At 42.9% G+C, this 1,153,433-nt stretch overlaps 3 protein-coding genes and 3 long non-coding RNA genes across 23 annotated transcripts; 2 read left to right on the plus strand and 4 right to left on the minus strand.

Moving 5' to 3' along the window:
* The first annotated feature begins 8,199 nt into the window (after nucleotides 1-8,199).
* Nucleotides 8,200-24,358, plus strand: LOC147101765 (uncharacterized). Of its 3 annotated transcripts, none has more exons than XR_015073352.1 (3): nucleotides 8,200-8,428; nucleotides 22,817-23,044; nucleotides 24,060-24,358. It is a non-coding gene; the product is annotated as an uncharacterized LOC147101765 (long non-coding RNA). The 3 variants fall into 3 exon arrangements; XR_015073351.1 differs by lacking the exon at nucleotides 8,200-8,428 and adding an exon at nucleotides 17,399-17,519; XR_015073353.1 differs by lacking the exon at nucleotides 8,200-8,428 and adding an exon at nucleotides 17,559-17,640.
* Nucleotides 24,359-48,618: 24,260 nt separating this feature from the next.
* On the minus strand, nucleotides 48,619-76,330 carry LOC147101766 (uncharacterized). Its single transcript, XR_015073354.1, has 4 exons — nucleotides 74,794-76,330; nucleotides 61,963-62,132; nucleotides 56,076-56,253; nucleotides 48,619-50,291 (listed from the first exon to the last, which is right to left on the minus strand). It is a non-coding gene; the product is annotated as an uncharacterized LOC147101766 (long non-coding RNA).
* A 24,716-nt stretch (nucleotides 76,331-101,046) lies between these two features.
* Nucleotides 101,047-134,122, minus strand: lhx2b (LIM homeobox 2b). 8 transcript variants are annotated; one of them, XR_015073355.1, is made up of 7 exons: nucleotides 129,955-130,534; nucleotides 128,144-128,346; nucleotides 125,174-125,532; nucleotides 113,534-113,739; nucleotides 109,847-110,023; nucleotides 104,490-104,612; nucleotides 101,047-102,772 (listed from the first exon to the last, which is right to left on the minus strand). XR_015073355.1 is itself a non-coding variant. In XM_085965675.1 (6 exons), exons 2-6 carry the CDS (start codon nucleotides 128,341-128,343, stop codon nucleotides 108,637-108,639), a joined length of 1,233 nt encoding a protein of 410 aa, XP_085821801.1. In that variant the 5' UTR covers nucleotides 128,344-128,346; nucleotides 133,753-134,122; the 3' UTR covers nucleotides 105,318-108,636. The 8 variants fall into 8 exon arrangements, 4 of the variants coding, with proteins under 4 accessions (XP_085821801.1, XP_085821798.1, XP_085821800.1 ...); XR_015073357.1 differs by having other exon boundaries at nucleotides 101,047-103,688; XR_015073356.1 differs by having other exon boundaries at nucleotides 101,047-104,125.
* Nucleotides 134,123-153,292: 19,170 nt separating this feature from the next.
* LOC147101768 (uncharacterized) lies at nucleotides 153,293-186,352 on the minus strand. The gene is made up of 3 exons (XR_015073359.1): nucleotides 186,021-186,352; nucleotides 155,714-155,831; nucleotides 153,293-154,943 (listed from the first exon to the last, which is right to left on the minus strand). It is a non-coding gene; the product is annotated as an uncharacterized LOC147101768 (long non-coding RNA).
* A 17-nt stretch (nucleotides 186,353-186,369) lies between these two features.
* On the plus strand, nucleotides 186,370-704,245 carry dennd1a (DENN/MADD domain containing 1A). 5 transcript variants are annotated; one of them, XM_085965676.1, is made up of 24 exons: nucleotides 186,378-186,566; nucleotides 195,935-195,999; nucleotides 317,247-317,290; nucleotides 360,322-360,371; nucleotides 373,053-373,172; nucleotides 407,334-407,403; nucleotides 408,009-408,089; nucleotides 413,485-413,538; nucleotides 425,398-425,508; nucleotides 460,634-460,734; nucleotides 504,801-504,846; nucleotides 513,315-513,416; nucleotides 557,177-557,302; nucleotides 615,523-615,624; nucleotides 617,398-617,488; nucleotides 622,759-622,799; nucleotides 627,795-627,866; nucleotides 631,360-631,416; nucleotides 642,013-642,144; nucleotides 662,850-662,909; nucleotides 671,821-671,909; nucleotides 693,257-693,382; nucleotides 695,863-696,115; nucleotides 697,996-704,245. In XM_085965676.1, exons 1-24 carry the CDS (start codon nucleotides 186,550-186,552, stop codon nucleotides 699,337-699,339), a joined length of 3,354 nt encoding a protein of 1,117 aa, XP_085821802.1. In that variant the 5' UTR covers nucleotides 186,378-186,549; the 3' UTR covers nucleotides 699,340-704,245. The 5 variants fall into 5 exon arrangements, with proteins under 5 accessions (XP_085821804.1, XP_085821802.1, XP_085821803.1 ...); XM_085965678.1 differs by lacking the exon at nucleotides 408,009-408,089 and having other exon boundaries at nucleotides 186,370-186,566; XM_085965677.1 differs by lacking the exon at nucleotides 662,850-662,909.
* A 23,560-nt stretch (nucleotides 704,246-727,805) lies between these two features.
* Nucleotides 727,806-900,926, minus strand: LOC147101770 (protein crumbs homolog 1-like). 5 transcript variants are annotated; one of them, XM_085965684.1, is made up of 13 exons: nucleotides 900,631-900,922; nucleotides 813,884-814,126; nucleotides 803,795-803,990; nucleotides 793,358-793,497; nucleotides 791,527-791,709; nucleotides 788,291-788,404; nucleotides 770,725-771,660; nucleotides 762,627-763,186; nucleotides 761,085-761,250; nucleotides 756,559-757,426; nucleotides 754,259-754,375; nucleotides 749,474-749,600; nucleotides 727,806-737,897 (listed from the first exon to the last, which is right to left on the minus strand). In XM_085965684.1, exons 1-13 carry the CDS (start codon nucleotides 900,701-900,703, stop codon nucleotides 737,676-737,678), a joined length of 3,945 nt encoding a protein of 1,314 aa, XP_085821810.1. In that variant the 5' UTR covers nucleotides 900,704-900,922; the 3' UTR covers nucleotides 727,806-737,675. The 5 variants fall into 5 exon arrangements, with proteins under 5 accessions (XP_085821810.1, XP_085821807.1, XP_085821808.1 ...); XM_085965681.1 differs by having other exon boundaries at nucleotides 813,425-814,126; XM_085965682.1 differs by having other exon boundaries at nucleotides 727,806-737,366; nucleotides 813,425-814,126; nucleotides 900,631-900,921.
* Between the last annotated feature and the right edge of the window lie 252,507 nt (nucleotides 900,927-1,153,433).

Genomic DNA, 1,153,433 nt, shown 5'->3' on the forward strand with positions numbered 1-1,153,433 from the left:
GCCTCAGGCGCCTTCCCCCAGCCTCGCAGCAGCCACTGGGCAGAGCTTGCGAAGGAGCAGCAGGCCGGGCAGGGGAGGCAAAAGGCTGGGCAAGGTCTCGCCCTCGCGGGCCACTCAGTAGAGGGTGTGGGCAGCTTTCCTTTTATATGGCGGTGGCCATCTTTATTTTGCCCATGGTTGTGTTGTTGGAGGGCTTATTTTTTGCGTTAGGCCGACGTTGAGGCCCGGTTTGAAGAAAGGTGGAGTGACTCCTCCCCAGTTTGTGGGAGTGAGTCGTTTGTTGGGCTTTTTGTGGGGCCCGTTTATTGTTTTTGGGGATTCATGTGGGAAGGGCTTTTCATTTTTGTGTAATAAAAAATTATCTTTATTCATGCAGTCTCCATGGTTGTTCTTGGCCCTTGGCCCTGGTCGCTCCCTCCTGGGAACGTACTCCTGTTCCTCCTCCTCCTCCTCCTCATGCTCCTCCTGCTCCTCCTCCTGAGGTGCTGGTCCAACGTCAGGTGGCAGTGCCTGAGTCCTGCGGATAGCCAGGTTGTGTAGCATGCAGCAAACCACCACAAATTGGGAGACCCGGTCCGGCGAATACTGGAGAGCTCCTCCGGAGCGATCAAGGCAGCGGAACCGCTGCTTGAGGACCCCAATAGTTAGCTCGATGATGTTGCGGGTGGTTTGATGGCTCTCATTGTAGGCCTCTTCAGCAGCGGTCCTGGGCGCGCGGAGCGGGGTCATGAGCCAGGTGCACAAAGGATAGCCTTTGTCCCCGAGTAGCCATCCTCTTGGGGGAGGCTGTGCCTGGAACATGTCATGCACAGTACTCTGCCGCAGGATAAAGGCATCGTGGCTGCTGCCTGGGAAGCTGGCATTGACTGCCATGATGCGCTGCTTGTGGTCACAGACCAGCTGTACATTCAGAGAATGGTAGCCCTTCCTGTTGCGATACTGCTCGCCATGCTCCAGAGGGGCCCGCAAAGCCACATGCGTACAGTCAATGGCGCCCTGCACCAAGGGGAATTCCCCGAGTCTGGAAAATCCCAATGCGCGCTGATGCTGGCTCTCCAGGGCCATGGGGAAGGAGATGAATTGGCTTCTCCTTCTGAACAGTGCTTCGGTCACCTGGCGGATGCAGCGATGCGCGCCGTACTGGGAGATGTTTGCTATGTCCCCAGCAGCGTATTGGAAGGAGCCGGTGGCATAGAAGTTCAATGCCACCGTCACCTTCACTTCCACCGACAGAGACGTCCTGCACCTGAGCTTTGGCCGCAGATCTCGGCGAAGCAGGTGGCAGATCTCTGCAATCACCTCCTTTCGGAATCGGAGCCTTTTAGCACATCGCGCGGCACTCATGTTTAGGTAGGAGCGCTGCTGGCGGTATAGCCTGACTGGGTAAGGCCTACGTGGCCGACACCTGTAGCCCCCTCTGCCTCTAGCCAGGGCTGCCCCTCTCACAATGCGTCTGCGAGCCCTACGGACATGGAGCTGCAGCTCCGCGCTGGCACCCCATGCAACCCCCATCAAATCCTGGCAAACACTCTAATTTCCAAAAGGCCACTTGCAGCGCTCTGGCCTGAGTCCAAAAATACCTGGCTCTTGCTGCTTGAAACCAGTTATCTATCCTCCTTGTTGTGTCTCCAGAAATGCGTTGCACAAGAGTGTTTTCTGAAAAAAGGCTGGCCTTTATACTGGAGAGTACGTCCCCTTTAATTTGCGCCCCCCGGGGCCCGCGCTGGTTGTGTTGCGTTCCTTTTTCCAAACGCTCCGGCCGCCAGCCGCACAATAGGGCGGTCCGACTGAAGTTTGGAATCGGGGCGCACAAAGGGCGTTGCACGAGGATGTGACGTCATTTTCTGCGCGCGCATCCGGGCGGGTGCTAAACTTTGCGCCAGCGCTAACGGGCAACTTAATTTGGGGCGGGGCGCAAACTGCGCTGCGCCCGGGCGCTACACGCATAGCACCCGAAAATCACTTCTCTTAAGGCGCTAACTGCTGGCGCAAGCGACTGAAAATCTAGCCCAAAGTGTTTTGTCTTTGCAGCAAGATTCTAAAACGACAGAATAGATACAGTCAGACCGCTTGATGTCACTCTTCCCAGCGCACTGCAGAAAGTTCATAGGGTGAACAGCCCAGTCACAAACCGCTCACGGCACTCGTGCTTCCGAATACACCATTAGCTTTTGTTGACGTCCTTCTTAATGTCTGTTTAAACAGTGTTTCACATCAGTGTTAGCATGCCCTCTGCAGCTAGCCAACACGGATTACCAGCCTAATGATAGTCTCCCCACACACATATACAATGTATACGTACCTCTGCAACAGTAGTTGACAGCTGCAGAGGGAGAGGACATGTCAAGTTTTCAAAGCCGGTACTAGATCCAGGAAACCTATGTATTCTTCTGTGTTCTGCAGAGCAAGAATAGTTCAGTACATGTGAAAGAACAAACAGCACATTGTAATTAAAGATACACAATGGCTGTTTTCTATTCAACTGTTTACCTAAAATAATTTGTTTAACCAGTCAACTCTGATCTGTATGGTTCAGTTGCCAGGTAGAATAAGCCAACTTGCTTATTTACTAAACTGATATGATAAACTGACCGTTTTTTATATGAAAGAAATATAGCAGAATGATTGAGTTAAACGAATGGAGGCAGTGTGACAGCTTTACTATCTGATCAGGGCTAGAAATTGGCCTCCTTAGCGCCTCCTGTTAACGTGGCGCTAACGACTTACCATTCAGGGGGCGGCGAGATGAACGACTCCCGCTGTCTTGGCCGGGAGGTTTGTGGTGGCGGTAACGCCCTGCGCCACGGTCTCCTGCGCCCGGAGATCGTGATGTCATTGTCCTGCGCATCGCCCCGGACCCGAACTTCGGTTCCGCCCCCTGCAGCATCGCCGGGCAGAAACACCGACAGCTGCAGGAGGCGCTGTTCGGGAGGCCAGGCGCTTCGGGGCGGATGTTAAAGGGGAGGTTGCCAAGGTAAGTAGGAAAATTCTCAAAATATTTTTTTCAATTTTTTCCATTTTTCCTCGGCTGCGATCGATCAGCCCAGTACTCTGCTGGAAGGCATAGGGCTGATCGGGCCGGATGGCAGCCGCCATCGGGGACCAGCTAACTGGTCCCAATGCAGAGCCTGCAGCGATGGCCGTTCCCTTTAAGGGAGGGAAGGAGCCTCGGATCTTGGCACGGGACATTGTGCAGCGATGCACCACTCCCGCCCCGCCTGCGTCCTTTAGCGCTCCAGGAAGGAACTGGAGCACTTGATTTAGCGCTCCACTTCCTTCCCGGAGCGTGATCACCAAATTTAGAAAAAGCTGAGAATCATTAGCGCCTGGCGCTAAGTTTCCCACCTTTCAAAAGTTAGCGCCCCAAACGGGATGATACCAAATTTCCCCCTCTAAGAATGCTACAGGACTGTGCTGAATTACTAACCTTTTAGTACTGAATACGTATTCCAACACCAACATTTAAAAAACATCCCAAGACCAACACTTTTCACTTTGTTTCAAGAAGAAAGTTGAGCCTTTAAATGTTGTAATCTAATTCTTATTATCCAACCCAATTTTCAAACCGTGCTTGTTATGTTAAGAATTATGTGACTTTAAATAGGCCTAGAAAATCAAAATGGGAGAAAAAAGTTCAAAAAATTAAATATTAAACATATTAATATTTTTATTGAAAAGAATATCACATGCTGCTGTTTCTTGACATCTGGAATAACAGCACCAAAACAGTAAACTGAAGGGGAAAGCAATAATTGTGAACAGTATAGTGATGTATAAACAAACCTCCCACTCATTCTTGCTTCAGGAGTATTTGCTGTTTGCTGCTGTTTTCCACATATGTTTGGAGTATTTAATTTAATGCTTTGGGTATTGGAGTTCCCTGGTAACTTTCCAAATGCACACTTAAATTAACAGGGATGAATTTTCTTGGTTACTCCACCAAACTCCTGCCATTAACTCCAACAGCTCAGAGAAAGGCCGTGAGCCGGACACGCCAGCTCCCAACTGCGTCTAGCAAAAGCGAAATACTGCAGACGCTGGAAATCGGAAATAAAAAGATAAAAAGGACGGGCAGAAGCTCTGCCCCTTACAAGGCTAAACAGGAAATCCAAACTGTGGTTGGGACCTGAAATAAAAAGAGAAAATGCTGGAAACACTCAGCGGGTCAGGCAGCATCTGTGGAGAGAGAAACAGAGTTAACGTTTCAGGTCGATGAGCCTTCGTCAGAACTGGAAAAAGCTAGAGATGTAACAGTTTTTAAGCAAGTACAGAGGCAGGAAATCTGCAGAGAAATCGCAGAGACATGCAAGAGCTAGAGAGTTGTGATATTGGCAGACTTTAATTACCCAAATATCGATTGGGATAATGCTAGGGTAAAGGGAAAGGAGAGAGAGGAATTTCTGAAATGTGTTCAGGAGAATTTTCTTGATCAATATGTTCTTGGCCCAACCAGGAAGGAGACATTGCTGGATCTGGTGCTGGGGAATGAGGTGGGCCAGGTCGACCAAGTGTCTGTGGGAGAACACTTGGGTACGAGTGATCATCCTATCATAAGATTTAGATTAGCAATGGAGAGGAGTAAGGAACAAGCTAGAGTGGAACTTCTAAACTGGAATAGGGCTAACTTCAATGGATGTGAAAGGGTCTAGTCGTGGTAAAATGGAAGGAAAAACTGTAACGGGACAATGGGTGATCTTTAAGGAGGAGATGTTCCAAGTACAGGCTAGGTACATTCCAACAAGAGGGAAGGGTACGGGAGCCAAAGCAAGGGCTCCTTGGATGTCGAGGGTGATTGAGAAGATGATGAAACAAAAAAAGAGGGTGTATGATGACTGTCAGGTGAATTCTTCAAGGTAGAACCAGACCAAATACAAAAAGTTGAGAAGGGAAGTAAAGATGAAAATAAGATTGGCAAAGAGAGAATATGAGAGTAGAATGGTGGTTAACATAAAAGGGAACCCAAAAATCTTCTACCGGCATGTAAACAGTAAGCGGGTAGTAAGAGGTGTGGTGGGGCCTATTCGGGACAAAGAAGGTGATATATGCTTAGAGGCGCAGGGCAAGGCTAGAATACTCAATGAGTACTTTGTATCGATGTTTACTAAGGAGGTGGATGCTGACAAAATATTGGTAGAAGTGGAAAAGGTAGAAGCAATGGAAGGGGTGAAAATTGGTAGACAGGATGTACTAGAAAGACTGGGTATGCTTAGAGTGGATAAGTCGCCTGGTCCAGATGGCTTGCACCCCAGGTTGCTAAGGGAATTGGGGGAGGAGATTGCAGAAGGGCTTGCCATAATTTTCCAATCTTCTGTAGATGCAGGGAGGTGCCTGAGGATTGGAAAGTGGCAAATGTGACACCATTGATTAAGAAAGGGTGCAAGGACAATCCTAGTAACTACAGGCCGGTCAGTTTAACATCAGTGGTGGGTAAAGTTTTAGAAACAATAATCAAGAAAAAAAGTAATGGAGAGGTTTAAGCTAATTAAGGAGAGCCAACACAGATTTGTAAATGGCAGATCATGTTTGACTAATCTAATTGAATTTTTTGATGAAGTAACAAGGAGGATTGATGAAGGGAATGCAATGGATGTTGTCTACATGGATTTTTGGAAAGCATTTGACAAAGTACCACATAGAAGGCTAGTTAACAAAATTGAGGCTCATGGAATAGGTGGGTCAGTGGCAGCTTGGATAAGGAATTGACTTAAGGACAGAAAACAGCGAGTTGTGGTAAATGACTGTTTTTCAGACTGGAGTATGGAAGACAGTGGTGTTTCCCAAGAGTCAGTGCTGGGGCCACTGTTTTCTTTGATATATATAAATGACCTGCATATTGGAATACAGAGTAGAATTTCTAAATTTGCCGATGACACCAAATTTGGGGATGTGGCAAACAGTGAGGGTGATATCAATCGATTGCAACAGGACATAGAAAGGCTAGCAGAATAGGCAGACAAGTGGCAGATGGAATTTAATACAGAGAAATGTGAGGTGATGCATTTTGGCAGAAGGAACAGGGAGAGGCAATATACACTTAATAGCACAGTTTTAAAGAGTGTGCAGGGACAGAGGGACCTGGGAGTTAATGTGCATAGGTCCCTGAAGGTGGAGGGACATATTGAGAGAGTGGTTAGCAAAGCATATGGGATCTTGGGCTTCATAAATAGAGGTATTGAATACAAAAGTAGAGAAGCTATGTTGAACCTTTATAAAGCGCTGGTTAGGCCACAACTGGAGTATTGCATCCAGTTCTGGTCACCACACTTTAGGAGGATGTGAAGGCACTTGAGAGGGTGCAGAGGAGATTTACAAGAATGGTTCCGGGGATGGGGGATCTTAGCTACAGGGACAGGCTGGAGAAGCTGGATTTGGTTTTCATTAGAGCAAAAGAGGTTGAGGGGTGATTTGATAGATGTGTACAAGATTATGACGGGTTTGGATAGGCTAGACGGGGAAAGGCTGTTCCCACTAGTTGATGGTACAAGGACTAGTGGACACAGATTTAAGGTTTTGGGCAAGAGATACAGGGGGGTGTGAGGGAAAACTTTTTTACGCAGCAAGTGGTGAGGACCTGGAATTCGCTACTGACGGAAGTGGTGGAAGCGGAGACACTCGGGCCTAGAAATTGAGTTGGCGCCGCGCCAGGGCTTTAGCGCCGGAAATTTAGCGCCGGCGCTAAGTCCCCCTGCGCGCGCCAAAAATTCAGTAGCGCCGCGCCCAGACGGCTGCCGGCGCTACTGGCGGGCGTGAGCGCCTCCCAATGGGCGCTGACTGCCGCATTGCGGTGCTAATCCGGCGCTGCGGGACCCGATGCGGTGCGGCAGGCTGGGGAAGTGCAGGCCTCCTCCTTCAGTTAAGGAGGAGCTGCCTGCACCCGCCCGCTGTCCGTTCAAATATTGAAAAAAATGAGCCCGGCACCTCGGACAAGTGCCGGGCTTGCAGGCCAGACGCATCTGTTCCGCGGGGGGGGGGGGTGGAGGAGTCCGGGGAGGGAGGTGCGGGCAGGCGGCCGGCGGGAAAGCGGCCGGCCGCCGCGCGACCTTAATGCGCCGGCGCTAACTCGGGGAAGACTCGGTTGAAAAAATCTTAGTTGCGGCTGCCACGGGCGAGGCGGCCGCAACTCAATTTCGGCGCTGGGGCCCGTCACCACGGCACCCGGGACGCTGCGCACACCGATGACGTCATCGGTGCCGGCACAGCGCAACCGGTGTAACGCCGACGGAAGGGCCCCACTGAATTTTCAAACTGGCCATAACTGCGGCGCTAGGCCCTCCAGCGCCCCAAATGGGGCGCTAAGCCTACTGAATTTTCAGCCCTCGATGTTTTCAAGGGGAGATTGGATAGGCACTTGAGGGAAATAAACTTGCAGGGCTACGGGGATAGAGCGGGGGAATGGGACTGACTGGATTGCTCTACAGAGAGCCAGCATGAACTCGATGGGCCGAATGGCCTCCTTCTGTGCCGTTATGACTCTATGACTCCTGGTTTGGACCTCTTCAGACGGCCAAATAAAAAAAAACTTCCAGTATTTGCACCTGCCGAAAATAGGGTATTTGCGCAGAAGGCCTGAGGCCTCCACCAGGTCTGAAGTTTCCAGCAGCATAGGGCAGGCAGGTGCCCAAGATCTACACAGTGGGGCAGGCACCATTAGCTTGCAAGAAAATGAAGTGCCCTCCCACTAGCCCTGCAAACACCAATAGAGTCAGTGCTGGAGGGCACCGCAGTGCTGGCGTGATTCCAGTGTTACAGCCGGGATCGCAGCCCGCAGATTTACAGCCCCTGTGCCTGCTGCTCTGATATTCTGTTCATTATTGAAAACTAAACTTTAGGGAACAGATGGTCCCTGAGAGTCTTTCAGTGTTCAGTTCCAGCCTCTAGAAAATAAATCAGAAACATGTTTTCCTTTTGTTGCAGAAATAATACCACAATTTCTAAGATGTAAAGAGGCCCTTTAATTTCTAATTAAAAAGTTACACGTGCATTAGTGTAGCTCAAGGTACAACAACAACAATTGCATTTATATTGCGCTTTTAACGTAGTGAAACGTCCCAAGATAAAGTCTGAACTCTTGTGTATTTTAGTAAGTTAGCTGTCATGTTTTGAATGATTCTTCAATAATCATTTAATCATTTACTCATTGAAATCCCCAAAAGTATGTGCACGATTCTGACCTGAGGAAAGTCTGTGCACCACTGGGTATCAACAGCTGCAGAGAATTGGACTCTGAACTTTTTGATCACAGCCTCAGGTGATTTAGACTTTTCCTTAAATGCCAGTTTTACCAGATTCCAGCAACTGAACTGGGGTACAGAGAGAAAACGGATCAGCTTCCAAGGCTTCCTCCCAGCTTAAGTGCACCGCCTGGAGTTGAGTGAAACAATGGCATTGAGGTCCCCATGAAAATATTTGTGGGTGGAACAACGACAGGGTGAGTACAAGCAGAGTACCTTTTCAATGATTTCAGGTTTATTGCTTTCATTAATAACTGAGCTGGAAATTGTTAAACCTCTGTCCTCATAGCAAGACTTTTGTCATCATGCACAAAATAAAGATTACCTCAGTGAACACTGTGCTCTAGTAAGAACATTGCAAGACTGAGAGTAAAATCAACGTAGGGAGGGAGGTCTTTCTCACCATCGCATAGTTATTTGGCCATTGTACAGATAGTAAAGAAAATAAAGAGCTCTTCTTGAATATACAAGTGGCCACTTGAATCGATGAGCTTCTTAATTTCAGCTCCCTAGAATGCATTTTTAACTGAAGTGCCTATTTGTTGTAACTCGCTTGCTTTATATTCATCAGTCACATCACATAAGGGCTACAATTTTAAAATATTTTGTATATTTTTGTAAACCTTTTTTGATTCCGTGTTTATATAAACTGAACTTAAAGGTTTCCTGCTCTTTTCTATAATATAGCTTCATTAAAATAAAATTTCTGTATTAATGTTAAATATTTTTTGAATGTATTTGACCGAGTGGCACCACAGGTTGCTTCTCAAGCGTGCTGGGACTGTGGAATGGGGGCGTTCTGATTTGTATCCATGATTCTTTATGCACTGAGATCCTAATGTTGTTCGGGTTGTCAGAGGAGAAGAGGCACCCAGTGAACATCAGGATTGGAGGGAACACCAGAAGCCAAGGCTGCTCTCTAACGCCTTCTAGTGGGCAGTTGGAGACAAACACAGACAGTTCTGGGAACAAATCACCTGCCTACCCTCGCCGCTGGGTAATGGTTCTTAGTATCAGGGTCCGAAAAGAAAGAGAACTTGTAACATCTTGGAGGAGGAGCAATAAGTAAAAAGTGAATGTACAGAAATGTAAATAACCATAGAACATTTCCTGATTTAATTAATGCCTTGAATAAACTAAAAAAAATCTTTTTTTTAGTTTGGGATAGAAATGTTTCTACGGGCTAGAAATTCGCCTCGGGCAGCGGTGCAAATCGAGCGGTATCTGATTGGCCGCCCATTATATGCAGCGCCTGATATTCAGTTCCATTGCAGTGAGTGGAATTGAATAACAGGCGCTGCGTATAACGGGCGGCCGATCAGATACTGCCCGGTTTGCGACGCCTCCCGAGACGAATTTCTAGGCCTACGTCTTTTAGGTTCAGCAAAACCGATGAACAATGATACTTATAAAGATTTTTTAAAATTCTGGTTTTGTGTGGCAGTACACAAGAAAACTCAATAAAGTCACGGGTCCAATCACTGGTCTGTGCTTTGTTAGCTGATCTAAGCTAGATCAAAAGGCATGGAGAGATTGCCACATTGAGTCTTAATGTACCTAGGCTATGGGGGGGAGAATTAGCCAGGGTCCCAGCTCCCAATTGCTCAGGTGAGCCCCATGTGGAGGCTTGGCAGGGACACGGTCAGGCTTGACTGTAATGTCCACCATAACCTGCCAACACTCACACATGGAGACTAGCTCTTTGGGCCATAGACTCTCTACCTAACTTCAAAATCTGCCTGCCCCAGTTCTCAGTTGAGCTCCTGGCTGGAGTGCTGTGCCATTGTTGAGAAATCTTTGCAGAAGGATTACAAGCAATTAGAAGGAAGCCTCTTATCAGTTAATAATGCAGCGGAATTAGTTACTATGGTGTCGTCACCCTGTTCCACCCAACCCTCTGAGACAAAAAGGGTTACATGAAATTGAGCTGCTATGTGAGAAAAGAATTGGGCAGTTTGGTTAAAAGAAATGTAGAAAACACCAAATTGCTACATATTGTGTACTAGGCACCGTTTAGAGGAGTGTGGTAATACTGTACCCAAATTTTGAAATGAAATAATGCAGTCATCCAAAAGTTCTAATAACAAAAGATATGTCTGAATGTGGAGCACTTCCTGGCTACCTGATTTGTCCATGTAAAATATGTGGAATTATTGATCACGCAATTAACAGAGACCAATCAGATCCTAGAATCATAAGAACGCAACCATAAAAGTTTGATCCTGGGCTTGGCTTCTCTGCCCACTTGTCCTGCTCCTCGGTGTGCTGGCTGGTAGACCCAGAACCTGTGGCTCTGATTCAATTCGCCAATCCCCCTCCTTCTGATCTGACTCTGCAGTCTCCATACACTCCGCCTAATCCAGCTCTGTTGCTCTCTGCGCCTGATCTAATCTGTCTCCCCACATGACTCTACAGCCATGTCTCTCACACTCGGGCAAATCTGCCTGCTGTCAGACCCTTCACCCTTGAGAGATTCCACAGCAGTTTAACTGTTACGTACACAATAATTGTAGCCACTTGGGGCACTATTACATTCTCTCATTTACGATAAACATGGTTCACCTGTATAACAACAGAAAACGCTGGAAAAACTCAGCAGGCCAGGCAGCATCCGTGGAGAGAGAAACAGAATTAAAGTTTCAGGTCTGAACTGAACTGGACCAGCCATATAAATACTGTGGCTACAAGAGCAGGCCAGAGGCTGGGAATTCTGCGGCGAGTGTCTCACCTCCTGACTCCCCAAAGCCTTTCCACCATCTACAAGGCACAAGTCAGGAGTGTGATGGAATACTCTCCACTTGCCTGGATGAGTGCAGCTCCAACAACACTCAAGAAGCTCGACACCATTCAGGATAAAGCAGTCCGCTTGATTGGCACTCCATCCACCACCTTCAACATTCGCTCCCTCCACCACCGGTGCACTGTGGCTGCAGTGTGTACCATCTACAAGATGCACTGCAGCAACTCGCCAAAGCTCCTTCAACAGCACCTTCCAAACCCGCGACCTCTACTACTTAGAAGGACAAGGGCAGCAGACGCATGGGAACATCACCACCTCCAAGTTCCCCTCCAAGCCACACACCATCCTGACTTGGACCTGTATCGCCGTTCCTTCACTGTCGCTGGGCCAAAATCCTGGAACTCCCTTCCTAACAGCATTGTGGGTGTACCTACACCATATGGACTGCAGCGGTTCAAGAAGGCGGCTCACCACCATCTTCTCAAGGGCAATTAGGGATGGGCACTAAATGCAGGCCTAGCATCCCATCAATGAATTTAAAAAAAGGTCGAAGACCTTTCGTCAGAACTGGAAAAAAGCAGGAAACGGAAAACAAGTTTAGGGGCTGGGAAAAGGGGGAGGGGAATGAAAGAACAAAAGGGAATGTCAGTGATAGGATAGAAAGCAAGAGAGATTAAGAGACATTGAGAGACATTAAGAGATATTCAAGGCGAGAGGAGATGGTAATGGGACAGGTTAAGGAATAAAGGATGGCTCTAGATGGGGTGTGAATTGCGCTGGCAGAATGAAGGACAGCTGCCATGTTGGAGGGAAGAAAAAAAGGCCAAACAAAAAGTGTGGATAAAAAGAAGAAAATATATATATGTGATAGGGGCCGAGGTTATGATCTGAAATTGTTGAACTCTATGTTGAGTCCAGAGGGCTGTAGAGTGCCTAATCGAAAGATGAGGTGCTGTTCCTCGAGCTTACGTTGAGCTTACGTGGAACAATGCAAGAGGCCGAGGTGAGGTCTGAGTGGGAATGGAGCGGAGAATTAAAGTGACAGGCCACCGGGAGCTCGGGGTCCCCCTTATGGACTGAATGGAGGTGTTCCGCAAAGTGGTCACCCAATCTGCATTTGGTCTCCCCAATGTAGAGGAGACCACATCGTGAGCAGCGAATAAAGTATACTAAATTGCAAGAAGTACAAGTAAATCGCTGTTTCACCTGGAAGGGGTGTTTGGGGCATCTGCAGTATTTTTGCTATTTTGCTATTGTATTAATGGATCACCTGTAGGTGTTCTGGCCAGTCTATTAGAAAGAATATTCCAAATTTGCATTAAAGAGCTAAGTAAAAAGTGGTATTGCGTAATTGCAGAAAAATAAATGTTTGAAACATGAAAGCAATAGATTGCTGCTTGAGACAATGAACGCTCAATGTCCTAAAAAAAAAACTTCTACGTATCGTTCACTGGAACATAGGAACAGGAGTAGGCCATTCACCCCTCAAGCCTGTTCCGCTATTCAATGAGATCATGGCTGATCTGCGACCTAACTCCATATACCCGCCTTTGCCCCATATCCCTTAATACCTTTGGTTAACAACAAGCTATCAATCTCAGGCATAAAATTAACAATTGATCTAGCATCAATTGCCATTTGCAGAAGAGAGTTCCAAACTTCAACCACCCTTTGTGTGTAGAAGTGTTTCGTAATTTCACTCCTGAAAAGTCTGAGTCTAAAAATTAGAGCATGTCCCCTAGTCCTAGAATCCCCAACCAGCGGAAATAGCTTCTCTCTATCTACCCTATCTGTTCCCCTTAATATCTTGAAAACTTCAATCAGATCACCCCTTAACCTTCTAAATTCTAGAACACCACCACCTCCAAGATCCCCTCCAAGTTACACATCATCCTGGCTTGGAAGTATATCGCCGTTCCTTCATCGTTACTGAGTCAAAATCCTGGAACTCCCTCCCTAACAGCACTATGGGAGTACCTTCACCACACGGACTGCAGCGGTTAAATAGACGGCTCACCACCATCTTCTCAACGGCAATTAGGGATGGGTAATAAATGCTGGCCTTGCCAGCGACACCCACATCCCATGAACGAATTTAAAAAAAAAAATCTCTCCTCGTAATTTAACCCTTGGAGTCCGGCCTCAATCAGTGCCTCTTTCGCTTAGCTCATTGATATACAGCATGTTGTAAGTGTTAAACGGGCTGTATTAGCCAATCCCACTCTTTTGAATCTGATTACTCAAACACAATGTATAGCGATATTAGTCTCACTATGGATGGGAATCAGAGGGAGCAAATTGCACAAACACGCGGGACAGCAATAACATGTTGAGCCGCCGCTCAGCTCTGAAGCCCACAGTGATGGTGGGTGGGGACAGTTGACTCAGCTCCGAGTGTCCACTTACCCTATCCACAGCAAACAACTTGCTCCAACCTTCTCTCACACAAGCTCATAAAGGACTCAATGTAAAATATCAATTTGTGCAGCAGCGTGTGAACAAAATATAAGCTGACCAAACACGATATGAAATAATGTGTTAAAGTTGCAAACAAATCTTTAGCAGATTTTACACATTAACGTCCAGCGCAGAGCTTTACACACCAAGAGCATTAGTGGAATATCGGAGATTAGTGTGTCTATTTCATAGCTCACCTAATTAATATTAGGGGTTAGGGGAACATAAAAATGGGCATGAAGCTTTATGCCAAGGTGCTCATTATAAAATCTGCCCCATATATATTAGCAATAAATTCCATTGTATAATAGGGAACTCAGCATAAACACCTCATACCTGTGGCTTCATTATTTAAATCGCATGGTTTGCTTTTATAGGCTTACACAGTACTGTTCACAATTACTTCTCTCTTTCCTTTCTGACCTGGTGCATTGTGCATATTAAATCAATAGTGCAAAATCAATCAATCGTTAATGAGATTGGGAGCTTATTGTCAGCCGGGACTGAGTTGTTAGCACTCTTGCCTCTGAGTTAGAAGGTTGTGGGTTCAAGTCCCACTCCAGTGACTTGAGCACAAAAATCGAGGCTGACACTCCAGTGCAGTACTGAGGGAGTGCTGCAACGTCGGAGATGCCGTCTTTCAGATGAGACGTCTGCTCTCTCAGGTAGATGCAAAAGATCCCATGGTACTATTTGAAGAAGAGCAGGGGAGTTATCCCCGGTGTCCTGGCCAATATTTATCCCTCAATCAACATCACTAAAAAACAGATTATCTGGTCATTATCACATTGCTGTTTGTGAGAGCTTGCTGTGCGTAAATTGGCTGCCGTGTTTCTCACATTACAACAGTGACCACACAAAAATTCAGTAGCGCCGCGCCCAAACGGCTGCCGGCGCTACTGAAGGCTGTTTGCGCCTGAAAACTGGCGCTATTCCGGCGCTGCGGCGCCCGATGCGGTGCGGCAGGCTCGGGAAGTGCAGGCCTCCTCCTTCAGTTAAGGAGGAGCTGCCTGCACCCGCCCGCTGGCCGGTTAAATCGCCACAAAAATGAGCCCAGCACCTCGGGGAAGTGCCGGGCTCGCAGCCGAGAAGCATCTGTTCCGCGGGGGGGGGGTGGGGGAGTCCGGGGAGGGAGGTGCGGCCAGGCGGCCGACGGGAAAGCGGCCAGGCGGCCGACGGGAAAGCGGCCGGCCGCCGCTCCACCTTTATGCGCCGGCGCAAAGTCGTGTAAGACTCTGTTGCCAGAGTCTTAGTTGCGGCTGCCACGGGCGAGGCGGCCGCAACTGAATTTCGGCGCTGGGGCCCGTCACCACGGCAACCGGGACGCTGCGCACACCGATGGCGTCATCGGTGCCGGCGCAGCGCTACCGGTGTAACGCCGATGTTGGGCCCTAGTCAATTTCAAAACCGGCTGTAAGTCCAGCGCAATGCCCTCTAGCGCCGCAAAATGGGCGCTAAGCCCACTCAATTTCTAGGCCCTTGTTTCAAATTCAAACCAGGGCCTTGTGAATTCCAATGCAGCTATTAGCTATAGCGTGTGAAGGCACATCCTGTTCTCATATAGGGGAGTTTAGTCATCAAAGTGCATGACTAGCATTTCATGTTAGCTAGCAATCCACCCCTTCCTCCATCATACTGTTTATTCAAACTCTATAGCAATGACTGGTACATCACAAGCCCAAGTGGCTACAAACATTCCAGGTGTTTGAATGTGATGCCAGTGTTGACTTTGAAGGCACTTCAATGGCCAATAAGGTGTCATCCTGTACCAATGGCTGCCAATCTGGTTGGAGCAGTTCTTGAACCCCCCAAAAAAATCCTGGGATGAAAAGGGCGAATAAACATTGGAATTCTGAGATCCAACGTCCAAGTCCCAGTGGGCGACATGCGAGTCAGACGGCCACATGTTATGGGTTTCATTAAACTCTAAGCAAGGAATTGCAGTCAGGAGGGCTCGAAGAGATGCTGCAGCCCACCTTTGGCAAAAACAGAGGCTTTGGGCTGGATTTTCATTGGGCCGTGGAGTCGGGATTGGAGGCGTGTGGGGGTTTAAAGTCCCGAAATCGGGGGTCCCGACCCCATCCCACCCCAACCCGCCTCCATGCCAGTTTCAAAGGAGGCGGGTATCCACCCCGCACTGGGACCCGCCTCCCCGAGACGGGAAGGGGATTAGTGCCAATTAACTGCCTGTTAACAGGTAGTTAACTGGCAGTTTTTAGCCTAATCCCTATTTTCATTGTTGAAATGTGGGATTCCTGATGACTCCAAACCACGCCAAGTTAGCGAGACGGGCCATCGGGATGAAGGGCTTGGAGGGGTCGAGATGTCCAGTGTTCAGGTGAGTGATGGGTGCATGAGTGAAGAGGTAAGTGTCTTTGGTCTGTGTAAAGTGTTTAAAGAAGTTCTACTAACCTTTACTTACCTTTACAGCCTTCCTTCCTTCAGGTCTCGGGAGTCCCTCATCTCACTGGCACAGAAAGCAGAATGGCCGCCAGCTGTCAAAATCTGCAGCCTCTGCTTTCTGTTCCGGGGAGATCTCTAAATCAACCTGAGAGGAAGGAATTAACCTGGAGTACAGATTGTCAGTGTTTGACAGCTTCAAACAGCTGTGAAACGCTGATATTTCATCTGTCAAACGGTCTTGACAGATGAAATATCAATCTGTGACATCACCTGTTGCCGGGTGGCCCTTAATTGGCCTGCTGAGCCCGCTGGGCGGGCTCAACAAGGTCAATCAAGTCAAAATCGTGTGGGTTGGCTAGAACTCGATGGAGGCGGGACTACAACCCCAAAAGTTGTAGTCCCGCCTCCTCAATGAAAATCCAGCCCACTGTCTGTCTCTTGCTGCAGACACATCGCCCATTAGCTGAGGCAGGGATCAGGGAACTGCTGTTGCTAAAGATCATGAGGAAACTAGCAAACTGTTCCATCATCCTCCTTGCTGATAGTGGCTGTGTGATGGCAAGTGATCATAACTGAGGAGCAAATAAAATAAGAGGCTACAACAACAGTAAAAACCAATATTTGACAGGGCTGTAACCCACCATCACAGCAAACCACTGGAGGATGCATTATACAGTCAAACCTAATTAGTACCAGTTCAGTTGTTACAAACCTTCGAACAAAACTTTGTTTCACTCCCTTATTCCTATGTGAAGTTCCATTAAAGCCTGTGGAGGTCACTCTCAGATAAGACAAATGTCTTCATAACAAATCCCCCACTTAAAACAAACAAGTTAGCAGCTCCATGGGAAAGCTACTCCTGTTTTAACAAACTACACAGCTGTAACCCATTCTGGAGTCAGCGGAAGCGCACCGTAATATTTGAATCTTCTGATTGTGTACCTCGTAAATGAACGAACACAGTAGCAGGAATTTTCTTTCCAGCGGTCTGTCAATGAATAGTCAGGAGAGGAGCTTGCAGTACAATGACTTGCCCTCCCACCATAGAATTATTGGCCCATATTTTCCGATCCCTACGGGTGTGTACGAGCTGTGTACACACCCGTAGGGACATCAGAAATGCCGGTTTCAGGCATGCTCTTGACAGATCGGACGCCTACCCTGGAGAAGGGCCTCTGCGGGGGGGGGAGATTTCCGCTTTCTGGAGAACCTCCGCCCGCTGAAAACCCTTAGAAATCTTACGCCTGGTAAAAGCAGACAAAAGGCCAGCATAAGAGTTTTAAAAAGTTAAAAAAAAAAAAAATTACACTTATTTATAATTTTAAAATACTTTTAAAAAAAGGTAAGTTTATTTTTAGCCCCGTAAACACTTTAATTATTTTTTTCAAAAAATTAAATTTTTGTTTAAAATATTTAATTTAATGTAATTTTAACTCATTTTAAAAATGTGATGGTTTTTTAAAAAATTATTTAATGTTTTAGTGTCTTTTTGGGGTGATCTCCATTCATATATTTGACAGGTCTATCTGTCAAAAGTATGAAGGGAGATTCCCTTCTATTGGCTGGCCTGGCCCTCGTGGTCCCAGGGACGCTTGCGAACCGCCTGCGCCCCAGGATACGTGGGCCCTGCGCATTTCGACTGTGGAGAGGCCCAGGAGCGGAAATGTCCAGACCTCGGGAGCCCTCAGGTAGGTCCGTAGATTTTTTTCCGATAGGAGGCATCTGCACGCAGGAAGCCTCCGATCGGAAAACACGAGCCATTGTTGTGATCCTCACAAGTTTACAATGACAAAGTTTCAATGTACACTGGTAACTTTTTTATTTACTTTTCTGAATGGCTTTAATGTTTATTTTCAGCACCATCTTTAAATCAACGTGAATGTGTACAAACTGATTATTCTGCATGGTTGGAAATAGGGTTGTCACCTGTCCAATTGTTATTTTCGGGGGGGGGTGGGTGACGGGTGCCGCGGGGGATGTGGAGACATTTATTAAGAGTGTTGACATTTTCAATTGATTTTCAGCAGCGGCAAAGCAAACTTCAGAACTCAATCCCAGATCCTATCCCGGCCCCACCCCTATCCTGTCCCCTATCCAGTTTTTGACTTGACAGCCCTAATTGGAAGCTCTTTCTGCGGCATATGGCCGGGGTTGTCTACTTGTGTGCTTGACAGCCCATGATTTTCCCATCCCTTAAAATGAATATTGGTGGGGGGGGGGCGGGCACGGGGGTGGGGGCGTGGGGAATGGCAGTGCTTAAAACCCCCGCCTATAAGTTTAGGGAGCGTGACGCAAGTCCTGTTTATGAAATGCAATCTTCACAGCCTAAAGAAAAGACATAATCCAGCTTTTAAATTGATCAGTCCTTACGACCCTGATTTATGTTAGTTTTGTTTTTGCAGTCAAATGACTCCTCACTATCTATGGTTCAGCTTTTATCTCACTAATGAATCCTAGAGTCAAATGCCATGATAGCTTCTACAGGGATTCTGCAATTATTTTCTATTGGATGCTTTACAAATGTTAAATAATGAGACATGCAGGAAAGTTTTCCTTCGTCTCAGTCACATCTGAATGTTGCTACCATTGATCTGAGGCTCGGGCTGCTGTTCCTGAATAAACATGATGTCATTTTAATTTCATTCACATTCCTGCCAGACAGCTGCTGTCAACATCACAGAGTAAAAATACCAACTTGCTTGTGACAGCTGCCATTTGAGGCACTTTGTACAGTGGCCCCCAGAAATCTGTGTAGTCATTCACAGGTTACACTGAGCATGCTCAGTCTTAACAAGAAGTGCCGAGTGCAAGCCGCCGGGTATTACATTGCACATCACAAGATAGGACGTAGACTGTCATCATCAAGATGGCAACAGAGCTTCAAATAAACTGCTTGGCATCCAATGTTCAGGCAATAATTCTTATGGCAAATTCTCCTTCGCAGCTCTGAATATTTTTTTTATTCGTTCATGGGATGTGGGCGTCGCTGGCAAGGCCAGCATTTATTGCCCATCCCTAATTGCCCTTGAGAAGGTGGTGGTGAGCCGCCTTCTTGAACCGCTGCAGTCCGTGTGGTGAAGGTACTCCCACAGTGCTGTTAGGGAGGGTGTTCCAGGATTTTTGACCCAGCGACGAGGAAGGAACGGCGATATTCTTCCAAGTCAGGATGGTGTGTGACTTGGAGGGGAACTTGGAGGTGGTGGTGTTCCCATGCACCTACTGCCCTTGTCCTTCTAGGTGGAAGAGGTTGCGGGTTTGGGAGATGCTGCCAAATAAGCCTTGGCGATTGCTGCAGTGCATCTTGTAGATGGTACACACTGCAGCCACGGTGCGCCGGTGGTGGAGGGAGTGAATGGTTAAGGTGGTGGATGGGGTGCCAATCAAGCGGGCTGCTTTGTCCTGGATGGTGTCGAGCTTCTTGAGTGTTGTTGGAGCTGCACTCATCCAGGCAAGTGGAGAGTATTCCATCACACTCCTGATGACCCATGTAAGGAAGGTGGGGTCAGATGAGGCCTAAGTTGGTTTTACTGTAAATCTGACCCCTCATGTAATTCTACACAAACTCACACTTAGTCCTTCCGTACATATGTACACAAAACCAAACAAAACTATTTGTCACTGATGATGCTGGCAGCTTCATGACTGCCAGACCACAGGAAGTTAAGAGACCAAGCTAGTGCTTGCTAGTGCTGCTGTGCTTGGTACCAGCTGTGCTTCCTACTGCCTTCAGTGAGCCAAGTCCAGGGTGTCAGCTGTTCTGCGTGTCGTCTACAACGTCTTTCTTCTTCCCTCCGCCATGTCGGCGATTGGCTGTTACCAGGTTTCAGCAACACCCTCCAAATATACACACCGCACACAAGTAAATGGAAGCATATAAACGGAAATGCACGTGTATACACACACAGACAGAGCATTTGGAGTCACTGAGGATTCCTTTAAGTCAGAGTTCACCATCACGAAATATCCCTGTTGCTCTTGTGAGCTTGAACCTCCATTTGCACTGGTCCTCCAAAAGGAATAGGTAGGCCATTCAGGCCCTATAGCGACTCTCTTTAGGGTAAGTTCACTTCCTCTTGTGTACCTGCAATGAGCACAATTATCGTCCTTGTTCTCTGCACACTTACTTTTTTAGCCCAAAGACATAAATTAAGGTCTAGTGACTTTCTTACTCCTGTTGAATATACCACATAATGATTTAGACTTTGTAACGTGAAAATTAATTGTACTGACCAATAATTGGCTAAATAGGTTTCATTTATGTCCAGTAAAATTAAAAGTCTGCACCTGTGTTAAACCCCTGTTGGAATTTGTGAGCTGATATTAATATTGTCCAAATGCAACTTGAGGCCTAGGCTGCCATTTGCTGCATGGCAGTAAGTCAGTATTAAAATTACCGCCAGGTGGGAAATCACCCCTTTGTTCATCAGTAGGAATCTCCCTGGTGGACTATTGTCGTTCACAGGCGCAGTAGCCTCAGCTTGACAAATGTGCAGGTTAATCAATTTTTTCCAAAATCTCCCTAATTAAAATTAAAATGTTTCGGAAAATTATTCAGTTAAAATCAAAGATGGGACGAAATGCTAGGTTTATAAAAACATACAATGAAACAGTCACTGACTGGGCCGTTGCCTCTAATCCTCGTTCAGCACTGCCACCAGGCTGGCATTACCCCGGAGTCCTTTCAGCAGTCTGAGCAAGTCTATGAATGAATATCGAGGCAGACTTTGCCTGTGGCAGTCTGCATTAGAAATTCACCCTCCATCCATCATAAGCTTTTACAAACTGGAGCACCTGTTTTTTAATTTGAGATGATCATTTTACGAGCAATCAAGCCAAGAGAAAGCGCTTGCAAAGGCTTGAAGAAAACATTTAACCGTCGCTGGCAGTCACCCAAGCAGCAGCTTCTGTGGGAAGTCAGACACAACATCTGCACTCGAAAATATATAGCATCATCAACGAAAATGGCTGGTGACTCAGAATGATCAGCTAAACCTGCCCTTTCCAAGTGCCTTTCCCATTCCTCTGTTGCTGTTTTTGCTTGGCTGGCAAAAGTGCAGGTCCAGAAATATTTACTTAGCTTGTTAAAAATCAAATAGCATAGTAATTAAACAGCCCGTTGGTTTAACATGATTCTATCCAATTTTGTGCTAGTTGTGTATGACAAAGAACATGTTTGGAACATCATGTTTATGTAACTGCCTCAAGCGGGGAACGTGACATTAAATGCTAATCTATTGGTACAACCGTTTTGTGAAAACGTTGATTGCAGGATTCTAAGTGATGGAAATATTTCTACTTTTCGCTTGTGAATGATAGGATTGCAATTAAAAATCAAATACTTTGAATGTTCCATCATATGCAAAATCAGGCCACGCATTAAGCAAGTTAACCTTCAGCATTGTGCACAGCGGCACATTGGCATTATGCAGAATGAACTCCAGTTCACTCAGATTAACTTTAACCCAATGCAGCAACTACCCATCTAATTAAATAATACAATCTAGCGGGGTATTTTTTAATGTAAGCCACATTTGGTTCTTTTTATACATGCCCCCCCCTTGGAATCACACATTATTTACTGGCCAAAGGGGCAGTTAGGTACCCTACGACGTCCACACCTCAGGCAATGTTACTCTAAGAAAGAAAGAAAGAATTGCCATTTAAATAGGCCCTTATCACAGTGGAATGCAGTGATTGTTTTTGAATATGTAAACCTGGCAGCCATTTTTTATCAGCAATATCCCACGGGCAGTAATGATCAGGTAACACGTTCTTTAACATTCATCTGAAGAAGCAAATGGGGCCTAGATAACTTCCATGTGTGTTTTCTCTACATTAGAGGCACTATATAAATCCAATTGTTGTTAGTTTAGCTTTTCATTCTAGTAAATATACTAATGCTTTCTCATAGAATTGAAGCCATCCACTAAAGCTCCCCCCAATAGCTCAATATAAAAATGCATCACATGATAGATTAAAAAGTTGTCAGGTATGATCCCCGGTCTGAGCTGAGTTTGCTGATTTTGACAGAACCAGTAATGCAATTGACCTCAATGCCCCCAGGCTAGGAAGTGGGGGGGGGGGGCGGAAATCAACCAAGGTTCCTATTTCTGACTGCGACATAGTGACACACTGTTGGCGAGTGTGCATGCAAAGATGTAAAGCAAGAACAGGATCAGGCTTGGTTGTGATCCCTGCAACAGTTGAATAGCCGGCCAACACTCACTGTCTAGGCTCAGATATGAACAATGGCCATTTGGGCAAGGAATGGAAGGACACTAGTGGCCTTAAAATATATCTGAACACAAGACACAGCTTTCAGAAGAGATAGGGTGAAAAAAGAGAGGAAACTGGTGGGGGCGGGGAATAGGATGTATACAGAAACAATGTGCAGACATGTACACACTCTTGAACTGGATGTCCAGGAGGTATAACCCACATTTTGAGCATGAGGTGGTTATTTGTCTATATAAAAGTGCTATATTAAGGTGATTGGCAAAAGAACCAGAGGCAACATGAGGAAAAACCTTTCTACGCAATGAGTGGTTAGGATTGGGAATGCGCTGCCTGATAGGGTGGTGGATACAGATTCAATAGTAGCCTTCAAAATGGAATTGGATAAAAACGTAAAAGAGAAAAAATTGCAGTGATATGGGGAAAGTGTGGGGGAGTGGGACTAACTGGATTGCTCTTCGAAAGAGCCAGCATAGACTCGATGGGCCGAATGGCCTCCTTCTGTGCTTCTATGATTCTATACTGCTACTCGTAGCAAAACTTGCATGTTAAGACTGGTTCACATTCATTTGAAAAGGCCTTTAGTGAAATAATGTACAAATAAGCTGATCAGATGTCTCTATTGTGATTTTTTTTACTCTGCTGCATGAAGCTGATTGGCATGGTGACAAGACAATGGGCTGAGTATTTAATTTTCCGTGGGTTAAAATGATTAATTTTTATTATAATATATATATATATATTTCATTAGCACAGCCCTGTTGAATAACGCTCACAAGAAAATCTAAACCCAGCATACAAGCTGACCTGAACTTGGCCAAAGCACCTGAAATAAGATCCTTGCTGCCGACAGGTCTTGAATAGACCAACTGGATGGCCCTCTGTGAAATGCTGTCAATGAAGATGAGATCTCCAAGAGAATGTAAAGCAGTCGTGCTGACTGCAAGCAACCTGAGCTTCTTAGTAAGCAGAACAAAAGGTGCTAATCTTCTCACCTAATGTTTAGCTCAACCCAGTGTTTCATATCTATGACATTCGAGACAGTTTGACATTCTGTTAGGCTATGGTAAATTAAACAATGACTAACATTTTACTTACAATGTTGGCTTTAAGCCGGCACACAGAACAAATAAAATTGAAAGTAAATACTGGATGGCTGCGTGATGCAATTTCCTAATGTTCTAATAATTATTCTCCTGATATAAAAAAATAATGAGTGCAGCTCTTTGGGGGAATCGAAGTCCAGTTGTTTCCCTTCCAAATATATTTTTTTAATATGCAACATAATAAAAAAAGACATCAGGCTTTTCTAACGTGTAGCAAATAATGGTTAGTAGCACAATTAACATTAATTATCGAAAAGCATTTCTGTCACTATTTGACTTTATTCATGATGCTACAAATGTCAGTTTTATCGTTAACATTTACATGTTAAATTACACTGCAAGCTCTTTATAAATATGTATATTGGGTCTGAAAATATTTGATCCGGTTTTATTGTACAAAGTGGTGTTGTCCCTTTAAATGAAAGAAAGCTAAGTGTACGTAAAGTAGACATTTTCTTTTTATTTGCTTTCCTGTGACATGCCCCAACTCATCCGTTACAGTAGCTGGCTCTGGCTCAGCTTTTAACTGGAGAAGCTGTGTTTAGCCTTGGAGATGGGCTTTGTTCCAGCGTACAGTACTATCCTTGTGACAAACCATCCATGAAAATGAAGGAAACCAATGACCTGATACATGATTTGTAGGCCACTTATTTCATAGAGGCTTTCATTCAGCAGAGCATGCCTTACTGCTTTGGGACGATTCAGCCATTTGTAGGGGCATAAAGTTAATGTACAGTTTGTAAATATGCCAGTGAAACCACTTCTGCGGCTCCTGTTATTGTGCATTTTTTTTTTTAGCTTGGCTCCAAATTTGATGGCACGGTCTTCAGCTTGCGCCATTATGGCCTTCCTTATTATTTGCCAATGTATTCGTCCTTTTATTTCTAGCCGCCTCTGCCATAAGGACTGATCATACCCTTCATCGTTCATTGGCTGGAGAAGACAAGTACGCAGACTGCAGGATTTTCCAATGACTTCCAACTAAGAATAGCCCTGATCCAGGCACGCGGTATTTGCAAGTATTGCAGTTTTGGTCAGCACTTAGGATCAGCAGCAAAACTGCAGGAGGTACCGAGAATATCCGTCCACGATTAGGCATTCATTTTACAATGTAAACAGCTGGAATGCTCTCGGGATTTCTTCCTCCCCTCCCCCATTCATAATAAATAGGAGTAGAATTCAACCTTTCTACGTCTTTAGTTGGTATTTTGATCTTGTAATGATAACTTCCACGCTGCAAATTCGTTATCGAGATCTGGTGTCAGCACTTTGAGCGCAACTGCTGAAACAAAAAAATCACTGCCCCATCTGACCATGACAAGCATGACTCCTGTCAGCCGAATCCAGCTGAAGGGTGTTGCATGGAGACAAGAGGCCCTATATGGGGGGGAAATTCCAGGGGGACGTCTGAAAAGAAACAACCAAAACTGTGGCGAGAAAGATATCATTTGTTCATTGTTGCACTGAAGTTTGTTTAGGGAATCCTCAATCGATTGGGATCTGCTCTCAGGTGAATCGATGATAAAATGCAGGAGGTTGGGAGCTGGCCAGTTGGCCATTAACTGGTGTGCAGTGTTGTGCAAGATCATGTGATAGTGGGAAAAGAGCTGTAATTAATTATTGCTGTCTGCACTGCCTTGTTCTGGAAAGTTGATCGTCTAAACTTAAAGCAAAGCCAGGAGTCAAATGCAAACCCCTAGCATTTATTGCAGGTATTTTCTTTGAATTTCACAGACTCAGACTGTTTTATTTCCCTGTACTTTTATCAGTTTACTTCAATTCTGGGACAAGTTGGCTGGAGACTCTCTCCCTCCTGCCATGTGGCCACTTCCTCCTCCAAGATATAGTGCAGCAGGTTTTATAGTAAAAGGATTACAGTAGCCTGTGAAAACTTAACAACAAGGCATAAGGGGAAACTTTAACCCTACTAAAATGGTTTCTAATGCCTCATTTATGTTCATATGTGCAGTCAAAATATGGCTCTAATCTTGGAAGCCGCATCTCTGATTGGTGAAAGCACCCATTTAGACTGCAGTTTGAGCGGGAGGGAGGGAGGGGGGGGCACTAATCACAGGGGGCAAACATCTAGTCACTGTGGCAAGATGCTTGACTACCACCATGAATCTCCATGTAAATTCCCCTGAATTTTGAAATGGCCACTGGAAGCAGTTGAAATAAAGCCATTAAGCACAAGAAATGGGACAATTGTGAGAGGATAGGAAGCAGTGGTTCAGTGAGACCCATGTCTAGTGAATACTAATGAGAGCTTTGCATTAGTTCAATTCAGTTAAACTAAACCTGTCAGAGGACTAAAGATTATCATGTTTTTAATTACAAATAAGAAAAGCCTTTTTTTGACAATTTGGCTTCTATTTTTGACCATAAACAAGGTACAGGAAAATGAGAGAAGGGACTGCGGGGTACTTGTATGACTGCAGATTGTCTCGAAATAAAGCATTTGAGCTGTATGAGGAGCAGTAATTCAGTGATGGAGTTCTTCGTTAGCGTAGTTAGCAGTGCGTTAGCAGCTGATATTGGGAGCTTAGAGTTGAATATAAAATCTATGATTCCACGTTGCATGATATACCTATCTACAACAATCAAAACAATTGATAAGTTGCAGAATAAGGCATTTTCCAACACCAAATATTATCAGTGTTTTTACCACAGTAATTGAACAGGTATCTACTCATGCCTGTGGCCTTGTATCTAACCTAATAATATTAAAGTGGTTTTCATATCTCTTTCCTTCCTCATGGTATCTCCTCTTTATAGAAAGGCAAGGGAATACACAATGAATGGTAGGACCCTAGGAAGGACAGAGGATCAGAGGGACCTTGGTGTGCATGTACATAGATCCCTGAAGGCAGCAGGACAGGTAGATAAGGTGGTTAAAAAGGCATATGGGATACTTGCCTTCATTAGACGAAGCATAGAATATAAGAGCAGGGAGGTTATGTAGGAGCTGTACAAAACGCTAGTTAGGCCACAGCTGGAATACTGTGTGCAGTTCTGGTCGCCGCACTGTAGGAAGGATGTGATTGCATTGGAGAGGGTGCAGAGGAGATTTACCAGGATGTTACCTGGGCTGGAGCGCTTCAGCTATGAAGAGAGACTGGACAGGCTGGGGTTGTTTTCCTTAGAGCAGAGAAGGCTGAGGGGGGACCTGATTGATTGAGGTGTATAAAATTATGAGGGGCATAAATAGGGTAGATAGAAAGGAACTTTTCCCCTTAGTAGAGGGGTCAATAACCAGGGGGCATAGTTTCAAGGTAAGGGGCAGGAGGTTTAGAGGGGATTTGAGGGAAAACTTTTTCACCCAGAGGGTGGTTGGAATCTGGAACTCGCTGCCTGAAAGGGTGGTAGAGGCAGGAACCCTCACAACATTCAAGAAGCATTTAGATGAACACTTGAAACGCCATAGGTTACGGACCAAGTGCTGGAAAATGGGATTAGAATAGACAGGGCTTGATGGCTGGCGCGGACACGATGGGTTGAAAGGCCTCTTTCTGTGCTCTATGACTCTATGACTCTATATGAAAGAAAGAATATGCATTTATTTAATGCCTTTCACATCCTCAGGACATTTGAAAGCACTTCACAGCCAATAAATTACTTTTGAAATGTAGTCACTGTTGTTATGCAGGCCAACTATGACGCGTCAGCCGTGGCTCAGTGGGCAGCACTTTCACTTCTGTAGTCCAAAAGTTATGGGTTCAAGTCCCACTCCAGAGACTTAAGCACAAAAATCTAGGCTGACACTCCAGTGCAGTACCGAGTGAGTACTGCACTGTTGGAGGTGCTGTCCTTCAGATGAGATGTTAAACCAAGGCTCTCTCAGGTAGATGTAAAAGACCCCATGGCACTATTTTGAAGAAGAGCAAGGGAGTTATTCCTGGTGTCCTGGCCAATATTTATACCTCAATCAACATCACTGAAAAAGCAGATTATCTGGTCATTATCACATTGCTGTTTTTGGGAGCTTGCTGTGTGCAAATTGGCTGCTGTGGTACCTACTTTACAGCAGTGACTGCACTTCAAGTGTACTTCATTGGCTGTAAAGTGCTTTGGGATGTCCTGAGGCCGTGAAAGGGGCTATATAAATGTAAGGTTTCTTTTAGGCAAATGTGGCAGCCATTCTTCCATCAGCAAGGTCCTATAAACAGCAATGTGTTAAATGCCCAGTTAATCTGTTTTTAGTGGTGTTGGTTGTGGAAGAAATGCTAGTCATGACACCACGAAAACCTCCCAGATCTTCCTTGAATATTACCATAGGAACCTTAATATCAACCTGAACAGGGCCTTAGTTTAACATCTCCTCCAAAACACAGCACCTCCCACGGTGCATTGTTCCCTCAGAACTGCACCTTAGCATCAGGAATATGTGCTCAAATCCTGGAGTGAAGCTTGAACCTATAACACTGCCATTGAGTTAAGTGGACATTAGTGCCCTGTATGTCCATGCTTTATCAGTGGATGTTCAGGATAATATCCAGGTAATTGTCCATGTTATTTTTTGCTGACACTGCTATGTGTTTTATACAATGTTATGATTATTTTAAGCCTAATATTATGTACTCCTTGACATTGTTATGGCTTTTGCGTTCCACATTTATCAAAATCTTAAATAAATAGTGCAACAAAAAGAATCCGGGCTCCCCCGATGTCTCAAGTGAATAGCTGAGCCATAAATAACAGGATGACCGCAAGTTTTATCCTTGGTTTGTGGCGAGTTAGCACCCCTAAGTTAAGCAAGGGAAAGCTGGCTCGGGTCCCCACTCCCAATCGCGATGCAATGGCCCCCTCCTTGAATTGAGCACTCGTGGATGTTGGGTGAGGATTGAGCTTGGCCCATTGCCCAGGCTTAAACACAAAGCATAGTCCCTTGGGCAAGGTGCCAAAATGTGACCAAGGAACCAGCTCCTTCAGGAGAGAAGGAGGGGAAGAAATAGATGGGGGAAAAAAATTGGAAAAAAAATAAAGACCAGTCCTACCCAAGATAAGGGGCTCGATTTTAATTCCCGAGGCGGGTTGGAGTCGGGTTGTGTGGTGGGCGGGTTCCGGAGCCGCTTCCGGCGGGATCAGCTGCTGATGTCCGATTTTAATGAAATCAGCATGTTAAGTTCACTGGGGCGTGCTGGCCGGTCCAATGAGTGCAATCGGGTCGGCTGGCCACCTCTGAGGACGTCATCATAGCAGCTGGTTTTAAATCTCCCATTCAGCCTAAGCCTTTCTCCTCTGCATTCTGATACTAAGTGATATTGCTCGAACCACAATGACTTCCTCCAGTGCCAAGGCAGCTCCTCCTTCGCACCTTACCCCATCTTCATCTCCCTCAAAGCATCTATGGTAGGGATTATTCACACTCACTCCATCACTGTGGTTGAAACATCGCTTGTGTCCCTCCTTGCAGGAAAAGATAGCCCACAATAAGAGGGAGAGAGCACAGACTTTGGTGGCAAAAACAGGAAGGCAGATTATTGTTTGAATGGCAATAGATTGGGAGAAGGGGAAGTGCAAAGAGACCTGGGTGTTATTGTGCACCAGTCGCTGAAGGTAAGCATGCAGGTGCAGCAGGCGGTTAGGAAGGCAAATGGTATGTTGGCCTTCGTAGCAAGAGGGTTCGAGTACAGGAACAAGGATGTCTTGCTACAGTTGTACAGGGCCTTGGTGAGACCGCACCTTGAGTATTGTGTGCAGTTTTGGTCACCTTACCTGAGGAAGGACGTTCTTGCCATGGAGGGAGTGCAGCGAAGATTCACCAGGCTGATACCTGGGATGGCAGGAATGACGTATGAGGAGAGATTGTGTCGATTGGGCTTATACTCACTGGAGTTTAGAAGATTGAGAGGGGATCTCATCGAAACCTATAAAATTCTGTCAGGTCTGGACAGACTAGATGCAGGAAGGATGTTTCTGATGGCCGGGGAGTCCAGAACCAGGGGTCATAGTCTAAGGATAAGGGGTAAGCCATTTAGGGCTGAAATGAGGAGGAATTTCTTCACCCAGAGAGTGGTGAACCTGTGGAATTCTCTGCCACAGAGGGCGGTGGAGGCCAGTTCATTAAATATATTCAAGAAAGACTTGGATATATTTCTTGAGGCTAAAGGGATCAAGGGATATGGGGAGAAGGCAGGGACAGGGTACTGAATTTGGATGATCAGCCATGATCTCATTGAATGGCGGAGCAGGCTCGAAGGGCCGAATGGCCTACTCCTGCTCCTATCTTCTATGTTTCTATGTTTCTATGTTACCCTCGCCACATTGACCAATGCTGAGGAGGCTGCATACGGGATTGTTGGAGGTGGCGAGGATCTGGAAGTGTGCGATGGAGAGACGGGCACACGAGAGGAAGCTGGTGACATAATAGAGTTTCATCCCTCTCATTGACATTTAGTGACTGACTGCAATGGCATATGATGTTCATAGAGAATCGCGCTGTATCATCTGCTCAAAAGGATGTATGAGCTACATCAATATCAGATGTCTAAATCATGCCTTTACTCTCCCACAGGACCATTGAGCGACCCCCTCCCCACGATCCAGGATGAAGAGCCGGACAACTCCTCAGAGGAACCTGAAGCCTCTGAGGGAGCAGCGTCACCAGGATTCAGCGCACCCAGCGCAGCAATGCACACCTCGGTGGGGCCCTCGCGAGTTAGAGTAGTTAGAGTAGCGCCACCTGGTGTGTCACAGCGCACAAGTGAGCATCAGCAGATGGTGGAGACAGCGACATCAGTGAAGAGTCCTCGGCGGAGGTCGTAGGACTCTCCTAGCTCTGCTGAACTGCATGCAGACGCTGTGCCTCTGGGGCCACCCAGAAAAAGAGTGGTTTGGGAAATACAGGAACAAGTGCAGGAGTCTCTGGAAGGGTTTGCCTCCAGGGTTAGTGCGAGTGTGGATAGAATGGAGGATTCAGCACTGCCGTAGTGGAGGCAATGGCACATGAACGCACCACCATGGATAGGATGGCAACCTCCATGGATAGGATGGCATCCTCCGTGGAAAGGCTGGCTACCTCCGTAGAAAGGATGGCTACCGCCATGGAGGAAGTAAGTCGCCAATGTCAGGAAAACATGGTGACTGTTCAAAATAGAATGTCATCTCTGGAGGAGAGATGGGCAGCTATTGAGCAGAGAGACCAGAGCTTCATGGACGTCCTTGTAATGAGGACTGCCAGTGCAGATACGGGTCCTCATGGTCCCCCCGATGTGCAGCAAGGTGCTCTCCAGCCACTTGCCAGCACTGAGGTGCGGCTGACCCATGAGAGGGATGTTGTTGGCAGGACAGAAGGAAGTGTGGTCTCCTCTCAAAGCGCTAACATGACCATGCCACTGCGGAGCCCTCGGTCAGAGACCCACTTTGCGGAGACAACTGAGATGGCCATTTCAGCCCCTGCACAGCCGTAGGAAGAGCAGACTGTTGAAGAGCCCTCCCAGGCTCCCAAACCCAGAGGACGCCCGCCGAAGGTGTCTAAGCAGGCGCAGCATCCTAGTCAGCAAGGTGCCTCTACATCTGCTGAAGCCACAGGGGAAGCACTACGTAGAAGCAAGCGTAAGAGAAAGATTAAGCACATATAATCACAAGGAGACTTACGTGGGTGTTTTGTCTTTTTTTTCTGACTGTTCTTGGTTTATGATCCATGTGTCATGTGTAAAAGAAAAGTTATGGCAAACAGCTGATTGTGTGGCCTATGCATTCTGGGAAAAGGCAAAAGCGCATTGAGTGCTCAGGGTGACTTGCTTTTGATGGTGAAAATGATAGGAAATAACCAGGTATAACAGAGATGATGTATGATGTTGGACAAATGTCACCTACAATTACAGAGCCATATGGTAGCCACCTATGGTTGAAGAATAAGCTTATGTGAATGTGGCATGGCAGTGTGCATACCCTGCTTGACGGACAGCAGTGAACTGGAGGGATGCTGCATTGGTCACAGCAGGAAATGCAAGGCGCCCCTCCTCCTCCTCTTCCCAGTAAGATCTGCACTGAGCAACACGGCTGCTGCTCCTCCGATTATGAGGCCCAGGATGAGAGGACATAAATTTTTCCCATCCCCTTGCTATAGATTTCATTTGAAGCAACAAGCTATCAAGTGCAGAATTGAAGTGGCCTGAAATTATTCCATTCAGGTCGCACATTGGGAATGGCAGCGTAGTGGTAATGTCACTGGGCTAGTAATCCAGTAAACCTAAACTAATGATTTATCGAAACATAAGTTCAAATCCCACCATGGCAGCTGGGGAATTTAAATTCAGTTAATTAAATAAATAATGCTAGTATCAATAATGGTAACCATGAAACTATCAGATTGTTGTAAAAACCCATCTGGTTTACTAATGTCCTTCAGAGAAAGAAATCTGCCATCCTTACCTAGTCTGGCCTATATGTGACTCCAGACCCACAGCAATGTGGTTGACTCTGAAATGGCCTAGCAAGTCACTCAGTTGTGCTCACCACCACCTTCTCAAGGGCAACTAGGGATGGGCCATAAATGCTGGCCTTGCCAGTAACACCCACATCCCATAAACAAATTAAAAAAAACACTACAGTCACAGTGCAAAATCTTATCCCATACCTACAACAGCAAAGTTGTTGCTTTTGAAAGTCAGCCATGTTTCAGGGGCACTTTTAAAGTGCCCCACCAATGCATACAAATCATGTCCTCCAGCAATTCGTCCCCTTGAACCTGGCCTGTTTCTGGCAAGACGGGAAACAGGAGCCAGAAGCACGAAAATGGGAAACCACTATCAAAATAGGATTAGCCAGGCTGTTAACTGCCTTAACTACCTGTCCCACCGGGTCAGTTTGGGAGCGACTGAACAGACACTCACAAAAATCAGGTGGGGGCGGGATCGGACGCGGGTTGGGTGTCTGAAGCCATTTTTTCCGATTTTCCCTACAGACCCGCCTCCAGACCTGCCTCCTCAGGACTATTAAAATTGAGGTCAAGATGTCAGGAGTTCCACGGAAATTGCAGAATGCTGAAGAAAAATCTGGAAGTCCATATCAATTTTCCTGTGGATAGAAGCCGATTGACTGTAAAGAGTGTGGAGTTTGAAAGGAATCCAGAGTGTGTCTGATCAATGCAGCACAAGGTTAGAAGGAGAAATGTTTTTTTTTTTAAATGCCGACTATGCCATAACAAGCTGTGAAGACCTTTACAGAGCACAAGCCCAATGACCAATGAGTCTGTCCTGGCATTTCGTCTTTTATCTAAAGATTCTCTGAATTGAAGATGAACAGTGGCAGGAAATGGAACGATTTAAGCCAGAGAATTAAATGGCTGGGGACACGCCAGCAGCCGAACCGTTTATAGCAAAGAAACTTGTGGCAAGGAAGGTCAGGCAGCTGCCTGGTTGTAAGGAAAAGCTTGCACAGTATCTTAGGAATGGTTTCTAAGAGGTTTACAACATGAATTAAGATACCCGCTAATAAAAATAAACATCATTACCCTTTTTATTTGATTCTCAAAGTTTTATGGCTATAATTTCTAAAGTACAAGTCATTTATTCATTTGGAAGAAGTTTTACTTGTGGAGAAACAAACATTTGAAAACCTTTTATATTTGTAGATAGAAGATATACTTGCTCCTTCCTTGCACTCCAGCTCCTCTTCCACTTGACTTGAGGACCCTTCAGTGCAGTACTAAGGGAGTGCTGCACTGTCAAAGATTCCGTCTTTCGGATTAAGACATTTAACCTCTCAAGTGGACATAAAAGGTTCCATGGCACTATTCAAAGAAGAGCAGGGGAGTTCTCCCCAGTGTCCTGACCAATATTTATCTCTCAGCCAACATCACTAAAACACAGATTATCTGGTCATTCATCCCATTGCTGTTTGTGGGAGCTTGCTGTGCGCAAATTGGCTGCTGCGTTTCCTACATTTCAACAGTGACTACACTTCAAAAGTACTTCATTGGCTGTAAAGCACTTTTGGGCATCCTGAGATCATTAAAGGTGTTATATAAATGTGAATTAGCTGAAGTACATTGTGAGAACTGCAAGTGCACTGTGATTTTTCCAAGGGGGTCTTCAAAAATCATCCCTATAATTCATGCAAAATTGTCCTATAAAACTGCAATTTTTTTCCATACTTTATTTAGTTTCATTACCACTCTTCCAATCCATATTAGATTCATGCACAGTGTTTGTTCCTTTTATTTATGATGTGCTAACTCATTTATAATATTTACAATATCTTAACACTTTTTATTATTTTTCCTGAATCATTCTCTTTTGCCTTGCTTTTTCCAGGTAACATTTGACATAAATCGTGCCATTCATGTAGAAATGACTTATGAAATATACTGGGCGGCCTGCTGGTGGCGCTGTCCAGGGAGAGTATAAATACTCGGACACGAGCCCAGCTTGCTCAGGGACATTTTGTAAACAGGAACTAGTGAAGGATAACTAGACTTCCATGTTGTGAAACAGTCAATTAAAGCCTTGTTTAATACTCTGACCAAGTGCTTAGTAGTTTTCTTACGTCAACATTTATCCAGGAGTAAGCCATAGCTACCACCAACTCTGCTTCTTAATGTGTTGACCATGGAGGAACACTCCAGTTTAATCAAGGTGTGGTAACTCGCAAAGCATTGGAGAGGCAATTGCTTAGAAGATAAAGGAAATCATTACATGAATAGACAACATGACCACAAGGGTCATTAGATACCATTGACAGGCTCCACAACTTCCAGGGATTTTGGAGCAGGTAGACCAAAAAAGCCAGATATCATGGACAAATAGCTTCCATGTTACCTGTAGAATTCCCCACCATTGATAGGTAGCCTTCCAAACAGTGAGTGAAATCAGATACTATAGAAAGGCAGCCTTAGCTTTCCCTGGAAAGATAACAGCCTGTCTTATGTATCACTGATAGATATCCTCTATACGGCCAGGGGAAAATTGCACCCAGGATCTACAAGCTTTCAGGAAAATCAGACATCTGAGATAAATAAACCCCCTCCCCGCTCCCCCCTTCCCCCAGATTACTAGTGAAATCAGACACAGACATGTCTAGCCTTCAGAATTATGTTACAGAAGGATAGATTCCTTGCACGCTTGAAAAGCAGCTGTCATAGATGATGTTACCCAGACCACCAGGGAAATCAGATGCCACACACTTATGGAACTATTCGTCCATTGGACAGAACGAACAAACACAAACAATAAAAAGAATATTAAATAAGTCGATAGAAACACCTACCAACAATTTTGGAACAGGCAGTCTATTGATCCTGTTGCATCCAGCCAATCCCAATGAGAAAGATGATGATATGCAAACTCCTTTGCTATGGACGTGGCAAAACAGTATTGCCTAGACACAGAATGGGCACAACCAGTTGAAAGGTTCTACCTTCTATATACAATCAGATCTCCTCAACTGTGGCAAATTAGATTCAGATTTATTTAGGTTTTTTAATATTTTGTTCAGAATGCATCTCTATCACATTGTAGATTAAATTGAATTTGACCCAAATGATGTGCTTTCTTGTGCAGAGGGTCATATGTTGGACTGTGTTGGACAGATCATATTCCAAATTGTTTTGAAACCTACTATTAGATAAAAAGGCTGAGTGTTTTCTATTCAGCTGCTGTGAACTGCGGAATTACTGATGACTCATACTTAAAGATAGGATGTATTTGTGGGAAGAGATTATTCTCTCCAAAAATATTGAGCAAATTTGTTTTAATTTGTTCTGTAGGAACATCTTGAATCTGTTTTGCAGTTTTTCTGCATTACTCAACCCCATTAAAAAAAAAACAGTCAATCCTTTTGCTTCCCCTGCCCTGTTGAAGGCGGCGACTCATGTTAGAGTGAGATCCAGGAACACCAGCTGCCCTCTGCTGTCTGGCTAAAGTGGCCATTATTCATGCCTCGGCCACGACAGTATCAGCAGGTTATTTGACCGTGAGGGCGGGGAAACTCAGCCAGACCCAATCTTGCCCTCAGCCAATATCAACATTCAGCAGGGGCCACTGCATAGTTGTCAAGCAAAGGATCTCGGGGCAATTTTCCCCTTCCTTAATCCAGGGCCTGCCTTGCTGCCTCAGCTGACATCAACTAACTCAGCAATGACCAAGAATTGAACTTCTGACCTTTTTTGTCGATACGGCTCAACTACCCGCCCGATAAATTCAGTGAGCCATCAGAGGAGCAAATCCCATTTATTAGAAAGCAACACCTTTTTTTTAAACGTGCTCAAGTTGAGAGGTTGTTTTTACTGATTGAACTTCTTCCTACAAGGAAATTCAAGTTTTCTATAGTGTAATGTATACAACATTGAAGGGACTACTTTGTTTTACGGATGTACATCCTTAGTTGCGAGCGTATATAACAGACGCGTATCGATTTGTATAGTCAGTGCCGAAGTTCCAGTTAACCAGTAAAGATCACTTGAAGTTCCTCTCAGTCTCTGCTGCTTTATTATTTTATGTAGCTGTGTATAGCGGTACAAACACAACAAATTGGCGACGAGAATTATGAACCTACGTCTTCCTATTCTGGCATCGCATCGAGAGGACACCGAAACTTGGAAGAAAGGAGCGAGAAGGCAGAGAAAATGGAGCACGCTTGCTAAGCTAGGCAGGGGACACGTAAGTCAAGTGAAAAGTGCACAGTCACTTGCATGACGCTAGCTAACTAGTAAAGATAAAGTTTGGGAAAAAAAATGGCAATGATTGGCACTATTGCAGCATTTGATAGCAGCATTGAAGACTGGGCAACTTACATTGAAAGAGTGGAGTTGTACTGTGAGGCTAACGGAGTGGAGGTAGAAAAGAAAGCCACTGTTTTGCTGAGTGTTATGGGCGCAAAGACATATGGGCTGCTACGTAGTTTATTAACCCCTGAAAAGCCAGCAAACAAAACATTCTAACAAATAGTGGACACACTCCAAGATCATTTAAGCCCCAAACCACTGCTCATAGCTGAAAGATTTAAATTCCATAAACGGAACCAAAGCAAAAATGAAAGCATTTCTGAATATTTGGCAAAGTTGTGCAAATTATCAGAACATTGCCAATTTGGAGTGGGCTTATCAGACGCATTGAGGGACAGATTTGTGTGTGGCATGCAAAATGAAAGCACACAAAAGAAGCTCCTGTCTGAAAAAGACCTCACATTGGAGAAGGCTCTGAATATCGCAATATCAATGGAAGCAGCAGCACGTGGCGCTTTAGAAATTCAACAAAAATCCCTGGAATATTCAACGAATAAATGTCACTGAAACAAGAAAAGAAGTGTTATTGCTGTGGCAAAATGTCACATGACCACAATGACTTGGTTTAAAGACAAAGACTGCAGACAATGTGGCAGACAAGGGCACATTGAAAGAGTCTGCAAAGCAAATTAGAAGCAGAAAACTGATACAATACAGAGTAACAAGAAGGTACATCAAGTGACTGAAAACAAGAAACCTTTCAAAGAAAGATACAAGAAGGTACACCACGTGACTGGAAACAGTTCAGATAAAAAAAAGTGACACAGACTCAGAGGAAGAGGATTTGGCTTGTCTGAAACTACACAGTGTGAAAGAGACAGAGGATCACAGAATAATATGGATTACTCCAGAAGTGGCAGGAGTTAGGCTGAAAATGGAGTTGGACACAGGCTTAGCTTTAACAGTGATCTCTGTACATGACTACAAATGACTGTTTTCACACATACCGCTAAGGCCAACTAAAGTACTGTTAAAGACATACACAGGACAAAGAGTGTGCCCCAAAGGTAAAATAAAAGTGACAGTGACATACAAAGAAAAAAAAATACCGCAATTGAACCTCTATGTACTGAAAAATGGAGGACCACCATTGCTGGGACGCGAATGGCTCAGGAAAATACAGTTGGATTGGCACACCATCCAAGCAGTGTTTGTGTCAGCAAAGGAGGACAGCAATGCTACTCCTGAGAGACTGTCACAAATACTCTCTGACTCTCAGGAAGTGTTCAAGAAGGGAATAGGAACACTTAAGGGCATGAAAGCAAAAATTAAGATTGAGGAGAACGCAAATCCAAAGTTCCACAAGGCCAGACCAGTGCCTTATGCAATTTGCCCTTCAGTAGAAGCAAAGCTGGAGAACTTGGAGCAGTTAGAGGTCCTGTCCAAGGTGGATTGGAGTGAATGGGCCACACCTATAGTTCCAGTGATGAAGAAAACCTCCAGCACAAAACCAGGAAAGCCAAGAAAAGTGCGCATCTGCGGAGACTTTAAAGTGACTGTTAACCCAGTCCTCCACACAGTACAGTACCCATTGCCTCGCATTGAGGACATCTTTGCTTCCCTGTCAAGAGGGGAACACTTCACAAAGATTGACTTGGCCCAGGCCTATCTCCAAATGGAAATTGATGATGCATCAAAGAAGTACCTGACAATAAATACGCACAAAGGCCTTTACCAGTACAATCAGCTGGTATTCGGAATAGCATCAGCTCCTGCAATCTGGCAAAGGGCAATGGACCAAGTCCTGCAGGGGATCCCAGGTACTCAGTGTTATCTTGATGACATCATCATTACTGGCAAGAATGACAACGACCGCCTTTCCAACCTCGAACAGGTGCTCATCAGGTTACGGGAGTATGGGCTCCGAGCGAACCGAGACAAGTGTGAGTTTTTCGAAAAATAACTCTCATACTGTGGACATGTGATTGAAAAGGATGGTTTACACAAGTCTCCAGACAAGATTGAAGCTGTGATTAATGCACCAACACCTGAAAATGTGTCTCAGTTGAGATCATATCTTGGACTGGTGAACTACAATCACAAGTTCTTGCCCAACCAATCCACAGTGTTACATCCACTAAATGCACTGCTACAGATAGGGTCACAATGGAAGTGGAGTGACAGCTGTGAACAAGCTTTTCAAGAGAGTAAAAGACTCATTACTTTAGAAGAGGTGCTAGCTCACTTTGACCCATCCTTACCTATTCGACTGGCATGTGATGCTTCACCCCATGGCATTGGTGCCGTGTTGTCACATAAGTTCCCAGACGGCTCAGAAAGACCAATAGCCTTTGCCTCAAGATCATTGACTACAGCTGAACGCAATTATGCACAGATTGACCGAGAGGCCCTCAGCCTTGTGTGGGGAGTCAAGAAATTCAACCACTACTTGTATGGTCAACAGTTTACACTGTTAACTGACCACCAGCCTCTCGTTTCAATCTTCAACCCAAGGAAGGGCGTTCCAGTGATGACGGCACAACGGCTGCAGCGATGGTCACTCTTCCTAGGGGCTCACCTGTATGACATTGAATACAAGGGGACCAAGCAACATGGCAACGCCGATGGTTTGTCACGTTTGCCACTGCCGACCTCAGAGAGAACTACAACAGTTGACTCAGCAGAGGTATTTCACACAACAATAGTTGAGCAGCTACCAGTGACAAACTCCCTCATTGAAAGAGAAACACGCAATGACCCTACATTGTCAAAAGTTTATGACATCACTGTGAAGGGATGGCTTGGTGACTTATTGTTTCCAGCATTCTCAGCTAGGAGGGAACAGTTATCAGTGTGTCGGGGAACACTGATGTGCGGCTCACGAGTTGGGATTCCTCCCAATCATAACCGAGTGCTAGATGAACTGCATGAAGGCCACTTAGGTACGGTAAAGATGAAAAGCCTTGCCCGTGGATACGTGTGGTGGCCGGGAATTGACAAACAGATCGAGGGCCTGACAAAGAGCTGCTCAGGATGTCAAAAGGTCCAGAATGCACCACCACAAGCCCCTCTCCATCCATGGGAATGGCCCTCGTCACCATGGCAACATGTGCACATCGACTTTGCTGGACCGTTCATGGACTCCATGTTCTTGATTGCAGTCGATGCACATTCCAAATGGCCCGAGGTCATTAAAATGAAATTAACCACATCTGAAAAGACCATTTCAGTTCTGAGGACCATGTTCACTAGAAATGGCCTACCAGAACAAATCTGCACAGACAATGGACGACAATTTGTCTCTGACGAATTCCAAGGTTTCATGAGGAAAAATGGAATCAAGCACTACACATCTGCCCTGTACCATCCAGCTACCAATGGCTTGGCAGAAAGATTCGTACAGACTTTCAAGAAGGCCATCAAAGCAATGTACAGTGAGAATCTACCACTGCAACACAAGATAGACAATTTCCTCTTTGCTTATTGGAACGCAGTACACACAGCCACTAATCAGACTCCAGCGATGATGTTTCTGAACAGGTACCTGAGATCTCGCATGGACCTTCTTAAACCGAATGTACGTCGTGATGTAGAGAACAAACAGTTCAAACATTTGAATGCTAAGCCAACAAGAAGCTTCAGTGTGGGACAGTCAGTTCTTGCTCGTGATTTCCGGATGGAAAAGTGGCAACCAGGGACAATATCCACAAGAGAGGGGCCACTGATGTATACTGTGGATGTGGGCGAGAACATTTTGAGACATCATGTGGACCAAATTCTGGATGTTCAGGTGGAAAACACCCCTATACCTTGCCCAGACTCACCTGACATGGAAACAGACACTCCTGATTCATCAGCATCAGCACCAGCCTCATCCACAGCTGAGAGCTCTACCTGTGCTGATAGCTCGCCTGATGCACCTGTACCTGTACAGTCTCATTCCCCAAAGCAAAAGAGTCTGGAGAGACATTACCCAGAGAGGCAGAGGAGGCCTCCCCAGAGACTTGACTTGTAAAAGGGCTGTTGACAAAATAAAATGTTATGTTGGAATTTGAATTTTGTTACTTTTAAGAAAACAAAAAGGTTACTGTAAAGACAGGCTCTGTATGTTAATTATAGAAATTTTGCGTTAATATACTATTAAACTAAAGGGGGAGGAAGTGTAATGTATACAACATTGAAGGGACTACTTTGTTTTACGGATGTACATCCTTAGTTGTGAGCGTATATAACAGACACGTATCGATTTGTACAGTCAGTGCCGAAGTTCCAGTTAACCAGTAAAGATCACTTGAAGTTACTCTCAGTCTCTGCTGCTTTATTATTTTATGTAGTTGTGTATAGCGGTACAAACACAACATATAGAAATAAAGAAGCTAGTCTTACCAAAATTATAAGGGTTAAAAATGGGGTGCTAACCTCGCCCTTTTAGCGTCCCGGAAAAATTAGCGCCCCCGCACCGGAACTACCGGAAGAGCCCCGCATCCCTCTTGGGCGCGCTGCGAATCAATATCGCGGCGCTATGTGCCACGGTATTGCAGGCCTTCCTCCCCTTCTTAAAGAGGAGGGACCTTGCGCAGCGCATCCCAGGGCCCAGCTGGGCCCCCAGGAATCTGGAGTGCCGGCAAAAGAGCCCAGCACTCAAGAGAAGCGCTGGGCTCCTGGAGCGCAGCTGGCACTCTGCGGTGGGGGGGTGGGGGTGCGGGGGCCTTTCAGGAGGCCGGGGATGGGAGCGCAGGCAGGTGCTGGCAGGCGGCCAGCAACAAAAATGGCCGCCCTGCACCTCACCTTTAAATTGCACCTCCCCGGCCGCAGGAAGGCCCCCCTGACCCCGTCAGACATTGCGTCCGGCAGTAAGTCAGGGGGCGCTCCCGAAGATCGCGGCCAGGGCGCAAGTGGGGCGCTGCACACGGCAATGACGTCATCGCCGACGGCACAGTGCCACAGAGCGCTACCGGTTAGTGCCGCCGCTAACCTCCCGCTGAATTTCGTGGGTGGTGCCGCGCCCGGGCGCTAGTTGCTTTGTGCCCCATTAGCGCCCTCTTAGGGTGCTAACGGGAGGCGCAAAGCAACCCAATTTTTCCCCCTCAGCCTTTAGCGCCAGTTACATGTTGCATTTATCTTGTGTACTTATTTTATATGTGCCCACTATGTCTCTCTGTTTAGTTATTGTAAATTTTGTTTTAATTATTATTTTTCTCTATACTTCCCCTCTCTGTCTCTGATCCATGGATCATTTGACACCTGGGAGGGCAGGGTGGTGACCTATTCTCAGGGCCTCTACCAGTGTAGCTCTACATCCAGCTATCAGGAGGTGGAAGAAAGTGGCCTGAAGTGACCCTCCCTCCAGTTTTTCCATTCTGTGTGTGTGTGAAAGAATCGTCGTCTCCATTCAGTGCCTCTCCACATTAGGGCAGCTGAGATCAGTAATTCACTGTTGGACACAGATCTGTGTGATACAGTGCGTTGCACCTTCATGTCAATGCATCATTGCACTAACCTCATTGTATCACCTATACGGTTTTAAATGTAAGCTTTACTTTTACCGTTCTTTTATCAGGATTTTGACGTACCATAATACAGGATAGAAATAGGCATTCCACAATTATTTAAACAATTTCCTTGTCGTCTTCTAAACATTAACACTGCCAAATGTCTTAAAGATGTCTTCTCTGGCTTTGCCTCCAATACCCACAAAGAAAATCCCATTTTTAGTATTAGCCTAGTTGAGAATCCTTTTAATGTTTCAGTCCGCTCCATTCCTCTCATATCTAACTCTCCGGTCCTCCCCCCCTTTCAGTCACCTTTGGGTCACCGACTCCCATACTCAGTTCCCTGCACATTCATACATGTTGCCCTCATTTTACATTCTAAAGGCTACCCTTTCTAGTTGTGCAGTCTTCAACAGTACCTTATACTGTTATTCTTCCAGCGTTACAAATGTATTCACTTTGCCAGTAGAAATACAATAGCAGCAGCCCAGTCTTTTCTTCTGGCAGTCTTGACTCTCAATTAAGAGAAATAATACTACTGAGCTTACCTCACATACTGCTGGCTCTTTCTTATGCTGGCCTGTAACAACAGCTACTTCTGAAAGTGTTTAATCTTTCCCCTGTGGGATCTAACAGACACACTGGAATATAATTACACTCAGTAAATTACCCAATCACTAATTTGGCCAAATTACTTACTTCCAGAACCACTGCCAGCAATTGCTTCCATTTGTACTGTCCTGTACGAATGGCTACTTCTAAAATTGTTTAGTCGTCCTTCTGTGGGACCTTACAGACACAGTTCAAAAGTCAGCTGACCAACGCACCTACATCCGTGGGTTTGCCTTAATTTTACAGGAATACTCTATCGACTGGAAAATGGGAAGAAGAAATAAAGAAAGGACTTGCATTTATTTAGCGCCGTTCACAACCTCAGGATGTCCCAAAGTGCTTTGCAGACAATGAAGTATTTTTCAAGTGCAGTCAGTGTTGTAATGCAGGAAGCGTGGCAGCCAATTTGCACACAGCAAACTCCCACAAACAGCAAAGAGATAAATGATCAGATCACCTGTTTTAGGTGTTGGATGAGGGACAAATATTGGCCAGGTCACTGGGAGAACTCTGCTCTTCTTCAAATAGTGTCGTATGGGATCTTTTACATTCACCTGAGGGGGCAGACAAGGCCTCGGTTTAACATCGCATCTGGAAGACAGCACCTCTGTACTGCACTGAAGTACCAGCCTGGGTTATGTTCTCAAGTCTCTGGAGTGGGGGTTAAACCCACAACCTTCTGACTCAGAGGCCAGAGTGCTACCAACTGAGCCAAGGGTGACACTCAAGGTAACTGCTATCAAATATACAGATTTTGTTGCCCTTGCTTTCTGCCTAATCCAGAAGGGTTGCCTAAAATTTCCAGAATAATGAAAGGTACACTGAGCTTCCATACCCTTTGCAGCACATTGCATTGTGATTCCCTAGGCGCTGCACTCAGATGATTACAAGATACCAATTCCTTTCCTTTTTACAGTAAGTAGATACTTGCAATGAAGACACATAGGGTTAACTTGCCCAGTATGAGCTACAGTCAGTAGCACATTAAATCAGTAGCCATTTTCTTGTAGACTTCAATTACTGAACAGAAATCAATTATCACTTGTTGCACTTGTTGAAGAATGACAGACATGCAAGGAGTGAGATCTCTCCAGGCATTAACTAGATTTTAGTCTTATATACAGACTACATACAAAAAATGTAGAATAGATTAATACTGGGAAGGACGTCAAGGTGAGGAGTTGGATACATGAAATGTGAGCAGACCCCAGGGTCATCCACAAGGAGCTGTGATATTTTGTGTGAAGACCCACATCGAGCATTGCATAACTCCCGATACAATTGCATATGGAGTAGAGTGTGTTTAATAATAAGCAGAACTATGGTACTAGTCAGAGCACAACAGCGGTTAGCCTTTCTCCCTTTTCCTTCCTCCCTCCACCCCCACCGCCTTGAATCTTTCAGGTCTTGCCTTATATATCCAACTTCTACCTCCTGCCTCCCCTGGGGGTGAGAGGAGCTACAGCTGCACCTACCCACCGCCCATCCTCTCGGGATCATTACATGCGGGGACACACAACATACGGCAAAGAACTGGCACACCTGCTATGAACTGCGTGTAACATCTGCCCTGAATGGGTCCAAGTGCTGAGAATGTATTTCAGCTTTGCAAGCTGCGTGAACCGGAGCGTCAAATTTAACATTTTTGCTGGTGTTTAGCAGGGAAAAGCAACCAGGGTTCAGTCTTCCACTGGCCAATCATAGCAATGATCTGCCAGCTCAAATAGCCAAGGACGGGCTAACTGAGATAGAATTTGACCGTCACGGCTGGATCTGGGATAGCTGGCCAACATTTCTTCTTCTTAGGCAGTCCCTTGGAACCGAGGATGACTTGCTTCCACATTAAAAATGAGTTCGCAGGTGACTGATGAGTCCAATGCAGGACCGACAGTCTCTGTCACAGGTGGGGCAGACAGTGGTTGAAGGGGCGGGTGGGTGGGGTGCTTGGGTTGATGTGCGCTCCTTGCGCTGCCTGCGCTTGGCTTCCGCTTGCTCCCGGCGAAGAGACTTGAGGTGTTCGGTGCCTTCCCGGATGCTTCTCCTCCACTTTGTGCGGTCTTGGGCCAGGGATTCCCAGGTGTCGGTGGGGATTGTTAAGTCTGTGTGTTCTAGTTATTGTTAATAAGAATCACTGCACACAGACCACAAGAGTAAATTCAACAGGTCTTTACTAGTCGGAGGTCAGGCTGAACTGCCCAATAAATCATTACACAGCACTTATATACCGGTGTGGTCACCACCGGTATTACAGTATACAGCAGCCAAGATAAAGTAGTGCATCTCTTAAAATAGTTCTCTTAAAGGTGGAACGGTTACATAGACCACAATCCTCCCTTTTTAGCTTAACAGTATATATTCCCCATTAAACATAACATAACATATATACACAACTTCATGTAAAAACAGTTCACAGATTCAGTCTCTGAGGAGGCCTCCCGATCCGAGACGGATAACGCCTTTCAGGGGTCTCTGGTTCTCGTTGCTGGGGTGACTCATCTAGTTGATCCCCTATGGATAGGACATCATCATCAGGTATATTCACTTCTGAGGTAGATGCTTCAGGTTCACTAACTTCCTCCATGGTTGTCTCAGTCGTAACCATGGGCTCGACCCTTGTTCTCGATCCCACCAGTTGGTCAGCATGACGTCGCATTACATTTTCACCAACATCTACCGTGTACATCAGGGGTCCTTGTCTGGCCCGAATTGTTCCAGATTGCCATTTCTCGTTTTTATAGTCCCTGGCTAACACCGGTTGTCCTATTTCAAAACTCCGAGTGGGCTTGTTATTGATATGCTGGAACTGTTTGTTTTCGACTTCCCTCCGCACATTTGGTTTTAACAAGTCCAACCTGGACCGCAACCTCCTGTTATAGAACATCATGGCAGGACTTTGGTTTGTTGTTGCATGGGTGGCGTTTCGATATGCCAGTAGGAAATTGTCCACCTTGTGTTGCAGTGGAATCTGATCTTCGCTCATGGCCTTTATTGCCTTTTTGAACGTCTGTACAAACCTCTCGGCCAGCCCATTCGTAGCTGGATGATATGGGGCAGAGGTATAATGTTTCACCCCATTCTTCTTCAGGAATTTCTGGAATTCCTCTGACACGAACTGTGGTCCGTTGTCTGAACATATTTGCTCTGGCAATCCATTTCTTGCAAATATCGTTCTTAGCACCGCGATCGTCTTCTCCGAGGTAGTGGTAGTCATTTTAATCACTTCTGGCCATTTAGAATGTGCGTCCACCGCAATTAAAAACATGGAATCCATGAATGGACCAGCAAAGTCAATATGTACACGTTGCCATGGGGTTGAAGGCCATTCCCATGGATGCAGCGGTGCAATTGGAGGTGCATTTTGGACTTTTTGGCACCCTGAGCAGCTTTTCGTCAGATCCTCTATCTGTTGGTCGATACCCGGCCACCACACATAAGCCCTAGCAAGGCTTTTCATCTTGACTCCCCCCAGATGACCTTCATGTAGTTCTTTTAGAACTCTCTCTCTTAACTTAGGAGGGATAATCACCCTTGTTCCATACATCAATGTTCCCTGACAGATGGACAGCTGTTCTCGTCTTGCTGAGAATGCCGGTAACAGTGGATCACCATGGGCTGGCCATCCCTTTACTGTCAATTCGTAGACCCGGGACAGCGTCGGGTCATTCCTAGTCTCCCTTTCAGTATTTGCATTGGTGACAGGTAAACATTCGATGATGGTCGAGTGAAATAACTCCACCGGGTCAACCGTCGGTGCCTCCTCCTCAGTAGGTAGTGGCAGGCGCGACAGCCCATCAGCATTACCATGCTGCTTTGTACCTTTGAATTCTATCTGATATTGATGTGCCCCTAGGAAAAGGGACCATCTCTGGAGCCTCTGTGCTGTCATCACCGAAACACCCTTCTTAGGGTTAAAAATGGATACCAACGGCTGGTGGTCTGTCAGCAGTGTAAACTTCTGGCCCTGCAGGTAATGATTAAACTTCTTTACTCCCCACACAAGGCTGAGAGCCTCCCTATCTATCTGAGCATAGTTGCGCTCAGCGGAGGTCAATGATCTGGATGCAAATGCGACTGGCCTTTCCAAGCCATTTGACAACTTGTGTGAGAGTACTGCTCCAATACCATAAGGAGAAGCATCACAAGCTAAACGAATAGGTAGCGTTGGGTTGAAGTGAGCCAACACTTCCTCTGAGGTGATCAATGCCTTGCTTTTGCGAAAGGCCTTCTTACAGTCCTCACTCCACTTCCATGGTACTTCTTTCTGCAAAAGAGCGTTCAGCGGGTGCAGCACCGTGGATAGATTTGGCAGAAATTTATGGTAATAGTTAATCAACCCTAGGAACGACCTCAACTGGGATACATTTTCCGGAGCGGGAGCCTTCACAACAGCTTCGATCTTGTCAGGTGACTTGTGCAGCCCCTCCTGGTCAATGACATGACCACAGTACGAGATCCGTTTCTGAAAGAACTCACATTTCTGGCAATTAACTCGAAGTCCATATTCCTTCAATCTGGTGAGCACCAGTTTCAAATTTGCAAGGTGTTCCTCATCGTCATCTCCTGTAATCAGGATATCGTCCAAGTAACATTGAGTGCTTGGAATTCCCTGTAATACCTGCTCCATGGCCCTCTGCCAAATTGCTGGAGCCGAAGCCACTCCAAAAACCAGTCTATTATATCGATACAAGCCTCTGTGCGTGTTGATTGTGAGATACTGGCGCGACTCTTCCTCAACTTCCATCTGTAAGTACGCTTGCGCCAGGTCTATCTTGGTGAAGTGTTTCCCGCCAGACAATGAAGCAAAGATATCCTCAATCCGCGGAAGCGGATATTGCACCGTGTGAAGCACCGGATTAACCGTGATCTTGAAGTCTCCACAGATGCGGACCTTCCCCGGTTCCCCCGGCTTGTTACTCGATGAACGCTTCATGACGGGAACAATGGGCGTGGCCCACTCACTCCAGTCCACCTTAGACAGTACTCCTGAACGTTCTAGCCCTTCCAGCTCAGCTTCCACAGCAGGTCGCATCGCATAAGGTACCGGTCTGGCTTTGAAAAATTTTGGGTTTGCATGTTCTGCAATCTTGATTTTTGCCGTAATTCCTCTCAGTGTTCCCAGTCCCTGTTGGAACACCTCTTTAACCTCATCCAATATTCTGGACAATCGTTCAGGTTTGACATCTTTTTTTCCGGAATCTACCGTTATTGCTTTTAGGGAGTGCCAGTCCATATTTATTTTCCTGATCCACTCCCGTCCCAGAAGTGGTGGACCTCCCTCAGGTAGTACATATAAGTCCATTCCTTGGTGTTCTTTGCCCTTGTGTACCACCTTGACTTTTATCTTTCCAATGGGGTATACTCTTTGCCCCGTGTATGTCTGCAATACTATCTCCGTATCCCGTAGGGGAATATGTGTGAATAACCTTTTGTAATCTTGCTTATTCATGACCGTCAATGCCGATCCGGTGTCCAATTCCATCTTCACTTGGACTCCTGCTATCTGAAGTGTGACCCAGATAGTTTGTAGGTCAGCTTCCTTACTCACATTGTGAATTCTCAGACTACCCAGTTCCTTGCTGTTGGAGTCTGAATCCGAATTCTGTTCATCCGAACTCTTCTCAGCCACCTTATGTACCTTTCTGCACTTTTCCTGCGGTGACTTTTTGTTGCTGGTCTTCTTTCCTGACCGGCATACTTTAGCTATGTGACCAAGCTTGCCACATTTTCTACATTCCTGATTTTTAAACCAGCATTGGTTCTGATCGTGTGTTGTCTTTCCACAATAACATTTCGCTGTACCCAAAGCCATTTGATCTACGCTGAGTACCGCTGCCTTCAGCTGCATTTCCGCAGTGCCTCTCGCTGCGGCTTCGTGCGATGCTGCAATAGTGACAGCCTTATCAAGTGTAAGATCATTCTCTTCAAGCAGCCGCTTTTGTGTTCCTTCTTTCGACAATCCACACACGAATTTGTCTCTCAGTGCCTCTGTCAGTCTTTCCCCAAACTGACAGTATTTCGCTAGCTTACGCAGTTCAATTAAATACTCCGCGTTGCTTTCCTCTTTCAGTTGCGTTCTCGCATAAAATTTAAATCGTTCCGCTAACATCAGCGGTGTGGGGTTCAAATGATTTCTCAGGACAGCAACAATATTAGCGAAAGCTTGATCCGCCGGTTTAGCTGGTGATAGAAGATGCTTCAATAGCCCGTATGTCTTCGCACCCATTGAGTTTAGTAAGGTTAGTGCTTTATCTTCATCTGATATTTTATTTGCCTTACAATAAATCTCTATGCGTTCTACATACGTGGCCCAATCTTCAACATCGGGATCGAAATCGTTGATGTTACCACGCTTAGGCATCCTTGCAATCTTCTTGAGAAACAAAAAGAATTTTTTTTTTTCAAAATGGCGGTTTCCCGCGCTTGTCTTCTTCCCCCGCCTACGAAAATGGCGGCTTCCCGCGTTTGCCTTTCTCCCCCGCTGGCTGTAATGGCGATTGCCGTATTGCTGCGTTCGCCCTCCCCAGCGGTTCTCAAATCGTGCCTCCCAGCCCCTCTTGCAGTCCGGTCCTTTCCCCCGGCTGCGGCTGAGTTCTCCGCGTTTTTTTTAAAAATTTTATCCCGCGCCTCGCGGCCTCGGTAGCTGCCCGGCCTTTTTCCCCGGTCGTGGTCGAGCTCTCTCTTGACGCTGTTGCGTCTCCCAGCCCGCTTGCAGCCCGGTCTTTTACACCGGCTGCGTTTGCATTCACCGCGGCTCGCGTGCCTTACGCTGCCCCAGTCTCAGCGCCTCTGGCCCCGACTTCTGTCCGGCTCTTTTCCCCGGCCACGGTCGAGTTCTCCACCCTTATATCCTCCATTTTTCCCTCCCCTACTTCACAGCCAACGTGGCCGACTTGCTGCTCGTCGCTGATCGGCTTACCCACCACCGTGATAGAAGGGATGATCACTGCCTGTTGCTGATGGAAGGCTTCGTGTCAGGATTCTTCCTTGCTCTTCAGACCCGAGTCTTTTCTCAGCAGGATGATGAGGGCGGATGCCTCTTCTCGACGCCCGTTAAACTGCCTTGGATATATCTCTGCCGCAGGGTAAGATCGTCCTCGTCGCCACTGTTAAGTCTGTGTGTTCTAGTTATTGTTAATAAGAATCACTGCACACAGACCACAAGAGTAAATTCAACAGGTCTTTACTAGTCGGAGGTCAGGCTGAACTGCCCAATAAATCATTACACAGCACTTATATACCGGTGTGGTCACCACCGGTATTACAGTATACAGCAGCCAAGATAAAGTAGTGCATCTCTTAAAATAGTTCTCTTAAAGGTGGAACGGTTACATACACCACAGGGATGTTACACTTTTTCAAGGAGGCTTTGAGGGTGTCCTTGAAGCGTTTCCTCTGCCCACCTGGGGCTCTCTTGCCGTGTCGGAGTTCCAAGTAGAGCGCTTGTTTTGGGAGTCTCGTATCAGGCATGCGGACAATGTGACCCGTCCATCGGAGCTGATTGAGCGTGGTCAAAGCTTCGATGCTGGGAATGTTAGCCTGAGCAAGAACACTGACGTTGGTGCACCTATCCTGCCAATGGATTTGCAGGATCTTGCGGAGGCAGCGTTGGTGGTACCTCTCCAGTGCTTTGAGGCATATGGCATATGGCAGATCTATAGTAACACAGCTTATGAAACACTGACGGTTGCTTAGGTTGCTTTTATATCTATCTGGCTCTACCTTACTGTGCTTTTGTATTGTGCTGCCCTCTTTGTTATCAAAATGAAACTTGAATGAAACTTATGCCAGCTTTCCAAAAAAATCACAATACTTCTCTCTATTTGTTATTTCTCTTGCTATTGCTTTGAACGGGCATAAACACCGGGCTAAATGGTGCACTTTTTGAGCGATAAGAACATGATATTGCTCTGTTGTGTGCAATTACTTGTGCAGCGAGTTTGCGATCTCAGTTAAATAATCAGAACAAGCGGAGGCGCGGAGTGAAAAATGGCTGCTTCTCCACAGGAACAAAGGGAAAAGCAAATGGCCCAAGGAAACCGACCAGTAATTTAAGACAGTCAGTTACAGAGAAGATTTGAAGAGGGTGAGGAACAGGTCTATTCCCTTTTCAGCGTGCTATCAGGCACCTAAAAGAAGGGGAAAATAACTGAAGAATTGAGAAAATGCTTAAGAGGGGGAAATTTATTTCACTGTATCTACTGTAAGATATTGCTTTTGAATACAATACAGGCTGTCATTTCACCATGGTTACCACCAGCGAATCCTTGTATTGCTCTGCTATTCTTCGTGGCTCAAACAATGGTCCCCAGTGGCACGACTATGCTTGTTCTTCATGACTGGAACAATTACCTATGCAAAAACAAAAAAGGAACATTGAAAAAGATTAGGATTAGGAGCACCGTCTCGTGAAGAAGCAGACAGTTTTCAGCTCACGGGCTTGGGCACAAGATCTGTTGTTGAACCTAATAGTGCTGCTTGAACAATTAATCTCACATCCAAACCCACTCATTGAGAATTGAGCAGTTCTTTATGAGGTTGTGATCCGACCACTATATATTCAATATAAGCGCTGTGCGTTAGGTTATTCCTAATAAACTTGAAAATAAAAGCTTTTTTTAAATTATGTGTCACTGTTTATACAGCAGCCATTTTCTGACTTACAATTTAACAGCCTTGTATCAAACCTTTACCTTTTTCAACAGATGTGCAATTCCATGCAAAATTGAATAGTCTTTGATTCTGCAAAAGTATTAATTTAAAGAAACTGGTGCCTGAATTAGTGTTAGCCTTTCTAGTTAGATATATAACCAAAATATATATAAATACACCAGTGAACATGCTTATGAGTGGTTTGGGGTGTGGGGTGCGTGTGCCATGCGTTGTTACCTGTGCCCAGCCTGTGTATTTTTTTAATTTGTTTATGGGATGTGGGCATCACTGGCAAGGCCAGCATTTATTGCCCATCCCTAATTGCCCTTGAGAAGGTGGTGGTGAGCTGCCTTCTTGAACCACTGTTCCGTGTAGTGATTTTTTATAACTGAGTGGCTTGCTAGGCCATTTCAGAGGACTGTTAAGAGTCGACCACATTGCTGTGGGTCTGGAGTCCCATATAAGTCAGATCAGCAGGGTTCCTTCCCTAAAGGACATTAGTGAACCAGATGGGTTTTTAACAACAATCCGATAGTTCCATGGTCACCAGTATTGATACTAGCTTTTTTATTTAATGAACTGAATTTAAATTCCCCAGCTGTTTATGGTGGAATTTGAACTCACGTCTCGTACAGATCATTAGTCCAGGCCTCTGGATTACTAGTCCAGTAACATAACCACTATGTTACCGTTCCCGATGGTGTTGCGGTGTTGTTTCTCAGAAGTCCTGCATTTGTCTCTTGTTAAATCCATCGGGGCAAGTATGGAGACCGGGGCACTTGGGGTGGCTCTGGGCCTGTGAAACTGAGGTTGGAGTGGTTCCATTGCAGAACGCTGACCCGGATTTTGCGGTAACAATAACAGTGAGGCTATCAGCACTCGCCGTTAGAATGGAGCAAATCGGACAGCAACTTCTGGCGTCCACACATGCGCAGTAAAACACGGAAATCAGGAAGTTGATGTCTGAGTTGCCCCGCTCCTCCACAAGCTGATGCTACACCTGTACCTCACCGATAGACTCGGCATTGAAATCAATGTAAGGGCATGAAGTTGCGGTACTTACCCACTAGTTACCCAGTAAACACACCAGAAAAAGTTAGGGCTGGTGCATTCAAGTGTAAGTGAGTTTTTAATAGCATAAGTCTTAAGTACTGCCAAACAACCTCTCTGGCACTGAAAATTAACTTTTATAAGAGTGGAGTCTCATTCCTTCAGATTTTAATTATTTTTGGAGATTTTTAACAATTAAATATTAAAATAAACATTTTTAAAAACTTTTTCTTTCTGTCTCTTTTATCTCTCTCTCTTAATCCCATCTTTCTTTCCCTCTCTTTGTTTTGCTTTCTCTACATGATTTTACATTGAATTAAATATTCTAACTTACTCTTCCTGGTTTAGACTCTGCATGTCTCAGTAAGGATTCTTCAATTTGATTGGCTGAGGAGACACGCTGTTGCTTGCCCTGTTCACACAGGCCCCAGATCCCCTGTAGAGGGCGCCGCGCTGTATCAGATGCCTGATGGCAGTAAGTTGCCGCTCAGCAGCTGCGGGCAGCTGTGAGTGTAATGAATGGCAAGATCCGTTCGTTCGCCACTGACCGCAAAATCCGGGCCTTTGTGTTTCCTGGATGTTGGGGGGGGAGGCCTTATTACTGCAACTTGTGTGTCCGTCTTGGAGGTAACCATACTGCACCATCACATCAAGGGGGCAGAGGTCAGAGTGATTGGAAGGTGATTTTTTAAATTGTTAATTATGTGATAATGTTTATTTTTAGGCATATAGTGGAGTGGGTGAGAAACTGTCACTGCAACTGTACCTCAGAACAGTTTCTTTTACTGCATTGTGAGTGGGTCATAATCTGGGTTGGGGGGGGTGGGGGGTGGGAGAAGGTTTGGTCCAATATTATTGGTCAATGACAAAAGTAGAAAATATCCAAGAAGAAACTCATAGAGAGTTAACAAGTGAGAAAATTGACAGATGTTCACAGCAAACACTACCGTTCCTAAAATGTCTGTTACATAAATAAGTGTGTGCAGGAGTGTGAAACCGTATTGTTTCAAAAAATATAAAGCCAAACAACTGCTGTGTTTTTGTCATTTAACAAGATGACAAAATCTCCTTCATCAAAAACCGAATTCAATTTTCACATGTTTAACTTAAATCCTACACAGATTATATATTTTCCCTCCTTATGCTGTACCTTATTTCTGCCATCTCTGCAGGTCTATATATACTCATGCCACACGGCACTCTCTGACTGGAGGCAGGCAGGCAATCTACTCACACACCTCTGTCAACCTTTCTCCTAAACCTGCAGCTAAGAGGGATATACGGATGACGCAGGTGTCTTGTAATTTCCTCTCCCTCTAGAGATATACCTGACCCTCCCAGACACTCGCATCACTCTGCAGAGAATCACTAAACAGGTGAAGCCATACCTTGCCATGCTATAGTGCATCAGTGCACTAATGCACAGTACCATAAGGACACCTGTAAGGTTTTCTATTTTAAAATATTCCTGTTCAATTCTCTCATTGCCCAACTGGAGACTTACTTCCTTGCAACATTTAAAAAGGCATAAATGTAAAGGCTAATATTAAAAAACAGTATTGAACTTGGCTTGTTGAATAACCCTCCAGTCCTGACTGTCTAGACTCATACATGAAGAATGGCCACTTGCGCAAGGTAGGTGACTGGTGCATGTAGAATTGTACTGTAGCAGGAATCAATGCTCAAAGGGAGAAGGGAGGAGAGTTGTAGCGAAAATATATTTTTAAAACTGCAAATACAAAGCAAAATTGATAAAGGTAATTAAATTACTGTGAATATTATTTTCTAAGGAGCCCAGTCCTGCACACATTACAATGTGACACGATGATTAATCCTGCTAAAATTTGAGGCAGCAATATTCTGAATTGATGTTACCAACAGAGCTTTAATTCTACTTCTGGGGACTCCTGCTGGTGTATTATGGAACTACCACAACTATCAGCCACACCCTGGCGTTGGTGAAGAATTTTAAAGAAACGAGTGGTACTATGAAAGTCAGAAAACATACAAACTGCTGCAGTTAAATTGAGGCTTTCAATTGATCTCAGTGTCTCACAAAATGCCATCAGCAAAGTAAGTATGAATCATAGAATCATAGAATGGTTACAGCACAAAAGGAGGCCATTCGGCCCGTCGAGCCCGTGCCGGCTCTCTGCAAGAGCACTTCAGCTAGTCCCACTCCCCCGTCCTTTCCCAGTAGCCCTGCAAAATGTTTTCCCTTCAGGTACTTACCCAATTCCCTTTTGAAAGCCACGGTTGAGTCTGCCTCCACCACCCTCTCGGGCAGTGCATTCCAGATCCTAACCACTCGCTGCGTAAAAACGGTTTTTCTCATGTCACCTTTGGTTCTTTTGCCAATCACCTTAAATCTCTGTCCTCTGGTTCTCAACCCTTCCGCCAATGGGAACAGTTTCTCTCTATCTATTCTGTCCAGACCCCTCATGATTTTGAACACCTCGATCAAATTCCCTCTCACTCTTCTGTGCTCTAAGGAGAACAACCCCAGCTTCTCCAGTCCATCCACGTAACTGAAGTCCCTCATCCCTGAAACCATTCTTGTAAATCTTTTCTGCACCCTCTCTAAGGCCTTCACATCCTTCCTAAAGTGCATACCCGGAATTGGACACAATAGTCCAGTTGAGGCTGGACCAGTGTTTTATAAAGGCTCATCTTGCTTTTGTGCTCTATGCCTCTATTTATGAAGCCCAGGATCCCGTATACTTTTTTAACCGCTTTCATAACCTGCCCTGCCACCTTCAACAATTTGTGCATATATACCCCCAGGTCTCTCTGTTCATGCACCCCCTTTAGAATTGTACCCTTTAGTTTATACTGCATCTCCTCATTCTTCCTACCAAAATGTATCACTTTACACTTTGCTGCGTTAAATTTCATTTGCCATGTGTCCGCCTATTCCTCCAGCCTGTCTATGTCCTTTTGAAGTCTATCACTATCCTCCTCACTGTTCACTATACTTCCAAGATTTGTGCCATCTGCAAATTTTGAAATTGTGCCCTGTACACCCAAGTCCAAGTCATTGATATATATCAAGAAAAGCAGTGGTCCTAGTACCAACCCCTGGGGAATGCCACTGTATACCGTCCTCCAGTCCGAAAAACAACCATTCACCATTACTCTCTGTTTCCTGTCACTTAGCCAATTTCATATCCATGTCACTGCCACTGTCCCTTTTATTCCATTGGCTTCAACTTTGTTGGCAAGCCTATTATGTGGCAATTTATGATGAACTTGTAATGTAGGCACATCATGAATTACATAGAATTACATAGATTGTACAACACATGAAATTTGTATGAAATTTCTTATTGTTTATAAAAAAAAAAATTTTTTTGGATAAACACTAATTTTTCACAAACTTTTTAATTGTCATTTTCTGGTGCTGTTTACAAGAATGTCTTTGTTGACCCCTACAACATGCTGTATCCAGTTACTTAGGTCAATCTTCTGCTGAGAGTGATCCCCTCTAGTTACAGATGTTGGTGCTTGTTGGCCTCATAATGTGATGGGTGACGTGCATCATTACACCATGGCCAACCAATCAGGTGCACTCTTTCATTAAATGAGAAGCCATTTGTGTTTTATATACAGGCACCTGTACCCTCCACTTAAAACATTGCACGTTCAAAACAAACAGTATGATTTGCTGGCAGTATCCACTTACTGTTAATTTGTAAGGATTGATGTTCCTTTTATTGTATTGCTATTTTAAAATTTGATCTGAATAGTTGTTTACAAATAATTCTTGCATCAATATGATTTTTTCATCCATCAAATAATTATTTTCCATCCAATTGTCTCCCCTTTCCATCCCTTTCCTAAAAGTAGTGACACATTCTTGGGTTCCATAGGTGTTGGCAGGCTCCCAGCACCTTGTCCAAATGGCCTTTTTTCATATATGAATGCAGATATTAAACCTGTATCTAAGCCACTTAAACCAATGTCTATCATACAGATAAAAGCAGGGCTCAGCTCCACATTTTTCCATAAGGTGTGGTTTCATGTTTAGGGAAGAAAAATCTGAACCAAGGTGATTAAAGTGCCATTGGGGACCTGGTCTAATAAAGGTGACCAGAAGAGTTCCACTTTTTTCGTCGAGCACCACGTGCAGACAATTTAACTTTCAGGCAACCCCTCGGTTGAGCCTTGGCTTTGTTCCTTAATTTTTCAGTGAAGTGATGTTTTGCTCACTTTGCAGTTGGCGGCATTATTATTACCCAGAGTCCCCACTATCTGTCCTGGTAATGGCGATTTCTGCTCGCTCTTGCTACCTGTGAGCCAGCTACAATACAGCAAATGCATGATTTCTTCAAAATTCAGCCATTCCTCAAATAAAGCCATGCTTACAACGGGAGTAAATCAACCATCTACAAAAACAAATCGAATTACTTATTGGATAACAGAGCTGTGACCTACATTGGCTCCCGGTTAAGCAGCGTCTTGATTTCAAAATTCTCATCCTTGTTTTCAAATCCCTCCAATGCCTCGCTGCTTCCTATCTCTGTAATTTCCTTCAGCACCAGAACCCCCCCCACTCCCTCGAGATATCTGCAGCGGCAGCAGCGGGAGCAGCGGACCTGCGAGGGAGCAGCTGCTGTGGGTGAAAATAAAGGTTAGTGATTTTCAGGCCTAGTCGAGCAGCGGGAGCAGCAGCAGAATTTGAGACTGATGTCACAGTACATAAAGTGACACCGGCGCAGGGGACGCAGCTGATTGGGTGAGTACGGCCAGGTACTACGCTATAGTTTGACAGTTGAGGTTAATAGTTTATAAGGTTTAGAAGGTCTTAATTTGGTGGTTTATAGTTTCTAAGGTCTCTGCTGTGTAGCAGGGAGTGCTAGTAAACAACGGCCCTTGAGTATATCATTTAATTGTAGTGTAATTAGTGGTATTGATTTGATTTAATTTAATTCAAATTAATTAAAGGGTAAGTCATGGCAGCACAGCTCGGCCCTGTGGCATGCTCCTCATGCACTATGTGGGAAATCAGGGACACTTCCTGTGTCCCTGACGACCATTTTTGCGGCAAGTGTATCCAGCTGCAGCTACTGGCAGACCGCATTGCGGTGTGGGAGCTGTGAATGGATACATACTGGAGCATTTGCGATGCTGAGGACATCGTGAATAGCACAGTTAGGGAGTTGGTCACACTGCAGATAAAGGCTGCACAGGCAGGAAGGGAATGGGTGACCGCCAGGCAGAGTAGCAGGTGCAGGCAGGTAGTGCAGGGGTCCCCTGTGGCCATCCCCCTCTCAAGCAGATATTGGATATTGTTGGAGGAGATGGCTTATCGGGGGAAGGCAGCAGCAGCCAACTTCCTGGCACCATGGGTGGTTCTGCTGCACAGGACAGGAGGAAAAAGAACGGGAGAGCTATAGTGATAGGGGATTCTATTGTAAGGGGAATAGATAGGTGTTTCTGCGGCTGCAAATGAGACTCCAGGATGGTATGTTGCCTCCCTGGTGCAAGGGTCAAGGATGTCTTGGAGCGGCTGCAGGGCATTCTGGAGGGGGAGGGTGAACAGCCAGTTGTTGTGGTGCATATAGGTACCAATGATATAGGTAAAAAATGGGATGAGATCCTAAAAGCTGAGTATAGGGAGTTAGGAGGTAAATTAAAAACTAGGACCTCAAAGGTAGTAATCTCAGGATTGCTACCAATGCCACATGCTAGTAAGAGTAGAAATAGAAGGATATTTCAGATGAATACATGACTAGAGGAATGGTGCAAGGGGGAGGGATTCAAATTCCTGGAACATTAGAACGGGTTCTGGGGGAGGTGGGACCAGTACAAATTGGACAGTTTGCACCTGGGCAGGACCGGGACTGATGTCCTAGGGGGAGTGTTTGCTAGTACTCTTGGGAAGGGTTTAAACTAAAATGGTAGGGTGTTGGGAACCTGTGCAGGGAGACAGAGGAAAGGGAAGCAAGGATAGAAGCAAAAGACAGGAAGGAGAAAAGCAAAAGTGGAAGGCAAAGAAATCAAGGGTGTAAATCAAACAGGGCCACAGTAAATAATAATTCTAAAAGGACTAAGAGTGTTAAAAAAACAAGCCTGAAGGCTTTGTGTCTTAATGCGAGGAGCATTCATAATAAGGTGGATGAATTAGCTGCGCAAATGGATGTAAACAGATATGATATAATTGGGATTATGGAGACATGGCTCCAGAGTGACCAAGGCTGGGAATTCAACATCCAGGGGCATTCAATATTCAGGAAAGACAGGCAAAAAGGAAAAGGAGGTGGGGCAGCATTGCTGGTTAAAGAGGAGATTAACACAATAGTAAGGAAGGATATTAGCTCTGATGAAGTGGAATCTGTATGGGTAGAGCTGAGAAATACCAAGGGGCAGAAAACGTTAGTGGGAGTTGTATACAGATCCCCAAACAGTAATGCTGAGGCTGGGGATGGCATTAAACGGGAAATTAGAGACGCATGCAATAAGGGCACAGCAGTTATCATGGGTGACTTCAATCTACATATAGATTGGGCTAACCAAATTAGTAACAATACTGTGGAGGAGGAATTCCTAGAGTGTATATGGGATGGCTTCCTGGACCAATATGTCAAGGAACCAACTAGACATCAGGCCATTTAGACTGGGTATTATGTAACGAGAAAGGATTAATTAGCAATGTTGTTGTGCGAGGCCCCTTGCGGAGGAGCGATCATAATACGATAGAATTCTTCATTAAGATGGAGAGTGAAGTAGTTGACTCAGAGACTAGGGTCCTGAATTTAAATAAAGGAAACTACGATGGTATGAGGCGCGAGTTGGCTAGGATGGATTAAGGAATGCTACTTAAAGGGTTGACGGTGGCTAGGCAATGGCAAACATTTAAAGATCGAATGGATGAACTACAGAATTTGGTCATCCCTGTCTGGCCTAAAAATAAAACAAAAAAGGTGGCTCAACCATGGCTATCAAGGGAAATTAGGGATAGCATAAGATCCAAGGAGAGGACATATAAATTAGCCAGAAAAAGCAGCAAACCTGAGGATTGGGAGCAGTTTAAGATTCAGCAAAGGAGGACAAAAGGATGAATTAACAGGGGGAAAATAGAGTATGAGAGTAAGCTTGCAGGGTACATAAAAACTGACTGTAAAAGCTTCTATAGATATATGAAGAGAAAAAGATTGGGGAAGTCAAGTGTAGGTCCCTTGCCGTCAGAATCGGGGAATTTATAATGGGGAGCAAAGAAATGGCTGACCAATTAAATACATACTTTGGTTCTGTCTTCACAAAGGAGGACACAAATAACCTCCCAGCGATGTCGGGGAACATAGGGTCTAATGAGAGGGAGGAACTGAATGAAATCAGTATTTGTAGGGAAATGGTGTTAGAGAAATTGATGGGATTGAAGGCCAATAAATCTCCAGGGCTTGATAATCTACATCCTAGGGTACGTATAGAAGTGGCCCTAGAAATAGTAGATGCATTGCTGGTCATCTTCCAAAATTCTACAGACCCTGGAACAGTTCCCATGGATTGGAGTGTAGCTAAGGTAACCCCATTATTTAAAAAAGGTGGTAAAGAGAAAACGGGGAATTATAGACCAGTAAGCCAGACATCGGTAGTGGGGAAAATACAAGAGTCCATTATAAAAGATGTAATAGCAGAGCACTTGGAAAACAGTGATAGGATCAGACAAAGTCAACATGGATTTACAAAAGGTAAATCATGCTTGACTAATCTACTGGAATTTTTTGAGGATGTAACTGGTAGAATAGATAAGGGAGAACCAGTGGATGTGGTGTATTTGGACTTTCAGAAGGCTTTCGATAAGGTTCCGCATAAGAGATTAGCGTGCAGAGTTAAAGCACATGGGATTGGGGGTAAGGTACTGACTTGGATAGAGAACTGGTTGGCAGGCAGGAAGCAAAGAGTTGGAATAAGCGGGTCTTTTTCCGAGTGGCAGGCAGTGACTAGTGGGGTACCGTAGGGATCGGTGCTAGGACCCCAGCTATTCACAATATATATTAATGATCTAGACGAGGGAACTAGATGTAATATCTCCAAGTTTACAGACGACACAAAGCTGGGTGGGCGTGTGTGCTGTGAGGAGGATGCAGAGAAACTCCAGTATGATTTGGACAGGTTGGGTGATTGGGCAGAAGCATGGCAGATGCAGTATAATGTGGATAAATGCGAGGTTATCCACTTTGGTGGCAAAAACAGGAAGGCAGATTATTATCTGAACGACAATAGATTGGGAAAAGGGGAAGTGCAACGAGACCTGGGTGTCCTTGTGCACCAGTAGCTGAAGGTAAGCATGCAGGTGCAGCAGGCGGTTAAGAAGGCAAATGGTATGTTGGCCTTCATAGTGCAAGGATTCGAGTACAGGAGCAAGGATGTCTTGCTGCAGTTGTACAGGGCCTTGGTGAGACCACACCTTGTGTATTGTGTGCAGTTTTGGTCGCCTTATCTGAGAAAGGATGTTCTTGCCATGGAGGGAGTGCAGCGAAGATTCACCAGACTGATACCTGGGATGGCAGGAATGACGTATGAAGAGAGATTGGGTCGATTAGGCTTATATGCGCTAGAGTTTAGAAGAATGAGAGGGGATCTCATTGAAACTTATAAAATTCTAACAGGACTAGACAGACTAGATGCAGGAAGGATGTTCCCGATGGTCGGGGAGTCCAGAACCAGGGGTCACTGTCTAAGGATAAGGGGTAAGCCATTTAGGACTGAGATGAGTGGTGAACCTGTGGAATTCTTTACCATAGAAGGCAGTTGAGGCCAATTCATTAAATATATTCAAGAAGGAGTTGACTAATCTACTGGAATTTTTTGAGGATGTAACTCGTAGAATAGATAAGGGAGAACCAGTGGATGTGGTGTATTTGGACTTTCAGAAGGCTTTCGATAAGGTTCCGCATAAGAGATTAGCGTGCAGAGTTATATTTCTTAAGGCTAAAGGGATTAAGGGATATGGGGAGAAGCAGGGACAGGGTACTGAATTTGGATGATCAGCCATGATCGCATTAAATGGTGGAGCAGGCTCGAGGGGCCGAATGGCCTACTCCTGCTCCTATCTTCTATGTTTCTATGTTTCCTCTAATTCTGCCCTCTTGAGGATCCCTGATTATAATCACTCAACCTTTGGCGGCCGTGCCTTCTAGTTGCCTAGGCCCTAAGCTCTGGAATTCCCTGCCTAAACCCCTCCGCCTCGCTACCTCTCTTTCCTCCTGTAAGACACTCCTTAAAACTTACCTCTTTGACCAAGCTTTTGGTCACCTGCCCTAATTTATCCTTATGTGGATCGGTGTCAAATTTTGTGTCTTAAAATAGTCCTGTGTAGCACCTTGGGACGTTTTACTACGTCAAAGGCGCTATATAAATACAAGTCGTTGTTGTTGCTGTTGTTGAATAATTTTTCTTCTCGAATTACAATAGGCATGCTTGCTTGTCTAATTGTTAAAATTTTCCCCTTGCCCCGTTGCAATACAGAATAGTTTAATTAAGTAATAATCATATGGGATTGTGGAATGTTTGAGGGAATATACAGCACCAATACACAGGCTCCTGGCCTGAACTGTACTTGATGATTGGAAATTTCAGTATAATGTTGGGAGATCATGTGGTTCAGACATTAATGAACTCCAAGCTGTGTTTATCTCAGGAGGGTTTGTCACACAAGGGATTGTTGTGGTGTGAGGCACAGTGAAGTACTAAAACAATCACTGCCACGATACAAACCCCAACACTGTATACACATGCCTTGGAGCCTGTTAATGTCGTTAAATCAAACTTGTACATTTTGACAGCTTACAAGTGGAAATATATTACTGCATGCTGTTATATCACAAAAATCTAAAAAAAAATATCAACAGCTGCAAGAGAAAGTCTACAGAGCAAACAATTGTAATTTCCATTAAATGTTCAAAACAAACAATTTAAGGGTTTTATCCTTCTATGATTCTATAAAGGGATACGGGGGAAGGACAGGAAAAGGGAATTAGAGTAGACAGCTCCAATTGAAGAACTATCATGAACACAGGTGCAATGGGCTGAATGACCATGTTCTGTGCTGTAATTTCTATCGGAGGTGACTGCAACCATGTGGCGTGCAGGGAGGTGACAACACGGTCCATGGTTGACTGCATTGCTTCAATGCCACGTGCGAGGACTTCACACATGTATGAGGTGGACACTCTTCGACATGGTGTGGAAGCTCCCTGGCAGGCAATACATTGAGCAGTTCTTCTTTTATAGGCTGTACCCTGTAAGTCTTCATCTTTGCCTTCTACGCAAGCTGGCCCTCCGGAGAGTACTTTCCAGGGCCGTCCTTTACCCCTACCTTTGATCCTGCTCACATGTTCAGTGCAAACCCCTCTAACTGACTCTACAGTATGCAGAGTGCTGATTTCTGAGTTGGTCCTTTGCAAGGGTGAGAGCGAGTATCAGTTCATCTTCCAGAGGACCGTCCTCCTCTTCCTCTGCTGTGGCTGGCCGGGACCTGTTATGGACCTAAAAAGAGGCAAGAAGGACAACGGTTAGCAATTAATGGCATGGGTAAGCAGTAGCGGATGAGTGGCACTCTGTGTAGACCCAGGTGTGTAAGGGAGAGAGTTCAGTGAGAAGAGAAAACAAGGGTAAGATGGCCAAACACCCAGTGGGATTTTTCCTCTGACCTCGCCCTCTGCACACTGCATCAATGGCAGTCTCTTCCCTTGGTGTGAGCACTTGGGTTGATGGTGGCCTTCCTCCTGTGTGAGTCTGCTCCTTTGCATTGTGTACCAGCTTGTCCTACAAAACAAAAAAAAGTGTGTTAGTGTGTGGCCTGTTGAAGGGTTGTGTGCGGCAGGGTAGCATAGTTCAGATGGTGAGAGGAAGAAGCAGCAGGTGTGGGGAAATGAGGGCAGAAATTGTGTGGGCAGTAATTGTGAGGGCAGTAGCAGGTTCAGAGTGTGCAAATGGCAGCTGAAGGAGCTGCAATAAAGTATGATGTGATTGAAGAGAGGGTTGGGAAGTGGGGAAGAGAAGGCTCATGAGCACTAAGGCTGCAGCACAATGGTGCAGGGCTGGGCAGAGCGCTGTGAATAGGAGTCTTGCCTTAATGGATATGGTCAAATCATTGAATTTTTTTTCTACACTGCTGCAAGGTCCTCAGTGCAATGCTGCATGAATTTACCTGCTTAGCCACCTCTGTCCATATTGTTGGGTTATTTCTTGTGGCACCCTTCTTCCATCAGGCAGGAAGAGGACATCATTCCTCCTGCTGACCTCCTCCACAAGGACCTGTCAGAAAATCTTGCGGGCCTCGCAATACTCATTTTGACTCAACTCAGCCATTTGAGGCACAGACAAAATGCATCTCCCCTTTAAAAGGTGCAGGCTGCCTTTAAATTTTATCACTCCTGCCCAAATTCCCTTTCCCCAATGTACGAGCTGCCAATAACCAGCGTGAGTAGCACCGACAACCCAGCCATCATATTGAAATGAAGCACGAACCTAAAAATGGCTTATGCCTCTCGCCCATGTCACTGGATAATGGGAAAAACCATATCCATCCATAGAACACTCAATTCTTTTTAACTTGTGAGGAAGATGAAATAAACTTGTGCTGTTTCTAATGTTGTATTAAAGCCATATGGTATCCTTTTTATATCCTCACTGTGATGCCTCCCTGTCACCATATGATTCTTCAGTTGAGAGAATTGGTTATTCTAAGCCACCTCTTTGTCAATAATAGCTCAGGATGGCCCACTTCCACAGTATAGGAGAGGATCCCTGCCAAGCTTCCCACCCCTTCAGACTCTGTATCCATGGGGCATGTCAATATTATGAAGTGCCCCATCTAACTGGGATAATCTCACCCCTGGAATGTGAATTGAGGTGACTATTCGAACTTACATGCTTAAATGAGAATGTAAGGCTCCACCAGTAAAGCTAGTAATCACTTTGTGTATAAGAACAAACCTTTTAATGATCCTCTAGTCATATGGCCAAACAGCGTATTAAAAACAGATCTTCTTGTTATTCATCACAAACAATGATAGTCACCAGAGTTGCTCATCTGGGCAGCCACATGTTATAGAGAGCAGTTCTTGAATTCTTCTTGGAACTTTGTCAGGGAAGCACACCGAGTCTGTGCCCAGTTATGCAATCACGATATTTGGTCCATCCACTTGTCATCACACATCAGGTTGTCAATGATCTTGGTCAACAATGTCATCTGCAAGTGTTCCCCATCATCTGCCGCAATCTATTGCAGCTTCTTCCCCAGTTACCTGATGGTATTTTGCGGAACTTCAGCAATGCCTTTAGAATACTTCAGTAGTGCTAACATTGGCCACCATCATTTTGTACGCTGTCACAGAGTTCACTATAGAAAACACATTTTGACAGTCTTGTGTTATCTATTAGGATGGCGTGCGCTGACCAACAAGACGGTGCCCTTATCACCATTGACTTCAAATAGTAGTTCGCTAAATACCTCAGAAATGTACATTTGCTGCGAGATTAACATTTGTATTAATGCAGATTTTCATATTCATAATTTTATGCTGTTGTAATTTGAGATCCACAAAACGACACATCAGCTCAGACATGTTAAGTACGAGGTTCCTAGGAGGAGCAACACCTTTCTTGTCCTTTTAACAGTTCTCAATCTAACCGACCCCTCCTTGGTGGATTTATTTGATTATAAATTACTCTTTTTGTTGACAGAAATGAAAATAAAGAACAAAATCCAGGTGTTATTAATATTGACGTTAACATGTGTTCATCTGTTGTATTTATTTATGCTCATTATTCAGTTGAAAAAGTCCAGACCAGTAATGAAATGTAACAAATATACATGGCATAAAATTCCTGAGCTAACACATATTGCTGCTCATCTTCCTAAAGCATCAAATTATCATTATAGCGTGATAGCTTACTTCATAAGCCATGATGGGTCTTTGTGATGATTTATATGTTTTGAAGGGAAGTGTGTAAATCTCCAGGGTAAAGCAGATAAAACCGTAGGTCTAAAGTCTGACACTTCATCCATGGATATAAATCACCTTGGAGGCTTAAGTCTCCAATAAATAACAGCGTAACCAGGTATCTCCATGGCGAGGATACAAGAAGAAATGTAAAAATCTGAACTGCACATGTGCAGTGATCTGAAGCACACGGCACAGGCTTTTCATTGGGTCGGAATACTTTGCCTCCCGTTTTCTTGTTTCACGGAGCGCTGCAATAGCCAGTAGGAGCAGCAGACTGGCAACCACTGGTTTCAACTTGAGACACACAACAGGTGGATTTTGCTCACACTGTAAATTGTCAGAACAGGCATTTGCTGCCCAAAGAAAGGAAAGTTGCTCCTCCATTATACATTTTGGAAATGTTTGATTTTTCTTTAAAATGAAAAAAAAATCTCTCAATTATTAGCCCAGTTCTATAATCATATAATATACTTTCAAGGACAACATCACACTGAAGCGTGAACAATTTTTGGTACCTCAGATACATCATTTTCTAAGCAGTTTCCAGGTACTTGCTAAGGCTGTGTGACTACCTACTATGCTGGGGGAGTTCATTACTTTCACTCCAGCTGAGGAGAAATTGGAGTCTTGGTTTTATTCCACCTTCATTTCCATGAACCCAATTAGCAGCAATTCAGTCAAGGAAGCACTGGGACTGGTCTGCGATTTGCTCTGATGGGCGGTAAATGCCAAAATGGACTGGTTGGGCTAAATGGCCTGTTTCCATGTTGTAACTTCTATGTATTTTTATGTGAGTGAGTATCTTGAATTAACAGTAGGAGGCTATACATTCCTTCTAAACCATGACGATGGGTAATTACCTTCAAGAAGCCCAGCTTAAAATGTTATACAGGATATATTACAGGAAACTCTCGATTTACCGGCACCTAAATAACCGGAAATCTCTGTTAACCGGCAAAATTCAGGAGTAGGTTCAGGTAAGTTTTACTTCATATTAGTGGCCGTTCCTGGATCTGTGGCCATGTAACCGGGGTTCCTGCACCTGTTGCTAAGCAACAGGGAAGCCTGCATATGTTGCTGTGTACGGGGCTCTTGTATCTTTTACTATACCTCTCTGTAATCCGGACTTTTTGATAAACCGGCACCACACCGGTCCCGTCGGTGCCGGATAAAAAAGACTTTCCTGTACATCTCAAACTTTCTTAATTGTTGATACCCCACAGTCTCCAATATTTTTTGAGAGGTTGCAGAGAAGTCACACATTTTCTGGACCTTCCTATGTGCCCCATACAATTGAACCCTCGCTACCTCTCTTTCCTCCTTTAAGACACTCCTTAAAACCTACCTCTTTGACCAAGCTTTTGGTCACCTGCCCTAATTTATCCTTGTGTGGCTCGGTGTCAAATTTTTTGTCTTAAAATACTCCTGTGCAGCGCCTTGGGACATTTTATTCCGTTAAAGGCGCTATATAAATACAAGTTGTTGTTGTTGTTCAAGTTTACACTGGGATCTTGATCTTCTCTTGTTATGAGATCCTAATTGATATTGGTCTGTTATCCCCATTAATAGCCTACTCTATACTGTAACCCATTGGGCTTGAATTTCCAAGCCCTGTGGAGACGGGTTTGGAGGCAGGAGTGGTGGGAAAATTGCAGAATCGGGGGGCAGGAACCCATCCCGCCCCCAACCCGCCTCCGTGCCAATGTCCCAGGAGGCGGGTATCCGACCTGTGCTGGGAGCCGCCTCCCCAAGGCAGGAAGGGGATTAGTGCCAATTAACTGCCTGTTAACAGGTAGTTAACAGGCAGTTTTTTGCCTAATCCCTATTTTTAGCCCTGAAGTGTGGGCTTCCCGACGGCTCCAAACCACGCCAAGTTAGCGAGGCGGACCGTCGGTCTGAAGGGGTTGGAGGGGTTGAGATGTCTGTTGTGCAGGTGAGTGATGGGCGAATGTGTGCAGAGGTAAATGTGTGAGGTAAGTGTAAAGTGTTTTAATAAGTTTTACTTACCTTTACTTCTTCCTGCAGGCTTCCTTCCTTCAGTTCTCGGGAGTCCCTCAGTTCACCGGCACAGAAAGCAGAATGGCCGCTGAAATGTCAAAAGCTACAGCATTCTGCTTTCTGGTCTGGAGAGATCTCTAACTGAGTCTGAGTAGAAGGACTCAAGTTAGAAGACAGATTGTCAGTGATTGACAGCTTCACAGAGCTGTCAAACGCTGATTTTTCATCTGTCAAAAGCTCTTGACAGATGAAATGTCAATCACTGACGTCACCTGTAACCAGGAGTCCCTTAATTGGCCTGCTGAGCCCGCTGGGCGGGCTTAACAAGGTCAATCAAGGGAAAATAGTGTGGGTTGGCCACAAGTCGACAGAGGCGGGACTACAACCCAAAAAGTGGGAGTCCCGCCTCCATCATGTCCCCATTGACAAAATCCAGCCCATAGCATCCCAGTCATGTGGCACCAAGCAGAGTTGCCATTGTGATCTACCTATCTGTAGACTGGTCCAGTCAGAAAAATATCCTGTCACCTCTGGTGTCTTGGTTTGAGCAGAGAATCAATGGTTATATATGAGCAGTTGTGGGGGTGGGTGGGGGTGGCAGTTGCAGAGACTGGAGACCATTGCCCTAATGACTTAGTCCAAGATTTAGGTTAAAATGGAGCCTGTGCTCACTGTTTATAACTCCATAGAGATTTTGAGGTTGGCTCTAGTTTGTACTGTGAGATTTTGTGTTCTGATCCCTGAGCAGCTGGATATATTCTGTCTCGCCTGAATCTGTTTGGGCATTCCTTTCGTTATTTACTTTCAGTACAGATGGAACTGTGGGTTTTGGTTTAAACAGGACTGAAAGTTTCTGTACTTATTTCTGTCTGGATTGCCATTTGGGAATTCATGTTAATGTATCCTTTTTTTTGTTCCGGTTTGTATGTTTCAAATTATAGGGGTAATTTTACGAGTCTGTGTCAGTGGGGAGCCTCCCCCAACGACAGGGGCCTATCAGAAATTCAGATGTGAACGAGCTCAGAAATCTTCAGCAATGCATTTGAATTGTCGATATTCATAAAATTACCCTTATTTATATAGGCACTTTAATTTTGGGGGAAATCTTTCATTAAATGTACTTCAAAAATGGAAAACTCAACAATGAGGGCAGCACGGTGGCATAGTGGTTAGCACTGTTGCCTCACAGCGCCAGGGACCCGGGTTCGAATCCGGCCTTGGGTGACTGTCTGTGTGGAGTTTGCACATTCTCCCCGTGTTTGCGTGGGTTTTCTCCGGGTGCTCCGGTTTCCTCCCACAGTCCAAAGATGTGCGGGTTAGGTTGATTGGCTATGATAAAAATTGACCCTTAGTGTTAGGGGGATTAAATACATGGGGTTACGGGGATAGGGTGGGATATGTGTTGGTGTAGGGGTTACAGGGATCGGGTGGGATATGTGTTGGTGCAGGCTCGATGGGCCGAAATGGCCTCTGTACTGTGAGGTTTCTGTGATTCTTCTGTGAATGATGGGCTTCCTGTCTTCATTAGAAAAAAAAATGATTGTTCGTTTTGTACTGTTGCATAACTCTTGTTTCAAAGCCCAATTGTTGAACATCCATGTGACTTGAATACAGTGGTTCGTGTTTACATGCAGTTTGACCATAAGAAAATAAGAAGAGTGAAGCACCCAGCTGTCCTATTGTGAGTCAAGCTACCTCCTCCACAGATCTAGGTCATAGCTCCTTCATGCATGTGCTGAAAGGTGGCTGGGGAAAGTGTGACTGGCAGTGTACCCCCTCTGAAAGGTTTCTGTTGCTTGCATCAACGGGTAGGTGGGGAAAGGGTCAAAATTATGATTTAGGTACAAACCCAGTTTCAGCATCCAGCTTCTCATCAATAAGTCAAATTCTGTACATTTTATAGATCTTTCTTCAAAGAAAGTACTCACTTGTGAGACTTCTATCCTAAAATCTTGATGAATTTACACATCAAGATTTTGTGAAAAGGACATATTGTAGGAATTCGTGAATTCCTGATGAAATTACTAAGAGCGAGGCAATCAGCTAACCAAAACGATGTTTAATGCAAACTGGTGGAAGTAACATTCAAAAACACAGGAGAACTCAAACACAAGTCTTTGCTTAAAGCTGGCTCCATGAGGACTGAGAGGGGAGGCTCCTCAGTCTGACGTCATGACATCATCACGTTTCCCGCCGTTGGGGAACGTCACGTGACCCACGTGATGACATCATCGCGCTTGGTCTTAACCCTTTAGAGACCGTGCTGTTAACATGCAGCAAACGAATACAGATACCGATTGACTTTGTTACAGGCAATTATGTACAACAATATAAGAACCCCTTGGTGGCTCTGCCACAATATTAAAATTAATTAATTGGAAGTTTGCTTTATGCTACAAGAAATCGACACTTCATGTTGTCCTAACACTAAGAGTTGAAATTACACTATACAAAGGTAGTGTACAAATACTTAACTCATTGGTAAGAAATTCCTTTGTCTGCTATTTTAACAGGGGTGCTAATGTATTCAGAATAAACAGGTTACTGCTGCATTTAAATAGTAGACAAAACAATTTGATAGGAATGTATTAAACATTCATGAAACTAATATCACACAGTTGAAATTTCAAGGCTAAAGTAATTGATTTAAATATCTCTCAGGGCACACACAAGGTTTGCATATACACATGGCCTCATTCAATTAATTTACATTTCATTGGTAGATGTGCTGTCCAGTGTTTACTAATTCTATAGTCTGCATTCTAAGAACGTTGAATTTAATAGATAATTTATTGCGCAAACTCATTTTAAATTCACATCAGTCAACACAATGAAACTTTGTACTGCACTTCATGATAGATTAATTTTACACTAAATATTAGACTAATACATTTTACTTTCATATTCAACATTAGCCAAGTCCTCCTGACATTTAACTGGGGTTCTGAAAAAGGATCCCACTCAAAATATTAATACCTCTTTCTCTTTCAGTAGCTGACTGACCTACTGTCCGTTTCCAGCATTTCCTGTTTTCATTTCAAATTACTTCTTCTTCTTCTTAGGCAGTCCCTCGGAACCGAGGATGACTTGCTTCCACATTAAAAATGAGTTTGCAGGTAACTGATGAGTCCAATGCGGGACCTACATTCTCTGTCACAGGTGGGGCAGACGGTGGTTGAAGGGGCGGGTGGGTGGGGTGCTTGGGTTGACGTGCGCGCCTTGCGCTGCCTGCGCTTGGCTTCCGCTTGCTCTCAGCGAAGAGACTCAAGGTGTTCGGCGCCTTCCCGGATGCTTCTCCTCCACTTTGTGCGGTCTTGGGCCAGGGATTCCCAGGTGTCTATGTGGATGTTACACTTTTTCAAGGAGGCTTTGAGGGTGTCCTTGAAGCGTTTCCTCTGCCCACCTGGGGCTCTCTTTTGGGAGTCTCGTATTGGGCATGCAGACAATGTGACCCGTCCATCGGAGCTGATTGAGCGTGGTCAAAGCTTCAATGCTGGGGATGTTGGCCTGAGCAAGAACACTGACGTTGGTGTGCCTATCCTGCCAATGGATTTGCAGGATCTTGCGGAGGCAGCGTTGGTGGTACCTCTCCAGTGCTTTGAGATGCCTGCTGTACATGGTCCATGTCTCTGAGGCATACAGCAGGGCGGGTATCACTGCTGCTCTGTAGACCATGAGCTTAGTGCCGGGTTTGAGGTCCTGGTCTTCAAACACTCTCTTCTTCAGGCGACCGAAGGCTGCACTGGCGCACTGAAGACGGTGTTGGACTTCGTCGTCGACGTCTGCCCTTGTTGACAGTAGGCTCCCGAGGTATGGAAAGTGGTCCACGTTGTCCAAGGCTTTGTCGTGGATTTTGGTAATCGGGGGGCAGTACTGTGTGGCGGGGGTAGGTTGGTAGAGGACCTTTGTCTTACGGATGTTTAGTGTAAGGCCCATGCTCTCGTACGCTTCGGTGAAGGTGTTGACGATGGTTTGGAGTTCGACCTCCGAGTGAGCACAGACGCAAGCATCGTCTGCATACTGTAATTCGACGACAGAGGATGGGACGACCTTGGATCTAGACTGGAGGCGACGGAGGTTGAACAGTTTCCCGTTTGTTCTGTAAATTAGCTCAACTCCTGTGGGGAGCTTACTGAGGGTGAGATGGGGCATTGCAGCAAGGAAGATCGAGAACAGCGTTGGTGCGATGACACAGCCTTGTTTGACCCTGGTTCGTATGTGAATTGGGTCTGTGGTGGAACCGTTGGTCAGGATCACGGCTTGCATGTCGTCATGAAGCAGGCGGAGGATGGTGGCAAACTTTTGAGGGCAGCCGAATTTGAGGAGGACATTCCATAATCTCTCACGGTTGACAGTGTCGAAGGCCTTTGTGAGATCAAAGAAGGCCATGTACAGCGGTTGGTGCTGTTCCCTGCATTTCTCTTGTAACAGCAATCACAGTTTGTCCTTTTTATCCTGACATTAAATGACGCTAGTCAAATCTATTAAAGGCTGTCTGAAGGAGGCAAGGCTTTGTAAAAATAAAAGTTGCAAATCCACTGTCAGGTTATAGGATGGCGGGTTGCTGTTTGTCATGTTACAAGAAGAAGTTAGAATTTTAGAATCTTTAGAGATCATTCTCTTCTTCTTCGGCAGTCCCTCGGAACCGAGGATGACTTGCTTCCACATTAAAAATGAGTTCGCAGGTGACTGATTAGTCCAATGCGGGACCTACAGTCTCTATCATAGGTGGAGCAGACGGCGGCCGAAGGGGCGGGTGGGTGGGGTGCCTGGGTTGACGTGTGCTCCTTGCACTGCCTGCACTTGGTTCCGCTTGCTCCCGGCGAAGAGATCACTCTAACTACAGGCCCAGTGCTAAGGTTTAGGGAACCTAGGTGTGGGCTCAATTTTTAGACCTGTGATGTGTAGATTCTATGGCTGCAGTCTGCAACAATGTCATATTCAGAGACTGGGCATAAATGGATGTTTCTTGGATTGGCAAGAAGTAGCTAGTACAATAGCAACATACTGCGGATGCTGGAAATCTGAAATAACAACAGAAAATGCTGGAAAAACTCAGCACGCCAGGCAGCATCCGTGGAGAGAGAAACAAAGTTAACGTTTCAGTTCGAAGACCTTTCATCAGAACTGGAAAAAAGCAGGAAATGAAAAGCAAGTTTAGGGGCTGGGAAAAGGGGGAGGGGATGAAAGAACAAAAGGGAAGGTCAGTGATAGGATAGAAAGCAGGAGAGATTAAGAGACATTGAGAGACATTAAGAGATATTCAAGGTGAGAGGAGGTGGTGATGGGACAGGTTAAGGAATAAAGGATGGCTCTAGATGAAGTGTGAATTGCGCTGGCAGAATGAAGGACAGCCGCCACGTGGGAGGGAAGACAAAAAGGCCAAACATAAAGTGTGGATAAAAAAAAGAAATATATATATGTGCTAGGGGCCGAGGTTATGATCTGAAATTGTTATGATCTGAAATTTCGATTAGGCACTCTACAGCCCTCTGGACTCAACATAGAGTTCAACAATTTGATGGTGAGCTGCCGTTTTCACAAGGCTGTGGTGCATCGGAGTTGTGCAAATCGTTCAACAATTTGTGGTGATTCGCATCTCACGATGTATCTCTTACTCACCACAAATTACTGGGTTATTTACTCACTAATAATGGTGTGCTCATTTAACTTGCCATTATTTCCCCAGCAAATTCTGGTCTAATATTGGAGCCATGGAAAAATTTGTTCTCACAATGTGGGCATCGCTGGCAAGGCTAGCATTTATTGCCCACCCTTATTTGCCCTTCTTGAACTGCTGAGGGACTTGCCAGGTCACTTCGGAGGGCAATTATGAGTTAACCATGTTGGTGTGTGGCAGTTAAGAAGGCAAATGTTATGTTGGCCTTCATAGCGAGAGGATTCGTGTACAGGAGCAAGGATGTCTTGCTGCAGTTGTACAGGGCCTTGGTGAGACCACACCTTGAGTACTGTGTGCAGTTTTGGTCATCTTATCTGAGGAAGGATGTTCTTGCCATGGAGGGAGTGCAGCGAAGATTCACCAGACTGATACCTGGGATGGCAGGAATGACGTATGAGGAGAGATTGGGTCGATTAGGCTTATATTCGTTAGAGTTTAGAAGAATGAAAGGGGATCTCATTGAAACTTATAAAATTCTAACAGGACTAGACAGACTAGATGCAGGAAGGATGTTCCTGATGGTGAGGGAGTCCAGAACCAGGGGTCACAGTCTAAGGATAAGGGGTAAGCCATTTAGGACTGAGATGAGGAGGAATTTCTTCACCCAGAGAGTGGTGAATCTGTGGAATTCTCTGCCACAGAGGGCGGTGGAGGCCAATTCATTAAATATATTCAAGAAGGAGTTGGATATATTTCTTGAGGCTAAAGGGATCAAGGGATATGGGTAGAAGGCAGGGACAGGGTACCTAATTTGGATGATCAGCCATGATGATCTCATTAAATGGCAGAGCGGGCTCGAGGGGCCGAATGGCCTACTCCTGCTCCTACCTTCTATGTTTCTATGTGTGGGACTGGAGTCACATGTATTCCAGACCAGATAAGAACCGCAGTTTTCCTTCCCTAAAGGGCAGTAGTGAACGTTGGGTTTTTACAACAATCCGACAGCTTCATGGTCTCTTTTACTGGCACCTTATTTCCAGACTTTTTAAGCTGAATTCATATTCAAAATTTGAACTCACGTTCTCTGGATTATTAGGCCAGGCCTCAAGATTACTAGCCTAGTAACATGACCACTCCACTACCAGGGATAACAAGACATAGGCCTGGATTTTCCGGGGCCTATGACCATGTACACGCATGAAAACCTGGAACTTGCGATCTGTCAAGTGTCAGCTTGACAGATCCACCACATCCCTGGGAAATAGACATTCGCTGGCGGAGAGATGGGCTGTTTGCCCAACTACTGCCCAGCGAATGCCCGTGAAACTCTCACGCCTGGTAAAAGCAGGCCCATGGCCTTCTTTTACCAGTGTAAGGGTTCAAATAAATATGAAGATAGTTTCTTTTTCATTATTTAAACATAAAAAACTTTAAAATTCGTTTAGGTTATTTTTAGCCGCTTTAAAACATTTTAATTTATTTTTCAAAAAATTAAACTTTTGTTTTAAATGTTTAATTTAATTGTATTTTAATTAATTTTGAACATGTAATGATTTACTTTTATTTGAATTGTGAGAAATTTGTCATTTTTAGGTGATTCCTATTAAGCTTATGGGGATTCCGTACGTAAATGTAATCGCTGTAAGCACAATGGGGATCCCCCTTTCTAATTGGTTCGCCTGGCCCACGTGATCCCAGGGATGCTTGCAAACCGTATGCGCCCCTGGGATCCGTGGGCCTCTACGCAGGCATACGCCTGGAGGCCCAGGAGCGCAAGTCTACAAAACCTCCGGGACCATCAGGTAGGTTCGTAATTTTCTTGCAGTTCGGAGGCATTCGCCTGCGGGAAGCCTCCGACCGCAAAGTCAGGCCCATAGTTATGAAGAGCGACTTAAAAAAAACTGGGTCTGTGCTCACTAGAGTACAGAAAGTTAAAAGGGGTCTAATATAAGTATTAAAAGTTTTGAAAGTGTCTGAGAGAGTAAATAGTGAAAGATTATTCCCATTGGCCAGTGGATTGGTGATGGGGGGACATTCGTTTAGGATTAGTATTAAAAATATGATGGGGGAGGTCAGAAAAAATGTTTTCATGTAAAATGTTATTCGGATATGGAATACATTGGCATAAATGATAATTGAAGTCAAGTCAATCACAACATTTAAGAGTGAATTAAATACTTGAAGATGAAAAATACTAAAGGAACAGAGCAGGGGAGTGGGATTAGAGTAGATAACTCCAATGTGGAGTTAGCACAGGCATAATACACCAAATGGACTTCTTCTCTGCTGAACTGTCAGATTCTATAGGTCCATAAATCTACTGTACATATCAAACCCAATCTAACATAAAATTTGAGTAGAAAAGAACCATTTGCTGATCAGTACACTCCCAAGACAATCTGCCAATCAGTAAACTTTTCATTAAGGGGTAGGGATGGCCAGTATAGCACTGAGCTTGGGTGAATATTATTTTCCATCTCCGTGCCGTTACTTTTTTTTCTCCTGTCTACTTCTTTTTGTCGCTAAAATTAGCAAAGGCAGGAATTTCATTCCCGGTGTACCGTACACTCATACTCACTTGAAACTCGAGGCAGCTGGCTAAAGAACTCCCACTTATATTGTCATAAATTACCGATCACAAACACAGCTCTTCCAGCAGCCTGGAGCACACTGGGAGTCTCGGCAGAACCAGTCATTAGGGCAACAGCAGGAACCGTCATCGAGGAACTGAGCATTCTGCAACAACTCCAGAGATATTAATAGCTCCTTTGGGCCCCTTCAAGCCCAGACCTGGGTGCATTACAGTTCCTGCAGTTCCTCCCTCCCAAGCCCAATGATGGAACAGAGTCAGCAGTGCCTGAATTAGAGGTCCTAATCTGGAGTAGGATATATTAAGATGATGAAAGAACCTGGCTATCACCCATGCTTTAATTGCCCAGCTGTTCCCATTTCAGAGCCACATAGAATCACAGCCCACGTCAGCTGAAATAGTTACTGACAGGTAACCGAACAGAAACCTGAAAAGAACACTCCTCTGTTGTCTGCTAATGCTTTTCATTTTGACTTCAGAACTTCCACCAGATATGAAGTATAGTTTTCTATTCACACAAAACAAAATCTATTTCTGAAAATCCATTTTATTACAGAGATACCATTTTCACGAGAGAGAGAGAGAGAAAAAAGTGCTTGGATAAAGAGCCAGAGAAACAGAGTGATACTTTCATTACAAAATCAACACAGGCAGGTGATGTGATGGAGTGTTTCAATGAGACAAGAACTTGCTCACATTGTGTGTTTGAAAACAAAGGAGGTGAAATCTCTTTCCGAAATACAGTGGCAAAAATGCAGTCCAATATATATTCCAATGTATCCCTACTGAATACGACAGTGAGCGTCATTAAGATTTTGACAGCAGATCCTTTAACTGGCCTGCTCTCTATTTTATCTTTTTTTAATGTGATACAGACAACCATTATGAAAGGAGCAGAATGTGTAGCAGTAAAACATAAATGCATAAAGCTACCAGTCTGGCATTAGGCTCTGGCTGCTAGGAAGGGATTTAGAATCGTATGTTAGCCAACTAACAGCTTATATAATAAAGGAAACTGCTTTTTACAAGTGGCTCATAAAAGCTGTGAAAAATGGTGCTCTTTCGTTACGAGGGGTGAGTGGGGAAGTAATTTTGAATCCCACTTATTTTGTCAAAGCAAGAAAACACATTGCAAAATGTGCTGAATGTGAAAATAGAATAAAAGCCATGAGAATTTGTGTTTTGCTAACAGCATTTTAAAAATTATTTCATGTGGTGCATGTCTAGTAAAAAAAACAGCCATGTGTTCTTTATTCAACCTCACGCTCAATCTGAATCAACTGTTATGTGGAACTGAGATGTTTTACACTTTTTATTTTGTTGCAGTTTCTTTATTCTCATTTCTTCCTTTACTTTACGCCAACTTGAACAAATCTGTATCGGGTGCTGCTTTTAAATACTCATCAAAATGAAGTCCTTACTGATCATTTTACTTGCAAAAATCTCCAGAATCATTCTTAGGCAGTCCCTCGGAACCGAGGATGACTTGCTTCCACATTAAAAATGAGTTCTCAGGTGACTGATGAGTCCAATGCGGGACCTACAGTCTCTGTCACAGGTGGGGCAGACGGTGGTTGAAGGGGCGGGTGGGTGGGGTGCTTGGGTTGACGTGCGCTCCTTGCGCTGCCTGCGCTTGGCTTCCGCTTGCTCCCGGTGAAGAGACTCGAGATGTTCGCCGCCTTCCCGGATGCTTCTCCTCCACTTTGTGCGGTCTTGGGCCAGGGATTCCCAGGTGTCGGTGGGGATGTTACACTTTTTCAAGGAGGCTTTGAGGGTGTCCTTGAAGCGTTTCCTCTGCCCACCTAGGGCTCTCTTGCCGTGCCGGAGCTCCGAGTAGAACGCTTGTTTTGGGAGTCTCGTATCGGGCATGCAGACAATGTGACCCATCCATCGGAGCTGATCGAGCGTGGTCAAAGCTTCGATGCTGGGGATGTTGGCCTGAGCAAGAACATTGACGTTGGTGCACCTATCCTGCCAATGGATTTACAGGATCTTGCGGAGGCAGCGTTGGTGGTACCTCTCCAGTGCTTTGAGGTGCCTGTTGTACATGGTCCATGTCTCTGACACATACAGCAGGGTGGGTAACACTACTGCTCTGTAGACCATGAGCTTAGTGCCGGGTTTGAGGTCCTGGTCTTCAAACACTCTCTTCCTCAGGCGAACAAAGGCTGCACTGGTACACTGAAGGCGGTGTTGGACTTCGTCGTTGACGTCTGCCCTTGTTGACAGTAGGCTCCTGAGGTATGGAAAGTGGTCCACGTTGTCCAAGGCCTTGTCATGGATTTTGTCCACGTTGCAGCCCTGGTATTCGACCGTGAGGAGATTCAGCTGCCTCCTGTCCCAAGAACCAACTGCACTGCTACTTTGACCACTGGCTCCCATGCCCTCTACATTGCTGCCCAAGTTGAGGTCCTAATTCTCAGGCGTTGATGTAAAAGGTTATAAGCGTCATTTTATTGTGGGGTGTCAGGAAAGCCTCATTACAGTAGCATGCAGCAATAACATTATAAAATACTTTTCAATAGCAGATGACACCAAAGAGCTGGCTCAATGACACCGTCAAACATTGCATTCTATAATAAGAATGATAATGCAAACTTTGTAGCTGATGGGGCTCGGATGGGTATTTTCTGTGCCAGTTTCATGTTCTCTTTTTAGCGTGATTATGTGTTTTGGAGGAAGGTTCAGTGGCTATTCCTCCCCCAGTACTCCAGCAAAACTGCTGTAAATGTAAGCACTAAGATTTCTATTTAATTACTAATAAATCACAACCAAACATTATATGCTACTGAATAAAATCATTTTTTTGCACTGTATTACTGTGAATTATGGGAATAAATCCTTGCTGCTACAGTATAAAGTGCAGTGACGGAATTCCTAAACTTTCCAAGCAGGAATCTTTCAGGCCTCAGCTCTGTATTTCACTGGTACTCTCTTAGTGGGGCGGTTTTGTAAGCCCTCTCTACGCTTTTTGTCCTAGAATCATAGAAAGTTACAGCACGGAAGGAGGCCATTTCGGCCCATCGTGTCCGGTCCTCTTTATTATAAAACCTCACTTCATTAATGCACTCTACACGTTGATCCCATTCAGTCCATCTCACTCAAAACATCAGGAGTGAAATGCCATTCAGGTCATGCCTCAGCTACTGATTTGAGGCATAGGTAGCGATCTTCTTCTCCCTTCTTAGGCAGTCCCTCAGAACCATAGCGATAGCCAGGCCCTCAGTCACCATTTTGTATTTATTTCGATTGTGGCATGTCAGGCAAAGTGGGCTGAATGGTGATACCAACAGACACCATCAACTCATGGTACACTTTACAAAGTCATTTTTTTTTAGCAACAGATAGGAAATTAAACCTATTTGTCAGACATATTAATATTCCTAATAAATCCTGTTTAGTTCAATTTTAATATTGAGGGTATTTTAACATTTAAAATGGAGACATGTTCTGAAAACAGAAGGCAGTAAAACATATTTGGGTAGACCACTGTGTGCTTAAATAGAGATTTTGTGCGTGAGATGCCTTAGGTTAAGCAATATAACTTGATCTAAGGTCGACTAGCTTGTCGAGTTTTAAAGATTTGATAGGCTCAAATCAATTCTGGCCCAAGAACAGACATTCTGCTTTTAATGTACCACATGGCACTTTGTTTTTTAACATGTGTAGTAACTAAAAGTAAAAAAAGACAGTTGGTAGGAACCTAAATTAAAACTGCACGCTAGTAATGTGCCACAGTCCATGCACTGCACCAGGAAATGTTTTTAATCAAAACTTTTAATGCTGAGTTTTGCCCCTTGGGGCAACCACATCAGAAAGTTTAATGGTTGGAACAGAAATGCAATTTTATTTGGCTTCTGGAGAAGGAAAACTTGTCCCCCTCCCCCAGGCCCTGCCACATTAAAATGTGATTTAACCCTTTAAGTGCCACTTGCTAAGAATAAACCTATTGTTCACACGGCCTGACTGAGAATAGTAACTTTGTATCAGGATGGATTCCAGAAGTAGAGTATTAATAGCAGCTAAAAACCAGTCCTGTACTGTTGCTATTATTTTGTTTTATTATTCACCAAGCTCTGCACTATAAATGGGGAACTCAGAGAGTTAACGAGGAACCTGCAATCTCTCTACACGGGGAAAGGAAGTTTCCAGACCAGCAGCAATATCAGTTGAGGGTAATCCTTAATAAAATTGTCAAATTTGTAGTTTCAAATACTTTCTAAAACATTGGGGGGAATTTTCACAGGAAAAAACGGGTGATTTGGAGGCAGGGGGTGGGGGGGAAGTGAAAGTTGGAAACATCTAAAACCCGACCCCAACCTACCTCCAACCCGCCCACTTTCACCTTTCATTCAGGCGGGACGGGGGGCGGGCAGTCAACCCGCTGCCAGGAGGTGGGTTGGCAATTTAAATATGATAATGAGGCCTGAAGCCCCTACTTTAACCTGTTTTGCAGGTTTAACTGCAGGCGGCCAGGGATTCCGGGGCTCGGGATTCTCAGCAGCTGCAACGAGGCGGCCACAACCTCTGGGAGCAATCCTTGTGGATCGGGAGGAGCAGGAATGCTTCCTCCCAGCCCCCCAAGCTCCAGTACCAGCAGTCCGCACCCCCCGGGGTCGGGGATCAGACAATCCCCCCACCCCCTCCCTCGGAATCGGACCCCCCACACCCACCCTACCAGGAGACAGGGATCGGACCCCTCCAGGGGGTCGCAACTCAGCTCCGAGGTCGGGGATCGGACCCCTCCTGAGGTTCGGACCCCTCCCCAGGGCTTGCGCTCCCCGGGCTTACCCCCCCACCCCCGCCACTTCACCTGGACCCAGCATTTACCTGTTGCTGTGGTGTCTAGCCTGCGTTCCCCGCCCGACTGGAAGCCAGCCTTTCAATCAGGTTGACTTCAGGGCGAGGAACCAGCCCATTACGTCACACACACGCTGTCTCCACAGGTTGGGGAACTCTGGGTTTCCCGCCGTCTACCGGGACCCCCCACACCATGCGGGTGGGAAACAGGAAAATCCTGGCCATTGTCGTCACAAGTAATGGTTCAGATTTAAAGTCATTCTAAGAGAGATTGCTATTTAATAAATAACAGGATATCTCCTGTGGCACTTTTCATGGATAGTTTGGGACACAGGCCAGGGAGTGCAGCAGTTGGGTAGGGCATGGAAAACAGAGAGGAGAATTGAGCAGTCAGGATGAGCATACAGAATGGGGCCAGGGATGAAGTGAGAGCTGGAGTGGAGTTGGTTTCCCATTATAAGCTGGACGGGTTGCACCTGAACAGGCTGGGACCAATGTCCTCACTAGGAGGTTAACTAGTGCTGCAGGTGTAGTGTATGTAACTGTTCTACCTTTAAGAGAACTATTGGGCAGCACGGTGGCATAGTGGTTAGCACTGTTGCCTCACAGCGCCAGGGACCCGGGTTCAAATCCAGCCTCGGGCGACTGTCTGTGTGGAGTTTGCACATTCTCCCCGTGTTTGCGTGGGTTTACTCCGGGTGCTCCGGTTTCCTCCCACAGTCCAAAGATGTGCAGGTTAGGTTGATTGGCTATGATAAATTGACCCTTAGTGTTAGGGGGATTAAATACATGGGGTTACGGGGATCGGGTGGGATATGTGTCGGTGCAGGCTCGATGGGCCGAAATGGCCTCTATCTGCACTGTGTGGTTTCTGTGATTTCTGTGATTGTATGTAACCGTTCACCTTTAAGAGAACTATTTTAGGTGTGGCACTACTTTATCTTGGCTGCTGTATACTGTAATACCGACGGTGACCACACCGGTATATAAGTGCTGTGTCAGGATTTATTGGGCAGATTCGCCCTGACCTTCGAATAGTAAAGTCCTGTTAAAGTTACTATTGTAGTCTGTGTATTAATTCGCCATAATACCTACAGACTTTACAGTGGCGACGAGTTCGATCTTACCCTGCGGCAACAATACTTCCGAAGCAGTTAACGAGCGTCGAGAAGAGGCACCCGCCCTCGTCGTTCTGCTGAGAGAAAACTCGAGTCTGCAGAGCAAGGAAGAAGGAAGAATTCAGACACGAAGCCTTCCATCAGCAACAGGCACTGATTGTCCCTTCTGCCACGGTGGTGAGTGAGCCGATCAGCACGAGAAGCAAGTCGGCCACGGTGACTGTGAGTAAAGGGAAAATAAAAAATAAATAAATAAACGGAGGATAAGGGCGGTGAACTCGACCACGGTCGGGGGAAAGGAGCCGGACAGAAGTCGGGCCCAGAGGCGCTGAGACTGGGGCAGCGTGGAGCACGGAAGCCGCGGTACAAGCGGGCTGGGAGACGCAACGGCGTCGTGAGACAGCTAGACTGCGACCGGCGAAAAAGGCCGGGCAGCTACCGAGGCCACGAGGCGCTGCGACCGGGATCGTAAGGCGCGGGAAGATATAAAAATAAATAAATCGCGGAGAACTCAGCCGCAGCCGGGGAGGAAAGCACCGGACTGCGAGAGGGCTGGGAGGCGCGATTGGAAGCCGCTGAGGGAGAGACAGAGCCCGAGCGAGCGGGAGAGACAGAGCCCGAGCGAGGGAGACTGAGCGAGATCCAGCCCAGCGGCTGAAACTGTTCGCCGTCAACGGGTTGTACCCAGCGCCGGTTGCCCTGCCGAGAAAAGGGAACAACAGAGCCCGAGCGAGGGAGACTGAGCGAGATCCAGCCCAGCGGCTGAAACTGTTCACCGTCAACGGGTTGTACCCAGCGCCGGTTGCCCTGCCGAGAAAAGGGAACAAAGAACGCACTGAAGCTGACGCGCAGGCTGCGAACCCCGAAAGCCAGCGGTCGTCGCCCGAGGGAAAAGCTTACCCCTCCCGCCAGGGGAAGAAACGCGGGAAGCCGCCAGTAGGCGGGGAAGACGACAGAAGCGGGAAACCGCCATTTTGAAAGTGGGCGGGGGAAGAAGACAAGCGCGGGAAACCGCCATTTTGAAAAAAAAAAAGTTAAAGAAAAATTTCGTGTTTGTTTCGCAGAAAGATAGTGAGAGGTAGTGAAGATGCCTAAGCATGGTAACATCAACAACTTCGATTCCAAGGTGGAAGATTGGGCCACGTACGTAGAACGTATCGAGATATATTGTGAGGCCAATAAGATAGCAGATGATGATAAAGCTCTCACCTTATTAAACGCAATGGGGGCAAAGACATACGGGCTATTGAAGCATCTTCTATCACCAGCTAAACCGGCGGATCAGACTTTCACTAATATTGTTGCTGTCCTGAAGGATCATTTGAACCCCACACCACTGATGTTGGCGGAACGATTCAAATTCTATGCGAGAACGCAACGGAAAGAGGAAAGCAACGCGGAATACTTGGTCGAACTGCGTAGACTAGCGAAATACTGCCAGTTTGGGGAAAATCTGACAGAGGCATTGAGAGACAAGTTCGTGTGCGGGTTGTCGAAGGAAGGAACACAAAAGCGTCTGCTAGAAGAGAACGATCTCACACTTGATAAGGCTGTCCTTATTGCAGCATCGCACGAAGCCGCAGCGAGAGGCACAGCGGAAATGCAGCTGAAGGCAGCGGTACTCAGTGTGGATCAAATTACTTCGGGTACATCGAAATGTTATCGTTGTGGGAAGACAACACACGACCAGAACCAATGCTGGTTTAAAAACCAGGAATGTAGAAAATGTGGCAAACTTGGCCACATAGCTAAGGTATGCCGGTCAGGAAAGAAGACCAACAACAACAAAAAAAAGTCACCGCAGGAAAAGTACAATAAGGTACACAAGGTGGCTGAGAAGAGTTCAGATGAACAGAATTCGGATTCAGACCCAACCGTTCAGGAACTGGGTAGTCTGAGAATTCACAATGTGAGTAAGGAAGCTGACCTGCAAACTATCTGGGTCATGCTAAAAATAGCCGGAGTCCAAGTGAAAATGGAATTGGACACAGGATCAGCCCTATCAGTCATAAATCGAAGGGATTACAACCGGCTATTCTCACACATACCCTTGAGAGATACCAAGATCGTATTGCAGACATACACGGGGCAGAAAGTATACCCCATGGGAAAGATAAAAGTCAAGGTGAGAGACAGGGGCAAAGAACACCAAGGAATGTATTTATATGTACTACCTGAGGGAGGTCCACCACTTCTGGGACGGGAGTGGATCTGGGAAATAAACATGGAATGGCACTATTTAAAAGCAATAATGAGTGAGAACTCGGTGAAGACAATCAGCTCAGACTCTGAAACGGATGACGATAAGACCAGCCCAGGTGCGAAAGACAAGTTTAAAATGGACTTGCTGACTAAGGTTGGAAAAACGAAGGAGTGCATAAATGCTTATGCTTCAGAGGAGAACAAAGTTTCAGAACAGAATTCCACTGAACAACAACAACATAGTTTGACAGAGAATTCTGAGTCTGTCCAGTTTACAGATATGCACAATTCTGAGGAACACCAGGCTCGAACTCAACTCCATTTCAAATTACAACAGCAATTAGAACAATTGAGTTGCCGTCTCGAACAAGAGATGAAAGCAATGAAAATGTTCTGTGACACAGAGTGGGAGAACCTGGAAAGACAACAGAAACAGCTGATGGAGAAAAAGGAGCAGGAGCACACAAACCGTCGGGGCAAGGAGGCCAAACGAATCAAAGCTGATTCGGTTTCAGAAGGTGCGTGCTTTAATCTGGTGGAGCAAGAGGTTCAGCAACTGAACGCGCTTGTTAGCGGATTGCAGGCAGAAAAGACTGATTTGGCCGCCATGAACTCCGAGCTCCTACTGAAGTTGGGTGCAGCATCACCGGACGATTCAAGTGGGGAAATTCGAATGGTGGAGGCTGCGGATGATGGCAAAGTAGAAACAGCAAAGGAGCCCCAGGGCAAGGTTATAAACAGCCCTGCAGCTACTGGGAAACGTATGAGGTCAGAAGAGTTAACGGTCAGCCAACTCTTTCATATGCTGAAGGACAAGACTCTGAAATGGGAACAAATTGAACAGGAGTTTAAATCTTCAAAGGAGAGGGGTTTGGAGCTCCCAAAAGTTATTGAAATAGCTGAGGTTGCAACACAGACTGAGAAGATGGCAGCAGAGCAACCCTTGGATGCCAAAAGTACGCTGACTCACGTCAATGTAGAACAACAGAAGGTTGAAACAGCTGCTGCAGTAGAGGGATTGAATAGTCCGATCAACCAATCTCCGAATGAAGTTGAAGTATTGAAATCACAAATGACGTCATTAGTAAAAGACTTGCAGGAAGCCCAGAAAAAGCTGGATGAAGCTGAACGCCTGAAGAAGTCTCTTCAGGAAAGATGTCTGGATTTGGAACAAAAGCTGGCTAATGTCCAGCTGGGTATGGAGGAAATAGAAGACCCTCTCACTGGCCTAGCTCAAGGTGACACCGAATATTACCATGACCTGTTGGACGACATCGAATATTACGATGACCTGTTCTGCCCAGCTTGTGATGAAAACTCCCAAAGTGCAGAAACCATGAAGAATCACAAAAAGTCTAAGGAACATCGGGAGATGGTGACGCTACTACAGAAAAAGGAGGACGAGAAGGAGGAACTGTGCATGCAGCTGGCAGCTGACAGTGGAGCCCAGAGAGTCTCCAAGAAGCAGAAAAGGAAAAGACGAAGCAGAAGATGATGATCATCTGGACCATCATCATCACTACTAGATCACGCACGGGGTCCCTTCGAACGGAGCCAAATCAGTTTGGAAGTAGAAAAACTTCCCAAGGTACTCAAGTTTTTACAAGCCAACAATGCTGGTTCAGAAGGATGGAAGTTCAAGCTGTTAAGTCCAGTGAAGGACTATTGGATGAGTCACTCCAGCAACGTGAACCGACTACACCACAGGGAACTGCTACACCACTGAGGTGTTGTCAGGACCGAGTCAAGAAGCACGGAAGGCGCATCCACCGAGATTGAATCTGTGAACTGTTTTCCGCAGAGACTGAATCTATGAACTGTTTCCCGCAGAGACTGAATCTGTGAACTGTTTCCGCAGAGACTACATCTGTGAACTGTTTTAACATGAAGTTGGATATGTTATGATGTTATGTTTAATGGGGAATAAGTATGTTGTAAGCTAAAAAGGGAGGATTGTAGTGTATGTAACTGTTCTACCTTTAAGAGAACTATTGTATGTAACCGTTCACCTTTAAGAGAACTATTTTAGGTGTGGCACTGCTTTATCTTGGCTGCTGTATGCTGTAATACCGACGGTGCTGTGTCAGGATTTATTGGGCAGATTCGCCCTGACCTTCGAATAGTAAAGTCCTGTTAAAGTTACTATTGTAGTCTGTGTATTAATTCGCCATAATACCTACAAACTTTACAGCAGGAAAGGTTTAAACTAATTTGGCAGGGGGAGGGGATCCAGGACACAGCAGCAGAGAGGAGAGACAAGCTGCATAGAAAACTAGGAGAGACAAACAGCAGCAGACCAAAAGTTACTGTAGAAAGAGCAGGAATTAGATGGAGGAATAAAGCAGACTAGTGTGGTGTTGGAATGCGTGTGTGTTAATGTGAGGAGTGTTACGAATAAGGTTGATGAGCTACAGGCGCAAGTTGCCATATGGGGTTTTGATACAGTGTCTATAACGGAGACCTGGCTTAAACATGGGCAGGAATGGCAACTAAACATTCCTAGCTGCAATGTATTCAGGAGGGATAGGGAAGGAAAAAGTACAGGAAAGGGGGGTGACAGTATTGATCAAGGATAATATTACAGTTCTACAGAGGGACAATATACTAGAAGGTTCAAAGATTTGGTTAGAGTTAAGGAACAAAAAAGGAGCTGTTACATTGCTGGTTGTTTACTATTGACCCCCAAATAGTGAGAAGGAGTTAGAGGAGCAAATCTGTAGGCAAATTTCAGAGAAATGTAAAAATGATAGAGCAGTAATAGTACAGGACTTCAATTACCCTAATATAGACTGGGGAAAAACAATATAAACGGCAAGGAAGGTGAAGAGTTCCTAAAATGTGTACAGAAGAACTTCCTTAATCAGTATGTTTCTAGCCCAACAAGGAAGGAAGCAGTGCTGGATCTTGTTTTGGAGAATGAAGTAGGGCAAGTGGAGTGTGTTGCAGTGGGAGAAGATCTGGGTAATAGCGATCATAATATAATTAGGTTTAAAATAGTTATGGAAAGGAACAAAGAAAAATCAATCGTGAAAATACCCAACTGGAAGAGAGACCATTTCACTGATCTGAGAAGGGATCTAGCACAGGTGGACTGGAAACAAAGATTGGCCAGAAAAACCGTAAATGAGCGAAGGCATGCCTTCAGGGCGGAGATAGTTCAGGTAGAAACCAAGCATATTCCCATAGGGAGGAATGATGGCGCATCCAAAGTTAGAACTCCCTGGACAACAAAGGAAATAGAAGTTAAAATAAAACAGAAAAAAGAGGTTTTTGCCAAATGTCAAGTACAGAATACAGTAGAAAAGCAGGCAGAATATAGAGAGTACGGGGGAAATTGAAAAAGGATACAAAGAGAGAGTATGAGAAAAGATTAGCGGGTAACATAAAAGGGAACCCAAAAATCTTTTATAAACATATAAAAAGTAAAAGAATAGTTAAAGGAATGGTGGGGCTGATTAGGGACAAAAAAGGAAAACTTGTGGAGGCAAAGTGCATGACTGAGGTACTGAATGAATACTTTGCATCTGTCTTCACAAAAGAAGAGGATGAAGTTAATGTTGCAGTAAAGGAGGGGGGAGTAGAAATATTGGATAGGATAACAATAGGTAAAAAGGAGCTGCTAAATCGGCTGGCATCACTCAGAGTTAACAAGTCACCCGGTCCAGATGGGATGCATCCTAGGTTGCTGAGGAAGCTAGGGTGGAGCTAGCAGAAGCTCAGACCACAATCCTCCTTGGATATAGGAGTGGTGCCAGAGGACTGGAGGACTGCAAATCTTGCACCCTTGATCAATAAAGGGGAGAGGGATAAACTTGGTAACTACAGGCCAATGAGTCTAATATCAGTGGTGGGATAACTACTAGAGACCACTGGGACACTGAATATAAAAAGAAGGAAGTCATGCTAAACCTTTACAAATCACTGGTTAGGCCTTAGCTGGAGTATTGTGTATAATTCTGGGCACCACACTTTGGGAAGGATGTCAAGGCCTTGGAAAGTGTACACAAGGTTTACCAGGATGACACCAGGGATAAGGGACTTCAGTTCTGTGGAGAGATTAGCGAAGGTGGGATTGTTCTCCTTACAGCTGAGAAGGTTAAACGGACACCTAATAGAGGTATTCAAAATTATGAGGGGTTTTGATAGAGCAAGTAAGGAGAAACTGTTTCCTCTGGCACATGGGTCGGTAACCAAAGGTCATAGATTTATAATAATTGGCAAAAGAAGTAGAGGGGAAATGAGGAGAAATGTCTTCACACAGAAGGTTGTTAAGATCTGGAACGCACTACTTGAAAGGATGGCGAAATCAGACTCCAAAGGTACTTTCACAAGGCAATTGGACATATATTTGAAGAGGCCTAATTTGCAGGGTTATGGGGGAAAAAGCAGGGGCATGGGACTAAATTGGAGAGCTCTTTCAAAGAGCCGGCACAGACATGACGGGCCGAGTGGCCCCCTTCTGTGCTGTAAGATTCTATGATACCTGGTCTAACAGTCTAATAAACCCTGTATAGTTAAATTGTAACATTGAGGGTGTTCTTTTAATGCTTAAAATGGAGACTTATTATGAAAACAGCGGGCAGTAAAATATATTTGGGTAGACCATCGCGTGCTTAAATAGAGATTTTAATCAGGACTAAAAGTCAAAGGTCTGGACCAGGCTACAGTGTTGGTGGGGGAGGCAGGGAATGGAGACATTTCTGGGGTTAAGACAGAGACTGATCAAAGCAGGGTGGTCAGTTCTGTTTAACAAAAATGTGCTATTATTATATTATATATTACAGCTAGTGGCGACTAGGGTTGGGCAATAAATACCGGCCCTGCCAGCAACGCCTACCTCCTGAGACTGAAAAAAGAGCCCTTGTATAGAGTTACATTCTTATTCCTGTCAAAATTAGATATAGTTCAAAAGTTTGTACTTTATTCCATTGTTATATATATATTTTTTGATTGACAGCTGCCTTCAAAGTAGTCGTCCAACCCAACAGCATCGTCCCTGGGTTTTAGTGCTGTCACGCCTCTTCTACCACATTGTTTACAAACAGGAAGCCCTGATGTTCTCTGTGAATGTGCAATTTTGTTATCCGTCATTAAAAAAAAATCCTGATGTTTTGTTCTCTCCACTGTTCCAAAATGTGTTGTGTACGTCAACATTTTGAGTCATTTTAGGAACCAATGAGTTTATGACTGGCATCAAGCACAGCAATTCCCATAGCATGTCGTGACTTCAGGGGGGGTGGGAGGCACAAGCTTCAATCTGCAGCCGTCGTTCAGAGAGTGGCCGCACGGTGTGCTGTAGTCTGCTCCCTGGTTAAGCCTCTTCAGTCAGGGAAGCCCCAGATGCACGATGATAGCTGGGGAGTGAAATAGGAGTCGAGCCCTGAAAGTGAGACAGGCCTGTGACGAGAAAAGTTTATTCCACACTGGGTGCATTTAATGATTTTGTTATGAATACATTAATTTTTTATGTATTCATCTGTATAGTTTAGGCTCGATGAGAAACCACAAGCCGTTTTGAAAAAATAATATGAGGAATTTTATTGGTTGGTTGTGTGGGGCCTGCTGGTTGCTCATTGATAGTTTCGCTACCTGGGCAGTCATATTGCATAGCATTGTTAACAGTGATTTGTTGCTCTGTTTATTTCATCCCACATACAGTTTGCACATATAATGGTGAGTGACATGCACAAGCTAGAGACAAGACTATTAATTGCATGGATCTTTTTGTAGGCGCAGAAAAATAGGCTCTAGGCCCAGTGAAGGAGCTATGGCAGTTAGTGTTCTGGGTGGCACTGCACCAACACCAATACAAAAAGCCTGAATAATCATTATTCATGGAACCGAGATCAGAAGCCACATATAATGGTTAAGGTCAACTGTACAATCAAGGAAACGAGAGAAGTGCTGACTGCTTCAATAATATTCTAGTCAGAAATCACAAAAATGCAAGTTCTTTTTCTTTGTTCTTTCTTACTGTCGGTAGAATGTTCTCTTGATGTGTCATGTTCAGTTCTTTCTGAGCGATATCTTAGCAAAGTAGGAAAATCCACTGGTCCACACTGTTACGTCCTCTTCCATCTCTGTGGATGACTAATCCATATCTTTGATATGCTGGAAAAAAAATCCTCACTAGAAATCTGATACTATCTTCAGCGTGGTTATTATTTACATGTTGCTTCTGTACAAACATAATAATTAGATCACTTTACACAGCAAGAATAATCTGAAAACCTGTACAAAATATAGGGTGCATATTCCAACAATGTTATACACCGCAGTATTTATGGGATCTAGGATTACAAAGGGCCACATTTGCCTCGTTTACAGAAAAGGGTTAATAACCCTATTTTTGTAGGTCTAATGGCCATTAATCAAAATAGCTGAGCACAATTTTTCTATGGATGAGTTTGTGATAGAAGAATTTGTTAGCAAAAATGCCAATCCCAGCATACCTAAAATCATGCTCCTTTCACAATTCTCAGGCAGCTAAATTGCCATTTACTGGCACAACTGATGAAATGCTGGTAATCTAACCATGGAGCGTGCAATATTTATGTGTAATAGTTTCATGAAAATGGAGAAAATCCTAATGTAACCACAAGACTCTGGGTTCCTGAAAGATCTTCTGGAAAAGTGTATGATTCCATTTCAAATAACTCAAAAATATTTCCAAATTCTCCCTTGCCTACTGGCAATTAACAGTTGTACATCTTATTTTAAATAATTTATACAGCTCCTATATGGTATGGATCCTACACAAACAGACCCGATATGGCTTGATTCATTGGGGTAAATTTTCACCTTCACCACCTGGTGAAAATTGGGCGAGTTCCTACATTACAACAGTGACTCCACTTCAAAAGTACTTCAATGGCTGTAAAGCGCTTTGAGTCATCCAGTGGTCATGAAAGGTGCTATATAAATGCAAGTCTTTCTAAAATGGGCAGGCAATCCACTTTGCCAGACTAACACCCAGGCAGTGAATGTGGAAATTACCTCCATTGTCTTCACTTCACACTAGGATCAGTAAGGTATGTCATACAAGACAAGGGGGGGAAAATTCAGTTGGTTTGTGCCTCCCATTAGCGCCTTAAGAGGGCGCTAATGGGGTGCAAAAGCGCCCGGGTGCGGCGATGTTTGCGCCGCTCGCGAAATTGACCAGACATTTTGCGGCGGCGCTAAACACTACCGCCACGATCTCCTGCACCCGCAGATCATGACGTCAGTCAAGCGTGCAATGCCCCGGACCGGATATTGAGTGGCGCCCCCTGCCTTACTGCCTGCCGCTAGCAACGACAGGTTAAGGGGAGCGTTTTGCAGTCGGGAAGGGACAGGGGGAGCGCTATTTAAAGGCGACCGCTTCCTGCCTTTTTTTTCGGCGACATTTTTGCACCACGCATTCTGAGAGAGAGACTTCTGGAGATATTCAACACTGTGTTGAGGAGTTTTGGGTACTGAGCAGCACTTTGCAGGTTCATTTTGATTTGATCTTCTTTGCATCAATTTAGAAGAGACTTATGGGGGCTGCACTCTGACATCTTTCCCTGGGCCTCTCCATTGTTCTTTCCAGCAGATTTGATGCACAGGTCTCTCCAGGCCGAGATTCAAGGCTACAATGAGCAAGGTCGGCACTCTCCTTTAAGAACTGGCCGGCGCCATTGTGTCTGTGTTCCATTGCTAACTGACATCATATGAGCTTCGCCAGCGCTCTGAGATAGCGCCTCGCTCCTCGGCGTTAGCACCTTAAGAGAGGTGTGTAGCACCTGATTTAGCGCTCCAATCACCTCCAGGGGTGATAGAAGCCAAGTTTGCAGTCGGAGGCAATAATTAGCACCAGGCACTAAACTTTGTGCCCGGCCGATAATTGCGCCCCAAACGGGGCGATACCGAATTTCTCCCCCAAGGTGTCTTGTATATTTTTCGTTCCATAGGGGTCATTGCCTCTTCTACTTATCAATAAAATTGACGTGTATTTAACAAATGGGTGCAGGGACCCTATTTCCTCTTAACCACTTGTTGACTCTGGGGAGCAATACTTAGCAGCTAGCAGTAATATATACACAGTGTATCATTATGGTATTGCTCACCATATTAAATCAGATGATATGCTGAAGAAAATAAACCATTTCTTTCTACGTTCTGTGTTTTCTCTGGGTACTAAGTTTAATAAACAAGTGGACCAAGTCAATAACTGTTCAGAAAGGTCACTATGATATTGACCATCCAGCTCAACTCTATAAGGGTTGAATACTCTATTCCATTGGTTTGATAATCACATCTGATCTATGCTGGGACAAGAAAGGTGAAGGTGGACAGCAGAGTGGAAATTGGAAGAAATCTCAACCAACTCATGAACATTGTCAACTAAAAGTCCCATATCTGCCACTGATGGAATATTATGGCCTGTTTAGCAGGTGTCAGAGGAAATTCAGAAGCTGCTCTTGAAATAAGTAGAGTTAATGATTGCCAGAGAGACATGGTGAAGCCATCAGCCTTCTACAACATTATGACCACAGTTGCCCCTCACAAGTTGTTAACAATTAACACAAATTTTTATTTTATGCCTTGAATTCAAGAAATATTACAACTACGTTCCATGCCAGTAACTCTGAAACTCTCTTGGGTCAGGTCCACCACTTAAACGTTTGCAAGCTGGACTCCCCTATCAAGAAAATCTTATAACCTCTCACACCTGTCTAGATATTGACATTGGTACTGATAAGACTGCTAAACAAAATTGCTTTTTTCAATTCAATCCTTCACTTCTGAGTCTCTCACTCGCCTTATTAGTTTCTGTTCCTCTCTGTCCGAAACTCGTCCTTGACTTCTGTCTCTTTCTCTTCACGTTGCTCTGTTTTCTTCACTTCTCTCTCCTCCTGCACACCCTCCAATGTTGGGTCTTCTGCCTCACCAGTGGGGGTATATCACAAGCTAAAGAGTCTGACAGAATACCGACAGCAATGCTTCATACACTGCGCTTCCTGCCTGCGGAACTCTGTTAGTATCATTGTCTAGAACTCTGCCCCTTCTATGCATAATTCCAAGTGCAGAGTTATCTGTCACATGCTGAATCAGGGCATGTTGCAGCTACTGAGAATGTGTGACTTCCCTACTTTGGTCCCCTTAGCTAAGGAAGGATATACTTGCCTTAGAGGGAATGCAACGAAGGTTCACTAGACTGATTCCTGGGATGGGGGATTATCCCATGAGGAGAGATTGAATAGACTAGGCCTATATTCCCTAGAGTTTAAAAGAATGAGAGGCGATCTCATTGAAACATATAAAATTCTTAAGGGGCTTGACGGAAAATGCTGAGAGGTTGTTTCCCCTAGCTGGGGAGTCTAGAACTAGAAGTCACAGTCTCAGAATAAGATTATTGAACATTTAGGACTGAGATGAGGAGAAATTTCTTCACTCAAAGGGTGGTGAATCTTTGGAATTCTCTACCCCAGAGGGCTCTGGATGCTCAGTCGTTGAGTATATTCAAGACAGAGATCGATAGATTTTTGGATACTAAGGGAACCAAAGGATATGGAGACAATGTGGAAGGTGGAGTTGAGGTAGAAGGTCAGCCATGATCTTATTGAATGGCGAAGCAGGCTCGAAGAGCCAAATGGCCTACTCCTGCTTCTATTTCTTATGTTCTTATGTTCTTAGGTTCTAGTGGGACCCAAGTACAGAATTTCCAAGACTTTCTATGATCCTAGTAAGCACCACCGTTAGATCCTATAGTAGTCCAACATGTCCTGACAAAATAAACAAAATACTTGCATTCAGATCACATCTTTCATGACCTCAGGATGTCCCAAAGCGCTTTACAACCAATGAAGTACTTTTGAAGTGTAGTCACTGTTGTAATGTAGGAAATACGGCAGCCAATTTGTGCACAGCAAGCTCCCACAAACAGCAATGTGATAATGACCAGATAATCTGTTACTTTAGGTGCTGGTTGAGGGTTAAATATTGGCCCAGGATCGAAGTTTCCAGGAGCGAGGTTTCTCAAACTACTTTTCCTGCCTCTGGAACTCTGCCCCTTATATGTGGAGACGTTGTATGGCACCTTTCCCTGTTACAGTTGACTGCATCCATCTGTGTGTAATTTAAAACTTTAAAACTACCATCTGAGAAAAACACACACACCCAGTCCTCTCACTAGGGTGTCTGTCTCTAGTGCCACAGATGATTGCCGTATTGCATCACCGCATTGATTGAGTGGCTGGGGCACTGTACAGTGCCAAGACAGAGACTGGGGAATGGGTCCCTGATGTAGTCTCTTAAACTCTGCTGAGAATGAGGGTGCTCTGCCATGAAATAGATGTTTCTTTGGAGCTCAGAATCTGGAGCCCTGGCAGAGGTGCAGATTTCTATAACTTGCCTCGAGTAGCATAACGGGAATTTCTTTCCTATCTTGCTGGCTTTCAAAAGTACATTTTCCTCGAACCTTTCCCAAAAAATGTTTTTTTTACCATGACAAGCAAGCTGGCAACATTATTTACAATATCAAATGCGAACTCTGATCATTTTGCCAGGCATGTCCCTGGAAACCAACAGCTAGTGTGAGGCCAGAATGACCAGGTCACATTCATCATCGGGTTGATCTATCTGGAAGCAAGCAGTCTGCCGTATATAATCAATAAGGAGCACAGCAGCCCTGTGCCAGACTGGAGGTTCTAAATAATATACCATCAAGCTATACAGGTAGACTACCCTTTATCCGAACTTCCGAAAACCGAAACCCTCTAAAAACCGAAGGTTTTTTCGTTCAGCGTAAGTCGTGCGCACGACATGACCAGAGTGGCGCACGACTTACGCTGAGCAGGGCAGAGGGTCACTGAGTTCCCTCCTGGGTAGGAGATTGCAGGCCGAGCCAGGCAGTGTGAAGGAGGTATACCGGGAGAGTGAACCCAACAATACAGCGGCCCGTCCGATAGCTGCAGCGGCCTGTCCGATATTCTTTTCTCCCCCCCCCGACCCCCGACCGACCCCCACCCTTTCGGATAAGGGATAGTGTATCCTTTACCCGCACTTCCGAAAACCGAAATCCTCTGAAAACCGAAAGTGTTTTTGTTCAGCGTAAGTCGTGCGCACGACGCCGACCCCCCCCCCCCCCCGCCGACCCCGCCGACCCCCACCCCGACCCCCCGGCCGACCCCGACCCCCGCCGACCCTGGCCCCCGACCCCCGCCGACACCCCGCCGACCCCCCCGCCGACCCCGACCCCCACCGACCCCCACCCCCGACAAATTTCCCAGTCTTATAAAATACCTTCCGAAATCCGAAATTTTCCGAAAACCGAAACACGGCTGGTCCCGAGGTTTTCGGATAAAGGATAGTCTACCTGTACTGTTTGTTGCTGGGTAACAGTTTTCTAAAGCACTGTGTATGTGGCAATGTGCTGGTGTACGGAGGTACAATTTTCACCTTGCAGCATTCAATTTACATTCCTCCTTTTCCAGGAAGGGAGAATCTGTACCTGTAGGGAAATTCTTATTTATATTTGAACTTGGTTTGAGGCTATGATCTCCACAGAGCTGGTTGCTGACAGCTAAGGCCCACTCAGGATTCAATGTACTGTGTCTATTCTGGGCAGCACAAGAATCTTTTTATTGAGATTTTCTGCAAACTTAATGGTTTGGCAACATTGATGACACAACCAATGCTCCTCCAAACTTTTTTCTGTAAGATTGTGGGCTGTCATTAGCTTCCTCTGCAGCTGGAACATCTAATTGGAAATGTGAGGCCTACTAAAGAGAAAACTCACCAAATAAGATTTACCAGAGATCCAACAGCGAGTGCATACCTTATTAGGTGTCTTCTATGTTCCCTTTTCCTTTGACTGCCCTTCAATCTGTTGCTCTATTCCTCATCTGGGCAGTGGCCCATGATATCCTGTGCCGATGCACAAGGCCAGGAAATGTGCAATATTTAACATTAGATGGTCACAAAACACCAGAGAAAATGGCTATAAATATATATATACCAATTTTAAATAAAATCTTCCAAAAACAAATACTTACCTTCCTCATACCAACTCAGAATATAAACAATGCTAATGACAGAACACTTAAAACGGCACAGCTAAAGGCATTCTAGAAAAGACTATAAGGGACGGCTATGCTTCCAGGCCTGAAAACCCCTCACGAAGATCCATCCTGCTGATTTTTCCTGGTTGATCGACTAATCTTCTCAACGATTTGAGGGAGTATGGTTGGAGTAGAGTCTTATAGCTGCCAACCATGTTTCACACATTCTGTATCATAGTCACCTGACATTGGTTCTACATCTGTGCAACCCCTTTATAAATCCCACAACCGAACTTTTCTTCTTGAAGGAACAAAACCCTTAAATCCAAAAATGTTTAGTGGAAAATGTTGGGGAAAATAATCAATTAAGATATAGGAGCAGGAGTAGGCCATTCGGCCCCTCGAGCCTGCTCCACCATTCAATAAGATCATGGCTGATCTTCTTCCTCAACTCCAATATTAAGAGAAGTCAAATATCATCTTTTTCATTTTTGGCATAAACTGCTGATATAATACATCGTGTTTCAAAACGGTTTTTAAATCAATGATCTCATTCAGTGTGTTGTATGATGGAATAAATGTCTAGATTCAAAGATGAAAATGACTAGTTCTTAATTATGTAACACAACACAAATACAAAATGGAGGGCACTTTGCATAGTATGAAAATGTCTTTTATTTCTGAAGATTGTTCCTTCATGGCATAAAGATACAGCAACTTGTTCCCACGTCCAGTGTAAATAGTCTTTAGTTTCTTCACATCTGCATGGCAGGAAAAGCACACACGCACAACCAACAAATGGCAAAATTGAGATACTATTTTCCATAGATTTGTATAATCTATTATAATATCAGCTGGGACTTACACAGTGTGCTGATAATTCACAAACAATGCTCAATGAACGACAAGCAAGGAAAATTCATACTGCTGCACATAGAGGTGGAGCATAAAATGCTGTTTACGTTGTGGCTGTGATAGAATGACTTTCCTAATGGTAGTATTAAACTGATAAATAAAAAGAACCATGTCTGGCTGATTTACTTACTTTTTTTAAAACAGAGATAAATACTATTTCTCAAATCAATATGCTGCAATTAAATTAATTTTGAAAGATGCCGTGTACAGGTATTTTCTCACTGACTGCATGTACCTGACAAGAGTCTGCAATTGTATTTTCACCTTACACAGTCTCAGTTCAAAAAATTAGTCAAAATAAATCTCATGTAAACGTTTACCACTGTGTTGAGTTTCATTTTTTTTTTCTATTTTTGAATTCTTATAATAAATCCTCTGAAAGTTGATTTATTGACATTTTCTTCAAATATTTGAGTGGCAGAAGGAAGCTGTAGCAATCATGTAAGTGTACTTCAGCGTTGGAATGTCAACAGAACAATATGAAAATAACCAAAAGATTCCAAGATGAAAAAACAATCTAATAGTGAAGACATTAATATAGCTTTCTCAAAAATGCCTTTCTCGTTCTGTGCTGGCTGTCACCATTCTGAAGCATTTCTTACACATCCACTCGCTAATTATTGCACCATAGTTTGTGTGCAATCTGCTTTGTTGCTTAAACTAGTAGAAAACTAGACATTCCATCAGACACATGCACTGGTAGCGTTTTAATGGCTTTGACACAGTCTATGGTACGAGCGCAGTACCATAATATTGTGGTAAACACCAACTAGTTCAATGAATATCGTTCACAATTTCATTGCTTTCAGATTCCGTCAGTCACACCAGTGCAAAATAATAGCAGTCATATAATCTTGTTTGGATTTTATGGTCATTAACAGCCCTGATCTTTTCATTATTGTCCTTTGATTCACTTGCTGCTAATTAAGCTTTTTAAAATCACTATTATATCAACGTGCTGTCATTAGCGTGCCTCATTACGAGGTGGTGGTGGGACCCTCAGGGCTAGTAATGGCCACAATGTCTGAACAAAATGACATAATCACCATAATTATCAATCTGCAAGGTCTACTTCAAGTTCTATAATTTCTGCTTTGAATTCTTGGTGCTCTCTCCTCACTCTTTCATCATCTCTCAATCTCCCCATAATCTGACTGTGCTGCTCTAGAATTTATCCTCACTTCCTCTCTGTTTTTTTTGTACAGCCAGTCGCCGTCTTTCTCTTTATCTATAAGAATCTAATGTTCAGTAGATCAGAGTGAGATCAGGTACAGTGCTATCACAGTGTGTAAAACTCAATAGTATAGTCACCAAGAGTATTACATTTGGATTCTTTCACTGTAGTATCTGTGTACCTCTGTGGATAGACACTACAGCTTTCTTATAATTTATTATTACAACAGATAATAATAAACAAGAAGATTCGCACATGGCAGTTTTACCACAATGCTAATTATTTTAGTCCTCAGCTTCATCTCACGCCAACATAATCCATGCCGCAGCAAACACCTTGGTATATGCACAGCCACCCCTGTAGGAAATCTCACAAGGTAGCTCACCAAAAGGCTCATTCATTCTGTGTAAGTCTGGATTTTTTAAAAATTGAAATTCCTTAAGAAGTCGTCCCAGAAAGCAGAATAACAAAATAAACTGAAACGTTTTACCCGTCAAAAGAAAGAGGCAGAACGTAGTAGACTGGGAGAGCAATCTCAACACTAAGTGACAACAGAAATAAATGAAAAAATAGCTCTTCTCGAACCAAGTTCTGCTGATTTTAGTGAAAAGATCAGGCAGGTTTTGTACTGGGTCCAGGGCCATGGCTCAGCACTTGAGCCATTTTTTAACTCTCTGTCTCGTCACCTATTCTCGTACAGAAGCCGTTGAACTGTTCGCTGTATTGTCAAAACGCACGGTTCAGGTTATCATTTGGCCTCACATATAAATTGATGAAAGTAGCAACTTATTACAGGGAATTACCACTTGATGTCAGCTTCACGTGCCACATTCCAGAACAACTGTGAGAACTGATAGAATCAATTAAAGTCTTCTGTTATTACTGTCCCTTCACTCGCAGGACAAATTTCACAGTTCAGGTTGTAAGAAGATACTGTATCATTGGTGTATTTTGCTAAATATTTTTACAAATATGGAAGGAATGATCTGTAGGATATTGTACCAATGAACGTCTGTTATGGAAGTTCTTACATGAGTACGAAAGGTCTATAAGTCGCAAGCTCTGTAGATATGATGCAAGCTGGAGGACCATCACCAATTCACTATTATTGGTGCAATAGTTATTTAATCTGTGAGTTAACTCTGTTCATATTTAAAGTTGTTCTGAATACTTCGCTTTTTTATTCCACTGCAATGAATTATAATGTTTTTGGTTAATTAAATGAACAACACCCTTGGACTAAAACTGCAATGACAATGACAAGGCAGCAAAAAAAAGGTTAAGCAACCCATAGAAATGCCAGTTTACCTAAATAGGATTTGTGATGGTGATTATATATCAAAACACCTACTGTGACCTCCTAGCTGAGGAAGCCAACAAAAGGATATAATATGTCTCTGCTGTATTATCTCACACTGATCCTTCAGCATTGTTGAAATTAATATTTCCTCACTTTGGAAAGTATTCTATGTTAGAAAATGATTAGAATGTGGAACTCGCTACCACAGAGTGGTTGAGGCGAATTGAATAGATGCATTCAAGGGGAAGCTAGATAAGCCCATGAGGGAGAAAAGAACAGGATATATTGATGGGGTTAGATGAAGAGGGGTGGGAGGAGGCTCGTGTGGAACATAAACACCAGCATGGACTTGTTGGGCCGAATGGCCTGTTTCTGTGTTGTAAATACTTTGAAATACTTTGCAACCTCTGTTATCTATGATCCAATTAGCCAATGGAATTTTCACAAATAAGGTCTTGAAGTGAGCCATTGGAGGTGACTTTCACCTGCAATCCCATTGAAACCGATGGGATGGATTCTATAACGGGCTCAGCCAGATTACTACCCAGGCCGTGAAGTTAAAAATTACCTCCCTCATCTCGCTGCACCGCTCACTAAAACTCCCCGTCTCATATAAATCAAACTCACAGCCCGAGAAAGATTACATTCAGTTTATGTTATTGACTTCATTCCCATATTTAAGGTAAGTCCAACATGTGGAGCTGTCAATTATCCAACAACTTCCATTATGCACAGGGGACCCATGGTGTCCTGTCCAATATGGTGGATAATGGGGGGGGGGGGGTTCACTGTACCTGAATCTCAGTGCAAGTAAAATGACAAAATAACAATTCAAGTTTGAGCTTTCTTTTAAAATTTATCTTAATCCAGATGATTAAGTGTTGTTGATTTTAAAAAATATTTTCTTTATCCCCAAGTTTATTTACTCTCTCTTTTTATTGCTCTCTCATTCCAAGCTGCACCCTCTCTACACCCCTTCCATGTCTTATACTATGCCCTGATTGGGAGAGTGGACAGGTGGTTTATTCCAAGACCTCTGTCAATGCCACACTATAGCTGGGCACTAGGAATTGCAAGTCGATTCACTTCTAATTCTATACTCTCCCTTTTGGGCAATACCTCATCTCTGCTGACTGCCTCCCCCACAACAAGCCAGGTGAGTCTGTGAATTTAGCAAAAGAAGAAAGACTTGCATTTATATAGCACCTTTCACAACCACAGGATGTCCCAACATGCTTTACAGCCAATGGAGTTCTGTTTTGAAGTGTAGTCACTGTTGTAATGTAGGAAACGTGGCAGCCAATTTGTGCACAGCAAGCTCCCACAAACAGCAATGTGATAATGACCGGATCATCTGTTTGTTAGTGATGGTGGTTGGGGAAAACATATTAGCGAGGGAGAACTCCCCTGCTCTTATTTGAAATAGTGCCATGGGATCTTTTATGTCCATCTGAGAGGGTAGAGTGGGCATCGGTTTAACATCTCATCCAAAAGACAGCGCCTCCATCAGTGCAGCACTCCCTCAATACTGCACTGGGAGTGTCAGCCTAGATTATGTGTTGAGGACTCTGGAGTGGGACTTGAACCCAGAATGCTTCTGACTGAGAGGCGAGAGTGCTACCCACTGAGCCACGGCTTACACCTAACCACCTGGAGAGCCATGGAAAAAATACGATTCTTAAAGCACAACGAGTTTGTATCCTTAACGTCCATGAAATACTATGGGGGTGGGGGGGGGGGGATTTTATCCCTCCATGCGGGCGGGACTTGGGTGGGGGTGGTGGGGTGTTAAAATTTCAAAAATATGAAACCCGACCCCAACCCGCCTCGAGAACGCATACTTTTTGTTTTAACGGAGGTGGGTTGAGGGGGCGGGCGACTATCCTCCTCTCAAGAGGCGGGTCAGTCATTGAATTATGCTAATGGGGCTGCGTACCTCAAATTGTAACAGACTTTCAGATCTAACTGGGAGGCGAGTAAGGACAGATCCAGCAGGTAAGTGCCTTTCCTGCACTGCTAGTGCGCCAGGAGGAACAGCAGTGCTTCCCCCAGCCCTACAGGCAAACTTGCTTCCTCCCCTCGCGATCCGAAGCTCCCCCGACCATCTCCTGCCCCTGAGTCGCGATCTGTTCAGCACCACCCCCACCCCCACCCCAGCGATCTCTCCCTCCATCCACGATCTGCCCCCACCAACGCGCAATCTTTTCAACTCACCCCCCCGTGATCTCCCTCCCATCCCCCATGATTCCCCGCCCATCCGCGATCTGTTCAACAACCCCCAAGATCTCTCCCCCAAACCAATCTATTCAACCCCACCCCCTCCTGTGATCTCCCCAACCTGTGATCTTTTCAACATCCCCCCCCGCGCTCTCCCCCCATGATCCCGTGATTCCCCACCCGCTGTTCAACAACCCCCAGGATCTCCCCCCCCCAAACCAGCAATCTATTCAAACCTCCTCCCACAATGATTTGCCCCTGACCCACGATCAGTTCAACAATCTCTGGGATCTCCCCCCCAGCCAGTTCAACCACCCCCCGCCCCCTCCGCGATCACCCCCCCGCCACCCCCAACCCACCATCTGTTGAAAACCCCCCGCGATCTCCCCCCTCCTGTGAGCTCCTCCCCGACCCATGATCTGTTCAACAATCCCCCACCCCCGCACCGGTCATCTCCCCTCCGACCCACGATCAACCCCCGACCTTCCCAGTTCTCCGCTCCCCAGCTGCGACCTTTTGGCGCAGGCCTTCCCGCCTGACAGTCAGGCAGCCTCTCAATCGGGCTGGCTGTCGGCTGGGAAACGGAGAGTAAAAAATTCAAAATGAGGTCCCGCCATTAAATTCGGTGGGACTACCGCGTTGCCCACATTTCCGGGCAGCTATAATCCCCCACCGCCCTCCCCATAAATATCGGGGCCTGTGTCTGGGTATTTCTTTTGTTTGTAATCCATTACAAAACATTTAACATCAAATTAGAATAATGGACATAAGTATAAAACACTTAGACCTAGAAATTCAGTAGCGCCCCGTTTGGGGCGGCAAAATTAGCACCCCGGAAGTAGTCGCGGCCACCCACCGGAAATTCACTTTGCGCGCCCCAGAGGGAAGCGTGGCGCTACTGGAGGCGCCCTGCATCCCTCTTGGGGCGCTGCAGCTGAAGACCGCTGCGCAACGTGCCGCAGCGACGGCGCGCTGCAGTACTGCAAGCCTTCCTCCCCTTCTTAAAGGGGAGGGGCCTTGTGCAGCGCGATCGAGGATCGCGAGTACCGGCAAAAGAGCCCGGCACCGAGGAGAAGTGCCGGGCTCTTGGAACGCAGTTGGCACTCCACGGGGGTGTGCTCAGGAGGCCGGGGACGGCAGCGCGGAGAGGTGCTGGCAGGCGACCAGCAAAAAAAATGGCCGCCCCGCACCTCTCCTTTAATTAGCGCCTCTACCGCCGCAGGTAGGCCCCCTGAACCGTTCGCAAATAGTGTCCGGCGTTAAAGCAGGGGGCACAACTAAATATCGCGATCGGGGTGGTAGCGGGGCGCTGCGCACACCGATGACATCATCGGTAGTGGCGCAGCGCTAACGGCTAGCGCCGCCATTAGCGTCCCGCTAAATTTAGCGGGAGGCGTGGCCAGTGGCTTCCGACCCACTTAGCGCCCTCTTAAGGCGCTAACGGGTGGCGCAGCCCACTGAATTTCTAGGCCTTAATTCTTGAGGTTTTTTCAACAGGTTAATCAATTGTAATCTTGCTATGTTGTGGATTTGTTGCAGGATCATTACAGTCCAAAGTCCTCAAAGGCCTCTATTTGTGCTAAGGGTTTACCAAATAGAAAGTTGCTTATCTCAGCTGTGTTTTTGAGCAAAGGGAACAAAGGGAAATATCAGCAAGTTCAGGTTGGATTCAGCTACTCCCCTCCCTCCTCCACTTTCCGCTGAGCACAAAACAATATCTGCAAAGGTTATGAAGGTCATTGCCGTCAACCCACCCCGCCCAACCCCACCCCTAACAGTTTTATTCAGAGTCCAGGTACATGGGGCTAAAGGCTATTCCGGGGGGGGGAAGTAGACATCAAATAACAACCAAAATATAATCATTCAAATGAGGCATCACTGGAATTTATATGTACATTTCCATTTTTTTTTAAACAGTTTAAATAGACTAAATTACCCAGTTCATTCATGCTGCTTTACTGTCTTTTGCTAGATGCTATAAATAGAGCCTACTTCCGTCAGGTATACATCAGCAAAGTGTACACCTCTGATAACAGAAGCACATTGGAATATTATGCAGAACATACCTAAAAGGAGTGTGTTGGTCCACAGTGTCTCACATTGTCGGTAAAATGAGACTTTGAAGTGTTGCAAACACAATGTCGGTATTTCTGGGGTTTTTCCATTTCTTGTAGATTTAAGTTCTTCGAGAGAATCTCAATAATTTTGCTCAAATTATCTAAGCACAAAAAGGTTAAATATCACAAAAATGTGATCCTTTTGAAAACTAAATGATTTTTGAAAGTTTAATGTACACGTCTTTTATATTGTTGTGTAATCTTACAATAGAATCGTCTCTGATTTCCACTGCAAAATAATGCTACAAAAATGGAATTATAGAAACAAACAAAATGGTTCTGAACTGTTGCCTGGTCTTTCTTTCCTTCCCTATTTCCGCCATTCCACCAACATCTCTCTTCTTATAAATTTACTTTCTCTTGGTTTCTGCTTCCACAGTTTACTCTGTGCCATGCAGCTACTCCAACTGGCCAGCTGGGCGGGTAAACCGTTCCCAATGTGCCAGACCCGATTGGAACCAGCTGTCAGGAGATGCAGAAGAGCTGCCCAGTTGCCCTTAAGATTATCACTACCTATGAGGAAGCACCTTGCCATCATAGATCACCTCTAGAGATGGTACCAGCCAGATGCAGGACTCTCTGTTGAGGGGCTGCCAAAGGGGAAACCCATGCCCAATTGCTTCATGGCTCTGGATTTTAGCGCACTAAGAACCTGCATTAACGGGCCCAGCATTATCTTCTCTTATTTGGGTTTTGGTTCAAAAATGCTACTTCAACGCGAAGAATTAATCAGCCGGCTATGGGTTCAAGTGCCTGTCCTACTGGGCTCTTTAGACCACCTAAAATTACATAGTTTTAACTAGACTGATAGGTAGAGCAGCTTATAATAATAAATCATTACACCTCACGGGAGAAAGAAAGCAGCACTGCATATCATTTGCAAATGTATTTCCTGTTGGTTAATCGCAGAGTGCCATTAATAGCAGTCATGGAGGTCCATTGGCTAAGGCCACGGAGCAAATCTATAGCCTGGAGCACACTGCCCTCCTGGATGAAGGAGAGTGTGTGAAGGTAGAGCTGAAGAGACAGCAATTGAGGAAACGTCAATTTGCAAAAAGCAGCGCATCTGCAAAGATTAATTATCCCTTCATCTAATATCTACAAGACACAGACAATGAAGAATTTATCTAACAGCGCCGTTTCCAGCCATACTAAGAAAAGCTTTTGCTAACTAAAGTCAGATCGATATCTATGCCAGTGTTGTACTGTGGTATCAAGGGACCAGCTTATATGCATTTCTTTCATGACTCATCGGAGCTTTCTCAAAATAGTGTAATAAATAATGTTGTGCAAAGATTCTAGTCAGTTCTTCAAAGCAGCTAGGAACCTAAAGATATTAAAGCCATATGAATTCAGACAATAGGAACTCTTCCATCATAAACATGTACTAAGATTTTGATGTATTAATCAAATAGCTGCCTGAGTGTATTTACCTCATCAACTGATGATTGAACCTGTTTTAATGAGGAAAGATTTAAAAATCAGGTATCTTTCAGAAGCAGTGAAAAAAGCATATTCCAGTACTTTTGATAACGAACAATAGATGAGCTGTGTCACAGGTAGCTTATTGTATTATGCCGTTGATTGGATCTAACTGCAGAAGACTGTGAAAGAGTTTATCTTATTATTATTCATGAATTCATTGCGGTTATTATTTGATAGCACATTTCCCATTTGGGAGCATTGTTTACCTTCTATTTTGCAGCAAGAGCAAGTATTGTATCTTTGTATCAGTCTTTTCTTTTAATTGAAAAAATGCCCAACAAGCATTTCACATTTTTTCAACATCAATATAGTAAACTAATATAAGCAGCTCACTTTTCAAATGACCTCTGTCTTGAAGTCACCTAGTTTCCAGTCTTATAATTTTCATTCTTTTAACGATAGGACATTTCAAACTTCGGGAATGGCAGTCTCAATTGGCCCAAATACTTGCTCTACCTGCAAAAAAATCATATTTACAAATTGGTTAACCCCTAAATAATTTCTAATCTTTTGCTTTAACCTAAGAGCTTTCATATCTCAAGAAAGAATGCATTGACTCTAATTGAATGGGATTTATCATCTTTTTTCGGTTGTTAGTTATATCACGTACACAGTGTTGGGTTTGCAGCTTTAATCTTTTAGCCACGTGGCCAGGGGGTACCTTTCTGCAGTAGGAAACATGCCCATCACTTTCCTTTTTGTATAAATTGCATGAATTTGTAGATTAAATTCATTGGCAAGAAAACACTTTAAAAATTAGAACTACTTTATGCTAATTTATACATATCAACAAAAATGGAGACTGTTTAATACATCACATTCAACTGTACAAGAATGTGTACAGGACAGTACAATTGGTATAATAGAAAATGTACAGCATTCAAAGCCAGCGTGCTTTTCACAATCAGACAAGACCACAGCATCAAAACAATAAAAAGGGTCAGCAAAGTTCATTAAAGTGTATGCATGAAATTCCATAGTCTCTTAATAAACTTCTTCTTGATCGCGTTTCTTGTGTAACTTGCTGCTCTGAATAAACCTCCACCTCCCTCAACATGAAGAGGAAATATTTTTCATTTTTACTTTATCCAGCTTCTTCAAATTTATTTCCTTGTTTTTTTTTTTAAAGAATGTGGAAAAAGAATGTAAATATCTGATCCGTTCTGTAGTTGGTTCGTGATTAACCAATCCGTAATTTCCTTTTTTTATCATGAAATACTGCTACCCAGTGCACTGCCAACTGTTAGTAAATTAGCTTGAGTTTACCATGAATTCCTATAGTGTACACTTTACATGCTGCACCATGGTGAATTCTGACAGCTGGTTCACCGATGTGAAAAACCCAGAACTTACGAGTGCTGCTGATGCTATTGACTCCTGACAGCCTTTAAAACAAGTGAGTGAACCCCTGCCACTCATGTCACTGGGGGAAGCAGCCTCTTTGTTCTACAGTCAATGTATGTGGGTAAAAAGGTAAATGGGACTTCAAATGAATGTTCTGCTTCTGCCCGTTATCTCACGGATGGGAAATGGCACGTTGGATTTTTACACACGTGAAGTAACAGTGCCCTGGGCAGTGAAATTACCAATCACACTCATAGAATAAAAATATATATTCCACAATGTGGTATCTCAGACACCCACACTGTTGACTAGAATTTTCTTTATAAACTATTATTTGCCACTATATATTCTGTTTATAACTCTGGTACTTTTCATTTTAACGAATATTATTTTTAATTATTCAAAATCGAAGCAGTCATGTACCCCCAAGTTCGTCAGAGCCACATGATCAGTGGCAGCCACAACCCACCAGTTATCAGACTACCCTGGTCTATAAGGTGGTCTGTACTTCTATTTAAAATGAAAAGCTGAAGTTGTACATTTATTTAACTATTGGCAGTAAGATTTTCCTGGACATGCATTTAAGATACTCCAAAAAGGAATTATTGTATGGCTTCATTGTTTTGTTCAAACCAAATCCTTGTTTCACAGTCCAGAGCTATTCCTACGTTAGACACATAGCTTTAACGTGGCCTCTGATGTCTTGGGGCATCCAATACAAACCTGGTGTCTTTGCCTTAACTACTTTCTTGTTAACTGTGTGCTGTTAAAACATCAGTATGCATCAGCAAAATGATCACTGAGAAATGATTACCATCCCAGTAAACACTAACACTGCATTCTTAAAGCACTGGTTTACTGAAATCACACTGCACTCTAGTTTTTCTTTTCATTCAATGCCAATTAATATATTTAAAACATGTTGAGCTTCCTACTACACCAGTGGCTTAGCACTCAGCTTTTTCCTCTCCAAGATAATAACTGGTGTGGCAGATGCCCCCAACATAAGTAGCCGTTCTTGCTCATTATTACCCAACTCAACACTCAAACTGAAAGAATATTGTAGGTTACTCATGTAACAACTTTGCAAAATGAGCGACTGTTTTCACCACCTGATTTTGCATCACATCTCATTAATACCTTTTTGTTATAAAATTGTTGGCATTCAGACGACTTGGGAACTCAAAAAGTTGAGCACTAGATTCACAACTAGGCAACAGGGAGTTCAGGCCTGTCACTCAAACTCGCCTGGAGCAAGGCGGGGGTCAACAGGAAAGCACAGAGCAATAGTAAGGTGGTCTGTCTCAGAGTTTGGGGAAAACTGACAGCTCTCTCCACTGAAACTTGCCTCCTGCTGGCTGACCATGGAGCAGCACAGACAGTAATCGCTGTGCAGCTTCACGCGCCAGATTGTACCCTCCAGCCCAACCGACGGAATTTGCAGTGGTCAATAAAACGTAAAATTGGTCTTCTGTGAGCTTTACATATTAAAAAAAAATCCTTTTGATGGAATCATTTGCCAAAGTAAATGTACAGCAAAGAGTTAATCAGCAAAGTTTGGGTAGTAAGGTTTTTGAACTGAAACAGAAATTTACACAAATAGAATACCTTCTGTCATAGGCAAAAGACAGTGCATTTACTACTCCAAGATGTTAAATTCTCATTTCTCCTTTGTGGGTGCTGGTAACATTCAGTTATTACATCCTATGATATTTTTAAAACTGCAAAAATAAAAGTTATCACATTGTAGTCCTTATTCTCTAAACCAAACAATACTTTTCATAATAAAGAGCATGGTGATTTAGGAGGGCTTGGATTCACTGAGACTAATGCAATAAGTTGCATGTAGCTATCCTTCCTCTTAAACAGATTACAAGATTGTTTTCAATTGCTTTATATATAATTATTAATGATAAGTGGAATCATCCATTTGAAATTGGATAAGCTATCTATTTACTGTACACTAATGCCACTGAAAGACTAAATCCAGTAAGTTCATTGTTGGTAAGAACCAAACAGATCGCAGTCTCCCTAGCATTTAGCATGAATGAATATGGAGTTGTTCAGAAACTCTTATCACTGTCTGTTGCGAGTCTGAGTGATAATTTCATCGCCCAGCATTGAGAGAATTCACTGCCGCAAATCACCAGTTAACAATCCAAATGCAGAAAGTGTGAAAAGTTAAAATAGAGTAACCCCCAAAAGAAACAGAGTGTTGTATCACACATGATGCATTACTGATATTCCTTCACTTGTGGCAAAAGACAGACTGGACTCATGAAAGAACCTTCAGAATACACTGTCACTGATAGCATTGTGGTCTGCTATGTTATCTAAACTGGGCACCTTGTAGTGTTTTAAAGTTAGTTATTTAACAATTCCCGGAGCTGAATGTATTAAATAATACAAAACAAATGTATGTGGGACAGAAGATCAACATCAAAAGGAAATGACTGGAGGTTTGATTTTGAAAGAGCCCAATAAAATCAAATGCTACCTTTCCAAACAACCGTTAAAGACGGCTGAACTCTCGGTGGTCACTGAGGTATAACAGTTACCCCAATTGAATTCAAGGGTGATACGAAACGCGGAGACTCTTCCTAACCTTCAGTCGCAAACTGCAATCCTTCAATGTCCAGAATGTTCTTTTCTTTGTTTTTTTATATAACTTTAGCACAACTTTATTGAAACTGACCTTTTACTATGACATTCTAAAAGGTTTCTGAACTTTCAATGCAGCAGAAAGACAACTGGCAAGAATCAACCTCATAAATCTGAATTGAATGCAGATGCAGTCCGCTGTGTGTTTATAAGACAGTGTATAAGGCACATGACAGTCTTTGAAAACTTAGAAGTACACAGAATTCCTAGCCAACTTTATTTAATGGTTCAGATTTTTGATTTCATTCCCTTGTTCAGTCCACAAAACTGTACAGTTACACAAAAGGGCATCGAAGTTAACTCTGCAAAGGTTCTCCGCAGCTTGTAAACTTTTTTTTCCAGAACATTGACTTGCCTCAGTTTTCAGTACAGATCCATAGTGCTGTTAGTCAGTTGTACAAAGCATCTAATAAAAATACAGTTATAATTAAACTAAGAATTTCCTCTTCTCCATAGGAATCATGTAAAAGAGTTCTCAGAAAAGGTTTGTGAGAGTAGTTTGTGTAGGGCTTCGGGATTCGTGGGCCTCGAGGCTACCAGGCACAGACGTCAAAACTGACGTCACGGTTGGCATAGTAGGGTTAGTCAAGTCAGTTAAAGTAGTAGAAGTGCTTGAAGGACTAAGAGAGGCGTTGGAAATTTCTGATGCTGGGCCAGACGGTGTTGCTGCTTGAAGTGCTGTGCCATCAGATGCTTTATCAACCCCTGCATTTTCCTGCCGTAAAAGATTCCTCCTGAATTTTGCTCTTGCATTTTGGAACCAAACCTGCAAACCAATTTGATGTAATATTGTACCAGTTTTGAACCCAGATAGAGAGTTTAAAGTAAGTAAAACGATCGCAACAGAAAATATATTGTACCTGTCACATATCATATAGATACTATCCTTCTGAAGATTCTAATCAGCCATGTTCAAATTTTGAAATACGGTCACCCTTCTTTTTATTGTGCTTCTGATTCGTTTCTTGTATTTTGTTTTACAAGGCGAGCAAATTAAGGGACATTCTCAAAATGCATTCATTCGATTTTGTAAAGGAGAACAACAAAATTCTAGATTCTGTGAAGAGGAGGTTTTTTTTTTCTACAGAAAACTGTTTAAAGGAATTGAACAATTGCAGGGGTCACTCAGTGATTGCAAACCGTGCCAAGAAAATGCAAACGATTTTTTTTACCAAAAGGGAAAAAACATAAGCAACACGAGCTACTACTGTGACACATTTACTTCAGGAAGCTGTGTCTCTTTAAGCTGGTTACCCATGTAATAAATCAAAGTGCTACAAAATTAAATTAAAATGACCTGCATTGCCTCAGCCTTCTCCAAGATTTCAGTCTCACAGCTATGGGGATCAACTTTCTACAAACTTACAGTATCTAACTCTTCCGTATTGTTACTGACCACTTTATTTACCACTCGAACCTTAGCAATGATAAGTGTATCACGAAGCTTCCATCTGATTTAATTGTATTTTCTATTTAGTTTCTACTGATCCAATGGCTAATTTCTGTTTAAACAGTGTTACTTAGATAAAAGCCAAAGGAAGAATAACTCCAGAATGACGGCCTGTACCGTTATCTCCTTCCATTCCTATTGAAACAGGCCTTCACAAAGAGATTGTTTTAATCCTCACCAGAACACCTAAATAATAAAATATACTTATTATCCCCTATGATATTTTAAAGGTTACCTGTTTGCCACAGACGTTGTTCGATGCGATCCAGTGACAAACGATAACAACGGCCTCACAAGTCTCTGTCATAAGTAAAATGTGTAACCTGTTGTCCTTTTCAATCTTTGAACAAGTGCAATGACCACAGCGCTTCAGAGTCACCAGAAGCCCGACTCTGTAAAATATCACTTTGCTCTAAGTGCGGAAAGCATATAAGAATTATATATTTGTGGCTTATGCCAAATTAATTTGGTACATGGCACACTGCCTAATAAATTGATATTAAATTTTGAAGAGTTGGGCCCCAGAGAATTGCTGATGCAGAATATTTTTGCTTCAAGAATATGTCTCAAGTTAAAAAATTATGAAATCTAAATGTTACAGCATCTCCTGACATTGGTGAACTGGAGGCATTTTGGAAATAGACGTCCATCAGTTCCATCTACAGTGCACTTTGCAAGCAGAAAAGGGAACAGGGATACAATAGATCCTGCCGATTTGGCACAAGAACCACTGAACAACCCCTTTAACAGGCAACTCCCTAAGTAAGTACCATTTTACATTTCATAGCAATTGATCAGTGCTCTGTGTAATTATAATGATACGGATCTATTTAAACTTCACAACACACACGCACATACAAAACAACACTAAGCATGCAAGTCACATAAAGGATATTAAATTCTGTGATTTTCAGGCAACCCATTTCAAATCAAGAAAAAAAATGTGTGTACATGTCGGGTTTTGCATATTAAAATAATGCTTGAAGATGTGCTTGGTATTAAAGTAGTGCTTCAGTGTTTGATGGTAGTAAACTTATAATGATTTTAAAGACCTTTGACATTATAGTTACAGTTGTGACAGCAGCTTATCAGGTGCCAGTGAGGTGCTTTAAATAACACTGCCTCATTGTCACCTACAGGGTTATACCTGCCTAGACAGTGGGACTCTTGTTTCTCCTAAAACTGGGCGAATCACTGTGTAAACTCATGTACACAGCGTTCCTGCACAGGGACATGTATCTCCCGTTTTAGGGGAAACAGATCACCAAGTGAGCATAGCTAGAAAAAACACATTGATATTCAAAGCTGCAGGATCCCATTGTTTCAGCTCCTTAAATATCATGTTATATTTCAGAATGTAAATGCAAAGGCGTTTTATTTGGCATTGATCAGAAATGTCTAAACATGTTTAAGACTTATCCTTTTCTGGTTTTTTATAGTGTGACTAAATCAAGAGAGATCCAGAAAGAGGGCTTGCTTTATTATAGGCACTGAGTTTAGTTTCTAATAAGAAGAAACATACTTCTCAGAGATCATCTTTTTAGCAGAGTTCTTTTTTCCGAGGATAGTTAAAACTACAGCAATTTAAAACTAGCTCCCAGGGAGAGATTGCTGACAACCAAAACTGGCTTACACTGATTAAACAGATAGACACAGTATGGGAAAGAACAATTAGCTGAACAACAGCCAGTAACCAGGTCAGTGTAATAATAGCAGTTCAGCGATTGCAAAAATAGAGAAAGAGACATAGCTTGCCTCACATGGTGCTAAATACAAACAGCCACGGCTGTCGAACATTGGACCAGCACATCAATATACTGGACCAGGACTTCAATATATTGGACCAGGACTTCAATATATTGGACCAGGACTTCAATACATTGGACCAGGACTTCAATACATTGGACCAGGACTTCAATATATTGGACCAGGACTTCAATACATTGGAGCAGGACTTCAATACATTGGACCAGGACTTCAATACATTGGACCAGGACTTCAATACATTGGACCAGGACTTGGGCACACTTTATTGATTTATACTTTGAATCCCCCCACCCCCGCCAAATTAAGTCCAACTATATCTCCCTATGCAATTTGGGTGTAGATAAAGCTTTAATATTTGGTTCCAATGTTTACCGCCTAAATTTCTATTCTGTGCATTTCCCACTTCTAACAGAATTTTTAATGTTTCACAGTTAAAAGAGAATAATTTACGATTGGTTATTTGTTGTACGCGACTATATTATGATGTTCTCCAGTCTCCATGTCAAGTGGAAGTGGCACAAGCTCCCTGCACACTCCTCTGACTTCCCTTTCCTGCACGATTGATTGTCCTGTACTTACACCATTGGTTGGAGTGTTCCAAGACAGGACCGACAGCAGTCTGAGTGCCTCAAAGGGTCAACTGGAAAGAGTTTGCTGACAATAGACATGATCCATAAGCAGGCTTTCCAAAAAAATGGGTTTCACTTTGGATAGCTAGCAGAAGTTGGAACCCTGGATGGTAATTCCAATCCCTAATCCAGGAATGCTGAAGTCAGTCGTAGTGGCTCCCTGTCCCAGGTAAGTAGCAAAGTCAGTGCAAAGCAAGGACTGAATCTGGGACCTTCCTATCTGGTCCATTTGGTTGGCTGATTTTTTTTGTTTCCCCTAGAATCCTCAAATGGCTAAAAAAAAAACAGGATTTGATAACTCCACCACCCACAACCCTTTCACCATCCCCGCCCCCCACCTTCCTTATTTACAGACCTGCAGTTTTATGGTAGATTTCATGTCAAACACCAGCACTGTGCTTTTACATGTATTTTATACAGCACAGAGGGGGCTACAGGCCAGAATGCAGGAGGTCTTGCCAGCAGTTTGGCCAAAGTCATTATTGTATCACAAAAGCAGCCCCACTCTGTAATGCATTAAAACCATCCCCGTCCCACCTCCACACTGAAATCATGGACTTGTTGCAGCTCCCAAAAGTGTATCAAATTAAAATATACATTAGACAAGTGAGAAACTTAAGAAAAGATTATTGAATAGTACAGCTCTTTTAAAATGCTATAGCATTTACGTTAAATGGAATGTTTTCCTCCTCCAATTTTCCACCCAGAGTCTCGATCTACCAAGAGCAGCAACTCTTGTTGAGGTTCAATGCCACAGGCAACGATTGCCATTCTTAATGGATGAGCCCAAACAGTGAGTCTTAGAAGGCTATTTGACCATAGGGGAGCTCACAGCTGCAATCCACCTGTTCCTCACCCAACATGCACTCCAACAGCAATTGCTACACAGCAATCAGGAGTGGGAACTCAGGCTGATTTTTTCCATTCCCTAGAGTAGGGGCCACCAGTGCCACTTGGAGCACTCCTATTGCCCTCCCTGCTAAAACAGCACAGATTGCGAATCCCAGTCTGTGTGGCTCAGTCCCACACCATGCAGTGCAATCACTCGCAGAGTCTTCAGGGTGGTAGGAGGAACTAAACAGAATTGCTGCAGAATATTTTTGAGGAGCTTATGGGTTCTCCTACGTGCAAAAGTAATAATTGCTCTCTCTAGCAAAGGATTGAATACCAGAGAAAACAAATTAAGAAGTTAGGAGTAAGAAGGGAAGTCGGGCAGAACTTTTTCACTGAAAGGGTAATAGACTTGTGGAATAGGTAACATGCGACAGCCACTGAAGTGGGCAGTAAAAATGGATCTAAAGGACAATGAAATGTACCTCTGCATAGAGATGTGTTGAGAGATATGCTGAGAAGTTGAACCAAATTAACTGCTTTTGCTCAAAAAAACTGTTACATATGTGTGAGGTCATGTTAGTTTAAATATAAATGTAATTATTATTCTAAAAACCAGTGAAACTGGGAGAATAAAAAAGGACAGATTGCCTGAGAAACAGAATTTGAACAGTAACTCAATAGAGGTCTCTTACCTGCAGAACTCGCTTTGTAAGCCCCGTTTTCTGTGCTAGCTGTTTCAGGTCCTTGGCATCAGGATTGTGGTTAATGGCAAAATAAGACTTCATGGTCCTCAGCTGGTGGTGTTTGAAAGAGGTGCGCATGCGCTTTGTCTTCTGAGTGGGAGGATACTGCTGCTCTCTGTCCATGTGGTCACCGTCATTTTCATTACAACTTAACGCTACAAAATATTATGAAGATATACTGTAAATTTAAGAAGAAATTTTGAATAAATGTGATTACTGCCTAAAAATATATTCCACTGCTGATTTAATAAAAACTTTGTTCTTTGCATCATTGATTCATTTAAAGTCCCACTGTTTGCTTAAAAATGTATTTGGTTTGTGATTAGCTTTGTCTTTGGACACGCGTCTGATTTAACAAGCGTTACGCTGAACAGAATTCAATGAGAATGTTTCAGAAATGAAAAGAATGGACTGATTTAGAGTTTGTTGCAAATTAAATGAAATTAAAACCAAATAATTGCGTAAAAGGTATCACAATGATTGCGGCTGTCTAATTTTCCTCCCCTCCTCTCATGCCTAGGTACCTTCCCAAATGCACGAGCTACCCTTCAACACCTCACCCACGTGTTTCATGCCTGAGCCTCGACATTGAGGACGAGATATTGGACTTGCGTCCAAAACAGGCAGAAAGTCGGTGAAGCAATTGCTTCACATGCCAGTCTGTGCCAGCCTGAGACCCGAGCCAAATTCATCAGCGGGCCTCATTTGAGTAAAACCGGCAGGCTGCGGGCGCCAATTGCTCGTCCCCACGCAGCTTGTCGGCTGTGGCCTGACAAAAGCTGGCTAGCTCCAACACTGGACTGGCCCGTGGGTAGGTCCAGGAGGGGTGGGGAAGAGGTGCGAAGTGAAGTTGGAGGGAGGGCGAGTCTGGGCTAGCAGCAGTCCGCAGGAATTTTGTGGAACCAGGAGAAGCTCTCCTGATCCTTCTAGCTCCACAGAAATGTAACTTTTTTAAAGTTTTGTGGCCATTTCTTGAATGATCCTGAATGGTCCCTTTCAGGATCGCTGGTTAAGCCATTTAAGACCTGGTACAACTAGGGGGAGCTTGCACAGCGCAAGCTCCGCCTACTTTTGAGTGGTGTTGGGACCCTGATTTACATATGCAAAGGCGCCGAATGCCTATTTCAGGCGAGTGCCCTACACACCTAATAGGGAGATCAGGTGCACGAGGTCATCATCCAAAATGTGCAGGCCCGGCCACCATCTTAGGCCCGAGAAACGAGTGAAGATAAGTTGAATTTCTCCCTGAGTGTCAGTAGGATATTCAACCTCAAGGAACATAACAAATGTTCTCATCCGTCATGCTGATTTGTTAATTTAGCACCGTGCTTGAACAGTAAAATTACAATATATCAGACAGGTTAATCATCGTGGTCGTATCACCTTAAAGATCAGATAAGAATAAAATTCATTCATTTGTTATTTTTTAAATTATTTCGAAGAATTACACATATTGTTTCAATCTGCTGGATCTTATAGTTCTAGCAAATTAGAGCTTGATCTGAACATTGTTCCATTAAATTACAGACTGGAATCATTATTGCCTTTTTGGTGGTTGTAACATTACAATGTGACTATTTTTAAGTTCCATCAAAGACGCAAGCCACAATTCGCCTCTTCAACCTTAGAATAAAGTAGGGAGGTATCATTTATAAAATGTTAAAAGTACAAGAAGCAGTGATTTTGATCTCTACATTTATTTTAAACCCTACTGTCGTGGAAACACAAAATCCGTATTACCGTAAAAATGATATGCTCCCACCCCCCAAAATAAAAAGCCAGGGCCTTCTTTTGCACATCCCATTGCAACAAGTTGCTTACAAAAGCCAATGTTTCCATAAACCCATTATCAGAGTTATGCATCTTCAGGGACTCCAGTATAGTATTTCTGTGGAATCGTCCAAAAATATTAAAGAATGAAAGTGTTTTACTTTATTTGGGAGACACAGTTAATAATGGCATGATTTGTGTGCTCTCTCATTCTGCCCAGCTGTTTATTGTAACATCGAATGTGATTGCCTCAATTAAAGGAGTACTGTCTTCACCAATATATCCTTGGACAAACCTTTTGTTTGGGGGAGAGAGAAGAGCCAGAACAAACCCGCATCATTTTCATTGTAACTAGATCAGAAGTTTCAACAGATTTTATATCACAGAATTGTGAGTTTGTTTATAAACAAAACAAAAAGAGTTTGTTAAGCATTTTTACATGGGGTGGCTTCCCCTTTAATATTGTCACAGAGATCTGTGAAGATAAAGAAATCATTTCAAAATGCAATAGGAACTACTATTGAAAATGATTACATTTAATTTCAACTTATTATGAATTACGAAGTCTCCACAGTGGTAGCATTTTCGCCTCTGAGTCAGAAGCAATGTTCCCTCCAATTTTTTTTTTCTGGGCGCGGTCCCTTTAAATTTGCATGCGCAATATCTTCCAGCGGCAACAGCTTGTGAGCGGCCGGTGCGGGACCACCCAATTGATGCGCGGCCGCGAACCCGCGCACCTTGGGGGGCAGGGGAGCATTGGTCAGAAGGTGCTGGGTTCAAACCCCACTCCAGACAGTCCTAGGGAAACCGGAGCTCTGGCTCCGAATGCTGGGCTGACATCCAGTGGGAAACGTGTCCGGTGGGTGTCATATGGGTTGTGGGAGCCCATAAAACCCTCCTGCCGTATAGGACTAACCACCCCATCGGCTGGTATAAAATTACAGACATGGAAGGAGCATCCATATCACAGCCTGTCAGGCTGTTAATCAGCCTGCAAGTCCTTCCACCACTTCATGCTATTCTCCAAGGGAGGAGTGTGAAGATGCGAAAACAACAACAAAGCCTCCATCACTTGACAATATCTCTATCAATTTTGATTATTTCTTGTTCAACTGCTAACATTTTTGCCGATTCCAAAATGGCGGTTGATATTTTGACATTGAAAGCTTTCACTAATCTACAACTCAAATGTAAAAAAAAGACCTCAGCGAGTGTACGAGGATCCGAGACAAATGAGAACACAGGGTTTTATGTTCTTTCCCTTTATTCTATTACAAATGGTGCAAATGTAAACAAATGATATTTCATAAATAAAAAATCATAAACTATGAATCAAAATGTTCCTTTAAATTATAATTATAATACTGCATATGTCCACTTGCTACAGTTTCCAGATGTCAAAGCTTAAATTGATGACATTTTTCAGCATTACTTTCTAAAGAATGACTGCAATGAGTACAGAGAGAAAATCTGCCTGATTGAATTTGGCTGAACTGAAGACCTGACAACTGAAACGTCACAGAAATATGGAAATGTATTTAAGATTGCTAATAAATTGTGATAAAATCAGGAACTTATTTTAAACACAGAAGTCAACAATGTTTTGCTGTAACCAGCGCTTCAGGAACTTGAGTTGGACAAACAGGTAACAGTGACACAATAAATATCAGACAATGGGAATGAAAAGAACTATTCATAAAAATAGTTGTTTTTTTAGATTCCCAGCGCCATTGCCCCCCCAGCTAAGAGAGTGGGCAGAACATCTGCTCCCAAGATTTTGCCAATGTCACTCTGGTACAAGGGAGCACCCAGCGATGACTTGCCGTTCCGTTTTCCCTACGCTTCCCCCCTCCCTGCAGTAGTGTCTCCATTCAATATCTCCTCCCGGTCATACCCGAGATTAGAAAGGTGCCACTTTCCATCACTGCCATACAGCGCCATGCAGCAGCAAAGCAGTGTGCCCAACTTAGAGTTGTATCTTTAGTTATTGAACACATTTTGCTGAAACGTGTTTGTTTTCTTATTTTAATATCACCAAGTGTTAATAGAAATGCCATAATGTTATAACTTCCTGCTGTGTTAACAGTAAACCTCTGCAATGAATAAAAGGTGACTGTGACTCATCAAAAGTGGCGTACATTTACGTAATTCATATTTGTCTTACGTGTATATTGCCATATTTAATATCTGTACATTTGTGTTAAAAGAAAACACTCATCAATACTTCAAAAATAAATCTTAGTAATCTGGCACCCTTGATGGATTTCGGCTCTTGTACCCTATGTCTTTTGGTCTAAGATGTCCAGTAAAGGCTCCTATCTGTAATCTTTTAGCTCTCAGAGATATAGATTTTTGATGCCTTAGACCGTCAAACTGCAGCCTCCATGCAGCCTTCCTTCCCAGCAGAATTTGAATGCCTTCTAATCCTGTGCAGACAGCAAAATACTTTAGGAAACATTGTTCTGCTTTAACCATTTCACAAATTTCCAAATTAAAGCCCACTACGCAACATTTTTTATCCACTGTCTCAAAGCCTTCTTTCAATTTCCATGCAAAATAATGTTTATTAAAATCCACGCTATTTCCAAAGTGGGTGGTAGTGTATCATAAAAAATTACAGAGATGGGCATGATGCAAGGTAGGGAGTTAATTGTTCAAGGGGCTAAATACATGTCCAATGTTGTAAAATATCATTAGAACGGAGGAGATTAGATTAAATGTAAGAGATTTAGGACAGCGATCAGGAGAACTTTTCTACACAGAGGGTTGTGAGGCTGTGGAATGCACTACTGCAGTTAGTGACTGAATCAGAGACCATGTCAACATTTAAGAATAGGTTAGATAGGTGGTTGAAGGAAAAGGATATTGGAACAAGGTGAACACATGTAATTAGGACTATTGCACATTTGGAGGACTAGTTGACCAAACAGCCTGTTTCCATGTTGTAATTTCTATGTAAATTTGTGCTCCAGTACAAATTGCTACTAAAGTTTTTGTAGTTTATTATTTAAAGTGAATAGAACTTGACAGTAAAAATATATCATCATTAAACGCTACTAGGTTAAGTGATTCCTTCCCATTTTGCAAGTTCAGTTTTACTCTGAAATCAGTGCAGATTTTTCTGACTGTAATGACTTTAGAACTGAAGGAAGAGCATTTCTTAAAGTTGCTTAGTCTTCATATTTCCCCCCAGTGCATCATTAGGAACTAAGGAAAGCAACCTATTGAAAAATGTCCTTCCTATTAGGTTTCTGCGAGGCATTTCATTTCAGCAAGTCATGGTTTATATAGTCATAACACCGATCTCCACTCTTCATCCTCGTGTTCCTGACAATCAGAGCCAGAACCCAGAGGCAAGAAATTAAGATCAGTGAAAGGAATACACAAGCCAGACCTTTCTGAAACTGACCTCTATTACAATATTGTGAATTTCTTTATAGCAGAAGGCACTGGTAACAACATTTTTGATTGGTCAGATTCCTAATTCCAAGGTATAACATGGAAAAAAATAGTACTGTAATTACTGTGGCTGTTTTTGAGAGTATATTACCCTCTGGTGAATACTCTTCTATCCATGTTCTCCTCTGGCATGTTCACCTCCAGGCAACGTGCCCCTACAGCTAAGATGGACCACCTGCCTGCAGGCCGCAGCCACCAGGCTTGCTCCATTGGTCGGTCATGTGATAACCATGGTGACACTGCTTGCAATTTATTGTCCTCACGCAGTACCACTGAGATCTGAAACTCAGGCAAGTGAGAGCTCAAACCTGCACCGCTCCACTCTGTGGGAATGCTCACTGCTGTTTCAATGGCCAGTGTTATTTTGTCAACCTGGGGCACCGCAGCTTTAAGAAAGTGACTGTGACTCATCAAAAGTGGCGTACATTTACGTAATTCATATTTGCTGGCATTCATTTCTGCGTCACGTGCAATGACATGATTCAAAAACATGTCATTGGACAAAGCGAGGAGACACAAACATGCCTCAAGGATGGGCTGCGTTGTACTTGAGAAGGCATAATATGGCACAGTTCTGAAGTCGTTCATAAGGGCAAACGGTTCTAAAGGAGAAGTGATGCACTTTTATTTGCTATTCACAGTATAATTACCCTATTTTTAATTGTAGAACTAATGAAATGTAATAGTAGCATTACATTATTTCAGAAATTAAACGATCACTGTAATCAATTGTTTTCATACTTCTCACAATGTTCAGCAACTTTTTTCCTAAATTATATTTTATAGGTTAGCTAATGTAAGAGAGCTGTGTTCTGAAAAACGTCAAAATGGTCAAAAGCTTAAAATGTTCTAGCATCTGATATTACTGCTTACAGCTATTCATAAAGCCACAAAATGAGGTGTTCCTTTTTATATGTATTTCCCAATATTCAAAAAGTCTTCTTTCGGTAGAAGTTATGCCATTATACGCTGAGAAGTTTTCAGGCAGGTCTAGTTCAAAGCACAGCTACAAACAATCTGCTCTGATAGAAACTCCCAGGGAAGGAAAGTGGACAGCAGCGGCAGCGGGATTTTCTTTTACAACTTATATTTTTGCTGTTGCATTAATTTTTTTATGTTGCAATTCCAGATTATAATATTAACCTCATAACATAACTGATCAGACCACGACACAGAGCCTTGCTTGGAAACTTCTTGCATCTTCACCGGTCTTTTTAATCAGGGACTACAAATGTAAACAGCTTTCTAGGGCTGAGCAAATCTTCATTCTTAAGGCTGAAAAGTGCTGGTGGGTGGGGGGGGGGTGGTTGGGTTGGAAAAAAGTGAAATGGGACCAAATTTTGAAAATGGTATTTTTGTTACTGAATCGCAGTCTGGTGCCTGAGCAACTCAAGGCTGGCAACCGCAGTACTAGAAAAGCCTCAAGGGGGAGACAGTGTTCCAGAGTCGGTGGCCGCTTTCATATTTCTGCCCTGCTTTAACTAACTTTCCATTAGAAACATTAATGAAGAAAATAATTAAAGATCTCCGTAGCAATTGTCAGGGATCGGCAAAATTTAAAAAAACACAATATTAAAGCCCCTGTCTACAGTTAATAAACGATCGCTATCAGATTCTCACGGCCCCACTTTGGGAAACAGCTCTGCATTTGATGTGCCTCAGCATAAAACTAGTTGCTGTTCAATTATCGATCGAGCATTTAAAAATTAACCACGGTTCACCACATAATGATCTTGCAATTTACAGCCTGCTGTTAAAAAGCAAGTGGAGGTGTTTGGACCGCTGTGATCTAGGGGTTTCCTTTCAATTAGAAAAGTTCAAAAAGGGTTAAGAGCTCCCGAACTCGACTAACAATGCTGAATTATGGGAATCTGCTTACACTAATCCACTTCTGTATTATTCACTACATCACACCGACAGCCAATATACAATTACATTCCCCCCCCCCCCCAAATTATGAAAACTACCAGGATATTTATTCGATTTAGTGCTGTACACGAAACAACATTCTGTTTAACCGTTTTATTGCTGCTGCATTTCCTTTCGAGCAACTGGCAAGAGTACTGCAACCTTTAATAGCTAAACTTGGTCATCTCCCGGGTGTCGCCCGCTCTGTTACATTAAAGCTAAACGCTGCAAGAGCTATTTACATTCTTCGAAATTCAGCTTTGTGCTCGAAACGCGCGTTTTGCATTGATTTGGCGCTGCAATGTGAGAACAGTTAAAAAGCGATGGTTATGTCACAGGTTTTAGACTTTCCGAGCCTGACATGATCGCATATTGAAGAGAACGCACGTTTGGGGTGAAATTCGTTAATTATTAACATCAAATCAGTGCAATGGCAAACAGAAATGTAAGTCCGACAGATTAAAAATTGGGGATAAATTAACTGGATTATTTTTTTAAAAACCAAGGAAACACGTAACCAAATTCTGTAACAGCAAGGGCGAGCTTGATGTGGATAAATATTTAACAGACTTGGGGAAAAAAAGTCCATGAGAGGTGCACTTTTCCCTTTTCCCAAGATCTGTTCCTCCACTTCAGGTCAGTTTCCTTCAATTAAAATCAACTAACCAGAGTTAGCTCTGTACTGGGGCATTGGGGAATAGATGTAAATACATCACCGCCGTAAAGTAACGAGAGAAATCCGAAGTGTACAAGGGCTTGAAACGTCTGTGCAATCTAATACTAATGTCATCAACTGCAACTGTTCTTTAAACTTTACCGTCTATTTCATTGGAGTCACTAACCCAATACTCACACATTTAATGTTTCCTGTCAAGCCAAAAAAAATCCCATCTATTTGTTAAATATTAAATACAACTGGTGAGGAAATCAGCTTAATCAATCTTGTTCTTCACTCTCTGTCCGAAACCTTTGCTGGAAGTGCATCTCTCCTTATATTAAATCAACCAACTGGTGGTTTTTCTCTTGCAGAATTGTAATATCCCGTTTTGTGTGTACCAACAAGGTGTTTAGTGATGGAAATATGTAATTATTAGGCAATAGGCTTTAATTAGCATAATTGAAGCCTGTTACTGGGAAGAAGTGGATTCGGTAATGAGTTAAGCATGAATATATTGACAAATTTATAGAAAACCGCTGCCTTGCACCTTATTGTCAGGAAAGACCTTTAGTAGAAAAAAGGTTTTAAAATATGGAAGGATAATTAAGCATTTTACAAAATGGTATTTAGTGAAGGATTATCCAGAACCACGAAGCTAATTTTAAATGGCATATTTAGCAAACCAATATACAAAGAGTTTCTCCACGAAAAGCGGGTCTACAAATGTGTGTACCAGAAACAGGAGTCTTTTTAAACTGGGGGGGAGGGGGGATTTAGGGAGCTGATAATTACATGCAGTAATTTGGGGGAGGTGGTGATTACATATAGTGACTGCAAGATCTGCTACATGTTTAGTTCATTTACTGCAAAATAAATTCTGTCTGGCTGGTGAGTGCGTGGTACTGTGGGAAATATGAATATCTGTACCATGTAAATGCAAATGACTATTAATGATTTTCGCAACTTACAGACTATTAGAAAAATGATTATTAACTATGTTGATTTTTTAATAGTTCATGAAATGAATGCATTTGCGTTCTCTGTAACACTAATCTTTCCCCAATGGTTACTCTTGAAAGTGTTTAAATGTGCAGTGATCGTGTCAGCTTTTAGTGGGTCTTGCATACTCCACACAAAAGAATTATTTGATAAATAATTGGTTATGGAATTTTGAATACATTAATTACAACTCCTTCAAATCTTAAACCAGTTGAGTCCGGATTTGGTAGGGGGGGGGTGACGTTGTGGTGACGCTACCATAAAGATAAAAGAGATCTTATCAGAGATGATCTTCAAACATTGCAATGGAGTTCGAGCCAATCTGATGTTCTTTAGCAATTCGGGGTTTTTTTTATCTGCTGGGAATCCGCCGAGGGATTTGCCGTTTTGTACAGGTGTTCAGTTCTGAGCTAAAAGCTTGTTCCACAAGGTTTCACCCATTGATTTACTGACCCACCAACACTGTAGGCCTCCCGGAAAGCCGTCAGAAAATGCATCCCCCCCCCCCGCCCCCCATCCCACTGATGGGCACAAAAATGAAAGTATAAAAGAAGAACCTTGGCAAAGGAGGCGTTTGAAGTTCCGGCCTCCATCTGAGCTGTTTTCCACTTGTCAGCCTCCATCTTCGTCTAAAATCTGCCAAGTCCTGCCAGACTCCCCACCAGCCCCCAACCCCCCTCCGCCGCAACCCTCTAAAGACTAAAGCTTAATGTGGTAAAAGTCTCAAGTAAACTCCTCGAGTCTTTGAAGGGGAATTGGTGCCGTTTAGAGCAATGAAAGGTTCTGATGCAATCATTGCAGGGATTGCTATTACATTGGGCCGCATTCTGTCCATATTATAATGAGGATGCACTTGTAATTATTATGTCCGGGTAAAAACTACATGCTATTTTTTCATTTCCAGTGCATTTAAAGACTTTGCATTTAAAGACATTTGCTGAGTATAATTTAACACTAATTACTGTAAACTCCAGAAATATACAAGACCTGTAGATATTACAATTCATAATACCACTAAAAGAAAACTCCAATCAATGCTCCAATCAGATCATTTTTGGAACCTAATACAGAATAGGAATAAAATATCTAAGGATTTACTGGCGGCAAACCACATTTTTTGAAGTTTCGAAGCAGCACTGTGTGTTTCTAGAACATGTAATTATTGGGGGAGAGAATACGAGAGGGGGAGTAGGAAGTGTTCCCATTGTAAAGCTCCTAAAAAGAGTCAATCATAAGGTCAGCCTTTTCTGTTAGCCCGTCCTGTTCGCCACTAGTTCCCAGGATTTAAGACATACAGGCGACCCTAAATAAAGATACACCAGCGCCGCCTACATCATTGTCTTTCTTACCCCAAAAAACAAGGGTAAACCGCCTCAATCTACGAGAAGTGTCACTAAACCAAACACATCAGCCATTCCGGTCGGATCCGAATTCCCTTTCATTTTGGAGACGCACTTTTTTTGTACGAACCCCCCTTTTTTCTAATTCGTAATATCGCGCCATATCTTCAGCAAACTTTTCTAATGCTCTTTCTGACACAATTGAGAGTCTGAGAATCAAAGTAACACAAAGTAACAGGAGAGAGAAACCGAGGGATTTTCTAGATACAACATTTTCAAAAGTTTCTGCCATTCGTGTTAAAATAATCAATGTTGTGGGGGGGGGGGGGCGGGGGGGGGGTGGTAACGAAATCATGTTTACATTTCAGACCTCCTCAGAAATGTTCCCAAACGCCCTTTTCACAACTGAATGAAAAGATACTCTGGAACTTTCCGCACGCAGCGAGCTGGGCCGGTTTTGCTGATTATGAATCAATAAAATTCAACTCAGTGCAATGCCCCCCTCCAAAACGAAAGGATCTCGACCACTGTTTAAATGCCAATATCGTGTGTGAAACCCAATCATGAAAATCAACAATTCATATCCACCTTTTCTAACAGTTTCTTCTCAGTCTGAAAGAGACTGAAGGGGACAGTAAGAGGATGAGCCATTGCAATCGGCTCACCGTCATTCCTACACACCAATACTTCCAAATGAACTGACTCCTTTACAAATAAGTTCCCCCCGTTTTGTTTTTGACGCAATTTCTGAAGTTGGGTGCCTCTTTCACTGTGACACAAACAACCTGAATTCCCAAAGCGCTCTTCCCCTGCAGGAAGACCTCTCAAAGCATAACATCAGACTTCCAGCCTAAACTGGAAAAGTGTCTCTTTAAGAATAATGACGTGTATAAATAGCTCAGTAAACAAGACGTGAAAAGATGCTGTTGGAAGTTGGAGGGTAGAAAATCTAACAGAGAAAAAAAAAACCGCAAGTGGTAGTTCTGTCCCAAAGCTTCATTGGGTCGACGCCAGCGGGTTCCAGATGGCAAAGAGACGGTGACCCTGTTGTTGGAATAGGAACACTGGATCTGACAATGGCATTCTCTACTTACATTTGTCATTAATTCTAAGCCACGAACCGTCGGTCCAAACACAGGAGTTAGTGACTCGGTTATTAACCACTGTTTTTTATTAGTGGCTACATCCCAGTTACAACAACGTGTTGGCGAATTAAAGCAATAGTGTCACCGTGAAAGTGGATGTCACTGTACGGTATTCTAAAAAAAAAGGTTCAATCTCCAGGGTGTTCGCTTCGTAGTTGTAAAAGTGATCGTTTTGTTTGTTACTCGGCAGGCCAAAAAATGAGACCCTGCATCAGCACAAACACCAACTCGTTCCATCATCCGCAGCCACTATAACCAACCCATCCTTTAGAGTGCTGGTTGTGCTTGGTGGAAGTGTAGAAAGTCCTACCTGCGTTGTAAGCTGCTAGGTCAGCCCCCGGTCCTGGGCTCTTTCTCTTGCGGGGTCGTCCTTTCTGCACAGTGCCCATCCCGTTATAGAATGGCAGCCCCAGGGCAGCGCCACTCTTGGAGCCCACGTCCGTGTGATTGAAGTGAGCCTGGAATTCTCCCTGAATCAGAGTCTCGAAGTGAATCCTGCAGTATACCAGGCTGTCCTTCATGCCAAAGTGATCCCCGGTTGCCAGCATTTTGTTGCAAGTTGTGCATGTGAAACAGTTCAAGTGATAGACCAAGTCTCTTGCTCTCATCACCATTTCTGATGCCGAGATCCCGAGGTGACATCTGGCGCACCGCTGCACGGAGAATCTCCTGCGGGGGAGGGGTGGGGGGTGGGGAGAAGGGGACAAATATTACCGTTAAAACATGTTGGTACCTTTTGTCGAATCGGTTAGTCTTATATGCTTTTAGGGTCGCTATGAATGTTCTGTCGCCGTGTGTAACAATATCATAAACAGGTTATTTGTTGAATACAAGATGTCGCTGTACACAACAACCAGAGCAACCCCACCACCCCAGGTTTCCACCTAGCAAAGCCCTACACTAACAGGATCGGTTTTTGCTTGCTAAAGACTGTTAGTATCAGCGGTAGTGTGGAGTTTACCACTTGTTATATTTTAACAGAATTCACTGTGATCCGTCTGGTGGAGGCGATCTTCAGAATGCTACACTCTCTTTGCTTTTAATTGTCCGTCTGAAATGTCATTTAAAAAAATCATATACAATCGTCTGTAATTTCGCCCTGAAGTGTGGGAGTTCTGACTGTCCTGAAGTGAGATAGCCACAGCCGGTGCTCAATGTTGTTCAAAGCAGCTTCACTGTGCCGCCTAAATAAGAACATATCTGATTGTGTCAATCTTTTTATAAGCATTTATTATTGAAAAAATCTAATTATTATTGCAACGCAATTCCACGCAGAAAGACGTTCAGTTCGTTTACAATCAGTCGTTATTTCGATAATGAGGTGCTCCTATTTAGAGTTCAAAGTTGAAGCACTTGGTGGGGCCCACTGGGAAAATAACTTTTAGTTTAAAGTACAGATTCGGCTTATGAACCTTTTCAATGCACTTTCGTTAACTAACGACGCAATATATTTAGTTTTTCATCAAAACAGTTTGAAATCTAATATATATAAAAGGTACAGAGCTCTTCGCAATATCCCACCAACTTTAACTTTTTCCGCTAAAGATTGTGATAATTTAATGGCCTTACTGTTATTAGCTTTCATTGCACGCACTGTATTTAGCTTGAAAATAAATGGGATTCCTTTCCATTTCCCATAAAAGGTATAAGCATTGCGCATTTATTCTGTTTCGTGTAACATGTCAAACATCTTTGGCTCATTCTGTGCCTGCTGTAAAAGAACATGCATGCTGAAATAAACACCAGTGTTTTAATTTGGCGAGTTGCTTTAAATTGCGTGGCGCGGTCCTTTAATTAGAAGATCATGCATAAAACATTACGCTCGGTGCAAAACCGCATCATTAAAAAATTAACTATTTAAATGAACTATATGTAAATAAAAGAGTATTCTGCACAGATGTCGCACGGGCCAATCTGGCTGTGCCGTGTGAAATCTCGGTGAAATAGTCCTGATCTTTAGATAGGTTTATTACTGGTATCATCTTACTTTAAGAGTTCACTTAATTCGCGCTGGGTGTGGATTTTGTCAATTAGGTGATCATTTTTCCATATTCTCATCCGTGGACTTACGTGTTTCCCAACTTTTGAAAGGTCCTGGGCTTCCCACTATTCGGCTATTAATGCGGGAACATCTAGTATTTCATTGCGTTGCAATAAAAATACGGAAAACAATTTTGGAACACTGCAATGGGCCATAGCAACTTGTGCCGAACTCCCCCGTGTTTGATCCGCCCCCGGTTTAGAGGGGTTTCTTTCCTCACTCCGTTCGTACCCAATACCAATAGCTGGAAGAGTTACAGCGTGAATCGTTCCGGCTCAAAAACAGCACAGATAGCTCTGCGTTCGCCACATGCTAAATTCAGACAATAGTTAAGGAATACCTCAAGTCCATGCAATTCCATAAAACAGCCCCAATACAATTAAACTGGCTAACCGCACGTTTGTTCCTGCTTTCAACCTGCTAAAACAGCTACATTTCTTTCATTTTCGTCCCAATGCATTGGGAATGTATTCTGTGTTTTCCCAGGTTATTCTAACAGACTTTTCCCCTACTGGAGGCTGTTCATTCGATTATATTTAACTGCACGAATCATTGTTGCTGGCATTAAATTTTATTTAACACAATTAGAACACAATTAAGCATAATTAGAATATTAGCAGAAGCCGCGTTTTATTGTTTCCATTGTATTCTACTTTCGGCATGTTAAGTGCCAATGTTTTGATTTTTTTTATATATACTAAGTGCCTCCAGAAGCTGGTTACAAGCAACTTCGGCCTTGCATAAAACAATTTAATTGGGTGCTTGTATTAAGTATTCGGAGTCATTTTTATTCTAGATAGATAATCCTCTCACTCTGCTTTGACGCTATACTCCTGAGCATTGTAATAGGGCTCTGCTGTAAATACATCTTAAACCCTGATATCTCATTGCATAAAACATTTAAAGAAAAGACCCTGCATAAATTATTCCAGCCCATTTCGTCATCTGAAAGAAATGCTCCCACTTTGCCTCGGCTTCAATAGGTTAACAAATATGGTATCTATTCTGAAGTACTTCTTGTTAAAAAAAAGTCTTTAATTCGCGCACATGGGTTCAGATAAGGATGGCGGTAACGTTTAACGTTACTTATGGGTATATCAGTCCAACTCTGACTATTCCACTTAATTATTGTAAAATTCTGCTATTCTGCCTTGTTTACTGCATGCAGTGTCGTCGCCCTCTGTTTTGCTGCAGCTTCCAGTTGACATTTTGATTTGTGTTTTTAACATGTCTCGGTACCTGTAGTAATCCTCTTTGCAATAGATGCTGCCATCCTTAGCGAAGCAGGTCAGTTCGGATTCCAGGGCCAGTTTACATTCACAGCACTTGAGGCAACGCATGTGCCACTGTTTGTCCACCGCCAGCAGATAATAGCGGTCTGAGATCTTGCCCCCACAGCCAGCGCACAGAGCCGGTCTCTCGCTACTGATGGACGGCATAGTCTGCAAAAAACACCAGCAGGATACACCCCATCAGCACCCACTTTGCAACACACCAGATATAGGGTTACATCTCATCAGCTCGAGAATGAGCTAACACCATCCATTAAATCAACTATGTAGCAGATGATTTTTCAAAGGAGTATAATGCATGGGTTATGTCGCCTGTTTGGTGGAGTAAATTCCACGGCAAGTTCTTGTTATTTTTGCCAATGATATCATCTATACACAGTATAAAAAAGTTTTAGGGTATGTTCTAACGGAAGCTGTGCTGTTTAACATCAAATTACTGGTAAACTAAATGGCTAATATACGCAGTTCATCATAATTGCAAATAATAGTTTCATTCTCTCGTTTTTCCGCATGGTAAAAATTACACTTTGTATTACTTTTTACACTTTTTATTAACCTCGATATACTATTAACTTCAAATTCTCACACACATCCAAAGGAACAAATGCACAAGAAACTATGGTCTACCTGCTCCGTTATACACAAAGAGCCTTGTTTACACCCATCACTATCACTGCAGTTTAAAACACTTCAGCAGCACTGAAGGGCAGAATATTCCTGCTATCAATTTCACTCCATGGAACGGACAGGTTTATTTTACATATAGGGATCGGTGTTCCTTTCCCAAACTATTAATCATATTCTGTTGTAATAACTGTCACGTCTAAAGTCGCTGTTTTATGACATGTGCTGCTATTTATGATCCAGGCCTTTCCTGAGCTGTAGTCATCCTGAAGTCTAAGCAACCTATTGAACCAGCCCATTACGGACAATTCCTTGTAATCTAGACAGAAGCGATGTGAAATAAACCTGTCTGAATCAACTATGTGTACTCCAGCAAATCCTGTGAAACGCTTTAAACTGCATTCGATCGATTTAGCTGCCGAATATGTTTTGTTACACTTCTTTCAGACAGATTCCATTCATATATTTTACGAAATTAAACCAGACCACGTTTTCTATCCTTTTACGAGAAAAGCCCGAATATAAGCAAAGTACATTCAGATAAAATATCTTCCGTGGCCGTGTTGTGATTCTCTTCAATTATTTTTTACTAAACCTGGGCGCACCCATTGGTTTTAATCACTGCTTCGATTTGAAAATAAAACTTCATCAAATTCAAGGGATACACCGAACCGTGTTAGCCTTGAATTTTTATTAAGTTTTTTTTGTTTTGTGAGAGCAATTTAAAAAAAAAAACCCGTCCGGACTCGTTTATATTCCGAAACTGCTCGGATCTGCTGGTCGGTATAGAGTTTTTAAGACTCGTTAGCATTCTCTAAAGTTGCTGTATCCCCAAGTACATCTTCATTTAAAATCTGATTAATTTTAATGCCTCATTAAATCATACAAATCTGATAAATACTCCAGATGATATCGGTAAGACTTCAGCACTGACTCCTCCTAATTTAGTTTTAATATAGACATTTTGGTATCTTTGCAGTAATATGCTCTCAATTATACAGAAGATACAAATATGAATAAAAATACAGAACTTACTTCGTGAAGCGTAGACGCATAAAATGATTTTTTTTTAAATAACAATTGCCTAATCCCAGCGCAGTCCTCTATAGATTGTTTTAAAGCTCTGGTGCCTACCGTTTCTCTCTCCCCCATGTCTATCCCCGAACTGATGGCTTGCTCGTTCTTGGATCGTCTTTCCATCTCCTCCATAACTCCCTGCATCTCACCCCCCGAGATTCCATGGAAAAGCATCGCTGACTGACGGAAATTACACGTGTCTTGTTCAGATTTCGAACCCAGAACTTCCATAAGACGCAGACCTAACCCATGCATTTAGCCACAGTTCTCTAAATCTTTCCCTCAATAGAAAAAAGAGAGCGAGGTCAAACCACAGGTTCGGTCTTAAAAAGAATAAGAAAATAAAAAAACAATCACGTCTCTTGGAACGGTTTTTTTTTGAGGGGGGGGGGGGGACCCGCTCTCTTTAAACAGCTCCCATCAAGATGTGTTGTCGCCTAGTTGATCACATGGAAAAAAATACAGGGTTTTTTGCAATGTCTGATCTCGATGCAAAAAGCTGCAGACTTGAAGGCTTGTTGTTTTTAGTAAGTTACTCTTCTGCAAAGCAAAGCCTTGTGTGAGTAATTGGGGAGGAGGAGTTCGCTCTGCATTTAGTGTAATCCTTTAACGCCACTGACTTGCAAAGCTTTTTCTTTCTCTCTTTGATTGACAGCTGAGAGCAGCGCGGACTCCGCGCCTTTTCTACCGGGACCGTACGTCGCCGCCCCCGCCTCCCCATTGGCTGTCTGGACGTCGCCTCCTTCCTATTATAGCAGCGCGTGCTGAGGGCTTTCACATTTAAAGGGAGACTGCTCAGGTTCCATGGAAAAAAAAACATTTTAAGAGTTCAACATTTTTTTTACAGACTTAAAGGCGCAGTGCCATAATTAGTTAGTCTCATTGTTATCCTTTAAATCAATCTCAAACATACCACAGGCGTTCGGCTCATTGCAGTAATTACCCTGGGTAACTCGACTTCACCAGATAGCTACTTTCCAAAGATGCATTTAACTATAATAGCACTTAAGGCAGTGATATATAATAAACAGAAAATAAAAAAATGTGCTTGCAGAGACTTCATTGGCTGTGGCATCAGGTCATTTACAATAGTTAAATCGATTGCACATAACAGGACATTTGGTGACAATGTACGGAATAGAACCGGGATTTACACACAATTTGCAATTATCGATTATCAATTGTGTTAAATTGGATTAGAATGGCACAACATGTGGATTCAACACGATGAGGCAAGCAAAGACAGGCGTATCCACCACTCAGTGTCCCTTTACAAAAGCCAATCCCACTCTGCCATCGCATTTTCAGGGTCTCCCTTTAAAAATATAGTACATTACAATATAAGTCTTAAGAAGATCCATATTATCGTTGCACAGTTTTATTCCGCTGACTTAATACGCATATCCTATTACAAGTGACACATATTCACCACCGAAAGAGGATAGGCATCTCATATGATATGAAACCTATTTATATCGCAACTTTCTGTCAGCATTTTGTTGGCCACAGTGGCGAATTGAAGAAAAGTAGATAAAAGTTCCATCAAAATATGGCCAGTGTCGTTTGCTATTGGTTAAGGACAACATTTCAGATGGCCGGTGTCCGAATGTAGTACAAACCGCACAGCACCGTTTTAAACCCAACGAGAAGACTTTATACCACAGCCGCCCCAGCATACAAACCAGTTTCATTTTAATGATTCGTGCAGTTTTGAAGACATTTTAAACGCTGTAGGTGGCAGCAATTTAAAATATCAGACTTTTTGAATGTATTTTTCTAGATTACAAAGGTCTTCTTGATAACTCTTGCCCATATTAATAGCCAGTTAGTACGAGTTAAATGGTCAGAAATGTAAATGATTCCAGAGAAAACCTATAGTCTGGCTACTAATCAACGGCATGCTATACTATGGGGTATGTTAATTAAAAGTTGTAATTAATTAGTTGGCTATATGCTTCAAACATATTTAATGGCGAATCCAATGGATATCGTGTGATTCTTTTTCCAAAGAGCAACAACATTCAGATTCAGTTGTGAAGCTCCATGGACAGGTAACCGTTATATTTGTAACTATCGGATTACCATACAAAACGCTGTGGATGGTCCGTTGCTGCAGATATGCTTTGCCCCACTGGTGTCAACGTCGGCAGGCTCGCAGAGGACACCCGGGAAGAACGGTCCACTTCAGGTGGCGGCTTGTCTTGCTCATAAGGTTTCCTAGATTGTGATCAATTCTGCTTCGAATGGCCGGGAGCATGGTGGTGTTTGATTGCCATGTATTGGGCATGTCAATCATTTGGGTTCAAAGAATGAAGAAAACAAACTAGGCTAACTGCATGTCTATATGTAATATATATATGAAATTATGCATTAGAGGAAGGGAACGAGGTCATGGGAATGGGCAGAGGGTTTTTTTTTTTAACGTAGTGGGTATTATTGTCCAAGTCTGAGCCCTACACGGATGGTGATGAAGCTTCAGTTGGGACCAAGGACAAGTTTGTTGTAACGAGAGGTCTGTGACTAATAGCAGTATATACATATATACATACACATACACTGCTTCATAGCAAACATTAGATATATATTTTATGTGTATGTGAGAGAGAGAAAATGTGTCTGTGCGGCCGAATTGCTTTAATATTGACCAGTTTACAAAATCGTGTTGCATGTGACAGAACACAATCTAATAAAGCTCATAAAGCATACTCTAATTAGAAGACACCGTGCAGTGATTATTCAAGACCTTTCTGTGCATTTTGCTTCATTGCAGAAAGAGTTAAAGCTGCACTACTCAAATAGTCGTTTTATAAAACCATTAAAACAAACCCGTTGCCCGTATACAACAGGGTCTCCTAATTACAATAGCTTGCTGACAGCCTCTGGATTGGTAATCGTTTCCTTTTCTGCGTGCAAAACCAGGGGACAGTTTGTAGATATTGATAATTCAGAAGATTCTCACTGCAATTGGAAAGCAGTTCATAGAATGGTTACAGCACGGAAGACGACCATTCGGCTGGTCGAGGCCCTCCGCTGGTCCCACTCCCCCGCCCTTTCCCTGTAGCCCTGCAAATTTAAAAGCCATAATTGAATCTGCCTCCACCATCCTGTCAGGCAGTGCATTCCAGATCCTAACCATTCGCTGGTAAAAAAGTTTTTTTGTCGCCTTTGGTTCTTTTGCCAATCACCTTAAATCTGTGTCCTCTGGTTCTCAACCCTTCAGCCAATGGGAACAGTCTCTCTCTATCTACTCTGTCTGGACCCCTCATGGTTTTGAACACCTCTATCAAATCTCCTCTCAACCTTCTCTGCTCCAAAGAGAACAACCCCAGCTTCTCCAGTCTATCCACGTAACTGAAATCTCTCATCCCTGGAATCATTCTCGTAAATCTTTTCTGCACCCTCTCTAAGGCCTTCACATCCTTCCTAAAGTGTGGTGCCCAGAATTGGACAGTCCTCCAGTTGGGGCCGAACCTGTGTTTTAGACAGGTTCATCATAATTTCCACAGGATCCCCAAGCCTTTTTAACCGCTTTCTCAACCTGCCCTGCCACCTTCAACGATTTGTGAACATTACACCCCCAGGTCTCTCTGTTCGTGCACCCCTTCAGGATTCGTAGATTAACAAATTTAATTATTCAATCTATAACTTAACTCTGTGTGTGTGTGTGTATCATTGGTGGGGACCACAGATTGCGAACTTAAAATGCAAATACCTGTAGTACACAGCAGTGATAGTCTATGGGTGTAATATGAATGCATAGACTTTTCGCTATTAAACAAATGATTTATAAAAGTTGTTAAAGCATGTTTGAATAATCCAAAGATAAACGGGTTGGTACGTTACTTTTCTACTTACATGTGCTTCCGTTGTAAACCTCCATTTCTGATAGATGAAAGTTTATTCCCTGTCTGTGAAAAAGGGCGCGGTGCGCGCCTGTGGGGTAGCTTTGAATACGTCGCTGGGGTAATCTGAGGCAAATGAATGTGCTGTAGTTTGTGCAGATGAGAGTCCTTCCTGCAGCTCCATCTCCCTCCCTACCCAGTGGGTATGCAGTACATCCTGGACTAGATATCGTTTTTAACACTCGCAGTTGAAATAATGTCTTTGAAGTATGCAGTAATTACAATTTTAACGCGTCAAATAGGATCTAAACATATACGTTCATACGGTGTTTTCCCACAACAGTCAGAATTTTGTATCCTACGGTAACTGAAAAATGAGTCGAACGTTGGCCAGATGCCATGTTATCATTAAATCCCCAGTACGTGGATCCCAGGCGTGACGTCTGAGCTTTCTTTTTTTTTGCCTTGTAATTAAAATAATTCCTATCGGAATATTCACACGACATGTATTGCAAATATAGCTGTTAGCGCCAACCTTTAAACATAACGCACGGCGGGTGTTGGGAACCTTGTCTGACACAGACTACAACCAGATCGCCTTAGAAAACAGAAATAATCATGTTAGTCCGGGGAACAGAGCGTGCCCAATCAGAACAAGATTAAACTTGGAAATCAAGGCTTTCCGAGGCGGTTACAAAGAAGCCGGGGGCCATACTGGATACAGATGTAATGCAGACAAAAGCCAAAGTGAAACCAGCGCCAGGTCTAATCCACAGAGTCAAAAATGTATATACTGTATGTGTACATTTATCCTGCAAATCGTGTTTGTCCATGGTTCTGCCTCTGCCAATTTGCAAGGTCATGGTTACATGGAATCCACGTGTATAGACAGGCCTTGGCAGTGTTTCTGCAGTCACTTAATCCACAGCGCTAACTGTGGGTGGGGGTTCTCACTGCTTCCCAAATGAGGTGAATAATAGATCTTTCTAACTTTAATTTTCGTAATTTGATGGCATTAAAAGTATGAAGTGCATTCACTTCTGCCGTATGTATTCACATAAAGATGGAACAGATTTAAAGTAGATATGGTCCGGTAGATTAAAATAACAGTTGAAATGTATTCATTAAAACGATCGTCACCAAGCTACTCTTAGGCTATTCTGGAAGTGAAGCAGGTGTGTGTGTTGGTAGTTGATGTTGATAGTATAGATTCTGTCTGCAGGTTGGATTTCCTGCGCCGGGTAAAAGGTGACAGGTGAACAAATCGTGAGCCTGGAGCTGCGAGAAACAGCCTCTCTATGTAAACGTCACCATCTCCAGTACCATCTGCTGTCAGCCGGCCTACCACACCAACACACAAAGGTACCAGCTTCCAGCCAGCAACCGTGACTAACTCCTAACAATAGAATTCAAATCGCAGACTGCTTAATCCACGGGATCGAGGTTTGCACAGATAACTGACAGGTTGTAGATTAGTTACCATTATCTAGCAAATCTCTTGATATTATTGGGTGACATAACTATCACTATATTCCTCCCTACTTAAATGATTTTATCTGAATAGAAAATGCAAGTACTTAATTTGATATAAATTGAACTGTGAATTAAAACCTGTAATTGCTCTAGGCGCCTAATATATTGCTTGATGTTGGTTTTATATCTTCATGCACTGTGATTGACAAGCTGTAATTAATCATCGTTATTGCCCTTGTAACTATGGGTTTATTTTGAAACCCTCATCAGTAATTTTCTCGAGTACAATAATCAGGCGTTTTATTTTCGTGTTTTTTTCTCTAAATGAAAAGATAATATTAGATTAAATTACAAATATGCTTACACGAGTAATTTAATGGTGCATTGATGCCACATTTCGATTACTGGAAACTCTTGTGAATACTATTTAGATCTGTTGCTCTGTTTAATTCTCTCTTCCTATGTATGGGTTAGTTAAGCTCAGTTGCATTTTATTTTGCTAAACATTCGCTGTTTTTTTTCCTGTGGAAAAAGCTGTTCGTAATTACCGGTAATGGAAAGTTGAAGTGAATATGTATGTTTGAATTTAAATACACAGTGGGGGGGGGGGGGGGGGTGGAGGAAGGGAATGTTAACACTGAAAGGTGGAACGAGTAAAAGATTTCACTCCAGTGAGTGTCATCACAAAACATGTTTGTCGACTAAACGGCTAAAGTTTAACAATGTGATAATGTTGTCGAAACATCTAAAGCACTTCGGCACCACTTCATTCACAGATTTAATTTCTTATAATAATCGGAGAGGGGGACGCAAAATGATTTTCTAACGCAGAGTCCTGAGCGTCTGAGGCCTTCTGCCTTCACGCAGTGTCTGTTCACTGGTACAGTTCTCCACCACCTCCCATGTCTGGTATAAGGAAGCGTTCAGGTTCGCCAGCAGGAGGCGCTCACAAACTTGCAGAGACCAACAAGGGACGGATGCATCTTGCGAGCGGGACCGAAGCACCTCCACCAGACAATCAAGAACGATTACAATTCTCACACAAATGTCTCGAGTTGAAATTTGGCTTATGTAAACATTTGACCTCGTGATCCCAGAGAAATGTAAAAGGAGTTTTTTTTTAAACTGTACAACCGTAAAACAAACTCTTGGACTGTACTCTCCTGGTAAACTTCAGCGACATCATTTATGTAGGCAACGTGTGGATGTCGGGATATGTATGGGAGGGGCGTGAAACCTACCTGCTTTAATTGAACAGAGTTACTGCCTACTGACAACTTCATTTGTCACGGTTTCACCGCCTATATTTCATTTCAGAAGCTGGATCCCAAGACGTGAGGAACGCGTGTTATGGGAACTCTACGAGACAGCGTACAATACGCCACGAGCTCAATATCATACGTAAATACAACATGAAACATTAATATAAATCATAAAACATTTTCCTTTTATCACTAACTATACATGGAAATACTTCATACTAAAGAGGATTGCGTGTGTCTTGAATGGAAGATTTCAGTTCAGTTATGTCCCACTTGCCTATGTTCTGTATTAACTTAAGTCTGGGATACAACTCAGTGAGTCGTGATCGGGGTCTCCCTCAGTATTCTGAACGTGCACATAGACATAGATTCCATTGAGCATGAATATGCCAGGTCAAACTTTGTCAATGACTTGAATGATGTTATTTTATAAAGAAAATATTAACGGACGATTGGTAGAAGCTTCTCATCAGCACCACAACTCCTGATTTTACTGTTCAGACAACTCACTTTCTCAATGTGGTGATGGAATTGATTCATGGGCGTTGATTTCTCGGCCCGTGCCAAATCAGCCCGAGTTTTACTGCACTTGCCCACTCCGGCTATATAACAACTGCACTAATCAGACAATACTGTACCAATCTATTCTCCACAAACCATTCCCCTGTAATTGTTTCGTTATAGTTGGAAATAAAAGATTTCTTCCGAGCATAGCATGTTTCACTAATAAAGCTGGGTAATTGTAATTACGTGTATGCCATCGCTACGATTCCTGTCGCGATAAACATGTTTTAGAAAGTACAGCTGTTGAAATGTTTAAAGCGCCATCGTGTCACTTGACTGTATTTTGGTGAATCGTTCCTCCCGATTGTTTACAACTTCGTGAGTATCCGAATACGATATAACTCTGCCTGTGTGTGTGTGTGTGTGTGTGTATTCATTGGGGACAGTATCTTACTGGATGGAAATACCCTGCTACCCCTCCCCCCTCAGCTCTCCCTGGTATTTAACAGTCTGCCTTCAAAATTATCATGCGCCAGAATAATAAAGAACGCCCCAGTCTGATTTAATTAGATGCGAGTGTTATGATCTGGACAGTAACGATTTGTCCTAACTGGGTAATTTGGTTAATCAGGGGAACCGTATGAACAAGTCGAAATCTTCTCAGCGTCAAACCTACAACTAAAAACGCGGCTTGAAAGGGAAAACGCCGCAACAAACTAAAATCGTTGAATTCATTTGAGAAACGCCGTTTCGGAGATTTGCAAGAGTAACTCCTGAATTTTTGCAGCGCGGATCAACTGTTCACATAACAAGCATCCGAACTGTCCGACGATCCAATTCCTTCCATCTAATCCTTGCTGAGATATATTCAGCTGGGATTTATTACATTTGTACAATGAGCAGACTTTAAAAAAAACTACTTTTAAGCCGAGTTTACAGTAGGCTGCAAGAAGCTCCTAATCAGACGTGGACTATTTCAGAATTTCCTTCCCAGATCAAAAGGATTCAAGATGCTTAATGTATCCTCTCAAGGAAATATTATGTCGCTCTTTAAGTAAAGAATCCCTTTTTTTATTTGATGTGTTTCTGCACGTTTTCCTTTTTATGAGCGGAGTTATGAGGTTAGCTGCAGGGGGTATTCGTCTGCGGGAAATCTGTCTACAAATGAAATTTTTAGACGCAGAAGTGTTGCTGGAATGCTCGGTGTATCCGCATTCTTAGTTAGAACAGCACACAACAGTATCGGATTACCCTGCCGGCTCGGCTTCCAGCTCAGGAGACCAGCTTTTTTAAAAAAAAAAGAAAACAACAAAACAGCAAAATGATGTTATTTCTCTTCCAACCCGGAAGGTTGCTGTTGTGTGTATTTGCATCATGTTTGTAAACGCACTGAGGCCAGTTAATGAAAATTCACCGATCCTTTTGTTCGTATGAAACATTTTAAAATGTTATAACATAAAACAAACTGCAGTCTGGGGATTCAATCTGATCTGAATCTATCCATTCTTAGTTAAATAAGATTCCTGGAACTGTAGGGACACATTAACCCGAGTTTCAGTTTCGCTTTTTACATAATCGCAAATGGATATTCAACCCGGTTATATGCAAAGCAGACTTGCTTCGGTCCCAAACAGCTACATATAGAATAGGATTTCACTCTCATTTGTTTCACGGGTCCAAACATTGCTTTAACACTAAATGCTTTCACCTATAAAATAGTAAAAAGTATTTGAAACTTTGTGATCCGGTCATGAAAATAAACAGACAAAATAAATTTGACACGTATATTGTTACACGTGTAACTGTTTGTGTTCATGTATATCTGAACTAGTTAGGCACTGTATGATGAAATGAAAGCTTAAAATCTGAAAGAAAGAAATAACTGGCACTCTTTACAACGTCAAGATGTGTCCGATTAATTCTCTAACGCCATGAGAAGTTCAGTGAAGTATGGGAATAGATTGTAAAGATGGTCATTTAACATTCAACATTGTTTACTGCAACTGATTTCGACATATGTAGGGCAGCAGAGGTTAGATAAACCTCAAAAATGCTTTTATTCTTGTCAGTATTGATGCTTATGTCATACACCCATGTTGAAATCGGTGTCTTTTTCATTACTGGTAATAATTGTCCATTCCTATTTTGAATTTATTTGTCTTTTTACCACTCTATGGTTCATTCTCCCACTTCTCATTAAATTTAGCCACCTGCAGAAAATAAAAGCTTCCGTGTATCAGTCCTGCGACCAAAGGGTCGAGCTACATAGTGCCATTAATTAAAACTCAATTGAACACTTAAATGTCGCGCTTGCCTCATGATCGGGAGAAGACAGCCAAAACATCTAAGGGTCCACACACATAAACGCTTTTAAACAAAATTAGAAAGTACACTTCACACATTGAACCGGCCTTATTTCAAACGCACTTTAACATCTTTGCGCATCAACTCGAGTAGCAATTAGCCGGTCGTTTCATTAATTAACTATCCCTGGTAGTTGTTACTGAGGACAGACTATTACACCCCATTGCAGGAAGATGTGGAAAGAATATAGACTTACTCAATAATTCTCACACCGAGAAAGGGAGTGCGGCAAATGACTGATACTCCGTTTTTAAATATATATATATCGCTGCTTTGAAGAGGATAATTCTTATCTCCAAACACGTCAACATCTTCCACAGGAAAGCAGATTAATTAAGTGCCAGCTCAAACATAAAAAGGTGAAAGGTCAGTTATACGAGTTGATTGTGATTATGACCATTTTAGTACTGCCCATCTTCGCCACATGTTCCAACGCCATTTAAGTGTTGTTTATACATGACCAGGGAGTGTTAAAATTGAAGGATTTGGTCAGTTTCACAAATTCAACCTGAAGACAACCAGGGGCGTATTTAACTCGTGGCTAATTTTTTTTTAGCAAGACTATCAGTGAATCGTTGGTTGGTTGGTTGGTTTTAACTTTCATGAAACTGACAAGTGCTGTTGGGACAGGAATTCTGTTGCTGGAAGAAATGTCAGAGCCAGTTTAGAGCGGAGCGGGAAAGTATTTCAACAGGATAAAGTGTAACACAATGTACTGACCTCAGCGAAAAAAGTTTGAACTTAAAAGGATTGAAATCAAAGAGCTTTTAACTTAAGACGGTTATACTTTTATGGGACCTGGTAAAATATTCACGTCCGATAGAATCATATATTCCATAACTTCACAGTTATTTTCATTTGTGCTGATCCATTTTACACCAATACAAGATGACAGAATATTTTGAAAGATGTCTTATCGCCACTCTCAGGTTATATTTCAGTTTAGCGAAATAGTTATGTTTGCTGAGCTGTATAACACGAATTATAAGAACAGCTTTAAAGTTAATTATTTGTATAAGCCAGGGTGGGCCATGTATTTAATCTCACAAGGCACAAACCATCTCGAGAAAATACATCGAGGCCCAACATTTTATTCTTATTCTTTAGATTAAACTATTAATTGAAATATATTCAGAACAATATACCATTTAATCAACTTTTATATTACCAAGCTTATAATCTGTTTGGGTCTTTCTAGATAACATTACCTCAGTTTAAAGTAAAGTTCCCTGAAATCTGAAATATTGGTAGATTTTTTTGGGGGTGGGGGCGGTTGAATCATTCGGGTTTGAGAAAGGTTAAGCATCATTGGAACTTTAAGTTCTCTGTAAATTAAAGTACACTGCTTTCATTTCACAGATTTAAAATACCCCAGTGCAGTTCACGTTACTTCTTTTAATTAGAAAACCATTCGAAAAGACTAGGAACGCCCGTTGTTTGTACAAGAAACTCCGGACTCGTGTTTATTCATTTTGTTTAATAAGGAGTTGAAACAAGCACACCCACCACAGGAATCAATCTCTTAAATTGACTTGTTCACACCTCTGACCACGTGCACTGTGAAATCGGCACTGTGACTTTTACTACAAGCCGCTGTTCTGGAAAGCAAATCATTTTTTTTTAATGGCCGAAACGTCAACCCAATAGTTCATTTAGTCCGCTCAAATATCCGTTTAAGGCAGACAGAGATGTTACAGGGAGCACCGGCGGACCCTGTTGTCAGCTGCATTCTGTGTTGGGAGATGTCTGGTCAGCTGACGACGTCTGATCCTGGATGTGAACACAGTCTGTTGTAGTAACTGGTCCCTGTTGTACAACAGATTAATCATTAATTCAGCCTGACTGACATCTGTTGACCAGTTGTTACCTCTCTACCCTAACAAGGCGACTGGACTGATAAAACAGTTCAAGCATATTGGACTTTACAATCATTAGTTACTTTAGTTAATCAATTGAGAAGACCTAACCGGTCAAGCCATTAATACCCAGTAAACCAGAATAATTAATACTGTCTGTTAACATTGCGAGGGTGATATGGGGTCAACTGTACCGAACACAACTGTGCCAATGATAGATTTAAGTTTGGACGCTAGCCAATGGGAAGCTATAGGTAAACCATGGAATTAGACACAAGGGATTTGTGCAAAACTCAATACATCCATTGCAATAGATGGAATAACATTGGAATATAAAGTAGATCTGGATCGTTTTAATTTTAAAAAGATACAAATCTCGATTTAATTTTATAGCAAACATTGAGAGGAAAGGAACAAATATTTAGAAGCCAACTCCTCAATTGCAGATTGACGGGGGTAAACCCTTTATCGAATACTAAGAACTGGCGAGCAGTGTGAGTTCTAAAAGTGTTCAGTGAAGGAAGTCGCTTTGTAAACATTTGTGCTCCGTAATTTGCATCAGGACACCTAGTTTAATCAGTGCTCTGCACCTGCGGCCCACTTGTTCTGGTAAAACGTGTCCTTTATTTTTTTTCTTGTTAACATGTCCTTTATTACGTTCCGCGACTTTTCTCCCCTTTTGCAAGTAAACTCAATACTAATTCAAATTAAAAGTTACTTTCTCAATATTTAGACATATACATGTTGTGTGATGCGGTTCAGCACCTGCTTTTTAAATCGTCATATATCCAATGTTTTTAACATTCCTGATTTTGGAGATATGTTGGTATTGGTGCCGATGCCAATCGATGGGTCACTGTTAGATTATTTTGTTAGGTTAGCCTGCTTGGTAATGCTCATAACCCACTAAAATGTGTGAAAAAAGCACGTGTGAAATGTTTGTTTGTGTGAAGGTGTGGGAAGGGGCGGAATGTTACATACAGACTTTCTGGTACCCAGCCAAAGCCAATAGCCTTTCACTGACTATGGTTTTATATTAATACCACAATTAAACCATTACTCGGTGGAGAGGTTCATAATACGAAGGCCAACTTTCTGACTGATTAACTGCTTCACAATCTTATTTGATAATTCATGACGTTGAATAGTATCTTTCCAATCCATCAAAACGCGAGTGCAAGCTGTCAGCATTGATGAGTCTTATACTGTCTGATAATATGATCTATGCTGTACACTTTAGTTGTGACATCAATTCATTCCGTACTTGATTCATTAATGCAGTCTATAGATCAATCTGCAGTTTGGGTTAGCTATCTAGTAAACAGGCCTTCTTGCATCCAATATATTTCAAACCTCTTGTTCTAATCGTTTACGAAAACCATTGTCTATTTATTAGTAAAATTAGGATTGTGATGCTTATGTCCATTTCATTGAACAAACTGAAAACTGCAATAAACCCACATCCTAAACGTGTAACAACCTTCTACTGAAGGTGACAGAGATAAGTACACCCCTCGGGTTCCTGTATTTTGTAAATAATATGTAATCCTTTGTAAGGATCATTGAAAACACACTGGAACGGGCAGATACAGTGATTAGTGCAATTTTCAATGACAACTAATATACGATGGAAACTTGACAAACACACTTCTAGCTTGTCAATTTGGCCCTTGATTCCAAACTTGTATTGAACGATGGACTGGCATTTGCAGAAACTGAGCATGCGGGAGAAAGTTAGTACTGCAGTGAAGATAAAGCCAATGATCGGATCGTACACTTGACATGTTTATCAAATTAACTATCACCCTAGTCTGTAACACACTGTGAGATGCTACTGGACACAAACTGCCCTGGATCCGTTCTGCCTTTCCAGGGCTGCAATGTTATCCAATAATCCGTGAAATTAACACGTTTGTCCGTTACATAGCCCACAACCTGCAAGCAATTGTATCGCATGACTGATGTATAACTTACATCAAGAAAGAAAACTGTCGTTTACTTCCTATTTTACTTTATATCCTGTAGGACGTCACAAAGTTAAAGTGAATAGTCCGCTTTGTTTATTCTAACTAGCTTAACCAATGCTATTGAGTGTTATTGTGAGTGAAACTGAATATCCCACTGGGAAGAGTAAAATGTTCTCACAGTGTTCAGGCTAGTTTAGAATTTCTTAATGATATGAAACACAGGCTTATGGAGTTAGAATAGGGTTGTTACAAAACCAGGGTGCAAGTTCAGAGGAGCTTGCAACAAGATGATGTCCTCTTTGAAAGACTTTTTACAAACTTGTCAACAAAATGAATTGTCCACAATCTGGTCTTAGATTGCATATTGCCAAGTTTAGCTACGATATCAGTTTCAGCTTGTTTTATATCCAATAGTACAACATTATATATCAGACTTAGCTCTTAACAATTACAAATGTCTTAACATCCCAAAATGTTACAAAACGCAGTAACAACAGACAGTTGCGTGTCCCTTAAACTAACAGTTTTATGATTTGTGTTAAACAATGGAAGGCAAACTCTTTCAGTATTTTGTATAGACAGATTATTTCAGAGCTCTGTGTGGCTACGTTTAAAACTTTACCCATCGCCATTTCATAATTTGGGATAAAATAATCACAGCAGATCGCAGTATGCATAACTTTCTTTTATTTTCACATAGATTTCACCAGATCTCTTGTCCAGGAGGAGATATAAAGCAGCGCACAATCTATGAAACAGTTCGGTTTCCAATTTTTATTAACATTCCGACAACACTTAGTTATTGAATCAAAGCTAACAAATTTAACGTAAATATATCACAGGAGGCGGACATTGAAAATTCGAGCTAAGGATTGAGCTTTGCTGGTAAGTGGAACCACACGAAGGAGGCAATGCAATCTGATATGTCCTGACAGTGTATCTGCCAATGCTAATACGGGAAAGCGCTATAGCAGTAAGTCAAACTATCTGGAAGCGACATTTGGATAATTAGCCACCATTGAACGGTCAATCAAGCGAGCAGAAAAACAGGACAAAAACCCACAGTGGAGTTGCAAAACAAAAGAAACCTCAACCATGCACAGGATTAACCGTTCTAAAGCGATCTAAATGCTTTTGTATTTGAAAGGGCCGGTCCCCACTATACCGCCGGTAAGCTAATTGTAGATTGACACGGGTTTAAACTACCTTTTTCATTTTTTTTAAGTCACGCCAAACGGATCTATCACAACTCGAGTAATACATCGAATCGCATCTTTCACTCTAATTTTTGTACAGCGTCCATTTCTGCCCTAATGGAAAAGTGCACATAATACATTTAAATCAAATATTAACAACGCAACGGTCGGCTTTACCCTTAAATGCTGCATGCCTACATTTTGGGGCAATTACAATCACTATTTATAATTTCCCATCGATCTGTCTCTTTAAGTCTACTTCATGTTGATAAGGATTAAAATCAATAACCTTAAAGCGTCCACGGATCTACATAATAAAACAGCAACTGCTTAAAGATCGGCCTCGTCCTACACGGACCCCATGCAAATTAAAACATGCAGAATGCTTAATTGAATAAATACATATTTAATACATGCACATTCTATCAGGGCATCATAACGTCTAGATGTTGGTTTATACATTATACATCATTCTTATACACAGGATGTCTGCAGGCGTGTATGAAATATGATATTGCAACATTCACAAACGATTAATGCATCAACCAAGCATAAATTAATCACTGGTGCTAAATCTTCACACTCTAATAAATTTGCAGTTGACTCGAATAACATCACGCCACTATTGGATAAATGATGCCTTACCGCCAGCCAGTCTCGTCCTCTGCAGAGAGGTTTCCAGACTTGCCTCCTTACAGGACTGTAACCTGGTTGTTTATGAACACTCGGACTATCTGTTGTTCGATCTCCACTAACCCAGACGAAACACCATATACAGCTGTGATCTAGAGCCTCACTCCCTTTATAATCATTGTGTATAACTGACCTCTGACCCATCTGCATCGTCAAACTCCTTGGTTGCATCAATTCTTCATCCATTTTTGAACTTTATAAAGTAGGATCGGATGACTTCTCCTGTTAAAAATCTGTGACAAGTCAATCACGTTTGATCATGATCTGATAACGCCAATGACAACACACCTCACACTCGTCAGTTTTTAGATCATAGCATGCACGGTAAACGTGTTCCGTTCAATGCTGCCGATTTATATGACAACAGTGAGAGAAACGCTTTATAATCAATTGTAATTAATCCTAAAGACTAGCAACACCTTTGACGAGCTTCGCGTAGTTTAACAGAAATACCCTCATGATAACGGGGACAGGGTGTTTAAAACGTTAATGGTGTTGATTTAAAGAGTACCTCTTTTAGACTAATTGTTGCATCGCCAGACTGTCTCGGGATTGCAAGAGACCCCATGCACCGCCCGTTTAATAAGTTCAAGACATGCCCTTTACCTTTGTTTCCCTTAGTCTTACTCAGTGGAAATAAAATCCTTCCGATGAAGTGCTATACCGGAAACGAATAACTACTTCCACGTCGGTTGCGTCTATTAACAGGAAAAATCCTGTTCGCCCCATTATAACAAATGGTTTTTATTACCTTTTTATAGCCAGCCACCTCATCTAGCAAAGCCTATTGAAAACCAAGCACATGTCCTTTATAACGGCAATAACCTGAGGACAGACATGGAGTGGTTAGCGGAAAAATATATAGTCTTTGCTTTAAAAAGGATTTACAAACTTGCAGTTGTGAGTTGAACTGGTGGAACTGGCTGCAGGAGAACAGCTGGCGGTGTATTTAACCATGCGTGGAGGGGCGAAGACAGAAAGAAGGAATAACTGTTGATAGAAGAAACGGCTGATTATTATGACTATAAATGCGCGGTACAAGATGGACAAATGGCGGCTCCTTTGGGGTTTTGTAATTGGTATTGATTCTTAATCTTGTAACAGTTTTAATTTTATTTACGCAGTTAGTTTAGAGATTATTTTCTGCTAGGCGAATCGTTTTAAATGCATCCTGTCACAAGCCACATTTTCAGAATGTAAATGAACGCTTCATGTGTCCCGTTATCCCACCTAGCCTTTCCCAAAGTTCTGTGAAGTGTCATTATTTTGAAAACAGTCTTTTTGGAGGTGACAAGAATGGTAAGCACGCACTTCATTTACATCATTCATATTACATGAACCCACTTAAAGTCCCAACGTATGACAGCGCTCTTTTGCTGTAGCACTAATGTAAGAGAGGCAGTTCAATGCTCAGACTGTTTTACCTGCATCCATCCCAGGTTTGTATATATGATGTAGCAGGACTAGCCGGTTTAAATTACCACTGGTCCGCCTGTGCGGGAGCTGATGACCCTGAATCCTTCACATGATATATTAAAAATGACATTATGATGATTGACACGTTCAGGGACACTCGCTCTAAATGTATATACTGCAAAAACAGTACATCATTTAATACCTTTGTACCTCTAGCCTAAAATATATGCCAATATTCATATAACTAAATGACTATGCATGTAGCTTTAATGAATTTAAAACAGATACACTAACATTATATCGATACAATTGTAAAACTAGTTTTATATGTCATATATTGGAGCGGCGTTTTAAACCCAAAATATATTCCCGAATTATTTAACAATAGCCTGTTTAAAGAGGACTATTTTATTTCCTGGGCTTGTTTTCCTCCTTTGCAACATTCCTTTAAACGCTTCTCGTAGTGACGATTTGAAATTACAGACAGAATTATACTAATAAAACGTAACATTTGCCGTTTGTTGAATTTTTTAATTTATACAACACATAATCGCTGTTGTCCTGCATTTAATTGGACTTACAATTGCCAATAGCGAGATGTTAATCAAAATAAATTGGTGTTAAACAGTAAATCATTAAATCTGTATTGCAATGTAAGTGTAACTAATGTGTTTTGACTTAAAGCAACTGAATGCAAATAATGAATCTGTCACTGAAGATGTGCTCATTAAATAAAGCTCGGTGCACCAGGGTCCGTCAGATAGAAATTACATCGTCACGTGTGGTTGGGGGCGGGGGGGGGGGGGGGTTGTACTTAACATAAGGATATATAAAAAGGAAAAAGTCAGGGTAGACGTGAAGAAAAGAGAACTGCGGAAAATAAGATAAATTATTTCTTAAAAGAAAATTGGAGTATCAGCATATAAACTACAGGGAGCTTTTTCATATTGACACCCACACCTGAAATTGCATTAAACCTAATAGTCGATGCCAAAATAGAATCACTCGGCCAGTATTTTGAATTGTTTTTGCTTACTGAAAGTCTTGGATACTAAAGAAATCGTCTGCAGCAATATGAATACATTATCAGCTGTTGTTATAGGCCAGGTCGGAGCCAGTCAGTGACCGCCCAGTCCTAAAATCTCTGCACAATGCCAACAAGAGGGGACTTTATCTACACACGTTTCCCCGAAACCTATATAGCACTTTGACAAATATTGGGGGGAGGAGGAGTTCTTTTATAAATTAAATATCATGACCTGAGAACCTTGATGATTGAAATTACGCCGAGGTCTCCAGATGTTTCTGTGTTTCCCTTTTGACAGTTACATTGTCACCAGTAGGACCAAAACAAATCCCGGATTCTGACCTGAATTTAAAGCCAAATCTACAGAACAGAATGAAGCGGCAGCAATCTGTTTTGCCAGCGGATCCTAGAGGATTTTATTCCCGCGTTCTCAGATTCTGAGTTTGTACACTAATGTCGATCTTGAACAATTAAATGTGCCAAAACATAATTCAACCGTCCTCATTTAACAATCGACCCTAAAATCTGTAATTCTGTTTGTCAATGTCGTCCTCTGCTCTTTACTACCGATCTCCATCCATCAATCTTTTTTCTGTCAGTTTTTCAATAACCGGTCAATATCTACCTATGTGTTGCCAAGTGCCACACGTACCATGATCTTACCCTGGACTAACGAATCATTTGTAACTGCTTCTAAGTCTAAGTTTACAACTGACGACTCATGAGGATAACGCGTTATTCTTCACAAACGCTGGACTTTGGTACTTCTTAACGTGAATTTCTGAAGACAATTAGCTTGCTCGATTTTGAGAGGAGGTCTGTCATATAATTTGTTGGGAACTTGTTGATACTTAAACTGTAAACGATCCTCTTGATAACTAGTGCTCCTTCAGATTAGCAATATTATACAGAAACAACAAATAAATGAATTCAACTTTCTACTTTGTTACTCATATAGACGCTCTTATCCGTGGTAAAACCGTTGAAGTCCACTTTATGGGATGCACCAACTGAAGCTGGACTGTAACTCTTATATGATCAATTTGCGTTTAATGTACAACCTTGCAAACATTGATTTGACATGTTAAATGTTGTCCTTTGTGTATTATTACTACAGACTAGAAAGGAAACTGAATAGTCCTGGCTGACAGTCCCACTTACTCATTTTTCTCACTGTTAGGACAAAACAATATTCTTACATTTCCATCATTTATTTATATTCCCCATTCACTCCCTTAATCTGTTTCAGTCCCTACCTTTCTACATTATCTTTGTACTTCATTAAATTCTCGTTATTTCTGTCTATGTTTTTTTGTTTTACAACTTCAGTATTTTAGTTCTATCCCCTCTCTGCTTTCGCTCCTTTTCTCATTATCTACTACACTTCCATAATTTCATTGTTTCTTTGCTTATTTCTTCAACGGCTCTTTTTCCTGCATTAAAATATCCTTTCCCCCTCTGTTCCCCGTGTGCCACTGGCTCTTCCCCATTGACGGGGTTAGCGGTTGATTGCTCTTTACCCACTACCAAACATGATCCTTGATATGTACAGGATATGCCTGTAAGGCGCACCGAGCGAAAACCCAAATCACTCCGGTTCAGGTCAGATGGAGAAATAGCACAGTGATTTAAGCGACATGCTCGATTGTGTAAGTTGGTTGTCAACCATGGCACCATCAGCACAAATAAAATTTCTAAAATTGGGACTCAATTCCTCTCATAAACTCCATCTCTATCTGTTATAACTCGTAGCTGCAACGTTCTTTTCCAAAATGTACACACCTGGCATTAGTGAACCACACTGGCCTTGTTGTCACTCTTTATGGTGTCACCTCAACCCTTCGATGTGTTAATGGCTCTCTGCAACTAATCTTATTCTGGTTCCGGAAAATGCATCAAATTAAATTGATTTTAAGATTTAAAAAAAAATAATTTTGTATTAGCCGAAATGTAACCAGCCACTTGGTCGGCCAGAGGAATAACCTGGTCAACACCTCCACGTGTTAACTCGAGGAAGACTGGCACTCTGGGTGGAGAGTTGTGCATGCCAGCCCATGTTCTACCACAGTGTTTTTCTCGTCACCCGTTGTTCTGTTGCACCGTTTTACTTTTACAGTCCCTATAATTTCCCAAATTGGTTCATCTGTCGCGAGTCACTCGATTCCCCCGGCCCTCTTCAACTCCTGAGGTTGCCCCAATGTTTTTACAATTGTAGTCTTGTTAGTTCTCAGCTGTGCCTACAAGATCTCAATTTTTTGGGATTCCATTTTCATTTTACCGCTCCTTTCCCTAAGATGGTGACTTGTACTGAAGTGTAGTTCCCTCCTGTTTCTCACCAATTCACAAGGAAGTCAGCAGGCTATGCGGTTGGATGTTGGAGGTGGCATCACAGTCAAGCTCCCTCTTACATCTTTCTCTGCACTTTCAAAACCAGAAGCAGGAGCCCTGGCTGATTTTTCCCCATCGCTTGCCCGGGAATGCCAATTATTGTAGCTGAGAACAGGGATCATATCCCGAACCATTTTTGGTTTAAATGGCTCATTGTCCCACCAAACAGCATACCCGCGGAGCCCTAATCTCCCATTAATCAACATAACAAAAAACAGATTATCTAGTCATTATCACATTGCTGTTTGTGGGAGCTTGCTGTGCGCAAAGTGGCTGCAGCGTTTCCCACATTACAACAGTGACTACACTTTAAAAAGTACTTCATTGGCTGTAAAACGTTTTGAGACGTCCGGTGGTCGTGAAAGGCGCTATATAAATGCAAGTCTTTCTTTCTTATTTCTATCCTCTTCATTGGATTGCTGCCCATAGTCAAGCTCTCGTTCCTAAATTCGCAGAATGAACATAGACCCATGTGGATAGTGCTGAGAGGTGAAGGAAGGAGGGGGGGGGGGGGGAAATTCAGTATCGCCCCATTTGCAAGGGCGCCATTATCGGCCGTGCACAAAGTTTAGCGCCTGGCGCTAATTATCGCCTCCGATGGCAAACTTGGCTTTTATCGCCCCTGGAGGTGATTGGAGCGCTAAATCAGGCGCTTCACACCTGTCTTAAGGCACAAAGTCCGAGGAGCGAGACGCTACCTCAGAGCGCTGGCGAAGCAAGGAAGTGCATATCAAAATGAACCTGCAAAGTGCTGGTCAGTACTCAAAACTCCTTCACACAGCATTGAATCTCTCCAGAAGTCTCTCTCTCTCTCTCAGAATGAGTGGTGCACAAATGTCACCAACAAAAAAAGGCAGGAAGTGGTCGCCTTTAAATAGCGCTCCCCCAGTCCCTTTCTGACTGCAAAACGCTCCCCTCAACCTGTCGTTGCCAGCGGCAGGTGGTAAGGCAGGGGGCACCACTCAATATCCGGTCCGGGGCGCTACTGGGGTGTTGCGCACTCGACTGACGTCACGATCTGCCGGTGCAAGAGATCGTGGCGGCAGTGTTTAGCGCTGCCGCAAAATGTCTAGTTAATTTCACAAGCGGCGCAAACATCGCCGCGCCCGGGCGCTAGTTGCTTTGCGCCCCATTAGTGCCCTCTTAAGGCGTTAACGGGAGGCGCAAACAACTGAATTCCCCCCCCCCCCTCAGTGTCCACAAACTGTCCACCTGTATCAATGTGCCCTAACCCTACAATCTACTGCTTGGCACCCTCTATTTCTCCACCGGAAGATACACTGACAAACACGAAGCCATGCACATTATCATCACTGTTGTGTTACATAACAGATGGAGCTTCCTTCGTTTTTCATTTGTAAATTTAAACTTCACTGTTTTTAACTGGTAGGATTTACTGAAAAGGGACCTGAATTCAAAATGTAATTGCTGCACCTAAAATCAGATAAACGATCAAGTCAATTCTTTATTCAGGGGGAGCAGCACAAACAGAAAGGCATAAGTTAGCCACGAGTTGTTTGCAGGACTCCTCGTGTGTGTAAAGAGAATGGTGCGGGGACTTTCGCCACAGTTCATGCTTTGAACGTAAACTTCGGAGTTACATGGGGCTAAGTTGGGACAGGACGTGTGCAGAGTGAGGCTCCGAGGCAAGTCGCCAAACCGTGGCCGCGCTGGGCTGTGCCTTTCTCCTCAGACTGTGATTGTGTCGCTCACTGGGCGTTTTCAACAGCTGCACGTTTCACCTGGAGCCATGAGCGCCATCTCGGTATTCGAGGCTAGCCCGGCGCAAGGAGTCACCCGACTCCCCGTCCCACCCGATGGCTCAGGTTTTGCTGCAAAGGGGTTGGATTTGGCTGCAGTCTAAAGGCCTCTGTCTGCTGGGAGAGGGAGCGTTTACTGGGCCTACACTTCATTCAGAATAGGCTCTGTACATTGAAGAATAAAGCCAAATGTAACAATGAAAAGTTCCAGAGTATCTGAAAATTACTGTAACATTTTGAGAAGTTTTATTTCCAGTGAAGTTATAATTTCTTCACATTGTAAATAGTTTTACAGGGTGGCTGGAACATTGCATTTTTTCACTTTTCCCATCAGTAATACGATAATGGGGGAAAAAACTTCCATGTGAAGAGTAATGGAAGGAAGTTCGAAGGGTAGCCGGTTTTGAATACTGGGATGTGGAAGGCGGTTTCTTATTTCCTCCGAAGCTGTACCCTGGAAGCTGGGGGCTGAGATAGAACAGAAGGGGCTTCCTCGGTGTAAAGCAGCCTATAGACACACATGGGAAGGGTTTCATGTAGTTTGGGGAACGCTTGCAAAGAAAGCGGCAGATGTTTGAATTAAGCTGCTGCCTTTCAATTTAATTCAATTCAATTTTATTTGTCATATATGCAGCAGACGTGTGTGCTGCACAATGAAATGTTGATTTTTACGAGTCCTCCCAACATTGGAATAAATATTTCTCAATACTGAGCCCGCAAATTACAGGGAAGTTGGCTAAAAGCAGACGCTGTCGTACTGGGATGTATAAATGGAACCTTTATGGATGAAATGGGATTCTGTCAGAATATAACATTCGAGGAGAAACATCATAACATTGAGTAAAATGATAGAATATATATGTGTGTGTGTGTGCGGACTACAGTCATGTTGCTTTAAGCTGACCTCTTGGAAAGCAATGGTAATTGTGTGTGTTTTTTTTGTGCGCATTGTGGATGTGGCTGTAGTTTTGTGCGGTGGACTCGTGCCTGCTGGGAACACTGGCCTGAGAATGCCCGGACTCATCTTGCAAGAAAAGGTAATCCCCGGAGATTTGATGGAGAGACAATGTAACAGCAGAGAGCACACAACCGGCGACTAATAAAACCGTGCAGCGTTTACACAGTAGGCCAGCAGTTCCTTCCTCTGCTCTGTTAGAACTCCAAAGTGACAGAAATGAGAATACACTGCGGAACTCTGCCCATCATTACGAACATGTGCAAATAAAACGGGCAACACTTCGAGGCCTGCTGTATAATTGCGTGTGCTGCCGAATGACGCTGACAACTCTTTCTATCGTCTTGTTGTCATCTGGTTAGATTTGCTGACAGTGCACCGAACGGTGTGATATTGCTGAGGTACACAAAAGAAAAATGTTTCGTCGGGTTGTTGATAGCTGTAAGACCCGCCATGTTGTGCGTACAGCGGATTCTCAGCAGCCTAACCTCAATAGACAAGTTGCAAGTGATAACCCCGACTTCTGCCCCGTGGGACCATCACATCTTCACTGCAGCGTCTGATTGAAGAAAACGTATTCGCCGCCCAGTTCAAAAAGTAATTCGTTGTGTGAAGTGCTTTCAGACATTTAAGGTGCCATATCAATGCAAGTACTTTTAAAAACTTCACCTGTTGAGAAACAGAAGTCACCATGCAATGCCTTTTTACTTTATTATTCAACCAAGGCTGTAACAGAAAGGTGACCGAAAATGTGGAGCGTTGGAAAACGACAACTCATTGTACAAACCAGCCAACAGATTGGAAATGCATAGCGAAACAGACCTAGTAATAAAAAAAATTATAGCCAAGGCTATTATTTTTTAATTTGCTAGCTCATAGATTTCCGTGTTTGATAAAAAAATTAATTCTATTCGCTATTTTGGTGCCAATGAAATCGTGAAACACGAGTCTGCTATTAGTAACATCAGAAAACCACTCATTCCAGATTCACCTAATATAAACCTCTTTTAACACTTCATTGTGATCTAACTTTCCAGTTCATCGCTAATTGTTTTCTTCCGCCAGTTATGGGGTATGATGGAGATGGCAAAACTTTATTCGTGCTGCAGGATAGTCACTGCTTGAATATCTGGGTAACTCATCTGCGACCAGGTGAACTTGGTTGTAAACAGACCTGTTAGGAAGTAGGCAATAAGTTTCAGGACACGCAGAAAAAGATAAAGTTTCAATGTTACTGTAAAGACAGGTATGGGAATGGTGATCTCCTATGATGTAAATTGACTAGCTTTTTGACTGTAAAGTATGAAACATTAAAACTGCGATATGATGCTTCCTGAAATCGACATGACTTGCAAAAATGTGTGCGGAATCGTTTTTTAATGAAACACAGGAGAAGCAAGTAGCAGGGATTACAGGAGAAAGCTTTAACTGGTCCCGAAATCAGGTTTCTGGTTTTAATAGGAAGAAAGGTATTAGAAGGTGTTGGGATTGATGAGGTTGGAGAGACATGCAGACCAATGCATTTATTATATTCTATGATGTCCCCTCATATCAATGTATCCATACAGGCCAGTTGTGCACAAGTGTTTAATAGTTTATGTAATGAGAATATAACATCAAAATGGATGTGAATGTAAGTACTCATAATAACCCCGCTGCTCTTTCCACAGTGCTCTGCAGTGCCCAGCAGCTCTCTCCACTTACATTTGCACCAGCTCCGATGCAAGCATCTTGTAACATTTGAAACACATGACACAGATTATGAAGGGGCAAAAGACAAGATGTGAGCAGTTACAGGCTACCTGACTCTTCCGTTGTCTCTGAATTGAGACCATCTGTTTGAAGATTGCAAGTCGCAACACGTGCATTGATGAGCAGCCACAGTTGCCTCTGCTGAATTGATACCTATGGCAGTGCAATGTGGTATTGATCATTTGCACCACGCAATCGTGAGCAGCTTCAGCATACTTGGAGAATATATGGATGGAATTCTGAGGAAGGGGTTTGGAGAACACACACACATGCCCACTGTCTCACCCTGAGGACGTGTGGGGTGTTATGAGGACATTCACTCTGACAATGGCATTATGCAGAAGGAGTATGTGGCTCCTCGTGTCAGCAGCAATGCCGTGCCAGCAAGTAACCATGCACACGTAGCTGCAACTGCTACATCCCAAAACACTCAACACAGTGAATCCAACAAGGTGCTTCCCTTCACTGATGCAGGTATATCAGAGGACGCTCCAGTAGATATAGTGAGACTTGGGATCACTGTTCACATCTGCATCAGCCGACACCCACGACTTCTACTCCCTTAGTCACCGAAGCACAGAATTAGTCCACCTAGAGAGAAAACAAGAACAGGCATAGAAGTGGGGAATACGCTGAAGACATACAATGAAAACTCCACCACCACATGCATACCAAGAGAATGGCATCTGGTTGCTGTGAATCTATGTTGCAGTCCTTCATGCTTTTATTATGGCGGCTGCTAGAGTAATATGAAGTTTACATATTTTAGTTATTCATGGTGGGAGGGGGAGGCAAAAAAAATCATCATTGAAAATATGTCCAAGAGAAAGTGATAGTATTTATCGGGAAAGCTCACTGGGATTGGGAGAACACCCAGATCTTTCCTGTTGTTGGGGCCTGATTTGCTGCTGGCACTTGAAGTGATGGTGGGGTTGTGAGGAAAGAGGGATTCAGTTACCTGCTAGTGGAACAGTGCGTGGCACACTATCTGTCTCTTGCACCCGTGGGTGTGTGGCATAAAAGCTGAAGACAGTGGCAACCTTCACTGCTGCAGTATGGATAGTCATGTGTGTCTTCAGGGACTGGGTAGCACATCTCAGTCATAGCGTGCTTGCTGAGCCTGAGCATGCACTGCTTCGCTGCCGGGCCCAGGTCTCTGGCAGTAATATGTGGGGCTGTTTTGCCAGTGGTGTGCCTCCTATTCAATCTGCGATTCTGCGGCATCTTCTCCTGCAGCTGTACACCATATAACCTTGGCTATAATGGCCATTGCACGCATTTTGTGGGGATTACAAAATCCTCTGCACAATGCTGTGTTGATGCATGACACTCGTATACCTTTTTTCACACAGTTGACTCACCTTCTGAATGGGCACTATGTTCTTCAATATGCCCCGAAACTACAGGTCTTAGAGACAAGGCTTTCCACAGTCATAAAAATGAACAATTTTCTCTCCCGCTCATTACACCAATTTCGGCCTGTGAAGGGAAAATGAACCGGAGGTATAAATTCCAGAAAATTAGCGAATTGCCGTCCCATCCCAACTTAGTCATATCTCTTTTGCTAAACTGTACACACAGGAAAATACCTTCCTAATTCGCCAATGTATGCATAACCAGTAGGAGTTTTTTTTAAATTCCAATTGACTGGGTCTACTTCATGCTTCTCAACATGTCCGATCCACATGGAAACCCAGGGTTGTTTGAGATTTTTCTTGTTACCTAGTTGCTATGTTGTGTCCCTGCAGATTTGCTAATCTATGGATAGAAATTTTAAAAAGTATGTGATTCCTCTTGTGAAAACAATCCTTCCCACCCGATTGCTTAAAACAAATTCTGAAGTTTCGGACAAATTTCATTTAAAAACAATTGACACGTCTTCCAATCCGGCAACATTACAATCAATCTAACAGTTTATATCTACACCGAGGCTTAAACGAGTGTCAAAAACAGAAAGACAAGTTATTTTAAAAGTCTGCTGATGAGGCCCAGATAAACATAGCTTGAGAGTTTCTGCAGAAATCTACAGAAAGCACATCACAGGTGTGATGTGTATACCATGGAATTTGAACGTACTCATATGGAATCTTAAAACCCCTTTCGCCTTTTTACACTTGAAATCAGTGCTGGCGATTTGCAATATTAAACAATTTCCCACGATTTAAAAGTTAAAAGAACGTTTAAACCTTCGCTGCGAGCAAAGTGACACTAAGCTGCCAATACATTTTATTGGAGGGCAGATGTAAGTTTATTTTCACCTCAATTTTATTAGCAGAAGTTTGCTGAAAATAGAAATGGCTATCATTCTTGTTCATAATCTAAATAATGTAGAGTGAGTGCAGCTAGCCGTCTCAGACCGGTGTCTGGGAAACTGCTCGGCTGTAGGTCCCAGTATTGTCCGCCACAAATGAGCTCTGTGAATGCACCCATGAAACCATGCGTAGCGCTCTGTTCCTGGGGTGGCAACTATCAGTCGGAGTGTCTGGTCTTTGGTAACAGTAAAAACAATCCATAAAAGGTTTTAGAATTTCCCCAGAAAGTCCAATACAGCACTTGTAAAAATTCAGCTTTATATCAAGCTGGAGTTATACTGCAGTTAGTGTGAACTCAAGCTGATGTGAGACAAGCTCCTAACTTGGTGTAAATGTGCTTGGGCATCAGATCAGGATCTGAAACCTGAGTTATACTGCCACTTTTATGTTTGTGCAACAAAAACCACGTTGCATCAATGAAACGGTGCTGGCATAACTATAGCTTCAATCTTCCACAGTTATGGCTCAAGAGACAACGTTACCAGGATACATTGTACAGCCTAAACTCAAAAATAATGTCATTTCTAGTACAAAAATAAATGTATAAAGCTACCGATCTATGGAGTAGCGAAAGTGCTAAGTGTTATATTGTAAAAAAGAAGTCATTAGGTGTTAAACTGTAAAATAGATTGCTGTAGTCTGACTTTAAGATCAGTACTGGTACCGCAGTTCCCAACCCTGCTGTTTCACAAGCTGTTGTTTTGCTACATAGAGTATTTGTTTAGTGATGTCTAACTACTTGAGCTTTCAGATCGTATCTATTCTGGTAAACACAAAGCAGCACAATTATAGAAGAGCTAACAGCAGTGTCATGACTGCAGACATTAGTGCAGGAAATTGACATCAACCCAAGCACGATACCTTACCTCAGTATTTAATTTTGACTCTGGTACAAATCGCTCTCCATACTTAATGCGGAGACAAGTACTGAAATGTGCTATGCTTACTCTGGTCTCAGAGGTCCACGGACCACATTCCCATATAGGAATGCCTCGTTGCATGTTCAAAATGGGTATCAAGTACCATATTTATATGCATAATAATGGGTTCACTTTGAAAACGACGATTCTTTATTGGTTAGTAACTATCGTTTACAAAGGACTTCTTCAAGTTACTGTGAAATCACTACCCAGACCATTAAAGTATACATGTGCAAATTGAGTGTGCTCAATGTGTAGTATAACAAAATGTTAATTATGTACTATGTAACCTCTGTTCCAAGGAGAACAGTCCTAACTTTTCCAACCTCTCCTCATAACTGAAGTCCCTCATCGCTGGTAACATCCTGGTAAACCTCCTCTGTAGCCTTTCTAAGGCCTTTACATCTTTCCTGAATTGTCCACAATACTCCAGCTGAGGCCTAACCAGTGAAGATATCAAGTTCGAGCCTGATCTCTTTGCTTTTATATTCTATGCCTCTATTTATAAACCCAAGTAACCCGTATGCTTTTTAAACCACCTTATCAACTTGCCATGCTACCTTTAAGGGTTTGTGTATATGGACACCAAGGTCTCTCTGCTCTCCACTTTCCTCTTTAATTCTATAGGCTTCCATCTTCTTAACAAGCCTCCGGTGTGGAACTTTTTCAAATGCCTTCCGAAAGTCCATATATACATCTACTGCACTACCTTGATCAACCTTCTCTGTTACCTCATCAAAGAAGTCAATCAAGGTAGTCAGACATGATTTGCCTTTAACAAATTCATGCTGGCTCTCCTTGATTAACCCATGCCTTTCCAAATGAAAGTTAATTTTTTCCCTGATAATGGTTTCCAATAATTTCCCCACCACCGATGTTAGGCTGATTGGCCTGCAGTTTCCTGCTTTATCCCTCTCCCCTTTCTTAAATAACAACAAAATAAGTCAAAGCTAAAGGCACTATATCTGAATGCGTGAAGCATTCGCAACAGATAGAAATTAATAGGTTTGATCTAATAGCCATTACGGAGACATGGTTGCAATGTGGCCAAGGTTGGGAACTAAATATTCCAGGATACTTAACTTTTAGAAGAGATAGGCAAAATGGAAAAGGAGGAGGGGGAGCCCTGATAATAAAGGATGGGATAAAGACAGTAGAGAGAAAGGATCTTAGCTCCAAAAATCAAGAAGTAGAATCAGTTTGGGTGGATCTAAGAAACAGCAAGGGGCAGAAAACATTGGTGGGAGTTGTTTATAGGCCCCCAAACAGTAGTTGTAATGTTGGGCAGAGTATAAATCAGGAAATTAGAGGCGCATGTAACAAGGGTAATACAGTAATCATGGGGAACTTTAATCTACATATAGACTGGGCAAACCAAATTTGCAGTAATAGTGTGGAGGACGAATTCATGGAATGTATACAAGATAGTTTTCGAGATCAGTATGTTGAGGAGCCTACTAGGGAACAGGTTATTTTAGATCTAGTATTGTGCAACGAGAAAGGGTTAATTAATAGCCTTGTAGTAAAGGGGCCTATAGGGAAGAGTGACCATAATATGACAGAATTTTCTATTGAGTTTGAAAGTGATTTAGTTAAATCTGAAACTAGGGTCTTAAATCTAAACAAAGTAAACTACGTAGGTATGAGGGTGAGTTGGTTAAGGTGGTTTGGGAAACTACATTAAAAGGTAGATGGTAGAGAAGCAATGGCTAGCATTTAAAGAATTAATACATAATTTACAACAAATATACATTCCTTTAAGGCACAAAAACCCCACAGGAAAAGTGGTCCAACTGTGGCTAACAAGAGAAGTTAAAGATAGTATTAGATCAAAGGAAGAGGTTTATAATGTTGACAAAAAGAGTAGTAAGCCTGGGGATTGGGAGGATTTTAGAATTCAGCAAAGGAGGACCAAGAAATTGATAAAGAAAGGGAAAATAGAATATGAGAGTAAACTAGTGAGAGACATAAAAACAGACTGTTAAAGCTTCTATAGGTATGTAAAAAGGAAAAGATTAGCGAAAGTAAATGTGGGTTCCTTACAGGCTGAGACAGAAGAAATTATAATGGGGAATAAGGAAATGGCAGAGAATTAAACAAATACTTTGTGTCTGTCTTCATGGAAGAAGACGCAAAAAAACTTCCCGGAAATAGTGGAGAACCAAGGGTCTAGCGAGAATGAGGAACTGAAAGAAATTAGTACAGGTAGACTACCCTTTATCCGGACTTCCGAAAACCGAAACCCTCTAAAAACCGAAGGTTTTTTCGTTCAGCGTAAGTCGTGCGTACGAACGAAAAAACCTTCGGTTTTTAGAGGGTTCCGGTTTCGGAAGTTCGGATAAAGGGTAAGTCGTGCGCACGACCCCCCGCCGGCCCCGACAACCGCCGACCCCGCCAGCCCCGACAACCGCCGACCCCCCCGCGGACCCCGCCGGCCCCGACAACCGCCAGCCCCGCCAACCGCCGACCCCCCCGCGGACCCCGCCGGCCCCGACCCCCGCCGACCCCGACTGACTTACGCTGAGCGTCAGCGTAAGTTGTGCGCACGACCCCCCGCCGACCCCGCCGACCCACCTTCCGAAATCCAAAATTCTCCTTTATCCGAAACTCGGCTGGTCCTGAGGTTTTCGGATAAAGGATAGTCTACCTGTATTAGTAAAAAAATAGTACTGGAGAAATTTATGGGACTGAAAGCTGATAAATCCCCTGGACCTGATGGCCTACATCCTAGGGTTTTGAAAGAGGTGGCTATAGAGATAGTGGAAGCATTGGTTGTCATTTTCCAAAATTACACAGATTATAGAATGGTTCCTACGGATTGGAAGGTAGCAAATGTAACCCCACTATTTAAGAAAGGGGGGAGAGAGAAAATGGGGATCTACAGACCAGTTAGCCTGATGTCAGTAGTAGGGAAAATGCTGGAATCTATTATTAAGGACATGGTAACAGGGCACTTAGAAAATAATAATAGGATTGGGCAGAGTCAACATGGATTTATGATACAGAAATCGTGTTTGAGGAATCTGTTAGCGTTTTTTGAAGTTGTAACTAGCAGAATAGATAAGGGGGAACTAATGGTTGTGGTGTATTTGGATTTTCAGAAGGCATTCGATAAGGTGCGACACAAGAGGTTATTAAACAAAATTAGGGCTCATGGGATTGGGGGTAATATGCTAGCATGGATTGAGGATTGGTTAACGGACAGGAAACAGAGAGTAGGAATAAGCGGGTCATTTTCGGGTTGGCAGGCTGTAACTAGTGGGGTACCGCAAGGATCAGTGCTTGGGCCTCAGCTATTCGCAATCTATATCAATGATTTGGATGAGGGGACCAAATGTAATATATCCAAATTTGTTGATGATACAAAGCTGGGTGGGAATGTAAGTTGTGAGGAGGATGCAAAGAGGCTTCAAGGGGATATAGACAAGCTAAGTGAGTGGGCAAGAACATGGCAAATGGAATATAATGTGGAGAAATGTGAAGTTATCCACTTTGGTAGGAAAATTGAAAAGCAGAGTATTTTTTAAATGGTGAGAGATTGGGAAATGTTGGTGTTCAGAGGGACCTGGGTGTCCTTGTACACGAATCACTGAAAGTTAACATGCAGCTACAGCAAGCAATTAGGCAAGCAATTAGGAAAGCAAATGGTATGTTGGCCTTTATTACAAGAGGATTTGAGTATAAGAGTAATGATGTCTTACTGCAATTATATAGGGCCCTGGTGAGACCACACCTGGAGTATTGTGTACAGTTTTGGTCTCCTTACCTAAGGAAGGATATACTTGCCATAGAGGGAGTGCAACGAAGGTTCACCAGACTGGTTCCTGGGATGAGAAGTCTTATGAGAAGAGATTGAGTAGACTAGGCCTATATTCTCTAGAGTTTAGAAGAATTAGAGGTGACCTCATTGAAACATACAAAATTCTTACAGGGCTTGACAGGGTAGATGCAGGGAGGATGTTTCCCTTGGCTGGGGAGTCTAGAACAAGGGGCCATAGTCTCAGAATAAGGGCTCAGCCATTTAGGACTGAGATGAGGAGAAATTTCTTCACAGAGGGTGGTGAATCTTTGGAATTCTCTGCCCCAGAGGGCTGTGGAGGCTCAGTTGTTGAGTACATTCAAGACAGAGATCGATAGATTTTTGGATATTAAGATAATCAAGGGATATGGGGATAGTGCAGGAAAGTGAAGATAGGTAGATGATCAGCCATGAACTTACTGAATGGCGGAGCAGGCTCGAGGGGCCAAATGGCCTACTCCTGCTCCTATTTCTTATGCTTATGCTTATGAACAACAACTTGTATTTATATAGCGCCTTTGATGTAGTAAAATGTCCCAAGGTGCTTCGCAGGAGTATTATAAGACAAAAAATTTGACACCGATCCACATAAGGAGAAATTAGGACAGGTGACCAAAAGCTTGGTCAAAGAGGTAGGTTTTAAGGAGAGTCTTAAAGGAGGAAAGAATAGTGGTTTAACAATAGTTAATATCGAATATTCTACCTGTTAACAGAATAAACATATCAATATGGGGAATTTGGAGTACACTTGAGGCGTTCGCATCTTATATTACCAGTGAGGGGATCAAGATCATATTGTTCAGAGACAAATTGTTCCATGTAACAGGATTAAACAAGTTGTTTATGTTAACATTTTATACTCCTGCAATAATATCAGGAACCAAAAATAAGCCTGAAACTAACTGTGAGCGATGTTATTGCACAAACACTTTAGCCTAGAAATTGTTTTGCACTGGCAGCCGAGGAAAACTGGGCACAAGGAATGAGTAGGCACGCAGCACACCTGATATTGGACCTTGGACCTCATTTAAAATCAGACCGTTGAGTTGAGGATACATGCTGGATGTCCCCAGGCAGCTTGCCGCTGAATCGGCATTGGAATTTGGGCCACTGCATCACTGGCAGCAGCCCTCAGGTAGGTCCTGGGATGTGGGGAGGTAATTGACAGGCGGCCGAGTAGGAGCCGGCAACAGTCCTTGGCACTGCAGTGGGGCTGGGAGGTGAACTCCTGTTCCACCCAGTTCCACATTCAGGTAAGTATTAGGTGGCGTCCCTTTAATGATCACTGGTTAGGCCGCATGTAGACCATTTTTTCCTAAACGCAGCCGGCCTGGTGCGGCTGCATTAGGGCAGACTCATTTTGCAAAGGGGGCCACCTATTTTATATGTCGGCGTGGAATGGGTGCACACCAACCGTCATACTGAACATTTTGATGCCCATTTTATGCCTGTAAAATGGGCGCAGTGTCAACCAATTTCTAGGCTTTAATGCGCTCGTATCAAATTCTGGTCCAGTCACTGTGCAATTACATCATTAGCCCATTCTTTTTGAATGTAGTTATGAGGTTACAGCACAAAGAGACAAGAGCAATTGTTCCCCTAATTATCCAAAGAAATTAGTGCAGAAAATATTTATGAGAATGATTCCAATGATGAGGGACTTCAGTTATGTGGATAGATTAGAGAAGCTGGGGTTGTTCTCCTTACAGCAGAGAAGGTTGAGGGGAGATGTGATAGAGGTGTTCAAAATCATGAGGGGTCTAGACAGAGTAGATAGAGAGAGACTGTTCCCATTGGTGGAAGGGTCGAGAACCAGAGGACACAGATTTAAGGTGATTGGAAAAAGAACCAAAGGCGACATGAGGAAAAACTTTTTTTTTTACAGAGAGTTGTTGTGATCTAGAATGCACTGCCTGAGAGGGTGGTGGAAGCACACTCAATCGTGGCCTTCAAAAGGGAAATGGATAAGTACCTGAAGGAAAAAAATTTGCAGGGCTATGGGGAAATGGCGGGGGAGTGGGACTAGCTGAAGTGCTCTTGCAGAGAGCCGGCACGGACTCGACAGGCCGAATAGCCTCCTTCTGTGCTGTAACCATTCTATGACTGTCCCATCAGCCTCCAGTGTTGCACTACTGCATGGAAGATTATTCATATTATCCACACCTATTTTCTTGATATCATCTTCAATTCAGTTAACATTTTACAGTGGGCCAGAAATTCGGGGCGGAGGCTTCCCGCGGGTGCAAGCCCCCGACCTGCACTTACCTAGCGCGCCGGCCGTTGAGCTGTGGGCCCGCGTGGGATTCCGATACTGGGCCTGCTCCAGCTGCCGGCGCACAGTGCTTGCATATCCCAGGGGCGCAGTTAGTTCAAAGCGTCCCCTGGGATCACGTGGGCCATGGAGAGCCAATCGTAGCAGGGAATCTCTATTCATAGATTTGACAGGAAGACCTGTCAAATCTATGAATACAGTTCGGCCCCAAAACATAACTAAAACTTCAAATAATTTTTTTTTTAAATCACATTTTTAAAATAATTATAAATTACATAAAATAACTATTTTAAACAATTATTTAAATTTTTGAAAAAATTAATTACAGTTTTTAACGGGGCTAAAAATAAACTTACCTTTCTTTAAAGTATTTAAAAATAATAAACCTGTGGAAAAAATGTTTTAATCTTACTTAATTCACCACTTACCTTGTTAAAAGCAGGCCTTGCGACTGCTTTTTACAAGCGTAGCTGCTGGATCCTTACCCTCCCGGAAAAACCTGTAAAAAAAATGGAAGTTCCAGGCATACGCGCTGCCTCTCCGGTGCACGCGTTCGACCTGTGGACCCCTTCCTTTAAGGGAACGGAAGTTCCGGTTTCCCGCACATGCGCAGTGCATGCACGAAACCGGCACTTTCGTTGGGCCTACGCGTGAGTACCCAGCGCGTACTCACCCGTGGGGACCCGAATTTCTGGCCCATTGTATATGTAAATCTCATGAGCAAAGTACTCTGCATGCCCCAATATATACATGTCCTTAATAATTTGTATAAATTGGGGCATGCAACATTTTTTTTGTCTCCCACAAACTATTGCATGTACCAAGGTTATGGTTACTCGTCCCTGTAGAATGTGACAATAGAAGTACTATCAAAAGCAAGTTTTTAAATAAGGAGATTATAGAATACAATAATTGGAAAAATAATGTATTTCTCAGATATTGTGTAACAAGGAAAACTTATTCCCAAAAGCAACTTTTTTTCTTAGATTGTAAAAATGTATTTATAATGGCAAAATCTTCCAGGAGCTCCATCTAATAAAAGTATGGAAATTGCAGCTATCATGCTCAAGTGTTGTTAAAAAAAATCACAATAAAGCTCTTTTGTGAAAAAAGATCAGAACAGAGATGAATATTATGGTTGCTGCACAGAAATGCAAAACTTGTCACATGTGACCTTTAAAGGGTTTGCAACATTACTATGGATAAGCTCATTTTCTTCAATTAAATCTATATTTTTACAGAGAAATGGGAACCTTTTTCAAACCTCTTCCAGTAAACATTTGTTTGTTAGAATATTAGGCACTTTGTATCTTTGCAACTAGAGACTTCACAATAAATCTGTAACCTTGGAAAATTAAAGTACACTGGAATATTCTTCGGCCTTTGTGATTATTGGCATGCTTATGTTTATTGTCACGCTGTTAATTAACTTTCAATTAAGAGATGAGTCACAGGTAATGTAGTCAACTCACTTATAAAACTGTTCAAGATCAATGGGATTTAAAGTTATAGAGACGTGGCTTTGTTGTACTGTATTCATAAATCTTATGATAATTGCAGGTCAATAAAAAGAAGGTGCAATCCATTAGCATATTGAGCAGAAGCTGCATTTCACTCAACAACGGAGACAGAAAGAGCTTTATCAGTTTTTAGCAGGTTGCTACGTGGAGCATCTCTCTAAAGGGAAGCATTTCATTATGAGGAAGGGAAAAACAAGCTCACTCATAACAAGCATTCTTCCTATCAATAAAGAGTTGCTGGGCATATAGAATTGTATCCCAGTGTGAATCACCATTCAGGACAGGAGAGGCATGGAGGAAAAATCTGGAGTAGGGAGGAGGCAAAGGTGCTACTTGAAGCACTATCTCTAACCTGGTCCTTCATATTCATGTGTGACGATTGACTCGTGGCCACTTTGGTTAAAAAATTAAGGAATGTTGAAGCATTTTGCAAATTTTGTTACAATCTTTCGGTCAAAAGCAAAAAAATAAACATCTTGGTAAACCTTCGTACAGTACTAGAGATTAATATCCACTTAGTTAAATATACAGTTTTGCTTTGTTCCATGACAAAGCAGCCCGCTTTATTGGTATCCCATCCACCACCTTAAACATTCACTCCCTCCACCATCGGTGTACCGTGGCTGTAGTGTGTACCATCTACAAGATGCACTGCAGCACCTCCCAAACCCGCAACCTCTTCCACCTAGAAGGACAAGGGCAGCAGGCGCATGGGAACAACGCCACCTCCAAGTTCCCCTCCAAGTCACACACCATCCTGACATAGAAGTATATCGCCGATCCTTCATCGTCGCTGGGTCAAAATCCTGGAACTCCCTCCCTAACAGCACTGTGGGAGTACCTTCACCTCACAGACTGCAACGGTTAACAAGAAGGCAGCTCACCACCACCTTCTCAAGGGAAATTAGGGATGGGCAATAAATGCTGGCCTTGCCAGTGACGCTCATATCACACAAACGAATAAAAAAAAATTGTACATAAAAAGCTAAAGTAAAGGGATAGGGAATCAAAAGATAGAGCGTTTTCTTGGCAATAGAAAACAGTGGGTAATTATAAACGGTAATTGTTTACGTTGAGGAGCAGTATGTAAGAGTCCCAAAGGGATGAGTCTACAGTCACAGTGTATTCATTAATGAACTTAACAGTACAGAAAGTATAAAATTTAAATTTGCAGAAGATACTAATTTATGTGGAAAGGATAGGTATATCAAAGACTAGATATCAATAGTATGGGTTAACAAAGGCTTACTACCTGAATGCATATATATCAAGTTACATTCTGTGCTGGCAAACATGAGACAATGCATATAAGTGCTAAAAAAGTATTCGCCATCACACATTGTGGAGCACAACTATGCAGAATGTGAGGTAACAAAAATATTTAGGTGAGATAGTTGACTAATCGTAAAAAAATTGATCCAAAATGTAAGGGTAGGAATGAAAAGGCAAAAAGAAAGCTAGGGTGCATAACAATCCAAGAAATGAATACTGAGAATCTATGATTCATCAATGAGTCTCTGCTTGAAGTACCACACCAAATTCTGGTCACCACATCTCCAAAACGATAGGGGAAGGAGGGTTGGATATGCAACAATGGGGAGGGGGACATAAGGACCATGCCAGAATTAGATTATTCAGCTATGAGGAGAAGAGGAAAAAGAATACCGGGGAAAAGCAAATAATTGACAATGGGTAGCGAATATGAGTTAAAAAATAGGAAGTAGAAGCAAAGAACCATGTGATACAAGCAAAAAACTAGAAGGTAAAGATTTCACATTTAGAATTATCAACTAGTTCAACAAAATGGCAACAACTATGGTGCTCCCAAATTTTGTTAGGATACACAATACTTGAAATTTGGAGTTGAATGGTTCCTAACTAGAGATGCAGTAGAAGGCTATAGCTTGGTGTTGGGTCAGTGGGGACAATGGTAAAAATATGTGTGTGTGCGACACAAACTCAGGCTTAGGACTCATAGTTTGTTTCCTGTTTTCTACTGCATGAATGGACATGTGGCATTTGCATCAATAATTTGTCATGTATAAAATGTTATGCTTGATTTTTTTTGTGAGCAATAAAAATACAACATTTCTAAGTTGAATGATGCTGCCAATTAATGGTTCAAAGCATATTTAATATTTACTAATAGGTCCCCCGTGACACTGCTCATGGGGAAAACATGAAAAAAACTTGGATTCCCAAGGAAAGTTGATGCTATTGTCAAAATTTTACTTATTTTTATCTTGAGTTTTTTGTTTCTTATGTGCATTTTCCAGGAGGGATCATTGAATAGCAGTAGCGGGTGAGAATTCGGACTGTTCTCTGCCTAGCCTAAGGCCCATCACCCCTGTGCTCGCTGACCTATGTTGGCTCCCGGTCTGGAACTGCCTCGATTTAAAAATTCTCATCCTATTTTCAAATCCCTCCATGGGCTTACCCCTCCCCATCTCTGTAACCTCTTCCAGCCCTACAATCCTCTGAGATCTCTGCACTTCTCCAATTCTGGCCTCTTGCGCATCCCTGATTTTAATCATTCCACCATTGACGGCTGTGCCTTCTGCTGCCTTGGCCCTAAGCTCTGGAATTCCCTCCCTAAACCTCTCCTCCTCTACCTATCTCTCCTCCTTTAAGACGCTCCTTAAAACCAACCTCTTTGACCAAGCTTTTGGTCACCTGTCTCCTAATATCTCCTTATGTGGCTTGTGTCAAAGTTTGATTGATAACGCTCCTGTGAATAGCCTTGGGAAGTTTTACTATGTTAAAGGCGCTATATAAATGCAAGTTGTTGTTGGATGCTGAAGCTAATTGTAGCAATCCAAATACTGGTCTGGCTGAGATCAGCTAACAGCACAGACAGAATGGAACCTTCAAGACAGCTGCAGAAGCTAATTACTATTATAATGTTATGTTTCCTAATAATTTATATATATTTAATTAACCTCATAGCATTACTTATTAAGCTAAACAACCAAACGTTTTTTTCGGTAGTATAGAAATCAGTGGAACTTACCTGCCCAAATGAAAGAAATGTTCGTTACTGTTAATAATATACAAATTTCTTCCCAGCAATGATTGATTCATATGCACAAATTATTGTTCCAGATACTATAAATATTTTCTAACTACACAAAATACTTATGGATAAGGAAGGTCACTCAGCTCATTTTAATTCATTTATCTAGAAAGATGCTACAGATTCCTCATTGTTGTATATATTTTTTTCTTCAACAGTTCCAGGGTTTTCAACCACCATCACTCTACCTAGGAGATCAGCCATGATCTTATTGAATGGCGGAGCAGGCTCGAGGGGCCAAATGACCTACTCCTGCTCCTACGTCTTATGTTTGGAAGCCCATTGTTGATTACTCTCTGCATGAAGAGGAACTTTGGCCCAATTTACTAAAATACTTCAGCAGCCGCTCCCTCATGGCCTTTCACTTTGTTTCCTCAAAGTCCAAGGGACACAAAATAGAACTTACCTGGCACGCAACTGGCTTAGCTATCCATCACCAGATCTGCCTCAACCACATCAAGTACTACCAGGCATTTCTCTACTCTGTTTAAATTGCCCACTAACCTAGGATCATAATGGAAGGCAAATAGAACCCCAGGTCCCTTTTCTTCACTACAAACTTCCTCCTTAGACCCCTCTTCCCTGAACTTCCACCCTTATCTCTAACAACAAGTGCAAAGAGATCATGAATGTCTTCATTACCAAGATAGAGACCATTCATTCAGCTGCCTCTGCTGCTTAACCCCTTCCCCTTGCCCACCAAATCAAACCTCCTTGATACCATTTCTCTCTCATGCTCTCTCCAAGGGCATGTAATCCATGATTCCTGCCTCCTGCTCCCTTAACCCTATTCCCACCTTCCATTCTTGGCCCCCATGCTAGCTAGCATTGTAAATAGTCCTCTCTCTTAAGGCACTGAATCCTTCTATTCAAGCTCGCCTTTATCACCTCCAAAAAACACTTTTGCCCTATTTCAAACCTTCCCTTCTTTTCCAAAATCCTTGAATATGTTGCTGCCTCCCAGATCTGTGCCTATCTCTCCCACAGTTTATTTCAATCCCTTCAATCAGGTTTCCACTCCTCCCACAGCATCACAATGGCCCGAACCAAAGTCACATTCTCTGTATCGGTTGTACATTATTCCTCGTACTCCTAGACCTCTCTGCAGCCTTCAGCACAGTCGATCACATAATCATTCCAAAGCCTTTCCTCCATTAACCAGCTCGGTAGGACTGCCCTAGCTTGGTTTCACTCCTACCTATCCAATCATAACCAGAGCATCTCAAGCAATGGCTTCTCTTTCCATCCCTCCATTGTCACCTCTGGAGTGTAATTATAAATTATTTTTGTTCTACCTCCCACAGTAGATTTGCAGTATTTGCTTAAGATGCAAGTACTTTATTTGGTTCTTCTTCTCTCTTCCCTCCAAAAGTTTCTTCTTTTTCTCAATTCATTACATCATTATAAAGATATATTTTCTCTGTCTTACTTCCCATACTGGATTTGTGTTCTTTGCTGAAGCTGTTATTTGTGTAGCACTGTGCCAAGGAGGTTTCCCCCGCCCCCCCCCCCACTGTTGAGTATCCAATGAGCTACACCTTTAACAGGTTGCCATTTGCTAATACAAAAGCAAAATACTACGGATGCTGGAAATCTGAAATATAAACAGAAAACGTTGGAAATACTCAGCCGGTCAGGTAGCATCTGCGGAGAGAGAAACAGAGTTAACGTTTCAGGTTGATGATCTTTCGTCAAAACTGGAAAAAGTTAGAGATGTAACAGATTTTAAGCAAGTGCAGGGGCAGGAAAAGAGGGGAGGGGAGGAAAGAACAAAAGGGAAGGTCTGTGATTCTCTGCTCCACTCCCACTCTGATCTCTCTGTCCTCGGCCTCTTACATTGTTCCAACGAAGCTCAACGCAAGCTCGAGGAACAGCACCTCATCTTTCGATTGGGCACTTTACAGCCTTCTGGACTCAACATTGAGTTCAACAATTTCAGATCATAACCTCTGCCCCTATTTTTTCAGATGGCAGCTGTTGATGATTCTGCCATTCCCATTTACACCTCTTCTAGACTCATCTTTTGTTTCTTTACTTGTCCCATTGCCCTTTCCTTTTGCTTTGTACTATCATACCTTTTGTCATTGAATCTCTCCTGCCTTCCACCCTATCACAGACCTTCCCTTTTGTTCTTTCCTCCCCTCCCCCATTTCCCTGCCTCTGCACTTGCTTAAAACCTGTTCCATCTCTAACTTTTTCCAGTTCTGACAAAGGGTCATCGACCTGAAACGTTAACTCTGTTTCTCTCTCCACAGATGCTGCATGACCTGCTGAGTATTTCCAGCATTTTCTGTTTTTATTGCCATTCACTATCCTCTAGGCCCAACTGACTGACTCTAGATGCAGAATCACAACTGACTGTTAGTCATGGAAATGGTTTTTAATTGCTTTGTCTTTAGTTCATTCAATATTTCAGCCAATTGGTATCACTAGTTTCACAAAAAGTGGTTATTTCAGCAATTCAGGTCTTTTATCTTGTGAACACTTATGAGGTGTGATAACCACTTATGAGATGTGATGCCCAGGTGTGTAGTGGAAGGTATACTAGAGTATATCCATTTTTTTTGGAGGAGAAAAGTATGCTCACTTTTTGGCAGCATGTAATGAAGGGTATACTCCATTTTTATGTCATGGAGGCAATAATATGCTCACTTTCTGGCAGCCTGTAATTGAGCGCATGGTGAGTATACCTCATTTTTTTATTTTTGGAGGCAAGGGTACACTCACATTTTGGCAGCATGTAGTGGACGTTATACTTGGATATACTGAGTAGAGTCACTTTTCATTTTTGGAGGCTGATGTTAATAAGGATTAAACACACTGGCCAGGGTTTTCTGCTTCTGCATCGTCAGGCCATGATTTCCGCCTACTAAAGTAATGGGCAGAAAAGTGAGCGCTGGTGAACGCAGAAGTGGAAAACCCCAGCCAGTGTGTTAAGCTTTAGTCCTCATCAATTATCTTCCACATATATATATATATATACACACTATGTCTAATCCTCATTCATATCTTATCCCCATTATCTTTATACATTATTTATAAGCCACATGAATATACAGTCCCCATCATCATTACATATTATGCTTAATCCTCACTCATATTTATTACACATTTTCATGACATAAAATTCTCCTCATAAACTTAGACATTTTTAATGTGGCTGATAAGAAATCCCCAATCTGCTATTAAATGGATAATTATGAATGATTTATGGTCCATAAATAGATCCATTCCCATCTATTGATTAAACCTGGCATCTGATTAATGGTTTGCACAGATCTCCTCCTTGACTTTGTCAGCCTTCCTTGGAAGACAAAGTTGTCCTTAATTTTTGTTCAAATCAAATGACATAACAACATTTTGAAAGAGTTACAAATGAATTAAAGTGCAGAATAGTTATTATATGATGAAGCATAAAAATAAATTACAATAGAATAGCATTCCTTATCTCAATCATGCAAGTCTCATGTTATGAACCTGGATGGACTACCTCTTCTCTTATGGGATCCAAAAAAAGGAACATCAGATTCTGGCTCCAAAAGCACAAGATGGCAAATAACATAACTGTAGTGTATGTGCCTTTAAGAGCCCCAGGTGTGCTGTAATGCCGGTAATGGCCACTCGGGCTATATAAGCCTGTATATTGTGTATATCCGTTAGAACCCCCCCCAGACTTTGCTTAGTAAACACCTATGAACCAACTCCTGTCTTCAGTGTCTTTATCAACACACGGACACTACAGTGGCGACGAAGTGGAAATGGACTTACCTGCAATTCGGCAGCACCTCAAGGACATCGATTCCTCTGGCGTCCAGAAGACTCAAGAAAGTGAGAGAAGCTGTGGTTTCACCAGCTGGCCAAGCTGGTGGCAGGTACTGCGCTAATCCTTCCTGGGCGTCAGGCTGGGGCTCCAGCGGCTAGCTCTACAGCTGAGACAGGCAGCGAAATCGGAGGCAAGCAATAACGGACTGGGAGGGAGCACTCGGGGGACGGCCGGCGCGGCAAGCAGGTCAGCATTCAGACCTGCAGAGAAAGTCCGGCGGGAATGAGTCTCCAACTGTAAACAAATAAAACAAAAATAAAACAAAGAACGGAAACCGCGGGAAACAGCGCTGTCATCGGCAGCAGCGGCGGGAAAGCGCAGGAAGCACCATATCTTTGCTGCTGAAAAGAAAGAAAAGCGCGGGAAGCGCCATATCTTTTCTGAAATGCCTAAGTCTGGCAATATTGATGCTTTTGATAGCGAAATAGAGGATTGGACCACATACGTGGAAAGAGTAGAGGTATAATGCACTGCAAATGGAATAGAAGATGAAACAAAAGCTTCAGTACTGCTGACCTAATGGGCGCAAAGGCATATGGGCTGTTACAAAATTTAATCACTCCAGCCAAACCAAAGGACAAGAATTTTAAAGAAATTGTTGATACCCTGCAGGAGCACTTAAACCCAACACTGCTGCTGATAGCGGAACGATTCAAATTCTTCAAGAGAAATCAACACAAGAATGAAAGTAACGCTGATTACCTAACCGAATTAAGAAAGCTATCAAAGTACTGCCAATTCGGGGCAGGATTAGCAGATTATCTTCGAGACAAATTCGTTTGCGGTCTCTTAAGTGAAGGAACACAAAAAAAGCTGCTTTCTGAAAAAGATTTAACATTGGACAAAGCTTTCAGTATGGCTGTATCATACGAAGCAGCAGCAAGAGGAGCTGCAGAGATACAACAAAAGACACAGGACTTCGGCACCCATGAAATGACACAGGGTTTCGAAAGATGTTATCGCTGCGGCAGATCCACCCATAACCAGAAGGACTGCTGGTTCAAGGACAAAGCATGCAGGCAATGCGGAAAGATTGGACACATTGCACGGGTATGCCGATCTGGACAAAATAAATCCACTGACAGAAAAAAAAAATCAATAAAGGAAAGTACAGGAAGGTACAAATGATGACGGACAGTAGCTCCGAAGACCAGAAGAGCGATAGCGACTCCGAAAACAAGAAACTAAGCTGTCTCAAATTACATAATGTACTTGCCAAAGATGATTACCAAACCATTTGGGTTACCCTCACGATAGCAGGGTCCCCTGTTAAAATGGAGCTAGATACAGGATCAGCTCTAACCGTAATAAATCGACGGGATTACGAGAGGCTATTTTCGCATATACCTCTAAAAGACACATCCATTATCTTAAAAACATATACGGGGCAGAAAGTATACCCCAAAGGAAAAATAAGGGTGCCTGTTGTATACAACGGCAAAGAAATACAAAAGTTGTATTTATACATTCTACAAGATGGTGGTCCACCGTTGTTGGGACGTGAATGGATAAGGAAGATACGTTTAGACTGGCACTCCATTCAGGCACTGACGGTGACCAGTAAGAAAATAAACAATGATGACATCATACCTGAACGATTAAAAGACATCTTGGCCAACGCCAAAGAAGTGTTTCAAGAGAAACTAGGAACCTTGAAAGGCATCACCGCCTCAATAAAAGTGGAAGATGCAGCAATTCCCAAATTTTTTAAGGCAAGACCGGTGCCATACGCAATTCGTCCAGCAGTCGAGGCAGAGCTGGAGAATTTGGAAAAGGCAGGCGTATTATCCAAAATAGATTGGAGCGAGTGGGCAACACCCATCGTTCCAGTCATGAAAAAAGCATTGAATAATGATAAACCTGAAGAACAGAGAAAAATTCGCATCTGTGGAGACTTCAAGGTGACTTCACACAGTACAGTATCCTCTTCCGAGGGTAGAAGATATTTTTGCCTCACTATCCGGAGGGAAACGTTTCACCAAAATTGACTTGGCACAGGCATATCTGCAGATGGAGGTTGAGGAGGCCTCTAAAAAGTATCTCACGATAAACACACACAAAGGCCTGTACCAGTACAATCGACTGGTTTTTGGAGTAGCATCAGCTCCAGCTATCTGGCAAAGAGCTATGGAGCAAGTCCTGCAAGGGATTCCGGGGACTCAATGCTACCTAGACGACATCCTTGTAACAGGAGAAAATGACAACGAGCACCTTGCCAATTTGGAGCAGGTGATCACTAGGCTGAAAGAACGAGGCCTACGAGCAAATCGCCCCAAGTGCGAATTTTTCCAAAATCAGATATCATATTGTGGCCACATAATTAATAAGGAAGGGTTGCATAAGTCACCTGAAAAAATTGAAGCGGTCATAAAAGCCCCAGCACCAGAAAATGTTTCACAATTAAGGTCGTTCCTGGGATTAATAAATTACTATCATAAATTTTTACCGAACTTATCAACTCTTCTACACCCTCTTAATGAACTTCTACAAACAGGAGTGATTTGGAAATGGAACAAAGACTGTAAACGTGCCTTCCACAAATGCAAAGACTTAATCACATCCGAAGAAGTTTTGGCTCATTACAACCCATCACTGCCAATCAGACTGGCGTGCGATGCATCCCCTTACGGCATAGGAGCAGTATTATCCCATAAATTCCCTGATGGCTCAGAACGGCCGATAGCTTTTGCGTCACGCTCATTAAACTCAGCTGAGCGTAACTATGCCCAAATCGACAGGGAAGCACCCAGCCTGGTATGGGGAGTGAAGAAATTCAACCATTACCTACACGGACAAAAATTTACCTTGTTGACTGACCATCAACCCCTCATCTCCATATTCAACCCTAAAAAGGGTGTTCCCATTATGACAGCGCAAAGGCTACAGAGGTGGTCCCTTGTTCTAGGGGCACACCAATACAACATAGAATACAAAGGATCAAAACAGCATGGGAATGCTGACGGTTTATCGCGCCTACCGTTGCCAACGGTAGAAGAGGCACCTACAGTAGACCCAGTAGAGATGTTCCACTCTACCATAGTGGAATGTCTACCAGTAACAAATTCTGCCATTGAAAGGGAGACGAAAAATGACCCGACTCTCTCACGGGTCTACGATTTAACAGTGAAGGGATGGCCAGCACATGGCGAACCACTGTTGCCAGCATTCTCGCAAAGAAGAGAACAGCTGTCAGTGTGCCGAGGAACCTTGATGTGTGGATCCAGGGTGGTGATTCCACCCAAACTCCAGGATAAAGTTCTAAAGGAGCTTCACGAGGGGCATCTGGGTGGAGTGAAAATAAAGAACCTAGCTAGGGCGTTTGTATGGTGGCCAGGTATCGATGGAGACATCGAAGAAATGACCAAGAGCTGCCTAGGATGCCAGAAGGTCCAAAACGCTCCACCACAAGCCCCGCTACATCCATGGGAGTGGCCCTCATCTCCCTGGCAAAGGGTGCACATCGACTTTGCTGGTCCATTTATGGACTCAATGTTCTTAATCGCGGTTGATGCACACTCCAAGTGGCCGGAGGTAATAAAGATGTCCTCCACCACCACGGAAAAAACCATCACAGTATTAAGGACCATATTTGCCAGGAATGGGCTGCCGGAACAGATATGTTCTGATAATGGACCGCAATTTGTGTCCGAAGAATTCAGGAAGTTCTTAAAAACAATGGGGTTAAGCACTACACGTCCGTCCCATACCATCCCGCCACCAATGGATTGGCTGAAAGGTTTGTCCAGACCTTCAAGAAGGCCATAAAGGCCATGGGTAATGAAGACATAAAACTTCAGCACAAGGTGGATAACTTCTTATTCGCATACAGGAATGCAACACATATGGTTACCAACCAAACTCCCACCATGATGTTCTTCAATAGAAACCTAAGATGCCGGCTGGATTTGGTCAAGCCCAACATCAGAAGGGACGTGGAGAACCGGCAGTTTCAAGGCATGAATGAAAGGCCAACTAGAACCTTCCAGATAGGTCAACAAGTTTTGGCCCGGGACTACCGTACCGAGAAATGGCAGCCTGGAACTATCTGCACACGACTAGGACCACTGATGTATACCGTGGACATCGGAGAAAGCATAATAAGGCGCCATGCTGACCAAATCATAGAGTCATCCGAAAAGGGACAACCTACACCACAACTCTATACGTCTAACGATGAAGTAGAGATACCCATATCTACCTCCGATCCGGTGATACTGGAACCCGATGAACCCGACACTGGCATTGAAGCCGAATCAGCCTTGCCAAAAGAACCTACTACACCACCAGAAACTACTACACCCCCGAGGCGTTATCCGGACCGAGTCAGGAAGCCTCCTGAGAGACTGACTTATAATTAATTAACTACAGCAATGTATATATTATTTTTCTTATACTTAAAATATGTACTGGTTAGCTAAAAGGGGAGGAATTGTAGTGTATGTGCCTTTAAGAGCCCCAGGTGTGCTGTAATGCCGGTAATGGCCACTCGGGCTATATAAGCCTGTATATTGTGTATATCCGTTAGAACCCCCCCAGACTTTACTTAGTAAACACCTATGAATCAACTCCTGTCTTCAGTGTCTTTATCAACACACGGACACTACAATAACATCAAGGCATTGTGGGCAGCTGAAGACTGTAAAGCTCCAAGGCAGTTACTGTAATGAAGAGCTTTTTATGCTATTGATTCATTTCGAGACCAATGCCTATGAATTACTGTTGCTAATGTTTAATGCATTTGTATAACACTCCGTTACTATTTTACATAAGGTGCTAACCTGTTTAAAATAAATGGATTGGGGAAATGGGTATAGTGGTAGGTTAGTCATGGCTTTTCAAGTTGTGATTCAAGTCGAGTCCAGATTGATGAGATGATTGTCTCCTTTGTCTGTAAGGACATATGTGAAATGGTTTTCAGCAGTGTTAATTCAGTTCCTATTGGACATGGGCCTACAACAACAACTTGTATTTTTATAGCGTCTTTAACATAGTAAAACGTCCTAAGGCGCTTCACAGGAGTATTCAAAGACAAAATAATTTGACACCGAGCCACATAAGGAGAAATTAGGGCAGATGACCAAACACTTGGTCAAAGAGTTAGGTTTTAAGGAGCGTCTTAAAGGAGGAAAGAGAGGTAGCGAGGTGGAGAGATTTAGGCAGGGAATTCCAGAGCTTACTGGGCAACAGAAGGCATGGCCACCAATGATTGAGCGATTATAATCATAGAAACATAGAAGATAGGAGCAGGAGTAGGCCATTCGGCCCCTCGAGCCTGCTCTGCCATTCAATGAGATCATGGCTGATCATCCAAAATCAGGGATGCTCAAGAGGCCAGAATTAGAGGAGCGCAGATATCTCGGGCGGGGGGTGGGGGTGGGGGCGGTGGTGTGGTTGTGGGGCTGAAGGAGATTACAGAAATGGGGGGGCGAGGCCATGGAGGGATTTGAAAACAAGGACAAAACTACTCCTAATTTGGCATAAAGTGGCAATGTCAACGAGACAGGCCTAAGAATGGCCTAGAAAATGGAAAAAAATTCACACTGGTGCAGCTATTCTGATGTTAAAGCTATTAATGGAGTTTGACCTGACTGAGCTGGAAGTAGTTAATGCAGATACTGGATACCTAAAATGTGTTAATTCCCCATCATTAACCTGGCTCACCTTTATGAGTAAAGGAAAAAATAAAAATGGGTTGAAAGTGGAGCTAAAACAGTGAGCAAAGGGATACAGTATCATAGGAATGAGATAAGCTTTGCTCTGCTAATACCATCAATAATCAATAATCATTTCTAGACTCAAAGTAGTATAATAATATAGCAAGACAACTTGAAGCTAGAATCAAATATGTACATTTTATAACTAATAGATTGCCATACATTGTTCATCATTGTTTTCTGTCCAGTTTAGTGGGATATCAATCTCATATGACAAAATATACACATCAGAAAATATTTGCATATACTTATGATAAAAAGTCTACCCAAAATGTTGGAAAGTACGCCAAATAAAATGTCAAAAATGAACATGTTTTGGAAAAGCATGTGCCCACCCTAGAAAAGAAATCCTGTACATGATGTACATTATAGTGGCTTCTAGAATTGCCACTACATTGCTATGAATCTGCACAATATGCAAGATTCTGTGTATATAGATAAATAGGTATAAAGTACAGACATACTGCCACATCAAATATATCAGTATTTAATGCAGCTCCAACAACACTCAAGAAGCTCCACACCATCCATGACAAAGCAGCCCGCTTGATTGGCACCCCATCCACCACCTTAAACATTCACTCCCTCTACCACCGGCGTACCGTGTCTGCAGTGTGTATCATCTACAAGGTGCACTGCAGTAACTCGCCAAGGCTTCTTCGGCAGCACCTCCCAAACCCGTGACCTCTTCCACCTAGAAGGACAAGGGCAGCAGGTGCGTGGGAACACCACCACCTCCAAGTTCCCCTCCAAGTCACACATCATCCTGACTTGGAAATATATCTCTGTTCCTTCCTCGTTGCTGGGTCAAAATCCTGGAACTCCCTACATAACAGCACTGTGGGAGTACCTTCACCACACGGACTGCAGCGGTTTAAGAAGGTGGCTCACCATCACCTTCTCAAGGGCAATTAGGGATGGGCAATAAATGCTGGCCATGCTAACGACACCCACATCCAGAGAATCAATAAAAACATTTTCCATAGCTTCAGGCTAGCTTATTGTGAAACTTTAAAATATAGCCTAAGGATACACATTTAGTCTTTACAGTATCAGGTGATCACTCTCTGTTAACATGGCTTTCATATAAAATTATGCCGTTACAACTGGTTATGTACCTTGCACAGAAAACTACTGGGTGACTTTACTCAAAAAATAGTACTTGTGAGCCTAAGAATGTTGGACTTAAATAGAATTTATGTAGTTATACCAAATTCTGGAGTCATCTTTGGAATTAGTAGGTCAAAATAAGCATGTTGTAACTGGGTGACAGCTGGTGATGTGCCTCTTGTCTTCCAGATGTTCACTGCCCCCCCCCATATGTAGTGGACTATATTCTGTGGACTAAACTGTAGTGATAGTTGTTTTTCAGAGCTCTTTACTGTAGCATTATTACATTCAGGAATTTGTATACCATGAGAAACATTCCTAAGGCTTGGCACAAACATGGTAATTAGTCAACCATGTAGTGTGGGACTATAGCCAAGTGCAGTGCAGACTATGTAGGGATGGCAGGTTGCCTTGCCTTTGGAACATTAGTCAACCAGTTGGATTTTTACGACAATCCAGCAGCGTTCATGGTAGGTCATGTGTGACTAATCTAGTTGAATTTTTTGAGTTCACTAACATGGTGGATAGGGGAGTGTCTACGGATGTTGTCTAAATGGCTTCCAGAAGACATTTGATATGGTTCCACACAAGAGATTAAAGTGCACAGAATTGGAGGTAAGCTTGTGAATTGGGTTGGTAATTGGTTGGGAGGTAAGAGACAGAGAGTAGGGATAAAGGGAACAGTCTCTGATTGGCAGGATGTGACAAGTGGCGTTCCTCAGGGGTCTGGACTGGATCCTTAGCTTTTCACCATATATATTAATGACTCGGATGAAGGAATAGACAGTTGTATATCCAAGTTTACAGTTGACACTAAGTTAGAATGCACAGTAAGTTGTGTAGGTGGGAGCAAGAATTTGCAAAGGGACAAAGACTAAGTGAGTGGGCAAAACTATGCAGATGGCATTCAATGTGGGGAAGTGTGAGGTCATCCATTTTGAATCCAAGAAAGACAAATCGGAATCTTTTTTTAAAGGTGAGAGACTAGGGGGGGAATTTCGTCAGCCCTGGGGAGGCGGGTATGGAGACGGGACTGCCGGGAAAATGGCAGAAACTGGGAGCGGGTACGGACCCCGTTCCCAACCCACCTCCGTGCCATCTTCCTGGGAGGTGGATCCCGACTCGCGCAGGGACCCGTCTCCTTGAGGCGGGAAGGGGATTAGAGCCAATTAACTGGCATCTCCATTTTACCCCTGCAATTGCGGGCTTTCCAGCGGCTGCGAACCTCGCCAGGGTTAGCGAGGCGAGCAGTGGGTCTGCGGGGGTGAGAGGGGTCGAGGTGTCAGATGTAGAGGTGAGCGATGGGTGCAAGTGTGGAGAGGTAAGTATGAGAGGTGAGTGAAAAGTGTTAGAAAAAGTTTACTTACCTTTGCTTCTTCCTGCAGGCTTCAACCCTCATCTCAACGGCCGAGATGACAGAATGGCTGCTGCATTCTCAGATGCAGCAGCCATCTGCTTTCTGCTGAGGAGAGAGGTTTTGGTGAGTCTTTGTGCAAGGGCTCACCTTAGAACAGAGATTGTCAGTGTTTGACAGCTTCTCAAAGCTATCAAACGCTGACAATTCATCTGTCAAAATGTTTTCGACAGATGAAACGTCATACGCCTGACGTCCTCTGTCACTGGCTTTTCCTTAATTGGCCGGCTAAGCCCGCAGGGCGGGCTTAACAAGGTCAATCAAAGGAAAATAGCGTGGGTTGGCCAGATGTCGTTGGGGGTGGGACTGAAACCCAAAAACCAGCAGTCCCGGCCCCAATGCACCCCCATTGACAAAATCCAGCCCTAGGAGTTGAGGAGGAGCAAAGGGATTTAGGTGCCTGTGTACAAAAAGTAATGAGAAAAGACTAATAAAAGAAAGACTTGCATTTATATAGCGCCTTTCACGACCGCATGACGTCTCAAAGCGCTTTACAGCCAATGAAGTACTTTTGAAGTGGAGTCACTGTTGTAATGTTGGTCTTTATCTCAAGGAGGTTGGAATACAAAAGTGAGGAAGTGATGCTTCATTTGTACAGAGCCTTGATCAGACCCCATCTGGGGTACTGTGTTCAGGTTTGGGCAAAACACCTCAGGAAAGATTTTTGTCCTTGGAGTGAGTATATCGCAGATTCACCAGAATTATACCAGAGTTAAGTTATGGGGACAGGTTGCATAAACTTGGCTTGTAGTCCTTTGAGTTTAGAAGGTTGAGGGATGATCTAGTTGAGGTGTTCAAAATGATAAAGGGATTTGATAGGCTAGATAGAGAGAAACTACTTCCTCTGGTGGAGGAATCCAAAACAAGAGGACACAATCTTAAAATTAGATTTAGGCCATTTAGGAGTGAAATCAGGAAGCATATTTTCATACAGAGGGTAGTAGAAATCTGAATCTCTCTCCCCAAAAAGGCTGTGGATGCTGGGTCAATTTAAATTTTCAAGACTGAAATCATTTTTTTTTGTTAGGTAAGGGTATCAAGGGATATGGAGCAAAGGTGGGTAAATGGAGTTGAGGTACAGATCAGTCATGATCTAATTGAATGGCTGAACAGGCTCGAGGGGATGAATGGCCTACTCCTGTTCCTATGTTCCTATGTTTTTACTGCTGCTAGTCCACAAATTACAAGATTTATTCAATTCACTTTCACAATTTGCCATAGTGGGATTATGAATTTACAACCACTGAGTTGCTAGTTCAGTGTCAGCTGTAAGAAGTCACACAACACCAGGTTATAGTCCAACAGCTTTATTTGAAATCACAAAGCTTTCGGAGTGCTGCTCCTTCGTCAGGTGACAAAGGAGCAGCGCTCCGAAAGCTTTGTGATTTCAAATAAAGCTGTTGGACTACAACCTGGTGTTGTGTGACTTCTTACATTTGTCCACCCCAGTCCAACACCGGCATCTCCACATCATGGACAGTGTCAGCTGTGGCTCAGTTGATAGCACACTCGCCTCTGAGTCAGAAGGTTGTGTGTTCAAGTCTCACTCCAGGGACTTGAGCACATAAAGCTAGGCTGACACTCCAGTGCAGTGCTGAGGGAGTGCTGCACTGTCGGAGGTGCTGTCTTTCGATGAGACATTAAACCGAGGCCCCGTCTGCTCTCTCAGGTGGATGTAAAAGATCCCATGGCACTGTTTCGAAGAAGAGCAGGGGATTATCTGGTCATTATCACATTGCTGTTTGTGGGTGCTTGCTGTGCGCAAATTGGCTGCTGCGTTTCCCACATTACAATAGTGACTACACTTCAAAAAGTACTTCATTGGCTGTAAAGCACTTTGAGACGTCTGGTGATCGTGAAAGGCGCTATAGAAATGCAAGTCTTTCTTTTCAGTACCATAATCACTGATATATAAACAGAAAATGCTGGAAATACTCAGCAGGTCAGGCAGCATCCATCAGCACTGCACCGGTACGGGATGAATGACATGCACATTTCTGAATAGAAAACTGTTAGATGATACAAATAATCATCTGAGTGGGGCAATGGAAATGCACTAAAACATACAAAATGGAAAAGCATGGGAGAACCCACACATAAAAAAAGTCAAGAAGGTTCAGAAAGGTAGAGAAAGACAAAATCAAATCTGTAGTTGCAGGAGGTATGAAATGAAAAAGAAAAGTGCTGAAATCACACAGTCCTGAAAAGAGAAAAACAGGCGAACGCCTTGGGCACAGCACACCCCCCACCTCCACCACCGCAGGAATTTTGTTTGGAGCAGCGTATCTGAGGTGTTGGAGAGTGCTGTTCACAAGTATGACCCTGACCTCCCTGTGACTCATCATTTTATCCTCCCCTCTATTCACACGCTGATCTCTCTATTTTTAGCATCTTACACAGTTCCAACAAGTTTCATCAATAGTATCTCATCTTTCTCCCAGGTGCCCTGCAGCTTTCTGGTCTCAATACTTCGCTAATATCCCCCATTATTATCTTTATAATAAGGAGTGCTGGGGATTTGGGGTGAGTCTAGGGATTGGCGGCCCAGAGTTTCAGGTGCAGACCCTTCAACACCCAGTTTTGGTGGTGAGGGGTCTGCTCAGGCTGTTGGTCTGTTTTTACTATTTCCAGCATTTTCTGTTTTCATTTCAGACCTCTGTATCTGAAACTTAATTTATATTTTGTTCTAATTTCCCACATTTTCCTTCTTTTCTGGGGCTATCTCCCGTGTTTTTTCAGCAACTTAGCTACTTGCCTGTTCTTTGCATGCCTTCCCATTGTCTCACTGAGATGGTCTAACAGTTTTCAACTAAGCAATTTGCAGGTCATTCAGCCCATTAATTTCCTCTGTTGTTTTTCCTTTGCCCCTGCTCCCTTCACTTTTGCCAACCTTCTTAAAATGCTTAACTTTCAGTTTTCAGTTATGACCAAGGGTTACCTCCTAGAGTTCACTTGCATTTTCGAATTGCTGATTTATCAATTGTGTATTTGCAGCATTTTCTGTTTTTGTTTCAGATTTTCAGCAGTTGGAAATTATTTCTTTTTATCATTCACATTATTGCAGAAGTTATGTTTGTGAAAACAATGTATGTTTACTGTCTTGTTTTGATACCATATATAAATACCACTGTAATCCTCAAAAGACTAAAGTATATTATTAGTTTGTAAATAATTTCTATTTTCAACACACAGCCAGTAATGGTGTAAAGGGCAGAGAGGGGGAAGAATTTCTCAAGTGTGTTCAGGAGAACTTTCTGGATCAGCATGTTTCCGTCCCGATGAGGAAGTAGGCATTGCTGGATCTGGTTCTGGGGAATGAGGTGGGTCAAGTGGAGCAAGTGTCAGTAGGTGAACATTTGGGGAACAGTGATCATAGTATCATAAAGTTTAGATTAGCTATGGAAGAGGACAGGGAGCAATCTAGAGTAAAATTACTTAGTTGGAGGAAGGCCAATTTCAGTGGGATGAGAACGGATATGGCCCGGGTAAATTGGAATCAAAGACTGGCAGGCAAAACTGTAATGGAACAATGGGCTGCCTTTAAAGAGGAAATAGTTTGGGGAGAGTCGAGGTACATTCCCACTAGGGGAAAGGTAGGGCAAATAAAGTCAGAGCTCCCTGGATGACAAAAGAGATAGAAAGATGAAGCAGAAAAACAGCGTGTATGACAGATGTAAATCGAGAATACATCTGAGAATCAGGCTAAATATAGAAAGTTCAGAGGAGAAGTGAAAAAGAAAATAAGAGGGGCAAAGAGGGAGTATGAGAATAGAATGGCAGCTAACATAAAAGGTAATCCAAAAGTCTTCTATAGGCATATAAATAGTAAACGGGTAGTAAGAGGAGGAATGGGGCCGATTAGGGACCCAAAAGGAGACCTGCACATGGAGGCAGAGGTTATGGCTGAGGTGCTAAATGAGTACTTTGCAACTGTCTTCACCAAGGAAGAGATGCTGCCATAAACATAGTGAGGGAGGAGGTGGAGGAGATATTGGATGGGATAAAGAGGTACTAGAAAGGCTGGCTGTACTTAAAGTAGATAAGTCACCAGGACCAGATGGGATGCATCCTGGGACGCTGAGGGAAATGAAGGAAGAAATTGCATAGGTACTGGCCATAATCTTCCAATCCTCCTTAGAAACGGGGGTGGTGCCAGAGGACTGCAGAATTGCAAATGTTACATCCTTGTTCAAAAAAGGGTGTAAAGATAAACCCAGCAACTACAGGCCAGTCAGTTTAACCTCAGTAGCACGAAAGCTTTTAGAAACAATAATCAGGGACAAAATTAACAGTCACTTGGACAAGTGTGGATTAATCAAGGAAACCAGCACGGATTTGTTAAAGGCAAATCGTGTTTAACCAACTTGATCAAGTTTTTTGATGAGGTAACAGAGAGGGTTGATGAGGGCAATGCGGTTGACATGGTGCACATGGATTTCCAAAAGACGTTTGACAAACTGCCACATAATAGGCTTACCAGCAAAGTTGAAGCCCATGGAATAAAAGGGACAGTGGCAGCATGGATATGAAATTGGCTAAGTGACAGGAAACAGAAAGTAGTGGTGAATGGTTGTTTTTCGGATTGGAGGAAGGTATACAGTGGCATTCCCCAGGGGTCGGTTCTAGGACCACTGCTTTTCTTGATATATATGAATGACTTGGATGTGGATGTACAGGGCACAATTTCAAAATTTGCAGATGACACAAAACTTGGAAGTATAGTGACCAGTGAGGAGAATAGTGATTGACTTCAAGAGGACATAGACAGGCTGGTGGAATGGGCAGACACGTGGCAGATGAAATTTAACGCAGAAAAGTGCAAAGTGATACATTTTGGTAGGAAGAATGAGGAGAGGAAATATAAACTAAAGGGTACAATTCTAAAGTGGGTGCATGAACAGAGAGATACCATGGGGTATATGTGCACAAATCGTTGAAGGTAGCAGGGCAGGTTGTGAAAGCAGTTAAAAGAGCTTACGGGATCCTGGGCTTCATGAATAGAGGTATAGAGTACAAAAGCATGGAAATTATGATGAACCTGTATAAAACACTGGTTTGGCCTCAACTGGAGTATTGTGTTCAATTCTGGGCACGCCTTTTAGGAAGGATGAAAAGGCCTTAGAGAGGGTGCAGAAAAGATTTACGAGAATGATTCCAGGGATGAGGGACTTCAGTTACGTGGATAGACTGGAGTTGTTCTCTTTTGGGCAGGGAAGAGTGAGAGGAGATTTGATCGAGGTGTTCAAAATCATGAGTGGTCTGGACAGAGTAGAGGGAAACGGTTCCCATTGGCAGAAGGGTCGAGAACCAGAGGACACAGATTTAAGGTGATTGGCAAAAGAACCAAAGGCAACATAAGAAAAACCTTTTTTACGCAGCGAGTGGTTAGGATCTTGAATGCACTGCCTGAAAGGGTGGTGGAGGCAGACTCAATCACGGCTTTCAAACGGGAGTTGGAGAAGTACCTGAAGGAAAAACATTTGCAGGGCTACTGGGAAATGGGGGGGCGGGAGTGGGACCAGCTGAGGTGCTCTTGCAGAGAGCCGGCAGGGCGTCGACGGGCCGAATGGTCTTCTTCTGTGCTGTAACCATTCTATGATTCTATGATAACCAAATGTGAAATCAATGGGTGGGTGTTAATAACCATGGTGCGCAGTGTATCCTGTCACAATTAATACTGTAAAACACGCAAAGTTACAGAAACATTTTACCTCGCCAAAATACACACAGTTCCTACTGCTTACTGTAACTCGGGCAGTCAGTTTCTTCGTCAGAGCTACAGTCAACGACTTTTGCTGAGCAGCAAAAATGGGCAACGTTCATCCAACACACAATATCACTTTTGTTCCACATCAAACATGCATTATACCAACAAAACGGGGCCAGTTTGCATCAATGTCACGTTACAACAGAGTTGTTTGATCGCTGACAGTGGGGGAGTAGGGGGGGTGAAGTTGGCCAAGTCCAGATGATGCACTGGCATATTTGCGTCCACGCCACGGGCGCGGTGCGCTCCGGGAGTTGGAGTTGTCGCCGTGACGCGTCTTCATCGGAACAAGGGGGCGGAGCAAGGCGAGTGGACTACAGCTCCCAGCAGGCGTCGCGGCTCCACCGGTGCATTCTGCGCCTGGTGACCATGTCGTTCCCCAGGTCTGCGTGAAGGGGTGAAGAGGAAAATACTCCGCTTATTTGCGTCGGTTCTTCCAAGCCAACAACAGCGCAGTTCCTCAGCGAGCAACGATGGGGTCCAGGATTAAGTGAGTTTATTTCTCTCTGCCTCTGTAGGGTGGGAATTGTGTTGAAGTGAAGGGGCTTGCGCCTTGGCTACGGACCGTTGAGTACCGCTAGGCCTCGGCATTCCTGGGGCTTGCCTGCTCGGCACACCAGCGCACAGCTCACTCACACGGCAACGCATCCAGCCCCCCAGACTGCACGTCTGCTGAGTACCGTCGGGTTTTTAATGTGCTGCTGTTTACAAAGAGTTAGGTCCAGTATTGTGTGAATTCAGGCTCTATCTATGTTTGCTAATGGTCATGAAAGTAAGAAAAACAAGATGACACTTGGATCATTGATGCCCATGCTTGTATTTGGATCCAGTTAGACGTGGTGTCAGCTTCACCCAGGCATCTAGACTGCCACTATCCCGGCTTTCATTTCATTTAATAAGCACCCCCAGACATATTCGTCTCGTAATGTGTATCATATACAAGTAAATCTCAGCGTAATTCCTTTTTGATTTTTGCTTCCCAATTAACCTTTAGGTGGATGGGAAAGGTTTCTGAGCTCCAGACTAGCAAAGGCCACAGGTACTGGAAGCATGTGGGCTTGGTTTTATAGGTGAAGCTACTATATTTGAGAGATTAAATGTCAAGGATGACATGATCAGGAGAATGGTGGACAGTATATAAATTGTTCCATATACAGCTGACCTGTTGAACTGCAACCAGTGATTGAAAACATAACAACGTTAAACTTCAGTCATTTTATTTTGATGGTGAGGACAATTTTGGTGTCTGGATCAAAATGATCCTCCCACGGTGAATATTTACATAAGCGCCTTTCATCTTGTAAGACTTTCCAAAAATGAAGTGACTGTTGCCAAAAAACCACTACAGTCTTTTTTGGAGATCTCTATCACCTTTAGAAATTTTAATGAAAGAACCAGGCTGATTTAAAATTGTTTGAAAACTGATGGCATGGTGCTTCATATAGTTACTAAATTGCCATGCAAGTATGGCTACACAGGACCACATAGCATACATAGTTAAAATGTTTTAAGTTTGTTTGATTACTTTTTAAGGTATAAAAATAATTTGTGGTTTGTGTTCATTTAAAAAGGCTGAGGATACAGGATATGTCTCAATGGATTGCAAGTTAATATTAGTCATGGCTTCAGATAATGTCATTGGCAGTGAGAGTTAAGCGTCAACAGTTTGGTATCTGAATCTCAAAATTGGATTCCTACCTTAAAGTCATTGAGATGTATTCGGCATAAAAAATTATAATTTTTTTCACATAGGATGCTTTATTTTTAATTTGAGAAGCCTAAATGAAAGAGTCTTAGTGCAGAATATCATCACATTTGAAAGAAAAATGAGGTAAATTAGGAAGTATGATCAGGTGACATGCAGCTTGGGTTTTGAAAGTCTGAAGATTTGTAGGAGGAAGGAAAGACCGATGGAGGTGAGGAGTTCCAGGATTTTAAAAAATTCATTCATGGGATCTGGGCGTCGCTGGCAAGGCCAGCATTTATTGCCCATCCCTCATTGCCCTTGAGAAGGTGGTGGTGGGCCACCTTCTGGAACCGCTGCAGTCCTTGTGGTGAAGGTACTCCCACAGTGCTGTTGGGTAGGCAGTTCCAGGATTTTGACCCAGTGACGATGAAGGATCGACGATATATTTCCAAGTCAGGATGGTGTGTGACTTGGAGGGGAACTTGGAGGTGGTGGTGTTCCCATGCACGTGCTGACCTTGTCCTTCTAGGTTTTGGGAGGTGCTGCTGAAAAAGTGAGTTGCTGCAGTGCATCTTGCAGATGGTACACACTGCAGCCACGGTACGCCGGTGGTGAAGCGAATGTTTAAGGTGGTGGATGGGGTGCCGATCAAGCTGGCTGTTTTGCCCTAGATTGTGTCGAGCTTCTTGAGTGTTGTTGGAGTTGCACTCATCCAGGCAAGTGGAGAGTATTTCATCACACTCCTGACTTGTGCCTTGTAGGTGACGTAAAGGCTTTAGTGAGTCACTCGCTGCAGAATACCCAGCCTCTGACCTGCTCTTGTAGCCACAGTATTTATATGGCTGGTCCAGTTAAGCTTCTGTTCAATGGTGACCCCCAGGATATTGATGGTGGGAGATTCAGCAATGGTAATCCTGTTGAATGTCAAGGGGAGGTGGTTAGACTCTCTCTCTTGTTGGAGATAATCATTGCTTGGCACTTGGGTGGTGCGAATGTTAGTTGCCATTCATCAGCCCAGGCCTGACTGTTGTCCAGGTCTTGCTGCATGCAGGCAGGAACTGCTTCATTATCTGAGGAGTTGTGAATGGAACTGAATACTGCAATCATCAGCAAACAACCCCACTTCTGACCTTATGATGGAGGGAAGGTCATTGATGAAGTAGCTGAAGATGGTTGGGCCTAGGACACTGCCTTGAGGAACTCCTCCAGTGATGTCCTGGGGCTGAGATGATTGGCCTCCACCAACCACAGCCATTTTCCTTTGTGCTAGGTATGACTCCAGCCAGTGGAGAGTCTCCCCCCTAATTTGAGATCCTGGAAAAGAATGTTAGAAAAGGTGACATTGAAAAGGAGTCTTAATTTCAACACAGTGGTGGAGGGGGGAGGAAGAGTGTGTAATACAGCAAAGGTTGTTATGGGGTAAAAGAGAGGTTGGAGGCTGAAGAGAAAGAGAGAACGCCTATAAGAGCTTATTCCGACGAAGAATGTGGGAGAGGCATTGGAAGAGCTTCCTGTTATCTCGTGATGTATGCAGTCTTCAACCACTATTGAAAGAATGTGTGGTTGCTTCTCTGATTACTCTGGAGGTAATCCTTGTGAACCTGATATGGACTCTTGCTGTTGGCGAGCGCAGACCAGAAAATTAGGGCTACAGTGTTGTCGCTCCTATTCCTATTGTCTAGCAAGGCTCCATGTTGGGAGTGGAGTCTCTCAGAATCACTACTACTGAGTTTATCCAGTGATTAGTGGAGCTATACAGACCAGAAAGGTCCCAGATTTGATTCCTGATCATAGAATAGTACAGCACAGAAGGAGGCCATTCGGCCCATTGAGTCTACGCCAGCTCTTTTGAAGTGCAATCCTGTTTGTCCCACTCCCCCGCTCTTTCCCCATATCGCTACAATTTTTTTCTCCTTCAAGTATTTATCCAGTTCCCCTTTGAAGGCTACCATTGAATCTGTTTCCACCACCCTATCAGGCAGTGCATTCCCAATCCTAACCACTCGTTGCGTAAAAATAAGTTTTTCCTCCTGTCTCTTCTGGTTCCTTTGCCAATCACCTTAAATCTGTGTCCTCTGGTTATTGACCCTTCAGCCATTGGAAACAGTTTCTCTTTATTTACTCTATCTAAACCCTTCATGATTTTAAACACCTGTCAAATCTCCTCTTAGCCTTCCCTGCTCTAAGGAGAGCAACCGCATCTGTGCTGATTTAGTTGATCTCATCTGTGGAAGTCCTCAGTGCCTCTGAATTAGAAAGGGAATAATCGGCCAGAGTTCCCACTCCTGACTGTTAACTACCGACCTGTGCTGGAATTGCAAGTGTGTGGACATCGGATGAGGTCAGGTTCAAGTTTGACTCTGATGTCCCTTGCAGTTGAATAGCCTGCTGATATTCATTGTCAAGACTCTCAAATGATTGAGGACCACTTAGTTGGGATATTGGAGGGTGCCCATGAAATTGTACCCTAGCAAGGACTCAACACATTGAAGGGAAAGAATAAGTAATGGCATTTAATTGTATTTTTGTTGGCTAAAATGCTGTTGATGGGTTGTGTGGCACAGAACCTCAAGGTATATCCGTTTTGTGATATAGAACCTGCGGTATTACCACATTATTTTTGATGATGAATTTATCTGTAATTCACTGTCTTGTATGAATTATATTTCTAATTAATGGTTCAAAGGAGGAGCTACAGGGTGCAACTTTAAAACAATAATTTAGGCTAACAGCTAATTATCTGTAATTTAAGCAACAATTAAATGTTAATCCTTATGCAAAGTGCTGCATTTAATTTTTCAGCAACAGCAAAGCTTCATTAAACTGCAACAAATCTTTTGTTATGCCATTGCTCAGAAATAATTTTTTTGTGCAAGTATGCATTTATTAATCAAATGACATTTGTTATTTTGATATGATAATCTAGAAGTAAATTTCTGGAGAAGTGCATTGAGGCACCAATCACGAAAGTTGATGCATGTTAGGTCAGGGAGAAATACAGCATAGAATTTACCACACAGAAACAAGCCATTCGGCCCAACTGGTGCATGCCAGTGTTTATGCTCCACACGAGCTTCCTCCCACCTTTCTTCATCTAACCCTATGACTCACATTATAGTTTTGTACTTGTAATGTATTTTCTTTGTATAATATTTAGCTTAATGTTTAAGACAAGCTTCACTTGCAGGGTACTAACACCATTAATGGTACAGTGTACAGCATTGTGTATTTGGAATGCTATTTGAAAATGTTAGATGTGGTTCAACATCTTGATTTTTTTTTACTTTCAAGGGGATTATCATAGAATCACAGAATCACCACAGTGCAGATAGAGGCCATTTCGGCCCATCGAGCCTGCACCGACACACATCCCACCCTATCCCCGTAACCCCACGTATTTAATCCCCTAACACTAAGGGTCAATTTATCATAGCCAAATCAACCTAACCCGCACATCTTTGGACTGTGGGAAGAAACCGGAGCACCCGGAGGAAACCCACGCAGACACAGGGAGAATGTGCAAACTCCACACAGACAGTCGCCCAAGGCCAGATTTGAACCCGGGTCCCTGGCGCTGTGAGGCAACAGTGCTAACCACTATGCCACCGTGCCTTATCTGTGTTTTTAGTTCATTTTTTAGTTCATTAGTTCATTAGTTAATTGGTTAATTAGAAAAACTAAATGCAGCACTTTGCATAAGGATTAACATTTAATTGTTGCTTAAATTACAGATAATTAGCTGTTAGCCTAAATTATCTGTGTTCATTGGGCCTCGTTCTATCAACTCTTTGTGACAAGTGATGGCCACTGTTCCAAGTACCTTAGCAACGTGCCTCAAAGCAGGGGAGGGCTATCATTTACTACAGGCCATGATGTACAGGAGCAAATGGCACTGAAATTGTACTTATAAAGTATACATTTAGTTCTACCATGTCTATTCTATCACAACCGAACCTGCCATTGGAGCAGCTAAAACTTCTAAACAGCATATGCAGACCAAAGAGCATTTGATTTAGGGGTGACCATGCATTATTCAGTCAAATATGAAATATTTATAAGTTAAATTAATCTGAGAGGCAAGATAACATGCTATTAACACAAAAACTTGCTCTTAAAAATCAGTCTTGAGCAAGAATTCATTTCAATTGTGGTTATTATTGACTCCGTACGGATATCATGTTTAAAATTATTTTTTATTCATTTATTGCCCATCTCTGGTTGCCTTGAGAAGATGGTGGTGATCCGCCTTCTTGAACCACTGCAGTCCGTGTAGTGAAGGTACTCCCACAATGCTATTGGGTCGGGAGTTCCAGGATTTTGACCCAGTGACATTTAAGGAACGGTGATGTATTGCGAGGTCAGGATGGTGGGGAACTTGGAGGTGGCGGTGTTCCCGTGCACTTGCTGCCCTTGTCTTGCTAGGTGGTGGAGGTCATGGGTTTGGGAGGTGCTGTAGAATAAGTCTTGGTGAGTTTTCCTAATTTTCTCTGACTTCCTCTAAAGGTTCTGATTCATACTTCAGTATGGTTCCATGGACATTGGCATCCTTGTGGTACGTTGCCCAAGTGGTCATTGACTGTGAATGATGGGGAGTGTTGGGAGGCTATTTGACTGTGGGAGGCATTACTGCTGAGCTCAATTCTATCTTCATCCAATGTCCATACCTGAAAACTTGCCATCAGGAGTCACTTGATAGCGATCAGGAGCTGGGACCTTTGTTGTTTTCGTACCCCTCTCCCACTCTACTCCATATTTTGGGAATATTGAGGTCGAATGTCGTGTCCTAACTACAACCTTGACTGAAATCAATAACCTATTACAGTCCCGTAATTGAAACTGGAGCATACTTTCTCTGTCTGGCTGATTGTACCTTTACTTCCTAGCTAGAGTCAAACTTGGTCCAATAATAGCAGCAAGAAATTTGCATTATTCGACCAAGTCCCAAAAATCACCGTACATTGATACCACAAGAATACATTGGATAACTGTCGATGGTAATTTATGTGTGTTTACATTTTTATTTTCCCAAGCAAAATAAAACTCTTGGGGCCCTTCCAATAGCTCATAACATTTATTAATAACAACAACTTGTATCTATAGAACGCCTTTAACATAGTAGAATGTCCCAAGGCACTTTGCAGGAGCATTATAAAACAAAATTTGACACCGAGTCACATAAGGAGATATTAGGGCAGATGACCAAAAGCTTGGTCAAAGAGGTATGTTTTAAGGAGCGTTTTAAAGCGGGTAAGAGAGGGGGAGAGGTTTAGGGAGAGAATTCCAGAGCTTAGGTCCTTGACAGCTAAAGGCACGGCCACCAGTAGTGGAATGATTGAAATCGGGGATGCTCAAGAGGCCAGAATTAGAGGAGCGCAGATATCTTGGAGGGTTGTGGGGCTGGAGGAGATTACAGCAACAATGAGGTTGAGGCCATGGAGGGATTTGAACCTGGAGCCAATGTAGGCCAGTGAGCACTATGGTGATGGGTGAACAGGACGGTGCGAGTTAGGACACGGGCAGCAGAGTTTTGGATGACCTCAAGTTTATGGAGTTGGAATAGTCAACTCCTAGAGGTAAGAAAGGCATGGATGAGGGTTTCAGCAGCAGATGAGCTGAGGCAGGGATGGAGTCGGGCGATGTTCTGAAAGATACGGAAAATCCTAAATTTGATTCCCTGTCAAGGGCAGCATTTGCTACACTACAGTTGTCAGCTGTGGCTCAGTGGGTAGCACACTCGCCTCTGAGTCAGAAGGTTGTGGGTTCAAGTCCCACTCCAGAGACTTGAGTTAAAAATCTAGGTTGACACTCCGGTGCTGCACTGTTGGAGGTGCCGTCTTTCGGATGAGATGTTAAACCGAGGCACCGTCTGCTCTCTCGGGTAGATGTAAAAGATCCCACGCCACTATTTCGAGGAAGAGCAGTGGAGTTATTCCTGATGTCCTGGCCAATATTTATCCCTCAAGCAACATGACACAAAGATATTATCTGGTCATTATCACATTGCTATTTGTGGGACCTGGCTGTCTGCAAATTGGCTGCCGCGTTTCTGACATTACAACAGTGGCTACACGCCAAAAAGTACTTAATTAGCTGTAAAGCACTTTGAGATGTCCTGAGGTCGTGAAAGGTGCTATATAAATGCAAGTCTTTTTCTTAGCATTTATCTTGTGAAAGGTCAGGAAAATCCTAATTTAAAAAAAAAAAAAAAAAAAAAATTAATTCCCGGGATCTGGGCGTCGCTGGCAAGGCCAGCATTTATTGCCCATCCCTAATTGTCCTTGAGAAGGTGGTGGTGAGCCGCTGCCTTGAACTGCTGCAGTAGCGGCTTGATACAACCGAGTGGCTTGCTAGGCCATTTCAGAGGGAAGTTAATAGTCAACCACATTGCTGTGGGTCTGGAGTCACATACCGGGTAAGGACGGCAGATTTCCTTTCCTAAAGAACATTAGTGAACCAGATGGGTTTTACGGCAATCTGGTAGTTTCATGGTCACCATTACTAGTACTAGCTTTTTATTCCAGATTTATTCCATTAATTAACTGAATTTCAATTCCCCAGCTGCTGTGGTGGGATTTGAACTCGTGTCTCTGGATCATTAGTCCAGGCCTCTGGATTACTCGTCCAGTAACAGAATGACTATGCTTCCATATCCCTAAATTTGATTCCCTGTCAAGGGCAGCATTTGCGGCACTACAGTTGGCTTTAGTGTCCTGGGGTTAGGAACGGGAAGGATAAGCTGTGATTCCCACAGTTGCTTCCCACAATGTCCATGTGTGGACGGGCACATGTGTGATGTCAGTGAGGGCAGGATTGTGCTTGGGCTGTCATACCACCTCAGTGGTCAAATAGCCTGCCAACACTCATTATCAAGGCTCACATGTGAATCTTGATGTATTTGAGTGAAGTAACTGATGCCAGCCCCAGCCACAAATCAAAACCTTCAGGAGAGGAGAAAATTGGTAAGGAGAGAGGAAAAAAATCTTCTTATAAGCCTAATTCTTAAGTGGTAATTGAGATCATATTTCACTGCTGCCGACACCATATCCTGTCACTTTAATACTCCTCATTACGTTGTGTCTCTCCTCTCTTCCTGTAGTTGAGTGGTCATATTGAAAATCCCTTTGTTATGGATTGTATACATTTTTGTCATTGCTTTGCTACAAATTTGTTTACTGTAGTTTCATCACTGTCATAAATCTGTTCTGAAAAGTTAGGTCTTTAATGCAACACAAATGCCAACATTTTTGTGTCCCTGCATGATTTTTGGAAATGTAGTGATTAATTCAGTTCAGTGGCTGTAAGTGTGATAGTGCTGCTGTAAAGAATCTGAGCAGTACTGTGCATCTTCAGGTATAGAGATAGTCTGCGACCTCCTCTTCCTCTTTGTAAAGTGCTCCGAAAAGCTCTATGTGACGAGTACCTGTACTATACAACTATTAATTGTTGTGTTTGATGGCCAGCCTTGTGGTGAAATGTATCATTGCTGATGAACCATTGAAGTATAATTTTTATTTCAACTCTTGCAAGCCCAAAATTGTTCTAAACACCATTCAGTGTATTCTGCTTGTTAACTTCTTTTTTTAAAACTTGTACCTCATTTTATGATTATGCATCTTGCATTGAAATATTAAAATGATTGAAACAAATATGAAGAATTTTCATATAAGGGCATTAATGTAATTCCTTACACAATTCTTTTATGAATATGATGGACCCATTCTTTAATAAAGATTTGAAATTTAGGGAAACAGTCTCCCATAGCCTCCCTTTTGGGGAGCTGCATTTTACTGTGCTTGATTGTGCCTTAAAAAATCTGGTTGTGCTTGCTTACTGCTGCAAAACTCTGCACTCGGCATCGAGTGGTAATTTCTCCCCAGACCTGCAGCAAAAGCTTCAAAGTTTGAAAACTGCTACAACACTTCCTAAGGGGAACCATCTCCCCAAATAAATCACAAGAGAATTGAGGGGAGATTGCATATAGCTTCTGAATTAATTAAGGAGTGGGGCCTTGATTATTGTGTTATGAGAGAGCAGACTGCTGGTGTAATGTTCCACCGAAGGCTGCTGTATTTTAAGGACAACTTCTAGTTGCTGTTAATTATTTGTGGGATATTACAATTCAGTTTGTCTTTCTACGTGACTAATGCTGAGAATTATTTTTATTGATGCAGGGAAAATCCAGAGAAGGCATTTGAAGTATATGTTGAAGTAACTCATCCGGAGTCTGACGGTTCAGGTACAGTGTTCACCTTTGTGACTATTCAGTGGCATTTTATTTGAAAGTGGTACAGCATATTGAAAAAGCAGTTGAGGCTACACCCCTCCCTAAGTGGCTGGAGGTTGGAAACTTGGCAGAGATTCAGGTGAATTTGCAACTTTTTATGTCCAAAGTTTTGTCAGATGTCGGCTGCGTAATTGAGAGGACCAATATTTAAAAAAAAAAAAAAAACCAACCTGAGGCTGATACTCATTCTCCCTTCGGCTATCTAGCAGGTTATATCTTGTGTTCACAATGCTGGAGCAATTTCAGCAGGGGTCATCGTTGTCCCTGTGAACCATTCATATTTATTGTACACCTGCTGTTTCAGCTGAAATGATGTTGTTAATACCTGGACACCTGAAATGACCTTGTCATCTGAGCATGAAATCTGAATGGTTTCCACAGTCCTGAAGGACATGTTAATGGAAGAAGTGAAGTGTGACGATGCAGGTGGTATAAGGTTCTGGTATATATTGCACATATATTTTCCTGGTAATTAACTGCAGATTATTTCCAATAAATCTGCAGTAATGACATTCTAATCATTAATCCTGTTGTGTGAATGTCAGAGTGCACACCGGCAGTTCGAGTCTGCAGCGACTGCCATGTAAAAATGAATTGACAAAATAACAAGCCCCCTATCACGAGCAAACAGAAATCATATACTGAATATTATAAATATTACTAAATACCAAGAGTGATTAAAAGAAGGCAGTGCAGTGTGATATAATCTTGGTGTTTCTGTCGATGGCTATAACCCACTTTGATTTTAGATTGCACTTTTACTATCCTACCAATCTGAGACTGGTATCTGAGAGTTCAAAGCACACACAGCAAGACCGGAGTTATACCGGGGGCTGCGCCCTCCACTCTGCTTACGAAGAGAGGTTTGTGCAAGTGTGCTTATACACTTTTGGAGATCTGTGCTCTTCTGGCAGCTATTTTATAATGCTAGAAGAAAGCAGGTGGCAGCTGTTGCTTTCTCATCACATTAAAAAGATTCAATGCAAAGTTTCTAATGGAGATCTAAAGAAGAAAGACTTGCATTTTTATAGCGCCTTTCGCAACCTAAGGACTTCCCAAAGTGCTTTACGGCCAATGAAATACTTTTTTAAGTGGAGTCACTTGTAATGTTGGAAACGTGGCAGCCAATTTGTGCACAGCAAGCTCCCACAAACAGCAATGTGATGATGACCAGATAATCCGTTTGTGTGATGTTGGTTGGGGGAGAAATATTGGCCAGGACACCGGGGATAACTCCCCCACTCTTCTTCGAAATAGTACCATGGGATCTTTTACATCCACCTGAGAGAGCAGACTCGGTTTGATGTCTCATCCGAAAGATGTCTCCTCCGACGGTGCAGCACTCCCTCCGTACTGCGCTGGAGTGTCAGCCTAGATTTTTATGCTCAAGTCTCTGGAGTGGGATTGCCTGTGCAGTGTTTGAACCCAAATTAATTCCTGACTGGACTTTTACTTAACCTCGTCTGAAGACAAAATGGTGTGCGACACTGCCTGACTTTGGTGTTCACAAGACCTAATTCCCAGGTTATGCTGCCACTTTCAAGTTGCTGCACACCTGAAACTGTTTCACATCAATAGCATGATGGCAGTATAACTGCAGCCTTGCTTTTGTGGTTTACAATATCATCTAAGCTGCTTGATTAGATAATTACATTCTTGTAACCACTTTCAAAAATTTGCTATTTAAATATATGATAATATTTGGTTGAGAGTGAATAACATTGCAGTAATTTATTCAAGGAGTTCAAATGTGGATGTCACCTGGACTACAGGACTTAATTGCTGCCTACAGAGTTTCATTAGCCCACAATAAATAATGTATAACAAGTACAGTAATAGGCTGTATTACTACTTGCTACAATGTAGTCATCGTAGTAGTGGCGAGCGATGTAACAAATATGACCATTAAAATAGTGAAGATGTTTAATTGAATTCTCCATTTATGTCTTCAATCACTGCAGGATAATGACATGACCCAAGAGAGTCTAATAAAATAAATATTTCAGAGTTCTAAAGCGGAATTATAGCCAAATTAAGACCTAGGCGGATATTAGACTTCACTCCTACGCAGTATTTGAGCAAGGTTGAGAAAGATCCGTCAGTAACTATTGCCAAACTGTGGGTCGCATTAGCCATTATCCTTGGGTACGTATTTTTACATTGGTTGAATTTCATCATCATCTTGCCCTCTTGGAAAAAAAATTGCTTGTAGGTTGTCATGTGTTTCTCTGCTGTATGAGAGTTACCACTATACTGTGCGATTACTATCCCTTATTTTCTGTTGGTGGCATGAAATGTAGCAACTGCAACCAAAAAATTAGAACTGAAATTACTGTTTGCCAGTCTCAATGAGTGCACTTATTTTCTTTGACATGGAGAAATAGACATGATAACACTGGAACATATAGTATGCCATAAGTTTTGCTTTTTTAATGTCTGCATATGGGTCTGCACAATCAATATCAAGACTTTGATATATTGCACACTCTGGTGCTTATATTTTGAAATATTGCGTATCTCCCAACTTAGCGACACATGATCAATATGGCATCCTGTGTTGTATTAGTATTTACAGATGCATTTTTACCTTTCCTTGGCTCTAGATTTTAGTGGAGTAGCCAGTTGTGTCTTTTCCAGATTTTCGAAGCTTTATATTGTAGAACTTATTTTTTAGGCATATAAAATCTGTTGCACAGTGTTAAACATAATGAGGCTTTCTGACTCCTGCAGTAAAATTACATTGCATTTTGTTTGAGTACTGCCAGAATTGAACGCTGCGGTAATGCACAGTAGCCTCTCTTGTGTTTCATGGATTTCATGTCAACAATATTGATTTTCCGAAAGTTGTTTAATATGGATGCTTATAAAAACATTTTACTGTGTGGTTTATTTGATAACTAGAGTGTGCAAATATAATGCAACTGATCTATTAATTACTTTTATATGGGCTTGGATTTGCTGGGACATAGAGTTAATGTGGCTCAAATAAGTTTGATATAGCTTTGTGCTGTGTTTGAGGGGTTCATTTTTGTCTTGCTTTTCGACCAGTTTTAAAAAAAAAGGAAACATTTTTTGTTTTTCTTAATCACATTCTCTGGTTGAGAGGGTGAGAGATGGGATGCTGTCGGGTGTCTGCTGATAACCCTATAGCTAGTGCAGGTGCAGCCTAGGGTGATTCTCTGCTCCTTTGTAGGGAAGTGCCAGGTTTCTGCTAATGCCTCCACTACTGCTGACATAATGGAGATCAAGATCATGGACAGTAACACACATGCTGGCAATTTTTGGCACAATGTTTTAGACTAATATCTTGCATCACCAAGTAGGGTGGAATGCTCTTTCAGGTTAGTAAACTATATCCGGCAATGGGACAAAGCTTGATTCATTTAAAAAAAAAAAAAAAAAGTTATATTTATGATAATCTTGATCTGTTAATGATGTTGGATCACAAAAAATAATCTGAAGTGAGCCTGTCTCTTTCACCACATATTTCAAAAGCAGTATACAATAGCATTTACTGAAATTCCTCAATACTTCATTTTGGAAAAACTGGTTTAAGATGACCAGAAACCCTACAATTTTAGTAATCTGGATTTGTTCTGAATTATGCATTGTTAAAGATGCTTATGACGTGATTTTCTGGTACAACTGGTCTTCATTAGTCCAAGTATCCTGGTTCTTGGGCGTTATTTTTTTGAAGCACTGGATTTTGATGAATCTTAAGTTCCTAAAACAGCTATTTTTATTGAATTATTCCAGTGTTCTCAAAGAAACATGTTATTGTGTGATTAGTCATAAACTTGATTTCGGACCACACCACACCCTCGAAGTATTATAGCCTTAGGGATACAGATAGTAGAAGGGTGTTTCCAACAGTTTCATAATGGCATCGTTGATTTTTTTCTAAACTGTCTTATCAACTCTGATCACTGCCAAAAGTATGAGAGCAGGAAGTGATTATCTCGACGGAAGTGTCTGGCATGTTTTGAGTGGAGGGAGGAAAATTGTAGAGCAAGTCGATCTCTCCTACATTTCCTAGTGGCTAGCTCAATGCAGGCATTGGCAGAAGCCCGGGAACAAGTTCCCTGCATGTCTTCTTGGCCAAGGAATGACGTGCTGTGAAGGAAGCTCAGAGAAGATAATGAAACAAATTTTCATGCTATTAAACCATACTGTTGATCAACAACAACTTGCATTTATATAGCACCTTAATGTAGTTAAACGTCCCAAGGCACTTCACAGGAGCATAATCAGATAAAAATGGATACCGAGCCAGAGATATTCGGATGGGTGATTACAAGCTTGGTCAAAGAGGCAGGTTTTAAGGAGCGTCTTGAAGGAGCAGAGGGAAGTTTAGGAAGGAAATTCCAGAGCTTAGGACTTAGATGGCTGAAGGCATGACCACCAGTGGTGGGGCAAAGGAAGTGGGGGATACATAAGAGGCCAGAGTTGGAGGACCGCATAGTTCTCGGAGGGTGTAGGGATCGAGACAATTACAGAGATAGGGAGGGGCAAGGCCATAGAGGGTTTTGAACACGAGGATGAGAATTTTAAAATCGAGGCGGTGGTGATCTGGGAGACAATGTAGGTCACTGAGCACAGGTGTGATGGGAGAGCAAGATTTGGTGCGAGTTAGAGAAAGAAAGACCAAACTTGCCTTTATATTGTTGGGATACGGGAAGCAGAGTTTTGCATGAGCTCAAATTTATGGAGCGTGGAAGATGGGAGTCCGGCCAGGGGAGCATTGGAATAGTGAAGTCTGCAGGTAACAAAAGCATGGATGAGGGTTTCAGCGGCTGATGGGATGAGCCAGTGCATTCTCCCTGAATCAGAGGTAGCATCAAAGAATCATCATTGATATAGTACAGCACGTAAATTATGTTGGTGAGCTGTAGAATACCAAATTAAGGTGGAGCGCAATGATCAAATGTGGCAATTTCACAGAAAATACAGAAGCACCAAGATTATTTGGATGTTCAAGCTGCAATATTGTGATATAGTGTCATAGAGAATGATAGAACTCTCCTATTGTCCAGAGGAGAAATCTGAAATGTGACTACCAATGGTGGTTGAAAATACACCTGGGAACTGGGATCCAAATCAGAAAGATAAGTAAAGATGAGAAAGATATATTCAGGCCATCTTCTACAAAAACATGTGATCTCCCACCATAGCCTCTTGAATGATTCCAGGATTCCATTACTGGCTCCAGAGTCTGTTCCAGGTAATGACATATTTTGTGTGTGAAGCATTGCTTCCTGAAACCAATCCTGAGCTTGCCTTTTTATCAGTTTGTGTCTATGTCCCTTTTGTTTTGTAGTTGTGTTTAATTAAAAATAGAGCTCCATATTTGACTTTTCTACTCTGCTTACTATTTTTTATCCCTACATTAAAATTCCCATTCATTTGCCTTCTCTCAAGGCCAAATAAACCATTTTTTCTAACCTTGTGGTACTATGGATCGGCTTCCTGACCTTTCTGTGCAACGCCTCCAGCGTATGGATGTTTCCTCAGAATTGAACACATTACTCGAGCGTAACGATCAGATCACTGTACAGTTTCAGCATGACGGCTTCTGCCTCTGATTTATATTCTACTGATTTGGCAGTATAGCCTAGTCTGTTAGCTTTGTTAATTCTTACTTTGCAATGACTAGATGTGTTAAGTCTACTGTCACTTCAGATCTCTTTCAATCTGCCCCTTGTGTAGTCTCTTAGGCAGTCCCTCGGAACCGAGGATGACTTGCTACCACATTAAAAATGAGTTCTCAGGTGACTGAGGAGTCCAATGCGGGACCTACAGTCTCTGTCACAGGGTGGGGTGCTTGGGTTGACGTGCGCTCCTTTCGCTTGCTCCTGGCGAAGAGACTCGGTGTTCGGCGCCTTCCCGGATGCTCCTCCTCCTCTGTGCGGTCTTGGGCCAGGGATTCCCAGGTGTCGGTGGAGATGTTGCACTTTTTCAAGGAGGATTTGAGGGTGTCCTTGAAGCGTTTCCTCTGACCACCTGGGGCTCTCTTGCCGTGTCGGAGCTCCGAGTAGAGCGCTTGTTTAGGGAGTCTCGTATCGGGCATGCGGACGATATGGCCCGTCCATCGGAGCTGATCGAGCGTGGTCAAAGCTTCGATGCTGGGGATGTTGGCCTGGGCGAAAACACTATCTTGCCAATGGATTTGCAGGATCTTGCGGAGGCAGCGTTGGTGGTACCTCTCCAGTGCTTTGAGGTGCCTGCTGTACATGGTCCATGTCTCTGAAGCATACAGGAGGGCGGGTATCACTACTTCTCTGTAGACCATGAGCTTGGTGCTGGGTTTGAGGTTCTGGTCTTCAAACACTCTCTCCCTCAGATGACCAAAGGCTGCCCTGGCACACTGAAGGCGATGTTGGACTTCGTCGTTGACAGTAGGCTTCCGAGGTATGGAAAGTGGTCCATGTTGTCCAAGGCCTCGTCATGGATTTTGATAATCGGGGAACAGTACTGTGTGGCGGGGGCAGGTTGGTAGAGGACTTTTGTCTTACGGATGTTTAGTGTAAGGCCCATGCTCTCCTACGCTTCGGTGAAGGTGTTGGCGATGGTTTGGAGTTCGACCTCCGAGTGTGTGCAGATGCAAGAGCGTCTGCATACTGTAATTCGACGACAGAGGATGGGACGACCTTGGATCTGGACTGGAGGCGACGGAGGTTGAACAGTTTCCCGTTTGTTCTGTAGATTAGCTCCACTCTAGCGGGGAGCTTACTGAGGGTGAGATGGATTATTGCAGCCAGGAAGTTCGAGAAGAGCGTTGGTACGATGACACAGCCTTGCTTGACCTCGGTCCGTACATGAATTGGGCCTGTGGTGGATCCGTTGGTCAAGATCATGGCTTGCATGTCATCATGAAGCAGGCAGAGGATGGTGACAAACTTTTGAGGGCAGCCAAATTTGAGGAGGACACTCCATAATCCCTCACGGTTGACGGTGTCGAAGGCCTTTGTGAGGCCAAAGAAGGCCATGTACAGTGGTTGGTGCTGTTCCCTGCATTTCTCTTGTGCGGTGAAGATCATGATACCAGAACGGTGAGGTTAAACCTGTCAGGAAAGATTGAACAGGCTGGGGCTCTTTCCTTAGAAAAGCGAAGGCTGAGGGGTGACCTGATAGAGTAGATGTAGATAAGATGTTTCCACTTGTGGAGAAGACAAGAACTAGGGGCCATAAATACAAGATAGTCACTAATAAATCCAATCGGGAATTCAGGAGAAACTTCTTTACCCGGAGAGTGGTTAGAACTCACTACCACAAGAAATAGTTGAGACAAATAGCGTCAATGCATTTAAGGGGAATTTAGATAAACACATGAGGAAGCAAGGAATAGAAGGAGATGTTGATGGGGTTACATGAAGAAGGGGGGGATGCTCATGTGTAGCATTAGCACTGACATGGACCTATTGGGCCGAATGGCCTGTTTCTGTGCTGTAAATGCTATGTAAAGTTTTGCATAACACAATCAGAATTAGACAAGAGTTCAATTAATAGAGGGGAGGTCCCTAAAACAAGCCAATGGGGTACTTACTTTCAAAAAAACATAACTGGGTATCCTAGGTACAACCTGGAGGTGGATCTGAAATTCGCTGAGATGAAGCAGAAGGTATGATTATAGGTATGGATGAATGTACTGAATGGAGCTACCGAGGGATCCATATTGTTTCAAATCTACATAAAATTACCTAGAGTCAGAAATGTAGCACAGTTTGGTAAAAATTACATAGGATGCTAAGCTAAGGAGGCAGTCAAGTCCAACAAAACAACCAAAGAATGACAGAAGGACACAGACAAAATGCATCAGTGGGCAGAACTATGGCGTATGAAATTCAAGGTGACATGCACTACAGAAAGAAGGGGTTATATACTTAGTCAATGAATGGTGTTGAACTGCACAAGGTCTACAGAACAGTAGTGATACCCGCCCTCCTGTATGCCTCAGAGACATGGACCATGTACAGCAGGCACCTCAAACCACCAGCGCTGCCTCCGCAAGATCCTGCAAATCCATTGGCAGGATAGGCGCACCAACGTCTGTGTCCTCGCTCAGGCCATCATCCCCAGCATTGAAGCTTTGACCACGCTCGATCAGCTCCGATGGACGGGTCACATCGTCTGCATGCCCGATACGAGACTCCCAAAACAAGTTCTAGCCCAAGAGCTTTGGCTGCACTCCGTGGTAAACTAAGTGCAGAAGTAGCTGCATTAAGAGTTATCAGAATGTTCAAAATATCATTAATTCCTGTAATGATTTAACACTTTTTGTGCTGAATATTTACAAGGCTAGAAATGGTATTAATTAGAAACTACTTTTTCAGAATTCTGGTGAGTGACTTGTGTGATTTACAAAGTTTGAAAGATGTTGAAAAATCATAGCGATCTTTTAACTTGGGGCTTAGGTGCTAGTTGTACAGACATGGTCATTACATTTCATTATTTCAAATTACTTAGGATAATAGTTTACTAAAGAAGTGGGCTCGGAGAGCAAATTAAATGACTAGTTCCACTGGTACGTGGTCTTTGGCTGGAGTTAAAGAAAGAAAAAGACTTGCATTTATATAGCATCTTTCACGACCACCAAACGTCCCAAAGCGTTTACAGCCAATGAAATACTTTTTTTTTGAAGTGTAGTCACTATTGTAATGTAGGTGACGCAGCAGCCAATTTGCGCACAGCAAGCTCCCACAAACAGCAATATGATCATCTGTATTAGTGATGCTGATTGAGGCATAAATATTGGCCAGGACACCGGGGATAACTCCCCTGCTCCTCTTCACAATAGTGCCACGGAATCTTTTACGTCCACCTGAGAGAGCAGACAGGGCCCCGGTTTAACATGTCATCCGAAAGACGGCACCTCCGACAGTGCAACACTCCCTCAGCACTGCACTGGAGTGTCAGCCTAGATTTCTGCGCTCAAGTCCCTAGAGTGGGACTTGAACCCACAACCTTCTGATTCAGAGGTGAGGGTGCTACCAACTGAGCCATGGCTGACATTTGCAAGACAAAATCTACTGCCAGACACCAGGGCTTTGTTTAGTAAAACATCAAAATCCATTGTGTTTCTTTGGAAGTCATTCTTGTGAAGGGTAATTGACTTATCATGGACTTTATCACTCTATGTGGTTGCTGAAGCAATTGCTTTTCGGAGAACTGGTGGATAGCGGAAGAAAGCAGGGTAGACAACAAAGGTGCTACAAGGACACACTGAAGATTCACTTGAAGCATTGCAGCACGGTCATTGGCTCGTGGACAACCTGAGCCACTGATAGATGACAATGGCATGCTGAAGTGAGAGAAGGAGTGAAGGGCTTTGACCTGCAAAGGCGTGCCAGTGTGGAGGCAAGACGTGAGAGACGGAAGGATTGTCAATGTCAGAGGGATCAACAGGAGAACCCTACCATTAACGCGGTAACGTGAAGCTTGTTGTAGACAATGTCTGTCAAGTATCGGCCCGCATAGTCATCAACGCACCCATCTACCATGAACTTGTGCTGCCATCATTGTTGGCACTTTTCATCCTGGAGTACGAGGGACATGCTAATTTATATATGTTTTTAATTTAAAAAAAATTTTAAAGTTTTTTTTTTAAACCTCCTGGCAACATTTAATTGTAAATAAATATTTTACTGCCTTTTAACGTGCCAAACTTCTGGCCTTTATTTAATATCTGTCCATCTGAAAATGTTTAGTAATATGGTGCAAAACTACATTTTATTCAATAGGCAGGTTATAAATAAGGCAATTGTTAATCCTCAGGATATGCACCTCTGATGAGGACAAACCAGAGCCTCTATTTTTATGATGTATCCTTGTTAATCTTGCAAGCACTGATTAACAGGATATGCAACTTCTTCCAGATAATATTCCAAACACTGTTTTATATAGAACAGTGTGTATTTTATAATAACTGATAACAGTGTGACAATTTAGAAACTGCAACAGCGCTTCACTTTCTGCCTCTCTTGCCCTCTTTTCCGAGAACTCTCTGGGTTTTGGCTTAATTACCTAACTTTCCCGTTCCCTTCTCCAGGATTGAGTGGAGCTACAATTTCCATACTTAAGAAAGGACATACTTGCTCTCGAGTCAGTACAAAGAAGGTTCACTTGGTTAATCCCGGGGATGGACATATGAGGAGAGGTTGAGTAGATTGGGACTCTACTCATTGGAGTTCAGAAGAATGAGAGGCGATCTTATTGAAACATAGAAGATTGTGAAGGGGTCGGATCGGGTGGATGCAGGGAAGATGTTCCCGATGATGGGTGAAACTAGAACTGGGGGGCATAGTCTTAGAATAAGGGGCTGCTCTTTCAAAACTGAGATGAGGAGGAACTACTTCACTCAGCGGGTGGTAGGTCCATGGAATATGCTGCCCCAAAAAGCTGTAGAAGCTACATCATTACATAAATTTAAAACAGAAATAGACAGTTTCCTAGAAGTAAAGGGAATTAAAGGTTACGGGGAGCGGGCAGGAATTTGGACATGAGTCTAGGTTCGGATCGGTCATGGCCCTGTGGATAGCGGAGCGGGCCCAGGGGCCGTGTAGCCTGATCCTGCTCCTATTTCGTGTGTCTAATTGTTAGATTCAGGAGATGGTTCTGTGATAGTTGATTGGCGGTTAGGATCAGATCAGCCATGATCTTATTGAATGGCGGAGCAGGCTCGAGGGGCCGATTGGCCTACTCCTGCTCCTATTTCTTATGTTCTTATGTTCACCCACCCCCAGTACAGTCCCTCAGGATTGTCCCATTCCTGCCTGCTCAGTCTCTGATGCCTGTCAGTGTACAACACATCAGATACCATGTAACGATCCTATCAAATAAATGAACAGATTTAACATAAAACATTGAAAAAAACAGATGCATGTAGAGTACTATTTTAACCAGTTCCTTTGTGATTGTTGAGCATTATCCCTGTTACAGCCAGCTGTGATTACATAGAATGTACAGCACAGAAACGGGCCATTTGCCCAACTGGTCCATGCCAGTGTTTATGCTCCACGCGTGTCTCTTCATCTAACCCTATCAGCATAACGTATTCCTTTCTCCCTCGTGTTTATCTAGCTCCCCGTTAAACGCATCTATGCTTTCGCCTCGACTACTCCTTGTGGAAGCGAGTTCCATATTCTAACTACTCTCTGGGTAAAGAAGTTCCTCTTGAACTCCCTATTCGACTATCTTGTATTTATGGCCCCTAGTTTTGGTCTCCCCCCAAGTGGAAACATTACATCTATCCTATCAAATCCTTTCACAATCTTAAAGACCCCTATTAGGTCTCCCCTCAGCATGTACAACAAGACTTTATTGAACTAGTGACCTAGATGCATACTGAAACAGAGAATCAGAAAAGATCATGCCATTCCCAAAGCCAATAATTTTCCACCATCCGTTCCCTCCACTAACTATCCAATTCTCCCATAAATTTTTGTGCTCTACCTACTCTGCATTCTCCATGGACAGTAAGATAGAATTGTAGCATTGCTTTTGTGATAACCAATTGTCCATTCATGGCTGGTCCTGGAATTCTCTCCACTAATTCTGTAACTTTTCTGGCACATACAGCTTCGTGGCTGCCATCAAATTCATGCCCGTCCTATTCTGCTCTGTGGTGGTGCACACTGGCTCAGAAATTCGGGTCTCCACGGGTGAGTACGCACGGGGTACTCACCTGTAGGTCCGATGGAAGTGCCGGTTTCCTGTATGCACTGCGCATGCGTGGGAAACCGGCACTTCCGTTCCTCTGAAGTCGAACGCATGCGCGGGGGAGGCTGTGCGTGCGCATGGAACTTCGTTTTTTTTTTACAGGTTTTTCCGTGAGGGTAAGTCTGCAGAATTTAAAAATGTGAAAAGCAGGCGTAAGGCCTGCTTTTTACAAGATAAGTGGTGAATTAATTAAAATTAAAACATTTTTTCCGCAGGTTTATTATTTTTAAATACTTTAAAGCAAGGTAAATTTATTTTTAGCCCCGTTAGAATATAAAATTATTTTTTTCAAAAATTTAAATTATTGTTTAAAATAGTTATTTCATGTAATTTATAGTTTATTAAAAAAATGTGATGTTTTAAAAAAAATTATTTGAAGGTTTAGTGCTATTTTGGGGCTGTAGTATTTATAAGTCTTGACAGGTCTTCCTGTCAGACTTATGAATGGAGCATTCCCTGCTCCGATTGGCTGCCCATGGCCCACGTGATCCCAGGGGACGCATCGAACTAACTGCGCCCTTGGGATACGCAAGCACTGCGCACTGACAGCTGGACCAGGCCCCGGATCGGAATTCCACGGGCCCTACAGCTCAACTGTCGGCGCGCAAGGTAAGTGCAGGTCGGGGGCTTGCACCCGCGGGAAGCCCCCGACCCGAATTTCTGGGCCAATATCTTTCTTGAGCGTCAAATCTGTGCTTTCCCATTTCAATGGCTGTCCTGTGAACAGTGTTCTTCTGGCTGGTCTGACCACAAGATCTGCATCTTGCAATTTTTTTTTAGCTGTTCCTTACTCTGGATTGGAACTGTTGGGACTTGAATGGGATGATTTGCTGCCAAAATTGCATTCTCAGGGAGAACTTCTAATCCTCCTTTTGTGTTCATTAATTTACTGTATCATGCATCTGCTACCATGTTATCTCTTCCAGCTTTGTGAATTACAGGAAAAATCAACCTCTCTGTAAGGTTCCCTAATCGTCCTTGAAGTATTGTTGACCAGTTTTGCCCTCAACAGAGAATGGGACATGTGCGACTCGTAAGATTGTGAATTGCTTGTTAATGTAGATAGTCAGTTGTGGGCCCATTCCCTGAAAACGGCAGATAAATTTGAATTCTGTTCTGCCCCTTTCTGATTTGTGTTGGTCACCTCTCCCAGGAAACCCCTAAAAGTAGTAATCGCTCTTTTCCTGTCGGTAGGTTTCTTGGCTTTAATGAACTCTTTCCAATGGGGAAAAAGTATTTGAGGAGTTGTATTGCATTGTGAGCAGGTACGGATTTGTGAGCAGGTATGGATTATGAAGTAACTAAAACATTTCAGCTTGCTGGCGTTTTTCAGAATGTTTCCATATGTGGCTTTCCCAGACCTGCTGTACACTTTGCGTGCTTGCAATAGTAGCGGAGGTCTGCTTGTCAAGTCTACAGAGCCCAGTGCAATTTTGTATTTCATGTTAAGCCGTCTCCGAATTGCTGAGATTTAATATGAGTGCTTGCAAGGGGGTGATGGCAAGCTTCTGAACTGTGCTGTCATGGAGTACACAAATGTGGGTAGCACTGCTCAGTGAATCCGAAGGATGAGTGAGATATGCAGCTCGTGGCCTGAATGGATCAACTTCTAGCAGAAATGAGGTTATCATATTTCTGCAAAGTATGTTCATGTAGAAATAATCCAAACTCTGTTTTATTATGGAATTAAAAATACTTTTTTCATCATTGACATGCCTAATTATGTTGATGCATTTTTAGTTAATGCAGCTCCATGTTTATAAACCTTCACTACTAATTCACTCTGTCAGCTTCGCTCTGTTTGTAACATCCTAGCCTCTGAGTCAGACGATTGTGGGTTCGGGCCCCATGGCAGGAGTTGGAGCTCCTAATGTAAGTTGACATTCCATTGCAGTAATGAAGTAATGCTGCCTCATCAAAGGTGCCTTCCTTAGGATGAGCTATTTAACTGAGCCCTTGTATGCCTGTTCAGTGGGTGTTAAAAGATCTGTGGGCCTATTCAGAGATGAGCGGGGAATTCTCCTGGTATTCCGGCTAGCATTCCTTCCTCGACCAATGCCAATAAAAATAGATTAACTGGTTATTCATCGATGTTTGTGGGAATTTACTGTGCACAGAACAACTGTTGCCTTTTCTGAAATAAGTTACTACACGCCAAAGTGATTCATTGTATTCAAAGTACTTGTAAGACTTTTCTGAAGACTACATAAATGTATGCTGTCTGTTTTTCCATCGGCCACATCAACATATGAAAAGGAGGCCAAATCATGTTACTTCTAAAACACTATTGCTTGTCTTATAAGTTTGAAAATCAAATATGAACTGAACTTTTGTAACATTTTAATAGTAGGTAACAGAAGTTATTTTACAGGGACTGTTGCAGATTTTTTTGGGAGTATTTGTAATATTTCTGCTCCCTCCTCCTCCCCCCCCCCCCCCCTCCAAAGATGTCAAACACATGGATTGATCAGTATTGTTGAAGAACTGAAATGTGCAATTTGTGTAACTTGCAATAAAGGAAATATATAACCTTTCACATTCTGCTTCATTCTTTTGTTCAAGTTGTTGATAAATAACAAATTCATTAAAAAAAAGTCTAAACTGAGAGAGAGTTCAAAAGGTTGATCCTCACTGGAGGATATATGTCAATTTTATTTGAACCATGCTATTCAGTATAACATTAAATGAAAGATGCATGCAGATTTCTAGTGAATTTGTTAAACTTGGCCTTCTCGTTGTTTTCTCAAGATCGTTCAGGATTATTTTCAAATCTTTTGCTGAAATATTTGAAAGGATTGTTGACCAAATTGCATAATTGTAATAATGAACAGTAATATGTGTTGCAATGTAATAATGTTCCTCATGGTCACATTCGTGTACTCTGTGTCAGTTGTTACTTGTGCGTTGGTCTGTGCAATTTTTGGTTCGTTGTTTTCATAGCCTCCAGGGACAAGGTGAAAACTAACCCTGCCATACATTATTAGCCAATAATACATGTTTTCCCTTATAATAAGTACTGAATGGCTTTCATTTCACTATATGCTTTTGTCACATCAATTTTCACATATGGTACATTTCCTAAACTGGATAGAATTCCAAAACCAGAATACATAAAATACTTATTTCATCTCGTATTGTTTACATAAACCTAAATAAAAACTTCTGTATGTAATAAGTTACGAAGTAATTTTATTTGTAGGTGTTCTATTATTGCATATTCAGAATCACCATATTTTGGAATATTGTAAAACACAAATCATAAGAGTGAGATTTTGGTGGCTTATCTGGTCAAAACTTTGAGATTTTGTTAAAGTTTACCAAATACAAATTTGATTTGTTCATTTGTGAGTAGTTACTAGGGTTATGGAGACCACTGTGCAGATTTCTTATCAATTGTTTGTGGGTATAACAGAATGGTTTTATGATGCAAGTCAGTGGTGTACGATGATATGGAAATACAACATTCGGCCCAATTGGTCTATGCCAGTGTTTATGCTTCACACGAGCCTCCTCCCACCCCTCTTCGTCGAACTCTATCAGCATAACCTTCCATTCCGTTCTCCCTCGTGTGCTTATCTAGCTTTCCCTTAAATGTATCTGTTATTTGCCTCAACTACTCCTTGTGATAGCGAGTTCCACATTCTAACCACTCTCTGGGTTAAAAAAAAAAGTTCCTCCTGAATTCCCTCTTGGAATTATTGGTGACCATATTACATTTATGGCCCCTTCATTTGGTAGATTTTAAGGAGTGTCTTATAGGGGGAGAGAGACGGAGAGGTTTAGGAAGGGAATTCCAGAGGTTAGGTCCAAGACAGCTGAAGGCACGACCATCAATGGTGGGGCAAAGAAACTGGGTTGAGTCTGGATGGAGCCAAAGAATGGATGAGGGTTTCAGCAGCAGATCGGCAGGGGTGGAGACGGGCGATATTCTGGGAGTGAAAGTAGGCGGTCCTGGTGATGGCGAAGATATGAAGTCAGAAGCTTAGATCATCGTCAGTTAGGACGCCAAGGTGGCAAACAGTTTGGTTCAGTCTGAGACAGTGGCCAGGGAGCGGATGGAATCGGTGGCTAGGGAATGGAGCTTGTGGTGTGGGGGTAGGGTGGTGAAGACGATGACTTTGATCTTCCCAATGTTTAATTGAAGGAAATTTTGACTCATCCAGGACTGGATGTCGTACAAGCAGTCTGATAACATAGAGGTGGTGGTGAGAGAGAGCTGGGTGGCGTCACCGTATATGTGGAATTTGATGTGTTTTTGGATGATATCACCGAGGGGCAGCATGTAGATGAGAAATAGGATAGGGCTAAGGATAGATCCTTATGGGACTTAAGACTGGGTGCGGGGATTGGAAGAGAAGCCATTGCAAGAGATTCTCTGGCTACGACTGGATAGGTAAGAGTAATAACCAATCGCTATATTTATAAAGCTAAAAATTGTATTCTGTAAAGATTCAAATATCAGTATCTGTAAACAAATAATGTGCACACTATGCCACTTATCCTTCTCTTGAGATTGTTGAACTCGTTACACTTCTGTGGATAAAATGGGGTTGTTAAACACCCTATTTGCTGAATGATCATTTGACATCCAAGGTCAGTTATCAAAAATTGCATTGAAGTGCAGCAACCCAATTAGCTGAATCAATATCTGTGACAAGAAAGTTAAGGATCTCCTTCGAAGATCGTGGTATCGGTGCGTAGGTTCGCAAAGGGCTCCGAATTAGACACCGATAATAAGGACCAGTGTCCCTAATGACTTGGACTTGGGTGTATAGGGCACAATTTCAAAATTTGCAGATGAGACAAAACTTGGAAGTATAGTGAACAGTGAGGAGGATAGTGATAGACTTGAAGACTAAGACAGGCTGGTGAAATGGGCGGACACGTGTCAGATGAAATTTAGCGCAGAAAAGTGCGAAGTGAAACATTTTGGTAGGAAGAACAAAGGGTAAAATTCTAGAGAGAGACCTGGGGGTATATGTGCACAAATTGTTGAAGGTGGCAGGGCAGGTTGAGAAAGCAGTTAAAAAAGCATACGGGTTCCTGGGCTTTATAAATGGAGGCCTAGTGTACAAAAGCCAGGTAGTTATGATGAACCTTTAAAAAGCACTGGTTCAGCCTCAACTGGACTATTGTGTCCAATTCTGGGCACCGCACTTTAGGAAGGATGTGAAGGCCTTGGAGAGGGTGCAGTAAAGATTGTTCCAGGGATGAGTGACTTCAGTTACGTGGATAGACTGGAGAAGCTGGGGCTGTTCTCCTTCGAGCAGAGAAGGTTGAGAGGAGATTTGACAGGTGATCAAAGTCATGAGGGGTCTAGACAGAGTAGATCGAGAGAAACTGTTCCCATTGGCGGAAGGGTCGAGAACCAAAGGCTTTCGATAAGGTCCCGCATATGAGATTAGCGTGTAAAGATAAGGCACATGGGATTGGGGGCAAGGTATTGACTTGGATAGAGAACTGGTTGGCAGACAGAAAGCCAAGAGTTGGAGGCAGTGACTAGCTGGGTACCGCAGGGATCGGTCCTTGGACCCCAGCTATTCACAATATATATTAATGATCTAGACGAGGGAACTGGATGTAATATCTCCAAGTTTGGAGACGACACAAAGCTGGGTGGGCGTGTGTGCTGTGAGGAGGATGCCGAGAAACTCCAGTATGATTTGGACAGGTTGGGTGATTGGGCAGATGCATGGCAGATGCAGTATAACGTGGATAAATGCGAGGTTATCCACTTTGGTGTCAAAAACAGGAAGGCAGATTATTATCTGAACGGCAATAGATTGGGAGAAGGGGAAGTGCAACGAGACCTGGGTGTCCTTGTGCACCAGTCGCTGAAGGTAAGCATGCAGGTGTAACAGGCGGTTAAGAAGGCAAATGGTATGTTGGCCTTCGTAGCGAGAGGGTTTGAGTACAGGAACAAGGATGTCTTGCTGCAGTTGTACAGGGCCTCGGTGAGACCACATCTTGAGTATTGTGTGCAGTTTTGGTCACCTTATCTGAGGAAGGATGTTCTTGCCATGGAAGGAGTTCAGCGAAGATTCACCAGGCTGATACCTGGGGTGGCAGGAATGACGTATGAGGAGAGATTGGGTCGATTGGGCTTGTACTCGCTGGAGTTTAGAAGAATGAGAGGGGATCTCATTGAAACGTATAAAATTCTGACGGGACTGGACAGACTAGATGCAGGAAGGATGTTCCCGATGGTCAGGGAGTCCAGAACCAGGGGTTACAGTTTAAGGATAAGGGGTGAGCCATTTAGGACAGAAATGAGGAGGAATTTCTTCACCAGAGAGTGGTGAACCTGTGGAATTCTCTACCACAGAAGGCAGTAGAGGCCAATTCATTAAATATATTCGAGAAGGAGTTGGATATATTTCTTAAGGCTAAAGGGATATGGGGAGAAAGAGGGACAGGGTACTGAATTTGGATGATCAGTCATGATCGCATTGAATGGCGGAGCAGGCTCGAGGGGCCGAATGGCCTACTCCTGCTCCTATCTTCTATGTTTCTATGACACAGATTTAAGGTGATTGGCAAAAGAACCAAAAGTGACGTGAGGAAAAACTTTTTTACACAGGGAGTGGTTAGGATCTGGATTGCACTGTCTGAAAGGGTGGTGAAGGCAGACTCAATCATGGTTTTCAAAAGGGAATTGGATAAGTACCTGAAGGAAAAAAATGTGTAGGGTTACGGGGAAAGGGCGGGGGAGTGGGACTAGCTGAAGTGCTCTTGCAGAGGGACGGCACGGGCTTGACAGGCCGAATGGTCTCCTGTGCTGTAACCATTCTGTGATTCTATGCCAACCGTGTTGTGGAAATTAAAGTAAATGTAGAGGCTGCTGCAACTTGAAAAGACTAAGACAATAGAAGATTAAGAATCTTCAAATAAAAAGCTTGGCTCTACTCATCAGAGCCAGCATCTTCAGTGTTTATCTCTTCCAATTATAGAATCATACAGCACAGAAGGAGGCTGTTTGGCCCATCAAGCCTGTACTGGCTCTCTGACAGAGGTACCAATTAGTCCCACTCCCCTGCTCTTTCCACATAGTCCTGCAATATGTTCCTTTTCAATTATTTATCCAGTTCTCTTTTGATAGTTACTACAGGGTATTGAATCTACTTCCACCACACTGTCAGGCAGTGCATTCCAAATCATAACTTGCTGAGTTTATAAAAAAAAAAAAAAAAAAAAATTCTCTTCAACTCTCTCTCTTTCCCCCCCCCCCCCCCGGCATTTTTGCCAATTATTTTATATCTATGTCCTCTGGTTACCGCCCCTCCTGCCACTGGGAACAGTTGTGGAAATCTGTTGAGAAAAGCTTATATAAGAGTAACTATTTTTGGCACACTTGTGCCTTATCACAGTTGGCAGATTAAGTGTTCTACATACTCTGTGCTCAGTCATAGCATATTGAAACTTATTTAGTAGTTAATTACAAAGAAAATGTATGTTGTTCTTCTGGACTTGGTATAATCCGGAAAGTGGTCCAGGTTGTCCAAGGCCTAGTCGTGGATTTTGATAATCGGGGAGCAGTACTGTGTGGCGGGGGCAGGTTGGTAGAGGACTTTTGTCTTACGGATGTTTGATATAAGGCCCATGCTCTCGTATGCTTCGGTAAAGGCGTTGACCATGGTTTGGAGTTCGACCTCCGAGTATACGCAGACGCAAGCATCGTCTGCATACTGTAATTTGATGATAGAGGATGGGACGACCTTGGATCCGGACTGGAGGTGGCGGAGGTTGAACAGTATCCCGTTTGTTCTGTAGATTAGCTCCACTCCAGTGGGGAGCTTAGTGAGGGTGAGATAGAGCGTTGGTGCGATGAAACAGCCTTGCTTGACCCCGGTCCGTACATGAATTGGGTCTGTGGTGGATCCGTTGGTCAGGATCACAGCTTGCGTGTCGTCGTGAAGCAGGCGGAGGATGGTGACAAACTTTTGAGGGCAGCCAAATTGGACTCATCAGTCACCTGAGAACTCATTTTTAATGTGGAAGCAAGTCATCCTCTGTTCCGAGGGACTGCCTGAGAAGAAGGTATAATCCATACAGACCAGTGAACTTGAGGATGCCCCAAGCTATGTCCGAGTCCACGAGAGTCAAATATTTGAGACATTGTCCTTGTCAACAGCTGTTTATTTGTCACTTACACATACACAAAGGTTAAGGAATAATTTTCGTATCCTAACTCGCACCAAGTCCTGTTCACCCTTCAGCCCAGTGCTCGCTGACCTACATTGGCTCCTGGTTGAGCAACGCCTATATTTTAAAATTCTCATCCTTATTTTCAAATTCCTCCATGGCTTCGTCCCTCCCTATCTCTGTAACCTCCTCCAGCCCTACAACCCTCCGCGATATCTGCACTCCTCCAATTCTGGCCTCTTGCACATCCCCAATTTCAATCGCTCCACCATTGGTGACTGTGCCTTCAGCTGCTGAGGCCCTAAGCTCTGGAATTCCCTCCCTAAACCGCTCCAACTCTCTACCTCTTTCCTCCTTTAAGATGCTCCTTAAAGCCTCCTACTTTTACAAAGCTTTTGGTCATCTGCCCTAATATCTCCTTATGTGGCTCGTCGTCAAATTTTGTTTGATAACACTCCTGTGAAGCGCCTTGGAAGGTTTTACTACATTAAAGGTCGTTGTTGTAATTTTGATGACCTCAGCCCATGGCGTAGAAGTGCATCAGCATAGATATATATATCCACACATTAGTATAAAATAAGCACACATACTCTTATATTAAAATGGAGTCTGGAACTGTTTCAACAGGCCAAAATGGCTTCACACAGTATAACATAAGGGGAAACGGGCAGGCCCATATTAGGAAACGGTTTAAGGAAGAGGATGTGACTCCTTTGTAGCTTGCAGGCTAGACAGTTCCATAAACAAGATAAGCTTAACAGAACAAAAGCATGATAAACCAAAGGACATGTACTGTAAACATTCGTATGAATGTCCAGAACCAAAGTGAGAGACAAACCGTCTCCATTGTATAAAATTAATTAACTTTATCTAAAGGTATTCCTGCATCATGACTTTTGATTATCTATGGGCTAACCTTATCTTAAGACACCGAGGCTCTGCTGACCCTTTAGTCATCTTCTTGTTGACCTTAAACATTTCTCACTCATCTCTTCCTTTAATGTTATTTAGTTGTGTCTCAATACCATACCATGTGATAAAAGGTTTTGATCTTTGTGTTTTTGTCCATGTATTCGGAGAAGTCACGATAGCCTTTGCCTACGTGAAGCTCCCCTTGTTAGCAAGTAGTTAATAAAGTCTGCCTTTGACGATCACTTTGTTTCACAGAGTCTTATTGAACAGTCGAAACTTCGACAATGGTCTCAGAGAGAAACTGTTGGGTCGGATGATGGCTTAAGTGGGTGAATGGTTGATCGCAATTGGAGAGGTTTGAGATTGTTGGTTCTCCGGCTGCTTGCTGTCTTACAAGTAGTGCATGACAGTTTCTAGTGGATAGATAACTGATTCTTTTTTGCCTTGCTGTGAGTGAATCTTTCCTCCTTGGCAATAGAATAACACAGATGGTAGTCCTTGAGAAGTCGACGTACTAGATTGGCCAGACCTGAATTCCAGCTGACAATAATGTTGCTGAGGTGGCGGGGGGTGGTGGGGGAGTAGAAGAATTGTTAATGGAATATATCCACAACAGTCCTTGAGTTTTATTGATTTCGGGCAAGAAACCACCTGAGAGCTCTGGTTCTGACTCTGTTCTTCACTGACCACTCCTTTGCTTTCTGTTTTCCACAACTGCCTCCTGTGACCCTCTGTGCAGATCAGGGTGTTTATTTAAGATTTAAAAATAATGCTATTATGTTAGATTAAAAAGCACATTTATTAGTGATGAACAGTGCTGTAGACCTACAAACACCTCTGCATTGCAACATATGCCCATTGGAAGCTTCGTGTGTAGTATATTTGGGATACCTCTACACGTTAAGTTTTCAATTAATGTTAGTGGATTTTGCAGCAGTGACTCAAAAATACCCTACCAGTCACACTTTTTGAAATTAAAAAAAAAAAGGCCAGATATTTCATCTTGGGTTCTAACTTGCACCCTGAAGCGCAATTAAACTGACCTCGCCCTGCCTAGTTCCCTCCCCAAACAATTAAACTCCGACCCCCATCTCTCTTTACTTAACAACAATTAGAATTTGTGGCATTAAAGGCACACCGCTCCATGTTCGAGTAATACATTGCATATTAGATGGTATAAAAGCCCTCTCTTTATAAAACAGCATTTCATTCGACTTACCATGAACAATGTCAAGGGATGCCTGCTAGTATACAAATATAAAAACGGTATATCAAGCATGCAAGTCATCTGTCACATTTTAAGTATCACATGACACCTGTGTATTTGCAGATATAAGAACATAAGAAATAGGAGCAGGAGTAGGCCAATTGGCTCCTCGAGCCTGCTCCGCCATTCAATAAGATCATGGCTGATCTGATCCTAACCGCCAATCTACTATCACAGAACCATCTCCCGAATCTAACAGAATTAGACACACGAAATAGGAGCAGGATCAGGCTACACTGCCCCTGGGCCCGCTCCGCTACCCACAGGGCCATGTCCGCTCCGAACCTAGACTCATGTCCAAGTTCCTGCCCGCTCCCCGTAACCCTTAATTCCCTTTACTTCTAGGAAACTGTCTATTTCTGTTTTAAATTTATGTCATAGAAACATAGGAGCAGGAGTAGGCCATTCGGCCCTTCGAGCCTGCTCCGCCATTCAATGAGATCATGGCTGTGGTGTATGTGCCTTTAAGAGCCCCTGTGTACTGTAATGCCGGTAGTGGCCACTCGGGCTATATAAGCCTGTATAGTGTCTTGTATCTGTTAGTTCACCTCCAGACTTTGTCCAGTAAACACCTGTTAAACCAACTCCTGCATTCCGTGTCTCCATTAACACACGGATACAACAGTGGCGACGAATTGGAAACGGACTTACCTGCAATTCGGCAGCACCTCAAGGAGATCGATTCCTCAGACGAAGGTCGAAGAAAAAAAAAAAAGAAAAAACTGTGGTTTCACCAGCTAGCCAGGCTGGTGGCAGGTACTGCAATAATCCTTCCTGGGCGGCGGGCTGGGGCTCGATCGGCTGGCTCTGCAGCGGGGCCGAGCAGCGAAGGCGGAGGCAAACCGAGACGAAGGGTGGAGCAAAAAACCGCGGAGAACAGCGTTGTCAGCAGTGGCGGGAAAGCGCGGGAGGCGCCAATTTTTCTCGGCAGGGAAGAAAGGAAAGCGCGGGAGGCGCCATTTTTTTTTCAGGATGCCTAAGACTGGCAATATTACTGCTTTCGATAGTGATGTAGAGGATTGGACCACATGTGGAAAGAGTGGAGGTATATTGCACAGTGAATGAAATAGAGGATGATAAGGCATCGGTACTTCTAAATCTAATGGGCGCAAGGACATACGGGCTGTTACGAAACTTAATCACTCCAGCCAAACCGATGGACAAGAATTTTAAGGAGATTGTTGATACCCTACAGGAGCACTTAAACCCAACACCGCTGCTGATAGCGGAACGATTCAATTTCTTCAGGAGGAATCAGCACAAGAATGAAAGTAACGCTGATTACCTCACCGAATTAAGAAAGCTGTCAAAGCACTGCCAATTCGGAGCAGGACTGGCAGATTCTCTTCGAGACAAATTCGTCTGGTCTCCTAAGTGAAAGAACACAGAAAAGGCTACTTTCTGAGAAAGATTTAACACTGGACAAGGCTTTCAGTGTGGCTGTATCATACGAAGCAGCAGCAAGAGGAGCTGCAGAGATACAGCAAAAGCCACAAGACTTCGGCACCCATGAAATGACGCAGGGTTTCGAGAGATGTTATCGCTGCGGCAGATCCACCCATGACCAGAGGGACTGCTGGTTCAAGGACAAAGCATGCAGGCAATGCGGAAAGATGGGACACATTGCACGTGTATGCCAATCTGGAAACAAAAAATCCACTGACAGAAAAAAGGTCAATAAGGAAAAGTACAGAAAGGTACAAATGATGACTGACAGTAGCTCCAAAGACCAGAAGAGTGATAGTGACTCTGGAAACAAGAGACTAAGCTGTCTCAAATTACATAATGTAATTGCCAAAGAAGATTACCAGACCATTTGGGTTACCCTCAGGATAGCGGGGTCCCCAGTCAAAATGGAGCTAGATACAGGATCAGCTCTGACCGTCATAAGTCAACGGCATTACGAGTGGCTATTTCCGCATATATCTTTGAAAGACACATCCATTATCTTGAAAACATATACGGGGCAGAAAGTATACCCCAGAGGGAAAATAAGGGTGCCTGTTTTATACAACGGCAAGGAAATACAGAAGTTGTATTTATACGTTCTGCAAGATGGTGGTCCACCGCTGTTGGGACGTGAATGGATCAGGAAGATATGTTTAGACTGGCACTCCATTCAGGCACTGACGGTGACCAGTAAGAAAAAAAATGATGACGTCATACCTGAACGATTAAAAGACATCTTGGCCAACGCCAAAGAAGTGTTTCAACAGGAACTAGGAACCTTGAAAGGCGTCACTGCCTCAATAAAAGTGGAAGATGCGGCAATTCCCAAGTTTTTTAAGGCAAGGCCGGTGCCATACGCAATTTGTCCAGCAGTCGAGGCAGAGCTGGAGAATTTGGAAAAGGCGGGCGTGTTATCCAAGATAGATTGGAGCGAGTGGGCAACACCCATCGTCCCGGTCATGAAGAAAACGTTAAATAATAAATCTGAAGAACAGAGAGAAATTCGCATCTGTGGGGACTTCAAGGTGACTGTAAACCCGATCCTTCACACGGTACAGTATCCTCTTCCGAGGATAGAAGATATTTTCGCCTCACTATCCGGAGGGAAACGTTTCACCAAAATTGACTTGGCACAGGCATATCTACAGATGGAGGTTGAGGAGGCCTCTCAAAAGTATCTCACGATAAACACACACAAAGGCCTGTACCAGTACAATCGACTGGTTTTCGGAGTAGCATCAGCTCCAGCTATCTGGCAAAGAGCTATGGAGCAAGTCCTGCAAGGGATTCCGGGGACTCAATGCTACCTAGACGACATCCTTATAACAGGAGAAAACGACAACGAGCACCTTGCCAATTTGGAGCAAGTGCTCACTAGGCTGAAAGAACGGGGCCTACGAGCAAATCGCCCCAAATGCGAATTTTTCCAAAATCAGATATCATATTGTGGCCACATAATTAATAAGGAAGGGTTGCATAAGTCACCTGAAAAAATTGAAGCAGTTATAAAAGTCCCAGCACCTGAAAATGTTTCACAATTAAGGTAATTCCTGGGATTAATAAATTACTATCATAAATTTTTACCGAACTTATCAACTATTCTACACCCTCTTAATGATCCTCTACAGACAGGAGTGATTTGGAAATGGAACAAAGACTGTAAACGTGCCTTCCATAAATGCAAAGACTTAATCACATCCGAGAAAATTTTGGCTCATTACAACCCATCACTACCAATCAGACTGGCGTGCGATGCATCCCCTTACGGCATAGGAGCGGTATTGTCCCATAGATTCCGTGATGGCTCGGAACGGCCGATAGCTTTTGCATCACGCTCATTGAACTCAGCTGAGCGTAACTATGCCCAGATAGACAGGGAAGCACTCAGCCTGGTATGGGGAGTGAAGAAATTCAACCATTACCTACACGGACAAAAATTTACCTTGCTGACTGACCATCAACCCCTCATCTCCATATTCAACCCTAAAAAAGGTGTCCCCATTATGACGGCACAAAGACTACAGAGGTGGTCCCTTTTTCTAGGGGCACACCAATACAACATTGAATACAAAGGGTCAAAACAGCATGGGAATGCTGAAGGTTTATCACGCCTACCGTTGCCAACGATAGAAGAGGCACCTACAGTAGACCCAGTAGAGATATTCCACTCTACCATAGTGGAATGTCTACCGGTGACAAATTCTGCCATTGAAAGGGAGACCAGAAATGACCCTACTCTCTCACGGGTCTACGATTTAACAATGAAGGGATGGCCAGCACATGACGAACCACTGTTGCCAGCATTCTCGCAAAGAAGAGAACAGCTGTCAGTGTGCCGAGGAACCTTGATGTGTGGATCCAGAGTGGTGATTCCACCCAAACTCCAGGATAAAGTGCTAAAGGAGCTTCACGAGGGGCATCTGGGTGGAGTGAAAATGAAGAACCTAGCTAGGGCGTTTGTATGGTGGCCAGGTATCGATGGAGACATCGAAGACATGACCAAGAGCTGCCTAGGATGCCAGAAGGTCCAAAACGCTCCACAACAAGCCCCTCTACATCCATGGGAGTGGTCCTCATCTCCCTGGCAAAGGGTACACATCGACTTTGCTGGTCCATTTATGGACTCAATGTTCTTAATCGCGGTTGATGCATACTCCAAGTGGCCGGAGGTAATAAAGATGTCCTCCACCACCACGGAAAAAACCATCACAGTATTAAGGGCCATATTTGCCAGGAATGGGCTGCCGGAACAGATCTGTTCTGATAATGGACCGCAATTTGTGTCCGAAGAATTCAGAAAGTTCTTAAAGAACAATGGGGTAAAGCACTACACGTCCGCCCCATACCATCCCGCCACCAATGGATTGGCTGAAAGGTTTGTCCAGACCTTCAAGAAGGCCATGGGTAATGAAGACATAAAACTTCAGCACAAGGTGGATAACTTCTTATTTGCATATAGGAATGCAACGCATATGGTTACTAACCAAACTCCCGCCATGATGTTCTACAATAGAAACCTAAGATGCCGGCTGGATTTGGTCAAGCCCAACATCCGAAGGGACGTGGAGAACCGGCAGTTTCAGGGCATGAATGAAAGGCCAACTAGGGCCTTCCAGATAGGCCAACCGGTTTTGGCCCGGGACTACTGTACCGAGAAATGGCAGCCTGGAACTATCTGCACACGATTAGGACCATTGATGTATACCGTGGACATCGGAGACAGCATAATAAGGCGCCATGCTGACCAAATCATCAAGTCATCCGAAAAGGGACAACCTACACCACCACTCTATACATCTAACGATGAAGTAGAGATACCCATATCTACCTCCGATCCGGTGATACTGGAGCCTGATGAACCCGACACTGGCCTTCAAGCCAAATCAGCCTTGCCAGAAGAACCTACTACACCACCAGAAACTACTACACCCCCGAGGCGTTATCCGGACCGAGTCAGGAAGCCTCCTGAGAGACTAACTTATAATTAATTAATACAGCAATGTATATTATTTTGCATATAACATGTAATTAATAATTACTTAAAATATGATGTACTAGTTAGCTAGAAGGGGAGGAATTGTGGTGTATGTGCCTTTAAGAGCCCCAGGTGTGCGTAATGCCGGTAATTGCCACTTGGGCTATATAAGCCTGTGTATTGTGTATATCCTTTAGAAACCCCCCCCCCCCCCCCCCCCCCCCCCAGACTTGCTTAGTAAATACCTATGAACCAACTCCTGTCTTCAGTGTCTTTATCTACACACGGACACTACAATAACAATTGACTACTATTCAGATGATAGGTATACTGTTGATCATTTATTTAGAGCAGCTTGAAACCACAGTGCACAATTATTAAAAATATATGGCCCAGAAATTCAGGTCGGGGGCTTCCCGCGGGTGCAAGCCCCCAACCTACACTTGCATATCACGCTGACATTTGAAGACTGGGCCTGCGTGGATTTCCGGTCTGTGGCCCGGTTCAGCTCCCGGTGCGCTGTGCGTGCGTGATCCAGCGGCGTACTTAGTGCGATGAGCCGGCTGGGATCACGTGAGCACTGGGCAACCAATGGGAGTTTACAAAAGTCCATTCATGAGTTAGACATAAGAGCTGTCAAACTCATGAAAACTACGGGTGCCCAAAACACTACTTAAACTTTAAATAAAAGTTTAAAAAAAAATCCCAGTAATTAAATTAACTATTAATAACAAAAAAAACTATTTTAAACAATTATTCAAATTTCTGCCAAATTTTTTTTCAAGCAATCGGGTCCAAAAATACACTTACCTTACTGTAAATTCTTTAAAAATAATAAACTTGTGGAAAAAATGTTCTAACTTTAATTATTAGACCACTTAGTTTTAAAAGGTAAGTCCTTACGTCTGCTTTTTACATTCGTAAAAAGTGGAGGCCTTCACGCACGGACAAACCTGTCAAAAAAAACGAAGTTGAACGCGTACGCGCTGCCTGAAATGTCGCACGGGAACCGCCTCTTAACCCCTTGGTTCAGAGGAGAGGAAATGCCGGTTTTCCGCGCATGCGCTGTGCATGCTGAAATCCGGCACTTCCAACGGGCCCACGCGCGAGTACCCCGTCCGTACTCACGCGTTGGGACCTGAATTACTGGGCCATATATATGATTCAGATGAGGCATTTAAGCCTCATTCTACTGATAAAAGAAAAGATTACATTACTCTGCTTTTCACACTGCTTTTGTTTTGCTTCGGAACTTCCTGAGTTATGTGAAGTGTCTCTGAGCTTTACCTCTTTAGTGAATCATGCTTCATTTTTGAGGTATGGGAGAGCCAAATTGAAGTAAATTTCTTTGAGTCTGATTGTATTGTAGGAACGGAGGTTCCTAACTGAAGAATTGAGATCGACTCGGAGAATCAAAAACAATGAAATTTAATGAACAAACGAAGCTGAACAGTAAGCTGCTGGATACACTATAAACAGGTCTGGTCTTGCTGGAAGCTCCTCGAGGACTGCTAGAATATTACGATCGCTGACGTCATGACGTCATCATGTTCTTCTCGCCGTTGGGAGATCACGTGATGGGCGGCATGACGTCACCACGCAGAGTAAAGGTAACAAGCCATAGTACAGTTAACAGATACATTAAAGGTGCAGCCATGGGCTGCACTACATTGCTGTTAAAGGAATTATGTATAACTGTCCTGAGTCTCCTGGTGGTTCTGCCACAATATTTTCTTTTCTTTGTTCAGCCGAATGAAATGTTTTTAACATTTTATTTGCATGTTGCCTTAGTTTGCAATGTTGCAGTGGGATTAACTGGTGTAAAAGCCGAGGTCTGTCTTTAGCCTGAGGGGAGTAGGTGCCTCTGACCTGTTTTAAAAAATCTACAAATTTACTTGGTGGTCCGGGAGGTATGGAGACTTGCACTCCTGGGCCTCTCCGGGTACACGTGGGCAGAGGCCCACATATCCCAGGGGCGCATGCAGTTTGCAAGCACCCCTGGGATCACGTGGGCCGACCCAACCAATAAAAGAAGGGAATACCCCCCATTCATACTTATGGGGATTCCATTTGTACAGAATTCCCATAAGTATGAATGGGGATCACTTTTAATACACGATTAAAAATACACGAACGCGCACAATTTTTAAAAATTACATATTTAAAATTAATTAAAATATTACATTTTAAACAATTTAATTTAAAAAAAATGTTTTAATGGGGCTAAAAATAAACTTAGCTTATTGGACAGGGTTTTTAATGTATAAATGAGTGATAACATTTTATTTTTCTATTTTTTTAAACTCTTATGCTGGTAAAAGCAGACCTTATGCCTGCTTTTACCAGACGTAAGAATTTCGTAGGATTCTTGATATCACAAGTTCTGAGTTTTAGTGCATGCGCTTCGCATGCCGAAACCTGGCACTTGCGCGGCCCCTACGGGGCGTACAGATCCCGTACGTCCCTGTAGGGGTTGCAAAATACGGCCCACAGTGTTTCATCTGCAATGAACATTTGAAGAAAATACTTCAGAATGCTTTAGTTTACTGTGGACGATTAAATACAACTAACCTGCTGACTGGATTTTAGTGAACTTGTACAATTTGTTGCAGAAGACATTCTAATAATTAAATATTGAGATGACATTGACAATTCCTGCAGTAAGTCACTTACTGTACTATTATGCCGATTCAGATTAACAGTAAAGAAAGCTATACTATTTTCTCTTGGTTACTATTGTGGGTGATTGAAATGAAAGTGACGAGTGAGGAAATTGCCTCAATTGGCTTTGCTTAATGCCCAAAATCTCTTGTAAGAGAGCTTTCTCCTTGCAAATATTGTAACATTACTAGTAGTTTTACACCAATCTTAAGTGCATTCTTCAGGATCCAAAAAACAGATTGAATTCCAAAACTGAAGCGAAAGAATGGGAATGCAACCACTAACTTATTATTGTGTTGAATGACAGAAAACGTTTGTTCATTTTACTGTAGTAAAACAATAATGTTCTTTACTCACGTAATCACTGACCTGTAAAATGAAAAAAAGCTTCCTCTGGAAAAATAAACAAATTGAGAAATCGACCCCTTTTTAATTGTGTCTTATACATTCATGTTAATAAATTTGAACTTGGTGCCAAGCTGAACTAAAATTTTAATTGACTACAATTTTTATGGATATAAAACAGTAAGTTTATGATTATGGTTATTTATCAGTCAGTAAATGTATTCCTTTGAATCAAAGTGCCTTGCTTGCTGTCGGTCATTGAAGTTTTTCACACTGGCGAGGCATAATCAAGTGCTTTTGTGTTATCCTAAGATAGCAGAATGACTCACCTATATTCACCACGTGTTGAAAACCTCCTTTAAACTCCGAATGTGGTGCAGTCTATATTCCTTGCTTTACGAAGTAAATATTTACATTTTTTTATTATTGCATTTGTAAAGCTTAGTTTCTGCATTTGTTCAAAAGTGGCTAAGTAATGTTACCATACAAATCAGTTTTTGTGATGGAGGCACTTGTTTTACTGTATATAGCTCTGCTTCATCAGTTCAGACATTACCGGATTTTACAACCGTCCTGTAATATTTTCCTCTTTTCTCTTCTCTTTAAAAACACTTTCCAATGCGATTGCTGCAGATCTTGCTGTTAATTTCCAAAACACTGACTTTTGTGATGAAGAAATATTTGGAAAATCAGCACTAGAGAGTCTAGAAGATGTATCCTTTGGAAATTAGCACTGAAAGAGGTTTAAAAGTACACTTGGTCAAGAATCAGATTTATTTGGCAATGTGACAAAGGCTGGAATTCTGCTGAAGTCTGAACTGTCCTTTTAATTCTAATTTGTGTCTCCGTGAATGTTTAACTTTAAATTTCCGGAGCTGTCATTAAAGTAATGAGCTTGTGAAAAAGATCCCAAAAGAAACTCTTTGACTTTTAAACCTAGATCTGCAAAAACTAATCATTTTTAATTTACGGATCTTGATTGTGCCAGTTCTGGCTGAACTTGAGAGAACCTCAGTTTACATCATGCTCATGGTTAGGAGAGCTGATTGAGCAGAGGAAGTGTTTATGTGTTGAAGGGTCACCCTTCAACACACAAAGTTCACCACATAAACACTTTGACTCTTCAATCAACTCTTGATCTACAGCTCCCAATGTAATGCTAGGCTTTCTTGAATTTTGATTTGAACAGCCACAAACCATTGCTCCATAAATGAAACCTCGGGTGTGTTTTTATCACTGGTATTATAAGATCTTCAAACTTTTTAATTTTTAAAAATCCATTGTTTTCAGAGCTCATTAATGAATGCTCCTGTGAAAAAGAACCTGTAGAGCTTTGAATCTTTATTTTGCAATGTTTGTTTTAAGTTTATTTGCCAAAAGCCAGGAGATGTTTGTGTTGTATTGCTTACAATTAATGCTCCCTATCTCTCTCATTTCCTACAACCCTCAGATATCTGCACTCCTTCAATTCTGGCCTCTTGAGCATTCCCGATTTTTAATCACTCCACCATTGGTGGCTGTGCTTTCAGCTGCCAAGGCCCTAAGCGCTGGAATTCCCTGCCTAAACCTCTCTGCATCTCTACCTCTCTTTCCTCCTTTAGGACGCCCCTTAAAACCTACCTCTGTGACCAAGCATCTGCCCAAATATCTCCTTATGTGGCTCAGTGTCAAATTTTGTTTGATTACGACCCTGTGAAGCGCCATGGGATGTTTTACTATGTTAAAGGTACTCTGTAAATACAAGTTGTTGTTGTTGTTGCTCTGCGGCACACTACTGTACTTTTTAGCTGCTTTTTGTACATGTTCTGTTTAGTACAGGAAACTTTGTGCTATCCGGCACCGACGGGACCGAGCTGTTGCCGCCCCATCAAAACTGCCGGACAAACCAGCGCTAATGTTGAAACATAGAGAATTTGAGCTCCGTATCTGGCAACAAACCCTGTTGCTTATTCTAAACAGTCGGCCGTACCTTGCTAGCATCTCTGTAGCTTAGCAACAGCTTCAGCGAGACCTTGCAGAGCTTGACTGTTGAGAAAAAAGCAACGAAAAGAAAAAATCCTAAACGGCTCCTGATTTTTGCCGGTGGCTCGAGCTTGCCGGACATTTAGCCTCTGGATAACACAAAGTTTCCTGTAAATGGAGACTTCCTAAACGGAACTCCCAGGTAGTGATCAAAGTTCTCCCTTTAGTTAAGCAAGCTCTGCAAAATTGAGGGAGATTCATGATTACCTGTCTAATAAATGTCTCCATTAACAAGATTCTTTTACCTGGGTGTACTGCACTGTAGGCCAGATGAGACGGTCTTCTCTTAACCAGCACTGCCTGCTTGAAATTCTGCTGCTGTACTAAAAAAGACTTTTATCGAAACGCTGCTGAAATAGCAGTCAAAGTAAATTCCTCCATGATCTGCTGAAGGATAATGTTTAAACTTGCAGAATGTTCTTTTTGTAGCTTTGTCAAAAAGTGAATTGTTTTTAATGAAATCAAAAATGTTTATTATTTTTCAAAAAGCTTGTACAGGAAACTTTCAATTTACCAGCACCTAAATAATTGGAAATCTCAGTTAACCGGCAAAATTCAGGAGTAGGTTTTACTTAATATTGTAGTTGCCGCCTTCCATCTGTGCTGTGCAAGGGTGTGGCTGCAGCTGTTGCTAAGCTACAGAGACGCTTGAACCTTGTGGCCATTGTTCTACAGTTGTTGCTAAGCAACAGGGTTTGTTGCTTTATACGGAGCTCTCGGCTCCCTATCTTTTACTATAGCGTTCGGTTATCTGGAATTTTTGATGAACCAGCACCACGTCGGTCCCGTCCGTGCTGGATGAAAATAAAAGTTTCCTGTAATGCTTAACTTGAATTGTGAAGGCGTAATGCAGAACTTTAAAAGCTTGAGCATTTTGTAATTTTTTTTTTCTGATACCTGATTTTTACACCGAAACATTTTTTAATGTATAGTTTAACATTAGTTAGAAAATGCTCCCTGATGACTTAGCAGATTTTCAGAGTAGCTATAGAGAGCAGCAAGGTCCCAGGTTTATCACCTGCCCAGGAGGTTGTGCAGAGGATTTGGAGGCAGATTTTTGCCAGTGTCATTTTCTTGTGGCTGCATGAGAGTTGCATATGATTTTCCTTTCCTCACCTGAGATTGTGCATAACTTTCACTTAAAAATGAGATTGGCATTTGCTCTGTGGGGACTCCAGAGCCACAAAGCCATGTCCTACCACTCTCCTCCTGCGTATGTATATATTAATATAAACTGTGATGTGACTGCTGTAAAGTTATTTATAAATTAAAAGTTTCCATTATAACTGAGAATTTTAAAGTGGCATTTGCAGTCTGTTAAACTTAAGGAAGCCTTTTTCCTCAGAAAATAACACACTTTTTGGAAGCACTTCTGTTCTCAATAAGTTGGATTGAACACTGTGATCCGTTTATATTTTGAAACTTGAAGATCTAGGCTAATCACTTTAAAAAAGACCACCTTGATCAAGAATATGTGGTAATAGTTTGCCTTTTACTTCCGTTTGGAGCTGCTTATGATAAGCATGAAGGAAAGTATCACCGCAGCAGTAATTAAATGTGGCAGCGATGCTATTATTCATTTATGTTACTGCCAGAAGTCACTAAAGAACAAAGGTAAGTTTTCAAAAAAGAAGCTAAAAGAATTAATTCCCTTCTATAACATAACAGAAAATCACTCAACTGTGCTATGTATAAGCTATGGAGAGTAATAACAAGAAATACTGTCTCTTTTGCCACAATTTATCATTTACCTCTTTAAATTTGTATGTCATACTGAAATCACAACCCCATCTCTCTCCCCCAATAGATTGGAACACTTGTTCATAGGATTAGTGAAGGAAATGTAGTTTGTATTTCTTTTTTGCTTTAGAAAGAATTGATGAGATCTTACTGTAAGCTTCTCCACAAGTTTTACTTCCTTCTCCCTCTCTTTAATTGTACTGCTGTGTGGAAAGAATAGATTTCTTTCTAACAAGGGAACTATTGACTCCAAGCAAGTTAATCACAGTCATTGCAAAGACTGATATTTACATTTGAATTGCAGTGGAGTTTAGTGCACCCCTAATCTTGTTCATACAAGGGCATAGAGTTGTCTGCGTTTGAGATTTAAAGTTTGAATACTTCCTACTTTTCTCACTCTTGTTCACAACAGCCATTAGTCTGTAACTAGGAGAGGTTTAGGAGCTTCTGTTTTGACATACGGTAGCTGCTGCTATATATCAAGCAAATTAAAATTGCACTATTTCATAATCGGGGTTTTAAAAAAGTCAGAATGCATTATGTTTTTAACCATAACATTTACCAGAGTATTCCAAAACGAATCCCACTACCTTGCTTTCTCTCCATAGCCCTGTATCGTCCTCTGCTTTACATGGTCACCCCCTTTTCTTTTTAAAGATGCAGTTGTCTTTACCTCAAGTACTCCCTGTGGCAAAGCATTCCACGCTCTTGAGTAAATGTATGTGGAGTAGCACAATTTCCCATGCTTCCTTCCAGGCATGTAGTCAATCCAGCTGCTCCATTGTTTGCCTTCAGTTTCCAGTAGTATCTACTTGGTTGTTTTAAAATTATTCGAAGAAAAGGTAGACAAATTTCAAAAGCTTTATTTGCGTCGTGTGTGTGTGTGTGTGTGTGTGTGTGTGTGTGTGTGTGTGTGTGTGTGTGTGTGTGTGTGTGTGTGTGTGTGTGTGTGTGTGTGTGTGTGTGTGTGTGTGTGTGTGTGTGTGTGTGTGTGTGTGTGTGTGTGTGTGTGTGTGTGTGTGTGTGTGTGTGTGTGTGTGTGTGTGTGTGTGTGTGTGTAAAACAGGTAGCCTTCAAATATGATAGGCTGTACTGATTACATACCAATTGTAGCCTTTTATGTTTGACGTATAAACACTAACTTTTCAGTTGAAAAGTCAAATTGTGTCGAACAGCATTTCAATTTATATATTTTTGAAAATGTTTTTACACAAAATGTAGAATGAATTTGTGTAAATTTTTAACAAGACCATTAAAGAAAAGCTCTGCATTTATTTTTTTGATGGGAAGACGCAAAGAGAGAAAGAGAGAGAGAGAGTGTCTTTCTTCAATCTAATATGATTCCATTTTCTTTGTCCAAAATAAAGAGCAAACGAGTGGAATTTTGAGTGGGAGCCCCTCCCCACCTTCAGTGCTATCAAGCTTATTCCTTCCCCAACCCTCACTGTTAATTGACTTCAGCAATTGACCAGTGAGCTGAAACCCCTGCTAATTCTTAGGGTTCTATACAGGACGGTGCCACACCAAAGAACCACCTCCCACCCCGACTCTACCCCCAGTGCTACAAAAACCCAGGATGTCCCTTCAGTTTTATTATTTTAATAAAACAGCCAACCTCCAACTTAGTATCAGCAACAACTTGGGAGATCTGCTAGTATAGATATGTATACCTATATTATATTCAAAATCTTGCATATGATGTACACTTCTTGTGTCACTATTTTGAGTAATGCTCGTTATGCCCACATTTACATAATGGGAAAGACCTTTTAAGATGTAAATATTTCTCCTGACCTGTGATGATGTAGATGCAGGCCTCCTTGCGCCTGCTCTCCATCTCCATTGGCTGCTTGCAGGCATGCAGCCTGTTACCGTACCTTAGTGCCTCGATCCCCTCTTGGTAGTAATTGGGCATTCCCCTGTTCGTTCTAGGCTGCTCTGTACCTTTCTGCAGCCTTTGGAACCTGGAGTTCAGCACTTTGATTCTGCTTGAGGTTCTCTTCATGAGCAGCAGTTTGTTTGCAATAGTGCTACAAGTGCCAATGTAAAAGGGCAGAGCAGATGTTGGGCGGTGATGGAGATGTTGCAGGTAGGGGCAGAATAAAGGTCAGAAGGAGGGGCAATGGGGTATGGCGGAGGCAGGCAGAGGGTCTGATTTGCAAGTTGGAAGCGAGGGGAGTAATGGAGAGGAGAGCATCGAGGGAATGGGGAAGGGCTGATGGATGGGATGAGTGGCGCAGAGGATAGACTGTGTGAAGGGATAGTAGAGGGGCAGTTGGGAAGTAGAGCAATGTGGCGCTCAGGAGACCGGCATGCAACAGGGTGTTGGAGCTCCAACATCTTCACATTGCTTTCCAGTACAACTTTGTCCTCTAGCCAAATCCCTCCCCTTACTCCTAGCCTAAAACCTGCTGTGTAACCCTGGTCATGTCCCTTCCTGTATTCTCGAACCAAAAGCTAGCCTGAAACCTTTGCCAAATCCTTCCTTGAATCTACCTCCCACCACCTGCAGCCTGAAAGTCACCCTACACCTGCCACCACAAAGCAAGCCTATAACCATCCGCAGATTCCTCCTCACCTGTGACCCACTAGCCTTTATTCTTGCAGCATTCCTACCCTCACCAGTGCCACACACCTGCCATCTGCAGAGCCAGCATCCTGTACCTGTCATCAAAAATACTGTGGCCCTCCAGTGGCTTCTATCCCCATCACCTCACCCCCAACAAGAAGAGAAGCAGAAAATGGCAAAGAGAAGAGTAAACACCGGCAAGCAGAAGAGAAAAGAGAGTGAAGCAGAACATGAGAATGACAGGCAGGTAAAAGAATAAATGTATACTCTGATTGGGAAATCCACTAGCATGTTAGATTGATGTGGAGATGCCGGTGTTGGACTGGGGTGGACAAATGTGAGAAGTCGCACAACACCAGGTTATAGTCCAACAGTTTTATTTGAAATCACAAGCTTTCGGAGCGCTGCTCCTTCCGCTCTGAAAACGTGTGGTTTCAAATAAAGCTGTTGGACTATAACCTGGTGTTGTGCGACTTCTCATGTTAGATTGAAAGTTTTATATATAGTGTGTAGTTCATATGTTTAAAGAGCGGTCACATCGTGCTATTTCTGTCACCCCTGAGAAGTTGGTTTTAAGCTGTAGAGTATGTAGACTTGCCATTATACTTGTGTTTCAGTCCACCATGCTAAGGCAATACAACCACCTGCTTCATGAACTAGGCCCAGTTCCCTCCTGCCCCGAATGCTGACAGCTGTTTGTTCTTGCCGCTTTCCTCCCCATACCTGTATTGTCCTCCTTTCTTCCCCACATCACCTCTTCTTAGAACCTGTCCTTACTGATGCCTTCCTGTGTCCTATTCCTGCCTCCCCCTGCCCCCTTGCTTAGAATATATTTATTGACTATGAAGGCAGAAGGCCTTGGGGGACAGCGGTGGTAGAAATCTTTGGGGTTAGAGAGTTGGGAGCAGGGTGGGGGAAATGGGATAAGGGGGCAGAACAAGGTGAGGAGATGGGATGAGGATCTGTGAGCAGATGCTAGTCGGATAATAGGGATGTGGGAGGTTATGGGTAAGGGGGTGGGTGCAACACGAGAGGATGGAGCGAAGTGTGCGTGTGTATTCAGTTTGGTATCTGCTGCATAACTGCTATAGTCAAAACATTGTTTGACTGCGATGAGGTGCAATACAAATGCTACTATTTTTACTTAAAAGGATATTTATTTGGTCATTGTGGCAAGTTTTTCAAAAACTTTCAAAAACAGACTTGACTTTTAGAATTTTTTTTTACAGTTCTGGTAGACTGAAACTCATTTGCTGAATCCCTTATTTTGGATTAGAACTGGTGTCAATTTTCTGCAGTGAAACTCCTTCCAAACATCTTTTAATTTGGTGAATTTCTGGGCTAGAAACTCATTGCTATAGCCATGGTTCAGTACATGTGTTGCACTGTGCATTCAATGCTATGTAAACTTTTCTCAACTGTCTGCCCCCATGTTGCCTCAAAACTGTATTTGTGTTGTGGTATGCTGTGCATGTATGACATGATGTAAATCTTATTCTGTGGCCTTTAACATGCAGGCTGCACGACATGATCTTCGTTATTGGAGCTGCTGGGCTGTAACTTCAGCATGACCAGGTCAGACTCTGATTCTGGAGCAAATTAGGGATCGGTGAAAACCGGGCTCATCAGTGCAATACATTGTAAATTACTGATGCCCTATTACATACTTGTATTTTATATTTAACCAGAGAGCCCATTGTGATCTTCGTCTTTATATGTAACTCTTGGATCTGAAAATATTTGGGTAACAGGCTCTATAAAGCTTTTATTCTGTAGTGAAGTGAGCTGCTTTTTGTTCGTGTTGGCGAGCTCTAACAATTTTTCCAGACCATAGTCTACTCCTGATGAGTTATTTTTTAATTGGAAAAGTTGAATTATCTAAAAATGTGAATCAAGCAATGTAATTAATACAATAAAGTGGGAATTTAGTGCTTAAAAATGGAATTTCAGATCATTTGAATTCGAGTAGACTGTATATTCTGTAGTTTGATGGACATATATGATTTGGATCCTCTTGTATCTAATAAATTCATGCTGGCATCTTCTGTACCTTTTTGGCCCTCTTTGTTCATAAGTTAACAAGTGTTTTTTATGCTGCAATTTCTACTTTGATAAAATAAAGGCTTTCTGTCCCCAAAGGGTGACGTGAAAGTGGACCCGTTTTGAAAAGGTAGTCTCTCATAATCTTTTACAGAATCTTTTACAGAGTGAACCTATTTTACTTTTTTAATGTTTTGTTGGTTTATCTTTCAGAAAAGCTTGACATCTTCATCAAGTTCACAGTGGGCTGGCTTTGTTTGCTTTCGCTTGAATGCTTGATAAGATTTTTGCCCATTGTTTCCTGCCACAAGAACAAGACTTGTCATGGCAGGGGCGGGTTTTTGTGAAACCACAATATGGTCATTGTCTGGCAGTGAATAATTGTGGCTGCTTTCTGTATAACCAGCTCTCAGGCTTTGACTGCGTACCGATTCCTTTTTTCCTGCATGAAAAGAGTCTAATCCATGTAAATACGGCCTACAAAATAAAGCTTTACAGAAAGGAAAAAGTCTGCCAAGTAGGAGGTCGGAGGTCAGCAATTTAACCTTTAACCTAACAAATAAGAAGCATGAAAGTTCTAGAATTAGTTTACAAAGGCAAGCTCCTGTGATCTGTCAGATTTTCTTTTCACCAAAGAAAAAGTGAGGCGGATTGACTGACACTGCGGCCTGTGACTTTGGATGCAAAAAAAATGAGAGTATGGGGAACTGCAGGGCCAGTTATCATTTATCATCTGTGCTTGGATTCCAATTCAAATGTTTTACAGCCAGAATAGACTTTTTTTTCCTAAAATTTATTTTACTGAGCTGCATTTTTATGTTTGGAATAATTCCGATAGTACTTGTTTGACCCTTCGTTAAAAAGATGTATTTTGTTGTTCACAGCTGTGTGGGAGGCATAAGAAATTAAACGCTTCAACTTCATACAAGAATGCAAAAACCAATGCCTCCAGTGCAGATAATGCTTCTGCAACGTTATCCTTTTTCAGGTTCTATATTGAGGCACTTTTGTTTCAAAATATGATTTACAGCATTGAATCCTGCACTTTAACATTGTGCTTTTGGTAGTATTTAACAAGATTTGACTCTTCAGCTGCATATACAGCGTTCTATTTTGTGATGCAGTTGAGTTTATTCTCCTGATACTGATTTCTTCTAATTTACAGTACAGTTCTAATTCTGTTGGACTAGGAAAAATGTCGAGGTTTTCCATAATTCAACATAGAATTTTTGTGGAGCATATATTAAATACGTATCTCAAACAGTATTTCATACTACATCTTGTGAGCAGATCTGCCCTCTTATTTTTGGGGGTTTGAATAAGAGCTGTTAATTTCTTATAATATTCCATGAATTGTGGTTTTCATACCCAAGTTAAGCAAACAACTGGGTCCCCTGTTTGTTGTTTGGAGCAAATTCTAAGGTCTTGGGTTTGCAGTTTTGCAAATGCTGATCTCTGATCTTGCCCAAAGAGTAACCGGAGTAAAGCTGCTTTTATATTACTGTAATGCAGTGTTCGTGCTGTTGGCTTCAGATGCATAGATCTTGTGCTACTGCTGGCAACCTCAAAGTAAACTTGCTGAGATTTGCTAAGGCTGGTTGCTGGGCAGAGCTTTTTTATAACCGGGTTTTTTTTCCCCTTGCTTCATCAGGAGTTGGTGCAGTAATGTGACAAAAGTATAAAAGTTGCTTGAGTAGCAAACAACTGCCTGTTAACCCTTGAACTTGTATTCTTCATTAAGCTGCGTTCCAAATTGCTGCTCCAGTGTTCTCTGCCATTGGATTGCTTTCTCGAGTTGCATTTAACCCCTTCGCCTCTTTTAGTATACACGATATTGTCACTTACTCTGGGGAAATAGTCTTGAGCTACTTTGCTTTTCATTGTGTTTAAGAACATTACAGTGGACCACTGCATTCTATGCCGTTGCAGATTTTCAGTTGCTCTGTATCTTCAGATCAGAGAGAAAATCTCCCATTCAAAGAGTGGTGCACTGATTTAAATAGGTAATGTGAACATTGCATTGTAATAGGGCATTCAGTGTGATGCACTTTGCAGCTTCATGTGGGAATATTGTGCATTAGTGGTGGGACATAATATTATCAGGAGCAAAGGAATTATTTAGCCTTTTTAAAGAAACCCTGCTTGACATTTAAATTAGGAGTGTTGTATGCTTTTAAAGGTAAAACTGTAAGTGTTGGTTTAAAGATTTTATTTTTATTGTATCTGGACATGTTCATGTTCTATGAACGTTGTGGGTTTAAGTCCCACTCCAGAGACTTGAGCACATAATCGAGGCTGACACCCCAGTGCAGTGCTGAGGGAGTGCTGCACTGTCAGAGGTGCCGCCCTTCGGATGAGACGTTAAACCGAGGCCTCATCTGCACTCTCAGGTGGACGTAAAAGATCCCACGGGGCACTATTTCGAAGAAGAGCAGGAAAGTTATCCCGATGTCCTGGCCAATATTTATCCCTCAATCAACATCACTAAAACAGATTATCTAGTCATTATTACATTGCTGTTTGTGGGAGCTTGCTGTGCACAAATTGGCTGCCGTGTTTCCTACATTACAACAGTGACTACACTTCAAAAAAAGTACTTCATTGGCTGTAAAGCGTTTGGGATGTCCTGAGGTCGTAAAAGGTGCTATATAAATGCAAGTCTTTCTTCCGATTGAAGTATTAACAGGTGTGGGGGTCTAGCTGGACAGTGTAGTGGATTGATGCTCCATTGTACTGCACTACAGAGTGACAGCATGTGGATTTGCACTAGTTTCTCATAGGCAAACTACCCACTAAAAAAAGGTTTTGAAGCCAATGTATACCCCATCCAAATAAAACTCTTGGTTGTAGTGATACTCCTTCCTATTAGAAGGATACGTATTCTTGAGTTTGGATTGTTTTCTTCCAGCTTTGTAACCTGCTGCATTATTAGACATTGGCTATAGTAGAAACCATGTTATTACATGGGAAATACTAGTTTCTCAAGAACATATTATAGTAGCCTGTAGTTATAATGGTATGCTCCTTCTTTTCTGCTCATAAGGCACACATTTGCTCACCTCCTGGATTTCTCAATGACACACTCGCTCTTCTCTGCACCAGATTGCTGCATGCACACAAGCTGAAAGATAAAGGCAGCATAAAGGGTGTTGAACAGGAGAGATCATTAAAGTTAATGACCAACTCTTTTGCGAGACTGTTGATCTGACCTCAAGTTGTTGAGGAGCTGGGAATTGCTCATATTAAACATTGGGAAGACGAAAGCCATGGGAACATAGGAATTGCTAGATTGAAAAAAAGACTAAAGTTCATCTAGTTTGCCTTCTACCATCCCAGTAGTTGCATGATACAGCAATAATGGAGTTTTTGACTAATTATGGCAATAGATTTTTTATCAATTTGTCTACAACAGACCTGGACGTGAGGTGAGGAAAATCCCCAGTGATGGAAAGATTTGGGAACAATGGGTCCAAAGTCACCCGTTCCTCCCCAGCATGCTACATTTACCATATTTCGTGTCTTAAATTACTTATATACTGTTCCCTAACTATTATTTTCTGAAAGAAATCTATCTGATTTGCATTTGAATTAATCAACTTCTAGCTGCTGCTACTACGACTGATTGCCTACTCCACCAGTGTTTCCAGCCTTCTGTGTCTTGTGCATAATGCAATCCTGTATGGAAGCCTAAGTTGAGCTTTTTTAGATCCTGCATGACTGACTGACTGGGTCCAAGTGTACCCATCCAATCATGATCGGCCTCAAGGTCTATTCCAATCCGGAGGGAACCTTAATTGGGATGCCTGTAGTGCTCTCTCCACGTCTCATCTGACCGGGCAAATGCTCGAATAGTTGCAGTCATTGGAGACTGAAGGTTTTGTAGACAATGGGTTGTGCTGTGAGTCTTCTGATCTCTGCGTTCCTGGTGTAGTTGTACCAGTGGACTCCAAGTATCTGGTCAAAGGTATCCAGTCTTGATTGGTCACAATATAGGGCCAATATGTTTGTTCCATATGTCAAGACAGTTGCACAATCTGGGCTTGGTTGCGAGTTGGATTCTTGACTTCCACATGTTCTTGTCAAGGAATTGCTTCACACTTCTGCTGATTGCTGATGTATCTCTTCTCACAGGCACCTGACCTGTGTATGGAACTCCTAAGGTAGTTGAACTTGTCAACTATCCCTATGGATAGTATTGGAGGAATTTGTTGGAACTGAAAGCCGATAAATCCCCTGAACCTGATGGCCTACATCCTAGGGTTTTGGAAGAGGTGGCTATAGAGATAGTGGATGCATTGGTTGTCATTTTCCAAAATTCCATAGATTCTAGAACGGTTCCTGCGGATTGGAAGGTAGCAAATGTAATCCCACCATTTTAGAAAGGAAGGAGAGAGAAAAGGGGGAACTGCAGACCAGTTAGCCTGACATCAGTAGTAGGGAAAAGGCTAGAATCTATTATTAAGGACGTGGTAACAGGGCACTTAGAAAATAATAATAGGATTGGGCAGAGTCAACATGGATGTATGAAAGTTTCACAAATCTGTTAGCGTTTTTTGAGGTTGTAACTAGCAGAATAGATGAGGGGAACCAATGGATGTGATGTATTTGGATTTTCAGAAGGCATTCGATAAGGTGCCACACAAGAGGCTATTAAACAAAATTAGGGCTCATGGGATTGGGGGTAATATACTAGCGTGGATTGAGGATTGGTTAACGGACAGAAAACAGAGTAGGAATAAACGGGCCATTTTTGGGTTGGCAGGCTGTAACTAGTGGGGTACCGCAAGGATCAGTGCTTGGGCCTCAGCTATTCACAATCTACATCAATGATTTGAATGAGGGGACCAAATGTAATATACCCAAGTTTGCTGGTGATACAAAGCTGGGTGGGAATGTAAGTTGTGAGGAGGATGCAAAGAGGCTTCAAGGGGATATAGACAAGCTGAGTGGGCAAGAACATGGCAAATGGAATATAATTTGGAGAAATGTGAAGTTATCCACTTTGGTAGGAAAAATAGAAAAGCAGAGTATTAGAGTATTTTTTAAATGGTGAGAGATTGGGAAATGTTGGTGTTCAGAAGGACCTGGGTGTCCTTGTACACAAATCACTGAAAGTTAACATGCAGGTAGAGCAAGCAATTAGGAAAGCAAATGGTATGTTGGCCTTTCTTACAAGAGGATTGGAGTATAAGAGTAAAGACCTCTTTCTGCATTTATACATGGCCCTGGTGAGACCACACCTGGAGTATTGTGTACAGTTTTGGTCTCCTTACCTAAGAAAGGATATACTTGCCATAGAGTGAGTGCAACGAAGATTCACCAGACTGGTTCCTGGGATGGGGGGGATTGTCCTATGAGGAGAGATGGAGTAGACGAGGCCTATATTCTCTGGAGTTTAGAAGAATGAGAGGTGATCGCATTGAAACATACAAAATTCTTACAGGGCTTGACAGGGTAGATGCTGGGAGGATGTTTCCCCTGGCTGGGGAGTCTAGAACCAGGGGTCACAGTCTCCGTCTAAGGGGTCAGCCATTTAGGACTGAGATGAGGAGAAATTCCTTCACTCGGAGGGTGGTGAATCTTTGGAATTCTCTACCCCATAGGGCTGTGGAGGCTCAGTCGTTGAGTACATTCAAGACAGAGATTGATAGATTTTTGGGTATTAATGGAATCAAGGGATATGGGGATAGGGCGGGAAAGTGGAGTTGAGGTAGAACATCAGCCATGAACTTATTGAATGGTGGAGCAGGCTCGAGGGGCCAAATGGCCGACTCCTGCTCCTATTTCTCATGTTTTGTTGCTCAGTGGTGGAGCGAATGAGTTGGACCTATTTAACCAGAAGAGTTAACCAATCTCTGCCGTTCTGTTCAATCCTGAGCTAAATTTCAAACCACACATCCTATCCACCAAGATTGCTTCCAGCCTCACCTTACAGCCACTGTCACTGAAACTTGACTTCGGCATTGTTGTCCACATCATCTTCCCAAGCTCCACCCAACATCAACTGCAACTCGTCTAAAACTTCACTGACTACAACATGTCCCACACAAAGTCCTGTTCGCTCATCCATCCCATCTTCATCCTTTTCTACCATATTTCCTAAAGCATCAAAATTCCCAATCCTTATCCTCATTTGCACATCCCTCCATGACCTTGTTCTACCGCACCTCTTTAATCTGCTGACCACTGCTCTTCATTTCCATGTCTGTGGCCTCTTATGATCTTCCCTCCGCTCCACCATTGCTGGCAGAGCTTTCAGTCTTATCCCTACTGTTGGGAATGTAAACCCTCCTGCCTTGCTACTTCCTTCCACACCTTTTAAAATTACCCTCAAAACCAGTTTTTTTGACTGCTCCTGGTCATGCCTCCTAATACTTCTGCTCGCCATCCGATTCTCGTTTGTGAACTACCTTGGGACCTTTTCTACTTTAAAGGTGCTGTATAAATACAAGTTATTGTTTTGTTGTGTTTTTCTAGAATATGATGCCCAGGAAACTGGGGAGGAATCACAATTGTATGGACATTAAGCTCATGTACCCCAAGTGCTACACAGTTCTTGTATGAAAAGTCCCACTGAAGCAGAAACACATTTCTATCTCAGCTGCAGGTCATGCACAGCTATACTGATAAATAATAAGTGATAAACAGTACTACCTGAAATACTATTTGCTACTGTTACTTTATGTATTTGGGGTGTTGAGCTCACAAGGTGAGGAGTGACTGTTCTGGCATTGCAACATTTTTTCTAATTTACACCCAGTAACAGCATCTCACACTTCCTTGGTTACAGCACCGCTTGCAGGCACTATGGTATCCCTTTACCCTGATTGTGCTTAAAACCCAACCTGAGAAGAACACCCCATGCTGCACTTCTGAAGCAATTCCACTTCTTAACACTGTCTTCTAGCCCCTGTCAGGTTGTTGAATTAATGCCAATTGTGTGAAACTGTAGGGCAAGTTACATTGACTTCAGTCCACTAGAAACTGGATTGAAATTTCCCAAACACTTTCATTTAAGCAACCATCAAAGAAAGGAGATTTTTATTTTCATCTTGTGTGCAGGATAGGAATGTGGGTCCAAGAAGTGAAAGAGCAGACTCCTTGCCCACTGTGCAACATAGTTCCCCACTTAGTTTAACTGATGTGTGTTTAAGGGTGTTCCACAAGAGGATTTCTTCATCGTGTTCGGTTATCATTTTCAAAACACTCTCAGTATTGCCGAGGTGTCATTTCTGTTTTTATAATTTTGTTGATAAAGTTAAAAAAAACTTTGATACTATGTGGTGGTTTTAATCTGTTGTGTTGGTTTATCCCAATTGTTGTGGTTTAAATATTGCGCACAATTTGGAAGAAATGGGTACCATTATCATGGGGATTCCAGATCATGAGATGACCCTAATTACAATGTACAATCTACATCAAGAAACCTTTTTATGTGGACCAAAGGTTATATTTCCAGCAAAAGTGGAAGGATTATTAGTGCTATTCCTCAGTACTATAATATCACTTTTTTTGTTATATTGAGATCTGAGGGAACTCTTCATTAAGTTGCCGTGCCCATCAGTGCATCACAGTATTTGCAGCAGGATTAAATAATTGTCATCTTAAAGATTGATTTGAAAACTTACTTCAGTTATAAGTAGTATCCTATAAAATACACCTGTATTTCAGCACTTTTGTCATTTTTATTTTATGGTTTTTGCCTCCATCCATTTTTTTTGTCTTCCTGGGTCACTTACCATCTAGTGATGGCAGACTACTTGCTTTGAAGAACCTGCTTGAACAGCTCCTAAGCTGACTACATGAAAGTGTGTGAATATAGTAAGGGGATACTGCCTTCCGGCATTCTGTCTTTCTCTATAGAGAAAGCGTCCGAGTCTGTGGGGAATTGTCGACATGAACATGTTTCCTGTGCTCTGACACAGTTTTAGTGTACAAAAGTCCTATTGTAATGTCACTTCATCTTGTAACATATGTTACAAATTTGGATCTGTCTTGCATACATTCTTGGGTTCAATGGCATCAATTGGTTGTGTAAGTGGTCTGATGTCTTGTCTTATATGGGAATTGACTCACACTGTCCTTGATCTACTTGTACAATAGTGTACACCAGGGTAATAATAGCATGCCCTTGTTTTCTGGACTGGATATTTGTGTCTCACTTGTGCTTCTTCAATCTATCTGAAGGCAGATCAAGCAAACACTAATGAGGTGTGGCTTGATACGAATCACTAAGTTGCTTTATTTCACAGCAAGTGAACTTGCAGAGCAACAGTTCACTTAGTTCCACCACAACAACTTGTCTTTGCATAATAATACAAAAATAATGAACATGCTGTGCCTTCACACATCAGTGGGTCGTCTTGCTTGACTTAAACTTATCTTCCCCTTCCATTGTATCCTCCCGGCCTTTTTCTGGGCTTCTGCTTTGGAACTTTCTGTTTAAAAACCCTGACTGCACACCACCTTGTTTCAAAAGCTTGCCTGGCTGTCTGTGTCTCTATCTGTGTGCTGAATCTCTTGCTGTTTCCCAGCCATAAAAAAGGTTCAAAGACTTTCCAATGCATTGGGTGTGAGGTGTTTATTGATTAGTGACAAGCGAAGGAATTGTTTATTCTCTGAGAAAACAGTATCAAAGCTAGCTCATTAGCTAACTCATGAAAACACAACATTTAAAGTGCCTCTTTTAAAAATCCTGTCTGCGGAAAAATGGTCAAAGAATTATGAAACGTAACAACATACGTAAAGCAAAATGAAGTTTTAATCCAGAGTAACATTGGTCATGGCTACCATGTTATTGTGACGGGAGGCACGAGCCTAATCAATGTTTTGGGTTCTCTGACACACCCGTGAGAACTCCCATTTGTCAAAGGTGTATCTGAGTGAGGGGTACAATGGGATACTACTGGAAAGGGAACATTAAGTCAGTACACTGGATTGCTCGGTGTCCGAGGTGGAAGATCAGCTGATTTTCTGAGTGCTGGAGCACTTCAGGACATGTTCTTCTCAATGTTTAAGCTTTGGCATGATGCACATGCTCTGCTTTGTCTCCAACTAAATACAAAGGGGCCAACATCAGAATGTTCTTTTCTCACCTCCCGCCCCTCCCCCTCCCCTCCCCCTGGCCCCCAAATGGAGCCATCCACTGTGGCTACAAGAGCAAGGCAGACACTCCATACTCTGGGTGACTCGCCTCCAGACCACATGAAGCCACTCTGCCTACTACAAGGCACAAAGGAGTGTGATTGAAAAACTCACCACTTTCCTGGATGGGTGCAGCAGCTGCAACAGCATTCAAGAACCATCAGGACAAAACAATCTGCATGATCAGCACCCAGCCTGTGGACACAGCATTCACCCCCTCCATCAGGATGCAGCACCTTGGCAAGTTTACTTCAACAGCATCTTCCAGCCCCATGACTTCTGCCACTGAGAACGACAAGAGCAGCAATATAATTGGCACACCATCAATTTTAAGTTCCCCTCCAAGTTGCATGCAATCCTGATTTAGACATATATTGCTGTTCCTTCATCGTCCAAATCCTGGAATTCCTTATCGATCACCATCGTGGGAGTATCGGCACCACAAGAACTGCAGCAGTTCAAAAAGTTGGCCCGCCACTGCCTTCTCGGGACTGCTGTCAGCTTTGCCCACACTCGGAGAACAAAGTAAAAAGAGAAAAGGAGGTAGCATGACTCTGCCAAATGAGATTGACCAAAGTCTCTCTTCCATCCCTCCTTTGCCTCAGCAGACTATGTTGCCACAGAAGAATGAAGCACAACCATCAACAACAGTCTGCTGCAGGATTTCTCAGTCCAGTTAACAAACATTTCTCCCTGCTTCTGGTACTTACCCAGCCTGCAGACACCAACAACTGACACGGAATAATGAGGCCCACACCCCAAAGACAGGAAACAAAGCACCAGCAATGCTGCAAATGAACCCCAAGACCAAAGGATAGCAACAGATGTTTGAACTTTAACTCCCCTGAGGTAACGCCACTTCTCAACTTGAAGATACCAAGCTATTGCAGCATTGTGCAAGTGCTTGAACCTCATACAGAAACTCTTCTGCAAATCAAATTGTGAATGGTTAGTGATCTTCTTGCATGAGGTTTTATTATGCATCCAGAAGAATATAAATGCAAAATCTTCCCAGACTCTACCCCATTTACGTCCATTTTTTTCTAACTGATACTTTCTTGAAGTTGATGCTTCTCCAGCTGTTTTGTTGCCTGAGAAATCTGGATAAGCTGTAATTTTTTAAAATTAGTTTATGGGATAAGGGCATTGCTGACAATGCCAGCATTTATTGCCCATCCCTAGTTGCCCATGAGAAGGTGGTGGTGAGCCGCCGCCTTGAACCGCTGCAGTCCGTGTGGTGAAGGTGCTCCCACAGTGCTGTGAGGGAGTGAGTTCCAGGATTTTGACCCAGCGACGATGAAGGATCGGCGATATACAGGTACTTCCAAGTCAGGATGGTGTGTGACTTGGAGGGGAACTTGGAGGTGGTGGTGTTCCCATGCGCCTGCTGCCCTTGTCCTTCTAGGTGGAAGAGGTCGCGGGTTTGGGAGGTGCTGCCGAAGAAGCCTTGGCGAGTTGCTGCAGTGCATCTTGTAGATGGTACACACTGCAGCCGCGGTACATCGGTGGGGGAGGGAGTGAATGTTTAAGGTGGTGAATGGGGTGCCAATCAAGCAGGCTGTTTTATCCTGGATGGTGTCGAGCTTCTTGAGTGTTGTTGGAGCTGCACTCATCCAGGCAAGTGGAGAGTATTCCATCACACTCCTTACTTGTGCCTTGTAGATGGTGGAAAGGCTTTGGGGAGTCGGGAGGTGAGACACTTACCGCAGAATACCTAGCCTTTGACCTGCTCTTGTTGCCACAGTATTTATGTGGTTGGTCCAGTTAAGTTTCTGGTTAATAGTGACCCCCAGGATGTTGATAGTGGGGGATTTGGCAATGGTAATGCCATTGAATGTCAAGGGGAGGTGGTTACACTCTCGCTTGTTGGAGATAGTCATTGCCTGGCACTTCTGTGGCGTGAATGTTACCTGCCACTTACCAGCCCAAGCCTGAACGTTGCCAAGGTCTTGTTGCATGCGGGCATGGACTGCTTCACTATCTGTGGAGTTGTGAATGGTGCTGAACACTGTGCAGTCATCAGCGAACATCCCCATTTTTGACAAAGGGTTTCGACCTGAAACTTTGACTCTAATTTCTCTCCACGGATGTTGCCTGGCCTGATTTTTTTTCCAGCATTTTCTGTTCTTTCCCCATTTCTGACCTTATGTTGGAGGGAAGGTCATTGATGAAGCAGCTGAAGATCGTTGGGCTGAGGACACGACCCTGAGGAATTCCTGCAGTGATGTCCTGGGGCTGTGATGATTGACCTTCAACCACCACAACCATCTTCTTTTGTGCTAGGTATGACTCCAGCCAGTGGAGCGTTTTCCCCCTGATTCCCAGTGGCTTCAGTTTTATTCAGGCTTCTTGATGCCAGACTCGGTCAAATAATCATGCAAACAACAGCAGTGTTACCAAGTGGGAAGCATTGAGTTGGTTAATGATGTTGTCTCAGACACGCAAAACAATTTGCATTTATAAAGCACTTTTAACGTCGTAAAATATCCCAAAGTGCTTCACGGGAGCGAATTCAGACACAAATTGACACCGAGCCAAAGAAGGAGACGTTCATACAGGTAACCAAATCCTTGGTCAAAGAGGTAGGTTTTAAGCAGCATCTTAAAGGAGGGAGAGAGGCTAAGAGGTTTGGGAAGGGAATACCAGGGCTTGGGCCTGGATGGCTGAAGGCACGGCCGCCAAGATTGGCGTGAAAGAAGTGGGGAATGCACGAGTTGGTGAAACAGAGTTCTTGGAGTATTGTAGTGCTGGAAGAGGTTACGGATAGGGATGGGTGAGGCCATGGAGGGGTTTGAATAAGAGGATGAGAATTTTAAAATCGAGTTGTTGGTGGACTGGGAGCCAAAGTAGGTCAGCGAGCACAGGGGTGATGGGTGAACAGAATTTGGTCCAAACTAGGATAGGGGCAGCAGAATTTTGGATGAGCTCAAGTTTATGGAGGGTGGATGATGCCCAGGAGAGCATTGGAATAGTGGATTTTTAGTCTGGAGGTAACAAAAGCATGGATGAGTTTCAGCAACAAATGGGCTGAGGCAGGGGCGGAGACGGGTAAAAATACAGATATTAGATGGTCTTGGCAATGGAGAGGATATGCGTTGGAAGTTCAGCTCAGGGTCAAATAGGATCCTGATGTTGCACACAGTCTGGCTCAGCCTGAGACAGTGGCCAGGGAGGGGGATGGAATCTATGGCTTGGGAACGGAGTTTGTGGCGGGGGCCAACAACAATGGCTTCGGTCTTCCCAATGTTTAATTGGAGGAATTTTAGTCTCATCCAAGACTGTGTGTCGTCAGTGAACATGTGGAACCTGATGTGTTTTCGGATGATGCCAAAGGGCAGAATGTAGATGAGAAATAGGAGGGGGTCAAGGATAGATTATTGGGGGACTCCAGAGGCAATGGTGTCGGGGTGGGAAGAGAAGCCATTGCAGGAGATTCTCTTGCTATGACTGGATAGGAAGAGTGGAACGATGCGAGGGCACCCCCACTCAGCTGGACAATGGAGGAGAGGCATTGGAGGAGGATGGTGTGGTTAACCGTGTCAAAGGCTGCAGACAGGTCGACAAGGATGAGGAGGGAGTGTGCACCATGGTACAGTCACAGCGGATGTCATTTATGACTTTGATTAGGACCATTGCAGTGCTGTGGCAGGGGCGGATACCAGATTGGAGAGGTTGAAACATGGAGTTACAGGAAAGGTGGGCACGGATTTGGGAGGCAACAACATGTTCAAGAACTTTGAAGAAGAAAGGGAGGTTGGATATAGGATGGTAATTTGCAAGGACAGTGGGGTCAAGGGAGTTTTTTGAGACATTCATTTTTGGCATGTTCTTGAACAACCACTGAAACTGTTTGACAGAAGTCCCATTCACATAGTAGTTAGAGCACAGAATGAGGAGAGAACCCCATCCTTTTTACAATGCTTATCTACGTGGAATCCAGAAAGAAGAATCCTCAATATGGACTATTGCTAGTCTACTTGCTAAAATGTTTGTTGTAAAGTCTTAGTTGGATATTGGCGTTCGTAATCCATAAGATTCAGCCGTTTCTTTTAAAGATTTTAACAAGTGGTAAAAGTGAAGAGACTCCTCATTCTGTGCTCTAAACATATTACAAAAAATGCAAGGTGTGTGTGTATATATAAGTCTATCCACATTTTAAAAACTGCAGAAATCATTGACTTCTTGTTGGATGTGGTTCCTCTGGTACATCACCTGAGTGGTCATTATTCATTTGTGAGTCTTGATCGTGAGTGTTGGCACAGGGCATCGCAACCAAGGCCAAAATCCTCTCCTCGCCCTGTGTCCACACAGATTCCAACAGAAACAAATGAGGGAGACCATTTGGCCCATCTTGGATCATTAATCTAACTGACTCTTTTTAATTAGGCTAATGTCCCCCCTCCCCCACCACTACCATATTCACTGGATAAGAGTTTAAGAGTGGGATCCCTTAGTGGTTATTTTTTTCCTCTCTTACCCCAGGGGTGCTACGCTCAGTTTAGCACTTGCATGCTGCCTGGATCAGCTAACTCCGCTTGGTCAGGGATCTTGATGGATTTGTATGGTTTAGCTACTCACTAGATAAACTCATTGAGCCATTGCGATGCTTCCTGAATCTGGCAAATCTTAAATCGCATAGCATTTGTAGCTTGTGAACTGAAAAGAATATTCAGATATCTGAGGGATATTTTCAGTTAAGTGAATTAGATCTTCAGAATCCTTTTATGCTTTAATTATAAGATAAAAAACAGTCCATATGACTACTGGTGTTTTAGTATTAGTGCATTGATTTATTCTCCATTCAGTAAAGTAAGTGACGGGGGTAGTTATTATACAGTAGGTATTTGTTAATTACCATAGTAAGCTCAGGCTATTCTTTAATGGCTCGATGTCTTGCTGAGGAGAAACACATACTGTATAATCTTTTGAAGTTGAGAAGAGAAACATGTAAATGTTAGCGTTTTTTAACTTGAATTTTTAATATGGACAAAGGTTGTCTGCCCCTTTTTAAACATAGCCTGAATATTTTGTAAGTGCAAACTACAGAATAATTAGCATAACTGTTGTGCTTTGAAAAGGTTGATTATTGTGAAAGAATATGTTAGCACATTTTTGAGAGTGCTTGATTAGCGCTGAAATCCTAGAACAGCACATTTACCTTTGGAGATGCCTTCATAAGATTTTTCTCAGATGGCACAATTAAAAAAAAAAACAAAGATCAAAAAGATGTGCAGTCTCCTGTTTATTGCAGCAATATGTGGAAATGTAAATTCCCCTATTGATGGCTGCTTGTTTGGAGATCATTAAGAACTGAAGTAATTGTTACAGCTTTCTCCGCATTTAGATGTGCTTCATCTTTTTTTTAAGGTTTCTTTATAAAAAGGTTGAATTTCTTGACTTTGATCTGTTGGGGAATGCAGCAACTTAAAAAAAAATGTATAAAAATAAAAAATACCCAGAGGACTGAAATGATTTGGCCAAGCTGCTGTATTGGACTCGGTCTTTGTGGCCTTTCATGCCAGCACTCGCGATGGTGCGAAATGAAGTAAATTACTGTCTCTGTCAAGGTGTATTCTTTTCAATTCTCACTCATTATTCCTGTCAGATAGGTGTTAAATTATATACTCTCAGAAATCACATGTAAGGATTTACAGGACATAAGTTATTAGGCACTTTGATTTCGTGTATATTTTCCTGCCAGGTTGGGCCAATTTTCACAGTCAAGAATGTCAACGGGTTTTCCACTGTGTATCCAGCAGAGACGGCTTCAAAATAAATTTGGAACACAACTAGACCCTGGTGTACAGATTGAATTCTGTAGTCAATGGAATTCCTGAAATTTGCATATGTTATTACCCAGGAGAACAAGAAACCTCTTCTTAAACAGTTTCTGTTTTCCCTCTACTTATTTCTGACACAGTCACATTTTACCACTGATTTATATTTTTCTGTTTGAGGTTAAACTCTAATGTTGAGATCTTTTTAGGGCGTGGAATTGGCAAGACGTTTGTGCAGAATTCTGAAATGTAATAATTTCAATGCAGTGCTTCAGTAATGGTTAATAAACTCCAGAACTAGAATGAGTGTACAATTTATTACCTACATTTTAATAATGTATACAGATGACCAGTTTACCATTTATGTGCCACTGGAAAGCCAAGAGATTTACAGCAGTTGACAGTAAATATCTTTCCAGAGTCTTTATCCTGTGATGCAATGATGGTAACTTTGATTTTTTTTTAACCCTGGATCATGTGATTTTTCCCCCCTATGGGCTTCTCCAAACATGGGCTTACTGAGGTGTTTCTACCTCTTGTGATTGGCATGAAGTGCAAAGCTCTTTCCACGATTCAGAAAACTTTTTTTGTTTCAGACTGAGGCATCATGTTTAAACCTGTGATATTATTCCACTTTGCAAAGTTAGGCACTTTTCCAGTTATGACCAAATGCTTTGATAAAAATGTGATTTAAAAAAAATATTTGTTTTGAATCTTGCCATTCTGTTTAAACCACTATCCCACATACAGCCCATCACAAAGACTGCATTCTTGCACCTGCCAGAACATTGCCTGCTTTTGTATGTAACTCTACACCTGTGCCACCTCTACTTGACCCTAATCCAACCGTCCATCAGTTTAACAATTGACTTGTCCGGTGCTGGCCGTGGCAGCTTCCCTTCCTCCACCTTTCAAAAACTTCAGCTAATCCAAAACATTTTTTAACCATCATGAAAAATCAAGAGCATCTGGTTGGCCCATAAATCACAATATTTCATAGCGATTTGTAATTGAGGGTGACCAGTTTACCTTGTAGTATTTTCTATTTGACACTTAAGATTGCTCCATTTTTCCGTGGTTGGGCAGCATTATAATCAGTCAGAGTTTATTAGCGGCAATCCAGGAGGGGATGAGATTCTTGATAAAGCACAAGGAGGCTTTTGAGCTTGAGACTGGATTCCTTCATGGATCAACAGCCAACAGGAACTGTAGGGAAAAATGTTCAGTAGGACCACACTATAATTGTATTGACAGACCAGGCCTTGGAAAATAACTAGCATGATATTTCAGATAGTTGTCTGGATATCGAGACATTGAAGGCCTTTTGTTTTAGAAGAGATCAAAATGGCTGAAGTACTATTACATATCCAGCCAATAGTGATTTTCTTCAATTGATTGTAGGTTAGTCCGAAGCTCTGAACTCCATTAAAATGGAGCACTGCAGCATTGAACAGGCATCCTTCCACTATCGGTGATATCACTGAAGTGTCTATGAATGGAAAGAGACCCAAAATGGCAGTTATCCGTTCAGAAGCAAATTTTGAATATTTTTTGAAATTGAAATTTTTATGGTATGTGTGTGTTTTCTTAGATATCCAACAGTAAGTACTCCATCGAGGCATTCCTTTCTCCCTTAATGTACTATCGAGAAACATTGAGCCACCAGTAATGCTCAGAGTCTTTTCTGTTGAAGTCTCTTGTGTTTTCAGTAGTAACTGAGATGTTCAGAAACTGGAATTGAGGATTCATCCATTCAACAAAGCAACAGTGAGCTGTTAACATTTCAAGGTTATGTCGCCTATTATAACACTGCTAAGTTTGTCATTTAAGTCATTCTTTAACATAAAATGAACTGGAATAATAAGTGGTTGCTAATGTACTAATATTTATTGTTAACTGGAATATATTTTTTAAAAGGATATTTGAAGTGCATACATAACATCCCAGACTGCTGATTACCAGCACGGCACACAGCATTTTTACCTTCATTTTTAATCTGTGTGGGGGAGGGTAATTCAGGATGTATATATGGTAAAATTTCAGTATACTTTACTGTATTAATTTTTAATTTACAATGTTATTTTATTGTCTGTAAATACATGTAAATAAATGTTACAGAAATGTGACGTTTTTCTATTGATTATTTTCAGAAATGTTCAAACTTTTAAATGTGTTCTGTCCCCTTATGTCAATTAACTGCTTGTGTCGACAGAATTAGAGTGGTCCCCAAAGTGCTCACGTAAGTGGGTAGGACTGTACATGTTTTTGTTTACATAGAAACATAGAAGATAGGAGCAGGAGTAGGCCATTCGGCCCCTCGAGCCTGCTCCGCCATTCAGTGAGATCATGGCTGATCATCCAAGTTCAGTACCCTGTCCCTGCCTTCTCCCCATATCCCTTTAGCCTCAAGAAATATATCCAACTCTTTTTTTGAATATATTTAATGAACTGGCCTCCACCGCCCTCTGTGGCAGAGAATTCCACAGGTTCACCACTCTCTGGGTGAAGAAATTCCTCCTCATTTCAGTCCTAAATGGCTTACCCCTTATCCTTAGACTATGACCCCTGGTTCTGGACTCCCCGGCCATCAGAAACATCCTTCCTGCATCTAGTCTGTCCAGGCCTGACAGAATTTTATAAGTTTCGATGAGATCCCCTCTCAATCTTCTAAACTCCAGTGAGTATAAGCCCAATCGACACAATCTCTCCTCATACGTCATTCCTGCCATCCCAGGTATCAGCCTGGTGAATCTTCGCTGCACTCCTTCCATGGCAAGAACGTCCTTCCTCAGGCTCTTTTAGGAGAACCTGCTCCTCACTCAATGTCAAGATTACATAAAACAGCAAAAGTTTAATTTGCATGTTTTGACATTGAATTTAAAAAAACTTGATATCCTATTACTTTGTTTTTTTGGAGATGCTATAGTTGAAAGTGCAAGGCCTTTCCATTTTCTAGATTGTGCTAATTGCATGCCATATTTGTTTGATATGTATGTTATAGTACCATCATGTGAAAACTTCCACCTTTTCTTAATTTTTCTCCCCTTTCCGTCCTCATGTTGTGATAACATTCTTGCCGAGGTTTGGCTTTGATTCTATGGGCGCAGGTCAGTTGTCATCTTGTGAGCCTAGACAGTGGCCCAACACCCGTAGGGACATCGGAAGTGCCGGTTTCAGGCATGAGAAGTTTATTTTTAGCCCTGTAAAAAACTTTAATTAATTATTTTTTTTCAAAAATAAAATATTTGTTTAAAATATTTCATTTAATGGAATTTTAACTCATTATAAAAACGCGATGGTTTTATAAAAAATAAAAAAAATATTTATGTTTTGATGTCTTTTTTCAGTGATCCCCATTCATTCTTTTGACAGGTCTATTTGTCAAAAGTATGAAGGGGGATTCCCTTCTCCCATTGGCTCGCCTGGCCCACGTGATCACAGGGACGCTTGCGAACCGCCTGTGCCCCTGGGATACGTGGGCCCTGCACATTTCGTCGTGGATAGGCCCAGGAATGGAAATGGCCGGACCTCGGGAGCCCTCAGGTCAGGGCGTAGATTTTTTCCCGACAGGAGGCATCTGCATGCAGGAAGCCTCCGATCGGAAATTACGGGCCACTGTGTTTGGCTGCAGAAGCGTATCGCAGCCGAACCTGATCCTATCCTCCCCCAATGTCCATGTGTACTTCCAGTAGAGACATGGCTTGTGATCAGAAGTGGTAATCCTGGCTGATTTTCCTTACCCAGAGGTTAATTGCACTGTCCCCATCACTGATCCAGCTGAGAGCTAACTCGGCACAGGCAAGCATTTGAACCTCGGAACTTTCTCTGAGACGGAAACAGAATAAATATAAACTTGAACATTGAGCCTGAATATTTTAGGACAATACCCAAGTTTTATTATCTGCCCTGCCAAAGGATGAAGATTGCTCTACCTCCTTCATTGGCACATTTGTCAAAAAGAATATATTTATAAAACAAGACCGTGTAATTAAAAAAAACCTTCTATCTCCAGTGTTGTCCCATTGGTGAGCATGCAGCCGGATTACCAGCCAAAAATGATATCACTTGATTTGGCGGCAAAAAGGTGCACAAGGAGCAGCTAGAGCGATGACTCGCTCTCAGGTTTTGCTTCTTCATCTGGCATCCATTTGGCCTCCCTGACTGGCAGAGCTTGATGAGGAATCTACTGTATGGGCAATTGTGACACAGTAAATTTAAAACACCAGTGCACTGTCTGCTGACACTAAGCATTGCTATGCTATCTATCCGTTCATTTATCCACCGACTGAAATTTGCGCACGTGAAATGTCTTTGTTTAGCCATCTTTCCTGTGTTGTCCAGTCCTCTGGCAACCAATTCAAACAATATCCCTTGCGTTCTTTGTTACTTTTGTGGTATAAGAAAACTCCCATTAACTAGTTATTTAAAACTCAATTATCAGTACATGTAATAACTAAATTCGTACTATGTTGTGTAAAATTATCTTTTTGTAGGTTTTCCAGTTTTAGAGCTTCAAAAGGTAGTTTAATAATGTTAGATCAACAATTTCTATTAAATATAACCAATTAAAGACTTTCTGTAATCTCCTACATCATTTCAGTTTTGATGATGCATGACACGATATACGGTACACACTTCTATAAAGCAGTTTTTTATTGCTGTTTCCTTAATTGTTACTACAGGTAGACTATCCTTTATCCAAAAACCTCGGGACCAGCCGTGTTTCGGTTTTCGGAGAATTTCGGATTTCGGAAGGTGGGTCGGCAGGGGTCCGCGGGGGGTCGTGCGCACTTCTTACGCTGACGCGCAGCGTAAGTCGTGCGCACGACACCCCCGCCGACTTACGGTCGGGGTCGGCGGGGGTCCGCAGGGGTCGGGGCCGGCGGGGGTCGGCGGGGGGTCGTGCGCACGACTTACGCTGACGCTCAGCGTAAGTCGGCGGGGGTCAGGGCCGGGGGGGGGGGGGGGGTCGTGCGCACGACTTACGCTGACGGCGTGCGGGGGTCGGGGCCGGCGGGGGTCCGCGGGGGGTCGTGCGCACGACTTACGCTGGACTTACGCTGACCGAAAAAACCTTCGGTTTTTAGAGGGTTTCAGTTTTCGGAAGTCCGGATAAAGGGTAGTCTACCTGTATATATTTATTTGCACTGCTGCAGTATTTTAAGGAGGTTTGCAACCTTAGTTAAGGAAACACACTGAAATTATACATGTAAAATATAGCATGCAAGTAAAGTGTTTGTTGTGACTTAATACATTTTTTGCTTTTCGCTGCTTATTGGATTGCTTCACTGTTTTGATTTAAAAATATATATCTAGGTTGGAACTAATTGGCCCGAACCTCCATCATAAAATCTAGTTATGTTAACAAGGTTTTGAAGACTGAGAAGTGGAGGACGCATCACTCATACAAATTTTAGTGTGTGTTTCAAACAGAGAACACAGTCCTGTGCTGTAAATTAATCTGGTTTAATAACACAGCTTCATATGCCTAAAGTCTCTTGTGTCTTCAAAATCTGATGCTTTTTGCTCATAATTATAGATTATTAACTAGTTCAGGTCATCTTTTTAAAGTTTTAACAATTACCAGGATTCACTCATCCCTTTTTCCATACTAAAGAGAACATGATGAGTGGATGTGATGCTGACATCAAAGGAATGAATGTATGAAGCTAGTGTCAAAAGTTTGGAGCAAATATTTCAAATGTTTTGCCGAGTCCTCATTAACTACAGTAACAGACTGTTTTAATTTAAGAAGTTTTCTGACATGAATATAATCCAATTACAATGTGAAACCAATTTGGGTAATTCAAGGCAAATGGACGCCAAGGGTATTCAGTCATTTCTGATCAAATTCTTGTCATAGAACTCCGGCTAAAGTTTTGAGGTGACTTTCATTTTGTTTTGGAGTGGCCCCAAAACACAAATCAGGAAAAGAACAGAGTCTGACACCCTTAGGGCTGTCCTGTACTTAGAAGAGTGAAAGACAGAGAATGATACTCAATTTTTTTCCCCCTACCATTACCATCACCCCCCACCACCATCCTTTTTAAATACATCTGTTCTGTCTGGCTGCTGGCCGCCTAGTACAATTAGGCCACTATGCTTCGGCAAATTCTCAAGGGCAACTAGGGATGGGCAATAAATGCTGGCCTTGCCAGCGACGCCCAGATCCCATAAGCGAATTTTAAAAAATGGTAGTTGCACTATCGATGAGTACATGCTACACTGGTGTACTGTTGATGCAGTAACTGTTCAGCACATTGATTTATTTTCAACCCTAACTTTTATTTTCTCCCATTTCTCCCATCCAAATAATCTCCCCAGACATATCCATGTTGTTCTGAAGCAGGAGGATCAAGTGCACTTCTCCACAGACGCTGACAATACTACCCCTTCATTGATGGGTCAAGTGTGGAATGGTTGGATGTATCATCCACTTTTGCTTTCCCATCTTTTTCTAGATTTTGACTGGCAAACGTGAACTCCAGACAAACCAGAGAGTGAATGTCTGTTGAAGCAGGTTATGGACCTGGGTTTTCCAGTTGGTAGTCCAGTGCTAGCTGAGTTAACTGAGTTTTATGAATGTGTATTTTTCTTTATTTTCCCACGGACCGTGCAGCAGCCGGTGGATGGTTGACCTGCTAGAGGCCTCTGCCAGCGTTGCTATGAATTGGTTACTAAGAGGTGTGGAAGAACAGAGGAAACCAAAATCCCACTCCCGAGTTTTTTTTGCTGACCTCCATGTGGTGCCTCCTTCGAGCAGTGCAGCTGAAATTAATACTCTCTGGATGCTTGCTGTTAAGAATGCAGAAAGAGAGATTTGATGTATACAGCAATGTGGCGATTGAGCTTTTGTTATTATGATGCCAGTTGTTTCTGCTTCAACATACCATCATTGTCCTGCACTTAAAAAAGAAATTGGGTAACTTATCCCCCATATCCTTTAACCTTTGGTCTGCCTGAACTTGTAGTCCAGAGGATGAGCGAGCAGTCTGTTATCAGATCTCCTCGAAAGCCCCCTTCTCTTCTCTGTGCAGAGATACCACTGAGCACTGTGTTGCTTAGATAGGGAACTGAGCAGAATGTCTCTTAATCTCTCCTGCTTTCTATCCTATCACTGACCTTCCCTTTTTGTTCTTTCATCTCCTCCCCCTTTTCCCAGCCCCCAAACCTGCTTTCCATTTCCTGCTTTTTTTTCCAGTTCTGACGAAAGGTCATCGACCTGAAACGTTAACTCTGTTTCTCTCTCCACGGATACTGCCTGGCCTGCGGAGTTTTTCCAGCGTTTCCTGTTGTTATTTATGGAGCAGAATGGAAGTTTGAATCTGGAAATTTTCCAGTGCAACCATATTGCGTGCATTTTTTTGTTTGAATAGAGGGGCCAGTAGAATGTTCGAGAGAAACCATGAATGTCATGGGGAGGAAGTGGGCCTTCACAGAATGACTGCCTGCACAGTATTAAATATGGAGTAGAAGATAGACTGAGGAGCAGCCAAAGCTATGAATCCAAAAGCATAAGTTTATGATATGCCCATTACTGTTGCTTTCTGTTGCTATTGGTGATATTCCACAACACACAAATAAAAATATAATCTAACATGGGTGAAGATAGCACGCTGCCCTCACTACAGGCTATACTCTCCAGTGCTGCTGTTAAATGCATGGTGTGACAAATAAAACATTCCATGTTCCTTGACTGCTGTTAAACTTTACTTGCTTTACCTTGACTTCAAAACTTAAATTGTGTTTTATTGAAATGTTGAGCTATTTATTACATAGCATTAACTGTGGCACAATATTGGGTTTTTACACTTGAGGCACAGTTGCTAATTCATTCACGATTGTGGCATTCGGGAATTATGGACCTTTCACACACAGAAAATCGGCAGGGGTGTAAAACGGGCTATCACTTGATTTATGCTACTGCCTAAGACCAGTTTCACTCCCTCTTGTGTTTGGGTGGACAACTTTTCAAAGCTCAAGAGCCATGAAGGTAAATTGCATACTGACAGAATCCCAAGTTTTAGATATAGTATACTACGTTACTCACTGTTGTTCTCACTAAGTACAAGAATACCATGCAAGAATCTTTAAAATGTAGCATAGGAAGTTGCCTTTTGACATGCTTTGCCTTCACCTATTTTCTTGAAGTCCAGATAGAAATATGAGAGAATTCAATCATTCTGCCTCCTTCTATCTCTCTCACATTCCTTCCCTATATCTTTCTCCCTTTTTCCTCTCTGTCGCTCTCTTCCATTCAACTGCATTGCTTATTCCTCCTTCCCTTCCCCCCCCCCCCCCCCCCCCATCTCTCTCGCATCCCTCTGCCTCTTTTTCTCTTGCATGACTGCCAGCAGTGGCTCTTTTAATATGTCCTTGAGTGATCCCTTCATCCCTCCATTCGAGGCCAACATAGAATGGTCGAAGTTTCAGCACAGAGGGAGGCCTTTTGGCTCATCGTGCTTGTGCTGTTGCTAACTCCACATGAGAGTTATCTCCCCAAATCCCATTTACCTGCTCGTTCCCTGTATCCTTAATGTATTTCCTGGTCAAATGTTTATCTAATTCCCTTTTAAATGCAATGATTGACTTAGCTTCAACAGCTGTTTTATCTAATGCCCTCCATCCTGCTGCAGTGCTAGTCGTAGTTTTACAAATCTTCCATCGTAACTGTATACTCTTACTACTTCTGTATCGTTCCTACTAAATCTAAATTGCATCATTTTCCACAGCTCTAATATCCTGTTCTGTAATGTGATCCCCAAAAGTGCAGAGAGCAGTCCAACTGTAACCAACATTTGGCTTCTTTAGTGCCGCAGAGGCTGATGCAGGTTTGTGCTTGTAGTAGCAATACTGCTCCTCTTTTGCTTTGTGGCTGGTTTGTTTAAAAGCTGAATGTAGGCTGCAGGTCTGTGAATGTGTGGGTAGGTACAAAGAGCCGCATTTGAATCAGAAAAGGGCTGAATAAGGCTCATAATGCTGATTGACCACCTCCGTTTTACGTATTGGTTTGATAATTATTTTTGAGCTATGAATAGTGACATGGGGGTATATTTTCCTGACCTGCATCTTGGGGTTATTAGATTAGCTGGGTGCAAAATTGAACAGGCTCCCTTATGGGCGTGTGCTTTTCCTGCTCGATTTCTTGTATTTGCTGCACCCAGGGCTAAACAATAGCGCCAGGTGCAGGGTCAGGAAAATATACCTCAATATTTCAAACATTTTAGTGTCATCATTGGATTTTTATTAACAATAACATTTCTGCAATGTATCCTTGAGGCTGTTTGAAAAAGAACAGTGAATTATTGTTGGAAAATATTTAACTTCACTTGAAATGGATGTTCTGGATATGAACAGCAAAATACAGGTAACTTCCCCCCCCCCCCCCCCCCCTCCCACTTAACATGTTAGAACAATTCAGCAATGAGAAGGTTTGCATTCATTCTTGTCGTTGACTTGATATGTTTGCTGGGTATTCCTTCAAATGGTAAAGGAGAATTCACCTTCTCCTTTCTCAAAATTCAGCCGCATGCAATTACTATAAATTCAGTTTAGCATTACTTATTTAAGAAATACTAACAACTTGTGGAGTGCTGGATTCCATGCATCCAGGGCTGTTTTATGTATACCACTTTGACTCACTGACCATAACTGTTACTTAGCAGACATATAGTTCTGGATGAGTAAGAAATGGCTTCAACGCAACAGTGGCAAAATTAAAACCATCCTGTTCAGCTGCACCATAGCCTCGACTCTATCTCTCTCCCTGACAGCTTGCTAAAGCTGAGCCTGATGGTATGCATCCTGCTTGACCCTGAGCTAATCTTTGACTTCCACTTCCTAGCCATCACCAAGACCACCTATTTCCACCTCGGCAACATTGCCCACCTCAGTGTTTGTCCATGTCTTTGTCACCTCTGGACTTGATTATTCGCAAAAACTTTCCTCGTCGGTTCCTAAGTTCTGCTCTCCCGTGATTTGTAACTTGTCCAAAAATCCCTCCACGTCCTATCCTCCATGTAGCCCACTCCCCTATCACCCCTGTCCTCCATTGGCCCTTTCATGGCTTGGCTGCCATTTCCCCATGTCTCTGTATGTGTCTTGTACTCTTCTGACTCATGTTTCCTCCCTCCTTTTCCACCTTCAGCTACAGACCCTTCAGATGTCTCAGTCCCACAATTTGTATCATTCTTCCTAAACCACTCCAGCTCTTTCAAAATCCTTGTCAAAATCTACTTCTTTGAACGTGCCTAGTGGTTAGCACTGTTGCCTCACAGCGCCAGGGACCCGGGTTCGAATCCGGCCTCGGGTGACTGTCTGTGTGGAGTTTGCACATTCTCCCCGTGTTTGCGTGGGTTTCCTCCGGGTGCTCCGGTTTCCTCCCACAGTCCAAAGATGTGCAGGTTAGGTTGATTGGCTATGATAAATTGACCCTTAGTGTTAGGGGGATTAAAATGTGTGGGGTTACGGAGATAGGGTGGGATATGTGTTGGTGTAGGGGTTACGGGGATCGGGTGGGATATGTGTCGGTGCAGGCTCGATGGGCCGAAATGGCCTCTATCTGCACTGTGGGGTTTCTGTGATTCTAACCCTTTTTCCACTATTACTCAGTGCCTGGTTATTTCCGCCTCTGAAGTATTTGGGATGTTTTATTTCATTAGAGGTATTACATTAGTGCAAGTTGTTGTCCCAACCTTCAGTATTATCAGCTGTTAATGACATCTAAGAAGTTATGAATATCATTGATGGATTGTGTATATTCTGCCCATGGGTCACATAACTGAAAGTTCTTATTTCAAGAAAGATAATGACTGCAAAACTTACAGCAAAACGTTGTGTGTTCAAGTCAGTTAGAATTTCAACATGCACGTACAATTTTATCAACACATTTCTATAGTCTCCAGAAGAGAGACTTGTTGATAGTAAATGTCTAAACACACAAATGGGCAGTAATTGGTTTGCCAAGGAAAAAAACCCAGCATCATTCAAAATAACATTTATCACCTATAGTTTACAGTATGAAGCAGGAGACTTCTTTCCTCCCCATTTTTCTTTCTTTGGTGTCTCCACAAGATAATTCTTGCTTGGCCTTGAAAGTGGACAGGTCGAAGACTTGCACTCAGGGCTCTGTCAGTGATTCCATGGAAGGTATAGTATTATAGAATGCTACAGCACAAAACCCACCATTTGATTTATCAAACTTGCCCTGTTGTTGTTCTCCACATGAACAACCTTGTCTAATCCCACTGCCTTGCTTACTCCTTGTACCCTTTAATATTCCTCTTTTTCAAGAACGTGTCTAGTTCCCGTTTAAAGAATTTATGTACTTTCCTTGAGCCATAGTTTGTGGCAGAGAATTCCACATGCTGACCACCTTCTGTAATAAAAACATTTTTCTAACCTCCCCTATTACACACTTTTTCTGCTTAACTTAATTTTGTGCCCCTCTTGTTAACATTTTGCTGATCAGTGAATCAGTTTATCACCTTATTTACAATTATCTGAAAGTGGGGACATGCAAACTTATTTTTTCCCTTCACTTTAACTGTAGGAAAATGCCTAGTCTTTCCTTGCTGCCTTCCAATTGTAGCCTGCATAAGATGAGGAATTCAGCATGTGGTTATGAACCCTCTTCTCACTATTTTGTGGTACAGTACATTAGGTTCAAGCACATAATGGCCGAGCATGTCATTTAGAATACTGGTTTTTCTGGCTGAAGACAACCGAATTCTTTGCGTTTATGTTTTAAAGAATTTGTGACCGTTTAGTTGGAAATTCTTCAAAATATATATTTTTTAAATGTATTCCGAGAGAAATTGATAAAATTGGACCCATTAGTACACAAGAATAGCCATTTCTGGCAAAGGTGCAGTGCTGAACTTATAGAATGGTAATTATCAGAGACCTTTATGATGCATCTTTTTCATTTTTGCATCTACCATTAAAATGGCAAATCCTACTTTGTTACCTGAATGTGCTTGGCTGCCCAAATCAATTGAAATTAATCCAGCGGCCGCATTTCTGTTACAAACTCAGTTGAATTGCATTCCTGTAACTGTTACCAGGAGCTGTTACTTATTTAGAAAGCATTAACGTGATGCATGACATTTCATGCATTCACTTTCCCGGTCTACATTTGTCTCTAACTGTATCTACTTTGGCCATTGATTTGTGCTTTTCTAATATTTACTAACCGGGATTTTTATTCATCTTGGTTAATAGCAGCCACATTAGCAGTGTCTGAATGAATGGCTCAGGTATTCTGAAGTATCTCCTTACATGTACTGAGAGCAGCTGATGCTGTATCCATTAATTTCTAATTAATGTTACCTGACCGTGTACCCAGTGGAAGACCTGGAAACAGCTTGTCGCACTTCTTAATATGGACCATGCTTCTGTGCATTTGCAATATCATCTCGGGATCTCTGGTCAGGTTTAAACATAATGCATCTAAACAAAACCACAGCAAAAAGGATAGGCACAGTGCCCACTGCTCCCTGGAAACCTTGATCTGTCGCCAAAGTATTTAAACAATTTATTGTTTTGGGTTTCCAGTGCGCAACTGTTCCTCAAATCCCTTACTAATTAATCCCGTTAATGCTTTGTAGACTTATTCTGTGTGGTGCATACGACCCTCTCTTTGGAAGCTGCCGATTTGTTTTTATGTAGAATGGGGGCCATTGGGAGAAGTTAGTGTTCTTAAGTGAGGACTTGCAGATGTGTCAGGAATAGTTCAGGGTTGGTGGCACAGTTTGTTTTACCTCATAATGTATTGCTTTACCCTTTGAGTGGGGTTGCCAAGGGATCTGCAAATGTTCTGTCATTACGTGAACAATACTACCAATATTTTCACAGTATCCTGTAATCACCTCTTGAAACGTTGATAGATTATAATTGCATTCAGACTTTTATTGCAACAAAAGAAGAAATTGCTGATTTGTCCTTTTTTTAAAAAAAAAACACATGAAGGAGAATTTCTTTCAACCCTGTTATATTATACATTTGTTACGGACTTGAGCTCTGTGAGAGCGTTTTGTATAATCTGGATTCATTTGTGAAGTTCCTTGTTACCTCTTTTTTTAAAACACCCAGGTGAACAATACGTTCACATTAATTTGTTCTGAGCTTTGCTAGCACAGTAGGTGCACATATCTTTGGGAAAATATTGCAGCAAGATATAGAGCTGAACGTTGTTTTCCCAATCTTGAGGTCCTGCGTGCCAGGCAATCTTGTGAGATCTGCTCCGCTCTGTACTGCGTTCTGGCTCTGGAGTTTGCTCTGAAAGCAGGAGTGCAAGCTTCTGGTATTGTACTTTCAGTAGACAAAGGTAAGCAAGAAGGTAGCAAATGGGAGTGTTTTTTACAGAGGAACTGGGGAGTGGGAGGGGACATTCAAGCTGCACATTGATTTGGAAGGTTTAGGGCAGGGAGCATATATCAGCCAGTAGTAGGATCTGACATTGGAAGATTGGCACAATCTTGAGCAGTAACTGAATTTTTGATAATTTAAATGACCTGATAATCTGACTGAAACTATTTTTCATATGTTGAAATTACTTGCGTTAAATAATTGTACTGTACAATGGACTTTCCATTAATTTTTCTCTAAAATCTAATCTCCCTAGCTTATATGTGTATTCAGAGTGAGTTTTTATTGCAACTTCCCTGCACCGCCTCCTTTCATTCTCTGTATTTTTTTTCTAGTTTAATATTCTCCTGTGCTAAGAGAAATGAGAAAATCTAGCCAATGGACATCTTCTGGGAATCTGTTTATGTAGCTTCTTGGTTAATGTACCAAAAGGCATGGACCTAAAAAAGGATAGATCAGAGTACCTTCTAAATGGTGAAAAGTTAGAAACAGTGGAGGTTCAAAAGGACTTGGGGGTCCATGTACATAGATCATTAAAATGTCACGGACAGGTACAGAAAATAATCAAAAGGGCTAATGAAATGCTGGGCTTTATATCTAGAAGATTAGAATACAATGGGGTAGAGGTTATGCTACAGCTATACAAAGGCCTGGTTAGGCCACACCTGGCGTACTGTGTTCAGTTCTGGGCACCACACCTAGGGGAGGATAGATTGGCCTTGGAGGGAGTGCAGCGTAGATTTACCAAAGTGATACCTAGACTCCAAGGGTTAAATTACGAGGAGAGATTACACAAACTAGGGTTGTGTTCCTGGGAATTTAGGTTAGGGGGTGATTGAAGATTTCAAGATACTAAGGGGAAGTAATAGGGTCGATAGAGAGAAACTATTTCTGCTGGTTGGGGAGTCTAGGACTAGGGTTAAATAATTGTACAATGGACGGCATAGTCTAAAAATTAGAGCCAGGTCTTTCATGAGTGAAGTTAGGAAACACTTCTCAACACACAGGGTGGTAGCAGATTGGAACTCTTCTGCAAACGGCAGCTGACGCTGGGTCAATTGTTAATTTTAAATCTGAGACTGATGGATTAAAACCAAAGGTATTAAGGGATATGGGGCAAAGGTGGGTATATGGAGTTAGGTCACTGATCAGCCATGATCTCCTTGAATGGCGGAACAGGCTCGAGGGGCTCAATGGCTTCCTCCCTGCTCCTGTGAGTGGAGCAGACAGTTTTGCCGTAACTTGGCCATGGCTGGGGAAATTCACACCTGGGATTGACCATTGTGATTGCCATGGAGACTGGAATTCATACTCTAATCTCAAAGTTTTGAAACCAATCCTGTTGTATTGTACCTATCAGAGCACTCTTTTATATGGGTGTGTTGGTAATAAATTATATCACGACTGATCTTAAATCTAGAGATTTAAACATGCAGTGATGTTACTGTAAGCTAAATAAAGTGCAACCGATCTATGAAGATTGCCCAAATGATCCTGGAATTCATTGTGTGTATGTGTATGAAGCCTTTTAATATAGCGCACGTTGGCGCCCGAAGGTATTCCCTGCGGCCTCTCATCAACTCTCCTGCTGTCACAGGCTTCCCTTCCAACCTCCCAAACTGGCCTTTTCCCCCTCCCCATTCCATGTTGCTGTCTCCTGGCCCCAACCCAATCCTACAGTGCAAAAGCAACATTCTCGGTCATAACTGGAACAGGCTTTGAATTATTCAAGCACTTTCTGTGCTTTTTCTGTCATCCTGAAAGTGCTTAACTAATTTAAATCCCATTGCCTGTCATGGCAAGGAACATGATTTTTTTTTTTAACCTGTTGACCTGGATTCCCTAAAGCAAAAGTTCCCAAATGTTTTTTTTTACTGAGCACCCCCCCCCCCCCCCCCCGCCCACCGTCAGAGCTTCACGCCTCATGCACGCCCCTCTCTTGCTAAGAAACAGCATTTTTGCATAAAACAGAAGGATTTTATTTTCTCGGCTGAAATAGCACAGTGCTTGAGACAGAAAGCTACATACTATACTACTGAATAAACTTAAACGTAAAAGAACACTTAATGACTTGCTTTCGTCTCAATGAGTAGGATGAGCTGTTTGCTAGTGAGTTACGATCTCAACCTTCAATGACAGTTAGGATCCCTGCCCTCCGATCTCTGCCTCCAGGTTCAGTTGTGTCGGGTGGGGCTGTTGAAATTGGTCGACACCCGTAGCACAAAACGAGCTCATAACAAAACGACCACATTTCTGTTGACTTCAAAGAAAAAGAAAATCAGGTTGCGGTGTAAAACGGGCAGCCGATTCGTTATCGCTAGTTTCTGCAATACTGACCGAAGACTAATTTCGCCCCCACTGTGTTTGTGGATCTGATTATCGAAAGTTTTGTTAGCTAATGCTTTTGCTTTACTGCCAAAGATGCTGCATCATGTGAGCAAGTGACAAGGAAACACGGGCTTAAATATAATGGTGCGCCAGAGCTTCAGCATTTCACTGCAACCACATCAGGCGTGCATACCCTGACTGACTCACCACCCTGACTGACTCACCACCCTGACCCTGACTACCCTGACTGACTCACCAAAATATAATTGCAAAATACTGCGGATGCTGGAAATCTGAAATAACAACAGAAAATGCTGGAAATACTCAGCAGGCCAGGCAGCATCTGTGGAGAGAGAAACAGAGTTAACGTTTCAGGTCTGGGACCCTTCATCAGAACTGGAAAAAGCTGGAGATGTAACAGATATTAAGCAGGTGCAGACAGGGTGGGGGGGGGGGGGTGCGCGGTGACGGTTTAGGAGGGGAGGAAGAAATAGAAAGAACATCCTGTACTTTTGTAAGAGGCAGGAAAGATAAAATGTTGCAAATGGGAATGGCAAAAATCATACTGCATGAAAAATGGGGGCAGGAATAATTATCTGAAATTGTTGAACTCAATGTTGAGTCCGGCAGGCTGCAAAGTGCCCAATCAAAAGATGAGGTGCTGTTCCTCGAGCTTACGTTGAGCTTCATTGGAACAATGCAATAGCCCGAGGACAGAGAGATCAGAGTGGGAGTGAAGCGGTGAATTGAAGTGACAGGCGACCGGAAGCTCAGGGTCACCCGTACGGACTGAACGGAGGTGTTCCGCAAAGCGGTCGCCCAATCTGCGTTTGGTCTCCCCAATGTAGAGGAGACCGCATCGTGAGCAGCGAATACAGTATATTAAATTGCAAGAAGTACAAGTAAATCGCTGTTTCACCTGGAAGGGGTGTTTGGGGCCCTGGACAGTGGGAAGGGAGGAGGTAAAAGGGCATGTGTTGCATCTCTTGCGCTTGCACGGGAAGGTGCCAGGTGAAGGAGCAGGGCTGTGGGGGGTGATTCAGGAGTGGACCAGGGTGTCGCGGAGGGAGCGGTCCCTTCGGAATGCTGAAAGGGGAGGTGAGGGGAAGATGTGTTTGGTGGTGGGATCACTTTGGAGATGGCGGAGGATGATCCGTTGAATGTGGAGGCTGGTGGGGTGAAAGGTGAGGACAAGGGGAACCCTATCGTGGTACTGGGCGGGAGGGGCAGGGGTGACAGCAGAAGTGCGGGAAATAGAATGGACACGGTCAAGGGCTGTGTCAACCACGGTAGAGGGGAATCCTCGGTTGAGGAAAAAGGAAGACATGTCAGAAGCGCTAGTATGGAAGGTGGCATCGTCGGAACAGACGCGGTGGAGACGGAGAAACTGGGAGAAAGGAATAGAGTCCTTACAAGAAGCGGGGTGGGAGGAAGTGTAGTCCAGGTAGCTGTGGGAGTCGGTGGGCTTGTAGTGGATGTTTGTTGAAAGCCGATCGCCAGAAATGGAGACTCTGACTCACCACCCTGCTCGTGTACAGTGAATGGCTACTGGACAAAATACCACAGGTCCTCCTTTATCCACAGAACCACAGTCCAGCAAGGGGGAGAAACATTGGGGTTTATATTAAAAAAAGTGTAAACTCTTGGAAAATGTTACTGTAATTAGAAATGAAGTGTACAAATTTCATGTATTATCAACCTGATTGCAACCACATTGAAACAGCCCTTGAGAGCTCATTTTGATCAAACATCAAATCCCAAATGCATGCTCGAATTTCACCTCAGTTTGGGGTCAGTACCGAGCAGGGCTGCCCTGGCTGGCTGAACAGGAGACTGTTTAGCAGGAACTGCACCGGCTCAACCCTTCCCTCTGCAGTACCCATACTGGCCCCTCCATTGGCTGCCCGGCCCCTCACTCTACCTTCTCCATGCGGATCATCTGCTTGCCAATCTCCATGCTTCCCTGGTGGTTCTGGTTGATTTCTGCGATGATAAAACACGAGCGATTGCCCCCAGTAGGGTGCTCGAGACACAACTCGAAGTCTAGACCAAGCTGTCCAACTCTTTTTTCCCCCCCCCCCCGGCCTGTGATAACCTTGTCGTGCCTCTCGTGGTGGATGTGCCCCCCAGTTTGGGAACCTCTGGCCTAAAGGGCTTTACCAGCATTAAGTTGAAGAAACTTTGGTTATTTAAAGCATACACAGTTCTTATACTGTGTAGCTGTGGACTGAAGCTGGCATTTACAAAATAACAGACTTCCTCAGCTCAGTGCCAGGGAATTCCTTTTCTGAAGCCTCTGGGGAGGGAAGGGATTCAATAGCATGATTTGATTGATTATTTATATGTATATGTATGTATGTATAATCTGCAGATGATCCACATGGATATCTCTAACCCCTACTATTGAGTCAGTATTCTGATGCATAAATAAAGCCTTCCCTATTCTAGGCAGTAATCTTGAAGCCCCACTCTGAAGTTTAAGCCAAAACTCCACCCAGTCCTGTCTAAAATTAGCAAAACTGCTGAAGTTCAAATTCTCTTTTGTTGCAGTTCAAAATCTCTTTGTATAAACTTTTACTGTGTGGAAAACTGAGGTAGCTGCCACGTTTTCTAAACAAATGTGGCTTGGCATACTTGTAGAGCTGAGCTTTTGAATATTTAGCAGTAGCATTTTGATAGTGTTACTTAGAATGGTCACAGTTTGAAAGGAAGAATTGTGAAAGATAAGCTAGTAATACCAATGTAAACACTGTTGTTCAGCCTCCTCTTGATGCGGCCTGGTTTTACACTGTGGAGTATGAATGTGATAAGCTGCTCTAAGGAGCTCAGTAATGCAGTTTGTGGTTTAATCTCATTGTTGATAGGCAGCCAAGGTCTTCTCTCTCAGTGCCAGCCACTTTCGTCTTCATTTATTCAGATACTGCACAGAAGACAGCTTTGTATCGCGTAGGCCGTGCAATGTTTAGAGATTTTAAGCCTTCAACTGAAGTGCTAGTGAAAGTGATCATTATAGTCACAATTTAGATGTCTAGAATACTAATTTAGAATAAAAACATTAAAATGCCTATGACAAATTCTGATTTGTGAAAGTAAATTTTGAAAAACTCATCTTCTCAAACTCAAATGTTTAATTATGAAAAGCAATTACCCGTAGAAAACATTGCACTGTTTAACCCTTTGAGTGCTGCAGAAACAGTTCTTTATTTTTCTCAATAATCTCAGTTTTTTCTTCTTCCTGTTTCTCTCCTGAAAGTAGTGATCTATCCTTCTTAGGCAGTCCCTCGGAACCGAGGATGACTTGCTTCCACATTAAAAATGAGTTCGCAGGTGACTGATGAGTCCAATGTGGGACCTACAGTCTCTGTCACAGGTGGGGCAGATGGTGGTTGAAGGTGCGGGTGGGTGGAGTGCTTGGGTTGACTTGCGCTGCCTGCACTTGGCTTCCGCTTGTTCCCGGCGAAGAGACTCGAGGTATTCGGCGCCTTCCCGGATGCTTCTCCTCCACTTTGTGCAGTCTTGGACCAGGGATTCCCAGGTGTCGGTGGGGATGTTACACTTTTTCAAGGAGGCTTTGAGGGTGTCCTTGAAGTGTTTCCTCTGCCCACCTGGGGCTCTCTTGCCGTGTCGGAGCTCCGAGTAGAGCGCTTGTTTTGGGAGTCTCATATCGGGCATGTGGACAATGTGACCCGGCCATCGGAGCTGATCGAGCGTGGTCAAAGCTTCGATGCTGGGGATGTTGGTCTGAGCGAGAACACTGACGGTGCGCCTATCCTGCCAATGGATTTGCAGGATCTTGCGGAGGCAGCGTTGGTGGTACCTCTCCAGTGCTTTGAGGTGCTTGCTGAACATGGTCCATCGTAGTGATCTATAGTATTGTAGTATAGATACCATGGACATCAACAGCTCTTTGCTACCTCATTCAAGCGTCCATTCCTTACTTGTGACCCTGGATAGTGAGCACCCACAAACGAATTGACAGCCGAGGTATCACTGCAGAGCCCGATCCTGTCCTTCAACCGTCCACACACAGGCATCTTCCAGCAGGGATAGTGATTAAGTGTGGAACCTGGAATTCGTTTTGGGGGAGGCATGGTGTCGTACTATCCTTCTGGCTGACATTGATTAGTTCTTTGATGAAGTAATGGAGAAGGTTGATGAGGGTAGTGTGGTTGATGTGTATATGGACTTTCAAAAGGTATTTGACAAAGTACCACATAATAGACTTGTTAGCAAAATTGAAGCCCATGGGATTAAAGAGACAGTGGCAGTGTGGATACGAAATTGGCTAAGGGACAGGAAGCAGAGAGCAGTGGTGACCGGTTGTTTTTCAGACTGGAGGGAATTATGCAGTGGTGTTCTCCAGGGTTCAGTACTAGGACCACTGATGTTTTTGATATATATTAATGGCTTGGACTTGGGTATACAGTGCATAATTTCAAAATTTGCAGATGACACGAAACTGGGAAATGTAATAAACAATGAGGTGGATAGTAACGGACTTCAGGAGGACATAGACAGACTGGTGAAATGGGCAGACACATGGCAGATGAAATTTGCAGAGAAGGTAGAATGAATGAGGAGAGGCAATATAAACTAAATGGTACAATTTCTAAGGGGGTGCAGGAACAGAGAGACCTGGGGGTGTATATACACAAATCTTTGAAGGTGGTAGAACAAGTTGAGGCTGGTTTAAAAAAAAAAAAAAAAAAAAAAAAATAGCATATGGGATCCATGGCTTTATTCATAGAGGCATAGAGTACAAAAGCAAGGAAGTTATGCAAAACCTTTATAGAACACTGTTTATGCCTCAGCTGGAGTATTGTGTTCCATTCTGGGCACCACACTTTAGGAAGGATGTCAAGGCTTTAGAGTGGGTGCAGAAGATAACTACTAGAATGGTACCAGGGATGAGGGACTTCACTTTTATGTGGAGAAGCTGGAGTTATTCTCCTGAGAGCAGAGAAGGTTAAGAGGAGATTTGATAGAGGTGTTGCAAGTCTTAAACTACTTTGCTAGGGTCAGTAAGGAGAAATTGTTTCCAGTGGCAGAAGGGCCGCTAACCAGAGGACACAGATTTAAGGTGATTGGCAAAACAACCAGAGGTGACATGAGGAAACCTTTGTTTTACACAGCGAGTTGTGATCTGGAATGCACTGCCTGAAAGGGTGGTGGAAGCAGATTCAATAGGACCTTTCAAAAGGGACTTGGATAAATACTTGAAGGGAGAAAATTTGCAGGGCTATGGGGAAAGAGCGAGTGAGTGGGACTAGTTGGATAGGTCTAACGAAGAGCTGGCACAGGCACGATGGGCAGAATAGCCTCCTTCTGTGCTGTATCATTCTATGAATTCAGCACAGAAGAGACAAATCTGGTACCTTACTGGAATGTGAACTTTTTCCTTTTCAGCCCAGCATAGTATTTCTGTATGAAAATGTTAAAAAGCAAGCAATCGGTCCACAATTATTTCTTCAGATTAAATATTAAGCAATTATACATTTTCTTCACACATGGGTAGGAGTATACTGTAGCTTGATAGCTTCTGAGGAAACTGTGCTAAGTACGCATGCAAAAATGTCATCATGGCATTGTAGAAAAGTGTAGCCACGCAGTCTCCTACTTCTCCAGTTATGATGCCCTAGAACCTGCACCATTACACCAGTTTATTTTTTTTCCAGCTGACACTGTCAAGCTTTGGATAAAGTCTCTAGCCTATCCAGAACGGTAGGTTAGATTAGTCAGACAGAGTATCAGTCATTCTGTTTAATTTGATAGCAAAATACTGCAGATGTTGGAAATCCGAAATAACAACAGAAAATGCTGGAAAAACTCAGCAGGTCAGGCAACATCCGTGGAGAGAAATTTGAGTTGACGTTTCGGGTTGGACCCTTCTTCAAAACTGGAAAGAAAAGAAACTACATCGGAGGCAGGGCTGCGGGTTGAAGAGCCAAACGGAGATCCCGTCGAAGAGAAGAGCAGAACTTCTTCAAGGTAGGCATTCCTAGAAGAGGTGTGGCAGTGACTGCCTACCTTGAAGAAGTTCTGCTCTTCTCTTCGACGGGATCTCCGTTTGGCTCTTCAACCCGCAGCCCTGCCTCCGATCTAGTTTCTTTTCTTTCCAGTTTTGAAGAAGGGTCCAACCCGAAACGTCAACTCAAATTTCTCTCCACGGATGTTGCCTGACCTGCTGAGTTTTTCCAGCATTTTCTGTTGTTGTTCTGTTTAATTTATTCAGCTTGTCCGATTTTATTTACTGAGTAACCGCAAGATTAAGGTGTTGACACTGGATGATGAACTCGACTGTTCTTTTCATGACAAGTAAAGAAAAGAGAAGCTATGTTCTTTAGATCGTGTGGTAACAACAACAGCTTGCATTTCTATTGCTCTTTTAGTGTAGTAAAACGGTGTGTAATCGGAGAAAAATTGACACCAAGCCAAAGAAGGAGACATTAGGACAGGTGACCAAAAGCTTGTTCAAAGAGTTCGATTTTAAGTATTGTCTTAAAGGACGAGAGAGAGTTGGAGAGGCGGAGAAGTTTAGAGAGGGATTTCCGGAGCTTAGTCATGCCTTCAGCCAACTAGGCCCTATCAATGGTGGGGTAAAGTAAGTGGGAGATGCAGAAGAGGCCAATTAGAGGAATCCCGAATTCTGAGAGGTTAGAGGAGGTTAGAGATTAGGGGGTGTGCGGCCATGGAGGGAATTGAACATGAGGATGAGATGAGAATTTTAAAATTGAGGCATTGGTGGACCAGGAGCCCATGTAGATCAGCAAGCACAGGGTGATAGGTGAATGGGACTTCGGATATAGGCAGCAGAGTTTTGGATGAGTTTAATTTATGGAGGGTGGAAGATGGGAAGCTGGCCAGAAGAGCATTGGAATGGCTGAGTCTGGAGGTAACAAGAGCATGGATGAGCAGATGGGTGAGGTAGGGGAGGAGATAGGTAATATTACATAGGTGGTCTTTGTGATGGAGAGCATATAGGATCGGAAGCTCAGCTCTGGGTCAGATAGGGCACCAAGGTTGCAAACAGTCTGGTTCAGCCTGCGACAGTGGTCATGGAGGGGGATGGAATCGGTGGTTAGGGAACAAAGTTTGTGGCAGGGTCCAAAGATAATGGTTTCGGTCTTCTCTATTTAATTGGAGAAAATTTCGTCTTGCCCATGACTGGTTGTTAGACAAGCAGCCTGACAACACATAGGCAGTGGAGAGGTTGAGCGAGGTGGTGGTGGTGGTGAGGTAGAGCTGGGCGTCCGCTTACATGTGGAATCTGACGTCGTGTATTTGGATGATGTCGCTGAGGGGCACCATGCAAATGAGAAATAGAGCGCCAAGGATAGATCATTGGAGGACTCCAGATGTAACGGTGCAGGGGTGGCAACAGAAGCAATTGGAGAAGTCTCTTTGGCTACATGTGGAACCAGGCGAGGGCAGTCCCACTCAGTTGGACAACGGAGGAGAGGTGTTGGATGGTGTGGTCAGCTGTGTCAAAGGCTACAGACAGGTCGAGAAGGATGCGGAGGGATAGTGCACCACACAGTCATATGGGTAATAATTGCAATCATAGAGAATCCATTATTCCTGGATGATCAAATAGAGTAAATGAAGCAAGCAAAAACAAACAAGGGCAGAAATTGGAATTTTACAATTTTACGTTTAAGCTAATTAAGGAGAGCCAACATGGATTTGTAAAAGGCAGATCGTGTTTGACTAATTTAATTGAATTTTTGGATGAAGTATCAGAGAGCATTGATGAAGGGATGCAATAGATGTTGTCTACATGGATTTTCGGAAGGTGTTTGACAAAGTACCACATAGAAGGCTGGTTAACAAAATTGAGAAGTCACACAACACCAGGTTATAGTCCAACAGTTTTATTTGAAATCACAAGCTTTTGGAGCGCTGCTCCTTCGTCAGGTGGAGGAGCAGCGCTCCGAAAGCTTGTCATTTCAAATAAAACTGTTGGACTATAACCTGGTGTTGTGTGACTTCTTACATTTGTCCACCTCAGTCCAACACCGGCATCTCCACACCATAACAAAATTGAGGCTCATGGAATAGGTGGGTCAGTGGCAGCTTGGATAAGGAATTGGCTTAAGGACAGCAAACAGCGAGTTGTGATAAATGGCTGTTTTTCAGACTGGAGGATGGTAGACAGTGGTGTTCCCCAAGGGTCAGTGCTGGGGCCACTGCTTTTTTGATATATATAAATGGCCTGGATATTGGAATACAGAGTAGAATTTCTAAATTTGCTGATGACGCCAAATTTGGGGATGTGGCAAACCGTGAGGATGATACCAATCGACTGCAACAGGACATAGAAAGGCTAGCAGAATGGGCAGACAAGTGGCAGATGAAATTTAATAGAGAAGTGTGAGGTGATGCATTTTGGCAGAAGGAACAGGGAGAGGCAATATACACTTAATGGCACAGTTTTAAAGAGTGTGCAGGGACAGAGGGACCTGGGAGTTCAGGGACCTATGCACATTAAGGTGGCAAGACATATTGAGAGAGTAGTTAACAAAGCATATGAGATCTTGGGCTTCATAAGTAGAGATATCGAGTACAAAAGTAGAGAAGTTATGCTGAACTTTTAAAGCGCTGGTTAGGCCACAACTGGAGTATTGCGTCCAGTTCTGGTCACCATGCTTTAGGAAGGATGTGAAGGCCCTTGAGAGGGTGCAGAGGAAATTTACCAGAATGGTTCCGGGGATGGGGGATCTTAGCTACAAGGACAGGCTGGAGAAGCTGGATTTGTTTTCATTAGAGCAAAGGAGGTTGAGGGGTGATTTGATCGAGGTGTACAAGATTATGACTGGTTTGGATAGACTAGAGGGGTAAAGGCTGATCCCACTAGTTGATGGTACAAGGACTAGGGGACACAGATTTAAGGTTTTGGCCAAGAGATACAGGGGGGATGTGAGGGAAAACTTTCTTACGCAGCGAGTGGTGATTTGGTATTCACTGCTGACGGAAGTGGCGGAAGCGGAGGCACTCAATGTTTTCAAGGGGAGACTGGATAGGCACTTGAGGGAAATAAACTTGCAGGGCTACGGGGATAGAGCGGGGGAATGGGACTGACTGGATTGCTCTACAGAGAGCCGGCACAGACTCGATGGGCCGAATGGCCTTCTCCTGTGCCATTATGGCTCTATGATAATGTATGCAGTGCATGCCCCAGCTTGGCTGTGGTTGTATGGTGCACCCATTGGTATTAAAGCTTGCAACAAAAATAAACTTCTATAGCATGTCTGCATTTACATCTGTTGGCTTAAATAAATGAGATTTATTTTTCAATTAACACGTTCTCAGCACATCCAAGGCTCTTTACAACCAATGGATTACTTTTGGAGTGAAGCCACTGTTATAAAGGCAGTGGCTTGAAAGGCCTTAAATAGTGTGCAAATGCAAGTCCATTCATGATTGCAGACACTCAGAAATGTTGAATAAACTTTTGCGTAACACGGTGCATAATTGTGAATTTTGTCCTTCAGTCCTCTGCTTATTGTTCAAGTTAATTAGCTTGTTTACTTCGATATCATTCTATACCTTTCAGTGTTTTGAATGCCTATAATATGTCTCCCTTCAGTCTTCTCCAGCAAAAATAAGCAGTTGATTGCGCCTAGCTTCATAATGTAGTCCCCTAAGGCCTGGGATCATCCTGGTCAAACTCCTTCCAATCCTTTCTAATCCATCTATATCCTTTTTGAAGTTGGTATGATCAAAACTGCATGCATGCCATGTTCCAGAATAGGCCTCACCATTGATGTGTATAGTGTCGGTGCAACTTGTTCTGACATAGTCCAATGTCCTCCAGCTGCATCCCAGTGCAGTACCCAATTTGCCTTTTTAACCAGAACCTCATAATGACCAGATATTGTTGGCGTATGATGAGCAATCACTCCTAAATAGCCAGTACCAATGGATGAAAGTCTCATTTGTTTTCTGACTGTAACTATCCTATGTGAAATGAATTTGGGCGTCTCAACCCAGTTTTTAGTGGATGTAACACTACAGCATAAAATTCTCCCTAATTTGGCTCTAACTGACAAAGTAGGATGGTTGGCGTTGGAAATGGAATAAAATGCTCATCTGAGGTAGGGACTGAAGCCTGCAAGGAGCTTTGTTCTTTTTTATATCTGGCTGTGCTGTAAATGACCTGAAGTCCTTGATGCTGGCAGAGAGTGCTGGAAATGGAAAGTATTTCATTCCCCAGCAGTGAGTAAAAGAAGTACTGCTTTCTGACCCTAAGTGTCATGTGGGCTGAACAGATACCAGGGCAGAGAAAATATTCCATGGCGATGCGAACTACTTTAAGAAAAAGAAAAAAACTTAAAACGCTCCTTTCATTTACTATTTACTTCTTCAAGTTAATGTATGCGTTATCGTGCATTTATCTCCATATCTCAGCCTATCTCAATATTTGGTCCAAGTCTTTTTGAAAGTCATTCTCCTTTCCACTTGTTACCTGCCGATTAAAGCTTTTTGTGATCACCAATTTTAATATTACTACCGACAGATTTTTCCATATCATTGAGATGCTGTACTGTATATAGCAGTGGCCCAGAACAACTCCTCGTGGAGCAGCATTGGTTACTTTTTCCAGAGTATTTCCATTTATTACCACTCCGTCTTCTGTTGCTAAGCCAGATTCAATCCATCTAGACAATTTGTGAAGTGTTTCATGAGCCTTATGCTTTCTTACTTGCCTCACACAAGGAACTGTGTTTAAATGCCTTTTTTCTCTGGATTATATTTGTTCACTAACTTAGCTACCCCTTCAAAGCTTAGTTACCCCTTCAAAGATTTCCATTTTATATTTATACGGCATGGCCTATTGTTTCTAAAAGCATACTGTTCTCTGCCACCTCAATGTATGTTCTTTAAATGTTCACTTATAATCATCAGTAGAATGCCCTCAAGCACTTTCCCCACTAAGGATGCAATGTTAGCTGGCTTGCCTAACATTCATAGTGGGGAAAAATGCTTGAGGTCTCGGTTACTCCTGCAGTATTTATAGAGCTCTGATCAACCAAAGCATTACTGATTTATTTCTTTAATTCCTTGAGGACTCTATAATGTATCCCATCTGGCTCAGGAGCTTTATGTATATTTAATCCTTCCAGTTTCTGCATAACATTCTCTTAATTTCTATATGTGCTTTGACTTGCTTAGCCATTTTTACTGAGACGGAATTTGTCTGCAGTCTTCCTTTATGAAGAATACATTCAATATATCTGCTATATTGTGATCATCTGTAATAGTTTTACCTAGTATATCCTTTAATGCTTGAACATGTTCTTTAATCTCCTTTTTAGTATCAATATAGTTATTAAACAAAGAAACTCAACACTCTAGACATTCATTAAAACTGATTAAAACATCTTCTGAATCCAGTTACTGCCCTTATTGAAGTTAAAATTCAAGTTGCCATCCTGGAATAGTGATGTAAGCCCCCAAAGTGTGGACTGAGTGATATACAAAGTCGACAACACTGGCTTGTTGTAAGAAAGACAGACCCAATAATTGAAGTAAAAACGGTTTATTCAGGCCTGGGGAGCTATGGCTCTTGCGTCCCAACACAAGGCTCCAACTCCACCGAATCTCTTGAGGTTTACACAGTTATACACATTCCGAGACCTCCTACTCCAGAGGTCCAATCGATTTAAAAGTCTATACATTAATCACTAACTAGGTGTGTCTAACTTCTACAAGGTAACCAATAACATAAGTTTCACTTTTCACTGGGCCTGTGGCCCCTCTGATTTCTTGGAAATGAGTCATCAGGTCATGTGATTTCTGAGAAGCGAGACCCTCTCTTGACCACTACTAAGTTTCGTTTTTCCAGAAAAGGGTTATGTCAGTGTCTCTTTTTGTAAGTTTCATCTCTCTAAACTGGTATGGTCATTTCTGCAATTAAACATACGAATAATTAGTACATTTCATCTTTAAACATTTTGCTGCGCAATTGCGTTCTACTAAACGTGCCCTGTTACGCTCATTTTTAAATCTTACTTCAAATAGGAAGCACCGCTCACTTTCCTGTATTCGGAAGCGAGATCCATACTTTTTTGTTTATTGCCCCAAAGACTGTCATCACTCCTGTGAGAGCTACAGAACCAGGTAGAAGATGTGGAATCGTAATAACAAACAGCAGAACACATGTACTATGATGGCTGTTGTTATGAAAAGCAAGATATCTTTTCAAGATTTCCCCCACCTCGCCCAGCTGTCAGGCTATACAAAAGCCTGGATTGGCTGCAATGTTTTCATGGCACCACTTGGCATTTCCCGGTGGCATTTCCTTGAGTGTACCCTCACTTTTGAGCAATATCGATGTCCAGAGGCTCTTGCCTAGGATCTGTTGATCGATCAGGCCACCCTATCAAGATACATACACAACTTCCTAGTGCTCTGAAAGTGAGCATGTGAGCGACATAGATCCCGATGTACAGGATTCATGCTTGTCCAAGAAAAAAATAATTGCAAACTGAGATAAACTTAAATGATCATTCTCTGGTTATTCCCTTCTCATCGGGGACCTGGGTAGGGATTCCATTGTAACCGTTCATGGTCCCAAGGAGGATAGTTACATCGATGTATGCTAGAGACTATCAGGGAAAGTTACTCTTTCTATTTCATAAGTACCCGTCCAGTGTTCTGTAGGGTGATCAAACTGGTCCACTTCTGAGTTCATTTGGCAGCACCATTTTCAGCTTTAAATAACATTAGGGGCTATTACGATTCGGATGTTTTCCCAGTACTTTTGTCGAAATAGAGGTAACTTTTACTCTGCATCTAATTGTTAACCTAAAAGAGAACAACAGAAAAGCAGCATTTGAAGGATAACTTCCAAGTTCTCTAGGACGAACAGGAAACACTAAAATATAAGCCTCGTGTATTCAAAATGCTTACCCTGCTCCCATTCATTAATGGTTTTAGTTTTATACTGGAAAAGAGAGCTTTGACTTAACATGCTTTAGTTAGCTTTGCGCCCCTATTGCAGCATAGGTCCTGTGTACAGTCTTGACTAAATCCTAGAAATTTCACTGCAATGCTACCATATGTTTGTTCATTTTTTAAAAAGTTGCTGTCATACTATTTTCAAGCATTTTGGCAATATGGCTATTTGAAGTGTTATGGCATTGTCTAAAATACAGATTTAATTCTGTCGAGTAAAAACAGTGTTAATAGATTTATTTTCTTGCCACTGTGTATTAACTGCCAACCCCCCCCCCCCAATTTATTTTTTGCTGTATGTCATGTACAGGTGGAGAAGGGCTGTCGTATTTTTCTTTCCCTGCTGAGTCCCTTGAAAGAGCTGTTTCATCTCCGTGTTCCTGCTCTCTGTGGTCTCAGCCCATGGCTTGTCACGTTTAAACGACAGTGTGAAATATTAGTTAACTGTTTCTTACAACATTTGCTGGACAAGAGGCCTCTGCAGCTGTTGTTGCAGTGAATGGGCTGTCACCAGGTAACTCTGGTGTCTTGGATAGTACATAAAAGAATTGCAGGGAAGTGGAAATGAGTGCTGCCACTCATAAATCTCAGCACTCAAAACAAACTGCCATTAATTTTGTACAGGCTGATTGGTAAGAAGAGCAAATGTTTGTCTTGTGGAACATAATTTAAAGGAGATAAAAGCATCATCCCTTAGAACTGTATGTAGTTAGCTGACCCATGCTGTGCTCACTCTTCAGCTCTTGTATTTGTGGTTCATAGAATAATCATGTTAAAGCAATCTTTATAATTTCTCAGCTGCCATATAAAATTTTGCAAATTCTCCAGGACGGTGCAAGGTGAATTTTATATGTATTGTGGTGCAACTAAAATGAAACATCAGATTCTGCTTTGACCACTTTGTCAGAAGACCATGAAGATAGTTTCCTTTTATTTTGGCTTTGCTGAGTAGTACAAACTATTGCCATCCAGTTGCTAGTCATGTAAATCTCGACTGTCAATTTTGTTAGTTAATGTACCGGAGACAATCTTAAGTGCGAAGTACTTCAAGTATTCCACAATGCCCACTTCATCATTAGAGTTTTTAAACTAAGATGTGGGTGACATGATGTGAAGTGTATGAGGAGGACACTTAATTTAAAAAAAAACACAAAAATGTAATGACTGTTAATGCTAATTGTGAGCATGGAATATCATTGTACCAGTTAAAGTAAATCAAAGTCACAGTGTACTGTAGTTACAAAGAGCATGAAGTAATTTTCCTTATTACATTTTGTTTAGGGCTTTCACAGTGTAAATACTGAAGAACCCTAACGCCATGATGGGTTTCTCAAATCTTAAAAAAAATACTTTTAAGTGTCTGAAATGTAAAGATGCAGAATTGAAGGGAAATATTCTGGATGTTATGGATTTCAAGTGAATCTACTTAATGTTTTCTTGCCAGTGGAATATCTGCACTGCATGCAAAATTACACATTATGTCTTACGTTTGGAAAAGTTAGTTAATCAAAACAGTAATTGTGCAGTTTTTTTCACTTTAGACTAACATTCATTTTGACATATTTATAGAAGTGGTCTTGGTATTTTCCTTATCTTTTGCACTCTGCCCTCAACAGAAGAAAAGTTTCCACAGATTCCATTTTAGTAATTTTTAAAAATAATTGTGCCAATGAACTCGATATTTTCTTAGATACTTTTATATTACTTGAAGATTCTGAATTCTCACTGTAGAACAAGTTGTATTGCTGCTACATTTTTAAAGGTTTGTAGTTAGGAATATAAAAAAAACCTGTGAAATTATCCATTTTGGTAGGAAGAATGGAAAAGCAGAATGTTTTTTAAAAGGTGAGAGACTAGTAAATGTTGGGATTCAGGGGGATTTGGGGGTCCTTGTACATGAATCACAGAAAGTTAACATACAGGTACAGCAAGCAATTAGGAAGGAAAATGGTATGTTAGTCTTTATTGCAAATGTAAATATCAAGCAGTGGTCCAAACCTTTTGTCTTGGGCCACTTAGTTGCTTATGATAGAATATAAACAATTCCAATACAAAAAAACACATTCACAGCATACTTCAGAACATGAAACTTTCAATTATTGAAAAATTGATTTATGTAAGAACACATTGTACTTTTCTCACCATTAAGGAGAAGGAGGAAGCTTATAAAGTTGCTAGAAAAAGCGGTGAGCCTGAGGATTGGGATCTTGTTAGAAATTAGCAAAGGGGGAACCAAGAAATTGATAAAGAAAGGGAAAATGGAATATGAGCACAAACTAGCGAAAAATATAAAAACGAATTGTAAAAGCTTCTATAGGTATGTGAAAAGGAAAAGACTGGCGAAGGTAAATGTAGGTCCTTTACAGTCAGACAGGAGAATTTATGATGGGGAATGAGGAAGTGGCAGAGAAATTAAATAAGTACTTTGTTTCTGTCTTCACGGAGGAAGACACAAAAAACCTCCCAGAAATACGAGAAAACCAAGGGTGTGGCGAGAATGAGGAACTTGAAGAAATTATTAGTTTAAAAAAAAGTATTAGCAAAATTAATGGGACTAAAAGTCAATAAATCCCAAGGACCGGATGACCTACATCCTAGGGTTTTGAAAGAGGTGGCCATTGGGATAGTGGATGCATTGGTTGTCATCTTCCAAAATTCTATAGATTCTGGAACGGTTCCTGCAGATTGGAGGATAGCAAATGTAACCCCGCTATTTAAGAAAGGAGGGAGAGAGAAAACGGGGAACTACAGACCTGTTAGCCTCATCAGTAGTTGGGAAAATGCTGGAATCTATTATAAAGGATGCAATAATTGGGCACTTAGAAACTAATAGTAAGATTGGGCAGAGTCAACACAGATTTATGAAAGGGAAATCCTGTTTGACAAACCTATTGGAATTCTTTGAGGATGTAACTAGTGGAGTAGACAAAGGGGAACTGGTAGATGTGGTGTATCTGGATTTTCAGAAGGCCTTTGATAAGGTCCCACACAAGAGGTTGGTGAACAAAATTAGGGCACGCGGAATTGGGGGTAATATACTAGCATGGATTGAGAATTGGTTAACAGACAGAAAACAAAGAGCGGGGATAAACGGGTCTTTTTCAGGATGGCAGGCTGTGACTAGTGGGGTACCGCAAGGATCGGTGCTTGGGCCCCAACTATTCACAATCTATATCAATGATTTGGATGAGGGGACTAAATGTAACGTTTCCAAATTTGCTGATGATACAAAGCTAGGTGGCAGTGTCAGTTGTGAAGAGGATGTGAAGAGGCTTCAAGGGGATCTCGACAGGCTCAGTGAGTGGGCGAGAACATGGCAGATGGAATATAATGTGGAGAAATGTGAAGTTATCCACTTTGGTAGGAAAAAACAAAGTCCGAGTATTTCCTAAATGGTGAAAGATTGGGGAATGCAGATGCTCAAAGTGAGTCACTGAAAGTGAATGTGCAGGTGCAGCAAGCCATTAGGAAGACAAATGGTATGCTGGCCTTCATTACAAGAGGATTTGAGTACAGGAGTAAAGAAGTCTTACTCCAATTATATAGGGCATTGGTGAGACCACACCTGGAGTACTGTGTACAATTTTGGTCGCCTTACCTAAGGAAGGATATACTTGCCATAGAGGGAGTGCAACGAAGGTTCACGAGATTGATTCCTGGGATGGCGGAACTGTCGTATGAGAAGAGATTGAGTAAACTAGGCCTGTAGTCTCTTGAATTCAGAAGAATGAGAGGGGATCTCATTGAAGCATACCAAATTATTACAGGGCTTGATGGGGTGGATGCTGGGAGAATGTTTCCCTTGGCTGGGGAGTCTAGAACCAGGGGCCACAGCCTCAGGATAAAGGGTAGGTCATTCAGGACTGAGATGAGAAGACATTTCTTCACAGAGGGTGGTGAATCTTTGGAATTCTCTACCCCAGAGGGCTGTGGAGGCTCAGTCATTGGGTATATTCAAAACAGAAGTCGATAGATTTCTGACTAGTAAGAGCATCAAGGGATATGGCGATAGGGCCGGTGAATGGAGTTGAGGCAGAAGATCAGCCATGATCTCATTGAATGGCGGAACAGGCTCGAAGGGCTGAATGGCCTACTCCTGCTCCTATTTCTTATTTCTTATTATATTAGAATAATTTCTCTAACTTGCATTAGTTTCTCTTGACAAGTTTTGTTGCTTTCTAAACTGAGAGTTTTCCAATTTTCGTTAAATTCATCCTACCTACATACCTATGTAATTAAAAGTCTTGTGTCTAATGCATGTCTCTGATGTGACTCCTCAAAGGTATAATTTCTGTAGGACATGAAATCATGATTTGCTCAAGTAAGTACTATGTGTTAAGTTAACCATGTTGATGGGTTCAAATAGCCCATAGATTAAAAATGCAAACCTAGTTTTAAAAAAAACCTCATTCACTAGACAGGTAGGAAAAGCTACCAGATCAATAACCATGAACCACCACAAAACCACCCAGTCACATCACTCAAAGGGTTTTCAAACCCACTAGAAAATGAACCAGTCAATTTTTCCATGCTACTTTATGTTGTCAATTTCCTTCCTCAATTAGGTCAGTATGTAAGAACATAAGAAATAGGAGCGCGAGTAGGCCACATGACCCCTCGAGCCTGCTCTGCCATTCAATAAGTTCATGGTTGACTCTCCACTCGGCTCCACTTTCACGCCCTCTCCCCATATCCCTTGATTCCCTTAGTGCCTAAAAATCTGTTGATCTCAGTCTTGAATATACTCATCGACTGAGCATTCACAGGGGTCTGGGGTAGAAAATTCCAAAGATTCACAACCCTCTGAGTGAAGAAGTTTCTCCTCTTCTCAGTCCTAAATGGCTGATCCCTGAGACTGCCCCCTAGTTCTAGCATCTCAGCATCTACCCTGTCAAGCCCTCTAAGAATTTTATCCGTTTCAGTGAGATCACCTCATCTTCTAAACTCCAGAGAATATAGGCCCATTCTACTCGATCTCTCACCAACAATGTGTAGAACCAGTTAGCCAGTCACAGGCTCAGCAGCAGTGGTGGAGCAAGGGCTGTAAGCTGACCAAAGTTACAGCCCTCTCATCCCAGGAATCAATCTAGTGAACCTTCGTTGCACCCCCTCTAAGGCAAGTATATCCTTTCTTGGGTAAGGAGACCAAAAGTGTACGCAGTACTCCATACAAAACTGCCCTATAAAATTGCAGCAAGACATCCTTACTCTTGTACTGCAACCCCCTTGCAATAAAGGCTAACATACCATTTGCCTTCCTCATTGCATGCTGTACCTGCATGTTTGCAACTAAACTAGGATTTAAAACAAACCTATTTTTTAAAAAAAAAAGTGATACTGCTGTGAATACAGGAAACTTTCGATTAACTGGCCCCTAAATAACCGGAACGCTCTATCCACCGGCAAAATTCAGGAGTCGGTTCAGGTAACTTTTTTTTTACTCCATTTGTTGCTGTGCAAGGGTGTAGCTGAAGCTGTTGCTAAGCTACAGAGACGCTTGCAACTAGTGCCGATTGTTTTGAAGAACCGGGTTTGTTGCTTTATACGGAGCTCTGAGCTCCGTATCTTCTACTATAGCGCTCGGTTATCCGGAATTGTTGATGAACCGGCACCACGTCGGTCCCGTCCGTGCCGGATACCAGAAAGTTTCCTGTAAATCATAAAACTTACCCATAACATTAATCATTTATTGTTAGAAATACCTGCAAGATATTGTCCCTATACAGGGCTGCCGCTCTCTTTTTGGGGCCTTGGACTTCATTATTTCTTCTATCCTATAGGTGGAAATTTCACGTAATCCTTGGTGCTGGAGAGTTCAGGTCTTGTTGAGACATTCTCTGTGTGAGAGATGCATCATGGAAGTTGTAGAGTCCACTTGCTCCTGTAGATTAGCCAGAATGAATCGGGACTGTCGCTGGCAACTCGGCGGAAAGTTTACAAATAATTTCTGTGAGAAACGAGTGCTGGGGGAGAAAGAGCGTACGAAGATTTGAGGTTTTGTATACAATTAAGCAATGAAATAAAATTCTGAATCAATGGTGTTGTTTGCGATGAGGTTTTTTGTGTCTCTTGAGAGGAATTGATGTTTGTGCTGAGATAGTGGGGATGTTTTTGAGATGTTTTCATGTTGAGCTTAGACATTTCAGTTAATGAGTCAAGGTGAGCATGGTGTTTGACCACCTGTTCAAGGAACTGGTCTTTAGAGATTGACAGTGGGAGAAACTGCCCTGTTGTAGCACTACACTATTGACCACTGCAGCAAGAAATACAAATCCACTATGGGAAGTAAGGAAGAGAAGAAAAGCTTTCAAGATTATGTAAATAATTGAATACAAGGAGGGTTTTTGGGTAGTGAAGAGAAAAGAATAAATAAAGTACTTGTATCTTGATGAAATACTACATATCCACCATGGGAGATGGAGCAAACAAAATTATACTATCAACATAATTGCAAATAAGAGGTTTTGCGGAGTGAAGAACAATCTAAATTGTGTCTCGAGCAAGTTTTGTAAGTTGTGTAAATAATATTACAAATACTGATATTTTTCATGTTGGCCAAATGATGCATTGTTTTAATAAGTTTGCTGTATTACAGTGCGTGAACTACTGTAAGGTTTGGGCTGCAGTGGAATGCAGTAAGTGTCAAGATTGGACTCCAGGTCCAGCACTGTAATAACAGACCTGCTAGTATTTTTAAACATTGTATTTGTGTACATTTATCAACATCCTCAGAATCGTATAATGATACAGCACAGAAGGAGACCATTCGGCCCATCGTGCCTGTGCCGGCTCTTTGGTAAAGCTATCCAATTGGTCCTACTCTCCTGCTCTTTCCCCATTGCCCTTTAAATGTTTCCCTTCAAGTGTTTCCTTTAAGTATGTTTAAGTGCCATTGTTCACTATAATGGATTAATATAATTTGTGTGGGTCAACAGAATTGAAGCAAGTGTATCCAGAAGTATATGAAATGTAAGCGCAAATAGAAAAAGAGGCATCGGGCATCACTGGCTGGAGAACACCTCAAATATAGTCTGCTGAGGTGATTTTCATGCTGTGGTAGTCATTATCCAAAACAACTTTTCGCTTTCTACACAATTATGGAGTCCTTTTCCATTGAGGACGTAGCTGTAGACTCAATCGTGGCTGTTCTGTATGGCCTTAATTCTCCATCACTTCGGTCGTTCTACTGACCTGCTTCCATTCTTCCAGAGTTCAAATGGTGGTTCTTCACCCCTAGCATTTAGTGGGCAGAAGCTTCAACTTCGGCGGGGGTGTAAAACTAGCAGTATCAGATCGTCCGCCTGTTATACAGCCCGCCCAATTTTCAGGAAAATCAAGTGAGGTGTTAAACGGGCGGCCAACAACTTGCATTTATTTAGCGCCTTTAACGTAGTAAAATGTCTAAAGGCGTTTCACGGGAGCGTTATCAAACAAAGTATGACAGAGCCACATAAGGTGATATTAGGGCAGATGATCAAATGCTTGGTCAAAGAGGTAGGTTTTAAGGAGTGTCTTAAAGGAGGAGAGAGAGTTGGAGAGGTTTGGGGAGGGAATTCCAGAGCTTAGGGCCTCGGCAGCTGAAGGCACAGTCGCCAATGGTGGAGTGATTAAAATCGGGGATGCGCAAGAGGCCAAAATTGGAGGAGCGCAGATATCTCGGAGGGTTGTGGGGCTGGAGGAGGTTACAGAGATGGGGGGGGGGGGGGCGAGGCCATGGAGGGATTTGAAAACAAGGATGAGAATTTTAAAATTGAGGTGTTGCTTAACTGGGAGCCAGTGTAGGTCAGTGAGCAAAGGGACGGGTGAACAGGACTTGGTGCGTGTTAGGATACAGGCAGCAGAGATTTGGATGAGTTTAAGTTTATGCTGGGTGGAAGATGGGAGGCTGGCCAGGTGTGCGCTGGAATAGTCAAGTCTAGAGGTAACAAAGGCATGGATGAGGGTTTCAGCAGCAGATAAGCTGAGGCAGGGGTGGAGTCGGGCAATGTTACAGAGCTGGAAATAGACTGTCTTAGTGATGGCGCGGATAGGTGGTTGGAAGTTCATCTCTGTTTGTTAAGGCCTTTTAAATTGATTCTTCTTGATCCAGAATAAATTCAGTAAAAGGAAAATAAAGATGTTATACACCAGTGTATTGCAGTTAATGTTACTTCCCTATAGTAGTTGGGGTAGCTAACCTTATGGGAAAATGTTAAGTGTGGTTGGGATGCAACTGTGGCTACTCAAATTTCACTAGGAACTTGGCTGGTATGGTGCTAAGTCTTGGCAAAGTAGTTTTGAGTATTTTTTGCATCTATAATATGGTTACATGTTTAATAATCTATGTGTGATTCAGCAAGGGCCCATAAATGTATGGCTCTATCGGTCATTCAGAGATGCTTGTTTAATTTACTTAAATATCTTCACGTCGGGTGTACATTTGGTGACTTCCACTTTAACTGTACTGGTGATGTGAAGCGGTTTTACTCGCACTGACGCTGTACTTATAGTGTAAATGCAACCCGAGTCTGGAGTCAGAGCATGACCTGAAGGAGATAGTTTCACTCCACTTTACTTTGTAGTTATTTCGGTTCCTCACAGCTGTTTTATACTCCACAAGTTTAGCGTTGGTTCAAAGTCAAAACCACTTCTCACCAATGCTAAACTTGTAGTGTGAATGAACTGTAAGAAGATGGTTGGCAGCTGAGATTGAGCCTCGCCACTTGTGAAGATCCATGTGAGCATAACAGTGTTCAACATTTTCTAGATAAAGCTCCAAACATAGTTATGTATATAGATCAGAGTGTAATTAATAATGACCAGCACAGTGATGCAGGCCAGCAACTGCAAAAGCACTTCACTCTCGCTCTTTTTTTGTATCTCTCCCAAGTCCAATTTTCAATAGCACGTCAGGTTCATTACGCATTTTGCCCAATAAAACATGAGTGATTCAGAAATCATGCAATGCTACAAAAGAGTACCTGCTAAGATCAGAAAAGCTAAATCGTGCTTGTGGATATTGATTGGCAAAATATGGTGTGGAATCTTTGTGCAAAATAAAAGTCTCTTTCATTATCAGGATATGCACTTCAAGGCAGGTGTGTAATGTGAACTAGATGCAAGCTTCAAACTTGTAGCTTAATGATTTTTCACTATAAATGCTATACATTTATCAAATAATGATGAAAGATAAACCACCAATTAAATCGGAACAGCCTCGTAACCTAAAAAAATGCGATATCATTAAAAGTCTTGCTCTGTTTTGAAAGTTTGAATAGAGTGTATATCATTTTTGAAAGCCTACTGCGGTCATTAAAGGGAAACTTACATTTTCAGAAATATTTGCAATAGTTTACTCCCACTGAGTTAAATCCTTTCGCTAAGTATGCTGAACTACGTGTTTCTGGTTTGTAGCGCAATCCATCTTATAATTTTGCTTCTCTAACCATTAGAGGAATTCTGTTACTTCTCCTTTGTGTACTGTGTTCTAAGAAGGATGACATTATTGTGCCTGGCTTATGGTCTGCAGATTTTATAAATCTTTTCAGAGCGCTTTGGCAAAAGAAATAGCTTTGTTTGTGCCAAGATTTTCTGGAAAGTTGTTTTAATAGTGCAGCCTCTAAGCACAAGCTGCTAACAATTATATTATCCTTCCGGAATGCACAGCATCATGGAGGAGCAACGCTATTCTCCTCCTGCTAGAAAAATGCAATCATAACATTTTAGAACACAAATGGGCCATTTGGCCCATCAAGCTGGTGCCGATGTTGTTCTGTATATAAGCCAGCTAGACTAATCCCACTCTGCTGCTCACACCCCATACTCTTTAATACTCCTCTTATCCAAGGAACTATCTAATTCATTTCAAATTTGTTTTTTTTTGTGCAAAAATTGAATTATTAATTTGAATTAAGTAGTGTAAATAACAGTGGGAGTTTAGTGCTACAAAATAAGTAGTCAGATCATTTGAATTATGCAATTTTGAATTGGGTGTCAGCCGTGGCTCAGTGGGTAGCACTCTCGTCTCTGAGTCAGAAGGTCGTGGGTTCAAGTCCCACTCCTGAGACCGGACAATCTAGGCTGACACTCCACTTCAGTATTGAAGGAGTGCTGCACTGTTGGTGGTGCCATCTTTCAGATGAGACATTAAGCTGAGGCCTTGTCTTCCCTCTCGGGTGAATGTAAAAGATCCCATGGCACTATTTTGAAGAAGAGCAGGGGAGTTCTCCCCAGTGTCCTGGCCAATATTTATCCCTCAACCAACATCACTAAAACAGATTTTCTGGTCATTATCACATTGCTGTTTGTGGGACCTTGCTGTGCTCAAAATTGGCAGTCTCATTTCCTACATTACAAAAGTGGCTGCCCTTCAAAAGTACTTTTTTAGCTGTAAAGCGCTTTGCGACGTTGAGGTTGTGAAAGGCACTATATAAATGCAAGTCTTTTTTGAATTGATAAATAGACTGTACTGTAAATTTGTGCCCTCTTGTTACTTTCTCACCAAACAGTGAAAGTAATCTACTGCTATATACCTTAACATAACCCTTCATAATCTTGAAGACCTCTATTAGGTCACCCATAAAGCTTCTTATCTGTCATGAAAAAAGCCCTAAATTCTCCAGTCTCCCTTCATAACTATAACCACTCATCCATGACCACACGCTAGTGAAGCTCAACTGACTTTTTCATTGCTTTTATGTCTTTTCTTTAGTGGGGTGCCTTAAGCGGTACACAATACTCCAACTGTGATTTAACTAAGATCTTGTACAAGTTTTAAAATTACCTCCTTGTTTTTGTATTCCATCCCTTGAGAAAGAAAGCCAAGGATCCATTTGGTTTTTCGTGCACTTACCTATTTGCGCTGCCATCTTTAATGTCCTGTTATTTTGCGCACCGAGCTCCCTCTGCTTCTCTACTCCATTTAAGGTCTCATCATTTAAAGTGTATTTCATTTGCCTATTCTTACTTCCAAAATGTATTGCTTCACATGTTCTACATTGAACTGCATTTGCCACCAATCTGTCCACTCTACTAACTTGACTGTTCCTCTTGCAGTGTTTTACAATGTTTCTCAACAATTTGATGCATGAGTGGCCAGAATTGAAGGAACAGAAAGTTTGGTGGGGGGAGAAGTTTGTAGGGGTGGAGAAAGTTCGAGATGGGGAGGGGTGAGACCATGAAGGAATTTAAACACGAGAATTAAAGTTGTTAATTTGAGGTTTTGCACTATAACTCCCCCCTCAAAACTCCATTCCTTTGGTCTCTTTTGCATCCATCACCGTTGCCGTGCCTTCAGCCACCTAGGTCCAATCCTTCCCTAAACACCTCTGCCTCTCCATCCCCTTCTTAAGGCCATCCTTAAAACCTGCCTGTTTGATCAAAGTTTTAGTCATCCCTACCAATCTCTCCTCCTTTGGCTCAGTGTCTTTTTTGCCTCTTGCACTTCTGTGAAGCACCTTTGGACATTTTTCTGTATGAAAAGTGTTTTGCAATTGTAAAGTGTTCAATTCCAAGAGTAACTACAATCATCTTCATTGGAGAAAAGAAGATTGAGAAGCACAGGATCCAAGTCATGAAAATGCTGAAAGACAAAGAATGTAGATGTAAGTAGGCTATTTAATTTGGAGAGCAAGCCAAGAACACAAGTGCAAATATTGAGGCGCCTCAGGTGAGACTAGTAGAGGTTAAAAGGATGTTGCTAATCCCTGAGGAGACGTGAATGTGAAAATTATTGTCCCAGCAAAAGCAGTTGTGCTATTTTGACTAATTCCTTTTTTAAAACGAAAGTTTAAAAAATATCTGGAAAGAATGAGTGAAAATTATAAGGAATGTTATGGATATGGGGTGATGATGAAATATAATTTGGAGCTGCTGCAGTCATGGCTGTATCAAATATGAAAGCTGGGATGGAGTGTGTCATGTAGATTGTAAGATTCAGAATGATATTCTAGAATTTCACTTGATTGGTTTCAAGGTCAGATGGTTTTTATTTTGCGCACAATGTCTAAAATATTGTGTTACTTTACTTCCCCACTCTGTTGCAATCAGGACACATTGTACAATCCCCTGCTCTAATTTATTCTTTCTCAGGACTTCAGAAGTATGGAACTCCTTACTTCTTTCAGGCTTTTAACACCTACGTTTAGTGTCGCCTAATCATCACATCCTCATTTACCTTGGCTTCTCTTTCACTGTTTTCACCTTTGTGTCCTGTACTGGCTCTTCACCTTGGTTTCGCAATTACAAAGTTTACCTCAGTTTTCATTAACGCTGCTTTAATCATCTCCTTTCATCGCAAGAGCCTCCTTATTGAATCTTTTGAATTTGTAAGGGTGGCTATCTGCTGCCAGGTTAAACTGGCACACAATTCCCAGTACTGCAAGAGTAGTATTTGATTATACAGAACTTTGTTCCTTATTGCTTTGCAGAGATGCACTGTATGCTTACCATTGTTACATTATTCTATTCTGCTTAAAAGTAGGCCTTGAGGTACCTTGGTACGTAGTCATGTAATACAACTGCACCAGATGACAAAGATAACACCTGCACTTACAGCTGCAGAATGGAGTACCTTTTTGTCCATCTTCTTTATGGTGAAGCAAAGCTCTCGGTGGTTCAATTTAAAATGTGATTACTGTATAATTCTGGCAGAGGAGAACTTATGTGACCTGACCCACACAATGCAAGAATTAGTTTTAGTTTTTGAATTCTTGTGTTTCTAGATAAATACAGTAGATGCACAGAACAATGCCTGAATGAAAGGATTAATCCAGATTTGCATCCAGGATTCATTTCCTTGTGTATGAACTGGAAAGACTGCAGTGTGTATGTTTTTATGTGTGCGTTTGTAGTCGTTTTTCACTTTCCACCTGTTAGAGAAAATAAAAGGAATTTTTGTTACAGTATTGTCTGTACGTGTTATCTGTGGATGATTTTGGACATTTGTGTAGGTTAACGATGCTTCCTTTCATCAAACACTGCTCCTTTTTAAAACTAGGCATGCTGGGAGCCATAAACACTGGCTTAGCACCCTAATAGCTTCAATATGCCTTATTAGGCTTTAACTAAACATCATAAGTGACTTCCTGTCATCAGATACTGGATTCCTTTCGAAAATGGGTTTGATGTTTTTATTTTGGTGTTGAAATGCTGTCGGTACTTCAACAATTAATTACAGTTAAACTCGACTGCAGGTGTGTTCAAATGAAATCTTTGAATTGGTTGTTATGAGTTGATGTTTTCTTGTAAGGTGAGAAGTTTTGCATTGGCCCACCAGAGTTGCAAAATAACCAACTTTGGTTTTGCTCATTATTAATCTAGGCAGTTTGGGTCTGAAATACTGCATTTAAGTAGGGAAGAAGAAAACCATGTAAAGAAACCATTGTGATTGAATATTTACCCATCCCACTTCTTTTTTCTTTTTATGGTGCCTCCACCTTTCTTTCTCCTCTTCCCTGCCCCGCCCCTAACTATAGATTATTCACTGGCCAAGGATAGTGTAGGTGACTCGCGCCCACACTTCTGTCAGTGTTGCTGTATGGCCAGCAACTGAAGATATGTGAGAATGACCTGTTGGGCAGTTAACTCATCTTCTGACATTTTTCTCACTTTCTTGGCATCAGCCCAGAGACCAGTGTCAGCTTGGCTTAATTCTGATCCAGGATTATATGATAATGTAGGAGACTAAATTTGCTCCATGACTTTAGTTTGGCACTAGTACTGTAATTGGTTTTCTTTTTTGGAAAAATAAAATGTTGCAAACTTCTCTCTCTTTTTCTGTGTTGTATGGTAAATAACTCATTTATTTTTAAATAAATAAAACCACTACAGTCATCTCAGGAATAGCAATCCAAATGGCCTGGATTTTGCAGTCAGCGGTGAAGTGATGGCGCTCGCCGCTGCCCACAAATATCTGGTGATCTCTCCCAACGTTACTTTGATTCTAGGGCCAAGTCTAGGGGATCCCCAGCATACAACAATAGCGTTGCCATCAAGCTGGCTAAGCCAATTTTATTAAAGAATTCTCATAGACTGCAAACCAGGAAGTAAAATGCACTGATTATCCTTCACTTTTTAAATAATTTTACAGAGAGCGAAATACAGATTGGCATACACATGGGAGTAAGGTAGAAGCTGAAATATATCATAAACAAACTCATTTTTTTTTAAAAAAACATGTATTTTTTTTATCATAATGGAAAAACTTGACATTCCACAAATAGAAAATTTGTTTTTCTGGGCCAGAACAGTTGTTTAGTTATGACTCAGTACGCTGTTAAAAACCTCACTGTGCAAAGCTTAACTTTTTAGTGTTTTTTTTTGTATCAACGATATTGGAGTGTAAAAGTGAAGTTCTCATCAGTTCAGTGATTTCAGTTGGTTACCGGCTGCGGGGAGTTCAACAGCGCGCCCTGTGGAGGAGCAGGGAATGACTTGACGGCCACTTCTGGATTTCCGCGTTTAACTGCGCATGTATGGACGTCAGAAGTTACTGTCGGTTTCACAGTTGTAATGACAGCGAGCGCTGACAGTTTTGCTGTCATTACAACCGCAAATTCTGGGCCAATATTTACAATGACGTGTTGAAGCTTTAAACCTCAGGTTGCGGTCTGAAGTATTTGGTACTGTATAGTAGATAAAATGAGAATATAAGATTTACTTCAGGTAGCCACAACTTTTTTTCAATAGTGAACCCCTGGTATCTCCTATTCCTAGGATTCCAGCTTAATAAATTCTCATTGCAGGACTACCAGACTCTGCCTTCATGGGGTTGCCAACTCTGGTTGCACATATTCCTGGAGTTTTTATCACATGACAGCCTACCGCACCGCCCCCACACTCCTGCCATTGGTCTCCCGACATGCCCATCTTCATAGCGCAGCGCCTTGCCACGCCAGTTGGAAAGCGAATGATCCGATTGGATGATTCTTGACTGTCAGTCAAACAGCAATTTTTTTTCCCATGTCCAATATTTTTATAACCAGTAGACGTAAGTGTTCAAAGAAAATTAAATTAAAAAAACCCTTACACTTCTTATTGCCCCAATGATTTTTCTCCTGGGTTTCTCCCAGCAGTGTCCTGGAGATTAGTCTTGAATTCCTGGAGGCTCCAGAACATTCTTGGAGGGTGGGCAACCCTATCCCTACAGGTGTTCATAGCCACTACTTGCACTGTGAGAGTAGAAAAACTGAATGATGTCTTTTGAAATGAACCTCACATAATATCATTACCTCGTGTAAACCATAGGTTGTGACTTCTATAGGGCAAATTTTGACACCACATGAATGTTGAGGCCTTGCATGCAACCAGCGCATATCGGAAAATTGAAGGCGCATTGCACAGTTACAAAGAAGTTAATGTTAGACCATATTCTGAAGCCTCTGAGTGAGTTAATGATTCCACCATTGTTTGTTTTTAATGACCAAATTTGCAAGTGCCATTGTCAAAAAGCTATTGTAAACAAGACCGTGCATACTTCAAAACCAGCTATCTATTTGCTATAAAATACTAATTGGATTCCAAGTAGAATTATTAAAAGTATTAATCTCTGTGCAAGCAAAGGTCATGTCCAAAGCCATTGATGTGTGTGTTTTGTGGAAACATTGATGGAGTGGTGGCATACAATCCCGAAAGACTGGTTTAGAAAAATAATCAGAAATCTCATGTAACAAAAATAGAATTTGACTTATTCAGTCACTGTAAATCAGTAGCCCTTGAAATGGCATATCAATGCAAAAGCGAGTTTGAGTGGTAATAGCTTTTTTGGCAAGTAAATCACTTCTGTGGTTGCACTATTTCCCTCTGGGGGGAAAAAAATCACTTTCCTTTGTTTTTGTCTGCTTAATTTGCAGTCTGATCATACCCAACCGTAGAAATATTAATTGAGCTTACCTCTAGGTTTATTTAAGGAATTATTTTTTGATATGGAAGTTTTATGGCAAAGAAAGTATTAGATGGTTTTAAGAGGAAATCTATGGATTGAAAAACAAATAGATTATTGAACTATACACAAAATACTTAGTAGATAATTGACAGCAATGTAATTATTTTAAAAGCTTGAATACTTTGATTCTAAGGGCCACAGGACTGCAGTAGCTCTGAAACATGAATGGGATTCAGTTCTGATTTTACAAATCTGTAAAGTGCCGAAAACAAGTTGCTCATCAAAAATAGGCATTGCCTTTTTAGCACATTGTCAAGAAATGTTAATACTGTATATACTTACATTTTTGGATAGAATATCAAACATCCCAGACAGTTATACAGTCCTTGGTGTTTGCTTGATATAAATTCTGATAATTGTTGAGCTCCCCTTGTGTTTACTGATGGGGTAAAATGACTATTCTTTGCCTCTTTTCCACTCTCTAATTTTTCCATGTCTCTTTTGTTCGTTCTTTTGTTCTCTCCTTTTATATAGTATTTAATCTGTGTGGCTCTCTAACCCTTTTCTCATTGTTATCTCGATCTGTCTTCAATAGTTTTTTGTACTCTTCACTTTTTCCGTAACTTTTTTTCTTACCTCGGCCTCATCTCTCTGGCTTTCACGCACACCCCTTTGATCATCTGTACCTTCCCTTTGTTGATGACCAGGGAATGCAGGATGTACCAAGGCAGGGTGGGGCCACCTGTGTGGGTGAGAGATACTCTCTGCTCGGGATGAGGGGAGTAAACTTAGGTTCTGGGGTTGCTGTGTGGGAGGGGGTCGCGGAAGGGGTGATCTGCTTCATGCTGGGGTTAGGGACTAGAGTGGGTGGTTGGGAGTCCGGGAATACCAGAAAGATAACTGCTAGGAATCAAACTTACACCACATTTTGCAAATTATGTCAAACATCACTCCTCCTATGAGTAACCGTACTGAGATTACAAGACCTTGGATGAAAATACTAGCTTTTGAAACCAATAAAAGGATACAGTTCCTGGCACAATGAGATAGTGAATGTAAAATGGTTAAATTAGAAGGAAACTCTGAAGAACCTTGATAAATTATGACTATTTGAATATGACCAAAAGCTGTGCTCCTCTGACACTAAGCAACTTATGGAGATAATATACTTCTAGCTAAAACGGAAGTGTCATGCAAGTACAGTGGCCAGGCAGCTAACGAGAAAAGCACTGTTTTCTACATTAAAGGTACTATATAAATGCATGCTGCTGCTGTTGTTGTTGTTGTTAAGTCGATGCTATGTGAAAAATCTGTGGAATAATGACTAGCTAATCAGATTATTTTTAAAACCCAGTTTCCTGAACTGGTATCCCCTTTTCACTAGTGAGACGCCACACTTTTGAACCGGAGCACTGCAAGATGTCAGTTTCGGTGCTTCTGAAGAAAAGAATAATGATCTTAATTTGCATTCCATATCGTTTTGTTTTTCTACTAAAAACAGAATTTTAAATTTGTTAGTCAAATTTATCGATGTTGCCACGAATAGCCACTGGGATCAAACTAGTTTTCTTAGGAACAAGTAGAAGATTGATTATGCATCTAGCTTGCTTAATATGATCTGCAGTAGCTTAGATTTTGTGAAGTGGCCTTGCTGTTCTCGCCAGGTGCTGAAAAAGGCAAATTTGGAGACAAATTGTTCAAAAATATTTTCTGATGAACCACAGACTAGAATGTGCATCTGTGGGATGGGAATCCCCCTGTTCTTCAAGAGCTACAACACTGGGATGTCCCCCCCATCACCTCTCCACCTTTGTTTTGTAAGGACTGTTGGGCAGAGACTTGAAACAGTGTGGTGATAGTACGTGGATAATGCACTGTTGTATGTTTCACTTCCAAATATGCTATAGTAAAGTCTTGGGCTACAAACCAATTACAGTAAGACTGATTCTTTGTCTCTGGGAATATGACATCATCAGGGATTAGAGAATCTTACTTATCACTGGAGCCCTGCTGGCTTCAGATAGCCCGGACATTCATGTTGTTTCTACTCTTGCCTCACTGTACAAGGCAAGTTACCTGAAGTAGTTAAAAACTATGCATGAGGATGGAGGTTGTTGGCATCCTCTGCTCCTTTCATGATTAAAAGGTTTTGATCTAGTTCAGAATGAGTATCTTGTTGAGATCATTGTGCTTATTCTAGCTTTTACTAATGTAGAGATTTTGCACATTGGGGGAAAAAAATGATAACATACAACAATATTCACAGAGTTTGTAATAGCCAAGGGTGAAGTTGAGGGAGACTGTCATGTTGGTAGACTCTGAATTTAACCGGTGATTTTGCAATCTTGTGGAGAACAGCACTTTCAGGTGTACCATTTTGTGAAAACACAGGCTCATAGTCCATGATTTTCCGTCCATTAAAATTAATGAATGGAAAATCATGGTCTGCATACTTAAAATTTCCTGAGCTGTGTACCCTGTATATTTAATGATCTAGACGAGGGAACTAGATGTAATATCTCCAAGTTTGCAGACGACACAAAGCTGGGTGGGCGTGTGTGCTGTGAGGAGGATGCAGAGAAACTCCAGTATGATTTGGACAGGTTGGGTGATTGGGCAGATGCAGTATAATGTGGATAAATGTTAGGTTATCCACTTTGGTGGCAAAAACAGGAAGACAGATTATTATCTGAACAGCAATAGATTGGGAGAAGGGGAAGTGCAACGAGACCTGGGTGTCCTTGTGCACCAGTCGCTGAAGGTAAGCATGCAGGTGCAGCAGGCGGTTAAGAAGGCAAATGGTATGTTGGCCTTCATAGCGAGAGGATTCGAGTACAGGAGCAAGGATGTCATGCTGCAGTTGTACAGGGCCTGTGAGACCACACCTTGAGTATTGTGTGCAGTTTTGGTCACCTTATCTGAGGAAGGATGTTCTTGCCATGGAGGGAGTGCAGCGAAGATTCACCAGACTGATACCTGGGATGGCAGGAATGACATATGAAGAGAGATTGGGTTGATTAGGCTTATATGCGCTAGAGTTTAGATGAATGAGAGGGGATCTCATTGAAACGTATAAAATTCTAACAGACTAGATGCAGGGAGGATGTTCCCGATGGCGGTGGGGGGGGAGTCCAGAACCAGAGGTCACAGTCTATGGATAAGGGGTAAGCCATTTAGGACTGAGATGAGGAATTTCTTCACCCAGAGAGTGGTGAACCTGTGGAATTCTCTACCACAGAAGGCAGTTGAGGCCAATTCATTAAATATATTCAAGAAGGAGTTAGATATATTTCATAAGGCTAAAGGGATCAACGGCTATGGGGAGAAAGCAGGGACAGGGTACTGCATTTGGATGATCAGCCACGATCTCATTAAATGGCGGAACAGGCTCGAGGGGCCAAATGGCCTACTCCTGCTCCTATCTTCTGTATTTCTGTAAGCATCGCTGCCCTTGGGAGGGGCGGGGCTAAATTCAGTCACTGTGGAGTAACAATCAGCAAAGCAAATAGAAGACTAAACTATATTGTTAAATCAATAGAGTGTAAGTTGGAGGACATGCTAAACTAAACAGTGGTGTGGTCAGATCACGCCTTGTGTACTGGGTCCAGTTTTTGTCACTGAGATGCATTCAAGCCTTGGGGCAGTGCAGAGAAGAGGCACAAGCTAATGCCTAGCACCAGAATATTAAGGTTTGAGGAAAGACTTGAGAAACGTAGGCTTTTCAGCCTTGAAAGGAAGCAGCCGAGAGGAGAGCTCACAAAGTCTACAAGATAGTAAATGATGTAGAAAAGTCAAATTCCGAACATGACTTCAATTTGAAACTCAGTAGGACAAGGAGGCACAGGATCAAAATGGTAAAAGACAAATTTAGGACTGTTTTGGGTAGTTGTTTTATACAGTTGTGATCAACACACGGAATGAACTTCAGTGTAAATCAGTAGAGACAACAACCTTTGAGTCAGTTGGATGTTTTAATTGAGGGATGTGAGATTATCGGTTTTCCTGATGGAAAAGATTCGATAGGCTAAATTGCTTTCCTTATCTGTACTTGTATTGTGATTTGATAGTCTTTGGGGTGTTGCCAACAAGTGAATATCTGACTTCTTTTGAAAGGAGACAGACCAAGGATGCTCTTTGGTGAACTTAATTTCATTCGGGTGAGTTTGAAGTGTGGCAGTACCAGGTCTGTCCAGGTACAAACAGTGGGTTTGTGGAGTGCTTGCAAAACTTGTTCTCCATCATTAGGTTTGTAAAATAACGTGTATGGGATTATTACAGAGCAACACACTGCATATATAGTACAGTACATATCTCAATGTCAACGCTTGGCATTTGATCTTTGTTCTTAAAGATAGTGGAAGTAACTGCAGGTATCTGTAAGAGAGGATTTCTACCTTCACATTGATCATTTACAGTCTGGCTGGATCATCTGTGGGAGATGCTTCGTTGGAGATAAGGTACTTCCCCACAGTTGATTAATTGGAATACAACATTTCTGTTATAATACATTTCAGTTGGAATGGGAAGCATCGGAATATTTAAAATGGCTTCATACATTCTGCCACCTACAGTATATGTGATCGTATTTTTGTTGGTTGGGTCACGTCGTGAAAAGCATGAAAATATTGTTCTCAAGTATAAACAGTTTTACAATATCATGCAATGAATCTACCCTCCGAGGACTCTGTTATGAGGCTGCTGGACCTTGGATCCTGATTAATTTTATGATGCACTGTGGGCTGCATTATATAGCATTCATTGTAACATGCATCTTATTATAACACGTAGAATGTCTCCCAGGGCCTGGTTTTATAATGAGGGTGGAGTGTATTTCAATTCACTTAAGATGTTAAAAATTGTCAGAGGATGATGATGAGAAAGCAATTTGGTTGAGTTGGTAGAGAAATTGAATTCAGTCTTGACTGTTTTGAGATTGAGATTTTTTTTTTTTTTTTTTTTTTTAAAGTCCATAAAATTTTCCGCCCTTGTTTGGAAACTTTCCAAATTTGCCGGCCCTCGTAAAACTAGATTTTTCAAAAAGGACAAAAGAAACTTTGTGTAACGCTGTTAATTGATTTTGTAGGTTTTATGTACTGCCTTCAGGAGATCAGTTTATGGAAGAGTGATAGTCCAATTTAAATGTCTGATCTTAAATAGAATACTTCTTTATTGGATTGCTTTCCGTTTTTAATCAAGGTTATACAGCTTCTGCAATTTATGTTGTTTGGCTAAGAATCATAAGCCCGTTTTACCCTTAGTTTTGAAGTAGAGTAACACAGGTAAAGTTAAATTATAAAAAAGGCACTACATGCACTGTGAGGTGGTTCTGCAGAAATGACAGCTGCTCAAATGGAAAGTTAATTCAGATACCTTCAATCTGAAGAGGTCTAACAAGGAACAATGTTCATGCAGCGGAATGCGGCTCCAGAACATGTAAAAGAGCAATGCCTTAAGTACCTTGCTGATGCGCTGTTTTGTGGCATATTCCCATCCTGTCAGCTGGAAAATCGCGTCAGGTTGCGACTCAGATTAGAATCTAGCCAAGCCTGCAGTGCAGTCCTTTAGAAGCACTTGTTTGGCTAAAACGCCATGAAATTGAGCAATGAGATTATGTGGTTTACCAGTATCAAAGCTGTGTATGCTGGTTTTCTGATGGTGGCCAGCAAGTTTCTTCATTGTTGGAGTTGAATGTTTACCTAGCACGCTGTACACGAGTGAATCTGTATTTTTATTCTTTTATCCATGCCCTTATTAACATTTATTGTTTGCACAAAAATTGGAGCTGTAACTTTTCACCGCTCAAAGAAATGGGGGGAATGGAAAGGTTTCAGCTGTAAAATGGAAGAAAATAATTGAGGAGAGGTACTGCAGTTATAGTAAAATCTGAGCTAAGTAGTTAATACAAATTGATTTGATTCAATGCAAAACCATCAAAGACTCTGAAATGTTCCTAATTAAAAGCAGATAATTGCAAAAGGTCCACATTGTTAATCCAGATACCCATTGGTAAAAAAATAATTCCAAGCTGTAAGTGAGATAAAGGTAAAACTATGAATACAAAATCTGCAATGTGTTGAGCAGTCGTATTTCTCATGCTCATCCTATACAGTATCTCCCTGTTCTGTGTGATTGTGAACTGAGACGCAATTCTTTCCAACAGAATTTACAGTAGTCTTATTTTAAGTATTTTTTGAAATTCATAACATTGTCACATATAGGCAATTTGTAGTTATTTTTCTGATTACTTTAATGCAATCAATATAGGCTCCTTATTGATATTGGGACATCGGAATGAGGAAGTAACAGGGCTGGGGAAAAAAATGTTGTCCCTGTTTCACTGAATAATCCTATAATTACGCTACCAGCAATAAATAGTTTTTCTATTCAGCATATTTAAGGACATTGTTTCGGACTCTAAATCTCGATTCCATGCAAGATTTTGCTATCTTTTTTCAAACCTGGGATGAAGTGAAGATCCTGCTGCTGAGTTGTGATTGGCATGTGAAATATAAAAAAGAATGAGTATGACTGTACTAATGATAAGGTGCGTGTTACTGCTTTATTGATGCGTTTGTCATTTACCTCATTGATGTTGGCGTTGATATATTGATTTTTATAACATTAGCACTTGCTCTGCATTAGTTGAAGCCATGTGAACAGTATGAAGTGGGCTGATTCAAACTTTAACCGAGAGCCAAATCTGTCCTCTCCAGGCTGCAGCTTTAATTTTGCTTTGCATCATAGATTTAAGTAGACTAGAGGGTAAATGTATGACCCTTGAGAGAAAGCATGCCGCTGCTGTCTCAGTAATGGAGGATATTATTCAGCTGCAGAAAGAAATAATTCTGCATTCTACAGGCTCAAGTGAATCCACTAGTGTTTCCTGATGAGAAATAATTATTTACAAAATATTTCTTAAATGGTTATTCAATTTTGTCAATAATTACTTCGCCTCGGTCTTGCTTCACTTCAGGAAACACTAGTGGATGATCCCAAGCATATTGAGAGCAGATTTACTTACTCTCTGTGGTTGAGTGCCTACCTACAAAAAGATTTGCAGACAGACACTCCATTACAAAAATGGAAGCAGTGTGTCCCCAGCATGTCCGTCCTCTAGTCCTTTCATAACACCACTTGGTCTGTACTGCCTACAGCAAAGCATTTAGGGCCATCTTGTATTCTTTTCAAGTACTACTGGGTGTGTGTGTGTGTGAATTGTCTAATGTTGGCTGAAGCAAATTTCTTGCCATTGTTCCATTCTATAAAAAAAGTTTTAACACACAAATGTGAATTCTGTTGTAAAATTTGCTATCGAAGGCAAAATACTTTTGGATAAAATAATTATTCCCTGTGGGCTGGTTCAGGATATGTTTGAGCAGTTCACATACCCACAGTGTGCCCAGTTTTCCTGTACAAGACCGTGCTTTTCATTCTGTGGGAAAATGGACATATCCAAAACCGGGGTGTGATCTTTCCTTTGACCACAGCCTAGTTTTAATTCTCAACTGTATGCAAACTCTTGTGCTTAGATAAGACCTAAGAGAGAACACAAATGTTGCTGCAAAACCCCTGTTTTTAAATGATGGATCAGTAAATGTATTCTTATGCAGAAATTCAGGAAGCCCACTCCAAGAAACACCTGTATACGAAGGGCGGTGAGCAAGATTTTAGCAACAAGCAAAAGACTGCAGATTCTGGAAATCTGAAATGAAAACAGAAAATGCTGGGAACACTCGGGCAGCACCTGTGGTGAGAGTAACAGAGGACCAAAGTTTCAGTTTGATGACCTTTTGTCAAAACTCAAGCTTCTGCTTTGATTATGTTGCTGAGCCAATAAATTTTTACTGCAGTGTGAACTAAGAGGTGGCCCAGTAGTTCTGCAAGTTAAATCTGAGGCCCTGATCCAGTGGTCAGTTTGGGACTGAATGTCCATACTTACCCCAGCCATTCAACTGCTTTAGCTTGAATCTCATTTTGAAGCAGGGTTCTATTTTGCAGCGTGCAAGCACACAGCTGACTGTCAGAGTTTGGCCACAGAGGGCTCTCTAATATCTATCAGTCTCAACTTAACGCGATGGAATATTGAGCTTTACTTAATGACATTTTGAGAAACAGATCAAGGATTAATGGTTGTACAGTTCATTAGATGATGGAACTATAGTCGTTACTGAGATGTTTTTAAAATGCCGAGCTGTTGCCGTCCCATCAAAACTGCCGGACAAACCAGCGCTAATGTTGAAACATACGGAGATTTTGAGCTCTGTATCTGGCAACAAACCCTGTTGCTAAACAGTCGGCTGTACCTTGCAAGCGTCTCTGTAGCTTAGCAACAGCTTCAGCGAGACCTTGCAGAGCTTGACTGTTGAGAAAAAAGCAACGAAAAGAGAAAAACCCTAACGAAACGGCTCCTGATCTTTGACGGTGGCTCGAGCTTGCCGGACATTTAGCCTCCGGATAACACACAGTTTCCTGTAACTCCCAACTGTGGTCCAGTTACATAGACAGCCCTCTGGTATGTTACCTAAATGGCCATTCTTTGTTTGAATGTTGGACAGTTATAAAGCAGGAGAGAGGGGAATCAGCAGCATCAAAGAGCAACTTCAACCTGCCCTTATCCGACATCCTCGCACATATATGCCACATTATTATTTATATAAATAAATCTTGATTTGTGCCTGCAGGATTTTCCATTATAAATTCCTATGTCTATGTCTGCATCTATAATGGATATTGCCTATGTAAACTCTCACTATTGTTTGTGTTGTCACACCTTGAATTTACATCTCCCAACTCCTCGGCATGTACTGCAGAGAATTTCGGTCTCTAATCCCACTTAACCTGACGACTACATGTGGTATTGGCTGCTTGAAGATTAAGTAGCGACTGTTATCAAACTTACAAACCCAGCCAGGTTTAATACTTTGCGACCACTATTTTCTTGCTCGGATTGCTGTGAAATCGCTTGTAGCTCTTGAGCTATAATTTCCAGCAGAAGTATTCATTTTGAATTAAAAACAAAAATTGCTGGAAATACTCAGTAGGTCGGGCAGCATTTGTGGAGAGAGAAACCGAGTTAACGTTTCAGGCCAGTGACCTTTCATCAGAATGGATTCATGTTGAATTGTACCTGATTGGCTGTTTAAACTGCAATTAAAAAGTTGGATCATTTTGGCTAATGTTTTCAAAATTAGGAACATTTGCAACTCAATGACTGGTTGCAGAAACCCATGCAGTATCCATCTACCTGCCTGTCTGAGACAGGTTACATTGTATTGGAGCAAAGCGACACTATATTGGCTTTGTGCTATATCATTCAAGATTATATAATCCACCCTATACATAAAATAAAAACTGATCATTTATCCTGTCCTACATTGTCTAGAACTGTGTATTTAGTCATACACTCAGAACCAACTTTACTTGTCTCGTTGGATAATTGGAATTGAATAGTGTGATTATTCATGTCAAATTAAGCTGCTACAGGGTATATGCATCATGTGATGTGATTAACGATATCTTTAGAAACCAGTAATTTGTCCTATTACGAAAAAAATTTTGTGCTTGTCCTACTCATGAAATTTCGCCTTGGCACTCAACTCCATTCATCTCCTTGGCTACCCACTCAGTCCTGCTTTACCCTGAGCTCGGCTTCAATTTTCATATTCTAGCCACCACCAAGATGACCTATTTCTATTTGTTGCAACATTGCCTGACCTCAGTCCCTGTGGTAAACCACGTTCACTATCGTATCACTGTTAGTAGTTAGCACTGTTCACCACTGTTCGTTATAACTGTATCACTGACCACTATTGTATCACGGTACGAGGTCGCCTCTTGCCACACTGCTATACCTGGGATGACCACTGCCGACTCCGCCTTGGCTCCACCCACCAGGCCAGGTATAAAGGTGAGCGACTGGCTGGTATTCCTCCTGCTTGGATCGGATCACCCACGAGAGTGGGCTGTTATTTAGTCAATAAAAACCTTTAGTCACCTTCGTAACTCTTTGCCTTTTATTGGAGGAATTGATAGGTATATCAATTTTATTGACTAAATTTAATGATGTCCGACAACGAGTCACAACCGGCGGAGGAGCCACCAGCGCAGCTCCCAGGAGCACAGCCACACCAGCCAGCTTGGCTGCGAGCCCTCAGACCGCCGTACCTGGACCTGAACCCACGAGCAGCAAACTCAGCCGCAGACTTTAAACACTGGCTGGTCTGCTTCGAATCATACCTGAGAGAATCCAGCGTCCCTCAGGCATCCAAACTAAGTGTCCTGCAGGCACAACTGAGCCCGAGAGTATACACTCTCATCGAGGACATGACTACCTACGAGACCGCCATCAACCTGCTGAAACAGAAGTACCGGACCCCGGTAAACTACATGTACGCTAGGCACCTCCTAAGATCACGGCCGCAACAGCCAGGAGAATCAGTAGCCGAATTCTCACAGGCGCTATATGCACTCGCCAGGAACTGTGACTTTAAATCGGTGTCGGCAGCCGAAAATACTGAAGATAATATCCGCGACGCATTCCTGAAAGGCCTACGGTCCGAGTACTCACGGCAAAGACTGCTGGAAGCTAAAGACCTCAGCATGGAAAAAGCTGAAGCCCTCGCTATCTCCCTGGAAGTGGCCCACCAAGATCAGGAAGCATTCACCAGGTACTGCTCGCGACCCTGGGACTCGGGCCCGACCCCTACCACAGCACCCTTCCCAGCGCCGCCCCCGGGATCTACCTCTGCGTCGGCGTCCCGGACCCGACCGGCCCCGCCACCCCCGGCACCGGCCCCGACATCGGGCATCCGCGATCGGGCCGCCGGCTGTTTTTTTTGTGGCCAGGAGAAGCACCCGAGGTCGCGCTGCCCAGCCAAGAACTCCATATGTAAAACCTGCCTGAAGAAAGGCCACTTCTCCAAGGCCTGCAGGAGCGGATCCTCAGAGGCCAGCAGTGCCGCATGCGAACTATGGGGGCGGCCATCTTCGTTTAGGGCAACTGAGGCCAGCATCCCCACACATGAGTCATGGGGGCGGCCATCTTTGATTAAGGCAACCGACCCCAATAGTGCCTCATGGGGCCCTACCTCGTGGGAGACGCCATTTTACTCACCACGCCCGACCGCCTCGCCCGCAGATGACAACGACTCGCTCAGCTACACACTAGCTTCCGTCACCCTGGACCAAGCCCGCCCGCACCATCTGTCCAAGTCAATGATGGACATCAAAGTGAACGGCCACGCCACGACCTGCCTGTTCGACAGCGGAAGCACGGAGAGCTTCATCCACCCAGACACGGTGAGCCACTACTCCCTCTCTGTCCTACCAACGCGCAGCCGAATCTCGATGGCATCGAGGTCCCACGCCACGGACATCAGCGGCTACTGTGTCGTGACCCTGTCGGTTAAGGGCACGGAGTATAAAAACTTTAAACTCCTCGTCCTCCCCCATCTCTGCGCTGCCGTCCTACTAGGGCTGGACTTCCAATCCCACCTCCAAAGCGTAACCCTAGCATACGGTGGACCCCTCCCCCCACTCACAGTCAACAACCAGCAAACGTTAAACCGCCCACCGCGTAACACCTGCAGCCTCTCCACCCTCAAGGTCCCGCCACCCTCTCTGTTTGCTAACCTTACCCCTGACTGCAAACCCGTCGCTACCAAAAGCAGGCGGTATAGCGCCGGGGACAGAGCCTTCATTAGCTCTGAGGTGCGGCGCCTCCTGAAAGAGGGCATTATCGAGGGGAGCAGCAGCCCCTGGCGTGCCCAGGTCGTAGTCGTAAAGACCGGCGATAAAAACCGCCTGGTCATCGACTACAGCCAGACCATAAACAGATATACCCAGCTGGACGCATACCCCCTCCCCCGCATATCTGACATGGTCAATCAGATTGCACAGTATAAAGTATTCTCGACCATCGACCTGAAGTCGGCCTACCACCAACTCCCTATCCACCCTGAGGACCGCCAGTATACCGCCTTCGAGGCGAATGGGCGCCTATACCACTTCCTTAGGGTCCCCTTCGGTGTCACTAATGGGGTCTCGGTCTTCCAAAGGGAGATGGACCAGATGGTTGACCAGAACGAACTGCAGGCTACATTCCCCTACCTAGATAACGTCACTATCTGCGGCCGCGACCAGCAGGAACATGACGCGAATCTGGAGAAATTCCTCCGTACGGCCCAACGGCTGAACCTCACCTACAATAAGGAGAAATGCGTGTTTAACACCACGCGCCTTGCCATCCTCGGCTGCGTAGTGGAGAACGGAATCATCGGCCCCGACCCAGAAAGAATGCGCCCCCTCATGGAGCTACCCCTCCCCCACTGCCCTAAAGCACTTAGGAGAACCCTGGGGCTTTTCGCCTACTATGCCCAATGGGTACCCAATTACGCGGACAAAGCCAGACCCCTCCTGAAAGCCACTTCCTTCCCCCTCACGGAGGAGGCGTGCGCGGCCTTCTCCCTCATTAAGGGAGACATAGCCAAGGCCACGATGCACGCAGTGGACGAGTCCATCCCCTTTCAGGTGGAGAGCGACGCATCCGACTTCGCCTTAGCCGCCACCCTAAACCAGGAGGGGAGGCCAGTGGCCTTCTTCTCAAGGACCCTACAGGGCCCCGAGATCCGACATTCGTCGGTCGAGAAAGAGGCCCAGGCGATCGTGGAGGCAGTACGGCGCTGGAGGCACTACCTGGCAGGCAAACGATTTACCCTCCTCACCGACCAGCGTTCGGTGGCTTTCATGTTTAATAACAAGCTGAAGGGCAAAATCAAGAATGACAAGATTTTGAGATGGAGAATCGAGCTCTCCACCTACGATTATGAGATCTTGTACCGGCCAGGCAAGCTGAACGAATCCCCTGATGCCCTTTCACGAATGACATGCGCCAGCGCGCATATCGATAGGCTTCAGACCCTCCACGACCAGCTCTGCCACCCCGGAGTCACCAGACTCTACCATTTCATTAAGGCCCGCAACCTGACCTACTCCATCGAGGAGGTCAGGACCATGACCAGGAACTGCCAGACCTGTGCGGAGTGCAAACCGCACTTCTATAGGCCGGACCGAGCAAGCCTGATCAAGGCCACCCGCCCCTTCGAGCGCCTGAGCATCGACTTTAAGGGGCCCCTCCCGTCCTCTGACCGTAATGTGTACTTCCTCAACATCGTTGATGAGTACTCCCGTTTCCCCTTTGCCTTCCCCTGCCCCGACATGACCAGTAGCACGGTCATTAAGTGCCTGAATGCCCTCTTCGCCTTGTTCGGGTTCCCGAACTATATACACAGCGACCGGGGCTCCTCCTTCATGAGCGAGGAACTCCGGCAATTCCTCCTAGAGAGAGGTATTGCAGCAAGCAGGACCACCAGCTACAACCCCAGAGGTAACGGTCAGGTGGAAAGAGAGAACGCGACGGTATGGAAGGCCGTCCTCTTAGCCTTAAAGTCTAAGGGCCTCCCAACCTCCCGCTGGCAAGAAGTCCTCCCGACAGCGCTGCACTCCATCCGGTCATTACTTTGCACGGCCACTAACACCACCCCCCATGAACGAATGTTCGTTTTCCCCAGGAAGTCGACTACGGGAACCACTCTACCAACCTGGCTGACCGCCCCGGGGCCGGTCTGGCTGCGGAAACACGTGAGGACCCATAAAACGGACCCCCTGGTCGAGAGGGTGAACCTCCTGCACGCCAACCCCCAGTACGCCTACGTGGCGTACCCAGACGGGCGGGAGGACACTGTCTCCCTACGAGACCTCGCACCCTCAGCCGATCCGGAAACACCGCCACCACCCCCCCCAACCTCAGTCCAGGTAGACGGCATGCCGGAACCCCACGAGCCCTCGCCGACCACGCAAACACCAGCATCAACACCGGATAAGGCACCAGCACCGGATAAGGCAACACCACCGCTGCGGCGATCGGAGAGGCTTACGAAGCCTCCGGACAGACTGACCTACCAGAATTGGTAGTACACTTCACCCCGCCGGACTTAATTCTAAACAAGGGGTGAATGTGGTAAACCACGTTCACTATCGTATCACTGTTAGTAGTTAGCACTGTTCACCACTGTTCGTTATAACTGTATCACTGACCACTATTGTATCACGGTACGAGGTCGCCTCTTGCCACACTGCTATACCTGGGATGACCACTGCCGACTCCGCCTTGGCTCCACCCACCAGGCCAGGTATAAAGGTGAGCGACTGGCTGGTATTCCTCCTGCTTGGATCGGATCACCCACGAGAGTGGGCTGTTATTTAGTCAATAAAAACCTTTAGTCACCTTCGTAACTCTTCGCCTTTTATTGGAGGAATTGATAGGTATATCAGTCCCTACCTCACCGTTGCCAAAATCCTTCATACCGTTTTAGCCTCCCGATTCCATTACTCTTGTACTTTCCTAGCTAGCTGCCTCAGTTTCACCCTTCACAAATTACAACTCCTCCAAAAACTCCGCTGCCTGTATCTTATCAGCTCATTATCAAATAATCAAAAAGGTTAATGGAGTGTTAGCCTTTATAACTAGAGGGCTTGAATATAAAGGAGAGGAAGTTTTGCTGCAGCTATACAAAGCCCTGGTTAGACCACATCTGGAGCACTGTGTATGGTTCTGGGCACCCCGCTTTAGGATATATTGGCCTTGGAAGGAGTGCAGCGCAGCTTCACCAGAATGTTACCAGAGCTCCAAGAGGTACATTATGAGGAGCGATTACATAAACTAGGCTTGTATTCCCTGGAACATAGAAGGTTGAGGGGTGATTTGATTGAGGGCTTTAGGATTTTGAAAGGAATTGATAGGATAGTTAGCCTGAAACTTTTTCCGCTGGTGGGGGAGTCTAGGACAAGGGGACATAACTTTAAAATCAGAGCCAGGTCTTTCAGGAGAGACGTTAGGAAACACTTTTACGCAAAAAGTGGTAGAGGTGTGGAACTCCCACAAAAAGCAGTCGATGCTAGATAACTTGATCATTTTAAATCTGAGATCGATGGGTTTTTAGCTGGACAAGGGTATAAAAGGATATGGAGCCAAGGCAGGTGCATGGATTTAAAATGCAGATCAGCCATGATCTCATTGAATGGCAGAACAGGCTCGAGGGGCTGAATGGCCTACTCCTGTTATCTTATCCCTCACCTGTGCTCCCCCATTTTCATCAAATTTCATGAGCTTCTCAAATCACCAATGCATTCATTTCAAAATTTCCATCCTCATCTGCACATCCCTCCATGGTCTCGCCCCTTCTTAACCTCTGCAACCACCTTGCACTCAATGTTAAAGTGTGCACTCAATACTCTTGTGTCTCTGACCTCCTTGCTTCACTGACTGCAGCAGAACCTTGCTTGTCTTGGCCCCACACGCTGGAGTGCATTCCCTAAACCTCTCGCTTTCCTACTTCTCTATCTCCCTCAAAAGCTTCCTTAAAATCTACCCCTTTTGGTCACTGCCGCAACCCTCCTACCGCTGCTCGGTGTGTTTTTTTCTCGCCTGAGGGAATATTCAATTCTAAGTTGCTGCTGTAGTTGAACATTTATAAATGCTTCAGTTAATAATTCTGAAAATGATTTGAGGCCCTATTTTGAGTAGAGCTGAATCTAAGCAGCATTGTTTTGGACTAATCTATGTTTAGTTTACATTATATTAATTAAAACTGCAAAAGCATGTGGTAGGAGGACAGAGTCTTTTTGTCAATATCCAAGGTTACTTATAAGGTGGTATTTGAATTCTTTCTAGTTCAAGGAATTACTATCATTTTGTTCTGTTCCACATCAATAGAAAATGATCCGAAGATCTGTCATAAGCCTGATAAAAGCTCTCTTACTATGCAGACAACTCTGAAAGTGCCAGACAATCTCAGCAGTTTGTTAGCTGTTAAAGCAAACCTTTGGGTAAGGATGCCTTGCTGCTTGTAATATTGGGGAGATTCATTCAACGACAACAACTTGCATTTATATAGCGCCTTTAACATAGCAAAAACATCCTAAGGCGCTTCAGAGGCATAAGGAAAAAAACGGGGATTGAGCCAAAGGAGATATTGGGGGAGGGGGTGATCAAAAGTGTTGTCAAAGGGCCTTGAAGGAGGGCATTCCAGAGCGTGGGGCCACAAATAAAGTTGCGGCCGATTTCACATAAGCAGCAGCTAAATTTTGGACTAGTTTCAAGCCTGATGCTTTCCATCTACAAGGCAGCCACATGGAGTAATTGTCACATAGTCACCACGTGTTACTGCTGTTGGATTTGGCCGCAAACCAACACGGGGTTTGTCAGAGCTGCACTGGCCTTGGGCTCGGACATAACTCCCTCTGTAGTGATACTACTTTGTGAGAACAACCTAAACTCCAGAATGGCAGAAAAACTTTAATTGACTTCTTCTGATTCAATCTCATTGCACACCTGTACAAGTGGGGCTTGTACTCTTAAACACAGCTTCAGATTTGGTGCCCTTGTTGGTATATAACCATTGGATGCTTGGCAGTGATTTTTTTTCTTCCATGATCATTCTTTCCTGGGGAAAATCCTGTAGAAATAGTTATCCACAATATATTTCTCACTATTACAGATCAGTTCTCTAGCAATATATTTTAAATCATTGGTATTTTGTGTTGCACTGAATAAAACCAAAGAATAACACAAATTTCAAGTATATACAATAAAGAATGATGCATCGTTTTCCATTAATCACTGTTTCCAAATAATGATGCAGAAGACTTCAGAATGTTACCAGACTATTTAAAACTCAATGAAATACAGCTGATATAGTATAATGCACAAAGTACAGTACTTGTAAAAACACACAGACACGCAAATGGAATTCTGCCAAGCAGAAAATTTTAAGACAGTTTGCATAACCACAGGGTGCCACGTTCTTACATGTTCCATGCTGCTGCTGTTTGCAAGAAAAGTGTCCTGTTGCTGCTAAAGAATTGCCTACAAAGCTGATTATGTACTGATTCAATAAAGAATCTTTTTCAGCAGTCTTGGCTCCATGTTTGAGGTTTATGAATTTTTATGACACTTGGGTAGTTAAGCAAAAGTCAAATCTTTGGTATTCACAGTGCACAACCCGTTAAAATATATATTAAAACTTTTATTCTTTTTAAGCCCAATCAGTAGCTTTTATGTCTCGTGTCAGCCAATAAAAGTGAAGTTGGCATCTTTCTACATATTCAGACAACCATTAAAAAGATGATGTCTGACTTGTGTGCAGCTTTTAATTTTAGCCTGCTGGCTTTAATTTAGTAACACAGTTCTGAACATGTTCAAAGAAAGGGGAGCATAGGTATGTTTTACTCTTTATACATTGAAGATTTTGTTTACAAATAAAGTTTAATGCTCATAGCATGGGGGTCGATTGCATTGGGAACTGGTGCCTTATTTCTGCTTCTAGTGCAAGACGGGCCAGTGCCAAGGATTTCTAGAACTGTATTAACAGCACAGCTGTATTTCTACCAGAGGCTTTAGATTCAAGGATTCCAGTGTGGTTGGCCACCAGATAACCACCTTCAGTAGATTAGTTGTCTGCACAATTCATCATGGCAGTGCCCACTGCATGTTGGAAGATAATGGCACCATGCCCTCGTTCTTGGACATTGTGATTTGTTCTTTTTGAATTCAGTTTCCATTTGTCAATTTTTCCTACTTTTTTTTCTCTCGCTGTTTTTCAGTTGACTGAAGTCTTCTTGTAATAAAGTTATAGGACTCCTCTGTGAAGTTCTGTGCTTAGACAGTAGGGTAAGGGGATTCTCTTTCAGGGCCCTATAGCATATCATTTGGTGGGCGTGGGATCAGTATCAATATGGTCTCTGCAGATCAATCATGGGTTCCCTCTCGCTCACCCAGTGTTGACTGAGAATTTGCCAAAACATATGGGTAAGAGTAGGGCTCTATGGAGGAAATCCTGTAACTGCAGGAAGAAAGCAATAGCGGAATGCCATCTGATTGTTCAATATTGATGTTGATATAAGCGCACACAATTCCTTGTACATATCCCTATACAGTACTAAAGTCACTTTTTCGTACTTTTTTTCCCCCTGGATATATAATCTATGTATCTGGCTAAATGCCCTAACATTTTGTTTATTGCAGTCTTGAATCGAGATGGTTTTAGTGAGTGGTCCACATTATTGCATAATTATCTAGCTGCATTTAAAGGAATACCCTATTTATTGGGAAGAAATGGAATTTTAGAGATAATCACTCGACTATCACTCTTCTACCAATGGCAGATGTCATTCATGCCCCTTCTCTTCCCCCTCACTCCCATCACTTAGCCTGCTTTATATTCAGTAGAATGTCTATCTGCTAAGGAGCGATGCTCAGGCATTAAAGGCTTCCAAACCTGCATTTATACTAACAGTTGGAAATAGCTTGGGATTCTCTGCATGAGCATACATGTATTTATAAGATAGGTAGTGTATTCAACTTATTTCACAGATGGAATGTAAAATGTTAGTTAGCAATTAACAGTATGTATTCTGATCCAACTTACTTTCTAAGCCTGAAATTGAATATATTTAAATAAATACAGATGAATCCTCTGTACACTATTTCACCCCAAAGTGATGTAGTTAAACAACCCTTCTCCTTCACTTGTCCGAGGCCATATTTCACAAGTCACCAGCCCTAGAACTTACAACATTTTGAATGTAATAAGGGAATGTTGAAAGCCATGATACTTTATATGTACCTTTTCACTTCCTTTTATAGTAGTCTTGAGGCCGGTCTAGATGTCTTGCACTGTTCCTTTTTAACAAATCCCACATTGGCAGGTTAATCCTCAGTGTCTGATGGAAGAGCTATGTGAGACATCCTGATGGGTTCTTCAGTCTCGGGCTGGAGGGGTCTTGTAGAGGTGTATAATATGTTTCACGGAGAAAGTAAATCTGAAAGAATAGTTTTGGATATGTCAGTACAGCAGGACAAGAGGGTTGTTGAGGCCAAGATATGTGACTCATTTAAAACAACAACAAAAAACCAGCTAGATGCTGCAATGGGAAGATGGTAGGGTTCTGGAAGGATGCAATCAAATTGCCATTTTCATTCTAATCTTGGTGGTTTTGTGACTTCTGCAATTGTGGACTACGTACTTGGATCAGCCTTGGGCTGCCCTGTTGTGATTGGACTGGTGTGTTTATTTTATGATGTAACCTTCCCAGTTTGTCCGGAAGGGCAGCATCATTACTTTAGCCGCTAATTTATAGTTTTGGCTTTTGTTTGAATTCCAGGGAATTTTTTTGATTTGGCCTTTGTTTAAATTCTAGCATTTCCTTGCCTGCTCCCTGCTCATCTCCAGTGTACTGGAACAGCATCATGGCACAGAGTGGGCTACATGCATTTCTTCTGCTTCCAACACCTGTGTTGCTCCATAGTTTGACCAACAAGATAAGCACTCTGTTTTGTCCTTTGTGGGAAGCTCCACCTGGTGGAGCCCCTGAAAAGTGGTGCAATTCAATCAAACAACTTGTCTGCTACGGTACCACAGCACGCATTAAACTGATATTTCTGCAGCTTCCTGCGGTTTTTTTTCCAACTTCGAGTTAAAGACAACTTTAATTGTTGTATGTGTACACAGATATTTTTAAGTGAGTTGTGGTGAAAGCGTTCGACTTCTTGGTTAGTATTTAAAACCGACTCCAGTACTCTCGATGTGTTAACTTCCTGTGGAAATTAGATTTAACCAGAGTCTGCAAAGTCTGTTAATAGTTATGTCTCGGCAATTCTGCTTCATTTACTACTTACATTGCTGTAGCGCTCATCGGGTATAGGAAAATGGCCTGGAGCGTTTGCAGTCTACGCTGAGTGAGGGGGAGAGCAAGATAAAGAAGTGGAAGAGGGTTAGAAGGGAGCAAAAGCACAGTCCAAAAGGAGGGAATGGAGGTTTTTGAAGACTGGGTAGGCGGTGGAAAGGCCAAGATGTTGAGGAAGGGAGTTCCTTGGGGAAAGGTAGCTTGAGGACCGGGCACTGATGGATTCAGGGAACCAGAAGCAGTCGGTATGGAAGTCCGCCCAGTGTACACAGCGACTTAGGGCCGCAGATCACAGACTTGGGGAAAGGCCAGCCATGGAGAGATTTAAACTGTATTTAGAAAGGCAAATGCTGCATACTATATTTTACAGTTAAGTAAACACTTAAAGGTTGATGTACAGTATTGACAATATAATTGTGTATAAGATTGCTGCAAAATCTGTGTTAAAACTTGTATGACACTTTTCAAGGCATTTAAATTGTAATTACATGGAATATACAGCACAGAAACAGCCATTTGGCCCAACCAGTCCATGCTAGCATTTATGCTCCACTCGAGCCTCCTCCTATCCTTTCTCATCTAACTATATACGCAAAATAATAACCTTCTATTCCTTTCTCCCTCTCATGCTTATCTAGCTTCCCCTTAAATGCATCTATACTATTCACCTCAACCACTCCCTGTGGTAGTGAGTTCCACATTCTCACCACTCTCTGGGTGAAGAAGTTTCTTTTGAATTTCCTGTTTGATTTCTTGCTGACTATCTTATATTGATGGCCTCTAGTTTTGCTCTTCCCCACCAGTGGAAACACACTCTCTGTGCCTACTCTATCAAAACCTTTCATAATTTTAAAGTAATATTCTGAGTTAAATTAATGTGGATAGCTGTTTTCTATCCAAAGCCCACTCTCTTGCTACAAAAGTTCCTATTGACAGTATTTACGATTAGAATGCCAGTTTTCTTACAGGCTACATATTTTTGCGAAGCAGCAAATAAAAAGACGACTCAAAATGACGACAGTAATTAAATTAATGAAAATTGCTTTAGTTATTCAAAACATGTCTTGCCATATAAACTGTGAATTAGTAATGACATTCATGTATAAGGTATGTATTGTTGCTCTACAGTGACTTACTCGGTACAATGAAACTAATGAGTTCGACTTGCACCACAGCAAGGCTGTGTGGTTGGTCTGGCTGTCTGTTCAGTGTGTCCAGCTGGCTGTCCGCCTGCCTCTTGTTCTGATTATGGGGAGGAGAGTGTACCCCTGCGAGGAGAGTGCTGCTCCGAGAGAGCATATTTTATGACACCGAAGGGGAAACTTAAGGGATCAGATTTCTAATCGTCTGAGGGCCTACTTTTTTCTTAACACCAAAACCATTCAAATCCACACCAGTGGATCTGCAGATTGAGGACGATTTGCCCCCTTGGAACTTTTCGTTTACATACACTTGTGGCCAAGTTCACCAACAAGTAGCTGAACAAAAATAAAGTAAATTAGACCAAACAGTGGTAAAAAGAGCAGATTAACATAATGGAAAACTGTCGATGTAAAGTGTATGGGGGAGGGGTGAAATGGACATGGGAAAATGGCTGGGGGGGGGGGGGGGGGGAAGGATAATTAATGTTAAATCCAGTTAAAACACACATTTATTTTTCTGATTACATAAATGTGAAAATTAGACCCGATTACAGTAGTTTTCTAGGCAGATTGATTCTGGAATAGTAACTTGAAAATAATTTGCGAGTCATAAAATGATTACAAATAGCCAGTGGAATTCACTGGACCCTGGATTCTAACGAGCATAACGTAATCATTTTTTCATGAAAAATACCATTAGCCAGGCTTATGCCAACCAATTATTTTTGCAATAGAATAATTGATTGATACAATGAATCAAAAATTCTGTAACTTGTAACCATCTTAGAATTAGATCCACTTCTTAGTTAAATAAGCATTTAGGCTCTTGCCTATTATCATGGTACTGTCATGCTGAACAAACCCAGATTTACTTGGAATACAATTTTAAGCCAATATTTCAATTACCACAGCTAGTAACCTAAAATGTATTTCAGTGGCAGGTTTTCTTGGTGGGGGTGCCTGTGGGCTGTTATTGATGTAGTCGTAATATTCTTCTGTGGAATAAGTTCCAAACTATTTAAATCACAGCTGGACTGGTTGCCCGACACAGTCAAGTAGCCTAACACTCATTACCGTGACCAGTTGTATGGGGACAGATTAGTCAATAGTTACAATGTATTATCAATGAAAATGTTAAGTCAGTTCATTATTTTCTGCTAATTATAGCGTTTCTACCATCTATGCCTCCAAATGTGATCTTTACTTTCCACTTTTTAAAAAAAAAAAGTGTTTGTCATATCAAGTTTGAATGTTCGCACAGCATAATGCCTAAAGGGTTAAAGATGCATGTTCACCAAAATCAATAATGTTCTCTACACAGGAAATCAAATCATTATGTGGATCAACTTTGTCTGAATTGACTTACTCCACTATTTTTTTTCCCCATTTACCTAGCAGCTACAGTACTCTAGGGATACTAGAGCATGAATTGCGCACAAATTACATAAAGTTGCAAGCACCAGTATTGGCACTCTGTTACGTACAAGCATACATGCTGGAGCCGGAGGATGTGCTTTGCCTATACATTCTGCAGGGGGACTTTTAAACTAACTTTACTCAGAATTTTTTTTAACATTTTTTGTTAACATGAATTAATTCCAATATGTACACTTTTTTTGGTCTCCGGAGTATGGAGAATTTTCTTTGTTGTTGTTACAAGACTGAATCTGTATGCTACTGATCATCATTGTTTTTACTGTGTAATGCTGTTTCATCTGGATCAGCAGTTAATTCTAATTTTGTCTCAATTAACTGCGCTCATGTAATTGGGGCTAATAGAAGTACATCACAATCCCCTGCCAATATACTACATTTCATAATCTAATGACAGCAGAGATCTGACAAAACAAGTTGAAGCGTATGTTTTAAGAAATATTTGCTGTCACTTAGTGTTCTGTATGTACAGCATCCCTTTTTTTCCCTCCTTAAATCTTTGATACTGTTGTCATGCATGCTGACAAAGGTTCAGCACTGTTCTAATTAGCCTCAAGGAACTGTTTGGAGTCGGGGATTTTTTGGAAGAATTCCACGCATTAAATTGACCCTTCTGCATGTCCCCCTATTATTCATAAGTTGATCTGTGATAACACTGTGCATGCTCTGCTGGATGCTGGTAGCAGAACATCAGTAGCTGGCAGAGATGTAGCCTAAATTTGGGACATTTATCTTATTATGCTCTGTAGTCAGCCAAACTAGGTAGCTAATAAAATCACAATCAAAGCAGGCTCTCTGGAATTTGAAAGACCTTCTGATATTCTGGCAACACATCTAGATGGCAATTTGCAGCTAGTAGGAGGTTAGGGTAGAAAACTGTCTTGAAGCTAAAGGGTGCGCCAAATATTCTCCTTTTTTTCCTAACTGGAGGAGGGAAAAGGGGAAAGCCTTGAACAGTTCTCACTGGCCCTAATCAACATAACAGCCTCAGCTGCCCCTTGGATCCCCTGCCAGGTCCCTATCATCTTCTGATCAAATATTAATGTGTGATACTCTGCTTGCTCGCTAATCCAAAGCCAATTAATATTATCTGTCAATTATTTACAGATCCTGAGGTGCGGAGGCAATTCCCTGAGGACTACAGCGACCAGGTTTGGAATGCGTAATTAACTTTTTTTACATGGCAAAATTTATTTCAGAGTCACTCAAGATATCACTGCTGTTCAGTTTAATGAAGGAGACAAATGAATTTTTTGGGGAAGAGATGGGGGTGATAATTAAGAGCCACTGATGAAGATGATGATGACATTGACAGTTTGAAAAGATATACAGTAGGAGGCAAAATTTGTAACCCAGCATGGTAATTTTTCAAAGCAATTCTGTGAAGTAAAGCACATGCCAATATATATGAACAACAGATGAAATACGTTTTTTAAGTTTTCCTTGTGCCTGTTATCTGGCAAATAGCTGTTTAAATGACAAATTGGAAGTTCAAAGTAAAAGAGCATCAGTGACGTGATGCAAACAATGCCACTGTGAAATTTATGAAGGCCTAATACATGATCGTGTAGCTTGCTGTAGTACAGTTTCTCTCTAACCAGTTCTCTTGATGGCAGTTTTGAAAATACTGTATGCTGTTTATTGTATACACTATCCTATTGTGATGTTAAGTGTATAAAGATGTAAGTTTACTGCAAAATGTTTCTCAAGCAAAGTATCTTTGAAACTTGAGAAAATGTGATAAATCTTTATATATTTTCCTCTTCCTCCCCTAGAGCTCCAACACAGAGTGGACTGCGGATCTGCTCTGCGTTAGGATATTTTTGTGATGACTGCTAGGAGGCGCGTGAGAGCCGCCTGAGTTTCTTGTCCTTTGATCCGCCACTGTCCTTGTGTGAATGGCCTGAGCTCAACTCGATGCCGTCCTCTGATAGAATGGGCGAGATCTAGATCACTGTCCTATATTATAAACATTTATTCATAATTAGTTTTATTATAGATATTGAAAATATTAAATAACTTTACATTCAGAAGTTCTCCCTCCACATCCCCCTCCCCACAATCAAACCTCCTTGACCCTTCTGGTGAAGGTGCTGTCTCTTGTTGGAATACAGTTCTGTGGGTGCCAGCAGTCTTGTGGCACCTTCGCAAAGTGGCCGTTCTTCATGTGTGAGACAAGAAAGGGATTGAGGGGGACGTTCAGCTACGTCTGCCCTCCTCCAGTACACTCTGTCTAGTGGGAGTCAGTCCTAGCTCAGGGGTGCAGAGGACAACAGTAGCGTTCCTACCACAACCTGCCTTAGACCAGCTAACTTGGGGTTGGATTTCGGACTTTTCTGGTCTGCGTGACTCATTACTTGTAACAAGTGGCGTGTCTTCCCATTTAACTATTGGGGAGCTGGAACATTTTAAGCAATGAGACAGTATTTGAGCTTCCATGTTTATTATGTTCTTCCAAAAGAACATTTTGTGCTCAGCTTTTGGTTTTATAATATATTTTGCTAAAGTCATATTGTCTTATAAATTTATTCATTGCAAAATACTCAGTGGACTAAAGTCTTAAAATGTATGTAGATAGAAAACTCTGTTAACTCTTACTTATCCCCTTGAATCTATTAATTCTCAGTTACTGCTTTCCTAATGAAAACTTGATTCTTTTGTAAAGTCGTCTTAAACAGGCTTATAAAATCCAAGTATAAGCTCTGCTGTGTACCATAAAGTGTGGTGGGGCACAGGCGCATCTGTATTCTGCCCTCCCTAACGGTGGTGAGGTACCATACATTAATGTCCCATCATAGAAAGGGAGTACAATTCACCAATCTCCGACACCTCTTAACAAGTGAATTGTAGAGCTTCATTTAGAGAGGCCAGGGAGCAGGATGCCTGCATACTTTCTTGACCAGGAAAAGATGCATTTTGCAGGTGGACTTTAGAAGAAGTGAACAAAATAAGTTTATGGGGAGGGGGAAATCTAAGTTTATCTGATCATAATTGTGACTTGTTATATTTCACCTTTAACAAACCTTTCTCAATAATTAAATTAACATTAGTAACGTTAGATCATTTACTGCAACAGTAACATTTATAGGCATAAAACAGATATTGTATGAACTTAAAAAAAAAAAAAAAAAATCATTTTTACAATTTGACAAATTTAAGAAAAAAACAGCTGTTTGTGATGTCTGCCATGGAGCTTGGCATCAGCAATAAAATTGTCCCATCAGCACCACAGTGCTGTTAAATCATAAAAAATAATGGATCCATGGGAGTGATTTCTCATCTGGTGGTTTAGACAGTGGCTTTAAACTCCTTGAGCTTGTTTGACCATATGATGTCATCTGAAACTCTCATCGTGATTGCTATTCTGTAAATCAGCTCGGGCACATAAAGTCTTTATTAATTAGCAAATCTGGAAGATGCTGCTTTTTTTTTACAAAAAGAAGCTCCATTGTTGTTTTCTTCATGTTTTTGGTGTTTACACAAAGGATTTCTGTTTAATGTATTTCTGAATTAATTGCTCCAATAATTTGCATACACCTCAATAAAGATGTATAGCACATTTGCCATTTAAGTCTTGTCCTTCTTTGTACAAATGTTTGTTGTAGTTTTGCACTTAATTGGAAAATGGTGGCCTTCTTGTCAGCGAGAAGAGCCTATTTGCTGGTTTGTCTGATAGAAGTAAACTTTACACTGACTCACGTCCTTGTAACTGTCAAAAGAAAAATGATTTTTTTTAAAGTAATGCTTGAAAAGAAGACTACCAAATATGAATGCGTCTGCTTGTTTGTGGGTAAAATAAATTTCAGATGTACTGTAGTCATTGCAGTGGATCAGAGGCTTCTGTTGGTGCTGCTACTACCAGTGAAATTTTATTCCTGAAGGTCTTTATACTTCTGCGGGGGACTCTGTCACAAATTATTGTGGCTCGATCCTTTAGAAACAGAAAAAACACGTTAGATCGGCATCTGTGACTGACTAATGATGGCCAGGCTTTTGGCTTCCCTTGAGCCACAAAGCTATTGCTGCCTTTAGAGAGGAAAAAGCATAAGAAGAAAGGGGAGGGATGAAAGGGAGTCACAAATCTGTGGCCTCGGAGATGTATGACTGCTAGGCTGGTTGTCTGCATGGTATGATAATCCATTTTGATCTCCTCAGTCTTAATTGTCTGCTAAAGACAAATGGGCAGTAAAAGTTCATCAGTTTCATCTTTGCTTCTCATTTATGGGCAGAATAAATGAGCCATCACTATAGAAGAAACCTTTCTTTTTGACACGGAAGTAATGCAGACCTGATGTGTTATTAAAAGTCTTTCTCCCTCATTATTTCAGACTCTTAGCGCTGATAGATCTCAGTGTTTCATGAAAAATGTAATCTGAAATGTAAATAAGCTGTTTGATACAAAGAGATGATGTAACAAATGAGCTTTTCCGCATTGTAGAAACCTTGCTTATAATTATTGAGAGTAGAATCTATTCCCTTATTTGTGTGCGTATATTTACAGCAATAACATTATGATGTATGGCAGTTAAATACATAACTTAAAGCTGCGCTCTTATTTGGGGAAATATAACCGTTTGGTGCAGTATATTATTTTAAAATTGATTTGAAACTAAATTGCTGTTCTAAAAAAATGGGTGGGAGAAAAGTTGGCGGGCCATACAGTATCTGTTCTTTTTGAAACTTTGCCTGGATGAATAAAATTTTCAATATTGAAAAGTATAAAGAAGGACTGATTTTAATGTTTAAATGAATAAAAATATTTTTTTAAATGTAACGCAAGTCATGAGAATGATAGTCTAAACAGGCTTTTAATTTTTAAAAATTAAACTTGGGGTCACAATCATTAGGATAAAGTGTAATGCCTAATTATAGCTCTACATTTTGAAAAATAACCCATCAGCATTATTAATCATAATCTCTTATGCATCCCATCCAGTTGATTAACAGTGTCTCCCCACAAAGGATGACATTTGCATGCGCACAGACCAAGCCATTGTTTTCAGTGGGCTGCCAAGCAAATAAAAATCTTATCCCAAGCTCCCAAAAAGTCAATTAAACCAAAGCACTCACCAGAAGGATGCAGAGTTAAAACCATATTGGAATGTTTGCCTCGAGTGTTTCAGCAGGTAAATGAATCACGTGGTGTATGACTCAGCCGTACAGATAAAAATCCCAGGTTCAATCCCTGGTCTAGGCTGAGTTAGTTGATCTTGGCTGATGCAAGGGTGGAGGCACTACAATTGGATTTGGTCTCTGTGGCTCATTTTCCCCTCCTCTTTCCCATAGTTCAACAGTAACTTACATTTATATAGTGCTTTGAACATGGCAAAAACATCTCCAGTTGCTTCACAGTTTAGGGTTGACCCCTGCATGAGTAGGATTAGAATTAGGGAAGTGGTTGAAATTGTATTTGAAGTAGTAAGTTTTAAGGAGGCTTTTCCTCCGTGGGGAGGGATACAGCACAATGAAAGGGTTTGGGAAGATAACTGAAAGTTCTGGCTCGCTCTAGTTCCTGCTCTGATTGCTATTCCGTAACCACAGCTGGAATGTGTGTATGGATGGATGAGGATGGGATTAGGCTCAACTGCGATGCCTTTTATGTAGAATAGCACACTGAAGCTCATGGTTAAGGCTCACTTATGGAAAAAAGTCACCTGGAATGAAGCACCAGAGGGCCTCCAGCACGCATGGAAGTGAATCACTGTCTTCAGGAGATATGGGGAAGAAAGATTGTCTGCAGTATTGTTTCTGAATCATAGCTGGATTATGAAAGGATTTTTGTGTGCTCAATATTTTCACCTGCAATTGGCTCTCAGCCAATATCTGATAAGTAAAGATTTGCTTGATCCACTTAATTGTTTCCTTTGTATTAGAATATTACAATGGGCTAAATATATTTTAGAAGAGAAGAACAATATACAAGTTAGTTAATGCAGCGAGCCCACCACTTCAATACTAAAGGAATTAAAAACCATGTTGGAATGCAGGTTTAGTTTCCTAATACTGCTGAGTTCCAGGTGTCCCTACAAACAGAAAGGATAGGAAAATTAGAGTGGTGTCCACGAGCGAGAAAAACCTAGTTGGCTAGTTACAGTGCAAAAGGGCAACCTTAGAATGGCCACCCAACTGCTGGAGCAAAGTATGGTGAGACTGAAAGAGGGGAGGAGAGAACATTTTTTTTCTCTTGAGTGGTGTTAAGCACCAGCATGCAGCATCACAGGCAAACTTCCAGTAAAGTGAAACTTTCTTATAGTGGACTCTGATAAATGAAACTCCACTGAGGTTTGGGGGTGGGGAAGGCAAGGTGGAGGGGTTGTCCAGTGCCCTAACTCATTTATCATGCCTGAATGGAATAACATTCATGTTTATGATAAAATTGCTACCTGATGAGTGAAATTCTAAACACAAACATTTGGTTACATGCACTATAAGAAGGAGTGGGCTATGATGCCTAGTTTAATGGAAAGCAGATCGTAAAGCATTCTGGCTCTCTGTTCCTTCAATATTTCAGTTACACTTCTTTAGGTACAGGGGGATGGGAAATGAAGTGTCGGAGAATGCACAAAATTCAGGTTCAACTGTGGACTGCAAGAGGTTTCAACATTGCAAGTTTTCTGTGGACAGGTGTAATGAGAGTACATAGCCAGTTTCAGGAATGCAACTTGCTGTTTTCATCGTGTTATCCAATTGGTAATGTTCAAGTAGTCAACTGTTGAAATAGTTGCATTGGAGCAGTTAAAGAAATTCTATTATGGCTGTTGTACAAAAATAATCAAATCTAATCTTTTTGGAGAGTGGTTGCAGGCATGGCTCATGCTTAGACAGGGAATTCTGGCTAAATTAACTGTTAGATTGCTTATTGTAACAATGGAAATGAACTTTAATGGGGACATGCAAGGCCATAATTAATAACTGGTATCACATATTCCACATGCCGTGCTGTAGGTAGAAGTCATTTCCGGACATCCTAGATGATTGAGGAATGATTTGATTTCAGTAAAAAAAACCTCAATTATTAGAAAAAATAACTCTATCAACTGAATAAAAACCACAGAGGTGATGGAATTAAAAATCAAATAAAGAACCCAATGAAAAAGCAAGACGAAATTGTAAAAATGGCCAAAACTGAGAGTGAGGTTAAAGCAATAACTTAAGAGCTACCATCAGTATATTGATGGAAATAATTTACTCAGGCTATATTTTCAAGTAGTTAGGTTTATTTCTGTGTTAAATAGAGAAGAGTTGTAAGTTAGTTGATGTGCATTGCAGTTGACTCTTGTCAACCAGTAAACCCAATCCTTCGGCTGCTGGCACATTCAGGGAAAGTCTCCGAGGCAACCCAGTTTTGTGTGCTTTCAGCCTATGCACTGTGACACTGAAAATATTACAGTACTGATGTGCCTTCAATAACCACAAAACTAGAAGTTATAGACTTTAACAAGTTGGCTTTTAATCACTAAGATCAGAGCTAACATCTCAACACACTGACTGGCTCACAGGAATGAGTCATACAGATCCTGGGATCTTTAAGTAAGAGAGGTCAGGGGTGGAGCCAAGAGCCAAGACCTGGAACCTTCCAGGTTAGTCAGGGAAGAGGAAGTGAAACTATACACCGTGTGGGGGAGGGTAATATACATGAGTGCAAAACGAACACAGGCAAGAGAAACAGATTTCATTACAAGTACTAAAGCTACTGACACAGGAATAGTTTTGCTATAAAAACAGAAAATGCTGTAAACACTCAGCAGGTCAGGCAGCATCTGTGGAGAGAGAAACCGAGTTAACGTTTCAGGTCGACGACCCTTTGTCAGAACTGGCGCCAGAGTCATCGACCTGAAACATTAACTCTGTTTCTCTCTCCACAGATGCTGCCCGACCTGCTGAGTATTGCCAGCAGTTTCTGTTCTTATTTCAGATTTCCAGCATCTGCAGTATTTTGCTTTTGTAATAGTTTTGCTATTGCAGTTTTACCTGTAAACTACAAATTAAATATCTAAAATACCATTTACATAAAGAAACATCTTGGTAGTGTTCACTTTGCAATGCCCTTTTCATTTTCGTTCTTTCCCCATTTTTTTATTTGACACTCTCCTATCCTAACTTTTTTTATTATTTGATGTTTCAAATACCTTTTTCCTTCATCGGCCCCAACATGACCGAGCCTAGATGAGTAAACTCGACACAATTAATACGGGAGCATTTTCAGTCACCTTTTCTTTTGTAAACCTACCTTCCTATTCCAGTACTATTTTTATCCTGACATTCTCCTAGCCCTTTCCTCTCATTAATTTCCAGGTATAAATTATTGATGGTAAAGAGAAATCAAAGGAAACTGAGGCGGCGTGCTTATCTCCACTTCAGCAGAAACAGGACTGTGTTGTTGCGTGAGTGAGAACTTTTCAAATTTCTGCAGATCTGTTCCGAGAGTTTTAGAATAGTTTTAGTAACAGGTGCTTCTGTTTCTTACAGAATGCCAACTTGCACTTACTTAGTGGTTTTAATGCAATTAGATTACCACAGGGCTTCAAAAAAGCAGGGGTGGGGGAAGGGTGAGGGTGTGGAGACCAAGCAAGTAGTCAGAAAAAAAATCAGGGGAGGCGACTGAAGTCGTGATCAAAGAGATGGGTGTTGGGGAGGCTGTTGAAGGCAGGGAGAGATGTGGTAACGCCGAGAATTCCAGAGTTCAGGGCTGTGATTGCTGCATACTCAACAACCAATGGTGAAATGGAAAGATGAATGCACAATTGACTTCAATTGCAAGAGTGGAGGCTGTGAGCTGGGATGTAGGGCTGGAGAAATTTGCAGAGGTAAGGTAGGTGAGGTCAAGAGGGGATTTGGAAATACGGATGAGTATTTTGAAATCAGTGTATCTGTACAGGATAGGATGTGGGTGGTGGAGTATTGTACAATTTGGATTTTATGTAGGAAAGAGCTCGGGATGCAGATGATGAGCAAGTCAAACAAGCGGAGCCTGGAGGACACTAAAACTCACTGCCTAAGCAAGTATGATGAGAGTTCTAGCAGAAATGGAGGCGAGGTAGGGACAGATGAACCGTATTATAAATGACCATCACTACAGACCCAATTCAAAATAGCATTGATGTGAATGAGAAAGCACGTTGGGTCTGGTCACGTTGGCACACTTCAGTGCAGCTAACAACTACACATTCATTTGACTAATAAGTATTAGTAATTTACAAACTTATTGGTTTTATGCCTTTTTTACAGGCCTAAAGACTGCCGAGTGACAACCTTTGAGTAATGTCCTGTGTGCTTGACAACACGTGGTTCACTTGCTGTTCTTATTTCAGCAAAAAACACAATTAATATAGAAAGTCTGGTCAATGGGGCCACTGTTAGAAAAGCTGTCTTTTTAAAATTTTGCACCTCCAAAAAAAAAAACGCAGGGAGGCCACTATAAAGATGGCTGTGCCACAACAAGATGAGGGAGTGTTTGGTCAGCGCCAGGGATTTAGACTGTATAAACAAATGCCAGGTCTGACACCTAAGCCAGACTTTGATCCACAATGTGAGACTTCAGGCAGCACCGAATTTGTGGGTTGATTTGAAGTTGCCACACTTGTGTTCTCACTCAACACCTACATAATTGGATTTAAAAGGTTTGATGTCTGCAGGCTATGGATCTGTACCTGATGTAAATTGTCATGAGTTATTTAATGTCGTACTTGCCTTACAACGCTGCTGCCACTGGAACCACTACTTCACCAACAGTGCTGTAAATTATTTCGTCGTTTATTTCATTTCCTCCTGTCCTGACAACATTGATTCTGGCTGAGGTACAGCTCCACCAATGCTGAGCGCTGCCCTTACCCAAGTGGCCAGCTTTCATGAGTGAGCCTAGACAGTGAGTGACCGTCAGCCATTTAACCACAGGGGGAATCATGGCTGAGCCTGACCCGGTTCTCTCAGGACCCATAAATGTGCATTTCTAGCACGTTGCTGGATAATGATGAAGGACAAGAACTCGAGCTGATATTTTTACTCCCCCCTTAACCCCAGTGCTCGGAGGCCACTTGTACTGTTCACAAAGGCCTGCAACAGCAAAACCACTTTGCCTGTATGAGCAGGTGTCAGTGCTTGAAACACATAGGACCCTGGAGCCAAAAAGATGGGTGCCTCCATTTTAACACTGTTTGGATTTACATTGGTGCCAGAGGTTGCACTATTATGGATACTTCGGCTCATAATACTAGCATTGCCTTGTGCACTTTGTTGATTTTGCTGCTGACTTTAGAGCTGCTGTTGGCAGCAAAGAAAATGAGGCAGAAGGATGTGGGTTCAAGTCCCACTCCAGAGACTTGAGCACAAAATCTAGGCTGACACTCCAGTGCAGTACTGAGGGAGTGCTGCATTGTCTTTCGGATGAGACATTAAACCGAGGCCCCGTCTGTTCTCTCAGGTGGACATAAGAGATCCTATGGCATTATTTCGAAGAAGAGTTATCCCTGGTGTCCTAGCCAATATTTATCCCTCAATAAACATTACTAAAAGCAGATTATCTGGTCATTATCACATTGCTGTTTGTGGGAGCTTGCTATGTGCAAATTGGTTGCCACATTTCCTGCATTACAACAGTGACTACACTGGAGGGGGGTGGTGGGGGAGTATTTCATTGGGTGTAAAGCGCTTTGGGATGTCTGGTGGTCATGAAAGGTGCTATATAAATGCAAGTCTTTCTTTTATACAAAAACCATTGGTAGAATACTGAAAATTTTTTTCACTGTAATCTGCTTCGCATATATGTGGATTTGAATGAACATTATCCTACCGTACACATGCACTTCGCATTTAGTTATGTGATGATGTCTTTTAATGAAGACATTTTGTTTTAAGATGAGTTACATACCTTGAATAAAAAATCTTTTAAAGAAGCCTTACTTGTTGCAGGTATTTTTACTTACTGAGATCTGCAGTATGAGGGAACTGAAATAACAGACATGTTGAAATGACAATACCATTGTAACATTATTTTGTTCATAACTGTATAGCTGTTTCTGTTAATTCAGTTTCCTTGAAATAGCAGGCTTCTTCTCCCCGCCATTTCCCTTGCTGATGATATTGGAATTAATTGCTTATGTTTAGAAATGCAAAAATAAGAGAATGTTAATCTTGGTCATAATGGTTCTCTGCTGTTTTTTTTTTTAAGGTTCCGATACTGAGGCTTGGCATTAGTATGGTGTTAGCTTGGAGTTGAGTAATTTATCAGTTTTCGGGCAGCTGGGTGACCTGCATCCAGACCTCTGTCTATGATGTTCTAAACTGGTTGCTAGAAGATTAGGCTTTCCCTCCAGTTCTCTCTTCCCAGGAAAGACTTTGCTGTTGCCCAATATCATCCCAGATGGACTTGACAGCAGTTAATGGCCCAGAAATTCGGGTCGGGGGCTTCGCGCGGGTGCAAGCCTCCGACCTGCACTTAGCTAGCGCGCCGGCCATTGTGCTGTGGGCCCGCGTGGGATTCCGATCCTGGGCCTCCTTCAACTGCCGGCGCGCAGTGCTTGCGTATCCCAGGGGCGCAGTTAGTTCGATGCGTCCCCTCGGATCACGTGGGCCATGGAGAGCCAATGGTAGCAGGGAATGCTTCATTCATAAGTTTGACAGGAAGAACTGTCAAACCTATAAATACTATAAGCCCCAAAACATCACTAAAACTTCAAATAAATTTTAAAAACATCACATTTTTAAAATAACTATAAATTACATGAAATAACTATTTTAAACTAATTTAAATTTTTGAAAAAATAATTACATTTTCTAACGGGGCTAAAAATAAACTTAACTTTCTTTAAAGTTTATAAAAAATAATAAACCTGTGGAAAAAATGTTTTAATTTTAATGAATTCACCACTTCCCTTGTTAAAAGCAGGCCTTGTGCCTGCTTTTTAAAAGTGTAACTCCTAGAGACTTACCCTCCCGGAGAAACCTGCAAAAAAAACGTAAGTTCAATGCGCATGCGCTGCCTCTCCGGCGCACACGTTCGACCACTGAACAACTACTTTCAGGGGAACGGAAGTGCCGGTTTCCCACGCATGTGCAGTGCATGCACGAAACCGGCACTTTCGTTGGGTCTACGCGTGAGTACCCCGTGCGTACTCACGCGTTGGGACCCGAATTTCTGGGCCATTATAACTGCATGAGCAACCTGTTTTCTACCACTTTATGTTGCAACATAGCAGTAAAAAGAAAAAAGAAAGACTTGCATTTATATAGCGCCTTGCACGTCCTCAGGACTTGCCAAAGTGCTTTACAGCCAATTAAGTGCTTTTTTTTGACGTGTAGTCACAGTTGTAATGTAGGACAATAAGGTGCTGCAGTAATTTGAGGATTCACATTTATAGAGTTATTTTTCTTTATTGGGTGGACAATGCTAGTCACTCTCCAATTAAAAGATGAATCTTTAAACTGTTTATTGTATTTTGTATTTATTTTTGGTCAAATTAAGAGTCAGGTTACTAACCAGTGAAATGTAAAGAGCTAAAGAGCTATGTCTATGCCAGTATTGGCCTGCCTACCCATCCAACCTGGCAACTAGCCACTGAATATGGTTCAAAGTGATAATTGACAGACTGTATCCATTTATAATTAGTACTCTCTTTTACATGCTACTGTCACCAACAATGGCTTAGCTAATTCCTTAATTGAGAGCTAAGAATAATGCTAAGTACATGGGTGGGCTCCCATCGTCTAGCCTCCATAAGCTCCAGCCAATCCCAAACCCTACTGTGCATATCCTATCCTCCACAACATCCTGTTTGCCCATCCCTACTGTCCTGGCTGACCTCCTCCTCTCCCCCCCCCCCCCCCCCCCAACAACTCATTTTAAAATTCTCATTCTTGTGTTTTAAAGCTTTGCCTCCCCCTTTATCTCCTCCAGCTCTAAACCACCTCCCCTGAACTCTCTGCCCGGCCTCTTGTGCAACCCCCATCATTGGTAGCTCTGGAAATCCCTTCCCAAATCTCTCTGCCTCACCAATTTCCTCTCCTTGAATGCCCTCCCCAAAACCCTCCACCTTCACTAAGCTTTTGATCATCCTCCTTATGCCTCCATGAAGTGCTTTTCTACATTAAAGATGTAGTTGTAGTTGTACATTATTACAATGAAATACAAATAATTTTAATTGTTGGAGAGGTGAAAGAATTTGCCTGTTGTACCTTTCGCTATAAATGTGGAATGATTTTCAGTAGTGTGAATTGCAATGTAAATACAACAACATTCAATTTTCTTTTGCATTTTACCAAAAAAGATCTTCCTGATCCCAGTCCAGTATTGATGTGTCAAATAACTGCCTGAATCCATGAGGTTACAACTTAAAACTAAAGGCTTTTATTAAGTAAGAATCTTGGCATCAAGTTAACACAGGGCAACCATCATTCATCACCGACCCAGCCCTTATGAGTAAATCCCAGCTCTTATAAATAAGACTCTCACCAATCAGGAGGATCCATAAAGGCGGAGCTAGGGAGGAACATTAGTGGTTACACCTGTAAAACATTTACAGACATTAACAAGTACAACAACAGACAATCCAGAACACAGTGTTATTTCATCACAAGTATAATGACATTACTGAGATGCCACTAACATGACAGCTCTTCGCCCAGTACACCGTATTGCCGAAAGGAACATTTATCACATAGCAAATGCACAAAAGATTTACAAAAAAAAAATCAGACTTGCCCATTAATTTGTCCACACCATCCACCCCACCTCCACAAACTGCAGCTGGCGTCCCACCAGGCCTCTGGACATCTTGTACTCTTCTCCTTTTCTCCTTATCCTCCCAATCTTCACTGTCACTGCCTGGCCAGCTGAGTGTCGACATTGAGGCCCAATGTAAAAGAGGAAGGACTTCCATTTATCGTGTCTTTCACATGTCCCGGATATGCCCATGTGCTTCACAACCAGTCAATTACTTTTGAAGTGTAGTTACTATTGTGTCGGCAAATGTGGCGGCCAATATGTATACAGACAGGTCTTTGAAAAAGTGTGAATAAAATGCAAAAAAACCTGCTAATTCTGGAAATCTGATTCAAAAATAGAAAATGCTGAAATGCTCAGGTGATCCTTCAGCATCTGTGGAGCAAACAGGCAAGTTAACACCTAAAAGGCCAACTTGTCTGTTTCTTCACAGATGCTGACGGGCATTTGAAAAAGTGTCTCGTGATCCTTTCTATCCACCTGAACAGCCTGATGGAACCTCGGGGTTAATGTCTCATCCGAAAGATGGCACCTCTGCCAATGCTGCACCTTCCCGCAGTGCTGCACCAGATTATGTGCTCATATCCCGGAGGGAGACTTGAACCAAGAACTTTTTGAGTCGGAGACGAGAGTGCTGCCACTGAGCCAAGCTGACACTCAGTCTAAGCAGACAAAATGTTGATATATGGGAGTATGTAAAAGACTACAATTCAGAGTTCTCACCATCACCAAAAGTTCTTGTTTATTAAAAGAAAATCAGTTAACATTAGTCCTTTGACTGTTGAACGTGCAATTGCAATCTTTAATTTTTTTAATGTAATTCAGAAAGCACAAAGGCAATGTTATAGATTAATGAGGATTTGACATCTATACAAATGTAATTCAGGGTCATTGGGAAGGGGTGGAAACTATCAAACATGTAACCAGGTGCTTGGGTTACTATAAGTTTGCGTTTAAATTTCAAATTCTGGATGTTGCATGTTGGTCTGTTCCTACAAGGGTTAAATAAATGGAACAAAGAGTTAACATACTAGTATTTGGAGTGAATGATCACATGCCTTTGTAGAGTCTTTCCCTCAGGACAGTACAAGCCTATATTTAGGTCTCCACTGCAAACATTGTGTAAAATGATGTTTTGTCATCGAGTCATAGAGTTATACAGCACAGAAAGAGGCCCTTCGGCCCATCGCGTCCGCGCCGGCCATCAAGCCCTGTCTAATCTAATCCCATTTTCCAGCATTTGGTCCGTAGCCTTGTATGCTATGGCATTTCAAGTGCTCATCCAAATGCTTCTTGAATGTTGTGAGGGTTCCTGCCTCTACCACCCTTTCAGGCAGTGAGTTCCAGATTCCAACCACCCTCTGGGTGAAAAAGTTTTTCCTCAAATCCCCTCTAAACCTCCTGCCCCTTACCTTGAATCTATGCCCCCTTGTTATTGACCCCTCTACTAAGGGGAAAAGTTCCTTTCTATCTACCCTATCTATGCCCCTCATAATTTTGTACACCTCAATCAGGTCCCCCCTCAGCCTTCTCTGCTCCAAGGAAAATAACCCCAGCCTGTCCAGTCTTTCTTCATAGCTGAAGCGCTCCAGCCCAGGTAACATCCTGGTAAATCTCCTCTGCACCCTCTCCAAAGCAATCACATCCTTCCTATAGTGTGGCAACCAGAACTGCACACAGTACTTCAGCTGTGGCCTTTACCAACGTTTTGTACAGCTCCATCATAACTTCCCTGCTCTTGCCTTCATTAGCCGAGGCATAGAATATAAGTATCCCATATGCCTTTTTAACCACCTTAGCCACCTGTTCTGCTGCCTCCAGGGATCTATGTACATGCACACCAAGGTCCCTCTGATCCTCTGTCTTTCCTAGGGTCTTACCATTCATTGTGTATTCCCTTGCCTTGTTAGTCCGTCCAAAATGCATCACCTCACACTTTTCAGGGTTAAATTCCATTTGCCACTGTTCCGCCCATCTGACCAACCCATCTATATCGTCCTGCAGCCTGAGGCTTCCCTCCTCGCTATTTACCACCCCACCAATTTTCGTGTCATCTGCGAACTTACTGATCATACCTTTTACATTCACATCCAAATCATTAATGTAGACCACAAACAGCAAGGGACCCAGCACTGATCCCTGCGGTACCCCACTGGACACAGGGTTCCAGTCACAAAAACAACCTTCCACCATCACCTTCTGCCACTAAGCCAGTTTTGGATCCAATGTGCCAAGTATCTGTCAACTGTGTTTAGAATAAAGTGCGCACGTACACATGCACGCACTTGCAAGTAAATCTGCAAACATTTTGTCAATTAGTATATATTTTTAAAACATGTTAAATTCTGTATTTATTTTTACAAAAAAGCAACCAAAAAAAAATAGAGGATATCAGCCAGGAGTTGAATTTTTCAGGGTAACTGGTGCAGGTGTAAGCCAGGAGTGACTGCAGTATTACAGTGACCACCTTTCATCAAATGTATAATGAGAATAGCATCCATTTAAAACTTAGCCACGGAGAACTGCGTAGAAGGTAACAAACTATTAGAAAACGATCGATTTTCAACCAGCACTAAATTATTAATTTTTGCATTTTTTTAAGTTTAAAAAGAGTTTTTCAGTCTGAATATGTTATATGGAGTTAACTAATTGCCTCCCATTCTCCCCTTTGAACGAACCAATTTAATGATCATGTCTCTCAATGAGTTTCAGTTTCTCACATTATTTATAAAAGCCAGACCAGTGAAAATAAAACATCAAATCAACTTTTATTGTCATTGTTAGTGCACAAGTGCAGTACAGGTAGACTATCCTTTATCCGAAAACCTCGGGACCAGCCGAGTTTCGGATAAAGGAGAATTTCGGATTTCGGAAGGTGGGTCGGCAGGGGTCCGCGGGGGGGGTCGGCGGGGGGTCGTGCGCACGACTTACGCTGACGCTCAGCGTAAGTCAGTCGGGGCCGGCGGGGTCGGCGGTTGTCGGGGCCGGCGGGGTCTGCGGGGGGGTCGGCGGTTGTCGGGGCTGGCGGGGTCGGTGGTTGGCGGGGTCGGCGGGGTCCGCGGGGGGGTCGGCGGTTGTCGGGGCTGGCGGGGTCGGCGGTTGTCGGGGCCGGCGGGGTCCGCGGTGGGGGGTCGGGGCTGGCGGGGTCGGCAGTTGTTGGGGCCGGCGGGGTCCGCGGGGGGGTCGGCGGTTGTCGGGGCCGGCGGGGTCCGTGGGGGGGTCGGCGGTTGTCGGGGCCGGCGGGGTCCGCGGCGGGGGGTCGTGTGCACGACTTACCCTTTATCCGAACTTCCGAAACCGGAACCCTCTAAAAACCGAAGGTTTTTTCGTTCGTACGCACGACTTACGCTGAACGAAAAAACCTTCGGTTTTTAGAGGGTTTCGGTTTTCGGAAGTCCGGATAAAGGGTAGTCTACCTGTACAACGAAATGTAGGCTTGCGGCTCCCGAGAGTGTACAATTTGGATTAGGACACTTAAACATTCAACATACATTTATACATTTGGCTTGCAGTATATTAGCATAAATATGACCATAATAAAGTGCATTGGCAGATGTGCAGGCTTTAGTGTTTATTTGTGGAGTTCAGTAGGATGACAGCCCTGGGAAAGAAGCTGTTCCTAAATCTGGTCGTACGGGTGCGAATGCATCTGTCGCGTCTTCCAGATGGTAGGAGGGCGAACAGATTGTGGCTGGGGTGGGCAGGGTCTTTGATGATGGACCGTGCCCTCCGTAGGCAGCGTTTCTGATATATATGCTCTATGGTCGGGTGCCGGTAATGCGTTGGGCAGTTTTGACTACCCGCTGCAGGGCTTTCCGGTCATGGTAGCTACAGCTGCCATATCATACCGTGATACAGTTTGTCCGGATGCTCTCTATAGTGCAGCGGTAGAAGTTAGAGAGGATCAGGGGTGACGGATTACATCCCTTCAGCCTCCTCAAGAAATATAGGCGCTGCTGGGCCTTCTTCACCAGAGAGGAGGTGTTGAGGGACCAGGAGAGGTCTTCCGTGATGTGGACTCCGAGGAACTTAAAGCTGGCCACCCTTTCCACCTCCGCCCCATTGATGTGGATGGGGGTGTGACTTCCGCCTTTGGACTTCCTGAAGTCCACGATTATTTCCTTTGTTTTCTTGGTGTTAAGGGCCAGGTTGTTGTCGGCGCACCACTTCACGAGATGCTGGACCTCCTCCCTGTAGGCTGACTCATCGTTGTTGATGATCTGGCCTACTACCGTGGACCTACTACTACTAGCTGTCCTAAACATGCATATTGTAAATGTAGAAATATAATTTCTCCAAATAAAGTTGTGTTACAGTAAGATTGCCATCGAATTACAGTATGCAGACGATGTTTGCGTCTGCGCTCACTCTGAGGCCGAACTCCAAACCATCGTTAACACCTTCACCAAAGCGTACGAGAGCATGGGCCTTACACTAAACATCCGTAAGACAAAGGTCCTCTACCAACCTGCCCCCGCCACACAGTACTGCTCCCCGATTATCAAAATCCATGACGAGGCCTTGGACAACGTGGACCACTTTCCAAACCTCAGGAGCCTACTGTCAACAAGGGCAGACGTCGATGACGAAGTCCAACACCGCCTTCAGTGTGCCAGTGCAGCCTTCGGTCGCCTGAGGAAGAGAGTGTCTGAAGACCAGGACCTCAAACCCAGCACCAAGCTCATGGTCTACAGAGCAGTAGTGATACTCGCCCTCCTGTATGCTTCAGAGACATGGACCATGTACAGCAGGCACCTCAAAGCACTGGAGAGGTACCACCAACGCTGCCTGCACAAGATCCTGCAAATTCATTGGCAGGATAGGCGCACCAACGTCCGTGTTCTCGCTCAGGCCAACATCCCCAGCATCGAAGCTTTGACCACGCTCGATCAGCTCCAATGGACAGCGTCCAAATGCCCGATACGAGACTCCCAAAACAATCGCTCTACTCGGAACTCCGACATGGCAAGAGAGCCTCAGGTGGGCAGAGGAAACGTTTCAAGGACACCCTCAAAGCCTCCTTGAAAAAATGCAACATCCCCACCGACACCTGAGAATCCCTGGCCCAAGACCGCACAAAGTGGAGGAGAAGCATCCGGGAAGGCGCCGAACACCTCGAGTCTCTTCGCCAGGAGCAAGCGGAAGCCAAGTGCAAACAGCGGAAGGAGCGCACGTCAACCCAGGCACCCCACCCACCCGCCCCTTCAACCACTGTCTGCCCCACCTGTGACAGAGACTGTAGGTCCCGCATTGGACTCATCAGTCACCTGAGAACTCATTTTTAATGTGGAAGCAAGTCATCCTTGGTTCCGAGGGACTGCCTAAGAAGAAGAATCCCTCCTAAATGTATGTGTGTATATGATTCAAATTTATAACTGTTGGCATTTATAATTTTCACCAGTAGAAATTTATAAGTAGTTTAATCTACTGAAGTGTATACCTTTACTAAACTGAAATTCCTTGCCTTAATCAGACAGACTGGTGCCTTCCTGTTCTTAAAGGAGAGGTTTAATCCTGCTGCACATTGATCACTCTGGTCATTGCTGCTTGTGAACTGGGCCTGCAAGGAGCTGTCAGCCTTCACTCAAAAGAAGTCATGGCTGATCAGAGGTCCAGAGAGCTCGCTCGCCCGCTCAGCGACCACGCTTTGGAGGCTCTGGTTGCGGCCGTGGAATGGCGACGGGCTGCGCTCTTCCCAGACACTGGCAGGAGGCCATTGCCACAGGCCTTGAGGAGGATGTGGAGGGAGATGGCCCAGGATGTGTCGGCCAGAGGTGTGGTCCACAGAACTCTCTTCCTAGTGACGGAAGAAGTTCAATGACCACTCGGGTGGTCGGGTGAGAAGATGCTTCAAAAACCTCTACATGCCACCATCTCAACCTCCGTCTGTGCACACGCTGTATAAACCGCCACATCCCCAACACTCACCCACCAACCCTGCCCACCTACTAAAAGTGACACACACAGCTCACGCCTTGCATACATTAACAGCTGTTCAACTATGGTAGGCACATATGCCAAACACACAGCTGCACACTCACTCCCACCCTTTCCTTTTTCTTGGAGGCCAAGCTTGCTCACAACAGGAGGGATCGGGTACAAACGGGAGGAGTTGAGGTGGACCTGCACCCCCTTACAGACCTGGAGGAGCAAGTGGGCCGCATCATTGAGGCCCAGGTTGTGGGTGCTGTGGCCGTCGGAGACGTCGACCCCCTTGGGGACAACAACGGTATGTTCATCACCTCTCCCTCTTCTCTCATGCCACTTCCCCCTCACACCACAAGCCTTTCCCACTTTCTATCCAGGTATACTGTCTCCATTCCTTGCTCCCTTCCTGCCCCCCTCCCCTGACCTTAACCCCACTCTTGTGCCTTTATGAAAGAAAAGAAAGACTTGCATTTATATAGTGCCTTTCACGACCACCGGACACCTCAAAGCGCGTTACAGTCAATGAAGTACTTTTGAAGTGGAGTCACTGTTGTAATGCTTTCAGATAATCAGCCACCAGCTGTCCAGCCTGTCCCTCAGCATCCCAGTGGCAGCGATTCGGGAGAGGAGGAGGTAGAACAAGCCAGAGCCTTGCTGCCTGTGTCTCCCGAAGGCGCTAGGTCCGATAATGGGGCAACGCGGTTGCTGGAGGGGAGCGTAGTACATGGGTCTGATGTGGGTGAAGCTCCGGGACCCAGCGGGCTGCAGCAACACCACAGGGAAAGGGAGGCTCGGGAGCCATCTCCCCGGAGGGTGAGTGCGCGCGAGTTCCGCTGCACAGGACTCCGATGAGGACCTCTGTGGAGGCGTTGACCAGGCGGGCGATGGACATGCACACCGAGCTCATGGGTGCAATGACGAGGGTGCCCGAGAGCATGGATGCACTGGCAAGGAGTGTGGAGTAGTCCGCCTCCAACATTGCACTCCGCTCTGCTCACAACATCGAGCCCATCCTTGACCCAGACCTCATGCCACGTGTCATGGGTGAGGTGGCAGCAGCTATTGCAGCACAAGCCGAAGCAACGCAACCGCTTAGTGCTCTAATGGAGTCAGTGGTTGGTGGCATGCAATCTCAGACTGCTCTCATGCAGTCTTGGATTGATGCCACGCAAGTGCTGACTGCTGCCATCGTCGCTGGGTCGCCCACAGTCCACCGGGGATCTCACGGTGCTGCAGCAGGCCAGCAGTCTGTGCTCGAGTAGATTGCTCCGGATGCTGAGGTTCTGCCCCAGAGTAGTGACAGTGTGTCAGTCGAGCAGGAAGGTGCTGTCCTCTCTCAGGATGACAGCATGGCTGCTCCCACCACTGCCACTCCGCCATTGCACTTGTCGCAGCCTTTCACCCTGCCATCCCAGACTGCTGCCGCCCATGCTGAGCAGGTGCTGTCTGCAGCTGGGCCTTCCAGGCCCAGAGCTGGTCGAGGGCGTCCTGCAAGGCCATCTGCAGTCTCTGGCTCCCAGACTCCGTAGCCTTGCTGCAGCCACTGGGGCCACATTACGGAGGAGCAGTATTGTTGGGAGGAGGGGAACTCAAAAGGGGAGGGAAATAATTGAAGAAGGGGGAGTAAAGAATACTTTAGTAGCAAATGGGGGTAGTGTGTGTTAATAAATATATTGTGTTTGTGAACAAATAGTTATGCTTATAAATAAATATTTGTGTTTAGTAACATAGTTCAGTTTGAGAGAGCGTTGTGTTTGTTGATAAATGCTTGTTTATGAATAGTTGTGTTTCATAAGAGAGAGTTGTGTTCGATAAATTGTTAATTTGACATTGCACATTTTGTGATGTTTCTCATTTGATGGGGGCTGCGAACTGGATGTAATGATGTGATTGTGCTGCGCAAACGCCATGTGATATATCATTGATTGGAAGTGGTGTCTAATGAGGCGCTCACGATCAGCCCTTGCAGAAGCAAGCTCGAGTGGCTCCCTCCTCCATTGTTGTTGCTCCTCCTTCCTCTTCCTCCTCTCTTCCTCCTCCCCGAGGTGGACCTGCAATCCCTGGTTGCAGTGGTTGGGCCCTCAGAATGGCCAGGTTGTGCAAGATGCAGCAAACAACGATGAAAAGGGAGACTCGATCAGGGGAGCACTGCAGGGCTCCTCCAGAGCGGTCATGGTAGCGGAACCGTTGCTTTAGGACCCCGATAGTTGTTCGATCAGGTTCCTGGTGGCGCTATGGCTGTCATTGTATGTGTGCTGAGCAGGAGTGTTGGGGTTGCGGAGGGGTGTCATCAGCCAGGTGGCGAGTGGATAACCCTTGTCTCCGAGCAGCCAGCCGCGAGCTTCATGTGGTGGGTGGAACAGTGCTGGGACACCAGTCTGTCGCAGGATGACTTCATCCTCACCACGATACATTGTCTGTGGTCGCACACCAACTGAATGTTCAGAGTGTGGTAGCTTTTGTGGTTACGGAACACCTCTGCATTGTGATGAGGTGCCCACAATGCCATGTGGATGCAGTCAATGGTGCCCTGAACCATGGGGAATCCCGCTATCCTTGCAAAGCCCCATGAGCATTTGTCCTGCTTCTCTCTGGTGATGGGGAATGAGATGTACTCCCTTCTCCTTCTGTCGAGAGCGTCTGTTACCTCCTGGTTGCAGCAATGGACGGCGAACTGCGAAATTTTTGCAATATCCCTTGTTGAAGCCTGGAAGGAGCCACTGGCATAGAAATTGAGAGCGACTGAGCTTAACTGCCACTGAGAGAGACGTCTTGGTCCTGAGCTGAGGCTGGAGCTCTGGCTGCAGGAGGTGGTGGAGCTCTGTGACCACCTCCTTGCTGAAGCGGAGCCTTCTGAGAGATGAATGTAGGAGAATTGCTCCCGGAATACCCTGGGAGGGTCAGGCCTCCTGTTGTGAGGTCTGTCGGCCCTCCTCCCTCAGGCCACATTTGGCAATCTCGGTCTCTGCGTCCATTGCCTCCGACGTAGTTGCCGGAGGGCAAGGTGAAGTGCCAGCACAGCCCCCATAAATGAGAGAAGAGAGGACATAAAAATGTTCAGAGCAATACAAATGATGAAACTGTTAGAGCAGCAGCAAAGCAAACATGGAGAAAATGTGAACGCAACCAAAATGCTATCTGACAAGCCAGCAATAAATCTGACCTCCCAATGAACCGGTAAGTGATCCCTTTAAATAGCGCCCCAGGAGCGGCAGTCCCAACGCCTGCTGTTTCTGCCGTTCTCAGCGTCGGGTGGTAAGTTGGGCAGCGACTGAATTTCGCATCCGGGGCACTAACAGGTCATTGCACACTCGCTGATGTCATGGTCTGAGCGGCTCTAGAGGGCCAGACACTAAGTGTTAGCGCTGGCTCTAAATGCCGACTGAATTTCACGGGCGGCTTTGGAATCATCGATAAGCCCTTAGTGCCCAACAGGAGGTGTTAAGGTACCGAATTTCTAGCCCCTTATTTCTTCTCAATAAAGAAAACCTGTTAAGTTTATAACATATCATGGCTACCCTGTGTAAAGTTTCTTTTAAGGATACAGTGTAGCAATCAGTATGTCCACTCCTAGCACTATAAGTGCTAATATGTTAAAGTCTAGCCAGTATTACATACTACCCCATCTTCAACTGTCCTGTTACTGGCCATATAAATTAGAATCTCTTTCATTTTGGTTTTATCTTCACAGTATTGTGCATCTACACTTCTGCTCATCTAACATTATTCATGCAACTGCTATGTATGAGTGACACGTTTATTTATGTAGCGATAACATGCAGGTATAGTTTTTTAAAAATCTGTCTGCACTCACTGAAAGGCAGACTATTTAATATGTTGAATCGAAATACTTCAACTTTTGAAAGTTGAAGGCTTTGGTGGTAAAAATATTTTATTTTGAACATCTTTTATCCATGCACACTGGCACGGGAGATCCACTAGTTTGTACTGGGGGAAAATCATCTTGGGATTTCGATTATTTTTAAGAGACGCAAACTTTGCTATTGTGTTTGAGATTTCCCAATTTCATGAATCAGATGACTTCCCTTGTAACCACGCGCAGGTATCCGATATTCACTAATTGTATTCATTGAGACACCCGTGGGCCTCCGTACAATCTATCAATCTTCGAATCGAAGTTCGAAAAAGATGTAGAGTTTGAAATACATGGTTAATTATGAATATTTTGTTTTGTATATTTTTACCACCAAATACTTCAACTTTCAAAATAATTACGATTTACTGACATCTCCCTGAATGTTTTTCTTCTGTAAAAACCCAATCTGTTCTTGTTTGAAGGCCTCTCCTCTGCCAGTCAGGGCAGCATTCAGATGAGCTGCACCCAGCCTTTTGCCATTGTTAATCCAAAATTTAAAGTTGGATTTGTTGATTCTAAATATAATCAATAGCAACATTATCCTTTGCTGGCTTTTTGCATCTCCTCTGCTATGTTTGCTACATTTTGAGGCAATACTTATTTTTCTACAGATAGAAATGTAATGCTTGCTTTACAACGTATTTCAGAAAATACTCAGCCTCTGGGATTGAAAATATCATTTAAATTAATTGTACAAGTCAGCAAGAAAAAAGAGTAACTACTGCCCTTAAACTACTTTTGTATTGTACTGCTCCTTTTTGCAAAGCACAGTGCTGATAATTAAAATGCATTGAAAGAGCAGAGAAAACCCATCACATGGTCCATAGTCTCTGCTGAAGGCAGGTCTTGCAAGAGGGTAGAGATCATACCAGGAAGCTGTACAGCTAGAAACATTTCTAATTTAGCAGCAGCACCTTAATGACTGTGGGTTCATAAAAGTGAAATATGGTCTGATTCTCTCTTACAACATCCTGCGCTATGATGAACGTAACACAGTTCACCTTATTCATACAATGACTTGTGCTGCCTTGGTAATGTGGCTTAGGTGGTACGGTGACATAATCATGCTTCTATTGATTTAAGTAGCCACTTAAAACTGTTTGGCTTTTGTGCAGAACAAATCTTGAAAACACATATGTTTGTTCATTTCACTGCATTATTGACTGTTGTCACTTTGAGTATGTTAGTAGCCCACTTGTGTCACCAGTATGCCCCTGTGTTCTAGGCAGTAGGAGCTGCTGCAACAGCTGTTGGGGCAGCCTTATTAACTTAAATCATTTGCTTGGGCTTTTAGAGTTTAGGCCCATCATGCTAGCACTTAACTTGCACTGATTCTTAACAGGAAATGTAGACATCAGGATAGATTCATTAAAATTTTCTTGATGCAGCCTGTATAACTCACATTCCCAAGTAGTTATTGTAGTAACTGCACGACAGTACTATTGAATAATGACCTGGCAAATATCGCCAGGTTTTAACATTATCTCCATTTTAAATTTAAACACTGAACTTTTCAAATGCTATAAAACAAAATCCTGTTCAGAATCTTAACACTGAACTTGTCAAACCAAAGCATGTTTGTGGTGCTGATTGAGTGGTACAAATACCAGACTTGTACTGTGCTGCTATTGCAGGCACTGGTACTGAACTTGAACTGGCGAGACTCTTTCAACTCGTCATAATTTAACTCCATACAGAGCTACTTCCAGGGTTCTTGGGCATTCATTTCAGCAACCCCATTGCTGATCTGACTTTCTACCTTAAAACATTTGATAAAGATGGTGACGTTAAAATTTATGCAAGCTTCAAGCACTAAATAATTCTGATGTCAAAATGTCTCTGATTTTAGTTGAAAATAATCAAGTATTGTGCCAAACATAACTGGAAACTAGCTGAAAACAGCTCACTATTGGAGCATGAAAGCTTAAGCAAGGAGGGAACATTCCCTGTTTAGAACAGTTTTTGTTACAAGAAAAGTTATGGATAGGTGGAGGCTTTGGAGGTAAATGTAATGCTGTCAGCAATCCCAAGGGCCAATGCACCAGTTTGGTGTGAAAAAAGGAGGCTGGGCAATCGAGTATTGTTGGTGCAACTGAGTGAAAAGGATCCAGGCAAGTGGAGCATGTCCCATCACACTCCTGACTTGTAGGTGGTAGAGGGGCTTTGGGGAGTTAGGATATGAGTCACTTGTCACAGAATACCCAGCCTCCGACCTGCTCTCGTAGCCACGGCATATATGTGGGTGGTCCAGTTGAGTTTCTGGTCACTGGTGATCTCCAGGATGTTTATGGTGGGGGACTCGGCAATGGTAATGCCATTGAATGTCAAGGGGAGTTGGTTATGCTCTCTTGTTGGCGATGGTCATTGCCTGACACTTGTGTGGTGCGAATGTTACTTGTCACGTCAGCTCAAGTCTGGACGGTGTCCAGGTTTTGCTGCATGTCGGCATGAACTGCTTCATTATCTGAGAAATTGCAAATGGAACTGAACACTGCAATCATCAGCAAACAGCCCCACTTCTGACCATATGATGGAGGGAAGGACATTGAGGAAGCAGCTGAAGATAGTTGGGTTTAGGGCACTGCTCTGAGAAACTCCTGCAAGATGAAATGATTGGTCTCCCACAAATACAACCATCTTCCTTCGTGCCAGGTGTGACTCCAGCCACTGGAGAGTTTTCCCTCTGATCCACATTGACTTCAGTTTTACTAGGGCTCCTTGATGCCACACTCTGTCAAAAGCTACCTTGATGCCAAGGGCAGTCACTCTCAGCTCACCTCTGAAAATTAGCTCTTGTGTCCATGTTTGGACCAAGGCTGTAATGAGGTCCGGAGCAGTGGCTCTGGCAGGGCCCAAATTGAGCATTGGTGAACAGGTTATTGGTGAGTACGTGCCACTTGACGACTCCTTTTATCAGTTTGCTGATGATTGGGAATGGCAATTGGCGGTGATGGATTTGTCCTGCTTTTTGCGAACAGGACGTACCTGGGCAATTTTCCACATTGTCTGGTAGAGGCCAGTGTTGTAGCTCTACTGGAAGAGCTTAGTTAAGTTCTGGAGCACAGGTCTTCAGCACTACAGCTGGGATGTTGTCAGGGCCGATAGCATTTGTTGTGTCTAGTGCATTGAGCTGTTTCTTGATGTCACGTGGAGTGAATTGAATTGGCTGAAGACTGGCTTCTTTGATGGTTGGGACCTCATGATGTAGCCAAGAAGGATTATCAACTTGGCACTTCGGCTGAAGATGGCGTGAATACTTCAGCCTTGTCTTTTGCAGTCACGTGCTGGACTCCGCCAGCATTGAGGATGTGGATGTTGATGGAGCCTCCTCCTCCGGTTAGTTGCTGAATTCTCCACCATTTGCGACTGGATGTGGGAGGACTGCAGAGCTTTGACATGATCCATTGATTGTGGGATCACTTAGCTCTGTCTATAACATGCTGCTTCTGCTATTTAGCAAGCATGTAGTCCTGTGTTGTAGCTTCACGAGGTTGGCACCTGATTTTCAGGTACGCCTAGTGCTGCTTCCGGCATGCTCTTCTACACTCCTCATCGAACCAGAATTGGTTATCTGGCTTGATGGTGATCGAGGAGTGAGAGATATGCCAGGCCATAAAGTTACAGATTGTGGCATATATAGTTCTGATGGATCCCCAGTTTTAAGCTGCTAGATTTGTTTTTAATCTGTCCCACGTAGCACGGTAGTAGTGCCACACGATGGATGGTGTCCTCGGTGTGAAATCAGGCCTTGATCTTCACGAGGACTGTACATTGGTCACTCCTACCGATGCTGTCATGGACAGATGCACCTGTGACCAATGTTCACTTTAATTTTTTTTGGGTGCGCGGCCCATTCAAAATACCATGCATGCGCTGTTTCTCCTATTTAAAAGCCGGTGAGCCGGCTGCATGGGAGCTGCAGAGCGCTGCGCGGCTTAAAGGGAACATTGCCTGTCACAGATTGATTGGTGTAGATGAGGTTAAGTAGGTTATTCCCTCATGTTGGTTCTCTTACCACCTGCTGCAAGCCCAGTCTGGTAGCTATGTTCTTCAGGGCTCAGTCAGTGGTGGTACGACCAGGCCACTCTTGATGATGAACATTGAAGTCCCACCCAGAATACATTCTGTGCCTTTGCTCCCTCGAAGTGGTGTACAGCGTGAGGAGGTAATGATTCAGCTGAGGGAGGATGTTGGGTAGTAATCAGCAGGAAGTTTCCTTGCCAACGTTTGACTTGAAGCCATGAGACTTCATGGGGTCTGGAGTCAATGTTGAGGATTCCCAGGGCCACCCCGACTGTGTTCCACTGTTTCCCCCACCTTTTTGGGGGTCTGTCCAGCCAGTTTTTCTAACTCTCTGATCTCTCTGACCGATCTTAGCCGCCAATGTGGCTGACTCTTAACTGCCCTCTGAAGTGAGCTAGCAAGTCACTTCGTTCTATGAAACCACGAGGAAGCAACAAAAGAATAAAATTGGATGGTCCATTCGGCTGCCACCTTGGCATAGATTCAGGACACGAGAAAGGCACCCAGCCCTGCTTACTAACATCTGGGAACTGCTGCCAAAGTTGTGACAGCTATCTCACAGACAAGTCAAGCAACAGTCTAGCATAGTCATAATTGGAGAACTATACCAATGAGCCAGACTCCTCCTCCACCATCCCTGGGTATGTCTTGGCCCACCCACATTGGTGGTTGACTGGAGTTACATATCGGCCAGACCGGGTAACGCTGGCAGGTTTCCTTCTCTAATGAGCGTTCGTGAACCAGTTGGGTTTTTAAGACAATCCGACAGCTTCATAGTCAATTTTACTGGTACATTTTCTTGATTCTGTTTTTTTTCTCAAACTGCCATTGTGTGATTTGAACTTTCATTCATTCATTCATTCATTCTCTGGATTACTAGCCCAGTAACCGAGCCAATAACATACCATACATTTATGGAAAAATGTAATGCTATACACTTTTATCATAGGTTTAACTAAAAAATAAAGGCATATGCTTCAGCTTTATCTGACCGATCTGTACTTTCTGTAGACTGTGACACAAACAAATCCCAATTCCTTCATTTCAAAACTACCAGTGACTTAAAAAAAAGGCTTAAAAAGTGACCCTCGATGAATGCAGGGGTTTGATATTGCAAGATTCTCTTGCATACAGTTTCGGAGCCTATTTACGCTATAACTCCCTAGACTGAATAGCATAAGCAGACTTGATAAATGAAACAATTGTCAGCTAGTAAACATGGCGTAGTATTCCCTGTTTAATAACCCTCTTAGAGACAGTCGTGTTGCTTCTACTTTCATTTGTTTCGAGCACTGAGAAGTCTTCCTGTATCAGCACAGAAGATTGCATGAAACTACTTCTATCAGCCACTCATTCAGTATATTATTTTTCTGACATAGCCTTTGGTTTGAATAGCTACTGTGCAAATGCAGTTTTATCTGGATGAAAGGATATGGCAGCTGGAATCTCAGTAGCTGTGTCTATCTTGTACATTGGGAGGCCTTGATTCAAGTTTATCTAAACAAGCACTACTAATCCCAACTATCTGGGGGGATCCACTGTCAAAACAAGCAGCAGGGCCCTAAGGCAAACAGAACAGGCAAGAAATGAAGGCTGGGACTTGGGATACTCCAGTGAGTTTGCATTTGAGGCTAGCCGGAGAGATTGAGTGAGTAAGAGACGGAGAATTAGCATAATGCCCTTTCATTGGGAAATTTGGGAATGCTGACAGCGGCCCTGTGCATAGATCTGTGGTTACAATACAGTGAGTCTATAGGAAAATCATTGAATGACCCAGCCATATTGGCTGAGAAAATAAAAGGACTAAGTACTGATTGAGAGAAAGGAAGGACAGACTGCAGCATTGTTTGACATCTGCTCTACTTCTCGCTAGTTTTGTTCCCTTGAATTCTATGTGGACTTTGGAGAAACCTAAGAAGGCTGAACATGAATCCTGTAATCTTCAGCTGAATATTTATGCAGTGGGACAGCAGTTAAGCTACCCTTTGGTTCAGCCTACTTCTCTTTCATTGTTACACACTCAAATTAGGGAAGCATTTCAAAAGCTAAATAAATGTTTGTTTGTCTGTGAACAGTTAAACAGATTTGCATAAATTGTTTGGAGTTTGTCAAATTACTCTCTCCCCCCCCCCCCCCCCCCCCCCCCTTTCCTTTACACTAGATTTGGAAATATTCAGGGAAGAAATTGTGGCTCCTACTTTGCAAAACCTGATTTGTGCATGGACAAATATTGATTGATTCAAGCCCTTGCAGTGTCAGCTTTGAAGAGAGCTGATAGCTGGGTAAAAGAGTTTTCAAAGATTGTGTAAAAGACCTGTCAGGAGAAGGTCACAGATGGTGAATGCATGTAGGCATATTGGCATTTGAACAGACATTATGAATCAAAGCAAAATTTTCTGTACAATGTTTAATATTCTGAACTCTTTGAACACATCATCAATCCAAAAATGGATTCTGTCTCCGCTTTATTTGTTACAAAAAGTGATCAGAAATTTTACTGAACATTGAAATCTGAGTATGAATGTACTTTACATTGTCAATAACAGTAAACGTGTACACTAGGGAGCAACAAAATCATACGAATAAAAATTAAAATTGTATGCTGATTGAGTAATAGTGAGTTTGTGCACTAGCCTTTCACCTGTGTAACCTGAGACCTCTGCGTTTCTCCAACTCTGGCCTCTTTCGCATCCCCTGTTCTGTTCGCCCCACCATTGGCGGCTGTGCCTTCAACCATCTAGGCCCAAAGCTCTGGAAATCCCCTCCTTAAACCTCTCCACCGTGCTCTCCACTGAGATGCTCCTTAAAACCTACCTCTTTGATCAAGCTTTTAGTCACCTCTCCGAGTATCTCCTTTGGCTCGGTATCAACGTTTGTCCAATTCTGCTCCTGTAAAGTGCCGTGGGACATTTTCCTGTGTTAAAGGCACGATATAAAATACAAGGTGTTCTTGAGTTAGAATCCAACTCTGGTTGATGGAATGAACGTCCCTCTGTCACAGATCACAGAAACCCCACAGTGCAGATAGAGGCCATTTCGGCCCATCGAGCCTGCACCGACACATATCCGACTGGAGGGTTGCTAAGTTAATAGCTTTTGGCTTTTTCAACCATTGTCCTTGTGGGTATAGGCCTATATCACAATACCGCCTATAATTTGGCACTAAATTCGCAGTCTTGGAGAGATCTTAAGATGGCTGATGTAGGAAATGGAAAAGAAATCGCATTGGTGCAGCGATGGCACTTTTGTAAGGATTAGGTTAAAGCACATTATTTGCCAAAGGAAACTTTACTCTGTATCTGGCTGTGACCTGGGAGGCTGAATGCCAGCACTGGGTGCTCGAAATTTACCATCGCTGACATCTTGTGCCTTAATGAGTAAAAACATTACATGTTAGAAATGATGTATTTTAAAGCTACTGTTCAAAGTGCCACTTGGATACAGGCAGAGTTTTTTTTTCTGTACGCATGAAATTAGTAAAGGCAAATGAAACTCTTCCCTGCCACTTCTCAAAAAGGATAAATGCTGCTGCCTTTATTATGTGGTTACTCTCCCTAACATTTGGGTAACAAGTCTTCCTAATCCGTGAACCATGCTTGAAAGAGTTTATTTTAAAAGATTAACAAAAAGCCTCTATCACCTCACTTTGACTGTCCGTAAGTGATTGACGTGAAAATGTTTCCAGGCGGCAACCTGACTACGTTAAATTTGAAAGGAAACTCAATCTGAGTTGTGATCTATTTTGTTAATGGCGGCACTCTCTTCCTGTACAATGACAGAGATGGTGGAGCTTCCACAGTTTTTTTTTCTCCATTGGTCTGCTTTCTCACAATTTATTCATTTTGTAGTTGGAAAAATCCTTTTTTTAAAAACCCAAAAACAAACTGCTGTTATTGTAGTAACAGTCCTGCAGCTTTGTGTAGTAACTAAATGATCAGTGAACAGAGTAAAGAGGTCATTATTGTCTTTTGGGGTCATATAAAGATCTTACTTTCCTTCACTATTTCCATGCAGGTAAATTATTTTGCAACATTATAATGTAATTTTGAAGATTTTTTTAAAGCTGTATGTGTGGAATTCCCCTCCCCCCCCCCCCCCCCCCAAAAAAAAAAATTGTATAGATTATGTTTCAAATTTGTAACTGATTTTTATGAGGATAGGTTTTATCTGATTGGTGTGTATTTATTCTAAAAATACATTCTGTATGTTAATAATCACAAAGCTTTATAGGTATGTGGACTAAGGCAAAGAAAGGACAGATTGAAGACAGTTATTAGCAAGCCTTCAATACACTTCTGCCCTCTTACTTCTGTGTTTACAATGTCATTAAGGTACAAGTCAGAAATGCTGTCTTGACGCAGTTTCAGTCACAACTGTGAAACCAAAATCCCATGGGGAGCCTTAAAGTGCAGAGAATTCAGCAAGGGCCCATTATCCACAGTTTCTGTTTATGTTATAAAGAAAGTGAGACTTTGGGGAATCTTACCGCTCCCCATTCCCCCCCTTAGTGTAATGACCAAGTCAGACTTGAAGGACTTGATGGTAGAAAAGCTGTTGCCTGGTGTGTGAATCATGAGCATTTCAACTGCGATTAAGGGCAAAAAGGCAAAATTCAACCTTTGAGGCAACAGAGATTCGTAAAGATCCAATTTTAATAGCACAGTGTATCTTTAGTCAGCCAATATCATGGAATATTTACTACTGTTTTCAGTTTTGTTTTGAACATTTTTAATACTATTGGAGTCATAGAGTTATACAGCACAGAAAGAGGCCCTTCGGCCCATCGTGTCCGTGCCGGCCATCAAGCCCTGTCTATTCTAATCCCATTTTCCAGCACTTGGTCCGTAGCCTTGTATGCTATGGCGTTCCAAGTGCTCATCTAAATGCTTCTTGAATGTTGTGAGGGTTCCTGCCTCTACCACCCTTTCAGGCAGTGAGTTCCAGATTCCATCCACCCTGCTTCACTTATGCTTTGGTAAGAACCATTCTAACCACTCTTTTAGAAACCTGAATCAGCAGAAGGCAATTGTATATGGATGATGAAGTGATTCGGTTCAGATAGCTCGTTCTTCCTAACTCCTTAGACTCCATATATAGTGGATGTTTATTCCATGCAGTTGGGAAATCACATGGATATCTACCTTTTTAAGAGACCTTTTCCATCTAGAGCACGTGTACACCCACCCCTGTCCCCATCTTGATTTATTTTGTGTCAGTGATTGGGAAGAATCTTATGGTTTGTTCACACTAGAGGAGAGATGAGGTGCAGATCCCAAGGTTTGAAGGGCTGAATGGCCTACTCCTGTTCCTAATGTTGATAGATGAGCCCTTAATGTGCTGTTTTCAGGAAGTTGACCCACGAATCTGTTTTCGGGACTGGATGGCACAAGAGGTTCGATCTCTCGCCTCTGGGTGGAGTTCAAATCCAGTTCTGACTGCAAAAGTTCTTTTTCCTGTTTGCTGGCTGGTAGGAGCAGACATAAAATGGTTTTGGACAGTCTCATTCAAGTTGGCAGTGAGCATGGCTGCAGCACAAAACTGTCTCTTAATTCATCACCAATCTATTTAGAGAGGCCACACGATAGCCAGTGCAGGTCGGGGATGCTCTTCTGAAGTTGGGGCCGTGTTTCATTACTGGGAAGAGTAAAGGAGATTGACTCTACAGTTAACTCCAATGCACCTGACTTGGTGCTCATGCTGAAATTGTGTGCCTGAAATGGAAAGTGTTCCAGTCCCCAGCACTAACGACCCTCACATACAAGAGCAGAAAAATTAAACATTTATTTTACATTTCTCTTTGATTTGTCTCGGTATTTTCTTTATGATAATTTTATATATTCTTGTTTTGGCTTTAATATCTGTGTGTGCTATTAATATGCCTTTCCTATAAATGAGGCGTCTAAGGAAGAGGGGATAAACATTCCTGATTTGCACTCGCACCAACTTTTTCAGTAAGCTTGTCAGGAGGAATTTCATTCTTCCTCCAGCAAAAGGATGGCCTTCTGCATTCTTTCCAAAATAAAAACGCAATAAATCTGTCAAGTGATCTGATGATCTGTCCTATTTGGCGTGGTTTTGGGGGAGTAAAGCAGACGAGGATAGATAGGAGATTGCCCGAGACTCTGGGTGGCAGTTGAACAGAGGTTGAGTCTATGATGTGTACTGTTGTTGTAAATACCAAGGAATCTTACCTGAATCTGGTGTGGTCATTATACCAAAAGAGCAGAGAACAGAATTTTTTGAAGCTATCTTGGATGGTATCCTTCTTAATCATTGGATCTGCGGACCCATTATCTGTCTTAATACTGTCAACACGAAAAGCTCTGGCCAGATAAATGAGGGTCCTTACAGGTAACATGGGTTCCAACAATGTCCCCTAACCCAAGACATTTCTGTCTTCCTCAGGTAATTGAAGACATGGGTGGACCAGTCAGTATGACTGTATGCCATTACTTTTAGAAAAGTCTGCCCTGGTACGACACGTTGCATTGGTCTGTTTGGGGAAGTCGGTGCAAAGATGTTCTGGGGTATATGCCAAAGAGATTTTGGTATTGGAAGCTCTGAAGTTTCCCTCTAATAGTGATCTAGGTCAAATTTCCTTTGTTGATTTTAGCACCAAAATAGCTTGTATTAAAGAAAATAGTTGCTTATTTAACCTCTGGGCAGAGCTTTGCATGCCTTGCCCTTCAGTGGGGTTATGCTGAGGATTACGGTCTTGACCCAATCGTGTTATTACAGGGTTTCCCATTCCTGACTCCAGAGTGATTATTGTTCAAGGGTAGCTTTGTTGCACTGTTAGGCTCCAGAGGAGTGATCTTTAACTCTTGCGAATACAAAAGCAAAATACTGCGGATGCTGGAAATCTGAAATAAAAACAGAAAATGCTGGAAATACTCAACAGGCCAGGCAGCATCAGTGGAGGGAGAAAAACAGTTAACGTTTCAGGTCGATGACCTTTCATCAGAACCCTGACGAAAGGGTCGTCAACCTGAAACGTTAACTCTGTTTCTCTCTCCACAGATGCTGCCTGACCGGCTGAGTATCTCCAGCATTTTCTGTTTTTATTTAACTCTTGCTACTTTGTTCTCCCCAAAAAAGGTTATTCATACCCACCCTGGATCAGAGAAAACTGAACAAGTGCCTCAAATGAGCAGTTAAAAACAGGCTGCTGTAATCAGTCAGGTAATATCCCAGGGGACTTGATGACTGCCAAAGATTTAAACAATGCCTCTCTCGTTTTAACCACCAGGGAAGGGAGTACCTTGCAAAATTTCTGTCTTTCAAGGTGATAGGCGAGCACTACTACAGGGGGTTGTTCTTCGATCTAGTCGCAGTACACAAGCTCTAAGTGTATGTCTGTGATAACTGCTGATGGTTATCTCCGTGTTTGCTCTTATCTAGGTGACTGACTCATATGGAAACACTTGTAAAGAAAGCAACAAAGTACTCCTGGCAATAGAGCTATTTACTTACCTCGGCCCCTTGGTGGATCTGAGTTGGTACCTTCCAGAATCCTCCTTTTATTAGGAATCCACTCCTCCATAAGAACATAAAGAATTAGGAACAGGAGTAGGCCATACGGCCCCTCGAGCCTGCTCTGCCAATCAATAAGATCATGGCTGATCACCCACCTCCACTCCCCTAGAGTCCAAAAATCTATCGATCTCAGCTTTGAATATATTCAACAACTGAGCATTCACAGCCCTCTGGGGCAGAGAATTCCAAAGATTCACAACCCTCTGAGTGAAGAAATTCCTCCCGATCTCAGTCTTAAAAGGCTGCCCCTTATCCTGAGACTATGCCCCCGAGTTCTAGACTCTCCATCCAGGGGAAACAACCTCTCCTCATCTACCCTGTCGATCCCCCTTAGAATCTTATGTTTCAATGAGATCACTTCTCATTCTTCTAAACTCCAGAGAGTATTGGCCCAATCTACACAATCTCTCCTCATACGAAAACCCTCTCATCCCAGGAATCAGTCGAGTGAACCTTCTCTCAGACCAAGTATCTGGACATTCATTTATTTATTTCTGAGCACCAACGTTCAAACAAAACCCAATACTAATCCACTTCGCTGCCAAAAGATTAGCAAAACAGCATTTTAAAACCCATAACCAAAGTAGACCTGTAGGTGTAGAACACTATTGTGAACTAACAGATGGGGTAATCGCTGCAAGGTTCTAGACGTTGATGCACTGGAGAACGATACAGCTGTAAAAGACTCAAAGTAGTTTTAATGATTCTGGATTATTCAGGTACGGAGCACTTCATGTTTATTGCTCACGAGTAAGAACACAATGCTATTTCACTAAAGGACCTTATGTAGAGAAATCATTTCCTGTGATCTCTCTTTTATTGAAACTTTTCTCCCTGCTTCTCCTGGGGTTTTGATTCATTTTGGTATTGTTCTATAGGTGTCAGTAGTTTCCTGGTACTTTGCTAAATGGCCATTTTTAGACTGTGAGTATCAGCAGACTGTTGAATGACAGGAGGGGCGTATTGCAGCTGAGCCTGATCTCGAGAGGATGGCGAGGAGAAGCACTTACTTCTACAGTTGTTTCCTCATATAAATATTTTAAATACAATTGTAATTTATTTTACCCGGCGCAAGAAAAAAGAACAATTATTTCAATTTGTATCCTTTTGGTTGGGGGAACTAAACTACTTTTTCAGCTGAACCGTGTTTACTTTGTTGATTAATGAGTTTATGTTGCACTTGTGAAAGGGTAACCACTGTATTATATATTTATACATATAAAGACATACACCTTCATACAATGTGACACCGTTGAATTATTCATAAGTTTTACTTCTGACTGTGTGTGGGGTGGGGAGGACGGAATTGATCATTTCTCCCCCTTTATCTGCTCATTCATTAACTGAAGTGTACACATACCCAAAGTAATCCCTGTATGTTTCAACAGATTTTAACTGAACATGGGGCAATTGGTGACTTTATCTCAAGGCAGGAAATTCATTATTTAGATGAGTATGTTGGGAACTGGCAATAGAAAAAATGATGTTGGATTCTCGATAAGTTTCATTAGTGATTTTGTCCTGGGTTCAACTGTGGAATTCATTTACATCAGCCTTTATAGACGCTGCCTTAATAGTTTGAATGCTGCATTGTACCATGTGTTTTCCCTTGGAAAAAGACTTAGCCCAGTTGAACAAGCAATAGAATACCCATCTTCCTACTAAAAGATATTAATTGAAATAACTGGTCATTTTTCTTGCAGAAGCCATTTAAAGTAACTAGAAATAAACTACAATTGCACTTAACAGCTCGTTGGTTTCCTTGAAAATACACACATTTGTACATGTGCCAAAACCCTGCATGTCATATAGGAGTCCACCAATTTTCTTTTGTTATCCTTGATTACTGCTTTTAGTTGCTTAGCAGTAAATTGTGCCAGTCAACTTTGGAATATTAAAGTGGCACAAGGAGTGAGGGTAATGGGGAGAAAAAGCAAAGTCTTGTGCAAACGTATAGGTTTCCAATTGGTTAACATTTTTCAGTGGGGCTTGATGGGGTATGTCTGTGAGAGTGGATTGCTCGGTTTTTAAATAGAAATGAGATGAGTGATCATCAGTGATGTCCAAAGGTTAATAGGCTAATTATTTGGATGCTTAAATGCTTTGGCAATGACATTGGCATGAGGGAGTCTGAGATTGAGCTAGTTCGTCAATTAGTCTCGAGGAGTTGTTGCACTTGGGGCTTACGATGCTGGAGCATAATTCAGTGCAGATAGGATTTGCACAAAATACTGACGTCAGTGTGCATAGAATGTTCCAGAAAATGTCAACCTTGTATGCTGGTGTTGTCTCCAATTTTTAAAGGTTGGGAGATTTGTCCCAAGCCTACATTTAATGAAACCTTCCAGAAGAACTGAAATGTTTTGGGTTTGGGAAATTCCCTCGTACATTAATCAGCAGAAAGTGAATTTAATGTCTACCTTTTATAGATTTCTTGAAATGTTACTAGCAAGGAATGGCAAGATAAGTATGCTCATTATAAACTGAAAATGATGCACAAACTTGTATTTGCATAACATTTTGATAAATTTGCATTGCATTTCATATTCTGAATTACATTTCACTATTTGCATGTGCTTTTCCAAATTAAAATACAATGGTTATTAAATATTTAATATATAGAAAAAATGTTTTAAGATTCCCCCTCAGTTTTTTTTTCACATTAATCTGATTCTTCATTCCACATCCTCCATGCATCTTGGGAATATAGCCTAGATCAAAGTGCTGGGGAAACCATATGAAAATAGCACCATGATGTAGCAATGGTGGTGCCGCACGTGAATTCTTACTCCCGTGTCTTGCAAAATCATTGGCCCTGATATTTATGGGGAGGGTGCGGGGTAGCGTGGGGAAAAGACGGGAACATTGAGTGGGCGGGGGGGGGGGGGGGGAGGGAGGAAGGAGGGATGGGGGAGAGAGAGGGGCCATTGTGGGAGGGGGGGAAAGGCCAGACATCGGTGCTTGGGGGCGCGGCGGAAGGTCTGCGATCGTGGGGGGGTGGGGGGGGCGCAGTGGAAGAGAGAGGCTGTGATCAGCAGAGCGGAGGCCGAAGGCTTCCTTGAGGGGGTGGGGGACAGAGGGGGTGGGGGACAGAGGCATTCCTGCTCCTCCTGGCCCACAAGAAGTGCTGTAAAAGGCACTTACCACCTTGAGCTGGCAGCTCTTGTCTTCCTTTCATTGCCGGGTTTCCCGAGCCCTGTTAGTAACAGCAACTGTTAAATCAGGATTCCAAGTGCACTTAGAGCCTGATTTAAATATGTTAATGAAGTGTCACGCCTCTCCTTGGCAGCTCAGTTGCACGCCACAAAACCCGCTGCCATGAAAAGAGCGGCAGGTTGGGGTTGCATTACCCGTTTTTCATGTTTACCATCCACCCTCTCCCGCTCGTCATGGGCGAGCGTTAATATTGAGGTAATTGTGTCAGTTTATTTTAATGCAAGCACAGACACTTCGCCCCTTGTGTCAGACCTACTTGTTAAAATTTGGGAAGTCACCAGCCTCCGAATAGGAGTAGTTTTGATTAGATTGACATTGGAACAGAAGTGGCCAAACTCTCTCTCTTTGTCGGTTGCTTGGGTGTACACCATGGAGCCTGGGTCACATATAAAGTTCCTGTTAGTTTGCATATATCTCAATCAGCCACTGTTTCCAGATTTTGTTCTGATGTAGGATTTACTCACCAATGAGGCAACAGTGCTAACAGGCCTTTCCAAACTTCCAGACAATTTTCCCAAAATTCAGACAGGACAAACTCGATGAATAATAAATATAATTGCAAATGGAATTGAATTGTCTGACCATGGGCCAGATTTCCAAGGCTCAAATGTCACTTCTGTATTGAAATATAAAATACGCTATTATTTAAACTAACCAGCTCAGTTTTTTTTTCTTTTCACATTTTTAAGGAGCCTAAGTTATTGGCATCAGCCAATGAACCTCCAGAGAAATATTCTAATGGGGTGCCCTATTCAGGATAACCATACTAAAGAAAGGAAAGTTATGTTCTTTGGATTGGTAATACTCTCGGAAAGAATGTGCATTTTTGTATTGCATCTTTCACATGCTCAAGCGCTTTCCAGCCAAGGAATTACTGTTGAAGTGCCATCTCCGTTGTTTTGTAGGCAGGCATGGCAGTCAATTTGCACACAGTAGGGTCCCACCAACAGCCGTGAGATAAATGATGTTGATTGAGGGATAAATATTGGTCATGGCATGGAGAACTCCCCTGCTGTTATTGTCATGGGATCTTTGACATCTACCAAGGACCATTTATAGAGCAAATTAAAAAAAATAGCAAACTAAACAAACAGGTTAATTTTCATGATGGCAAAATACTGCGGATGCTGCAAACCCGAAATAACAACAGAAAACACTGGAAAAACTCAGCAGGCCAGGCAACATCCATGGAGAGAGAAACAGAGTCAATGTTTCGGGTCGAAACCTTTCTACAGAATTAATTTTCAGTTAAATTTGGGCCCAGAAATTATTGTCCCATCATTTTATCCACCACTGCACAAGTTATAACTGGAACTTTGCGGAAAGGAAAAATGATGCCAGAGGACTGAAGAAGGCTTGCTGTGCAAGTACATCGCCAAATGAAATTGGCAGTGCAGATAAAAAATTGTTGGGTGGAGAAACCATTCCGGTAGCAATGAGGTTGAAGAGGCTTTGCGAAGCAGTGAAGGAGGTCTGTGTGGAATGGAAGCTTAAATATTTTTTAAAGAAAGTGAAGGAAAAATTGTATAAGGCAGGGTTTGCTCATAGGTATTTTTGTGTATTTGATTGGGACTAATTGGATAGCTCTTGCAAAGAGCTGGCACAGACAAAATGGACCGAATGGTCACCTTCTGTGCTGTAAGATTCTATGATTCTTTGAATCTTGCCCTTTTTTTTTAAAACAAAAAACACACAATATAAACAGAATTGTGTGGATTTGAGTGGATTTACTTCTATAATTATAAGCTTCGTGTCTACCATACATTTGCACGTGCAGGAAAACAAATCAAAATTGAGTTCATCGTGCCAAGAATCTGTTATATTTGCATTTGATTGACTTAAATATACTCATTAAAAAATCATGGCTAACTGAGCATCAAATACTACTAAACATAAAAATGCTCTCAATAAAGGATCTGCATTTATCTCTAATAATCTTGGGCTCAGTATGCCTTGGAGGCAGTTTTCCAATGTTGTCACTGATCCTCACTTTTTAAACAAACAGAAATAAACTGAAAAAGCACACAGGTTTTAAATTTTTTTTGTAATTCTGAACTGTAACTGGTTGATTCTGAATGGGGCATTTTCAGAATTGAGCTTGGGAGGCTAAGTAACGAGTGACTGCCACCACCAGCAATCCTTTGAAACAAAATCTGTTAGAAAATTATGATTAAAATTGTTTTTCCTCTTTCTGTACTTCTGATTAGGTCATCAGCATTCACTATTTAAAACAGAAGAACTGGCTTGAGGTGTTACTGAGCTGAATAGTTCAAAGGGGCTCAATTAACACAAATCGAAATCCAGTCATTAACCTGGGGGGATTTCAGTTGCAAAGTAGAGCTCCCTTAAGTTGTTTGATGAAAAAAAATTGGAAGAAATGAATAGAATGATAATTCTGACCGTGATAGAGAAACTCTTTTATTGAATTGCTGCTGTAAAATTTCTTAATCTTGAACAACTGGAGGTACATTCTTGTTGCTCTGAAGGCCTGGGCCTGGAGAGAGGCTAGTATATGTTTAAAAATAAACATTTACATCCAGCTTATAAACGTCTGCTAGTCAGAGGACAACTAAAAACTTGTCCAGAAATGTAGGTTGATTCTTGATTTCTGAATCTTTATTAATATCAATGAGAAGAATAAATTCATGACCAATCGAACATTTTGCACAGCAGCATTTTGTTTGAAGTCAGCATCTTTAAGTATTTTTGCTCAAAACTTTGCAATTGAAGCTAGCTTAATCGATGAGCTGTAGTCATCAATATGTGTATGGTTGGAAATATTGATCGGTGAGGATTTTAGACAGTGCATGTGAAGCTTATAATGTCAGCAGTAGTTTGATAATGATAAGAGTGGAACCTGGGGGAATGGAGACAGGTGGTGCATGTCCTAAAGCCAGCAGTGACATGGCTGCTTTGAATCCCACAAGAGACATGGATCATGCCCTACTCTTTGCAAATGTGACTGCATGGTACATACCAGTTTCCTGTTCAAAATAACAAGCCAGAAACCAAATCACAAAATAAATGATTGTTGAAATGAGAAACAATAGGATTTTCAGAAAAAGTGTAGTCTTAGAATCCTTAAAAATGTACATATAGTTTAGCTACTACTATATTTAACATGTTTTATTGCTTTAATGATTTATTGCAGTAATTTTGCTGCAATTTTCTATATCGAAGTAATGCTGGTTTTAACTATACAATACTTCATAACATATAGTACAGATACATTGTTAACTGCTCTGTTCATTTGTTTGTCTTTGTGTGTTCAAACCTCACCAGGCTTGGTTGATTCATAATTTTCTTTTGCCATGAGTAAGTTACTTCGGTAAAATGCAACTTACATCTTCTCTAGGATGCATTTTGACATTTAGCCTGCATGCATTGACTTGATCTGCTTTTCAAATTTAGTGTGCACAAGAAGACCATGCTGATTTTAACTAGAAAACTGTTTGAATGCATTTAATTAAATGGACTAGATTTCTGCCCAATTCATTGTCAGTCAGCACAGGATCTAGCCCAGCCCAGATTTTATTGTTTAAAACATTGTCTGGTGGTATATACACTATGATATTTATAAAGTATATAATTTAATCATTTTAAATCTACAAAATTGAGTTATGTGCATACTTTTTTTGAATGCAAGTTTCCTCTATAATGATGTAGTTCCTGTGAACAACAATCCAGTATCTTAAAATCCTTTTTAACATTCAGTGCTACCTTATCCTTTGCAAAGTATGTATGGGTAAAGTGGATGGTATCTCATAAGAGTATTGAAAACTAATAGATAAACTTAGAAATCTGGGCTTATGAGGCATTAAACAATTCTTGTGTGCTGAATGAATTCCCTTAATGTTTATTAGTGCATTGGAACTGATAATTGTAAAAAGATATGGGTGAATACAATCAATGAAGAGTGCGAGACTTTTTGGAAGGTGGGAGAAGGGTGAACTGGTGTCTGGTGGGATACAGCTTGCAATCCCGTATCAGTTACTTTGCACTGTCTCTGAAGTGGTTCTGGCATGGGACCCGATGAAGTGGGGTTACTTTTGCGGCAGAAGCAATTCATAGTTCAGAATTCAGAGAGTTTATATTAAGGTACCAAGGGTAGCTTGTAGATGGCTGGTCTGTTACAACATGTGGTTGACAGGGTAAAGGGGGTAATGGATCACAAGACTGATTCTTTGCTGTCACTTGATTACAGCTATAGTTACAGCAGCATCACATTGTATGATTTAGAACAAACATTTGTGCAAGAAAACCTGTTGAAGGAATAAAATATGTTTTACATGATTTGCGATGACTGCACAACTAAGTGCACGGACTGTTTAAGCCGAAGTTACTGCCAGAAATTTATAGTGTTCAGCATTCAAGAGCACTGGTAAGAGAACTGCTACGTGTGCAAAGTAATGTTTAATTTATCAGGAAGGTTCAAATTGGCTTTAGGCAATCCAGCCACAGCTTGAACTGGTTCGCTGGGACCACAGGAAAATTTAATTAGCTATTTCTCATCCACATGTAAAATGTATGAATATAAAGTGAAGATGTAATTAACATTACAAACCATTTTATGAAAATTGTTTGTGTAGAGTAAACTACATGGTCTGTAAGCTGCAAATGCACAAATGTCATCTTGCTATAATGAGGATTTAAAAAAATATTTTACCTCACCTGAAGGTAAATAGATTTTTTAAAGGAAGGAAACAGTTTTAAAAAGAAATTGATACTATCAAACTGTTCGATAGTTAAATGTATTTTTAAAGTGTTTTTTTGATTTCTGATGTGCTGCCAAGTACTAAAGCATAGTGGGAAATGTGTTTAACCTGATAAAGGATAAAAAGATTGTAGCTATGAGGAAAAAGATTTCAAGTAACCTAAATTTATAATTTTCTAAAAGCCCTAATAATGTTGGCTTAAATGTTATACGAATATATTGAATTTAATATAGTCTAATGTACATATTTTTACAAAAGTGGAAAAAGACAGAGATTAGCAATCTCTCTTATTTGAGGTTTGAGTTTGCTTTTTAAATTGGATTTTCAGTTTTTGCCGCATAGGATCCCTTATCTGAACAGATGTTTTTTTTCCAAACTACCCCTGTCCTTTCTGCCCCCTCATTGCTTACACAGGTAATGTGCTCCACAGCATTTTTATTGATTGCATTGTCCCAGTAGTAGGCGCTTGAAACTTGACCTCAAGACTTAAAAAAAAACTATATATGTATTAAACTTTTAATAATCTAATGTTGCAGCTGTCAGGTAGCATGTAATTTAAAAATCAAACCATACTTTTTTTAAACCATCGTTTGTGATGAAAAACAGTTAAGTATTTCACGTGCCTACCATTTTGTATTGCTTAAAAAACTGACAGACTGGAGAAAAGAGATGCTGCTTTTTGTGGTCTTCTCTTTTGTCATACTCTACCATTGGTTTTCTAATCCCATCAGCCCCTGTTTCTAGGTAACAGCCAAAGCTCTGGCAGCAGTGGCAGTCTGGGCCAAGATAAGCCCATGTGGTTTGGTGTTATTTAGTATGATCCATATGGTCAGGCTGAAGAGAGTCCCAGGAGGGGTGTTAACACTCAGCATCCCAACCTCCAATCCCCTAGGAGGTTACGTGAGGTAGCCCCTGCAGCCTGTTCATGTGTGAATCTTGATCATTTTTTCCATATTTAATGAAGTTTGATATTGTTTATTATTACAAGTGATTGACTGCTCACTGTTTCTTTCTATAATTGATAAGTGCCCTACTTCATCTGTCTCCCATTTTGTCATGGAGCGAGTGAGGGCGGGGGGTGGGAGAGAGGAAGGTGTAATTGTATGGTGCAGTTAATATTATATTTATTGGCCCCATAAGATGCATAAATTCTCTGTTTTCTCTCCACAGGAAGTTCTGCAGACATTGACCAAGTTTTGCTTCCCTTTCTATGTGGACAGGTACTGTTATCATTGCAAAGTTTACGAGATAAAGATGCCATAAAATTGCTCTGGAAAATAACAAAGAAACATGGTTGTGTTTTGTGCCTTTAAAATCTCATTTAAAGCACCCCCCTTGCACATAAAAATGAGGAAACTGTTTTTATTTGCCTGTTAAGCAGGTATTGTAATTTACCGCAGGTGCTCTGAATCATAATTCTGTTTAGTGTCATCATAATTCTGCTATTTTCTTGAAGTTAAAAGCAGTGAAGTGCCCGAGAGAGGCTGTAAATTAGATCTTCACTTCAGCAGAGCACAGCAATGGGTGGTTTGCATACATTACACATACCAACCACTTTAGTAATATTCGCCAGACTTTGGCAGTGTTAATTATAAGTTAACGAGAAAGGGAAAGGTGCCCATTTAAAATTTGCTGGAAATATTTTGTGAATATTTTATTTTAGTCTTGGCATTGTGCAATTCTATTTGTAATTTTGTCCATCTTTTTACATAAGTAACTTCATTTTTTAATTTTGGCTGATTTTTGAAATTTATGCAACAAAATGAATACTTAAAATAATTCTTATTTAAGAATTGGCTATAGTTTGTGTTTTTAAAAAAACTAAACACAGACTATTATTTACTTACTTAATAGCGCCCTCTGTAGATATTTTGAGAGATGCTTTGCCATAGAATGTTTTTCTTTGTAAGGAAATGATTTATTGTTATGCATCTATTATTGAGGTTGTGCGTGCTGTACATTGTGTATAAGGGAAGTATTAACAAGTTTGGTTTTTATGACTGATACGTTATTAGAAAAGGCAAATTTCTATTTTTGATGGCTTAATTTTTATTAATCACAAGACATCGAATTCAATATATTTTGTTTAAATTATTCAGCTAATTTAATATGTGCCGCATGATAGGCAACACAATAAGTTCCCAGAGGAATCTTGGTGCTTTGCCATAGGGTAGGAAAATTGGTGTCCAAATATCTGACTGACTATGACATTCATGCACCTTGCTACAAACCGTTGCAGAGCAGCATTGGCAGTAGCCTGGTACATCAGGTCTCCTGCGACGTTCTTGGCTGGAGAATGGTGCCAAGTCTCGGGTGAGGGAAAAAGGTTGTAGAAAAAGCTTTTACCCTTCTTGGTACTTTGGACGAGTTTGCTTGTCGGCAGAAACGTTTCCTATTTTGAGACATCAAAAGTTGTCCAGGATTGTCAATCTACAAAGTTTTGGGCTTTCAGTTGGTTGGAAGACTGGCCATAAAACCAGTTTTCAGTGCATGGAAACTCATTTGTTTAAACAAAATGGTGAGTTGAAGCCTACAAGAAAAAAGAGGGTTTAAAGTTGTATTTTTAGAGAGAGAAAAGGGTTAGAAAAGATAGCATAGGTTTTGCAAATAGGAATGAAGCGAATTGGGGAAATTGAGATGACTAGGCAAGCAGAATTAAAATATATACAATTTTATTTTATTTCTGTCATGTTAATATTACAAAAGTAAAGCTAGACCTGAAATTTGAGTAACTTTATTACTGTAATTCTGATCATTTCCACAGTGTATGAAATGAAAGCTTGCAGAGCTGTTTGGTTCGGAGAGACAGTCACTTTCCTGGATCTGTCAGTGGTCCAAGGATTATTAAACTGCAATTGTTTTCACTTGCAGAGTTGTCTCTGAACTGTTTTCCTACTTCTGAGGAATGCTGCATAGATACAAGCTGTTCAGTTCAAGAATGTATTGTACCTGGTAGTGGTGCTGTTTTTGTGTTTGGCAACCTCGAGAGTTGGGTTGATTTTTGTCAGTGTTTCAGTTATGGAAATAGTATTAGACCAGTGGGGAAATATTTTTGCTAGAACAGTTTTGTTATTGCAGTTAAGAGTCCATTTACTTCTGACCTTATTCCTTACCAACTTGGTTTTGGTCAGCAGCGGAATAGAGTTTGTTCCCTTACTAGCTCCTACCTGCACATATTTCTTCTTCTTTGTGATTAGTTACCTCATCTTCCAGGTACGACTCTATTACCAAGGCTGTCTATTGTATTCATGTATAATTGGGCACAATTCTAATTGGAATAGATACTAAACCTGCTGTCTGTCTGAGGACATTCCAGCCATTTGACCAGTCAGTACCATAATATGTGACCAGAGTTCTTCTATTTACTGATTTGGGAAAAAATGGTTCCAACCTAAATGGTTAAAGTTTGCTAAAACATGGATTCATTGTATTTTTATAGGAGGACGTTTTACAAAATGCACCCCTAAAACAAATAATGAAAATTTGGTAACATGTGGATGAAAAGTAAGACACCATGATACTGAATTTATAAACACAATAGTGTTGTCATGTCACTCAGTGGAATATTTTTCATCCATTTTAACTGCATCCAATGTAACAAGTGTTTTTATAACTACATACTTTGAAGTACGTACTTTGAAATACATAGTCCTATGAAATGGTTAAATGTTGGTCAAAATGTTCATCTGCAGTATAACTACAGCTTTGGCTCAGTGGTAACACTGTCGCCTCTGAGTCACAAGGTTGTGCATTTAAGCCCCACTGCAGAGACGTGAGCACATAATTTAGGCTGACACTTCAATGCAGCACTAAAGGAGTGGCAGAGATGCAGTCTTTTGGATGAGATGGTAAACTGAGGCCCCTTTCACATGGTCATAAAAGATCCCATGGCACTATTTGAAGATGAGCATGGAAGTTCTCCTGGTGTCCTGGCCAATATTTATCCCTCAACCAACATCATTAAAACCATATCTGGTCATTTATCTCATTGATGTTTGTGAGACTTTGCTGTGTGCAAATTGTCTGTCACATTTCTGTACATTACGAGAGTGACTACACATCTAATGTACTTCATTGGCTGTGTAGCGCTATGTGACATCCGCAGACCGTGAAAGATGCGAGTATAAATGCAACTTTGTTCTTAACTAAAATTAGAAATGTTTAAAAACATAGGGAGCCTGAATTTGCAGTCGGAGGCATCCCGTGGGCGAATGCCTCCGAACCGTAAGAAAAGTATGAACCTACCTGATGGTCCCGTACCTACGAAGACTCATGCTCCTGGGCCTCCAGGCGTAGGCCTGCGTAGAGGCCCATGGATCCCAGGGGTACATGCGTTTCGCAAGCGCCCCCGGGACCACGTGGGCCGGCCCAACCAATCAGAAAGGGGGATCCCAATTATGCTCATACGGAATTCCCATAAGCTTAATAGGAATCACATAAAAAGCACAAATTTCACACAACTCAAATAAAAAGAAATCATTACATAGTCAAAATTAATTAAAATACAATGTAATTAAACATTTAAAACAAAAAATAATTTGTTGAAAAATCAACGTAAACATTTTTGAAGGGTCCAAAAATAACCTAAGCTAATTTTAAAGGTTTTTTTAAGTTTAAATGATTAAAAAAAATTTTTTTATTTTAATATTTATTTCAACCCTTACGCTGGTAAAAGAAGGCCCTATGCCTGCTTTTACCGGGCATAAGATTTTTTGGGGCATTCGCTGGGCAGTAGTCGCGCAAACAGCCCAACTCTCCATCAGCGAATGTCCATTTCCTGGGGATGCGGTGGATCTGTCAAGCTGACACTTGACAGATCGCAAGTGTTAAGTATGTGTATTGTATTGAACAATTAACACAAAGACTTAAACGTATAACTCAAACAGGTCTTTACTGGTTGGAGGTAGGGACTGCACGTAGGTCTTTACTTCATGCCCACAGGCGGGAACTGAGGGGAGATCAGTACCCACAGTACTATTTATACCCCTATGGCCAGGAGTGGTACTGCGTATCACTACGCCCTACAAGTAGTGCAGTCCTGTCCATAGGTTCAAAGTAGCACACATATTACATACACAACATTCCTCCCTTCTTAGCTTTACAGTCATCTCCCCATTTAACATAACGTAATAACATATATACATATATGACTTCAGGTTTACATAACAGAATAACATAGATAACTTCATGTCAAAACAGATCACAGATTCAGTCTCTGCGGAAAACAGTTCACAGATTCAATCTCTGTGGTGTAGTCGGTTCACGTTGCTGGAGTGACTCATTCAATAGTCCTTCCATGGATTTAACAGTTTGAACTTCCGAACTGAATTGGCTCCTTTCGGAGGGACCACGTGTGTGATCTGGTAGAGGTAATAATGGTTCAGATGGGTCATCTTCTGTTTCGACTTTTCCTTTTCTGCTTCTTGGAGACTTTCTGGGCTCCACTGTCAGCTGCCTGCTGCATGCGCAGTTCCTCCTTCTCTTCCTCCTTTTTCCGTAGTAGAGCCACCTTCTCCCGATGTTCCGTAGACTTTCGGTGCTCCTCCATGATTTCTGTATGGTGGGAGTCGAAGTTACAAGTTGGGCAGGACAGGACATAGTAATATTCGGTGTCGTCCTGATCTAGGCCAGCGAGAGGGTCTTCTATTTCCTCCATACCCAGCTGGGCGTTAGCCAGCTTTTGTTCCAAGTCCAGACATCTTTCCTGAAGAGACTTCTTCATGCGTACCTCTTCATCCAGCTTTTTCTGGGCTTTCAGCAAGTCGTTTACTAATGACCTCATTTGAGATTTTACTACTTCAACTTCTTTTGGAGATTGATTGATCGGACTATTCAATCCCTCTACTGGAGCAGCTGTTTCAGCGGTCTGTTGTTCTACGTTGACGTGAGTCAGCGTACTTTTGGCATCCAAGGGCTGCTCTGTTGCAGTCATCTCAGTCTGTGTTGCCACCTCAGCTCTTCCAATAACCTTTGAGAGCTCCGAACCCCTTTCGTTTGAATATTGAAGTTCGTGTTCAAGTTTTTCCCATTTCAGAGTCCTGTCCTTCAGCATATGCAGGAGTTGGCTGACCGTTAACTCCTCTGACATCAGACGTTTTGTGTGCTCCTGCTCCATTTTCTCCATCAGCTGCTTCTGTTGTCTTTCCAGATTCTCCAACTCTATATCAAAGAACTCTTTCGTCGCATTCAACTCTTGCTCAAAACGGCGAAGCATTTGTTCTAATTGCTGTTGTAGTTTGAAATGGAGTTGAGTTCGAGCCCGGTGTCCCTCAGAAATGGGCACATCAGTAGACTTGCCAGACTCAGAATCCACAGTTAAACTATGTTGTTGTTGCTCAGTGGAATTCTGTGCTGAAACTTTGTCTTTTGCACCTGAGTTGGGCTTACCATCATCCGTTCCAGAGTCTGGGCCGACTATCTTCACCGAGTTCTCACTCGTTATTGTTTGTAGGAAATGCCAGTCCATATTCATTTTCCTAATCCACTCCCGTCCTAGTAGTGGAGGACCTCCTTCAGATATCACATATAAGTCCATTATTTGACTGTCTTCGCCCTTGTGGACCACTGCAACCTCTATTTTCCCGATGGGGTACACTCTTTGCCCCGTGTATGTTTTCAATATAATCCCCGTATCCTGTAGGGGAATATGTTGGAATAACTTTCCGTAATCTTTCTTATTTATGACCGTCAATGCCGATCCAGTGTCCAATTCCAGTTTTACTTGGACTCCTTCTATCTGAAGAGTGACCCAAATTGTCTGGAGGTCTGCACCCTTACCAGCGTTGAGTACTCTTAAGCTAGCCAGTTCATTACTGCTAGCGTCTGAATCGGACTCCTGTTCGGTCACCTTGTGTACCTTTGCGTATTTTCCTTGCGGTGACTTCTTGTTGCTGGTCTTCTTCCCTGACCTGCATACTCTAGCTATATGTCCAAGCCTACCACAAGTTCTACATTCTTGGTTTTTAAACCAACACTGGTTCTGATCATGCGTTGTCTTTCCACAACGATAACATTTGCCAGAACTCACACCCAATTTGTGTGCACTGAGCTCCGGTGACCGTAGCTGCATTACTGCCGTGCCTCTCGCTGCGGCTTCGTGTGCTGCTGCCATAGTGACCGCCTTCTCAAGCGTCAGCTCATTCTCCTCGAGCAGTCGCTTTTGTGTATCCTGTTTAAATAAACCACACACAAATTTGTCTCGAAGTGCCTCTGTCAGTCCCGTTCCAAACTGGCAATATTTCGCTAATTTACGCAATTCCAGCAAATATTCAGCATTGCTTTCATGCTGTAGCTGCCTTCTGTCGTAAAATTTAAATCGTTCCGCTAGCATCAGCGGCGTGGGGTTTAGATGATCTTTCAGGACAGTAACAATCTCATCGAACGTCTTATCCGCCGGTTCATCTGGTGATAACAGGTGTTTCAATTGCCCGTATGTCTTCGCACCCATTAAATTTAATAATGTTAGAGCTTTATCTTGGTCACGAATTTTATTGGCCTTACAATAATTTTTTACTCTTTCAACATATATGGCCCAATCTTCGAGGTCACTATCAAAGGTGCTAATATTCCCGTGTTTAGGCATTGTAGATTTGCAATTTCTCAGATTTTATTTTCTTTACTTGTTATCAAAGATGGCGGCTTCCCGCTCTTGCCGTCGTCCTCCGCCCACAAAATGGCGGTTTTCCCGCGCTTGGCGGTCTTCACCCGTCCCCCGACGCCGTCTCCCTTCAGCCCCCGAGTGCGGCCCTTATCTTCGCCGCGATCGATAGCCCGCGCTGTGCACCGCGGCTCTCGCACCTTGAGCTTCTGCAGCCGCCGCGCCTTTCAGTCCGAATGCGGCCCTTATCTTTGGTCCCGATCGCTGGCCCGCGCTGCGCCTCGCACTTGAAGCGGCTCCCGGCCTCTGGCTCACCCGCTCGCGCGGCTCTTGCTCGCTCCCTCCCGGGCTCTGGCTTACCCACGAGGTTATGGAGGCTTCAGGGTCCTAATGCCTGTCGCTTCCAGTCGCTGGAAGCTGTCAGGATTTCTGCTGCCCTTCAGTTTTGAGTGGGGTGTTGAGGATTGAAACCTCTCTTCAACGTCCTGTCTTTGGACGAAGCCGCCGTGGAATAACTGCCGCAGGGTAAGAACCTGACTCGTCGCCAGTGTTAAGTATGTGTATTGTATTGAACAATTAACACAAAGACTTAAACGTATAACTCAAACAGGTCTTTACTGGTTGGAGGTAGGGACTGCACGTAGGTCTTTACTTCATGCCCACAGGCGGGAACTGAGGGGAGATCAGTACCCACAGTACTATTTATACCCCTATGGCCAGGAGTGGTACTGCGTATCACTACGCCCTATAAGTAGTGCAGTCCTGTCCATAGGTTCAAAGTAGCACACATATTACATACACAACAGCAAGTTCCAGGTGTTCACGCGTGCGCATCGCGTGCGGAAATCTGGGACTTGCGGGGCATTTACGGCCAGCATACACGGTGCGCACACGGTCATAGGCCCCGGAAAATCAGGGCCAGGGTGTGTCCATGTTTGATCCAGAATTTAAAACTCTCTTCAGAGAAACTAATGCAGTAATAGAAAGTATCTCAAAATAAATGTGCAACTTCTTGCAAGGTGCAAAATATATAACTTTTTATTTTTTAATTGGTGTATAGTTTATCAATGTGTAATGGTTTAAAGTCAATTAAATTATTGGAAGTATGCCGCCTTGCTTGTTTGATCTACAGATGAAAATCACTATGAAATATTCTGTAAACCCTATGTACTCAATTTTTAACGCACCATCTTCAATCAATACTCTTTTGAGGCTAAGCAATTACAGAAGTTAACCATTAATGAATTGATAGTCTTGTTTCGTTGCCACGTTTGCAGAATTTAATGTCACTATTCAATTTCTTCACACCAGTGCTAATTTGAACTCAAAACAAGACCTTTGATTTTATCCTCTGAAACCTTTGCAATTAAATGGTGACTTGCTGCTCGTGGACTTCTCCACTATATTTCAGTTATTAGATGACTGAGAAAAATATTAAATTGGCTATCTTTTCCTCAAAATTAGATGTAGTGTAAGCTCCCTCTTTGCTCTAACTGCGCATTTTAACCAATCCTCTGGATGATCTGCAACAACGCCATTGAAGCATTCCCATTCCATCTCCTTGTGACCTCTCCAAAAGAGATTGTCATTTTACATTGAAAGTTCCGACTGTATTCAGTGAACTTATGCCTGCTTTGAACTGGATTCAGATGTGCAAAATTCATTTCATATGGAACCTTTAACCAAAGAGAGGATTGCTATTCCAATTAGTCTTGGGTGGATTCAAACCCAGGAACCTGAGGTAAAAGGACAATGTGCAAACCCACTGGGTCCCAGAACCAAACATACAGGTATTGTCAAAGAATAGTGGTGTAACCCCAGAACATGTTGAGAGCAGAATAGGTCACTCTCAAATCCCAACCAAGTGGAAAAAAACTGATTATAATAATTATTAAAACTGCCTAAAATGCAGTATTTCTTCCCATTACATCTGCACTATCCTTGAAGTGGATACTCTAGTCTGTGTACAGTGCTATCACTGGCTGATTTTCCAAGAGATGTACTTTCACAGTACAGGAAAGAATCCTTCCCTTCCCAAGATGAGTTGTTTTAAGTGAAACCCTAAGCATGAAGGTCAGTTGAGACTGGGAACTCTGGTCTCCTGATTACTGTTGTTTCTGCATTGCACTTTTGATCCTGATGGTGTGCCAAAGTTTCCATTGTGCTGGTACCAGAATTGCAGTAAATGCTGTTGGTGCCAGCTTGGTGTTTCAGAGTGTTGATGTAAGCAAGTAGTTTTCCATGGATTTTACTTTGCTGCAGCTAGCATCATTGACCATCTTTTATTTACTTTAAAAAGGTGGCCTTTTGGCCTTTTGTACTATCGTTATATCTCCTACAGCTTTAAAAGAGCTCTGTCAGCTTCCCCCAATTTGCACTTTGAGTGGCCAGTACTTGCTGGTAGGTCCGTCTTCCACTACAGCACCAATAGTATCATTAACCTCGTGGCAAGTGCTATAAACATTAAATTCCAACACATGGGCCTGGATTTTGTGGTCAGCGACAAACGAACACTTACACTTGGCCACAGTATTTCTGTGAGCTTCTGCACTGGAACTTGCGGTTGTTAGAAAGCCAAAACAGCACGGCGCCCTCTAGAGGGGGGTCTGGGGTCTGTGTGAACACGACAAGCGACGGTATGTCTCCTTAACCATTCAGATTGAAGAATCCTTACTGAGACATGCAGAGTCTAAACCAGGATGTGTAAGTTAGAATATCTAGTTCCATGTCAAATCATGTAGAGAAAGTAAAATAAAGAGAGGGAAGGAAAGATGGGATTAAGAGAGAGAGATAAAAGACAAAGAAAAAGTTTTTAAAAAAAAATTTAAATTTAAAAAAAAAAACAAAACTCTAATAATTAAAATCTGAAGGAATGAGACTCCACGCTTGCAAAAGTTAATTTTCAGTGCCAGCGAGGTTGTTTGGCAGTAATTAGTTAAAACTTCACTTCCACTTGAATGGACAAGCCCTAACTTTTTCTGGCAAGTTTAGCGGGTATCTCGCAGCTAAGTACGGCAACTTCACGCCATTCCATGTATTTTAATGCCGAGTCTCTCAGCAAGATCGTGTTATTGCGCAGCTTCTGGAGGAAGTTGTTGTCCGATTTACAGGAAACTTTGTGCTATCCGGCACCGACGGGACCGAGCTGTCCCATCAAGACTGCCGGACAAACCAGCGCTAATGTTAAAACATACGGAAGCTTTTGAGCTCCGTATCTAGCAACAAACCCTGTTGACAGCTTCTAAACAGTCAGCCATAGCTTGCAAGCGTCTCTGTAGCTAAGCAACAGCTTTAGCTAGACCTTGCAGAGCCTGACTGGTGGGAAAAAAAAAAAGCAACGAAAAGAAAAAAAACTTTCTGAACCAACTCCTGAATTTTGCCGGTGGCTCGAGCATTCCGGACAGTTAACCTCCGGATAAACCAAAGTTTCCTGTACTCCTTAATAATGGTGAGTGCTGTTGGCCTCACCATTATTTCTACTGCAAAATCTGGGCCAATACCATTGGAGCTACTAAAATGATCAGACTGGTTACTATTGTTTTTGACCTTTAATACATGAAATTCACCCTACATGAAATAATCTCAGTCTTTGGTGGGTTTGCATATGTTATTTGGCGGCACTTTTCTTTGATTTTGGGAGAAGGTGTAACTACCATTAAAATACATCTCTTTTGAAAAATATCTGGAAAGGATCAGCCTGAACTGGTGGCTTCAGTACAAGAAAAGGGAGCGCTACATTCTTGCATGTACAATTTTTATCTAACAATGTTGTTAAATTAACACAGTGGCTTAAAATGAATGCCTGCATTTCCCATTATCCTTCGCCAACAGCAATATCTCTCCCACAGGTAAACATTGACCAATGATACATTCTGATATTGTTTTTCTATGGCTAGATTTTGGCACTGCCACTGTTCTTAATACCACAGGAGTGAAGAAAGTACAGCTCCACAAATTCTTTCAGTATTTCCAATAGATGTTTCACCATTGATTTATTACATCTTTGGTCTTGGTCATTATTTGAATTTGCTCTTCAGCAAAAAAAAACCTAGACTTTGAAATTCTTACAGTACATTAAAGAGCTTTGTATGAGCCATTTCAGTACTTTACTTGGAATAGAGTGTATGATTTTTTTGTAATAATTGCCTCTTTCCCTTATCTTCCATCACTCCAACCCCCCCCCCCCCAACCTGTCACCAAAACACTACAACAACTCGCATTGATATAGAATCTTTTTAATGGAGAAAAAAACATCCCAAGTTGCATCACAGACATGTAAATAGATGCAGGGCCAAAGGAGAGGATATTAGTAGGGGCACACAGGAGCTTGGTCGAAGAGGTGGGTTTTCAGGATGATCTTGAAGGAGAGGGGTAGGTGGAGAAGCAGCTGAATGGTAAGGTAAAGGGAAGGGGTGCACAAAAAGGCAAGAGTCAGGAATGGAAATTTGGGGCGGCGGGGAGAAACGTCTGGAGCTGGAGGAGCTTCTGAACATGGGGCGGGATGAGGCCATGAAAAGATTTAAACAAGGTTGAGAATTTTTAATTGGCGCCATTGGGCGACTGGGAGACATTGTAGATCAGCGAAGACAGGGGTGACATAACAAAGGTGCTATGGAATTCATCCCTACTACACCAATAGTCACACTTCCAGTTTAATATCACTTTTGTTCACTATTGTAACCGATTTTCTATTTAGTCTGCTACTCTACTCTTTGTTCAATGTGCCCTTAATTTCATATTCTCTCTATTAGCTTTTATTGGGGTAAATTGACAATCTAATACAAACTGTTATTGTGCTGTGACAGTGAAAATGTTTGGTTTTAGATTTCACTCTGCAGAGTGGCCTACCTTATGCTGACTAACCTGGAAGAAACTGTTCAAAATGTTCTTCTGTTCTTTTCAACATTTTGGATATTTATTTGAACATTTTTTATGTCTACCTTAGCTGTGATTTTAAGGCCCTTTTAATGTAGAATAATGCACAGCCCAGAGTTGTGTTGTCAATTTGGACAATTGATTCCAGTTACTGTTTCTGAGAATCTGCTTTCATGAGATGAACTGATTGAACAATTTGGAAGCTCGATTAGAATTATGTTGTGGCCCATATAACTGGCATCAGAAAGTGAATTACAGATACTCCTCCTGTTGTCAGGTGTGAATTATAGATACTGTATATGACGAGGCCTGCAACAACTGTCTACTATGTGTTGTCCACATATTCTTTGTTGTGTTGTAATTGTTTTAAATAACCTTGGTATTAAGCAAAGAGAGACAAAATTGTTTGTTTTGGCTTTGGCAGTTCGCTGTCATTTCCAATATAGTTGAAGACTAATTTTTAAATGTGTTTACAGCATTGTTGTGGCACCATACTGGCAGCAGTATGTATGTGGCATCTGTGTTGACAGCCTGACCCAAGGTCTATAACTTTGGAAGCTGAGGGACAGAGTTTGGATGTAATAGTGATACAGAGCTAAAAGTTGGAGAAACACAGAGCTGAAATTAGAGATAAAGCTAGAGAATATTAAGAGCAGAGATAAGCTACAGGCATAAAGCAGAACCAATAAAGAAAAAAGCAGCAATGGAGGGATAAAAATATAATTAATCAACGTGCAATGGAGAAATGTAAAGAAAGTGAAATGGAGCAGAAGCAAAAAAAGCCAAGGAAGTTGGTTTTAAAAATATTTGGAAAGAGGATGAGGCATAGGTGACCTCACTGTGAACTGCCATTAGATCAACCTGTTGGCCAGTATATTGACGAGTATGGCATACATGCATAAATACATCTGTAATGAATGATGCACCCCATAAACATCTGGAATTCATTAGTTATTTTGGATAGTGACAACTTATTTCTTTCTATAACTTGGTCTAGGTTATTTTCTGTTGTGGAGAGTTGGTTGTACAGGTGAGGAAAATAAGGTAATGCAGAATAATGGGTGCATAATATCAAAGATACAACATTGCAGTGGGCTCCTTATGTCGAAAATCTGCAAATAATGCAAACGAACCTACATATTCTGATGCAATAATGTGCAGTTACAAGCACATAATTTTGTTGAAAAAAGTTCATAAGAATAGTTCTTTTTTGGAGATCCAGTATATGCACCAACTTCACTGTATAATTAATATAATTATGTTGAAAAATGAAAGATTTGTAAATTGCCGATAGCATTACTTTTAAAAGCTTATTTCCGGAAAATCTCTGAGTGGAGTTCAGCTATGCTGGTTCAGTGACAGGATTTGATTAGACGTCTTTATCTTATGGTCAGTTGAAAATACACTTCTGCTTTGTTCTCTCTTTCAGCCTTACAGTCAGCCAAGTTGGCCAGAACTTTACATTTGTACTCACTGACATTGACAGCAAGCAGAGGTTTGGATTCTGTCGCTTATCTTCTGGGGCCAAAACTTGCTTCTGTATCCTAAGGTGAGACCACAAAGGGTATATCCAACCATGGAAAACAACATTAGCCTCTGGTTTGTGACAAACATCACATTTTAGCTGACAGACAGGATTCTCGTATCCTTTCCCAACAGGTCATTGTACTAAGGGGTCAGCCCTAAGTGCATTGTTTTGGGGACAAGGACCCTCTGTGATTATGAGGCTCTTTCGTGTATAGTAGTTTCAAATTTGTATTGGGCAATGGCCCCTTTTTAAATAAATAACGCAGGCTTCTTGGTATTGTTTAATCCTGCACTACACTTTGCTGAACCTACTTGCCTTCAGTAAAAACTGAAAAATTATAAGGACATTGTCTTCTATGTAATTATGCCCTATTTAGTTGATTTAATCCCTGTACAGACTCTGATCTATATTTAGGTTGGAGCAATATGCATTCTGTACAGGACAGACCTATATTCCAGCTTGCAATGTTATCTTTTATTGCGACGTTGCGTTCTTAGAATAAAATGGACATGAAACAGATGTAAGTAAGTAAATATTTCAGCAAAGTTATAATGCTTTGAATTTGACACACAAATAAGGAGCAAGCTTTAAAGCTCTATTAATAACACCCAAAACTTAGTAAAGTACTGAAGACATTTACAGGATCAAACTGCTAGTGAAAGAATTGAACTGTTGGAATTCGCAATACTAGTTCCTAATAAAACTGTGTCAAATACTTCTGGTTGGTTTATTTTATGAAACATTATCAGAAAGAGATTCTGAAAGTTTAAGATCTGGCAGTAGCTCAAATTAGTTTCCTAAATTCTACAGCTACTGTAGCATTGCGACTTTAAAAACAATGATAAGAATACATTTGTTTCATTGTTTTGTGGCAAAAAATTGTGATTGCCAAAATTAGTTGCATAAAATGTGAAATATTTTTTCAATCTGGATGAAAAGGTAAATAAACAGCTAAGGATAATGTTTGATTAATAGTACAGGAAACTTTGTATTATCCGGAGGTTAACTGTCCGGAATGCTCGAGCCACCGGCAAAAATCAGGAGCCGTTTCGTTAGTTTTTTTTCTTTTCGTTGCTTTTTTTTCCACCAGTCAGGCTCTGCAAGGTCTCGCAAGCGTCTCTGTAGCTTAGCAACAGCTTCAGCAAGGTGCGCCCGACTGTTTAGAAGCTGTTGCTAAGCAACAGTGTTTGTTGCCAGATACGGAGCTCAAAATCTCTGTTTCAACATTGCCGCTGGTTTGTCCGGCAGTTTTGATGGGACGGCAACAGGTCGGTGCCGGATAGCACAGTTTCCTGTAATACTGTTTTTTGGTTAGTTACACATTATCACATTATGAGCTTGTAATAATAATATCACAATTGCCAATCCTTCAGTGATTATTGAGTATCGCTGCATAAAGCCATCATCTGACGTGACACTTGGTACTAGCAAAAATGAAACAAAATGAAAATAGAATAAAACTGTCACCATCAACTCCACAGTGAATTTTTTTTAACAAAAAAACTAGATTTATGAGTATGACTTCTAATCAGACCCTCCCTATCCATTTCTAAGAAGACTGTATTGAATCCCTTCATTTTAAAAAAAAAAATCTCAATTACGTCTCCTCTGAACTGGGGTTTCTTCAAAGTGAAAAATACCAACCCTTGTGCCCTATCTTTACAACCAGAGCGGTAAGATTTGATACAATCTTGGTCACCATGCTCTGCACCTTCTCCAGAGTCTCAATATTTTTCACGATGTACAGGGACCAAAACTGAACACGATACTCAAAGTGTGAATGTATAAGAGCCCACTAATGCATAAGCATAGTCCTCTTTGTTTTGTACTTGATGGTCCTAGCAATACAACCTAAAATCCTAATTGTTGTGCTTATAGTCTTCTCGCACTGTACGCAATGCTTTTCACACTGTACGCAATGCTTTTACAGGAAACTTTGCGATATCCGGCACCGACGGGACCGAGCTGCTGCCGATCTATCAAAACTTCCGGATAGACCAGCGCTAATGTTGAAGGATACGGAGGTTTTCATCTCCGTATCTGACAACAAACACTGTTGATTAGCAACAGCTTGTAAACACTCGGCCCGTACCTTGGAAGCGTCTCTGAAGCTGTTGCTAAGCTACAGAGACGCTTTCCAGAGCCTGACTGTTAATAAAAAAAAATAAAAAAAATAAAATGCTAGGAGAAGGAAAAAAAACCTAACCAAAACGGCTGCTGATTTCTGCCGTTAGATCGAGGTTTCCGGACATACAACCTCCAGATAAACCAACGTTTCCTGTAATGAGTAATTGACTCTTAGCCCAAGTCTGTTTAAATATTTAACCTTTAATGTGTACTCCTAATTTCAAGTGCATAACACCTAAATGACACCTACCATACATGGGGCCATTCACCTAACTTTCTAAATCAGCTTTTTAACCACGGTGTGCATATTTGTAATACCGTATGACTTCTAATCAGACCCTCCCTATCCATTTCTAAGCAGACTATATTGAATCCCTTCATTATTTAAAAAATCTCAATCACGTCTCCTCTAAACTGGTGTTTCTTCAAAGTGAAAAATACTAACCCTTGGGCCCTATCCTTATAACTAAGAGCGGTAAGATTATATAATTATATATTATTCAATTATTTATATAACTGAAAGTTGTGTGTGTTACACATTAAATGTGTACATTATATTTTAAATTTGTAGCATGAATAAATTGTCAGGCTTTTCTGATTGACTCAAGTAACCACTATCTGTTAACTTAACCGTGCCATTTTGCTCAAATATAGTCATTTCTAAAAACCTATTAATGGGAAACGAGGAACTACGTACAGCTAATCAAGTTGCTCAGATTGTTATCTAGTATTAGTAGCTACCATAAAATCTATATATGTACCTCATATTGCTCAATTGAAAAAAAACTGCTTTCAGGCATCATTTTGATTTCTGACTCATAAATATATAAATGACATTTACTTGGAATATTAAAACTTGTATCTAGGGCATGTTCATAATACCACACTTCAAAATGTATGTCACATTCTTCGTCACACTTACTTGGCTGGCAGCAGTGTGACTGTTGGTTTTTCCCACTTTCCACATATTGGCGAATTGGGAGATATGGGCCCAATTCCAGTACGGACCGCAGTAAGATTGCCCATAGGACCCTTACAACCAACCGACATAGGAAACGATCATCCCATTAGTCCAGGTTGGATTCGAATCCAGGTCCTAGTGGTGAAAAGCTGGTGTTTAACCTACTTCACCACTCTGTTTGCTAGATGTAGTCTTCTGATTGGAAGTCAGATCCAGGGAAAAAAATAATTCTCTCAGGACAGCTGCCACCACAGTTTGTCATTTCCCTGGTGCAGTTGATCAGGTAAGCTGCTACTTTGCTTGAAGTCCACAGGATTTAATTTGAAAGTTCTGTTCCCTGCTCCCTGGCTCCTCTGTGTTTTGATGCTAGATCTTTTTACTGTGTTCCTCTCCGCAGTTTGGACAGGGACCACACTAACCATTTAACAAATGCACTCTGGAGCTCAAACTACATATGAACAACACCACGGAAGATCAGTTAGAATATGTAAATTGATTTACAATTCCAAGGAATTTTCAGTAGTTTGTCAATTTAAAAAAAAAAAAAAAAAAAAAAAATTGAAAATGATAGGCAGGTAAATAAATAAGACACAAGTTAGTAATCTGCAGTTAATGACATGGCAATACCACACTGAAGTGATAAGATGATATAAACCAAGAGAGCAAAGGTCACGTGATGTTTTATTGAAAACATTATCTCAATCTAAGTGTTTGTTGTTTTCTATGATGACAAGAAACCTAGTGTTTTTTTTTCTTCGCTTGTGTTTTTTTTGCTTTGTGCTCATGATGGTGGACAGCGATGGAAGCTAGGCATTTGCGATTGGATCGGGAGATTTGATGAGTAATGATACTGTACTTGTGATTTGACAAGCTTGTGATTTGAGGCTTTATTTTACAGACTGATGCAGAGGAGTGTTGGAGGATCTATTTATAGTTCAGGGTGATTGTAAATCCTATTGTGTTAGGCCATTCACTGCAGCACAAAATAAAATTGTATTATCAATTCCACCGTACAATTCTAATGTGTAATCTGTCCAGAGTCCAGTGCTATAAATGTGTACATTTGGAACACAGTTTGAAATTTAATAATACATTATCCTTATTAGTGTCATGCCCAAGTTACATATAAAGAAACCTAAATTCAAATAATATTCCTAGAGCCTTCAAAATGTTTTCTTTTGAAAATGCCAATAAATAATGATTGGATAGTCACGTGCAATTATCATCAATTTCCATCGTCTGGGATACAAAAGCAGCAGAAACTCTGTACTGCTCTTTATATGATGTCCATTTTATTAATTCTTTGTTAAGTGCTTGTTTACTAATTTCTGCTACTTTTTTTGATTAAAAAATGTTGTGGCGACTCAGCCTTTTAATCATTACATTCTGTTCTAGTCTGCCATGCAATGTACTTTTACAGAGGAGAACTTTCTTGTTTAACCATCAGCTATGTCGTGCTGTCATTATTGATGCTGGGAGCTTATTTTATTTTACTATTCCACACTTGGCATTTTAATTGGATTATTGCAAGTCTTAAAAACTATGTGGCTCTCAGTGGGTTGCTTCAGAAGTTAGGCTGTTTAACAGCAATGTTAAAAGGTAGCATCCATCTTATGTGGTAATGACAAACAGCATTCTGTGTTATTTCATAAATTGATGAATCCAGTATTTTAAATGTTTTTTGGTATTTTGTAGCTTTCGGTTGTTCCTACACCTATTCCAACCAAGAGGTTGACTTGACCCGTGATTATTTCACTTCCCCACCAGGGTCCTTGTCATTGCCTCCTGGCAGCCCAGTTGAGCTCAAGAACTCAGTTTGTGAGAATCATGGTTGTGAGCCTAGGTACGAACACCCTGCAGTATACCGGTCACATGTACCATTTAGCTGCTTGACTTCTGTGATCTTATGGTTTGAATATTTAATTGGAATTGGGCAGTGTAATTGGAAACCCTTTTCAGAAACACTTTTAAATGGTTTCTAAATAATAATTAAGGCAGCATCCAGGTAGCTGACCATGTGATATTGATTTGATGTAATTATGTGACGTCGAGTAATTGGTACCCACTCTACATACTCATGCAATCTGCTGCACAAGTTATCATCTTGCCTTCATTTGAACTGGCGTGAAAAAGTAAGATTGTCTTTGTTTATGTTGTGCGTTTGTATCTCTTGACCGCCTTTCTCTACTGTGCTATGTTTCCCAGCACTCAAATCATTGTCCTCTGTCCCTTGTTCCTCCTACTCATGGCCCTGTTCGCCCCTGAAGCTGATGTGTTCTATCAATGAACCCTCACCAATCTGTTCCCTGGCACCCACCTCTTTCTATGCTTTGTCCCTCACCCCTCTATGTGCTGTGCTTTCTGCCCTCACCTGTTGAGCTCTGCTCCATGGCTTTCCCATGGTCTGTTCCCTGCCCCCTTAATGTTATGCTTTATTTCCAAGGCCCCACTGTTTCCTATTCTCGGTCCCCCTCCCCATCTCTCTCCTATTTTGCAGTCGATTCCCTCCCACTGTGCTCTGTTTCTTCCCACCCTACTTGCTGTATCCCTTGTAAATGGGTATACAAAAGTGTTTGTCTTGCGTATTTATCACTTGTGAATTGTCAAGAATGTATGTAAAAGAAGGGAAGCTGTTTTTTCTGATCTTGATAACCTGGCTGTTCACTCAAGAGAAAGAGCCAGGGATTTACAAGCAGCTGCCAATCTACACAAACTTCCTTCAACAAGTAGCCTCTAATTGACCTCAGGCTGGTCTGACTTAAACTAGTACCCCACAGGGAATACCTGAGAAATGGCCTTAAAGGGCACGTGGGGTTAAACAGGCTTCCTTCATTGCATCTAAATACCACACCCCAGATTACCCATGAGCAATGCCACAGGACAAAAGCCATTTGCCTTTAAATGAGACACTTTTATAAGACCATGTTTTTTTTTAAAAAAAGGTTGCCCTGAAATATATGGTCAAGTTCATGTTTCTTCTCATTTCAAGCTGAACTGAAAGGTACGGAATAAACAAGTTAAAACCAAAATTACTCAAGACTTCAGTTCATGCAATAATGAGATGTTTAGTTTTGAGAATACTTCATGTTCCAGCCTTCTCATTTAAGTTGGAAAAATTTAAATAATCTGATTGGGTAGTTCATTCCTCTGACTATTTTCACTGCTACATCAACTGTGTTTCTGGAGCAAGATCAGTATTAGTGTCATGCTCTATGTATTTGGATTTAAGAAGATCATAGTAAATGTTAAAAGTAGAATACTATTACCCTTTTTATCTTCTCAAGTAAAATTCCAAAGATGTGCCGGTTAGGATGATTGGCTATGATAAATTGACCCTTAGTGTTAGGGGGATTAAATACGTGAGGTTACAGGGATAGGGTGGGATATGTGTTGGTGTAGGAGTTATGATGGTCGGGTGGGATATGTGTCAGCGCAGGCTCGATGGGCCGGAATGGCCTCTATCTGCACTGTGGGGTTTCTGTGATTCTGTGATTACATATTGTTTTTCAAATGTGCCCATTGTAATCAAAAATACTTGAAAGCAACCTATTACTGTGACCTAAATAGCTTTTAGTTGGTAAAGAAAGGCAAATTTCTATCAGGAAATACAAATTTTCAAAATTGTAAATATTTTTGTAACCATGTTTAATTTAAATTTAAATATTTTATGTTAAGAGTTACATTGTCCATAGTTCTGGAATTCTAAAAATTCTGCTAAGTCAGTATTTAGAGGGGTGTGCATTTTGGTTAGCTGTGGTATGTGTATATTAGTATCATTTATATATTAACAGATTGGGAGTTTGGGGCTCTTTAAATAGCATTTATCAACATTCAGCGTGCTCTTGCCAGTGCTTGATTTAAGCATCTGGTGTCTTGTGATTGTTTTCAATTAACAAATACACAATAGTTGGCATACGTACTCCAAACGAAATGTTATATGTAAACAACTGAATGAAAAATGTACCAAAGGTTGGCTTTGATAATTGAGAGGAAATTTTATAAATAAGTTCACTTTTCCCCTTTACTGTATATAAGAGCCAGTGAATTCCCTTAAGCAGTTCTTTTTACTAGTACAGGTAACTGCTGTCATAAATTGAGAAGGCTTCTACATTTTTTTTTGGATGATGGTAGCACAGGATCGTATTGTAAAAGGTGCAGGAACAGTAGGTACCTCCATCTGTGACATATCTGATGTACAGTATTCAGTGGAAGTGTTAATCTGGTTAGCAGAATATGTTACACTTAGTGTCACTCTCTTTATTTGGAATGCTCTTTTTGTTTTTGTCTGTGTGCTATCCTATGTTTTCTTTTCCACTGGGCCTCTTTCTCCGAGAGCAGAGGGTGCAAAGTGAGAATTTTTTTTAATTGAGCAGAAACATGTGGAAGATCAGGGATATCTCGGGGGATTACTGAAAAATTCTGAATTTGTACTTATTGCAGTCTGTGTTTGGAACAGGGTCTGCTGGGAATAAATGTAGTTAGTGTGACCTCTGACCCAAGAAACTGTTGACATGGATGACAGCCAGAAACTGGCCACAGAACGCCTTTGTTAAGCTCATTCATTGCTCCTTGAAAATTCTAGTCAGTGTAAGTTGCCAGCTCAAATCTAAGGAATGCAGAGCCCTCGTTCCCATGCTTTGGAAACAGAGGCTGCCCCTTAACCAGCAAGACTTCTTTAATGGGAGTATGTAGCCGTAAGCTGAATTGAAATTGACAGTTTCCTGGCTTAAGATTGCCAACTGGCAAACCAGTGAAACGTGGGGACAAACAAGGCCCTTTAGGGACCCAGGCCACTGTTTGCATATAGACAGCACAACATTAACTCTTCAGCCATTGTTGTGTCCCTCAACATTTAAACCGATGCAGTGCTAGAGATTTCTGGCCACACTTTTAAGAAAAGGAAGCCACTTTGCTAAAATTGGAAATGTTAAGGGTTTTACTGAAGGAAAAAAACGTTAGAATTCTACAAAGCTATATTTTGGTTTGATTAAAAGCTTTTGAGATGGAAACTTTGTATGAAGCTAGAACTTAATGACATAAAAGCCGTAGAATCAATTAATGGCCACCTAAAGAGATTCAACTGTGTCAAACTAAACAGAACATACCAGAAATTCTAATATTAAGGACTGTGTTGTTTTACCAATCTGAAAATAAATGCATTAAATTTACTGCATTCTGAGCACATTTTGTGTATTGACTTGAAGGGTTTATTTTGGCCACTTAGAGTGTATATCATCGTCCTGTTGAATGGTGTCTGCACCTCTATTTATTACTGTACTTATAGCTAATCTGTATGATGGAGTAATTATGCATTTTATTATAATTGGGTATTAGCAAAATGTCATTGCTCAGTATCTGCCATATGAAATGTCTTTGAAGCTCTGGAGTGAAGAAATTCTGCACCATGAATATTTGCATGTCGTTAATGAGGTGCAAGAACAAGAACAGCACAACTGCAGCACTGAAGTTAGCATTCAGTCCTAGAACTGAGTCAGTGAAAGAATTTTGAAGAACAGTGTGATTGAGTTTTTCCCTTTGTTTCACAATGGTATGGCCCTGCAATGCACACTTTTAAGTTTAATCATTAAAAGTTTTCATGAGTTAGAAAATAATTTCAGTAATTGGTAATTTATCATAATGAAAATATTGACCTTGACAGAAGAATGTGAATTATGAGGTAAATGTCACCTTTATGAAGCCTAGTTTGAATTCTGGAAATAAGCTGTTGTATTAAAGGACAGAATTAGAAAGAATATCATAATACGGCAGGGTATTCAGCAACATTTATTAAACCAGCTGGGTGTTCGTGCTATTAGAATTGCAATGTTTTGATAAGTCCTGTAAGTAAGAGCTTTTGACACACATCATACCAGTGGAATCATTTCAGTTTAAAAAACTTTTGGATTGAAATCTTGTGATAAAACCAAACAAGGATTTACCTCACAAATCATCAGCTATTTTACAAGAACAGTGGGTGGTTTTAGAGATTTTGAACAGGATCTAATGCAAGGGAATATGTCCAAGATACTGCTCGTCTGATAGGATCTGTTGATTTTCCAGTTCTCGGGTCTTCTGTGGCATGCATTAAATAGGATTCCTAGCATTTAATATATTAATACATTAAGCACTAAGATTTAAGTATATTTAATTTAATTTGAGATTGTCTTTATTATTTAAAATGTGTTGCTCCAAATGAGTCTGCTATGGTGCACGTTTTGGTAAAAGGTATATTTAGGATCTACTTTGAAAGACTGGAGAATTGGAAAACTGGGCAAATGTAATAAGATCTATCATACTTTTGCTCTGAAGTGCTAAATTACTATGATACATACAATGACCCTTAACTGGCCACATTTATTGATCCTGTAGGTTTTAATTGTGCAGCTGTTTTTGAATTAGTATGGAGTTTATTAATATTGTTAGCTAAATAACGAAGAGTATGGTTTAAGGCCAAGAAGGAAATCTAATGGACCCTTAATCTAAGCCCTTTGATGTACCGCCACCTCTAATATCACAAGACTTGCTATACTTTCCTTTCGAATAGACAGTATACATATAAGCCCACTTTATAGCAGCTTTGCCCTCTCCCAGTTGCACATGTAATTGTGCAATCCTGAAAGGCATATACTTTACTATTTCCATTGGCTTTATGGACCCCAATCATGAGGCAATAGTGTACCATCAAATATTTTTTTTAAAGTCAAGAAATATGCAGTTGGTCATTGTATAACTGTTACTGTCAGTACAAACTTGAATAGGAAACATATACAACTTCTGTAGATGGTATAATTTAGGCAATCAGCAATATGGGGAAGATTTTCAACTTACTGTCTCGGCATAAAACTGGCACTCCAAACCAGCACACCTAGTTGAAAATGTACCCCATGACATTAAATCAACTGTTGTTAATTAATACAATGGCGAATACATGTGCGGATTCAGAGGTGGACAATAATGTTCAGCCTGAGGCAGGATAAGTCACAGTAGATATATGGTATTCTGTTGTAATATAGCAAAATAAAATGTTATTGGAGTTTTGTTCAAGAAACTAGATAAAAAGAAACTATATAAAAACCAACAGTGTGCTAAAACACACAAGAAATGACAGGAATCGGGAACAAATCCAACCATAATGGAAGAACCCAAGTTAGAAGAGTTCAGAAATATTTGTGTCAATGAAAAATGTAAAGAATGTCATATTTCTGATGACACAAGATAAGTACACGACAAGAATTGTGTTCCTGGGTTAATATTGTGGTAACCTATGAGCTGCCTTGCCTGAGGACAGTGCTTACTGGATATGATCTAGTGTACTACAAGTGTAGTCTGTGGGCCCATTTTGCTGTGTATGAATAGTAGAAAAGAGAAGCACATCAACTCGAACAAGCGCTGTTCAGATGGAAGCGCTGAATCTTCTTGGATTGTGTGGAAAAAAATTTACAGGGTGAGTTTGACTGACATTTGTGAACAAATTACTTTGACATATTGCTTATTCAGTTTGAATTTGCCTGTACACCATAAAATGAGGTTTTCAGAAGTTGCGGAAAACATTGAATATTTCAAACATAACAAGAAAAGGGTTTGCGTTCTTAGTTGCAGCCATCGGCTATATTTTCCCTTTTAAAGAAAATAGCCATGACTTGTTCAGAACTAATGCATTTCATTTGATATTCAAATGTATTTTTTAGCTACAATATTTAACCAGAACAAACTCCAATTACAATAGATGGATCACCAACTTCCCAAACACAAGGGATTGGAATTTCTGAAACTACCATTATTATGGTGCAGAAATTCCAGGAAATGATGGCGTGTGTGACTTATGCCATTACGTAACGCCATGCCATAATTTGCTGGGCCTTTGTGATGCTCCACAGAGACCCTCCTCAAAAAAAGTTGAACTGCTAATTGTCATAGTTCTGCCCCCATTAAAATCAACAGCGAGATTGAGTTTGCTGAATTAATGCCACTGTGACCACCACAGCCACTTAGACCATTGCAGATTGGTGCTGGTGGGCTCAGTATGTTTGTTGCGAAAACAGGAATTGTAGTTTAAATTTGAAAAAATTGTGTTGCCCTCATTAGGTGTTTATTTTATTATTCAGTGGTGCCGTTCTGACTGTGTCTACGGTCACTGGTGCAAAGTGCAAAGCAACAAAAATTACATATATATGACGAGAGTGGGTTGCCGATTCCTAGTTTTAAACTACCACCCGAATGTGACTCTATGTAATTCGGATCGTTAATCCTTTTGCGTTGAGAATGTGGTCGTTAGTGATCACAATGTGCCCATTTACACCTTATTAAAATCCAAGTAGTAAATCAGAAATGGCACTGGGATTACAGACTGCTTGAGCAACTGAAGACTAAAAGCCTCTGCTTTCCGTGCTGTTTGTACAGCCTCAATAGGAATGGGCGAGGATCACTGTTCCATCTAATGAACTAACCAGACAGATATAAAAACAGTCTTTAAGGCGAATTAGCTCTTTCTAATTTGAATTTGTGCTTGTTTCTGCCCATCAGTTCAACCTTCAAACATCTATTTTAAACATTTCCGAGCCTGAGTAACATCTCATTTTACTTTGGCCATTGGCCGCACTGCTCCTGAACTCCCGTTATGCTTCCTGTGATGTATCCTAATTATTTTTCCAGCAAGTTGTGGCTTAAATCCGCCGCTGGAGGATTGGGGAGCATATCTGTCTAACTTACGGCTTTCGCCCCCAATATGGCCATTGCACCGAGTTCCAGGTTGGAGTCCCAGGACTGTCACTCAAGTGCACACACCTCAATTCAACAATTTTGTCAGTTCCTGGCAGGGCTAACAGTTCAAGCACAATGTAAAATGATGAGATGGAGAGAAGAAAGGCTATTAATAGAGTATCGTGCAACATTGTTCTCGCTGGCCAATCACAGTGTGTATTTGGCAGTGGCTCTGGAAAAGCGCATGGCCCAGACTTGTTTCCCCTCCAGGATGTGTGATGTGACAGGGCCTTAAAGGGTGGAAATCCGAGTCCTCAAATGTAAACATGAAGGGAATCCCATTTATGTAAAATGTATCTAATTATATAGCCAGTGGCATGACAACAAATCAATTTAAAAAAATGTTTTCAAATAGTAATTAGTATCTTGTTTTTGGTTGGAGGATCTTCCAAGGTCTGTTGCAGCATTGTGGCATCACCCCAGTAGATATGACAATTGTAGAAAGGAACTGTCTTTCAAAAAATGAATTTGATACATTTTATTTAATATTACATATGCAATGAGTTTAAAAAGGAATTGTCCAGTCTTGCGTGCACTGTAGACTAGCATCTTCTAGCTGTTTTCAGGTAAAAGTACAAATTTTAACTTAATTTTTTTCTTACTGGATTAATTGAAAAAGATATAACTTATAGAGTGTCTTAAGTATATTCCTTTAATTCTAGATATTGTTTTTTCATATTACTTATGTTGGTGCTTTTTAGAATAATGATTGGGTTAACAAGTACAAGTTTTGAGGAGTGATTTATGACTAGCACACAACCGCGTGTCTTTTTTTATAAAGGCTTCACTCGTAAAATGTCACTTTGAGTTTGGAATTTCTTTTTGAAGGATTAAAATGCGCCATTTTTCTTGAAATGTTTAGCACCCAAAATGTATGGCACAGTAGCAGCCAGGAAGTACCAGTCGTTGTTTACAATGGACTCTTGGATTCACACTCTTTCTGTAGAAGCACTCAAGCAGTAAGCACTCCACAGTCTGTTTGGCACAGTAGCAGCTCTCAGCCGGCCCCTGCCCTCCTGCTGTTAGATGGGGCAAAGGATGTGCCAGAACCCAGGTCGTAACAGAACGAGACCTGCCTGCAAATCTGCTTGTAGTTAGCATGGGGCCTTTTGGCACTGTGCTGTAGCAGATTGATTTAGTTGCAATCCTTTTTGTTTAATATTTTCCATCTGGCAACAATGCCCAATAAAGGCAGACGCAGAGCAGGGTTTGACATATAGTGAATCTGGAAGTTAAATGCTTCAAAATCGTTGATCTGAAAAACCCTTTCAGATTAATAGTAGACTGTAGTTTTCAATTTTTTGTACGAACAATTATAATTAATACAATCAGTTCCTTGCTAGACACTTTATTTTGAAATTGGAAAAACTTTGTGGGAGTATGTTCTCAAATTTGTATGCAGTTTGAAAGCATGTTGGTCCTTCAGAAATTGTTAGACTTTACTCAGTTATATTAAGTTTAATAAAAAAATATATATTTTTAGGAATTATGTTAATTAGCATACTTTTCCCAAGGTAGTATTTCTAACAACTTCTTCTGTTTCGGCCCTTCCATGGTGTTGCACTGTTCTGTAATCGAGAGGGCCTGATGTCATGCAGCTTGCAGTCTACCAGTATTAGCATTTAGAAGGTACACAGCAAATTGAATAGGCCTCTTGATTCTCTCCTCCGAGAAATCGCTCTCTCAGATGGAAAAGTTGAGATTGGGAGTGACGCCAGTGAAGAATCATGTGGGACTGAACTTGTATTCTACCACTTGGTGGCGCAGCCTGTTAGTATACCAATCCACTGCACTCCCAGCTCCTGATCCATTCTTGGGGGCAAAATAAGTAGCACTAGTTTATAATTGGCTGTCCTATACTTGGAGGGTGTAAGAATTGCCATCCAATGCAGACTTAACAGCAAACTTGTATGTATTTTCATATTTAACTTGCAATCAATAATATAGGTTACTGTGCATTTATCAGTATCTCGCTAGTTGAATTTGTTTGGAAGACTACTGGAAGACTTGTAATGTTTTTCTTATGAAAGTTTTACGAATCTACCAATAGACTGTTGGAATAATTCTCTCCAATCTAAAGGCATTTTTTTAAATTAAAAAAGTGTATGAACTTTGGATGTGAACAACTAGTATTTGTGGTTGTCATGGAAGAATGGCGGAAGGATGTCAGTGCTGTTATTGGCTGCATACTGTTCTTGTGATTTGTTTTTAAAGCTTGAATACATGTGCCCGTCTGGTAGTCACGATTTTTCGTCACACTTTTCCATCAGCATTGACTATTGTAAGTTGCTCGGTCAATATTACGTTTTGCTATATCATCTGCTAGGATGTAGTTGCAGGCTGTGGCCACAGGTGGCTCTGTGGAGTGAATAACTAATCTTTACTCCAACTTCATTGCCATCTTGTTTTATTAAAAAAACATTCAACTGACTGGATATTGCCGCAGGCAGCAACTTGTGTGTATGTCAAAAAATTTTTTTTTTTATACACCTTTATTTATACTTCCTACAGTGATTTTTGGATTAAGTAAATAGGTACATTTCAAATGTGAAAATATCAGTTTTGGTACCACATGTTGCACACCTTGCCAAGCTGCATATTGTTAATTGGACTAATGATGCGTGAACAAAGGAGAGCCAATCCCAATACTTGTGCTGAAACGCTATTTCTATGGGAACCAGCAACTATAGTGCTATTTAACAAATTGTTCAATTAAATATAATCTTTCAAAAGTTAGCACTAAAAATTCCCTTAATTAAAAATATATTCCCTTCCACAATTTGATTTTTGCATGCATCTTTAGCTTGGGTGAGAAGATGGACAGGTTATCTACTCTCAACACACTTCTAATGCTCTCTTGGTTCACCAACCAAGAGACAAACAGCAGCAGCTTGGAGTGAATTGCAGCTCTGATATTCCCATCTCTTCTTGGGTAGGTATCTCGATTCTGCTCCAGACGGCAAGGCTGACAGCAGGCAATTCTTGTGTGAAGAATTGTGGGGAGAGGTCTGCATCATGTTACTCCATATTGTACCAAAACTATTCTAAAACTTCCAAATTTTAAATAATGCACCATTAGTGGCACATTTAGGTTTATTTCACTTGTGGAAAAAGTATATTATAATTCTTATAATTGTACTTTTACTCATTCGCATACTAAAGAAACTAAGGAAGAGGTAGCACTAATGTGTGTATAAGCATTCAATAGAAAAGGGAATCGTGCCAGAGGATTGGCAGACAGCTAATGTTATTCCTATATTCAAAAACAGAGAGAGAACAAATCCAGGGAACTATAGACCAGTTGACTTAACGTCCGTGGTAGGAAAGATTTGGAATCTTTACTCAAAGATGTAATAGAAAAACTATTAGAAACCGAAAATATAATAGAGAATAGTCAGCACGGATTTCAAAAGGGAAGGTCATGCTTGAGCAACCTTATTAAATTTTTTGAAGAAGAAACAAAGAGTAGACAAGGGTAATGCAGTGGCTGTACTATACAGAGACTTTCAAAAGGCCTTCGATAAGGTACCGCTTAGTAGACTCGACTAAGATCAGAGCATGTGGAGTCGGGACAAGTAGCAGAATGGATAGCAAGCTGGCTACAAAACAGAAAAGAGAGTAGGTGTTAAAGGTAGTTACTCAGACTGGTGGAAGGTGGGAAGTGGTGTTCCACAGGGATCGGTGCTGGGACCACTGTTCACTATTTACAGAAATGATTTGGACTTGGGAATTGGAAGTACAATATCAAAATTTGCAGTTGACACCAAATTGGGGAGTATAGTTAATACTGAGGAAGACTGTGACAAAATGCAAGAAGACATCAACAAACTTGCAGAATGAGCGTGGAAATGGCAAATTAATTTCAGTACAATTAAGTGCGAAGTGGTACATTTTGGTAGGAGGGATAAGGAGGCCACCCACTCCTTGGAAAATAAGAATTTAAATGGGGTAGAGGAGCAAAGGGACCTAGGGGTACAGATTCACAAATCATTAAAAGTAGCAATGCAGGTTAACAAAGCCATAAAAAATGTAGACAAAACACGGGTTCATTTCTAGAGGAATAGAATTCAAAAGCAGAGAAGTTATGTTAGACTTATGTAGAACCTTGGTTAGACCACACAGAGACTCGTGCTCAGTTCTGGTCTCCATATTACAAAAAGGATACAGTAGCACTGGAGAAGGTGGAAAAAAGATTTACAAGAATTATACCAGAACAGAGAGGTTATAACTATCAGAAAAGACTGAATAGACTGGGGCTTTCTTCCTCTGGAAAAGAGAAGGCTGCAAGGTGACCTGATAGAGGTCTTTAAAATTATGAAAGGGTTTGTTCGGGTGGATGTTGAGGAGACGTTTCCATTTGTGGGGGAGTCAAAACTAGGGGCCATAAATATAAGATAGTCGCTAATAAATCTAAAAGCAATTCAGGAGACATTTCTTTACTCAGAGTGGTTAGAATGTAGAACTTGCTATCACATGGAGTAGTTGAGGCGAGTAGCACAGATGCATTTAAGGGGAAGATAAATAACTACAAGAGGGAGAAAGGAATAGAAAGATTTGTTGATAGGGTGAGATGAAGTAAGGTGCGATGAGGCTCGGGTTGTACATAAACACCGGCATAGGCCAGCTGGGCTGAATGGTCTGTTTCTGTGCTGTAAATACTATGTAATATGTAACGTTATGTAATATCAGATAGTATAAAATAAGGATTAAGAGACTTTTAAAAAGCTGATCTTTGTACAAATGCAATTTAGAAATTATGTTTATGAAATATTTGGTATTGTTTTCATAACTGAGCAATAATTTTTGATTTAGTTTAATTATTTAATTTAGTGGTACATTAATAACATAGATTACATCATAAATTGGAGAAAATGAGGAAAAACCTTTTTACACAGCGTGTGGTTAGAATCCTGAATGCACTGCCTGAAGGAGGCAGACTCAATCGTGGGTTTCAAAAGGGAATTGGATAAGTGCCTGAAGGAAAAAAAATCTGCAGGGCTACGGGGAAAGGGCGGGGGAGTGGGACTGACTGAAGTGCTCTCTTGCAGAGAGCTGGCACAGACTCGATGGGCCGAATGGCCACCTCCTGTGCTGTAACCATTCTATGATTCTATAATCAGACACAAAAAACAGTGTAGGAATTATGTTTAAAGTCAAAACCCGCATGGCTAAGAGTTCCTATATAGTTCAATCACACGTACTAAACAAGAGATGGTCACACTTATTTAAAATAGAACAGTAGAATTTTTTTTTAGCAAGATATTTTCTTGGCCTAACAATGGTGTTCATTTGATCAGTTTTTTTCTCCAATTTCTGATGTAATATTAATACCATTTGAAGGTACACCATAAGTAGAAAATTTTAAGTTACGTCTGAAATTGCCCAAAATACTTCCCAGCTGCAATATATTTGAGTTAGAGGTTGTAGGTGACCACAAAGAGTCCCACTGTGGTCGACAGCAGAGCTGTTCTCTGTCTGGCTCTGCTTTCAGACTCAATTTATAACTTCCCAATTAAGCTTTCTGTAAACTTTGACAAGAGGGACTCAAAAGCTGTGTTTGCTTCAAGGGCTTCCTTTGTACGCCTTTAACCAGTATGATTCGGAACTAGCAGCGGAAGAGTATCTGTAACTTTTGCTGCCATCACTTCATAGATTTTCTTAACCCTTTCAGATCTACGGTATATTACACATCTGGTTAGTGTCATGTCAGAAGTTTTAAATACTACTGACAAACCAATGAATCCCTTGGGTGACATGTATATTTTATTACACAGTTTATTAATAATGTTGCAGAAGTTCACAAATTCCGTGCCTAGCTGTCATATTGTTTGTTCCATCTATATGCACGATGAACCAAATTCAGAATCAATTTAATGTTAATATATTTATTAAAACATCTATCTGAAGATGTCCTTTTTCTTAAATGGATGGGTGAATGTTTGCAAAAGGCCGTTGATGACTTGCTAATTCACCAGTGCATTATGTTCAGATGATTGGTGTGAAATTTTAATAATGAATTCTGTCAATTGTAAGAAAATTCCACAAAAAGTGGATTGAGAACATTTTATGAACCCACATTTTGAGTACAAAGTTGTGTTTTTCCCTCATAACATTTATGCATAATCATTTAACATTTTTTAATAATTGCGGTATTTTTGTACAGAAGCTAAGACTGTAGGTAGAAATCTGTTTCTTATGCAGTGAGGACAATAAAGTCCGCAGCACATAGAAACATCAGAGAGCAGCAGACTTTTAAATACAGTAAAGTCATTCATGAAAAGCCAATTAAAAATGTTGCTGACACATTTATGTTCTGGCTACACCATTAGTTTTACTGTGCCATTTAGAAGAGTAGGAAATCTTAGCAGTAAGCCGGTCTTTTATTTTTCACTAATGTTATATAATTATGGTTCATGTGTTTTTATAACATAAAGCCCAGTTTATTTTACATCTTAATTTAGAATCCAAATCAATAGTCTTATTGTAGGGTTAGTAACCTGCAACTAGTATTTTCACAGTTTAGTATGTTGTGATGGAAAGCATTTAAGTTGCAGTGTTAAATTTGTGCAAAGTATACAAAAAAGGACAGCAATCTGTTTTCATAGATTAATATTTACAGCACATCCTATTTACACGGATTTAACTCTTATTACTAAATTTCTATTTCAGTATTTCTGAAAACAAAAATAAGGGACAGAGATGCAGGAAAGGAATTGATTGTTTAAATGTTCTCCCAATTGTGTAAAGAAAAAAAAAAGTCGTCTTCCCGCTCAGGTTCGTCTGTATTCTAAAAAAGCTGTGTATATGTTTTTCTTTCTCTCTCTCTGTGCTAAGCAAGAAGTACTTTGTTTATTTGGTGCCTCATCACCTCATTGAAATGTCTCAAAGAAAAGCACGAAGTGAATTACTTTTTCTGGAGTGCAGTGACTGTTGTCATGTAGACAACCTTTTGATCAAATAGCTAATTTTAATGGACAAGGAATCCATGTAGCTGCCAGTGCCCATGATTAACATCCCTATCCACTCCAGAAATAAAAGTTCAATTCTCATTATTTTAAATTCGCTAAAGTCACTCTTTAATTTTAAAAACATATAATGGTTATGTAGAATTGTCATTGGAGTTATTTTTTCTTGTAAAAGGTAGGATAATTAGTGTCTTGTTTATAAACAGTGAATAACCAGATAGTCACAGGAGAGCTAATGGGCACAGTGCACTGTGGTCCCTGTACAGAAGAGCTGATATGCTAGTATGCTGAAGGCACGAAAAGCAAACCTACGTGGCAAAAAGCAACCAGGCATATGATGGTGTCTTAGCCTTACATTTGACTGTTTATGACCTATATCGCTGTAAAATTGTCACCTCAGATTTTGAAAGGAACATTTTGTCCTGTTAAGTGACAAGTGCACTCATCACAGTTAAAGTCAAAACATACAAAATATTGTGACACATCACATTTTGACCTTTTCTCCTTTTCACTTCGCTGTATTTATTGGTACTTTTATGCCTAATCTTGCTTTCTGAACTTCTGAACTTGAAATCATTGCCGAGGTCTTTATTGCTTTGATTCTTTTAATGTCCGTAGCATTAGTCCTCTTTCTGTGCAGTGCTCTGGGCTATTTCAGCACAGAACACTTCTCTTCCTTTATTTAACCTCTGACCTAAGAAAAATATGAGTTAATCAAAAGTTCTAAAGGGAGCTAAGAGGAAGGGGAAGTGTTTGGTTACAAATTAAATATATGTGTGTCATTGGTCATAAATTCAGGGTAGTGCTACCAGTTGTGCTACTTAAGCTGCATGTGGTGAAGGCTGTTTTGGTTATAAATTTGAAACCCAGAATATGTTCTCTGAGCTTCCTATAGTTAAGTGTTGGTTGCACCATGTTGTCTGCACAAGTGTTTCCCTAAGTAAATTTAGAACGATGTAACCAGGTTTGGCAGTCTCAAGTTACAAAGGATTTCAATTGGAAGAAAATTCTGGACTTTAGTGGAGTGAAATGTGATTTAGTTGATATTAAATAGTTACTCCCTTCATACCATTATGTTTATTTTAAAAATAATGGTCCACTTTGAATCCTGCTTGACTCCAAATGAATGTAAAAATCTGATACAGCAATGAACCTGAGACCCAATAACCAGATAAAGGTTCAGTATTTGTGGATTGTTGCTAGCCTGGTTGTGCTCGCAGCAAAGCAAAGCCATGAGATTTTTTGAGGCACTTAAAATGCATGTTGCCCACTCTGCAAAGTCAAACAATGAGGCAGATGAAGTGGCTGGAATGTAGGAATCGGTGATTCGACATGAGGAAGTTTGATCGAGTTTGCTGCCAAGTTATGCTGATATACAATTGCATTTCCATCAGCATCAACTCAAGCTGTTGAAGCAGGTTTTGTTTAAATTCCCATTGATTTGGCACAAACGGCATGCTCAGAGTATATTGCATTTCAAGGTGCTGATTTCAGATTCACTATGACCAATAGTATTCAATATAATGATTACATGTTATTCCAGAATGGAGATCAAATGCAGCCCAGGTTGGGCTAAGGATGTGCAATTCTAACCATAACTTCCCAAAAAAATAGCCTTTGGGAGGAATGAAGATATATATTTTTTTAATTAGCATAATACATGTATCTTAAGATTCTTTCAACTGTCGATAGTAACCCACTGTCTCTAAGTAATAAATTGTATCTCTAGAGCGCCTTGGGCATTTTTCTACGTAAAGGCGCTATATAAATGCAAGTTGTTGTTGTTTTGCACTCTTCATATACAGGAAGACATCTCAAAGTGCATTAAGCAGTGGATGCCAAGCGGTAGACAAAAGGGAAGAACGGAGGTATCAGCCCGGAATTTGCGGTTGTTATGACGGCGAAACTGTCAGTGTTTGCTGTCATTACAACTGTGAAACTGACGGCAACTTCTGGCGTCTGCACATGTGCAGTTAAACGTCGAAATCCAGAAGTTGCTGTCAGTCATTTCCTGCTCCTCCACAGGGCGCGCTCTTGAACTCCCCGCAGCGAGCAATCAATTGAAATCACTGAACTGATGAGAACGTCAGCTTTTATGCTCTAATATCGTTGTTTTAAAGAAAACCTAAAAAGCTTTGTTCAGTGAGGTGTAATTGGTTTTTTAACGGCGTACTGAGTCAAAACTACTGCTTCACAACCGTTCTGGCCCTGAAAAGCTAATTTTATGTTTGTGAAATGCTAAATTTTTCCATTATGATAAAAATTACATGGTTTTTAACATAATATTTTTATTCTTTGAAATTTGTTTGATATTTTAGCCTCTACCTTAATCCCATGTGTATGTCCCAATCTTTATTTTGCTCTTTGTAAAATGTATTAAAAGTGAAGGATAATCAGTGCATTTTACTTCCTGGTTTGCTATCTGTAAGAATTCTTCAATGTAATTGGCTGCTTAGCCAGCTTGATGACATCACTGTTGCTGGATGCTGGAGATCCCCTAGACTTGGCGCCAGATTCAAATTAACGACGGGAGAGGTGAAATCCACGCCACCGAGATCGCTTGATCTTTGTGGGCAGCTTTCTTTGATGTCAGTGGCGAGCGCCATCACTTTGCTGCTGACTGCAAAATCTGGGCCATTATTTGTTTTCTCCCTAGCAAACATTTGGGAGTGTTGCAAAAATAAAACACTTCTAAGATTTTCTGATTTCCTTTTTACTGTACCCCTGAGTTGTGTGAGAGAGCTACCTGCACTCTGTTCAGTTATCGGCAAGTGCTCCAGGAAACATTAACTTGGCTGCATCTACTCCCTGCCTTCCATTTATCAGCTTATGGGGAACAAAAAGATTGTTATAGCCAGTTTCAGAGCAAAAGTTGATTCTTTCCCATTACTTTGATCTCTGTATGCAAATAGAAATTGCAACCAGGCAACAGGGTAGAAAAAAGTAGATGCTATCCTTTTAAGAAATGTGCATAATAGGCTGTCAGGTGATCTACTCTGTTTTATTTGAGGCCCTTGTTCTTGGCATGCCTGTAGTTTGTTTTACTCCCATCAGCAGGAGATTAGCTCTCTCACCTTCCACACCAGAAGATATTCTAACTTTTTTTGCTCCCAAGCTATTTAAATCCTCCCTTGTGGTCTTTGTACTTGCAGGAAGGAAGTTTTCTTCAAAGTTTTATCAAGTGTTTTAGTTGTAATTTAATCTTTTAAAGTTCTCGTGTTACTTTCCATTGATGGCTTTTTGTGTGGCAGCCCACACTACTCTACTTTGATCAGAACAGTACGTACTTAAAGTGCCCACCTATCCATGCCAGCTTCTGGCTTACATCAAGTGCCATGGAGCCATCGCAGTGACTGACTCTTTTTGCTATCTTCTGTCACTGTACAACTGTTCAAGTCATTTAAAGATATGCACAAGATTGATGTTTCTTTGCATTCTATAGCATTTTCTTTGCCCACTTTTGTACATATTACGACAGTCTCCGTGCTGACACGAGACCTAATCGCCAAACTTGTATCGTCAATACAATATTGGTGTTGGTAGACTGAAACCAAATCGATCATATTTTGTTTTTATAAAATCACTTAAGCACCAAAAGCAGCCAGTCTTCTGCAGTACTCCTGAATTCTCTGATTTCACCTCCAGTACAGAAGCTTATTTTTATGTTGTGGTTTGATATTTTTAGCCTCACTAAATTGGGTATACTACCTGATTTACTGTGTTGTAATGAGTTTTGGCTCATTACTCTCTGTTGGCTGTTTGAATTACTTGCTAAAACTGTATTTTCCCAAATGGAACATTTAAAACATTTTCACATTTTAATAAAAGTGATTTTTAATGAATAAATCTGTGAAATAATTGTGCTTTATAAATGTACTATTGTCACAAAGTATTTTAGAACTGGGAAAGTAAAACATTCAACTTAAAAATTCACCAAAAACTTGATTAAAATCTAGAATGTTATATTTCTTATTTTCAAGAAAATCATATAAATAAACAAAGCTGAATATTATAAAGGAAGTTGACTAAAATTCAGAGCATTTTGTTTAACAGGTATAATATAACCAACAATTCCAACATTGTGTCCCTTAAAGTATATTACAATGTTAGTTTTAATTTCAAGTAGATTCAGACACTTTTAAAATATTTTTCTATTCTTTACCTCTATAGTTGTCGTTATTTAATGATTAAATCTACACTTTGCAGCAAATGAATTTCTTCATACAATTAAACTTATGAGAAATATATATGTAAAAAGTTCATAGGCTTTTTTTTAAATTGAAAGACAACACAAAACTGTAAGGAGTTTCTGAACAAAATTAGCAATAGCATTTAACATGTATAAGGAGGAAGAAGTTCTAAAGATTATACAGTTATGCGAAAGAGCATTGATGCCAAGATACATAAAAACAATCGTGCAATTAAAGGCATCTTAAAACACAAAATTCCTGGGTGGTTTTTAATTCATTTACAAAAATTATAATTAACAATATTCCTGTTGTTTTTTTCTTTGTGCTGTTCTCCTGTCTGACAGGAATGATGCACGTAATATTAGACGATGGCTAAGCATCTGTTTGATGGTGTTTCCTAGTCTAGGCCCTTGGGAGATTTAAATTACTGTATAAAAGTTACTGCTGTTGAAAAGCATTTCCGAGGTTATAACTTTTTTGTTTATGTTGACACTTCTGTCTGAATCGATTTTGAAGGAAACATATTTAACATCTACACTTCTATTCATTTTCTGTTGCCCATGTATTTACAGAGCAAAGTTTTTTTTTCACCTGATGATTGACCAAGTTAATTTGCAATCCAGATTTGATGTCCTTGCTGACTGTTGCTTCAGGTCTTAATAGCCTACATGCTTTACTTAATGGACCAATACAGGAAACTCTCCTGGCTGAGTAACAAGATAAAGTTCAGCTGTGAAATCTGGCCTCCCAATAGAGGAAGTGGTTGATCTTTAAAGTGACGCGCACACTGAGATTGGTTTATAGACCACTGCATTGGCGTCGTTTGATACTGGTCAATCAGTGCAGGCACTGCAGTAAACTACACACACGAGACCAAAATGACCAGAAAAAAAGGATGCCACTACTGGAAAAGAACCAGCTGATTCACAACTGAAAAAGTCTTTCAGTTTAACATTTTGCTGCCTTTGCATGACAAATGAAATTGTTGAGCCCTTTGTCCTGTAAAGTCAAATACCCAGTAAATATTTATGTTGTCAATCTTGTTTTATAAAATATACATATGATTAAAGAGTAGGGTACTGCAGAATGCTTCATAAGAATGACCTTACATTTGTTATGAGTTGTATTTTTCATATTTCACATTGCCTTGAAAGATGATAATTTTGTGACTCAAAGGAATTTACAGGGATGCCATTTTTACTACAGTAATCAGGCAAAGCTGTAAATGGATTGAATTAAATATTTAGAATAAGTCTTCAAGATAATACTTTTATCATTGAATAAACAGAACTCTTTAGTTTTAATTTTAAAATGAGTTTGTTGTGTAGCATTTAACTTGAGATAAAATCCAGTGCATTTTGTTCCATTGAAAGGAAAAGTAAATTGAGAGCAAAATAAGACAATATTTAGCATTCACCAAAACTCTTTGGTAAAACCAGATATCATTATTGTTTGTATAATGTAGGTTTTCTGCAGCGTTTTCAGTTAATAAAAATCTTACATTAATTTTCCAAAAATCCAAATTTGCACCCAGTATGACATATTGGCCCCGAAATTAGGATCGGGGGCTTGCCGCGCGTGCAAGCCCCCGATGTGCACTTACCCAGCGCACCGACAGCTGAAGCCTGGGACTGCTTGGAATTCCTGTCACTGGCCCGGTTCAGCTGTCGGCGCGCTGTGCTTGCCTGATCCAGCGGCGTAGTTAGTGCGATGTGCCGGCTGGGATCAGGTGAGCACTGGGCAGCCAATCAGGGGAGGGGAAACTTCATTCATGAGTTTGATAGTAAGAATTGTTACTCATGAAAACTACGGGTGCCCAAAACTCTACTTAAACTTTAAATAAAATTTTAAAAAACATCCCACTAATTAAATGAACTATAAATAACTTTAAAAAACTATTTTAAACAATTAATCAAATTTTTGAAAAAAATAATTTTTTAAGAAATCAGGTCTAAAAATAAACTTACCTTGCTGTAAAGTCCTTAAAAACAATAAAGCTGTGGAAAAAATGTTATAATTTTAAATAATAGACCACTTACCTTAAAGAATCAAGTCCTTACGTCTCCTTTTTACATTTCTAAAAAGTTCAGGCCCTTACACACGGGCAAACCTGTCAAAAAGAAGGAAGTTCAACGCGTGCGCGCAGAGTCCTGCGCGCACGCATTGGACCTGTGAACCCCTTGGAGGAAATGCCGGTTTCCCGCGCATGCGCTGTGCATGCTGAAATCCGGCACTTCCAACGGGCCCACGCATGAGTACCCCGTCCGTACTCACGTGTTGGGACCAGAATTACTGGCCCAATATTTTCCATTCTAATTAACTTGATCACCTCTATAATTCTGCTTGTATAATGTCCACTATCTTGTTTTATATATACACTGTCAGATCTCCCATGGCCTTGCTCAAGATGATTTATGCTATGTAATTCAATAAGTCAAACTGTTTTTATTGCAGATCCCTCTCCCGTGGCATTACACACTGGGTGTTGAGACCAAGTATAGACTTCAGGTGAAGTAGGGTTGGAGAGCAGTGGATAATTAGACCAGGCCTCTCGGATGCAATTCAGTCAGCCTTTTAAAGTTGTGCGCCCTTTCCTGATTGTTATGTAAGATGTAGATTTTATCTTTTTTTAAAGGTAATTAGCAAAATGCACAGCAATTTAGTGAAGAAGGATTGAGTTGGTTGCAGCTTAGAGATTCTCTGTGGTACAGGCCGAGGAGTTGGAAAATGTCAAACTGAGGCACGACAGTGCCAGCACTGGTGGGAGGGTGTAACTACTATGCAAAACATCGGTAGTTTATAAATATGGACGCAGAAATTTATAATGGAAAAAGGTAATGGGTACCTTTTTAAGATTTGTAATATATAGACAGATATACACGTGTTAGTGATTTTTTTGGGCTATAATATGATTATATGCATATTGGTGTGGAAATTGTGTTCTTAAATACTATTAAAAGTGAGTTCAAATCTGCAGTTAATTTTATTTCTTGCCTTTATTTTAAAGCGCAAGTTATGGAGGAAGATTTTGCTGGTAGGGGCAGGTGGGAGCAATGGGAAGGGGATTTGCAAGAACTGGGTGTAGTAGTGGGAGGTTTTGTGACGCTGGTGTTGGGAGAGTGGTCCTGGGAATTCAGAGCAGGGGTCTGAAAATGCAAGAAAGAAAGAAACATGCCTTTCACGACCTCAGGACGTCCCAAAGTGCTTTACAGCGAAAGAAGCACTTTTGAAATGGAGTCACTGTTGCAATATAGAGACAATTTGCACACAGCAAGGTCTCATAAACAGCAATACGATAATTACCAGATGATGTGTTTTAGTGATGTTGGTTGAGGGGTAAGTATTGGTCCGGACACCGGGACAATCTTACTTGCTGCTCTTTGAAATAGCGCCATGAGGTCTTTCACATCCACCTGAGAGAGCAGACGTGTGCGAGCATTGGGGGTTGCACAGGAGGGAGATGGAAAAGATACAAGGGAGTCTAGTTCTGATAGTGGAAGGGGTTGGTGGGGTGGAAGTAAGAGACTTCTTAAAAGGTTTTTCAGAGTAGTAACTAGGGGAAATAATATTTATATTATTTAAAATATAGCTGAGCATTTATTTTAATTCCATACAGGTTAACTCTAGTCACTGTCAGGAAAATGCTTTAAAATAATCTGCCGGCCCACCGAAATAAACCTCAAGCCAACCTTGAGCGCAGCTTTTGGTGCAGAGGTCACAGTGGGAGAGTGGCATTGATTTCATAAAAGGGCTTGCCCAGTAACTGCTGAGCAATAAGATGGGGTTCTCCACTGCTCAGCAAAAATCACAAAGTTGAGTAGATAATCGACAGGGGGGCGAGGCAGGCAGCATAGAATTTCCATGATGGGTGTCACAATGCCACCTACTTTGGAGACTGTGCTGGGACAGCTGAGGTAAGTAAGCAACAGTGCCTTCTACCTTGAAGGCCACCTTGGCAAGCTGAATCAGAGGTAAATGATTGGTGTGATGGAAATAGCTTGAGAGAAGTAGATGTGACAAGGAAGTGTTACAGAAGTAATTGTTACTTTAGAAGCGCATGCATGAGCAAGATTTATTATGTGAGAGCGGTGAGTTTTGTATGAAGAAACGCAGAGAACGAATGCAAGAAACATAGTGCATCAGGCACAATGGGGAAGATAAAGATAGATACAAGGGGACCTGAAAAAGAAAGTAAGTCAAATTCGATTTTAATCAGCAGCATGTTTTAAAATGCCTGCACTTCACCTTTCTCGGCCTGCTTAATGTTGAAGTAGGTTTCCAGCTGGTTAGTGTAACAACTGGCTTTGTAGGTGGCAAGTGCTCAGCTCTGTGGCACAGTTTAATGGTAAGAGTTTTAACTAAATTGCTGGTAAGTAGAGCATGTACTGGTTATATGAGCAGCTGTTACATTTGGAAACATTCTTCGCTTGTAGGCAGGTTGAGCAAAGCAGCACATGCCACCTTAAAACATATCACGTTTAATTGGAGTTTCCTAGTGTCATGCCCATACCATTATAAAGCAGCGTATCTTCTGACATACCCAAAGCAATGCCATGGAAGAATCACCAATAGTATTATAAAAATGGCATATCTGCACTCTTTCCAAAGCACACTTGACAAAGGGCAATTATATGCACATTTTTTTGAGCTGATTGGCTCATATTCTAATTTTTCCCACTTCATTGCTTTGCAAATTTATTAATTCTGATTTGACCATGTGTAACTTATTTTTAGTAAAGAGAAGGCAAGGCAATCAAATCAGTTGATACTTTTGGAATTTTTTTGGTCCACCATTTTTCCCCTCAGCCTGCTGACAGAAGTTTCTATCCTAGTGAAAACATGAAAAAATACACACATCATGAATAAGGTTACCAGTAACATTGTCTTTTATGCCTTTTTAGTGCCTTCAGTAACTTTTTACTTTTTCTGCGTTATCGGTGTGTCAGCTGAAGAGATTTACTAATTACACTTGCACCGTTAATTCTGGGGATGGTTGTAATCGGAGTGTCTATATTGCGAGGAATTTCCAGCGTACATCAGTATGATGCTTTCTGTACAGCTGAAGTGTAATCTTTGCTCATGCTGTAAACAGGGTTTCTGAGTTCCTCCCACCCACCCCCCCCGCCACACATGATTTGCAAACGAGCTGGAGGGCGAATTTTAAAAGCTTTTTGAGGTAAAGTTTCAGATGTTTCGGAGCTCTGGGGGGGTGTTGTTTGGATGAGTATGTGTTGAAAGAACCTGTCGCCTTCCAAGCTGCTGGTTGGATCCAGTTAAGTCGTGGCAGATCCAGTTACATGTCTCCCTTGATGTCCTGCAGAACGCAACAACATCAACTTCCTGAGCCACATTGCAATCGCTGAGCGTTAATTGGTGAAGCCATGTTTCTCAAAAGGTGGCTTGATCACACAGCATTAGTTACCCGAGCCACACTTTTGAGGGGTCTGGGTTTGAATCGCTGGCTATTAAGCCAATCAAACTACTACTTTTGTGAGTTGGCCTGTACGTAGGTATAATATCAGCCTCCTCGCCACACGTTATTAGAAGCTGGACATTGAAAGGATGTTACCTGCATAGTATAGGTTGTAATATCTTAATTAACGTTTCCCTTAGCAACTGCAGCTAAATAACCAATCTTTATGTAACCAGCAAATGTTTTGTTCTTTGAAAATTTCAAAGCAGCTTGAGTGTCGAATCAGTTTTTTCTCCTCTGTTATAAGAAATTGATAATAGCTTTAATGTAAAACTTGAGTTCAAAAATTCTTAATTTGTGTCGTTTCATATAATTTGGAAAAACTTTGCAGCTTATTTCTGGCACACTCTGAATGATCAGTTATGAGAATTTTCCTCAGATGAAAGTACTAAAATTAACGGTTTATGTTAGGTTTTTATAGAAAAAACAATAATTATTTCATGCTTTTGCACTATACTGCAAGGGGGTGGGCCTTACAAGCAGCAGGTGCTGGCACACATACTCTCTCTGTCAAGTAAAACGAAGCACTTGATAACAGTTGGAATGTGAAACTTTACTTGAATAAAGCTGCTGAAATTCATTCTCCAGCTGTTTTTCAAATAATTTAGAAAAAGAAAGGAACCCAATTCCTGTTGCACTGTAGGGAAGAGTATTCAAGTTGCACATTGAAAGCGTTATCCTGATGTATGCTGGGAGATTTTGTGCATTCTCACGCTGTAGCATCCAGTGAATTACCGACAGAGCTTTGAGGAAAAAAAAATACCAGCCGAGAGTCTGAGCTTTTAAGCAAGACTGAAGCCTCGATGTGAAAACTTTAAGGGTATTAACAGATACAAAAGAAAATTCTCTGGGTAACTTTAATCTTTCTGAAATATGTAATTTTTAATGTTTTAATAGTTTGTAACCTTATTTTCGACAATAGAAATTTCAGCTACTATAGAAAAATTGATGAAGGGATTCAATTTCTTCTTGAGTGGCTAAGCTTCTTCTGGCTAGGCTTCCCCTTTCTAACAAATTAATGAGTTCATCCCAATTAATAAATGTGCATATTAGTCAATTGGCATATAAATTTGCATTGAGCTCAAATAAATAATTTAACTGCAAGAATTTGAATATCAGCCAATTTGCACTGCAAGACTGAGTAGTTTGAATACAAGAAATTTGCACATAATGTGTTAGAACAGACTGTTACAGGGAAGTGACACAGGATATGTGTTGTCTCCCGTGGCATTGCTCATGGTGAGTCATTTTATAACAATAGGGGTGTTATATCATGTAACATAACGCATAAATATCGGGCCACTGATTTACAATGACTAAATGAGTCAAATTCAGCATTTATTCCTGTGCATCAGGGGACTTTTACCAGTGGTTTGGGTATAAAATTCCATGATTCTGTCTATTTTCCTGTGAAGACTGTAAATAAGTGGCTCTTATTATTACTAATAGTTATTTATCATTTTCCTTTGGCTATTATCTTTTTTCAAGCTCAGGAAAATAGTAGGTAATGTGTAGCAGATTGGGTAAGTGGGAGGATTAGCACATTGCAATGCATTAAAGAAATTGAGAGATACACGCAAGGGACATTTCTGTTTGATTGAAAAGCTTTCCAGACTTTAGATAATGCCCAGATAGTTTCATAACTGAGTAGATTCTGTTGCGTTTGTTTAAACAATTGAAGTAATTGCTGATCGGTTACAAAGTTCTTTCTGATTGTTTACATGGAGCTGCCATGCTAAGTGGTACTTGAAGATTACTTTTTTTTTACTGATTTCTGTTTTCCACTGGAGATCAATTTGTGAAGCGCTGTATACATTTATTATATAGAGAGTAACAGCTGCCTGAATATGTCAAAGAAATGCATTTGGTTCACACTGTGAACATAATGGCCCAGAAATTTGGGTCTCCACGGGTGAGTACGCACGGGGTACTCATCCGTAAGCCCAATGGAAGTGCCGGTTTCCTGCATGCACTGCGCATGCGCGGGAAACCGGCACTTCCGTTCCCCTGAAAGCAGGGGTTCAGAGGTGGATCGCGTGCGCGGGGGAGGCTGCGCGCGCGCATTGAACTTCGTTTTTTTTTTAACAGGTTTTCCCGGGAAGGTAAGTCTGCAGAAGTTAGAAATGTAAAAAGCAGGCGTAAGGCCTGCTTTTTACAAGGTAAGTGGTGAATTAAGTAAAATTAAAACATTTTTTCCACAGGTTTATTATTTTTAAATACTTTAAAGCAAGGTAAGTTTATTTTTAGCCCTGTTAGAAAATAAAATTATTTTTTTCAAAAATTTAAATTATTGTTTAAAATAGTTATTTCATGTAATTTATAGTTTATTTAAAAAATGTGATGCTTTTTAAAAATTTATTTGAAGATTTAATGATTTTTGTAAGAAGAAGGGGCCCGTAGTATTTCTAAGTTTGACAGCACTTCCTGTCAGACTTATGAATGGAGCATTCCTTGCTCCGATTGGCTCTCCATGGCCCACGTGATCCCAGGGGACGCATCGAACTAACTGCGCCCCTGGGATACGCAAGCACTGCGTGCCGGCAGTTGGAGCAGGCCCAGGATCGGAATTCCACGCGGGCCCACAGCTCAACGGCCGGCGCGCAAGGTAAGTGCGGGTCGGGGGCTTGCACCCGCGGGAAGCCCCCAACCCGAATTTCTGGGCCATTCTGATTCACAAGAGTAAGAGCTCTTGCCACAACTCCGCTTTTCTATATTTCAATTAGGAATCTTGTGTGGGTTTTTGTTTGTGTATTTGATGGGGTTTTCCTATTGGAATTTGGAATTGACCATTATCACTGCCAATATCTTGATATTCCAGCTATTGCCTTTATTGTAAATAAGCTGCTGCGTTTATCATAGAAGCTCGGATTTTGATAGGACAAGCTTTCTGTACTATGAGGAGTTGACTTTACAAAGTTTGTTTTAAAACTGGTAACAGTCCCTTCATCAGACAGTGAATTCCTCCAACTGATGTCCAGAAGCATTTCTGTGTCCTGTGATGTCAATTCAGTAAAGTGTCAGTCTGGCTCTGTTGTTAACGCTCCTCGTTGAGGCAGAAGGTTGTGGGTTCAAGCCTCACTGTGGACTGGAGCATACAATCAAAGCTGACGCTTCATATGTGAGCTTATACTGAGGGTCCTGTCTGCCTGCTTGGGTGGATGTAAAAAGACAGGAAGTTCACCTGGCTAACACTCCTGCCTCAAATCAACACCAGCACAAGCAAATTGGGTAGTCATTTATTCATTTACTGTTTATGGGACGTATAATAAACACCAGTGACTGCACTTTAAAAGTAACCCATTGAATGTAAAGTGCATTGGGAAGTCCTGAAGATGTGAAAGGTGCTGTATAAATGCAAGTTTCATTCTTTCCTCAGAATCCTTCTCCAAACTTCAGTTGAATTTCTTCAGCATTAGTTGCTCAAAATATCCATATTGTTAAATCATCATAATGGTATAAACTGGGGGCGGAGGTGTGGCGGTGTGGGAGAGAGAGAGAGAGTGGGCGGTGGAGTTATGGATGGAGACTGCATACGCCATTTCTCCATCTATAATGCACGTCATTCTTCATTTTGTTCAGGCGGGTGGTGGGGCCTCTTGCCCGCTATCTTCAGCTGGCAGGCAAGCCACTGCGACTTCCTGCTCGGGCTGCTGAGTAAAAATAGCAGTCGGGTCCCGATGACATCATCAGGACTTGACATACGTATGTAAAAAAAAAAAAGGACGCCACCAGTCGTTGCCATCAGTTGAGCAGGTTAAAATCTGGAACGGTTAGCTCCCGGTGGCTCCAGGGTGGGTAACTGACCTGACCGATTTTTAACTGCACCCACCCGGTTTCTGCAGGGCAGGTTGGTCAAAATCACTTCCCATGTGTTTAATTCATATCAGTGATAGATGTGATGTCTCACCTAGAAAGATATTTGACATAGCGCTAAACTGTCATAACTGTATCTGATATATTAAAATGTCAGGCTTCACTGAAGTTGGATACATAAAAAATGTGTTTATAACATGTACCACAAAAATGTATTGCCTGCTGCGTATGTGCTGGACAGAAATTAAGCTACATTTAATTTTTTGCAGTTCAGTGTTCTTACTAATATTAGAAATTATACTTCACTTTATTTTGGTTTTAGAGATACTACATTATTAAGCTTGCTGCTTAATTATTGTAATCAGCTCAGGATTGGTTGCCAAGACCAAGATTGGTTTGCAGAAGGTTAATTCATTAATTAGCCTTCTGCAAGCGCTAAGTGCATCGAGCACTAGCAGAGCACTGGAAATATTTCAGTTTAATGGTATAGAAGAAACTATATTTTGGTCATGCAAAGGAACCTGTATCATTTCCAGTTCAGACAGAGCCAGTTTCAAAAATAGACAGTTCACATAATCAAAACCTTGCTAACAAAACAATTTTACTAAAAGAGTTCAGACATTGTATTGCACATGCTCACCAAACAGAGGTGTTAAATCTACCTTGTGATTTTAATGGTTTCTTTAGCTTCTGGTTGTAGTGGTCTGGTGCGCCATAGAATGGTAAAATGCAAGTGTGCAGCCATCATTTCCCACACACTTAAGTTCCTGATCTTGGCTTTGCTCTCAGAATGTGGAGGCCAAGTCACCTTGGGACACTATTATATACCTTCTCAAGCCCAACTAAAGAGTTGCATTGCCAGAGTGCTTGGGAACAGGTTGATTGCCCGATCTTTCTGCCGAGGAATGCTATGGGAAGACTCACTGAAGAAATAACAAAATGAACCCAAAATGTGAAAAAAAAGATAGACCTTTGTGCCCAAGAATGATGGTGTATTCGGTGAAGTCGTAAACTGGACTTTACTGTACTTAGAAGGAAAGCAAAGTGCTGTAACATAGATTTTTCTTAGTTTTATCATCGATCTTAGTTTTTTTACCTTTTAAATTTCAGGTGAGAACTGGTGTTCTCAGGTTCTTACTTTAAAGGCTAAAACTTTGGTTTAATACAGCTTTAAGCACATCTATTGTACATACTAATGTGTGTTTGCAATGCAGTGCACCCTAAGCAGCACCTCACTGCTGCTTAGTTCTAGTGCCAGTAGAACTTGTTAACGTTTACATCAGTATTTTTAGTATTTTCATTTACATTTTATTTGGTATTGAGGTAACCAATTCCCGCTTACTACTGGAGGCAGTCACAGGTCATATATTGCAAAATGTATATTGATTAGCAGTCTAGTCACAGCTCATGTATTACATAATGCTCGTTGTTTGGCAGAGCAAAATGTTTTTATAATTTTGTGAGATGTATTATCCAGGAAAGTATTACAAGGGCTGCCAGCCAATTTCTGACTGAAGGGTGGTGAGAGCTGGTTCAGATCTGGATTATCAGTTTAATGAACTGACTTATAGGCCTTGACCAAATTGTAACAATTAAACTGCATTTCAGGTTGAAATTTTGTTATGGTTGTGTACATTTCAAAATTTGTAATTTTTATAGTGCTTGTTGGATTTCTAAATTATAAATTTAACTTGAATTTGACACATCAATCATTAGAATAGATATGTTGCAAGTTTGAAGCTGTATTTTTCTGCTGATGCTGTATTTGATTTGTATTTTAATACTGCACTCTAATGTTGCTAAAATTGACACAACCACTTTTACCCTTGATGTTTTCTCCCTCATTTAAACTTGTGCCAGAAGTAAAGTTGACTGTTTTGTATTTATTTTCAGCTATTTACCTTGGTTTGAAGTTTTCTACAAGCTTCTGAACATCTTAGCAGAGTACACTGCCAAAGGACAGGTACTGTTGTTCTTCAATATTTCAATATAAGGTGCCATAATTAAAAGGCAGTACCTGAGATATTTCAATCTTGTTATTCAAATAAATTTCTAGCTAAAAAGAACATTTGAAAAGTATTATTTTCATTTGTCTTTTAAAAATGCACAAGTTTAAAATGATAATTCAACAGGGAAGAGGTTTATCAAACCACAAAATCCATTTTTGGTTATTTTGAACAGTATAAATTAATTCAAAACTTTAGTGTGGTAATTATGTAATGGTTTGGAGCTTGGTTTATCTTTTTTCATTTTATTGATTTAGGATTTTAATAAGCTGGTGTAAGATTAAATTCAGGAAACACTAAACTATTTTTCTCTCAGGCCCCTGTGAATGCTGTCTGTAGTACACTACAGCACATTGCTTTAAAATGCAATCTTGTGCCAACTTTTTTCTGACACTTTCCTGATAACTGGTAGCTAAACTATTTAACTTGGTGATATTGGATAGGTTTTGCCCTGTAGTTCACTCATCTAGAAATGTCACTTATCAAACTATATAGACATGCACATCTTTTAAAAAGAAATGGTCTTCCGAAGATATATTTTTGTGTCTGTGGAATGTTTCAGGACTGTCAGTGGAAGGAATTACTGGAAACGTTATATAACCTTCCTCTTCCAGAACCAGGCTCAACTGTTCACTTAAGTGTGGTAAGTGGAATGTACTGCTGTACACTTAATTCTGCACAGGGGGGCACGGTGGCATAGTGGTTAGCACTGTTGCCTCACAGCGCCAGGGACCCGGGTTCAAATCTGGCCTCGGGCGACTGTCTGTGTGGAGTTTGCACATTCTCCCTGTGTCTGCGTGGGTTTCCTCCGGGTGCTCCGGTTTCCTCCCACAGTCCAAAGATGTGCAGGTTAGGTTGATTTGGCTATGATAAATTGACCCTTAGTGTTAGGGGATTAAATACGTGGGGTTACGGGGATAAGGTGGGATATGTGTCGGTGCAGGCTCGATGGGCCGAAATGGCCTCTATCTGCACTGTAGATTCTGTGATTTATATATAATAGAGATACAGTGGGAAAATTCTGTAACTCTGTTGTGTTTGGGTTTTAATTATCTGTGTCTATCTAAAGGATGTATTCACACGCCACCTTCAGCATCGCAGAGAACTGGTTTGCACTTCACCATGCCACTTAGGATGGTGCACAAACAGAAGCAATGTCTGATTGAATCCATTTGCAAACCCCCAGCACTTGAGGGTATGAGGGTGGAGCTGCAGTTTGTAGATGCAGTGTGAATGCTGTCTTTCGCAGTTTGAGATCCAAGGAGCAGAGCAGGGCATGGCTGGAACTTTGAAAACAGAAGAGGGCAAAAGTGGAAGTGCATTGAAAATTAGACTGTGTTCTCTTTACCCCCCGCCCCTGTCTATGATTTCAGTAAGAAGAATTCACTATCACCCTGTCTTGTTTCTGTTATTTGAAGTGTGTCAAATTGGTTATTCCTCTTGAAGATAATCAAAAAAGTCATGTTAATTACACTACTCTTACATTTACCAAACTGTCCTGTGTACACTCATTATGATCTCATAAACCACTAACATCAACTTTCTTGCTGGTCTGTGAATGCGTGGTAAGTTTATAAAGTTCAAATTGATTTAAAAAAAAAGTAACTTTTAGTAATTAGTTAAGAATTTCTATTCTTTTGGAACGCTACATTATTTCAATTGACCTTACTCTCTGCATAGATAGGTTACAAGTGCAGTCTTTATCTATATACTCTATTACATATTAAGCATCTTGTATGTAGCACGCACTTCCTGTTTGCGTCAAATTTCTTGTCATGCATTAGTCATCATACTTTAGCGTATTCTCTGACTGAACGTGAGCAAAATCATGGGAGACCTGCTAGTAAATTTTAAAAAAATTATCTGTGCGCATGCAGACATTTTATTGTCCCATTGGAACCATGTTACATAAGAACATAAGAAATAGGAGCAGGAGTAGGCCAATCGGCCCCTCAAGCCTGCTCCGCCATTCAATAAGATCATGGCTGATCTGATCCTAACCGCCAATCTACTATCACTGAACCATCTCCTGAATCTAACAGAATTAGACACACGAAATAGGAGCAGGATCAGGCTACACGGCCCCTGGGCCCGCTCCGCTACCCACAGGGCCATGACCGATCCGAACCTAGACTCATGTCCAAATTCCTGCCCGTTCCCCGTAACCCTTTATTCCCTTTACTTCTCGGAAACTGTCTATTTCTGTTTTAAATTTATGTAATGATGTAGCTTCCACAGCTTTTTGGGGCAGCATATTCCATGGACCTACCACCCTCTGAGTGAAGTAGTTCCTCCTCATCTCAGTTTTGAAAGAGCAGCCCCTTATTCTAAGACTATGCCCCCTAGTTCTAGTTTCACCCATCATCGGGAACACCCTCCCCGCATCCACCCGATCCAACCCCTTCACAATCTTATATGTTTCAATAAGATCGCCTCTCATTCTTCTGAACTCCAATGAGTAGAGTCCCAATCTACTCAACCTCTCCTCATATGTCCACCCCCTCATCCCCGGGATTAACCGAGTGAACCTTCTTTGTACTGACTCGAGAGCAAGTATGTCCTTTCTTAAGTATGGACACCAAAACTGTACGCAGTATTCCAGGTGCGGTCTCACCAATACCTTGTACAACTGAAGCAATACCTCCCTATTTTTATATTCTATCCCCCTAGCAATGAAAGCCAACATTCCATTGGCCTTCTTAATCACTTGCTGCTGCATACTAACCTTTTGAGTTTCGTGCACCAGGACCCCCAGATCCCTTTGTACTTCAGTACTTTCCAGTTTCTTGCCATTAAGATAATAACTTGCTCTACGATTTTTCCTGCCAAAGTGCATAACCTCACACTTTCCAGTATTGTATTCCATCTGCCAAATCTCTGCCCACTTACTTAGCCTGTCGATGTCCCCTTGCAGGTTTTTTATGTCCTCCTCACTCACTACTTTCCCTCCCATCTTAGTATCATCTGCAAACTTTGATATGTTACACTCGGTCCCCTCCTCCAAATCGTTAATATAGATTGTAAAGAGTTGGGGACCCAGCACCGACCCCTGCTGAACACCACTAGTTACTGATTGCCAGTCTGAGAATGAACCATTTATCCCAACTCTCTGCTTTGTTAGATAGCCAATCCTCTATCCATGCCAGAACATTACCCCCAATCCCGTGATTTTTTATCTTAAGCAATAATCTTTTGTGTGGCACCTTGTCAAATGCCTTTTGGAAGTCTAAATACACTACGTCCACTGGTTCCCCTTTATCCACCCTATATGTTACTTCCTCAAAGAACTCTAGCAAATTTGTCAAACATGACTTCCCCTTCATAAAACCATGCTGACTTTGTCCTATTAAATGATGATTACCAGTATACCTTACCTGTCATTGACCCATATTAACCACTTGACCATTAAAGTGCCTGTTACCAGGGATTAATTCGTATGACTCTGTTCTGATTCTTGCTCTGCAATCAGCCTCCAATCCCAGCGTGTAATTGCTGGCCCAAGCAGGCATTTGCCTTCCTGCTGGTTCCCTCCCAACCAGGCAGCCTGTGGCTTCCCTATTGGATTCCTCCCAGTCCCAAAGTCCCTATGTGTTCTCTCCTAGCCTTCCCGATCACTTTGTCCCAAGTCCAGGCCTTGGTCCTTCCCAGATCCAGGAAGATCCAAACATATCAACTTGCTCACTACTGGCCTGAGGGAGTCTCTGCCCTCCCTGTTCAGTCCCTTTCTGTCCTCCCTACTCAGTCTCTCCGCCCCCCCCCCCCCCCCCCAAACTTGCACTGTCCCAGTCCCAGGCAGGCCTCCGCATTCCAGATCCTGGCCTCATGCACTCGTTTGTTTGGAATGAAATGGGGGGGTGGGATTTTAATCGGAGGGGGCTCGGAATGGCACATAGGTACATATCTGCTCCCACATGGAGATGAGAGAATTTCTACAGCTATCAAATCATTAGAGCCTCGAGTCTGGATCCAGGTCTCTGGGCTTTTGTGTAATTTAACCAGGTTATTTACTTGCTTTCTAGTGATGATAAAATTTACTGCCCTGCATAATTCCTATCCCAGTACAAATGATGTGATTTCACAGTTTATATGCAGTTGCTGCTGATCTGTAATTGAAAATGATTTTTCATGTGAGAGAAATACCATTATTTTCATAATTACTTGGTAATTTTTATTGAATCACATCAGTCACATAGTAATTGTAATATGAGAAATAATTGTAGACTTCCAACTGCATCTTGAGATCTGCCTTGTACCACAAGAATCTGACATTCTGTTATACTTGTAACGATTTTGTCTTTCTGCTGCTTTTAGACAATTAGTCACCTGTGACATGTCCCCTTTACAGACCAGTGACGTGTATCTAAACAACTTAATCGTCTCCTCAAATTCTTGCCCAGTGATAACCGCAAGCAGCTGATGCTGAGCAGTCCTTCTCTAATGTTAATCGACAGGTAGCAGTTGTTTGTCCTTGCCAGGTCATTGGCTGGCTGTGGAGAAGACCCAGCTCTACCAAGCAGAGCTTTCGTAGGAACAGCATGCCTGTGTGACCTAAAGGGCAGGTTGTCTCGGAGGCACTGTGGTCTGATGGGATAGTTCAGCTCATTTCAGGCATTTCATACTCATGGTTCAAAAGAATGCTTCTAGTCTGCCCTCTGCTTAAACATTTCATGGGCAATGGAGCAGGAAAGGATATCAAAGAACAGCTTATGGATGGCTTTGTTTCCTTTAGCTGTTCAGTTGCTGTGGGAGCATTTGAACTGAGCAGTTCAGTTGATGCAGCTAGACAGTTGAAATGGAAAGGGATGAAAAAATGGTTCAAAATTTTTGAAATATTGTTGTCTGCAGGAGACTGGGATCAAATCCAAGTCGGGAGGAGATTCTGAGCGAAGGTATTTTGAACAGCTGTCGAGAGTGCTAAAATGAGAACGAACTGTCTCAATTCAGTTCCCAGTGGCACAAAAACTAGCATCACAATTCCAAATTCATGGGTGAGGAAGCTAGTGCGAGATTAGAAAAGAGACACAGAAAACGGGTAAAAGTGACACAACTCCACATGGAAACAATTCCATCACAATTTGTCAGAGCAGCAAAGTTTTTCTGAAGTAATGATAAGACAGTAACTTATTTTTTTTCTCTGTCATATTTCAAATCTTCATTTTCATTACCTTTTTCTTCCCCTTCCTTCTTACTTGCTTCCCTGAACCCTCTAATTTTGAAGGTGCTGATTCATGCTTGGGGATATGGCAGCTGGCTTTTTGATTTCCTTATCTAATGAGTCATTTTTCCTCTGTGAGCCTGGAAAGTGAATGTGAATGGTTTACGTGACACTGTGGGTATCACAGCTGAACCTGATCCTGTCCTCGCCCGACATTCATAGATGTGCACTTCCCACAAGTGTACCTGGCTAGGATCAAGAGCAGTAACGTTGATTGATGGGTTTCGCTCTGCAGCTTGACGATGCTGAGACCAGTTATAACAAACCTACCATCAGCCCCTGATGAGGGATTGAACCTGAAATCTTGTTTTTCAGATGTAACAGCGGTTTCAAAAAGCTATGAATTCTATTTAATGATTGAAAAGGTGCACAGATGAAAACGCTATTCTGCATTTGTACAATTTTAATGAAATAATAGCTATTTGGCTAGAACTGAGGAAGTGTGGCAGATGCATTATACCATGCTATATTTTTGTATATTATATATAAATATAGGTCACGGAACTTTAAAAATACCGCCTACTGTTCCACACACAGTCACTTTTATTACATTGCAGTGACTGGGGCTCCTCTCATACTCCTTGCAACCAAAATGCAGTAAATCATGGTGCTAGTATAATTTATATTTTAATTTTAGCTCCATAGCTTGGCATCAATACAAACAGATTAAATTTACAAATTTAAATTGATTGTTATAAGTAACCAAAGCCTTATTTCTGTATTATGGCTGATAGCACAATACAGAATTATACTTTCAGTTTTGTGCATTTTCTGTAAACCGCATTTTATGAAAACAATTCTAAATATCCTTTTCTTTTGGCAGCATTCGTACTTTACTACACCCGATAGCCGAGAGCTTCCTAGCATACCTGAAAATGTAAGTATATATCTCTGGTGATCAGCTTTTCAGTAGACTAGACTTAATTACGCAATAGTATACTCTGTAAATTTTGAGACTCCACACAGATTTATTCTCAGTGCTGTGTTTCATGTACCAAGTGCTCTAAGAAGGGAATTGGGATATTGCAGCTGACAGTTTTTGATGGCTGCACTGTATCTTCAGTTCATCAATCAGATCCCTTTGTGTGTAAAGATAGGTGAATATCCTTAACCCTTGACTGTTTAATTTTATTATCTTCCTATTCTATAACTTTGTAGCATTTACTGTATATCTACACTAAGTGTGCCAGTAAGAAAAAGTTTACTAACTATTGTAATGGGTCGTACATTAAGAACAACAGAAACATGTTTTTTTACAAAGAGATTATTTCATAAAATGCTGTAATCTTGTTATTTATTTTTATGTTTATATTTTCCTCTGGTACCCTTGGGGGTAAAGTGATAAGAATATTTGTTCCTAATAGGTCCTCATGCTTTGAGAACTAAGGACTAATATTTTTGCATAATTTGATCTATCTGAAGTATTAAAGTAACCAGCTGACTTGGAATAGATTGGGTCAGAAAAAGTTTATTATTTTTATAAATGGATTTGCTTTTATGAACATTTATATTTAGTGTGATTTTGCATTTATGAATACCTTCCAGCAAACTAAGTGACTGACTTAAAAGCACTTCATTGGTTGTGAAGTGCTTTGGGACATGATAATGCACTGTATAAAACATGCTATCTTTCCTTCTGTCTTTCCCTTCTTCTTCTTTCCTCTCCCCCCTCTTGTGTTCTCCCTCCTCCCGTCACCCTCTCCCTCCTCCCCTCGCCCCCTTCCCTCCTCCTCCCCTCGCCCCCTTCCCTCCTCCTCCCCTCGCCCCCTTCCCTCCTCCTCCCCTCGCCCCCTTCCCTCCTCCTCCCCTCGCCCCCTTCCCTCCTCCTCCCCTCGCCCCCTTCCCTCCTCCTCCCCTCGCCCCCTTCCCTCCTCCTCCCCTCGCCCCCTTCCCTCCTCCTCCCCTCGCCCCCTTCCCTCCTCCTCCCCTCGCCCCCTTCCCTCCTCCTCCCCTCGCCCCCTTCCCTCCTCCTCCCCTCGCCCCCTTCCCTCCTCCTCCCCTCGCCCCCTTCCCTCCTCCTCCCCTCGCCCCCTTCCCTCCTCCTCCCCTCGCCCCCTTCCCTCCTCCTCCCCTCGCCCCCTTCCCCCCTCCTCCTCCCCTCGCCCCCTTCCCCCCTCCTCCTCCCCTCGCCCCCTTCCCCCCTCCTCCTCCCCTCGCCCCCTTCCCCCCTCCTCCTCCCCTCGCCCCCTTCCCCCCTCCTCCTCCCCTCGCCCCCTTCCCCCCTCCTCCTCCCCTCGCCCCCTTCCCCCCTCCTCCTCCCCTCGCCCCCTTCCCCCCTCCTCCTCCCCTCGCCCCCTTCCCCCCTCCTCCTCCCCTCCTCTCATCCCCACGTCGCCCCCCCCCCCTCCTCCCGTCACCACCCCCCTCTCCTCCAGTCGCCCCCTCTCCCGTTTTTGCCCCCTGCTCCTTCCGGTACATTCTCTCTCTCTCCTCACTTATTAATCTCTCTCAGAGCCATTTTTTGTCCTACAGAATATTAAATGAAAGTGAAAACAGAAAATGCTGGAAATACTCAGCAGGTCAGGCAGCATCTGTAGAGAGAGAAACAGAGTTAACGTTTCAGTTCGATGACCCTTCGTCAGAACTAGAAAAAGTTAGAGATGTAACAGATTTTTAAGCAAGTGTAGGGGCTGGGAAAGTGAGGAGGGGGAGGAAAGAGCAAAAGGGAAGGTCTGTGATAGGGTGGAAGGCAGGAGAGATTAAGAGACAAAAGGGATGATGGTGCAAGGCAAAAGGAGATGGTACTGGGACAAGTTAAGAAACAAAAGATGACTCTAGGTGAGGTGTAAATGGCAATGGCAGAATCATCAACAGCTGCCATGTGAGAATTTTTTTTTTTTAAATGGCTGAGGTTATGGCCTGAAATTGCTGAACTCGATGTTGAGTCCAGAAGGCTGTAAAGTGCCTAATCGAAAGATGAGGTGCTGTTCCTCGCGCTTACGTTGAGCTTCATTGGAACAGTGTAACAGGTCGAGGACGGAGAGATCAGAGTGGGAGTGGAGCGGAGAATTAAAGTGACAGGCTTACGGATTAAACGGAGGTGTTCCGCAAAACGGTCACCCAATCTACGTTTGGTCTAATTTTTTTAAAATTCGTATATGGGATGTAGGCGTCGCTGGTAAGGCCAGCGTTTGTTGCCCATCCCTAATGCCTTTGAGAAGGTGGTGCTGCGCCGTCGTCTTGAACTGCTGCAGTCAGTGTGGTGAAGGTACTCCCACAGTACTGTTGAGGGAGTTCCAGCGACGATGAAGGATCGGCGATATACTTCTAAAGTCAGGATGGTGTGTGACTTGGAGGGGAACTTGGAGGTGGTGCTGTTCCCATGCACCTGCTACCCTTACCCTTCTATAATTAAATCAAAGTATCCTGGTGCCAAGTAAATCAGCTTCCTATTACTGGCTTCCCAGGAGTAGAGAGTCCTTTCATTTCATTGTGGATTTTAATGAGTACTATATGCAGACATACACATTGCTACTCAGAACTTCAGCTTTTTTTTTTTTTTATAAAGAGAGTCAACAACATTTGAAGTATTAATATGAAAATGATAGGGCAGTGGCTAATGCACAGTATGCGTTCTCAAACTGTCAGCTATCATTAGATTGAAAGATAAGGATAGTGTGGAGGGAGTACTTTTCAGTATAAAGAGTTGCCCAGTTTGGGAAAACTCAGTACTGGCTGAGTATACAGCAGTAGCCATCGGATCCTGACTATTCCCAGCTCAGGCAACTCTAGATTGGTAGCCTGGCTGGATCCAAATAATCAATTTGCAGCTTTTTGCTGCACACCTGCTCCTTGATGTGCCAGTCACAGTGTTGGAGCAGTTCTCTGGCCAAGAGCCTGTAAATGGTGAGTTTCCACAGGGAAAGAGTGTCTGTAGAAATCAGCACCTTAAATTAAAATACCATTGAAAGTGCTTCTCCCAGGTTACCATCCTCTTAACCATTAAAGCACCTTATTTTGATGTTTATCTTTACAATTACTCTGTGGGATGCTTAATTGTTCATCAATCATTAAGCACAAAAATTGTAGAAAAGCACACCCGAAAGTGAATTAATGTAATAATGAAAACCTTTTGCCCAGCCACTCAAGTTGTTAATAAAAGACAACAAAACAGTGATGGAAAACACCATAGTGTATGTTAGTCAATACATCTATGGTTTAATTATATTAAGATGTGTCTACTCTCCTGCATAATTTAACTTTCTCTTATAATGTAATATTACACATGTATTCCAAAAAATTGGAGCATAAACAAAGTAGATATTTATAAATTCTTCAAATTAATTCTCAATTTTTAAGGAGAATTGCTTCATTGTGAACTTGGCTAGGAATCCAGGAGACATGTGGACACACAAAACAATCTGCCAGTAATTTAAAATCCATATGTACTTATGTGTCGATGATAAGATTGTGTAATATAGATCCCACACGTTGAAAGTGCTTTGCAGTATTGAAGTACGGCTCTGTAGTCCAATAATATCTAGATGACAAAAAACTATTACGTGTGTTCGTGTAACGCAGGAATTAAACATATGGCAAGTAGTATTCACCATTTCAATGGGATGATGATGTACATAATGCCCAATATTGATTTTCTTATACAGAAGTACAAGGGTCTTCTTAGAAGATGAGTGAGGAGAAAAGGGGCCACATTAATATTTTTTAATTAAATCTATTTACTTGATTTTTTTTGCAGACTCATCCAAAAAGACACAATCTCTAGTAAATATCTCTTTAAATAAAAATTAAAAACATGTGTTTCTAAAATGGAAATAAATGCTCAGAATGAGTTCTGCGTGTTACTTATAATTTATTTTCAATCAAAAATTTACTGCTTAAAATAAGAAAATAACTTCCATTACTATTGAGGAATATGATGGTATAATTATACATTACAGTTTTATTTTTCTGTCAAATGTAAAATGCCCCAAGTTGTTTGGATTATGTTTCTCCATTAGGCTGCTTTAGCATGTTTCTGTTTTTTGCATACCGATGTGCTTTCAAAAAAAACCATGTACATTAATAGGGAAAGAAAAGTTACAATATTTGTTTGCTAAAGTTAGTGTGTGAAAGAGTAGATAGTACCAGAGTTGGCTGAAGCTGCTTTTTACGGTCTCCACAGCAATATTTTATTTTCCGCTTGTCTTGCTGGTGCTTCAGGAATTTCAGAATTTGTTTATGGTGCGTCATATACAAGCTACTTTTTCTGTATCTTTGTCTGAGACTGAAAAAAATCTGAGATGCTTCAGCCATGTTGATGATTTGTTCTTCACTTCTGAATTCATGTGGAACGAAGTTGGAGCTGTACTTCACAGAATCACAGAAACCCCACAGTGCAGATAGAGGCCATTTCGGCCCATCGAGCCTGCACCGACACATATCCCACCCGATCCCCGTAACCCCTACACCAACACATATCCCACCCTATCCCCGTAACCCCGTACTTGTAGGTAATGTTTCCTGATCACTGTCTATGCAGATTTCCGTTCCCTCCACATGAGGGCCATTGGCACTATTGGAACAAACCACTGATTTACTGTTTGCGGCCCACAATCCTTTCTTGATCTGTCGTGTTAAGCTTAACTACTGGAAATCAGGAATAGCGTCCCTGCTGCTTTTTTTGCCCCCATCAAAAATTGTGGCTTAACTGGAGGCAGTGCAAGATACACCAACCACAAATGTGTTTAGCATTGCTAAGGATCGGGGGCTTTTAAACTTAAAAGGGGGAAATTGTGGGCCTAATTATAAACAACTCTGGGAATTCAACTGCAGGTCCAATAGAAATAAACACAAGTATTTAAACTCAAACTTTTTAAAAATAGATGCTGTAACCTGCTCTGATGAGTACGCTGTATTTTTAAAATCTTGACTCTGACTTCCACAAGGCATGTGAAATACAGATATAGACTGGTTGTAATGCTCATTTGCCTTGTGAGGTAGAAATGTTAGTTGTAGCTGGGGTTAATGTGGATGACTTTAGGCTTTTATGAGTATGAGAGAATGCTTTTTCTTTCTGTCTCTTGTTTCTCCAGGCAATGCTGATTGGTGAGGGCAGCTACCATGTCAGAGGAATAACATCTATTATTTTAAAGTGACCATTGAGATCCTTGGTAAAAATATGCAATCTGATTGTGTGCTTAGTGAAAACATGTTTGGGGACAATTTTGAGCATAGACTGTGGCAGCATCATATCCTATATACAGTTGGATTGACCTGCCTCTGTATTTAATTTGAGTGCCCCATTAAACATTGGAATACTGTGCAACTTGCATAGGGAATATTTTGACACCTATGACCTAATAGAGACATTTTAAATTAAATCAGAAACTTTAAAAGCAAAGTTTGTATAGTTTCTCACAGTCACCTAAACCCAAAATTTAGGTTTATAACTTTGAGGTTTTTTTTTTAAGTTTAATGTATACATAAGTACATAAGAAGGAGCAGGAATAGGCCACTTGGCCCCTCGAGCCTGCTCCGCCATTCAATAAGATCATGGCTGATCTTGGGCTCAAAGCCAGTTCTCTGCCCGCTCCCCATAACTCTTCAGTCCCTTATCTTGCAAAAATCTGTCTATATCCACCTTAAATGTATTTAATGACCCAGCCTCCACGGCTTTTTGGGGCAGAGAATTCCACAGATTTGCGACCCTCATCTCAGTTCTAAAAGGGCGACCCTTTATTCTAAAACTGTGCCCCCGCATTCTAAATTTCCCCACGAGGAGAAACATCCTCTCTGCATCTACCTTGTCGAGCCCCCTCAGTATCTTATATGTTTCAATAAGATCACCTCTCATTCTTCTGAATTTCAATGAGTATAGGCCCAACCTGCTCAACCTTTCTTCATAAGTCAACTCCCTTATCTCAGGAATCAACCGAGTGAATCGTATCTGAACTGCCTCCAATGCAAGTATATCCTTCCTTAAATAAGGAGACCAAAACTGTATGCAGTACTCCAGGTGTGGTCTCACCAATACCCTATACAGTTGTAGCAGGACTTCCCTGCTTTTATACTCCAACCCCCTTGCAATAAAGGCCAACATTCCATTTGCCTTTTTGATTACTTGCTGTACCTGCATGCTAACTTTGTGTTTCATGCACAAGGACCCCCAGGTCCCTCTGAACTGTAGCATTTTGTAATCTCTCTCCATTTAAATAATTTGCTTTTTTATTTTTCCTGACAAAGTGGATAACCTCGCACTTTCCTACATTATACTCCATCTGCCAAATGTTTACCCACTCATTAGCCTATCTATATCCCTTTGCAGATTTTTTGAGTCCTCTGCACAACTTGCTTTCCCACCCATCTTTGTATCATCTGCAAAATTGGCTACATTACACTCAGTCCCTTCATCCAAGTCATTAATGTAGATTGTAAATAGTTGAGGCTCCAGCACCAATCCCTGTGGCACCCCACTAGTTACAGTTTGCCAACCGGAAAATGACCCATTTATCCCGACTCTGCTTTCTGTTAGTTAGCCAATTCTCTATCCATGCTGATATATTTCCCCCAACTCCGTGAGCTCTTCTCTTATGCAGTAACCTTTTATGTAGCACCTTATTGAATGCCTTCTGGAAATCCAAATACACCACATCCACTGGTTCACCTTTGTCCACCCTGCTCGTTACCTCCTCAAAGAACTGCAGCAAGTTTGTTAAACATGATTTCCCTTTCATAAAACCATGCTGACTCTCCTTGACTGCATTATGATTTTCCAAATGCCTTGCTACTGCTTGCTTAATGAAGGACTCCAGCATTTTCTCAACAACCGATGTTCGGCTAACTGGTCTATAGTTTCCTGCTTTCTGTCTCCCTCCTTTCTTAAATAGGGGTGTTACATTTGCGGTTTTCCAATCTGCTGGGACCTCTCCAGGGTCCAGGGAATTTTGGTATATTGCAACCAATGCATCCACTATCTCTGCAGCCACTTCTTTCAAGACCCTGGGATGCAGGCCATCTGGTCGAGGGGACTTGTCATCTTTTAGTCCCATTGTTTTACCAAGTACTATTTCCTTAGTGATGGCGATTTGTCTTTAGTTCCCCCCTCCCTGTGGCCCCTTGATTATCCATTATTGGGATGTTGTTAGTGTCTTCTACCGTGAAGACAGATACAAAATATTTGTTCAGAGTCTCTGCTATTTCTCCGTCCCCTATTATTAATTCCCCATTCTCATCCTCTAAGGGACCAACATTTACTTTAGCTACTCTCTTCCTTTTCATATACCTGTAGAAGCTCTTACTTTCTGTTTTAATATTTCTTGCCAGTTTACTCTTATAATTCATCTCTTTTTAGTCATCCTTTGCTGGTTTTTAAAAATTTCCCAATCCTCTGACCTCCCACCAATCTTGGCAACATTGTATGCCTTTGTTTTCAATTTGATACCATCCTTTACTTCCTTAGTTAGCCACGGATAGTGCTCCCTTCTCTTAAAATTTTTCTTTCTCACTAGAATATATTTTTGTTGACTGTACAATGTTTATGGTTTTTCATTTTTTTAAACTATATTTCTGGTCGTGATTACTGACAGGATCCATGGTATTCTTGATCTGCAACAATGTTGGCAAAAGACTATTCATGCCTTGTGAAAGTGACAAAAGGATGTTAATGATTTTTAATCTACTGTTGATTGCCAGATTTACTGTGGTCATAATACTATAATATACTCTGAGGCAGTCTTTTCCAAAATCTATTATTCAATGTGGGAATTTGAACAGCATGTTTGGTAGGTAAGGCTTTGATAGTAAAGACATTTATATGTATCATAAGGAATGTGTTATGGATTTCTGTCCTGGGAATTTGTAACTAGAAAACGCAGCAGTATCAACAATTTTAAAAGCAGTAGCAAGTTTTACTGGCACAAACATCCATTGGATACACTACTGTTTCAGAGCTTGGCACCAGCATTTTTAATAAGATTCCCGAATGACTTCATGTCAGCCTTCAATCAAACTTTTGGAGGTGCTCGTTCATCTGGTTTTGACTCTGTACAGTGACATCTTTGTGGAAATAAGTGACACTGACACAGTAAGGAGGAAGCTGATTTGTATAAGAGACAGCTGGAAAATTCCACTAGCCATGGGTGAGTTTCTTTCCAGGAGCTGAAAAACAAAACTTGCAATGCTGGTTGTCCCACTATTTTGAATTCCTCATAATGTTTCTTCCTCTCAAAGATAGAGACCACATGTTCCACTGTCTCAGCTACTTCCTCCCCACACGTGGACTCTTTCCCCTGCACCCTACCCACCATATCACTCTTCTGTATCATTGTCTCCCCCCCCCCCCCCCCCACCCAGTCCTTCTATACACTTGACCCATTCTGAACCCGACTCAGTATCATAGAACTACACCTCTTGACCCAGTGCACGCTGACATTGTTAATGGTTCCCTCTCCTTAGGCTTTGTCCTTCACCCTTCAATACTGTTGCCATCACCCCTCAACCCCAGAAAAAATACCTCTGATTCCCCCCCCCCCCCTCCTCTACAACTATTGCCCTATCTACAACCTTCCCTTCCTCTCTAAAGACATTGAACGTCATCGCCATCTAGTTGGAGCCCATCTCTATCATCACTCACTATTCAAATCCTTTCGATCTGTATTCATCCTGCCCACAGTACAGAGACTGCTCTGACCAAAGTCACCAATGTAAGCACAACCGCAGAGTGCTATTCCTCCTCATCCTCCCTGATCTCTCTGTGGTGTTCAACCCAGGCAACCACTCCATCCTCCTTCACTGTCTCACCTCCGCCACTGCCATAGCTTGGTTCTACTCCTACTTGTCCCAACAAAGGCAGTAGATCTCCTGTAATAACTTCTCCATGAGTCCGTACATGGTCACCTTGAGTGTGCTCCAGACCTGCATTTTTAGTCCCCTTCTCTTCATTTTATATGCTTCCCCTCAGTAACATCAATCATAAGTATCAGGCCAGCTTTTAGATGTATGCTGACGACACCTAGTTCTACTTCTCTGCCAATACCCTCAACTGCTGGACCACACTGCACTGTGAGATTGCTTAACCAACCTCAAAACCTGGATGAGCAGAAACTTCATTCAGCTAAACATCGGCAAGACCAAAGACATCCTGTACAGCTTCTGCCCAAAACTCTGCATCTTAACTCTCTGACCCTATCCCTGGCATCTCGCTCAGATTGAGCCTGACAGTGTGCAACCTCAATGTTTTGTTTGACCCCGAGTTGAGATTCAAACCCCACCTCCTAGTCACTATTAGCACTACCTATTTCCCCCTCTGCATTGTATGCCTTTGCCCCATCTCGCCCTCGATACCAGTGAAACACTTTTGTTACCTCCCAGACTCGATGACTGTAATGCTCTCTTTGTTGGCTTCCTAAGTTCGGCCCTTCACAAGTTGCAACTTATTCGATATCTTGTTGCCCAAGTCTTATCCCACACTAAGTCCTGCTGCTCTATCACTTCCGTTATTGATAACCTTCATTGGTTCCCTGCGCCCCCGCCCCCCCCCCCCCCCCACCCCCCACAATGCATTCATTGTAAAGTCATTGACCTCATCCATAAGGCCCTCCACAACCTCCCCCTTCTTCTGCAATCTGCAAAGGTCACTCCATTATTTAAAAAGAGAAAGCAGAAAACTACAATCCTATCAGCGTATCTTCAGTTGTGTAGAAGTTACTGGAATCTAGCAACAGGGATATGTCTGTATGGACTTCTAAAAGTAATTTGATCAGATTCCGCACAAGAGATTATTCGCAAAAATGCGAGCGCACGGAATTGGAAGAAATCTTGTGACCTGGGTTGGTAATTGGTTGTGTGGTAGGAGACAGAAAGTGGGGGTAAAAGATTTGTTCTCTGGGCAGGATTGGACAAGTGGCGTTCTCCAGGGATCTCTACTGGGGCCTCAGCTTATCACCATTTATTTCAATGACGTAGATGAAGGAATAAAGAGTTGTATAATCCAAGTTTGCAGATGACACCAACTTAGGAGGCAGAGTAAGTTGTGTGGGTGGGACCAGGAAGTTGAGTGAAAAGTTACTTTGCGTGACTATTTTTCCTTTTTAAAAAGTATCGACTAGTCAAGAGATAAAAGAAGAGACTAAAGAAATCAAATACTTTTTTGACAATGAAGGTCCACATTCGTTTCTATTAGCAGAGTACTTAGAATTAACAAATGATCTCCTTAACTTGGATTTGAGAAATCTCTGAATTTTTTTTTGTTAAAGAGCAGCTTTATTTTAGAGTAGCTCTACCATCTCCTGTCTCCAAGTACACAATTCTATTCAATTTGAAAGAATCCAATATTTACCTGATGTATAATTAGTAGTAAAATCTAACCAGGAAAGTATTCTCTGATCACCTTCCTTTATCCATTAAATACTGCACAATACTGTGACTTGTATGTCTGTCAGAGTGTAATGTGTTTCTACAGGGGTTCTCTGATTCAAACGAGACAATGGATATTGAATTTTGAAATATTGAATATAGTATATAAATGTGGTTGTATGGATATGGGCACTTGTAAGACTTCCAAAGTACTTCGCAGATATATCCATGGTGAAAGAATGGCTTTTCTTCCTAATGGTACTGGAGGGATACTTAAACTAGTGACTTAATGAAATTCATCACAGCCAGGACCCAAGACCACTCCCTGGCACTCGTTGCAATCTCCCTTCCTGGCAGGGCAGATACCTGTTTGCTTCCTTCACTTTCACTGTCCTGTTGTGTTCATGAAAATCAGGAGGCAGATCAGGGTGATTCTTTTGAATGAATGAATGACTTACATTTATATAGCGCCTTTCACGACCACCGGATGTCTTAAAGCGCTTTATAGCCAATGAAGTACTTTTGGAGTGTAGTCACTGTTGTAATGAGGGAAAATTTCAGTGTATTGTCTGTGGAATCACACTTTTTGGACCTATCCCTTCTCACCATCCCAGACAAGATGGTTATTTGCCGGATGTGGGAGGAGGTGTGATATAAACCACCCTGATGGCTAATGAAAGGAACAGGCTGAGGGTTGCCATTTCCTAGTTCTAAATTACATCATGTCATAATATCCGCAAATCAGAAGATTCACTCTTTGGTACTACTTTCAAAGAACACACTTTTTAAATCATGTAACCGTTAGAAATTAGGTTATTTATATTTGTAAACGACAAGTAATAATAGAAAACCATTGAGCAACTTTTTTATTCATAAAAATGTATGGTAAGTTTTATATTTTGTTTCAGAAATAGATGTTACACTTTTTGAAAAATGATAAATTGTCTTTTGTCTTAGCTGCAATACAAAATAATCTATGCAGATTAACATAGTTTAAGATCGTGGACTGACAGATGGGGGGCATTCTCAGGAAATCACAGGAACCCCACAATGCAGATAGAGGCCATTTCGGCCCATCGAGCCTGCACCGACACATATCCCACCCTATCCCCGTAACCCCACGTATTTAATCCCCCTAACACTAAGGATCAATTTATCATAGCCAATCAACCTAACCCGCACATCTTTGGACTGTGGGAGGAAACCGGAGCACTCATTCTACAGTGTGATCTGCAGTAGTAAACACATTTTCTGATTTGTCGTTCAGTCATTCAGCAATATTGACGAGGGAAGAAACTTGTAACAGTATAAACATATTGACAATAACCTTTGTCTTAACAATGTTTTTCTTTCCATACTATCAGTAATTTGTTCCATAAGGAAGCAGGGATAGGCACTGGTCTGCCTCTCTCCTTTAAATTCTGAAAATGTTTTTCTCTTTCAGAGAAACCTGACAGAGTATTTTGTAGCTGTAGATGTCAACAACATGCTTCATCTTTATGCCAGTATGCTGTATGAACGTCGAGTCCTCATCTCCTGCAGCAAGCTAAGCACTGTAAGTAGTACTGACAGCAGCATCGCATAAACATATCAAACCTTTCTAGCATTGACTGTCAAAGGGACTTGTCTAATACAGCATGTAGATATATATTATCTGAATTTTATTTATAAAAGATGTACACTGAGATTAATACTAATAGAGGGATGAGGTGAGCTAACTCCCCATTACCTGCCTATAATATGCCAAATATCTCAAGCTGATCCTCTGCTAACAGCACCCAGTGTGCAGCAGTAACTGACCTCGCCCAAGTCACATCTGCCAAGAGATGGCTCCAGCCCAGTGTATAATGCTACAATGTTACTCACTTGCAAATAACCATTTTTATGCCTGTTTGTATGTATGTATAAGTGGCATATCTGCATGTATTAAAAGGTGTATATAAAAAGGAAATAAAAGGAATATATAGAAGCCTTCCCAGTAAGTTCATTTCTAGCATGCATTATGCCAAACCTTTCAAGGTTACCTTGAAGGAGTGGGCGATAACCTCCCTGCAGCTCCTGGCCAGTGTTGTGTAATTTGCTGTTCAATGGGTGCACATGAGCAAAGCATGTTACCTCTGTTGTGATTTCTACTCCCCCCCGTCCCCCATGGGAAGTATCTGGCCTCTGCTTCGTATCTCCCCAGATGGCTTAAGCCAAGGTTACTCATGCCTCATATACAAATCAAAGGCACAAGCCCACTTACTTTCTGACTTGTTTCTGACTTTTGCCAGGTCATCAGACCACCTTAATTAGTGAAATATCTGCAAAAGGTTGATATTTTATCCTTTGTTTTCTTGTTCTATGCATTAACCAATGTTTATTTCAAGATCTTAGCAGTGTTGGGTCTGTTTGGAACATTGTTACGTTAGTACTTTAATCTATTCTAAATATTAATGATTGGTTACATATTCCTGTTTTCAACCTGCCTTACTGACATTCAAAACAGTAATTGTAATCCAAATGTAACTCCTCAGAACTGCCTTAGTATCAATCAATGAATCCTGCTAGAGAATGGACCAGTTTACTGACTGAAAGAAGACAATTTCCTGTTACCATTAAAGTTCCCTAGAGAGAGAGTCTGACAAAATAATAGTGCCTTCCGTGTAAGAAGAATTTGAGAAGACTTGGTACTCGCAGTGTCATAGCTGCACCAACCTAAAGTTTTGAAATGCCTTGATATATTGTTGATTTTTTTTTTAACGCAGGGGTTTGGGAAACCGTATTCCCAATAGTCCTGAAGACAACAGCTGCAAAATAAAACCACCCACTCAGATCTCTGTATACAAAAGATTTTGTTTCTTTGGAGTCACCTCCAGCTGCTGCTCGGATCACGAGTTTAAATGTTTGTGCCATGATAAAGGTGCAAGAAAATCTCTCTCGACGGCTCAGTTGTTTGTGCCACTGAGCCGTTCAGACCAAAAGGCCCCAAGTTTGATGAGTATGCTGCGCTGAATTAGTTGATCACAGCCAGGGTTGGCAATTAGCACCAGTGCGCTTGGGCTAAAGTCATGGGTGAAACACCTTGGAGATTTAAAAAAATATTTGAATGTGCTATATAAATGGAAGATGTGGTTGAGAAAAATCATTTCAGGTTCCTGTTCCTAATTGATATGTACATAACGCCCTGTGAGAAAAGGGGTCGGGACAAGATTGAGTACAGTTATGATCAATGTTACCTGTCATTTTATTTTGGTGCGCGGGCCCTTTTAACGGGCTGCGCGGCCCATTCAATTTCTCGCACATGCGCGGTTATTTCAGTTGTAAAGCCGTTGAGCGGCCTGCGCGGGAGCTCCAGACTGCCGCGCAGCTTAACCCGGAACATTGGTTCTGATGCCTGCCCAGCGGATTAGCCTGCCAGCACTCGCTATCAAGGTACCAAAGAGTGACCAGCAATCACAGAATTGTACCCAGGCAAGGAGTCAGCAGCTTCAGGAAAAGAAAAAAAGTGGCAGGAAAAAAATAGATGCAAGGAATGTAATTCTTTATGGAATGTGCATCACATTCCATGTTTATAAAGTAAACTTGCAGTAATTTGTTAGGTGTACAATTACAGCTTTATTACTTCAATTTTTTTGGGGGTTGGTTTGTTCATTTTTAACCCATTATCCCCTCGTATTGATAGAATCAGGACAAATGTTTTTCTGGCACTTTTCATCTGTTAGGAAGTCCTTGAACACTGTTCTGCCACCTCGATGACATAAAGGACTCTTATCAACTATGTTTACTTCATCTTCATCTGACAGTGCTCAGGCTCCGTACTACTTAGGCTTCCATCAAGTACCAGAATGATGAAAGCTCTGGAAGATCGAAAAGCACTATCACCCTCGAAGATGGTTTCACATCAATGAAATTATGGCCACATTGCACTCGCACTTCAGATACACATGCTGAAAAATTGTTTCCCTTGCACTAATCAATAGGTTTGTGATGTACTGCTCAACACAGTGACAGCATTTTCCCCATTGATAGGCTTTTGCAGTTGTTAAAACATAATGGATTTTTTTCCTTTAAATAACTACATAACAGCACAAAACAGATGTGATACTTGTCATATAGCTGAAACCATCCAGAAATAAAAGCTTACCATGTTATGGCAAAATGGTGTTATTTTATTACATTTGATACCATTTCACAATGTGAATATATCCACGTAGGTACCAAAGTTAACTGTATACTGTCTTTCCTATATAAGCAATACAAGCTCAAGCAATTTGCTTCTATAAAGATGGTAATGTAGTTTTTATACAATAATGTTGAATGTAACCACACTACACTAACTGGGTTGTATCACCAATGGGTACCTAGTGGTATTAATGAGTCAAAATCTAAAGGATATGCAATGGGGAATCAGTGATTAACGCAACATGAACCACTGGCATAGCTTGTAAGTGGTGTAGGCACAGATGAGCTATAGTGGCTGTCATCAGTTTAATTCATGTCCAAGATGGCTATTCTGTGTTTGCAACATAGAGCATGAATTTTGTTTTTGTGTGTGTATGCACATTTTAATATTTTTGCCTGCACTTGAATGACCATTCAGAATGTGCATCTACATTACCGTTTTGAAGCTGAAGCGTGAGTAGAGGTTGTGTAGGTTTCACAAACCTACTCGGGTTATTTTACATTTGTTATTTTGATGAGATTGAAGATTTGCTGTTTGTAGCCTTTTTTTTACACAAAGCCTGTGACGTGTGTGTGTGTAAGCATGGCCCTAAGCTCTGGAATTCCCTCCCTAAACTGCTCTGCCTCTCTCTCCTCCTCTAAGATGCCCCTTAAAACCGACCTCTTCGACCCAGCTTTCGCTCATCTGTCCTGATATCTCCTTTTGTGGCTCAGTGTCAAAATATTTTGTGATGGTGCTCGTGTTCAGCGCCTTGGGACGTTTTACTATGTTAATAGCGCTATTTAAATGCAAGTTGTGTGCGAGACAGCATGGAAACATTTAACTGGTATCTCACCAAGCTTAAATCACTAATCTAAGATTATCACTTGTGTTGTATTGATATCTGCTGAGTATTGCCCAGTTGCAGTGTGTGAACGTATCTCTCTGGCATCATGAAAGTATTATCATTACCAAAAAAAGGTGGAAGGAAAGTTATTAAAAAGATTATATATGTGTTGGAGAACAATTTACACTTTCTGCTCAGTCAAGGACAGACACATTTTGCTGGCTGGAGAATTATTTCAGCATTTACAAATGTGTTTGGTTTTTAAGACAACGAACTGGAGAGCGGTTGAAGGAGAAGTTGCTCAAGTTTGATAGATTGATGAATAAAATGAATAGGGTTAACATGCTGGTCTCGGCAATGTACTCGATATTAAGGATCTTGTAAAAACAATCAGAGAGGAGCTACCAGGGCAGCATGTCATGAAGAAATTGTGTAACAGTTGAAACAGAGGACTGAAGCAAAATCTGTGAAGAGCGTAACAATATGAGCATGATACTTACCTTAAATTCAGTCAGTTGAAAATACTGAACAGATCTTACCTGACATTATGGAGGTTGTCCAGGTAATTTTGATGGATAATGTGAAATGTTCTCAGTGTAGTGCATTTATTTATATATCATAACAATATATCACAATGCAGAATTTACAGAACAAACGGGAAACTGTTCAACCTCCGTCACCTCCAGTCCAGATCCAAGGTCGTCCCATCTTCTGTCATCGAATTACAGTATGCAGACGACGCTTGCGTCTGCGCTCACTCGGAGGTTGAACTCCAAACCATCGTCAACACCTTCACCGAAGTGTACGAGAGCATAGGCCTTACACTAAACATCCATAAGACAAAAGTCCTCTACCAATCTGCCCCCTGATTATCAAAATCCACGACAAGGCCTTGGACAACGTGGACCACTTTCCATACCTCGGGAGGCTACTGTCAACAAGGGCAGACGTCGATGACTAAGTCCAACACCGCCTTCAGTGTGCCAGTGCAGCCTTCGGTCGCCTGAGGAAGAGTGTTTGAAGACCAGGACCTCAAACCCGGCACTAAGTTCATGGTCTACAGAGCAGCAGTGATACCCGCCCTGCTGTATGCCTCAGAGACATGGACCATGTACAGCAGGCACCTCAAAGCCCTGGAGAAGTACCACCAATGCTGCCTCCGCAAGATCCTGCAAATCCATTGGCAGGATAGGCGCACCAACGTCAGTGTTCTCGCTCAGGCCAACATCCCGAGCGTCGAAGCTTTGACCACGCTCGATCAGCTCCAATGGACGGGTCACATCGTCCGCATGCCTGATATGAGACTCCCAAAACAAGCGCTCTACTCGGAGCTCCGACACGGCAAGAGAGCCCCAGGTGGGCAGAGGAAATGCTTCAAGGACACCCTCAAAGCCTCCTTGAAAAAATGCAACATCCCCACCGACACCTGGGAATCCCTGGCCCAAGACCGCACAAAGTGGAGAAGCATCCGGGAAGGTACCGAACACCTTGAGTCACTTCGCTGGGCGCAAGCGGAAGCCGAGCGCAAGGAGCGCACGTCAACCCAAGCACCCCACCCCCCCGCCCCTTCAATCACCGTCTGCCCAACTTGTGACAGAGACTGTAGGTCCCGCATTGGACTCGTCAGTCACCTGAGAACTCATTTTTAATGTGGAAGCAGGTCATCCTCGGTTCTGAGGGACTGTCTAGGAAGAAGATGATAACGATATATCATAATGCAGAGCCTTGAAAAAGGGCACCACAGAATCTGGAAAATAAAGGCTGGGAATACTGAGAAATTCAATGTTCGTGTTCCTTGGGATATGGCAAACAAGTTTCTTTTGTTTGTAAAGAATTGTCTTGCAATACTGGAATAGTCAGAAGTGACCTTGTGTTACACAGCATCCTTTTAGGAATGTTTTACGACAAAGCATGCACAGAAGTGTTCAATAGTATGTGATACAAAATCAATTTGCATTTATGTAATGCTTTTAACATAGAGAAACATCCCAGGTGCTTTACAGGAGTGTAATCAGAGAAAGATTAATGCAGAGTCAAAGGAGGAGCTATTAGGAAAGGTGACTAAAAGCTTGCTCAAAGAGGTGGGTTATATGGAAGGTCCTAAAGCACAAAAGAGAGGTGGAGTGGTTCAGGGAGCCAATTCTAGAGCTGAAGGCACAGCAGCCAATGGTGGGACAAAGGGGTGGGGATTCATAAGAGGCCAGAATTGGAGGAATGCACAGTTCTGAGGGTTATAGGGCTGCAGAAGGCTACAGACCTATGGAGGGGGGGTGAGGCCATGAAGGAATTTAAACACTATGATACAAATGTTAAATTTGAGGTTTTGGGGGACTGGGAGCCAATGTAGGTCAGCGAGGACAGGAGTGAGTGGGACTTGGTGCAAGATAGGATTTAGGCAGCAGAGTGTTGAGGAGTGAAGGAGAATTACCCATTTGTTAATGGGAATAAATTTAATAATTAAAACTGGTACAGATGTAGAAACACTCAAAACAACTGCAGAGTGGTGAGAGGAAGCACTATCAGTGATCTTTAACATTCCTTTAAATGGGAGAACTTAACCAAGATAATCAAAAGGATTTGCGATGTGAAGTACAATAAAAGTTTTGAGCACAGACAGGCATTTGTCCCATTTTTGATAGCACGATCCTGTGATCTCTCGATAGACCTGTATCTTCCTATGGGGAGAAAGTAGAAAGAAGGGGCTGTTAGTTGGTTCTTTTTTGGTTGTATTCATTTTTTTTTTTAACACGTATTATACTTCTAAGTTTATTGTCATTGCATTGTGTTTGTATAATTTATCTGGAAATTTTGAGCTGTTTTGCATCGGTGCCAGTTTTAATAATTCAATTTCTACCTGTTAATTAAAAAAAAAAGTTACTAATTCGCCATCACTCCTCATCAGTTCGCTCTGCTAATATTCGAATACATTTGTAACTGCTGAAATAATTCACCAAGCAGCAAACTGAAATCTACCCCTCATTTCAGCAAAAATATCTTTGTGCTGTTGAGCTGGGAAGTAGGCATAATTCAGGCAGGTGAGGGCGTGAAATGGGCAAGGACCCATCGCACCAAATCCTTGTCCCTTTTTCTGCTGGTCAAAATATTGCTTGGTATGGGGGTTTGAAGTATTACGACATTTATAACATATTTCCTATCATTTTCACCCCAGCAATGCTGGGCACCAGGATACCTTTACATCCCTGGCACTATCATTGCGAACAGCCTAGGGGGAAGAGTGATTGACTGCTTTAGGGAAACCAGCACAATAGAGAACCTGGCCCTTTTTTAAATGTTTTAAATGTGGCCTAAGATTAGCGGCCTAGATTATGCAGATCACTAGCTGGAATTGTAACTTGCTGTTTGTGTACTTTCAAGGATAATAAACCTGGAATAATAAAAGCACAATTTGGCAACGGTGTTTGTTATATTAACTATTTGGATTATACTTTTCTCACCCTACTTCTTGTAAAGACTTGATTCCTTCTTCCCAGTTTCTACATCTCCAAATATATGCTTTGATGATGCTACTTAGACTTCAGAGCTTCTGAAATGTCCTTTTTTTTTCCCTCCACAGTTGAGTGTTCCCCTTTACCGTGATAGAAGGGACCCTCGATTAGGCCCGTCCCATTTCCTGTCTTTCTGCCTTCCTCTAACCTCCCAACTCCCCTCCCCACCCAGCCCCAACCATGATGGCATTCCCCTTGTGCTCACTTTCCACCGCACCAGCCTCTCCATTCGCCAGATCACCTTCCACCACTTCCAGCAGAACCCTCCACTTCCCATCTCTGCTTGCCAAAGAGATAATTTCCTCTAACATGCTGTGATTCATTCTTTTGCTACCTCATCGCCTGCTGTCACTTGGCTCTGAGCGCAGAAGATGCAACGCCTGTCTATTCACCACTGCCCAAGACCCCAAATAAGTGAGATGGCGATTTACTTATACTGTATCTCCTTTTCTTCTTGGGCAGTCCCTCTGAACCGAGGATGACTTGCTTCCACACTAAAAATGAGTTCTCAGGTGACTGATGAGTCCAGTGCGGGACCTACAGTCTCTGTCACAGGTGAGGCAGACGGTGGTTGTGAAGGGATAATTACTAGTCCTAGCCCGTTTCGGGCTACCCCAGATCAGGCGTATTCCCCAGACGTTCACCTTCAATTAAAGTTAGAGATAGCCGAATTCTATAATACGCTTAATTGGGTCTAAAGATCCAGGCTATCTCTCTAAAGGAAAGGAACGACTTGAAGATGTTACCGTCTTCCAGATAGCACTTTTAATAAGTTTAACTAGACTGTAACCTTCCGGATATTATGAGGGTCTGGAAAACCCCCCCAGAATTCTGCAACTCCTCACAAAAGAGTGTACAGAAATTGAGTTCGCGAGTTTGATACAGAAATACTACTTGAGACAATTCTAAAAATATATAGATTTATTTAAGAGCCGACATACAGTTAACAGCTGATGAGTCAATCGCGACTTTAACAGTCAAAATACAAATAGCTTACATTTCTTATTCTCAGAGATCCTTATTCTCAAATCTTAACTTCGTACATTTTTACATTTCTTATTATTTCTAATCCAGAATATCCACCAAAATCAAATGAGTACCTTTTTGATCCCCGAGACTCAAAGAATTAAAAACTTAGAGCCTGCCTCAAGTTGAGAATCGCTTGCCCTTTCCAGCGACTTCTGACTTTCCTTCTGAAAAGCTCTATTTTTATACCTTTTTTTTTAGTGGTTTATCCTTTGAAGTTTTCTGCTGATGTAAGCTAATTATCTCTAGTCATTCTTTATTGAATTATTTTCTATTCTTACTGTCATTCCAGCTGCCAGCTCTCAGAATCCTGTCTGTTGTTTAGGTGTTCAAAATGTATCATAAAAAAAGGTTATAACTTATGTATCTATTTGATGCCATTTTTATCGAAGGACTTCCATTCAATTCTAAAATGACCTAGCTGTTTGGAAGCAGACATCGTGACTCCTATGTGTTCAAGTTCAACACAAACACAATGTGATTGCTTGGTGTCACCTATTGAAGTCATATTTTCAAAGTCTTCTGTAGGTACTTTTAACAATATGTAAATTGAAAACACTTCAACCGAGTATTTACTTGTTTTCTAGCTATCTGAATGGTTACACCACAGACGCTGTGTCTGCTTGTTTCATTTGATGTGATATTATGAAGGCATATGGTTGTTTAATGTTCTAAGTTTCTGTTTCCCGGAGGTTTAGTTTATAACACTTTAAACTGGGCAATGGTATTGTGTTTCTCCCAAACTGCAGACTTTCTGGAAACGCCAATGGTTTGCTTCAATAGGGCCATTGTTTTATTGTCTAACCCATTCCATTTCAAAAGCTTGTATGGTGTTTACAGCTTGTGTTAACAACTGATCTTATCTCAAAAGCCTGTGTTGTGTTTGCAGTCTGTGTCGTTGAGGCTTTGATTTTTAACCCCAGTTTTCATGTTTTAATAAAGTCAAAATTCTGTTCATAGGATGGTGTATTTTTCTGAATTATGGCTTTTCCTTTACAGTTGAAGGGGCGGGTGGGTGGGGTGCTTGAGTTGACGCGCGCTCCTTCCACTGTTTGCGCTTGGCTTCTGCTTGCTCCAGCGAAGAGACTCGAGGTGTTCGGCGCCTTCCCTTATACTGTACCTGCTGCTCCCGGCACGTTCTCCTCTACATTAGGAGACCAAAATCTCATTAGTTGCTGAGATCCTTCTTTCTGTCTGCAAATCCAAGCCTGAGCTCTCATGCCACAAAGTATTTCATAGCCAAATGTAGTCACTGTTATTATGTAAGGAACAACACAGCAGCCAATTTACATACAACAACAGGTAAAAACACGAGTGCTGACTCCTGTCACAGTTTACATAAGCAAACAAGCTTTTGATAAGCTGAAAATAAGTGAAAACTATTGGATGACAAAAAGTTCATTGATAAGACACCGAGAAGTAATTTAAAGATCAAAAGGAAATGAAGAAAACGAGTTTAGACAAGTTCATGGGAAAGGTGCATAAAGAGAGTGAATGAAGTGGAAGGAAAAATGGAAATGCTACAAACCTGAAGTAAATACAGAAAATGCTGGAAACACAGCAGGTCAACCTGCACCTGAAGAGGAAAAGACAAAGGGTTCACTGACCTACTCCCAGCCGCCCCCTGGCCGCCTCTCTGATGCTGGCGGACTAGTTGTGTATTACCAACACACCTTGCTTTTGAAAAGGTGGCTGTGGCCTGAAATTGCTAGGGTCAATGATGTAGCATTTCCTGTCTTTATTTCAGATTTCCAACTTTTCCATTATATTTTAATATTCCTCATTTTGTGTTCCTGTTTCTCCTATCTACTGCCACTTCCTTCATTTTCATTTTTGGAGGGTTTGTTTCTGTCTCTGCATCACATCCATGCATTGCCTTACTTAGCTGTGTTCATGTCTTGTTCTTTTAATGACTTGTCATTGCCTTGTTGAAATTATCTTCCTGTACCAGCCACAACCCCTCTTCAGTTTTCAGAAAACCTGTTTGCTGGCCATTTACCAAACACCACTCTGTGACGGGCTTTTTTATCTATTGTGTTCTCTCCCTTTTCATCTTGGTCAACTTGCTTTTTTCTTTGCAGTTTCCAATTCTGATGAAGGGTTCATCCCAAAACATTAACCTGCCTTTTGACGGATGCTAATGGACCTGCTGTATATTTCCAATATTTTTTGCTTTTACCTCGTATCAGGAGTCAGTTAACAAAGTGCACTTCATACTTAACATGCAAGTTAAGACCCAGTTTTTAAACAGAACGACAAACTCACCACTCAGATCCTGCAGAAGCCTCTCATAGCCAACAACAACTTGCATTTATTTAGCATCTTTAACATAGCAAAACGTCCCAAGGCGCTTAACAAGAGCGTTATCAATCAAAACATTTTTGACACTGAGCCACAGGAGGAGTTATCAGGACAGATGATCAAAAGCTTGGTCAAAGAGGTAGGTTTTAAAGAGCATCTTAAAGGACCAGAGAGGCGGAGAGGTTTAGGATGGAAATTCTAGTGCTTAGAGCCAAGGCAGCTGAAAGCTCGGCCGCTAATGATGGAGCGATTAAAATCCACAGGATTTATTGTTCATTTTCCTTCAAAGCATTAACAATTATAGCTTGGGTTAAAACTGTTCATGGCTGCCTTTGTGTGAGAATTCATTAATTTATAAACTTCATCTGGTCTTCTGGAAGGAATCTGGATCACAATATAAAAAGTCTCTCGACATTAGTCCTCAAACTGTACATAGTTGATGGTAAATCAACACTATTCATAGTCTGTGTTATGCTGCATTTTACTGCTGAACAGATTACTCCTTAAATAGAAAATGGTGGCCAGTGCTGTTTAATTGGCTCGGTAGTTCACCAGGTGTAATTTCTTCTTCAGATGCCTCTATCAGTTCTTAAAGAACATTATTTGTAATGCATTTGCTTTTAGGAAAAGTCACCCCAGCTTTCATACAGTAAACAACAGGGTACTTCAGAAACCCAGGGGTGAGTGAATTGGACTATTGCATGCAGTGATGCACATGTTATTTGGTAGCAGCATATTTTGAGGTGTTACTTTATCTACTTCATTTTAAAACCTGCAACTAGATTCACTTCATTGTTACTTTGATGGGAACAGAACTTTGTCTAAATTTATGTTTACTTGTTATTTTTAGTTATTGTGTCATAAAAGTTACATGCTTGCAGTGCTATGTGAAATGTTACCTATTTTTATTTGGACAATATGTACAACAGGATATATTTTTTTAAACCAAACGTTTAGCAAACCAGAATGGGACGCTACAGCCTGTAGGATGACCTGCACTTAACGGTTGACCATTTCCCCCTGGAAACACAGCTGGCTTCCAGTGACTGTGTTGCATTAAAATGAGCAGATTCACATTTCCCATGGTCCAGGGAGGCTTGGTGAAGTGATGAAGTGGCTCCCTGAAGCAATGGAAATTTTGAATACACTGATTTAAGTGCAAACATGTATGAACAGCATGTTTCCAGCTAGCTCCAACATTAACATTTGGGGAGGAATTGTTTTCCCTGATCCCATAACTTACTGCCTGTGATGAAAACACATTCTTTTGGGTCATGCATGGCTTATTATTCTCACGTTTAGTACTTGGATTTGCTGAGGGAAAGTGATCCAGATTAACAAGAGGTTGTATTTATGTTGTACCTTTTTAATGTGGTATACGTCCCAAGGCAGCTCATTGAAGAGAAAATGAACATCAAACAGTAATAAGAGATTTGGGGGAATTACTGAAAGCATGGTTGAAGAAAGAAGTTTGGGGTGCTTCTGGAGGTGGGGAAAGAACTAAGAAGGTTGAGAAGTTTAAGGAGGGAGTTCCAAGACAATTGAAAGTTCTGTTATCAGTGGAGGGGTGCGGTAATGCACAAGAAGCTAGAGTCAGGGACTGAAGGATACAGGATGGAAAAAGTTGCAGGATTGGAGTAGGGGTAGGGGTAAGGCAGTGGGCAGATTTTCCAACATGCACAAGGATTTTGAATTGAATGCATTGAGATATGTTTGATGGAGACAGGGGATTATGGCCAATTGAGACTTAATGGAGGACAGTATGTGGGTGGTGGGCTTTTGGGCGAGTTGGCGTTTATGTAGAATGGAGCGGTGCTGAGGAAGCTGAGTCTGGATGTAAAGAAAGCGTGGATAAGGATTTCAGCAGTGGTGGTGTGAGTTAAGAGTAGAGGTGGGCAGTTTTCCCAGAGGTGGAAGTAAGCCGTGTAGATGATGGATAAGTTAAGAGGCTTGAAGCTTGACTCGGGTTAGAAAAGGACATGAGGGGTGTTCAGCCTGCACTAACAACTGGGGCAGGGGATGGAGTCAGGGACAGAGGATATTGAGTATTTGGTGGGAGCCAATATTACATTAGAGGAAGTTCTGGCTCATTCATGACTTGATGTCGGGCAAGCAATCTGATTGGACAGGGATGTTGTGGAATCGAGGGTAATGGCAGATAGAGGAAGAAAAGGAGGAACCTTGGGGTACTCCCTCGGTGATAGTGTGAGGAAGGGATAGATGGCACTGCTTGAGATGTGCTGGCTACATTAGGGCAGGTAGGAATGGAACCAAGTAAGGGCAATCCCACAGAGGTGGACCACAGAGGAAAGGCGGTGGATGATGGTGCAGTAGACCATGTCAAACACTGTACGGAGATCAAGGCGGAATAGTGGGCCATGGGTGTCGTCCCAGATTATATAGGAATAGTGGACATGTTTGTAGTCCCAGACGATATTGCTTGGGATGTTTTCCAGTGCAGCCTCCATGCTGTGAGCAGGGTGGAAACAAAATCGAAGAAATTCAAAAAGGAAATATTAGGACAGATAATGTGTTCAAGGGAGGTTAGAGATGGGATGGTAGTTGGAGAGAATGAAAAAGTCAAGTATGGGCTTCTTTGGGAAGGGGACAATGATGTTAGTTTTGATGGGCAGGGGAACAATAGAAGGAGTCAATAATAGTATAGTGAGCATTAGGCAGGGTATTGTGGTTGTGTGGTCAGGAGTTGGATTGAGAGAGCAGGAGTCATGACTCGGAGAAAATGAAGGCTAGGTAGAGGAGTAATGTGTAGTCGGAGTGGAATGGAGAATGGAGGGGAGGGTAGGACTGGCAGTGTCGAGGACACAAGCGGAGGAAGCTGAGGAGACAGGAGCCATCTTCAAGGATGAAAAAAATTAAGCTCTTCATACTTGACACAAAAGATGAAGATTGAGGGGCATGGGGAAAGGGATGGAGGAGAAGAGCAATCTGCGAGTGACCTTAGCCTTGATGATAATCCAGGATGGTAGGAGAATTTGGCCATCGTGGGTGGGGGTGGGGGGGGGGGGGGGGCGGGAGGTAAAGAGGGAATTTAAATGAAGGTTAAAATCACTGAAGAAGAGGAGTAACTCGGCCAGAAGGCTGCATGCAGAGAATAGGGAGGAGATCTCAGCAAGGGGACCGCTATGTGGCTTAAGGTGATAGGCAATGAGGGCTTTAAGGAGTTATGGGTGGGATGGGAAAGAGTGAAGGGCACAAATGAGAAATATTGAAGGAACAGGAAAAAAGGCTGATTTGTGACCTGGGAATGAGAGTCATGATTTGATTTGGATGGGGGATCTGGTGGAGCTAACCTTGCAGGACAGGTTTGGTGAGAGGGAAAGAGTCATTGGAGTTAATTTTAATCTAACCCGCCTATCAGGGAATTGACAGGATTGGGTGCAATACTGGTTTTACATTGAAGTCAATGGAGAGTAATATTGGGCGGGGTTTAAAACCGGTGTTCCACCCAAACTAGTTGGTTTCCCGCTTGGCGAGTTTGGTTAAAATTACCCTCATTGTCTGTATCCAGATTTGGTCAAGCCCAGGATGCTAATAGACTCATCCCAGATCAAGTCATGGATCAGAAGAAGCACTTATGCAAGAATACAAACATTCTGGAGGGTGACCAATGGAAAGCAAATCAAAGTGGCATTTTCCTGTGGAGACAGGATTTCCTGTGGTACCAGAGAGCCCTGGGGTAGATGGTCATTAGCCCCAGGATAGCTCAGCAGTCATGTCATTTTGATTGAGCATTTTAATTCCGGTCCTTCACACTGTTCAGGCATAGTAACTGTTTAGGTACTGGCACTGATGGTGAGATTCCTGAAAGGTCATCATCATCGAGCACATTCCTATTATAACATTATAATCACCTTTCTGACATGCCTAGTAATAAGTCCCCTGTAGAGCTCACAAATTTAATCCTTCAGACTTTTTTGACATTTCTAATAAGAACCATGATTCTTTGATGATCTAATACCAAAAAAGACTTTAAAAGTAAAACTAGAACAACTTGCAGTCATATAATTGATGGAGAAAATTACAGTAATGACAATCAGAATTTGTAAATCTTGCTCAATTTTCTTTACATTCTAAAGAGCTGAGTTTTAACGATGTTTCACTCTGATTCGCCACCATAATTTCCAGAATATACATTCAGAACTGTAAAGTTGTTTTTTCCCCCCCCACTATCTGTTTAAAATGAGTAAATACAAATTCAAATTGTTGAATTCTTTCAATCTCTGCAAATAGAAATCGCTGTTATCCCACATGAGGATAAAATCATTTGGGACCATATCTCCTCTCAGAATTTGCCGTTTTACAGCAATCTTGGTCAGATAATTTTATTGGCATTACCAGCACAGCCTTTTGCATTATCTGAGGCAGTTGCCATGGGCCCCAGCTCTGGTCCCGTTTCAGGCTAATATCAGCACTATGGCCCGACAGGAAAACAAAGCATTGGGAATTAAATCCTCTCATCGACACCTTGTTTAAAAAGTAAAGAGCAAGGTTTTGAATGAGAGAGCCCCCTAGCCCCCTTGGGACTTTCTGAATTACCTCATCAGTTGTATGTTATCTCTCAGCTATTGCATGTCTGACTTTATTAAGGTGACTGCCATAACATCTCATCCAGTTGTCTTGATGCGCAAAGCGAACCTCTTCCAGATCTAAAACCAATTTTGTCACAAGCAGAAGCTTACAGACCTCTGGCATTCCACAAAGCCAGTGGTTATTTTCCTGAATTCCACGCAGATTACCCCATTTCCTGAGAGGAAGTTGATGGGAAGGAATCTGTGCTGTCGGGACACTGGATGGCAACATTTCTTTATTCCTGATTGTGTTCATATGTCCTTGAAGCCACCTTCAATCAACACATGTTGAACACACCAAGATAATGGATTCCCATCCTAGTCTTGCTCTGGTGACTCATCCCTTCGTCACAGGAGATGGTGGGACTTGGAATATGGGATCACTTTTGCCGTTGTTGGCATTAAACGGGTGTAAATTTTAAAACATCTGGTTACCCTTAAAGTTCATTGACTTGCTGCAGATGCACCTTTCAATGCATAATTAGTGGTCAGGCACATAAATAATAAGGGAGATCTTGGTCAAGTACCTTAACACCTTTTAGCAATGACACTGTCATCAACACAACCTTGCAAATATTTCTGTTGGGCATTTTGAAGGGGCTAACAGTGGATGTCCTGATCAGTGACATTCCAGTCTTACAAGTGCATTCTCCGTGCAGCGGTGGCGTATTGCACCTTTGACATCTGGGACAGACCTCCTAGCAAAGTTCCAGCACAAGAGGTTGCTAAGATTTTTGCTAGAATTTCCAGGACAGCAGAACCGTAGACCTGGCAAACTTTGCAAATACAATGAAGCGATGAGGGTTTTCTATCCCGCAATGATGATAGGAAGTTCTAACTGTATGAAACTTCATTCAAAGAATGAGAAGGTCATTACCTGCATTGAGTAATAGCCATAGGAAGAAAACAGATGTTCCATCAAACTTGATAATAGAAATAAGTAAGCTTAGTGCTCGAACCAAAGGAACACAAATCAACAGAGAAGCATTCACAGAACTGCAATTGATGGGAGGGTAGAGTAAGTAATACAATGCAAGGAAGAACTTCACCATTAAAGTATACCTCCACTTTATGTTGTCATCAATGCTGAAAATTCTGCTTTGAGCTCTTAAGAGGACTCCTTAGTGTAATTTTCAAAGGAAAAAGGAAGTGTGTATCAAAGTTGGAGTTACTGAAACAATATTACCTTTAATAACAGAGTCAGCGGCTGTATTTGAAGAAAACTTCTACGTAAGTAGCTCTGTGAAATCATAAGAATGTGTCTGCTCCTATTTTTGAACCAGAAATTGCCTGGAGCTTTGACGTTCAGTCATCAGTCTGTCTCATTATAAACAGCTTGGTTTCAGTATAGTGATCACTAATCAAATGGTGACTGTTACACGTGTGTTATTTCCATGCTTGACAGAAGGTGTAGCCAAAGCTTTTCTCCCTGGAATTGCACACAGCAGTCAGTACAAGCCCCAGTTGGTGCAAATGAGGTTATCTCTAGGCCACCTCGTTTTCATGCTAATTAACAGCAGTTTCAGTTTTTTTCTGGTTTACAACTCCTAGTGAAAAGTACCATGTCCCTATTACAGAGCACCAAATGGATCAATGCAGATTATAGAAATATAATGGTGCCTCAGCAGGGACATTTAGCCCTGCACCGTTCAATTAAATGGCATATATTGATTGGTTTGGCTCAGCGAACGGGTGATTGTTATTGGGATTTAAATAGTTTCAGTTCATAACCTGATTGCTTGTACTGTTACTGAACTAGCCATTGTCTCATGGGATGTGTTGACAATGTTATGCTGTTCATTGTTGACATACAACATAATGGTGGCCCTGTGTAAAATAATGAGACAGTTGCCATTACCCGAGATAAAGTTGAACAATGCAAACTATTTTATTTCATTTGCAGTCATTCCAAGTTGCTGTTCTAAAATCTGCAATAATGGCATATATTGTGTTTAATGACTCTTGTTGCTATTGCGGTAACAAAACAATTTGTTTATAAAATGGTAATCAAGTCCAATGCAATTTGAAGTGCTATTTATAATTCCATATGCAGATCGTGTAAAAATATCCTAATGTGAGTTGCTGTACCGACTGGAAAATTGGCAAAAATACCAGATCTTCTATAATATACGATTCGACATCTTGTAGTCTTTCTAAGAACAGTTGCATGTTGGTTACGAAAAATCGTATAAGCCTCTAAGGTACTATGGAAGCATTTGTTTTTGCTTCAAGCTTGCAGTAACAGGGTTACAGTTTTCAGTTTATTTAAAGGGTGCAATCAGTGAAGAGATGTTAGGTGTTTGAGAATTATTTTTCCCTAGCTGTAGTTCTTAACATTTTACCTTAGAACAAAGGGCAGTAGAGCTTTGGACTCTCAATGTTTTGATTTTTATTTTAAAATGTTTTTAAATAAGGTAACTTGCAAAGGAGCCATATTGCTGAAATGTGAATTAAAGCACAAAAATAAGTTACCTGCAGATGCATTTTTAAAAAAATTCTCCATTTAAAATGTTTTTATCTCTCCCCTCTCTTAATGTACCGATGCCAGAATGCTGTGTGGAATACACACGGGGCATTTGACCCTTCAAAGGCTTGTCAGTTGAAATAACATAATTTCATCCTAAAGAATGTGTGTAAATAAGTAAAATATTGTCCTCATTTGACTTTCGGAAGTTATTTCTTTGTCCAGTAGTTAACATCAGCTACATTGAATCTGTCAATTGAGTTTGAGAGTAAACCTTTCTTATGCTACTGTCATTGCCATTCAGCCTAAGAATGATTGTTTTACAGATTATCAATCTAGCTGAATAGCCTAAAGAATAGATTGATGCAAAGTCATGGCTTCTAGATATATATCACTGTAAACAGGCTTTTCCTGTAAAAAGTGGTCGCAAGTCACGCCTTCATTCAGACAACCACTTTGCATCATTCAGGTTTTGTTTCAAGGGAAGGTTTATGAAAAAGAGAATCTGACAACTCCAAGACCCAATTATAGAGTAGCTGAGATGGAGCCCTCTTTCATGGATAGACTGGGACAGTGGAGGGGGAAGATTTCTTCTGTGCATTATGTGTGAGGAAATTGTAAATCTGTTCTGTAAAAAGATTTTGTGGTACATGGTGCACAGAAGAAATTTTACAGCTTGTGAAAAACCATTGAAAAAACATTGATCTGAAAAGAGAGTGCGCTTGACTTTTTGATTAAAAAAACTCATGTCCTTGAAGTACAAGTGGATATTGACACAGGATTGGGTAAGTAATTAGAAAACACCCAAATATTGTGATAAGTGGACTAATCCAAGTTTTTGCTTAAGGTCCACAGTTGACCATCTCGAATGGTTTCTGCAAATTGGTGCTTACCCTGGACATTGGTATGGAGTTTTTTGTCATCTGCACTAATGTAACCCACCTGTCACTACCAAGTATGTTCTGTGTTTGTACTCGATGAACTCCAGTTGTTTAGTCATCTTTACTGAGATTGTGTATTTCCAATATAGTTTTGTTGTGGTATTAAATTAAAACACTGACCTGAGTGGAACCATGAGAGAACTTGGAGGTTTTAGTTATGCTTATACTTCATCTGCTATAAGACATATATGATATGCAGATAGAGCCTATATGAAAACATAAGAAAATTCAGGGATGAAAGAAGGGCAGTAAGGTCATTGAAGCTCATCCCTCTTGTGCAGTAATTAATCCTTTTAGATCAGCTCACTGAATCTATCACTGGTATGGGAGCCACCTTGAGCAGGGCACACCCATTGGAGGCAATTTAGTTCATCCTGATTCCCTCTCCAGTACCAATGATATTTACCATACGGCATTGAGTCCCAGTCTCTGACTACAATGATTCATAATTTGAGGGGGTGGAATGTGAAGAGCATAAGGCTGTGAACAGCCATATCTAGGCTCTGTTTCCTTAGATGACTTTAATGCCAAGTTTAAGATATTACTCAATGGCAGTATCCTAGTGCTGCTCTCGGGGTGGTGGAAATGCCAGGATCATTTGGATAACTGTCCCAATTCAGTGAGTATTTTGTTGCAATAGCTTCTCTCATTCCCATGCAGTCACCTCCAGCATACTCAGAAATTCTATCCTATTCCTCATTTGCATGCAGCCCTTTAGCAGCAACATCCATAAACTTGAAATAACAACAGAAAATGCTGGAAAAACTCAGCAGGCCAGGCAACATCCGTGGAGAGAAATTAGAGTCAACGTTTCGGGTCAAAACCCTTTATCAAGACTAAAGAGGCACCCCTTCCCCTTCGCCTGGCACCTTCCCGTACAAGCGCAGGAGATGTAACACCTGCCCTTATACCTCCCCCCCCTTCCCACTGTCCAGGGCCCCAAACACCCCTTCCAGGTGAAACGGCGATTTACTTGTACTTCTTGCAATCTAGTATACTGTATTCGCTGTTCATGATGCGGTCTCCTCTACATTGGTGAGACCAAACGCAGATTGGGTGACCGCTTTGCGGAACACCTCCGTTCAGTCTGTAAGGGTGACCCCGAGCTTCCGGTCGCCTGTCATTTTAATTCACCGCCCCATTCCCACTCGGACCTCACCGTCCTTGGCCTCTTGCATTGTTCCACGGAAGCTCAACGTAAACTCGAGGAACAGCACCTCATCTTCCGATTAGGCACTTTACAGCCTTCCGGACTCAATATCGAGTTCAACAATTTCAGATCATAACCTCGGCCCCTATTACATTTTTACTTATTTTTTATCCACACCTTTGTTTTGGTTCCCCCCCCCCCCCCCCCCCCCCAATCCTTTTTTTTTTCTCTCCCACATGGCAGCTGTCTCCCATTCTGCCAGCGCATTTCACACCTAATCCAGAGCTGTTTTTTGTCTCCACTAGTCCTATCACCATCTCGTCTCATTTTGAATACCTCTTAATGTCTCTCCTCTTTTGTTCTGTCGCAGCCCGGCCTCTTAATCTATTTCATTCCCTGTGCCTCTTTAGTCTTGACAAAGGGTTTTGACCCGAAACGTTGACTCTAATTTCTCTCCATGGATGTTGCCTGGTCTGCTGAGTTTTTCCAGCATTTTCTGTTGTTATTTCAGATTTACAGCATCTGCAGTATTTTGCTATCCATAAACTTGAGGTCAATTTCCATATATATAGATGGCATCCGGGTCTCCCTGTCCACCACCTCCCTCGATTCTGTGTTGTCATCCTGGATGAGTCATTGTTTCTTGGCTGTACATTGACAAGACTGAAGCCACCCTGTTTGAATACATCAGAAACTTTGCACCATAGCTGTTGATTCCTTCTTCCCCTCACCCCTAGGCTCTCCGCCTAAACCACCCCAGCTCCATCCTAAACAAATTCAACTCATCCATAATAATGCAGCCCATGTCGTATCCCAATAAAGTCCCACACATCCATCACATTTATCCTGCAGAAAATCCTCATCCTCTTCAATTTTGCCCGTTATCTCATTCCACCAACCTCTGCAGTCTTCTTTCTTGCATTCCCAGCAGGCTTGCTGCACTCTTCTGATCAGATGGCTCTGTGTTTTCGCTCCTACTGCTGTTCCACAATCAGTGGCAGAATTTGTAACTGCCATGCTCCTGTACTCTGGGACATCATCTCTAAATCTCTCCCTCTTTCAAGAACCCCCTCGAGCATACTTAGTGTATCCTCTAACTTTTCTGTCACCCTCTGCTCAGTGACCACCATTCCTCTGTGACCATTCCTCTAAAGACCTTTGGGATGTTCAGTTAAGTGAAAATATATAAATGTGAGTTGTTGGTGCTGACTATGTGACTGCAAAAATCCCCTAATACAGGCGTTCACATGATTCCTAGTGCCTCTGTCTCTCTGGGATAAATAGAATAAATTCTTTGGAAAGCCTATCCTTCATGTTAATAGCCATGTTTCCACTCACTGTGTCAGGTAAATGGTCAGTGTTTTTATTTAATGCACCAACAAAACTATATTGGAAATATACAATCTCAACTCCATACCATCAAATATGGACAAAAATGTAAAGATTCCCAGAAGATCAATTTTTGTCTTTAATGCAGCTACGTGGATAAACTATACTGCACCAAAGAAAGACATTTTATGCTTTGCCCGACCAAGGAGCAAGCTCTCAATGGTAAAAGGAAAGGGATGCTTTGCTGGGGTTCATTGAAATAAGCTGGTTCAGTTGTAGAAGCCACTTCTAAAACAGAGGAGGACAACATCGAAATTCTAACCGTAGAGCTGAGCAAAGTAGTAGTGACCTCAGTGTGCAAGTCACCTGGCACAGATTTCAGCTTCTCTAACCCTGAACCCAACCTGCACAATAAACCACAGATCATCATTGGAGACTTTAATAGCCACAGTACCCAATGAGGGTACAAGGAGACTAACAACGATGGAGAAGCAGTTGAAGAATGGATGGACGCTAACCAGCTTAGTCTCATTCACGATCCTAAATTGCCAGCCTCCTTCCACAGTGCCCGCTGGAAATGTAGATATAATCCAGATCTTGCCATTGCCAGCAACGACATCGCTGGCCTCTGCAAGAAGCTTGTCACAGACACAACACTGTCCTATTGGCATCCAGGTAAATGCAGCAGTGTTACCAACCGTCGTACCATTCAAAAGGCGCTTCAACTTCAAGAAGGCCGATTGGAACGATTTCACACGAGCACTTGACCGCAAGGTTAAACGCATTAAACCACTACCTGAGCACTACAACCGCTTTGCAAAAGCTGTCCGAAAAACAGCTAGAAGGAAGATCCCCCGAGGTTGCAGAGTACACTACATCCCTGGTCTCACCAAGGAGAATGCTGAACTCTACTGGGAGTATGTCTCAATGTTTGAATCTGACCCCTTCTCAGAGGAAACAATATCTACCGGTGAGAGGGTGATGTTAAGTATCTCTCAAGAACGTCAAAACACCTGGAACACCTTGATAGAGACAACAGATCTTACAAAAAACAGCAAGAAGGCATGGTCTCTCATATGCAAACTTGGAGGTGATCCCAAGAAAGCTGCCCAACATCCAAATGTGTCTGCTAACCAAGTTGCACACCAGTTGCTCCTAAATGGAAAAATCAACAAGAAACAACCAAGAGCACAACTAGATAGGAAGAAGTACAGCGATGATCCTGGCTTCACTAGACCATTCACCATGGAAGAGCTGGAAACTGGTACATCTAGTCTAAAACACGGGAAAGCAATTGGTCTTGACAACATAGCAACGGAGCAGATAAAGCATTTTGGACAGCAAGCAAAGAAGTGGCTCCTACAATTGTTCAACCACTGTCTGGCAACACACAAGCTACCTAATATCTGGCAGAAGGCACATGTAATAGCACTATTAAAGCCTGGAAAAGATCCCTCAGATCCTAAGAGTTTTCGGCCAATTTCACTGCTTTGCCACACCTATAAGCTGTTTGAACGCCTGATACTCAATAGGATAGCACCAACTGTAGATGAGAAGATCATTCCAGAGCAAGCAGGTTTCCGCCCCGGCAAATCAACAACAAGCCAACTGCTCAACCTCACACAACACATCGAAGATGGTTTTGAGCAAGGGATGGTAACAGGTGCTGTTTTTGTAGACCTGTCAGCAGCATACGATACAGTGAACCATAGACATCTCCTCTGCAAGATTCTAGAGATGACAAAAGATATTCACTTAACAGCTGTTAGAACCTTTCTATGTTGAACTAGGTGGGAAGCGCAGCAGGTGGCGTATTCAGAAGAATGGTCTTCCTCAGGGAAGCGTGCTTGCACCGCTGCTGTACAACATCTACACGAATGACCAACCTATAGACGGTGTCACACGCCGTTTTATATATGCTGATGACTTATGTGTCACTGCCCAAAGCACTGATTTTAACACCGTGGAGAACACGCTTTCTGAGGCCTTGGAGTGACTAAAATCCTACTATGAAGAAAACCACCTTCGCGCAAACCCATCAAAGACGCAAGTTTGTGCATTCCACCTCCGAAACCGTGAAGCCAAATGCCAGTTGAAAGTAACCTGGTGTGGAGCAACACTGACGCATTGCGAGCACCCTATCTACTTAGGAGTCACCCTTGACCGATGCCTCACCTTCAAGAACCACATCGAGAAGACAAAGGCAAAAGTGAGCGCACGAAACAACATCCTGAATAAGCTCACTAACACAAGATGGGGAGCAAGCCCGAAAACATTGCGAACCAGTGCACTTGCTCTTTGCTATTCCACTGCCGAATACGCCTGCCCTGCATGGGAAAGGTCTACTCATGCCAAGAAGATGGATGCCGTTCTGAATGCCAGCTGCCGATTTATCACAGGTTGCTTAAAACCAACAAACACCAACAGCCTATATATCCTGGCGGGTATCGCTCCCCCTGATCTAAGAAGAACGGTAGCCAGCAAGAAAGAGCGACTCCGTCAAACATCAGATGAGAGGCACCCTCTGCATTGTCATACACCTACACCCAGCCGCCTAAAGTCAAGGAAGAGCTTCATGAACAGTGTTGTTCCATTACAATCAACCTCATCTGAAGCCCGCATCGCCTTGTGGAAAGACCGGCTCGCCAGTCTTGAACAACCCCCAGCGATGGAAATTTTACCTGATGAAAGCCTTCCCCCAGGAGCTAATTGCAACAGGGCAATCTGGAAGTGCCTTAACAGACTTAGGACCGGTGTAGGTTGCTCAAAGGTGTCACTAAGCAAATGGGGATATTCAACCAGCCCGACAACTTGTGAATGTGGAACTGAGGCACAGACTATGCAACATCTCCTGCAATGCCCATCGTTGGAGGAACCCTGCACTGTTGCAGATCTTGCCGAATCCAACAACAAGGCGCAAAAATGTGTCCAGTTCTGGCTGGGCTATGTATAGACTGTCCGTGGACACGATAAGAAGAATTGAAATAGAATCCTTTATCTTTAATGTTCAGTGAAAATGTCTTCCTCTTTGCCTGGGGAGAGGACTCCTAGAAGCCAGGTGGGCACACAGGTTACACGGTCCTTCAGCAACAACAACCTGAAATTAAACTAGAATGTTGAGCATTGTCATTTCCTGCCTCAGTTAAAAGCCTAAACGATCAACCTGTGGACAGACAACACCACAGCAACAATGATTCTCTGACAGAGTGCCCAAAAAGAGACCTTTTCCTAACACTTAATAATCCTTAACATAACGAGCAAAGGAATGCAATCCAAAAAAGCAATCAAATCTGCAAAGATTTTCTGGATTTAGGAGCACCTCTGTCCAACAGAGGCTGAACAGCACAGTGGTGGTGGAGCTAGAGGATCATTTTTATTTTGGTTAGGTATGCCGCTTGGCAGGGCAAAGAACTTTTTTAAACTTTGGTTAAAAACTGAAGGAATGTAATCATTAGCTGCTTCATTGCTTGAACCTGCAGCCCTCAATTGCAAAGCCATGATTTTTTTTTAAATGGCAGTTCTCGGGGATGGAACTCTTAGATTCTAATAAGAACACTGCATAAAGAATATAGTTTCAGGAGCAAAATTCACAGACCTTGTCCTCAACAGATTACTCATCTGCTGGAAGAAGTCATTTCTCCATTCTCTCCAATGAAGACAACACAAATGAAAACAAGAGTTAGATTGATTCTATTTGGCCAGAAAAAAAAGGGTTGTTGGATAGTATTTCTCTCCATGAGCTTGTGTCTTTGCTTTAGATTGGGTATGGTAATGTGGTCCTAGTATTGGAGTAGTAACTCAGAGTCAAATCCCACTGGCAGATCAGCTGTTTCGACCATCAGGTTTTTCCAGAGGTGAGTGCTTTTCATAATAGCTTTCACCTCATTATCTGTGGCTCTGTGTTGGATGTGAGCGTGAAGGAGGATAGCTCATCTTGGCTCAACTGATTTGACCTAGGTTCATAAAAGCTGAGCTTGAGGGTATACCTTCCAACCATGCCTCAGACATGAAGGCCACCTCTCACTTGCCCACTTCAATCAACTGCTGGTGCCTGTAACTTGGCTACTCGCTTGGGCCTGATTGCTGCTGCCTTTAACTGCCCACAGTTGTAAAGACCGGGAGATGAAAACAGAAGAGTAAGAAAGGAAAGAGAAAAAAGTAAGTAAAAGAACAAGGGGGGGGGGGGGGGGGGATAGACAGTAGTGAAGGCAGAGTGTGCGAGACAAAAAGAAATAAATACCGAGAGAGACTTAAGTGAAAGAAACGCAGAAAGAGAGAGACTTAATTGAAGGAGTGTGGAGAGACACAATGAAGGAAGAGAGGAGAACAATGTAGGGGGAATTTACAGTACAACTTTAGCATTGGTGGTACGCTGATTAAATGTATCCTTAATCAGATGTGATCATTAACGAGGATCTGGCCCACTGCCCCAAAAGGATTGGTTAGGTGTGGGCATCTGCTCCAATGGATAGACTTACATTGTGTAGCTTGCCTTATGTGGGCAGGCTTTAATTGAAATTGATCTTTATGAGCACAAGCATTTGCACTGCTGCTTGCACGCCAACCTGGTTGTGTAACATGCTGGTGTACTAATACGCACTACAGGTTGATGGGACATGCTCATCCTTACCCACAAGCCGAGTTTCTGATTTAATTTGTACCAGCTGAAGATATGGAGGCTAAGCACCTCTTCACCGAATCCAATAAAAAAAATTGATGTGCAAGTCAACTTATGACACTTGCACATCATGTGCTGTTGGATTACAGAATGGGTTGATAGAAGCTTGGGAGTACTGCGTTGCACAGGAGGTAATGAGAATGCAGACTAAAGCCATTTATAAAATGTGGGAAATAATATTTAAATTTGCATTCTATTCTCAGACATCCCTCTATATATCTATAATAATAATATATCAAAAACCTTATGATTGCATGCACTTCCTGTCTCCACATTTTTTGTGTCACATTTTCCCATTCTAAGTTCCTATGTCTACATTTATAATGTGGTTTGCCAAAGTAAACTTGTCTTGGTGTAATTTTACAATCTACAAGGTGGCTTTGTGGCCAGACTATCAACAACATGGCAGCCACAGGCTCTGAAAATTTCCAGGAACAGGTCTCTGAACATCCTTGAAATTTTCAAAGCCTCTAGTTGTCATCTTGTTTTTTTTATCTTGGGTAATTTTTTTGTTTTACTTTTTCCCCTTAAGTTAATTTTTTTTATTTTCCCCCCCCTTTTTTTTTAGGCTCTTTCATATACTCACATACAGTACTCTAACTGAGGGCTTATTAAGGTTTATATAGGTTCACAACCGCCTAAGTAAACTTGTCATGCTATAATAACACCACCTCCCCAATAGAAGCGCTGCAGAATCACCACTGATGAGTATAATTATAGTGTGACCGGTTTAAGTGCACAGATTCTATTACAAATGTGGACACAGGAATTTGTAATGGAATTATAAAAATAATGGCAATGTATGACTTTAAAATGACCAGTAAAATATGTCTGTGTGCCATGGTGCTATTATTCCCTACCTTCTAAAGCTGTTTCAGCTGAAGATGACACTTGGCTTTAATTCCCTGTTTGCAACACCACAGGAGATCAGCCATTAATGTATTAAATTTGCTATGTACGTTGCCCATTCCTTATTTGGCCATCACATCTGTGCTGCAGCTGCACATTTTTACCACTAGATGTTGATTCATAAGCTCCAGAAGCTGCAGATGCCCACACCTATCCCTATAGCATCACAAATGCAGTTTGAGGGGAATTTGCTTTGTCTTGACTCTCTGTGGACCACTGGAGAGCCATAGCTTTATCACCATAAACAGACTAAGCTATAGATGCATTAAGAGCTGAACTTTATATTGTCTATTTTATATAAGCTCTACTTCCTGAAATCTGAATCGTGGTGTGCTTTTAAATTTTAGTTTGCTTCAAGTATCAGGGTTCAGTTAAGGACTACACTTAAGGACTGCAGGAAAATCAAAGGCAGTTACTTAACGTTAAATATTACTTAGGATTACATAGCATATACGGCACAGAAACAGGCCATTCGGCCCAACCAGTCCATGTCAGCATTTATGCTCCACTCGAGCCTCCTCCTGTCTTTTTCTCATCTAAATCTATCAGCATAGCCCTCTATTCCCTTTTTCTTCATATGCTTGTCTAGCCTCCCCTTAAATGCATCTATACTATTCGCTTCAACTACTCCGTGGTAGCAAGTTCCACATTCTCACCACTCTCTGGGTAAAGAAGTTTCTTCTGAATTCCCTTTTGGATTTCTTGGTGACTATCTTATATTGGTGGCCTCTAGTTATGCTCTTCCCCACAAGTGAAAACATTCTCTTTCTATCCACGCTATCAAAATTTTTCATACTTTTAAAGATCTCTATTAGGTTATCCCTTAGCCTTATTTTTTCAAGAGAAAAGAGACCCAGCCTGTTCATCCTTTCCTGATATGTATACCCTCGCATTTCTGGTACCATCCTTGTAAATCTTCTCTGCTCTCTCTCCAGTGCCTCTCTATCCTTTTTATAATATGGCGACCAGAACTGTGTGTAGCTCTCCGAGTGTGGTCTAACCAAGGTTCGATACAGGTTTAGCATAACTTCCCTACTTTTCAATTCTATCCCTCTAGAAATAAACTCTAGTGCTTGATTTGCTTTTTTTATGGTCTTGCTAACCTGTGTCGTAACTTTGTGATTTGTGTATTTGTACTCGGAGATCCCTTTGTTTCTCTACCCCACCTAGATTCGCAGCCTCCAAGTGATAAGTGACCTCCCTATTCTTCCTGCCAAAATGTAATACCTCACATTTATCTGTATTGAACTTCATATTGAATTTTTAATTTTCGGATCTATCGGTGTGCATCGCCAAAAGACTTTCCTTCCACATTAAAAATAACATTAGGGTTGAACTGTTACAATATTCACTTGGTGAAGGGTTCAGATGTCATGCTTCAAAAGAGCAGTTTGAGAATAACCTCTGAACTCTTGATTCTCTGTTACACCTGATGCCTTGCACTCAATACTACAATTTAAAAATAAATATCCTCAATTGTTATTTCGACACTTTATGTTGCTGTGGAATCTCTTCTGAAAACTGCAGCAGATTTTACTTGACCGGATGGAAGGTTACAGAAATATTATTATTGGTATGTTGCTGGAAAATGACACAGCTGTTGTGTTATGTGGCAATGGTTTACTTTGGTCCTAATGAGCAAGGCACGTTTTTTAAAACTGTGTCCTGACCTAAAATGTTGGGCTTTTTCTAATTCTAGTGTTTCTTAAACGTCTCCATGTAATGTTCATCAAAGCTAGAATGGGCATGTGAAAATTAGTGTCTTAACTCTGAGGATTTGAGCTAATTAGCCATAACCATAGGCATTGGTGACAGCACTGAAAATGTTTAGAGTGTTGAGCCCTGCTGCAATAAACAGGAAAGCAATCAGTTTGCCTTTTCATGGTAGAAGTAATTAAAGCGATTTAAAGTAAGGTTGTAAAGTTGGATAGATTAGCATCTATTTTCTTTAACATTTTCTTCCAAAGCCTCACAAGTTGACATATTTCTTTATGCTGTACTACAGAACTACTTTTGCCCATACCCACCATTGATGCTAGAAAAGTGATAAATCTCCCTCCTTCATTGACTCAATAGAATGTGGTTTATGAATTAAAAGTTACACAAAATGTTTCAATCCTGATATAACATCAACAACAACTTGCATTTATATAGCGCCTTTAACGTAGTAAAACATGCCAAGGCACTTCACAGGAGCGTTATCAAACAAAATTTGACACCGAGCCACATAAGGAGATATTCAAGCAGAGCTTGGTCAAAAAGGTAGGCTTTAAGGAGCATCTTAAAGGAGGAAAGAGAGGCAGAGGTGTCGAGGGAAGGAATTTCAGAGCTTAGGTCCTCGGTAGCTGAAGGCATGGCCACCAATGGTGGAGCGATTAAAATCGGGGATGGGCAATAGGCCAGAATGGAAAGCGTGCAGATATCTCGGAGGGTTGTAGGGCTGGAGGAGGTTACAGAGATAGGGAGGGGCAAGACCATGGAGGGATTTGTAAACCAGGATGAAAATTTTAAAAGGCAACATTTTGGGTACATCCGGAGCAACTAATTATATTGGGTCTAAAAATGAGACGTTGAAAGTTCAGTGCATACTAATGTATAATATATTGATTTCCAGAGCAAACAAATAGAATGTAAATAGCAATTTTAGTTTATTTTTTAAAAAGAGTTTGCAAATGCTTTGAAGAATTTTAAATGAATCAAAGTAGAGATAATACTTCTTGAAGTGTGCAATTATGTGGATTAATAATTTAGGCATTTTTTTGTTAAATTGGGGGTTGAGAATTTATTTTGGTAAAGAAATATACAGCTACTCAAATTGCACAAGAATTTCTAGGCAAGATTTATCTATTGCGTAAATTGTGTTCCTCTGTTGACTTTGTGCATCCAGTTTGTTAATAAAATGAACTCCCTTCATTGGACTCAGTGTAGTGACCCCTCGGAGGCAAAATATCTTTGATGGAATTGAAAGAGATTAATAATTACCCCTTGATGAATATTCATAATGACTAGATACTTTGGGCAAAATTTACACCGTGATTTTCTGTTTATTTCCTGTGAGGTTTTGATGGGTCACTCTATATGTCACATTGTAGCTGAACAAAGATGACCTTTACTGACATTCAGTTTACATATATTTTTCTGCAGTTAATATTTTTTATACAGTTATGGGAATAGGAAAAATGATATTGCATTATTTAACAAATTTCATATAGACTGGAGCGGTAAAATGTTGAAGGGTTGAAATTATATCATACACTGCAAGAGTGAAGCTTGAACAGTCTATCGGGGTAATTTCAAATATGTGATGTGTTATATCCTTGAAATATTCCAACTTGAATTATTGTGTATAGAGTTTGTGGGAGCAGTTTTATTCACTTTTTGCCAAGTGAGTTGTGCTTTATTTGCCAGCAGGAGGTGCCACAGCAGAGAATGATGAGAGAGGTTCCTGCATTGGATCCTTATTTTTCTATATAATATTTTGATTTTATAATAGTTAAATACCAAACAATATGCTAATTTTAGAAGCGGGGAAATAGTTTGTTGGAACATGGAAGTTTCCATGCAGTAAATGCTAAGGAGCTGGGAGATGAAAAAACATGCTATGGCGCCACCACTGCCAAGAATATACGATTGCAGCATGACAAGTTTACATAGGAAGTTTTTATTATAAATGTGGACATAAGAATTATAATGGCAGAAGTTGACACTAAAGTGTGACACAGAAGTGTGACAGTGCGACAAGTAAGGTTTTGTAGACAGGAAATGTGCACCGGTGTAAGAGTTTTAATCTATTAAAGATAAATATATCTTTTAATTTAATATATTTAAAATGGTGTGACAGCATGAGGTTATGTCACACTTCCTGTGTCACGCTTCCAACATCACACTTTGGTGTCACGATTTTGGCATCACTTGATTAGTTCAAACTTTATGTTCCACGAATAGCAACAAACCAGAACTCAGTAAGCATAAAGGAATTTCTACCAATAAAAGAAGAAAATTAAGTCATCAAATTGCTCAAAATAGTTTTCAATTTTTTTTACCACCTTTTTTCTTCAGACAACCCCATGACACACCGTTCTATTATATTGATAGTAAAGTTTGTAATATAAAGAGATAATAAACTGCATATTTTGCAATATCCATGACTAAATTGACCTCTATAAAATTATCTTTGACTGCCTTTATTAATGCTTTACTTGGAGATTTAACCTCTCTCAAAAGCTTAGAGTTTGCATTGATACTCTTCACTGAGCTATCACTCTGTCAACTGAAGAGAAGCAGCTACCAAACCTGTACCTCTAATTCCCAAAATGCTGCAGTCTGTCTTCTGGCCATAACAGTAATTGAGTTTGTTTAATTTTAAAACAACTTGGAACATGAGCTTTACATTTTTTTATGGTAAATTTTGACATCCAAGCTATTTGTAACTGCTTGTTTTTGCTTGAGAGAGGCAGGCAAATAGAAAGAGACTAAATGATACTGCTCCTTTTGTTTATACTGGAAATTTCAAAAGATAATTGTTCGCAGAATTTATTTATGGAGCTATGCTATCTTTTTTATTTAACTCCTGTGGATAAGAATAAAACATTTTTTCCCCCAAGAACAAATCAAAAAAACATTTGCTTCACTGTCCTTGAGCAGAACTCATACAAATATCTTGCAGATTCTTTCACTCGAGGTGTGCATCTTTCCCGAACTTCCATACCCAAATATCCTCCTTCCCCCAAACACCATAAACTCTGCCCCTCTGTGAGTAACATCACAGGAGGGCTGATAATATATAAATACAATGGCCCCAAAATTCCAATCCGGGCCAAAGTGGAATCTAGGTGTTCTTTGAGTCAGGGGCCAGAAAATGTGGCCTAATCTGAATCCAGCAAGATTCTGTCCTGCTTTTAGCTGCAGCTATTTTCTGATAAAGGGAGGGCCATGAACCACTGCCCTTATGTTAAGCGGGCTTGTTTGTTTGAGGCATTTGTAGATAATAGAACAGGATATTGCAGCAGCTTAAGATGTTTAACTTGAAGGTTCACATCACTGCACAATGGACACTAGTTTTAAAGGCTTCGGCACTGTACATTTTTTATGCTGCTAAGTATATATCAAATAACAGAATGGTTAAAGTTGAAGTGGAGATTTGCATGTAACCACAAGTTGGCTTTGAGCTCATAGGTTTGAGACCCAATAAGCGAGAGCACCCCTACTTGGAGGATACTAAAACGGTTTGAGTGCATTACATGGCACTTCAGATTGTCATAAAAGTCAAGACTGAAGTGTAAACGTTTCTGTTATCACCTGCACCCTGTGATTGTATCACTGCTGTTAGTCTTCTACTAAGCACCATTTTTTTTTGTTTTAAAAATACATTTCTCAGTGGTGTTTTGATGGGAGCTTGAAGTTGGATGGTGGATTGCATTCATGTTGAGTGCTCTTCCAGATACTATTGTCCAATTAAGGTAATTCCAAATGACAAAGAACCTTCCAGGATATTAAGCAGTAATATAGAACCTACCGGAGTTTCAAACAGTGCAGGACTTGGAAGGCTACAATGCTAATTTAGAAAATGTACTGTTAGCCTTATTAAACGTAAGCCTGCAGTTCATCTACTGACCCTGTGTATATTAAATGTACAAGATATTCCTATTCTTTTCCCTGATCCCTTCCTCCCTATGGTTTCCAATTGGATAATGCTTGGCAATATGTCGGGATGAGTTGCTGTAACAGGCTATTAGTAATCAACAATTGGGTGTGTCACCTCACAAATCTAAAAGAACAATGGTCATTTAACAAAAAGGTGTAAAAATATAGATAAAAGATCTACACCTTATGAATGAAGATGCAGATTAATAAAGCTAACAAAAGGGCAGGGATAAGACTACTTGTAAGGCAGTAATACATTGAGCTGTTTAGTGATGTAATGATCCTCATTGTCTAATAAAGAATAAGGTCTAAAATTAGTAATAGTGCTACTTTTTAAAATAAATTGAATGGGCACTGAATGATAATGCATGGAGCTTTTTTCATTTTAAATTCATTAACATTTTTCAGGTATTGAATTTAAAATCCAGTCGGACTAAATTTTGATAAATTCTGCTGTACTAGAATGCAGTGGGCATGTTGAGAATAAAAATACTTCTGGTAGCTCAAAGTTGTATACTTTTGTTTCAAAAATGTGACCCGGAGTACTTAGTAGTTATATGTATGGTCAGCTTGTGTCCTTAAGATCCCAAGTAACATTATGAATAATGATGGGATGTTTTCGAGTCAAACACCGTAAATGACAGTGATTGAACAGTCAGCGCCTTGTGTGTTTTGAGGCTTGCAGGAAACACTGTCAACTTTTGCAGATGTCTGACGAGTATACCGAATCTCTCTAGTTTCATGGTCCATCACACAAGCTCCTAGCAGTTCTCTCTCTAGAGGAAGCTGTGGGCAAATTTTGCTGTTAGTCAAAAGTATTGTTGCACAGTTTTCTTCATAATGTTCTCGAGTGAAATGGTAGAATTAGTGTGTAATGTTGAAATTATTGCAACAAAAATTTACACGTGGAAGGTACTGATTTAAAGGCTATGAAACCGAATAAGACTGTTCTGCTCTTCGAGATATATCATTGAAAAAAAAAAACAGGGTGTGATAAACTACTGACTGGAGGTATTTTTGCCTTTTCAATCACTGCTGTGAGTTTACTATATTTAACTGCCTTATGATAACAGCAGCTCTTTTTGATCTATGCGTGGTTTTGCAGTGGGAGAGCTCACCTTTCTCTACAATGGCTATTGAAATAGAGAATCCTTTCTCATTTAGTTTTTGGACTCGTGAAGTAAATATTCAGACACTAGCTCTATTGTTGAGTCTTGAAAGTTATGTTTCAGCCCAAACTGCCTAATGATTGTAATTTGGTGCTGATCTCTCCTCCCCATCACATGCAGATTCTCAATATATCTTTAGCGAGGGGAGAGCAGCTTACAGCATGAAGGAGTATTAAAATACTTTTGAGTTCGGCAAACAAAAAAAAAACTCCGTAAAAAATCTTATTTCTCATTTGAGATTTGTAAATTTTATTTACTTTATATCTTCTCTGTACTTCTCTACCGTAATGAAGTATTTATCAGTCAAGGTGGGACATGGAGCTGACACTACTAGAAATGGAGTGGTCTATTCCAAAACAGCACAAATGTTAATTTTTAGAACTATTTATCGAACTATAAAATGAGTTTACACATTGGAGAGTTCATTGTATTCTTAATAGTTGTTGTAATGAAACTGTAATGTTCTCAGCACCTACTTTTTTAATGCACAAAGCCTTTGAATGTGAGTCAGCTGACATAGGATTGCTAGTGAGGTCTAATTAAGAACTGTTTTAATTTAAACAGAATTAAATGTTTGGAGAAGAGGGCAAACTACCCTACCCCTGCATTTAAAGCATGCTGTTTATTATACATAATACCTATCTGCAGGAATCTAAGTCATTATTTTATGAAGACTGCTGAAAAGTTATGCAGAAGTGATCTGTTTTTTGTAAACTATCACTGTACATCAAACTTACACTTTAAAAAAAAAAAAAAAAAATTACAGTTCTTAAAATGTTATTTTTGTGATTTGTTTGCCTAATTTCTTTTAAAGGCTAGAGACACTCTCACTGATGCATAGTGAACTGAGGTTGTGTGACATGAGCATGGCTTCTGGGTCCAAAATATTTCACCAACCATATGATATGCTGACAGCAAGTTGGCAACACTGGGAAAATAAAATTGTTTGGCAGCCTACTCGTGTGGAATTACATTTCATACATCCTTTAAAAACACTTGAGAACTGTAGCAAAGCCAGCTCTAAAGCTGTATATAGTCTTCTGTAGTATTTCTCCTGATAAATGTCATTGTAAACAATATTGGATTTAGCACGAACAAAACCTTTATTCAGGGAGATAAGGGGACTAAGTATGTGCTTGTAATTCATGTCATTGCAGTATTTCAAGAAGTGAAGTATGGTCATTCATTTTTACAGTCGGATGAAAGTGCATAAAATGCCTTTACTCTTTACTGTATAAGTTGAAATGGTTAATCTTTCATGTTGGTCATGTGACTTGTAGGTTTTAGTAGTACTGAATGCCAGAATGCATTACAGTGAATCATGGATCTACCTAATGGGTTAAGTCAGAAGGAAAAGTTACTTATAACCAGACTTCATTACAAGGGGATGGCTTTACCTGTCCTGAAAATCTCAGGGACACTTTGTAATGGAGTAATTTGTTTATCTCAAATTTGCACATGTCTATTTGTTGGTTGGTTCAGGAATCCTTTTGCTGTAATGCTGAGATGCCTGATCATTATCCCGTATGCTGTGCAACATGTCAGTTATTTAGGCTACAGTGACTGATCCAGAAGATTCAGTGCTGATATTGTGGATAGAGCTTAATTATATGACAGGAACAGAACCAAGTACAGTGTTTTAATCAGTGCGAGGCCTTCTATTTCAGCATAACACATGTTGGATTATTCACTGGAGCTGTTAGCACACTGCAGAATGAATGATTTTAACATTTATTTTAGCGATGCATGTTTCTGTTCTATGTTTTCTGTTTGTGCTGATTATTTTAATTTATTGGTGGTTTTAAAATACGTAATTGTTTATTCTTCAAATTCAAAAATCACCAGATAGTATCATCAGTCAGAAGACTTCACTTCACCTGAACTCAATAGGAAGCAGTCTACTTCATTATGAAAGTCAGTTTCTGCTTGAAATGTTAATTTAACTATGTTTGATTTGATGAGCAATTTTTCTTATCTCTTCCAGTTAACAGCCTGCATCCATGGGTCGGCAGCTATGCTATACCCGATGTATTGGCAGCATGTTTACATTCCTGTTCTCCCTCCACACCTCTTGGACTACTGCTGGTAAGATGCTAAGCAAAGTTTATATTTAAATAACAGAAGAATCGAAATATTACTCACATATATGCTACCTGCATGATTGATCAAAGAAATAAAAATTCTGTTGCAAAACTTGTATTAAAATGTTTTGCTATTACTATCCCCTTGACACTTGCATTTGAGAATATCAGCATGAAACTACACAATGGCCTCGATAATAGCACCCCCCCACAATGCTGGGTGGGGGGGGTGGAAGGAAGGTGGGCGTTAAAAATTTTAAATGGGGAACCCGTCCTCAAACTGCCGAGTGTTCGCCCATTGACGATTTTACGACGGCGGGTTTCGTGTCATCCGAGTGTCCCGCCTTGGAGAAGCGGGGCACTTCATTAACATATTTAAATCAGACTCCCACAGTGCAATTGGGAGCCTGATTGAAATTTAACAGTTGGCGCGCGGGTTTCCCAGGGCTCGGGAAACGCAGCAGTAAAAGGGAGGCGGGAGCTGCTGTTTCAAGAAGGTAAGTGCGTTTTAAAGCACTCCTTCTGGGCCAGGAGGAGTGCTCCCTCCCATTCCCTCAAGGAAGCCTTAATCCTCCCCTCTGCCGATCGCAGCTTCTCTCTCTCTCTCTCTCTCTCTCTCTCTCTCCTACTGCGATCGCCAACCTCGCCCGTCCAGCCCCGATTTCTCACTCGCTCGCTCGCTTCCGCCATGCCCAGCTCCACCCCTTAAGTCCTGATCTCACCCTCCCTCCTGCGATATCCGATCCTCCCTCCCACGGGTCCCTGGCTGCGATCTCCTGACACTGGTTCTCCCACCCAGCAGCCAGCCAGCTGGCCAATCAATTTGGCAAGCTGCCGGGATGGAAAACGGAAGAAAAAAGTTATAAAGAGATCCTGCCATTAAATTCAGCAGGACCTCTGTATTCCCGGCCTTGCTGTATTTTCCCTGCGCCCTATCCATAAATATTTGGGCCAATTTGTCTTAATTCATTTGCATTTTTGTGGAAGAAAAATCAGAAAATTATTTTAGAATTTGTACTCTGAGACAAAATTGCTGTTCTAGCTGTGACAAATGTATGAATGTACCGAGATGATCTCGTGGCAAAAACAAGCTACTCTACTGCTGTAAATATGTCCTATTAGTCTGCATTTTATTCACCGTATACAATAGTTTTGGCCTGTTTGATAATACAATGAAGTGTTGTAATAACTTTTTATTTAGCGGAACAAGTAAGTGACCAACCGCAGTGAATCATGCTTTAAAACTGCCACTAAAGTAGAAGACCGGATAACATAATAAAAGAAATCACAACACTTGTTTATAAAGAATATATACCTAACGGGTGTAAATAAAGCTGTAAAGATTTAAAATAAAAGCAGTGAACTATCTTTTTAGAACGTTGTTACTCATACCAGCCAGAAGCAGGATTCTGTGCAATTAGATGAATTAGAAAATTCACCCATAGCTGTCACCATAGCACTGGGCACGCAGCACCTACCTGCTACAGCAAACCTTCCAATAATCTCTCGATCAGGTGTTGAGAAGCACCATATTTGGCCATGTAGTAAAGAATGTTTAAGATCATGTTCACCAGTAATATCTGTGATCCATTTTAAAATACATCCCCAGTATGACTGAACAACAGGATGTTTCAAAGCACATGGTGCCGAGTCCTCCTTTTATTGTTTGTAAAATATATCTGTTGGGGCCATGGCAGGCTTTCCTTCCGAAAAACCTTTCATATATTCATAGTGTTGCCAAGAGATTTTTGTTGTTGTTTGGGTTAAAGTAACTTTTACATTTTAATCAATGTGTCAGAATAGATACTACCAGGGAGTGTGAGACAACATATTGCAACCCAATAGAAAACTGAGTAGCTGATAGAAAGTGGCATAATGAAAGTAGCATATTTTCTGCTTTTATTTAAAATAAATATATAATTTACTAAGATATTTGCTTGGAATTTTTTTTAACCAAATGGGTAGAATTAAATGTACGTGGGACCTCAATATAAGGCCATCAATATAAGATAGTCAGCAAGAAATCAAATAAGGAATTCAGAAGGAGCTTCTTTACCCAAAGAGTGGTGAGGATGTGGAGTTCGCTACCACAAGGAGTGGTTGAAGTGAATAGTATAGATACATTTAAGGGGAGGCTAGATAAACATATGAGGGAGAAGGGAATAGAGGGTTATGCTGATAGATTTAGATGAGGAAAGAAGGGAGGAGGTTCGAATAGAGCAGAAACACCAGCATGGACTGGATAGGCAGAATGGCCTGTTTCTGTGCTGTATATCCTATGTAATCCTATATAACCTTATTAAGGCAGAGTAATTTGGATCAGTGATTGTTTAGTCAGCGCAGACTTTCTTAAAGCAGAAATTGTGAGCAAAAGAGCAATGTTCATTTTCAGAGCTCCAAAAAAATAGACCAAACTGACAGAATGATTACTTGTGGTGTCGGTTCCCAGAAGGAATTAGTAAATGCCTATTACTCTGTTCTGAAAGAACTAGCCAACCTCACCATCACTCGGGAGATAACCTCTGTTTATTCATAACCTAGCACAAAGAAGCCCTTCCCAGGCAGCATGGCACAGGAGGGTGCCTAGGCCTTTTTTGCACATCAGATGTAAGCCATATGAAATATTAGGATTAGATGTAAAATTATGAATGACCTCCTGTAGTACGTGCAGTCCCAAGTTGATTTGGGGCCAGAATGTCCATGTGTAACTGTGCTAGTTAGACATATACAAGCCCAAAATCACCAAGGAACATGATTCCACCTTTGTAGTCAATCCCCTTACCATCTGTTGTTTTGCATAATATTCACATTTTTAAACTTGCTTGAATTTCTGTCATTGCATTCGAGGCTGATAAGCAAACAGAATGTGAATGTGGGAGGTGCGCACATGCAGGAGAACAGTTCACATGTTCTAGTCTGAGTACAAGCTGGATACAAGTTTATATTCTTCAGAAAATTCTAGGGATTCAGTACTCTGCCTCTATTAATATTTTGCACATTAGGGATGAAGGATTATGCTCATTCAATGGACCTTCCAGGAAGCAAAGAAGCATAATGTAAGATCCACGTTTCTGTCCCAAATTTTGAGAGATATTTAGCATTTTAAGTATTGGAAATTACATTTGGGTTGTAATTTTAAGTACAGAAAGAAAGCAAAAAGTCCTCCCTTAAAACAAAACTCTAAACTTAAAAATAGTCCCATTTAACCTATTGATTATTTTATATTTCTAAAGAATGCAACTGGCTGATAGTTTTTGCTTTAAGTTGGGGATCCTTTTCATTTTTAAGGCTTAGTGCAGCCTGGTGAGTTGTGAGTTTTGATTCCAAACACTTGAAAGCGAACCAGAGAACTAAGGAATAAAAGCTAAAAAAAAAAAAAACTTCACAAGCGAACCCTTCAAATTCAGAAGACTTGACAGTAGCCTTTTCCATAGCTGTTTAAGTTCATTCATCAGTGCTGCTCAAGATATTTTATGCATTTTGTGGATAAATATATGCTTGCCAATCTCATTTAATCTACATTAGGATTGATACAGCATTGAGGTGGAGCATTAATTTATTTATGTTCATTGGGCATAAATCATTTTTGCCGCATCATATTTGTAAGCAACAGTGCAGAGAGATTTCTTGACTTGCCTCTGTGTTCATTATAGTTCTAATACCATGGCTAGAAGATTGCTCCTTCAGCTTTTGTGGCACAATTATTGAATTCTATTTTGGCCCAATTGAACTCATCACATGGGCACACATTGCTAACATTATTTGAACATTTCACACCAATTCTAATTGTTCTCAATTGTTTTTTTTATCTGATTTCCCCCCCCCCCCCTCCCCCCCCCCACAATTTCTGCCTTGGCTATATACTGAAGACAAAGTGACTATTGCTACGAACAATATTATTTCATTATTCATAAAGTCCAGAAAGGATGGTGTGGTGAGAAGCTGTTAATGGAAGTACATAGCTTTATTGGTATCTGTACACCTAACACAGGGAAACATGTTATACTTAAGTGATAGTGCCCACCTGCTTTACCCCTTTCATAACTATTGAGTTGAATATTTTACTTTTTATCATCACCTGGATCTTTTTAATCTAGAAAAGTTAGAGAATAAGGAGTGGAAAAGTCTGTCACGTGATAACTCACATTAAGTAAGTTATGGGGAATATTCTTTTGAAGTTATAGGATTTTGGCTACAGAGATAAGAAATAACTGACAGCTTTTGTATATTATGATCCAGCCTTGCGTCTCCTCCCCCCCCCCCCCCCCCCCACACCCATTCATATTATTTAGAGCCCTGAAAGCTTCTGTTAAGAGGCTAGAATATATGTTTTGCAAGTGTCTCAACATCTAGTACTAGGATTCTCCTCGAACTGATGACTTAGAGTACCTTTTGAGATATTCTCCAAATAGACCCAAACAAACCTTTTTTTGAGGACCATGACAATGATTAGGGTAATCTGTGCCCGAACTGCATTCTTAAGAGGTCATTTAGTCAGTTTAATACATAAATTACTTAAGCTCTTGTCAAGGTAGGTGACTCAGTTCTTTCTCCTGTCTTTAAAAAAAAAACTGCCTTTTTTAGAATTCTCCAAGAGTTTTTGTCATGTGGCATGTCAAATTGTTTTTCCTAACTTCCCAGAGTGGACTACTTTTTATATTGGTTTGTCACATCACCTTGAAAAGCCTGCATGTTATTTATTTTTTTTAATTTGTTTATGGGATGTGGGCGTCGCTGGCAAGGCCAGCATTTATTGCCCATCCCTAATTGCCCTTGAGAAGGTGGTGGTGAGCCGCCGCCTTGAACTGCTGCAGTCCACGTGGTGAAGGTACTCCCACAGTGCTGTTAGGGAGGGAGTATCAGGATTTTGAACCAGCGACGATGAAGGATCGGCGATATACTTCTAAGTCAGGATGGTGTGTGACTTGGAGGGGAACTTGGAGGTGGTGGTGTTCCCATGCCCCTGCTGCCCTTGTCCTTCTTGGTGGAAGAGGTCACGGGTTTGGGAGGTGCTGCCGAAGAAGCCGTGACAAGTTGCTGCAGTGCATCTTGTAGATGGTACACACTGCAGCCACGGTACGCCAGTGGTGGAGGGAGTGAATGTTTAAGGTGGTGGATGGGGTGCCAATCAAGTGGGCTGCTTTGTCTTGGATGGTGTCGAGCTTCTTGCGTGTTGTTGGAGCTGCACTCATCCAGGCAGTGGAGAGTATTCCATCACACTCCTTACTTGTGCCTTGTAGATAAAGGCTTTGGGGAGTCAGGAGGCGAGATACTCGCCGCAGAATACCTAGCCTCTGACCTGTTCTTGTTGCCACAGTATCTATGTGGCTGGTACAGTTAAGTTTCCGGTCAACGGGGACCCCCAGGATGTTGATGGTGGAGGATTCGGCGATGGTAATACCGTTGAATGTCAAGGGGAGGTGGTTAGACCCTCGCTTGTTGGAGATAGTCATTGCTTGGCACTTCTGTGGCGCGAATGTTACCTGCCGCTTATCAGCCCAAGCCTGAACGTTGTCCAGGTCTTGTTGCATGCGGGCATGGACTGCTTCATTATCTGAGGAGTTGTGAATGGCGCTGAACACTGGCCATCAGTGAAAATCTCCATTTCTGACCTTATGTTGGAGGGAAGGTCATTGATGAAGCAGCTGAAGATGGTTGGGTCTAGGACACTGCGCTGAGGAACTCCTGCAGCGATGTCCTGGGGCTGTAATGATTGACCTTCAACCACCACAACCATCTTCCTTTGTGCTAGGTATGACTCCAACAAGTGGAGCATTTTCCCCCCGATTCCCATTGACTTCAGTTTTACGAGGGCTCCTTGATGTCACACTCAGTCAAATGCTGCCTTGATGTCAAGGGCAGTTACTCTCACCTCACTTCTGCAATTCAGCTCCTTTGTCCACGTTTGGACCAAGGCTGTAATGAGGTTGGGAGCCGAGTGGCCTTGGTGGAACCCAAACTGGGCATCCATGAGCAGGTTATTGGTGAGTAAGTGCCGCTTGATAGCACTGTCGATGACACCTTCCATCACTTTGCTGATGATTGAGAGTAGACTGATGGGGCGGTAATTGGCCAGGTTGGATTTGTCCTGCTTTTTGTGGACAGGACATACCTGGGCAGTTTTCCACATTGTCAGATAGATGCCAGTGTTGTAGCTGTACTGGAACAGCTTGGCTAGAGGCGTGACTAGTTCTGGAGCACAAGTCTTCAGCACGATAGCCGGGATGTTGTCGGGGCCCATAGCCTTTGCTGTATCCAGTGCGCTGAGCCGTATCTTGATATCACGTGGAGTGAATCGAATTGGCTGAAGACTGGCTTCTGTGATGGTGGGGACCTCGGGAGTAGGCCGATATGGATCATCCACTCTGTACTTCTGGCTGAAGATCGTTGCAAACGCTTCAGCCTTGTCTTTTGCATCACGTGCTGGGCTCCACCATCATTGAGGATGGGGATATTCATGGAGCCTCCTCCTCCTGTCAGTTGTTTAATGGTCCACCACCATTCACAACTGGATGTGGCAGGACTGCAGAGCTTGGATCTGATCCGTTGATTGTGGGATCGCTTAGCCTTGCCTATAGCATGCTGCTTCTGCGTTTTAGCATGCATGTAGTCCTGTGTTGTAGCTTCCCCAGGTTGGCACCTCATTTTTAGGTATGCCTGGTGTTGCTCCTGGTATGCTCTTCTACACTCCTTATTGAACCAGGGTTGGTCCCCTGGCTTGATGGTAATGGTAGAATGAGGGATATGCCGGGCCATGAGGTTGCAGATTGTGGTGGAATACAATTCTGCTGCTGCCGATGGCCCACAGTGCCTGATGGAGGCCCAGTTTTGAGCTGCTAGATCTGTTCTGAATCTATCCCATTTAGCACGGTGGTAGTGCCACACAACACGATGGAGGGTGTCCTCAGTGTGAAGACAGGACTTTGTCTCCACAGTGATTGTGTGGTAATCACTGCTAACAATACTGTCATGGACAGATGCATCTGCGACAGGTGGATTGGTGAGGATGAGGTCAAATTGGTTTTTCCCTTGTGTTGGTTCTCCCACCACCTGTCGCAGGCCCAGACTGGCACTTATGTCCTTCAGGACTCGGCCAGCTCGGTCAGTAGTGGTGCTACCGAGCCACTCTTGGTGATGGACATTGAAGTCCCCCACCCAGAGTACATTCTGTGCCCTTGCTACTCTGTGCGTCTTCCAAGTGGTGTTCAACATGGAGGAGCACTGATTCATCAGCTGAGGGAGGGCGGTAGGTGGTAATCAGCAGGAGGTTTCCTTGCCCATGCTTGACCTGAAGCCATGAGACTTCATGGGGTCAGGAGTCAATGTTGAGGACTCCCAGGGCCACTCCTTCCTGACTGTGCCAGCACCCCTGGTGGGTCTATCCTGCCAGTGGGACAGGACATACCCAGGGATGGTGATGGAGGAGTTTGGGACATTGGCTGAAAGGTATGATTCTGTGAGTAAGACTATGTCAGGCTGTTGCTTGACAAGTCTGTGGGACAGCTCTCCCAATTTTGGCACAAGTCCCCAGATGTTGGTGCGGAGGACTTTGCAGGGTTGACTGGGCTGTGTGCGCCATTGCCGTGTCCGTAGCTGGTGCTGAGGTCGATGCCAGGTGGTCCGTCCGGTTTCATCCTTTTTATTGTTTTTCGTAGCGGTTTGTTACAACTTGAGTGGCTTGCTAGGCCATTCAGAGGGCAGATAAGAGTCAATCACATTGCTGTGGGTCTGGAGTCACATGTAGGCCAGACCAGGTAAGGACGGCAGATTTCCTTCCCTAAAGGCCATTAGTGAACCAGATGGGTTTTTACAACAATCCGATAGTTTCATGGTTACCATTACTGATACTGGTAATTATTTCAGATTTATTTAATTAACTGAATTTAAATTCCCCAGCTGCCATGGTGGGATTTGAACTTGCGTCTCTGGATCATTAGTCCAGGCCTCTGGATTATTAGCCCAGTGACATTACCACTACGCTACCGTTCCCGCATCTTGTACTCCCTCCTGCAGTCTTCCAAATTCATTCTTAATTTGAAAAGTTGCTTCTCCAACTTACTCTGCTAGTTCTAGGACTTTCAGAAATGTTACTCCAACTGGAGACACCTTTCTTTCCAGAGACAGGAACCCCAGAACTTAATCAACCAAATTCCTTTTTGCCTCTCTCTCTGCCTTCATATTAAGAATCTGACAGAAATTAGGGGTGGAAGGATTAGAAATTTTTCTCATTGTCCTCCTTTGATTCAATAAACTATATTTCTCTGGCATCTTGCAGATGTGAACCACTGAGCTGATTTTGTTCAAGGATCTTGTGTGTCAGCATTGTTTGCACCAATATAGTTTCCATTTGTTATCCTGGCTTTTGAGTTTTAGACACAAGTTTTTGGAGTAAAATGTACCACTATTGTTGGTAAATATTCTCATGACCTCCAGGAAAGCTTCCACCAATCACGTATGTAGCACTAAATTTGTCTTTTGGTGTCAGCATCAGATTTTTAATTTGTCTCAGGCTTTTTAGAGTAAATCTCCTTCAACTTCATCACAGTGGCATGTGTGTTCAGCACACAGTACAGCGCAAGTTTAATATTGTCTGGTCTCTTGGTACTATTACATTAAAATTAAGCCCTTTTGAGTGCGCATCAGTCAGTCATGTTGCATTCAATGTTGATCATTCTTCATCAGATGTTTTGCTCGTGCAATTACCCTGCTTTGTTTCTTACTACAGTTTTTTTTCAAGCAGATCTTCAGAAAATGCTTCAACACAGATCTTTAATTTTTTTTAAATGTCCAAATGCAACTTTACCATTTACCTTCACGCTCACTGGCTGAATGCTACCGTTGTTTTGTGTTCAGTTTGTAATTGCATTTTACTGATTCTGTTACACTGAACTTTTATTCACTGAATCATTTTAGAGAGATATCTTGTAAAAGAAATGCAGTGTAGAAATGCCACTGTTCAAATTCTTCCCTTGATAGACCGGCTTGCATTTATCCTGAGGCACTGAGAGATTATTGCCCTGAATTATTTCCTCTCAGCAGGTCATAACCAAATTGCCACATGCATCATTTTTGACTCAATATTAGTTCGACCCTTTCGTAGAACAAGTTGCCACAAAGGAACATAAAATATTTGTCCGCATTGCTTCCTGCTGCAAACAAACAAGTACTAGCACTTCAATGGCTTGCTGTTAATATTGATGGAAGGATATGTTAAAAAGAACTTTTTGAAGATTTAGAGTTATATAATTATGTTATACATATTCTTGCTCTATTGCTTGTCTTTAGTTTCTTTTCTGCATACTAACTGATCTCCCATTGATCAAGGACAAAATTAAAAACTACCTGTGGCTTCATGGAACTGTGTCTGCTTCTTTGCCCTTTCTAATTCTTTGTTTTCTGCTGTCTTTTTCTTTCTCTCCCTCATGAACTTTCCTTGATATCTCTATATTGCTGTTTGTCTCAGGCGTCCTTCTCTCTCCCTCTTTCTGTCAGAGTCTCTTGCACTTTGTTTTCTACTCTTTCTCTGTATGTCTCTCTTTGTGTACGTGTTTATCTCTCTCTTATTGTATGTTTCTTACTCTCTGGTTTTTCTCCTCTTTTCCTATAGGCTCCAATCCTCTAATGGTTACAAAAGAGTGAGTGGGGCATGGAGTTGTGAGGAAACGTAGGTTGAATGGGGGAAACGGGATCAGAACCTGCAGCTGGTATGAACCTCTACTCCCAGTTAATTGGTCCAGACCAATACTGGTGTGTCCAGGAATGGCATGTGTGAGAGAAACCGAGAGATGGGCTGGCATGCAACAGTGGGCTAGGGTCTGGCCCAGGAGGGAAGAGGAGACTCAGCCAGACAGGCAGCCAGGGACCTGGAATCGGAGCTCGGCTGTAACCAAGTGCAGGCAAGGAGATAACGGTGGGGGGGAGGGGGGTTCCGGTCTGAGATTGGACTTGGAAGGAGTAGGATGACCAACGTTTGAAGATGGGATTGGGGCTTGGAATAAGTGGGAACAGTGGAGCTTGGACTTAAAATGAGCAGGGAGGTTGGTGCTTGAGAATTGGGCAGAGAACACAGGGATTGGTCCCTGGTAATCACATGACCAGCTAACCAATTTGCTGGGCACAATGGATACAATCTTTTATTTTATATTTATGTATCACTTTATTCACACTGCACCCACTGATATTTATTAGCACTTTGCATCGTCCTTGAATCATCAAAGACACTATATAAATGGAAGTTCTTTGTTTCGTCAGTGATTAAATTAGGGAGCCGATTCATACATATAACAACAATCTTGTATTGCAAGTGGTTTGTGTGTATGTATATTACAGAATTACAACAAATAATGCTCAAGAAGATTTACATAAGGGAAATGAGTCACAAAACTGATTAATTAGAACCTTTTATCATTTTTTAAAAATATATAAACTAATTTGGGGTAACATTTTTCCACCTGACACGCATGAACTTGCCAGTTTTATCGGAAGACTTTATAACTTTTAAAAATTGCTGCATGCTCTGTCGTCTTGTTTTTTTTTGAAATAATTTTGGTGCTGTCTATTCTTAAAGTATTCATGCAGCTCATAAGTTTGGCTGTTGAGGAAAATGTCTGTATGATGGATGAGGATCAAATCCAAAAAATTAAATCCTCACCAGAAGATATATTTAAGAAAATTTTTGGAACTGCTGCGATCTACTAACTTTTAGATTAATCAGCCACTTATGAAATTCTTCCTAAAGACAGTTTTGGCTATGATTCATGTATGTATATGTGTTTTTAAGTCCTACTTGCTGCCGACAGGAGCTGGTTTTATTATACTAGAATATAATCATTGGGGCTCCTCTTGCATAAAGTATCTTTTTTGTAGCAACCTTAGTAATACAGTATAATGGGGAATTATTGAAAACTATTGGTATATTTGGATTCCTTAAGATGTCAGGTTACGTGTTCTAATGTCCCATTTACATTGGAGAGCTGCTTCCTGAAGTATTTCTCTGTTGCTCGCTCCCAGCTTCATTGTTGTAGACACCACCCTATTTATGTTGCAGAGCAGTTTGAACAGTAGTTGGGTCAACCTTGAAACTACTGTGCTTTCACAAGCGTCTGTATGTACAGTTAAATAGAATTACATAGAATTTACAGCCAGAAACATAGAATTAACAGGCCATTCCACCCAATTGCTCTAAGCCAGTATTATTTCTTCTTAGGCAGTCCCTCGGAACCGAGGATGACTTGCTTCCACATTAAAAATGAGTTCTCAGGTGACTGATGAGTCCAATGCGGGACCTACAGTCTCTGTCACAGGTGGGGCAGACGGTGGTTGAAGGGGTGGGTGGATGGGGTGCTTGGGTTGACGTGCGCTGCCTACGCTTGGCTTCCACTTGCTCCCGCCGAAGAGACTCGAGGTGTTCGGCGCCTTCCCGGATGCTTCTCCTCCACTTTGTGCAGTCTTGGGCCAGGGATTCCCAGGTGTCGGTGGGGATGTTGCACTTTTTCAAGGAGGCTTTGAGGGTGTCCTTGAAGCATTTCCTCTGCCCACCTGGGGCTCTCTTGCCGTGCCGGAGCTCCGAGTAGAGCACTTGTTTTGGGAGTCTCGTATCGGACATGCGGACGATGTGAGCCATCCATCGGAGCTGATCGAGCGTGGTCAAAGCTTCGATGCTGGTGCACAAGCCAGCATTTATGCTTCACACGAGCCTCCTCCCACCCCTCTTCTAACCCTATCAACATATCATTTTGTGTGTGCCAGGTCATGGATGTAATGGGGTGCATGAGGGGTGGGCAGGAAGAACCTGTAGCAGGCGAGAACTTCATAACATAATGATATGGAAGTAACACGGTTACACCTTCTGCATCATCTTCTGGCTATTGTGCTGGGTCAGAGTCAAGTGCAAATCCCACCCATCTATATTGGATGTGCAGCTTTGCAAGCTGCTGAGCTTATATGGGGTTTAGTTTAAAGGGCCACAGTAAGAAAATTCATTCAAACAAAGGCAAAATACCGTATGCTGGAAATCTGAAATAAAAACGGAAAATGCTGGAAAACACACAGCAGGTCAGGCAGCAGGCCTGTAGAGAGAGAGAAGCAGTTAACGTTTCAGGTCGATGATCTTTCATCAGAACTGGAAGATGTTAGAGATTAACAGTTTTTAAGCAAGTACAGAGCCAGGGAAAGGGGGGAGGGGAAGAATAAAGGGCAAGATAGAGTGGAGGGAGGAATGATTAAATGACAGAAGGGGATGGTAATGGGGCAAGTAAAGAAACGAGATGGGTTCAGAGGAGCCATAAATGGTTACAGCAGAATAGGAGAGGGAAGCAGAAAATTCATTCAGTTTTAACCTAATTTCTGAACTGCTTCTCTTCATTACTGTTGTTTTTCCTCTTTGTTGCTCTGATGATTCTTTGGCCAATTGGTGTAATTTTTTTGGCCCAACCATTATTACTGGCACCAGAGGGTTTGATGTTGGGAATCTCCCTATCTGATGTTTATGGAAGAGAAGGATCTACAGCGTGATTTCAGCAGGTCAGACTGCATAAGGGATGCTCTGTGGCCACCTGCTATTAGCTAAGGACCCACATCTGCAGACAGAGTTGATCAGACTTTGCTGTGGCAAACGATTGATGCACGAGGAGGCTCTTCCCAAAGGAAGCTGGGACATTGGACCCGATGGCACCCAGTGCTTGACTAACTGCAGTGTTGAATGATTCTTCAGAGAATCTTGCTCATCATATCTCATACTTTCAGTGCTTCTGCATGAAAGAAGTCACGTTGAACATCAGCCAACAAAGCCTGATTGGCCATAGCACCAAGATGCCACCAACCATATTTGTTGGCATTATCTACTTGCCAAAACCTGTGGGGAACTGTCTCCACAGAGTCTGGGTCAGCAGAGAGCCAGGTGCACAGCTATGGCCACAGCCGGGACTGTATTGATCAGCTGTGGGTTTGTTCCCGCCTCCATCTCCTTCTAGGCATGCTGTAATGCGGAGGGTGCATTTCCAGCACCTGTTCAAATCTGCATCTGGAACTGTGCATAATTATGCAAATAGTTGACCCATAAAACTTGAGTGCTTTCAGTACATTACCATTCTGGCAAGGTTTGCACTAGTTGTTAACCATTTATTACACAAAAATCAGTCCTGATGTTTTTGCACTTTCAACCAGAAATTCCACCCATTCCTTATTTTGGATCATCGCCATCTCTGCATGAATTTCATTCAACCCAGTCGGTGTGTTGCTTCTGCAGGGGTGGGAGTATATAATTATGTAAGATCATGGAAGCTCGTTACAAAAATCTATTGAAAAAAATGTTAAGTTAGCTGTAACTTGTGGCACACTTACGCAATGTGTTTAGCCACAACAGTAAATTAATTTCTAACTACAAGAAGTACATCTTACACAAGGCTGTGTCTCCTTTTACTTCTTCAAATCCCCTGCTTTAAAATGTAATTAAATCCATTGTCGGCACAAGGGTAAATTCTGTGGTCCTGTGCTCCCAGCAGGGAAGCTGTGCTCGAAGGGACACTGTATTCCTGAATCTCTGATCCACATTCCCTGAGAGTGTGGCTCCCTGCTGGATAGCAGAACTTTCCCTAGTTTAAATTGGGGTCAACCCTATTAACCTAAGAAAATGCAATATATTTTTTTTTTTTTTAATGGTCAGTGCCATTCCTTTAAGTTTTCTCAGAATTTCCCTGACACATTGCAATAAGAATATTTAGTCAAATGAAATCTGTTTTATCTGTGACAGGATAGTTCTGGGGGACTCATACCATTCGCCATTATAATTCTGCCTGATGATTCACGTACTGGGTTTCAGAATCTGAATGTTAACTTGATACCAATTCTTTAAATCCCTTTTTTTTTTGCTCATTAAACCCAATAGCTGCCACTTGATACCTGGCTTTTCACCTAGACAAGTGAGACATCTAGGTGTTAACTGGCAACTGGTTAACTGGCTTTTTTATTCAGCAGCATGAGAAACTCTGATCTGGTCACAGCAAAAAGCTGTCATCCAGTGAAAATAAAAAATAAAATGTAGACTCATCATTGTACTGAAAAATAAATCGTTACAAAGTAACTAGAAAGCCTCTTGCTGCCTGTGTGGATGAGGGAAAAGCCTGCAGAATGGATGAGCAAGTTGACCATGGTGCAGGAGTCCATTCAAGTGGGGGGAGTGAAAGGGAATGTAGTTGTGGTAGGGGTCAGTATAGTCAGGGGGATAGATACTGTTCTCTGCAGCTGCGACCGAGAATTCCGAAGGTTATGTTGCCTGCCTGGTGTCAGGGTTAAAGACATCTCCTCGTGGCTGGAGGAGAACTTGGAGTGGGAGGGGGAAGATCCAGTTGTCGTGGTCCACGTAGGAACCAACGACATAGGTAGAACTACGAATGAGGTTCTGTTGAGGGAGTTTGAGGAGCTGCGATCCAAATTAAAAAGCAGAACCTCAAAGGTGGCAATCTCTGGATTGTTAGCTGAGCCACGTGCAAATTGGCATAGGGACAAACCGATTAGAGGTTTAAATGCGTGGCTCAAAGAGTGGTGTGGGAGGAAGGGGTTTCAGTTCATGGGGCACTAGCACCAGTACTGGGGAAAGAGGGAGCTGTTCTGTTGGGACGGGCTCCACTTAAACTGGGCTGGGACCAGTGTCCTGGCGAACCGAATAACTAGGGCAGCAGACAGGGCTTTAAACTAATGAAGCGGGGGTGGGAGGATTCAGGAAAGAGTAAATTTAAAAGCAGCAAGAGAAATGTCAAGGCTCTAGAGCAGTGTAGAGTTTTGGGTAAAAATAAGCAGAGTGGGTCAGGAAGGGACAGAGAGTAACAAAGGAAATAAGGTATAATTTGCAACAAACATATATTCCTCCAGGGCATAAAAACCCAAAAGGAAAAGTGATCCAACCATGGCTAACACAAGAAATTAAAGCTAGTATTAAGTCAAAGGAGGAAGCTTATAAAGTTGCCAGAAAAAGCGGTCAGCCTGAGGATTGGGATCTTTTTAGAAATCAGGAAAGGGGGACCAAGAAATTGATAAAGAAAGGGAAAATGGAATATGAGCACAAACTAGTGAAAAATATAAAAACGGATTGTAAAAGCTTCTATAGGTATGTGAAAAGGAAAAGACTGGCGAAGGTAAATCTAGGTCCTTTACAGTCAGAGACGGGAGAATTTATAATGGGGAATGAGGAAATGGCAGAGAAATTAAATATATACTTTATTTCTGTCTTCACGGAGGAAGACACACAAAACCTCCCAGAAATACGAGAAAACCAAGGGTGTGGTGAGAATGAGGAACTTAAAGAAATTATTAGTTAAAAAACAGTACTAGCAGAATTAATGGGACTAAAATTCGATAAATCCCAAGGACCGGGTGACCTACATTCTAGGGTTTTGAAAGAGGTGGCCATTGGGATAGTGGACGCATTGGTTGTCATCTTCCAAAATTCTATAGATTCTGGAGCGGTTCCTACAGATTGGAGGATAGCAAATGTAACCCCGCTATTTAAGAAAGGAGGGAGAGAGACCTGTTAGCCTCACATCAGTAGTTGGGAAAATGCTGGAATCTATTTATAAAGGATGCAATAACTGGGCACTTAGAAACTAATAGTAAGATTGGGCAGAGTCAACATGGATTTATGAAAGGGAAGTCCTGTTTGAAAAACCTATTGGAATTCTTTGAGGATGTAACTAGTGGAGTAGACAAAGGGGAACTGGTAGATGTGGTATATTTGGATTTTCAGAAGGCCTTCGATAAGGTCCCACACAAGTGGTTGGTGAACAAAATTGGGGCACATGGAATTGGGGGTAATATACTAGCATGGATTGAGAATTGGTTAATAGACAGAAAACAAAGAGTAGGGATAAACGGGTTTTTTTCAGGATGGCAGGCTGTGACTAGTGGGGTACCACAAGGATCAGTGCTTGGGCCCCAGCTATTCACAATCTATATCAATGATTTGGATGAGGGGACTAAATGTAACATTTCCAAATTTATTGATGCCACAAAGCTAGGTGGCAGTGTCATTTGTGAAGAGGCTTCAAGGGGATCTTGACAGGCTCAGTGAGTGGGCGAGAACATGGCAGATGGAATATAATGTGGATAAATGTGAAGTTATCCACTTTGGTAGAAAAAACAGAAAGGCAGAGTATTTCCTAAATGGTGAAAGATTGGGGAATGCAGATGCTCAGTGAGTCACTGAAAGTGAATGTGCAGGTGCAGCAAGCCATTAGGAAGGCAAATGGTATGCTGGCCTTCATTACAAGAGGATTTGAGTACAGGAGTGAAAAAGTCTTACTCCAATTTTATAGGCCTTGGTGAGACCACACCTGGAGCACTGTGTACAATTTTGGTCTTGTTACCTAAGGAAGGATATACTTGCCATAGAGGGAGTGTAACGAAAGTTCACGAGATTGATGGCGTGACTGTTGTATGAGAAGAGATTGAGTAAATTAGGCCTGTAGTCTCTTGAATTCAGAAGAATGAGAGGGGATCTCATTGAAGCATACAAAATTATTACAGGGCTTGACAGGGTGGATGCTGGGAGAATGTTTCCCTTGGCTGGGGAGTCTAGAACCAGGGGCCACAGCCTCAGGATAAAGGGTAGGCCATTCAGGACTGAGATGAGAAGAAATTTCTTCACACAGAGGGTGGTGAATCTTTGGAATTCTCTACCCCAGAGGGCTGTGGCGGCTCAGTCATTGGGTATATTCAAAAGAGAAGTCGATAGATTTCTGACTAGTAAAGGCATCAAGGGATATGGCGATAGGGCCGGTGAATGGAGTTGAGGCAGAATATCAGCCATGATCTCATTGAATGGCGGAGCAGGCTCGAAGGGCTGAATGGCCTACTCCTGCTCCTATTTTTTATGTTCTTATCAGTGACTAAGGTGACATCAGGGAAAAATAGAAATAAGTCAAAGCTAAAGGCACTATATCTGAATGCGCGAAACATTCACAACAAAATAGATGAATTAATAGTACACATAGAAGTTAATAGGTTTAATCTAATAGCCCTGATAATAAAGGATGGGATAAAGACAGTAGAGAATATCAAGAAATAGAATCAGTTTGGGTGGAGCTAAGAAACAGCAAGGGGCAGAAAACATTGGTGGGAGTTGTTTATAGGCATTCAAACAGTAGTTGTAATGTAGGGCAGACTATAAATCAGGAAATTAGAGGTGCATGTACAAGGGTAATATAGAAATCATGGACGTTAATCTACATATAGACTGGGCAAACCAAATTTGCAGTAATAGTGTGGAGGACGAATTCATGGAATGTATGCAAGATAGTTTTCTAGATCAGTATGTTGAGGAGCCAACTAGGGAACGGGCTATTTTAGATCTGGTATTGTGCAATGAGAAAGGGTTAATTAATAACCTTGTAGTAAAGGGGCCTTTAGGGAAGAGTGACCATAATATAATAGAATTTTACATTGAGTTTGAAAGTGATTTAGTTAAATCCGAAACTTGGGTCTTAAATCTAAACAAAGCAAACTACATAGGTATGAGGGGCGAGTTGGCTAAGGTAGATTGGGAAACTACATTTAAAAGGTATGATGGTAGAGAAGCAATGGCTAGCATTTAAAGAATTAAAACATAATTTACCACAAATATACATTCCTTTAAGGCACAAAGACTCCACCGGAAAAGTGGTCCAACCGTGGCTAACAAGAGAAGTTAAAGGTAGTATTAGAACGAAGGAAGAGGCTTATAATGTTGCCCAGAAGAGTAATAAGCCTAAGGATTGAGAGGATTTTAGAACTCAGCAAAGGAGGACCAAGAAATTGATAAAGAAAGGGAAAATGGAATATGAGAGTAAACTAGCGAGAGACCTGAAAACAGACTGTAAAAGCTTCTATAGGAATGTGAAAAGGAAAAGATTAGCGAAAGTAAATGTGGGTCCCTTACAGGTGAGACAGGAGAAATTATACTGGGGAATAAGAAAATGGCAGAGAAATTAAACAAATACTTTGTGTCTGTCTTCACGGAAGAAGACGCAAAAAAACTTTCCAGAAATAGTGGAGAACCAAGGCTCCAACGAGAATGGGGAACTGAAAGAAATTAGTATTAGTAAAAGAAAACAGTATTGGAGAAATTAATGGGACTGAAAGCCGATAAATCCCCTGGACCTGATGACCTACATGCTAGGGGTTTGAAAGAGGTGGCTATAGAGATAGTGGAAGCATTGGTTGTCATTTTCCAAAATTCCATAGATTTTAGAACGGTTCCCGTGGATTGGAAGGTAGCAAATGTATCCTCACTACTTAAGAAAGGAGGGAGGGAGAAAACGGGGAACTGCAGACCAGTTAGCTTGCCATCAGTAGTAGGAAAAATGCTAGAATCTATTATTAAGGATGTGGTAACAAGGCACTTAGAAAATAATAATAGGATTGGGTAGAGTCAGCATGGATTTATGAAAGGGAAATCATGTTTGACAAATCTGTTAGTGTTTTTTGAGGTTGTAACTAGCAGAATAGATAAGGGGGAACCAGTGGATGTGGTGCATTTGGATTTTCAGAAGGCATTCGATAATGTGCCACATAAGAGGTTATTAAAGAAAATTAGGGCTCATGGGATTGGGGGTAATATACTAACATGGATTGAGGATTGGTTAACGGCCAGAAAACAGAGAGTAGGAATAAACGGGTCATTTTCGGATTGGCAGGCTGTAACTAGTGGGGTACCGCAAGGACCAGTGCTTGGGCCTCAGCTATTCACAATCTATATCAATGATTTGGATGAGGGGACCAAATGTAATATATCCAAGTTTGTTGTTGATACAAAGCTGGGTGGGAATGTAAGTTGTGAGGAGGATGCAATGAGGCTTCAAGGGGATATAGAGAAGCTAATTGAGTGGGCAAGAACATGGCAAATTGAATATAACTTTGGGAGGAAAAATAGACAAGCAGAGTATTTTTTAAATGATGAGAAATTGGGAAATGGTCAGAGGGACCTGGGTGTCCTTGTACACAAATCACTGAAAGTTAACATGCAGGTACAGCAAGCAATTAGGAAAGCAAATGGTATGTTGGCCTTTATTACAAGAGGATTTGAGTATAAGGGAAAAGACTTCTTACTGCAATTATATAGGGCCCTGGTGAGACCACACCTGGAGTATTGTGTACAGTTTTGGTCTCCTTACCTAAGGAAGGATATACTTGTTATAGAGGGAGTGCAGCAAAGGTTCGTCAAACTGATGCCTGGAATGGGGAGACTGTCCTATGAGGAGACATTGAGTAGACTTGGCCTATATTCTCAAGAGTTTAGAAGGATGAGAGGCAATCTCATTGAAACATACAAAATTCTTACAGGACTTGACAGGATAGATGCAGGGAGGGTGTTTCCCCTGGCTGTGGAGTCTAGAAGCAGGGGTCACAGTCTGAGAATAATTGGTCGGCCATTTGGGACTGAGCTGAGGGGAAATTTCTTCACTCAGAGGTGGTGAATCTTTGGATTTCTCTACCCCAGGGGGCTGTGGAGGCTCAGTCGTTGTATATTCAAGACAGAGATCGATAGTTTTGGATATTAAGGGAATCAAGGGAAATGGGGTAGGGCAGGAAAGTGGAGTTAAGACAGAAGATCAGCCATGATCTTATTGAATGGCGGAGCAGGCTTGAGGGGCCAAATGGCCTGCTCCTATTTCTTATGCTCTTATGTTCTCTCGTCCCCGTCCCCACCCCCACCCCAAAGTATTTTTCAGCTGCTCATAGTGTGTGTGAGCAAAGTGCAGTGTTTAATATACAAAAGGTAACTTTTTAACTTTGTGCTGATAGAATTTCAATTCGGAACAGGAGTAGTCCATTCGGCCCCTCAAGTGTATTCTGCCATTCAATTATACCATGGCTGATCTGTCCCTCATGCCCATATAGCCGCCTTTTCCTTTATATTCTTTTCCTCTTTTTCTCTCCGATCTCCCTTCATGACCTCTCTGTGCTCATCTTGTCCATGAGACTCACCTTCTGCTCCCTCGGCCCTATTCCCGCCAAACTGCAAACCACCCAACTTCCTTTTCTGGCTCCCATGTTAGCTGATATTGTTAATGGTTCTCTCTCCTCAGGTACTATCCCCCTCTCCCTCAATTCTGCCGTCATCACCCCTCTCGAAAAAAATAAACCTTGATCCCTCCATCCTTGCAAATTACCGCCCCATCTCTAACCTCAACTTTCCTCTCAAGTCCTTGAATCTTTGTTGCCTCCCAAATCCGTGTCCATCTTTTCCCGCAATTCCATGTTGAATCCCTCCAATCAGGTTTCCGCCTTTGTCACAGTACCGAAACGGCTCTCATCAAAGTCACAAATGACATCCTTTGTGACTGTGACAAAGGTAAACTATCCCTGCTCATCCTTCTTGACTTGTCTGCAGCCTTTGACGTGGTTGACCACTCCATCCTTCTCCAACGCCTCTCCACTGTTGTCCAGCTGGGTGGAACTGCACTCGCCTGGTTCCATTCTTAGCAATCTAATCATAACCAGAGAATCACCTGCAACGGCTTCTCTTCCCGCTTCCGCATCGTTACCTCTAGTGTCCCCCAAGGATCGATCCTTGGCCCCCTCCAATTTTTCATCTGCATGTTGCCCCTTGGCGACATCATCCGAAAACACAGCGTCAGTTTCCATATGTCCGCTGGTGACACCCAGCTCTAACTCACTGCTTCTCTCGACGCCTCCACGATGTTTAAATTGTCAGACTGCTTGTCCGACATACAGTTCTTGATGAGCAAAAATGTTCTCCAGTTAAATATTGGGAAAACCGAAGCCATTGTTCTTGGTTCCCGCCACAAACTCCGTTCCCTAGCCACTGACTCCATCCCTCTCCCTAACATCTGTCTGAGACTGAACCACACTGTTCGCAACCTTGGTGTCATATTTGACCCTGAAATGAGCTTCCGACCACATATCCGCAGCATAACAAAGACCGCCTACTTCCACCTCCGTAACATTGCCCGTCCTCGCCCTTGCCTCAGCTCATCTGCTGCTGAAACCTTCATCCATGCCTTTGTTACCTCTAGACTTGACTATTCCAACGCACCCCTGGCTGGCCTCCCACATTCCACCTTCCGTAAACTTGAGGTCATCCAAAACTCGGCTGCCCATGTCCTAACTCGCACCAAGTCCCGTTCAACCATCAGCCCTGTGCTCGCTGACCTACATTGGCTCCCGGTTAAGCAGCGTTTCGATTTCAAAATTATCATCCTTGTTTTCAAATCCCTCCATGGCCTTGCCTCTTCCTATCTCAGTAATCCCCTTCAGCCCCACAACCCCCCCGAGATATCTGCGCTCCTCTAATTCTGCCCTCTTGACCATCCCTGATCATAATCACTCAACCTTTGGTGGCCGTGCCTTCTGTTGCCTAGGCCCTAAGCTCTGGAATTCCCTGCCTAAACCTCTCCGCCTTGCTACCTCTCTTTCCTCCTTTAAGACGCTCCTTAAAACCTACCTCTTTGACCAAGCCTTTGGTCACCTGCCCTAATTTATCCTTATGTGGATCGGTGTTAATTTTTTTTGTTTTAAAATACTCCTGTGCAGCGCCTTGGGACATTTTACTACGTTAAAGGCACTATATCAATACAAGTTGTTGTTATATCCCTTGATACCCTTAGCCAACAAAAATCTATCAATCTCAATCTTGAAAATTTCAATTAAACCAGCATCCACAGCCTTTTGGGAAGTGAGTTCCAAAATTTTCACAACTATTGGTGTGAAAAGTGCTTCCTGATTTGACTTCTAAATGGCATAGCGCTAATTTTAAGATTGTGCCCTCTTGCTCTGGATTCCCCACCAGAGGAAGCAGTTTCTTGTGCCTACCCTATCAAATCCCTTGATCGTTTTGAATGCCTCAATTATTTCACCCCTCAACCTTCTAAACGTAAGGGAATACAAGCCAAGTTGATGCAACCTATCCTCATAATTTAACCCTTTAAGTCCTGACATCATTTTTGTAAATCTGCACTGCCAAATGTTGCTTTTTCTTCCCAAATGACTTAAAAATAAAACCTGGAGAAGCCACAGAAGTAAAAAACAGAAGCTCACTGGGTATCCATAAAAGGTTTGTAAGAAAAAAATAAAACAAGGGAGCTCAAAAATGATGGTCGTCATTCCTCCAGCTTCCAGAAAAATCAAGCGGCAGCCGCAAGAATTGGAAGATGTTAGAGATGAACAGTTTTTAAGCAAGTACAGAGCGAGAGAAGGGGGCACGAGAGAACAAAAGGGAGCACTCTGATAGGGTGGAGGACAGGAATGACTAAATGACAAAAGGGGCAATGGTGCAAGCCAAAAGGAGGTGATAATGGGACAAGTATCGAAACATAAGATGTGTCCAAAGGAGATGTAAATGGTTACAGCAGAATAGCAGAGGGAGAGGGAAGCATGGAAAATCTGGCAAAGCAGAGGGGCTTGCCGTGGCCCAGGAATGTGGTGAAAGCAAGGCAGGTTGACCCCAGGGGTTCCAACCACCCTGCCAGCCGTGTACCCACCCCAAGCACCTGCCAACTCCTCCTCCGCTCCCAGTGGCTCTGGTGCAGCCGTGCTCCCGTTACCAGCACCTGCTGTCCAAGAGAAAAAGAGAGCGTTGGTTAAAGCACTATCGGGCCCTGCTCTCGTCTGCCAAAATTGCTCCCTATTCCAGAATCATTCTGGAATGCAAAGATAAACCCCGGCTCCTATTCTCTACTGCTAACCGTCTTCTTAAACCCCTCTCCTCCTGTCTCCTCCGCCCTCATCTCCGATAACAAATGTGAGGAGCTCATGGACTTCTTTGTCTCTAAGATTGAGACCATCCGTTCAGCTGCCTCTGCCACTTCCCTTCCTTTCCCTAGCCCACTTGGCCAAACTTCCTTTAAGGTTCCTTCCTGCCCTAGCCCTGAACTCGCATCTTTCTCCAGTTTCCCTCTGATCTCCCCTCATGACCTCTTTGCACTCATCTTGTGTATGAGACCCACCTCCTGCTCCCTCGACCCTATTCCCACCAAACTGCTGACCACCCAACTTCCTTTTTTGGCTCCCATGTTAGCTGATATTGTTAATGGGGTTCTCTCCTCAGGTACTGACCCCCTCTCCCTCAAATCTGCCGTCATCACCCCTCTCCTCAAAAAACCAAACCTTGATCCCTTCGTCCTTGCAAACAACTGCCCCATCTCCAAAGTCCTTGAACGTGCTGTAGCTTCCCAAATCCGTGTCCATCTTTCCCGCAATTCCACGTTTGAATCCCTCCAATCAGGTTTCTGCCCTTGCCACAGTACCGAAACGGCTCTCAACAAAGTCACAAATTACATTCTTTGTGACTGTGACAAAGGTAAGCTATCCCTCCTCGTCCTTCTTGACTTGTCTGCAGCCTTTGACACGGTTGACCACTCCATCCTTCTCCAACGCCTCTCCACCATCGTCCAGCTGGGTGGAACTGCACTCGCCTGGTTCCATTCTTAGCTATCTAATCGTAACCAGAGAATCACCTGCAACGGCTTCTCTTCCCGCTCCTGCATCGTTACCTCTGCTGTCCCCCAAGGATTTATCCTTGGCCCCCTCCTATTTCTCATCTGCGTGTTGCCCCTTGGCGACATCATCTGAAAACACAGCGTCAGTTTCCACATGTACGCTGACGACACCCAGCTCTACCTCACTACTTCTTCTCTCGACCCCTCCACGGTGTCTAAATTGTCAGACTGCTTGTCTGACATCCAGTTCTGGATGAGCAAAAATTTTCTCCCAATTAAATATTGGGAAAACCGAAGCCATTGTTTTCGGTCCCCGCCACAAAATCCGTTCCCTCGCCACTGACTCCATCCCTCTCCCTAACATCTGTCTGAGGCTGAACCACACTGTTCGCAACCTTGTTCCACTCATGTCATATTTAACCCTGAAATGAGCCTCTAGACGTGACTATTCCAACGCACTCCTGGCTGGCCTCCCACATTCCACCCTCCGTAAACTTGAGGTCATCCAAAACGTGGCTGCCCGTGTCCTAACTCGCACCAAGTCCCGTTCGCCCATCACCCCTGTGCTCGCTGACCTACATTGGCTCCCAGTTAAGCAGTGCCGCGGCTGAGGAAAAATGAAGACATTTCCAAAACACTGGTGTGGAAGGTGGCATTGTCGGAACAGATGCAATGGCGATGGAGTACCTGGGAGAAGGGAATAGAGTCCTCATAGGAAGTGGGGTGGGAGGAAGTATAATCAAGGTTGCTGTGGGAATCGATGGGCTTGTAGGAAACATTTGTGGACGGCCTATCCCCAGAAACGGGGATAGAGAAGTTGAGGAAGGGAAGAGTCGGAGATGGACCATGTGAAGGTAAGGGAGGGGTGGAAGTTAGAAGCATAGTTAATTCAATTTTCCATGTTCAAGGTGAGAGCAGGAAGTGGCACCGATTCAGTCATCAATGTACCGGAAAAAGGTCAGGGATGGTAGGTGAGTAGGACTGAAACAAGAAATGTTACATGTATCCCACTAAAAGGCAAGCATAGCTAGGACCCATATGGGTTCCCATAGCGATATCTTTTATTTGGAGGAAGTGAGTAGAAATGGGGCATTTTCTGAGCTGCTTTGCATTGTGGTACTTATTGACCTCCATTGCTGTCCCTCTTACTGGTGGTTCGTTATTGATTGTTCTGAGACATAACCACTGGATTTCAGCTTTGCAAATATGTATTTTGAATTTGCAAATTTTCAAAAAGGAATGTGAATTTGTGACAGGATGTCTACTACAGTTTTAAAGTCAATAGTCTTCACTGTTATGTTAGAGATAAGGTGCCAAAGATCATTCCACTGGGGTGCCATACTGAGGGCTGTATTCTTCAAATCTATGACCCTCTGATACCACTTATCACATTTGGGTTCTCATTACAACGGTATAATAATATGGTATGTAGCCTCATATTTACTCTGGCAACATCCTAAAAGTCATTAAATCAGTTGCCAGCAGGGATAACTAGAGTTTTAACTGAAGTGATAGGGGCTTGAAACATTTAAATGGAAGGAGACTGTTCCCTGTGGATGATTTAAATGTTAAATACACAGCCGTCTCAGGATTACATGGAATGTAATCTGAAAACTATTATCTCCTGTTGAAATGAGCCTTCAATTTACTCACTGCACAGGAAGGGCAGGTTCTATTCATTTTCACTGCCAGCAGGTGCCCTTTCTTTGCATAATAGGCTTCATATGTGTAATTAACACATAAGGGTTGTGACTGCCAGTTTTCTTTCAGGTGCATGCTGGTAGGAGTTCCAGGGACACTGGTACAAGCCGCAAGAGCTTTTGCTTTGGGACCATAGATTATGCATTCAACGACTTTCTGACAAAGGAAATCTAAGGGGTAAAACATTAAACCCTGCTGCTGGGAGCACAGGTGTGGATGGACAAAACAACACTTTTGGCAATTCCCCCCACCCCCCCAAAATAAATTATGTTGTTAGGATTGATTTAAGTATTTTTTTTTAAATATGACAAATAAATGACTTGTCAATGTGCTTTTTAGAGTAACTGGCCATAAGACTGGTAATTATTAAGAATACACTTATTCCAGATTAACAAACACAGTGACTGATTTATGCAGTCTGACATGACCCCGTTTAGAATTTGTGAGGCACAGACTATGTTTGTCTGAATAAATTAATTTAGCAGCAGTTTTATCACCTATGTATTTTCTAAAAATAAACCACAGCTGCTTTGCTGTTTTTACATAAACAAAATTCTGCATTTTTGCACTTTTATAAACTAACGGAGCAGATTTTCCCCCCCAAGCCCAATGCCCTGTTACTGTTGTTAATTAGATTTATTTAATAAGGTAATCTGTTCAAATGTGAATTTATATTTTTACCACCCACTAACACATAGAATGAGAGCTAAAAGAGTGACCTTTAAAGAACTGACTTTCAAAAACATCCCAGGGAAGCCTTCCTTTGTACAACAGTATGGCTTTAATTAAGGTTCAATTGCAACAAATTTTTGTGCAAAGAATGAAATGTGTTTATTTAAATGAAGATTTTTATATGCTTAATAACTGATTAAACACAATTTTAGTCTGCCTACATATGGTTATCTGAACAAAATTTGAGTTAATGTCAGGTATTGTTAACTTGGTGGAAAATAGGTGCACGTCAGTTATTATGGATCTTGGGTAGTTGTCAGCTAATCGCAAAGCTTTGACCTGCATGAATATTTAATGCATGAGAAAGGTACTAAGTTGCTTTGATATCACTTGCCATCCCAGTTTAATATTACAAAGTTCAAGCCATATTCAGTATGAGCTGGGTACCGATTTGGTCATGCAGGAAGTGAGGTTCCCTGACCTCACTTAAAGGGGTGATATAGTGTGACATTCCTAAATGTTACAAACTGTGTGTCTCCGTTTCCCATTGGAGCTGTTCTTTATGCTTTCAGACTTCTGGTTGGAAATTGCCTGGGGGGTCAAACATTTTGTGTAGAACTCCCACTAATGCATCATGATGAAGCTCTGCTCCAGTGACATGCATCAGAGTGTTGGCTACAGTCCACCATTGCCATTTATGATGGCACTGGAATAGAACTTGATGATGCCACTTCACAGAATGTCTCCAGGCTGCTTCTAACCAGAAGGTAACGTGAGGTGGCTGAGGAACATGTTAACGGCTTCCTCTTAAGTATTCAGGGATTGTGGATCAATTCAAATAAATTCACAACTTTTAATAATTGCGGTCCCATATGAGTTAGTGATCAGGGAGAAAATTCTGAGCATGATTTAGAAGGGGCAGTCAAAATGTGGCAACTGGCCCTTTTGTACAAACGCCCTTATAGACAGTCAGTTGTGAGGATGGGAGTTAGTAACTCATCCTAACTCATGTTGTCAATACAGTGTTCACGAGCAGATTTCACCACTTTTAGCTTGCGTTGTGGTGGGGTAAATTCCAAATAAAAGTCAAGTGAATTAATTGGCTAATGAGGTGGAAATGCACTGTGCTAAATATTTATGTTGTAATTAAGAGTGATTACATGCAGTTCTTCCGGGTGCCACACAGTAAGTGGGGAACCTGACCTGGTGTTTATTGAATTGCACGTATTTAGCAGAGCCAGAAAGGAATACTACCAAAATTGATAGGCTTTTTTTTTCCTGTGTTTGAATTTCTGTACTTTACCTTTTTATAATTTGTTTAGCGAGCATGCCTGTTGCAAAGTCACAAGGACATGAAAGTTGCCATATAAATGCAAGTACTCCTTCTTTCATCCATATAAGCAGCAGTCGCTGGATGGTTGTACTTTTGCTGCTGATTGCATTTCACAAGCTCACAAGATAATTACAGATAAGGAAGGCCATTTTAATTCATCCATCCAGAGAGATCTTAATGTCCCTCTTTTGTATCATCCAAATCATTCCAGGGTTTTTGCCTCCATTACTCTACCTGGTTGTTTATTCCATACATTGGTCACTCTTTATGTGAAGAAGAATTTCCAGATCTAACTCCTATAATTACCTTTTTACTAGTTTGAACTTGTGTCCCTAGATCTACTCCCACTAGTTTAAAATAATATGTTGGCTTAACTCTTCCTATACCGAGAATGATCTATAAAATTACCAGACCGATACCTACTTTCTACACTGAAAAGTTCAAGTCTATTCAGTCTTTCATCATAACTCGGATGCCTGTGGCTCTTTTCTGCAATGCCTCCAGCACTTGAATGTCTCTTGTTTCTGAGTGACTGGAACTAGATGCAGTATTCAAAGTGCGGTCTAATTGGAGTACTAGAAACTTTGATCGCTATCTGCACTGACTTATATTCTACTGTGTTTGGCTATGCAGTTCAACATTAGAATCATAGAATGGTTACAGCATGAAGGCGGCCACTCAGCCCGTCGTGCTTGTGCCGTCTCTCTTTAAGAGCACTTCAGCTAGTCCCACTCCCACACCCTTTCCCCGTAGCCCTGCAAATTTCTTTCCTTCATATACTTAGCCAACTCCCTTTTGAAAGCCATGATTGAGTCTGCCTCCACCACCCTGTCAGGCAGTGCATTCCAGATCTTAACCACTCGCTGCCTAAAAGTTTTTTTTTAGATCGCCTTTGGTTCTTTTGCCAATCGCCTTAAATCTGTGTCCTCTGGTTATCGACCCTTCTGCCAAAGGGAACAGTATCCCTCTATCTACTCTGTCCAGACCCCTCATGATTTTGAACACCTCTATCAAATCTCCTCTCCGTCTTCTCTGCTCTAAGGAGAACAACCCCAGCTTCTCCAGTCTATCCAGGTAACTGAAGTCCCTCTTTCCTGGAATCATTCTCTCAAATCTTTTCTGCACCCTCTAAGGCCTTCACATCCTTCCTAAAGTGTGGTGCCCAGAATTGGCTTTGATTGCTCTTCTGCTTTGGTTGGACATGTTTAGTGTCGGGTCCACTAAGACTCCTAGTGCTCTTTCAGCATCCTCCTGAGCAATTTCAACACCAGTCATGGAGTAGGCATCATATCTATTGTTTTGTTGAAATAGTAGTGTTAGTTGCTGAGAAGGGCATTTTATAGCTTTATATTCAGGATATTGTTAAAAGGAGTCATTATTGAATGTTTAAACTGTAGCTGAAATAGATCCAGCACAGACGAGGTTTGTAAAGTATCAGAAGCAGTTGCTGCAGATATGAGTGGGGTACATTTCCGAAATGCTTGTTTAAGTATATCTTCAGTTAAAACATGATGCTAACTGCATAGGAGAGAAACTTGATGGAACCATAGAATAGACTAATTGCACATTTCAAATCCCTAGCACTATATTTTATAGATAAATAGAGATGCTGATTATTGAGCCAGTTGCAAAGCTTCCATATTGCTGAGAGCTTTCTGCTACATAATCACACAATTGAAAAAAATATATATGCAAATACTCCTCCTTTCATCCCTCTCAAAACTAAGTTCCGGAATAATTGTAATTATTTTTTTCAGAGTTGATTTTAGTATCAAAGTTTTTGCCTCACTTGCTGATATGCATTCATAAACCAACCATTCTGTCTTGTCCTACCACAGAATGAGAAGAAATAATTGCACTATGATTTATGGTACTTCAAAAGACAAGAATCCTGTTTAATAATAAACCATTTCAGCTTGGCTCATTTGGTAGTTCTCTTGACTTGAACAAGTAATGTAGGTTGACACTTCAGTGCAGTACTGAATTGTCAAGAGGTGGCATCTTTTGAATGAGATGTTAAACCTAATCTGTCTGCCCAGGTTTTCATGGCACTATTCGAAGAAGAGCAAGGAGGTCTCTTGGTGTCCTGACTAACATTCTGCCTCCAGCCAGTGCCATTAAAAACAGAGTGACAGGCTATTTGTCTCATTTGCTTTTCGTGGGATCTTGCTGTGTGCAAGATTTTTAGCGAGCAGTCAGTATGAAGATGCTCTAAAGTTGAATGCAAGTATACATCAATACACATCATAATCATAACTGGCCCAGCTTTCTCATATTTACCACGTTTTGAAGATGAAATGCCCTTCTGTGGAAAGGAATTCTTTTGCTTTTGGAATGTCATAACTTACACTTTTAATTTTCTTATTCTACTGTCTGCAAATAAATATAAACTTTAGCAATCAAGCTACACATTTTGAAACATCTCCCTAAAGAAAAGTATATACATTTTTTTTAAACTAACTTAAGGAAATCTGTAGATACAAATGTAATGCACAGTTTTAGCAAAGCTTTAAAGTGAGGATTGTGTAACATATTTTATGGAAAGCCTTCTAATATTAGTTGAAAGACATTTTTCGTTTTGGGGAATGATCTATTGGTATTGACAGTGCAACATAAGAACTTTTGGGGAAAAAGAAAGATACAGTTAACGGCACTATCAAAACATTGTGCTAATACAGTTCAGCAACACGTTTTCCTAAATATTTTTAAGTAATGAAACTATGTACTTCTGTTTGATACTTTATGCATGTTGTACTATGATTCATATGAATAATTCTATATTCCACTACCAGACTGTATTACCTCTCATAATCAATTCATTTTCTTCTACGACTCACATTTGGCTACTCTTGATGGTTCCCCTGTGCATATGGAACATTCATTTAATTTTCTCAGATGCCTGCTAGTTTGTTCATCGTGTCTAAAGTGAGTTTGTTTGACATCTTAGCTGAAGTTTCATTTTTATGTCTGAGTTTCCAGAGTAATTTTGAAGACTGAAAGCAAGATGTGATCCTGTTAATTAAGCTTTGCAGCTACAGATTTTCAGTATAAGCTATGTGACAGTTTTTGTTCCTATCTGGCTTCTGAACATATTAAAAAATTACCAGTTTTCTTGGATGGAGTGGCCTTCCTGTTTCTGTACAGTTCAGTGACCAGGGTTCCAGTAGACAAGACGTTTGCAGCCTCGAGACTTCCTGCCGTGGTCAAGGCCTTGCTCTTCTGACATCGAGCTGTCATTTTCCTGAATCTGCTTAATTAAAAACATGTTCGTTCTATGTCATCTGGAAAGGGTTTAGACTGTAGGACCTTTCTCTGTGATGTGTGAACATTCCTGTGGATAGCAGCTAAAACACATACATGAAATCTTACTTATGCACCAAACTAAACTGCTTTATGTCGAGAAACCATAATGTGACACTTCTAAGTACTTCAGTGGTATTCTCGGCCAACCAGAACTGTTGCCCACTTATTATTTTGCTTGGCAGATATGAAATTGTGTGTTGCTATAAATGAAGTGAAAGTTAAAATCTTTGGGGTTGTGTTGGAAATACGTGAATTTTACCTTGAGATTATCTTGCAAAATTCATCAACTAAACCAATTAGCTGGACAGAAGGAGGTGCGACCGTCTACTCTTAATTCAAATGATTTGATAATCACGCTTTTTAAGCACTAAATTCCACTTTGCTGTGTTAGTTAATTTAATTGCTTAATTCAAATTAATGGATAATTCAAATTTTTTTAACAAAATTTGAATTATCAGGAGTAGACTATGTGTATTGAAAAAACATTCCATTATTCTAGCTCCTGTGAAAATAATTTGATGTGTTTTTAACGCGAGATCCAGACGTAAAAGTATTTTTATAACCTGAGTAGTGCAGAATTGCAAAGAGTGCTACATTTTTAAAATTAAGTTGGCTCAGTTTTTTACATTTTCTTCAGTCGCTTCCACGGAAATAACTCCAAAAAGAGGAACTGAAATCCCTTACCACTTCACGTTATTGTATTGAAATGCTGTTGTTTTTGCTCCTGTCTGAGGAAACTGGTTTTTTTTTTGACTTGGAAGAAATCCCAGGTGTAGTCAGTGCAGCACTCATGTAGACCATATAGAGGATGTCCGCATCATCATCAGCAGAAAGTTTCCAAGAAACTCCAGTCAGGATTCTTTTCTCTTCATGTAGAATCAAGAATAGAGATGCAGCACTGCTTGTGGATCTTGGGATTGATGGCAGCAGCCATCAGCTATCTGACACAACACTCTATTGAAGCCTTTGTAGATTAATCTTCTAATGCAGTAATCACCAGCACACTTTCCATTATCCTAAAAAAAAACCATTGATCAGGATGTTTGTAATGACCTAAATCAAGAGACAAACATTTTATCGGTGGATAACAAATGCACTTTATATCTCTCGTCTTCAAGTGGGTGCCTCCCTCACAGGACAAGGTCTAGACCTGAGGATTATGGTCCCAACTATACAAATCCTGACACACAAACAGATTTGAACTTTGGGTAGTCTGATTATCATTTCAGCATTTCTTTCTTCTGTAGACTGGTATTAATGTAGTAGTCAGGCACATAAACAAATGGTTGGTGAGCTGCAAACCCAGTCTTCTCTTGACACCATGTGAACCTGTCGCTGGCTTAACAAAACCTCGCAGATATGTCTGTTCAACACCTTGTGGAGATACCTTGGCAAGAACAAGTTCCAGTCTCGTTACTGGACACTGAAAGCAGAAGTGTAATTATATATTTTTTAAAATACGGAACTGTTGCTCTCCTGGAACAGGAAGTTTGTGTGTTTTTCCTTGTTCCATCACAAAACACAGAAGAATTAAATCTTCCTCATAATTTTTTATTGGTTGGAGAAGATTTGGTTCATGGACTTCCTGACATTCCGCATGAATTGATTCTTCTGGATTCTGTAACGGGTCTGTTGATTTAGATCAAGCACTACCTGAAAATTAACAACTCTCTGAGCTTCTAACCGGCAAGATGGTTGCTGAGAGGGCTGGCCTAGAGCACAGAGAAAATTAGGTTCTCAGTTTCTACTTCCAATGTAAGTGAAGTGCCTTGCTTTGGTTCATTACACCATATAGCAGCCCAGTTGAGAACGAACAAATCTCATTCAGTTGAGGCAACAGAGTTCAGATAACCGATAGCCCTGAGACTTGAGCTCATAACTTCCTGCTTGTGAGTCACACTCCTAACTGGTTGAACTGAGGTTCCCTCAAGTGCATAGACTTTCGAGGCAAAACCTCTTCTCATTCACTTCTGTGAAAGCGAGTTCTTGGAAGTGCACAATAAGAAGCCTAATTTTCATTAATTTTGCAGTCCGTACATAAAAGGCATTTTTTGCAATGGGTTTATTAAGCCAACACCCAGATGAACGGTGTACACTGCAGAAGCACTGTAGCCAGCTACTATTGACATCTGTATGCTCTTTAATCTTAGCTCGACAAACGCTGTACTAATCTATTATATTTCTTTTAGCTAAACATAGCTTAACATTTTATTCTAAAGCAACTGCTTAAGCATAAAAAGTGTAAAATAGCTCTAAACTGCCTATTCTTAATATTGCAAGTGTGAAAAGGTTTGTCAGTGAAATATTTCATGGCCACAGTGAAAATATTTTGTTATATTTACAGAAGCCAACTCATGATGTTCTTAAGCAGATTAACTGCTTTAGTGGGCAACAAACAAATTAATGCCTAAAATGTTTGCATCTTTGTAGTATAAATATAATACGTAAAAGAAAAGTGGCGGTAAGTGACAAGGCTGTAATTCAGTTGAACATTGGCAATCATATCAAACCATGAGAATAAATTTTGAATTGAATGTAATTACTAGCAGGTTCAAGAGATGACTCAAATTGAATTATAACCACCTATTCAAGGTCAAATATGCATGTAGATTGTGGCAGTTCCTGCAGTTTTGCTAGGTTACCGTGGAGGATCAAGGAGAAATCTTGGAGTTTAAACTATTTTACTTCCTTCAAGACATCACATAAGTGTAGTGTAATCTTCCATAAGGCAGCAGTACATGTTTGTGGGTGCAACTGGCACAGTAGGCCGAGCAGCCTTATCTCATTCTGCATTATCATATGCTTTTACTCCCCATTAGTTATGCATTAACAAATAAAAGAAAATCTATAATATATTAAAAGTCTTGCAACTAGCATGCACTTGCTGTTCTCTCACATTTTCTGTCATGCCTGCCGTGTTTCTGTCATGCCTGGGGTAACACCTGGGTAATCATTGTGCATGCTTCATCATTATACTTATTTTCCGTCCACCCAAAAACAGGTGGCACTGCTATTCTTTTTGTTGTGGGATTTCTCTCTGCCCCAAAGCAGATGGAGACGAGCGTGTACTGGTTCCAAGCGATCTTTATTCAAGCACGTGCAGGGAGAGGCCCCCTCAGTCTGAGCTGAGACAGGAGTCTAATTTTTACATTTGAGCAGTTGGCTTATATACAATGTTACATCTTGTTTCCGTCACATCTTCGGGACTTGGCCAATTAATTGTCCAAGTCACGTACACTTAATCACATCTCCACAAAACACATCTTGTTTATCTCATTTGCCCTGTTTCCACATCTGCCATTGTTCTATCCAATTTACGTACGCTTAACCTCATCTTCGCAAATCACATCTTGATGGCCCATTGTAAAATGTATGGCCTCCTTGATTCTTTTACTCCCCCAATCATCATATAATATGCTTTTTCCAACTGTCTTTGTTCTGCCAGACTTCTCCTTTATTATATCAGCCAGCTAGTCAGTTAAGCTGCTAATCTAACTTTTAACCCCTTCAGTCCCCCCTTTTGGCCCTTGGTGATGGCCCAAGATGGCCAACTAACTTCACCTGCCCGTGCTCCTCTCCCCATCACTGCTGGCCAGGCAGGTGGTTGGATTCGCACGGGTGTGGCTACTTAAACTACCTCTAACATTCCCTGCTTCTCTCACAATCTATACTGTGTTTTAACAACGGTTTTAGCAATGGTTCGGTTACTCAAACATAAGTATGATGATGACAATTAGCAACCACAACCAATACATGATGCACTTCTGTTCCAGGGTGTATGTCCACCCTAATACCCCAGCCCCAAAGTGTCTGCCACCATGAAGCATCTTTCAGCTTGGCCTCCACATCCTTCCCCAGTTGTTTGACCTCCTGCTCAATTCGATGATGCTGCTTAATTATCGCCCCGGCCTCTTTCCTCAGTTCCAGTAGGTGTAATTTCAGGATGTCCTTCCCCTCAGGGAGTACATATTCGAGCATGCTGTCCTTTAGGTCCTCAGTTGGACTCATTCGTTCCTCGCGGGGCGACTGTAGGTAGGTTATGGTTGCATGTCCGATCGTTGTTGGGTCCCGGGGGCGGAAGTAGAAACTTGAGCTGGTCACTGGGCACTGGATGTTACCATACTGGTATTGAGATTCCCTGGTGGTCACACAGTATTCTTCTTTTCCCCACTGTGCTGCTCGTGTTGGCTCATGGCGGGCGCTGGAAATTTCAAGGGTACAGTTTAGGGTGTTGAAGCCGCACATGGCTCCTGGCCCCGTCCCCACGGGATGTGGGCAGACTACGTTACTCCCCCTTTCTCTGCATCCCTCTAGCAAGATCCCCATCAAGAGGAACCTTTCTGGGTTGCATAACTGGGTACGTGGTGGTATCTGAGCCAATTGCCATCTCTTATGATCCCGGCATTCTTCACCTCATAGAGGGGCTTGGATTCCCATTCCTGCAGACTGGGTACAGCTAATAGCATTCCTATCAGCCTCGGGTGAGTGGTAACGCAATGTTTAGTTGTCGGGTAGCCCCTTAAGTCCTTGTAGGGTGCAGGAAGAGCAATTGCCGCTCTCTGGCACCCAGACTTGCAGTGCGCTATCCGTAATCCAATCCGGCACTTCTCCATTGTGGAGCTGTGCTAGATTATGTCACACCTCCCCTACTAACCATGCACCGTAGGCCACGCATATTCGTTCTCTATAGGCCTGATTGGTTACGTTATGCAGGGTGGCGGTGACGTGGTTAACTGTATGGGCATGGTTTTCCAAAACTTGCACAGACTCATAGGATTTTAGCCAAGTCTTCTCCGGTCTGTCCCCGTTGTCCCTCCAACTTATTTGCCTTTAACATGAGGTCCCTTAGTTTGGATGTTAGATGATTCACCTTGCTATCAATTTCCGCTATATCCGGGGAATTAACTGTGGATGCCCCTGCACTGTAAGCAGTGGTTATATCATTTACCAGGTTCCTCTTGCGGTGAGATAGGCTCGACAGCATGCGTCCCCCAGAGGCCCGGAGGGCATCAGTAACTGTCATGTCGAGGAGCCGATGGTAAAATGACCTTGTACGCCACTCGCACCATTTGGGTAACCCCATCTGGCTAATATTGAGGACAACCAAAACTATCTCATGGTGTACATTCTCAAATAAGCGCCTATCACAATCCCGGATCACTAGCCCCCCTTTGGGTCCTGAGCTAGTCTGCGGACACCTCAAGGGTTCCTCTGTAATCAAAGTGGTGGGCTTCGGGGCTCCTGTTACTGGGTTGGTCAGTGTGGTTGTGGTGGTGGGACTATCCCGGGGGTTCAGCTTCCAGCACCAATCATCTAAGTTGGTGCACCCTCCTTGCTGGGGTACCCAGGACATCTGAGTGAAATCCCTCCCACATCTTACTTGCATAGTTCCTCCCTGTACGCATGTTAATGTGTCATCATCTTCCCGAAGCATACCGTGCCCATGTTTGTCCATTTAACAGCCAACCCCGTGTTACCCCTATTCCCTGTATCGCCTGGCTTGTTGTCAAATATGCTTACGCCCATTAACCCGGAGCTACAATTTAAATGCACCGTGTCAGTTAACGCCCCGCGTTCCCGATCGCAACTGACGTCGCTCGAGTTCTTGTAATACAGGCCTCATTGCTCCATTCGGTCGACCGATGTGGCTCATTCTGTGGTCGCCATGGCCAGGCATATCGTTAAGGTCATCCGTATCTAAGTCCTGTAGAGGGAGATAAACAGTGGACGCCGGTCGTCACCAGTTTAGTCCTTATTATTTACTGTGCTTTCGAATCTCTTAAGTTGAGTCCAGTGTTTCCACCGATCTTTTCCTTTCATATTTACGCATGCGCAAGTGTGCTGGTCATTAGGACCTCATAGGGTCCCTGCCAGCGAGGTGCCCATCCTGGTCTGGCAGGTAAGACTCTTACCATCACCCTGTCCCCTACTTCTGGTAAACTTTGTTCTTCCTCCAATTCCATATCCCTGACTATTTGTTGGTCCCTGACTTCCTGTCTCAGATTATGCAATTGTTTGCATAGTTCCTTAATAAACCGCCTAATCTTGTCCTGGGCTGATCCCACGTCCTCACTACCCATGATCGTGCCCTCGGGCAGTCTCCTGGCCCGCCCAGTCATTAATTCAAACGGTGTTAGTCTGGTTGTGCGATTGGGTGTAGCCTTCAACCTCATTAGAATGCTAGGTAGTAGGTCCACCCATCCCCTGCCGGTCTCGGCAATGGCCTTTGTGAGTGACGCCTTTAAGGTTCTATTCATTCTCTCTCCCATTCCCGAGCGCTCTGGGTGGTATAGTTTGTGAAACATCTCCCAGAGATGTCGGGGAACATCGGGTCTAATGAGAGGGAGGAACTGAATGAAATCAGTATTTGTAGGGAAATGGTGTTAGGGAAATTGACGTGATTGAAGGCTGATAAATCCCTAGGGCCTGATAATCTACATCCTAGGGTACTTAAGGAAGTGGCCCTAGAAATAGTAGATGCATTGCTGGTCATCTTCCAAAATTCTATAGACTCTGGAACAGTTCCCATGGATTGGAGGGTAGCTAAAATGTAACCCCACTATTCAAAAAAGGTGGTAGAGAGAAAACAGGGAATTATAGACCGGTAAGCCTGACATCAGTAGTGGGGAAAATGCTAGAGTCCATTATAAAAGATGTAATAGCAGAGCACTTGGAAAACAGTGACAGGATCGGACAAAGTCAACATGGATTTACAAAAGGTAAATCGTGCTTTACTAATCTACTGGAATTTTTTGAGGATGTAACTGGTAGAATAGATAAAGGAGAACCAGTGGATGTGGTGTATTTGGACTTTCAGAAGGCTTTCGATAAGGTCCCGCATAAGTGATGAGCGCGTAAAGTTAAAGCACATGGGATTGAGGGTAAGGTACTGACTTGGATAGAGAACTGGTTGGCAGACAGGAAGCAGAGAGTTGGAATGAACGGGTCTTTTTCCGAGTGGCAGGCAGTGACTAGTGGGGTACTGCAGGGATCTGTGCTAGGACCCCAGCTATTCACAATATATATTAATGATTTAGACGAGGGAACTAGATGTAATATCTCCACGTTTGCAGACGACACAAAGCTGGGTGGGCGTGTGTGCTGTGAGGAGGATGCCGAGAAACTCCAGTATGATTTGGACAGGTTGGGTGATTGGGCAGATGCAGTATAATGTGGATAAATGCGAGGTTATCCACTTTGGTGGCAAAAACAGGAAGACAGATTATTATCTGAATGGCAATAGATTGGGAGAAGGGGAAGTGCAACGAGACCTGGGTGTCCTTGTGCACCAGTCGCTGAAGGTAAGCATGCAGGTGCAGCAGGCGGTTAAGAAGGCAAATGGTATGTTGGCCTTCATAGCGAGATGATTCGAGTACAGGAGCAAGGATGTCTTGCTGCAGTTGTACAGGGCCTTGGTGAGACCACACCTTGAGTATTGTGTACAGTTTTGGTCGCCTTATCTGAGGAAGGATGTTCTTGCCATGGAGGGAGTACAGCGAAGTTTCACCAGACTGATACCTGGGATGGCAGGAATGATGTATGAGGAGAGATTGGGTTATATTCGCTGGAGTTTAGAAGAATGAGAGGCGATCTCATTGAAACTTATAAAATTCTAACAGGACTAGACAGACTAGATGCAGGAAGGATGTTCCCGATAGCGGGGGAGTCCAGAACCAGGGGTCACAGTCTAAGGATAAGGGGTAAGCTATTTAGGACTGAGATGAGGAGGAATTTCTTCACCCAGAGAGTGGTGAACCTGTGGAATTCTCTACCACAAAAGACAGTTGAGGCCAATTCATTAAATATATTCAAGAAGGAGTTAGATATATTTCTTAAAGCTAAAGGGATATGGGGAGAAAGCAGGGACAGGGTACTGAATTTGGATGATCAGCCATGATCTCATTAAATGGCGGAGCAGGCTCGAGGGGCCGAATGGCCTACTCCTGCTCCTATCTTCTATGTTTCTATGAAACCTCTGTTTTACTCCTAATAGGGCGCATGTCTGCTTGATGACTTTGCCAGCGAAGTGTGTTCCCTGATCTGAGTCTCTTTGCAGTGGCACCCCCCATCAGGGTAATATTTCTTCAGCGAAAATCTTTGCGACGGTGGTAGCAGAGCAATCCCTTGTGGCGAAAGCTTCTACCCTTTGTGTGAACTGGTCTATCACCACTAGGCAGTATGTTTTGCCTCGGCTAGGGGGCAGAGGTCCGGTGTAGTCTATCTGGACCTGCTCCCAAGGCCCCTTAGGCCGAAGCTGGTGGGACAATCTGATCTTTACGGCCTTGCCGGTATTGTACTGGGCACAGGTAATACATCTGTGGCAATATTTTGCTGCATCTCTGCCCGTTCCCGGCCACCACCAGCACTGTTCTATACAGGGAGTGCATAGCGTTCCTTCCGGAGTGTTGATTCCCATGATAGATTTTGAGCAGGTTTTGCCGTATGCATTCAGGGGCTACTACTCGTCCCTCTTTCCAAATCCCATGCTCATCCTTGTCTGCCCCTTTCCTTTTCCACCCTTCCTTCTCTGTTTGTTTCAGTCGTTTCCTCATGTAATTTTTGCACATTTACTTCCTCTGGATCGATGCCACAAGCTGCCACTGGCTCCAAGGTCTCCATTTCCACAGCCCCCTTTGCTGCCTCGTCTGCCCACTGATTTCCCCTTTTGGATATCATCCTGGACTTTTTGGTGTGCCTTAACCTTTATTACTGATGCCTGTCTGGGCAGCTTCGCCGCCTCGGCCAATTCCCTTACTGTCTCCTCGTGTTGTGTATGTCCCCCACCAGAGGTTATATAACCCCGTCTGCTCCAGGCGATCATGTAATCGTGGACCACCCCAAAAGCTTATCTGCTCTCTGTATAGATGTCCGTGGTATGGCCTTTAGCTAATTTTAGGGCTTCAGTGAGGGCTGTTAATTGGGCGACCTGTGCGGAAAGTCCCCCTGGGAGCCTCCCCTTTGCCACCGTGTCACCCTTACTATTCACCGCCCATCCCGTTCTCGGAACCCCGTCTATGTACTTTCGCGATCGGTCCACAAATAGGATTAGGTCCGCGTTGTCTATGGGTTCTTCCGGGATCCCACTGAGGTCTTCGGAGTCAATGGCCTCCCTACACTCGTGCCCTTCTCCCATGTCCATGATGCCTTCTGCGGGGTTGGGGCCCATATCTCTGACTATATTTACTGACTTATCCCGTGGTAATAGTATGGTCTCCCAGGTAGCCTTTCGGCTATCCGAGACGGTTTTTAATCTGCCTGTGTTTAATAACTCCACCAGGCTATGTTTCGTGTGTAAGATAGCTTCTCCCATCATAACTATCGGCTCACTAGTCCTTACAACCCAAGTCGTGCCATCCTGCTTATCCTTTGCCCATACCTCTGGGACCTGTTGACAGATCAGACCTCTGACCAGTTAGATTGGGTTCCCCTTTCCTCACTTTACCAATCGCTTAAAACGATTGTATCTTCCTAGCTGATTCAATCCCCGTGCATCCTTCCAATTTCCACTAAGGATTAAGTTGGGCATCCCTAGCCAGGTTTGCCGGGGTACCTTGGACTTTACGAGGACGTGTATATCTTCCGGGTGAAGTGATGGTACGTCTATCATCTCCTCAACTTATTCCAAAAGTCAATGTTTGCATGGTTTGCATTTAGGGGTCGGGAGGTCCCTCGTCATCATCTGTTTCTCGGCTGGGGTGAACGGGACATACCGTACTGTAGTCTGAGCCTGCCCATTTCCCACTTGTCTAATCTCCGTCGTAATAGGGGCCATGGCCATTATGCCCTTCGTCCCAGTTTCGGGCAGTGGCGGGGCCGATGGTCCCTCTGCGTCATATTTAAGTGGGGGCTCCCGACCCCCATCATCGTCCTGTCTCTCGTAATCTGCGGCTTCCTTCTCTAATTCTCTGACCTGGTAGAAATGTAAACCAATTTCTGCAGTACTGCAGGTCCCTGTTGAATATTGGCCAGCCGGCCTGGTTAGTTCTTCAAGCCATTGGTTGGGATGGACAAGTAGTGAGAAACTTACAAATGCTCTACGTTGGTAAGATGTGCAGTTTTAGCTGGGTAATCTCGGCTGAAATGGATTCAGTCAGAAGTAAAGTACAGGAAACTCTTTGGTATTCGGCACCCAGTAAAGTACAGGAAACTCTTTGGTATTCGGCACCAACGGGACCGGCGTGTTGCCGGTTGATCAAAAATTCCGGATGACGGAGAGGGTGATCTACTGAGGCTATTTTTAAACAAAAAAAAAATTTTTTAATCAAGAAATGTGCAGTATGCAGTAATTGGGTACTCACCTACAGAATGTTGTGTTAAATGGATGGTGGAAGATGCTTGATTAAGTACAGTACTGCCAGTTGAGGGTAATGCAATGCAATCACTACCAGCAGCGTGGGAGACACACAGTACCCCTGTAAAATGGCAGATCAGAAGAGACTAGCAGCAGCGCGGGAGCGTCAGACTCCTGTTACAGGGGTACTTAGGTGTTCTGACTTCTGACAGCGCCAAGAAGCCGAGTAGTGGCAGTTTGGCGAACTACCCCCACTGACTAACTCGGCCACCGCGGGAGACTCGGACTCGGCAACATTGCCAGTTATTGAGGTGTTGTTTTCGGAGTGAGATTTTGCCGGTTAATAGAGAATTCTGGATATTTAGGTGCCGTTTAAACGAGAGTTTCCTGTAAATAAGATTCACTCCAATTATGGAAAAACTTAAAAGGATCTATTTTTTGTGGGGGGGGGCGGCGCGGGGGGAGGAATTCTCCAACGTGTCAGCAAGTTTGCTGCCATCAGGCAGAACATTGCACTTGAGGCAGAAATTGAGGTTTGGTTTATATTTCTACCATTCCCTTATACCTTTTCCATGCTGGATTGGGTGGAAACAATTTCTGCGCAGTCACAAAAATTGCTAGCTTAGGCTAGCCATTGCTAAAAATTGCTTTACTTTAGTCTTAACCTAATTGTCTACTGGAACTGCAGCATTTCTGCATGTGCAAAATTTAACTAACATGAAATGAGGTCTAAAACTGTATCACATGCAGGGCAGGACAGAAAAGCACTTGTTTTCGGAAATACAATGGCCCAGAAATTCGGGTCGGAGGCTTCCCGCGGGTGCAAGCCCCTGACCTGCATTTACCTTGCGCACCGGCCGTTGAGCTGTGGGCCCGCGTGGTGTTCCGATCCTGGGCCTCCTCCAACTGCCGGCGCGCAGTGCTTGCGTATCCCAGGGGCGCAGTTAGTTCGATGCGCCCCCTGGGATCACGTGGGCCAAGGAGAGCCAATGGTAGCAGGGAATGCTTCATTCATAAATTTGACAGGAAGAGCTGTCAAACCTATAAATACTATAAGCCCCAAAACATCACTAAAACTTCAAATAATTTTTTTTTAAATCACATTTTTAAAACAACTAAATTACATGATATAACTATTTTAAACAATAATTTAAATTTTTGAAAAAATTAATTACATTTTCTAACGGGGCTAAAAATAAACTTACCTTTCTTTAAAGTATTTAAAAATAATAAACCTGTGGAAAAAAATGTTTTAATTTTAATTAATTCACCACTTACCTTGTTAAAAGCAGCCCTTGCGCCTGCTTTTTAAAAGTGTAACTGCTGGAGACTTACCCTCCCGGAGAAACCTGTAAAAAGAAAACGTAAGTTCGATGCGCACGCGCTGCTTCTCCGGCGCACGCGTTCCACCTGTCAACCCCTTCTTTCAAGGGAATGGAAGTTCCGGTTTCCCGCGCATGCGCAGTGCATGCACGAAACCGGCACTTTCGTTGGGCCTACGCGTGAGTACCCAGTGCGTACTCACGCGTGGGGACCCGAATTTCTGGGCCAATGTTACATACATAATACAATGCATTATACAATACTTTTAGATCCATTAGAACTAATGATGGGGAATAATTCAGCTGTTTGATATTTATAACATAATAGTAAACCTATCCCTTACACACACTTTTACAAACTCGCTGTAAGTATTGAACAGCAGACATTTTCCACCTATATCAGTAAACCAATGATTCCTGTATATATTCATGAGTGCTGACGTTTTATAACCTAAAAACATCTATCCCCAATGTGCTTGTGAAGATTTATGATTGCAAAAATCTTTTTATATGTATTAGTGAAATGCAAACCACATGCTACATTAAAATGTAAAGGAAGGCAGAACTCCGCATAAGCGACAGCTGCATTGGACGGTTGGTTCTGGAAATTCTTCAACCGGCCTGCCTTACATTGCACTGCCAAGTTGGAGCTCCCGTTCCACTTTTGACTTGGGAGGAGAAAGTACCGTAAGCAAGAAGAAACACAGGACACTCACCACTTTTCCGTTCACAACTTGGATGGTCCATTTCCTAGCATGTTGAAATGAACTTCCAATTTCTCTAAATAAAACTCTGGCTGATCTTTTTACTTTCAAAGACTAGTTTCATGAATACTTTATGGACAAAGCTTTAGAAAGTTTTCATCTTTGACACATGCTGTATTGGGGATTAAGAATAAGCTGCTAAATTTGAAGGCTAAGATTCAAGATGAATTTTCAGTCGAGGCCCAGCATGAATTTTCTAGTACCATATACATGGAAGTAAGTTTTTGATACGTTACTGCTTTTATTGTATGAAAATAGTTATACAATTTGTGCTTTATTCTTTGATGGCTTAATACATTCAACCTGTTGACTTGTGTAGGTTGTCCCCATTGTGAGTAGTCATGTCGCTTTCATTATATCTTGTGTTATATATATATATATATATATATAAAAGGAGTTCTATGTTCTTTTGTCAATCTATCTGTGAGGTACTTTGAGGGGAAAAATGAAACAAAATAGAGCTTTTGATATGTGGAGGGTTTCCATTAATGTGGAAATGAAAGCTGGGTGTGAGAGTTTGTGTATGCGTACCTTTACATTTTGAGGATTTTGTAATCTGTAGTGAAACAGATTACTGGTTTTAAACAACCAACACCGAATCACTGTGACTTCTGATGGATAAAATTGAATTTGCAATAACTATACTGTAATGTGTTTGGATATTTCAGCACATGCTTTAAATATTGTGGTATATTCTTCGGCACGGTGGAGGTAAAATTCAACTTTGTTGGCAGCACACAATGGGCGCTAGCGAATCGGCAGCCTGTTCTGCTCCCTGCCTGATTTTCTTCTCCATTGACTTTAATGAAAATTTAAAGAAAATTGGGCAGGGTGTAAAACAGGCTGCCAATTCGATATCGCCCGTTTTTGCACCACTGCAGAAGTCGAATTTCACCTCCAGTGACTTCAACTGTAACCTGTATTCTGGAATACTTGTTGAGTGATCAGTGTACGTCATGAAGTGCCTTCATGATCATCTCTCATTAGATGTGCGCAAGTGTACGTTCTGATCAAAATAGCTGTAGCTCTAAAGAGAAAATTTTAAGAGAAAAAAGGTAAGCATTCTTTCATGTAACTACAGATAACCTTCTCAAAATGGGACTAAATGCAAATGTTAAAAATTGTACTAACTAAGTAGGAATGCTGATGTAACTCGCATGAAATAGGATGATTTTAAAATCATCTATATTTCTGGAGTTTATGAACACAAAGGGTAATTGCAATGATTAACTTATATTCTTTTTCCTGTTTATAGTGCTCCAATGCCCTACCTCATAGGAGTGCATTCAAGTTTAATGGAGGTAAGTGTATATTATGCTTTTATCATTGAAAATAAATTACAGTTCCTATACCTCTTTAAAGACTTATGATTTATTATTTCTCATGATTTTATTGAATCACCGTATTTAAATCTTCCACATTTATACAAGTCAGCTTGTGTAAGTTATAAGATGTTTTCTTAATATTTCTCTTAAAGCTGACATCTTCAGAACAAGTATTTAATAGGAACTATTAAAATTGTGATTGCCTAATTCAGTCTTCAGTTTTCTGAATTGATACATTAAATACATTACAAGATTAAAAATATGAAATTTCTGCGGTCCATTAAAATCTATCAAACCAGTGGAAAGTTCAGCGTTTTCACCCTCAGTATATTTACTTACGGTTGGTATGAGAAATACAAGAGATTGATTGTGATGTATGTATTAACCACTCTTGTTTTCTTTCTGCTAGCATTTAAAAGCATAATTATTGTACACATCTTACCAGCATTATTTTTACCAGAAGAAAATATTCAGGTTTAAATGCAGTCATGCAAAACAGTCTTCATGTGCTCTAATGCTCTAGGCATTTTAAGAATATAAACGCTTTCCAAAATCTTAATAAATGCGCGTAGAATTGACTAAAAATGCAGTTCAAAACCATATTGTGTGCATACTTTAATAAAGCAGATTGAGTACTTTTTACATCTTTCTTGAAAATATATTTTTGTAGATCTGAAGCCATGCTTTTTAGCTGCAGGCTATGTTTCCTTTGCTTTTTATCACAAACCAGGAAAGAGCTATTTAATCAGCCATTTGCTGCTAGGTAAAATAACAGTTCTGGTACCTTTTGTTTAGATTATCCACCTATATTTGTTTATTGTATAACTAAGCTCATCTATTAATAGTTAAATCTAAATGATTTTGACTGTAGATTGGTGTTTGTTTTTTTCTGTAGTAAGATTAAAAAGCTGAAAAATTAAATGCCAATTTATTTTAAATGATTTAAAACTTATTTTTTATAAAAGTCCGTAACATTTTTCCATTTGTCCTTTTGGTGTTCCCATGGCCAGGCAGGCAGACAGATAGCGAACCATTTCCCAGACCTCTGCCAAAGCAGTTCTTAAGCCAGTTGTATGGACATGGACTTGGGAAAACAGGTTAAGGTGGCTGGCCCTCTACAAGTTTCTATCGGGAAACACCCAAGATCCTTGCATCCAATTGGCACTTCGCTAAAATGGTACAGCTGAGATTGTAAATAAAAATACCCACTGGTCCACTTGAGCAAGAAGATTTGCTCCCTGCACAGACATTGCTGAATTCATTTTAACAGAACTAAATTACCAACAAGAATAAAGTATGCCTCCGAAAGCAGATTTGTTCCTTTTTTAAGAACCAAAGCCAAAGGTGGAGTGCTTTCAGTGCCAAGTACCCCTATAAATCTGTACACTTTAAAGAAATATTGAGAAATATATCTGCTCCCTGCTATGAGATATCTAACTTGGTGACAGATTTTTGCTTCCGTATAAACTTGCCCTTTCAGATGACACAAGAGGATTGCATGCATGTAAATATAGAAATTGTTACTTTGGATTAACTGGAGGCTGACCCTGAGGCCAGAACTAGAAATAGTACTATCTGGGTCCTACTCTGTACTTAGCCAGCATTAACTTTCCCACTGTGCCACCTAGCTTCCATGTTCGTAAATGGAAGCTTTGCCAGGTTGCTTGCTTGTCATTGCCAATTTTCTCGGTTCCTTTCTTGAGAGCCCTGATTAATCCTCGGGTATGGTTTCATGGGCATTGGCCGCGCTCTGTTAACCTGCTCCAGGGCCCAGGTGGGGAGTGTCAGCAGACTAATTGACCATGGAGTGTGTCAAAGCAGAGCTCCATCTTGTCCCACCCAGCTTGCACACACATACTTTCCAGCAAGAGTTTCTTGATAATGATCAGGAGTGGGAACCCTGGTTCTTTATTAGATTATCTAACTTGGTGCAGATTAGGGAGTGATTTAGGAATTTCTGGTCTGTAAGGCTTTATGCTACAAACGGGAATACCATGAAGAGTTCATCAGGGAATGTTACCTTACGAGCAGCATAAATCTATTAATTTAATAAATAAAGGTGAATGGGACAGGATTGTGGTTACGCATCACTAGTTTGATACAGAATTAAGATTTTTCTGAGACTGAGTCTGCTGATGTACCATATGGATGCCACTGATGAGAAATGACCTCTGTCCTAGATATTCAGCCTCTACACATTACAAAGATGAATGCTGCCACAAGACTTGCGCACTATTCTCATATTGCAGGGCAAATTCCAGCATTGTCTAAGAAAATATTCTGCTCAAGCAATGACGGGCCTCTCATCTGCCATTCAAGATCTTTTATTTTCTGCATGAGGGAATCTGATTTGCCAGTTCTGGGAAATTGTGGGCATGAATCCAGGAATCATTCAGGTTCCGCAGTCTGTTGCAGTAGTGGCCATGGTTCTCCAAGCTAAGATAAAGATACCGTTATCCACAAGGGAAGCCAGACATGGGAGTTACCTGCTCGTTGATTCAAGTATAAGATACAAATATCTGGATATTATCAATGAGGGACCTTGCCTTGATATTGTTTGATGTCCTTTATTGATCGACTTGAACGCATTAGGCAAGATCTTGGATAGATGATGCTGGAAGTGACCCTTTCCTAGGTGGAGATTATGCAGCAAAGTTTTTTTGACTGGTGCATGAAAATATATCCCTGATACATCACATGCGATTCTCAGTGCCTCCAATAGTAGAATTCTAGTCAGTTGTACAACCGTGTTTGGAGCTTATGGGACTAGCATCACAGTGGCCTGTCACTAATCCAATTTTCTTGGAAAAAGGGTTTTCAGCACCACTGGATTCCCCTGTTTGCTTCAAATAACACTTCTGACCCGAAATATATGGTATGTCCCCTACTGAATAGATAAATGGCAACTAAGACTGTTCTCAATAAGTACCTCCCTTCAGCAGTTAGTAATCTTCCAGCAGCTGGGCTATCTTGCGCACCTCAATTATACTTTTGTAAAATGGACATGAGTGAGATATTTTGAAGATAAATTTTAATGATGGGCTTAAAAAAAAAAAATGCCTTTTTAAATTAAGAGATTGCTGAAAACAAATTATTGCATGAACTTTCAATATCTACTGTTAGTAATGTAATGTCTTCATTTAGTACATTTTCATTAAAAAAAAATAAACTTTTGAATATGTGCTGTTAGACTAGCCAGCCGATTAATTACTAAATGGTTGGTTGCATTTTTTACAATCTGGAAAAATGTATAGGAAAAGCTAGTTGGACATTAAATTCTAATAGTTAAATGAAAATCTTGTGAAGCTTCAGGTTTAACGGAAGCAAGTTTATTCACAAATGGATTCTTCGATAATAATGCCTTATTAATTTTATTAAGGCATTAGGTATATATGTCATGTATGGCTTAATTTGTTCTTCAGTGATTTCCCATAAATTTGTTCTGACCGGAAACCATTTCAAGATTCAAACAGTTTTCTATTTTAAGGTCTAAGAGTATAGATGATGTGTTGTTGAAAATTGTGAAATAAATCCTGAAATGTTAGCTAGTGCTCTTGTTTTCCTATCATCACCTAGTTTGTCTTTATATGCATTTTTGCATGGTTTCTAACCCAGGAGCTGCATCAAAGCCTAAAGGGGCATCGACTATTAAAGCAATCTTACAGTATGTCCTGAATAATGGTGTAAAATTACAGCAGGTTAATCCAATTCATATTAAATAAAGAACAGAGTTTACTACAGATAAATCTACATTCCGAGTAATATATATACTGTACATACATGTTGATACATTAACCTGTTGACTTATGAATGTCCTGACCAATTTAAGCACAGGTTAACTCTGGGAATGAATAGTCGATGTGGACTATGACACTGAGAGATTCTACAGATCCCTTCACTTCATACATTTTCCTCTAAAGGGGGCTTCTCTTTATCTAATTTGTTCAACCTACATCTGATCATGTTCAGTCAATGAAAAAGTATTAGAATTGCCTTTTCACCTGTGTCTTTTTGGGCTTTATAAAGCCAGTACTCGATATTATTACTATTAAATGTAAAAATGAGGCGGATAAAAATGCTGTCGATGAAACTTTTAAACTGTACAGACCCTTTGTATACTTATTTTAGTAAGTAGGTTGAATAACCTATGATTTGTAACTAGACCTTAAATATATTAAGTGATAATGCCTTACTACACGGAATGTATATATCTGCTACCATTTTCTTGAAATCTTGGGCAATTACATAAGGCAAAATTTTCCATATCCAGTAAACAGGATACAATCTATGTTGACAATGAAAATGGTTTTCAAATGGGCAATTATGATGGATTAATGTTCAATAAATATATTTGTCTTGAAATGCACCAAAATAAAATAGAAATATTGGTGCTTAGCTAATATTATTTTGGACTCATACACTTTAATCAAAATTTAGATCCCTCGTATGAAATTAAAACCAGATATGTATCTCATCATAACAGCATAGCATTTTGCAGAGTGTTTAGATTGTGGCTTAGTTTGTGGATGGATAGTGCGGAGTATTTTTAATCTATAACAATGTGTGACTCTCGGGATTCTGTCAGTTCATGGTAACGTGTATATATGATTACATGTTAAGCAACTTTCAGAATTACAGCTGTATGGGTACCTAAAGCTTTTTGATTTGATAAAATAATTAAAAGCTGAAGAGTTTCCAATATTTTTTCCCCACGGGCCAATGTATCAACAGGTTTTGTGTTCTTTTTAAAGGAAGGTAGGATTGTCATCTTGCCAAACACATAAATAAAATAATTTGGCCTAGATTTATAAAATGTAATAAATCTTTACCATTTACTTTTTAAAAAAAAAAGGAATTCCATGGCTGTGATGAGAGAATAAAACCTAAACGAAAATACAAATAAAGAGAAAGCATAGTTGGAACAATAACAATCTTAGATACTTGTTTATAACAGTAAAACACCAGACGTAAGATCAAGACAATGAACATGACTTGTAATGTAATATAAACTATTGTAGTGAGGTCTTAACCAAGACTAAGCCAACTATAGAAGGCCTATGAGGAAATGAGTGTCAGTTTAGCTCAGCTGGTGGCGCTCTCAACTCTGAATCAGTTGGACTTCAGCACATAAGGCGGAACTTTGAACTTCGTCAGGGGTGTAAAACAGGTGGTTGCGGATCGGATATACACTCTGCCAATCAGGCGAAGTCAATCGGGCGAGAGTAAAATGGGGAGCCGATCCACTATCACCTGTTTTACGCCATGACAAAGTTGAAAAGTTGGTCGTTTAATTATTTGCTGTTTGTGGGATCTTGCTGTGTTTGTCAACGTAACAACAGTGACTGCACTTCAAAAGTAATCCATTGAGTGTAAAATAATTTACTAGTTCTTTCTCTCCCTCTATTTGTTCCTTCCTTACAACTGACTTTTTCTTTCTTTCTCTCTCCTTTCTCTCTCTCTTTCTCTCTTTTTCTCTCTCTCTTTCTCTTTCTCACTTTCTTTCTCCTCTCTTTCTCTCTCTCTTTCACTCTTCCTTTCTTAGAAAAAGAAAGAGCTTGCATTTATATAGCACCTTTTTACACCCTCAGGATATTCCAATGTGCTTCACAGCCAATGTAGTCACTTTTGTAATTGCAGCCAATTTCCAGACAGAAAGGTCCCACAAACAACAAGAAGACAAATAACCAGGTGTAATCTGTTTTCAGTGGTGTTGGTTGAGAGGAAAATGTTGGCCAGAACACTCGGAGAACACTCCTGCAGTTCTTCATGCAGTGCTGTGGGATCCTATACATCCACCTGAGAATGCAGATGGACCTCGGATTAATGTCTCACCTGAAGGACGGTACCTCCAACAGTGCAGCCTTCCCTCAGTACTGCATTGAAGTGTCAGCATAGAATGCATGCTCAAATCTCCACCGATCACACGACCTCCAACTCACGGTGAGAGTGCTATCACTGCCCCCACACTGACACCTCAGAGAGAGCGAGAAAGGGGAAAATGGGTAAACGACAATACGTGGCGGGAAAGGGGCACATACCTGGGGCAGGGTTTCGGGCTGTTAGGAGAAATACTGAGCTCTTCAGGCTGCCTTTTAGCCTGAGAGAAGGAGTGATTAATTGAGAATACTGGCACAATCTGACCCTTTCTCATGTAAAGTAATTCAAAAAGGAAGACTATATGCAAATAATTTTGGCCTGGGATAGATGAAGGGAATACATAATTCACTTCCATCAAGCCAACTTGCATAATCACTCCCTTTGCACAGAACAAGATGGCATCACTGTCTGTCTCCAGAGAACAATGGAAAACTATGAACAACAGGAGGTCAATTAAATGTCCCATTCTAGAGTCCAATAGGATCTCTGCAAAAAGACTCAAGACATTGCTGTTAGTTGGGTATCGTAGACACAGTAGGGATTTTAATTTGCAACGGTGCATTCCCTGTGCCCAATAGGGGAAGTGGGGAGGCAGTGCAATCATGGTAGTTGCTAAAACATTCACTATATCAAGATATGTTGAGTGAGTACACTCAAACAGCAGAAAGGGGCTATTTTTACAGTAGAGAATGCAAGATAAAATTTCAGAAGACTGGATTTCACAGTGCATACTTTTAAGACGTTCCGTTTTTTCATCTCCGTCATTGCTAGTAATACCAATTGCCCACTTTGCACATGTAAGAGACATTCCTATATATAAACAATGTATAATCTTTAACTGTTTCACATTAATAGTCAGCGATGATGTTTCTGGGTATACTAAAGTCAGCAGGAAGTGTTCAATTTAAAAATACACGACAGAAAACGATCTTCATTGGACTTAACAAAGGGAAAACTTCTTGGACATCCCTCAAGTCCGTATAGTTTCAGATCTTTGACAGTCAGTTTGTCACAGCTGTTTATGATAATATACCCCAAAATCACCTGCTTAGGATCAGTGCTGCCGAGGACTCTAGGTAACAGTTTGGCAGGAAAGTGGAAAATGCACAGAAGGGGGTAGCAGCCCACACGCTGCGCAAGGATCAAAGAGTTTAAAGGTCAAAGGACATGTCTTGCCTAACCATATCTTTCTGTTGAATAGCTGCTTCAGATTGTAAATCTGAAGAGGATTTCATTAAGTCCTTCTGTCTGCTGCTGGGGCATGAAATCATAAAATTTTATATCATCAGCTTTTCCTGCTTCTGGCAGCCAGATTGACATATTGGTGTCCGTAAAAAAGACAAGTTTACGTCTTGTAAGAAACAAAGTATATTCTCACCACAATCCCTTAAGTCATTATGAAGTCAAAATACTGGTAAAAGTTTAAAGTACTAAAAACTACAAATACTCAACACTGATTTAAAATTTGTTGTATTATTTATTTGAGGTTATTTGAGCTGGAGGAGGAACTGCCTGAGTGATCACCATTTAGCTTTTTTTGTAGTTATGAAGTCTTATCTTATTCCAAGGGTTTACAGAACGCTTTTGTATATTTTTAATTGTCTGAAATTGCATTCAGCCACCCCGAGAAAATGATAGCAAGTGGCAGTGTGGTAAAGTCCTATCTTGAGGGAGGATTTAAAAAGACATATCATCAAGACAAATAGTACTAACTGCTTTCTATTTAATAGGCTGCTGAATAAGGCCCCCTGCAGTTTGTTTGAAAAGTTAATGCATTTTAACTGTGTTGGTGTCATTTTGAAAATTCAAAGCACTGTTTGCACTGAGAAAACAGCTCTTACTGATTAAGTCTGTAATTCCTGGTAAGCCACATTTATAGACGTAATAAACAATATGTTGAGCATTTGCTAAGATGGATTTCTGGTCCTCTTGATTGCATGGAATGTGTCATTCGTACTACTAATAATGCATAGGTATCCATCAGTGTGAGGACTCTAAATGAAACGTAGTGCACAGCTAATGTAACTTTGACCAACTGACAGAAGAACAGCTTTATTTAATTGTTTTCCATTACTATTTGCAAGAAACTACTGAGTGTTTGGCTCTGGTAGCAGTACATAGAAATGCCAAGAAAATAACGTTTTTAAAAAATAAAAAAAAATTAAAAATTAATTACCTAAATTGTGTTTTCTCATACTTTATGAACTGTTGACATTAAATCGTTAACTATTTAAGGCTTATAGTTAGTGACAAACTTTCAAGCAAATATGCTATGTACTGTAGGTTTGATTTATTTCAAACATTTGCAACCCAAAGTGAAGCCCTCCTAAACTAGCTTACTATTGCACATTTCTATTTAGCATTTTCTGAAATCTCTTGCATGTATCACTAAAGCATGCCAAGAGTAATTTGGCCAGCATTTTTCACAGTGGCCTTAATCCCAAATGTAAAGCTCAGTTTTTGTTAATGAATTCAGGTAACAAATTATATTCTTAAAAACAAGTTTAGAGTGTGTTGATACATTTCCTTTAAAAAATCATAAAAATGTTTCATTCTTTCTACAATAGAAAGTGAGGAATATGGCCTTAGAAGATGCAGTGATACTAAATGTGGACAACAATACACTAGAAACACCATTTGATGATCTTCAAAGCCTTCCTAATGATGTGGTTAGTATGACCTAGCTCTCATTTCTGTGTACTTTTATTACTGAACTCAAAATTTAATATAGCAATTTGTTATCATGCTTCCCCTCTCCATTACTCGGTTTCATGTCTGTTTGACGATGTTATCTAGTCTCTAAAGTGTTTTGTTTTTCTAAAATAAGGGGCAGGGTTACATGAAAGCATTCTGGTACTTTGCTAACAGTCCTCACATTTCACTTCAGCTCATTCTCCTTTTCAGCTTAAATTTAAGACCATGTCTTTCTGGACTAACATAATTGTGCAGTCTGATTTCTTTCTTTTAAAATCCATTTATGCCATTGTTCTGAGAAAATTATTCATTACCTTATTCTCTGCTGTAGCCTTTACCTTTACTGCTTTGTACCTGTGCCCTGCTTTTTTTCCTCCAATTCTGTTTCATTTTTAAATAATGGAGTGGTATTGTGAGCTAAATGGTTTTTGCTTGCCAAGAAAGAGACGTGTCCAATTTGCCTTGCACCGTATCAGTGCCACCTGCTACTGGAGTACTCTTAATTAATAGATCAAAGGGACAAGACAAAGGTGGTAAAGTGCGTCAGTTCAAGAGAAGATAGCAGCGTACTTTGATCTGAACAAAGTTGTGCCAGAAAGAAAAAGATCTCAATTTTTTTCCAATCCTTTATGATCGATGTTCGGATGCCTTTTTACATTTTATTTAATGTTACGATTTTTAAGTTTGATAAAGGGTAGAATAGATTTAGGGTGTTATTTAAAGGTCTAACTAAAGAAAATGTCTCCTTTTGATGTAGGACGTTGACTTTAAAAGTACAGCAGATAAATGAGAATGGCATACACTGCTACACAGTCCAGTCCTTTTGTGTTTTGTTAAAAGGTGACATTGCTCACATCATTGCTGTATGTGGCACCTAGATGTTAGATGTGTAACTAGTTATTGTGCTGCATACAGCATCTTTATTTTGCAACCCAGCTTACCATCTGTTTGAAGTATTGTCCTGCTTTGAGTCAGCCCACAATGCTGACAGCATTTTGGGTTTACTGCAATAAAAGCAATTTGACATTTAGAGACATGAAAGTACATATTGCTCACAAAAATTCTCCCCATAGGCTTTATTGTGCACTCATTGTGCTCTACAATTTGGCACTGCAATTGGAAAAAATTAATTACACAGTAACAACTGTTCTGTTTCAATAGACATAACTTAACCCTTTCAGCGACCCGTGTTCTTCAGACCATGGACCAGCTCATGGGATTAGACATTCTGCTTTTACAGATCGGAGAAACCAGAAAAATAATTACACATCCTGACATCGACGACTAAAACCATAAACATCTTTAATTATGAATTTTTATAATTCCTTTCGCAATAAATTTGCACAGAGCTAGTGGTGAAGTTAAGACAGACCTCCGTGCCAAGTAAATTAAACACCACCTGCAAACTTTTGATGCCGATGGATACTTTCAAAGAAAAGAGCATGGAAAAAAAATGGATTCTGAGTGAGCTTAACTGCTCACTATTAAACCTAAGGGCAGCCCAGTGGCACAGTTGTTAGTGTACTGCATCACAAGCTGGAAGACCCAGGGTTAGAATCCCAGCCTAGTTGGCATTCGCACTTGGTTTCCTCCGACAGTGAGTTGCTCATCTCTCTGGGATTGGTAGGTAAAATGATGAATGCAGGCAACATGGCTCAAACTATGAAGATTTCTTTGTTCAGTTTTCAAAAACCTAATTTTACTGTGTTAAATTTAAATCAGTTTTTATTTTCTCTCTTGTTTCCATGAGTGCTCTGTAAACAATTTTTCATCTAATACCTACTGCTTTCTTCTAATCTAAAATGCATTGATATATAATGACCTGAGCCAATCTATAACATTTCAGTTTCTGCACAAATACATTTTCCCTCTTTTGGAGAGGGGGGAGATCATCCAATATGATCTATACTTTATGATACATGACAGAAAAAGTATTATTTCATACCACAAAGTTCTATCGTTCTCCTCTTGTAGTTTGTGTTGTGTTGTCAGTGTGCCTAATTTTCATTTGGGTGAATAATTAAAATGATTACATATATGAATGTTAAGCCCTGATTTCCATTTTCAACTCCTTATATAATATGGCGTTTGCCACTCATACTGCTGGAGTGGCGTCGACTCCGAAAGATTGACCTCAGCCTCGAGCTGCCTTGAGCAGTTGAAGCCTGGCTTCTTGCAGGCTGCAAAATGATTTGGCGACTGCTGGTCGTGACAAACTTTGCAGCAACAGAAGCATAGGAAAACTGCTTCAGGAAGTAGTTCTCCAACACAAATGAGCCATTAGATATACATTTAATGAGACATGTATGGATACTTTATTAGCTGCAGTCTCCGAATAAAAGGTTTCAATCTTTTATTACAACACTAAAAAGTTATTGATTAAATGATTGACTCATTTGTCATTGAACTGATTATTTTTCAGTTGGCTAACAAAGTGCCTTAAGTGAGTTTTAACCACAAACACTTCCATCTCTCACTTTCAATCACTGGCTTATTTCATTTTCACTTTTACAAAGTTTAAGCCAACTAAAATGGAACCTGGAGTTTTCTTCATTTGTTATCCTTCGTATGCCCTCTCTTTCCATACCTTTCTAAATATAACCTCCACATGATCATCTTCAGAATTTTTTCTCCCATCATATTTGCACTATTCCTGTGAAAGAGGATAATTTGTACTTCATAGTGCCATACCAGATACAGCATACAGTTTTGAGAACTTACTTAGTATTTTGGTTCAGTTCAATAATTTTACTAATTATGATTTAATACCGAGCTTAGGCTTCAAATGCAGCAAGTCCTTTTCTGCAGCCAGTGGCCAACATATTCGGTGCCTTCCTTTGGACAGCCATCAAATTTTCGCAATATTTCTATAAATGGTTGAAATAGCAACGGCTCCAGCAGCTAAAAAATTGGATTAAATCTAGAGTGACTTTACACTTCATAAATCAAGCCCATAAAACATGCTAAGTCGTCCAACAACCATGTCCTACCTGCATCCACAAGAAGACTAGCCATGAAACTCAGGAAGAAGGAGCATCAAACTTCCTCTGGATTCACGTTACCTTTTAAAAACATCAACACACTGCAGAGAAGGTTTGTACATTGTATGTCTGTAAATATCGCCTAACAAACCAACCTGAAAGTAGTTGGACCATCCTAAAACCCATTCTTACCACAGATAATCAGGATATTTCTGAAACACTTAAATCATTCCTTCTACTTTCAACAAGTAGATGTTCTGTGGCGTTGCTCATTGATAGTCTTGGGTGTATTGTACAGTTTCTGATTTTTACCCACCTCTGAGGCCTTGGAAACCACCTTGTCACTCTGTAGCAGTTCTGCTTCTGTGGTCCCAATTCAGGAAGAAGAAAACTGACAAAACATTCAAAGAAAATTGGTGAAAAATTTCTCCCAGTCTGCTGCTCATCACTCTTAGTATCTCAATACTTTTGTGTTACACTATTTGGTTTTATGTTCTCAATACTATATTTCTTATTTAATTTGTTTGGTTTTTTTCCTTCAATTTTGAAATCTTCAACGTTATTGTTGGAGTTCGACTGGTGATGTGTGTGGCATAATGTTGGTGGTTCTGGATCTACAAAGTATCCAGGAGTACAGAGTCACAAAACTTCAGAGTTGTAATCCTTGAGCAGAGAAATGCTGAGCTTGAGGACCAGCATGCTACACCCACAACATACGTCAGGAGGAAAATGTTTCTGGAAGACGCGCTTCAGAAGGTGGTTACCCCACAGATAGAGTGAAGAAAAGGAAGGGAACGGAGTGACTGCCCACAGGGTGAGGAAGAGAGGATAGGAAGAACTTGCACAGGTTGACTCTGTGGGTGCGAAACTGGGCTTGGACCAAAATGGCGTCCGTGGCGCATGCACACATTTCTGATGCGAAGTGCGCTAGACACTATATTGGTAAAGGGGTTAGTGCGTGCAGGCAGATCATGACGTCAATCGGCGTGCAGTGCTGATTTGACGCCAGCGCTGCAATTTTGCAGCTCAACGCTGCAGCCTCCGACCTCTCTTAACCTCCCACAGCTGAACACGCGTTCAGTGGCATGAAGGACCCCCCCACCAGTGCTATTTAAAAGGATCATCAACTACTTACAGGTTGTTGGATTATTTCTTCTAGCTGTTGCAGCAATTCTGTGTGTTTTGGGTGCTTTTCCATACTTGTTAAAAGTTTCTGTAATCTACAGTCTGGCTGGTGCTGAAGTACTTTTTTGTTAACTTAAAAGCTTGTACCCCAACCAGTTGCTTCCAGACATGGGTGGCCGAGTAGGACTTCCTCTTGGGCTTGAGCATGATTGGAGAATGAGCAGAGGCCACGCAGAGCAGAACAAGCTGCTAGAAGAGGTAGGACGGGGAGAGAAGGGCTCTTAGCAGGAGTCCATATCTGCTCAGTGCAATTCTCCGACCTGAACCTCAGCAACGGCCAATATTTAAGGCGGCTGCGCTTCACTAAGGAGGTCGTCACTGAAATCTGCCAACTGCTGCAGCCATAGCTCCAACCTCAGTGCAGAGCAAGGACCACATTGCCAGTGGTTGTGAAGATGACCGTGGCTATGAACTTTTATGCGCTTGGCTCCTTCCAAGCTGCTACTGGAGATATTAGCAACATCTCACAGCTTGCAGTGCACTGCTGCATAAGGGAGGTCACTGAGGCTCCCTATGCAACGAGTGATCATTTCATTTCATTCCCTCTTGCCAGAGAGAAGCAGGCGGAGCGAGCACGAGGGCTTGCAAGGATTGCAGGTATCCCCATGGTGCAGGATGTCATCGTCTGCTCGCACATTGCTTTGCATGCACCTCGTGATGCTACTGGGTGACATGGGTTATCTGCTGACGACATGGCTCATGACTCCAGTTCGCAACCCACGCACACGTGCACAGCAGGCATACAACGAGAGCCATGCTGCCATGAGAAATCTAATAGCGCAGACTGTTGGCGTCCTGAAGCAATGATTCCACTGCCTGGACCACTCTGGAGAAACCCTGCAGTACTCTGCTGAGCGGGTCTCAAGATTTGTCATGGTATGCTGCACAATCTTGCCATCATGAGGGAACAACCACCTATCAGGCGAGAAGCTGAGGAGCAAGAGGAGGACGAGGAAGGGAGGCTGTAACCTAGACAGCACCTTTCTGCCCGGGCTGTATGTGAAGAACTAATTCAACAGCAATACCAGTAACTACAACCCCAATTCCTCATTCACCAACAGTCCCACACTCCTTACCTTTCTTCTGTCACTGACCATCACATCGTCCTCTTGGCCACAATGCAAAAATAAAAGCCGACACAAAATACACATTCCAGTGCAAATTTATAAATTAAATCATGCCATATTGCATACAGAAATAAACTACTCACCCTTGTGCATTCCTTTCGTGCCTGTGTCTGTCCTAGCACTCCTACAAGGTGCTACCTCAGTGGCTATAGCATGGCTGGTGGAAGGCTGCTGACTTTCAGTGGAGGAGGCTACAGATGGCATTGGAGGACGACTTTAAGCAACTCTGGGCCTATAAGGCCTGGCTTCAGACTGCACCATCTCGGCATGGGCGGCAGCAGTCTGGGCTGGCTGACGGGAAACAGCAAGGGCACTGGCGGTGTGGCAGGGGTGCGAGCACGGATGCTGTCCTCCGAAGAGTGGACAGCAAGTTCGTGCTTCATGGAGCCAATGCCACGCCCCCGGGGCAGCGCCTCAGCAATCCTAGTAATCCGTTGGTGAACAGATTGCTGGTCTGGTGTAACACCCTGGAAGCCCCCAGAGCAATGATGGCAACAGTCTGAGCTTCAGCACTCGGATGTTGGGTGGCTGCTGCTTGCGCTTCAGTGGAAGCTGAGATGTCGGCCATCAGATGCTGCATCATGATGGGTTCCACAAGTGTGTTGATGGAGGTGGCCACCTGTTCCATGTTGGAAAGGATGGGCTCCAATCTCTACGCAAAGCCCAGTGCCAAGTTGATGCCGGACTCCTCCATGCTCCTTGACATTGCACGCAGGCTTTCTGGCAGGTTTCCCAATGCACCAAGCGTTTTGGTGTGTACACCCATTAGCCTTTTTCTGTAGCCTGGCCCATCGAAGTCCTCATCGGAGTCCTCTGCATCAGAACTAATGTGTGACCTCGCCCTCCGGTGAGCTGTCACCTGCACTTCCTTTCCCCTGCCTTGGCTGCAGCGTACTTGTGCCCGGTGTCTCGCCATGTGCACATCTCGCCTCTATGCTATCCTCTAAATTATGTGCAGTGTCTGTCTGAGCTGGTGGCTGCGAATGTAAAATGGAGTGACTGTGTCCCTTCATTCTCAGTGTCTTCCGGCTCTTCCACCACTGCCTGGGCAGTTTGCAGTTCTTGGCTATCTAAAGAGAAAGGTCAGTGTAAAGTTAGAAAATAGAGTAGTGTAGCAAATTGGGTTAAAAAAAAGTGTGACAGGAAGGGACAGAGAGTTTAATGGTAGCAGTGCAGCAGAAAATAAGGTCAAAGCAGGGAATAATGGTAAAAAATTTAAATTAAAGGCTCTTTATCTGAATGTACGAAGCATTCGTAACAAGATAGACGAACTAGTGGCATAAATAAATGGAGATAAATGGGTTTGATCTAATAGCCATTACAGAGACATGGTTGCAAGGTGGCCAAGGTTGGGAACTAAATGTTCCAGGGTGCTTGACGTTTTGAAAAGACACAGAATGGAAAAGGAGGGGGAGGAGCCTTGATAATAAAGGATGACATAAGGACAGTAGCGAGAAAGGATCTCTGCTTGGAAGATCAGGAAGTAGAATCAGTATGGGTGGAGATAAGGAATAACAAGGGGCAGAAAACACTGGTAGTATAGTAGTATATAGGCCTCCTAACAGTAGCTATACCATTGGACATAATAATCAAGAAATAGTAGGAGCTTGCAACAAAGGTAATGCAATAATCTTGGGAGACTTTAAACTTCATATAGACTGGACAAATCAAATTGGCAAAGGTAGTCTAGAGGACGAGTTCATGGAATGCATTTGGGACAATTTCCGAGAACAATATGTCATGGAACCAACCAGGGAACAGGCTATTTTAGATCTTGTATTGTGTAATGAGACAGGGTTAATTAACAATCTCATAGTAAAGGATCCTCTTTGGCAGAGTGATCATAATATGATAGAATTTCACATTAATTTTGAGAGTGACTTGCCTAAGTCCGAAACTAGAGTCTTAAACTTAAATAAAGCCAATTACATAGGTATCGGGCGAGTTGGCTAAGGTAGATTTGAAAAATAGATGAAAAGGTATGGCAGTAGATAAGCAGTGGCTAGCATGAAATATTTCTTTAAATAATTCTCAACAAAAATACATTCCCTTGAGAAACAAAAACTTCACAGGAAAAATGATCCAACCGTGGCTAACTACAGAAGTTAAGGATAGCATTAGATTGAAAGAAGAAGCTTATAATGTTACAAAGAATAATAGTAAGCCTGAGGATTGGGAGAGTTTCAGAAACCAGCAAAGGTTGACCAAAAAATTGATGATAAGGGAAAAATAGAATGAGAGAAAACTAGCAAGAAATATGAAGGCAGATTATAAGAGCTTCTATGTAAAAAGGAAAAGAGTAGCAAAAGTAAACATTGGTCCCTTAGAGGCTGAGACAGGAGAAATCATTATGGGGAATAAGGAAATGGCAAAAACGTTAAACAAATATTTTGTATCTGTCTTCACAGTAGAAGACACAAAAAGCATACCAAAAATGGTGGGGAACCAAGGGTCTAATGAGGGTGCGGAACTTCACGTAATTAGCGTAAGTGGATAAAAAGTACTAGAGAAACTAATGGGACTAAAAGCCGACAAATCCCTTGGACCTGACTGCCTACGTCCTAGGATTCTAAAAGAGGTGGCTGAAGAGATAGTGGATGCATTGGTTTTGATCTTCCAAAATTCCCTAGATTCTGGAATGGTCCCAGCAGATTGGAAGGTCGCAAATGTAACACCACTATTCAAGAAAGGAGGGAGAGAAAAAACCGGGAACTACAGGCCAGTTAGTCTGACATCAGTCATCTGGAAAATGCTGGAATCCATTGTTAAGGAAGTGGTAGCAAGTCACTTAGAAAATCATAAAATGATTAGGCAGTCGGTATGATTTTATGAAAGGGAAATCGTGTTTAACAAATTTAGAGTTTTTTGAGGATGTAACGAGCAGGGTAGATAAAGTGGATGTAGTATATTTGGATTTCCAAAAGACATTCGATAAGGTGCCACATAAAAGGTTATTACACAAGATTAAGCCTCATGGGGTTGGGGGTTATATAGTAGCATGGAGAGGACTGGTGAACAGACAGAAAACGGAGAGAAGGGATAAACGGATCTTTTTCAGGTTGGCAGGCTGTAACTAGTGGGGTGCCGCAAGGATTAGTGTTGGGGCCTCAGCTATTAACAATCTATATTAATGACCTAGATGAAGGGACTGAGGGTAATGTATCCAAGTTTGCTGATGATACAAAGCTAGGTGGGACAGTAAGCTGTGAGGAGAACACAGAGTCTGCAAAGGGATATAGACAGACTAAGTGAGTGGGCAGTAAGGTGGCAGATGGAGTATAATGTAGGGAAATGTGAGGTTATTCTCTTTGGTGAGAAGACTAGAAAAGCAATATTTTTTAAATGGTGAGAAACTTTCAAATGTTGGTGTTCAGAGAGATTTGGGTGTCCTTGTGCAAGAAACAGAAAACTAGCATGCAGGTACAGCAAGCAATAAGGAAGGCAAATGGCATGTTGGCCTTTATTGCAAGGGGGCTGGAGCATAAGAGTAAGGAAGTCTTGCTACAATTGTACAGGGCCTTGGTGAGACCACACCTGGAGTACTGTGCACAGTTTTGGTCTCCTTATCTAAGGAAGGATGTACTTGCCTTAGAGGCAATGCAACAAAGGTTCACTAGATTGATTCCTGGGATGAGAGGGCTGTCCTATGATGAGAGATTGTGTAGAATGGCCTATACTCTTGAGTTTAGAAGAATGAGAGGTGATCTCATTGAAACGTACAAGATTCTGAAGGGGATTGACAGGGTAGATGCTGAGCGGCTGTTTCCCCTGGCTGCAGTGTCTAGAACGAGGAGGCATAGTCTCCGGATAAGGGGTAGGCCATTTAAAATTGAGATGAGGAGGAATTTCTTCACTCAGAGGGTTGTGAATCTTTGGAATTCTCTGCCCCAGAGGTTTGTGATTGCTGAGTCTTCGAGTATATTCAAGGCTGAGATAGATAGATAGATTTTTGGACTCTAGGGGAATCAAGGGATATGGGGATTGGACGGGAAATTGGAGTTGAGCTTGATGATCAGCCATGATCTTATTGAATGGCGGAGCAGGCTCGAGGGGCCATATGGCCTACTCCTGCTCTTAGTTCTTATGTTTTTAAAAAGGGACAAGGGTTGGGTTGTGGTGAGAGGAGAGGAGAAAGTAAGAAGTGCACTCTCAGAACACCTGCAGCTGGTGAGTCAGAAGAGAGTTAGGATGAGGGAGAAGTGGGATGTGAGAATGAGGATTAGGTATGAAGATATCATCATCTTTAATGGCTTCAGGCCTGCCGGTGGCTACGGCCTCAGCAATGGCCCTTCCCACAGTGGCCAGCACCGTTTCCTCCATGGAGGTTAGAACATGCAGGCGCACCTCTCTCCCTCCGGTTAGATCCTGCTGCCTCTGGTTGTGTACCATCTTCTCCTGCATGAGAGAGGGAAGTGTGTCAGTGAGTGTCATGCAATCTGTTTGGGGATGTGGCTGTCGTGGTTGAATAGCTGGCAGTATATGCAAGCTGTGAGATGTGGGTGTGAGGCTTGCAACAGTGCTAAATGTGTGAGAGTGAGGTGAAGCATATGCATGCAAGTCATGATTGTTGGTAGGTGAGTGATGGGAGTGTGGTTAATTGATCTGTGGCTGAGGCTCGTGGTGCAGTAGGTAGGATATGGAATTTGAAAATACATTCACTGACCTTGACCACTCGTGTGAGATCATTAAACTTCTTCCGGCAGTGCATCCAGGTCCTTGTGGCTGCACTCCTGGCATTAACCTCCACAGCTATTTGCTCCCACTACCTTCTCATCGTGTGTCTGGAGGGCCTCCTGCCCCCCTGAGGATATTGGACATCTTTCCTGCTTTCCACCTCCTCCACCAAGACCTCCAGTGCAGCGTTTGAAAACCTGGGGGCCTGCTCTCTCCCATTCTTCTCTCTTTCCCTGTTGCAGAACGACTCCCTCCACCTGCTGCAGCCACAATGCACCTCACCTTTAAGAGGTCCAGGCTAGATTTAAGTAGTGCAGGCTAGGTTTAAATAGTGCAAGTTACTAACGATATTGGGCTCCCTGCTGATGTCTCCAGCCAATGAACAGCGCGGGAAGCTCTGGTTCCACTCAGAAAACATTATAATTTAGCAGACAGCACGAAGTTGGCATGCTGCCTGCATTCCACTCAATGGGCGCAGATTAATTGCGATCCCTGTGCCCATTTTTGGGGGCTAACCAATTTATATATGGGTTTGAACTTGTCCAGTTTTTATACAGTGATTGAGGCATAGGGGTGGGTAACCCTGAACAACACCATGGAGCAAGAGGTGAGTCATGGGGAAAAGAGAGATCAGAAGAGTGGTATTCGTAGAGGGTTCTGTAATTAGCGGGATAGATGACCTGTTTTGTAGCCATGACTTTGCTGGCGCTCAGAGGGCGGGTTTGGAGGCGGGTCAGAGGTTAAATTCGATTTGATTGATGGCGGGTTCCGATCCCACCGTCAACCCGTCTCCAAGCCGCTTTCCCAAGTGTCGGGTCCCCGATTTGCGAATGGACCCGACACCGAGCGGCGGGAAGCGGATTAAAGGCAATTACCTGCCTATTAGCACGTACTTGCCAATATTTTCAGCCTGTTTTTGGATTTTCCCATTTCTGGTTAGGGTTTCCTGACGTCCGGACACCATGCCAGGTAAGTGTGGTATGTTGTGAGTCTGCTGTAATGTTTATGGAATGATGACAGCTGCAGAAGTGGTGAGTTTCAGAGTAAAGAAAATGTTGGTTACTGCATTTTTTAAACATTTATAGATTTCTTTAGGTTAACAGTTTTTAAATCCAACTATATGTCCAGTGCCGCCTCATTGGGAGAACCTCTCTCACCAGTGACAGATTGCTTCTGTCACCTCACCTGCAGCTGCCATCTATTCCAGCATATGATGGGAGTCATTGGCGAGCCTGGGTGCAAGAGTTCACCTTTGTGCAGTGATTGTCAGTATTTTCAGCACCTCAATGCTGTCAAACACTGAGAAATCAACTGTCAAAATAAAATTGTGCGTTGGTCCCAAATGACGTCATCAGACTCGCTTCCTGTTAATCGGCCAGCAAGCCCGCAGGCTTAACAAGGTCAGTCAAGGGAAACTCCCGTCTGGAGGGGATGCAGCTGGGGGCGGGACCGGAACCCGGAAATCAGCTGTCCCACATGCACCCGACACCAATGACAAAATCGCGGCCTAAGAGTCCCAAATGGCTAGTTGACTCTCTGCTTCCAGAATAAAGGACATAACTGAACAGTGGTAGAAAAAACTTGTGAAAATCAGCCAGAACTCGTGATTCCTATATGAACCAACGATGTAGCAAAAAGTAGAATGGAGTACTTGCAGAGAAAGTTTAATGAGCTAGGTTCTAGATTGAAGTGTATGACCTAGAGGATAGTAATCTCCAGATTACTCCTGGTGCCATGGGATGTACAGGTTAGGGAGGAACAGATTAGATATAACAATGTAAGACTCAGAAAAGTGTTTAGAAGAAAGGGTTTTAGATTTCTAAGACGTTGGGACAAGTTTTCGGGCTGGGATAGACACTTCGACAACAACAACTTGCATTTATATAGTGCCTTTAATGAGGAAAAATGTCCCAAGGCGCTTCACTAATGTAATCTGTCAAATGTTGACATCGAGCCAAAGAAGGAAAATTAGGAGAGGTGACCATAAACTTGGCGAAAAAAGGTAGATTTTAAGGAAGGTCTTAAAGGAGGGGAGAGAGGCAGAGAGGTTTAGGGAATTCAGCGTCTTTGGACCTGGTGCACTAATTGGCTGCCGCGTTTCCCTACATTGCAATAGTGACTACATTTCAGAAAATACATCATTGGCTGTGAAGAGCTTTGGGATGTCCTAGTGACAGGACAGGTGCTATATAAATGCAAGTTCTTTCTTTCTGTACTGCCAGAGTGGGCAGGCATGGGAATGCTTGGTGGGTAACCGAAAAGCTACCAACAATATTCCTTCAGCCGTATAGCAACCTGGCCCCTTTTAAAAATGTTAATCGTTAAAACTGTGGATGCTAGTTCTGTTCAATGCTTTTGTGTGTTGGTATCAGCCAGATTTCTGTTTCAACATATCACAGTACTAGTACAAAATATACATTAATATGTCAAGAGTGGTCGATTCTGGATTATTTGCACGGTGGCATAGTGGTTAGCACTGTTGCCTCACAGCGCCAGGAACCCGGGTTCAAATCCGGCCTCGGGTGACTGTCTGTGTGGAGTTTGCACATTCTCCCCGTGTTTGCGTGGGTTTTCTCCGGGTGCTCCGGTTTCCTCCCACAGTCCAAAGATGTGCAGGTTAGGTTGATTGGCTATGATAAAAATTGACCCTTAGTGTTAGGGGGATTAAATGCGTGGGGTTACGGGGATAGGGTGGGATATGTGTCGGTGCAGGCTCGATGGGCCGAAATGGCCTCTATCTCTACTGTGAGGTTTCTGTGATTTCTGTGAAATGTGTTTAATTGTGCCATTAGAATTATAGAATGGTTACAGCATAGAAGGAGGACTTTCGGCCCATCGAGTCCATGTCGGCTCTCTGCAAGAGCACTTCAGCTAGTCCCACTCCCCGCCCTTTCCCCCTAGCCCTGCAAATTTTTTTCCTTCAGGTACTTATCCAATTCCCTTTTGAAAGCCACGATTGAGTCTGCCTCCACCAACCTTTCAGACAGTGCATTCCAGATCCTACCCACTCGCTTTGTAAAAAGGTTTTTCCTCATGTCGCCTTTGGTTCTTTTGCCAATCACCTTAAATCTGTGTCCTCTGGTTCTCGACCCTTCCGCCAATTTGGAACAGTTTCTCACTATCTACTCTGTCTAGACCCCTCATGATTTTGAATACCTCTATCAAATCTCCTCTCAACCTTCTCTGCTCCAAGGAGAACAACCCCAGCTTCTCCAGTCTATCCGCATAACTGAAGTCCCTCATCCCTGGAATCATTCTTGTAAATCTTTTCTGCATCCTTCCTAAAGTGCGGTGCCCAGAATTGGACACAGTACTCCCGTTGAGGCTGAACCATAAAGGTTCATCATAACTTACTTGCCTTTGTACTCTATGCCTCTATTTATGAAGCCCAGTATCCCTTAAGCTTTTTAAACTGCTTTCTCAACCTGCCCTGCCACCTTCAACGATTTGGGCACATTATACCAAGACGAGGACATTCCACCTCCAGATGCTCCTGCATATTCCTGTGTTTCACCCAGTGCACTCCTCTGTCATTTTCTAATTCCTTCTGAGTGGATTTTTCTGGGCTTGTGCTTGGGTGGGAGAGAATGAGTGACGGCTTCTGTTCTGAGGTGCGAGCTGCAGTCGATGCAGGGGCGCCTGGTGATTCTTCTTTCTTGGCACATCTGGAGGAGGAGAAGAGAAGAGAGACTGCTTAGGAGCTGAGTTTATATACTACTTGCAGTAAAAGAGTTTCATGATCTGGTTTGCTGACAGGCAATGGGGGTACAGTAGATTGAGAAAGAAGAGAAGAAACTGCTACATGCCCTCCAACTTCCCATCTCTTGATTCCATTCCTCAAGGTCTGAAGAACATCTTACTCAAAGAGGGTGGAGGTTTGTTGGTTAACCATCTGTACAAAAGATGCACCAGCCCGACATCAGCTATGCGAGTGCATGTGGCTGGGGAGAAAATGTCTGTGTCTTCTGGGGTTGATGGGGCCTCCTGCATTTGTGATGAAATTGCTTAGTCCTAAGGTTCCGTGCAGTTGTTCTGGTACTGGCTAAAGTGGTTGACACTTAGATGGTGTTACTGCTGTCTTTAGTGCAGTTTGATATTGATTTGGAAGCTTCAAGCTTAAGATCAAAACACAATAGAATTAGGGACAGATCTCGGCATTGATGTCTTTTTTTGCAAAAATAAAAGTAGATTGTCAACCTGTTCTTCAGTATGATGTCTTCTTACAGAGCAAGTTTTTCATATAACTTGGCAGGATTCTTCCACTGAAAGGAAGTGTCACATTGCTGATGGACACACAACTTTAGATTTCTACATAGAAATAAAAGTATTCACCAAACTGAGCAACTGCCTGTTTCCTATAGGAGCAAAATCTTGGATTAATCCAGCACTAAAGAAAAATTAATGAATTAAATAGTAGAACATGTTTTATTTTAAATTTGTACAGAAAATAAAACCCACCAAGCAAAGTCAGAACTCCATTTACTCTTGATGTGACCATTTTGTTGTACATGGCCCGACATGTGAATTTCTTGGTGCTATTTGCATAGAGGAGGAATGACGAATGAATGCTTTGATGCTGCAGTACTCTAAGTTGGCTTCAACATTTATAGCAGTCTGTTAACTTGGTACAATTGTAATTATGTATGGAGCTCCAATGAATGAAGATGATCTCAAGCTGCAAGAGGCCAGTAGAGTGTAAAAAGCTAGAAAGGTATGGAGTTTATCTAGAGCGAGTTCAGCATCAACGTGTAGTTGAACAGTTTTTTTTGTCAAAACTTCATACTTGTGTGAAATGAGGAAGCAGGAGTTTGCTTGTGGGAGTTCAGGCGGACACTACGTTAGACATCGAAGGCGGGCAGGGCACAAAATCCTTGCGATTTGTGCGGAGTGCGATATGCGGTCCATCATGGGTCCTCTGTCGAACAAAGGGCAGCAGAGTTGCACAAACTGTCAGAAAATGGAGTCTTTTGAGCAGAGGATCTCTGTGCTCGAGCAGCAACTTGCCACACTTCCCAGCTTTAGACAGGAATGTGGGGACAGTTCAGGTGATGATGTCGAAAGAGAGAAGAGGGAAATTGCATTTTGCAGGGACAGCGGACCCCTGTGTTGCTGGAATTGTCCAAAATATTGGACAAGTATGAGATGAATAATGACAGTGATCCAGAGAAGGGTGGTCCTGGGCAACATTCTGGCACCGTGGAGCAAGGGGCTAGCTGTGGAATGAGAGACAGGTAGACTACAGGAATAGGCCACAGGTAGTAGTGGGAGATTTTATAGTTCGGTATATAGAGAGCCTTTTTTGCAGTCATGTTTGGGAATCCAGAATCGCAATAAATACTTTTCCCAAGTGCAGTGGCTGTTGTTAGCTGACAATTAGCTAAGAATAAGTAACGCTTTTAGTGAAATGATTAAGCAAGTTGAAATGGAAAAGCAAATAAAAATAAGGAGGTTTAAGAAAATACTATATTGATCGAGAATTTCATCCAGTGATACCATGTCGTTTTGGTAACTTGCTATTTTCAGAGTATACATCTTGATAGATTTTTTTAATGTATGCATGTAGTGGGAGATAGTATTGTTATCCTGTAAGTTCTATAAAGAGTGTCCAAAAGGGAAGCACCATATCTGTAACAAAACAGATGACTTTATTGTGTAACTGGCACATCAGATTCTCAGTGATTTCCAGTAGAACTCTCTACACACCTAGGATAACTAACATAGGCAATAGGCCTGGAGATTTTCCAGTTTTCAGTCATAAGTACAAATTTATCACATTTACAGTTATATTCATGAGGGTTCTGACTTGATCTAAGGGGTACTTATTTTACCTGGACTAGCTATACTCAGGATAATAAATAAATGGACCATTCTATAAAAAAAACAATTGTCCTTTTTTCAAAAGCTCTTAAAATCTCCATGCTGCAGTAAACAACCAAAAATGCAGTTTGTTACAGTGCTGAAACTTTTCTGTGGTGAGATGAGGCATATGATAGTTTACTTAAGAAAGAACTTGCATTTACAGCGCACCTTTTACTACCTCGCATGTCCCAAATTGCTTCACAGCTAATGAAATACTTTTTTGAAGTGTAGTCACTATTGTAGAGAAACATAGTAGCCAATTTGTACACAGCAAGATCCCACAAACAGCAATGAGATAAACGACCAAATAATCTGTTTTGGCGATATTGGTTGAGGGACGAATGTTGGCCAGGATACGGCGAGAACGTCCCTGTTCTTCAAAGAGTCTCATGGGATCTTCAACATCCACCTGAGCGGGCAAATGGGGCCCTGGTTTAACATGTCATCTGAAAGATGGCACCTCTGACAGTGCAGCACTCCCTCAGTACTGCGCTGGAGTGTCAGGCTAGATTGTGAGCTCAAACCTCTGCAGTCCTTTTGACTCGGAGACGAGAATTCTACCACTCATCCAAGGCTGATACCTGTTGGACTTGTTAGATTTGTGAAAACCATTGTTCTAACGATTCATAATTTCTAAACAACTTTTAATGTGCTGAGCTGAGTTAACTCGTTGGAGTGAAATTGTGCTCTGGAGTCTAGTGATAAGTTTGCTCATCTGTCAAAACTTTTGAATAATTTTTGTGCAGCAAAGATGATGCAACCGGCTCAGGATTGACTTTTTTGATTTGCTGAAAAATTAGACTTTCGAACCAGTTTTCAGTCAATTTATTAGAAGTTGCTCCCATATTCAGAAAGGACAATGGGAGTCAGGAGGAATAAAAGCAGGTTAGAAAAATGGTCTAAATGTTTAGAATGGATAAATTGAGGGGAAGTAAAAGTGAAGTTAAAAATAATGGCCCAGAAATTTGGGTCTCCACGGGTGAGTACGCACGGGGTACTCGCCCGTAGGCCCAACGAAAGTGCCGGTTTCGTGCATAGACTGCGCATGCGCAGGAAACCGGAACTTCCGTTCCCTTAAAGGAAGGGGTTCAGAGGTCTAACGTGTGCGCTGGAGAGGCAGCGCGTGTGCCTGGAACTTACGCTTTTTTTGCAGGTTTTTCCGGGAGGGTAAATCTCCAGGAGTTACACTTTTAAAAAGCGGGTGCAAGGCCTGCTTTTAACAAGGTAAGTGGTGAATTAATTAAAATTAAAACATTTTTTCCACAGGTTTATTATTTTTAAATATTTTAAAGAAAGGTAAGTTTATTTTTAACCCCATTAGAAAATGTAATTAAATTTTTCAAAAATTTAAATTATTGTTTAAAATAGTTATTTTATGTAATTTTTAGTTATTTTAAATGTGATTTAAAAAAAAAAATTATTTGAAGTTTTAGTTATGTTTTGGGGCTTAGTATTTATAGTTTTGACAGCTCTTCCTGTCAATTTTAAGAATGGGCATTCCCTGCTACCATTGGCTCTCCATGGCCCACGTGATCCCAGGGGACGCTTCGAACTAACTGCGCCCCTGGGATACGCAAGCACTGCGCGCCGGCTGTTGGAGGCCCAGGATTGGAAACCCATGCGGGCCCACAGCTCAATGGTCGGTGCGCAAAATAAATGCAGGTCAGGAGCTTACACCCGCGGGAAGCCTCCGACCCGAATTTCTGGGCCAATAAAAATGCGATAGAGAATATTGGGAAAAGTGAAGACAGGATGAGCAGAAGTATTTTTATGTTTATTTTGTGGTTTTAGGTTAAATATTACAGTATTGAATGTATTCCTGGCATTGGAGGATCTTACTGTAATAATTATTTAGGCACCACAGAAGGCGCGTTAAAAACTTTTTTTTAATGGCTGTGACGCTCTTCTCTGGTACACCTAAAAGTTAAACCTTTTCTCGATGTTAATTGTGATAAATTCAAATGACATTCTCTGTAGTCAAAATACTTCAGTTTGGTTTTACAAAGTATTAATCACAAATACAGTATGTGTATAACTTTACAAATCAACTTTGCTTATTTCATTTATGTTGTTTATTCGAACATTAATAGTTTACACACCTTTCTAATAAAAGCATTTCAAGAAAGTTCTAAAAATGTCATGATGCTACGAGCACCGAAAACAAAGATGAAGGCTGAAATATCTGAATTTTCAGGCAGACGCTACAACGTAGTTACAGATCTAGACGGTAACATTAAATCTACTTGGTTTTCAAATGACTACTTTCTTGGGTTCTGACCAAATACCAGAGTCTCTGACAATTTCAAAACAGCATGGAACTAATTATCCAGGAATTGCTGATTTGCACAGAAACAACATTCACTTGTACACACATTTATGCCTTTGTACTATATATGTATGAAAGATCAGGTGCATCCTAAAGATGCCGTACAACTAGTTATTAATGGTGCAGGGAATTTGAGATTGAGTCATAACTCAGGAAGGCAGACAGAAAGCACAAGTTTTCCACAAGTTCTTGTAGATTCACTTCTTTTGTCTCTGCTTTAATACACATTTTTTTTTGTATTACCAATTTTCTTCCCATCCTTCCCTGAAGGCATTTACTGCTTGCTGGGATACAGTTTCAAGGGCAACACTCCGGCGTCTACTATTAATGACTGAGCCTTGACCATGAGTGTCAGCTTGCAGGTTGACTGAAGGGACCTCACAGCCAAGCCCAATTCTATCCTCACCTGTCATCCATACATCCATGACTTCCTTTGGGGATCACAGGATAACGATCCGAAGTGGGAATGCTGGCCAGTTATTCTCTCCCTTTCAAAGGGAGTTGATGCAGCGTCCTTATGCCCGCTCTAACTCAGATGAACTAACTCAGTTCAGACTGGGATCTTCCTTTCTGTATGGCTCAGCAACATGATGAGCTTACTGATACATTAGAGGAGTCTATAGAGGGAATACGAGAAAAAGTTTGCAAGGGATATCACGGACAACACTAAAGGCTTTTACAAATATATTAAGAGACAGAAGGTGGTTAAGTGTAATGTGGGCCCCTTAATGAAAGACACAGGTGATTGAAAATCAGGAAATGGCAGACTTAATAAATAGCTACTTTGTATCGGTCGTCACAGTAGAGGATGAGGATGAAGTAGCACAAATATAAGGAAAAATAAAAATAAATCAAGGAAGGAACTACAGGAAACTTTGTGCTATCCGGAGGTGAGCTATCCGGCAATCTGGAGCCACCGGCAAAAATCAGCAGCCGTTTTTTATTCATTTTTTTTTGTTTTTTTGCTTTGTTTGAACAGTCAAGCTGTGCAATGTCTGTAGCTATAGCAACAGCTTCATATACAGAGCTTGCAGGCCACACCCGAGTGTTTAGAAGCTATTGCTAAGCAACAGTGTTTGTTGTCAAATACGGAGATAAGAATCTCCGTATCTCTCAACATTAACTCTGGAGAGTACAGCAGTTTTGAGGCAACGGCAGCAGCTCGGTCCCGTGGGTGCCGGATAGCACAAAGTTTCCTGTAACTAGATTTTAAAATGGTGATGGAGAAACTAGTGAGACTAAAGATGGACAAATCTCCAGGACCCAATCGTTTCCACCCCAGGATATTAAAAGTAGTAGGTGAGGAAATTGTTGATGCGTTAGTCATGATCCTTCAAAACACCCTTGATCCAGGAATTGTCCCCTTGGATTGGAAAACTGTCAATGTCACTCCATTATGTAAGAAGGGTAGGAGAGATAAACTAGGAAATTATAAGCCTATTAATCTAACATCAGTTGTGGGGAAGTTACTAGAATCTGTTATTAGGGACAGAGTGACCAAGCATTTGGACAAATATGAGTTGATGAGCCAGCATGGATTTGTAAAGGATAAGTCATGTCTAACGAATCTGGTAGAATATTTTGAGGAGGTAACAAACGTGGTAGATAAGGGAGTGTCTATGGCTGTTATTTATATGGACTTCCAGAAAGCATTTGATAAGGTTCCACATAAGGGACTGTTAACTAAAATGAGAGCGTATGGAATTGGAGGCAACCTATTGGCTTGGATAGGGAATTGGTTAGGAGGTAGGAGACAGAGAGTAGGGATAATGGGTATGCACTCAAATTGGCAGGATGTGACTAGTGGGGTCTCCCAGGGATCTGTACTGGGACCTCAACTTTTCACTATATTTATAAATGACTTGGATGAAGGAATAGAGAGCCGTATATCTCGGTTTGCTGATGACGCTAAGTTAGGTAGCACAGTAAATAGTGTAGATGGGAGCAGAAAGTTGCAAAGGGACATAGATAGATTATTGAGTGCAAAGTGGGGAAATGTGAGGTCACACCCTTTGGACCTAAGAAAGATAGATCAGAGTATTTTATAAATAGCGAGAAACTAGGAACTGTGTATTATGTCCGTGTATAATTGAGACACGGACTGCAGGAGTTGATTATAACAAGTCTTTACTGAATGGAGACAACCTGGAAACTGAAACTACAGAAGCCTGCTAGGGCCTTTTATACAGGGGTGGTCACTGCCAGCACTGCAGTCTGAGACCAGTTATTCCCTTAAAGGTACATACACAACAATTCCTCCCCTTTTAGATAAACAGTACATAACATTCATTTAACAACTAAATAACTAATTACAATTACGGTTGCTAGATACATTGGTTGAAGTTAAGCAATTATAAGTTCAGTCTTTGAGGAGGCTTCCTGATTCTGTCTGGATAACGCCTCTTTGGGGTATCAGGTTCTTCTGGCAACGTTGAGTCGGGATCAATGTCGTTGTTTGGTTCGTCTGCTTCCAATATCACCGATTCTGCGGTAGATGCAATTGGTACTTCGGTTTCATCGCCAGGTGTATCAGATCGTGGTGTGGAGTTGACGTTTTCCAGTGACTCTAGAATCTGGTCAGCATGGCGTCTTACAATGCTCTCTCCAACGTCCACGGTATACATTAGGGGCCCTTGCCGTGTACAGATCGTTCCTGGCTGCCATTTCTCTGTGCGGTAGTCCCGGGCCAAAACTGGTTGACCTATTTTAAAACTCTTGGTCGGCCTTTCATTCATATTCTGAAACTGCCTGTTCTCCACATCTCTTCTGACGTTTGGCTTAACCAAATCCAAGCGGCATCGTAGTCTTCGATTGAAGAACATCATGGCTGGAGTTTGGTTGGTAACCGCATGTGTCGCATTCCGGTAGGCAAACAAGAAGTTGTCCACCTTGTGTTGTAGGGGTATATCTTCATTACACATTGCCTTGATAGCCTTCTTGAATGTTTGAACGAACCTCTCAGCCAATCCATTAGTGGCTGGATGATATGGGGCGGATGTGTAATGCTTAACACCATTGTTCTTTAAGAACCTCCGGAACTCTTCAGACACAAACTGTGGTCCATTGTCAGAGCAAATCTGTTCAGGCAGCCCATTCCTGGCGAATATGGTTCGTAAGACTGATAGTTTTTTCTGTGGTGGTTGAGGACATTTTTATTACCTCTGGCCACTTTGTGCATCCACCGCAATTAGAAACATCGAGTCCATAAAGGGACCAGCAAAATCAATGTGCACCCTTTGCCATGGAGATGAGGGCCACTCCCATGGATGTAGAGGGGCTTGTGGTGGGGCGTTTTGGACCTTCTGGCATCCTGTACAGCTCTTGGTCATCTCTTCGATTTCTCTATCGATTCCTGGCCACCACACAAACACTCTGGCTAAGTTCTTCATTTTTACCCCTCCCAGATGACCCTCATGAAGCTCATTGAGCACTCTATCCTTCAATTTCGGTGGAATTACTACTCTGGATCCACACATCAAGGTTCCTCTGCACACTGACAGCTGTTCTCTTCTCGGCGAGAATGCTGGCAGCAGTGGTTCGCCATGTGCTGGCCATCCCTTCACCGTTAAATCATAGACCCAGGAGTGTGTCGGGTCATTTCGTGTTTCCTTTTCTATGTTTGCATTCGTCACAGGGAGACATTCGACTATGGTCGAGTGGAATAACTCCACTGGATCCACTGCCAGTTGTTCTTCCACCGTCGGCAACGGTAGGCGCGACAATCCATCAGCATTCCCATGCTGTTTAGTTCCTTTGTACTAGATGTCATATTGGTGTGCCCCTAGGAAAAGGGACCACCTCTGTAGCCGTTGTGCCGTCATTATCGGTACGCCCTTCTGAGGGTTGAAAATGGAGACGAGAGGTTGATGATCAGTTAGTAGAGTAAATTTCTGACCGTGCAGGTAGTGATTGAACTTCTTCACCCCCCACACCAGGCTGAGGGCCTCTCTGTCAATCTGGGCGTAGTTACACTCGGCTGAAGTTAACGAGCGTGACGCAAAAGCTATCGGCCTCTCTGAACCATCAAGGAATTTATGTGACAGTACCGCCCCAATGCCATAGGGAGACGCATCACATGCCAGTCTTATCGGTAGTGATGGGTTGTAGTGAGCCAATACTTCTTTTGAAGTGATTAGGTCCTTACTCTTCTGAAAGGCCCGCTTACATTCATCACTCCATTTCCATGCTACTCCCATTCGTAGTAGGGCGTTCAGTGGATGCAGAATTGTGGACAAATTGGGCAAAAACTTATGGTAGTAATTCACCAATCCGAGGAATGACCTCCGTTGCGACACATTTTCAGGCGCTGGAGCCTTAACTACCGCTTCAATTTTGTCAGGGGACTTATGCAACCCCTCTTCATCAATCACGTGGCCACAATACAATATCTGTTTCTTAAAAAACTCGCACTTAGGGCGATTGGCTCGTAGCCCATGTTCACGTAGTCTAGTGAGCACCTGCTCTAGGTTGGCAAGGTGTTCACTGTCATCTTCACCTGTCACTAGGATGTCGTCCAAGTAACACTGAGTCCCCGGAATCCCTTGCAGGACTTGTTCCATCGCTCTTTGCCATATCGCATCGCCGGAGCTGATGCTGCTCCGAATACCAGTCGATTATACTGGTAAAGACCTTTGTGAGTGTTTATCGTGAGATACTTCCTAGAGGATTCTTCAACCTCCATCTGCAAATATGCTTGTGCTAGGTCAATTTTTGTAAAACGCTTCCCTCCAGATAGTGAGGCGAAGATATCTTCTATCCTTGGAAGAGGACATTGTACTGTGTGAAGGACTGGGTTCACCGTCACCTTGAAGTCCCCACAAATGCGAACCTTCCTTGGCTCCTCAGACTTATTGTTTAACGTTTTCTTCATGACAGGAACGATGGGTGTCGCCCACTCGCTCCAGTCTACCTTAGATAACACGCCTGCCTTCTCCAGATTCTCCAGCTCTGCCTCGACGGCTGGGTGAATTGCATATGGTACCGGTCTTGCTTTGAAAAACTTGGGAATTGCATTCTCCTCTATTTTTATCGAGGCGGTTACGCCTTTAAGAGTGCCCAGTTCTTGTTGAAATACCTCTTTTGGCGTCAGCTAAGATTGTTGACAATCGGCCAGGAGTGACGTCGTCATCCTTTTTACCAGCCACCGTCAGTGCCTGAATGGAGTGCCAGTCTAAACTTATCTTTCTGATCCATTCACGTCCCAATAACGGTGGTCCACCATCTTGCAGAACGTAGAGATACAATTTCCGTATTTTCTTGCCGTTGTATTCGACAGGCACCCTTATTTTTCCTCTGGGGTATACTTTTTGCCCCATATACGCCGTCAAGACAATGGATGTCTCTCTCAAGGGTATGTGTGAGAATAGCCGCTCGTAGTCTCGTTGATTCATGATGGTTAGAGCTGATCCTGTATCCAATTCCATTTTGACTTGGGACCCTGCTATCGTGAGGGTGACCCAAATGGTTCGGTGATCCTCTTTTGCGATTACGTTGTGAAGTTTGAGACAGCTTAGTCTCTTGTTCCCGGATTCACTATCGCTCATCTGGTCTTCGGAACTACTGTCCGTCATCTTTTGTACTTTCCTGTACGGTTCCCCTTAGTAGCCTTTTTGTTGTCGTTGGTCTTCTTCCCAGACCTGCAAACTCGTGCAATGTGTCCCATCTTTCCGCATTGCCTGCATATTTTGTCCTTGGACCAGCAGTCCTTCTGGTCATGGTTTGTTCTGCCGCAGCGATAACATTTTGCAAATCCCTGTGTCATTTCGTGGGTGCTGTATTCCTGTGGCTTTTGTTGTATTTCCGCAGCTCCCCTTGCCGCTGCTTCGTACGATACTGCCACGCTGAAAGCCTTATCTAGCGTCAGCTCTTTCTCTGAGAGTAACCTCTTCTGGGTTCCTTCACTCAGGAGTCCACAGACAAATTTGTCCTGTAAGGTATCTGCCAGTCCTGCTCCGAACTGGCAGTGCTTTGATAGCTTGCGTAGTTCCGTAAGGCAATCAGCATTGCTCTCATCTTTATGCTGATTTCTCCTGTGGAATTTAAATCTTTCTGCTATCAGCAGCGGTGTAGGATTTAGGTGTTCCTGTAGGATAGCAACAATTTCGTTAAAACTCTTTGCCTTCGGTTTGGCTGGAGTAATCAGGTCCCGCAATAGGCCGTACGTTCTTGCGCCCATGAAATTTTGCAATACCGATGCCTTTTTCTCATCGGCTATTTCGTTTGCCTCGCAATATACCTCGACTCTTTCCACATACGTGGTCCAGTCTTCTATTGTATTATCGAAGGCAGTGATATCGCCAGTCTTTGGCATCTTGAAAATCTAAGATGGCGCCTCCCGCGCTTTGCCGCCTTCCCCGCCGAGTTAAGATGGCGTTTCCCGCCGCTGCTGCCAACGCTGTTGCTGGCGATTATATTTATTTTACTATCCTGTAATGGCGACGCCCTATGGTCTTCGCGCCTCCCCGATCGCTGCTGCCAACGCCGCTCTCCGCAGTATTTTTATTTTTCTATCGCACTTCAATATTTGTTCCGTTAATTGAAGAACCGTTCCCGTCGTGGAGCGGACCCTCTGGGACACTTCCCTCCCTCTTCTTCGGTCCGAACGCTGCCTGGCTGCGAAGCACCGGCCGCGCCCTGTATGCTCCACCCTCTCGCTCTCTCTCTCTCTCTCTCTCTCTCTCTGCTTCCCGACTTGCTGCCCGGCCCCGTTGCAGAGCCACCCGATCGAGCTCTAGCCCGCCGCAGCCCAGGAAGGATCAGTGCACTACCTGCCACCAGCCCGATTAGCTGGGGAACCACAGACTGGAGACCAAGCCTGACTCTCGACAGTCTCTCCTGCACTTTTCAATTCGATGATTTGGAGGGCGGTTGCCCACGGTCGACGCCCGTTTCTCGAGTTTCTTTGGATTATTTTTTTTTCTTCTGGCTTAGACCTTCAATAACGTCGTCTGAGGTGCTGCCGAGTTGCAGGTAAGTTTGTTTCTTACTCGTCGCCAGTATTATGTCCGTGTATAATTCAGACACGGACTGCAAGAGTTGATTATAACAAGTCTTTACTGAATGGAGAAAACCTGGAAACTGAAACTACAGAAGCCTGCTAGGGCCTTGTTATACAGGGGTGGTCACTGCCGGTACTGCAGTCTGAGACCAGTTATTACCTTAAAGGTACATACACAACACTGTGGATGAGCAGAGAGATTGAGGAGTCCAAGTACAGAAATCACAAAGCTAGGCAGCTACAAAAAATAATTTAAAAAGCTAATGGAATGTTGGCATTTATCTCGAGGGCTGGAATGCAAAGGGATAGAAGTTATGTTACAGCTGTGCAGACCTCTGGTGAGACCCCATTTGGCGCACTGCGTTCAGTTCTGGGCACCGCACCTCAGGAGGGATATATTGGCCTTGGAGCGGGTGCAGTGCAAATTCACCAGAATGATACCGGGGCTAAGAGGGTTAAATTATGAGAACAGGTTGCATAGACTAGGCTTGTATTCCTTGAGGTTAGAAAATTAAGGTGATCTAATTGAAGTGTTTTAGATGATTAAAGGATTTGATAGGGGAGATAGAGAGAAACAATTTCCTCTGGTCTGAGAGTCCAGAACAAGGGGGCATAACCTTACAATTAGAGCTAGGTCCTTCAGGGGTGATTTCATAAAGCACCTCTTCACGCAAAGGGTAGTGGAAATCTGGAACACTCTCCCAACAAGCTGTTGAGGTGGGGGGTCAATTGAAAATTTCAAAACTGAGATTGATAGATTTTTGTTAGGCAAGGATATTAAGGGTTACGGAAGCAAGACGGGTAGATGGAGTTAAGCTATAGATCAGCCGTGATCTTACTGAATGGCGGGACAGGCTCGAGGAGCTGTATCGTCTACTTGTTGCAATGTATACACTGTTTAAAAGTGGGCATCTTGATCTCGGGTAGAATTAAATTGGATTGCAGTTTTTGAGGCAAGTTGGTTTATCATTTCCATCCTATTGAGTTGAATTGGCTCTTTGGTGCAGCACTCCTGTACCAATTTAGAGCTAATGGAACTGAACTTAAACTGGTAAACAAGTTAGAGTGCTGGACAGCCTTGAGATTTAATCCTTGTATTGCCTAGAAACTGTATTTTCAAAGCAAATTCCATCATCTGACTCTTTTTGCACTTGTAAGATATCTAAATAAAAGTGGTTCCTTATCTAGGTTATCCTACTTTGAACTTAACTTAAGCAGGATGCTGAGGTTCTTACTTTCAGAACCGTGAGTCAAGCATGTCTGAGGTGCCAGTACATAGCGGTCTACAGAACTGAAGTAATGAGAATAGTGTGTTGCCATACCGAAGTGTCTTTTAAAAGATAGCTGTCATAGGGTGTGCCCTTGAATTATCTGCTTTGGTTCAGCATTATACAACTGATGGTTTCTTTGAAACAGTAATCCTACGGGACTTATTAAAACTGAATAAAGGAAGTTTGATGCCATGCTCATATCCTGCACAGATGTCAAATACAACGTCCTCATATACTACACTTCAGTCAGTTTGCATTTTCATTAATGTATTCAGCAGACATACCTCAGCGTATGAACATTGCTGCTGATTAAGCCCAAGGGCACTGACAACAGCTTTAGTAGCATCTTCTGTTTACACCATTTATTACAATTACAATCAAAAAGAGTTAGCACAATTGTAATTAAATATATAAAATAATGAGCATTCAGAGTATTTTGCACTAAAATGTTGAAACTATCAGTAATACAAATTAATATAAAATCACACTTTTATATCCTTGACACATAAATTACCTCTAATGTACTTAACTTCAGATAAATGCATTTAACTTTGGATAAACGCCTGTGAGAGCCAAATATACAATTCTAGTGTCGCAAATCATATCTCCGTCGTTCCTTTGTATAGAATTCCTGACTCAAGCACTCTAAGTTAATACATAGTTTGGATATAAATATAAAATATACCCTGATTATATCCGAGTTCAATACTTAACACTACCAGTATATTCAATATACTCCTGTTTGACCAAGATGTAGCAGAATATTTTAGAAATCCAACCCTAAATTTGTTTCAGAAATGCATAATATAGATTAGCTGATCTCTTTTGGCATTGTTTATCTGGATTGGGACGTAAATCAGGAGCAGAATATATTGGGGAGCCAATCGGAACTTGAGAGAAGCAAGGGCTTGCTGTTTAGTAGTTGCAGGGATGTGGGGGGCTGTCATGAGAGAAATTTTTCTTCTCTTGGATCTGATTGTTATTTTTGTCCAATTCGAAGGCTGTATATGGTAGGGTATGGTAGTTTAGGTACTGGATTAGCAACTTGGATGTCGTGAGTTCAAATCCCACTGGCAAATTGAGAAATTAAATTCAATAAATTTATCAGTTAGGGCCAGAAAAATGACCACAAAAGCTGCTGTTTTTGTTGTTAAAAAGCTAACTGGTTCACGAATGTCCTTCATGGAAGGGAACCTGCCACCCCGAACACGTCTCATCAAATGTGACTCCAGTCCCATACTATTTATTGACTTTTAATGCCCTCACGGTGATGAGGAATAGGCAATAAATATTTTCTTACCAGTGTTGCCCACATCCCAAGAACAAATTTATAAAAATAAAAAAAAAATAAAAAAAAATAAAAAAAAAATTTTTGATTGTCAAATTTGAAAGTCAGGACGTAATATTTATTCACCCAGTCAGAGGGCATTAAAGTGACACTTGGGACTATCACAGACTTCAGACACTAGGCACAAGTATTTGGTGAAACAATAGTATAATTTACATGTCAGTGAAAATAATCAGGTAGGAAATGCAGATTCCTACACAATTAATTTGTTAGACTATGGCAACTTATAGACAAGGGGTTTGATTGACTCAGAGCCCAAAAGAGAGAAATGCAGAGTTCCTGAACATGTCACTAGTTTGCCTTGGGGATGGCTCCACAATTGGGCTCTTCCCGCTTGATCGTGGAATTAACCCTTCGAACTGCTGCTGTGATGTAAAGATCTCAGGAATGAGGGAACTTGGGAAGGGAAGAGAGTAAAGATCTTTTTTAACTTGTGCCAATATTAAAATTATATTTGAATCAGAATAAATAGACACTGCAATAATTAATCCATAATGGATGCGTGATGCAGACAAAATATTTACTAAGTAAAGCACCGATTATATCAAGCCCAGCATCATAGGTACAAATGTCACACTGACTCGACTTTCAAGTCAGTGTATCCTGATAAAGTCCATTTTTTATTGTGTTTTGTTATTGATGCAACTGAGAATAGCATCCTCTCATCCCACTCGATTGGTTATGTTATGTAAAAAACATTCAGGTAAATAATAGTGCAGTCTAGCTCTCTGCTCAAGTCAGGGACGGTGTGCAAACCCATACATGTAATAATGTCCAGCAAAATGTTGCCATATTTGTCCATGATTCAAGAGCTAGAACAGTAACCCAAGACAATCTACTTGCAACAATGTATGACTGAAGATTTTAGGAACCCCAGTAATTTTCCACGACAAAATCCTTTAGCTCCTTCAAATAGAACATGAGATAAGAACATAAGAATTAGGAGCAGGAGTAGGCCATACAGCCCTTCAAGCCTGCTCCGCCATTCAGGGAGGCGGTGGCGTAGTGGTTATGTCACTAGACTAATAAGCCAGAGGCTCAGTCAAATGCTCTGAGGATATGGGTTCAAATCCCACCACGGCAGCTGGTGGAATTTAAATTCAATTCAATTTAATTCTGGAATTAAATGTTAGTCTTAGTAATGGCGACCATGATACCATTGTCGATTGTTGCAAAAACCCATCTGGTTCACTAATGTCCTTTAGGGAAGGAAATCTGCTGTCCTTACCTGGTCTGGCCTACATGTGACTCCAGACCCACAGCAATGTGGTTGACTCTTAATGCCCTCTGAAATGGCCTAGCAAGCCACTCAGTTGTAAACAATCGCTATGAAAAACAATAAGAATAAAACCGGACGGACCACCCGGCATCGACCTCGGCACCGGAAACGACAACGGCAAACCCAGCCCTGTCGACCCTGCAATGTCCTCCTTACCGACATCTGGGGGCTTGTGACAAAATTGGGAGAGCTGTCCCACAGACTAGTCAAGCAACAACTTGACATAGTCATAATTACCGAATCATACCTGACAACCAATGTCCCAGACATCACCATCACCATCCCTGGGTATGTCCTGTCCCACCGGCAGGACAGACCCACCAGAGGTGGTGGCACCGTGGTATACAGTTGGGAGGGAGTAGCCCTGGGAGTCCTCAACATTGACTCAGGACCCCATGAGGTCTCATGGCATCAAGTCAAACATGGGCAAGGAAACCTCCTGCTAATTACCACCGACTGTCCTCCCTCAGCTGATGAATCAGTACTCCTTCATGTTGAACACCAATTGGAAGAAGCACTGAGAGTAGCAAGGGCACAAAATGTCCTCTGGGTGGGGGACTTCAATGTCCATCACCAAGAGTGGCTCGGTAGCACCACAACTGACCGAGCTGGCCGAGTCCTAAAGGACATAGCTGCCAGACTGGGTCTGCGACAGGTGGTGAGGGAACCAACAAGAGGGAAAAACCTACTTGATCTCGTCCTCACCAATCTACCTGTTGCAGATGCATCTGTCCATGACAGCATTGGTGGAAGTGACCACCGCACAGTCCTTGTGGAGACGAAGTCCCGTCTTCATGTTGAGGATACCCTCCACCGTGTTGTGTAGCACTACCACCGTGCTAAATGGGACCGATTTCGAACAGATCTGGCAACTCAAAACTGGGCATCCATGAGGCGCTGTGGGCCATCAGCAGCAGCAGAATTGTATTCAACCACAATCTGTAACCTCATGGCCCAGCATATCCTTCACTCTACCATTACCATCAAGCCGGGAGATCAACCCTGGTTTAACGAAGAGTGCAGGAGAGCATGCCGGGAACAGCACCAGGCATACCGAAAAATGAGGTGTCAACCTGGTGAGGCTACAACACAGGACTACTTGCATGCCAAACAACGGAAGCAACATGCGATAGACAGAGCTAAGCAATCTCACAACCATCGGATCAAATCAAAGCTCTGCAGTCCTGCCACATCCAGTCGTGAGTGGTGGTGGACAATTAAACTCCAAAAATATCCCCATCCTCCATGATGGTGGAGCCCAGCACGTGAGTGCAAAAGACAAGGCTGAAGCATTTGCAACTATCTTCAGCCAGAAGTGCCGAGTGGATGATCCATCTCGGCCTCCTCCTGATGTCCCCAGCATCACAGATGCCAGTCTTCAGCCCATTCAATTCAATCCACGTGATGTCAAGAAATGGCTGAAGACACTGGATACTGCAAAGGCTATGGGCCCTGACAACATTGCGGCAATAGTACTGAAGACTTGTGCTCCAGAACTAGCTGCGCCCCTAGCCAAGCTGTTCCAGTACAGCTACAACACTGGCATCTACCCGGCAATGTGGAAAATTGCCCAAGTATGTCCTGTCTACAAAAAGCAGGACAAATCCGACCCGGCCAATTACCATCCCATCAGTCTACTCTCAATCATCAGCAAAGTGATGGAAGGTGTCGTCGACAGTGCTATCAAGCGGCACTTACTCAGCAATAACCTGCTAACATGCCCAGTTTGGGTTCCACCAGGGCCACTCAGCTCCTGACCTCATTACAGCCTTGGTCCAAACATGGACAAAAGAGCTGAACTCAAGAGGTGAGGTGAGAGTGACTGCCCTTGACATCAAGGCAGCATTTGATCGAGTGTGGCATCAAGGAGCCCTAGCAAAACTGAAGTCAATGGGAATCAAGGGGAAAACTCTCCATTGGTTGGAATCATACCTAGCACAAAGGAAGTTGGCTGTGGTTGTTGGAGGTCATTCATCTCAATCACATGACATCACTGCAGGAGTTCCTCAGGGCAGTGTCCTAGGCCCAACCATCTTCAGCTGTTTCATCAATGACCTTCCCTCCATCATAAGGTCAGAAGTGGGGATGTTCGCCGATGATTGCACACTGTTCAGCACCATTCGAGACTCGTCAGATACTGACGCAGTCTGTGTCCATATGCAGCAAGACCTGGACAACATTCCGACTTGGGCTGACAAGTGGCAAGTAATATTCGCACCACACAAGTGCCAGGCAATGACCATCTCCAACAAGCGAGACTCTAACCATCTCCCCTTGACCTTCAATGGCATTACCATCGCTGAATCCCCCACTATCAACATCCTGGGGGTTACCATTGATCAGAAACTGAACTGGACCAGCCATATAAATACTGTGGCTACAAGAGCAGGCCAGAGGCTGGGAATTCTGCGGCGAGTGTCTCACCTCCTGACTCCTCAAAGCCTTGCCACCATCTACAAGGCACAAGTCAGGAGTGTGATGGAATACTCTCCAGTTGCCTGGATGAGTGCAGCTCCAACAACACTCGAGAAGCTCGACACCATTCAGGATAAAGCAGCCCGCTTGATTGGCACTCCATCCACCACCTTCAACATTCACTCCCTCCACCACCGGCGCACTGTGGCTGCAGTGTGTACCATCTACAAGATGCACTGCAGCAACTCGCCAAAGCTCCTTCAACAGCACCTTCCAAACCCGCAACCTCTACCACTTAGAAGGACAAGGGCAGCAGACGCATGGGAACATCACCACCTACAAGTTCCCCTCCAAGCCACACACCATCCTGACATGGACCTGTATCGCCGTTCCTTCACTGTCGCTGGGCCAAATTCCTGGAACTCCTTTCCTAACAGCATTTTGGGTGTACCTACACCATATGGACTGCAGCGGTTCAAGAAGGCGGCTCACCACCATCTTCTCGAGGGCAATTAGGGATGGGCACTAAATGCAGGCCTAGCCAGCGACACCCACATCCCATCAATGAATTAAAAAAAAAAAAATAAGATCATGGCTGATCTTCAACCTCAACTCCAATTTCCCGCCCGACCCCCATATCCTTTGATTCCCCTACAGTCCAAAAATCTATCGATCTCAGCCTTGAATATACTCAGCATCCACAGCCCTTTCAGGTAGAGAATTCCAAAGATTCACAACCCTCCGAGTGAAGAAATTCCTCCTCATTTCAGCCTCAAATGGCCGACCCCTTATCCTGAGACTATGCCCCCTAGCTCTAGACTCTCCAGCTTGGGGAAATAACCTCTCCGCATCTACCCTGTCAATCCCCCTCAGAATCTGGTATGTTTCAATGAGATCACCTCTCAATCTTCTAAACTCCAGAGAGTATTGGCCCAATCTACACTCTTTCTTCTCACGGGACAACCCTCTCATCCCAGGGATCAATCTAGTGAACCTTTGTTGCACCGCCTCTAAGGCAAGTATATCATAGAAACATAGAAGATAGGAGCAGGAGTAGGCCATTCGGCCCCTCGAGCCTGCTCCGCCATTCAATGCGATCATGGTTGATCATCCAAATTCAGTACCCGGTCCCTGCTTTCTCCCCATTCCCCTTGATCCCTTTAGCCTTAAGAAATATATCCAACTCCTTCTTGAATATATTTAATGTATTGGCCTCTACTGCCTTCTGTGGTAGAGAATTCCGCAGGTTCACCACTCTCTGGGTGAAGAAATTCCTCCTCATTTCTGTCCTAAATGGCCTACCCCTTACCTTAGACTGTGACCCCTGGTCCTGGACTCCCCGACCATCGGGAACATCCTTCCTGCATCTAGTCTGTCCAGTCCTGTCAGAATTTTATAAGTTTCAATGAGATCCCCTCTCATTCTTCTAAACTCCAGTGAGTACAAGCCCAGTCGACCCAATCTCTCCTCATACATCATTCCTGCCATCCCAGGTATCAGCCTGGTGAATCTTCGCTGAACTCCTTCCATGGCAAGAACATCCTTCCTCAGATAAGGTGACCAAAACTGCACACAATACTCAAGATGTGGTCTCACCAACGCCCTGTACAACTGCAGCAAGACATTCTTGTTCCTGTACTCAAACCCTCTCACTACGAAGGCCAACATTCCATTTGCCTTCTTAACCGCCTGCTGCACCTGCATGCTTACCTTCAGCGACTGGCGCACAAGAACACCCAGGTCTCGTTGCACTTCCCCTTCTCCCAATCTATTGCCATTCAGATAATCTGTCTTCCTGTTTTTACCACCAAAGTGGATAACCTCACATTTATCCACATTATATTGCATCTGCCATGCTTCCGCCCAATCACCCAACCTGTCCAAATCATCTTGTAGTTTCTCGGCATCCTCCTCACAGCACACACGCCCACCCAGCTTTGTGTCGTCTGCAAATTTGGAGATAATACATCTAGTTCCCTTGTCTAGATCATTAATATATATTGTGAATAGCTAGGGTCCAAGGACCGATCCCTGCTGTACCCCACTAGTCACTGCCTGCCACTCGGAAAAAGACCCGTTTATTCCAACTCTTTGCTTTCTGTCTGCCAACCAGTTCTCTATCCAAGTCAGTACCTTGCCCCCAATCCCATGTGCCTTAACTTTACACGCTAATCTCTTATGCGGGACCTTATTGAAAGCCTTCTGAAAGTCCAAATACACCACATCCACTGGTTCTCCCTTATCTATTTTACCAGTTACATCTTCAAAAAATTCCAGTAGATTAGTCAAGTATGATTTACCTTTTGTAAATCCATGTTGACTTTGTCCGATCCTGTCACTGTTTTCCAAGTGCTCTGCTATTACATCTTTTATAATGGACTCTAGCATTTTCCCCACTACCTACTACATATCCTTTCTCAGATAAGGAGACCAAAACTGTGCACAGTACTCCAGGTGTGGTCTCTCCAAAGCCCTGTACAATTGTAGTAAGACTTCCTTACTCTTGTACGTCAACCCTTCAGTAATAGAGGCTAACTTGCCATTTGCCTTTCTAATTGCTTGCTGCATACTAATTTTCTGTGTTTCTTGTACGAGGACACCAAATCTCTCTGAACACCAACATTTATTAGTTTCTCACCATTTAAAAAATATTCTGTTTTTCTATTCTCCCAACCAAAGCGAATAACCTCACATTTCCCCACATTATACACCATCTGCCCACCTTATTCTGCACTCACTTAACCTGTCTATATCCCTTTGCAGGCTCTTTATGTCCTCCTCACAGCTTACTTTCCCACCTAGCCTTGTATCGTCAGAAAACTTGGATACATTGCATTCAGTCCCTTCATGTAAGTCATTAATATAGATTGTAACTAGCTGAGTCCCAAGCACTGATCCTTGCAGCACCCCACTAGTTACAGCCCGCCAACCGACCCGTTTATCTCTACTCTCTGTTTTCTGTTCGTTAACCAATCCAATAGAAGACACCAAGTAAGCTTTCAAAAGTACTAAAAAAAATAAATCTGATTTCTACCACAAACATGGCTCCAGCACATGGTTTAGTTTAATGTGTTTGAAGACGGATGGACATATTTTCAGGCCAGAAGAAGCCCTGTCCAGGATTTCAAAGGCCCAGAAAGGATCTACAGCAAGTACATTGTTGTTGGGGCGGGGGTGACGGTGGCGACGGTGCTGGGGGAGCAGCTCCCTGCTACATCTAATAGAAAATGATGGATACCCTCTGTAGGTCCAGCAGCATCTGTGGAGAGAACAAACAAGCTAACGTTCAAGTGTGCGCACTCTTCTTCAGCACTGCCAGTTCGAATAAAGAGTACCCATACTCAAAACATGAACTTATTTGATCTCTGCACAGATACTGCCTGACGTGCTGATCATTTCCAGCATTTTCTGCCATATTTTCAGATTTCCACCATCTGCAATATTTTGCTTTTTGTCCCTATTGCGTCTGTCTCCTTTGCACTACCATAGGTTATAGGTGGCAACTCCAGTTTGGGACAGTTCAGCACAGTAAATTTTTAGCGCTGCTGTGCTATAAATGAGTGGGTCTCAACATTTAGATCTTAAGCCCACTTTGGTACAATCCTGTTTGTATGTGGTGTGGACATCAGGTGAGGATAGGATGAGTTTGATTCCCATTTTCTTCACCCCCCCCACCCCCTCTCAAAGTATTGCCAGTCAACAGTTACTGTCTAGTGGCTGGAGGGCTGCAGAGCTGTGGAACTGTACCCAAGTAACAGTCACCACTTTTAGCAGAGGAGGAAGGTAAAGCGAGAGTATTTGGAAGAAAAATTATGATCACACCCCTGGTTATTAGAACTGAAGTTTGTTCTGTGAACTGGATGTAACTGTTATATACGGTTTTGTGATGGAAGATGTGTGTATTCAAAGAGGGCACCATTGATATTTGCTCAGTTACTTGCAATGAATACTTTCTTTGTGCAAATGGTAATGAGGCTATTAGGAACATGTTCACCTGAAGTGCAGCATTGTGCAGTAGAGGTAATTAAACACCCCCAGAGCTAAACACAAGGGTTTGGCAAGGTTAAGTGATGAATAATCTAATGCACAGGTGGTATAGCCTTTTTGGAGCAGAAACAGCTTTAGACAGATGCAGCTATCTTCAAAAGGACCTAAATGTCAGATGGATCAGTAGCACTATTTCTGCAGTGCGGATTTTTTTGGATCCAGAAAACTATCGCTACTATGGAAAGCTAGTCTAGAAACAGCAGGGTGTGTCTAGTATTCAATTTAAAATGTTTATGGAAGTAAAATAAATTGTACAATATTGATCAAAAATATGATAGAAGTCAAGAGAGAATGCATTGTATACTGAGGGATACTGTTTTACTACTGTGTTGTAACATTGGTTAGAAATACTATTTTTAACAATTTTTATTTCCTTGGAGGGGAGACAGATATTGTTCTGGACTGTCCTGAAGGTTATAATGGAATGGTCAGATATTCACTGTGACTAATTACTCAAGCAGGCATTTATAATGTGGAACGGTGTTGTATTCCTTCAGATCATCTGAATCCCATGACAGATGAGTAGTAAGTCTCAAGATGGAATAAAAACCCATGTAAAATAAGTTACAGTAGAGCTGATAATATATGGCTAAAGCTAAGTAATTAAGAACCTGGTGCCAAATACATCTACCGATCAGAACATTCTCCTTAAACCTGAAGTTCAGAAAGCAAAGATTAAAATAATGAAACACGAACAATAAACTTTGACCATATTTATACATTTTCTGCATGTCAGTATAGCACTGTAGATTCTGACGGTAACCATTGCCTAAAGTTGTTCATAGCCCCACCAATTTTCCTACATTGTGTTACAGTCCTGAGATTTAGAGCCCATCATTTTTTATACCTCGTCATCTCCATTCTTGTTTCCTTTTTCAGTTACTTTAAAAAAAAAAATTAAAAAAAATTATTCCACTATTTGATTACTGGGAGGAAAACTTACTTTTGCCAAAAAGAAATCCATTGTTTATGTTGTAGATTTTTCTTTTCACCACAATGCATTGTGATCTCTGTTGTTATTTCAAATTCACTGCACTGTTATAACACGGCCCTGTTGACAAAGAATGGGAGTCTCCCAGCAGGAAAATTGCAGCTAGTGTCAGGAAAATTGCAGCTAGCCTCAGGCAAGGTGGCGTTTGCAGGCACACTCATGCTTCCACTGTTTTGAAGGAGAGATGAAAGTACTGCCATAAGGCTCGCCACCACTATTTCACTTGACATTTTTTTGAGCTACATTGGCTATAGGGAATGAGAAATGCTGCATGCAAAATAATCATATATTACTCACTGGACAGATTGCAACATGATCTTGGTTCTAAACTCAGTCCTGATCAGTGCATTCATTTCTAAGGCATCGCATGCTTCTTATGATAATTTGCTCCTGACCTAATGTCCTTTATTACTTTTATTTGCCAATAGTTTTACGTCTTCTACCCTGTGTGTGTAGCTTATTTCAAAGTGTTCAAATCTGTTCTTCCAGTGACTATAACAAGTACTGTAATAACCCCATTAACCTTACAAGGCAGCTGTGCTACAATCTAAGACGAGTGTCTGCTGAGAACAAGGCAGAGCCAGCAGATCCAAGTTCTGCTGCCTGCTTCTTGAAGTTGCTCACTGGCCGTTGACTAACTGGACCTTTTTAAATATACCTTCACTCCAATTGCGGTTATGTTGCAGTGAAGCTGTAGCAAAGTGAAACTACTTTTCACCACTTGTCTAAATTTGATTCAGACAATTTCAGTGCCAAGTTACACAACATGGTTTGCATCAAGCCAAAACTGTTTTGCATCAATGCAAATTTGTAATACTACTGGTGTGTAAGTAAACTGTTACTGACTTTTCCCATTCATGCAGATGACAGTTCCTGCCAGATAGACTTTATAGTTAGTTATGTATCTATTACAGCTAAGGCATCATCATCTGACTTCATTCTAGACCTATTCCAGTCTGTCAAGCAATTGAACTACATCTGTAAAGCGTATGAAATGCCACCAGTCTCCCACACAGTTTTAATTTATCTAGCAGCTGCTTTTGCCTGCTGACTTTAATGCTCTGAATTGTGGTCCATATGTAAGACACTCACAGCTTTCGTGAAATGTCATTTTTCAAATTCTCTAGCATTTGAATCCTTTCCACTATCTTCATAATGACCTTTATTACTTACTATTTATTTGTTTGCAGTCAATTCAAGTTTCTAACCTCCTATTTTACAATTCTTTCACCTTTCTCTACGTATAGTATATGACTTAAGCATCTTAATACAAACCGATATAATTGGACTACTGTCAGGAACAATAGATGGTTTTCAAATTCACTGAACCAGTTTTCTCATTTACAGACTTATTTAGAGCACTTGCTTGGATTTGTGTGATTTCCTTCCAGTCTTCAGGAACATGTTTTACAAATTGTGCTGAAGCCTGTAAGAGTCGGGCTGCTTTTTGTTCTATAGTTTTATGCCCACCCTTAATATTTTCCAAAGATGTGTGATTTATGCAAAGTTGTGGTGTAACATTTTACTTCTGTTGAAGCGAAGCTTTTCCTATAATCAGTAGCTCCAAATGATGCTTTCTTTTAGGACACAACTTTGCTTCATGAAGCTTTGCCGTAACTTTAAGTGATGGTCTGTGAAAGACGCTGTAACTTCTCCAGAAAATTTGTCAGATCAAGATGGACAATGCAAAAGATTCCAAATGGAGAAAGCGCAGGTTGGCAATATGTTTTCCTTCTCCATGCCTTCTCGCATTCCTGTGTGGAGAAATTGGCCAAGAAACATTTGGAGAATGTATGTCAATACAGGTCTTCCTTGATGTCCAAATCTGCTGCATTGTTGCTGATGCGGTCAGCTTCTGGTAATTGCAACCACAAAACTAAGTAATTTGAGGAAGAAACTGACCTTAACAGGTTGATTTTGCGATTGCCCCCTAGCATACATACAGGCTGTCTTAGTTTGGCAACAAGGAAGGAAATTGCTGTTAACACTTCATGATAATTTAGCAAAATTCTCTGAAAGGTGTACCTTGCTTCCCAATGTCAATACTCGTGACTGTTCATCCAAGATACTACTATTGTCAAGTTAGAGGAATCTATGTGTTCTGGGAATATCTTGGATGAAGTTTTCACTGGACACTGCATGTAATGCTCTAACAATTTCCTTAGGAGGTTGGCATTGCCTCTGTTAAGATACCATATATCCACCAAATTATTATCCTTTGACTTGATAAGGTAAATAGAGACGAACTATTTCCACTGGCCCATGCGTTGGTAACTGGAGAATATAAATTTAAGATCATCATGAAAGAATGAAGGAAAATGTTTTTTTTAATGCAGAGGCCTATTAGGATATGAAACACCCTACCAGAAACAATGGTGGAAGCAGAATCCAGAACTACTTTTTAAAAGGAAGGTGGATAAATATTGAAAAAGAAAAAATTAAAAGGGTGTGGGGAAAGAACAGTGAAACGAATGAGGTGAAGTGAATCGCTCTTTCAGAGTGCAGGCACTCCTGTGCTGTAAAATGTTACGCTTCTATCATCGCCTCTGGCTGAATGTCTTAGGAAGCAAAAGGATTAGAAAAATCATGAAAATCTGAGTCTTGAGTGCAGCAAGACCCTTTTAAAGAGGAGGAAATGCTTGTATTGCAGACTCTCTCATGTGTCCTGGTGTCGGTGTTACTCTAAAACACAAATGATACCAGAGCAGTGCTGTTTCAACCAGTTTATTGCCCAGATGTGACACAGTTTTGGTGAATACACTCCTGCTAGCCTTGAATGGCAGACCACTTCAGTTTTGGACTTATTGGAACTTCACATCTCCATGGGATATTCTAGTTCTATTTTACATCCTTTGTCACATGCCAGAAATTTAATTTAGAAAGAATTGCGTCATTTTTTTCACCCCAGCCAGAATGGAGAAACTCTTTTCAGTTATGGTATGTGGCAAGTAAGCCCTTCTGACTTCCCATTTGTTGACACATCTACTGTAAAGACAAAATACTTGGGCCCATATTTTCCGATGCCTATGGGTGTGTACGAGCTGTGTACACACCCGTAGGGACATTGGAAATGCCGGTTTCAGGCATGCGAAGCGCATGCGCTGAAAATCGGCATTTCCGATCTGTCAAGAATGCTCTTGACAGATCGGACGCCTGCCCTGGAGAAGGGCCTCTGTAGGGGGGAGAGTTCCGCTTTCTGCAGAACCACCGCCCACTGAGAACCCTTAGAAATCTTACGCCTGGTAAAAGCAGACAAAAAGGCCTGATTTTACCAGCATAAGAGTTGAAAAAAGTTTTTTATTAAATGTTTCACTCATTTATAATTTTAAAATACTTTTTAAAAAAAAAGTACGTTTATTTTTAGCCCCGTTAAAAAAAACTTAAATTTTTTTCAAAAAATTAAATTTTTGTTTAAAATATTGAATTTAATGTAATTTTAAATCATTTTAAAAACGTGATGGTTTTTTAAAAATGTTTTTAATGTTTTAGTGTCTTTTTGGGCTGACCTCCATTCATATACAGGAAATTCTCTTTTTACCGGCACCTAAATAACCGGAAATCTCTTTTAACCGGAAAAGTTCAGGAGTAGGTTCAGGTAAGTTTTACTTCATATTAGTGGCCGTGTAACCGGGGTTCCTGGATCTGTGGCCGTGTAACCGGGGTTCCTGCACCTGTTGCCATGCAACAGGGACGCCTGGATCTGTGGCCGTGTACGGGGCTCTCGTACCTTAGTAAGTATACCTCTCTGTAATCCGGACTTTTTGATCAACCGGCACCACGCCGGTCCCGACGGTGCCGGATAAAAAAGAGTTTCCTGTATTTGACAGGTCTATCTGTCACACTACAAACAGCAAAGGACCCAGCACCGATCCCTGCGGTACACCACTGGACAAAGGCTTCCAGTCACAAAAACAACCTTCGACCATCACCCTCTGCCTCCTGCCACTAAGCCAATTTTGGATCCAATGTGCCAAATTGCCCTGGATCCCAGAGTTTTTAATACTGGTTGTGCCATTGATCACTATATTAACAACAACTTGCATTTATATAGCACCTTTAACATTGTAAAATGGCCCAAGGTGCTTCACAGAAGCCTTATCAAATAAAATTTGACACCGACCCGCATAATGAGATATTAGGAGTGACTAAAAACTTTGACAAAGAGGTGGGTTTTAAGGAGTGTCTTAAAGGACAAGGGAGAGATAGAGAGGTTTAGGGAGGGGCTTCCAGAACAGGGCCTAGGCAGCTGAAGGCACGACCACCAGTGATGTGGCGATGGAAATCAGGGATGTGCAAGAGGCCGGAATTGGAGGAGCGCAGAGATCTCGGAGGCTTGGACATCTGGAGGAGGTTACGGAGATAGGGTGGGCGAGGTCATGGAAGGATTTGAACACGAGGATGAGAATTTTAAATTTGAGGCGTTGCCAGACCAGAAGCCAAAGTGGATCAGCGAGCAACAGGGGTGATGGGTGAACGGGGCTTTGAGAGAATTAAGACATAGGCAGCAGAGTTTTTAAGTTTATGGAAGGTGGCAGGCTGGCCAAGAGAGCACTAGAATAGTCAAGTCTAGCGGTCGTCACTATATTAATAAAAAAAAATAGACTTGCATTTATGTAGCGCCTTTCACGACCACCGGACATCCCAAAGCGCTTTGCAGCCAATTAAGTACTTTTGGAGTGTAGTCACTGTTGTAATGTGGGAAACGTGGCAGCCAGTTTGCGCACAGCAAGCTCCCACAAACAGCAATGTGATAATGACCAGATAATCTGTTTTTGTTATGTTAGTTGAGGGATAAATATTGGCCAGGACACCGGGGATAACTCCCCTGCTCTTCTTTGAAATAGTACCATGGGATCTTTTACGCCCACCTGGAAGAGCAGACGGGGCCTCGGTTTAACGTCTCATCCGAAAGAGTGCAGCACTCCCAAAACACTGCACTGAAGTGTCAGCCTAGCTTTGTGTTTATAGTATAATCATCGAACCTTTTGAAGAGTTCTGGGTTTGCTGATAGATATTTTTAATAGTAGATTAATAGTTATTCTCACTGTTATTTATCAATGCATCTAGTTTTATATTACTGTATGCTGGTTGCTCAGCAAGTATGTTTGGTAGCTATGGCTTGAGTTTACTGAAGCTCCTATTAACTCCAATTCTGTCTTCTCTATCAGAAGCTACGTGACAGTTAATTTTCCCATCGGAATATCCTGTACCTCTGCTTTTCTTTCTCTGTCATAAATGCTGTCATTTCAATCATCATCTATCCTAACAACCCCAAGTACATCTCTATTATGTTCTACCTCAATTCTGAACCAGACTACTACATTACAACTTCAAACCTAATAACAGAAAAGATGTATAATACTTGACACTGTTGCATCTTTTAAAAGCCTTATTACTCCTCAGTTTTCATTGAGTTAGTATTATTTGATCTTGCACGTTTTTCTTTGGTGTTTCAACACCATCACAAATTGTGCGTCTAATTTCATCTGTGTCAGCTACATCAAATTCTGTTTCCTGCACGAGCTATCTGCTAAGTACGTTCCTCTCTGTTGGCGTATTTTTTTTAACTTTACAGTACAGATTATTTTCTTCTGGAAGAAGAAACTTGACCTGCCGACCCATAAGATATTTTGAATAGTTAGTGAATCAGTTACTTTTCACTTGTACCCTTTTGGAAGGAGTGTTTTTCCTGAGAAATGGAGAGTTTGTCACACACGCTGGTTGCCTCAGTTAACTATCAGCATCCACCCATAGTTACTCGGATGCAATAGTCATACCTATGTGAAACCGCTGCTGTACTACTGGACTGTTGTGCAGTCAAAAGGTCAGCTTTTGATTTGTCATCATTTGCGCCAACATGAATCACTACCACTGGATTCTTTCCATTCACTTTAATAGCGTTCTCTGTGACGTAGATTGGTTTTGTGTGTTTCCCCAAGAGAAACAAAGGACTGCCACTTAGATTTTTTTCTGCCTAATGAACCTTAATATCTGCCTACTAAACCTTATTAGTGGTCTCCTCTACATTGGGGAGATCAAACGCAGATTGGGTGACCGCTTTGAGGAACACCTCCGTTCAGTCTGTAAGGGTGACCCCGAGCTTCCGGTCGCCTGTCACTTTAATTCTCCGCTCCACTCCCACTCTGACCTCACTGTCCTCGGCCTCTTGCGCTGTTCCAATGAAGCTCAACGTAAGCTCGAGGAACAGCACCTCCTCTTTCGATTAGGCACTTTACAGCCTTCTGGACTCAACATTGAGTTCAACAATTTCAGACCCTAACCTCTGCTCTATTTTTTCAGGCAGCAGTTGTTGATGATTCTGCCATCCCCATTGCAACATTTAATCACTCCTGCCCTCCACCCTATCCCAGACCCTCCCTTTTGTTCTTTCCTCCCCTCCCCCTTTCCCTGCCTCTGCACCTACTTAAAATCTGTTACATCTCTAACTTTTTCCAGTTCTGACGTAGGGTCAAAGACCTGAAACGTTAACTCTGTTTCTCTCTCCATGGATGCTGCCTGACCTGCTGCGAGTTTCCATCATTTTCTGTTGTTATTTTAAACCTTATTATCTGTTTCACTTGCTATAATAATTGTCTTAGGTTAACTTCAGTTTGTCGTACAAAACTGTAACTTTGACTGTGAAAACTCTAGATGAACATGTTGGAAATATAAATGCAAGAAGAAGAGTGCTTTTCATAGTGATTCTAAATACATTACCAGAGAAACACACACAGATTAGGTGGTCACTCAGTCCTTACTTGACCTAGTAACATATGACAAAGTTGAGCGATTCTTGTACTTCAAACTTTTATCTAATGAGTATAGAGTGTTGACAAATATCCCTTAATTATAACTAACTATTGTAAATGGTTTCTTAGTTTAATATCAAATGAATTACAATGAATTAACATTGCATCTATGCTACCAATTTTGGAGTTCAGGTAATGGATATAGTTGAAGGCACGGTAAATGGCTGCTGTGGATATTTATTTGTGGCAGCTCTATTTGGATCACAATAATGTGGTAGCTTGTTTTGCAGGTGTATTAGGAAAAGCATAGCAATGTAATTACTGGCCCAATTTAAGACCTGGCTACCAGAGCAAACCTTTATCTTGGGCTTGATTAGAGAACACTGCATAAGCCAATTCACAGTGCCACTTGATTTTTGAATTACTTTAGATTCTTCAGTATGCTGATGCTTTTTTTTCCTTCCTTATTTTCATTTAAATATGCAGTTGTCAACACTAAAGAACAGACTTAAGAAAGTGTCAACAACTACAGGAGACGGAGTTGCTCGTGCATTTTTAAAGACTCAAGCAGCCCTGTTTGGCAGCTACAGAAATGCTCTGAAGATTGAACCTGTAAGTTGAACAAAATTATTGCATTCTTACTGCCATACAAATGATACCTATGTTATTACGACATGCTTAATAATGAGCCAGCTCTCCCCAGCCATACTAATCATGCAATGGCCAATCCTTCCAGTATTACATTTTGTGTTGTACACAAATGCATTTTTCATATTCTAGTATTTGCATGGAAGATCTTATGTAAAATTTGCTTTTAGTAAGAATAGTTTACAGTGTATAAGCAACATTTTTTTATGATATTACATGGGAAACCAGTGTTAAAAATTACCCTTCTTATTGTGCAATAGAAAGCTATAGTGAGGTACAAAGAATTAATTAAGTTGCAGTAGCAAAACAAATAACTTATATTTGTGAAAAAGGATAAGGTGACTGAACACCTCAAAAATTTTCAGTTGATCAGAGAGAGCCAGCATGGATTTGTGAAATGCAGGTCATGCCTGACAAACCTAATTGAATTTTTTGAGGCGGTGACTAAAGTAGTGGACAGGGGAATGTCTATGGATGTTATTTATATGGACTTCCAGAAGGCATTTGATAAAGTCCAACATAAGAGACCGTTAACTAAGGTAGAAGCCCATGAAATTGAAGGCAAATTATTGACCTGGTTAGGAAATTGGCTGAGCGGCAGGAGACAGAGAGTAGGGATAATGGGTAGGTACTCAAATTGGCAGGAGCTGACTAGTGGTGTCCCACAGGGATCTGTGTTGGGGCCTCAACTATTCACAATATTTATTAATGACTTAGATGATGGCACGGAAAGTCATATATCCAAATTTGCCGTTGACACAAAGATAGGTGGAATTGTAGGCAGTGGAGATGAAAGCATAAAATTACAAAGCGATATTGATAGGTGAAGTGAATGGGCAAAACTGTGTCAAATGGATTTCAGTGTAGGCAAATGTGAGGTCATCCACTTTGGATCTGAAAAGGATAGAACAGGGTACTTTTTAAATGGTAAAAAGCTAAAAACAGTGGAGGTCCAAAGAGACTTGAGGGTCCAGGTACATCGATCATTAAACCGTCATGAACAGGTACAGAAAATAATCAAAAAGGCTGATGGATGCTGGCCTTTATATCTAGCGGACTAGAGTACAAGGGGGTAGAAGTTAGGCTGCAGCTATACAAAACCCTGGTTAGACCACACCTGGAGTACTGTGAGCAGTTCTGGGTATCACACTTTAGGAAGGATATATTGGCCTTGGAGGGAGTGCAGCGTAGGTTTACCAGAATGATACCCAGACTTCAAGGGTTAAGTTATGAGGAGAGATTACATAAATTAGGGGTGTATTCCCTAGAATTTAGAAGGTTAAGGGGTGAACTGATCAAAGTTTTCAAGATATTAAGGGGAACAAATAGAGTAGATAGAGAGAAACTATTTCCGCTGATTGGGGATTCTTGGACAGGGGGGCATAGTCTAAAAATTAGAGCCAGACCATTCAAGAGTGAAATTAGGAAACACTTCTACACACAAAGGGTGGTAGAAGTTTGGAACTCTCTTCCACAAACGGCAATTGATGCTAGATCAATTGTTAATTTTAAATCTGAGATTGATAGCTTGTTAACCAAAGGTATTAAGGATATGGGCCAAAGGCGAGTATATGGAGTTAGGTTGCAGATCAGCCATGATCTCATTGAATGGCGGAACAGGCTCGAAGGGCTGAATGGTCTACTCCTGTTCCTGTGTTCCTAACTTTTAGCGCATGTAAATATTTAGTCATTTATTACATTTTTTTTCATTTAGAATTTCATTGTCTTGCCCAATCAATTTTCCTCTTTAATTTCTCAGCTACAATCCTCCACCACTACTGTGCCTTATTCTGCTACATGAGAGGGTTGGGAAAATTCATGTCATCCCTCATGTACTTATCACAAATTTTCCCTATCAGCTGTAGGAATGAATGCCATAAAAATTAGCATTGTGTGAAAATAGATTGATTTATGGTATCTTGCCTGCAGAGCAATGGTTGGATTTGCATTCAGAACTCCTTGTCATATTGATTCTGCGTACAGAAACGAAATACTGAAAGGCTGCCATTAGAACTGTCATGATTAGTACGTATCTTGTTTTGTAAAAAAAAACCTGAAGTTTTGGGATCATGACTGCTTCATAACCCCTTGATGGTTCAGCTTGCTAAGGCACTGAATAACTGGAGAAGGCTCAGCTATTCATTCTCTGATTCCTAGTCTATGCTGAGTCAGTTCATCTCAGTGGTAGTGTTGGAGTTGGTCTCAATGCCAGTGGGCTAACAAGGGGAAAACATTTCCATGGGTTCCTGATTGTTATGCAACACCCCAACTGAAAGTGCATATGTTTGAACAGGATCAGGCTTGACTATGAATCTGCCTCCACCTCTGACCTTCCCATGCTGGTCACTATTTTAGCTCACATATAAGTGAGGTACCAGAAACATCTCCCAGCAAGCAGTGACCAGCTTCAAAGGGAGAGATGGGGATGGAATTGGTTAAGAAAAAAACCAATTGCCTATTTTTGACCAGAAGATACATTGATGACTCATCATAAAGGATTATATTTTATTATTAATGCTCCAAAATGAACTGTTCTGCCCATTCTTGTAGTAACAGCTCCAATCCCTGGATGGTGTTGCATTAGCTGATCCCAGCTAAGGCAGCTATAGGAGAATTACAATTGACCTCGGTTAGGGGAGGGGGAAATTATGCCAGGAATCCTGCCTCTAATTGCTAAATGATATAAGTACAAGAAGGAGGTGTTATATGATGCTTTTAATGTAGAAAAATACCCCAAGACATCACAGTGGAGAAATAAAAATGGACAGATGCCAAACCTTAACTTTACCATATTTTTGTTGGGAAAGTTAGGAGAGGTGACTGAAAACTTGGTCAAAAAGATGTTTTTTAAGAAGGCTTTTAAAAGGAGAGAGGTCCAGGGAGTGGGGCTTGAGGGCTCTGCTACCAATTATGGGGAGAAGGGAGAGGATGCACAGAAGGCCAGAGATGGAGAGCCATCATCACCCCTCTCAGCCATCAATGACCCTCTCCACATCTCCCTCCAGAATGCCCGTTCACTTGGGAACAAGGCTCTTGCCATCCATGAGCTTATCGTGGATGATTGCATCAACATCATGGCCCTGACAGAAATCTGGTTGAGGGGTGATGACACCTTACCTTTAAATGAAGCCTCCCCGCCTGGCTATACCTTCCACCACTTGCCCCGCTCAGACCGCTGTGGTGGCGGTGTGGCTCTCATCACCAAATCACACTTTGGTCTGTCCCCCTATTCCTCCGGCACTTTCTCCTCCTTTCAGCAACTCGCCTTATTCCACCCCTCTCACCCCTCATTTAAAATTTTGTTCTCTACCGCCCACCCAAGCACCATAAAAATGTCACTACCGAGATATCCTCACTGCTTTCCTCCCTCAGCCTCTGCACTGAGCGACTTCTCACCCCCGGTGATTTCAACCTCAATCTCAATTCATCATGCTCTCTCACCTCTGAGTTCCCTAGCCTCCTATCACCCCTTAATCTCTCCCTCCATGTAAACTCCCCAACCATTTTCATGGTCACCCCCTTGTGGCCTCGCTACTCCCATCGTGTCAACTGCAGATGAAGCCATCTCTGACCACTTCCTTGTATCGCTCTCCACCCACATCACCTTTCCACCCCTCCAACCCCATTTCCTTCTGTGTCCGCCCCTGGAATAAACACTCTCCCAACTCTCTTACAACCGCATTTATGAAATCCCAACTGGCCAGCCTTTGGCCCTCAATTCACAACAACATTTCTGCAGCTACCGATCTGCTCAACCACACCCTCACCACCACCTTTGATGCCCTAGTCCCTATTAAAACAATTACACACTCTCACCCTGACCGGTCCCCTTGGTACAGCCCTCATCTTTGCTCCCTTAAGTTCAAGGGACGCAGACTTGAACGGATATGGCGGACAACTGGTTTAACCATGCACCGCCAGATCTGGTTGGACCACGTAAAGCATTATCGGGTCCTGCTCTCGTCTGCCAAAATTGCTCACTATTCCAGAATGATTCTGGAATACAAAGATAAACCCCGGCTTCTATTCTCCACTGCTAACTGTCTTCTTAAACCCCTCTCCCCTGTCTCCTCACCTCCGACAAAAAAGTGTGAGAAGCTCATGGACCTCTTTGTCTCTAAGATTGAGACCATCTGTTTAGCTGCCTCTGCCAGTTCCCTTCCTTCCGCTAGCCCACCGGGCCAAATTTCCTCTAAGGTTCCCCCCCTGCCCTAGCCCTGAATTTGCATCTTTCTCCAGTTTCTCTCCAATCTCCCCCATGACCTCTCCACGCTCATCTTGTCCATGAGACCCACTTCCTGCTCCCTCGACCCTATTCCCACCAAACTGCTGACCACCCAACTTCCTTTTCTGGCTCCAATGTTAACGGTTCTCTCTCCTCGGGTACTGCCCCCTCTCTCTCAAATCTGCCGTCGTCACCCCTCTCCTCAAAAAACCAACCCTTGATCCCTCCGTACTTGCAAACTACTGCCCCATCTCCAACCTCCCTTTCCTCTCAAGTCCTTGATCGTGTTGTCGCCTCCCAAATCCGTGCTCATCTTTCCTGCAATTCCATGTTTGAATCCCTCCAATCAGGTTTCCATCCCTGCCACAGTACTGCAACGGCTCTCATCAAAGTCACAAATGACATCCTTTGAGACTGTGACAAAGGTAAACTATCCCGCCTCGTCCTTCTTGACTTGTCTGCAACGTTTGACACAGTCGACCACTCCATCCTTCTCCAACGCCTCTCCACCATCGTCCAGCTGGGTGGGACTGCACTCGCCTGGCTCCATTCTTATCTATCTAATCGTAGCCAGAGAATTGCCTGCAATGGCTCCTCTTCCCGCTCCTGCATCGTTACCTCTGGTGTCCCCCAAGAATCTATCCTTGGCCCCTTCCTATTTCTCATCTACATGCTGCCCCTTGGCGACATCATCCGAAAACACAGCATTAGTTTCCACATGTACGCTGATGACGCCCAGCTCTCGACCCCTCTACGGCCTCTAAATTGTCAGACTGCTTGTCCGACATCCAGTTCTGGATGAGCAGAAATTTTCTCCAATTAAATATTGGGAAGACCGAAGCCATTGTTTTCAGTCCCTGCCACAAACTCCGTTCCCTAGCCACTGACTCCATCCCTCTCCTAAACATCTGTCTGAGGCTGAACCGCACTGTTCGCAAACTTGGTGTCATATATGACCCTGTAATGAGCTTCTGACCACATATCCGCGTCATAACTAAGACCGCCTTTTTCCACCTCCGTAACATCGCCCGTCTCCGCCCTTGCCTCAGCTCATCTGCTGCTGAAACCTTCATCCATGCCTTTGTTACCTCTAGACTTGACTATTCCAATGCACTCCTGGCTGGCCTCCCACATTCTACCCTACGTAAACTTGAGGTCATCCAAAACTCGGCTGCCCGTATCCTAACTCGCACCAAGTCCCACCCATCACCCCTGTGCTCGCTGAACTACATTGGCTCCCGGTTAAGCAACGATTTCAAAATTCTTATCCTTGTTTTCAAATCCCTCCATGGCCTCGCCCCCTCCCTATCTCTGTAATCTCCTTCAGCGCCCCCCCCCCCCCCCCCCCGAGATATCTGCGCTCCTCTAATTCTGCCCTCTTGAGCATCCCTGATTACAATCACTCAACCATTGGTGGCCGTGTCTTCTGTTGCCTAGGGTGTAAGCTCTGGTATTCCCTGCCTAAACCTTTCCTCCTTTAAGATGCTCCTTAAAACCTACCTGTTTGACCAAGCTTTTGGTCACCTGCCCTAATTTCTCCTTATGTGGCTCAGTGTCAAATTTTTTGTCTTGGGACGTTTTACTATGTTAAAGGCGCTATATAAATGCCAGTTGTTGTTGTTGTTGTTGTTGAAGGGAGGGAGACCCCAGACTTTGTTACTTTAACAAAAATTGTGGGGAAGTTACTGGAGTTGATCATCAGAGAACGAGGGAGCAATTTTAACAAACAGACGGGATTGGGTGGAACGCTGGATTTACACGCCGCCCGATATTACTCTGCATTCACTGCAATAAATACCAGTTGTTGTTGAAGGATACAGGAAGAGATACAAGCCTGGAGGATTTTGTCACGATAGGTTGTGGCAAGGCTGTGGAGGGATTTGAAGAGAAGGAATTTATATTCAATGGCCCGGAATTTGCGGTCGGGATAACGGCAAACTAGCAGCGTGCGCCATCGTTCCACCTTTGAAACTGACCGCAACTTTGGGATTTGGCACATGCATAAATCCTGAAGTTGCGATCTAGCATTGACAGCTCCGACACAGGCTGCGCCGTGCCCTCTCCCCACTGCACCCCACCCCCACCGAGCCGGCAATCTGTGTAATCACCCAAATCCGGGAAACTGACACAAACTTCGGCTCTTCCGCACTAAGTACGCTGTTAAATTCCCCCACTAAAAATTAGACCCGAAGGGATTAGGTGTAACTAGGGTTTTGACAGCGTTATTACTGCTAAACAAATGTTAAGGGCCTGGAAAACTAATTTTAATTTTCTGCAATGTGAAATTTGTCCATTTTAATAAAAATTCTAATTATTAAACTTTAAAAAAAAAAAAAAAAAAAATGTTTTTAAGTTTGTCCATCTTTATTTCAGGTTTGTCTTTTCCCCATGTGAGAAAGCCAATCTTTGTTTTGCTCTAACATTTTTAAAAATTTAGAATTTTAAGAGCGTGCTCACTTCCTTGTTCGCTGTCTGTGAGAATTCTGCATTTCGATTGGCTGCTGAGACAGCTTGTTGACGTCACAGTTCGCACAAGGAAGGGGATCCCCACGATACTTTGTTGATTTGACTTGAATGTTGGAAAACCCCAAGCTCTCGACACGGATTGCAAGATCCTTGTGCGAAGCGTACTTCAGGGCCAGCGGCAAATGCCTTTGCTTCGCCGCTGACTGCAAATTTCGGGCCATAGTATTAAAGGACAGGCAGCGAGTGCATGGATGGGTGTAGTCAGCCTGTGGGACAGGATATGGATGGCTGAGTTTTGAACAAATTGAATTTTACTGAGGTAGGAGGCTAGCAAGGAAGACGAGAAATCAAATCTGGAGGTAACAAGAGTATGGACAAGGGTTTGGTAGCAGTGGGGGTGTAGAGGTAGAGGCAGGCAATATTACAGAGATGGAAATGAGCTGTCTTGGTGAGACAGGATGTGAGGTGTGAAATTCAACTCTGGGTAGAACAGGTTGCCAATAAAAATTTAAAAAATCAAATCAACTTTTATTGTCATTGTTAGTGCACAAGTGCAGTACAGCGAAATGTAGGCTTGCGGCTCCCGAGAGTGGACATTTAAACATTCAACATACATTTGGCTTGTAATACATTAACATAAACATAACCATAATAAAGTGCATTGGCAGATGTGCAGGCTTTAGAGTTTATTTGTGGAGTTCAGTAGGATGACAGCCCTGGGAAAGAAGCTGTTCCAAAATCTGGTCGTACGGGTGCGAATGCATCTGTAGCATCTCCCAGATGGCAGGAGGGCAAACAGACTGTGGCTGGGGTGGGTAGGGTCTTTGATGATGGACCGTGACCTCCATAAACAGCGTTTCTGGTATATGTGCTCTATGGTCGGTAGCTGGGTGCCGGTAATGTGTTGGGCAGTTTTGACTACCCGCTGCAGGGCTTTCCGGTCATAGTAGCTACAGCTGCCATACCATACTGTGGTACAGTTTGTCAGGATGCTCTCTATTGTGCAGCGGTAAAAGTTAGAGAGGATCAGGGGTGACAGGTTACATCCCTTCAGCCTCCTTAGGAAATATAGGCGCTGCTGGGCCGCCTTCACCAGAGAGGAGGTATTGAGGGACCAGGAGAGGTCTTCCGTGATGTGGACTCCGAGGAACTTAAAGCTGTCCACCCTTTCCACCACAGCCCCATTGATGTGGATGGGGGTGTGACTTCCGCCTTTTGCACGGCTTGATTCAGACTGAGTGAATGACCAGAGCAACAGATGGAATCGGTGGCAAGAGAACGGAGCTTTTGATGGATGGGGGGGGGGAAGCAACAGCTTTGGTCTTTCCGTTGTTCAATTGGGGGAAATTTTCACTCATCCACAACCTAATGGCAGTCAGGCAGTTTGACAGCACAGAGGTGGTTGTGGGGCCAGGGAAGAGGTAAAGAGTTCGACCTGGGTGTTGCCAGAATACATGTGGATACCAAATGAAACCAGATTAGCCGAGACGCTTGCTGATTCCCTTGTCTGAATATTCTATTCATATTGATTGTCCAGACTCAACCACTAAAGAATAGAATCATGGCGAGGAACCAAAAGGCAGCCGCTGTTCATGGCACTGCACAATATCTTGCGTTGCCATCATCAGTAGAAATGGTTATGAGAAAGGGGGAAAAAAATTATGATGTTCTTTGTCTGCCCTCCATATATAGACCTACTTAGGTTGTGTATTGTAATCCAGTGATGCCATAAAGCCAAAATAATAGTTGGTATTCCTTTTACTGACTGAAACAGCAATCTCTTAACATTGTCTTAACTATACCCTAACATTAGTGTAATATTCAAGGATGATGATACAATATTTCAAAAATAATCTCTCCTTTGATTTAGTGCTTGTAGAAGTTGCATTAAAATTTAATTTTTTTAACATTTTTTCAAACTACACTAAAATGTGTACATTCCAATAACCTTCACATGCACTGTAAATAGGGCACATTGTCCCTTTATTAGCATTCTATTACTTATCCTGCTCTATTAATACAATTTATGGTATTTTTGCTAAATTTAGTGAAAGATTACGCTGCCTTTGCAGAAAACAGCCATGATCTTAGCCCATTAAAACATGCCCTCAAGCATCCAAACCATTTGTTAGTTCCTCCCTTTCCCCTCGTTGCAGAGACGAGGAGTTAATGATATTGTGTTTTCTATTAACAATCTCTCCTTCAGACAATTGCTTGCAACTTCAGTAACTGCCAAGTTCGTTAGTAGATTGCGGCAAGCTTCATCAAATGGTTTCCCTCACCAGGCAGTCCATTGAATCGTGGGATTGCTCCAGCTAACTTCAAAAGTTTCATCCTTTTCACTTTAGATTTTGTTGTCCTAGAAGTTTGTATCAAATTATAGTGTGTAGATATTTCAGCATTAAGTGGATTCCTTATAACTATTAGACTTGTTCTATGGAATTGAAGATGTGTTGTCTTTGCCATTTTTGATTTTAGTTTCACTGCCACAACTTGAGAAATCTGACAGATTTGAACATCATTTAACATTTAATTATAGTCAATTATTGTTTGAATTTTTTTTAGTTCCATATTTTTAGTGACAATATTTGCAAGTGGGCAAAACTATGGCAGATAAAATTCAAGGTCTTAGACATTGGAGGAAAAACTGGGATCAGATGTAAGGAATAATGCTGAGACTGAAAGAGATCTGGGAGTGACAGTAGTACAGGAAAAGTTCTGATATCCGGCACCGACGGGACCGGCGTGTTGCCGATCTCTCAAAAGTGCCGGACATGCAAAGTCAATGTTGAAGCATACGGAGATGAAAATCTCCTTATTTGACAACAAACACTGTTGCTCGACAACAAACACTGTTGCTCAGCAACAGCTCGTAAACACTCGGCCCGTACCTTGGAGCGTCTCTGAAGCTGTTGCTAAGCTACAAAGACGATTTCCAGAGCCTGCCTGTTAACAGAATGCTAGGAGAAGAAAAAAAAACTAACTAAAACGGCTGCTGATTTCTGCCGTTAGAGCAAAGTTTCCGGCCATACAACCTCTGGATAAACCAAAGTTTCCTGTATCAGCATGTCCAGTCATTGCAGAGCAGCAATTAACAAAGCAACTGGACTGGAGTAGAGTGCCAATTCAGTAGAGTATAAGTTTGAAGTAACAACAGAAAATGCTGGAAAAACTCAGCAGGCCAGGCAACATCTGTGGAGAGAGAAACAGAGTCAACGTTTCAGGTCGAAACCCTTTGTCAAGACTGAAAAAGCACCGGAAATGAAACAGATTAAAAGGCCAGTTTGGGGGCTGGGAGTGAACAAGAGAGAAGTGAAGAGACATTAAGAGGTAAGGGAAACTGAAAGTAATGAAGATGAACAAAGTTGAAGAGCTAAACGGCGATCCCGTCGAAGAGAAGAGCAGAACTTCTTCAAGGTAGGCATTCCTAGAAGAGGTGTGGCAGTGAACCAAACACTAGTACGACAGCAAAATACTGCAGATGCTGGAAATCCAAAATAACAACAGAAAATGCCGGAAAAACTCAGCAGGCCAGGCAACATCCGTGGAGAGAGAAATAGAGTCAACGTTTCAGGTCGAAACCCTTTGCCAAGACTGAAAAAGCACAGGAAATGAAACAGATTAAAAGGCCAGTTTGAAGTCATCATTGCTAACGCTATATAGTTCTCTGATCAGGTTGTATCATGAATACTGTGTTTAGTTCTAGTCACTGAGGCAGTAAGGCAACATCTGAGCATGAGAAGTGGTGCAGAGAAGGTTCAAGAAGCTGATACCTAATATTGGAGGACTAACTTATAAAGAAAGTTTAGGAAAACTTGTACTCGAACACTGAATGGCGATGAAGGAGAGGTGACCTAAGATATTAAAGATAAGATATAAACAGGTTAATGTTGAGCACTATTTCAGTTGACTGTTGGATAGGGGATTAGATACAAACTGGTAAAAGTTAAGTTCAGGACTGATGTCAAGAAGCACTTTTTAACACAAGGAGTAGTTAATATTGGAAGCGTCTTTCAGGTAGGGTAGTGGAGGCAGAAAGCCTGGAGTGATTCAAGGGGCAGTTAAACTCTGCTGGGGAGGAAATTGTAGGTTTCTGTTGAAGGAGGAGCTCGATGGGTCAAATGGGCTTCCCTCATTTGTACTTTGTTTCTGCTTATCAAGAAATGAGATGTTTTAGAATCATAGAATAGCACAGCAAAGAATGAGGCCATTCGGCCCATTGAGTCTGCGCAGGCTCTTTTGAAGAGCAATCCAGTTAGTTCCACTCTCCCGCTCTTTCACCCTTTTTCCCTGCAATGTTTCCTCCTTCAAGTATTTATCCAATTTCCCTTTGAAGGCTACGGTTGAATCTGTATCCACCACCCTATTAGGCAGTGCATTCCAAATTCTAAACACTCATTGCGTAAAAAGGTTTTCCCTCATGTCACTAATTTTGCCTCATCAGTGCTGAAAAATGAAATACCTTTCCACTTTGAGCTTCTACTGTCGACATTTTGTACTCCCAGGCATAGCACAAACAGATTCGAGAATGGGGTAGATTGTGACTTTGTGCGATAGTATAAAACAGGGGATAGTGAATCAGCCGTCTGTTTTGCATCTCATTCAATTTTTATTTCTGTTGTCTTCAATGGAAATAAAAATCAGCCCAACCTTAGAACATCACCCCTTGCTGCATCAGTGTTAAATTTTCATTTATCGTACCAGCCATCCATGTCGCCTGACTGAGCAAGTATCAATTTGTGTGGCCTACACCTGATGGGAATTGGCTGAGACTGCTGAAACTCATTTTAACTTCAAGGCTTCCAGAAAAAGTAGGGCATTTGCCTTACTAGCGGAGGGATGTGTACAGACATTCAACAGATAAACTTGTAGCAGTGACTGCTGGAGCCATGTGAGCAGTGGGGAAATTGGTGCCAAAAATATGGTAAAGTTAAGGTGGATGTTCTGCAACAATGGAAGAATAGACTAATCTGTGAAACTGGAAATCAGAAATAAGAGGTAACAATGAAGTGATAATTGGAAAAAGAACTCCTGAACAACTGAACGCATTTTTGTTTTAGTACATTCAATTTTGACTTCTTTATATAGTCACTTAGCTATCTTCTGCAGTCTGCTTCTGCAGTAAATAGAACGATAGACGTTTACAGCAGAAAGGGGCCATTCAGCCCTTGATGTTTGTGCCAGCTCTTGGTTGGAGCAATTCAAAATGAATCCCATTGCCCCGCACCCTCCCCAAAGCCCTGCACATTTCTCTACTTCAAATATTTATCCAATTTATCCCTGAAAAGATGCAATGGTCTCTGCCTCAATCAATCCCTGTGGCAAAGCATTCCATGCTCCACTAATATTGTACCTTAGGAAATTTCTGTTAACCTCTCTGCATTCTCTTAGTGACAATTCTAAATTGATAATGTCTTGTCACTAGCCCCCCTTGCCAGAGGAAGGAGTCTTTCCTTAATCACTCTATCAAAACTCTTGATAATTTAAAAAACTTCTGAGCCTTCTCTGATCCAGTGGAATAGTCCCAGTATCTCCAGTCTCTCCTCATAACTATAGTTTCTCATCCCTGACATTGTCTTGGTGAATCTATGCTGTACATACACTATGGCTTTAATATCCTTTCTATAATGAGGCACTCAAAACTGTACACAGTTCTCTAACTGTGGTCTAACCAGAGTTTTGTATAAATTTATCATTACTTCTTTACTGTTTATACTTTGTTGCTATTTATAAGATCCAAAGTATTGGGCCAGATTTTGCCAAAATAATGTTGAGGCTAATGGCGCTCACTGTTCTTTATGCATAAATGGTACAGCAACTTCAGGCGAGGAGCAGATGCGAGATTAAATGTCAATATCCAAAAGTTGCTGTCCAAGTTGAGCCACTCCGCTGTCAGCTTCTCAAAAACAGCATTTCGCTGTCTGTCTCATCATTGAAATGCATTGAATGGCGTGAGGTTGCTGTATATGCACGGTAGATACAAACTAAACTCGCCACAGAAAGTTCAGTCTTGTCATTTCAAGTCTAAGTAACCTTTTAACAATGTGATAAGTGTTAATTACTGCCAGTCAACCTCTTCTACACTGAAAATTAACTAACGTGAAGTTTCATTCCTTAAGGTATCAATTGTTGGAGATTGAAAAAATGTCATTTAAAATGTTTACTTTATTTAACTTTTCCTTTCTGTCTCTTTTTCTCGCTCTCTTAATCCAATCTTTCTTTCCCTCTCTTTATTTCTCTTTCTATACCAGATTTGACATTGAATTCACATACTCTAATTCACCCTCCTGCTCAGTCTTTCTGCTGTTTATTTCTCAGTCCTTGAATTTGATTGGTTGAGGAGATGCACTGTTTGGTTGCCCTGTTCACTGAGGTCTCAGATGCCCTGTTTCCCTCGCTGCACTGTTATTTTGAAGGAGGCAAGTCTAACACACAGCAGCGATGCCCTACTACAGCAAATTCTGGCCCATTGTTTGCCTTTTTTGTGCCTTTTTCAACTTGCACTTCCAAGGAATTACATTTTTAAACCTGTTACAAGTTTAGGATCTTGCCTTACATTTTCTCTAAGCACAACGATGCCAGCCACTCCCGTTAGCATTCTGAGCATCTTATGTTTTGGGGTATGCCCGTACTGCCCAATATCTAACTACACAATAGTGTAACCCAGAGTTGTAACTGGATTTTACTATGATATAGTTAAAAATTGAGCAATATGGGTGCACCCATAGTAACAATAGTACCCCCTTGTCACCCAAACCGGATATTTGTGTCTTTCCCACTTGCCCCAATCTGCTTCTACAGTTTTTTAAAGGCCACTTGAGAAAACACTTAGCAAGGAAAAGCCAAATACAAATTATTAAGCTGTTTTATCTCACAGGCAGCCAATTAACATACATAGTAACAGTTGAGTTTGGACTCGCTTAATTCAATCAGTACAACTTGTCTTCACGTAACAACACAAAATAATGAACACGCTACACTACCCATATCAGTGGGTCTTCTTGCTTGACTTAAACAAAATAATTTCTAACTGCTCTCCTGCATTTCAACCTTCTCGCAGCCTTTGCTGCCCTTGCAGCTTCCTGTTTATTTAATAAAAAATCTGACTGCCTGTGTGTCTTTTTCTTTAACTCTGTGTTCACAGTCTGCATTTTTGGAGATGGTATCTTTCAGATAAAACATGAAACCGAAGTCCTCTCTGCCTATTGAGGTGGATGGATAAGATCTCATGACACTATTTGAAGAAGAGTTCTCCGACTGTCCTGGCCATTACTCCTCTCTCAGCCAACATCATTTAACACAGATAACCTGATCATTCGTCTCATTTGTTGCCTTCGAACCTTGCTGTGTGCTCCATTTGCCTGTATGACAACAGTGACTATACTTCATTGGATGTGAAGTGTTGAGGAACACCCTGAGGACATGATAAGATATTCTATAAATGAAAGTTCCTCTCCTTTCATATCTCTTCTGATGGAAAACATCATAGTCTGTTCCTTATATACCCTCTCTTTCTGCTTACACTGCTGCCTACCATACCTGTTGATAGAATTGAGTTTTTCATGAAATTTTAAAGTTAAATTACTTTTGGAGAGATTGGTTTGAAGAAAAAATTTGATATTGTACACAAAAATCAATTTATTTTAAGCATTGCTGATAGTTGGACTATCAACAACTATATGTGCATTATACTATGATTGTATCTTTTGTCGGAAATTCAGTTATCTATCTGCATGTATGGATATACTTGACGCTTAACTTTGAAACACTAAATAGTGTTATTAATGACTTAAGAATCATTATATTTTAGAATACATTTGCCAACTCATAACCAACTAGTATAAGCTACACTAAACAGGTGGAAAGGTTCCCAATTCTTTTAACAAAAAATCTGAAGAAAGTGTAAGCCTACAAACGATAGCAAAAATAAATACAACAGGAGTATATGAACAAAAACCTATATGAAGATGAGCAGGCAAATCTTCTCCTTTCCAATTGTACCTTTAGGTTTGGAGTAAATTGGAAAGAAAGTGAGAGAGAACTAAACGAAGCAAGAAGGAAAATGGGTCCCTATCATTTTGTGGGGGGTGCTGCTGAGGACAAGGCAGGGTCGTTTACTGGAGAACTGAACAATTTTCAATGCAGTGACGTGATCAGTACAAAAGGGGAGTGAAAAATAAGAGACTCTGGAATGCACTGACTTCCACGTATTCCTTTGATGGTTCCTCTTTTGGTTAGCCCAAGAGTATAATAAAATACTTATTAACTACAGCTTTTGGTCTGTAAGATAAATTATTGCCTCCAGTTGCAGAAGTGACTGCTAGTGTGAAATAATGCCCTTGCACTTTTGCCTTCTATTATAAATCATTCTTGTCTCTTCTCTAACCTTTGTTGGTCTAAACAGATGCTATGGTCAATTTTTTAGCAGTTCCATAATTTTAATTGGTAGCCTGAAATGGTTGGACTTAAAATTAAACTGCTTCACACAAGGCGTAGTGATACCATGTGTTGGTGGACACAGGTTTGTCCCACAGTTCTTCCAATTTCTACCGTACTCTGTGGTAGGTGCTGAGTATGGGCTTTGGTGTTTTCCCAATAGATGGGAGCTCGTATCAGTAGGCAAGTTGTTTTGGGCTGTTTATTACCACTTCCTGACAGCCAGCTCAAAAACAGCATAGGGAAAGACTTAGACTTGCTTCCTCTCAGCCAAGAATGATCTGTTGTCCACCTTTATTGTGAAAGATAGTACAATTTTTCAAAATATGAGTAAAGGGGAGGGAGGAAAAGTGTGGTTAATTAACATTTTACTTAAGTTAGAACACACAGTTTGAGGCTGCATTATACTTTCTAGTGCGTTTTCAAGCCGTACTCCATCAGGCAAAGGCTATTAATCATTCAGAGCAGAAACATAAACATTGGGGAATTTTACAGTATTTGTACACCCCAATTACAAATGTAGTTCTCTATGTTTAAATATAAATATAAGTAGAGTGATTCAATTTATATCTATCTGATCTGAATCTAGCCCATTTGTCATGTGCAATTGGGACTTCAGTGATATTAGTAATCATAGTTAGAACTTCATTTATTGCTAACATTTTCTGTACAATTTGATTTTCTTTTTGTATAGCCAATTTAATTTCAATTGTGCTGTATGCAAAATGCTTAGCAATAAAAGTGTGCCATGTATGGCCTGTTGTGCCAAAATATTACATCTATCATAAGTAACACAATTGAAGTTCTGGTTCACAAATATGTAGTACATCATAGGCTTTAAACTGTCAAAGGACTGCCAAAAACATGCATGTAACATTATGGTTCTATGTAACTCTACAGTATTGCTTCGACTACACATAACCCATAAAGCTAAGAACAGAATGTTTTGTCTAAATTTACTCTTCCAAAAATTATACCTGGAGTACGTTAAATACCAGTTAAATTGCAGGATGCGGATAACGCTTAAAAACCACTCAACCTTTGGTCTTCTGGTTTCATCTGAAAGCCTTCTAACTCATTCTACCTATCAGTAATTGTAGATTAGTTTGGTGCCACACTACGGTCTGAATATAATATTAAATGAAACATGAATGCAAGTATAGCTTATTTTATAATCGCAGGCTGCCAGAGTTGAAGATTGATGTTATGGTTTATGTTTTCACTGATCTCATATATTTGAAAATTGACATTCTAGAAAAAAAACTGTGCATCTTAAATACAGAGTGGTCCCCTAAACAACTTGTTAAAGAAACCTTACAAATAACTAATTTGGAATAAACTAAAGATTTTGTGCAAGAACAGGTCAACAGGCAACTGCTAGTGAATACATCTCCCCTTAGTGGAATTGAAATGCTTTGTAAGGTTTTCTCTCTGAACTATTTGGCTGCCTGACCATGTGTCCTAAGGCACTTAAGTTGTCCTGCAATCATTTATCAGATTTCCCAACAAACCTGGTGAGTAACTACTTCACTTAAGACTGGGTTCCCTTGATTCCTATTTGTTATTCTCTTAAGAACTCAAAGGCACTTTTTTTGCACTTTTGACCATACTCTTCATGCTAGAAGGTGGAAATGTAGGGAAGCTATTTGGAGGTACTTCTGTCAATCTAGTAACTCAAAACATTGTCACACGCTACTGCAACAAATTTTATTATATTTTTGCATATATCTGAATATTTAGCAATTCAGAACTTTACATATATGCTATTTGCAATTCCCAGAAGAGAATGTCTATCATATTTGGCAGAGATTTATTAGCCTACAAATCTTCCAACTATGTAATGCTATCATTGCATCAGCTGAAAGAAAAATGAGTCCCAGAAATTACAGTTGTACCAGCAATTATGTATTTTGTCTGTTGGCATTTTGTATTTAGCTAAATCCTATTTAGATACATTTTGCACTTGTTTAGTTCTATCAAATCAGATTGTACGGTTTCATTAAGATACAGCTGCTTCACTTATGTCAAGTTATCATGCTGCCTATAGGGACTTCAGGATAGCAGTGGAGCTGGTTGAGAAGCTTCAAATGGAAGATCTGGGATCAGAGCAGGAAAGCTGGAGAAACCGTATCAAGGGAATAGGTAAACTAATAAAATGACAACGTAGCCAGATTGTGTTTGGAATGAAGTGAGACCAGGACTGTGTATCTAACGTGGAGGATGTTGGCTATCAGCTATTGGGCCAATCAGGTTGGCAGTGGGGGAGGGGGTGGAGTGATTATGAACCACAGATTTAATTTTTAAAAATAAATAAACAGGTAAGTGATCGGAAAGAGTTGAGAACAAGAAGAAAAAAGGGATCAATATTCATCAAAAATGACGCTTATTCAGTTACATCATAATGTTGTAAGTATTGAATGGGTTATCCCTTCCTGGTATCTCTGTAATCTCCACAAGGCTGACGAACAAAGATATCAGAAATTGATTATCATCTGCATCATGAGTTAAAAGTATTTTTCTCATCAAACTACTGTCATTTATATCACTTGGAGTATATTTTCAACTGAAATTTTAAAAAACTTAAATTTTGAGTGTGTCAGCCGTGGTAGCACTCTTGCCTTTGAGTCAGAAGACTGCGGGTTTAAGTCCTGCTCAGGAGACTTGAGCACAAAATCTAGGCTGACACTCCAGTGCAATACTAAGGGAGTTTTTCGGATGAGGTTAAACCGAGGCCCCGTCTCCCCCCTCGGGTGGACATAAAAGATCCCATGGCACTATTTTGAAGAAGAGCAGGGGAGTTCTCCCTGGTGTCCTGGCCAATATTTATCCCTCAATCAACATCACTAAAATATATCTGGTCATTATCACATTGCTGTTTGTGCAACCTTGCTGTGCACAAATTGGCTGCCACATTTCCTATATTGCAACAGTGTCTACACTTCAAAGTACATTGGCTGTAAAGTGCTTTGGGACGTCCTGAGATTGTGAAAGATGCTATATAAATGCATGTTTTTCTTTATTTCTTTCTTTGTATTTTTCTTGTCTTTGTACCGCTAAGAAAATGGTTGAAACTTCTTTATGGTGCTGCTTTTGTATTGGGTGTTATATCAGCAGAAGTACTTTTATTTCTGTTGATATTTTTCCATATGTGTAATAGAAATAAAATTACAGGGGTGTATGTGTGGCATTATAAACATCAGCCAAACCCCAAGAATCTGTGCAATCCAGAAATACATTCCAACTTTTAAATTTGGAATTTAGAAGAATGAGAGGTGATATTGAAACATATAAGATACTGAGGGGGCTCGACAAGGTAGATGCCCCTCATGGGGGAACCTAGAACTCGGGGGCATAGTTTCAGAATAAAGGGTCGCCCTTTTAGAACTGAGATGAGGAGGAATTTCTTCTCTGAGGGTCGTAAATCTGTGGAATTCTCTGCCCCAGAGAGCTGTGGAGGCTGGGTCATTAAATACATTTAAGGTGGAGATAGACAAATTTTTGCAAGATAAGGGAGTGAAGGGTTATGGGGAGCGGGCAGGGAAGTGGCTTTGAGCCCAAGATCAGCCATGATCTAATTGAATGGTGGAGCAGGCTCGAGGGGCCAAGTGGCCTATTCCTGCTCCTATTGCTTATGTTCTTACGTTCTAACACGATAGAACTGGTTATCTCTGTGGTAAATTTAAATTCTTGTTTATCACCAACAAAAATAAACTTAGCACAATTATATCTAGTTTTGAAGCAGTGTTTAAATTTACTGCAAAAATGCACACCCCAAATCCCATGAGGATTTTCTAAAGAGATTTTAAAAAGTTTCACAATGTTCAGATTCCCAGTTCAGTGCCTAAACTTCTAAGAAATATAAATAAGAACAAAGAACATTTAGCCCATCGATCTTGCTTTATAATTAACTTTCTATTGCAGGTCCTAATCTGACTGTTTTGCAGCGTCTTCAATCTCAAACACATATCCCTATTTTCTTTGCTGAATCAGGAATTGATCCATTCCCTTTTGAATGTGTCAATATATACTGCACTCGTTGACCATTAGTCAGTGCTGTAAGCACGAAGTCTGAAATCACTTTTTTAAATTATAAAATAGGCTGTGAACCTCGGGGGGTGATTTTACTTTATTCAGCATTATGTCTGCTATTTCTGCTGCAGTCCTTAGCACAGATGTCCCTGCCCAGTGTGCTATCATTGATGTATGGATGACAATGCATGTTGAAGGATCAACAATTGTGACCATGTTGCTATAGAATAACCTGTGTTGACTACAAGAAATAATATGGCCAGTGGACAATCATACATAATATGTGGTCTATGCTGTGCTGCTGCCTATAGTTAAACTGAATTATGTAGTCATATATTTATGTGTATCCTATTGATTGTGTTGTCTAGGTGACATTTTGTTTTATGATTTTGTTAAAATAATTCTTTAGCAATATTTTAAAAATATATTAATTTAAATGTATTTGAATTTTTACTAATCTGCCTGGCTTCCTCACATTTTCATGCAGCACCTACACAAGAGTCCATCAGAAAAGTATGCTTGCCTCCATTCTTTTTGCCTTCAGTAACATAATGAGTGTCATTAAAGGAGATTATTTTTTTTGCAGACAGCACCAGCCTCTACAGAGTGGTTCACTCTCCATCTGAAGGGTGAGCAGCAACTGAATCACTTTAGGCAGATATAGACAGAATTGGACAGTGGACTGACAAATGGTGTGTGATCTTCAGCACTAGGAAGATCGTCAATAATAATGTCAAGAAAGGTTAGGTGTGATATTGTCCAACTATCTCTTGATTGTAGATACTCTCTTCAATCACTAACATCTAGCACCTTAGCTTGGTAATCATGTCTGAGCTCTGCTGGGACAAATAGGAGATGAAGACAGCTATAATCCTCAGTCAGCAGCATCAGTCTTTTACACACCCTGCTTGGCAGGCTGCTGAGGAAAATACATTTCTTGTTCGCAGACTTTGTGCACTCCAAAAATATCAAAGGCATTTAATGGATGCGGGTAGCATGCTCCATGCAAGAATCCATTCTCAACAGTACTGTGGAGACAAAGCAAAGCTGTTAGTCCTCTTTTAGGATAATAACCAGAACAGTACTCATTGGGTCCCTAGTACGGAAATAAGATTTCCATCTTTGTGGCAGGGAAACGGGAGATGTTGAAGCTACATGTTAACATTCGGTAACAATTCAAAATATCCAGACATGGCATCAACAATAAACCTTTTGTATACAACTTCTGCTCCCTGTGAAACTCTTCCAGACAGCTTGGTTCCATGCAGCACCACGGTGTTTAAAACGGGTATTATGCCATAGAAAGATTCATTCTCACCATTGTCACACCTGACCAAGATCATGTGACTTTTGGACTCTTGGCAAGCACCATGATCAATCCCATAAGATATTTGTTGCTATTGCAGTTGCCACGGCTGCACCTTTATTATGCTAATCTATGTTGCAATAAAAAACATTTATGTGAGTAGCAATTTGAATTTCTATAGCCTATGACTTAAGAAAAACCTTAATAATCAAACTTTAAAAAAAATTATATAGATATTTCACCTTGTGCTCTGACTTGCAATCTGAAGAACAATTAACTCTGGTTGTCCTCGCCCTTTGCAGTTCCCCCAGCACTTGATAAAACCATGATTTACCTTTGGCTCTGTTTTACTTGAGAAATTGTGGTCTTAAAGGACCACAGATCCCATCCTAACAGAAGAATAATAAATTGTGTGTTTCATAGTATAAACACTCCTGTCCTTTTTAAAACAGCGCAACATCTGACTTACTATTAACAACATCGGAGTTCCACTAGTATGTATAAACACTGGCCCTGAAATTCCTGGGCAGGAGAGAGCAAAAAGTCTGATTTCTGTAAGGGAAGGGAGCAGAATTTGTGACACAACCCACCATTGCCAGGATTTTGCTTCATTTGCCCCGGCCTTTTAAATTGTGGTGTGAGGGGTCATGCCACCTACCTCAAAGGGGCCTGTCAGGGAGATTACAGGATTCCCTGAGAAATAACACCCTTTGCAAGCTTGAAAGACCTCAGCAGAACTCTGCCACAAGTCTCTTTGAGGTCTGAAAGGGCTCGAACCTTTATTAGTCTAAGCTAAGTTAAATGGCCTCTTTGGAGCTGAAGACTGAAGAAAAGTCTCTTATTTTTGTTTTCCTCTTTGAGCCTTGAGTGATCTCTGGCAGAGTGGAGATGGATCAAGCTGAGGCGAGCGCCACTAATGCAGACTTGCAGGCATCGGTGACCCTCTCCTCATTATTTGGAATGGGGTCTCTTGCCAAAAGTGAGGGGAGTCAGGGGTTCTGCTGCTCTGCATTTGCACTAGCAGAGTGAACCTCCCCAGGAGTTTTGGGGTTACTGGGTTTAGTGTGCATTTTGTCCAGCATGTCACCCATCCTGCATCACACTTAAGGCATCACACCTTTGTGTTGAGATTTCTTGCAGCTGAGTGGCTGCATTTATTGATAAAATAGCAGCAAATTGTGACTGAACAGGTAGGAAACTTGCCAATCAGCAGTGCGTGGGATTGCAAATCACCCATCATGAAGTTCAAAAAAACAATCGATCAATACTGGGCAGTCAGCAACTGTTACCAATGAGGAAGGTGGAACCAAACAAATTAATCCAAATATTTTTTGAAAATCCTTTCAGCTTTCTCCTTGGTTTCCCTGTTAAACTGGCACTTACAACTGAAAATAAGGTTTGTCACATAAAAACATAAAAATTACAATAAAATAATGGAACTTATTTATTCAATACCAGTTTCTGTGCTTGTAATAGTGGTATCTGTTGGAGAGCTGAGCCCTGAGTTCGTGCAGCTTTTCAAGCCCATCACTGGTAGCTGCAGAGATGCAAGCTAGCAGACCACAATTCCCAGGATGTACCTGTGCATACAATTCAAGAAATTGTATGATTTACAGCAAGGCTGGCTATCTACAGAACACAGCAGGATTTGCTATTTGTAAGCTCCACCCCTCCAATGAAAAATTACCGAGAATGGAAGTCTCCAGGGAAAAATATCTTTAGGTTATCTTGATATTTCTAGCTACTGCTAAAGACTGAATTTTTCAACTTTTTCTGAGGTATCTTCCAAACCAAAAATGTGTAGTGTATGCTAGCTGATGTCCTGCAACTACAGTCGATAAGTACAGTAAGAGAACCAAACCTGAACACAGCTGAGAGGTCTAGTGAATAGAGAAGGACTGAGAGAAGATCTCCACACTTTGTAATGCATTTTAAATGCGTACAGCAGCTGATTCTTATTTATGTTTATTTGAGCAATGGTTGTTTTTATATCCTCCATCCACTGTACCATCAGTCACTGGCCCTCCCACAGCAGTCCCAATTGTCTTATCCCCTGTCCTGACGAGTAGCGTGCCGGTTCCATCTCTCGGGTTAATCTTTTGAGCCTTCACCCCAACCACCTTTCCTTTTCCATTGCCCCCGACTAGTGGGTCTTCCACCACCAGTGTGACGTGCATTGCTCTCCAGAATATTTGCTGTTTTGCAAACACAACCATCACCCATATGCATGTGGAAAACCAGCTCTACCTTTCCACAACTTTCTTCAACTCCACAATCATCTCTGTCCTGTGGTTGAGCCAGAATTTCCCCCTAGTTGTTGGAAGACTGAAGCCCTGCCAGAATCTCTGTGTTTTATAGAATCCATCGCTCCTCACTCAGTGCACTCTAACAGCCCTAATTGATTCTGAACTGAACTTCAAACCCCACGTCCTACCCATCAGCAAGATCATTTTGTTCTATCTCCACAGCATTGCCCTCCTCTACACATAACCCACTCCCATTGTTACTAAAACTCTCATGCATGCTATCAATACCTTTAGTTTCATTACCTCTAAAACCAGCACAGGCACAGTAGGTTGAATGGCCTCCGTTTTTGCTGTCATTTCAATGATTCTAGACTTCTCCAATACCCTCATTGACAACCTCCTGAGCTTCACCCTCTACAAACTCCAACTTGTGCAAAGATTTGCTGCCTGCATCATCTTCTGCACTGAGTTCCGCTTGCTTATCAAGCTTGTCCTTATCAATTTGCATTGGTTCCCTGTTTCTCAATGCATCAAATTTAAAATCCCTCCATGGTCTCGCCCCACCTATTTCTGCAACTGTTGGCGGTCTTAAAATAATCCTGTGCCCTTTGATGCACTGACACCTGTTTATCTCCTCCCATCAGTGATGAAAGAGCCTTCAGCTACTTTACCCTACTCTCTCAACCTCCTTTTCTGAATCCTTCCACCTTGCTGCTTCTTTCCCCATCTTTGAAAATGTAGTCATCGGCTTTAAGACGGTTTTCAGTCACTTCTCCCAACATTCTCACTGCTGCTGTCTATTTTCTCCTCTTTAAAGTGCCTTGGGACATTTTCTGTGTTAAAGAGGCTGCATAAACAATAGGAAGGACTATACCAAGTTTGGAGGGAAGTTCTGAAAAATAAGTTTAAAAATTAAAACATTTATTTCAGTTTATTTTCGTAACACTGCTGCTGCATTTGAAAAAGAAGGAAATTAGTTTAGTATTTTCTTAATTTTTTTTTGTCTTTCTCTAAAAATCTACATTATAACCACGTGCTTAGTGAAGACATTACATGTAGTGACTTACTTATACATGTAATTGTGAGGGGACAATTTTATTTACCTACCTGCATGGTAATGAAAATAATATTTATTCATTTTCCAGGAACTAATAAAAAAAACAATTACTTCACTGTCTCTTGGGTGATCTGTTACAAAATTCTTTCCATGCAGATCACCATCCCTCCGCCTAGCAACAGCATAATCTCTGACTCACAGTGAGCAACATCACAGCATATGAAAAACTTTCATATAATCGATATCAAGAAAGAACTTCCATTTATATAGCGCCTTTCGTGATTTCAGGATGTCGCAAAGCGCTTTGCAGCCAATTAAGTACTTTTGAGGTATAGTCACTGTAGTAATATAGGAAACGTGGAAGCCCAATTGCACACAACAAGATCCCTCAAACAGCAATGAAATAAATGAGCAGATCATCTGTTTTTTTAGGTGTTTGTTGATGGATGAAAATCTTGGCACACACACTGACAAAACTCCCCTGTTCTTCAAATAGTGCTATGGGATCTTTTCGGTCCACCTAAGAGGGGGCAGAGGAGGCCTCTGTTTAACATGTCATCTGAAAGACGGCACCTCCAGCAGTGCACCACTTCCTCAGTATTGCACTGAAATGCTAACTTTAATTATGTGCTCAAGTCTCTGGAGTGGGGCTTGGGAGTGCTACCTCTGAGCCAAGCCTGATACCTATTCTACCAGGTATCTTTGTATATGCCTGTAATATTTTGATATTCTTACAAGGCCTTCATTATCCACAGCCTGATCTTGAATAAGCCTCTACATCCTGGGCCTGACAGAAATCTGGCTCACAGGAAGCAATTCCAATCCGCTCAATGAAGTTGCTCAGTCTTGCTATACATTCCACCATGTCCTTTGCTCAAACCCTGGTGGCAAGGCTCTCATTTGTTAGTGATTCAAAAGTTGAGGTATTTTCTCTTACTACAGAGAGTAACACTAAAATACTTGTATATGAAATAAAGAATAAATGCAAAGAGAGGATCACGAATTGCAATGATATTTGCAGATCTGTACATTCAGTTTCTCTCATCGATTTCCAATGGTTTGTGAGTAGTTTCGGAAACCTCATTTAACACTCTCTTTATGCCAGATCTTTGTGAGCATTATTCACTCTCTTGCAGCATGCATACTTTACACTCTACATACCAGGAGATTAGGAAAATGTTCTGTTAGCCGAGTCCTCAACTGGTAGGAAGGTAGCTGTAGTTTTATTGGTGATAGATATATCTCCATTCCTTATCGGAGATCATTAATGAATAATGCATTGTTTTCGAGAGAGCAGATAAATTAGCCAGTTTCGTTTGTGAAGAAATATTTCAGCTTTGACTTGTACCTGTTCTTCATTGCTACATATTGAAATTCTGTATGTAGACACAGTCTTTTATCTGAAGCCGTTCTACGTTAATCCAGCAGCTTTGACAGCCTGACATAACCTATTTTGTCATTGACTGTGTAAATCTGACATGTTAATTCATTTTTGTTTTTTCCCTGGGCAAAAGTTTGCTAATGGCAAAATATGTTTACAGTAACAAACCAGACCCTTATTTTTTCCACAGCTTTCTAAAGTACAAATCTTTTTTTTTAAAAACATGGTAATTTTAGATTATTACAAATAAAACCTGTTGTTTTTCCCCGAAAATTGGATTTGAATATGTTTTGTTGAATAGTTGCCATGTAGACTAGAGTAAATGACGAGATTCTCATATGAGCTAAAACTATAACCCATCCGGGAAAGGTTGGAATATGACGAATGGTTGTACATTCAACTTTTATATTTGTAACACATTTTTGAGAAATAACCTTCTAGACTCTTGCCAGGTAAGTAGAAAAGTGAACCGTGCCCAAATCAGGAGTTCCTTCAACTGCCCACCCCAAGCTTTGTATATCGACATGTTCTACGGATGTAGTTAAGATTTGGTTTAGAGAATTCAGAACTGCTTTTGTTTTTTTATTTTTTAAAGCTTTACGTGTGCTGTGCAGCTTGAATTCAAGGTTTTATGATCACTCATTGCTAAAGCACCAGAAAATAAAGCACCAGCAAAAAAGTAACTTAAATGTTCTCACCTTAATAGTTCAGATTTGATTGATATTGTTATACGCAGGATGGTGTAAGTGTCTTTGTCAATCATATAATCCTTTGACTGTGACCTCATCATCTCCTTCGCAGCACTGTCTTTGCTTGACTGACATCTAGTGGCCACTGTTAAATTACAACTCTGTACCTTACTGATTAATATTTGGAAATATTCTACAGATGTTCACTTCTCATTTTAGCTACCAATATTGATTGCATTAAAATTACATTACCTCACGATTTGCATGACACTTTATTTTGCAGCACACAAAATGAACCAACATTCAATCACTGATTTTTATGTAACAGTCAGCTTTCTTTAGGAGACTTAGAGGGTGCGTTGTGGTTCTGTTTTCAGTAAGCACCATTTTCATGTTTTCTTTAATGTTGATCACGAATTACTCCATCGTAGCCCTTGGATAAATTATAACTAGGTTAGAGTCTTGGAGAAAACTAACTTTCTGAGTTTAGATATTAATTCACCTTGAGATTTGCTCTTACAGATTATGACAGTGACTGAACCTTTGATTAGATTACATTCTTGCAATTTATTTAAAATGTTATTCTGAATTTTCTACTAATGGGAAAGTGGCTACATTTATATTTGTCTTTGCACATTTCTACTTTGAGCACCTCATTTAATTCAGTGCACTATTATTTTAGAGATTCTGGTCTCGGACTCGTCAGTATCTGTAAAGTGCACTGTAGAGCTAGCACAAGTTACAACTGCCAGCTGCATCTTGCACTCTGCTTAACACTCCAAGACCAAATAATTATTAATGTTAGGAGAGCACAGGTGGGAGTGTTGGCTCTCTACTAAAACCAAAACAGTTCAAAAGTAATTTTATAAAGTGCTGAAGAAATGCAGTTGTCAGCCTAAGCACTTTTAAAACATGGCTTTGTATTGAGTTAGAGTTACACTACATTCAGTTCAAACCCCAAATGATGTGAAACAGCCTACTAGAGGTGGTCCCATACCTCCAGGCTTCAGCATGCTGGATAGAATCAGAGTTTATCTTCGATATATCAGCAGAGTCTGAATTGGACACAGTGTAGAATGAAGAGACCTTTTTTTTGGTTAGATGGGTACCTTAACACCCGTGGAAAGCCATCACCATCTGAACCAAGCTATTGAGATATCTATACCTGTGCAATTTTGATTTACCTGATAGAGTGCACATTCTCTCCACATAGAGGCACACCCCGCTTACCCAAGTCTAGAGAGTTTAGGTGAAGGTTCGCCGAGCCTATGTTTGGGAACTGCAAGGGTTTGGAGAGTAACTGCTGGAGTATAACCAGTGTAAAACACTGTCCAGCTTCCTCGTTCTTTTAGGACCACCTGTTAGAATATATGCTTGCAGGGTTACTTGGAACTGAATGGGAAGAACCACAGCCCTTAGTGACAAGTCTACCTCTCCAGATTCCATTAATAAACCAGATTGGCTGGTCAATCATCAGTAGTGTCCTGGGTTACTGAGATGTGCCTGATGCAGGTGTCTGATTACCAAGTCTGCTCCAGAAGGATGACATAGTCCCAAATTTCCATCATCTGGCGTGTCTTATTGGAGCCACTTGACCCACTTTCCCTCCCCTCGTCCCACCAAAGAGGACAGCCACTAGCTGGCCATTAAACAACTAAGAAATTTGTGTTTGAGCCTCACCAGATGGTCAGCAGGCACCAGGGGTTACTCGTGAGCAGCGCAACTCTTCATAAAATGTGTTAGTGCATCATCATCCTCCTCCTGCTGTTACATAGACGCACAACGGTGTTTCTACCAGCTGAAGACCTGGTGCTGCTTATCTTTGACACCCAGTCATGGTAGGCACCAAGCTTCAGGTGTTTGAGCACATTTTCTCATACCTGGTAAAGCGCAGTATTCCCAGAGTATGCTTTCCAAGTTAAGATTTCAGACTTTACTGGCATTTAAACTCACTTGCCCTCTGAATGAGTTTTTGCAGTTCTGGGCCAGGCCACTGGATGGAGCATTTTTCAGCACCGAAATGCTTTATCTCAAGAGGAATGAAACAACTGTCAGGTCTAATGTTGGTCCCAATCAAACGCCATCAGTGGACTAGCTTAAGAATTGAGCAATAACATTAAATCCATAGCCCAGGTAATCTTCCTCTTCTAGTGGAAGGCTGGAGTGTGGGGTATCAGTAAGAGATCTAGAAATGAGACGTATAGATTTTCTCTAAATTACATTAGGCCGGAATTTGCTGAAGAAATAACGGTGTGTGAGCGACGCACATAATTATTAATGTGCAAATTGGCCAGCAACTTGTGGTGTGGAAGAGATACCCCATGAATTGGGAATTGCCACAAGTTGCTGACCGATTTGTGCCGCTCCGCCGTTAGCTTCACGAAAATGGCATCTCGCCGTTTGAAACTGTGGAATCTTATTCCTTCAGGTAGTGAATTGTTGTTGGAGGTTTTAGAAATGTTTGCTTCCCTCTCTACTTCTCTTTCTGTACTTGATTTGATATTGAATTCACCCACTCTGATTCACCCTCCTTCTCCGTCCTTGCTCTGTTTATTTCTCAATCTTTAAGACTCATTGGTTAAGGTTCACTGTTGGTCCCATCATTCGCCATGGTCCCAGATGTCCTGTTTCTCTTGCTGCGCCGTTATATGTTTGCACTTCCAGCAACTTTGTGGGCAATTCTAAAGTGTGCAGCAACAAGTCTAACTAACAAGGCACGCTCGATGCACTGTTCCAGCAAATTCCTCAAATATTGTCTTTTGATAAAAGCGTAAACTTCAAAAGTTGTTCTAAAAATGTATGTGTGGCTTGTATTTTTGTATGGAGAACAACTACGGAATCCAGAAAGGGATAAGATATAGAACAAAATAGAGGGTGACATGCTTGCAACAACAAAATTGTGCAGTTAAAATGACCCATCATAGTAAATAGTCAAATAAAATGAATGAGAAAATATCCATCCTGTGAAGATGAAGAATACATGTAAATGATTACAAAGCACTGAGTCAGTCAATAGATTTAAATTCTATCCAAGCAACTTATGTTCCTCTTTTTCAAGCACTGAGATTGAATCAATACCCAGTAACTCACTTACAGAAATTAGTTCTTTTTATATAATGATATACTAGCAGAATTCCCGAGGCATTGTTGATGGTGAGTCAGAGGTTATACTGTTACAAGAGGTTGCTGGAGTATGGGAGGGATGAGAGGTTCACGTTGCCGCTGAAAGGATTTGGACAGAAGCGTGCAAGATGTCCTGAAAAATACATACTATTTTCCTTACCCACAGCATGTCGATAGATAAAGAAATACATTTATTTCCTTCACATACCTTGTATGAATAAATAAAACTTTGCATTTAACAAATGGGAGAACCTCTTATGCATCTGTTTTAACCTATGTGATTTTATAACGAGGGCCAAATCATACAAAATTTCAGAAAAAAATGAATGTGCATCTTTCTTCCTTTTACTATATCTTATTAAAAAAAAAAGCATTATGACTTAAATAAAAATGTTTCAATTCAGAACTTAAGAACCTCTCTTCATCTTTGAATAATGGAGCAGTTCTTCCAGAATTTCTGCTGCTAATACTTACTTTGCTGATTAGTTTCGATACTAAGATGAACTTATTTAAAGAAATGCAGTTCTGTAACCATTTAGAATGCGTTACAAAATATAAAGATTTGCCAATGCCAAATTTAAAAATGAAATGTTTCATTTCTCACATGTAGCATGTTGGCCTTTGAATGTAGTAAATTAGATTATTTTTTTCAGGAATGTTAACTTCATCAAAGGTTGACAAATTCATGCTTTACCTTTTATATTTTATACAAAAAATCCAGTTACTTTTATTGCTTCTAAAAATGGTTTCCTTGGGAGCTTTTATCCTCAATTTTTCATCAATATGCAAGAAAGCAGCACATGACAGGGCTTACAAACAGTAAATTCCAGCACACGCTGTGAATGACCACTCTTGCTGTCAAAAAAAACAATTCTGGGATATGTAGGTACAAATGCATCCTCACAATTGTAGCCTGCTATCTTATTGAGTCTCTTCAGCTGATGGTGATGACTGGTTTGCCCCAAGAGCCTATGCTTTTCAGAGAGGCAAAGACCTCCAATCAGCAACAAACCAATCAGCTGCAAGTGTAACACACAACTTGCCTATGATTTTTGCCTGTAATTAAATGTGACAGAGGTATGGTATGACAGACGGGCATTAACTAGTTCTTAAAAATTGAATTCAACTGTGGCCTAAAAATTAATTTCTGTATAGCCACAATGATTTGGAGAAAAGGAGCGAGTAAAATAGCTTATTTATGTTCAATAACACAAAAGGTGTTGGTTATGCTCATTTAAAAAAAAAAAAAGTTTTAATTGGGTATTAAAAATAAACAATATCCTAGATGTCCAGTATACTGTATAATTAGACTGCAAATGTTCATATGCTGTAATACAAACTAAGCCAAAAATACACAGCACAAGTTGTTACTTGTGTTTCTGATTATGTAAAGAGAGATGTTGGGCCATCCATAATTTTCAGAGCACTTGGGCCGCTGCAAGTGAACCTCTGTTCCCTTTGTTATAAAAGCAAGGATATTAGATCGATCTTTTTATGCCACTGTGACAGTTTGTTAATGCGATGAGACAATATGCAACACCTGAACAGTGCTCTGTATTAAAAAGGCTTAATGATGGGAGTGATGGTAATTTGCTAGAATTACACAGGTGATTAGTCAGGATTTCTTCAGAGTCCATCTGTGGCTACACAGGTGAGGTCCAGCTTGGATTTAGGAGTTAACGATATAATGAAAATACCCGAGGGATGTTTGGGTTTGAGTCTTACTGTCAGACCAGGTGGTGCAGAAGGGTATAGTGCAAAATAAATAATGACTAGCTTTGCCAGTTCCCACATCTGCTCTACAGCTTAAGAAAATTTGGATCATTGCTTTCTATTTGCTAACAATTTAAGATTAATTTGATATTTTCCCTCATTGTTCAATGTACGGAAGCTATGAAAATGCCTCCTTGTCTAACTTGTACATTTTATTACTGTTCCAGTTCTTGAACGACCGAGTAATATCTCAACTTTACTTAAATCATTGCAGCCTTAAGGGTGATATTTATCCATATGGTTTCCATACAGAAGAAAATTTATCTAAAAAGAACCCATCCAGATAAGACTGAAATTCCCCATGAATAAGAGCTTTTAAAATGCAATTGTTCCTTTTCTGACAGCATCTACCCACCATTCTTGCTCCAACTGCAGTAGACATTTTCTGTAACAATTTCCTTGGAAGGCAGCCAAATATATTCTAGCACGGTGTGCGTCAATGCCAAGTCATAGAAACAAGGAATTACTAGGCCACCTGAGAGCAGTTTGTGCAGTAGCCCTTCAAAAATTTAGTAGTGCTGTATTTTATAACTCATGCTCTACAGCATTTTCTTCAAAATACATTATTATCACATTAGCTTGTGCAGAAACATTCTCTTTAAGCTGCTTTCATATTACGGTCACATATGTCCCCTTTCCGAATCACATGTATTCTTTTTCTGTTTTCTCCCTCCCCTCCCCTCCCCCTCCATGGGCACCAGTTGCTTTTCAGTACCTTACCCAAGTGGTCATTATTCATGTGTGCAATTTGGACAGTGAGAGTTGCTACTTTACAGGAGAAGCTTCACAGCCAAGTCCAATCCTGTCCTCACCCAACGTCCACACATTCTCACTTTCAGCAGAAGTGTCTCCATAGCAGGAATGGAATCCCTAGCTGGTATCTAGGGGCACTGAGGTCAACTGTCCCTACCACCACCCTGGCTAGAATCAGCCAGCACACACACAACCTGTGATCTTCCTGGTCAGTATGGCTGGACTATTCTTCATTGGATAAGCTCACTGTGCAGTTTTTGGGCTGCTGCTCAGTTCTTTGCTCTACAAGCACTCTGTTATTTTCTTGAACCTAAACAGTCTCATTGTTGACTGACTGGCCTCATTTTTCAAAATTCCACTTCCAACTGCACTCTCACCTCCAAGAACAAGTCTGAGGCGCTTGTGGACTTCTTTGTCACTAACATTGAGACCATCCGTTCAGCTGCACTTCCCCATACCACCAAGCTAAGTGTCCCCAAGTTTCCCCCCAGCTCTAGTCCTGAACACATGTCTTTCTCTCGTTTCTCCTCTATCATTGTAAATGGTTCTCTCTCATCATCATCACCCCCCTTCTCAAAAGAGCACCATTGATCCCTCTGTTCTTATAAACTACCGTCCCACCTCCAACCTCCCTTTCCTCTTCAGAAGTCCTTGAACATGTTGTCGCCTCCCAAATCCGTGCCTACCTGTCCCATAACTCCATGTTAGAATCTCTCCAATTAGGTTTCCTCCTCTGCCGCAGCACTTAAATAGCACTAATGAAAGTCACAAATGACATCCTCGGTAACTCGCCATGGTGTGCACTATCTCTCCTCATCTTTCTCAACATCTCTGCAGCCTTTGACACAGTCAGCCACACCATCCTTCTCCAAAATATCTCCTTTGTTGTCCAGCTCAGTGAAACTGCCCTCGCTTGGTTCTACTATTACCTATCCGATTGTAGCCAGAGAATCTTTACCAATGACTTCTCTTCCTGTCCCTGCACCGTTACTTCTGGAGTCTTTCAGAGATCTATATTTGGCCTCCTCCTCTTCCTGATCAACATGCTGCTCCTTGGCGACATCATCCAAAGACAGGGGTTCGGGTCCCACGTGTATGCTGATAACACGTACGCAGCACTACCACTCCACCACCTCTCTCGATCCCTCCACTGCCTCTCTGTTGTCAGACTGCTTCTCCAACATCCAGTCCTGGATGAGCCACAATTTCCTCCAGTTAAATATTAGAAAGACCAAAGCCATCGTCTTTGGCCCTTGCTACTAATTCCATCCCCATTCCTGGCCAGTGTCAGGTTGAACCAGACTGTTCACAATCTTGGTGTCCTATTTGATCCTGAGCTGACCTTACAGCCCCATATCCTTTCCATCACAAAGACCGCCTACATCCACCTCCATAACATTGCCCATATCCGCCCTGCCTCCACTCATCTGCTATTGAAACACTCACCCATGCCTTTATCACCTCCAAACTTGACAATTCCACTGCTCCCCTGGCTAGCCTTCAATCCTGCAGTCTCCCCTTGCCTCTTGTACATCTCCCACTCCTTCGCTCCACCAGTGACACTGTGCTTTCAGCCATCTAGGCCCAAAGCTCTAGAATTTCTCCCCCCCCCCCCCCCCACTCAAACCTCTGCACCTCCCTCTCCTCCTTTTAGATCATCTTTAAAACCCACTTCTTTGATCAAGCTATTAGTCATCCTTCCTAATATCTACTCCTGTGTCTCGGCATCGATTTCTGTCCGACTGGTTTCTGTGAAGCACCTTGGGATGATTTTCTACATTCGAAGGTGCTATATAAATGCAAGTTGTTGTTGAATTTGGCAGCAACGGGCTGGAGGTGCCAGAGTTTTGGCAGCATGGGTGAATCTTTGTGTACCCCTCAGTTGCATAAATGAAATGTTAAACTTTTATGCTGTTTATGTGGCTTGTTAGCTCCTTGAGAAGTGTTAACAGGATCATTATTACACATGCATTGTGATTTCTTTTTATTACCACCAACAAAATCATTTTCTCAGGAAGCACACATTTCAAAACCACACATTTCCACAATGCTGTTAGTGGGTCAAAAGCAATGTTAAAAAATGAGTATTTAACTTATTTTTCCGCAAACGAAGAAAATATATCCCATTAGCAAAGAGGCCATGTTATTGTCTGCTCTAAGAATTGATTCTATTGCTGCCAGCAGAAACTTTACACACTAAGGTTTCCAGAACAGTAGTTGAAGACTGGGAACTCAAATACTTATTTTCACATTCCAATCTGAGAAGGTGGACAAGCTCAGAATATTCCTGTGAACTGCAGTACTCTTAACCCTGAGGATGTTCTCAAGATATGTCAACCAGACCTACCCATGTTTATTGTGTGAATAGATTTTTGTTAATTAAGGGAATCGAGGGATAGAAACAAAGGCAGGTAAATAGTTGAGGTACAGATCAGCCATGATCTAACTGGCTCGAGGGGCTGAATGGACTACTGTTCTTATGTTCCCATTTCAAAGGATTTCATGTGTGGCTTATCATAGTTATAGATGCACCTTCCAAGGACATGTCCAAACAGTAACTATGTTAGAAACTCAGATATGTTAGATTGGTTTCATTGGGCCGTATTTTCTGATCGGAGGCTTCTTGCGTGCGGAGGCCTCCGATCTGGGAAAAAAATCTACGCTCTTACCTGAGGGCCCCCGAGGTCCGGACACTTCCGCTCCTGGGCCTCTCCAACTCCAAGTGCGCAGGGCCCACGTATCCCAGAGGCGCAGGCGGTTCGCAAGCGTCCCTGGGATCACGTGGACCATGGGGAGCCAATAGAAGGGAATCTCCCTTCATACACTTGACAGATAGACCTGTCACACATATGAATGGAGATCACCCCAAAAACACTGTAAAACATTAAATACATTTTTTAAAAATCACATTTTTAAAATTAGTTGAAATTACAGTAAATTAAATATTTTAAACAATTTTATTTTTTGGAAAAAAAAAAAAATTTTTTTACGGGGCTAAAAATAAACGTACCTTAATGATAAATGAGTGGGGGGAATTTTTTTTTTCAAATCTATGCTGGTGCAAACAGGCCTTATGTCTGCTTTTACCAGGCGTAAGATTTCTAAGGGTTTTCTGCAGGTGGAGGTTCTCCAGAAAGTGGAACTATCCACCCGCAGAGGCCCTTCTCCAGGGCAGGCGTCCGATCTGTCAAGAGCTAGGCATGCCCGAAACCTGCATTAGTGATGTCCCTACGGGTGGGTACACAGCGCATACCCACCCGTTGGGATCGGAATATATGGCCCATTATCCCTGATTCTCTAATGCATGCCTGTTAATTTGACTGGGTAGAAATAGTTTCATCTCAGGTTGATGATTTAGATATTATACCAAAGAAAGTTTAAAATCTAGGTTGTATGGGAAGGATTTAGTAAGATTTAATGGAAATTTATGAGACATACTGCGGAGAGGAGTAAAGCCTAAATGGTTTGACCTTTAGTGATGGAGATCACAAAGAGCATCTTGGACTCTGTCAAGGCTCATTTGCCATTTCAACTTTCTTTTATTCTATTCATGACATCCTGGTAGTAATATTCCTGCTGATGCTCTGTTTTATGAAAAGGATTGGAAAAATGAGATTGCTTCAAAGCCCTCAGTCTTATGAACCTTTTAGCAAATGTCACCTGAAGTTCCTCATTGAACGGTGTTGGTACGGAGGATAAGTGATTGACAGGTTTGTTAACTGCCAGTATACACACACACATATATATAGTAAATTGGCCGGGACATTTCCCACAGTCAGTTGAGGAATACAAGTTGTTTTATATATACACAAGATGACGGAGTTGGGAAAGATATTGGCCCAGAATTTGCAGGGAAAATAACTAAGTTCAAGGCACTCAGTGCTATTGGTGCGTAAAAAAACTCAGCAATTTGTGGCAAGGAAGAAATGTGTTGAGTTATTACAGATCAGCACACATTGCTGGTGATTTGTGCCACTCTGCCGTTCGCCTCGCAAAAATGGGAGTAAAAAGTTAGGGCTGGTGTTTCAGAAAGCAAGGGCCCTTTTAATGACGAGATTTATGTTCCTGCAATGCCACTCAGCCTCGGAGGCCCAGAAAGGGAACAATTGAAACTGTGGAATCTCACTCCTGTAGGTAGTAAATTGTTCCTAGAGTTTTTTTTAGAAATTTTAAATTGTAAGTTTAAAAAAGAATTCATTCTTTTCCTTTCTGTCACCCTTTTTTTTTCTCTTAATCCAATCTTTCTTTACCTCTCTCTTATTTTTCTTTCTGTATCTAATTTGATTCTAATTCACCTTATTTCCTTCTCCGTCATTCACCCTGTTTCTTTCACTATCACTAAATCTCACTGGTTAAGGAGATAGGTCGTTCACCAAGGTCCCAGATATCACCTTTGACCTCGCCACGCCGTTATCAGCACGCATTTCCAGCAATTTGTGACGCAAAATTAACTGGAGGTGAAGGGTGAGGAAAAAGATCCAACTTGCAGTGCACCGCTCCAGCAAATTCTGGGTCATTATTTCAAAGACTCGTTCCACAGAGCCACCGAGTGACCAGAGCCTAATTCATGACATTTGAAATAGCAAAATTGAATGGAAATGTTGATACCGCAACTTACAATGGTAAATGTTGATGGTAAAAAGTGAGATTAAAAATAGTGACAAGAAATAAGATTTGTAGACAGAAGATGTGCACCTTGTGTGTGTGTGTGTGTGTGTATATACACACACACTCACTAAAATGTTTGTACTTAAGATAGTGTATGTGTTCCACCTCCCATAGACTACCACATAAGAATTCTTTTTCATCCTTTCTCTAAGTGGTTATCTATAGAATTTTAGATTTCTTTTTTTGGTCGCACTAAATCATTATGAAAGTTATTTTATGTCTATGAAGATGACAGCCAGTTCAGTTCTTTTTGAAACACGTCTGTTCACAGATTGTTCTTGAACTCATTTGCTTTTTAAAAATCTCTGTTGAGTTTTCCTGTTCGTAGATGAGAGCAATTCAGTTGACTTGTGATGTTGATCACATGATCCACATATGGAATGATTTTCTTGATGTGCTCAACATTTTAGAGACATTGACATCCTGGCCTTATTGAAAACTTGGCTTCTTAAGGCATGTTTGCTATTGAACTGAACTGTGCTACAAGCATTTGGTGATGATGAATGAATGTTAGTCTTTTTCTACTAGTAACTCAAGTAGGCACTGTTGGCCCCATTCTGTTTCTCATCTTCAGCGACAGTCTGGTGGATGTCATAAACCGTTAGTATTCTCTTTGCTGATGATACCACCCTCGTCTGGAAAGTGGTTAACTCTCCTCAAAGATGTTTGGCAACTGAATCACTGCAGTCAAATACAGATAAAATTAGATAGTCGGATTGACAAATGGCTTGCTGTCAAGCACTGGGAAAACCAAATCAGCTGTGGAAGAAATTTGCTGTGATGTTGCCCACCCATTTCCACTCTTAAGTTTAGTAATCTCTCTTCAGTAACAAATGTTCAGCTTGATTATCTGAGCTTGCACTTAGTTTTTCTGTGTCTGTGTTGCTGCTACACAGTCGCACAACCATCTAGAGTAGAACTTGCACGCTTCAACCTTGCCTTCGATCACCTCCCACTACTGTTGAAATGCTCAACTGTCTTTTATCCTCTCGATGCTCAGCTTCCTGAAATTTACCCTACACAAACTCCAACCAGCTGTACTGTGTCAATGATATACATCACTTGTCCTCACCAATCCCCACTGGCTCCCTAGCGCTCCTCCTTCCCCGCTCAAGTGTATTGATTTCAAATTCTCATCCTTGTTTTCAAATCCTTCCATGGTCACGCTTCACCTTGCCTCTGTAGCCTCCTCTAACCCTGCATCCAAACTTGCAGCCTCTTCTGAGTTCTCTGTCCATCCCCTATGTTTTATCATGTGTATATGGGTATGTTGTGTCCTGCAGAAGTTATTGATATGTGCAATATGATGCACCACTTCAGGTCTTGACTGGGTGGCAGAGCTGGGTTTCTGAATATACAAATGCTGGACTGTAAGCTGATTACGTGCAACTCACTCATGTAGCTTCACAAGTACACTGTTTACTTGTCCTTCAGGTATATCTGCACCAGTGCCATTTCCTTAGTGGTTGTATATAAGAACATAAGAAATAGGAGCAGGAGTAGGCCATTTGGCCCTTTGAGCTTCCTCCGCCATTCAATAAGATCATGGCTGATCTTCTACCTCATCTCCACTTTCCTGAACTATCCCCATATCCCTTGATTCCCTTAATATCCCAAAAATCTATCAATCTCTGTCTTGAATATACTCAACAACTGAGCCTCCACAGCCCTTTGGGGTAGAGAATTCCAAAGATTCACCACTCTCCGAGTGAAGAAATTTCTCATCATCTCAGTCCTAAATGGCCAACCTCTTATTCTGAAACTGACCCCTGGTTCTAGACTCCCCAGCCAGAGGAAACATCCTCCCTGCATCTACCCTGTCAAGCCCTGTAAGAATTTTGTATGTTTCAATGAGATCACCTCTCATTCTTCTGAACTCTAGCGAATATAGGCCTAGTCTACTCAATTTCTCCTCATAGGACAATCCCCCCCCCCCATCCCAGGAATCAGTCTGGTGAACCTTCGTTGCACTCACTCTATGGCAAGTATATCCTTCCTTCGGTAAACTGTACACAGTGCTCCAGGTGTGGTTTCACCAGGGCCCTATATAATTGCATTAAGACGTCTTTACTCTTATACTCAAATCCTCTTGTAATAAAGGCCAACATACCATTTGCTTTCCTAAGCTCCATGGTAATAATGGTTAAAGATCACTTGCATTAACGGATTAACGCAGAAGATCACAGCCTCAATTCAGAGCAACATTTGATCACTGGACATCTAGATATGCTTTCAAGACATGGGAGCAGATTGTATTTCATTAATGATATGAACAAGCATTTAAAGTTGCAGCCCCAAATCTCTGACAGCTAATTACTAGACTGTACATTGGTAATAAACAATTAGAATTTGTACGACAACCCTTACTAGTGAACAGAAAGCTTTTGGTCGAGGTTAAATAGGAAAAGCAAAAGGCATGCCAAATTTTAATGATAGGTACCGAATATAGTTTGCATCTTAGAAAATATGCACATTTGCTCTTGCAACATTGAGAAAACAATTTTCTGTAAATTTGTAATACAGTACGTAGGAACCAGTGAACATGAGCCTGAAAGGTTATGTATGGTTTGGAAAGGTTCCTTGCAAGATCATAGCTCCACAGTGCTTAGAATCATAGAACCGAACAGCATAGAAGGAGACCATTCGGCCCATCGTGTCTGTGCTGGCTCTTTGAAACTGAAGAAAGTCATGATCGCTATAATTTACCAATATTTCTGAAACTGCAGAGTAAAATATTCCTAAACAATATCAATTACAGCAAATATAATTTTTGCTGCCATGTTAAATTACCCATTTTCAAACTGTGAACTGTTTTTATCACCCAAGCCCTTTCAGACACATCCAAATATAATATTCCATGATCTATTTTTTAAAATGTTTGTGATTAACTTAGTACTAAAATGCTACCACAGTACTCAGCAAGTTAGTGATATATCTTTGCAAAGAAGTTGTTAAAAAGAACACTTCAGGCTGAGGCTGTGCAGTGGCCTTATTCCCATGTATTCAAGGAAAAATATAATCTTCCACCCATGCCTAATTGAAGAGAGACTATATCTCTAAGTAAAAGCATTTTTTTTTTTAAACTTAGCGCACAGTGGCTGGCCTCTTTGTCAGACTGTCATCTTTTTGGCATTTCCAAGAATGTGGATACATGACATTTCTGCAGTGAGACTCACTTCCCAGCACCACCAGCTGGAAGTAATGAGCAGTGAGGTTGGGAACTGGAGCTAAAACTTAGAAAAGTAACCAGCTGATTTTTTTTTCTCCATCCTGTAAATGGGTTGAGATGTGTTACTGTACACAAGAAATACTGTCTTAATGTCTCGATCTTTGGCTCTCTGTCTTTTTTTAATCTGATTACTCTCTTGTGAAGTGCCTTGGGATGTTTTACTGCGTTAAAGGCACTATATAAATGTACTATGTTGTATAGAAACGCAAGTGGTTGTTAGAATGCCTCATATGTTGGAAGGACAGCCACCACTGCGAATTTTAAATTATTCTTTAAACTTTAGATGAACGTTATGTATAGAGATTGTTGAAAGCTATGGCCATTGTAAGGTCCTGCCCTTTCTAATGTTATAAAATAGATTTTTTTTAAAAAGTTTACAATAGTAGGTAATCCAGTATTTTCTTAATGGCAAGAGACTCAGAACTGTGGAGGAGCAACGGGATTTGGGTGTCCACGTACACAAATCACGAAGAGCTAGTGCACAGGTACAAAAAAAAGTATCAAAAAACCTAATGGAATGTTGGCTTTTATCACGAGGCTGGAATACAGTGGGGAGGAAGTGATGCTTCAGTTGTACAGAGCTTTGGTCAGACACCAGCTGGAGTAGTGTGTTCAGTTTTGGGACTCACACCTCAGGAAGGATATATTGGCCTCAGAGGAGGTACAGTGCAGATTCATCAGAATGATACCTGGCCTTAAAGGATTAAATTGAGGACAGGTTGCGTAAACTTGGCTTGAGTTTGGAAGGTTGAGGGGTGATCTAATGAAGGTGTTTAAAATTATAAAAGAAAAGGATAGGGTAGATACAGAGAAGCTATTTTCTCTGGTGGGGGAATCCAGAACAAGGAGAAGTAATCTTAAAATTGGCGCTTGGTCATTCAGCAGTGAAATCAGGAAGCACTTCTTTACACAAGGAGTAGAGGAAATCTGGAATTTCTCCCCAAAAGGCTGTGGGTACTGAGTCAATTGAAATTTTCAGGACTGAGATCAACAGATGTTTATTAGGTAAGGGGATGGCAATATCAAGAGATACGGATCAAGGGCGGGTAAGTGGAGTTCAGGTACAGATAAGTCATGGACTGATTGAATAGCAGAACAAATACGAGGGGCTGAATGGACTAGTCCTGTTCCTACGTTGCTCATCGGTTGTGTGGGGCCTTGAGGGTTTTCTTTATTACTGCAATGGATGATACAGTGATATAATTGTGTATTCCATATAAATACAAAGCAAATAATAAAGAAAAGGTCAAACAAACCTCTTAAGGAAATAAAAACTGGAAATTATTCACTGCTGTAGAAAAGTGGGAAAAAGATGGAAAATACATCTCAATCACACATGCACAGACTGAATTTCATTTTTGTGGTGAATTATGTCATTTTTGTCTGTATTATTTTAGAAACGTTCAATTTGTTGCTGTAACCCCAGGTTATACTGAAAATAAATGGATGGTGCAAGACATTTTGAAAAAATATTTCGAGCAATTTCACTGGTTTCCCTTCATCTCCTTGCCAGTGGTTTATTGGCTGTAGTTTGTTGATTTCCCTGTCGGTAGTTTTCCTGCCAGCTTGTTATTTGTTCATTTGTTTCAACGGAATTCTTTTCTGTTTAGAAATATTCCAGGTAATCAGCATTGTTCAATTAATAGTGATTTGTTGCTTTTTTATGAATATAATATTTAAATCTTTCAATTATACAGTTTCATCTCTCTTTGAAAAAGCTGTAGTGACCCATATTTGAGATTCTCAATATTTTATTCGAACATGTGAAACCATTAAAGCCGGCAGAACTGTCTATATTTAACATACAGTAATTGTACTAAAAAGAAATAGATTGCCATGCAGTTCTACCTTGTTAAAGTAATGAATTTATTCATGTGGACTTAATTTAAAGAGTTTGATACTTAATTTGAACAAAAATGATGCGTTGCATTTTAATGTGTGTATAAATGATGTGTGTCAGCTGTGGCTCAATGGTTAGCACTCTCACCTCTGAGTCAGAGGTAGTGGGTCCAAAGACTTAAGCACAAAAATCCAGGCTGACACCCCAGTGCAGTGCTGAGGGCATGCTGCACTGTCGTAGGCGCCATCTTTCGGATGAGATGTTAAACCGAGGCCCCGTCTGCCTTCTCAGGTGGACGTAAAAGATCCCATGGCACTATTTCGAAGGAGAGCAGGGGAGTTATCCCCGGTATCCTGGCCAGTATTTACCCCTCAATCAACATCACAAAAACAGATTATCTGCTCATTATCACATTGCTGTTTGTGGGAGCTTGCTGTGCGCAAATTGGCTGCCGCGTTTCCTACATTACAACAGTGACTACGCTTCAAAAGTACTTAATTGGCTGTAAAGCGCTTTGGAACGTCCTGAGGTCATGAAAGATGCTATATAAATGCAAGCAATGTTCCTGTTAAGCTGCATGGCTGTGCAGCGGTTTGGAGGTCCCGCGCAGGCCACTCTGGCTTTAAAATGGAAAAACCATGCATGGAAATTTGAATGGGACGCGCACCTTAAAAAAAAAAAAAAAAAAAAAATTAGCAGGAACATTGATTGCAAGTCTTTCTTTAATACAGCTGTAAAATTTTTGATCTGATATAACCATATGAGACAGAGACTAAATACAAAACACAATATAGCTGTCATGTAAACAGATAGAATATTTAATCTGTGTGCGAAGTATAATGATGGCATTTTAAGTGTTATATATGCAAAGGTGAGGTGAGAGTGACTGCCCTTGACATCAAGGCAGCATTTGATCGAGTGTGGCATCAAGGAGCCCTAGCAAAACTGAAGTCAATGGGAATCAAGGGGAAAACTCTCCATTGGTTGGAATCATACCTAGCACAAAGGAAGTTGGCTGTGGTTGTTGGAGGTCATTCATCTCAATCACATGACATCACTGCAGGAGTTCCTCAGGGCAGTGTCCAAGGCCCAACCATCTTCAGCTGTTTCATCAATGACCTTCCCTCCATCATAAGGTCAGAAGTGGGGATGTTCGCTGATGATTGCACACTGTTCAGCACCATTCGAGACTCGTCAGATACTGACTCAGTCCGTGTCCATATGCAACAAGACCTGGACAACATTCAGACTTGAGCTGACAAGTGGCAAGTAACATTCGCACCACACAAGTGCCAGGCAATGACCATCTCCAACAAGCGAGACTCTAACCATCTCCCCTTGACATTCAGTGGCATTACCATTGCTGAATCCCCCACTATCAACATCCTGGGGGTTACCATTGATCAGAAACTGAACTGGACCAGCTATATAAATACTGTGGCTACAAGAGCAGGCCAGAGGCTGGGAATTATGCGGCGAGTGTCTCACCACCTGACTCCCCAAAGCCTTTCCACCATCTACAAGGCACAAGTCAGGAGTGTGATGGAATACTCTCCACTTGCCTGGATGAGTGCAGCTCCAACAACACTCGAGAAGCTCGACACCATTCAGGATAAAGCAGCCCGCTTGATTGGCACTCCATCCACCACCTTCAACATTCACTCCCTCCACCACCGGCGCACTGTGGCTGCAGTGTGTACCATCTACAAGATGCACTGTAGCAACTCGCCAAAGCTCCTTCAACAGCACCTTCCAAACCCGCGACCTCTACCACTTAGAAGGACAAGGGCAGCAGATGCATGGGAACATCACCACCTACAAGTTCCCCTCCAAGCCACACACCATCCTGACTTGGACCTGTATCGCCGTTCCTTCACTGTCGCTGGGCCAAATTCCTGGAACTCCTTTCCTAACAGCATTGTGGGTGTGCCTACACCATATGGACTGCAGCGGTTCAAGAAGGCGGCTCACCACCATCTTCTCAAGGGCAATTAGGGATGGGCACTAAATGCAGGTCTAGCCAGCGACGCCCACATCCCATCAATGAATAGAATAGTAATGTTTGGCCAATTAGCCATTCTGAGTGGGCTTTTATTTTAACACTTTGTACTTTTTTCCCGCCTCTCTTAAATCCCACTATCACATAGGGGTCAATTTTGGAACGTAACAAGAGCTTACCCACTCCTTCCTGGCCGACTGCAATTTTAAATTGCAGATGGCAAGGACATCCACCCTAAGCCAGTGGTGTCCTCTTTACATTTGCAGATCAGGCTCTGATGACATCATCGGGACCCGATCTGCTATTTTGACCTGAGGCCTGAGCAGGGGAACAGTGGTGGCTTCCCCTCTAGGCCAAACCTTCTGGGGACAGCAGCCAGGGCCAGAAGAAGCCCAACAAGACAAGTTTAACATTTTTTTTTTTACAAGTTTCCTTGTGGGCCAGGGGGAGCTGGATTGCTTTTCCTTGCCCCACAAGGAAACCTTGGGCCTCCCTTGCCCTTGGCTTCACCCCCTCCCCCAACTGGGATTCCCTTCCCACAGCACTTACTTTGTGGTGGGAACTGTTCTTCTGGGTCTTTGGCAGTGTCCTCCTGCGGCCCGATTTTAACCTCCGCCGACCAGGCTGGCATGAAACTCCTAGAGTCCTGCCAGCATTGCCAATAGGTCACATTGGTCAACTCACCCAAGCTCTCTATGATGAAGCACTTTCCCTCTGCTCAGCATCCTCCATACCAGCCCAGCCGGCACCATTAACTCACCAAATGGGGAAGTATGGACATAAACCAGTTACACCACACCGTGGTATTTCACATTGTTCCAGCAGCCAGCTTCTAATTAATGTGCTGGTCACGCTCATTTATTTCTGGATAATTAATATTGCACATTTTATATTCAGGAGACTATTTGGAGATCGATTGATACTTGTTGTGACTGATGTTGAATCTATCTCTTTGATTTTTTTTCTTTGTCACAACAGAAGATAGCCTTTTCTCATCTTACTGTGCTTTAATCTATATGTAAATCATACAGATTTTTGCATTTTGCATGATGCATGAAGAGCTCCCAAAAAGTTCACCTATTCTCACTAATGTTAATGTTCTCTATTTTGAAATGGCGTACATTTTATAAAAAAAAAAAAAAAAAAATTATTTCTACAAAGAATAATACATTCTACCTTTGGCAGACATTTTCGAAGTATCTCTTGCATAAACTCAAAGTTTGTGTCTTAAGATCAATTTGCAAAAGGTACAGAATTATTGATGGATATGCTTCTGTCATCTGACGTTTTAACTGGTTTAATTCTACTGGAAGATCTCCTTGGCATTGCTCACCGTGAATCAGCGCATACACTTTTTTTTGCTAAGTATCATATAAAAATGATCAGAACCACTGATATATGGTGAATGAATAAGTGAACTTGGGTTTTTGTTGCAAATTATTATTGGAATATTAGTGGCCATTTTGGGTACAATTTATGTGATTATGTCCATATTTTATAGAAATTGAAAACCAGTGGCTTTAATTATTATTTACCTATTTACTCAATTTTTTATCTTGCATTTTTAAAGTACAAGATATGTAGGAGGATGGCAGGGACGATGTTCTCGGTTATAGGCAGGTATGAGGCATGTATCAGTACTGGTGAGGGGTGGGTAGGGTGTAAAATCATGTAGTTTGGCAGTGTGGGCGGGTGGTCCAGGGGTTAGGAAGTAGCGGAAGGGGCTCATGGGGTAGTGGTAGGAACAGAGGGAACTTTGGGCTCTTGGAGTATTGGAGAAGGGGATTCTTGGGGCTCAGAATATTGAAAGGGGAGGTTCATGTCCTGGCAGTGATGTGTTGGGAGGTTGGAAATGAGGATAGGGAGATCCTAGGATGTGAGAGCATTGTGGAGGTGAATTGTTGAGTATGGGAGTACTGGAAGAGGTGTCTCAGGAATGGAAACAGTGGGAGGGGAGTTTCAGGGCCTGGGAGCACTGGCAGCAAGTAATATGTCAGGGACCTGGGAGAAATGGCAGGTGAATGGTGGGGTTTTAGAGCAACAGACGGGTTGCTGAGCTCTAACTGCATTGTGGCAGAAGGTGCATGGGTATGGGAATACTGGAAGGGGACTGCTTGCACCTAGGACTATTGGAGAGGTTGTGGAATGGTGGTGTGCAAGGATCAGGGATGTTCAGGGAGAGCGATCTTGGGGTCTGAGAGAATTGGGGCAATGGGTTGAGGGGGGGGCGCGCGCAGTTGTGGCCTAGTATTTTTTTCGGAGGGGGGGGGGGTGGAGCTAAGCATTCGTAAATTCCCCACAAGTGTTGCAAGAGTACGTTCCCAGCACTGAGCTGGGAATCCTGTTTAATTATTTAAAGTACTTGCTGCTCTGTACTATAATTGCTGACCATATGTTGGGAATTACAGTACAAACACTTTCAATAACTAATCTACAACTTCTGGCTCAGTGGTGGGAAAACTATCTCCAGAAACTCACCCCAGAAAAGGCGTGCAGCTGCATTCGTGGCCATGACCTGGAACTGCCTTGAAGTGCTTTAAGATGTTTATTGCACTTTCACTATCTTAGTTATATTTATCAAGTATCTCTACTTCAATAGTGTTCTTGTTTAACCAGTTTTTAAAAACCTATTTAAAAGTTTTGTGACTAGCGCGCATTCATCACACCTCAATGTATCACATTTGAAAACGTCACACTTGAAAGTTTCACACATGCAAAGTGTATGTGTCACTTGATTGACTCAAATATATTCATAAATCTCAGTGTCCAGCAAAGCGCTCATGTCATTCAAAATGAGCTGTTATTAAACCAGCTCGTTGCTTTCCCGAGCCCTGCTGCAAGTCTTCTGGCTCTTTTCCTAGTCGATGCCGTGAGGAGCTCAAAAATATCCCCTTGCATAAATTTTAATGAGCACTGGGATATTTAATGCACAAGTGATGGGATTAAAGTGGCTGCTTCTCCACAGCGATGTCAGGTGGACAACTATTTACCAGAACTCAAACCTATGTTTGATAACCAAATGACATTGTTAGCAACCTAAAAGGTAGACCCTCTTTCAATGTGACTGGGGATGGGGGGTTCATTGCTAGTTGCAGGCCTCTGCAGATTTTGAGTTAGTAATTTAAGTGGTCCATTGAAGTAAGTCTATACTTGGTATAAAATCTGTTAATCAGAGAGTTAAAAATGACATTACAACTGTGGTTTAAAAAATGGCCAGTTCTACAGTTGTTTTCCTGTTAAACTGCTTATTTGTCTCCATAGTCATGAAATGGACAGAACCGTGTCAGTAACATTACAAGAGCTTGTTGGGCCACCCAGTAGTGCTTACATTAGAAACAAGACACCTGTTCAGACTTCACCTTCTCGTGACATTCAAACTCGATTCCACTATGTTGGTGTGTTTCACCAATTCTGATATTATCCCCACGTGATCACCCTTTGTAATAAGAGACTACTTCATCTGATGGGGGGGGGGGCGGTTGGATTACAAATGCAGCGGGTGCTGGCCCCATTTCCCCCCCCCCAACCCCCTCAGAGGCATGAATCTTCTGATGGCCAACTACAGTGTGGCATTAACAGGTCTGGGAAAGTGCATCATCTAGATTGTTACACAAGTGAAAAATCAGAACAAAAAGGGTAAAAGAAATAAACACACATAAGCCACTGTCTTAAGTGAAAAGTAAAATGTTGAATGTCTTTTTAATGTATCATCTAAGTGCACTCAGAGTTTATTATAGCAATTGATTTTTTTACAAAGCCAAGAAATAACAATAGAAATGTTTATGGGATTTTCTTCCATTTTACAAATAAACCTCAAGATTTTTTTTGTATTTCTGGAAAAATCTGATGTCCCCTTTTAATTTGTGATTCAGCTTCAGTTTCCACAGTTACTTAACTAATTTTAGTGCCTGCCTTACATAGACTACCTTTAAACAGTTCTCTTGAGTTGTATATTTATCCCTTTGCAGAATTATTCTCATTTGTAAAATTTGTTGAAGTTAGAAATTGTATAAAAGTTAACATGGCCAGTAGCAGTGTAAGAAATATCTGAGATGATCTACCACTGAAGCTGTTAACTTGGAGTTGGTGTGTGTGAGAGAGATGTGCCATTTCCTGGCATATAGCGGAACTTGCACCAGCTGTGAGCGTCTGGTGCCATATCCTTAGGGTGGCTGAAACATTATACCAGCCAGAAAATGTGTGAATATGACTGCTGCACTAAATCTGAATGTCTACTCTGATGTCAAATCATATTCTCTCCTCTCCCCACCCTTTACCCTCTCAGTTATTTTAAGCGCAGAATTGCATCTGCAGAATTTAAATGGGTGTGATTACTTGTGCTGAGGATAAACCTGTATTAACTACATCTTCTGTTTGCTTTTTATTCAGATGTGGATTGACATTTTATACTTTACAAAAATATGTCTCTGGTTTTGTGTAAAACAAAATCAAATATTTGAATACACCACACCCTGCACTCTATGAGCACCATCCAGAAATATAAAGCAAATGCCCAGTCTGAATAATTTGTACCCAGTCAGCGATATCAAACTTTTGCTTCAACTCATTGTGTTAATCTGTACGAAGTGTCCTGTCCACCAATCTTAATTAAAGAACACCTTTTTGTCATTTATAAATGATCATATAATGAGCTACTTGATGCTGTCAGCACCGAGAGGGTTAAGAGGTTTTTGTGTTGTTCAAATGACTTTGTGGTCAGGTGCTCAGGTGTCTGAGCCACCCTCAGCGACGTCAGTCACATAGGAGTCAGGTCAGCTGTTGTTATATGGTAGAGATTACACAGTTTAGTCATTAGCTGTGATAAGCTGCAGCTGATGCCAGATTCTAACCCTTTACACCTAATTAGCCTCATTAATGAGCTTTCCCACTCTCCATAGAGTGGTTTCTTCTATGGGACAGGAGGAAAAAATATATACCTTGTCCAGGTAGATATGCCTTACCCTTTAATTAATGCCTACACCTGCAAGCCCAGTGATTTGCTTTGTTTGAGAGCTGTGTCGGATGGGGAAAGTGAGCACTGTTTCATCGTTGGCAGTACCCAGCCTTATCATTTTAAATCTCGAGTTCTGTTTTTATTTATTGTGCTGTGATTATTTGCTCACTTTAACCCTTTAACCACCAAGCTAGCAATTCACAGCATGGCTCTGTTTCACGTTTCTTTTCAGACAGCTTTTTAAAAAATTGCACAGAGAATACTGGATACCCAGGAGTGATTACCAAGCAGTAATCTCATGGAGGGGTTCAGATAAACCGCAAGAGTGAAGCTGAAGCTGTTTGTAATTGTCACCTGATCCCTCCGATGAGTCTGCTCCCAGGGAATCACTCTGAGTTACCACTTTTCTGTAATGTTTTTGTATATATTAATAATGCATAATAAAAATACATACACGCGCACACACACACTGGACTCATTAGACAGTTTGTTTTCATTTCCACTCTTTTTTTGGGTGATGTATACCATACCATGAGGTATACAAGAGGCCAGAGCATTCTTCTGAGCTTGGGCATTTTAATGCTCTCATTGAAGAATTTAACAACTGTAATGTATTCACTGAAAATTTATTGAGTAATGAGAAATTACAGTGGGCAGCTTCCCCCGATGGCTTAGTTGTAACTGTGCCATACAGAATAGCTCCGATTCAGTTTGTGCTGAGTTAAGCGACCTCAGCAAACTGGTAATAAGGGTGCTACATTTGGCCTCCGCACGCCTGGGTAAAAAGTGGTAAGGTTAGCTCGGATTCCTGCTCCTGACCGTTATCCAGTGACCTCTGCTGGAAGGTGCGTGTGTGCTGACAGAGGGTGAGGGCGGGATTGGGTTCATGCTGGGATGCCCTACCACAGAGTAGTAACCTGCCAACACTTGTGCAGGCTCACGAAGAATCAAAGAATGACCACTTGAGTGAGGTACTCATGGTGGGGGTGGAGGGGAAACTGCCACCTGTGGAAGCATCATCCCAGCTGGAGTAAGTGTCTTTGGGGACACAAGTGCACAAAATTGGTCAACAAAATGAAAAAACACTTCTGGTGATTAAATAGAACAAATGCAAATTAAATACAGCATGCTCATTTTGATACAGTACAAAAATGCTGCAGGGAATTTTGAACATGGCTGTAAAAATAGTCAGTTTTATTGACATCTGTCATAGTTTAAATATTTCTTTAAAGTTTTGCACCTACTGATAAGGCCACGCACTCTAACTACTTAATTGTGCATACCTGTATTAATGAGTTATTTAACAGCGCATTTTACAGTTGTAGGTTGAATCAGCAAACATAATGTAGTTCAAAAAACACATCTATACATTTAGTGATAACCAGGGTTATTCAAGTCTGTTTCTAATCATTATCGGGTAACTTTATTTTAAAGTCACTTGAATAATTAAGAAATGGTAACATGCACTTAACAATACAATTATTACAGATTCATGTTAATACCTTATTGTTGCAGTATTGATAACTTAAACAAGCTTCCAATTGTAATTTAAGAGCTCATCTCAGAGCTGAAACTCTTGACTCTAAATAAGTTTACTGGACTCGTGACTGGATTTTCAAAATTTAGAAAAACGTTCTCTCTCACACTGTACATACTTATCAGAAATTTAAGTAAGAACAAATACAGCATCAACTTAAATATTATTCTTTTAAACCAAGCATTACTCTTTATTCGGCCCCTTCACTCTTCCTCCCCAAAACATGTCCTGTCAGCACTGTGGCTGTGTGTATCCCTCCCCCTTTTCCACACACGCATTTTGGGAACTTGGTTCTGGCCCAGGAATTTAAAATATCTCACACTGGAATACTTAGTCCCAGTTGGTCAAGAGCACTGTAATGATTTATAATAAACCTTGAAAAGTGACCTGAGAGGAATTAACACCACTGTTGCATGACAGTTAAGTGTTGCGCAATTGTTATTATTTGTCTTCAATTCACAGTGCAGCACCCACGAGTGAATGTGGAAGGGAGCAGTTTATAGTAGAGGTTAACTTTCCACAGCCCCTTTATCTGATAAGCATGGATAACTAGTAGGAAAAAAAATCTCCTTCAGGGTTTTCAGATTTGCTGTGTTTATAAACTTTCCAGTGTTCTTACAGTTATTGATATTGTTGCAGAATTAAGATACCAGTCTGTGAAAATTGCCTTGTCTTCTATTAATCAAATTTGAACAGCACCATACACATCAGAGGATATTACAGTCTAGGTCAATAGGTTCAGCTTATCCAGGTCTAACATTTTACATTATAGGATAGTCTACTACAGTCGCATATAATTTTTTTAATATATTGACCATGTTGTCATTTAACTTTTTTTAAATAATCATTTTGAGTTTTGTAAACCATGTAGACTGTACAGTGCTACCCTAGAAAGTTAGTTCATAGGCACTGTTCAAAAAGAAAAACTACTGTGTGGCATTAAAGCTAATAAATGTTAATGTGTGAGACAAAAATGATCACAAAATGCAGGTAGGCCTTGAGGGTAGCAGAGTTGGCAGTTTCTGGCCTTGTGAAAAGCTGCCCATCTGCTCACTGTCAAAGTAAGTTAGTGGTGCATTTGGATTTGTGCCCTAGAGTTTCAGCTCTGAGCTAGTCATGTGACAGTCGCCACGACAACTCGACAAGACTTGTAAACTGCTGCTTGCAGAGCCAGATGCTCCAGTGCACATGTGGTCTAATTATATGTCGTTTTCTTTGCAATTATCAGAAAATTTGCACTGCTGTCTACATGCAAATGCTTAAAGATATTGTTGGCTCTTGCCTTAAATGTACACCATATAACTTGGGTTTTAATTGTTTTCAGTAAGGTACCTTTGCCTCACACCTGCAATATTAGAGATTGTGCTTTAAACTGTAGAACTCAGATTTGGGATGTGAATCATAGAATGATACAGCACAGAAGGAGGCCATTCGGCCCATCGTGCCTGTGCCAGTTGTTTGAAAGCTGTCCAATTAGTCCCACTCCCCTGCCCTTTTCCCATAGCCCTGAAAAATTTTCCCTTTAAAGTATTTATTTAGTTCCCTTTTTGAAAGTTACTATTTAATCTGCTTCCACTGCCCTTTCAGGCACTGCATTCCAGATCATCATAACTCGCTGCGTAAAAAAGAATTCTCCTCATGTCGCCTCTGGTTCTTATACCAATTACATTAAATCTGTGTCCTCTGGTTACCGACCCTTCTGCAACTGGGAACAGTTTCTCCTTATTTACTCCATCAAAACCCTTGATTAATGTTTTGAAAAGAGAAGAACGTTCCACATATATTGAGGAAAAATGAGCAGCTTGAACCCCCAAAATACAGCAAGTTTAAGTAATGAAGTTATATTAATGACATTAAAATAAAACCCAATATTAAAGATCACAAAGGGCAACAACAACTTGCTTTAATATAGTAAGCATCCCAAGACCCTTCACAGAGGACAAACGAACACTGAGCAGTATTGGGGAAATGACCAAAAGTATAGTCAAAGTGGAGGTTTTGAGGAGGTGCTTTAATGTGAAGAGAAATTTAGCAAAATAGGGGGCTTTAGGTAGGGAGTAGGGCCAAGTCAGCTAAGGCCCTGCCAATAATAATGGCTCATAGGGAGGAGGCAATATAGAGGCAGAACAGTCGGAAGACTGAAAGACACAGGCTGGACGAAAGAATTGGATGAAATTGCAGAAGTAGGATGGGTGAGGCCATGGATGGGTTTGTAAACAAATTCAGTGTGTTGGAGGACGGAAAGCCAGTGAAGATTGGTGAGGAAGGGGGTAATAGGAGGCCAAGATGCAGTTTACAATGAGTTGGAGTTTATGTAGGGTGACGCCCAGGAGGCCAGTGAGGAGAATGTTGGAGAAGTTAAGTAATGAAAGCAGGAATAAGGATTTTAGGAGTGGTGGGTTGAGGTGAAACCACTTGAGAAGTGGAAGTAAGTCACCTTGGTTTTCGATAGGGTAAGGGGTTTGAAGCTCGGCTGAAGGTCAAACAGGGCACCAAGGTTGTACACCGCCGGATTCGGCATGAGCGATCAGCCTAGATGGGGCTACAGCTGGGGGGTTTGGCAGGAGCTGAACAAAATAGCTTTGATTTTTGCCAATGTTAAGTTGGAGAAAGTTCTGGCTCATCCATAACCTCATGTCTGACGATAAATCTGGCAGCAAGTTGGTCAGGAGATTGAGCATAGTTACAGACAGATAGAGCTGGGTGTTAAAGGCGTACATGTGGAAGCTGATCCAGTGGCTACAGATAATGTCGTCAAAGGGCAATGCGTGAATGAAGAAAAGGAATGGGCAACAAATGGAACCTTGTGGTACTCCTAAGATGACCATGAAGGTGAGGGAGAAATGACCAGTATTCAGTGCTCACCCACAGAACTTTCTCTGTGCAGCATGACATTTCAGTTGAAATTATCACAGAGAATGTTCACAGTTGCCAATACACATTTAATAAAATAATATTTTATGAATTCACTGAAAATGGTGGTGGTATTTACTGATTGTAGTTTAATTGCTTAAAGTTTCAGAGTGATGGTTAACTTCGGAAAAAATTAAAGCAGGCAATAAAAGATGCAGCAAGATTAAAATCAGTCACACCTCAATCGGAACACTGATTTTGCTAATGTGTTGAAGTTAACAGACTGCAAGGTTTAAAATGTTAACTATAAAAGGGAACTGATCATATCAGAGGTGAACTGCTTTGCAATTTATGAATTCCCAGAGATTGTTGTGGAGATGGTGACTGTCATACTGATTAGATATTTCTGGTTGACAATGTTACATGAGAAGATGTTTGTTAACCCAGTGACAGTGTATGTAAATGATGAGGTTACATTTTGCTGAGTTTATAATAATAAACTCGGCAGAAAATAGTATGCGGTATATTTTCTACTTAGCACAAAGTCACTTCTGACTTACGATTGAATGCCCCTAGTTTTTGCCATTCTGTTTTTAAATAAACAGAATGTGATGGCACAGTTGAGTCCTGAGATCTAACGATAGAAGTATGGTCATCATTTCCTTAATTTTAGTTCTGTTCTCTTAATAAGAGGGTGTGAACACTCCCCCGCTGAGGCTGCCTGAACCCTGTTAGAATGCACAGACATACACTGCTGCAGTAATTGTTGGGTTCTTTTGTATTACTCACCTGTATTATATTCTAGAAGTTGATCTGTAAACACCATTTAGTTTTTTCTAGAAGTCCTCACTTATCATTCCTTGCAAAAATGAGTTCTAAAAATACTACAAAATGTCATGCCAAGCATGGCCCAATTAACTTTGGTAATAAGATTCCATGGTAATGAATATCACTTCAACCACTATATTGTGGCGGAGCCACCAAGGGTCTCGGAGCAATTGGTAATAATCCCTTTAACTACAGTATAGTGCAACCACGGACTGCACCTTTAAACTGCCTGTTAACTCTACTGTATTGTGTTTTCCTGCACTCCACGTGATGACGTCATGACGCTGCTCACGTGACCACCAGTGGCGCGAAGAACGTGATGACGTCATGACGTTAGCTTCCAGAATCTTCCAGTAGTCGTCGAGTGCCCAGCAAGCTGTATAGACCTGTATACCATTTCTCCTGTAGTTTCCCTGCTAACTTCGTTGTTCATTTAAAACCTGTTGATTTGATTCATCGAGTCGAATACTTTATTCAGCTAGGGACCTCCGTTCCTACAATATCTGTAAATTGAAGATTCAATTGAAGGAGCACTTTCAACCCAGATTCTTGCCTTATACAGAAAAGTTGACTTGGTAACATGATTTCATTTTTCTTGCCGTATTCTGGATATGTCACGAAATATATGAACAGAACTGTACCCTCCTCACCACGGGTTACTTGGAGTTCAGCATTCTTACAGGTTGGGGAACATTCCAGAAAGACGGGAAGGGTAAGGAGGGTGACCTATATTTAGACTAATTTTATTCACATTTATTGCAACTTGGCAGCATCTCTAGCATGCAAAAGAAAGACAGGATTCACCTAAATCTGTTTTTGCATTACATTCAAAATTCCCAGTACGTAAAATTTGGAAAGTAGCTGAGTAAACTTCATCCCTCAACTTTTGAATGTTACGTTTCTCTTATTAAGTCAGAATTGCAATTCAGCCTCAAAATTCTGAAAGCACGTGTAGGTATTCTCAATGTCTTGGGAAATTTAGGAGATTGATCCGACCCTACTGTACACCATTCCATCAAGATGAAGGCACATGTGCCTGTCCCTTAGCAAAGCTGTCTGTGATGTGAGACTCTTGAGTATATACAGTAGTATTGTCTTCACCAGGAAATTACATGGCTCTTGTAAACTGAGATGGATGCATCTGTCCATGACAGTATTGGTAACAGTGACCACCGCACAGTCATTGTGGAGATGAAGTCCCGTCTTCACACTGAGGACACCCTCCATCGTGTTGTGTGGCACTACCACCATGTTAAATGGGATAGATTCAGAACAGATCTAGCAGCTCAAAACTGGGCATCTTTGAGGCGCTGTAGGTCATCAGCAGCAGCAGAATTGTATTCCACCACAATCTGTAACCTCATGGCCCGGCATATCCCTCATTCTACCATTACCATCAAGCCAGGGGACCAACCCTGGTTCAATAAGGAGTGTCGTAGAGCATGCCAGGAGCAGCACCAGGCGTACCTAAAAATGAGATGCCAACCTGGGGAAGCTGCAACACAGGACTACATGCATGCTAAAAAACAGAAGCAGCATGCTATAGACAGAGCTAAGCAATCCCACAATCAATGGATCAGATCAAAGCTCTGCAGTCCTGCCACATCCAATCGTGAATGGTGGTGGACCATTAAACAACTAACGGGAGGAGGAGGCTCCAAGAATATCCCCATCCTCAATGATGGTGGAGCCCAGCACGTGAGTGCAAAAGACAAATCTGAAGTGTTTGCAACCATCTTCAGCCAGAAGTGCCGAGTGGATGATCCATATCGGCCTCCTCCTGAGGTCCCCACCACCACAGAAACCAGTCTTCAGCCAATTCGATTAACTCCACGTGATATTAAGAAATGGCTGAGCGCACTGGGTACAGCAAAGGCTATGGGCCCCGACAACATCCCGGCTGTCGTGCTGAAGACTTGTGCTCCAGAACTAGCCGCGCCTCTAGCCAAGCTGTTCCAGTACAGCTATAATATTGGCATCTATCCGGCAATGTGGAAAACTGCCCAGGTATGTCCTGTCCACAAAAAGCAGGACAAATCCAATCCGGCTAATTACCACCCCATCAGTCTACTCTCAATCATCAGCAAAGTGATGGAAGGTGTCGTCGACAGTGCTATCAAACAGCACTTACTCACCACTAACCTGCTCACTGGTGCCCAGTTTGGGTTCCGCCAGGACCACTCGGCTCCAGACCTCATTACATTAGCCTTGGTCCAAACATGGACAAAAGAGCTGAATTCCAGAGGTGAGGTGACAATAACTGCCCTTGACATCAAGGCAGCATTTGACCAAGTATGGCATCAAGGAGCCCTAGTAAAACTGAAGTCAATGGGAGTCGGGGGAGGAAAACTCTCCAGTGGCTGGAGTCATACCTAGCACAAAGGAAGATGGTTGTGGTGGTTGGAGGTCAATCATCACAGTCCCAGGACATCGCTGCAGGAGTTCCTCAGGGCAGTGTCCTGGGCCCAACCATCTTCAGCTGCTTCATCAATGACCTTCCCTCCATCATAAGGTCAGAAGTGGGGATGTTCGCTGATGACTGCACAGTGTTCAGTGCCATTCAGAACTCCTCAGATAATGAAGCAGTCCATGCCCGCATGCAGCAAGACCTGGATGACATTCAGGTTTGGGCTGATGTGTGGCGCGAATGCTACCTGCCACTTAAGTGCCAGGCAATGACTATCACCAACAAGCGAGCGTCTAACCTCTGCCACTTGACAAACAACGCATTACCATTGCCGAATCCCCCACCATCAATATGCTGAGGGATATCATTGACCAGAAACTTAACTGGACCAGCCACATAACTACTGTGGCAACAAGAGCAGGTCAGAGGCTAGGTATTCTACGGTGAGTTTCTCACCTCCTGACTCCCCAAAGCCTTTCCACCATCTACAAGGCACAAGTCAGGAGTGTGATGGAATACTCTCCACTTGCCTGGATGAGTGTAGCTCCAACAACACTCAAGAAGCTCAACACCATCCAAGACAAAGCAGCCCGTTTGATTGGCACCCCATCCACCACCTTAAACATTCACTCCCTCCACCACCAGCATACCGTGGCTACAGTGTGTACCATCTACAAGATGCACTGCAGCAACTCGCCAAGGCTTCTTCGGCAGCACCTCCCAAACACGTGACCTCTACCACCTGGAAGGACAAGGACAGCGGGCGCATGGGAACACCACCACCTCCAAGTTCCCCTCCAAGTCACACACCATCCTGACTTGGAAATATATCACCGTTCCTTCATCTGCGCTGGGTCAAAATCCTGGATCTCCCTCCCTAACAGCACTGTGTGAGTACCTTCACCACACGGACTGTAGCGGTTCAAGAAGGCGGCTCACCACTACCTTCTCAAGGGCAGCTAGGGATGGGCAATAAATGCTGGCCTTGCCAGCGACGCCCACATCCCATGAACGAATATTAAAAAAATGTACTGTTGAGGTGTCAGCAGCTTTACTATTCTTCCTCCTAGAAGATGGTTTTGTTTAAAGGCTAATGTAACCTTTTTAAACTTTTGAAATAAAGCTATTCAGTTACTCAAGTAAATTCTTGTTGTAATGTGCTATGGTTTTACTTTTACATTTTCCGAATATTGGTTTACTCATACAACACACTAATTGAGGGTGGTCCACAGCCATCCTTGCAGATCTCACCCTTGTGTGAGGCCCTTGCTTACCAAAATTTATAAATGTATGCTGACTCTTTGTGCTCATCACAGTGAGGCGTATCAGTGGTTTCCACTTCTGGAACCTGTGTAATCAACAAGTGCTTCAATTTCAAATACAGCATGGTCCTGAGAAGAACTGGGTTTTTGCATATGTCTCTCTTTGAAGCACTTTAGGGTGTTTTTCAATGTTAATGGCACTACATAAATGCAGGTTATTGTTACATATTAAGAAGCTCAGCTAGGCTGAAGCGATGCTGCTTCACAGGACAAAATTTAGGGCCACACATAGGAGCATCTCTTGAGTGTCTATTTCGTTTCCAGGTGCCATTTCTGTTTTATGCAACCTGCATTAAAGCTGTAGAAATTTCCAAGAGAGAGTAGAGAAGAGAAAAGTTAAGAAAATCAGTCACCCAATATATGTAATGTGCACCACAGCCCATCCAAACCTGGGGTAAGACATCAATGAAGATGATCGGGGGAGAGGAGGCATAAGATACTGCATGCTTCATAAGGTGCTACAGAAGTAGTAACTATTTAAAATAATAGTAGGAATGTTCTTAATATTGGTTCATATCCATATGTTGGTATAAACCAAATGCAAAATGGGTAACTGAATACCCATTCATAAAGGAATATCTTCAAAATATGCTTCAAAGGTTGAGTAATGTTCTGGGTATTTAATTGATTATCTTGTAGCTGGCTTTTATCTGTCCCCTGAAATAAATCATTTCCATCATTAGATTGTATACTCCAGTGGTGCAGGTAAGCCTGAGGGTGTTGCCTCAGGTAATGTGGAGGACATTGCAGAAATTAACTCCAAATTCTCTAGTTGAACCTCAAAGTATGACTTTGTCTATTTGAAGACTATGTGGACAGGATAAAATTCATGAGAACTTGATATAAACAGCAACATTTGAAAATGTGGCTCATTTTCTGTGCAGCCCTGATTTTGAATTCAAGAATGCATATCCAAAAATTAATTATAAGGAACATCCAGAGTTTCTCTCGGCCACCCTTGAGTTGTATGATTGAAGCTCTGTGGTGTATTTGTTGCCTAGTTTCTGTTTAATGGCCCAGTGAACTCCAGCACTGTACATTATAATCTTGTCATTGTTTCCAGGAGGAGCCCATAACTTTCAGTGAAGATGTTTTTGTTTCACACCGCTCCAGTGCCATGAGGCAGTTCCTGCAGAATGCCATTCAACTGCAGCTCTTCAAACAGGTAAGAGATTAATGTTCGCTTTTGGGATGGTTGGCAGCGCAGGTCGCCCCATTGTATTGAAAACTCGAATGCTAGTTGAACCACAATGGGGTCATTTTTCACTGAGATTGACTAAAAGTAAATTATTCTTCCCATGAAATTCCAACAGTTAACACTGGCTTAAAAGCAACCAAAAAGAAGTTAGGAAGAATGACAAAATTGTAGAATATAGATTAGAATATTTCCTACCTAAATTGAATATTCAATTATAGATTTTAAGAAAGCCTCACTTTATGTGGAGAGTGAGATTTGTTTGTAAGCTGAGTTCTAGCTATATGAGCTGGAAAGTTATTTGCAGCAATCACCTCTGCTTGTGAACAGCTGCACAATGTTGGTGGTTTCGCAAGCTGCATAGAAATTTTCCAGATTTCTTCCCGAAAAACAGGCTTTTGCTTTAATGCACTCATATTGGAGGTGATGATTTTTTAATGAGATCAGCTTCCTATAGTTTTTGCTTCAGCGATGAAATTAGGTGAGCCCCTGGTGCTGCGGTGGATTGGCTGTCATCATTATGGACCAAGAGTTTAACACTTTCCTTGGAAGCTACATCTTCGAGTGGAATAACATTTGTGCACAGGCTCATTTTGATGACCTGGGAAATGAATTTGATTGCTACCTCAGTACAGTCCCATTTTACTTGAGGAATGACGAGAGAAAGGAGAACTACACAAATGAGCATAACTCCATTATTTTAATTCATTATTGAGCATTATTAATTTAGTCATTTAGGAAACATTCAGATTATAAAAATTTTAGCCAACTTTCTAGCACAAGAAATGCTTGGACTAGAATTCCCTGCTGAGTACTCCGCCAACATGGTCTAAAAACATGGGGCAATGTTTTCTTCACAAACCTCCGTGGACTAACTGCATGTGATTCCTACTATGAGCCACATTATTCAGCTGTACATAAATAATGCCCATTGTTATTTTGGTGATGTTTTAGTGTACAGATAGTTATCTTGTGTGTCTAGCTGCTCTCTAATATTTGAATTCTATTCATCTTTGCCACAAAGAGAACTTAATTTACAATTTTCAACACTCCTACAGATAGGTACATTTCATCTTTGTCATAGTAGCCATTTGGGTTTTTTTTTGCATCCCAGGAAATTACTGTTGAGGCACAGCTTTTAGGTTCTCCAAAAAATTCTCATCCACAGAGGTATAAAGTAACTAAGTCCATATCGCTGATTTATGTAAGGCAAATGAAACGACTATCCGTGTTTTAGAAAAGTGCTTTGCAACACTTTCCCTTCCTGTCACATGCAGTTCACAACCACAATGTAAGATACTCAAGTAAATTAAAACAACTGAAATACAATACCTGTGGTTTATATTCTATTTGCACCTTATGACATTATGAGCCCCTTGATTGTATTAGACTTTTTTAGTACTTGCCAGCTATTTCTTATTTAGTGTTCAGATTTCTGATGATATCAATGGCTAGGCATAATGAATTTGGGGCTTTCATTCAATAAAGAACGCTCACTTCGTAAATTCCATCTCTTCGACCATGTACGTTAAAGCTACAAACAGAAGTGTAAAGTTTGGTGCAGTAGTGTATTCTTCACTTTTGTCTGATTTACGGATTCTTTTAATTAGTTCAAGCTCATTAATGGTGTTTTGACAGGACAAAAATTGTATTTCAAATGCTGTGCTTCATCTAGTATCCTGCTTTATGAGAGTGTCACACATTTGAACTGTTGTTTCCTCAAAAAATTGTTTTATTTTACAGTTCATTGATGGTCGACTCGATCTCTTGAATTCTGGGGAAGGATTTAGTGATGTATTTGAAGAGGAGATAAACAATGGGGAATATGCAGGCGGTAAGGCCTTACTGAGCACACTTCACTATAGTGAAGCTGGAGAAGGTTATTTACTGATATTTAGGGCTCAAAGTTAAGGGACACTTGACAACTAATTGTCCTTGACTCAAGCAGAACACACTATAAACCTGAAAAACAAAATTGAGCTTGTACTACAGACACTTTTGAATGATGATGGTTCTTATTTTGATTAACTTACATTTGATACTGCAGTTGCACCCTGTGTGGTGGTGATGTGTCCTATGGGCATAGTGTAGGTCTGCTTATAATTGTGAGTCTCCTGTGAGGTGAAAATTCTCATTTTTATTGAGATATAAATGATCTTTCTTGATGGGGACTATGAGCTTGCGCTCACAGTCAATCAAATAAAAAATGCTTTCTTTTTGTAATGGAAGCAACGCAATGTGAAAAAACAGCGGTCCACGCAATCATTTGGGGATTTATCGGTTGCTTTTAGTGTATTTCAGAAGTGTGCCACGAACATCTGATAAAAGAAATGCCGCAATGGCTTTTAAAAAATATTCTTGTATTAAATGCATCCCTGTGATGTCTATTTAAAAAATAAATCATAAAATGGAGACTTTTCTTGAGGCTCAGGCATTGAAACATGGGAGGCAAGGCTCAGCAACAGAATGTTGTGTTTCTAGCCTGAGCCGCAAACACCATCTGTGATCAGGAGGCCACCTCTGAAAACTCTCCGAAACATTTTTCTTAAATAAAAAGTCTCGAGTGCATTTTTGAAATGTATACTTGGGGATAACACACCATGGGCCTCATTCTCGAGCATTCTGTATCATCTTAGTCTCCATAAAAATGACATTTAATGTTTACATCCTTTGAATTTGTAAAAGAAGGGACTTCTAATTTAATTATTTGATTAACATCTCTATGATGCAGAACTGGAACTTATAATGAAAACTTCTTTTAATTTAAATTAAAATTTGTTATCCAATTCTAGGTTACCACAGCCATTATTGACTAAGGATGATGAAATTAGTATTTATGATACCAGCATCGAAGAATTGCAGCCATGTTCTATCACACTATATATTCCACTTTTGGGGCACTACACTTATGATTCTGAAGTTTTTTGTAAAGCATTTTAATTGCAAATTGGTCCTGCAAAAGCAAAAGCAAATTTTAAAGGATTTTTAAGGTTATATGAAATATATATATTTATATATAAAATATATATATCTATATCTCTATATATATATATATATATATATATTTATATATATGACTAGTCAGTAATCAAAGTGTGACTACTGTGGCAAATGTCTCTCTCAATTTTGCCTCTTCTCTTTAAAGGACTGGTGTGAAAAAAACATTTACAGACAGTTTTCAAGCTCTTAAAGGGTGACGTGTTTATGGACACTTAGTCATTTCATGCTTCTGAAAGCAAAAATCCAATTTACACTTAGACTAAGGTTAACTTCTATTTAATGCAGATCTATTTAAAAGCCAAAAAAGCCTTTACACCTGAATTTTGAAACACTATGTATTAACTTTGGGCAGGATGAATTTGTTCATATGCATTATTTAACAATGTATGTCGGCTTGACGTCAGATGAAATTTTGGCACAAGGGGTTTCTCTCCGCTCCCTCTGACCCTTCAAATAGCGGTGGATCTTGCTGCGATGTTAAATGAAGTACATTTAGAAGCACGCAACTAATTATTTAAATCTTAAACTTTAAAAGACCATACATCAAAAGTGTCGCTACCTTACCAAGAATAAAAAAACAGACCACTCTAGTCTTGGCTGTTGTACATTTTAATCCTTTCATTATTGTTTTAATCTGTCCTTTTTATCCTCCCTTTAATCCTTCCAGCTGGGATGTTATTGTGCTCCGTGCATACAGAACTAAACTTTCTACATTGGGTGACACTCTTATTGTAATTAAATTACTTCTTCTAAGGCTGAAGGTGAATCGTACTCTAGTAGTAGAAAAGTAACGTAGACCTAGTGAAATCGCTAACTTTTAGAAAGTCTATATTGAGTGGAAAATCTAAATATCACACCAAGGTTGTTGATGAACCGATGAGAAAAGAGACAGGAAAAGCAATTACTGCTGTGATAGAGAGAAGGAAAATGCTGCGAAGCAAAGCTGTACAGAGACAAAGAGGAAACATTTACAAATAGCCCGAGTGCAGGTTCAGAACAGGGTCAACAAAATTAAAATAACAGGAGAAAAAGTGACTAGAACAGAACAAAATTTTTAAAAGGACAGAAATGAAAGCAGAACGTTCAAATGAATAGAACAAAGAATGAAACAGCACATGGCATGTGCAAGAACGAAACCCATGATCAAAATGGAAGAGATAAGACACCTTTAATGATTTTCTTCACATCATTTTAAAATTATAAATTTTCTATGATTTCGTATTATGTGAAAATATTAAGATTTAATTTCAATATTCGAGTTTTAGAATTAGCTCATTTTGGAATTATCTTGTCAGAGTTGTGTCGGAAAGTGATATTAGTACGTATTTGACTGTCCCAATATGTTGATTGGTGTATGCACTTAGTATTTTTATGCACAGCACAGCAGCAGTTATTTCTTGTCACAGACTGGAATATTGGTTTCAGCATGAATATGATTAAATCATAATCCTTTTGTAAAAAAAGGATGAAAGACAAAAAAAATTGTGAAAGCAAAAGGACAGTCTGAAAATAGGGTGTATGTGTGAACAGTACAGTAATAAGATAGACAGGAACTGTCTGACAATAGAGTGTACGAGTGAAAAGGGCATTAATACAATGAAAGAGGAAAGAGGTATGTGAACAGAATCGAGAGCAGGATATTTTGGGTCTGAATTTGCGGTCGGAGGCTTCCCGCGGGCGGATGCCTCTGACCGCAAAAAATCTACGAACCTACCTGATGGTCTTGGATCCACGGAGACTCGCGCTCCTGGGCCCCTCTGCGTAGACATGCGTGGAGACCCACGTATCCCAGGGGCGCGTGCGGTTCGCAAACGCCCCTGGGATCACGTGGGCTGGCCCAACGAATGAAAGAAGGGAATCCCCATTCATGCTTAAGGAATACCCCAAAAAATACATGTACACACCAAATAAATAAATAAAGAATTGCATATTTAAAATGAATTAAAATGCCATTTAATTAAATATTTAAAACAAAAAATTTACTTTTTGAAAAATAAATTTAAGTGTTTTAAAGGGGCTAAGAATAACCTTACCTTATTTTACAGGTTTTGTAATGTTTAAATGATTGGAAAAAAATTATTTTTATGTTCATTTAAACTCTTACGCTGGTAAAAGAAGGCCTTATGTCTGCTTTTACCAGGCGTAAGAATTTCACGGGCATTTGCTGGGAATAGCCCAACTCTCCACCCGAGGATGTCCATTTCCCGGGGATGGCTACGATCTGCCAAGAAGATTCCGCAAAAACCCGCAACTTGCGCTGCCCTTAGTACGTACCCATAAGGGCTGCAAAATATGGGCCAATATTTTTCATTCTGTCTTTTCCTGTTTCTCTTTTTCTCTTTTTTTGTCATGCTTTTTCTTGTTTCTTCTGAAGACTTATCTGATTGTGCCCTTAATGTAAGAATTGAGAATGGGAACACTTGGCAGGAAGTGGACAGATTGTATCCAACTGGTTGTGTGACTGAGTAAATATAGAGGCATTGCATTTATTTTACTGTGGACTGATTAATAGTCACATAGTTGCAGAAAGGTTAGCTTGATTCACATTTGTGTGACATTTGCAAAAGCTCATGAAAAGAGTTATTTACACAAAGGAAGGCAAGAGCCACGACAAAGGAAATACGAGGAAAGCAAAAATCAAGAGGAAAATGATCAATGAAGACAACCAGAAAAAAAGGTGGAAGAAAGAAAAGATTCTGATAGAGTGAAAGAATGATGAGCAAAGTGAAAGAAAATAAGAGATGAGGTTGCTGACAAACATCATCCTCCTTTCATGGATCCACAGAATATTTCCTGCTTGTAGCATATTTCTAGCTATCTGTCTTCTGGTTATCTCTCAAACTCTTTGCTGTTACTATTATTCAAGACTGATTCTTACACTCCTGGTAAGCTCCACCCTGTTTCTTTTTCTGTGACATTCAGCTTTGTCATTTAAGCTCTTCCTACATGTCTAACCCTAAACACTTAACCATCTCTGGAAATTGAGATCTGTTCACTGCTGTAAGATTCTTCAACCAAAATCAAACCATTGCCTACATAATACTCTCATTGTTAGCATTCCAATTGACCCCAATGTTTAACACATACAGAATCCAAATCTTGCTTCTGTATTTATTTTCTTAGTTGAGACACTTGGAAAGAAAATTGTGCAAGTAGATCAATTTATATTCATCCAAGTGTCCTGTTTAGTCTTTTGATTCTGTTCTTTTTTTTTGCTTTAATACAGTTTAGTGCCATAGTAATGCTGCCAGCTACCAACACAAGGATCTTACGCAGCCAGAGGCAGCACCAAAGTAAACTTCCCAAATTTTCTCAGGCAAAGACCACCAACCTTAGAGAAGCGTTGAAGTTTACATTGATGTATAGCCACTGGCTGCGTGTCAGGGACCAGCATTACTTCTACCAGTATTAAATCAGTATAACAGCAGCAGCACATTCTTCTTCCTTTCTCCTTGTCTAAGACTAATTTACTTCTTCTCACTCCAATCCCAGGTAAACAAGGCAGCTGACATCTTGTAACAGTAGAAATCTCAAAGAAAAGAATGCTTACAACATTTTGCAACTCCCAAGCTGTTTGCATATACGAAGAAGACTTGCCTGTAGAAATTTGCCTTGCACAGTAGCGCAAATTACATTGACTTCAATGAAACTAAATATCGGGTGGGGCGTAAAGCAGACGGCCAATGCGATACCACCTGTTGCACGCTACTGTCCAAGACGAATTTCTACCCCCTTGGTGTCCAGTTTAAACTTAAAGCCCAATTACGATTTGAAATGAGCAAACTCGATGGAACTGGATTTGGCATCAAGGCAATTACATTATTTTTGTCCTTCGATGTTTTCGTAGCCTATCAAAAAAAAAAGCTACATGCCGCACTCCTCCAAACAAAAATAAAATACTATATGAAATTCCTATATCATATGGCATGATTATGTTGTATCCAAAGGACAGTTCAAATCCCACAAAATTAGCGATTTTTTAAATGATTTTTGAATGGACTCTTCTATATAAAAAAAATGTGAACAGCTTGTAACACTTTGACTTGAATGTTGTTGTTAACATAGCTTGACTTTCCAAGTAAAACACCTTTCTGCTTTATGTAGGAAGCGACAAATCCTATCATCAGTGGCTGCTCACAGTGAAGGTGAGTGGAATCTGTTGTCCTTACTGGAATGAAATTGGGAATAAAAGCTTTATTAAATGGAAAAATTGTCAGTCCAAGAATAAACTGAACATAAATTGGTTTCCACAGCATTAAAATCTTTTATTATTTCTTTTTCTCCTTGTACAGTATATGCAGGTAATAAAATTGAGGTAATCCTCAAAAGTCTGCATGGTGAAATATATTACTTCATTTTGGACAGGTTGGAGAGTGCAGCCTAGGATCCAATACAGTACCGTCTAGATACTGGTCCTGTGCCACAATTTGACAATACAGCATATTATTTTTCTAGATTTTCCCAGGCCTGCATCATAGGCCTCTGCCGTCTGCTTTCTTGAGCTGGTTGCTTGAAAGCGCATGAGAAGGTGGTTCAGAGAAGTAAACTGAATGATCTTCCTTCCTTCTCTGTGAAAGGGTGCCTGGTCTCTGCTCAGTGGCTCACCTTTGTTAGTGCAGCTGGAAGTTGAACCTCACCATATGGGGAATTGCAGTACTAATCTTCCATTCTATAGCACAGAACCGCGATGCCAACATGCTAATCACTGTCTATTATTTGGAAATCATCCTGTTCATCACCTAAAAACATTTTTGTATTTATTCCCAATTAATTTTTTTAATTAAGTTTACAAAATAACGGCACACTTTAGCTGACTTTTACCACGGGTAGCAAGGTAAGCCTGGGGTGGGGGCGGTGGTTGGCGGGGAGCGTTTCCGAGGGTCTTGTGGCTGGGCGCGATACAGGCTTTTCTTGTGTGGCCCGCAGGAGCTGGTTTAAGTTCCACTGCAGTCACATGTACGTCATGGGATGCTAAGTTGCATTTATGAATTAAGCTCCCACTGGAGCCTACCTCATCAACCACCAAAACCAGCAGCACTACAATCGCACATCAGTGGGAAATGGAGCCGCTCCATTTTAACTGCTGCCCCACTCCATTCTCGTCGATCGGGGAGAGTTGAAATTGCCCCTTGTATATGCAGTGCTGCTGGCTTAAATATTTAAATATATACAGTTGAGTTCAGTATTTGTGTCATACACCATACATCTGTCTGCAAATGATTTAAAAATAGAAAGCTTTGTTTCTACTTCGCTTATATAACAAGTAAAGACGGATTATGCATAAGCAATTCAATTTCATAAAATATTTCATGAGTGGATTTTTCTTTTTCAGTTAAATATAAATAATATTCTTTACATGTCTAATTAAACCTAATTACCTTCGTAACAGTAGAATGAGAACGAGTCCTGAAAGCATAAACTCAAGGCATTCCTCTCTGACCTATAAAAATGCTCAGAAATTAAATACATGATATTCCACACTTACCAGAGTCTGTGGAAAGAACATGAATAAATATGTGCATTTTTGTGTAGGAAAACAAAGATTAATGCATGAATACTTGATGAATCCACCATTTTGTGAGTTTCTTTTAACAACGTCGACAGAAAGCAGAATTAATGAACTGAAACAAATCTCTGAGTATTGTTTCTGCACTGTGAGCAATAAGGTGACACAAACTGCCACCTCACACAGTTACACTCAGACTGGGGAGTCTGCCAGTGTAATATTAGGAATTTAATTTGAGTTAAATTTTTGTAACAAATGTAGCATTCCCATGTTTAGAGTCACTGTCCGTACAGAATCAATCTTTAAATTTTCCTCCAAATTGTTAAAGTGAAGGGATATTCTTTAAGTAAATAAATGACGTAACCTTGTTAGAGTAAAACAGTTTAATTTCACTATCCAAAGCAGACACTTACAGATGTTCATCATTTTGATTATAATCTTGAATCTCTCATTCATCCAAGAGACCCAGACTGCTACTGAAAAAAATGTTTTGTTTTAATGCTGGTAAAATAAAATGTAAAATGCAGTTGCTGTTTTTTTATGTATCTGCCTTGGTATAATGTACAAGAAGTTTTAACCCACTAAATATATTTTCTTGATACCATGTGCCTTCTGTTTCTTCCCATTTTTAAATTCACTGACGTGCTTCTGCTCTGTGTGGCATCTCAGGATGTATGGATTATAATTGTGTTGTCTAATATACTTTTAAAGCTCACTGTTGTCCCAATCTCTTCTCGGATAACATATTACTGCTCCCATTTCAAGATTCTTACAACCCTTTAGTAGTTGGTACATTTTTTTGAAATTATGGATTGTTTCACATTAGAAGCTGAACTTATACTTTATGAAACGATTAACAAAGTCACTTAAAACACTGTATAAATGAATAACGTTTGGTTTTCTGGCTGGGAAATGGCAAAAAAGAATTTTGACATTGTTAACCAGTCACTGAATTAGGCATTTTTTGGTTTATTTGTTGTATTTGGTCTTGTAAGCCAAGTTTGATTCTCGCCAGTCGAGGGGCTAAAGCTGGTTGGCGAGCTGACTAACTAACATCACTCTGTAGTTGACATTCTGAAACATTCATGGGTCACTTTTTTGCTAGTTTGACTCTTGTGTGCAGCTGCTGATTAATATCTGTAGATGTAAAATAAATGATTTCAGATTTCTAAAATATTCTTTTCTGCTGTTAAAATAATTTAAAACTTAATATGGGGAGAAGGCAGGGACAGGGTACTGAACTTGGATGATCAGCCATGATCTCATTGAATGGCGGAGCAGGCTCGAGGGGCCGAATGGCCTACTCCTGCTCCTATCTTCTATGTTTCTATGTAAACATTCAAGCCCTAAATATTTTATTTAACCGAATCTATATTATATTTATATTGCCCTACTATATACTTATAAAGGCCACTGTCATCACTGGTCATTTCTTAATTTCATGATTTCAAGATAGCTGGTACATTTTTGAAATTATGCATTATTTCACAGCAGGAAAAGCACCTATACTATATGTTAAATATAATAAAGTAACTTAAAATACTGTACAAAAAATGAATAAGGCGCATGTAGCTGTAATTTGAAGTTGAACATATTGAGGTATTTAAGAAGGGATTGTGTCGGTATTATTTTTGGTGGTTTTGAATTTTAGGTGCTGTATTTCTGTTCACTACTATTTTAGAGTGTCACGTGTTCCAATATAACTCTTTGTCTGAAAAATATACAGATGTTTGTATGTTTAAAGGCTAAAAAGTGTTGCATAACATTTTAAATATCTCATTTGGAAGAACTATTGGTTATGTAATAGTTTTGTGCTAGTCCATTTTGATAAAGTTCAGTACCATGCCATTTCCCCCGCCGCCCCCCCCCCACCCTCCCCAAGTCTCCTTCCTTTATTTCTGGAGTCTCCTGCTTGTCTCTTAATCATTTCTTCAACCACCTCTGCGACTGTCCTATTTTCCATTCATCGACTCAGGCTGCCCCTTGTCAGTTCAAAACATGCTCATTTTCCTGAGCCACCTTCACATCCATCCTGATCTCCCGGTTACCTCAACAGACAATTGATAACTTTCTAGAAATAGAATCCTTTTCCTTGCTGCACTCTCCCTTACCTCTTCACGCGTACACCATCTCATGACTTGGATCTTGGCCCTACAGACTTAATAGCGCAAAAAATGAAAGAAATCAAAAAGAGAGGGACATTAAGAAAAGGAACCACAAATTTACTTTAGAGAAGGTGAAGAAATAATTTGGAAAATAGAAATACGTATCATCAAAACAAGATTACCAATATACAGGACTATTAGATAAAAAGATGGAATAGGGAACATTACCTATAAAGAATTTAAAAAAAAACATTTAAAAATTATATTTAAAAAATTACAATTTAAAATATAAAAAACAAATATAATTAAGAAAACAGTAACATACACTGAACTTTCTCTAGGACAGTTAATCTTCAATAACTTGGCCTTTCTCAGAATCTCTGCTGTTGTACTGAGACACACCACCACCACCCTAGCCTTTTGAAATTCTGGAGGAACAAATTTCGACTTATGAGAATCCAAACAATGTACTTTTTTGCATGTTAGAATCATAGAATCTCACAGCACAAAAGCAGCCCATTGTACCTGTGCTGGCTCTTTAAAAGAACTGTCCAATTAGTCCCACTCCGCTGCTCTTTCTCCATAGCCCTGCAAATTTTTCATTTTCAAGTATATATCCAATTCCCTTTTAATAGCTGCTACTGAAGCAGCTTCCACCACCCTTTCAGGCAGTGCATTCCAGATCATCATAACTCGTGCGTAAAATAAATTCTCCCCTGGATCTTTCACCAGTTATCTTAAATCTGTGTCCTCTGGTTACCAACCCACCCACCAGTAGGAACAGTTTCTCCTTATTTACTCTTATCAATACCCCTCAGAATTTTAAACACCTCTATTAAATCTCCCCTTAACTTTCTCTGCTCTAAGGAGAACAATCCCAGCTTCTGTAGTCTCTCCACATAACTGAAGGCTCTCATCCCTGGTATTATTCTGGCGCATCTTCTCTGCACCTTCTCCAAGGCCTTGATATTCTTTGTTGATTTTTGTTTCTTCTGTTCTTTCTTATTTTTGCTGTGAAAGTATTCAGGGTTGTGTATCCTTCACAGAACTACTGTACTTTTGCTTGCGATGGCAAGTTCAGCCCATTATCCATATTATTTTAAATCCTGTATTCCCTCCCCCCCCCCCCCCCCATATCATTGTCAGTAGCCCTTTATTTTCTAGTGTTGTTCATCTGCTTTTTATTGCGTATTACTAAAATTAGTAATGTCCTGTAACAAATGATTTGTTATCGCTCAGATCCATTCAGAAATTAGCATTTTCCCTGTCTTTGCTGCAATTTTGCATAAAGAATTCCAATCAGGCAGCAAATCAAGCTACATGAAGTCTAGAAATGCACTGGATTTGTCGAGGGATGTGCCACTGCCCCAAATCACTTGTCCTAGTTAATACTGGGAAGACATTGTTTAGAAAAATTAAGACCTTGATCCTCTGGCTGAAGCATTGTGAGAATGTGTGCGCTATGGTTTGTGATATTATAAATGTGTTCTTCTTGCATGTAAATGAATTAATCACCAATCTATTAATAGAAAGGAAGTGGAGCCATTATAAATACAATGAAGACAAAGGCAAACCCTGCAATGAAGACTGTGTACAAATTTGTAAGTAGGCAATTTTAATATGGTCGAGAAAGATAGAGCTTTATGCTTCTGTTAATTTAATGAAATTAGTTTGTTGATTATATATGAGTAAGAACAAAAGGCTGATATTTACTAAAATGAGTGTATCTTCAATGACTGTACAGTCAAGTGTTAGTAAGTGAAGAGCTGGTCTTATTATAAGGAGACTTCAAACACTCATCAGCAAGATATTCAAAAGTTTCAGTTGCTTGAGGTTGGAGTTACAAGTCACCTCACCAAGACTGTACTTTTCTGGTTGCTGATTAGGAGAATAGGCTTCATTAGGCTCAGAAGTTGCTTTGTCCAGCTCCCATGCCATGGAGGGGTCTTCCTTTCTCCTCCTCTAAAGCTGTATGAATTAGGATCTTCATCTTCCACATACCTGGTATAGGAGGAGGAATGGGAAATAGCAATATAGGAGGGTAAGGAATAATTTGATTGAGATATGGGGAGTATTTCCACTGGAGCAGAGAATGCTCAGAGGAGAGTACATAGAGATTTTTATTGTTATGAAGGGTTTTGATTGAGTGAATAGGAAAAGACGATTTCCTCTGGTTGAGGAGTCAATGATGAGGGATCATGGATTTAAAACTCTCTCTGATGGAGTGAGGGGAAAGGCTAAGAAAATATTTTTTACACCGAAATTTGTTGGAGCGGTGAGTAGTTGAGAGAGAGAGAGAGAGAGACCACTGCATCTTTAAGCGAAAAGTGGATAAACGTTTGAAGCAGAGCAATGGATTGTTCGAGCAAATAGCCACTGCAACCACAAAGGACTGAATGAACTCCTTCTATAATTCTGTGTTAAGTTGGCATCAGTATCAAAAGGTGCATCTCCTGAGTGGCCATCTGGGGATTGTGTAAACGGTCTCGAGGGACCATTATTGACCCTGTTTACAAACTCCTCTGCTGAATCTAGTTAAGTCGCAAGCAATCCAGATTATGTAGAGAACATAAAAAGGTAGGCAGTGTCATAAGTAATAAGCCCCTGGAAAGCATGGTGCAAGCTTGCATTGCACCCATCAGATCCATATGGCTACCTGTGTTTATCATTCGACAGTTGAGAAACATTATAATGGCACTATGGGCTCTACTGAGGCAATTGCATTGTGAATTAGTTTAGCATTTGCATGTATATATTTCAACCTTCAACATTTGTATCCAGTTACAGTTTAACTTATGTTTCCAGCCCATGGGCTGAACCTTTTTGTTGTAGTGCGTTCTATGGCTAAGAATATTCTTTTGCAGAATACTTCCTCCGTACTTTTATTTCTCCATCTGAATCAGTCCATTTTTGCAAGATATTGTAGGCAGATTTAGCAGATCCTTTATAATATAAAAACAGAAAATGCTGGAGATACTCAGCAGGTCAGGCAGCATTTGTGGAGGGAGAAACAGAGTTAACGGTTCAGGTCGATGACCTTTCATGATGACTCGAGCATCGTCTGCATACTGTAATTCGATGACAGAGGATGGGACGACCTTGGATCTGGACTGGAGGCGACGGAGGTTGAACAGTTTCCCGTTTGTTCTGTAAATTAGCTCCACTCCAGTGGGGAGTTTACTGAGGGTGAGATGGAGCATTGCAGCAAGGAAGATTGAGAAGAGCGTTGGTGCGATGACACAGCCTTGCTTGACCCCAGTTCGTACGTGAATTGGGTCTGTGGTGGAACCGTTGGTCAGGATCATGGCTTGCATGTCATCGTGAAGCAGGCGGAGGATAGTGACAAACTTTTGAGGGCAGCTGAATTTGAGGAGGACACTACATAATCCCTCACGGTTGACGGTGTCTAAGGCCTAGATCAAAGAAGGCCATGTACAGTGGTTGGTGCTGTTCCCTGCATTTCTCTTGTAATTGACGTGCGGTGAAGATCATGTCCATTGTGCCCCTTAGTGGGCGGAATCCACATTGCGACTCTGGAAGGAGCTCTTCGGCCACTGGGAGAAGGCGATTGAGGAGGATTCTTGCGATGACTTTCCCTGTGGCAGATAGCCGGGAAACTCCTCTGTAATTACCGCAATCGGACTTGTCACCTTTCTTGAAGATGGCCACAATTACGGCGTCTCTGAGATCCCCTGGCATGCTCTCCTTCTTCCAGATAAGAGAAATGAGTTCATGAATTCGCACCAGTAGTGCTTCTCCGCCATGCTTTAGTGCCTCGGCGGGGATTCCATCTGCTCCTGAGGCCTTGTTGTTCTTCAGTTGTCGGGTGGCCTTTTCAACCTCATGCCGGGCTGGGGTTGTGCTGAGATGGTGGCGGGTAGCATGCTGTGGGATGGAGTTGAGGACACTCGTGTCGAAGACAGTCGTGGTTAAGGAGATCTTCGAAGTGCTCCTTCCAGCGGGCACTGACTGCTTCCCTGTCCTTGATGAGTACCTCTCCATTCTTGGCCCGCAGTGGGGAAGAGCCTTGGGTGCTTGGGCCGTAGATGGTCTTGACTGCGCTAAAGAATTCACGCACGTCGTGGTTGTTGGCTAGCTGCTGGATCTCCTGCGCTTTCTCCACCCACCATCCGTTCTTTAGGTCGCGAGTTTTTTGTTGGACCTCGGCCTTCAGGCTTCTGTAGAGCTGCTTTCTTGCTCTCGAGTTCTGTTGCTGTTTCCAGATCAGAAATGCCTTGCGTTTGCGGCTTATTAGCTCCTGGATCTCCTGGTCATTTTCGTCGAACCAGTCTTGGTGTTTCCTGGTTGAGTGACCGAGCGTCTCTTCACAGGTGCTGATTATGGAGGCCTTGAGTGCAGACCAGATGCTGTGGGCACTCTGTGTCTCTGCATCACTGGGAGCCGTCAGGTTGTTTGTGAGGCGCAGGCTGAATAGGGCTTTCTTAGCAGGGTCTTTGAGTGCTCCAGCGTTAATTTTCCTGCGGCATTGTTTCTGTTGCCGCCGCTGTTTTGGGGCTACATTGATGGAGATGACAGAGCGGATTAGGCGGTGGTCTGTCCAGCAGTCGTCAGCTCCTGTCATGGCGCGGGTGATGCGGACGTCCTTGCGGTCCCTCACTCGGACGATGACGTAGTCCATCAGATGCCAGTGCTTGGAACGTGGGTGCTGCCATGAAGCCTTGTACTTGTCTCTCTGACAGAACAAGGTGTTGGTTATGACGAGGCCATGTTCTAAGCATTTCGACAGGAGGAGGGTACCGTTGGAGTTGGCTTTCCCTACCCCCTCTCTGCCGATCACACCTCCCCAAAGGTCTGTGTCCTTTCCAAATACTGGAATGTTTTAGGGCTTTTCATTTTGATTTTGTTCGAGTTTCAGAATACTGACTTCATAGTAATCACTGTATAAGTTTGAAATGTCAATCAGTATTTAAAAGTTCAGTTGTTTCTCTGAACTTTTTGTTCTTCATATTTTCTCTTCTTGGATTGTTCCAAAGTACCAGGATAGAAATGGCTTAATAGCAAGCCTTGTTGCTATTGGAGACAGATGAAGTACTATGAAGAGGTTTTAACTTGAATTCTCTTCTGCAATTCTAGGCAAAAGATCATGCGAAAATGGGAATAAAAGAGGTGAAAAATCGTTTGAAGCAAAAGGTAGTTGATTTTTTTTCTTACAAAGTGTTCCGCATTAAATACCAAACCATTAAATGTATTATCTGATCAATATGGAACTGTTTGAAACACTGTTATGACCACACTTGAAAATGCATTAACAGAGATGGTATTGAGTGGGCTTTTAGAAAACTATGGATAGATGCCCACGGTCTCTTAACCCAAAAAGGTTGTATTGTTTCCAAGCTTTACTCTGCTATCTGCACAGATGGTTAAAGCATGAGTTAGATGGTAGGCAAAGCTACAGCTAAAACAACAGGCCTTAACCTAAACCTCAACAGTAATGCGGAGGTTGGGGATGGCATTAAAAGGGAAATTAGAGAAGTGTGCAATAAGGGCACAGCAGTCATCATGGGTGACTTTAATCTACATATAAATTGGGCTAACCAAATTAGTAACAATATTGTGGAGGAGGAATTCCTGGAGTGTTTACGGGATGGTTTCCTGGACCAATATGTCGAGGAACCAACCAGAGATCAGGCCATTTTAGACTGGGTATTATGTAACGAGAAAGGATTAATTAACCATCTTGTTGTATGAGGCCCCTTGGGTCGGAGTGATCATAATATGATAGAGTTCTTCATTAAGATGGAGAATGAAGTTGTTGACTCAGAGACTAGGGTCCTGAATTTAAATAAAGGAAACTACGATGGTCTGAGGCGCGTGTTGGGTAGGATTGATTGGGGAATGTCACTCAAAGGGTTGACGGTGGATAGGCAATGGCAAACATTCAAAGACCGCATGGATGAACTAGAGAATTTGTTCATCCCAGTTTGGCATAAAAATAAAACAAAAAAGGTGACTCAACCGTGGCTAACAAGGGAAATTAGGGATAGCATAAGATCCAAGGAGAGGACATATAAATTGGCCAGAAAAAGCAGTAAACCTGAGGATTGGGAGCAGTTTAGGATTCAACAAAGGAGGACAAAGGGATTAATTAAGAAAGGGAAAATAGAATATGAGAGTAAGCTTGCAGGGAACATAAAAACTGACTGTAAAAGCTTTTATAGATATGTGAAGAGAAAAAGATTGGTGAAGTCAAGCGTAGGTCCCTTGCAGTCAGAATCGGGAATTTATAATGGGGAACAAAGAAATGGCAACCAATTAAATATATATTTTGGTTCTGTCTTCACAAAGGAGGACACAAATAACCTCCCAGAGATGTCGGGGAACATAGGGTCTGGTGAAAGGGAGGAACTGAAAGAAATCAGTATTTGTAGGGAAATGGTGTTAGGGAAATTGATGGGATTGAAGGCCGATAAATCCCCAGGGCCTGATAATCTACATCCTAGGTACTTAGGGAAGTGGCCCTAGAAATAGTAGATGCATTGCTGATCATCTTCCAACATTCGATGGAATCTGGAACAGTACCCAAGGATTGGAGGGTAGCTAATGTTACCACACTATTCAAAAAAAGGTGGTAGAGAGAAAACGGGGAATTACGGACCGGTAAGCCTGACATCGGTAGTGGGGAAAATGCTAGAGTCCATTATAAAAGATGTAATAGCAGAGCACTTGGAAAACAGTGACCGGATCGGACAAAGTCAACATGGATTTACAAAAGGTAAATCGTGCTTGACTAATCTACTGGAATTTTTTGAGGATGTAACTGGTAAAAGAGGTAAGGGAGAACCAGTGGATGTGGTGTATTTGGACTTTCAGAAGGCTTTCGATAAGGTCCCGCATAAGAGATTAGCGTGTAAAGTTAAGGCACATGGGATTGGGGCAAGGTACTGACTTGGATAGAGAACTGGTTGGCAGACAGAAAGCAAAGAGTTGGAATAAACGGGTCTTTTTCCGAGTGGCAGGCAGTGACTAGTGGGGTACCGCAGGGATCGGTCCTTGGACCCCAGCTATTCACAATATATATTAATGATCTAGACAAGGGAACTAGACGTAATATCTCCAAATTTGCAGATGAGACAAAGCTGGGTGGGCGTGTGTGCTGTGAGGAGGATGCCAAGAAACTCCAGGATGATTTGGACAGGTTGGGTGATTGGGCAGAAGCATGGCAGATGCAATATAACGTGGATAAATGTGAGGTTATCCACTTTGGTAGCAAAAACAGGAAGGCAGATTATTATCTGAATGGCAATAGATTGGGAGAAGGGGAAGTGCAATGAGACCTGGGTGTCCTTGTGCACCAGTCGCTGAAGGTAAGCATGCAGGTGCAGCAGGCGGTTAAGAAGGCAAATGGTATGTTGGCCTTCGTAGCGAGAGGGTTTGAGTACAGGAACAAGGATGTCTTGCTGCAGTTGTACAGGGCCTTGGTGAGACCACACCTTGAGTATTGTGTGCAGTTTTGATCGCCTTATCTGAGGAAGGATGTTCTTGCCATGGAAGGAGTTCAGCGAAGATTCACCAGGCTGATACCTGGGATGGCAGGAATGACGTATGAGGAGAGATTGGATCGATTGGGCTTGTACTCACTGGGGTTTAGAAGAATGAGAGGGGATCTCATTGAAACTTATAAAATTCTAACAGGACTGGACAGACTAGATGCAGGAAGGATGTTCCCGATGGTCGGGGAGTCCAGAACCGGGGTCACAGTCTAAGGATAAGGGGTAGGCCATTTAGGACAGAAATGAGGAGGAATTTCTTCACCCAGAGAGTTGTGAACCTTTGGAATTCTCTACCACAGAAGGCAGTAGAGGCCAATTCATTAAATATATTCAAGAAGGAGTTGGATATATTTCTCAAGGCTAAAGGGATCAAGGGGTATGGGGAGAAAGCAGGGACTGGGTACTGAATTTGGATGATCAGCCATGATCACATTGAATGGCGGAGGAGGCTCGAGGGGCCGAATGGCCTAATGTTGCTCCTGTCTTCTATGTTTCTATATGTTTCAACCTCACAAGAGCATCCCTGCTGCACTATTGCCTATATTTCTGTTTGTTACGACACTGAACTTTGTGGCCTTCTTGAATGAGAATGCCAATTAGTGATCAATTATGGTTCATTTGCATCCTGTAGACTGCTGCTCACTTGATAAGAGCTTCAGACTACCCAAACTCATTTTACTTTGGGCTCTTCATCCTGTCAGTCCGGATGGATTTATCTCATGCCCCAGATACGAAGGTGTAGTGTTCTAACCCAGCCGCAAATGTGCTAAAATGCCCAAGGTGCTTCACAAAAGCGTAATCAGACAAACATTGACACCAAAGCAAAGATAGGAGATATTAGTAGGGATAACCAAAAGCTTGGTCAAAGAGGTGGGTTTTAAGGAGTGTCTTAACTGAGTAGAGGAAAGTAGAGACGGAGGGTTTACTGAGAATTCCAGAGTGCCAGGTCTAGACAGCTGAAGGCACAGCCAACAGTAGTGGAGCAAAGGGAGGGAGGGATGCACAAGAGGCCAGAGTTAGAGGAACAGAGTGTTTTGGGGGGTGTATGGTTGAAGAACGTTACAGATAGGGAGGGGCAAGGCCAGGAAGGGATTTAAACTCAAGCATGCAAATTTTCAATTAAAGGTGTTGGTGGACTGGGAGCTAATGACTCGGGAATCGGAAGTACAACTTCAAAATTTGCGGACAATACCAAATTGGAAGGTGTAGTTAATACAGAAGAGGACTGTGACAAAATACAGGAAGACATTAATAAACGTGCAGAATGGGCATGTAATTGGCAAATGAACTTCAATATAGACAAGTGTGAGGTGGTACATTTTGGTAGGAAGAATAAGGAGGCCACCTACTCCTTGGAAAATAAGACTGCGATTTTGCCGGCGTTCAGAGGGCAGGTTCAGAGGCAGGTCTGCTGTCAAAAATGCAATGATTGACAGCGAGTTGGGAACCTGCCTCCACGTAAGGTTCCAAAGTGTCGGGTCTGCGATTTCAGAGCAGACCCAACACCAAGCGGCGGGGGAGGCATTTAGGATAGCTAACTGCTCATTAAGTGCTCGCTAAATACTATTTTGGCAGCCTTTTTGTATTTTCCCACATTTTTAACGGATTTCACGTCACACAGAATCACAGAAACCCCACAATGCAGATAGAGGCCATTTCGGCCCATCGAGCCTGCACCGACACATATCCCACCTGATCCCCGTAACCCCTACACCAACACATATCCCACCCGATCCCCGTAACCCCACGTATTTAATCCCCCTAACAGTAAGGGTCAATTTATCATAGCCAATCAACCTAACCCGCACATCTTCGGAGATCACGTCAGGTAAGTATGTCGGGTGTTCAATCGAGCTGAATAGATCACAGCTGCAACTGCAGTAGAAAATCTAACCTTTCAAATCTGTTCAGTTTCCAATGTCAGAAGTTGCTGATTTCAGGATTGGGAAGACACATTTGATTTGTATTGAGGCTGTAAGTGTGTGGTGTAAACTCTATATGCACTGTCACCTCCTTGGAATAACCTCTCTTCCCCATTGACTGAATGCTTCTAACATCTCGTCCTCAACTGCCATATATAACAGCAGAAAGAATGGGAGCCAATATACTTTCTCACCCTGGTCCTCAGAATCAGAAGACGATCAGCCGCAGCAGCAGCAGAACCAGGCTCACCAGCAGCACCAACAACAAGAGCGCCAACCTTCTCCTCAACCACCTGATGCTGCACAGGGCAGAGGTCATCAGCGAAAGGGCTGCACCACGCCGCAGGAGATACCCCCAACACAGGCTTTACAGGCAGAGGATGAGCTTCCTCAACGCGACTGAGCAGCAGTGCCAAAGGAGGCTGAGACTTGAGAGAGAGGTAGTCGCAGACATTTGCACAATGCTCGATCAAGACCTGTAGCCCAGAGGAGCGGGAGGACACCCCTTTCCAGTGGCTGTCAAAGTCACCACCTACCTCAACTTCTTTGCGTCAGGCTCCTTCCAGTGATCAGTAGCAGACATTAGCGGCATCTCCCAGCTGGCCGCCCACAGATGCATCACGCAGGTCACCGATGCCGTCTTTGACAAGTCCGCCAATTACATCCACTTTTCCACTGATGAAGCCAGTGTCACTGAGTGGGTGCTCAGCTTTGTCAATCTGGCTGGCTTCCCACAGGTGCAGGGCGTTATCGATTGCACACATGTCGCCATCAGGGCACCCCATCAGAACCCAGCTGTATTTGTCAACCGCAAGAGCTCCACTCCCTTAACGTGCAGCTGGTGTGCAACCATAGGAAGAGCATCATGCATGTGTGCGCCAAGTTCCCTGGCAGCTGCCATGACTCTTACATCCTGCGCCAGTCCACTGTTCCTCAGCCCTTTGCACCGCCAAACGAACTTTCCAGCTGGCTCCTTGGAGATAAGGGCTATCCCCTGAAGATGTGACTAATGACACTGTTGAGGAGCCCATTAAACCAGTCCCCGGAGCATTACAATCAAAGCCACATTTCCACCAGAAGTCTCATAGAGCAAACAATAGGGTTGCTCAAATGCGCTTCAGATGCCTGGACAGATCTGGTGGAGCCCTTCAGTAAGCACCAGCCAGGGTCTCGAGAATCGTCATATTCTGCTGTGCCCTCCACAACATCGCATTGCAACAAGGATTAGCGCTGCAGGAGGAGCAAGGCGCAGAGCACACAGCCTCTTCAGAGGAGGAGGAGGAGGAGCAGAATGTAGTTGAGCATGAGGAAGACCTGGAGGAGGCGACTGGCTCAGTGCGACCGGCACGTGAGCACATTGCTGCCTGTGATGCCAGGAATGGCCTAATCCATGCCAGATGCACCTAACTTTAAGCAGCACAGACATGTGGCTGCCACATGCACATGAAGGTTGGCATGACCCCACTTCAACACCATAGAGCATCTCTACAATGAACTGTGCATTCCTTGCACTGTCACCACCATTGCTGGACATAAAAGGCGGCCTTACCCTTCACTGTGCCACTTCAAACTGTGACCACACATATGACAACAAATTCAAACATTCAGAAAACATTACTTTATTGCAACGAAATAAAAAAACTGAAACTTAACATTCATTTGTAGCAAATCACCCAAGTGACTACCCTAGTGACTATTTATGTGTGAGCTTTTACGTATGCTTCTACGTGGTGCTACCCCTGTGGCTTCATCAGATGTAGAGGCAGGCTGCTCACTTCCCTGCTGCGCCTGCTTAGATGCCTTTGACGGTCGTCCTCTGGGTTTTGGAGCCTTTGAGAGCCCTGCCAAAGTCTGCTCTTCCTGCAGCTGTGCAGGGGTAGACTTGGCCATCGGTGTTCGGGGAGGCATTTGGGGCTCTGACCGAGGGGTTGGCAAAGGGGGGGGGATGTTTGATCACTTGGAGAGGAGCCTTCACTTCCATGTCCCCTCCCACCACCATCCCTCTCATGGGCCACCTGCACTTCTTTGCTAGCAAGTAGCTGGAGAGCACCTTGCTGCACATCAGTGGGGCCATGAGGACCCATGTCTGTACTAAGATTCCTCATAACAAAGATGTCCATGAACCTTTGGTTTTGCTCCTCGATAGATGCCCGTCTATTTAGAAGTGTTACCATGTTCTCCTGAGTCTGGCGATTTATGGCCTCCATGGAGGTTGCCACCCTTTCCATGGTGGTACCTACAGTTGCCAATGCGTGCGCTATGGCGTTGCTCATAATTGAGATGGACTCCTCCATTCTCTGCACACTCGCAGTCACCGTGGTTGCAAACCCAGTCAGAGCCTCCTGCACTTCTTCCTGAAGCTCCAGGGTCGCGCTCTTCCTGGATGGCCCCCGAGGCTCAGCGTCTACATGCAGCTGAGCACAGCTAGGAGCGTCCTGCGGCCTCCGACGAGGAGTCTCCACTGCTGTCCCTCTCTCTAACATCTGATCTTGCTCACTTGTGACTTGTGATACACCAGGTGATAACACTACTCTATCTCGCATTGTACCCACCGAGGTGTGCGTCTCGGTGCTGGGTGCGCTCATTTCTGCTGATGCTGCTCCCTCAGAGGTTGAAGTATCCTCTGAGGAGTGCTCCTGCTCTTCCTCCTGGACAGTGGGTGGGGGGGGAGCAGCTCTTGATGGTCTTGTGGGAGAATAAAGACATGAGTTAGACATATGATATGTAGATTGCACACACATTCCATTATGCAGATGAGGAGCATTCAATTTCTATTGATGTCAGATCCCAATTGATACACTCATGAATGCCAAATAAGATGTATGGAGAATAATTCTGTCACCAGGTTGTTCTAATGAGCCCCTCTCTCCGTCCCCCACGTCAGGCTGCTCAACTACTCCTGCAATGTCCAGAGCTGCATCCTCTGTGTTGGTGAGCTCAGCCAACGATGGTGGTCCTCCTCCTGTTCTCTCCCTCTCCCTCTTATTGTGGGCTCTCTTTTCCTGCAGTGAGGGAAAGAAGTGCAGTTTTAGTGAGAGTGATGGAATGAGTGTAAAGAATGGATACGATAGATGTTCAGAGGGAGTCTATGATGGAGTGGGGTGCCAATACCAAGTTGCCTCCTTTTGAGTTGGTTGTTGTCACAGAATCACAGAAACCCCACAGTGCAGATAGAGGCCATTTCGGCCCATCGAGCCTGCACCGACACATACCCCCACCCGATCCCGGTAAGCCCATGTATTTAACCCCCCTAACACTAAGGGTCAATTTATCATAGCCAATCAACCTAACCCGCACATCTTTGGACTCCCCATTGCATAACGTTGAGAGTGAGTGTGAGGGGTGCATAGTAAGATGGGGATGTGATTCTGTACACACGGAGAGAGGGATGGGCGATGGTGCAAGGGATGTTGGGGTGAGTTAGGGTGTCTAGGAGTAGGGATGGCAATGCAGAGTGATGGGGATGTGATGACAGGCACAGCAGAATGAAGGTAAGTGTGCTTTTATACTCACTCTTCCTGAACGTAGGAGATCATTGAACCTCTTCCTACATTGCACCCAGGTGCAAGCAACAACAGACTTTGCATTCACCTCCTCAGCTATTTGCAGCCAGACTGCCTTTGTCTGGTGAGGAGGTCTCCTCCTTCCATCTCCAGGAAACCGAACCTCCCTGCGTCCTCTGACTCCCTCCACAAGAACATGGAGGGAGTCATCGTTGAAACGTGGCGCAGCCCTTTGTCTCTCGGCGCTCATTTTTCAAACAACCAGCGCACAGGAGTATGAAATCTGAAGTGAGAGCAAATGGGGACATGGCCCCCTTAAATAGAGCTTGCAGCAAACGCGTCATCAGAGGACCTCAACAGACCCGCACCTTGTAATTGGGCCAGGTCTCGCGCTCGGTGGGCTTAACGAGCCCAATTAACGCAAAATTGTTTGCACAGAGTGGCCGGAGCCGTGGGCGGAACCGGAACCCACCAACTACCTCTCCCGTTGCGAACCCACCTCCGTTGACAAAATCCAGCCCTAAGTGGCTTAGAGGAGCAGAGGGATCTGGAGGTATAGGTACACAAATCACTAAAAGTAGCAATGCAGGTTAATAAAACCATTAAATAAAGCAAACAAAACAATGGGGTTCATTTCTAGAGGGATAAAATTGAAAAGCAGAGAAGTTGTGTTACACTTGTATAGAACCTTGGTCAGACCACACTTGGCGCACTGTGAACAGATCTGGTCTCCATATTATAAAAAGTCTTTGGAGACATTGGAGAAGGTGCAAAAAAGATTTACTAGAATGATACCAAAGCTGCGAGGTCATACCTATCAGGAAAGGTTAAACAGGCTGGAGCTCATTTCTCTGGAAAAGAGGAGACTGAGGGGTGATCTGGTAGAGGTCTTTAAAATTATGAAAGGTTTTGACAGGGTAGACATAGAGAAGATGTTTCCACTTGCAGGGGAAACCAGAAGTAGGGGCCATAAATATATATTTAGGAGAAACTTCTTTACCCAGAGAGTGGTTAGAATGTGGAACTCACTACCAGAAGTAGATGAGGAGAATACCATCGATACATTTAACGGGAAGCTAGATACACACATGAGGGAGAAAGGAATGGAAGGATATGTTGGTGGGGTTAGATGAAGAGGAGTGGGAGGAGGTTCATGTGGAGCATAAACACTGGCATTGACCTGTTGGGCCGAATGACCTGTTTCTGTGTGTAAATACTGTACTATGTAATACATAGCCAATCCCTATTGTCTACCGAGAGAAAGAGCATCCATAACATAGACGCTGATTTCACACCAGAGAGAAACATTTTATACAATCGATGAGGCTTCAGGAGCAGTGAGACATCAAGACATCATTTACTTACAATTGGCTTGATGTGAACCATGTGACTGCACTCTTGATGGTACCTGGCTTTAAATTTTGCGAAAGAAAATCTCAAAGTTAAGAACTAAAATAAAGATGTGTAAAAACATTCAAGAAACAAACCCTGAAAATAAATTATTCGTAAGTCACATTCAAACCACCTACATGCAATCTTTACGTTTTGAAGTTTGCCTAAATGCATAATTTAACAAACACTTTTAAAAAATATATTTTTCCCACATTTAAACTTATTAGAAACTTGCATCCATACCACAAACAGTTTACACAATGGTATCTTCCTTGATATCGCTGCTCTGTGGCAAAATCACTTCAAGTCCAGGCCCAGGTTTTAGGTCCATATTTCTCCAAAGCCTCCCCAACATCCAGATAGTTTGAGGGTGGCATGCACCTGAGAACCTGGTGACCAAATCAAACCATGCAGTCACTACGTACCTGTACAGTGAAATGTAGAACCAAGATAGCTGTTCCATTTCTTCACTTTTACTTCAGAATAATGCTTTCAAGAAACTAAGCTAACCTGTTATATAAATAGAATGTCTGTGGTGTTTCATTCACCAATATGCAGAAATTTTACTTCATGGAAATTGCAATGTCATTTCTAATCTCTCCGACAGAAATTCTGTCAAAAAATCCGAACCTGTCCTTCTCGCTATTTTAACAGAAATAAAGAGGTTTAAAATGGACAATAACAAACATTTTACTAGCATAACTAAAATGCTGACCATTTGTGCCATATGCAACGTTAGATATTGAGATTAAATCTTTGCCTAACCCTTGCAGTCCAGATATATACCTGCCACTCTCACTCGTTTGGAGTGAGTCACTTATTTTGGTTTAAAAATATGGCAAATTTTAATGGATCTCTTTTTTTTTTTAAAAAAGAGAAAACATAATTCCATATATTCAAATGGAGTTGTGAGCTGGCTCACTATTTGTGATCATCTGACACCTAACAGTTCCCTGACCCTGCCAGCTTTCCAGACATTCGGGAGGTTATTTTTGTCTGCTGTCCACCCCAGTTGAGAACGAGGCAGCAGTGGTATGTAAATCGGCGAGACTCACATTTACAATTGCGTTAGCTACAACAGTTATTTTGGTGCCAGTCTAAACTTGCTAAAAGTGGGTATGAACTTTGCTGATCCAATTCTGCGCATTCAGTGAACATCTCAATCCTCCTTGATGTGTAGAGAAGCTACTCATTGATTAATGAATTGTTCTTCTCTATTTCACTCTGGCAGTTTTATACAGTTATGTCTTTGTTTGCAGCGAGTGATTGATATGTCACTGTGATTTTTTTGTACTTTTTTTTTTGTGTTCCTAACATCATAATGCTTAGACAGCCTTTTCCTGTAGTACCACCTCTTTGCCCCTTACCCTTAATCAGGAATGTTCCTGGCCATGCAAATCACCTTTTCTTACCATGCAGGAAATGGCAGAAAATGGCTACTCGGTGGCAGGAGACGACATCCAACAGAAGAGTATCGCATCCCCCCTGTCTGAGAAGAAAGAAGGCAAGCAGCGAGAGGACCGGCGACCAATAACCGTACACTTTGGGCAGGTACGTAGTTAAATTCTCCAATCTATGCATTGAATTGACCTTGTTACAAAAACCAGAGTAATTAATATAATCACTAAAAGTGGCATTTTATTTTATTTTTTGCTGCTTTTTAGGCCTTTTAGGAGACTAATCTCACATAAATAAAGTAATTCCTTTCATTACATTCCTCACAATTTTTCTTCCTTTTGCTGTGCTCTTTGCATTTTCTTATTTAATTGCCAAGAGCGCTCCATAGCTGCTTACTTAGTCTTCATTTCTATGACTTTCTATTCCTTGTAAGAATTATGAATTGGCTATACTATGAAGAACCAATAACATTGTTATTTAAGTATTGAAGCTGATGTTAATGGGGATAAGCTTTACGTAGAAACTGCAGCCTGCCTCACCAAAAAAGTGCAGATTTAATGACTGCTTTACATCTGTTTTGGACAGCTGAATCCAAAATCTCAATTAGCTACTAGTGGGATCTCACAGTGAAAACATGCATACATCAAGCCATTATTACTAGTATTATATCAGAGGTTAGCATTTGCGGTAGGAATAAACTTTTTTTTAAATTAATTCTCGCGATATGGGCCTCACTGACAAGACCAGCATTTATTGCCCATCCCTAGTTGCCTTTGAGGTGGTGGTGAGCCTTTATCTTGAGTCACTGCAGTCCGTGTGGGGAAGCTGCTCCACAAGGCTGTTAGGTAGGGAGTTCCAGGATTTTGACCCAGCGCTGATGAAGGAATGACGATAGATGTCCAAATCAGGATGGTGTGTGACTTGATGGGGAACTTGGAGGTGATGGTGTTCCCATGCGTCTGCTGCCCTTGTCCTCGGTGGTGGAGGTCGCGGGTGTTGGAGGTGCTGCTGAAGAATCCTGGGCGAGTTGCTGCAGTGTATTAGTACACATTGCAGCTATGATGCACTAGTGGTGGAAGGAGTCAATGTTTAAGGTGCTAATCAAGCGAACTGATTTGTCCTTGATGGTTTCGAACTTCTTTAGTGTCATTGCAGCTGCACCCATCCAGGCAAGTGAAAAGTATTCCATCACACTCCTAACTTGTGCCTTGTAGGTGATGGAAAGGCTTTTGGGAGGTGAACCACTCACTGCAGAATACCCAACCTCTGACCTCTAGTAGCCACAGCATTTATGTGGCTGGTCCAATTGAGTTTCTGGTCAATGGTGATCCCCAGGATGTTGATGATGGGGGATTCGCCAATGTTAATGCCGTTGAATGTCATGGGGAGGTGGTTAGGCTCTCTCGTGTTGGAGATGGTCATTACCTGGCACTTGCGTGACGCAAATGTTACTTGCCACTTCTCAGCCCAAGCCTGAATGTTGACCAGGTCTTGCTGCATGCGGACACGGACTGCTTCATTATCTGACAAATTGTGCGTTTGTATGTGAAAATCCAAGAAGTGTGTATATTCAAATTCTAGCTAAGTTATTCATCTGTTTTTACTTGTTTTAAAATTATGTGCCACTTTAAAGTATATATAGAAAAACCTGATGATAAGGCAGTGGCTGACAAAATTCTCCTAGGACTGTAGGCAATATGTGTCATGTTTTAAAACTAGAGTGCTGCAGGTTCAACAAGGACTTCTCTCATTCCACACACAAATAGCTCTTCGAACACGAATTTGAAGATCAGTGTGACCTATTATTCAGAAAGAGTTTTAATTGTGGGGGGAATGTGCAAAGGGAGTGGAGTTTTATGATATCTAAAGTATATGGTTTAATTTATCTGGGACAGGCTATATATATTGGAGGCGGCAACAACAACAACAACAAACATTTATACAGAGCCTTTAACATCTTTTCTCTTTACAGATACTGACTGTCGTACTGTGTATTTCCAGCATTTTCTGTTTTTATTTCAGATTTCCAGTATTTACATTTTTTTCCCCCTTTTTTCAAATCGCTGCTCATTGTTAGTCCTCAGTCAGACCATGAGGCGAGACCTGCTACTGAATTAACATAAAATACTGGATGTAGGAAGTGAACTGGATGAGGTCTTCATTTGACGGTATGGTGATGATTTCATTACCAGTGTGGGAACTCTTCAATATCCAATGTACTTTTTGGCTGCTGTCAGTGGAATATTTAACATACTGTTTGTGACCATTGCAAAATGAGCTTTGTTAATAACATTTTTCTTTTTAATTATGAGAAATCAAAAGTATAATTTTCTTTTGTCATCCTTAAAACATATTAGATTTGTTTTGCAAGGAATTTTCAATATCTGTGTTTCTAAAGATTTAACAAAGAAAATCCATTGAAATATGGGCATTTCTTCTTAAACAATCAGGATTTAAGAATGTGTTGACATAAACAAACCCCGTAGAAATATCACCCAAACTATTGAATGAATTAAAGTAGGTTTAATAGTTTTTAAAGTATCCAGTTCTATTTCAACTGCTTCTTTCTGTCCTCCTTCCCCACCCCCTTGTATGGATTCTTGCTAAGGTGTAAGAGGCATAAAATTCTATCAAAGCATAGAGAACGCGCAAATTAGTTGTAATGAAGAGTCTGCTGAAAATTATCAATTTGGGAATTTGGCTATCAAAGAGAAATTGAAATGGATTAAAGGAACAGAATGTGGTCAAGGATTGTCTCACAAGGTAAAAGAACACAAAAATGTTTTTTTGTACAGCAAGTAGATGATGTAAACTCATATTCTGGTGTAATCAATTGGATGATAATTACAGGATAAATCTATCTCGTATCTCAGCTCCATTTAAATTCCAAACACAATCAGTGCAATAGCTTTTCTGGGGAAGAAAGCATTACTACCAGTTATTGCATAGTTTATGCACACTTTTGTGCTGCTGTCTAATGTCTATTGAGAAATGGACTGCAACTGCATAACTCATTTTGTTTAATATCTTTTAGCAACTGACAGAAAGATAACTCATTCATCATTTGTTCTTGTCTCAAGTCAAACCCAGATCAAAGAGGTGAATGACCAGTGTTATAACTTTACTACCCAGTTTCTTGTACAAGCTGTTTCTTCGAACCTATTGTATGTGCAGATACAGGCCCTATAATCTCAAAAGCTCACTGATGGAGTCTTTTTTTAATTAAAAAAAATGTTTTGTAGTTGTTTCAAATGACATAATTGTGCATTATATTTCCTGTCTATGGTTACTGAAATACTGCAGTCCTACTTTAAGGTGCTTGTCTGTGTGTATGTTAATTTTATTAGATGTATTGGTTCATCAAACCTAAAACATTTATTGGTCCAGTATTCATTTTGTATTGTTCGAAACCTATCCTCTGCTAGAACCAGCGACTTTTCTGTTGCACGTTTTGTGTTACTCCAAACTTTGTTAAAAGCTTTCAGCAGTGCATCTTAAGAGTTGATGGATTATTTTTGAACCCCTCTTATTGCATGGAAAATATTTCATTTTACAGAGCCATAAACCAAGGCTCTGAGATTCCAGCACTCAGAAATATAATGTATAATTTCATGTTTGCCACAAGAAATATGCTGATTGATGTAGCTGAATTCTGAAAAGAATTTCCTGTTGCCATTTAGAAATAGAAAGCATTTGCTCAGCAACATAATTGAAGCTGCTACATAAAGCTTGACGTAAGAAAATTACTAGGCACTTGGTCTAAGCGTTAAACAAAGCTTTAATCAACTGTTTTACAACATAGAGATCTAGTTGTGTCCTTCACTAGTTCCTGTTAAGAATGTCCTGCGCAAGCTGGGCCCGTGCCCGAGTATTTATACTCTCCCTGGACAGCGCCACCCATAGGCCGCTCAGTATTATTTCATAAGTCTTTCTTTCATGAATGACTGATTCATGTCAAAGCTTATAAAGGTTTCACCTGCACTAAGAAGGAGAGGTAACAGCAACTGTTGGACTTAGCCACTGCAATCCTCAGCAACTCGGGCGTGTTAGGATCAGGGGTAGAATAAGCTGGTACTAGATAGAACAAAGGAAATTTTAATGGCTGCAAACTCAGTTTTGCATGAAATAATTTTACTGTGCAAATGAATAATTGTTCTGGAGTAAAATAACGAACTTGAGTACAACAAAATAATTTGAACTCAAAATGATTAGAACTTTTTGTTTTAAGGTTCGTCACTTGTTTTTGTTTAACTGCTCCCTTTATTTTAAGTATTTTGTTGTCAGTGAAATTTGCCCATTTTACCAACTTTAGTGTCCATAGTAAAGTTTATTCTGTGCCTCAGAGTTAGGGTTTTTTTTACTTCTGCATGAGGATTCGTCAGTCGTCGTCTATAGGTGATCCAGTCTGGTTAATGCATCACAAAATGGGTGGTCAGTGGAATGTAAATTGTTCCATAGAGAGGTTGATATTCGAATACGTCTAGTTTAAAATGTAATGCAATTAAGGAAAATATGCAAGTTTAAAAAAAAAAAAAAAAAAATTTAAAAAAATTAATACAATTCTGCTGACTTTTCATTTCCCTGTCAGGTGCGTTGATCAGTGACTGTGGAGAGATACTGGTAGCAGTTCATGTTCTATGCGCATTATCTCTCATTGCCAGGAACTGGATCTGGCCCCAGCAAATGTGTGATTTTTGTTTTGCGCGTTTGATGCTTAGCAATTTTAGCTTTAGTTCATTATTTGTGTATATAAGTCTAGCAGTGGGCGGTGTTTATCTTTGCCTGTTCAGTTTTTTGTGCAAGACTGACCACAGAAAACGAGACTTAGACACAAAAATGTACGTGAGGGACATAGATGCACACACAGTTGTAATGAGAGAGGGATGCACACACACAATTGGAGAGGGGAATGCACTTAAGCAAGAGCAGTAGACAAGGATACACACACAACTGGAGCTCACTAATTGACTTTCTTACCATGGTTGATTTGTATTATTTGACTAGTACTTATTCAAATTTTATGTAACATTTTTATTTGATGTTTAATTTACTAGCTGCCATGAAATATAGAATGTAATTTACATGTAAAAGTGAAGTGATAGCAATAAAATTGCATTGAAAACTGACGTGGCTTTACGCCGTCAAGTTTGTTGAAGCCCGTACATATGTTAGTGCTGCTGAAAGGGGTAACTTTATAAAATGCAAATTAGATTTCTATAAGTAGCAATAGGTATACAAGCAGGAAAATTTGACCACAAAATATTTTTCCAATGCAGAATTGCATAGTTTATTAGAAGCTGAAGACAGTAGTTATAATATTTTAAAGCTTTCCTATGCAGATGATGAGACAGGCTGTTTTTCATCATTTGTCAACTGCTTAACACATCTGCCAACGTTATCCTGGTGTGCACAAGCAAGACAGAATTTTAAAAATGCATGCATGTGGATTAGGGTCAAGCCCTGTGTTTTTCTAATACAGTAGGTTCGCTGATACAACTGCAGAAGCAGATCTAACCAACAGCAGTGAGATGCCTTAATTGAGACATGCTGTCAAAGTGACAAACACATTTGCATAAAGTCTATTTATTTTCACTGTAACGGCCTGCAGTTTGCTGTTGGTTGAACATTCTTAATCAGCTTTCTCTAACCGAGCCTGCTGAAAGCTGTCCTATACACTGTGCTCTTCTGCGTTGCATGACAGTTTGTCTAAAGGGGGAAGGGACAAAAAGCTGAGATTTTCTGCTGCTGTTTTTTGCCATTTTCGTATTCAATCAGCAGGTACATTTACAACCCAAATGCCAGTGGACTTGTTTGCTCGGATAGAGCACATGAAGAAGAAATGCTATTGCTATTTATTGCCTTTACCTCGCATCTATGCATACAGCTGAAAACTGTAACTGTTCAAAATCATTTTCCATTCTGCAGCTCTGTCATTCGTGTTATGATCTGAATATCAATATTCTTTGAAAATTAGACATTGCTCTTCAAAAAGAGATGAGGTTTATGTAAGAAAATGGGTACTGGCACTTCAGGGAGACTGCGCAATGAATAGCTTACTTTTTTGGCATTTGATTCAGCTATCTCCAGTACCTATGTATTGTGGAATAGTAAGCTAGCAACTTTGTTTTGTCCATGTAGATTTTTGAAAAATGTTAGCCAGATATCTTGAAAAATTCAGGCTGTACCTACTCCAATTTTGGAGGGATAATTGTATCCAATAATATTTCACAAACTGATACATGGTCTTGATAATTGCATGCCTGAAATACAGAATTTCACCAGATCATTTTAGTAACTCATTCAGAATTCCTTACCCAAGGAATGAAATGATCCCCAATTATCTTTTTGTTTAATTCTTTGTCTGCTGGTCAATCCCCAGCTGAATTTCACCTAGAAAGAGCAGTACATTGTAGAAATTGAGTTACTATTACTGTATGTCATTGATAACTGTGGTCGAATTCCACAACCCCATATATCAAAAAAATATGTAGTTAGTGGAGGAGATTTACTCTGAAGTGACAGGACCAACTGAATATGGTGTCCCTCAAGTACTATTCTGTCACCTTGCACTGAAGGACTAAAGTTGACCTACCTCAACATATGTACGATAACCATATGAACTTTGAATCTCCCAGTGTGAGGAGACTGTAAGGGAGAATGCTCCGTTAATGAAGATAATATGCAAGGTTCAGTCACCATTGAAGTATATAGCTTTTGTGTCCAACTTGAGTCTAATACTATAATAGTGCTAACCACCCTCCTAGTTGGCCTTCTGCTTCCTGACCTGGATAAAATCCATTCTTGTGGCACTGGTACACAGGTATCATCCAGGAAGGTCAATTAATTCCTTGAGCAGCTATCTACCTTCTACTGTTGGCCAAAATGGCAGTTCATTGCTCTTATTTTGAGCTACCCAAGGTTGTGTCTCAAACCATATAGTTTAGGAGATAACAATTATCACATAAGTCCAAATATGGACACGAACTGGGCATGCTCTGTCTCCATTTATGATATCACCAATGAGGTGCGCAAAGTGTCTACTGCCTTTGACCAGCAGTTCTCATTCATCAAATTCAGGAATATGGAAACACTAGCAGGGACCAGTATGTGTGTTGTTGTTTGTAATATATGGGATTATATAGCAATTCAGATGAATACCCTTCATTTGAAATCTCTCCAGTGCAATTCCAGTTGAGTTAAATAAATGTTTCTGTGTTACCTTCTCGCTGTAAGCTTAGTGATAATGCCATGAAAATTACCCTCGGAGCCATTGAATAATATCGAAGTGGCAACATGTAGGGCTACCCGGGGCTTTCATAACAACCATGGCAATAGTGCATATCTGACAGGGAGCTATTTGGTGCCTTACAACTTTTCAGTGACACATTTCTATTGTGATCACATGGATCTGTTAGCTATCTTCTGTTGAACATCAAACACTTTCTTCTTTTCTCAAAAAAATTGAAGCAAATGGTTCAAAGTGATGGTATATGGTAACAATATCATGGTTTAAATGGAATATTACATGTTTGCCCAAAGGATTTGCAGACTGTCATTTGTGACCTGCTCATGAATTTGCTTGTTGATTGTGACACAAGATCACTTGTGTATTATATATTCTAATATATTCGAACACCTCGAGTCTCTTCGCCGGGAGCAAGCAGAAGCCAAATGCAGGCAGCGCAAGGAGCGCACGTCAACCCAAGCACCCCACCCACCCGCCCCTTCAACCACCGTCTGCCCCACCTGTGACAGAGACTGTAGGTCCCACATTGGACTCATCAGTCACCTGCGAACTCATTTTTAATGTGGAAGCAAGTCATCTTTGGTTCCGAGGGACTGCCGAAGAAGAAGGAAGATATTCGAAATACCTGCGTGTCTATGGCATGTCCTCCATAATCACAGTATTGACAAAGTTTAATAAGTTTACAACGGAACTATAAAATTTAAAGCTCTAGTTAGTCAGGAGTGAGTTAGTTACCAGGTTATGCAAGCTGATAAACACAGGAAATCAGCAGTTCAAATGTGTCTCTGTCACACACACGCTCATGCTCTTAATTTGCCACTCGCCTGTTCCAGAAGAATAAATTATTTTAATTAGAGAAGAAATATTCTGAATAAAAGTTTGACAGGTTTTCAAAGATTCAGGTAACCTAAGATTTAAAAAAAAAATCTTGCATGCTAATCATTTTTCTAACATGATTATCCAGTGAAAATGTTTCACATTTTTGAGCAATGGATTCCATGGCAAAATATTTACTAAGCCTTTGAGTCCTAAATATTATTTGTAACTTCCACATTTTAAAAAACATTTTTGTATCACGTATAACAAAATGCTAATGCATGTTGCAATGTAGAATATGGAACTGTTAAATAATTCACAGCATTCACTAAATAAACTCAATTATTTTAATCTTGTATTTCAAAATAAATACATTGGTACAAAATTGAGACTGGAGTTCTCAAAGGACTTGTCTCTGATGACCTCTGAGCACATGCAGCATATTGTCATAGTTAGAGAGCATCCCAGCAGTAAATACTCAAAACTGCAAATAATACAACAGGCTGTACAACTGAATTCAAATTGCTTCTGGCTCAGTCCCAATATCGCATCTCTGGAGTGATACATCATTGTTATATAATCCTTGACTGAGGCTTCCTTTGGTTGTTGGGCTTTCCATCAAAATGTTTACCAGCTGTTATTCTTATAACATGGAGAAAACTTGCCATGAATATGTTGAATCAATTCACATTTTAATTTTTAAAGCACATGTTTATATTCATTTTGTTAATAAGAAGTTGTTTGAGAAAGTTTATTCTAAACAGTTACATAACAACAACTTGCATTTATATAGCACCTTTACCATCGTAAAACATCCCAAGGCGCTTACAGCAGCGTTATCAGAAAAGAAAATTGACACCGAGCCACATAAGAGATATTAGGACAGATAACCAAAATCTTGGTCAAAGAAGTAAGGTTTTAAGGAGCGTCTTAAAGGAAGAGAGAGGGCTAGAGAGCCGGAAAGGTATATGGAGGGAATTCCAGAGCTTAGGGCCTAAACAGCTGAAGGCACGGCTGCCAATGGTGGGACGAAGGAAATCGGGGATGCACAAGAGGCCAGAATTGGAGGGAACGCAGATTCTCAGAAGGTTGTAGGGCTGGAGAAGGTTACAGTGATGGGATGGGACGGGCCATGGAGGGATTTGAACACGAGGAGAATTTTAAATTTGAAGCATTGCTGGACCGGAGCCAATGTAAGTCGACGAGCACTGGTGATGGTGGGTTATATTTGTATAATCAACTGTAATGATCTTTCAAAAACAGTGGTTGGAATTTTTACTTCCACAGATGTTAGAATGAAAGTGGTAGATTTCCCTGCCCCTTCTTGATTTGGGTTTTATTTTAAAGGGTAAAGAGTCAGTGATCAAAAAGCAGTATCCAGCTTTGTCAAGTAAATTGTTATCCTTAACAAGTGGCTGAGGTGAGTGACTGCTTAAGGGGGTTTAACTGCATTTATTCTTGTGAAATACCAAGAAAAATCAGCTGAACATCTGGCAATGTGCTATTAGATTGTTGGCTTATGGTAATTGAACGGATATAACTGCTGCGGAGGGGAGTGGGTGGAAGACAGAATATTTTCAATGGGAAATACTTCCTTTTTTATGTGTCCCATGATCATAGATTTAAGAAACATTTTACCTGCCAGAATAATCCTCTCTTAAAGATCCCCTTTGTGGAGTTCTGCTACCTGTGTATATAAATGAAGTAGATAAGCTCTACTACTATCAGGCAGGGAGTACTTGTGTATTGTATCTACTAAATGTGGTTGAATGCCACATGGTTATGCTGTTTAGGCTGATCAGGGACCTTTTTATCCAACAGTAAGTTTGTGTTACAATAACACTGTAAAAATGATCAGTTACCAGGACTTTGTGTGTGTCGGATGGAGGCTTTACAAGAGGAATATTGTGGGCAAATGAAATGTAATTGTTTTTCATTTTTTAATTACCTATTTAAAAAATAATACAAACATATAAACTTACACAATAGGGTAAATTCATGTGCTCCCTGTGGGGAGCTGTGCTCGAAGACCATGGGTCAGAGAATTGGCACTAATGGTATAGCGTGTATCTAGCCCACATTCAATTTGAGTGTGGGATTGGCAAATTTATCCTAATATCTCATCATCAATTCATAGAGTGACGAATGTCAGACAATGCAATGTTGAATGAGCAGATTCATATTACGTCTTGAGTCATGTCCTACCTGTAATTATAAGACATGGGAGAAAGGGTTAAATGAAGTATTAAGCACATAACCCTTCTCTGGACAGTAGTATATGCAGTTCTGGTAAACCTCCCTAAAGAAAACTAATGCAGCACTCTCCTGTACCTCGCCCCTCCCAAAAGAGTAAAAAATAATCTTCAGCTCAATAGCATCTCACTCAAGCAACCCTGTGATGAGTTGAAAGCTGTTTAAATACCGACTAACTTGCCTTATTCAGCTTAGTTATACTTTTCATGAAAATAATTTCTTGTAGAGTTATGCTCTTGAAGACAGGGCTCAATATTCGTAGTGGCCACATGCCCTGGGCACCTAGATATTGATTATGGGTATATTGGGTGCCTGCCTGACTGAACAAGACATTTTTCTTCTCTCTCCCACTTCATTTTTTTTTTTTACCTTGGCTTTTCCAGTCTCCCAGAAAGAAGCAAAGGAGTACTACAGGGAGGCTATTAAGAGCTCCCTAGTGCTGTGAAAATGTTCTAACCTATAATGTGTTTCATCAATTAAAAATGAAAAATTCTGTCTGAGTGATATTAAAACCTAGTTTTCTGAACAAAAGTGATGTGAGGGTGTAAGTTCTCAGAGCTCTAACAATGGGGCAGTTAATTACAATTTTAAAACTGGCTCTGTGCATTAATATAGTCTTGGGGTTGGCAAAGCACCAGAATAACGTTAAGTATTTCACTTAACCTGTACAAGCTATAGTGTAAGGCACTATATGGAAAAAGATGTGAAATTTCTATATGTTTTAATACATGGATTGGAGTATATTTGCACAGAAGTTTGACAGGAACAATGTTTCCCAGTACTTAGGATGGAAATCCTGTGATTTTTATTCATGGCAGTGCATGGCAGCCATGGGGGTTGAGATGACATTGGTAAAGCCTCTTGTAGTTTATGACATTAGCTCAATCCCTCGATATGTTACTGCCTTGTAACGTCCTCCAGATTGTGTATTATGCTAGATCTGATAATGGTCATCAGCTTAACATCTCACTGACCAAAAAGAAGTGCATGACTCTATTCTTTATGGGTACGCCTATTTTTCAGGCATAAAATGGGTGCAAAACATACCAATTTAACAGACATTGGGCCCATTTGTAGGCATCCCGATCAGCCGCCTAAAACAGGCGTTCGGCCCCTTGAATATGTTAATGAGATGACTAATGCCTGTTGAAGGACCCTTCTACAAAATTTGTTACCGATGAGTGGGGCAAGTGTCGCTACTGCCCTGCTCAGGATTCTTCAGCGGCCTCTGCAATCACCAACTAAAAGTATGTTCGTTTCTACTTTTTTTGAAGTGGTGAGTGTTCCCACCGCCCCCCCCCCCCCCCGCAACTCCACAGTCCTCACGATTCGCCCACCCATCCCCAATTGCCCACTTCAACCACCACCCATCCCCAATTGCCCACTTCAACCACCACCCATCCCCAATTTCCCATTTCAACCCCCCTCCTCGATCTTGCCTGATGGCCACTGCCAGCGAGGCAGGCATTGTGAAAGCGACTTTTCTCATCAGCGAGTTGCCTGTAGAGGCGGCGACTGGTATATGGTTTGGCTGCAAAACAGGCCCAGACAAAAATCTACCCCATGATGTTTATAGAGGAAGTGATAACAGTTGATCAGCTGACTGTGATTCTGGATCTGTATTCAGCTTGACCTCCGTAATAACAGGCATTTGCAGTCTTAGTTCTAATATACATTGTAAGAGCTGGCAGAGTTTCTCACAAAGATTTGACTTCCACACCAGTAAAAGTCGGAAGTTCCCAATTCCGTCGAGCGTGATTGCAGTAGATTCCCTACCTCTTGAAAACAAACAATTAATATAGTGTAGGGGAGAGCTCTTTCAATGTAAGTATTCTCTACCAATGTAATAATTCAAACATATATGCATGTTCCAGTAAAGTGATCACTGGAAAATTACACGGTGAACTTTGGCAATCTACAAGCTGTTCCAGTACACAAGTGCCAGAAAGCAAGTTTAAGAATCATACTCAGTGCTTTTAGTACAGCTTACTGGTTATTGTTTGAAATACTGGTTTTAGCATGACTTAGTAAGGATTATTGTTTGAATGACTGACTATTTTAAAAGTCAATTATTAGTAGACATTAAACTTTCATCATTGATTCATAAAACGCAATCTTCACTATTGACACAAATTTAAAATCAGTAACGGTGAAACTGCACAATCTTACCTTAGATTGAAAATGCTAGGTCGTCAGCTGCCAAGTTCTTGAGAAGTTAAAAATTATGCAAGCAGTCATGTGCCAGAGGTGCCCTTGAGGGTTTTACTCTCTGAATTCCCAGCAGTTGCACTTCATTAGGAGCCTGGTGGTGTTTAATAAGGAGGTTGGACTGCTGGCACCTCCACTGCTTATATGTTCTCGGAGGGCTCCAGGGCTGCTGCAGTAAGCAGATCGGCCAGAGCTGATCATTACAAGGGCATGCGCTGCCATGAATAAAAATGTCACAGGATTTCTGTCCTAAGCAGTGGAAAATGTCATTCCTGTCAAACAGATATTATAGGACTAGTGTGTAGTCAGTACAAATTGGTTAGTTGCATGTTCCCTGAGTTTTTGACATTCATAGATTAAGTCTGAAGAAAAAACAATGTTGACCTATTTATCTGTTATTGCTGATGTATATTCTTTTTTGCATGAAAAAGCATTTGTCAACTACTAATTAAAAAATTTTCAAAAAAAAGTGAAGTAAGGTGATTTGTTCATGCTGACACAAGTATTTGACTAACCAATACAAGTGGGATATTGCAGGTGCTTTCTGTAGTATCCCATACACTGATAATGAGTTTTTCTTTTAATGGCTCACAGTTTGTCCAGCCAGGGCCTAGCTTAATACCTTCTTACTGACACTAGCTGAAGGAGAAGAAATCCATACAACATTTTTGTTAATGGTGGGGATAGGGGTATCTTTGTCATCAGTTCTGAGGCAGGCCACTATGTGAGGTGCTGGACCTTAATGAAGTAAATCGTCGTGAGGGTAGAGTTGACACTCTGTCCTCTATTTCCTCAGGAAACATTCCTCCTGTCAACTGAGTTTAAACAAGGAGCAGCACTGGTACAAGAAATTGCTGAGTAGTCATGGTCATCTTCTCAGCTCATGGAGGCAAGCAGTTGTATACAAGCAGATAGAAGATAAATGAGGGGGAAGGAAAGAAAATGTCAGAGCAAATATGATTCCACAAAACTGCAGGTTAATATCAGGAAAAAATGCTGCAATTTATTTTCTTTGAACCTTGTCGGGTCCTTTGATTATATTCTCAGCAGCAATGTTGATGTGAATGGGCTGCTAAAGCTGGCTATCAATGAGCTAATATGGTGACTAGTAAGAGCTAAAACAGGCTGTGTTTGTTTTTGCGATCAAAATTAGCTGGTGTAACAAGAGGCAACATAAACTTTGTATTTAAATTCCCATTTTTAGTTAAGCAAAATTCTAACAATAAGGTACAACAACATTAACCTGTCCATTCTCTTTATGGATGTTGACTTGATCTAATGTGTATTTTTGGTATTTTCTCTTTGCAGTAAGGTTTAGTTCAGTACAATTAAATTGGGGCTGTGCATGTTGCAACTGCAGTGTCATTATCTGCCCATTGGAAGGTTTGGTGCCCTGTGAACCAGTAAACAAGGCCGGATACTTGAGTTTCTGACCCACTCTACTGATTATTTTTCTCCTGTTGATAGGTGCTTGTGACATAGGTCAGTAAATTTCACCCCCAACCAGCCAAGGAGAAGTTAATTTCTAGCTTTGGAGACCGGAGAAGCAAAGCAACTTGCTGGGCCAAATTTTGCTGTAGCAGAGCATCTAATGGCATCTGCCGTTAGTTAGACTTGCCCTTGCACATTTTGGTTTTAAAATTTTTTGCATGGCAATTTGCTGAAAGTGTGAGCTGATAATCGCGTTGGGGAAACCAGGCATCTGGGACCTGAGTGAATAGAACAAGCAACTGTGTATCTCCTTAAACAGATTGAAGAATTGTGAAATTAGCAGCGCAAGAACTGAGAAGGAAGTGTAAATTAAAGTGGATGAATTCAATGTCAAATCAAGTACTGGAAGAGAAATAAAGAGAGGGAAAGAAAGATTGGATTAAGAGAGAGAAGAAAAGACAAAGTTTAAAAAAAAAAAAGTTTACATTTTAAAAATCTCCAACAACAATTAAAACCTGAAGAAACGAGACTCCACACTTGTAATAGTTCATTTTCAGTGCCAGAAAGATTGTTTGGCAGTAATTAACACTTATCACATCATTAAAAGGGTAGCTGGACTGGAATGGGCAAGACTTAACTTTCTGTGCCGAGTTTAGTTCGTATCTACTGTGCAATTACAGGAACTTCAGTTCAATGGTGAGGCAGACAACGCAATGCCGTTTTTGTGAAACTAACTGCGCAGCAGCGCAAGTCGGACAGCAACATTTGAATATTTGAGTTTAACCACGTATGTGCCCCTCGCCTGAAGTTGTTGTACCATTTGCGCATAAATAGCAGCAAGTGCCATTAGCCTGTCAGTTATTTTGGCAAGAAAATCTGAGCCACTAATGTGTAGAACTCACCATCATATCCTCTGATTTTTGCGACATATATAATGCTTTGTGGCTATTGCAGCTCTTCCCATCCCTGGTGTGTACCCTCAGGCTTCTGGCCTCACAGAACTGAATTGCAGGGTGCCACATTTTACCCAGGGAGATTTGGAGACACTACTGGCATGCCCAGCCTCATTTTAATATTTAAATCTCACTGAAAAGAGCCCCATACCAAATTTTACACCTTTTGAGCGAGGCTTTGCTTCACCCATAAAAATTGGGCGAGGCTTACACTGACTTCTTAAAGGGAGGAGGTATGTCTTTGATACTTTTGTGGATATTAATGTACCCTTTGCTGGATGTTGCACCATGCCTTGTTGGGTTTTCTGCATAATCCTTCATTTTTGCATTTCTGGGATGTTTTCCCCACCAGTACTTTGCTTCATTACTTTTGGCTTGGCATACAAACATACTGGAAGTAGAGCGGGGAAAAAGACCTTCAAACCCTAACCACACAATCTTCTAGGAATAGAAAACAACCAGAGGGAAAAATTACTGCTGATTCAGGAAAAATGCTGGGAAATTCCTCTCATTCCTGAGGCAAAGTGTCAGGAGAATGTTATAGCCTCTTAGCTCCTCATAGCCTCAGTTAACCAGCACTTACCTTCTACAGGAAACTTTTTTTTATCCGGCACGGATGGGACCGACGTGGTGCCGGTTCATCAAATATTCCAGATAACTGAACGCTATAGTAAAAGCAACAAACCCTGTTGCTTAGCAACAGCTTCAAAACAATGGCCACAAGTTGCAAGCGTCTCTGTAGCTTAGCAACAGCTGCAGCCACACCCTTGCACAGCAACAGATGGAGGAAAGCAAGTAATAAAAGTTACCTGAACCTACTCCTGAATTTTGCCGGTTAACCGACATTTCCGGTTATTTAGGTGCCGGTTAATGGAAAGTTTCCTGTATAACTGAAAATGCCGCCTTCACCCAGGAACCTGTCAAGTTCCCTTTTAACGCCATACTGTACAAAGGAACAGGAGTTTCCGAGGAACCAATGAAGACAGATGCTACACCACCTGAGTCATTTTGGCCACATCTGTCAGTACACAGGGATGTGCATTTATAGACTCCCTCCACATGTATCTGCACATGTCAGAGGAGATGTATTTTTATCATCTCCAGTTTGCAAGACACGTTGCCACTGTGTTGTGCCATGTTCTACACAATGACCTACACACATCGGATCAGGAGCGGATATCCTGTAGAAATGAAGGTTATCACTGCCCGAAGTTTTTATTCTACCGGTTCCTTTCAAGCTACTCCAGGAGACACCTGCCACATCAGACGGTCTGCATTGCACAAGTATCGAGCAAGTAACAAGTGTTACATTTGCAAAGGGCAACACATTCTGTACCTTTTTCTGTAGAAACGCAGCATCAGCTAAACAGGATGTACAGCTTTCAGTGGGTGTCAGGGTTCCCTTGAGTTCAGGGCATCGCACATGGTAAACATTTGGTCTTCAGGGATTTTCAGATCAAACTAATGGTCTTCATGAACAGAAAGGGTTTGCACTCGATTACTGTTCAGTTGCTATCATCATTATGCACATCAGTGGCTGATGTCCAGGAAGCAGCCATGATGCATTCATTATCTGGCATTCCACTATGTCCGCATTATTTGAAGGAGAAGAAACACTGGGTAGATGACTGAGGAGAGAGCATTGCTATTCTCTGTGCCCATGGCTGCTGACCCCACTGAGAATCCCCTAATAACAGAGGAGCACCTCAGCACCCGGTTGCTGTTCCTCAGCTTCCACTTTCAAGAATAACTTCCACTTTCAAGAATAACATGCCACCTAGCTTAGGCACAATGAAAGATTGTGCGCAAAAGGGCAATGGTTGTGCACATTGCTTCACATGGTACCTCCCCATGTGTGCAGGGGTTCCGTGGTTGATGGGGCCCTAAAGAAACGTGCAAAAGTGAGGAGTACAATTACCTTTCCCTTGCCCCTGAAACAACAACCTCATTTGCTGCTATGTATGAGGGAGCTGGTTCAGTCACTGACCTCGCTACATTCAGCTGGCACCTGTGCTTTTACTGCAGGTTGGTTTTCAGCTCCAAAAAGAGCCACCTTGCTTTGGTGCATCTCGTACAGCAGAACTTCTAAACTTTCAGCATCAAGAGGAGCAGTGTTGCCCATTTGCACTGTTCAATTGTGCCATTTTCCGCCACCATCATGACTTGCCCTTTATGGTAACCTGCAGCCCTTTAAGAGCTGCCACTTCACCAGATTTTGAGCTATAGATCTGGCTCTCTGAGCAAGCTTCTCCTGTGCCAGTAGCCTATTCAAATTAGGGGGAATGGACTCCCATTATAAATTTCGGCACAGCCTACCTCCTGTGCTGCTGCCACAAGTGCACCCGTGCCATAGCATTTGCTCCACCAATTTTACCAGGACCACAAGATCAGGGCGATAAGTAAATCCAATCTACCATGCCATTGAACAGTTAGGATGTATACTCACACCACTAAGTTGCCATCTTCTAAAGGGAAGTGCCAGATAAATGCCAAGCACTTCCCCATGGAACGAAAGGTAAAATTAGAGGGTGATTCATGGTAGGCCATGTACACCTCTAGCGGGTACAGGGTTGCAGAATGACATTTATAGAGGCCTATAAGCTGCTGACATTCTATGAAGGCTGGGCATGGAAGAGATACAGTAAAAGACCTCAATGACATATAAGGAAAATATAAAGGAACAGAAAAATGTAATATAGATGATCATTCTCCTCTAGCATCACTTCTCATACCCCTGCTTCCTAAAATAGAAATCACTGATTAATTGGGAAGTCTTTATAGTTAATATGAAGCTCTATCTCTATATCTATCTATTTCTCTTTTGTCATAGTTATTTGATGTCTTAGTAGTTATTCTGCACTCCTAAACAAATAATGCACATTGCTGAACAAATTAAGGCTTATTAGCTCCTAGTCTCAATTTCTTTTGACTGTGGCACTGATGGACAGAATAGAGTAAAAACCAGGGCAGATCTATGACTTCTTGCTGAATTTAATTTTCATTGTTCCAGAAATTTGAATGATCTGAAATATAGTCTTGACTTTTGTTTTAATGTAACACACTTCACTGAGTCGCTTTGCTATTAGGGCTGTTATCTGGCACTACTGCAGTGACCGTGATGCACAGACTGAGGCAGATTACTAATAAATCCTTTCAAGCATCACTAAAAATAGACTCTTTTTTCTTCAGGTTTTATTGGTAAGCTGCTCATTGTAACAATTAATTAAAAAGTTGCTTGAAACGTATGACATGATATCGTTTCTGTCATGTAAATGTAATAAATGATTCTTTGCATATTTCTAATACTGAGTTATAAACCAGAGTAAAGCCTACAGAATCGCAGAGCCTCAGGTCATGTGCAAAGACTGAACTAAGAAAAAAAAAACTTATTAGCATTTTTATACCCAAAGAATAGCCTTGTCCTCCAAGGGTTTTATTAAATCCAGATGAAATCTGACCCTGTGCTGTTTGTGGATGAAGTCCCAAAGCATTGCTGGGGAGAAAATAAATCTCAAACCATTCCTCCAGTAAACTTATGCTTCATTTCCTGTTAAGCTGTGTGAAAACTGTATTTCCACCTGTTTGTATTCAAAGCTCTCTGGAATTTTTTGCAACAGAAAAGGTACTAATATTTGGGAACAGTGGAATACAACCTACTCTTTGGAAAAGTTAAAACTCTACACATTCTCTGGAAGAAAGGCCTCATCCTTTCCCTAAGCTAAGTAATTCATTCATCCAAACACCTTGGGTAATTAAATTGGCAATTATTTAGTGGTTATTTTCAGATTCAATTTGGATTTTTTTTTCCATCCTTAAGTGGTTTTTAGTCAGAATTATTTAGGGAAGGCTTTGGTTTAAGTTTAAAAAAAAAAGTTCTTACCAAATGAATGACACCAATTGCATTGTGAAAACATATAATTGGTCACAGTATGGGTTGCAATTTAATGATCTCTGATTATGATAGTTAAGGGATTGTTCCATTATTTTATTGGTATATGCTTATATTTACCCACAGCAAACTCTTGCCTGGATATAGCAGCAATATTTGCATTTGAAATGCAGTAACTTTTGTTATGTCGGCAAATTAACCAGCAATATCCCACAAACAGCAATGGGATGGATAACCAGTTACTCTGTTTTTTGGTGGTATTGGCTGAAGGAGGCATGTTGGCCTGGATATTGGGAGAGTTCCCTGTTGTATGACTAGTGCTGCAGGATCTTTAACATACATCTGAACCTACTGTCTGAAGGACAGCATTTCTGGCAATGCAGCCCTCCTCAGTACTGCCCTGGAGTATCAGTGTAGACTTTGAGGTCAAACTCGAATAGGGTGCGGTCCCACTTCTGCCTCATCATCAGTGCCCAATGATTTCAGGTGCACATTGACACAAGTTCCAGCATAACTTGGAAATCAGGTCAGTGATCTGACTCCCGAGTGCACATTCATGCTGGGTGTGTTATAAATCATACCTGGTGTGAAACTATTTTAAAAGTTTTCCCACTGTTAGCCCACTGGTCAGCTTGGTGACATTCTTTAAACTTAAACCATCCAGGCTATATTCACATTAAAAATCAACTGCCTAGGAAGTTAAATCCGACCGTCTACTTTTAGACTGATTGAGTGCAACCTGCAGCACAAGGTGCTCCTTGCTTCACTGAGGGTCACCCTGTACAGATACCGGTCTAAAACTGTAGCTGTATTATAACTGAAGCCACAATCAGGCTATGTAATAAGCATGTGCCCCAATGACTGTGCTGATTACTATGCTGCAGTTCAGGAAGCTCATCCTTTCCCCATGCTCCTTAGCTCAGTTAAGGAGCATGGGGGAAGAGTGCTGTCTACGCATTTATTTTGTCTGCCTTAGATTTGGAAAGTAATTGCATGATGTAGCAGGCAAAAAAAGCTTCAACCTTGGGAGATGCTAAAAGTGGAAACTGTTTTGAACAAAGTTGAAAGAAGTGGGTCAAGTGTGCCCACATGACAGAGTACCCAAGGACCAATTGGAGAGAAAAGAGGTGGTGAGTGTGAATTATAAGTGATTAGAAAGATTGGCCCATGTTATCTTTGGGAGGGTGGGAACGGTGCAGGTGTTGCGTAGTTGATAAGACATCTTAAACAGGATCACATTTTAGGGGAGGGCTGCATCAGTCTTTTGATTAAAAATCTTCTGCTCTCCCCCAGTCAGAGGGCTCAGCTATCGCAACCACACAGTCAAACAGTCTGGCTAAAAACTAGTGAAACTCACCAATGAAGAAACAATACAAAAGATAACAAAGTCCAAGTATCTTAAAGGAGGAGCATTTCAACTTTGGTAATTTTAATATGGAAAACCAGCATGTGCTACTACAGCTCCCAGCTGCTCTCGAATGAATACTGGATGTCATCCGCAGTAATCCAACATAGTGACATTACAATTGACAGACCAGGCTGTGAGTATCTCAGAGATAAGACAAAATCCAAATCAATTCAGTTCAGGAAAGTTTCAATCTTTATTCACACACAACTAAATGGATTTAAATCATGATGTCTGCAGGAGCTACTTAATTTGATGAATACTGTACTCTTGATTTGAATAAAAATAATTGTGGTGCTCTGCAGCTTTACATGGAAGTGACATGTCTTACAAAATTATGTATATGTATGTAAGAATTTCCATTGTGGATTTTGGCTGTTTGGTTCTTTATTCCTTTCTCTTGCTCCATAATTAAAAATAATGTCTTTCTGAAAGTTGGTACGGGATAAATTATTTAAAAATATGTAAAAGTTTGTTATAGCCGGAGCCGATTGTGTCAGATCAAAGTTCTTGGTACAAATACACATATCTGGGATAATGAACTCTCAACATGTGCAAATTTCAAGCTTGTGTTATTTTATAAGCTGCTTGCTGTATTTGTTTTTATTTTTAATTGAATTGAAGGGTTCTGATGTTTAAGTTTCCACTTTGATACAGCCAGAGAGAGTTCCTCCACCTCGCCCACCTCCTCCAAAGATAAACAGTGCTACTTTGCCCGTGAGTAGACAGAAGTTGTGTATCTCCTTAATTATGTTTAACACCACCTAAGTTGCTTTGCTGATTCTACTTACCCTTTTCTTCGGTTTCTGCTATCTGGTCTTGTAGCAAGGGATTGGATCTTTGCTCATTTTTCTCTCAGAACAGGTGTGAAACTTTACTGCTTTCTTCTTCCAGTTCTTAATTCTACTTCTGTTTGGTGTTGATAGTGATTGGCATTAGGATAACACCATGGTGGAAATGTTGCTCACTTAAGTTGTTATAAGAGCCCTGGGTAATGTCAGTGCATCTGATATGGAACTCTTTAACATCTGGATACAAGCCTCTAACCTCGACTGCATGCTTGAATTTGGCAGTTTGTGTTTGTACACAGGAAACATGCATGTTGTACATGCTCAGAGGTGGTCTAACCTTTTCACTGGGCTAATTACATATTTATAATGTAATCTACAATATTCATAAGGTGTGCAGTGTTCTTAAATGGCTCCACGCTGCTGTATGCATGTGGCTCATTACAAAGGGTATTTTGTGGTAATTGTTTTGCAAGTGTTCTGGGATGTTTTCAGAGCGCTCAATGTTCAAAGCCTTTGGAAAGCTAGCAGTGCCAGCTGAAATGTTCTGTGACCTGACCAGTGCATTATAGAAGTGAGTTCTGTACACTTAAATTACTACAACAAAAATTGCAGTTGATGTGGTGAAGTAGTGTGCTACTAGTCAAACAAAACACACTGTCACAGAGTAACGTGACACATGTTGACAGCCATGAATCCTCCACTCAAAGAGCTCCCTAACCAAGTCATGTTGGGAGGTGGAGGCCAAATGCTTCCTCACAGGGAAGAAAGGAAAATCAGTATGTTACAGAGTAATGTAATCAGAGGTCTGGGAGCAGGTCATCTGTCAGCCTCTCAACTGTGGAATGGTGCACAGCACAGTAAGATTTAATAAGTACAGAAATAACTTGACCCCAGAAAATAAGAAGCAGAACATGTGCACTTAGACAATTCAAATTATGGACACAACAGGTAAGTTAATGAAAAACTGTGGATTTCAGTACTTTCTATTGTCATTAATTCAGTCCTCCATGTTACTGAAATATTAGTCCTCAGTTATTCGCGCCTGTTCAGATGTTTAACCAAAAGCCAGTATTATCCAAAGTGGAGTAAAAGAAAAATATGGACAATCATCTCAATACTGTATCAGCATCTTCAATATTGATTTTATTTTTCATTTTCTTTAGCATAATGCTGCCTTTGAGAATCATTAAGGAGTGTGCAATGCTCAGCAAGAAAGTCACAAGCAGTGAGCAGACTTTCTACTAACCCATTAGCTGTAGCAATAGGGAACCAAACACATTAGCTGGCTGGGATAGGGACATGGTTGACCCTCTGCCCTGGGCTCTGCAGCTTTCTCTTAATCAGAAGGACAGTTGCACTAATATTAGCTGAGATCTGGCTTGAAAGAAAAGCAAAAGCCAAAATAACGTCAATTAAAAAAACAAAAATTAATGGACTCCTGTCCCTAGTATAAGAGGCATCATTATCATTGATTTTTACTGTTTGCTCTAGTCCCGCAGCCAGCATTGTATTCTGCACATTTTGCCGACTCTAACATGCCCATCACAGCAGAGCAAAGGCTGTGCTTCTGCAGTGTCATCACATTAAAATATATTAAAACATTCTGATTATTAGGTATGGGATGGGGCGGGGGATCTATGGCTCCTGCACAAGTACAGTACCATTTGTACCAAGTTTAGTTTGAAACAGATATAGAATGCTGTCTTTGTGTATTGTATCAGAGGTTCTGACACATCAAATATCATTTAATGGGCCTATGACAGCGATGAGAGGAATAAGAGCCTCCTTCCCACAGAAAGCCATTTAACTAATGGCTTCAAATTTAAAGATTTACCTTTTGATAGTGCCACTGGAAATAGATGACACCCTGACTGCGCCCAGATCTTTCCATTTTTGAGACCTGTTTCTGCATTCCACTGACAACTCTGCTGTTTCACGCAGGCTTTTAGCAAATGCTGCAGAGGAGAGATCCTGAAAGTGAGAATAAAAATCAAACAAGATGGGAGGTTTAGCCAAATGAGGAGGAATGTTTGAATTTAGTTAAGATCTAAGCTCAGTCTTAAGTGCCCCACAAGTGCTCTCCAGGCCAAAGGACAAAAACATTCAATCCTCCCCACCCCGGCGAGAAAATAGTAAGGGCAGTACCTTGCGCATTCAGTGAGTGTTTATTTATTGCAAAATATTTGGTAACCTTATATTTCAATTGTCTTGAACAGCTCCACGCTTACATGCGTGAACAGAAGGGGTTTTCACAAGATACATAAAGACATCAGCTGTACATCAGGCATATTTGTGGTTGGCATTGGAGATGTCAGCTTGTTTTTCTAATGTATGGAACGTGTTTAGAAGGTCTGCAGCTTGTGTAGGTATGAATAATGGTAGTAAAATCAATGTAGAGTATAACTCTTACTTCCAGCGCATTTAGTATCTTTCAGAGCACAATCCTTTAGAGATGAACTTCTTCACCAGACAAATACGTTGCCTCTTGCTTCACATTTTACTAACCTTAGAAACATGGGTTATTCTGGGTGAAAATACCGGAAGTGAATTGAAAGGTTGTGGGAATGGTCATTATATTCCAGGATGATGTCAACATTGTATTCATTTTCCTTATTTCAGCGTGGCTGCTGTGAGCATAAGACACTGGAATCAATCAGTTATGCCACCCCTATCACTCACCTAATGCAGTTGTATTACAATATAGTCTACAGATTCATCAAAACACATTTTTAACTTAAAATACACTTTGCTTAATCACCATGAGTGCAGGGTATGGAAAATTTTTCATTTTAATATTTCACACCATTGAAGCTCATGTTAAATAATTATAAAAATATCATAACACTTAATACCGTGCACACAGCAACACTCCAGATCATCGCAGGAACAGTCAAAGAGCAGGTCCTCCCCCTCCTCCTCCATTATCTGCAGGTCTCACTGACGTGTCTCCTTTTAGAACTAAAATTCAGTTGCATTTTTTAATTAAAGATCTTCCATTTTGTGCCTTATCATCATTTGAAGAGTCCTTAGAATAAATTAAATCTCACCATATCATGGTGTGTTACTGAGTTTACGTCACTTGTCAGAAAGGCCTCATTGTTCATTGATGCAGGCACCACTCTTCATTTACAGGTCTTGGATAATCCTGACATAAACCCAGTGAGGTACAGTGACGAGTGCAAAACCCTACACCAGTTAAATCATTAACACCACATTAAAAAAAAAAAGCACGTGATATTTATTTTCATATTTTAAAACAAAAAGGTTAGTGTCTTGTGATTATAGATTTAGTAATGGCTCAGCTGTAGTTAATCACTACATATTTCCAACCTTTGTAAGTAACGTGTCACAAACGCAATGTGAAAGTGCCACATTATTATTATGTTGCTGCATACAAGGTGCTCATAGTTGCTGCTATTTTGTACATAAGCTTGAATTATATGTTTAATAATGATTAAATGTGAGCAGTTGGGACTAAAGCGGATTCAGCTTTGCCCAGTTGGATTTGTCAGGTTCAGAACACTAGGGAATCTGCTTTTTTTCCCCCTGACTTTCCACTGAAGTCCCTTTAGGCTATGGCTCCGATCCTTTTTTTTGCATTTCTCCCCAGATATAACCGGTGTTGCTGACACTAGTGGGGTAATCGCTGGCTTTTCAAAGCTCTGGCGGAAAGGTGAAAGTATTAGCAGCACAATGACAGGCAAGCTTCACGCATCGCCTTGCAGCTCAAGCTTAATTAAACAGCCTCTTTTCTTTTTTTTTCCTCCTTCGTTCTATCATCCCTAATGAAGCAGTCTTTTCCATCGATCCTGCTGATTGCCAGGCCTCTCCTTTTGTTTGTTGGCGCTGAGCCATTCAGCTGCGCTCTGACAGCTCAGCTCTGCTAATTAGCTCTGTTGTTCTTTTCCCCCATGTTTCTCCCTGTTGCAAGTTCAGGCAAACTTGCCACAAACTTAATCCTTCTGTTCCTACCAATGGGTTCACATGCTTAAGCTGTCTCCATTGTGTGGAAGGGCAGCTTTGTCTGGGGACTGCCCCCACCCCCCCCCCTCCTCAGCAAGTTCACAAGCTGACCTGTCCTGACCCCTAACTTTTCTTCAGTAGCACTGGTTACACTGAGGTCATGGTTTGAACAACCTCCCCCTCGCTGCTAAACTTTTGTTGTATTCTGCAGAGTTAAATCCATGAATGCTTCAGTTAATTTCTTTTGTTTCTTTTTAAACTAGAGAACGTCAGTGAATGTAGAATTGGATCTTTTTCACAATTGATGGGATATTGCTCACATATCTTTAGTGATTAAGATAAGCATTAAAATGAACAATGTATATCTCCTAAATGTAGTGCCTGATTCAGTTTGTAACTTCACAGACTGTCTATGGTTTTACATTTCTAGCCCAGAAAGGCAGCGGTCAATACGACCGACATTCAGATCAGTAAATTTGAGAATTTGACTTTCATGCTCCTGACACTTATTCTAAAACGTTTCCCAGGTTTCTAGTGCGGCAATTCCCATGAAGCAACATCTGTGGTATCTTTACTGTTACTTCTTCACATTGAGCCATTAATCAGAAATTGCTCTTTTTAATGGTTTTAAACCAGCTGTAATAGTTCATTTGGAGAAAAAAGTCTTCACTGAAACTGCTAAGTATATTTAAAGACTGACATTATGTTCCATTTTGCAACTCAGTCATTAATTGATAATCCCTTTCATTATCTGGTCTAGTTCATAAATAAAAACTAGTCCAAGGCATCCGACAGACAAAACAGCGAGAGAACAAAATGAGCCACAACAGAAGCCAGCAACACAACAGCTTCACACCACTGTGGTTGTGAAATCGTGTCCCAACAAGGCTCATGAGTGGGGCATACCACCTTTTGGTGGGGGGGGGGGGTGGATAAAGGCAATGCTTACCCCTTTGGTAGCAGAGTGCCACTGGTATCTGACGTTGTAAAGCTGGTTGATTCCTGGATGTGTGAACAGTTACGTGAAGGAAAAGAAGCGGTTTGGGGGTGGGGAGGGAGAAAAGGGTAAGAATGAAAGAGGCAAGCTATTTAGTGATGCCAACTTCAGAATTATTTTTAATCATAATTTAAATTATATGATGTATATTTTATAGCCTGTATTAGTGCTAAACATTGTTTACTGGGTAACAGCTATTTTATGCAGTGTTTGTACATTTTTGGCAATAATTATACCTTTGGGCTACATTCCTGAACATGTTTCAGCCCAGCAGCACCACATGCTACTTATTAGTTTTCTTAATTGCCTTTAAATAGCAACTGTATTAAGTGATGACATCCAAAAGCATTGGTTCCAAGACTTTTAGGCTGTGATATCACCAATTTAAAACTGCTCTCTGTTTCAGCTAAATCTAAATCTGCTCCCTGTATTGTGGGACTCAAATCCCTTGCATAAGCGTCTGCTCATTGAGAAATAAGGCATTGCATTGATAGACTGCATATGGGTGTATGTACTTACTATTGCAAAATACAGATGTCTTGTGAATACAAGTATTGCTTTTCGGTAAAAGTTTCCACTCCTCGTGACATCAATACATCTGTTTTCTGACCAAAAAGTCCTCTTCCTGTCATGTGATATGAAGATGCATGGCCCTGTTTGATAGTCAGAATAAAGACTCTTGCTGCTCAGGGGTGAATAATTGGTGTCTTTCAACACATGACCCTTCTGGTGCTGGGAGGCAGCTCTTTCCCTGTATTCCAATTTCCTGTAATACAGCTCTCCCTCTCCCTCTCGATTCTGGCACTTCCTGGTTGGATGACTCCTGCAGCACAGCGGAGTGGCAATGGGGAACAGAAAGAAGCCGTGTTGAGAGGAATGGCATGGAATGAGAAATGGCACCCAGTGGGGAGCATGAACCAGGGGCAAGCAAGCTAGTGAGTCAGATCTAGGATTAACCTCAGTGCCTTCCTGTTCACGTGTAATTTTTAAATATCACATACTGTGGAACCTACCAGCCACACTTGTGATATATTTCTGATCTTATCTACCATGTTACTAGGTAGTGAATTCTACAGTAGCTCTCTTGGGATGTGGAAGACACTGACGCAATATTTATTGTTCATCCCTAATTACCTGTACTCTGAGGGCATTAAGAGTCATCCATATAGTGTGGGTCTGAAGTCACATGTAGGCCAGACCAGGTATGGAAGTTAGGTCCCTTCCCTGATTTTTACAACTGTTTGTCAGCTTTCACGGTCATTTTAGATGATGCTAGCTCACAAACTACCAGATTTGTTGAATTCAATATGCAATGGTGGGATGGATCCAAAAGTGGCTCAGTGGCAAGAAACAAAGGGTAATGGTCGACCAGTGTTTTTGTGACTGGAAGGCTATTTCCAGTGGAGTTCCACAGGACTCGGTACTAGCTCTGCTGCTTTTTGTGGTATATATCAATGATTTAGACTTCAATATAGGGAGCATGATTAAGAAGTTTGCAGATGATACAAGAATTGGCCATGTGGTTGATGGTGAGGAAGATAGCTGTAGACTGCAGGACCTTGGAGTGCGTGTCCACAGGTGTCTGAAGGTAGCAGGACAGGTAGATAAGGTGGTTAAGAAGGCATATGGGATACTTTCCTTTATTAGCCAAGGCATAGAATATAAGAGCAAGGAGGTTATGCCGGAACTGTATAAAACACCAGTTAGGCCACAGCTAGAATATTGTGTACAGTTCTGGTCACCACGTTACAGGAAATATGTAATTGCACTAGAGGGTACAGAGGAGATTTATGAGGATGTTGCCGAGACTGGGGAATTTTAGCAATGAGGAAAGATTGGATAGGCTGGAGTTGTTTTCTTTGGAACAGAGGAGGTTATGGGGAGATTTAATTGAGGTGTATAAAATTATGAGGGGCCTAGATAGAATGGATAGGAAGCACCTATTTCCCTTAGCAGAGCGGTCAATAACCAGGGGCAGAGATTTAAATTAATTGGTAGAAGGATTGGAGTGGAGTTGAGAAATTTTTTCTCCCAGAGGGTGGTGGGGGTCTGGAACTCACTGCCTGAAAGGGTGGTAGAGGCAGAAACCTTCATCGCATTTAAAAAGTACTTGGATATGCACCTGAAGAGCCGTAACCTACAAGGATACGGACCAAGAGCTGGAAAGTGGGATTAGGCTGGATAGCTCTTTTTCGACCGCGCAGACACGATGGGCCGAATGGCCTCCTTCTGTGCCATAAATTTTATGATTCTATTTAAACTCATGACCTCTGGGTGGATGGTCCAGTGCCATAAACACTCGGCTACCATCCACTTTAATTACTGGGACTCTCTCAATTGTTGAAAGCTGATAACCAAGTTTAAATTATCAATAAAGTGCGCTATGGTTTGCAGTGAGAACATCAGCATGCACGCCAATATACAGACTTTCAAAGTGCTTTTAACTTATTGGAATGAGGAGAACTGCCGGCCCTCCTGATTTCTCTAGCGCTGCCAGATTAATCTTTTTGGCTTGGAAAGCCTCGCCAAACTTGGTTGCTGGTAATAATACAAAATATATAAGCTCAAATCTGAAAACGGGTGCTTTTAGAGTGTGATGTATTGTATTAATGCTGTGTTTATTCTCTCAACCATATACACTGTACAGTGATTAACCTTTATAATGCACTACCGAAAAATATTTGCAGTACTTTTCCACCAATCATGTGATGCTGTACACTTCCGTGTTGATGTCACATGGGATCATTTGTGAATCACATGATTGCACTGCAGAATACTTCCGCCTACAGCTGAGAATCCATTATAATAAAGATGTCTGTAGTTTGAGAGAATCAATACCCAGGAGTCACTTAATGTCCAATCCAATCTCAGGCTTCAGGTGTTGTATATAAACTGTGATAGCGTCCAAACCTGTTGCTTGAGTTACAGCCTTAGGAGTCGCTCCCTGCTACCTATTCATTGATTTTGGACTTTTAAATGTGCAGTTATTGAGCATTCTCATAGCATGGTGGGCTTTACACAAAGTGGCTGCTTTAACTCTTTCAGCTCATCGTGCTCAAAGATTCCCCTTTAAGGTGGCAGAGCATTGGTCACATGTTACAAACTACATAAAACATAATATTTGTTTTTCTAAGTATACAAGCATTTTACTGTCCTCTTTGTTTAGTTTGTTGGATTTGTGTCTCTGAATCTGTCTTAATTTCACCATCTGCTAGGTTCAAGATGCATGTATCCCTTGTAATTTGCATTTCATGTAAATAAGCACCCTGTTAATTTCACTATATTTAGACATGTGTAATAATGCATAATGTTGGGAGAAGTCCTTATTAGTTAAGGTATGGATGGTATCTTAGTTCAGTAGCTGATTGAACAGTGTTTTCATGAGCTGTTTTGACCAGTTGAAGACGTATATGTTTGATGATCTAATGGCAGCTATTGGTTGGAAGCAGGCTTCTAATCTTTAAGTAAGTTTTTTTTTTAAAAAGGTACGAAACAGAGTTAAAATTTGAAAGTCCACCAGGTAAGGCAACATCATTATTACGCTGCACCAGGGCATGACATGGGTTCATCCTCCTGATTTCGTACACAGTCTCTACTGGGTTGACTAGGGTGTCCTTTAAAGTATAATTCAACAGCAAGTTTGACCCATAGGATGTTGCTGAAGTGGTGACAAGCTGTCTGTTTGTTTGGTTTTGCTCTATAACTGCATAGCCTGTCCTCAGTCTGCACATGTGTGTTTTCATTATTATTTGAACTGTCTAGTCTGTACTGTCCATTCTTTAACCTCTGGGCACCTAGAATTATTTTTAGTGCTAATGTCTGCAATTGTTTTTAATACTAAAAAGTTTCTTTCTACTATAAATGTGTGTGTGTACAGGCTCGTCCTCCAAGGCCACCAGTTAAGAAACCAAGAGGTAATGCATTGCCGGTAGAGGCTCGAATATCCTCCATTTCAAGCCCAGAGCAGTAAGTATTGGCTGTTCGCTTTAGCAGTTAAGTTAATATAAGGAACTGAACATATATAACAGTTCTTACAGTTCACACTTAGAATTTTCCATTTAATAACCCATTTAGTCCTGACATTCTCAATTTGCAGATCATTATATGTTGCAAGCTTAGCATATTGGCCCTGCATTTAGCATATTGAATGCTTTTATGTCTTAGGGCTTTTATTCTTGCACAAACTACATTGTCAGGTAACATATGGTAAGTGTGACAAGTGTTTTACTGTGTAACTTCAGTTAATGTTTATCATGTTACACTACATCAAGAGTTGCAAGACGTGTAATATACTTCACAATGCACCTGACATGTTAATCTCAGTTAAACAAAAACATTTTTTAAAAACCTGAAATGTTCAGAGTACTGTTTACATATTTAGTACCTATATGTTAAGATGCATTTTCATATGTTGCCCGCTCCCGTATGTCTGATGATATTTTACAATAGTAGCCTACTGCATTTCAGATTGTCCTATTGTTGGTCTTAACCTGACAGTGTTAGCTCAGTAACCTAAATCCAAAGGGTCCACTCACCTATGTTAAAGCAAACGTGCCTCTGCTTTTGAGCCTGCTTTGGTTTCAGTAAACTGTTAGCATTAGATTGCCTAAATGGAGAATTGGCCATAGTGATCTGTCATTAACCGTAGTCAGATGTCTGATTCGTTCCATTTTCCGCCTGTGGTGACATGAAGCAGACTGACAGTTTGTTCAACTTTATTCCGCGTTGTTATCAATAATGAATTAAATTAACAAAGAGGAGATACTGCTGTGTAGGGATGTAAAAGGATTGATGTGTGTTAGACTGGGTTGTGTGTGTCAGGGAAGAACAACAAACAGAATTGCAAGCTTGAAGTGATCTAAATTGGGACCACTTGAGTTAATTTTCCAGAATTTGGTGCAGCTCAAATAATTTGGGCCTTTCCATTCTTTAAATGATGATGAGCTTGAACAAGGAATGAAATGTTCCTCCTTTCCATGTGTCCCACTATTGTTCCTGTACCACCGTAATCTGAAAGACAAATGCCTATACGTTTAGGTGAAGCAACAGCAACAAAGGTAACTACCACGTGAAAAAAAATTACTCAAATATTCATCTCTGGTGGCTGATTGTCTAATGGAGGATATTCAGTTTCTGTTGACTTATCCAAGTTTTTTTTCGAAATTTATATTGGTTGGTGAATTATTCTCCATTTTGGGGAACCCAGTACCACCAACAAGAACTTACAGATGCAAAGTAAAGTTCCCTCTGCTCCTTGCCAGCAGTTGGGGGGGGGGAGGGGAGGGGGTGGGGGCGGCCCATTTGTAGAGAATAGATTTATGATTGCAGAGGAGGTACTTTCCCCAGTTGTTTTAAGCCCAAACTAAGAAGACCACCCCTACAATATTGGTTTCAATTTTTCCACTTTATGCACTGCCCATCCTTCAAGCCTCTCTGAATGAGCTTGAAACATTTAGGGCCAGATTTTCAGTGTGCCGTGAGGCGGGCTTTTAGGCGTGCGGGGGGGGGGGGGGCAAAAATCCCGAATTCGGGGGTCCCGACACCATCCCGCCCAAAACCCGCCTCCACGTAAGTTTCAAAGGAGACGGGTACCCGCCCCGCACTGGGACCCGCTGACTCGAGGCAGGAAGGGATTCGTGCCAATTAACTGCCTGTTAACAGGTAGTTAACAGGCAGTTTTTCGCCTAATCCCTATTTTGAGGGGTGTCGTGTGGGATTCCCGACGGCTCCAAACCACGCCAGGTTAGAGCAGGCGGGCCGTCGGGTTGAAGGACTTGGAGGGGTCGAGATGTCGGTGTTCAGGTGAGTGATGGGTGCATGAGTGCAAAGGTAAGTGTGTTTGGTGTGTCTAAAGTGTGTAAGGAAGTTTAAATTACCTGTACTTACCTTAACAGCCTTTCTTCCTCTAGGCGTCGGGAGTCCATCACTCAGCCGGCACTGAAAGCAGAATGGCTGCGATCTGTCAAAAGTGACAGCCTGCAGCTTTCAGTGCCGGTGACGGTTCTAACTGAGTCTGCGTAGAAGGACTCGGGTTAGAAGTCAGACTGTCAGTGTTTGACAGCTTCAAACAGCTGTGAAACACTGATACTTAGCTGTCAAAAACTCGTGACAGATGAAATTTCAGCCTGTGACGTCACCTGTTGCCGGGTGGCCCTTAATTGGGCGGGCTCAACAAGGTCAATCAAGGGAAAATCGCGTCGATTGGCTGGACGTCGATGGAGGCAGGACTAAAACTCAAGTTGTAGACCCGCCTCCTTCCCGACTGCCGAATGAAAATCAAGCCCGTAATGTCTACTTGTGCCAAATTGTGAACCGCATTCATTAGAAACTGGGGTGAGACTGTTCAACCCCATTTTATGTACGACCTTTACCGCCTGTTAATCTGGTCTGAATTTAAACCCAGGTTTCAGAAGTGAAAGGACAGTGTCCTGACCCACTGCACCACTCAGTTCTCCTCCACACACTTTCTTGAATGCATTTTATTACTTTTACGTATTTTAACCCTATTATCACTTATCCACGCCTTTATGCATTTAAGTATTGATTCCTTAGTGCTCTCCCTACCTTTATCGTTCACAAACCAGCTAAATCCAACATTCTCGGGCCTCTGTTCTCTCAGACCCATCACCTTATCATCAAGCTCCATGGTTCCTTGTGCCATTGAATCAATTTCAGGATCTTCATTCTCATTTCAAATCCTAGCAGAGCCTCACCCCACCCTATTTGAGAAATGTCCAGTTCTATGTCCCAACCTGCAGCTTCTGCTCCTGTGGGATTACTGTTCCCCATGCTTCCTATTTCATTATTGGAGGTCAATCTTCCAGCCACTAGTACCCTGCCTTCTGGAACTGTCTTTCAAAACTACTTTGCCTTCCTACTCTTCCCCTGACTTCAAAAATCTACTTCTTTAGCTGTGTGTTCAAAAACATAAAAACATAAAAATTAGGAGCAGGACTAATCCATGCGGTCCCTCGAGCCTGCTCCGCCATTCATTAAGATCATGGCTGATCTTCGACCTCCAATCCACTTTCCCACCCGATCCCCATATCCCTTGATTCCCCTAGAGTCCAAAAATCTTCTCTATCTCAGCCTTGAATATACTCAACGACTGAGCCGCCACAGCTCTTTGGGGTGGAGAACTCCAAAGATTCACAACCTTCTGAGTGAAGAAATTCCTCCTCATCTCGGTCTTAAATGGCCAATCTCTTATCCCGAGACTCTGCCCCCTAATTCTAGACTCTCCAGCCAGGGGAAACAGCCTCTCAGCATCTAATTTGATCACTTCCCTCTTCTCCCTCCCCCCACCCACTAATTCCTTTTCCTTTCACTTCCGCTCAGTGTTTAGTTAAATGTTCAGGGACATTTATCAACACCCCAGCCCCAGCTGAAGTTTTGTGGCCAATTCTGCACGCCACACTTTTGGGAGGATGTTAAGGCCTTAGAGAGGGTGTAGCGGGGATTTACTAGAATGGTAGCAGCAAAGGAAGACTTCAGTTATGTGGAGAGACTAGAGAAACTGGGGTTGTTCTCCGTAGAGCAGAGAAGGGTAAGGGGAGTAAAAACAGAAAATGCTGGAGATACTGAGCGGGTCAGGCAGCATCCTTATTTTATCAAAACCCTTTATGATTTTGAACACCTATCAAATATCCATTTACCCTTATACAAAAGAAAAATACTGCAGATGCTGGAAATCTGAAATAAAAACAGAAAATGTTGGAGAAACTCAGCAGGTCAGGCAGCATCTGTGAAGAGAGAAACAGAGTTAACGTTTCAGGTCAATGACCTTTCATCAGAACTGGAAGAAAGCAGGAAATGGAACAGATTTTTAAGCAAGTGTAGGGGCTGGGAAAGGGGGGAGGGGATGTAGGAACAAAAGGGAAGGCCTGTGATAGGATGGAAGGCAGGAGAGACATTAAGAGAGATTCAAGGCAAAAGGAGGTGGTAATAGGTCAGGTTAAAAAACAAAGGATGGCAGCTGTCTTTCATTCTGCCAGCGCAATTTACACTTCATCTAGAGCCAGCCTTTGTTTCTTAACCTGTCCCAGTACCATCCCCTTTTGCCTTGAATATCTCTTAATCTCTCCTGCCTTCCATCCTATCACAGACCTTCCCTTTTGTTCTTGCAGCCCCTCCCCCCTTTCCCAACCCCTACACTTGCTTAAAAATCTGTTCCATTTCCTGCTTTTTTCCAGTTCTGACGAAAGGTCATCGACCTGAAACCTTAACTCTGTTTCTCTCTTCACAGATGCTGCCTGACCTGCTGAGTTTCTCCAGCATTTTGTGTTTTTATTTCAGATTTCCAGCATCTGCAGTATTTTCCTTTTGTATCAGGGTAAGAGGAGATTTGATAGAGGTGTTCAAAATCATAAAGGGTTTTGATAAAATAAGGAGAAACTGTTTCCAGTGGCAGAAGGGTCGGTAACCAAAGGACACAAATTTAAGGTAATTCGCATAAGAACCAGAGGTGACATTGGGGCGGGGGGGGAAATTACGCAGCGAGTTGTTATAATCTGGAATGCACTGCATGAAAGGACGGTGGAAGCAGATTCAATAACGACTTTCAAAAGGGAATTGGATAAATACTTGAGGAAAAAATTGCTGGACTGTGGGGAAAGAGCAGGAGAGTGGGATTGATTGGATAGCTGTTTCAAAGAGCCGGCACAAGCACGATGGGCCGAATGTCCTGCTTCTGTGCGGTATCATTCTATGGTTCAGTGAATGTCGGGATTGCTGTATAAATGCAAATTATTCTTCTCATTATCTAAAGTGGAAAGGAGGCAGATAACCTCGATGATGATTCTTCTGTCTGATTCATGGAAGACTAATAGATGGGCAACCAAGGTGTTAATGCAGTTCATTGATATGATCCCTGCCCAGTCCAGCAGGTAGAGAGAGGCTGGGATTGATGTGGTGACAATGAATTCATACGGAGTTCAAGCAAAATGTCAGCAGTCGGTCCCAGCCATGGCTTTTAGCGGAAGGATGGAGTTCACTTATGCTGAGGACCATGCAACCTTTAAATTCGGACTTCGAAACACAAATTTTGGATTCTAAATCTTAACGATGTTAAAGTCTGAATTAGTCTAAGGACTTATCCAGTGCCTCTGGGTCAGGTTAAATCCAATGGAGAAACCACCATCAATTTCTGGAAATAATTCATGATATGCAGAGCCGAAATGTGCACATTATAATGAATCTTATATTTTGGGTTTCTTTTTTGCAAAAAGCTGGTCGGTTCCAATTTCCTTCCAGTTGATGGGTAAAGGGAATAGAGGGCTGAGAGTATATCTGTATCGTTGTGAGTTAGAGAATGGAAGAGTGCATTGATGATGTACAGTAAGTGTCTATGTGTAAGTCAGCCGTTCGTATATAATAGATACGAAGCTGAATTGCATGAGACCCAGGGCAGCCTGAGGATTTTTTTTTTTTTACAAAGTGGGTTTATTTTTGTAAAATTGTGATTTTATTTGAGGTTTGTAATGCTTGGATTTATTTGGCGCACAACAAGTATATTTTGTGTGATTGAAGCTAGATAATATGTCAGGTTAGATCGAAATTCAGCAATAAATTGTTACTTGTTATCTCATGTTGGTGCCATCCTCCTGGCTTTATGTTTTGATCATTGCAGCAGAAAGCCATGGCAATATAGACCTGTTCTTCTCAGGCACCATTGATATGTATGAATTTAGACAGAGGACTGGACAAGACTGACAAACTGAACCCTTTATCTCTATTAACACGTTTTGCACATGAAATAGACTCACTTCTCATTAAACACAAACAGTAGCAGACACAGATGACCTGCAAAAAGAAATACGGCCCAATGCAAAAGAAAGCTAAGATGTATCATAATCCTGTTTCACATTGTTGCCTCTAATGCTTGCACATTTATTAACTCACTCATTTTTAATATATACTTCAAGTAACAAGCTGCTAAACAAAATAGAATTGTGAAAAGAGTACCCTTATATTAAAAGGTGTGGATTCGTACCTGTGTTGTACAGGCTGTGAGAGAAGCTGCTGAGCATAGCAGAGTAACTTTCCTGCAGAAAGGGAGGACCCATCTAACCAGGTTACTCTTACGCACCTTCTAGCAGCCATCTGTGAAGCCCTGAGAGCAGAGCGCTGACCTGTTCTCTTCATTGAGGAATGAAATGTAGCACAAGAGTACCTTTTAATTCTCGGAATTTATTAAAATGAAACCAGCCAGTGATGATGATTTCCCAACTTCTTTATTTTAAGTTTTGCTTTAACTTTATCACCTTGTTACGCCAAGGGATGATCCTTCTCGGCCTCCTCCTGAGGTCCCCACCATCACAGAAGCCAGTCTTCAGCCAATTCGATTCACTTACCTTGTTAAAAGCAGGCCTTGCGACTACTTTTTAAACACGCAGCTGCTGGAGACTTACCCTCCCGGAGAAACCTGCAAAAAAAAAACGGAAGTTCCAGGCGTACGCGCTGCCACTCCGGCGCACGCGTTTGACCTGTGAACCCCTTCCTTTAAGGGAACGGACGTTCTGGTTTCCAGCGCATGCGCAGTGCATGCACGAAACCGGCACTTTCACTGGCCCTACGCGTGAGTACCCAGCGCGTACTCACCCGTGGGGACCCGAATTTCTGGCTCATTGTGAATCAGGGGGCAAACTGTCCACTAACTAGAATCATACCTAGCACAAAAGAAGATGGTTGGAGGTCAATCATCACAGCCCCGGGACATCGCTGCAGGAATTCCTCGGCAGTGTCCTAGGCCCCACCATCTTCAGTTGGTCCATCATAAGGTCAGAAGTGGGGATGTTCACTGATGATTGCACAGTGTTCATTCGCAACTCCTCAGATAATGAAGCAATCCTTGTCCGCATGCGACAAGACCTGGACAACATTCAGGCTTGGATTGATAAGTAGCAAGTAATATTCATGCCACACAAGTGCCAGGCAATGTCTATCTCCAACAGGAGAAAGTCTAATCGCCTCCCCTTGACATTCAATGGCATCCACCACTGTCAACATCCTGGGGGGTCACCATTTATCAGAAACTTAACTGAACCAGCCACATAAATACTGTGGCTACAAGAGCAGATCAGAGGCTAGGTCTTCTGTGGCGAGTGTCTCACCTCCTGACTCCCCATCATCAAAGCCTTGCCATCATCTACAAGGCACAAGTCAGGAGTGTGATGGAATACTCTCCACTTACCTGGATGAGTGAAGCTCCAACAACACTGAAGAAGCTCAACGCCATCTAGGACAAAGCAGCCTGCTTGTTTGGCATCCCATTCTCCACCTTAAACAGTCACTCCCTCCACCACTGGCACACCGTGGCTGCAGTGTGTACCATCTACAAGATGCACTGCAGCAACTCGCCAAGGCTTCTTCAGCAGCACCTCCCACACCCGCGACCTCTACCACCTTGAGGCGCATGGGAACACCACCAGCTCCAAGTTCCCCTCCAAGTCACACACCATCCTGACCTGGAAATATATCGCCGATCCTTCATCATCGCTGGGTCAAAATCCTGGAACTCCCTCCCTAACAGCATTGTGGGAGTACCTTCACCACACGGACTGCTCACCACCACCATCTCGAGGGCAATTAAGGATGGGCAATAAATGCTGGCCTTGCCAGCGATGCTCACATCCTGTGACTGAATTAAAAAAAAAGGGCAGTACTTCAGATAAAACTGAGCTATCTGTTTGGGTTTTTAAGGTAGTAATATTTTGAATGCCAAGTTCTGATTTTGGTTTGCAGCATGCACATTTTCCATCCTCATATATCTTAATCTCAGCTAAAATAAATCATCACAGGAATTTTAACCCTATGAGCACATAAGAACATAAGAACTAGGAGCAGGAATAGGCCACTTGGCCCCTCGAGCCTGCTCCGACATTCAATAAGATCCTGGCTGATCTTGGGCTCAAAGTCATTTCCCCGCCCGCTCCCCATAACCCTTCACTCCCTTATCTTGCAAAAATTTGTCTATCTCCACCTGAAATGTATTTAGTGACCCAGCCTCCACGGCTCTCTGGGGCAGAGAATTCCACAGATTTACGACCCTCTGAGAGAAGAAATTCCTCCTCATCCCAGTTCTAAAAGGGCGACCCTTTATTCTAAAACTGTGCCCCCGCGTTCTAGATTTCCCCACGAGGGGAAACAGCCTCTCTGCATCGACCTTGTCGTGCCCCCTCAGTATCTTTTATGTTTCAATGAGATCACCTCTCATTCTTCTAAATTCCAATGAGTGTAGGCCCAGCCTGCTCAACCTTTACCCCATAAGTCAACCTCCTCATCTCTGGAATTAACCTAGTGAATCGTCTCTGAACTGCCTCCCAGATCTTCCTTTCCAGAATATACGCAGGCATTATTATATTGTACTTTCATAAATCCTTGTATACTTTCAATTCTGAAGATTGTCAAATAGAATACTGAATTTCTTGTGAAATCTGGGGGAAAAAATTGTTATTGTAAATTTCAGTCCAGCCCCATATAAAGATGAAAAACAATAAATGTTTTTTTCATGGTACTGTCACCAAATGCAAAATTATCGAGTAACTTCAACCTGCGAAAGTTGAAAGTTAGAAGAGCCTCCATTCTAAGGTTAGCCCTTTAGTGTTTTCACTCATGCTGCTTTTTTTCCTGTTATGGAACGTTACTGCCTCCTTGTGGAGTAGGGGAGGCACTGCAGCACTGAGCAGCTCTAAAAGGAGTGCCTTAATAACCTACTGTTAATTTTATGTCATTTTCCTATATTCTAATACCTTTATCAAGTAGGAATAAAACTGAACACTTCAAAAGTGTGCGTGTGTAGGGGAAAAAGTTGATTCATATTCATTTTAAAACAAAATTAAGATCTCAATTCAGAATGAAAACTTAAAATCTGCGCTTAAAACGTGTTCACCTTGTAGCCATGATTATTTTAAGCAATACAGTATATAGTTAATAATGTGATACTGCTTTTCTACATTATTCCCTCTCAGACATGTCTTTTGGCACATGCTGTGTCAAGCCTTTTTTTTTCCATTCATATTTCTACAGTCCACACACGCTGATTATGTATAAGAAATTGGTGAGTGCTGTGTTTTTAAATTGATAGTAACCTACTAATAATTTATTCCATGTAGCTCTTTAATTTGTCAGTGAGAACAATCTTCTCTACGGTTTTGTAATATTTTTAATTAGGACTGAACATTGGCCTCTGTTGCACTGGTCAGATAATTTATAATTGAACTCCGTTAGAAAAAAGGTGAGTGGAAGGATATACCCCAATGTATTAAAATTTACATCCTTTATTAGCAATTTTTTTCACTACTTGTACATAAAGCTATATGAACATCATTAATATTTTGCAAACAATTCACCACTTAGAATATATATGAATCCTGATGAGCTGCCAAGTTCCTTTGAGACAAAGTGCTATAGAGGTTAATACATTCAGTATGTAAAATCTATTTTTCTAATTGATGCATTTCAATTAAATGTTTCATTTTGCTTTCCAGTGTAGTGTTAATAGGACTGAATGGACTGGATTTTTTTAAAAGGAGAATAGCTTTATAAGGAAATGGGAGTGAAAAGCTCTCAATTATATTTCTTGAATGTCACTCAATGTACTTGGGTCACTGCAGTGCAGCAAGATGTGGAGAGCATCCAATCTCGGAGCAACTGCAAGTTCCGCATCTAAACATAATAAAGGAGTTTTGCATGTTTCTTAGAATCAGAGTTATGACAACATCTTGAGATTAGCTTCAGGTAGAAATGTCTTTTGGTCTCTAGGTGTATTAGCTTCTAAACTCACGTCCCCATTAAATTGTATTGTTTGTTTAACTTTGATAACACAATATTGCAGTGAAATGCTTAATCTCAAGTATGCCACTGTTTGTTTACAGCAATCAAAGGATGCAACATAATTCTTTAGGGTTCTGATATTATCAAAGGATTCCACTTATTTCTTCTTAGTTAGCCAACATCATTCACATGTCCTCTTTCTGTCACTTCACCTTCAGGGCCTTCCACTTCCTTGCTATCCCCTCCTGTTTGTTGAGTTGTGCTTGGACTCATCTGTGGTTCCCAGTCTTATTGCGGTCAATACTGTGTTTAAAAGATTGGTGAAGTCAAGCGTAGGTCCCTTGCAGTCAGAATCAGGGGAATTTATAATGGGGAACAAAGAATTGGCAGACCAATTCAATACATACTTTGGTTCTGTCTTCACAAAGGAGGACACAAATAACCTTCCAGAGATGTCGGGGAACATAGGGTCTAATGAGAGGGAGGAATTGAATGAAATCAGTATTTGTAGGGAAATGGTGTTAGGGAAATTGATGGCATTGAAGGCCGATAAATCCCCAGGGCCTGATAATCTACATCCTAGGGTACCCTTGGAAGTGGCCCTAGAAATAGTAGATGCATTGCTGGTCATCTTCCAACATTCTATAGACTCTGGAATAGTTCCCATGGATTGGAGGGTAGCTAATGTAACCCCACTATTTAAAAAAGGTGGTAGAGAGAAAACGGGGAATTATAGACCGGAATAAGCCTGACATCGGTAGTGGGGAAAATGCTAGAGTCCATTATAAAAGATATAATAGCAGAGCACTTGGAAAACAGTGACCGGATCAGATAAAGTCAACATGGATTTACAAAAGGTAAATCATGCATGACTAATCTACTAGAATTTTTTGAGGATGTAGCTGGTAGAATAGATATGGGAGACCAGTGGATGTGGTGTATTTGGACTTTCAGAAGGCTTTCGATAAGGTCCCGCATAAGAGATTGGCGTGCAAAGTTAAAGCACATGGGATTGGGGGTAAGGTACTGACTTGGATAGAGAACTGGTTGGCAGACAGGAAGCAAAGAGTTGGAATAAACGGGTCTTTTTCCAAGTGGCAGGCAGTGACTAGTGGGGTACCGCAGTGATCAATGTTAGGACCCCAGCTATCCACAATATATATTAATGATCTAGACGAGGGAACTAGATGTAATATCTCCAACTTTGCAGACGACACAAAGCTGGGTGGGCGTGTGTGCTGTGAGGAGAATGCAGAGAAACTCCAGTATGATTTGGACAGGTTTGGTGATTGGGCAGATGCATGGCAGATGCAGTATAATGGGGATAAATGTGAGGTAATCCACTTTGGTGGCAAAAACAGGAAGACAGATTATTATCTGAATGGCAATAGATTGGGGAAAGGGGAAGTGCAACAAGACCTGGGTGTCCTTGTGCACCAGTCGCTGAAGGTAAGCATGCAGGTGCAGCAGGTGGTTAAGAAGGCAAATGGTATGTTGGCCTTCCTAGCGAGAGGATTCGAGTACAGGAGCAAGGATGTCATGCTGCAGTTGTACAGGGCCTTGGTGAGACCACACCTTGAGTATTGTGTGCAGTTTTGGTCGCCTTATCTGAGGAAGGATGTTCTTGCCATGGAGGGAGTGCAGCGAAGATTCACCCGACTGATACCTGGAATGGCAGGAATGACGTATGAGGAGAGATTGTGTCGATTGGGCTTATACTCGCTGGAGTTTAGAAGAATGAGAGGGGATCTCATTGAAACTTATAAAATTCTAACAGGACTAGACAGACTAGATGCAGGAAGGATGTTCCCGATGGCGCGGGAGTCCAGAACCAGGGGTCACAGTCTAAGGATAAGGGATAAGCCATTTAGGACTGAGATGAGGAGGAATTTCTTCACCCAGAAAGTGGTGAACCTGTGGAATTCTCTACCACAGAAGGCAGTTGAGGCCAACTTATTAAATATATTCAAGAAGGAGTTAGATATATTTCTTAAGGCTAAAGGGATATGGGGAGAAAGCAGGGACAGGGTACTGAATTTGGATGATCAGCCATGATCTCATTAAATGGCGGAACAGGCTTGAGGGGCCGAATGGCCTACTCCTGCTCCTATCTTCTATGTAACCCCAACACTCCTGCTGCGCTCCAATACAATGAAAGCCATAGCGCGACCAGGAGCCTCATTGAGCAGACGACCGGCGTCTTGAAACAACGGTTCCGGTGTCTTGACCACTCTGGAGGAGCCCTGCAGTACTCTCCCGAGCGAATCTCAATTTTCATTGTTGAGTGTTGTGTGCTGCATGCTTCACAACCTTGCAATTATGAGGACCCAGGCATTGCCACCAGGGATTGGTGCACCACCTCAGGAGGAGGGAGAGGAGGAGGAGGAAGTGGAGGATGAAGAGGCGAATCAGCAGAAGCAACTTGGGAGGGAGGCGCTCAATATAGATAAGGGAGTGAAAGGTTATGGGGAGCGGGCAGGGAAATGGCTTTGAGCCCAAGATCAGCCATGATCTTATTGAATGGTGGAGCAGGCTCGAGTGGCCTATTCCTGCTCCTAGTTCTTATGATACAGCATCTCTTTTTTTCTTGATCGGTGGGCAGCGTCGACAAGACCACGTTTATTGCCCATCTCTAACCCACTATGTGACCAGATCTTACCCAGATTTCTGCCACCTTGCAGTATGCCTGTTGCCTCATCACTATGTGTATGGAAATCTTGATGGATGCATGTTTAGTCCTCGACACCAGCGTTCTCCTAAATGCCTACAAAGCAGTACCAAATACACAATATAATTGAGGGGAGACATAGAAGCCTTTCTTCCTTTGTCAGTTACAGTGAGCAACTGCGAGTACCATGATCCTATCCTCACTTGATGTCCATACATGCACACTTCCAGCAGACACTTTTGGATAAGAGCAGGAACCTTGGCCAAATGGTTCACCAAAGCCAATTATAGTGCCATTATTGCCACCCTCATCCTCCTGACACAGCTAACTGAACACTGAACCGGGATCGAATTTAGGATTGTTCTGGTCCGTGTAGCTTATCTCTTTGCCGGATAAACTCACTGAAGTCCCAAGGCAGCTGATTGGTTTACAGTAAATAATGTTGGTGTTGCATGACTTCCAGTCATATAGGGAGGGTGAGATCCTGACCATACGCAGGGCTTTCCCTAATTTTAATGTGCTCATCCCTTACTATCTAGGACCTCTTACACTGTTCATTGTTCACATTTGAAAAAGAAGGCAGTGAGAGCAGTCCACGCTGATTCGCCTTTGATTTTCATTTGCTCTCTGTATGGAAACAGTTGCCATGCACTCGGTGCTTCCTCCTGACTATATGACAGATCAGGGATTCATGTGGGTAATTGTGGGAATGTACCCCATCATTCCACGGCACAGCATATTGGAGCAATGTTTATTTTGCCATATGTATTTAGGAATGAGTTAGAGGAAGTGAGTAGTAGAACATTGCAAAGTCATTTATTTGTGATCTTAGGGACCTAATGATCCACTTGTTCTGGTTCCCCACTGCTCACCGTCAGTTATTCTATAAATACAGTGGCTCTTACTGTGAAGGATTACATTGCTGTGAGTACAGTGTAAGAAAATGATAAGTGGCAACTGGACTTTCTATGTGTTGATGCAAAAGCTGTAGAAAAAAAAAATTCACTCCATTTTGAAGATATAAACTTTAAATTAATAAAACACAAACCATGTTTCAATGTGAATTGGCGGATTGTCCCTTTGCTTACTCAGTGCAGGACATTTTGACTTCACTTCAGGTCCCATGGATTCAAGCACATTGAAATGGCAAAATATTTGAGCAAAAGACTGTCCTTTGCTGCACAGAGTTATTCTTTGTGCCTAATGTCGTCAAGTGCAACAATCAGTAAAGTGAGGTGCATTGTGATGCCACAGAGCCATATGGCACCAGCTCGTGCCTGCGATTGCTCATATTCCACGCTCCCAGTTTTGGAGGCCAGCCACTTCTACAGAGGTGGAAAAAACAATCCTAGACACGCAAGGCAGTGGGAAATTACAGAATGGCTTTGGCAAAAGCCCAGGAGCAGTTTGCCTGCCTGCCCTCAGCCAGAAGATGCTACAATTACACAGGAGGACCGAAAGGAAGTGGAAAAAAGAATAATTTTCAATAGAAAACACAATTAAAAATGATTGTGTTTTTATAATGCCTTCAGAATTAACCTTTGACTATATTTGTAATTTTCTCAGGTCATTATTTTTAACAAGTGCTCCGAAATGAGAATAAAAACACTTGAGATCATTCACTTTTGAAATTCCCTGTTTGTTGCTGTTACTTTTTTAAAACGATCTTCAATTGAACATTTAATGAAATAGTAGATTTTATAGTCTGTCCTTGTTTTGTTGCAATAATACCACTGAAAATGTCAATACTTCAATCAACAACCAATGAAAATTTAAACAGAGAATAATATAAAGATGACTTGCTGTTAGCCCTCAATATTTATTGAGTAGCATGAAAATGCTTTTGCATGAAATTTAAGTTCAGAATTTTTTCATTGAGCCAGCTTAATACTCTATATGCTCGTTATTATAAAGCAGACCTGAATTTTGCCGTATTCTAAACAATTATTGTGGATCAAAAATTTAGATAGGAGATTAAAGGGCGCCAAATGACACAGTGCATTGGAACGCTGTTCTGAAGCACTGTCTTTTCACCTTCACCAGGTCTGAATCCAGCCCAAGCAGAAGGAATGATGCTCCATTTTCTGTGTCAGCCGCTCAGGATCGCAACTGAAAAGCATCATGGCAGCCCAATTAAGAACAGGATCAGGATCTCCTTCTGTGAATTTCAAGTCTGCTGAACAAAACCACCCCAAACCGACCATTCATTTTTGGTAGTCTTGCTCTGAGACGCTCTGGGGTAAAGAGCAATTGTTGGTCATAAAGTGCATTGTTGAAGTTTGATGCTACCGCAGGATACAAAGCGATTCCCAAGCAATGTAGCTGAACACGCACAAGAGGTTTGGTGTAGGGTGCTCCAAAGGCTACGGGCCAAATGCTGGAATATGGGATTAGATTAGACAGGGCTTGATGGCCGGCATGGACACGATGGGCCGAAGGGCCTCTATCCGTGCTGTATTACTCTATGACTCTATGACTCTAAAGACGGCATGTTACCTGGCGTCCTCACGCATATCTGTAGACTACAAATATTGCTTCATATTTTATGCAGTTATCTTTCAAAAAAAGGTATTATAGAGTGTACAACAGTGTATTTATTTGAGTTCACGCACTATATCCCTACAGAATAGATTGCTACCGTATTTAAACAACTTTATATTAGAGTGCAAGGCTCCTTCTTTAAATAAAAACCAAAAAAAAATCAAAGTTCCTGTTTTTTTTTCTTACTGTTGTCAATTATTTTATATACGTTTGGATTTGTCACATTTCATTTCTAATCTCTTGATTGAAATTTGCTGGGTTTTTTTAATGCATTCTGGCAGAAAAAGAACCCTCAAGATGTGGTCCTTCCTCATCATTAAAATAAACCCACACCATCATAAGCTACGAAGCGAATCTTAGTTTTTGTAGGACTGTATTTGTTGCACGATATTTAACAAGGAACAGCCTCTGCTGTCATTGTTGTCACATTCTAACAGTAACAGAGGACATGATAACTAGACATTAAAATAGAGGGGCAAGTCATCCACATTGTAACTCAGCCAAGGGATTAGGAGGCAGGAGCTGCTGCAGTCATGCAGAGTTGATGGCGTTTAGAGCTGAGACGGACAGAAAATCTCTTTTTTTCTTATTTGTGGTTGTTTTCTGTGTACCGGCACTTGCTGTGACCTGCCTTTCCGCAGACAGCTTCCTCACTGTGATATCCAAGCAGGTAGCGGGTGGTAGACGGCAGAATGGGCCACTGAATCAGATTAATTAGGAATGTGGGTTTTTTTTGCTGAGATTATAATTCTAGTCATTTTAAAGGACTCTGGAAATCAAAAGAAACATATAATAAAAGAAACACATTTTTCTTTAAAAATTCAATGTGTCCCCTCTAGGGAGCTTCAGAGTCACAGTATGTTTTGCATTCCCAAAGCAAGCAACTGTTTATAATATTTAGAACACATTCGTACACTACTGAAATGTTCATCACTTTTGGTTTATATATCATTTCTGTTCTTTCCGACAATTCATGTGATGAATCTGAACAATACTTAACTATGACTGCACTTTAGCATCTGAGTGAACAAAGTCACCAAATTAAACTCTGAGGACTCGAGTACTGAGTGCGAAAACAATACAAAACTAAATCTGATACAACAATACATTTTTAGTGGCGCGATACTTGGAGATACTGCATGGAATGTTGTTGCGTGCATGATCCCCGCCCTTGTGCCAAATGAGAGACTGCATCCAACAGCTTTGAAACTTTTACTTCAATAACAGTTTTGAAGTCAGGAAGTATGATTCTATAGGGCCTTGCTTTCATATCATATAAAGCATGCAGTGCTGCAACATTTTATCCCCATCCTTTCTCCAAGGCAATTGGGAAATTGGCCAGGGTTTCTGTTGCTGATTGCTGCCCAACAGCCCCAGCCCGAAGTACACAAATGGTCATTAGGCCAGGCCAGGACTGGATTGGGTTTAGATGTGATGTCGTCCATAGGGGGAATACCCTGTCTGCACTCAATATCAGGGGCTCACACTTACAAAAAAATTACCAATTGAACAAGATACCAGAAAGTGACCAGTGCTCAAGGAACCATGTCACGGCAAGGAGTCATTATTCAGGAGTGCCTCTCCATAGTAAGGATGGCTTGGCAGTTCAATACAAAATTGGCTTTATTGATTCACTGAAGCTAAGAAGTGGAGTTACCCCAAAAGATCAAATATGACAATAGGGAAGGTAGAATTTCCGCAGGGGTTCTCCCAGTCCCCCCGCTGTAACTTCAGCAGAAACCCCAGATAAATGGCTGCTTACACAGTTTATCCAGTTTCTGTCGAACTCATGGTGGGAGATCGGGAGAACCCCTTTCGATATGCCACCAGAAGCTGTTTGAGCTGAGAGCTTTGACGTGAACTGATGACTCAAATGCATCAAATCCTGTTGCTGTCCATTTCCTTTATTTTTGCTCTGGCTCTGAAATGTGTCGATATGATGGACATTGAGCTAACTTATGAGAACTGTGCCAATAAATCCCAGCAGGTCAATGTTTGAAAGGGATCCAAAGGAATAGATTAGGTGTTCATTCTAAGGACTTTATTACCTCACATCAAGAAAGTTAATAACACGTTATTTTTTTCACTTCATGCATCTGAATAGCAAATATTATACAATTCATATAAAAAAATATAACTGGCATTTTATTAATATGCAAGTGTGAAATAAGGTGTAGCAGAATGTCATTAAGTAGTAAAGATTCAATTCAGTAACTGGGAAAATCAATTTTTTTTTGAAAATATGATCAGTAGAATTTAAGATGTCTATATATATTATAATATATATAATGTACATTGATCGCTAAATTAGGAATTTTTATTTACTGCAATAGAATGATGTCAGTTTTATTAAGATGCAGTAGTAAGCTCCCGCAGTGACCCAGTGATTTTATCCGCTGAGTAGCTGACCTGTACAGACCAGAAAGATCCCAGGTTCATACTTTTGTCTGTGCCCAGTTAGCTGATCTCATCCTAGGTAGCAGCAAGGGTGCGATAATTGGCCTTGGAGGGTAAAATCGGTCAGGCTTCCCACCCCTGCTCACTATCCAGCAGCCCCTGCTGGGAGCGGTCCATTGAAAACAAGATTGAGTTCAACTGTGATGCCCCACTGGTTGAATATCCCGCTGCCATACGCACATGAACAGTTGTCAAATAGGTACAGGAAGATGACCAGTGGAATGTACCCGGCAGGGGAAGCAATTCCAGGAGCAAACCGAATTGGCGAGGAAAAATAGGGCTATCCCTTTTAACTGCCATCATCTTGAGTGTGAGATAAATCTCCCATGCAACAACAACTACTTGTATTTATATAGCGCCTTTAACGTAGTGAAGTGTCCCAAGGTGCTTCACAGGCGTGTTATAAGACAAGAAATTGACAAAAGAATAAGTGATACCAATGAATGATTTTATTTACTGAATAGTACACAGATGTAAAAGATAATTGCTGGCACAGCTGGATGTATGAGATAATTAAAATCGCGCTGTGTGATATACTTATGCAAAAGAGTTGGGCAAGATGTGTGCATGTTTCCTACTGCACGCAAGACCAAAGTCGGTGCAGAATCCCATGTACAGGAAACTCTCGATTTACCGGCACCTAAATAACCAGAAATCTCGGTTAACCGGCAAAATTCAGGAGTAGGTTCAGGTAAGTTTTACTTCATATTACTGGCCTTCCTCGATCTGTGTGTGTGCAATTGGGTGTGGCTGCAGCTGTTGCTAAGCAACAGGGACGCTTGGATAGTGTGGCCATTGCTCTGCACCTGTTGCTAAGCAACAGGGTTTGTTGCTGTATACGGAGAGGAGAGCTCTCCATATCTTTTACTATAGCTCTCGGTTATCTGGAATTTTTGATGAACTGGCACCCCGTCGGTGCCGGATAAAAAGAGAGTTTCCTGTACCTCTGAACTGTCTCCTGACCACCCCTTATCTATGTCACATATGCATTCAAATTACTTGTGAGTATTCACCTCCATTTTTGAACATTTCTTGGCATTGGGTCTGAATGAGTTCACTAAGCAGCTGAGATGCTAATAGTGGAAAAGCTGGATTTGTGACGTCTGTAGGAAAATTATAGGAAATTAATTACCACATCCTGCTAAAGACATTGAAATTACAAGCATCCAAATTTTAGAGAGTACAATACAATGGATGATCAGGAAGGAACTACAGACAGTTAAATGATGCTGAGGTGGTCTTAGACCAGAATATGTAAGGGTGCAGATAGATGCCAAAATCAAAAGGGGGCTCCAGTGGATGTGGATATCGGTAATCCGACCTTGAAATATCTATATTTTGTACAATATGTAGACAGTTTCTTTCATCTTGGTTTTCATCTGTGAAAAATGTCCAACTTGTCAGCATAAGGGGATCAACATTAGAATTTGGGATCATGGCTGAAATACTGTGATTTGCAGCGGGAAAATCATGTGATTTTGGTATTGTGGAAATAACTCCTTTTTATAAACACAGCAGATTTGTTATTATCAGCATTGTTGAATCTTTGTATAATGTGTTCCCGCATGAGAAATATATTTAGTGCTACACTTGGCAGAATTCCATTTCATTTTTCCTTTTCTGTCGATGTTCGTGATGTCTATATGGGGACACTTTACTTCCTTCAGGCATTTTACAAATAATCAGGCAAGATGTTTACCACCTAGTAATTCAACAGGGTGAAGCCTTTTGCTCCTGTTCCATGATTTGACAACCGTGCCTGTGATGTGACGCAGAAAACCTGCAATTAAAAATGTAAATAATGATACCTGTTTGCAGGGCTTTCTGCTTATTTCAGTGTCCTTGCATAAGCAATTATACTTTAAAAAGTTATTTCCGAATGAAAAAGAAGTAAACACCATATAAATTCTCTTGCCCCACGCACCGTTGCATTGAATTCTGATCATTATCCTGCAATATGACATTGAATCGTCAAATTCTGAGATTGCACAAGGCATCTGGGATTCCAAACCCTAGACGTGTGCGTTTTATCGTTAACAACCCTTAGATATGCCACTTGATAAGCACAACAATGAATCTGTGTTATCGGAGATGTACAGTTACAAAAAAATCTGAATTGTAACCAAAGCCATCTGCCAGTCACACGGTTTCTGTTTTCAGAAAAGACGCAATGATATATATAGCTTTAGATATAAAGCTAATAAAAGTTTGATGGTTCACTGGTTTCCTTTGGCTGGACGATTCCTTGAACTGCTCCTGATCCTCCGGCGAAGTAACGCCAGCAGAGCAGGAGCAGCTGCGAGGAATTTCCCGGCCTTCATCTCTTAACAAAAGTTTGTTTCTAACCCTAGTGTATCGCACTCAGATTTGACATTTCACAGAATCGTGCCGCACAGAAGGAGACTATTTGGCCCATTGTTCCCGTGCCGGCCCTTTGAAAGAGCTATCCAATTAGTCGCTTTCCCCGTAGCCATGCAGTTTTTTTCCCCCCTTCAAATATTTTTCCAATTCCCTTTTGAAAGTTACTATTGAATCTGTTTCCACCACCCTTTCAGGCAGTGCATTCCAGATCATCATAACGCGTATAAAAATGTTTCCTGATCGCGCCTCTGGTTCTGTTGCCAGTTACTGTAAATCTGTGTGTCCGCTGGTTACCGACCCTCCTGCCAGTGCAAACCGTTTCTTCCAATCTACTCTATCAAAACCCCTCATAATTTTGAACACCTATTAAATCTCCCCTTAACCTTCTCTGCTCTAAGGCGAGCCATCCCAGCTTCTGCAGTCTCTTCACATAACTGAAATATTTCCCAAATAATTTATCAAGCTTAAGTAATATTCAAGCCCAGCATCTTTTCTCTTCTGTCGTAGAATATTTTTCACTATTGTGGCCATGCGCTGCAGAATTTGCAGTTTAATCAAATCTTCGTTGATTTTGATTGTGTGAAAATGTGTGGCCGCCCTCCTGAATCGTACAGAAATCACAGGTTAGAAACTGCAGAGAAAAGCAAGCAGCGACGGAGCAATCGTTTTATATCACTGTCCTTGCGGCTTCTGCTGCATTCGGCGTTTGAACTCCGGATCTGGCGATGCATGTGATGAGTTTATCAAGAGTCCTCTTCCAGCTGCTTGGCGAGACTCTCCGGACTCTCTTGATTTGTACTGACAGTTGTGGCTTTGTGGTCCAAGATGAGTGGCCTCTTCTCTCACTCATGTAGGTGTGTTGGCATGAAAGGGGGGGGTGGGGAATTGCCTGCAATATATAGGTCTAATTCCTTATAAAACGTCACCAGTATTTACTACATAGATTGTGTAATAAATCTTACACATAGAAATAGCAAAACTGATGGTTGTAATTATCAGTGACCCTATAAAACTTGATCAGAAATGAAACCCTGCGAATTCTTGATTACCTGTCTGCCAGGGTCGTGTAAAACAGTACTCTTTCATTGAAGCATAAATATTTTTTATTAAGTAACCAGAATGTGAGGAATTATTTAATTAAGAATAAATATTCTGCCACATCACCCACTAAGGAAAATTTGGAATAATCCTGACATTATTACCCTTGAGGTCCTGCTCCTTTAATCTGTCAACTTCTGCAACCCCTTTTCCAAGACCTCAATTCTCTAGATTTCTATGTCTTAAAATAACGCCAGAAAACAAAAAAGTAGCTATATTATACTATAAATATTAGTAACCCAACATGAAAAGCATATGTCTGTGCTCCATCGAACCTATTCCTGAATTACAGTGTGGTTTGAAAGTTGGTGCTTTAGAATCTCTAATCCTGAGATGGTCTGTATATGTATACAGTGATTTTTCAGCCTTTTGCGCCTCAGTGAGTAAATTTACATTTTCTTCCTGTTTTCTTCAGCATCGTAAGACCCACACGGCACTATACAGTCTTCCTTTCTGAGGATTCCTCTGATGATGAACTTCACCATGAAGAGAACTCTATATCTGCCTTCTCTGAAAACTTTCTCTTCACTCCTTTTGAATGGTCTACTGACTCTTTCATTTATATTCTATTGCTTGCGAAACTTGTGCATGACTTCTTTATAATTGAATGCACTGTATTTAGCATTGTATGTGGTTTCCACAGTATGTATCTCTTTAAATACATAGCTGTCTAGATTTGAGAAAAAATAGCAGGCCACATATATTAAATGTCTATTATAGGCTATTGCATTCTCTTGGTAGGTTTTCCAAACCCTAAATGTTTTGTAGCCTTACAGTATTATGAGGCAGCTGTTTATATTGATCATACAGTCACAGATTTGTACACGGCAGATATTTTACTTAATCTTGTAACTGTGGAAACCACAGTACAGTGATGCTAATCTAACATTTGTAAACCAGGAATTTGCCAATGATTATTTCATGACAGTAGAACAAAGGCATGGATGTGTTTGTCTATAATCTAGTGAGCATTTAGTCAATAGATCACACTTTCCAGCATTATAACTCTCTTTTATCTTGAACTATCAAAAATAAATCTTGAACTATCAAAAAATACTAAGAACATATTTTAAAGCTATACTGCTTTTATATTTTCTGTTGGTTTGAGAGTTTAAAGTGGAATTTTTCTTCTGGTTTCTTTTCTTCCTCTCACTGCCTGAAATACTATAACAAGTAAATAATATTTTAAGGGCCCTCGTTTTGCCAGTCAAAAAGCAACCACCAGGTGATGCACCATATTGGCTGTTCCAGCCAGAAAAGACCAGCTTGATTGACAACTGCTGGGTTCACCCTGGGCTGGGAATTCAGACCAATGCTAAACTTTTTAATTGTATTTTTGCATCGGAATTGGCATCCAGGGACTAGGATGGATGTCTTTTGAAGGCGGACCAGTTAGCTGTGTACTTCAATCACAGTGCTATGCTAGAACAGTTGAAGTGACTCTGACTTGTGGTGAAAGCACTGCCAGTTCTCATTAATGTGATAGACCAGCAGGTGGCACTTTTGTGAGGTTTCTATCAAGGTGGTAACACAATGAACCCAGTTAAGTTTTTGGATAACAGACCAAAACATCACAAAAATCACCTGAATCTCGATATTCGTACGCACAACAATAACTTTCTAAGCAATTGTTATGACTTTGCATTTCTCTGAATAATAACATTTTTGACATATTACAAATTAGTGGAGAGTTGTGGAATAATGCTTTATTCTTTGAGACAATTCACTTGAGGTCTTCCTCTTGAATGGAATGAGCTCTATATAACGCTGTTCCCCTCTGAGTATTCTCTGCAGGCTATTAATATGTCATTTTGTTTTAAATTGCTTTTGATTTACCTTTCACGGTGAGTTGTACTGTATGTATGGAGAGTGTTTAATGATCAGAAGGTCCTTTGAGCTGTCTTTCATTTCTCTCTAGTAAATCTTGGCAATTCCTTTAGCAGGATTGAGGAATTAAACTAATATCTTCTTAGTCCAAGGTAGAAAGTCTTGCAGCAGTGATTCAGCCAGTGTGAGAGAATGTAATAGGTTGACTCCAACACTGTGTGTGCTGCTGAAGTGTCCAGTCTGTCAATTGTAATATTAGTCTGCTTGATTGGAGATCAGAGTTTACCTCGACCAAGAAACTGGCTCCAGGTCACAGATCGTACATTTCTTCTGAGGGTGGACTAAATGAACAAAATAATTAGTGCTACAAACAAGCCATTAAAAAAAACCTTTTAGGCTATTTTAAGAATTACTTAAGGAATTCTTTAAGTTTAAGAATAATTTAAGAAAACAACATTTTTGAAAAATGTAACTTTAAAAATCAAGATCATTTATAGCAGAGAGGATGTTTCCCCTCGTGGGGGAATCTAGAACTAAGGGGGCATAATTTCAGAATAAGGGGGGGCACCCTTTTAAATCGGAAATGAGGAGGAATTTCTTCTCTGAGGGTCGTGAATCTTTGGAATTTTCTTCCCCAGAGAGCTGTGGAGGCTGGGTTATTGAATATATTTAAGGTGGAGATAGACAGATGTTTGAAAGGCAAGGGAGGTCAAGGGTTATGGGGAGCGGGCAGGGAAATGGAGTTGAGGCCAAGATCAGATCAGCCATGATCTTACTGAATGGCGGAGCAGGCTCGAGGGGCCAAATAACCTACTCCTCCTCCTACGTCTTATGTTCTTATGTTAACTACAAACCAGACTATTGATACCTTTTTTACAAGTCGAGCAGTTAGCATAATGGACTGGGTTCCACCGGAAAGCGGTGCTGGACTAAAATTACGTACAAACTTGCATTCTCGCAGTGGCACAATGCATAACATTGAAACCTATTATATGTTGTCACGAAACCCGGAATCAATATTTAGCATCATGGCAGCTAGGACAACAAAATAACTGTGCTTTGCGTTCTGTGTTAATGAGGTTTGACTTTGCATTTCACAGCTTTTTATAACAGCAAATATGAAATTGTTTAACCAAGTGTGCTTCATTCCTTTAGGTACAAACCTAATTGTTTTTTTTTTCACCCAATTACCAGGCCTCAACCATATAAAACTTTAAAGGAGTCTGATATAGCTGATGGAGAGGCTTTGAGTACAGAGAAAAGGCACGGTCATACTATCTTTTCCAGCCTCTCAGTACCAAGCAGGAATATGGATGTGAATTTATTGGATGACATTTTCAGCAGTATAAAGGTAACCTCACAACACCAGCCCCTCAGCCAAGCCAAAAGTATGGAAGATCTGAGGACACCGAAAGAGGAAGAAATCGAAAATCCTTTTGGACATCAGGTTTGTGCAAATGATTTTGTACTGTTTCTATATTATTTGACCGTCCCATCATAACTATATTTTTCATGCACCTACATTGTCCTGATGATGGTGAACTATGACTCAGCAGACAGGAAAATTTTGTTTTTAAATGGGAAAAAAAGGTGCAGCGTCAAGGCCCATTTGTGCTCTAGAGACCAAAATTGAAAAAAAAGTAGTAAAATTGAGAAGCTGTGATCATATGATTATACACTTGAGCTTTAAAAGCCTGTAAAATTGTAGAATCAAATAAAGATCAAGAGATTGAAGAAATTCTGTGGTTCTGAGAGAGAATAAGTTATAAAAGGATCCTGGAGTTTTGAGTGTTAATTTTAACACAATGAAGATGCAGAGAAAAGGAGGGTGTGTAAGACAGTGTATTTGGAACTTAGAATAAACGAGAGGAAGGTCCTAAGGAGTAACAGCTTTAGTAGCATCAGTAAACTGGAGAGAGGTTGAAGACTTGCCTTTGTGATGAGAAACTTTCTTGTACCTTGTCCAGCATTGACAAACGCCATGCAACATCCTGATTAAAGATCAATGGCTCTACTTTCTAACTGGTTGAACTTGCAGCTGTAGCTAACTGAAAAACATAGCAGCTCTTGTTTCTTGTGGGCTGGTGCAGATCCTCCCGATCCCACTGGCCAGCTCACCCTCCTCATCAAAGTTGTGCATTGTTTCTTTTTAAATTCCATTCCATAGGTTAATTTCAAGTACAGGAAACTTTTTTTTATCCGGGACCGACGTGGTGCCGGTTCATCAAAAATTCCGGATAACCGAAAGCTATAGTAAAAGATACGGAGCTGAGAGCTCCGTATAAAGCAACAAACCCTGTTGCTTAGCAACAGGTTCAGAACAATGGCCACAAGTTCCAAGCGTCTCTGTAGCTTAGCAACAGCTGCAGCCACACCCTTGCACAGCAACAGATCGAGGAAGGCAAGTAATAAAACTTACCTGAACCTACTCCTGAATTTTGCCGGTTAACCGAGATTTCCGGTTATTTAGGTGCCGGTAAATCGAAAGTTTCCTGTAGCTTGATGGTGAGTGAAAAGTTCATCTAGACAGGGTCTTTAAAAATAAGTCCTACTTGCTAACCGGCAGGTAAATTGTATTTATTTCCAGCAATAAGCCCAACTGAGAACTGGTGAAATTTATCAATGATGTCATAGAAAGAAACTATGTCCATAGTCCATCCATGTCTATGTTTTGAAAGCTGAAAAGGTTTGTCAGTATTAGTACATTGGGTTATGTCAGTCAGAATCCTGAGTTATATGGTTTGTGTTGATGAGCATCAGAAACTGCTTGGGAGCATAATTAGCCCATAAGACTTTATTTACTGCATTTTTGTAATCTGCAATATTGCCCAGAAAATGTATAAATCAATTTACAGGAAACTTCGCGATATCCGGCACCGGCGGGACCGAGCTGCTGCCGATCTATCAAAACTTCCGGATAGACCAGCGCTAATGTTGAAGGATACGGAGGTTTTCATCTCCGTATCTGACAGCAAACACTGTTGCTTAGCAACAGCTTGTAAACACTCAGCCCGTACCTTGGAAGCGTCTCTGAAGCTGTTGCTAAGCTACAGAGACGCTTTCCAGAGCCTGACTATTAAAAAAAAAGCTAGGAGAAGGAAAAAAACCTAACCAAAACGGCTGCTGATTTCTGCCGTTAGATCGAGGTTTCCGGACATACAACTTCCAGATAAACCAAAGTTTCCTGTAACATGTTTTAACCTGTGTGCAGATGCATGCCAACCTTAGTGTTCGTTTCAAAGCCCTAGTTCCACTGAATTATGACAATACACTCTTGGTATTCAAAAATGCATGTATGTTACTTTTTCATTGTATGTATCTTTGCAGTGGAAAGTAATGACATCGGCTGAGAAGAGCAAGACCATGTCAGCAGGACTGCATCATACTCTGCCTCATGCAAAACATTGGAGCATGGGCCACGATGACATGGCTTTAAATATTAAGTCCATCAATGGTTCATCTTCTGGCAGCATTCACTTTGGAAGTTTCTTCACTGAGACTGATCCAGAGGTTTCGAACAGGGACAGTTCAGTGCCTACATCAGATCTAATTGCGAGTGGGCAAGGCAGCATTACAATCCCAAGGCCTCATGGCAGGAAGTCTACAGAAAAGGGAATCGTGCTTCCACCTCCAGTAGCTGTTAGTCGAGGAGTCAAACAGCAGGCATTTCCTGGAGTTAATCAAGTATCCACAGTATTACAGGATAGCTCTAAACAAGATACAACCGTGTCCAGCACTGGCTCGGTTCCAGAGATGTTACAAGAATCAATTGGAGCTGAAAAGAAACCCCAAGCACCAGACTTAAGACAATCATTGACTTCGTCTCCTCAGCCTCTGTTAAGTTCATGTGCTGTTGATATCCTGAAACCTATTAAAGTCAGCGTAGAAACGGATAGCAGAAACGATCTCTTGAGTCTTTTGGATCCACTGAGTGCCAGTTCTAGCCTTGACAGGAGCCAATCTCCAGGTCCCAAAGGTTCATTAGCACCTGCACCGTCTTTGTCTTCAACTCCTGCTTCTACTGGTTTTGCTCCACCAGGAACTGACCTTGGAATTAGTACTCCACCAGCTTCCTTACAATTCAGCCAAACCCGAGGATACTCAACCCCCAGCCCAGCACCAGTGGCGCAGTTTCCACAGCCACCGTCCTATCCCTTTTCTCAAACAATGCCAGCAGCTCTCCAGTTTCCTCAGACACAGGCCCCTGCAAGTCATTTTGCTCCACCTGCAGCGTCTGCTTTTGTCTCAAGCTTTTTGCCTTCAAATTCAGGTTTCTTCCAACCCCAAATGCCTCATAGGAACTATTCAGCGCCTTCCCTTCACCACTTGTACAACCAGCCCACAGCCACCCCTCAGTCTGGTACTTTTATTCAGCAAAGTGCAGTCTCCTCAGCAAGCCTCGGTGGTTTAAGCTACACAAAAACAGCAGGAAAAGCAAGTACAAATGTGTCCGATTCCAATCCAGTGGTGGGTGGTGCTGCAAAAAATTTGACTGAGCCACCATTAGTCCCGCCAAAGCCTTCCAAAGGTCTTGAAAGAATATTACAACCATCCAACCCTGGGGAGGCTCAAGATCCATTTGCAGATTTGCTTACTGCAACAAAGAAGGAGGCAGCACCATCACAAAGTAGAGTGGACCAGCTCAGGAAGAAATGGGAGACCTTTGAATAAAAACAGAAAACAAAATGTTCTAATAATTGAGTGACAGTAGAGCTTCTTTATACTGCTGCCTTTGGATGCCACACAAAAAAGTATCTTCTAGCAGGGGGTGCATTATACAAGAGGGTGTTTTGTATGGTTTCTCTAATGGCTAGAGAACCATAATGAATGCATATTGTATCCAAAAATGTTATAGCGAGGAGCTACTACACTATACTTAAAACCTACAGCAAGCCATTTATCATGGCTTGCATGTGGTCTGTTCTGTTTGGTGATTAATCGTGACTTTTGCAGTTGTTTTCCTGTAAACACTCCTGGAACAATTGCTGAAACTCAGATAGAGGTTGCCTTGTTTCCTTGATTTCTGATTTTTCTTTTTGTAAACTCAATGACGTCATTGATATGTAAGTCACTAATATTAATGTACTGATCTTGCAGCTCACTATTCCTCAGCACTGAATCTAAACTTTTGCATCATGCTAAGGCCATTAGGTACCACACCTTATAGCTGTCAGTGTAGGTATTAATTTTGCTACATCTTTCTACTTTAGTGCTCTTGATCCTGTAGTATTTTTGACAATTATACGGGATATCATAAAATGAATGCTATATTTATCTAAATTTTATCAAGCATTGAGTTTTCCTACCATGACATCACAAAGAGTAAAATCAATGCCTCCTGAACATGAATTTTTTTTGAAAGAGTTAATTATGATAAAGTATTGTGTATTTAATGTAAATGTGTGTGGATGAAACCAAAAAGGAAGCAAGGTAATTTAGTATACAGCTATATCATGCGTTTCTCTCACAGCTCAGTGCTGCTGCTGTAATTCAGTCTCGTTAGTAAAGTATTTACATTGGCTTTGCTGTGAGACAAATGCTGTGTCTATTGATTGTGCCTAGGCTAATGGATAATTAGATCTGTTTATAAAAAAAAAAAAAAAATCTCATGTACAGCTACTACTAGTGTTGTTAATAACGAGCAACTTTGACTGAGTATTATACTGGTTGACATAATATGCCTTGCAGTCCAAATGGAACGAAGCTCTTGCAGCCGTTCTATAACTTGGATATAAATGCTGCAAGCCTGTTTTTACCACAAGCTGTTCCAACAAAAGTACCAATGCACTGGGCAGCAGGAAGTGGGAGTCGGGTGGGTCCTCCTCCAAATTATTGTCAGTCCTCACGAGGCACGTAGGTGAAATTCTTGAACTCTTAACAGGCTTTTAATTCATGCAGACTACTTATTTCCACTTCTTGATTTACGCCAACATGATTGTTCTCTCACGGCTTTTTCCAAACTCTCTTTTGGTGATCATTAAAGGAAAATAATGGCTTTGTACTTCCTCAGATTCTTATAAAATCTTATGCTCTACCATTGATTTGACTGGATTTTAGCCCATTTTAGTCTACTACAGTTAAGCATTACTTTGGTGCCATTATGCCATACATTAAAGTTGCCTGAAAAGAAATCTATTCTTGGGAATCTCTGTCAAGCCATGTATCCAATTAGCATTCATATTAGGACATGTTTACAGATTTTTGTGAAGGGAAAGTTTGTTAATACACCTGGCACTGTTTCTTTTAATTTATTTTTCTTCTGCCCAATGTTAATGAATTTAAAAGGGCTCATTCAGCTGGCATTCATTGATCATTTCTGACTTAATTCTGCTTTTCTTGGATGGTACAGTTGGCGAAAAGGGATTCAAAGGCTAAATTTACAATCTAAAAGCTAAGTATTTCAAACCAGATTTGACCTGTTTCACGTTTGTTTCTGTAACTTGCTGGACAAATACAATGCAATGTTGATTAGAAATACTGCATCTTCTAAGGTTCCCGTAAGTCATTCTATTATTGTCAATAATAAGTCCAAGCTGAACCAAGTTTCAAAGTCATGGGTAAGATGGAATTCTTTCAGTTGTCATACACTTTATTTTTATTCTTGCGAGTGATGTCATTGATCATGGATGCAATCCAAAAGTTCCACTTCCTGGATTTGATAAGAGTGAAAAATTCAGTATTTATAAACTGCCGTATATTTATGTGTTACACACGTTACACCCTCTGTGCAGTGTCTGTTTTCCTCCATTTTGACCTAATCAGTCAATAGTTTAAATGTTTCAGAAATCATTATTTCAGAAAGATTTGAGTCATTTTGCACGTTTCCTCGATAAAACTGCGACTGTTGCTATTGTCCCACTCTCACTGGTAGGTCTGTTCCATCAAGAGATGTTCGCCTTCGATTGCTGACACTTTTGTTAAGCTTTAGAACTACTACTTCTTCTTGCAGTCCTCCAGGCAATGAACCTCCTGTGCCCAAAAGGTGAGGTGACCAAATCACAGGTCTCCAGCAATGCCATGCGAGGGGTATCCACTGGGTGTGTAAAAGTAACATGGTTGATGACTCTCATATATACACACACACGCGCGCACACACACAGTTTCTTCAGTTGATAAAAGCTCTGAGAATAATATGCAAGAATGCCATTACATTTCATTACACAACCTCTACACAAACCAGTTCCAATCATTTATAGGGTAAGGATCAAAGTAGGATTGTGATCACGTGAAACAAGCACCACAAAATAAAGGAATTTAAACATTTATCTTGTCAGTATATAAAGTATGTTTCTCCTTCAAAAATAAGTTGATGTTTATTGTGATTTTAAAGGTATCCTTTTCCTTTTCATTAGTCAACAAGCCCAAGCAGTATCCAACTTTTAATATTTTCTTTTCATTTTTAAACTGTTTTTCATCAAGTATTTTCACACATATTGCTCAAGAAGCTTGAAATACTAATTGATCTGTCTTGCAAGTGATGGTTGCCAATAACACAAGCACCCAAACCTTCATTTTAATTTAATTACAGAACCTGCAAATAACTGAAGTGGTATTTTTGGTAGCTTAAGACATAGGTAACTTGTTGAGATGTCAATGGAATGTTCAAACTTTAATAGCTAGAAATTATGGCACAAAGTCACTAAGATAAACATACAGATAACTGCTCAGTGGTTTTCTGTTAGTGTTTTACATTGCATATTTTGCACTGGAACATGGCATACCAATGATAACAATGGGAGTAGCTTTGTTGGCATGGGTACTCTGCAATTGTACAAAGAGCTTGCCTTCATGGCCAAAATTCTTTCTCGTGTATTATTAGCACATAAAATAGCGATGAAAATTTACTCAGTTTTAGGTTTATGAACTAGCTATTGTGAAAATGAGTATTGTGGCCATAATGCAACTTAAAATGTTCATGAAACCACAAAAGGTTACGGTGCTACAGTTCAATACTAATGCACATTTTATATTCACATCATTGTTCATTTCTATTCACGCTTATTGTGGATACATATTAAAGCAAGGAATCAGTGTGAAAATCTCTCCTCACAAAGTAAACCTTATGTAAGCTTCTAGATAAATAATTGGTCTCAAGGAACTTTTATACATGCCTATAAGATCTGGGATACTTAGACATAATAGATGCAGAATTTAAATGTTTGAATTAGACTTTACATTCTAAATAATCTGATACTTACTTTTGGAAAACCCAGCTAAACGGGTCATTCAGTGTGTAGTGTGATATGGTAGTTACTTTTATTAGTTCTCACATTGGCCGTGGTACACACATTTCCTGAGAATTAACATTCTTTCTTAACTTGTGCCTCAAACACTTGTGGAATGTAAAATGCTGTGATAGTCTGAAGATTAATATACAAAATAGCGTCTATGTTAGTGAACCTGTTTGATTTATCCACACTAAATCGCTGCAGAAATTCCTTACTATGATAATAGCGACTCCCTGGCATTGTACAATATGATGTAGCTTGTTTTGGGATACTTGTCGAAGCTTACACATTGCTTTTGTAACTTGGCCAAATAAGTTGCTGCTAAATAAGTGTACCAAGTTCCTGGAGATACTGTAAAGAATATTTCTGTTACAGCAGTGCTTGTCAGGTGTGCAGTTTTGTTCTATGCATCTCTTTTCTGTTTTAATATATTTCTCAGTAATACCGTGAATATGTGTTTTATGTATTGAATTTTAAAGTGTGCGGTCAAAACTTTCAATTCTCCCTTAAGGGTTTACTTAACGTATTTATGACAGCAACGCAGCATTAGTAAGTGACTGCGAAGGTTTTCCACTGAGCTTAAATCTAGACGAACTGCAGATATAAGTATATCTACAGTGAATTTCAGCTGGCATTGGCAATAACCAATAGCTAGTATGTGTTTATTTGTGATTGGAGTAATAGTACATCTAGTATTTGTAACCGAGGCCCCAGTGACACTTTAATCTTAATAACTGCTATTAGCAGTTTTTCCTCAAGTATTATGGAGGGCCCATGGTTTTCGTATTTAGGGATCTGTTATTTTATAGTAGAAGCTTACTGACACTATAATTCTCAGTCGAACATTTTTAAAAGATCCATCCAGAAATATAAAAATCAGCCAGATGTTCTGTACAATTCGTTCAAAAAAAAAAAAAGTATCATTAAAGTTGTTCCGAAAATGCAAAAGGCAGGTTTATTTAAGCATTGTCATGCTTCTACGCACCCACCCCCCTCCCCGAGCTTCAAGAGTTCTTTATTCATGGCTACTTTGCCAAAGTTGGTTGTATATACAGGTTTCTGCACTTCTGTGTCCAAAGACACTGTTTTGTTTGGTTTCTGAAGAGAATTGGAATCAAAAGTATGTAGATATTGGTTCACTGCACGATTTACTACTAGTAAAAATTGCATAGCACAGAAACAGCAGGGCTGAGATTCAGTGCAATATTATTTTTGTGTTCTGTTATTGGTTCTGACTCATACGACTGTGAACAAATGATTTTTGTAATTAAGATGGCGGAATGGAATTGTAAACTGACAGTGATGCCATGGGACTCGAAAGTAATAAAAGTAATGATTCTCCTGTGTAATCTCTCTGTTTTTTCTCCATTATTTATTAGAGGTGTACATTTGTGTTCCCCACAACTGTACTTGTACAGAAACTTTAATGACTCCGTTAACTGTTGTCAATCTCCGAAGATACTGTCACAAGAATATTTATTTATTTATTTTTATATATATATATGGCAGTGCTGCAAGTGCACAAAAGCATTGAAACATAACACTTGGAGATGCGCTGCTGTCCTGAGGTTTAGTTATTAATATTCAGCTAAAAGCCTAACATACAAAATTGAATAAGTTACAAAGGAAAATGTTCTGCAACATCAGCAAAAAATGAACACCCTACCCTAGTAACTTGATGGGCTTCAAATAGTGTGCACATTCTTGTAGACCTACAAGAGAAATCTTCTATTCCATTGGAAAGAAGAGCTTAAGTTGCAACAAGAAAGCCTCAGACTTCTAAACTTGTTTCAGATCTGCGGGTGTGTGTTTTAAGAATTTCAATAATCCGAATTTAATTTACCATAACTTCTAAGAACAGAAGGCGAAAGCTTAAATTTTTTTTTAATGGTTTCAGTAACGTTTTGTAGGCCTAAAAGAAAACCTTTGTGATTATTTTCAAAAATCAGTTCATGTTGTTACTAATTCTAGGGAAAGTACAGAATTTTCTCTTTTTTTTAGAGCTCAGTTTTGCCATGGCTCAGTGGGCAGCACTCTCGCCAATGAGTCAGAAGGTTGTGGATTCAAGTCCCACTCCAGAGACTTGAGCACAAATTCTAGGCTGACACTCCAGTGCAGTGCTGAGGGAGCGTTGCCCTGTCAGAGGTGCTGTCTTTCGGATGAGACGTTAAACCGAGGCCCATCTGCCCTCAGGAGGATGTAAAAGATCCCACACCACTATTTCGAAGAAGAGCAGGGGAGTTCTTCCTAGTGTCCTGGCCAATATTTATCCCTCAACCAACATCAATAAAACATTATCCAGTCCTTATCACATTGCTGTTTGTGGGAACTTAACTGTGTGCAAATTGGCCTCTGCGTTTCCCTATGATACCACAGTGTCTACCATTCAAAAGTAATTCATTGGGACGTCCTGGAGGTCATGAAAGGCGCTATATAAATGCAAATTCTTTCCAACTAAATGTGACAATCCTCACAGAAAAGAAAAACTCGAACCATATGGCTATGTCTCAACCTCATTATGTTGCCTTCATTGACAGTCTGAGACTCCCTGTCACAATTTGGGCTCTCAACTGCTTTAAGCTCAAATTCCATAAGTGGACCTGTAGCTCCTATGTACTAAAACTTGTGTGTGATGTGAATAGGCATACAATCCCACAGGACCAACAATTACCATTTTACCTCAACAGTTGTGATCAAAGTGCTCTTATCCACTTTGGAAGGCAGCTAATTGGTGGAATATAATATGCTAAAGGCAATAGTCAGGGTACGGTAGCCTAGTGGGTTTCATGCTGGACTAGCAACCCAGAGGTTGTGAGTTGAAAAATCCCACCATGGCAAATTGTGAGCTTGCCACCCCTACACGGTCTAGCGCACATATGACTCTTCCCCCATCCATAATTGCCCTGAGGACAACACTGTCTTGACAGTGTCACCCACATCCCAAGAACAAATAAATAGAAGATTTATTTGTGAAGTACATAATTAAACCGAATCAAAAACCATCGCGTAACCACATATACAATACTTCCACATTTCTTAAATGGAAAACAATAATGCATCCAAAATCTTAATGATCTTTCTGGGATCTTTTAATGGAGTTTCTGATGATATGTTGGCCCTTTCATCACCACTTGAGCTTGAAAACAAGAAACTGGATATGGGGAAAACCAGCAACATTTATGCAATACCAAAGACATCAGATCACAGAAGTTATTTCCCACTAACCAGACAATCATTATTAATCAATTTTACTGCTCACATAAATAGGATGTGAGCAGCAATCTTCTGGTCATTCTGGTGGTCTTGTTTGCCTTTGACATTTGACCTCCATAGCTTGTTTGCTCTTGTAGCTATTTTTGCTTTGATGATAGTTTGCATTTATTAACATCTCAAAAAAAATGAAGACATTTTTGATGCAATTCTGAATCAACGTAATGACTTTGCTGTAGGAAATCAACCGCATCACATCGTCCCATAAAATTAAGACTGTTTTCATGTATTGTCTTTTTCTTCCACAAATACAAGGGAGCTCTTTTAAGAATATGGCTAACTGAAGTCCATTTTAAATTTACAATATCTTGCTTGGCTGACAGCATATGAAATAAAGATGATTTTACAGTTGAAGGTTTTACAAAGTTCTGCTACTGCAACAATCCCAGCTCAGTCTTTCACCCTCAACAACCATAACTCAATCCATTGTTTTTAATAACAACTCATAGTACTCAGACCAACCCTAGCTCAGTCACTGCCTTCATCACACCCTGAGCTCAATATGTTGTCTTCATAAATCTCCAAGCTCAGTTTCATCTTCATAATTGCCCAAGCTCAGTTTGTTTTTGTAAAACCTGGAGCTCAGTTTCTCATCCTCATTAAATATTTGAGCTGTCTTTCACCCTCGTAACTGGCTAAGCTCAATCCATGGACCTCACAACAGCTCGAGCTCAATCCATGGACCTCCCAACAGCTCGAGCTCAATCCATGGACCTCAGAGCAGCTCGAGCTCAATCCATGGATCTTACAGCAGCTCGAGCTCAATCCATGAACCTCAGAACAGCTCGAGCTCAATCCATGGACCTCACAACAGCTCGAGCTCAATCCATGGACCTCGGAGCAGCTCGAGCTCAATCCATGGACCTCCCAACAGTTCAAGCTCAATCCATGAACCTCGGAGCAGCTTGAGCTCAATCCATGGACCTCACAACAGCTCGAGCTCAATCCATGGACCTGACAACAGCTCGAGCTCAATCCATGGACCTCACAACAGCTCGAGCTCAATCCATGGACCTGACAACAGCTCGAGCTCAATCCATGGACCTCACAACAGCTCGAGCTCAATCCATGAACCTCAGAGCAGCTCGAGCTCAATCCATGGACCTTACAGCAGCTCAAGCTCAATCCATGGACCTTACAGCAGCTCGAGCTCAATCCATGGACCTCACAACAGCTCGAGCTCAATCCATGGACCTCACAACAGCTTGAACAAGGTCTGTGTATTTGTAAGTTCATCAAGCAGCAATTTTGTTTAATTGCCCGCCAGCTTCGAGTAAATGTTTTTGGAGAACGGTGGAAAAAATCAATTTGGAAGCTCACCACAGCGGTGATGTGGTTTTGATGTTTCTTGAGCTTCTAATCAGATTTTAAACTGTAAACAGGAATTTGCAGCCAAGCAGCTATCAATTTTTCAAGGCTTATATATTTGGTTGCATTTTTTTCAAAAACTTTTAATTTGAGGTCCACTGAAACTAACGGGAAGCAAGATATCACAGTGATGAGGAATTTGTTCAATGGGACTAGGTAAGTAAAAGCAATGAGTGGATGTACTTCATGTGTGGATTACAATGCCCACTTATGGTAACTTGCATGTATTCATGAGATGTTTCAACACCCAAGCTCCTGATTACCTACCACATTATGTGCTGCATTATCACAGAACTAGTGAAAAGGAGGCTTCAATCCGTGTACATTTTAACATTTTTTTGTGATTTTATTAATTTTGAGGACCAACATGGAAGAATAATTGAATAGAAAATCCTAAACGCAAAAAGGTCGCAAACTGCAAATAACAAAATATGCATTGCAAACAAAAAAAGGGGCTTTGTAGGGTGGGGGGGGAAAGAATGTAATGAAACCAAAGTAATAAATATTTCAGCAGCAGCATAACTGTCACTTATGCATATTCAATTAGGCTTATAATGTCTTTGGTGATTCCATCAAAACATGCAAATAGTCTAAGCATTTCTGGAGGGTGGAAGGTAAATCGCTTTCAAAGAGCAATTGTTCCAAACATATATGTGCCTTACTGAGAAACAAACAATATGATGAGGTGTGAGGAGCAAAGTAACTTATTTCACCTCTCCATGCAAAGTCTGTATTATGAATGGATTTATTTAATAAATCATATGTTGCTGGAAATTATTTTTAATTGGAAATTCCTCCTTTAGGTTCCCCTTCAGCTGTTTCGCTTCTGGTTTTGGGAGGTGTGGGAGGACGTTCTGGGCTGTCGCTCAGTAATGAGCTGAGGGGTGTGCACCTGGATTTGGCCTCCCCCCCACACACACACTCCTTTCTTTCTCCAGAATTGGAATGTTCCATTACCAAAAGGTGCATCATCCAGCTACCCAGCCGAAGAGTGGAACAATCTCATCTACTAAGAGCTGGATAACTTCAAATGTTAGCCCAGACTGGAATTCAAATCCAGTCCTCAAACTGTATCGGGAAGCCCAAAATGTATTTTATTCCCATTATGTCTGGAAATGTTGGTATTTTAACAAGTATGCAATACTTTGTTTTAAAAAATCACGTCTATTTCAGTTACAGAAATTAGAGGATCATCCAGAACTACCTCTCTGTATATTATTTCATGTTTAGAAATTGATATAAATATGAATATGTTTCTGCTACAATTAACATCCTGCAGATATAGTTCAGTCAAATTAATGAATCGGTAGGCTTGGGTCAAGATTAAGATTACTATGAAAAAACAGCCAACTTGCATATCTCTGGAACACAGTTATTTTAATCGTTCATGCAACAATTCAGTCTAAGCAGAAACTAAACACGATCATTTCTTACATAAAAGTCGTTAGACTTCTACAGTGTGCTGCTCTTTTTCAGTGGCACTGAGCAATGGATTGACTAGAGTACTTGTGACCATTTTATGCCTGAATCAGGAATTTTGAATATTACTTCTGTGCTCATCAAAATGAAGGATGTCAGTGCTGAGGAACAGAACATTATTCCAGTTTTTGCACCCACTGTCTACATCAAATATTCTCAAGTTATGTGTAATATGGAATTGAGACACAGTAAGTATTTCTTACATGTACAAACAATATGGCTAACCACAACTCTAGAACAGAACTAGCACCAGCCTTATCAATGGCCTCTCATTTTAAGTTGCAATTGTAATTTCACGCTAAATTAGAGACAGTGTTAATGCAGTGACTTTCTTGCCATATCCCTTGAGGTTTAGGTTGAGACTACACAAACTCAATTCACCTAGGACCCTTACATCAAATGCAAAGAAGAGACTGTCACCTTATCAGACTTTGCTGGGTTCAAACGAAGTGGCAGAAGTAAAGGACAATGCATTGACCCACTTCCATGGTCACCAGTTTATACAATGGGAGTGAATCAAAAATGGATTTGAATTCTATATAATAGGAATGAATGGGAAATGTCTTGATGATCTATTATAGTTCTACATAATTGAAATGATTAGAAAGTAGTTTAACAATTGAAGATCTGAGACAATGGAAGTGATTTATTCCATTGGCATTATGTCCTTGGAGCAGGTAAAATTTCAGCTAATGTTAAATGTGAACACAGAATACATTTATGAGGAGAAATAACATTTAGATTATATGGGGAAAAATACTTATTGGCACTTTTAGGATTTCTGTACAATTTAATCCGGAAATATTTAAAATGTACAAAATTCATGAGTCATTTACTTAGTTGCTAATCTGTATTTTATGGGAAATATTTAATGCAAAAATACATATGGAAAATAGCCAAATAGTTGTTAAACAAAACTGACTGAGTTTCTTGATAAGTGCAATGATGAGTTCTGGCAGCAGTCGTGCATTTAAAAAAATACAAATGCATTATGTATAATGACTTGAAATAAATATAACAAATAGTTCTAGCTGTAGGTACTGATGTTAATGATTTATTTACTAACACGCTATCAGTATCCCAGAGCTAGTGAATTATTTACAAATTAATATTGAACTCTGTTACAGAGTCTCTTTGTTATGGAAAAATGTAACTCGACAGTCCAGTGTGAAGCTAACAAATACCCTCAGGAAATAATCTCTACAGCTCAGGAGCTAATTCAGGAAATATCCTTTTTAATCACTTAATCAGGAAATAGGTTGAATTACTTTCTGCTTGTTTGTTTTACACAAAATAAACACCATAATATTATGACTCAGCCATGAGAAACACATTTTATTCAATGAAAGACCATTTTGTGTCCTGTTCCTTCTTGTTACTGTATAAATCTTTTGCCTTTTACTGAAAAGATGTTTCATATTTCATTTATTAAAAGATATTGGGCCAGATTTTGCTGTTAAAATAACAGTGAGGCTGATGGCGCGCTCCGTTATTTATGCATAAATGGTACAGCGACTTCAGGCGAGGGGCAGACGTGCGGCTAAATGCGAATTTCCAAGAGTTGCTGTCCGAGGTGTGTTGCTCCGCTGTTAGTGTTGCTCAACAGCAATTTGCTGTTTGATCACCATTGAAATGTATTTAATGTCATGAGGTTGCTGTATTTGCAAGGTAGATACGAACTAAACCTGCCGCAGATATTTAGAGCTAGTAATTACAAGCTTAAGTACCCTTTTAACGAGGTGATCAGTGTTAATGGCTGCCAATCGACCTCTCTGGCACTGAAAACTAACTGTTATAAGTGTGGAGTCTCATTCCTTCAGGTTGAGAATAATTTTAGGAGATTTTAAAAATGTCCGTTTTAGGTTTTTTTTTACTCTTCTCTTTTGCTCTCTCTTATTCCAATCTTTCTTTCCCTCTTTATTTCTCTTTCTATCTCTGATTTGACATTGAATTTACCCCTTTAAGTCACCCTCCTTATCAGCCCTTCATGTGTTTATTCCCAATCCTTTAATTTAATTGCTAAAGGAAATACCATGTTGATTTTTTTTATTCGTTCCTGGGATGTGGGCGTCGCTGGTAAGGCCAGCATTTATTGCCCATCCCTAATTGTCCTTGAGAAGGTGGTGGTGAGTCGCCGCCTTGAACCGCTGCAGTCAGTGAGGTGAAAGTACTCCCACAGTGCAGTTAGGGAGGGAGTTCCAGGATTTTGATCCAGCGACGATGAAGGATCGGCAATATACTTCTAAGTCAGGATGGTGTGTGACTTGGAGGGGAACTTGGAGGTGGTGGTGTTCCCATGCGCCTGCTGCCCTTGGTCTTCTAGGTGGAAGAGGTCACGGATTTGGGAGGTGCTGCCGAAGAATCCTTGGTGAGTTGCTGCAGTGCATCTTGTAGATGGTACGCACTGCAGCCACGGTGCAGTGGAGTGAATGTTGAAGGTGGTGGATGAGGTGCCAGTCAAGTGGACTGCTTTGTCCTGGATGGTGTCGAGCTTCTTGAGTGTTGGAGCTGCGCTCATCCAGGCAAGTGGAAAGTATTCCATCACATCCTTGTGCCTTGTAGATGGTGGAAAGGCTTTGGGGAGTCGGGAGGTGAGACACTCGCCGCAGAATACCCAGCCCCTGACCCGCTCTTGTTGCCACAGTATTTATGTGGCTGGTCCAGTTAGGTTTCTGGTCAATGGTGACCTCCAGGATGTTGATGGTGGGGGATTTGGTGAGGGTAATTGTTAAGTCTGTGGGTTGTATTATAAATAATCACAGACTCCACGGTTAACAAAATAAAACACGTCTTTACTATTCAGAGGCTCGGGCGATTCTGATCTAGTTAACGTATCACAACCCTTATATACTGGTGTGGTCACTATCGGTATTACAGTATACATGAGCCAATAAATAGTGCCACCCTAAAGTAGTGCTCTTAAAGGCGAACGGTCACATTCTATAGTTCCCTTAAAGGTAAACGGTTACATACACAACAGTAATGCCGTTGAATGTCAAGGGGAGGTGGTTAGACTCTTGCTTGTTGGTGTTAGTCATTGCCTGGCACATGTGTAGTGCGAATGTTACTTGCCACTTATCAGCTCAAGCCTGAATGTCATTCAGGTCTTGCTGTATGCGGGCATGAACTGCTTCATTTTCTGAGGAGTTGTGAATGGAATGGAACACTGTGCAATCATCAGCGAACATCCCCACATCTGACCTTATGATAGCGGGAAGGTCATTGATGAAGCAGCTGACAATGGTTGGGCCTAGGACACTGTCCTGAGGAACTCCTGCAGCGATGTCCTGGGGCTGAAATGGGGACCTCAGGAGGAGGCCGAGATGGATCATCCATTCGGCACTACTGGCTGAAGATGGTTGCAAACACTTCAGCCTTGTCTTTTGCACTCGTGCTGGGCTCCGCCATCATTATGGATGGGAATATTCATGGAACCTCCTCCCGTTAGTTGTTTAATTGTCCACCACCATTCACGACTCCATGTGGCAGGACTGCAGAGCTTTGATCTGATCCATCGCTTAGCTCTGTCTGTAGCATGCTGCTTTCCGCTGTTTAGCATGCATGTAGTTCTGTGTTGCAGTTTCCCCAGGTTGACACCTCATTTTTAGGTACGCCTGGTGCTGCTCCTGGCATGCCCTTCTGCACTCCTCATTGAACCAGGGTTGGTCACCAATGGTAGAGTGAGGGATATGCCGGGCCATGAGGTTACAGATTGTGGTGGAATACAATTCTGCTGCTGCTGATGGCCCACAGTGCCTCATGGATGCCCAGTTTTGAGCTGCTAGATCTGTTCTGTATCTATCCTATTTAGCACAGTGGTAGTGCCACACAACATGATGGAGGGTGTCCTCAGTGTGAAGACGGGACTTTGTCTCCACAATGACTGTGCGGTGGTCACTGCTACCAATGCTGTCATGGGCAGATGCATCTGCGACAGGTAGATTGGTGAGGACGAGGTCAAGTAGATTTTTCCCTCGTATTGGTTCTCTCACCATCTGCTGCAGGCCCAGTCTGGCAGTTATGTCCTTCAGGACTTGGCCAGCTCAGTCAGTAGTGATGACGTTGAAGTCCTCCACCCATAGTACATTCTGTGACCTTGCTACCCTCAGTGCTTCTTCCAAGTGGTGTTCAACATGGAGGAGCACTAATTCATCAGCTGAAGGAGGGCAGTAGGTGGTAATCAGCAGGAAGTTTCCTTGCCCATGCTTGGCCTTAAGCCATGAGACTTCATGGGGTCCGGAGTCAATGTTGAGGACTCCCAGGGCCACTCCCTCCCGACTGTATACCATTGTGCCGCCACCTCTGATGGGTCTGTCCTGCCGGTGGGACAGGACATACCCAGAGATGGTGATGATGGAGTCTGGGACATCGGCTGAAAGGTATGATTCTGTGAGTATGACTATGTCAGGCTGTTGCTTGACTAGTCTGTGGGACAGCTCTCCCAATTTTGGCTCAAGTCCCCAGATATTAGTGAGAAGGACTTTGCAGGGTCGACTGGGCCGGGTTTGCCGTTGTCATGTCCGAAGCCGGTGCCTAGGTCGATGCCGGGTGGTCCATCCGGTTTTATTCTTCTTATAGTTTCTCGTAGCGGTTTGGTAAGGTAAGGACGGCAGATTTCCTTCCCAAAAGGACATCAGTGAACCAGATGGGTTTTTACAACAATCCGATAGTTTCATGGTCACCATTACTAATACTAGCTTCTTATTCCAGATTTATTTAATTAACTGAATTTAAATACCCCAGCTGCCGATTTGGATTTGAGGTGGGATTTGAACTCTCATCTCTGGATCATTAGTCCAGGCCTCCGGATTACTAGTCCAGTAACATAACCACTATGCTACCATTCCCGTAATTGCCCTGTTCACTCAGGTGCCAAATGTCCTGTTTCCCTTGCTGCACCATTAGCAGCTTGCATGTTTCAGCAACTTTGTCGGCAAAAACTTTTTGAGCTGAAGGGTGCTGGGGCAACAAACAGCAGACGTCGTTAGATACACTGCCACAGCAAAATCTGGCCCATTCTAGCTAAGCCTGCTGCGAAATCAAGAGGCCTGAAAAAGTAATGGTGGGGCTGGGGTGGGATGGTGAGGGTGGGGGGGGGGATGTGGTAGTGGTGTGGGATTTCCATTTCCATTCCATGATGGTATTACAGAGACTGAGTATGTCAGTTTCCCAGGCCGTCTAGTGATAGATAGTGTGCCTCAGTTTCAGTCTTTGTAAAAGACCCAGATTTTAAGCCTTCAGAAGTCACCACCATTAATGGGTACATTGTGGTGATATTACATTTTTCTTTAATAACAACAGAAAATGCTGGAAAAACTCAGCAGGCCAGGCAACATCCGTGGAGAGAGAAATAGAGTCAACGTTTCAGGTCGAAACCCTTTGTCAAGGCTGAAAAAGCACAAGAAATGAAACAAATTAAAAGGCCAGTATGGGGGCTGGGAGAGAACAAAAAAGAAGTGAAGAGACATTAAGAGGTATTCAAAACGAGGCAAGATGGTGATAGGACTAGTGGAGACAAAAGACGGCTCTAGATTAGGTGTGAAATGCGCTGGCAGAATGGAAGACAGCTGCCATGTGGGAGAGAAAAAAAGGGGGAGGGCCAAAACAAAGATGTTGATAAAAAATATAAGTAAAAATGTAATGGGGGCCGAGGCTTTGATCTGAAATTGTTGAACTCGATATTGAGTCCGGAAGGCTCTAAAGTGCCTAATCGGAAGATGAGGTGCTGTTCCTCAAGCTTACGCTGAGCTTCCGTGGAACAATGCAAAAGCCCGAGTACGGTGAGGTCTGAGTGGGAATGGGGCGGTGAATTAAAATGACAGGCGACCGGAAGCTCGGGGTCATCCTTACGGACTGAACGGAGGTGTTCCACAGGTGTTTTGCTATTGTTACATTTTTCTTTGCTTTCTTAAGGGTTTTATTTGCCTTGCCTAAGATTTTGTTTCTGAAGGTATTGTTTAGCACATGTTGTGTTTTTGTCTCAACAACTTTCATAAGATGTTTGCTTCATAAATCAAATCATTTCTTTTTGGCACAAAGAAGTTCAAAGCTTGAAATGAAAACCTGTATAATTGTTGCTTATTAATGGAAGATGGCGCTGCAGCTGTGGTCGGCTTTTAGTAGAATCCTACTTGTATTGCCATTTTTTTGTGATTAAAGTAACATCTATATAATTAGAAGTCTTGTGCATATAGTGTGTGTCACTTTAAATGTGTTCATAGCACCAAAAAAAACTGTCAGACTTTACTGATTGGATGACATAACCATGTGACTCAACTGTGGACAAGCGAGAAAACTTGCCACCAGCCAAATTATTTCTTCACCCGTCCTGCTAAATGCCCTTACAAAGTTCAAGAATTCTGAAAGACAAATACAAAACTTGCCCATTACATCTTACTTTATATTCAACAAGCTTCGCCACTAGACCCCCACACCCATTTTAGCAGCCCCTGCCTTGCCTTCTGTTCCTTTCAGAAGCTTCTATTCTTCTTATGCTTTTCATAGGGTTGCCAACTCTGGTTGGACTTATTCCTGGATGTGAACCCCTGCCTGGAACCGCCCTGCCCCCACACTCCTGCCATTGGTTGCCCAACATGTCCATACTCGCGGTGCGCCACCTTCCCACTCCAACTGCAAAGCGAACAGAGTCGTCTTCACCCGATTGAATGATTCTTGACTGTCAAACAGCTCTTCATCCCGTGTCCAAAACTTGTATAACTTGTAAACAAAAGTGTTCACAAAGAAAATTAAAAAAACACATTACCCCATTATGAATTATAGAAAAATTACAATGCAGAGAAAAAGACAAGTAATGCCACAATATATTTTCATGGACAACTTCACTCATCTATGAATTATCCGATTCTTTGGGGGGCGGTATCAAGATTATACACATTTGGCAGCCGTTTCTTTGTGATGTGTAAAATTAATCACTTTTATGGTAAACTGGGTCCCCTCAACTCAAAAATAGATGGTGGCAATCAGGGGAAAGAAGAATAAGGTAAAAGATTTTAATGTTAATTTAAAAGGGGTTAGAAAAGAATAGTAAAGTTAGTTTAAAAAATGGGATAAAATCTGGATGATGTTTAAAAAAATATTAAATCAACACTGCAGTTTTCTTAGTTTTTCTTCTTAATCAATCCCATTGTAAGTCAATAAAGTTCAACTAAGCTCGTTGTGAGATAACAACCACCACATGTGCACAGTTGTTAAACAAACATTGTTCAACAGACATGGCAGATAATTCTATCAAGTAACCCTCAATTAGGTCAATTAAGTCCAACTTTGGTACAATTACACGGATTAGTACAAAGTGAACTGCTGTTTTGTCATAGAGAGTTTGGAGTATGTGACAGAAGACTGTTGGTGAGAGGATTAATCAAGTTTTGCATAGGTGAGTCCGTCATTAAAGTTCATGGTAACTCTGAGAGTAGCGAGGCTGCCTGTGGTATTACACAAAGTGAATTGTATCCCAATGAGCATCATCTTAATTCACAAGCATTACTGAAGTGTTGAAGATATGGTAGTCCCCATCATGATGGTGTGCCAGTACGATGTATACAATACAATGAACAACCTGAAATAGGGCAGCCTCATTAGGTTTTAACCTACTGGCCCAAGAATGGCAACTAAACAGCTTGAAGTCTGCAGCTTAGACAAGCCAGTTAAGTGGTGATTGTTGTAAAATTTATGAGATCATTGCATTTAAAACTGATGACAATACTTTTATGGTTCATTGTTATCTGAACTCCAATAGTGTAAATGTCTTGTAAATCACTTGTAGCCTTCATTCACTGTGTACATAGAGTCAAGTATAACATATTTAACCTCTTGTTGATCATTAAGTGAACTGAATATATTTTTTTTAATAAATTTTAACAGAAACAGTTCTTTACCACTACTAGGCTCATTGGAATGCAGTTTCTGATTTTACTTGAACTGTTAACCCTAATCTTACTTTTTGTCATCCACCAATTTGTCCTTTGTGAGACAATCAACACCACTGAGGCATTATGTGAAGGTATATTTGTGTGTCAATAATTTCTGCATTTAGGCCAGTGTTCATCCCATTATCAGTACAATTGATGTATTATTGCTATCTTTTAAAATTCAACCTCATTCTCCCTGTTCCTCCATCCCTGGTCAAAATTTGGTCAAACTAAACCTAATCTAATGAGCCTGGATTGTATTTTGTCCCAGGAATCATGCCTTCTACATAAATGAATACTAGTTGGTGCCATTTCTACAAATCGAATTCACTGTGCAGTTGGTTTTTGAGGAGTTCTGAATTTAAGAAAAATATCATTAGATTAGACTGAGGAGAGGGTGAGTACTTCTGGCTCTATTCTTGGTGCGCAATGTCTACTGCAGAAGTTTAGCAGTTTCCTGTTCCTTGACATGTATTTGCAAAATGGGGATAGTGCGGAAAAGTAAGCTATAGTCTCAAACTACGAAAACAAAGATTACTGGATGGTCAACTGTATCTTTGCAATTGCACTCGAGTGCCATTCCTCGCAAATTAGTAGTTTTTCTGATGTAGAGAGCGGAGCTAAAGAAGTTGTCTAACGCTGTGGAAGAAAAATCTACCTGACCTCTGCTGTTTGCCCTCAGTCCTGACTTTGTGATTTGCTGCAAATTAAAGGGCAATGCACAAGCGGTCATGCATTCAAGGAGAACCAAATGCATTCCTGAAATTGACAATTAGTACAAAATGTAGCATCTTGGCTGGAGCTAGAAAGAAAATTCCTTTCACAGGCTGGCTGTTTTGCCTCCTACTTAGATGTTAGGGCGGCAAGGTTGGGGAAGGGGTGGGGGACTTACAGTTCCTATGGGGATTGCATAAAAATACACAAATAAAAAGAGCACAATTTTGTAACAGAGAAACCATTTTGTAAAGAAACAGGTTTGAGACTAAACAAATATTTGGCACTTTTAATTATTAGATATTGGTTTAATCTTTAGGGGGGAGAGGCTTAAGTTTATTTGTGCTAATAAAAATGAGTATAGTGCTTGTATCAGAAGTGGGAGCTAATATTTAGCCAATGTATAACAATGGGCGGTTAGAGTTAGAGTTTTTGGCTATTGCTGGTGGATCAGGCTGCTAAATGGCCATGTCCAAGGTTGTAACACCCCCCCACCCCCCCACCACCACCATCCCCCCCCCCCCCATTCCCTCTTCCATCCCCCCCAATTCCCCCTCCCATCCCCCCCCCACCAGTTAAAGATAGTATTAGATCAAAGGAAGAGGCTCATAATGTTGCCAAGGCTTATAATGTAAGCCTGAGGATTTTAGAATTTAGCAAAGGCGGACCAAGAAATTGATAAAGAAAGGAAAAATAGAATATGAGAGTAAACTAGCGAGAGACATAGAAACAGACTGTTAAAGATTCTATAGGTATGTAAGAAGGAAAAGATTAGCGAAAGTAAACGTGGGTCCCTTACAGGCTGAGACAGGAGAAATTATAGTAGGGAATAAGGAAATGGCAGAGAAATTAAACAAATACTTTATGTCTATCTTCACGGAGGAGGACGCGGGGAGCTTCCCAGAGGTGGTGGAGAGCTGGGGGGTCTGGCGAGGGTGAGGAACTGAAGGTGGTTGGTATTGGTAGGGAAGTGGTGCTGGAGAAATTAATGGGACAGAGGGCCGATAAATCCCCTGGACCCGATGGCCTACATCCTAGGGTTTTGAAAGAGGTGGCTATAGAGATAGTGGATGTATTGGTTGTCATTTTCCAAAATTCCATAGATTCTAGAATGGTTCCCGCGGATTGGAAGGTAGCAAATGTAGCCCCACTATTTAAGAAAGGAGGGAGAGAGAAAACTGGGAACTACAGACCAGTTAGCCTGACATCAGTAGTAGGGAAAATGCTGGAATCTTATTATGGTAATAGGGCACTTCCAAATTACAATAGGATTGGGCAGAGTCAACATGGATTTATGAAAGGGAAATCATGTTTGACAAATCTGTTAGCGTTTTTTGATGTTGTAACTAGCAGAATAGATAAGGGGGAACCAGTGGATGTGGTGTATTTGGATTTTCAGAAGGCATTCGATAAGGTGCCACACAAGAGTTTATTAAACAAAATTAGGGCTCATGGGATTGGGGGTAATATACTAGCATGGATTGAGGATTGGTTAATGGACAGAAAACAGAGAGTAGGAATAAATTGGTACTTTTCGGATTGGCAGGCTGTAACTAGTGGGGGTACCGCAAGGATCAGTGCTTGGGCCTCAGCTATTCACAATCTACATCGATAATTTGGATGAGGGGACCAAATATAATATATCCAAGTTTGCTGATGATACAAAGCTGGGTGGGAATGTAAGTTGTGAGGAGGATGCAAGGAGGCTTCAAGGGTATATAGACAGGCTAAGTGAGTGGGTAAGAATATGGCAAATGGAATATAATGTGGAGAAATGTGAAGTTATCCACTTTGGTAGGAAAAACGGAAAAGCAGAGTATTTTTTAAATGGTGAGAGATTGAGAAATGTTGGTGTTCAGAGGGACCTTGTACACAAATCACTGAAAGTTAACATGCAGGTAAAGCAAGCAATTAGGAAAGCAAATGGTATGTTGGCCTTTATTACAAGAGGATTTGAGTATAAGAGTAAAGACTCTTATAGGGCCCTGGTGAGACCATACCTGGAGCATTGTGTACAGTTTTGGTCTCCTTATCTAAGGAAGGATATACTTGTCATAGAGGGAGTGCAACGAAGGTTCATCAGACTGATTCCTGGGATGGGGGTGGGATTGTCCTATGAGGAGAGATGGAGTAGACTAGGCCTATATTCTCTGGAGTTTAGAAGAATGAGAGGTGACCTCATTGAAACATACAAAATTCTTACAGGGCTTGACAGGGTAGATGCAGGAAGGATGTTTCCCCTGGCTGAGGAGTCTAGAACCAGGGGTCACAGTCTCAGAATAAGGGGTCGGCCATTTAGGCTGAGTGCAATCGCATTGAGTTTAAGCAGACTTTGGTAAGTGGCAGAAAAAGTCTTTTAAGTGCATTTACTGAATTTTAGTGAGTAAAAAAGTAAATTATTTGAAGTAAGTTTAATTTTTTAGAGTAACTTAAGCTGTTGGGGAGTTAAAACCGGAAGTAGAATCCGGGTATAAAAAGGGGCGGGCTTAGTGCGGTAGCACTGAGTGTAAGTAGAGTTTGGTAAGTGGGAGAGTTCGGGCAAGTGGGAGGTGAGGAGGTGCTTGTTGCTCTGTTTTGCTTCCCTCTCTCAGGCTAATCCAACACTGCGGACGCGGAGCAGCGAGACAATTCAACCGGACAGGTCCCCCAGACAGCTTCCACGAGGGAGGTTGGTGATCAGCTGGTTGGTAGGTTCTCTTCCTTCTCTTCTATACCTTTAAGTTGGTAAGTCCTATTAAATAGTGGTGTAATATTATCATCTATATCAGGGCAGAGGGTCTTCATAACTAATAATAAATTTAATTAATTGCACAGATATGGGTGAACAGGTGATGTGTCACTGTTGCGAAATGTGGGAGCTGGTGGACCCCATTGAGGCTCACGGTGATTACATTTGCGATAAGTGTTTGCTGCTAGAGGAACTCAAGCTCCATGTTAAAGAGCTTGAGACCGAGCTTCAGACACTGCGACACATCAGGGAGGGGGAGAAGTTCCTGGACTCTATGTTTCAGGAGGTAGTCACACCTATGAAATTAATTACTGCAGATGTAGTCCGTGGTCAGGGACAGGACGGTGTGACGATGAGTGAGGAAGGTACAGGGATCCAGGATGTAGTGTTGAAGGAGCCGCAGCCCTTGCTTTTGTCAAGCAGGATCGAGGTTCTTACTCCCTGTGAGGGCAGGAGCGGGGACTGCAGGGAGGATGAGCAACCTGGCCACAGCACCGTGGTACAGGGGGCCATTCAAGTGGAGGGAGTAAAAAGAAATGTTGTAGTGGTAGGGGATAGTATCATTAGGGGGATAGATAGGGTTCTCTGAAGTCAAGAGCGGGAGTCCCGAAGGCTGTGTTGCCTGCCCGGTGCCAGGGTTAAGGACATCTCTTCTGGGCTGGAAAGAAACTTGGAGTGGGAGGGGGAGGATCCAGTTGTCGTGGTCCATGTTGGTACAAATGACGTAGATAGGACAAGGAAGAAGGTTCTGTTAAAGGAGTATGAGCAGCTAGGGGTCAAATTAAAAAACAGAACCTCAAGGGTAATAATCTCTGGATTATTACCTGAGCCACGAACGAATTTGGCTAGGATAAATAAAATTAAAGAGTTAAATGTGTGGCTCAAAGACTGGAGTGGGAGAACTGGGTTTTGCTTCTTGGGACACTGGCACCAGTACTGGGACAGAAGGGAGCTGTTCCGTTGGGATGGACTCCACCTGGCCAGTGCTGGGACTAGAGTCCTGGCGAATCATATAACTAGGGCTGTAGAGAGGGCTTTAAACTAATTAGTGGGGGGGAGGTTTCTAGAGAGCAAATAACAGAAATGGCAACGGAGAAGGTCATAGACTTAGGTAGCAGTGGGGAAATTAAAAAACAGAACACGTCAGGAAGGGACAGAAGGTATGGAGTAAAAGGTAAAGTAGTAAAAAGGGAAAAAAACAGGAACTAAGTGTCACAAAACATATTTGAAAGTTCTTTATCTGAATGCACGTAGCATTCGTAACAAAATGAATGAGTTAACGGCACAAATAACTACATATGGGTATGATCTTGTGGCCGTTACAGAAACATGGCTGCAGGGTGACCATGACTGGGAATTAAACATAGCAGGTTATTTAACAATCAGGAAGGACAGGCAGGAAGGGAGGGGAGGTGGGGTGGCTATGTTAATAAAGGAAGGAATCACTATAATACAGAGAAATGATATTGGGTCAAAGGAGCAGGATAGTGAAACAGTTTGGGTAGAGATAAGGAATAATAAGGGGAAAAAACACTAGTGAGCGTAGTCTATAGGCCTCCGAACAGTTGCAACTCTGTTGGACGGAGTATTAATCAGGAAATAGTTGAGGCTTGTAATAAGGGAACAGCTATAATTATGGGGGATTTTAACTATCATATTAACTGGACAAATCAAATTGGGCAGAGCAGCCTTGAGGATGAGTTCATTGAGTGTATTAGGGATGGGTTTCTTGAGCAGTATGTAACTGAACCGACCAGGGGGCAAGCAACCTTAGATTTGGTCCTGTGTAATGAGACAGGATTAATTAAAAATGTCCTAGTAAAGGATCCCCTTGGAATGAGTGATCACAACATGGTTGAATTCCATATTCAAGTAGAGGGTGAGAAGGTTGGATCTCAAACAAGCGTGCTGAGCTTGAATAAAGGAGACTATGAAGGTATGAGAGCGGAATTGATTAGAGTGGACTGGGAAAATAGATTAAAGGGTAAGACGGTACATGATCAGTGGCGTACATTTAAGGAGTTATTTTACAACTTCCAAAAAATATATATTCCACTGAGGAAAAAAGGGTGTAAAAGAAAAGATAGCCACCCGTGGCTAAGTAAAGTAATTAAGGATAGTATCCGACTAAAAACAAGGGCATATAAGGTAGCCAAATCTAGTGGGAGGATAGAAGATTGGGAAGTCTTTAAAAGACAGCAAAAAATAACACAAAGATTGATTAAGAAAGGGAAGATAGATTATGAAAGTAAATGAGCAAAAAATATAAAAACAGATAGCAAAAGTTTCTATAGTTATATAAAAAGTAAAAGGGTGGCTAAAGTAAATGTTGGTCCCTTAGAGGATGAGACTGGAAAATTAATGGTGGGAAACATGGAGATGGCAATAACGCTGAACAAATATTTTGCATCAGTCTTTACGGTAGAGGACACTAAGAATATCCCAACACTGGACAAACAGGGGACTCTAGGGGGAGAGGAGCTAAATACGATTAAAATCACTAAGGAAGTGGTACTTGGTAAAATAATGGGACTGAAGCCGGATAAATCCCCTGGACCTGATGGCTTACATCCTAGGGTCTTGAGGGAAGTGGCGGTAGGGATTGTGGATGCATTGGTAATAATTTTCCAAAACTCCCTGGACTCAGCAAAGGTCCCGGCAGATTGGAAAACTGCTAATGTAACACCCTTATTTAAAAAGGGTAGTAGGCAGAAGGCTGGAAACTATAGACCTGTTAGCCTAACATCTGTGGTTGGTAAAATGTTAGAGTCCATGATTAAGGAGACAGTAATGGGACATTTGGATAAACATAATTTAATAGGACAAACTCAGCATGGTTTCATGAAGGGGAAGTCATGTTTGACAAATTTGCTTGAGTTCTTTGAGGAAGTAACATACAGGGTGGATAAAGGAGAACCAGTGGACGTAGTGTATTTAGACTTCCAAAAGGCATTTGACAAGGTGCCACACAAGATTATTGCTCAAGGTAAAAAATCACGGGATTGTGGCTAATATTCTGGCGTGGGTGGAGGATTGGCTCTCTAACAGAAAGCAGAGAGTTGGGATAAATGGTTCATTCTCAGACTGGCAATCAGTAACTAGTGGTGTTCCGCAGGGGTCAGTGCTGGGTCCCCAACTCTTTACAATCTATATTAACAATTTGGAGGAGGGGACCGAGTGTAACATATCAAAGTTTGCAGATGATACAAAGATGGGAGGGAAAGTAGTGAGTGAGGAGGACATACAAAACCTGCAAAGTGACATAGACAGGCTAAGTAAGTGGGCAGAGATTTGGCAGATGGAATACAATACTGGAAAGTGTGAGGTTATGCACTTTGGCAGGAAAAATCATAGTGCAAGTTATTATCTTAATGGCAAGAAACTGGAAAGTACTGTAGTACAAAAGGATCTGGGGGTCCTGGTGCACGAAACTCAAAAAGTTAGTATGCAGGTGCAGCAAGTGATCAAGAAGGGCAATGTTGGCTTTTATTGCAAGGGGGATAGAATATAAAAACAGGGAGGTATTGCTGCAGTTGTACAAGGTATTGGTGAGACCGCAACTGGAATACTGCATACAGTTTTGGTGTCCATACTTAAGAAAAGACATACTTGCTCTCGAGTCAGTACAAAGAAGGTTCACTCGGTTAATCCCGGGGATGAGGGGGTGGACATATGAGGAGAGGTTGAGTAGATTGGGACTCTACTCATTGGAGTTCAGAAGAATGAGAGGCGATCTTATTGAAACATATAAGATTGTGAAGGGGCTTGATCGGGTGGATGCGGTGAGGATGTTCCCAATGATGGGTGAAACTAGAACTAGGGGGCATAATCTTAAAATAAGGGGCTGCTCTTTCAAAACTGAGATGAGGAGAAACTTCTTCACTCAGAGGGTGGTAGGTCTGTGGAATTTGCTGCCCCAGAAAGCTGTGGAAGCTACATCATTAAATAAATTTAAAACAGAAATAGATAGTTTCCTAGAAGTAAAGGGAATTAAGGGTTACGGGGAGCGGGCAGGAAATTGGACATGAGTCTAGGTTCGGAATGGTCATGGCCCTGTGGGTAGTGGAGCGGGCCCAGGGGCCGTGTAGCCTGGTTCTGCTCCTACTTCTTGTGTTCTAATTCTGTGTTAGATTTCAGGAGATGGTTTTATTCCTCTTCCTGGCTGGGGTGGAGATCGCCTTTACAGAAGGTAAGTACTGTAGAAAATATAGGGACAGAGTGATCTCCTGGAAGAGTTTCGATCGCCTAGATGGGTCGGAGAGGAATTTCCCAGATTTTTTCTCCCAAATTGGCCATTGGGTTTTTTAGCTGGTTTTTCACCTCTCCCGGGAGATCACATGGGTTCAGGTGGGATGGAGAGTGATAGAAGATTTGAGGTTAGGATGAGATCAGCCAGGATCTTATTGAATGGTGGAGCAGGCTCGAGGGGCTGATTGGCCTACTCCTGCTCCTATTTCTTATGTTCTTATGAGATGAGGAAAAATTTCTTCACTCGGAGGGTGGCGAATCTTTGGAAATCTCTACCCCAGAGGGCTGTGGAGGCTCAGTCATTAAGTATATTCAAGACCGAGATCGATAGACTTTTTAATATTAAGGTTAACAAGGGATTTGGGGATAGTGCAGGAAAGTGGAGATGAGGAAGAATATCAGCCATGATCTTATTGAATGGCAGAGCAGGCTCGAAGGGTCTAATGGCCTCCTGTTGCTATTTCCTATGTTCTTAAGTAAGCCTCCAGCCCATTACTTTTTTTATTCGTTTGAGATGTGGGTGTCACTAGCAAGGCCATCATTTATTGCCCGTCCCGAATTGCCCTTGAGAAGGTGGTGGTGAGCCGCCGCCTTGAACCGCTGCAGTCCATGTGGTGAAGGTACTTCCACGGTGCTGTTAGGGAGGGAGTTCCAGGGTTTTAACCCAGCGATGATGAAGGAATGGCGATATATTTCCAAGTCAGGCTGATGTTTAACTTAGAGGGGAACTTGCAGGTGGTAGAGGTTGCAGGTTTGTGAGGTGCTGTTTACATTATTACCTCATGCAGCCATGGTGCAGCATACATTGGGTCTGCTGTGTTATACTCACTGTATAACACCTTTTGATGTTACAAAAGACAAGTTAACAACAACAATTTGAGTACAGGAGTAAAGAAGTCTTACTCCAATTATATAGGGCCTTGGTGAGACCACACCTGGAGTACTGTGTACAATTTTGGTCTCCTTACCTAAGGAAGGATATACTTGACATAGAGGGAGTGCAACGAAGGTTCACGAGATTGATTCCTGGGATGGCAGGACTGTCGTATGAGAAGAGATTGAGTAAACTAGGCCTGTATTCTCTTGAATTCAGAAGAATGAGAGGGGATCTCATTGAAGCCTACAAAATTATTACAGGGCTTGATAGGGTGGATGCTGGGAGAATGTTTCCCTTGGCTGGGGAGTCTAGAACCAGGGGCCACAGCCTCAGGATAAAGGGTAGGCCATTCAGGACTGAGATGAGAAGAAATTTCTTCACACAGAGGGTGGTGAATCTTTGGAATTCTCTACCCCAGAGGGCTGTGGAGGCTCCGTCATTGGGTATATTCAAAACAGAAGTCGATAGATTTCTGACTAGTAAGGGCATCAAGGGATATGGCGATAGGGCCGGTGAATGGAGTTGAGGCAGAAGATCAGCCATGATCTCATTGAATGGCGGAGCAGGCTCGAAGGGCCGAATGGCCTACCCCTGCTCCTATTTCTTATGTTAATTTACATTTATATCGTGCCTTTAACATCGGAAAATGTCCCAAGGCGGTTCACAGAAGCGTAATCAGACAAAAATTAACATCGAGCCAAAGTAGTAGATATTGGGAGGGGTGACTAAAACGTGGTCAAACAGGCAGGTTCTAAGGAGGGTCTTGAAGGAGGAGAGGAAGGCGGAGAGATTTAGGGAGGGAACTCCGGGGCTTAGTGCCAAGACGGCTGAAGGAACGGTTGCAAATGGTGGGGCAAGGGGAATGAGGGATGCCAGAGTTGTAGGAACGCAGAGTTCGCAGAGTTGTCGGCCAGAGCAGGTTATCTAGATAGGGAGGGATGAGGCCATGAAAGGTTGTGAATACGAGGATGAGAATTTTAAATTGGAGGCCTTGGGCGACTGGGAGCCAATGTTGGTCAGCAAGCACGGGTTAATGGGTCAGCACAATGTTGGATATATCTACACACTCATGTGCAACAAGCTCATGTCCTACCACTTGTTTTCATGCCATAAGTAAGCCTTTAGATTTTGTTTTTCATAGGAAAAGGGAGCAAATTCTGAAATATGATTGCAAAACACTGATGAAAACCATGTAAATAAACAGTGTTTAAATTATTCAGTCACTATAAAGCAGTGGCCATGGCCATAGATCTCTAATTAGGTTTTTTGTTGTTGTTGGTTGTTATTTTGAGTTGTCAGCTTTTTTTGGAGTTGTTGGTGAGTTTTCTAGCTTTCCGTGTATGGGTTTGGTATCTTCAAGGTGCCTCCGAATTCCTAGGGAACAATCTAAAAATGAGACCCCAAATCAGTGAGGTATCAAATGACTCAGAAAATGTGCTGGTTTATTTCTTACTTAATTTTTTACACGGAGAAAACATGGCTATGTTTTTATGAGGAAAGTTTTAGGATAAGGTTATTATACTTGATATCCACCGCCGGTGGACTGTGGCTGCGGTAAGTACACTCTACAGAATGCACTGCAGCAACTCACCAAGCTTTCTTCGACAGACCCTCCCTCTTCTGCAACATCTCCCACCGAGGACAAGAGGAGCAGTGTTGTGGGAACACCATCACCTCCACATTCCTCTTCCAAGTCACATACCATCCTGACATGGACATACATGTCTGTTCCTTCATTGTCACTGGGTCAAAATAATGGAATTCCCTACCGAGCACCATCACCACAAGGTCTGCAGCAGATCAAAGAGGAAAGCCCACCACCACTACCAGTGTCTTTTCTGCTACCAGCATGAACGCCACTTAAAATAGTATTTTGCTACTGTGATCGTGGATTACCGTTATCCTCTTGAGTTGAGGGAATGGCCAAGTTGGGATGTTGTTTATTTTCCGCTAATCACTGTATTGCCCACTCCCAGATCAGGTGCAGAATTGTCATCTCACTGTATGTCTTTACTCCAACCTCTTGTGCTCCACCAGTCTGATAAACCATGTATCTGCATTGCCTTTCTGGCAAAGTCCTCTACATTATGGGCTGTTTTGTGTTGGAGGTTCATCTTGACTGGAGTTTAGGATCTCTAAGAGAAAATGTAAAATATTCTTTGCATGGGCACTAGATCAAGACAAACGAGTGTACAGTGACTAGGAAAACCTGCACATCACTGTGGAATGTTGCTGGGCCTTGGGTAGGCCCAGTGGGGTCCATCATATTCAACAAAATACCGAAATAAAGAACAATCTTGCCATTTCATCACGCTTTATTTTACACAACTTTTATCAGTTACATGTATTCAAATGTACAAGCCTATAAAATTTACAACAAAATATTATTTTGCAAATAAGAAATACATACCACTTAATTTGTTAACATAACCTAATTTTATAAAAGTTAGCAGAAACTGTATAGAAAATCATTAAAGTAGTTGACTGTGTGAGGTCATGGTACCAGTTTTGGACGTTTACAGTGAAGTTGCTCCTGTTTTGGAGCTGAGAAACACTCCTGAATCAACACTTGGATATATCTTGTATTACTTACACCAACCCGTATTTCATTATGTAAACCCCATGACCAAAGCACCCTGTTTATCAAGCCTCAAGGTTTGTCTCCTTTGTAATTGGCTGATAAATAATGAACATTGTCTTTATTTCCCAAATAAATTTGGTGCCCCTCAAGTTTGTGAGCATATACTGCCCATTCTACTCCATGCAAAGCTGTAATATGATTTCTGAATGATTTGCTTAAGATGGATTTAAAACTTCTATAAATGGCCATGTTTCTCATCCAGCCTTATGTCCTCCAGCACCCTTCGGTCCTCAGACTTTAGCCTTTAGTGGAACCCCCTTCCCCCTTTGTCCCACCATTGGTGGCAGAATCCTCACTCCCTCGACCGTGTTCTCTGGAACTCGCTGCATAATCCCTTCTGCCTCTCCAGTTCTCTCTCCACCTTTAAAAACCTTCTCAGAATCGCTTTTTTGAACAAGTTTTCAGTCACCTAACTGTCGCACCATGGTTCAGTGTCCACTTCACCCCACCCCCCCCACGTAAAGCAACTGGGGCATTTTTTGTGTTAAAGCCTCTACATAAATGCAAGTTGTTAACTAGTTAGTGCAAAAATACAACTATTATCTTACTGATAGGGTCCCAGGAGAGTGGCACTCAAATAACTCGAGGGCACCTGCCCCAATTTATATTGTAATCTGTCACTATTCTTCCTCTAAGCCTGGAGGTCCATTCATAAACTGGAATGAGTGAGTGTACTGCTACAGACTACATATAAAAAATGGATTCATCTGTTTTAAGATCTGTATTAAATTGATTGCATTTATTAAAACTATCTAGTTAGACCACAAGAAGCTGGGGACAGATGTTGCTTTTGGTGCAACATCTAACTGCCATTAGCTTATAAATGTAGAAATTGAGGGTACTGTTCACAGTGGTGTATTTGGCCTGCATGGTGTAGTCTTGTTTTCTTTTGAGATGATGCCTAGGAATTAATGCGGAACCAATATTGTGCATTTGGATGCTCACCACCTAATGTGAAAACATTTTATGATGCAAGCGTGCGGACACACGGAATCAGCTCTACATGCTTAAGTGTCCACATGCTGAATGATCAAGGACAGGAGGCATTTACTCCCAAGGCAGATTGCAAGACTCTTGAAAATTTGAGCCTATGAAACTCCAGTGGTTATTACCTTTATTTGTTCGAGAGATTCATCAACAGGGGTAAAATCACACGCCTGCTATTAACTGCAATCGCATCAAGATAAAAAATGCCTTGGCAAAATTAAACCTGATCATTGAAGAGCAGACTCCATTGGAGGGGATTTGTGTAGTGCTTATTATTCAAACTGATGACCAGCTAAAGAGTTGTAGTAGTTTGACCCCAGATGTTCCATTCATTTGTTTCTACCGTTTTTGCAATTCACATCTTCAGTATTTTGTGGGTGAATGTCTTTCTACTGATTATCATTGGTACTACAAGTGAACTCTTGTCACCAGTAAAGTCACTGTACTTGATGCTTTGTTTCATTACTGGCATCAACAGCTTATCCAAACCATGTTTTTTGGAGCATGCTTTACTTCTCCCAGGCTTAGTATTAAAAGGTAGGCCCAGCTACATTATAAAATAACCTGAAATCATATAACTTCTGCTGAAAAACATACTCCATACTGATGTCGAGATGTTTAGTTCAATTATTACTTTCGCAACAGTTGTGTTTGGGCTATAGCACGTTCATATTTTCAGAAACTTGTTTTTTAGTACATCAAAAATAATCTGGACTCATAATTATCTTTCTGAAGATGTGTTTGATTTCTGTGTTTTATCACAATATCCTGGAGTTATTCTTTCGATACCAGTCACAATAAATTCATTAACATTTCATCATATTTAGACAAAACCCTCAAGTTTTGGATAACTGGTGGCTCTTTTCTCAAGTATTATAAAAGTGAGGGGAAAAATCTCGTAATCCGGGGGCACAGAGCCTATTTAGGTTGGTGATTTTTCTCCTTTGTGTATTTTCACAATCCCTGAACTATTCATTTGGATAAACAATGACACTGTATCATAGTCTTGTTACTAAAGCATTGGACACTAAGGGGAATTTTAACCTTATTGGAACTCCTGTGGAATGGCCCCAGCAACTGATCCATGTGTCACTGAGCAGTCTCTGAATTGCGCGAATTTCTGCCGCTTCTCAACAACTTCCCGCCCGGAATAGGTGGGAAGTCGGCCGGCGGGATGTAAATGAGGCCGAGGAGATAAATACCCCAAGCCTCATTTCAGGAGCAGCAGGGGAGTTGCTCACTGCTGCTCATCAGCCAAAAACTGGTCCGGTGTTGGAATCAGGCCAAGGGTCATATGAACCTGTTTTGTCTTGACCTTCTGGAAGGGAGGCCAGACTCTCAAACATTGAGATGCAAATTCATAAGGGAATGTCTATGCTGAGCTTAAGTATTTGCAGATCCATTTTCTTTTTATCTTTTTTAAGTTTAAAAAAGTAGGCCCGGATTTTGCGGTAGGCGCAATGGCGAGGCTATCGGCACTAACCGTTATTGAGGAATAAATCGGTCAGCAACTTCTGGCGTCCACACATGTGCTGCTAAACGTGGAAATCAGGAAGTTGCTGTCCGATTTGCCCTGCTTCTCCAGAAGCTGCGCCAAGAGACTCGGCATTGAAAAACAGGCGACACCTTGACGATGTAGTACTTGCGTAATAGATAGATGAGGAGGAATTTCTTCACCCAGAGAGTGGTGAACCTGTGGAATTCTCTACCACAGAAGGCAGTTGAGGCCAATTCATTAAATATATTCAAGAAGGAGTTAGATATATTTCTTCAGGCTAAAGGGATCAAGGGATATGGAGAGAAAGCAGGGACAGGGTACTGAGTTTGGATGATCAGCCATGATCTCATTGAATGGCGGAGCAGGCTCGAGGGGCTGAATGGCCTTCTCCTGCTCCTATCTTCTATGTTTCTATGTTAAACACGCCAGAAAAAGTTAGGGCTTGTCCATTGCAGTGTAAGTGAATTTTTAGTGGCATGATAAGTCTTAATTACCTCCAAACAACCTCTCTGGCACTGAAAATTTACTTTTACAAGTGTGGGGTCTCATTCCATCAGATTTTAATTATTGCTGGAGATTTTATTAAAATTAAAAGAAATTCTGTCTTTTTATCTCTCTTAATCCTATCTTTCTTTCCCCCACTTTATTTTGCTTTCTGTATATGATTTTACATTGAAAGAAATATTCTAACTTGCACTTTCTGGCTAAGACTCTGCGTTTCTCAGTAAGGATTCTTCAATCTGATTGGTTTAAGAGTCACGTTATTGCTTTCCCTGTTCACACAGGTCCCAGATCTCCTGTAGAGGGTGCCATGCTGAAGTGGCTCTTGACGCAAGCTGCCATGCAAAATCATGGGCAGCTGTAAGCGCATTGAATGGCGAGCGCCATTCATTCATCGCTAACCGCAAAATTCGGGCCAATGTTTATAGTTGTACACTCAATCGGCCCAAGCCCAGTTCGTAACTTGACAGAGAGATCAGTGTGCTTCATTAAATGTAATAATGCCACGCAGGCTAATAACTAACCCTAGCTTTGGGGGAGGCTTCCTTCAGAAACATTCTAAATTTGCCAGTTTAGTGCTGCAGCCATTTGTTTTTGGTATGATTGCATTCATTGGTGGTGGTATACTATCACTTTTCACCATCATCAAAAACATTATGCTGCTCAGAACAAATAATGGAATCTGAACGTATGAACAAAATGGAAATTTTAAAAGTTTTTGTTGTAAACTGAACTCACTTTTGGTGCTTTGGTACCAACAGAGATGCTTGCAATGAATTTGAGCCACTGATTTCTAACCTACTGCAACCCAAAGATCATTCAGAATTGCCTTATACCTGGTACCTTTTAGTATGTAGGTGCTTATCCAATTTGACATCATCTAGTGAAATGCTATAATGTTTACAATTTGTATGATGTACATACAAACAGATATTCTACAATGTAAAATGCTTCAAACAAAGTCATTTTGACAAAAATCTGTTCTGAATCTAATCAGACTACCTCCTTTCCATCTGGAATCTGAAATGTGTCACTTAATGTGCTACAATCTAATTCCTCGAATGGTACTTTTTTTTCTCCACTGCAGGCATTGATTGAAAAGTTTTGGGGGTTCTCACTCATGAATTCATTTTGTGTTATGATTCATTTTGCGCTCCTCTAATTCTGGCCTCTTGAGCATCCCTAATTATAATCACTCAACCTTTGGTGGCCGTGCCTTCTGTTGCCTAGGCCCTAAGCTCTGGAATTCCCTGCCTAAACCTCTCCACCTCGCTACCTCTCTTTCCTCCTTTAAGATGCTCCTTAAAACCTACCTCTTTGACCAAGCTTTTGGTCACCTGCCCTAATTGATCCTTATGTGACTCGGTGTCAAATTTGTTATCTTAAAATACTCCTGTGCAGCGCCTTGGGATGTTTTACTATGTTGAAGGCGCTATATAAATACAAGTTGTTGTTGTTATGATCTCCTGAAGACCCAGTTCCACTGTTTGGTACAACTATTTGAAGACTTTTATTGAGAATGCTGTTAATTCATCAGTGTTCAGTGGTTTTTGTACATTGCTTTAAAGAGCACGTACTTTCCCAGTGAATTTGTTCATCCTCTGTTTTTATACTATTGTGACATCACCTGCAGTACAAGGTTACAGCCCAGTATCGCCAGGCTTTGCCTGCACGCAAGGTCACAACAGTGTGGAGCAATGAAGTCATCCCAAGATGTTTTACAACATTTTTTTGCATGCAAGCAATAAAATAGAATACCACATTTCCTTCAGTCTTGCCTCATTATGTACAAGGTTAATTTACATAGATCTGTATAGAAACTTGTTACAATTGTTCAGTTCCTAGTAATTAAAGAATAGATTTATTTTAATATCTGTTTAGCCAGCAGAGAAATATTTTTTATATACTTGTGCTACAGTATTGCAGAAAAATTCTTCTACAACACAGTAACTTGAAATATATTGCTTGTTATGTTAAATGTGCAAGAGTTACTTAAATCAGATTAAAGGAATCGGAGTCGAGAAGTACTTTTTGCCTTTTATTATATCTTACTCCTATTAAATCCAGATTTGCTTTTGTTTTGTTGTATAAAAAGATTAAAGGATCAATCGCCTAATATTTAAATATATGACTAAAATTAGTGCTATTGTGGGACAAGAATTAATACATTTGGCAAATAAAATTACATCTAATTCTCTTTCTAAAATCCAGTCTGCAATATACCTTTTTATCCAGTGTTAAGTAAAAGTTATCTACTAATACCATCACTGATTAATGCTCCTAGTGCAATCTGAGTAACTCTAAGAGTTGTCATTGTATCTTATACAAAAAACACTGCTTATCGTAATACTTCCCATCATTAAGGTTAGTGTATACTTTAATATTCCCTACTTTTTGTTTTGTTTTTCACTTTTTTTTTTCTGTTACCCTTCAGGGACTTTTGTGTGTCTCATTCAGGCCATTGGGTAGGACACCTCCAGGCACCAAAACATATCTCCTCAGAATTAAAATGTTGGTCTTGTCCTAAACTGACTCCTGTGGGATGGAGCAGATTTTTCCCTCCCACATTCCCCTCCTCCCAGTACCTCAAGGTGAGAGACCATAAGGGGAAAAATGGCAATGAAGATGATGGTTGTTCTAACAAGTACGGGAAGAACAATACATTCTTTTAACAATTTGTGAGCTGTGAACCAACTAGTTAAGTTTACTGATCCGATATATAAAAACACATTGGAAAAATTCACACAGTCAGTCTACTGATCAAACAATGCAATAGGGCACTAATGTTTCCATTTTGAAATATCTGTACAGTTCAGAAGTATTAGATTACCTCGCCTCCATTTCTTTTCCTGCATTTCCCTATACTGTAGTCTACATATACTAAAACATTTCAAATAAATGTGCCCCCATCACCTTCAGGGAGACTCTCGTTAACATGGGGCATAACTAATACTGATACAATTTTATGATGAAACACATTTTCTGGAGGTGACATCCAAATGTGCAGTGTTTGGAGAAACAAGTTTTAGCTTCAGAGCAAGATGAATGCTCCTGAAACTCTTGTTTTCTGACTGGATAGTAATAAAGATTTGAGCCATGCTCTGTAGTTAAGAACATTTGTATCGATATGGCTCTGAGATGCGGTTGTAAAACACTGCACCTCTTCACCACTACCTTGTCTCCCTCTATTGCCATGCTGTGTATTGTATTTACTGGAGAATGAAACAATTGCAATGCAACAGAGAAAGGTAAAAACAATGGAGTGTTTGTCAAACAGCTTGTGTACTTGAAATAGCGAACAAAGTTAGCTTTAGGGCTCTTCCTGCCACTGGTTACGTGTTCAAACTACATATCTGTAGCACTTGAATATTTTTTGCTCCTCTGTCCTGGATTTCTGGTTTTAAAAAAAATTCCTCCAGAATGATTGTGTGAAATTAGTGATTTTTTTTTTCATGAGTATAAATGTAATCTTGCATGATATCAATTGCGGGGGCGGGGGAAGAATTTGCTTAGAAAAGGGTCATAATTTTAACGTCATATCTGGAGCTCAGTAAATTATTCCAGTTATTAACCAAACCAAGAGTTACAGCACTACCTGGCAAAGCTATAACCAAATGTCATCATGGGTATAACTTTAAAAGCAACACTTGATATTTGTTAGTCGTCCCCACTACCTTTTTATTACAGTATATTTTTGAAAACGTGTCTGTAAATGTGTAATTAATAAAAGTACTCCAAATTCATAATCTAGTTCCCAATGTATTAAAAGTAAAGTTCCCAATGTATTAAAAGTTAACTGCACTTGATTCTGAGATTTCATACAATTCAGTGAAAGGCAGTGATGGTTTAAAAATCTTCTTAACCCTTTCTCACCCAAAGTCATCAAGCAAGGCCAACTAACTCACACTAAAAAATAAATAATGGATTTTCTGAATGGGGGGGGGAAAGGATTTAAAATTACTGAAAGTTGTTAGTTCCTGAGGGGAGAAAAAGTTCAAAAGAAGCCTGTTTAGTTCCATCACATACGGGTGTTTTGATTTACAGTGTAAAGTTTTGGCTATTAGGCCAGTTTGTACTAAATATTTCAGAATTATTTAAAATATAAAATTTCTGCCAGGCAGGTTCTAGTTTTAGATTCAAAATAGTAAGAGTTCCAGCATATTAGTTCCTAACATAAATCCAGGCTGACACTCCAGTGCATTACTGAGGGAGTGCTGCACTGTCGGAGGTGCCGTCTTTTGGATGAGACATTAAACCGAGGCCCCCGTTTGCTCTCTCAGGTGGATGTAAAAGATCCCATGGCACTATTTCAAAGAAGAGCAGGGGAGTTATCCCCGGTGTCCTGGCCAATATTTATCCCTCAATCAACATAACAAAAACAGATTATCTGGTCATTATCACATTGCTGTTTGTGGGAGCTTACTGTGTGCAGATTGGCTGCTGCGTTTCCCACATTACAACAGTGACTCCACTTCAGAAGTACTTCATTGGCTGTAAAGCACTTTGGGACGTCCGGTGGTCATGAATGCGCTATATAAATGCAAGTCTTTCTTTCCCCTAAATTGAAATGGATACTACTTGAGCCTGAGTACTGGAACTCATTGTTTTTCTTTCCTAATCTAGAATTCACTTGACAACAACTCACTGTTTTATATGTGATTATTCTGTCTTCTGTGCTCATATTAATCTTAATACTGCTACCAGTTCATTACATAATTTAGGAATGATGTTGAAAATGCGTTTGTCATTTTATGTCCCATTAACGACACTGTGGAGACTACTGTCAACAAAGTGGAAGCAAAGCATTTGGTTAAAAACCTGTACAGTTGTAATTGCCTTGAAAGTAATCAATCAGAAAAAGTAAAACTGATCTTTTCAGTAGTTAATCTTAGAAGCAGTGCAAATGCTGACACTGTTAATTATAATTAATTCAAGTTGTGCCAAAAGACAATAAGTGACATTGGAGGCAAGTTATTTTGAAAGTTCCTGAAACTTTTTGCAGTGTACATTTAAGATATCTAATATAAAATCATGTCAAGCACTGCATTTGTGAGCATCAAATATTTTGACGCTAACCAGTTACATTCCTCTGAGATTTATCTATCTCCACACACTTCCAATTTAGATTTTACCAGCTTAGCCATGCTTAGTGCCAGACTCTAGTTTCAACTGGACTGAACTACTTTGGATCACTCATTACCACCTGAACCCATGTACTGTCTTCAGTCCCAAACAGATTAATAAGCTTCTGTTTAATTGTCTCCTGTTTTTAATGAAAGTCAAATAAGCCTTTCTGTTGGTGGAGGCTTCATTATGTTCCACATCTCCACCCTTGCTCCATCCTTTTCCTGCCGACTGGGGCTATAGGTTCCCTGGGTTGCCCTCTTCTTTCGCATAGTGATCACCAGAACTATGATGGCGATGATGAAGATGACAAGACCTCCAGCTGCAGCCACAGAACCAGCGATAATGGGAGTATCATTTCTCTGGGTGGTTCCTTTCTGTTGTAGAACATTACCATTGAGTAAAATGGAAGTGAGAAAGTTACACGGTTTGTTGTCCTTGTCCAGCAATGTGTATCTGGACTCAAGTAACAAATCCTCATCCTGACCTTACTGGGAGATTTTTCACCAACAGCAGTTTGTTCATAGAATAGGCAGGGACAGAGTCTGTCAGTAACAACTGTTGATGCAACAACATAGGTGCTTTCAAGCTGTGTACAGACTTGCTCATAGTGAACTTGCCTTTAATTAGACATGGAAAAGATAAGACAATGACATCAGACCCAAAAAAGATTACTTCTATCCATTTGCGTAAAGAACACCATCACGGAATGTTAACATGGAACCCTTTTCCAGCATAACCCTATATATAGATTTGGACAAATGCCTCCTTCATTAACACATAGTTCAGATTTTTTTTTAGATTAAATCAATTTAAATTTCAAGGCTACATGGCATTCTATCTTTAAAAAAAAAACACATGGTTCACTTAAGACTTAAAATTACTTTAAAAGTTCATTTAAATAAAAAAAAAAATATTTCCACCATAATTTCATATCAGTCAGAACACGAGCTTATCTAAAAACTTTTCAGTAAAATGCAACATGCTGGCGAAGGATTAGAATAATTGAATGGGACACCTGTAAAAGCTACTTCTGAGACGGATGTGATCTTAGCAGAGGTGGTGATGGATCATATGAATGGGAATGCTTGAATCTGTCTTGGTTGACTGCAGTAGATAAAAAAAAGTTACATGTCATTCATGTGACATTGCAATGAGCAGCATACTCGGCGTGAATTTCCCCACTAGATGTTTCACTAGCTGCAGTTACTGTGAGAAAATTGCACAGCCAACATAAATTGGATTATATCAACCTCTCGGTGAAGCAGATGCCTAGAATGAGAGAATTTTCTCGGTGTATCAGAAGAATCCGTAGTCGTGAGCAGGCATATTGCTGAAGAAATGCTACCTGTAATGTCAGATATGAGGTCTACTCAAAACTAGAGCATCTTTTCCTCTAAGCGTTCAATCAAGCAATCATATCAAGCGCTCTTCGGGTGGCACTTTAAGGACACTATCCATCTCCAGTCGAGCCCCAGCCACTTCCTGTTGGCTTGGATTGTACGTCCCTTCTGTCTGGCGCTTTTTACGGGCAGTAAGAACCACAAAAATAAGAGCTATTACAATCAGCAGCACACTCCCACACACCACCGGCACAGCTACTGCCAGCAACGGGACAGGGTCGGCCATTTTCCCTCTCTGTAAAGACAATGGGAGACAATAAGTGGGCCGCAAACCACTGCAGATTCTGTTAAATGCATTGTTCATAGTAACCTCTCCCTCTCCTTGGAATCGACTAAAATTATATGATGCAGATACCAGAAGCAAAAGCACAACAGACAGGGAAATCATACAGAGCATTGTTAATAAAACAGTAACAGTGTGAACACACCAAATTAATAATGTGGCCTGGAGTACCTTAAAGTAAACAATCATTGACCCATGCCAGTGGCACTTGTGAGATTTATTCAGAGAAAGTGTGGCACAGATTTACTTATTGCTTGTACTTTTGAGAAATCTCATTCTTCATCGGTGGAATGAATTTTGTGTCCATTACAACAGTCCCCCACCACTTGTCCCGGCCCCAGATACATACCTGAATGATCTACTCACACATAAACAGAAGAATGTCCCACTTTCAGTGGGCTTGTACAGGATTGAGCCAATTGATATACAGGTATGCTTATCATCTGGAACAAAAGGAGAACTTTCGGCATTAGTTGGGTCCTCGGTGTCTGTAAATTTCCAGTGTAGTTACAGAATGATTAAATCACGTGTCATCCTGCCACTTGTTCTATTCCACTAAATTATTCTTCATATGATGAACATTTAAAGGGATCAATAACTTAAAAAGACCAAAATGAAGTTCTAGCACCGAGGCCTGGCTATTCCAGCACGAGCCTGTTCTGAAAATCTCTCTCAAATGGGAAGTGTCCTTTTAAGTAAATTGGTGACTTTAGTTTAAATTAAAAGGTTTATTGTACATCCTTGTGAACATGGGATTGTGTTGTGATTTTCCACACAAGTTTCACCAGGTTATTTGGGGAGGGGGCTGAAGGGCAACTCTTCAACAGAGTTAAGGTTTTAGACCATGAATCAACCTGCACTGTTCTTATGGATGGCATGTGGTTACATATTGGAAATGGGTCATCTGTCTTTCCTCTCAGCATTGGAGTTGTGCACAAAGGGGAGGTTATACTCTAAAGAAGAGCAAGAGTGATGGTTCCTCTCTCTCAAAAAGAGAGATGGCTCCTCCAGTACCATAGTTGTAAATGGACCACAAATTGTGGTACTCAGCCATTTGGACCAGAAAGGCCCCACTTTGTGCTAAATTAGCTGATCACATCTAATCTGTTTGTGGGTGCCACAATTGGTCTCCATGTTTTTGGATTAAGGAGGGAACTAATCTGCCAATATTCTGGCTGCTGTTCTTGATCCAATGATGATGATGGAAAGTGCATCTGTGTGGATGTCTGGAGAGGATAATAATGTGGATGTAATGTCCCCATGGTAAAATTACCTGCTAACCCTAAGTACACAGGAAGAATGGCCACTTGTGGAAGACACGGGTGCCCACTGAGCCAACCTTCTCAGCAGTATACTTCATTTCTAAAACCTCACCTCTGCACTTCGAGAAGTTGGAGGTTGAATTGCAAGGTGGATATTTGTCTGTTTAATTAATCTACCAGAATTGTAGGAAAAACAGCTAAGTGCTCTTGGAAAGACCGTCTTGAGGAATTTATCATATTCCGATTGAGTCCTGGGTACATCACAAAATCTGAGCCAACTAAATTAGCTCTCCAAGGTGCTGCAAATGCTTCCCTCCCCTCCCCAGCATGTGGTGACACCCAAAATGTCCCCTGTATTTTGCCCCGATAGTCACAATATTATGCAAAGTTTGTAGTAAGGCCAAGAAGTAGGTTTAGCTGCCAAACTCTTGGTAATCTGACCTTACTTGTAATAGGAATAGGCCATTCAGCCCTTTGAGTCTTCCGCCATTCTGTTAGATCATGGCTGATCTGTACCTTAACTCCATTTATCCACCTTTGCTCCATATCCTTTGATACCCTTATCTAACATAAATCTATCGATCTCAATCTTGAAAATGTCAATTGAACCAGTATCCACAGCCTTTTGGGTAAGGGGTACATAGTCTTTAATAATTATGACACTCCTGGCAGTAGTAAATTTGCAATCCTTTAAGTTGACTTTCACCCAACCTGAATGACATCTCCCTCTTTTCTCTCTGTGGAATTGTTACTAGCTACAGTTTGCTATGGGCATTTAAAAGCAAGAACTAAAATCATTAACATTATTTTTCTAGTTAGTTAATGTCCTGGACCAAAGTTCAGTTTTGTAAACAGGTTTTTCCCCGACCCCCAGTTTCACTAAGGCTCCTTGGTGGCACACATGGTCAAGGGCAGTCAATCTCCCCTCACCTCTGGTACTCAGTTCATGTCCATGTTTGGGCCAAAGCTGTAATAACCAGGGCTGGTGCAGAGAGGTCCTAGCAGAACCCAAACTGAGCATTGGTGAGTGCTGCTTGATAACACTGTTGACGACTCCTTCCATCACTGCTGATAATTGGGAGTAGGCTGATAGAGCGGTAATTGATAGGGTAGGATTTGTCCATTTTGTGGACAGGACATAACTGGGCAATTTGCCACATTTTCAGGTAGATGCCAGTGTTGCAGCTGTACTGGAACAGCTTGATTAAGGGCATAGCTAGTTCTGGAGCACAGGTCTTCAGCACTACAGCAGGATGTTGTTGGGGTCCGTAGCCTTTGATGTGTTCAGTGCACTCAGCTGTTTCGTGATGTCCCGTAGAATGAGATCAGTTTGGTTGAAGACTGGCATCTGTGATGGTGAGCACCTCCGGAGGAGGCCGAGAAGCATCATCCACTCGGCACTTGCCATAAGGGAGCTAAGCAAGCCCTAGAGACGGTGCGGAGAATTGTAATGAGGTTGATACCTGGTATTATAGAGAGGGGCTATGAAGACTGACTTGATAAGCTACAGTTCTCAGCCTCGAAAACAAACATCTCCAATGGGACTCTTACAAATTATACAGTTTACTACAAATAAACTGACTGTTAAATTATTGCACACAGGAATACAGCTAACCAGTGTGCAGAGGAATTTTAACCCTAATATCATTGGATAGTGAGTGGGCATGAGAGATGCCAATATGGCTTTCTGTGTCACCTCAGGAGCCTGTCTAGGAGATAATTTAATCATTCTAAAAATATTCAAGAAGTATAACTTTGGACAGGATACGTACTGTTTTGTGGATTTTTGAGGTCACAAGTTTCCAGCTTGCTATAGATGAAGTCCCATTTGATGAATGATTGGAAGCAGGGCTTGATTATCTCCTTGTGGGCCCCACAACAGGACTACGGAAGCCCTGCAGATTGTCTGTAGAAGACTAAATCCAGCCATATGGCTACATTACACATTCAAATACACAGTACTGTGAACCACATTTATGCACAAATCATAAATGCTTTGCTAATGGGAAAGTTACTATTTAATTACTTAATGCAGTAAAAGCTTCAGCAAGGTGTGCATTGCAAACAAGGTGAGAGCATTTTCCTGCTGATAGACAAATTGGAGATAATGGTCAACCCCAGAGGAATAAGTACTTGATAAGGAGGCAAAATCAATTAACCAAACCAGCACCCTTTCATTGCAACTAAAATTCTCAACACAGTAATAATTTCTCCAAACCAACACATACTGCAGTTTGTTAACACATTTCTTAAAGCAGCCTTTGATATTTGGTTTGCAGATGTATTCTATTTAATGCTGATCCTGAAATAGTAACATCTTTACAATGTTAGCAAATGGGAGTAATTGGGGCAATCAGCAGTAATTGGTTCATGATATGGACTGTTTGGTTGAAAACCAAGTTACATTATTGGTAAAAATCTGTGTTGCTATCTTCTTTTCACCCTAAAGTCCCATGTTGATTTTCACATACATGTGCAGGAGTTAAATTATTATTTGCCGCAAAGTTAATTAATATGGAAAAATAATTAACTTTGATCATTTAGTATCAGGAGTTTTGTAAGTGCATTATTAACTATTAGTACCAGAGTAGCATGCAAACTTGGCCCTGAAATCAGAGGCTGAATGTACTTCTTGCTACACATCTTTCCAGGTTTGTTTAACTCCACCCCACCCCCCACCTGAGGACTAATTCCTCTGTGGACTGGAAGAGAAGGTTCCAAAGCTATCAACCTCTTTTATCCTTTATCACCCTGTTGTGGTGTAGAACAAATCACGGGCAGGGTATATCAAACAGGACACAAGCTTGTGAAGGATCTGACTGTAGCAGCCTGATTCAGATCCATGAGCTTTACATGGTTTTAAAGCGCTTGCATTCCTGTCGTGGAAGGTCAGGAATGACAGCTTAGTGCAGCAGGATTGATGGTCTAAAATTGGGTTGGACATTTAAATATACTACAGGAAACTTTCGATTAACCGGAAATATCGGTTAACCAGCAAAATTCAGGAGTCGGTTTCAGCTAACTTTTATAACTTTTATTACTGCACAGCAACAAATTGAGAAAGGCAAGGGTTAGGCTGCAGCTGTTGCTAAGCTACAGAGACGCTTGCAACTTGTGGACGTTCTTCTGAAGCTGGGTTTGTTGCTTCATGCAGAGCTCTAAGGTCCGTATCTTTCACTATAGCGTTCGGTTATCCGGAATTGTTGCTGAACCGGCACCACGTCGGTCCCGTCCGTGCCGGATACCAGAAAGTTTCCTGTATTCTATTAAAATAAGTTTTAAAAAATGGGATCTTCCAATAAACCTTTTGACATTAAGCCTGTTTGAGTTTAGCTGGGTGAGTTGAATCAAACCTAGAAAGAAGAGATTAAATCTCATTTTTCTGTTGGCTCTAAGGGTCATAATTGAAATCAGTTAGGCTCGACCCTGTTTCTTGTGGTTAACAATTGCAATACCAATTGCTTAACTTCTCACTCAGTGATCCCAAAGTCATGACTTCTGAAGCTGGGGGTTGAAATACTCGGTTGGGGCAAATTTACAACAACAACTTGAATTTATACAACACCTTTAATGTAGAAAAACAGCCAAAAGGTGTTTCACAACCGTAATAGAAACATAGAAGATAGGAGCAGGAGTAGGCCATTCGGCCCCTCAAGCCTGCTCTGCCATTCAATGCGATCATGGCTGATCATCCAAATTCAGTACCCTGTCCCTGCTTTCACCCCATATCCCTTGATCCCTTTAGCCTTAAGAAATATATCCAACTCCTTCTTGAATATATTTAATGAATTGGCCTCTACTGCCTTCTGTGGTAGAAAATTCCACAGGTTCACCACTCTCTGGGTGAAGAAATTCCTCCTCATTTCTGTCCTAAATGGCTTACCCCTTATCCTTAGACTGACCCCTATTTCTGGACTCCCCCCACCATCGGGAACATCCTTCCTGCATCTAGTCTGTCTAGTCCTGTTAGAATTTTAAAGTTTCAATGAGATCCCCTCTCATTCTTCTAAACTCCAGCGAGTATAAGCCCAATCGACCCAATTTCTCCTCATACACTATTCCTTGATCCCAGGTATCAGCCTGGTGAATCTTCGCTGAACTCTTTCCATGGCAAGAACATCCTTCCTCAGATAAGGCAACCAAAACTGCACACAATACTCAAGATGTGGGTATCTGAAATCCGACAAACATCGACACTGAGTCACCCAAGGAGGTATTAGGTGGCAGCTAAACGCTTGGTCAAAGAGAGAGTTTTTTTTTTAAGGAAGGTCTTAAAGGAGAAGAGAGATTTAGGGAGGGAATTCCACAGAGCTTGGGGCCTAAACGGCTGAAGGTACGGCCGCCAATTGTGGGTCGAAGGAAGTGGGGATGGGGGAGGCCAATGTTACAGGAACGCAGTGTTCGCCAAGGGTTGTAGGGCTGAAGGAGGTTACAGAGATAGGGAGGGGTGAGGCCATGAAGGGATTTGAAGATAAGGATGAGAATTTTGAATTGGAGGTGTTGGCCCACCGGGAGCCAACGTAGGTCAGCAAGCACAGGGTTAATGGAGAGCGCGGGTTAGTGACGTAAGAAAACTACTAAGCACTTGGTTTGAGTATAAAACAAGGCTTTAATCAACTGTTTCACAACCATGAGTTTCTAGTTACATCACTAGTTCCTGGTTACAAAAACGTCCTGAGCAAGCTGGGCCCACGCCCGAATAGTTCTACTTTCCTTGGATGGCGCCACCAGTTGGCCGCCCAGTGTTATCTCATGAGTCATTTCTACAAGAATGGTAAGATTCATGAGTTAGGATATGGGCAACAGAGTTTTGGATGAGATGAAGTTTATGGAAGATGGGAGGCTGGCCAGGAGAGCATTGGAATAGTCCAGTCTGGAGGTGACAACGGCATGGATCAGGGTTTCGGCAGCAGACGGGCTGAGGCAGTGATGGAGACGCACGATATTACAAAGGCGGAAGTAGACGGTCTTTGTGATGGAGAGGATGTGGGGTCAGAAGCTCAGCTCGGGATCAAATAGGATGCGGAGATTGCGGGGACACAGCTTCAACCTGAGACTGTGGGCATGGAGGGAGTCGGAGTTGGTAGTGGGGGCCAAAGACGATGGCTTCGGCCTTCCCGATGAAATGGCAGACATGCAGGCTGACAACACAGCCGCAGTGGAGGGGTCAAGAGAGATGGTGGAGAAGTAGATCTGGGTGTTGTCAGCGTATATGTGAAACCTGATGCCATGTCTTTGGATGATGTTGCTGAAGGGCAGCATGTAGATGAGGAAGGGGAGGGGGCAAAGATAGATCTTTACCCTAAATATATCTTGTGCTGTGCATGACCTGAGAGTATTACTTATTGACAGCGAGTTGAAAAGAATGTCCCATTCTGCAGCACTGACATACCACGCTGCCTTATCAGAAAAGAGGTGCCTAACCCTATACTAGGAAGAAGCATCAATGTATATAATTGCTCCAAAATGGTGTACACACCATAAGGCCACCAGAATTTAAATGCACCTCATTTCCTCCATCCCTGTTATTTTGCCTTTAGTTGTGACGGCAAGGCAATAAAAAAATCTTTATGCGCACCAGATACAATTAAGCCAAACTTGAGTCTCTGTGGGGTAAGAAACAGGAATAGCCAAATTTTTTTTTTTTAATTGAGAAACCTAAGTGAAGGGCCAAAGCTCACAGAGCAGGACAGCATCACGTTTGAAAAAAGATCAGATAAATCAAGAAGCCTTAATTGGGTAGGTCATTCCTGGGTCCAAATTCAATTTAGTGTTCATCACCAGTGAACTATTATTACATTTCACTCTGTGTCCGGTTTTATTGACTGATTTAAAAAAAAAAAAGTCTGGTAGGTCCAGACTGAGGTGAGGAGAAGATGGCAGTTAGACAAACTATAACTAACTGCAGTCTATTATTCATGAACTGTTCTAATTGCTGCACTTACAGTCCTAATGTAAACATCCAAAAATGTTTGCAACTTCTGTAATACTTTGTGTCATCTTTTTAATGTTTCTGATGAGTAACAAGCTGTTAACATAATGAAGCTGCATGAATAATAAGCTCCTTCACTATATCTTAATCTTAATGCTAATTGCACACGCAGAATCAGCGTGATAAAACACAGCCATGTGTCTCTGAGATTACCAATTAATGCCACAATCCCATCGGTGACAGAAGATTAATGCCATCCTTGCTGAAATAACTGTCAGTCACATCTGTTTGTAAACCTGGACCAATGCTTATTCAGAGAAACATCCCAGCAGGAAGTACCATGTGAGTGTGTTGCTGGGTTGGATAATTATGTAAAGTGCCACTGGTATGAGCAAGATCCAACTCTTTATACATCCAGAAAACATATCCTGGTAAAGAGCATTACCCTGAAAACGGAAAAAGCACATTGAAAATGAAGGAGCACAACCAGCAGAAAACATACAAATTGGTTTATTCCAATGAAGCGCACAAAATGTCATTCAGGAACTGTTAGTAGACAAAAATGATTTTAGTAGTCATAGAGTAAATCCTTAGTAAAAGCCATATAGGAAAAATTAGCTCTGTTTGTTAAAGACAGAAACAGTTAATGTGTTAAAGGGAGAACAGATATACAACAGCTAGGTGTTACTAGCAGATTAATCCTCTCCCATTTATTAACTTTCCAAAAGGGCTTCTCTGGTTCCCTGAAAAGGCAATGAGCATAGAGTTCCATACTCCTGCCAGCAAGGAAGGAATAAGTCAAATGGCATATTTTGGTGAGATGTACGGCATAGAAAAAAATTCTTGGACTAACTACCTTTTGATGAGCTGCTGTCAGCCATCCTGACCGAGAGAGGATTAGTCTTTTTGGAGGCACTAAATCCATTGGAGGAAGGGAAGATTGGAAGACATCCTCCTCCCAAATAAATAACAATATGCCAGATGACATAGAAAAAGAGATGACAGACAAGAAGACACAAAAACAAATACTTAAGGCAAATCACTTTATGCTTTGAACATTCCCCAAGTCTGATCAATGTTTTATTTGCTGTACATTATAACAGCTCTGAGCCGAGGAGAAGCATTAGCAAATGAGGAATAAGAAATTCCAAGGTCATAAAGAAAGTCATGCTGGATGTCAAGTAAGGCATTCTCATAATATTCACTTGATTGCATACACTAGCATTCTCCATGGTATCCCATGCTCTTTCATAAACTAAATCCAGTGTCACCCTACAGAACCCAGCACATGCAGGTATCCATTCCAAGACCACATTAGCAACAGTATGAGTCCATCCAGTGAAAACAGGGTAGAAGAAGCAGTGCATTTTGGAAGATGGAACCATTCGAATGATAGCAGATTCAAGCATTCCCATGTGATTAAACAAGCAACCCAACAGGCACTAAACCCTAGAATGAAAGCACTGATGGTTCCCCGCAGATCTAAAAAATAATGTAGCATACAGTCTATTTACAAAGTAGTTATATAAACTCCATTATGTGCATTTAATTACAACCCATGTTTAGAGTCCAGAAATATTCTATATATAAACTGAATGTGACCAGGTAAAAGTGATTGATGCAGCTCTTTATCATGCATATTCTTATTCAGGCTGGTTAGTTTGTTGTTATACAGTGCATAAAACTGAAAGGAAACACCGGAGTGTTGATGACTTTGTCAAAAATAGCAATAAATTTGGCTAAAACTACTTATAATTGTCAGTTTTTCCTCATGGTTTTATAAAACCATTTATTTTAAAATTAAGGTAATGTTCTATTTTAATAACCAAAATATTTCAACTTTGAAGTTTTCTTGTTACTTGGCCTCGTAAGTGAAATGATTGCATTCAAGTTCCGTTGAAAATCACCAACCCATGAAATCCTAGCGGGTTAATCAAAGGTATTTATTTGAGCAAAAATTTGCTGTAAATGTTAATCATATTTGCAACACAGACTTGGCTTCAAGTCCTTCTACCTAGCGCTAGTCTTTTAGTAGATAAAATAGGGCACGCAATGTTCTGTCCTGGAGCTGCAAGAGTCAAAGTAGTAAAAGGCGCAAAGTATATATGCAATGATTCAATCTGAACCTGTACAAACAGAGGGACCTTGGAGTGCATGTCCACAGATCCCTGCAGGTAGCTGGACAGGAAGATAAGGTGGTTAAGAAGGCATATGAGATACTTTCCTTTATTAGCCGTGGCATAGAATATAAGAGCAGGGAGATTATGCTAGAACTGTATAAAACACTAGTTAAGCCACAGCTAGTATAGCTCTGGTCACCACATTACAGGAAAGATGTGATTGCACTAGAGAGGATACAGAGGAGATTTATGAGGATGTTGCCAAGACTGGGGAATTTTAGCTGTGAGGGACGATTGGATAGGCTGGGGTTGTTTTCTTTGGAACAGAGGAGGCTGAGGGGAGATTTAATTGAGGTGTATAAAATTATGAGGGGCCTTGATAGAGTGGATAGGAAGGACCTATTTCCTTTAGCAGAGAGGTCAATAACCAGGGGGCATAGAATTAAAGTAATTGGTAAGAAGGAGTGGAGTTGAGGAGAAATGTTTTCATCCAGAGGGTGGTGGGGGTCTGGAACTCACTGCCTGAAAGGGCGGTAGAGGCAGAAACCCCCATCGCATTTAAAAAAGTACTTGTAGGTTACGGCACTTCAAGTGCATATCCAAGGCTACAGACCAAGAACTGGAAAGTGGGATTAAGCTGGATAGCTCTTTTCCGGCTGGCACAGACACGATGAGTCGAGTGGCCTCCTTCTGTGCTGAAAATTTCTATGAAGCTTTAATAGACAGAATAGCTGCAGCATCAGTGCCGAAGCTGTAACTTATATTGCACAATGTACTCGGACTCTTCTTCAACAGGTTCGGAGTTTCTAATTTACTGCAAGTTTGCTTTTACAACCATCTTATTTTAGGAGAAAATGGCTGGGATTTTGCTTAGGCAAAATCAATTCTTTAGATTGGCCATTGAAATCTTACTGAGTACTCCTTGGTTTATCATCACTTTAATCTTCTAGTTTTGGATAAATCTCTTGCATGTTTAAACTCTGACTGTGCCAACTATGGGACACTGCAGCTTTAAAAATACTTCTTTCCCCAATGTGCACAGATTAATGACGTGGAACCATTAGAGAAATGCTTACCAGTACCATTTGTTAGGAAAATGGTCCATTTTCATTGTGGAAATCAATCTTGGGAAGGTATGGTTTGTATATGTAAATTGTTAATGACTGTAGTTAACTCCTAGATACCTGAAAATCACAGTGTGATGACTTGGCAATCAACAGTATAAGTACACAGACCAGACTAGGAGCTTCCACTAGATGCACCTACACTACTGCAGTTCAGGGGTATCAAGACCATAGTTATGGAGTCAAGATTAAGGAGCCACTTAAGCATGATTTTAAATGTAAGAGATTTAGAACTGAGGACAGGAGAAGCCTCGTCACACAGAGTTGTGAGGTTGTGAAACTCAGTTCCAGGGCTAGTGGTTGAGGCAGAAAGTGTCAACATTCAAGATTGGATTGGTTCGGTGGATGAAGGAAAAGGAATTGAATGGATATGGGAACAGGGTGAGTAAATGTGATTCGAACTATTTGCTTGCGTGGAGGGTAACCGCTGACCTGGACTGGTTGGGCCAAATGGCCTGTTTCCATGTTTTTACTTTTATGTGCTAATGACTTTAACATCAGTGAAATTGTACTTTCCATCTAGCAGTAGGACTACACTTTAATTTTTTCCTATTCCTTTGTGAACTGGCAGTGGATCTCGGAGCAGGAATACGGCGTAAGATAATACTGGCAGGGGAGACTCACAATTTATTAGAACCTTAGCAGAGAAAAGACTGATAAAATGAGAATGCTCTGCCTCAATTAAATACTTTGCACAGTAACCTAACTGAGAATGGTGGAGGCCGCCACACATTTAGAGAGTGGACTGGGGTGTCAGCTCAGATTCCAACATGTGTTCAACAGGACAAACTAAGTATTGTAGCCATTCTACTGCTGGACAACATCAGTTGTGAAACATTAGGACCACCAAAGATTTGCCTACAAACTTCCAACAGGATGAAATTTTTTTTTTTTACTTGTATAGTATTCCATACATATTGTCACAACACATCCCTCCCTGGTACATAGATTTGGAAGGACTTGAGCAAATCTAGCACCAGACAAACTCTGTCTTAGGCTCCTCGGTGTCCATGTGCAGGATTAGATAGGACAAGAACTGAAAAAGATTTTGCCAAAGCAACATTGAGCAGAAGAAAGAAAGGTCGCTTACATCAAGCTCGCACTGTTCGCCTGCGAAATTGGCTCCACAAATGCATTCAAACTTGTTGACCAGGTCCTGGCAGGTCCCTCCATTCTGGCAGGGGTTTGGGTCACACTCATTGACTTCTTGTTCACATCTAAAAAAAAGTTTTCAAGGTGGAAATTCAGTAAAGAGAGACAAACCAGTCCCTTTCCCAAAGTGATCTTGTGTGGTTCAGACTGCTAGTCATTTGTAATGTCTATCAGTTTGTTTCCTGCATTCTGGAATTCACACAAATGTAACTGACAACATTGTTCAGTACTTTACCTAAAAAACCCTAGTTTAGAAATGCCGTCTTATAGCACCAATACTAATATGAAGGCAATGGTTTATAATTGTCTTTTTCTCATAGTAAGGAAAAACTGGTTACATTCCAAACCTTAAAAGGATTAAAATTAATTTCAAAGTAATCACATACATACCTTCATCAATTAATAAAGTAGGTAGTGCCATTTTTAAAATTTTGAGGGCAATACTTTGATAAATGTAAACTTTCTGGAGCACACGACTCCCATTTCCAACTGTAAAGCTGAAGACTCCATAAGAGACTCATGGCATCCAGAACTTAGTCAGATCTATTGTCTTGATGAATGACTTTCCTTTTCAATCATGTGTGATAATTCAGAGGACAGTCTGTCCCCTATGAGGATGGAGTGACTGAATAAACATCCCAATTACAAGATGGAAGTTGTCTCGAGATGTTTAAGTGTTTAGATATGATGACCAATACATTGACGCACTTCTAACAGGTGGTAGGTGATGCAGTGTGCAGGATTTCAGTATTTTAATAAATTTTTGCTTGTTTTCTCCACTGCCCTGAAGGCATTAACAAGTGTTTGTCCCACCTGCAGTCACCATTCAGGTGGAAGCCTCAGTGCTGACTGTCAGCAGACTATTTGGCTACAGGTGTGGGTGGAGGGGGAAGGAAAGTCATCACATTCAGGCCTGCTCCTATAACCAGCTTCACAGGGGGCACGACGTATGTGTACTTTTAGCAGGAGTTGCTGGATATGTACAATTTTAAAGGGGGTGCGAGACCTGAGGGTGTATATACATAAATCTTTGAAGGTGGCAGGACAAGTTGAGAAGGCCGTTAATAAAGCATACTGGATCCTTGGCTTTAGAAATAGTGTTATGGGGGGGGGGGCGATTTTAACCCCCAGAAATGTATGGGTTTGGGCTGGGTAGGATGTAAAAATGCTAAAAACTTGAAACCCAACCCCAACCCGTCTACTTCCAGTTTTAACAGAGGTGGAATGGGGGCGAGCAATCAACCCACTCGCAGGAGGCGGGTTGGTCAGTTAAATATTCAAATGAGGCTGCGTGCCTCAGAACTAACCACCATTTTAAATTTAACCCTGGTCGGCCGGGTTTCCCGGGCCTCGGGAAACCTGGCAGCTAAAGGGATGCGAGGACTGCTGGATCCAGGAGGCAAGTGCCTTTCCACTTACCTGCTGGATCCAGTTTACCTGCTTCATCCACCCCTTGCAATCGGACATCCCCACCCCCAACCTTTCTGATCTCTCTTCTGGCCTCCGATCTTGGCCCAGCCTCTGATCTCCCCTCTGCTCCGGACCCCGATCTTACCCCAACCCTGGCCGCTGATCTCCCCTCTGACCTCTAATCTCCCCCCCGACCTCCAATCTCCCCCCGCCCCGTCTGGCCTTTCTGATCCCTCCCTCTCTCCTCTCTGCTCTCCGGCAACAAGCCAGCTTTTCAATCTGGCTGGCTGCAGCCGGGAAACGGAGACAAAAAATAGTAATCAGGTCCTGCCGTTAAATTCGGATTAACCTGAGCCCAACCACAAAATTGCTCCCCATGCTCCCTCCGAGATAAGATCGGGGCCATAAAGTGCAAAAGCAAGGAAACTATGATAAACATTTATTAAACACTGGTTAGGCCCCAGCTGGAATATTATGTCCAGTTCTGGACACCACACTTTAGAAAGGATATCAAGGCATTCGAGAGGGTGCAGAGCAGATTTACTAAAATGGTATCAGGAATGAGGGACTTCAGTTACATGGATAGACTGGAGAATCTTGGGTTGTTCCCCTTAAAGCAGAGAAGGTTAAGAGGAGATTTGGTAGCGGTGCTCAAAAATCATGAAGGTTCTCCTTAAAAAGAGAAACTGTTTCCAGTGGCAGAAGGGTTGGTAACCAGAGGACACAGATTTAAGGTAATTGGCAAAAGAACCAGAGACGACATGAGGGGAAAAACATTGTTATGATCTGGAATGCATTGCCTGAAAGGGTGGTGGAAGCAGATTCAATAGCAACCTTCAAAAGAGAATTGGATAAATGCTTGAAGGGGAAACATTTGCTAGGCTTTGGGGAAAGAGCAAGGGTTTGGGACTAATTGGGTAGCTCTTGCAAAGAGCCGGCACAGGCACTTTGGGCCAAATGGCCTCCTTCTGTGCTGTATCATTCTATGATTCTATAGTAATTGGGAGTGAAAACCCGAGCCAAATTTTCCCTTCCTAAACAAGGAGAACTAAAGCCAATTGCAGTACCTCTACCAACACCCCAGCTGAGAATGACTAACGGCACAGTTTGAGAACTGATCTGAGACCTCTCTGTTGTGTACTTACTGGATATACTTACTGAACCATGAGGGAAGTACAATATTTCCATATCTTCAATTAAAATATGTAACTATTATTTAATTATGAGTAGGAATGATCAAGGCCTAAAACTATGTCAGTGAATGGGAAAATCTGATTTTCATATTTTTCTATCATTTCAAATTTCTAAAAGTTGATGTTGTCTAACATGAATATTAAATACTGCCTCAATATTAGCGTTCTGATAATACTTAGCAATTATACAGCAAAGGGGTGCACGATATTTGAGATGCATAGTTTATGGTAAAGTTGCTCAGTTTAAAAATAAGGATCAACAAAAGGTCTTTCAGGCCAATGAACCTTCTGCTTCTACCCAACCAAATACAACTTCTATTGTCTTGAACTCCACAAATTTATATTTTTACCATGTAACTAGGTAAAACGAGAGAAAACCTCAGAAGCAATTAAGTGGAAAAACACCAGGACATCGTTATTTAATTACAACCTGTTGCTTTCCACAAATGAAATTGTTGTGTTCCGGACAGGATTAAAGGCACAGTCCTATCTAGAGTATTTGATTATGGATATATTTATCACCGAGAAGTTTCTACCCCTTTCACAATGAAACAGTCATACAGCCATGTTTTAATAAAGGAATAATTAACTTCAATTAAATTTTATGCCACATCTGTTATCTTATTAAAAATGTTACATCTGCATGCGTTAGTCCAGTGATCCCCACCCTCTAATTCCACTTCATCTGAAGCCTGCACTTGGTCTTGTTTCCCTCTGTGGAACATCACAGCAGATTGCTCTACTGTCTAGGCCTATACAGCCTTCTGGACTCAACATTGAGTTCAACAATTTCAGACTACAGGAAACTTTCGAATAACCGGAACGCTCTATCCACTGGCAAAATTCAGGAGTCGGTTCAGGTAACTTTTTTTACTCCATTTGTTGCTGTGCAAGGGTGTAGCTGAAGCTACAGAGACGCTTGCAACTTGTGCCGATTGTTTTGAAGCTAAGCAACAGGGTTTGTTGCTTTATACGGAGCTCTGAGCTCCGTATCTTTAACTATAGCGTTCGGTTATCCGGAATTGTTGATGAACCGGCACGTCGGTCCCGTCCGTGCCGGATACCAGAAAGTTTCCTGTATAACCCCTGCCCCCATTTTTCAGGCAGCTGTTGATGATTCTGCCATCCCCATTTGCAACATTTAACCACTCCTGCCTCATACCCTAGCACAGACTGTTCCTTCAATTCCTTCCTCCCCCCCACCCCCCTTTCCCTGTCTCTGCACCTGCTTAAAATGTGTTACATCTCTAACCTTTTCCAGTTCTGATGAAGGGTCACAGACCTGAAATGTTAACTCTGTTTCTCTCTCCATGGATGCTGCCTGGCCTGCTGAGTGCTTCCAGCATTTTCTGTTGTTATTTCAGATTTCCAGCACCCGCAGTGTTTTGCTATTGCTCTACTGTCTAGTCTTACTTGAAGTTTGTTAGCATTGTAGGGGTGTATTTTTAGTGTTGAAAACACAGTCCACGTTAATAGAAAACTTATTTCTGAAAAATGGGAATATACCAAGGAAAATTTTTATTAGAAGGAACTCGGGGCAATATTACATATTTAAATTTTCACACCTACCATATTCTCGCCAGGACAAACATTCATACGGCCTTTATTTTCATGAAAAATGGTAGCTGTGAAATTTGTGAAAATAACACTTTTATAGATGCTGTTGAACAGTGTTTTAACAACCTGAATATTCTCTACTCTTGATCTCTCTAATAAGATATCTAGACATGTTAACTTATACAAGCTAGGAATTGCAGGTAAACAGTGTAATGCTTTGAAATTTTGCTGGGTGATGTTTGAAAAGTTTCTGTATATTTTTTTGCAAACAGTGCAAAATATTAATGGGAAATGTCTTTACACTATTGTGTCCTTTTTAATCTTGGCATTAACCCCTCCCCTCCAGCCATACCCATCTGCTTACTCATGCCCACCTTCTGAATAGGCTCCACACATTTGTGCAACCGACCACATGTAGTAAGAAACTAAAATACATTAGAGTTCCAAAAACACTAATAAGATATGAACTGTGCCACCATACCAAGACAAGAAGCAAATTCGTTTATTAAAATAGGGAAACCAAGTGAGTAATAGATTTGTTGGGCCTTAATGACTGTCATTACCTTTCTCCGGTAAAGCCTGGTCTGCAGGTACAATTGGCACCCCAGAATCCATCAGTGCAAAGCCCTCCATTGTTACAGCTGAAACTCTCTCCACACTTGACTGGTGGGTACAACCATCTGAAAAAATTAAGAATCTTTTCATTCACAAGCAAATTAGATTTCACTACAAGGGCTGTTTCATGCACAAAAACACAAGTACAATAGACTCTTGCGTGTTCAGAATGCATAACATATTTTTGTGTCATTTGTCTCCTGTCAGCTGTATGCTATTTGCACAGCATACAACACCAGTTTTGTGAGAGAAACACATCATTTATTCAGATTCTATCCTTGCCTGAGACGCTGGAAGCTAAATATCAGCTCGTCCTGCTAATATTAACCTTTCTATATAATAGACATACAACTTGTCAGTTTAGAGCAGACAGAACAGCTCACCACAAGGACAGATGTGATATTAGTGAATTCTCCCTATATGTACTTAAAGTTTTTTCTAATTCACTTGTGTTTTCAAAGGTACTGATGGTTTAGTTTTAAGTTTAAATAGAGAATTATAGTCCAATTCTTTTTCTTTTTCTCCAATGTTTCTCTCCAATATTCTCTCCTTATCTCGCAACCACCCCCCCCCCCCCCCCCAAACACAGTCATTTATATTGGGATATGGTACTGTCCATCCTCGTGGTACCCTGGCTAATAAAGTGCTGAGAATTTCTATTAATTTAATGTGAATGAATTTTTCTAATCCTGTTGCTGTTCTATATTCCTGTGTAATACACACGCCAATATTTTCATGGTGTTACAACCAGATATTCTGCAGTGCCTCAAATGCTTTGATTTTTCTATGAGGAAAGACCTCAAATATATGGAAAAAGCCAAGCCAGCATCGCTTATATTGACCAGGAATTCTATATCTGAAGCTCTGAAGTGGTACTACTTGTGCTGGAGAATTTGTAATTCTAAGTCACAAACTTGGGAAGGGAATTTTTCAGTATTTTATAAATTTAGTACTTTACTAAAATTGTAAAGAATTTGTTTTCTTCCAAGACTTTTACTTGTATATATCCATTCCATTTGTCACATACATCAGGGTACAAATAAAACAATTTAAATGAGTTTATCGGTCAAGTACTAGGTATATTTAAATTAAAACAGCTCACCTTCATTGAATGTCAAATCTGTAGAAACATAGAAGATAGGAGCAGGAATAGGCCATTCGGCCCCTCGAGCCTGCTCCGCCATTCAATGCGATCATGGCTGATCATCCAAACTCAGTACCCTGTCTCTGCCTTCTCCCCATATCCCTTGATCCCTTTAGCCTTAAGAAATATATCTAACTCCTTCTTGAATATATTTAATGAATTGGCCTCAACTGCCTTCTGTGGTAGAGAATTCCACAGGTTCACCACTCTCTGGGTGAAGAAATTCCTCCTCATCTCTGTCCTAAATGGCTTACCCCTTATCTTTAGGCTGTGACCCCTGTAAACAATCATTAACAATGGAAGAATCAGATAAAATCTTTAAATTCTTCAGTTACTAATGTATTGCTTTAAAATTCTGCTTTCTTTCCATTTAATTCCTTACAACACCATCTTCAAATACCTCCATTTAGGAATTCGATGAGCAATTTTGAGACTGTTTCATGACTCTGCTGGAAGAATTGGCAGGGCATGGGTTCAGATAAAATATTAGTCCTGTGGTGGGGCACCAACTGAGAACTGACCAGATCAAAAAGATGTTGTCATGTCTGGTACCATAAAGATTTGTACACATTGTCCAGAGGAAAGTGTCATAAATCTCATCCTCATAAAGAAACTACTCATGAAATAATGCTGGATGGCCAGCTGGTGGCGCCGTTCAAGGAGTATAAATACTCGGGCGTGGGCCTAGCTTGCCAGGGACATTTTGTAAGACAGGAACTAGTGAAGTACAACTAGACCTCCATGTTCTGAAACAAGTTGATTAAAGCCTTGCTTTATACTCAAGCCAAGTGTGTAGTGAGTTTTATTATGTCAAAGTGTGGACAGCAGCTTGTAGTGCATACTGATAGTGCAAGTATTCAGCCAAAGACAGGTAGGCTCATGTATCTGTCTCTGCTTTACCATGAATTTACAATGATCAACTGAAGTGCGCAAGGCCTTTAAAACAACTAGCGTTAAAGTAGTAGGAATCACAGACAAAGATAACTTAGATATCAGAGGAGTCGGGCAGCAATTCCTATTCTTAATTCCTACTACTTTGGTGCTAGTTGTTTTAAATGCCTTGGTCAATTTGAGGAGTTCCAGTATGTAGAACAGAACGCTTACTCGCAGTATTGTCCAGTGAACTGGTTTGGACAGTTGCAGAAGTACAAGTTGATGCCGTCAATGCAGGTCCCGCCGTTTTTACATTTGTGGTTTATGCAGTCATCTATATCATTCTCACAGTTCATTCCAGTGTAGCCCTGATCGCAGTTACACTTGTAACCTTCCACCAAATCGCTGCAATTACCATGAATACAGAGACTGGACACGCAGTCATCGATGTTGATTTCACACCTTGTGCCTTCCCACCCGGCAACGCAATTGCACTGGAAAAGGTCAAATAGATCTTCGCACGTTCCATTATTCTGGCATGGGTTTGAGGAACATACTTCTGTGCCAAAGCATCCAATTTGAGCCGGGCGACCGCTCACTATAACAAACTGTTCAGTGTTTGTAAAAAAATGTTGATTGAAGTAAGGAAGATATATTCCACCAATTTTAACCACTCCAAGACAACCTGTAAAATTGTTGCTTAGTGTTATATTCACATTGTCTCGAAGAAAATTTAAGTTCCCAGCAGTGACTGTGCTGGTAAAATTGGAATTTCCATTAACAATAATGATCCACTTTGATGACATCACAAAAGGCTCCACCATCGCAATGAGCACTGAATGCCACTGTCCATCTGAGATGTTGATGTTACTCGAGAGAGTGAGGCCTTCCACACTGTTCCCACTATACAATCTGAACTGCAACTGCGAATTGTGGAAACCAAACCAAACAGAATCGGCACCATTGCTGGCCTGCAGCAGAACAGCATCCATATCTCTGGTTTTGAAGCCCATGGAAATGCTTATGAGATCTCTTGTGATTAACTGGTTGCCAATGTATACAATTGGATTTTCACCTTGAAATGTTGCATTAGCATGACCTGTGAACAGCCACAAAAATAGAAGATACATTAAGTTAAGTTATCTCATTGAAACCTGCGCTGTTGATTCATCCCCGCCTTTGGATCCCTTCCACAACCTCCCCTCCCGCAACCTCCCCTCCGCAACCTCCCCCTCCGCAACCTCCCCCTCCGCAACCTCCCCCTCCGCAACCTCCCCCTCCGCAACCTCCCTTTCCGCAACCTCCCCCTCCGCAACCTCCCCCTCCGCAACCTCCCCTCCCGCAACCTCCCCTCCCGCAACCTCCCCTCCCGCAACCTCCCCTTCGCAACCTCCCCCTCCGCAACCTCCCCCTCCGCAACCTCCCGTTCCACAACCTCCCCTCCACAACCTCCCCTTCCACAACCTCCCCTCCGCAACCTCCCCCTCCACAACCCTCCCCTTCCACAACCTCCCCTTCCACAACCTCCCCCTCCAGCAACCTCCCCCTCCAGCAACCTCCCCTCCAGCAACCTCCCCTCCCGCAACCTCCCCTTCCACAACCTCCCCTTCCACAACCTCCCCCTCCACAACCTCCCCCTCCACAACCTCCCCTTCCACAACCTCCCCCTCCACAACCTCCCCCTCCACAACCTCCCCCTCCGCAACATCCCCTTCCTTACACAAGGATCTGCTTTTGAAGAAACAAAGATCTGTGCAACTAACGGTTGGTATATTTGGAACCAACTGCCTCCAGTTTGGTTAATGTTTTTGATGGAAATACCCACCCATGTGAGGAACTGCCAAATTACATTGGCTGAATTGTTATATTATAACCCAAAGTTCTACTGATATGAAGAAAAGGCTGCAGTCCAATAAGTTGCTTTAAGGGCACCTGAATCTTTTTGCAAGGCTTTGTGAAAAGCCGCCCTGGTTTTAATAAAGCTACGCAGTGTCAGCTGTGGCTCAGTGGTAGCACTCTCGCCTCTGAGTCAAAAGGTTGTGGGTTCAAGCCCCACTCCAGAGACTGGAGCACATAATCCAGGCTGACACTCCCAGTGCAGTACTCAGGAAGTGCTGCACTGTCGGAAGTGTCGTCTTTCGAATGAGGCCCCGTCTGCCCCTTTAGCTGGGCGTAAAAGATCCCAGGGCACTATTTCAAAGAAGAGCAGGGGATTTATCCCCGGTGTCCTGGCCAATATTTATCCCTCAACCAACATCACTAAAGCAAGATTATCTGGTCATTAACACATTGCTGTTCATGGGATCTTGCGTGCAAATTAGCTGCCGCGTTTCCTAAATTGCAACAGTGACTACACTTCAAAATAAAAGTGCTTTGGGCTGTAAAGCGCTTTGGGACATCCTGAAGCCGTGAAAGGCGCGATATAAATGCAAGTCTTTCTTTCTGGGTGGGATTTTTGTCCAATTTTATTTTTTAAAATATAAGTATGGAAATATGGGGAATTTGGATAAGAAATTCTGTTTATGGAGGGACAAATCCAATGTACGGGTTTATTTAATATATTATTCAATGGAAGAAAACTCCTGTTCTAGTGAATTCACCAGCCATTCAGATAGAAAACATGGGGATTAATCTGCCTCTGTTTAGCCCATAAGGAACAGCAGAATGTCTCACAGGGGTCATTGAGAAGTGGTACCTTGCGGTCACAAAGTACTTTATCTCTGTGTACTGGTTGAATCTCTACATTTTTTCATTTCAGTTCAGCTATTGGAAACAGTCTTCTATTTCAGTCTCTCTCTCAGCGGGCATGGTCTACTTTAGTTCAGATTGACAATCTGAAGAAATGGAGAATGTAGTTGATCCTTTGGCTCAGGTATACCTTGAATGCCCCATTTAGTAATTTCCAGGTAATCCATTCTAGTTAATAGTCAGTTGTTTCTGCTTTCTTTAGTTCATCGGACTGTCAATTAACGTTCCTGATGTGATCACATTCAGTTATAACAAAGCTGATTTTAATATTGGACATTCAGTATCAGTGGCAGTTTTCCACATGCTAAGTTTCTGTTCTTCCTGTTAGGGGAAGCACCCAAGTGTAGGCTTCGTACTTTCCCACAGGGAAGAAGAGAAAATCAGTTGCTGAATTATCAGGGACAGTTCTCAGGCTTGTGCCAGTTACTTTTGCTCCCTTACTCTGGAAAATGGTGCAAGAGTGGGAAATCTGTAGGAAAGGAAAAAAACTTAAAATGTAAGATTTCACGATACGGTACTGTCCTTGGGGGAAGATTTCCCCCCTGTTTGCTATTCTTTACAGTTATATTTACAATTTTGTTACAAGTCGCAAATGAGAATTTTTCCCAATGTTGCTTAATTATTCCATCCCAAATTGTTTTAAAGTCTAAAATGAGAATAGTGTTTTGTCACTTTTTTTGAAAGAAGGTCTCTTGAAGCTGGTGCATTATTTTAGCCTTCCAGAGTATAAGCCACACCCTGATGGGCCACTGGCCTCTGAGTATAGGGCACACACTGATGGGCCCTGGCCTCTCGGAGTATAGGGCACACACTGATGGGCCCTGGCCTCCCAGAGTATAGGGCACACCCTGATGGGCCACTGGCCTCCCAGAGTATAGGGCACACCCTGATGGGCCCTGGCCTCAGAGTATAGGGCACACACTGATGGGCCACTGGTTTAATTTCATCTGAATGCCTGATGTCAGCTGTTGGGAAGTGAGCTGAACCCAGGAACTGTTCCATAGTGGAAGAAAGAAAATTAGAAGGAAATTTAGCCCTAAGTCACTCTTCTGCAAATCCTACCAACCAAGGCAAAGTAATGTTAGCAGACAACTAAAATCAGATCTTCCAATTCTCTCCTCATCCACTGTCAGTGCATGGTATAGGGAGATGAGAGAGAAAAATTGAAGTTTAAAATAAAGAACTTAATTCAGTGTAGTGTGTACTTTGAGGTTTAATGTTTCAAAACTTGCAATAGATTTTTAAAAGACTATGGCCTAGAAATTGGGTTTTGGCGCAGCGACGGCTTTAGCGCCGGAAGTTAGTGCCGGAGCTAAGTCGCGCTGGGTGGGCCAAAAATTCACTACTTCTGCGCCCAAACGGCTGCCGGCGCTGCTGAAAGCTGTTAGCGCCTGAAAACTGGCGCTATGCGCTGAATTTCGGCGCTATTCCGGCGCTGCGGCGCCCGCTGCGGTGCGGCAGGTTCGGGAAGTGCAGGCCTCCTCCTTCCCTTAAGGAGGAGCTGCCTGCACCCGGCCGCGGCCCGCGATAATCTTTTTAAAAATGAGCCCGGCACCTCGGACAAGTGCCGGGCTTGCTTCTGTTCCGGGGGGGGGGGGGGGGGAAGTCCGGGGAGGGAGCTGCGGCCAGGCGGGCGGCGGGAAAGCGGCCGGCCGCCGCGGGGCCTTTAATGCGCCGGCGCAACGTTCTGTAAGGCACCTCTGCCAGAACGTTGCTTGCGGCTGCCACGGGCGAGGCGGCCGCAACTCAATTTCCGAGTTCGGGCGGGTTACCATGGCAACCGGGACGCTGCGCACACCGATGACGTCATCGGTGCCGGCGCAGCGCTACCGGCCTAACGCCGATTTAGGGCCCCTGTCAATTTCAAAACTGGCCATAACTTCGCCGCTAGGCCCTCTAGCGCCTCAAAAGCGGCGCTAAGGCCAGTGAATTTCTAGGCCTATATTTTTAATGTTTCCTGGTATCTGAATATTTGCTTATACAATTAAATGAATTCTTGCAGTTCTTACATTCATATCCACCTGGAAGGTTCTGACAGTGACATCCTGCAGGGCATGGATCAGTCTCACACCACACTTTCTCCGCACAGGTTCTTCCAGTGAACGCCTGTGGACATTGACATTCAAAATCGTTCCACGTCACAGTACAATTGCCTCCATTTTGGCAAGGAACATCCTGCATAAAAGCAATAAGTATGTCGGTCACACAAACCAATTTCTTTTTCACTATATATCATTTTGTCACATCTGTCAGTAGTAACTACACCATCTGAGTACAATATATAATTTAGTTTATGTTTCCTACATTACAACAGCGACTTCACTTCAAAAGTACTTAACTGACCGTAAAGTGGTTTGGGACGTCCTGATTTCATGAAAGGCGCTATATAAATGCAGATCTTTCTTTTGTTAATAGATTGTAATGAGAATGTGCAAGGATCAGTTTTACTTTTGTGTTTGAAAATGCCAGTGCAATGAGAGTGAATCTCTTGAATATTCACAGCAATGCTTTTTAGAGAAAGTTTCAGCTCACACCCAGCAGGGGTAGTTTAACCAGACTACAAGCTAACGATGTTTACTTGTTGCAATACTCCAACCTACAACATGGCTCTAACACCAGCAGTACATGAATAAGTGTGGAAGATTAGGGGGAACTCGGTGCTGCCTTGAAACAAGCATCTCCTTTAGTAAAAGCTTAACATTTTTCAGGTTCTAGGAAAACATTAAAAATAAAATGAAAATTTGCTAGGAAGTTCATACATTTTGGATAACACCCTCTATTTTGAATTACCCATAACTATTGCACTATTTCACCACTGCTAAGGAAATAGAGATTACAAATTGGCCAACTTTCCACATAGTCAGTCTGCACAAATAGAGATAGGATTTTACATGTTAAAGCCTCTTCTTCAAAGGATCAGCTGTTCATTTCTAGTTAATATCCATGTTTCTACTTTTAAATTTGATATTTACTTACTTTAACTTCTACATGTTTATTTTCTTCCCTTTTATTTTCCAGTCCAATGTTCACAATAAGTAGCTTGACTCAGTTGATAACACTCTTGTTTCTGGAGCTCAAATGTTTTGGGTTCAAGTCCCGCTCCAGGATTTGAACACATTAAACTAGGCTTGGAAGAGCGTTACATTGTTAGAGGTGCCGTCCTTCAAATGAGACATTAAACCAAGGCCTTGTATTCCTGTTTTTCTTGTTCAGGTTGACATTAAAGATCCTATGGAACATTCCCTCCCAACCAGTTCCACCAGAAGGTTCAATAGTTATTCATCTCATTACACATTCATCATTGTGGTATCTCGCGTGCCAAATTGGCTGCTGTCTATCCCTACATAATAGTGATTGCATTTTTAAAAAAAATCACTGTTTATGTAACACTTTGCGATGTTTCTGAGAGACATGATTAACATGCTACGTTTACCTATTCAAACAGAAAACTACTAATTTGTAGAGCAGTAGCACAGCATCCTTCATTTTAAACGATATATAAACCTAAACCCATTGGTCACACAAAGTATACAGACAAGTTATTTTCTTACCACACAAGAATTATCACTGATGCAGTCCTTGATCACATTTACAAGTGTTTTATTGTTGTAAACACCCAGGGGTGAGGTGTAATTCCAGATTTCCAGTGGGTAAAACTCCAGTTGGTTATCGTTGAGCCTTATGTCCTGCAGGCAGCCCTTGAAAGCTCCTCCCCATGCAGCAGGCTCCTCATTCGGACCTTGGCCAACGTGGACAGTGTCGAATGGTTGAATCTTCACAGAAGACAATAGAAAATCTAGCAAGATAACATCTGATTCGCTAACAGTTACCCAGACTTCATCAAAGCGAATTTCTATCAGTCGTTTAATGCCATCGGCGAGGTTCATAGATGACTCTATCATCGTAGTTTTTGTCTCAATACAAATTCTGCTGTTGTTCAGATATATAGTGAGATAAGGAGTTTCCCCCTTGCTGAGTTGTAATATGAAGCCATTTGCCTTTAGTGTGCGAATGAAAAAAGAAATAACAAATTTTGTGCCGGGATCATCAGTAATAATAAAAGAGGCAGAGCTGCTTGAATTCTTATTGCCGAATGTCGCAGAGATGTATTCTGCAGAAGGGAGAAGAAAATGGATTGGTTGAATGTTTAAAAAATATATCACGCATACCAAATGATATCTGGTGGAGGAATAAGTTAAATTCATAAATTAGTTCATGGGTGATTAAACGAATACTTCGTTCAGCATTCAATGGTCATTTTCTTTTGAAAGTTGACCAGATCAGTTTAATCATAGAATCATAGAAGTATAGAAATTTACAGCACAGAAGGAGGCCATTTGGCCCATCGTGTCTGTGCTGGCACTCTTTAATACTCCTTAAAGATAAACCAAATATTTACCTGTCATTTCTCTCTAAATAAACCATAAATTCAGCTCAGAACTTGTGTTTGTCTCACGTTCATAGAAACATAGAAGATAGGAGCAGGAGTAGGCCTCGAGCCTGTTCCGCCATTTAATGAGATCATGGCTGATCATCCAAATTCAGTACCCTGTCCCTGCCTTCTCCCCATATCCCTTGATCCCTTTAGCCTTAAGAAATATATCCAACTCCTTTTTTTTGAATATATTTAATGAATTGGCCTCAACTGCCTTGTGTGGTAGAGAATTCCACAGGTTCACCACTCTCTGGGTGAAGAAATTCCTCCTCATTTCAGTCCTAAATGGCTTACCCCTTATCCTTAGACTGTGACCCCTGGTTCTGGACTCCCCGCCATCGGGAACATCCTTCCTGCATCTAGTCTGTCTAGTCCTGTTAGAATTTTATAAGTTTCAATGAGATCCCCTCTCATTCTTCTAAACTCTAGCGAATACAAGCCTAATCGACCCAATCTCTCTTTATACGTCATTCCTGCCATCCCAGGTATCAGTCTGGTGAATCTTCGCTGCACTCCCTCCATGGCAAGAACATCCCTTCCTCAGATAAGGCGACCAAAACTGTACGCAATACTCAAGGTGTGGTCTCACCAAGGCCCCGTACAACTGCAGCAAGACATCCTTGCTCCTGTACTCAAATCTTCTCGCTATGAAGGCCAACATACCATTTGCCTTCTTAACCGCCTGCTGCACCTGCATGCTTACCTTCAGCGACTGGTGCACAAGGACACCCAGGTCTCGTTGCACTTCCCCTTCTCCCAGTCTATTGCCGTTCAGATAATAATCTGCCTTCCTGTGTTTGCCACCAAAGTGGATAACCTCGCATTTATCCACATTGGGCAGATGCATGGCAGATGCAGTATTATCACCCAACCTGTCCAAATCATACTGGAGTTTCTCTGCATCCTCCTCACAGCACACACGCCCACCCAGCTTTGTGTCGTCTGCAAACTCGGAGATATTACATCTAGTTCCCTCGTCTAGATCATTAATATATATTGTGAATAACTGGGGTCCTAGCACCGATCCCTGTGATACCCCACTAGTCATTGCCTGCCACTCAGAAAAAGACTCATTTATTCCAACTCTTTGCTTCCTGTCTGCCAACCAGTTCTCTATCCAAGACTGTACCTTACCCCCAATCCCGTGTGCTTTAACTTTGCACGCTAATCTCTTATGCGGGACCTTATCGAAAGCCTTCTGAAAGTCCAGATACACCACATCCACTGGTTCTCCCTTATCTATTCTACCAGTTACATCCTACAGACCAAAGCTGCAGCTATGTGCATGGTACTTCCCTGATGACTTTATTCGCCACATTCTCTTGCCTTGTGTTCCAGGCCACTTGTAAAATACAATCTGCTTTCCTATTCACAATATAAAACCGTTCTCTCACTTTTCTCAATTTCTGTTGGTTAACAACCTCAGTGACTGGCAAGCTACTAATGATTTTTACTCATTACAGTTCAATTCCTGTTCTTTACAGAGCCTGTTATCTGTCAATTTGTTTTTTAGCTAAAAATGGCAAAACAGAAAAGGTTTTCTTTGAGTAAAAGAAATTACCTCGATTTTGCCGTTATTTTGCCTATTATTTTTAACCTGATGTGTGTTTTTTTTGCTATAATCAGGATGGTGTGATCACTGAAAGTAAATAATAAAAAAAACTATTAACAGCTATGTATCCTCATTGGGCAGTTGAAGCACATGCAAAAAAAAAAGTTTGTAAAGTAAACAACCATTCCTGGAAGTGCTTTGGGAATCTCCCAGTTAATTCTTTGGACTCAAATAATAATTTTCAGCTGGAAAAGAGGAAGAAGCTTTAAATACAAAAATCCATGTTACTATTTCATAAGAGCTAAAGGGAATCTACTAATCAACATTCTCTTGTTTTTTTCCCCCCTAATAAACAATGTAAACCGTTTTTTATCACAGGTGATGTTAGCTGCTGCTGGGTGTAGTGGCTCCACAGCTGACCCACAAAGCACCATTGCCAGTTTGGGTATCTTCATGATGCCAAAGGCTTCAAAGCTGCCCAATTAAGAATGTTCCAGTGGAAGTGGAGTCCTGTAATGATGCCCTCACACCACACATATGTGCAATAAAAAGGGTCTTTGGATTCCCAATTACTCTCCTACAAGCCTACGGAGAGTGACGCCAGGAAGGTATTGTTACAGGGTGGAGGGAGGGTGGATGTGTCCAGTGGTTGGTATAATGCTGCTAATACAGTCCGCTTATAGTGGGTGCGTTGGATGGTAAAATGATCTATGGTTGTAGAAATTAAACAGTGGCCCCAGACACCCTCCAGAGGATCCGGAGTGCATCATTAAAAGTTACAAAGCTAAAGTAAATCCAAGTGTGTTAAAGGTAGCATCACATGACAGATGCTGGAGGCTGAATCAAATAAACTGCTAAAAAAAAAGTTTGAACAATTAATTTGAGTTTAATGTACTTCAAAAATCGCCTTATTAAATGGAGCTTGAAACTTCCGTGTTAATTTTTGAAAGGCGGCAGCTGCAGTTCGGGAGCTTAAAAAATTGACAAGCACATATTTTAGAGGGAAGGCGTTAACAACATGTGTTTTTCTGCAGAAAATAGTTCGTGAAAACTTAGTCTAACAATACCCACTGATTTCTCCACCTGTGTACCTGGCCACCTCTCTCCCCCTCCCCCTCCCTCCCTCTCTCTCCCCCCTCCCACCCTCCCTCCCCTCCCTCTCTCTCCACCCTCCCTCCCCTCCCTCTCCCACCCCCTTCCCTCCTCCTCTCCCTCCATCTACTCCCTCCCTCCCCTCTCTCCCACCCCCTTCTCCCCCTCCCTCCCCTCTCCCCCCTCCCTCCCCCCCTCTCCACCCCCCTTCCCCCTTCCTCCCTCTCCCCCCTTCCTCCCCCTCTCCCCCCTTCCTCTCCCACCCCCTCCCTCCCTCTCTCCCACCCTCTCCCCCTCCCCCTCCCTCCCCCTCCCTCCCCCTCTCCCCCCTTCCTCCCTCCCCTCTCCCCCTCCCTCCCTCCCCCCTCGCTCTCCCACCCCCTCCCTCCCTCTCTCCCACCCCCCTCCTCCCTCTCCCCCACCCCCCTCTCCCACCCCCCCTCCCTCGCTCTCTCCCACCCCCCTCCTCGCTCTCTCCCACCCCCTCCGTCCCCCTCTCCCACCCCCCTCTCCCCACCCCCCTCTCTCCCACACCCCCTCTCCCTCGCTCTCTCCCACCCCCTCCCTCGCTCTGTTCCACCCCCCCTCCCTCGCTCTCTCCCACCCCCTCCCTCGCTCTCTCCCACCCCCTCCCTCGCTCTCTCCCAACCCCCTCCCTCGCGCTCTCTCCCACCCCCTCCCTCGCTCTCACCCACCCCCCTCGCTCTCACCCACCCCCCCTCGCTCTCTCCCACCCCCTCGCTCTCTCCCACCCCCCTCCCTCCCCCTCTCCCACCCGCCACCCCCCCCTTCCCCCTCCCCTCTCCCAACCCCTCCCTCCCCCTCTCCCAACCCCCTCCCACCCCCCTCCCTCCCACACCCTTCCTCCTATCTCCCACCCCCCTCCCTCTCTCCCCCTCCCTCCCTCCCACACCCTCCTTCCCACTCCCTCTCTCTCCCCCCTTCTCTCCCTCCCTCTCTCCCCCCCCTCTCTCTCTCTCTCTCTCCCCCCTCCCTCCTTCTCCTCTCTCTCTCTCTCTCGCCCTCCCTCCCACCTTCTCTCCTCTCCCTCCCCACCTTCTCCCTTCTCCCTCCCCTCCCCCCCTTCTCCCTCCCCCTCCCCCCCTTCTCCCTCCCCCTTCTCCCTCCGTTCTCCCCCCCTCCCTCCCCCCTTCTTCCCCCTCCCTCCCTCCCCCCTTCTTCCCCCTCCCCCCTTCTCCCCCTCCCTCCCCCCTTCTTCCCCCTCCTCCCCCCTTCTTCCCCCCTCCCTCCCCCCCTTCTCACCCCCCTCCCTCCCTTCTTCCCCCCTCCCTCCCCCCTTCTTCCCCCCTCCCTCCCCCCTTCTTCCCCCTCCCTCCCACCTTCTTCCCCCTCCCTCCTCCTCCCCCTCCTCCCCTCTCCCTCCCTTCTCCCTCACCCCCCTTTCTCTCTCTCCTTCTCCCCCTCTCCCCTTCCCCCCTTTTCCCCCTCCCTTCTCCCCTTCCCCCTCCCCCCTTTCTCCCCTTCCCCCTCCCCCCCTCCCCCCCTTCCCCCTCCCCCCTTCTCCCTCCCCCCCTCCCCCCTTCTCCCTCCCCCCCTCCCCCCTTCTCCCTCCCCCCTTCTCCCTCCCCCCTTCTCCTTCTCCCCTTCCCCCTTCTCCCCTCTCTCTTTCTCCCCTCTCCCTCCCCCCTTCTCCCCTCTCCCCTCCCCTCCCCCCTTCTCCCCTCTCCCTCCTTTCTCCCCTCCCCCTCCCTCTCTCTCCCTCCCTCTAGACAGAAACCGCCACTGCTGTTCGCGCTGTAGCACTGACGACTGCAACCTCTTTTATTGTGATTAGTCCAAAATGACTAAATACAGTTTCTTATATTTTGCCACTGAAATGTCAGGATGCTTTAGATGATTTCAAATGCTCTCCCTCAGGAACAAAAGTGCAAAGAACTTCCTGAATTGCCCGATGGAGCCGACGTGGTGAATATGTTGTGATTGATTTCTATGGTGATGGTAAATGGTTATCATTAATTGCCCAGTATAGACGGTTGCCTGCCATTAGCATGGGCGCTATAAGTGGTGGGGACTGTAATGTAAAAGTGCCTTTTTAACTGCATTTTATATTAATTACCCGAGTGTTTTTTCACCAAAGATTAGCCAGCCCTCCCCCAGTTAAATGTTCAGAGGTACCAGGTCCAGACCTGTACCGGCCAGTCACACCACTCCAGTCTGAAAAGTTGCCTTAATATCTACAAACTAAATCCCGATGGAGAATCTAAAGTGGAAGTATAATAACGTCTTCGGTATCGCACTCGGGAGTAGAATAATCCTACATTAGTACACACTTTACCCTGTTCTTTGATCATATTTTTTGAAGAGAGATTGGGTGAATCTTGTGCACATTGTTTGGAATGGAAGTCTGCATTAAGCACTGCCATGTAAACAGAGGTTCTATTTACCTTTCCTCAATAATCTGCCCAAACAACAACCTTAAAATAGCATTATCTACTGCACCAGTGTGAAATAGAAACATAGACATAGAAACATAGAAGATAGGAGCAGGAGTAGGCCATTCAGCCCCTCGAGCCTGCTCCGCCATTCAATGAGATCATGGCTGATCATCCAAATTCAGTACCCTGTCCCTGCTTTCTCCCCATACCCCTTGATCCCTTTAGCCTTAAGAAATATATCTAACTCTTTCTTGAATATATTTAATGAATTGGCCGCTACTGCCTTCTGCGGTAGAGAATTCCACAGGTTCACCACTCTCTGGGTGAAGAAATTCCTCCTCATCTCTGTCCTAAATGGCCTACCCCTTATCCTTAGACTGTGACCCCTGGTTCTGGACTCCCCCGCCATCGGGAACATCCTTCCTGCATCTAGTCTGTCTAGTCCTGTTAGACACTCCAGCTACCATAATGGTACTTTTGAGTGAAACTTCCAATTTATACTAAATTGTTAGCAATTATGAGCTGCGCACTACCCAAACTCTCGTCCTCCAGAACCCTCGGAACCGGTTGGGAGCCTTCATCCAGTTAATGAATATGCTACGCAATTCTGGAATTTTTTGTTCTTACTGAAAATTTTTTATTTGGGGAATAGTTCTCCCTAAACAACTTATCTGCTCTCTTTTAAAAAAAAATTATGATATTGTTACTGTTCCTCCCCAGAAACCTATAGAGATTAAGGGTGCCATGAGAATACTTGAAAAGGACATAGCAGCAGATGCACAGCATCCTGGAGCTGATTTCCGTCTCGGACGTACATTGGGCAGGTGGCGGGTGGGGCATATGTTGTGCTGTGCCCGCCCCCTGACGTCGATGGGAGGCCCGATCCACTTTCATGACTGGACCTCATTTAAATTCAGGTGGTGAGCTGCCAGTGCAAATCGTGCTGCTTGTAGGGTGCTCGCTGTTTTGAGTGTGTGGGAAATATGACCGGGTAGAGACTGAAGTGGGCCTGCAGCAGCACCTTAAGGGGTAGGGCGTCAATGGAGCAGCACATTAAAGTGGCAGGGAAAAATGTAGAGAGCACATCAAGGAGCAAGGAATTGAACTTAAGGGAGCCTCTAAAACTTAAGAGTCTCAAAAATAATGAAGCAGAAAGTCATTGCCAGACTTGCTTCTGGTTTATCCCGACTGCATAATCCCTTTAAGTAGCGCTGCAAATAGCCGCCTTCCGATCTGTAATGCCCACGGTTTTGTGGACGGGTTGAGGAAAAAGTCAGGACAATGCTGATTGGCATGAAGATGGCGTTTGTGCCCTGATAATGTCATAGATCCCTCATTTTAATATATTAATTATGCCCCATTGGCTTTGGGCAGGAGTGGTCATTGTACAAATTTAGGCCCACCCATAACTCGCAATGGGCAGAACTCCCGAGCAGTCAGCAACTTTACTGTGATTTTCATCCCACTACAAAACACAGGGCAGTAGGGAGACGGAAAGTGTACCTTTTTAATATGTTTCATTTCAAAATGTTTCACTTTTGTGCTTAGAAATATATCTGATACCTTCATTTTCAAATCCATATCTAAATTCTAAGTATCTGATAAAAGGCATGGTGTGATATACAAGATTAGGCATATCCTTAAGAGGTCTAGAAGCTGCCCTCTAGTATGATTTTAGTCTTGTGGACTAAATTGTTTAGAGTGAAGTGATCATTTTACTTTTATTAAAGAACCTCCCTCACTGTGCTAGGCTAATGAGTAGTAATTTAATCATTTATGTGGTCCTTAGAAAGTGGAAATCAAAATCATGTTGATACATAGGTTCTGTGACAGTTGCAGTCTAACTTAAAAAATTGGGAGGAAAACTTGTTAACCTTTGTATTTATCAATAAAGTAATGAATGTATTCTTGTGCAAAATGGCTTTTTATTTGCACCCATGAGCCTGACCTGACTTTCTCCTCATCCTCAACACTCGTGAATTGTCTACCAATTCCAGCAGTTTTTCACAGTGGAGCATGTTGGGGTTAGGGCAAGAATTGACCAAACTCATCACAACCATGACAGTTGAGTTGGCTTCACCTGGTCATAAATGCAACTCTGATCTCAATTGTTTCCCAATATCTCTCCTTAAAAAAAACACAATAAAATAAAATTAATGTTCCAATATGCTTACCGTGAAGGCACAAGGGACCTGCATATGGCCGGAAACAATCGCACTTATAGTTCGTCCACAGATCCACACACTTCCCATTACTGTTACATGGGTTCTGACGGCACCAGTTTGTCCTTTCACAGCCAAGTGTAAAACTCCATGCCATATTTTCTGAAATTGTTTGTGGCAATATAAGACTCTTATCAATTTCCAAATCCTGAAAGCAACCAGTAAAATGATCCTGAATTGAAAGGTACGTTCCTGGGTAGCCACCAATGTGCGTTGTCCTAAATGAATCCAGTGAAGGAAGGGTAGCCGCACTAATGTGCTTCGAGTCTGAGCAAGTGTCGTTTGGACAACTAGGATGAGATAAGTTTACCAGGAGGTCTTTCCCCAGAAGAACCGTTAACTGATGCCACTCACCATCATTAACTTGATGAATGAATGTAATGCTAATTATCTGACCATTTATCACAGCTATGGACATTAGCTGGCCGCTATAAAGTTGAATATGTATGTATTCATCGAGTAGATCTCCTCGATAGATTAATAGCACATTTGGTATGGTTGTCCTAAAGCGTAGACTGATGCTAATTGGCTCATCATCTGCAGCTCTCCTGCTCTGATTACCATCTGGCATTTGTACAATCACATAGCCGCTGATTAAGGAGAACGTTGTTGAAGTTGAACAAGTAGCATCATAAAAGCCAGGAGGACATTTGCAGATGTAGCTGTGAGTGTTATCCACCAAGTTTGGGATGCACGTTGCTCCATTGTGACAGCTGTGCTCAAGACAGCCAGCCAGTTGAATTGAACAGTTCTTTCCTCCCCACGTGACACCATCTTCATCCATTGGGGGGCAATGGCATGTGTAGTCTGCAATCACATCTTTACAGGTGCCTCCATTTTCACAAGGACTGTTCTCGCATTCATTGATATCAACTTGACATATCACCCCTGAGAGGAAAAAATATCATCTTAAAACAGCTTCCTTGTTCTTTTAAAACAATATATCTTATATTCCTGCTTTTAAGTTCTGAATATAAATTATTATTTTGTAAAATGTCCCTGCCTTAGTGCTGTGGGATTCATCATCACAGTTACATTTTGAAGTGCATCGAGCTTGTTGATTGTTTCTTTCCTTCATTAGGGATAGACTAGTAACAGCTACCTTGTCAAACAGAACTGTTTCACTCTGATTTAGACAAATATGTAGTGAACTCTTGTTTAAAGGACTTCCAAACTTAAAACCAAAACATATTAATAATATATGTACATACCTTTTAATCCTCGATGCTGGTAGCTTGTGGCTTCCTGGGCCAGCTATATTAGTTTTCTGCTTACAAACTAACTGAAACAAACACTGATATTCAAGCTCCTCAACTGACAAGACATGCTTCATTGCTGTAATAACCATGTGGTCCAAAAAAAAATCTTCTGTTTGCCCTTTTCCCACTCTAGTTTCTGTTCCTTTCTCTTACCTCTCCTATTTTTAATTTTCTACCGCATATGTTTGAAATATGTTACTTGCCTATTTTTCCTTCACCTCCAGGGTCCCAGTTTCCATATTGTAGGTGGGAGCCAAGTGAAATTTTTTTTTAACTTTCTTTGGCTGAAATCTAGCTCCAAAGGTCAGTTTTTAGATCATTAAGGCTCAATAGTCTAACTGTTGACATTATATATCTTTGACATAATTTTCTCGCGTTAAATAGTGGAATCCTACCACACAATGAGTTATCTTGTCCGCTGCTCAGGCAGAGTGATCATAGCCTGTAAAAATAACAAGTATTTCAAAATCTTGATGGCACAAGATACTGGAGCTCCAACACAACAGAATGGCAGAAGGTGATGGTGGGGGATTCAGCGATGGTAATGCCGTTGAATGTCAAGGGGAGGTGGTTAGACTCTCGCTTGTTGGAGATAGTCATTGCCTGGCACTTCAGTGGTGCGAATGTCACTTGCCACTTATCGGCCCAAGCCTGAACCTCGTCCAGGTCTTGTTGCATGCGGGGTAATGACGGATGAGTGACTTCAGTTATGTGGAGAGACTGGAGTGGGGAGATGAGAATTTTATGTTTTTACAGCGTGAGTTGTTGTAATCTGTTTGAAAGGGTGGTAGAAGCAGATTCAATAACGTTCAAAAGGGAATTGGATAAATAATTAAAAAGGAAAAACTTGCAGGGCTACGGGGGAAAGAGCAGGGAGCGTGGGACTAATTGGAGAGCTGTTTCAAAGAGCCAGCACAGGCATGATGGGCTGAATGGTCTTCTTCTGTGCTGTATGAATCTCTAATGAGCTGGGATTGTTCTCCTCAGAGCAGAGAAGGTTAAGGGGAGATTTGATAGAGGCGTTCAAAATTGCTTTTCTTTTACCACCTACTCCATGAAGAGAAAAATCACCTTGGCATATTCTTTCTGCACCTCCTACTATTGTAGAAGAGTGGCTGACAGAGTTTTGGGGAAACTACTTGCCCTTTTACCTAGGTTATGGTGCAAGATGAAAGAGGAAAAATTGAAAATGGTTTCTTTTTTACTTTACAGTGCCATATTTCACACAAATTACTGGTGCGCACCCATTGCAGTAGCAAGCTACCAGATTGAATCCGGAGAGAGAGGACCACAATCATACATAAGATTGTACTTTCACATCAGAAAAATCTCAGAAGTGCTGTTACATAAGAACATAAGAAATAGGAGCAGGAGTAGGCCAATCGGCCCCTCGAGCCTGCTCCACCATTCAATAAGATCATGGCTGATCTGATCCTAACCTCAAATCTACTATCACTCTCCATCCCACCCGAACCCATGTGATCTCCCGGGAGAGGCGAAAAACCAGATAAAAAACCCAATGGCCAATTTGGGAGAAAAAATCTGGGAAATTCCTCTCCGACCCATCTAGGCGATTGAAACTCGTCCAGGAGATCACTCTGTCCCTGTATTTCCTACAGTACTTACCTTTTGTAAAAGGTGATCTCCACCCCAGCCAGGAACAGGCCCAATTTACTCTTGAAGGACACCTAGCTGGCAGCCTGTTCGATGTCTCCACTAATCCCTGTGAATAGAACCATCTCCTGAAATCTAACACAGAATTAGAACACAAGAAGTAGGAGCAGGACCAGGCTACCCGGCCCCTGGGCCCGCTCCACTACCCACAGGGCCATGACCATTCCGAACCTAGACTCATGTCCAATTTCCTGCCCGCTCCCCGTAACCCTTAATTCCCTTTACTTCTAGGAAACTGTCTATTTCTGTTTTAAATTTATTTAATGATGTAGCTTCCACAGCTTTCTGGGGCAGCAAATTCCACAAACCTACTACCCTCTGAGTGAAGAAGTTTCTCCTCATCTCAGTTTTGAAAGAGCAGCCCCTTATTGTAAGATTATGCCCCCTAGTTCTAGTTTCACCCATCATTGGGAACATCCTCACCGCATCCACCCGATCAAGCCCCTTCACAATCTTATATGTTTCAATAAGATCGCCTCTCATTCTTCTGAACTCCAATGAGCAGAGTCCCAATCTACTCAACCTCTCCTCATATGTCCACCCCCTCATCCCCGGGATTAACCGAGTGAACCTTCTTTGTACTGACTCGAGAGCAAGTATGTCTTTTCTTAAGTATGGACACCAAAACTGTATGCAGTATTCCAGTTGCGGTCTCACCAATACCTTGTACAACTGCAGCAATACCTCCCTGTTTTTATATTCTATCCCCCTAGCAATAAAAGCCAACATTCCATTGGCCTTCTTGATCACTTGCTGCAACTGCATACTAACTTTTTGAGTTTCGTGCACCAGGACCCCCAGATCCCTTTGTACTACAGTACTTTCCAGTTTCTTGCCATTAAGATAATAACTTGCTCTATGATTTTTCCTGCCAAAGTGCATAACCTCACACTTTCCAGTATTGTATTCCATCTGCCAAATCTCTGCCCACTTACTTAGCCTGTCTATGTCCCTTTGCAGGTTTTTAATGTCCTCCTCACTCACTACTTTCCCTCCCATCTTTGTATCATCTGCAAACTTTGATATGTTACACTCGGTCCCCTCCTCCAAATCGTTAATATAGATTGTAAAGAGTTGGGGACCCAGCACTGACCCCTGCGGAACACCACTAGTTACTGTTGGCAGCCTTGGTTTAGATAGATCCAGGCACTTTTCATATTATGCTCAGGAAAGCATCAGAGCTCTGATAATGTCCAATAGCTGGTAGATATAATAATACTTTAGGGTTGTCTAATTCAACCGCTTCCAAGACACAAACTGTGTTTAATTTTAAGGAAACTATCTGTTGAATTGTTTTTATTTTATTTGACACTTAAAAAAAAATGTATGCACAACTCTCTCCCCCTCCACTGGAATTAAATAAGATTTATGGGTGGATTGTTAAGTCCACATTTATAATAAACAAAAATATCAGCAATCAGAGCATAGTGAGAGGTTCAGTACAAAATCATTACCTGGAGACATTATATGATTCCTCTCTCAATCTTCTGATATTGTACATGTCATTAGATCGACCGACTATCGAAAGAAAACCTTTATGTTGTTTTCAATTGACTTGTTACTCTGTGATCTCAAACTATTTTTTGAACTGTGTTTCTAATGTGGAAAGCCCCTGATGGGCGACCGTCACTTGTGCAATAGCTTCAGCTTGTAAAATGCAACAATTAAAATGTGTCCATCAGGCCAATATATCTTCATCTAAGTGCAAGACTCTTAAACAGCAAAATACCAGCCCTGCCCTCATTTTTGATATTTCTATATTAATCACATTTTAACTTTTAATAACTTATTTTAACTTGCAGGGTGTTTTTTGCGAGTTATATTTCTCTCTTGATTATTTTTGAGTCTAGCACCATGTTTTACATCATTGTTTTTCTTCACTGGAGCATTTTCTTTTGTGATGACCTGCCCAGTCAGCTCGGTTTTAATGCCACCTTGGTAACATTTGCTTTTTGTTTAACGCCAGCAGCCAACCTCAGCAATTACACCCTACACCTCCCTTACACTTCCTGTTTCAAACCCTGTAATTTGGTTTCCAACCAGCACAGATACTGCTCTTGTCCAAGTCAACAACAATATTCTCTGTGACAGTGACTGTAGTCCATTTTTGCTCCTCGTAGCTGGCTGCTGCTTTTGACATTGTTGACCATTGTATCCTCCTCCAAAGTCTCTCCTTGGCTTCGTAGCACTTTCAGCCGTGTAACTGCCTTTTCAAAATCCCTCCTTATCTCTTCCCTGTCTGATTTCAAAATCCTATTAAAGTCTTTACTTTTCAACTGCTCGTTAGCTCCTGCCCTTAAATCAACTCAACTCAACCTGTCCTTCACCCTTCCACTTAGTGTCCATTTCATTCCCCAATCTGTAAAGCACTCTGAGGCGTCTTTCTGACATAGTATAATCTATTTTGTATCCTGTTTCTGTACGTATTGTCTACTCTTCACATTCTGCACCATCACCATTGAAAATCCTGCTAATGCTTTTTTTTTAGAATTAAATAAAAATTATATTGACATTTAACACTGTATTTGTATACAGTTATACAACTTTATGAAGCAAATCAATATATCTAGCTTTTGTTTGGGCTTTTTCCCTTGTTCCTCGCTTAGCTGAGTCCCCTCCACCCCCCCTTAATTTACTCCATTGTTAAATGGTATAGATAAGGTCATTCAAGGTAAGCCAAGGCAAAGAACAGGGGACACCGACTAAAATTGATGTCATCAATTGTCTTCCAGGTGGAGTGGTGAAAATGAAAACCTTTGATTCATTCAAGATCCAGATAAACGATGTGGTGGGGAGATTACATTTATTCTGTTTAGATGGTTGAGCTAACATGGCCAAAAATGTCTCCCATCTATATTCATCTTGTGATCAAAAGAATGGAACAGTTCAGACATGGGCATTGCTACAGGCACACCTTGACCAACTAGTTAGGAATTACACTTAAGTGTTCTGGGCAGAGACCTGTCCTTGGGCCAGTTTTCTCCCGCCTTCCAAAAAATAACCAGATAGACTGATGAAACTTGTCTTCAGGAGAACCTCAAGTAGAATTGTCTGTTGAGAATGGAAGTTGAGCTGTAGGACTTCCTAATGTGGAGTCCATGCTGTAGCATTATGTACTAGATTGTTCCAGCTTCATTATCATTTTTGTTTGAGGGAAAATGAATGTAACAGTCATGACAAATGTCATCTTTCAGACAAAATTCCTTTTAAACAAAATAACAACAGAAAATGCTGGAAAAACTCAACAGGCCAGGCAACATCCGTGGAGAGAGAAATAAAGTCAACGTTTCGGGTCAAAACCCTTCCACGGAACTGAGAGAAAAGGCAGGAAATGAAACAAAAGGCAGTTTGGGGGCTGGGAAATGGGGGAGGGGATGAAAGAAGAGACATTACGAGATATTCAAGGTGAGACGAGATAGTAATAGGACAGGTAAAGAAACAGACAATGGCTCTAGATGAAGTGTGAAATGCGCTGGCAGAGTGAGAGACAGCTGCCATGTGGGAGAGAGAAAAAAGGGAAAGTCACAAACCAAAAGTGTGGATAAAAAATATAAAAATATAATAGGGGCCGAGGTTATGATCTGAAGTTGTTGAACTCGATATTGAGTCGGGAAGGCTGTAAAGTGCCGAATCGGAAGATGAGGTGCTGTTCCTCGAGCTTACGGTGAGCTTCCGTGGAACAATGCAAGAGGCCGCAGACAGTGAGGTCTGAGTGGGAATGGAACGATGAATTGAAATGACAGGAGATCGGGGTCACCCTTACAGACTGAACGGAGGTGTTCCGCAAAGCGGTCACCCAATCTGTGTTTGGTCTCTCCTTTTAAACAACCTATTTTCTCCATATCAATGTAGTCTCACCACTGCTATTCTTACAATTGGTTTTCATTTTGTTTTAAACAATTTTCTTTCTCCCCCTATCCCAAATGTTTGCCTTATTGCAATGTTCCCTTGGTTTTTGAGGAAGGTGAATGCTCTCTGCTGTGGGATTCTTCACATTCATCAGTATGAGTCTGTGATCTCCCAATGGAACACACAGTGAAGCAGGGACAGCTGCTTTAATTTCTTTCCCATCCTTGAACCCCATCCCTGGAGCTACCCAGCTGGCAGCAGTAACTGTTTTTATGTACAATTTTTCAATGATTCGGATGTTGATAACTGTGGAAAGGCCTTAACATAAAATAAAAGTTATTTGGACTTAAAGTGTAGGAATCAGAAAAAATCGTTCAGACCATCCACCTTGCTCTGTTATCCAAACCCTGACTTAGGTCCTGATCTGACCATTTTTCATCTCCTACTCAGACCCTTGTCTAATTTGTATTGAACCAGGAATTGATCCAAGCATTGTGAATGCTTCAAGTGAGCCAACACCACTGATCTGGTAACCATCTGTTCCACAAGTCAACAAACATTAAGCACAAATAAGTTATTTCAACAACAACAACTTGCATTTATATGTCACCTTTAACGTCCCAAGGCGCTTCACAGGAGCGTTAGCAAACAAAATTTGACACCAAGCCACCATAAGGAGATATTAGGGTAGATGAGGTAGGGTTTAAGGAGCGTCTTAAAGGAGGAAAGAGAGGCGGAGAGGTTTAGGGAGGGAATTCCAGAGCTTGGGTACTCGGCAGCTGAAGGCACGGCCGCCAATAGTGGAGCAATTAAAATCAGGGATGCGCAAGAGGCCAGAATCTGAGGAGCGCAGATATCTCGGAGGGTTGCAGGGCTGGAGGAGGTTACAGAGATAGGAAGGGGCGAGGCCACGGAGGGAGTTGAAAACGAGGATGAGAATTTTAAAATCAAGGCGTTGCTCAACCAGGAGCCAGTGATTAATTTACAGCTTCCTTGTGTGATTAGCCAAGTCCTCTGATTCTTGTAATCTAGTTTGCACAAGGTACCTGTTGACATCTAGATTTAATGGCAGCTTGGCTCAGTTGTTGGCACTGTTGCGTCTGAGCCAGAAAGTTGAGAGTTCAAGCCCCATTAAGCTGACAATTCAATGCAGCATTGAGAGTTATATGAACCTTTTTTTTACAGTCAAAACATTACACATTTGCAATTAAAAAAAAAAAAGTTTTCAAAATAAATTGCATTATCCAGTGGGACCCACCAGAACCTATAATTGTATTACAGCCATCAGGCGGCCCTTTAGAGGGGAACCGTACTGTTTGTGGAATAAGCAGAACAGCATTCAGATGATTCCTTTTATTCGGACATTACTGCACATCAATAAACACTCCATGCATCTCGTTCATTCATACTGTAGAAGAGTCTACATCAACATTTTTTTGTTAGGTCAGTTTTATGCTGTGATTTGTACCCCCAGGGATCTGAATGAATGCCTGTGATTGACTTACCATCACAAAAGGTAAAAGTAATCCTTCACCATATTCATCTGAGCTGTGTTTAAACCAAGGTCTTCGACTTCCTCTCTGGCTCAGTGGGTAAGTACACACTGTTACTCAACGGTTGCAGCTAGAACATAAGGACAGGAATAGGCCATTCAGCCCCTCGAGCCCGTTCTGCCATTCAATGAGATCACGACTGATCTTTATCCTAACTCCACCCACCTGCTTTGGCTCCACATCCTTTTGTACCCATGGCTAGCAAAAATCTATCCATCTTAAATTAAAAATGATTAATTGAGCTAGTTTTGAAAACAAGGTTTTTGAGGAAGAGAGTCCCACACTTCTACTACCCTTTGCTCTGATTATAAGGTTATGTCCCATTGTCCTAGACTTCCCCACCAGCAAAAATAGTTTCCATATTCCCAATCAATTCCTTTCCAAATCCTAAAAACGTCAATCAAATCACCTCTTAACCTTCTATATTCCATGGAATACAAGCCTAGTTTATGTAATCTCTCCTCATAATCTAACCCTTGGTGCCCTGGTAACATAGAAACATAGAAGATAGGAGCAGGAGTAGGCCATTCAATGAGATCATGGCTGATCATCCAAACTCAGTACCCTGTCCCTGCCTTCTCCCCATAACATTCTGGTGAATCTGCACTGCACTCCTTCCAAGGCCAGTTTATCCTTTCTAGGTGCGGTGCCCATAACTGTACACGGTACTCCAGATGTGGTCTAACCAGGACTTTGTACAGCTGCAGCAAAAATTCCTCCTTTTTATATTCTAGCCCTCTAGTTATAAAGGCTAAAATTCCATTAGCCTTTTTGATTATCTTTTCTACCTGACTATTACTGGTCAGGTCCCAGGTTCAGTCCCTTGCCCTTTGCTCAGTTTTGTGAGGGTGCACCAATTGGAGTAACAAGAAGCTTAATTTTCCTGGGCTAAAGAGGCAAAAAGTCATCCGCAGTTGCTGTTTGCTATCCAATGTCCCCTGCTGCCAAAGTATGTGAGTGTGGATTTCAGGTGAGGACATAAATAAAAACAGAAAATGCTGGAAATACTCAGCAGGTCAGGCAGCATCTGTGGAGAGAGAAACAGAGGTAACGTTTCAGGTTGATGACCCTTCGTTCTGACCTGCTGAGTATTTCCAGCATTTTCTGTTTTTATTTCAGATTTCCAGCATCTGCAGTATTTTGCTTTTGAGGACATAAATAACATTGGCTCTGATGTCCATCCCTCTCCATGTTTTTAACAGACTGGCTGCTTGTATTATCTAGTCTGGCCACTTGGATAGAGGGCAGAGGGCAGCCAGTATCCCAGATGTGAGTCACGAGAGAAGAGAAAATTGGTATATGTAGTATAATGTAGCAGGTTCGAGAAGTGAAAGGACAATATTTCATTGACTTGTGATTAGGTGGGGCTCTTTATGTAACTTGCCTATTCTCCATTCCCTCCTCCAACAAATGGTTCTTGCGGAGCCCTTTCCTGATTTCCGCCCTCCGAAGCATTTGTATTCGCTACTGGCATTTTCAAACAGTGTAGATTTTATGCTAATTCATTAAAAAAAAAATTGTCCTCTTTGTGTTGGGGTTTTCAGTGGCCTGAGACAAGCATCCATGTGAAAAACTTTAAAAGTATGGATTTAAAACATGGAAATTTTCACACGATCTCTCAATACCATGTTGTGTTTTTGAAAAGAGAGCCAACATTTAACACCGCCAAAGTCCCTCCTCCCTACTGGATGCCCCCTTTCCACAGAACCCTTTCCTATATTAAAAAAGCACAAAAAATAAACTCTGCGATTGGAAAATCAGCCAAATTTTCAAATTGTAAAAGAAATTCAATGTTCACGTGGAATATATGACCAGTCTTTTATACTTTTACCCACATGGAATAGTGTTAGTGCATCTAATGCTGAAAAAGTGGAATGTGGATACAATATAACTTTATACTGAATACTAATTGAGTTTAGACTGTATCCCTTTAAAAACTTTCATATAAGCTTCAATTTTAAAATGGAATCAATCAATACTTCACAGAAAATTCACTGGCTCTCTAGTTAGTGAATTTGCATTTAAAATAAATACAAAGATAATGACTAAACGATTGCGGTCATCTGGCTTATTTTTGAAGATCCAACAAAATAACACGATATTGTTCTAAACGCAAATTGGAAAGAAACAAAATCGAGCTTTTCAGCAAAAGGCTAAACTGCACGTAAAAGTACATTGGATGGATCGGATTTAAAACGTTAAACAAACTAAAACAACAGCACAGTCTCTTTAGTGCACATCTTTCCGGGAACATGGCACTCCATTAAACTGTAACAATAGGTTAAAATTAAGCTCCTGTTTCACAAAAAGGCAGTCTTAAATGTAAAATCAAATAATGATGACACCAGTACCTGTAATGAGAAAAAGTCCATGAAAGAACACCTGAGAAAGGAAAGATTTCATTGTGGTTTTCCTGTCTGCATTTGTGCAAGTGTCCGACTATAACAACACACCGAGTGTGTGTGCACTATCCTGGTGCCAGTCAGGCAAAAGCGATTAGTAATTAAACCAACCAGTATAAAGAGGGCTGCACTTTAATATAAGTTGGTCTCGCTAGTAATCCGCCTCTTTATCCCTTCCCAGCTGGCTCCTGTCGGGACTGACATGAAGAATGCTCGTCTCCTCTCTTTCTAGCATGTTATATATTGCTACAAAGGCCAATCACCATCAATTTAACCTAACATTTCTCTGAACTACAGGGTCTTGCTATACTGAGGAAATAATTTAGAGATCCACGAACGAACTTTAGACTGCTACAGCTATCTAATTTTAGGGTTGCACTTTTCAGTCTTCAATTTTGCAGTGCAAAGGAGTCAACATGCATGGTGTATCACAGAATTAACTGGACACTGGACTCGCTTGTGTTTTACTTTTAATTGGTTTGTTCTGCTCTACATGTTTAGTTTAGTGAGGAGGTGAATAGACTCCACTTGCAGACTAACATGAGTCACAAGAGAAAATGGCCATATATACTCTGCTTGAACTATGGAGCTGTTGCAGTGGACTGTTCTAAGCTGCATCTGTGGAGTGAAGAGAAATATTCATGATGCGTTTCAAAGATTGTTCTGTAATTTCCCTTGTCCATTTGTTTCCAAACCTCTTTGTTTCATAAAATGGCTCGATCCACTGTGCGTGGAGTTTGGTCGCTACCTGATATGTACAACGTCAGCTAGAAAAGCTGCAGCACAACAGTCACTCCCTAAGCAATTTTTAATTGAGCTGTCATGTCTGGCTCCCTTCCCCCTCACCAATTTCTGCCCTACTGTGCTTCAGATCCTGAAAACAGGACCAGTAAAAACAAAGGCATTGCATGGCTAACTACAACTTATGAGCTGTTTCCTTCAAAGTGTGCATAATGAGGCAAATGGCTTCTTTGCAATTTCTACATTCATAAGGCTGAACAAGCAGAAGGAAAAAAATCAGTTCACAGAAACCATAAGCGACATCAGTGTAAACCATAGTTCTGCAAACTGTGGAATGCGTTCTCTGAAATAAGGACTGAATATTTTCATTTTTGCTGTGTTGTTTGCATTTTTGCAACTTTTCTCAAAATGCATAGGGTTCAGTTCCATTATTTGTTCAAATAAATATTATCCCGTAAGTCAGGTTCTTTGTCCTCACTCCCTTTGCAATGTTCAACATTCTAGATTTATTGAAGCCACACAGGAGGTGAATACTTCTCGTGAACAGTGACTGAAAACCCTCTGAAGTGTTAAAGTTTAATGTTTAGAAGGTAAAAGCATTGGAAACTTACGTAGGTGTATTCTGAATCTTCAGTTTTTTATTCCTGCAAAAATATTCAAACACTAAACTCAAATGATTAGCAGTAACTGCAGCAGGCTAGGAATTTCTCTTTAATTATCCTCAATAAATGGAAAATTAAATCTAGACTAGCAGGGCTGAAGGATCCGCAGCACATAATTATATAGACAAAAGATTCATTTTCAAAACTCATAGACGTAAATGACTAAAGACATTTCCTTCCTCTGTAAGCAACAGCAGAGCAGCGTGAAACACTATTACAAATGCAAGGGCTGTAAAACAGAATTTGGGAGAAATCTAATACCCTGGGAAAATATATTTTCATGATACATTGATTCTGTGCGTCAAATGTGCCATAATTTATGCTCAACTAAAGCTTCCCAGCACAATGTACTTCATGAGGTATTATGATATCAGCAATGCTTTGTAATAATCATGATGCAGAGGAACTGGTCTTAATACCATAGTTAAGAATATGCAAAGTGATCTATAAATTCACAAAGAAAATCCTTAGTGTCCATGACTGGCCAGGAACAGCTACTACTGGTCAAGTGAAATCGAGTTGGATGAGAACTTATTTTCTCCTCTCCTCCTCCAGTAGAATTTTAACTCTGGGCGATGGTGTAGAATTGACGACTAATTCGATAGTGCCCATCTTACATCATCGGTCATAGTTAAAATGACCCCACTCGTTTCTACATGGTATGCCATCTTTTGGCCTGGCTAAGATATGGAATTCATCCACGGTCTCCTGTAACCTGAGTTTGCAACCAGTTTGGAGGTTAGGTACTGAAACCAGTTAAGTTACTTGCTCACCTTCCTTGGGGCTTTTTTGAACAAAACTGTCCTGTATTTATCACCATGCAGTGACGATACCATGCTCTCACACAGTACATTGCAAATGATACCATTCTTGCATGCAGTAAATTATAAATGATGTCATGCCTGCATGTAGTGTATTACAAATGTAATTGCTATATTATTGCTTAAAATGTGAGTCACTGAGCCTGAATCTTCACTAGATATTACTATAGTCAGCATGTTGCCCGTTTTCATTTTCCATATATAATGAGATAAATATTTTGAAAGGAAACAAAGCCTCAAAATGTAATATTTATTACTCTTAAGATAAATTGGGGGAAAAACTTTTATTTTGGTATGGTGTATTACTGTTTGCTGAAGACATTTTATGCTGATTCAGGCCCTTATTTTATAGTCATTATCAGCTTCCCTAAATCCATGGACTCAACTGACATGGGTCAGGGGTTAACTTAATCACAATCTGTTCCATCTGAAATTGGTCAGCATGGGGCATTCAGTCAAAGCTTTAAAGTCTGATCAAATTCTGACTCACTAGAGATCTGAGGTCCTACTCTTTGATTTGCTGTGTTCTTCAACTGAAATGTTTCTGGAACTTTTCTGATTGTTCTGTGATGCTAATTTGATGTAATAAGCTGCAACCAGAGGTTTAAACAGTGTGGCCATGGCTGGACTAATTTACACAGCAGAGAAGATTAGCCTCTATTATTTTGCTGTCAGCTCCACTCCCACGCACGTTCATTCAGCCCACTGAATTTATGAGCGGGGTCAGTGTGACTAAACCACCTGCTGCTGTTTACTCAGTTCCACTAAATTCTTTTCAAAAATTGTTTTATAAAACTAAAAAAAATACCCTGTCTTGTGTTTTCTCATTACTAAATTTTGCCTGTCTTCGACTAACTGTAAAAACAATCATGGCTTTCCAAAAGGCAAGTCAGATGTGGATCAAAGGTCAGTAAGCAACCATCCTTTACTGGAATGTAGCACTAGAAATCTCAGTAGTAAGCAACGGAGCTGCTCAATAAAACCCTCAGAAATATTTCATACTGCAAGAAGTATTGGTAACTGGCCATAGCAGGGAATTCTAAAGTTTTACATAATTACAGAGATTGGACATATTAGTCACCATATTGATGCTATTAATCCTCTTCCATTATATGTCTTCTCTTCTTAGGCAGTCCCTCGGAACGGAGGATGACTTGCTTCCTCGTTAAAAATGAGTTCTCAGGTGACCGATGAGTCCAATGCGGGACCTACAGTCTCTGTCACAGGTGGGGCAGACGGTGGTTGAAGGGGCGGGTGGGTGGGGTGTTTGGGTTGACGTGAGCTCCTTGCGCTGCCTGCACTTGGCTTCCGCTTGCTCCCGACGAAGAGACTTTAGGTGTTCGGCGCCTTCCCGGATGCTTCTCCTCCACTTTGTGCGATCTTGGGCCAGGGATTCCCAGGTGTCGGTGGGGATGTTACACTTTTTCAAGGAGGCTTTGAGGATGTCCTTGAAGCGTTTCCTCTGCCCACCTGGGGCTCTCTTGCCGTGCTGGAGCTCCGAGTAGAGTGCTTGTTTTGGGAGTCTCGTATCGGGCATGCGGACAATGTGACCCATCCATCGGAGCTGATTGAGCGTGGTCAAAGCTTCGATGCTGGGGATGTTGGCCTGAGCAAGAACACTGACGTCGGTGCGCCTATCCTGCCAATGGATTTGCAGGATCTTGCGGAGGCAGCATTGGTGGTACCTCTCCAGTGCTTTGAGGTGCCTGCTGTACATGGTCCATGTCTCTGAGGCATCCATTATATGTATAATATGCTACACTGACTGAAAGTTTCTCTAGTCTTTTACATACAGTTCATCGGAAAATTATGGGTACTGGAGCATGATGTGTATTTGTGTTCATTAAGGTGAGTCATGACTGTGCTGCAAATGGAAGATTTATCTGCCCGTTAAAGAGTGAATTTTCCAATTTTTTACTTGACATTATAGGGCATGTTGTAGGAATTACTAGCACATATACTAAAATTGGAACGATACAGAGAAGATTAGCATTGCATGTGATGAGGAGGGCACTGAACTGCTAGTGTAGCTTGAGTTCACATTCAGTCTGAGTGAAAACCCATGGAACCGAGACCAAAGTGAGTTGTTTTCAGTCCCACCAATGCAAATATCTAAAATGCACCCACAGCAGAAATATACCTTCTGCATAAAATCGTGAGGCACTGGGCCCAGCACTACACAGGAAAAAAAAGTTATTTCCTTGCAATACTAGTTTCCGAGCAACAATGATCAAAGAATTTGAAACATGTAATAGTTTTGCAGTTTTAAGCTTCAGTTTCCAATTATACAATAAATAAAAGTGTCTGTTGAAGGCAGTTCAGCAGCCTAGGGTCTTGGTGCATTAATGCACTGCGCTGTGAAGTGATAGGATATGGGTCATCGAAAGAAAGAAAGACTTTAATTTATATAGCGCCTATCACAACCGCTTAACGTCCCAAAGCGTTTTGCAGCCGAAGAAGTACTTTTTGAAGTATAGTCACTGTTGTAATGTAGGAAATGAGGGAAGCACCTGATCTAGGATGGGTGCTTGCCCACAGCAACCTGGTTGCTTGCGTGCGCCTCTTATTGGACAGCTGCAGAGCGATACCTGGGCAGTTGCGTACGTTTCCTCTGAAGCGGAAAGATGAATTGGCAGGGTCTAACTTACAAAAGGGGAGACTTTTTTTAATAACTGAAGTAAACATTAAATCAGATTCTTGCTGTTGATAATTATGCCGAGTTCTGCCAATTGGCGAGCCATCAAGTAAAAGATCAACACTGGGGAGGCGGTGGCGTAGTGGTTATGTCACTAGACTAGTAAGCCAGAGGCTCAGTCAAATGCTCTGAGGATATGGGTTCAAATCCCACCACGGCAGCTGGTGGAATTTAAATTCAATTCAATTTAATTCTGGAATTAAATGTTAGTCTTAGTAATGGCAACCATGATACCATTGTCGATTGTTGCAAAAACCCATCTGGTTCACTAATGTCCTTTAGGGAAGGAAATCTGCCGTCCTTACCTGGTCTGGCCTCCATGTGACTCCAGACCCACAGCAATGTGGTTGACTCTTAATGCCCTCTGAAATGGCCTAGCAAGTCACTCAGTTGTAAACAACCGCTACGAAAAACAATACACCATATGGACTGCAGCGGTTCAAGAAGGCGGCTCACCACCATCTTCTCAAGGGCAATTAGGGATAGGCACTAAATGCAGGCCTAGCCAGCCAGCGACGCCCACATCCCATCAATGAATAAACAAAAAAAAGAATGTAGAAATGGGTAATCCACACAATTTACCAAATGACTGCCAGTTACTAAGAGGCCTTCTATACTTGCTTTTAGAGACAAGCTTGCTACACAGGTCTGCACAATGATTATTTTTGCCAAGGTTTGATGCTCGTGGTCCCGTGCATTAAATGAACAGACTTCCTTCCTACAGAGTAGCACATATTTGTCCAATTTCATTTCAGGATATATATTCTGGTACTAAAAAATTCACAATATGTATTCAATTGTTTAATAATTTAAGCCTAGCCAAAGGAAATGTTTGGTATGCAGCCACCCCCAAGCTGTAACAATGAAAGATGACTAACTCTGCATGATGCACTCTTGTTCCAACATTTATTTGTCAGCTATGACAATTTATTTTTGCCTCTCAGTTAAGGAACACAGCTCCTATCCTGAATTCACACAGAATTCTGTACACAGCCCATGTATTATACTTCTGCTGCAGTTACAATACTGAAACTGAAAACTGTGCTGAATTCAAGTCATTTCTCCAGATTTTATAATTCTTTCAATTCACTTTCAGACAGTGAGAATAGCTTTAAAACAGTCTTTTAAAGTCAAAGATGGATGGTCTTTTATTTAGACCTCAGTTTAGTGTGAAATGGGACATTCTTTTATATAAATAATGATTGTTTTTTAAAAATTGCCATCTATAAGGTTCAGATTTTCTTACAGGACAATGTTGCCATAAAACCAGGTACAGAGCTAGCTGTTGGTGCTTGTAGTTTGAACTGATTTGCAAATTAATCATGTTTCGGACGTGCGCTAAATTTTAAAATGTGAACAAGGTTATTTTGAGGAGTCGCAGTGCTGCGCCCTCAATGCATATGTTTTTTGCGACTTGTTCCTAGGCGAAATTTCCAAATCTAGATTCTAAACCGGTAAGAATGAAAGCTTAATGGTGTTTTATTACAGAAAAAAAATCCCAATGTGTATATTTAAAAAGACAATTACTGAATGGTTGTTCTCAAGGATGCATGTGGATCACCACAAGGTATATCTCGCTCGAGCAGCTCAGTACAAGTGGAGACACTGGGAGAAGACAACTTACTTTATACTGATGGGAGAGCACATTCGCAGGTCAATTACTGTCCTCTCACCTCTGGAAACTAATAAGCTGAAAGTCTTAAATTTCTGCTGAACCTAGCTCTCGAGACTCACATAAATAATGGTCACTTGAACATGGAAGCGAAAGGCATTCCCGCAACTGTGGAAGCATTCCCCAGCAAAGGAGTGGATCACTTCAGGAGGAGTGGAAAGAAAATGATCGGAAACACTCGGTCTGGTACCTGTAAATCCCGGTGTACAATGACATTGGAATCCATTGGTTTGATCTTCACAATTGCCTTCATTCATACAAGGACCTGACTCGCATTCATCAATGTTTACTGAGCAGTTCTCTCCTTTAAAACAAAATGAATAATTAAAAATCCAATCGCATAAAATATTAACATTCTGAAAATTGAATTATCATCGGAGTACCTTCACATGGCCTAAATATATTGATGCATATTGTTCAGAAGCCATGTGTTGAACCGTTAATGGTAAAGGGCCTTGTTGAACAATGTCAAACACAAAGGAGATTAGGAAAGGGCAGTAAATCCTTGTTGCACCAGATTATAGTACCTTCCTCCTCATCCCATCATTCCCCATTGCGTAAAGTTGCCACCTTTTGCTAAGTTCCAACCTGAACAGAAACAGGATAGGGACAAGGCAGGAGGAATATGGCTCAGAACCTGATATTTGCATTGCTGATTATGAACTTTCATTGAAAATCAGACCCCTTAATAATTAAAACGGCAAATTATAAGACACAGAAGTATAAAGCAAAAATGGACGTATTTGAAAAAGCAGACTTTTGGTGTCTCTCTTTATTTCAGAAATGTCCAAGAATCTCACTTAAAGGGGAAGAATGTTCAAAAGGAGTACAATTTGTTCAATGTACCGCACCAATATAGTAAAATAATAATGCCACCAGAATTTTGCTTGATGTTTTTGCAAAAATGTCAGCTTTCTTACCTACACAGAAATCTTTTGCGTGGGGTCACGCTGCTGGGCTACTCTAGTGATGTCCGTGAAGGGCACTGCCCTATCCATTCTGAACTGGTTCAATAGGACATAGCAGGAGCTGTGATTTAATGCTGGCCTGAGAGCCCAACCCTGAGAAATGACACTATATGCTAGGAAATCTGCATTTTCAATGAATGTACAAATAAATATTTACTGTTTAGAATAAAATTCCCATTTAAGCCTGGCTTGCACATTATATTAGAACATTATTCAAACCTGAACCCTTCCTATATCTCTATAAAGTAGTTTAGTTGTTAGCAAAATTGAAGCCCACGTGATTAAAGGGGCAGTGGCTGCGTGGATATGAAATTGGCCAAGAGACAGAAAGCAGAAAAGAGGTGAACGGTTGTTTTTCAGATTGGAGGGAAGTATACAGTGCTGTCCCCCAGGGGTCGTTATGAGGACCAATTGACATGAATCCGTCATTCATGAAAGAAAGACTTACAAAATAATACTGAGCGGCCTGCGGGTGACGCTGTCCAGGGAGAGTATAAATACTCGGGCACGGGCCCAGCTTGCGCAGGACATTCTTAACAGGAACTAGTGAAGGACACAACTAGACCTCCATGTTGTAAAACAGTTGATTAAAGCTTTGTTTAACGCTTAGACCAAGTGCCTAATAGTTTTCTTACGTCACCAATGTTCCTTCTAATTTTTTTTTGGTGCGTGGTCCCTTTAAATTTAAGTGACTGCGTGTGCACGTTTTTTTTCCAGCGGCAGCAGCTGATGAGCGGCCTGTGCGGGACCTTCCCGATTGGTGCTTGGCCACGCGCCTCATTGATTAGGACCCACTGCTCCTTTTTGATATATATTAATGACCTGGACTTGGGGGATACAGGGCATAAGTCTGCAGATGACACGAAACTCGGAAATGTAGTAAACAGTGAGGAGGATAGTAACAGGCTTCAGGAGGACGTAGACAGACTGGTGAAATGGGCAGAAACACGGCTGATGAATTTTAACGCACAGATGTGTGAAGTGATGCATTTTGATAAGAAGAATAGGGAGAGGTAATACAAACAAAATGGTACAATTTTAAAGGGGGAGTTGCAAGTGAATTTGATTGCAAATCCGAGGAGGGGCATTATTCTACTGTTCAGCTCTCAATACTGCCTCTTACAGGTAGAGGGGAAAATACTGAGCAGGGGCAGGTGGCGGTGTCTTTCATTACTATCTCTCCTAAAACATTCTAGAAAAACTTGCAGTATATAGACAAATTATATGTGGTTTTATTTTTAAAGCCTAGCCAAAAAAGACAACCGGTCTCTGGCCCACAGCGAGTCGTTATGATCTGGAATGCACTGCCTGAAACGGTGGTGGAAGCAGATTCAAAAATAACTTTCAAAAGGGAATTGGATAAACACTTGAAAAGAAAAAATTTGCTGGGCTGCGGGGAAAGAGCGGGGGAGTGGGACTGATTGGATAGCTCTACCAAAGAGCCGACACAGGCACGCGGTTCCGAATGGCCTGCTTCTGTGCGGTATGATTCTACGGTTTAATGGGCCAAGCTGAACAGTAACACTCGGGCTGCAATTGACAAACTTTCTTATGTGTACATGACGGCTTCCACAATGGCATGATGGGCCAAATGGCCTCCTGCTGTGCTGTATCATTCTATGATTCTATAATTCTAGTTTTGGTAATCTCAGCACTGGGTCGGATAAATCCTTGTGCTGGTTTCGCGATCTCACTGTGAAGCACTTTAGAAGGGCAACTTGAAGCACTTTAGAAGGGCAACTACAGCATAGTAACAAAGGCAGTAAGGCATAGTGTTTTCACTGAGTGCAGAAGGTAGAAAAATAAACCATTACCACACTCTAACATTCTGCAGACTCCACTTTTAAAGATAATTTCTCAAAATAACAATGGGGAAATATTCTTCAGGTAAAATATATAGATTAAATTCATAAAATTCATGTTCATTGAGTCTAATTAATAGGCAATTTGAATATTACCTGTTTATTCCCTGAGTAAGGAAAGCTGCATACCTCACCACTGGTGAAATCATGAATGAGTTTGGAAGATATTCATTCAATCTATACTACTGTACAAGGATTTTTTTTTTAAAAAGAGAGCGATACTGTTCTGGTATTTAAAGCCCAAAATATTAGTTTTATAGTTGATGACAGGGAAACTGCTGTGGGCCAGCAACTTATTAATCCAACCGATTTGCCTTTGCTAGGCTTTAAAAATAAAACCATATTTCTTGTAGAATGTTTCGGAGATTAACAATGAAAGACACCCCCCACTGCTCCCGCTCAGCATTTCCCCCTCTGCCTGTAAGAGGAGGTATCAAGATCTGTGCATTAAAATAATGCCCCTCCTTGGATTAGTAAGCAAATTCACTTGCAACTCCCAACGTTGGGAGTGTGCAGGGAGCTGTGTGCTTTTGCTCTATTCCACAACACTTCTAAACCTGAACTTCTGATTTTTGGGGTTCAATTTTATGGCTGACCTGTAAAGCCAAGCTGACAAAGGCAAATGTAGCCAGATGCATCAGCATAACTGAATGTCGACTTGAATTGTGAGAGATTGCCATAATAATCTTGAGTGGAGCGTTCCAAACATGTGCCATTATTCATACAAGGCTCCAGCATGCATTCATTGATATCAACTTCACAGTGTGGTCCAATGTAACCTGTTGAAATGGATACAAATCGCAAACATTAGATGCTTGTATTATAATAATTCATAGCATTTAGTGACCTTATGACCCTGACAGGACTATTCCAAGCACCACAACCAGTGTTGCTGATTGCTCATCACATGGTACTGAAAATAGTTAGTACTAAAGCATTATTTACACAGCAATTAATAGTAGCAGTTCAGAACTCTAATAAATGTGGCCGTATGGTCCATTAGCAGCATGGTCGAGTCCCAGACTAACATGGAGAGAAACAGGAGATCACAAAGATGAGTATGGAGGGTGAAGCCAGGTGGCCCATCCAGCTCATCTTACCATAGAAACCTATGGCCCTCTCTTCCTTCCATCCATCACAGCACATAATGGTCCCTTAAGAAGGCAGGTAAGAACATAGGAGGAGGTTGGCTCCAGCTACCTTCCTTGGTTCCGTAACTCTTAATAACTTTGCCTAACAAGAATCTACAAATCTCGGTTTTGAAATTTTCAATTGACAGCTTTGTGGGGAAGAGAGTTTGGTCACTTAGACACTCCCTTATCTATCACATTAGTTACCTCCTCAAAAATAATCAACTAGGTTCGTTAAAGCTGACTTACCCTTTACAAATCCACGCTGGCCCTCTCTGATCAGTTCATGTTTGTCCAAGTGCTCAGTCACTCTGTCCCTAATAACAGGTTCTGTGAATCTTGAATGATTCACCAAACCTTTGCCTCCACAACCCTACCCAGAAGACATTTCTAAGTATTCATCAATCTTCCCAATGCCAAAGCAGCCTTTTGCAAGATCACAGGATATTTATGGATGAATTGCCCATCTTAATTCATCCATCCAGAAAACCCCTGCAGTCCCTCATAGCTGCATCTAATTGTTTTCTGAATAATTTACTTCCACTAAATAAAGAGAGGCTAATGTCTCTACTTAAAATGTCGCCCTGTCTTTTATCTCTTCGGATGCTGATGGGCCTGTTGAGTATTTTTAGCATTTTCACTTCATGTTTGAGAGAAACTGAGTTAGAAACTACCCTCAACTAACATTTGACCTCTGTTACCAGTTCTTGACTGGGACCAAGCCTTTGGGTTAGTGACAGCATTCCCACCTCTAAGTCAGACAGTGCAGGTTTCGAACCACACTCCAGACACTTTCGGCGAGCGGAGATTGAGCTCCGGCTCTGAATTCTGGGTTGACATTCAGCATGATGCTCATTTCTAATGGGTGTGGGTGGCTCCGTCAACGTATAGGACTAACCACCTTGTATGAAGATGGTTACGGCCCCGGAAGGAGCGTTCACGTTGCAGCCTCATCCTGTGAATCTGTGAATCCTTCCAATCCAAGGGAAGAGTGTAAAGATACAAAAAACAAACAAACTAGTTCTTGACTGGGTTGCTGGATGGATGGAGCACTTTTAAGGTGTGAAGCCAGAAAATCTTTGATGTAGACAAATGGACCGCTTGTCAGTTAACAAGATGGTTGTTATTCAACAAGTTTTAACAGTGATTTTCACAGAAAAAACCATTGAAGATAATTGGAAAGTTAACAATGTTACTTGACTGCAAGCTTTCTGGAAAAGATGTAGATAGAATCGATGTTTCTGTCGGTTTGATATTGCCCACCCTCTCCCTTTCGCTCCCCCTGATGCATACTCACCAGCCCAGCAGAGGCAAGTGTAGTTCTTCACTCCTTCCAGACAAGTGGCGTTGTTAGCACAGGGATCGGATGCACACTCCAAGATGTCTATCTCACAGTTCTTGCCTAGAAATCCTGTATCATCGCAGTTACACATGTAACTACAGAAACAAAATGGAGCATGTGAGTATTGATTCTCAATTTCAGCAAGTAGAGGAAAGAGGCTTAGAATTCAAATGAAGGTTAGGGGTCATTTTAAGGCTCTATCCATTTTATTTTATTTGTTGAGTGTGAATGGCTGATCCTTGGTACAGTATCCTAGTGTCCTCATGCACTGTGTCACAGATGTAGTTACATGCTTTCAATTCCCCACACCGCGATTCCGATGTGGTCAGGTCCACCAATAAAGGAAAATGGGATGGAGGGTAAGAGGCTACTTGAGCCAATCTCATGTGCCACTTACTTGCTGCTTAGGAGCATATTGTCAGAGGCCTGAGAGCAGGTCCATTCCTTGCCTTTTTGGTTCAGGAAACGTAATTCATGCTGAATGTCAACCCAGAATTGGTGTAGGAAACGTAATCTTTTTGGAGTTGAGATTCCACTATGCAATTTTTGTAATGCATTAGTTAACGTGTTTGTGAAATTCCTCTGGTGACTTTCAACTCACTTAAATATAACCCAGAGGTATCTAACATGATACCTCATGAGCATGTTAATCAATACATTACAAATATTGCAATGTGGAATTCCAAACCTTCAGTTTTTTTCAGATTGTTTGTTCTGAATTAAGAAATGGTCTGTCGTCCTTTTTTAAAAAAAAAAAATCATTTTGGGATGTGGGCATCGCTGGCAAGGCCAGCAATTATTGCCCATCCCTAATTGCCCTTGAGAAGGTGGTTGCGAGCTGCCTTATTGAACCGCTGCAGTCCGTGTGGTGAAGGTACTCCCACAGTGCTCTTGGGGAGGGAGTTCCAGGATTTTGACCCAGCGGCGATGAAGGAACGGCAATATATTTCCAAGTCAGGATGACGTGTAACATGGAGCGGAACTTAGAGGTGGTGGTGTTCTCATGCGCCTGCTGCCCTTGTCCTTCTAGGTGGCAGAGGTTGCAGGTTTGGGAGGTGCTGTCGATGAAGCCTTGGCGAGTTGCTGCAGTGCATCTTGTAGAGTGTACACACTGCAGCCACGGTACGCTGGTGGTAGAGGGAGTGAGTGTTTAAGGTGGTGGATGAGGTGCCAATCAAGCAGGCTGCTTTGTCCTGGATGGTGTCGAGCTTCTTGAGTGTTTTTGGAGCTGCACTCACCCAGGCAAGTGGAGAGTATTCCATCATATTCCTGACTTGTGGGGAGGCAGGAGGTGAGACACCCGCTGCAGAACACCCAGCCACTGACCCGCTCCTGTTCCACAGTATTTATGTGGTTGGTCTAGTTAAGTTTCTGATCAATGGTGACCTCCAGGATGTTGATGGTGGGGGATGGTAATGCCATTGAATTTCAAGGAGAGGTGGTTAGTCTCTCTCTTGTTGGAGATGGCCATTGCCTGGCCCTTGTGTGGCGCGAATGTTACTTGCCACTTATCAGCCCAAGCCTGAATGTAATTCAGGTCTTGTTGCATGTGGGCATAGACTGCTTCATTTTCTGAGGAGTTGCGAATGGAATTGAACATCAGCGAACATCCCCACTTCTGACCTTATGATGGAGGGAAGGTCATAGTATTAGGTTCTATTGTAGAACTAATCACAAAAAATAATTGGTATTTGGAGGATTAACAATTGTCCTGCAGTTCCAGATCCAGGAAAATGCTGCCCAGATTGCAATGTTACTACAACTGTGCAGATAGGTGTGGGATGCAGTATATGTGTTCACTCAAGAATGTTATACAATGATGAATTGAAAGGTGCGGCCATGTGACGAAAGAGAGAAAAAACACACATCAGTTTAAGCTAGGCACAACTGTCTGTTCAGTGTGGTGCTAATCCCAAGTTACATTGCTAAGCAGCCATGTATGTCCAAGCACAGATAAAGTGACCATACAGTAAGCGCTGCGTGCAGCATCCTGCCTCCTCTCCATATCCTAAACATAGAAACATAGAAAAATAGGAGCAGGAGGAGGCCATTTGGCCCTTCGAGCCTGCTCCGCCATTCAATATGATCATGGCTGATCCTCTATCTCAATACCATATTCCCGCTCTCTCCCCATACCTCTTGATGCCTTTTGTGTCTAGAAATCTATCTCCTTCTTAAATATATTCAGTGACTTGGCCTCCACAGCCTTCTGTGGTAGCGAATTCCACAGGTTCACCACCCTCTGAGTGAAGAAATGTCTCCTCATCTCAGACCTAAATGTCCTACCCCGTATCCTGAGACTGTGACCCCCTCGTTCTAACCCCCCCCAGCCAGGGGAAACATCCTCCCTGCATCCAGTCTGTCTAGCCCTGTCAGAATTTTATACGTTTCAATGAGATCCCCTCTCATTCTTCTACACTCTAGTGAATACAGGCCTAGTCGACCCAATCTCTCCTCATACGACAGTCCTGCCATCCCAGGAATCAGTCTGGTGAGCTTTCACTCCCTCTATGGCAAGTATATCCTTTCTTAGGTCAGGAGACCAAAACTGCACACAGTACTCCAGGTGTGGTCTCACCAAGGCCCTGTACAACTGTATTAAGACATCCTTGCTCCTGTACTCAAATCCTCTTGCAATGAAGGCCAACATACCATTTGCCTTCCTAACTGCTTGCTGCACCTGCATGTTTGCTTTCACTGACTGGCGTACAAGGACACCCAGGTCCCTCTGTACATCAACATTTCCCAATCTATCACCATTTAAATAATACTCTGCCTTTCTGTTTTCCCTACCGACGTGGATAACTTCACATTTATCCACGTTATACTGCATATGCCATGTATTTGCCCACTCACTCAACTTGTCCAAATCGCCTTGAAGCCTCTTTGCATCCTCCTCACAATCCCACCTAGTTTCGTGTCGTCAGCAAACTTGGAAATATTACATTTGGTTCCCTCATCCAAATCATTGATATATATTGTGAATAGAGTTATTATGCAAGATAAAAGATATTATTCCTGTTGAGTTTCAAACTCAGGATCTCCTGCATCTCAGCCTGCCACAGCCCACTGACCTACCCAGTGCTTACCGTGTGGATCAAAAGCTGGCTAATTCACTAATGAAGCACTATTCTACCCAAACAGTGCCACTGTTGTGATCCACATTGCATCCATAACAGCATTAAAAATACAATTGCTCTCAGTCATCAAAGAGCAGAAAGTTCTCCCAGCATCTTTGACAATATTCATCCCTCGACACATATCAAAAAACAAACTCACTGGTCATTCGTCTAATTGGCATTTGTGGGATGTTGTGGTGCAGAATGATGACCACATTTGCCTATATAGAAATCACTGTGTGGTGAAAAAAATCTCTCTCCCCTTTTATCACAGTGGAATATATGTAGAATTACAGTTCCCTGTTGCCATAAACCACTGGGCTCATAAAGCTCATGAACTGAGGTAAAGGATGTCACTTGATGCATTGAGGACCTCAGACTATAATGGAATCTTTACCACAGCTGACTCATTGAGGAGTTGGCTTCAGGAAATGTCTGCTTGATAAATGAACCTTTGGTGTTGCTTCCTTACCCTCATCATAAACAGCAACAGCAGGCCCTCTGGCCAATCCCCACCCCTTCTTATCCAGTTGGGAATGAGTACTATAGGAGTCTGGAGCTACGGAAGCTTTCCTGTGCCCAACTCCTGAGAAGTTATATTTTTAAATTTGTCACCATGAGATTTTTTTAGCACTTACAGATCAGCCGGGGCCAAATTTTGGCTCATTAATGGAGAATGATTCAGCCAATATATATTCTCGTTGCTCTTCTTCGTGTTAGTATATACGTTACTGTGCTTACTTTGCATTGTATAATGCATAAGATATTGCTTTTAAGCTTGGGGTAGTAAAACATAATCTTTCTCAGGATGAGATAACTCACAAATGATGCAATGAAATGTTTAAACATGGAATTGCATCATTGTATCAAAATGTTTAGGAAATGAGCAAAAAAAGGTAAAATATTTTTAATGAAAATTGTGCCCTTTAAATATTCTTTAAAAATTTGTCAAAACAATAAATGAGGAAGATTTCCTGTAGTTCTATGTGTTATCAACATCATAAGCATGGTGGGAAGATTTCCTAGTAATTTCTATTTCCAGTGTAAACATGTTGACCGCGATTTTGCCTACCAAGGCGGGTCTGGGGCGGTCAGTGACCCTGCTGCTGGCTCCATCCCACTCAGAGAAAATAATTTTACGCTGATTGGGCTTGTTAAGCCCGCCCAGCGTGTTTCCCAGCCAATTGAAGGAAGCAGGTCTGATGACGTCACTTGAGGACGCGTCATCAGCCGGTTTCCTTAAAGGGACCATGCCCAAATTTAGTTTGACAGTTCTGCTGTCAGTGTTCTACAGCATTGAGATGCTGCAAGCACTGTACAGAGGTGCATGGCTGCATCCAGGCTCTCCCATGACTCCCTCCATATGCTTATGGAGGAGTCACAGCATGCAGGGAGGTTCTCTTCCCTTCCCATGAGCGGAAGAGACCTCCCCAGGAGACCATCACAGCCTGGTTGCACATTGCACAAGAGGACACAAGCAGGGATGTCGTCAGGATGACCAGGCTGCAGTGGCGCAAACCTTTCAATCATCTCAGTAGATCACGAAACGTTACTGCAAAGCCACACTCAACCTCATCCTGCTGTGCCACCCATCACTCTGCCTTCCCTACCCTTGCACATCCTTACTCTCACCAACTTACCTTGCACCTCCACCCATCCCCCTCTATCTACATTATCACTTCCCCATCTCATTAGGCACCCCTCACACTCATCCTATTCCAATCATACCAACTAACAGCGCACAAGGGTAGGCACTTGGGTGTTTTAGCTAATGTCCATGTGCTGTCAAACATTGAAATCTTTATTTTCAACACTTTGCGTTCTTGGACAGATTTGTGTGCACCTTTGGAAGTGGCTTGGTGAGTTGCAGTGAATGGTGAGATGGTAACCCCCGCAATGGTGATGAGTGTGAAAGAAATGGCTTGGGCATTGTAGGAATGCTTTATAGTATTGGTGTGGGGTGGTGAGAAGTGGCAGCCAGGGTGTACAGCGCCAAGTGAAGTAAATCTGGCTATGGTGAGGACATCCCTGGCCTCCCGGGCAGCATTGTGGTCGGGTGCTGATGCCCTCGGTCCTGTGCAGCATCAGCTGATTGCGAAGAAGATTGGTGGTGTTGTTGTTGGTGCTGCTGGTATTAGGGCTGATCATAGTGGGATTCTGAGGACCAAGGTGAGATTTTTTTCAAGGGCACCGATACTGATGGAATAGATGGCAGGTGAGGTTGAGATGACAGAAGCGATCCTTCAATGGTGAGAGAGGTTGTTCCAATGAGGTGACACTGGATAGTGAGTTTGCTCCAAACACTTGCAACCTGCATAAAGCTCAATCTGTCTTCCAAATGCAGTATGCAACAGCTTCTGAACTTGGAAAGTGAACAGCTGTGAGATGGGAGCTTTTATAGACTATTCGCAGCTCTCAAGTTTAGAAATTATCACAGGCTGAGACAACACCCGACCTCCTTACCTGACGTGATCCCCGAGCAGCGGGGAAGCCATTGGCAAACTCAAAAAATCTAAAGCTAAGCTTAAAATAATACTTAATTGCCTCTTAACAATCCAGCTAATGATCTAAATTGCCTCCCCCGCCGCTTGGTGTCGGGTCTGTTCTGCGATGACAGACCCGACGTCTGGGAGACTAGCGTGGAGGCAGGTTGACAGCGGGTTCCCTACCCGCTGTCAAAAAAAAACATTTCCCCAGCCGACCCGCCACCAAACGTGCCCCCTGCCCCCCCGAAAAATTCCGGCCGTTATTTTAGAATGCTTTTATGATTTTGTTAGAAATAGCGACTTTGGGAAATCTTCCAACTATATTTATGATGTTGGCAACCATGGGAAACCTTCCGCCAATGTTATTCCAATAGTGTGCCAGGTGCCTGTGATATATTTAATCTTTTTGCCATGTATATTAATCCGTGCTCAGGCACTCCAATACATTTTAAACAGAGAAAATGTAAAAGTATCTGGTGGAGTTCCATGAAACACTCTGATTTTGATGTGTTGGCCTGCAATTTATTCATTCACAATAGTAACTATCTATTGGTGTAACAGGAAGAAAATAAATTCTCCTGTAGCCCCCGGGTACGTTGAAAGAGCTAGCTCCAAGGTACAAATGTTTTAAGTTACAAACTGTGCCACCACCTAGGGGTAGAAATGAGAATAGCATTTGAAAAGGCAAGATGTGAAAAATCGCTTGGCTAATGTTTCTCTTTTCCTTTTCCATTTTAAATTAATTTTTCTTCCTTTTAATTCTGGGGATGTTCCAATAGCCAAGAGGGCAGGTAGGTAACCTGTTCACTGGACCATACCTCTTCAGCCAATCACAAGGAGACGCATTAGAGTAATCCTCTTTCGAACTTTCCCACTTCTCGTGATTGGGAATCTGCTAGCCTCTGTTTGCCAACTTTCCTGTCGCCATGGCTGACGTTGGAACTTGTGTGGGGAATCGGAGGTCTCATGTTCTGCCAGTCCATAGGGCTGGAGCACCAGTGTGTTGTATCAGCTGTTGCAGCCAAATCATAGCCGCCTCCTATTTATTCTGTGCAGTACTGTAATTGTCTCGGTGTCTGTCTGTGCAAGAGATCTGGGAGCAGGGATCCCACATTTCTGAGCACCCAAAAATGGAAACATATTACTACAAACTCGGCAGCCGGACTGGGGAATACTTGTCAAACGTTGCACTTCAAGGACACTGTTTCACCTGAAGTTTCCAGCTGACAAGCCAGAAAGTGCAAGTATCCAGTAAGGTTGTTGTTTGACAGGTTTTAGCTGATTTCACAAGGAATCTTCTGTATTGAGGTTGCAATTTTTAAATGGGGCACTGTCTTTATTAAGTTGTGTGGCAAACCTTTTTTTATGGCATCATCAACTCTCCTCAAGAAGTCCACCTTCAACTCCTGTGTTTTTCTGACTATTAACCCAGCCATTTTCTTAGAAGTCTTTGAACCCAACATTACCACCCAACTACATGTTCACCTCTCTTACTGCCCTTTGTTTAAGTCTCTCCATTCTACCCACAGCATCAAGACCACCTTGGACAAAGACACCAAAGATGTCCTGTGTGATGGGGCCTGCAGCTCCAAGTCACCCCTTGTCCTTAATGAGCTCTCTGCCACCTTCACTATTAACCTCTCTATTCTCTTCTGCAGTCCATCTCTATGACACTGCCCTCTCGTGGTTCCATTCATATCTGTCACTATGCCCATACATTAACTTCTTGTGTATCCAGAGCTCTATCCTTTGTCTTCTCCTATTCAACATATTGGTGGCAAGAGCTGGGAGGGTAAGCTGTGAGGAGGATGTCGTGAAACTCCAGTACGATTTGGACAGGTTGGGTGATTGGGCAGAAACATGGCAAATGCACTATAATGTGGATAAATGTGAGGTTATCCACTTTGGTGGCAAAAACAGGAAGGCAGATTATTATTTGAATGGCAATAGATTGGGAGAAGGGGAAGTGCAAAGAGACCTGGGTGTCCTTGTGCACCAGTCGCTGAAGGTAAGCATGCAGGTGCAGCAGGCGGTTAAGAAGGCAAATGGTATGTTGGCCTTTGTAGCAAGAGGGTTCGAGTACAGGAACAAGGATGTCTTGCTACAGTTGTACAGGGCCTTGGTGAGACCGCACCTTGAGTATTGTGTGCAGTTTTGGTCACCTTACCTGAGGAAGGACGTTCTTGCCATGGAAGGAGTGCAGCGAAGATTCACCAGGCTGATACCTGGGATGGCAGGAATGACGTACGAGGAGAGGTTGTGTCGATTGGGCTTATACTCACTGGAGTTTAGAAGATTGAGAGGGGATCTCATCGAAACCTATAAAATTCTGTCAGGTCTGGACAGACTAGATGCAGAAAGGATGTTTCTGATGGCCGGGGAGTCCAGAACCAGGGGTCATAGTCTAAGGATAAGGGGTAAGCCATTTAGGACTGAAATGAGGAGGAATTTCTTCACCCAGAGAGTGGTGAACCTGTGGAATTCTCTGCCACAGAGGGCGGTGGAGGCCAGTTCATTAAATATATTCAAGAGTTGGATATATTTCTTGAGGCTAAAGGGATCAAGGGATATGGGGAGAAGGCAGGGATTGGGTACTGAATTTGGATGATCAGCCATGATCTCATTGAATGGCGGAGCAGGCTCGAAGGGCCGAATGGCCTACTCCTGCTCCTATCTTCTATGTTTCTATGTAAGCAACACTTTAGCAGATATAGAACAACACTGAACTCTAACTCTCTACCACTGTCATCAACCGCAAGACTGATGCTATACTTTCTGATAGCCTGTCTGACATCAAGGCCTGAACAAAGGTACCAGTCCAGGACTTCATGGCCGTTGGAAAATGAGATGTCATCAGAATATCTGCTAGCTCAACATCAGCAAAACTGAAGCCATCCTTTGTGACTTCCACCTAGACTGCATTCTTCCATCTCTGGAATTTTGCTGCTTACACTGCTATCTCTCCCCACCTGTACTGAAACCCTAATACACACCCTCTATTTCTAATTGACTTTCCTAACACTCTACTTGTATTCATGACCCCATCTGCACAATGTACCTCTCACCTATCATGGCCTAGAAAATCAATTTCAAGATCCTTGTCCTCTGTTCTAGGCATCGCCACACCCTATCTAAGTGGTTTTCTCTATCCTTATGTCCCTTCTCACATTACCTGTTGCTCTGCTGCGCAATCAGAGCCTGGCCATTGCCGTACCCCTGTCCTCAACGTTCCCAAAACCACTTTCACTTGCTACCCTTAGACACCGGTTGGATTATGCTTTTGGCGTGCCCTCCTACATTTCCCTCCTTTTTTCTGCCCAGTGCACATCTTTTTCCTCCATGTTGAGAACTCTGAGGTGTTTCTTTACATGTGGTGAGCTTTGTACAAATGCAAGCTGTTCTTTTCCCAACACAACAGTGCGATGATAGAAATTACATTGAAACATATCCCTACATCACTCGTGTAGGACGCTGTAACAAAAACCATATGGGAATTTTCCGTGTTCTTCCTCCCATACAAGAAGATTGCGCCACATTCAACTCTTCAAAAGTAGAATTCTTTTCAAAAATGCAGCATAACTTTCAATCATTTGCCAGCTTGAAGATCGACAAGAAACGATGCTAATGATAACTGTTTGGACAGTTGCAGGTAGTTGCCACAGCCACTCACTCCTTATTACCCTTTGCAAGATACCATGGCAGGCTGATGTACAATCACAATGGACCATGAGGTTGGTGGGACATAGGTTCCCTCATGCAGCTCCCCACACGGTGAGTCCCTGAGGAGGAAGACATGCTCGAGAGGGAACAAGGCAGCATCGCAGTCCAACAGTGATGCCCTTGTGAATTTCCAAGCCAGCAAGGGAGTTCTTACTGTGCTTATTCTCTAGGTTCAGGCATGGTGGATTATTCCAGGAATTATTCTACGCAGTAAGATTCTAATTTTAAAACAGTTATGATATAACTAAAAGTTAATTTGGGGGGATTTTATACGCGAGAGATTTATTTTTTTATTTTTTAAAAAGCATCCTATTGCTGCTTTCCAAATCCTGTCTTAAGGAAGAGAATCTTCAAGAGCTACTGATACACAATAGACGATCCATCTATGTTTCAAAAATAAAATTTATATACTATAACATTAACTCCTTCCCACTGTGTTTTAAACTCTGCCCTTGAAACACTAGGTTTGTGTTTACTGATCTCCTTACCATGTACTGTGTGTGTAAGCAATTATTTAATTCATTTTTCGCTCCGCCTCGTTTAGTTTTCAGAAGGGTTTCAGTAGTTCAGTTTTTCTTTGTTTCTTTTGAGATATTGTTTAGATCTATTTCTATAACTATTTAGTCAAAACTTTAAATTTGACAAAAATTGAGATTGAAAAATTAAAACATGGGCACAAACAGTTCTCATCAGCTTCAGGTTTGAGGTTGAGTTGCCAGTGGTAATGAGACGGTGCAAACAAACTATTGCTCTAAAATCATCTCGATTGCTGAAATATTTCTAGATAGTTTGTGGATGAATCAAAATTTTTAACGGTTCCTCTCAGAATGATCGATTCTTTTTTTTTCTTCAGAGGATTTATTTCCCCCTTCTGCAAAGTTTCTACCTGTGTCACTGATTGACTTTCCTTCAACTCAAAAGTGGCTCCAGGTGTGACACAGTAATGGATCTGTGATGACCTTGGTGCACATTAGAATGACTGTCCTGTGAAGTCCACCTTTTTTGTAAGAAAATACAATCATTAGTGCCAATGTTGTGATAAGGAAGCAATGCACTGTGTTCCTTACCCACTGATCATGTCAATGCATGTTCCTCTGTTGATGCATGGATTGCTGGCACATTCATCGATATCTGTCTCGCAGTCAACTCCCTCATAACCAGAAGCACAGGTACAGTCATAGAATGCAATGTTGTCTTTACACGTAGCACCATTCTGACAGGGGCTAGACTCACATTCATTTATTTCAAGTTCACAGTTCAGACCTTAGGAAATTAAAAGACAAATGTAAATTTTAAACAATATCTTGTACTTCTACTTTTGATTTTCAGTCGGAGGATATCTATACAGAAAGTAATCCAAGATTTGGAAAATAGATCCTTTATAATAAAAATGAAAGGAAGGATATGAGATAATGAGGGGGGAAACAGGTAAGCAAAGAAGAAAGGGTGAAGAATTTTCTTTGGGGGTCGCCTAGAATTCCAGCATTAGTTAATACAGGTGTCAGCCGAACCTCAATCTGACAGACACTGCCTCTGTCAGAATCCAAACAGTTTACAATGGTGACAATCTGCTTCATTGATTTGTATTTTTGAAATAAACTCTAATTTAAATCTGATTTCTTTTTTAAGTTTAGTATCTAAATGCCATAGCAACCCGCAATCATTTTAAGAAACATATCAAAAGACTGAAACAAGAGAAATGGACATAGTTGGTGATTTTTGCAGGATTTTAAATAATTGATGATTGAGCACCAAATGGGATTCTTCTGCCCGTCAGTGAGCAGATTAATGAGCCCATAAACACCTAACGGACACCCTTTGAGAGGCTTCACTGTGGAGCAACAGACATTGCCACACCTACTCATCAAAGTTTCCATCGAAAATTTGAATGAAATTATCCATCAGATTTGGAAAAATGCTCTATTAGTTCCTCCACCTGCAGCATTTCCCATTGTGTCTGCTTGTCTGAAATCTATTATAAATTTTAAACCCCTCTGATACTTATCTTCATCTTATATTTATGTTGTGGGGGTTTAGAAGCTGCGAGCCCTAACTTTTACTTCTGGCTGCTGCATTTTCACTGATGAATAAAAATTGAAGCCCAGACTGCTGGCCCTTCGGGGGACAGAGTGCGGTCCTGCTCATGGCCTCGAAAAATGGCAGGTAGTGCAGCTGTGCCTCTGGCATTGTAGCAGAAAACCACCTGTTCAGATGGTTCTTCACTCCTTAGGAGGCAGTAGCACCAAAGTCAGGCCTGTCACTGGTAGCAACGCTTAATGGAAAATGTAGCATAACTCGGGATTCAGCAGACCGGCTGAATACTATATGACAATGAGTCTCATTTGTTTACCCATTCAGGGAATTATTGTTGATGGTGTACCTTCACCAACCCATAGCAACTGACGGTGTATGTTATCACACATAATAACTTTCACTGTAGCTAGTGATCTTTTAACATGAAATATAATGATTGTCACCACATCACCCAGTACCACAATGAGCCACACCAAGTTCTCCTACGTCCACTAATGACTGGGGTCCAACAGGGTATTCACAGAATTCACAAAGTGTGGTGACTAAATGGTAAAATAGTAAATAATCGAGTCTCATTTGTTTTTCTGTAAAATCTGGTCCACTATTGGACGTGTGAAATATTTTTAAAAAATGAAATTAACTGGTAGTAATATTGTGCAATATATTTTTCGAAAGTCAGTTGTCTTTGTTCATGTCTGGGCTGTACAGCGTAAGGAAAATGATCACTAGCCATAGCCATTAGAATTCCTCACTAACAATCACTCCACGTACACACACAGCTGTAATTCCATTAGGTCCCATCTTTTATCTGACTGCAAGAAAAAGCTTTTAGGGAAACGTAGTAAGCTAGCGATGCACCTTGTTTAGTATTCTATTAATTTAACTGATAAGATAATTTAATAAGATTTTGTCTTTGGTGAATTTGTGCTAATTTCTCAAGTGCATTCATTCTCCGTTCTTGAACAGAAGACTGACACCAGAAGACAGCCATGGCTCAACTGTCTTAAAATGAACAACAGCAACAATTTGTATTTCTATAGCGCTGTTAACATAGTAAAACGTCCCAAGGCGCTTCACAGGAGCGTTATCAAACAAAATTTGACACCGAGCCACATAAGGAGATATTAGGGCAGAGGTAGGTCTTAAGGAGTTTCTTAAAAGGAGGAAAGAGAGGAGGAGAGGTTTAGGGAGGGAATTCCAGAGCTTAGGGCCTAGAAAGCTGAAGGCACGGCCACCAATGGTGGAGCGATTAAAATCGGGGATGCTCGAGAGGCCAGAATTAGAGGGGCGCAGCTATCTCGGAGGGTTATAGGGCTGGAGGAGGTTACAGAGATAGGGAGGGGCGAGTCCATGGAGGGACTGGAAGAGAAGGATGAGAGTTTTAAAATCGAGGTGTTGCTTAACTGAGATGGAAATAAATGGTACAATAATCACTTAAAAAGATATTGTTTCATAAAGTGTAACCATGTTCGCCTACTCTGAATTAGCTTCTCATGCTTAGGTGAGCAAGCCTTGAAGCCTAAGAACAAGAACTTGTCATGTGCACAGCTTGTGTTTACATGGCGGAACATATTGGTGATTCTATGCACTGCACCATGAGCCTCTCCATTCCGCACTAGTTTATTTTAAATTCCATTTTTATGTGGAAAATTTGGTGAATTTTCCCCCTTTTTAGCATTTTTCATTCCCCTCATCTGCATGGATTAACACCTTCCAGGCTTCGGCTAGTGCCCCCTGTTGGCACTTGCCAGGGACCCCTGAGGCTTCTCACTTTTTGGCCCCCTTACCTCTCCTCGGAAAAACCACAGCTTCCACTTGGTGCATATCCTTTGAATGTGGCTCAGATCGGGAACTGAGTGACGTGGGGACACTACTGCTTATTTGTAGCCACTCTATGGTACTGCACATTAGCGCAGACATTCACAACCCTTGTGGCCATAACTACTTTTAATGTGTGTGCAGCAACTGTATTTCCCACATTACAATAGTGACTGCACTTCATTCGCTTTGGGACATCCTGAGGTCGTGAAAGGCGCTATACAAATGCAAGTATTTTTTAATTTTTGTAATGAAAGTGGAATTTAATTTACATCAGTGAGTTTTGACACATATGGAAAAAAATCTAGGATTAAAAATAGGTATGACTTGCACAAATATCTGAAAAGGTACCCATAAGCAAATCTGCAGAATGTCATTTTACCATACACCAATAGTGTAATGACTTTGGAATTTGTGGAGTTTCAGCAACCTTGTTTTAACTTTAATTTATGGCTGCAATTAATTACACAGAATTGAACTCCTTCAGAATCATTGGAACTGAGTGCTTGAACCTAGGCTGCTGATAACGCTCTGACTACTTTAGCTTCACCGCCTCATCTGTCAGACATAACTCATGGCGTCAGCCCTCTGTAAAGCAGCACGGTACCAGGGTATGAGTGGAACCTGGGGCTTAAGTGGGCTTAAGGTCGCTCACTTGAGATGTTGCAGGTTGTCCTAATGCTGCTTTTACTGTTCAGGGTGATTCATGGACTGTACAGATACCAGACAAGAATGTTCCAGGCTGTGTCGCAGGTCATGACATTTTGGTGGGGATTGAAATGAGTTAAAAAAAAAAATCCAGTCAGCTGAGGTCTTAAAAGGAAGAATAATTTTACAAATATAGTACCATTTAATCACCAGTACCACCTCAGAGTTGTACCTCTTCAATCTGTCATGGTATAATTGTGCTTTAGGAAAATGTTATACCTCTAGGTTACATTAGGACTTATAAATATACAATGGTAGAAACTGTTTGAAAGAAATGCTTTCTGACATGTTTCTGAAAAGCACATTTAAAATCTTACTGAGAAGGACACAATCTAAGTGCTGTTTAGCAATGGGAGATTTGTAGTATATTGAAGCAAGATTAGGGATGGATGGTTACCTTGGATTCTCAGACTGGGAAAATATGAACAAAATTATGCAATGAAAACGGATTTTATGGGGCAAGTAGCATTAGGATTACATTTACAAAAATCTTTCCCCTTTGTCCCCTTGAGCTGTTGACACAGGAATTCCGCAGCTTGGTTAGTCCAGTTGCTGTATTGTACAGTCACATTATTGGCCATTGTAACACTCTTAATTCAATGGACATAGGAAGGGTTGGAAAGGATAAATATGCTTTAACAGTAGCATATTATTCTAAAGACGCCACTCAAATGTGAGCCTGTTCATGTATACAAAAATTCTTTAGCATTCAAAAATTCTTTAGCATTTAAAACTTAACAGCTTAAGAAATGATTCAGTTTGTTAGACTGACCCCCAACAAAGAACAGAAAGCAATTCCCATATCCAAATATTGTGGTTTTGTGTTTATCACTTTCTCACTTGAAAATTTGAGGAATCTGTAATATTTCACTGGGAATTCACATCTGCTTTTGACCCCCTTGAGCAAGGAAGGTGTTTTTTTCCCCCCACAAAGTGCTGCTACTTCCAAAGTAGAATATATACTTTGAGAAAGAATCAAATGATTTGAAAACAAAGGAACTCGGGTTGTGATCTGGTCCAAATTGTCAAATATTATGTAATTTTAATGTACTGTCCAGATGACCCCATATGGAAATGTGAGTGCGTTTACTGCATTATAGTACCGGCCCCATTCTACATGAATAACTACTACCCAAATACATTCAAATAGGGCTTTAAAACAAATAGGTTTGGGTCTAAACTATTCTTTATAATAATTGTCTTTATATTGTATATGCAATTATGATGCAGAAGATTAAAAAACTCCCTATTTATTTGCGGTTTAGGCACCACATGTGTATGGGTATGTTTAATATAGTTGAGTTTACAAATGGGTTAGAACTTGTTGCTTTGACCCTTGTGCTGCTAAATAAACAGGAACTGCATATGATTAGTCTGATGATGCAGTGTCTCATGTTTTTAAAAAGGTCAAAGGACAGCAAAAGAAATGTAGGAATAGCACCACGAAAGACACCGAGGCTGGTGGCAGTAACAAAGTAGCCAGCATGTGACAGAATCATTAAATGCAAAAAGCCTTTTCTCTCAAAGGAATAAATCATGGAGATTTCTCACAGTGCTATGTAATCTGCTCCAGTGTGTGTTCCTGGGATGGGTTCTCAGTACATATATTGCCTTATCTGGTTCAAAGTAGGTAGAAAAGAAAGAAACAAAGACATTCCATTTATATAAGGTATGACATCTCTTGGAAACATCCAAAGCACTTCACATACAATGATTACTTTGAAGTGCAGTGGCTGTTCTGTCAACCATGTACACACATCAATATTCTGCAAACAGGCACAAGATGAAATGACCAATTAATCTTATTTTTTTGGTGGTATTAGTTGAGGGAAGAATGTTGGCCAGGGCATCAGAAGCATTCCATGCTCTCCAAACAGTGCCATGGGGTCTTTAGCATCCACCTTAGTCACCAGAGGAGCACCTCTGACAATGAAGCACTCTGAATACAGCACTGGAGTGTCAGCCTAGATTATGTCATGGAGAGGAGCTCGAACCCACAAACTTCAGAAACGAGAGTGCTACCAACTGACCCAAGTTGGCACTTGAAGAACTGCCGGGTTGTGGGGAGAAATAGGAGTAGGAAGACTCATGGAAAGTTATAGCTCTTGATCTTCCCACCTTGAAATAGACAGTAAGTATTTTAGACTCGCAAATTCAAATGATTTGTGACAAAGGTCACAGTATTTAAAGAACTGTTTTGGATTATTTTTGTTTTTTTCTTTCAAAATTGTTACAAATATGTTTTAGGATATACTCAAAACTGCCAGCCTGGCTGAGCCCTGCTTTCCTCCAGCCCTGGATATGCACCTGTCTCTATATAATGCATTACCAGAAATTCTGTTACACAGAAGTATTACCTCGGAGCTGGCTCAGTTTCAAGATATGCCACAATGTTTTCCTGAAACTATACAGTGACTGCAGGTTACAGAAATGTGCCGAATTACAGAATTTTATACAAACCACTCCAAAGTTATTTTAGCACTCGTTCCCCAAAAATTACTTAATTGCAGCAATACAATGTTAATTTCCAGACTACGTATTCGACATTTCTTATTGGAAAGCCATATAACTGAGGGATAGTCATTGTATTTCTGCAGGAGATACATATGTTGTTGGGTGGTTTGGTAATGGCATCTACAGTATCAATGAGGTTTCAGCCCATTTATACAGTTTATTGGGTGAATGTAGCAACAACTTTGGACTAGAATTGGTTATGAAAGCAGTGGCATCACTCAGAAGTCTTGAGTGCAATTAAGCATTTAAACTATTGCACACTAGAGGTCACTCTTAAACTCTAAGGCTGAAGCATTTTCTTTAAGTCTGTGTGTGAACATGTTCGAGTTGCCTAGGGAGTGTTCCATTTAAGGTACGTCATTTTAAAAATATGGTTGAACCACTGCCCACTCATCAGGTAAAAGTTAGAATAATAACGTGATGGAAGCTTGATCTTGGGTTTAAAATGGGCATGTGAAAAAAAAATGTTTTACAGTATATTACAAATTCCTGTATTTGTCATAAGAGGAAAAAGATAATAGAAAACTAGTAATCAGTAATCTTCAAACCAATTGCTAGGCTAGCTGGAATATGTCTGGCGTTTACTCCTTTAGCTTAATGATATCATTATGGTAAATTAGGGTTCATGGCCTTTCTAAAAAAAATGTTGGGTCACTCAAGTATTTTCTAAAAGTTAGCATTATATTCACGACTTCATGATTGTGGAATTAGCTTACTGAGTATGAAACCTTCTCCAGTACACTGTTGAAGAAGGTTAGCTGTAGATTTCTACACCCTATATTATTCATATTGTGCCAGCTGGTTTGGACAGGAGATGGAGTAAAGGTGGATGAGCTTTACGGTGGCATAGTGGTTAGCACTGTTGCCTCACAGCGCCAGGGACCCGGGTTCAAATCCGGCCTCGGGTGACAGTCTGTGTGGAGTTTGCACATTCTCCCCGTGTTTGCGTGGGTTTCCTCCGGGTGCTCCGGTTTCCTCCCACAGTCCAAAGATGTGCGGGTTTGGTTGATTGGCCATGATAAAAAAAATTTGGCCCTTAGTGTTAGGGGGGATTAAATACGTGGGGTTACGGGGATAGGGCTTGGGTGGGATGGCTGTCGGTGTAGGGACTGGGTGCTAGGGTTTGGATGATCAGCCATGATCTCGTTGAATGGCGGAGCAGGCTCGAAGGGCCGAATGGCCTACTCCTGCTCCTATCTTCTATGTTTCTATGACCTTGCGTGCCCAAGGATTGCTCATTACAAATAAGTTAGTAAGTAAACTCTTCTGATTCTAGGAGGTTAATTCATAATTATCTAACAAGGAATCGGTCAGGTCATGAACTGGGGCTTTAGATTGTGCGAACATCCAATTCCACAGACTAATGTAGAAAACTTGGTTCTGCACCAAAATTATATGATGTATTCACAGCACAGTACTTTGCCACATTGCTGTATGAAATGTTCTGCAACAGTTTTGCTCATGGAATAGTGGTGTGATTCTGTTTTCTTTGGGTTCAAACTCATTTTAGAAGGTCTAGAATTCAAATGTTTGCATTAGACAAGTCCAAGGGCTCAATGTCTGCTGCCATTTTGAATTGTGTTACATGATTCTGATGGATTTACCACTACCATGATGTTTCCAATTACAAACTAGTCTCTCACTACCAAAGACATTTGAACATAAGGTGAAAACGATCATTGGGCCCAATCATGTTTACCTTATCCATACTACCTCATGCATCACCCTCTCTAAATGCTAATAATGCTTACTCCTGGGGGAAACAAAGACTTATAGCCAATTTCAAATAAACCATTATGAATTTCCTTTTTGACAATCAAGCAAACTCCAGGAAACCAAGGTTATCTATGACACATCACTAGACATACTCAAACTAGCTATTCTACCTCTTCCCCCCCCCCCCCAAATATGTGTTTAATTCCAAGTTATGGGATCCAATAGAAATTTTTTTAAATAATAAAAGATTTTGAGAGAGAGTAAATGGTGAAAGATTCTTTCCACTGGTTTGTGAATAGGTAACCAGGGAGCATAAAATCAAGATTATCACTAGAAGAATAAAAGGGGAAGCTAGAAGTAATGATTTCATAGAGGGTGATTGGAACTTGAAAATCTTTACTGCAAGTGGCTATTGAGGTAGAGGCTATAACATAATTTAAAAGGGAACTGGATACATTTCTAAAAGGAAGAATATAAAAGGATATAGAAAGAGCAGGAAAATGAGATCAGTGTAGACTGCTTCAGTGGAAGAGCTAGGGCTGAATGGTCTCTGTGCTATAAAATGCTATGATTCTGTGCTTTTGTTAGCTGTTTAGTTCATATATAGTTGTGGAATGAACGAGTCAACACAATGAAAATTGGTTATGTGTTTCTTCGGATTCAGCTGTACTTATGAGCCAGTGGGTGCTCCACAGATTTCCCGATAGGCCATTGTGGTACCAGTGTCATGCCACCACCAGCTTGTAGAAGATGCATTTGGAATATCTGTCAGTTTTCCTTTTCAGATGTGAAGCATTTTGTTTCCAGAAGATGTCCACCAGTAGTAAGTATGGATGGTAGTATGTCTGGGTGCTGATGGACTGTGCAGTGGCTAAGTTGAGATTTTGGAAAACGTGGAGGTCTCCTTCAGATAGATTTGTAGATGTAGTGCCCAGAACACATTTCTGAGAGGAGGAAAGGGAAAATGGGTTGCTGTTGTATGTATTTCGCCCTGATTTAATCGCTACAGGTTGGCAGAGTTAAGTGATTGCAATTTGACCTTGCAATCATAGTTGTGGAAAGTAAACATGTGAACTACCAGCTCATGAAATAAACTTGGGGGGGAAAAAACAGAATGTTGCCAATTGCTCAGGGTTGAAACAAATAACCAAGTTGGTGATGATACATTTTTCCTGGCAGATCAGAGTTTGAATCCTAGTTTCAGATGCCACTTGTATTTGGATTTCCCCATGATGGAAGTTGTTGATGTCAACGGGATTTCCAAGCAGAACAGTGACCAGAGGGGAGATGCCCAGATAAAAGAAATTGGCTGGGGTACCTCTGCAGGTTGCATATCGCCATCTGCTACTGGTTGGCCACAGATCAACGTGGTCAAAAATTATGAGAATAAATGTAGTTGTCTACTTGCCCTCCCTGGTAGAGACCAGTGTGGGTGGCCAATAAGGAGAAAGCCAAATGAGGGAGAAAATATCTTTTTCCTCTATTGGACCAGTATAACTTAGAAATTTGTTCTGAACATAATGTTCTTTCAAGGGAACTCCACTGTAGTAGTAAATATTTTGATGTCTTTGTTGAGTTTAAATCACTGTACAAAAGCATTAGAGAGTACTGAATCCTAGATCCAAAACCACTTTTACAAGATACAAAAGGTCAGGTTGGAAAGACATCTGTAATTAAATAAAATCACCATTATTGCTCCAAAGTAGAACTGTAAACATTGGAGACTAACACAAGTTGAATATTTATTATTCCAATTTACGTTAATCCCCCAATCTTGATGCTATACATTTTCTATGCAGACTTGACACATTTATTCTGCAGAACTTGCCTGTGACCAATATATCTAAATTAGCAGCATAACTATTTTACTTTAATTTACTGCATGTCCTACAGAGGAAACAAATTACCTTTGTAGCCAAGAAGACAAGCACACAAGTATCGATCCACATCATGTATGCACGTTGCCCCATTTCTGCATGGTCTGGATGCACATTCGTTGATGTCAATTTCACAGTTAGACCCTTGGTATCCAGGGACACAGAAGCATTTATACTCATTTGTCCCCTCAACACATAGAGCCCCGTTCAAACAAGGACTTGATGCACAGTCGTCAATATCGGTCTCACAGTTCACCCCTGTGTAACCAGGTTGACAATCACAGGTATAATTCCCAATCCCATCCAAGCAAGTTCCATTGTTCTTGCATGAGTTGATAAGGCATTCATTGATTTCTGTTGTGCAGTTTTCCCCTTCATACCCTGGAGAACACAGGCAACTATATCCATTCACCCTATCTATGCAATCAACATGAAGCCCTTGGCAAGGATTGTTCTCGCATTCATTTATATCTAGACTGCAATTAGTACCTGCAAAGCCAGGTAAGCAGGAGCAGTTGAATTGCAGACTTCCTGCTGTAGTCTTGCAGCTGCCATTATTCATGCAAAGCTTAAAATAACAGGCATCAAACTGTAGTTCACAATTCTTTCCCAAGTAGAACACAGGATCCCGTAGACACTGACAGGTGTAGTTATCTGGACCATCAATGCAAATCCCGTTGTTCTGGCAGGGCTGTGATGAGCAGTGGTTGACACTTGGAGAACATAAATTACCTGTGTGATAGAAAAAAAAAGAATAATATTTCTTCAATATATTTAGTCAGATCAAATTAATCTCCAGTTTCCTGTGTTAAAGTAATGTTGCAATATTGCAGGTTTGATTTATTAATTTTAAAACTGCCACTTCAGGCACACTGTACTTAATATTCCAAACTTCTTGTGACTATCTGTCACTGCTGGGCTGAACATGCCAGGTTTTATTTAGACAATTTAAGTAATTTTCTAGTATTCAATTGCAATCTGTTGTTCGTTAACAGGCAACAGGAGAAAAGTTAATATATAATAACAGCAACTTGCATTTATATAGCGCCTTTAACGTAGGAAATATCTCCAGGCGCTTTACCGAGGGGGGAAAAAATAGAATGGACGCAGAGCAATGGTGGGAGAGCTAAGAGACGTGCCTGAAATGTTGGTCAAAAAGATGGGTTTTAAGAAGGTTTTTAAAGGAGGTGTGAGAAATAATGAGACAGAGAGGTTTGGGCAGAGGTCCAAGGAATAGGGTTAAGGCAGCTGAAAGCTCTGCTACCAATGGTGGGATGCAGGGAGGAGCAATGCACAATACAAACAGCTATCTTAGATGCATCATTTAATGGAAACTTTGTAAATCATGAGGAGAGATATAGTAATCTGGGATGTAATGTTTAAGTTATCCACCAGATGGAGCCAAAGATTAAGGGATCATATTCACCAGTGTTTAAGGTAATGTCCTGGTACACCAGTTAGCATGGTAATGTGGCATTGCATTATGGGTATGACTCAGAGGGGTTCCTCCATCTTGGTGCTCGTGCAGTTAGAAATACTGTGTTTTACTTGCAGCCTGTAAGAGATGTTTCTCTGCTACACCGTATAATTAAACAGTTGGGTTTTGTTCCTTAAGATCTCGCTTAACTCAGTTTCAGACCTTACTACTCGGATATCACAAGAATAGTAGCTGGCTTTGTTATGTATTGTGTGTTCTCCTCCCACCTGTGGTGGCGCTGTCACAGCAGATAAATAGTTGGGTGTTCTCTTGGTTAAGTTTAGCTCTCTTTGTTCGGAACTCTCCAGAGCTTCCTTTTCCCTTCGAATAAAACACTTCATGTTTGAATCTCTGAGTTCTAATTGTGTCTAGGTAAAAAGGTACCGACACAATAGGCTTCAGGAGGACATAGACAGAGCGGTGAAATGGGCAGACACGTGACAGATGAAACTTAAGTGAAGTGATGCATTTTGGAAGGAAAAGTGAGGAGATGCAATGTAAATGAAATGGTGCAATTTTAAAGGGAGTGCAGAAACACTGAGACCAACGTTCCCTCTCTGCTGGTCCCGTGCAGCCCAGAACCGGCTTTTTCAATGTTAAGTTTTGCGCACCTTTAAAGGGACTGCACACCCAAAAAAAGGGGGAGCATTGATCGAGACCTGGGGGTTCACAAGCACAAATTTTTGAAGGTGGCAGGACGAGTTGAGAAGGCTGTTAAAAAAGTATACGGGAAACTTGGCTTTAGAAATAGAGGTATAGAGTACAAAAGCAAGAAGTTATGCTAAACCGTCATAAGTCACTGGTTAGGCCTCAGCTAGATTATTGTGTCCAATTCCGAGCACCACACTTTAGGAAGGATGTTAAAACCTTGGAGAGGGTGCAGAAAAGAGTGGTACCAGGGGTGAGTGACTTTAGGTATGTGGAAAGACTAGAGTCTGGGAGTCCTTAGAGAAGAGAAGGTTCAGGGGGGAATTTGATGATAGGTGTTCAAAATTATGAGGGGTTTTGATATGATTGGAAGAAACTGTTTCCACTGGCAGGAGGGTCACTAACCAGAGGACACAGCTAACTGGCAAAAAAAATCCAGGTGGGAAATGAAGAGAATTTTTTTTACACAGCGAGTTATGATAATCTGGAATGCCCGACCTGAATAGGTGGCTGAAGTAGATTCAATAGTAATTTTCAAAAGGGAATTGGATATATACTTGAAAAGGAAAGATTTGCAGGGCTGTGGGACTAATTAGATAGCTCTTTCAAAGAGCTGGCATAGATATGATGGGCCAAATGGCCTGCTTCTGTGTTGTGAGATTCTATGATTTAATGGGCCAAGTTGAACAGCAGCACTCGGGCTGTAATTGACAAGAAACGTTGTGTATATGACAGCTTCCACAATGGTTGTAATACATTTTATAAGCAGAAATGTTTGTTTTTACAAGAGTTTTTTTTTTTAAATTGGGTCTGTCTCTGAAAATGGATATCAAAAGATGATTAATATAAGTTGCCAGTACTCAATGAAAACTTTCTGGTAGGTTTTTTGTTCATAGTGGAGTAGGCATCTTTAAAATATATATATATAATATATATATATATTTGTAATGGGCCAGTAATTCCTGTCCCAACGTGTGAGTACGGTCGGGGTACTCGCGCGTCTGGCTGGAGGAAATGCCGGTTTTCAGCATGCACAGCGCATGCGGGGAAAACCGGCATTTCCTGCCCTCTGAACGAAGGGGTTCAGAGGCAGAACGCGCGCGACTGCACAGGCAGCGAGTGGGTGCAGTAAAATTCCTTTTTTTTCCCCAAAGTTGCGCGTGTGTAAAGGCCTCTGGTCTTTATGCGTGGAAAAACAAAACAAGATGTAAGTATTTAGTTTTTCAGGTAAGTGGGCTTTTAGTACAATGTAGAAATTTTTTTTTCCCACAGGTTTGTTATTTTTAAAGAATTTATAGGATGGTAAGTTTAGTTTTAGACCTGATTTTTAAAAAATTTATTTTTTTCAAAAAATTGATTAATTGTTTAAAACATTTTTAAAAACTTATTTATAGTTATTATAATCAGTGGGATGTTTTTTTAAATTTTATTTAAAGTTAAAGTAGTGTTTTGGCAGCCCATACTTTTCATGAGTTTGACAGCTCTTACTGTCAAACTCATGAATGAGTTTCCCCTCCCCTGAGTGGCTGCACAGTGCTCACCTGATCCCAGCCGGCACATCGCACTAACTACGCCGCTGGATCAGGTTAGCACAGTGCGCCGACAGCTGAACCGGGCCTGTGACAGGAAATGCAAGCAGGCCCGGGCTTCAGATGTCGGCGCGCAGGGTGAGTGCAGATCGGGGGCTTGCACGCGCGGCAAGCCCCCGATCTAATTTCAGGGCCAATATCTTTCAAATAGGGTAAATGAAATAAGTATAAATATTAAAAATAGTTAATACATTGAGTGCCTCATAATTCCGCAAAGTGATTTTACAAAGAAAACACACTCCAGTTGAGGTCGCAGTGATTTTGGGATGTCCAAGTACAATTTCTCAGTCGATATTATTCATAATTTTGACTACAACATTTAATTTCCTATACTCATGCCCTTCACCACCTCAGATCTGTTTACGGTCTCCATGCCAGGGAGCATTCTAAAGTGCTTACCCTCTGCCCTCAAGCTCTGCTCATCTGCCTGATGCACAATGTAGAGCTATAGCTTTGATGCAATGACCTGAGAACCAGCAAAAACAGAATATCTGGTCCAGGATCACTGTCCGTTATAATTTCAGTTATAAATGCTGCATTTGTACGGTGCTGGGCAGTCTATGGGGAAAGACTTACTTTAACGGCGCTGTAATCTCACAAAAATCAGACAGACAATCTCAAATTGGAGCAGCAATAAACTCAAATGATTATAATGTCTCATTCACATCCTTAGGTCCTCCTGCACACTGGCATGAACACAGAAACCAGTCCTAGCGCTAACTAACATTCACATTCATTCGCCACGTGTGTTTGATGAGTTCTTCTCCGGATCGATCTGTAGAATGCCTTTGAGGGAAGCAGACCATCTTGGCACCTCCCCTTGCACCAAACACACCTCCTGACATTTTAACTAAGGATGGCAATAGTCTTGGGTCTATTCCATTTAAGGTCTCTTCCTTTTACCCATCCTCCTGGCAAAGGGAAGATGGATGAGCCATCAGGGCAAGCGGCTACAATAGGGAAGGTAGGGTGAAAAGGAAAAAAAAGAGACTTGCATTTATACAGCGCCTTTCACGACCACCTGACGTCTCAAAGCGCTTTACAGCCAATGAAGTACTTTTGAATTGGAGTCACTGTTGCAATGTGGGAAACGCGGCAGCCAATTTGCGCACAACAAACTGCAACGTGAAAATGACCAGATAATCTGTTTTTGTTATGTTGGTTGAGGGAGAAATATTGGCCAGGACACCGGGGATAACTCCCCATCTCTTTTTCGAAATAGAGCCACGGGATCTTTTACGTCCACCTGAAAGAGCAGACGGGGCCTCGGTTTAACGTCTCATTCGAAAGACGGCAACTCCGACAGTGCAGCACTCCCTCAGCACTGCACTGGAGTGTCAGCCTAGTTTTATGTGCGCAAGTCCCTGGAGTGGGACTTGAACCCACAACCTTCTAGACTCAGAGGCGAGGGTGCTACCAACTGAGCCACAGCTGACACGAGGAGGAGGAAATTGGGTAGAAATGTCAATCCAAAGATCCTAATTGTATTAATTAACCCTGCAGTAATATTGCACACTGGCAAATTAAAATACTCCACAACCAAAGGAGATCTGCAGTACATGAGGTTTACACATAAACTGTTCTCTGAAACTAAACTAGTTAAAATAAGTCTCTCATCTCATGCACACTCCACAACCAGGTCACATAAGTCAAATATATTAGCTAAAAATTGCACTCTGAAACTTCAGCTGGATACACCTCGCCAAACTGCAAATTAGCTTTCTCTGTCCTTACAAAGATATTTAAATAAAGACAATTAACCCCTTAACCTTCAACGTTTGAATTTCTCTGTGGATCTAAAGTTGTAAACAAAAAAACTGCCAAATAACCGGAGTTTCACTTTATGTGCACAAGTGTTTAGTTTTAAACAAAGGTTAATTAACTGAAGAATTTGCTGTTCTTTAAATTTGGAAGAACCCATTATAAGTGAAAATTAAATCGATCCCTTCAGGGAGTGTAGCAACAGAAATGCACATTGAAATGAATTATATTTGTAAATGTATTCAGAGAACACTGTAATCAGGTTGACAATCACAGGTATAATTCCTGGCAACACAGTTAACTGCACAAAAAATCTAATAAATGTAATGGCCCGTAATTTGCGGCACCTACGAGGTGCACATGCGCCTGTAAGGGCCTCGCAAGTGCCGGGTTTAGGCATGCGAAGCACATGCGTGAAAACACAGAACTTGTGATCTGTCAAGAATCTTCTTGACAGATCCTCCGCATCCCCGGGAAAAGGGCCTCTGCGGACGAAGAGTTGGGCTATCTGCCCAGTGAATACCCGTAAAATTCTCAAGCCTGGTAAAAGCAGGTGTAAGCCCTGCTTTTACCAGCGTAAGAGTTTGATCATTTAAAAAAATGTATACATTTAAAAAACTTGTACAATAAGGTATGTTTATTTTTAGCCCCTTTAAAACATGTACATTTATTTTTCAAAAAATTAATTTTGTTTTAAATATTTAATTAAATGCCATTTTAATTCATATGTAATAGTTTTTATTTATTTATTTGAAGTGTAGATGTATTTTTTGGTGTATTCCCATTCATGCTTATGGGGTTTCCGTACATTCGAATCTCCAAAAGTATGAATGGGGATCCCCCTTCTTTCATTCGTTGGGCCGGCCCACGTGATCCAAGGGGCGATTGTGAACCGCCTGTGCCCCTGGGGTATGTGGGCCTCTAACCGCGGGTACCCCCAGGACCGCGAGTCTCCGTACCTCCCGGACCACCAGGTACGTGGGCATTTTATTTGCGGATCGGAGGCATTTCCCCCCGGGAAGCCTCCGACCACAAATTCAGGGCCATTATATGCTATTCCTCACTTACTGAATGACAATTAATAGAGGCTTATTTTTCACTTAAAGATGACTATAACATGGCAGAGTGTAGCTCTCTAATTCATGTGTAATTTTAAAGAACAAACGGCAAACTGTTCAACCTCTGTCGCCCCCAGTCCAGATCCAAGGTCGTCCCATCCTCTGTCATCGAATTATAGTATGCAGACGATGCTTGCGTCTGCGCTCACTCGGAGGTCGAACTCCAAACCATCGTCAACACCTTCACCGAAGCGTACGAGAGCATGGGCCTTACACTAAACATCCGTAAGACAAAGGTCCTCTACCAACCTGCCCCTGCTACACAGTGCTGCCTCCCGATTATCAAAATCCACGACAAGGCCTTGGACAACGTGGACCACTTTCCATACCTTGGGAGCCTACTGTCAACAAGGGCAGACGGCGACGACGAAGTCCAACACCACCTTCAGTGTGCCAGTGCAGCCTTCGGTCGCCTGAGGAAGAGAGTGTTTGAAGACCAGGACCTCAAACCCGGCACTAAGCTCATGGTCTACAGGGCAGCAGTGATACCCGCCCTGCTGTATGCCTCAGAGACATGGACCATGTACAGCAGGCACCTCAAAGCACTGGAGAGGTACCACCAACGCTGACTCCACAAGATTCTGCAAATCCATTGGCAGGATAGGCGCACCAACATCAGTGTCCTTGCTCAGGCCAACATCGAAGCTTTGACCACGCTCAATCAACTCCGATGGACGGGTCACATTGTCCGCATGCCCGATACGAGACTCCCAAAACAAGCGCTCTACTCGGAGCTCCGGCACGGCAAGAGAGCCCCAAGTGGGCAGAGGAAACGCTTCAAGGACAGCCTCAAAGCCTCCTTGAAAAAGTGTAACATCCCCACCGACACCTGGGAATCCATGGCGCAAGACCGCACAAAGTGGAGGAGAAGCATCCAGGAAGGCGCCGAACACCTCGAGTCTCTCTTCGCCGGGAGCAAGCGGAAGCCAAGCGCAAGGAGCGCACATCAACCCAAGCACCCCAGCACCCCAGCCACCCGCCCCTTCAACCACCGTCTGCCCCACCTGTGACAGAGACTGTAGGTCCCGCATTGGACTCATCAGCCACCTGAGAACTCATTTTTAATGCGGAAGCAAGTCATCCTCGGTTCCGAGGGACTGCCTAAGAAGAAGAATTTTAAAGAAAGGAAGTTTTACTAAATTGTCACACAATTCTAAATGTGCATTATTTTGTGGGTCTCTCTTGCCCCAGTTTAGCAATGCAGTATGCTTTAAATCTGCTAGTTAGATGTAGCCTGAGATCTGACGTTTAGTACAGAGCACCCGCCCCCTGATGTGTCATTGTAATATTGCACTCTATGAACATGAATGAGAATGGTGGGCTGTACTCTTTATTGTAATGCATATCGTGACACATCAATAGAATGTGCTTCCCTTTCATGGGCTCACCCGCTTTGTGAACCTTCTATCTTCATGCAAAGCACAATCCTCAGTGACTAAGCTGCAGCACCATATTACGCATCATGAGTGCTGAGCAAGCTGCTCTCCCACACTGTTAGACACAAAATGATGCACCTGGTGTTGGATTTTTGGCTGACATATTGTTGTAAAATCATCATCAGTGTCTTGTTTTGCACACTTTGTACAAAAATAATAACTTGCAGGACAACGGAGTATTACAGTTTAACTCTTTTGTTAAGCATTAGGTCTGATCTTACTCATAGCAGCACCATGGGGAAAAGCCTGGCATTAGGACCCCTAGCCTGGGTCTTCAAAACAATAGTAGTCCTTACAGATGCCTGCAGGCCAATGACAACTCAGCATGTGATCACGTGAATATAATAGGTATTCCTTACAGATGCCTGCGGGTCAATGATAATTCAATATGCAAATGTTACAATCAGTTTGCTCAGTAAAGGTAATGCTGCTCAACTGTGCTTCAGATTTTTTTTTAAAAGCCACTTAATATGGGTGAAAAATGGTGCTCAGTGTGCCTGTGACTTTCTGATATGATCAGGCCAGGCTCCCCGGGTAGTGCAATTTCGTAAAATCAGCTCTTATTCTCCGGATGCTACAACAGTGATATTTATGTGATCATTTATGGAAAACTAATTTTTTAAAAACTATTTTGCATGTGTTGTACAACAGAAAACAGACCCCCCTCCCCCACCCCGAGATTTCCATCTTGCCTTGACCAGAATGTGTAGCAAATACACGGCTCAAAGGATAACATGTACAGCAATACTTAACTGGGGCTGCTTACAAGGCTGTAATTTCACAGGAGGGTCAAACTATATTCTGAATCATGACAGCAAAGCCTGGAAATGATAGTGTGTTATTATCATGCAAATTCTTAACGAATTTGTCAAATTCCATTCTCTGCTATTTTAACTGAAGCTCTAGCCCATTTATTTTAAATTGATTAACGCTTCCATTAAATTAGCAGAGGAATTTGATATGAACACATTAAACATTTGTACAATAATAGCCCACAGAGTCATTTCCAGTCTCAAACACAAGCACTTTACAGCTGTTATTTAACTAAGCAGTAAGATTATCGTAAAGCCTTAAAATCAATCTGAGATATCATTTAATATATATAATATATATTTGCTCTGAACTATCTGGGGAAGTGTTAAAATGTTTAGGTCCATTCTTGTGCTTAGTGGTTGTCAATGCTGACATTAACAGCCTATCCTCGCAGCGCCATTGATGGGTGATATTGTTCACACTGAAGGATTAGTGTCACCAGAAATTTATCTTCTGATAATTAACACTTAACAGTTGAGTTACCAGGGAGAGTACTTGCAGGGAAAGCAATTTTACTTGTATGATCTAGCCATTTATTTATTTGAGTCATTTTAGAACAATTGGGGTGGATCTCCATGTGACTGCTACGCTAACCTGCCGCCCACCTGACCAATTTTTGGGCCTAATTACCATAATCTGGGTGAGTTGCTTGCAAATTTGGAGCAGCTCACGGATCAGAGGGGGCTGAATATCTGCCAGCTCCACCAAGGAGTCCAGCTGATCCAGGTAAGATAGGAGGGGAAGGTGATCCTGGGGAGAGCCATGGAGAGAGTCGAGCATCAATTTTTTGTGAAACCAGGCAAAGCATCAACACTCCTCCAGTGTTGATGCTTTTCCTGGTTTCACAAAAATCATTTACGAACCGGTTTTTAAACTTTTCCCAACGTTCCTTTTAAGGACTGCTGATGAGGCAGCTCAATGCCAAGTACCACACGTGGTCTGCTCGTTGGTACTTCAAAATTGCATCAGGGTCCTATTGATGTCATTGGACCCCGATTTGAATGGGCTAATGAGGCCCCCACCTATTTCAAGGCCCCAGTCAAAATAGCGGAGGCCTGAAGGACATCAGGAATAGGGCAGTAGGTGCTGTGCTGCTATTTTAATTGCTCTACCAGCTGGCGGAAGGGATGAAAATCAATCCCATTGCATTCTGATGATGCTCTACTCTAACACAGTCAGATGCCGAGAAACCAAATCAGCCTGCCAGCCATGGTAATAAAAACAGTACACAGGCCCACTCATAAGGACTAATTGCAGCTACCAACACTAATATTTGGTTTTCAAATTATAAGTGAGTATAAAGCCAGCCAGACTAGTATTTGTGGACAGCGAAAAGTCCCAAATTACTCTGCATATTCCTATGTCACTCACTGCCCAGGGATTATTACATTGAGAAAAGCAAAAACAATATACATGTATTACCCTGTGAACACCTGCACAGCAAACATGACACCTTCCCATGTTTAGTCTTCTGTCATACGGAATAGGTTATAAAATATCTGCTAGAGTGTTGAAGTATAAAGCAGGCCTTACCAAAGAAAGGATATATTTGCCATAGAGGGAGTGCAGCGAAGGTTCACCAGACTGATACCTGGGATGGCAGGACGGTCATATGACGAGAGACTGGGTCGACTAGGCCTGTATTCATTAGAGTTTAGAAGAATGAGAGCGGATCTCATTGAAACGTATACAATTCTGACAGGGCTAGACAGACTGGATGCAGGGAGGATGTTTCCCCTGGCTGGTGGGTCTAGAACGAGGGGTCACAGTCTCAGGATACGGGGTAGGACATTTAGGACAGAGATGAGAAATTTCTTCACTCAGAGGGTGCTGAACCTGTGGAATTCTCTACCACAGAAGGCTGTGGAGGCCACGTCACTGAATATATTTGAGGAGATAGATAGATTTCTAGACACAAAAGGCATCAAGGGGTATGGGGAGAGAGCGGGAATATGGTATTGAGATAGAGGATCAGCTACGATCATATTGAATGGCGGAGCAGACTCGAAGGGCCGAATGGCCTACCCCTGCTCCTATTTTGCTAGGTTTCTATGTTACTGGTATTTGTTGACTGCAATGCATCCCAGGTTACACTGCCAGTTCCTATGTTGCTCTCTGCTCAGGGATTATGAAGCTCTTCACGTGTGTTTACAAATCTTAATGCCAGTTAAGCTTCGATGTACAGAAAGAACTGACAGTCTTGTCAGCTTTCTGCTCACTTTAGATATTGAAATAAATTTTAAAAGCAAAACATTAAAAATAATTCTGCAGCAGGTGTGAAATTCAAGCTTCCTCCTGGAGTGGGTCTCATACTTAATCAAGTGGACTTCTGGTGTCCCTCATACCCGAATTACACTGCATAACCTGTGTGGATGTCATGGTGTAATAGAACCAGATGACGTCCATAAATAACATAGGGTTGAGATTTCTTCACAACATCACCTGGACTCCTTAATAACATCACTGCCTCAGGATTCTTTCCCATTCCCACATGTGAAGACTTACATGAATGAGATTTTAAGCAGAGAATGTTGACACTGTGTAATGAAAAAATTATAAATTACAAAATTATTAATTTTTTCTAGAGCCCCAAGAGTGAAGTGTTCCAATATCAACCAAAACAGCTCACATCATTAAAAGGGGCGTAAGCTGTGCCCAAGGCCTGTCCTGAAGGACCAGTTTTTGGAAGGTTTTACAGACAGGATTGCTGAGGCCAATAAAATAAGTGCCGCATGTTAAAAACAGAGCAGAATTAGTTTCTGCTTACTGGAGATTTAAAAAAACACATGTTCAAGCAAATTACACATTTCCAAGTCAAAGAACTTTTTTCCTGAAAATGTCCTTAATGCTCAAACCATTTATGCTTTATCTTAATTAAAAAGATATTTTGTTGCATTAGAAATATGGGAGATTAAGCCAAAATACTTTTTTTTTTATTAGTTTCTTGGTTTTACAGTGAAACCACTTTGGTAGAAACAGCCAGAGTGACGCGGCTTAATATTGTCAGCAAGTGCTTTAGAACTGCTTTGTGGGTCAAATAAAAGTTATTTTGACCTCTCAAGCATGCAAACTTTCTCACTTCCAGGAGTCAGTTTAAGTATTTCTTTTATGAAGGCCACCCAGCAGGAGTAGATCAGATGAAAGGAGATTGGTTCGAAATGCGGGGAATGGGCATCAAAGGAGCTGAGCTCAAGGCCAGCGTTCAGGAAAAAAACCAATTGTCCAAATTAACTGTGGCACTTACTAAATGGAGGACGATGCTGGGGCTTTTTTTTTCCCTGACTTTCCTAAATGAGTTGTAAATGTAGTACAGACGGTTTAAACACTTACAAGTATCATGTAGAAGGTCACACTATAAGCATCAGTGTGCAGCACCAATCTGTGTTCAGCATTGCTGGTGGTAGTGAGTATGTTTGGTCTCTTCCGAATGATTGGAGATCTCGGTTTCTTTTAGCAAGTACTTGGCAGAGAATGAATAAAACAAAACCCAAGTATCCTGTGATGGATTTTACACTGGGTTACTGTCATGATCAGTCTTTGTTCAGTGTGACCCCCAGATCATCCCTGGTGTTTTCTGACAAATGTGCATTTGCATTATGACAGAAGTGTCATGTTGTCCTGTAGGTTTTACTATTCTCCCAGGCTTCCCAGCTGGTGTCGTATTTTCTGAGCTGCCAAACCGTGGCTGGCGTGTGACTGAAAAGTACCGTGACATCTCGGACAGCTGCACTCCGAGCAACTGTACCAGAGTATTTTCTCCCTACAAGTAACGGTCAAAATAAGGGCTTGCATCCTTTTGCAAAATGATCAAGCCATCTTTTTTACTAACAAGGGTATGTTTTAAGAGATAATGTACCATAGATCTGATTTTTTGACAGTTTTGATGAATGTTGGATGCTTTGTTCTCTCTCTCCCCCTCCGCCCCCACTCTCTTTCTCCCTTCCTTTCCTGAGGTGACTTGCGCTGGGGTACAGTGCCATGGGTGTCAGCAGCCATTTGTTATCTCACCCAGATGGCAATTATTGTATAAGAGTCGACACCGAGTGTTGGCTGTCTAGTTGGCCATGGAGGGGACGTCACTGACTCACGGTCCTCACCACACGGTCACAAATGAGAAATTTCCTGCAGGGATTACTGGAAAAACAACCAGGAGCAGGAATTCTGGGCCTAGCTATGGCTTTTGTCCCCTTCCTTAGTCCAGGGGTGCTACGGCTAATTGCAATGTCTCTGCTTTGTCAGGACTGAGATCAGCTGCCTTACCACTGATTGAACCTGGGAGAATCTTCAGTGTGGGCCCATACCATATCGGGCCATATATTTATCAACTGTGCTTTTCTAAGTGGGTGTGATTAGTAGCGGCAAATCTGGCATACGTTTAGATCAAGTGTTCATACAAGCCTAGTTCAAATTAATTCCAGAGTTTAATGTTAACTAAAGAAACATAGAAAACATAGAATGGTAATAGCACGGAAGGCGGCCATTTGGCTCGTCGAGCCTGTGCCGACTTTCGGCTAGTCCCACTCCCCTGCCCTTTCCCCGTAGCCCTGCAAATTTTTTTCCTTCAGATACTTATCCAACTCCATTTTGAAAGATAAGATTGAGTCTGCCTCCACCACCCTTTCAGGCAGTGCATTCCAGATCTTACCCACTCACTGCGTAAAAAAGTTTTTTCTTACGTCGCCTTTGGTTCTTTTGCCAATCACCTTGAATCTGTGTCCTCTGGTTCTCGACCCTTCTGCCAATGGGAACAGTTTCTCTCTATCTACTCTGTCCAGAACCCTCATGATTTTGAACACCTCTATCAAATCTCCTCTGAATCTTCTCTGCTCCAAGGAGAACAATCCCAGCTTCTCTAGTCTATCCACGTAACCGAAGTCCCTCATTCTTGGAATCATTCTCGTAAATCTTTTCTGCACCTTCTCCCAGGCCTTCACATCCTTCCTAAAGTGTGGTGCCCAGAATTGGACAGAGTACTCCAGTTGGGGCCGAACCAGTGTTTTATACAGGTTCATCATAATTTCCACACTTTTGTACTCTATGCCTCTATTTATGAAGCCCAGGATCTTGTAAGCCTTTTTAACTGCTTTCTTAACCTGCCATGCCACCTTCAATGATTTGTGCACATATACCCCCAGTTCTCTCTGTTTCACCAGCCTGTCTATGTCCTCTTGAAGTCTATCACTCTCCTCCTCACTGTTCACTATACTTCCAAGTTTTGTGTCATCTGCAAATTTTGAAATTGTGCCCTGTGCACCCATGTCCAAGTCATTAATATATATCAAGAAAAGCAATGGTCCCAGAACCGACCCCTGGGGAACACCACTGTATGCCTTCCTCCAGTCCGAAAAACAATCGTTCACCACTACTCTGTTTCCTATCACATAGCCAGTTTCGTATCCATGCTGCCACTGTCCCTTTTATTCCATGGGCTTCAACTTTGCTGACGAGCCTATTATGTGGCACTTTGTCGAACGCCTTTTGGAAATCCATGTACACCACGTCAACCGCATTACCCTCATCAACCCTCTCTGTTACCTCATCAAAAAACTCGATCAAGTTGGTTAAACACGATTTGCCTTTAACAAATCCGTGCTGGCTTTCCTTAATTAATCCACGCCTATCCAAGTGACTGTTAATTTTGTCCTTGATTACTGTTTCTAAAAGCTTCCCCACTACCAAAATAAATAATAATTTTAATTGAATTATCTTTATATTTCCCCAAAATAAAGGAAGCAACACCTGATAACGTAAGGTACATTATAGTATACTGTACCTGGTTTGTTTAAGTCAAGCCATTCAAAGTGATTGTCCACACAGACTCCCATTATGTGATGGTTCAATTTAGCTGGGAAGCCATTTTCTCTCCAATAACTTTGCACATTGTCTGCCACGGGCATTGTGCAGTGGTTGTATAAAAGTTTTATGGTTCTACCTTTATCATGATTTTATAAAGACACTTGCACTGGAAGCCATCTCAGTATTCAGTGGCTGTTCCCTGCTGTGTCCAGCTGCAGTAAACATAACTCCTGACAGCCACAGCGCTGTTTAAGTCTATGAAGATGAAGTTTATGCTGTGGTTTGGTTCCAGCAGAGAAATTAAAGGGGATACAATAGGAAGCTGTGTTTTATAAGCTTCAAGTTTCAGAATTTTTTTTGTTGCAGCATCAGCTTGATACTGTTTGAAAAGCAAATCCTCAGATAAACAACAGATGCAATGTCACTTTTCAAGACTTGCAACATAAAAATTGGTTTTAATTTAGCTCGAATGTGCATTTTGGTGATTCAGCTGTATGATGAAAATTGTTAAGTATTTACAAATACTGTATATTCATTGCTCAGTGCCTCATGCCGTGGCTACATTGCATTACACTCCGCTGCCTGCTACTTTACACCCACACGTACTCACTTGCGATCATTCCTGGCATCACACACAAACTAACTAACCATTTGTTACACGTTCATGCATTCAAGTTTTGAGTCGCATTTTGCTGGAACTTTGCAGCTTGCAAAATTGTTTATGCTTTGCTTTTTTTTTGTAAAAGAAACATATTTGCTGGAAGTTTTAAGCTGCATAGAATGCATGTTTGCATGTTACTTTTAAAATCTCCTTTAGGGACCAGATAAATGGTTTGTATAAGTATCTCAAAACAAGAACAAATCTCAGTCAGGAGGGAGATGTTTGTTGAGTTAATTGTAAAAATACAGTACGGCTTCAAATTGATATTTTGTGCCATTCGGATTCCACCAAAAAAAAAGCCAGAAAATGATCGAAGAGTAATGCAGAAGTGTTGAAACCTTGTTGCTGGTCCCCTGGCTTCTATCAGAGCAACAAACAGCCACAGAATCATTATCAGGTCCAAAGCAAGATAACTGATTCCTGGTATGTTTTTCCCTAATCCCTTTGTGCCTCAGATGAACAGAATTATTTGTCCAGAATAGTCAGTAGGTCAGGGCCTGTTGATGACAAAACCAGCAATCAGCAGAAACCTGTTCAGCAGCACCATGGACACGCAGACATTTTGTTTCCATGGAGTTTCTTTTTTCTGTGATACTGAAGAATTTTAGGAGCGGGATTTTGCACTCAGTCCAAAGTTACTCACAAACTATCTGATCTGTATTATGCAATAAATGTGATTTTACTTAATTAATTTTATATAGTTTACCCTGCTTTATTTCATAACAGCAGCTGCTTAATATTGTACATTTCTCTAAATTAAAGTGCCCAGTTAGTAATGGTTCATTGAAACCCACTTAAATCTTTTCACGCTCAACCCAGGTGTGAACTGTTATAAGAAGCTGCATGAAAATAGAAGCTTGTGAGCGGCCCGGAGTATTTAGTTCTGATGTAGCCTTTAATTCGTCAATCCCCAATGTTAATTTTACTTGCACCTCACATTGAAAATCTATCTGATTTTGTGGAAATTACATTGCCCCCTTCCCCCCCTGCCCCAGTGGCGGTACTGCAATGCCACCACTGACTGGAGGGTATAATCTCAGCTGGATACATTCATATGGGCAATACCATTATAAATATGGATATAGGAATTTATAATGAAAATACACAAATAAGGACAGAATGTATGACTTTAATTGGGGACTGAGTTATGTCTATGCACCCTGGTTCAATGTCCCCTGCTGCACCTGAAGACAACACTTGATCCTGACTTCCCATGAGCAATACCGTGGGAAATCGACCAATACTGTATAAAGTCTACTCCAAGATGTTGGAAAGCGCACCAAATAAAGTGCCTAAAATCTAATATTCCGTGGAGCATGCCCCCAGATTTCCCTGGAGAATAAATCCCACGCACGACGTATAGTATACCCACTTCTACAATTGCTTCTCAACCAATGTTTTCAGTCGTGAAGACGTCTAAAGTAATAAGGGCTTAGTATTTGGGGAGAACAGCGATCCATCATGTTATGTAGACCATCAGGCCTGACCTCAGCTGTCGATATTGGCAAGAGCTGATGTTCATGTACCTACCAAGTGTCACAGATTGGCTGAGTGATCTGATTGCAGTGTTGTTAAAGCATTTCTTTTGCTTCCACACCTGAAGGGCAAGCACAGTGTGCTGCTCACTGCTCTCCTACAGTTCTTAGTCATTTGAATAAAAACTAACAAATTAAGTCAATGAAATGTGAGAGGGAGTGCACTGGGCCACCAGAGTTTAATGACTGTAAAAGCTTACTGCTTTGATGGGGCTTCACTCCAACAGCTTTGTGTCACAGCGCATCCTTACTGGTGCAAGACCATCAACTTCCAAACCCTTCACTGATGTATAATTGTCCATTTTTACAAAATGTATCCCCAGCATGGAGAGAAGATGGATGAAAGATTGAGTAACAGGAAGGACAGAAGCTAAAATGGATTACAGTGCATTCCGACTGTATTATTTTGGCAGTATAGGGAATTGGTTTAAATGTGATTTTTACATTTTTTTTAGTTTGGTGTAGAAAAATGGTAATAAAAAGCAACATAATTCAAAAGGAGCTCGCAGCTGTGCATATGTATTATACAATACAAACCAACCTAAAAATACACTCCCACGTCTCTTCTCTGCAGTGTGGTATAACTTCAAGTAAACCCTTGCTCACTGGAGGTTTATCAATTGATGAGCAGGTTCAGCTAGGTCTCCTGAGGAAAACAAACTCTGCTCTTGTGTGGTCAATTCCACGATCTTTTATTATCCAAGTTGTTAGACTTTGCATCCGAAAGCAGACTTTGCATCCGAAAGCAGCTTAATATATGAACACTTTCAGAATAACCCCTTGGGCTTCACTTTTATTCAGAAGATTATCCCACTATTACTGCCAAAATAATACAGTCGGAATGCACTGTAATCCATTTTAGCGGAGAAATGACAAGAGCTGGCAATCCCACTGCCAGGAATACCTTGCATACAGAAAATACTGTCTTCACTATTCATTTGTAAAGTTAAGTAAAACTGATAGTAAAAGGTCAAGACTGGCTCTAACAGAAGATAATGAAAATGTTGCACAAACAATGATTACATGTTAAAACATCTTACTGCAGAATGCTTAAGCTATGTGGGACTGTCTTTCCTCATGTGCTTCATTTTCCCACTATTTTCCCACGTGTCTGCCTGGCGATTGTACCGAAATGGTACACTTGCACAAGAGACTGGTTTACATTTATTTCTGACCCATAACCTTCATGGAGCTACAGGAGGGTTGAGACAGCAAAGTGAGAGAGTTCAATATAGTTATGATGTTGCGTATTGGTGTCTTGTGCATTATTTTCCTTGCATCTTATATGCAAGCCTGGTATAACATATCATTTTGAAAGGAACATAAATGGGAAAAAAATTTAAATACCAATTATAAAGATTTTTTTGTTGCCTCTTTTAGTATAAACAGTCTGTTATATTTTCCAAAACCCTGGTGGTAGCAGGAACACCTTGAAGGAGGTGACTGAGGGGAAACTGCATAGAGCTACATCCAATAGTAAATGGTATAGAATAAGTAAATTCCAGATCACACTACAGACTAAATCAAAGAAGTAGAATAAGGGGGCACAGGTTCAAGCTGGAATGTGGCAAATTTGGGATTGGTTTCAACAACAACAACTTGTATTTCTATAGCGCCTTTAACGTAGTAAAATGTCCCCAAGGCGCTTCACAGGAGTGTTATAAAACAAAAATTGACACCGAACCACATGAGGAGAAATTAGGGCAGATGACCAAAAGCTTGGTCAAAGAGGTAGGTTTTAAGGAGCGCCTTAAAAGGAGGAAAGAGAGGCGGAGAGGTTTAGGCAGGGGATTCCAGAGCTTAGGTCCTCAGCAGCTGAAGGCACGGCCACCAAAGGTTGAGCGATTAAAATCAGGGATGTTCAAGAGGCCAGAATTAGAGGAGCACAGATATCTCGGGGGGGGGGGGGTGTTGTGAGGCTGGAGGAGATTAGAGATAGGGAGGGGCGAGGCCATGGAGGGATTTGAAAACAAGGATGAGAATTTTTAAATTGAGGCGTTGCTTAACCAGGAGCCAATGTAGGTCAGTGAGCTCAGGGGTGATGGGCGAACGGGACTTGCTGCGAGTTAGGACACGGGCAGCAGAGTTTTGGACTGTCTATGGAAGATCTTCAGATATAGAGTGATGAACACTTGGAATGGAATCAACTTCTAGATAGGGCAGTGAAGGAAAAAATTCTGGAATCATTTAGGAAACAGTTAGATACGTTGAAGGGGGTACTGTATACTTTTTCCAAATAGATGGGCCAGATGGTCGGTCTTGCCTATTATTTGATATATTTTCATTTGGTATGTGAAATGTTTAAATAATACACCATTTGTGTAATTCTGCAACCAGTACATGAATACATACATTCAGAAATGACCACATGGACACTGAAAATGTTAATTGCAGGATAGATAATTAGTACACTTTTGTGCAAAGCACTGCTACACTGCCTGGTGCGACAGCAACTTTCACAACTAGTCTAGAATCACCAGAGTTGAATTTATTTGGAAATTTGCACATGCACTAGTGCTCAGATAAAGAGGAATTTATGTCAGCCAGTGAGTGTGGAGAGATTGAGCTTGTGTTCGTAGGTTGGTGGGCAGTTCAATGGAGATCGGAGAGGGCTGTCACAATGCTTATTGAATGGAACATTAGACCAGATTTTGGGGAGCACCGCTGGCGGTGTGGAGTTCATGAGCACGATATAGTGCAGCCATGGCTTAATACACATAATTTTCCAAAAGGCAATTTTTGAGGGTGGGTGGTGGCTTTGCTTCTTGCATTTACAGGCCTCGACTAAATGACTAAAATATTGGCATGCAGTAATTCATGAGTTTGGGCAAGGCTCTGCCCATAAAAACTAGATGAATGCTAAGCAGGCATGGCTGCTTACTCCTCCTTAATGGAGTTTGCTGTTACTTAGGTTTCTTTGCAAGATCCAGTGTTTTGACTGGGACCACTATCCAGCTTCTGCATTTAACACCTTGCAAAGTTCTTCTTGATTCTTTGATGGAACTTTTTTTTTTTTTTGCACAGTACTTTCATTTGCAATGTCAACTTGTTCTAGCAGTACAAGTAGCACTTAAGGAGATTGGGAGGATGAGACTGACTGTGTCAACTCCCATACTGTGTTACATGATCTGGGAAAGGAAGAAAGCTTCACGACAGAACATCACCTGCAGGTGCAAAGGCACTTCAGGCACTATGTATGCTCTCCCATTATCCCAGGACTTGTGTTTAAAACCATGTCACTCCTACCGAGGCTTGTCTGAGGAGATTTGCCTTTATCATCTCCACCAAGCTGTGCCATCTGCTGCAGCCTGACTTGCAGATGGTCTCGAGGATTGGGACCGCTTTTCTTATTATTGTCAAGGTCACCACCTCATTAAGCTTCTAAGCAATATAATCATTTCAGCCCATTTCAGGGGACCTTGGCCAGATAAGCCAGTTCATTCCTGCATAAACCAAGTGCCTGATGCCATGTTTTCCAGGGGCAATGGCTTTATCGCTTTCCCTGAGGAACGGGCACGCTAACTGGAAAGGGCAGAGAACCTTTACCACCTGGCATGCTGCCCAAGGGTGCAGGGTATTATCGATGGAAGCCCCATGGCCATCATGGCTCTTCGCATCAACCAGAGAGCATACATGGACACAAAGGGGTCATTTTGACTTTGAGTGAGCGTGTAAAACGGGCACTATCAATTCAGCCGATAGTTATGCATCTCTCCTGAGTTTTCATTGAAGATTTTCACTGGGAGGCTGAATCTATATCGGCCATTTTACACCATCGCCCATAGTCAAAATTTCCCCCAAAGGGTTTGCCCTCAATAGATGTAATTTTCAACTTCCCCCCCCTCCCCCTCCCGGCCGGTCACCTGGCTGATTTCAACTGGAACAAAATATGACTGGTTCTACAACGGGCGGGAAATCTGCTTCACCAGGTTACCACTCAGGCAGCCAAGTTGCAAAATACCCCCAATTATTGTACAGGTAATATCCGACCACAGAAACATCATCATGCCCATCGAGGGCCATTATCCAGGAAGTATCCATGATGCCTCTATTATGCAGCAAGCCACAGTGCCCACATTTTTGGAAAGACAAGAAATGTTGGGGGATGGGTCTTTGGAGACCAGGGCTACATCAGCATCCATGGCTACTGGCCCCACTTGGACCCACCATTAAGAGCAGAGGAACGCCTGGGGCTGGAAGGCTGCTAGCTGTCCCGTAGCTGCTGCTTCCACCTACAAGAAAAGTGTGCCATCCAGCTTTGGCACAATAAAAATGTGTTTGAAAGAGAGCATTGAGAGATTGTGTACAATACTTTAGATGGTGCCTTATTATAAACAGGGAAAAGACTCAAAGGTACAGGGTAGCCGAGACAAAATAAATGGTGAGAAAAAGAGTCATGTTTTCTTTTTAAAGTTAAAATGCATATATTTAAATGCACTAGAGTGTGGGAAATAAACTGGGGGAACTGGAAGCAATTATTTTACAAGAAGATCTAAAACGTAATCTTTTTGATGAGATGTTAAACCAAGGCCTCGTCTGCCATCTCAGGTGATGAAAGATCCCAAGGCACTTTTCGAAGAAGAGCAGGGAGTTCTTCCAATGTACAGACCAACATTTATCCCTCAAACAGTACCACTGAAACAGATTCACTGGCCATTTTTTTTCCATTTGCTGTTTGTGGGTCCTTGCTGTGTGTAAACTGGCGGCTGCGTTTGTCGACATTACAATAGTGCCAACACGTTATAAGTACTCCATTGGTTGTAGAAACATAGAAGATAGGAGCAGGAGTAGGCCATTCGGCCTCTCGAGCATGTTCTGCCATTTAATGAGATCATGGCTGATCATCCAAATTCAGTACCCTGTCCCTGCCTTCTCCCCATATCCCTTTAGCCTTAAGAAATATATCTAACTCCTTCTTGAATATATTTAATAAGTTGGCCTCCACTGCCTTCTGTGGTAGAGAATTCCACAGGCTCACCACTCTCTGGGTGAAGAAATTCCTCCTCATCTCAGTCCTAAATGGCTTACCCCTTATCCTTAGACTGTGACCCCTGGTTCTGGACTCTCCCGCCATCGGGAACATCCTTCCTGCATCTAGTCCCGTTAGAATTTTATAAGTTTCAATGAGATATGTGTAATGCTTTGGGATGTCCTGAGGTTGTGAAACGTGCTCTACATATGCAAGTTCCTTCCTACCTCGCAGAAGGTGCAGGAGATCCCAATTTAAAATTGTGCCAGGTGAGGTGTCATTCAATTGGCATTCCAACCTGGTCTTCAACTGCTGGTGTAGAAGTATGACTTGATAAACCAGATGTTCGTGTTGGAGCTGCGTGACATTTAAATCTGCCTCCTCTTTAGCCTTTGTAACTTCACTCGTCTGAAACCTCCCCGTCACCTATTCCATGGCATTTCTAATCCTGCCCGAGCTATTTTCTTAAACTATCTCAGGAACATGGACAAAAGATAATTTAACTTGGGATCAGTTTCATTCAAATTGTTGTCACTCTGGCCAAAATGTTCATTTTTCTACACACACAGTTTACTGCTCACATTCTTAAATCAAATGGTGACATTGGTGTTTTCAGTGGATGTTGAGCCAGATTAAACTGTTATCTTTCCTACATGTGGTTCAGAGCTAGGTCATAACTCTCCATGTTTAGTTCAGTTAAAGGATGGATTAGCATACCTTTTTAAATGAGATCTCGGCTGTAATTCCTCAGGCTTTCAGACGTGTGCTGGGCAAGAGGTTTTCTAAAAATTATGAGTGTCATCACTAAATAGAGCAGCGTTAAATTTTAATTGGATATACTAAATTGTAAAAAATTCCCATAACTATCAGAAATGGTTCATTGTATTTTTAATTAGTTAGCTTAAATTTTTAATTTGCCTTTTTGTATTCTTGCCGCAGGGCTCCAGTGAAAGTCAGCTTTGAGCTAAGTCGGGCTTCTTTACTCAACTGCACTGTTGTGGCTGTCGGTTGCTAAAACAGATTAAAAATAAATAAGATGGCGGCAGATTGCTGCCATGCTGTTGTCCTCTGGTTGGAATAATGTGATGGGGCAGTTACAGGTACAAGAGAATGTCGTGCGGGTTCAACTGCTCTTTCCAATCTAGTCTACTGCTGTCAGTGCTAGTTCTGGAATGCACGCGTCCTTACTGGAAACTTTGACGCACTTTAAAAATCACCCTAAGCAGCAAAACCAAAGAGGTAGTTACTGAGGAAATGATTTCAGGTGTCCAAATTAGATTTAGCCTAAAGCCTAAAGAAAAGGTTAAAAAAATGTCACTGGTTGGATGGTTTTCAAGTTGTTATACAATGTTTGGCAGTACGGTATTGGGTCTTCTGAGCAATATGAGCCCTTCACCCAGTGTATGAGGTACAAGCAGGAGAATGGAACCAAGAATGCAGGAAGTGTCTCTCTTTAGACTGGTTAGTAAGCTTTCCCGCCCCTCTCCCTCTGGCTCTAGCACTGCCTCTGGCTACAAACCTAAATAATCCAACTAGCACCAGAAAAACATTTGTTTTCCCTATTCTGTTCATTAATATTAATATGCAGTGTGTCAGTCAATATTTAAGAGTGTTGAGATTCCAGTACCTCCGCCACTGCTGATGTGTAGAATATATTTTAAAATATCACATCACGAATCTTCTGTACTGCATTAATTAATAGATATATTGAGACCACACAATTACTTTTTTTTATTATCAATAGAATCTAATTTAGAACTGTTCCTATACACATTAAAAGTGGAATTTTAAATGAGAGTTGTCTATTAACAATTCAGTTAGTGCAAGATAACCTCACACTTGCCCAGTCTTGTTTCCTTCTGGCACTATTCCACATACTCCATGTGTTTAAGTCATTTCTGCCACTTGCCGTTTAATCACCCCTAAAGGATTTGTTTAGAGGAAGCTGAAGTGTAATCTCCAAACCACCTGGGAAGAAATTGCCTGAAGTCTTTAATGATTCAAGAAACACAGCAAATGTGTCCTCACCCTTGCCAGGGTAGAAATGAAAAGTGGGAAATGGAGCATCAGAATCCAATGTTGAAGTGTGCTGGTATTTTGTTTTGCTTCCTTTTTGTATTCCTACTTTCAGCCCTTCCAATCTCCATCCTGTACTCCTCCAGCCTGGATGGTCTGTGCTTCACGGATTTCTCCATGGCCATCATCGAAGCAGTTCTGGATCAACTCACAGCCATGTTTTATAAGGCCAGCTGGAGCATCTCGCACATTTGCCTCCCTCTGGGAACTGACAAAACTCACTCATGGAGAAAGGCTATTCTTGAATGTCCACTGAAACTGGGATATAAACGCAGCCCCTCCCCCTCCCTTCAAAAAAGCAGTTCAGTGCTCTATCATTAAAGCTACCAGGACACCACTAGTGAAACAAAGCTTTGAAACAGATAACTATAAATTTAGAATGGGTACTAAATTACATCTGCATCTGCATGCCTTGGTCCAGTTATTCCTGCCAACTGTCCCTGCTTCACCTGAAGACTGCACTTGGCCTGGTCTCTCTCTGTGTGCAACACCATGAGAGATCAAATAGTATATTAAATATTCCAGATGTCACACTTCAAAACATCAAATGTTTAGGAAAATACAATTGCTATTTTTCCAACCCTTGACTAGAATTTTACAGGCACCTTGCAGTCTGCAGACTTCCTTCACCATACAGTAATGAAACTATGATTGACTTTATTTAGACACTTCCCCCAACAGGGAGTGACATGAATCAGTCATTCATGAAAGAAAGACTTATGAAATAATACCGAGTGGCCTGCGAGTGGCGCTGTCCAGGGAGAGTATAAATACTCGGGCACGGGTCCAGCTTGCGCAGGACATTCTTAACAGGAACTAGTGAAGGACACAACTAGACCTCCATGTTGTAAAACAGTTGGTTAAAGCTTTGTTTAACACTTAGGCCAAGTGCCTAGTAGTTTTTTTTATGTCAGGGAGCATTTGAGCATAGGTCTTAAGGGGACAGGCCAAGTTTGAAGCTAAACATCAAAAACATGCTCCAATATTTTGTCCACCATAATTATTTAGACTTCATCTCAACAGATATTGTGGTTTAAAAAGGGATTGTGATAAACTGGATCAGTGAACAAAGTGCAGTGCTATTTAGAAACACATCCTTTTATTACCCAGGTTCTTGTAGTCCAATACCAAGTGCCATTTCCTAGGTCAGTTTGATGTACTGGTCCTTGTCAAAGACAAGTTCTACTGAATTAACAAGAACAGAAAATGCTGGAAATACTCAGCAGGTCAGGCAGCATCTGTGGAGAGAGAAACAGAGCCAACGTTTCAGGTCGATGACCTTTCGTCTGACAAAGGGTCATCGACCTGAAACGTTAACTCGGTTTCTCTCTCCACAGATGCTGCCTGACCTGCTGAGTATTTCCAGCATTTTCTGTTTTTAATTTCAGATTTCCAGCATCCGCAGTATTTTACTTTTGTATTATCTTTGACAAGTGTGGATGGATTATCAAATCTACCCGATATAATCCATCTGGATTGTAGAGCTCAAGCAAAGTAAGGTCCTAAAAGTAGTGCATCAGGTGGGACACCCCCTTTTAGTTCAACAACCACTCAGCAGGAATTAGCCACTTTTGATATTTCCTTCATGCTGGCATGGCACTTTTTAATGATTTTAATTTCTTCACATTGGAGTGACTGATCTTTAGGTGATTAAACAAAAATCTGATAAAACCATGTGAATTGAGGCTGGTTGAAGGCAATCTAGCACAACCTGCCCATACACTGATCTCTAAGAAATGTGAAAACTCCCAACTCCTTTGAAATTGTAGTGTATGTACTTTGCAGAAGGAACTATATTCTGCAGCCCCTGTATACTGCAGTACCAGTAGTGACCACCCCTGTGTATAAGCCTGTGTAGTAACATTTGCATAGTAGTTCCAGGTTGCCTCCATTCAGTAAAGACTTGTTATAACCAACTCCTGCAGTCCGTGTCTCAATTATACACGGACATAATACTGGCGATGAGCAGATACGAACTTACCTACAGTCTGCACCACCTCATGGGGATCCATCCCTGAAACGAAGTTATCAGAGGTCGAGGCCAGAAGGAAGAAAGAAACAGAAGAAACGGGCGTCGACCGTGGGCATCCGCCTCTGAGTCAGCGTAGTTGAAGATTTGCAGGAGAGGCTGTCGAGAGCGTCTATGGTTATCCTGTCTATGGTGCTTCAGCTAAATCGGGCTGGTGGTAGGTAGTACACTGATCCTTCCTGGGCTGAGGTGGTCTAGAGCTCGAGCGGGTGGCTTTGCAACGGGGCCGAGCAGCGTTGTCGGGAAGAGGAGAGAGAGGGTGGAGCACACAGGGCGCGGCCGGTGCTACGAAGCCGGGCAGCGTACAGACCCGAGAAGAGGGAGGCAAGAGTCCCGCAGGGTTGTTCCGACGACGGGGAAATAATAAAAATTAAACGCGTAGAAAGCCGCGAGGAGCTGCAGTTTGCCACGGGAACCGCGGAGAGCGGCGTTAGCAGCAGCGCGGGGGGAAGTGCGCGAAGACTATAGGGCGTCGCCATCAAGGCATAAAACGCCAGCAACAGCGGAGAAGACAGAAAGCGCGGGAGGCGCCATCTTAATCCAGCGGGGAAGAAGGCTGGAAGACTGGCAATGTCACTGCCTTCGATAATGCAATAGAAGACTGGACCACGTATGTGGAAAGAGTCGAGGTATATTGCGAAGCAAACGAAGTAGCCGATGAGAAAAAGACATCGGTACTGCTAAACTTAATGGGCGCAAGAACGTACGGCCTATTGCGGGACCTGATTACTCCAGCCAAACCGAAGGCAAAGAGTTTTAACGAAATTGTTGATATCCTACAGGAACACCTAAATCCTACACCGCTGCTGATAGCAGAAAGATTTAAATTCCACAGGAGAAATCAGCATAAAGATGAGAGCAATGCTGATTACCTTACGGAACTACGCAAGCTATCAAAGCACTGCCAGTTCGGAGCAGGACTGGCAGATACCTTACGGGACAAATTTGTCTGTGGACTCCTGAGTGAAGGAACCCAGAAGAGGTTACTCTGAGAAAGAGCTGACGCTAGATAAGGCTTTCAGCGTGGCAGTATCGTACGAAGCAGCAGCAAGGGGAGCTGCGGAAACACAGCAAAAGCCACAGGAATACGGCACCCACGAAATGACACGGGGATTTGCAAAATGTTATTGCTGCGGCAGAACAACCCATGACCAGAAGGACTGCTGGTCCAAGGACAAAATATGCAGGCAATGCGGAAAGTTGGGACACATTGCACGAGTTTGCAGGTCTGGGAAGAAGACCAACGACAACAAAAAGGCTACTAAGGAACCGTACAGGAAAGTACAAAAGATGACAGACAGTAGTTCCGAAGACCAGATGAGCGATAGTGCATCCGGGAACAAGAGACTAAGCTGTCTCAAACTTCACAACGTAATCGCAAAAGAGGATCACCGAGCCATTTGGGTCACCCTCACGATAGCAGGGTCCCAAGTCAAAATGGAATTGGATACAGGATCAGCTCTAACCGTCATGAATCGACGAGACTACGAACGGCTATTCTCACACATACCCTTGAAAGAGACATCCATTGTCTTGAAGACGTATACGGGGCAAAAAGTATACCCCAGAGGAAAAATAAGGGTGCCTGTCGAATACAACGGCAAGGAAAGACAGAAATTGTATCTGTACATACTGCAAGATGGTGGACCACCGTTATTGGGACGTGAATGGATCAGAAAGATAAGTTTAGACTGGCACTCCATTCAGGCACTGACGGTGGCTGGTAAAAAGGATGACGACGTCACTCCTGGACGATTGTCAACAATCTTAGCTAACGCCAAAGAGGTATTTCAACAAGAACTGGGAACTCTTAAAGGTGTAACCGCCTCGATAAAAATAGAAGAGAATGCAATTCCCAAGTTTTTCAAAGCAAGACCGGTACCATATGCAATTCGCCTAGCCGTCGAGGCAGAGCTGGAGAATCTGGAGAATGCAGGCGTGTTATCTAAGATAGACTGGAGCGAGTGGGCGACACCCATCGTTCATGTCATGAAGAAAACGTTAAACAATAAGTCTGAGGAGCCAAGGAAGGTTCGCATCTGTGGGGACTTCAAGGTGACGGTGAACCCAGTCCTTCACACAGTACAATATCCTCTTCCAAGGATAGAAGATATCTTCGCCTCACTATCTGGAGGGAAGCGTTTTACAAAAATTGACCTAGCACAAGCATATTTGCAGATGGAGGTTGAAGAATCCTCTAGGAAGTATCTCACGATAAACACTCACAAAGGTCTTTACCAGTATAATCAACTGGTATTCGGAGTGGCATCAGCTCCGGCGATATGGCAAAGAGCGATGGAACAAGTCCTGCAAGGGATTCCGGGGACTCAGTGTTACTTGGACGACATCCTAGTGACAGGTGAAGATGACAGTGAACACCTTGCCAACCTAGAGCAGGTGCTCACTAGACTACGTGAACATGGGCTACGGGCCAATCGCCCCAAGTGCGAGTTTTTAAAGAAACAGATATCGTATTGTGGCCACGTGATTGATGAAGAGGGGTTACATAAGTCCCCTGACAAAATTGAAGCGGTAGTTAAGGCTCCAGCACCTGAAAATGTGTCGCAACTGAAGTCATTCCTCGGATTGGTGAATTACTACCATAAGTTTTTGCCGAATTTGTCCACAATTCTGCACCCACTGAACGCCCTACTACAAACGGGAGTAGCATGGAAATGGAGCGATGAATGTAAGCAGGCCTTTCAGAAGAGTAAGGACCTAATCACTTCAAGAGAAGTATTGGCTCACTACAACCCATCACTACCGGTAAGACTGGCGTGTGATGCGTCTCCCTACGGCATTGGGGCGGTACTGTCACATAAATTCCTTGATGGTTCAGAGAGGCCGATAGCTTTTGCGTCACGCTCGTTAACTTCAGCCGAGCGTAACTACGCCCAGATTGACAGAGGCCCTCAGCCTGGTGTGGGGGGTGAAGAAGTTCAATCACTACCTGCACGGTCAGAAATTTACTCTACTTACTGATCATCAACCTCTTGTCTCCATTTTCAACCCTCAGAAGGGCGTCCCGATAATGACAGCACAACGGCTACAGAGGTGGTCCCTTTTCCTAGGGGCACACCAATAGGACATCGAGTACAAAGGAACTAAACAGCATGGGAATGCTATTGGATTGTCGCGCCTACCGTTGCCGACGGTGGAAGAACTTGCAGTGGATCCAGTGGAGATATTCCACTCGACCATAGTCGAATGTCTCCCTGTGACGAATGCAAACATAGAAAAGGAAACACGAAATGACCCGACACTCTCCTGGGTCTATGATTTAACGGTGAAGGGGTGGCCAGCACATGGCGAACCACTGCTGCCAGCATTCTCGCCGAGAAGAGAACAGCTGTCAGTGTGCAGAGGAACCTTGATGTGTGGATCCAGAGTAGTAATTCCACCCAAATTGAAGGATAGAGTGCTCAATGAGCTTCATGAGGGTCATCTGGGAGGGGTAAAAATGAAGAACTTAGCCAGAGCGTTTGTGTGGTGGCCGGGAATCGATAGAGAAATCGAAGAGATGACCAAGAGCTGTACAGGATGCCAGAAGGTCCAAAACGCCCCACCACAAGCCCCTCTACATCCATGGGAGTGGCCCTCATCTCCATGGCAAAGGGTGCACATTGATTTTGCTGGTCCATTTATGGACTCGATGTTTTTAATTGCGGTGGATGCACATTCAAAGTGGCCAGAGGTAATAAAAATGTCCTCAACCACCACAGAAAAATCTATCACAGTCTTACGAACCATATTCGCCAGGAATGGGCTGCCTGAACAGATTTGCTCCGACAATGGACCACAGTTTGTGTCTGAAGAGTTCCGGAGGTTCTTAAAGAACAATGGTGTTAAGCATTACACATCCGCCCCATATCATCCAGCCACCAATGGATTGGCTGAGAGGTTCGTTCAAACATTCAAGGCGGCTATCAAGGCAATGTGCAATGAAGACATACCCCTACAACACAAGGTGGATAACTTCTTGTTTGCCTACCGGAATGCGATACATGCGGTTACCAACCAAACTCCAGCCATGATGTTCTTCAATCGAAGACTAAGATGCCGCTTGGATTTGGTTAAGCCAAACATCAGAAGAGATGTGGAGAACAGGCAGTTTCAGAATATGAATGAAAGGCCAACCAGGAGTTTTAAGATAGGTCAACCAGTTTTGGCCCAGGACTACCGCACAGAGAAATGGCAGCCAGGAACGATCTGCACACGGCAAGGACCTCTAATGTATACCGTGGACGTTGGAGAGAGCATTGTAAGACGCCATGCTGACCAGATTCTAGAGTCACTGGAAAACGTCAAATCTACACCACGATCCTATACACCTGGTGATGAAACCGAAGTACCAATTGCATCTACCTCAGAATCGGTGATATTGGAAGCAGACGAACCAAACAACGACATTGATCCCGACTCAACGTTGCCAGAAGAACCTGATACCCCAAAGAGGCGTTATCCAGACAGAATCAGGAAGCCTCCTCAAAGACTGAACTTATAATTGCTTAACTTCAGCTAATGTATCTAGCAACTGTAATTGTAAATATGTTATTTAATTATTAATCGAATGTTATGTACTGTTTAGCTAAAAGGGGAGGAATTGTAGTGTATGTACTTTGCAGAAGGAACTATATTCTGCAGCCCCTGTATACTGCAGTACCAGTAGTGACCACTCCTGTATATAAGCCTGTGTAGTAACATTTGCATAGTAGTTCCAGGTTGCCTCCATTCAGTGAAGGCCTGTCATAACCAACTCCTGCAGTCCGTGTCTCAATTATACACGGACATAATAGAAATGAGCCATCAACAAAACTGATCATTTTACTTTAAATTCTTGTGTCTGGATTAATCAGCCAGCACCAACCAAACATTCAACTCTAACACGCTAATCTGCAAATGGATGTAACAATGAATAAAAGAAAGGCCGTATCAAACATTGGACTGCAACAATACTGAATGAACTAATTGACAGACCCACAGCCTTTCTCTGAAGGGGCTGGAATACAGCAGCCTTATGTATAAGTGGCAATAGTCTGGAAATTATAAAAACATAAAATAACTTTCTATGTTTCTATATAAATATTTTCTTGGCTAGAACTAGGGGGCATAATCTTAGAATAAGGGACTGCCCTTTCAAAACTGAGATGAGGAGAAACTTCTTCACTCAGAGGGTAGTAAATCTATGGAATTTGCTACCCCAGAGAGCTGTGGAAGCTGCAACATTAAATACATTTAAAATGGAGATAGACATTTTCCTAGCAGATAGACAAGGGAATTAGGGGTTACGGGGAGAGAGCAGGGAAGTGGACGTGAGTCTAGATTCAGATCAGCCATGATCCTATTGAATGGCGCAGCAGGCCCGAGGGACCGTATGGCCTACTCCTGCTCCTATTTCTTATGTTCTTATCTGACCTCTGTTGTCTCCACAGATCCCCATTTGCTCACGAGTTGCACCTCACTCAAATCTCAAGTAAAGATATACAGTGAAACCTGTGAATCACAGACACCTAGGGGGCTGGCATCAGCTGTCCGTTTTTTTTGCAGGTGTCGGTATTCGAAGAAGGTTTATTGTGCTACCAATAACTGGGTGTAAAACCCGATATAGTTGCTGCCCGACCTGCTGAGTGATTTCCAGCATTTTCTGCCTTTATTTCAGATTTCCATCATCCACAGTATTTTTGCTTTTGTTGCAGAAGATGATTTGGTGATTTCCCTAGTTCTTTTTAGAAGAGAATTCACGATGTGCCTCCCCAATGCAGGTATCTAATGCCAATTTATTCAATGCCTCTGCATCAACCCAGCTTTCCTTTCAATCTAAATGACTATCGGCGGATCCCAGTTTGCCGGGTTTGTGTGTTGTTTATTCAACACGTCTCCAAAGGAAACAGCCACATATTTTACAATCCCAGCTCATTTGTTTCCAACATTTGGCCGACAAACTTAGAGAATGGGTTCGCATGACAGGCCACTAAACGGGAAGGTTTCCAAACCGCAGTTTTGCTGGAGGGAAAAGGGAGCAGCTTTGTAAAGTCACCCTGGATCTCTGCTCTGCTGCTGACCCTATGCTCTAAGCAGAAGCCCAGCACTCCCCTTCCCCCCCCCCCCAAAAGGACGCCAGTGAAGATGGGGAGGGGAACAGCAGCAACCACTCCACTTCTGGCATTGGTCTCGGAGGCTGAGAGCAGCTCACTCGCCTAACCACCGTCTCTGCTGCCGCTTATAAAAAGCTTGCTACCTGATCAGAAAGTGATCAAAAGGCTGTCGGGATATTACGTTTTGTCAGAAGTAGTTTCAAATACAAGAGTAGTGAAGTATTGCTGTAGTCACACAGATCGCTGGTCAGACTTCATTTGGAAAACTATGTTCAGTTTTGAGCTCTTCACCTTAGGAAAGATACACGGTTTCATATTTTAAGGTGTAAAATACACAACATAAGAACATAAGAAATAGGAGCAGGAGCAGGAGTAGGCCATTTGGCCCCTCGAGCCTGCTCCGCCATTCAATAAGATCATGGCTGATCTTCTACCTCACCTCCATTTTCCTGCATCATCCCTTGATTCCCTTAATATTCAAAAATCTATTGATCTCTGTCTTGAATACACTCAACGACTGAGCCTCCACAGCCCTCTTTGGTCGAGAATTCCAAAGATTCACCACCCTCTGAGTGAAGAAATTTCTCCTCATCTTAGTCCTAAATGGCCGACCCCTTATTCTGAGACTGACCCCCCGGTTCTAGACTCCCCAGCCAGGGGAAACATCCTCCCTGCATCTACCCTGTCAAGCCCTGTAAGAATTTTGTATATTTCAATGAGATCACCTCTCATTCTTCTAAACTCTAGAGAACATAGGCCAAGTCTGTGATTGTCTCATAGGACAATTACCCATCCCAGGAACCAGTCTGGAGAACCTCTGTGGCAAGTATATCCTACATAGAAGATAGGAGCAGGAGTAGGCCATTCGGCCCTTCGAGCCTGCTCCGCCATTCAATGTGATCATGGCTGATCATCTAATTTCAGTACCCTGTCCCTGCTTTCTCCCCATACCCCTGGATCCCTTTAGCCTTAAGAAATATATCCAACTCCTTCTTGAATATATTTACTGAATTGGCTTCTACTGCCTTCTGTGGTAGAGAATTCCACAGGTTCACCACTCTCTGGGTGAAGAAATTCCTCCTCATTTCTGTCCTAAATGGCCTACTCCTTATCCTTAGACTGTGACCCCTGGTTCTGGACAACTGTACAAAATATTCTAGGTGTGGTCTCACCAGGGCCCTGTATATACACACACACTAAGTAAATAGGGCTTGGTACATTGAAGGCTGTCTGTAGTCCGTAATTTGCAAGCGTCCATCGTTTCCGAGTGCCTCTTGTATCTTTTATAATGTCAGATATTTGGAACTGTCATGAAGTGTCTGTACAGCTGTCTGTTGTTTGCGAGTGTCCATACGGGATCCGCACGTTTTTAGTGCACTATTTTGGTAGAATATAGAAGTGTCTAAATGTAGCTAAGAGATGGTTCGATTCTTGGAAAATCTGGCTTCCGAGTCTCCTACAGATACAGGTTTCACACTGCGAAGTTACATTTAAAGATTCTCTGTTAATTCAAACAAATTCAGATCTTCATTTAATTGCAACTATTTTGTGCAACATTTTTTTTTATTAATTACCAGTTCCAACCTAAATGTACTGAAGGTTTTTCCCAATGTCAGGAAGAAGTGCTGAGCTGAGATCAGGCACTTCTTCACAGCAAGGATAGGAAAACCAATATATATTTCACCTTTGGTTGCTCTCATAGACTTTCCTGAGGTTTTGGCAGAGGCCCGAGTGTGGATTGTGTGACTGCCCACGCATCAGGAAAATGGCTTGAATTTAAACTTGGGCGTTAAAAACAATAAAGCATGTTTCCCGATGGCTGAGCTGTCTACAGTAGTGTATAGCTGGGTTATAACAGACCAGGAGCACCTCCGTTCAGTCCGTAAGGGTGACCCCGAGCTTCCGGTCACCTGTCATTTCAATTCACCGTTCCATTTCCACTCAGACCTCACCGCCTGCGGCCTCTTGCATTGTTCCACGGAAGCTCAGCGTAAGCTCAAGGAACAGCACCTCATCTTCTGATTAGGCACTTTACAGCCTTCCGGACTCAATATCGAGTTCAACAATTTCAGATCATAACCTCGGCCCCTATTACATTTTTTATCCACACTTTTGGTTTGTGCCTTTTCCTTTTTTCTCTCTCCCACATGGCAGCTGTCTCTCACTCTGCCAGCGCATTTCACACTTCATCTAGAGCCAGTGTCTGTTTCTTTACCTGTCCTATTACCATCTCGTCTCCCCTTGAATATCTCTTAATGTCTCTTCTTTCATCCCCTCCCCCATTTCCCAGCCCCCAAACTGCATTTTAATCGGTTTCATTTTCTGCCTTTTTTTCCTCAGTTCTGAAGAAGGGTTTCGACCTGAAACATTGACTCTGTTTCTCTCTCCACGGATGTTGCCTGGCCTGCTGAAATTTTTCAGCATTTTCTGTTGTCATTCAGGAAAGAGTCAGGTTTGGTCGCTGGTCTGCGCTCGGTTAACTGATCTCACCTGGGGTGGTTTGAGGAGCATTACAATTGGCCAGGGTTATTGCTTTTATCTGTTATCCAAAAGGTGCCTGTTAGAAATGTCTGTTTGCAAAAAAAAAAGGATCTGGCATCCTGCGCTAAACATGCTGTTGTACTATCGGCCCACATTTCCCAGTCTGTTAATGCTCCCATTATTCCTTCATTTGTGCGCAGGGAAAAAGACATAATTGAAGCAGAAAATTTTAATAGTCAGAGAAACAAGGAATTTGTACCAATTAGTCTAGTGAGACCAGAAAGCCCTTTCTACTATGTAACTCATTTCTATGGCAAATTACCTCCCTTGTTCTCATAATGAACAGAGGCCTTCACTTCTAAGTGTTTAAAACCACAAAATCAGCAAATGTATCACATGATTCAGTCACTGTTTTAAAATAAAAAATCTAAGGAACGTAATAACTTTTAATGCATTTTTTAGTTCACTGACAGGTTTATGGTGGTTGAGAATATGTGAGCTCGTATCATTTGAACAAAGTTTTGGTGTCCTAAATTAAAAACTTCCAGACCCTTTTTAATCTATTACTTTGCTGTCTGCTTGTATTTTAGCTGCTATTCCATCTTCCAAACATTAATTGTAAGTAATTTAGTTATTGATGATCTAATTTATAAATCTGACATTATTTCCAAGATGGACAGTACAGCTTTGCAAGGTCAAGAAGCTCCACAATCAGTTTTTAAATTTGGAACTACTCATTAATATATTGTAAACTTTTTTTAAACTCACATAAATCTGTTTACATTTCAAATAATTAAATATAACTACATTAAATGTATGAGCCGAATGTTTATCCATATCCTGGCCTAACTTGGTACCAGCTACTTCTATAGATCGGCAGATTGAGAAGCATGTGTGTGTTGAAGGCACCTCTGTGATGGGTTCTGTCCGTGCTCATGCTGTTTGGTAGCTGGTGAAACACCTTGCCGAAGAGGAAGTAACATTTCGCTTTGCAGCAAGCACACCTCCTGTCAACTACAGCGTGTGACACTTTCATTTTTGCTTGTGGTTCTAGTTGTGTCTCACCAGGTGGTGATCTCAACAACCTGCATCACTGAAGGGAGCCCTGTAGTAATAATCTTTCGAGCACTGGACCCTCAGTCGGAGATATTGCTTCAGGTTCCCCAGCTGATCACTGATAAATGTCAATGGCAACAGAAAAGTGTGTTGTTTCATTCGTTTTTCTGACTAGTTCTAGTGTATCTACGTCTATGGTTTTTTTCCAAAAGTATTGGGTATTACATACTGTTGACACAGGATATCAGTTAGCTGAACAACATTTGGTCTCTCACTTCTCAGTTCTGACCTATCATCGTATTATGCGCAATATCATTTACCACTAACGATTGTAGCACTGTTTTAAGTGATGTTTTTATTACAACAGCGAATCTTAAAAATTATTTCATGCAAATTGTTTTCTTGCAATTATTTTGTATCTCTATGTTTTGTAATCAGTAGAAATATGGGCGACCCAGTAATATGCAGTTAGTTCACAGATGAGCCATACAGCACAGCGCCAAGGTTGCAAGTACAATGGATTCCATCAGTTATTAACTGAGACATTAGGCAGGACACGCTGTGGGGGGGAAATGAGTATTCGGGGAGTGGGAAGGAATACATCTGTATCCTTGCAGCAGGTGTGGCTTCTGTCAGCTGAACACAGAACGAGTGTGAGGAAGCTGTGGGCTAAAACCCTCACTGCTTCACCTCAAGGTTAGAGAAGGCAAGAGTTCTTGATGGTGACAGTTTCTTTAAAAAAAGAAAAATCTGGTGCAGATAAAATGTTGCACCAAGACATTAAAAGTTACCTGGCCTTGAGAAATTAAAATCCCAACTTTTGCTGGGCGTTTTCTCTTCAAGGTGGAATCTGGACTGGCAGCTTCTGCTGAGCTGTTATCCTCTACAACTCCAACGGTGGTCATCCACCACCATCCTTGTCTCTTCACCCGTGTTTACTTTCTCTTGTTGCTTGGGGCCCACTACCTCCCAATAATGGGTATTTCTTAATTTTCAAGTTAAAGCGACCAGCTTCAGATCACATTACCCAACCCCTAAGACCTTCGACTGGATGCTGTTTCTACCACTGGGTCTCTGCTCTCATTTGATCTTCTGGACACCTCTGTTCCTCCACTGCACCACTTAGGACTCCTCTGCTGCTGTGACTATATATATTTGTTCTCAGGATATGGACTACGCTGGTAATGCTGCATTTATTTCCCATCCCTGGTTGCCCGGAGAAGGTGGACCTACTCCTTTAACTGCTGCAGTGTTTGCGCTGATGGTGCTCTCATGATGTTATAAGGAATTCCAGAAATTTGACCCAATATTGATGAAGGAATGGTGGTATGTGTCCAAATCAGGATGGTGTGTACTTAAAAGGGAACTTGGAAGTGATGATGTTCCTATGATCTTGCTGTTCTTGTACTTCTTGGTGGTAAAGGTCGTGAGGCTGAGTAGAGCAGAGCTACAGGACCACCCAGTGTTCACTACCTGTCGCTGCAAACTTTCTACAATGCTTCTGCTGCACTCACTCTCCTGCTGTTTCTCTGCACTGCTGCTACCCTAACTTACTCCACGGCCCAGAATTTCTGATCGGAGGCTTCCTGCGGGCGGATGCCTCCTATTGGGGGGAAAAAAAAAATCTACGCACCGACCTGCTGGTTCCGTAGATCCCGCGGCTTCCGATCCTGAGCCTCTCCTGTTGGAAATGCGCAGGGGCCCACGAATCCCAGGGGCGCAGGCGGTTTGCAAGTACCCCTGGGATCACGTGGGCCAGGCGAACCAATCAAGGGAATCCCCCTTCATACTTTTGACAGCTCTCTACGCACAGAACTGTCAAAAGTATGAATGGGGATCACATTTAAAAACACACTAAAACATTAAATAAATAGTTTTAAAAAGATTACATAATTAAATACCTATTTTTGGAAAATTAATTTTTTGAAGAAAAACAATTCAATGTTTGTACAGGGCTAAAAATAAACTTACCTTTTTGAAGAGTATTTTTAATTTATAAATGAGTTATCAAAATTTTTCAACACTCTTAAGCTGGTAAGAAGCAGGCCTTATGCCTGCTTTTACCAGGCGTAAGAATTCTATGGCCTTTCAGCGGGCAAAAGTTGTGCAAAAAGCGCAACTCTCCACCCGCAGAGACCTTTTTCCCGGGCGGGCGGATGATCTGTCAACAGATTGGAAGTGCCGGGTTTTAGCGCATGCACTTCGCAGGTCTGAAACCGGCACTTGTGAGGCCCCTACGGGCGCGTGCGCACCTCGTATGCATCCGTGGGGGTCGGAAAATCCGACCCAATATCAGTGCAACCATAATGCAAATCGATGGGCTCCACCCAACCCAGCAAACTCTGAACTACTCTCCATACAGACCTTTGACTACTCTCTGGCCATCCTTCAACTTTTTGTGCTGACCTGGATTGCTCTCTGACCTTCATGCAGACCTCAGATTTTCTAATCTTTTTGCACAACTGAAGTCTCCGATCCCTCCACAGATCCCTGGACGTCTCTCCAACTCTCCTGGTTGACCACAAATCCTACCTGGCCAGAATATTCCCCCGAGTACCAAGACGCTTAAGCCCCGATTATAACTCGGGGCAGGAACTGGGCAGACAAGTTCCGAGGTGGGCAGCAAACGATCTGAACCTCGACAGTGTGGCTACTGTACTCATCTGCAAGTCCACGGTCAGTTTCCCCCCCCCAAACCGGCAGGGAGTGGCAGGTGATTGGTTGGCGGGAGCGCAATCTCAAGCTTCAGGAGGCCGTTGCTAGGGACTGAAGAAACGGTCCTCGGCGCATGGGTAAGTAGTTTGGGAGGGCCTCATGATCTCGCTCCTCCTAGCCCCAAAAGGAAAGTTTTTTTTAAAAAAGGTATAAAGACTTACCTTTTTGAACTTCTGGCCCCGACTCCTCTTCCCGCTAGGTAGACCTGGCGGGAAAGCAACGACAGCTTCCTCGCTTAGGCCCGTGGTTAAAATAGCAGTCGTCAGTGCCTAATCTGCATATTTAAAACAGGACCTTGTCAGCTTCTAATAGGTGCCCTTCTCGTCTGGTCAGAAGAGCAGGTTAAAATTGTAATCTGTGGGAGCTCAGTAGGTGAGTCCCACGTGATTTTAACTGTCCCTCCCGCCTGGTTTCCGCCTGGTGAGCAGGGTTAAAATTGCCCCTTTAATGTTGCTGTATAGTATTATTGTTTCCAATAATGGCTTAATTTTTTTTTGTTGCTTCCTCCCCTGCGCTCCACGCAAAATGGCTGCCACCCCAGAGCCTAGCTCTTTGCCTCTCCACCCTCATCGCCTTGCATTCTGCCCTCTACTCCTAATCGCCTCTCTTCTGCCTCTCATACATCCCTAACTGACTACCTGGCTCCACTTTTTAGCACTCCCAAATCAAACTCTTCAATTAGGGTGTGCTGATGACATAGTTAGCTATACAGTAGACTATCCTTTATCTGCACTTCTGAAAACCGAAAACCTCTGAAAACCGAAAGTTTTTTTGTGGAGCGTAATTCGTGCGCACGACATAACCCGAGTGGCGCCAAACATGACCCGATGCTTTTCTGACCTGATTTGCGGGCCAGCTTAGCGTAGGAGTCAGCCGATATCCGGCTTTCCCACAACTGGCGGCGGCAGTCGAGCCCCAGACCCCCGCTAAGTCAAGGAATTCAGATACGGAGCAGGGGGAGCTGTAAACACTGAGCGGCAGCACAGAGAAGCAGGAAGGGGAATGAGACACGCAACAGTCACAAGAGGTAGCCTGAACTTTTAAATTTATATTAAATACAAATACTAATTACCAAATTAATTTAATGTTCAGAGTTTCCCAGTCTGAAATAATACCTTCTGAAATCCGAAAATTTCCGAAAACCGAAACACAGCTGGTCCCAAGGTTTTCGGATAAGGGATAGTCAACCTGTACTGTAAGGAACGATGGAAGCTGACAGTCAAATCGCAACAGAGGTGAACCCAGGGTACCAATAATTCTATTCAGTTCCCACTATTGTAAGCGGTCAGTACTTTTCCAAGTTCATCCAATAGATGCCATTAACACTAAGTTTACACGAAAATACTGGCAAAAAACCTGACCAAAAAATCAACAGGATGTCAAAGTTCACACTTTTTAACAGCTTAAATTTAGAAAAGGTGCTGGTGGGGAAGCTTGCTCTTTAAGTTAAGTTACATTTCGCCCTTTCGACAACTGAAGAATTTTTGGCCCGAATGATTAATTAACTTGGGTTTCAATCAATGATGATTCTACTTAAATTGTGGTTAGTGGTGAAATATACGATGCTGCTATAACTATCAGCACCAAGTTAAGTGTTCATGTTATCTGTTCAGATTACTGCTCCATATATCTAGCAGTTCCCAATGGAGCCCGCAATGGTTTCCTGTAGGAGGTTTTCAAGGAACTTTCTGCCAATTAGAGGTGGAATTAATTCACAGAATTGACTTCAGCTGCCAACAGCCCAGTTTTTCTTTTAGTTCTTGGATTATTTCAGGAGTTCCTAATAAGCACCAAATAAATTCTTGTTTCTATGACTTGTCCAACTAAATATTATGATGATCAAGTGTTAAAAGTTGTGACACAGTCGCTGAGCTCATTCTGTTTCATCACAGACTCCTTATATGATGGATTTACACAAGTACAGTGTTAAACAGCAGTAAGTTAACCAAAATGGGTGAGTACAATTTGATGAAGGTTATTAAGGGTTACAATATGCTTTTTTTGGGCAGTAATAGTTTTTATACACTGTAATTATGCTGGTATGCTACCAAGACATTATTTGAAGTCGCTCCGCTAAATTGACCACTTTGTACGTTTGTCAAACTATGACTCAACATGTTATAGTTCAAATAAATACCTTATAAAGTACCCTGAATTCTAAGACTTATACTTATTGAACACACAAGTGCTGCCTCTTGATTTGTTAATGGAATAAAAAAAGCGGCCAGGAATTTCCATGACTATAATCCCAACGATTGTACTGAGATCACACCCACCAGTGCCCCCAACGAGACCCCCCCCCCCCCAGAGTTTTGCAGGGTCAGTGGAACGGCACCTCATTTACTTGGGGCATATAGGTGCAGGTGTTACTTTGGTACCCATCCACCCCATGTGCGTGGAACCTGTGATGGACACCGGGGGTTCCCAGCTTCCCCCCCCCCCCCCCACTTGCAGCTGCTCTAAGCAAGGGGGTTGATCTAGGCCTTTTTATTTTTCACAATTTGTTTCATCAGGATTTCAGGCCGCTTGCCAGTGCACCCATGTGGAGGCTGGTATGCCCCACCTTTCTCGGTATACTGGCCACCACTGATATGCTGGGTCCCTATCCATTGTCAAAACTGGGAACCCCTGTCTTAGGGAGGCCCCACCTCTGGCCTGACAGACGTTTTGCCCTTTGGAAGTCAATATTGGAAACTGGCAGAGAAAAAACGGAGGCCCGGGGTAACCAGGTATTCCTTATTTCCTTGCGCGTTTCGCCGGTCTTTTGCTGAAGTTACGGCGGGTGACTGCCAGAACCCTGTGGAATTTCACGGCTAGTAACTCAATATTACGCAGCTGCAACACCTGTAAGAGAAAGGCTGTTCAATTAAGGGCACAGGAAAATCAGATTGCCCAGTCACGCAATCCTGAAGACAGATTTGGTTCAAACTCTGGTAAATTGTTCTCTGACTCCTGAGAGCAATAAAGGAAGCTGCAGGACACTCGTATCAATAATTACAGCTGCCCCTCACCTACCTTCTATGACTTAACATCCTTGACCCTGAACAACTCGTCCAGCAGCTCCCTTTTGGAAGACTGGAGTGAATCCATACTTAGTGCATGTTTTGGTAATCTTTTCCAGAGGTTGATGACTCTGTCAAAAAAATATTTCATTGCATCTAACCTGACTCTTTTATGTTTTTTGTATTTTTTACCGATACCTCCAGTTTTCCCATCCCTATCTAGCACAAATAACTTATCCACAGACTTTATCCCCGCTTATCATTTTAAAAACCATAATTATATCCCCTTAAAGTCTAATCTTCAATTAAAAAAAACTTATAAAATGGTTACAGCACAGTAGGTGGCTATTCAGCCCGTCGAGCCCGTGCCAGCTCTCTGCAAGAGCACTTCAGCCAGTCCCACTCCCCCGCCCTTTCCCCTTAGCCCTGCAAATTTTTTCCTTCAGGTACTTACCCAATTCCCTTTTGAAAGCCACGATTGAACTTGCCTCCACCACCCTTTCAGGCAGTGCATTCCAGATCCTAACCACTCGCTGCGTAAAAAGTATTTTCTCATGTCGCCTTTGGTTCTTTTGCCAATCGCCTTAAATCTATGTCCTCTGGTTCTCGACCCTTCCACCAATGGGAACAGTTTTCCTCTGCCTACTCTGTCCAGACCCCTCGTGATTTTGAACACCTCCATCAAATCTCCTCTCACTCTTCTCTGCTCTAAGGAGAACAACCCCAGCTTCTCTAGTCTATCCACGTAACTAAAGTCCCACATCCCTGAAATCATTCTCGTAAATCTTTTCTGCACCCTCTTTAAGGCCTTCACATTGTTCCTAAAGTGCGGTGCCCAGAATTGGACACTGGCCCAAAATTTGCGGTTGGAGGCTTCCTGCGGTCAGAGGCCTCCGACCTGCAAAAAAATCTACGAATTTACCTGGTGGTCCGGGGAGGTACGGAGATTCGCACTCCTGGGCCTCTCCAGGTACGTGCAGGTAGAGGCCCACATATCCCAGGGGCGCATGCGGTTCACAATCACAGAAATCACAGAAACCCCACAGTGCAGATAGAGGCCATTTCGGCCCATCGAGCCTGCACCGACACATATCCCACCCGAGCCCCGTAACCCCTACACCAACACATATCCCACCCTATCCCCGTAACCCCACGTATTTAATCCCCCTAACACTAAGGGTCAATTTATCATAGCCAATCATCCTAATCCGCACATCTTTGGACTGTGGGAGGAAACCGGAGCACCCGGAGGAAACCCACGCAAACACGAGAATGTGCAAACTCCACACAGACAGTCACCCGAGGCCGGATTCGAACCCGGGTCCCTGGCGCTGTGAGGCAACAGTGCTAACCACTATGCCACCGTGCTGCCCTGTTTGCAAGAAGGTGGCTCACCACCACCTTCTCAAGGGCAATTAGGGATGGGCAATAAATGCCAGCCTTGCCAGCGATGCCCACATCCCACAAACACATTTTAAAAAGCGCCCCTGGGATCACATGGGCCAGCCCAACCAATGAAAGAAGGGAATCCCCATCCATACTTGTGGGGATTCCGTATGTATGGAACTGTCAAAAGTATGAATGGGGATCACTTAAAAAATACACAAACACATGAAATAAGTTTAAAAAAAAGACATACTTAAAATGAATTAAAATGTCATTTAATTAAATATTTTAAACAAGAATTTAATTTTGAATGTTTTTAATATGTTTTAATGGAACTAAAAATAAACTTACCTTATTGGACAAGGTTTTTAATGTATGAATGAGTGATAACATTTTATTTTTCTATTTTTTTAAAACTCTTACACTGCTTTTACCAGGTGTATGAATTTCAAGGGCATTCGCTGGGCAAATAGCGCAACTCTCCACCCGCCAAGGCCTTTTTCCCAGGGATGCGGAGGATCTGTCAAGAAGATTCTTGACAGATCGCAAGTTCCAGGTTTTTCGCGCATGTGCTTCGCATGCCTAAACCCAGCACTTGTGTGGCCCCTACGGGCGCGTACACACCTCGTACGCATTATGGCCCAATACTCCAGTTGAGGCCGAACTATTATTTTATAAAGGTTCATCATAACTTCCTTGCTTTTGTACTCTATGGGCTTGAATTTCCAAGTCCCGAGGAGGCGGGAGTGGTGGGAAAATTGCAGAATCGGGGGGCCGGAACCCATCCCGCCCCAACCCGCCTCCGTGCTAATGTCCCAAGAGGCGGGTATCCGACCTGTGCTGGGAGCCACCTCCCCAAGGCGGGAAGGGGATTAGTGCCAATTAACTGCCTGTTAACAGGTAGTTAACAGGCAGTTTTTTGCCTAATCCCTATTTTTAGCCCTGAAGTGTGGGCTTCCCAACGGCTCCGAACCCCGCCAAGTTAGCGAGGCGGACCGTCGGTCTGCGGGGGTTGGAGGGGTCGAGATGTCCGTTGTGCAGGTGAGTGATGGGTGCATGTGTGCAGAGGTAAGTGTGTGAGGTAAGTGTAAAGTGTTTTAATAAGTTTTACTTACCTTTACTTTCTCCTGCAGGCTTCTTTCCTTCAGTTCTCGGGAGTCCCTCAGCTCACCGGTACAGAAAGCAGAATGGCTGCTGAACTGTCAAAATCTGCAGCCTCTGTTTTCTGGTCTGGAGAGCTCTCTAACTGAGTCTGAGTAGAAGGACTCAAGTTAGAAGACAGATTGTCAGTGATTGACAGCTTCACAGAGCCATCAAACGCTGATTTTTCATCTGTCAAAAGCTCTTGACAGGTGAAATGTCAATCGCTGACGTCACCAGTAACCAGCTGTCCCTTAATTGGCCTGCTGAGCCCGCTGGGTGGGCTTAACAAGGTCAATCAAGGGAAAATAGCGTGGGTTGGCCACAAGTCGATGGAGGCGGGACTACAACCCAAAAAGTGGGTGTCCCGCCTCCAAAAGCTCCCCATTGACAAAATCCAGCCCAATGCCTCTATTTATGAAGCACAGGATCCCGTATACTTTTTAAACCGTTTTCTCAGCCTGTCCTGCCATTTTCAATGATTTGTGCACATATCCCCCTCCCGGTCTCTCTGTTCATGCACCCACTTTAGGATTGTACCCTTTAGTTTATATGTAACCTTTAGTTTCCCTGAATTTCTCCTGATAGCCAAGAGCCCCTAAGAAGAGTCATTCTGGATGTCCTCCTCTGGACCTTTATCAGGGCCTCGATATCCCCTACCATATGAGGACAGTGTTGGGAGAAGAGATGGATTGAGAGGTCGGTAGGAGATTACTGTCAAACATCCTTTTTACTATTATAATTTTATTAATTACTAATTGAAATAAATGTAATCAATTAAAAAAATAAAAAAAATCTCCCATTTGAGAGACCTGGTCCTAATATCAGTTAACACAACAGGGAGATGGTGATGTATGTTGTATCAAACATAATTTTGTGCTGGTTAGTATATATAAAGCCTCCAATTAAAAAAAAACAAGAGTCCTGAGCGTTGGTAAATCTCGTTTGACAGTATTTCAAAAATTAGAGTTGCTAATATATCCAAATTAAAAGCAAAATTCTTAGCAGTCACAATCACTTTAGAATATTCTGTCTTGTTCATGAACCTGCCTGCCTCACTGTTTATAACTAGGTGCTGTCCTCTGTGATTATATAGTACAACAGGGATTCCCTTTTGGGATGTTGTATGCATGTGTCGACATCAGGTAAGACAGGATTGGGCTTGGCTGTGATACCCACTACGGTCGAATAGGACACCCTTGAGCCTTACTGTCAAGGTTCACACATAAATATTGCCCATTTGGCTAAGAGCAACGATTCAGGAATGGAAGAGAGAAAATTTTGGAGAATAAAATAGTCAGGTTATTGAATTCCTAATGCACTCCCTTCATAACAGCCTTTACACTTTTTTGAACAAATCTGTTTAATAATTTAAAACTTGCACATCAAAGCTCCTCGCCATTGAATGCTCAGTTTGTCAAAAGCTAGCTGGTCAAATGCACTCACTGAGGATCTCAGCAGGCAGGGCCGAGGAGCAGAGAGGATTGGGTTTTTAATAACTCAAGGAATATAATATATTCTTTGAATCACAGTGCCTGTTTCCTTTGAATTCCAGTGCTAATTAAAACTTTTCCGTCAAAGAATCTCAATCTGCATCATGGTTCATCCCCACCTTCCCTCATTTTCTCTGTAGATATTATTTGATCCAGCTGTCTTTTTTTCTCCTTCACTCTTTTTCATTTTCAGATACCCACATTTGCAAAGTCTTACTGATTTTTATGAATCTAATTGTATTTGAGTAGTGAAAATCCTCCAAATGTTTTTTTCAATTTGTAAATATGTAAGAGAGAAACAATGTTCACTTATAGCGCACCTTTTCACATCCCAAAGTGTTTCATAGCCAATGAATTATTTTGAAGTGCAGCCATTGTTGTTATGCATCTAACATGAAGTACAATTTGCATACAGCAAGGTTCCGCAATAGCAAATAAAATGAATGTCGAGATCTCATGGTGTTGATTGAGGGTTGTATTTTGGCTCGGAGACTGGGAGAACTCCCATACTTTAACATCCACTTGAACCATTGGAATAGGCAGATGAGACCTCAGTTTAACATTTCATCTGGAAGATAACCTCTTCAAGAATGCAACACTCTCTCAGTATTGTCCTGAAGTGTCGGGCAATATTGTGTACTCCAGTTTTTGAGTGGGTCTTAAACCCACACCCTTATGGCTCAAAAGCAAAAGTGTTACCAACTGTGCCAAGCTGACACAAACTTTTTGCTTAAAAATAATGTGCCTATTATAATTTTGCAACATACACAATATACATTTCTTTGTATTCTGCTATAAGCATAATTATGGTGTTCTTGTACTACTGATCAGGTCATGTAGCTCACTGCTCAGATTGGCATTACACATAGTTTTTACCCTGATGTCTTTATAATTAAGGAAGTATCCTGTTCATATCATCAAAAAATATAGCAGTAAGTTCTAAAATGTCCTATTTTAGCAGATATTCGTGTACATGTTGCATCTGTGCTGATCTCAGCAGACTGCAAGATATCATGAGTAACATCCTACACAAGTTGATGTGCATTATAGTCAGCTCAAGAGATCCATCATGTGACCACCATAATTAATATAATTTACATATAGAGTTGACAGAATCAATAGTTCTTAAGACGATCCTTATTTTACATTTGTAGCTTTTAAAAATATGTATGTAAACTGAAAATTCATTTGAATTGTCTATTTCCTTCACTCTAATTTACACTAACTTAGAATGGGAGGGAGTGTGTTGGGGCTTAGAAATGAATCGGAACATGTGTATGTTTGTGAAAAGATACAGCGAGGAATTCTAATGCTGCGGGTATGCTGCTGTACTGGCCTGAGACCAATAGCTGCAGAACGTGAAGGGCAGCCTGTTATATTGCCTGACTGTAAATTAAGAACATTAGCAGAAGCATCTCTTTCTCCAAAAACAATTCAAGAAAATTGCAGAAAGTTTATAAAGTGGCCAAGAACCCTACCCGATACCATACTGAAGACAGCACTGAATTCCAGAGTTAAATCAGAACCTGACTGGACTTACTATATCATTTTTGCATCTAGCAGTTTGACTGCATCCTGAGGTAGTGGGATAAATTTCTCAGTCCTGGCACTGGCCAACCTTGTGGTATTTCTTTTGTTCTGGCCCAGGGAGTTGCCAAAAGGCTGGGGGTGTTGCATGTGAGCGGACCCGGAAGGGCTGAAGCCAAAATGAAAAGCTAATTAGCTGCATTCGGTGGTGGGTGGGTGGTATAAATTCAACCTTTCCAAAGGCTGTATGGCGCAAAAGAAGTAGTTGGCAAAACCTGTGAAGGTGGAGTAAATGTAAAAGCAAGAAGCTGAATCTATGACCAAGTGATGAATCAGCATTCAAAGCCCCATTTTGGCTAGGGAAGCAGAGGTGCTGCTGTTGAGGTGGTTTTCCTGGTTCGGCACTCCAGAGCAGTTCCCCAGGATGGCAGAGCAGCATGGCTGGCAGGAGGTGGCAGCCGAGATCAATGGATCTGCATGACCTGGGATCAGGTGTAGAACACAATGGGGCACCATAAGGAAGCTGTCGAGGTAAATTCACCAGGAAGATTAAACAAAGTGTTGTCTGTTAAACTGTTCCATAGTTACAGCTGGCCCCTTTCAAGGCACCACCCAACCGTACAGCTCTTTCACTGCATCTCACAAATGCCCATACTCCTGCACTGCACACATTTAAACTGCAAATTACAACTTCGCACGCTCACATCTTCACACATCAAATCATCGGAGCACAACCTTGTATAATGCACGCTTACTTACTGACACACAGGATGGGCCCTGACATAAGAAAACTACGAGGCACTTGGCCTAAGTGTTAAACAAAGCTTTAATCAACTGTTTTACAACATGGAGGTCTAGTTGTGTCCTTCACTAGTTCCTGTTAAGAATGTCCTGTGCACCCGAGTATTTATACTCTCCCTGGACAGCGCCACCCGTAGGCCACTCAGTATTATTTCATAAGTCTTTCTTTCATGAATGACTGATTCATGTCACACCCCATGGCTCCCATCAGTGATGTCACAACTTTGGGAAGTGCAACAGTGCAGTGAAATTGAGCAGCCATTGTGATGAAATATTCCATTCATCACTGCCTGTGACTGAGATCGGTTTCAGTGTCATTTCCCTTCCCCCAGACCTCATTGTATTGTGTACTGGAATGTGCTGTATTGTATACTGGAATGTGCTGGAATGTGCTGTGTGTAGGGCTCCGCCCATACCTGGCCCCGTTTGTAAGCTAGTTCAGTCTGGCCTCAGTCTCCAGAAGGAAGACATCTCTCTCTCTTACGTGTTACGTTCTAAGTTAATAAAAGCCTTGTTTTTGTTCTGCTAACTTCGAGTCTCGGAATTATTGAGGCACATCAATTTTATTAACTTATTTTTCAACACTATGGATCAACTCCTGAAACCCGAACGTTTGGATTTGGATCAACATGCTCCGGACGCATCAGCACGCTTCGGACACTGGTTTGAGTGTATGGAATTCTTCCTGGACAATTCCGCAGCCGTCAAAGACGCTACGGATGCTGCGAGGATGAGACTCGGAATTCTGCGGAATTGGGTAAGCCACCGGGTTTACCCCCTCATCCAAGACGCCGAGACGTACCTGGCCGCCTGCGACATCTTAAAGGCGCATTACCAGCAGCCTACGAATGAGGTGTATGCTAGGCACCTGCTCGCTACCCATGCACAGCGACCTGGGGAATCGGTGGAGGAGTTCCTAAGCACCCTGAAAATGCTTGGCAAAGACTGCAAGTGCCGAGATGTAAAAGCCGCAGTGTACACTGACGAGCTTGTTCGCGATGCCTTCATCACAGGCCTCAGCTCCACTTACATCCGGCAAAGACTGCTGGAAAAAACGGGGTTGGACCTGAAACAGGCTGCGGACACCGCGCGATCCCTGGATGTGGCCCAGAGAAACTCGGACGCCTACTCTTCAGCCCACGCCGTCCACGCCGCCACGTGTGCACCGAGGGCGCCGCCATCTTGGAAGGCATCTTCCCCGCCCGACAGCCCGACACCGGCTGGGCCCCGCTCTCCCCCCAGAAGCCCTACGACAGCCGCGACGTGTCAGGGACCCAACTGCTACTTCTGCGGGCAGCCAAAGCACACCAGAAACCTGTGCCCGGCGAAAGGCACCACCTGCTTTAAGTGCGGTAAGAAGGGGCACTTCGGGAAGGTGTGCAGAGGGAACCCCGCCGGAAAACCAACCGCCGGAAAACCCGCCACCGCCGCGTGTGCGCCGTGGGAGCGGCCATCTTGGACGCCATCTTGCCCGACCTCGTGGGGTCCGCCATCTTGTGAGCAGACGGCGTGGACGCCATCTCGTATCGATCAGGGCCCTACAGTGGCATCGGTCACAGTGGACCAGACCAGGCCGCACCCGCTATCCAGATCAATGGTGGACATCGAGGTAAACGGGTGCCGGGTTAAATGCTTAATTGACAGTGGAAGCACGGAGAGCTTTATCCACCCAGAACTGGCACAACAACTCTCCCTAAAGGTGGTCCCTACTCAGGGTACCATCTCTATGGCTGACAAAACCCAGACGTCGACCATTCTGGGTTACTGCACGGTACAATTGTGCGTTAATGGAACTGTATATGATAATTTTAAAGTATTAATCATGAAGAACCTATGTGCGAGCGTGATCTTGGGCCTGGATTTCCAGTGCAACCACCAAAGCATCACGCTCAAGTACGGTGGGTCCCAGCTGCCCCTCACAGTGTGCGGTCTGGCTACCCTGAAGGTAAAGCCGCCTTCGCTATTCGCGAACCTTACCCCTAACTGCCGGCCAATAGCGACCAAAAGCAGGAGGTACAGCTGGGAGGACAGGCGGTTTATCGCGACCGAGGTAGACAGGCTCCTGAAAGAGCGCATTATTGAACGCAGCAACAGCCCGTGGCGCGCCCAAGTGGTAGTGGTAAGGGGTAGCGAGAAGAAACGGATGGTGATCGACTATAGTCAAACGATCAACAGGTACACCCTACTAGACGCCTACCCGCTACCCCGCATATCAGAAATGGTGAACCAAATCGCCCAATACCAGGTGTTCTCCACCATCGACCTCAAGTCAGCGTACCACCAGCTCCCTATCAGACCAGAGGACCGCCCGTACACCACCTTCGAGGCGAACGGACGCCTCCACCAATTCCTCAGAGTCCCCTTTGGGGTGACGAATGGGGTCTCGGTCTTCCAGAGGGAGATGGACCGCATGGTCGATGACCACCACTTGCAGGCAACCTTCCCCTACCTCGACAACGTCACCATCTGCGGTCACAACCAGCAGGATCACGACTTGAACCTCGAGAGGTTCCTGAAAACCGCACAAAAACTCAACCTCACCTACAACGAGGACAAGTGCGTTTACAACACCATGCGCCTCTGCATACTAGGCAGCGTGGTGGAGAATGGGGAAATCGGACCAGACCCCGACCGATTGCGCCCCCTACGGGAGCTGCCCCTGCCCAACACTCCCAAAGCCCTGAAAAGGTGCCTGGGGTTATTTTCTTATTATTCCCAATGGGTCCCCAACTACTCCGACAAAGCCCGCCCCCTCTTGAAAGCATCCTCTTTCCCGCTCTCTGCTGAGGCCCACGCCGCCTTCAAAAGCATTAAGCAGGATATTGAGCGGGCTATGCTACAGGCAGTGGACGAGAACACTCCATTTCAAGTGGAAAGTGATGCGTCTGACTTCGCCTTGGCGGCCACCCTCAACCAGGCGGGGCGGCCCATAGCTTTCTTCTCGAGGACCCTCCAAGGGCCCGAGATCAGACACTCCTCCGTGGAAAAGGAGGCCCAAGCCATCGTGGAGGCAGTGCGCCATTGGCGCCACTACCTAGCCGGCAAACGCTTCACCCTACTTACCGACCAGCGGTCGGTAGCGTTTATGTTCAATAATAAACAGAGGGGGAAGATTAAAAATGATAAGATTCTTAGGTGGCGGATCGAGCTCTCCACCTTCGAGTACGACATCATTTACCGGCCAGGGGCCCTTAACGAATCCCCTGACGCCCTCTCACGAGGGATGTGTGCCAGCGCCACTGGGGATCGGCTACAGACCCTCCACAACGACCTCTGCCACCCAGGGGTCACGCGGCTGTTCCACTTCATAAAATCCCGTAACTTACCCTACTCGATTGAGGAAGTTCGGTCCCTGACCAGGAACTGCCGCACTTGCGCTGAGTGCAAGCCTCGGTTCTACCGCCCAGATAGAGCCCACTTAATCAAAGCTACACGGCCCTTTGAGCGGCTCAGCTTAGATTTCAAGGGCCCCCTCCCGTCCGTCGACCGCAATGTTTACTTCCTGAACATTGTGGACGAATACTCCCGGTTCCCATTCGCCTTCCCCTGCCCAGACATGACCAGCGCCACGGTCATTAAATGCCTCAACAGCCTGTTCTGCCTGTTCGGTATGCCGAGCTACATCCATACGGATAGGGGGGCGTCCTTCATGAGTGAAGAGCTACGCCAGTACATGCTGTCCAGGGGGATCGCCACGAGCCGTACCACCAGCTACAACCCCCGGGGTAACGGCCAAGTGGAGCGAGAGAACGGGACAGTATGGAAAGCAGTCACTCTAGCTCTAAGGACCAAGGGCCTCCCTATCTCCCGCTGGCAGGAAGTCCTCTCGGATGTGCTCCATTCGATACGGTCGTTATTGTGTACGGCCACTAATACCACGCCTCATGAACGAATGTTTGTCTTTCCCCGGAAATCCACCTCAGGCGTATCCATGCCGTCATGGCTCTCCACCCCAGGTCCGGTACTCGTGCGAAGGCATGTGAGGGGCCACAAGATGGACCCTCTCGTGGAGCCAGTACACCTACTCCACGCCAACCCCCAATACGCATATGTCCGGCACGCCGACGGAAGGGAGGACACCGTGTCCATAAAATACGTCGCCCCAGCCGGCATCGACAACAACCACGGCAATAGCGGCAACGACGATCACAGCAACTCTTACCCACCCACTACTCTTTCATCACCCCCGGAAGAACACCGACCAACGGCACCCCCACCAACTACCCCTTCAACAACCCTGGCGGCACCCCCGGCAGAGACCCAGGAGGCTACCGGGGACACCCAGCCGACACCCGCGGCACCGCAACAGCCACGTCGGTCGCAGAGGACTATCAAACCCCCGAACAGACTAAATCTATAGAAGGGGTGAATGTGATGAAATATTCCATTCATCACTGCCTGTGACTGAGATCGGTTTCAGTGTCATTTCCCTTCCCCCAGACCTCATTGTATTGTGTACTGGAATGTGCTGTATTGTATACTGGAATGTGCTGGAATGTGCTGTGTGTAGGGCTCCGCCCATACCTGGCCCCGTTTGTAAGCTAGTTCAGTCTGGCCTCAGTCTCCAGAAGGAAGACATCTCTCTCTCTTACGTGTTACGTTCTAAGTTAATAAAAGCCTTGTTTTTGTTCTGCTAACTTCGAGTCTCGGAATTATTGAGGCACATCAGCCATGTCCTGCTGCTATTCAGTGGGAAAGAGATGAAAGTGCTGGCCATGCTAATCTGTGTGTACGTCGCCTGCTTGATATCGATGTGGACAGCGCGTTGGCTGATCTTGCAAATGATCCCTACACTAGCCTGGGAGCAGTGGCCTTCATTGCCTTTGGTATTGCCATCCCCATGGTGCAGGTTGGCTGCAGATGTCTCTGCGGCAGGCTGCACAAATCTATAATCTGAGTCTATTCTAAGCCAGAGTCTGCAGAGCGAATTCCCCCCCAGTCAGTGCCAGTTAGGTATGCCAAGGCTGCAGATATGGGTGGTGTCATAATGGCAGGTGCCGGCAGTCTGGCACTGCTGCCCACTGATCCCTCCAGAGTGCCTTCTTTCCTCTTCTACCACTTCAACCATGAAATGATCTTTCTGGGGCACTTAAAAACCATTACTTTTAACTTAACCTGCGGCTTGCTACAGGACATTTCAGTTAGATGCCTCGTCGGCCTGTGAGCTCCCGTGAAAGTTTATATTGTTGGAGCTCTTTTCTCACATCTCTTTTTTGTAGCTCCTCCTGTTCTGTTTAAGTTTTGTAAATGTTTCAATTACAGTTGGCTTTCAGGTGAATTAGCAGGAAAATTGGCAACTTTAGGTTCCACATAAAAATTTCATACCGACAGACAGTCCAACAAAATGGCTATTGCAGAATTAGCAAAATAGATCATACAAACATCCATCCACCATTCATGATATCAAATTCTCTTTCAGCATAGTAATTATATTTTTATAAATTTCTCCTTGGGTAGATCAGAATCACTGTACTGAATTCACGATAATTGTTTTCATTTATAGGATTTTAAATCTTTTATGCCTTCAGTGTAATGTTTCCACAGAAATTGAACTTAATTAGAGAGCAAATTTACAATTACATTGATGATGAACGGTACCCAGATCAACCTCAACCCCGATACCTCCTCACTGCCAAGTTACGCTTAAAATAACTAAACAAAAACACAAAACATTTTAAGGGAATTGTTTGTATATGAATGAGGATCATTTATGTTACTGCCACAAAATAAACCCTTAAATGAAACAATTCTCTAATCTAAAACTGTAGCAATAAAACACTTGAAAATTTTAACAGCCTTTTCAGGCCTTGAGGATATTGGCTTTAACATCAGAGCATTCATGAATTAATTAAAAACAACTTTTTTGGACTTAGTCCTATTTTTATTTAGCAGCAGCCTGATGTTTGCATTTTTTTTTGCTCTTCTCTCCCTCTCTCCCCCTCTCCCTATCTCTCTCTCTCCCTTTCCCTATCTCTCTCTCTCTCTCTCTCTCTCCCCCTCTCCCTATCTCTCTCTCCCTCTCTCCCCCTCTCCCTATCTCTCTCTCTCCCTTTCCCTATCTCTCTCTCTCTCTCTCCCTCTCCCTCATCAGACCTGGAATTTTTGTGGGGGTGCTCCCAGTTACCAGCTGTAACTTTGCCAGAAATGGCTGTTTCTGCCGTTTCTCCTGGGTTCCTGCCGATCTCCTACCGAAGTTACGCCGAAACATTGGCGAACCCCGTCGAAGTTCTACTCCCCTGTCTCGATGTGTATGATTACATCTGTTACACAAATCACAAAAAAGGCAGGCTAATATTGCTATACTGAACTTAACAAATACAAGGCATCTGTACAAACATTAATCAAACATGCTGTAGAGAAAATGTAAGACCAGCAAAGACAGGAAAGTTTTACTCCGTGTATCATTGACCCTGGAAGATTTCAGCCAAGTTGTCCTGGAACAGCCAGAAATCACTTACTCAAAAAACTCCCAACGAAACACTACCACGTTGGCCTCCGAATGCAGATATATGCAATCAGGTTTCTCTGTAGTTTGGAAATATTTACATAAGTACCAGCAGGTGCAACAAGGCTATCCTGCCCCCAACTACATCTTTCACATTCTTCTATTTATACATCTGGTGAAGTGTTTTACAAGACAGTGCCCCTTTGAAGAAAATATTGGCCTGGATTTTGCTGTAATAATAACGGTGAGACGATCGGCGCTCGCCATTATTATAGAGGGCGAATCTGACAGCAACTTCTGGTGTCCGCACATGCGCAACTAAACGTGGAAATCCAGAATTGGCTGTCAGAGATATCCTGCACCTCCACTGAGTGTGCTATTGTAGTCCTCGCCGACAAACTACTGTACTGGTGTGAACTTTGGGTACTTATCCACTAGTTCTGCACTAAAGATGGCTGAAAAAGTTAGGGCTGGTACATTTAGGAGTAAGCCAGTTTTTAACAGCATCATAAGGGATAATGACTGCTGAACAACCTCTCTGGCCCTGAATAATTAATTCTACAAGTGTGGAGTCCCATTCTGACAAGAAAATTAATGTTGCAGATTTTTAAAGAAATAAAAATTAATTTTTTTTAAAACTTTTTCTCTGTCTCTTTTATCACTCTCCCTTAATCCATTTATATTTACCAGTCTTTATTTTGCTTTCTCTATGTCATTTAAGTATAATTTATATATCTTGCGTTACACTTCCTGGTTTGGGTTCGGTGTGTCTCAACGAAGATTCTTCAATCTGATTGGTTGAAGAGCCTCGTTATTGCTTTCCCTGTTAACAGGTGCCACAGATCCCCTATAGAGGGCGCCATGCTGGAAAAGACGCCGAATTAGTGAAAATCTCCACTGACAAGCCCGCGAAAGATCTGTGAGCAGTTGCCAGTGAGGTGAATGACAAAAGCCGTTCTTTCACCGCTGAGAGCAAAATCTGGGCCATTAAGACCCAGCATTTGACAAAATGCCTAGTTCTAAGCTAGATGCTTTGAGCATTCAGTTGAAGTGAAGACCCATTGACGTAATAAAACTCACTACGCACTTGGTTCGAGTATAAAGCAAGGCTTTTATCAACTTGTTTCAAAACATGGAGGTCTAGTTATCTTTCACTAGTTCCTGTTTACAAAATGTCCTGGGCAAGCTGGGCCCACGCCCGAGTATTTTTACTCCTTGGGCAGCGCCACCAGCTGGCCGTCCAGTGTTATTTCATGAGTCTTTCTTCATGGATCATAAGATTCATAACACCCATCATTATTCCTAACCAAAAAATGACAGCTGTTCCTAGTCAGAGCAGACTATAGAGCATAAGATAATTACATTTTAAGATCTTATCAAAAAATCAATTGCTTCATTGATGATAACCTTAGAGGAAGGGCAGCACGGTGGCATAGTAGTTAGCACTGTTGCCTCACAGCGCCAGGGACCCGGGTTCGAATCCGGCCTCGGGTGACTGTCTGTGTGGAGTTTGCACGTTCTCCCCGTGTTTGCGTGGGTTTCCTCCGGGTGCTCCGGTTTCCTCCCACAGTCCAAAGATGTGCGGGTTAGGTTGATTGGCCATGATAAAAATTGACCCTTAGTGTTAGGGGGATTAAATACGTGGGGTTACGGGGATAGGGTGGGATATGTGTCGGTGCAGGCTCGATGGGCCGAAATGGCCTCTATCTGCATTGTGGGGTTTCTGTGTGATTCTGTGAAGGATCAAGCTTAAAATTCCTGTGAGGAAAACATTCAGTTTTATTGTCAACCTTTATTAAAATTTATGGTTTAAAAAAATTAGTTAACTCTTTGTAAACTCTGTTCTCGCTCAGTTGGACATTAATTGATATTATTAATGGAACATTTTTAATTAAATGAAAAGAAACAGTGATGTAATAGTTAAGATGTTTGCTTCCCACTTCAGGGACATCTGCATTTCTGGGGGGTCAGCGGGCGCGATCGGTGGCGGGTCGGGTGGGAAAAAGGTTTTTTTTGACGGCGGGTTGGGACCCCGCTGTCATCCTGCCACCATGTGCATTTACCAAATGTCGGGTCTGTCAGCCGCTGAGCAGACCCGACACACAGCGGGGGAGGCAATTCAGGTCATTATGACCTTGTTAGCAGAGGATTAACAACAAGTTTGAGCTTATTTTAAAATTTACCAGCTCGCCAATAGGGTCCACGCTGCTCGGGGACCATATCTGTTCAGCTGGGCGGGAGTTAAATGGCCATGGAATCATTTCATTACTTGACAGCTTGGCCACATTTACTTCACTTGACGCTGTACACCCTGGCTACCACATGATGGGGAAGTGATAATGTAGATAGAGAGGGATGGGTGGAGGTGCAAGGTAAGTTGGTGTGAGTAAGGATGTGCAGGAGTAGGGTAGGGAAGGCAGAGTGATGGGGATGTGGTGAGTGGCACAGCAGGATGAGGTTGAGTGTGGCTTTGCAGTAACGTTTTGTGATCTATTGAGATCATTGAAAGGTTTGTGTCACTGCAGCCTGATCCTCCTGATGACATCCCTGATTGTGCCCCCTTGTGCAATGTACAACCAGGCTGCGTTGTTCTCCAGGGGAGGTCTCTTCCGCACATTGGAAGGGAAGAGGACCTCCCTGTGTGCTGTGACTCCCCCCATAAGCATATGGAGGGAGCCATGGGAGAGCCTGGGTGCAGCCCAGCACTTCTGTGCAGTGCTTGTCAGTGTTTGCAGAACCTTAATGCTGTAGAACACTGACAGCACAACTGTCAAAGTAAATTTACACATGGTCCCTTTAAGGAAACTGGCTGATGACGCGTCATCAAATGACGTCATCAGACCTGATTCCTTCAATATGACCGGGAAACGCGCTGGGTGCGCTTAACATGCCCAGTCAGGGGAAAGTCATGTTGGAGGCCAGGATGGAACCAGCAGCGAGGCCGTGACCCGCTACCGACCTCGCCCGCCACGGACCTGCTGAGGTTGGGAAAATCGCGGCCTGCTGAGGTTGGGAAAATCGCGGCCTATGTGTGAATTTTGCCAGTGGAAACAATACTGGGCACTTGCCCTTTTGAGTCCTTTTGACTGAATGTAAAATGGCACCATGCCACCAAATATCGATGTGGTTGCAGTCTATCTAACCACATGAAGAACATTAGATACGGATGAGAATGCCTTGTGGAGTTAAAAATGAAAATGCACATATGTCTATGTCTACATTATATGATAGTTTATTATGAATTTTAATTCTTCCGTTGCAATTGTCTTCTGTTGTTTCCATTTCAGAGATGGTATGACTGTAAACTTACAAACTGAAATGAAGTGATGTGTATAATCAACAATGACAAAGCCTTTCTTTATAATGACCACATTTGAACTATTCACCTCTGATCCAAATCATACTGCTCAGCCTGTGACGAATGCATTACCAGTGAATCACCACTGCATTCAGCATGACTCCCCTGTACCTGTTACTTTCATCAAACATGGTGATTGTTCCAGCAACTTGGTTTATATTTGAAAGTATAACCCCATCAGAGGAAATCAAACAGAATAAAACAATCGACTCGGTCCTTTGAAGGTCTTAGCTCAGACATGCTATGTTGTTGCACAAATTAATCCACATACTTATTACCATTTTGTTTTAAGACTGGATCAGAATTTATTATTCCTGACTCACGTACATGCCAATGTAGAAAACTAGCATAAGCTGATATAGGCTCAAAAACAGACCCGAATATAGGCCTTTGGAAGACGAGGAGTTAGACTGAAACTGTAGCCAGACATAAACTTATCACAATTTAAGTTATGGATGTACCCAACTTTTATCGCAGGGGAAGTAGGGCTGACGGCGAATTGGCAGCCCATTTTACACCTCGCCCGATTTTGTTTTCCATTCACGTCCGAACCAAAAGGCTGGAGGATTGACCAAAATTGGTCCTTGGGCCGCATCAGCATATTCAGTGCGAGTTGCACCTCCACAGGCAGCTTGCTCTAGCAAAGACATCAATATCGGGCCATCTACCTCACTGATAGTGGTTACTGGGGGTGGGGGTGCTGGTTGTGACTCCTATGGAGCCGGGGAGCACTCCTGCTTCTCTGGCTCCAGAGGAACATTAGAAAAAAATTCCACCGACCTGTCATTGGTGGCCACAAGGCCACTGTAGAATCCGAAGCGGGGTAGGCTTCAATGCCTGCCCTACTCATTGGCAACAAATTTCAAAAAGGGACTCTCAACAGGCTCTGGGTAGCACTCTCACCTCTGAATCAGAAGGTTGTGGGTTCAAATCCTACTCCAGAGACTTGAGCACAAAAATCTAGGCTGACACTCCGGTGCAATACAGAGGGAGTGCTCCACTGTCAGAGGTGTCATCTTTCGGATGAGACGTTAAACCGAGGCCCTGTCTGCTCTCTCAGGTGGACATGATAGATCCCATGGCACTTGACATGAATCTTGTCATTCATGTGGAAATGACTTATGAAATAATACTGGGTGGCCTGCTGGTGGCGCTGTCCAGGGAGAGTATAAATAATCGGGCATGGGCCCAGCTTGCTCAGGACATTCTTTAACAGGAACTAGTGAAGGACACAACTAGACCTCCATGTTGTAAAACAGTTGATTAAAGCTTTGTTTAACACTTAGACCAAGTGCCTAGTAGTTTTCTTACATCAATTTAATCAACGGAACTTGCTCCACGCTCCGAGTGATTTTGGGAACAGATGGCTATGACTCAAACAGTAGAAGGGAACCAGACATAGTAATCAATCCATCATGGAGAAACTACTCAGACCCACCCGTCTTGACCTGGACCCGAATTCACCTACAACTGCTAAGGTATGGAAACACTGGTATCGTACCTTTGGCAACTTCCTCGGGGCTTGTGGTGAGAATGTTCCTGATAAGTTACAAATGCTTGCCAATTATGTATCTCCTCATGTGTTTGACTGTATCAAAGACTGTGTGGACTATGACTCCACTATCCAAATACTGCAGCAACTATATGTTAAGGCCCCAAACAAAATTTTTGCTCGGCACTTACTGGCCACAACTCAACAACAACCCAGGGTATCACTTGACGAATTCCTTCAAAAGCTTCGCAGGCTCAGCAAAGACTGTAATCTCAAAACTGTTTCAGCTGAGCAGTACCAGGAGGAATTAATTCGTGATTCTTTTATTAATGGAATTGCGTCTCCCTTCATACGCTAGCGTCTGTTGGAGAATAAAACCCTTGAGTTACAAGCTGCTTAAGACCAGGCATATTCTCTGGACGTAATGCAGATGCCTATCTTTTACCACGTGCATGGACTGCTGCTATCACTTTTAGTGACTCCTCCGATAAGCCTCAGGCGGAAGCCCTCACTGATGATGACTCTATCCTAGCTGATGATGACCCTGCCCTAGCGGCATCTTGTCAATCTAAAAAGAAGTGTTTCTTCTGTGGAGGTGCATTTCACTATAGGGAATTTTGTCCTGCTCGTAATGCAACCTGCAATCATTGCAGTAAGAAAGGTCACTTTTCTAAAGTATGTCAGTCAAGAGCCTCTCCTAGGGTTACAGCTGCTATCTATAAAACTGCTCCTTCCCCAAGAGCCACTACTAATGTTACAGCTGTCATCTATATAACTGCTCCTCCCCCAAGAGCCACTACTAATGTTACAGCTGTCAAGTATAAAACTGCCCCTCCTCCCATCACAGCTGTTTTTTCCCCAAAGCCTGTCCCATGCAACCACAAAGGTTTTGGTAAATGGATACATTTTGAGTGCACTAATCAACTCGTGTAGCTCTGACAGCTTCATCAGTGAGCAGGCTGTCAGTAAGTTAAAACTGCGTATTTACCCCTCAGACAGGGAAATTGCAATGGCTCTGATGACACTGACCACCAACTCTTCGGGCTTTTGTCTTGTCGACCTTATTCTCAATGGCCGCACTTATTTTTCCACCTGGCTTGGGGTGCTCAAAAACCTATGCAGTGATGTGCTCCTGGGACAGGATTTCCAGAAGCAACACAAAAGACTCACTTTTGAGTTTGGAGGGTCAAAGCCGGAGCTTACTATTTCCAAAGTACCGTTTTGTCTGCTTTCGGCGGCTTCGCTCGACAAGCCCTCCTTGTTTGCCAATCTTTCCCCCCGATGTAAGCCCATAGTCACTAAATCACGACGTTTCAGCCAAGGTGATCGATCCTTTATTGAGGAAGAAATCTCTCGCCTTCTAGCTGATGGTATCATTGAGCCATGTTCATCTTCCTGGCGGGCTCAAGTCGTCGTTGTTAAAAATCCTCTTAAGCAACACAAGAAACGTCTTTGCATCGATTACTCGCAAACTATTAACCAGTATACCGACCTGGATGCCTACCCACTACCACGCATCGATGACATGGTCAATAACCTTGCCAACTACAGGGTATTTTCAACTTTTGACTTAAAGAGCGCATATCATCAAGTTCCATTAAAGGACTCCAACAAGAAGTAGACGGCCTTTGAGGTCAACGGTCGGCTTTACCAGTTTTGTCGCCTTCCGTTTGGGGTCACCAATGGGGTGGCTGTCTTTCAACGGGCAATGGACAGCCTAGTCAAATAGGAGAACTTAACGGACACCTTTCCATATCTGGATAATATCACCATTGCTGGTCATGACCAGAAGGAGCACGATGCCAACCTCCAGAAATTTCTTAACGTTCTCCGTCGTCGTAACTTAACCTTAAATGAGTCCAAATCCGTGAAATCAGTACCATCAGTCAACATACTTGGCTACTGGGTGGGCAATGGTGTCATCAAACCAGATCCGGAGCGACTTCGTCCGCTTCAGGATCTCCCTCCCCATACGAATCTCGGCTCTCTTCGTCGGGCCCTCGGCATATTTGCCTATTATGCGAAGTGGATACCCCACTTTTCCAACAAGATCCAACCCCTGCTTCACACAGTCATTTCCGTTGGAGGCAATGGCTATTTCAGTTTTCAACCTCCTCAAGCAACAACTGGAAAAAGCCACGCTTCGTTCCATCGATGAAAATCTCCCTTTCGTGGTCGAGTGCGATGCATCAGAGGTGGCGATCTCGGCTACCTTGAATCAAGGTGGTTGACCCGTTGCATTTCTGTCCAGAACTTTGCAGGGTAGCGAGCTCCATTATCATCCTTTCGAGAAGGAGGCTACGGCTATCATCGAAGCAGTACGTAAATGGAGTCATTTTCTCGCTCGTCACCATTTCACGCTTATAACTGATCAGCGCTCTGTGGCCTTTATGCTGGATAACCGGAAACGCACTGTCAAGAATAACAAAATACAGCTCTGGAGGATGGAATTAGCCGCCTTTGGCTACACCATACATTATCGACCCGGCAAAGAGAATGTGGCTCCGGATACCCTCACGTGTGCATTCTGCTATTCCATGTCAACTTCGACTCTTGCGGATCTTCATACTGACTTATGCCATCCTGGCGTTACCCGTATGTTGCACTTTGTGCGATCTAAAAATCTCCCATTTTCTACGGAAGACGTGAAAAGAACATGCTCCACTTGTGGAATTTGCGCGGAATTAAAACCGCAATTCTTTCATCCGTCGGTTGGCTCGCTCATACACGCTACACAGCCTATGCAGCGACTCAGCATTGACTATAAAGGGCCACTGTCGTCTTCAACGTGAAACACCTACTTGCTTACTAGGGTGGACGAATATTCACGCTTTCCCTTTGCTTTTCCCTGTCCCAATATGCTTACTTCCACAGTGATCAAATGCCTCGATCAGGTCTTTTCCCTTTGTGGTACGGCCAATTTCATCCACTCTGATCGGGGTCCCTCCTTCATGTCAAGCGAACTCAAAAGTTATCTTTCCCAACGGGGAATCGCCACAAGTAAAACGACACCGTATCATCCTATTGGAAACGGACAGGTTGAGAGATACAACGCTATCATTTGGAACACTGTTCGTCTTGCACTGAGGTCACACAACCTATCAGACCAGCAGTGGGAAACTATGCTCCCTGTCACGTTGCATTCCATCAGGTCTCTCCTTTCTACATCCACCGATGTTACTAATCACGAACGATTCTTCGGGTTCCAGCGTCGTTCCACTCATGGGACGTTCCTACCATCATGGTTGGCAGCTCCAGGCCCCGTGCTGCTCCGAAGATTCGTCCGATCCTCCAAGAGTGATCCCCCTCGTCGACGAGGTGGAACTAACGGATGTCAATCCTACATACGCGTACATGTGGTACCCTGATGGCTGGGAGTCCATAGTTTCACTTCGGGATCTGGCTCCCTGTCCAACCGGTCCCACAGACCCAATCGATAGAGATCCGTATTAACGACGCCGATACTCTGCGCTCCTCTGAGGACAACGCCCTACCCGGGACGTCAAGGGATCTGCCAGCTACTCCACCGGATCAACCCAGGGAACAGAGTGCTCCCCGCGAGATGACCACCCGAAGCCAGGACGCCGGTCAATCACTGACTACTGAGCAGGATGAAGCCAGCTCTGCGCCGGTGGGGGCCCGCACCCGGAGTCATGATCTCCCCAGTCCCCCTCAGGTCGATCAAGGCGACACGGGATCTGCCGGTACGAACCAAGCGACCCAGGGACCAAGACACGGTCCGGGGAGACGTGCCTTCCGGCCACAAACGGAGATCCAAATGACTGCAGCTATTCGTAGTCCGATTAATCCGATAGAAGGAAGTCACTGGACTACCAATCCTTCAGGCAGGAAGAATGACATGAATCTTGTCATTCATGTGGAAATGACTTATGAAATGATACTGGGCGGCCTGCTGGTGGCGCTGTCCAGGGAGAGTATAAATACTCAGGCATGGGCCCAGCTTGCTCAGGACATTCTTTTACAGGAACTAGTGAAGGACACAACTAGACCTCCATGTTGTAAAACAGTTGATTAAAGCCTTGTTTAACGCTTAGACCAAGTGCCTAGTAGTTTTCTTACGTCAACACTATTTTGAAGAAGAGCAGGGGAGTTATCCCCGGTGTCCTGGCCAATATTTATCCCTCAATCAACATAACAAGAACAGATGATCTGGTCATTACCACATTGCTGTTTGTGGGAGCTTGCGGTGTGCAAATTGGTTACCGTCTTTCCTACATTACAACAGTGACTACCCTTCAAAAGTACTTCATTTGGCTGTAAAGCGCTTTGGGACGTCCGGTGAAAATCGCAGTATAGATGCAAGTCTTTTCAGGTGTTAGGTGCCTAAGTTACATATTCAAGGGGCCTAAAAAAATCGGCCCCACGAACTTAGCATTGGGATCATAGCCAGTGCACCTCGCCCACAGGCCTTAACACTGCTAACTTGGTATACTTTGTGTCTGTTTCACACCCAAAAACCAGGTGCAATGAATACAATCTTCGACCCCTTTATCTCTCAAAAAACAGCTGCAACCAATATCAGCTGGACATGGCCCTGAAAGTTCCTTTGCAAAAAATGAGAAATTTTTAAAAGCTGCAATTATATATAACTTCAAACATGAAATAATCACATTTGTAACTGCGACGGTCAGAAAGGGGCTGGATTTTCTGAATTGGGAGCTTTTGGAGGCGGGACTCCCACTTGTCGGGTTTCAGTCCCGCCTCCATCGATGTCCAGCCAACCCATGCTATTTTCCCTTGATTGACCTTGTTAAGCTCGCCCAGCGGGCTTAGCAGGCCAGTTAAGGGAAAGCCGGTTACAGGTGACGTCAGCGAGTGATGTTTCATCTGTCAAGAGCTTTTGACAGATGAAATGTCAGCGTTTGACAGCTCTGTGAAGCTGTCAAACACTGACAATCTGTCCTCTAAGTGGAGTCCTTCCACTCAGGCTCAGTTAGAGATCGCTCCTGAGCAGAAAGCAGAAGGCTGCAGCTTTTGACAGTTCAGTGGCCATTCTGCTTTCTGTGCCGGTGAGCTGAGGGACACCCGAGACCTGAAGGGAGGAAGCCTGCAGGAAGAAGTAATGGTAAGTAAAGCTTATTAAAACGCTTTACACACACCTCACACACTTACCTCTCCACACTTGCATCTATCACTCACCTGCACACCGGACATCTCGGCCCCTCCGACCCCCACAGACCGACGGCCCGCCTCGCTGACCCTGCCGAGGTTCGGAGCCGTCGGGAAGCCCACACTTCAGGGCTGAAAATAGAGATTCTCAAAAAAACTGCCTGTTAATTGGCACTAATCCCCTTCCTGCTTCGGGGAGGCAGCTCCCAGCGTGGGTCGGGTACCCGCCTCCTGGGAAGGTGGCACGGAGGCGGGTTGGGGGCGCGATGCGTACCCGCCCGCACATTCTGCCATTTTCCCGGCAGTCCTGCCTCCTTACCCGCCTCCCAGGGCTGGCAAAATTCTCCCTCCCCCCCCCATGACTCTCTCAACCATCAGCCTTCTTTAAACTTTATCGTCACTCCTGCAGAAATTCAACCCCATGCTTCATGTTTGTATGTAACCATCAATGGTGGTGGAGAGGGGGGGGGGGTGTCGCGGCGCGCGGGGAATTCTGATGGGCTTCTTTCCTATTCTCAAATTGATCTGATTCGTTCTAAAAACCATCAGGTTTTTTTCTCCCAACCAGTTGGTTGATACTGACAACCTTCCATCCCAATGTAAAAAAACTGATTTTACTTGTGGACCACTAACAAGCTGACTCGAGGGGCTGCAGAGCTGTCAAAGCTGACAGTTGCTGCATATGCACTCACTGTCAAACTGTATAGTGTGACTTTTTTTTCTGACCTAGACTTGAGTCTTTTTTGCATTTTTTTCCCTCATTTTAAAACATTATTCTTGAATCTCAGTTGAAAAAAAGAGAGCACTACGAACCACTTTTACTGTACGCATTCTGATGAGGATTGTACCAAAGATGTACCTTAAAATATAGAAATTGACTAACACTTTCTAAAATTTACTAAATACCAAGTAAAATTAAAATCTCAAACTAAAATGTTCCAGAGTCCAGCAGTGCCTAAACAGTACATACCATTGTAATTCCTTCTGCTTCATTTCTCAGTATTTCATGTCAAATCGACAAGACGGTGGTCTCGAAGCCTGCTGTCATTTTTGTAATAAGTGTATTTTGAACAATTTCACAGAGATGATCAAACATACACATATGCCCTGTTTGCCCTCATTATACTGCTAGGAAAAATGGGCACATACTCATTTCTGTACCACCAGGGATTGTGTATTGACACCTCACCTCAGATCAACTCAGGAGAAATCAGAATTGTATTCTGCCTGTATGCCACCAACGACTCATTCGACCTGCGAGGGAAATTGGGTCTATGTTTGCCACTTGGCCACCAAGAATCAGATAGTTCCCCCCATCTGCTGAACCACTGAATATATCTCTGACTGGGATTTTGCAATAGCCAGCAGTATCAGTTTACAACTGTTGCAAACCAATTATGGCATCTGTCTCAGCCATTCTCACTGCTGGTGGTACACCAGTGTGTTAGATGGCTGGCTAAATCTGTCAAGCCTGCTGTCTACTGTAATACCCAGCCCACTTTCTCTATTTAGCAAAACTGAGATCCCACTATAGACAAAAGACTGGAATATATTAGATCAACGTTTAGTAGAAAAATAAACTCTAAATTCAAAAACACAGCATATCCTCTCTGATTAAATTGGTATCCAATGTTCTAAACATTTGTGCATATTAAGGACATAAACAACTACACTCCTACACTTGTTATTTTGAAAGACTTTTCTAAATCTTCCTCTTGCCATCAATATCTATGCCCCTGACAAAACAAAGCATCTTTATATTCTCACCATAGAACAGACTGTGACACCAAGGATTCTTAATCTTCCTTTGAGAGAGATTTACCCACAGAGATTAAGAGCACAATTCGAGTAGTGTGCTATTCTGCTAAATATAATTCTTGGCACAATGTGTGGTGTGACATTTTTTTAAGCAAAAAAATAAACTTCCATTCTCTTTAATAGCACCACTGTAAAATATTAGAGCTAGCCACGGGGAGGGACTCCGAACAAAATAATCATAATTTAGACAACACATAAAGAGGCAAAATTATGAAAATCAGTGGAGCACCTTTGTGGTAGTTTTTATGTGTGGAAAGTCTTTGCAATCGCTTTCAAAGCATATAAGAGAGAACTTAGAATTTTGTACGCAAGGACCTTCTCCTTCGAGCCAGTGTCTCGAATGACATTGTGCACTTCTTCGTGGTGCAGGAATCTTTATAGGACCATCCTACTATTGCGGCGGGTGGGGAGGAAAGGGGAAGAGAGAAACTGACCCATTTGTTTATCACCCCATGTGTGGTCGTTAACTGCCCCACTCTGGGTGCCCATGTGGCGAGGGTGGCACTAGAGCACACAAGTGCGAATGGGATATTATTCCGATAGTGGGACATAATATCAAGTTGTAACACTTAGTAGAAAGTAATTTTTGCACCATGGTGTACCGGATCACCACTAGTGTCAACTAACAAAGTTGATGCAGTAATAATAATGTGTTAAAATGTATATACTCTCCTTGTGTATTAACTACATAATTCAATGTTTTATATATAGCATGTCACACTATCTGCAGCCCAAAAAGTATGTTGCGCTTTTCTGACTGGTTCAAATAACTAAGTGATTCATTCAAATGTATTGTTAGGAAAAGCTACCAGTGGTCATGTTGCATTCTCACCCAACCTACCATATATTTCTACAACTAACGTTTACAACATAAAAAAAGAAAAACAGACACTGTTTTCAACAATTCTAAAAAGCAAATACAAATCAGTACAGTTACTCATTATATCTTATACATTCACCAACTTACACTTTGTAGGCCTTCCCTTTCTCAGCAGCATCAGCCTCGTCTTCTGCTGTTTCCAGAGATCCTATTCTTCTCCCTGCCCTTTCTGACTGCTAATTCTGGTGTAGTTTTGATCTCCTTGGATGTATGATTTTCCCCCCTCCTGCCATTCAGGCCTCTCCACCCATGTAACCTTTCAGCCTTCTGCACATGCACATTCTCACTGCCACAGACCAGTGCTACCAGCATCCAGGGTATCCCATCATCTCTGCTCCTGGCAAGCAATGTCCCGGATCAGCTGGAATCATTTTATCCACATGAACAATTGAGTATAATCTGAAGAATTAGCCAAGTCAAAATGCTTCAGTACCAGAAGATACAAATATAATTGCCTATAATTCCTGTTGTTTTACAAGTCAGCAACTCGCTTTCTCAGAGTTAAAATTCTGAAATATAATTTTTTTAATTGACTGGGTTGTCCTATCTAGAGAACATCACTGTGATATTTGAACTTAGCGTGCCAGCTTATTCTACTTGTGTCTTCTCATTTTCCCATCTCTCTCTGTCTGCCCATAGTTGGATTATTTCACTTTACATTGTTAGCTTGTGGATAATCTAATCAAGGAGACATTTAAAGAACAGAAGATATAGAACAAATTCCTTCGCACTTGACAGGATTTACTCTTATCGATGTAGTAATTTTCTAATACATTTCTCTTTCTCCAAAATATGTTGAAATTTAAAAAAAAGAAAAACTGTGTTATGTAAGTGAACTTTTTGGCTTATTGATAACGGAAGCATCATGCATTAGAAAACCATTCCTTGACTGCAAAAAACTGTGATAACACACCTCTAGTATTGAGTGGGTCTGAAGCACAAATAAAAGTGAGAGTTTGAACAGATCAACACAGCAACCGGTTAGATTCAGAACTCTGGCCGCGAATGTGTCATCGGTGTCGGGACAGTTGGTTTCCGGCTTCCAGTCCCGCCCCCAGCTGCATCCGCTCCACAGACGTGATTTTACCTTGATTGACCTTGTTAAGCCCACCCTGCGGGCTTGCCGGCCAATTACCAGGAAGTGGGTCTGATGACGTCATTTGATGACGTGTCATCTGCCGGTTTCTTTAAAGGGACCACGCACAATTTTATTTTGACAGTTGATTTCTCAGTGTTTGATAGCATTGAGGTGCTGAAAACACTGACAATCACTGCACAAAGGTGACCTCTTGCACCCAGGCTCTCCAATGACTCCCTCCATAGGCTGGAATAGATGGCAGCTGCAGGTGAGGTGACAGAAGCGATCTGTCACTGGTGAGAGAGGTTCTCCCAATGAGGTGGCACTGAACATGGATTTAAAAACTTATAAGCTAAAGAAATCTGTAAATGTTTTGAGACTCACCATGTGCAACATTGGATCCTTCACACCACTTCTGCAGCTGTCATAATTCCACAAACAACAGCAGACTCACAACACACCACACTTACCTGGCGTTGTGTCCGGACATCGGGAAAGCCGACCCAGAAGCGGGAAAATCCAAAAACTGGCTGAAAACTACTGGCAAGTACCTGTTAATAGGCAGGTAATTGCCTTTAATCCACTTCCCGCCGCTAGGTGCCGGAACCCGCCGTCAATCAAATCGAATTGAACCTCTGACCCACCTCCAAACCCGCCCTCTGAGCACCAGAAAAGTCGCGGCCTCTGTCTCAACTTGCTAATGGGCAAAAGCTTTGGACTGCTCACATAATCATAACATACCAGTTACAGAAATGCTTCAGTCAAGATGACTGGCTATTCCTCCACTGTAGCTTTGGCCTAATGCCAGGAAAGACTAGTGAAAGCTAAAACTGCTGATTGCTCTATTTAACAAAATTGTTCACCCATTACTGAAAGTTTGAAAGATACCAAGAACTTTCAACAGAGCAAAGGTCTCCGTCAGTGGAATTTTCCTCCTGTGACTATGAAAGGGGGAGAATTCTGCTGCAGGTTGATAGATAGTGTACAGGATTACTTGGTGCAACAGTTGCGATACTGAAATGTTTTTCGTATTCCAAGAAAGCATTTCAACACCACTGGAACCATCCTGTATTGGCTCACACCAGTGTAAGATTTGAGAACTTTTCAGTTAAAGCTGTAATATGATTGAAGTGAAATCACACACAAGCCTCAAAACAACTTTTAGTTATATTAACTGAAAATTGCTTAATGTGTTTGGCATTCCACTAATTTAACATAGTTGAACCATTTTCCAAAATTAACCTTTGTTAATTTAGACGGCAGACAAATGTCATACATACAGATGTTTATGTATGTGTTCATCCACTGATATTACCCCAGTAAGTTCCAGGCTAATATTTTCTGTACTCCATCTTATTATATCATCGCTTCCTTCAAAACTTTAATAAAAATCAAATGAATAATATGGAAATGCCCTCTGTAAATATACAGTAGCAACTCACTGGGTCTAGGCTTGACATTAGTGAATGCGCATCTGCTCCCTGGCATCCAGATAATGCTTGTGTACTCCTAAAGTGTATGGTGAACTATTCTTCCCCCCTCCCTGGCCTCCCAATGTGTCTCTGAGCCCCCTTCCAATTCCTGATGTCTGTTCACACCCGCTGTCACAAAAAGAGTGTTCAGGAAAGTTACCTACAAGCAGAAGTATTCCAGTCTCTCCCTCGTTCTGAAACCAGCCTGTTATTTACAGTGAGAATAGATCAGTTTTGGAATATCGGGACCTCCATTCGAGTGACATTGGCAGAGGATGGTGAATGACCTACGCATCCAGTATCTGATCTGGGAATTGGTGTGGGTTAAAAAAAGACTTTTTGAACACTTGTGAGAAACAGACTTTTTAATAACTTGTTCAGAAATAGAAATCTTCCATGAGAGCCATCCGGTTTTATTCTTATTGTTCTTCCTAGCGGTTTGATACAACTGAGTGGCTTGCTAGGCCATTTAAGAGGGCAGTTAAGAGGCAACCCTGGAGTCACATATAGGCCAGACCAGGTAAGGGCAGCAGATTTCCTACCCTGAAGGACATTAGTGAACCAGATGGGCTTTTACGACTCACCGGCAGCAGAGGCAGTGAGTGCGGCCCTGGGTGGAGACCGAGCGCAGAGACTGAGTGCGGTTTAAACAGAACGCTGCGAGTTGGGGGAGTCAGGTGAGGAGTGGAAGGAGGAGCTCCCTTGCTTCGCCTTTGTTTTCCTAACTTTTCACCCTGTAGGAATTGGTTCTTACTGTACACCAAGGAAAGAGTCCGAGAGCGGGAGCAGTCAAACAGCAACAACTGCGAAACCGTTAGTGACGTCACAACCAGGGAAGGAGCTGATTGGTAAGTAAGACCTGGTGAGTATTTCTACAGTCCAGTCATTAAAGTCAAAGTAAGGTCTCTAGTTTAGAGTAAGTATTTTAAAGGGAAGTAAGGTCCCTAGTGTATTTAATATTCTTTAATTTAAAGGAAGTAAAGGGAGGAAATTAGGGGTAGGACATGGCAGGGCAGCTTGGCTGCATGGAGTGCTCCTCCTGTGCTATGTGGGGAGTCGGGGACACTTTAGGTGTCCAGGGCGAACACGTGCAGGAAGTGTCTCCAGCTGCAGCTACTCAAAATTCGCGCTTCGGAGCTGGAGCTGCGGCTGGAGTCACTGGAGCATCCGCAAAGCTGAGATCTTCGTGGATAGCACGTTTAACGAAGTGGTCACACCGCAAGTAAAGAGTGCACAGGCAGACAGGAAATGGGTGACTGCCAGACAGAGTAAAAGAACGAGGAAGGTAGTGTAGGAGTCCCCTGGGTCCATCTCCCTCTCCAACAGATTTTCCATTTTGGATACTGCTGGGGAGATGGTTTCTCAGGGGAATGCAGCAAGAGCCAAATCCGTGACGCTACGAGTGGTTCAGCTGCACAGGAGGGGAGGAAAAAGAGTGGGAGAGCAATAGTGATAGGGGATTCTATCGTAAGGGGAACAGATAGACGTTTCTGTGGCTGCAGACGTGACTCCAGGATGGTATGTTGCCTCCCTGGTGCCAGGGTCAAGGATGTCACTGAATGGCTGTAGGGCATTCTGAAGGGGGAGGGCGAACAGTCAGAGGTGGTGGTTCACATTGGTACCAACGACATGGGTAGAAAGCGGGATGAAGTCCTGCAACTAGAATTTAGGCAGCTAGGTAGCAGATTGAAAAACAGGACCTCAAAGGTTGTAGTCTCTGGATTACTCCCGGTGCCACATGCTAGTGAGTATAGGAATAGGAGGATAGAGCAGATGAATGCGTGGCTAAAGAGTTGGTGCAGGAGGGAGGGGTTTAGTTTCCTGGATCACTGGGTCTGCTTCTGGGGAAGGTGGGACCTGTACAAGTCGGACGGGTTGCACCTGAACCGGAATGGGACCAACATCCTTGCGGGGAGGTTTGCCAGTACTGTTTGGGGGGGGTTTAAACTAGCTTGGCAAGGGGATGGGATATGGAGTGGAGCTATAGTAGGGGCTGATGCACAGACAAGTCAGCCTGGAAGGCAGAGCAAATATGTAACGGCACAAGGGAGCATGGCAAGGCTGGATGGCATTTATTTTAATGCAAGGAGTCTTGCGAGTAAGGCAGATGAATTGAAGGTGTTGATGAACACATGGGAGTATGATATTGTTGCTATCACAGAGACATGGTTGAGGGAGGGACAGGACTGGCAGCTTAATATTCCGGGGTATAGAATCTTCAGGCGAGATAGGGGGGCGTGTGAAAGAGGGGGTGTCGCAATATTAATCAAGGAGTCAATTACTGCTGTAAGGAGGGATGATATCTTAGCAGGTTCCTCTAATGAGGTCACATGGGTAGAACTTAAAAACAAAAAGGGGGCAAGCACTTTGCTGGGAGTGTATTATAGGCCCCCATAAAGTCAGGGGGAGATAGAGGAACACATATGTAGGCAAATCTCAGAGAAGTATAGAAATAACAGGGTAATAATAGTATGGGATTTCAACTTCCCCAATATTAACTGGGATAATCAGAGTGTGAAAGGCTTAGAGGGTTCGGAATTCTTAAAGTGCATCCAGGAGAGCTTTTTGAGCCAGCATGTAGAAAGTCCTACAAGAGAGGGGGCGGTACTGGACCTAATTCTAGGGAATGTAGCCGGGCAAGTGATAGATGTGTCAGTAGGAGAGCATTTTGGTGACAGTGACCATAATTCGGTGAGATTTAAGGTAGTCATGGAAAAGGACAAAGATGGGCTGAAAATAAAGGTTCTAAATTGGGGGAAGGCCGATTTTAATATAAGGCAGGATCTGGCCAAAATGGACTGGGATCAGCTACTTGTAGGAAAATCCACATCAAAGCAATGTGAGTCTTTCAGAAAGGAAATAGAGAGTACAACGCCAACATGTTCCCGTAAAGGTCAAGGGTGGGATCAACAAGCCCAGGGAACCCTGGATGTCAAGGGATATACAAGAATGGATTAGGAAAAAAAGGGAGGCTTTTGGCAGATACAAAGGACTAAAAACAGTGGAAGCCCGAGAGGAGTATAGAAAGTGCAGGTGGGTACTTAAAAAAGAAATTAGGAGAGCGAAGAGGGGGCATGAAAAAACACTGGCAGGCAAAATAAAGGAAAATCCAAAGGTGTTTTATAAGTATATTAAGGGGAAGAGTATAACCAGGGAAAGAGTAGGGTGTGGCGTTGGGGAAACACTGTGTGTATGTAGATAAACCTGTATAATCCCCTTTTAACTGCTGTATTCCCCTCCCCCCACAAGACAGTTGCAAGCTGAGAGGAATAAGGCATGTTCAGACTTGCCTGCTGCTGAGAGAAGGAAAACCAATCAGGTTCCAGCAGGTGACCAATCCGTGAGTCATCACAGGCTCGCGGGCTTTACGAATTCAGTACTGTATTGTGAGAGTTGGAGTAAAGACCTATTTCTTGTGGCTCGCTGTGTTGCCTATTTCTTTACACGGGAGACTGTAGTCTCCCACATTGGTGACCCCGAATGTCGGCGGCCGAAGCTCCTGACTCACGTAGCCCTACAGAGGCCAGCAACGACCCGACGGCAACCAGCAGCAGCCCGATGTCGGCCGGCGCCGCGTCCTTGAAGCTCCCCACCTTCTGGGAACACCAAGCACCAGCTTGGTTCGCGCACACAGAGGCCCAATTCACCCTTCGCAGGGTTCAAGACGATGAAGAAAGGTACCTCCACGTAGTCTCAGCACTAGCAAGCTCCACCGCCGCCAAAGTTCTCGACCTGCTGGGGAACCCACCACAGACCGGCAAGTACTCAACCATTAAGTGCCGCTTGCTGCAGTCTTACGGCCTGTCCGGGGAGGAGAGGGCCCGTAGGCTTCTTTCACTACCAGGCCTCAGCGACTCTACCCTGACCCAGTTGATGAGCCGGATGCTTGCGCTCCTGGGCTCTGAACCGCAGTGCTTCTTGTTTCGGGCCCTTTTCCTCAGCCTGCTTCCTCAGCAGGTACAGACTGCCCTCGCGGGGTCCCCGATCACGGACTGCGTACAACTGGCAGCCGCCGCAGACAAAGTTTTCGCCGTCGCCCAACTCGGCTGTGCAGCCGCGAAGCTCCCCGACACCACTGAGCACGCGCCGCCACGCCAGGCCGTAGAACTATGCTACTACCACGCGCGTTTCGGCCACAAGGCCCAACGCTGCAGAGCACCCTGCTCTTTCGATCAAACCAAGATGGCCGCCCGGCCCAACGCGTCAGCCACGCGCCGCCGTCTAGGCCCGCTCGACCGCACCCCCGCCGCCACGGTGGCCATCGGCACCGCAGGTAAACTGCTGTACATAACCGACTCCCTTTCAGGGCGCAGATTCCTTTGCGACACCGAAGCCCAATGCAGCATAATTCCTGCCTCCCAGCTCGACATCCAGGCAGGCTGCAGCGGCCCACCCCTCGTGGCGGCAAATGCCGCAGCCATCGCTACTTTTGGAAAGCGACGGGCCGAGGTTTGTTTCAACGGCCAGCGATTTACGTGCGATTTCGTGATGGCCTCGGTGGCACATCCCTTGCCGATTTTCTTTGCGCCCACGGACGCCTGGTCGACGTCCGCGACAGGCGCCTGATCGACGCAGCAACTTTCGCTTCACTGGCCTGCCAGCAGAGCAACAGCCCGGCCCTCGTCGGGTCCTGCTCTGCCCCGGCGGATGACGACTACGCCCGCCTACTCGCAGATTTCCCGAGGCTCACACAACCGACCTCAGCCGCGGCAGCCAAGCATGGTGTCGAGCACCACATCGCCACTACGGGACCACCAGTGTTCGCCCGAGCCAGATGCCTGGACCCAGCCAAGATGGCGGTGGCCAAGGAAGAATTCGCCACGATGGAGAAACTGGGCATCATCCGCCGCTCGAACAGCCCCTGGTCGTCCCCCCTCCACATTGTGCCCAAGCCGGGCGGTGGCTGGCGCCCCTGCGGCGACTACAGACGGCTCAATGACGCCACCACGCCCGATAGATACCCCATTCCGCACATCCAAGACTTTTCGGCACACCTAGCAGGAAAGTCCGTCTTTTCCAAGGTCGACCTGATTCGCAGCTGCCATCAGGTCCCCGTCCACCACGCAGACGTCCAGAAGACGGCGGTCATCACCCCCTTCGGACTGTTCGAGTTCCTGCGCATGCCCTTCGGGCTCAAGAACGCCGCACAGGCCTTCCAATGGCTCATGGATTCCGTCCTACGGGACCTGAGCTTCCTGTTCGTCTATCTGGACGATATCCTCGTGGCCAGCACCAGCAAGGCTGAGCACATCGCGCATTTGCACTCTCTTTTCCAGCGCCTCAGCCAACACGGGCTAATCGTCAACCCGGCCAAATGCCAGTTCGGAGCAGCCCAAATTGACTTTCTCGGTCACAGAATCTCGCCAAGGGGAGCCATTCCCCTACCTTCCAAGGTGCAGGCGGTGGCGGACTTTCCCCAGCCCACCTCGGTCAAGGCGCTGCAGGAATTTTTGGGGATGGTCAATTTCTATCAAATTCAAATTCAAATTCAAATCGCTTTATTGGCATGATAAGGTACATCTTATGTTGCCAAAGCATCGAAATACATTTATGGTTGAACACATAAACGCAGATCTATTCGTACAGTGTATAAACAGATATATCCCTGAGTGTATAAATATACATTCGTATAATTTGTATATACTCTTTTCTTAGGTTTACTGGTTGTCCCTCTGTTTATGGCAAGCTGTAACATAGTGTGCCGCTAGTGTTACACAGTTTCTCTCTTCCCCTAGTAGGTATGGGAGTTTTCACCGTTTCGTGCCCAAGGCCGCCTCACTCATGCGCCCCCTCTATGAAGCCACCAGGGGTAAAACGGGCAAAGAGCAACTCACCTGGTCCAGCGAGATGGCGACAGCCTTCCACCAGACCAAAAGCGCCTTGGCCAACGCCACACTACTGGCCCACCCCATCCCGGGCGCCAAGACCGCCCTCACCACGGACGCCTCGGATTACGCCGTCGGCGCTGTCCAGCAACAGTGGGTCGAAGGCGCGTGGCAGCCACTGGCATTTTTCAGCCGACAGCTGCGCAAGAACGAACAGGCCTACAGCACGTTCGACAGAGAGCTCCTGGCCCTGTTCCTGGCAATCCGGCACTTCCGTTTCCTCCTGGAAGGCCGGCCGTTCACCACATTCGTGGACCACAAGCCGCTCACTTTCGCCATGGCCAAAGTAACCGAGCCCTGGTCCGCGCGCCAACAGCGTCAACTCAACTTCATCTTGGAGTTCACCACGGACATCCGCCACGTCGCCGGCAAGGACAATTTGGTGGCCGACTGCCTCTCAAGACCCTCGCTCCACGCAGTGCACCTGGGCGTCGACTACGCCAGCATGGCGAGAGACCAGGCCGCCGACACGGAGATCCAGGCCCTCAGGACGTCAACCACCAGCCTCACTCTCGCCGACATCCACTTCCACGCAGCCGGCACAACCCTCCTGTGCGACATCTCAGTCCCTTCGCCTAGGCCGGTCGTCCCATCCGCCTGGCGCAAGCGAGTTTTCGACATCATCCACGGCCTCTCACATCCAGGGATGCGTGCATCTCAGAAACTCATGTCCGCCAAGTTCGTCTGGCCTGGACTCCACAAGGATGTGAGAGACTGGACCAACACATGCGTGGCGTGTCAGCGCGCTAAGGTCCAGCAGCACACCAAGCACCATTGGAGTGTTTCCCGGTGCCCGAGAGGCGTTTTGACCACGTCCACGTCGATCTGGTAGGCCCCTTGCCGCCGTCGCACGGTTTCACACACCTGCTCACGATTGTCGACCGCACCACCAGATGGCCCGAGGCGGTTCCCCTCGCCTCCACCACCACGACTGATGTCGCGCGAGCATTCGTCTCGACATAGGTGGCCCGATTCGGCGTGCCGACCGACATATCCTCGGACAGAGGCCCCCAAGTTCACCTCCCACTTGTGGAATGCCATCACCGCCGGCCTCGGCACCAAGTTGCACAGGACAACAGCCTACCACCCACAGGCCAACGGGCTCTGCGAGCGCTTTCATCATTCCTTGAAAGCCTCCCTCCGCGCCAGCCTGGCCGACACCAGCTGGATCGACAAACTACCCTGGGTCCTCCTGGAATTGCGCACCGCGCCCAAAGAGGGCCTTCGCGGCCGAGATGGTCTACGGCCAACCGCTCAGAGTACCAGGCGACTTCCTCCCCCTGACAACGGAGCCATGGTCGGCCACCAGACAGCTTTCCCTGCACCAGGACGCGGCCCAGCAATTCCGTCCAGTGCCCACTTCGCAACACGGCCCGCAGCCGTCCTACGTGCCTCGGGACTTACGACATGCGGAGTTCGTCTTCATGCGCCGGGACGCGCACAGAGGCCCGCTGCAGGCACCATACACTGGCCCCTTCTCAGTATTGGAGACGGGGGACAAAGCTTTTCTTATCGACGTCGGCGGGAAGCCGGACCTTATTTCAGTAGACCGCCTCAAACCGGCGCACCTGGACCTCAGCTTCCAGGTTTGTCCGGCTCTTCCCCCACGGCGGGGCAGACCTCCCGCGTTGGCGGCGGCCCCACAAGAGGACCTAGACACGCCAGAACCTTACTTCCCGGCAGCCGCCCCACCTTCGCCGGCAGCCTGTCCAGCCAGCCCACCGGCAGACCAGCCGACGAACCAACCGGCCGACCTTCCAGACAGCCCTCCTCACACGCCAGATGGCTACTACAGCCGCTACGGCCGTTTGGTCAAACCTCCGCAGAGACTGACTTTTACAGTTAACGAGGATTCTGGGGGGGCGTATGTGGCGTTGCCACATTGGGGAAACACTGTGTGTATGTAGATAAACCTGTATAATCCCCTTTTAACTGCTGTATTCCCCTCCCCCCGCAAGACAGTTGCAAGCTGAGAGGAATAAGGCATGTTCAGACTTGCCTGCTGCTGAGAGAAGGAAAACCAATCAGGTTCCAGCAGGTGACCAATCCGCGAGTCATCACAGGCTCGCGGGCTTTACGAATTCAGTACTGTATTGTGAGAGTTGGAGTAAAGACCTATTTCTTGTAGCTCGCTGTGTTGCCTATTTCTTTACGCGGGAGACTGTAGTCTCCCACAATGGCCCATTTGGGACCAAAGTGTCAATCTGTGTGTAGAGCTAGAAGATGTAGGTGAGGTTTTAAATGAATATTTTGCATCTGTGTTCACTATGGAGAAGGGTGATGTAGGCATAGGAATCAGGCAGGGGGATTGTGATATACTTGAACAAATTAATATTGACAGAGAGGAAGTACTAGCGGTTTTAGCGGGCTTAAAAGTGGATAAATTCCAGGCCCTGATGGGATGTATCCCTGGCTACTGTGGGAGGAGATTGCAGGGGCTCTGACACAAATTTTCAGAACCTCTCTGGCCACAGGGGATGTGCCAGAGAACTGGAGAACAGCTAACATAGTGCCATTGTTCAAGAAGGGTAGTTGGCATAAACCAGGGAATTGCAGGCCAGTGAGCCTAACATCAGTGGTAGGGAAATTATTGGAAAAAATTCTGAGGGACAGAATTAGTCTCAACTTGGAGAGGCAGGGATTAATCAGGGATAGTCAGCATGGCTTTGTCAGGGGGAGATCATGTCTGACCAATTTGATTAAGTTTTTTGAGGGGCTGACTAGATGTGTGGATGAGGGTAGTGCAGTTGATGTAGTCTACATGGACTTCAGTAAGGCTTTTGACAAAGTCCCACATGGGAGACTGGTCAAGAAGGTAAGAGCCCATGGGATCCAGGGCAAGTTGGCACATTGGATCCAAAAATTGGCTTAGTGGCAGGAGGCAGAGGGTGATGGTCAAAGGTTGTTTTTGTGACTGGAAGCCTGTGTCCAGTGGTGTACCACAGGGATCAGTGCTGGGTCCTTTGCTGTTTGTAGTGTACATTAATGATTTAGATATGAATGTAGGAGGTATGATCAGTAAGTTCGCAGATGACATGAATATTGGTGGAGTGGTAAATAGCGAGAAGGGAAGCCTCAGGCTACAGGACGATATAGATGGGATGGTTAGATGGGCAGAACAGTGGCAAATGGAATTTAACCCTGAAAAGTGTTAGGTGATGCATTTTGGGAGGGCAAACAAGGCAAGGGAATACACAATGACTGGTAGGACCCTAGGAAGGACAGAGGATCAGAGGGACCTTGGTATGCATGTACATAGATCCCTGAAGGCAGCAGGACGGGTAGGTAAGGTGGTTAAAAATGCATATGGGATACTTGCCTTCATTAGTTGAGGCATAGAATATAAGAGCAGGGAGGTTATGATGGAGCTGTACAAAATGCTAGTAAGGCCACAGCTGGAATACTGAGTGCAGTTCTGATCACCACACTATAGGAGGGATGTGATTGCATTGGAGAGGGTGCAGAGGAGATTCACCAGGATGTTACCTGGGCTGGAGCGCTTCAGCTATGAAGAGAGACTGGACAGGCTGGGGTTGTTTTCCTTAGAGCAGAGAAGGCTGAGGGGGTTCCTGATTGAGGTGTACAAAATTATGAGGGGCATAGATGGATTGATAGAAAGGAACTTTTCCCCTTAGTAGAGGGGTCAATAACCAGGGGGCATAGTTTCAAGGCAAGGGGCAGGAGGTTTAGAGGGGATTTGAGGAAAAAAAATTTCACCCAGAGGGTGGTTGGAACTCACTGCCCGAAAGGGTGGTAGAGGCAGGAACCCTCACAACATTCAAGAAGCATTTAGATGAGCACTTGAAACGCCATAGCATACAAGGCTACGGACCAAGTGCTGGAAAATGGGATTAGAATAGACAGGGCTTGATGGCCGGCATGGACATGATGGGTCAAAGGGCCTCTTTTGATGCTGTATAACTCTATGGCCTAGAAATTCGGTGGGCTGTGCCACCAGTTAGCGCCCAAAGAGGGCACTTAGTGGGTTTAGCGCCACTGGCCACGCCTCACACGAAATTTAGCGGGGCGCTAATGGCAGCGTTAGCCGGTAGCGCTGTGCCACCAGCGATGATGTCATCGCCAAATTTGGTAGCGCCCCCTGCTGTAACGCCGGTCGCAATTTGCGACTGGTTCAGGGGGGCCTATCTGCGGCGGTAGAGGCGCTGAGGTGCGGGGCGGCCATTTTTTTGCTGGCCGCCTGCCCGCACCTCTTCGCGCAGCCGTCCCCGGCCTCCTGAGCGCACCCCCGCCCCCACGGAGTGCGGGCTTTGTCCCAAGAGCCTGGCACTTCTCCTCGGTGCCGGGCTCTTTTGCCGGCACTCCCGATCTCAGATCTCGCTGCTGCAGGCCCCTCCCCTTTAAGAAGGGGAGGAAGGCCTGCAGTACCGCAGCGCGCCGTGCCGCAGCGTGTGGCGCTGCGGCACGTTGCGCTGCGATTTTCAGTTGCAGCGCCCCAAGACGGATGCGGGGTGCCTCGAGTAGCGCCGCGCTTCCGTTTGGGGCGCTCAAACTGAATTTCCGGCGGGCGCTCGCGACTCCTTCCGGGGCGGTACTTCCGGTGCCCTGCGCCACCGAATTTCTAGGCCTATGACTCTAATCCGGTAGTTTCATGGTCACGTACCAGTCTGACTTGAAAATATATTGCCGTTCCTTCATTGTCGCTGTGTCAAAATCCTGGAACTCCCTCCCTAACAGCACTTTGGGAGTACCTTCACCTCACGGACTGCAGCGGTTCAATAAGGCGGCTCACCACCACTTTCTCAAGGGCAATTAGGGATGGGCGATAAATGCTTGCCTTGCCAGCAACGCCCACATCCCAGGAAGGAATTTTAAATAACATTACAGGAGGAGCCACTACATTCAGGCTGTTTTGCTCCCTCTGTCACCTAATGTACACCATTGTTCTGCAATGTCACATGAAGGACAGCAATGCAAAAAGATCTTGTAACCTAATATTGTAGAGGAGAATGATATAACTGATGATTTAAGCAACTGAAAGGAACAGCTGATGGATGCTACTGGGTTCAAGCACCAGTATCTACAAACATGTGCAATGCTAGCCACATTACATCGGAATAGCTTAAGATAAAAAAACCTATCAGTCTGATAATTCTGATAAAATGCCAGCATTACAATAATTACCAGCCTGTAACATAACTCTGCAGAATATACTCAGACTGAAAACCTTGTAGAATGGAGATTATTATTTTTTCCTGCTTAATGGTCCATCTTTATTTTAAAAATTTAAATATTACAGAAAATGAACTAGTCTCTTCCACAAACTAGAGCCAGTATGCATCTGACTCCCTGACAATGTTGAGCCAATATGGGGGGAATTTTAACCCCAAAATATGGGCGGGTTTGGGTTGGGAGGGAGGTTAAAATGTTAATAATCTGACTCCTGACCCCAACCCGCCCACTTCTGCCTCCATTAAAACCGGGACAGGGAGTGGGCAACCAACCCGCTCCTAGGAGGTGGGTTGGCAATTTAAATATTATAATGAGGCTGCACGCCTCATATTTATCCACCATTTCAAATTTAACCCTGGCCGATCGGGTTTCCGAGCCTCGGAAAACCCGGCGGCTAATGGGAGTCGAGGGCAGCTGGATCCAGGACCTAAGTGCATTTCCACTTACCTGGTAGATCCAGTTTACCTGCTTCACCAATCCCCCACGATCGGATACCCCCCACCCTTCTAATCACCTCCCCCATGAGGTCTCCGATCTCTCCCCCCACCCCGAGGCCTCACATCTACCCCCCAAAGCCTCTGATTCCCTGATGATTTAGAGCCAGTATGTGCCAATTCTCTGGTAGTTTAGAGCCAATATGTGTTGGACTCCCTGACAAGCTAGAGTCAATGTGTCTGGCTTCTGATGATCTCGACCCAGTGTATGCCTGATTCCGTGGTAATCTGGAGGCAATATGTGTCTGAATCCCTGACGATCTAGTCCTGCTATGTGCCTAATTCCCTGGTAATCTAGAGCCAGTATGTGACTTTCTGACAACTTGGAGCTGATGTGATTCTGAGGGCTGGATTTTCTCAATGGGGAGCTTTTGGAGGCGGGACTCCCACTTGTCGGGTTTTAGTCCCGCCGCCATCGACTTGTGGCCAACCCACGCTATTTTCCCTTGATTGACCTTGTTAAGCCTGCCCAGTGGGAAGATGGCACGGAGGCGGGTTGGGGGCGGGATGGGTACCCACCCCCAGATTCTGCCATTACCCGCCTCCCAAGGCTGGCAAAATCACCCCCTGACTTTCTGAAAGTCTAAAGGCATTGTGTGTCTGACTCCATGACTTTATCTGTTTGATTCCTGAAATCTAGAGGTGGTGTATATCCAATTCCTTGACAAGATATATATCTTCAACTCCTTGACGGTTTCAGTGCACCTGTGTTTTTTTTTAAATGTTAACATTGGTTTACATAACTACATACTAAACCATCTAAATCTAAAGTCCAAATTTTTCAAAATGTCCATGGCGACTGAAAGTATTGTGCTTGCATAAGCAATTTTGAGCTGGTCTGGCCTGATCTCGCTACGATGTTGGTCAGTGTATTGGGATTAGAAGAGAGCCACAGGCTGTTCTTTTTATATATTGTGCTGGTCATAGAAATTAAATGGGCAAGGGTTTGTTTGCCAGCTGCAGTAAGTTCTGGCCCATTGTAAATGCATAACATATCCACACTGATTCTGCTTCAATAGAAATGAAATATTTGGGTATTAATTTATTTCAATATTCCGTTAAGTAAGAATTACATTTAATTATCATTGTCCTAACCAGACTACTTTATTTAAAACAACAAAAAAGTAGCTGATGGTGGGGTACAGGTTCAGAAGCCCTCGAGTAACTCAAATGTGTATTCTTCAAGTGTAAGCTCAAAAGACTGATGGCAGACGATTTGACTGTCAGCTACTGTCCTCAACCAACCGCCACAGATACACTTCCCAGTAAGGGTCATTGGATACTGGTCAACCCTTCTTGGCCCAGAGATACTGAGGCAAATTATTAGGGCTCCTGCTACCGCCCGTGGATGAAGTTAATTAATCCCGCACAGAAGAAGGGCCAGATGTGAGATCTTCCTGCTCTCTATGGCTCAGTACAACTCCACATGGTCAATGTACTTGGACCAAAGGAAAGAAAATTAAATTTAAATGGAGCGAGCTAATAAAAATGTGAACATCTACAAAACAAAAGCACATATTACACATCTGGTTTAATTAGGTTGAATTGCTATGTATCTGGATTTCTCCATGGAGTCCTGTGAGTGGAGAGTTGTAGAGCATCCTTAACCATAAAGCATCCTTAACCAAAGAAAACCTCATGGCGGGGTAAAATGAGTTAAAATTGTGTAAAACATAAGTGTACTTAACCAAAAACACTTAGTGGAAATAGGGTAATTTCCCTGGACCTTCTTTGCATGGTTCATTATTTTTTGTATTTTTTTTAAATTTCTGCCTTACTGTTTCCTGTGTAGTACTGAACCACCCCTCTGAAGCTTCACAGATGTGAAAATCCAAATGCCTACTGCACTTACCAAGTGACACTACAGATGCAAATACTCCATTATTCTCAACACATTCTGCATTGTATCTATTCATCTATTTAATATTCATTGAGAACTGCCCAATGAATTTTGGTCCTGTTTAAGTAGTGAGGTTCAAATTTACTCTTTGGGCTGGATTTTCATTCAGAAGTCGGGTTGGAGGCGGGACTACAACTTTCGGGGTTGTAGTCCCGCCTCCATTGAGATGTGGCCAATCCACGCGATTTTAACTTGATTGACCTTGTTGAGCCCGCCCAGCGGGCACAGCAGGCCAATTAAGGGCCACCCGGCATCAGGTGACGTCACAGACTGAAATTTCATCTGTCAAGACGTTTTGACAGATGAAATATCAGCGTTTCACAGCTGTTTGAAGCTGTCAAACACTGACAGTCTTACTTCTAACATGAGTCCTTCTCCACAGACTCAGTTAGAAATCTCTCCTGCACAGAAAGCTGCAGGCTGTCACTTTTGACAGATCGCAGCCATTCTGCTTTCTGTGCCGGTGAGATGAAGGACTCCCCGAACCTAAAGGAAGGAAGGCTGAAAAGGTAAGAAAATGTATGTAAAACTTATTTAATCACTTTAGACACACCAAACACACTTACCTTTGCACTCATGCACACATCACTCGCCTGAACACCGACATCTTGACCCCTCCAAGCCCTTCAACCCGACGGCCCACCTCCTCTACCTTGGCATGGTTTGGAGCCGTCGGGAATCTCACACTTCAACCTTAAAAATAGGGATTAGGCTAAAAACTGCCTGTTAATTACCTGTTAACAAGCAGTTAATTGGCACTAATCCCTTCCCGCCTCGGGTAGGCGGGTCCCAGTGTGGGGCGGGTACCTGCCTCCTTTGAAACTGGCATGGAGGCGGGATGGGGTCAGGACCCCCAATTTCGGGAATTTAACCCCCCGCACGCCTCCAAACCCGACTCCACGGCACACTGAAAAACCGAGCCCTTTGTGTTTGATAGCATTGTATTGTACAAGCTTTTTTAATACTTGAACAATGTAAGGATGTAAGGACTTATTAACATGTGGGGTGTTCCCTGCAGGCAGAGTTCTGCTGCTTTTGCTAGATTTGAGAGAGATTAAAATCAAGCAGTATGCTGTGTCCTCTGCCACATCATGCAGAAAAATCAAAAGAGTGCCATTGGGGACATCTTGAGAGATGTTTCCAGCCTGGACCATTCTTCCCTTCCGGCCTAGGCCAGCACCAATCCAGGGGCTAACTTGTGATTTAGAGCTGGGGTAGTGGGGAGGTTTTAGCAATGAATCTCACCACTTCTTAAAATGGAAATTTGGCCTCTCGTTACTTCTTTGCACAGCAGTGCTAATATTTAATAAGATAAAATTATTTCACATCATTTCAGTTATTTTTTCCATCTTTGGGTTCCCTGTCACAGACCATTCCCAGAAGAGAGGCAGTTGAGCTATTCCAAGACTCTTGCCAGTGCTGTTCATACAACTTGAACAATTTCCAGTCAGAGAGCGTTGTATGTCACTGTGCCATATGCCACTGGACCATTTTAAGAGTTCAAAGCCAGTGTTGAGTGAGTGCTAAAAGCTACTAGCAAGAGCCATTACGAAGTTGTAAATGTAAAAAAAAAGCACAGCTTGTAAATTTCAAATTCAGTTATTATAGTCTGGTGTGGTAGTGTTCATTAGAATCTCTTGCTTCACTTGAGTTGGTAATATGTACCTGTGGGCCATTAATGACTATGCCTTCCACAATGCTGTTACAGATATAATGTAATAAGCTTGTATAATATGAGTAAGATTAATATTTTGAAGAGAGACTATTGCTTTGCTATTAACCCAGAGGTAATTTTAACACTTCTTGGTTTATTCAAAAATGAGATTATTGCAAAATAAAATAAAAACTTAAGTATGAAAGTCAATCAAGCAGCAGTATTGTCAGCTGAAACAGAATTCTTTATCTTGGACAAACAATGAAGAGGGGATTCATTTACAACCCTGCAATCAGCTCATCTTTGCTCCACACCAATGAATTATGCTTTAAATGCAAATTCTATTGGGAAATTTGGAACGTTGCTTCCAGAACCCTAGGCGGTTCTGAAGGCAACGTTCCACAAACAGAAGGGTTGTTGTAACGGCTTGGCTAGGTCCGTAGGCAACGCTGCTTCCAGTGTCTGGGGGGATTAATAAATTCTGAAGACAGTACAACGCAAGAAGCAGGAATCCAGTGACACACATTGAAACTCAGTTTGGACAACCAGCCAAACACAGCAGCATTTGAAACCTAACAATCACCTGTCAGATATAAAGCACCACAGTTATCCTGAAAGCAGTTTGAAGTCTTGAGCATTCAGTGCTGATAAATTCTTCTGTTTCCCATAGCAACCGTTAATTGAAAAAACAGTGACGTGTTTTGAGGTGGAAGAATAGGAAAGCCCCACTGCATTCTTGGCTAATGAAGCCACTAAGAATATTCAAAGCCACCTCCAAACAATTTCCCTCCCCCCCCCCCCTGCCCCCCCCCCAACAGTATAAAAGTATTAGTTTTGCACGAAAACATTTGTGTTAAGTAGCTATAGAGACCACCAAAGGGGCCAAATTTGGCTGTAGTTTGTACATAAGCCTGCAACACTTTCAGCATTTTCAATGTTAGTGACTATTCTCTGACTCTGCTCTTTCAATAGACAAATACATTCAAACTGTTACAACTTTGTGAATTTCACAAAAATAAGCATTCTAAATGCTGTTGAACCTGAACAAAGTTGAACGAATTTTATTAACTGGCTTATGCTATAACTAGCCAGATTACTGACTCCCCAAGGCCGTGATCGCAGTTTGTGATTTATAAATATCATTGGGCTTTGACCTGGGTGGAACTGTTACAGGACTTGAGACACCAACACATAGAGCTGACTAAAACCATAGGCAGAGTTTACACACGGAAGAAAGTGCTCGAACGGTGACATTCATCTGCCACTACCATCTGGCCCACTCAACCTCCGAAACGTTCATCATCTAACCTTTCAAACTGAGCAAGAATGCTATATTCTTGCAAATGTCATCTGCAGTTTCTGAAACTGCTTCACTATTTAAAAACCTATGCATAGATTTAATTAAATAGTTTCAGACATCATCAACATGCATCCAGGGTTGTGTGCTTATGCTCTTATTGAATATATTTATTAACGTCCCACAAAATGCTAATGAGATTAATCAAATAAAAATGTTTGAATGATTAAAAAAAGTAAATTAAACATAACTGTACAACCCCAGATTTCAGCATTGCAGGACTCATTCCAATGGGCCAGTAAAGAAATTAGTTCAGGGCAGGAGAAGTTTGAATAACATCACCTGGACAAGCACCAAAACTGGTGTAATATCTATATTCAGCACTGATGTCACCATGCTAGGATGCTTCCCTAGAATCATAGAATAGAGTACTACAGCACAGAAGGAGGCCATTCGGCCCATCAAGTCTGTGCCGGCTCTTTCGAAGAGCAATCCAGTTAGTCCCACTCCCCCACTCTTTCCCCGTATCCCTGCAATTTTTTCTCCTTCAAGTATTTATGTCCAGTTCCCTTTTGAAGGCTGCATCCACTCCCCGATGAGGCAGTGCATTCCAAATCCGAACCACTCGTTGTGTAAATGTGTTTTTTTTTAATTATCTTACTTAAAGCAACGTAACAAATGAGATTGCATCTTTATGCCCAGTGAAAGTTTTAAAAAGCAGAACCCTTTTACATTCTTTTTACTAGCAATTCCTCCGCGCGTTACATTTATCCCACAGGCAGAGCCATGTACCCACTGTGACTTTTCCAACTATTTGTTTGTCCGGGTTTACTAAACCTACACACTGTTCTTTCTGATGATTTTCCACTCTGTCACAAAGCGAAAAGTATTTCATATCAGTCTGATTGTCTGAAGGTCTCAACTGAAAGGTGCAACATTTTCATGGACTGATCATAACCATTATTCAGCCTCAATACTGAAAGAAATTGTAAAGTATGTATGTATAGGTAGGGATAATTTTCTTTGTTATGCAGTTGTAAGTATAACTGTAGACAACGTGCACCCCTTCCAAAAAGTGCTATGGATTCTAGTAGTGTAATTACCAAGCACCACTAGCTGTTGTAACTATGGTTACTGCAAGAAAATGACAGTGTACTTCTTTTGTTTCATAGTTTCGAAAGTTAAGCAGCTTACATCCAATTAAAACTAAACGCAAGTCAGTGGTAAACAGGACAGTAATTTGGTTTGAAAACTAATTAATATACAAAGTTCATTTTCAATTATCAAATGCAGTTTTTAAGTATTGTGTATCATTCCATACAGACCAGTGCTGCACAAGGTATTCAGCTCATGTGAGTAATAAAGTACGAGCCACTCTCCAGCAATCCAGCTTAGTGCTTTGGAAATAAAGTCCATGTTGATTGAGTTAAGCCAGTCTGTTTCTGGCTCCCTCAATAGGCAGTTACACTATCAAATCTAAACTTTAGATCATAGTGTTAATGAAGAAAGTTTAGTACAAAAGACTGACAGCTGACCTACCCCAAACGAAGAGGAACAGCAGAATCAGCACAGCAGAGAGCTGAAAGTGGGAAGAAGTTCTCTCTACTTCCATGGTTACTGGAGCAGGCAGCCTAGAGATTCTGTATAAAACTGTTCGTAACAGCTCCCACGGTCATCTGCCTCTCCAGCATGTCCTTCGAAATCTGCCTACGAACTGATGAGAAGAACATCACAGGCACTCCATGCTCTGTCACTTCTGTGAACACCAATGATGCTCTGCCCCTGTCCAGTTCCACAAGCTTTAATCAACCCGTTGGAGCACCTTGTAATATATGGTCTGGAGTTTTGAACTGGACTGGGAGTGGATTAACCGTGTCTGGGTCAATGATGCCCAACAGTTGAATTTATAAGTGTTCTTCTAACTTTTAGCAACAAGTTATTTTCATAGCACATGTTTTACACGTGCCTGCTAGTCCATGAATCTTTACAGAATTAATTCATTTAATAGCTAGCTCATAACCGAACGGTGTGATGAATATCTCTCCTACTGAAAGATTTTCATATAATTTCAAAAGTGTATGCTTCAAGGAATATTATACAGAATGATACTGCTTCAAGGCTTAGGGACTAATCTTTTAATATACTGATTATAGAAAAAGCTTAATATTGTATAGTTGGATAAAAACTAAACATTATGCAAGGCTTAAGATTGTAATATCCCAAACTACTAACACGTCCTTTTATTATCCGTGAAATGTATAGATTTTATTTTTTAAAAAGCAGATCTATTTTGATGGATTTCTTTTCTTTAATTCTCAAAGTATATTTATATTTTGTAAAGTCATTGTACATTTTGATTTCACAGTACTTGTGGGAGGAGTACATTGTTACATCTAGGTTTCTTGTCATGATGGTGCTTGCACTGGGATCAGTGCAGGCCAAGGGGTTAAGGCAACTTGTTTGGTCTTGGAATCAGAATGAGGGGCTGCCCTGCTTACTAGTGGTCACGTTGGTTGAGGTGGTTGCCCTTAATGGTTAGTATAAGGAAACTTTCATTTAAACCAGAGGTTAAAAGTCCGGAAAGCTCTATCTACCGGCAAAATTCAGGAGCCGTTTCCTGTAAGTTTTTTTACTTCTCGTTGCTTTTTTTTTCCCAGTCAGGCTCTGCAAGGTCTGTAGCTAAGCAACAGCTTCAGCTAGAGACGCTTGCAGCTGCAGCCGACTGTTTTGAAGCTGTTGCTAAGCAACAGGGTTTGTTGATTCACACGGAGCTGAAAAGCTCTGTATGTTTTAACATTAGGGCTGGTTTATACAGCAGTTTTGATGGGACGGCACCAACTCGGTCCCGTCAGTGCCAGATACCAGAAAGTTTCCTGTAGTTGGGTTGCTGTCCTGGGGAGGCAATTTGTGCTGACAAATTTCCGAACTGTTTTCCCATGAAAATTCATTATTGGCAGTGGTCTCACTTCAGCAGTGTGTTAATGTGTTGCACAGTGACAGGTGTGTTCATGTGTTGCCTAGTGATGGGTGTGTTAATGTGTTGCGCAATGACAAGTTAAAGGAGAGCTAAACCCCACTGGAGAAATCATTATTTTCACTACGTTACATACTTTTCTCTACTGAGTGATGGTGAAAGCTTGCTATCCCTGTGCTCACAACACTCTGTACTCACATGGGCCATATCAGCTGCTATGGTATTTATTTTTCCTGCTAAATTTAAATTTGTTTTTGCTAATTCAGTCAATTGCTAATCAGTTATGTCAAATTAGTCAACTCTTAATATAGTGAAACTTCCCACATAGTGAAATGCTATCATGGCAAAGAGGGAACTTAGTCAATAAAAGCATTTGTAATGATCTCACAAATTCAGTGCCTTTTATCCTAAATCTGTGGAAAACAATAATTCCATCAGATTACTTTAATGTAACTCTAAGCCCCACACTAAAAGTGCATCTGGCAGCAAAGAAAATATTTTTTAAATTTATACAGCGCTTTTCACATTGTCAGGATGTCTCAAACACTCGACAGTCAATGAATTACTTTTTTGAACTATATCCACAGTTGTTATGCAGGCAAGCGCAGCAGCCAATTTGTACACAGCAAGGTCCCACAAACAGCACTGAGATAAATGACCAGTCAATCTGATTGGGTGGTATTAGTTGAGAGATAAATATTGGTGAGGACACCAGGAGAACTCCCCTGCTCCTCTTCGAATAGTGTCATGGGATATTTTGCTTCTACCTGAATAGGCAGACAGAGCCTCAGTTTAGTGTTTCGTTCAAAAGACAGCACCCCTGACAATGCAGCACTCCCTCAGTACTGCACTGAAGAGTCAGTTTAGAGTACATGCTCAATTCCTGAAATTGGGCTTGAACTCAAAACCTTCAAAGTCAGAGGCAAGAATGCTACCAGAGTCAAACTGGAACTAAGTTCAAGAACTGTTAATTGAATCCTACTTTTCACCAGACAGAACTTGAGGGGATATCTAGTCATATGTCCTGAGGTTAGGAGAAATTTTGTTATGCAGTGGATTCTTGGAGCATGGAATGCTTTGCCATTGGAAACAGTTGAGGCAAAGGCTATTACATTTAAGGGAAGATAAACATTTGAAACTGAGGAAGATACAGGGGTATGGGAGAGAGCAGGGCAGTGGTATTAGTTTTGGATTGCTGTTGCAAAGAGTCATGCAGGCACAATAAGCCAAATTACCTCCTTTTGTGCTATAAACTTCTATGGTTCTATGATCAGCTGTTATTCCAGTTTTGCACTGTAGAAAGTACTTAAGTAGAACTGTATATTTGCATCGAATTATGAAGTACGTCTTTACATAATCTCATAAAAACACATAATCTCATGTGAAACACATTCGGCCCCTCCAACTCTGCAGAGCTGTGGGGTCCCTTTGAAAAAAATTGTACTCATGCAAAACAAACAACTCTAGACATAAACCATCTGAACTCAGCCACCTGCCAATGCAATAAAAATACAAGTTGGTGCAGTACTAATGCTCTACCACGAGATGCCATTAGCATATTTAACAAATACCATGAGAGGGTAACCTGTGAAGTGAGGCACCCTATGTGGAGCCTTGCTAGTAGTGACCACAGGTCAGAAAATCGGGGATACAGTGTTGTATTCCTATCTCTGTTGCAGTGTTTGTCATTTGCAAGGCTCCCAAGCCGTGCAAAAATTACCCACATAATATCACATTGTACTCGGTAAACCATGCCAAAGTCAAAAAGGGGAAACCACCATTAGTGCATTAATTGTTCAATTCCCTGAATCCAATATTCTGCCTGATAGTTGGCCACGGGAATCCAAACCAGCTCTTAGTTTCAAAATCACAGATCTAACCGTGTTCGTGATTACCATTAGATATCTTCAATCTCAAATTTTCATTATTCATAGGATTACAATTAAATATACAGCACAGAAACAAGCCATTTGCCCAACCAGTCTATGCTGGCGTTTATGCTCCACTCGAGCCTCCTCCAGTCTTTCCTCATCTAAATCTATCAGCATAGCCCTCTATTTCTTTCTCCCTCATATGTTTATCTAGCCTCCCCTTAAATGCATCTATACCATTCGCTTCAACCACTCCCTGTGGTCGTGAGCTCCACATTCTCACCACTCTCTGAGTAAAGAAGTTTCTTTTGAACCCTATTTGATTTCTTGGTAATTATCTTATATTGATGGCTTCTACTTTTGCTCTTCCCCACAAGTGGAAACACTCTCTCTGTATCTATTCTATCAAAACCTTTCATAATTTTAAAAACCTCTATTAGGTCTTTTCTTTTCAAGAGAAAAGAGACCCAGCCTGTTCATCCTTTCCTGATAGGTATACCCTCGCATTTCTGGTATCATCCTTGTAAATCTTTTTTGCACCCCCTCTATATCCTTTTTATAATATGGTGACCAGAATTGTATGCAGTACTCCAAGTGTGGTCTAACCAAAGTTCGATACAAGTCTAGCTTAACTTCTCTACTTTTCAATTCAATCCCTCTAGAAATAAACCCTAGTGCTTGGTTTGCTTTGTTTATGGCCTTGTTAACCTGTGTTGCTACTTTCAGTGATTTGTGTATTTTTACTCGGAGACCCCTTTGCTCTTCTACCCCACTTAGATTTGTATTTTCCAAGTAATAAGTGACCTCCCTATTTTTCTTACCAAAACGTAATACATCACATTTATCTGTGTTGCGTTTCATTTGCCAATTATATGCCCATTCTTCAAGTTTCTTAATGTCTTCTTATAATTTGTTGCAGTCCTCCTCAGTATTAACTATCCCCCCCCCCCCCCAAATTTGGTGTCATCTGCAAATTTAGAAATTGTGTTTTTGATTCCAAAGTCTAAATCGTTAATAAATTGTGAACAATAGTCCCAGCACTGATCCTTGTGAAACACCACTTCCCACCTTCTGCCACTCTGAATAGTTACCCTTTACCCTTACTCTCTGCTTTCTGTCTTGAAGCCAGCTACTTATCCATTCTGCTACTTCTCTCCTGACTCCCTCCACGTGCTCTGACCTTATTCATTAGTCTATTATGTGGTATCTTATCGAAGGCCTTTTGAAAAGCTAAATAAATTACATCTACTGCATTACCCTTGTCTACTCTCTCTGTTACCTCTTCAAAAAGTCAATGAGGTCAAGCAAGACTTTCCCTTTTGAAATCAATGCTAACTATTCATTATTATATTTTTGGTTTCTAGATATTCTTCAATTTTCTCCTTTAGTAGGGATTCCATTATTTTTCCTACAACTGATGTTAAGCTGACTGGTCTATAGTTCCCTGGACATGTTCTATCTACCTTCTTAAATATAGGTATTACGTTAGCTATCTGCCACTACAACTTGTTCTAACAAATTATTAAATATGTGTAGTAATGCCTCTGCTATCTCTTCCCTAGATTTTTAAAAAATGCACGGATGTAACCTCTCCGGACCAGGGGTTTTAACCACTTTGAGTTTGATTAGTTAATTTAATATTTATCTTTTTATTTTAAATGCAGTTATCTCATTTCTAATCTCATCATCGGATGTTATCTCCCTTGTTGAGCTTCTTACATATGGTTAGAAAGGATTCCTGTACACTTTGTAGGAACTGCATTCCCTTATCCCCTTTACCTACCTCTTCTGGCCAGTTAATATCGGGGTAGTTGAAACCCCCCATGATTATTATTCTATTTTTTTACTCATTTCCCTAATTTGTTTGCATATTTCTTCCTCCACCTCCCTTCCACTATTAGGTGGTCTGTAGACTACCCCTATTAGTGTAATTGATCCTTTATTATCTTTTATCTCTATCCACTTCAGACTTTGTGTTACTAATAAAATATTTCTGCAATATTGTAAGTGCAATATTTCACTTCCGTAATAAAAAAATGATCTCAGTCATGTTTGCACCATTTACCTCTCCCTGTACACTAGAGAGCCATTCCTTTAATAAGTCTCTATTCCATAGGGGGATGATCAGTACTGATAGTACAAACATAACAAAGAGAAATGGTTATTAGTGACATGAAAGCATTGACTTTACTGCTGGTTTAGATCCCTTTTGACCAAGATTTTGGTCAATCCTCCTAATACCTCCTTCTTTGGCTTGGTGTCCAGTTTGGTCTGATAATACCTCTGTGAAGCACCTTGGGACATTTTTCTATGTTAAAAGCTCTATATAAATGCGCGTTGTAGTTGATGTTGTAATATGCTGAACAGGTCCAGACTCATTCCGCTTACAGTATTAATAAAGTTATCTTACAATTATCCAGATTATATAAATTGTTAAAAATTGCCTTCAATGGAAAAGAAATTGTGCGAAGTGCCAAACCAGTGGCCGAATCACTATCGCCCGTTTATCACCCGGCGATATAAGTTAAAGTTACTTCCAATGTGTGTTCCATTTTATAGTGCACCCATAAGGGGCAGTTCACCCACAAATTACTTGTGTTGATATTAATGAGGGAGCCTTATCCCCCAAACGCAATATAAATACTCAATTAAAAAATGAAAGTATTTGGGAATTTTTTTCTATGTTTGTCAAGTGATGCTAAATAGCACCAATCACATGGAAGTGTATTGCTATGCTGTGAAACTATCACTGCGTCATTCATGCATGACATTATCCCAGCAGAAATGATACCCATTCAAAAATCAAACCATTATAAAAAATTAGAATTGGCTTCAGCATCCTGTCGACTTGGTAGAAATATATGTTTTTGTGCAAACAGTGAAGGTAGATTACATTATCAGAAGAAACTGGTTTAGAGGAGTTACTGAACGCTGTTGAGTAATAATTGCATTTCTGCTGATAATTCAACTGTCCGGCTCTGTAACTCTTTCCAGTCAGGCTTCAGAAAATGTCATCAGCCATCTTTTATTTACAACAGGAAAAGAGAACTGGAAAAAGTAAGAGATTGAACTACAATGCTGGAGATGTGACCAGCAGATCCAGAATCCATCTTATGCATCCATTCCAGGTCACTGCTCTCAGCTGAGCTTGTCAGAAGCCTGACACAGGCTGCATGGGAGAGAAAGCCTGATCTCGGGGAGTGCAAAAAGCCCTTAGATGTTCAAAGCTGTAAGCAAGCATGGTGACGAGCTTCACACACTGCTTGCGTTTGTACACTTGGCTCCCACAGAGTTCAGCTTGGACTTGTGACTACATGTTGCGGATAGACAATCTTATAAAGTGAAGCCATTCGAAGATACTTCCCTCTTCAAGGCGACTTTTAATTTTTTTTTTACATTCTCAAGTCAATTATGTTTTTGGTCAGCTTCCATTTAAAGGAGCATTGCGAACATGAAAGATGTGCTTGGCAAACATCTCTCTGTTTGGGTAAAGAGAAAAGTTTAAAAGCTGTGAGCCATTTTTATCATAATGATGTAAAATACAAAAGAATGTAAGATATTCTTGACATATGTTTGTGTCATCATGTGTGTTCATAAACAAATAAGAAAAGATTTGCCAAACCTTTAAGATCAAAATACATCTCAAAGTTGAGCCGATTACATTATACAATTATATAAAGGGTTGACTGTTTCAATACAATATTTGAAAAAAAATCTTTGATTTTCCTGTATTTCTCCTTACAGTTTTCAGAGATTTTCTTTATTTAAGCTGATTCCAGAAATGGTTAGCTGGCGAACTTTTCTCTTTGAGCACCTGTGACCAATAGTAAATCCAGAATCCACTTTAAAATCCATTTCAGGTCACCATCCAACTATTCTAACTGTGGCAGAACAAGTTGGTTTCCAGATAAGGAAGACTTTTTGTGGAGTTCTTGAGCTGCAAAAACATATGCAGGAACACTTGTCTGTTCTGTATAGAATAGGAATGATTCAGTATTTTCACAACAGTATATCTATTTGTCTCTTATTTCTCTCACTTTTTCCTTTCCTACAGAGGCACTCAAATAAAAATCATCAATCAATAATATTTTAACTTTTAAATGAATCTGTTTTGGACAGTTTCTGTTCGAGTGTAGCACATGCTATAGCTACAAAGCGATGTTTACGAGTCAGGTACAAACCACATTAAAACGAGGACAGCATTGGGAATGTGGTATGCTTCGATCCTATCACTAGGACTGTTCAGAGGTTTTGAGGGCAAATTCTTTCATTAGTACTCTTTTTGCCATTTCATACAAGGTTCATATCTTGTACTGTGAGCTTCCCAAATTCCAATACTTTCTTTCTCTCTCCCCCCGATATAAACTACGCTTTAAAAACTAACATTACTTTCAAAAGCTCTCATGAAAATAAAACACACAGCAACTGAAAAGATCTGATTTATTTTTTGCTTGGAACTCATAAAATTATGAATTTCAGTTTTAGTTAACCTTAAGCTGGTTCCTGAATTTAAAATTAAATTACTTAGAATCTCGGCTGTACCTCTGAGTTACTACGGTTGAAGAAGATAAGAGAGATAACAAATCTTTTGAGTGCTTTACTCTGAGCCTTGCTTTTCAGAAGTTGAAACTGCAGGCTTAAGTACAGTTTATACATACACACACACACACACATACACACACATACATACACACACACACACATACACACACATACACACACACATACACACACACACACACACAAACCTCTCCATCAACAAATCAGCAAGTATGGAACAGTTTGGAGAGACAATCTCATTGTAGCTAATACTGCATTTTTGTGTGTGTGTTTGGCACTTGAAATCATTTTAGGAATACCACAGATGGCACATACTATCCCTGCTATGACTCGGATGTCAATACAGTTTTTCCACCCTATATTTGCCAGTACAGGTGTAAAGGAAGGCATTAGTGCACTACTGTACAGTTCCTCCTTCTGCTTCTTAAAAGCAGAGACTTTTGTTTTGTGCACTCTAAAGACTTACAGAATGCAAGGTCTTGTGATCTGCAATGTGAATTCTAGACAGAAGAGATGTAAGATACAATGTAATGCACCTGATACCAATCCCAGTACAGGTTTATCCATCATACTGCTCAATCCCTCACTGATCAAATGTAAACCATATCCTCATAATCAATCTTAGCATCAGTTTCAGGTCACGGGGGATCTTTTAATATACTGGAGCATAACTGATCTTTGACTATCGCTGTGAAGCCCTCTCGCCCTCAGACAAGAGGTACGCAGATAAAAACAGACGATCCTAGTCAGGTCAGATTTCAGAATATTTCAATCCATTCCAGATCTAGCTAACTCTTGCATTACAGACCTTGTGAAGCAGTGTGTTTGTAAAACTTGCTACAGGATTTATGTACCAATACAATTTTTCTGAGGGTTTAGGCTGGCGAAAGACAAGTGAACCACGTGGTGATATCACTGCCTCGTGTTTGTATGTTAGGGTGCTGTTTCTAGCTCAAGGATCACCAATATTACAGTGAATGTGTGTTATTACCATCAAATGAAATTAATACTTTAGCAGCAATGGTATTTCCACTGGGGAGGGAAGTAACGGCCCTCCCTCTTTACAAAATGACTGCGTTTTTTGGGGGGGGCGCGGTGAGGGAGCGAATGAGAGCGTGAGAGAGATTTTCTGATTAAATGAGACTGAGCATTATTGTTTCGCATTCCTGAATGCTCTGACCAATGGGTTATTTGAAGTACCCTGTTAATTTGTGAAAGTTCTAATGTGGTAAGAATCTATTTCTTATCAAGTATTTTGTTAGTTACAGGTATAGTTAGTGTTATCACTTAACAATTGAAAATCTAGGTACTGTATTGACTAAAGCCAGATCATAGCAAATTGCCAGCAACAATAATGACTGAAGCCAGTTACAGAGCCTGGAACTAGGTTATCTGCCTGTCCTCTCAACCAGTTAATGGTATCGGGCAGGAGAGACGTTAAAAGGAAAGGCAAAAACAACTAGAGAATGTGAAATAAAATGACAAATAAACTCTTAGGTAATTGAATTAACATGAAGGTAATAGTAGTCTGATTCAAATCGCAGCTCACCTCCTCTCATTGTTTGGGTCTTTGACATTTCAAATGTGACCTTAAGAACAGGGTTACACGTACCATGCCTACACTGCATTGCAGAGGTCGGATTCTGATCCAGGGTCAGGTCCGTGCTAGAATAAACTAGCAGTGAACTTTATGGAGAATTACTCAGCCATCTCCCTCATGCCATGCATCACACTAGTCCCCGTCTGCTTGCCATCAGCTGATGTGCACTCCAATTTTTTTTTAAACTGTTACATTTCTGTGTGTCTGAGTAGACAAAAAAAAACAAATTCCCACTGAGAGAACCCAGTACAACTGAGCAGCTTTGGCCAATCCTGACTGCTGAGTCTGAACACACTGAGCCAGGGTTACAGCATTCAATTCCAGTATAGTCACAGCAGAAGAAATAAGTCACATTACTTAGAACTTTATTGGGGGTTTCACACAAAGAAAAGGAAACAAAAAAGAACTTGCATTTATATAGCTCCTTCCACACCCTCAGCATGTCCCAACGTGCTTTACAGCCAATGAAGTACATTTTAAAGTGCCCTCACTGTTGCATTGGAGGGAAACATGGCAGCCAATATGGGCGCAGCAAGATCCCACGAATAACAGTGAAATACATGACCAGATAATCTGTTTTTAGTGATGGTGGTTGAGGGATAAATGCTGGTCAAGACACCGAGGGAACTTCCTTGTTCTTCACAGAGTACCATGGAATCTTTTATGTCCAGTCGACAGGGCCTCAGTTTAAAATCTCATCTGAACGACGGCACCTCCGACAGTGCAGCACTCCCTCAGTACAACACAGATTGTGTGCTCCAGTCTCTGGAGTAAAGCTTGAACCCACAACCTATTATCTCAGGTGAGAGTGCTACCACTGACCCACAACTAGCGCAACAGACTCTTAAACACTGACAGTGGAGAGTTAGAGCCTATTTTTCTGGCTACCACCTGCTCCCGGACCTCCCAATTGATAGTAGAAGGCCCATGTACATCAGAATTTCCTGTCCCAGGCCATTAACATGGCTCAGATACACTTGCAGCTTAGGGCCTTTTGCCAGAAAAAGGGGAGGAAAATTGCGTGCAGCTATGTTTCTACTAATCGGCCGCAGGCCTATCTAGCTGCTAGAGAGCCACAGTCTGAAGATCCAATGGGTAATTTGTAAGAAATTTTCACTTATCTTTTGGGCTGATTCAGCTTGCTCCTGGGCCCTCTCAGACCTTTCGCTTATTGCTGATGCAGGGGGGAAGCCCTGTTTATTCTGCAGCTACTCATGCTGAACTTGAACTGGGGGTGCTTAACTTTTAGACTGGATGCCTAAAACATAAAGTTCCCCATTCCCCGCACTAAAATCCTAATGAACACAGTCATAAAAAAGTGTTAAAAGTTATGTTTTACAGAAGTTTTATTTTAGTCCAGTCATCCAGGGACTGCCCCCTCCTTGCCCCCAATGGTCTGGTGGCCAGTTCCCCTTGTCCTCAGCATCATAAATTTTTGTCAGCATTCGCAGGAGTCTGAAACCAACCACTGGGACATGCTAGAAGAGGTACAGACGACTCACCTCCTGGTTATCCTATCACTTGTTGGAGGCCTTGCCATTGCTCATTATCTTCCATAGCACACTTGCCTCAGAGTCAGAAGGTTGTGGGTTCAAGTCCCACTCCAGGGACCTGAGCACATAAAGCTAGGCTGGCAGTGCAGTGCTGAGGGAGTGCTGCACTGTCGGAGGTGCCGTCTTTTGGATGAGATGTTAAACCGAGGCCCCGTCTGCTCTCTCAGGTGGACGTAAAAGACCCCATGGCACTATTTCGAAGAAGAGTAGGGAAGTTATCCCTGGTGTCCTGGTCAATATTTATCCCTCAATCAACATAACAAAAACAGATTATCTAGTCATTATCACGTGGCTGTTTGTGGGACTTTGCTGTGCGCAAATTGGCTGCCGCGTTTCCCACATTACAACAGTGACTACACTGCAAATGTACTTCATTGGCTATAACGTGCTTTGAGGCGTCCAGTGGTTGTGAAAGGCGCTATATAAATGTAAGTATTTCCTTTTGTTTTTATAAATGGCCCAACTGGGATCAGGAACTCACAGCATGGGGATTAATATGTTGGAAAGTTGGGTCACCTGCTATATGATGGGAAGCAAAAGATCTATTTGATTACTCTGGCTGCTGGCATTCAACATCTTAAGGTTCAAAGTCTGGTCTGTGCTGCTGTGTGTGCGCACCAGCAGTGGTCAAAACATAGTGCTTGATTTAAAAAACAGTCACCTCAAATGAACCAGAGCTAATACTATTAGTAACTTTTATTACCAGTAGCATGCAGGCTACATTAACAAAATCTTCCACGATAAGGTTATGTGTAATCTAAATGATACTTGTGGGAATAGGTTCTCCTGTATTGGAGATTTTTATCAGACACCCTTGTATTCAGTTTTACCAAATGGCTGTGTCTTTCCTGTTTTCAACAAATTCAGCAAATGTGATATGCAGCATTTCTGCAATCCTTGGCATTGTTGTTTGATAAATTCTGCCTCTTGAATGCCTGTCAGTGAAGCAATAAAGGGTTCCTTCCACAGATTAACAGCCTAGGTCTGATAACGCTGATGAGAAGTGTCTGGCTTGCCCCAGCCTCCTCACAGTAGTAAGAAACCTTTTATCTCACCCCACAAGAATGTGAAGTTATTGAAGTGTGCCATGAATGACAACAAATTTGAATAAAGTTCTTTTAAAAAGAGCTTCATCAGCTTCCACAAGCACTTTTGTTATCTCTTCACCCACACAGAGGAAATGAGTTTATTGTCGAGGTTTCCTTAATCCAATCTACATTGTACTAATAATAGTTTCTAGTAGTATTACTCAACACAGGAGTACATCACGCTGTAAATTGCCAATTAGTGAAACAATTGACATCCGAATAATATTCTGCTTAAATTTGGGTATTTTGTACTCTGATGGCCAATTGTACATTTGAAAAAAAAATAAGGAACAATCCTAAGGTTGTTCTGAATGCGCAAATTATTTTTTTTTAAAGATGTTGTTAAAGTCTTTCCCAAAACGTCATTTTATTGAACTTGTCCTACATTCACGTACAGGCGCAATCAGGAAAGTGAGGTTCTGCGCTGTGGTAACATAGTTTGTACATGGATATCACGTGGAAGTTAAACATTTGGGATAATCTCTGGGATCTGATTTCAGAAATAGCAACGAGAGCTACACATTAACGTGCTTTTGCCAACAAGCAATTAACAATCCTCTAGTAGAGAAGCCAACACCAGATTCTCAAATGGAGGATGGGGGGGGATAGGTTAGCAACTGAATGGTGAGTTAACAAATACCCATTTAGTTCCTTGTAAATTACACTGAATAGTGACTGGAGGAGGGGGAGACGCTGACAGGCGAAATGAACGTGTCAAAACAAATCAGAAGCTACAAAATCACTTGTATGCTCTGTAACAACAATATATAAGCTTTGTGAATCATTTTTAAAAAACATTTATTATATTCTCTGAACTGATTTTTCCTCTTTGACCCTTTTCTTCTAAAGGCACTGACTCGTGCTGGGAATGTGTGTCTTCAGGCATTCCCAGCCCTCAAGTGTTTTGTCCCAGTGCTCATTCTCTAGTGGTCTCCCATTTGACCGCCCTCATTTTCTTAAAGTCTCAAATACTTTCCCACCTGCTCTCCTCCTCCTTCAGTGCAGTCTCCAAATTTGTCCCACCCACCAGCCCTCCCTCTTTCTCAAGTGGCAGTGCTCAGCGGTTTATTGAAAATCAAATCACAAATGATTCAGACCTGACTCATTCCCCTTCACCCTCACATGCCTGCAGTCACGCAGTAGAATTTTGATATCATTTTTATGCAACGATTGAGCAACCTAGCGTTAGAAAAAAGAACACAATCTTGTTTAAGTCAATAGCTCAAAGAGAAGTGGTGAAGGTTTACTTAGGATTTATTTAGGTGCAGAGATTTACCAGAATGGTACCAGGGACTTCAGTTATGTGGAGAGACTGGAGAAGCTGGGGTTGTTCTGCTTGGAGCAGAGAAGGTTAAGAGGAGATTTGATAGAGGTGTTCAAAATCATGAAGGGTTTTGATAGGGTAAATTAGCAGAAACTGTTTCCAGTGGCAGAAGGGTCGGTAACCAGAGGACACCGATTTAAGGTGATTGGCAAAAGAACCAGAGGTGACATGAGGAAATATTTACGCAGCGAGTTGTTGTGATCTGAAATGCTCTGCCTGAAAGGGTGGTGGAAGCAGATTAAATCCTAACGTCCCAACGTGTTGTGCCCATTTTACGAGCATATTTTTCCCTTTTTCTCCCTGTGCTGATTCCTTCTGGGATATTGTTACATGAACACTGGAAGCCCCCTAATACCTCAGCCCAGTAGCCATGTTCTTCATGTGTGAACCTAGACCATGACATGCAGGTACTACAAGCAATTAGGAAAGCAAATGGTATGTTGGCCTTTATTACAAGAGGATTTGAGTTTAAGAGTAAAGACGTCTTACTGCAATTATATAGGGCCGGGGTGAGACCACACCTGGAGTATTGTGTACAGTTTTGGTCTCCTTACCTAAGGAAGGATATACTTGCCATAGAGGGAGTGCAACAAAGGTTCACCAGACTGGTTCCTATGAGGAGAGATTGAGTAGACTAGGCCTATATTCTCTGGAGTTTAGAAGAATGAGAGGTGATCTCATTGAAACACACAAAATTCTTACAGGGCTTGATAGGGTAGATGCAGGGAGGATGTTTCCCCTGGCTGGGGAGTCTAGAACCAGGGGTCACAGTCTTGAATAAGGGGTCGGCCATTTAGGACTGAGATGAGGAGAAATTTCTTCACTCAGAGGGTGGTGAATCTTTGGAATTCTCTACCCCAGAGGGCTGTGGAGGCTCAGCCGTTGAGTATATTCAAGACAGAGAGCGATAGATTTTTGAATATTAAGGGAATCAAGGGATATGGAGATAGTTCAGGAAAGTGGAGATGAGTTAGAAGATCAGCCATGATCTTATTGAATGGCGGAGCAGGCTCGAAGGGCCAAATGGCCTACTCCTGCTCCTATTTTTTATGTTCTTATGAGTCCCAGCAGACGACTCAACCATGGGTGCCATTAAAGCTGACAAGGGTACTTTCCTACAGTGGCCATTGGATAACAATTAAGAGCAGGAGCACTTGCTGATTTTCCTTTCCCTAACTCAGAAGCTGTGAAGCAAATTCTAGTAGTCCTACAGCTGCCCAGCTAAGAGAACCCATTGCAGACCAGGGATTGAACCCGGAAATTTTCTGATATCCATTGCTTTGCACTACAACTGGGGCACATTACATACTGGACTATTGGGAGCACACTGTTGCGCTACAGAGTCATTTTGTATGTTTGACTAACCGAATTGATCTAGTTTCATAAACAGGGTTCCACATTTGGTTTTGCGGGGGGGTTATTCATCTTCATTTTACGCGGTGATATTTTTTTTAAACTCCAAATTGGACAAAGATCTTAAACCCCTGTCACAAGTGACCTTTAACTTTACGGAAATCAGCTGATATTGTAAAAGTTTTGAAGTGCTTCCTGGTGAAGATGCTGATGATAATGGCAATCACAAGAGCGGTTAATAAAGCTGCAGTGGATGATCCAGCATGCCTTGCGCTTGAGTCGAGGGCAACAACAGAATTAAAACTCGAGGAGCACTTGAATTATTGTGAGCTTCCTTATTGCATCATGAAGCCAGCTGGAGCAGTCACTGTTGGTGGCAGTACAAGCCCCCGGGTTTATTTTTTAGTTATCTTAACAGAAACACATTTTGTTCTACTGACACTCAACACTGACAATTATTTCAGTTGCTACTTACGAATTTTGAGTTTGTGTTTTTGAACGCAACATTTTGTTCTGTACATTTCTGTTGCCAGGGAATGGGATTGATCCTTCAAAATGTTACGTTTCTGTTCTGTTCTGCTTGTTCCCAAGTTAATTCTTCAGGCGAATGGCCTTTAATCAGGTTTAGTCACTGCTGACCAGCCAATCGGAGCCTTAGGTTTTATTCAACCATCTATTAATAATTATTTGACATTTTACTGGTTCCGCACATTTGCAACTGTTTACAATCTGGCAATTATGAAATGAGTTCTATTTGTTTCACTAGATTGCTTCTGCTGCGTGAGTATTTACAGAACTAAATACTCCAGCAGCAGGATTTTCCTCTGCTTCTTTACTGATTTTACGCTGTTACTGGGGCAGGCGGCGATGGAGAATTGGGAAGGGGCCTGTTCTGAAGGATCACTGCCCATTTTTGCCCTCATAGAAAATAATGACAGAAGAAAATACCATCAATACAGCCTTGGCAACACTGTTCATTAGGAACGTCTGTATACAACAAATGTCCAGTATTGCAAAATGAGGTGCAACGACAGAAAAAATTTAAATGACAAAATCAGGACATCAAAATCAGTAGCAGGAGTATCGATGTGAAGAGCCCCATAACTTTATTATTTGATCTGCATTGGAGGCAGTAGAAACTGCTTTTTTCTTGAGGCTGCCTGGCCCTTTAAACTGCTGCAGGTGTCCGAAGCTTGCAGCAACATCCATATCCTACCTGCCATCCTCAGTGGGGAGCCCACTGAAAAAATATTGAATGAGGCTGATCTCGGAAGCTTCACTGGGTCGGCGGGGTCAGTCCTGCCTCACCACACTTCCACCAATGATCATGCCAGAGTGGAAAATCACTGCCCATATGACTAACTTAAGAAAACAATGTAGGTATTTCCCACCTTGTTAGAGCTATCTGTCACCGTCAACCGTGAGGGATTATGGAGTGTCCTCCTCAAATTCGGCTGCCCTCAAAAGTTTGTCACCATCCTCCACCTGCTTCATGACGACATGCAAGCCGTGATCCTGACCATCGGTTCCACCACAGACCCAATTCACATACGGAATGAGGTCAAGCAAGGCTGTGTCATCGCACCAACGCTCTTCTCGATCTTCCTTGCGGCAATGCTCCATCTCACCCTCCGTAAGCTCCCCGCTGGAGTGGAGCTAATCTACAGAACAAATGGGAAACTGTTCAACCTCCGTCGACTCCAGTCCAGATCCAAGGTCGTCCCATCCTCTGTCATCGAATTACAGTATGCAGACGACGCTTGCGTCTGCGCACACTCGGAGGTTGAACTCCAAACCATCATTAATACCTTCACCGAAGCGTACGAGAGCATAGGACTTACACTAAACATCCATAAGACAAAGGTCCTCTACCAACCTGCCCCCGCCACACAGTACTGCCCCCCAATTATCAAAATCTATGACAAGGCATTGGACAACGTGGACCACTTTCCATACATCGGGAGCCTACTGTCAAGGGCATAACGAAGTCCACCACCACTTTCAGTGTGCCAGTGCAGCCTTCGGTCGCCTGAGGAAGAGAGTGTTTGAAGACCAGGACCTCAAACCCGGCACCAAGCTCATAGTCTACGGAGCAGTAGTAATACCCGCCCTCCTGTATGCCTCAGAGACATGGACTATGTACAGCAGGCACCTCAAAGCACTGGAGAGGTACCACCAACGCTGCCTTCGCAAGATCCTGCAAATCCATTGGCAGGATAGGCGCACCAACGTCAGTGTTCTTGCTCAGGCCAACATCCCGAGCATCGAAACTTTGACCACGCACGATCAGCTCTGATGGACGGGTCACATCATCCGCATGCCTGATACGAGACTCCCAAATCAAACGCTCTACTCGGAGCTCCGACACGGCAAGAGAGCCCCAGGCAGGCAGAGGAAACGCTTCAAGGACACAGTCAAAGCCTCCTTGAAAAAGTGCAACATCCCCACCGACACCTGGGAATCCCTGACCCAAGACCATACAAAGTGGAGGAGAAGCATCCGGGAAGGCGCCAAATACCTCGAGTCTCTTCGCCAGGAGCAAGCAGAAGTCAAGCGCAAACAGCGGAAGGAGCGCACGTCAACCCAAGCACCCCACCCACCCGCCCCTTCAACCACTGTCTGCCCCACCTGTGACAGAGACTGTAGGTCCTGCATTGGACTCATCAGTCACCCGAGAACTCATTTTTAATGTGCAAGCAAGTCATCTTCGGTTCCGAGGGACTGCCTAAGAAAAAAAGAGCGCTATCTTCAACACAGTCAGTTTTTTCTCCCTCATCGTGACCTGCCATTTTCCTTATTTGCACTTAAACCTGCTCTAAAGAGGTAGGTGATGACAGGGGTGTCCCACCTGAGCCCTAGAGCCATATATGAAAGATTGAGTATATATTCTGTGGAGTTTAGAAGAATGTGAGGTGCTCTCATTTAAACATATAACAATCTTAGAGGGCTTACAGGGTAGATGCTGAGAGGCTGCTTCCTCTGGCTGGAGTGTCTAGAACTAGGGGGCATAGTCTCAGGATAAGGGGTCGGCCATTTAAGACTGAGATGAGGAGAAATGTCTTCACTCAGAGGGTTGTGAATCTTTGGAATCCTCTACCCCAGAGGGCTGTGGATGCTCAATCAATGAGTATATTCAAGACTGAGATTGATAGATTTTTGGGCACTAAGGGAATCAAGGGATAAGGGGATCAGGTGGGAAAGTGGAGCTGATGTAGAAGATCAGCCATGATCTTATTAAATGCCTCGAGGGGCTGCATGGCCTACTCCTGTGCCTATTTCTTATGTTTTTATATGGCCCTGGAGCCGTACAAATTCAGTCTTCAAAGATTTAATTCTTATTTTCTGGTTTGTCTATTTGAGTTTTGTGGCCTGGAGGTTTGAAAAGGGTTGTTTTTAAAGCTGTTGTCTTGTTGATGGATAAATTCTAAATCAGAACACCAGTTAGTATCAGCAACTTGGAATAAGGTAAGGACAGAGTGGAAATAGACAATTTTAGCAATGGCCGGAATATGAAATTTGAACAATAGCTCAGGGACAAACACTGTTGGGCTCAACATGAGCAAGCGCGAGGGAGGGAATTGATTTGGTTGGCATCGAACAGGAAGGATGCTAATGTGGAGAATGTTCTGGCTCAACCACATCTTAATGTCAGACAAGCATTCTCATAGAGTCATCGAGTTATACAGCACAGAAAGAGGCCCTTTGGCCCATCGTGTCCGCAACGACCATCAAGCCCTGTCTATTCTAATCCCATTTTCCGGCACTTGGTCCGTAGCCTTGTATGCTATGGCATTTCAAGTGCTCATCTAAATGCTTCTTGAATGTTGTGAGGGTTCCTGCCTGTACCACCCTTTCAGGCAGTGAGTTCCAGATTCCAACCACCCTCTGGGTGAAAAAGTTTTTCCTCAAATCTCCTCTAAACCTCCTGCCCCTTACCTTGAAACTATGCCCCCTGGTTATTGACCCCTCTACTAAGGGGAAAAGTTCCTTTCTACCTATGATATCTATGCCCCTCATAATTTTGTACACCTCAATCAGGTCCCCCCTCAGCCTTCTCTGCTCTAAGGAAAACAACCCCAGCCTGTCCAGTCTCTCTTCGTAGCTGAAGCACTCCAGCCCAGGTAACATCCTGGTGAATCTCCTCTGTACCCTCTCCAATGCAATCACATCCTTCCTATAGTGTGGCGACCAGAACTGCACACAGTATTCCAACTGAGGCCTAACTAGCATTTTGTACAGCTCCATCATAACCTCCCTGCTCTTATATTCTATGCCTCGGCTAATGAAGGCAATATCCCATATGCCTTTTTAACCACCTTACCTACCTGTTCTGCTGCCTTCAGGGATCTATGTACATGCACACCAAGGTCCCTCTGATCCTCTGTCCTTCCTAGGGTCCTACCATTCATTGTATATTCCCTTGCATTGTTAGTCCTCCCAAAATGCATCACCTCACACTTTTCAGGGTTAAATTCCATTTGCCACTGTTCTGCCCATCTAACCAACCCATCTATATCGTCCTGTAACCTGAGGCTTCCCTCCTCGCTATTTACCACTCCACCAATTTTAGTGTCATCTGCAAACTTACTGATCATACCTCCTACATTCATATCTAAATCATTAATGTAGACTACAAACAGCAGTACTACAAATCGACAGTACAACAGTCATGGACTTGAGTGTGGCGGTGGGGAGGTAAAGCTGGATATTTAGGAATACATATAGAAACTAACTCAATGCCAAAATACAATATCACTAAAAGGCAGCACATAGATGAGGAAAAGGAAGGGAGCAAGGATGGAACCTTGGGCCAAACCAGAGGTGACTGTGCAGGAGAAGGAAGTACAAAACCATGATGAGGCAGTACCACAGAGGTGGACCATGGAGAAGAGGTGGTGGAGACTGATGGAGTCATTGACTGTGTCAATGGCTGCAATCAAGTTGAGGTGGATAAGGAGGACACACTGTCACAACGGATGTCATTCATGACTTGGACTGGGACTGTCAGTGTAATGGGCGGCATGGAAACCAGACTAAGCAATTTTGAACAGGAGTAGTGGGAAACCGGAATGTGGATTTGGGTGCCAACGACATATTCAGCAAATTGCAATGTCATTATTGTTGCATGGCATTCCAGGAATACTGGATTTTACCAAGTTAAAACTTGTTTTCAGTATTATAAAAAGATAACTCAATTTGTCATATTTTGAAATTTGATTGTAAAGGCTAATTCAATGGCAAAAATCTTGACGAGAAACAATTTTACAAAATTGCATAAATTTAGCATCTGACCTATTCTACCAGTAATGTTGCTTTCTTTATCTGCCAAAATCCTGCTCGTCAAATATGAACAGCTTTTCGTCCAAATCGTTAATTCTAAGTTAAACGAAGTAGTCACGTTAGGGCAGCGGGTTAACATTTCCCGAACTTATTTGAAAAGATTCTTTTAAACAGCTGACAAATAAATTACTCATTTAAAAAAAAAAAACAAGTTGCACACTTCCATTAGGCTAGAGGGTATTTTTTGTTGTTTTTCCAAACAGCAGTTTAACAACCTGGGGAGAGTTCACAGTCAGGGGCCATGTTTCAATAGAGGATAGCTCAGAACCCAATATGCTTAAAACAAACAAAATCAACAGCTGACGGCTTTAATTAATGCAACATTGCATCCATTGATAGTAATTTCCCATCAGATACCAATCTCTCACATCAGGATACATTAAATTTTCTTTCCAGAGTAATTAATAATTTAGACACTCTAATCCAGCCTGCATCTCCCGCTTTCCACTCCAGTGCACTCAAACACCATTCGTATCTCTTCATAGCACGTAACAGCTCAGTAATGTGGTCACAGGGTTATCAGAATTTTAAAAGAAAACAGAAGAGGCAGGCTCCAATGTTAGAGCAGCATTTGACAGTATTTGAAAGCAGCTCTATTGATGCGTTTCTGCTATGGTTCATTTAGTGTTAGTTGTACAAATGGAAACTGAAGAAAAGGTCTATCTCCATTAGCATGCATGCCAAGATCACAATGTCACTTTTATTTCAGAAATGTTTTTTTTAAATGCCTCCAACAGTGGCACTGAGGGACCAGAGTTGATGAAACTGATGCTAAGCAGTAAATTCACAGCCATTATACCTGACTCGGGGAGCTCTTGGTCTCCGTCAGATGTAGGAGGAGGAGAGAGAGCAAAGGTGAGAGGTGTTCACACAAAGAAGGTGGAATCAGAAGGCAAGTCATCAAATGGCTGATTCTGTGTATCTCCCAGAAGCCAGGGATAGTGATGCAATGGTGGAGAATGGGGTCAGGTCGTATGCTTGTTCCCTCTGCTGGGAGGTGGTATATTGCTTATTCAGGTGGGACCAAATGGGGGAGAAAATAACAAAAAATGGAATATTACAAATTGTTTGTTTAAAGCCATATTCCAGCATTTAAAAATAGTGTAGAATTTTATCTCGCTTTTAAGGTATCCAAGAATATCGAAAAGTAAGCTCTAGTTCTGAAGCAAGTAGACACAGCACTGTAGAAAAATTACAGAAGCAAAATACTGCGGATGCTGGAAATCTGAAATAAAGACAAAAAAATGCTGGAAACACTCAGCAGGTCAGGCAGCATCTGTGGAGAGAGAAACAGCTTGGGGTCACACTCGCGGACTGAACGGAGCTGTTCCGCAAAAAGGTTACGCAATCTATGTTTGTTCTTCCCAATGTAGAGGAGACCGCATCGTGAGCAGCGAACACATATACTAAATTGAAAGAAGTAGAAAAATTGACAGTTTTCAATTGCACGCAGTACACTTATTACAGGAACTGACAATGGGCCTGGAAAAAAGGGCTTAAAAATCAGAAAGGAGTATTGTCTGTCAGCAAGATGGTACCTCTCACCAAAAGTAGTCATGGCCTCTGCCACAGCTTGTGTATAATCATGGCAGTAAGGAACTTGTTATAATATTTTAATTTCTTGCTAGCTGTAAGGAGGCATTTTAACACCTGAAATGAAGAATACTACAGGCAAACAGGATGCTGAGATCCCCCGCAAGCAGAAAGTACAGATCAGATTTATTTTTTATAATTTAAAAAAAAGATTCAAACTACTGCTAATTTCTGAGAATCTAGTTGGTTGCAGTCATACCTCGAGTCTCATCCATATCAAAGATAATTTTAATACTATTTTTTTACTAGCTGGTACAGAAATAAAGTTTATTTCATAGGCCCCATGATCACAAAGTTTCTAATTATTAGCCACTGACAATCTATCTTGTCCAGATGTGATCAAACTGCTGTTATCACAGACAGAACACTGGAAGCTCACATCAAAACCTGTCCCAGTGTGCCTGCCTGCCTTAGTTCTCACCTCTGGGTTAGAAAGCTGTGATGTGAGGCCTGTACCAGGAGTTTGAGCTCATAATCTAACCTGACATTCCATTGCAGTACTGATAGAGGCCCGCATTGCTGGAGGTGCCATCCTTCAGTTGAGATGTTAACCAAGGCCCCTTAAATGCCTCTTACAGCATCCCAATACAGGTGGGATTCATGGCACCGTTTGAGGTAGAGCAGGGAGTTCTCTTGTTGCCCTCGCCAACATTCCTGCTGTAATGTATGTACCTTTAAGGGGAGAACTACTTTTTACAGCTCCTGTATACTGTAGTACCGGCAGTGACCACACCTGTATATAAACCCTGAGTAGCGATCTGTACAGTTAGTTCTAGAGTAACCCTCATTCAGTAAACACCTGTTGAATCGTTCCCTGCAGTCTGGTTGTCTAATTATTGAAGGACACAACATCAAGATACACGGATCTAACATTGGCGACGAGCAGATTCAAACCTACCTGCAACTCTGCATCACCTCCCAGGGATTCGCTCCTGGAGAACAGTGGAAGAAGGCCGAGTCCAGAAGCACGGGCGTCGACCACGGGAAACCCCCCAGTCATCCAGCGGAGATTTGAGCATCGCAGGGGAGGCTGTCGAGAGCCAGGCTTGGCTTTCCAGTCACAGTGGTCCAGCGAAACGGGCTGGCAACAGGTACTGCGCAGACCCTTCCCGGACAGCGGCGGCTAGAGCCGACCGACGGCACAGAAAAAGGCCGAGCAGTGTCGACGGGGGAGAGAGAGAGGGTAGCGCGCACAGGGCGCAGCCGGTGTTCAGGACCGAGCGGCGTCAACGGGAGAGAGAGGCGAGAGAGAGCAGAGCGCAGCCGGTGTTCAAGGGCCGAGCAGCGTCAACGGGGGAGAGAGGCGCGCAGGAAAACGCGCAGAGCGCAGCCGGTGATCAAGGGCCGAGCAGCGTCGGCGGGGAAGAAAGGAAAGCGCGGGAGACACCGGGGAAGAAAGGAAAGCGCGGGAGACACCATTTTAAGCCGCAGCGGGGAAGAAAGGAAAGCGCGGGAGACGCCATTTTAAGCCAGTCTAACCACACCCAGAGTGGCAGTATCACAGCGTTCGACAATTAAGTCGAAGATTGGATGACATATGTCGAACGCATAGAAGTATACTGCAAGGCGAATGAAGTGCCAGATGACAAGAAAGCGCTGGTATTGTTGAATTCAATGGGTGCAAAAACATATGCCTTACTACGAAACCTAGTAACCCCAGAGAAGCCAGTAGAAAAGGATTTTGAAAACATGGTGTCAATCCTACAGGACCACTTAAACCCCACACCGCTGCTGATAGCAGAAAGATATAAGTTTCACAAACAGAACCAGCATAAAGATGAAAGTAATGCTGAGTATTTAACGGAACTGCGCAAGCTATCGAAACACTGCCAGTTTGGAACGGGACTAGCAGATACTTTAAGGGACAAGTTTGTGTGTGGGCTTCAAAGTGAAGGAACCCAGAAACGGCTTCTATCAGAAAAGGATCTTACTGCAATGCTGAAAGCCTTGTCCAGCGTATCACACGAAGCAGCAGCACGGGGCGCGGCAGAGATACAACGGAGACCGCAAGAATATGGCACAAATGAAATGTCATACGGAACAGTGAAGTGCTATCGCTGCGGCAGAACAACACACGACCATAAGGATTGCTGGTTCAAGGACAAAGTGTGCAGACAGTGTGGAAAAGTAGGACACATAGCAAGAGTCTGCAGGTCGGGAAAAAAAACCAGCAGCAAGAAATCTCCACAGGAGAAGTACAAGAAGGTACACAAGGTGACGGAGAGTAGTTCAGACGAACAGAAAAGTGATACAGACTCCGGAAGCAAGGAGCTGGGTTGTCTGAAACTACATAATGTGATCAAAACGGAGGATCACCAAACTATCTGGGTCACGCTCAAGATAGCAGGAGTCCAAGTGAAAATGGAATTGGACACAGGATCAGCCCTAACAGTCATAAACCGAAGGGACTACAAGCGGCTATTCTCACATATACCCTTGAGAGATACAAAGATTGTCTTGAAGACGTACACGGGGCAAAAAGTCTATCCCAAAGGAAAAATAAGGGTGAACGTTATATATAACGGCAAGGAAACACCAAAAATGGACCTATATGTATTGCCAGATGGAGGACCACCACTACTAGGATGTGAATGGATCCGGAATATACAGCTAGATTGGCATTCCATACAAGCACTGACTGTAGATGCCAAAAAGGATGACGACGTCACACCTGGACGACTGTCAAAAATGCTAACTGACGCACAAGAAGTGTTCCAGCAGGGACTTGGAACACTAAAAGGCATAACAGCGACGATCAAAATAGAGGAAAATGCAAGCCCAAAGTTTTTTAAGGCCAGACCGGTACCTTATGCGATCCGCCCAGCCGTCGAAGCAGAGCTGGAAGGTTTGGAACATTCAGGAGTACTGTCCAAAGTAGACTGGAGTGAGTGGGCTACACCCATCGTTCCTGTAATGAAGAGGTCGTTGAGTAATACGCCTGGGGAACCAAAGAAGGTTCGCATCTGTGGGGACTTTAAGGTGACAGTGAACCCAGTCCTTCACACTGTACAATATCCGCTTCCGCGGATTGAAGATATTTTCGCCTCGCTATCTGGAGGGAAACGCTTCACTAAGATTGATCTGGCCCAGGCGTACCTGCAAATGGAGGTAGAAGAAGCCTCGAAACAGTACCTCACGATCAACACTCATAAAGGTCTCTACCAATACAACCGGCTGGTGTTCGGAGTAGCATCAGCTCCGGCTATTTGGCAAAGGACAATGGAACAAGTCCTGCAAGGGATTCCAGAGACCCAGTGTTATTTGGACGACATCCTGGTCACGGGCGAAAATGACAGTGATCACCTCACCAACCTGGAGCAGGTGCTCACTAGATTGAAGGAATATGGGCTCTGAGCTAATCGCCACAAATGCGAGTTTTTCCAGAAGCAGATCTCGTATTGTGGCCACTGTTGTGTCGGTACCTTTCTACCTAGACACAATTTAGGACTCAGAACTCAGAGATTCAAACATGAAGTGCTTTATTGGAAGGAAAAGAAGTTCTGGAATGTTCCGAACAAAGAGAGCTAAACTTAACAGAGAACACCCAACCATTTATCTCCTGTGACAGCGCCACCACAGGTGGGAGGAGAACACACAATAGAACACACAATACAAAACATTTCCTCCCCTCTTAAATGGAAGGTCCACATTATTCCTCAACAGGTAAGTTACTTTCAATGCACTCAACGAACCTAGGGTAGAGGTAGACTGCCTCAAACCCTGACTTTACCCTGGGGTTTATTCTGCCCCAGTCTTGTGGGTAAGTCACTAAGCCTACAAATCCAAGCGTCTTGGAGGCCGCCGCTCTCTGACAGGATACCGGCGGTCATCGCTGGCTTCCACAGCAGTAGGCATTGACACAGGCCTGGATGGAGAAGGTGCCTGTGTCAGTCGAAAGTCAGGAGTTTGCACAGGTGGAACAGTCTCTTTGACTTCCTGTGTTGGAGAAGAGCACTGTGGCAAAGGATGCTGGTTTGCGGTATCATCCGGAAACAGTTCAGGCCAACCAGCCGTTGGAGCCTCTGTGGCTGTCTCTGCTCCTAGCAACAGTTGATCTGTGCGTCTTCTCCAGACGACGTCCTCAGTAGTCTCAACCATGTAAGACACAGGGCCCGTCTGCGCGATCACCGTAGCAGGAACCCATTTCGGTCCAGTGTTGTAGTTTCGAGCTAGGACGTGCTGTCCCGGATGAAACCATCTCTCCTTGGCTCTTTTCTCTCTCTTTTCAACTTGAGCTTGTTGTTGACAATGGACAACCTGTTCTTCCCTTGGAGGTTTGAGTAAGTCAAAACTTGTCCGCAACTGCCTCTTCATCATGAGCGAAGCGGGGGAAGTTTTGGTTGTGGCATGCGACTCGTTCCTGCAGGACAACAGGAAGCTGTTCCGACGTTGGTGGATTGAGCCCTGACCTTGCGATGCCTTCAAGGCGTGCTTCAAAGTTTGCACAAACCTTTCTGCCTGGCCGTTAGTAGAGGGATGATAGGGCGCAGACCTGATGTGTTGGACACCATTCACATGCAGGAAGGTTGCAAACTCCTGTGATACAAATTGTGGACCGTTGTCACTTACGAGTTGTTCCGGTGAGCCATAACGGCTGAACATCTCACCAAGTTTCTCAATTGTTTTCTCTGCCGTGGTAGACCTCATCACAGCGACCTCCGGCCACTTGCTACGAGCGTCCACAACCACCATAAACATCTTCTCTTCGAAAGGACCGGCGAAGTCCACATGTACTCGCTGCCACACTTCTGCAGGCCAATCCCAGGGGTGTAGGGTTGCCAGCTGTGGAACATTCCGGACCCTTTGACACGGGGAACATGTTTTGGCTTTCTCCTCAATATTCCCATCGAGACTTGGCCACCAGAAGTAGCTTCTTGCCATTTCCTTCATCCGAACCATCCCACTGTGGCCTGTATGAAGTTGTTGCAGTATAGGTTTCCTCAAAGGTGGCGGAATGATGACACGGCGTCCCCAAAGAAGACAACCTGCCTGGACGGAGAGCTCATTTCTTTTTTGAAACGTAAGGTTTCAAACTAGGAGAATCTCCTATAGCTCTCCCTCGAATGACATCGTCCATTACCTCAGACAGGACTGGATCGTTGCGGGTGTACCTTCGCACCTGAACTGCAGTGACAGGTGCTCCCTCCACTTGTCTAAAGTAGAAGATGTCTATCTGACGAGGATCTGGGGGAGTAACAGGCAAGGGTAGCCTCGAGAGACCGTCTGCGTTGCCGTGCAAGTCTGATTTGCGATATTTGATGTCGTATGTGTGTCCTGACAACAGTAAAGCCCACCTTTGCATCCAGCTTGCAGCGAGAGACGGAATTCCGGTGTGGGGCCCGAAGATTGAAGTCAATGGACGGTGGTCCGTCAGGAGTGTGAACCTTCTCCCAAACAGGTACTGATGAAATTTTCGAATTCCAAAAACGATTCCCAAGGCCTCGCGCTCGATCTGCGCATAGTTACTCTCGGCCTTGTTCAAGGTGCGTGATGCGAAGGCGATAGGTTTCTCTTCACCCGAAGGCATAATGTGGGATATGACTGCTCCCACACCATATGGTGATGCATCACATGCTAGCTGCACGGGTAGCTTTGGGTCGAAGTGTGTCAGGACTTCCGATTTCAGCAATGCTTTCTTTGCTTGGGCGAAAGCTTCGTTGCACAGTTCAGCCCATTTCCATGTTTTGCCTTGACATAGCAACTGATGTAATGGCTTCAGCAATGTTGCTAAGTCTGGAATAAACTTCCCATAGTAGTTAAGTAGCCCCAGAAATGAACGTAACTGGCTCACATTCTGGGGTGCTGGGGCCTCCACGATCGCCTTGACCTTTGACGGCGCCTTATGCAGGCCAGTAGCGTCAATCACATGCCCCAGGTACTCAACTGAAGACTGAAAGAATTCACATTTGTCTTTACGAACTCTGAGTCCGTACTCTTTCAGTCGTTGTAGTGTCGCATCCAAGTTCAGAAGATGATCCTCATTTGTCCCAGTGACAAGGATGTCGTCCAGGTAGCACTGGACTCCTGGCAGTCCACTCAAAATCTGATCCATTGCCCTTTGGAATAGAGCAGGGGCCGACGTAATTCCAAACGGAAGGCGGCAGTACCTGTATAGCCCCTTGTGTGTCACAATTGTCAGCAGCTCCTTTGATTTGTCATTGACATGCATTTGTAGATAAGCCTGGCATAAGTCTATTTTGCTGAACTTTTGCCCTCTGGCCAGGCCCGTAAAAAGATCATCAATGAGGGGAAGAGGGTACTGTTCCGCAGACAGCACCGGGTTAATAGTCACTTTAAAATCCCCGCAGATTCGAACAGATCCATCCTTTTTCAGGACAGGAACAATGGGTGTGGCCCATTTGGTCACGCTCACAGGCTCCAGGACTCCATTCTCGACTAAGGCCTCTAAGTTAGCCTCAACTTTTGGCCTAATTGCATAGGGTACAGGTCGGGCTTTGTGAAACTTCGGCTTGCTGTCAGGTTTACTGTCCAGTCTCACGCTGATCTTTTTCATGCTCCCAAGTTCCCCATTGAAGAGTTCTGCATGTTTGTTTAACACTGCAGTCAGACCTGACACCCCTTTTGACATCATGCGGACTGCAGGCCAGTCCAGCGTGATTTTCTCTAGCCACGCACGTCCCAGTAGCAATGGGTAATTTCCCTTTACCACATATAGTGGCAGTTTTGCAGTCTGTCCGTTCAATTTAACTGTCACCTCAATGACGCCTCTCATGGCCACAGGTTCGCCGGTATACGTCTTTAGCACAATGTTTATTGGCTGAAGGGTAAGATGCTTTAGCATTTTGTTGTAGACAGTGTCTGAAACAAGGGACACAGCCGCGCCTGTGTCCACCTCCACCAGTGGTGACACCCAGTAGCCATTTGAATCACCTGCAGCCGTCAGTATGTGCACCTCTTCCTCCTCGGAGGTGTCGCTCCCCTCTGTTTTGCTTGTTCCATCATACTGCACTCAATGAACACTCTTTTTCCTCTCTTGTCCAAATACAGACATTTTGCTTCCATGCTTCCCAGCTCTGTCTGTTCTTTTTTTTACCTCTACAGGCGCGTTCAATGTGACCCTTTTTGCCATAATTTCGGCATTCCAGCTCCGTACACCAGCAGTCATTAGCGTGATGGCCCGTTTTCCCACAACGGTAACATGTGCCGTTCCGCGCACCTTTAGGCTCAGACGACACCTTGTGAACTCTCCCTGTTGAACTCAACTGGTGAGCCTCCTTTTCCGCCATCTCCATGGAGACAGTAACTTCAATGGCCTTTTCAAGAGTAAGGTTGTCCTCAGTAAGAAGGCGCTTCTGTGTGGCTGCATTTTGCAGACCACACACAAGTCTGTCTCTAATGGTGTCATTCAGCACCTCCTTGAACTGGCAGTGTTCCGACAACCTTTTTAAAGCAGCAATAAACATCGTCACTGATTCCCCCTCCTCTTGATTCCGTTTGTGAAATCTAAATCTCTCAGCAATAACCAGAGGTTTTGGTGAAAAATGTGCTCCAAGAATTTCCACTAGTTGCTTCTATGTTTTAGTTCCTGGCTTATCTGGCTGCACGAGGCTGCGAAGTAAATTGAATGTCTTCGGCCCGATTACACTCAAAAAGGTAGGCACGACCTTTTCATTTGCCACCGCATTCGCCAATACAAAATAGTCAAAACGTTCCGTATATGCACTCCATTGCTCCATATTTTCATCAAAATCACCGATGTTTCCTAATATAGTAGCCATCTCACGTTTCAAATTAAATTTTCTGTTTACTCACTGCACCCGTAACGTACGCACTCGTTGCCACTTGTTGTGTCGGTACCTTTCTACCTAGACACAATTTAGGACTCAGAACTCAGAGATTCAAACATGAAGTGCTTTATTGGAAGGAAAGGAATTTCTGGAAAGTTCCGAACAAAGAGAGCTAAACTTAACAGAGAACACCCAACCATTTATCTCCTGTGACAGCGCCACCACAGGTGGGAGGAGAACACACAATAGAACACACAATACATAACAGCCACGTTATTGATAAAGAGGGGTTACATAAGTCCCCTGAAAAGATTGAGGCAGTAGTCAAGGCTCCAGCACCGGAAAATGTGTTACAACTGAGGTCGTTCCTCGGGCTGGTGAACTACTACAATAAGTTCTTGCCGAATTTGTCTATCGTACTACACCCACTGAACACCCTACTGCAAACGGGGGTACCATGGAAGTGGAGTGACGAATGTAAACGAGCTTTCCAGAAGAGCAAAGCATTGATCACATCAAAAGAGGTGTTGGCTCATTTCAACCCAGCACTACCAATTCGGTTGGCGTGTGATGCATCACCCTATGGCATTGGAGCGGTGCTGTCGCACAAATTCCCGGACGGCTCGGAGAGGCCAGTAGCCTTTGCGTCTCGGTCACTAACCTCAGCCGAGCCTAACTACGCCCAGATTGACAGGGAGGCCCTCAGCCTAGTGTGGGGAGTGAAAAAGTTCAATCACATCTGCACGGGCAGAAGTTCACCTTGCTGACTGACCACCAACCACTTGTCTCCATCTTTAATCCAAAGAAGGGCGTTCCGGTGATGACTGCGCAACGGCTACAAAGATGGTTCCTTTTTCTAGGGGCGCATCAATATGAAATCGAGTATAAGGGCACGAAACAGCAATGGAAACGCTGATGGGCTATCACGCCTGCCACTGCCTACTGCGGAGGAAGCACCAGCAGTGGATCCTGTCGAAATATTTCATTCGACTATAATTGAATGCTTGTATAGAGAAGGAGACTAACGCTGGTATAGAGAAGGAGACCCGAAATGACCCGACACTGTCTCGGGTATATGATTTGACGGTGAAGGGATGGCCAGCACATGGCGACTCACTGTTGCCAGCATTCTCATCCAGAAGAGAACAGCTGTCAGTATGCCAGGGGACCTTGATGTGTGGATCCCGAGTGGTAATTTCACCCAAGTTAAGGGAGAGAGTGCTCAATGAGCTTCACGAAGGTCATCTGGGAGGGGTGACAATGAAAAGCCTTGCTAGGGCTTATGTGTGGTGGCCGGGGATCGATCAGCAAATCGAGGACCTGACAAAGAGCTGCTCAGGATGCCAGAAGGTCCAAAATGCACCACCACATGCCCCTCTACACCCATGGGAGTGGCCCTCATCTCCATGGCAACGGGTGCATATTGATTTTGCTGGTCCATTCATGGACTCAATGTTTTTAATAGCCGTGGATGCGCACTCGAAATGGCCTGAGGTGATCAAAATGCCCTCCACCACCACGGAGAAAACTATTGCAGTCCTACGGACCATTTTTGCCAGGAACGGTTTGCCAGAGCAGATTTGCTCTGATAACGGACCACAGTTTGTGTCCGAAGAGTTTCGAAGATTTATGAAAAGGAATGGGGTAAGGCATTACACATCCGCCCCGTATCATCCAGCCACAAATGGATTGGCTGAGAGGTTCGTACAAACCTTTAAAAAAGCAGTAAGGGCCATGTGCGATGACGACATTCCACTGCAGCATAAGGTGGACAATTTCCTGTTAGCCTACAGAAATGCGACACATGCAGTCACCAACCAGGCCCTGGCCATGATGTTCTTTAACCGAAGGTTGAGATCTCGTCTGGATTTGCTGAGACCACAATGTACGAAGAGATGTTGAGAATAAGCAATTCCAGCACATCAATGAGAAGCCGACAAGGAGCTTCAATGTCGGGCAACCAGTCTTGGCCCACGACTATCGAACAGAGAAATGGCAACCAGGAACGATATGCACACGGCAGGGGCCACTAATGTACACAGTGGATGTTGGGGAGAACATTGTGAGACGCCATGCTGACCAGATCCTAGAGTCACAGGAACGAGTCAACCCCATGTCTCGCCCATACGTACCTGGTGATGAACCCGACGTACAGGTAGCATCTACCCCAGAAACAGTAGCATCGGAAGCGGATGAACCAACCGACGACGGGGCCAGAATCGCTTCCGCACCAAGAGCAAGACACTCGGGAAAGGCGCTATCCAGAAAGGATCAGGAAGCCTCCCAAAGACTGAATTTATAAATAGACTATTTTCAGCTAATGTTGCATGTTAAAAGTGTTAATTGTAATTAGTTTGATATTTAATTGTTAAATGAGTGTTATGGACTGTTAATCTAAAAGGGGAGGAATTGTAATGTATGTACCTTTAAGGGGAGAACTACTTTTTACAGCTCCTGTATACTGTAGTACCGGCAGTGACCACACCTGTATATAAACCCTGAGTAGTGATCTGTACAATTAGTTCTAGAGTAACCCTCATTCAGTAAACACCTGTTGAATCGTTCCCTGCAGTCTGGTTGTCTAATTATTGAAGGACACAACATCAAGATACACGGATCTAACACCTGCCTCAATTAATACCACCAAAAAGCAGATTAACTGGTCATTCACTTCATTACTGTGTGCAAAATATCTGTCTTGCTTGCCTACATTTGAGACACTTCTGAGAGGCATAATAAGACACTATACAAATGCACGTCTTTCTTTTTGTGTCACATCTACGATCATGTCAATCTTCAGACTTCTCAGCCTTAACTGGCTGAAAAATGTATTTTCAATCAACCACAGGCCAGTCTTTTCAATATGGGTCCCGCCTTCAAATGATTGTCTCTGTCTCAACCACTTCCTGTAGCAAAGCGCTTTATGCTCCAACAACCCACTGTGTAACAAAATTTCTCCTATCTTCTTCGCTGGTCTCTTTAAATTGATGTCCTCTTGTCACTGATTCCCCAACCAGAGGAAATAGCCTATCACCATTCACCCTGTTCTAGCAAAACCTTTCATAATTTTAAAAATGTCTACTAAACCTCCTCTTAGCTTTCTCTGCTCCAGATGAATTGGTCCCAGTATTTCAAGTCTCCACATACCTATAATTTCTCATCCATGACATCATCCCTAGAGAACGGTTATTAATGTTTAATAATAGGTCACATACCTTTTATGTTACTAAAGTCTTGCAGTCTATTGTTTGTAGATTTTACAACATGCCTAAAGTATCTATTATAGATATCTTGTTAAAAAGTCTACATGATTGCAAACCTCTAAGTATTAATTAACCAATAATGTGAATATAAAAACTGCTATGGTCACCAGTCCGTTCAGCCTGCTAACCTCCTGCACTATAACATTCAAACAAGTGATACGGAAAATCCAAAGCTTTGCTTTAATTCCTGGTTTGCTTCAGTGCTGTCAAAGTACAGCAAATCTGAGGCAATTAAGCATTATTGCATGTTACAAAGATGAATGTCACAGATGCAGCAGTCTTAAAGCAAGCCTATTCCTGTGAGCCCTAGGTTTCAAGTAAAGGCCTAATACAAGGTCTGAGATACTTTAACTCTTACACCAGCAACTGTAGTAGACATTCCAACATTAATTGCTACTGAATTTATATTTCCATCAAAGAGGGCATTCTTTTTGTAATTTAAAATCTGTAAACAAAAAAAAAAACGTGTACAGCTATGTAAATATTCAAACTCACCCCAAAAAATAATATAAACTGCTTTGAAATTCTCTGGGATAAATTCCAAATGAGATTTAATGTAAAAATTAATCTTGAACTTTGAGGATTTCTTGTTAACTTGTTCCTCACTTGAGACTTTCACTTTCTCCTGGGTTTGTGTGGCCAGGAGAATAGGATGGTCTGGAGAGTGAATGACTCCAAAGTTGATCCATCTGACATGAGTAATGTAGGTTTTCTGTTATCATGACTGGAGGATGGGCATCTATAAAGGACACTTGGACTGTGTCTATCAGACAGACAAGCAGCTGAGAATTGAACCCATGACATTTTGGGTATGAATAAATCTGATGTTAAGAACATAAGAAATAGGAGCAGGAGTCGGCCATTTGGCCCCTCAAGCCTGCTCCGCCATTCAATAAGATCATGGTTGATCTTCTACCTCAACTCCACTTTCCTGCACTATCTCCAGATCTTTTGATTCCCTTAATATCCAAAAATCTATCGCTCTCTGTCTTGAATATACTCAACGACTGAGCCTCCACAGCCCTCTGGGGTTGAGAATTCCAAAGATTCACCACCCTCTGAGTGAAGAAATTTCTCCCCATCTCAGTCCTAAATGGCCGACCCCTTATTTTGAGACTGACCCTTGGTTCTAGACTCCCCATCCAGGGGAAACATCCTCCCTGCATCTACCCTATCAAACCCTGTAAGAATTTTGTATGTTTCAATGCGATCACCTCTCATTCTTCTAAACTCTAGAGAATCTGGGGGAGAAATTCAGTTGGTTGCGCCACCCGTTAGCGCCTTAAGAGGGCGCTAAGTGGGTCGCAAGCCAACTGGCGCCCGGGCGCAGCACTGTCCACGCCTCCCGCTAAATTCCGCGGGCCGTTAGTGGTGGCACTAACCGTTAGCGCTGCGCCGCTGCCGATGACATCATCGGTGTGCGCAGCGCCCTGCTGATGCCCCGGCCGCGATATTCGGCAGCGCCCCCTGATTTACCGCCGGGGAGGCGCAAATTAAAGGCGAGGTGCGGGGCGGCCATTTTTGTTGTTGGCCGCCTGCCAGCACCTGCCTGCGCTCCTGTCCCCGGCCTCCTGAACCCCCCCCCCCCCCCCCGCGGAGTGCTGGCTGCGCTCCAAGAGCCCGGCACTTCTCTTCGGTGCCGGGCTCTTTTGCCTGCACTCCCGATCCTCAGGGGCCCAGCTGGGCCCCAGATCGCGCTGCACAAGGCCCCTCCCCTTTAAGAAGGGGAGGAAGGCCTGCAATACCGCAGCGCGATGTGCCGCAGCGTGTGGCGCTGCAGCATGTTGTGCCACGATATTCACTCGCAGCGCCCCAAGAGCGATGCGGGGCACCTCCAGTAACGCCGCGCTTCCCTTTGGGGCGCAACCACTCAATTGCCGGTGTGGGGGCGCAAATGTTTCCGGGGCGCTACTTTTAGAGCCCTGGTGAGGATGGCGCCCCAAACGGGACCATACTCAATTTCTCCCCCTATAAGCCTAGTCTACTCAATCTCTCCTCATAGGACAATCCCCCCCATCCCAGGAATCAGTCTGGTGAACCTGCGTTACACTCCCTCTAAGGCAAGTATATCCTTCCTTAGGTAAGGAGACCAAAACTGTACACAATACTCCAGGTGTGGTCTCACCAGGGCCCTATATAATTGTAGTAAGACATCTTTACTCTTATACTCCAATCCTCTTGTAATAAAGGCCAACATACCATTCGCTTTCCTAATTGCTTTCTGTGCCTGCATGTCAACCTTCAGTGATTTTGTGTACAAGGACATCCAGATCCCTCTGAACACCAACATTTCCTAATCTCTCACCATTTAAAAAATACTCTGCTTTTCTATTTTTCCATCCAAAGTGGGTAACTTCACATTTCTCCACATTATATTCCATTTGCCAAGTTCTTGCCCACTCACTTAGCTTGTCTATATCCCCTTGAAGCCTCTTTGTATCCTCCTCACAACTTACATTCCCACCCAGCTTTGTAGCATCAGCAAACTTGGATATATTACATTTGGTCCCCTCATCCAAATCATTGATAGATTGTGAATAGCTGAGGCCCAAGCACTGATCCTTGCCTGCCTTGCAGCCTGCCAACCCGAAAATGAACGTTTAGTCCCAATCTCTGTTTTATGTCCGTTAACCAATCCTCAGTCCATGCTAGTACATTACCCCCAATCCCATGAACCTTAATTTTGTTTAATAACCTCTTGTGTGGCACCTTATCGAATGACTTCTGAAAATCCAAATACTCCACACCCACTGGTTCCCCCTTATCTATTCAACCTCAAAAAACTCTAATAGATTTGTCAAACATGATTTCCCTGTCATAAATCCGTGTTGACTCTGCCCAATCCTATTATTATTTTCTAAGTGCCCTGTTATCACGTCCTTAATAATAGATTCTAGCATTTTCCCTACTACTGATGGCAGGATGCTGCTCAGCTGTCACATACCAAACAAGTGTATTGTCAATGGTGTTACCTACAAATGAGAGTGCCTCTTTAACGTGCTCGTTTATGGAACCCTTTCCATTTAAGTAGCTCTACCTTTTGGTAAGGGTAGGTGTTGGATAGCTGCATTGTGCACCTCATTTATTCCTTACTCTGTCCTGTTTTGATCCGGCCCTGAAATGGAAGTGCAGTACATAACTGTAAACCCGTGAATTTTGCAAATCCATCGATACATGAAGCGTTGTTCTGACATTGGTTTCATTCACACTCATCAGTTCCACAGTCCCATCCAGTGAATCCCGGTGGACACTCACATACATAACTGCCTATTCCGTCCACACATTGACCATCATTCTGACATGGTCCGAACTGGCACTCATTGACATTGGTGCCATAGTCATTCTCAGTAAGCCCAAGAGCTCAGAGACAAGTGTGCGTGTTGATGCCAAAGAGATGGGTGTCATTGTTAAGGTAGGTACTTTCCTCGCAGTCATTGATATTCACCTCACATTGTCTGCCTGAGAATCCAACTGGGCAAATGCAGCTAAAACCATTCATAAGGTTATGACAGGTTCCATTATGAAGACACGGAGAACTCTGACACTCATCAATTTCCACGCAGTGAGGTCCTTAAAATAAAATAACGCGAAACAGTAAATGAACAAACTCCATACCCACATTCATCCAAGATATTGTTATAAATGAAATCGTATACAAGTAAGACAAATTGTTCTAAATTTGTATTATTATTTTTTCCCCAAAGGACCAGATAGATTCTTGAGCTGTGAGAATGGCATATTCAGAATTGACGCATCTTCCATCATTCAGTACCCACAGGAGATTTGCGGAGGTAGGTCAGTTCACAGGAGCAGGCACAAAGTTATGTAAATTTAAAATTAAATCATGTGGACCACAGCAAAATCTAATTTATAATAGCAGATATAAAGTTTGATGAAAGCAACCTATTTATTTTATAAATAATGAGCTATGACTATTTATTCCACATTGCATTTTAATAATCCTAATATCAATGAGGTACAACTGATAGCAATAACATAAAGAGGGCTTTGTGCTATGTATACTGGCCAACACAAAGAGATTGAAATTAGTCTTTTCATTTCTGACTTTGTAAACCTTTTAACAGCCATTGCCATGATGAATTTGAACTAGTTTGAAGAGGTAGATTGTAATGTCTGCATTCATTCCACTGTCTGATATAACACTTTGTAGTGGTAAATTTTAGATATAAAACATTTGAAACTCTCTAGGAGGTTTTCCTGTAGAATTTTACTCAGTTTTAAAATTTGAATATTTAAAACCTACAAGCAGCCTCCAGTCACTGGTTCCTGTGGTACAAGCAGCTTCCTGCCGGTGGTTCGTGTGTTTTTTTTTATTCGTTCATGGGATCTGGGCATCGCTGGCAAGACCAGCATTTATTGCCCATCCCTAATTGACCTCGAGAAGGTGGTGGTGAGCCGCCTTCTTGAACCACTGCTGTCCGTGTAGTGAAGGTACTCCCACAGTGCTGTTAGGGAGGGAGTTCCAGGACTTTGACCCAGTACATGCAGCCTCCTGTCACTGGTTCCTGTGGTACACGCAGCCTCCTGTCACTGGTTCCTGTGGTACACGCAGCCTCCTGTCACTGGTTCCTGTGGTACACGCAGCCTCCTGTCACTGGTTCCTGTGGTACACGCAGCCTCCTGTCACTGGTTCCTGTGGTACACGCAGCCTCCTGTCACTGGTTGCTGTGGTACACGCAGCCTCCTGTCACTGGTTGCTGTGGTACACGCAGCCTCCTGTCACTGGTTCCTGTGGTACACGCAGCCTCCTGTCACTGGTTCCTGTGGTACACGCAGCCTCCTGTCACTGGTTCCTGTGGTACACGCAGCCTCCTGTCACTGGTTCCTGTGGTACACGCAGCCTCCTGTCACTGGTTCCTGTGGTACAAGCAGCCTTCTCCCTCTTGCATACAATTCCAAGCAGTGATCTTCAGGATAACAGTGATGAGGGTCACGGAGGAAATCACTTCTTCCCCCTCAATCTCCGCTATGTCTGATGTGTGGCACAGGAAGAGCCAGAGAATGAGGACCAAAGTGAGATTAAAAAGTGGGATTGACATCCCTTGCTAGCTCAGTGAGTAAATACACTTCATACTGTGGTAATGAGCATACAGACCAGAAAGGTCCCGGGTTAAACCCCCAATGTTAGGCTGAATTAGCTGATCTTAGTTAGGGCATCAGCAGCAGCTTTACAATTGTACTTGGTGTTCCTGAGCTCAGGTGGAGGAAAACCTGCCAACCCGAAAATCTGATAAATAGCCACTTGGGCGAGTTTAACTGAGTGCTGTCAGTGACTTCGAAACCACACCCCAGTGTGATGAAATATATGCCTTCATCAGCCCCTGTGTTTTACCTGCTTTGTACTGTGTGTACCGCCCCCTTTTTCCTATTGTGTGTATTGGCTACGCCCCTGCCTTTTGTCATATAAAGGTCTCAAGAGCTGTATGAGTCATTCTATCAGACGAACCTGATGTGGAAAGACCTGCAATGTTCTTAGTGATTAAAAGCCTTCAGTTGAATCCTTTAAACTCCTTGGCCTAGAAATTGGGTTGGGGTGCCAAAGTGGCGCAAAAGTCGGCTAAGCGCAGGATTTAGCGCAGCAATCGGTGTGATACCGATCGCCAGAAATTCAGTTTCAGTGCCCCTCGAGGGAGACGGGGCGAGGCTCGAGGCGCTCCGCGTCCCTCTTAGGGCGCTGAAACTGAATATTGCAGCGCAACGTGCCGCAGCGCCACATGCTGCGGCACGGCACGCTGCGGTACTGCAGGCCTTCCTCCCACTGTTAAGGGGGAGGTGCCTGCAACAGCGTGATCCCCGAACGCGAGTGCCGGCAAATGAGCCCGGCACCAAGGGGAAGTGCCGGGCTCTCGGGAAACAGCCGGCAATGCCGCGGGGGGGGGGGGGTTAGGAGGCCGGGGACGGAGGTGCTGGCAGGCGGCCGCCGAAAAAGCGGCCGCTCCGCACCTCCACCTTAACTTGCGCCGCTGCCGGCACAGTAAGGCCCCGTGAACCGGGCGCGAGTAGCGAGCGGCGCAACTGCGGCGTTCGCTACCAAATATCGCGAACGGGGCACGAATGGGGCGCTGCGCACACCGATGACGTCATTGGTGGCGGCGCAGCGCAAATGCCTAACGCCACCATTAGCGCCCCGACTGAATATCGCCGGACACGCAGCCAGTGGCGCTACAGCCACTGACTGCCTCTTTAGGTGCTAACAGGTGGCGCTACTCACCCAATTTCTCCCCCTTGTCTTTGAGTTATTGATGGCACATCACCCAGCATTATTGATTTCAGTAGAAAAGGAAAGAGAAGGGAATTGGATGGAAAGAAAAGGTGATCTTAAAAACCATTCCCATTTTATATAATTATATGGTATCTAAAGGGTTGCATTTTTTTTAAGTGAAGGCATCTGACGATTCATTTCTTGCAAATTAGCATGTATCTCCCTCTGTTGCTCTCGCTCTCCCTCTCTCTCCCGCCCCTCCCAAAAAAAGAACTGTCTTGTTCCTTACTTTGTTAGCTGGGTCATGTTTCCAAACATGAAAACATAGAAACATAGAAACATAGAGATAGGAACAGGAGTAGGCCATTCGGCCCTTCGAGCCTGCTCCGCCATTCAATGAGATCATGGCTGATCTTCGTCTGAGATCATAGCTGATCTTACCAGTTCAGTACCCCGTCCCCGCCTTTTCTCCGTAACCCTTAATCCCCTTAGCCTTCAGAAATATATCCAATTCTCTCTTGAAAATATTTATTGAATTAGCCTTCACAGCCCTCTGTGGCAGGGAATTCCACAGGCTCACCACTCTTTGAGTGAAGAAATTCTTCCTCATCTCTGTTTTAAATGATTTGCCCGCTATTTTTAGACTGTGGCCCCTGGTTCTGTGCTCCCCGGCCATTGGAAACATTCTCTCTGAATTCAGCCTGTCCAGGCCTGCCATAATTTTATATGTTTCGATGAGATCCCCTCTCAATCTTCTAAACTCCAGTGAGTACAAGCCCAAACTATTTAATCTCTCTTCGTAGGTCATTCCCGCCATTCCAGGTATCAGCCTGGTGAATCGCCGTTGCACTCTTTCCATGGCAAGAACATCCTTCCGCAGATGGGGCGACCAAAACTGTACACAATACTCCAGATGCGGTCTCACCAGCACCTTGTACAGCTGTAGTAAGGTATCCCTATTCCTATACTCGAACCCCCTTGATATGAAGGCCAACATACCATTTGCCTTCTTAATCGCCTGTTGCACCTGCATGCTCTCCTTCAGTGACTGGTGCACAAGAACACCCAGGTCCCTCTGCACTTCCCCATCTCCCAATCTATTGCCATTTAGATAATAATCTACCCTCCTGTTTTTACCCCCAAAGTGGATAACCTCGCATTTATCCACATTATAGTGCATCTGCCACGTATCCGCCCATTCCCCCAACCTGTCCAAATCGCACTGTAGCCTCCTGACATCCTCATCAGAGCCCTCCTCCTAGTTTAGTGTCGTCAGCGAATTTGGAAATATTGCATCCAATTCCCTGATCCAGATCATTTATATATATTGTGAACAGCTGGGGTCCCAGGACAGATCCTTGCGGCACCCCGCTGGTCACTGCCTGCCACTCCAAAAACGAGCCGTTTATTCCAACTCTCTGTTTTCTATCCGCCAGCCAGTTCTCTATCCACGTTAATACTTTGCCCCCAATTCCATGAGCCTTAATTTTGCATGATAATCTTTTGTGTGGAACCTTATCGAAGGCTTTCTGGAAGTCAAGGTACACCACATCCACTGGCTCTCCCCCATCTATTTTACCAGTTACTTCCTCAAAAAATTCCAGCAGATTAGTCAAACACGATTTACCCTTTGTAAATCCATGTTGACTCTGTCCGATCCTTTCCCCATTTGTCAAGTGCTCCGCTATTTTATCCTTAATAATGGACTCTAGCATTTTGCCCACAACCGATGTAAGGCTTACTGGTCTATAATTCCCTGCTTTCTCTCTACCCCCCTTTTTAATTTTGGGGTAACATTAGCTACCCTCCAATCCACGGGTACTGTTCCCGAGTCAATGGAGTTCCGGAAGATGATCCATAGAGCATCTGCTATCTCCAGGGCCACCTCCTTAAGTACCCTAGGATGTAGTTTATCAGGCCCCGGGGATTTGTCGGCCTTCAGTCCCCTCAACTTACCCAACACCATATCCCTAGAGATACTAATTTCTGTCAGCTCCTCCCTCTCATTAGTCCCTATGTTTGCCGATATTCCTGGGAGGTTATTTGTGTCCTCCTTTGTGAATACAGAACCAAAGTATGAGTTTAATTGGTCTGCCAAAACAAGTGACTAATTAGTAAGAGGCTCTTTGGGTGACTCCCTGACTAAATCCAGGGACATGATCATGGACCAGATGCAAGGGGTTTGCACAAGCTAATGTGGACAAGCTGTTTCAGCAGGAAGTGTTTATGGGGATTAGGAAAGAATAAGGCAAAATTCAGCCACGATGGAACAACTGGCAAGGGATGGTGCATTCTGGTTTTTAACTTTACAGATTTTTAAGATGCAATTAAACTACAACTTTAGTGGTGTCCACTTCGCAGTAATGCTAAAACTGTAGTATAAATCCAGATTCAAGAGCCAACCTGAATTTGAAGAGAAGCAGTGTGAGACTCCCGGGACCAGTAATTTCACAATGCTCGGGTTTGGCACCTTTGGATCTATGGGACACTTTTTAAACCTACTTGGAGTTAGTAGGCATTGTTGTCCACAATCTCTAAACACCTTAATTCTAACACTCCTAGGCTGGAGAATTGGAATTCTAGCCGGGCAGTATAAATGGGCTATGGTTTGGCTGCAGTATAAATGCAGCATTAATGTACGTAAAAAGGGGCATTTGGGTTTATCCATATTCAACAGATCAACCAGACTTTCATTTCCCCAAAAGATATCTGAACAGTCTTGCTTCCTTTTGTTCGAGACACTGTTCAACGACTTGCATTTATGTAGCAGCTTTAAATTGGCAAAACATCCCAGGGTGTTTCACACAGGTATAAGGAAAAGGGAGCGGTTAGCAGGGGTGACCAAAAGCTTGATCAGAGAGGGGGATCTAGGTGGCTGAAGGCACGGCCGCCAAAGTTGGAATGAAGGGAGGGTAGGTGCGCAAGGAGCCAAAGTCAGAGAAATTAAGAGTATGGGGAGGTGGGACTGGAGGAGGTTATAGAGGGGCAAATGTTCCCCTGTAAACCCCACCCCCCAACAATTTAAGAGGCACTCCACCGCCTGTCCCCTGCAATTCACAGACACTCTGGCCGTGATTTTGTCATTGGATGCGGCTTGGGAGCGGGTCACGTGGTTTCCGGGTTCCAGTCCCACCCACAACTGCATCCGGCCCACGGACGTGATTTTCCCTTGATTGACCCTGTTAAGCCCACCCTGAGGGCTTGCCGGCCAATTAAGAGGAAGCCGGTCAGATGACGTCATTTGATGACGCATCATCTGCCCGTTTTCTTAAAGGGACCACGCACAATTTTACTTTGACAGCTCATTTCTCAGTGTTTGAAACATTGAGATGCTGCAAACACTGACAATCACTGTTCAAAGGTGAGCTCTTGCACCCAGGCTCTCCAATGACTCCTTTAATAGGCTAGAACAGATGGCAGCTGCAGGTGAGGTGACAGAAGTGATCTGTCACTGGTAAGAGATGTTCTCCCAATGAAGTGGGACTAGACATCCAATTCAAAACTTGTTACCTACAGAAAAGTGTAAATGGATTAAAAATGATTTCCCCAACATTTTCTTACTTCTGAAACTCACCAGTGCACCACTGGATCCTTCACACCACTTCTGCAGCTGTCATCAATGCAGAAACATTACAGCAGACTCACAGCACGCCACACTTACCTGGCGTGGTGTCCGGATGTCGGGAACCCCGAGGCAGAAGCGGCAAAATTGAAAAACAGCCTGTTAACTACTGCCAAGTACCTGTTAACAGGCAAGTAAGTGGCTTTAATCCTCTTCCCACCGCTAGGTGTTAGGTCCATGTGCAAATCGGGGACCCGACACTTGGGAAGATTGATTGTAGGCGGGTTGACGGTGGGTTTCCTACCCGCTGTCAATCTTTGCGATTTTGACAGCGGTCCCGCCTCCAAACCCACACTCTGAGCGCTGGCAAAATTCCAGCCTCTATCCTCCCCCTGGTCTTCCACACGGATGATCCTCCATTCACTGCTATTCTTGGCCCCTGCTCCCACTACTTGTTTTGCTCCAGGAATATATTTTGAGCAGTGAACTGCAGGTAGGAAGTCCCAACCTGGCAAACACTGGTGCTAGCTCTGGAGTTGCAGCAAATGGCAGCATTCACTGCTGGTGTGAAACAGAATCATTACATAGGAGCTGGATTGGCAGTGAGAAGTGCATCAGGGAACGGAGCAGAAGTGATCTCACGACCAGATCTCGGGGCAGTAACTCACTGCAACAGCAGATTTGCCAACCTAAAGGCATTAAAGGGTAAAATCACCAATCCTGAACTCCCAGGAGAAGCTCCATCAGAGCATGGTGACGTAATAAAGACTCACTATGCACTTGGTTGTACATAAAGCTAGGCTTTAATCGACTTGTAACAAAACATGGCAGTCTAGTTAGTAGTCACTAGCTTTCTGTTTCCAGACTGTCTCTGGCCAAGGTGGGCCCACACCCGAGTATTTATACTCCTCGGGCGGCGCCCTCAGCTGGCCATTCAGTAGTACTTCTTGTAGAAGTTGCGATTTATGACACATGGATCCTCCCCGGGATGGCGATTTACCATAAAAAGTGTACATGGTGCATAGAGCATGTTATGCCTACCTGCACTCCTGTGTTTCGCTCAGTGCTGACTGGAAGAAAGGTACCAATGAGAGAGAAAAGGAGGAAAATGATCAGAAAATTCACCTTTTGGGTCACAATTTAATATATCTCTACTGGCTGCTCACAGAGTGGCATTGATATGTGTTGGTCAACTTCTGTATTGGGGGAGACAACTAGCATGGAAAGTAATAAAAGTTTTAAAAATTACTTACAATTGCGCTTGTATATTCGTATATGAGAACCCTTCTTGTATCAGTACAGGCTAGTAAGGAACACAATGGGCTCTGCTAACAGGCAAAAAGGAAAACACCGTGGATGCAAAAAACGAGAAACGCATTGGGGGCTAATCAGCATCTGTGGAGAGAACAGATTTCAGATGCATGCTCTTCAGAAATAAAATCAGCGATGGACAGACACATTAATAGGGTTTAAAAATATATATATAAAAAGACAAAACAAACAGGAAGCATCAAAAATAACAACAGAAAATGCTGGAAATACTCAGCAGGCAAGGCAGCATCCGTAGAGAGAGAAACAGAGTTAACGTTTCAGGTCTAGGACCCTTCATCGGAGGAAGCATCAGTGGAATGATGCAACAGATCATCTCAATCAAGTAATTGAAGAAATAAGAGGTTTAAACAGACAAAGGACATGTGAATAGTTAAGAAATGGGAGGCCCGAGGAAAATGCCAGAGGTGGAAAATCTGGGGCCAGGTATGAAATTGAGTGGCTTGAAAATGAGGATATAGCTGAAGTCACAAGTTACTGAAGTCAGTATTCAGACCAGAGGATTGCTGGGTACCGAGCAGGAAAATGAGATAATGTTCCTGAAACACATGTTGAGCGTTGTTGGAACAGTGTACGAGGCCCATGGCCAAATGGTCAGATTGGGAATGGGAAGGAGAAGTTAAAGTTCTAAGATACAGGTAGCTCAGGGTCATCATTGCAGACAGAGCAGGGTGTTTGGCAAAGCAGTCACCTAATCCATGTTTGGCTTCTCCAATGTAGCAGAAATTGCACCGTAAGGAGATAGTTCAGTATACTAGATTAGAGGGGGTACACATAAGTTGCTGTCTTGCGTGCAAGGAGTGTTTGGGGCCCTGGATAATGGTGTGGGTAGAGATGAATGATTGTTGATGCATTTCCTGCATTTATGAGCATACGAATAATGACGGACAGGTAAAGGCCCTCTGGTCCATCCAGCCAGTCCCACACAATTGTGATACCTTGTGTATCACAATATATACATTCTCCACCCCACCCAAAACCATTGGTAAGGGAAGAAGCCAGCAGGAAGGCAACTGTAAGTTGGGGCGGTGGAAAGAGCGAACCGGGACATCATGCAGGGAATGGTCCCTCTGGAAAGTGGAGCGTGGAATGGAGGGGGAAATTTGATTGCTGGTGGGAGCAGGTTATCAGTTGGTGGAAATGGCAGATGATTTGGCGGATACAGAGGTTGATGTAGTGGACGGTTAGGATAAGCGGACATTGCTAATAGTTTACTTTTACCTGGAATATGTTTATTTCAAGATTGCATATCTCTCTCTCTGAGTGGTAAATCCAATCCCGCACTGCGCAAAGATTACAGTCTGTTATATGCAACCTTGAAATCAACATATTCTGGGTGTACGTAAACTGTTATCATGGTCCAATTTGTCCCTTACTAGCTTGTACTGGTACATTGAATCCTGTCATATGTGAGTATGGTGTGATTGCAACAACAATGAATTGCATTTATATAGCACCTTTAACAGAGAAAACCATCCACAAGCGCTTGGCCAGAGGCATAACAGAATAAATGGACGCCAAGCCAAAGAAGGAGATATTAGGAGAGTGGTCAAAGAGATGGGTTTTAAGGTGGGTCTTAAAGGAGAAGAAGCAGGTGGAAAGGCATAGGGGCCGAGGCAAGGAATTCCAGAGCAATGGGGCCGAGGGGGCTAAGACGCAGCCACCAAAGGTGGGGCAAAGACAGGGGGATGTACAAAATAAACCATTAAAAAAAAACATTTTCATTACTTTCCATGCAAGTTTTCTCCCCTGATGTTGGGAATGAGCTAGTTTTACATGTCTGGCGCTCAAATGGCGTAACATATAAGAATATTCTGGATTGTAAAGGAATAAGGATAAATTCAGCAACCCCAGCAGGGAGACGCATTCAAAATGAATGAGAGTCAGAGCTAGGGCTCTCCACCCTACCCACTGATTCTCTGGAGGTCATTTTAACCGAACTCACCCAGCGATAATGGGGTGGATCTGGGTAGAGCACCCGTTTTTACACCCCATCCGTTTTTGCACTCATTTGAAGTCAATGGAGCGTAAAGCCGCGCACGACCCGAACACGTCCCGTTCCCGCCGGGCGAGTTAGGTCAAAATGCCCCCCCTCCGACTTGCATTCCCTTTGCGCATGGGTCTCTACACAGAGCGTGGGATTAATTAATTTACTCTCTAGCATCTTAAAGTGGATCTGACATCAGGTCATTTTTGTTTTGTGAAAGAGAGATCAATGTGGGAGAACAAAAAAAAATTGAAAATATCAGAAAGGCCTAAGTATATGTTCCCATATGGGGATGGAGAAGCGAGAAGATTGTGTTGTAAGTTGTTTTGCATGAAGTTATTTCCTATAGTGACATGTTGCATATTAGGACAGAGAGTTCCTGTTCTCAGACAGGGCCTTCTGGGGAGGTGCTAAGCAGAGAGGAGGTTCTTCTGCTGAAGGACAGATTTTAAAGCAAGTTAGTCTTTGTTGCTTTCATTCACCCTGTACTGACCAACTCTCAGCAATTCAGGCAGATGGCCAGCTAAGAGCTCCTCGCTTTCCATCTTGGAGGCTGAATGCAAAGTTAAACTGGATGGGGTGGGGGTTGGGATTTGAATATATAAATACAAACAGTATTTGGTGACATACTAACGCTGTAAAAATGTGATTATTAAAGACTGTAGTCGACTCATTCTCATGGCCCCCTTTTATGTTCTGATCTATTGCTCCTTCCCACTTTTCTCAATTAATTTTATAAGGAATAAAATTAGTTTTGCAGATGGCCTTTAACTCTACTAAGCTTTGTAAGGGCAGGAATTGTATTCTCTTCCATATAGCCAGCTACTATCTGTCAATCAGCCGAAAGAGACATTGGGGATAGTTACCAATCTGTTTCCCACAGCCAGAATTTTGTCAATCTAACTGCAATTGGCATTAGGAAGTGAAGCCATCAGGGCAAAGTGTGAAAAGACAGCAGGGAGTAAATGGGGTTTTAATCTAAAAATTAATGACGTGTTTTATTGCCCTTTTAAATTGCTAGGTTCCTTTCCACTCTACGAATTAAATGCATGACTACACTTCATCATACAAAAACAGTGCTCGTTTCCCCAATCACTGCCTCAGAACTGCAGTAAACAATGATCAATCCTTACTCATAAATCACCCAGCATCAAGCATTAAACTCTGTCAGGAACCCTTACTGTCGGACACTTTTCTTTTAATACACAGGCAAATAAGTGCTGACTGACTGTAACACAAATACTCTTAATTGACACCAGAGAAATATTACAACTAAATAGCTTGTCAGATTGCCATTTTACAATGCAAATCTAAAAGATGTTTTAAACTGAGCAATACATGCACAGCAGGTCACTATTTGTACTTTGGTTTGTTACTGATGCTTGGTTTAAAACAATACTCAAAATACTCTCACTGTGGTTAAGGACAAGAAATCTGCAATGCATCTGTTGGTATTACAGATGTATGGAATAAAGCACCATCTCGTGCAAGGAAAGCAAGGTTTCTGATTCATTGAAACAAGAATTTTTGCATTTGGTCTCCAGATCAGGAGGGTGACCACTGCCAGCACCTCCTTCCCAGCACCTTCACACCACCAAATAATTCAGCCAGCTCTTAGGCTACAGACTCAGCTATTCAGCATATTGTTTGCCTAGAGGTCCCGCATTCAGCAATCCTACCTTTTTGTAAGGTTGAAAATGGGCTTTAATTCAAAAAAATATGGACTTCTCAGCTGTGGCTCAGTGGGTAGCACATTCACCTCTGAGTCAGAAGGTTGTGCGTTCAAGTCCCACTCCAGGGACTTGAGCACATAAAGCTAGGCTGACACTGCAGTGCAGTGCTGAGGGAGTGCTGCACTGTCGGAGGTGCCGTCTTTCGGATGAGACGTTAAACCGAGGCCCCCGTCTGCTCTCTCAGGTGGACGTAAATGATCCCATGGCACTATTTCGAAGAAGAGCAGGGGAGTTCTCCCCGGTGTTCTGGCCAATATTTACCCTTCAATCAACATAACAAAAACAGGATTATCTGGTCATTATCACGTTGCTGTTTGTGGGAGCTTGCTGTGCACAAATTGGCTGCCGTGTTTCCCACATTACAACAGCGACTCCACTTCAAAAATACTTCATTGGCTGTAAAGCGCTTTGAGACGTCCGGTGGTCGTGAAAGGCGCAAGAGAAATGCAAGTCTTTCTTTTAACAATAACACTCAAACTCTCTGCCCTCCCCTCTTCCAGTATACACAGGCCTGAACAGATGCTATAGCTTGCGCATCTCACTGTCGAGGAGAGCCAGTACAACAAAGATGAACATTCTCTTCTGCCTCCTTTACCTCTTCTAGATGTTGCCTGCCCACTCAGTGGTTCTAGAGCCTTAAGAGGCACATCTCCAGATTCCTGTAGACTGGGAAGACTCCAGATATGCCTAAAAGCGGTTCCAACCTTCCAAGTAGGGAAGCGGGCTAAGCCTCCACACCTCACACTATTATTGGGCATTTTATAAATCACCAAAACTGTAGTGTCACTTCCTGTTCTGATTTGGATGATAAACGTATCTGGTTCCTACTAACCCCATGATTATCAGGGAACGACCTCGGTGCTCCCATCCTGTTCCTCTTTTTCTGCAGCCAGCCTCCTACTGTGTCACAGTCCGCCACCTGCTCCTTCTTAACCACCTGAACCCTAACTCTCTGCCAGACTCTGATCATCTGCTCAGAGTCTGTGCCAGGCCCTAACCACCTGCTCCCTCCCAGATCTCAGTTTCTTTCTCACCCATGTAAAGTAGCTAAAATAATGAGTGACTTTGAAAGTAACACCTTGGGAATCAGATCATGTGATGGGAGAAGAGAATACAGGAGAACCAATCCTAATTGCCTCAGTCAATAATGCAAAGTCGTAAAAATAGACTGCACAAAACTACTCTTCCCATCATGTATTTTATTTCATTTAATTATTTGTTATCTCATTGGTTGATTAATTGATTTAAAGCTTTTAACTCCCAGCGCCAGGTTTACTCCCCCACTCCTTTCCAGCCTCAGACTCCGTCCCTCATTCCCTCAGTGAGTGGTTAGGATTTGGAATGCACTGCCTGATAGGGTGGTGGATACAGATTCAATAGTAGCCCTCAAAAGGGAATTGGATAAATACTTGAAGAAAAAATTGCAGGGATATGAGGAAAGAGCAGGGGACTGGGACTAACTGGGTTGCTCGTCAAAAGAGCCAGCGCAAACGCGATGGGCCGAATGGTCTCCTCCTGTGCTATACTATTCTATGATTCTGTGAACACAGACCTGGCCATTGGTTTCTTACCAGGCTCAGCTCTTGCCCCTCATTCTCTTTCGGCTCAGGACCCAGCTTCTTCCTAAGCCTTGTCCTGAATCCTTTCCCAGCTTCAGCTACCTGGCCCGGCCAGCCTGATCCTTCACCCCCCACAATACCACTAAGCCTAAAATCATAGCAGCCAGTTTCTCTCGCACCACACATGTTGTAGCGGCTGATTATGGTTCAAGCTTCCGATCCGGAATGATAGCAACAGGAAGACTATTTGGACCAGGCTAGAGGTTTGAGGGTCCAGTCCACCTTTCCACTGCCCCCCCCCCCTCCCCCTGCTCTCTCTCTCAGTTCTACACCCTCTGGTCCTTCCTTAGTACGAGGGAAGAGATAGCATCATCTCTGCAGCTATTAGAGGGTCCAAATCCTGAGTCTTAAGATTATCCATTGGAGCTGAGAACAAAAGGAGCACAAAAAAACATTCAAAAGGGGAAAAAAGTAAAATACATACAGAGAAAGAGAACATGTGTGAGAGGGAAGGAGAAACTTGCAGAAAAAGAAAGAATAAAAGGCAGTTAAATAGCTAACAGTGAGAGAGAATAAGAGAAAGAAAGAAAAAGAAGTAAAGAAAGTGGATGATAAGAGTGGAGGACAAACAGAAAATACTACAGGGAGACAATTAATTCAGGAATAAGAGTCCACCAGGCAAACAGACAGTTATGGGAAGAGAAACGTACAATTGTTCTAGGGTTGATGAGTAACATCAAAGGAGATAGACTAGCATAAAAAGATAAAGAACTTGGTGTGTGAGGAATCTAAGGCAAGTGCCTTCTTATTGCACCCTTGGCATCCAGGTCAGTATCACTCTTGTACATACATATATAAAACATGCTTTTCTAGGGACCAGAAACTCTTCCCAAAAAAGTGTACAGCACTGAAATCCATTAAAACAAATGAAAATTTGTCTGCTTTCTTCTTCTTCATTTTCAGTGTTAAACCAGAGTGAAAACATAATAAATCACCATAGTCTCAGTGTTGTATCTTAAGTATAATGCAGGAAGGGGTTCAGACTGCTTAGTACTCTCTCAGCCTTTGGTGGAGCCCACTCACTCTGACCCATAATTGTTTTATGCACGTTTGTGCTAGGCTGATATGAGATCAAAGTACCTGTACATCATTTCTGAGCTCAACCAAAATAACAACCCATACAAACCAAACTCCTCTATCAAAATAGGTCGACCCTGTAGACCCCTACGCATTACTGCCTCCCCATCCCTGGAGGCCAATGTCAATAAATCACCGAGGCTGAAGCAGGTAACAAGATCACAACTATGCCATTAGCATCATCAGTGTATGCTTCTGTGAATGTTGCACAAACCTTCAGATGCACCAACATGTAAATCAGTGTAAAAATAAGTACAATGCAATACATCTAGTTTTGGAAGTAGTTGTAGTGGCTTTTGTGTACGCAATCTACCTACTTTCATTAGGTCCCTTTTCTTCAAGCTTTGTTGTGATTTAAAATACAATTTTCTACAACTTGCCAACAAAACGCTCCACTTTGCTGGAAAAACAATACAAATAACCACTTGAAGAGACGTTGCCTTTAGTGAAACCTCAGAACATTGTGGTATCTACATGCAGGTAATGTAAGCTTTTAAGTGGACCGTATTTTTGCAAGTTGACATGAACTCCTCAAGCTATCAATATTTTTCTGCCACTTACCAATTTACAAAGGCCTATTCAAATTTCATTGTAAGATTATTCAAATGAGATTGTCAGCAGCATTCAGAAGTTAGTCTGCTGCAAGCTCCTTTGACAAGAATTTTTTTCTGCCAAAGGAGGGAAATTAAATTTTTATGAGGATGGGCTTGCTGGAGGTGGAAAGTAGCACTTTAGCAAAGTTGCTGCATCTTCTGAAGGCCTGTCACACATTATGCTGAGTCGCTGAGACAGCATGTAGTTGAAGCGACAAAGTTTATATCATAATATCATAAAATATTATAAATCTCAACAAAGAAATCAGCCAGCAGATTGCTCCATTCTACATCAGAAATAATTTCACACGGATTGATTACCATCAGAAACCACATTGTGATAAAATTTGTGCTAAGTCAGTGTAGCGTTCCCAAGAGGTGGGCATCAATTTTTATAAAATATCCAGATATTTCAAATGATAAATATAGTCTGGGTATTAATCTGCACACTATTATCATACAAACATTTAGCATGCTCAGTGCAAATTCTTTGGCCCACTATTTTAAGAGCTGTTAGCTCATTTAAAATAATGGACAAAGGAATTTGATGTGAACATGTTCCAATGATAATACTACAGGTTTATTTTAATTTAAAATGCACTGTGCTTTGAAAAAACACTGGGCATCTCTAATAAATATTTACAAATTTAAAATCCCATTTTGCTTATTTACTGCTGGCAATCTTATACGTTTGTAAGTACATTTCTTAGGGGTAGATTTCCACTGTTTAGTATAGCGAAATCATTAAGCGTGTTTAAAGAACACATTTACAATTGGCTATAAATAGTGAACAGTAAAAATCTTCATCCTTAATTTTCTGTGGTTAGAATGGTGGTATAGAAAACTCTTTGGTATCCGGCACCGACGGGACCGGCGTGTTGCCAGTTGATCAAAAATTCTGGATGACGGAGAGGGTTATCTACCGAGGCTATTTTTAACAAAGAAAAATAAAAAAAATCAGGAAATGTGCAGTATACGGTAATTGGGTACTCACCTACAGAATGTTGTGTTAAATGGATGGTGGAAGATGCTTGATTAAGTACAGTACTGCCAGTTGAGGGTAATGCAATGACTACCAGCAGCGTGGGAGACACACAGTACCCCTGTAAAATGGCGGATCAGAAGAGACTAGTCAGCGCGGAAGAGTCAGACTCCTGTTACAGGGGTATTGAGGTCTTCCGACTTCCGACAGCACCAAGAAGCCGAGTAGTGGCAGTTTGGAGAACTACCCCCACTGACTAACTCGGCCACCGTTGGAGACTCGGACTCGGACTCGGCAACATTGCCGGTTATTGAGGTGTTGTTTTCGGAGTGAGAATTTTGCCGGTTAATAGAGAATTCTGGATATTTAGGTGCCGTTTAAATGAGAGTTTCCTTTATTTGGAATTGTGTTACATAAAATAAGTCCTCATGAACCTATTCCACAATGTCATTCTCTGAACCACTCCACTATTCCACAGGAGAAGAGTAAGGAACAATGCACTTACAAGCACACAAAACAGATATACACATCCGTGAAATACCACTGGTAAAGAACTCACAGCTGACGTGAAGAATTCTATAAACAGAGCTCTTTGAATTTGGAGGACGATGCTGGTGCAATTTTAGCTTGTAGAGATTCTCAAATTATCTATTTGCTAGCAGTGCTCACTTTACTCTCTGAAACTGGAACCCTCCAGATTATCTTATTAAAAACTCTTCATTGCATAGGAGATTGCTCCAGGAACAATGACAGATTTGTAAGACATCCATGTTACATCTCTTGTAGGTAGTTGTGATTAATGCATTAGTGTCATCTTGCTGCCAAGCATGCCCTAGATGGGCTGTATCTTTTATAAGAGATGGCTTGCCAGAGAACTTGTGGGGGGGGGAGGATTTTAACCCTCCCCCTTGCAGAAACTGTACTTTTCATGGCTCTAATACCGCCCTATGAATGTTATAACACCGGGCAGGTAAAGCACCCATCTAACTCAGGTTGACTCCTCATAAATAGATGCAAATCGGGGTCCTATCAGTCAGGGGACACTCGTGGATGCTCTGACCAGTAAAACTTGCCGGAGCAGAAGCGAAGACCCCAAAAGGTAAGTACAAAGTTTATCTTTGAGAGACCAGGAGTACTTCTGTGGGCCCCACAAGGAACGTTTGGGCCTCTGCCTCCCCGGGTTCCCCAACACCTGCTAAACCCTCTTGAACCCCCACCCCTGCACCAAATTACCCGAGTGTCCGTGGGTGGCATTTGCGTGATCGCTAATTCCATTTTCAGATAATAAAGATAGCTGTGCTAGCAGATATTGGTAATACTGTAGGAATTGACGAATTCCTAACCAATAACTGAGATCGACACGAGAGCCATTAAACAGGTTTTAATATCGGAATTAACGAATTCTAACAACCAAGGAGATCGACACAAGAGAGCCATGAAACAGGTCTTTACTCAATGGAGGTGCCACGAGGACTGCCTGGGCAGCCCCGTGGATTGCGACGTGACGTCATCACGTGACGTGACGTCATCGCGTTTGCCCGCGTTTTCCTGCGCTCTTAAAGGGGCCACACCCCGTACATGCAAACTCTATATACAAAACCCAGTAATGCCTAACACAATAGTACAGGTTTAGGCTGGTGTTAGAACATCGTTAAAGGGAATTATATACAATTAGCCAGAGTCATTCAGTGGTTCCACCACAATACTGTACTATGAAAGAAAGAAAGAAAATCTTGCATTTATATAGCGCCTTTCACGACCACCGGACGTCTCCAAGCGCTTTACAGTCAATGAAGTACTTTTGAAGTGGAGTCACTGTTGTAATGTGGTAAATTGTATGAACACTGGAAGATGGAATATAAAGAAAGGCTACCAGTTGAACTATCCAACAGTAGTCTAGGCGTTTAACAACAATAATCTGGGAGCTATTTGACACAGAAGAGGGAATTCAACTAGCTTAGGATGGGAGGCTAGACAGCAGAATTAGTCCAGTTATGTCAGGGTGTCACATGTAGATTGTTCTTGCATGAAATGGGCTTGCACGATAGGAGAAAGGGAGCTGAGTGAACAGATTGTTCTCTGATCTAAAAGTTCTCTGTTGTTTTTTTTTGTTACTGTATAATTGGATAAGCATTTATACCTGAAATGGTTGAGGTGTATTCAATCAAAACTGCAATGAAATGTATGTTAAACAGGTAATTTAAGTATTGTAATCTTTCTGTGAAACTGAGCAATAATCTCATTTATAATTAAAGATGTCTTTTCTGAAAATCTTAAAGGAATAGAAACCAAATCACATTTCAGAAACAAGGCCACGTGACAAGTGTGGAGTGCTGGGATATGTACATGCTATCATGATGATCCCACCCAGACCTGTAAAAATTGGTTTCACAGTAAATCTGCTATATCCAACATACACTAGAACAGTTGTTGAGATTAGGCCCTGATGTACAGGTTATTCATCACTACCTTACCAGCTAGCTTCTGTACAGTAATCCACAGCCACGTTTTACTAACAACACCTGCAATTCATTTTAAACTTCTGAGCTTTAATAAAGAGATCTGCTCTAATCTTTTTCAAGATTTTCCATTTGCCTTCCAATTCCTCCATGATAGATTTGATGAAACATTTACAGGTTTAAAGAAGCATTCTTTTCTCACAAATTAAGTTTTAGAACAGTTGAAGAAGAGATTATTGCATCTGTAGACTCCTGTCAATTGTCTCACTTGCTTTTGGGGGACAGGTTCAATGGTACTACTGGCCTTTTAGATTCAGAACAGTCAGTAGAGACAAAGTTAACTACATTATCTTAATATCATTTGAACTATGATTGACTAGAAACTCTTGGAAGTAGAAGAGACAAAAGTATAAAACACTGTGCATTAATGTTCTTCCATACAGCAACTTACATTAAAAGGCAGCCAGTGACTAAACTCAGCTTTTTAAACTTTTTTTTCTCACTGTTGGCACAACGTGGACTAATGAGCGATAATATCATCCTAATATTAAGAGGATAAATCAGCACTTTCCTGACCTCTATTTAAATTTACAAATTGTGACCTTATAGACACATCTCGTTGGTCTGTCGTAACCAGTTAACCATTAACTTGGACCGTGGCCTGTCTACTCATGAACTCGGTCTGTTTTAAAATATAATTCTCCGCACCTCCCTGACATTTGGCCCTGCCAGGCACACACCCTGGCCCCATCCTGCATTTGTATCATAATAGATGAACAACTGGAATGGGTGGCTAGAATGGGTGGTTGAGGCCAGGATACTGGATTCATTTCAGAGAATAGCTGGATGTTGCAATAAGAAGTCAGTAGGGTTATCATTCTGGAAGGATGGGGCCAAATCGGGTAGCTATTCACAGTGGCAGAAGGTGGGTAGTGGTGTTTCACAAGGATCAATGCTGGGACCACTGTTATTCACAATTTACATTAACGATTTAGACTTTGGAATCAAAAACACCATTTCTAAATTTGAGGATGACACCAAATTGTGGTGTATAGTCAATACTGAGGAGGACTGCAACAAATTACAGGAGGACATTAATAAACTTGCAGAATGGGCATATAATTGGCAAATGAAGTTCAACACAGATAAATGTGAGGTATTACATTTTGGTAGGAAGAATAGGGAGGTCACTTATTACTTAGAGGGTGCGAGTCTAGGTGGGGTAGAGGAACAAAGGGATCTCGGAGTACAAATACACAAATCACTAAAAGTTGCGACACAGGTTAGCAAGGCCATAAAAAAAGCAAACAAAGCACTAGGGCTTATTTCTAAAGGGATAGAATTGAAAAGTAGGGAAGTTATGCTGAACCTGTATCGAACCTTGGTCAGACCACACTTAGAGTGCTGCGTGCAGTTCTGGTTGCCATATTATAAAAACAATATACAGGCACTGGAGAGAGTGCAGAGAAGATTTACAAGGATGATATCAGAAATGCGAGGGTATACATATCAGGAAAGGATGAACAGGCTGGGTCTAGTTTCTCTTTAAAAAAGCCTGAGGGGTGACCTAATAGAGGTCTTTAAAATTATGAAAGGTTTTGATAGAGTGGATACAGAGAGAATGTTTCCACTTGTGGGGAAGAGCATAACTAGAGGCCATCAATATAAGATAGTCACCAAGAAATCCAATAGGGAATTCAGAGGAAACTTCTTTGCCCAAAGAGTGGTGAGAATGTGGAACTCGCTACCACAGGAAGTAGTTGAAGCGAATAGTATATAGATATATTTAAGGGGATGCTGGACAAGCATATGAGGGAGAAGGGAATAGAGGGTTATGCTGATAGATTTAGATGAGGAAAGATGGGAGCAGGCTCGAGTGGACTGGTTGGGCCAAATGGCCTGTTTCTGTGCCGTATATCCTATGTAATCAATGATCTAATCCTATCTTGCAATTTAATGAGCAGTGACATCAGGTTTACTTAACTAACTGATACAGGAGAATATCATTGCCGCGGTATTATGTTACAGGGAAGAATGCTCTGTTAAACTACTTGTAATGTTCTTTAAACACATGTTTATGATTTTTCCACAAATGGTAAACAGGAAATGTCCCTCCATCCTCCACCCCCCCCCCCCACCACCACCCCCCCCCCCCTACACAGATGCGGCCGGACCTGCTGTGATTTCCAGCAAAAAAAATGTTTTTTGTCTTTTTATTTTTCATACAGACCCCAGCATCTGCAACATTTGACCCCTTGTGACCCCACCTCATTGTTCTTTGATGTAATGTTTTCCTGACTGACCTGTTTGGACACCATTCACACCTTTGATTGCTGTGATTATCTATCTGCCGAGGTGTGATAAATGGCAGTTAGAAAGATTACCTGTAAACATCTGACGTTATTCTCTGACTATATAAGCTGTGTCTTTATGCATTTCTCCACTTCACCTGACGAAGGAGCAGCGCTCCGAAAGCTTGTGATTTCAAATAAAGCTGTTGGACTATAACCTGGTGTTGTGTGACTTCTTACATTTGTCCCCCCTTAGAATACCAACCATACTGCCTTCCCATCTGAAATGAGTCCAGTGTACTGACTTCAGCCGCCTTTCTGTTCCAGCCGTTGGTCCAATGCAGTACATATACAGATGGGCCAAATGGCCTCCCTCATTTGTACTCTCTTTTGATCTTGTGACTCCTGACAGCCAATTCAAAACAGCATAGGCAGACGCCTGGAAAAGATCATCTGCTGTCCAACTGCGACAGGTAATCGTGTGTTTTAGCAGCCTGAAGTGTGGGGGAGGGGGTAAAAGTAAAACAAGAGAGTTCTTTTTCTGTAGGATTCCACTTTAAATTTGAAAAGGACAATCTATTCTAAAGCGTCAATAAACTAGTCATTAACCTGTTCAATTACTTTTCCACTCCATACTACCAGACTAAATTACTGTGCACACAGCGTGAGATAATGTGGTTAATTCTTTCATGTTAATGGCTGGTTAGAAACAATGCCCTGTTATACTCTTGTCTGTTAAGTAAATCAGTGTGACAGAATCAAACATTTTGGTTGATTCTTTGTCATGATTACAGGGTTTAAATGCTTGGGTACATAGAGACAATGTACTTACACAATCTCTAATCTTGTACATACCTGCTGTGGTAAATAATGTATTGGTTTTTACCACTAGGTGCTTGGCAGAGAGTTGCACTGATATTAACCTGTTCACAAACATCATTCATTTGGCTTCAACAGCCAAGGAATGGCTGAACCCACAGCTCTGTTTACAAACTCCACTCTTCTGATTTGCAAATCCCAATTTTATTTTTGGATTTGAGAAAGGAGCAGTGTTCCTTAAATGAGACATGTTAATAAAATGATTCTGATACTAATGATTAAAGGTAGGAGTACAGGTAAAAAAAAGGTCAGAAGAAGGAAAATGCAATTCTGGGCCATGTCAGCTGTGGCTCAGTTGGTAGCACACTCGCCTCTGAGTCAGAAGGTTGTGGGTTCAAGTCCCACTTCAGGGACTTGAGCACATAAAGCTAGGCTGATGCTCCAGTGCAGTGCTGAGGGAGCGCTGCACTGTCGGAGGTGCTGTCTTTTGGATGAAACGTTAAACAGAGGCCCCATCTGCTCTCTCAGGTGGATGTAAAAGATCCCATGGCACTATTTTGAAGAAGAGTAGGGGAGCTATCATTGGTGTCCTGGCCAATATTTATCCCTCAACCAACATCACTAAAACAGGTTATCTGGTCATTATCACATTGCTGTTTGTGGGAGCTTGCTGTGTGCAAATTGGCTGCTGCGTTTCCCACATTACAACAGTGACTCCACTTCAAAAAAAGTACTTCTTTGACTGTAAAGCGCTTTGAGACGTCCGGTGGTCATGAAAGGCGCTATATAAATGCAAGTCTTTCCTTCTTTATAATCCAGGGCATTGAATATAAAAGCAAGAAGATGATGTTGAAATTCTACAAGAAATTGGTTCGGCCACAGATGGAGTATTGCATGCAGTTCTGGGCATCCCCATTGTAGGAAGGATGCTAGACTTATGCAAAGGGTACAACAAATGTTCACTAGAATGATACCAGGAATAAGCAGTTATAGTAATGAAAAAGGCTAGAACAATTATTTTCTCACTGTAACAGAGAAGGTTAAGGGGAGCGAACTAACAGATTTCCAAAATTCTGAAAAGTTTTAAGAGGATAAATAGTGAAAGATCAGTTCCACTGGTTGGTGTATTGGTAACAAGGGAGCATCGACTCAAGATTATTACTGGAAGAGCGGAGAGGGAAGTTCGAAGAAATTTGTTTCACAAAGAGGGTTATTGGAACATGGAATGCTGTACCAAAAGTGGCTACTGAGGCAGACATCATTTGTAAGAAATAACAACAGAAAATGCTGGAAAAACTCAGCAGGCCAGGCAACATCCGTGGAGAGAGAAATAGAGTCAACGTTTCAGGTCGAAACCCTTCGTCAAGACTCGGATTTCGGATTTCCAGCATCCGCAGTATTTTGCTATCATCATTTGTCAGAAAATTGGATAAGCTTTTGAAAAGGAAGACTGCGAAAGGATACAGGGAAATGAGATTAGAGTGGACAGCTCCAGTTGAGGAGCTAGCACTGGCACAGGTATGATGGGAAAGTGGGCTCCTTCTATGCTGCAAATTCTCTGATTCTATACTTGTGATGTTCTGAAGTGAATTTGTCACACATACAGAGGTTTCAAACCTTTGAAGGTCTGTACATTGAAAAACGATTGGTCTTGATACGCTGTGTATTTGTGGGTCCCCTCTAAGGCATGGCTCATCTTATGTTGCCATTTATTATGTCACATAACAGCTGATCCTGTAACTCTCAAATGGATGGAATATTATCTGTTTCTCCCGATAGAAGATAGCTATCTAGACCACCCTGCCCCCGTCTGATGTCTCAGCTAATGTTGATTTAAATTATCTCCAGTACTAGATCCCTGTCAGTCACAGCGAACATCTGGAATTCATTTCATCCTACATTTCATCCTACATCAATTCCCAGTCCCCTCTCCTCTGACCTCTCTATCTGCTGCTTGTTTAAGCTGCCCTCCCTTTGGGAGTTTTACCTATCCTGGTTGGCATGTGAGTTTTATGTGCAGACAGGCTAGAAAGGTTTTACCAGTGTTTGTAGGAATTGTGAAGTATTCATAGGAGGCCGATGCATATCCGCTGGTACCGAAATTGAAACCTCCAGGTCATAAACACGTACAGCGCTGAGGAAACTGGCAAAAAAAATTAATTTACAATTAGTATCTTTTATAATTTATGAAGTTGATGGACTCTTTTCAATTGTTACTATTGGTAAATTTTACCTTAGGATTTACTTCAAACTGTGATTTTTCCCTCGGTCTCAATCATTAAATACTTAGTAGATCAACAGAAAATGGTTAAAGTTGACTTTTTGTTAATATTCTTGAATAAAGCTCACTCTTTAGGTAACGGCCACCAGATGTTCAATGGTATTGCAAATTTTTCACTGATTTATTGTACTTGAGGCAGTAGCGGTGTTTCCAGTACTAAACCTGCTAATGCCATCAGCTAGAAAAATCACACGGCAAGTTTTTTTTCCCCAGTTGGCGCAACAAAATATATCTGTTGTATTTCAGATAATTCTGTATTTGTTTCAGGTCTCAATTAAGCTGGAAGTTGTTTTAAACCAGCCAGAATCCTTTACAATGAGAAAATACAACCAAAAATCTGTTCTCAGTACGGCAGTACCTTGCCTCAAATCAATTGTTAATTCCATTAATGCAGCACAGGTCATTTAAGTCTCACTTAACTCAAATGGTATAATCCCATAATCACCCTTAAAAATCTGTTTAAGAATCAAATTTTATATTGGAACACAGACATATCTCAGCTACAGACTCCATTTGAAATCTCTACTAAAACTCCCTTTAGAATTTTCCAGGATGCAAACCTGCTTTAATTCAACAATATTTGCAGACACATTTTTTTCTTTGTAATGTAAACCAACACACACAGGTTTTTGAGACACGTCCGTCATACTACAGCTATCACAATGTCAAATGGGTGCAAAGTCGATGGAGTGGCTGTGCTGCCCGCCCATTGGTGCCGACATGAGGCTCGAGTGAGCTTGAGGTCCAGGCCACATTACCATGCACCAGTGAGCTGCAGGCATTCCTGCTACAGCTCGCCGGTTGTGGGAAGGTGGGAAATCAGCTGGAAGGTCGGGTCTGGGGGGGGGGGGGGAAGGTAATCATGGGGTGGGCCCTCAAATGGGCTGGTAGCAGCCCGGAGGCTTTTGAGGCGAGCTCCAGGAGGAGCACGCCTGTTTCTCCTAGGCCCACCCAAAAAAAATGAATAGTTAGCTGGGCAGTTTTTTTTGAGTGGCCTCCAGCAGTCCCTATAAGGGCCACGGGTTGGGTTGCTCAACCCCCCAGTAAAAATGAACGGAGTGGCACAGTTCTGTAGAAGGGTCTCGACCCCGAAATGTTGACTCTATTTCTCTCTCCACGGATGTTGCCTGGCCTGCTGAGTTTTTCCAGCATTTTCTGTTGTTATTTCAGTGCACACTCAACCCGTTTGTACCTTGAAATTGTAATTGGAGTCCTACAACCAGCGTCGGACCCCAAATTCCACATTTCAGCAGCTTCCCACCTTTATCGGCCAGGTAGACTGCTCGCCCATTTACATGCTCACCTGAAAATTGCATCAGGCGGGCCTTGGACATTCGTGGAGCAGCCGAGGAGCCCCCTAATTTTTAATTCTGGCAAGAAACAGGTGGCCAGCATTTAAAAATCACCCCATAATGTTCACAAGACCATTTATTCTTTAATTGACTTAAGCACGTTATAGCAATTAGACCTTGTGGCCTTAAAGACACGGGTCAATAACACACAGCTTCCACTTATCAGTGGAATTTTTATTTATTACATGGCATAATGTTCTTTGGGGGGGGGGGGGAATTCGGTTGATTTGTACCTCCCATTAGCGCCCTAAGAGGGCACTAACGGGGCACAAAGCAACTAGCGCCTGGGCGGGGTGCCACTAACGCCTCCCACAAAATTCAGCAGGAGGTTAGCGGCGGCAGTAACCGTTAGCGCCCTGTGGCGCTGCGTCTCCGGCGATGACGTCATCGACATGCACAGCGCCCCGGCTGCAATCTTTGGTAGCACCCCATGACTTACTGCCGGACGCTATGTCTGACAGGGTCAGGGGGGCCTACCTGCGGCCAGGGCGGCGCAAATTAAAGGCGAGGTGCCAGGCTGCCATTTTTGTTGCTAGCCGCCTGCCAGCACCTGCCCCCATTGCTGTTCCCGGCCTCCTGTGCTGCTCTCCACCCCCCCCACGGGGTGCCGGCTACGCTCCGTGAGCCCGGCACTTCTCTAGTGCTGGGCTCTTTTGCCGGCACTCTGATCCCTGGTGGCCCAGCTGGGCCCCGGGTCGCACTGCGCTGGGCCCCTCCCCTTTAATAAGGGGAGGGAAGCCTGCAGTACCGCAGCGCAACGATAGCACCGCGATATTAACTCGCAGTGCCCCAAGAGGGAGGCGGGATGCTTCCAGTAGCGCCCCGCCTCCCTCTTGGGGCTCTACCGGTGAATTTCGGGCATGGTGGCAGGACCCAATTTTCCCCCCTTGTTCTTATAAAATAGCATATCGACCAATTTACAATGAGCTAAGCCATGGAGTATTCACTAGTAATAGCATTAGATATAAGGATATTTAATCTGTAGAAACTCTGATGAGAAGCCATTTCTTTGAAGCAATCAAAATGTTAACAGGTTGCACACCTTGATAAACAATGTGACAATTGTCTGCAACAGTTATGTTTGCTTTGGATTTCCCTCAGACTGTTTTTAGTCCTGACCACAGCTAGAAATTATGGCCCGGAATTTGCGGTCGAGGTGACGGCGAACTGGCAGCGTTCAACGTCATTCCGCCTTTGAAACTGACCGCAACTTCGGGATTTGGTGCATGCGGAAATCCTGAAGTTGTGATCTGTCATTGACGGCTCTGACACAGGCTGCGCTGTGCCCCCACATCCCCCGCCCCCCACGCCGGCAATCTGTGTAATCACCCAAATCAGGGAAATTGACAAAAATGTTGGCTCTTCCGCAGTAATCACGCTGTTAAATTCCCCACTAAAAATTAGACCCAAATGGATTAGGTGTAACTGGGGATTTAACAGTTAACTGCTAAACAAAGGTTAAGGGCCTGAAAAATTTATTTTAAATTTTGTGCAGTCAAATTTGTCCATTTAATAAAAATAAAAAAATTAAGAAACTTTAAAAAAAAGTTAATTTTTTTTATGTTTGTCTATCTTTATTTGGAGGTTTGCCTTTTCCCCATGCGAGAGCCCTGATCTTTGTTTTGCTTTCTCTTAACATTTTTTAAAAGTTAGAATTTTAAGAGCTTACTCACTTCCTTTCTCACAGTCTGGTGAAAATTCTGCGTTTTGATTGGCTGCTTAGACAGCTTGTTGACATCACAGCAGCTCGCACAAGGGGATCCCCACTATACTTCGTTGATTTGAATTGAATGTCGGAAAACCCGAAGTTCTCGACACAGGGATCGCGTGATCCTTGTGCGAAGCATACTTCGGGGCCAGCAGCGAACACCTTCACTTCGCCGCTGACTGCAAATTGCAGGCCATTATATTTGTCAAAGCTGCATTCATTAATATTATAAACATATTGCCTCGCCATCAAAGCACTTTTAAATTAACTAATTCCTAATCAAAAGGATTTGTCCATTTCTTCTACTTGGCTGTCTCACGTCTTCCATTTTGTATCTTGTAAATAGATCAGCCTCCATTTTAAACCTTTTCAACGTGAAACTACATAGACGGAGAACAGATTTCCTCTCTTGTGTTTGGGTGTAAATAAATGCCTGGGCCGAATGCATAGAGGAACATTGGGTGGGATGGACTGCATGTCTGTAACAGCCCACCTACATAAGAGGAAAAATGCTCCAGAAATTCCTATTCTTGCAACATTTTATAGCCATCAACAAGAGAACACCTGTTGCTTGCTTTGCTGATGCCTCATTCAAATCTGAATCCCAGAGAACTGAGCGATCCCCTTCATTGCCATTACAAAAACCGGGGTTCAATAGAATCCCTGTCCCAACCTTTGTTGGACCCAATCCCCCAACAGAAGTAGCCTTATCCTGTCAATGAGTAATATACCTCAAAGTACACATCTGCAAGTGTTGTGTACTCTGGCATGAACTACCTAATCTGTATTGTACCATAAAATAGATAGATTTTTGGATATTAAGGGATATGGGGATAGTGTGGGAAGATGGAGTTGAGGTCGAAGATCAGCCATGATCTTATCGAAAGGCAGGGCAGGCTTGAAGGGCCGAATGGCCTATTCCTGCTCCTAGTTCTTAGGTTATTATAAACTGAGAAAACACATAACTTTTGTACAACTTAAAAAGTCATATTATCTTTACATTCTTCTAATTCTACAAAATTATTAGCATTAGAAATGTTACAAAAATTGCTTTTAGGTTTCTTGAGAGAGCTGATTTTTAAAGCTGCAGCAGAAACAAACATTCAGTCGACAGGAGATGAAAGGCAATGATCAATGTCCAATGACTGGCACCAGGGGAGACAATTTCCTCCTCTGTTATTTGTAACAAAATAGTAAATGTGTTCTTTCTGTTGTGTTTAAAGCTGCAAATGGTGAACAGAGGGAATCATCCTCCAGGCTAGCTAGATGTGAAGTTTAATAGTAAAAGCCCCTCACAATGTCTCACTGAGGATTTCATTGCAGACAGAATGGCAGCAGGTTATATATGTCACACACAGTATTTGCAGAATGGCAATAGTTCAGATCTTTCAAACAAGTACTATCCAGTGAAACTCCCCATAACACACTTTGCCTAATGCCAAATAAAGCTTTTGTTGGCACAGCATTGCATCTTCTACTAAAACTAATTCTCCCAGTAAAGTAACAGCTCACATCAAATACAGCTCAAAGAAACAGGACAAAAGTTCACTCAGAACACTTGAACCCCGGTTCGCTGATTGTCAGTGTTGGGAATGCATGTAATGAACCCATAGCCTGTGTGCCTGCCACTACCATGAAAATGCCGACACACGGACATGGCACATACTCCTTTAAAATACTGTGGATAGGGGCACAGTTATAAGCATTTGTCATTTCTGGGATGCCTCACAAAATGACAATTACTCTGTGTAAGAAAGCTTCTCAGCAATGACTGACTACTAGCACCCTAATGCACTGAACGTGCTTAAATTTCGGCAAATTGAATAAAACCTTACCAGCAAAGCCTTGCTTGCAGGCACGCACATAAGCACCAGTTCGATCCTCACACACTTGGCAGTCCAGATTGCAAATGTTGTTCACATAATCATCAATGTTAATCTCGCATGTGAAGCCTGTGAACCCATACAAGCAATGGCAAGTAAACCAATTGATGCCAGGCCCCTCTGTGCGGCTGCCACCATTTTGACATGGATAAGTTAAACATTCATTGACATCTACCGAACAGTAAAATCCCTCCCAGCCTGGCACACAGTCACATGCGTAGCCTCCATATGTGTTATAACAGGTAACGTCATTCTGACTAGGGTTGTTGTGAATGCATTCATCAAAGTCAAAACCACGATTGTTTCCTTCAAAACCTAGAAAAATAGAAAATACAGTTACAGTTTACTTTATTTTTTCACAGCAATCTGTATTTTTCATTTTATTGATGTTACCATAGTAATGAGAAAAGGTTGCTCATCTAGAATTGATGTCTGTATATTTTCAGTGGCTCTGAAAGAACTGTGCAGCCTGTTCCAGCATGATATTGATAATTATTGACATCTGTAGAGATATCTGGGGTTCAGGTTGTCTCACCTGCCCAGCGCAGAGGTGGAAGCAAGAAAGTGTGGCAGTGGGAAGAAGTAATGAAGATCTTGCGTCGAGAGCAATCAAAGCAGGGAAATTGTAAATTTCAAAAAAGTGAACAGATTAGTAACCGCCAACTAGAGACACTCTCGGAGAAATTTCTGCTTTACTTCACCATCAACCCCTGATCATTAACTGAGAGAATGGGGGGGGGGGGGGATTTTCAACTTCGTCCCAAATCGGGCCCAAAGTTGGTGGGGCACCCACTCCAAGGCCACAGTCAAGAGGGCCGAACCATTTTCAGGATTGTGGCCTCTTTTGAATATTACCAGTGAGCTGTGGGTGCCAAATGGGCATTCCGCTGCTGGCCGCTTGTTTTGGATGGTGGTAAATTGGCCGGCTTCTGCACAGAGCCGGGTTAGCGGGTAGGGCCTGTTCGGGTGGGCACAGATCTGAGTGGAGGATGAGGAGAACAAGCTGGCCGGAAGATTTTCGTGGAGCCAAGAGGAACATTCAACACTTAAAAACTTATCATTTGCTGAGCGACCTCCAGCTGTCCCTTTAAGGATGGCTAGTAAGACCACTCAATGCCCAGTACAACTGGGACTAGCATGCATGGCACATGCTCTGCCTATCCATACATCAAAATTGCAATTGGGGTCCTAAAACTGGCAATAGGACTCCAATTTGCATAGTTAAACAGCCTCTTGCCTGTTTTGGGCAGGAATGGTGGTTGCCCATTTAAAGACCTGCCTGAAAATTGACTCAGGCGGGTCAAAGGGTATCCAAGCTGTCCACCAGATTTTCCTCTGCTGGTTGCCCGTTTATCAGGCGAGAAACAGATGGCTAGCAGTTGTAATAACCCCAAATAGATCTTTATCCTCATGTCTATGGAACCTTTGAATATTAGTTCAGGGTGCAACTGTGCTTCCGAACACTCTTTTAATACAGTGTACCAGCTTGTCCTACATCTGTGCTTTTATAATCAGAAACATAGAAACATAGAAGATAGGAGCAGGAGTAGGCCATTTGGCCCCTCGAGCCTGCTCCGCCATTCAATGCGATCATGGCTGATCATCCAAATTCAGTACCCTGTCCCTGCCTTCTCCCCATACCCCTTGATCCCTTTAGCCTTGCGAAATATATCCAACTCCTTCTTGAATATATTTAATGAATTGGCCTCTACGGCCTTCTGAGGTAGAGAATTCCACAGGTTCACTACTCTCTGGGTGAAGAAATTCCTCCTCATTTCTGTCCTAAATGGCCTACCCCTTATCCTTAGACTGTGACCCCTGGTTCTGGACTCCCCGACCATCGGGAACATTCTTCTTGCATCTAGTCAGGGTGTTTGGTTATTTATTGGGTTACCAAAAGCCAGTGAGTGATACGACTTCTTTAATTGTTCATACATGCTTGAGTCTGAGGTAGATGAGGACAGGCAGGTTTGGTACCCTTTAATGTTGTATCCCATTTACAGTACTCCAGGGATCAAACTCAGTTTGGATTACAATGGTCTGAAGTGAATTTCATTTGATTTCCTTCCCATTTGCCTTTGCACCAAACAGTGGACAGAATCAAATTACAGTCTACTGCTAGATCTGCGACAGTCACTGTACTCTACGGCAGGGCAGAAGCAGAACAGAAACCCAAATCAGGTCACTGATACCAGTCAGATTCAAATCACTTTCAATGTTTGATGTTTTGAATTCTGAGTCATAGTTTAAAAAACACCATTTCATCGAAAATTATATGGTGTTTAACTAGAACTCATTGTGTGACATTCAGCTGATTTCATTATCAACATAATCTAATGGCATAATTAGCATCTATTTTGAAAACGACTTGAACTTCGCAAGCCCAAGATAAGTTGCACTGCAATTTCATGCATGCAGTAAACATGTAAATTAATTTCATTTTGAAATTTCCATTTAAAAAAGGTCATTTATTTTCATTGTTTTTGTTATTTATCTTGATTTTAGACATTACACACATCTAGAGGACAATGGTTCTGACAGCCTCCAATCCCAATCTGATTTGTTTTGACAGCCCACTCCCACCGATCTGATTGGTTACTACGAGTTAATATGGTCCTATTAATTGAAATGTTGCCCGTCGGTGTAAAATGTGGACAGTTGGCATGCACGAGGCAACTCATTAAAAATCTACTTAGAGACTTTAATCAAACTGAAGTAAACATTAAAATGCATTTAAAACACTTACGAGGTGAAACTGCTCTTAGCAATATTAATGAGGGAAATTTCTTTGTCCGCTATTTGAACAGAGATACCTCTGTTAAGATAACTAATTAATTTGGGACGAATTATTTAAACATTCAGATATTTATATCAGTCATCACATTCGCCCAATTAGATTGCAGGATTTTCCTAATCCTCGCTACACAAAAAATATTGTAAAGCATTTACTGGAGTCTTTGTTAGAAAAGACAGTCAATAAGATACCTGCAGTACTAATTACAAATAAACTTAATCACTGTGCGCTACAGAGAATTTCCCATTTTCTCAGTGTCAGTTTGGTAGTATTTAAACAACAATCTGAAGCTAATATTGTAAAGTATGGAGTTGAATTTTCTAAAAACCTGTTTTTTGGATTTTAGTTAATTTAAGCATAAAACAAATGCTTTAAAATTAAACAGCATTAGAGGCAAGAATTTTTATGCAGAACTTGATTCACACAGTTTGGACAGTATATTTTAATTCAAAACGGCAGCAAATTTAAAACAATGAATTGACATGCATTGTGAATTATATAATTCTCCGGATTGACTGGAAATGGCAGGATAGAAAGAGCTCCTGACCTTAGCAGCAATGACAATGGCACCTGGTGCTATGTGTGGTGTACAGCACAGCCAGATTTTTGTAAGTGCATTAAAAGTTGAATGTGGCTTAAATTAAAACAGCCATGATCATAACCTTGTATGGGTTCTGTAACCATCACAATTTGGAAATTGTGTCCATAAAACTGCAGGAAGAATGCACTATGTACTGGGAATGCAGTACTAGCCTGATCAGCTTTATAGATGTCACTTCTGTGAACTATTAGAAGTTCTGCAATGACAGGAACAGTTTGCCCTCATAACTTTTACCATATTCATGTTTTGATACTAATGTGCAATATCAGAATGAGACACTTTGAACTTCTGACATTTCAAAACCTATTGCACATAAATTGTTGAATATTACATGAAACTAAATTGCACAAAAGGTTTATGTACTGGAGTGTTCATTTCAACTTTCAAAAGCCCTATTTCATTGTCTTTATCATATGATTCACAATCCAGGTACACCCCAGACTGAGACCAGTGCTCTGCATTTGGTCTGGGGTTAGTGCTGTACACCCCGGAGTGGAATTAATGCAGTGCACTTGGTCTGAGGTTACTGCTGTGCTTACTAGGCTAGAGTTAATGCAGAGTGGGGATATCTGTTTACGGGTTCAGCTACCTCTGAGACTTGCATTCAGGTTTCTTCCCTTCCATAGAAAATGAGTTGCTGATCTCAGTGAGGTTGTTGAGTACAACACTGACTGCAGGTCAACACCTAACTGTGTCAATGCGAACTGGCAGTGATCTAGTCCCAGCTGGAGATAGAACAGCACTGACAGAAGCAATGCAGATGCCTGCTGTTGCCAATCCATTCCGTCAGGCAAAGTGAAGCCATGGAAGATACGATAGGGATAAAAAACACCTTTTCTTAGATTTATCTGTTTACTTTCTGTGTGTCAAGTACGGGGGATGATTTACTCTGTGCACTAAATGTGGTGAAGTTGCAAACATGTTTATAGAGAATGCGTTTACAATTTCCCTACATGTAGCGCACAGAAGAAATCTTCATTTGCTGTTGGCACAGAAAGCTGGCTGCTGCATTGCTTTCAAAGTTTTAAAACGAAAGAAAAGTTGTTGAGCAGTCGTACCTGAAGCTGTTTCAGGATTTGAACATCTTGGATAGCTATGCTTTAAAAGCAATTGTTGATCCCATCGGTGCAGTGACCATTGTTAAGCAGGGATGTGACTGGCATTCACTTATATTGACATGACAATCCACACCAGCATAACCTGAAGAGACAGAGACATTTTAACAGCTGTTCTCATAGGACAACTAATTCCTCCCAAATCTATTTGGGATGAGTAAATCTTTTACCTAATTCTCTAGAGACTTTGGGGAGATCAGGAAATTAATTAAAGTTCTAATGAAAGCAAGAATACTCAAATATTGTCCTGGTCGGTGACCCTATAGTTCCATCGCTAAGTGTTGGACTCCCAGCTAAGGGGCCAGAGTTTGAATCCCTGTCTCAACAGACTTGAGCTTCGGGAGAGGGGAAGTTTCATCAGATTCAGACAAATCCTCTGTAATGAGGTGGGGGGAACTAGCTTGGGGGAGGAGATGTCTTATTTCACCACAGGGATGTCTACTTCCTGGTCAACCAGTGAGTGTCCCTAACTGCAGCCATATTGATGTCTTTAGACTTGATCTCCCTCCATCAATCACCACTATTGCTAAACAGGTATTTTGGGGGAGAAACTGGGATGAAATAACAAAATTGCATCCTGTAGTTACACATATTCCTTTCAAACTGCATTATGGACAAATTAGTTGACAAATTATATGGAACATTTTAAGTAGAAATTGATAAATTAAAAACAAAAGTTTAAATTATTAACCTTGTTGCAATGGACATATATAAAATAATTCACGAAACAGAAGCTGGAAACAAGTTCTCAACTTGACTAGGCTTTTGTAACTTGTGAAACAAAACAGTCACTGAACCACAAAGGTTAATGCAGGAATTTGTTCATAGCTATTTTTGTGATTTTTTTTTTTTATTAAACTGTACTCCATTGCAGATGTTTAAAATATAAATAAGTACTGTCTGAAGGTTGCAGATGTATCGAACTGAATTCACTTTGGATAGGTCTCACATCACCTTAGATTGTCGAGTGAATGCTGATTGATTGATTGATTACCTGTCACCTGTCTTTGTTGTGTTGTTCATCATGACACTAAGGGAACGGTAGCGTAGTGGTAATGTCACTGGGCTAGTAATCCAAAGACCTGGACTAATGATCCAGAGATGCGAGTTCAAATTCCACCACGGCAGCTGGGGAATTTAAAATCAGTTAATTAAATAAATCTGGAATAAAAAGCTAGTATCAGTATCAGTAATGGTAACCATGACATTATCGGATTGTCGTAACTAATGCCCTTTAGGGAAGGAAATCTGCTGTCCTTACCCGGTCTGGCCAGTATGTGATTCCAGACCCACAGCAATGTGGTTGACTCTTAACTGCCCTCTGAAATGACCTAGCAAGTCACTCAGTTGTAACTAACTGCTAGGAAACAAAATAATAAGAATGAAACCAGACGGACCACCTGGCATTGACCTCGGCACCAGCTACGGACATTGTGGTGTATGTAACCTGTTCCACCTTAAGAGAACTTAAGCCTGGTCCACCTTAAGAAAGGTACTACTTTCTTTGGCTGCTGTATACGTAATACCGCTGGTGACCACACCGGTATATAAGCACAGTGTAATAATATTGTATTCAGTATAGTCCGACCTCCAACCAGTAAAGACCTGTTGAATTTACTCTTGTGGTCTGTGTAGTAATTCTCACTATAACACACAGACTTAACAGTGGCGACGAGTCCGATTCTTACCCTGCTGCAGTAATTTCCACGGCGACTTCGTCCACAGACAGGACGTCGAAGAGAGGTTTCCACCCTCATCACTTACGGGAAGACACGTCGAGCGGCAGGCATCGAACAACCGGAGTGCAGAAGACATCCTGACCTCAAAGCCTCCATCAGCGACTGTCAGCTTCTTCTACTACCTCGTGGTGGGTGAGCCGGGCAGCGACGGGACAGAAAGTCAACCGCGTTGGCTGTACAGACGGGGCTGGGAAGACGGAGGAATAAGGGCGGTGAGGTCGATCGCGACCAGAGATAAGGGCCGGGCCGCTTTCGAGTGAGAGGCGCAGCGCGGGACATCGATCGCGACCGGAGATAAGGGCCGCATTCGGGCTAAAGGCGCAGCGTCTGGGGAAACTGAAGGCGCGAGAGCCGCGGTGAAGCGGGGACAGCGTCGGGGGACGGGTGAAGACCGCCAAGCGCGGGAAAACCGCCATTTTGTGGGCGGAGGACGACGGCAAGAGCGGGAAGCCGCCATCTTAGATAACATTAAAAATACGATAAATTGCTACGATGCCTAAACATGGGAACATTAATGCCTTCGACAGTGATATAGAAGACTGGGCTATGTATGTAGAACGCATACAAAACTATTGTAAGGCAAATAAAATTCCTGAGACAGATAAAGCACTAACATTACTAAACTTAATGGGTGCGAAGACATACGGGCAATTGAAACACCTGTTATCACCAGATGAACCGGTGGATAAGACGTTCGAACAGATTGTTACTGTCCTAAAAAATCATCTTAGCCCCACGCCGCTGATGCTAGCGGAACGATTTAAATTTTACGATAGAAGACAGCGGCAAAATGAAAGCAATGCTGAATATTTGATGGAATTACGTAAGCTAGCAAAATATTGTCAGTTTGGAACGGGACTGACAGAGGCACTTCGAGATAGATTTGTGTGTGGTTTATTTAAACAGGATACACAAAGGCGACTGCTCGAGGAGAATGAGCTGTCTCTCGAGAAGGCGGTCACTATGGCAGCAGCACACGAGGCCGCAGCGAGAGGCACGGCAGTAATGCAGCTACGGCCACCGGAACTCGGTACAAACAAATTGGGTTTGAGTTCTGTCAAATGTTATCGTTGTGGAAAGACAACGCACGATCAGAACCAGTGTTGGTTTAAAAACCAAGAATGCAGAACGTGTGGCAGGTTTGGCCACATAGCTAAAGTATGCCGGTCAGGAAAGAAGACCAGCAATAAAAAGTCACCGCAAGGAAAATATGCAAAGGTACACAAGGTGACAAAGAACAGTTTGACTGAACAGAAGTCAGATTCAGGCGCTAGCAGTAATGAACTGGATAGCTTAAGAATACACAACGTTGGTAAGGATACAGACCTCCAGACAATTTGGGTCACTCTTAAGATAGCAGGAGTCCAAGTAAAAATGGAATTGGACACTGGATCGGCATTGACGGTCATGAATAAGAAAGATTACAGAAGGTTATTCCAACATATTCCCTTACAGGATACGGAGATTATATTGAAAACGTACACGGGGCAAAGAGTGTACCCCATCGGAAAAATAGAGGTAGAAGTGGTCCACAAGGGCGAAGGAAGCCAAGTAATGGACTTATATGTGCTACCTGAAGGAGGTCCACCACTACTAGGACGGGAGTGGATTAGGAAAATGAATATGGACTGGCACTCCTTGAAAGCACTAACGGTAGATTCCGGGGAAACAGCTGTCAAACCTAAACGATTGTCCAGAATATTGGATGAGGCTAAAGAGGTGTTCCAGCCGGGACTGGGAACACTGAGAGGAATTACGGCAAACATCAAGATTGATGAACATGCACAACCAAAATTTTTTAAAGCCAGACCGGTACCCTATGCAATACGACCTGCGGTTGAAGCGGAGCTGGAAGCACTAGAACGTTCAGGGGTACTGTCTAAAGTAGATTGGAGTGAGTGGGCTACGCCCATTGTTCCCGTTATGAAACGTCCTGCGAACAATAAGCCAGGAGATCCAGGGAAGGTTCGCATCTGTGGAGATTTCAAGATCACCGTTAATCCGGTGCTTCACACGGTGCAGTATCCGCTTCCACGGATTGAGGATATTTTCGCTTCACTGTCTGGCGGGAAACACTTCACCAAGATAGACCTGGCGCAGGCGTACTTGCAGATGGAGGTTGAAGAAGAGTCACGCCAATACCTCACGATCAACACGCATCGAGGGTTGTACCGGTACAATAGGCTGGTTTTTGGTGTGGCATCGGCTCCAGCAATTTGGCAGAGGGCCATGGAGCAGGTATTACAGGGAATTCCAGGCACACAATGTTACCTGGACGACATTCTGATCACAGGTGATGGTGATGAACAGCATCTCGCTAACTTGGAACTGGTGCTCAACAGACTGAAAGAGTATGGACTTAGGGTAAATCGGCAGAAATGTGAGTTCTTCCAGAAGCGGATCTCGTACTGTGGTCATGTCATTGACCGGGAGGGGCTTCATAAGTCTCCTGACAAGATAGCGGCAGTTGTAAAGGCTCCCGCTCCGGAGAATGTCTCTCAGTTGAGGTCGTTTCTAGGATTAATTAACTACTACCATAAATTTCTGCCAAATCTATCCACGGTGCTGCATCCGTTGAACGCTCTTTTACAGAAAGGGGTACCATGGGACTGGGGCGAAAACTGTAAGAAGGCATTTCGCAAAAGCAAAGAATTGATCACCTCAGAGGAAGTGTTGGCTCACTTCAACCTGACACTGCCTATTCGGTTGGCTTGTGATGCTTCTCCATATGGTATTGGGGCAGTACTCTCACATAAATTGCCAAATGGCACGGAAAGGCCAGTCGCGTTTGCATCCAGATCATTGACCTCCGCTGAGCGCAACTATGCGCAGATCGATAGGGAGGCCCTTAGCCTTGTATGGGGAGTGAAGAAGTTTAATCATTACCTACAGGGCCAAAAATTCACACTTCTGACAGACCATCAACCGTTGGTGTCCATTTTTAACCCTAAGAAGGGTGTTTCGGTGATGACAGCACAGCGTCTCCAGAGATGGTCTCTTTTCTTAGGGGCACATCAATATCAGATAGAGTTCAAAGGTACGAAACAGCATGGCAATGCTGATGGCCTGTCGCGCCTGCCACTACCTGAAGATGAAGACACGATGGAAGTTGACCCTGTTGAGTTATTTCATTCGACCATTATCGAGTGTTTACCTGTCACCAACGCAAGTATTGAAAGAGAAACCAGGAACGACCCGACACTGTCCAGAGTCTACGAGGTGACAGTGAAAGGATGGCCAACACGGGGTGATCCTCTGTTACCGGCATTCTCGGCAAGGCGAGACCAGCTGTCCGTCTGCCATGGTACTTTGATGTACGGGACAAGAGTGATTATTCCTCCCAAGTTAAGGGAAAGAGTTTTAAAAGAACTACATGAAGGTCATCTGGGGGGAGTTAAAATGAAAAGTCTTGCTAGGGCTTACGTATGGTGGCCGGGTATTGACCAACAGATTGAGGAGTTAACGAAAAGCTGCGCTGGGTGTCAAAAAGTGCAAAATGCACCTCCGATAGCACCGCTACACCCATGGGAATGGCCTTCAGCCCCATGGCAACGCGTACACATTGACTTTGCTGGTCCATTCATGGACTCCATGTTCCTAATCGCGGTGGACGCACATTCCAAATGGCCAGAAGTCAGCAAGATGAATACCACTACTTCAGAAAAGACAATTGCGGTGTTAAGAACAATATTCGCAAGGAACGGATTGCCAGAACAGATCTGTTCGGACAACGGACCACAGTTTGTATCGGAAGAATTCCAACAATTCTTAAAGAAGAATGGAGTTAAACATTATACCTCTGCCCCATATCATCCGGCGACAAACGGGTTGGCTGAAAGATTTGTCCAGACATTCAAAAAGGCTATTAAGGCCATGAATGATGATCAGATTCCGCTGCAACACAAGGTTGATAAGTTCCTGATGTCATATAGAAACGCCGATCATGCCGTGACTAACCAAAGTCCTGCTATGATGTTTTATAACAGGAGGTTGCGGTCCAAGTTGGACTTGTTAAAACCAAATGTGCGGAGGGAAGTGGAAAACAAACAGTTTCGGCATATTAACAGCAAGACCACTCGAACTTTCGACGTAGGACAACCAGTGATGGCAAGGGGCTATGGAAACGACAAATGGCAGTCCGGAACAATCCGGGCCAGACAAGGACCTCTGATGTACACCGTAGATATTGGTCATAATGTGATAAGGCGTCATGCGGATCAACTGGTAGAGTCGAGAGCAAGGGTCGAACCCATGGTTGTGACAGAGACAGCTGTGGAAGACGTTCATGAACCTGAAGCATCTACCTCGGCCGAGAATGTATTTGATGATGATGACACCCAATACATTGGCAACCAACTAGAGGAGGCACCTCAACAACAAGAATCAGAGACCACTGAAAGGCGTTATCCAAGCCGAATCAGAAAGCCTCCTGAGAGACTGAACCTTTGAACTGTTATACCTGAAGTTATATATGTATATATGTTATGTTTATTTGGGGATATGACTGTTAAGCTAAAAAGGGAGGATTGTGGTGTATGTAACCTGTTCCACCTTAAGAGAACTTAAGCCTGGTCCACCTTAAGAAAGGTACTACTTTCTTTGGCTGCTGTATACGTAATACCGGTGGTGACCACACCGGTATATAAGCACAGTGTAATAATATTGTATTCAGTATAGTCCGACCTCCAACCAGTAAAGACCTGTTGAATTTACTCTTGTGGTCTGTGTAGTAATTCTCACTATAACACACAGACTTAACAGACATGGCAATGGCACACCCAGCCAGGTCAACCCTGCAAAGTCCTCCTCACCAAAATTGGGAGAGCTGTCCCACAGACTAGTCAAGCAACAGCCTGACATAGTCATACTCGCAGAATCATACCTTTCAGCCAATGTCCCAAACTCCTCCATCACCATCCCTGGGTGTCCCACCAGGGGTGGTGGCACAGTGGTATTCAGTCGGGAAGGAGTGGCCCTGGGAGTCCTCAACATTGACTCCAGACCCCATGAAGTCTCATGGCTTCATGGGCAAGGAAACCCCCAGCTGATTACCACCTACCGCCCTCCCTCAGCTGATGAATCAGTACTCCTCCATGTTGAACACCACTTGGAAGAAGCACTGAGCGTAGCAAGGGCACAGAATGGGTGGGGGTCTTCAATATCCATCACCAAGAGTGGTTCGTAGCACCACTACTGACCGAGCCCTGAAGGACATAACTGCCAGTCTGGGCCTGCGACAGGTGGTGAGTGAATCAACACGAGGGAAAAATCTACTTGACCTCGTCATCACCAATCTACCTGTCGCAGATGCATCTGTCCATGACAGCATTGGCAGCAGTGACCACCGCACAGTCATTGTGGAGACGAAATCCCATCTTCACACTGAGAACACCCTCCATCGTGTTGTGTGGCACTACCACCGTGCTAAATGGGATAGATTCAGAACAGATCTAGCAGCTCAAAACTGGGCATCCATGAGGTGCTGTGGGCCATCAGCAGCAGCAGAATTGTATTCCAACACAATCTGTAACCTCATGGCCTGGACTATCCCTCACTCTACCATTACCATCAAGCTAGGGGACCAACCCTGGTTCAACAACGAGTGTAGAAGAGCATGCCAGGAGCAGCACCAGGCGTACCTAAAAATGAGGTGGCAACCTGGGGAAGCTGCAACACAGGACTACATGCATGCTAAAAAGCGGAAGCAGCATGCTATAGACAGGGCTAAGCGATCCCAAAATCAACGGATCAGATCAAAGCTCTGCAGTCCTGCCACATCCTGTCGTGAATGGTGATGGACCATTAAACAACTAACAGGAGGATGAGGCTCCAAGAATATCCCCATCCTTAATGATGGTGGAGCCCAACACGTGAGTGCAAAAGACAAGGCTGAAGCGTTTGCAACCAACTTCAGCCAGAAGTGCCGAGTGGATGATCCATATCGGCCTCCTCCTGAGGTCCCCACCATCACAGAAGCCAGTCTTCAGCCAATTCGATTCATTCCACGTGATATCAAGAAATGGCTGAGCGCACTGGATACAGCAAAGGCTATGGGCCCCGACAACATCCCGGCTATCGTGCTGAAGGCTTGTGCTCCAGAACTAGCCGCGCCTCTAGCCAAGCTGTTCCAGTACAGCTACGACACTGGCATCTATCTGACAATGTGGAAAACCACCCAGGTATGTCCTGTCCACAAAAAGCAGGACAAATCCAACCTGACCAATTATCGCCCCATCAGTCTACTCTCACTCATCAGCAAAGTGATGGAAGGTGTCATCGACAATGCTATCAAGCGGCACTTACCAATAACCTGCTCACTGATGCCCAGTTTGGGTTCCGCCAAGACCATTCGGCTCCCAATCTCATTACAGCCTTGATCCAAACATGGACAAAGGAGCTGAATTCCAGAGGTGAGGCGAGAGTGACTGCCCTTGACATCAAGGCAGCATTTGACCGAGTGTGGCATCAAGGAGCCCTAGTAAAACTGAAGTCAATGGGAATCAGAGGGAAAACGCTCCACTGGCTGGAGTCATACCTAGCACAAAGGAAGATGGTTGTGGTGGTTGAAGGTCAATCATCACAGCCCCAGGCCATCCCTGCAGGAGTTCCTCAGGGCAGTGTCCTAGGCCCAACCATCTTCAGCTGCTTCATCAATGACCTTCCCTCCAACATAAGGTCAGAAAGGGGGATGTTCGCTGATGACTGCAGTGTTCAGCGCCATTCACAACTCCACAGATAATGAAGCAGTCCATGCCCGCATGCAACAAGACCTGAACGACGTTCAGGCTTGGGCTGATAAGTGGCAGGTAACATTCGCGCCACAGAAATGCCAGGCAATGACTATCTCCAACAAGCGAGAATCTAACCACCTCCCCTTGACATTCAATGGCATTACCATCGCCGAATCCCCCACTAATCAACATCCTGGGGGTCACCATTAACCAGAAACTTAACTGGACCAGCCACATAAATACTGTGGCAACAAGGGCAGGTCAGAGGCTAGGTATTCTGCGGCAAATGTCTCACCTCCTGACGCCCCAAAGCCTTTCCACCATCTACAAGGCACAAGTGAGGAGTGTGATGGAATACTCTCCACTTGCCTGGATGAGTGCAGCTCCAATAACACTCAGGAAGCTCGACACCATCCAGGACAAAGCAGCCCGCTTGATTGGCACCCCATCCACCACCTTAAACATTCACTCCCTCCACCACCGGCGTACCGTGGCTGCAGTGTGTACCATCTACAAGATGCACTGCAGCAACTCGCCAAGGCTTCTTCGGCAGCACCTCCCAAACCCGCAACCTCTTCCACCTAGAAAGACAAGGGCAGCAGGCACATGGGAACACCACCACCTCCAACTTCCCCTCCAAGTCACACACCATCCTGACTTGGAAGTATATCGCCGATCCTTCATCGTTGCTGGGTCAAAATCCTGGAACTCCCTACCTAAGCACTGTGGGAGTACCATCACCACACGGACTGCAGCGGTTCAAGGCGGCGGCTCACCACCACCTTCTCAAGGGCAATTAGGGATGGACAATAAATGCTGGCCTTGTCAGCGACGCCCTGATCCCATAAACAAATTAAAAAAACACACAACAAAGGGGATCATTTTAACTTTAGGCAATGGTGTAAAATACACAATATCAAATTGAACGCACATTATACACCTTCCATTGACTCAAATTATCCACACAGTTATTAATGTAGACTGACCCTTAAATTATCTTATTTCTCAAGTAGTTTGCTATGTGCACTTGAACTTCAATGTAACTAGTCACCCTTTCCCATCATGTTTCTTTTAGCATTTTGTTAGGTTTTGCTCCACTTCATATTTTTAAATTGACTAATAAATTATTGCTGAATTTTGGATGACAAAGTGCAATGTACTGTAATTTTTTTCTTACAAAGAACATTATGGTTATAAAATGCCAAAATATTCTATGAAAGTAAAGGAGATGTAACTGGGTCTTAGTCCTGCTCCCCTAATGATCAACACAAGTCTACAGAACCCTAGTAACCTTTTAAATTCATGTGTATTCATTTTACCTAGTGAAAGGCATCGTATATCATACTCGGAATGTTTAAATGTGAGCACATTGCTCTAGAAAAAGAGACAGAATTTTCTTCTTTTGATTCTGCAGCTGCTACTTAACACATTAATACAGTCTTACATGCACTCAATCCAGTAAACATTTTGGTGACATAAGTCTCAGCAGATTTGCATCAGATAACACTCAGAGGACAGCAGTCTTGTTCCATTGCACGCACTAGAGTGTGGTCCACTGGAGTTAGTTACCGGGCAACCAGATGATATTACTTAAAAACATTTGTTTACCCGTAAATGGTTGATGTCTCAGTCAGGTCAAACTTTTATTTCAGTACAGTCACCCTTCAGATTACTTTATTACTTTATTTAAATGCTGAATTGGATCCCAATCATAATGTCAAATTATTTGCAACTTTTCTTTAAAGAGGCATAACGTAAAGTGCAGGATGGGTCTTGAATATGATTGACTGACTACAATTTACTTTTTCCACTCTCTGCTGTCTCCAGTGATGATGTTGAGCTGGGACTTAAGCAGATTAGGCAAGGCATGACCATCTTGAATAAGTTGAATGTCTCTGTGTGGCTACATGATATGATGTGAAGTACAACAACAACAACAACAGCTTGTATTTATATAGCACCTTTAATGTAGTAAAAGGTCCCAAGGCACTTCACAGGAGTATAAGACAAAAATTTGACACTGAGCCACATAAGGAGAAGTTAGGGCTGATGACCAAAAGCTAGGTCAAAGAGGTAAGTTTTAAGGAGCATCTTAAAGGAGGAAAGAGAGGTAGAGAGACGGAGAGGTTTAGGGAGGGAATTCCAGAGCTTAGGGCCTAGACAACTGAAGGCACGGCCACCAATGGTTGAGCGATTATAATCAAGGATGCGCAAGAGGGCAGAATTAGAGGAGCGCAGATATCTCGACGGGTGGGGGGTGGGTGGCAGTTGTGGGTCTTGTGTATGTACCTTTAAGAGAATAACTGGTCTCAGACTGCAGTACCGGCAGTGACCACCCCTGTATAAAAGGCGCTAGAGAGCCTCTGTTTGTTAGTTTCACTATTGACTTCCACCAGTAAAGACTTGTTTGTTTTCACTCCTGCTGGTCCGTGTCTCAATCATTCACGGACTTAACACTGGCGACGAATAAGAAACGAACTTACCTGCAACTTGGCAGCACCTCAGACGACGTTGTTGAAGGTCGGAGCCAGAAGAAAAAAAAAAAAAATAGAGTCCAAAGAAACTCGGGAAACGGGCGTCGACCGTCAATCATCAGTTTGAAAACTTGCAGGAGAGACTGTTCAGAGCCAGGCTGGGTTCCTCGGTCTGTGGTTTCCCAGCTAATCAGGCTGGTGGCAGGTAGTGCTCTGATCCTTCCTGGGCTGCGGCGGGCTTAAGCTCGATCGGGTGGCTTTTCAACGGGGCTGGGCAGCGAGTCGGGAAGCAAAGAGAGAGAGAGAGAGGGTGGAGCACACAGGGCGCGGCCGGTGCTTCGAAGGCGGGCAGCGTTCGGACCTAAGAAGAGGGAGGGAAGTGTCCCAGAGGGTCCGCTCCACGACGGGAAAATAATAAAAGAAAAAGAATCAATATTTAACGCGCAAGAAACCGTGGAAAGCAGCGCTAACAACAGCGGGGAAGAAGGCAAAGCGCGGGAGGCGCCATTTTGTTAAATCGGGGAAGAAGGCAAAGCGCGGGAGGCGCCATTTTAGATTTGCAAGATGCCGAAGACTGGCTGTATCACTGCTTTTGATAATACATTAGAGGACTGGACCACGTATGTGGAAAGAGTTGAGGTATATTTCGAGGCAAACGAAATAGCGGAGGGGAAAAAGGCATCGATATTGCTAAACTTAATGGGCGCTAGAACGTACGGCCTATTGCGGGACCTGATTACTCCAGCCAAACCAAAGGCAAAGAGTTTTAACGAAATTGTTGCTGTCCTACAGGAACACTTAAACCCTGCACCGCTGTTGATAGCAGAAAGATTTAAATTCCACAGGAGAACTCAGCACAAAGATGAGAGCAATGCTGAGTATCTTACGGAACTACGCAAGCTATCAAAGCACTGCCAGTTCGGAGCAGGACTGGCAGATACCCTACGGGACAAATTTGTCTGTGGACTCCTGAGTGAAGGAACACAGAAGAAGTTACTCTCAGAAAAAGAGCTGACGCTAGATAAGGCTTTCAGCGTGGCAGTATCGTATGAAGCAGCAGCCAGGGGAGCTGCAGAAATTCAACAAAAACCACAGGAATACGGCACCCACGAAATGACACGGGGATTTGCAAAATGTTATCCAAAGACAAAATATGCAGACAATGCGGGAAGATTGGACACATTGCACGAGTTTGCAGGTCTGGGAAGAAGACCAGCGACAACAAAAAGGCTACTAAGGAACCGTACAAGAAAGTACAAAAGATGACGGACAGTAGTTCCGAAGACCAGATGAGCGATAGTGAATCCGGAAACAGGAGACTAAGCTGTCTCAAACTTCACAATGTAATCGCAAAAGAGGATCACCGAACCATTTGGGTCACCCTCACGATAGCAGGGTCCCAAGTTAAAATGGAATTGGATACAGGATCAGCGCTAACCGTCATGAATCGACGAGACTACAAGCGGCTATTTTCACACATACCCTTGAGAGAGACATCCATCGTCTTGACGACGTATACGGGGCAAAAAGTATACCCCAGAGGAAAAATAAGGGTGCCTGTCGAATACAATGGCAAGAAAATACGGAAATTGTATCTCTACATACTGCCAAATGGTGGACCACCGTTATTGGGACGGGAATGGATCAGGAAGATAAACTTAGATTGGCATTCCATTCATGCAATGACGGTGGACGGTAAAAAAGATGAAGACGTCACTCCTGGCCGATTGTCAACAATCTTAGCTAACGCCAAAGAGGTATTTCAACAAGAACTGGGCACGCTTAAAGGCGTAACCGCCTCGATAAAAATAGAAGAGAATGCAGTTCCCAAGTTTTTCAAAGCAAGACCAGTACCATATGCAATTCGCCCAGCCATCGAGGCAGAGCCGGAGAATCTGGAGAAGGCGGGCGTGTTGTCTAAGGTCGACTGGAGCGAGTGGGCGACACCCATTGTTCCTGTCATGAAGAAAACGTTAAGCAATAAGCCCGGAGAGCCAAGGAAGATTCGCATCTGTGGGGATTTCAAGGTGACGGTGAACCCTGTCCTTCACACAGTACAATATCCTCTTCCAAGGATAGAAGACATCTTCGCCTCGCTGTCTGGAGGGAAGCGTTTTACAAAAATTGACCTAGCACAAGCATATTTGCAGATGGAGGTTGAAGAGTCCTCTAGGAAGTATCTCACAATAAACACTCACAAAGGTCTTTACCAGTATCATCGATTGGTATTCGGAGTAGCATCGGCTCCGGCGATATGGCAAAGAGCGATGGAACAAGTCCTGCAAGGGATTCCGGGGACTCAGTGTTACTTGGACGACATCCTTGTAACAGGTGAAGATGACAGTGAACACCTTAACAACCTAGAACAGGTGCTCACTAGACTACGGGAACATGGGCTGCGAGCCAACCGCCCCAAGTGCGAATTTTTTAAGAAACAGATATCGTATTGTGGCCACGTGATTGATGAAGAGGGGTTACATAAGTCCCCTGACAAAATTGAAGCGGTTGTTAAGGCCCCAGCGCCTGAAAATGTGTCGCAACTGAGGTCATTCTTCGGGTTGGTGAATTACTATCATAAGTTTTTGCCGAATTTGTCGACAATTTTGCACCCACTGAACGCCCTGCTACGAACGGGGGTAGCATGGAAATGGAGCGATGATTGTAAGCGTGCTTTTCAGAAGAGTAAGGACTTAATCACTTCAAGGGAAGTATTGGCTCACTACAACCCAGCACTGCCAATCAGGCTGGCGTGTGATGCGTCTCCCTACGGCATTGGGGCGGTACTGTCACATAAATTCCTTGATGGTTTAGAGAGGCCGATAGCTTTTGCGTCACGCTCGTTAACTTCTGCCGAGCGTAACTACGCCCAGATTGACAGAGAAGCCCTCAGCCTAGTGTGGGGGGTGAAGAAGTTCAATCACTATCTGCACGGTCAAAAATTTACTCTACTAACCGATCATCAACCTCTTGTCTCCATTTTCAACCCTCAGAAGGGCGTACCGATAATCACAGAATCACAGAATCTACAGTGCAGATAGAGGCCATTTCGGCCCATCGAGCCTGCACCGACACATATCCCACCCTATCCCCGTAACCCCACATATTTAATCCCCTAACACTAAGGGTCAATTTATCATAGCCAAATCAACCTAACCTGCACATCTTTGGACTGTGGGAGGAAACCGGAGCACCCGGAGGAAACCCACGCAGACACAGGGAGAATGTGCAAACTCCACACAGACAGTCGCCCGAGGCCAGATTTGAACCCGGGTCCCTGGCGCTGTGAGGCAACAGTGCTAACCACTATGCCACCGTGCCCAAATGACGGCACAACGGCTGCAGAGATGGTCCCTTTTCCTAGGGGCACACCAATATGACATCGAGTACAAAGGAACTAAACAGCATGGAAATGCTGATGGATTGTCACGCCTACCGTTGCCGACGGTGGAAGAAGAAGACCTTGCAGTGGATCCAATGGAGTTATTCCACTCGACCATAGTCGAATGTCTCCCTGTGACGAATGCAAACATAGAAAAGGAAACACTGAATGACCCGACACTATCACGGGTCTATGATTTAACGGTGAAGGGATGGCCAGCACATGGCGAACCACTGCTGCCAGCATTCTCGCCGAGAAGAGAACAGCTGTCAGTGTGCAGAGGAACCTTGATGTGTGGATCCAGAGTAGTAATTCCACTTAAGTTGACGGAGAGAGTACTCAAGGAGCTTCATGAGGGTCATCTGGGTGGGGTAAAAATGAAGAACTTAGCCAGAGCGTTTGTGTGGTGGCCGGGAATCGATAGAGAAATCGAAGAGATGACCAAGAGCTGTGCAGGATGCCAGAAGGTCCAAAACGCCCCACCACAAGCTCCTCTGCATCCATGGGAGTGGCCCTCATCTCCATGGCAACGGGTGCACATTGATTTTGCTGGTCCCTTCATGGACTCGATGTTTTTAATTGCGGTGGATGCACATTCAAAGTGGCCAGAGGTAATAAAAATGTCCTCAACCACCACGGAAAAAACTATCACAGTTTTGCGAACCATATTCGCCAGGAATGGGCTGCCTGAACAGATTTGCTCTGACAATGGACCACAGTTTGTGTCTGAAGAGTTCCGGAGGTTCTTAAAGAACAATGGCGTTAAGCATTACACATCTGCCCCATATCATCCAGCCACTAATGGATTGGCCGAGAGGTTTGTCCAAACATTCAAGAAGGCTATCAAGGCAATGTGTAATGAAGATATACCCCTACAACACAAGGTGGACAACTTCTTGCTTGCCTACCGGAATGCGACACATGCGGTTACCAACCAAACCCCAGCCATGATGTTCTTCAATCGAAGACTACGATGCCGCTTGGATTTGGTTAAGCCAAATGTCCGAAGAGATGTGGAGAACAGGCAGTTTCAGAATATGAATGAAAGGCCGACCAGGAGTTTTAAGATAGGTCAACCAGTTTTGGCCCGGGACTACCGCACTGAGAAATGGCAGCCAGGAACGATTTGTACATGGCAAGGACCTCTCATGTATACCGTGGACGTTGGAGAGAGCATTGTAAGACGCCATGCTGACCAGATTCTAGAGTCAATGGAAAACGTCAACTCCACACCACGATCTGATACACCTGGCAATGAAATTGACGTACCAATTGCAGCTACCGCAGAATCGGTGATATTGGAAGCAGACGAACCAAACAACGACATTGATCTCGACTCAACATTGCCAGAAGAACCTGATACCCCAAAGAGGCGTTATCCAGACAGAATCAGGAAGCCTCCTCAAAGACTGAACTTATAATTGCTTAAACTTAACCAATGTATCTAGCAACCGTGATTGTGATTGTAATTAGTTATCATTTAGTTGTTAAATGAATGTTATGTACTGTTTATCTAAAAGGGGAGGAATTGTTGTGTATGTACCTTTAAGAGAATAACTGGTCTCAGACTGCAGTACCGGCAGTGACCACCCCTGTATAAAAGGCGCTAGAGAGCCTCTGTTTGTTAGTTTCACTATTGACTTCCACCAGTAAAGACTTGTTTGTTTTCACTCCTGCTGGTCCGTGTCTCAATCATTCACGGACTTAACAGGTCTGGAGGAAATTACAGAGATAGGGAGGGGTGAGGCCATGGAGAGATTTGAAAACAAGGATGAGAATTTTGAAATCGAGGCGTTGCTTAACCGGGAGCCAATGTAAGTCAGCGAGCACAGGGGTGATGGGTGAACAGGACTTGGTGCATGTTAGGACACGGGCAGCTGAGTTTTGGATGACATCAAGTTTACATAGGGTAGAACGTGGGTGGCCAGCCAGGATTGCGTTGGAATAGTCACGTCTAGAGGTAACAAAGGCTTGGATGAGGGTTTCAGCAGCAGATGAGCTGAGGCAGGCAATGTTACTGAGGTGGAAATAGGCGGTCTTTGCTATGCCGCGGATATGTGGTCGGAAGCCAATTTCAGGGTCAAATATGACACCAAGGTTGCGAATAGTGTGGTTCAGCCTCAGACAGATGTTAGGGAGAAGGATGGAGTCAGTAGCTAGGGGACAGAGTTTGTGGCGGGGACCAAAAACAATGGCTTCAGCCTTCCCAATATTTAATTGGAGAAAATTCCTGCTCATCCAGTACTGATGTCGGACAAGCAGTCTGACAATTTATAGACCATGGAGGGGTCGAGAGAAGTGGTGCTGAGGTAGAGCTGGGTGTCGTCAGCGTACATGTGGAAACTGACGCTGTGTTTTCAGATGATGTCGCCAAAAGGTAGCATGTAGATGAGAAATAGGAGGGGCCAAGGATAGATCCTTGAGGGACACCAGAGGTAACGATGTGGGAGCAGGAAGAGAAGCCATTGCAGGCGATTCTCTGGCTACGATTAGATAGATAAGAATGGGACCAGGCGAGTGCAGTCCCACCCAGCTGGACGACGGTGGAGAGGCATTGGAGGAGGATGGAGTGGTCAACTGTGTCAAAGGCTGCAGACAAGTCAAGAAGGACGAGGAGGTATAGTTTACCTTTGTCACAGTCACAAAGGATGTCATTTGTGACTTTGATGAGAGCCGTTTCAGTACTGTGGTGGGGCGGAAACCTGATTGGAGGGATTCAAACATGGAGTTGCGGGAAAGATGGGCACGGATTTGGGAGGCAACAACACGTTCAAGCACTTTGGAGATGGGGCAGTAGTTTGCAAGGACGGGAGGGGTCAAGGGTTTTTTTGAGGAGGGGAGTGATGACGGCAGATTTGAGCAAGAGGGGGACAGTACCTGAGGAGAACCATTAACAATATCAGCTAACATGGGAGCCAGAAAAGGAAGTTGGGTGGTCAGCAGTTTGGTGGGAATAGGGTTGAGGGAGCAGGAAGTGGGTCTCATGGACAAGATGAGCGCGGAGAGGTCATAAGGGGAGATCGGAGAGAAACTGGAGAAAGATGCGAGTTCAGGGCTGGGGCAGGGGGGAACCTTAGAAGAAGTTTGGTCCGGTGGGCTAGGGGAAGGAAGGGAAGTGGCAGAGGCAGCTGAACGATGGTCTCAATCTTAGCGAGAAAGAAGTCCATGAGTTCCTCACACTCGTTGTCGGAGGTGAGGGTGGAGGAGTTTAAGAAGACGGCTAGCAGTAGAGAATAGAAACCGGGGTTTATCTTTGCATTCCAGAATGATTCTGGAATAGTGAGCAATTTTGGCAGACAAGAGCATGACCCAATAATGCTTTATGTGGTCCAGCCAGATCTGGCGGTGAATGGCTAAACTAGTTGTCCGCCATATCCGTTCAAGTCTGCGTCCCTTGGACTTAAGGGAGCAAAGATGAGGGCCATACCAGGGAGAACGACCAGGGTGAGAGAGTAATTGTTTTAATAGGGACTAGGGCATCAAAGGTGGTAGTGAGGGTGTGGTTGAGCAGATCGGTAGCTACAGAAATGTCGTGATGAATGGAGGGCCAAAGGCTGGACAGTTGGGATTTTGTAAGTGCAGTTGTAAGAGAGTTGGGAGAGTTTTGTTTCTAGGGGTGGCCACAGAAGGAAGTAGGGTTGGGGGGGTGGCGGGGGAGCGTGGAAGGGGTACGTGGGTGGAGAGCGATACGAGAAAGTGGTCAGAGATGGCCTTATCCGCGATTGACACGATGGGAGTAGCAAGGCCACGAGAGATGGCAAGGTCGAGTGAATATGGTTTGGGGCATTTACATGGAGGGAGAGATTAGGGGAGGATAGGAGGGTAGTGAATTCGGAGGAGAGAGAGCATGATGAATTGAGATGGAGGTTGAAATCACCAAGGATGAGAAGTCGCTCGGTGCTGAGGGAGGAAAGCAGTGAAGATATCTCGGTAATAAAATGTTTATGATACTTAAGTGGGCGGTAGAGAACGGGAATTTTAAATGAGGGGTGAGATGCTCAAAGGAGGAAAAAGTGCTGGAGGAGTAGGGGGACAGACCAAGGTGTGATTTGGTGATGAGAGCCACACCGCCACCACGGCGGTCTGGGCGGGGCAAGTGGTGGAAGGTATAGCCAGGCGAGGAGGCTTCACCAGTAATTTTTACCAATCAGATTTAAGATTCTGGTGACTGGAAACCTGATGTGGCATAGCACTTTAGCAGTCAATTTTTGTGTTACAGCATCACACCAGTCTGAGTGACAATCTATGTACATTCACATTGTATTTACACATTTTGTCAGATGAGTTGTTTAATATTTGTTGAAGAATTTTAACACCAGTAATTACAGCCTATAATAGATGCATTATTCTGTGAGCACCTTAATAATGTCAGGTATTTAACTGGAACCTTCTGTACTAATACCTTTTGGAAATACTGTCTGATGAACACGAGTAACCAAGCAACAGTGGAAAGCACTATAATCCTGGATCAAAAAACTTAACACAATTAGCTGAAGAGTCACCACATGGAAGGAAATAGCTCTCAGTCTTGCTTGCTAGTTGCCTTTCATTTTTTGATCACCATCTAAATAGATGGCCTTCAGTGAATACTATCAGTAGTTAGAGAAAAGACGATTGCTCAGTGGCATGCATGAAAGCTCAGCAAAATGGGGGGGAAAAAAGTTCATCGTTTAAAAAATGTTCTTGTCACAAGTTTGCTTAGATAGAGCACATCCAGTCAATTCCATAATCCTTGAGCCAATAGTTTATTGCTGCAGCCCTCACCTATTGATAATGGTATCGCATTTTTAAGGTTTTCAAATCTGAGCCTAGTGGAAAAGTGTAATGAGGTGGACTATATGTTATCCCCACATTTACTCTACTAAGTAGCCTCTGAATATAGTACCGCTGTAATATTCAAAGTTCTTTACCTACTGATATTATCTTCTCCTCCCAGGGTAACCTATGTTAACAAAAATCACTTATTTGTTAGTTTTAAATGTGAGAAATTGACACAATAGGTTTTGGAAAAGGTAATAGTTAAATCAATTTTAAGGAACTGTAGCAACTTTAATATTAAAAATGTCTTAATTTAATTTACTGTGTGTATATATAGGCCAACATGGAAGATGCATCTTAAGGCTTTCACTAATTGGGTTAATGCATCAGTCCCAGGATTATTTTGCCCTTGATGGTGTTAGATAATATTAGGCTATATGTGGAACACTGATTAGATTAACCCAATAAATAAGCTTTATCACTGAGTCATGCTAACGCTGAACTCTTGAGACAGAGCCCTGGATTCTTTCAGGATTCGTTCAGGCTTCAAATCTGGAATAAGAGGACAGAGAAAAAAAGCTCATTTTCAGGACAAAACGGTTAGCAACAAGAAAAAAACGTGCTTTTGATCAGTATAGTCAATCATAGAGAAACAGGTTATTGATCAATGGATACGTCTGATCCAGGTCCAACCAACTTAATTTAATCTCCTGAAATTAAAATGTTCCTTCAGCATAATTAAAGTTCAAGATGATGCAACCAGATTTTAAATGAATATAGTTCACATATGAACAGCTGGATTTTGTAACAGGCACCCAGATGGAACCTAATATGCACAGTAATGGAGATAACTATTGGAAACAGCAGCAATGTTGCATCCATGTGTTTTGTCAGTTTACTCTGCTAGGAAGCAAAAAAGCAAGTGATTCTTGGTGCCCTACACCCTCTTCTGGCTTAAGATATTATGGCATGTTTTAGTTGACAATTTTTCCCTTAGCCTACAGACCTGAAAAAAAAGTACTCAATATGGATTTAAACAAACAGACATGCAAACATAAGAATTAGGAGCAGGAGTAGGCGATACGACTCCTCATGCCTGCTCCGCCATTCATTAAGATCATGGCTGATCTTTGACTGCAACTCCACTTTCCTGCCCAATCCCCATAGAGTCCAAAAATCGATCGATCTCAGCCTTGAATATACTCAACAATTCAGCATCCACAGCGCGATGGGGTAGGGAATTCCAAAGATTCACAACCCTCTGAGTGAAGAAATTCCTCCTCATCTCAGTCTTAAATGGCCGACCCCTTATCCCGAGACTATGCCCCCTTTTTAATGCTCATTTTTAATGTGGAAGTAAGTTATCCTCGATTCCGAGGGACTGCCTAAAAAGGATGTCCCCTAGTTGTAGACACTCAAGCCAGGGGAAACAACCTCTCAGCATCTACCCTGTCAATCCCCCTCAGAATTTTATATATTTCAATGAGGCACATTCACAATATTTTCTTTTCACTCTCGCCTGTCAAATTGGTGCATTTGTTTAGTTTTATATCGTTATGTGACAAAAAGTGGAATAATTTGTACATGGTTTATTATTTTTACTTGGTGTAATTTAGTTTAAGTAGGTTTTTAAAATACAACAATCAGAATGGAAGTTTGCATTCATTAAAAAGTCAACCTTTGCCATACATGGCAATCTTTTGAACAAATAATCTTTAATATGATAGTAAAGTTGCTAAGCAACACTATCTTCATGACACTTGCTGCTAACTATTCAAATGATTGCTATCTGTTGTAGACTGATTATTTTGGTGAATACTATATTCACACTGTAAATCTCAGCAGGACAAAACTACTGGGAATGCTTTTAGATCATGGGGGAATCTGCAGCATAAAATTCAGTACTGACAACTTTTAATTCATTTGGTTTTGTTTAGGGGTGGGTCTCAGAGATAAAGTAAAATTGCATAGATATACACCTAGATAAAACCTGTAAAGTTGGTACAATAAGGAATCGGACTAAAAAGCATTTGTTACATTCCAAGCTCTGCAACAAAGTTCTCAAAGAGCTTTATCTGATTGGTTAACTGTTCATGAATTGGTTCCAGACTACTGCTTTGTTGGACAGGTTTCAATATCTCACCTTCATCGCTTGCTTATATCAGTAACAACAACAACAACAACTTGTATTTATACAGCGCCTTTAACATAGTAAAATGTTCCAAGGCGCTTCACAGGAGCGTTATCAAACAAAATTTGACACTGAGCCACATAAGGAGGTATTAGGGCAGATGGTCAAAGTGGTAGGTTTTAAGGAGCATCTTAAAAAGGAGAGAGAGGTGGAGAGGTTTAGGGAGGGAATTCCAGAGCTTAGGGCCTTGGCAGCTGAAGGCACGGCTGCCAGTGGTGGAGCGATTAAAATCGGGGATGCTCAAGAGGCCAGAATTGGAGGAGCACAGATATCTCGGAAGATTGTAGGGCTAGAGGAGATTACAGAGATAGGGAGTGAATTAACTTCTTACAAAAGCGTTTGGCATGTTTTCTAAAATGACATGATACGTAGTTGAAGTCCTACATGTGATCTAGCAACAATAAAAGGATTAATTGATATTCCAGATAACTTCAAGCATAAAATCACATCTCGATTCATAAGGAGCAAGGGCTCACCTATGTGACACTTTTTTGTTGGGTCACAAGAAAATTATCTGGATTAAACTCAAATCATAACAGCTAACAATAACCACAGAACTCAGAGGGATGTATATGAAGACAAAGTTCCTGGTCAAGGTAATTCAATTCAATTTCCATGGCAGTTTTAGGAGGTGTCATTTTTGAATATGAACACATGAAATAAGATTTCAGACCCTCTTTTTTGGGGGGTAAAGAACCAAAAATTGAATTGATGGCAAAAGAATTATAAACCACTTATGTAGATTGAAGTAAAGGGGCAATATAAAACTTCATTAAATCATGTGGATAACACAAGGGATTTAATACAGTAATCTCAGGTGCAACAAAAGAGAAGAAAATAAACCATTCCTCAACTAAATGTCCAGGAATGAACCTTGTATTCATAAACCAGCCAGGATTGAAGCAAAACTATATTATGGACTATTAAAAAACAAGTGAGGAACAAGATCTCACCAGAGATGAGTAAGTTTTAAAATCTTCTATCTTTGATGAAATACATGCTGAGCTCACTAACTATTTGAAGCAACCATAGATTCAACATTTAGAATGTGCAGATTTATCTTTAAGGAAGATTGTTTTATTTGCTTAAGATAGCTGATACAATGAAATGTGACAACTCCCACCATAGCATCGGATGAATTAGCCATATTACTGAAGTAACACTGTAATTACCTGGAAAAGATTAAAGCCAAAGAAGTTGAGCAACTTCCTGACAAACAAGTGGAATGCAGATTGATAAAAAGCATTGTAGAAGAGATTTTTGTAATGCACCAAATTGCCAACAGGTTCATAGAAAAAAAAGTTAACAGGTCTGTGGTGCCTTTGACTTTATTGAAGTCGATAGATAACAAACACTTGAAAGACATCATCATAACTGCTGACATTGAATTCAACAGACAGACCAGCTTTGCCAGTAGCGATGCATGTAAAACCTGGAAACTTAGGCAAAAGAGCCCTGTTCTTTTGACATGTCATGCAACTGAAGTAAGTTAGGAAAAATCTTCAGTTAGGAAGCGGTAACTCAGACTTAGTTGAAAGATAACATTGTGTACTGCACATACTAATAATAAGAGAAGCTGTGGATGAGAAGTGAAATTCATCTTTGGCAGGTCGCAAAATGGGTGGTAGCAGATTGACTGACCATTATACACCCTACACAATTTTCCTTTCCATTGAAGTCAATGTCAGGCGAGGTGTATGATGCGCAGCCAATCTGATGTCTCCCGTTTTACACCCCCGGCGAAGTTGAAAGTTCCGCCAATGTCCTGCAGGACCCAACCACAAAAGCTTTCTCCTCGGGTTTATTGCTGGAAGTCTGGAGGGGTTACTTTGGGCAAAATTAGAAGACAAAGAAGTTGAAGACATGGGTTTGCAACTGCAAAGGCAACCCTCCCTGGTTTAGGACTGAGAAGGCTGGATACCTACAAGACTCATTTTGTTTTATTCGTTCCTAGGATGTGGGCGTCGCTGGCAAGGCTAGCATTTATTGCCCATCCCTAATTGCCCTTTAGAAGGTGGTGGTGAGCCGCCGCCTTGAACCGCTGCAGACCGTGTGGTGAAGGTACTCCCACAGTGGTGTTAGGGAGGTAGTTCCAGGATTTTGACCCAGCGACGAAGGAACGGTGATATATTTCCAAGCCAGGATGGTGTGTGACTTGGAGGGGAACTATAATCTGTGAAATCAATGGATGGTAAACTCCAGGGAACAAGGTGCAAATAGAATTGAGAATGAGATTTTTGTTGCCAATTTAGAGAGATGTACAATAAGGGGACACAATAGGTATAAATGAATGAAAACAAATGCAGTCTGCAGGTGTTGGTGGTTCCTTTCCCCGTCGCACCATGACACTCTACCCACAGCTCCCCAACCAAGAGGAAAGAAGAAAAAGGCAAAGAGAGAAGCAAAAAGAAGAGAAAGAGAGACATGGAAGCAGAAGAGACAGAAAAAAGCAACACAAAGACAACAGGGACGTGTAAGATAGATTTACCATTTTTTTCCCAACTTGCCATGGGCAATGCCACAGGAGATCCACTAGTATTACAGTGGGACCTCATATGTGCCACAATTTTTCAATATACACTGGCTCCTGCTAGGCCCTGTTACCAGTGCAGGGCCTTACAAAATCTCAGTTGTTTTCACCTGCATCAGCGACTAGTTCTGGCAAAAATTCAGACACAAACAAAAATAAAATAGACTGGAAAGACTCCCTACACAAGAAATACAGCTGACAAGAAATACTCTGCTCCTCTGTAAATACCATTCTATTTCCTGTGTTTACGAGCTTTTAACATTTTAACATGGTCACTGTACCTTAGCTTGCCAAGTAGAGTCCCAAAGGTTGCAAATAGTTATCTTCAACTATTTGTGTAAAGTTTGAAACTTACTAAAGCCATTCAGCCTCTCCAACTCCAGCAAAAGCAAATCAAACACTTAACGTTCATTCAATGAAAATATAAATCATCATGTAGGCACAGAAGATAAAATATAAAGCACAACAGAGGGACACGAATGTGCTTCTAAGTTGTAATAATTAAGTACTTTAGATCATATAAAAAGTAAGAAACAAAATTTGAGCAGTTTATTGAGCCCTTTGATTTATTTTTAATGCTCCTTTAATGCTGATTTTTTTTTTGTTTATCATTAATATATATATATTTTATGACAATAGTATTTATAGGCCCTATAATAAAACAGCTGAAGCAATGTATTGCAGTAAATCTCTTCAAATATGCAATGTTCTATCAGAACCACAAGAATAAAATATTCTTATTGTAGCAGTGATGTGTATAAAGGCCCAGTGTGCCTTTTTCACTGAATTTTTACCCTTGACTAGTTCCTGTTCTCATTAGTTTCTCTGTTAAGCAGCTAAACAACTTTCATTGTTTAATCCTCATTCTGCTCCAATTCTCTCCACGACAGTCCCTTTATAATCATTCTCTAATATTCTTTGTTTACCTCAGAGTTGCCTTGTCTGGGTCACTCCAAGCTCTAGCAGTCTTAACTGTTTAAAAATTTAGACATCCCAGCCATGAGTTTTATTCAGGACTCCAACTGACGACAAAATATGAAAAAAGGAAAACCTTCACCGCAAACAGAAGACAGGAAAGGTAGAAGTGGTAAGAGGCATTTACTGATAACCCAAACAATGTAATAGTGGCATTGCACTGTTAGAACAATGATGCATTTGTTACTTTCATGCCAATATGGTGACTATGCTTTTGACCCGTTTTTATATGAGATCAGAGTTGTTCATCAGGTATCTATCCAGAGGTGGTTTCTACAGTATTTTGACATTGCCTAATTGTCTAAGATGGTTTGGCCCTCCAAGCAAACTTAAAAAACGGGGAACTCTAAAAACGAGCTTTACAACTGGTCAAAGTAATTTGTATCTGAAGACTGAATCATCTTAATTAAATTAAGAGAGCACTGTCTTTAATGATTTAAAATTTGTCAAACCTTTTTTTGTTTTGGGAGAAAGAGCAGGATTTCATACGATGAAATCACAAGCAAATGACACAGTTCTGTCTTTCCCTGTGAAACTTTTTTTTGCAAATCTTTTTATGTTAGCTGACCAAAAGAAAACTAATAAAGACAATGCTCCTTTAAGTTGCTTCTTGCTGGAACTAGATCTGAGTAGAAACAATTTATTCCAGCATATCCCTCTACATGCTGCATAAAGAGGTACCTACCAAGAGGTAAGGTAAAAATAAAATCTTTATGATGACCCCTCACTTTCAGAGGTGCTTGAAGAAAATACACAGATGTTTCACCAACAACACTGAACCAAGTACAATCCCTGTTCTATTAAAACCAAACAAGGATCCAATCAGACATACCGGCTACAGAGCCACATCCCATCTCAATGTAAAGAAGAAAGTGATGGCAACAAGGATGTGTCAGTAATACAATTGTTGAGAACCTCTTGGGTATTATTAGAAGCTATCTTCAGTTGAAAATACTTCTTTCAGACTGCGAACAAAATATAAAGATGCTGGGAATTTGCTTGGGGATTCTACCGATCAGACACCGTAACTACGTTGCAAGATTGGCGGAAACCCAGATAGATGCATAAACGGGGTTTCTGCTAATCTTCCGCCAAAGTTATGGTGACCAACCCGGAGAACCCCGGGGGAAATCCTCAGCACGAAACTTTAGTGGATGCCATTCATGGAAGCAGTAAAACTTGTCCACAAAGTGGAAATGAGAAATGTGTTTTATAAATTGTCCCCATTTCCTTTTTATTGCTTGAAAATTAAAATCATTTGTGGGAATCAACAGTATTAATAATAGATGCTCATCATTGTCGTAGTCCGGGCTAATCCCCAATTCTCTTTATCCATATACAGTGCAGTTTCCATAAACCAATATCTGTTATGATCTGAAACTTACACTCTTATGCATGACATGAATGGGAGTAGCGTGCAGCAAGATTCATAATTACACTTTTACTGCAATATTTCGCTCAATGTTGCACAGGCTGCCCACCATGCACATGAAAGAACTGCAAATGCAATTAACTTGTAAGCATAGGCAATCACCTTAGGAACCAGCTGGTCACATCTCCCTCACAAAAACCCATAGTTCTCTCTGACAGATTTGTTTTTTTTCACATTTCCCCTGTACAAAGACAAAACAATTCTTTCAGAAGGCATTTAAAAGAGTTCCATTTTAAATTCACAATATATTGACCTATCTAAAATATCAGAGAATTTTATATCAAACAAGAAGGGTCTCTGCTTCAATCACACTGAATTTCAGAATGGATGTGGACAAGAGGACAAGTATATTTCCTGTAATCATACAATAATACAGCACAGAAGGAGGCCATTTGGCCCATCGTGCCTGTTTCGGCTCTTTGGAAGGGCTGTCCAATGAGTCCCACTCCCCTGCCCTTTCCCCATAGCCCTGCAAATTTTTCCCCTCCAAGTATTTATCCAATTTCCTTCTGAAAGTTATTATTGAATCTGATTCCACCACCCTTTCAGGCAGTGCATTCCAGATCATAACAACTTGCTATGTAAAAAAGATGATTTTCATCTCGCTTCTGGTTCCATTGCCAATTAGCTTAAATCTGTGTCCTCTGGTTACCAACCCTTCTGCCACTGGAACCAATTTCTCCTTATTTACTCTATCAAAACCCTTCACGATTTTGAACACATATATCAAATCTTCCTTTAACCTTCCCTGCTCTAAGCAGAACAACCCCAGCTTCTCTAGTCTCTCCATGTAACTGAAGTCCCGCATCTCTGGTACCATTCTAGTAAATCTCCTCTGCACCCTCTTTAAGGCCTTGCTATCCTTCCTTAACTGTGGTGCCCAGAATGGGACGTAATGCTCCAACTGGGCCTAACCAGTGACTTATAAAGGTTTAGCATAACTTCCTTGCTTTTGTACTCTATGCCTCTGCTTATAAAGCCAAGAATCTCGTATGCAAACAGCCTTCTCAACTTGTCCTGCCACCTTCAAAGATTTGTGTACATACACCCCCAGGTCTCTCTGTTCCTGCACCACCTTTGAAATTGTACCATTTATACATTACCTCTCATTATTCCTACCAAAATACACCACTTCACACTTCACACATTTGCTGTTCATCGCCTTTACTTTAAACCTTGGCTCAGTGGTAGCATTTCACCTCTGAGCACATAATCGAGGCTGACACTTCAGTGCAGGGCTGAGGGAGTGCTACAGTGTTGGAGGTGCTGCCTTTTGGATGAAACATTAAACTGGGGGCCTGTCTGTTGGATGTAAAAGAATCCATGGAACTATTCAAAGAAGAGTACTTCTGGTGTCCTAGTCCATATTTATCCTTCAACCAGTATTATTAACACAGACTCCCTGGTCATTTCTCAATGCTGTTTGTGGGACCTTGCGGGTGCAAATTTGCTGCCACGTTTCCCTGGACATTTTCCCCCCTTTATTCTTAAAAGGATATGATATCCCCTTATTGCTTGAAAAAAATTAAGTGGTCTAGTTTCAGATTACTTTTAGGGTCGCTAACATCACCTGGGTGCTAAATTTAGCTAATTCCGCTGAATTTAGCGGTGCTGCGCCCGGGCGAAAAGTCGTTTGCGCCCAGGGGCACTAACGAGAGGCACAAATGCCCCAAATCTTTAGTCCAAATAGTTTATAGTAGTTAACCAATAATGCATTCTGCTGGTAAACCATTAAACTATTCCATGGAGTGGTATGGTGTATTTATGACAGTAATTCTTTGCATGATGAGCTTCAAATCTGAACTGGATTATTCCAGTTAGAAGGAGTGAAGTGAAAGTGAACTGTTTTCTCAGATGAAGAGAGTGAAAATTGAAGTGTGAGTCACTTGACTTGCTCGAGCATGCTCCCCGCAGTTGCTAACTGAGTGGCATTGGCAAGAGCTGATGAGCTAGTTGGCACCAGACACTTGAGAGTAGATTTTCTGCTTCAGCATTCCCCAAGAGTGCTTCTCGGGAAATTGCACATCTCCAGTCCATCATTTTCTATCAATTGGTGGAAAGTTGAGGGCTGGAATGTGGATTCTCCTGACATGCACTCCCAGGAGCACCAGATTGGAAAATCTCCCTTCAGCAACCATGGAATGTACAAGATGGTGGGGAGGGGGGAATCTAAGCAGAGGAGGTGCGGTGTGAAAGCTTAAAAATAAAATTTTAAAAGTAAATGTTTCACAACAGGATAAAAGAATATTCCCACACTCGGTAAACCAGAATTATGTCTGAAGACTGCATAACTGCAGACTAACGGAGCACGGAATGAGGTTTCACATTTCAGCTTTGTTTCACCGAGGACAACATTCTGCCCTGGTCTAAGGTCACCGTCTTTCACAGCAAATATCTGGAAGATTTAAAAATCTGAACTTCTTACCTGGTACACCTGTGCAGACATAAAGATCCCCATATTCAATGGAGTTGCAGGTGCCCTCACGATGGCAAGGGTTACTCTGGCATGGATCACTGTACTGGCAGAGATCACCTGTGAATCCAGATATGCACACGCAACTGGTACGGTTTCTACGTTCCTGCTCGTAACATGTACCGCCATTCAGACATTTGTATTCTGTCCTGTTACACAAGGGTCCTGTCAAATAAAACAATGACCTGGAAGTTGCGGTCTTAGAGACTGGCAGCGTTCCACCCCACCCACCCACCCACCGCCACAGAGCCGGCAATCTGTGAAATCTCTCAAATCATAGAAACGGACAAAAAATTCGGCTCTTCCGCAGTAATTACGCTGTTAAATACCCCATTAAAAGTTAGACCCAAAGAGGTTAGGTGTAACTGGGGTTTTAACAGCGCATTGACCGCTAAACAAAGGTTATGGCCCGGAAAAACTAATTTTAATTTCGTGCAGTGTCAAATTTATCCATTTTAATAAAAAAAAATTAACATTTTTAAGAAACTTTTAAAACAAAAAATGTAATTTTTTTTACAGTTTGTTTATCTTTACTTCAGGATGCCTTTTCCCTATGTGAGAGCCCCAATCTTTGTTTTGCTCTCTCTAGCATTTTTAAAAAGTTAGAATTTTAAGAGCTTACCCACGTCCTGGTTCTGGTGGCGGCGGTGAAGATTGGAGCTTTTGCACCTGCAACAGCCACAAGAAAAAAGCAGAAGGCTAATGAGGTACGAAGAAGGTGACTCTTCCACCTCATCTAAGAATTTTGCTATCTGGAGCCACTTCTGTTGACTACCCCTCAAAATGGCACCTTCTGGGATTAGGAAAGAAGATGAGGTGGAAGAGTATGGAATAACAGAATCCTCTGTTACGATCCATATGCAGCTCAAACTAAAGTGAGTTAAATTGCAGTTTAATACTAATCGATACCATAAGTTAGTGTTCTCAGTGGCTTCACTGTTGACTGCAAAGAAGTGTCATTAGTTTCCTAATCATGATTATATGTCAATGTTGCATTACCTTTTGGTGCTCTAACTTAATGTGTTATAAATTTCAAGTCTGTGTTAAGTCGGGTTCAGCAGTCCTGGTCACTCCTGTAGGCAGTGCTCCCAGCACCTTACACTGAAATGCCAGCCAGATTGCCTGCCTCTCTTCCGCGGCCATGTTCGCGCCCGGGTGGCCCTGGAGATGGAGCACGCGGTGTCCGCCGGCACGCTTGAGTACTTCCGCGACCGGTGGGCGCCGCGGGGACTGGAGTGCGTTATCAACCCGGACAACACAATTTTAATTTAAGTTGTTAAGGTTCATTTAAAGTTTTGTTAATTTAAAGTCAATTTGTTTTTTTTTGGTCCAAACTAAAAGAGTACACTGAAATGCCTGCCTCTCTTCCGCGGCCATGTTCGCGCCCAGGTGGCCCTGGAGTTGGAGCACGCGGCGTCCGCCGACACACTTGAGGCCTTCCGCGACCGGTGGGTGCCGCGGGGACTGGAGTGCATCATCACCCCGGCCAATCAAATTTTAATTTAATTTGTTAAGTTATATTTAATGTTTTATTAAGTTACAGATGACTCATTTAATCACCCAACCAGAAGAGTACACTGAAATGCCCCCTTGTGATCTGAACCAGATAGTGTGTCTTTCACATATGCCCTCACGTGCACTTCTCCCATCTTTCAGTAAATAGACTGAAAACAGTTTTGTGAAATGAGGCTAGATACAAATTGATAAGCTGCTTTATTTTGCAGACAGCAAGTCAACATTTAGAGTAACAGTTATAATCAAAACTCATTTCTTTCATTTAACTTCAAAGTCATGCCTCGTGACGAACAAAAATAATAAATCACCACAATCCTTAACCTGTTAGTGAGCTAAATGCACTTTGCTTTGAAACAGATCAAGGCTTTTGTGGGCTTCATCAGCACCAGTTTTATAATAAACCGCCGCGGCCTTTCTTACCTTTCTCTCATCAGACTATCCGACTGACCACACGTAGGTTTTTGTTTTCGCCTTTCCTCCTAGACAGGAAATTAGCGGCTACCCTCTTACCTTTCCTCTGTCGGGAGATTGGCCAATAGGGCCGCCAATTAAACTAGCTACCACCCCGCCTTGTGTGTTGGGTTCCGAGAAACCATCTCCTACTATTCCCAACACAAATGGGGCCATCTTGACATAACAGCAATTTGTGTAGAATGGGCGCCTAACCATCCAATATGGCCACCCGCCATATTGGTAAAGGCTCCTGTATGAGCATCCAGGGCCTACACCTGAATTAAGCATTAGGACCTTTGCATATGCAAAAAAGGGGTCTTTAACGCCTGGTTAAGGCCACCTTTCCAAAATTCGTTAGCGACTGATCGCAGCATGTGCCGCCGGTATGCTCAGGAGCTTAGCAGCCAAAACTGGTCCTTAAAGAGACCGCTCCTACAAGCTGCACATTAATTTTGTGGGCCGCTACTCATCCCCCTTCCGATTGCCTTCCAATCTCCTGGACACTGCTCATAGCCTGGGCCTGCATCCGAGCCGGCCGATCTTCTTTCTTCCCGACCCAGAGATCTGCATACGTAGTGTGGTTGGTAACACCCTAGAACTGTTGCGCCGAACCCAGCAGCTCTCAGAAGATGTTATGAAAGTTTGTTAACATACTGCCCTGATGTACTCAGCACAACTTTCTCACTTTAACGAGACCATTACAAGCATCAACAAGCCATTAACAAACTTTCAACCCCTTTCTTTCTCAGCCATTTTTTTCATTAATTGCTTTTCAGTCCTTTACATCTTAGAAGAATGCAGGGAATTACACTCACAACTGATTTATTCTGTACATTTACCACTGAAAAACTATTTCCTCATTGATTATCATTTGATAGAACTTTCTTTATGCCATGAAGAAATCATTGCCGATTGTACCTTTTCCTGTTTCTATGAGACACATAATTCTACAGGCTACAAACTAGATATTCTACCTTTACAGATAGTAACAGCAGATTTTATGACAGTTTGAATTATGGTTTAGTTTGGCTTTGAAGTTCACACGCACAAAATCTGAATAATATACCTGAATTTCATGAAAAATGGTTTGATTATTGCCTTGAGTCTTCTCTTTATTCTAACCACTAAAATTATACAGTTCAGCTAATCAGTGATTCTTCCTTTTGAAAATTCTTCCTTTATTCAAGAGCAGAAATCATTAGCAAAATGTTATGCACTTTATTTTGCTTTTCCCTTTTTTCCCATAATAACCCAAGTTGAGGTAACAATTAACACAACCCTTTAGAAAACTGCACATTGCCTCCTGAAATGCAATTAACCACAAATACACTTTCATGAAAAATATCAGCATTGTGTAATAGGCCAGATGCAGATTTCATCATTTAAAAGCTGCTAAAAAATGAAATCGTTTCATTGTCTTTTTAAACTGCTCTGTCCTAATCCTGAAAAAAAATCAATGAGATTTAACTTCAAATGTTTTCCTTTTAATGCTGTGCTAAAATCCACTTCTTTTGAAATAAGGATTCAAAAGGTTTTTTTTTAGATTGTAATATATGATCCAACAGCAATAATGAAAACGTGGAGCTGCCCACATCACGTTATGAATATTTTGGACGTGATTATGACAATTGCCACAAAAATAGTAATGACAGACTGCAGGGAAGCCAGGAACAGAAGATATCACTGAATGCTTTCTTCCTATTGTGAATACCTTTCTGATTTCCAGTTTTGGTAACCCTTGTTCTGCACTCCTCCAACACATCCTCATCTGATATGCCTGAACACATACTTACAAATTCTGTAAGTACTCGCATATTAATTTGAAAGCAGTAGCTGAATTGCTCCATCTAGAATGGGTTTCATTACAGCAATCTGAAGGGTTTATTCTATGCAGCACTAACAATTGAGTTGTATTATCTTTATGCAAAGAATCGCCTATAAACTTAATAGAAGTATCCTGTAACTAGGCAACAACTCATGACCTAAAATAGGGATGAATTGTGCCATGGCACAGTCTAATTCCGCTCACAATATGTATTGTTTTCTAAAATGTATTTAAACCAAGCTTACATTAAGATATATGATACTCTATGTGCTAGAAAGCTCCCTGACTACATACCTATACTGTATAAATTTCTGATTAACAAAGTATTTATAGCATGGCTGTTCCACCTGTTTGAAATAGTTTACATAGCGTAGGGTGTTGCACACATTTTTCTAGAGAATAATTACATATTTATTTTTTCAATAATCAGCGTGAGCTAGCAAACTGCCTTCGGGCTGTATTTTGCTTTCTGTGTTAATTATAACAAAAAAGTAAATATGTGTAAACAGGGGACAAAACTGGCTGTTAGCAGTTGTGATGGAAGCAGAGCTCCACCTTGCTTCAAAATATAACAAATCACTATTATATCTTCTTCGTATGAAAGATATGAATTGCTATATGGTGAGTTTAAAATGAAACTGTGTTAGCTGCCTTTTGACAGGAACTCTTTTGTCTTGGTGTGGGAAAAATGAGACCGATGCATGAATACTGTCTGGAGGTAGCTGGTAGTTTCAAGGGGAGATGGGATTCTACGCAAATCTAATTGGGTCAAGTTTGTTTGACTAGTAGGTCAGGTTGTTGACATGGTAATATTTCCAAATTTGTATTGTGTAAGTAGACGAAACTCATCGTCTGTGATTTCAATAACCATTAAGGGTTGTCACGTCAGCTGAAATTTCAAATACGTCTTGTTTTCAGGTCTGGCTTGGTAAACAATTCTCCAGACAGCAAAGGGCTGCTGTTCACATCCCATCCTCTTGAGTGATAGAAATAATTAATATTCTAATTACCTCACCATCCTCCGCCAACGCCTCTCCACCGCCGTCCAGCTGGGTGAGACTGCACTTACTGGTCGATAGATTTTTGAATATTAAGGGAATCAAGGGATATGGGGATAGTTCAGGAAAGTGGAGATGAGGTAGAAGATCAGCCATGATCTTATTGAATGACGGAGCAGGCTCGAAGGGCCAAATGGCCTACTTCTGCTCCTATTTCTTATGTTCTTACCTGATTCCATGCTTATCTATCCAGTTGTAGCCAGAGAATCACCTACAATGGCTTCTCTTCCCACTCCTGCACCATTACCTCTGGTGTCCCCAAGCATTTATCCTTGGCCCCCTCCCAATTCTCATCTACATGCTGCCCCTCGGCGACATCATCCCAAAACACAGCATCGGTTTCCACATGTACGCTGACGACACCCAGCTCTACTTCACCACCACCACCACCTTTCTCGACCCCTCGCTGTCCGACATCCAGTACTGGATGAGGAGAAATTTTCTCCAACTAAATATTGGGAAGACCAAAGCCATTGTCTTTGGTTCAAACCACAAACTCTGTTTCCTAGCCACTGACTCCAACCCTCTCGCTGGCAACCGTCTGAGGCTGAATCAGACTTTTCGCAACCTTGGTGTCATATTTAACCCCAAGATGAGCTTCCGACCACATATCCGCTCCATCACCAAGACCGCTTATTTCCACCTCTATAACATTGCCCGACTCCACCCCTGCCTCAGCTCATTTGCTGCTGAAACCCTCATCCTTGCCATTGTTATCTCTAGACTTGACTATTCCAACGCACTCCTGGCCGGCTTCCCACTTTCTACCCTCCGTAAACTTGAGGTCATCCAAAACACTGCTGCCCGTGTCCTTACTCGCTCTCCAAGTCCTGTTTACTCATCACCCCTGTGCTCGCTGACCTACATTGTCTCCCGGTTAAGCAATGCCTCGATTTTAAAATTCTCATCCTTGTTTTCAAATCCCTCCATGCCCTTGCCTCTCCTTATCTCTGTAATCGCCTCCAGCCCCACAACCCTCCGAGATATCTGAGCTCCTCCAATTCTGGCCTCTTGAGCATCCTCGATTTTAATCATGCAACCATTAGCAGCGTGCCTTCAGCTGCCAAGGCCCTAAGCTCTGGAATTCCCTCCCTAAACCTCTCCACCTCTCTTCCTTCCTTTTAAGATGCTCCTTAAAACCTACCTCTTTGACCAAACTTTTGGTCATCTGCCCTAATATCTCCTTATGTGGCTCAGTGTCAAATTTTGTTTGATAACGCTCCTGTGAAGCGCCTTGGGACGTTTTACTACATTATATAAATACAAGTTGCTGTTGTTGTTGAAGCTGGGTCTTCTTCAAAGAAACATGCCTCCTGTGAAAGGACTGCTTTGATCTGAGGTGCTGAAAGTCTGCTTGGATAATATGTGTGGCTGCCTTTCCTTGTTCTGCAGTTCCCTTAATTCAACTGTTCGTTTACATGTTGTGCTAGTGAGATGGGGCTCTACGGATGGAAGCATGCATTACAATCTTCAGAAATGTGGCTAAAAGACTCTCCAAAGGACTCAGATTTCAGACAGTATTATTTTGGTTTTGGAAACAGGTTATATCATGTCATTGCATTATAAACTATCTGCTATTTCTTGCTTCAGTGTAATTAAATATCATGTAAGTAAATTGATTATTAGTTTTACCCTGAGTTATATGGTTTGATAGTGTGGTGTTTTCCACCTTTTGGAAAGAGCAGCAGTGCAAGGTACGAAGTCTGTGCAATTTTGAGTGCAAGATATCTCAATTAATCCTGTGGCATGCTACTCCTAATCACTGCACGCATAGTTCAGTTTCAGACCTCAACTTATGTAAGGCACCCTATGGAAATTGTAATTTTCTGTGAACATAAATGAAGAGAGTTGGGAGAAAGCCTGACTGATAATTGCAGTAACAAACTTCCTTACACTTTTACTGCCACTCTCAGTTCTATTGTGTTAAGCAATTTCTTGTTCTTATGACTAACATTTTTTTTCTTTTTTTGTGCTCATCAAGTTGACGGATGAGACGTTAAACCGAGGCCCCGTCTGCTCTCTCAGGTGGACGTAAAAGATCCCATGGCACTATTTCAAAGAAGAGCACGGGAGTTATCCCCGGTGTCCTGGCCAATATTTATCCCTCAACCAACATAACAAAAACAGATTATCTGGTCATTATCACATTGTTGTTTGTGGGACCTTGCTGTGCGCAAACTGGCTGCCGCGTTTCCCACATTACAACAGTGACTCCACTTCAAAAAATGTACTTCATTGGCTGTAAAGCGCTTTGAGACATCCAGTGGTCATGAAAGGCGCTATATAAATGCAAGTCTTTCTTTCTTTCATTATCACTTCCCATTCTCATTCGGCACCCCTCACACTCACCCTCATCCTGGTCCAATCATACCAACTAACAACACACAAGGGTAGGAGTATGTGACGTTTCTGTTAATGTGCTATCAAACATTGAAGTCTTTATTTTCAACACTTTGCATTCTTCTGTGCACCTTTGGAAGTGGCTTAGTGAGTTGCAGTGAATGGTGAGACATAACGGTACCCCCCGCAATGGTGATGAGAGTGAAAGGAATGGCTTGGGCATTGTAGGGATGCATTATGGTGATGGTGTGGGGTGGTACCAACCTGGCACATCATGTGGCAGCCAGGGTGTACAGCGTCAAGTGAAGTAAATCTGGCCATGGTGAGGCCATCCCTGGCCTCGTGGGCAGCAATGTGGTTGGGTGCTGATGCCCTGTGTCCTGTGTAGCGCCAGTTGATTGTGGAGAAGGTTGGTGTTGTTGGTGCTGCTGGTGTGCCTGGTGTTGGAGCTGATCGTGGTGGGATTCTGAGGACCAAGGTGAGATAGTTTCAAGGGCATTGATGCTGATGGAATAGATGGCAGGTGAAGTAGAGATGACAGAAGCGATGTGTCAATGGTGAGAGAGGTTGTTCCAATGAGGTGATCCTGGATACAGAGTTTACTCCAAACACTTGCAACCTTCAGAAAGCTCAATCTGTCTTCCAAATGCAGTAAGCAACAGCTTCTGACCTAAGTGAACAGCTGTGAGATGGGAGCTTTTATAGCACATTTGCAGCTGTCAAGTAAAGAGATAATTTCATGATAACACCACTCCCGACCTGCTTACCTGACGTGATCCCCGAGCAGCGTGGACCCCGTGGGCAACCTCGTAAAATTTAAAGGTGAGCTCAAAATACATTTTAAATGGCTCTTAACAAGGTCATAATGATCTAAATTGCCTTCCCTGCCACTGTCAGGTGTGTTCAGCGTTGGCAGACCCAACATTTGGGAAAGTTCCGTGGCGGCGGGTTGACGGCGGATTTCCGACCTGCTGTTAAAAAAAATTTTCCTACCAAATGCGCCTGCTGACCCCCTAAAAAATTTCCCCCTTTAATTCAGAAAGAAGGGACCAAGGTTAAGACTACAACATTAAGAAATGCTCATTAAAATAGGAAATGGAAAACAAGAAGTGCAAATACTCAATGGTCTCCAGATCTCAGGTGATTCTACTATAGCAGGAAGCTAGTAAGAATTTGCCAGTCAATAAACCAATGGATGCGCGTGTGTGTGGGGTGAGTGTGTGTATCCAACCTTCTGACACACCAGCGAGTTCACACGGGGGGGGGGGGGGGAGGCCGTTCACCTGCTCCGTATGTGGGAAGGGATTCACTCAGTCATTCAACTTACTGATACACCAGTGAGTTCACACTGGGGAGAGGCTGTTCACCTGCTCATTATGTGCGAAGGAATTCATTAATTCAACCAGTTGGATGAATGTGATCCATGTCTAACAGTGGGAGAGGACGTGATCCGTTTTCCCATCTGGATCACGTTCTCGCACTCATCCCCCGCAGCACCCCCCCCCCCGCCCCTCATTAGACCTGGATCACATTCTTCCCCCATCCCCACTGTTCTCTCCATGCTCTAACCCCACCCCACCCCCAACATGGTTCCTGACCTTCTCTTCCCCCCCCCTCCCCAAGTTTCTGACCGTCTTCCACTGAGTTCCTGACTTTCCCTCCCACACCCACCCCAGGCTCCTGACCTTCTCTTCCCCACCCCCCCTCGAGCTCCTCCCCTCTTCCTCCCCCTCCAGAGCCCCACTCCGCTCCTCCTCCGATTGCCTCTCCTCTCCCCCCTCCGACCCACTCTCCTCTCCCCCTCCGATCCCCTCTCCTCTCCCCCCTCTGATCCCCTCTCCTCTCCCCCCTCCAATCCCCACTCCTCTCCCCCCCCGATCCCCTTCCTCTCCGCCCCCCCCAAGCTCCTCTCCTCTCCCCACTCCGAGCTATTTTCCTCTTCTAGCTCCGAGCTCCTCTCCGCTCCCCCCCCCAACCCACCCCCCCGAGCTCCTCTCTCCTTCTCCCCCCTTCACCCTCCACCCCCGGCTCCTCTCCTCTTCCGCCCCTCCCCCCGCCCCCCCGATCCCCTGACTTTCTCCTCAGAGAGGAAAGCATGGTCGAGGCCGCAGCCCTGTGGCTTGGCCCATGCATGTTTGGAACCTCCGGTTCCCGTGCGCGGTTCCCGTGGGGGCGGCAGAGTGTTTAGCTTCCGCCCCCATACATTGCGCAATGCTCAGAAGGATGCAGAAGACCTTGCAAATTATCACGCTAATGAGTGAGAGGTCCCCTACAGAAATTCGCCCCTTGCTGTACCTGACAATTCAGTCATCATGTGTGATGCTTTCTATTCATTTATAACTTTAGCAGCTCAGACTTTAACTTTATATGTCCAGGATAATTTTATTGTGTTACCCTGGTACTCAGTTCCAGAACTTCACAATAGATGTCCTCATCTGTGACATACCCTTTGTCTTCAATGCAAGTTTTGTTAAGTGGTCCATTAGCTGCTTGAGAAGTGCGAAGTGATATTAGTACAGGTGTATTGTCATTCCTAGTTTTCTATTGTTCCATCTAATCAATTTGTATTGCAGTAAGTCATCCACTACAAGATTGCATGCCCAAGCCATTTTGTTTGAGAGTTATTGAAATCTATGACATTTTTTCAAAGAGGCTCTTCGTGACACATATTTTCAACATATTTAAACAAATTCTAAAGTGAATTTTAAAAATAAAGTATTTCCCCATGTATGAAATAATCTAAGTTTCAATCTCTTAGCAATAATTTCTTTTACAAGTAGAGAAGGCTGTTAAAAAGGCATACGGAATCCTTGGCTTTATTAATAGAGGCATTGAGTACAAAAGCAAGGAAGTTATGCTGAACCTTTATAAAACACTGGTTAGGCCCCAGCTGGAGTATTGTGGCTAATACCAGGCACCACACTTTAGGAAGGATGTCAAGGCCTTAGAGAGGGTGCAGAGGAGATTTATTAGAATGGTACCAGGGATGAAGGACTTCAATAAGTGGAGAGACTAGAGAAGCTGGAGTTGTTCTCCTTAGAACAGGGAAGGATATGGGGAGATTTGATAGAGGTGTTCAGAATCTTGAAGGGTTTTGATAGAGTAAATAAGAAACTGTTTCCAGTGGCAGGAGGGTCTGTAACCAAAGGACATAGATTTAAGGTAATTGGCAAAAGAACCAGAGGCGATATGAAGGGAAAAAAATGTAAACTGCGAGTTGTTACGATCTGGAATGCACTGCCTGAAAGGGTGGTGGAAGTAGATTCAGTCATAACTTTCTAAAGGGGATTGGATAAATACTTGAAGAGGAAAATGTTGCAGGCCTATGGGGAAAGAGCAGGGCAGTGGGACAATTTAGATAGCTCTTTCAAAGAGCTAGCACAGGCATGATGGGCTGAATGGCCTCCTTTTGTGCTTTATCATTCTATGATTAACGCCGCAAGTAATAGACCACTGACCAATGTGACGTATGTCTCCAGAACCTGCAGAAAAGGTAAGGAGATTCAGTCTAAAGAGCTGTTGCACTGCTGGCATCACAGTTGCAAGAGACGTTTAATGTAGTATTTATTGATGTGTGTACTGTTAAATATGTTATTCACAATCAGTCATGCAGTCTTCTCTGGCTCTTATTAAATTACTAAATTGTGGAGCCCCAGACAAGTAGTGTGAGGGCCTTTGTTAATGATTGGTTATGTACTGGAGACTGTTACCAGCCAGAGTTGACTGATTATACACTTCTGAAGGTGCTTATTTCTAGAGACAGGTACATTTTATGTAGAAATCTTAGATATGCTTTATTTTTTAAGCTTTTATTTGTTTCTAATTATATTTACGGTGAAATAAATACGAACAGTTTTCTTTTCTTCTGGGTTTGAATCTATATATTTGGTGAAACATTTAAGTTGTAATCCGAACTGCAATATATCATATTGGTTCACAATTCCCGATTATCACTAAATTTTCATATCCAAACTGCAAGTAGAGGAACTCTGCTTTGAGGTGATGCAATATATAAGTAATTAGTGAGCTAAAGGTAGCAAAAAGATTCAAAATTGTTTAAATATCCAAAGCAAGGCTAATAACTAGCTCTGGCGCCTCACTCAGAAATGATAAGTGACTTTAACTTTGGCATTAGTCCATATATCAGCCACTGCAAACACACATGAAGCACATATCTTCTTTGATTTCAGGGGCTGTGGTTTATCCTACTGTGCGAATGGCTAAGCACAGGATTCCTTCTATTCAAGCTCACGTGTTAAGAATGACAAAATATTTTTGAGTTTGCATTATGTTATTAAAATGTTTCAAACAGTGTATTAACCTTGCATTCCACTTATAGAGCAAGAAGATTTATGAAAGTCTTGGCCCTTTTTTTCACTTGTTTACAAACATCTATATACCATGATCCCAAATCTAATCAGTTGCACATGATTGCCTCATGACAAAAATGAAACTGATTCCTCTCCACTCCCCCTCTAGAAATTGGTGAATGAAACATTTTTTCATGATGCCACCCATAGTTTAATTCTCTTTTTTTTACTAATTATTATATTATTCTTAACATAGGAAGTCTTCTGTCAAATTAATAAACAAGAGATTCAGAAATCTTAACTATTTTAATTCTTAATGTTCTGAAAACTTCAGAGGAAGAGACCCTTGTCAGGGCATCTCTTTTAAATAATTGAAAACTGCAATGTGGGTAGGACAAAGCGACCACAACAAGCTTTACGTTATCGAATCAGCCACAAGCCGTATGTTGTGCACCACTGACCTATTAGATGTAGTTGACTTGAAAGGACAAGTTGTTACGATGAAATATCTTAAACAAAATTTAAATAACTTATGCCTGACCACTCATAAAGCAAAAGTCAGAGTGATACTCACTTAAATTGGTTAAACTTTAGCTCGAAGATCTAGTTACTAAGTTAATGATCCTGTCAGATTTGAGGAATTCATGCATGACCCTAACTAGTGCGCAAGGCAGTTGTGTAAGAAGTACAAAGGTCAGGATGGACAAAGAAATTCCACATGAACAGAATTTCATATAACATGACAGAGTGATAGCTATCAAAGTAGAAGGCAATTTTCAAAGAAGAAATCACTTCTGTTGGTTAGGTCTAGTCCATAATAACGCAGAACATAAAATTTATCATGCTTAAGTCACACAATAATGCAAGTAGAAGAATATGGAGCAAGATGGCATTATTTTTTTTAATGGAAGATGTTTTATCACTACAGCTATTCACATTGGAATTGTCTTTGAATAAGAACCTTAAAAATCTCATTTTTCATAGTGGCTAGGGCTCCCGATAATCCAAAATGACTAAAATTTGTAACATGGCATGCGGTACACAAAGGATATCTAGGTTTCACAAACAGTTACTTGGACAAATCTCAGCAGAGACTTGAGATTTTTGTTTAAAATGGTGACACGAGCTACCGAAATGTCCAAAACTAAGGGATCAATGTGCGCCCCACAGAGCCCATCTGGGACATCCAGGGCACAAAGGAAACATTTATGAATGCGAATTCAACTGTATCACCCTGGCAACAGTTAGATGTGCAGGAGAGAAGGAAGTGAAATAATGTAATGAGATATACGCAAGAAAAACAGGAAGAAACATTTAAAAAAATTAAAAATGGAGAACGAAAGAGACATAAAAACAAATGTTCATACAATAGCAAAATACTGCGGATGCTGGAAATCTGAAATAACAGAAAATGCTGGAAACACTCAGCAGGTCAGGCAGCTTCCGTGGAGAGAGAAACAGAGTTAATGTTTCAGGTCTGTGACCCTTCATCAGAACTGGAAAAAGTTAGAGATGTAACGGGTTTTAAGCAGGTGCAGAGGCAGGGGAAGGGGAGGAAAGAACTAAAGGGAGGGTCTGTGCTAGGGTGGAGGGCAGGAGTGGTTAAATGTTGCAAAAGGGGACGACAGAATCATCAACAGCTGCCGCCTGAAAAAATAGGGGCAGAGGTTATAGTCTGAAATTGTTGAACTCAGTGTTGAGTCCAGAAGGCTGTAACGTGCCTAATTGAAAGATGAGGTGTGTTAAATCTCAAGAGTTTAATAACCTTGCTTGTATAACAATTAAAAGAGTATGCAGGAGACAGAGTTCAGTTAACAGCCATCACTTTACAGAGAATCTTCTCAACTCAATGCACTCTATTTCCCATAGTGCATTGCACATCACAACTACAGTAAGCTATGTGGGACAATTCAAATACAACATTCAAAATACACAACATCTCCTCCCCTCTTACATTAGATGTCCCAATAGAACCACAAAATTTTTAAAACACAATAACCTGGGAGTGAGGGTAGACTTCCTCCAACCATGGCTATACCTGTTAAGTCTGTGAGTTGTTCAAGTAATTAATACTCAGACTTAATCAGTAACAATAAAACAGGTCTTTACTGGTTGGAGGTAGGGACTACACTGAATACAAGATTACTGCACAGTGCTTATATACCGGTGTGTTCACCCCCGGTATTACGTCTACAGCAGCCTGAGAAAGTAGTACATCTCTTAAGGTGGAACAGGCTTAAGATCTCTTAAGGTGGAACAGGTTACATACACAACACTCCTCCCTTCTTAGCTTTATAGTCATCCCCCCCATTTAACATAACGTAATAACATATATACATATATAACTTCATGTTTAACGTAACATATCACAGATTCAGTCTCTGCGGAAAACAGTTCACAGATTCAATCTCTGTGGTGTAGTCGGTTCACGTTACTCATTCAATAGTCCTTTCATGGATTTAACAGCTTGAACTTCCGAACTGATTTGGCTCCGTTCGGAGGGACCACGTGCGTGATCTGGTAGAGGTGATAATGGTTCAGATGGGTCATCTTCTGTTTTTACTTTTCCTTTTCTGCTTCTTGGAGACTCTCTGGGCTCCATTGTCAGCTGCCACAGCTGCCAGCTGCATGCGCAGTTCCTCCTTCTCTTCCTCCTTTTTTCGTAGTAGAGCCACCTTCTCCCGATGTTCCGTAGACTTTCGGTGCTCCTCCATGATTTCTGTATGGTGGGAGTCGAAGTTACAAGTTGGGCAGGACAGGACATAGTAATATTCGGAGTCGTCCGACAGGTCAGCGAGAGGGTCGTCTATTTCCTCCATACCCAGCTGGACGTTAGCCAGCTCTTGTTCCAAATCCAGATATCTTTCCTGAAGAGACTTCTTCATGTGTACCTCTGCATCCAGCTTTTTCTGGGCTTTCAGCAAGTCGTTTACTAGTGACCTCATTTGTGATTTTAATACTTCAACTTCCTTTGGAGATTGATTGATCGGACTATGCAATCCCTCTACCGGAGCAGCTGTTTCAGCGGTCTGTTGTTCTACATTGACGTGAGTCAGCGTACTTTTGGCATCCAATGGCTGCTCTGTTGCAGTCGTTTCAGTCTGTGTCGTCACATCAGCCATCTCAATGACTTTTGAGAGCTCCGAACCCTTTTCCTTTGAAGATCGCAGCTCGTGTTCAAGTTTTTCCCATTTCAGAGTCTTGTCCCTCAGCATATGAAGGAGTTGGCTGACCGTTAACTCTTCTGACACCAGATTATGGCACGCACCTTCAGAACCTGAATCAGCTTTGATTCGTTCGGCCTCCTCGCGCAGATGGTTGGTGTGCTCCTGCTCCATTTTCTCCATCAGTTGCTTCTGTTGCCTTTCCAGATTCTCCCACTCTGTAACAAAGAACTTTTTTATTTCATTCATCTCTTGCTCAAAACGGCAAATCATTTGTTCTAATTGCTGTTGTAGTTTGAAATGGAGTTGAGTTCGAGCCCAGTGTCCCTCAAAAATGTGCATATCAGTAGACTTGACAGACTCAGAATTCTCTGTTAAACTATGTTGTTGTTGCTCAGTGGAATTCTGTGCTGAAACTTTGTCTTTTGCACATGGGTTGGTCTTACCATCATCAGTTCTAGAGTCTGGGCTGATTATCTGCACCGAGTTCTCACTCTTTATGGCTTTTAGCGAATGCCAGTCCATATTTATGTTTCTAAACCACTCCCGGCCTAGTAGTGGTGGACCTCCCTCCGGTAGCACATATAAGTCCATTATTTGACTTCCTTCGCCCTTGTTGGCCACTGCAACCTTTATTGTCCCGATGGGGTACACTCTCTGCCCCGTGTAGGTTGTCAATATAATCTCCGTATCCTGTAGGGGAATATGTTGGAATAACCTTCTGTAATCTTTCTTATTCATGACCGACAATGCCGATCCAGTGTCCAATTCCATTTTTACTTGGACTCCTTCTATCTGAAGAGTAACCCAAATTGTCTGGAGGTCTGCACCCTTACCAACGTTGAGTACCCTTAAGCTAGCCAGTTCAATACTGCTTAAGCCAGCCAGTTCATTACTGCTAGCTTCTGAATCGGACTCCTGTTCGGCCACCTTGTGTACTTTTGCGTATTTTCCTTGCTGTGACTTCTTGTTGCTGGTCTTCTTCCCTGACCTGCATACTCTAGCTATATGTCCAAGCCTACCACAAGTTCTACATTCTTGGTTTTTAAACCAACACTGGTTCTGATCATGCGTTGTCTTTCCACAACGATAACATTTGCCAGAACTCACACCCAATTTGTGTGCACTGAGCTCCGGTGACCGTAGCTGCATTACTGCCGTGCCTCTCGCTGCGGCTTCATGTGCTGCTGCCATAGTGACCGCCTTCTCAAGCGTCAGCTCATTCTCCTCGAGCAGTCGCTTTTGTGTATCCTGTTTAAATAAACCACACACAAATTTGTCTCGTAGTGCATCTGTCAGTCCCGTTCCAAACTGGCAATATTTCGCTAATTTACGCAATTCCAGCAAATATTCAGCATTGCTTTCATGCTGTAGCTGCCTTCTGTCATAAAATTTAAATCGTTCCGCTAGCATCAGCGGCGTGGGGTTTAGATGATCTTTCAGGACAGTAACAATCTCATCGAACGTCTTATCCGACGGTTCATCTGGTGATAACAGGTGTTTCAATTGCCCGTATGTCTTCGCACCCATTAAATTTAATAATGTTAGTGCTTTATCAGCCTCACGAATTTTATTGGCCTTACAATAATTTTTAACTCGTTCAACATATATGGCCCAATCTTCGATGTCACTATCAAAGTTGCTAATATTCCCGTGTTTAGGCATTGTAGTACTTTATCAGATTTGCAATTTCTCAGATTTTTTTTTTTTACTGCTATCCAAGATGGCGGCTTCCCGCTCTTGCCGTCGTCCTCCGCCCACAAAATGGCGGTTTTCCCGCGCTTGGCGGTCTTCACCCGTCCCCCGACGCCGTCTCCCTTCAGCCCCGAGTGTGGCCCTTATCTCCGCCGCGATCGATGGCCCGCGCTTTTCACCGCGGCTCTCGCGCCTTCAGTGTCTGCCGACGCTGCGCCTTTCAACCCGAGTGCGGCCCTTATCAGGGATTGCGATCGATGGCCCTTCTACCTCCGACTTCCCCCAGCCCTGTCTTTGCAGCCAACGCTGCTCGGCTTACCCACCACCGAGGTTGAAAAAGAAGCTGCAGGATGTCTTCTGTCCTCCAGTTTTCAGTCGCTGATGGAGGCTTCAGGGTCCTAATGCCTGTCGCTTCCAGTGGGGTGGTGAGATTTGAAACCTCTCTTCAATGTCCTGTCTGTGGACGAAGCCGCCGTGGAATAACTGCCGCAGGGTAAGAACCTGACTCGTCGCCAGTGTTAAGTCTGTGAGTTGTTCAAGTAATTAATACTCAGACTTAATCAGTAACAATAAAACAGGTCTTTACTGGTTGGAGGTAGGGACTACACTGAATACAAGATTACTGCACAGTGCTTATATACCGGTGTGTTCACCCCCGGTATTACGTCTACAGCAGCCTGAGAAAGTAGTACATCTCTTAAGGTGGAACAGGCTTAAGATCTCTTAAGGTGGAACAGGTTACATACACAATACCCATGGGGATTATTCTGCCCCAGATAAAGGGTAAGCCTCTGAATTATAAGTTCAAACGTATAGGGGCCCACCGCTCTCTGGTAGGATACTGGCGGTCAACCTGGCTCTCCAGTTCATTGTCTCTCACAGGTGACGTCAACACAGGTGTAGGCGGCTGAGGTGCCTGTATACAGGTCTCCCTTGCTGATGAGATAGGGGCTGAAGCGGCTGCTTCCTCAGAAGGTGAGCCTCTCGGTGTAGAAGGCGGATGGCCCACAGCGTCACCCAATGGCAGATAAACTGCTGTTGGTGGTTCAGTGGGTGTTGCTGCACTTCGTAGAAGCTGATCGGTGTGTCTCTTCCAGACAATGTCCTCGGGTGCCTGTACAGTGTAGAATACTGGACCAGTCTGTGCAATGACAGTAGCAGGAACCCACTTAGGTCCACCACTGTAGTTCCGTGCCAACACATGTTCACCTGGACTGAAGACTCTGTCTTTGGAGCGTTGTTCACGTCGCTTGATCTGCTTGTCCTGCTGATACTGTACCACGTCTTTCACCTTTGGCGGTTTCAGCAGGTCGAAGTTGGTTCGTAGCTCTCTTTTGAGCAGTAGAGTGGCAGGTGATGCTTTTGTGGTCGCATGTGGTGTGTTCCTGTAACTCAACAGGAAACTATTCAGGCGCTGATGAAGCGTTCCCTGGCCTTGCGATGCCTTTAGAGAGTGTTTCATGGTCTGAACAAACCTCTCAGCTGGACCATTGGTCGCAGGGTGGTATGGTGCAGCCCTGATATGTTGTACGCCATTCACCTGCAGGAATGTAGCCATTTCTTGTGACACCCACTGTGGACCGTTGTCTGAGACAAGTTGCATCGGAAATCCCATCCTCGTCGCCACTTTTGTTAAATCTCAAGAGTTTAATAACCTTGCTTGTATAACAATTATTAAAAGAGTACGCAGGAGACAGAGTTCAGTTAACAGCCATCACTTTACAGGGAATCTTTTCAACTCAATGCACTCTATTTCCCATAGTGCATTGCACATCACAACTACGGTAAGCTATGTGGGACAATTCAAATACAACATTCAAAATACACAACAAGGTGCTGTTCCTCAAGCTTACGTTGAGCTTCATTGGAACGGTGTAAGAGGCCAAGTACAGAGAGGTCAGAGTGGGAGTGGAGCGGAGAATTAAAGTGACAAGCGACTGGAAGCTTGGGGTCACCCTTATGGACTGAACGGAGGTGTTCCGCAAAGCAGTCACCAATCTGCGTTTGGTCTCCCCAATGTAGAGGAGACTGCATCGTGAGCAGTGAATACAGTATACTAAATTGCAAGAAGTACAAGTAAATTGCTGTTTCACCTGGAGGGGGTGTTTGGGGCCCTGGACAGTGGGAAAGGAGGCGGTAAAAGGACAGGTGTTGCATCTCCTGCGCATTGTGCTTAATCAATATTTGCATACAAATACTGAAGCTGTTTGTATGAAAATGCCTTTGTTTGCTATTTTAACATAGGTATTAACCTATTAAATTAATATTTGAGTGACATAACTTTAAGGCCAAAAAGAGAAGGGAAAAGGGAGAAACAAAGACAGTGTGATAAGCAGACACAAACAGACTGAGAAAAATCAAGTGAAGTAAAAAGGCTGAAAGTGGGATAAGCAAAGAGACTGAAAAATGAAGGAAAGCCGAGAGAGAAACAAAGGGATTTGTTGGAGCAACAAAGGCAAGAGACTTAGGAGAAGGGATTGGGAAAGATGGGAGAAGCAGAGAACTACACATGCAGAAAACAAAGAGAAACAGAGCCAAAAACAAAGACTAAGTGACAAAGAAAGAGGGAGACATCTGCAATAATTTGTAAATATATGTATTCTTAAATCCAAATCTATTACTCTCTGTGCTTCAACACTTCTATTAGTGTGTTCATACTTGACCATTTCCACAGGAAAAACTTGGAGAAAACTAAGAATGTGCAGTTACTAGAAATGTTCAATCATTATTTGGGAGCACCGAGTGGTAATTAGGTAAATGTTTTGAACATATCCATATTTTTAAATTCAGAAATATCTGAACGAATCTTTAAAAGGCATTGCTGATGAATCATTTCATTATTTCCATCCCTATAGCATTATTCTTCAGTAAAACTGAAGACAGACGGAAGAGCTTTCAAACCAAGTAGTGGTTGTCAATTAAAATGGGGATTCCAGGCATTCTTATTTAGAGGTTTTAAGTAATTATTTACATGAAAGTCCTGGGCATTCCCACTTACAAATTTAATTGTATATTTTACATCGTATCCTAAAGTAAAACGACTCTTAAAATATTGTGTTTGATAGAAAACTGTGCATTAAACATTTATTCAGGAATCGATACAAAACTAAATTTTGTCTAATTCCAAAGTATTTAAATAAAATTAAAATATTAAAATACATTTACCGGCATAAATCAAATTACAGACATTAGAAGTGAATTGCCGAGTTGCCTGGAGTCAGTATGGTTTGACCTGTGGGAAAGGCTCTGTGCAGCCTTTTGTGAGCAGCAGATACCTACTGCCTGCACAGGACGCCCAGCAGGTGCGCGGCTAAAGTTAGAGAATACTTTTACTATTTATTGATCGATTCTGTAAAATATAAAGCGACAAAACGTTAGGATGCAAAAATAATCCCCCAAAGCATGGCAGACCGAAAACACAATCCTTACGTTATGAAATGCAAAGATAGCGGAGAATTAGCAAAAACCAACACCTGGACTGAAACACGGCAAAAGGCGAATTCAGTGCACAAGCACAGACCTGAGCCCCAGACCCTGAAGCCGCGGTGGAAACATATTGGGCCAGAAATTCGGGTCGGAGGCTTCCTGCAGGCGCAAGCCCCCGACCTGCACTTACATAGTGCGCCTGCCGTTGTGCTGTGGGGCCGCATGGGATTCTGATCTTGGGCCTCCTCCAGCTGCTGGTGAGCAGTGCTCGCGTATCCCAGGGGCGCAGGTAGTTCGCAGCGGCCCTGGGATCACGTGGGCTATGGGGAGCCAATTGGAGCAGGGAATCTCCATTCATGGATTTGACAGGAAGACCTGTCAAATCTATGAATAGAGATCAGCCCCAAAACCTAAGTAAAACTTCAAATAATTTTTTTTTAATCACATTTTTAAAATAACTATAAATTACATAAATTAACTATTTTAAACAAAAATTTAAATTTTTGAAAAATTAATTAAAGTTTTTAACGGGGCTAAAAATAAACTTACGTTTCTTTAAAGTATTTTAAAATGATAAACCTGTGGAAAAAATGTTTTAATTTTACTTAATTAACCTCTTACCTTGTTAAAAGCAGGCCTTGCAACTGCTTTTTTCACGCGCAGCTGCTAGGGACTTACCTGCACGGCGAAACCTGTAAAAAAAAATCGGAAGTTCCAGGCGTACGCGCTGCCTCTCTGGCGCACGCGTTTGACCTGTGAATCCCTTCCGTCAAGGGAATGGAAATTCCGGTTTCCAGTGCATGCACGAAACCGGCACTTTCGTTGGGCCTACGCGTGAGTACACAGCGCGTACTCACCCGTGGGGACCCCAATTTCTGGCCCAATGAATTTCTGATCGGAGACTTCCTGCGTGCGGATGCCTCCCATCGGAAAAAATCTACGCACTTACCTGCTGGTTCCGTAGGTCCCGAGACTTACGATCTTGGGCTTCTGCTCTACGAAATGCGCTTTGCAAGCGCCCCTGGGATCACTTGGGCCATGGGGAACCAATCAAAGAAGGGAATCCCCCTTCACACTTTTGACAGATCTGTACTCACAGAACTGTCAAAAGTATGAATGGGGATCACTTTAAAAAAACAGTTAAACATTAAATAATCAACCTATTTAAAAATAGTTAAAATTACATGCAATTAAATATTTTAAACAAAATTTTATTTTTTGAGAAAAATAATTCGTTTTTTATTGGGCTAAAAATAAACTTACCTTTTTTAAAAAAGTATTTTTAAATAATAGAGTGGAATTTTTTTTTTTAACTCTTTGGGAATTGTAGTCCTCTCTCGGCTGCTGACCCTCCTGAACCGCCCCGCGGATCAGCGAAAAGAACTACAACCCCCAGAGGGTCGTGAAGTCCAGCCTGGCAGTCAGTCCAGCCTGCGGCACACAGCCAACAAACTAAAGGAGTTGAAAACAGCTCTTAACACCTTCCCAAGGCAAAGTAATGAAGTGTACATTTATTGTGTAGATTTCCGCATCCGAAAAAAAAACATCTGTGGAACAAACCTGCAAAGAATCCGCTCAGTAAACATGATATTCCCGATTTTATTTTATGTGAACCTCTGATTTGTTCCAAGATTTTATTTCTAAGTTTTAGTGGTTTGGCTGCAAAATCTGCATTCCTGTAACGTCCTTTTTACTGAACGCTGCAACCATCCGATTATTTCATTTTATGCTAGTTATTAAAGCTGTTTATTTCTTCAGTAGTTTGGGAGAATTGATGACAGGAGCTCCCCCGCCTGTCTAAATTTCCAGTGTATTTGTGAAAGACAAAAAAAATGCGTGCGCGTTCCCTGGTTGCAGAATCCGGGGTTGACAGGAGAGAGGTTCAAGGGGAGATGTTGATTTGTGTAGTGTGTGGTTGTGGAGGTGGAACAAGCCAGTGTAAACGGGGTGTGTTCTTGCTCCGAGATCTGAGCCAATCATTTGTCACCTTTTAATAATTTTAAAAAGTCGTAATCCGACCGTAAAATAACCCATTTTTACATCAAAGTGATCATTGGCTGCAAAAAATGTGAGTTTAACCTCTTGTGAGATGTTTCGTGGCCCGACTTCTGATGGTTGCTGTCCTGACCGATTCCATCAAGTAACTGGGATGGCGAGATGTCGTTCGTTTGTGCTTTGAATCATTTTATTTGTAAATAAATTTGGGCGGTAGTTTAGCCTGGACAATGTTGTCTGCTGTTCTGAACATATTCTGCCTTCCAAATTGACAAGAGACACGTTCTCTAGTAAGTCATTTACATGATTGGGGTAATTGTTAGACCTGGACTATGCTAATTTGGTGCACATAGAATAAATACAAAGTGCAGGTTTCAGTTTGTAGGAGACATAATCCGTTTATGGAAGCTGTCATTGAGTCACTTGCACAGGAAAAGGGTGTTGAAGAAAGCCTAAACAATAATAATCACCTGTAATAATGCAGCACTCAATACTGGAGTGTCAGCCACCCTAGACTATGGGCAGGATTTTCATTGGGCCGTGGAGGCAGGATTGGAGGCGTGTGGGGGGTTAAAATCTCGAAATCGGGGGGCACGAACCCATCCCGCCCCCAACCCGCCTCCATGCCAGTTTCAAAGGAGGTGGATACCTGACCTGTGCTGGGACCCGCCTCCCCGAGGCGGGAAGGGGATTAGTGCCAATTAACTGCCTGTTAACAGGTAGTTAACATGCAGTTTTTAGCCTAATCCCTATTTTTATTCCTGAAATGTGGGATTCCCGACATCTCCAAACCACGCCAAGTTAGCGAGGCGGACCGTCGGGCTGAAGGGCTTGGAGGGTTCAAGATGTCCGGTGTTCAGGTGAGTGATGGGTGCATGAGTGCAGAGGTAAGTGTGTTTGGTGTGTGTAAAGTGTTTAAAGAAGTTTTACTTACCTTTACAGCCTTCCTTCCTTCAGGTCTTGGGAGTCCCTCATCTCACCGGCACAGAAAGCAGAATGGCCGCGAGCTGTCAAAAGTTGCAGCATTCAGCTTTCTGTTCTGGAGAGATCTCTAAATCAGCCTGAGAGGAAGGAATGAACTTGGAGTACAGATTGTCAGTGTTTGACAGCTTCAAAAGCTCTTGACAGATGAAATGTCAATCTGTGACGTCACCTGTTGCCAGGTGGCCCTTAATTGGCCTGCTGAGCCCGCTGGGCGGGCTCAACAAGGTCAATCAAGTGAAAATCGCGTGGGTTGGCCACAACTCAATGGAGGCGGGACTACAACCCCGAAAATTGTAGTCCCGCCTCCTACACGCCTCCAGTATCAAAATCCAGCCTATGCATTTAAATCCTGGACTAGGGCTTGAATCCACAGCCTTCTGATGCAAAGGTGAGTGCTATCAGATGAGCTAAACTGACAATTTTTAGTGGCTATAATAGGGAAAGAGGACAATTTGCAGAAAATATAAATGGAGCAAATATAAAGCATACATGTAGATTTTCCACTAGTTAAGAGTCCTACTGAAAAACCTCCACATTAGGGAATGAGGCCATGCTTGCTTTTAGTTTATGGTACATTTAATAAAAATAACTCTGGATGTGCTCACAGCTCAATTCTGAAGCCTATGATTACTACATGTCAAAAGTTATTTTAAAAACTTTTCAATTTCTATTTCATTAAAAATAGCAGATACCTTTTCACTGCACAAATCACATTAAAGTAAAAATTGTCATAAATAGCTTTTTTATGAGCTCATATTATGACCTCTTACTGTTTGCAGGGCCCTTAAGAATAAATTAATACGATTTTAAGGAATAATAAAACTACTACTCAGCGGGGTGGAAGATAGGTATTTTCATGCATAATCACGCACAAAAGTAGCTCGTTTTTAAGTTGCATCATGTCTTATTAAAGCTACAATGTAACAATTTCTTACAAGTAATCTATCAAAAACAGTTGTCTTTTCAAGTATATTATCCTGTAGGTGTACATGTTTGCAATAATATATTACATAGGCTATACGTCACAGAAACAGGCCATTCGGCCCAACCAGTCCATGCCAGTGTTTATGCTCCACTCGACCCTCCTCCTATCTTTCCTCATCTAACTCTATCAGCATAACCCTCTATTCCCTTCTCCCTCATATCTGCTTATCTAGCCTCCCCTTAAATGCATCTAAACTTTTTGCTTCAACCACTCCCTGTGGTAGCGAGTTCCACATTCTCACCACTCTTTGGGTAAAGAAGTTTCTTCTGAACTCCCTATTGGATTTCTTGGTGACTATCTTATATTGATGGCCTCTAGTTTTGATCTTCTCCACAAGTGGAAATACGCTCTCAGACATGAATCTTGTCATTCATGTGGAAATGACTTATGAAATAATACTGGGCGGCCTGCTCGTGGCGCTGTCCAGGGAGAGTATAAATACTTGGGCATGGGCCCAGCTTGTGACACCTCATCGAATGCCTTTTGGAAATCCAAATATACTACATCCACTGGTTCCCCTTTATCTACCCTGCTAGTTACATCCTCAAAAAACTCTAATAAATTTGTCAAACACATTTTCCCTTTCATAAAACCATGTTGACTCTGCCTAATCATGTTATGATTTTCTAAGTGATTTGATACCACTTCCTTAACAATGGATTCCAGCATTTTCCCGATGACTGATGTCAGGCTAACTGGCCTGTAGTTCCCTGTTTTTTTTCTCCCTCCTTTCTTGAAGAGCGGTGTTACGTTTGCGACCTACCAATCCACTGGGACCATTGTAGAATCTAGGGGATTTTGGGAAATCAAAACCAATGCATCCACTATCTCTTCAGCCATCTCTTTTAGAACCCTAGGATGTAGGCCATCAGGTCCAGGGGATTTGTCGGCTTTTTGTCCCATTAGTTTCTCTAGTACTTTTTCTCTACTTATATTAATTACGTTAAGTTCCTCACCCTCATTAGACCTTTGGTTTCCCACCATTTTTGGTATGCTTTTTGTGTCTTCTACTGTGAAGACAGATACAAAATATTTGTTCAATGTTTCTGCCATTTCCTTATTCCCCATAATAATCTCTCCTGTCTCAGCCTCTAAGGGACCAATGTTTACTTTTGCGACTCTTTTCCTCAACATCAGTCTTTTCCAGAGTGATTAGGCAACAAACCATACCAAGGCTTATCACCATGTCCCAGCCAATTTGTTACCATGAAACACTCCATTACGATTCCAGTTTAGAACTGATAAAACTTGCACATTTAAGAAAGGTGCATTTGAATGTCCATCGAGGGTAAGATTGACATGAGCAGCTGTATTTCTGTGAGTTGGGTCTGATGTATTTTACCCCTAAAACCATTGGGCTTTCCCATTATGTGAAATTTAATGGTTTCTTATATTTGGTATTTAAATGGTTTGATTCTAAACCAAAATGATAGTTGCATGATCCCAGCAGCCCAATGGAGCATTAGCACAACACACTTTCCCCCATCTAATAAGTTCCCATTTCCAGCTGAGAATGTGGCAACTACAGATAAGGTGTTCTTGAGAATGAAAATTTAACAGAGAGCAGAGTCATCTCAAACCAGTTTGCACACCTTCTAATGACTGGGCATGTAGTATGATTCAGAAACAGGTTGTTGCCAATGTTCCCTTTAATTTTTTTTGGGGGGTGCGGCCCCTTTAAGGCGCGGGAGCTGCAGGGCACTGCGCGGCCGTGCAGCTTAAAGGGAACATTGGTTGGTGCCTGTCCTTTTGACCATGAAAGGTATTTAGTCTGATGGACATGCAAATAATGTGAAAATAACAAAATAAGAATCAAAATGACACCAAGATATTGGGCCAGAACTTCAGGTCCCCACGGGTGAGTACGCGTGGTACTCACACGTAGACCCAACGAAAGTGCCGGTTTCGTGCATGCACTGCGCATGCGTGGGAAACCGGAACTTCCATTCCCTTAAAGGAAGGGGTTCACAGGTTGAATGCGTGCACCGGAGAGGCAGCGCGTACGCCTGGAACTTCCGTTTTTTTTCCAGGTTTCTCCAGGAGGGTAAGTCTCTAGGAGCTACACTTGTAAAAAGCAGTCGCAAGGCCTGCTTTTAACAAGGTAAGTGGTGAATTAAGTTAAATTAAAACATTTTTCCACAGGTTTATTATTTTTAAATACTTTAAAGAAAGGTAAGTTTATTTTTAGTCCTGTTAGAAACTGTAATTAATTTTTTCAAAAATTTAAATTATTTTATTAAATTTTATGTACTTTATAGTTATTTTAAAAATGTGATTTAAAAATTTTTTTTGTTGAAGTTTTAGTGATGTTTTGGGCCTGAATTGTATTCATAGATTTGATAGGTCTTCCTGTCAAATCTATGAATACAGATTCCCTGCTACCATTGGCTCTCCATGGCCCACGTGATCCCAGGGGACGCTTCGAACTAACTGTGCCCCTGGGATACGCAAGCACTGCGCGCCGGCAGTTGGAGCAGGCCCAACTGCTCCATGCTCTATCGGAAACCCATGCGGGCCCACAGCACAACGGCCGGCACGCTAGGTAAGTGCAGGTCAGAGGCTTGCACCTGCGGGAAGCCTCCGACCCAAATTTCTGGGCCATTGTGTTACTGATGTACCGTTCGCCGTTTCATATTAGTTTATTCACTTTTAATCAAGGTTTATCAAGTTTTTGCCCATCCCACAGCACTGAAACGGCCCTTACCAAAGTCAAAAAGAATATTGTCTGTGACTGCGACCATATTTTATTATCCCTACTCATCTCCCTTGACCCCGCTGCAACCTTCAACACGGTCAATCACACCATCTTCCTCCAACACCTTTCCTGCATTGTCCAGCTTGGTGGGACTGCCTTCACTTGGTTCTACTCTTACATATTCATTGATAGTCAGAGCATCTTTAGCAATGGCTTCTTTTTCCCCCCTACACCGTCGCCTTTAACGTGTCAGCCGTGGCTCAGTCGGTAGCACCCTCACTTCTGAGTCAGAAGGTTGTGGGTTCAAGTCCCACTCCAGAGACTTGAGCACAAAAATCTAGGGTGACACTCCAGTGCAGTAATGAGGGAGTGCAGCACTGTCGGAGATGCTGTCTTTCGGATGAGACGTTAAACCGAGGCCCCGTCTGCTCTCTCAGGTGGACGTAAAAGATCCCATGGCACTATTTCGAAGAAGAGCAGGGGAGTTCTCCCCGGTGTCCTGGCCAATATTTATCCCTCAATCAACATAATTAAAACATATCTGTCACTATCACATTGCTGCCGCGTTTCCTACAATACCACAGTGGCTACATTTCAGCAAGTACTTCATTGGCTGTAAAGCGCTTTAGGACTTCCGGTGGTCGTGAAAGACACTATATGCAAGTCTCTCTTTCTTGGGAGACCCCAAGGATCCATCCTCTTCTTCCTCATCTATATGACACTGTTTAACAATATCATCAGCAGATATGAGCTCAGCTTTCATGTATGCTGATGACACCTAGGGCTTCCTTCACTGCCTCTCTTGATATCCTCACTGCCTTTGTGCTGTCAGACTGCTTGTCCCGTATCCATCCTTGGATGAGCCGCAATTTCCTCCAGCTAAATGTTGGAAAGACTGAAGCTATCATCTTTGGCCTCGGCCACAAACTCCGCACTCTCGCCGCCAACACCATCCTCCTTCCTGGCCACTGTCACAGGCTGAACCAGACTTTTTGCAACCTCACAGTCTTGTCTGAACACAAGCTGAGTTTCCGAACCTATATTTTCAATATCACAAAGACCGCCTACTTCCACCATCATAAACTCATCTACCTTTATCTTTACCTCAGTCCATCTGCCATTGAAACCCTCATTCATGCCTTTGCCATCTCCTGATTTGCTTATTCCAATGTTCTCCTAGCTGGCATCCCATCTTCCACCCGCTGTAAACTTTAGCTCATCCAAAGCTCTGCTGCCCGTATTCTATTCTGCTTTGCCCATTTCACCTGCTCTTACTGACTTACATTAGCTTCCTGTTCCCCCACACCGCAAATTAAAATTTTCATCTTTGGTTTAAATCCCTTCATGGTCTTTCCTCTTCCTACCTCTACAGCAACCTCCAGCCCTGTATTCCCTCCTCCCAAACTTTCTGTTTCTCTGACTCCAGCCTAGTGTACATACCTCCCACCTTTTGCTCTGCTATTGGTGACTCTACTTTTAGCTGCCTGGGCCCCGAGCTCTACAATTCCCTCCTTAAACCCCTTCATAGAAACATAGAAGATAGGAGCAGGAGTAGGCCATTCGGCCCCTCGAGCCTGCTCCGCCATTCAATGCGATCATGGCTGATCATCCAAATTCAGTACCCTGTTCCTGCCTTCTCTCCATATCCCTTGATCCCTTTAGCCTTAAGAAATATATCCAACTCCTTCTTGAATATATTCAATGAATTGGCCTCCACTGCCCTCTTTGGCAGAGAATTCCACAGGTTCACCACTCTCTGGGTGAAGAAATTCCTCCTCATCGCTTCTCTTTCTCCTCCATTAAGACCTTCCTCCAACCAAGCATTTTGGTCATCTCTCTTTCCTTCTTCGGCTCGGTGTCTGTTTTCCTTATACCTCTGTGAAATGAAATGGGACATTTTCTACATTAAAGGTGTTATAATAATACAAGTCGTTGCTGTTAATTTATTGATGAAATAATATAAAAGCATTTGCATTAGGAATCATTTCTTGTATAGAAAAATAAATAATATTACTGGGAAATTATTATTGCTCTGAACTAAATTTTATATTGAGCATATAAAACCCAAGCTATATTAAATAGAATGATAACTGCAGAATCTTCACAATGTGCAATTCAGTGTAATTCAGTACAGGAGGTGTTTCTAATAAAAACAAAGACAAAAATCAGGTGAGAGCACCACCTTGTGTTAAAAGTAGTACTAAATAAGTTGAAATGCTGTGTTTGCTCCAGTTGCACTCTTATTTGTAGCTTCTGACATCTCTGTATAATGCTGACATATCTGGGGCTAATATCAAGTAGTAAAAAAATTCTGCTAACCTCTTTCTCTATCGTTGTCTCAATGGCTTGGTAATACCAGAGAGTATTTTTTTTTTAATGTGCACCAAGCGATTTGGGATTCCAACATCGCTGTTTTCGCTAATTTTAATGGGAAAGTTCACAGGAATAAAAAGCAGCATATAACATTGGTATAAAAGGCTAATGGACTGAGGATTCCTGATTCTCCATAAAAGGAAGCACATCAAAGCTGAGGTTCCATGGGTGAATAGGGAGATCAGATAAAATTTCAAACTAAAAAGAGAAGCTTTTAGCACTTAAAACGCAGCTAATAAAAAAGTTTGCCAGGGCAAATATAAAAGAACATAGAAATGCCATGAAAGGAGAGGTTTGAAAGGTGAAGGTGGCAGATGCTGCTCAGTGTACAACATTTTGAAGTAATTTATTTTGGAAGTAAGAACGGGGAAAAGAAATATACTTTATATCGCAAGATTTTAAAGTAAGTATAGGAGCAGAGATCTTGGTGTGCACAGGTTGTTACAGGGGCAGCAGTGAAAGTCAACAAGGGTGTAAAAAAGGCAGAATGAATTATTGGCTTTGTATCTGGAGGCATAGACCACAAAAGCAAGGAGGTAATGATGTTGAACTTGTACAAGACCTTAGTTAGGATTTTGAGTATTGTGTACAGTTTTGGGCACCCCATTATAGAAACAGTATAAAATCAATGGAAAAAGTAAAGCATCGATTCACTAGGGTTCTACCAGGTATGAGGGGTTATATTAATGAAGAGAGACTTGAGAAGTTAGTGCTTTTATTACTAGCGCTGTGAAGGTGTTAAGGGGTGAACTGATAGAGATCTTCAAGATTGTGATAAAGTAAATGATGATAGATTGCTTCCACTCATGAGGCAGGAATAAGAGGTCATTAATTTAAGATCATCACAAAAAGAATTAGGGGAGGTTAGAAAAAATATCTTTGCACCGAGGGTGTTAAGAATATTGGCCCAGAAATTTGGGTCGGGGGCTTCCCGCGGGTGCAAGCCCCCGACCTGCACATACCTTGCGCACCGGCCGTTGAGCTGTGGGCCCCCGTGGAATTGCGATCCTGGGCCTCCTCCAACTGCCGGTGCGCAGTGCTTGCGTATCCTAGGGGCGCAGTTAGTTCGATGCGTCCCCTGGGATCACGTGGGCCACGGAGAGCCAATCGGAGCAGGGAATGCTTCATTCATAAGTTTGACCAAACCTATAAATACTACAAGCCCCAAAACATCACTAAATCTTCAAATAAATTTTTTAAAAACCATCACATTTTAAAAATAAACTATAAATTATATGAAATAACTATTTTAAACAATAATTTAAATTTTTGAAAAAATTAATTACATTTTCTAATGGGGCTAAAAATAAACTTACCTTTCTTTAAAGTATTTAAAAATAATAAACCTGTGGAAAAAATGTTTTAATTTTAATTAATTCACCACTTACCTTGTAAAAAGCAGGCCTTGCGACTGCTTTTTACATGTCTAACTTCTGGAGACTTACCCTCCCAGGAAAACCTGCAAGAAAAACGTAAGTTCGATGCGCACGCGCTGCCTCTCCTACGCACGCGTTCGACTTCTGAACCCCTTCTTTCAGGGGAACGGAAGTGCCGGTTTCCCGCGCATGCGCAGTGCATGCAGGAAACCGGCACTTCCATTGGGCTTACGGGTGAGTACCCCATGCGTACTCACCCGTGGAGACCCGAATTTCTGGGCACAACCTTTTGTTAAAGCAGTCCAGAAACTCTTTTAAAAGGTAATTAGATAGTTGCTTGATAACAAAAAAGATTAAAGGGTACAGGAAAGACCAGGAGAGTAGGATTAGACTAGATGGCTCATGGAGAAAAAGGCCTGCATAGACTTGATGAGTCGAATGGCCCGTTTGTGTGCTGTAACATTCTATGTAGCAGACAATTTGCTGCTCCATTCAATTACTTTTGTAAGCTATGTCTGCACTCTACCTATACCACCTTCTGCTGTCAATTCAACAAGGCAAGTGAGACCTCAAAACAGAGTTGCTGCTGTACCAGCTACTGTTTGAAAATAGGCTGACTAAGGGTGTTATTCCCATACAACTAAGCAGGGTACTCAATATAATGGAATTCCCTGTACCATTATTCATTCTTGGGCTGTGGGTTTTGTGGGCAAGGCTGGTATTTATTGATAAACCCTGAGAAGTTGGTAGCAGTTTAATACAACTGAGAGGCTTTCTAGGCCACTTCGGAGGGCAGTTAAGAGTCAACCACAGTGGGGGTAAGGACAGCAGGTTACTGTTGCGTCCGTGTATAATAAGACACAGACTGCGGAGAACGGCACAACAGGTGTTTACTCAACATGGCTCACAAGGGAACTGATCTGTACAGATTACTACTCAGGGCTATATACAGGTGTGGTCACTGCCGGTACTACAGTATACATGAGCTGTAAAAGATAGTTCCCCACTTAAAGGTATATACATTACAATTCCTCCCCTTTTAGATTAACAGTACCATAACACTCATTTAACAATTAAATATCAAACTAATTACAATTAACACTTTTAACATGCAACATTAGCTGAAAATAGTCTATTTATATATTCAGTCTTTGGGGAGGCTTCCTGATCCTTTCTGGATAGCGCCTTTCCCGAGTGTCTTGCTCTTGGTGCGGAGGCGATTCTGGCCCCCTGTCGTCGGTTGGTTCATCAGCTTCCGATGCTACTGTTTCTTGGGTAGATGCGACCTGTACGTCGGGTTCATCACCAGGTACATATGGGCGAGGCATGGGGTTGACTTGTTCCTGTGACTCTAGGATCTGGTCAGCATGGCATCTCACGATGCTCTCCCCAACGTCCACTGTGTACATTAGTGGGCCCTGCCGTGTGCATATCGTTCCTGGCTGCCATTTTTCTGTTCGGTAGTCGCGGGCCAAGACTGGTTGCCCTACATTGAAGCTCCTTGTTGGCTTCTCATGGATGTGCTGCAATTGCTTACTCTCAACATCTCTTCGTACGTTTGGTCTGAGCAAATCCAGGCGAGATCTTAACCTTCGGTTAAAGAACATCATGGCTGGGGCCTGGTTGGTGACTGCATGTGTCGCATTCCGGTAGGCGAACAGGAAATTGTCCACCTTGTGCTGCAGTGGAATGTTGTCATTGTACATAGCCTTTATTGCATTCTTAAAGGTTTGTACGAACCTCTCAGCCAATCCATGTGTGGCTGGATGATACGGGGCGGATGTGTAATGCCTTACCCCATTCTTTTTCAAGAACCTCCGGAACTCTTTGGACACAAACTGTGGTCCGTTGTCGGAGCAAATCTGTTCTGGCAAGCCATTCCTGGCAAAAATGGTCCGTAGGACTGCAATAGTTTTCTCCGTGGTGGTGGAGGACATTTTGATGACCTCAGGCCATTTCGAGTGTGCATCCACGGCTATTAAAAACATTGAGTCCATGAATGGACCAGCAAAATCAATATGCACCCGTTGCCATGGAGATGAGGGCCGCTCCCATGGGTGTAGAGGGGCCTGTGGTGGTGCATTTTGGACTTTCTGGCATCCTGAGCAACTCTTGGTCAGGCCCTCGATTTGTTTATCGATTCCCGGCCACCACACATAAGCCCTGGCTAGGATTTTCATTTTTACCCCTCCCAGATGACCCTCATGAAGCTCATTGAGCACTCTCTCCCTTAACTTGGGTGGAATTACCACTCGGGATCCACACATCAAGGTCCCCCGGCACACTGACAGCTGTTCTCTCCTTGTCGAGAATGCTGGCAACAGTGAGTCGCCATGTGCTGGCCATCCCTTCACCGTCAAATCATATACCCGAGACAGTGTCGGGTCATTTCGGGTTTCCTTTTCGATACAAGCGTTAGTTACCAGTAGGTATTCAACTATAGTCGAATGGAATATTTCGACAGGATCCACTGCTGGTGCTTCCTCCGCAGTAGGCAATGGCAGGCGTGATAGCCCATCAGCATTTCCATGCTGTTTCGTGCCCTTATATTCAATCTCATAGTGGTGCACCCCTAGAAAAAGTGACCATCTTTGTAGTCGTTGCGCAGTCATCACCGGAACGCCCTTCTTCGGATTAAAAATGGAGACAAGAGACTGGTGATCCGTCAGCAAGGTGAATTTCTGCCCGTGCAGATAGTGATTGAACTTTTTCACTCCCCACACTAGGCTGAGGGCCTCCCTGTCAATCTGGGCGTAGTTACACTCGGCTGAGTTTAGTGATCGTGACGCAAAGGCTATTGGCCTCTCTGAGCCGTCCGAGAATTTGTGCGACAGTACCGCTCCAATGCCGTAGGGTGACGCATCGCATCACATGCCAACCGAATTGGTAATGCTGGGTTGTAATGGGCCAATACCTCTTTCGATGTGATTAGTGTTTTGCTCTTCTGGAAAGCTTGTCTACATTCGTCACTCCACTTCCATGGCACCCCAGTTTGCAGTAGGGTGTTCAGTGGGTGTAGTATTGTAGACAAATTTGACAAGAACTTATGGTAGTAGTTTACCAGCTTGAGGAACGACCTCAGTTGTGACACATTTTCCGGTGCTGGAGCCTTGACTACTGCCTCAATCTTCTCTGGGGACTTATGTAACCCCTCTTTATCGATAACGTGGCCACAATACGAGATCTGTTTTCTAAAAAACTCGCATTTGGGGCGGTTAGCTCGGAGCCCATATTCCTGCAATCTAGTGAGCACCTGCTCCAGGTTGGCAAGGTGATCACTGTCATTTTCGCCCGTGACCAGGATGCCGTCCAAATAACACTGGGTCCCTGGGATCCCTTGCAGGACTTGTTCCATTGCCCTCTGCCAAATAGCCGGAGCTGATGCTACCCCGAATACCAGCCGGTTGTATTGGTAGAGACCTTTATGGGTGTTGATTGTGAGGTATTTTTTTGATGCTTCTTCTACCTCCATTTGCAGATACGCCTGGGCCAGATCAATCTTAGTGAAGCGTTTCCCTCCAGATAGCAAGGCGAAAATATCTTCAATCCGCGGAAGTGGATATTGTACGGTGTGAAGGATCGGGTTCACTGTTACCTTAAAGTCCCCACAGATGCGAACCTTCCTTGGTTCCCCAGGCGTGCTGCTCAACGACTTTTTCATCACAGGGACGATGGGTGTAGCCCACTCGCTCCAGTCTACCTTGGACAGTACACCTGAACGTTCCAGACTCTCCAGCTCTGCTTCGACGGCTGGGCGGATCGCATAAGGTACCGGTCTGGCCTTAAAAAATTTTGGGCTTGCGTTTTCTTCTATTTTAATCATCGCTGTCATGCCTTTTAGTGTTCAGAGTCCTTGCTGGAACACTTCTTTCGCGTCAGTTAGGATCTTTGACAGTTGCCCAGGTGTGACGTCGTCATCTTTTTTGTCAGCCACAGTCAGTGCCTGTATGGAATGCCAATCCAGTTGTATTTTCCGGATCCATTCACGTCCCAGTAATGGTGGTCCTCCATCTTGCAATACATACAGGTCTAGTTTGGGTGTTTCCTTACCGTTATATATAACGGTCACCTTTATTTTTCCTTTGGGGTAGACTTTTTGCCCCGTGTACGTCTTCAAAATAATTTTTGTGTCTCTCAAGGGTATGTGTGAGAATAGCCGCTCGTAGTCCCGTCGGTTTATGACTGTTAGGGCTGATCCTGTGTCCAATTCCATCTTTACCTGGACTCCTGCTATCTTGAGAGTCTTTGCACCCATTAAATTTAACAATACCGACGCTTTCTTGTCATCTGACACCTCATTTGCCTTGCAGTGTACCTCTATTCGCTCGGTCGGGCTCTAGCCCTCCGCTGTCCGGGAAGGGTCTGCGCACTACCTGTTGCCAGCCCGTTTCGCAGGACCACCTCGACTGGAAAGCCAAGCCTGGCTCTCGACAGCCTCCCCCGCAATTCTCGAGTCTATGCTGGATGACTGGGCGGTTGCCCGTGGTCGTCGCCCGAGTCTCTGGCCTTGACCTCCAATCCACTGATCTCCAGGAACGAATCCCCGGGAGGTGATGCAGAGTTGCAGGTAGGTTCGAACTTGCCTTGTCGCCAATGTTGTGTCCGTGTATAATAAGACACAGACTGCAGGAGAACGGTACAACAGGTGTTTACTCAACGTGGCTCACACGGGAACTGATCTGTACAGATTACTACTCAGTGCTATATACAGGTGTGGTCACTGCCGGTACTGCAGTATACATGAGCTGTAAAAGATAGTTCCCCCCTTAAAGGTATATACATTACACTTTGGACACTGTTTGAAATGAACACAAATATCATGAGTTCTGCTAAAAACAAATCTGAACATTGTAATATATTTTTTAGGTTCAGTAAAAGTAGTAATGGTCTACACATTAAGATGGCAGATGATATCTACTATAATATGAACTAATCTGTAATTGGGTTAGACCCTAACCTTTGACTCTGGGATCTGGTCCCTAGTAGGCAGAGGCCTAAGGCACAAAACTGTCTCCAATACAACATTAATTGGCAATCTTGCTCATAGAGGCCACAGGATGCATAGTCTGGGAAATTGAGAAATGTGCAGTGGATTGCTAATCTGAGTTTTGGATTAAGCCATATGCTGGGGCAGAGTGAAGGGAATTAATTCTGCAGCTGAATATCCTACACCTGATCTGGGAGTGCTTGGTGCTGACACTAGGGGCAGGATTTTGATTGTGCCGTGGAGTCGGGATTGGAGGCGTGCGGGGGGTTAAAATCCCAAAATCGGGGGGCCCTGACACCATCCCGCCCCCAACCCGCCTCCATGCCAGTTTCAAAGGAGGCGGGTACCCACCCCGCATTGGGACCCGCCTACCCGAGCCGGGAAGGGATTAGTGCCAATTAACTGCCTGTTAACAGGTAGTTAACAGGCAGTTTTTAGCCTAATCCCTATTTTGAAGGTTGAAGTGTGGGATTCCCGACGGCTCCAAACCACGCCAAGTTAGAGGAGTCGGGCAGTCGGGTTGAAGGACTTGGAGGGGTTGAGATGTCGGTGTTCAGGTGAGTGACGTGTGCATGAGTACAAAGGTAAGTGTGTTTGGTGTGTCTAAAGTGATTAAAGAAGTGTAAATTACCTTTTCTTACCTTTACAGCCTTCCATCCTTTAGGTCCCGGGAGTCCGTCATCTCACTGGCACAGAAAGCAGAATGGCTGCGAACTGTCAAAAGTGACAGCCTGCAGCTTTCTGTGCAGGAGAGATTTCTAACTGAGTCTGTGGAGAAGGACTTAGGTTAGAAATAAGACTAACAGTGCTTGACAGCCTCAAACAGCTGTGAAACACTGATATTTCATCTGTCAAAATCTCTTGACAGATGAAATTTCTGTCTGTGACGTCACCTGTTGCTGGGTGGCCCTTAATTGGCCTGCTGTGCCCACTGGGTGGGCTCAACAAGGTCAATCAAGTTAAAATCGTGTGGATTGGCCGCATCTTGATGGAGGCGGGACTACAACCCTGAAAGTTGTAGTCCCACCTCCAACCTGACTCCTCAATGAAAATCCAGCCCATGGTGCCTGAAATTGATGTTCCACAGCATGAACATCCACCACACAGATAGCACAAAATCTGTTATTTCAAAAAATATACAGACCTGGATGTTAACAGGGGAGGGTTGCGTAGGTAGGGGGGCGGAGTTTCAGATGCGAATCCTGGAAGTCCGGGTTTCCCCGCATGCTGTGGAGCTTTAACTAAAGTTAAAGTTGAAAATATCGATTTCAACTCAGCGAAAGTAATGTGTTTGTTTCGTTTGTATTGTTCTCTTTAATTTTGTTATGAAATAAAGTTTTGGAAGATCTTGAGTATGAGGCCAAATTGGCTCAGTCACAGGGCATTATTCAATTGCTGCAGTTGACTTGATTGATCCAAGTAACTGGACAGTTGCCCTTCTTCCCTCACGCAGCATTGGAATCCTCACAGCACAGGGATGAACCTGCTTGAACAGGGCGGCTCTTTTGGTCTAGGATAGAAACGGATGTCAGACCTGGTTGAAGTATTCTAAAAGAAAATGGCAGTGTTGATGAGGGACCAGCTGGTATGGTAATATACTGGTTATGTTACTGGACTAATAATCCAGAGAGCACGAGTTCAAATCCCACAGTTCGTCAGTTTGAGAATTTGAATTCAGTTTTTAAAAAATCTGGAAATAAAAAGCTGGTATCAGTAAAAGTGACCATGAAGCTGTCAGATTGTCATAAAAAAGCAACTGTTTCACTAATGGTCTTTAGGGTAACTGTAATGTATATACCTTTAAGTGGGGAACTATCTTTTACAGCTCATGTATACTGTAGTACCGGCAGTGACCACACCTGTATATAGCCCTGAGTAGTAATCTGTACAGATCAGTTGCAGTGTGAGCCACGTTGAGTAAACACCTGTTGTAGCGTTCTCCGCAGTCTGTGTCTTATTATACACGGATGCAACATTAACGACGAGGCAGGTTCGAACCTACCTGCAACTCTGCATCACCTCCCGGGGATTCGTTCCTGGAGATCAGTGGATTGGAGGTCAAGGCCAGAGACTCGGGCGTCGACCACGGGCAACCGCCCAGTCATCCAGCAGAGACTCGAGAATTGCGGGGGAGGCTGTCGAGAGCCAGGCTTGGCTTTCCAGTCGAGGTGGTCCAGCGAAACGGGCTGGCAACAGGTAGTGTGCAGACCCTTCCCGGACAGCGGCGGGCTAGAGCCCAACCGATCGGCACAGCAAAGGGCCGAGCAGCGTCGACGGGGGAGAGAGAGGGCAGAGTGCACAGGGCGCAGCCGATGTTCAGGGGCCGAGCAGCGTCGGAGAGAGGGAGAGGGAGATGCGCAGAAACCTACAGGGCGCCGCCATTGCCACGAGAACCACCGGGAGCGGCGTTGGCAGCAGCGGGGGAGGAAGGAAAGCACGGGAGACGCCATTTTAAGCCATTAGGAGACGCCATTTTAAACCACACCCAAAATGCCGAAGAGTGGCAGTATCACCGCATTTGACAATGAAGTCGAAGATTGGACTACATATGTCGAACGAATAGAGGTGTACTGCAAGGCAAATGAGGTGTCAGATGACAAGAAAGCATCAGTATTGTTAAATTTAATGGGTGCAAAGACGTATGGTTTATTACGAAATCTAGTAACCCCAACGAAGCCAATGGAAAAGAGTTTTGAAGACATAGTAACGATACTAAAGGAACATTTAAACCCCACATCGCTGCTGTTAGCAGAAAGATTCAAGTTTCACAAACGGAACCAGCATAAGGATGAAAGCAATGCTGATTATTTAACAGAACTGCGCAAACTATCGAAACACTGCCAGTTTGGAGCGGGACTGGCAGATACCTTAAGGGACAAGTTTGTGTGTGGGCTTCAAAGTGAAGGAACCCAGAAACGGCTTTTATCTGAAAAGGACCTTACGCTGGAAAAGGCTTTCAGCATTGCGGTATCATATGAAGCAGCAGCACGGGCGCTGCAGAGATACAACAGAGACTGCAAGAATATGGCACAAACGAAATGTCATATGGAACAGAGAAGTGCTATCGCTGCGGCAGAACAACACACGACCAGAATGATTGCTGGTTCAAAGACAAAGTGTGCAGACAGTGTGGAAAAGTAGGACACATAGCACGAGTCTGCAGGTCGGGAAAGAAAACCAGCAATAAGAAACCGACCAAAGGAAAGTACAAGAAGGTACATAAGATGACGGAGAATAGTTCAGACGAACAAAAGAGTGATAACGACTCCGAAAGCAGGGAACTGAGTTGTCTGAAACTACATAATGTGATCACAACAGAGGATCACCGAACCATTTGGGTCACTCTCAAGGTAGCAGGAGTCCAGGTAAAGATGGAATTGGACATAGGATCAGCCCTAACAGTCATAAACCGACGGGACTACGAGCGGCTATTCTCACACATACCCTTGAGAGACACAAAAATTATTTTGAAGACGTACACGGGGCAAAAAGTCTACCCCAAAGGAAAAATAAGGGTGACCGTTATATATAACGGTAAGGAAACACCCAAACTAGACCTGTATGTATTGCAAGATGGAGGACCACCATTACTGGGACGTGAATGGATCCGGAAAATACAACTGGATTGGCATTCCATACAGGCACTGACTGTGGCTGACAAAAAAGATGACGACGTCACACCTGGGCGACTGTCAAAGATCCTAACTGACGCGAAAGAAGTGTTCCAGCAAGGACTCTGAACACTAAAAGGCATGACAGCGATGATTAAAATAGAAGAAAACGCAAGCCCAAAATTTTTTAAGGCCTTATGAGATCCGCCCAGCCGTCGAAGCAGAGCTGGAGAGTCTGGAACGTTCAGGTGTACTGTCCAAGGTAGACTGGAGCGAGTGGGCTACACCCATCGTCCCTGTGATGAAAAAGTCGTTGAGCAGCACGCCTGGGGAACCAAGGAAGGTTCGCATCTGTGGGGACTTTAAGGTAACAGTGAACCCGATCCTTCACACCGTACAATATCCACTTCCGCGGATTGAAGATATTTTCGCCTCGCTATCTGGAGGGAAACGCTTCACTAAGATTGATCTGGCCCAGGCGTATCTGCAAATGGAGGTAGAAGAAGCATCAAAAAAATACCTCACAATCAACACCCATAAAGGTCTCTACCAATACAACCGGCTGGTATTCGGGGTAGCATCAGCTCCGGCTATTTGGCAGAGGGCAATGGAACAAGTCCTGCAAGGGATCCCAGGGACCCAGTGTTATTTGGACGACATCCTGGTCACGGGCGAAAATGACAGTGATCGCCTTGCCAACCTGGAGCAGGTGCTCACTAGATTGCAGGAATATGGGCTCCGAGCTAACCGCCCCAAATGCGAGTTTTTTAGAAAACAGATCTCGTATTGTGGCCACGTTATCGATAAAGAGGGGTTACATAAGTCCCCAGAGAAGATTGAGGCAGTAGTCAAGGCTCCAGCACCGGAAAATGTGTCACAACTGAGGTCGTTCCTCAAGCTGGTAAACTACTACCATAAGTTCTTGTCAAATTTGTCTACAATACTACACCCACTGAACACCCTACTGCAAACTGGGGTGCCATGGAAGTGGAGTGACGAATGTAGACAAGCTTTCCAGAAGAGCAAAACACTAATCACATCGAAAGAGGTATTGGCCCATTACAACCCAGCATTACCAATTCGGTTGGCATGTGATGCGTCACCCTACGGCATTGGAGCAGTGCTGTCGCACAAATTCTCGGACGGCTCAGAGAGGCCAATAGCCTTTGCGTCACGATCACTAAACTCAGCCGAGTGTAACTACGCCCAGATTGACAGGGAGGCCCTCAGCCTAGTGTGGGGAGTGAAAAAGTTCAATCACTATCTGCACGGGCAGAAATTCACCTTGCTGACGGATCACCAGTCTCTTGTCTCCATTTTTCATCCGAAGAAGGGCGTTCCGGTGATGACTGCGCAACGACTACAAAGATGGTCACTTTTTCTAGGGGTGCACCACTATGAGATTGAATATAAGGGCACGAAACAGCATGGAAATGCTGATGGGCTATCACGCCTGCCACTGCCTACTGCGAAGGAAGCACCAGCAGTGGATCCTGTCGAAATATTCCATTCGACTATAGTTGAATACCTACCGGTAACTAACGCTTGTATCGAAAAGGAAACCCGAAATGACCCGACACTGTCTCGGGTATATGATTTGACGGTGAAGGGATGGCCAGCACATGGCGACTCACTGTTGCCAGCATTCTCGACAAGGAGAGAACAGCTGTCAGTGTGCCGGGGGACCTTGATGTGTGGATCCCGAGTGGTAATTCCACCCAAGTTAAGGGAGAGAGTGCTCAATGAGCTTCATGAGGGTCATCTGGGAGGGGTAAAAATGAAAAGCCTAGCCAGGGCTTATGTGTGGTGGCCGGGAATCGATAAACAAATCGAGGGCCTGACCAAGAGTTGCTCAGGATGCCAGAAAGTCCAAAATGCACCACCACAGGCCCCTCTACACCCATGGGAGTGGCCCTCATCTCCATGGCAACGGGTGCATATTGATTTTGCTGGTCCATTCATGGACTCAACGTTTTTAATAGCCGTGGATGCACACTCGAAATGGCCTGAGGTCATCAAAATGTCCTCCACCACCACGGAGAAAACTATTGCAGTCCTACGGACCATTTTTGCCAGGAATGGCTTGCCAGAACAGATTTGCTCCGACAACGGACCACAGTTTGTGTCCGAAGAGTTCCGGAGGTTCTTGAAAAAGAATGGGGTAAGGCATTACACATCCGCCCCGTATCATCCAGCCACAAATGGATTGGCTGAGAGGTTCGTACAAACCTTTAAGAAGGCAATAAAGGCTATGTACAATGACAACATTCCGCTGCAGCACAAGGTGGACAATTTCCTGTTCGCCTACCGGAATGCGACACATGCAGTCACCAACCAGGCCCCAGCCATGATGTTCTTTAACCGAAGGTTAAGATCTCGCCTGGATTTGCTCAGACCAAACGTACGAAGAGATGTTGAGAGTAAGCAATTCCAGCACATCCATGAGAAGCCAACAAGGAGCTTCAATGTAGGGCAACCAGTCTTGGCCCGCGACTACCGAACAGAAAAATGGCAGCCAGGAACGATATGCACACGGCAGGGCCCACTAATGTACACAGTGGACGTTGGGGAGAGCATCGTGAGATGCCATGCTGACCAAATCCTAGAGTCACAGGAACAAGTCAACCCCATGCCTCGCCCATACGTACCTGGTGATGAACCCGACGTACAGGTCGCATCTACCCAAGAAACAGTAGCATCGGAAGCTGATGAACCAACCGACGACAGGGGGCCAGAATCGCCTCCGCACCAAGAGCAAGACACTCGGGAAAGGCGCTATCCAGAAAGGATCAGGAAGCCTCCCCAAAGACTGAATATATAAATAGACTATTTTCAGCTAATGTTGCATGTTAAAAGTGTTAATTGTAATTAGTTTGATATTTAATTGTTAAATGAGTGTTATGGTACTGTTAATCTAAAAGGGGAGGAATTGTAATGTATATACCTTTAAGGGGGGAACTATCTTTTACAGCTCATGTATACTGCAGTACCGGCAGTGACCACACCTGTATATAGCACTGAGTAGTAATCTGTACAGATCAGTTCCCTTGTGAGCCACGTTGAGTAAACACCTGTTGTACTGTTCTCCTGCAGTCTGTGTCTTATTATACACGGATACAACACAAAGAAGGAGAATGCAGCTTGGTTTGAGTGCCCTAGCATTTGAATAAAATTAAATTGTAGATTCAATTTTTTGCTATTTTATTATGTTTTACCAGGTGCAGTTTTTGCTGTAGCTATAGCTTTTGAGAAGGTGTTTAAAGGTTGGCTGAGTGGAAATGTAGTGGAGGAGATTAGGGAAAGAATTTCAGAGAGAAGGACCAAAACAGCTAAAAGCATTGCTACTAATAGTGGAATGGAGGGATGGGAATGCACAGGAAAACAGGATTGTAGGAACAAAAGGCTTGGGACAGGATATACGAATGGAGAAAGTTATGGAGGTTAAGTGGGGCGAGGCAATGGAGGGACTTGTAAACGATTTTGAAATGAATCTGTTGGAGGATAGGGAGCCAACATAGGTTGGCAAGAATTTGAGTGATGAGTAATCAAATCTTTGTGCAGGACAGGAAGAGAGAAGCAGAATTTTAGTTAAATTGGAATTTATAGGGCTTGAGAGGCCAGCTAATAGGATATTTGAGAAATCAAGACTGGTGATAAAGGCATGGATAAGGGCTTTGGCAATAGTTGCAGTGAGATAGAGTCAGAAGCAGACAATGTTGTGGAGGTGGAAGGAAGCAATCTTGATGGTATAGCTAGGATATGGGGTTTCAAGACTGTGAGCCAGGTAGGACACTGAAGTTGCACATCATCTGATCACCACACTTTAGGAAGAATGTGAAGGACCTTGAGAGGGTGCAGAGGAGATTTATCAGAATGGTTCCGGGGATGGGCGATCTTAGCTACAAGGAGAGGTTGGAGAAGCTGGATTTGTTTTCATTAGAGCAAAGGAGTTGCGGGGGTGATTTGATAGAGGTGTACAAGATTATGATGGGTTTGGATAGGCTAGACAGGGAAAGGCTGTTCCCACTAATTGATGGTACAAGGACTAGGGGACACAGATTTAAGGTTTTGGGCAAGAGATAGAGGGGGGACGTAAGGAAAAACTTTTTTACGCAGCGAGTGGTGAGGACCTGGAACTAGCTGCTGATGGAAGTGGTGGAAACGGAGACACTCAATGTTTTCAAGGGGAGATTGGATAGGCACTTGAGGGAAATAAACTTGCAGGGCTACGGGGATGGAGCAGGGGAATGGGACTGACTGGATTGCTCTACAGAGAGCCGGCACGGACTCGATGGGCCGAATGGCCTCCTTCTGTGCCATTATGACTCTATGACTCATCTGCTGCAATCTCAGCAAACAGTCGGTGGAGGGGGGAGATGGAATCAGTGGTAAGGGTATGTGGTTTTTTTTATGGGATACAAATAAAATGGCTTCAGCCAGTGTTTGACGAAAATTATTGATCATCTAGTATTTGATGTCTTAACAGCACAAGAGTAGTTTTGGGTCAAACAAGTATGGAAATGTAGAGCCAAGTATTGTCAGCATCAATGTTCCCTCTAAACTGCAAGTTCCCGCGCGGGCCGCTCACAAGCTTTACAAGTGGAAATATGCAGAAATTTAAAGGGACCGCGCATTGAAAGAAACAGGCCACGCAGAACATAGTGCAGCCTACAGGGAACATTGGTCAGCATACATCTGGAAACCATCCCTACACCTATGGAGAATGTCACTGAGGAGCAACATTTGAGTAAGGAAAGGGAGAGGCTGAGGATAGGACCTCGATTTATTTCTCAGAGGCGGCCGTGTGGGAGTGGGGAGAAAAGCCATTGCTGGAGATGCACAGGCGGCATTGGGACAGGTAGGCGTGGATCCACACAAGGAAACTTCCATGGAGGTGGACCACCAGTGGAGAAGTGGTGGAGAAAGATAATGTAATCAACCATGCTGAACGCTGTGGAGAGGTCAAGGAGAGATAATTCACCACCATCGTAGTCACAGAGAATATCACTGGGGACTTTGACCCAATCCTTGGTGCTTTGGGAGTGACAGAATCCAGACTGAAGGGATTTACACAGGTTGTAGTAGAGGTGATCACAGAATTGGGGTGACAATATATTCAGGTTTCTTGGGGAAAAAAGTGGAGGCTGGAATTGGGGCAGGAACTGAAGAGGACAAAGAGTGCAATACTTGAGCAGGGTGGTCTTGACAGTGCTTGTGAATTGGAGAAGGACAGTGCCTGCAAAGGCAACTATTAATGACATCAGCAAGCATAGAGGCTGACATGAATCAGTCATCCATGAAAGAAAGACTTATGAAATAATACTGAGCGGCCTGCGGGTGACGTTGTCCAGGGAGAGTATAAATACTCGGGCACGGGCCCAGCTTGCGCAGGACATTCTTAACAGGAACTAGTGAAGGACACAACTAGACCTCCATGTTGTAAATTAGTTGATTAAAGCTTTGTTTAACACTTAGACCAAGTGCCTAGTAGTTTTCTTATATCAGGGGCAAGGAAAAATAGTTGAGTGATCAAGAGTTGGTTGGAGAGTGGATTAAGGGAGTAGGAGGTGGATCTCACCGAAGAAGTAATCTTGGAGATGGCAGTGGTGGAAATGGGAAGAAACTACAGGGTGATAAGGGGTTGGAGCTGGGGTTAGTGAAGGGCTGGGGGAGTAGGTGATTGGGACAAGGTGGCACTGGCTGAAACAGCTGCATGGAGGCTTATGTTCTTCAAACCTGGTTTTTGAGGTGAGGGTGGAAGGGGTGGCAGAAAGAGGTCGAAGACAATCAAAATTATTGGGCTGGAACTTGCTGGAGCTTGCTGGAGCAGGGCATCTCACAGCGTACACCAGAAGTTAGACTTTTTCCTGCACCCTTCAGCTCAAAACATTTTTGCCCCATAAATTGCTGGAAGTGCGAGCTGCTGGCGGAATGGCAATGGGGTATCTGGGACCTAACTGAATGGTTAAGGTGATCCACTGTTGGTCCCACCGATGAAATGTATGGATTGAGAAATAAACAGAGTAACGACTGAGAAGGAGGGTGAATTAGAATGGGTGAATTAGAGTAAAATCAGGCACAGAAAGAGAAACAGAGTAAAAGAAAAATTGGATTAAGAGAGAGAGAGTAAAAAGAGACAGAAAGGAAAAGTAAGAATTTTTAAAACATTTTAAATTTGACGTTTTTTAAATCTTCAACAACAATTCACTACTTGAAGGAATGAGACTCCACAGTTTAAATTGTTCACTTTCTGGGCCAGAGAGGTTGATTGGCAGTCATTAACAATGATCACGTTAAAAGGGTGCTTAACGTTATTAATTAGTAGACTTAACTTTCCGTGGCACATTTAATGGGTAATTAATGGCCTAGATTGTGCCGTAAAAATAATGGTGAGGCTATCAGCTCTACCGTTATTAAAGAGTAAATCAGACAGCAACTTCAGCGACCGAACATGCACAATTAAAAGTGGAAATCAGGAAGTTGCTATCTGAGTTGCCCTGCTCCTCCAAAAGCTTTGCTATACCAACATTTTACCAAGAGACTCACCATTCAAATACACGGAAAGGCATGAAGTTGAGGTACTTACATGATAGATACCCACTAAACACACCAGAAAAAGTTAGGGCTTGTCCATTCAAGTGTAAATGAATTTTTAATGCCGTGGTAAATCTTAATTACTGCCAGACAACCTCTCTGTCACTGAAAATTAACTTTTATAAGTGTGGACTCTCATTCCTTCAGATTTTAATTATTGTTGGAAATGTTTTTTTAAATGTAAAATTTAAATAAAACTTTGTTTTAACTTTTTTCTTTCTGTCTCTTTTATCTCTCTCTCTTAATCCCAACTTTCTTTCCCTCCCTTTATTTCGCATTCTGTATATAATTTGGCATTGAATTAACTATTCGAATTTACACTTCCTGTTTCAGAATCTGTGGGGAGAATTTTAACTTGGAGGAACGCATGGGTTTGGAGGCAGGTGGCTGGTTAAATCTGGCAAAAATGCCAGTATATCAGGAAGCTGGCACCAACCCAACGACTTCTGTGTTTAACTCAAGCGCGTTAGGCTGATCCTGCGCAACCCCTTCGGGAGAGGCGGGTTGCCTAGTAACGTATGCTAATTGTTCAATTGGAGCGATATTTCAACACAGTTTAAGATTAATGTCACATCCACTGATTTCCTGAAACTCGCCAGTGAAAGCAACGTGAGAATACAACGGCAATTGAGGGGGCTGATTAAAACACATGGAAAAGCTATAATAAATACTGAGTAATCACAGCTGCTTTCTTACCAACTAGTGGGAAAGGGTTTGTTCACAGTAGCTTTGCTGAGAGTTTACTTTCTACACTTTGGAGGTTTTCTGAATCACATCAGGATGGGTGCCTTTAGATTGGACCTCGGACAAGGAGCAATATGACCAACACTGTTGAGAGACCTGCCGCTGGCCAGCAAAGAGGAGAGCAGCAAAGGGGTGCAGCTCGCAGGTGGCATGACCCGCGACACAGGGTGTACCGGCAGAGGCTGCATTTCTTTGACATGTCAGAACAGCAGTGTTTCAGGAGGCTCAGGTTGTTGCATCAGGTGGTGGCAGACATCTGCAGCCTTCTAGAAGAAAGCCTGCTCCCTGCTGGACCTGGTGGCCACATGTTACCAGTGGCTGTCTAAGTGACCACTGACCTCAACCTTTTTGCCTCTGCATCCTTCCAAGGCTGTGCCGGAGACATGTCCAGAATCTCCCAGTCGGCAGCCGGCAAATGCATAACACGGGTGATTGATGGCTCGTTTTCCAGGGCAACCTCACAACATAACATTTTCTCATACACCCATGTGCCTAGCCTTGTGTAACTACAAAGCTTTACTCTTTCTTTTCCTACCACTCCTGCATGGTGCAACCCCTGTGTCTTCAGCAGAGGCTGCTCAGATCCCTGCTCTGACTGCTTAGATGCTCTTGGCCGACGACCTCTGGGTTTTAGAGCCCGTGAGGGCCCCACTGCTCCACTTGCACCTGTGCAGAGGCAGACTCGGCCATTGGGACACGAGGCAGCATATGGGCTACTGACTGTGGAGGGGGCAACGGCTGAGAAGTGGAAGCACTTTGAGCAGAAACCCCCCTTCCATGTCCCTTTTTCACCATCATCCCTCTCATGGGCCAGCTGAACTTCACTGCTACCGCTCTGCTGGAGAGCACTTTGGTGTAGATCAGTGCAGCGGTGTAAGGCCGAGGCGAAGGTATCTGTCATCATATTTAAGGCGGCAGACATGTTGGCATCCAGAGTGTGCATAGCTGTGGTCAAGGCGTGTCATTTGATTGCCGCGTTTAATGTTCCATGGAGTTGAGCACTCTATACATGCAAGAAGACATCGTCGCAATGCCGCATGACATCATCCCTCTCCTGCTTGAGGCGGACTGCTCCATTCTCTCTGCAATCGCACATTCTCTGCTGGTCCTCAATGATTACTCTTTTCATTGACGGCCCCCGGGATACAGCATCTGTGTCCAGCTAAGCAGAGCTTGGGGAGGGTTTCACTCTCCGATGCGGACTCTCCACTGCTGTCCCTGCCACCACCACCTGCTCTTGCTCACTTGTGAAGTGTGAGTCACCAGCTGAAAACCCAACTCTCTGTCTAACTGGTCCCACCGAAGTGCGAGTATCTGAGCTGGTGCACGGTAAGCATAAGTCCTGTGACAGTGCACCCTCAGACGGAAACAGCTCCTCTGAGGATTCAACATCCATGAGATCCATGGACTCCTGCTGCACACATGAAGGCCCTGGCAGAGAGAAAATATATGAATTAGTACTGTCAAGGTAAGTGACATGAATCAGTCATTCATGAAAGAAAGACTTATGAAATAATACTGAGCGGCCTACGGGTGGCGCTGTCCAGGGAGAGTATAAATACTCGGGCACGGGCCCAGCTTGCGCAGGACATTCTTAACAGGAACTAGTGAAGGACACAACTAGACTTCCATGTTGTAAAACAGTTGATTAAAGCTTTGTTTAACACTTAGACCAAATGCCTAGTAGTTTTCTTACGTCAGTAAGTATATTGCAATTTATCATTATGAAGAGGATTATATTTCACTCACTGTTGCAATCAAGTCAGCATGACTGAGAGTTGTATGACATGTGAGTCACTGATATTTAATTGTCACCAGGTAGCTGCGAGGTCCAAGTCTCCATCTCCGAAACACCACTGATCTCCAGCGATGCCGAAACACCACTGATCTCCAGTGCTTCCTCCTCTGCAGTTGTTAGCTGGGCAATCTGTGGAGGGCCACCTCCAGCTCTCTCCCTTTCCCTAGTGTTCTGTGCTCTCTTCTCCTGCAACGGGAGAAAGAACAGACCTATGAGTGACTGCAATGGCATGTGTTCACTCGATGGATGCACTGTATTTAGTGACGGTGGCATCAAATTGCATAAGGATGAGGGTGAATGGCAGTGGTGGATGGATAGATGGGGATGTGAGGAAGTGCATAGAAAGAGAAGGATGGGTGTGCTTGCAAAGTAAGTGGGTGTGAGGAGTGATGTGATGGAGTAGGCTCGACAAGGCAGAGTGAAGGGGTGGGGTGATGCGAACAGCAGGATGTAGGTGAATGTGCAGCTGTACTCACCTTTCCTGACCTGGTTAGGTCATTAAAGCGCTTCCTGCACTGAATCCATGAGCATGGCACAATGCTCCTGGTGCTGACCTCCTGGGCCACCTCCAGCCACACCTCCTTTGTGGCAGCAGCAATTATCTATCACATTGCTGTGGAAAAGTATCTCTCTCCGACTCCTCACAGCCCCCAGCAGCACATCAATGGAGGCATCATTGAAGCAGGCCGCAGCCTTTGAGCGTCTGATCCATTATCAAAGTCTTCCTCTCTTGCTTCCAACTCCAAACTCCACCAAATTCCATTTTTGGATTGGCCCTTTAAATACTGGAGTTGAGATTGCGTCATGCGGGTCCTCATCACGCCCGCTGCCACACTATCGTCACCAAACCCGGAAGTAAAATAGTAATGAGCTACTGACAGACGCGCTGAACTTATTTCCGGATTTCCCACGCAATATCGGACCCGACCCTCACCTCCGCTAACAACGCGCATCCGAGTTAATATCAGGGCCGACGTGTCTCAGTAAGGATCCTTGAATCTGAAATAACAACAGAAAATGCTGGAAATACTCAGCAGGCCAGGCAGCATCCATGGAGAGAGAAACAGAGTTAACGTTTCAGGTCTGGGACCCTTTATCAGAACTGGAAAAAGCTGGAAATGTAACAGATACTAAGCAGGTGCAGAGACAGGTGGGTGGGGGGGGGGCGGTTGGTTAGGAGGGGAGGAAGGAATTGAAAGAACATGCTGTGAAAATGTTGCAAATGGGAATGGCAAAATCATACTGCATGAAAAATGGGAGCAGGGATTATTATCTGAAATTGTTGAACTCTATGTTGAATCCGGCAGGCTGTAAAGTGCCTAATCGAAAGATGAGGTGCTGTTCCTCGAGCTTACATTGAGCTTCATTGGAACAGTGTAATAGGCCGAGGACAGAGAGATCAGAGTGGGAGTGAAGTGGAGAATTAAAATGACAGGCGACCGGAAGCTCAGGGTCACCCTTACGGACTGAACGGAGGTGTTCCGCAAAGCGGTCGCCCATTGGTTAAGGAGTTACACAGTTACTTGCCCTGTTCACACAGGTCCCAGATCCCCTGTAGAGGGCACCGTGTTGTTCTGGCTGTCCAATCACCTCAAGTTCCGGGCTACTGCCGTTCATTCACCGCTGGCCACAGAACCCGGGCCAATGTGTAAATCCGGTGGGTTCTGAAAAATAACGAGGAGGGGAAGGGCGAGATGCTGTTTGCACGTCAATCAACCAGCAAGTTCTGGAGATTCGCAACTCACGCCGTATCTCTTAATCCCCCGAAATTACTGGTCAATTTGCACATTAATAACGGCGCGCGTCGTTCACACGCTGTTTTTGTGCCAGCCCATTGTTTGTGATGGGCAATGTTAAGAGGAACAGTGTTTGCTGGTTTGAATCATATTTGATGTTTTAAATAATGCTCCACGGGGGTTAATTTATCCTCTATTCTGATGCTGTTATGTGGCTGTTCACTAGAGGGCAGCAATGATATATGTTCTAACAATAGAACTGAGGGAATAAAACAGGCACAACAATGGAGGATGGTAGGCTTATGATGACATTGGAGCTCATATTATTATACTCGCTGTCAAAACCTGCTCATCGTCAAAGCGATACAGAACAGCAAAACATTTCCTTTCAATATTGATATCAAGTCTATTTTACACCACAACAGAACCTGCCTCATGCTGCACTGTTTAACTGTATAGCAAAGCTAGATTGTAATTTATAAAATGCTTGTCATCAGTTTTATTAGTGAAGAGGATCCATTTGCAACTCTGTCTTCCAGCTCCTTAGCCTGTACTGCAGATAAACTCAAAATCCAAGTATTGTATAAAAACAAATGTACAGGAAACTCTCATTTAAACGGCACCTAAATATCCGGAATTCTCTATTAACTGGCAAAATTCATACTCCGAAAACACCTCAATAACCGGAAATGTTGCCGAGTCCGAGTCCGAGTCTCCCGCGGTGGCCGAGTTAGTCAGTGTGGGTAGTTCTCCAAATTGCCACTACTCGGCTTCTTGGTGCTGTCAGAAGTCCGAACACCTCAACAACAGGAGTCTGACTCTTTGTTTGTTAAAAATAGCCTCGGTAGATAACCCCCTCCGTTAACCGGAATTTTTAATCAACCGGCACCATCCCGGTCCCGTCGGTGCCGGATACCAGAGAGTTTCCTGTATTACTTTAAATTGTGGACTGATTCCGTCTGCATGCCCTTGTCCAATTATTCCCTGCTTGGAGGCAGTGGAGGGATCCGAGTGTGGTGATGGAGAGGTAAAGCTGGGTGTCGCCTGCGACCATGTGGAACTCTGTAGATGTTACCAAAAGACGTAAGTTATGAAATACTGTATATATTACTTTAAAAATAACAACCAGTTTCATAGCAAGCAAACATGTGGAGACTGCTATTTTTAGTTTATGTCGACTACCCATGAAATGTGAAGGTTGGTTTTATCCCCTTTTTTGGTAAGGGACAGAATTGCCAAAGTCCGAAGTGACATTTAGTACATAATGGCCTAGAAATTCGGGCGTTCATTTTTGGGCACATGGAGGGGTGCAAGGAACAATTCCTGCGCCTAAATGGTGAGGCCCGAGGCACCCCTAATATTGGGCCTTGGCCCACATATACATCGAGACGACGAGCTGCTAAGAGCTGCAGGCAAGGCGTGATTGAAGATTGGGCTGATGCTGACACTGCAGCGGCCCTCATATAAATGAGGAAGGAAGGGCGACCAGGTTGGGAGGTAGTTGCGGCAGGGGGGAGGTTGCAGTGATCAGCGGGGGGGCAGCGGCGGCAGTGAACGGCGGGGGCACTGATCAGTGGGCGGCGGGGGGGGTCAGCGGTGGCAGTGAGCGGCGGGGGGTGGCAGTGAGCGGCGGGGGGGCAGTGGCAGTGAGTGGCGGGGGGGTCAGCGGTGGCAGTGAGTGGCGGGGGGGTCAGCGATGGCAGTGAGCGGTGGGGGGGTCAGCATTGGCAGTGAGCGGTGGGGGGGGTAGCGGCGGGGGGCAGCGGTGACAGTGAGCGGCGGGGGGTGGCGGGGAGGGTGAGCGGCGGGGGGGTAGCGGCGGGGGGCAGCGGTGACAGTGAGCGGCGGGGGGTGGCGGGGAGGGTGAGCGGCGGGGGGGCAGCGGCGGGAGGTTGCAGTGACCGGCGGGGGGCAGCGGTGGCAGTGAGCGGCGGGGGGTGGCGGGGACGGTGAGCGGTGGGGGGGCAGCGGCGGGAGGTTGCAGTGAGCGGCGGGGGGGCAGCGGTGGCAGTGAGCGGCGGGGGGTGACGTGGGGGGGGCAGCGGCGGGAGGTTGCAGTGAGCGGCGGGGGGCAGCGGTGGCAGTGAGCGGCGGGGGGCGGCAGTGACGGTGAGCGGTGGGGGGGTAGCGGCGGAGGGGCAGCGGTGGCAGTGAGCGGCAGGGGGTGGGGGTGACTGAGCGGCAGCGGGTGGGGGTGACGGTGAGCGGCAGGGGCTGGCGGGGACTGTTATGTATTGTGTGTTCTATTGTGTGTTCTCCTCCCACCTGTGGTGGCGCTGTCACAGGAGATGAATGGTTGGGTGTTCTCTGTTAAGTTTAGCTCTCTTTGTTCGGAACTTTCCAGAACTTCCTTTCCTTCCAATAAAGCACTTCATGTTTGAATCTCTGAGTTCTGAGTCCTAAATTGTGTCTAGGTAGAAAGGTACCGACACAACAAGTGGCAACGAGGAGCGGACGAATCTGCGTACGTTACGGGTGCAGTGAGTAAACAGAAAATTTAATTTGAAACGTGAGATGGCTACTATATTAGGAAACATCGGTGATTTTGATGAAAATGTGGAGCAATGGAGCGCTTATACAGAACATTTTGACTATTTTGTATTGGCGAATGCGGTGGCAAATGAAAAGGTCGTGCCTACCTTTTTGAGTGTAATCGGGCCGAAGACATTCAATTTACTTTGCAGCCTCGTGCAACCAGATAAGCCAGGAACTAAAACATATAAGCAACTAGTGGAAATTCTTGGAGCACATTTTTCACCAAAACCTCTGGTTATTGCTGAGAGATTTAGATTTCATAAACGGAATCAAGAGGAGGGGGAATCAGTGACAATGTTTATTGCTGCTTTAAAAAGGTTGTCGGAACACTGCCAGTTCAAGGAGGTGCTGAATGACACCATTAGATACAGACTTGTGTGTGGTCTGCAAAATGCAGCCACACAGAAGCGCCTTCTTACTAAGGACAACCTTACGCTTGAAAAGGCCATTGAAGTTAGTGTCTCCATGGAGATGGCGGAAAAGGAGGCTCACCAGTTGAGTTCAACAGGGAGAGTTCACAAGGTGTCGTCTGAGCCTAAAGGTGCGCGGAACGGCACATGTTACCGTTGTGGGGAAACGGGCCATCACGCTAATGACTGCTGGTGTACGGAGCTGGAATGCCGAAATTGTGGCAAAAAGGGTCACATTGAACGCGCCTGTAGAGGTAAAAAAAGAACAGAGAGAGCTGGGAAGCATGGAAGCAAAATGTCTGTATTTGGACAAGAGAGGAAAAAGAGTGTTCATTCAGTGCAGTATGATGGAACAAGCAACACAGAGGGGAGCGACACCTCTGAGGAGGAAGAGGTGCACATACTGACGGTTGCAGGTGATTTAAATGGCTACTGGGTGTCACCACTGGTGGAGGGACAATCAGTGCGGATGGAGGTGGACACAGGCGTGGCTGTGTCCCTTGTTTCAGACACTGTCTACAACAAAATGCTAAAGCATCTTACCCTTCAGCCAACAAACATTGTGCTAAAGACGTATACCGGCGAACCTGTGGCCATGAGAGGCGTCATTGAGGTGACAGTTAAATTGAACGGACAGACTGCAAAACTGCCACTATATGTGGTAAAGGGAAATTACCCATCGCTACTGGGACGTGCGTGGCTAGAGAAAATCACGCTGGACTGGCCTGCAGTCCGCATGATGTCAAAAGGGGAGTCAGGTCTGACTGCAGTGTTAAACAAACATGCAGAACTCTTCAATGGGGAACTTGGGAGCATGAAAAAGATCAGCGTGAGACTGCACATTAAACCTGACAGCAAGCCGAAGTTTCACAAAGCCCGACCTGTCCCCTATGCAATTAGGCCAAAAGTTGAGGCTAACTTGGAGGCCTTAGTCGAGAATGGAGTCCTGGAGCCTGTGAGCGTGAGCAAATGGGCCACACCCATTGTTCCTGTCCTGAAAAAGGATGGATCTGTTCGAATCTGCGGGGATTTTAAAGTGACTATTAACTCGGTGCTGTCTGCGGAACAGTACCCTCTTCCCCTCATTGATGATCTTTTTACGGGCCTGGCCGGAGGGCCAAAGTTCAGCAAAATAGACTTATGCCAGGCTTATCTACAAATGCATGTCGATGACAAATCAAAGGAGCTGCTGACAATTGTGACACACAAGGGGCTATACAGGTACTGCCGCCTTCCGTTTGGAATTACGTCGGCCCCTGCTCTATTCCAAAGGGCAATGGATCAGATTTTGAGTGGACTGCCAGGAGTCCAGTGCTACCTGGACGACATCCTTGTCACTGGGACAAATGAGGAGGATCATCTTCTGAACTTGGATGCGACACTACAACGACTGAAAGAGTACGGACTCAGAGTTCGTAAAGACAAATGTGAATTCTTTCAGTCTTCAGTTGAGTACCTGGGGCATGTGATTGACGCTACTGGCCTGCATAAGGCGCCGTCAAAGGTCAAGGCGATCGTGGAGGCCCCAGCACCCCAGAATGTGAGCCAGTTACGTTCATTTCTGGGGCTACTTAACTACTATGGGAAGTTTATTCCAGACTTAGCAACATTGCTGAAGCCGTTACATCAGTTGCTATGTCAAGGCAAAATATGGAAATGGACTGAACTGTGCAACGAAGCTTTCGCCCAAGCAAAGAAAGCATTGCTGAAATTGGAGGTCCTGACACACTTCGACCCAAAGTTACCCGTGCAGCTAGCATGTGATGCATCACCATATGGTGTGGGAGCAGTCATATCCCACATCATGCCTTCGGGTGAAGAGAAACCTATCGCCTTCGCATCACGCACCTTGAACAAGGCCGAGAGTAACTATGCGCAGATCGAGCGCGAGGCCTTGGGAATCGTTTTTGGAATTCGAAAATTTCATCAGTACCTGTTTGGGAGAAGGTTCACACTCCTGATGGACCACTGTCCATTGACTTCAATCTTCGGGCCCCACACCAGAATTCCGTCTGTCGCTGCAAGCAGGATGCAAAGGTGGGCTTTACTGTTGTCAGGACACACATACGACATCAAATATCGCAAATCAGACTTGCACGGCAACGCAGACGGTCTCTCGAGGCTACCCTTGCCTGTTACTCCCCCAGACCCTCGTCAGATAGACATCTTCTACTTTAGACAAGTGGAGGGAGCACCTGTCACTGCAGTTCAGGTGCGAAGGTACACCCGCAACGATCCAGTCCTGTCTGAGGTAATGGACAATGTCATTCGAGGGAGAGCTATAGGAGATTCTCCTAGTTTGAAACCTTACGTTTCAAAAAGAAATGCGCTCTCCGTCCAGGCAGGTTGTCTTCTTTGGGGGTGCCGTGTCATCATTCCGCCACCTCTGAGGGAACCTATACTGCAACAACTTCATACAGGCCACAGTGGGATGGTTCGGATGAAGGAAATGGCAAGAAGCTACTTCTGGTGGCCAGGTCTCGATGGGAATATTGAGGAGAAAGCCAAAACATGTTCCCCATGTCAAAGGGTCCGGAATGTTCCACAGCTGGCAACCCTACACCCCTGGGATTGGCCTGCAGAAGTGTGGCAGCGAGTACATGTGGACTTCGCCGGTCCTTTCGAAGAGAAGATGTTTATGGTGGTTGTGGACGCTCGTAGCAAGTGGCCGGAGGTCGCTGTGATGAGGTCTACCACGGCAGAGAAAACAATTGAGAAACTTGGTGAGATGTTCAGCCGTTATGGCTCACCGGAACAACTCGTAAGTGACAACGGTCCACAATTTGTATCACAGGAGTTTGCAACCTTCCTGCATGTGAATGGTGTCCAACACATCAGGTCTGCGCCCTATCATCCCTCTACTAACGGCCAGGCAGAAAGGTTTGTGCAAACTTTGAAGCACGCCTTGAAGGCATCGTAAGGTCAGGGCTCAATCCACCAATGTCTGAACAGCTTCCTGTTGTCCTACAGGAACGAGCCGCATGCCACAACCAAAACTTCCCCCGCTTCGCTCATGATGAAGAGGCAGTTGCGGACAAGTTTTGACTTACTCAAACCTCCAAGGGCAGAACAGGTTGTCCATTGTCAATAACAAGCTCAAGTTGAAAAGAGAGAGAAAAGAGCCAAGGAGAGACGGTTTCACCCTGGAGAGCACGTCCTAGCTCGAAACTACAACACTGGACCGAAATGGGTTCCTGCTACGGTGATCGCGCAGACGGGCCCTGTGTCTTACACGGTTGAGACTGCTGAGGACGTCGTCTGGAGAAGACACACAGATCAACTGTTGCTGGGAGCAGAGACAGCCACAGAGGCTCCAACGGCTGGTTGGCCTGAACTGTTTCCGGATGGTACCGCAAACCAGCACCCTTTGCCACAGTGCTCTTCTCCAACACAGGAAGTCAAAGAGACTGTTCCACCTGTGCAAACTCCTGACTTTCGACTGACACAGGCACCTTCTCCATCCAGGCCTGTGTCAATGCCTACTGCTGTGGAAGCCAGCGATGACCGCCGGTATCCTGTCAGAGAGCGGCGGCCTCCAAGACGCTTGGATCTGTAGGCTTAGTGACTTACCCACAAGACTGGGGCAGAATAAACCCCAGGGTAAAGTCAGGGTTTGAGGCAGTCTACCTCTACCCTAGGTTCGTTGAGTGCATTGAAAGTAACTTACCTGTTGAGGAATAATGTGAACCTTCCATTTAAGAGGGGAGGAAATGTTATGTATTGTGTGTTCTATTGTGTGTTCTCCTCCCACCTGTGGTGGCGCTGTCACAGGAGATAAATGGTTGGGTGTTCTCTGTTAAGTTTAGCTCTCTTTGTTCAGAACTTTCCAGAACTTCCTTTCCTTCCAATAAAGCACTTCATGTTTGAATCTCTGAGTTCTGAGTCCTAAATTGTGTCTAGGTAGAAAGGTACCGACACAACAGGGACGGTGAGCGGCGGGGGGAGGGCTCCTCCCAGCTCCACATTCAGGTAAGTATTATTAAAAAGCTTTTCATGTTGGTTGTGGCCTGCAGCGATCCCTTCAAGAACAGCCTGTTAGGCCGCATGTCGACCTGGTTTTCCTGAGTGCACCCGCTGTGTCAGGGCAAACTACTCAAGCAGTGCGGACCTCAAACAGACATTAGACCCCTTATTTGCATATTTAAAGGGACTAATGCCTCTTTCAGGTGTGGGCACTGCACACCGATTTTCTTCTTGGCTGTTACCAATATGGTGGGCGGCGCACTTCCAGCTCGTAATGTGCTTCCTCCCTGCCAAATGGGAGGCTTAGGAGCAATGTTCCCTCTAAAAAAAAAATTTCCGTGTGCAGTCCCTTTAACTGGCTGTGTGGCCCATTCAAATTTTCACACATGCACGGTGAGCGGCAAGCACAGGACCTTCAGACTGCTGTGCGGCCGCGCTGCTTAACGTGAACATTGCTTCGGAGACCATTTAGCGCCCGAGAAACGGACACTGCTGGGCTCAAAACTACATGGTGTGAGTCAGAGACATGTCACTTTATCCTGGATTCTACCAGTTCGACATTATTATGCGGAATGTGTTGTAAATTATTCAAGGCTTTGCTAGTGTTATTACTAGTCTGCTACATGTGATATGATGACACCATGACATGTGATATCATCACTCAGTCTAAGTATTCTGGCAACCCATGAACGTTGCTCCATATTTCTTTAGATGATCAGGAACAAATTCAACTGCGTTTCAGATCACCAAATCCCAAAGTCAATCTAAGCACGCCATTACAGGAGACTTTCGATTTACCGGCACCTAAATAACCGGAAATCTCGGTTAACCGGCAAGATTCAGGAGTAGGTTTTACTTCATATTGTATTTGCCTTCCTCCACCTGTTGCTGTGCAAGGGTGTGGCTGCAGCTGTTGCTAAGCTACAGAGACGCTTGGAACTTGTGGCCATTGTTCTACAGTTGTTGCTAAGCAACAGGGTTTGTTGCTTTATACGGAGCCGTCAGCTCTCCCTATCTTTTACTATAGCGTTCGGTTATCCGGAATTTTTGATGAACTGACACCACGTCGGTCCCATCCGTGCCGGATAAAAAAAAGTTTCCTGTAAATTCCTGCACTATCTATTGCGCATCTTCACATTAACCCTTAATTAGCATGACGTTTTTAAAGTCTGTGTGCTGGGTGGCATGGTACCAACACACAACATCATGAAGTGGAGGGAGATGTGTTCAGTCTGCCATTCTGCTGATTTCAGCTACTCTGTAGCAAGAGTCCAGATGTCTCCTTGCAGGGAGAGGGTGAATAGAAGGCGAGTCATTGCTGGAGTGCATTCTCAGGGGATTGCCAAAAGCATGGGATTAGCAGTTTCCTGCCTGTCCTCTTGTCCACAAGTGATGTGTGCTCACTGAACCGTAACCAAAAATTTGAAAAACTCAGAGAAAAACAAAAAAACGCATCTGTGCTTAATAAACCAGAGGCTGCATTTACCTGGACCAACCAGCATGTGTCATCCAAAGCCCAGAATAATCTGCACTTGACAAATTTGGATAAACCCAAATCCATTCAACGTGGAAAGTTTCATCAGTGCTCGTTCTTATATGGAAAAGTCATCAGGCTAATACCACTGAGTAGTTTATGGTTCAATTCTCTCCTTATCTGAAATGTTCTGCTGTGACTGCGGTGTAAACAAGGCAGCGTGTGTTTGATTTCATAAGTACCTAGAATAAACATATTGCCATTAAAATGACAAGAGTGTGCTCGATAAGAAGAAAAAGCTATAGACTAGTTTCACCATCTGTTTAGCCATTGACATAGAGCTGAGTGCCTGCCTAACAGTCCTCTTGTCAAACTTATGAAACAGTCAATATAAAGCAGAGCACCTGGTGATTATAAGTGGCAGGAAAGGCTACAATGCAAAGCTGAATAATGAAGTACTTAAGGGGTTAAAGGAGAAAACAATGACAAACCGAGGCTGACAAATAGGCATAGAGTAGACAGAAGACATGAGCAAAGAGGGAAGTGTTTAGGTACACATCAAGAAAATGGGAGGAGCAAAGAAAGGAGTAGCAGCACAAATAATGAGGGTAAATATTTAGTAAAGATAATGCGATCATTTAATCCAAATGGTGGGAGGATTATGAGCCTGGTTGCTGCTGTCTGGGGTGATTAAACTGTTGTGGAAACTCTTGTTGCCAACAACTGACAGAAAGACGAATAGAAATAGCTGGGTGTGGGACTTGGGCTTAAATAAGTCATTTCATTCATTTTCACATCCCTGACACTCGTTGATAAATTACATAATAATTTCCCCAGTCTAGATGATTTCACTAGTTCTACCAACAGCGCTACATTTGGGAGTATCATGTGTTGAGGTTGCAAGCCCCCGTGTTTTGCCTATTTTTACTGAGCTGGTAACTTGTGACAATTTTAATGTTTTTCCCTCACTGCAGCCAGAGAAAGAGACAAACGCTATGGAGGTAGGGCTATTCCAAAACTATCAACTCAGGAGTCTTTTGTTGAGGTTTAGCTCGTTATGATAAAGTGGCAGAGTCATAAAGAGCAGGAAGATTGAGGTTCACCTCTTCCCTGCCCCCCTCCCCCAATTCTTTGCTGATAAGGGTCAAACTCAGCCTGGGCAGCAGAAAGAGCTCTACAGTTGGCCTCAGTGCCTCCCAGGAGGCGAAAATCAGCCAGAGTTCCAGCTCCTGATTCCTATTCAGCTATGCCATCTGGAAGTGCTTCTGTGTAGTCATTGGATGAGGATAGAATTGAACTGTGATGGTCCCACCTTTCCCCAGGTCAAACAACCTGCTGGCAATCACTGTGAAGAATGATCTATTTGAGCGAGGCACCAAAGGTCACCTGCGAAACTGTACGCCAGCAAAGATTCACTGTCTTTATCAGGAGAAGAGGGAAAGGGAGAGAATAGGTTGAAGGATGAAAAAACGCTGGGTATCATAGATTTAATAGAGTACTTTCACAAGTGCATTGGTGCAACCAGTGGATGGGATGAGAGGAACGTATATCCTCAAATTTTACTGCATGGGTTATGTCCCATTCTTTCCTCCTTGGCCTAAAACCCATCATTTCCCATGAAGCACCACCCCCACCCCCACCCCCACCTCTTGGCACAAGTGAGAGAAACTACTTGCATATCCCTGGTCTATGTGGAAGAAAGAGAAATACAGAAAAAAAGAAAAGGATAGAAAGATATGTTGTAGCAACCAAGTTATAAAAAGGACTACAGAGATAAAAAGAAAAAAAACTACAATCTTTGTGTTGTGTCTCCTTGTGTTCTTATTACTATATATATTTGTGGTAAACCACTTTTATCGTTCACGATCGTTACACTATGGTTATCACTGTTTATATTGTTACACTATGGTTATCACTGTTTACACTGTTGTATCACTACACAAGGTCACCTCTTGTCACGCTGTTATACCTGGGCTGACCACAGCTGACTCCGCCCATGGCTCCGCCTGCTTGCCCAGGTATAAAGGTGGTCGACTGGCTGGTATTCCTCCTTGTTGGACCTGATCACCCACGAGGGTGGGCTCTGTTATTTAGCCAATAAAAACCTATAGTTACTATCTTAATTGATAGGTATATCAATTTTATTGGCTAAATTTTGAAATGAGTGGATCGGAGCAGCCAAACAACCAGCCAAACGGCCAGCTACAACAGCCACAGCAGCCGGCCTGGCTGCGAGCCCTCCGACCGCCGTACCTGGATCTAAACCCACAGGCAGCGAACTCAGCCCTCGACTTCGAACACTGGCTGAGCTGTTTCGAATCCTACCTGGGAGAATCCGGCGTGCCTCCGGGATCCAAACTAAGAGTTCTGACCGCCCAGGTGAGCCCTAAAGTATTTGCATTCATCCGGGACCTTGCTACATACGAGGACGCCCTCAACCTGCTGAAAGAGCAGTACCGGAGCCCGGTAAATTCTATGTATGCCAGACATCTCCTAAGATCCCGCTCGCAACAGCCAGGAGAGTCTGTAGATGAATTTTTACGGGCGCTACAAACACTCAGCAGGGACTGTGACTTTAAAGCTGTAACGGCTGCAGAAAATACTGAAGGGAATATCCGCGATGCCTTCGTGAAAGGCCTTCGGTCCGACTACTCACGGCAAAGACTGCTCGAATCAAAGGACCTCGACCTGAATACACCTGCAGCCCTCGCTCGCTCTCTGGAAGTGGCCCATCGGGACCTCGAGGCGTACTCCAGGTACTGTGCTGCGCGACCCTGGGACTCGGGCCCGACCCCGGCCGCAATACCCCTCGCACCGCCGCCTCTGGGACCTACCTCAGCGTCGGCGTCCCAGAACCGATCGGGACCGCCACCCCCGGTACCGGCTGCGACATCGGAGCCCCGCGATCGGGCCGCCGGCTGCTTCTTCTGTGGCCAGGCGAAACACCCGAGGACGCGCTGCCCTGCAAGAAACGCGACTTGCTCCGACTGCCACAAGAAAGGCCACTTCGCGAAGGCCTGCAGGGGGAGAGCCACAGACGCCAGCAGTGCCTCATGCGAGTTGTGGGGGCGGCCATCTTTCATCAAGGCCACAGATGCCAGTATCCCCTCGTGTGAGTCGTGGGGGCAGCCATCTTTGATCAAGGCCACCGACGCCAGCAGTGCCTCATGTGAGTTGTGGGGGCGGCCATCTTCTCCGCCATTTTATTCAACGTCGTGGGCGCCGCCATTTTGTCCACCACACTCGACCGCCACCTTGTCTCCAGACCCGACCACCGCCTCACCCGCAGACTACAGCAGCTCGCTCAGCCATACACTAGCCCCCGTCACACTGGACCAAGCTTGCCCGCATCACCTGTCCAAGTCCATGATGGACATCAAAGTAAACGGCCACGCCACGACCTGCCTGTTCGACAGCGGAAGCACGGAGAGTTTCATCCATCCAGACACGGTGAGCCACTACTCCCTCACTGTCCGGCCAACGCGCAACTGGATCTCGATGGCGTCGAGGTCCCATTCTACAGACATCAGCGGCTACTGTGTTGTGACCCTGTCGGTTAGGGGCACGGAGTATAAAAATTTTAAACTCCTCGTCCTGCCCCAGCTCTGCGCTGCCGTCCTACTAGGGCTGGACTTCCAATCCCACCTTCAAAGTGTCACTTTGGCATACGGTGGACCCCTCCCCCCACTCACAGTCGACAACCAGCAGCCTTTAAACCGCCCACCGCGTACCACCTGCGGCCTATCCACCCTCAAGGTCCCGCCCCCCTCCCTGTTCGCTAACCTCACCCGCGACTGTAAACCCGTCGCCACCAAGAGCAGGCGGTACAGCGCCGGGGACAGAGCTTTTATTAGCTCTGAGGTGCAGCGTCTCCTGAAGGAGGGCATCATCGAGAGGAGCAACAGCCCCTGGCGTGCCCAGGTCGTAGTCGTTAAGACCGGCAATAAAAACCGCCTGGTCATCGACTACAGCCAAACCATAAACCGGTACACCCAGCTGGACGCACACCCCCTTCCCCGCATATCTGATATGGTCAATCAGATTGCACAGTACCGGGTATTCTCCACCATCGACCTTAAGTCGGCCTATCACCAACTCCCTATCCGCCCTGAGGACCGCCAGTATACCGCCTTCGAGGCGAATGGCCGCCTCTACCACTTCCTTAGGGTTCCCTTCGGCGTCACCAACGGGGTTTCGGTCTTCCAAAGGGAGATGGACCGGATGGTTGACCAGAACGGGCTGCAGGCCACGTTCCCTTATCTAGATAACGTCACCATCTGCGGCCGCGACCGGCAGGACCACGATGTTAATCTGGAGAAATTCCTCCGTACGGCCGAACGGCTGAACCTCACTTACAATAAGGAGAAATGTGTGTTTAACACCTCGTGTCTTGCCATCCTCGGCTGCGTAGTAGAGAACGGAGTCATCGGCCCCGACCCCGAAAGAATGCGCCCCCTCATGGAGCTTCCCCTCCCCCACTGTCCAAAGGCGCTGAAGAGAACCCTGGGACTCTTCGCCTACTATGCCCAATGGGTGCCGAATTATGCGGACAAAGCCAGACCCCTCATGAAGTCCACCTCCTTCCCCCTGACGGCAGAAGCGTGCGCAGCCTTCTCCCTCATAAAGGGAGACATTGCTAAGGCCACAATGCACGCGGTGGATGAGTCTATCCCTTTCCAAGTGGAGAGCGATGCATCCGACTTCGCCCTAGCTGCAACCCTTAACCAGGCGGGGAGACCTGTGGCCTTCTCAAGGACCCTCCAGGGCCCTGAGATCCGACACTCTTCGGTCGAGAAGGAGGCCCAGGCGATCGTGGAGGCAGTACGACGCTGGAGGCATTACCTGGCAGGCAAACGATTTACCCTCCTCACCGACCAGCGTTCGGTCGCTTTTATGTTTAATAACAAGCTGAGGGGCAAAATCAAGAACGACAAGATCTTGAGGTGGAGAATCGAGCTCTCCACCTATGATTATGATATCTTGTACCGGCCTGGTAAACTGAACGAACCCCCAGATGCTCTATCACGAAGTACATGCGCCAACGCGCAAATTGATAGACTGCAGACCCTCCACAACGACCTCTGCCACCCCGGGGTCACCAGACTTTACCACTTCATTAAGGCCCGCAACCTGCCCTACTCCATCGAGGAGGTCAGGACCATGACCAGGAACTGCCAAACCTGTGCCGAATGCAAACCGCATTTCTTTAGGCCGGACAGAGCAAGCCTGATCAAGGCCACCTGCCCCTTCGAGCGCTTGAGCATCGATTTTAAGGGGCCCCTCCCGTCCTCTGACCGTAATGTGTACTTCCTCAACATCATTGATGAGTACTCCCGTTTCCCCTTTGCCTTCCCCTGCCCAGACATGACCAGTACCACGGTCATCAAATGCCTGAACGACCTCTTCGCCTTGTTCGGGTTCCCGAACTATATACATAGCGACCGGGGCTCATCCTTCATGAGCGAGGAACTTCGCCAGTTCCTACTAGCGAGAGGCATTGCTGCAAGCAGGACCACCAGCTACAACCCCCGAGGGAACGGCCAGGTGGAAAGAGAGAACGCGACTGTCTGGAAGGCCGTTCTCTTAGCCTTAAAGTCTAAGGGCCTGCCAACCTCTCGCTGGCAGGAAGTCCTCCCGGCAGCGCTGCATTCCATCCGGTCACTGCTTTGCACGGCCATTAACGCCACCCCCCATGAACGAATGTTTGTTTTCCCCAGGAAGTCGACTACGGGAACCTCGCTACCAACATGGCTGACTTCTCCGGGGCCAGTCTTGCTGCGAAAGCACGTGAGGGCCCATAAAACGGACCCCCTGGTCGAGAGGGTGGACCTCCTGCACGCCAACCCCCAGTACGCCTATGTGGCATACCCAGACGGGCGGGAGGACACAGTCTCCTTACGAGACCTTGCACCCTCGGGCACCCCTGAGACACCACCGTTATCCCCCACCACCCCCCCAAATCCAGCCCAGGTAGACGGCATGCCGGAACCCCACTAGCCTTCGCCGACCACGCAGACACCAGCATTAACATCGGATACTGCACCACCGCCGCCGCTGCTGCGCCGATCAGAAAGACTTACGAGGCCTCCGGACAGACTGACATACCCAAACTGGTAGTACACTTCACCCCGCCGGACTCAAATCTAAACAAGGGGTGAATGTGGTAAACCACTTTTATCGTTCACTATCGTTACACTATGGTTATCACTGTTTATATTGTTACACTATGGTTATCACTGTTTACACTGTTGTATCACTACACAAGGTCACCTCTTGTCACGCTGTTATACCTGGGCTGACCACAGCTGACTCCGCCCATGGCTCCGCCTGCTTGCCCAGGTATAAAGGTGGTCGACTGGCTGGTATTCCTCCTTGTTGGACCCGATCACCCACGAGGGTGGGCTCTGTTATTTAGCCAATAAAAACCTATAGTTACTATCTTAACTCGTGGCTTTTCATTGGATGAATTGATAGGTATATCAATATTACAGACACTTTTAGTTAGTGCTTTTACTAAGCTGTATTCTTGCTTTTGTTACAGTGCTGCCGCATGGTGCGGAGTGATACAAGATGTCCAACGCTGCACTGTGCACTGCCCGTGCACAGTGTGCCACATAGCAATATAACTACACCATACCAAAGTAGTTCCATACCAAAGTAGTTCCATTTAACGATGTGATACTGTAACAATGTAACACTTTGAAGACGGTGGGGCACTGCCCACCCGTTGTTGCTGCCACCAGGCCGAGCTGTTTTGAGACCTGGATCTCATTTCCATGGATCCGGCGAGCTGCACGCACCAAACCAGTCTTGACCAGCTGGAGGGGAAATGATCCGGGGGGGGGGCCGCGTTATTGGCCGAAAGCGAGACAGGAGGTTGGTTAGGCCATTTAACACTAGTAGAAATGGGCGGAGTGTGTGCGGCACACGCTCTGCCCATTTGTACCTCAAAATTGTAATTGGGGTTCTACGTACCTCATTGGACCCCAAATTGCATTTTAAAAGTGACCTCCTGCTTGAAATAGGCAGATGCTCTGATGGCCCATTTAAATGGCCACTACAAAGATGGTGGCGGCCAGGGCGCCAGTGTAAACAGAGCAGTCAATAATACAATACCATTTTCTGGCCACTGCTGCCCCATTTACACCACAGTTAAAATCAGTTCCAAAATAGTTAGACCAGCTAGCTTCCGTAGAGGAGAGAAAAAGAAAAGAACTGCTTTAAAAGGATATTGCTTATACCATAGTTTAGCACAGCAGTTGTGAACTATATTATTTTTTACTATGTGTACAGAGCTGGCTAAGCTGAACAACTACTGTAAAAATATAAGTTGCTTTACTGCCGCTATTTGCTTATTCTTTTACTGCTTAATAAATTTGTTCTGCGTTTGAAGCCTCAGTCAAAGTCTAGTGTAATGTTATTCTGCTGCATTCCCAAGATAAGGAGGATCTTGTGAAGGCACAGGATAGAACAAGAGGTTGAAATAATATGAAAAGGGTTCTCTGTTAATTACCTGGGCATGCTGTGAATGTTCTCTAGATTATCTGGAGCAAGTGAAAACACTCTCTGCGGCAGAGGAAGCCAGGGCTCCCCTACAACAATAGTTGGAAACACAGAAGCAAAAAATATCTAGAGTAAGAGATAAAGGTACCTGAAAACATAAAAAGTGCTGTATCACATCTTCAGAACCAATGGATTGATTTTTGAAGTGCAATTACTGTTGTTATGTAGGCAGACGTGGCAGTCACTTTGCATGCAGCCAGGTCCCTCAAATAGCAAAGGACTGAATGAGCAGGTAATTAACGGTTTTTGGTGGTGTTTGTTGAAGGAGAAATGTTGACCAGGAGATCTGCTCTTTTTCAAACAATGCAATTGGATCTTTTACATCCAGCTGAGCAGTTAGAGGGGACATCCATTTAATGTCTCATTAGAATATGGCACTTTTGACAGTGTAGCACACCCACAGTACTACACTGAAGTGTCAGTCTAGGTTATTGTAGTGTATGTACCTTGAAGAAGGAACTATATTCTGCAGTACCAGTAGTGACCACCCCTGTATATAAGCCTGTGCAGTAACTTTGTATAGTAGTTCCAGTTTTGTCTCCATTCAGTAAACACCTGTTATAACCAACTTCTGCAGTCCGTGTCTCAATTACACACGGACATTACATTGGCGACGAACAGATCCGAACTTACCTAGAGTTCTGCACCACCTCACGGGGATCCATCCCTGAAGCGAAGTTATTAGAGGTCGAAGCCAGAAGGAAGAAATCCAAAAAGAAAAAAAACCCCAGAAAAAACGGGCGTCGACCGTGGGCAACCGCCCTCTGATTCATCGAATTTGAAGATTTGCAGGAGAGGCTGTCGAGAGCTGGGCTTGGTTATCCAGTCTATGGTGTTCCAGCTAATCGGCTGGTGGCAGGTAGTACACTGATCCTTCCTGGGCTGTGGCGGGCTAGAGCTCGATCGGGTGGCTTTTCAATGGGGCCGAGCAGCGTTGTCGGGAAGAGGAGAGAGAGAGAGAGGGTGGAGCACACAGGGCGCGGCCGGTGCTACGAAGCCGGGCAGCGTACAGACCCGAGAAGAGGGAGGGAAGTGTCCCATAGGGTCTGCTCTGACGGTGGGAACAGTAATTAAAATAAAAGAAAAAGAAATTAGAAGCGCAGAAAGCCGCGAGAAGCTGCACTTTGCCACGGGGACCGCGGAGAGCGGCGTTGGCAGCAGCACGGGGGGAAGCGCGCGAAGACCATAGGGCGTCGCCATCAAGGCATAAAAACGCCAGCAACAGCGCTGGCAGCAGTGGAAAAGGCAGAAAGCGCAGGAGGCGCCATCTTAATCCAGCGGGGAAGAAGGCAAAGCGCGGGAGGTGCCATTTTGTTCAATCGGGGAAGAAGGCAAAGCGCGGGAGCCGCCATCTTAGATCTCCAAGATGCCGAAGACTGGCAATATCACTGCCTTCGATAATGCAATAGAAGATTGGACCACGTATGTGGAAAGAGTCGAAGTATATTGCAAGGCAAATGAAGTAGCCGATGAGAAAAAGGCATCGGTACTACTAAACTTAATGGGCGCAAGAACGTACGGCCTATTGCGGAACCTGATCAATCCAGTCAAACCGATGGCGAAGAGTTTTAACGAAATTGTTGATATCCCACAGGAACACCTAAATCCTACACTGCTGCTGATAGCAGAAAGATTTAAATTCCACAAGAGAAATCAGCATGAAGATGAGAGCAATGCTGATTACCTTACGGAACTACGCAAGCTATCAAAGCACCGCCAGTTCGGAGCAGGACTGGCAGATACCCTACGGGACAAATTTGTCTGTGGACTCCTGAGTGAAGGAACCCAGAAGAGGTTACTCTCAGAGAAAGAGCTGACGCTAGATAAGGCTTTCAGTGTGGCAGTATCGTACGAAGCAGCAGCAAGGGGAGCTGCAGAAATACAGCAAAAGCCACAGGAATACGGCACCCATGAAATGACACGGGGATTTGAAAAATGTTATCGCTGCGGCAGAACAACCCATGACCAGAAGGACTGCTGGTCCAAGGACAAAATATGCAGGCAATGCGGAAAGATGGGACACATTGCACGAGTTTGCAGGTCCGGGAAGAAGACTAACTACCACAACAAAAAGACTAAGGAACAGTACAGGAAAGTACAAAAGATGACGGACAGTAGTTCCGAAGACCAGAAGAGCGATAGTGAATCTGGGAACAAGAGACTAAGCTGTCTCAAACTACACAACGTAATCACAAAAGAGGATCACCGAACCATTTGGGTCACCCTCACGATAGCAGGGTCCCAAGTCAAAATGGAATTGGATACAGGATCAGCCCTGACCATCATGAATCGACGAGACTACGAGCGGCTATTCTCACACATACCCTTGAAAGACACATCCATTGTCTTGAAGACATATACGGGGCAGAAAGTATACCCCAGAGGGAAAATAAGGGTGCCTGTCGAATACAACGGCAAGGAAATACAGAAATTGTATCTGTACATACTGCAAGATGGTGGACCACCGTTATTGGGACGTGAATGGATCAGAAAGATAAGTTTAGACTGGCACTCCATTCAGGCACTGACTGTGGCTGGTAAAAAGGATGACGACGTCACACCTGGACGATTGTCAAAAATCTTAGCTAACGCTAAAGAGGTATTTCAACAAGGACTGGGAACTCTTAAAGGCGTAACCGCCTCGATAAAAATGGAAGAGAATGCAATTCCCAAGTTTTTCAAAGCAAGACTGGTACAATATGCAATTCGCCCAGCCGTCGAGGCAGAGCTGGAGAATCTGGAGAATGCAGGCGTGTTATCTAAAGTAGACTGGAGCGAGTGGGTGACACCCATCGTTCCTGTCATGAAGAAAACGTTAAACAATAAGTCTGAGGAGCCAAGGAAGGTTCGCATCTGTGGGGACTTCAAGGTGACTGTGAACCCAGTCCTTCACACAGTACAGTATCCTCTTCCGAGGATAGAAGATATTTTCGCCTCACTATCTGGAGGGAAACGTTTTACAAAAATTGACCTAGCGCAAGCATATTTGCAGATGGAGGTTGAAGAATCCTCTCGGAAATATCTCACGATAAACACTCACAAAGGTCTTTACCAGTATAATCGACTGGTATTCGGAATAGCATCAGCTCCGGCTATATGGCAAAGAGCGATGGAACAAGTTCTGCAAGGGATTCCGGGGACTCAGTGTTACTTGGACGACATCCTAGTGACAGGTGAAAATGACAGTGAACACCTTGCCAACCTAGAGCAGGTGCTCACTAGACTAAGAGAACATGGGCTACGAGCCAATCGCCCCAAGTGCGAGTTTTTTAAGAAACAAATATCGTATTGTGGCCACGTGATTGATGAAGAGGGGTTACATAAGTCCCCTGACAAAATTGAAGCGGTAGTTAAGGCTCCAGCGCCTGAAAATGTGTCGCAACTGAGGTCATTCCTCGGATTGGTGAATTACTACCATAAGTTTTTGCCGAATTTGTCCACAATTCTGCACCCACTGAACACCCTGCTACAAACTGGAGTAGCATGGAAATGGAGCGATGAATGTAATTGCAGGATAGAGTGCTCAATGAGCTTCATGAGGGTCATCTGGGAGGGGTAAAAATGAAGAACTTAGCCAGTGTGTTTGTGTGGTGGCCGGGAATCGATAGAGAAATCAAAGAGATGACCAAGAGCTGTACAGGATGCCAGAAGGTTCAAAACGCCCCACCACAAGCCCCTCTACATCCATGGGAGTGGCCCTCATCTCCATGGCAAAGGGTACACATTGATTTTGCTGGTCCATTTATGGACTCGATGTTTTTAATTGCGGTGGATGCACATTCAAAGTGGCCAGAGGTAATAAAAATGTCCTCAACCACCACAGAAAAAACTATCGCAGTCTTACGAACCATATTCGCCAGAAATGGGCTGCCTGAACAGATTTGCTCCGACAATGGACCACAGTTTGTGTCTGAAGAGTTCCGGAGGTTCTTAAAGAACAATGGTGTTAAGCATTACACATCCGCCCCATATCATCCAGCCACCAATGGATTGGCTGAGAGGTTCGTTCAAACATTCAAGAAGGCTATCAAGGCAATGTGTAATGAAGACATACCCCTACAACACAAGGTGGATAACTTCTTGTTTGCCTACCGGAATGCGACACATGCGGTTACCAACCAAACTCCAGCCATGATGTTCTTCAATCGAAGACTAAGATGCTGCTTGGATTTGGTTAAGCCAAACATCAGAAGAGATGTGGAGAACAGGCAGTTTCAGAATATGAATGAAAGGCCAACCGGGAGTTTCAAGATAGGTCAACCAGTTTTGGCCCGGGACTACCGCACAGAGAAATGGCAGCCAGGAATGATCTGCACACGGCAAGGACCTCTAATGTATACCGTGGACGTTGGAGAGAGCATTGTAAGACGCCATGCTGACCAGATTCTAGAGTCACTGGAAAACGTCAAATCTACACCACGATCCTATACACCTGGTGATGAAACCGAAGTACCAATTGCATCTACCTCAGAATCGGTGATATTGGAAGCAGACGAACCAAACAACGACGTTGATCCCGAATTAACTTTGCCAGAAGAACCTGATACCCCAAAGAAGCGTTATCCGGACAGAATCAGGAAGCCTCCTCAAAGACTGAATTTATAATTGATTAACTTCAACTAATGCATATAGCAACTGTAATTGTAAATATGTTATTTAATTATTAATCGAATGTTATGTACTGTTTAGCTAAAAGGGGAGGAATTGTAGTGTATGTATCTTGAAGAAGGAACTATATTCTGCAACCCCTGTATACTGCAGTACCAGTAGTGACCACCCCTATATATAAGCCTGTGAAGTAACTTTGTATAGTAGTTCCAGTTTTGTCTCCATTCAGTAAACACCTGTTATAACCAACTTCTGCAGTCCGTGTCTCAATTTCACACGGACATTACAGTTATGTTTTTAGTGGGACTTGAACCTGCAACTTTCTGACAAAATATGGCCCTGGCATTTACACACAATGGTGTCCTCCAGTGCTGTCGCTGCCGGAGTTTGCAGGGTCAGCGGAAGGATATCTCATTTACATAGGTCTCTGATACCCACCTGCCCATGACTGCTGGAAACTCCAGCACCTGTTTGCCCAAGGGAAGGATTTCCCAGGCCCAACCCCTCCCCGGCCATGGTCCTATCTGTCTTTGTCAGCTGTGGCTCAGTGGTAGCACACTTGCCTCTGAGATAGGCGGCTGGGGGTTCAAGTCGCACTCCAGAAACTTAAGTACAATATCTAGGCTGACACTCCAGTGTGGTGCTGAGGGAGTGCTGCAGTTGGAAGTGCCATCTTTTGGATGAGGTGTTAAACCGAGGCCCCGTCTGCCCTCCCAGGTGATGTAAATGATCACATGGCACTATTTTGAAGAACAATAGGGAGTTCTCCTCGGTGTCTTGGCCAATATTTATCTCTCAGCCAACATCACTAGAACAGATTAGAATCATAGAATGGTTACAGTGTGGCAAAGCCACTAACAGACTCTCACAGGGACTTGTATAATTGCCTTTAATCATGTTTATTGCCTTTCAATGTTGGCTCTGGTTAAACAGAGCTAGATCGACAAAATCGCGATCTGACGCGATGATGTCATCATGTGGGTCATGTGATGTCCCCAACGGCGGGAAACGTGATGATGTCATGACGTCAGAGGTAGAGGGTGTGGCCAGCCAGTCCTCATGTGGAGTGAAAGAGAAAAGACCTGTTTAGAGCTTCTCCTGCATTTTCTTGTTTTGTAAAGTTTTAATACACTAAACTCAGTTTGTTAACTTCCAGTGAGTTTATAGATTCTTTGCTAGGAGTGCAGAGACTCCTACATTGGTGACCCAGAATCCTCGTGATAGTTTTTCGTGGTGAACGCAGAGAACGGGCCAGTAATGGAGGCCAATGCAGGGGCCTTGAAGCTCCCCCAATTCTGGGAACAACAGGTGGCCTCTTGGTTTGTGCAAGCCGAGGCGCAATTTGAGCTCCGCAACATCGTACAGGACCAGACCAGATATCTCCACGTGGTCGCCGCCCTCGAGAGCTCGACGGCGTCGAGAATCATCAGCCTTCTGGAGAGTCCCCCGAATGCTGACAAGTATGTCGCCATCAAGACACGATTGCTGCAGGTATTTGGTCTTACCAAACTCGATGATATTTCAGGGGCACGCAGCACGTCTGCGTCACACATAATTTCATGTGCGCAGCCACAGCCTGACGATTTCGCCCGTCTCCTCGAGGAGTTCCCCGAGCTGACGAAGCCCACCTTTTCGGCTCCGACCGTCAAGCATAGGGTGGAGCATCATATTTCGATTACCAGCTCTCCCGTTTACGCCAGGGCGTGACGTTTAGAGCCCAGCAAGCTAGCGGCAACGAAGGCGGAGTTCGCCGTGATGGAGAAAATGGGGATCATCCGTCGGTCCAATAGCCCCTGGTCCTCCCCACTCCACGTCGTCCCCAAGCCCGGCGGGGGATGGCGGCCCTGTGGTGATTATCGCCGCCTCAGTGAGATAACGACGCCCGACCGCTACCCCATTCCCCATATACAGGACTTCTCAGCCCATTTGGCGGGGACGTCCATCTTCTCGAAAATCGACCTCGTCCGTGGTTACCACCAGGTGCCAGTGCACCCTCAAGATGTCGAAAAGACAGCGGTAATTACCCCCTTTGGACTGTTTGAATTCCTGCGAATGCCCTTTGGGCTTAAGAACACGGCGCAGGCGTTTCAGTGCCTCATGGATTCAGTCCTGCGGGACCTTGACTTTTTATTTGTTTATTTGGATGATATTCTGGTTGCCAGCACCTCCAAGGAGGAACACCTCGAGCACCTTCGGGTCCTTTTCTGACGGCTTTAGCAGCACGGCCTCATCGTTAACCCGGACAAATGCCGTTTCGGCCTAGCGCAACTCAATTTCCTGGGCCACCGCATAACCCCCACTGGGGCAATGCCACTTCGAGTCAAGGTGGAGGCAATCGCGGCGTTCCCGAAACCGAAATCCGTGAAAGCCTTACAGGAGTTCCTGGGGATGGTGAACTTCTATCATCGTTTCATCCCCAGGGCAGCGCAGCTCATGCGTCCGCTCTACGAGGCCCTCAGAGGCACGACGGGAAAGGAGCCAGTGGTATGGTCGCAAGACATGGATCGCGCCTTCGAGGAGACGAAAGCTGCGCTCGCCAATGCGACCATGTTAGCACACCCCCTGCCAGGAGCCACCATCGCCCTCACGACGGACGTGTCAGACTACGCGGTGGGGGCCGTCCAGGAGCAGTGGGTCGACGGCGCGTGGCAATCTCTGGCCTTTTTTAGCCGCCAGCTACAACGGCATGAGCGCCGGTACAGTACTTTCGATCGAGAGCTGTTGGCTTTGTTTTTGGCCATCCGCCATTTTCGTTTCCTCCTCGAAGGACGACGCTTCATCGCGTTTGTTGACCACAAGCCATTGATGTTCACAATGGCCAAGTCTGCGGAACCATGGTCGGCTCGGCAGCAACGGCAGCTGACGTACATATCGGAGTTCACCACCGACATCCGGCATGTGGCCGGTAAGGACAACGTCGTCGCCGATTGCCTCTCCCGTGCCGCCGTCCAGGCCGTTCAATTGGGCATTGACTACACACAGATGGCAGTTGACCAAGCGGCCGACCCGGAGACCCAGGGTTTTCGTTCGGTTCCAACCAGCCTCCAGCCGAGGGATGTGCCGTTCCATTCCGCAGGTACTACTCTGCACTGCGATATTTCGCTGGGTGCACCCCGTCCGATCATTCCGTCTAAATGGCGCCGTGCGATTTTCGACGCCATACACGGCCTATCGCATCCTGGAGTACGGGCATCGCAAAAGCTGCTGGTCTCCAAATTCGTATGGAGGGGAATACGCAAAGACGTCAGAGACTAGGCGAACACTTGTGTTGTTTGCCAACGGGCCAAGGTGCAGCGGCATGTCAGGGCCCCGCTCACCACCTTCGAGGTTCCGGAGCGGCGATTTGATCACATTCACATCGACTTAGTGGGTCCGCTTCCACCTTCCCGGGGCTTTACGTACCTTTTGACGATGGTGGATCGCACCACGAGGTGGCCGGAGGCGGTCCCCATGACGTCCACCACCTCTGCGGATGTTGCTCGAGCTTTCGTTTCATCATGGGTAGCCCGTTTTGGTGTCCCTGCGGATATCTCGTCAGATCGGGGGCCGCAATTTTTGTCCGAACTGTGGAATGAGGTGATTTCCGTGTTGGGCGTTAAACTCCACCGCACTACGGCCTATCACCCGCAAGCGAACAGCTTGTGTGAGCGGTTCCACTGTTCCTTGAAGGCGTCGCTAGGGCCAGTCTGCTGGATGCATCCTGGGTCGACAAACTGCCGTGGGTGATGTTAGGACTCCGCACGGCGCCGAAGGAAGATCTCCAGTCGTCGGTGGCGGAGATGGTTTACGGGCAACCGCTTCGAGTCCCGGGTGAATTCCTGCCATCCCCTATGCGACCATGGTCCGCGGCCAGGCAAAGAGAGACCCACCGGGATGCGGCCCGCTGTTTCCGCCCAGTTCCGACCTCACAGCACGGTTTGCCTTTGTCCAACGTCCCGGGGGAGTTGTCGAAAGCCAAGTTCATGTTTGTGCGCCAAGACGGCCATCGTACCTCGCTCGCACCTCCTTATGCCGGGCCCTTCAAGGTTTTGCAGACAGGGGACAAGAGTTTCGTGATTGACGTCGGGGGCAAGCCGGATCACATCTCTGTCGATTGCCTCAAGCCTGTGCACCTGGACCTCGAACAACCGATCGAGCTGGCGCAGCCTCCGCGGCCGGCCGCCAGCCGCCGCCACACCTGACAGCGCCGTGTTACCTGCCAGCTCGCCGACTGCTCAGCGTTTTCCCCTCCGGGAATTTAGGAGTCGGTCCAACAGACTTGTCCGACCTCCTCAGCGATTGACTCTTTTCGTTAAAGACAATTCTGGGGGGGCGTATGTGGCAAAGCCACTAACAGACTCTCACAGGGACTTGTATAATTGCCTTTAATCATGTTTATTGCCTTTCAATGTTGGCTCTGGTTAAACAGAGCTAGATCGACAAAATCGCGATCTGACGCGATGACGTCATCACGTGGGTCATGTGACATCCCCAACGGCGGGAAACGTCATGACGTCAGAGGTAGAGGGCGTGGCCAGCCAGTCCTCGTGTGGAGTGATAGAGAAAAGACCTGTTTAGAGCTTCTCCTGCATTTTCTTGTTTTGTAAAGTTTTAATACATTAAACTCAGTTTGTTAACTTCCAGTGAGTTTATAGATTCTTTGCTAGGAGTGCAGAGACTCCTACAACAGCACAGAAGGAGGCCATTCGGCCCATCGAGTCTGTGCCGGCTCTCTGCAAGAGCACTTCAGCTTGTCCCACTCCCCCGCCCTTTCCCCGTAGCCCTGCAAATTTGTTTCCTTCAGGTACTTTTCCAATTTCCTTTTGAAAGTCGTGATTGAGTCTGCCTTCACCACCCTTTCTTCAAAAAATTAAATTTTTGTTTAAAATATTTAATTAAATGGCATTTTAATTAATTTCAAATATGTAAATTTAAAAAAAAAATTATTTCAGTGTGTTGGTGTATTTTTTAAGTGATCCCCATTCATACTTCTAACAGTTCTGTATGCACGGACCTGTCAAAAGTATGCATGGGGATCCTCTTCTTTTATTGGTTGGGCCGGCCCACATCATCCCAGGAGCGCCTACGAACCGCAGGCACCCTGGGATACGTGGGCCTCTGCCCGCGCAGACCCGGAGAGGCCCAGGATCGCAAGCCAACATTCTTCCCGGGCCACCAGGTACTTGCGTAGAAATTTTGCAGGTCGGAGGCGTCCGCCCGTGGGAAGCCTCCGATCGCAAATTCTGGCCTATTATGTTTAAAAGAACTCATCAATAGATTCCAGGGTGATGTTATCATAATTTGAAATAGTTATGGACCTCAGAATCTTAGTAGCCTGGATCCGTACAATTTTCTAGCCATCAGAAATGTCATTCTGTACTAGAAAACATTATCTAAACAGTCCCAATAATGTGCCAAAATATTTTAATTGATTTGATTTTGCAGCGCATCTCATATACGTATTCCTCCTAAATCCACAGCCTGTGTTTTAAGGTATAACATTGTAGAAAAATCAGTGTACTGTACATTGTTTTTGCAGGGTCAAAAAATATAGGCTAAAGCTCCCATTCATAGTTTTTTGGATCTCCACACAGTTTTTCTGTTTTTACAGACAGATTTTCTGTCTTTTTACAGACAGCATGTATAGCACTGCAACTTTAGTATATTGTGCACTAAGTAACAACTTAAAATGTCTCGCATGTGAAATGCCAAAGTAAAACAACCAGCATCTTACTGGAACATTATTTATGCAAGTTTCCATTGCATTAACTATATTTTGTAACATTCAGCAATTTAACAATAAGATTAAGTCTATTTTGCAAACTGTTACAGTAGTTCACTTGTAAAAAAATGAAAATGTTTCCCCACCTGAGTGAACCCTAGTTTGATACGTCTCTGTTTAAACGTCTTGGCAAACTGTTCAAGTTCCTCAAGGTCACTAGGCTCCTCTATGTTAGGAGTATCTACGCGCTTTGGTGTTGACTGGCTCTGCTGAACCGACTGGATAGGAGTTGTTGCTATCGTTGTGCGTGTCGGTGTTGCTGGCTGAAAGAAATCATATCTTAAACTTTAATGTGAGTTTTAAAAATTTATGATGCATACGTCAGCCCAAGGTCATGAAGAGGTTTGCAATACAATTCCTCTGCACCACCCCACCCCCACACAATAAGAAAGATTATAAACAATCATAGGTTACATGAATCACTACAACTTAAATTTCATTCCTGAACTCCTCGTCCAGTTCAAATAACTTCTAAGGGAAATGGGGAGTAAGGTAACCTTCCTTGCCCATTTATCCAGCCCCACGCCTCTATTTATGAAGCCCAGGATCCTGTATGCTTTTTTAACCGCTTTCTCAACCTGCCCTGCCACCTTCAACGATTTGTGCACATATACCCCCAGGTCTCTCTGTTCATGCACCCCCTTTAGGATTGTACCCTTTAGTTTATATTGCTAGATTATCTGGTCATTATCACATTGCTGTTTGCGGGACCTTGCTGTGCACAAATTGGCTGCCTACATTACAACAGTGGCTATATTTCAAAAGTACTTAATTGGCTGTAAAGCGCTTTGGGACATCCTGATGTTGTGAAAGGTGCTATATAAATGCAAGTCTTTCTTTTCTGTGGAAGTCCGCCTTCAATCACTCAACATACCGGCCACCGATGAATCTCAAGAGCAGGAAAATCTCCTGTGGAGATTTCTTGCTGCTGGTTTTCTTTCCCGACCTGCAGACTCTTGCTCTGTGTCCTACTTTTCCACACTGTCTGCACACTTTGTCCTTGAACCAGCAATCATTATGGTCGTGTGTTGTTCTGCCGCAGCGATAGCACTTCACTGTTCCGTATGACATTTCATTTGTGCCATATTCTTGCGGTCTCCGTTGTATCTCTGCAGCGCCCCGTGCTGCTGCTTCGTGTGATACTGCAATGCTGAAAGCCTTGTCCAGCGTAAGATCCTTTTCTGATAGAAGCTGTTTCTGGGTTCCTTCACTTTGAAGCCCACATACAAACTTGTCCCTTAAAGTATCTGCTAGTCCCATTCCAAACTGGCAGTGTTTCGATAGCTTGCGCAGTTCCGTTAAATACTCAGCATTACTTTCATCTTTATGCTGGTTCGTTTTGTGAAACTTAAATCTTTCTGCTATCAGCAGCGGTGTGGGGTTTAAGTGGTCCTGTAGGATTGACACTATGTTTTCAAAATCCTTTTCTACTGGCTTCTCTGGGGTTACTAGGTTTCGTAGTAAGCCATATGTTTTTGCACCCATTGAATTCAACAATACCAGCGCTTTCTTGTCATCTGGCACTTCATTCGCCTTGCAGTATACTTCTATGCGTTCGACATATGTCGTCCAAACTTCGACTTCATTGTCGAACGCTGTGATACTGCCACTCTTCGGCATTTTTGGGTGTGGTTAGACTGGCTTAAAATGGCATCTCCCGCGCTTTCCTTTCTTCCCTGCTGTGGCTTAAAATGGCGTCTCCCGCGCTGCTGCCAACGTTGCCTCGTCGCCAATGTTATGTCCGTGTATCTTACTGTTGTGTCCTTCAATAATCAGACAACAGACTGCAGGGAACGATTCAACAGGTGTTTACTGAATGAGGGTTACTCTAGAACTACTGTACAGATCACTACTCAGGGTTTATATGCAGGTGTGGTCACTGCCGGTACTACAGTATACAGGAGCTGTAAAAAGTAGTTCTCTCCCTTAAGGTATATATACATTAAGAACATAAGAACATAAGAAATAGGAGCAGGAATAGGCCAATCGGCCCCTCGAGCCTGCTCCACCATTCAATAAGATCATGGCTGATCTGATCCTAACCTCAAATCTACGATCACTCTGCATCCACCCGAACCCATGTGATCTCCCGGGAGAGGCGAAAAACCAGATAAAGACCCAATGGCCAATTTGGGAGAAAAAAATCTGGGAAATTCCTCTCCGACCCATCTAGGCGATCGAAATTCTTCCAGGAGATCACTCTGTCCCTATATTTTCTACAGTACTTACCTTCTGTAAAGGCGATCTCCACCCCAGCCAGGAACAGGAATAAAACCATCTCCTGAAATCTAACAGAATTAGAACACAGTAGCAGCAGAACAAGGCTACACGGCCCCTGGGCCCACTCCACTACCCACAGGGCCATGACCATTCCGAACCCAGACTCATGTCCAATTTCCTGCCCGCTCCCCGTAACCCTTAATTCCCTTTACTTCTAGGAAACTATCTATTTCTGTTTTAAATTTATTTAATGATGTAGCTTCCACAGCTTTCTGGGGCAGCAAATTCCACAAACCTACCACCCTCTGAGTGAAGAAGTTTCTCCTCATCTCAGTTTTGAATGAGCAGCCCCTTATTTTAAGATTATGCCCCCTAGTTCTAGTTTCACCCATCATTGGGAACATCCTCACCGCATCCACCCGATCAAGCCCCTTCACAATCTTATATGTTTCAATAAGATCGCCTCTCATTCTTCTGAACTCCAATGAGTAGAGTCCCAATCTACTCAACCTCTCCTCATATGACCACCCCCTCATCCCCGGGATTAACCGAGTGAACCTTCTTTGTACTGACTCGAGAGCAAGTATGTCTTTTCTTAAGTATGGACACCAAAACTGTATGCAGTATTCCAGGTGCGGCCTCACCAATACCTTGTACAACTGCAGCAATACCTCCCTGTTTTTATATTCCAACTCCCCAGCAATAAAAGCCAACATTCCATTGGCCTTCTTAATCACTTGCTGCACCTGCATACTAACTTTTTGAGTTTCGTGCACCAGGACCCCCAGATCCCTTTGTACTACAGTACTTTCCAGTTTCTTGCCATTAAGATAATAACTTGCTCTATGATTTTTCCTGCCAAAGTGCATAACCTCACACTTTCCAGTATTGTATTCCATCTGCCAAATCTCTGCCCACTTACTTAGCCTGTCTATGTCCCTTTGCAGGTTTTTTATGTCCTCCTCACTCACTACTTTCCGTCCCATCTTTGTATCATCTGCAAACTTTGATATGTTACACTCGGTCCCCTCCTCCAAATTGTTAATATAGATTGTAAAGAGTTGGGGACCCAGCACTGACCCCTGCGGAACACCACTAGTTACTGGTTGCCAATCTGAGAACGAACCATTTATCCCAACTCTCTGCTTTCTGTTAGAGAGCCAATCCTCCACCCACGCCAGAATATTACCCCCAATCCCGTGATTTTTTATCTTGAGCAATAATCTTTTGTGTGGCACCTTGTCAAATGCCTTTTGGAAGTCTAAATACACTACATCCACTGGTTCCCCTTTATCCACCCTGTATGTTACTTCCTCAAAAAACTCAAGCAAATTTGTTAAACATGACTTCCCCTTCATGAAACCATGCTGAGTTTGCCCTATTAAATTATGTTTATCCAAATGTCCCGTTACTGTCTCCTTAATAATGGACTCTAACATTTTACCAACCACAGATGTTAGGCTAACAGGTCTATAGTTTCCAGCCTTCTGCCTACTACCCTTTTTAAATAAGGGTGTTACATTAGCAGTTTTCCAATCTGCCGGGACCTTTGCTGAGTCCAGTGAGTTTTGGAAAATTATTACCAATGCATCCACAATCCCTACCGCTACTTCCCTCAAGACCCTGGGATGCAAGCCATCAGGTCCAGGGGATTTATCCGCCTTGAGTCCCATTATTTTACCAAGTACCACTTCCTTAGTGATTTTAATTGTATTTAGTTCCTCCCCCCCTAGAGCCCCCTGTTTGTCCAGTGTTGGGATATTCTTAGTGTCCTCTGCTGTGAAGACTGATACAAAATAATTGTTCAGTGTTTTTGCCATCTCCATGTTTCCCACCATTAATTTCCCAGTCTCATCCTCTAAGGGACCAACATTTACTTTAGCCACCCTTTTTCTTTTTATATAACTATAGAAACTTTTACTGTCTGTTTTTATATTTTTTGCTAATTTACTTTCATAATCTATCTTCCCTTTCTTAATCAATCTTTTTGTTATTTTTTGCTGTCTTTTAAAGACTTCCCAATCTTCCATCCTCCCACTAGATTTGGCTACCTTATATGCCCTTGTTTTTAGTCGGATACTATCCTTAATTACTTTACTTAGCCACGGATGGCTGTCTTTTCTTTTACACCCTTTTTTCCTCAGTGGAATATATTTTTTTGGAAGTTGTAAAATAACTCCTTAAATGTACACCACTGGTCATGTACCGTCTTACCCTTTAATCTATTTTCCCAGTCCACTCTAATTAATTCTGCTCTCATACCTTCATAGTCTCCTTTATTCAAGCTCAGCACGCTTGTTTGAGATCCAACCTTCTCACCCTCTAATTGAATATGGAACTCAACCATGTTATGGTCACTCATTCCAAGGGGATCCTTTACTAGGACATTTTTAATTAATCCTGTCTCATTACACAGGACCAAATCTAAGGTTGCTTGCCCCCTGGTCGGTTCAGTTACATACTGCTCAAGAAACCCATCCCGAATACACTCAATGAACTCTTCCTCAAGGCTGCTCTGCCCAATTTGATTTGTCCAGTTAATATGATAATTAAAATCCCCCATAATTATAGCTGTTCCCTTGTTACAAGCCTCAACTATTTCCTGATTAATACTCCGTCCAACAGAGTTGCAACTGTTCGGAGGCCTATAGACTACACCCACTAGTGTTTTTTTCCCCTTATTATTCCTTACCTCCACCCAAACTGTTTCACTATCCTGCTCCTTTGACCCAATATCATTTCTCTGTATTATAGTGATTCCTTCCTTTATTAACATAGCCACCCCACCTCCTCTCCCTTCCTGCCTGTCCTTCCTGATTGTTAAATAACCTGGTATGTTTAATTCCCAGTCATGGTCACCCTGCAGCCATGTTTCTGTAATGGCCACAAGATCATACCCATGTGTCATTATTTGTGCCGTTAACTCATTCATTTTGTTACGAATGCTACGTGCATTCAGATAAAGAACTTTCAAATATGTTTTGTAACACTTAGTTCCTGTTTTTTCCCTTTTTAGTACTTTACTTTTTACTCCATACCTTCTGTCCCTTCCTGACACATTCTGTTTTTTAATTCCCCCACTGCTACCTAAGTCTATGACCTTCTCTGTTGTCATTTCTATTATTTGCTCTCTAGAAACCTCCCCCCCACTAATTAGTTTAAAGCCCTCTCTACAGCCCTAGTTATATGATTCGCCAGGACTCTAGTCCCAGCACTGGCCAAGTGGAGTCCGTCCCAACAGAACAGCTCCCTCCTGTCCCAGTACTGGTGCCAGTGTCCCAAGAAGCAAAACCCATTTCTCCCACACCAGTCTTTGAGCCACGCATTTAACTCTTTAATTTTATTTATCCTAGCCAAATTCGCTCGTGGCTCAGGTAATAACCCAGAGATTATTACCCTTGAGGTTCTGTTTTTTAATTTGACCCCTAGCTGCTCATACTCCTTTAACAGAACCGTCTTCCTTGTCCTATCTACGTCGTTTGTACCAACATGGACCACGACAACTGGATCCTCCCCCTCCCACTGCAAGTTTCTTTCCAGCCCAGAAGAGATGTCCTTAACCCTGGCACCAGGCAGGCAACACAGCCTTCGGGACTCCTGCTCTTGACTGCAGAGAACCCTATCTATCCCCCTAATGATACTATCCCCTACCACTACAACATTTCTTTTTACTCCCTCCACTTGAATGGCCCCCTGTACCACGGTGCTGTGGCCAGGTTGCTCATCCTCCCTGCAGTCCCCGCTCCCGCCCTCACAGGGAGTAAGAACCTCGATCCTGCTGGACAAGAACAAGGGCTGCGTCTCCTTCAACACTACATCCTGGATCCCTGTACCTTCCTCACTCGTAGTCACACCGTCCTGTCCCTGACCACGGACTACATCTGCAGTAATTAACTTCATAGGTGTGACCATCTCCTGAAACATAGAATCCAGGAACTTCTCCCCCTCCCTGATGTGTCGCAGTGTCCGAAGCTCGGTCTCAAGCTCCATAACATGGAACTTGAGTTCCTCTAGCAGCAAACACTTGTCGCAGATGTAATCACCGTTAGCCTCAATGGGGTTCACCGGCTCCCACATCTCGCAACAGTAACACATCACCTGCTCCATTCTATATAATTAATTTAATTTCTTATTATTAGTTATGAAGACCCTGCCCGGATATATATGATAATATCACACCACTATTCAATAGGACTTACCAACTTAAAGGTATGAAAGAGAAGAGAAGGAAGAAAACCAACCAACCAGCTGATCACCAACCTCCTCCTTGAATACTGTCTGTGGAGCCTGTTTGGTTGACTCGTCTCGCTGCTCCGCCTCCGCAGTGCTGTCTAAGCCTGGGAGTGGGGAATAAAACAGAGCAAAAAACACACCCTCACCTCCCACTTATCCGAACTCTCCCACTTAGCAAAACTCCAACAGCACTCAATGCACAAAGCACTAGCCCCTCCCCTTTTATACCCGGATTCTACTTCCTGTTTAAACTGCCCAAGAGTTTAAAAAACCCTTAAAAATTAAACTTACTTCAAATAATTGACTTCTTAACACACTAAAATTCACAAAATACACTTAAATGATTTTTCTCCCACTTAGCAAAACTCCAACAGCACTCAATGCACAAAGCACTCCGTGCACTGCACTAGCCCCTCCCCTTTTATACCCGGATTCTACTTCCTGTTTAAACTGCCCAAGAGTTTAAAAAACCCTTAAAAATTAAACTTACTTCAAATAATTGACTTCTTAACACACTAAAATTCACAAAATACACTTAAATGATTTTTCTCCCACTTAGCAAAACTCCAACAGCACTCAATGCACAAAGCACTCCGTGCACTGCACTAGCCCCTCCCCTTTTATACCCGGATTCTACTTCCTGTTTAAACTGCCCAAGAGTTTAAAAAACCCTTAAAAATTAAACTTACTTCAAATAATTGACTTCTTAACACACTAAAATTCACAAAATACACTTAAATGATTTTTCTCCCACTTAGCAAAACTCCAACAGCACTCAATGCACAAAGCACATTACATACATTACAATTACTGCACGCAGTACTCTAGCTGAGGCCTAACTAGTGTTTTATACAGTTGAAGCATAACCCCCCTGCTCTTGTATTCTATGCCATGGCTAATAAAGGCAAGCATTCCGTATGCCTTCTTAACCACCTTATCTACCTGGCCTGCTACTTTCAGGGATCTGTGGACATGCACTCCAAGGTCCCTTTGTTCTTCTACACTACTCAGTGTCCTACCATTTAATTTGTATTCCCTTCCCTTGTTAGCCCTCCCCAAATGCATTATCTCACACTTCTCCGGATTGAATTCCATTTGCCACTGTTCTGCCCACCTGACCAATTTATTGATATATTCCTGCAGTCTACAGCTTCCTTCTTCAGTATCAACCACACAGCCGATTTTAGTGTCATCTGCAAACTTCTTAATCATACCCCCTATATTCAAGTCAAGATCGTTGATATATACCACAAAAAGCAAGGGACATAGTACTGAGCCCTGCGGAACCCCACTGGAAACAGCCTTCCAGTCACAAAAACACCCATCAACCATTACCCTCTGCTTCCTGTCTCCGAGCCAGTTTTGAATCCAACTTGACACTTGCCCTGGATCCCATGGGCTTTTAACTTTGTGACCAGTCTGCCACGTGGGAACTTATCAAAAGCCTTGCTAAAGTCCATATAAACTACATCAAACGCACTACCCTCATCTACCCTCCTTGTTACCTCCTCAAAAAATTCAATCAAGTTTGTCAGACACGACCTTCCCTTAACAAATCCGTGCTGACTATCCTTGATTAATCCGTGTCTTTCTAAATGAAGATTTATCCTGTCCTTCAGAATTCTTTCCAATAATTTTCCCACCACCGAGGTTAGGCTGACTGGCCTGTAATTACTCGGTCTATCCTTTTCTCCCTTTTTAAACAAGGGTACCACATTAGAAGTCCTCCAGCACCACACCTGAAGCCAGAGTGGATTGAAAAATGATGGTCAGGGCCTCTGCAATTTCCTCTTTTGCTTCGCTTAACAGCCTGGGATACATTTCATCCGGGCCTGGTGATTTATCCACTTTTAAAGCTGCTAAACCCCTTTATACTTCCTCTCTCACTATGTTTATTTCATCTAATATTTCACACTCCTCCCCCCTGATAGCAAGGTCTGCTTCGCCACTCTCCTTTGTGAAAACAGATGCAAAGTATTCATTAAGAACCCTACTGACGTCTCCCGCCTCCACACACAGATTACCCTCATGGTCTCCAATAGGCCCTACCCTTTCTTTAGTTATCCTCTTACTCTTAATATATTTATAAAACATCTTTGGGTTTTCCTTGATTTTACTTGCCAAGAGTTTTTCATGCTCTCTCTTTGCTTTCCTAATATCCTTTTTAATTGCACCCCTGCACTTTCTGCACTCCTCTAAAGATTCTGCAGTATTTAGTTCTTGGTATCTGTCATACGCTTCCCGTTTTTTCTTTATCCTACCCTGTATGTCCCTAGACACCTCTTTTCTTTAAGGGCACATATTTGGTCTGAACCCTCCGGATCTCCTCCTTGAATGCCTCCCACTGCTCTGACACTGATTTACCTTCAAGTAGCTGTTTCCAGTCCACTATGGCTAAATCCCCTCTGAGCTTAGCAAAATTTGCTTTTCCCCAATTTAGAATTTTTATTCCTGGTCTATCCTTGTCCTTTTCCATAACTACTTTAAATCTAACAGAATTATGGTCACTAGCACCAAAATGCTCCCCCACTGATACACCTTCTACCTGCCCAGCTTCATTCCCTAAAACTAAGTCCAGAACCGCCCCCTCCCTTGTTGGGCTTGCTACATACTGGCTAAAAAAGTTCTCCTGGATGCATTTTAGGAATTCCGCACCCTCTATACCTTTCACACTAATTTTATCCCAGTTAATATTTGGGTAGTTGAAATCCCCTACTATTACTGCCCTATAGTTTTTGCACTTCTCAGAAATTTGTCTATATATTTGTTCTTCTATCTCCCTCTCACTGTTTGGGGGTCTGTAGTACACTCCCAGCAGTGTGATCGCCCCTTTTTTGTTTTTCAATTCGACCCATATGGCCTCGTTTGATGATCCCTCCAACATATCATCCCTCCTCACAGCTGTAATAGTTTCTTTAATCAATACCGCGACACCCCCCCCCCTCCCTTTTTTTACTTCCCTCTCTATCCCGGCTGAAAATCCTGTAACCAAGAATGTTGAGCTGCCATACCTGCCCCTCTTTCAGCCACGTCTGTGTAATAGCTATAATATGTATCTCTTCATTTTTGAAGACTATCATTTGAAATCATTCTACTTCTGCTTTCTATCACGTTGCAAAATATTGTGATTTAGGCACCAGGCCAGGAAAAAGTAGGTGACAAACTAGTCGCTTTCTGGCATCCTCATGTAAATATGAACCATGTTAAGGTAATACTTCAAAAGCTTTAAGGTAGTAATATATCATCATACTTTAAACAGTCCAAAATGTTTTACATGTCCATATCTTTGAATTAAAGGTTTGTTTTTTGATAAAACCCCTGGTCCGGATGGATTGCATCGACGCGTTTTAAAAGAATCTCGGGAAGAGATAGCAGAGGCATATTTAATAATTCGTTAGAAAAAGGTCTAGTGCCAGAGGACTGGTGGATAGCTAACGTAATACCTATCTTTAAGAAGGGGGATAGAACATGTCCAGGGAATTATAGACCAGTCAGCTTAACATCGGTGGTAGGAAAAATAATGGAATCCCTACTAAAGGAGAAAATAGAAGAACATCTAGAAACCAAAAACATAATAAAGAATAGTCAGCATGGATTTCAAAAGGGAAAGTCTTGCTTGACCAACCTCATTGAATTTTTTGAAGAAGTAACAGAGAGAGTAGACCATGGTAATGCAGTAGATGTAATTTATCTAGATTTTCAAAAGGCCTTCGATAAGGTACCCCATAATAGACTAATGAATAAGGTCAGAGAATGTGGAGTCAGGGGACAAGTAGCAGAATGGATAGCTAGCTGGCTTCAAGACAGAAAGCAGAGAGTAGGGGTAAAAGGTAGCTAATCACAGTGGCAGAAGGTGGGTAGTGGTGTTCCACAAGGATCAGTGCTGGGACCACTGCTGTTCATAATTTAAATTAACGATTTGGACTTCGGAATCAAAAACACAATTTCTAAATTTGTGGATGACAACAAATTGGGGGAGGGGGATAGTCAATACTGAGGAGGACTGCAACAAATTACAGGAGGACATTAATAAACTTGCAGAATGGGCAAATAATTGGCAAATGAAGTTCAACATAGATAAATGTGAGGTATTACATTTTGGTAGGAAGAATAGGGAGGTCATCTATTACTTGGAGGGTGCGAGTCTCGGTGGGGTAGAGGAACAAAGGGATCTTGGAGTACAAATACACAAATCACTAATAGTTGCGACATAGGTTAGCAAGGCCATAAAAAAAGCAAACCAAGCACTAGTGTTTATTTCTAGAGGTATAGAATTGAAAAGTAGGGAAGTTATGCTAACCCTGTATCGAACCTTGGTTAGACCACACTTACATTACTGCGAACAGTTCTAGTCACCATATTATAAAAAGGATATAGAGACACTAGAGAGGATGCGAGGGTATACATATCAGGAAAGGATGAACAGGCTGGGTCTCTTTCCTCTTGAAAAAAGGCCGAGGGGTGACCTAATAGAGGTCTTTAAAAGGTTTTGATAGAGTGGATACAGAGAGAATGTTTCCACTTGTGGGGAAGAGCATAACCAGAGGCCATCAATATAAGATAGTCACCAAGAAATCCACCAGGGAATTCAGAAGAAACTTTACTCAAAGGGTGGGTGAGAACGTGGAACTCGCTACCACAGGGAGTGGTTGAAGCGAAAAGTATAGATGCATTTAAGGGGAGGCTAGACAAGCATATGAGGGAGAAGGGAATAGAGGGTTATGCTGAGAGATTTAGATGAGGAAAGACGGGAGGAGGCTCGAGTGGAGCATAAACGCCGGCATGGACTGATTGGGCCGAATGGCCTGTTTCTGTGCCGTATATCCTATGTAATGTAATCCCATACGTAAGCAGCGAACAATTGAAACAACACAGACTGCACATCCTCCAACTTCAATATTAACAAAAGAATGGTAACTAATCTTGTTTAAATTGAGGGTATTGCATTTATATGTTTGATAACATTCTGTCAGCCTCTTCTCAAATTACTTCAAGTCAAATCAGCATATATTTATCTTAAATTCATACAAACCTTACGTTATATTCTTATTAGCTAGTTCAATATTCATGAGTTGGAAAGTATGTATGTTAAGATCAGAGATTATACTGTTATACATTTTTCTTCAAAAGATTTTAAAAAGATAAATACAAATTGTTAGTCTGAAATTGTTAGTTATTAATGAAGACTTACTATCAGTTTACTATTTTATACATAGAAATTATAGGCTGTTTGGTCCAACCAGTCAGTGTTAATGTTTATCGCCCACATGAGCAGTAATCCTAATTCCATATGCCTGCCTGTTTCCATCTCCCTTTATTCCCCTTTTCTTCAACCACCTATCTAACCTATTCTTAAATATTGACATGATCTTTGTTTCAATCACTAATGGTCTATTCCAGAGCCTCACAACGCTCTGTGTAGGAAAATTTCTCCTGCTCTCTGTCCTAAGTCTCTTGCATTTAATCTGATGTCTATATCCCCTTGTTCTAGACCCCTCAGCCTGCTTCCTAAACCCCTTTTGCAGAGCTTCTGGGCTTTCCTTTTCTATATCGTTAGCTCTCACGTGGACCACAATGATTGGTTATTCACCCTCCTTTTCCATAATCATTTGCAGTCTTTCCAAAAAGTCCCTTACCCTCGCACCTGGGAGACAACAAAGCATCTGGAACGCTTGGTTTTAGTGCAAAAGATAGTGCCACCCAATTAACTATTGAGTCTCCTATTACTACTGCATTCCTAACTGAATTGCTAAGCTCCCCACCCCGGGGCCTTCTTCATGTTTTTTGGTGTAATTCATTTGATGGTTGTGTCCAGAGCCCTCATCCTCTCCACAGGAAGCCAATGCTTCAAACTTGCTCAGGGCAATTATTCTGGGCACATCCACTCTTGCCTTTCCTCCCCACTTTCCCTAAATCCTCTCTGTTTTAACTTGCTGAAAATATACCTGAGTACACAATAACCGTTTTAATTCAACTAGCTAACAGTTAAACATTTTATTCATATCCGTTGGTGTTACAGTGAAACCATGGCCATATCTGCTGATGAGCTCAGCGACAATACACTAACTACCTTAAAGAAAATGGGTGAATATTTTGCAAAAATGTCTAAAATTGTGAAGTAAATTTCTACTATATATTACTTACTATATATTTTCATTTTTATATAAAATTATATTTTATAAATCACTTGCACAAGTGACTGGATATCATTACGCATTTTTAATTTCTATGTAGTTTCCTTCAACAGCTGCACTGCTCCATGTTGAACCAAGAGATGTGCTTGCTACACAAGACCAATCACCCAACAAATGGGTAATATTCAATTTATATATTCCATTTTTTAACTCTAAAATTTTAATTCTTTATACCACAGAAGTATCTTTGCACATCTTGCAAGTATTTCTACAGAAGCACTACGGCAGTTTCCAGCATCACCTACGAAGTTTCAAGAACATGGCTCACTGGTAGCACAAAAGGTTGTGTGTTCAAGTCCCACTCCAGAAACCTGAGCACATAATCCAGCCTGGCACTTCGGTGCAGTACTGGGGGAGCGCTGCACTGTAAAAGTCTTGACTTTCGGATGAGACATTAAAATGAATCCCTATCTGCCCCCTCAGGTGGACGTGAAAGATTGCATGACACTATTCAAAGAAAAGCAGGGGAGCTCCTCCCGGTGTCCTGGACAATATTTATCCCTCAACAAACATTGTTAAGAAAAATAGATGATCTGGTCATTATCTGATTGCTGTTTGTGGAACCTTGTTGTGGGCAAATTGGCAGCCATGTTTCCTACATTACAACAGTGACTAGACTTCGAAAGTATTTCCTTGGCTATAAAATGCTTTGGGACTTCCCGAGGTCATGATATGCACTAAATAAATGAAAGTTATTATGTCCGTGTGTAATTGAGACACGGACTGCAGGAGTTGGTTACAACAGGTCTTTACCGAGTGGAGACAAACTGGAACTACTATGCAAAAGTTACTACACAGGCTTATATACAGGGGTGGTCACTACTGGTACTGCAGTATACAGAGGCTGCAGAATATAGTTCCTTCTGCAAAGTACATACACTACAATTCCTCCCCTTTTAGCTAAACAGTACATAACATTCGATTAATAATTAAATAACATATTTACAATTACAGTTGCTAGATACATTAGCTGAAGTTAAGCAATTATAAGTTCAGTCTTTGAGGAGGCTTCCTGATTCTGTCTGGATAACGCCTCTTTGGGGTATCAGGTTCTTCTGGCAAAGTTGATTCGGGATCAACGTCGTTGTTTGGTTCGTCTGCTTCCAATATCACCGATTCTGAGGTAGATGCAATTGGTACTTCGGTTTATTCTAGCACGGACCTGACCCTGGATCAGAATCCGACCTCTGCAATGCAGTGTAGGCATGGTATGTGTAACCCTGTTCTTAAGGTCACATTTGAAATGTCAAAGACCCAAACAATGAGAGGAGGTGAGCTGCGATTTGAATCAGACTGCTATTACCTTCATGTTAATTCAATTACCTAAGAGTTTATTTGTAATTTTATTTCACATTCTCTAGTTGTTTTTGCCTTTCCTTTTAACGTCTCTCCTGCCCGATACCATTAACTGGTTGAGAGGACAGGCAGATAACCTAGTTCCAGGCTCTGTAACTGGCTTCAGTCATTATTGTTGCTGGCAATTTGCTATGATCTGGCTTTAGTCAATACAGTACCTAGATTTTCAATTGTTAAGTGATAACACTAACTATGCCTGTAACTAACAAAATACTTGATAAGAAATAGATTCTTACCACATTAGAACTTTCACAAATTAACAGGGTACTTCAAATAACCCATTGGTCAGAGCATTCAGGAATGCGAAACAATAATGCTCAGTCTCATTTAATCAGAAAAACTCTCTCACGCTCTCATTCGCTCCCCCACCGCCCCCCCCCCCAAAAAACGCAGTCATTTTGTAAAGAGGGAGGGCCGTTACTTCCCTCCCCAGTGGAAATACCATTGCTGCTAAAGTATTAATTTCATTTGATGGTAATAACACACATTCACTGTAATATTGGTGATCCTTGAGCTAGAAGCAGCACCCTAACATACAAACACGAGGCAGTGATATCACCACGTGGTTCACTTGTCTTTCGCCAGTCTAAACCCTCAGAAAAATTGTATTGGTACATAAATCCTGTAGCAAGTTTTACAAACACACTGCTTCACAAGGTCTGTAATGCAAGAGTTAGCTAGATCTGGAATGGATTGAAATATTCTGAAATCTGACCTGACTAGGATCGTCTGTTTTTATCTGTGTACCTCTTGTCTGAGGGCGAGAGGGCTTCACAGCGATAGTCAAAGATCAGTTATGCTCCAGTATATTAAAAGATCCCCCGTGACCTGAAACTGATGCTAAGATTGATTATGAGGATATGGTTTACATTTGATCAGTGAGGGATTGAGCAGTATGATGGATAAACCTGTACTGGGATTGGTATCAGGTGCATTACATTGTATCTTACATCTCTTCTGTCTAGAATTCACATTGCAGATCACAAGACCTTGCATTCTGTAAGTCTTTAGAGTGCACAAAACAAAAGTCTCTGCTTTTAAGAAACAGAAGGAGGAACTGTACAGTAGTGCACTAATGCCTTCCTTTACAACTGTACTGGCAAATATAGGGTGGAAAAACTGTATTGACATCTGAGTCATAGCAGGGATAGTATGTGCCATCTGTGGTATTCCTAAAATGATTTCAAGTGCCAAACACACACGCAAAAATGCAGTATTAGCTACAATGAGATTGTCTCTCCAAACTATTATGTCCGTGTGTAATTGAGACACGGACTGCAGGAGTTGGTTATAACAGGTCTTTACTGAGTGGAGACAACCTGGAACTACTATGCAAAAGTTACTACACAGGCTTATATACAGGGGTGGTCACTACTGGTACTGCAGTATACAGGGGCTGCAGAATATAGTTCCTTCTGCAAAGTACATACACTACAATTCCTCCCCTTTTAGCTAAACAGTACATAACATTCGATTAATAATTAAATAACATATTCACAATTACAGTTGCTAGATACATTAGTTGAAGTTAAGCAATTATAAGTTCAGTCTTTGAGGAGGCTTCCTGATTCTGTCTGGATAACGCCTCTTTGGGGTATCAGGTTCTTCTGGCAAAGTTGATTCGGGATCAACGTCGTTGTTTGGTTCGTCTGCTTCCAATATCACCGATTCTGAGGTAGATGCAATTGGTACTTTGGTTTCATCGCCAGGTGTATCGGATCGTGGACTGGAATTGACGTTTTCCAGTGACTCTAGAATCTGGTCAGCATGGCGTCTTACAATGCTCTCTCCAACATCCACGGTATACATTAGAGGTCCTTGCCGTGTAGAGATCGTTCCTGGCTGCCATTTCTCTGTGCGGTAGTCCCGGGCCAAAACTGGTTGACCTATCTTAAAACTCCTGGTCGGCCTTTCATTCATATTCTGAAACTGCCTGTTCTCCACATCTCTTCTGATGTTTGGCTTAACCAAATCTAAGCGGCATCGTAGTCTTCGATTGAAGAACATCATGGCTGGAGTTTGGTTGGTAACCGCATGTGTCGCATTCCGGTAGGCAAACAAGAAGTTATCCACCTTGTGTTGTAGAGGTATGTCTTCATTACACATTGCCTTGATAGCCTTCTTGAATGTTTGAACGAACCTCTCAGCCAATCCATTGGTGGCTGGATGATATGGGGCGGATGTGTAATGCTTAACACCATTGTTCTTTAAGAACCTCCGGAACTCTTCAGACACAAACTGTGGTCCATTGTCGGAGCAAATCTGTTCAGGCAGCCAATTTCTGGTGAATATGGTTCGTAAGGCGTGATAGTTTTTTCTGTGGTGGTTGAGGACATTTTTGTTACCTCTGGCCACTTTGAATGTGCATCCACCGCAATTAAAAACATCGAGTCCATAAATGGACCAGCAAAATCAATGTGCACCCTTTGCCATGGAGATGAGGGCCACTCCCATGGATGTAGAGGGGCTTGTGGTGGGGCGTTTTGGACCTTCTGGCATCCTGTACAGCTCTTGGTCATCTCTTCGATTTCTCTATCGATTCCCGGCCACCACACAAACGCTCTGGCTAAGTTCTTCATTTTTACCCCTCCCAGATGACCCTCATGAAGCTCATTGAGCACTCTATCCTTCAATTTGGGTGGAATTACTACTCTGGATCCACACATCAAGGTTCCTCTGCACACTGACAGCTGTTCTCTTCTCGGCGAGAATGCTAGCAGCAGTGGTTTGCCATGTGCTGGCCATCCCTTCACCGTTAAATCATAGACCCAGGAGAGTGTCGGGTCATTTCGTGTTTCCTTTTCTATGTTTGCATTCGTCACAGGGAGACATTCGACTATGGTCGAGTGGAATATCTCCACTGGATCCACTGCAGGTGCTTCTTCCACCGTCGGCAACGGTAGGCGCGACAATCCATCAGCATTCCCATGCTGTTTAGTTCCTTTGTACTCGATGTCATATTGGTGTGCCCCTAGGAAAAGGGACCACCTCTGTAGCCGTTGTGCTGTCATTGTCGGTACGCCCTTCTGAGGGTTGAAAATGGAGACAAGAGGTTGATGATCAGTTAGTAGAGTAAATTTCTGACCGTGCAGGTAGTGATTGAACTTCTTCACCCCCCACACCAGGCTGAGGGCCTCTCTGTCAATCTGGGCGTAGTTACGCTCGGCTGAAGTTAACGAGCATGACGCAAAAGCTATCGGCCTCTCTGAACCATCAAGGAATTTGTGTGACAGTACCGCTCCAATGCCGTAGGGAGACGCATCACACACCAGTCTTATCGGTAGTGATGGGTTGTAGTGAGCCAATACTTCTCTTGAAGTGATTAGGTCCTTACTCTTCTGAAAGGCCCGCTTACATTCATCGCTCCATTTCCATGCTACTCCAGTTTGTAGTAGGGCGTTCAGTGGGTGCAGAATTGTGGACAAATTCGGCAAAAACTTATGGTAGTAATTCACCAATCCGAGGAATGACCTCAGTTGCGACACATTTTCAGGCGCTGGAGCCTTAAGTACCGCTTCAATTTTGTCAGGGGACTTATGTAACCCCTCTTCATCAATCACGTGGCCACAATACGATATCTGTTTCTTAAAAAACTCGCACTTGGGGCGATTGGCTCGTAGCCCATGTTCTCTTAGTCTAGTGAGCACCTGCTCTATGTTGGCAAGGTGTTCACCGTCATCTTCACCTGTCACTAGGATGTCGTCCAAGTAACACTGAGTCCCCAGAATCCCTTGCAGGACTTGTTCCATCGCTCTTTGCCATATCGCCGGAGCTGATGCTACTCCGAATACCAGTCGATTATACTGGTAAAGACCTTTGTGAGTGCTTATCGTGAGATACTTCCTAGAGGATTCTTCAACCTCCATCTGCAAATATGCTTGTGCTGGGTCAATTTTTGTAAAATGCTTCCCTCCAGATAGTGAGGCGAAAATATCTTCTATCCTCGGGAGAGGATATTGTACTGTGTGAAGGACTGGGTTCACCTTCACCTTGAAGTCCCCACAGATGCGAACCTTCCTTGGCTCCTCAGACTTATTGTTTAACGTTTTCTTCATGACAGGAACGATGGGTGTCGCCCACTCGCTCCAGTCTACCTTAGATAACACGCCTGCATTCTCCAGATTCTCCAGCTCTGCCTCGACGGCTGGGCGAATTGCATACGGTACCGGTCTTGCTTTGAAAAACTTGGGAATTGCATTCTCTTCTATTTTTATCGAGGCGGTTATGCCTTTAAGAGTTCCCAGTTCTTTTTGAAGTACCTCTTTGGCGTTAGCTAAGATTTTTTGACAATCGTCCAGGTGTGACATCGTCATCCTTTTTACCAGCCACCGTCAGTGCCTGAATGGAGTGCCAGTCTAAACTTATCTTTCTGATCCATTCACGTCCCAATAACGGTGGTCCACCATCTTGCAGTATGTACAGTTACAATTTCGGTATTTCCTTGCCGTTGTATTCGACAGGCACCCTTATTTTCCCTCTGGGGTATACTTTCTGCCCCGTATACGTCTTCAAGACAATGGATGTCTCTTTCAAGGGTATGTGTGAGAATAGCCGCTCGTAGTCTCGTCGATTCATGACGGTCAGGGCTGATCCTGTATCCAATTCCATTTTGACTTGGGACCCTGCTATTGTGAGGGTGACCCACATGGTTCGGTGATCCTCTTTTGCGATTACGTTGTGAAGTTTGAGACAGCTTAGTCTCTTGTTCCCGGATTCACTATCGCTCTTCTGGTCTTCGGAACTACTGTCCGTCATCTTTTGTACTTTCCTGTACTGTTCCTTAGTAGCCTTTTTGTTGTCGTTAGTCTTCTTCCCAGACCTGCAAACTCGTGCAATGTGTCCCATCTTTCCGCATTGCCTGCATATTTTGTCCTTGGACCAGCAGTCCTTCTGGTCATGGGTTGTTCTGCCGCAGCGATAACATTTTTCAAATCCCCGTGTCATTTCGTGGTTGCCGTATTCCTGTGGCTTTTGCTGTATTTCCGCAGCTCCCCTTGCTGCTGCTGCTTCGTACGATACTGCCACCTTATCTAGCGTCAGCTCTTTCTCTGAGAGTAACCTCTTCTGGGTTCCTTCACTCAGGAGTCCACAGACAAATTTGTCCTGTAGAGTATCTGTCAGTCCTGCTCCGAACTGGCAGTGCTTTGATAGCTTGCGTAGTTCCCTAAGGTAATCAGCATTGCTCTCATCTTTATGCTGATTTCTCCTGTGGAATTTAAATCTTTCTGCTATCAGCAGTGGTGTAGGAGTTAGGTGTTCCTGTAGGATATCAACAATTTCGTTAAAACTCTTCGCCATCGGTTTGGCTGGAGTGATCAGGTTCCGCAATAGGCCGTACGTTCTTGCGCCCATTAAGTTTAGTAGTACCGATGCCTTTTTCTCATCGGCTACTTCGTTTGCCTTGCAATATACTTCGACTCTTTCCACATACGTGGTCCAGTCTTCTATTGCATTATCGAAGGCAGTGATATTGCCAGTCTTCAGCATCTTGGAAATCTAAGATGGCGCCTCCCGCGCTTTGCCTTCTTCCCCGATTTAACAAAATGGCGCCTCCCGCGCTTTGCCTCCTTCCCCGCTGGATTAAGATGGTGCCTCCCGCCTTCTTCGCTGCTGCTAGCGCTGTTGCTGGCGTTTTATGCCTTGATGGCGACACCCTATGGTTTTCGCGCACTTCCCCCTCGCGCTGCTGCTAACGCCGCTCTCCGCGGTTCCCGTGGCAAACTGCAGCTCCTCGCGGCTTTCTGCGCTTCTAATTTCTTTTATTCTCCCATCGTCAGAGCAACCCTACGGGACACTTTCCTCCCTCTTCTCGGGTCTGTACGCTGCCCGGCTTCGTAGCACCGGCCGCGCCCTGTGTGCTCCACCCTCTCTCCTCTTCCCAACAACGGTGCTCGGCCCCGTTGAAAAGCCACCTGATCGAGCTCTAGCCCGCCGCAGCCCAGGAAGGATCAGTGTACTACCTGCCACCAGCCCAATTAGCTGGAACACCATAGACAGGATAACCAAGCCCCGCTCTCGACAGCCTCTCCTGCAAATCTTCAACTCCGATGAATCAGAGGCGGTTGCCCACGGTCGACGCCCGTTTCTTCTGTTTGTTTTTTTTTCTTTCTTCCTTCTGGCCTCGACCTCTAACAACTTCGCTTCAGGGATGGATCCCCATGAGGTGGTGCAGAACTGTAGGTAAGTTCGGATCTGCTCGTCGCCAGTATTATGTCCGTGTGTAATTGAGACACGGACTGCAGGAGTTGGTTACAACAGGTCTTTACTGAGTGGAGACAAACTGGAACTACTATGCAAAAGTTACTACACAGGCTTATATACAGGGGTGGTCACTACTGGTACTGCAGTATACAGGGGCTGCAGAATATAGTTCCTTCTACAAAGTACATACACTACAAAAGTTATTTCCTTTTTATTTTTCCCCACACAGAACATAGTTCAGAATAATAATGATGATTGCATTAAAATGCACCTTTTGCATTGAAATTTCTCAAAGCAGTTTACACAACAAATTCCTTTTTATTTAAGTGCCGTGACCATTTTTATGAAAGTAACATTATGTACATACTAAGAATGAAACAAATATCTATTGCACTTCCATCTGACTTTTAAAGTTGTAAAAACAATATGCTGCAGCATATGGATAGTGAGAACAGTGGGTGTAGACAAATAAGGAACTTTTATGCATTCAAAATCGTTCATCTTGTTACCTTTATGTGCTGGAGTGCTGTGTGAAGGAAAGCAGAGAAAATTATTCTAGCAGTTTGAGTAATATATAGTAAGTTTAAATATAAATATGTCATTTTTTTCATATAAACATTTTAAAGTTAGTACAAACTGTTCTTGAAAGTTGGAATGCTTTGGAAGTTAAACACTAATTGTGTAAGCTGTTTTGAGAGTCCAATGGAAAGGAAAATTCTTGCAAGTTTGTTTAAGTATATGATTTATCTGTTCTGTTACTAGACAACACAAAATGACTTGACCTGTCAGAAAATTACATTTTGATATCAACCCTGATTTACTATCAAGAGTTTAGATTATGATTAATAAACAAATCACGCATCCATTTGTAAGATGGCTAAATAACATATTACGGCATCACATATTTCCAGTGCACACTCAGTGTTCCATTTCTTTATTTGGTGCATCTTCCAGCCACTCTTGCTTAAACAGGTCCTTTTTACCATCACAAATATTGTGCAAGGTGCAGCAAGCTATGATGATTGTGGTCAGAAATTCAATGTCACTGTAATTTTGCTTCCTTCATTGCACCCCAGCATTCTGACTTGCACTGGACGAGCAATGGTTGGGGAAAAAACGCTGTCTGAAACTCAACTAGCCATTATTAGGGAAGAGTTTCAGATGCCACAAACTTAGTCTCTCAACGGTTAAATTGGGAAAGCTATAACTAGAATTTGGAGTAATTCACGGCGGGTAGAGCGGGGGAATGGGATTGACTGGATTGCTCTGCAGAGAGCCGGCACGGACTCCTTTTGTCTTTTAATCTCTCCTGCCTTCCACCCTATCACAGACCTGCCCTTTTGTTCTTTCCTCCCCTTCCCCCTTTCCCTGCCCCTGCACTTGCTTAAAAACCTGTTCCATCACCAGCTTTTTCCAGTTCTGACGAAGGGTCATCGACCAGAAACGTTAACCCTGTTTCTCTCTCCACAGATGCTGCCTGACCTGCTGAGTATTTCCAGCATTTTCTGTTTTTATTTCAAACATCCAATACTGTGGTACTCGCAACATGTTCCCAGTCCCCACAATACAATTACTATTTGTATTCAGCTGGAATTGCATGATTCAGATTACTAAAGCACTATGTACATAAGGATGGTTAAATTGAATTAAAAGAGTGATTAAAATAATCACTATTAGCCAATGATGCATCATTATGCAAACTGCAGATACATTTCTAATTTGATTTGAGGTAGCTTAAGTGGGCGAGCCCTTTTCCATGTTTATGCCCAGTTTAAAAAAAGAAATATCTGTGGCTCCCCAGTGGTTCGCTAAACTAAGTCATACAGACCAGGAATGTCTCCAGTTTGATCCAAACTGACTTTTTGGGGTGACAGTAGAAGCACTGCGGGGGGGGGGCCTCAATGCCGTTGATTAGGGAGAAGAAAGCTGACCAGAGTTCCTACTCATTATCATGATCCAGTAACCTCTGCTGAATATGTCCATGAGGTATGGCAGGACTGTCTTATGAGGAGAGATTGGGTCGACTAAGCCTGTATACACTAGAGTTTAGAAGAATGAGAGGGGATCTTGTGGAAACGTATAAAATTCTGACAGGGCTAGACAGATTGGATGCAGGGAGGATGTTTCCCCTGGCTGGGGGTCTAGAACGAGGGGTCACAGTCTCAGGATACGGGGTAGGACATTTAGGACTGCGATGAGGAGAAATTTCTTCACTCAGAGGGTGGTGAACCTGTGGAATTCTCTACCACAGACAACTGTGGAGGCCAAGTCACTGAATATATTTAAGAAGGAGATAGATAGATTTCTAGAAACAAAATGCATCAAGGGGTATGGGGAGAGAGCGGGAATATGGTATTGAGATAGAGGATCAGCCATTGATTGGTGGAGCGGGCTCGAAGGGCCGAATGGCCTACTCCCGCTCCTATTTTTCTATGTTCCTATGTTTCTATCATGTGAGGATGGGATCGGCCTCAGTTGTGTTGCCTCTTGCTGCTGAATAGCCAGTCAGTAAGCACTGTGGGTAGTGGAGGGCAACAAGAGCATGAAGAATCAATCCTCAGAAAGAAGTCAGTGCCTTCAGGAGTCAAGGGGAGGGAAGGGGAGACTATTCATGAGCAAAGAGGAAAAACATTATTTCTACTAAAGTAGAACAGCTGGAAATACAATAGAATCTGTGCAAATGCAAACTGGAACAACATACTGAATCCCCTGGTACCATTCCCATTCTGTTGCACTCTATTGGAATGCTAATCAAATTGTAATCCGGATTGAAGGAAGAGATTTCCTGGCAATTTAGTTAAGTGAATAAATTATTATCTGTATTTTCCTGAATTTTGTTTTCTTATCAGGGTGGCTTTATGCTAAGAAATAGCAACTTTGGTGACAGTACATTAAACAGTTTATTTTTGCAAAATTAATTATTTTATTTATGGTTCAAAATGATCAGAATAGATAAAAATAAATGACCATTTGCTTACCCATACTGCAAACTGTTTCATAAAATACTGGACAATATCCAGCAAGAAGCCAGATGACAATAAACACAGGGCGACATGTAGTCTGATTTGCTTAGAGAGAAACATCTTCAGTAATTTTCAGCATAGCAACAGCCAGATCAAGTCTGCCATCATTTTTTCCACCAAATATTATGTTAATAGTTACGATAGCTGGAACTTTCTAAAATTCGGCTTATATTTCAGCAAGATCCTGTTATGACCTAACATCCTACTGTATTTCCTGCCATCTATCACCTTTCTTCTAGTGCCGCAGAGAGTGTGGTTCTGAAGTTAGCTGATGCAATAGGGTTAAGTCCTGTTTATATGGAGCAGGTAATAATGAAAAGATCTGGAGCTGGGTTCACTACAGAAAAATGGCTCGTGTTTTGCAGCTATATAAACAGAGAGCAGAATTGGAGGAGCTCAGGGATCTCTGAGCGTCGTAGGGCTGGAAGAGGTTACAGAGATGTGGTGGCAGCGGGTGGGGGGAGGTTTGAAGCCATGGAGGGGTTTGGAAACAAGAATGAGAATTTTAATGCCGGACCGGGAGCCAGTATAGGTCAGCGAGATGAATAGGCTGATGGGTGAACAGGACTTGGTACGATTTAGGATACAGGCAGCAGAGTTTTGGATGAGCTGAAGTTATTCTCTATGTTACAAAATAGTCAACAAATCTTAATGGAAAAGGATACAACAATTGAAAATGACTTCTGAATACTACATTTGGAAAAAACATTTTCCTATCCGGAGTTAGGATTGCAACATATCGGGAAAACAGACCAGGCTCAGTGATTTATAACAGGATGTCTTCAACCTAAAGAGAGCTTTTGTCTTCACTGTCTTCAGCCTTCATTCCCAGATGTTTGAGCAGGAGCATATGACTGCTGCCAGCAGCTCTACCAAAAGTGAAATAAAAGTATTAACAGGGTTCTCCTCTAGACATGGAAAAGCTGGAGGACTCATTTTACCCACGCACAACATCGAGACAGAATATAGTGTTTCAGACCCAGTGTAGAACAATCTGTTCAAAGGCTAGCCTTCTTAGAACACCAAAGAGAAAGCCAGTACTTTGGGGTCGATTTCCGCCGGCTCCTTTAGGCATTAAAGAGCCTTCGAGGTGGCCAAGATGGGGTCTTGAGCTGAAACGTCGGTTTAGCCCACGTTTAGCGCAAGACACCATCTTGGTAAAGGGATTGAAGCGCGCGCTAGGAACGGCCGCCCGGAGGATCGTTAAGGGGCTGATTGCCACTTAAATTCCCTGGTAGTGCTCATTAAAGAGGCTGCACGGCACTTTTGTGGATAGCACTTGACCTAATGCCCTCTCCTAACAACGACCAGCTGAATAGGAGTAAACAAGTCATTGGTGAAGATGTCGAGCGCTACATAAAGACATACTCACCTTTTACTGTTCACTTGCTGCTGGAGATTTGAAGAGGACTTTTGAGACACATCGGGTGAGTTTCTGGGACACTTTGTCAAAACTTCACCAATACTCTTATCAACATTTATTCCGGAATGTCTCTGAGGACATCACCTAAAAAGAGTGAGTGCTGTGCTACTCCACCTTATTGGAGACCTTATAGGAGTCACCAGGAGAAAGGGAGTGTTTGGCCATGGGCATCTTGCTCGGGGGCCCCCTTGGTCTGTCGGAGGAATGGGAGGAGGACATGAGGCCGGGCAGAGCAGCACCAGCTGCTGCAGGAGAGAGGGACAGGAGGGCGAGGTGGCGTCCTTCCCCCCCCCTGCGGCTACAGGACATCCTTCCTCCTCTGGTCCTCCTCCGCCAGGACCTCCAGTGCCGCATCCGAGAACCTGTGCGCCTTCTCCCTCGGTCCCTGAGCCATCCTGAAACCTGCCGCTGTGCGTTAGCCAGAGCACTCCACACCTTCAGTGGAAGTGGGTGTGTGGAGCCCACAGATACTGCTCCACAAAAATTGCTTCTAATCAGCTCTTGAGTGTTAAACATGCAGGTGTTGGTTTTAGCCTCCAGGCAGGTTCAAATGATGGTAATCAGCAATTAGGCCCAAAATTGCATGCTAAATCCAGACTTTCAAACAGGCATGTTTTATTAGCACAGCACCCACTTAGCATCTGTTTTCACTCTTTCACAAAATAACCCCCAGCATCTTTTAATCCAAAGAGACAGATAATTTATTGAAGGGCAATTTTGAATAACATCAAAGAAATCACTCAAGATTATCTGTAGAATAGTGAACCTATCTGACCTGTGTGCTAAGCAGAGAAGTACCTTCTCTAGCCATTGTTAATAGGTGGGAGTTTATAAAACCAACAGAGATGGAGAGCTCAAACTTGGCCATTCTGGTAAGAAATTAAATTGGAAATTCCATTTAAAATCAGCAAGGTGACAAGGAAGCTCTCTCTATGAACAGAAGTTTCCCTTGGCTGGTTTCATACTGACGGAGATGAGAAATAAATCAGTTCATGTGGTAACTAGGTAGCATAAAATGATGATGCGATCCCATTGCTCTGTAACTGTGCCCAGCTCCACTAACCCTCTTTTCACAGGAGGTGAGGGCACCCTGCAATTGGTGCTGGTGAGGCAGAAAGCCGAGGTAGTTTGAAGCACAACCTGGTAATTAGTATGCTACAGTAAGGTACAGAACTTGTTTTTTTTAAGAAAAGTGTTAAAAAGACATGCTGAATTTTGTCAAGAGAAATTTAAATCTTTGGATCAATCTTTGGAGTTGGAGCTCGAAATGGTAGCTTGTAGTCTGAGTCCAAAGCAAACTAATGTCAAAAGTCTGTACACATTTATGGTGTACTTTTTAAACTACAGAATAAAGGTCCTGGTGCTCTGTGCAAGAGATGAATTTCTGATTGCTACGCTTCAATTTCTGAAGACATCTCTAGTAAGTTTACCTCTAGTCCCGTGCAGTCTAACCACAGTTGGGAGACAACTGGGATCCCATACATGGTGTTGTATCTGACTTGGTTTAGGGTACAGCATTCTCAAGTCACTAGATTCTTTTATACAAATTACAGACACTTTAATACATGAGACAGATATTTGGAAGGAGAGAAAAGTCTCAACAGACAGCTAAACAAAACTCCGGATAGTCAGCCTAATAAGGGAAGTGACAGGGAACTGGATTTGAACAGTAGGAAACCTGACAACAATTTGCGCCCAGCGCTCAGATTTTATGCTGGTATGAAATTACTCCTGGGTTTTGACGTATAATTTTGTAGGTAAAGCTGATTTGTACTTACTCAATGGCAACCCCTCAGATTTCCATGAAGTGTGAGGCCTAGAGAGTCTGGTCCATCTACTTATCCTCCTTTTCATTTTAGTGGGTATCAGGTGCACTTGTAAAATCAACAGTTTGCCCTTTGATTTTCAAGGAATGATGAAAGGATGTTTTCTTACTTTGAGTATTAAACCCCCAAACATTGAAAGAGAACTGAAAGAAAAAAATACTTAGCCCAGAGGAAAAAACACTTTAGATTTAAGGTAAATTCAATGATCCTGTGTTTCTATCAAAGAGTACAGGTTGGAGAATTGGTGCTAGTGTTATATCCTGTCTTCAATCCACACTTTCTTTGTGTTTGGGATCAGTGAATTTATCTTATGAACTGGGCACATCAGCATTGTTCAGTTGACTGTGAAGTTCACCTGATGTGTTCTGGAACTATCTCCAGAGGATATAAACTTGCGAGGTTTTCAGAGTAATGGGCTGCATTGCAGATACACCTGACCTACTTACATTCACAGCATAAGCAAAACACTAGCAGTGAGTCTGTAAAAGGTTCACTTATCTGAGAGATCTCAGCTTCTCTCTATCGAGACCCGGGGCCCAAAATCCACTGGATTCCATTCCACTGCCAGAGGAGTAGTGGAGTGGAACTCTGTTTGCCCCTGCAGTGGGCAGAGATCCCATCCCAAATCCCAAGGGTGCTCCAGAGGCACCTGCCCCCATCCACTGAGGCTGCTCCACCTGAGGTGACCCCAGACCTTTTTGGGGCCGAAAATAAAAATAAACATTGAAGTTTTCAGCTCCAAAAGGAACCATTTTACCTCCAGGCAGAAGTAACCAATCCATTTTGAATAAGGTTTGGGGCCTTTCAAAAGGTCTCAAGACATCTTACACCACTCTTAGCTGATATGATTTCTGCTGAGGTCATTTAAGGGTGTGGAGGATGGAATTTCTAGAATATTCCAGGAGCTCCCCAATAAGCACCCTTAGATATGGGATGGGGGGCGGGAGGGGGGGGAGTGGCAAGCAGAAGATCTACCATGGTCCCTTCCCTCAGAAACTGGTTGGTGATAATATGCAGCAGAATCCCTGAGGAACCAGATTCTGTGAAAATTCCGGTTACAGCCACCAATCTGACTGCTCTCCATCTTTGAACCAAGCTGGAATTCTGGGGCCTTAGTTTAACTTGGATTGTTATCGCCCCCCACCCCCCACTGCCAAAAGAAACCAGCAAAGCATCTTTTGTTCCCAATAGCGCCTTTCAATTTTCCTGGTAGTGTCTGATAAAATGATGTAAAATAGTCATCACACAGGAGGGTCTGAGACCCATCAATTTCATCATCCAGTTCCTACTGAACTACATCTACAGAATGTTTGCAAGTGATACCTCTAAACCCTAAAATAAGGCACCCAAAACTAGACACAATATTCTAAATGTGGCCTAACCAATGATTTTTATAGGTTTACCATTACCTCTTTGCTTTTGTGTTCTCTACCCCATTTATAAAACCTCGCATCCCATATGTTTTTTTTCAACTTTATCAGCTTGTCCTCTCAATTTTAAAGATTTGACCCCTTATATCCCTGAACCCAGACCCCTGCAACTGAGAGGATAGTGTTGGCAGCCAGCCGACGGGAGTCTTAGCCAGCTGCCAGGAGACATGCAAGAATGATCCAATAAAGGCTCCATTCAGTTTTCAGTGCTCAGTGTGAGCATGTGCCTGGTCTTCACTTGATGCCTCCACAAATCAGGAGGCAATCAGAAGGGAATAGAGGGACATGGGGGTAGGGTGTGAAGGTAGTTAGAGTGGGAGGAGGCTAATGTGGAGTATAAACACTGGCGTAGACCAGCCGGGCTGAATGCCCTGTATCTGTGCTGTAGATTTGATGTAATTAATTCCTTTAGACAAATCCCATCATATCTGAGAACGTGTAGTCTACATACATGGCACGGTGGCTTGGGGAGGGGTTAATTTATTATTGTTTGTTTACATGATGTGGGCAACACGACAAGGCCACATTTATTGCCCACTGCTGGTTGTCCTGAGAAGGTGGTGGTGAGCTTTCTCCTTGAACTGCAGCAGTCCTTGAGGTGATGGTGCTTCCATGAGGGTGTTAGTCAAGGAATTCCAGGATGTTGACCCAGCGATGATGAAGGAACTGTGATATATGTCCAGTTGTAACTTGGAGGTGATGGTGTTCCTGATATATACTGTTCTTGTCCTCCTCAGTTGTGGAGGCCATGGAGCTTGGAGCTGCTGTCAAACAGAAGCAAAAAGTGGTGTTTCATTTTCCCTTTTGTACATTCTCATTTTTCTTGACTCGCCTCTAATCTCCTCTCCCTGTCTAATCACAGATGTGACAAGATTATAAGTGAAAGGCAGTAAGGCAAAGAATGCAGCCGCAGGACTTAATAGTAGAAGAATTTTTGTTCTTCTGTTAAGCTTGTAGTGCAGAATTACTAAATGAGAGGTGAGTTCCTGATCTTTGTCAGGCATCTAGGGAATGTAAAGGGTTGCAGCCTATTTGAACAGCAGCTCATAGGAAATCACCTGCAGTATATTTCAACTTTCACTCAAAGTGTCAGCTTTATTTTTTTGAGTACCAGGTTGCTTCACAGCTTCTGCTAGATTCCCCCCGTAACTCCAGCAGAGTCTGACAGAACCCACCAGAAAACAGCAGCAAACTGGTTGTGCCAGGATCCCTCTGCCCTCCAATTATAGGATTTTCTGGTCAGTTGGGACCCAGTTAAGGACTGGAAGCTGGTATGCTGAGTCAGATGGGCACAAGTGGGCCCCACGGGAGGAGGGAGGAGGGGTTTCAGGCGAGGGGAGTGGCCTGGACTTCCGAAGTAAGGGAGGCTTTTTATAAAATAATTATTGGATCGGTCCACTTACACAGAGATCTGAAGAGGAGATGGCTGGGGACTAGGGTCTTGCTCTGGGCAACCCAATGGCGTGCAGGCATCAGATTTTCTGGCTACATTAAGTGGTCAGGTGCAAGGGGTGCACCGTATTGGTGTATGTATGCACCAGCCTCATATAATGAGGTCAACCCCCCACCCCCCCTCCCCACCCTTTGTTCCACTAACTGCAGCGGGATCAGCAGTGGAGGACAACACTGGCACAATCCTTTCGCAACTACCGAGAGTGCTGCGAGTGAACTTTCAGGGCCAAGCTGTTTATACGTTAATTCCATCTCTGACCATTAGGTGGCTCTATATAATTACATCTTCCTTTCTTTCAGGAAACTGTATTTTTTTAACTAAACTCAAGTAAACTCTAAACTGAACATGGGAATTGTTATTATGATTATTTTATCATACAGGGGTGAATTTCCACAGGGGTTCTCCCACTTGTTTGGTGTAACACCCGGAAAAACAGTGTAAACGTAAAACTTTGGCTTCCTTTCCAGCTAAAACTGGTGGCCAGACGTACGGGCACGTCTGCAGTGCCTACCTACCCCATGCAGTAAAAAATACAGCACCTGGTCATCTTTAAGGGGAGGTGGGTGCTTTTCCCAGGACCCTGTCTTCCCCAGCCTGGACTGGGGAAGCCTGGTGGTGCCCACTTCTGCCCAGTACACCTCATCTCTCTTGTACTAGACTCCAAACCTACGCCGGGGAGGCAGGATATCCTGACGTAGCCAGTCCCCACCTCATCTCTGTCCTCAGGGCTGCTCATGATACCCTTTGCCTTGTAAGGGGCAGGCAGAGATTCTGCGCCTTACAAGGCTGCATGGAATCGGTGGGGATCTGTTGCAACTGGGTTGCTGCTGTTTTCCAGTGGGCTCTGCCGGATACCTGTCCGAGTTATGGCGAGACTCCAGCGAGACCTGTGAGGAAATTCAGTGCCTTGGTGTTTATATATTAATCCCATCTGTGACCGCTCGATGGCTCTATACAACTTTTCCACGTCATGACAGGTCAGTGTGAAGGACAAGAAAAATCCAGACCATTAATTGACGTTTCTAGAATAATAAGAAAATATAAGCTCATCATAGAATAATACAGCACAGAAGGAGGCCATTCGTCCCATCAAGTCTGCGCCGGCTCTTTCGAAGAGCAATCCAGTTAGTCCTGCTCCCCGGCTCTTTCCCCTATCCCTGCAATTTTTTCTCCTTCAAGTATTTATCAAATTCCCTTTTGAAGGCTACTATTTAATCTGTATCCACCACTCCTTACGTAAGAAAGTTTTCCCTCATGTCGCCTCTGGTTCTTTTGTCAATCACCTTAAATCTGTGCCTTCTGGTTATCGACCCTTCGGCCATTGGAAACATTTTCTCTTTATTTACTCTGTCTAACCCCTTCATGGTTTTAAACACCTCTATCAAATCTTCGCTTAGCCTTCTCTTCTCCAAGGAGAACAACCCCAGCTTCCCCAGTCTCTCCACGTAACTGCAATCCCTCATCCCTGAAACCATTCTAGTAAATCTCTGCTGTACCCTCTCCAAAGCCTTCATGTCCTTCCTAAAGTGTGGTGCCCAGAATTGGACATAATACTCCAACTGGGACTGAACTAGTGTTTTATATAAGTTTAGTGCAACTTCCTGGCTTTTGTACTCTATCCCTCTATTTATAAAGTCCAGGATCTCATATGCTTTACTAACTGCTTTGTTAACCTGTCCTGCCACCTTCAAAGATTTGTGCACAAACATCCTCAGGTCTCTCTGTTCTTGCACCCCCTTTAAAATTGTACCATTTAGCTTGTATTGTCTCTCCTCTTCCTACCAAAATGTATCCCCTCACACTTTTCTGCGTTGAATTTCATCTGCCATGTGTCCGCCCATTCCACCAGCCTGTCTATGTCTTCTTGAAGTCTATTACTATCTTCCTCACTGTTTACTACACTTCCAAGTTTTGTGTCATCTGCAAATTTTGAAATTGTGCCCTGTACCCCCAAGCCCAAGTCATTAATATATATATCAAAAAATAGCAGTGGTCCTAGTACTGAACCTTGGGGAACTCCACTGTATACCTTCCTCCAGTCTTGTTTACCTCTATATAAATATGGATAATATTTCAAAACTACAAAAAAGTTTGCTATTGTTCCCTAAATTAGTGTCATGCTGGCATGTGAATTGGATTTTATTACTCGTGTGGTAGCACGAATTTGTGAAAGGTGTCATGCCATCTGACAGGAAGATGGATTATACCAGCATTTTGCACAGTGCTCACCTCATGTAATGAGGAAGGTGGTTACAAGGAAATGATTAGCACAGTGGTTCCAGTATAATCACTATCTAGCATCTGTTATAATCAGTATTAATGATACTTTAATGTATATAGAGCATCATGACCTCTCTATGCTGATGAGATTATAAAGTTATTAGGAAAATAATTATTTTGCTGGATTCTATAATTTGGAAATATTTAACATTCCATCTTATCGTATTTACAATTTACTGGCTGCTTATTGGGCAATAACTGGGATTCTCTGGTTTTAGTGAATGTTAATATGCTCAATCAAGTAAACTGATTATTGGCCCAAATTACTTGATCAGTGTAGTAATGTACTTAAAGTAAATGGTTTGATGCACTTATAACATGATTCTCAAACGAGAGACGTGCAGTTGCTGCGACAGAAGACTTTAACTTCAGAAATGATTATGTAACTGAGTATTTGCAGAAAGTGCTTTCTGAGCTTGCCTCAAATGCAAATGTCCCTGTAGAGCTGAATCAGCAAGAACAGACATGCTTGCCTTCAAGTTGCAGGCACTGAACAGATGGGTTACCTCATCAGTGAGGTCAGCAAACTGTTCTACCATGAATGCACCAGAGGTTCAAAATCTTCAGCTGTTGCCATCCAAACATCAAAATACTCCAACCAATGCCAGCTACTACTTGTTTACATAATTTGAATGCACTGTCTTGGATAGCTGACGACTAAATGTTTTATTTCTACTGTATTTGGCGTTTATATAATATTTTATTCCTTAGCTCTGCAGTATCTCTTCACAACTAAATCAAACCAGTTACTATAGCAAAATACTGCAGATGCTGGAAATCCGAAATAACAGAAAATGCTGGAAAAACTCAGCAGGCCAGGCAACATCCGTGGAGAGAAATTAGAGTCGACGTTTCGGATCTAACCCTTTTTCAAAAATGCCCCAAACACCCCTTCCAGGTGAAACAGCGATTTACTTGTACTTCTTGCAATCTAGTATACTGTATTTGCTGCTCACGATGCGGTCTCCTCTACATTGGGGAGACCAAACGCAGATTGGGTGACCGCTTTGCGGAACACCTCCGTTCAGTCCGTAAGGGTGACCCCGAGCTTCCGGTCGCCTGTCATTTTAATTCACCGCTCCATTCCCACTCGGACCTCACCGTCCTAGGCCTCTTGCATTGTTCCACGGAAGCTCAACATAAACTCGAGGAACAGCACCTCATCTTCCGATTAGGCACTTTGCAGCATTCCGGACTCAATATCGAGTTCAACAATTTCAGATCATAACCTCGGCCCCTATTACATTTTTACTTATATTTTTTTCCCACCCCTTTGTTTTGGGTTTTCCCTCTTTCACCCCCCCCCCCCCCCCCGCCTTTCCTTTTTTTTTTTCTCTCTCCCACATGGCAGCTGTCTCTCATTCTGCCAGAACATTTCACACCTAATCTGAGCCGTCTTTTGTCTCCACTAGTCCTATTACCATCTCGTCTGGTTTTGAATACCTCTTAATGTCTCTTTACTTCTTTTGTTCTATCGCAGCCCTGCCTTCGATCTATTTCATTTCCTTTCCAGTTTTGAAAAAGGGTTCACCCGAAACGTCGACTCTAATTTCTCTCCACGGATGTTGCCTGGCCTGCTGAGTTTTTCCAGCATTTTCTGTTGTTATTTCAAACCAGTTACTGTTGATTCTAGGTAATGAAAAATACATTTCTCTTTAAATCCAATCACAATATATTTTATTTAAAAACCGGCTGCCTTGAATGCCCATTGGATAAACTGGAGTGGTACTGAGATACAAACCAGGAGGCTCTCTGTGATAAATCCATTAAGTGGAACAAGGACTCAAAGAGGCGATATCGTAGAATTAACACGAGTACTTTATTAACAACTGGGAAACACATACATCAGGCCTGCACCTGGCATTCAACCTTTGCTGACCTTAACAGGAAGTAAAAGCCCCAACCTTAGCAGCAGCATTGGCTACAGCACCACCCGGTGGACAACCCCAACCATAACAACCCAGATCACTATATCCCTCCCCCCTTAAGATTTCAGTATGAATTTCTTAACAAACAACCATTCCTAAGGGTCACATAAGAAGTCTCCATTCACCATGTTCCATCATCAACAGGTCAGTATCAATCTCTCTGGTGGCTTGCGAGTCCTTTGTGAATGTCTAACAGTAAAGTCCCTGCTTGTTTGTGGTGAAGCCACCAGCTGCTCCTGAGCAGTGCTCGGAGTATCTGACTCTGCAACGATGGTTCCCTCTTGACGAATGGGTTCCTGTGGAATTTTCTCTGTCCCTGGTGGTGGCACCACAGATGCACTTGGATAACTGGGGGTAAACCTGTCCTCAGTCATTGCATCTGGAACCTTCATTTCAATTTCCCCATGTCTGGGAAGTATCTGATCTACATGTCTGCGTACTACCCTACCATCTCCCAACATGACCTTGTATGATACTGGACCGGTCATTGAGTCTATGAAGCCAGGAATCCACTTTGGTCCATAACTGAAATTCCTGGTAAGGACCGCATCTCCTTCTCCAAAACTTCGGCTCTGTTCTTTTGTCATGGTTCTCTTTTTTTGTTTGTTTTGTCTGCTTTCCATTTTCCTTTTTAGGTCTGGGTGGACAAGGTCAAGAGTGGAGTGTAGTCTACGACCTAATAACATCTCAGCAGGAGAGAGTCCTGTGGTGGATTGAGGTGTTATTCTGTAACTGAACAGAACCCGTGACACTTTGGCTGCTAAACTCCCTTCTGCATTTTTTTTCATCATCTCTTTAAATGTTTGTACGGCTCTCTCTGCAAGTCCATTTGAGGACGGATGATATGGAGCCGAGGTCACCTGCACTATGCCATTTTTTCTCAAGAACTCTTTTGTCTCTGTACTCAAACAAGTGGCATTGTCACTTACCACGATCTCCGGTAGCCCTTGATTACTGAAGCTCCGACACAGGCAGTCTATAGTAGTAGTGGCGGAAGCAGAATTTACAGGATAAACATCCATCCATTTGGAATGTGCATCAATGATTATGAGGAACATCTTCCCCATGAATGGACCCGCATAATCCAAGTGCAATCTTCTCCATGGTTTATCCGGCCACTCCCAGGGGTGGAGAGGAGCCACTGCTGGTGCCTTCCGATGTTCCTGACAAGTGCTGCATGTCTTGACTAGATTTTCTATCTCCTCATCTAGCTTTGGCCACCACAAGTAACTCCCAGCCAAGGCTTTCATATGCGAGACCACAGGATGACACTGATGTAGTTGCTCTAGGATAGACTGTCGTGCTGGCTGTGGAATAATCACTCGTGCTCCCCACAACACGCAACCATCCTGCACACTCAGCTCTGTTTTCCTGACACTGTAGGGTGTGAAGTCAGCCCCTTCCGGATGCTGTGGCCATCCCCTCACCACATATTCTCGAACTCTAGACAGTACTGGATCTTTACCTGTCCATGTTCTTACTTGCTCTGCAGTCACAAGTGCCGTGTCAGTGTCCTCCAACATCAACACTCTGTCCTCTGGAGCTGCACGGATAGGTGTGCCTGGCAGTGGAAGACAGCTCAAGGCATCTGCATTCCCATGGTACTTGCTCGCCTTGTAGACGATGACATACTCATATGCCCTCAACGTCACTGCCCACCTCTGGATCTGGGTGACACCATCTGTGGAACTGCTTTCATTTCATTGAAAAGAGAGAGAAGAGGTTTATGATCGGTGCATATGGTGAACTTCCTGCCATATATGTACTTGTGGAACCTCTGTAACCCAAACATTACTGCTAACCCCTCTGTCTAACTGGGAATAGTTTTTTTCCGCTGGTGTTAGAGTTCGGGACATAAACCCTATTGGTCTTTCAGTTCCATCTTCCATGCAGTGTGAAAGAACTGCCCCCACCCCATAAGGTGAAGCGTCACAAGAGAGAATGATGTCTTTCTCTGCATTGTAGTGAACCAGCACATCCGACGACAGCATCAGTTTCTTGGACTGTTCAAATGAACCCCCCTGCTCCTCTCCCCACTGCCACTGTCTCCTTGCACAGTAGCTTGTGAAGAGGTGCTAACACCGTTGACAAGTTTGGGAAAAACCTGTTATAATAGTTCAACAGTCCCAGGTAAGCTTTTAACTCAGCCACATTTGTAGGAGCAGGGACGTCCTGCAGTGCTTGTACCTTCTCCTTGAGTGGATGGAGCCCAGTGGCATCCACTCTGTGTCCCAGGAACACTGCCTCATTCCTCAGGAAAGTGCACTTACTCCTCTTGAGCCAGAACCCTGCCCTCCAATCTCTGTAGTACCTCTCTGAGTGCTCAGATGCTCCTGGTCGGTTCTTCCCGTCACCAGAATGTCATCCAGATAGATGGAAACATGTGGAATCCCTTGCAGTACACCTTCGATTGTCCTCTGGAAGATAGCTGGACTAGATGAGACACCAAACGGTAAGCGGTTATATGTAAACAAGCCCTTGTGTGTATTTATGGTGACATACTACTTTGATTCGTCATCCAGTGTAATCTGCAAGTAGGCATAACTCATATCCAACTTTGTGAATTTCTTTCCTCCAGCCAGGTTTGCAAAGAGATCCTCTGTTTTGGGAATCGGATACTGCTCTAGTTTGGACACCCGATTGACTGTCAATTTATAGTCTCCACAGAGTCTTACCGAATTGTCCGGTTTTAAAACCGGTACTATGGGAGCTGCCCATTCCGAACATTCCACTGGCTGCAGTATGTTCTCTCTCAATAGACGGTCAAGCTCAGCCTCTACCTTTGGCTTCATGGCATAAGGCACAGGTCGTTGTTTAAAAAACCTTGGTGGTGCCTCCTTGTCTACATAATCTTAGCTGGGGGGCCATTAAATGTGCCAAGTTCCTCGTTGAACACATTCTCATGTTCACTCAACACTTCTTGCAAAGTCAACTGTTTGCCCGTATCTATTTGATGTACTGCTCCCCAGTCTAATTTAAGTTCTTTTATCCAGCCCCGACCTAATAGGTTTGGTCCGGTACCCGATACTATAACTACAGGTAGCTGTTCCACTGTGTCCCTGTGTTGCACAGTTACATTAGCTGTACCTAATGTCGCTACTCGTTCACCTGTATATGTTTTAAGATGCAGGGAGCAAGGCTTTAACTCTGGAACTTTTGCACGGTTCCACAATTTTGAGTACTCTGCCTTGTTCATTATGGTCACGCCGCACCCTGTATCCACTTCAAAGTTCACCTTAGAGTCATTTACTGTCAGTTGCAATGTGATAGGAGCCACTTTTGGAATGTTCTCTAACATGCTATACATTATGAACATGTCCTCTTCTTCCTCAGCTTCCCCGCTGATGTGGTGTGCTCCATGTTTTTTCACTTCTCTCCCTTGGTTTTGCTGTCCTACCCCTTTTGGTTTGGATTCCTCCACAGGTGATTTCGCCCTGCAAGCTCGTTTTTATGTGTCCTTGTTTCCCACACTTGTAGCACTTTTCCTCCAGAAACCGGCATTCACTTGCCAGGTGATCGCCCTTGCATCTATAACATGCCTTCACATGCTCACGTTGTGGTTTCTGACGCATGTTCAACTTGTGCACAACAACCTGACCTGCAACTTGCATAGCATTAGCCCTGTCTGAACCCTGTATTTCTTTTACATCTCGGTTCGCTGTCTCTATGGCTTGAGCAAGTTCCAATGCTTTTTCATAAGTAAGCCCAGTCTCGGATAATAATCTACACTGCATTCGGTCGTCCATAATTCCGCAAACTAGCCTATTTTGCAGCATTTCCTTCAGGTTGTTCCCATAATTGCAATCTTGTGCTAATTTACGCAACACCGCTACATAGTCCATTACGCTCTCTCCCTCTTTTCTGTTCCTTGAATTAAACTTGAACCGCTGTACAATCTCACTAGGCTTAGGGTTGAAATGTCCTTTTAGCAAGGCCACTAATTCACCAAATGATTTGTCTCCAGGCTTTTCAGGACTGAGCAGATTCCTCATCAAACTGTAGGTCTGGCTTCCCACTGAACTAAGCAGAATGGCTTTCCTTTTTCCGGCATCATTTATTTCATTTGCTTCGAAAAAATAACCCAACACTTCACAGTATTCCTCCCAAGTTTGTGCTTGAATATCAAAAGCGGAAACCATTCCTACCGTGGCAGCCATGCTCTCTTCCAACTGATAGCTAACCGTAGCTCGTAATTTTGTTGTTTAAACGACCCGGTAGACTTTTCTTCATTATTCAGGGTCCTTTAGTTACCTCGTCACCAAATGTGATAAATCCATTAAGTGGAACAAGGACTCAGAGGCGATATCGTAGAATTAACACGAGTACTTTATTAACAACTGGGAAACACATACATCAGGCCTGCATCCTGGCATTCGACGTTTGCTGACCTTAACAGGAAGTAAAACCCCCGACCTTAGCAGCAGCATTGGCTACCGCACCACCCGGTGGACAACCCCAACCATAACAACCCAGATCACTATACTCTCGGGTTCCTAAGTTTGTGTTGGGTTAACTAATCTTTGTGAGGGTTGTGCCGGGCACCACAGTTGGCCTGTAGAAGGGAACAACGGCCAGGCTTTCTGCTCATTGTTATACAGGGACCACATCAGGAAAGTACATGCGCATTGATAATGGACAAGGGCAGGGTTGGGCTTGGCTCTTTTGCCTGCCACTCACTGCTGTATATAGGCTCTCAAATAAAAAGTGGCAACTTGGGCGAGTTACTAGAGGACAGCCAGTACCCGTGGAACTGTACCCCAGTAGGAGTGAGCAGCAGAGGGGATAAATTGGACTGAGCGTGTGAGAATTAACTCTGACCCGAGTCAGTTTCATTACATTTACCCCCATGTTATACAATCTATTCTGTGATTAGACGGTGCAAATTTTCTGACCATCCAAGTGGATGCATGTCGAGAGTTTTCCTCAATGCCACTGGTTCTCTTTGTAGATACAGAAGCCATTATGATTGAAAGGTGACAGTCACTGATGGACCTGCTTTGCCTTCACTAATGCCTCCAAACTCCATTGCTGGATTGTTTTTCCCACAAAAAAGCTAATTGCTTCTTCTTAAAGGTGTGAGATATTGTGCATTTTAAGATAAGTATATGGGGTAGATTTAAAAATAGCATTATATTGAATAAGAAAGGTATTTAAACTGGTGCATTCAATAAGTTACAGTAGCCTAGATTTTCTGATCGGGAACACATTTTTTGGATGTAGGTTGGGCATTCCCATCACACCGCATCTCCACCCATCTTGTCTCCAATGGTTTGAATTGGTACAGAAAATACCTGCCAGTGTGTGGGTGGATGCGTGTATATTAGTGCATAACGTCATATGCAGGTTTCTGTCATTTACACCATTTCATGTTGCTTCCCTTACCTGCTCTGATAAACTGGGTGTTCAGGGTTGCTAGGCACTCTACTCCGTACGGAAATCAGTTTAAAAAGATGAGTACTGAAACTGCAACATTGTCAGATCATCCCTGAAGATTTCGTCTTGTTTTTTGTCCCCTTTTGCCACTAAGAGGTGTCTTGTGGCTATTGTTGCATTATTCTCCTACTCCTGCAACCAAAGCACCAATGACTTTCCCAGTGGGATTTCTCCTATATCTCTGCTTTTCAGAGGAAGACGACGAGGAACAACAGGGGGATTTTAGGCCAATCAGGCTGCACCCAAGGGATCAGTACCCACATACTGGCACCTCCATTCCAGAATATACAGGCAGGGGTGCGCATACATCCTCTTGTTTGAGAACATAGGAATGTACAAGAAAAGACCAAAAAAGCAGAGTATACAGTTCATTACCTATATCCCTCAATTAATTTTCTCACTAAATGTCTGCTGAACACCCTCTTAAAATTACTGATGGTGTCAGCTGCAATTTCCTCCCTGCGCAGTCCATTCCAAATATTCCCCATCCTGTGCGAAGTAGATTTTACCTGATCTGGCATTCACCTCCCCTCATAGAAACATAGAAGATAGGAGCAGGGGTAGGCCATTCGGCCCTTCGAGCCTGCTCCGCCATTCAATGAGATCAAGGCTGATCATCCAAATTCAGTACCCTGTCCCTGCCTTCTCCCCATATCCCTTGATCCCTTTAGCCTTAAGAAATATATCCAGCTCTTTCTTGAATATATTTAATGAATTGGCCTCCACCGCCCTCTGTGGCAGAGAATCCCACAGGTTCACCACTCTCTGGGTGAAGAAATTCCTCCTCATATCGGTCCTAAATGGCTTACCCCTTATCCTTAGACTATGACCCCTGGTTCTGGACTCCCCGGCCATCAGAAACATCCTTCCTGCATCTAGTCTGTCCAGGCCTGACAGAATTTTATAGGTTTCGATGAGATCCCCCCCTCAATCTTCTAAACTCCAGCGAGTATAAGCCCAATCGACACAATCTCTCCTCATACGTCATTCCTGCCATCCCAGGTATCAGCCTGGTGAATCTTCACTGCACTCCTTCCATGGCAAGAACGTCCTTCCTCAGGTAAGGCGACCCAAACTGCACACAGTACTCAAGGTGCGGTCTCACCAAGGCCCTGTACAACTGTAGCAAGACATCCTTGTTCCTGTACTCGAACCCTCTTGCTACAAAGGCCAACATACCATTTGCCTTCTTAACCGCCTGCTGCACCTGCATGCTTACCTTCAGCGACTGGTGCACAAGAACACCCAGGTTTCTTTGCACTTCCCCTTCTCCCAATCTATTGCCATTCAAATAATAATCTGCCTTCCTGTTTTTGCCACCAAAGTGGATAATCTCACATTTATCCACATTATAGTGCATTTGCCATTTTTCTGCCCAATCACCCAACCTGTCCAAATCATACTGGAGTTTCACGACATCCTCCTCACAGCATACCCTCCCACCCAGCTTTGTGTCATCTGCAAATTTGGAGATATTACATCCAATTCCCTCGTCCAGATCCTTGCGGTACCCCACTAGTCACTGCCTGCCACTCGGAAAATGACCCGTTTATTCCAACTCTTTGCTTTCTGTCTGCCAACCAGTTCTCTATCCAAGTCAATACCTTGCCCCCAATCCCATGTGCCTTAATTTTGCACGCTAATCTCTTGTGTGGGACCTTATCGAAAGCCTTCTGAAAGTCCAAATACACCACATCCACTGGTTCTCCCTTACCTATTTTACCAGTTACATCCTCAAAAAATTCCAGTAGATTAGTCAAGCATGATTTACCTTTTGTAAATCCATGTTGACTTTGTCCGATCCTGTCACTGCTTTCCAAGTGCTCTGCTATTACATCTTTTATAATAGACTCTAGCATTTTCCCCACTACTGATGTCAGGCTTACCGGTCCATAATTCCCTGCTTTTTCTCTACCACCTTTTTTGAATAGTGGGGTAACATTAGCTACCCTCCAATCCATGGGTACTGTTCCAGAGTCTATCGAGTTCTGGAAGATGACCAGCAATGCATCTACTATTTCTAGGGCCATTTCCTTAAGTACCCTGGGATGTAGATTATCAGGCCCTGGGGATTTATCGGCCTTCAGTCCCATCAATTTTCCTAACACCATTTCCCTACAAATACTGATGTCTTTCAGTTCCACCCTTTCATCAGAGTTTCAGGCCATGCCCCTTCATTCTCAGGGCCATGGTAAACAGTTTTTCAGGGTTCAACTTGTGGATAACATTAAGGATCTTGAATACCTCAGTAAGATGCCATCTCATTCTGCTTTTCGCCAAGTGTAAACAAGCTCAGCTTCTGTAGTCTCTTCTTGTACCCCAGGTCTCTGTTGGCAGGCATCAGACAGGTAGCTCTTTGCTGGAAGCTTTGATTCACCAGGGAAGCTGACACAGAATTATGTCAGATCTGCAGCCAAACTTCACCACAGGTCTGGCATTGCTAGTGGATGTTAAAGCCACAACTGCACTCTACTTGTGTACATCAAGGTCATTTCAAACTGCCACTGGGAATATTGCAATTATCAGCCAACTAGCAATGCATAGGGATGTGTGAATCAAGTCACAGGTGCTTGTTTGCTTGAGCATCATAGTTCAGCTCCCTCCCGACAGACAACCAACAGCCGTATGAGAGCAGGCTGTCATTTTACAGAGCAGCAGGATTCCTGAAGTGCAGGAGTTATGAATGGTACCGACACAGCCTTTTGTTTTCCACTACACAATGCCGCTATCTACATGAATTGTAAAGGATTTCACACGCTCAATGTTCAACTCCTCTGTAATCAGCAGCACCATATAATACAAAATGCTTGCTTTCCCAGCACCTAATCACACTGCTGTCATTTTAAGGGAGTCCATGGTTCCACCAATATTTAACCCTGAGAAGCTAGTCAAGGTGCCTCTGAATCGAGGCGATCCTCTGCCGCCATGGCTTATGGCATCTCAGTGATTTCCCTGGAAACTGGGAGAACCCCCCATGGAATTTCAGGGCTATAATGAGATTTATGCTGCCACCAGAATTATTAGCAAACACACCGTTGGCATATTGAAGCAGTCCTTCAGGTGCCTGGATTGACCTGGGCATTCAGCAAGACAGCATTGATGAAAATGTCAAGGATTGTTGTAGTGCTGCACAGTTCCCTGCATTATGGAGGCTGCAGAGAAAGAAGGACCCAGGTGCAGCAAGGGAACCACCAAGAAAAGCTGGATTGACATGAAGAGCTGGCAGCCAGAGAAATTTGTGCAGCCCTTCTCAGTTGAAAATGAGCATTAACAGTCACTTCTACATCTTCCTCATATGCTCTACACATATGCCTCCAGCTACAGTGCCTTCCCTTTTAAACTCAGCTCACAAATCTGTCATTCATGCCACCTGATCAAACCTCCTCAAGAACACTTGCTGCACAAACAAAAACCGTAGTACAACCAATGTTCCCTCTAGTTTTTTTTTTATTCGTGCAAGGTCCCTTTAACTGGCTGCGCGGCCCATTCAAATTTTTGCCCATGCGCGGTTTCTTCCATGTGAAAGCCGGTGAGCGGCCTGCACGGGACCTCCAGACCGCTGCGTGGCAGCTTAGTGGGAATGTTGAGTACAACCACATTTTTAATCTCCAAACATTATGTGCTCGAATTTCCAAGCCCTGTGGAGGCGGGTTTGGAGGCGGGAGTGGTGGGAAAATTGTAGAATCGGGGGCAGAAACCCATCCCACCCCCAACCCACCTTCGTGCCAATGTCCCAGGAGGCGGGTATCCGACCTGTGCTGGGAGCCGCCTCCCCGAGGCGGGAAGGGGATTAGTGCCAATTAACTGCCTGTTAACAGGTAGTTAACAGGCTGTTTTTTGCCTAATCCCTATTTTTAGCCCTGAAGTGTGGGCTTCCCGATGGCTCCGAACCACGCCAAGTTAGCGAGGCGGACCGTTGGTCTGAAGGGGTTGGAGAGGTCGAGATGTCCATTGTGCAGGTGAGTGATGGGTGTGTTCTGGACTGATGGACTATTTTATGTGCAGATAGCACCCTCTGGTGGTGGTTATCGTGTTAGCCGTTTGTATGAAGCAGAGGTCATTTGACCTTCGTACCTTTCTTCCTGTGTAACCCAGGAAGTAGAATTCCAGGAAGAACCTGGCAGTAATGGAGGATTCCATGAGGGTTTCACAATCCAATGTAATCTGATTTCATATGTTAGGCCAAGCGCAATATCTGTGAGTATCTTTGTTTGTTAGCATAATAGCAACGTTGTCAGAGTAGTATTTTGATAACACTATGTTTATAAAAGGTTAATATTTGATAGTTACAGAAGTGAGTCCAAATGTTAGTTATGCAATTAATCTATTCTACTGTTGTAAATATGTTATATCTTATGTAATATCGAATGTATAGTACTCAGTTTATGTACAAAACATACTTTATCTTTGTTTACAGTTTCACAAATTTGTTCAAGTAAAGGCTTCAAACAGCAAACGGCTTCACGAAGAATTATTTTGAATAAGTGTTTAACTTGCTGGATAACTCGATAGGAGCACGTCTAGCGTGGCCAGTACAGTGAAAAGATAGCAGTACGGCTAGCTGTGAAGAGCGGAGCAGGAGGAACCCAGAGTAAGCCTTAACCTCGTAGAGCACATCTACCTCACATCAACATGTCAGAAGATAATAACGAAAATGCTTTGCAGCGAGGAGAAGACCTTAAACAGGCAGACGAAACTGTAGAAGGTGACAATCGGTCTATAAGCTCCGGTTACGTCAGATCGCAAGCTGGTTCACGGTCATCAGGTGGTTCTAGAATAAGCGTGACTATCGCCAGAGCACGGGCTAAGCTAGTGGCAGCTCAAGCCAGAGCTGCGCATGCGAACAGTGAAATAGAAATAAAAGTAAGACAGGCCCGTCTCCAAGCTGAACCCCAAGCTGAACAGGCCCGATTTCAAGCTGAATTCCAAGCCGAACAGGCCCGTCACCAAGTTGAATGCCAGGCCGAACAGGCCTGTCTCCAAGCCACATTAGACGCTCTGCAGCAACAAAAAGAGATAGATGCTGCATTAGCCGAGACACAAGTATTCGAGGCAATTTTGGAGGGAGCTGATCCCAAGACAGCTTACAAACCTTTAATTCCCGTTTTGCGGCAGAGTCGACGACAGCGCACCATAGATTACGTGAGCGACCATGCCAACATACAGTTTACAGGAGAAACGGATGAAGGCCCGCACATCCCTACAGACGCAAGCACTTCATATAACATGCCCCAAGTTGCCAATCAAGGTCAAAGCAGACGGCGTGCCTCAAGCCGCAGAGTCTCCCCCAGCAGAACGGAAGACACGGTGCAGAGGAATAGGACGCCGAATAGAGAATGTCAGAGGCCAATCCCCTCTCAGTTCCTTGAGACCCCCAACAGAGCCCCTAGCCAAGGCAACCCTGGCACAGGTCCCAGCACCTACGACCTTGCCAAATACCTTGCACGCACCCAGCTGGTGACTTCGGGGTTAATCAAGTTTGATGACAGGCCGGAGAATTATCGGGCTTGGAAGTCCTGCTTCCACGATGCCATATCGAGCTTAGACCTGTCGGCAGGAGAAGAGCTTGGCCTCCTTATCAAATGGCTCAGCCCAGAGTCCGCCGGACAGGCCTGCAGGATAAAAGCGGCCAATGTGGGACAGCTGCCAGAGGTGTTGAAGAAGGCTTGGGCGAGGCTGGAAGAAAGCTACGGCTCACCCGAAGCCATTGAAAGGGCTCTCTTTGACAGGTTGGAGAACTTTCCGAGGTTGACGAGTAAGGAACCCCAGAAGCTCCGCGACCTTGGAGATCTGCTGTTGGAACTCGAAGCCGCAAAGCAGGACGGCTACCTACCCGGTCTATCGTACTTAGACACTTCCAGAGGGGTAAGTCCCATCATTGAGAAGCTTCCATTTAACCTGCAGGAGAAGTGGATAACGTTTGGATCAAAGTTCAAGCTAAAGCACAACGTGGCGTTCCCACCATTCTCTGCGTTCGTTAAATTCATCCGTAAAGAAGCCAAAGCCAGGAACGACCTCGGCTTCAACTTCTTCTCCTCCCACCCAGCACTTGCCAGAAGAGACAAGTTCGACAGACATGGAAAGACACCAATATCTGTCCACAAAATGCAAGTGTCCTCAACTGAGCACACAAAGATTCAGAAGAAACCTGAGGATATGAGCAAACAATGCCCTATCCACAACAAGCCCCATCCTTTAAAGAAGTGCAGAGGCTTCAGGGAGATGTCCCTGGAAGATCGGAAACAATATCTTAAAGAGAACTCTATATGTTTCAAGTGCTGCTCTTCCATGAGCCATCTCGCCAAGAACTGCAAGGTAGATGCAAAATGCACAGAATGTGGAAGGGATCGGCACGTTTCAGCACTACACCCAGGCCCAGCTCCTTGGGAGTCAGAGTCGCCTCCTCCTGCTTCACAGCACGGTGGGGAGAGAGAGGGAGCTGCCGGTCCGGAGATTACATCCAGGTGCACAGAGGTGTGTGGAGAAGGAGTGAGCGCAAGAGCATGCTCCAAGATATGCCTCGTTAATGTGTACCCTGTAGGACGTCGCCAGGAATCTGAAAAGATGAAAGCACACTTTCTAGAATTTATCAAGAAAATGCTTGTCAACGATCATGCAGAGATAGCTCCTCCACTCCAGGAAGGCCAAGAGTGTTGGTACCTCCCTTCCTTCGGAGTCTATCACCCCAAAAAGCCAGAACAGATCCGCGTGGTGTTTGACTCCAGTGCACCCTATCAGGGAGTCTCTCTCAACGACGTACTCCTCACAGGGCCCGATCTTAACAACAGCCTCTTGGGAGTGCTCATGAGATTCAGGAAAGAGCCCGTCGCCATCACTGCCGATATCCAGCACATGTTTCATTGCTTCGTGGTGAGAGAAGACCACAGTGACTTCCTCCGCTTCCTGTGGTATCGGGACAATGACCCCAATAGAGACATTGTGGACTACAGAATGCGTGTCCATGTCTTTGGGAATAGCCCATCCCCTGCTGTTGCCATATACGGACTAAGGAGGGCTGCCAAGGAAGAAGACGACGACTTTGGTAGTGATGTGAGAGGGTTCATCGAACGAGAGTTCTATGTCGACGACGCACTGAAGTCATTCCCGACCGAAGCAGAGGCCATCAGTACCCTCGGACGAGCTCAGGAACTATTTGCACTATCCAACCTCAGGCTGCATAAGATAGCCTCTAACAGACCAGCAGTGATGGAGGCATTCCCCCCTGAAGATCGTGCTAAGGACGTCAAGGACCTAGACCTCTTCACTGATGACCTCCCCCTACAGCGTAGCCTAGGGGTGTCATGGAACATAGCAACAGACACGTTCACGTTCCAAGTCTTAGACGCCAAGAAACCCTTCACACGTAGAGGAGTGCTCTCTACAGTCAACAGCCAATATGACCCTCTCGGCTTCTTAGCCCCTGTCACCATACAAGGCAGGCTGCTCCTCGGGGAACTCTCCACACGCGCCGAAGAGTGGGATTCACCTCTCCCTGAAGAGATGGAAGCAGAGTGGGACAGATGGAGAGACTCACTCCAAGACTTACAGGAGATCCGAATACCTCGCTGCTATTCATCTTTCTCTCCCTTAAATGCCCAATTCAAAGAGCTTTGCGTCTTTGCAGACGCATCCGCTAAGGCCATTACAAGTGTGGCTTATCTGAAGGTCACCACTCAAGAAGGACAAAGCAAAATCGGCTTTGTCTTTGATAGAGGCAAATTGGCACCCCAGCCAGACCTCCCCATACCCAGATTGGAATTGTGCGTAGCAGAACGCAACCTACCCCCTCACAGCAGTCTACGGAAGCTGCATCCTATCATCGACACTGACGGACTGTCTCTGAGGTGGTTCTTCTTTTGTCGCCAGAGGACTCCAGTGACAAGTAGAGTTCGGACTATGTGGAGTCGTTAACGACCCCAGACGGGACGTGTTCTGGACCGATGGACTATTTTATGTGCAGATAGCACCCTCTGGTGGTGGTTATCGTGTTAGCAGTTTGTATGAAGCAGAGGTCATTTGACCTTTGTTCCTTTCTTCCTGTGAGAGGTCATTTGACCTTCGTACCTTTCTTCCTGCGTAACCCAGGAAGTAGAATCCCAGGAAGTAGAATTCCAGGAAGAACCTGGCAGTAATGGAGGATTCCATGAGGGTTTCACAATCCAATGTAATCTGATTTCATATGTTAGACCAAGCGCAATATCTGTGAGTATCTTTGTTTGTTAGCATAATAGCAACGTTGTCAGAGTAGTATTTTGATAACACTATGTTTATAAAAGGTTAATATTTGATAGTTACAGAAGTGAGTCCAAATGTTAGTTAGTTATACAATTAATCTATTCTACTGTTGTAAATATGTTATATCTTATGTAATATCGAATGTATAGTACTCAGTTTATGTACAAAACATACTTTATCTTTGTTTACAGTTTCACAAATTTGTTCAAGTAAAGGCTTCAAACAGCAAACGGCTTCACGAAGAATTATTTTGAATAAGTGTTTAACTTGCTGGATAACTAGATAGGAGCACGTCTAGCACGGCCAGTACAGGGTGCATGTGTGCAGAGGTAAGTGTGTGAGGTAAGTGTAAAGTGTTTTAATAAGTTTTACTTACCTTTTACTTTCTCCTGCAGGCTTCCTCTCTTCAGTTCTCGGGAGTCCCTCAGTTCACCGGCACAGAAAGCAGAATGGCCGCTGAAATGTCAAAATCTGCAGCATTCTGCTTTCTGGTCTGGAGAGATCTGTAACTGAATCTGAGTAGAAGGACTCAAATTAGAAGACAGATTGTCAGTGTTTGACAGCTTCACAGAGCTGTCAAACGCTGATTTTTCATCTGTCAAAAGCTCTTCACAGATGAAATGTCAATCGCTGACATCACCAGTAACCAGGTGTCCCTTAATTGGCCTGCTGAGCCAGCTGGGTGGGCTTAACAAGGTCAATCAAGGGAAAATAGCGTGGGTTGGCCACAAGTCGATGGAGGCGGGACTACAACCCAAAAAGTGGGTGTCCCGCCTCCATCATGTCCCCATTGACAAAATCCAGCCCTATGTGTGCCTGTACCGACTGTTTTCGAACACTGTTTCCCCTTAGTGACACTGGGGTAGATATCGGTCCTTGTCGTGCCTGTTTTACAGGCAGAAAATGAGGGCAAAAATCACCAGTTTTACACGCCTGAAATATGATTGGTTGTGAGATGAGTTTAGAGGTGATACATGCACAGGTTCTTAAGTGATTGGAAACTATAATTGGAGCTACCTCTCCACTCCAATAAAAGAGGTGTTTTTTGTGGTGGCAAGGTTGCCTTGGGAAGTTTCAAATCCTCTGTTTTGCCGCCTTAGCAACTCTGGACAGAGGAATTCACAGCGTTTGTAACATTGTTATGGCACAATTGACAGGAAATGCATTGTGTGATATATTCACATCATGTGCATCTAACTACAAATGCACCAGTCCATATTTGGACGGGCGTATTATACAACCAACCTCAGTTCTGGTGGGAAATCATATAAATGGCACTGGATGGTCAGAAGCTGGCAGATTCTGTGGCCAATTTTCCATTTCCACCCACTCCAGTGTGCCAGCATAAATATAGAGAAAAATTTGCCCTCCGATGTGGTTTTTTTTAAAGACAAAAAGTTTTATCTCAGTTCACTTTGCCTTTAGCATAATAGTATGTACATGATGCAAGAAGGATGAAACTTTACATACGGAATAGTTTGTAAAACTGCCTTTTTGTATACTTTGATACTGAGGAAAACAACAAGAATATCAGTACGATAGCAAAATACTGGATGTACAATCCCGCTACACCTCCATCCCCCACCCGGATGGCCTGAGGGCACTCCGCTTCTTCCTTGAACACAGGCCCGACCAGTCCCCGTCCACCACCACCCTCCTCCGCCTGGCTGAACTTGTTCTCACATTGAACAACTTCTCCTTTAACTCCACTCATTTCCTCCAAATCAAAGGTGTTGCCATGGGTACCCGCATGGGTCCTAGCTATGCCTGCCTTTTCGTGGGCTATGTGGAACAATCTTTGTTCCAGTCCTACTCGGGTCCCCTCCCTCACCTCTTTTTCCGATACATTGATGACTGTATCGGTGCAGTTTCCTGCTCTCGCCCCGAACTTGACAATTTCATTCACTTTGCCTCCAATTTCCACCCTTCCCTCACCTTCACATGGTCCATCTCTGACTCTTCCCTTCCCTTCCTCGACTTTTCCGTCTCCATCTCTGGGGATAGGTTATCGACCAATATTTACTACAAGCCCACTGACTCCCACAGCTACCTGGACTACACTTCCTCCCACCCCGCTTCCTGTAAGGACTCTATTCCATTCTCCCAGTTTCTCCGCCTCCGCCGTATCTGCTCCGACGATGCCACCTTCCACACCAGTGCTTCAGACATGTCTTCCTTTTTCCGCAACCGAGGATTCCCCTCTACCATGGTTGACACTGCCCTCGACCGTGTCAGTTCTATCTCCCGCACCTCTGCCCTCACCCCTGCCCCTCCCTCCCGGAACCACGATAGGGTTCCCCTTGTCCTCACCTTTCACCCCACCAGCCTCCACATTCAACGGATCATCCTCCGGCATTTCCGCTACCTCCAAAGTGATCCCACCACCAAACGTATCTTCCCCTCCCCTCCCCTTTCAGCATTCCGCAGGGACCGCTCTCTCCGAGACACCCTAGTCCACTCCTCTATCACCCCAAACAGCCCTTCCCCTTCGCCTGGCACCTTCCCGTGCAAGCGGAGGAGATGTAACACCTGCCCCTATACCTCCCCCCTCCCCACTGTCCAGGGCCCCAAACACCCCTTCCAGGTGAAACAGCGATTTACTTGTACTTCTCGCAATCTAGTATACTGTATTCGCTGCTCACGATGCGGTCTCCTCTACATTGGGGAGACCAAACGCAGATTGGGTGACCGCTTTGCGGAACACCTCCGTTCAGTCCGTAAGGGTGACCCCGAGCTTCCGGTCGCCTGTCATTTCAATTCACCGCTCCATTCCCACTCGGACCTCACCGTCCTTGGCCTCTTGTACTGTTCCACGGAAGCTCAACGTAAACTCGAGGAACAGCACCTCATCTTCCGATTAGGCAGTCTGCAGCCTTCCGGTCTCAATATCGAGTTCAACAATTTCAGATCATAACCTCGGCCCCTATTTCATTTTCACTTATATTTTTCCACTCCTTTCCTTTCCCCCCCCCCCCCCTTTCCTTTTGTTTCTCTCTCACACCTGGCAGCTATCTTTTGCCCTGCCAGTACACTTTACACCTAATCACAGCCTATTACCATCTCGTCTAGCTTCTAATCTCTTTTACTTCTTTTGGTTCTTTTATTCTTTTGTCCGATCGCAGCCCTGCCTTCGATCCAGTTCCTTTTCTCTCCAGTTTTGAAGAAGGGTCAAACCCGAAACGTCAACTCAAATTTCTCTCCACGGATGTTGCCTGACTTGCTGAGTTTTTCCAGCATTTTCTGTTGTTATAACAAGAATATCAGATGTGTTTAATGTCGCCGATTTGAGACTGTAACACTGTGGTTCAATTCCTTGCCAGACTGGCTCTTCTGCTCATCTCAGTCCATTTTGTTGAGTCCCTCCCACTCTTATTCCCCATGTGTGATAGTGCTCATGGCCCGTGCAGTTTACACAGACTCCCTTGTTTTAAGAGCATCGTCCATTGTTTCAATAGAAGAGGTGGATTGCATAGACAGAACTGAAGGCATTCTCCCTGTTACTGCAGTGTAGCAGGAGAAAAATTATAAAAACAAAACACAAAAGTCTTTGAAGAAAAAGTCAGAAAAGGAGAAATAAAGGGACTGAGAAGACAGAAGCAGTTTAAAAATGAACAGTAAGTTATAAATATATTATGATTTTAGGTTTAAAACCTTTCTGTATGCAGACACAGAAACAGATAAGAAACAAGAGTAGTAGTTTCACTTTTTTCTTGGTGTATCTGCCTGTACATGTCTACAGGAATACAGAATAAAACCACAGGGGAAAGAAAGTGAAATCTACAGTAGAAGTTGGATTGGGATATGGTGCGATGTAATCTTTTTCATCCTTTGGAAACATGTTGGTAGTTTCTCTTCATAGCTGACTGACCTAAAAAGTCATCTTTGTTACACTTATATAAATCCTTTCCAGCCTGCCTCTGTGTCTTTTTTTTGCCAGTCACCGCAACTGAACACCGTTCTCCATGCAAGCTCTGCTCATGTTTCAGTATCAGTGTCACTTCCTTGGATTTATTGGGGCAGATTTTCCTGGGTGTAGGAGCCCCAGGAGCGCCTGAACAGAAGGCAAGGCCAACTGGAAAGATGGTGCTTTCTGTACTATCCTAACAGGGGGGTGTTAACATTTCACCAACTTTGAAGCTTAATTCATTCTAAGATTAAAACTGAGTGAACTTGTGTCAGAATATTATCAGAGACCTATTATTTTGTGAAAATCAGAGGCTGAGTCACTCTTACACAGCTACTAGCAGGACTGGTATATTCACCTCCTGTCCTTCAGCTTGGGGTCAGTGAAACTTAAATGAAGGGGTGGGGAAATAAAAAATTTAAAAAATTGGGTGGATGTAAGCATATTGAAAAGAGGACTGCATCTTGTCATTTTTTATTATAATTATTATTTCAGACAAATAACCAGGAGACAATATTTTCAGTGTTAATACAGTGCACTCAGAAGGGAATCAATACTTATATCTAGAATCCATTATCCCATTTTAAATCTTGTGTAATGCAAACCCTGCGGCAACAGATTTTATTTTTACAATGCTGTGTAGTGATTTAAGGTTCTGAAAGGTAAGCTCATACTTTCATATTTCAACAATGCAGGGATAGCTGTCTAGAGGGCAATTGCAGTAGGTTGTGTAGGACTGGGTCATGCAGAGCTGAATGATGGCACATTTGATCCTTTGTCTATGCTGAGTTAGTTGATCTCAGCCGGAGTTGAAGGGGGCAATAAAGTTGGTCTAGACTAAGATGAAAATACAGCAGCCAGCGTCCCTGCCCCTGATTGCTATCTAATAGCCCCTGCTGGAAGTACACTATGTAGATGACAGACGAAAATAGGATTGGGATTAGCTATGATGGCACTTCTCCACAGTCAAATTGTCTGCCAAAAATCACTGTCCAGGTTCAGACACTTGGGCAAGGTATCATAGAACTGTACCCCACCATGAGTCGGTGGGGGCTAAAATGGATAGCCCCCGAAAATGGTCACGGGGATCACGATGCGCGATTAACCCGTGCACGTTGCATGTAATGCATGCGGGATGCCATCTTCATGCTGCCTGCTCATTTACATGATATCTGCGTGCAGCCAGCACTAAACGTGCTGTTAATTGGCTGCACGCATCAGCAGGGGGCCCAAAATCGATACATGCTAGCACTACTTAAAACTATCCTGCACTGCTTAAAGTTAGCTTGGCCCTCTTAAAGGGGAAGTGCATTGTGGCTGGAGCAGGGGCTGGGAGTCCTGACCTTGAAAAGACAGAAGAATGGATGAACATGGGAGAGAGCGGGCACCCAGGTTTTCCGACGCTGCACTGGAGGTCTTGGTGGAAGAGCTGGAAAGGAGGAGAGACATCCTGTATACATAGAGGACCAGGAGGCCCTCCAGACACACGGTGAAAAAGCAGTGTGAGCAGATAGCCATGGAGGTCAATGCCAAGAGTCTGTCCCCAAGGACCTGGATGCAGTGCCGCAAGAAGTTTAATGACCTCACACAAGTGGTCAAGGTCAGTGAATGCATCTTCAAATGCCACATCCTACCAACTACACCACTAGCCTCAGCCACTGCTCGAATCACCACACCCCCATCACTTTCCTACCAGCAATCTCAATCAATCAGGCTTCATACCTAACATGCATAATGCTTCACCTCACCCTCACACACTTAGCACTGTTGTAAGCCTCACACCCACATCTCACAGCTTCCACACACTATCAGCTATTCAACCATGACAGCCACATCACCCAAACATATTGCATGACACTTACTGACACACTTCCCTCTCTCTTGCAGGAGAAGGTGGCGCACAAACGAAGGCAGCAGGAACTAACTGGAGGAGGAGAGGCGTGCCTGCATGCTCTAACCTAATGGAGGAGACGGTGCTGGCCATTATCGGAAAGCCCATGGCTGAGGCCGTGTGCTGAAACCACTGAGGATGAGGGTATCCTCATACCTAATCCTCCTCCTCACATCCCACTTCCTTCTCATCCCACAATCTCTTCTGACTTACAAGCTGCAGATGATGTAAGTATGCACCTCTTACTTTCCCCCTGCCCACCCCCCCTGCCAACCCACACCACCCTCCCCTCACCACAACCTTGTGCCTTTTTCTTTTCAGAAACCCAAGAAGTACAACCTGGCCAGGCAGTGGAAGAACACCAAGAGAGTGTGATGATGAAAACACACCGTCACTTGACTTCACACTCGCTCAGCTCAGATACTGACACTGCATGTATCTTAGATAGATTAGAGGTAGGATCTGCACACGGAAAGACACCGGGCACAAGTGCACTGCAGCCGGGGCAGGGGCAATGATAGCACAGGTGCCAGCTCGCTGGAGGGCAAGGTCACACGAGTTCTGCTGTAGAGGACTCAGATGAGGACTTTGATGGGACAGGCTACAGAAGAAGGCTGATGGGTGTACACAACAAAATGCTCAGTACATTGGGAAGCCTGCCGGATAGCCTGCGTTCAATGTCAAGGAGCATGGAGGAGTCCGGCACCAACTTGGCACAGGGCTTTGCACAGAGCTTGGAGCCCATCCTTTCCAGCGTGGCGGTCATCTCCATTAGCACACTTGTGGACCCAACCATGATGCAGCGTCTGATGGCCGGTGTCTCAGCTTCCATTGCAGAACAAACAGCTGGCACCAAAAGTCTGCGTGCTGCAGTGGAAGCTCAGATTGCTCTCATACAAGCTCAGCTTGCTGCCATGTAAGCTCAGACTGCTGCAGTCATGGCTGCAGATACCAGTGTTCAAAGGGGCTTGCCAGGGAGAAGCAGTGGCTCCATGGAGCAGGAGCCTGCTGTCCTCTCTCAGGATGACCGTATTCGTCCTGCCACCCCTGCCACTCTGCCAGTGCCCTTGCTGTTGCTTATCAGCGTTTACTGGTATCGCACTCAAATGAGTTCTTCACTTACAGCCCGGACAGAGAGGGGCTGTCTAGATTGCTGCCTCCCTTTCTCCTTCTCCTCGTGCTCCTGCTCCTCAGCTTCTCGCCTGATAGCTGATGGCAAGGGCTGTCCCCCCACAATGGCAAGGTTGTGCAGCATGCAGGATACCACCACAAATCTTGAGACCCGCTCAGTTCAGTACTGCAGGGCACCTCCAGAGCAGTCCAGGCAGCGGAATTGTTGCTTCAGCACGCCAATAGTCTGCTCTATCACATTTCTTGTGGCAGCATGGCTTTCATTGTATGCATGCTGCGCACGTGTGCGTGGGTTGCGAACAGGAGTCATGAGCCATGTCGTCAGCAGATAGCCCTTATGCCTAGTAGCCACCCTTTGGTTTACCGTGGTGGCTGAAATGCAGCTTGCACTGAGGACTACCACAGAATGAAGGCATCATGACTGCTTTTAGGATACCGGGCATTAATCTGCATGATGCGCTGCCCATGGTCACACACCTGCTGTCCTCTCTCAGGGAGTGGAATCCCTTTCGGTTCCAGTACATGGCAGAGTTGACATGCGACGCCAGCAAAGCAACGTGCGTGCAGTCAATGGCACCCTGCACCATGGGGAAGCCTGCAATCCTAGCAAACCCTTGTGCTTGCTCCGCCTGCTTGTCTCTGGCAAGAATGAAATGAAGTTAACTCTCTTTCAAAAGAGAGCCTCTCTTAGGCAGCAGTGCACTGCAAACTGCGAGATGTTGCTAATATCTCCAGTTCCAGCCTGGAAGGAACCAGACACATAAAAGTTCATCCCCACGGTCACTTTCACAGCCACTGGCAATGCGGTCCTTGCCCTGCTCTGACGTTGCAGTTGTGGCTGCAGCAGGTGGACGATTTCAGTTAGGACCTCCTTAGTGAAGCGCAGACATCTCACACATTGTTCCTCAGAGGTTCAGGTAGGAGAATTGCTTCCTGAACACCCTGGGTGGATATGGCCTCTTGCTGAGAGCCCTTCTCCCTCTTCTAGTAGCTTGTCCTGCTCTGCGTGGCCTCTGCTCAGTCTCACAGTCCTGCTCTATTCTGGATTCTCAATGGTTGAGTATATTCAAGACAGAGGTCGATAAATTTTTGGGAATTAAGGGATATGGGGATAGTGCGAGAAGGTGGAGTTGAGGTAGAAGATCAGCTATGATCTTGTTGAATGGCGGAGCAGGCTTGAAGGGCCAAATGGCCTACTCCAGCTCCTATTTCTTATGTTCTTATGTATTCCAAGAGGAAGGCCTACTAGTGCACTCATGTCTGGGAGCAACTGGTTTGTGCAGAAGCCTTGAAGTCAGCAAAAGGTACTTCAGAACCTGCCACACCACTCCCTGTAGACTTTTGAAACTTGAAACAACTATGGAAAGCACCAAAGGTGTAGAATTGTAGCAACAGCCAGAAGAAATCAACTAGCAGCTAACCTGAAAGTAGTTGATGATCCCTTTAAATAGCGCTGGTGGGGAGGGGGGGGGGCGGGGGTCCATCCTGCTGCTTAACATCGTGTTCAGCAGCGTGAGCTTAAGAGAGGGCGTTGGCTGGAATGTTGAGCTCAAAATGGCAGCTGATTGACATCATGATCTGCCTGCTCTGCATACTTCTGGCGGATGTTCACTGCCCGCACGCTAATGCCTGAACCAAGTGTGCGTGCGCTGCGGACACCATTTTGCAACTCTAAGGGCACTCCTAGCGTTCCAAAAATGGGCGCTAATGAGCCCAATTTCTTGCCATTGTCTTTAGGACAGTACAGATAATGAAAAACACAGAAGTCTTTTCACAGTGTTGAGTACGTTGCACACTGTTTAATCTATCAAGAGCAAATAATTCATTGCTATGTCACAGCTGCTTTGAAGAGTTTTTTCAATATTAGTCAAAATGTTTAACTCAATTGACCCCAAGAGTCAGTGCACATGTTTCTCTTGGCAACATCTGTCCTGCTCCTGTCATTAGAGCTTGGCTGAATTTATTTTACATAAGTCAAGAGCTGTGGTTATTTTCTGCCTAGTTTATATCCTGATTACCTTCCTTTAATCCAATTCAGTCTTTAGCAGATAAATGTTCTGGCTGCCTTTGTGCTGACTTAAAAGGGTACATTTTATGAGGCTCCACCATAGGTGCAGCGCCTTCCCACAGACAGGCTTAGGCCGTAAAACTGGGCTGGGGAGTTGCCTGCCTGATTTGCTGTGCATTGCATTTTCAAGCGCATGATTTCAGGGATCAAGAATGAGGCTGTGCTACAGGCAAGCACAAGTCTCATTAAGATTGAATGTTTATTAAAATCAGATCCCATGGCAAATCTCACAACTTAGGGCGAGGCGCTGCCAACTGTTTTCATATCACCCATATTCAGTGGATGTATTGAGAATTCTGGGACCTAGCCTGCTGAAGTATTTTATTATTTTTTTGAGCTGCTGTAAGGTGACTTTTTTGTAATTTTGTAGAGTTTGCTGTAATTGCTCCATTCATTCTTTGGTTTAGCTGGGTAGTCTGCCATGTTTGTACTTTTTTCACAAATATTCACTTTCATTTAAATAATTCCTTACAAATTAATGAGCATGGGATTCCTTTGAGCGTTCCCATAATAGTATATGGTTTACATGAGGAAGATAAATTCATGAGAGGACAACAAATGCAGATGGTTAGAAACTTGAAACATCTTCTTCTGCATCTGTTACTACTCCAGGACCTGTATTTATAAACCCTCCACATGTACCTGACATGTTGGAGAACTGTCCTCCTGTCTGCTTCACAAAACAGGCTGTCACAAAGTTGTAACATCTAGAGCAAGATGTCCTGTAGATAACATCTGGATCAAGCATGGCACTTCCCATAGAATTGAAAATTACCACATCATGAACCGTTAATGCTACTGAATCCTTCCAAGCCACCACCACAGGGGACATTTGCTACATCTGGAAATTTGTATCAGTTCTTGTTTACACTCTCATGTGGTATTTTCTGGAGACACAGAATGGTATCAGATTGACTACATCTTGATGCAACGGAGATACCGGATTTTTCACCAACCCTCCCAGCAAAGTGTGCCATAGACCAAGTTCTCAGGGCAAGCTTTTCATATACAAGTAGCCTGTTCAAATTAGAGGGAAGGATTCCCACCATAAAAGCTGGTATCTGTTCCCAAAGGCTCTGTTCCTCTGGCTTTGGCCTTCTGTGTAGCCTCACTCCCTTCACCCCATCATTAGTGTCAGAGCTGCCTGAGATTGGACCCAGGTGAGCTGATTACTAACATTGCCCTTCCCCTGTAAGGAAGCATATCCTCTGCACTGTGCCCGTTTCAAATTTAATTTTAGAAACTTTCTCTGGCAATCTCCAGTATGCAGAGAACAGAAGTGTCTTGCTGATGCAGGAGAGACAGTTCCTTTGAGCCAGGGGTTGGACCACATTGCTGGGGTGTTGTGCATTCTGTAATAATTCTATGGACTATTTTTACCAATCAGGCTTAGAGACTATTTTTATGATTTTACATGCATTGATACCACTTGGTCAATTAATATGAATATCCATTTATTATTGAAAATGTTTTAAAATGTAAGGGCAGAACTAGATTAAATGTTAAGTTCTTTTCCCAGAGAATAGTGGACCCGTGGAACAAGCTGTCAGCTCATGTGCTGGACGCTGATTCGCTGAATTTCTTGAAGCAAGAACTGGACCTGTTTCTGGCTGGGGTGGAGATCTCTTCGTACAAGAGGTAGGTACCTGGTAACGTTAATCAGGGTCAGAGTGGTCTCCTGGACTAGTTTTTGATTGCCTAAGGGGGGTTGGAGAGGAATTATCTGCTTTCCCCCCTTAATTGTCCTTGGTTTTTATGTTTTTTCGCCTCTCAAGAGGCTGCCAGGTGGGGTGGGTAGAGGAGTGTGTGTATTGTGATGCACAAGGCATCACAATTGTATGGGACAAGCTGGATGGACCAGTAGGAATTTTCCTGTCTGTCATTTTTCATATGTTCGTATTGATGAAGAGTGTGGTACATATCTATACCTACAGCTACTTCTAACCCATTTCTCCAGAATTATAATAATTTGTGAGAGAAATTTTGCTCAGTCGTTGCTATAAGAGTGCAGTGTTATAAAGTTATCACTTGGTGGCAGAAGATGTGAGTTAGGGTAAAGACTGGGGTTATGGACAAGAACAATAGTGGGAGATCTGTTACATTAAAATGTTATTAAGTGCAGTGTTAGCTCTTTCAAAAAGAATGCATGGGCCAATTTTTTTTTTGATTAGCAGGTGCACAATTCCTTATGTGAAAGACCATCAAAATCTACAGGAACTACACCTTTAGAAAGTTCCTGTCGTTAAGTACGTTGTACTCGTAAGAGGATTAGTAGCTTAGTACATTGGAGTATTAACATATGGCACTACAGATTGAAGGGACAAAATTTTAATTCCCCCTTCCAAGTTCCTGATCTTAGCTGTATTGCTGTGGGAAGGAAAAGGGATGGGAGACATCATGAAGCTGCTGTTGCAGTCCTCTTAGTCAGTTTAAGAGTGGCATTGTCAGAGGCATGTGAGCAACCTGCTCATCCACAGGAGGTACATGCCCAGCAAAACCTGTACAGGGAGAAAAGTGGCAAAACTGAGAGATTTCATACCCTCAAGATGGAAATTAAAACAGATGATGTGCAAGGCATGTTGTCCCAGTTTCTTCCAGTCTCCCTTCCCCACCGTGTTTTCCGCTGAGTTGAATGATCATAAGTTAAAAAGTGGCAGAAATAATATGGCACTAAAATTAGCAGCAGCGCAGTCTGCAAAATCACAAGTCACATTAAAGCTGCATTGCTTCACAATTTCTTATTACTAAAATTATTACACAACAGAAAAATCCTTGTGCAGCATTTTAGTAGGTGGGCATTTTGAGCTGCGAGGTGTTACGACGAGGGTATTCTCTATCAGTTCTCACATTCTGAGTATCCAATCTCAGCCCAGCTGTATGGGGAGGTGAAATAACAACAGAAATGCCGGAAACACTGAGTAGGTCAGACAGCATCGAGGAGAGAGAAACAGTCAACGTTTCGAGTCGGGGGCCCTTCGTCAGAACTCATGGGGAGGTGTTGGGTGCAGGCAAGATTCTTCTCAAGGAATTGAACTTGGAGGGTGACATAGTAGATGATTTGAAGGTGGCATAAACTGGGGCTTGAGAAAAAGTAATCTGTCTGTCTGCCCGCCCTTTTGGTACATGGAATCAGCACAAATGCAATGTACAGAATGTGATGGAAACAATGTTAAAAAATTATGAACCAAAATTTTAGGTTAAAAATTCCTATTACCGCCATGGCCTTGAAACTGATGCCCTGGATTCACCTTGAGTAACTAATTGGGTTGTTGGTTCTGATTCTTGATGTGCAGTGTAACAATGTCGGGATACTTTTTAAAATGGGAGCAGATGGAAAGAACAGTTTTTTTAAAGTTTAATCTACTAAAAGCTCCAATTTAATATTTCAAGAACTGAGTAGATTTAAGCCACAACGTCTGATGAGTGCTCTTGAGTTTAACAAAAATGATTTTCTGGTAAAACAGCTTTAAAGTCAAATAAAACATCAATATGCAGGCTGCAGATCTGGGACACCACAGCTCATTGAAAATTCACAAAGTGTGCCATTTTTGGTTGATTGCAAATATGAGTCCAGCTCTGCAATTTGTGACATAGGGCTAAACACTATTCCCTTGTTCCAAGGTATAATTTATGTGCTTCTGCATTCAATATAGTGAGTGATAGTCTTGGAAAGTGCAGTATATCATGTGTTATGCACTTACATGTATAAAAATGCACTACTTTGGCACATTACATGGCAAAATTGCAATTTTATTAGGAAGTTGTGAAATGCAAATTGGCAATTTTCAGCTCCATTGTTTCTGCTGTTCTGAATAAAAGCCTTATGCTTTTGTCATAATTTAGAGACCAAAATAATGGGCAGGTATTGGTGGATTTACAGTGATTGTGTATCCCTTAGAATTTACAGCTTTCACATATCTGACCAGTACTGTTTAGAAATCTATATTTAGGGCAAATGATTTGTGATTGCTCAGATTCACTCACAAGCCAACATTTTCACTACCTCGGGAAATTTTTATGCAAAATTGTGGTACTCGGGCAGCAAATTACGATTAAACGCTGTAAGTATTTGCTAAATTGTTTTGAGATGTTGCATTGCACCAAAGCACTTGTCCTTTATCTTCTGTGTCTGTTAAGTAACATTTAGAGTATTATGCTCCCACAAATTGCAGGCTGCTGACGTCACACAGGCGACTGCTACTATCGCCTCCTAGTGTGCTGGCATATTTCAGAGCCGACTCGGTTATCAGTCAGTAACATCGTCATTTCTGAATTCCCTCAATGTTTTCCTCAGGAGAGGAGCATTTTTTTGTCTACTTCTCAAACTTCCTACAATACCAGCTAAAGACCACACAGCATTTGCCTAGTGCCTGGGTGCTACTGACTGAGTGCCATGCATCTTTCTATGCAGCTGCTCAGAATGGACATGTTTACTTTAACAGGAAAGATTTGCAGTCTATTCATTTCCAAGTTTTTAATGTTGCAACAAGTGTATATATGTGAGTTTCTCTGCCTCCAGCCATAGCTCATTTAAGAATTCTGCAGAGAGCTGACTGGTGGTTGGCTACTAAATAAGGCAGTATCTTGGAGGTCTGTGTTGTGTCTGTTAGGGTACTTGCTGTCTTTGCCAGGCGGCAGAGGCTGTGGCCTCTGACCCCATTTACAAATCCACAAAATCAAGCTCACTGAGCTCAAATAAAATGAATCACTGAGAACCCAGTTCGTATTATAAAAAATAAGGTTTAGCTTTCACAGAGCAAGGTTACAGTACAAGCCAAAGAAAATCTGTAAATATTGATATGCAGTTTTAGTCAGAAGGCAAACGTAACACGTGCAAGGTTGAAAGAAACAAGCTAGGTGGGCAATGGGAAAAAAATCACGATATTAAGGGTGTAACACCATCACATGTAATCACTTTGTAAGAGATATTGTTCATACATACTCACAACTGTTCTTTATGATGGATAAATGGCAGGCAGACGTGGGCACATTCTCATTTTGTTGTAGCTCTTACAAACTGAGATGTTCAACAGGGAGAGAAAAGATGTGTTTGTGATGACTACTGTAAGGGAATATGGTACGATCTAAAGATAATTCTGAAGAAATACTTGAGAACAAGTGATCAGGAACATTTTATTATGTCTCTTTCTCATTCTAAACACGAGTTACAAACATATTTTTATTTCCAAAACTACTCAACATTTTTTTATTATGTTACAAAAATGCAAAACATTCTACCTCATAGACCAAAGTACAATAATGAAAACCAGCTACACTGTTCTCAATATTTACAAATATTTCATAAACGTCAAAGGATGGCCACTCATTTGGGTGGTTACCTACGAAGATCTTTCATTCTACCTCAAATTGCTTGGGATATATGATCTGGATCATCCAGACTACCTGGATCTTTTACTGAGATACATATTTTCAGTACGGTTGGAGGATGTGGAGAATGTCAGTTCATTCACTGAAGCTGTTCTTGACCTTTATGCCCTCCACTAACCCTTTCTGAGCCATGCACTCTGCTAAGCCTTCCCCAACCTATATCATTCTGCTACCTACCTCCTTGGAAAGAGTGATTGAGAAAATATGCTAAAATGTTGGACACATACAGAAAGACCACGAGAAGGTTTCATAAAGAGTGGAAAAGAAGCAGAAAAACTGTTCTAATTTTTTGGACCTGGTCAACATTACGAGAGAGCAACTAGTAATAATTAAGAAATGATTGAGCCCTTAAAATACAGTTAAGAATGACTATTGTCACTTCTTCATGATTTTGGGCATCTGGTTGCAACCATTAGAAGTCGTTTTTGTAAAACAGAACTTCATAACCCAGTTCTTTCAACAATTATCATTACTACAATTGCTGCTTTAAGTATTCAAGACAAGGTTTTTTGCTTGATTGTTAGTGTATTGTATGTTATTGAATGCTCATCAGTAGTAAACAGCGCTAATTAAATGTGCAGCCATCATGATCCTACCCTCTGGTTGTCAATCATAAAACAATTTTCAGGACCAAGAGTTTTTTTTTATTTGTTTATGGGATGTGGGCGTTGCTGGCAAGGACAGCATTTATTGCCCATACCTAATTACCCATGAGAAGGTGGTGGTGAGCCGCCTTCTTGAACCGCTGCAGTCAGTGTGGTGAAGGTACTCCCACAGTGCTGTTAGGTAGGGAGTTCCAGGATTTTGACCCAGCGACGATGAAGGATCGGCGATATACTTCTAAGTCAGGATGGTGTGTGAGTTGGAGGAGAACTTGGAGATGGTGGTGTTCCCATGCGCATGCGGCCCATGTCCTTCTAGTAACTCAGTATCAATACAAGAAGTTCTCCCTTAACCACTTAAAGCCACCTATGATATCAAAGATGATATTTTGAATGCATATTTTTCAAGTTTGCCTTTCATATTTGCTTTAAAATACAAACCATAAAGGCAGTACATTGGTGCAGTAGTCCGCTAACTCACTACCATCTGAGATTCTTCATGTGATGATTTCCTGATGTTTTCCAAGGGAGGAGAGGTACTTCCCCAGACAGAAGGACGGAAAAAAAGATCTGCCCTACAACTCCTTGTGGCTGGCTCAGGAGATACAAAAGCAGAGACCATTCTGCTTTTTGCGATTGTTGAATGGCGGAAGTAATGAGTAGGCAAAATAACTACAAAAGTGTATGCTATATATAAAAAAAATAGTAAAATAGGATACTGATCCAGGTCTTTAGAATATAGGACAATGATTGACAGGTTGGAATACAAGTGGCACAGAAATAAAAAGCATTTGTTTTGAGTTCAATTCACCAAATGTTCCATTTTCGCACTACATGTCTAAAAATAATAGGATTTAAAGCATCATTTTCAATAATTATATAGTTCAACAAACAAAAGAATGTGAAGTCATACAGTTTTAAATGGCCCGAGGTAAATAGCAGATTTAAACAAGGCTGTCCGATGTCTTGTTTGTTTTGACCTATGAGGAAAATTTGCAAAAAGAAATTATAACTAATTGCAAAAGTCTTAAATCCTAGGTTGTCAACAAGTGACTGCATAAGCAGTTAAGTTGCTGGTGCATGTAAAATAATCAAGCCCACTGATTTACATATTCACAAAAAATGGATGAAGTCATGGAATGTATTCTCCAAAACATCGGTTAAAAAATCCCAGAATGACAGTTAATAAAAACATAATTTGACTTATTCAGTCACTGTTAATCACTGGCCCTGTCCTGTAAATTATTTTTGTGTACATGTTCAAGAGCCTGGGCAGATGCCAAAGACTGCACCACATGGCTAACCACCTACAACCAATCACACTTTAAAATTTGAAAAGAATACTAAACCAATTTATCTCCGTTGGAACAGAATCAGGCCTTTGAACTTAACAGCGGTTCACCATATCAAAAAAAAGCTTCCTGGAACTCTGAAAATATCCTGTAACATTCTGTTCAATGTTTCAAAACAGAGTAAAAACTCTTGTGGGATTTTAATTCCTCATATATATGGTGTAATGCAGAAACTGTAAACATTGCACATCATCTTATAAGATTTATTGGAATTTCAGAGGTAGTATTTTTGCAATGAGAATTTCTGCTATGTATCCAAATGCGAGTCAAAACCCTGTTTTCAGGAGACATTCTGATGAATAAAAAATAAATCAGAGATACCATATATTAAATCTTATGTTGATGACATCCAAATGTTGACTAGAATAATAATCATAGGGGACTACTATGAAAGACTTACCGATTCTTTCTCCATCATTGGTGCTCTCTCATACAGCCTCAGAAAGCAACCATTTTCTACTTAAGGCAGCTGCAAAGGTGACCTTCACTGTGCAGAACAATAACATGTAACAGCAACTGTGAGATCAAGGCCAGTAGCCTTCTGCTTCTAGAATACTGAATGTTGAACAAAAAATAATCTTTGGTTCCTTGACGGCAGCCTTGTTTCATGCAATGTCTCATTTATTTTAATTTTATTTCACAGATCATAAATACTTTATTTTGTGACCTGTTTTTGGTTATCTTTACTTTACTTGAGGGGTCTCACCTTAAATTTTCTCTCCATTAATTAACCCATGCATCTCTCTTGGAAACATAGCAATGAGCGGGATAAACCATTGCTGTCCACCTGGACAGTCCAAAATAGCATACCATTGGATCTGTCATATCCCTCTCTCTTACTTTGCATGCCCAGGCCCTCCACTTCTGTAAGACATCTACATAGTCAGTGATCAGTGCTGTTCGTTAGTCATCTTGTAAGGATACACTTATGCATTGGGGCACTCCAAGCTCATTTTAACATTAACCAGCCCCTGGTATAACCAGCCCCTGGTAAACATGTCTGCTAGGGGAGACTGAGATTTTTGCCCTTGCATTGTAGCTACTGAGCTCCTGTGGGATGTGGCCAACATACTGGCAAGGCAGTATTTATTGCCCATCCCTAGGTGTCCCAAGGGCTTTAAAAGTCAGCCATTTAGTGTGGAACTGGAGTCACTTGTATGCCAGACTGAGTAGGGGTGACAGGTTCCCTTCCTTAAAAGACATTTGTGAGCCAGTTGAATTTTTATGACATTCTGGCAACTTCATGATCATTTTCTAGTACCAGCCCACAATTACAAGTTTAAAAAAATGTAATTTCACAATTTACCCTAGTGGGATTTGGACTTGTAACCCATGGGTCATTAGTCCAATACTATAACCACTAGGCTACTGTACTTGTGTTAATGGCCACTATTTTGTGTACTTTATTTTAGTGCTTTCTACAGTGTAGTGTATTTTATTTCTTTGATTAAGTTTGGACCTTAATCAAAACTGGAAGCAAATATTTATTATTTTCATCATTCCTACATTATATTTGCTGACATTTCCAAAATTTGGTCATTTCAGATTTAGGCAACAGTGTCAGCTTAGCTCAGGAGTAGCATTTTTCTCTCTAAGTCAGAAGGTTCATGGACTCAAAGCCCAGTTCAGGTCTTGAGTACATAATCTAGGCTGACACTTCAGTGCAGTACTGAAGGAGTGCTGCGTTGTCAAAGGTGGTGTCATTCAGATGAAATGTTAAATTCCGCCCCTTCCGCCCATTAAGGTGGATATAAATCGATCGGATGCCACTATTCAAAGAAATGCATGATGGTTCTCCTGGTATCCAGGCCAACAATTATACCATAAACAAGACCACCAAAAACAGATTAACTGGTCAGTTCTCATTCAAATTTAAAGCAATTTTGTAGTAACATTGTATTATATTCAGTTGAATTGTACATGTTTCCTGAGGTATTTACCCTCATTCCATCATGTTACTGTATTATACCTTGTCCTGGAACAGGGCTGTCTAATGTACAGCTGAATCTGGCCCACGGGAGGATTGTTCAGAAATAAGGGTGAGCTGGTAAAAGATGAATCTGACAGCTGATCAGCCCAATCGGCGCAGTAGTATTTTTTTCTATCAGGGTTACAATTCAACACAGTTGAAAATCATTTACAACAATCTCTAAAACAAATGAAAAGCTTCTTTAATATTCTATTTATAAATACACATTTTAAATTCACAAGGAACTGTTCACATTATATCCCTTGAATTATTAAACAGAATAGGAATACATACGAAAGAATGCATTACAGGCTTGATGCAGCGCTGTATTTGATAGTTTTCTTTTGCAGAGGGTGTAATGCATAGCAATCTCGTAACTTGATTAAGGATTTGCTACAAACCACAAAGAATGGTCTCTTGGAGAATGTAGAAATCAGATACAATATAGGACAGCAAGGAGATTCATAGAGTGCCGCAGTCTCAAAAGAATTGTGAATGTGGCAGATCAACCCATGAGCTCACACAGCTCATTAACCCTTCTAGCAGATGTAGTGGGCATCTTCCAGGTAAGGAATGCCAGCTGCAGTGTATGAGTTCAAATGTAAAAATAAATACATTGATTTGAAGATCTCAGTCCCAAATCACAGAAAGGTTCATTCATACTAATTTTTTCATATGAAAGATCTGATATTAGAAGCTTAGTGAAATTTCATTTCAAGAAATGCAAGATATGAAAAGAAGTCAGCTGGACTCTGGGGTAGATTTGGACTCCTCTGATGACTGTTGCAAATTTAGCCAATATGTAGCTGAGCCAGACAAACCAGGAAGGGGTCAGTTTCAATTCCCAGTGTAAGTTTGCTGATCTCAGCTGAGTGGCAAGAGGTATACTACAACTGGACTCAACGCTTTGTGTTCACGAGGTTAAATTCAGCCAGGCTTCCTGTTCCTGACCACTAGCCAGCTGGAAGTGCATTTGACGTGGAGGGTGGGGGTTCTGGCCTGTGATATCTTCCCCCCCGGCAGTTGTATTATCTGCCAACACTCCATACCAAGGCTCACACGTGAATATTGACTAGTTGGGCAAGGTACAGGAGAGCAAGCAGCATCTATGGAATCGTAGGCAGCAAACCTTTAGGGAAGGAGGGGAGAAATTTCGCGAAACAAAAAAAAGTGCAATGATATCTATAGCTGTGAAAATAAAATATGTCTACCTGTTTGCTTTGTGATATTGTAAAGAAATACATTTGAGAAAATCCTATTTCTAAAAATAGCTATTGTGTCAACTGGGAACTGAGAATGTTTCACAGTTGATCTGCAGAGTGATGCATTTTCCCAACAGTGTGGGAAAGTATCAGCATATATTCCATGCACAGCCACCAGTAAACAAACTCCACGGTCTCCCAGTACGAAGGGGAGTTTGTTTCCCTCGGTTGTTCAGTCAGTGTACCACAGTGGCATAGGTTTTGATAAGGAACATGTTCCTGACAGAAGCCAGTCAAAATGTTGGAAGGTAAGAAATATTTGTTCTAGTCTATATAAAGTAATGATTATGATTCATTTAAATACTTCCACTAGATTGTCATGAGATTTAGTTGAGTTCCCAAATTCCACAGGGATGCTTCTACAACATGAGTTGCTGATGGGAAATTGAACATTGCCCCAAGGACTTGTCAGAAATATATTTATTTTCAAAATATTACAGAGAAACATGCATTGAAAAGATTAAACCACACTCGTTAAGATAAGGAAATGAAAAAAGCTGACAAGGTGTGTTGTAATAGTAAAACCGTAGCAAAAGTCCTAGGGGGAGAAATTGGGTATAGCCCCGCTTGGGGCGCTAGAATTGGCGGAGCGCAAATTGTATCGCCAGGCGCAACTTACCGCCACCTCCAGCGATATTGGGTTTCATCACCCCTGAAGGAGATTGCGGCGTAAAATCAGACGCTGCATGGGACTCCTAAGGCGCTAACCTGGCGGCGCTACTCAATATCTGGGTGGACGGGCGCAGCGCAGGTGCTGTCAATAATCGATGACCACGAGACATGCTAGCGCCAGCCAGCTCTTAAAGGGGCGGGTCATTTAGGTTCAGCAGCCACACTCATCGCCCTGTAGGCCTCAAAATCGGCACTGTGCAATCTGAGGCGTTACAAACTTTGACCAGATGGAGAGGGTGAGGCAGAGAGCGGAGCGCTTTACCGAAAGGGCATTGGATGCTTTGGTTGGCGCAGTGGAGCACCGGCGAGCAGTGCTGTACCCTGACAATGGCTGGAGGCCTCATCAGAACAAGTACCGCAGAGCTTGGAGGGAAGTTTGTCAAAGAGTCAACTCCAGCAGCGTGGCGCCCAGGACTCCTGTGCAATGCAGGAAGAAGTTCAACGATCTCACTCGGGTCGTTAGGGTGAGTGGCTTGTTGGCAATCTTTTTCATCCCTCCATCTGCACCTGACTTTATGGCCAGAGGGTGCGCGATGCCCCAATGGCCATCTGTCAGCCAGCACCCATGGCCCTTTCTGGGAACGCACAAGCACATTCAACTCAGGGCATAATGTAAGGGCTGATCCACCATGGGGGTGCATGAGATGACAACTCAGGGCATAATGTAAGGGCTGATCCACCATGGGGGGGCATGAGATGACAACTCAGGGCAGCATGTTTCATAACTTCCCGTCCTTTCTCCTGCAGGGCAAGCTGGCCAGGAGCCAGAGGGAACAGATTCGTACTGGAGGGGGCCCTCCTCAGCTGCAGGAACTCACGGACCTGGAGGAAAGAGTCCACCAGATTGTTGGAGGCCGGATGAATGGTCCGGTCACCACTGGAGCTGCCGACCCCATTGTGCACATGGTAAGGTCATCACCTTTTTGAACTCTCTCCTTCCACTTGTTCCCCCCACCAGCATGCTTTTTCAGTCTGGACCCATGTTAGAGCATTGCAGCACTCTTGCATCCCTTGCTGCCACCCTGTCCTTTCGCTAAAGCCACTCTTCAACCTCCCTGCTTTCAGATGCTGCATCACCAGCTCGGGAGCCGGGCCATCAAGCTGCCAGGGACACTGACTCCGGAGGCGACGAGCAGGAGGAAGCCGGACCATCCGTCCCACCCTCAGGCGCGCCAGCCCATCTGCAGACTGGGGATAGTGCTTCCCTGGAAGGGAGCGGGGGGGATGGCTCTGAGGAGGAACCAGTTGCAGGAACCAGCGGCCTCCAGCAGCGCAAGGGGGGTAGGGAAGTTCAGGAGCCGTCTCCCCGGAGGGCGCGTCAGGCCACAATGACTGCTGCACAAGCGCAGAAGAGGTGCGTTCCCTCGCAGAAATGTGCGCCCAGGCTCGACTCAGGCACACTGAGCTGATGGCTGCAGTTGCAAGGATGCCTGAATCCATTGAGACACTGGCAAGGAGTGTGCAAGACTTCGGGGCAGCACAGGAAAGGATTGTGCAAGACTTCGGGGCAGCACAGGAAAGGAGTGCCCAGGGCTTCGGGGCACACCCTGGAAAAGACTGCCTAGGGCGTTGCTACATCACTGGAAAGGACTGTCCAGGGTGTCGGTACATCACTGGAAAGGACTATTCAGGGCGTCGCTACATCACTGGAAAGGACTGTCCAGGACTTCACCGAAGCACTGGCACCTGCCACGCAAGTGCTGAGTGCTGCCATGCAGTCCCTCGCTGGCCTCATGCAGAGGCAGATTGAGGCCACACAAGCACTGACTGCTGCCACCCTCGATGGATCAGGCAGGATTACCCGGGGCCCTTGCAGCACCACAGCAGGCCAGCAATCTGTGGACCAGCCGATTGGTCCGTATGCTGCGGTGCTGCCCCGTCAGAGTGCCAGTGTGTCAGCCGACCACGGAGCAGGTGTCCGCTCTCGGGATGCCAGCATTCTTGATGCCAACGCTGGCACGTCTCCACTGCAGCTGCCATCACCTGCAGGACAGACTGCTTCCACCCAGGCCCATTTGGAGCAGTCAGCATCCGGCCCCTCCAAGCCCAGAGTCCATCCAGGCCGTCCCTCAGGGTCATCTGCGCTTTCGGACAGTCAGCAGCCGTCCCCCAGCCTTCATGCAGCCACTGGGGTCCCATTACGGAGGAGCTGCAGGGAGGGAAGGGGCCGTTCTCGCAAGAGAAGTAGATCACCATCAAAGGGGAAAGAGTAGAAGGTGCTGCTGAAACGTCCTATTTCTAGAAATCAAGGCCGTGGATGCTGGTCTGAATGTTAGTCATGTTTTGGATAGTCTCCCGGGTGTGCGAGTCACTTATGTGTTAGTTTGTTAGTTAAGCTTTCTGTTGCCATTGCTTTGTCATGTTGGAAGGAAGCACAGTTTTCAAAATAAACAAAATTTTTTATTGTCATTGGCCATGTCTGCTATTTACAATCATTGTGGCCTTCATAGGCTTTGGGTTATCCGAATGGTTCCATTCCTGGTCTTCGAATGGCACCAAGTAGTCCGTGAGAGGGGCCTAGAACCGACTCCTTATCAGCCTCAGACGGACGGCCCTTCCAGTTTCTCGGACCCTCCCGTCTTGGTCCTCCTCCTCCTCCTCTTCCTGCTCCTGCTCCTCCTCTGCTGGTCCTTCAATGTCTGCTGGCATTAGCTGGGTGCGCAGGGTGGCGAGGTTATGGAGCATGCAGCAGACAACGACGAAGTGGGAGACTCTCTCTGGTGAGTACTGCAAGGCTCCTCCCGAATGATCCAAACAGCGGAACCGCTGCTTCAGCACGCCGATTGTGTGCTCCACAATGTTCCTCGTCGCCTGATGGCTGACGTTGTAGTGCTCTTCTGCAGGGGTGCTGGGCGTACGGAGCGGGGTCATCAGCCATGGGCACAGTGGATAGCCCTTGTCGCCGAGAAGCCAGCCTTCTGGGTGAGCCGGGGCCTCGAAAAGGTCAGCGACTGAAGTCTGGTGCAGGATGAATGCGTTGTGGCTGCTGCCTGGGAACTGTGCATTGACCGACCGGATCAGCTGCCGGTAGTCACAGACCAGCTGCACATTCAAGGAGTGGAACCCCTTGCGGTTGCGGAACTCCTCAGGATTCTGTACAGGCACCCGCAAAGCCACGTGCGTGCAGTCAATGGCGCCCTGCACCATGGGGAAGTCTGCTATTGCCGCGAAGCCCTCTGCACGCTCCCGCTGCTTCTCCGGTGTCACATTGAAGGATATGTACTGACACCGCCTTTTAAACAGGGCATCTGTAACCTGCTGGATGCAGCTATGCACCGCAAACTGGGATATGTTGGCAATGTCCCCAGTTGCTGACTTGAAGGAGCCGGTCGCATAGAAATTCAATGCCACTGTTATCTTCACAGCCACTGACAGAGAGGTCCTGCACCTTATCTGCGGCTGCAGATCTTCCTGAAACAGGTGGCACAGCTCAGTCACCACCTCCTTTCGGAATCGCAGCCTCCAAACGCACTGCTCCTCCGACATGTTGAGGTAAGAGAACTGCTGCCTGAATACCCTGGCAGCGTACGGTGTGGTGTGGCGACGTCTGTTGGCCCTCCTCCGTCTGGCCATTCCTGGCCCTCTCTCCCTCCATCCCTGTGCCCTTTCCAGATGGTCGAGCAGCAGGACGTTCCCCTCCAAAGCAGCCCCCATAATAATAGGTCAGCAGAAATTAAATAGGGTGTAAACACTCACCAGCAGCAGGGTGATGGTATGAAGGCTGAAGGTCCTCTGGCAGTGCTGGGTCACTAGTGAAATGGCTCAGAGTTCAACTTTGCAACTCTGTGTAAATCTCAAATAAGTTGTGCTCCCAAAATGGCTGCCGCTTTTATACCAGTGCAGTCCCCTTTAAAGAGCGCCCCCCTAAGCCCGAGAGCGATTGGGGAATGTTCCAGGAAGCTGTCCTTATTAGCGCCGGTCGGAACTCTTGCATCTTGACCGAACAGTAATGAATAGAGGAGACAGAATGAACCTTTTACTATTTACTGAGTAAGTGGGTGGACATTACAGCACATTGTCTTTCACTTTCAGTTTTGGGTTCTACCATGCAGACAAAGTAAAACCGAGCCCCCCAGCACCCTCTTCAGGTAACACCCGGGAACTGGGACAAACTTCATTGAAGCAAAACTTAAAACACAACACTCCTTTCCCCCAGATAAAACCCCTTAGTCCTCCAGGCGTCTGGGACGGAATCTAACCCGACTTGAGCGCCACTGGACAGGCATAGTCAGGGTGCCACTGCTAGCTGCAGGAAAACCTTCCTCCGTGGCTGATGACTCCGTGACACCTTCTGTCGATGTGGCTTCCGTCGTTGTTGCAGGAAGCAGGCCGTCACTGCCTGGCAGAGGTGGCGGAGACAATGGCCTAGCCTGTGATGTCTCTGTTACTCTCACCGGAGTACGACCCCGTAGCAAGTCTACGTGGCGTCTGTGTAGCTGGCCATCAGGTGTACGGACGCTGTACGACAGGGGACCCGTGGCCTGCTCCACCACGGCAGTCATCCATTTGTCTCCTCCTGCATAGCAATGGGCAAACACAGTCTCTGACGGCTCGAACTGCCTGGCGGTGCCCTGGTGCTTCTTAGCCAGCTCCTCTTGCTTTGTGTGCATCTCATCCCTGTAGTCTGGGTGTAGCCGGTCCAGTGCAGTCGCCAGCCGGCGACCCATCAGCATCTCGGCAGGACTCTTCCCCGTTGCTGAGTTTGGTGTGGTATGCTGTGATAACAGGAACCTGGCCAATCTGGTTTGCCAGTCCCCCACCGATATCCTCACCAGTGCCTCTTTTGTGGTTTGCACTATCCTCTCTGCCTGCCCGTTAGAGGAGGGGTGATAGGGCGCTGTGGTCACGTGGCGGATCCAGTTTCTGCCTGCAAAAGCCTTGAACTCCGCTGACGTGAAGGCTGCTCCATTGTCCGAAACCAGCACGTCGGGGACCCCATGTGTGGCAAACAGCAAACGCAACGCGTTGATCACTGCACTGGATGTCATGGAGCTCATGATAGCCACCTCCAGCCATTTCGAATGAGAATCCACCACTATCAAAAAGACCTTCCCCTGAAATGGCCCTACAAAGTCAATGTGGAGTCTTGACCATTTACGAGTGGTCCACTCCCAGGGGTGAAGGGGAGCCTTGGATGGGCTATGGCAAGTCAGCTGACATGTCTCACAGCTCTTTACCACCTCCTCCACGTCTCGGTCCAACCCCGGCCACCAGACGTAGCTTCTCGACAACGCCTTCATGTGCACAATCCCAGGGTGTGAGTCATGCAGCATTTTCAGCACCTCCTCTCTTGCGGCGGCAGCAACCACCACACGGCTTACCCAGAGCACGCAGTTCTTGTGTGCAGACATTTCATGGCGCCTCTGAATGAAGGGCTTGAAATGCTCCTCCTGGACCTTCGAGGGCCAGCCATGCAGCAGCCAGCGTAGCACCCGTGATAAGACTGGCTCTTTCTGTGTGAGGCTGCCAATCCGCTGGGCATGGAGTGGGGCCTCCGGAACCTCCTCCAGTAGCAGCACCTCCAGGGGTGGTGGCGTCTCAGCCATCGGCCGGTTCAAAGGCAAGCGACTCAGAGCATCAGCATTAGCCAGCATCTTCCCAGGCCTGTAGCAAAGTTCATAACTGTAGGCCCCCAACATCAGACTCCACCGAAGCATACGCGGTGATATGATCTGGGGCATGGGCTTGGAGTGATGCAGGAGCCCCAAGAGTGGCTTGTGGTCTGTGTAGATGATGAACTGTCTCCCTAACAGGTACTGGCTGAACTTCTTTACCCCAAATATGATGGCTAGGGCCTCCTTGTCAATCTGGGCGTAATTACGTTCTGTTGTTGAGAGTGTTCTTGAGGCAAAACTGATAGGCGCTTCCCGGCCATCTGGCTCTATGTGACCCAACAGAGCTCCCAGCCCGTATGGTGAGGCATCACACACCAACACCAATGGCTTGTTTTCATCATAGTGTGCCAGAACCTTATCTGCTTGTAGCAGTTCCTTTGCCTGTCTGTAGGCTGTTTCATGAGCTGAGGTCCAGTTCCACACTGTTGCTTGGTCTAACAGCCTGTGCAGTGGCTCTAAGATTGTGGCTTTGCCCTTGAGAAAACAACTGTAGAAGTTTAACAGTCCGAGGAATGCCTGCAGTTCGGTCTTGTTCTTGGGGGTGGGAGCGCTCCTGATAGCCTCCACCTTCTCCGTAGTCGGATGCACACCGTCTTTGTCCACTCGGAATCCCAAAAACTCCACCCCATTGGCAGCGAACACACATTTCTCCTTCTGAAGGCGTAGTCCTACCTCAGCCAGCCGGCGTAGTACTTCCTGCAGCCGCTCATCATGGGCTTCCTGTGTCTTGCCTGTAATCAGTATGTCATCCAAGTAAGGCTGAACTCCCGGAACACCAGCCAACAGGGTGTCCATGAACCTCTGAAAGATTGCCACAGCCGTAGACACCCCAAACTGCAGCCTTGTGGCTCAGAAAAGTCCTCTGTGGGTGTTGATTGTCAACAGCTCGGCTGACTCTTCATCCAGGACCAGTTGCTGGTATGCTTGCTTGAGATCCAGCTTGGTGAACAGAGTGCCTCCAGCCAGTGTTGAAAACAGCTCTGTAACTGTTGGTAAGGGATACACATCTGGTAACACAGCAGTATTAACCGTACATCTGTAATCGCCACAGGTTCGCAGGCCCCCATCCTTCTTTGCAATGGGCACGATAGGGGTGACCCAACGGGAGTTCTTCACTGGCAAGAGAACCCCTTGGTTCACCAGCTTATCCAGGGCCTCATCCACCTTCTTGCGCAACGCAAAAGGAACTGGTCGCGCCTTGAAGAACTTAGGCGCTACCCCTGGGTCCACTTCGATTGAGACTGGCGGTCCCCGACAGGCCCCGAACTCACCAAAAACCTCTTCATAGTTCTCCAACATAGGCATTATGGGCTGAAATAACAACAGAAAATGCTGGAAATACTCAGCAGGCCAGGCAGCATCCGTGGAGAGAGAAACAGAGTTAACGTTTCAGTTCTGGGACCCTTCATCAGAACTGGAAAAAGCTGGAGATGTAACAGATATTAAGCAGGTGCAGAGACGGGGGTGGGGGGGGGTTAGGAGGGGAGGAAGAAATAGAAAGAACATCCTGTACTTTTGTAAGAGGCAGGAAAGATAAAATGTTGCAAATGGGAATGGCAAAAATCATACTGCATGAAAAATGGGGGCAGGGATAATTATCTGAAATTGTTGAACTCAATGTTGAGTCCGGCAGGCTGCAAAGTGCCCAATCAAAAGATGAGGTGCTGTTCCTCGAGCTTACGTTGAGCTTCATTGGAACAATGCAATAGCCCGAGGACAGAGAGATCAGAGTGGGAGTGAAGCGGTGAATTAAAGTGACAGGCGACCGGAAGCTCAGGGTCACCCGTACGGACTGAACGGAGGTGTTCCGCAAAGCAGTCGCCCAATCTGCGTTTGGTCTCCCCAATGTAGAGGAGACCGCATCATGAGCAGCGAATACAGTATATTAAATTGCAAGAAGTACAAGTAAATCGCTGTTTCACCTGGAAGGGGTGTTTGGGGCCCTGGACAGTGGGAAGGGAGGAGGTAAAAGGGCATGTGTTGCATCTCCTGCGCTTGCACGGGAAGGTGCCAGATGAAGGAGCAGGGCTGTTGGGGGTGATTGAGGAGTGGACCAGGGTGTCGCGGAGGGAGCGGTCCCTTCGGAATGCTGAAAGGGGCGGTGAGGGGAAGATGTGTTTGGTGGTGGGATCACGTTGGAGGTGGTGGAAATGGCAGAGGATGATTAGTTGAATGTGGAGGCTGGTGGGGTGAAAGGTGAGGACAAGGGGAACCCTATCGTGGTTCTGGGAGGGAGGGGCAGGGGTGAGAGCAGAAGTGCGGGAAATAGAACGGACACGGTCAAGGGCCGTGTCAACCACGGTAGTGGGGAATCCTCGGTTGAGGAAAAAGGAAGACATGTCAGAAGCACTAGTATGGAAGGTGGCATCGTCAGAACAGACGCGGCGGAGATGGAGAAACTGGGAGAATGGAATAGAGTCCTTACAGGAAGCGGGGTGGGAGGAAGTGTAGTCCAGGTAGCTGTGGGAGTCGGTGGGCTTGTAGTGGATGTTTGTTGAAAGCCGATCGCCAGAAATGGAGACGGAGAAGTCAAGGAAGGGAAGGGAAGAGTCGGAGATGGACCATGTGAAGGTGAGGGCAGGGTGGAAAGTGGAAGTAAAGTGAATGAACTTATCCAGTTCAGGGCGAGAGCAGGAAACGGCACCAATACAGTCATCGATGTACCGGAAAAAGAGGTGAGGGAGGGGACCCGAGTAGGACTGGAACAAAGAATGTTCCACATATCCCATGAACAGGCAGGCATAGCTAGGGCCCATGCGGGTTCCCATAGCAACACCTTTAATTTGGAGGAAGTGAGTGGAGTCAAAGGAGAAGTTGTTCAATGTGAGAACAAGTTCAGCCAGGCGGAGGAGGGTGGTGGTGGATGGGGACTGGTTGGGCCTCTGTTCAAGGAAGAACCGTGTGTACTCCTGTCACTTCAATACCGAGGGGCTCAAACCAATCTCTGCCCAGCAGGCTTGTGCCCTGCCCCGCCACCACATAAAGTGGAAGTGTGTCCTTGACTGCCTGATACTTAACTTCCACATGAATCATACCCAGCACCTGGAGTTGAGCTTAGGACCACTGCCGTAGCACGCCACTGACCTGAGCCATCGCCGGGGGTTCACTTGCCCACAGCCTATTGTAAGTCTCTTCACTTATCAACGAACACGCTGAGCCTGAATCCACCTCCATGCAGAGTGGTGCCCCACTCATGATCACATTTGCCGTGTATCCCCACCATCTGTGGGGTAGCTGCTCAGCTTCCGTGGTATACACTGTGTACTCATCGTTGTCCTCCAGTGTCAGGGTGTGTGTCTGCGATGCTTGTGTTGGCTCTGCTGCAGCAGCCTGAGCTTTCTTCATGCAGACACAAGCTATGTGTCCTCTTTTCTTACAGAAATGACATACCGCTGACACAAATTTGCATGTAGTGGAACCATGGAGAGCCCCACAGTGGAAACATTTTCTTCCTGTCTCTTTAGTTGCCTCCATGTCTCTCGCAGCAGCAGCTGCGTGTGTGGTCTTGTGCACCTCCTCGGCGGCCTGAGATGGTGCTGCCTCTGTACGGAGCATACGTGTGTTCATCGATGCAGCCTCTGCTGCAAAAGCCTTCTCCTCGGCCAGTCGGAACGTCAGGGCCTTCTCCGCTAACAGCTGTCTCTGCAATGCCGAGTCCAGCACTCCACACACAATCCGATCACGGAGCATATTGTCTAAATGGTCACCAAAGTTACAATGTAATGAGCGTTTCCTCAACTCAGCAATGTAACTTGAAATAGATTGTCCAGGCTGTTGTTTACAATTGTGAAAATGGAAACGCTGCACAATCTCTGAGGGTTTTGGGTTAAAATGTTTCTGCAGCTTCTCAATCAAATCAGCATAATCCACCTCACTAGGTTTACGAGGAGCCACCAATGAACGCAGGACGGAGTAGCAGCTCCGCATACACTTAGCAACACTAACCGCTTCTTCTCTTTGTCAATATTATTGGCCTCAAAGAAACACCCCAGTCTTTCTGCGTATTCCTCCCATGAACTGTCCTTATCCCCAGAGAACTCTTCAATACGTCCCAAGGTCGTCATAGTTTTAATGTGCACTGTCCCTTTAAGATCCACGGACTTTAAAAAAAAAAATTATTTTTCTCCTCCGGCCAGAGTTACGGTAGCTACACTCACGGTAGTTGCCTGGCCCGCACAATACTCTGTTCGCCGTCTACGTCGCAGCTAGCCAACTATCAAAATGCCGTTGATGTTGCTAGCTGAGTGGCCCACTCGTCGCAATTTCCAATTTCACGGCTGTAGGTTCGCATGTCTATCTCCGTCCTTCTAGAGAGTTCAACAGCCGCCTCGTCGCCAATATTGCATCTTGACCGAACAGTAATGAATAGAGGAGACGGAATGAACCTTTTACTATTTACTGAGTAAGTGGGTGGACATTACAGCACATTGTCTGCATGGCAGAACCCGAAACTGAAAGTGAAAGACAAAGTAAAACTGAGCCCCCCAGCACCCCCTTCAGGTAACACCTGGGAACTGGGACAAACTTAATTGAAGCAAAACTCAAAACACAACAGGAACAGAGGGGGGCGCCACTGAATTTCCGGTCCGGGGCGCCAAAAAGGCGTTGCACACTGAAATGACGTCATGATCTGCCTGCGCCCGCTCGCTAAGATTTAGCACTGGCGCTAAAAGCCCACTCAATATGGCAAGAGGCACTGGGTTCACTGCGCCCGCCCGAAAATTGGGTAACGCCCCAATTCTCGGCCTCTAGGCGCTAATCGCTGGCGCTAACAACCGAATTTCTCCCCTCTAATGTTTCTATTTTCCCTGATGAAGAAATTCTGAGGCTTGAGAAAGCTGCTGGACGGGGTAACCTGGAGGACATGCTTGGATATCCTGGATTGAAGAACATCAAACAGTTACTGCTGAAGCTCCGCACCTGCAACTATTGGAACCACTGTTAGATGGGGTATATGGTCATATATGGCCAGGAAGATGGTAACAATACATTCACACATGATGGTGAGTTGTGGTGTAGGTCACCACGTACCACCTTTGTGGTATTTGCTAGTCGCCTATCGAGAACATAAATTACATTCTTGGCAGACAGTTCTCCAGTAAATCATCTAGTGTCTGTTTTCCTTCAGTGGGAATGGGAGATAAGGGGATTTCTTTTGTGGTTGACTTGACTCAAAGATAATATTCGGATTTTGCGGCATTAATAACAGTGAGGCTATCAGTGCTGACCATTATTATGCAGTAAATCGGACAGCAACTTCCAGCGTCCGCACGTGCACATCAGGAAGTTGCTGTCCAATTTGCCCTGCTCCTCCACAAGCTTTGCTACACCAGTACCTCACCGAGAGATTCGGCAATAAAACACATGAAGGGTGTGAATTTGTGGTACGTACACACTAGATACCCACTGAACACGCCAGAAAAAATTAAGGCTTGTCCATTCAAGTGTAATTTTTAATGGCAGGATAAGTCTTAATTACTATCAAACAACCTCTCTGGCACTGAAAATTTACTTTTACAAGTATGGTGTCTCATTCCTTCAGATTTTAATTATTGTTGGAGATTGAAATATTTAAAAAAAATTAATTTTAATCTTTACTTTTTCCTCTCTCTTATCTCCATATCCCCTTGTTCAATTCCCACAGTTTAATTTCAAGTAATATTCTGGGTTAACTTCTACATCATTAACAACTTTATATAACTCTAATAATATCACCTCGGAGACAATTCCTTTTTAAACTGAAAAGCTCATGTTTCAACAGTTTTTCTTCATAATCCAGACTCCTGATACTAGGGATCAGACTTGAATGTCTTTTTTTTCTTGGTGATCAGAACTGGACACAGTATTGAAGATGCAGTCTGACCAGACACTCTTAAGATTTGATCACTACGTCCTCTGATTTAGTGTTTTGGATATGT

The sequence above is a fragment of the Somniosus microcephalus genome, chromosome 23, assembly GCF_052327205.1.
Source record: "Somniosus microcephalus isolate GS21.2 chromosome 23, FLI_Smic_1.0, whole genome shotgun sequence".
Lineage (NCBI taxonomy): Eukaryota > Metazoa > Chordata > Chondrichthyes > Squaliformes > Somniosidae > Somniosus > Somniosus microcephalus.

What these genes read in the sequence shown, in the direction of transcription:
- dennd1a (XM_085965676.1), top strand. An exon ending in TGCATTCAAGTTTAATGGAG is followed by an intron (nt 504,847 to 513,314) that starts GTAAGTGTATAT and finishes TTTCTACAATAG; the next exon opens with AAAGTGAGGAATATGGCCTT. An exon ending in TGAAGACTGTGTACAAATTT is followed by an intron (nt 627,867 to 631,359) that starts GTAAGTAGGCAA and finishes CTGCAATTCTAG; the next exon opens with GCAAAAGATCATGCGAAAAT.
- LOC147101770 (XM_085965681.1), bottom strand. Translation starts at nt 900,703, where the DNA reads ATGGAAGTAGAGAGAACTTCTTCCCACTTTCAGCTCTCTGCTGTGCTG. An exon ending in TTGTACACCGGGATTTACAG is followed by an intron (nt 771,661 to 788,290) that starts GTACCAGACCGA and finishes TTTTCCTCTCAG; the next exon opens with GGGTGATATGTCAAGTTGAT. An exon ending in AGGTCCCTTGTGCCTTCACG is followed by an intron (nt 763,187 to 770,724) that starts GTAAGCATATTG and finishes TCCCTTCTGCAG; the next exon opens with AATACATCTCTGCGACATTC.
- lhx2b (XM_085965672.1), bottom strand. Translation starts at nt 130,152, where the DNA reads ATGCATGGGTTAGGTCTGCGTCTTATGGAAGTTCTGGGTTCGAAATCT. An exon ending in TGCAAAGAGGATTACTACAG is followed by an intron (nt 125,533 to 128,143) that starts GTACCGAGACAT and finishes CCTCCCCCGCAG; the next exon opens with GAGATTCTCCGTGCAGCGGT. An exon ending in ACAACGTCTGTGGCAAACAG is followed by an intron (nt 108,928 to 109,846) that starts GTAACCTTTAAA and finishes ATTGGTTTGCAG; the next exon opens with GTTTGGTTCCAAAATGCAAG.